This window comes from Triturus cristatus, chromosome 11 (assembly GCF_964204655.1).
Source record: "Triturus cristatus chromosome 11, aTriCri1.1, whole genome shotgun sequence".
Lineage (NCBI taxonomy): Eukaryota > Metazoa > Chordata > Amphibia > Caudata > Salamandridae > Triturus > Triturus cristatus.
This window is the reverse complement of record NC_140594.1, coordinates 504,937,042-506,090,474: the sequence shown is the minus strand read 5'-3', so window position 1 is coordinate 506,090,474 and position 1,153,433 is coordinate 504,937,042. Positions and strand designations below refer to the sequence as shown.

Genomic DNA, 1,153,433 nt, shown 5'->3' with positions numbered 1-1,153,433 from the left:
TCTGTACATTTACAGTGTGTTTAGATGAAGCCTGGGAGAGTGGTGCTCGGGAAGCCAAACCCCAACATATTCATAGCTGGGACTCTTTTCTATCTTTTTTGAATCATGCGCTTTGAAAAATCAATTAAGGATGAAACAGACGTGTTACCATTGAAGAAATTGTCCTATTGCAGCATTGGTTTTTTGAACATCTAAAGGGTGGGCGGGGTATACATAGCTTATTGCTTGGCGAAAGTTTTGATTGAGGTTTGTGGGCTACAATCAATTGCATGTAAACGCAGTGGGTCAATATCACGTTTACAATGTTGTATTGTTTTTAGCAATGCATGATGGATATAGTAGTTTTTCAAGTTGCCATTCGTAAACATGCGTGGTGAAGCGCTATTGGCTGAAAGTAAGGGGTGGAGTTACGATCATTCAATTCAAAGAGGGGGCAGTCAGCATCACATTTTGGTGGGCTGTTTCTTTCCGAGAAGAATACGAGTGAAATAAACTTGATTGTTATCAGCTATTCAGGTATGCGGGAGAACAGGGTTGTTTCACGCTCATATTGCGTTTTTGAGAGGGAGATGTTAATGGAAAGATGAGGATGTTTACATCTGGGTGGTTACTCGTCATCGGTAGAAGTTGAAAAATGTTGCGCAGGGAAGTAGTGCAGAGAGAGACTGGGTCAGGCAATTTTGCTGTTGGAATGCAATTATGTTAGAGGGATAAATGCTGAATTGGGTTGGTATTTAAGATCACGTTGTATATGTGTAAACAGTGTAAAACAGTATTCATATAATAATCACGATTTTAACACTTATGTTCTTTCACTCGCAGTTAACCCCTGAGGAAGGGCCGATTACGGCCCGCAATGCATTGGGTAATAGAAGCTTTGAGATTGGGATGTACGTTGCATTTTCCGCGTGCTCAGAAAAAGGCCCGGATAGGCATATCTGAAGCATGAGAAGCTTTTTAAATGTCACTGCATCTTACGTGTGATTATAAATGGAGAATAAATTTGCATACAAAATTTATTTGAAGCATTTGGAATTTTTTCTTTAATATTGGATTATCAATTAAGTTACAGCATATGGTCAAGCAGGCTGTGCACCGGACTGGAGTGTCAAACTCGCTCCTTCTCCTCATGTTGTTAATTTAATGCGGGGTACCAGGGTGAATCTCGCCGTCCAGGTTGCACGCCAAATCAATGGATAAAGAATATGAACATCGAAATAATGGAATGAAATTAACTAAAACAAAGGTGTGCACTGTAAACTTTTTCTTCGTACTCTTTTCTATCAGACAGCCTCCCGGTACCAACTGCCCTTCTTCTTTTCGGGACCATTTCCGAGGAGGACTATTTTAGATTTGTCTAAATCAACTGTCATCCGGTTTGTTGCACAGAAAAGAGCCAGTGTGTTAAGCACGTTTTGCAGGCCAGTAGCGGTGAAATTCATGAGGACTATATCGTCTGTATATTGTAGTGACGTCCGCTCTTGTCGTCCCAATTTTGGGAGGTGTGAGTGCACCTCATCCAAAACTTTGCTCAGATCTGAAATAAAAGATTGAGCAATGCTGGGGCAAGAACACAACCTTGTTTTAGGCCTTGTGCTGTTGGTATTGTTGGAGTTAGGCCCTTCTTTGTGCCCAGGCTAATCTTTGCCCAAGTTTTAGAGTATAGTAGTTGTTATGCTCACAGGAAATTAGCTGGGATGTTCCATGATACCAATTTATACCACAGCAAGTTCCAGTCGACATGGTGAAAAGCTTTTGAGAAATCAATAAAGCAGTTGTTTTTTTCTGAGTAAGTTTCTCTATTAGCATACAAAGCACAATAAGATTTTCTGTTGTGCTCAATTTAGGGTGAAAACCTGTTCGGTTGCGTGACAGCCAGCCTGTGTCCACCCAATTTTCAAGTTCCTGCAGTAAGATGCCAACAAAGATCTTAATGCATCAGTGTCTACTAATGCAATCATACAATAGCTGTCCGGGACCGAGAAAGGTTCTGTAGATTGAGTGAAGGATTGAAACTCACCAAGACTCTGGTATGGAATTTTCATGGAGGCAGTAATGAAATAGTTGGCACAGTAAGTCTTGGTCATGCTTATAGATTGAAGCTGGCACCCCGTTTGGGCCCGGTGCCCCGTTTCCCCCTATTTTCTTTATTTGCGCTGCAATGGGGGACGCAAGAGTTGGAATGTCAATTTTGTTATTCATGCGCAGTGGAGCGGGTTCGTTGCTGCGATATAATGATCCAATATCAGCAAGCCAGATTTGTTGCAGGACATTACTGCCAGCGGCACAGGTGGGGCCGTGCTCTAACTAGTTAATCAGGGCCCACAGGTATTTGCTGTTTTTTGATTTGTAGGCTTGTACAATTTCAGACCAGTCTTGTTCATTCCTTGCACACTTTGCTTCTTAAATTGCTTTCTTATACACCTTCCTGATCCTTATGAATGTAGGAAAAAGAGATCCGGGAGCTTGTAAATGTTACCTTGCCTTCACTGCTTTTTGATTGCTCGCCTATGTTGTTTGAGAGTGTTATTGTACCGCCTGTTGTTGGCCGGACGTTGGTGGAGCAGACTTTGCGAATTGTGTGATCCAAGGAAGTTTTTAAAGTCTTCGTCCATGTTTTCCTGAGCAACCAGTGGATTCAGGCAGTTCCCACATGCTTAGCAGGTTGGAAATTCTCCACCGCTCATATTTTCCTTGGCTGACAATCGTCCATCTTATCCGATGCCATGTTGTTCCTGGGTCTTAGAAGCTTATGTTGCTCCTGTGGGCCTCACGTCCATTGGTGTTTTTGATCTCTATCTTTAAAGGATGGTGGTCAGTCTCTGCGGCGTCACTAGGGTTTGTGTCACCCAGTGCGGTAACTCATGGTGTCACCCCCTCATGACTTACCCCATGATGGACCTCCTCCGAGTCCGCCAGTGCCAAATAACGGGACTATACACGGGTCCGGGAGCCACGTGAGTGACATTTCGAACGTCGTCGACGTCCGGACGCCGATGTCGTATAGCTAATTGGTAATTGGACAATAATCTTGGCCGGCGGCCGGGTAACGGGTTCCTCCTGATTTATGTAGCGATTTAAAGCAGAGGCTCAGAAGCGGCGTCACTAGGGTTGACGCAAAACAAAACTATAACACGTTTTTGTTTATAACAAACAGAACAGAGATATTTTTATAATTTTATGTTGCTGGGCTGAAACAATGCATAAGAATAATTTCATAGAGTGACATAGACTCATAGACAGACACAGTAATATTTAGCATTTTGGTGTCACGGTGTCACCCCATGTGCTGGTGTCACCTGGTATGGTCCGCACCCCCCGCATCCCCCTAGTGACGCCACTGAGTCTCTCAACGGCCTTCTGCTGGGAACACTGTGACCCTGTGGAATAGGTGAAAGGAGACAAATATGTAGTCTAGCACTGACTCTGCTGACTTGGATTTAAAAGTCACCGTTATTGGGCAGTCTGTGACAAACCTTTCTTTTACAGCTCTAAGACCCATTGCTTCGAGTGTTGACAGCATTTGGTGATCAGCTCTGTCAAGATTTGCGTATTTTGAGGCATGTGCAGGTATTTCAAGCCACGTCCAAGGTGCCTGTTTCCGTGCTGCTCCTATGGTGGTTAGCCAGAATTGGTTTGAAGTTGCCCGTCACTATCCATTCTACACACGAATGATGGCTGCTAAATTCGAACAGTGCATGTTCCAAGGCTGCAATTGCCTTCTGGCTGTGGGCGCCCTTAGGGTTCAGGTAAATGTTCACCACCATGGCCATAATTTCCAGGGTAGCAGATTTCCAGTTAGTAGCTCTTGCATGTAGGGAGAGTTGTTTCCAGTTCAGTTACATTTATAGTTTTGTTAAGAGTCACATAAATGCTCAACCCACCTTTGGGCCTGCCTTTGCCTCTGGTTTTTAACTGCAGATTTATAGAGTTGTGCATATCCTCTGAGAGGTGTTTCTCTAAGGCTCCAAGTCTCCTGGAGACATAGTATATCGAATGCACATAAATAGGTTTCTAGCTCGGGATCTAGTGCAATTCTCATTGCCTCTTTGATGTTTAGTGAAGTTAAAGCGATCTTGCTCTTAGGGGGATTATCCAGGTTTTTTATTGGAGCCTAAGTGCTAGGAACATTCGTGTAGGGCAAGTGTGAGCCAGTCAAGACTTGTGTTACCTAACAATGTTAAACCAGTGCACCTGGTTCCATGTATTGTTGATAAAGTGATTTTGAGATCTTGATTTGATTGTGGCAAGTCACCGGATGAACCTTTTGCACTTATGAGCACTGATTGGCTGGTTCTCATGCGAGTGTGGGCATCCACGGTACATGTATGTGCTCCTAGGCTCTTTGTGTGGGACCTTGGCAAGAATGAAAATGAAAGCATCTCACCTCTTGCTTCCCAGATAAAATCAAGCATTGTAAATGCCAATAGGTCTGGCTTATGAATGTATGTCAAGCCAGACCTAAAAAAACATGCAACTTAATGACTACACTCTCCCCATCTGTACTACTGCCATAGAAAATGGCATAAATTATCTAGTCATTTAAGACACTTTAATAGAATTACTATGGCATATATGCACTCTTGAAGGTTTATGCTCGGGCAGCAGGATGAATGAACAAAATTATCACAGCTGTGTGAAGGGTGAGCAGTTATTTGTGAAAGCATATAAGTTCTACCCAATCAAACTACTCTTGGCTCCCAACATGTCGGCAGAGCCAAAGCTCGTCTCCTGGTGCTTCTCACATATTTCTCTGGTGACAGCTGTGCTCTTAAACCAGAACATAAACAGTGGAATATCACCTACACTCTCCCCAGCCACCCGGTATCTCACTGTGGTACACATGGGTTGAGCTGACACTCTAACCAAATGACAAGTACGCCACATTGAGAGACCTGAGGCTTCTCTGAGGCCAGATGATCTTGGATGACTTAAGCTCAAGAATTTTAACGGGGTGACAAAGGCAGAAGTCCGACATAAAAAGGATAAAACATAGGTATAATTATGAAATATGCCACAAAAATCAGTTTATTTTGGATATAATGAATTGATGAAAAATAAATCGGTAACTCATGCATAAATTTAAAGAATACTGTGAAAGGCCACTGACACATTGTCAGTTAAATTGCTCCCCCACCCTCACAGATCCACCATTAATTGAGGCCTGCCCCTGCACTCTCGAGTGTTGGTGATTGATGCCCTCCTCCACCCGCAGGATTCCCTCCACCTCATCCCTGGTGGTCCAGTGGACCTCTGTCTCCTTTCTCTCGCTCTGCTTTTTCACTCCTTTTTCTACCCTCTTTTATTTTTCACCTTTCTGCACTTTTCTGCATCTCTGCTCTTTTCTGCTTTATTTCTGCTTATTTTCCCTTTTCCTTTATTCCTTATTTCCTCCCGTTACCTTTCCCCGCTGCTGCTGCCCCCGTGGCCCCTCCCCCAAGCACGACCAGCACAACTGGCCCAATCCAGCTCCCCTCCCAGCTCCCGCCTCCCAGCTGTCCAGCCCTCCCCGACCCCTACATAATGGCGGCCGCTGCGGTGACAGGCGAGCAAGGCCACTGACTCATTGTCAGTGAAATTGCTCCCCCACCCTCGCAGCTCCAAAATTAAGTGAGGCCTACCCCTGCACGCTCGAGTGTTGATGATCAAGGCCCTCCTCCACCAACAGGTTTCCCTGCACCTTATCCCTGGTGGTCCAGTGGACCTCTGTCTCCTACCTCTCGCTCCGCTTTTTCACTCGTTTTAACTCGTTTTTCTACACTCTTTTATTTTTCACCTTTCTTCACTTTTCTGCATCTCTGCTCTTTTCTGCTTTATTTCTGTTTATTTTCCCTTTTCCTTTATTCCTTATTTCCTCCCTTTACCCACCGCTGCAGCCCCTGTGGCCCCTCCCCCCAGCACGACCGGCCCAATCCAGCTCCCCTCTCCGCTCCTGCCTCCCAGCTGTCCAGCCCACCCTGACCCCTATTTAATGGTGGCCGCTGTGCGGCCAAGCGGAGTACTCACGCAGCAGGCACGCCGCTGGCGCACCTAAGGCGCGCTAAACGTAAGCCTGTCTGCGCCCGTCGGCGACCTGACCACGACCAGCGCCAGGAACCCTGGGCCTCCGCACTGCCAACGCTGTGACTCAGCAGCACTCCACGCACTCAACCCAGGCCACAACAACAAGAACTGCAAGCTAGCGTCACCAGCTGACACCCACAGACCCTTCAGCTGTCACCACTGCCGGCACACCTACAGCACCACCAGGAACTCGGACCCAGCACAACCTAACCGCAAGAACACACCCGAACCGAAGATCCTGCAATGCATCCTCCTCAACTTCCGATTCCTCCACAAACACGCCACCGAAATCTGGGACCTCCTCAACAGCACCACCCCGGACGTAGTATTCCTCACCGAAACCTGTACCAACACCACCTCGGGATAGGACATCCCCATTGCCATTCCCCAAGGATACAAGATCTCCAGGAAGGACCGCCACAGTTGCCCAGGAGGAGGAATCGCCATCGTCCACAAATCCACCCTCTGCCTGAGCACACTCCCTGACAAGCCCAGAGACATGATGGAACACCTACACTTCAAGATACTGACCAGCCACCCTCCAAGGAACCCTCATCTACCGACCCCCTGGACCCCGGGGACCGTTCACCAACTCCATCACAGACATCATCTCCTCACATGCCATCGCATCCACCAACTACACCCTGCTGGGAGACCTCAACTTCCACCTCGACAACCAACTGGACCCCAGCACCACATTCCTCATATACAACCTCCACAACATTGGACTCTGCCAAATCATTCCCAAACCCACACACTCAGCAGGACACACCCTAGACCCCCTCTTCACAACAGGAAACTCCATCACCTTCAGCCACACCACCGAACTCCCATGGACTGACCACTGATGCGTCCACTTCACCTTCAGAACACCCACCATCCACAGACACCAGCCCCTGCTCCCACGAAGAAACTGGACCAGAATCACTGACAACCAGCTCACCTCCTCACTCAGCAACTCCACCCCAACCATCGCCGAAAACGACAATCACAACACCGCAGCCCAAACCCTGCACAGATGGAACTCCGACTGCGCCAACACCATAACCCCCTCAAGAAAAACAACAACACTCATGCCAAGAAAGCCAGCTGGTTTACCACTGAACTTCGAGAGCCCCGACACACCAACCACCGCATCGAAAAGGCCTGGAAAACACTAAATCCACAGAAGCACCCAACAACTTCAGACCCGCCACCAACGCCCACCACCAACTCATCAGAATAATGAGGAAAAAAGCTATTGAAGACAGAATCTCCACACACAACAGCAAAGAACTTTTCAACATCATCAAGGGGTTTACCCAACCCACCAGCGAGTCTACTAACATCCCTCCCTCACAAGACCTTTGCGACAAACTCAGCACCTTCTTTTACCACAAAATCGAGAGCATCTACGACAACTTCGATGAAGACTACCAACACAATGAACCCCCACCAACAACCCACGACACCCTGAAGACAGCGATTGACAACTGGACAGCCCTCACCACTGAAGACACACTGAAGATGATGAAGTCAATCCTCTCAGGGGCCCCCACCAACCCTGCCCCCACCACATCTTCAACAGAGCCGCTGACACCATCGCACCCTTGCTCTGCCACACCATCAACCGATCTCTGGCAACCGCCTCGTTCCCCGATGACTGGAAACACGCCGAGATCAACCCCCTCCTGAAGAAACCCTTGGTGGACCCCACTGACCTCAAAAACTACAGACCCATCTCCCTGCTCCCGTTCCCAGCGAAAGTCATTGAGAAAGCCATCAACAGCCAACTCGCCACATTAATCGAAGAGCACAACATCCTCGACTCATCCCAATCCGGCTTCAGAAAAAACCACAGTACGGAAACCGCCCTCCTCGTTGCAACAGATGACATCCGCACCCTACTGGACAAAGGAGAAACAGTAACCCTCATCCTCCTCAACCTCTCAGCGGCATTCGACACAGTCTCCCACCGCACCCTAATACACACACTCCACGACGCAGGGATCCAGGACAAGGCCCTTGACTGGATCCACTCCTTCCTCTCCGACAGAACACAGTGGGTCAGACTTCCCCCTTTCCTCTCGGACCCTACACCAACCACCTGTGGAGTCCCTCAGGGGTCCTCCCTCAGCCCCACACTCTTCAACGTCTACATGGCTCCGCTTGCCCCCATCGCCAGAACCTACGGACTCATCATTGTGTCATACGCAGACAACACCCAACTCATCCTCTCCCATATCCAATGAACCCAACACCGCCAGACACAACTTTCGAGAAGGCATGGAAGCCGTCGCCAAATGGATGAAAAACAGCTGCCTACAACTAAACACCAACAAGACAGAAGTATTCATCATGGGCCCAAAACCCGACGCCTGGAACAACACCTGGTGGGACCCCGCCCTCGAAAACCCACCCACCCCCATGGACCATGCACCCAACCTAGGAATCATCCTGGACTCTGAGTTCAAAATGGTCCGCCAGATCAACTCCGTCTCGTCCTCCTGTTTTCACACCCTCTACCTCCTACGCAAGACCTTCAAATGGATCCCCTCAAACACAGAAAGACCGTCACTCACACCCTGGTCACCAGCCGACTCGACTACGGCAACGAACTCTACACCGGAATAAACACCAACCTCACCAGCAAGCTACAGAACATCCAGAACACCACCACAAGACTGGTCCTCAACCTGCCAAGACACTGCCACATCTTCCAGCACCTGCACACACTCCACTGGCTCCCCATCGAGGCCAGAATCACCTTCAAGATACTCACCCACGCACACAAGGCCCTCCATAACACAGGACCAGCATACCTGAACAGCAGACTCAAGTTCCACGCACCCCAAAGGACCCTACGGTCAGCCCAGCTCTCCTACGCCGTGGTCCCCCCCACCAGAAAATCCAGATCAGGAGGCCTCTCCTTCTCCTTCCTCGCGGCCAAGGCCTGGAACGACCTTCCGCTCCTCCCCAGACAGACAACATTGCTTCCCATTTTCACAAGAAATCTCATAACCTGGCTCTTTCAACAGACCCCCTCCTTGATGGACTGGAACCTGCATCCTCCCCACCCCTAGCGCATTTAGACCCTCACGAGTGAGTAGTAGCGCTTAGCAAATGCCTGATTGATTGATTGACTGTGAAATCAAGTGGGAGGGGAGGACAAATGTTTGACGGCTCACTCAAGACAATGAGATCCACGGGTGTGAGAATCTTGAGCCTTACATTCAAATTGAATATTGATCATGCACCATGGTGCAAGGGTCCCTGTGTTGGTGCTATGCAGCAGTTTGTGCACCAGCACAGGTCGAGAGCAGGAATGTGCCTTATAAGGTTAAATAGGACGCATTCCTGACCTCTGCCTTTCATGCAGCACAGTGCAGTAAAGTGGCTTGCTGTGTTGCATGAATATTTGATATATTTTTCTCTGGATTCATTAGGCAAGTTCAAGGTCCTCTGTACCTCAATGAAAACAGTCTTCCTTTTAACATCAACCATACCAACAAACAAGTTACAGATTTCAAATAGGTTAATATAGACCTTTCATCTGAAATTTAGGAGTTCACAAAACATTTGTGCCTTGCCAAAAATTTAAGAATATCCTAAAAGCCTTATTTTTCATGCGCAATCAAAAACATGACATTGTACATTCTTCACAATGGCTCTGACACTTCTCTTTTGTCACAAATACATCCTTTGAATTGCCCACAACTTTAAAGACAGTCCCACGAAACACACTTATAAGTAACACGATTCTTGGCTAAATTATTCTTGTGACAGCAGGCTTTATGATTTTTAACAACAAGGTGATGGATGGAATGCTTAAATGAATCTCAGCTAGTGGCAATCACTCAGGTCGCAATCCAGTCCTCTGTCTTTTGCCTACCATGCCACTCAAGACAAAGGCCAGCCTTATGCAAATAAGTACTGACCATGCTCCTCATGGGAACAATCCATTCTACACTGTCAGACGAGCCTCCCTCCAATGCATGTCACTTTGTCAACATGGCAGGGGAAGCAAAAGTGACATCACATGCCCTTTGACACCCTGATGATATCACAGGAAGTGACCTCACAAGTACTTTGATCTGGTGACATCACGGAAAGTGATATCACCGGCCCTTGACCCACCCCAGATGATGTTTCAGGAAGTAATATTGCAAGGCATTTGGCCTGATGACAGCACAGGAAGTGACATCACATGAAGTTTGGACTCCATGTAATCAAAGTAAGCAACACTGTATGAACTTTGGCTTAGTGCTATCACAGGAAGTAATGCATCTGACATTTGGCTCCTATGTCACACAGAGAGGCAGGAAAATCTCTACAGATACAAAAAAATGTAATCCATAAACAAACACTTTAATCAAATCCCATAATAAATGCTGCCACATACATTGTTTTAGGTAGAATCTTTAAATACACGAATGCAGCATTGGTTAAGAACCTATCAAATAGTGTACAACAATGGAAAATACACTGGCCAAGTTGAAATTAGCCACTATTAATATCAAATATCATAAAATGGAAAGGTTGGTGGGCCTATGCTGTTTAAAAAAAGTTCACTTTGTCATTTGTTTTAGAAACTAAAGATACCAAGTAATTAATTCTCAGTCTTGAAAGGTAGATAACAGTACTATTTAATGCAGGTCAAGCTCTCCTAGCAACTTTTATTTCCATGACAATGTATATATACTTCCCCAGCTGGGAAGCCATTGAACCTATCCAGGTTTTCTATCATTAATTTCTTCTACAGCTAAAATGCTCATCACTGGTACAATACTTGTGTTGATCAATAATATGCTTGCATCGCATTAGCATTGTTAGAGTGTTAAGAAAATTTGGGCAGATGCTAATCACATGGATGAAGATACTGGCTGTCATACTGATACTGCATAACTGAAAAGAAGACACTAGTGGGTATCAAGTAGTACTGTGATGGATGAAAATCAAGAGGCTGACAGACATAGCATATATTATGATGCTGCAGCTCAGCCTCCTTGAAATGAACAAGGCACTGACTGGGTGGTAAACAGCTGCCTAACCGGCAGGATAAAGAGAGGCCAACAGTTCACAAGTCCCCACCTAGAATTCTATCTGCTGCTATGCATAGCGGCTGGTTCTGGTGATGATTGAGGCATCCTCTTGTGAAGAGACTGACTTAAGGGTAAGTTAGTGCTCAGCTAATATGAAATCACAAATAGGCTGACAGTGCCACAGATCTCTGAATAGAATGCTGGCAGGTACAAAGAATAGTTGCTGTACTGATGGTTGGCAGTCTTGACGAGAGAACAAATAGATGGACAACAAGGTGGCAAACAGTGCTTTGTATTATTGTTTTCATAACTCTACGCAGAATAAGCTGATGAGATGAATCTGTGTATCCACTGTGACAGAAAGAAACCAAATGGACAGCAAGTTGGTGCTTTACCAACAGTGCTTCACAGCATGGTAGCTGCTCTGTTCTTGCCCCAGCATAGGGTACAGGCTTTTAGGATCACTGGCAGATATCTGCACTGCATGCCATATATGTGCTAAGGTGAGAAGAACTGATTGGAGAGCAACTGTTCCTTGCCTGGCCATCAGAAGGAGGCAGCATATTAGCTGCTGTCTTCTTAACCCTACATAAGAGACAAGCTTCTGCAAAAACTAGAGGATGCCATCATAAACCATACACTTCATGGTGAGCAGAGACTGACTGGAGAACAATTGTTCCTTGCCTGGCCTTAAAGAGAAGTACTATACTGCTTAGCAGCATGGTAGATGCAGCTGTCTTGCTCCTGAGAGGATACTGGCCTCTGTGAATACTGGCTGCTGTCTTCAGACATCAAATGCTTGAAGATGAGAAAAGACTGATTATAGAGCAACTGTTGCTTGCCTTTCTATCAGCAGGAGGCCAGTACTACCTGGAAGGGGCAGTTATTGTCTTCTTGCCCCTGCAAGGGGTACGGGCTTCTGTGATCACTGGCAGATATCGTCAGGAGGCATATGCCTCAGAGGTGAGTAGAGTATGACTGAAGAGCAACTGTTTGCCTGACAATCAGGAGGAGGCTGATACAGCTTGGCAGCGTGGCAGCTGCTATTTCCCTGACTCTGCACAGTCTATTGGCTTCTGAGATCACTGGCAGAGGTCTTCAGACAGCTTCGAGGTGAAAACAGACTGACTGGATGGCAACAGCTGCTTCACTGGCCATAATGAGGAGGTGGATATTGCTTCACAGCATTTTAGCTGATGTGTTTGTCCCACTGCATAGGTTACTGAATTTTGCGAACACTGCCAGATATTTTCAGGAATCATATGCCTCAAGCTGAGAAGAGAATGACGAGCAAATAGTTGCTGCTTGTCTAGTTGTCAGGAGGAGGCCGACACTGCTTGGCAGCTTGGTAGCTGCTAACTTCATGAACCTGCATAGGGTCCTGGCTTCTGAGATCACTGGCAGATAGCTTCAGGAGGCTTAAGTCTCAAGATGATATGAGGCTGACTGGAACACTCTTGCTTGCCTGGACATCAAGACGGGGGCAAAACTCGTTGGCAGCATGGTATTTGCTGTCTTCATGCCCCTGCAGAGGCTCCCAGCTTCTGCATTCTTTAGAAGATAACTTCAGGTGGCATAAGCCTCAGGGGGAGTAGAAATTGCCTGAAGATAAACTGTTGTTTACCTGGTAATCAGGAGATGGCCGATATGGCTTGGCAGTGTGGTAGCTGCTGTTTTCTTGTTCCTGCATAGGGTACTGCAGTCTGCAATCACTGGTAGGTGTCTTCAGACAGCATTATGATGAGAAGACATAACTGTAGAGCAATAGTTGCTTGCCTGGCCATAAAGAGGAGGCCGATGCTGCCTGTTAGCATGGTAGATGCTGTCTGTGTGCTCCTGCATAAGGTAATGGCTTCTGCGAGCTCTGGCAGATGTCTTTAGCAGCATAGGCTTCATGGTGAGAAGACACTGACTAGAGAGCAACGATTATTTACCTGGCCATCAAGAGGCAGCCAATATTGCTTTGTGCCTCTGAGTACCATACTCATATATAGGCACACCAACTACGGCCTCTGCCAAGAGAATGTCATGATATTCCAATGTGATTTGTAATATATAAGTTTTGTCTCCTTTGGAGTACATTATTCCAGTCACATTGGAGTAGCAGCCTCTGATACTTATCAATCTTAGAATATGATAGGGGAACAGAAGGACAAACATGGCAACATTTGAGATTTCCAGCGGGCTGCAAGCAGCAGAGGAGGACCAAGTCAGATTGATCAGCTGCAGTCAACTTCAGGGGAAACATCCATTGCAACACAGTGATTACAGTGTACTGCTTTTACAACACAGCTGTTACAACGCAACTGCCTTTACATTGCATGCCATTACAGCACATGTCACAACAACGCATGCCATTACAATGCATACCATTACAACAAATGCCATTACAATGCATTATACGGTAAGTAATAGAGATTTTTTAGTTTTAGGGTGGGTATGGGTTTTGGGGTGGATGGGAATAGTAATTTTTACCCCTACACTATCCAACAATTTCCCAACTGTTGCACTCCCTGGAGTGGGAATAGTAATTTTTACCCCTACACTATCCAACACTTACCCTACTGTTGCATTCACTGGAATGGGAATAGTAATTTTTGCCCCTACACTATCCAACACTTACCCTACTGGTGCCCTAAAAGTAATATGCATTGTAATGGTATGTGTTGTAATGGAATGTGTTGTAATGGTAGTTCTTAAAAATGTGTTGTATTGGCATGCACTGTAAAATCATGCGATGTAATGGTAATTGCGATATAAAAACCGTGTTGTAAAAGGATGCGTTATAATTGTTTGCGTTGTAACGTCATATATTCAACTTCAGCCTATGAGCCTCTATCTTTTCCCTGCTCATGCAAGTCACTCCTTTGTAGCATGCACATATTGACTCATGATCTCAGTATATATGTACTGCCACTGACTTGTTTTAGGCAGTTTTCCCCTATTTATACATGTACAAATATCAGGGCATGCTGGAAAATGGCAGGGTTTTATTCATCTTATTGAACCATATTGGGGAAGGAGTATGCACTTCATGATGTTCACTTGTGTCCCTTGCCCTGCATACCCTGTGATCTTGTTTTGGAAATTCTTTTGGCCATACATTGACAAAGGACGAGGCTTTGATAATGATAAGTTCTGGACCTAGTCCTGAACTGGGAGGGGCATACCAAGTGAACCCTCATAATGACAGAGCACTACTGTCTTTGTTACGACTTTTGTGTGTGGAGCGCCGTAGTGTCACAGTACCATGGTCTGAGAATCAGTGACAGGCCTTTACCTGTGAGACATGAATATGGGCTTACAGTCCCATTCATTTAAAGTTCCACTGATCGCAATGAACCTAGAATCCTGAACCCAAACTCTAGTGCATCATACAAGTGAGCTAGATGTAATAGTGTGCAATGCACAAGTGAAACCAGCCCGCGGGTTCCATTTTGGAAGTCCACATGATAGACCAGAGTACAAGATGGAGGAGAGGATGCTTTCTCTAGACAGAATATGTGTATTGCTGGCATCTCCTTGATGGGAAGGGGGGCCACCAAATGCTATGGTGAGGAAAGAGGAGACAGGCCTTCATTATAAGTGTCCAAGCACTTCCTGATACATTGGTCTTTAAATGACTCTGGCTATCCCATCTGTCTTATTACAAGTGCCATAGGTTACAATGCACTGGTAATAAATCAGACAGGATATTTGTCATGTTTGTGACTGAAAAACATGTCAGCCACACAATAAATCAGGCCTTCTGACTGCAGTTGCCGTTAGGTAGATGCCATGGGGTACAGGGTGTAATCGTATGCTTTGTTAGGGAAAGGAGACCTTTGAAGGGACACAAGGATCATCTTGTATCTCTTCATGATCTCTATGAGGAGGGATCATAAAGATCTGGGTGCAGCCTGATCTCACCTCTTTGTATTTCGGTGTTGGGCACTGCACCTGGAGGCTGTCCTGCTCGGCAGAGAATCCTTGGAGACAGAGGCAGGGCTAGAGTGTGGTCTAGAAAGGACAATAGGAAAGAGGAACCTACCCAAACTGTTTCCAAGGAAGCAGTCCTGGAATACGCATCCTCTGTTTGTGAAATCAGCATAAAATTGGGAGCTCAAAACCCAGCGCTGTTTGTTGATGTGGGCTCTTCTACCGAAGAGGATGTACTCTGCAAAGTATGTAGGTAAGACTATGCAGCCAACTTTGGTGTTGCACTGACAGCCAACTCCCCAGAAACGAGGGAACGCCTCCTGGTGTCTGATCTGAAGAAGAAACCACCAGACTGTCCTTGGTACCAAAATATCCTGTCTGTGAGCGAGTGAAGGAAGCACCAATCCTGCAGGTGGAGAGGATCGTGGAAGGGACTGCTGTAATAGACCCTGGTGTAGAGTCCATCTGACAGAGACTCACTAAGTAAGCGCACTTAACGACTTGCGGTACTGTCGGATCAAGCAGTGTGATCTTCGTCAATTACCCGCGTCATAATTACCAGACACCTGGAGTTTGTAGGCCCATGCAAAAGGCTGAAATGAAGACAGGTAAGCACCTGATGGTGGTCTCTGTGCCCCACTAGTGGACCCTATGACTATGGCAAGTGTGTTATTGGGTCGGAACCAGTCCTAAAGATTATATTGCCTGAGAAGTGCCCTGTGGGAACCTTGTGAAGCATTGAGGTCATTACCTATAGCACTGTATGCTGAAGATAGCTCCCTTGCATTCGCTCAGCCAAAGAATCATCATCTGTGGGTGTGCTGTCTTCGACTTTATGAAGAAGCTGCAAGTACTCACCAGAGTGTTGGTGTTAGCCACACTGTGAATCAAGTAATCACCAGAGTGAAGGAGTGAGCCTCAATCCCAGCCCACTAACTGAAATAGGGCCCAAACGACACTTCTGCTATGACCCTCCGAGCAGTATGCTATGTGGCCGCTGAGAAGACTGATGTGTGCCATCTGGAGGTTCTCACTGCCAGTGAGAGCCCAACGGAGGGCTGAATGTCTCCAGGCACTGTTACTATGAACTTGGTGAGAGAATGAATAGGCCTAGACCTGAGCGATGCTGTGATAAGACTAGATCAAAGAATACAAGCTACATCCACCGATCTGCTCAGAACATTGAACCTGAGGGGGTAGAATAGAGATAGGGTGACCCATGAAGGGCACATGAAGGACTAGTTGGCAGAGGCCTTTAGATCACACACTCACATCTGTGAACTGGGTATTTGTGCATTATTAATGGTATCATTTAAATCTGTTTCCTGAGTCATAAATTACTTTGTCTTTTCAACATAGAGGAGTATTGGGCTGGACATTAATCTTATTACGCTGCTGAGGGAAAGTGTAGTGTTCATTCTTGAGCCTGAGCAACCCCTACACTTACCTCCCTGAGAAGCCTACAACTGCTCACACTCACTGCTACTGATTGTCAAGTTATTAAAAGGCCTCAACCCCAGTAAACATGGCCTGCCCCTTGGCCTCCTAAACAGTTTCTGCTAAACCATCATACCTGAAAAACAATGATGTGTAATTGTAAAGTCCACCATTATCATAGTTGTGTCCTCATGATGTACAGTAGTAAACCTGTTGGGGGTGAGAGCAGGTGAGTAAGGACAGGAAGTAGCACCCAAACTTTAAAGGGTAATTTACAGCTTATTATTTATGTTTGTGTGTAAGTTTCGGCAGCACAATAAAAGCTGGCTGGCTAGCAAATGAGCTCTACACACAACAAAGAGTGGTGTTTGACTGTAAAAATTTGAGGTAGGGAGTTGCACCCAAAGAGGGTCTCTAGAGGACCTACAGCATGTTGCTGCCATTTGGATATTTTTAACATTCTTTCAAAGTTCATACTACTAAAATGATATGAATCTAAATAAATGTGGGTGCCCCCCTTGAGAAAAAAAGTCCCAGACTCTGACATTGGATTGAAATGCCTGTTTAATATCATGATATCACAGTTGATTGTAGTACAATCAAGTAAGAGATGCTTAGTGCCTATCCATAACTACTTGAAAGACGTGTCAACTGTTTGAAGTACATTCCATTAGGGCTTTTCACTGGTCAAAAGTGGAGACTTTCTGATGTTATCCCTACATATGAATTTCACCACTTGATTTAATTGCTAATACATAATCATTCAAAGTGTCACAAATTAGGAACAAGAATGGCACACACAAGCAGAATAAAACACTTGAATAGTTACACACTAATTATATGAAAACTATGTGGCACTTATGCATTCTCTTATGCTTTTCATTAAAACAAATTGTATGTTACTAGAGCATGGAAAAATAAATTAGAAATCTTAATTGCAATCATTTTAATTCTTCAGGTACTAGATCATTTTTTGCCATTTGATAAAACTCAAATTAGGGGCTTCAAAAATGAAAATGACCTGAGCACCTTTGTATTTTAAGCTAGCCTGCATAATAGCTTTAAAAGTGTAATGTATTTAAGATGTACGTGTTTTATTTATTTATTAATAACATATTTGATGATAGTTGCGTCTCTTCAGACTTTGGGGCCCTCTCAAAGCACAGTCAGTGATAGTACTACTTAGGGGCATTCACAAGAACCTGTGATAACTACCGCAAGATTATCTTAACGCAACTCTCAACATCGCAGCCCATCGTGGGAAAATAACCCTGTGTCACCGTGGAATTCACAACAAGGTGGTACCATGCGATAGTCTGCTGAAACCACGGACAATGTCCGCGATACAACCACCTCGATGGAGATAAAAACACAAACCACAACACCCAAAAACCTGCGATGGACCAAAGCGCGATGAGGAAATCAGCGATAAGCAGCGCCATGCCTGTAACACACACCTGGCCGGCAGGAAAAATCACCATAAAAGTAGAAAAAAACACCCAAACACAAACTGACCAACACCCAAGCACCATGGATGCAGCAGTAGCAGGCGCAGAGGACGAGCGCAACCCCACAAGCACCCCGGACGACCAGTCCGGTCCCTCGGGGATAGGGAAGGGCAAGGACAAGAAGAAGAGGAAGACGAAGCTCAGTATGCAGGCGAACAGGTTCATAGTCACGGAGGCGATCGAACACCATCAACAACTGTTCTTCACCTCCAACGTGTCATTGGGCACCAAAACTGGAATATGGCGGGACATCGTGGACAAGGTGAATGCCATCGGAGAGCACAAGAAGACAATGGACGAGGTCAAAAGGCAATGGAATTACATCAAGCGGAAGACCAAGGAAAAACTCGTAGCCAACCAGAAGGCAGCAATGCAGACTGGAGGTGGGGGCTCCACGCCACAGCTCGAGCTGGATGACATGGAAGGGCTGGTTTCAACAGTCATCAGTGTGGATACTGTGGCCAAAGTCGGGGGACCGGAGACTGCTCGACAGGACACAACACAACCGCAACAGGGTGAGTGACCACCAGGTCCTGGGGGGACGGGTGGAGATGGCCACAATGGAACACATGCACAATCAAGCAGAGCACAGTGCACACCCTCAATGACTCTGGGTCATCTCCCAGATCCACAGACTGTCACAATGTACAATGCCATGCTGTCTGAATGTCAACATGTACCATGCAGCGGAATACATGTGGACACATTGCAATACACCATCTCCCCTTTACATTGCAGGGCTACCATCAACACCCCCTGCAGAGCAGTCCCAGCCACTCTTCACTGATGACGAGGAGGACAACCCCAGCATCGACACCCAAGCCCTTCTAGACATCATTGACATCATTCGCGACTCACCTCCAGGATCAGGGCTGACCAGCTGCATCGAGGAGACCCCACCCACCACCCAAACCACCCAGCAGGAGGCACCCAAGGCCACACCAGTCTCCCAAGACCCCCGGGAACAACACATGGCCTTCCAACACCATTTGCTGGAGGTCCAGAGGGAGATGGCTGATCAGGTGTGGGTGGGGTTCGACCTCATTGCCACCAAAATGGACTCCATCCATGGCTATCTAGGCCCTCTCCATGGGCTCCAACGAGCCCTGACTGACATTGCTGGAGTCCTGACATGGAGAACACCTGTCCGCTCAGAGGGGCTCCAGCGATAGCAGCCATGAGCTGGCAGACATGCGGAGGCTCATGGAGGACATGGTGCGGATGGAGGCGGAAGGGACATCAGCGAAATGTAGCTGGGATAAACCATGCCCTGCAGACCATCATCATAGCATTGCTGCCACAAGAAGTGGCGCTGATAAATGCTGCTGACCCCACACCATCCACATCTCCGCCCCCTGGTGTGTCAGTGCCCCACAGTGCGGCAGGCGTATCCACTCTAGCACCTGATGTGTCACTGCCACACAGTGCGTCTGACAACCCTCCTCCAGCCCCTGATATGTCAGTGGCACACAGTGACCCAGCCGGTACTGCAACACCCACAGGTGGGGCAGAGCACACATCCGGGGACGAGGACGTGGATGGGTGTGTGATCAGGAGGCACTAGCATTCATTTCCGCCACCTGGCCTGTTCCTGTTTGGTGCCGCATATGGCCCCATGACCTACCACTGACCCCTGATACACTCCGATGCACTCACCTTGGACAGCGACATGGACTGCCATATCCTATTTGAAGACCAATGACACAGCTACCAGACTGCGGACTGTACCCTACCTCTTCCGTAGTACTTGTCATCCCCGGATGGACTCTGGTTGGCCCTACACGGGCCCATATTTTGTAGTGTGCTCTGCATTGCCCTGTACCGCTCCAGCTGCAGGACTGCACTGGATGTGCAATAAACATCCAGTGACGCACTGCTGTGTTATGTCATTCATTATCCATGTATGAATATGTGGGTGAATTTAGAGACAGTGATGTCCCTTGCGTAAATGATGCTCATCCTGTGGGATGCCATTCAGAGGGTGCTACATAGCATATTGTGTACCAGGTCCCGTGAACACTACAACAGGGACATACGCATCAGTCACTTCCATGTCCGGACATGGACTGAACCACGCCCAGATCCCATGAGTCATTGTTGCAAGCCCTGCGCTGGTCCGGCATACGGCAGGCCAGACTACTCCTCTTACGCTCTGAGGGGGGCCCTCATTGCTACCCGTCACAGGCGTACTCACTGGTGGTGTGCAGGTCACTGGTCTAGTTGTCAGCATGTCGCAGCCACTCCCTGAGGGCAGGATTGCACGCACACCAAACCCATACGGCACAGGCGTCACAGGCCATGTGACTCCGCCAACATAAGGGGCCTACGACGTCACATTCCCCTCTGCCGGTGGTGACTGGATGACGGACGCTCCATGGTTATCAATCATAAAGGGCCCATGAGTTGTTGCGCACAGGGTTAGTAACACCAGAGGCCTTGCGTCCGTCACAGGCCTGCCGCCACGTGGCGCTGTCTGTGCTTGCACAGGGTTAGTGGCACCTGGAGCATTGCGGCCGGTACAGGCACCCAGCCACGGGACGGTGACTTTGGGTGCACTGAGTCAGTGGCACCTTAAGCTGCGATGATGCCCCGTCCCGGGGGTCCGGACAGCACAGGTTTTGTGTGCCCTGCTGGACCACAGTGTAGGCCAGAGCCAGCGGGCAGCACGGGCCTACTGCCACGTGGCATCACTTCCGGGATCACAGAGTAGGTGGCACCTATTGGGCTGAGCAGGTGTGCAGCCTGCAATGAGGCCGGGTGCCCTGGTATGTCCTCTGCCATGGAGTAATCAAGACCCAGCAACAAACGTGAGACCTGGTGACCTGCGGAGCGGGGCAGCATGGTGTGAAGTGTGCCATGTCCGCGGGCCCCGGGCTTGTGGTCTGCAGCGGCACGTGGTGGGACCTCTTGTCTGCACGCCGGTGGCGGAAGGTGAGCAGGGCAGCCTGGGTGTGCATGGGTGGGCATGCTCCAATGGGCGGCGGGAGGGGCTGGGGTGCCTCTGTCTGGGTGTGCATGGGCAGGCAGGCGATGTTGTCTTTTGCAATTGTGTGTACTGTGCCAAACATGTATCTGGACTCTGTTTCAGATGACGGGTCCGTCTCAGATGTGTGACCTAATGGACTGCACTACATGCCGGCAAGTGGTTGGAAACACACCGGTGGCAGCAGGAGAGCAGTGTGGCCTGGGTGCGCTGAGGCGGTACTATCTCTCTCTCTCTCACTCTCTTCTTCTTCTCTCTCTCTCACCCCCTCTTCCTCTCTCCCTCTCCCCCTCTCTTCTTCTCTCTCTCCCCCTCTCGTCTTCTCTCTCTCTCTCTCCCTCTCTTCCTCTCTCTCTCCTTCGCTCTCTCTGTCCTTTGATGTGCGCAGGACACACCTTCTCATCATGATTTTTGTCTTGCAGGCTGTGACCTACGGATTGGCCCGAGGGGAGCCGCAATGTGTCTTCATTTCATTTCTGTGTCATTTTAATAAAGTTTGATTTGTTGCTTCTGAAATGAATGTGTGATCCTCATTTCTGTGACGACACATGCATGTCACCAGTTATGATTCTGCGACATTATGCGGATAATTTTGTACGTGATTGGGTGTAGATGATGTAGCATGTCTTTTGTCCTGGGGGTTGCCTGGGTGGGGGGTCCAGGGGGTGGTTTTAGTGTGTGTTGTTTCCCTTTCGGCCCTCCGGGCTGCATGCTCAGTTGCCCGGGTGCATTTGTTGTTCTTCAGGTGTGGCTGTGGTCTGGTCTCCCTTTTGTGGTGCAGGCTGTGGTCGGACTTAGCACCAGGTCAGAACAGGTGTTTTTTTCCTGCAGCTAACGCACCTTATCGCCTGTTTTGTGTTCTTATCGCAGTTCTGTCTGGTCATGTTAAATGCTGTGGAGTGGTGTTGTCGCGGCTTTGGGCACGGGAACGCCTACTCTGCATCTCATTAGCGATAGTTGCGGGGGTCTTCTGTGGTGATGTTTTTTGCGGCTGCTATCGCTGGTAAACTGGTGCTGTGGGCTGTTAACACCAGCTTGTGAATGGGGCGATAGATTTATCGTAACTTTGGCTGCGATATGGTGCCGTTAACTCTGCGATAGTTATTTGTGAATATGCCCCTGAGTGTTCTTGGGAGATGCAACTGTTCCATCAAATTAGTTAAATTATAATCGCTTTGCATCTTTAAATTGGAAGTTCAAAACATTTCGACCTCAGTCATGTTGTTTTGAAAACAGAGACATTTCTGTATGGCATCCATGGTAAGGAGTTGGTATCTGGTTATGGCAGAGAATGAACAGCTTGTTTTGTCCCACAGTTTTAAAAGCAACCAATATTTTTCACAAAGTACAAAAATAAGAAAAAGATAAATTGTACAATGAGATGCATGCTTGAGGTAATAAAGTACCAGCTGGCTGGCACTGGCTAACCACTCTCCTACCCCTATGCAAACGACCTGCTTGTGTGCGCATTGTATTGTATTGCATTTCAATATTTATGTAGTGATTACTACACCGATGTGGGAACTCTTAAGCGCTTGCCTACATGGTTAGCAGACTACAACATTTCAGGTGTGAGGTTGGATGGCTGTTGCCTTTGTTTTGATCCTGTGTGAGAAATGTTTTTGTATCTTGCGCGAGGACCACTATTGTGTGGTTGTCGTGTTATGGGAATCAGTGCTTAGCATTGTGATGGATGGAGAAGTGTGAGAGAGAGGCGCACAGTTTACAGTTTTCCCTAAGCTGGCAGTAGTGAGCATCCCTGAGAGTCCCTTTGTGATATTTGTTATGGTTGTAGTTTATTTAACTGGTTACTCTACTAGGTGGTCCGTTTTGAGCTATTTTGTTTAAAGTTAATGGTCATGAGCAGGCACAGCTTAAAGAGAGAAATAATGGAGAGATCTGTCGGGATGGAGTTAGTTAATATCATCCCATATCTGATTGTCATTGTGTGAGGTAAAGAAGCAGTCATCGTGTGTGATAGTTCGATCTGCAGTGATGGACTAAAGTATAATCCCCTGTTGGCAAGCTTCAGATGTCAGATCTCTTCAGGTATCACATGCCTGTCAGATGGTGATAAGTGGCTTATTTGTTGTGGACTGGTACAGTACTTGGTGATGCACATGTCCTTAGCAGTTTTGTCTGCTGAGCATGTAAGAGTGTCAAGCAGGAAAAGGGAATTATTATGAAGCCAGAATGAAATACAATTGCCTGCCCAATCACTGAGTGTTATGATATTGGTATAAGTAATATATTGTATTTGTATTGCAGTTGCATTTACTAGGACTAGCACTTACTACCCCATAAGAGGTTTTGCAGTGCTTTACACCAAGCCACGGTTCTACAGCTTGTAGAGTATAGTAGGTTTTTGGTTATTTCTGGTTGTTGGGATTAGTCCTGCACTCTTAAGATAAGCATGTCAATCTTTTACTTCAGTTCCTATATGGTAGTTTAAGTTATTAGAAATTAGGTGTGATCGTAGTGAGGGGATGGGTTATGTGAATTCATGCATTGGTTGACAATTAAACCGGATAAGCTACAGATATTAGGCATTGTTAGAATGGAGGGGTATGACTTTTAAAGCAGAGGATGTGAGCTTAGAAATGAGGTGTGGGTAATCTGCACATATGCAATAATAGGGTTAAGACAAATCATAAATGTGACTTACGGTAGGATGTGCTCTGAGAAAGGATGCATACAGATAATGGAAGAAGGAGAGATTTGTTCGAAAGAGAGGTGCATTGACAATTAGAAGTCTTAAGTCAAGATCAGTTTTCAAGTAGGGTGTTTAGAAATATTGTGGAGGTTTTATGAGATAGCATGCAAAACTGTACAACGGAGCAATAATATTTGCATTTGTTACAGTACCACTGTTTGCCATTAGAACACAGATATGCCCACACGCCATCACCACCCACAGGTATTACAATTTAAATATGGTTTCATGTATCCATAAAATCTGACGGAGGACACCATCAAAACAGGAATGTTGTATTTTAAATTTTTGTGCTCATTATGTTCTTATTCTTTATTACCTCCAATAATCAGGGCTGGACGAAGGAGAACAGGGTCTGTTTTATTGACATTGTGTGAGCTGATGCTTTTCAGTGTTTGTAGCACTTGGCCCGCCTCCAACCTGCAGCACCCACAACAAAACCACAATGAAGAATAAGATGTTGCATCTGGCTGTCATGTAGCATTCCTGTAGCAGGAATCAGACAGACAAAGGAAAGTACCCGCCCAGAGGCTCTCGCACCTCAGCTACAGAAACTGCAGTTTCACCATGCACCACAACTGCAGTGCTCATGAAACATGAGTTTTCACCAGTACCTTACTAACATTTGGGCAGTCTAGCTTCATCTGTCTCACACCTCTCTAAAAACAATGACTTACAAAGTGACTCTCACATGCGATATAGGGATTGACCCCTCACTTATAGGCATAATGCACACTCTTCACTTCGACACCTCAGCCGTAGTTAGGTACTCGCCCGCGGGGCATCTAACCAAAAGTTTTGAATGCTCGAGTGGGGTGCGCCAGGGCTGCATTCTTGCACCTTTTTTATTTGTGTTATATATAAATGGGTTGGACTCCACTCTTAGCAGTATTGCGACAGATGTCCCTAGGATAGGCTTACGTAAAGTTCCAGTCCTATTATATGCAGATGATGCTGTTCTCCTGGCTCGTACTCCCTCTGCACTACAAATTTTAATAGATGGTTATACAACTTTTATGACAAATATGGACATGTCTACTATTCTCACTGAATCATATGTGATGACGGTAGGGGAGAAACCACGAAGACAACAGAACTTTACAATTGGCACACATGTACTAGGAAACGTACCCATGTTTACTTACTTAGGCATAACCTTTGATGTAAAGCTGAATTTTAAAAATTTAATAGACGAAAAATGTCTTAACATCTCCAGGGTTACAGGGTCCATCAAGGGATATGCCACACGGTTGGGGTACTGGACGCCCGTTCTTATTTTAAAATTGCATAATTCCATTTGCTGTTCAGCGGTTCTATATGGTAGCGAAGTTTGGGGTTTCACAGCAACTTCGAAACTTCAAACTGTGGAAAATAAATATCTGAAAAGCTTGCTGAGAGTTCCGCCTAGCTCACCTACTTTCAGCATTCACGAGGAATTGGGGGTCAGCTATATCTCTGACTTGGTGGCCGTCAGACCTCTCCTTTGCTGGCTTAAAATTTGGCTCAATGAAGACTCTGGACTAACAAAATCTGTTTTATTGGACTGCTTGAACTTGGATCATAGCAGCAGAATCCCGTGGCTGCGATACGTCAAAACCACCTTTATGAAGTTGGGACGTGAGGAACTGTACAGTGCACCCGAGACAATTAGGCCCAGCGACAAGGGGAGTGTAAAGATCTTGCATTCTAATTTTCTGGTTACCACTCGTGAAAAGGCGGAACTCTTAAAGCGGACTGTGAGAGAACATGCCTTGGTTAAAACAACCACTGGTATAGAACCCTATCTGTCTTTTGTACTTAAACCACATGAAAGATTTTTAATTACCTGTTTTAGATTTGGTCTTATCCACTTTTTATTAGCAGTGCCAGAGGGTTTTACTGATAAACAGTGATAAAGGGCCCTGTGGCTGCGATCATAGATCTCCACAGGATACCCTTCACTTTATATTTGGATGCTCTTTTTATGCTGGGCCAAGGACACAGTATCTGAAAGATCTGCTCAAGAAACTTAAGTTTAAACATGTAAGGGTGACATTACTGTTTTTAAAAATGTCTACTGATCACTTTACATTATTCTGTGTTCTAAACTTTTTGAAGGCAGCAATGAGATTACGAAAAACTAGAGGAGTTGTCTATTAATCCATTGTAATGAACTTGAAGATTGTGTATTGCATTGACTGGTTGGGAGGTTCTTCTTTTAAATGTAATGCTCTTATGATTTAATTTTACATCGAAATAAAGCTTATTGAACTGAACTGACTCTCACATGCTATACCAAAAGCCAAAAAATATCCCTTGTTATGCAGGTACAAACACTAGTATCACCATCCGTACCTCACACTGTAAAACCACAACATGCAAAGGAAACCAGTGATTCCACGAAATATTCAAATGGGTACTGTAATGAGCCAAACCTCTTTCACTGGTGGAAAAGCCAGATTAACACAGAAGTGCCCCATATTTGAGTGAACCCTGAGCTCCTTTTCATCTGTATTTTCAGCATTAAGCATTTGCTCAAGTTCTCTTGACTTGCCGTTACTTCTAAACAGGATTTGTGTTTTTAACCGAAGGGTTTTTTTCTATTGAATTATAAGACAGGGTATGAATACATATTGCAGTAGCATTTTGGCCATATCATGGTCTGAAAGTCTGGTCTCTGGCCATTCTGAGTTCATGGAATCTACAAGGGTGGGCATTGTTTGCATTTTTGAGGGGCATTGATGTGAGATTGGCACCTCATGCAGAGGAGAGACAGCTCCATTCACGCAGCCAAACTGAGTGGCCCTGCAATGGCACTTGTTTGAGAGAATTCCGCTGATGATGGCTGACCAAACCAAGCTGAACATCAACCCATGCACCAAGCAGAGGTGCTCCTAGAGGTGAGCACGACAACAAATTAACAAGGAGAGGCAAGCCAAAGCTGAGCCAAGGATCTGGCTCAGCTCTTAGAACTGTATTCACGAGCCGAGCCCTGAAAATATTTGCAATGTAAATCATACAACAAACATCATGTAAAATATTATAGTGTCTCTTCAAAATTCAAAAAGAAAATTCTTTAACGAGAAAGCTTTGACATTAATACATCACATCATAGCACTGCACTCAGAAGCACCTTTTCAGTGATAGTTTGTAAACTTCAACGATCAATGAATCAAGAGGCAAGACAGTTGTCAATTAAATCTTCATGTGTTGCAGATTATTATAGAGCAACATATTATTCTATTAAATCAAGCACAATAGGTTTTAGTTCAGCTGGTATACTGAGCTCACATATTTTAAAGTGATTTCATTCATGATAATAAAGAAAAAGAAGTTGTGTTGAAATAAATTGTGTTTTTGCCACAGAACACACAATTTAAGAGGGGAAACTTATTTATTCAGATTTTCTGTTTTCACTTTGTACAAAGCAGCTATTAAATGGATATCTATTTGCCTCTCCTTCTGTTAAGGCTTTCTTGTTACCTCTGTGCATTTTTCTGCGCTTCTTATATAGCACAAACTCGACCTGAAGGTATTGGAGCGCTTTGCATTAGCACCGGTACCTTTACACAAGGTCATATTAATTGTTTATTGGCACGGGTAGAAGTGGTTTCCCAGTCGGTGACTCAGGTCCTAATGCCACATCCTGAGTAGAGAGAGGGTGGCAAGCAAAAGTCACATGAAAGCTTGCCTCATTATGGGCTTACGGTTCCTACTGGACCTTGACCTGAATCAGAACCATGCGTCAGGCTCGAGCTTTCTTTGGATCGCCCACCTCTACCTGCTCCAAGGATAAACTGGTAACTACCCACCTGGATGACTCAGCTAGAAAGTGTTAAGGTTCCACAAGCCAACAAAAAACTGCACTCCATAAGGGCTTCCCACAACAGTTCTTTGGGTTATGGCAATTATTGCACAGCAAACTAACTGAAATATTCAATCAATAAAAAGACTTGAATCAAAGTGATAAAACTCCAATCAATGCAATTATGTTTTTTTAGGTCCCCTGTGGCCAAAACAAGTTTTTGAAAAAGAAACAACTAGCTTGCAACAAACCTAATGTAGAATTCAAGTCTCTCATCAACACGAAATGGCTTTACTTTTTACAGTTTGCATCACTTATCCCCTCCCAGATGGCCCTGTTTCCGACTCCAGCAAACAAAAATATCTCAGTGCTAGGTTTAGTTTTTTTCTTCTTTCAGCCTGAACACTCACTCTGGTGCCCGTAAAAACAACAGCATACGTTGCATAAAAACCTCCCTGCTACAGGCTGCCTTTAAAACAAGGCCAATTGCCGAATTAACATGGACACTGGACTCACCTACTGTGCAAGGGCTACGCTCACTGTTCCACTGCTCCAGCTGTGGGTTTGCCGGTCTAGGGCACTGGCCTAGGCGGGCTCCGTGCTCACTTCAAGGCACGGGCTGAAGATGCTCCTGATGCGGACCCACCCTGCCACGCCCGGACATGCACAGAATACAACTGCATGCCCTACCCTGCTATGATGCCGCCAGTACTGTGTACAAATAGAAGTTTGGAACAGTAAGCAGTCAATATTTTCATTTTTATGTACTGTGTAACATTAACAGAATATATTGGACAAAAGGGCCTAAAAATGTAACTGAATCCCGACAAATAGTGAGGGAAGTTAGGAGTTGCAAGCAAAGTGACAGGGGTCGTAAGGGTTGCAGTTGTGACCCTTGACTACCCCTAATTGACATCCATGCCCCCTCCAGGGATCATAAGCGACCCAAAACCGGTTTTGACCTTCTTTGGTCTCAACAGTAATGTATAGCTTGGAATCTGGATGCAATGGCACAGTGAGCATGGGATCCACGTCTGGGCATACATGTCAAAATTTGAGCGAATACTGCATCTACAAGATAATGGATGGAATGCTTGAATCAATCTAAGCCACTGGCAGTCACTTGGGGGTTTTCACCCACAGTGTCACACTAGAAAAAAGCCCACCGTATGCGAATCATGTTAACAGTCCATCTCAAAGAGTACTCAGTCGTGGAGTAACCAATCTTAGATTGCTTGTGTTCCGGTTCAGGACCTGGCCTGGCAGTTTGGGCCAGACTGTTCCTATTGGACCCTGGTCAAGACTGATTTGTATACTGCTGTGTCCGAACTGAGGTTGGATGGCCGGTAAAAGAACAATGGGTTGGAATGATGCCCCGAGCAATTGCCAGTGGTTAGACTTATTTGCAATCGTTCCTCCTGTCACGTTTTGTGCATTATGAATTTTGGCATGTGTGACTTAGGTGTTTCTAGCTTTTCAGAAGTTTCAAATGGGTAAAATATTACTTTTTTCAGGAGTTAGTCAGAGTGACTAAAAAGCTAAATATAGAAATTCACATGAAACAATTTTAGACATACTGCTTTGCAGCATGACAAGATATAGGGGTACTGAGGAACAGTTTCTGCTTTCACCCAACACTGAGTAATAATGGCAAGTCTCAATGTAAAAAGCAAATAGGGAAATATTTTATTTGGTGACTAGATGAGAAATGGAATTTTGAAATTTCTATAATTATGGGTGTATGCCCCTCCTAGCTTCAGGATTAGGCTGCCAAGCAACAACTGCTGTGTAATCATGTGATCTGTGCACAGACTGAAAGGGTGACCTGGTACTTACAAAAAAGAACCATGAGGGGCGAGCACCGCCTGGAAGAAAAAGTCTTGCATCTTTCTTTTACTTCTCAGGATTACTTGGACCTTTATTTTAAAGTTAAACTTCCATTGCCCCACAGTGTTCTCTGCTGTCAGTGCACTATGTGAGCCCTCATCCAAGGTTACCCCTAAAATAGGCTTTGTTTTTACCTTATGGCAGGCTTGCAGGCATACACACTATGTTGAGTATAAGCTAACTCTGCTCACATTGATGCTGTAAGAAAGCCTGCAATAGTAAGGAGTGGATTTGAACAGGGAGTCCACAAGCAACATGTTCGTGGTCTGCAAGCATCATGTTGCTCATGACTTAGATGTAGTGGAGGATTGCACTTGGTATTGTATTGTAGCTAATAGAGTGATAGCTTCATACCCTTATGTGGGGTGCCAAAGCACATTTTCTGATGGGTAGTATGTTACACCATGGAGCAGTGCGTGGTTGGAAGGTTGTTGTATTTGTTGTCACACCATGTGGAAAGCCTTTTTGTGTAGAGCATGGGTGGCCAGACGGATGCTATTGTCTTGTCTATGGGTGCAATGCCTAGCAATATGATGGGTGTGGCATACAGGCACAGAGATTATATTTATATTTTGGCTGAGATAGATATACAGCTATGCTGCACCATCCTTGCATATAGAAAGTGAGGTGCTAAGTATATGTACACCAAAAAATGAGGGCATTAAGTGATAGCCCATCAATCCATATGGCACATGATCCAGGCAGATAGGCTGTCAAATTAGTAAAACAGTGCCATATGGTTAATGATGGGAGATGGTGATTAGAGCAGTAGTTTTGTACCCTTTTTAAAGGCAGGGATACTGCTGTAAAAATACACGCCACATGTGAGGAAAGAAGTGAAAGAGCAATCAAAGCTGTCAACCTGAGCAGAAAGTACAAATCTATTAAAGGTGAAGAGCCTCATTTATGAGGTTTTGGTGTAGGGGAGCACTGCAATGAATCTTGCTGCGCTGCCTTATGTCAAGAAAAAAGGCAGGAATGTGCTGTATCTTTGTGATACGGTTCAATCATGTTCTTTTCCCCAGTGCAGGTGCACAATTGGCTGCCATGCACCAACGCAGACACCCTCGCACCATGGTGTAAGGCGCCTGCATTGCGGGGAAGATTTATTTTGCGCAGGAAGGCGCACCTTCCTGCACAAAATCAATCAATTCAAGAGATTTCCTCTTCCAATGTGTGCCGCAGAATGCAGCACACATAGAAAAAGGAATAAAAAGTGAGAAATGAAAAAATGTCTCCTCGTTGTGCCTCCCTAACACCACTCCCTGGGTGGCGTTGCTGGAGCAGAGTTTTCTGTTGAAAATTTATCGGGTTTTTAAGCTCCAGTTTTGTCTATAAGTCGTGATTAAAAAAATACTAATTCATAATTATTAATTATTTGTCTTGTGTGAAAATTCTAATTAACCAACCTGATTAACAAGAGAAATTACACGTGGGAAAGCATACATGTTGCCTAATAATAATGTGCAGGTTTTATTAAATGAATGTTGCTAAGTGTTGTTTGTTTTAAAGCACAAAACGCTTTTGAAATAACGTGTACTAATGCTTAAATATGTTGCAGATGGCTAGTTAAATACATACACATAAGGGTTTTAGTGGGAATTAACACTGTTTAATCATTGCGATGATGTAGTAACGTTATTTGTATTTCTTTCGATTAAAATGGTTCATTTTGGCCTAAAACAAGATGGCTACCGTTTACAGCCTGTATTCGAGTGATCGAATTTTGATGAGAGGGCCTTGCTGAACATGGTCGAGAGTCACCTGACCACAGTCTTCGCCTGGTTTAAAAGTTTTCCGTGAGGACAGCAGTTCTGGGCGTAAGTCCAAGTGCCTTGGACGAGGATAAGGTCACAATGAACAATGACAATGCTGCGGTGGCTCTGCTAGAGATATCAAGGAAGAGCGGCTTCGAAAGAAACATTTGTAAACTTGAGTTCCTTCTTCCGTCTTTTTATTTTTGTGATTTTTCTGAGCGGAGATTTTCCAAATGTAGCGATGCTACATCCTTTCCTGCTCGCTCTGCTCAGCGGCTCAACGGAAACTCAGAACATTTTATGTTGCTTTATTTTATAATTTTTATTATAAATATACTAGACTAGAGAGGGTCTGTGGTCATTGCATTCGGGATTTTTGAGGCCACTTCTTCCCAAACTTGTGTTGGTGAGGATCGATGCTGTGAGGACGGCGACTTGGGAGACTTCTACTAAAGAGACCTGTCCTGACCCATTTATGACATTTAGCTAGAATAGGTAACTATGAGAATAATGATTTTATTTTGATTGCCTTTCCATTTGAACTAATTTTAGATAAAGAATCATAATTTTAAATACAGTGTTGGTGATTATTTCTTGTCAATTATTGAGTACTCTAATGTGATTATTGTTGTTTAAATAATGACTCAGGACAGAATCAATTAGGTCTTATCGGCCTTGTTGTACATGCAGGGTGTTTAGAAGGTTTCCTCTCTCATGGTTGGTACTGATAGAGTAATATGAGTGTATGTCAGTGAAATGGGCCCAAGAGTATGGTGAGTGTATGTGCGTGTATCTGTGAAGTTACTGTATCCGTGGAAGTAGGGAGAATTTATATGCCCTGATCTGCACCAGCGTCAGGTATTCCCAGCTTTATGATGTTTCATAACTCTGCGAACGCTTCAGATACCATGGGAACACCCACAGCAACACCCATTGAATGCCCCTTTTACCCAGTTTTCTGCATGAAAGTGGCACATATTTACAAGGCCATGAAAAGCCACATAAAGTGGCTTTACGAGGACTTGGAAATGTGCCACTGGAACATAAACAAGCATTTGCAATGCAATAGGTCTCGCATTACTAAATGTTTGAGCTATTGGTGTTGCATTATTATTAGCAATGCTAATAGCTCAAACTTTAATAATGCGAGACATATTGCATTGCAAATGCTTGTTTCTCTTGTGGGGATTTATATGAAGAAAGATTGAGTCTCCAGGTAGGTTTTCTGGTTCGAGAAAGTCCCAAATCCACGCTGATATCAATAAGATCGTGACCGATATACTGCAAGGAATGATGTTTGCTTGAGTTACCAATTGCAGAACAGAAGTGGAAGTCAGAAAATAATAAATTCTTGTACATATAGAGTGGGGGCATGAGGTAAAAGTATAATCTCTCTCACTTGGGCGCATTCATCTACAGGGTTCCTGTAATGAGTAATCGTTAATGAAATCCGCTAGCATGTGCCTATCCGTATTGTGATGAGTTGCAGGTTTACCAGATCTATCAATAAATGTCTCTATAGTGACATTCCAGTCTCTCCCTGTTAACACACCTGTGGAGCAAACGCCGTTAATAATCTACTAAAATGAGAGATGAAGCTAAATTTAGAATCTGTAGGGGCATATACAGAACCCACTATTATAAAAGTGTTACGGATGAGAAGTTTGACAAAAATTTATCTACTTTCGATGACCTCCCTTGTTTGCAGTATCTTGTAGGGTAAATATTTATTGGAAAAAATGGCAACACCATATTTCCTTGATGGTGTGGAGTGATCGCCAGTTGTCTTGAGGGTGGTACTCGCATGTAGAACTTGGCCAACCTAGTCTCGCTTCAATTTTTCTCCTTGTATTGGAGTAAAATGGGTTTCTTGTAATAGTGCAATAAGGTCTTATTGTGACCAAGCCAAGTATTTTTTTCCTTTTAATAAAGTGAGTTAAACAATGCACATCTAAAGAAACAATTTTCAGTGGCTTCGAATAAGTAGACTGCACAGATTAGGAAGATTAAGTTTTTAAAAAGTTAAAAAATTGAACGACAACTTGAAGGAGCTGATGCATATACCCACTATGTTAAACTAATACAAAATATAAGAAAAATAAGAAACAACAAAACCTATTGTCCAAACAAAATACTGGGAAGTATGTTGTAAGGTTAATACAATGATAATATGAAACAAAAAGAAAAAAAAGAGAAGACAAAAAAGAAATCATATATACATATATTTATATATATATATATGATATCTGCATTGAGGTGACGCCGGGGGTACTCGCAAAACGGCCGGGTGTGTTAACCTGGCAATTCTTCCATCGTATACAGGAACGGAACAGTGCTCCTCGTAGTGTTTATTCAAATTTTATTGGCATGGCAGATCAGAAAAAGTGCAGCGTCAGACGCATTTCGGCTTACAATACCTTTACCAGGACCCCTGCGCACAGAATGCACTGACATTAAATTTACTACCATAGACACTGAAAAAAAACAATCTGCTTACTTTTACCATAGCGGTCATATTTGAATGTGCTAGTGCATGTATTTCACTCAAGAAAAAAGCGAAAGCGTTATAAAATACACAAATATGAATCATTTTGTGTTTTTTGGCAGCCGTCCTGATTAGAGGTTTTGCCGTGCAACGTAGTGAATATAAACCAAAGGCTTGATATGAGCATACCGCTATATCTCTTCAAGCAATGGCAGATGAGGAAATTGAGGTGAGGCTAAAAACCGCTAAAGGTTTATTTGGAGAGATATCTAAACACAAGGGTGGTATATCGACTACAGTGTCTACTACCGGTCCCAACCATGCGTCTTTTCAGTCGATCTGCAATAATCTTGAAAGACTCAACAAAACTGAAATTTCTAAGTGGTGTGAGGTGCAGACTCTGAAACTCTGTGTGGAAGTGGGGAGGGTCCACATTGGACTGAGGATAATGATCACTCCAATATACAAGCCGGAAGTCAGGCGCCCTTGCCCGGGACGTGGGCGGGGCCTGCTCCGGCAAAAACAGAAACCGGCGTGCCGTGCTAACGCGGGGCTCCCACGTTGAAGGGAGAGCCCCGCGGTGGCGGCCGGAGTGAAGAGAAGCCTCGGGTCCCAGGAGGGGGCCCGGGTGAAGAATGCGGCGTCCGAGGATGACCACAGCAGCGCGGGGCTCCCAGGAGTGCAGGGAAGCCCCGCAACAGAAGTGCTGCAGCAGCGAGGAGGAGCCCCCCCAGAAGAGCAGCCCGGTGAGTAAAGAAGGGCTGGGGGTCTCCGTGTGGGCTATTGTTGCTCAGAATTACACTTTATGCCAATAATAGCCCACACGGACCCTCCAACGGGGCTGGCATGTCATCGGAAGCGGGACACGAGATGTGCACATTGCGTGTGTGCACGTGCGTGTTCACGTGCACGTACACCGGCTCAAATCCGCCAAAAGCGTTGCGCGTGCCCATCTCCTGTCCCACTTCCGAGGCAAGTCAGCAACAATAGATCTCGCTGCGGACAGCAGCGCTTCGCGCTGCGTTCGCAGGCGAGAACTAAAAAAGTGACATTCTGGTGCCACAAGGTGCTACATAAATCAGGCCCCTAGTTTCCACCTCCTTCTGCTGCCATAAGAAGCCAAACATTTTAGCAGTGTTTCATTCCCCAAACTCCTTTTATGCTCCAAAGATTCCTAAATACAGGAGTGCACGTTTTGACTGAACCATAGATATATCATGGCTCAGACTCTAGCCGAACGGACTCCCTAAACATGCAAGGGTAAAAATAAAGTGTTTGGTAGTTTGCTGCTCTGATAGTGCAAGAGCAAAATGGCTTTATCCATGTTACGCTGCCGTCTTAACCCTTCATGCAAGCCCAAAATGTTTGTTAAATCCTATGACCACTGCTCTTTCTAGTTTACATTACATTTCAAGGTAAAAAGTGGCAGTGTGGTAAAAAGAGACTTATCTTTCTTCCATTGTTGTTGCTAGGATAGCATTAAGGCACAGATTCAGTAGTGGTCATTCTGTTTAAAATTGGGCCAGATCTCCTAGGACCTAATGGTCACAAGGCAGCGATTTATATGTCTCCACAAGTTAACTTTAATGTATTTTTTTCTGCATTGTCCCTTCCCATTCCCTGCCCACTCCTTACCTCTGTTCTCAAAAATAGCCAACAGATGTAATTGCCTGTTCTTGACAGCTCCAATTTCAATACACCTGAATGCTAGTTCCAGCCAGCAAAGTGGGTTTATTTCTGCAGGGCTGGACTCGTCCAGAAAATAGGCCTGGGCACCAAAAATAAAGGTGGCCCCACTGGATACCTAAATAAGTTGCCATTGTTTGTTAATTGGGGCTGTTTTGGGCTTAGGAATCTGTGCACTTTACCTCTCCTAGCCGGTACTACAGTGTATTTGTGTTTTCTCCCTTAAAACTGGTGAAATTGGCTAACACCCAAATTGCACATTACATTTATTTGTAAGTCTCTAGTAAAGTGGTACTGCATGCGTCCAGCCCTGATAATTAGATACTACTAGTGGGCCTGCATCACTTATTGTGCCGCCCACTTAAGTAGCCTTTAAACAGGTCTCAGTCCTGCTATTGCAGCCTGAACGTGCTGTTTGAAACAGCTAATTCTGCCTGGCAAAGTAAACCATTTGCCAGGCTTAAACTATCCCTTTTAATATAGATAAGTCACCCCTAGGGTAGGCCCTACTCAGCTCATAGGATAGAGTGCAGTGTATTTAAAAGTTAGACATATACTTTTAACTTTTTGATTTCCTGGTGGTGAACGACTCTTAAATTTATTTTTCACTGCTGCAAGGCCTTCCTCTTCATTAGGGTGACATTGAGTAACTTATTACATTTCATAAGTGATAACCTTTTATAGTAATGAAGATCCTTCACAAAGTTGAAGTTGATAAGCTTGGTTTATTGTAACTCAGATGCTGCGCAGCAGCCAGCTCCCTCGGCCCTTCAATCTCAAAATCCCAGTACAGTTTTGAAAGTCAACATTCCATTTAGAATTCTTGAGACCAGAACACCATGACTCAAGAATTCTAAAGCAAAGTAAAACACTACATTATCCTTTCCCTTAAATAAAAACAAATAAAGACAAACAAGAAGAAAGAAAACAAAGAGAAACGAAGAAGAGTAATGATGTAAGAGTAAGTAACAAACAAAAATAAATAAAAACACAGAAAGAAACATTAACGATACTTAGCAGGAACAAAACATTGTAGAGAACTCCTGCGCAAACCTCGCGTAACCAAAGAAGGAGGAGGAACAATATTTTTGTCACACAAAGAGTTTTGCTCGACACTTCTATTGATTTTCACCACTCTTGAAACATTCCACCAGTTTTTAGAATTCACTCTCACCGCATTTCTGAACACTTTATCAACAGTGAAAGGTTCAGAGAATTTAGAATTCCCTTTCTTGTTATGGATAGGGATTTTTATACGCACAGTATCACCAACAACAAATGGTTGAGATGAAGATCTTTTCCTTGAATCAAAATATGATTTCTGACGCAATTGAGCTTGGAAAACATTTTCTCTCACAAAATCATCCACATCACTCATAGAATCCATCTTAACCCACTTTGACATCCAACCAGGACAAACCTTAGAACAAGGTTTCCTACCCCTAAGAAGTTCATAGGGAGAAAGTCTTGTAGATGAATGTGGAGTCGTGCGATAAAACCATAACATTGATCTCACAGCATTCTGTACATTGCATCTCCCAGCCAATGCCCATTGAACACAATTATTGAGCATCCTATTCATGCGCTCAACCAAACCATTGGTCTGCGGATGATAAAGTGCACTCTTGGCATGCGTTATACCACCTTGATGTAAGAAAGATTCAAACTCGTGACTGGTGAATTGTACACCATTGTCACTAACAATAGTGGATGGAAAACCTTCACGGAGAAAAATGTCCTTTAAGAAATCAATGAAATTTTTCGAATTAGGTTCATCAATAAAACGTACTTCTGGCCATTTTGAGTAATAATCAATTGCCACAATGGCAAATCTAGAATTAGTAGGAAGCATATTAAAAGGTCCAACCAAATCTATTCCTATCTTCTCCCAAGGCTTGTTGGGTAGAAAAATTGGCTGTAGAGGGGGGAGTATGACCTTTTAGACTCTTATCTGAACCTGAACAAACCACACAATCCCCTACAAATAAATCTACATCTTTGTCCATCTGTGGCCACCAAAAATGTTCACGAAGTCTTCTCTTTGTGAGGGTCTTACCTAAATGACCTTCGTGCACTCCTAGCATCAGTCTCGCTCTCAACAAGTCAGGAGGAACTAACCTGTCACCGCGTACAAGTAAACCGTCCTCAACAGAAAGTTCAGGGGCAACTTTGAAAAACGTCTGAAGAGAAAAATGTAAATTTTTCTCTCTGGGCCACCCTTCTTTTACAAACTTGATGACATCACCCAATAAAATATCCTTTGAAAGAAACTCTCTCCATTCAACCTCACTCACAGCACATATCTCATCTAGCCCCACAGAGGCTACCAAACACTCTTCATCATCTTCCTCCACCATTTCATGCTCCGATTTAACAGGGTGTCTAGAAAAAGAATCTGCTTTAATATTTCTATTTCCAGGAATGTGGCTAACTTCAAAATCATATTGCAACAGTTTAGTTGACAAACGTGCTATCCTAGGTGTATGTTCTTTGATTTTGTCCCCAGAAAGGATTGAAACAAGAGGACTGTGATCAGTCCTCAGTTTGAAATGTCTACCCCAAATGTATGGATTACATTTTCTTATTGCCCACCAGCATGCTAGTAGCTCTCTCTCAATGACAAAAAAGTTGAGTTCAGACCCACGCAAAACTCTTGAAGCATAACCAATGGTATGCTCAAGTCCATTAACCATTTGCGTAAGAACAGCTCCCAACCCCAACCCGCTCGCATCTACAGTGACGATGCATGGAACATTGGGACTAAAAGGTTTGAGAATTTTTGGACTAATTAGCTCACCTTTGATCCATTCAAAAACTTGATCGCATTCGGTATCCCACTTAAAGGGAACACTTCTCTTGAGCATATTCGAAAGAGGTTGACATTTTGTAGCATAACCAGGCACAAATCGTGAGTAAAACTCACACAAACCAATAAATGACTTAAGCCCTACCTTGTCTCCAGGAGGAGGAGAATCCACTATTGCTTTAACAAGTCCTGGTCTGGGTTCAACTCCTTGCTCAGAAAGAACATGTCCCAGATATTCAATCTTTTTCACTCTGAAAACACATTTTTCTTTTTTTAACACAACACCACCTTCACGCAAAGCCTCCAAAACATAGCACATAGTCTCATAATGCGATTCACATGTTTCACCGTGTACCAGAACGTCGTCCTGAAAGACGACCTCCCCTTTGATGTCCTTAAGTAAATTCGACATAATCCTTTGAAAAACTGCCAAGGCAGAAGCCAAACCAAAGGGCATCCGGCAGTATTGGAAAGTTCCAATTGGAGAAACAAAAGCAGTCAAATGCCTGGAAGAGGGATCAAGAACAACTTGGTGATAAGCTGATGCTAAGTCTAGCTTACTGAACCATTTCGACCCATTGATCAAAGATAACATCTCCGGGATTTTTGGGAGAGGATGAGAATCTATCCAGATGTTTTTATTTAGACTGCCTAAGTCCATGCAAACGCGAATCTCACCATTTGTTTTCTTCGCTACGACTAAAGGAGAAAGCCAAAGGGAAGATTCTATTGGTTCTATAATCCCTTTCTTGCTAAGACCATAGAGCTCTTGTTCTAGCTGATTCCTAACACTAAATGGTACATTTCTGAGCCGATGTTTAACCGGAATAGCATCATCTCTCACCTTGATGGTATGAGTGAACCCTTTAACACACCCAAGTTCGTTACCAAAAACATCGGGAAAACGCTCAGATAAAGTATCAATGAAATTGTCAGAGCGAAGAATAGAGACTTGATCTTTGGTACCAGGTCTTAACACCATTTTCAACAAACCCTGATGAAACCATCCGAGAATGTTCAAACCTTTAATGGCTACATAAACTTTGCCCAAAAATTTTCTCCCCCTGAACACTAAAGAGTCTTCAAAATATCCCGATAAATTCAATGGTTCTGCCTTCATGAGAGACAGGAGATCTGTCTGGGGGAAATAGAGAACCAAAACCCCAAACTTCTTTAAACTTTTCCTGCGTTAACATGGTTATTCTCGCTCCAGAATCGACTAATAAACAAACATTCTTTCCATCAAAATCCACATCAACATAAGGATCCACACATTCAGAATGTATGTTAGAATCTTGAACCACATCCCCTACCACAACAACCATGTCTCTCAAATCTTCTTGAATTTTCTTTAAATCATCACACTTGGGCTCAATAAAAGAAACATTGGCAATAGAGGAATTAGAAGAGGAAGAAGAAAAACCACTGTTCATTTTTCCGTCTTGTGAGGACGAAAAACTCCTCTTAACATTTTGGCACACTTTAGCAAAATGACCCAATCTACCACAAGCCCTACATGTGACATTCCTTGCGGGACAAACACGTCCCGACTTAAAATGAGGAACATTTCCACATTTAAAACATATTTTCGTTTGTTTAAAGAACTTATTGTCATTTCGAGAAAAAGCATTGTTCTTATTTTCCTTTGGTCTTACAGCATTAATGCATTCTTTCTCTTTGTTGGTGGAAGATGAAGCTTTTTCATCAAGTTCCTTAACAGACAATTTGGAAAGTTCTATGCTTTTCGCAATACGAATAGTTTCCTCCAACGTGGGATTACCTAGGGAAAGTAATTTCTGTTGTATGCTTTTGTCATTACACTTGCAAATGTATTGGTCTCTTATCAATTGATCTCTGAATCCCTCAAACTGACATTCTGCACTGAGAACACGTAGAGCAGAGATAAAATCTTCTACCTTTTCACCAATTTTTTGTTCTCTTTTGAAAAATTTGTGTCTCTCAACAACAAGACTTGGTTGTACATCGAAACGTAATTCCAATTTTTTAACCATTTCTTGAAACTGGTCAATGTCTTCTTCACCAGCAACACATACTAAAGGAGGCAAATGTTTAAAAATGTCTCTCCCTTCAAATCCTAAAACATTTAATAAGAGACACTTCTTTCTTTCGGCCCTGTATCGTGAACCACCTATAGCACCAATGTAAGTTAAAAATGCGTCATACCATTTTTTCCAAGAAATAGATGGATCCCCAGGTGTTTCTAGAAAAGGTGGAGGAGGAGACACAGATTGCATCCTCAATTATAATTGTCACGTCCCCCAACTCCAAGTCAAAGAAACCAAATATGCTTATTATTGTATGTGACACTTGCATGCATGCTCATTAGAAAACTAAAACTTAAAAATGATTGTGACTTTTAAGCGCAGATTTTTTTTCTTTTTTTTTTTTTTAGGTTATTATTTACACTTAATTTTCTAAATTTTACACTGCAGAGTAATATGTTACCTGAATAAATGATCACAGATATTCAATGTGTGCACATCACCGTAATCCGTTGCAATATATTCAATGTGCGCACATCACCCTCATTTACTTCATATAATAATGAAAAGTACTTTGAAGGATAAGGTGTGCATGTCACCGTTAAACTACACGCTTGAAATCAACTCCAAACCAATAAAAAATAGTAGCTTTTTGTCGTTCCTATTACAGGTTTTTAAAGATAACGCACAATTTACGAGTCTTTAAATAACTGCTATGCCCAAATCAAAACAAAGGGTGTGCGCGTCACCGTTCCCTGATGCGCGAGTAATAACCTTGAATTTTCACTCGAATATACTTTGTACCCAAAAGCGCCACTGCAAATATGTGCTGAAGAACACTATAGCTTTGTTTTTACTTAAAATGTATGTAGAATGTAGAAAAGTCAATCCGCCAATCTTCAGTGGATGAACTACCAACCACAAGATGGTGTCAACATGAATTTTCTACGCGTTACCATGGCAATCACACTTCCCTATTCTCCTGCATGCTCTCCCAAGATTGCGTGCGACGCATGAAGACTGCTGGAAGGCCAACCCTCACTAACGTTGTGACGGGACTGCCACGGCGAAACAACTTCTTCGCTTGTTGAAGTATAATTTTTACAGACACACAGTACCTTAATAGCTTTGAGGTAAGCTTTCCTGCTGCCGTCAGTGAGAATTTTCTTCTTTACCTTCAAGATTCTCCGGTAGCTTTATCACGTGTAGCCGAGCATTATCAATATGCTTCCGTCCGCATGGGTTCTGCAGCACCTGAGTTTTAAATCGTCGCCAAATATTTCTGTAGTAATGAAGATCGTAGTAACACTATACACTTTTAATTGGGAGCAGGTAGGAACGTCCAGCGTTGGTGTCTAAAGAATTGTAATTTAAAATCCTCTTTAATGGTAAAGTCGGATTTAAAGTCACCATTCTAGAAATGCAACTTTTAGAAAGTTGATAATACAAATATAGCTCAAATGAACTCAATTAAACGCTATCAAACATGATCAACAAGTTATCCAAAGTTCATAGAATAAAGTGTGCACCTGGTGAGTGGCTCTGCCAGCCTCCAAATTGAAATTGAAAGCAAAAACCCCGGATGTGTATCCAAGACTCCTAAGTGCACTACTACACGTCACTAACTAGTGTACATACATTTGAAACAACAAGTATATTGATTATTAAATTTAACACAGTTCTTGATACAATGAATCCTCAATATCTCAATGTGTACTCTCTTCCAGACAAATAAACAAACTTGAAGAAGCATCCAATGACTTTTATTTCCAAATATCACTGGTGAAGTCATATATAATTAAAAAGAATTCCAGACACTTGATTCAAGCAAGAAGATCAAAATTATAGATGTTCCCAATGTATTTCGGGCTGTTCAGTAGCCCTTCGTCAGGGGTCCCTGAAACCTTCACATATTTACATAACTTCAATCATTTCTCTGATACTCAGTATGTGACACTGGCTTAATAGAGAGCAGATCAAATGTACATAGTCATTAACAAACATAATAGACAAAGCAATAACATTACATGAAAGTTGATAAATATCAATGGGAGAGAGAGGAAAGGTATTGGAGACAGTTCACTTCCCCTAATGTATGTTTAAATATCAAAAGGAACTAGCTCTGGAGTGGATGCTCCTAGCGTTTGTATGCGATGAGAGGAAAACACAATATGTTTTTTAAAAAGCCCTCACTCACCAACCTAGTTGGTGACATCCTTCATCATTGGGCCCCACCCAAGGCGCCGAGTGCACCTCGGGTGTGCTACGATGCCTGGATACAGCGGAGCGGGTATTGTGACGTGAGAGTGCAGTGACCGTGGGTGAATGTTAAAAGGACTGTCCTAAGGGTTCCATTTGACAAAAGAAATGACTATTTTAATATATGGGCCCTTGGCAGTAAGTAATAGGTGTTGGCAGGATAATCCATCTCTGCTGTGATGTGGGGGAGGAGCTTTCACCTACCAGAATTGCACATCGCAAAGGCTCTGCTTGACCACACTTGCAATGGTTTCGGCACTAGTTGTTTGTGACCACAGACAAGCTGGGGCCAGGGCGGAGAGGTAGGAAATTCCAAATATCTCTAGTGGTGGAAACCTCCAGAACCTTCTCCTACTTCAAAGTGGGCACCAGATATAAATATTGGACAATCGGACATGAGTCTTCAAAATAGCTCTAGATCTGTGAAGACTCAGAAGGACTGATGTACAGGGTTGCAAGAAGGGCTGCTACTCTGTTGCCCTGCTGCATGAGTGGAAAAGACTGGACTTGCATCTTGAACCAGAGTGACTCAAAGGATTAGTTGACTGGCCTCCAGATCAGAGTCTCAGGGAGAAAATGGGCTTTAACCACCTTGAACCCAGCGCCTGGACTATGCCTGCCATATATCTTTCCCCCAAAGTCGTGCCACCCTAGTCCTGGACCCTTGGAAGAGGGCCTAAATGTGCCAGCCCAGCCTTCAACTTGAGCAAAACTGGCGCAGCGAAACCCATCTCCTTACAGCTTTGTATCGGAGGTGCTCCTGCACAACGAATTCTCGATGCAGTACTTAGCATTGCAGCCTCGTAACTCCTTGGAACAGCCCCTGCATGATGCGTGATGCATCCTCAACACAGGACCTCACATTGTAGTCCCACAGTTCCCCAGAATCACCACTGTATGATGCATCACCGGCACATCCTCAATGCAGGGCCCTGCATCGCAGTGCACAGCTCGCTGCGCTACACATTCTCAATGTGGGATCTTGCAACACTCCACAACTAGAGTTTAAGGAACTTTGGGGCATATTATCAAGGACAGCATTAAAATTATGGTGTGAACATGGGCTTCTTTATCAAGACCATTATCGGCGCGTTAGCGGCAGTTTCCTGCCGCTAAAACGGCGATAATTTTAACGCCGTCCTTGATAATATGCCCCTTTGTTCAGTGGGCCTTACTTGGTCCCTTTATCTTTCCCAAGCTCTATCGTGTTTTGCCTGAACATGTAACTTTGTTACAGTACAGCATGACCAGATAACCAGAGTTGTCACTTTGTGCTTTTAAGCATTATTGTCACCTAAATCAATAAAATTGCATATCTCCGGATCAATAAATGTAATTTGTGCTGTTTTAGTGTCAAATAATTTATCACATTTTACTCTATTTTTCTAAGTACGATTTTTCTTGTGTTGTTTTTTCACTTAATTACTGTTTGTGTGCTGCATAAATACTTTACAGGTTGCATTTAGGTTAATCCTGACTGCTTTTGAGCCAAATTATCAGAGGGTTGACAACAGGTTAATGTGGGGTTGGCTTGTGTTTTGCCCTGACAAGAGTTGTGCTTGCTGCTGGAGTAGGGTTTCACCCCTCTGAACCATTAACCCAAATGCTTACAGCTACAATGTCTGATGGAGAAGCCCCAATCCTGTTGATTGCTATGAGTAAATTGTGATAGTTGGGATGAAACTCATTGGTGACAGGTATTCCTAAATGAGCTTGAAGTTCGAATATTATTTTCTTTGTTGATTATTTATTTCACCCTCAGAATAGATGTCAGGCTTAATAAAACCTTCAAGGATGTTGACAGGCTGTATTACCTTTAGGTCTGGCATTAGCCACACCTGTTGGTTTTAATAAAATTATGTAGGTAAATACTTATTTTGGGGCATATTTACAAGGGCCATATCTCCTTTTAAAGCCAAAAAAGCGGAGATATAAATATTGCCCTATTTACAAGAGGGTGATAACATGCATTAGCGCATGTTAGCACCCTTTTACCCGACGCCTCCCTTTGCATCTCTAATGAGATGCAAAGTGGGCGTCACTGTGCAGTACAACCTTGTAAATATCGCTGATGTACACATCGCGATATTTATAAGGCTGCCCACGCATTTTAGCAGACATTAGTTTTTGGAGAAAACAGCTGTTTTCACCGAAAACTAACGTCTGCTAAAATGCAGACTTAGCTATCGTTACCATTGGGGGTTGATTATGCTGATACGACCACAGGGTCGTAGCAGCAAGGTTATCGCTGTTTTCCATGGAACATCGCTGGAAAACCAGCGATGTTCCATGGAAACATCGCTATCGCTGGGAAATTATCACCATTGCGCTATGCGTTGTTAATACAATGATAGCATGGCGATAATTTCCTGCAATAGCCAACAATAACATTTTTCTCGCAAAGTCCGGCCAGCGATAATTATCGCTGCCGCTTGTTAATATGCTCCGTGATTAACTTTCAGACAGCCCTATTTATTAACAGGTTTGTTGTTGTGTCATTCACATTTTCTTCTCATTTACTGCTTGTAGGTGGGTCAGCCCACTACTGCCACTGGCTAACTGTGAACGACGGTATTGTGTCCTTGCACAAAGAGCACATTTACAAAGTAATTGTCTTAGGTGCCATGAATCACTAAGGCAATGTTGAGAACAACATTTTTTTTTGCATTTAGCTAATTTTATTTTTTAATAGGCGCACCCTGGGAGCTTCCCAAAACAATAAAGTGTTGCAAAAAGCTTGATAAAACAAAACAGGAAATGACAAAAACAAACAAGCAATGGCATAGCCAATAGGTCTCGCCTTTGGGACCTTATAAGTGTTTAGCCATTCAGCACATTATCACCCACCGGGGAGATTTCTGTAATGGATCTAGTACTTATGTAAAGTGCTTTGATACCTTCATTCGCGCTACATAATGCAAAAAATAAAAAGGAATTAAAGGAGAAGTGCTTGCAGATTTCTGAGGTGAGGGAGCGAAAAGATGCACTCTGAAGTGCCGTGCTGAGCACCGGAAACCACCGGCTCAAATTAAGCACATTGTGCCAGATGTCCTATTCCCTCTAAGGGGGGGATGTTGATTCATTTAGACCCATCTATACCCAGTAGCGTGGCCAGCGTGTCATGGGCCATAGTGCTAAGGAGCTAATAGGACTTCCTGGCTGCTGTTCGAATTAAAAAAACACAGCTATAATCAGTGCTAAGAGGACCCCTCGGGCTTCTCTGACCCGGTGCCACTGCACCTCTCCCACTAATTAAAGCCACGGCCCTGGCTAGTCCGTGTCTCAGTAAGAAACATTACTGGCACACTAATAGTGGGCTGCGAGGGAAGAATAATGCAAATTGGAAGTAGTCTTTAACGCACGCAGTAATTTTGCTTTTTTGTAAACTTGGAAACCAGTTGTACCTGAATCAGCAGTGACTGTTTCCTTGATAGCTTTAGTTTACAGAAAGTTATGCATTGGTGAACTTCCAAGTTCAGCCGTGCATGAGCATGACAGCGGGAATTAGGAGGTGGGGCGCTGGGGGCTGTGGGTGGGTGAATATGTCAGATATTTTCTCATAGCAGCAGCGGCAGAGTGGGGAAGTGGTCTTTTCAGGGTCCCTCGCTGCAGGCCTCTTTTTCAAAATGCTCGCTATTGATCTCGCACAATACAAAACCCGAGCTGGAACCGGTTCAGACCGGCAGTAGGAAAGGGGGAGGAAAGGGAAAAAAGCTTCCACTTTGACATGTGTCTAGTGAGCGAGCACCCAGTGCAGTGCAGCTGAGGGGTGCCATCCGCGGCGTACTGTGGCCCAGCAGCAGCGATTACTCAGTAACCACCGGCCATAAATGCGAGCCCCACCAGGGTGCCCGCACCGGGGAGTGGGCGCACAGGTAACACTGGTAGATGGGTGCACGGGTGGGCAGAGCAGTTCCTGTGCACTTGCACCGCGCTCCTGCTTGCAGTCAGTGCAGTGGACAGAAACATCGCAGCAAGCAGTTTATGTGCGGGCCTGTGGGTGGCACACTGACAGGACAGCTTTTCTTGTGAAGTTTAAAGGCAGCCAAGAGGGTGGCAGGCAAAGCCTTCTGATAAAAAAGCGCAGCCACAAAAGTGAAAGCATTTGTAACTCGACCCAAGACAGATGGCAGCCTGGGCGCCACTGCTGGCTCCTGAGAGCAAAACGCTCTGGGAGTAAACATTTCCAAAAAAGCAGGGACATCCACACGCCTTTGGCCAACTGGGTGCTTTCAATTTTGAAAGCCAGATGCAAAGGCCAATAGCATGTAAGTACCACACGCACGAGCTTTAGGAAAATCTGAAGTGATTCCAAGAGGCCGATTTCCTAGTGCAACACATGTACGCTGCGCTAGGCTCGACCTAAAAACGATTTGGCCTACTCCCAGGATCACACCACACAATGCCATAGCTGCGCACAACAAAAACAATGCCCTGACGATCATTCAAAAAAGAAGAAAACATCATCCATTTGTTTTGCATATGTCCAGACCTGATGAAAGAAAGAAGGGGGACACTTAATAGTCATTTTAACATTCACGGAATTCAATCCTGCAGACAAGCACTTGTAAGATGTCTTTAATCAACAGACATAGTTCTGAACTCTGCTTTTGTAAAATATATATCAATGGCAAAAAGGAAATTGGACTCCTGTGATTAGACGGCAGTTACCCTGAAGAGGAAGCCTGCAGAACTATCACCAAAGGGAAAACAAATCTGATATGCACAAAAGCGAAATTGCAGAACACGATTGAACTTTTTCAGTAACAGGTATCGGTAAAAGGGAAGTTAGAGTCTCATAATTAGTTTTTACCAGAGGCATATGGTGACGATTAGCTCAGTATTTTAAATTAGGAATCCCTCATCTGTAAAATGAATAACATGATTTTATACTTAAAGGTTCACTTTTTAATATAGATCTGTTGTATTATGTGTGTTTTTATAAGTATACATAGTATGAGTTTAAAAAAATCAAACAATAAACTTAATTGATTGATTGCTGTTTACTGCACAAAAATGTGCATCTCGCTGTAAATACCAGGCAATTCCCCCCTAGAAATATCGGCATGTTGGCCCTGCTAATGCTGATCCAAAAGGGATAATTGTGATATGTGCATTAACAGGAATTACCACACATATCACAACTAACCGGGCTCGCAATGAGGGCCTCCGTGTTTGATATCGACCTACTAAACCCATGCTTTGACACCAAAAAAAGAGATCTGAGCAGCTGGAACATAGAAGCTGTCATTGAGCTGCGGAATTGAATCTATACTTTTAATCGATAATTTCTGGGACTGAGGCAGTAAATGAAGTAAAAGCAAATTAACACTTCCAGTTAGCAAGTAGACTGCGACACAGAAAGGATTCAGCCTTGGGCCTCAGATGTTAGGGTTGACTTTAAGTTGCCAGAGAGGTAATGGTAAGTGCAGGTGTGAAAGTGAGTGGCATGGGTAGGCATGAAAGTGAGTGGCAGGGGTAGGCATGAAAGTGAGTGGTAGGAGTAGGCTTGAAAGTGAGTGGTAGTTGTGGGCGAAAGGGAGTAGCAATGGCAAGCATAACAAGCATTTGCAATGCAATAGGTCTCGCATTTGTGAGAGTTTAAGCGATTGGCATTGTAAATGACAATGCCTTTTATTTATGTTTTAAAATCCAAAACATAAATAAAAGGCATTGTCATTTACAATGCCAATAGCCCAAACTCGCGTAAATGCGAGACCTATTGCATTGCAAATGATAGAAGATCGCATTACTGAATGGGTAACATGTAATAAACGGAGGATTAGGCTGGTGGGCAAAGAGCAAGGAGTGAACAGGAAATTCTTTATTTGCGGCAGAAATTAAGTTATAAGGTAGCAAAAAGTGTTTTAGGGTGTGTGTAGTGCCTGTAGGTGTATAAAGAGGTAAAATAACTTTTAAGGGGTAAAATTAAATGTTTAGGAGCCTATTAGCATGTGGGTACCACTACTGTGCAGGGAAATAGCCCGTTTGGATCAGCAGGAATAAATTAGTATAGCGTGTGTGTATACCCATGCCGTGCTGTCACTAGTTTTTGTACTGAACTTAAAGCGCTGTATGCATATTACAAATGGGTAGTATCTACTGCGTGGGGTAATAGTTTACTATAGTGATATTGGTATAGCATTGCTGGCAGTTTTGAGATAGTTGCTTGTGTAGATGAGCAGCTACTTGTTATTGAGGGAGGAGGGGTACAACAGGGGAAGGCAAAAAGTGAAGGGCAAACTGTTATGTGTGTGCGAGCACGTAATTTTCCTGCGAGGCAGGGAAAAGTTCTGTAGTGCACATGTGTATGTTATTGTAAGTATGAAGGGGAAAAATAATTCCTGATGGTTTAATTAAATGTGTAGCAACCGATTAGCATGTGGTAGAAGCATCCTGCGGAATAATGCTAGTGTTGCATTAGCAGCTTAAAAACAGCACAGGCTTTGTGTATACATATGCCATGCTCTGCCTAGCACCAACATATACCTGAAGGCGCCCGCTCCGAGTGTTGTATGAAAACACGGATATGAATAATTTGGCTTAGCAGCGATTTGGAGCAGGGGGTGCTTTGCCCTTAATTGCCGAACGACCTGTTTGTAGTATACATTAAGGGCCATATGTAGGTAGCCTCACATTTACCGACTCATAAATACCGAATTTTACCGATTCGGTATTTATGAATCGGTAAATGTGATGTAGGTAATGATTCGGTAAAGTTTACCGAATCGGAAAAATTCGGTAATTATGAATCGGTATTTACCGATTCGGTAATGAGGCATACCTACCCATTGATTCCTATGGGCCTGGAGGCCCATAGGAATCAATGGGAAGGTATGCCTCATTACCGATTCGGTAAATACCGATTCGGTAATGGGGGGAGCATATTCAAGGGTGGCAGGGTGTCACATTGACACCCTGTTGCACCCCTGAATCTTGCATGTGTGCACATGTGGCGCACATACATGCCCTAAGGGCATGTATGTCTGCCACATGGCACTCTTAAATCTGCAAAATATTGCTTTTTGCAAGGTATTCGTTATTTATCACCAACCTGTATTTGGTGGTAAATAACGAATTTCTAATACTAATTTTCACTCTTTAGAGTGCTCCCTACATCTGATTTCTGGATTCGGTATTTACCGAATCGGTATTTTACCGATTTCTTAATTTCCGATTCGGTAAATACCGAATCCAGAAATCAGCCCCCTACATAGCAAATGCCTAAATACCGGTCGGTAACGGGAAATTTAGCGAATTTCGGCCGTTACCGACCGGTATTTGGCTTCCTACATGAGGCCCTAAATGTGTAGGTAGAGTAAGTTGTACTATGGGAAAAATGAGGTTATGGTGCAAGGGGCATTAATTTTAGCAGGTAAGGAAGAAGTAAGTATAGACTTACTCTTAGGAGAAATGGGAAGAGTGGGCGGGGAAGAAGGTTTTTAAAAGGTGTATTAATACAGGGCTGAGGGGGCAAAGCTTAATGAGGCAGAATACGGAGTCAGACCCAGAAATGTGTTGTTCATAGGGTCCCCGCTAGAGCGTAGCGTTGATAATGTGTAAGCATGTGGCAGGCCTTTTTTGGGGGCGGGGAGTTGTGCTAAATATGGGGCTCCGGCTTTGTAGTGTCCGCAGTTTATAAAACTGCACAAGATAGTGTCCGCAGTTTATAAAACTGCACAAGAGTACAATTGCCCTGTAAGTGTGGAATTCTATCAATGAGGGCAAAATGGAAGGTGCAGAAGCCAATTAAATGTGGGGAGTGATACTCTATGGGAGAATGCTTATTGTGTTTTAGTGGCTGAAAACTGCTAAAGCGTTTGTGGATACCTGTACGACCTTTTGATCAACAGTAGAAAATGTTCAAGGAGGGATAACATGGGGGGGGAGGTAAAAAGCAGGTGAAGGGTGAACAGATTCATGTGGCAAGGCGCCTAGATGGTGCCAAAGATAACATTTGGGAAACAGCGTTTGAAGCAGTCTAAAAGGGCTGGAGAGTATGTGTTTAAGGCGACAGTGTATAGTCGCAGGGGCGTGTGACTAGCAGCAATTGTGTGAAGGGAGGGGGGGGCTGGGCCAAGGAGAGTTAGTGTGTGCGCAAAGGGAAACAAAAAATGTGTCGGGGGTAAAACCCCCCAAATTATACAAAAATGTATGGAGAATAAGGGGACTGTAAGGCATGTGCAGTAAACAGTTTGCTTGAGAATTATAGGTAGTAAGGACTAATACACGGGGAAGAGCGCATTAGTAGATTGATAGTGTGGCGCTGTGGGCTAATGCTTTGGCGCACGATTATTGCAGTAGCAGAGTGCAGAGATGGTAAACTGTGTGCGTGCTGTATGTCTAATGCAGTGTTTGCGGGTTGCGGCTTGTGATCCTTACACTGTTTGGAATACAGACAGTGCAATGTAACCCACAGAGGCACAGAATGGAGTGAGGAAGGAGTGGGTGGGAAGGAAAGAGGGAACAGAGGTGGATTTAAAGTGTTTTGTGGGTTGCAGCTTGATATGTTAACACTGTAAAAGTCACATTCCAAGGTAACCAGCACGGTCGCAGAATGGAGGGAGGAATGAGTGGGTGGGAGGGAAAGAACGATCGGAGGTGGTAAGTCACAGCGTGAGATACATAACAATAGGTAGTAAGGGCAAATACACGGCACAAGAGCGCATTAGTAGATGGGCAGTGTGACGCTGCGGGCTAATGCTGTGCACAAGGTTATTGCAGTACCAGAGTGCGGAGATAAATAACTGTGCGCACCAGCAGCAACTTGTAATTGAGGGTTGGAGGGGTCCGACAGGGGCAGGGGAAAAAAAGCAAGGGTCAAACGGTTGTGTGGGTATAAGCCCTGCAAATTGTCATGGGAGGTAGTGAAAAGCTGTTTAGTGCATATGTGTGGGCTATGAATAGCATAAAAGGCTAAATTAATGCCTGATGGTTGAAGTAAATGTGGCGCAACCGATTTGCTGTGAGGAGGAGTACTCTGCGGAATAATGCTAGTGTTGTATTAGTAGCCTAAAAACAGCGCAGCGTCTGTGTTTACATATATCACGCTTTAACCAGCACTAACATAGACCTGAACGCGCCCTTTGCGTGTTTTCTAACAAAACAGTGCAAAGAATAATTTGGTGCAGCAGCGATTTGGAGCAGGCGGTGCTTTGGCGGTAGGATGACTTATTTGTAGTGTAAATTAAATCTGTAGGTACAGTAAGTTGCGCTACTGGGAGAAATTAGGTTAAGGTGCAACGGGCCTTAATTTTAGCAGGTAAGGGAGAAGCTGGGATAGACTTACATACAGGAGAAATGGGAAGAGTGGGCGGGGAAGAGGGGTTTGTAAAAGTAGTATTAATACAAGGCAGATCTAAGGGGCTTTTAATGAGGTAGAATAAAAAGTTAAGAGTCAGAAATGGGGTCTTGGTAGAATCCCTATTTGAAGTCAGTTTTGATAATAAGAAAGCATGCGTGTTGACGTTTTTTGGCGAAAGGGAGGCGAGGTGTGTGCTAAATAGGAGGCGTCGAGTTTGTATTGTGCATAGTTTCGAAAGCAGTTTATAAAGCTGTACTAGAGTACAATTGCCTTTAAGTGTGCAAATTAAGAGCAAAATGAAATGTGCAGAAGCCGATTAAATGCGGGTAGTGATACTGTGTGGAGGTATGTTTATCCTGGGATAGCGGCTTCAAACTACTACAGCGTTTGTTTATTCCTATACAACCCTTTGATCAGTAGCAGATAATGTCAAAGTAGGGCCAACACGGGGGGGGGGGTAGGTAAAAAGAAGTGAAGGACGAACCGATTCATTAGGCAAGGCGCTACCAGATGGTGCGAAAGATAAAATTTAGGAAAAAGTGTTTGAAGCAGCCAAACAGGGCTGTAGATCATGTGTTTCAAGCGACTGTTTATACTCGCGTTGGTGTGTGACTAGCAGCAATTGAGTGGAGGGAGGAGGGGCTGGGCCGAGGAGAGAAAGTGTGTGCGCAAAGGGATACAAAAATGTGTGGGGAGGGAAAAGCCCCCAAATTATACAGAGATGTAATTGAAAACAAGCGCGCACTGAAGCTGACGGAGTGGGAGGGGGAGTGGGGGCGGGCACGCAGGCTGCCAAATGGTGCGATGAATCACGGCTAAAGTGAAAGCAAACAAGTGGTTGCAGGACTCCAAATGGTGCGCGCGCCCGGACGGGTCACATGCACTGTAGTTGGAGGCCTGCAAAGCCACTGTTTGCACTTCCAAAACGCGCTTACTATAAGTCTCGCCAGAGCAGCGCTAAAGCGCTGGTCAGACGAGACCTAAAAATGAGAGAAAACAAGGAAGGGACTTAGAAGAGGGAGGGAAAGTCTAAGGGGCATATTATCAAGCCAGGCGATAAAATTATCGCCACTTTAGCGGCAGAAAACTGCCGCTAATTTTGCCGTGACGTCTTAGAAAGAGGCGTGTAGTCTATTTGAAGCGCTGGTGAGTCAGCATTACTTGTTGCGGACTCGTACACATACTGATGCCGCCTGGGATCCGTCACTCTGGATTTCGTCACTCAGGTAAGCGAGACCTCTGATTAATTGTTGCTCGCTGTTAATATTTTAAGATGGGATATTTCCATCATTTCCGAACGTTATTTCGGACCTTGGCACGTTTTTCAAAACTGTTAGCAAGTTCTTTGCTTGGTGTCGTAGTAGCTGAGAACAGTTTGGGCTGCACACATGATATGGACCGTTATTTTTACCCTTCCCTCGTTTCACATATCATGTTTATATTAGTCTCACCGGTAGGCGAATTATACACTTTGACGAGTTATTACCATCCAGGAAGCGGATTGTATTTTCGGTTTCTTCCCTAATTGATCAATACATGCTTTGCATATCTGATACTTTTTGGGGCTTTTTTATGTTCTGAACCTGCATAATTTGTGTAGAGGTTTTACGCACGGTATGACTGCCATTGTCAGTGATAAGTCTTTGTACAAGCACACCCGAGCAGGATTTTTATCGTTCTTTTCACTTCACTTTACACAAGGGGCTTATGTTTATTTGGCCCACTCTTAGGATTTAGGATGTGATTGTGACTTAGTTCGTGATCTTGAACCTGATATTCTTTGTCCTAGATTTTACTTGAATTACGACTGGCTAGTTAGGACCTGCTTACCATTACTCTTGGTTTTGAACATTTAGAATCCCTTGTGGGACGGAATTACAATCGCGAATTATGTAGGTATTTGAGCCTTATCTTGGTTGGGATCTTCTTAATTTGAATTTACTACTTCTCTCCTGCCATTACTTATTATTTTCTTGTCGGTTATATTGTTTGTTTCAGCTACCCTCAACACCTGTCTTTGACTCTTTGGGACATATTTGGTGCTCTCTCGTATTTAGATCACTTTGAATGTCCTATGAAGACACTTAGCATGTTTGAGTTTGTAGCTCTCACTGTTTGCTCTGCTCAGGGTTTGTTTGCAAACACCTGTTCCCCTCACGGGTGTCGTTTTTCCTCTTTACAACACCTGGACTGTTTTTCAAGTCAGGTTGCAAATTCACTCTCTTAATTCGTGATGTTCACACGCATTTTTTGCGGATCTCATTTTCACTGAGTCTCCTTCTCTACTCTTTGGTTTTTTACATTTGTGATACTCCTTTTATTATTTTGTGTCTCTCCGGGAATGGCATCTTGTGCATGCTGGCCTCTCTTTTGGAATTATTTGTTCAGCTTAACCAATTGTAAATCTACTCTCCTGTGTTTGTAAGGAGATACATTGTTTTGTTTTGTATGTCACAGCCTTGAAAAAGTCGCGGGTAATTGTCCCTAGGCGACGAAACACATGTCGGCTGTATCTGTCCGGAGAAGTCTTCCAGTCCGAAGACATACAAGAATAAATAACAAAAGAAAACCTACATATGTCTTGAAGATATTTGATGCTAAAAATTTACGTATATATGACTTTCTGTAAATTACTGTTGGACGTGTGCTGGGGATTTGTTTAATGTCTTGAATATATTTCGTGAATTCTGCTCACGAAGTTTCTTGAGGAGTTGGGTCGTTCTCCTCACCTTACAAGCACCGTCACCAAGATATAGCTGTAGCATGAAAACATATTAGTGTTATTCTCCTTACTGGTGCCGGAGTACCTACGATTCAAATACCACTACTGCTAGCATCATTTAATTTTATTTTTATGTGACCGGGCCGGTAGTAGTGCTGGGCACTTAGAAGTGCGCATGTAAGTCCGGCCAAACAGATGGGCGCATTTCTATTTCTCCAACCCGGCTGACACAGCCAGGTTGGAGAACAGCTGCAGGCTTCCATGGACTGTCTGGGCAGCAGACAAGGCTGCTCAGATCAACCCTGCATGAGAGCAGTGTCTGGATTGGGTAAGGAGCCTGCTTTCCCAGAGATTGCTGGGAGAGCCCCGAGGTGGGCGTCGGAGGCAGCGAAAGGAAAGGGTATGTTTTTTAAAAATTATTATTTTCCCTGTCCCGTCCACATCCCTCGCCCCCCTTATCCGGATGTCCCTCGCCCCCACACTTTCATTTTATGGCAGCAGCCACTGGTAGGCTCCGCTCACAGAACCACTTGAAGGGTGCCCCACACCCAAGGCCATCACTTTGAAGGCCCCAGATCACAGAGCCTCACCGTGGAGTTGCAGGACACTTCCTCCAGAAGCAAAATCTGCCTGCACTCTTTGTAACAGAGAAGGGCGCCACTGCACAGCAAAAATAAAACAAGCATATTAAAACTTTGTTGTTTTATGTTCAAGGATGGTTCCACAATACACATCATGCACACCTTGCTGTAGCCAGGCAGGAGCTGCCAGAGCTGTCGACTTTGGGGCTGGGGAACTAAGTTTGAGTCTTGGCGTCAACTCACCATCCAGTGATTCTGGGCAAATCACTTAATCTCCCAGTGCCTACAAAAAAATGAATATGTTCTTGTCTAATAACTGGTGCTCATGTAAAGTGCTCCAATGCCTGCAGGTCGAGTTCACACTATATAAAACTGTAAATAAATAATTAATTAAGGCAGATGGCTTGATCGCTATCAAAATTCAAAGTTGGAAAAGGGGGCCCTTCCAGGCTGGAGATTTCTGGAGGGCCCCCTGCACCCTGGGGCTGTGGGGGCTGGGCTAGCATTACGACTCTGGCTGACAGAGGACTACTGCCTCTGTCCTGGGTTAAGCACCTAAAGTTGTGGTGGCAGTACACTTGGCCATATTTACAATGAAAGTGACTCAGTGCGTGCTGCACGTTATTTGGCTGTGCTGCACTGAGTCACTTTCAAAGTGCAGGGGTGCAACATATTTACAACAATACGTCGCATCCCTGTGCTTTCCCCTACACTAGCGCACAATCGGCTGTCATGTGCCGGTGCATGCACCCTTGCACCATGGTGCAAGGATGTGTGCATCGTGAGGAGATTTCCTCTAGCCATCCGTACTGTAGAATGCAGCATGCATTTAAAGAGGAAAAAAACAAGGAGAATACATTTCTCCTCATTGCGCCTCGCTACGCCACCCCTGGGGTCGCGTAACATTCTGATTCATTTCCAGATATACAAATTCTCATAAATCAGGAAATGCATCAGAATATATGAGTGTTCCGTGGGAACAACCACAGCACCACCCATGTCACGCCCCTTACACAAAATTGTTGCAGGAGAAGGGACGATATTTACAAGCACACGTAAAGCCACACAGGGTATCTTTACGTGTTCTTGTAAATATTGGGCAGCAGGTTACGCAGGCGGTGTGTCACGCAACGTGACGTACTGGGGGCGCAAGTGGCTTGTAAATAAGCCCCTATGTTTTGTGATTCCTGAAAGTGACCAGAGCTTCTCACCTATGACAGTAAGAGTGTATCCTACTGACCTTTCTTTGGTAAACCACCTGCAGCCAGGTGAAGCCCAGAGCCTTGCATTGACATCCTGTGTGTATGGCGAGCACTTGTGGATGTATAGTGTGCATGTGAAATACGCGCTGTGGTAGCACTCTGTGTGGGTGTCAGCCTGAGCACTGAAGGCAGTGGCCACAATGCAGCTCAGTTGAAGCTGATCAGCCTGCCTGGAGCACACATTAACCCAGAAGAGGGTTCCAGCTAACTTGCCTGGGATTACCATCTGCATCGAAACCAAAGAGGCAGTGCTTAATATGGCCAGGTATTGCCGAGTCCCCCACCCCTAGAGATACCTTTTACCTGCTCACTTGTTGACCTTAGGCAACCACATACCCTCCACTTTCCATTCCATTCCATTTGTACAGCACACGGCTACCACCAACGGTGGGGTCCCGGCGCTACAAGCATCAGATCAACAGATAGGGAAGGGGGGGGATTGGGACAAGCTAAGGAAGATCGAACAGCCAAGTTTTCAGAGACTTCCTGAACTTAAGTTCAGACTCAGCCTTACGAAGATGGTCTGGCATGAAATTCCAGAGGGAAGACATTCTCACGGAGAAGGCTCGCCCACCAATCCTGGCTTTTGCAAAGCGAGGAATCCAGAGTAGTTCCTGGCAATATTTCTGGAGTCTCTGCTTTAGATATCCAGGGCCCTATATCTTGAAGCTCTGTAGGCCAAAGACAGTGCATTGAACTCTATTCTCGTTTTGACTGGAAGCCATTGGAGGCTACGCAGATGGGGTAGATATGATGGCAGAGAGGCACGTTTCTAATGAGCCTAGCAGTGGCGTTCTGGATAGTCTGCAATATCCTAATCAAGTAGGCTGGGAGACCCAGGTACAAGCTGTTGGCATAGTCCAGCTGAGACGTGATAAGAGCATGTACCACCGTTTCCTGACAGTCCATAGGCAGAAGATGAAGGAATATCCTTAAGGCTTTAATTTCCAAAAGCAGGATGCGGAAACTTGACCTATCTGGGCCTTGCCTGAGAGGTTAGAATCGAATTTGAAACCCAGATTTCTAACTGAGGTGACAGGAGTGGGTGGGAGGTTTAGCTCCGCGGCCACCAGAGATCGGACCGTGGAGGAGAAGGTTGATTAAAAAACAGTACCTCCGTTTTGTCAGTATTTAATTTCAAGAAACTGTCTATCATCCAGGAGGAAATATTGATTAAACAGCGCTTAAAACTATCAAGTGCGACCTCTGCGTGATCTTTAAAAGAAAACACCAGCTGAGTGTCGTCAGCGTATGAGACCACTCTCACCCCACATTGCTCAACTAATGATACGAGGAGGGTAAGATAAACATTAAACTGAGTAGGGCTCAAAGCCGATCCCTGGGGGACTACACACACAAGAGGACAGGAGGAGAAAACATGAGGGCGGAGAAAAACTTGCTGTGACCGGGCATTGAGAAAAGAGCGGAACCAGGCTAGAGTAGTTCCTGTAACTCCTAGCAATGCCAATCTCTCCAACAGAGTCTAGTGTGAAACCGTGCCAAAAGCTGCGGACAAGTCCAGCAACACAAGCATAGCACAGCTACCCTGGTCTAAAGATTCCAGAACAGTTTTCGCCACTTCCAGCATGGTAGTCTCTGTACTGTAGCCCGACCTAAACCCAGATTGGGAGTCATGGAGATGGTTATTAGCCTCCAGGAAGTCAGATAACTGCCTCTGAACTTCCTTTTCTAGGATTTTTGTGGGTGCTGGCAGGAGATAGATCGGCCTAAAGTTCTAAAGTACCACTGGGTCCGCGACCTCTTTCTTAAGAATCGGCAGGATGTAAACCTTTTTCCAAATGGAGGGGTAACCGCCTATTGTCAGAGAAGCCTTCCAGATGAAGTTTAAATGGGGGTTAAGCAGAGGAGCCAGCAACTTGAAAAATCTAGCTCGGCAGGGCTCAAGGGGTGAGCCAGACTTAACGCTGTTCAAATCTGAAATGGAAGATTCTAGGCAGAAATGGCAACATTCAGCCCAAACACTGGAGTGGGCAGGAGACTGCAGAGTCGTGGTATGAGATCCCATCACAGTGAAGGAGGAATAAATCGCCTGAACCTTCTACTGAAAGAAAGCTGATAAATTGTCACATAGAGTGGCCGAGGGATCCAAGGTGCTCTTCATGGCTTGTGGCTTCATAAAGCCTTGCACAATCTTAAAGACTTCCTTGGGGGAATTATTAGAAGCCTTGATTTGGTTGGAAACATAATTTCTAATGGTGAAGCATTTGAGGTTGTGGAATTTTTTAGTGCTACTTTGTAGATGAACTTAGCCTCTGAATTATAAGTTTTCCGCCAAGCACGCTCGAGCTTCTTACATGAGCTTTTCTCCAAACAGAGTTCTGTAGTGAACCAAGGAGCAGAAGGCTTATGCCTATCCAATTTCATAGTTTTCGTTGGAGCAATAGTATCAAGGGCAGAGGTGACCCAGAAATTAAAGGTAGATGCGTTGTTGCTGGGATCACCCGTCAGCCGAGGGGGGGGTATTATGAAGAGCAGGACCCATGGACTCAAGAGAAACCTTCCTCCAGTTTCTCCTCTTTTGATACAAAGGCCTGGAATTATTATTCCAGAGAATGCTGGACAAACTGAAAGGAACTAGCCGATGGTCAGACCAGATTAGTGGCACGGGTACTTCTACTTTCAGTGTTGGATCATTTAATAAAAAGAGATCCAACATATGGCCAGCCAAATGTGTGGGACCATATACCCTTTGAGTCAGATTTAACCCCCTGAGAGTGTCTGCCACCTTTAATGCCAAGGGACAGTTGTCAATGTCCATATGGACATTAAAGTCACCGAGGACCCCTGAGGTATCCGCAATGGAAAAGCAACAAACAATGGCTTGGGTTAGGGGTCGTAAAACCCTGGTCGTATTTTATTAATAAATATAACAAAGCATTAATTTTATATTTACATTATTTATAATAAGCAGAAAAGTCCAGTTCATTACATTGATATGTACAGTTTTACATTGATATGTACAGTATTCCAGTTGGCTATCCTTAACATGTTTCTAATACATAGCCATTCCTGTCTTAAGCTAAATGTTCAACAATCACTCCTTTTCTGTGTATCCCTGTTTGAGCCTACGGCAAAGTCAATGACGGGTCCAAGATCATGCTAGGGCCCACCCTCCTACCGGAGTGTCTTGCGCATGGGGCCCAGTTGCCAGAGGTTACCTCACCAGGCACCCCCTATGCCCTCAATATTATATTATATTATTATAGTTGCTTATACAGACCAAAAGCAGAGCATTACAGTAGTCTAATCTACCGAGAATGGTGCTTCGGACTATCAGTGTCCTTGCCTCTGATGAAAACATCGGGAAGATTTTCCAAAGGGCCCTTATCAGGCTGAAGCAGCTTCCAGCTGTCTTATTGACGTGTTTCTCTAGCGTCAGTTTATTATCGAACATAACACCCAGGTTACGCACAGCAGTACTGGGAGTCAATGGTGCGCCAGCCGTGGTTGGCCAGAAATTAGATGGAAGCAACAAGGGGATTCTTCCTGTTGCACAATATAAGATCTCAGTCTTTTCACAGTTAAATTGGAGGGAGTTCTCCCTAAGCCAAGTCGCTATATCCTGCAGGCAGGCGTGGAAATCCATTACAGGGACTGAATGCTTGCCTTCCAAAGACAGGATAAGCTGAGTATCATCAGCGTAGTTGACTACATTGACATTATGAGATCTTATAATTGTAGGTAGGGGGCTCATATATATATTAAAAAGGATGGGACTTATCGCCGATCCCTGTGGAACACCGTGCGGTATGTTAGAGAAGTTTGAGCGGAAGGGAGGAAGGGCAATTGCCTGTTGTCTGTTAGATAGATAAGAGTGAAATCACTTAAGGGCAGTGCCTTTTACTCCCACCTCTTCCAGTCTGGACAAAAGGATCCCATGGTTCACCGTATCGAATGCGGCAGACAGGTCGAGAAGGACCAGAACGGCCGACTGTCCCCTGTCTGCTCGCATTCGCAGGTCATCCATAACGGTCACCAGGGCCGACTCCGTACCATGGCCCGGACGGAATCCAAATTGTGCCCTGTCCAAAACGTTGTTGCTTTCTAAAAATTGGGAGAGTGTCTTACTAACCACTCGTTCCAAAATTTTTATTGGGAAGGGTAATAATGAGATTGGCCTATAATTCTTCATGCATGCTGGGCCTAGTGTCGCCTTCTTTAACAGCGGCGTCACTGATGCCTGCTTCCAGCATGCTGGCACTATGCCCTCCATCAGGGATTGATTGCAAATTTGCCATAATGCTGGAAATAGATCCGAAGACAATCCCTTCCAGATTTTTTGTGGTAATGGGTCCAGCGGTGATCCCGAGGAAATACCCATGGCCATTTTTTCAAAGTCCTCCAGGGAGAGTGGGTTAAAGTGATCCAGAGGGTATAATGTCCCCCTCTCAACTTGGTTCAATGGGAACGGTTTCTTGGGCATGTGTCGTGGAACAAGGTCATTGATAATATTACTTATTTTCTCCGCAAAGAAGGATGCCAGCCCATCGCACAATGTCTGACTAGGCACAATCTCACTCTTAACGCACTCAGGCTTGATCAGAGTGTCTACGATCCTGAAGACTTCCTTAGTGCTATGTTATGCCTTCAGGATACAGTTCGCAAAAAACTTTGTCTTTGCTAACACATTTTCTTTCCTGTATCCCACTAAGGCTAGCTTCCAGAGGGTCTTATCCCTCTCGGCATATGCTCTGCGCCATTTCCTTTCTGCTTGCTTACAGCCAAGTTTCAGAATTCTGATGTTGTCTGTAAACCAAGGAGCTGACGGTCTCCCAAGTTTTTTGTGATTCTTTAATGGGGCAACTCGATCTAGCTGGGTACTGACATTATTACAATAGTTTGGATAATTCTCCTCCACTGTCTTACCAGTATCATATATCTCAATGGGTGCAAAAACCGGGAGGGTCTTTGCTTTCTTTAGAAGGCCTTTCCAATCCCTACTTTGAAACGTTCGATCAGTCTTCTGATGTAATTTATTCAATCCCAGATTGTATAACTGGAAGATAATCAGATAGTGGTCTGACCAACATACTGGTAGGACCTCAATAGGTCCCATTATCTGTTCATTAATGAACACCAAGTCTAACATATGTCCCCCCCTGTGGGTGGGTCCCTTCACCCACTGTTGTAGGTTAATGAGTTCATAGGATTGAACAATCTTATAAAAGGATGGATCTAGTGTCCCATTTGGCCATAGGTTAAAATCCCCTACAACGAGCAGTCTCGAGTGACACAAGGCCAGATTATCCATGGGCTTCAATAAGTCCTCGTTGGCAAGACCAGCTGCTCCAGGTGGCCTATAGCCAACCAGGCCAGTCAGTAGCTGTCCCTTGGGTTCTTTAATTGAGAAGCCCAAGAGTTCTATCCCTTCCAGTTCCTCAATATCAAGAGGTAAAAGGTCCCAACTGTCCTTAAAAATGATTCCGACCCCCCCTCTCCGGCCACCCACGCGAGGTTTATGAAGGGCTTTATACCCAGATGGACAGGCCATGCCCAGCTCCACGTCATGAACAATACATCCAGATCATTCCATTCCACCAGTAGTTGGATCTCCAGATGGTGCCTAGGTAGCGACCTGACATTAAGCAGACCGCACCTCAAGCCATCTTCCCTTATAAAATCAGACTTCAGCCCTGCCGTCCCCTCTAGTTTAATGCTACCTCTCCTACCTCCATCTGCCCCCAGATCCATCAGCTGGTTTCTTGTATACATAAACCTCGCATTACCCCCCGCATTCATATCAATCGGGCAGCATGGCTGGCGCTGAGCATGGCCGGAGCGCGGACGGGCACAGACGGGCTTGCCTTGTGCGCGCCTTTGGCACACCCGCGACGCGCCCGCTGCACATGTCCGCTGCACGGCCACGCCATCGTGTCGTTTTTAAGAGTGTGGAGCCAAAACAACTAGACCGGTAACCTCCGCAGAGCGGGTCCGCTCTAGCATGCGGTCACCGCGAGGTAAAACCGGCGAGCACAGGGCAGATTTCTTACAATTTAAAATTTGTTCACCAATTTTAATAAAAGTTATCAGCAAAATACAGTTTTTTAAAAGACACGTAATTTAAGGTGCAAAGTGCAGTAGCAGCAACAACCACGTCTTAACGCTCTCGCTCTAGGCAGCATTTCACACGTCAGTTACCTCCTAACATACTGGGCGGCCACGCCATCGTGTCGTTTTTAAGAGTGTGGAGCCAAAACAACTAGACCGGTAACCTCCGCAGAGCGGGTCCGCTCTGGCATGCGGTCACCGCGAGGTAAAACCGGCGAGCACAGGGCAGATTTCTTACAATTTAAAATTTGTTCACCAATTTTAATAAAAGTTATCAGCAAAATACAGTTTTTTAAAAGACACATAATTTAAGGTGCAAAGTGCAGTAGCAGCAACAACCACGTCTTAACGCTCTCGCTCTAGGCAGCTTTTCACACGTCAGTTACCTCCTAACATACTGCGCGGCCACGCCATCGTGCCGTTTTTAAGAGTGTGGAGCCAAAACAACTAGACCGGTAACCTCCGCAGAGCGGGTCCGCTCTAGCATACGGTCACCGCGAGGTAAAACCGGCGAGCACAGGGCAGATTTCTTACAATTTAAAATTTGTTCACCAATTTTAATAACAGTTATCAGCAAAATACAGTTTTTTAAAAGACACGTAATTTAAGGTGCAAAGTGCAGTAGCAGCAACAACCACGTCTTAACGCTCTCGCTCTAGGCAGCGTTTCACACGTCAGTTACCTCCTAACATACTGCGAGGCCACGCCATCGTGTCGTTTTTAAGAGTGTGGAGCCAAAACAACTAGACCGGTAACCTCCGCAGAGCGGGTCCGCTCTAGCATGCGGTCACCGCGAGGTAAAACCAGCGAGCACAGGGCAGATATCTTACAATTTAAAATTTGTTCACCAATTTTAATAAAAGTTATCAGCAAAATACAGTTTTTTAAAAGACACGTAATTTAAGGTGCAAAGTGCAGTATAGGGGTTTTGCTCGCATACCAAGTTTTCTGCGCCACTGCGCCTGTGCGGAGGTTGGGCCAAAATGCCTACCGGAAGCGAAACTCCCCACCCCCTCGCACCCTTCCAGCCTACCGGTCTCCGTCCTGGAGACTGTTTCCTGTGTGTGCTTGTTTTGGAGAAGCGACGCGAAAAGGACGATTGCCACTCCCCAGCCCCTTTTATCCTATTCTGCGGGAAACCAGCTAAATCCAGCTTCCCGTCTGTGTTTTCGATGGGCGACCCGGAAGAGCTTAAGCGCCTCCGGGTCACCCCCTGCGTGCACCCAATCAGGGGAGAGGCGAGGCCGGGTGCCGACCACATCTCACGTGCACGACGCCGGCCCCCAACCTGGGGACTGGCACAACCACCATACTCAGCGGCATGCCTGAGTCTGGTTGGCGTCTCCATATTTGAGTTGGTGGTTTCCAGTGCTCGGCACAGGCACTTAATTGTCAACTCCGGCACTTAGTATGGTCTGCCATATGGTGGCACTGTTTACATAATTCAGAGATGAGCAGAACAATATGTGTTTATTAATTCAATATACATTAAAACCACTGAAACCTGCCGCCCAAACCCTTTCTTATAGTATTGGGGGCCTGAAATAGTGTGAAATGTCACACTTGTAGGAGCGTGATGAGTAGTGTTTACGTAGGGTCTGTCGTTGGCAGCACTTGCAGGGGCAATGGGTGGTTCATGCTGCAGTGGGCTCCTGATGAGGTCCCTGGCACTTCATATTTTACAAATTAAGCACTGCGAAGGGGGTTATAATTACCTCAGCTTATAATTCCTCTGAACAAACCCAGGCTCACAATTGCCTTGACATAAGACCTGCCTGCATTGGCCCAGACGAGGGTCGCACCTGCCCCTACACCAGCTGCACTTCACCTGTGTCATGAGGAGGATGCATACGCTGAAGATACAGGAGACCTCCCTCCTCCACCGTAAAGAAGACAACACCCCAGTATTGTAGGACGCTGCCTGCAGCCAGGACAGAGAACTGCAACAACCTGACACTGATTCTGCCCAGAACCACAACGAGGGAGTCAAAGTGACTGATTGAGCCTTTAACAGTTATTTGCTGAGCCTACTTCATGCTTGTACTTGAGACGAGCTATGATGCATAGGGTCACCTGGGCGGAAACAGAGCTTTGGGTAAAGGAAGGGGGTAGCACCCAACGTGGGGATAATTGTGTTTCTGGAGGAACACCCTGTATCCATAAATTGAAAAATGTATTTTACCAAAAAGACAAGCCCGGGGCAGGACCTTTGGTCGTTGTGTCTGTTGACTGACTGTTGAGGTCTGAGTTCTTGCCCCCACACTACCTCCCTGAGGCACCTGTGACTGCTCACCTCCGCGACCCTGAGAGTCACGTGTGAAAAGGGCTCTACTTGGCCCAGTTTGCAGAGTGAGAGGAGGACAGACCCCAGGAAACTAGGCAAATGGGCCAAACTCTCAATGTTGGGCTGTGGCCCCGGCCTGCCCTGTGCCCCCTCGAATGTGGTCTGACAGGTATCCATCGCACTAGGATACCCACGCATGTCACGTCTGGCCATTTGATGGCACTTTGCAGCATATTATGGCTCATCAGATGGTGCCAACCTCTGGCACCCAGACCTGGGGTGATAATTCTTGGCATATTGTAGGCACTTATGAACAATGATGCTCGCACCTGTTATAACGTTAGACTCAGCTCTATTGTGGCAATCCTAGGTATACTGTGGGCATGCATGGCATGATGGTGCCCCCATGGCATAACCTGGCCATGTCATAATTGCGGTAGTTTTTGCCATATTGAGAGCAGCCATAATATGATGGAGTGTTGGCATAAAAGTCAATCATTTTAAATGTGTTAATGTCAGGGTAGTGGAAATTACATCACACACCATTTGACCTTTCCTTTCACTCACACACAAACATGCTTATACATACACACATTCACACCTACACACACTCTCTTTTATGTAATTTCACACTCACCAGCAGGCATTCATACAAAATACATTCAAAAGCATTTTTGGCTCACCTCTGCTGCCAGGAAGGATCATATTCTAACTAATTTTACTCCATTTTTATTACACTAATAGTGAAGAATGCATCAGTATTCATTATTAGTGTAATATAAAATTGAGAGACAACAAGGAAAGTGAAGGCCCGACCAGCGCCCATAAGGGTGAGCTGCCCCTGTGTTCCTGTCACTGGCTTTACAACCTCTGAGGCCAGAGGTCACAAAGGCAGTGACAGGGGTCACAAGCGGTAAGCCAGGGGTCGCTACTGCGACCCCTGGCGACCCGTAAATGACATCCATGCATCGGGAACAGTTTTTTTAACTGAAAGCCCTACTACTTGACAGACATTTCATAAGCTGCTTTACTCCCCAAGCCCCTCTCTTCCTTGGCCCCCAGTTGAGCTCTGCCCTGTAGCTCACTCCTCCACCTTGATACTAACTTTGCTTATGACAGGTGAAACCTTTGCTGCGTCATTGTATACATGTCTAGGCAATGTTTGCGCTATAGAAAACTGCATAAATAAATAAATAAAATATATACAGAATGCTGGTGAGGCCCAGAGCTCTAGAGTATTTGAGGCCATTGAGTAAGCAAATCGCCAATGCCAGGATTTTGCTTGGCATTCCGGAACTTGTAGACCTGTTCATCGAGTTGTGAAATCAGGACTACTATTCCCAAAATGCAAAGCAAAAACCTGAACTGGATGCGCTACCCATGCATGGACCTTGGGAACTTGTGAACTCTGTCCACCGGCCCCCACACACCCTCTGCTCACATGTGCATCCTCACACAACCTACACACCCTCTGCTCACATGTGCATCCTCGCGCAATCCCAGCTTTTAAGTGATCAGCACTTTGCATGAAGGGGCAGTTGAGCCCACAACATGAACAAGCAATAAAAATGCAATAGGTCTCTCCTTTCATTAAGTTAAAGCCATTTGCTTTGCTATACAATACCATTAGCAAAGTAAATGGTTTTAACTTAATCAAAGGCGAGACCTATTGCATTTTCAATGCTTGTTCTATTCCTGTAACTCTCCCATGTCCTCTCACCTACAATCATTGTCAAACATCCCTTCTACCTGCACCTGCGACTATCTTTAGTGAGGGCCGAGCAGCCTTAATCTGCTCTGTAAAGCCTCGTTCACCCGGTAGCAACCCTTGTCGTCCATCTGCTCTATGGAGCTAGTTGTTAATTTACATCAGAGCTCTTGCCTCCTCCTACTCCACTTCTTTTAGTTGCACCCACCTTCTTATCCCCCACCCACGTGACTCCGCTTTAGGATCAAATGGATTTCGTCCTTGTCTTTCATGCACCTGTCTAATGTTCCTCCTATTGTAGCTGTGCTGGCAGCTTCCTGCACCCTCCTCCTTGCCCTGACTCCTTCAGATGACGTGGGTCTGTGATGTGAATGCCCACCGCTTCCAAATTTGGCTGCATTCAATTCTGCCTTCATCACTGGGGCACACAGCTTTGGTGTGTGTCTGCAGTGGTGTGTCAGCAGTGAAGAGCACTGCAGTGGTGTGTCAGCAGTGGCATGTCAGCAGAGGTGTGTCAAAAGTGAAGTGCACAGCAGTGGTGTGTCAGCAGTGAGGCACACAGCAGTGGTGTGTCAGCAGTGGCATGTCAGCAGTGGTGTAGCAGCAGTGGTGTGTCAGCAGTGGTGTGTCAGAAGTGATGTGTCAGCAGTGTTTTTTTTTTTTTGCATATTTATATAGCGCGAACTCGACCCGAAGGTATTGGAGCGCTTTACATAGCACCGTATTTACATTACACATTCAGGCACGGGGAGATTAAGTGATTTGCCCAGAATCACAGGATGTGGACGCGACCTCGAGGCTCGAACCCTGGTTTCCTGCACCTGAGGCGGCAGCAGAGCCGACGGGCCACATCCTCTGTCAGCAGTGGTGTGTCAGCACAGATGTGTCAGCAGTGATGTGTCAGCAGTGGTGTGTTAGCAGCAGCGTGTCAGCAGTAGTGTGTCAGCAGTGGTGTGTCAGCAGCGGCGTGTCAAAAGTGGTGTGTCAGCAACGGTGTCAGCAGCGGCGTGTCAGCAGCGATGTGTCAGCCGCGGTGTGTCAGCAGTGGTGTCAGCAGCGGCGTGTCAGCAGTGGCGTGTCAGCAGCGGCGTGTCAGCAGTGGTGTGTCAGCAGTGGTGTGTCAGCAGTGGTGTCAACAGCAGCGTGTCAGCAGCGGCATGTCAACAGTGGTGTGTCAGCAGCGGCGTGTCAGCAGTGGTGTGTCAGCAGTGGTGTGTCAGCAGTGGTGTGTCACCAGTGGTGTGTCAGCAGTGGTGTGTCACCAGTGGTGTGTCAGTAGTGACGTGTCAGCAGTGGCATGTCAGCAGCCGCATGTCGGCAGTAGCGTGTCAGCAGCAGCGTGTCAGCAGCGGCGTGTCAGCAGCGGCATGTCAGCTGCGGCGTCAGCAGTGATGTATCAGCAGTGGTGTGTCAGTAGCAGTGTCAGCAGCGATATGTCAGCAGCGATGTGTCACTAGTGGTGTGTCAGCAGCGATGTGTCAGCAGCAGGGTGTCAGCAGTGGCGTGTCAGCAGTGGTGTGTCAGCAGTGGTGTGTCAGCAGTGGTGTCAGCAGCGGTGTGTCTGCAGCGATGTGTCAGCATTGGTGTGTCAGCAGCGGTGTGTCAGCAGTGGTGTCAGCAGCGGCGTGTCAGCAGTGGCATGTCAGCAGCTGTGTGTAAGCAGTGGTGTGTCAGCAGTGATGTTTCAACAGCATCGTGTCAGCAGTGGTGTGTCAGCAGTGATGTGTCAACAGTGGTGTAGCAGCAGTGGTGTGTAGGCAGTGGTGTGTAGGCAGTGGTGTGTCAGCAGCAGTGTCAGCAGTGATGTGACAGCAGTGGTGTGTCAGCAGCAGCATCAGCAGTGATGTGTCAGCAGCGTGTGTCAGCAGTGGTGTGTCAGCAGCGATGTGTCAGCAATGGGTTGTCAGCAGTGGTGTGTCAGCAGTGGTGTGTCAGCAGCGGTGCGTCAGCAGCTGTGTGTCAGCAGCGATGTGTCAACAGCGTGTCAGCAGTGGTGTGTCAGCAGTGGTGTGTCAGCAGCGATGTGTCAGCAGTGGTGTGTCAGCAGTGGTGTGTCACCAGTGGTTTGTCAGGAGTGGTGTCTGCAGTGGTGTGTCAATAGTGGCGTGTCAGCAGCGGCATGTCAGCAGCCGCATGTCAGCAGTAGCGTGTCAGCAGCAGCGTGTCAGCAGCGGTGTGTCAGCAGCGGCATGCCAGCTGCGGCGTCAGCAGTGATGTATCAGCAGTGGTGTGTCAGCAGCAGTGTCAGCAGCGATGTGTCAGCAGCGATGTGTCATTAGTGGTGTGTCAGCAGCGATGTGTCAGCAGCGGTGTGTCAGCAGTGGCGTGTCAGCAGTGGTGTGTCAGGAGTGGTGTGTCAGGAGTGGCGTGTCAGCAGCGGCGTGTCAGCAGCGGTGTATCAGCAGCGGTGTGTCAGCAGTGGTGTCAGCTGCAGCATGTCAGTAGCAATGTGTAGGCAGTGGCGTGTCAGCAGTGGTGTGTCATCAGTGGTGTCTGTAGCGGCATGTCAGCAGCAGCATGTCACCAGTAGTGTGACAGCAGTGGTTTGTCAGCAGTGGTGTCAGCAGCAGTGGTGTCAGCAGCGATGTGTCAGCAGTGGCGCATCAGCACTGGTTTGTCAGCAGTGGTGTCAGCAGCAGCATGTCAGCAGCAGCGTGTGAGCAGTGGTGTGTCAGCAGCGGTTTGTCAGCAGTGGTGTCAGCAGCGGCGTGTCAGCAGCTATGTGTCAGCAGTGGTGTGTCAGCAGTGGTGTGTCAGCAGTGGGGTCTGCAGCAGCGTGTTAGCAGCGGCGTGTCAGCAGTGGCGTGTCAGCAGCGGTGTGTCAGCAGTGGTATGTCAGCAGCGGCATGTCAGCAGTGGTGTGTCAGCAGTGCTGTGTGAGCAGTGGTGTCTGCAGTGGGCTGTCAGCAGTGGGGTGTCAGCAGCGGTGTGTCAGCAGTGGTGTGTCAGCAGTGGTGTCAGTACCGGCATGTCAGCAGTGGCGTGTCAGCAGCGGTGAGTCAGCAGCGGTGTGTCAGCAGTAGTGTCAGCAGCGGTGTGTCAGCAGTGGCATGTCAATAATGGTGTGTCAGCAGTGATGTGTCAGCAGCGTTGTGTCAGCAGTGATGTGTTAGCAGCGTTGTGTCAGCAGTGGTGTGTCAGCAGTGGAGTGTCAGCAATGGTGTGTCAGCAGTGGTGTGTCAGCAGTGGTGTAGCAGTAGTGGTGTGTCTGCAGTGGTGTGTCAGCAGCGGCGTGTCAGGAGTGGTGTGTCAGCAGTGGTGTCAGCAGCGGCGGGTCTGCAGCGGCATGTCAGCAGCGGCGTGTAAGCAGTGGTGTGTCTGCAGTGGTGTGTCAGCAGTGGTGTGTCAGCAGGTGCATGTCAGCAGTGGCTTGTCAGCAGTGGTGTGTCAGCAGTGGCGTATCAGCAGTGGTTTGTCTTCAGTGGTGTGTCAGCAGCGATGTGTCAACAGTGGTGTCAACAGCTGCGTGTCAGCAGCGGTGTGTCAGCAGCGGCATGCCAGCTGCGGCGTCAGCAGTGATGTATCAGCAGTGGTGTGTCAGCAGCAGTGTCAGCAGCGATGTGTCAGCAGCGATGTGTCATTAGTGGTGTGTCAGCAGCGATGTGTCAGCAGCGGTGTGTCAGCAGTGGCGTGTCAGCAGTGGTGTGTCAGGAGTGGTGTGTCAGGAGTGGCGTGTCAGCAGCGGCGTGTCAGCAGCGGTGTATCAGCAGCGGTGTGTCAGCAGTGGTGTCAGCTGCAGCATGTCAGTAGCAATGTGTAGGCAGTGGCGTGTCAGCAGTGGTGTGTCATCAGTGGTGTCTGTAGCGGCATGTCAGCAGCAGCATGTCACCAGTAGTGTGACAGCAGTGGTTTGTCAGCAGTGGTGTCAGCAGCAGTGGTGTCAGCAGCGATGTGTCAGCAGTGGCGCATCAGCACTGGTTTGTCAGCAGTGGTGTCAGCAGCAGCATGTCAGCAGCAGCGTGTGAGCAGTGGTGTGTCAGCAGTGGTTTGTCAGCAGTGGTGTCAGCAGCGGCGTGTCAGCAGCTATGTGTCAGCAGTGGTGTGTCAGCAGTGGTGTGTCAGCAGTGGGGTCTGCAGCAGCGTGTTAGCAGCGGCGTGTCAGCAGTGGCGTGTCAGCAGCGGTGTGTCAGCAGTGGTATGTCAGCAGCGGCATGTCAGCAGTGGTGTGTCAGCAGTGGTGTGTGAGCAGTGGTGTCTGCAGTGGGCTGTCAGCAGTGGGGTGTCAGCAGCGGTGTGTCAGCAGTGGTGTGTCAGCAGTGGTGTCAGTACCGGCATGTCAGCAGTGGCGTGTCAGCAGCGGTGAGTCAGCAGCGGTGTGTCAGCAGTAGTGTCAGCAGCGGTGTGTCAGCAGTGGCATGTCAATAATGGTGTGTCAGCAGTGATGTGTCAGCAGCGTTGTGTCAGCAGTGATGTGTTAGCAGCGTTGTGTCAGCAGTGGTGTGTCAGCAGTGGAGTGTCAGCAATGGTGTGTCAGCAGTGGTGTGTCAGCAGTGGTGTAGCAGTAGTGGTGTGTCTGCAGTGGTGTGTCAGCAGCGGCGTGTCAGGAGTGGTGTGTCAGCAGTGGTGTCAGCAGCGGCGGGTCTGCAGCGGCATGTCAGCAGCGGCGTGTAAGCAGTGGTGTGTCTGCAGTGGTGTGTCAGCAGTGGTGTGTCAGCAGGTGCATGTCAGCAGTGGCTTGTCAGCAGTGGTGTGTCAGCAGTGGCGTATCAGCAGTGGTTTGTCTTCAGTGGTGTGTCAGCAGCGATGTGTCAACAGTGGTGTCAACAGCTGCGTGTCAGCAGCGGTGTGTCAGCAGTGGTGTGTCAGCAGCAGTGTGTCAGCAGTGGTGTCAGCAGCAGCGTGTCAGCAGCGGCATGTCAGCAGCGGCATGTCAGCATTGGTTTGTCAGCAGTGATGTGTCAGCAGCGTCGTGTCAGCAGTGGTGTGTCAACAGTGGTGTGTCAGCAGTGGTGTAGCAGCAGAGGTGTGCCAGCAGGGTGTGCCAGCAGTGGCATGTCAGCAGCAGCATGTCAGCAGCGGCGTGTCAGCGGCGGTGTGTCAGCAGTGGTATGTCAGCAGCGGCATGTCAGCAATGGTGTGTCAGCAGTGGTTTGTCTGCAGCGGGGTGTCAGCAGTGGTGTGCCGGCAGTGGTGTGTCAGCAGTGGTGTCAACAGCGGCATGTCAGCAGAGGTGTGTCAGCAGTGGTGAGTCAGCAGCAGTGTGTCAACAGTAGTGTCAGCAGCGGCATGTCAGCAGCGGCGTGTCAAAAGTGTTGTGTCAACAGTGTTGTGTCAGCAGCATTGTGTCAGCAGTGATGTGTCAGCAGCGTCGTGTCAGCAGTGGTGTGTCAGCAGTGGTGTGTCAGCAGTGGAGTGTCAGCAATGGTGTGTCAGCAGTGGTGTGTCAGCAGTGGTGTAGCAGGGGTGGTGTGTCAGCAGTGGTGTGTCAGCAGCGGCATGTCAACAGTGGTGTGTCAGCAGCGGTGTCAGCAGCGGTGTGTCAGCAGTGGTGTCAGCAGCGGCGTGTCTGCTGCGGCGGGTCAGCAGTTGCGTGTAAGTAGTGGTGTGTCAGCAGTGGTGTGTCAGCAGGTGTGTGTCAGCAGTGGCGTGTCAGCAGTGGCGTGTCAGCAGCGGCGTGTCAGCAGCGGCGTGTCAGCAGCAGTATGTCAGCAGTGGTGTCTGCAGTGGCGTCTCAGCAGCAGGGTGTCAGCATTGGCGTGTCAGCAGTGGTGTGTCAGCAGTGGTGTGTCAGCAGTGGTGCCAGCAGCGGCGTGTCAGCAGCGATGTGTCAGCAGTGGTGTGTCAGCAGCGGCGTGTCAGCAGTGGTGTTTCAGCAGTGATGTGTCAGCAGCGTCGTGTCAGCAGTGGTGTGTCAGCAGTGCTGTGTCAGCAGTGGTGTGTCAGCACCGGTGTGTCATCAGTGGTGTAGCAGCAGTGGTGTGTCAGCAGTGGTATGTCAGCAGCAGCGTGTCAGCAGCGGCATGTGCACATTCATGCATTCTTTAGATAAAGAAAACATCAACCGCACCTCAAGCGTATAGTAACAAAGTAGCATAAAATGAAGAATCCCACAGGCAAGATATAGCAACAAGTAGTGTAGAATAAACAAAATGCATCCCACACTCAAGAGACCGCACCTCAATAGCATAAACGTGTCATCAAAAAAGCCATGAATAAACCAATCAGAAACGCATAATCCACTAAAGCTTACCTTTTATTCCGAACCCTCATCCACAAAATCTTAACTTTTATACCAAGTCTGGATGCTAATGTTACGGACATCTCCTCAAAACGCATCCAACGGAATGTGCACATTCAAGCATTGTTCAGATTTAAAAAAAAATGTATAGTAACAAAGTAGGGTAACAAAATAGTGTAGAATGCATTCCACACGCAAACGCATGCAATAGTTAAAAAAAAAAGTGCAGCAAGTCAATATTAAACCCACCATTTAATGCCACCAGTAAAAGATCCAATCCCGCTGGGCGTGGCCCAAAAAGGACAGGGTGGCAACCAGGAGGGACTAAAAACCCTCCGGCACAATCAACAAAGTCTGTTCTGAATAATATCTGATGACAAACGACACATACCAATCAAATTTGCAGGAGGAATTGAGACAAGACTTCTGGAACCGTATTGATTCCAAGAAGCCCTCGCATGGCGAGGGCAGCACATGTGCTGCTAACGCCAGGCAAGACCTAAAAATCTGGTGGCCGTCATAAGACGTATTGACTATACCAATTCGTATTTGATTCAGTTAAATTCAATCTTTTGCCAGTTTCTGTCTTTATTTTCTTTCTACGATTGAAACATTTCATTTGAGTGAAATTTAATTAATTGGTACATTTAAAATGTCTGCGGCCAAAAAGTGAACAGCACTCATTTCGAGAGAGGGCGGTTGTGCCATTTATCTGAAAGAGAAGTGAATTGAATAATTCACACACATTTCTGTGTTCTCTTTCTTAGGTGCACTCTTAGTTGTACTCCAGTGGAGTGACATCTCTCCATCTAAATCCCCCTGGTGGACGTTGCCATAGTTATTAAAGTATGAAATGTTAGAAGTCTCTATCCTTAAAGAGCTTTTCGATGTTCTTACTGTACAGTGTTTTTTAAATGGTGTGCGGACGTATGCACATTATGTAAATTCTGCATTTCTTTAGAATGATGGCAAAGGTGTGGTGATAGGTATGCATTTTCAGAAGGTTTAAATGGGATACTCTTCTTTGTTGTCAGTAGATTCAGTTGTATTAGTTTTAGTTATATCTTCAGCCTCTTATATTGACGTCTTATTTTGGAATGGGGCTTCCCAATCCCTCAAAGATTAATGCGACTTTAAGCCGCTTTCAGTTATACCTCCTGTGCTATACCACGGCCTCTACCTAGAAACTGCTGTTTCTGTTCCCAATCTTGTTTTTATCATTTCCAGTAACCCACAGATGATTTCTCAAACATTTCTTGGTTGGCAGCACAGAGATGGAGGGCAAAACTCATCAATTTCATCTAGTGCAGATACAGCAGCTGTAGGTTCCTATGTGTCTGCAATATCACTTTCTGGGTACATTATTGCTGCTTTCATTAATGGGACTATGCACCTACCCCTTTCTGCTTTCGCAGGCGTCACTACACCTATTCTTCATTTGTACATCCTACAAGAGATTCAAACACATGCTTAAAGCTGTTAGAAAATCGTAAACCGCACTTCTATTAAACTCAAGCAAATGAAGCAATGCAGATAAGGATCACATACACAAGATGTAACAGACGGTGCAAGTTAATGCAGTTCTTCAGAGCATATCAAAACATGATGAAGTCATCAGACACTGTGTCATAGTATCGGATATGACCAGAAGTCCAACAATCCTTTGTTTTCAGTTTAGAACAGGGTGTCATCCAGACCTATTTGAGAGGACGCACGATCTTTATCCAAAGCTAGTACCGGAATGCTGCTGTGTCATCTTGAGGAACAGTGCAAACAAAAAAGTAAATCGAGAGCAAGTAATTGGGAAATTCCCATGAGAGATCAAAGAGTTTTTTTAATGAAAGTAGGAGTGTAATACATGACATACATTGGGTAGTGACACATTGAAATGTTTCTGAGAAATGCAAATGAGTGTCCTATGAACTGCATAAAGCCAGAATTGTTCCCAACCCAGACACTGTGAGACTAGAAGAGAATGTTTCTGCCTCTATGAAAGCATCGCCAACAGTGCAAAGGAAATCTTTGACATAGCTAAAGACTTCAGTTCTCAAGCAACAAGCTCAACCAGCGAAACCCCCTCTCAGGACCTCAGCACCTAGCTGTCCCTATTCTTCTACAACAAGATCACCAGCCTCTATGTAAGCTTTGAGCCCTAGCCAGTCTCTTCCAACAGCACAGCCCTCCTACCTAACCGTACCAACACCGGAGGACCACCCTAACCATCTAGCTCACCATCACCTCTGAAGAAACTACAGAGACGATGCAGTCCATACTCTCCAAGCACACTTGGACCCCTGCCCTCACCACATCCTAATTAAAGGACTGGACCCCATCAGTGCAGCACTTAACCCTAACCTGAATGACTCTATCATCACAGTTACCTACCCAGACTCCTGGAAACACATCACAATATTCCCTCCTCCTAAAGAAACCCTCAGCAGATCTGAAGATGCTAGCCAACTACCAACCTTTCCACCTCGTATACTACCCGGCAAAAGTCATGGAAAAGATGATAAACTAACACCTAACCCTCCACCGTACTGATAACTTCCTCCTCGGCACCACTGAATCCAGAGTCAGACCCAACCACAGTACAGAAGCCACTCTCATCTTCACCACAGAAGACATCCAGATGACCATAGACATAGGTGTCACCATGGCCCTCATCCGACTGGATTTTTCTACAGCCTTCAACAACAACTGCAAAAAGCCTTCATACAAGGTCCTGCACTTCACCGGATTTGCTCCTTCATGACAAGGCACACCCAGTTGACCCCCTTCACCCGGGACACCATTAACCTCATCTGCGGAGTTCCAGAAGGATCCTCACTCAGTGCCATTCTATTTAAGACCTGCATGACCCCACTTACGAGAATCATCTGTGCCCACGAAATCAATATCATATTCTCTGCTGATGACACCAACTCATACTCTTGCTCTCCAACAAACTGCCAAACACCCGGACCAATTTCTACGCTTGCATGACCGAAGTTGCCAGATGGATGAAAACCAATGGCCTTGATCTCAACACAGTTAAGATGGAAATAGTAACCTTCAGCAAAGATGCCTTTCTCCGGGACTCCACTTGGTAGACTGTCAAACTGGGACACACAACCCTCCTGTCAAAGCATGCAAACAATCTTGGAATAGTAATCACAATGACTGGTGAAGTGAGTTGGTGTATACGTGTCTGGGTGGAGGATTTAATAGATGTGTGACTGACTGTATAAGTCCGTGATTAAATGTCTCTTACTGAATGCATGGTTAGTGACTAAAGTGTGTGAATGTCTGTATCAGTCTCTTAGTTGTTGTATAAGCTCCTGCATGGGTTGATGATTAGGTACATGATTGCCTATATGGGTTACTTATTGGTAGCATAAGTATTTGTATGGGTGGCTCAGTGTTTGTGTGTGTAGGTAAGTGGGAGGTTGGTGACTTTCTGCCAGCATGTGTGAGTAGCTAATTTACTGGGTGTATGGGTTCAATAGTGCATGTGGTAATAGCTGTTTTGGGGAGTGAGTGTGTGTATCAGTGTGTTGGTGAGTGAATGTATATCTCACTGGTATATGTGTAAGTAACTACATATGTGAAAGGCAGTATATGTGAGTGTTGGAGTATATAAATTACTCTATGTGATAGTGAATGATTATGAGAGTGGCTGTATAAATGAGTGTGTGCTTGTGTCAGTGATTATATAAGAGAGGAAGTTTATGTTAGTATCTGTATGAATAGGTTAGATAGTGAATGTATAACTGTATAGGTGAGTAAACAGCAGTGTTTTAGATTCTTTACATGACTAGCTAGGTGTGTCAATAACTCTATGGATGAGTGACGGTATATGAGTGTTTGTATAGGTGTATGAGTACATAAAATAGTGCTGTATTGATGAATAACTGCATGTCTGAGTTACTGTATGGGTGAATGAATGAATGAATGAATGAATGAATGTGTATATAACTAGGAAGTAGGCAGTGGGTATATAGAAACTGCTATTGATTTGTCTATGATTTAGAAAATGGTAGTCAGTATTTTAGAGTGCGTGTATCAAAGGTTACATTAGGGTGTGAAGAGGTGCATCAGATTATCACGTGGATGATATCATCAGTGATGTCATCAGTGATGTCATTTGAGATGTCATCAGTGATGTCACTGACCATGCCATGAGTGATGTAATAAGTGACGTCCTCAGCAGTGCATTGCGGGGGCGCGAGTTATAGTTAGCTCTACTAACTATAACGTTCAAATTTATCTGTTTTTGTATGAGTGAAATGACCAACTAACTATAACGTCCCTGAAACCTATGGTTTTTTCAGTGCATATATGTATATATATGGATGGATAGATAGATAGAGATATAGGCATAGATATAGATATAGATACAGATATAGAAATATATATCAGTCCAAGGCAGTGCAATGTATAACCTGTTTCTGACCTTATGTCGTTTCTCAAAGGCAGAACGTGCAGTCAAGCAGTATTACTGCGAGGTTGTTCCCAATTCAAATGTATTGCCCTTACGTGGGCCTCACAGTGAGCTGCATCCTGGGATTATAAGTCCAAATATCATGGGCTGCCAGAAATGTAAATGCACAGTATTTATCCTGTCAATGTTATCTTCTGAAAGATTATTGTTCAAAAGAAATGCCAGACCTGTTGTTCTATCTGTGGCTGCCCTCTGTCTGAACATCACGGACTCGCTGTCTCCTTTGCGATGGTGCACTTCACAACTAGGCGGGCCATATTAATCAATCCAAAGAGCTGCCCACAAGTGAAGTGCACTCTCAAAAAGTTAAAATTTTATTAGGCAGACGTCTGGCATTACTTTTGAATAATAATCTTTGGGCTGATAACATAGATGCAACTTACTGTAAGGCCCATTTGAGGGCAATATATTTAAATTGGGAACAATTTGGAAGTACTGCTGCTTTACTGCACATGCTGCCTTTGAGAAAGACTTACGGTCAGAAACGCGTTAGGCATTGCACTGCCTTCAAGTCTTATTTACCGGAATGTATATATATGTATGTATTCCCTGAAAAAAACATAGGTTTCAGGGGTGTTATAGTTAGTTGGACATTTTACTTGTACAAAACCATAGAAATTCCCCCGTTATAGTTAGTTCAGCTAACTATAACTCGCTCCCCCGCAATGCATTGCTGATGACGTCACATTTTACATCACTCATGACATGGTCAGTTACATCACTCATGACATCATTGATGACATCTCAAATGACATCACTGATGACATCATCCAGTGAATGTGCGTTTTTGTGAAATTCAAATATGTTTCATATATGTATATGTCGGGGTCGATGGAAAAATAAGTGAGTATATAAGTGTCTAAATGGATGATTTTGTTTGTGTGAAACTGATTGTATAACTGACTGATTAAGTGTATCTTAATGAATAAATTGGTTTGTGAGTAATCTTTAATTGTGTAAATATCTGTATCAGTCTCTCACTTTGTGTATAAGTGACAGCATGGGTTGGTGAGTAATTACATGAGTGTCTATATGGGTTATTAGTTGGTTTTTTGAGTATCAGTATGAGTGTCTGAGTGTCTGTGTGGTTCGTTAGGGGTATTACTTTGTGCATAGATGCATGAATGAGTGAGTCACTGTTTGTATGTGTTGCAGACAGCATGTGTGCAGGACTGTATGGGTGGATGAGTGTGTGTATGGGTGTGTTGGTGAGTGAATGACTGTCTCAGTAGTGTCTTTATGAGTAACTATATATGTTATAAACTAGTATATGTGAGTATTGGTGGATGTAAGTGAGTATATGTGAGAGTTTGGAAGAGTACCTGTATAAATGAGTATGTGTTTCTATAAGTGATTGTTTAAGAGAGTACGTATGTGGTAGTTTCTGTAGAAGTAAGTGTGGTGGTGTGTGTATAACTGTATATGCAAGTAAATGGATGTTTGATACTTTCTTTGCATGTGTGACTATGTTTGTGAGTATCTCTATGGATGAGTGGCGGTGTGTAAGTGTATGTATAGGTGTATGAGTACATATGATGAGTGAGTGCATGTATGAGTGACTGTATAGGACTTTTGGTGAATGAGTGGATGTGTGTGTAGATCTTGGAATTAGTTAATGGGTATGTTGTAACTGGTATTGGTGCGTCCATTGTTTTGAAAATGGAATTTTGTATTTTATACTGTGTGTATCAAAGGTTATGTTAGGGTGAGAGGAGGTCTGCCACTCTATCACAAGGATGATGTCATCAGTGATGTCATTTGAGATGTCATCAGTGATGTCATGAGTGATGTTACTGATCATGTCGTGAGTGATGTAATATGTGATGTCATCAGCAGTGCATTGCGGGGGCGCGAGTTATAATTAGCTGAACTAACTATAATGGGGGAATTTCTAGGGTTTTGTAAGAGTGAAATGTCCAACTAACTATAACGCCCCTGAAACCTATGGTTTTTTCAATAAATTTCTAAGGTTTTTTAAATGCTAATTTCTAATTATAAAGTGCCTGAAACCTATGGTTTTTTCAGTGAATTTCAAAGGTTTTTTAAATGCTAATTTCTAACTATAACGTGCCTGAAGCCTATGGTTTTTTAAGTGAATTTCAAAGGTTTTTTAAATGCTAGTTTCTAACTATGCCTACAGAGGTAGGACATGTGAAGAAAGAAGAAAAAACACACAGAAAGAAGCAAAAGAAATGCAGAAAGAAGCAACAGAAGTCCACAAAGATGAAGAAAAGTGCAGGAAGAAGCAAGACATTTGCAGAAAGAACCAACAGAGGAGCAGCCTTGTTGCAAAATCATCCTGAGCCCACAACTTTTTCTGACGAGTACTGGTGGTAATTGACTGACTAACCAGGCCTAGAGCCAGTGCTATGCTAAAAGACACTTAGAATACAGTGAAATCACCTACATTCACTAGGGAATACTATGCGTTGGGGTATCCCTGTGATTAGCATGACCTCCTCTGTAAGCCCCTAGTACATAATAGGGCAGGGGGATTAAAAGAACCTCTAAATCAGAGGAGCAGACAAATGTTACTTTAACTAGTAGCCGCGTTCGGAGAGTGGTGGAGAAAGGGTGCCGGGCGTCCGACCAATGCTCAGGAATTCCACTGCGTAGGGCTTACAGGAGGTACCAGAAGGGATTCTTGGCCCCCAAACTCCCTCAGGACTAAATTGGACTTCATCCCCCATCCTGTAGTCTGCCACGAGGCACGTTTGCAGAGTGGTAGAGAAAGGGGGCCATGGCCTCCGAAGACGTCTTAGCAAACCCACTGTGTGGGACTTACTGTAGGTAACAAGAGGGGTAGTTGGCCCCCAAGGACATCCTTGGGGGCCAACTTCCCAAACTATTACCTCCAGTCTGTCCCACACAGCAGCATTGTTAAGTACTCATACCAGGCCATGCCCACTTTGCACACCACTCTACAAACTCACTCCCTGGCATGCTCTTGGATGGGGATTGAAGTCCCCTGCACTGCTGGGGTCCTTTAGGGGCCAACTAGCCTACCTTTTACCTCCAGTAAGCCCCACGCAGTGGGATTGGTGAGAGGTAGACAAAGGCCATGCCCCCTTACTCCACCACTCTGCAAACACGCCCCCTGGTGCATTGTAAGTTGGCAGATTAAGTCCACTAGAATCCTGTGGGTCCCTGGGGTTCAAATAGCCCTCCAGGTACCTCCAGTAAGCGCCACAGAACTGCATTGCAGAGAGGTGTAAAAAGGGGCGTGGCCTGGGCCACCTCTCTGCAAAGCAGACCTGTGGCACTTACTGGAGGTACCTGGTGGGCTAGTTGGCACCCAGGGCCCCTCAGGATTGATGGGGAATTAATTCCCCAACTTAAAATGAGCCACAGGGCGTGTTTGCACACGTCACCCCAGGCCCCACCCTCTCCCCTCACCACTGTGTAAACACGCCCCGTGGCAAGTTTTCAGTTGGGGGATTAAGTCCCCTTGAATCCTGAGGGTCCCTGAGGTCCAACTAGCCCACCAAGTACATCCAGTAAGTGCCACAGAGCTGCGTCGCAGAGAGGTGTAAAAAGGGGCTTTGCCTGGACCACCTCTCTGCAACGCAGGTCTGTAGCACTTACTGGAGGTACCTGGTGGGCTAGTTGGCCTCCATGGTCCCTCAGGATTGAAGGGGAAGTAATTCCCCAACTTAAAATGAGCCACAGGGCGTGAATGCACACGTCACCTCAGGCCCCACCCCCTCCCTTTACCACTGTGTAAATACGCCCCGTGGCACGTTTTTAGTTGGGGGATTATGTCCCCTTGAATCCTGAGGGTCCCTGGGGTCCAACTAGCCCACCAGGTACCTCCAGTATGCGCCAGGGAGCTGCATTGCAGAGAGGTGTACAGAGGCCACGCCCCTTTTTACACCTCTCTGCAACGCAGCTCTGTGGCGCTTTTCTGTCGAGCCCCCCACACAGGGGTATGTTTTTTTTTTTAAAGCCCCCGGGGGGTGGTGGTCCCCGGGGCAGCGGGGGGTCCGTGTACCCCCCGCAAAATAATTAATTTAAGCCCCGGGGGTGGCAGTCCCCAGGACTTGGGGGGCCTTGGAGGCCCCCACACACAAAAAAAACAAAGCCCAGGAGTGGCGGTCCCTGGGGCTGCGGGGGGGCCATGAGCCCCCCGCAAATATTTAATGGAAGCCCCGGAGGTGGCAGTCCCCAGCGCTGTGGGGGCCAACCTGGGCCCCCACAATTTCAGTTATGCATGCACCGGGACTTGGCCCACTCTGGGGCTAAATAATAACAAAACGCGTTTTTGGTTTTTTTCGGCCAAAATTCGCACTGGGTGCGCGAATCTCGCCGATTTAATTTTTTTAAAAAAATGCTTTTTTTGGCCTCGGGGGTCCTTGTGGGACCCCCTGAGCAGGCCTAGGGGGTCAGGGTGTTTCTAACCTGCCCACTTTTCTTGTTTGTTGCGTTTCTTTTTCTCTTTTCTTGTCACTCGGTTCTACCTAGTCACAAGATGGCTGCCATCACTTCCTGGTTTGGAGTGTTGACAGCCAATTAGAATAAAGCTTGTGATCGGGAGGGTGTGTGGATCCACCGTGCCTCTAAATACCGAAACTTTTATTTTTTGATTTTCTCAGCAACTACTGAACGGATTTACACCATTTAAAAAAAAAGGTCTCTTTCTGAACCAAGGGCTACCTTTTTTGCCAAATTTGGTGTAATTCCGTTCAGCAGTTCGGGCTGTAGTCGTGTCTAAAGTTTCCTATGAGAATTAACATAGAGAAAACGTTTTGGGACCCCCCTTTTTCCTTGTCCCCTGCTTGCTGAATCACCCCGAAACTTTCAAGATTGAAGCTACCCGGAGCACCCCACTAGTTTTAAAAATGTTGCGAACATTCAACCGGCACCATAGTTATTGGGAAAAGAAAAAATGCTTTTTGAATAGAATTAAGGTCCTAACTATAATTACCTACTGGCGACCGCCAGTAGGTAAAATATTATATATATATATATATAACCTACTGGCGGTAGCCAGTAGGTTGTTATAGTTAGGACCATGTTTCTATTCAAAAAGCATTTTTTCTTTGCCAATGTCTTTGACGCTGTTTGACGAATCTTCATAAAATGTTCAAAACTAATGGGGCGCTCAGGTCAGCTCCTGTCTTGAAAGTTTCAGCATGATTCATCAAGCTGGAGCTGATAAAAAGGGGGTGCCAAAACACATTTTCTCCATGTAAATTTCCATAGGAAACTGTTGATGCAGCTAAAGCCCAAACTGCTGAACGGAATTACACTAAATATCACAGAAAGGTAACTCTTGGTCCAGAGTGCACTCTTTTTGTTAAATAGTGTAAATCCGTTCAGTAGTTTTTGAGAAAATTAAATATTTTCAGATATACAACTGTGGACATGGAGGATACGCAAACCCTCCTGATCTCCAGCCTTGCAATATGATTGGCTGCCAACACTTCAAACCAGGAAGTGTTGGCAGCCATCTTGTGACTCGGTTGAACCGAGTCACAACAAAAATGGTAAAGATAAGGATTAAAAACAAGAAAAGGGGGCAGGGTAGAAAAACCCTGACCCCCTAGGCCTGCTCAATGGATCCCACGGGGACCACCAGGGCCAAAAAAAACATTTTTTTTCAAATTTTGGCAGAATAAAAAAAAAGAGAAACTAGGAGCTGTCTCCCACGCTTCGTTTCTTTAAGTGCTCGTGTGGGCCAGGTGCCAGGGGCAATAATGTAAAAAGATGAGGGGCCCGATCGGGCCTTCGAAAGCCCAGGAGATGCCAAATCCCCAGGGCATTAATAGTTAATTGCTGGGGCCATGCGGCCCCCCACAGTACTGGGGACCACAACCTCCCCAGGGCTTTTTTAAAATAAAGTAGCATGGGGGCTCTTGCCCCCCATGCAGACCCGGAGACCACCACCTCCCAGGAGCTATGTTTTTTATGTCTGGGGGCTACGCGGCTGCAAGCAGCCCCGGGTACCACCACCTCCCTGGGGCTGTCTGTAAAAAAAGTGTGGGGGAACTCGAGCGCCACCACATTGCTCTGGGGACCACCACCTCCCTGGGGCACTAATTAATTAAATGTGGGGATCCATTGCGGACCCCTGGGGACCACCACCTTCCCGGGGCTACAGTAAAGATGGGAGTGGGGCCGCACAGCCCCCCTCCTGGAGCCATCCATGGCCCTGGGAACCGCCACCCCCAGGGCCGGCTCCAGCAATGTCCCGGGGTGCTCATGGTATAGCAAATACTGCTTCGCTTCATGGAAGAAAGAGCAAGAAAATGTATTTCGCTTCCACGAAGCAGAATTGCTTTTGGCCAAAGGGAGCCAGCAGGGACAATGGGGGCCTCGGGGCTCCCCCTGCGATCCCCAACATTGTGGCCATGCCCCGGGGATGGGGCACATGGGCGGAAAATGGCCCGGTAGCCATTTAAAAAAAAATAAAGGATTGGCCATGCCCCGGGGGATTGGGTCCCCAGGGCTAAATCATCATCAGAAGGGGGGCCATGCGGCCCCCTTCCAAAAGGTTTTTTTTTTTTGCAGGACAGGCTCCTGAGGATGGGCTCCCCGGGGCCAAAACTGGCCCCGGGAAAGGGGGACACACAGTTCCCTTCCTTTTAAAAATGTTTTTTCCAATGACCTGGGGAGGGGGCCACGCAGGCTCCCCTACCTACTTTAAAAAAAATAAAGGATTTCATCACCCGGAGGATAGAATACCTGGGGCTATATTGGCCTCAGGAGGGGGTCCGTGCGGCCCACTTCCAAAATGTTTTTTTAAAACAGAGGGTAAGCCCCAGGGGATGGGGTCCCTGGGGCCAAAACTGGCCCGAGGAAGGGGGGCCACGTGGCCCCCTTCCTTAACCTTCTTTTTTAAATGCCAGGCCCCCAGGGGATGGAGTTTCCAGGGCCTAAATTGGCCTGGGGAGGGGGGCCAGCTGAGTGGGGCTTCCTTAAGGTAACCAGAGGGCTAATAAGCCCCCAGGGACCCTTAAGAGTGATGGAGAAAGCGGTCATGACCTGCATCCACATCTCAGCAATCCCACTGTGTGGGGCTTGCTGGAGGTAACAGGTAGGGTAGTTGTCCCCTAAGGACCCCCAGCAGCGAAGGGGCTTCAATTCCCATCCGAGAGCACACCAGGGAGTGTGTTTGCAGAGTGGTGGGCAAAGAGGGCATGGCGTGCTATCAGAACTTAGCAATCCTGCTGTGTGGGACTTTCTGGAGGTAATAGGAGGGGTAGTCAGAACCAAGGATGTCTTTGGGGGCCAACAACCCCTCCTGCTACCTCCAGTAAGTCCCACAGAGTGGGATTACTACGAGGTCTTCAGAGGCCACACCCCCTTTCTCCTCCACTCAGCAAATGGGTCTCCTAACACATTACTGGTTGGGGGATAAAGTCCACTTTACTCTTGAGAGACTTTGAGGGCCAAGAAGCCCTCCTGCTACCTCCTGTAAGTCCTACACAGCAGAATTCCTGAGCGCTGGTTAGAGGCCCAGCCCCCTTTCTCCACCATTCTGAAAACGTGACTGGCAGTTAAACAAGTGTTAGAGTCGGGGATCTCTGGTTGGCGCAAGGTTGCCCTTGTGTCAAGCAGGAACCCTCTCCTCCACGTCAGGGCGCAGGATAACCCCTCGCGAATGACCCTTGCTCACCCTCTAGGTGCGTGGCGTGAGCAGCCAAGGCGATTCCTCAGGCGTTGTTGGTTAAGCACTTACAATCATACACACAGTAAATACATCAATCCCCCCAGAAACGGACACCAGACTTGGATATATATAAAAATACGCTGCTTTATGTAAAAATAGGTATATATATCTCAGCAGACTTATCACAAGACCAATAACGTTTTCGCTAGGCCACCAGGTTCTAAAGCAGGCCAATGTTCTTTGTTCGTAGCTTCAAATGGATACTTTGTAGTCTCTTGCAAATGTTACTTGTGGTTCCAGTACTCACAGAGATCGGCTCCCGCGAACGGGGAAATAAGGCGTTGCGGGCCCCGAGCCCGATACTGGAACTTCTTTCGTGATGTGGAGAGTCGGCACAGGTCGGTGCGACTCTCAGCTTGGGAAGTGTTCTTGGGTCCTCAATCAGCAGGTGTGGGCAAGTAGGCAGGCGCGGCCAGCGACCCTTTAGCACGGCGGTGCAGGAGGGTCTCCACAGCGGGGGCGGCGCGGCCTGAGATGTCCGGGGATAGCGAAGCGGGGTCGCAGGGCACGGTCAGTGCAGCTGGATGACCCGGCGTAGATCACAGTCGTCGGACGGCTTCCGGCGGGAGGGGTGATAGCGCGGTCAGCGCGCTCCAGTAGCAGGCGGTGACAGGGATGCAGGCGGCCTGGCCCGGGGACAGAGAGCGGCTCTGGACGGAGCGGGGCTCTCACGGGTTTGAGGCAGGCAAGCTTCTGAGTGTCACGGCCCTAGGAGGGGCGATGAGGGGCGCAGTCTCTTTCCAGCGGGATGCACACACGGCTCGAATTGGAGGACGAGCAAAAGCACAGAGAACCCACTGGTCCTGGGGTTCAGTTCAGGGGGCAAGCTCAGATCAAGCCCTTGGAGAATGTTTCAAGCACAAAGTAGCAAAGTCTTTTCAGTAAGTCTCTTCCTCTCCTTTCTCAGCAAGGCAAGCAGCAGGCCAGCTCCTCCAGCGTCTTCTTCTCCTTCTAGTCGGGCAGAGGTTCTTTGTGGTAAACCGGATTCTGATTTCTTAGGAGCCAGGCTCCTACTTTTATACCATGATTCTTTTGTTCTTTAGCGCCAGGGGGCCTGGGCCTGGCTCAGTCCAGTTCTGGAGCACTTTGTTATGGTGACTCTGCTCTTTCCTTTCAGCAGCAGGGCAGAGACATCAGCCGCTCCACAGGGGGCGGCGCCGGCTTTGTGGTGGCAGAGCACAGGTCTATTCAAGAGTCAAGGTGTTACCTCTCTACCCACCACCTGGCAGCCAACCTGTCTCTGGGGATTCCCCAACCCTGCTCCTTACTGATGCTAGGCAGAACACACACACACAGCAGAGGCGGACTGAGATGGTCAGGTCAGTAAATACTAACTTTCTAAAAGTAGTGTTTACAAACCCAGGATATTAAAATAAACTTGACTACAAGAAGTATTTTATTATTCTGAGCTCAGGCATACTAAACTTGACACTCTACCATGCTCTCTGAGTCCACTGGGGTCACAGCGTTGGCGTGATCCCAGCAGCCCATTCTGGCCTATGGAGAGCAGGTAGCCTTCAATAGTGAAAAACGACAAGGGCTGTAATTCACTACTAAGACATGCCACACACATCAGGGCATGTCCTACCTTATGCCTACAATGCACCCTGCCCGTGGGCCTACCAGAGGGGTGGCTAATATGTAGGTAAGGGAAGGTTTAGGGACTGGCCAGTGGGGGCACTTGCGCAGTCAGCGCGACAGTCCCAGACTGCACGCAGGGTCTGCGGTGGCAGACCCTAGACACATTTTACAAAGCCGCTTTCTGTGGGTGGCGCAACCAGCGCTGCAAGCCCACCAGCAGCATTGGTATTCACAAGCCCTGGCACCCCTGGTGCACTTTACTGGGGACTGACAGTGAATCCAATAAACCAATCAGGGACATCAATTACAGGTACACTTTACTTAGGGAGCACTTGCACTGCGGCACGGATTAGCCGTGACGCAGTGCCCTGAGCGGACAACACCAGCAAAACAATCGAGGCACACCATCAAAAAGTGGAAGGGAAACTCACGCCAAGGTGCCAGGTCTAACACGTGTCCCCTCCAGCTGAAATGTGGGGAGAACTACCCTTGCCCAGGGGGTTCCTCGTCACTAAGGCGGAAATACCTGGACAGACCGTCAGCGTTGGCGTGATCTGTACCAGGACGGTGTTCCACCGTAAAGTCCATACCCTGTAGGGAGATGGACCACCTCAACAGCTTCGGGTTCTCACCCCTCATTTGCATCAACCATCTGAGGGGCCTGTGGTCCGTCTGAACCCGGAAGTGAGACCCAAACAAGTAGGGTCTTAGCTTCTTCAGCGCCCAGACCACAGCAAATGCTTCTCGCTCAATTGCACTCCACCTACTTTCCCGTGGAAGTAACCTCCTACTGATGAAGGCTACGGGTTGGTCCCAGCCCTCCTCAGTCATCTGTGAGAGAACAGCCCCTACACCATGCTCTGAAGCGTCTGTCTGCACTAGGAATTCTTTGGAGAAGTCAGGGGCCAAGAGCACGGGCGCCGTGCACATGGCAGTCTTCAGGGTGTCGAAAGCTTTCTGACAGGTGTCAGTCCAAATCACGTTCCTGGGCTGCTTCTTGGAAGTCAGCTCTGTCAAGGGGGCAACAATCGTTCCATAGCCCTTGACAAACCTCCTGTAGTACCCAGTGAGCCCCAGGAAGGCCCTCACTGCGGTCTGCGTCTTGGGGGGTTCCCAAGCCAGGATGGTCTCAATTTTGGGTTGCAAGGGTGCCACCTTGCCACTCCCCACTTGGTGTCCCAAGTACACCACGGAACCCTGCCCGATCTGGCACTTGCTTGCCTTGATCGTGAGGCCTGCTCGGCGCAGAGCCATCAACACTTCCCAGAGGTGGCGCAGGTGTTCGGGCCAGGTGGCACTGAACACTGCGATGTCATCCAGGTAGGCGGCACTGAACGCATCCAGCCCAACCAGTACCTGGTTGACCAACCTCTGAAAGGTGGCAGGGGCATTCTTCATTCCAAATGGCATGACTCAGAACTGGAAGTGCCCATCTGGAGTAGAGAATGCTGACCTCTCTTTGGCCCCATCGGTCAAGGCGATCTGCCAGTACCCAGACGTTAAATCAAACGTGCTGAGGAACTGGGCAGCCCCCAGCCGATCAATGAGCTCATCAGCTCTGGGGATGGGGTGCGCGTCAGTCTTCGTTACTGAATTGAGTCCTCTGTAGTCCACACAGAACCGGAGTTCAGGTGTGGCTCCCGGCGCAGCAGCTTTGGGGACCAAGACCACGGGGCTGGACCAAGGACTGCTGGAGGACTCAACCACCCCTAGCGCAAGCATTTTGGAGACCTCCTCCTTAATGCAAGCTCTGACCCTGTCAGTTACCCTGTAAGCCTTGTGCTTCACAGGTAAGCTGTCTCCTGTGTCCACATCATGGACGCACCAATCTGTGACACCAGGAACCAGGGAGAATCTGTCGGAAAACTGCCCCAGCAAGTGGCGGCAATCTTCCTGTTGTTCGGGCGTCAGGGTGGGTGAGAGGTTAACTCCATCCACTGACCCATCTTTCTCAGAGGCCACTAAGAGGTCAGGAAGAGGCTCGGTCTCCTCTTCCATTCCATCATCAGTGGCCAGCAGCATGCCCACTTCGGTCCTCTCTAAGTGGGGCTTAAGGCGGTTAACATGTAGGACCCTCAAAGGGTTCCTGGGAGACCGCATGTCCACCAAGTAGGTGATAGGACTTTTGCGCTCCACAACCTCAAATGGACCTGTCCACTTATCCTGAAGTGCACAAGGCTCCACTGGGGCCAAGACCCACACCTTTTGTCCAGGTTGAAGCTCTACCAGAGTGGCATTCCGGTCGTACCACCGCTTCATCTCCTCCTGGCTGGCTTCCAGATTTGCCTCAGCAAGTTGCCTGAAACGCCTAGTCTGGTTTCGGAAGGCCAGCATGTAACTATATACATTCTGGGGAGGTTTCCTGGGAGATTGCTCCCAGCCTTCCTTTACCAAACTCAGAGGTCCTCTTACCGGGTGACCATACAGAAGCTCAAAGGGGCTGAACCCTAGAGACTTCTGTGGCACCTCTCGGTAAGCGAAGAGCAGGCATGGCAAGAGGACGTCCCACTTACGCCTCATTGGACCGTCCAGGCCCATGATCATGCCTTTGAGGGTTCGGTTGAATCTCTCAACCAACCCATTTCCTTGGGGGTGGTAAGGAGTGGTGAACTTGTAAGTTACCCCACACTCCTTCCACAGGGATTTCATATACGTGGATATGAAATTGGTCCCCCTGTCGCTCACCACCTCTAGAGGGAATCCCACTCGGGAGAAAATTCCCATCAGTGCCCGTCCCACCACGGGGGCCGTCACTGTCCTCAGTGGGATGGCTTCAGGGTACCGGGTGGCATGGTCCACCAAGACCAGGATGAACCTGTTTCCCAGGGCTGTCTTGGGGTCCAGAGGCCCCACAATATCAATACCCACTCGTTGGAATGGCGTACCAACCACAGGGAAAGGTTGCAGAGGAGCCTTATGCTTCCCTCCGCTGTTACCACTTGCCTGGCAAGTCTGACAGGTTCTGCAGTAGGAATCTGAATTCTTATGCATTTGGGGCCAGTAAAAGTGGGTGACAAGCCTGTCATAGGTCTTGTCCATCCCCAAATGTCCTGCTAACGGCACATCGTGAGCCAGCCCCAGTAGGAAGGTTCTGAACTTCTGGGGTACCACCAGCACACGGGCTGACCCAGGTTCAGCAGCCTTAGGCTCGGAATACAGGAGGTCACTCTCCCAGTACACGTAGTGTGTTTTGGCCTGAACACCATTGGCCTGGTCTGCAGCCTGCTGCCGCATACCCACGAGAGAAGGGCATTATTTCTGCTCCCTGCAGAATTCCTCCCTGGAGGGACCTCCTTCTTGCTGCCAATGGGTCAGCTCAGGCAGGTCTCCCAGTTCGGCAATCTGTTCCCCGGTAGGCTCCAGAGCATCCCCCTCAGGGTCTACTTCCTCCTGGGCCGTGGGAACTTCGGGGGCCGGTTTCCCGCGCCTCCTGCGCCTTCTCCCTAAGGCCGGCTCCTGGACCTCTCCCTCAGGCTCCAGGACCCTCTCAACACCCCTACTGGCTGCCATGGACCGGGTGGTCACGCACGCCCAGTCGGGCAGACCCACCATCCTCAGATGCGTGGTCTTCTCCACCTTTTCCCAAGGGGAGCTCTCAAGGTCGTTCCCTAGCAGACAGTCTACAGGCATGTCAGTTCTCACAGCGACTTGTAGAGTACCAGAGACCTCCCCCCACTCAAAGGGAACTTGAGCCATTGGACAACGACTCTCTACGTTGTCAGCATTGACAACCCTACAGTAGGCATTGGGTACAATCTGCTCTTGAGACACCAGGTGTTGCCTCACCGAGGTCACGCTGGCTCCTGTATCTCTGAGAGCCTCAACCTTCTTTCCATTGATGGTCAATACTTGCCCATATTTCTTAGTGTTAGAGGGTAAGTAGGTTTCAGGGACCATCTCACTGTCTCCTAGCGAGACTAGGGTCATCTGCCCGGGACCCCCACCCTCCTGGACTGCTACCTCCTCCCCAAAGTTAACACTAGCTACTTGCCGGGGTGGAGCACCAGTGGGTGCGGTCTTACCAAACAGGCGACACTTAGGATCAGAGGCAATGTGACCTGGGTCACCACACTTATAACAACTGAAGGGCCCCTTTGGAACAGGTCTACCTGTCGGGGCCCCGTTCTGCTGCGGGGGTGGGGGAGGCTGAGAACCCTTCTGCTGGTTCCCTTGGGAATTACTTTGGGGGCCTTTTTGGAACCCCTTCTGTTTACCCCTGTCCCCCCCACTCTTCTGCTGGGGACCCTGCCCACCTTTGGCGGAGTCTCCCACTTGACCCTTGTGGACCCTGGTGCTGAGCCAGCGGTCCGCCTCCTCAGCAAGCTTCCTCGGGTTGGACAGCTTGCTATCAATCAGGTGCTGGCGTAGCTCAGGAAAACATTGACTGGACAAGTGCTCCCATGCAATTAAATCAAGCAGCCCTTGATAATCATTCACTTTGCTACCCTTCACCCAACCATCCAGCGCTCTGCAGAAAAAGGTCACATACTCCACATACGTACTCTCAGGGATCTTCTTCGTCTCCCTGAACCGCTGTCTATATAGCTCCGGAGTTAACCCATACCTGTTCATTAAAGCTTCCTTCATATGGGGGTATGAGGCTTGGAGATCTAAGGGTAAATCTAACAGTGTGTCACGCCCTTCAGCAAGGAACCTTCCCCACAACCCCGCTCCCCAGTCTTTCTCAGGGACCCGGTGTGAAGACATGGCCACCTCGTAGGCTCTAAACCACTGCCCTATGTCATCCTTTCTAAAATACTCCTTTACTACATCTTTGGGGATGTACACCTTGGACTCTACCTGCACTGGTGGAGTGCTGCCACCAGAAGGAGCGGTGTCCAAACTTTTCGCCTTCAGCTCCAACTCCTTCAATCTGATATCATGATCCATTTGGCGTTGTTGTGCCTCCAGGGCCAACTTCTGCTTTTCCATTTCCATTTGTCCTGCCAACTTTGCCATCTCCATTGCATGTGCCCTGTCTGCTGCCCTGTCTGCCAGCTCCTCTAGCGACCGGACTCTGCTGGGCTCCTCAAGGTTGTCGGGTGGAACGATGTCCCCCGCATTCCGTGGGTCTCTTGACTCCTTCCAGGCTCTCAGCGCCTTGGCGTACTGGGTCCTCCTCTTGAATCCAGCATGGGGGACTCGGAATTTTACACTGTAGCCTTTCAATTGCTCCATCGAGTAGCCTTCCAGTCTCTCCCAATCCACATCATCTATTCCAGAAATCACAGAGAGCGCTCTTCCAGCAGAGAGTGAGCCAGGCATGGTTGCAGTAATGGCAGATGTCTCAACAAAGTTCCAAAAATGAAAACCTGTGGCTGCGTTATTTGGTCTGCTCTCACTATCTGGTGATTAATAATTCACTGTATGCAAATTACAAGTGCAAATCCGAAATCCCACCCGCTGCCAACAATGTTAGAGTCGGGGATCTCTGGTTGGCGCAAGGTTGCCCTTGTGTCAAGCAGGAACCCTCTCCTCCACGTCAGGGCGCAGGATAACCCCTCGCGAATGACCCTTGCTCACCCTCTAGGTGCGTGGCGTGAGCAGCCAAGGCGATTCCTCAGGCGTTGTTGGTTAAGCACTTACAATCATACACACAGTAAATACATCAATCCCCCCAGAAACGGACACCAGACTTGGATATATATAAAAATACGCTTCTTTATGTAAAAATAGGTATATATATCTCAGCAGACTTATCACAAGACCAATAACGTTTTCGCTAGGCCACCAGGTTCTAAAGCAGGCCAATGTTCTTTGTTCGTAGCTTCAAATGGATACTTTGTAGTCTCTTGCAAATGTTACTTGTGGTTCCAGTACTCACAGAGATCGGCTCCCGCGAACGGGGAAATAAGGCGTTGCGGGCCCCGAGCCCGATACTGGAACTTCTTTCGTGATGTGGAGAGTCGGCACAGGTCGGTGCGACTCTCAGCTTGGGAAGTGTTCTTGGGTCCTCAATCAGCAGGTGTGGGCAAGTAGGCAGGCGCGGCCAGCGACCCTTTAGCACGGCGGTGCAGGAGGGTCTCCACAGCGGGGGCGGCGTGGCCTGAGATGTCCGGGGATAGCGAAGCGGGGTCGCAGGGCACGGTCAGTGCAGCTGGATGACCCGGCGTAGATCACAGTCGTCGGACGGCTTCCGGCGGGAGGGGTGATAGCGCGGTCAGCGCGCTCCAGTAGCAGGCGGTGACAGGGATGCAGGCGGCCTGGCCCGGGGACAGAGAGCGGCTCTGGACGGAGCGGGGCTCTCACGGGTTTGAGGCAGGCAAGCTTCTGAGTGTCACGGCCCTAGGAGGGGCGATGAGGGGCGCAGTCTCTTTCCAGCGGGATGCACACACGGCTCGAATTGGAGGACGAGCAAAAGCACAGAGAACCCACTGGTCCTGGGGTTCAGTTCAGGGGGCAAGCTCAGATCAAGCCCTTGGAGAATGTTTCAAGCACAAAGTAGCAAAGTCTTTTCAGTAAGTCTCTTCCTCTCCTTTCTCAGCAAGGCAAGCAGCAGGCCAGCTCCTCCAGCGTCTTCTTCTCCTTCTAGTCGGGCAGAGGTTCTTTGTGGTAAACCGGATTCTAATTTCTTAGGAGCCAGGCTCCTACTTTTATACCATGATTCTATTGTTCTTTAGCGCCAGGGGGCCTGGGCCTGGCTCAGTCCAGTTCTGGAGCACTTTGTTATGGTGACTCTGCTCTTTCCTTTCAGCAGCAGGGCAGAGACATCAGCCGCTCCACAGGGGGCGGCGCCGGCTTTGTGGTGGCAGAGCACAGGTCTATTCAAGAGTCAAGGTGTACTCCTCCCACCCATCCAGGTGTCACCTCTCTACCCACCACCTGGCAGCCAACCTGTCTCTGGGGATTCCCCAACCCTGCTCCTTACTGTTGCTAGGCAGAACACACACACACAGCAGAGGCGGACTGAGATGGTCAGGTCAGTAAATACTAACTTTCTAAAAGTAGTGTTTACAAACCCAGGATATTAAAATAAACTTGACTACAAGAAGTATTTTATTATTCTGAGCTCAGGCATACTAAACTTGACACTCTACCATGCTCTCTGAGTCCACTGGGGTCACAGCGTTGGCGTGATCCCAGCAGCCCATTCTGGCCTATGGAGAGCAGGTAGCCTTCAATAGTGAAAAACGACAAGGGCTGTAATTTACTACTAAGACATGCCACACACATCAGGGCATGTCCTACCTTATGCCTACAATGCACCCTGCCCGTGGGCCTACCAGAGGGGTGGCTAATATGTAGGTAAGGGAAGGTTTAGGGACTGGCCAGTGGGGGCACTTGCGCAGTCAGCGCGACAGTCCCAGACTGCACGCAGGGTCTGCGGTGGCAGACCCTAGACACATTTTACAAAGCCGCTTTATGTGGGTGGCGCAACCAGCGCTGCAAGCCCACCAGCAGCATTGGTATTCACAAGCCCTGGCACCCCTGGTGCACTTTACTGGGGACTGACAGTGAATCCAATAAACCAATCAGGGACATCAATTACAGGTACACTTTACTTAGGGAGCACTTGCACTGCGGCACGGATTAGCCGTGGCGCAGTGCCCTGAGCAGACAACACCAGCAAAACAATCGAGGCACACCATCAAAAAGTGGAAGGGAAACTCACGCCAAGGTGCCAGGTCTAACAACAAGCATTTGCGATGGAATAGGTGTCGCATTTGCAAGTGTTAGAGCTATTGGCATTGTAAATGTAAAAGTTTTTTACTAATGTTTTTTGGAGTGGAGTTGATGTACATTTTGCGTAGTGGAACTATGTGGTATGTTGTGCAGTGAAATTATGTGGATAGAAAGTATGTAGTATTTAGTGTATAGCAATTATGTAGAACGGTATTGTGTGTTGTGTAGAGTAATTATGTGGTATGGTAGTCTGTGTTGTGGAGTGTTAACCAAAGGTTTAGTTCTCCTCGTTTCCATAGAAGCTAAACTATAAACTCAATGAGAAACAAAAAAAGATGGAACCACTGAGGTGCACGTCTGGCTCTAGTCAGAGGTATGAGCAGGGCCAATGGAAATATGCGACTGTTAATTCCTATCTATAACATCCCTGAAACCTCTGTTTTTTTCATCGAATATATATATATATATATACATATTACCTATAGTTAGGACCTATTTTCCATAGGAAATCCTCAACATTCCATTTGGAAGATGAATCTTCGCGAAAGTTTCCAACCTTTTGGCCAGCTCCGGTCCGCTCCTATCCTCAAAATTTCACGGTGATTCGTCAAGCGGGGGCCGAGAAAAAAGGGGGGTCCCAAAACGCGTTTTCCCCATGCATTTTCCCATAGGACCTGTTGACGCAGCTACAGCCCGAAGTGCTGAACGGAATTACACCAAATTTGGCAAAGAGGTAGTCCTCAGTTCAGACTCGTGCCTTTTGCTTAAATGTTGTAAATCCGTTCAGTAGTTCCTGAGAAAATCAAAAGTGAAATCACATATATATGTGGGCGGAGCCTAACCACACTTCTCATCGTGAGATCTGATTGGCTGTCAGCACTTCATCCAAGAAGTGATGTTTGCCGGAACAGCAATTCTTGCGAAATAGGACCGGCTGGGAACCTTCCTGTTAGACCTGGCACCATTGGCGTGGGTCACCCTCCCATTTTTGTTTGTGCCTCAATGTATTTTTGTGCTGGTGTTAGCTGTTCAGGGCCCTGTGCCACTGCCATCCAATGCCACAGGGCCAGTGCTCCCCATGGGAAAATGTATTATGTGAATTGACTTTCATGTTTGGCTTATTTGGTTTACTATCAGTCCCTAGTAGAGTGTACCAGGGGTGCCAAGGGCTTGTATCTCCAAATGCTGCTAGGGGGCTTGCAGCACTGGTTGTGCCACCCACAGAAGCAGCCTGGTAAAATGTGTCTAAGGTCTGCCATTGCAGAACCTGCATGCAGTCTGGTACTGTCATGCTGACTGGGCAAGTGTCCCCACTTGCCAGTCCCTAAACCTTCCCTTACCTTCATGTTAGTCACCCCTAAGGTAGGTCCTAGGGCAGGGTGCATTGTAAGGATAAGGTAGGACATGCCCTGAAGTGTGTGGCATGTCCTAATAGTGAATTACAGCCATTTTCATTTTTCACTATTGTAAGGCTACCTGCTCTCCATAGGCCAGAATGGGCTGCTAGATTATAACACTCTATAATCCTAGCAGGCTCAGGAAGCATAGTAGAAATTCATGTTTAGTATGCCTGAACTCAGAATAATAAAATACATCTTTTAGCATAGGTTATTTTGATATCCTGGGTTTGCAAATGCTACTTTTAGAAAGTTAGCCTTTGCGTGCCTAACCATTTCAGTCCGCCTCTGCTGGGAGGGGCTGTCTTCTTTGTGTGTAGCTTGAGTGACAGGGCTGGGAAGTTCCAGGAGACAGGCTAGGGCTGCCAGGTGGTGAATATAGAGATTACATCAGGATGGGTGGGAGGAGTGCACCTTGACTCTGAATAGGGCTGTGCTCGGCCACCACAATGCTGGCTCCACCCCCGGGGGAGCGTCTGATGTCTCTGCCCTGCCTGCTGAAAGAAGAAGCCAGAGTCCCAACAACAAAGTGCTCCTCACTGAAAAGAACTGGACTGGGATTAGGCAAAGGCCCCCCTGGCCTGTAAAGACAAAAGAAACTTGGTATAAATATAGCAGCCCTGCTCCTAAGAAATCAGATCCTGATTGAACCACGAAGAAACTCTGCCTGACTAGAAGGACCTGGAAGAAGCTGAAGGAGGAGTAACTTTCCCTAACCTGGGGGATTGGCCTGCAGTTGGTACCTTGCTGAGAAAGGAGAGGAAAGGACTAAAAGAGACATTGCAACTTTGTTTTCAACAATCTCCAAGGGCTTGGAAGAGAGCTTGCCCACTGAACTAAGTCCCAGGACCATTGGACTCATCTGCCTTCCAAAATTGAGTTGCCTGGACAATTCTTGCTTGTTTTCCACTGGATTTGGCCCCCGGTACGACCCGTACCCCATCCACCGCGAAGCCCTGTCTTTGCCGCCCGGCACCGTGTGTCTACGCTGATTTAAAAGCGTTAGTACGCACTGTATCCCTCCCGGCCGCATCGCACCTAACCTTCCCCGCCGATGTGAGTCGTACAGCCCTGGCTGCCTAATTCTGTACACCTCTGACACAAGCTTCGTTGTCCCGCAGGTACGGTCCGTACGCTGCTAAAACGTACTGCATCGTGCCGTGCTCAGAGCCGAGAAGCCGCATCACACAGATCCTCCCCGTACGCTGTACGGCTCGCGGAGAAGTGTCGCCGCCTATTCGCACCGAAGGTACAGCGCGAACGCCGAACGCCACGGATTCTGCAAGCCGATCCGGGCCATCCGCACGTATCCCTGAAGGTCCCGTACCAACACCGCGTATCGACGCCGCGACCCGACCAGCATCCGAATACGCTGCTGAGCCACGACCCAGACCCATCGACTTGTCCCGCACTGTTCATCGCGGACCCTACAAAACCAAGGTACTTTGTTCTGTTCGCACCGTAGCGTGCATGCCACGGACCCCGGAGTCTGCAACGTTTGTTAGACTCGTACTTCCCTTGTTTTGAATGCCAACGAGTCGCACATCCAGGTACGAACCGTACAGAGCCTTGAAAGAAGCGTAATTAACTAAAAGAAGCACATTTTTGTATTTTAAGCCTTTCTAAAAGAACATTGAACTTTAAAATAATACTGTGGTCATTTTTATTCGTTATTCTGGTCTTGTGCTAAGCCTTATATAAAGAAAACTATTTTTATACAACCTTGACTGGTGTCCATTTGTGGTGTGTCATTGTATTACTGTATGCGTTCATAAATGCTTAACCTATGACGCCCTGAGAATAGTCTTGACTGCTTGCGCCACACTACCTAAAGGGTGAGCAGGGGTTATTTGAAAGGGTGATCCCCTTACTCTGACTTAGAAGTAAGAGTCCCTGCTTGTCACAAGTGCATACCTCTGCCAACCAGAGATTCCCAATTCTAACATTGGTGGTCAGCGGTGAGGATTTGAATTTGCATTTGTGATTCATGTACAGTAATTGAGTCAACACCACGTAGTGAGTTCAGACCGATAACGCAGCCACACAGTATTGATTTTTGTTTTTGCTGAAGAATCTCCACTTTAAGAAACCATGCCTAGCTCAGTCAATGGAGGCAGGGCGGCCTCTGTATTCTCTGGGGTTGATGACATAGATTGGGAGGAGAAGGCACTGATGAGGTGCACAAGTGAAGTCTTGAAAGGATACCTCTCCAAGTACAGAATTAACAAAACTGGATTGAAAAACAAGGAGCAGTATACAAAGGCGCTGAGGGCCTGGTACGAATCCAAGTTCCCAGAGAATGTACTGGAGGTGATACCCCCAGAAGGTGCTTCTGAGCCTGGCAGAGGCCTGTCGCCAGAGGAAATGGCCGACAGGATTGCGGCAAGAGCACATGAAGTGGAGATGGCAAAGCTTCAAATGGAAATGGAAAGACAAAGGCTGGCCATGGAGCATGAAGTAAAAATGAGGGAGTTGGATCTCAAGGCCAGGAGTTTAGACCACTCTCCCTCTGGTGGCAGCAATTTAACAGAGTCAAGGGTGCACATTCCTAAAGATGTGGTAAAAGAATATTACAAGCAGGATGATATTGGGCAGTGGTTCAGGGCCTATGAAATAGCCATGTCCTCCCACCGGGTCCCTGAGAGAGATTGGGGAGCGGGGTTGTGGGGAAGGTTCCTGAGTGAGGGGTGGGACACACTGCTAGATCTCCCCTCTGATGTCACCACATCCTATCCACACATGAAGGAAGCTCTGATGACAAGGTATGGGTTAACTCCTGAATTGTACAGGCAGAGATTTAGGGAATGCACCAAGAAGCCTGGTACCACTTATGTAGAATATGTGACTTTTTTTTCCAGAGCGCTAGATGGTTGGGTGAAGGGTAGCAAAGTAAATGATTACCAAGGGCTGTTTGATCTAATTGCATGGGAGCACTTGTCTGATAATTGTTTTCCTGAGCTACGCCAGCACCTGATCGATAGCAAGCTAACTAACCCTAGGAAGCTTGCTGAGGAGGCGGACCGCTGGATCAGCACCAGGGTCCACAAGGGTCACGTGGGAGGCCCCGCCAAAGGTGGTCAGGGTCCCCAGCAGGAGAGTGAGGGGAACCATGGGAAAGGTTCTCAGCCACCCCCATCCCCGAAGCAGACCGGGGCCCGACAGGTAACCCTGTTCAAAGAGGGCCCCCCAGATGTTACAAGTGTAACAACCTGGGGCACTATTCCATGGATCCCAAGTGCCCCATGTTTGGTAAACCAGCACCCCCTGGTGCTCCACCCCCAAGCAGGTGGCTAGTGTAGCCTTTGGGAGGGAGGTAGATGTCCAAGGGGAGGGGGATCCCGTACAGATGACCCTAGTCCCATTAGGAGACGGTGAGATGGTCGTCGAGGCCCAACTGCCCCCCAATACTCAAAAGTATGGGCAGTGGGTGACCATAAATGGCAAAAGGGTGGGGGCTCTTAGAGATACAGGAGCCGGTGTGATTGCTGTCAAGCAACACCTGGTGTCTCAAGAGCAGGTGTTCCCACACGCATTCTGCCTTGTTGTCAACGCTGACAACACAGAGAGTCATTGTCCAATGGCTCAAGTTCCCTTTGAGTGGGGGGGGGTCTCTGGTACTCTGCAAGTCACTGTGAGAACTGCCATGCCTGTAGACTGTCTCCTAGGGAATGATTTGGAGAGCTCCCCTTTGGAAAAGGTGGAGAAGACAACTCACCTGCAGATGGTGGGTTTACCTGATTGGGCGTGCGTGACCACCCGGTCGATGGCAGCCAGTAGGGGTGTTGAAGGGACCCTGGAGCCTGAGGGAGAGGCCCAGGAACCGGCCTTAGGGAGAGGGCGCAGGAGGCACGGGAAACCGGCTCCTAACGTTCCCACGGCCCAGGAGGAAGCAGACCTTGAGGGGGATGCCCTGGAGCCTACCGGGGAACAGACAGCCAAACTGGGGGACCTGCCTGAGCTGACCCATTGGCAGCAAGAAGGAGGCCCCACCAGGGAGGAATTCTGCAGGGAGCAGAAAGAGTGCCCCTCTGTAGTGGGTATGCGGCAGCGGGCTGCAGCCCAGGCCAATGGTGATCAGTCCGGTACTCAGTTAATCTACTGGGAGAACGACCTCCTGTACTCAGAGCCTAAGGTTGCTGAACCTGGGTCAGCCTGTGCGCTGGTGGTACCCCAGAAGTTCAGAGCCTTCCTACTGGGGCTGGCTCACGATGTTCCGTTAGCAGGGCCTTTGGGGCAGGACAAGACCTTCGAAAGGCTTGTCACCCACTTTTATTGGCCTCAAATGCGCAGGAGTTCTGACACTCACTGCAGGACATGCCAGACTTGCCAGGCAAGTGGTAAGAGTGGAAGGAAGCTGAGGGCTCCACTCCAACCTTTCCCTGTGGTCAGTACCCCATTCCAGCGAGTGGGGATTGACATTGTGGGGCCACTGGACCCCAAGACAGCCATGGGCAACAGGTTTATCCTGGTCTTGGTGGACTATGCCACCCGGTACCCTGAAGCCATCCCTCTAAGGACAGTGACGGCCCCCGTGGTGGGACGGGCACTGATGGGAATTTTCTCACGAGTAGGTTTCCCTCTAGAGGTGGTGTCTGACAGGGGAACCAATTTCATATCGAAATATATGAAATCCCTTTGGCAAGAGTGTGGTGTGACATACAAGTTCACCACCCCTTACCACCCCCAAGGAAACGGGTTGGTTGAGAGATTCAACTGAACCCTAAAGGGCATGATTATGGGCCTTGAGGAGCCCATGAGGCGTAAGTGGGACGTCCTCTTACCATGCCTTCTCTTCGCGTACCGTGAGGTGCCACAGAAGTCTCTGGGGTTCAGTCCCTTTGAGCTTCTGTATGGCCACCCAGTACGAGGACCTCTTAGTCTGGTCAAGGAAGGCTGGGAGCAATCTCCCAGGAAACCTCCCCAGAATGTATATAGTTACATGCTGGCCTTTCGGAACCAGACTAGGCGTTTCAGGCAACTTTCTGAGGCAAATCTGGAAGCCAGCCAGGAGGAAATGAAGCGGTGGTACGACCAGAATGCCACTCTGGTTGAGCTTCAACCTGGTCAAAAGGTATGGTTCCTGGCCCCTGTGGAGCCCTGTGCACTCCAGGACAAGTGGACAGGACCCTTTGAGATTGCGGAGCGCAAGAGTTCTGTCACCTACTTGGTGAACTTGCAGTCTCCTAGGAACCCCTTAAGGGTCCTACATGTCAATCGACTAAAGCCCCACTTGGAGAGGTCCGAAGTAGGCATGTTCTTGGCCACAGATGATGGGATGGAGGAGGAGTCTGAGCCTCTTCCTGACCTCCTGGTAGCCTCAGAGCGAGACGGGTCAGTGGATGGAGTTAACCTCTCACCCACCCTGACCCCTGAGCAACAGGATGACTGCCGCCAGCTGCTGGTACAGTTTCCTGACCTGTTCTCCCTGGTTCCTGGTATCACAGATTGGTGCGTCCATGATGTGGATACAGGAGACAGCTTACCTCTGAAGCACAAAGCTTACAGGGTAACTGACAGGGTCAGAGCCTGCATCAAAGAGGAGGTCTCAAAGATGCTTGCTCTAGGGGTGGTTGAGTCCTCCAGCAGTCCTTGGGCCAGCCCAGTGGTCTTGGTCCCAAAGGCTGCCGCGCCGGGTGCCACACCCGAACTCCGGTTCTGTGTGGACTACAGAGGACTCAACTCAGTCACGAAGACTGACGCGCACCCCATCCCCAGAGCTGACGAGCTCATCGATGGGTTCGGGGCTGCACGGTACCTCAGCACGTTTGATTTAACGTCTGGGTACTGGCAGATCGCGTTGACTGATGGGGCCAAAGAGAGGTCCGCATTCTGCACACCAGATGGGCATTTCCAGTTCCGGGTTATGCCATTTGGGAAGAAGAATGCCCCTGCCACCTTCCAGAGGCTGGTCAACCAGGTGTTGGCTGGGCTGACCGAGTTCAGCGCCGCATGCCTGGATGACATCGCAGTGTTCAGTGGCACATGGAAGGAACACCTGCAACATCTCTGGGAAGTGTTAATGGCACTGCGCAAGGCAGGCCTCACGATCAAGGCAAGCAAGTGTCAGATCGGGCAGGGATCAGTGGTGTACTTGGGACACCAAGTGGGGAGCGGCCAGATGGCGCCCCTCCAACCCAAGATTGAAACCATCCTGGCTTGGGAGCCCCCAAAGACCCAGACAGAGGTGAGGGCCTTTTTAGGACTCACAGGGTACTACAGGAGGTTTGTCAAGGGGTATGGCAGCATTGTTGCCCCCTTGACAGAGCTGATTTCGAAGAAGCAGCCCAGAAAAGTGATATGGACTGACACCTGTCAGAAGGCTTTTGACACCCTGAAGGCTGCCATGTGCACGGCGCCCGTGCTCTTGGCTCCTGACTTCTCCAAAGAATTCCTTGTGCAGACAGACGCATCAGAGCATGGTGTAGGGGCTGTTCTCTCACAGATGACTGAGGAGGGCTGGGACCAACCCGTAGCCTTCATCAGTAGGAGGTTACTTCCCCGGGAACAAAAGTGGAGTGCGACTGAGCGAGAAGCATTTGCTGTGGTCTGGGCATTGAAGAAGCTAAGACCCTACTTGTTTGGGTCTCACTTCCGGGTTCAAACAGACCACAGGCCCCTCAGGTGGTTGATGCAGATGAGGGGTGAGAATGCTAAGTTGTTGAGGTGGTCCATTTCCCTACAGGGGATGGATTTCACGGTGGAACATCGCCCCGGTATAGACCACGCCAACGCTGATGGTCTTTAGAGATTTTTCCGCCTTAGTGATGAGAACTCCCTGGGGTAGGGTAGTACTCCCCACATTTCAGCTGGAGGGGACACGTGTTAGACCTGGCACCATTGGCGTGGGTCACCCTCCCATTTTTGTCTGTGCCTCAATGTATTTTTGTGCTGGTGTTAGCTGCTCAGGGCCCTGTGCCACTGCCATCCAGTGCCACAGGGCCAGTGCGCCCTATGGGAAAATGTATTATGTGAATTGACTTCCATGTTTGGCTTATTTGGTTTACTATCAGTCCCTAGTAGAGTGCACCAGGGGTGCCAAGGGCTTGTATATCCAAATGCTGCTAGTGGGCTTGCAGCACTGGTTGTGCCACCCACAGAAGCAGCCTGGTAAAATGTGTCTAAGGTCTGCCATTGAAGAACCTGCATGCAGTCTGGTACTGTCATGCTGACTGGGCAAGTGTCCCCACTTGCCAGTCCCTAAACCTTCCCTTACCTTCATGTTAGTCACCCCTAAGGTAGGCCCTAGGGCAGAATGCATTGTAAGGATAAGGTAGGACATGCCCTGAAGTGTGTGGCATGTCCTAATAGTGAATTACATCCATTTTCATTTTTCACTATTGTAAGGCTACCTGCTCTCCATAGGCCAGAATGGGCTGCTAGATTATAACACTCTATAATCCTAGCAGGCTCAGGAAGCATGGTAGAAATTCATGTTTAGTATGCCTGAACTCAGAATAATAAAATACATCTTTTAGCAAAGGTTATTTTAATATCCTGGGTTTGCAAATGCTACTTTTAGAAAGTTAGCCTTTGCGTGCCTAACCATTTCGGTCTGCCTCTGCTGGGAGGGGCTGTCTTCTTTGTGTGTAGTGACAGGGCTGGGAAGTTCCAGGAGACAGGCTGGGGCTGCCAGGTGGTGAATAGAGAGATTACATCAGGATGGGTGGGAGAAGTGCACCTTGACTCTGAATAGGGCTGTGCTCGGCCACCACAATGCTGGCTCCACCCCCTGGGGAGCGTCTGATGTCTCTGCCCTGCCTGCTGAAAGAAGAAGCCAGAGTCCCAACAACAAAGTGCTCCTCACTGAAAAGAACTGGACTGGGATTAGGCAAAGGCCCCCCTGGCCTGTAAAGACAAAAGAAACTTGGTATAAACATAGGAGCCCTGCTCCTAAGAAATCAAATCCTGATTGAACCACGAAGAAACTCTGCCTGACTAGAAGGACCTGGAAGAAGCTGAAGGAGGAGTAACTTTCCCTAACCTGGGGGATTGGCCTGCAGTTGGTACCTTGCTGAGAAAGGAGAGGAAAGGACTAAAAGAGACTTTGCAACTTTGTTTTCAACAATCTCCAAGGGCTTGGAAGAGAGCTTGCCCCCTGAACTGAGTCCCAGGACCATTGGACTCATCTGCCTTCCAAAATTGAGTTGCCTTGACAATTCTTGCTTGTTTTCAGCTGGATTTGCCCCCCGGTACGACCCGTACCCCATCCGCCGCGAAGCCGTGTCTTTGCCGCCCGGCACCGTGTGTCTACGCTGATTTAAAAGTGTTAGTACGCACTGTATCCCTCCCGGCCGCATCGCACCTAACCTTCCCCGCCGATGTGAGTAGTACAGCCCTGGCTGCCTAATTCTGTACACCTCAGACACAAGCTTCGTTGTCCCGCAGGTACGGTCCGTACGCTACTAAAACGTACTGCACCGTGCCGTGCTCAGAGCCGAGAAGCCGCATCACACAGATCCTCCCCTTATGCTGTACAGCTCACCGAGAAGTGTCGCTGCCTATCCGCACCGAAGGTACGGCTCGAACGCCGAACGCCACGGACTCTGCAAGCCGATCTGGGCCATCCGCACGTATCCCTGAAGGTCCCGTACCAACGCCGCTTACCGACGCCGCGACCCGACCAGCATCCGAATACGCTGCCGAGCCACGACCCGGACCCATCGACTTGTCCCGCACTGTCCGTCGCGGACCCTACAAAACCAAGGTACTTTGTTCTGTTCGCACCACAGCGTGCATGCCACGGACCCCGTAGTCCGCAACGATTGTTAGACTCGTACTTCCCTTGTTTTGAATGCCAACGAGTCGCACATCCAGGTACGAACCGCACAGAGCCTTGAAAGAAGCGTAATTAACTAAAAGAAGCCTATTTTTGTATTTTAAGCCTTTCTACAAGAACATTGAACTTTAAAATAATACTGTGGCCATTTTTATTTGTTATTCTGGTCTTGTGCTAAGCCTTATATAAAGAAAACTATTTTTATACAACCTTGACTGGTGTCCATTTGTGGTGTGTCATTGTATTACTGTATGCGTTCACAAATGCTTAACCTATGACGCCCTGAGAATAGTCTTGACTGCTTGCGCCACACTACCTAAAGGGTGAGCAGGGGTTATTTAAAAGGGTGATCCCCTTACTCTGACTTAGAAGTAAGAGTCCCTGCTTGTCACAAGTGCATACCTGTGCCAACCAGAGATTCCCAATTCTAACACTTCCATTTAGGGCAGATGGCAGACACAAGTTCAAGGAAACCCACCCCTTCCACAAATGAATAAGGAAGAAGGTCCAGCGCTAACATTTTAGCCAGCTTCGCATTGTACAACCGTGCCATTGGGTGGTTGCGTTGGAACTGCCCCTCCAACCTAAACATGCTCTCAATGCTAGGCTGGATTACTTTCCTTTGTGGTGCTGTTTTCATTAACCCACTAAGGCTCAACGACACAGATTGTCTCATTGCGGTACTCGGTTGCCTTGGTGTCTCAGCCTGACTCAGAGTATGGCTCTTACTGCGGTGCCACTCTGATGTTACTGAGGAGGATGTGGGCATTACCACTGCACTACTGGGGACAGGGCTAGAAATGCCTCCCTCTTCTTCACCTTCCACCGCAATAATATCGCTCCCTGATTCTTCCCGACCAACCTCAATGGGTTGAGTTTTTCTACTTTCTTTTAACTGAAGTAGGTGATCCTCCCACACGATAGTGTGGTGTATTCTGAGATGACTTGCTTGTCCTCCGGTACCATAGTTTGTACCAAGCTTACCACGCCGAACACCTTGCCGACAAATTGAGCATATAGCAACGTTCTCCTCCTTGGCGCTAACAGAAAAGAAGTCCCAAACTGGGGAGGAGAACTTTCTGGCACTGCTGGATGTGCCACTTTCAATACCAGATGAACTGGAGAGTGTGCTTGAAATGTGACCCTGTGCACCTAGACTGTGACTTTTACTACCACTACCTACTGAGATGGTTGAGCTGGATGTAGGTCCCTGCCGGGCCTTGGAAAATATGGCAGCTGGAGGTAGTGGTGGTGTAACCTGTGTTGGTGATATCCGTGCTACATCCCGCTCAGTAGCAGCCTTTCTGGATAGGGTGAGAATGTTGGTCTCCAATCCCTTTGGGGCGGGAGTAATGTGCGTGATGACTGGCTCGTCTTCATCAACATCATCACCCCCCTCTTTTACATCTATCTCCATAACTCTAAGTTTTTCTGGGACCTTCCTTTTCAGAAGCATTGTCTTGTGGCGTATATCACTCTCAGACTGAGCTGGTGGGAGCCAAGTGGCATCACGATCATCAGAAGCGGGGCTTGAAGAAGAAGATGATGGACTAAGCCTCCTTTTTCTTGCTGGTGGTCTGGAAGACAATAGATCTTCTGAAACAGTGGTTTGACTTTGCTCCACTTTGTCTGCAGGAATATCGATTTCCTGAAATTCCCCTACGTCAGGAGCAACAACTACTATGGTGGGCTGTTGCGGCCGCTGGTGTTATTGTTGCGGCCGCTGGTGTTCTTGTTGCGGCCGCTGCTGTTCTTGTTGCGGCCGCTGCTGTTCTTGTTGCGGCTGCTGCTGTTCTTGTTGCGGCTGCTGCTGTTCTTGTTGCGGCTGCACACTTATCTGCTGAGTTTGCGCCTGCATTGAACTTAATTGTGTACTACTTTGCGGTAATGACATTTCTTCAACATCGCTGCTCATTAGTAGACTGGCTACCTCTGCAACACTAAAGCCCTTGGACCTAGGTTGGTGGGGTTGGACCGCTGTGCTGCTCCCAGCTTGGTTCCTGGACAACACTGCTGCAGGCGTAACGTTTTTGGTGCCAAAAAATACATTGGCCGGCACACCACCAGTCGTGGTTAATGGCACTTCCTTTTTCTGTTCCTTCTTCTCACCGGCAACTTTCTTGGTACTGGACCTGGTACCTTTCTTTGGGGCCATCTTCTTCAGATTTCAGGCAGGATGCAGATGCACAACAAGTTCTGGTCACACGTGGACATGATGCGCAGCAGGACATCTGTCTGGCTGGCAGTACAACAGGTAACCGGGTGATGCTGATGGCACCTCCTCCTCTGTCTTTTGTGCACCTAAAAGCAAATAAGCCAGGAGAAGAACATCAGTGAAATGTTGCATTTGTTGTTGTGGTTCAGTTAATTAGTACTGTACTAGTGCAAACAAAAGATATAGTCTAGCCATTTATGACTGTTTAATTAAAATGGGCTATGTTATACTACTGTGTACAGTCACACACTACACTCTCAGGAAGGATAGGAAAGTTAATAATAACCACCAAAATAAAAATGTAATGGAAGCGGGGTGGACCCTATTTGCCATTAAATTATTTGAGCATCTCAGCATCCATGGAGCTGCTGCTGGCAAAGGGGGTGGGTGGATGGAAGCAGTAAGCCAAATAGCCAATAGGAAAACCATGCAGGCCTATGGCAAAAGCAGGACACTAATAACTCCCAGCCCAAACACAAAAAAAGACCTCCAGCCACATGAACACTCACAAATCACAAACAAGAAGGGGGCCTGGGAAACACCAGGAGCTGACAAAAGGCCTATAAAAGCCAGGTAAAGGATGCATGCTAAAGCACACTGCTCTGCCTTTTTAATGCAACAAAATGGAAATACGAACATTCAAAGGCCCCAAAAAGGTCTGCAGGGTGCATGCATTGTACACCAACACACCAGACACATACAACAAAAGCATGTCTTTAAGACAACCAACATCAGAAAGGCCACCCCAAAAAAACACACTTCCCCAACTCAATCCAATGTCATCCATGCCCTAAATGATGTCTAAATTCAACAGACCACACAGAAAACACTTGATTAATAAAGCTGTGGCTACCTGCTCTGATCCTAGTGGATGAAAGCAGGCCTGTTGGAAGACAAGGCCAGGCAAGCTTGCAAGCCTAGTCTTCAAAATGGCCACCAGCCACATGGCCAGGCCCAACATCAGAAAGCCCACCCCAAAAAAACACTTCCGCAACTCAATCCAATGCCATCCATGCCCTAAATGATGTCTAAATTAATCAGACCACACAGAAAACACTTGATTAATAAAGCTGTGGCTACCTGCTCTGATCCTAGTGGATTAAAAAGCAGGCCTGTTGGCAGACAAGGCCAGGCAAGCTTGCAGGCCTAGGCTTCAAAATGGCCACCAGCCACATGGCCAGGCCCAACAACATCAGAAAGCCCACCCCAAAAAAAACACACTTCCCCAACTCAATCTAATGCCATCCATACCATAAATGATGTCTAAATTCAAAAGACCACACAGAAAACACTTGATTAATAAAGCTGTGGCTACCTGCTCTGATCCTAGTGGATGAAAGCAGGCCCGTTGGCAGACAAGGGCAGGCAAGCTTGCAGGCCTAGGCTTCAAAATGGCCACCAGCCACATGGCCAGGCCCAACAATATCAGAAAGCCCACCCCAAAAAAACACACTTCCCCAACTCAATCTAATGCCATCCATGCCCTAAATGATGTCTAAATTCAACAGACCACACAGAAAACACTTGATTAATAAAGCTGTGGCTACCTGCTCTGATCCTAGTGGATTCAAAAGCAGGCCTGTTCGCAGACAGGACCAGGCAAGCTTGCAGGCCCAGGCTTCAACATGGCCACCAGTCACATGGCCAGGCCCAACAACATCAGAAAGCCCACCCCAAAAAAATACACTTCCCCAACTCAATCCAATGCCATCCATGCCCTAAATGATGTCTAAATTCAACAGACCACACAGAAAACACGTGATTAATAAAGCTGTGGCTACCTGCTCTGGTCCTAGTGGATGAAAGCAGGCCTGTTGGCAGACAAGGCCAGGCAAGCTTGCAGGCCTAGGCTTCAAAATGGCCACCAGCCACATGGCCAGGCCCAACAATAGCAGAAAGCCCACCCCAAAAAAACACACTTCCCCAACTCAATCCAATGCCATCCATGCCATAAATGATGTCTAAATTCAACAGACAACACAGAAAAAACTTGATTAATAAAGCTGTGGCTACCTGCTCTGATCCTAGTGGATGAAAGCAGGGCTGTTGGCAGACAAGGCCAGGCAAGCTTGCAGGCCTAGGCTTCAAAATGGCCACCAGCCACATGGCCAGGCCCAACAACATCAGAAGGCCCACCCCAAAAAAACACACTTCCCCAACTCAATCCAATGCCATCCATGCCCTAAATGATGCTTGAAAATGAAATACATTCACTAAGCACCAAAGGAACAGTTGCTTCATCATGCACACACCCATGAGGCCATGCCCATGACTAGCTCGGGCCTGCTACTGACTACTACTACCCACAACATTTAAAAAAAAAGGAATGATGATAGTTACCAAAAATACATTTTAGTTACAACAACTGCAATGCCCACAATCAAACAGACACAACAACCACTTACTTGTAAAATATCCAAATCAAAAAATCCTCAAATCCAATTGCAATGATGCAGCAGACAAAAAGAGTGATCTTTCCAGCTTTAAATCCAAAGGCAGAATGAGCAGGAGATGGACAAAGCACTGGGAGGAGCCTGCTGGACAGGAACAGGAAGTTGGAGATTCTGTGTCACTTCCTCCCTCTCCCCACCTTTTTAAAAAGGACTCCTTGCACAAAAAAGGACAGCCAAATGTCAATCTGAGGAGTTGTTTTCATCCAAAATCATCATTTGCAGAAGGTTTCATGCTGCTAGAGCTGATATTCTTCTCCAAATTGAAAATTTTACATGTTCGAGTTCTCGAGCTTCACATTACTTCTGCCGGATGTCGGTGGCGTGTCGAAAATGACTTGATCGCGTTCTCTCGCTCCCTGTCACGTTGGATATGACGTGTTCGGGGTCTCTTCCTCCTTTTCGCGTTCGATTAGACGTGCCCGCGTCCTCACTCTCTCGCTCGCGGTGGAGAATGAGGTGTTCGAGATCTCAATCTTCTCATACTCGCGCGGTGCATGATCGCGAGAAGAATGACGTGGTCGCGCGACAAATGACGTGATCACGCGACAAGTGACAATAATGCGAGCGCGAATTGTTGCGAGACAGCGCAAAATGGCTACCAACAATCCAATACTCGTGGAGAACGCGACCGGGTCGGAAAAACTTGTCAGCGAATGCGGGGATTCAGGTAAGGCAATCGCGCGCACGCGAGAATGTATTTTTTTACAGCGCGAGCAAGAAACAAATTATAGCTAAGCTGCGGATTGCGGAAATGCTGACATTTTCACGCTTTCCACGGAACGCGAAAATGCCAAATTATCGCAATTTCCACGAACGGAACGGAATTTTGGCCCAGGTTTACTCGTAACCAAAAGAGGGAAGGTCAATGCCTGCAAGAGTCATTTTAAATTTGGGGATAATAAATCTACTCAAGAAAGTCTAGACACACAAAACAAAGACCATTGACATAAATCTACTCTCGTCACTCTGATGGGCGTGGCCACCACTGTGGCCTGCTGGATCCTGTAGTACCAAATATTATTCCTCAAGTGAGATGCTGTGACCAGGCTCGAAGTATCATCATAATGAATTCCCAAGTGGGTGGCGATGACTCTCTTATGCCGCTTCTCGTGCTCAAAGTGTTAATCCATTGGGGCACACCTGCCCTTAAGTTGCAGCGTAGGTTAACGTCGCAACAGGACTGTAACACAGCGGGGCTCCCTCGCGGCTCAGGCTGCGCCGCAACAAATCCACAAACACACTTTGCCTGGAGTGAGGAAGCCCAACACAGGTGAGTGAAAAGTAACCACTTCTTTAATGGAAAAACGGCTCGGGAACACAGCAGAAGTGCCTCGCAGATAGTAAGTCCTGTGGTCTTGCCCGACGCGTTTCATGCTGTTGAAGCATTTCCTCAGGGGCTCGCAGGTGAACAGGAGTCTCTGGTCACAGCGGTTAAATAGGCTCCATAACATAACTCAGTCCCTGCCCTGATGGGCGTGGCCACCACTGTGGCCTGCTGGATCCTGTAGTACCAAATATTATTCCTCAAGTGAGATGCTGTGACCAGGCTCGAAGTATCATCATAATGAATTCCCAAGTGGGTGGCGATGACTCTCTTATGCCGCTTCTCGTGCTCAAAGTGTTAATCCATTGGGGCACACCTGCCCTTAAGTTGCAGCGTAGGTTGACGTCGCAACAGGACTGTAACACAGCGGGGCTCCCTCGCGGCTCAGGCTGCGCCGCAACAAATCCACAAACACAGTTTGCCTGGAGTGAGGAAGCCCAACACAGGTGAGTGAAAAGTAACCACTTCTTTAATGGAAAAACGGCTCGGGAACACAGCAGAAGTGCCTCGCAGAAAGTAAGTCCTGTGGTCTTGCCCGACGCGTTTCATGCTGTTGAAGCATTTCCTCAGGGGCTCGCAGGTGAACAGGAGTCTCTGGTCACAGTGGTTAAATAGGCTCCATAATGTAACTCAGTCCCTGCCCTGATGGGCGTGGCCACCACTGTGGCCTGCTGGATCCTGTAGTACCAAATATTATTCCTCAAGTGAGATGCTGTGACCAGGCTCGAAGTATCATCATAATGAATTCCCAAGTGGGTGGCGATGACTCTCTTATGCCGCTTCTCGTGCTCAAAGTGTTAATCCATTGGGGCACACCTGCCCTTAAGTTGCAGCGTAGGTTGACGTCGCAACAGGACTGTAACACAGCGGGGCTCCCTCGCGGCTCAGGCTGCGCCGCAACAAATCCACAAACACAGTTTGCCTGGAGTGAGGAAGCCCAACACAGGTGAGTGAAAAGTAACCACTTCTTTAATGGAAAAACGGCTCGGGAACACAGCAGAAGTGCCTTGCAGAAAGTAAGTCCTGTGGTCTTGCCCGACGCGTTTCATGCTGTTGAAGCATTTCCTCAGGGGCTCGCAGGTGAACAGGAGTCTCTGGTCACAGCGATTAAATAGGCTCCATAACGTAACTCAGTCCCTGCCCTGATGGGCGTGGCCACCACTGTGGCCTGCTGGATCCTGTAGTACCAAATATTATTCCTCAAGTGAGATGCTGTGACCAGGCTCTGCGAGGCACTTCTGCTGTGTTCCCGAGCCGTTTTTCCATTAAAGAAGTGGTTACTTTTCACTCACCTGTGTTGGGCTTCCTCACTCCAGGCAAACTGTGTTTGTGGATTTGTTGCGGCGCAGCCTGAGCCGCGAGGGAGCCCCGCTGTGTTACAGTCCTGTTGCGACATCAACCTACGCTGCAACTTAAGGGCAGGTGTGCCCCAATGGATTAACACTTTGAGCACGAGAAGCGGCATAAGAGAGTCATCGCCACCCACTTGGGAATTCATTATGATGATACTTCGAGCCTGGTCACAGCATCTCACTTGAGGAATAATATTTGGTACTACAGGATCCAGCAGGCCACAGTGGTGGCCACGCCCATCAGGGCAGGGACTGAGTTACGTTATGGAGCCTATTTAACCGCTGTGACCAGAGACGCCTGTTCACCTGCGAGCCCCTGAGGAAATGCTTCAACAGCATGAAACGCGTCGGGCAAGACGACAGGACTTACTTTCTGCGAGGCACTTCTGCTGTGTTCCCGAGCCGTTTTTCCATTAAAGAAGTGGTTACTTTTCACTCACCTGTGTTGGGCTTCCTCACTCCAGGCAAACTGTGTTTGTGGATTTGTTGCGGCGCAGCCTGAGCCGCGAGGGAGCCCCGCTGTGTTACAGTCCTGTTGCGACGTCAACCTACGCTGCAACTTAAGGGCAGGTGTGCCCCAATGGATTAACACTTTGAGCACGAGAAGCGGCATAAGAGAGTCATCGCCACCCACTTGGGAATTCATTATGATGATACTTCGAGCCTGGTCACAGCATCTCACTTGAGGAATAATATTTGGTACTACAGGATCCAGCAGGCCACAGTGGTGGCCACGCCCATCAGGGCAGGGACTGAGTTACGTTATGGAGCCTATTTAACCGCTGTGACCAGAGACGCCTGTTCACCTGCGAGCCCCTGAGGAAATGCTTCAACAGCATGAAACGTGTCGGGCAAGACCACAGGACTTACTTTCTGCGAGGCACTTCTGCTGTGTTACCGAGCCGTTTTTCCATTAAAGAAGTGGTTACTTTTCACTCACCTGTGTTGGGCTTCCTCACTCCAGGCAAACTGTGTTTGTGGATTTGTTGCGGCGCAGCCTGATCCGCGAGGGAGCCCCGCTGTGTTACAGTCCTGTTGCGACGTCAACCTACGCTGCAACTTAAGGGCAGGTGTGCCCCAATGGATTAACACTTTGAGCACGAGAAGCGGCATAAGAGAGTTATCGCCACCCACTTGGGAATTCATTATGATGATACTTCGAGCCTGGTCACAGCATCTCACTTGAGGAATAATATTTGGTACTACAGGATCCAGCAGGCCACAGTGGTGGCCACGCCCATCAGGGCAGGGACTGAGTTACGTTATGGAGCCTATTTAACCGCTGTGACCAGAGACGCCTGTTCACCTGCGAGCCCCTGAGGAAATGCTTCAACAGCATGAAACGCGTCGGGCAAGACCACAGGACTTACTTTCTGCGAGGCACTTCTGCTGTGTTCCCGAGCCGTTTTTCCATTAAAGAAGTGGTTACTTTTCACTCACCTGTGTTGGGCTTCCTCACTCCAGGCAAACTGTGTTTGTGGATTTGTTGCGGCGCAGCCTGAGCCGCGAGGGAGCCCCGCTGTGTTACAGTCCTGTTGCGACGTCAACCTACGCTGCAACTTAAGGGCAGGTATGCCCCAATGGATTAACACTTTGAGCACGAGAAGCGGCATAAGAGAGTCATTGCCACCCACTTGGGAATTCATTATGATGATACTTCGAGCCTGGTCACAGCATCTCACTTGAGGAATAATATTTGGTACTACAGGATCCAGCAGGCCACAGTGGTGGCCACACCCATCAGTGCAGGGACTGAGTTACGTTATGGAGCCTATTTAACCGCTGTGACCAGAGACGCCTGTTCACCTGCGAGCCCCTGAGGAAATGCTTCAACAGCATGAAACGCGTCGGGCAAGACCACAGGACTTACTTTCTGCGAGGCACTTCTGCTGTGTTCCCGAGCCGTTTTTCCATTAAAGAAGTGGTTACTTTTCACTCACCTGTGTTGGGCTTCCTCACTCCAGGCAAACTGTGTTTGTGGATTTGTTGCAGCGCAGCCTGAGCCGCGAGGGAGCCCCGCTGTGTTACAGTCCTGTTGCGACGTCAACCTACGCTGCAACTTAAGGGCAGGTGTGCCCCAATGGATTAACACTTTGAGCACGAGAAGCGGCATAAGAGAGTTATCGCCACCCACTTGGGAATTCATTATGATGATACTTCGAGCCTGGTCACAGCATCTCACTTGAGGAATAATATTTGGTACTACAGGATCCAGCAGGCCACAGTGGTGGCCACGCCCATCAGGGCAGGGACTGAGTTACGTTATGGAGCCTATTTAACCGCTGTGACCAGAGACGCCTGTTCACCTGCGAGCCCCTGAGGAAATGCTTCAACAGCATGAAACGCGTCGGGCAAGACCACAGGACTTACTTTCTGCGAGGCACTTCTGCTGTGTTCCCGAGCCGTTTTTCCATTAAAGAAGTGGTTACTTTTCACTCACCTGTGTTGGGCTTCCTCACTCCAGGCAAACTGTGTTTGTGGATTTGTTGCGGCGCAGCCTGAGCCGCGAGGGAGCCCCGCTGTGTTACAGTCCTGTTGCGACGTCAACCTACGCTGCAACTTAAGGGCAGGTATGCCCCAATGGATTAACACTTTGAGCACGAGAAGCGGCATAAGAGAGTCATTGCCACCCACTTGGGAATTCATTATGATGATACTTCGAGCCTGGTCACAGCATCTCACTTGAGGAATAATATTTGGTACTACAGGATCCAGCAGGCCACAGTGGTGGCCACACCCATCAGTGCAGGGACTGAGTTACGTTATGGAGCCTATTTAACCGCTGTGACCAGAGACGCCTGTTCACCTGCGAGCCCCTGAGGAAATGCTTCAACAGCATGAAACGCGTCGGGCAAGACCACAGGACTTACTTTCTGCGAGGCACTTCTGCTGTGTTCCCGAGCCGTTTTTCCATTAAAGAAGTGGTTACTTTTCACTCACCTGTGTTGGGCTTCCTCACTCCAGGCAAACTGTGTTTGTGGATTTGTTGCGGCGCAGCCTGAGCCGCGAGGGAGCCCCGCTGTGTTACAGTCCTGTTGCGATGTCAACCTACGCTGCAACTTAAGGGCAGGTGTGCCCCAATGGATTAACACTTTGAGCACGAGAAGCGGCATAAGAGAGTCACCGCCACCCACTTGGGAATTCATTATGATGATACTTCGAGCCTGGTCACAGCATCTCACTTGAGGAATAATATTTGGTACTACAGGATCCAGCAGGCCACAGTGGTGGCCACGCCCATCAGGGCAGGGACTGAGTTACGTTATGGAGCCTATTTAACCGCTGTGACCAGAGACGCCTGTTCACCTGCGAGCCCCTGAGGAAATGCTTCAACAGCATGAAACGCGTCGGGCAAGACCACAGGACTTACTTTCTGCGAGGCACTTCTGCTGTGTTCCCGAGCCGTTTTTCCATTAAAGAAGTGGTTACTTTTCACTCACCTGTGTTGGGCTTCCTCACTCCAGGCAAACTGTGTTTGTGGATTTGTTGCAGCGCAGCCTGAGCCGCGAGGGAGCCCCGCTGTGTTACAGTCCTGTTGCGACGTCAACCTACGCTGCAACTTAAGGGCAGGTGTGCCCCAATGGATTAACACTTTGAGCACGAGAAGCGGCATAAGAGAGTCATCGCCACCCACTTGGGAATTCATTATGATGATACTTCGAGCCTGGTCACAGCATCTCACTTGAGGAATAATATTTGGTACTACAGGATCCAGCAGGCCACAGTGGTGGCCACGCCCATCAGGGCAGGGACTGAGTTACGTTATGGAGCCTATTTAACCGCTGTGACCAGAGACGCCTGTTCACCTGCGAGCCCCTGAGGAAATGCTTCAACAGCATGAAACGCGTCGGGCAAGACCACTGGACTTACTTTCTGCGAGGCACTTCTGCTGTGTTCCCGAGCCGTTTTTCCATTAAAGAAGTGGTTACTTTTCACTCACCTGTGTTGGGCTTCCTCACTCCAGGCAAACTGTGTTTGTGGATATATATATATATATATATATATATATATATATATATATATATATATATATATATATATTTTCCTGCGAACATTTTGGTATTTTGCTGGACACAGCACTCGCGTCGCCCCCCCTGGTGCTATCTCAGCGCATGGGGAGAGAGGAGGCAGTATTTATCTGCCTGATAAGGGGGACCTAAGAGGACTTTGTTACCTGCCTTCCTCACTGCAGCGGCTGTGGAACGCCGACCAACCGGAGTTGGAAGCATCACTTGGTGTTCAGTGGGTCCCTTCACTGCATGGGTCCCTGCGGCGAACTACGATGACCAGCATGCAGTGGGGGAGCAGGCACAGCACAAGGAGCTTCGCACCTGTGAGGCAGAGGAGGGCCGTGATCACATGACTGGGAGTGGTCACAGCAGATAAAACACCACAGTAATGGACCCCTGACAAGGATACAACTGAAACAGGCACTGAGGAATCCATTTGAAGGAAGAAACGCGTCTGCCAAGTGTTTCAGGGACCCTTTTTATGCTTGTGCATTGACAACAAATAAAGCCGCTTTTAAGTCCCCCGGAGCATGGTCACACTTTTTTCCTGTTGGAGGGAGAAAGACTGGTAACTATATATATATATATATATATATATATATATATATATATATATATATATATATCCTGCTCCAAAGACCCTCTCTCCCATCCAGAAAGAATGTAGCAGCACTCGCGAGTTTCTTTTGCTGGCCAGTTTATTACGTAGCGCTTCACAGACGCGTTTCGGGTTCTCCCTTCGTCAGTGTGTTTACTGATGAAGTAAAGGGTGCAGTGGAGCGACTATATATATATATATATATATATATATATATATATATTATCTACTGGCGGTCGCCAGTAGATAGTTATAGTTAGGACCGTGTTTCCATAAGAAATCTGAAAATTCTATTTTGAATAACTTTGGCGCCAGTTGACGAATCCTCGCAAATTTTTCAAAATAGGTGGGGCGCTCCGCTCCGCTCCTACCCTGAAAGTCTCGGGGTGATTAGTCAAGGGGGGGCCGAGAAAAAAGGGGGGTCCCAAAACACATTTTCCCCATGCATTTTTCCATAGGACCTTTAGTCGAAGGTACAGCCCGAACGGCTGAACAGAATTACGTGAAAGAGGTAGCCATAAGGTCAAGGAAGTGCCTTTTGAAGGTCTTGTGTAAATCTGTTCAGTATTTCCTGAGAAAATAGCAATTAAAACCATGTCAATATCTATACGCGTGCACCGTGCGCGCACTGTGCGCGCACCCTGCCGTGTGCGAGCGCAATTCTGATTGGTTGTTAGATGTCAGTAAACATTCGAATCGGTCGAAATCAGGAAGTGGCGGCCACCATTTTGTCTCTCGCAGTCTGGGGCAGTGAAAAACAAAGGTGGAGAACGTGAAAAGGGGGCAGGGTGGACAGTTCCTGACCCCCTAGCCTTTGTCAGGGGGTCACTGAAGGACCCCCAAGGGTGAAAAAAATATTTAATTTTTTTGTCGAGAATGCGCGGGGTGCGCGCAGGGAGCGTGCACGGTGCGCGCACGGCACGCACAACGCTTCGTGGGCGCTCGGTTCGCGAACGGTGAAAAACCTGAAAAAAAAAATATTAATAAATACATAACTTAGCATTTAAAAAACCATACAAATTCACTTAAAAACCATAGGTTTCACACACGTTATAGTTAGGAATTAGCATTTAAAAAACCTTGCAAATTCACTTATGAAAACCATAGGTTTCACACATGTTATAGTTAGCTGGACATTTCCCTCGTAAAAAACCAATGAAATTCCCCCGTTATAGTTAGTGCAGGCAACTATAACTCACGCGACCGCAATCCTCTGCTGATGACGTCAGATATTACATCACTGATTACATATGTGTCTTTCTGAAAAATAAATATTTGTAATATATGTATAGCTAAAGATTAATGGAAGAAGACATGGGTAAATAGGTGTCTAAATACAGTGATGTAATATCTGACGTCATCAGCAGAGGATTGCGGTCGCGTGAGTTATAGTTGCCTGCACTAACTATAACGGGGGAATTTCATTGGTTTTTTACGAGGGAAATGTCCAGCTAACTAGAAAATGTGTGAAACCCATGGTTTTTTAAGTGAATTTGCAAGGTTTTTTCAATGCTAATTCCTAACTATAACGTGTGTGAAACCTATGGTTTTTTAAGTGAATATATATATATATATATATATATATATATATATATTCACTGAAAAAACCATAGGTTTCACACATGTTATAGTTAGCGGAAATTTTACTGATAAAAAACCAATGAAATTCCCCCGTTATAGTTAGTGCAGGCAACTATAACTCACGCGACCGCAATCCTCTGCTGATGCTAATACTGTATTTAGACACTTATTTGCCCATGTCTTCTTCCATACATTTTTAGCTATACATATATTACAAATATTTTTTTTTCATAAAGACACATATGTCATCAGCAGAAGATTGCGGTCGCGTGAGTTATAGTTGCCTGCACTAACTATAACGGGGGAATTTCATTGGTTTTTTATCAGTAAAATTTCCGCTAACTATAACATGTGTGAAACCTATGGTTTTTTCAGTGAATTTGCAAGGTTTTTTAAATGCTAATTCCTAACTATAACGTGTGTGAAACCTATGGTTTTTTCAGTGAATTTGTACGGTTTTTTAAATGCTAAGTTACTTTACGCCATTCGTGGCGTGCGCGCCCACTTAACGCAGTTCGTTCCGTGCGCGCACGGTGCGCTTCGCGCACCGCGCGCCCACTTTACGCAGTTAGTGCCGTGCACGCACGGTGGGCACGCGGTGCGCTATGCGCACCGCGTGCCCACGTTACGCTAGATGGGCCATGTACGCACGATGCGCTTCGCGCACCGTGCGCACATGGAGGACATATGATGCACTTCGTTTTGAAAGGTAATATTTTAATTTTTCGTATATGTTATAAGCCATGCACAAATGGTGCCCTTCGGGCACCATTTGCACACGGGGTGGAGAGAGTGTGAATAATTTTTTTTTTCATTATTTTTTTTTTTTATATTTTAGTTTAACTCATCTTTGATAAGCCATGCACAATTGGTGCCCTTCGGGCACCAATTGCACACGGGGTGGGGAGAGTGTGGATAATTTTTTTTTTTTTATAATTTTTTACCGTACGCGTACGGTAAGCGTAATCGGCGAAATTAGCGAAAAAATAAAAATTCCGTTTTTGGCCTTGGGGGATCTTTGGGGACTCCCTCAACATTGCTATGTGTGTGGGAGCTGTCTAAACAGCCCCTTTACATGTTTTTGTGCTTTATATTTTAAACATCACTCTCAGTGCGAGAGAGAAAATGGCGGCCGCCGCTTCCTGGTTTTGGCCGATTCGAATGTTTACTAAGATCTAAGAGCCAATCAGAATCGCGCTCGCGCACGCCACCGTACGCGTACGGTAAGCGTACCGTAAGCGCACCGTAAGCTGGCTCAGATATATATATTGATTTAAAGGCTATTTTCTCAGAATCTACTGAACAGATTTACACCAAACCTACAAAAGGCACTTCCTTGACCTGAGGACTACCTCTCTGCCAAATTTCTAGTAATTCTGTTCAGCCGTTCGGGCTGTAGCCCTGTCTAAAGGTCCTATGGAAAAATGCATCGGAAAAACGCGTTTTGGGACCCCCGCTTTTATCTCAGCCCCCGCTTGACGAATCCCCCCGAGACTTTCAGGGTAGGAGCGGAGCGTAGCGCCCCACCTATTTTGAAAAATTTGCAAGGATTCGTCGACCGGCGCCAAAGTTATTCAAAATAGAATGTTGCGGATTTCCTATGGAAACGTGGTCCTAACTATAACTACCTACTGGCGACCGCCAGTAGGTAATATTACCTACTGGCGGTCGCCAGTAGGTAGTTATAGTTAGGACCCTGTTTCCATAGGAAATCCGCAACATTCTATTTTGAATAACTTTGGCGCCGGTCGACGAATCCTCGCGAATTTTTCACCGCGCGCCCACTTTACGCAGTTAGTGCCGTGCACGCACGGTGGTCACGCGGTGCGCTGCGCGCACCGCGTGCCCACGTTAAGCGGGATGGGCCATGTACGCACGATGCGCTTCGCGCACCGTGCGCACATGGGGGACATATTATGCGCATCTTTGCGAAATGTATTCTTTGTTAAATTCATAATAGTAATATGCCATGCACAAATGGTGCCCTTCGGGCACCATTTGCACACGGGGTGGGGAGAATGTGGATAATTTTTTTTTTTATAAATTTTTACCGTACGCGCACGGTAAGCGTAATCGGCGATTTTCCGAAAAAAAATAAAAAAAATTTTTGGGGCTTGGGAGTGGTTTGGGGACCCCTGTATCAATGCTGGGTGGTTAGGATCTCATGAAACTGCCTCTTTACACATTTTTGTGGTTCGTTTTTGCTGCCCAACTCAGGGAGCGAGAGAGAAAATGGCGGCCGCCGCTTCCGGGTTTAGACCGATTCGAATGTTTACTAAGAGCTAAGAGCCAATCAAAATCGCGCTCGCGCACGCCACCCTACGCGTACGGTAAGCGCACCGTAAGCGCACCGTACGCTGGCACAGATATATATATTGATTTAAAGGCTATTTTCTCAGAATCTACTGAACAGATTTACACCAAACCTACAAAAGGCCCTTACTTGACCTGAGGACTACCTCTCTGCCAAATTTCAAGTAATTCTGTTCAGCCGTTCGGGCTGTAGCTGTGTCTAAAGGTCCTATGGAAAAATGCATGGGAAAAACGCGTTTTGGGACCCCCCTTTTATCTCAGCCCCCACTTCACGAATCCCCCCGAGACTTTCAGGGTAGGAGCGGAGCGTAGCGCCCCACCTATTTTGAAAAATTCGCGAGGATTCGTCGACCGGCGCCAAAGTTATTCAAAATAGAATGTTGCGGATTTCCTATGGAAACGTGGTCCTAACTATAACTACCTACTGGCGACCGCCAGTAGGTAATATATATATATATATCTCCTACTGGTGGTCTCCAGTAGGAAGTTATAGATAGGACCCATTAAAAAAACTTTTTTCATTTGCCAATATCTTTGGCGCCGTTTGACAAATCTTCGCGAAATTTTTAAAACTAGTGGTTCACTCAGGTCAGCTCCTGTCTTAAAAGTATTGGGGTGATTCGTCGATCAGGGGCTAAGAAAAAAGGGGGTCCCACAACTCGTTTTCTCTATGTCAATTTCCATAGGAAACTTTAGACAAAGCTTTAGTCCGGACTGCTGAACGGAGTAAACACCAAATTTTGCAAAAAGGTAGGTCTTGGTTCAGAAAGTGTTCTTTTCTTTTAAATGGTGTAAATTAGTTCTGTAGTTCCTGAGAAATTCAAAAATAAAAAAAAATATCGTTATCTAGTGAAGGGAGAGGATTCGCAAATCCTCCAGACCACGAGCTTCATTCTGATCGGCTGCCAACACTCCAAACCAAGAAGTGTTGACAGCCATCTTGTGACTGATTCGCATAATAAATTATGGATTATTTTGAAAGAGATGGGAGTGGATGAAAACGTTATACTTTTCATCAGACAATTATACTCCCAGTCTACTGCATGTGTTCGATGCGGAGGTCAGGGCGAATGTATAAGAACTTTCCCAATCCTCCGGGGGTTAGGCAAGGTTGTGTCTTACCCCCTCATTTATTCTCAATGTATACCAATGGTGTGGAATCAGCAGTGAGTCCTGAGGTGTCTGAAGTACCCATGGTAAACAAGAAACAGCTACCTATACTGCTCTAAGCTGACAACGCCGTATCGGTTGCTAGGACAGGTGTAGCTCTCCAAAAATTAATAAATAAATATGTCTCATATATAGCAGAACTAGATCTACAAGTCAATGATTAAAACACATTTGTCCTTATAGCAGGGAAGCAGCCCAAAGAAATGACCATAAATGTTTATTGCTACACGAAAAATTGAAATGACTAAGTCTTTTCCATATTTGGGGGTACTCTTTAATAGTGAAGGGACTTGGACAAATATGGTTGAAAACAGATGTAACACTAGAAAAGAACACCATGGCCATTCGCTCTTTTGAAAAAAAAACTAGGCTCAAAGCCACTGGAACCAATCAAAAAAATTGATGGCGCCAAAGCTATTGCTTCAGCCACATATGGAGCAGGGATTTGGGACATATCCAAAACTGGGCTACTGCAAAAGAAAGAAGATAGGTTTTTTAAAAAGCTATTCTCTCTCCTGAAAGGTTGCTCAAATTATATTATGCAACAAGAGCTGAAAGTCCAATTTATATCTGATTTGATTTTTATAGCTCCGGGCCTACTTTGGCACTTAATCTGAACCAGAGAAACAGTGGGACTTACTCAAAATATTATCACAGATTGCTTATCCCTTGATAAGGCGCTTCATGTTCCCCGGTTGTGTTATGTAAAGGCCACATTGTCAAAGCTGGGCTTAGAGACCCTATGTACAGATTCCTTTACCTACACGGGTATCTCAAAAGTGGAAATTAAATCATGTGCTAAAGAGCATAGGGTGAAAGAAAGATATGCTTCTAACTGCAACAAAAACATGGTGGCATTATATTTGGGCCTTCTGTCTGTCCCTGGGGAAGCACATTCATATCTGATATCCGTGACAAATGCTCGACATAGATTTGTACTTCTGAGATTTATATTAAATCTTATTCTGTGCATGCTGGCCTTCCCATCAGGGAAATACTCAATTAATGAACTCTCAGTTTGACCCTGTGATGGCATATCTAATCAATCTAATCTTCATTTTATATTTTTCTGTAAATTTTATTCTTGTGCACGGAAAATGTATTTTCGCCCACTGTTTTTAAAATATAAATTTGCACAATGTCGCCCAGCCTTATTTTTCCTCCGATTGCTCCCAAAACCATATGTAAACTCCTGTGCTGCATAATATCTATGTATGGTTTTATCAAAAAGAAGACTAATGAGCTGATAGATTATATTTTAATAGTACGTGGCACTGTTTAGCACTTCATATGGCACGCTCTTTGCTGTCCGCAAACGAGTTTTTCCCGGTATTGCACTAAGCACTCTTTGAGCTACTGAAAGAATTCTTCACGTTTTAACTAATGTTCTGGATAATGTTTTAACACGGTTTTCCATTTTGTGTTTTTATTGAAATTTGATGGTGATGTATTATAATTTTAACATGTGAATTATTAAGATCGAATAAAGTCAAATTGATTGATTGATTGACTTGGTACTGAGTTAGTAGAAAAAAGGATAACAAAACAAGAAAAGGGAGCAGGGTAGAAACACCCTGATCCCCTAGGCCTGCTCAGGGGGTCCCACAAGGACCCCCAGGGCCCAAAAAATCATTTTGTAAAACATTTTCGCCCGAATACGGCTGATATATATATTTTTTTTAAATGAAGTGTGGGCTCCGGCGCTTTGTTTCTTTGAGCCCCCAGGTGGGCCAGGTCCCAGGAGCAATGTGCCATATATATGGGGGGCCGCATGGGCCCCCACAGCCTATGTGCTTAATTTACTATGTGCGGGGGCACGTGGCCTCCCTGCAGACCTGGGGACCACCACCTCCCCGGGGCTTTATTAATTAATGGGCGGGGGCCTCTAGGGCGCCCCCAAGTCCTGGGGACCGCTATCTCCCCATGGCTTCCTTCATTAATGAACATCAAATTTGTACGGGTTGCACACCTTTCTATTTATTTATAATGAATTTATCCCAAACATTTTTTAACTTCAAGTTTTTACATTGCGTGCTCAATGGCGTCGTGCCTAGCCCAAACAGCACGTATTAAACTAATATTGCAGGTCCCCCCAAGCACAGGGAACTACCACCTCCCTGGGGCTTTCATTAATTAAGTGCAGGGGCCTCGCGGGCGACCCAAGTCCCGGGAACCGCCACCTCCCAGGGGCTTTCTACATGAATGGGCAGGGGGCCTTGAGGGCCCCATCAAGCCCCAGGGACCACCACCTCCCCGGGGCACTAATTATTATTGTATGGGGGTCTGTTGGGTACCCCCGGCCCCTGTGACTACCACATCCCCGGGGCTTTAAACTTGTTGGAGGGGGGCTGCGTGGCCCCCCTTGTGGAGGCCTAGATGGCCCTGGGGACCGCCACCTCACAGGGCCAGCTCCTGCAATGTCCCAATGTGCCCACCACCAGGACATTGCAGTTTGCAATGACAGGGCGGGAGCCATTCAAACTCTGCCTCACGAAGCAAAGCAGTATTGCTTTTTGACAAGGGGAGCTGCATGTCAGCAGCTCCCTTTGTCCAAAAGCAATGCCGGCTCCTGCAGGAGGTGGTGAGCTGGCTGGGACCGCAGGGGCATTGGGGCTCCCCTCGCGGTCCCCAACGTAAGGCCAGTCCCCAGAGCTATAATTGGCCTCAGAAGGGGGTCAGCGCGGCCCCCCTCCAAAATAGGAAAAAATAAAAATCAAAGCTGGCCAGGCCACAGAGGATAGGGTCCCCGGGGCCAATAGTGGCCCAGGGAAGGATCGCCACATGGCCCCCCTCGCGGGATTTGGTAAAAATTATTTTTTTTAAACGAGGCAATGCCCTGGGGGATGGGGTCCCTGGGGCCAATAATGGCATCCTTGGAAATATTTTTTGGGTTTGAAAATAAAAACTGTTGCCATGCCCCAGTGGATGGGGTCCCGGGGCCGAAATTAGCCTCGGAAAGGGGGCTACTCAGCCCCCTTCCCATTTTTTTTTTAAAGAAATGTCAAAGTCCCTGAAAGATGGGGTCCCCAGGGCCCATAAATTATCGAGAGCAGGGGGGCCACACAGCTCCCATTCTAACTATGAAAAAAAAGGAGAGAAAAAAGCCGGGATCTCGCCAGAGGCTCCGCCTCCTTCCTGCACCACCCTGCAAATGCGCCTCCTGGTGCGTTCTGGGATGGGGGATTAAGTCCTCTAGATTTCTAAGGGTCTTTAGGGGCCAACTAACCCACCAGGTACCTCCAGTAATCCCCACACAGTGGGATTGCTGAGAGGTGGTCTGAGGCCACGCCCCTTTTTACACCACTCTGCAAATGCTCCTCTTGGCACACTGCTGGTGGGGCGATGAGGTCCTCTTGTGTCCTCAGGACCTCAAGACTAAAGTGGACTTCATCCCCCAAGCAGCAGTGTACCAGGAGACAGGGAGTGGTGTAAAAAGGGGGCATGCTAGGACCACTCTCAGAAATCCAGCTGTTTGTGGCTTACTAGAGATAGCAGGAGGGCTAGTTGGTCCCCATAGACCCTCAGGCCCCCAAGGCCAACTACCCTTCCTGTTACCTCTGGTAGATTCCACACAGTGGTATTGCTAGGAAGTCTTCAGAGGCCATGCCCCCTTTCTCCACCATTCTGCAAACATGCCTCCTGGCACACTATGGGTTGGGGGATGAAGTCTACTTTACTTTTGAGGGACTTTGAGGGCCAAGAAGCCCTCCTGGTACCTCCTGTAAGTCCTACGCAGCAGAATTCCTGAGCGCTGTGCGGAGGGCCAGTCCCCTTTCTGCACCACTCTGCAAACCCAACTACTACGTTATAGTTATAAAGTAGCATTTAAAAAGTCTTAGAAATTCACTGAAAAAACCATAGGTTTCAGGGACGTTTTGGTTAGTAATAAGCATTTAAAAAACTTTCAAAATTCACTGAAAAAAACACAGGATTCAGGGACCTTATAGTTAGTCTGACATTTCACTTGTCACAACCAGAGAAATTCAGCCGTTATAGTTAGTTAGTTGAACTAGCTATAACTTGCGCTCCCGCAATGCACTGCTGATGACGTCACATATTACATCACTCATGACATGGTCAGTGACATCACTGATGACATCACTGAATGTCTCTTGTTTTGTGAGAGTGAAATGTCAGACTAACTATAACGACCCTGAAACCTGTGTTTTTTTCAGTTAATATGTATATATATATATATCCATGTTAGAAATGGGATTTCTGGTTGGCTCGGACTTGCGCCAAAGCCAGGCAGAAACCACCACTCTAGTCAGGGCTGGGGAGTTACACGCCAAAGATAACCCCTGCTCACCCCCTTGGTAGCTTGGCACGAGCAGTCAGGCTTATCCCGGAGGCAATGTGTAAAGCGTTTGCGCGCGCACCCAGCAACAACACCCAAGGCCCACCATAAAAGAAACTCCACACAAGGTATTATATAAAAATAGCCTTTGTATTATACCAAACACATTAGATAAAAACACACACTTTACAAGGTGCCAACAGGCACGGGCAGAATTGACAGGGGACTATTTACATGGGACAGGGCCTCATGGACCACTGTCAGGAATAAGCACTTTGTAGAAATATCACTTTAGAACATAGCACATATAATCACTGTAGCACCAATTAGAAAATTTAGCGCACAACCAGTAACCACTGGTAAATGTTAAGTACCACCTACGCAACCCTAACCACCTTAGGAGAATATTGCACAGGGAACCAGGACCTCACTAGTACCACCTGTACTAGGAGAAAAACAACCACCTAAATATCACAATACCTGTAGGGGTATAATCACATTACACATGATGCATCACAACACATTCAGAGGTGTAGGGAAGGAAAACACATGATGCATAACTTACATTCAGCGGTGTAAGAACAAGGCACATGACGCATAAAAACACATTCAGAGCTGCAGGAAGACACAATTGCGCCAAACTTACATAAGTCACCACCTGTGACTGTCCCTAGGCCAACTGGCCTTGTTGGGGCTAGGACGCCCTGTGTCCCAGTGTCAGGGGCCTAAACAGAGCAGCTGCCCACGAAGTGCTGGGCAGCTGTAGAACAATGATGGGGCCAACGCTGGAACCTTGCAGGCTCTGGCCAACTGACTTTTGAGCCCCTCTGGGCTATAAACAAAGGACTGGCCCCTTGGAGCCTCGCTGGGCTCAAACACCCAGAAATGCCCCCTAGAGCCTCCGTGGCTCTGAACAACACTGGGGGCAAGGTGGGAGTGGCCCGCTGCCTTCTGGGGCCGCTCTAACACTGAACAACTGGTGCCCGCCTGAGCCTCGTGGGCTCACAGACAAACAATGTCCCGGTCACGTGGGAGCGCACTAGCGCTCTGAAATGAACAATGTGGGGCGTGTTGGAGCCCTCTCTAGGCTCTTAGACAATGAAGATTGCCCCCGTAACGTTGGAGCCTTCTCGGGGCTCTTTAAACAAATACGTGGCCCCCAACGTTGGAGCGCCGCTCAAGGAGTAAGCCGGTCTGGGACTGGCACCCACAGCACACGCACGGAGTCCCCCAGCCCTCCACACTTACCGGGCTGCTCTCTGGGGACTCCCGCGTTGTTACCGCTCTTCGCTGGCTGCTCTCCGCTGTGGGTGGTAGCACTCCGGCAGGGCGCCAGTGTTTTGCGGCCTTGCTTCACCCGGTCCCCGTCTTCGGGACCGGGACTTCGCTCTGGTCTTTCCTTCAGTCGCCTTCTTCGTCACCGGAGCGCGGGGTAGGCTCCCGTTTGCTTCCGGGTGGAGGCCCCGCCCACGTCCCAGTGAGAGCTGCCTGACTTCCTGAGAGCCCGGCCGCGGAAGTGATTCTAGATTACGGCATTAAGAGGGGTAGGCTCCCTTGTTATGAGAAATATACGGCGGGGTGGGCACCCGCCGTGAGAGGCAAACCAGTAAGCGGGGTGGGCACCCGCCAACGAGCACAACAATGCGGGGTGGGCACCTGCTATGAATCCAGGGCAAAGCGGGGGAATCCCTACGTCGGGGTTCCCTCCTAGGTTATCCTAGCACCGCGCTGCTGGCCACAGATGCAGGCGCTTCTCAGCAAATTAGTATAGCGCTCCCCAGGCGCTTTGAGCAAGGTCCAGTAACAGAGTCCTGGCAAAGTTCAGGAAGGTAGGCAGGGGGGCAAGGCTGGGCCAGGGGCCAGCTCACTGGGCCCTCCAGGCAGGAAGGCAGTCCCAAGTGGCGGTTCCTCCTGGCCTCCAGCAGCAGAAGCAGCCCCCCTCAGATAGGATCCTGGAAGAGAACATTTTACATGGGGTCACAGCCCCTTCTTATCCACAGGTTTACCTTTGTTTCAAGGTGCAGGGGAGGGGCGAACCAGTTACAACTGGTTCCTGAGCACTTTGTTTTGCTCAGCCCCTCTCCCTATTCAGAGGACAGGCCAGGATCATCAGTCGCACCACAGGGGGTGGAGCCAGCATTGTGTGGGGAAAGCCCAGCCCTATTCAGGTCCTAGGTGTACTCCTCCCCCCCATCTGGCTACTGATCTCCCCATTCCCCACTGGGTGACTCATCCTGACTCTGGGGATTCCCTAGCCCATCACATGACCTCGGCCAGCCAATCACGCGCCAGGCAGTCACTGCACATTTATGCCAGCGTCTAGAAGTGGCACTTCCACACTAGGTACATGGACACCGCACACATCATCGCACAGCATTTAATCACACGAGTCCGTACATACCAAACTCGCACCTGCACTCCCCACGCATCAGGAACTACCAGGGACACATACATTCCCCCATGCATTCCTATGGGAGGGCTGGCCAACCTCACTACACGCATGCACTTTACCCTGGGACACAGCGGTAAAGTGCGCAGAAGCCAAAAATTACTAACACTAGGTCACAATTAAAGCAAAAATTTTCAGGTGTGAACTGGCCAGAAGGGCCAAGTCCAACCATCCAACATCCAGGAAGCACCCAAGAGAGAGACCACAGGAAGAAAATAAAGTAATTCTTTAATGATCGTCAACTTGCCAGCTGTTCCAGCACCAAGATAAGGCATCACATTTCTAGCCAGACGCGTTTCAGGATTATTTCCTTTCTTCGGTGGCTTGTCAGAAGAAGTGAAAAGTCGCACTGCTCACGCTTGAGTTAAAGTTCAAATCACCCGCCCCCGTGGGCGTGGCTGTCACCACATCCTTCTGGTAATTGTAGTCCGTTTACCCCAGTGGGTGTTTCTCTCGCGCTGCCAATGTTACCCCAGTGGGTGCGCTTTAACTTCTCCATCTTTACAGCAAATATTGAATCCCATGTGGGTTGGTGCCTATCAAAGCGCTGTGTCTGCCATGCTTTGTAGTCGTCGATTGAAACTTCATGCAGGCTGCAGCCCTGAAATGCAGCTACACACACCTTCCTTCCGATACGTCTAGCTCTCAGTTGGAGCCAAACCGGACCCGCGAAAACCAGCAGTGGGTCTCTCTCAGCGGCTGTGCAAAGCCGTATATATCCAACATCCAGGAAGCACCCAAGAGAGAGACCACAGGAAGAAAATAAAGTAATACTTTAATGATCGTCAACTTGCCAGCTGTTACAGCACCAAGATAAGGCATCAAAGTTCTAGCCAGACACGTTTCAGGATTATTTCCTTTCTTCAGTGGCTTGTCAGAAGAAGTGAAAAGTCGCGCTGTTCACGCTCGAGTTAAAGTTCAAATCACCCGCCCCCGTGGGCGTGGCTGTCACCACATCCTTCTGGTAATTGTAGTCCGTTTACCCCAGTGGGTGTTTCTCTCGCGCTGCCAATGTTACCCCAGTGGGTGCGCTTGGACTTCTCCATCTTTACAGCAAATATTGAATCCCATGTGGGTTGGTGCCTATCAAAGCGCTGTGTCTGCCATGCTTTGTAGTCGTCGATTGAAACTTCATGCAGGCTGCAGCCCTGAAATGCAGCTACACACACCTTCCTTCTGATACGTCTAGCTCTCAGTTGGAGCCAAACCGGACCCGCGAAAACCAGCAGTGGGTCTCTCTCAGCGGCTGTGCAAAGCCGTATATATCCAACATCCAGGAAGCACCTAAGAGAGAGACCACAGGAAGAAAATAAACTAATTCTTTACATATATATATATATCTCCAAAATGCGATGCGCTCCTCACAAGACAGTGCAGCTGGCTACTAAATCTTGTGGCGCTCGATAACGGATGGGAATCTCGTCGATCACAGGCATCCTGGTAAGTCGCTCCCATATGCGCGAAAACGCATTTTGAGAGCGCAAACACAAAAAACCCTCCCTCCGGTGCAGAGCGCAGAGTTTTCAGTAACTCTGCATTCTACGCGGAACGCAGAGTTGCCAAAAATCTGCAATCTCCACGAGCAGAGCAGAGTTTTACACCCAGGGTTAGTGCAAATCCTATCCTTTGATTAGCACTTGTATTTGAGTGGATGTCAATATTTTATCAGATAAGTTTGTGACTAGGTTGTAGACATACTCACTCCCTGTCGTGCTGACATGCTCCTTGTGTTGACTTGGGTGTCTTCCTCCTCACAGTGCACCTTGCTGTTCTTCCTTATTCCACCTCTTCTGTTTTTTGCCTCTCCCTAAAAAAGGGGGGCGATGGGTAGTTTGGAAATTTGGGGGGAGTGTTGTGTTGAATGGTGGGCCCACTACTGCATATGTGCGCTTTGTGGGTAAAAGGTGGTTGGTAGAAAGGTGGGGGGGATACATGGGTTGTGTAGGATAAACGTATCCTTTCCAAGCCCGTGCCCATGGTCTTCTTATATTTCTATTCTTGCTGCACCATTTCTGGTTGTAATTGTTTCCACTTGTGTCTGAATCGGTTGAACTCTGATCTGATGAATCATTATCGAAGGTATCAGAGTTGTACCCTGCTGGGACTTTGTAGTCAGCAGTTGAGTTGGATAAATCTTGATAAATGCAAAACGAGTCACATCTTTCTGAAGCTTTTTTATTTTGGACTGTGTTAAATTGTCCTTATATTCATTGGTCTCTTTATTTATTTCATCTAATCTCCTTTTAAAGGATGTGACTGTTGTCCTCATTTCTCCTTCACTGGTTTGGATCTCGACTAGTACCTTCTCTGATAATCTTTGTGCTGTTTTGATCATCAGTATTAGCCAGTCTCTGGTACAGTACCAGGCTATCTGAGCCCATTCTTTTCAAAATATGGCATCTTCTAGGAAAATTCTCAGACCATTGTTAACTATTAGGCCTCCATGGGCTGCGTTAACTCTCAGATATTCTGTCATTATCACCCCATGTAGATTCACACGTATTGTTTCTTTTTTCATTTCCATAGGTGCCTCCCAGTCATATTACTGGGCTATTGTCTGTGCTACATTAATGTCTGTCAGTAGTGATGATCCCGCCAGAGGGGCTTATTTACAAGGCCCTTGCGCCAATTTTGCGTCATTTTTAACATGGGAAAAGTGAAGCAAAAGTGGCGCAAGGGGCTTGTAAATATGCCCCAGAATTTGGTTTACATCCTCGTCTGAAAATATTTACCTAAGATTTTCTGCCATTCTTGAGCCTGTGCTTTCTATGTCGCTAGTTTGTTTAGTGTATTCTCCTCTCTATAACATCTCTATAACAAATTGGAAATTGAGAAGACGAGGATATGCCCTTTTTAAATACTTCTCACTACTTTCAGGTGTATAATGACCAAAAGTGAATGATACATTAGAGAAGAGGATGGAACTAGAAGGAAGAAAAAGGAAGAGAAAGGTGTGGGGCAAATGTGAAACCTCATAGTGCAGTGAAAAAAGAGGAAACGTTACTCATGAGGGATGAAGGTGCACAGTAGACTAAAGCTCTGAATGAGACAAAAGCAGATTGCAGCTGGGCACCCTGAGATTATAAAATCTGGAATATTACTATATATTGTGAAATTAGTAAGGTCCTGTACATACATGGTATGCTCTGGAAAATAATTTTGGGCAAAAAAATTGAATTGCAGACAAAAACATTGGAAGTATTTCAACGAAGAGTTGGTAGTAAATTAAAAGTGAAAAGATAAGTAAAAGGTAATGGAGAGGATACTGTGAGGGTCGACACGAGAAAAAATAAACTGTTCTCAAGGAGGTAGTGTTAGGTTTTGGGTTAGAGAAAGTATAATCTAAAAGAAAAAAGATGGTTTAGGATTAGAGATAGAATTGAGAAGGAGTCTCCAGCATTTTAGAAACTTAAGGGTCTATTTACCAAGATTTAATGCTGTGTTTGCATCACAAAAGTGACACAAAATATTTTTTTAATAATTTACTTTCCAGCGCTAAACTTGTTTAGGACTGGAAAATACTTAAAAGGAGCGCAAAGCAGAGCATAGCACTGCTTTACATTACTTAACAGCAAAGGGTCATACCTTGGGTGGTGCATGGACTTCCCAAGCAACCACCCAAGGTCTCTGATGTTAAACCCGGTTTACTTTAAAAAAGAAGACAGAGTTTAGCATGAGAAAATCACACCCATTTCAAATAGGCATTGTGAAGGAGAAATGCTTTAATTTTTCTATTCTTTCCAACTTTGTATATGTGCTGCACTGTACAGCACACATACAAAGTGGTAAAAGGTTTCAATTTAGTCTAAGCATGCTATTTTGTACTGGAAGGTTTCCCATCCAGTACAAAACCTATCCTAGACTCACAGAGACACCCTTGCACTATAGTTCAAACATGTGTCCGTGGCGCACGACAGCATATTTCTGCACTGGCGCTAGAGAGAGGGGAGGAAATTGCCATCAGCACCGGCCATTAGCATGGGTGAGCAGGTCCCAGGCCCAGATCACCAATTTTTGAGGGGTTCATGGAGCTGTGTGCATTAAGGTTATGCCAACAGCAGCACCCTCTCATCTTGCTCCAACCTTGTCCTTGCCTATTCGTTCATGTCTCATTTGCTAGTTTAAAGTGGTTTGAGATGCTTGTTTCATACAGCAGCAACGTTTTTAACACCCCTTTATGCCCCTTCCTTTGCCCCCCTTCATCCTATGACCCCTGATGGCACACATCAACAAAACCATCATCTGCGGGAGACAGCTAAGCAATGGGTGATTTTGGTGAGCTGGGGGAGGTCCATGGATGTTTGTGTGCAAGGGCCAGTCCCTGTTCACACAGGTACTGACCAGTGAACACAAAAGGGACCCTCTGCTGCGTCATTTAATTCACTACCATCAGCAAGTATGCCAAACTTCTCACCGCCCACGCCATCTTATGAAAGGCTGGCTCTGAGTGCCATATTTGTGTAAATATGGCACACTTTTGCTCTCTCCTCCTCACACAGCGAAGCACACTATTTGCGGCTGCTACACTGCGCTGCGTGAGAAACTAGTCAATCTGCCCCTTAGAATCCAAGATGAACATCGAATTTTCCACAATTAACTATTGGAAATTATGGAAAAAAGGCCAGGAATGGGATTTATGAATCTCCCGAGGTTAATTATGAAGTAACTAGTACCTACAGCAACAAATCATACAAGGTGCTCAAAAAACAAAGGGTCACCAAGTAAACACTGGTGGTGAGCTCAGCTTGCCTTGGTCGCTATGGCAACACACTAGATACACAATCTTCCACGTGATGTCGCCCGTTCACCAACACTCAAAGATTTCGTTTCAGCTGAACCTGTGTCTCCTTCAACATCTATTTTTAATTCAGAATGCCCGACAACACTCGGAAACAGACAATCATTTCTCACCACTCAAATGGCACCTGACCGCAGTATAATGCTCCTGGGACATTTTATATTGACTTTGAGCTTACTCAGAGAAATCTGGCATGGGCTGTAAACAAAAACAGATATTAATGCACGTGCTTGATACAGACAAGTCGCCTTCTTTAAGAACAAAATACACTAGTGCGTTTTGTGAGCTCTGTTAATTAATCTTCTATATTTGCTTGAGGTTTCATGCTCATGTTTGTTTTAATATATCACCGAGGCTATTAACAAACAGCTACTGGCATCACCAGAACATAAAGTAATCTTATGGAAGACGTCCGGGGTGTCCTGCACAGAAGCTGACAAATGCCTCGCTCTTGCTTTGTTCCTCGTTGCTATGGAAACATGGCCAGGGTACCACGTTGCTCCTTTCATGTGGCAAGTTGCAAAAGAACAAAAAATAAGATAGCAACTTTCAAAGAGATTCTTGATAAAGGGCATCTGTGCAGTTGGAAGTTAGAGAGGAAAACACGTGCAAGTCTGCCAGTTACACTAGATCCGATCCCTTGTTTATGAGTGGCTCTGTAATTAAAAGTTGTTTGCTCACGTGTTCCAAATACAAGTTTGTCGGAGTTTAAACAAACACCCCGTCCAGTAAATACTGGGTGAGATGAAGCTCACACCCCCTGATTCATTCCTGTGTGAGGCTCTAATCTGATTTGATTTACTATGGGACACTGGTGGAAAAAAACTAAATTAACAGTATCACTCATTGTTAGGGTTAAAGTAGTGATAGGAACTATTCTATCTCGCACATTAAATTCCAAACCGCGAGTACTGTTTTTAATGGGTGTAATAAAAAAGGCGTAATACACCTCGCCTGCACCTTCGGGGCACTCCTAAAGGAGGACATGGGGGTTATTTAGAGTTATGCTGGGTGGCCTGCCATCTGCAGAGGGGTGCAGGTTAATAACCATGGGGCATATTATCAAGAAACGGTGATAAAATGTAGTAATCAGGTCCAGGCAGATTGAGATGTTTCAAGAGGATTTATTCAGGTTGGTTACAAGATGAGTAGTACTGTAGTATTCAGCAGAGGATCAGCAGTATTCAGCCCCACCAGGAGCAGCCAGCAAGGCGCTCAGCCCTTCTCCAACTGTGTACTTCATACCTAAACATTCTATGTTACATCATCACAAGAGTGTTACACTGGTGGAGCAGTGGATGACATGTAAACATAATAACCAAGATACTACATAACCTCCTTTATTCCAGAAAGAGAACAGAAAAGAGAAATATGGAATCAGATGTACAAGCTAGAGGAACAAAATAAAGAGGAGAGGACTAGAGAGAAACAAAGCAAAAGTAGAGAAAAAGAAAGCAACCAAACATCTTAAAGAAACAGGTAAACATAACCTGTTTCCCATCCTCCAAGAATTGGAAACCCAATTCTTGTTCCTGGTTTAAAATTAGGCCTTCGCTAAAATTCCGTTCCGCTCGCGGAAATTGCGATCATTTGACATTTTCGCGTTCCGCGGAGAGCGTGAAAATGTCAAATTTTCCGCAATCCGCATTTTACCAGAAATTTTTTGCTTTCTCGAGCTGTAAAATAATACATTCTCGCGTGCGTGCGATCACCTTACCTAAATCCCCGCGTTCGGCGACAAGTTTTCCCGATCCGGTCGCGTTCTCCACGAGATGTTGGATTGTTGGTAGCCATTTGCGCTGTCTCGTGCAGTAACGTCATTCGTCGCGCGATCACGTCTTTCTTCTCGCGATCATGCACCGCGAGACAAGTGAAAACAAGATGGCCGCGCACGCGAGCAACCGCATGGGTAAGTTGGCGAGCCGCGACCAGTCAAAAACTACCGCAAACGGGCGGCAAAAAAACTTCTGCATCTTCGCGATATTTCCGCGTGTTTGCAGAGATTTTTAACATTTTCGCAATAATTTGCAAAAGGGAATTTCGCAAATACCGCCCACCCCTATTTAAAATGTCTCTCGTTATCATCCCTTCTATTTAGATGAAGAACACCAAACATGTACCATCCCCTTCATACCTGCTCGAATCTCAACGGCTGTCTTTCGAAAGATGCTCCGACCTGCCACAAACCAGTGCGATAAATCCAGAATGCCACCTTTAGCCGCCAGGCTCCCTCTTTAAAACGAGGAATGTCCAATCAAAAGTCCGTGTTTCAAGCCTTTAATTATGCAAATCGAATGTGTTTACCAGACAGCCTATCAAACCATCGGCAAACCAAAAGAGCCAATCAGGTGCACCCTAGCTAAGAAAGATTCCCACTTCCTCTTAACGTGAATTTGTGAACCGACCAATCCAAATTTCCTAATTTAAATCCCAACTTCGTTGTTCCCTATCAGGTCCGCCGCCATGTGCTTGAGCGTATTCGTGACTGCCTGCTATCTCTTTATTGCGTATGAATCTTCCGGTCCATAGTTGTTCTGATCATGTGTACGGTGTAAAGACCCTTGTTCCCATGTGATTATGGTGGCCAAACAAACTGCCTCATATTAATTATTGGAATAAATAATTATTTCTTGCATTATCATTAAAAATAATTTCTTTTAACCACCAAGCAACACGCAATTCAAATCGACAATACATTATATTATTTGCAGTTCGAAAACCAACATTATAACCCTGTTTTTGCGATAATTTCGATCTTAAATACCTAATATCAGTCTAATTATTTTTTACTTTTAACGTACACCAACATTATAGCCCTGTTTTTGCGATAATTTCGATCTTGAATACCTAATATCAGTCTAATTATTTTTATAATTTTAACAAATATTCCTCTTGCAACAATTTTCGTCATAAACTTATTATTGTTATATAAAATCATTTAAATCTTACAATTGTCATTCTAAATCAATAACCTCTTGAAATGGTCTGTTCATTTAGCTATTCTACCCAATATGTAAATAATATACAAATTTTAACCCTAATACGAAGTTAAACAATCCAAGGATTATGACTATTACAGCTATACCATTAATGGCATCCCCTTGATTCTGCTGTTTCCTCAACCGTTTTGAGACTCTCAAATTTCTATAAAATACAAAAAGTATCCCATATTTACTAAATGCCCTTTTTCTCCTATAAAAATGGTGTGTAACTCTAATAGTTAACCGTATGTATAAAAGATCTGTAGGCCCGTCCTAAAGTAATTAAAGTCCAGCGGCTCATATCTAAGGAAACTCCAATGAATTGACCTCCTCATCAACCTACATTCAACTGCAGTTACGGATTCCATATTGTTCCATCATGATAATAAATATTGAAATTACAAGTAGTTCTCACTACTTGTGTTCAACTAATGCTAACTTGTTATACTAAAAAGTAATAAAGTTCAGTATCAGAATTCAGACCCAGGGTAGCCGATCTACATTTGCTGATCCACCTAGCCTCTTCCTGCCTAATCCTTAATTCCCAGTCGCCACCTCTCATACTAGGAATTATCCTCTGAATACCATGGAACCTGAAATTGGTCATTGAGGAATGGTGTTCCTTCATGTGTTGATATAATGGAGATTTAATATCTTTGTTGATAATGGAGCGTCTGTGCTCCTGTATCCTCAACTTCAAATTCCTTTTAGTGCTCCCTATGTAAATTTTTTTGCAATCACAAATTATTACATAAATTACACCAATGCTGTTACAATTGATGAACTCTTTGATATGACAATGTTTCCGAGTATTGTAACTAAATTCTCTTATTTTATTCACTCCCAATCCACATACATTACATGATCCACAGACAAAAAAGTTCTTAGGTGGTTGGGGTAACCAATTTGATTCCATGGGCTTCAGGGGTTGAATATAATTTCTCGTAACCAAATCTTTGACAGTGCTGTTCCGCCTGTAAATCAATTTTGGTTGATCCCCCAAATGATCTAACGAACCCGGAACCCCTTCCAGTAGGTTCCAGTTCTTCTTTAGAGCTTTCACTATCTGATCTTTTTGAGAACAATAAGTAGTCACAAACGCTAGATGGTCTTTATGTTGTTTTCATTCTCTCTGAACCAGGGTAGATTCCCTCCTATTCTTCATAACTCTGTCTCTAGCTTTGTCCAAGTCCCTCTTCCTGTATCCCCTCTCTAGTGATCTATTTTGAAGATTATCTAGATCCATTCTAAAGCCTCTATCGGAACTGCAATTTCTTCATAATCTAATCATCTCCCCATAGGGAATTCCTCTCATGACTGTCAAAGGATGAGCACTGTCTGCACGTAATATGGAGTTAGTAGCTGTACTTTTTCTGAAAATGTACTCTTAATAGTGTCACCATCTACATATAACTCAACATCTAGAAATTCTATGCTTTTATTGTTCTGATTCATAGTGAATCTCACATTAAAATCATTGTCATTTAAATACTCAAGATAGTTCCGTAATTCATCTTGACTGCCCCTTCATTAGAATATTGTCAATGAACCGGGCTCAAAACAGGATGGAATCAATCCATCCTGCTGCTCCCCGGCTCCAGGCGTGCTCCCTCTCAAACCAACCCATAAATAGGTTGGCGTAGGAGGGAGCAAACCTGGAACCCATTGAAGTCCCTCTCACCTGATGGTACCACTCATCTTCAAAAAGAAAGTAATTATTGTTCAAAATCAGCATACTCATTTCCACCAACATTTTTGAGTGGTCCCGTAAGCTAGCACTCCGACTATCCAAGAAATGAATCAAAGCCTGTTCTCCCTTATCCTTATTGATACACGTATATAGTCCAACCACATCCAATGTCACTAATAACATACTTTGTTCCCATTTAAAGTCTAGCAGTTTGTTTAAAACATCCATCGTGTCCCGTATATATGATGGCAAGTTTGACATGAAAGGTTTAAAAAAGCTGTCAACAAATTCTGATAAATGTTCCGTAACACTACCCATACTTGATGCAATGGGTCTGCCCGGAGGGTCTATTTTGGATTTATGGTCTTTAGGCAACGTATAAATAAAAGGAAACGTTGGATGAGTGACATTCAGGTATTTAAATTCAGCCTCATCAATTAGCCCTTCCTCCTATATGTGTACCAACTCTCAGTAATATGTCTAATTACCTCCTTCATAGGGTTACCAGACATCTTAACATAACAATTTGAATCCCCAAGCTGTCTCTTAATTTCTTGGATATAATTAGATCGATTCATAATTACAATATTTCCACCTTTATCAGCTTCCCGGATTACTATATTGTTATCATAACTCAACTGTTTAAGTGCCAGTCTCTCATCCTTTGATAAATTATCCTGATTTTTAGGACTAACTCTTCCTTTCCTCCCTGAGTCTTCTATCCGATGAAACTCTTGCATAGTTTTCCTTACAAATATATCAATAGCTGCAAACTGCAAACCTTGAGGTGTAAATTTGGATTTGGTTCTTAAACCACTAGTACAACTGTAGTCTGTAATGACATTCAACATCGCAGCTGTTTCATCAATTCCAAAACTCTCCCCTTCAGTTAAGGACATAAGTAAGTGAACATTCTTCAGAATAGTAATTGACATAACTGAATTTTCAATGATTTCTTTAACGTTAGTACATTTGTCAATAGTTGCAAAAAAACTCTTCAGCTTTACTTCATGAGCATTCAACATCCTGTTAGATAAATTCATTATTTCCAATTCTCCTTCACATTCAGGGTCCTGAAGCCTAGTGCTATCTATATTAACTAGGGGTGGGGGGAATTTGCGAAATCCACTTTCGCAAATTATCGCGAAAATGTTAAAAATTATCGCAAACACGCGGAAATATCGCGAAGATGCGGAAGTTTTTTTCCCGCATGTTCGCGAGATTTTCTGCATGGTTGCGGCTCGCCAACTTACCCATGTGGTTGCTCGCGGGCGCGGCCATCTTGTTTTCAGTTGTCTCGCGGTGCATGATCGCGAGAAGAAAGACGTGATCAAGCGACGCATGACGTCACTGCGGGCGCGAACTGTCACGAGACAGCGCAAATGGCTAAAAACAATACAACATCTCATGGAGAACGCAACCGGATCAAGAAAACTTGTCGGCGAACGCAGGGATTCAGGTAAGGCGATCGCGCGCGCGAGAATGTATTATTTTACAGCGCGAGCAAGAAACAAATTATCGCCAAGCTGCGGAATGCGGAAATTTTGACATTTTCGCGCTTTCCGCGGAACGCGAAAATGTCAAGTTATCGCAATTTCCGCGAACGGAACGAAATTTTAGCCCAGGGCCTAATATTAACACCTAATTCTTGATTTTGTTCTGACTTCGTGTCCCTATTCCCTATGTTTCCGCCCCCTTCTCGTTCTGTGGAAACCTTTTTTCGCCCTCTTTTTATCCTCAATATTTCTTTGGAAAAAGATTAACTCTTAGCCGGTATCCCTCCCACTGCTCCCAGTGTTGGAGGTTCAGCAACAGATGAAATACTAGAACTACTGCAGGTCACTGAACTTAAATCCCCCTGAATTGTTGGACCTACTGTTGGTTTAAGTTTGGGGACATCATCAAAACCTTTGGCAAAGGTGAATACCCTTCCCTGATTATAGTCTCTCTCATCCCTTCTGATCTTCCCCAATTTTTTATCCTTAATCTGCAGCTGGTGTCTGTTGATAACGTCTTTTAAAATTGCAAAAAAAAATCAGTCAAATCTATTAAATCCATATCTTTAATTTCCTTTTCAAGATCTGCTATCTGACTCCGAAGTTTTTCAACCTTTCTATCTACATTTTTAATCAATATGTTCATCATTGTAAAAGATGAAGAGTACAAGTTTTCCTCTCATTCCTTAAGATGATCTTCTTCCAAATCATCGAAAGTGGGAAAAATCTGTATTCTTAAACCAGTAGGAATTCGTTTTTGATCTAAATAGTTTTTAATGTCATTCCATCCCACCATTTGCTTAGTTCCAACTTTTTCAATTTTTCTAATTTAAGAAATTTCTCCCTCAAACTATTATTCGGTGCATCTTTCCTATCAGTAATTTTAGATAATTTATTCTGTTGAAACACCTCTGCTGCTAATTTTTCTCTATCATCATCCATTTCTAAGAGACCCCTGTGCTTCAGACCCATAATCTAATCAAAATACCAAAGAACAACTGTGAAGGTCAAACCCTGTGAGCACAAGTGAGCCTAATTAGTAATTATTATAAGTTACGTACGCTCAACTCCTTGTGGCTCACCGTTAAGCCACAAACCACATATTTACAATGTTCAAGAAGTAGAGTTCCATATAAATTCAAAATTTAACAGTCCAATACTGTAGTCCAGAGAAGTAGAAAAAGATCGTAGAAATGTTCACTTCAAGTTCAGGTCTTTTATTCTTAGATGGAATTTACATCATCAAACATCATCCAACTCCAAAGAAAATAATGTAGTTACAGCCAAATAGTGTAGTTACAGCCAACGCGTTTCGTCCTTCTTTTGGACATCATCAGGGCTGCAAGGTAGAAATACACAAGATCACAATTTTATCCATAATGTCATATATCAAATCTCAAAATAACCAATATTAGGGTACCTGCCTGTTTAACAATCTACACATAATTCAAGGGAGAAACTTTTACAAAAACAAATAACAAAATGACTGTGTACATTTACAATATAATCCCATATTTATTCAAGAGATAATGATTAATAAAACGATAGCAGATTTGAACCCTCATATTGACAAGTTGCTCATGGCCATTGGTGAATCTATAATTGATATATCCACTGTATTGTGAGTACCCACTAAGTCCTGTACCCATCATAATTCTGACGCTAGTCACCACACACTAAAGACACACTTGTTACGTGGTTCCAATAAAATTCAATCTTTCTCACCTCCTATTAATTCAAATTCTCCTATCCTCTTAATTCTGATTAGATGTGACAGCCGAAACCCAAAAGTTTTTTATTGTTGGATATAAGTATCAACTCCCTGCAATGGTAAACGGAAAAAGGGGTTCAGAAAAAATGATAAAATCGTTGGTTATCTCCCCTCTTGATAGTCTCATCAACTGTTTCGCAATTACCTCACCTGTAAGCTTATTTAAATAAACTCGTTCTCTACTCCAATCAATTCAATACTGAGTAGCCCGATTTTCCTATCAAAGTGTTCGGTTCTGTGCCATTCCAATTCTGCATGAAAAAATAAAACATTGTTCTATTGAGTTCTGTATGTATATTGCCTGTCCCGCTAAATGTCCCTTCAAAGCGTCGTTCTTCAAAGAAAAGAAAATCAACGTGTCTCACCTTTAAGCTTATTTGAATAAACTTGTTCTCTACTCCAATCAATTCAATACTACGTAGCCCGATTTTCCTATCGACGTGTTTGCTTCTGTGCTATTCCAATTCTGCACAAAAAATAAAGCAATATGAAGCGAAACGAAAAAAAAAAATTTGAAACCCAATTCTTGTTCCTAGTTTAAAATGTCTCTCATTATCATCCCTTCTATTTAGATGAAGAACACCAAACATGTACCATCCCCTTCATACCTGCTCGAATCTCAATGGCTGTCTTTCGAAAGATGCTCCGACCTGCCACAAACCGGTGCGATAAATCCGGAATGCCACCTTTAGCCGCCAGGCTCCCTATTTAAAACGAGGAATGTCCAATCAAAAGTCTGTGTTTCAAGCCTTTAATTATGCAAATCGAATGTGTTTACCAGACAGCTTATCAAACCATCGGCAAACCAAAAGAGCCAATCAGTTGCACCCTAGCTAAGAAAGATTCCCACTTCCTCTTAACGTGAATTTGTGAACCGACTAATTGGCGCCAAGAAGATAGAAATTCTTCATTTCTTGTCGGTGCGTTAGCTGTCTTTCCACTCTCCACCCCATTAGTTCTGTAATGCTTCAGTAAGTGTTCCAAAGAAGTGACCTTGATAATTGTAATGTCTTAGATAACAGTGTGATTTCAGGTGCTAGGGTGAGCTGAAACCATTCATGCAATATCAAAGCCATCAGCTTTCACTCTCGGTGAAGCTTCCCTCCCTATCCCAATGAAAGAATGTATATGCAGCATCAGGATCATAGATAATCATTGCAAACACAAGGAGTGCTGAAACCTTTCAGACACTCAGCCCCAGTCACAGATCTGGGTTGAATACACCATCATTCCTTATCTCACTTTGCCACCCCAGTTCAGACACAGCTATATGCAAATCAGTCTTGACCCTGTGCCTCATGGGAACAGTCTAGCCCGAACTGCCAAGCCATGTCTTCCCTGGACCGGAAACAAGCATCCTGGGACCGCTTTCGGGCTAACAACACCCATAAGCCAGGCTATCTTGATTCCAGTGGCAAAGTGAGCAAGGAACCCACGTCTGGGCATTCCCTCCCAACTTAGGGTGAACAAAGGAAACACAGGGAGGTGATGGATGGAGCGCTGAAACTTTTCAGACACTCAGCCCCAGTCACCGATCTGGGTTGAATCCATCATCGTTCTTTAGCTCACTTTGCCACCCCAGTTCAGACACAGCTATATGCAAAATTCAAGCTAGCCTGGCTGATGAAGGGTGTTACCAAGGAACCGGTACAGGATGATTAGGGATGACTTACATTGTAGAAAAGTGAAGATTAGGGCCTGGAAAGTGGGTTCACTTGCCAGGTCGACATGGCAGTTACAAACCACGCAGACACTGCAGTGGCAGGCCTGATAACCCTTTTCAGGGCTGCATGGGTGAGTGACACAATCAGTACTGCAGGCCCACCAGCAGCATTTGATTTACAGGCCCTGGCACCCTCAGTGCACTTTACTAGGGACTTACTAGTAAGTCAAACATACCACTCATGGAAACACAAATCCATAATACAATTTACAATAGAAGCACTTGCACTTTAACACTGAAAAGCAGTGAGAAAGTGCGCAGAGACACTGAACCGGCAAAAACAGAGTCAGAACTAGGAGATCAGAAAGGAAAAAAACAGGGGTAACATGCCAAAATATGCTAGGTTTAACAGGGGCATTTATGGTTGTCGATAGATGTTGATGATGAGGAGAACCAGTTTCTAGAAAATTGTGCCAGAAGGGGTCCACACGCCTAAAAAGGTTTGACAAGGGGGTCTCAACATCAACAAGTTTGAAGACCACTGCATTAGGCACAGGGTCAAGACTGATTTACATATAGCTGGGTCTGAATTGAGGTGCTGAAGTGAGCTAAAAAATGATGATGGATTCAACCCAGATCTGTGACTGGGGGTGAGTGTCTGAAAAGTTTCAGTGCTCCAATCCATCATCTCCTTGTGTTTGCATTGCTATTCATTGACATTTCTGGCTCTGTCTCATTTATGTCACTGTAATGTCCACATTTTAGTTTTAGTTTAATTTACAAACATGTTCACCCCTATTATTTCACTAAGCAAACTGCAAGATAGTTGCATTTATTGGGATTAAATATTATTACTATCCACCATTGTGCAGCTTGGATGCTATTTTAAAGGTATAAGTGGCAGAAAGGCATGCTTCTGAGATTTCATAGGAGTCAACTCTATGACATCACTTCGCTACCCCTTGCATTTTTGATGAATCAATGCCAATGACTAAAAAAAAACACTACATAGCTGGCTGATTTCATCGATGTGAGCTCAAGCATTTGAAAATATACTGCATATGGAAAATTGGTTGCATCAGAATTGCAAAAAGGTTTAAAAAGAAATGATGATGGTTACTTCATTCACCACTTAAACAATGTGAAAGAATCATAGTTTGCTTTCCTTAGCGTGTTACCTTGGACAATAGCTCAAATTACTTGGTACAATATGAACAGCGACAACCAGTGACCATTTTAATTGCTATCACCAGGATGAACCCAGAGGTCCTGCTCTGCAGTACACTCCGCCCACTGTCATGATTAGTGACATTGCAGTCAAAGCAGGGCTGATGACAGTGATTGCAGTGTGCACTACAAAGAGATCTGATAACTCAATGCTGCACTTCAGTGCTTAAATCAATATGGATGGTACCACCTAGGCCCCTCCCATAAAAGCGGATGATCCCAACAGCTGGTGGGGCTCCTCCCCCACCTCCTTCCCCTCGCTGCAGATAAAGCAAACCACTTCACTATTTGTTTTGGGTTAGGGGTCGTAGACCCCCGGCCGTATTTTATTACACAATTAAAACAATTAGAAGATGATATTTACAATATATACAATGTGCAGAAAGCCCGAACACAGATAGGTACAAGATGTTCATTGGATAACCTTAACATATCTCTAGTACATATCACTCCTATCGTATTCTAATTGAAAATATGATTTCCTTTCTGCGAAACCCGTTAGAGCCAACGGTAAGGTCAATGACTGGCAGCCCTGCAGATCACACAAACAAATTCCCCAGAGACTGCTGCCTAACAAGTGCAATGTTGCGAAGGGAGTCCATCTTACCGGAAGGTACTTCCCTCCGGGTCTCCCCTTCGTCCAGCCTCTTGACTCAATAAAAACAGGGTCCGGCAATTCGGCGCCCTTGCTCCCATGAGCGCATGCGCGTGCAGGAGGTGGCCCATGGCCTACTGGAAGCGTGGCTCCCAGAGCTCCCCGCACCCCTTCAACCTACGGGCTGTAACTGCCCCTTGGAGTTTTATGAGAGACCCTCTGTCTCCCCCTCGGGCATCCCCTTTCATAAAGGTGATGCTCCTTTCAGGGACCACAAACCATGCTCCCCAATCATGACCTTACAGCAGACCTGGGAAACACTCTAAAATATGACAAAATTATTACAACAAATTCTAAAAAAGGCATCAGTAACGCTTTTAATCAATCAGCAACCACAACGAAAGTATTCAAGAAATTATACTTGACCCTGCAAAACAAAGAGAGAACATACATAACACCACACATTTACTTGCAATACGTAGCATTTACTTGCCCCTGTGGAAGAAAGGTAGAGCATATTCAACACAACATATGTTCACCTGACATTATCTGCTTTAGGGGATGGAGGGTAGGCAAAATAAAATTGAGGTTAACGAGCATCACCACGGCCTGACCCGGACAGCCACTTCCGGGAGCAGCGGGACAAAGAGAAAGCCTCTTTGCCCGCTCCTGTCTTTTAAAGGGGGCTTGGTAATTGCATGGGGGGGCAATAACCAGTTTGAGCTGGCTTGCCCTCCTGCAAGATGGCCACGCCGCAGAGACCGGAAGCTCAAATAACCGCTTCCGGTTCAAGTGATGCACCACCTTATTGGCGAACCGACCCCCATGGAGGTGGTGGTGCCATGTCACCCTTGTGCGTGGCTACCCCTCTTTCTCCCTGCCCGGGGCCGGCGTGACCGCTATAATGGTGGCCGGCTCTAGTCAGAGCCTGCCTCGTCAATATGGACTGGTACCGCCTAGGCCCCTCCCGTAAAAGCGGATGATCCCAACAGCTGGTGGGGCCCCTTCCCCACCTCCTTCACCTCGCTGCAGATAAAGCAAACCACTTCACTATTTGTTTTGGGTTAGGGGCCGTAGACCCCCGGCCATATTTTATTACACAATTAAAACAATTAGATGACGATATCTACAATATATACAATGCGCAGAAAGCCCGAATACAAATAGGTACAAGATGTTCATTGGATAACCTTAACATATCTCTAGTACATATCACTCCTATCGTATTCTAATTGAAAATATGATTTCCTTTTGGCGCAACCCTTTAGAGCCTACGGCAAGGTCAATGAATGGCAGCCCCGAAGATCCCACAAACGAATTCCCCAGAGACTCCTGACTGCTTCAGTGGCGGCACCAATTCTGAAGTAGTGAGTACCAAAATTAGCTGGGTCAAAATTGGCTGGGTCTATATTGGCTTTTTCCATCGCTAGCCCCAGAACCCTCCTGAATTGGAAGATGGTAAGGGGAATCCCATTTGTATGAATCAAGAGCGGGCCCCCTGCTGACTTAGGTCGCTGCGCTGTAAATGTCTCTAGCCGCGCAACTGGGCAGCAAAAACTCCCCCTAGCTCTGTGTAGCACTATACCCTCTCACCTACCGTCCTGATCCGTTTTTGACCTAGGGAGTGATATCATAACTGACTCCTCCCTCACCCTGACCTGATTCACCTGGAGGCCCCCTTACCAGTCATTTTTATTCTTTGCCACCAGCTCTCCAACCCTGAAAGCCCCATAGAACGCTAAGCAAAATGCGGCTTGGAACAAAATCACTTCCCGGGGGAAGTACAGGCCTGCTGCAGTGTCTTCATTAAGGTGGCCAAAATGTGTAACCCTATTGGCCTCCTCTCGTCGGGCTGGCCACCTTGTAACCGTTGCCACCCCTTGAGAGCTTTCCGCACCATGAAGGTACCTGTGGGATCCCCCCTTTTAGTTTTGCAAAGAAGGAGATAGCTGTGACTTTATGCCTGGCTTTTGCTATAGACCGCCCCTCTTCCTGCATGACCCCCAAGTATGTGACTAAGGATACATTCTCCTGCCACTTTTGTTCCCATTGGTCCCCCAGGTAATGGAAATATGCCCAAAATGCCCCTTCATATGCCTTTCTGGTCCTGGGGGCTATGCTAGCTGCCACGAGGTCAGATAATTGGGGGCACCAAGCTGCCAAAGTTGTTCTGGGAAAGGCTTTGGCCGTGCTCCTGCCTCCAGGTGGGAGCCCTGAACACCGAAGTTTAAAACGAGACAAGGCATCAGCGGCATTGTTGCGTACCCCCGGCACATGTTTAGCCCTAAACAACATATTCAGCTTCATGCATCTCAGTATTATTTCCTTAAGTAGCCGCAATATCATGCAACAGTTCGCCGTCTGGGAGTTAATGCACTGTATCACAGCCATGTTATCAAACCAAAATACAACACTTTGATTTCTCAATTGCTCGGGCCAAACTGACAATGCCACCAGGATGGGGAATAGTTCCAGAAAACGTGTGTTACTCGTGAGCCCAGATGCCTCCCACCAACCTGGCCAATGTTTCGCCACCCACTCTGGGCCAAGGATAGCACCAAAACCCTCGCTTTCCGCTGTGTCGGTCATTAATTCGATCTCTTGGCTAGACCTGGGGGGGCCAGGCCACATCACCCTACCATTGAAATAGCGCAGGAATGCTTGCCATATCTGCATGTCCTGCTTGACCTCGCTGGATAGCCTGGTGTGATGATGCTTCTCCTTAAGTCCTGACATAGCCTGTGCGATTGTGAGTGAGAAAGGGCGTGCCATGGGGATTATACTGAGAGCAAAATTCAGCTGGCCCACCACTTGCTGCAACTTGTGCACAGTAACCTTCTCCTTGTCCAAGCAAACCTGCAGCGCCCTTACAAATGCCTCTAACTTTCCAGCTGGCAAGCGCAACACTCCTTCCAGTGAGTCCAGCTCAATTCCCAGTAATTCGATCGTTGTGGCTGGTCCCACCGTTTTGTTCCTTGCTAGTGGTACGCCTAGTTACTGCATAATCGCACAGAACTTCAGCAGTGACAGCCTGCATTCATCCGAATCAAGTGAGCCCAGAAACAGGAAGTCATCTGGGTAATGCAGCACCCAACTGTGCCCCGTTATCTGCGTGAACACCCATTCCAGAAAGGTACTACATTTCTCAAAGTCCACGCATGACACCGAGCAACCCGTGGGCATGCATTTGTCCACATAGTACATCCCTCTGAATTGGAAACCCAGCAAATGGAAGTCCTGTAGGTGGACCGGCAACAAACGGAAGGTGGATTCAATGTCGGATTTCGCCATGTGAGCGCCCCGTCCCAAATTCCTCAGCATGCCCACCACCTGGTCAAAAAAAGGAGTACTTGATGCTGCCTAAAGCACCATCAATGGTGTCATTCAGGGACTGTCCCCTGGGTGCCGAAAGAATGTGAATCAATCGGTATTCCCCCTGCTCCTTCTTAGGAACCACCCCCAGTGGCGAGCAAACAGAATTTGGCATTGGAGGGGCCAGAAATGGACCCACCCCTCTCCCCAGATGAACCTCTTTGTGACGCTGCCACATATTTGTCCTTGGCATTATTATATTTCAGACTTACCAGTCAAGCTAGTAAGGTAGAGCATCCTCTCTGTGAAGTTTTGGAAAACATCTTATCCTCAAGGAAGAACTGTATACAATTTTTGGTAGTGGCAGTTCTCAAGCTAAGGCACCCTTAACATTCTTTAACTGCTTGGACACTATTGACGTGACCACCCCATCAAGAGCACTCCCACAAGACACTATTGAGCAGTGGTCACATCGAGTTGTCGGGCACCGATAACCCCTGTGTCACCCCCCATAAATCAAAGCCGGAATCTCTCCAGCTCTGGACTAGGTGGGTGTGATGGTACTGTAACTGATACCATCGCTTCACTGATACAATGACTTCAATTGCAGGACTTGCAGCCAGGAAATGGCTTCCTGATTTCCCTGAGAATGCAGAGTGGTATGAAAATACCCCTTCTCTCTGCGCTCACAGGGAACTGTGTCAAAAGGGAGGTATCATGGTAAAGCTGAGAAACTAAGGTTTCCAGCAATACCTTTCATAACCTGCAGATGCGGAATGTGAATACCCGGCACTTCCACTATACTTCGGGGTTTTCACAATGATCAAGTGGTAAGGCTGGTCAAAGAAGGCATGACTTTACCTCCACCACTCAAAATTAGTAAATAGACGAAGACACACCTTTCTTCTAGAAATTTTAAGAATGCATCACATTCTTTGAATTTCTGGAAGAGAGGTGGGTGTCTTTTATTATCTTCTCCCAGTAAAACATTTTAGACAGTCAAGTTATAGTTCTGAATGTGTTTGTATTTTAGAAATGGTGTGCTGCAGTACTGTTTCATGCAACATAAGGCTACCTACATAGTGGAAACTGTGAACTGTGAGAAATGGTCAGGTTCTTGTTAGGTTTGAATAATGGGTGTAGGAATTCTGCCTTTTCTTCATTGTCATCCCAGATTTACTTTTTTTCTAGATACTCTTTTTGCTGGCTTTAGAAATCTGTGCACTTTTTCCCTGCTAACCAGAAGTAAATTTTGTGCACTTTCCCCTTCACTTACCGTTTAATTGCTGTATTCCTGATTGACACCATTAACTTGCTTTTACAACCCTATCCTGTGCAACCTGTCTTCAGCAGTGTAAAACCTGCACTGCGACCTCTCAAAATGCCCCTTTTTGACAGGTAAAGACCTCCTTTTCAAATAGTAGTAAGTCACTATTTGTAGGCCTTGTATCCTGCAAGGCAGGTTGCCTGGAAATTAAAAGAGAGAACGTTATAAAATTAATATTACCATGTTTGTACAGAGACAAGGCCCAAAAAGCTATTTTTCACTCGGACTCCAGCTAAGCTATGTAGAAAAAGTGCGAATTAAAATATTTACAGTGCTAACTCTGGAAAGTGATCAGCTAGAAAAATAATTAAACCACCTTTTTTAATGCGTAATAAAAATCCAACTCAATGGAGAAGTCGGACATTTATAAATGTAAAGGAAAAGTAACTTTTAGAAAGCTACCAATTATCTGTGTACCTCACACAAATGGCTTATTGTTTTCATCCAGATAAGTGTGGGAACACTGGACATTAAGAACTGTGTGGATCCTCACAACTTACAAAACATTCCTTTACAGAAATGTGAGAAATATGTGGTTTTCATCAAAGACTAAGGTTTGGAATGCGTTTTAGGAAGGAATGTATCATGGGATGCACATTGGATGCACACAAGCCACAACACCCTGACCTCCCCTTTGTGTCTAGTTTTCAGAAATATATACATTTGGTAGGTTTCCCTGGGTGTGGATAAACAAAGTCCCAAATTCGGTATATACCCACAGCTCAAAAAAAGGTTGCATTTGACTAGAATTCTAACAAGAACACACTGTTGTAATGATTGTAGACAAAAAAATGAATCAAATTATTTAAAAGATGATGAAAGTTGATACTGTTACTGTGTTATCCTGGTCAAATGGGGAGTTGAATCTCGGCATTCCTCTTGGTCCTCCCTTCCATGGATGCTCCGTCCATCGATCTTGGGTGATCACACTGCCTGCCTGGCAGATGTAGATTCATTGGTAAGGGAAGTGTGCATTGATTTCCCAAGTATAGCACAGGGTAAGGCCCGGCCTGTAATCGTAGATGGAAAAATAAAAGGGATATTGAGAAACCAAGTTGAAATAATGGACAGGTTTTGGTGTAGTGCAACAAGAACACTTTCTGAGGCGGCATGGATCTCTACTCTAGTCTGTTTCTGTTTCCAGCATTAACCTACAACACCAACAGGACAGATTGTCCAAAGAAAAGAGAAAACCCAACGCCCGATTCCCACCCACCAAACGAATAAATAAAAAAGGGGCAATGAACAGGGTCTTGTGTTCGGCGGGCTCGACTCTGCAGGACACGTACTTGCTCCTCTAGGCGGGCAACACAGCGCTTCAATGCACAGCAGTTGCATCCACAGGGGGGGGCAGCAGTGATGTTAAAGGAGGGGCGGCAGCGGGCTGCTGCCAGACGGTGGCGCCGTACCACTGAAAGGTGGTGGTTGGGGCCCGGGGCATTGGAGGGGGCTGCAGCTGCTGCCGCCTCCTCCTCCTCCTCTTCCCGAACCACCAGCCGACGGTATTCACGCTGTATGGCCTCCAGCTTCTGGCGCCGGGCCTTGGCTGCCAACTCCTTCCCATCAGGTTTCCCCTTGGAAGGAGTAGCTATATATCAAGAAGAGAAAACAAGACTATTGTAAAATATACTCTTAGCAAAGCAGTAAGACAAATTAATTCTACACATAGTGGCACGGTAGCACTAGCAAGCACAGTACATAACATTTGTGGTATGTATCTATCCTCCCACTTTCTTGGACTTTAACATTTGTGGGAGTTTCAGGCATTCAACCAACCATGCATCTGATTCCTATCAGCCACCTATGCATGCATGCATCCCGTGTATCCTTCTCTGCCAGTCATAAATATTCTTCTTCCTTCCACTCTTCTTTCCCTTTTCGTTCAGCCCATCCATCAAGGTCATCTCATCTGACTTTTAGTCTTCTCCATAAAACTTTCACAGCTGAGTTGAAATCAGATAGAAGAGGCCATTGGTTACTCAACACTCCCGCTGCTAATGCTTTTACAAATGCTAAGTAAAGGGTGTCTTCAACCGTTCACAACAACTTCTTACTTAGTAAGTCTCAACTGTACAGTATACAGTACACCCTTGCAGTGAGTTTAATGTCAATAAATAAGGATTAGGAATCTAACTTATCACCGCCCGCCACTGCTGCTGGCTCACCCCCTGCAGCTCCTCCTGCAACTGCCGCATCCTCTCCTCCGTCAGAAGCCGCGTTGCCTTCGCTGCTGGCCCCGGCACTGGTGGTTGGTAGTGCGCCTTGAAAAAACATTACACATTTTTAGGTGTCATATACACCTCCCCCTATTTTTCACTAGCAAGATTGAAAAATGATTTAATAGCAATACAGACATATACAACATACATTACTAGTACAAATCAGGTGGTAGTAGAGTAGACACTAGTAGTTATATGGTCCCTAGGGTCATTCTAGTCTTTGCTTAGTTAGCCCGAGCCATGCAACCATTTTACCTTTGTGTCTTTTATTTTTGCACACGCGTCTTTACCTCGCAGCTTGTTGTATAAAGACGCCTTTGAGCCCACATGAGCTCATACTGCTACTGTCTAAGCGCTGCATAAAAGGTCAAACAAAACAAGCCACTTTGTTATGGAGTTCTGGTATTAGTCCATATTGCTTATCTATAAAAAGGCTACACTTTTTGTCACGACTGAGAAATGCTTGCAATATACTAACGCGCACAGTTTTTCTCATAACAGACGGAAGATACCCTTTTACGAACCAGAGCTTTGCAGAGCTTATGATGTAACCAGTACTAGGTTCTTCTAAGGTGAGGGGTCCACAGAATTCGCTCAGAGATCTTCATTTATAATTTTATTATAACTATACGCCTACCAAAGGGGATGGTGGTGCTTCCACCACTGTTCAGTTATCATGATTTCGCATTTTATTTTCTTCGTTCTATGGACTTCTAGTTGTTGTAAGTGTAACTAAGTGTAACAATGTTTATAGTTTTAATCTTATGCATTTTGCTGTTGGTGCTGCATTATAGAACAACGTACAGAGCTTGTCAGTTGCAAATAAAACTTTTGAACTTCAATAGACTCGGTGATATTTGGTGTGGATGGACTTACACGAGTGAGCGAGCGAAAGGAAGGGTGTGCATGTGCATTGCTTCCACGACTGAGAGGTCAGGAGTGTTATGTTCTGGGTTGTCTACTCATTGGGTATCTTGTGGGGGTTTGGAGAGCTAATAGTAATGAAAAACTACTATAACTAGTCGGGCAGGGGATTGTGGTGGGTTCTGTTCTGATTGAGGTGTGAGGAAGGTCCGACCTCCCATCACCAACATGCTATTTTCTTGTGCACAGTTCTGTATGTGCAATATCCCTACAACAGTAGTAGTATGTCCTATCCTTTCAAAATAGTAAAATCTGGTTGGGCATTTTGTTGGTGGGAATTGTTAAAAAACATCAAGATTAATAAAGCCTCAAGATTAAGAAGACTGGAAGGAGTACAAGAGGACAACCCAAAGGACTGGACTCAATGGCTAGAGCTACTGGTGAATCTGAGTTTTATTTAAAACCTTTTAAATAAAGAGTGGCCAACTGGGCAAGCTTAGCTACAGACAGACTAATAGTAGTAGTACAGAGAGTCATGGCAGAGGCAGTTAGAGGCAGGGATAACAAGAATTTAGAAATAGATAGTCTAGATCGAAGGATAATTGTTGGTAAAAAATAGCATTAGGAAACGTAAACAATAGTTCGGAAAAAATACGGTGCAGTAAAAGTTAGTGAATAAGTATTATTAATATTAAAACAGGAAGACTTACTGGGGCCAGCAGAAGAGCCCTCGTTCTGGTCCTCCTGTCCTTGGTGTTGAACTGCTCCCGCCGACTCTGACCCCGTCTTCTTGCCCCTGGGTGCTGATCATGTAAGATATAAGAAAGAAAGAGACAAACATTGATGATTGGAGTGAAACAAATAAAATATTTTTAAAAGACTGTCAAAAAAACATTTATGTAAACAACAATTGCAATAAAATTGACCTTCCTCGTCTTCGCGATATTTCCGTGTGTTTGCGGAGATTTTTGACGTTTTCGCGAAGATTTGCTTAACGCGATTGCACAAATTCCGCCCACCCCTACCCATCAGACTGCTGGAGCCAAAACCCTCTCCAGCCCCCTGTCACTCACAAACCAGACATGGACTACACAAACCTAGCAGAGGCATGCTGGATGGTTAGGCAAGAAAATGCCTACTTTCTAAAAGTGGTATTTTTAAACACAAAACGTAAAAATTACCCTCACTATAAGATGTATTTTAACATTCTGAGTTCAGGCATACTAAACTCGAATTTCTACCTTGTTCCCTGGGTCAGTTAGGATTATAAAATGTTATAATCAAACTGCCCATTCTGGCCTATGGGAGCAGGTAGCCTTGCAATAGTGAAAAACGAAATTGGCTGTAATTCACTATCAGGACATGCCACACACATCAGGGCATGTCCTACCTTTTACATATAATGAACCCTGCCCTTGGGTCTACCTTAGGGGTGACTAATATGTAGAAAAGGGAAGGTTTAGGGGCTGGCAAGTGAGTGCTCTTGCCAAGTAGGCATTGCAGTCCCACACTGCACACAGACTCTGCAATGGCAGGCCTGAGCCATATTTTACATACTGCTTCTAAGGGTGGCACAACCAGTGACGAAAGCCCACCAGCAGCATTTGATTTACAGGCCCTGGGCACACATGGTGCACTGTACTGTACTAGGGTCTGAGAAGTAAATCAAATAAGCCAATCATGGAGTCACTAATCCATTACAACCATTTACAATAGGGAGCACTTGCACTTTGGCACTGAACAGCAGTGGCAAAGTGCCCAAAGCATCTAGACCAGCAAAAACATAGCAGAACATAGGAGACAACAGTGAAAAAATGGAAGGGAGACCCACACCAATGCTGCCAGGTCTAACACTAGTGAACAACAATACTAATAAAATAGTGCAAAATATATCTACTACATGCAACTAAAAAAATACATGATTAATGTATATATATTTTCACCGCTAATATTTTGTGGTCTACGCTCCATCTGTCTAAGGATTTGACAAACGAAAGAGGAGTTTGAATCATATATATATATATATATATATATTCACTGAAAAAACCATAGGTTTCACACATGTTATAGTTAGCGGAAATTTTACTGATAAAAAACCAATGAAATTCCCCCGTTATAGTTAGTGCAGGCAACTATAACTCACGCGACCGCAATCCTCTGCTGATGCTAATACTGTATTTAGACACTTATTTGCCCATGTCTTCTTCCATACATTTTTAGCTATACATATATTACAAATATTTTTTTTTCATAAAGACACATATGTCATCAGCAGAGGATTGCGGTCGCGTGAGTTATAGTTGCCTGCACTAACTATAACGGGGGAATTTCATTGGTTTTTTATCAGTAAAATTTCCGCTAACTATATCATGTGTGAAACCTATGGTTTTTTCAGTGAATTTGCAAGGTTTTTTAAATGCTAATTCCTAACTATAACGTGTGTGAAACCTATGGTTTTTTCAGTGAATTTGTACGGTTTTTTAAATGCTAAGTTACTTTACGCCATTCGTGGCGTGCGCGCCCACTTAACGCAGTTCGTTCCGTGCGCGCACGGTGCGCTTCGCGCACCGTGCGCGCACAGTGAGCACGCGGTGCGCTTCGCGCACCGCGCGCCCACTTTACGCAGTTAGTGCCGTGCACGCACGGTGGGCACGCGGTGCGATGACAAAGCAAGAAAGCACGTCAACAAATCTGTTTCTGCTTTCCTCCGTGACTATGGTATGGGTGCCATTTACCACAACAACTTGCGTTATGACATGCAAGACATTTATAGAGGAGATGGTGTGCACTTCAATGATGAAGGGAACAGAGTCTTCCTCTTGAACCTTAGACTCTGCATCGGTACTTACTTGTAGGTACCAGTAAAAAATCATTTCATAAACACAACGGCTCTTTTTAGAGCCCCCTAATATCTAAACACTTAAATCTGGTTTTCATTTTTTTTTTTTTTTTTTTTCTACCGTACGCTTACCGTAAGCTTACCGTACGCGTACCCCGTGATTTTTTTTAAAATCAATAAATGTTTTCTTTGTACTTTACAGTCCTTCTTTGACCCCCTCACAAATGTAAGGGGGTCTGTAACTCTCCTCATTGCCCCCTTTTCTTGTTTTCACTCTTTTTTTTCTGAGTGAAATACACAAAATGGCGGCCGCCGCTTCCTGGTTTCGGCCGATTCGAATGTTTACTAAGATCTAAGAGCCAATCAGAATCGCGCTCGCGCACGCCACCGTACGCTTACGGTAAGCGTACGGTAAGCGTACCGTAAGCGGGCTCAGATATATATATTGATTTAAAGGCTATTTTCTCAGAATCTACTGAACAGATTTACACCAAACCTACAAAAGGCACTTCCTTGACCTAGGGACTACCTCTCTGCCAAATTTTGAGTAATTCTGTTCAGCCGTTCGGGCTGTAGCTCGTTCTAAAGGTCCTAAGGAAAAATGCATGGGGAAAACGCGTTTTGGGACCCCCCTTTTATCTCAGCCCCCGCTTGACGGATCCCCCCGAGACTTTCAGGGTAGGAGCGGAGCGTAGCGCCCCACCTATTTTGAGAAATTCGCGAGGATTCATCGACAGGCGCCAAAGTTATTCAAAATAGAATGTTGAGGTTTTCCTATGGAAAAGGGGTCCTAACTATAACTACCTACTGGCGACCGCCAGTAGGTAATATATATATATATATATATATATATATATATATATATATATATATATATATATATATATATATATATATATATATATATATATATATATATATATATATATATATATATATATATATATATATAAAGTTGAATAATCACTCTCCAACGTAAATTTGTTAAAAATCATTAAACACAAAAAGTGTGACATTTACTTTCCCCCCTCCAATCTATACCAATTTAATGAAGATGTTGGACATTAAAGGGGTGATGTTTATAATTCCCATCCCATTCTAAACAAATTTTGGGAAGATGTCAGTCATTAAATGAGTGGCATGCACTATTCCCACTCCATTCTAAACCGATTTAGGGAAGGTTTTTGGCACTAAGGGGGTGATATTTACTACCATCACTCCAATTTAAACCAATTCAAGGAAGGCATTGGACACTAAGGGGGTGGCATTTACTATTCCCACTCCAATCTAAACTAAATTGAGGAAGGAGCTAGACACTAGTCCCACTCCAGTCTAAACCAATTTGAGGAAGACATTGGGCAATAAAGGGGTGACAATAGTCCTATTCCAATCTAACGCAATTTGGGCAATATGTTGTACACTAAAGGGGTGACATTTACTATTCCCAATCCAATCTAAACCAAAGTGAAGAAGGTGTTGAAAACTAAAGGGGTGAACTTTACTATTTTCACTCCAATCCAACCATATTGGATGAAGGTGTTGGACACTAAAATGATATAATTTCATAACAATCCCAATCCAATCTAAGGATAATTGAAAAAGGTGTTGGATGCAAAAAATTTGAAATTTACAATTCCCATTTCAAGATAAAAATATTTATGTAAAATAATACAAATTAAACCATTTTACAAAACAATCAATATTCACATTTTTGTTTACATTTGAATAAATAGCATGTTATCAACAAACAAGCTAACAAACTGCAAACCATATGTGTGTGTATATATACCAGTAGGTAGTTATAGTTAGGACCAAGTTTCCATAGGAAGAGCATTCTTTGTTTTGCTTATAACTTTGGCGCTGTTAGATGAATCTTCATGAAATCTTCCATACTAATTGTTTCTTAATATCAGCTTCTATGTTGAAAGTTTGGGGGCGATTCATCAAGGGGGGGCTGATAAAAAAGGGAGGTCCCAAAACGTGTTTTCTCCATGCAATTTCCATAGGAAACTTTAGACAACGCTACAGGTTGAACGGGTGAACGGAATTACCCCAAATTTGGTAGGGAGAAGGGTCTTGGTCTAGAAAGCACGCTTTTATTTATTGGGTGTGAATCCGTTCAGTAGTTTTGGAGAAATATCGAAATTTACAGATATCGATATTTGGGAATTCTGCCATCTGATTGGCTGAGGCGTTACGAGCACGAGCTTGCTGGTTATTGGCTGCAAATGGTTGGCAGCCATTTTGTGATTCAGTTGAAGTGAGTAAGGGGAAAAAATGGTGAAAAAGTAGGAAAGAGGAGGGTAGGAGCGCTGTGAGCTCTGTGGGGTGGTTAGGGTGTGCTATACAGGGAATGTGAAGCGAAGTATTCACCCTTGCCGGTGTGAAAGTGCTGTTTTGCTCAGAGTGAGATGGTGCTGAGGTGAGGTGCCGGTTCACTCGGGGATGAAACCGTGAGCTGATTGCTGTAAACTGATGTGCTCTGAGCGCTGTAGCATACTGACCGCTGTAGCATAGCTGTGCAAGTGGTGTTAGCATGCATTTAGACTATAGCGGGAGTGGGAAGCAAACTACTCACCCCTACCCGTCTGAAGACTCGAATGGAGTGTTTTAACAAGCAGGAGATCTTTTGCGGCTGCGCAGAAATCCCATTCTGCCAGGATACCTTTTTGCGTTGCATCCGCCATTGCTCCACTGCCCGAACAATCAAGTACATGGTTTTCAAGATACTCCTTTACCTGCTGGATAGCGGGAGCGATTGTTGGGATGTTGGCAAGGCATAGATCCAATCGCCAGTCGAATGGTCAAGTTTTGCAATAAAAAGATGGTTGCACGCAGATTGCATATGTTTAAATAAATGTCAAGTTGTAGCTGCCTCCAATAATAGATAGAGGCAGGCAGCCGAAAAGTTGTTCCATTTTTTCACGGTATTGATGTAGCTTCACGTAGAGGCATATTCTGTCGGACATACTTGTTACCACAGGGAGCGCAGCCATTTTTTACAAGCAAAAATAGTAGTAGGATGGCCGCAAACAGAGCGAGAATTATAGGCACTGTTCCTGTGATTCCAGAGATGATCAAATGAATGAAGTTTGGTATTATACCAAAACCAGTTTGAAAACCTGTGACAAGGCCGGAGGAGACCGTGTTAAAAAAGTGTGCCAGAGCTTAAATGTCAGATGTGTTGAAAATTGTGTAACAATTCACAAAGTGTAATGGAGGTTTGTATTTAAAAGGGACTGTATTTTACTTGAAGTTCGTGCTATCTGCAGTCGATAAATTACTTTTGCAGAAGTGAGGGACACTTCTGTTTGAAACAAAAGCACTTTAAGTTTGCTCAGTTTAATAAAATCTGTTTTCAAAGTAGGTATTGAAGGCCAAGTTGAACTGTGGAAGTTACTTTGTGTGGGTGGGAATAGACATTGCCACAGGAATTTACTCGGTTGGAAACAGTAAGGACATACGGTATGCCAGCTCACATTCCGCAGCAGTCCATGTTATTAAGAACCAGATAACTGCTGTAGAAAGCTGTGTGAATGTTGGTCTGATTGTGGGAGTTGGCGTGCTTTTAAGAAAGCACGCAAGATTGGGGGCTGTAAGCTTAGAAGCATTGTGCAGTTGGACATTCTTGCATAGTAATGAATGACTGCCATTGTGGTCGCACTTTTCACCTGTGAGAAAAACTTCTGTATCCTCTTTAAGACAGCGATATGTAAATGGGAGAAACCACTGCTCATAAATAAATGCGCTACCTTATATAATCACACACAACATGACAACCAACATGTACACCTAGCAGACACAACAACACTATGTACTGTGGGAACCGTGGCTAGCCATGTACACAAACCAAACATGGCATAGCACCTCTGCCACACAATGCAGAATGTGGGGAGAGATGGGAGCAAAGTATGTGCGAAGTTGGCAAGTGATTCTCGATTATAAAAGTATACAATACAAAGTGTTGAGGGGATGTGCCGGAGAGACTTGAGTATGCAGAGCACAGACATGTACATGTCAACACACACTGATGGTCTATTGAGTGAAGTGGACAGTGGACGCAACCATGATAGTACAGTCATTAGGGAAGATTACGAAAACATAGCGCGTACGTCCCCCCCCAAAAATCTTTAGCGTAGTGGGCTGGCTCGGCATATGCAAGGCTAGCTTACGGGTATGAACAAAAGGCACGTTTCTCTGGGTGTTGCTCTCTTGCAGAATGGCGAACATGTCTGCCAGGTCTGCGCAACTTACACCGCCACGAGGCTGATGCCGTGAGCGAAGGTGGTTGTGTGAATAATGCTCTCAGCCCGCTGGTACCCAGAAACCGTCATGGCCGCTGCAATGCACATATGCCCCACAGTTCACCTTTCGACACCGCCGTATGTGAAAGAGGGCCTGCCACATGCCGGTGGAAGCTTTTGGGCCAAGGTCTGTGAGGTCGGAAGGCTCCTGAGATCAACACATTGGCTACCGCGACACTGGCACACAGCGCCCAGCCTGAGGCCACAGTGGAACGGTGTCTTGATCCCACAATGGACGATGTTAGAACTGCATCTGAGAGTGGAGATGAAGGCACTGCCTTCGACCAGGTGCAACCAACTCTAGGTCCCAACAGTGGAACGGTGTCTTGATCCCACAATGGACGATGTTAGAACTGGATCTGAGAGTGGAGATGAAGGTATTCCCTCCGACTAGGTGCAAACAACTCTAGGTCCCAACAGTGGAACGGTGTCTTGATCCCAGAATGGACGATGTCCGATATTACTTGCTGCTTGGTTTTCACAGAACTCCCTACTTTGAGGTGCATCAGACTCTGTGCTTCCGTAGGTAATTGCTGCACATGATCATTGGGCTTGGCTGACTGCAGTCTCTGGAGTACACCGCGGTACAGCAGGTCCAAACAGTGAAATAGTTCCAAAACATTACAACAAAAATAGAAAAAATATAGGTTTTATAAATATTAAGATATGAATTAACATTTAAAAAACCTTCGAAATTCACTGAAAAAAACATAGGTTTTACAGAGTTATAGTTAAGAATTAGCATTTAAAAACCTTTGAAATTCACAAAAAAACCATAGGTTTCAGGGACGTTATAGTTAGTTGGACATTTGACTTATATAAAACCAGAGAAATTCGCCCATTACAGTTAGTTGAGCTAACTATAACTCGCGCGCCCGCAATGCACTGATGATGACGTCACATATTACATCACTCATGACATGGTCATTGACATCACTGATGACATCACTGATGACATCTTAAATGACATCACTGATGACATCATCCACATGATAATCTGATGCACATACTGATGCCCTAATATAAACTTTGATACACGCACTCTAAAATACAGACTACTATTTTTGAAACCATACACACAACAATGCCAGATGCTACATACCACCCACTATTTCCTAGGTCTACATTCACATCCAGTCACTTATACATGCAGTTACTCATCAATACAGTACTATATTATGCACTCATACACCTATACATACAGTCACATTCCACCACGCCACTCCATAGAGTTACACACACACCTAGTCAGTCATGCAAAGAATCAATCACATATCCATTTACTCATGTATACAGTTATACACACCGACTCCTTTATTTATACACATACCACATCACTTATTTATGCAGAGAATAACACATACTTACTGTCTTATACACTCACTGATACAAGCAGACACTCATTTATACACCCACTCTTCAAATAACTTACTCTCATGTATAGTCATTTATATACTCCAACACTCACATATACTGCCTTAAAACATATGTAGTTACTCACACATACCACTGAGACATCCATTCACTAATCAACACACCCATACACACAATGACTCACCCATACAGCCCTTCCCAGATGCACTTTTGAATCCACACAATCAGTGAATCACCAACTCAGACATCTATGCACAGAGTCACACAGATACTCAGGCACTCATACAGATAGTCAGACAACAAATCAATAACTCATATAGACACTCATGTAGCTACTCACCAACCCATGCAGCCGCTTATACACCAACTGAGAGACTAATACAGACTTTCACACAGTTTAGTCACTAACCCATGCAATCAGTAAGACACGTTCAATCACTCACTTATACAGTCAGTTCCGCACCTACTAAGTAATCCATTCAGACACTTGTAAATCCATGCATTCTTCAATACACCTTGGCATAGATATATATGAAAAATATTTCAACTTTACAGAAACACACATACACTGGATGATGTCATCAGTGATGTCATCAGGGATGTCATTTGAGATGTCATCAGTGATGTCATTAGTGATGTCACTGACCATGTCATGAGTGATGTAATATGTGATGTCATCACCAGTGCATTGAGGGCGCCAGAGTAATAGTTAGCTCAACTATCTATAACGGGTGAATTTCTCTGGTTTTATATGTGTCAAATGTCCAACTAACTTTAGCGTCCATGAAACCTATGGTTTTTTTAGTGAATTTCAAAGGTTTTTTCAATGCTAATTTCTAACTATAACGTCTGTAAAACCTATGTTTTTTTCAGTGAATATATATATATATACATATATAACGGCTCACCGCACAGCAAAAACACTGCACAATGTGCACACTCCTTCCGCAGTAATACGCCAGTCCAATAGGTGCTCGGGGTGATTTATTGCATATCAAGGTTCCAAGCCGACAAAAACTCTACGCATTTCGGTGTCTCCCACGCCTTGATCACGGGTGGAAGACACCGAAACGCATAGGGTTTTTGTCTGCTTGGAACCTTGATATGCAATAAATCACCTCAAGCACCTATTGGACAGACGTATTATTGCGGAAGGAGTGTGCGCATTGTGCAGCGTTTTTGCTGTGTGGTGAGCCGTCGTAATTAAGGTATCCTTGCACCTTAGCGTGCACCCTGGCTATTTGAGTCCCGGCTACTACGAGGTTCGTGGATCGGATATATATACCAAATCCTTGCCTTGAAAATCCTTTGCCAGGAAAAGAATGAGCGCAGACCCAGGTTCATATATATCACACTGAATTTGCCCTCGAGGAAGACACACTCTCAAAGCAGATAAACTCTCCTAAGTTATTTATTTGTAGGCAAAACCAGCAAGTACAGTTTACCTGCTTTGAGAATGTGTCTTCCTAAGAGGACACATCTTTTTGTTTGTTCTTATTTGTATTTTAAAATATACATATTTTGAATATCTCCCCATCCTTATCCACTAGAGACACCCAGTATCTTGCTGCTAAAAAAAATAATAAACAAGTCAAGAATTACTTAATTTGGTCTACACAAGACCATAAAAGTGCATAAAAAAAGAAGTTATCTTGACAATATACAGGTTACAGGTAAGATAATACCAAAAATTAAACACATAAACACGGATTTTCCCAACCTCAATGATGAGGTGAGAAAACGAGCAACAGTGTAAATTGAATAAACATTTCAAAAGTTGTTGTAAAAACATGATGGTGGGCCTAAATTGTACAAAATGCAGAGATTTCAATAGAGGTACTAAAACATTCTGAGAGAGGCCACTTAAAAACTGCAAAAAAAGGAAAAGTGTAAAAGATTCTGTGGGTAAAAATGATCACAGGTACACAGACATAACCTTTCACAACACGAAACAGGTTTTGGTTAATCCAACATCATATGAGACTGATTAAACCTGTTTCTGGTTAGGAGGAAATGATAATGGACATTGAGAGTAGTGAGTAGTTAACGTTCAATGGCAGGACCAGTTACAATCAAAGCATGGCCACAAAGCAGAGGTTTCTCAAGCTCATGTACCTCCCTCTCAATTTTCCTCCACAAAAGAAAGTTGTCCTGGGACCATACAATATCTGCCTTTGTTATGGAATTGGGTGAATCAAACAGAGCTGGCCTGCCTAATAAAACAAAAGAGCTAACTGATCTCCATCTATCAAGCTCTAAACATTACCTAATTATCTCTCTATCAATGTGGTTTTCTAATCAGAGGATGAAGGGCAATAAGGTCTGACAAAAACCGATAATCCTAACTCTTCATGAACCATGTGGGCCGGGGTAGAGGTGGGAACCGCTAGTAAACACCTACAAAATCCATTTTCACCACTTGGAGTTCCTTAGAATCAACATAGCCCAATACGTTGCTACCATAGGTAGCTACTGAAGCAGATTTAGTCTGATAGATTTTCATAAGTGCCCCAAGTATCTTGCTTTCTATTCTGTCATAAATGGAAAACAGAGCATCAATAGTTTTGGACAATTCTAATTTCTTCAATTTAATCAAAGGACCCCATGTGGTTCAATCGTCAAAAACAACACCCAAATAATTAGTGTATGTCTGGACCCTGGACAACCTGTTGCCCTCTACATTAAAAGATCTCAACCTCCTGCCTAATTTCAGGTTTGGGGGTGTTGCAGCAGGCCGCCATGCCAGCACCTTCCAGCAACAGTGCTAAACACGTGGTCAGCCCTCCCTCCATGCTGCGACTGGAATAGGGGTCAGGCAGTCCTGCAGCAGCGGTCCCTTTCCAAGGCTCATAGGAGAGCCTTAGAAAGGCCCTGCTGTGGGAGCGCCTCTGCTCCTTCCTGCAAGGAGCAAAATGCACAATGTTGTGCATTTTGTTCTCTGCAGAAACAGGTGTTCATACAGACAGGGGGGCACACTATGTGCCCTCCTGCATGCATCCCCAAGCCCAGAGGTAACAGGGGGCCCCCTCAGTTTAATCACCGCCACCCTTTTCATGGCAGGCTCACTGCCATGAAAATGGTTGCAGTGAGGAAACTCGTAATATGATTGGCAGTTCCAACGAGGCACCGCAAGCATATTTCAGTCTCACACTGCTGGGCCACCGCCGCAGGACCATGAGTACCCAACGGTTGCAGTGATCCTGTGATGGTCCCATTGCCATAGTTGTAGTACAGTGGGTGGACCGCCACCACAGGTTCAGTGGTCCCATGTAAAGAGAGAGATATTCCCTTGTTACTACTTTTAGAGAAGCATACAATGTTATGTCAAACAGAGGGTATTTTATATCAAATATTTATTATTCTTTTTTTTAAAAAAAAGATTCTTTAAAAAAACATGTTTATCTTTACAAACATACACAATTATAAAACATTTCATGTTAAGTCAAATCACATTGCATAATGCTCCGATCCAGGGATAAACACGACGGACAGAATACAGCGCAATTGAGACACGCTGTAAAAAGAAGAGGACTTAAATGCAATCCCTTACGGTGTGATTATCGGGTCCCTCTAACTGAAGGAAGAAGAAGGCCAAAAGTATATACCTCTAATTTCGACGAAAAGACAAAAGGCAATTCGCCATTGAACAAATCAGGAGAAAAATAGATGGAGAGTTGGTGTTTGCTCAAAACCTACAGAACTGGGAGCACAAAGTAAAGTCTTGTGGAATCGAGGAATTACTCGTATTTTGGAGGGAGACAGTATTAATTTGTCTTGATAAAGATGGTCAGATCCCCATAAAACCATCGAAACGCGTCGACGCAGTGGATTTGCATAATCAAAGTCCCAATACAGATTCAATGACGCACAGATTTATCAACGTGTGACAAGCTGTATTTCAGGGTTTTTATTGATGTGTACTGAAAAAGAGTAATTGGATCTTATTGTTTGTCTGTCTCCGTGTTATGCTGGTCATAATTGGGCCAGAATTCTATATTTGTTAGAGATGAAAATGACATGTACTGTATGATGTTTTTAATCAATGTGATTTGACTTAACATGAAATGTTTTATAATTGTGTATGTTTGTAAAGATAAACATGTTTTTTTAAAGAATCTTTTTTTTTTTTAAAAAGAATAATAAATATTTGATATAAAATACCCTCTGTTTGACATAACATTGTATGCTTCTCTAAAAGTAGTAACAAGGGAATATCTCTCTCTGTACTGGTTTAAAGTACCCCATTTCCCTTGAGTTTCAAGGGGTCCCTCTCAAGTTCCTTCTTTTACATCAGTGGTCCCATGAACAGCCAAACTCAAAATAAGGCCTTTAGTCTTTTTGTGGCTGAATACCATCACCTGTGATTTAGTGTAGTTAGTGGAGAGATCGAAATTGTTCACCCATTGTACCAAACCATCAAGTAATGTCTGGAGCCCCATAAAGATATACTAAACAGTGATTTATGTATATTAATATAACTTAGTATACACATTTGAAAAAATTAATAATGAACAAATTAGCTTAATAAAAACATGAATAAAATACATTTAAAAAAATGCAAAAAACACAGTAAAATAAATTAAATACTAACTGACACAAACAATATTACATACAACAATATGTTCTACATCAATATTTTTTACAGCAATATTAACAACACTTAAAACAATATTTTTACCTCTGATATTCCTGTAGACCATATCTTTTATGTCTCAATATTCTTGACAGAATATTTTTGTATCACAATATTTTTTTCCGATGTTCTGTTCAAACACCTTTGAAATGCTTGAATTACATAAACTAAATTAGGGGATGAGTGGTAATAATCCATGAAGACAATTTACAATTTCTAATCTAGATAACCGGATTGTGAAGGGGTTATTTTTCCTTTAAAATTGTTGCAAGCATATGTTTTTCAGGTGCCCTCATCTACAGAACCCACCCCCAAAAGTTCAAAGCCTAACTTTATTGATAACATATGCTCCTTCAAACCCCCACTAATGTCAGTAAATTTGATCATACAATTTTGGGAGATATGAACTTCAGGCACTTGTCACCAATTTGGATGATTGCAATGCTCTGTAGCATGACCTATCTCAAAATCTCATTAAGAGATTCCAAATAGTACATAATACAGCAGATCTTTTACTACTTAAGACCACCAAAACTCATTCTGTAAGCAGTAACTGGAAAGCCTTTTGATAGGGGATTCTGTTTAAAGCCCTCTATCATACTTTTAAGATGTAGAAGCATGGAAGCCCATGCTAAATTAGGTAGAAAATGAAGTGGCACCGTCCCAGTCGAGTGTTATGATAATCCTCCCAGCTACTTCTGCCTGTCCCCAGAATCAGCCTTTCTAGACAAGGAAATACATTGTTTTCTTATTTGGTATCTAAATTATGGAACTCTCATCCTTTTCAATTGCAATCAACTCATATTCATACTCTCTTCAGAAAAACACTGAACATGGCTTTTCCAGGGATGATTGCGTCCCATGCAGTCTTCGGGGCGATTCTACTTTCTCTAGTGCTATGATGCTCTTTACCTAACTGTTCAACCTTTATCAATATATTTTAATTCATGTATTAATCCACTTTGCCACTGCCTACAGTGGGATAGCCACAAAGTCCTAGATCCAGCAAAACAAGACAGAAAAACTTGGATGGACCACAGCATAAAATTATGCCCTTTCTCACAATGACTTCAAATTGATCCTAACTCATTATGTAGCTTAAGAGAAATATGTCAGAATCAGATTTATTTGGCTTAAAAACAAACTATAAAAGCACACAGATGAAATATCAACATGCAATAAATAACACTTTCTCAATATGATAAAGAGTACAATACATCTAGTGCACACGTAGACTGAATTTAAAACAATTTAAATAATTTCCAAAACTCTTTCTAGAAAAGCATTTCTTAAAACGTAATTGTCACCACATACATCCTGGGGGAGCTCAGTTTCTGTAAAACGCTAATGCTAATTTCTGCTGTCTAATATTAGCTTCCTGTAAAACAGGCACAAAAAAGCATTCTGAAAAAAAGACCCATAAAAGGCACACAAGAATAAAAAAGGAATTGTGCTTTGTTCTGAAGCATTGTCACAAAGGTGTTTGGGTAGGTCTGAAAACCAAGTGCCTTGTGTAGGAAATGCCAGGAAAAGTGAGTCATGTTAAAACAGAGCCAGGTTGAAAGGAATCTGTGCTGAGGGTTAGTGATAAAAGTGACATACAATTGTAATCCCAGTGTTAAATTGATCAACTTCCACTCTTTTTTTTTTACCAAAGTTTCTGAAGCAAGTCACTTGTTGGCGATTAGTAAACTCTTCCTTAACCAGAGCCTTGAATTGTTTTCCTATGATTTCAGGGGTAGAAAAGAAGTCTGGAAACCCCAAACTAATGAGAGCTGTCTTAATATACACAAGCCACGGTATGGCAGCCGCATTGTCTTACAATTATATTTAGTAATAATCACCCTCAAAAGCCTTGCTTCTGGGGTTCCTCAGGTCTTCAGCCAAAGCAGCAAAGAGCTAAGTTTGATTTTGTTCTCCAAACACTCCGTTGATTGATACACTGGGGTAGAGAAAGGCAGAGGGACATGGCATTAAAAGTTAAATGTCACCTGTCAACTGCAGCACCTATCATGCCTTCCACTAGTGTGACAAAAGAAAAGATGACTTCAGTAATAGTATTGTAGTCAGACATCTGCTGTGTAAAAGCTGCAGGGCAACCTGATAAAATAACCTTGTTTGGCAGGTAAAAATCTTCCTTTGAAATATTAGTAAGTAGCCCACAATTGAAGGTGAGTGGTATTTAAAGGGACATGTAGAAAATTAATGTTTCCATGTCCCTACGGTAATATAGCCCAAAAGCTCATTTCACTGTGGCAGGCCTAGCCTAGTACAGATTAAAATACTAAAACTGTATCTCAAGGGTTTGTCACCAGCCAGAAAAGTAATTAAAGCACTATTTTTATTCGTTATTAAAAACCAGTTCAATTGTGAAGTTGTATTTTTATTTAATATTAAAGAAAAATACCTTTTTTAGAAAGCTACCTTTTCCATGCTTGAAGTTCTTGGAGGCAAATTTGCATTAGGGGCCTTATTATGACTTTGGCGGTCCTATAGTAGATGGTGCAATGTGCTGTCCGCTGTAGGACTGGCAAAGCCGTGATTGCGACCGCAGGTAAGAGTAGGAGTTAACTCCTGCTCTGGTGGGCGGTCCTGCAGCGGCGGTCTGTTAGGCTCATTGAAGAGCCAAATGCACAGACCGCTGTTCTCAGGGCACCAACTGCACCTTCCTGTATGGTGAAGCATAAATGCAACTCCATGCAGGAACTGGGGATGCAAATCCATAACGGCACTACTTGTGCTCCCTTTGCATGAACCCCCAGGACCAGGAGCAGCAGGGGGCCCTTACCTCTCCACCACCCTTTTCATGACAGGCCCACCGCTTCGAAATTGGCAGTGGGTGGTCAACTATGCTTTGCGGTGCGGCAGCAGCACTGTCAGCATATTAGTTGTTATGTGCCAAACCTCGCCCGCTGCAAACCCAGCAAGGCGAACGGAAAGAGAAGCCTTCTGGGGGAGGACCATTGTCCGTCTCTGCGAGATGCAGGAGTTCTGGATGGCAGGAGCACCCAAACTACCCTTCCCGGCCTCCCCAGCTAACGCGACGCGCGCGCACAGGAAGTGACGCGGTGCGGGTCTGGCCGGCTACGTAAACCGGATTCAGTGGAGGCAACAGTGCAGATTATTCCGGCTTCGCAGGAGGACGCCGCAGAAAAAAGGGAAAACGGGTTCCAGATCTCCCGGGTGGGGGTAAGGGTGTCGGTGACACCGCCTAGAGTCATTTTCTGTTAAAACGCGCTCCAGCAATAGCGGCGGCTATCGCTGTTCAGATACAGTCACATACGGGCGTCGATGACACTACCTAGAGTCTTCTTTTCCTGTCACAAAACGCTCCAGCGCTAGCGGATGCTATCGCTGTTCAGAAACCACAGATACATTTGCATAAGGGTGTTGATGACACCGCCTTGAGCCTTTTCTCTGTCACAAAGCGCTCCATCGCTAGCTGCTGCTATCGCTGCTTAGAGACCACAGATACCTTTGCATATCATTACCATGAAAGCGAGTGGACACTGGTGCTCTCTCGTTTTGGGACCTTGGATGCTGTGACTGGTATTCTCTTACCAGGTGGTATATCAAACCTAGACACCAAGGGCACCTAGGATGGGTATTGGTGATCATGATGGTTATTGATGCATTACAGTTGAACTAAGCAATCAAAAAGCATTACAAGTGTTTTACGTGTGTGTTGTTTCGTCTTATCAGGGGATATATGAGAGGTCGCTGATGCAAAGCATAATCCCTTCTTCCCTTGTGAGGCCCACAGTCACACTCTTTATGGTGGGTAAGGTATGCCTAGTAGAGCAGTGTTCTGATACAGGACTATTGAGGTGCGTTGCTTATGTTTCTATGTTCGTTTGTCCACAGTTCATCCTCTGAGTATTACCTGTATGTGATACTATTGACAGACAAAACCAGGTAGCCCATAGAAGGCCTGATGACTACACAATCGTCCTTCTTGTTATAGCTGCCACAAAAGTGTTCTTTTTCTTTACAGGTAGACACACATATGTTTTAACAAGGAAAGTGTACGATGAGCTGTATTGGTGCCACGCTCAGTGTATCTTAACTATTGTTTCTTTCCACAGGTCTCCCTCCCCGCTGTTCCCTTCCTTTCCTTCCCCCGATTGACCCCCTTTAATGTCCGTGCTTTTATAGCAATTCGGAGATTGAGGTTGTCAATAGGTGGACCCCCGTTGAGCAACAAACCGATTCTGAGAGGCCTCCGAGGGACCACGACATTAGTGCTCCTGCGCAACTGCTGTGGGATCCCTGATCCCTGGTGGTTGCAGCATTTCTGTGGTGGTCCGACTGCCGCACAAATAATACTGTTGGAAGAACCCCAGTGTGGCGGTGCTCGGACCACCACCATGGATTTGGCAGACCTATAGACCACCAAACTCATAATAAAGCCCTATCTATCCAGCTTCTCCCAGTCTGTGCTAGGTCAGTGAAGAGGTGTGAAATTAGTGTGAAATTCCTCCCAGGTGTAGAGCATAGGCTGGCCTGAATGGGCAGAGATGAGTCCTCTGAACCCCACAGAATATGCTAGTAAGTTTAGAACTTGTGAAGGACACTAATGCACCACAACTAATAATTCAATTTGTCATAGTTAGGAAAAAGCAGTTGCACTTAATATGATGAACCATGCTTCGGTCAGAAAAAAAATATATTCAACAGTTTCACCTGAAAGACCAACTTCTTCAATCGCAATAGGTGTGTGACTGTGGACCATACATTAGCACTAAACAAGAAAAACAACTTGATGACAGGCTGGGTGGGCTAAAATCAGAGTTGGAGAGGTGGTAAAGTAGAAGTTGCCACCTTCTTTAGGAGTTGTTTAGTTGTTTTTAACTAAAGAGTTGATAATTAACCATGGGCAGAGCTCGCGGGTTTTCAGAATTACGCAGAGTTACTGAAAAACTCCACAAAATTCTACGGTGTTCAGTGAACACGAAGTGACCACCCTAATGGAGATATAGGCTGTTCTGTGTGCCTCTCAGGTCCTGATTAATAATGTGGCAAAGCTGCTTGCTCTTGAAAGAACTGTATATTATTATTGATGACACGACGAGTCAAGCTGTTGCTGAAGTGGATGAGAGCAGGAAACGTTAAATGCGAGCTCATGGGGAATGCACAGTACATTGAAGCATTAGGCATTTGGTTCATGTTTATTCTCGAGATGAGGGGCAGAGCCGTTGCACCAGCTTATTCAAACCGGTCACTGGAGTGGGCAGAGGTGGGAGGAACCAGGGGACCAGCTGGCATCTGGTGGAAAAAGGTTAAGCTGTCTGCTGTACCTCATGTCTGTGTATGCCAGAAAGTCATTTTTGGCTTTTAAAATCTGAGTTTCTCCTCTGAATTAGGTGCATTCTTGTGCTTTGGTACAGTGTGGAGTCTCCTTGTTTTTATTTACATAAACCCTGCTCCTTACTAAAAAAAAAAAATTATTTGCCTACACCACCCTAAAGGAGAAATCTGCAGTCTGTAATATCTACCTGTTGTGTTGCTGGGGGTAGTGCTAGGGACCCCCGCAGTGTAGGCCTAACACACGTGGTGTAATAAATACACGAGACAATGGCGTAGGTGTGCTCTTCGTCTCCGCTGCCGTGGCGCTTCTGCCAACGTGCATGCGTGACGTAGTATTTATTGGCAGTTACAACTACGTGCCCTGACGTGCACGCCATCGCGTGTCACGTCAGGGATGATATCGCGACACTACATTCCTCCCCAACACACAAAACAAAACATAACCCAATATGTGTGACTGCACTCTAATGTATGGACGACAGGTCTCTTAGTGTCCCGCACCTCTACACTCAACATGTGCAGTCTAAAACTCTCACAAGGAAAACACTTAAACAGTCTTACTTGACGTAGTCACGTAACCGACAGGAGGGCGCGGGGTGCGGCCTCAGGTCATATCTCACTCCGCCACGGTCCACCGCAACACCCTGACCTCCACTCCCGGAGTCACCATCTGCGCCGCTCTCTCCAGTCTCGGGCAAGCCAGCTGCTTCGGGTGGCAGGTTCTCTGGCTGATGCTGCGTTGTGTCAAAACCATGACCTGTGGACTCCGCTCCTCCACTCGCCTGGCCCTCTAGTTCTGATCTCTCCTCTTGCGGCGTGTCCCTCATGGCCCTGTCCTGGCGTCGTTCATCCAGTCCAGAGGGCACGGGAATCTTCTTGAAATATGACACATTCCTCGTTATCTTTTCGGTGCCTTTCCGGGCTGTCACACACGTGCCTCTGACTTTCTCCACGGTCCAAGGCTGTGGTTCAAAGTTCAAACGAAACTTGCCCCCTGGCATCCGATTGCGGATCAGTACATTGTCACCTGGGACTAGGGGTGAGGACACAGCCCGCCGGCGGGCGTCAGCTTGAGCAAAGGCTCCACGTCGATGCTCATCAATGGCACTGTCATTGGGAGTTTCAGGCTTCCATTCTGGGTGGTGCGGTATTGAGTCGGTGACAACCCGCCCCATCAGCAGGTGCGCCGGTGCTACTCCCGTAATTGAGTGGGGCGTTTGACGATAGCTGCGGAGAAATGTGAAAATTGCAAGTTCCACAGATTGGTTCTTTTCGTGGGCAATCCTTATCACTTTGTTGAGGGTCCTCATGAAGCGTTCAGCTTCTCCATTCGCTTGAGGCCATCGGGGGGTGATTCGCCGGTGATGAACCCCAAGGGTCTGTAGGTAGGCCGCGAAGTCCTGGCTCTGAAAAGGTGACCCATTATCAGTTCTGATCTCTTAGACGATGCCGTGTGTTGCCATGATTTTCTCGAGCTTCGGGATCACTTCCTGAGCACTCAGAACAGTCAGTATTTCCACTTCCGGATACTTGGAGTGATCATCTATGGCCACCAAGGTGTGCCGTCCGTCTGGCAAGCTGCCAAAATCGACGCTGATCTTCGACCAGGGCCTCCGAGGGCGAAGCTCCATCACCACAGGGGCTGGCCGGGGCACTTCTCCAGTTAACTGACACGCCTGGCATTCTCGAACGGTGGCCTCCACGATTTCGTCCATGAGAGGGAACCACACTTTGGTTCGGAGCCTTGACTTAGTCTTGACCATGCCTTGGTGACCAATGTGGGCCAGATCCACCACTCTCTGGGTGAGGGACGTCGGTATGACCAGCCGGTGGCCTCTCAACAAACATCCTGTATCGTCTTCCGTCAGTTCTGTTCTTACATGGTACAAGCTCTCCATTATTTGCTTCGCCCGAGGCGTCAGGCTTTTCCACTCCTCTCTGGTGCGGGTCCAGCTGTTGTCTCGGACCGCCACTCTTGCTCTTTGTAGGCACTCATCTTCACTGGTGGCCTGAGACAGGCTGGCCATGGATACAGGCCAGGGACATGACCGCGCCGTGATGCACTGGACATATTCTTCTGTTTCGGCCGCTTCCTTCATTTCTTTTGGAGTTGCTGTGCGAGGGTGGCGAGATAGGTAGTCTGCCGGGTTCCGCGCACCCGGCTGGTACTCAATCTTGCAGTTATAGTCCTGCAGTTGCAAAATCCACTTCTCGATTCTTGGCGGCGGCTTGGTGGATGTGCCAGCAAACAGGGATACCAGTGGCTTGTGATCTGTGGTCACAACAAAGGGTTTGCCGTAGACATACAGGTGGAAGTGACGACACCCCCAATGAACGGCGATCGCCTCTTTTTCTATTTGGGAGTATCTCTTCTCCGTCTCAGTGAGTGACCGGCTGGCGAAGGCCACCGGGGCCCATTCCTCGGCACTTGTCTTCCGTTGCAGCAGGACCACGCCCAGCCCGACTGGACCGGCATCGACGGCGATCTGCGTCAGCTTGGCCGGGTCGAAGAAGGCCAGCGTTGTGGCTTCTGAGAGTGCCTGTTTGATTTCCTCGAACGCTCGATTCTGGTCACTGTTCCATGTCCAGGGGGTGGACTCTTTTGTGAGCTCTCTCAGTGGCGCCGTGAGGTTCGCCAGGTCCTTGATGAACCTGCCACAGTAGTTCACCATTCCTAGAAAGCTCCTCACCTCCGTGACGTTGGCAGGAGCGGCTGCCTCCTTGATATCCTTGACCTTGTCCGGATCCGGGTTGACACCATCGGCTGAGAAAGTGTAACCGAAGAACTGGATCTTCCGGCACAGGAACTCGCACTTCTCCCGATGTAGTGTAAGACCTGCGTCTCGTATGCGTCGTAGCACCTGCACCAGTCTCTCGTTGTGTTCCGCCACGGTCGTGGCATGTACCATGATGTCATCGCTGACGTTGATCGCTCCGGGGATTCCTGCGATCAGTTCTTGTATGACGTTCTGGAATACTTCCGCAGCGCTCGACACCCCGAAGCTCAGCCTCGTGTACCGCCTCAGACCTACATGGGTGGAGAACGTGGTTATGTTCCGGGACGCTTCATCCAGAACTAACTGGTGGTACCCAGAACGTAAGTCCAGTTTTGAGAACCACCTGGCACCGGCCATCTCCCCGACGATGTCATCGATGGTCGGGGTGATGTGTCGCTCCCTTTTGATGGCAGCATTGGGGAGCCTCATGTCCACGCATATTCTGACAGCACCTGGCTGCTTGGGTTTCTTCGCCACGACAATTGGCGACACCCACGGGGTCGGTCCGGATACTTTCTCAATGATCCCCGCCGCCTCTAGTTTCTTCAATTCCGCTTCCACCAGTGGCCTGAGGTGGAACGCTATGCGGCGATGCCGGAGGGCTATCGGCTGGACCGTGGGATCGATATGTAGGTGAACCTCTTTGCCCCGGAACTTGCCTATCCCTTGAAAGATTTCCTCGAACTCCTCCAAGGTGTGGTGTACTGATTCTTGATGTACCCCAAACGCGAACGTCACCACTCCCAGATCTTCTGCCGCCCGACAGCCCAGGAGCATGCCTTGCCCGTCTTCGGTGACATAGACATTCGACGTGATTGACCTCGTCCCATGGGATATCACCGTCCTGAACTTTCCTCGTACCTTTAACGGTTCCTCCTGTCCATAGGCGAACACCGTGATCGTCGAGGGCTGGAGCGCGGGCTGTGGGCGCATGGATCTGTGCATCGCGGCGGCCATGATGTTGATGCTGGCTCCTGTGTCTACCACCGTCGTGACTTCCTGTGACCCTACTCGGATGCTGCATTGCGGCAGTCTCCTCGTCCGGCGGGGCGCCGTGCCTATCATGTGTACCCGGTGTATGACCTTTTCCTCCTCTTCATCGTCGTCCATGTCACTGGCCCCCGGGCCTCCTTCCTCAACTGTGTTGACGGCTTGGTGGGGCTTTCGGAATCTCTTCGATCGGCACACTTTCTCAAAGTGGTTGAAGCGTCCACACCCCCTGCACTTAGTCCCTCGCGCTGGACACTCAGACGGGGTGTGGGGCGAGCCACCGCAGTACCCACAGGACTTTGGTTGTTCTTGAGCAGCCGGGCCTGGCCCTCGGCGGGGCCACCTCTGTTTGGGCTTGACTGCCACTGCGTTGACCGGCTCGGTCTTTACTGGCACCTGCAGGGCCGCTTCCATGTGCGCAGCGCGCGCTTTGGACAGTTCCTTCGTTCGGCCCATCGTCAGGATATCAGCGAGGGGCTTACCGGATTCCTCCAAGATCCTCTCCCTCAGCTTGACGGACGCACATCCTTGTATTATCTGGCCTCTTATCTCCTCCGTCTCATCCCGAAACCCGCAGGTGGCCGCTAGGTTCTTTAGACGAGCGTAGAATTTGTCGAGCGACTCCTCCGGCAATTGGCGCGCTTGGCGAAATATGAAGCGTTCATAGTCGCGGTTTGCCATTGGCTCAAAATATTCGTTGAGCGCTGCTATCAGCGTCGTGTGCGTCTTGGGGGTGGCTTCCGCAAGCGTCTTCACTATGTTCTGAATCTCCTTCCCACCTAGGTGAATTATCATTGCGCGCTTTTGATCTCTGTGGACCTTCGTGGCCTCGAAGAAGATGCGCACTCTGTCCTCCCAGTCTCTCCATCGGGCCGCTACCGTCGATGGGGACCCCTCGACAGAGAATGGTTCTATTGGCGGGATGGTCGCCATGTCGCACGTGCGCGGCTTGCGCTGGACGGGACCTCCTGCTCACGTGTGCTCTAGCGCTGGGCGAGACCTTCTCCTCCCCTGGACAATGAGGGCTCCCTGAAGTGGCCTCCACGTGGGCGGCAGGACCTTCACCCTTGGGCAGTGTCAGATTCCCCAGGGGGCCTCCAGGACAGCAGGGACCAAACAGCTCCGTGCCCCACGTGACAGAGGGCTTATGCAGGCGTAGGGCACTTGATCCTACCTCCCCAGCAGCAGGTGAGCCAGGTGGCGCTATTCCCCACAGCTGCAGGCAGGATGCTGGGTGCGATGGGCGCTCCGCGCTCCACAGGCCAGGGGGGGCGGGTCACGCGAGGTCACTGTAGCGCGCTGGGGCACCGATGCAAGAGACGGCCCCAGCGCGAACATCCAGCTGAGAAGGAGCGCTCCGGCGCTTCCGCGCACGTCCTCGGCAGACTTGGAACGCGGGGACAGCAGCGCGCTCCGGCGGGGCACGAGCAGCGCTAACGGCCGCCACACCAACCGGACGCGCGGAGCGGGAGCGAGGGCACGCCCACCCTCGTCGCCACTTTGTTGTGTTGCTGGGGGTAGTGCTAGGGACCCCCGCAGTGTAGGCCTAACACACGTGGTGTAATAAATACACGAGACAATGGCGTAGGTGTGCTCTTCGTCTCCGCTGCCGTGGCGCTTCTGCCAACGTGCATGCGTGACGTAGTATTTATTGGCAGTTACAACTACGTGCCCTGACGTGCACGCCATCGCGTGTCACGTCAGGGATGATATCGCGACACTACATCTACCCAATAAAGCAGACATGGTGCACTCTTGCAAGTCATTTGCCACTTAGTTCTTACAGCTGCTTACCGGTAACCTAGTGGGCGAGGGTCTTTCTTACATAATCCCATTCGTCAAACCAGCCACCAATTTCATTTCAAAATCACATCCCTTTCGTGTTTCGTCACTAACATCCACTGGAAGTGCATAGATATCTCACAAAATTTACCGCGGAAACAGATGTTGTCCTACACAATTTGCATCTTATGATCAGGCATGTGTCAGACTCATTTTGCTGCATTATTTCATCGTTTGCCTCCAGCTATGATGTCGCCGCTCAGGAGAGCGGACACCATGTGAGGGAAATACACTTCATTATAAGTGTCTAGTGGCTAGGAGTAAATTAGGGATCTCTGGCATGCACCTCACGTACAGCTCTAATTAGGGGTACGGGCTCCGGTAAACAACGCTACACCATACTTGGCAGAGTTTTGCCAAGCTTCGCCCGTCCAAGCGAAGTGCGGAGTGGAACAACTCCACAAACCCCACCTACGGATTGGAGTTTACTGCACAGCCTTAGTGACCATAAAGTGTCACAACATGCTGTGTCTGGACAATGTAGTCAAGCTTGCAGCGAATGAGGAGAGCAGCTAACAAGGAGGGCTGCAAGTGCAAGCAACAGCTTGCAACATATGGCATTTAAAGGCACTTCATCCTTAGCTTCTGTTCTTTGCTGTGTGGTTGGTGCTCTCTGCAAAATTGCCTTCAGAGTTTAAGAGAGGGTAAGGAGGGACCCTCTGACCTCAAATGCAGTAGAGTGTGCACCCTAGGGAGTATTGTGAACTGTAGCTCTTGCATCTTTGATGCAGGCCTCTTGTTTTGCTGATAGACGCTTGAGTCAATGGTAGTCTGAGAGCTTTTATTTGTTAGGCATCACACTCCACAGTAGCCAGGAAGAGCTTAATTTGTGCTGCTGTTTGAAGGTGCTTCAAGGTCCTCGGCCCTGGCACCTAATTCATAATATTAGCACTTATTTATGTCACTCTACCACGTGACGGCACTGTCTGTCTATTTGTGAGCAGAGCATATTAATTTTACAATTAAATTAATATTTTAAGAAGTATTCAAGGTACTCAGGGTGTTATTATATCTTTGGGTGGTATGGAATTGTCCTATCTGACACATTTGTAGTAGAGTGCTGCTTAGTAGGCGTCATTTAAACTGGCATTTAGCAGCGCAGACAGGTCCACTTGGTCGTGCAAGCAGCAGAGGTCTGCTGATGAATTCGCCAGTAGGTAGTTATAGTTAGGACCACGTTTCCATAGGAAATCCGCAACATTCTATTTTGAATAACTTTTGCGCCGGTTGACGAATCCTCGCGAATTTTTCAAAATAGGTGGGGCGCTACGCTCCGCTCCTACCCTGAAAGTCTCGGGGGGATTCGTCAAGCGGGGGCTGAGATAAAAGGGGGGTCCCAAAACGCGTTTTTCCCATGCATTTTTCCATAGGACCTTTAGACAGGGCTACAGCCCGAACGGCTGAACAGAATTACTAGAAATTTGGCAGAGAGGTAGTCCTCAGGTCAAGGAAGTGCCTTTTGTAGGTTTGGTGTAAATCTGTTCAGTAGATTCTGAGAAAATAGCCTTTAAATCAATATATATATCTGAGCCAGCTTACGGTGCGCTTACGGTACGCTTACCGTACGAGTACGGTGGCGTGCGCGAGCGCGATTCTGATTGGCTCTTAGATCTTAGTAAACATTCGAATCGGCCGAAACCAGGAAGCTGCGGCCGCCATTTTCTCTCTCGCACTGAGAGCGATTTTTAAAATTTAAAGCCCAAAAACATGTAAAGGGGCTGTTTAGACAGCTCCCACACACATAGGCATGTTGAGGGAGTCCCCAAAGATCCTCCAAGGCCAAAAACGGAATTTTTATTTTTTCGGTAATTTTGCCGATTACGCTTACCGTACACGTACGGTAAAAAATAATTTAAAAAAAAATCATCATCCATACTCTCTGCACCCCGTGTGTAATTGGTGGCCGAAGGCCACCAATTGTGCATGGCTTATCACAGCTGAAAAAAACTAAAATTTTTAAAAAAAAAAAACAATTATCCACACTCTCTCCACTCCGTGTGCAAATGGGCAGCATTTGTGCATGGCTTATAAAATATACGAAAAATTAAAATATTACCTTTCAAAACGAAGTGCATCATATGTCCTCCATGTGCGCACGGTGCGCGAAGCGCATCGTGCGTACATGGCCCATCTAGCGTAACGTGGGCACGCGGTGCGCGTAGCGCACCGCGTGCCCACCGTGCGTGCATGGCACTAACTGCGTAAAGTGGGCGCGCGGTGCGCGAAGCGCACCGCGTGCTCACTGTGCGCGCACGGTGCGCGAATTCACTGAAAAAACCATAGGTTTCACACACGTTATAGTTAGGAATTAGCATTTAAAAAACCTTGCAAATTCACTGAAAAAACCATAGGTTTCACACATGTTATAGTTAGCGGAAATTTTACTGATAAAAAACCAATGAAATTCCCCCGTTATAGTTACTGCAGGCAACTATAACTCACGCGACCGCAATCTTCTGCTGATGACATATGTGTCTTTATGAAAAAAAAAATATTTGTAAAATAAGTATAGCTAAAAATGTATGGAAGAAGACATGGGCAAATAAGTGTCTAAATACAGTATTAGCATCAGCAGAGGATTGCGGTCGCGTGAGTTATAGTTGCCTGCAGTAACTATAACGGGGGAATTTCATTGGTTTTTTATCAGTAAAATTTCTGCTAACTATAACATGTGTGAAACCTATGGTTTTTTCAGTGATATATATATAGGTAGTTATAGTTAGGACCTAGTTTCCATAGAAAAAACATTTTTAGATTTGCCAATAACTTTGGCGCCGTTTGACAAATCTTCACGAAATTTTCTAAACTAGTGGGGCGCTCCGGTCAGCTCCTGTTGTGAAAGTTTCAGGGTGAATCGTCAAGCGGGGACAGAGAAAAAAGGGGAGTCCCAAAACACGTTTCCACCATGTTATTTTCCTTAGGAAACCTTAGACAAAGCTACAGCCCGAACTGCTGAACGGATTTACACCAAATTTGGCAAAAAGGTAGCCCTTGGTTCAGAAAGAGCCCTTTTTGTTAAATGGTGTAAATCCGTTCAGTAGTTCCTGATAAATTAGAAAAAGAAAAAGTTTTGATATCTATGGCCGCGGTGGGTTGGTGAACCCTCCCAAGCACAAGCTTCATTCTCATTGGCTGCCAGCACTCCAAACCAGTAAAATAAAGGTTGAAAAACAAGAAAAGGGGGCAGGGTAGAAACATCCTGACCCCCTAGGCCTGCTCAGGGGGTCCCACAAGGACCCCCAGGCCAAAAAAAGCATATATATTTTTTTAAATGGCAGCATTCACGCTAAGTGCGCGAATCCTGACGATAAAATTAAACAAAAATGAAGTGCGGGCGCCCGCGCTTCGTTATTATTGAGCCCCCGGGTGGGCCAGGTCCTGGGGGCATGCACAACTTAAAATGTGCCACGGGGCGGGTTTACACAGTGGTGAATAGAGGGGGTGGTGAATGATATGACATGTGTGTAACCCTGCCCTGTGCCGTGTTTTAAGTTAGGGGATTAAGTCCCCTTGATTCCTGAGGCTCCCTAGGGGCCAACTAGCCCACCAGGTACCTACAGTAAGCGCCACAGAGTTGCGTTGCAGAGAGGTGAAAAAGGGCATGGCCTCGGACCATCACATTATTGATGACATGGTCAGTAACATCACTGATGACATCACTGATGACATCGCAAATTACATCACTGATGACATCACTGATGACATCATCCACATGAAAATCTGATGCACCTCTTCACACCCTAATAGAACCTTTGATACACCCACTCTAAAATACGGACTACCATTTTCGAAACCATAGACACACCAATACCAGTTACTACATACGCACTCACTGATTCCTAGGTCTACACACACATCCACTCATTCACCCATACAGTCACTCATACATGCATTCACTCATCAATACAACACTATCATATGCACTCGTACACCTATACAGACACTCACACACCACCACTCATCCAGTTACTCACACACCTAGTCAGTCATGTAAAGAATCAATCACACTTCCATTTACTCCCCTATACAGTTATACACACACCTGCTCACTTATTCATACAGATACTAACGCATACTTACTCTCTTATAAAATCACTGATACAAGTACACACTCATCCATACAGCCACTCTCACAATCACTCACTCTCACATATAGTTATTTATATTCACCATCACTCACATATACTGCCTTTTACATATGTAGTTACTCACACATGTACCACTGAGACATCCATTCACTCACAAACACACCCATACACACACTCACCCACCCATACAGCTGTTTCAACATGCACTCTTGAACCCATACACCCAGTGAATCAACCACTCACATATTTATGCAAAGAGCCACACACCTCCCACACACCCACACACACACTCAGGCACCCATACAAATACCCAGGCAACCAATCAATAACCCGTATAGACACTCATGTAGCTACTCACCAGCCCATGCAGCAGCTTACACAACAACAGACAGACTGATACAGACATTCACACATTTTAGTCATTAACCCATGCATTCAGTAAGACACATTTATTCACTAACTTATACAGTCAGTCATGCACCTACTAAATCCTCCATCCAGATACTTATACACCCACTCATTCTTCAATACACCTTGGCATATATTTTTAAAACATATTTAAACTTTATAGAAACACACAGTCACTGGATGATGTCATCAGTGATGTCATTTGAGATGTCATCAGTGATGTCATCGGTGATGTCACTGACCATGTCATGAATGATGTAATATGTGACGTCATCAGCAGTGCATTATTTGTACTAAAGCTAGCAAAAATTAAACAATGCATATAAGTTTACATGTTAAGTATTTCCTCACTTTCCATGTAGATGAGGATTTTGTTGCTATCTATTCCGTTTTGCACTAAGCACTAGCACTTTAAATACTATAAAATGGTGGCTGAAGCCAAGAAGCGTTGTCATGTGATCAAGGTCCAGGAGGGATCGAAACGCGTCATGGCCGACTAGCAAAATAAGCGACTTTGCACAGAAACGTGGTCCGTGCCTGCTTTATGTCTCAGAGATTGGGGATTGAAGAAAGCAGCTAAACAGGATATTAAGGCGGCAGCAGCTTCAGGCAGCCTTGCACGGACCCCCACTCATCAAGAGGCGACGGGACATTGGAAGCTTTTTACCTCCGTGCCTTCAGCCGGAAGTAATTGGATTGATTTTCCCCGTAAGGATCTATACCGTCGGCCCTCCCGCAGCCAGAAGAGAATAACCAACCTGAAGTGGGCTCCTCTGTAAGCAGTGTCGGAGGACGCGCCAGCCGAGGATTGTACATTGAAGGTAGGGAAATCTACGGAAGTGCGGGGGGAGTGGTGGTGCGAGCAACGACGTCAGCGGGAGGCACTAGCAAGGAAGCCCGTGACGATCGGTTGTCTCCTATATTTAAATATATTGCAATATGTCGGCGGACACGCTTAGGGACCGGGAGGCGGCGGCCTCTGAAGTTTTTAGCAATATACCACAAAGCAGCGTGGGTTCTTATCAAGCGGCGGACACTCCACTAAATGTCCATATTAAAGATAAATTTAGGCTGTTGGAAAAGCTGTCTAAATCTGAACAAGGCAAATGGTGGGAAAACAAATCTTTGCAGCGCTATTTGGATGTCAACAGAATCCCGAGGGGTTTAAGAATTCTGATAGCCCCCAGTTACGACCAACCTAATCCCAACATGATGAGAGATTGGGCTCAAAGCAACTTGGACTCTTCCAGAAAGTTAGTGGAAATTTTGGTTAAATACGCGGAAATTGACAGAATAGCACTGCAGGAGAAGATTGAAGCATTAAATGAGGAGATCAAACAAATGAATAAAGGCAATGAAGAAAAAAAGCTAAGAGAAGAAATGAGCATACGCTTAAAAAGAGAATAAGACAAAATCAAAAAGCGAAAGGCTTTTAAGTTCCACCGCGACAGAGTGGATTATGAAACAGGCCGTATTTTTACATTTTCCAAAAAATATGACTTAATGAGAACCAAGAAAATGACAAAACAAAATGAAACGTGCATTGAGGCATCTATGCGTAAAACCACCTATGAATCAATATCCAATTCGGATTTAAGTTCAAACTTGGAAAGCGAGGCAGAACCGGAGGGCCAACCCTCAGCTCCGAGAACAACAGTACCCATCTTATCTCCAGGGGAAGAAATGAATTTTTTAGTGGAGGAACGAAGGGCTACGTTACGCCCAAGGACTCAACAGAATGCCAGAGGAAGAGGCGGAATCACAAGCGGAGACAGAGGAGAAAAGCAAATAGAACGGCCAAAAAACAAAAAGTCGAAAGGGAGAGGGAGAGGGAGAGGCTGGTGGAACCACAACTAGACAATAATGCAGTTAAAACAATCATCAACCTCACCGACACTACCCTATCAAAAGCTGAAGAACAAATTTTATCATTAGGACTCTCATTCTGCCCGGAATCCAATTTCAATTATGCCAACACTAGAATGGACATATATAGATTCATAAGAAAATTAAAATTAAAAAAACATCACAAATTAAATACCAAGTCATTAAAGGACAAGGAGGAAAAAGAAAGAGAAAAAACAAAAATACAAACCAATACGGCGGAGTACAATCCAATAGAGTCATCGCAAGTGACAGAGGATCCACTACTTGAAACCCTCATGGAATTACATAATGCCAACTATACCACTGACGTGGCAACAACTAACACTCAAGGCTCAGATTCAAGTGAAGCAAGCCAAATTCCTATTTCTCCTATGCTTGTTGCATTACCCGAAAGAAGAAATACATCTTTCAAACGCAAATCAACATTCAATCCCATAATGCCAAGAGACAGCATTGACATTTTCAACGATCAAATAACCAATGAAATCAAAAAACTAAACTACAAAATCATGCAAAGCAAATCGAAATGGCATCCCAAAGACAGGCAGCTTAAGCAATTAATGGCAAAATTACAAAGCAACAAAAATGTGATTGTCAGAAGTGCAGACAAAGGAGGTAATTTCGTATTATGGGACAGGACACAATATATGAAGGAGGCACTATCCCATTTGAATGATAGAACCTGCTATAAAATCAGTAATTGGGGTGCTCTGAAAACCATACAGAATGACTTTTATGGAAAATTATTAGCTTGGAAATGTGCAGGAGTACTAACAATGGATGAATATAAATGTATTCACAAGGACAATCCTACCATACCTAACATCTATTTTATTCCAAAAATCCATAAAGATGCCAAGAATCCACCAGGCCGACCCATCATCTCGGCCCAAAATAGCTTATTGGAGAATACCAGCCAATATATCGATTTTTTTTCTTCAGGAACTGGTACAGGCATTGCCAACATACATAAGAGATACTAGTAACTTCCTAGAAAAAATCTATAACTTTGAATGGCAAGAAGGATATCAATTAATGACTTTGGACGTAGTGTCTTTATATACTAGCATAAGACACAGGGATGGCATAAGAGCATTGGAACATTTCCTAAGCAAAGGAAAACCAAGACTTTCTGCGCATAGCATGATGCTAAGTAATCTGACACAATTCTGCCTACATAACAATGTCTTTTTGTTTGGTAAGACTGTCTACCAGAAGACGTGTGGGGTTGCGATGGGGGCCAGCTTCTATCCCAGCTATGCTTATTTACACATGGGCTGGTGGGACGAGCTGGTCCTCAACGTGACACATAGGAATGTGGTGGACAAAAATTTCAAACTTTTTCTCAGATACATAGATGATATCTTTGTGGTTTGGGATGGTTCTTTCCAGGATGCAAATGATTTTGTTAAAAGCCTTAACACCAATGAGATCAATTTAAGCTTCACTGCAACAATTGACTTGCATAATATTAATTTCTTAGATGTGGAAGTTTATGTAAAGAATGGTAAACTGGAGACAAAACTTTTCAGAAAAAAAACAGCAGGAAACTCATTATTACACTCTATGAGCTTCCACCCACGACATCTGATCAATAGTATCCCTTATGGGGAAATGTTAAGAGTCAAACGTATCTGCAGCAGCCCAATTGACCTACAAAAAGAGCAGGCAGATAGCAAGAAAAGATTCCTAGCAAGAGGATATAATGCCAAAATCATAGATACAGCTATAGCCAAAACCAGGAAATTGGAGAGAGAACTACTTTTAGTCACCAAACCTAAAACCGATTCAGCCCATGAATTGCGGTTGATCACTACTTACAACCTGCAACACAAAACTATTAGAAATATAATACAACGCAATTGGCCGATAGTGTTAGACGACCCGGTAATAGGAACATTGCTTCCCCAAAAATTAGGTCTGACCTTTAGAAGGGCCCCATCTGTGAGCAGCAGGTTAGTGACAAGTAGTCCTGAGGTAGTGGAATCTCTTAATTGGCTTACACAAAGGAAAGGGTTTGTGGCCTGTAAGAATTGCAAAGCATGCATTCATGGCACAAGCAGGAAATCGTTCAAAACACCCTTTAGTGAAAAGGAAGTGGAAATAAATCAAGCCCTACACTGCAAAACTCATTACGCGGTGTACATCCTTGAATGTACATGCAACCTCAAATACGTGGGCTGTACAAAACTTCCTGCCAATAAAAGAATCCTGCAACATCGTAGAGCCATTATCAATAGAGACCCTTCCTATCCAGTCGCTAGACATTTCCAAGAAACTCACAACAGCGACCCCAAATATTTGTCCTATTACCTCTCAGATGCAGTACCAAAAAACAGAAGAGGAGGTGACAGAGAAGGTGCATTACGGAAACTAGAAACCCGGTATATCTTAAATCTCGATTGTAAAATACCGGGTGGTCTCAATGCCACAGAGGATCTTTATACCTGCATTTAATTTGCTGATACCTTTTTATGTGTCAGATATACAGGTACGTTTGGCGTATACAGTTTCCATGTTTCTAGCTACAAGCAACCCAGAGATTTGACTACTATTTTAGTATTCGGTAGGCACATTAGTTGATTATCTCTTTTAAAATTTTACTCCCCATCAGGTTCAAGTCACCAGCTTACATGGAGAATCGACTATTACATGTCGATGCTGCCACAAGAATCAAAACATTATCAACTTAGATTCTTAGCCTATGCCCCGCAAACAAGATAAATAAAGTCAAATAGGTTGTACATACAATATGCATATCATTTAAATCACCAAATAGGTCCACATCTTAATTTTCAGTTCATCTATTCAGCACGGTTTTTTGCACTGCACAATTTGTAATTGTATTAATGGAAAGCTAAGCAACATTTTCGGCTAACGCTCATATCATTCCATAAGTTACTTGAACTAGGACAACGGTGACACGCATTTACGCTATTATGTTTAACTATGACGTCGTAAGATTTGAAACGTTAGCACTTTATCTGTATACTTATACAACATTTTACCAGGCCTTTTTAGGCAAATTGAGCATATTTGAATTTTATGTACCTATGTACAACTATTTATTAATGTGTCTTAAGTGCTTTTAAATTGATTGAAATCATGCATTCATGTTTTTACGAATATCTAAAACTGGTATTAGATCATTTGCACTAAAGTTAGCAAAAATTAAACAATGCATATAAGTTTACATGTTAAGTATTTCCTCACTTTCCATGTAGATGAGGATGTTGTTGCTATCTATTCCGTTTTGCACTAAGCACTAGCACTTTAAATACTATAAAATGGTGGCTGAAGCCAAGAAGCGTTGTCATGTGATCAAGGTCCAGGAGGGACCGAAACGCGTCATGGCCGACTAGCAAAATAAACGACTTTGCACAGAAACGTGGTCCGTGCCTGCTTTATGTCTCGGAGATTGGTGATTGAAGAAAGCAGCTAAACAGGATATATATATATATATATATGGGCCACTTTTTTACCAACCTAATTCCCTAATGGAGAGCACTTTTATTTTGGTGCCCTGGACGATTTTCTTTCCTGAATGTAAGCATCAGAACAGAAACAAACATGAAGCAGTGTAAAAATATACTGCACTTAAAACCTTGGCAAATACTGAACACTAGATGGCTGGAGGAGAGCTCTCAGAACATGTTCTTTTTTGACCAGTTATAGCACATAGATGCCTCAATTTGACTTTCTTGAGCACCTCTCCCATCCAGTGGACATCTGAGTGTGTTTCTTTACTTGTCCTTCTTTTCATTAAAAAACAATATCCTCTTTAACAGAAACACAAAACATCAAGGATGAATTCAAATAAGACTTTATGTACATCAGAAACGTGAAAAAGCATGCCTGACTAGAAAACCGCAACACAAATTAGAATATATGTAACTACACATAGCAGATAGAAAAAAGTTTTTTTGCAGAAAGTTTATTATATACTCATTAATTGTAAAATTTACTGAGTGCTCGAGCAGAGTGGGCTAAAGAACGGTGATGGATCAAATCTAGATCTGTTCACTGGGTGTGAGTGTTTGATTGGTTCTGATGCTCCGTCCATCACCACCCCCTTTTGTACCGCTTTCTTCACCATAAGTTGGCAGGGTATGCTCAGACGTGAGTCCCTTGCTCACTGTGCCACTGGATTCAAGCAAGCCTGGCTGAAGACGGCTGAAATGCCAGAAACCGGTCCTAGGAAGCTTGTTTCCGGTCCAGGGAAGGCATGGCTTGGCAGTTCGGGCTGGACTGTTCCCATGAGGCACAGGGTCAGACTGATTTGCATATGGCCATGACTGAACTGGGGTGGCAGGGTGGGCTAAAGAACAGTGATGGATCAAATCCAGATCTGTTGACTGGGTGTGAGTGTTTGATTGGTTCTGATGCTCCGTCCATCACCACCCCCTTTTGTACCGCTTTGTTCGCCGTAAGTTGGCAGGGTATGCTCAGACGTGAGTCCCTTGCTCACTTTGCCACTGGATTCAAGCAAGCCTGGCTGAAGACGGCTGAAATGCCAGAAACCGGTCCTAGGAAGCTTGTTTCCGGTCCAGGGAAGGCATGGCTTGGCAGTTCGGGCTGGACTGTTTTCATGAGGCACAGGGTCAGACTGATTTGCATATGGCCATGTCTGAACTGGGGTGGCAGAGTGGGCTAAAGAACGGTGATGGATAAATCCAGATCTGTTGACTGGGTGTGAGTGTTTGATTGGTTCTGATGCTCCGTCCATCACCACCCCCTTTTGTACCGCTTTGTTCGCCATAAGTTGGCAGGGTATGCTCAGACGTGAGTCCCTTGCTCACTTTGCCACTGGATTCAAGCAAGCCTGGCTGAAGACGGCTGAAATGCCAGAAACCGGTCCTAGGAAGCTTGTTTCCGGTCCAGGGAAGGCATGGCTTGGCAGTTCGGGCTGGACTGTTCCCATGAGGCACAGGGTCAGACTGATTTGCATATGGCCATGTCTGAAATGGGGTGGCAGAGTGGGCTAAAGAACGGTGATGGATCAAATCCAGATCTGTTCACTGGGTGTGAGTGTTTGATTGGTTCTGATGCTCCGTCCATCACCACCCCCTTTTGTACCGCTTTGTTCACCATAAGTTGGCAGAGTATGCTCAGACGTGAGTCCCTTGCTCACTTTGCCACTGGATTCAAGCAAGCCTGGCTGAAGATGGCTGAAATGCCAGAAACCGGTCCTAGGAAGCTTGTTTCCGGTCCAGGGAAGGCATGGCTTGGCAGTTCGGGCTGGACTGTTCCCATGAGGCACAGGGTCAGACTGATTTGCATATGGCCATGTCTGAACTGGGGTGGCAGGGTGGGCTAAAGAACAGTGATGGATCAAATCCAGATCTGTTGACTGGGTGTGAGTGTTTGATTGGTTCTGATGCTCCGTCCATCACCACCCCCTTTTGTACCGCTTTGTTCGCCATAAGTTGGCAGGGTATGCTCAGACGTGAGTCCCTTGCTCACTTTGCCACTGGATTTAAGCAAGCCTGGCTGAAGACGGCTGAAATGCCAGAAACCGGTCCTAGGAAGCTTGTTTCCGGTCCAGGGAAGGCATGGCTTGGCAGTTCGGGCTGGACTGTTCCCATGAGGCACAGGGTCAGACTGATTTGCATATGGCCATGTCTGAACTGGGGTGGCAGGGTGGGCTAAAGAACAGTGATGGATCAAATCCAGATCTGTTGACTGGGTGTGAGTGTTTGATTGGTTCTGATGCTCCGTCCATCACCACCCCCTTTTGTACCGCTTTGTTCGCCATAAGTTGGCAGGGTATGCTCAGACGTGAGTCCCTTGCTCACTTTGCCACTGGATTCAAGCAAGCCTGGCTGAAGACGGCTGAAATGCCAGAAACCGGTCCTAGGAAGCTTGTTTCCGGTCCAGGGAAGGCATGGCTTGGCAGTTCGGGCTGGACTGTATTCATGAGGCACAGGGTCAGACTGATTTGCATATGGCCATGTCTGAACTGGGGTGGCAGAGTGGGCTAAAGAACGGTGATGGATCAAATCCAGATCTGTTGACTGGGTGTGAGTGTTTGATTGGTTCTGATGCTCCGTCCATCACCACCCCCTTTTGTACCGCTGTGTTCGCCATAAGTTGGCAGGGTAGGCTCAGACGTGAGTCCCTTGCTCACTTTGCCACTGGATTCAAGCAAGCCTGGCTGAAGACGGCTGAAATGCCAGAAACCGGTCCTAGGAAGCTTGTTTCCGGTCCAGGGAAGGCATGGCTTGGCAGTTCGGGCTGGACTGTTCCCATGAGGCACAAGGTCAGACTGATTTGCATATGGCCATGTCTGAACTGGGGTGGCAGAGTGGGCTAAAGAACGGTGATGGATCAAATCCAGATCTGTTGACTGGGTGTGAGTGTTTGATTGGTTCTGATGCTCCGTCCATCACCACCCCCTTTTGTACCGCTTTGTTCGCCATAAGTTGGCAGGGTATGCTCAGACGTGAGTCCCTTGCTCACTTTGCCACTGGATTCAAGCAAGCCTGGCTGAAGACGGCTGAAATGCCAGAAACCGGTCCTAGGAAGCTTGTTTCCGGTCCAGGGAAGGCATGGCTTGGCAGTTCGGGCTGGACTGTTCCCATGAGGCACAGGGTCAGACTGATTTGCATATGGCCATGTTTGGACTGGGGTGGCAGAGTGGGCTAAAGAACGGTGATGGATCAAATCCAGATCTGTTGACTGGGTGTGAGTGTTTGATTGGTTCTGATGCTCCGTCCATCACCACCCCCTTTTGTGGAGCTTCACAGAGGCTTTAAAACCTGGGTAAGGTAGGGTACAAAGAAGAATCAGAAATCAGCTTTCTAAATGTATTTGGACATAAGGACGTAAGGAGGAGCAAGATTTACTTAGTAAAAGGCATGTATGTTGGATTTTAATACAGATATCATGTCAAGAAATTGAGTATTGAGATTATCAAATAATAGTTTTGGACAAGGGCCATTAAGGACAGTAAGACAGAGAGGTGGTCACTTATTTGTAAGCTTTGAAAAAAATCGTCTATGTCATCAATACAGGTTTGGAAAATAGTTTTTATGTCCAAAACGTTTGCACTTATGACACCCTTGAAGGGCAATTCTATTAATGGATTTGATGTAACATTGGATTGATGTATTTATTCTTTCGTTTGGGGTAAGAGGTGACTTTTTAAAGGATGACTGTCATGCAATGTTTTAGCAATGGTAGTGTATTGTCTGAGATTAAATGCTGTCTGAAATCAGCATGAAGTCATGGTTTGATATGGGAGTAATAATCAATATTTTTGAGTTTTCTGGAATTTTTGAAGGGAGGCATTCTGTTACTTTAAACAGTAGTCTAACTGAGCTCACCAGGGCTGGAGGATTTGATGGGAAAGAAATCAGAGATTATGGAGTAAACCTGGGCAGAAAGTTGATAAGGCTAAGGTAATTTTGGTAATTTCACTTTAATCTTTTATGTGTAATTGCCAATAATGAATAATCTATTTTACTAAAGTAATAAGGAGTAATTTGGGGCAGAAATCCTACAGCAAGAGCACATGTGAGTGTAAGTGGCCCCTCATGCTTGCTATTCTTGTTCTGCTGCATTTCGCACTGTTTCTTAGCTCAAAATACAAGTAGTACATTGGGTAAGAATCCTTCCCCAAGAGGACCATTTGCGAGCGCAAGCGGCTACTCATGTTTGCACACGTCTGCTGCTCCATTTAGCACTATTTCTTATAGAAAAATGCATTCTTACGGCCATTTTGGACATGAGGGTGCATTTTTCCCCTACGAAATAGGGCTATACACAGAATTTCCCTTCTTGCATAATTGAAGAGTAATCTTGCAGAATTCTTAGGCAATTTCACATGATTACACTACATGGAATTACACGGGTTACACCCACCCCAAAATATGAAGTTCAGCACTTGGTAGATGATGAGTACAAAATGCTCACCAGCAGAGTGCAAAGGTGAGGAGATCATTTGCTTAGCTACTCCACATTCAGGAGTGATTTGTTCAATCTGTTTTGTTATTTTCAAACTCCTTGGACACATACATATTTCACAGTCTCTTTGCAATCTTAGGTCAGTTGTGCTACCTCACTCTCTATTTTAGTGGACCTCTTTACCCATAACTTGAATGTCCCTTTTGTGCTGAATACTTCTATAATATGTCACCATGATGATTATGCCCTGAAGACCTCTGTGTTTAGTACATTGATGGGTCAAACATCAAAAATATCTTTTATCTGGACTGACTTCCAATCACTTTCTGGAACCTGGACCAGGCTATCTAATTCTGACTGCTGTGACAACAAGTTTAGGGCCCAATTACAAGTTTGGCAGTCTTACTGCCAGACAGCCGCAGCGGTGGTCCCGAGAAGACCGCCGGGTTGGCAGTCTTCTTTCCATTGTATTACGATGTTCCAAATCGGATGCCAGTCTTTTGGCAGCAGTGTCCTGGCGGAGTGGCATTTTGCTGCTGGAAAGGTAGGTAAGTACAATGTGTGTATATATGAAACATATATGTGGCGTATCTGTAAAAATGTATATGTAGGTCAAGTGTACTGAATGCATTCCATTTTAAATATAACAAACTGTTACCATGCACTAAAAAAATATGACAAACTGTTACCATGCACTATATAGGAGAAGAGACGGTGAAGCCTACCTTGGAATCTGGTGACTATGGGGTTATAGAGCGTAGTGATCTTGTGGCAGCAGCACAGAACGGACCTGGGCAATGGCATGTGACACAGATTTGATAGCTGGGCCCCCCTAAAAAGTGAGTTTTCACCTCTTTTTCAACCTTTCCGCTTGCTTTCACATGGCATTGTCCATGCCAAGTAAAGCACGGCGTAAAGCTAGTCATAATCTGGACGGCAGGAATCTTGTTCAGACTGCCTTAAAAAAAAAAAACTCTGACTTTCACACCATTGATGAGGTAGCAGGAGTCACTGCGGTGGCAAAAGTCCAGTGGCAGTCTTGTATCAGAGTCCCCGCCAGAATCATAATCGGGCTGTTCTACCGCCAAGGCAGCGGGCGGGAAGTGATTTTTCAGTCATTTTGATCAGTAACATAAACAAATAGATAACTTTGTATATATAATGGACCCCTTATCAGCTTAAAAGATTATCAACTAACGAACACAAGGCTGTGGATCACAAAACATGTTTGACTGGTGCTAATTCATGTCCTATTTAGTAAGTTAAGGCAGTATTTGTTGCAAAAGTCTTTTATTACAGTTAAAAAAAAACAGGTTTCAGGGGTGGTAATGTGTGAAGAATATACATATTTGTTGCGTGCCATTTTGTTATGATATTGATGTGTTGTGTATTTTTGTGCTGCTGTGTTTTTTTGTGCTCCATTATTGCAATGTGAAGTTTTGTCATTCTGTGGTTGTTGTGTTACATTTTAATTTTGTATGTTCTGCTATATTTTAATTATAACCTAGGAAGTAATAAAACTCCTAGTGTCTTTACTATATTATTATGCTCTGGTGTTTCCTTTAAATGCATCAATAAATACTGCTTCACTTGCAGCCAAAAGCTCTAAGTGGCTTTAAGGCTCCTGTAACAATCATTCATTTATCATTGTCTAAGGTGGTAAAATAGTGCTGCCTAGGCCATCAACCAGTTAGGAAATTAGTCATCCCAAAATACGCTATACTAGTTCTTCAACTATTTATGACATTAATAAGCGCTAAACTGTGGGAGGGCCGGTTCCAAAAATTAGCACTTGCACTGTTAAATATGTGTGAGGGCCATCTTGGTCACTGGCACCATCCAGCGGACAACACAGTGGAGTGCAAAAAGAATCATGTCTGTTTTAAGCAACAATATTCTCAGTAACAGAAATAGCTATAAAATATCAAGAAGGATTTACATAGATCTTCGTCAAATACAACAAAAATGTAATCGGCACATGTTTCTAGAAAGTTTAAATTCAGAATTATAGATTGCTTAAAAGTGAATTACAGGGATGTTTTTCACTAAGGGCTCTGGGTGGCATCAAGTAGACAACAAAAGCGAAGCTTGATTTGTCTATGATGTCACTCAGAACCCTGGGATGAAAACCCTTTCCATAATTCACTTTTTTCCCATCTATACTTTTATGTTATGTATAGCCCCAAAATCATTTGCCCTAGCTTTCAACTGCTGTGCAGAAACAGACGAGTAATGAGGAAGCAATACATAACTTGGCCTTTCCTCGCTGACCCATATTTGTAAAATAAATACCTTACCTGCCATCCTTAACTTATACCCACCACCTTCCCTGCTTTTCTTCCCCCTCCTGCAGCTGTGCTTTCTGTTTTTAGTCAAAGCAGACAGGCAGCACTGTGCTCACAGGCTCTCAGAGAGCTCTGTCAGCCTGGCCTGGCTTGAAAGTTCTTTTTGAAGTAGCAACAGAGGATCACGAGTTTTGTTATCAACTGTTCCAGTGCAAAAGTAGTGAGTTATGAGCTTTAGATACCAAAATATCGAACCTTGACTGCATGCTGATTTCAGAGAGCATTTAATATCTGTCAATACCCTACCACTTACCCCAAAAAGAACGACTAAGGGCCTGATTGACTTTCGACCGCTGAACCCGTGGTCTGACCACTGCCGCACTGTGGGACCACCCGCAGTATTACTACTGTGACGGTTGGACAACCACAGGACCAGTGCGACTGCCAGGGGACCAGGATCCGGTGGCATTCAAGCAGAAATATGCAGCTGAGCATATTTCTAGTTGCCTCACCATCACCCTTTTCATGGCGGTGAGCCCACCATGAAAAGGGTGGTGGTGATGCATCTAAGCGGGCCCTAATAGGGCTCCCTGCCACATCTGTGTCCAGGGTGTGCATGTGCGGAAGGCACATGTAGTGCCCTCCTGTATTTGCACCCCTACTTGCAGCACAGTGTGGCATGTATGCCACACAGTGTGGCATGTATGCCACACCGTGCTGGAAGGTGCACTTTGCGGTCTGACTGCGGCGGTCTGCATTTTATGCCCTTCTATGAAACTTGGAGACCACATCAGTCAGACCACTGCAAAACTGCCCACCAGACAAGGATTTAACTCCTGATCTGGTAAGAGGTTTTGCAGTCCAACAGTGGACGCTGGAAGACCACCGTAGCTGTAGAACCACCATCAGTCAATCCCAAATTACATCAAATCCACTAATACAATTGCCCTTCAATTCTGTATTGATAACACGAACAACTCCACCAAAGATCATTTTAATGCTTACAAATAACTGATTTCCTAACTCTCTTGCTCTCCTTAGTTGCCCCCGTCCAACTATTATTTGATCATTTCGGTGCTCATTTTCTTGACATGATATGCTTATTAAATTCCAACATACAAGCATTGTACCCAATAAACCTTGCTCCACCTTACATAGCAACCTCATGGCCAAATACATTTAAGAGGCTTGTTTCCTGTCCTGCTTATTACCCTTCTTACCCAGGCTGTTAAAGCCTCTGTGAAGCTCCAGAGCTTTGTAAAGTTGACAATTAATGAGTATAAAATAAACTTTATGGAGAATTGTTTTTCTTCTTGCTCTCTGCCTATGTGTAGTTACAAATATTCTAATTAGTGTTCCAGCTTTCGTGTCAACATTCTTATTCACGTTTATGATGTACAAAAAGTCCTATTTGAATTCATCTTCGATGTTCGTGTTTCTGTTAAGGAGGATATTATTTTTTAATAAAAAGAAGGACATGTCGAGCTTTCTGCAGCACACTCAGATGTCCACTGTATGGGAGCAGTTCTCAAGAAAGTCTAAATGAGACAACTGTGTGCTGTAACTGGTCACAAGAGAACATGTTCTGAGAGATCTCCTTCTGCCATCTAGTGTTCATTATTTGCTATGGTTTATAGTGCAGTATATTTTTACCTCGCTTCATGTTAGTTTCTGTTACTTTTTTCTGATGCACACATTTATGTTTGTACTGGGACAGAATATAGGCGCGGGCACCAAAATAAAAGTTCCCTCCATTAGTGAATTAGATTACTAAAAATGTGGCCCACTTATATAAATTTGGGCAGTTTCGAACTTGTAAAGAAACACACTGCTAAAGTGTTTTGCAAGAAATAGAAGACTGCATGGATTTGAACTTGCTGCAGGCAATGCTTTTTTTTCTCAGGGAAACCAACTGTAAAAACCGGTCCAGGAGACCCTAAAATAGGCCCACAAGCAGCCCAAAACTGCCAATACACTGTCCTGCCAGGCCAGACGATCAGACACTACCTGATTGCCCTATAGGCTGGCCAGTCCGACATGGCCCCCATATACCACCTTCAAACTGTTTAACAGATTAGTTTATTGGTTAGAGAAAAAATATGAGACAAATAGTATGGAAGTTTTTGTAAATACCTTTCCCAACAAGAACTAAAGATCAACTGCTGTGTATGTAAGCAAGTTGAGTTGTTGCGCTGCTCTGCACCACTAATGTCATAAATATGCCCTCTCTGAGCATAAGTTAATACTAAAAAAACAGTGGTAATCCCAGCACTACACAAGGTGGAGGTCATTTTTGGCATTGAACAACTTGAATTGTTCCATGTTTGGAAAATTGCTTGGAAGTCTCGCTGGTGCATATGTTTGGGGTTTGTTAATGCACAGGCATTTATAAGTAGGTAGTAAATATTCATTATATTTCAGGCCAGCATTTCCAAAACTGTGAGTTGGGATCCACTGGTAGCTTGGGATCCAACTTTTGGTGGGTTGCGAAGGTCCTGGTCTATATGTAATTAACTTGTAAAATGATTATCCCTTATTGTACACAAGTGAAAGGTGCTGAACTATGCCCTTAAGTCCAGTTTCAAAACAAGCCCTTGTAAGCCTTCCAAAGCAAGACTCTGGGTGAGCTTTCCAGTATTTGCTGTTGGTGTTTTTTTACTTCACTAAGCAATTTCAACATAAAATGTGCTCATTATACATAATCATACACAACCCACATCATTTGTGTATGACATTCACGCATACATTGAGAAATATCGATGTGGCCCAGCGGCCAAAGCTGCCGACTTTGGATCTGGATAATCAGGCTTGAGTGAGTCCCGGTGTTGTATCAAAATCCTTTGATTCTAAGCAAGTCACTTAATCTTCTGTTCTTAAAATTAAAAATAATCTGACCTTGTATAATATTAACTTGAACACATTTTATCACAAAAATGTATATGAGGCCTTGTAGGAGAGTAGGATCTGCTTCACATGTTTACCCCCACTTTTTGATGGTGTTTCACTGTTTTTCTTTAGTCTGGCTGGGACCATGCCAATCAGGGCCGCAGCCTAGCTGCGTCTTCTCTAAAATGATTCCATGTACTTTAGGTACAGTTCAGATTGGATCTGAGGTGCCCTTATAAGTCCTTAGTATATGGTATACTATGTACCCAGGGCATAGCTACCCCAGAGGCCTACCAGGGGCTGAAGCATGTATTATGCCACCCCTGGAAAGCCACCCAAAATGACACCACAGTTCTGCTACTGCAGCCTGGGTAAGGTGGTGCTTGCACACCTTACTGTGATATAGGTTACCTATATCACTATATATATATATACACACATATAATCCTATAAGTCACTCCTATGGCAGGCCTTATCAATCCTGAAGGCAGAGTGCATGTTTCTTATGTGAGAGGGTGCCCCTGCATGAGCAGAGCCCCTCTGCAGCGTTCAGAGACCCTTCTCTAATGCTGTTTGTAGTGCAGCCTAACCATATACTCTTAAGTGCATTATAACCAAACAGTAAATGCTAACTTTGGACTGGCTGCACGGAAACATGTTGTGTGTGGTGTCAAACACCTTGAAATCATACCTCCACACCAGTAACTGGTGTGGGTGGGAGTATGATCCCACCCTTCTAGAGGGAGAGACATGACAGCACTGGTATTCCCGGTAGAAACTTATTAGAGCCCTGGCATCACAAAATGGATGCTGCAGCCACAGACACAGGTCTGGCCTCCTGCTGCTGACCGAAACTCCAGCAGGAGAGGCCTGGACAATAGGTTTCCTGTCACAGGGAGGTGTATACACCTCCCAGATAGGCTTATGTGTATTGGGGCTGGGTGGGAGCACTCTCTGAAACTGGACAAAGGAAATGGGTGTAGCCACCCCTCTTTTCAAACCCTCCCATAGGTGGGTCCCCAGAGTATGTCCAACCCCCTCCCTTAGTATAAGTATGGGATCCCTGTCCTTAGGACTTTAGATTACCCTGGACGAAACACTGAAGCTGAATCCTGGACCTTCAACGCTCTGCTCAAGATCAGAGGACTGAAGAAATCTCCCTTGGGGTCAAAGTGTGACTCCCCTGCTTGGCAGGCACCAACAAAGCAATTTGCCAGTCTGCATTATCGAAGCTCCTGACGGACTCCAAAGTATTTGCAGCCCAGGAAGAGGATTTCCAGACATCTTAGAGGCCGACCCAAGTCCCCAGCAAGGCTGAAACCCGCAGCCCTCGTGAGTAGCGTGGAACCGGAACTCCTTGTCAAAATGCGCTTTTGCAAGTGAATTGACTTCTCGACATCCCTTGAAGTCGTGCTTGGGCTATTTTGTAGCCCCTACCTCCAGCACTAAATCCACCAAAGATTGTTGACCTGGTCATTCCGAGTGACCCGTGGGCCACCATTTTGTGTTTCATCTCGAGGTCCCTTTGCGATCCCTGGTCTGTTAGCTGGTGGGTCCCTGAGGGGGTAACTTTGCATTTCCTTGGGCTTTCCTGGTTGCTCCAGATGTGTCCCAACTCCCAACCAAGTGGTGAGTCATACAGACCTTGCTGGTCTGCACCAAAGCATCTTTCTTGTTTCCGCGTTGGTTGCTGTTGCCAAGGCTTGTTGTGTCCAATCCGGGCACCGACACTGCAGCACTCAAAATCCTTTGTGAGAAAGATGAAATCCAGCTCCTGGTTGTCCTCCATGCCTCCTGGTCCTCGTGGCTTCACCTCTTTCACCTGATATCACCCGACATCGGTGGGCATCTGCTCACCGCCTTCCTGGTCACTGGCAAGTGACCCAGACTCTGTCCCCTCTGCTTTCAGGTTCTTCTCATCTTCGATCCAGGCTTAGATCTCTTTGGACACTTCGCATCTTCACGGCAGCAGCACTTCTTCGCCAGCTCCCATTGAAAGCGGCGACGCGACCCGACACCAAAAGGCACCTATGCACCCGGCTTCTCTGGGTGAGGTAACACGAGTACTCTGGTGCTCCCGTGGGTGCTAGCCCTAGAACTTCCTAAGTCCAAAAGGGTTTGGTCCTGACTCATTTCTAAGTGTCCCTAATCTTTAAAAATCTAACCGCGACTTTCCCCGTAGAAGCTAATGGGAGCTCGCGGCTGTGTTCACACACTGCACACGACCCCCCTGGGTCCCCTGTGTCACTACCTTGGGTGGTTCCTTGGGGTTCCAGCAATTCTACAGGCTCTAGGCCTTGTGTCCAGTTAAGTCGTGGTTCTTATACCACTATTTTAGTATATGGTTTGGCTCGCCCCTAGGGCCTTACGTGTATTTGTGCTATTTTACTGTGATTATTGAAGTGTAACTTATGTGTTTTGACCTCTAGTCTCATAAAGAGACTAGGAGGGTGTGTTTAGTAATAAATACATATATTGTATATATATACCTTTTGTGGATATCTTTAATTTAGTGATTCAGGAGATTATAGACTGGTAAAACAAGCTGCTTTACATTCCTTCCAGACTTAGCCTTAAGGCTGCTCTCCATAGCTGCCACTAGGCTAGCTTTCAATAAATGTTGTCTTTAACCTATAACCAATAAGGGGTTGTTTGGACTGATCCAGGGTGCCCACTAGAACTAGTGAACAGCAAATATCAGGCCAACTTCTCTCAGGCCTTACTCAATACTCTGCTGCAAAAGCTTTTTTCCAAATTTGCTAAAACCAGTTGCATTAACACTGAGAGCCTAATTTACTATATTTCGATGCATGGCAGTGCAGCAAACCTTACTGCTGCGTTGCCGTGCATCAAAATAAAAGAGCAGGGAAGCAGCTTATCTACAAGATACAGAACATTCTTGTCCTCCCCTGTGCCGATACACAAACAGCAGCCAATCACCAATGCAGACACCATTGCCCCATGGTGCAAGGGTGCCTGCGTTGCAGGGACGATTGTTATTGTGCAGCAAGAGACACCTTCCTACACAAAAACAATCATCAATGGTGTTTTGCTGCACACTTAGAAAGAGCAAAACATGAAGAGAAATAAAAGTATTTCACCTCATTATGCCACTCATAGACCTCCCCTGGGGATGCATAGGATTCTGACGATTTACCAGGTTTACAATACTTTGAAAATCTGGGAATTTGTCCGGCTCCATGGATGTTGCGTTGAAAAAACCATAGCAACACCCATGGTATGCCCCTTTCATGCAAAGTAATGCATAAAAGGGGCCCATATTTACAACGACATGAAAAGTCACCCAGTGTGACTTTATGTGGCCTTGTAAATATGGGCAGGCACACTGCGCTTCTGGTGAGTCTAAAAAAATGATTGGCATATTGGGCTTGTAAATGAGGCCCCAAGGTTTTTTAGAAGTCTTGTGATTTTTGTGAATGGATGGTACAGGCCATCACCCCAATCTGCACATTATTCTAGCTCCAGACTCCAGTACAGTTCAACATCTGCAAGTTTCATGGGCAAAGCAATATCTTGTCCACAGTCCAATATCAAAGGGACTGATCAAGATCATGAGGTTTACAAACAATTGGTGTTACTACGTTAAAAAATCACTCATTATGTACATTAAAGTTAGGTGGGTAGTAAAGTGTGTCAGGGAAAGGGATTTTCGGGCACTTTATTATTCTGAAGTACTGACGCTTTCTTATGTCTACTTTCTGAAAATACACTTGAATTAGTTCTAAATCTGTATTTTGAGAAGGTTCTTAAAAGCAGCATGACTTCCAGGCAATGCAAGAATCATCCAACTGAATGGCTGAAGAGACCGGCCTTTGACATCTCTAGCCAAGACCTGAAACTGAAAATGAACAAGCAACATTCCAAATCCATACCTTCCTTCAGATTATTTCACTGCAAATGGAATAGATCACTTGTTTCCCCCTTACAATGCACTCTGCAGTGTAATTAAATATTGTACTTATCGTTTCATTGTTTACAGTCTATCGAGTGGCGGATCTAATTCGCGACTACATCATCATCTAATCAATAGTACTCATTGTTATGTTATATTAGCAGAACTTCTATAGCGCACGACTCAGCCGGGGGCATCTCGGCGCTTGCTAAAGTTATCCCAAAAAGACTGGAAGGGAACAGGTGTTGTTTGTTTAAAAAAGGAAGGCTTTCAATTGTTTCCTAAAGTTGGTATACACTGTAATTCTACGAAGAAAGTCTGGAAGCTCATTCCAGTATCTAGGCACCAAGTATGAAAAGGACTTTCCTCCAGAGTGGCATAGCCTGATGCGTGGCACTTGTAAAAGAGCACGCGTACCAGACCGCAGATTTCTAATAGGAGCATGCTTAACAAGTCTCTTTTGAAGATATCTAGGGCCTCTACCATTGAGTGATGAATACGTAGGGCAGCAGATCTTAAAAAACGATCTTTTCCTCACTGATAGCCAGTGGAGTTCTGGAAGCAAAGGGTCCGATGCGGAACCTGCTGGACGGTTCATAACCATCCTAGCTGCCGTATTTTGAATGACCTGGAGTTTACTCAACAAGGTCTCTCCTGCCCCGGCCAGTAGGGCATTGCCATAGTCCAGGCGACTGATGACCATTGCCTGGCACAAGGTTTTATGATGGATAGTGGGCAGAAAGGGAAGAATTTTACGCAACAAATGCAGGCTATAATAGCAAGAGCTCATAGTCGCAGCTATGTGGCCCCTCATAGATAGAGCCTGATCTAATTTTAGACCCAGGTTTTTTACACATAGAGTCGGAATAGGGACAACTCCCAATTCGGCCGGCCACCAGTCATCTGACCAGCTGACAGTTGCTATACCGATCAGCATTAGCTCGGTCTTGCCAGGGTTCAGCTGGAGACAGTTCCGAGACATCCAGTTTGAAATTTCGATCATTCCTCTGGCAAATCGAGCTTTCTCTGCAACTAAGTCCAAACCAATCGGGAAAATGAGCTGAGTATCATCAGCATAATAGATGATTTCAAAGTACAATTTTTCCATTATCCCAGCTAACGGAGACATATAGATATTAAATAGGGTCGGACTTAGGCACAATCCCTGGGGTACACCTTTGTCTAAAGAGATTGAATCTGACAAGTGTGGCCCAAGCATGATGATTTGAGATCTACCGGTCCTAAAGTTACGTAGCCAGTTTAAGGCTCTACCCTGAATACCACAGGATTCCAGTCTCTCCGCTAGCACTTCGTGGGAGATGGTATCGAAGGCTGCAGAGAGATCCAGCAGAATCAGTATTGCCGAGCCCCCTACATCCATTTGTAACCTAAGCGAATCTGTAACTGCCACAATTGCAGTCTCGGTGCTGTAGCCCAGTCGAAAACCTGATTGTGAAGGGTCCAATATTTCGTTTGATTCTAGATATTGGCTTAGTTGTTTATTTACCATATCTTCCAGTACTTTCCCCAATAAAGGCAAAAGAGAGATCGGACGATAATTGCCAAGTTCCTGCTGATCAGCCGTAGGTTTCTTCAAGATGGGACGCACAAAAGCCTCCTTCCATATTTTTGGAATATTCCCCGATTGAATGGATAGGTTATATAGTTGGAGAATAACAGGCGCACAACTGGCTGCTAACAGAGCCATTGTTTTGGGAGGGCAAAGATCAGTTGGTGAGCCAGATTTGGCTGAAGCGAGTGCATTGGAGACTTCCTCGAGAGTAATTGGGGCAAAACACTCCAAAGTGCAGCCTGTCCTTCTTTCCAGCTCCCTACAACCAAAAGCACCATGGAGTGGCACATTTTGAGATGGAAAGTTTGCATAGATTCTAGCAATCTTGTCTTGAAAGTAACTACCTAACTGGTTACAGAAGTCCTGTGTTTCCACAGGGGATTGACTGCTGGCTCGAGGAGATACAAATTCTTTAACTATACCAAAGAGCGCCTTAGAAGTATTTGCCGCACCTTCAATTTGATTGAGAATAAATTGGTGTCTTGCCCGTTTTAAGTTAAGATGATAGGAGGTCAAAGAAAGTTTATATAGCCTTCTATCTTGGATTTCTTTGCTGGCATGCCAGACTCTTTCTAATCTTTTACATTTAGATTTTTCAGACCTAAGCTCAGTGGTGTACCAGGGGGCAGACGGGCGATTTGACCTCAAAGTCATGTTCTTTTTAGGAATGACTGCATCCAAGGCAGTAGAGAACGCCCTATTAAAGTCCTCTAACTTTAGCACAATACCCATCTCTATTTTTCCTTTCTCTAGGTGAAAGACCTACTCAAAGCCTTCGACTGTGAGATTACGCCAAGATCTGAGCTTTAACTGTTTCTTTGCCAGACTAGGGGCGGTAGACTTAGGGCAGCCCCACTCGACCGCAGAGTTAACCATCGCGTGGTCTGACCATATAAGGGGCTCTGGAGGGCAACAAACTAAGTTGTTTATGTTGGCAAAAATGAGATCTAGCGTGTGACCAGCATTATAAGTCGGCCCAATCATTCTTTGGGACAGGCCAAGCAACTCAAGGGCAGACATGAGGTGGTTCACCTCTGGACTCGTAAGGTCTTCCCCATAGAAGTTAAAATCTCCCAATAGGAGGAACTTAATTGCGGCAAGCACGTGCATAGCAATTAGTTCAATCAGTTTGTCTGTAAACCCAGACTTCGAGCCCGGTGGACGATATAGTAGGGCTCCATTCCAACTATCAGTGGGGAAAGTAACAATTTTAAAAATACCTATTTCTATGTTGTCGTTTCTAAATGTAGATATCCAATTTATTTTGAGGTGCTTTTTATGAGCTATAGCAATCCCCCCGCCCATCTTACCCTCTCTGTCCAGATGCAAAAGAGAATATTTCTCTGGAATGGCCATTAATATTAATGGATAGTTAGTGGAATTTAGCCATGTTTCCGTGAGAAAACATATATCTGGGGAGTGCGATGCAATCATATCCCAGATTTCGAAGGGGTGCTTCGCGAGAGATCTCACGTTGCATAGTATACACTTTAGCCCACTCGTTTTTTGCTCCGTAAAATTATTTCTAATCCCAGGTCCCTTATTAACTGGGCTCCCTTAAATTGGCAGTGCCTACAGGGCCTTCTAAGCAGCCTGAGAATTTCTGTTGGCAACATTGATTTTATTTATTCCACTCAAAATAGACGCATGCCTCTCAATCAGCCAAGCACCCCTCATAGCCACTGTTACAGACATGGGTGATGTTGTCAAAGTGCCCTTCACTTCAGCAATATTCTGAATTAGCAAAGAAACTATGTAAAACTTGAATGTTCTTGCTTTCTACCCTAGATAACATAATTTGTGGTTCAAAATATCTAAATGAACTTGAAAGTGCCAGTGCCTGCTTTTCAGTTTTCAGCACCAAATCAGTAATGTTATAGACATGCTTCATTTGTACCTCCTGACAATACTTTCTAAACTTCTACCCAAGTGACTCAGCACTGGGACTGACAATGAATTATTTTTTAACCAACCCCACATGTGCACCTCTCAGTAATTAAGTGTGCGAGTTTAATGCATTTGCTTGATCATTGTTTGAAGAAAATAGCATCATGTATATACACATCTCCATCTTACACACCTTCCTCACTGCATAGACGTCCAGTGCAGAAAGGCAATAGTAATCAAACTACTATGCACTCTCATTCAGTCATTCTGAGTGATGTCAATTTCACACAATCATCAGAAAACAGCAGTGCATAACCGACAAATATGTGTAGCACTAAGCAGGCTACAGGCTAAGAGCTAGATTTACTAAAACCGACCCAATTAAATATATTAAGATAACCTGCAGTGCTGTGCTGTGTCAAGTGTCATTTTTAAGGGGAGAGGATGTGGTCCATCGGCTAGACTGCCGACTTTGGTGCTGAAACCAGGGTTCGAGCCTCGGTGTTACGTCCACATCCTGTGATTCTGGGCAAATTACTTTTATCTCCCCGTGCCTGAATGTGTAATGTAAATACGGTGCTCATGTAAAGCGCTCCAATACCTTTGGGTCGAGTTCGCGCTATATAAATATGCAAAAAAAAAAGTGGAGAGGGAGAAGGAATGCACCATATTTAATAAGAGAGAGCACATTCCTGCCTTCTCACTGCCTAGCGCCGAAGCAGGCAGCCTTGTGCCACGGTGCAAGGGTGCCTGCATTACAGGCAGGATTGTTTTGTCCAGGAAGGGACACATGTATGTGTTTAGTACAGTTGGAGATACCATCAGTGATAGTAGTGATGTAAGAATAGGTATTTGCAGTTCTAGGAACACATTGATTTAAAAGGAATTTTCACCTGAAAAGAGGAGTTCAAATACACTATATATTTCTCAGTCTCCGACTGCTTAAACAACAATGAAATGGGAAGTAATATCATATGTTATAGGGTTAGCTCCACCTTACTATACGGACATTTCCACATTATGGAACTATTTGTATAGGAATATTAACTATTCAGTCACTTTGCATATCATTTTCAGCACATGTTTTGTGTGCTGCTTACTAAAGTTTCATTTAGTGGAGGTTAAAGTGAAATGAGAAACTGTATGTAGGAAATTGGGTTATTCATTGCGAAGTCTGTAAGGCCTGTGCAAGTAATAGGCCCACAATTTCCCCTCACTGGGAACCAAGCATCCCATTGTAGTACCTGATTCTCTCAGGGTAGTGAGGCAGAGTAGTCCAAAGTCTACTCAGGGGACGTCGTATGGGCTAGTATCAGTGCTTAATTTGTAAAGAAATAAATGCCAGGGCTCTCGTCAGGAGGCAACTGAGACTTGCATCACCAGTTGCCTCTGCCAGCATTGCCAATAACAGCACCAACACACTACTAATCATCACACTCGTAAAAGTGTGACAATTCCAGCCCCCAACCCTATAAAAACGTCCTGGGTGTTAGGTATTAGTAATTTTTTATTGCGTGTTAAATTAATAAACAGCTGTTGTCCTAACCTCTAAATTCAACTGATAGTCCCACCAAGTGCAGACTGTCATAAGTGCCGGTGCTGACCAGTAGGGGGCTGCTCCGGCGTGGGGTTGGTGGGGCGTGGGCGAGGGGGAATGAAATAAACAGAAAAAAAGGACTTACCTGAAATGGCCAGCCGCTGCCTCTCCTCCGTCCTCTTCCTTCTTCCTGTCTGGGCCAGCAGCAGGAAGCACCCGGACACACAGGCTCCCCTGAGCCAATCACAAGGCTGAAATACAGCGTTGTGATTGGTCTGAGCACCGTGGTTCAGTGCTCAGACAGGGATAGGGAGCTTGGACATTTTTCTCACCAGGTTGTGTAATGCAGCCTAATGGGGTACGTGTAAAGTGCAAATGAACTGTTTGGTCGGCCAAACAGTTCATGCGCACCAAGGGAGTGCACACCACTTCTCCCTCTGCTCTGGCCAGCCCTGCCCTGCCACTGAGATAGGAAAAATAAAAGGATATTAACATTATGGTATTATCCTTTTATTTTTACTTTTAAGCAGGAGGGCCTTTGCCTAGGAGCCACCACTGGTGCTGACAATTACGTTCTGATGCTGAGCAGCGGAAACCACCTGCTTAAATCAAGCATTGCTGGTAATCACAATTTACCATATTAAGAATCAATAAATGATTGCCCAGTTAGTGGTTTTTCTTTTGAATAAGGAAAAGTAATTTTTCGCACACTCACACTACTAAATACTATGCATTAATTTACACATATATACATTAGTTAGATTGAAAATATCATGGAACATGGCTTAATAACATTTGACTCTTAAAGGTCATGCCCCCAAAAAATCACTGTACGCCCCCCACATATACCAGATAACACATCACAATATAGGTGTATCACTTAAGCTAAAATAGACATATTGGCTTTATCAAGGGCTTAAGAAAACCAACCACATGTTTAAAACACCATTATTTTGTGGTAAATGTACTTATTAATGTTATTAAAGCATAAACTTCTTGAAAAAACCAAACCACAATGCTAGCGGTAGCCCTCTAGAGCAGCACCAGATTTAAGATAACTCAGTGTAATCATTGGTGATACAGTCTATTCACCCTAAGTGTGCAATTTTGGTTGACACCCGCCAGCACAATGCCGTTCCAGTAACTGGAAAATACATGTACAAAAACAACACCAAATGCACCACTTAAACAATGTAATTCAAATAAGTCCAAGTTCTTAAGGTATTTTTCGTTTTTCAAAAAAGCTCTTCTTTATTATGCAGTGAATATTGCAATTAGAAAACAAATTTTCCAACACAGCCAAAGCAGCCGACGCGTTTCGTCCACCTCTGGACTTCTTCAGGGCAAGAAAACTTGTGAGGGATTAACACCGTCTTCGGGTTCTAAATTTCTTGTTTCAGCTCCCTCATAAATTCAGTTATCAGAATTGTTGGAGATAGAAGTCAATATTTTTATTGTCAAAAATAAAAAACTGAATGATCGGAGTAACGAAGTTGTCTGTTGATTGGCCCAGATGCGGCTAAACAACGATAGTAGAGGTCAGTATCAATATTCATCCAAATTGTGAAGGCAGCTATAACATGGTCGGAGATACCCGAGTCCGTATCTCGGAGGTGAGGTCAAAATACACCCGTCCTGTCGAGCGGCAACAGAATTTGTTTTCTAATTGCAATATTCACTGCATAATAAAGAAAAGCTTTTTTGAAAAACGAAAAATACCTTAAGAACTTGGACTTATTTGAATTACATTGTTTAAGTGGTGCATTTGGTGTTGTTTTTGTGCATAAACTTCTTGACTAATTATCACTGTCAACATTATTCTGTCAATAAACTATTTTAAATTGAACAAACCATATGTCAGTGTGTTTTTATATACTTTCCAGGTACATAAAATGCAATCATAAAAACAACCCCCAGAGAACACAATTTTCTGATTACATAAAATCACACCATAAATTCAGAGCGCTATACAATAGGTACCTTCTTTCAACACTTTCAGGCTACAGAAAGTGCAACCATACAATTAGTTCCTACAGGGGGCTGCACTCCCATCAGTAGAATAAAAGCTCCAGCCTTAGGAATACATTGAAAAAATATGTGAGAATCGCAGAGGATCATGGATTTCTTGACCCCGCAAACGTGGGTTCAGTTTATAAACATCACTACTGGGGGGCTGCTGTAACTCCCAATTGCGCCCGTAAAACCTTCCTAGTTTGTTGGTGGTCCCCCCGTTGTGCTACAGCCACCAAAATGCAAAACAACAAAATTAGCAAGGCTGGCAGGGCATTATGGGGTGCTCCAGCTACAGGCATTGAATATTTTATTAGCAACTCTCGCACTGTGCCTAGAAGAGCCGTGTAGCTATTTCTTTTGTTGTTTTGTTTAACAAAGATGCCTGGTCTCACCCAGGACACCGCAGGCATGCCTCCATTGGTTGGGAGCAGCACATGAAGGCCAGCCCTGGCTGTCCCTGCTGAATCCCATGTGGGCAACATCTGCTCTGCTGCCTGCAGGAGCCAGCAGCTCTTCTCCTTTGCCCACTCGAGCCGGCAGCTCTTCTCTCGTGTCCACTCCTGCAGGCAGAACATTTTCATCTGTGGTGAAAGCCCTGCTCTCCCAAATTCAGGCATGCAGAGTGGAAGTCGGGCACACCACTGTTGGTGCTGGGCTTGGAGTTGGGATCTCGGGCAACTAAAACTCCTTTGTCACACTCTCCCGCTCTCTGCCTCGCACCTCGGGGAGATTGGGGCCACCAGGTGCCCAGGTGCAGGAGTTAAAATGAGAGGGGTCCTGTATACATGCCCCCCCCCGGGCACTGGCCGGCCCGGGGGTAAATCATGGATGATGCCAGTGCTCTCCAAAGCTGGGGAAAGGTTGCTAATCTTTGAAAGGCAATAACTCGGGCCCCGCTGGGCCGATTTGAATGATCTTGGACTCATTTAACTCCTGTTGGCGAGCTCTAGCCACCGGAAACAGTTGTAGCAGACCTCCTCACAACCAAAGGGGTGTGATCTACAGGCAGCTGGTTCCACTGGCCCCCTGGGCCAGTTTTCCTCTTAGTCTTTGTCTCTGGGCACACAAGCCCTGATTTTCCCCCAACTGTTCTTCAGGGGCTCTAATGGGGCTATGTCTCACTGGCCCTTGGGGAGACCTACTGGTTCTGGGGTAAACTGGGGCAGAGTCCTAAGCCCTTTTTGGCATCAAGGGATTTCTCCTTCCACTTTTCTAGGTAAAAGCACAACAGCACCAACAATCCTCTCTCCATTGTGAAAGAGAATTTAAAGGTGTGGAAATTTCTAGAAGCAAGGCAACCCTGGCCAATACTGGAGTGCCATATCACCTCACCGCCCCGCCCCAAACCTCCTGCACAGCATGCTGGGACATTTCAAGATGGCGTCATCCAGGAGTCTCTGATCACATCTGCTCCTGAGGTCTCAGCTCTACCAGTCACTAACATCACTGCCAGGGCCTTTCCCATCAAAAGTTCAAAGAGGAGCCCCTCCTATGTTGGATCCAATTGTCTTGGTTTCCTCCTTTGTTCAGTGGGCCTGGGCTGTCCTCAGCCCTGGTGCAGTGTGGCAAGTAATTAACGTATGCAGATTTTTATCCCCACCCTTTCCTGATCAGAAGCTAAGGGTAGCACTGTTAAGTACTCCTTTAGTGTGCAGTGGCCTTTGTTTCTACTGCTGGAGGGATATGTAATTAACTAAGCCCTAGGCCCTGCAGGTTAACAAAAGGCCTTGGTTTTGATCTTGATCTAAGCCAGAGAAATATGACAATTCTGAATGACCCACAAAAATGTATAGATACTTTCTGAGAACTCCCAGATTTTGATTTGGCATACATGTTGCACCCCATTTTGATATGTCATTGGACTTTGTAGACCAAAGGGATGTGAAACTGCACTGTACGTTTTTCTTCTACATGTATAATAAAGTGTTACTACAGACAAAACAGTAAATCCCACTGACTTTCTCAAGGAGTGTACTCTAACATTATAAGACCTAGCCCAGGTCAACATCTAATCCTGCAGAATCCCCCCTGCCCCAGGCTACCTGTGAGCAGAGACCAGGCTGCATACAACAGTGGTCTCATACATGCAGCTCTCACAAAAGAGCACAGGTATTCATGTGTAACCAGCCAAGTGCCCCTTATCCTTGCTTTGTCGCTGCATCCTTATCATAAAAGGCAGGCACTGCAGGTATACACATGCAGTTCATTTGTCATGTGATTACTGTGGGTGAGACATGTGTAGTGATAGCCACAGTAAGTAAAAAGTCTAAAACTTGGTGATTCAAAAAGCAAACAATCTGGGCTTACTGAATGGGTGAAACCCAATTGCAACACTGCACTATTATTGTTTTAATCATCATGATGATGCTGCTGTGAGCTTTGAGAAAAGTGACTGCAATCTAATTCACTGCCTTATTCCTTCTTGAAGACAAAGGGTGTGGTGTATATTATTTAATTAAAGGAGGAATTAATTGCTATTATTTTGACAAAGAAGTGTGGCAGAATCTGCCCTTTTCAAAAGCTGAACAATTTTTGGCCAGTATAAGAAAACATTTGTTTGGTTTGCTTAAACAGAATAAATTGTGAGTGAGGGTATATATGAACATTAGCTAAGAAGAGGCAGATATATTGAAGGAAAACAGGTGGTTTAACATTATTTTGAACTGCCCACTTACAACCCAAATCAACACTCAGTTACTTTGCTAAAAATCATATGTAAATTCACATACAGGTGCAGTACATTGCCATACACCACTGGTGCTTGTCAGAAACAGCAACTCTGTATAAACTGATTATATGTCATTTAAAAAAAATGTAAGCAAAGGGTAATGTATTTTCCAGAATGTGATGTAAGCTAAACGGATCATGATCTGAGAGCACGGGCTTTGTGTTAAATGATAGAAACAAAAAAGAAATGGGTGGAAAGATGGAATTAACTGTTGTGACTGGTATTTTTTTCTGGGCTCCATTCTAGTCCAACATTTATTTCATGATTTTGATCAAAAAATGGAGCAAACATCTGCAAATCAGCCTTTGTCTGGTCCCAATAGGAATAGCCTGTCCTGCAGGGATAACCCTCCTCATCTCTAAAAGGAACACAAAGAATCCCAAACCAACCTGACAGTTGGGGTTTGACTGTTCATATTGGAGCAGGGCTAAGGCTGATTTTCTCATGATCGCTGTTTGTCTGGACAGTGGGCAATAACATTATGGACTGGAATGCATGCCAGAGAAACTGTCAGCGTATGACACTAATTAAAGCATTTCGCCCATCATTTGTTTGGTTTTTCCATTGTGTCAAGTGTAGGTGCAGAGAGAGGACAGAACATAGAGATATTAGACTGTGGAAAATGCTAGTTGATAGGATTTGGATATTGGGAGCAGAGGGACGGATGGTAAGCAGTTCTGGCCAGATTTTAAGAGTATTTAAGATAGAAAAATTCCCTAAACATTAGATTCTCAATACGCGTGTTGCAAAAAGGTATGCTGAAACACTTTTATTAATAACATTCACAAACTTTCATTTGGATAAAACATATGCTAAATGCAAAAGTTGCAGTAGGTAATCATACTTAAATGTTGTAGGCCTAACCATGAATAAGGTGCTGAATTAATTTAGCCTAACTTTTGATGTCATGTTAAGTGAATAATAATGCATTAATGCTGAAAGGCCAGTTTTTTACACATCGAATAGTATGTGCAAGAGGCTTTTCTTCTCTTTGCTTCAGATGTTACAACTTCAGATGACTACTGTTAGCTAGTGAATAGACACTTGTTTTGTATTAGACTACTGATAGTAGGGGGTCTCACCGGGAAGAGACGAAAACGACAGGAAGGATGATTCATGGGAATAGGTTTTTGGATGGCAGGAAAACTCTCCAAAGACAAATGTTTGAAAGACTATTATGTACTGAGGAGAAAATAGGGAGTTTGCTTATTGCTAGGAGGTGCTGAAATTCTATTGGTGGATGAAGAAGATGGGAGAAAATAATGTTGCACATCGAATTTGTGTGTTTATATTAGTGTGTGTTTCTAGAGTAGGGCGGATTTTCTTCCCTGACATTCTGGTTGGATATTCCTCTGAACTTCTAGACTTCTCTACATGAGAGGTCATTTATCTCAATTCAATATGTCTGCTGATTTATGGCTGTGAATAATTTCCAGTATGATTTGTAAAGGCTTTATGCGTGTGCCTTAATCTCTCTTATAAGAACGCTTTAGTGGGATTCTGAACTGACACCTTTTTTCTCTCTTAATACCAATCTTATTCAAAATAGGGAGCTTTCTTTATGGAACACGCTTACTTGTATTATTACTATTTTGACTGTGATCTTAATGAGTATTTTGTTTAAAAGCTGAAATCTAAAGATTAATGCCTAATGAATAAATACATGAAAGACGAAGAGATCTCAAAATAAAAACCTTTAACTCACAATAACTCTCCTTAGTGAATGAATTTAAAGTCTTTAATGATTTATTGAATATGTAGACTATTGCTTCTCATTTCTCTACCTCAATAAAAAAAAGCGCTATACAACCAGTGGAGGGGGTTATTCAATCGCTATACCCAAAGACTGACATATAGAAAATCCCACTCCCTCAAGACCTTCAAGACCATGCTATAAACCTTTTTCGAGCAGGCTCAGCATAGGTCATAAAATCTATGCTATGATGACAGTTTCTCACAAATACCATAGGTGCTCCAGGATTCCAATGCATTTGCAGCAGGATGAAGAAAAATAAGGGTGTTATTTTGAAATGTAGATACAGGATACCTGCCCAAAAAAGGCAGATGTCCCATCCCCCCTGTTTAAAGTGCTTAGAGGCCCCATACACTCTAAATAGGATTGACAAGGTGTTGTGGCTGATGTTCTGCATCTGCCAAATTCTAAATAAGGTCCATAATCCTTACTGGACTGTGTACATGAAGAGAAGGACCAATGGAGACTTACAAGTGAGTCTGAGAATGTGAACAATTGCCTTAAGCACCCATTAATCACCAATGCGTGTACAATTGAAGAGAACTATTACATAATAGGGTTACCTATTATTGTGGAATGTCCCTACATCTATCAGTTCTCATGTTGAAATCAAACCTGAATGAGGGGGCTAGACTTGAATGCATTTGTGGCTCTAAAAAGTAGATTTCTAGTAGCACTGCTTTATGCACTCACAAACGCAATTGGGGAGCCACAATACTAAACCACTCACAAAAGAGTAAAATATTTGCTATTCATAAAAGTTACATCTACATCTACTACAGTAGTACCACTGACAAAAAAGTCTCAAATCAACTAAATCCAAGCCTTAGAAAAGTCACACCGCACATGGTCAGTCAATGATATTGCACTTTCACAGAAATCAAAGGAAGCAAAGAATAACACTAACATTGAATGGGAAAAAGTAGGAAATGAGAAAGAAAACAACAGACAGATTTACAAAACTTCAACCTTCGCCGAGCCAAAGTGCACAGGACCCATCAGAATTGAAAGTAACCCCCAAATAGGGACATTTTTGTGTTTGCGTTCTTGCAACTCGGGTAACATGTAACGCAATAAACCGAAGATTCGTAGGTCTGCAGGACACTACAAAGGTTTAGTTAAGTTTGTGGCCAAACCCAAATCGTCCATAAAACAAAGGCATCTATAAATGTTTGACTCCTGTTGGACATTTTATATATTATCATGGCATCGTTCACATCTAAAAGGACAGGGACAGGGCAGTCCATCATAGCTTGCATGTTCCTGTCCTTGCTGACGAGGCCGAGTCTAGCCCATTAAACTATAACAAAAATAAAATGGCTTCTAAGACACAGCCTGCCAAACTTTTCATCCCAGACTCGAGCACTCCGAGCATTTGCCATTTAACCAATATCAGACACATGCTTTAAAATGAGAATGAAGAACTCGGAAGAAAGCAACCAAACCCTTCTGAACCTCCATAAACTCTAATTTGGATCTAACTACACTGTCAAATGCACAAGAGACGTCCATAAGGGCTGTGTTCGGCAATTGAATGCCTCCTTATTCGGAGGTGCAGGCCAAGACACTGGTCCAAGGTGCCCAATCGAGGCCTAAATCCACACAGCAAACAGGAATGTATATGGTTGTCATTCACCAAAGATAATATCTGTTAAGGATAAACCTACCTATGACTTTCATAGTGGAATCTAACAGGGAAATCAGCCTGTAGAAACTGGGAGTCACACGTTTTTTCTTCTGAAAACAGCAATTATGATAGCTGGATGCTTTATTTACAAGCTAGATAACCACAGTTGGTGCTTATAGGCGCCCACAGATCCACCTCTAGTTTATAGGGGTACATGGGCACCTCATCCGGTCTTGCGGCTTTCTTTGGAGGGCTGGAACGAATAATCTCATCCACCTGTTCCAAAGAAAATTTTACGTCACAGGGGAACGTTAGCACTGGCAACTCTATAGCATTATTGTCTGAGGCAAGTGAAAAATAAATGTTGGTAAAAAAGTTCACCCAAACATCTGGGCTAATGTTTGCACACACACACACACACACACACACACACACAGTTATTATGGATTTATAAGTAACTTATTATGATTTACAGTCTGCCAAAGCAGGCCAGTGTGTCTTGGCCTGTAGGAGGTGACCAATTTGTTCCAGGCCTTATCTCTCAATTGCAATTTTCTTTTACTTAAATACCATTTATATTCCATTATACATGTTAATAATGTCTCCTTGTCCCTAGGTTTAACAAACAGTGTACTAAGTAAGCACACTACGTAAGCCTATATTGGCTGGTTTCCTTGCCTTGTCAAATCTGGATTGGTGAGGGACATTAGTGTGTTCTGAGGCTTCAATAGGAGGGCTCTGATGGTGCACCTAAACTCAACTAAGGTCTCAAGATTACTAATTAGGCCTGGCTCCAAAATGAGACAGTTGGTTACCAGATCCAACTGTTGGACTCAAAGCTTACATTGAATGTGTCTCAAATTAGGAGTTCTCCAAACTAGCCTTCGACCATTGTCTCCTGTACTAGCATTTGTTCCCACAACAGCAATTTCCTGGGGTTTATCCTCAGGGCACTTGAAGGTAATGATAAGTGGACAATGATCGCTATAAATAATTGGGCAAACAGTCCCATTCACAGTTTGGCTTAAGAGGTTCCTAGAGCCAAATACATAATCAATTATTGTTGTATGAACTCCCCCGGTATAAGAAGCCAATGAAAGCCAGGTAGGAACAACCTGCTCAAATCATTACAAAGATCAAACATGAGCAAGTAATGATGGAACCAGGGGTGTAGCTTCAGAGGGGTGTTTAGGGTGTTACACCCCCCTAATAAATGAATTCTTTAGTAAATAGTTGGGTTCTGGTCGTCTCAATCAGGTATGGTGAAGTGGATTTCGGATTTCACTTAGGATTTTCTCATGCACACTCAGACAAAAACATGCACACACACTCTCGCACTGTTTTGAAGTTCTTAAAACTGTTGGGTATTTTACAACTTATCAGGGCAGGTTGACCAACATTTTGCGCTGTGCTTCTGCCACAAAACTGACTTAAATCAGCACAATTTAATAATTTTTCACTTTACAGTACAACATTTGTTTTGCGCTGGAAATTGCCTAAAAGTGACGCATAAATTGCGCAAAGCACTGATTTGAGTTACTTAGCATCAACAGAGCGTTACCTTGGCATTCCCATGCCACACCCTATCTACAAAAAAACAGAGACAGGGTTTTGCATAAAATAATACCCCATTTTGAAAGCGTGCTTTAAAGGAGGAATGTTTTCATTTCGCCTTTCTTTTCGAACTTCGCTTGTGCCCTGCACTGTACAGCACACATTTAAAGTAGGAACATTTCACATTTTGTCTAGGTCTAGTATTTTGTACCGGAAGGGAAACCGTCCAGTATAAAACCTATGCTAGACTCAAACACACATGCAATATAAAGCAAAGGTGTTTGCATGGCACAGGGAAGCAAAATTCTGCACCAGTACTAGGGAGAGGGGAGGAGAGTGCCATATCTCTATTGATATGGCGCTCTCCTGCTCCCTCCATGTTACGCAATTCAGCACAGCATGTTTGGCTGCTTCACTGCGTTCCATGACATGTTGGATTGTCTTTTAAGTAACCATAACAATCTGCATTTCTCTACTTCCCACTGCCCCTAACCACCTCATTCCCTGCTTCTCATATAATATATTTTAGCAAGATATACCAGTGTGATTGTTGGGAAATTTGAAGTCCTCCCCAATTATACTCACTAAGCTATGTCCCTGGACATAGTATCCTGAGCAGCAGGAGAAGTGCCTGTGCTTAATATTGCTAGACATAGGTGTACTGGCGTCCTCTCGTTGCACGGCAGCCTGGAACTTGCAGGCCCTCCTGTGGCCCCCCTCAAAGGAACAAACAACAGAGTATCCTTCCAATATATTTACGACATTTAATTTAATGAACTGTTCATCAAATAATAGTGTTACTTTTAACTGTACACATTTGCCTTTCCCTTTTCATTTCGTATTAGAACAATGTTTTCCGCCTATGCACTGGATTTTTCCACCTCCACAATGGAAGCATAGAACTCCATAGCCGAGTTAGAGAACTTTGCAGTCAGGGAGGAGGCTTTTGGCAATCATCACACATAGCAAATGAGATAGAGGAACTGGAAGTAGACTTTTCAAAAGCAGCATAATCCTCCTCCATCTTGCTGCTGCTTTAACATTTAGAACACCAAATGGCTGAGGATCAGGAAGAGTGGGTCCTCAGTTTTTCCCCAACACATACTGGACATTGTTAGGGATGGGGGAGTCCACCAAAAATATTCTCTATGGGACAGGGGCCAACCAGAGGTACAATCAGCTGCGTAATGCAGTGAGAGGCCACTTAGGGCAGGGGATAGCGATGCACTGCATTGCAGCGGGTGCTCACACATATAGGTGCCAGGGTGCGGTGAAAATAAGCTTTCTTCTGTCGGTGCAAGTAGCAATCTGTCCACATCTAAGCAACAACACCCATTGTTTTTCTAAAAAACATATAATGCCAAGATAGAAACAGAACAAGCAGACAGATTTAAAAAGGTTTATAGAACTTAATTAGACGGTCTTCCATAGAAAAGTCGTATCTATTGAGAAGCATGAAGACAGTGAAAAGCAGCGAAGCATTACAAAAGCAGAAATAGTTTGTTAAGTATCTTGTAGACAAGGCCTTTGATTTAAAGAGAAAGCTATTTATTGTTATTTTGAAGCGAATTAGATGTTTAGATAAACTTGTTAATGTACTTAAATAAATGTTGCAAAACGTTTCAAGTTATTAAAACACACCTTTGCACTATTTTCCAGGGAGAGTGGAAACACAATTCCAGTAGTGAGTTATTTTTTAATGAGGAAAGCCATTTACAGGTAAATGAGTTAGAATTTGCAACTAAGAGAGATTCTAATGCATGTGAAATGAATGATGGTACACCAAATGAGAAAGAAAAAACAGTGCCGAGAAATGTAGAAGAAGAAATATCAAATAAAGTTTTAGTTCAACTTCCTCAACAACGTGTTTTTGAATGAAACTGTAGAAAATATGCAACATAAGACAACAGTCTATTGACAAACTTAGACTCTTCTTAAACAAGTTCAACAGAGGAACTGTGAAACCTACAATGAAACTACTGCAATAACTTGATCCTTGTCGAGTTAGGGCACTGACAAATCTTCAAGGAAATTCATTACCTTGTTTATCAGAACAGATTTGTGATAGTACTTTTCATCATATACAGATGGTGTTTGTGCACCATACTAAAATGCATAACTTAGTAAGACAATTGCATTTTGTGAAAAGTCCAGCTCTCCATCTTCAGAAACTAAATGGAGTGTTATTAAGAGGTATTCTTTCTGAAGTCAGTTCTGTTTTAGATGATATTCAGATGACATACTTTGGGTGTGAAAGGCCAACTGAAGAGAATGAGATGGTTGTGGAGAGTGACTATGAAATTTGTAATACAAGCGCAGTTTTGGAAATTTTAAAAAAGGAAATTGATGCATTTTCAACAACAACTGCAGAAATTCCTGACAAACTCTGTATTTGTTGTAGGCAAACTGTTAGACCTGGCACCATTGGTGTGGGTCTCCCTTCCGTTTTTGCTGTTGCCTCTGCTCTTTTTGCTGGTTTTAGATGCTTTGGGCACTGTGCCACTGCTATTCTGTGCCACAGTGCAAGTGCTCCCTATGATAAATTGATGTATGGATTAGTGGCTCCATGATTGGGTTATTTGATTTACTTGTCAGACCCTCGTACAGTGCACCATGGGTGCCCAGGGCTTGTAAATAAAATGCTGTTGGTGTGCTTGCAGCACTGGTTGTGCAACCCACGGAAGCAGCCTGTAAAGTATGTCTCAGGCCTGCCATTGCAGAGCCTATGTGCAGTCTGGTACTGCTATGTTGACTGGCCACGTGCACCCACTTGCCAGTCCCTAAACCTTCCCTTTTCTTCATATTAGACACCCATAAGGTAGGCCCAAGGGCAGGGTGCATTGTAAGTATAAGGTAGGACAAACCCTGGTGTGTGTGGCATGTCCTGATAGTGAATTACAGCCATTTTCATTTTTCACTATTGCAAGGCTACCTGTTCCCCATAGGCAAGAATAGGCAGTTTGATTATAACATCTTATAATCCTAACTGACTCAGGGAACTCAGTAGAAATTCAAGTTTAGTATGCCTGAACTCAGAATGAAAAAATACATCTTTTAGTGAAGTTGGTTTTAACATTCTGTGTTTGAAAATACCACTTTTAGACAGTAGGTATTTTCTTGCCTAACTATCCAAGCCTGCCTCTGCTAGGTTGTGTATTCCTTGTCTGGAGTTTGAGTGACAGGGGCTGGGGGATAACAGGGTGAGTTAGCATAAGGCTGAATAGAGAGATCTGCATGTAGAGTGGTGGGAAGAGTTGCACCTGGGACCTGAATAGGGCTGTGCCTGCCTTCCAAAATGCTGGCTCCACTTCCAGTGGTGCGTCTGAAGTCCCTGGCCCACACTGTCAAAGGAAAGAAGGAGTCATGTAAACAAAGTGCTCCAGGACTGACCAGAACTAGTTTGGACCAGGCAAAGGCCTCTCTGCCTTCTGAGAACAAAGAGAATATGAGTATAAAAGAGGGGACCCTGACCCCAGAACTTTAGATCACTTTTGGGAAACAAGAAGAACCTTTGCTGAGGAGAGGAACCAGACAGTGAGAATGCAGGAGGAGACTATCGCTGTGCTGTGTGCTGTTTGGGAGATTGACCTGCAGTGGTTGCCTGACTGCCAAAGAAAGGAGAAAGGAACTTTGTACCACTTTCATCAACTTGTAAAGGATCTCCAAGGGCTTGAAGATTGAGCTTGCCTCTTGCTGAAGTCTCAGGGACAACAGACTTCACCAACCAGCTCCCCTGAATTCCCTTGCTGGGAATTGAAGTGCCTGCTGTTGAGCTGGGCCTTCTGAGAGACTGCGTGTCACAGGGAGCTGCAAGCGCGACTCAAGACAAAGAAGCGTGTCGCTGCCGCAGCAGTTGTCGTCGCATCGCCGAGAAAGCGTGCCGCCGCTGTGGTCATCGCATCGCCGAAGCACCTCGCATCACCGGAGAAGACTGGCGCCGTCACAGCAGATTCCATCGCATCACCGGAGAAGCGTTTCGCTGCCGCAGCAGCTGTCGTCTCATCGCTGAGGAAGCGTGCCGCCGCTGTCGCATCGCATCACTGAGGTGACCTGCATCATTGGAGGAGAGTGTCGCTGTTGCAGCAGACGCCATCGCATCACCAGAGAAGCATGTCACAGGGCCTGTCTGGGCTCAAGAAGATTCACCGAGTCGCTGCACGGCCGTCGGGCGTGCACGCATCACCCCTTCGTTGTCGACAACATCAAGAAGACACCATTTTGTTTCATTGCACCGGATCTTCATCACATCACAGCGTTGCTAGTCCCATCGCCACAGAAGCGCAGTAAGAAACCGACGCATCACCTCCCCACGTGGAGAGGAAGCGACGCATCACCTCTCCTCTGGTAAGGAACTGATGCATCACCATCTCCTACGCAGCAGCAGGCAACCGACGCATCACCTGGTCCGGAGTAAGGAACCGACGCATCACCTTCCCTGCAACTCTTTTATTTGTATAGCGTTACGCATCCAAAGGTACATTGAACATAAGTGTTGCATTTACCATCTATAGAGAACTAAGCTATTTCTACCATTTTTTGAGTACAGTATTGTTGATTTTTGTCGTTTGTGGTCTTGTGATAAGTCTATATAAATAATGCTTATTTTTATACTACAACCTGTGTGGTGTCCCTTTGTAGTGTTGTCACTCCATTACTGTATGTGTGCACAAATGCTTTACACACTGCCTCTGAGATAAGCCTGCCTGCTCGTGCCAAGCTACCAAGGGGGTGAGCAGGGGTTATTTTAGAAGTGTACCCCCTTACCCTGACTAGATGCAAGGGTCCCTATTTGGTCAAAGGTACCTACCTCTGCCAACTAGAGACCCCCAAATCTAACACAAACTCACTAAAGATCATCAACCCCAAAAAGAGAGCAATCTAGTACAGTTGTTCAAACTGGCTCTTTACATGATAGCTGTAGATCGGTTTGACTTGTGCATAAGGCAGATTGTCTGTAAATATTGTACTAATAAGCTGGATGATAATAAAATTCCTTCTAGAAGTATCAATAATAAATTGGAAGTTTTTCCAATTCCTACTGAGCTCCAAAACCTCAACTTCCATGAGAGTATTCTCATACAGACAGTGCATCCCTTCCAAGCATTTTTAGACTGGAGACTAGAAATAAGAAACTATCACTTAATGAATTAATAAAATGTCTAAAAGGTTAGGTTGGTTTGCTTTGAATATGAAGGAGATCATTGAAGTTATAAGTATAGATCAAGAAGAAGATGAAGCACATGTGGTTCCAGTTAATGGAGTGCCTAATAAAGATGAACAAAATTGTCAGGAACTCATAAGCATTGAGAGTGTTAAGAAAGCTTTGCAATATCTTAAACTAGAAAATGTGGTTTACAAAGATGTGGATGTTGAGGAACATGTTACCTGGGTAAGAACAGGAAGTTCCACCTTAGCTGCTTCTGCTCAGTTTGAAAGAGTTGACTTAGGTAAAGCAGAATCCATATTTGAACATTACAGCATTAATCCTCTACATTCAAGAGACACACTGAGTGATGCTGTAGACCTCTGTAGATGCTGTTGGGCTTTCACTACCTCTGCTCTTTCCACTACTGTTTATTAAGCACTTAGCCACTTTTACTGTTTTTAAAGGGTTTAATTCCTCTTTTTTCTGCTCTACTGCATGTTGCAGGGAGCAATAGGTTTTAAATATAGGTCCTGCAGTTGTAACTATTTTATTGATTGTTGCGTTGCTGCTGCTGGACTTCACAGTCAGACCCTTTCTTACTCAGCCTGGTGTGCACTTCTGCGTGTTGCAGAGTGCTGGAGCCATACTCTGCTTCTCCCCTCCTACCTTGGACATCACTGGGCGGAGGGTCCTGTTTTGCCCCTGCTCCGCGTTTGCCAGCAAAGTTGCGGTCTTCACATTATATTGCAGCCATTTTTCCGTTCCCCTGATTAGACACTTACAAGTGCCATCATGGGTCGGCAGTCTAGTTGTTTCCGCATGACCTCAAGATCTTCTACTTAATGGCACCCGCGGCCAGCACCAGCCGTGCTGCACCTTTCGTCCCTGCAGCCAGATTAGCCTGGACTACGTAGCAGCTCTTAAGCATGTATATGACAAGGTGTCTTGGGCCTCCCTGCATCGACCTAGATATGAATGCGGACTGCCAGGATAAGCTAGGTCAAAAGCTTCACTGTTACCGCTGTACTTTTTCTTTGAGGAATAAAGAGGGGTGGAAAAACAGGTCTACCCATCCATAAAGACACCCACTGTACATCATATGGCCACAAACCATGAACTTAAGGCCTGCCTGATAAATTGTAGATCTCTATTAAAACACGCTGATGAGGTCTGGCTTGCGTTGAAGTCCAATACGTGGGACCTTATGTTTTAACTGAAACGTGGTTAAAGATAGTTCCAATCCTGATATTTTCCTGGCGATACCAGGGGGTGTTCGGGCTGTCACTTCCAATCGAGTTGGCAACTAAGTCAGGGGCGGGCTCGCTGTAATTTTGAGAGATGACGGGGAAATCTTGAGCAAGAGAATAGACAGCTCTGGGATGATTGAGGCTCTGTCTTTTTGCATTGAAACTTCCCCTGCACCATCCATAGCAGATCTGCTGTTCTTTAGACCCCCGGATACTCCCACCAGCCACCTGCTTGAGCTGTGTTGTACTATTGCAGACCTGTCTCTGAGACGTCCCAATTTTATTGTCCTCGGAGACTTCAATGTCCATATGGACAATATAAATGTCCCCTGGCCTCTCAGTTGGCAGACACTCTTGAGGGCATGAATTTAGCTCAGAAGGTGTGCGCCCCACCCATAAAGCCGGACACATGCTGGATCTTATTTTCACAAATGATCCCCCTTTGAAAGTGGAGGCTCCGCTTCCTCTTACTTGGTCAGACTATTCGTTAACTCCTTTCAGCTGGACTAGCAATACATGGCTAAATAAAGCTAGATCCATGTACGAAGAAAGGAGAGATTGGAGAGAGATATCCCCTGGGACTTTGGGTCCCGGCTACAGTCAGACCCACCTGAGCTGTCGGGTGAACCTTGCAGGGATGCATCTTCCTTCAATTCCTGGGTCACATCAGCCTTGGACAGAGTAGCCCCGATTAAGACTTCAAAATTAGCCAGGAGGAAACCTTCTACCCCCTGGTTTTCTCATGATCTCCGGGTAGAGAAAAGCTTAAGAAAGAAGCTGGAGCGTGCATGGTGCAAAGCCTACGATTCTAAAGCAAAGTGTGCCTACAGAACAGCTTTAAAAATAAATCCACAACCTGAAACATAACGCCTCAGAGACTTTATTGCCAGCCAAATTAAGTCCTCTGACAATTCACTCAAAGAAGTCTTTAAGATTGTCCAAGACTTTATTACACCTACGGCTTTGGATAGCACTATCGTTCCCTCAGCTTCCCTTTGTGAGTACCTATCTCTTTTTTTTCAGGAAAAAATACAATTCATCTACTCCTCTTTATCCCCAGCTGGGTCTCCTATCATGGCAAAACCTACTCTTGACGTACCTAGGATGTGGTCTGAGTTCAGCCCGTTTAGCCCTGTTTCATCTCTGCTAGAACTGAGCAAATGCAAATCAGGTTCACCCGGCGATCTTTGCCCAGCTAAGTTCTTTAAACTGCTGGCTGATGGGTTTACTCGGCAACTGAACCCTATTTGGAACTGTTTCCTTATGACAAGCATTTACCCTTCCACCTGGAAAGCGGCCTATGTTTTGCCGATCCTGAAAAAAGCGGACGCCCATCCAATGGAGCTCAAGAATTTTAGGCCTATCTCCCTCCTGCCGAACCCGGCCAAAATCTTTGAGAAGGAAGTACAGAATCAATTATCTAACTTTCTTGAGTCTAACAACTGTTTGCATGACTCCCAATCAGGATTGGAATATAGTACAGTGACTGCCATCCTGGAAGTGACAGAAACTGTACGTGACGCCTTAGACCAGGGTAGCTCAGCCGTGCTTGTGCTGTTCGATCTCTCTGCGGCATTTGACACCATGTCTCCCCAAATCTTACTGGAGAGACTTGAGCTCCTGGGAGGGACATGTACTGTGCTGGCCTTGTTTCGCTGATTTTTAGAGGGCCGGTCGCAGCAAGTATTTCTCCGCCCCCATGTTTTCGCACCTAAATTCCTCGAGTGAGCGGTGCCCCAGGGCTGTGCCCTGAGCCCCACCTTGTTCAATGTTTATTTGGCCCCGCTGGCTTCTCTCGTTGCACAATGGGGAGTGAAAGCTGTCTCCTATGGTGATGACACTCAGCTGGTGTTCACTTTCAAAGAGCATTTAGAGGCAGCTTTCAACAACTTCAAGAACTGTCTGGTCAATATCTCGACCTGGATGACTGATTGTTGCCTCAAATTAAGTACTGATAAAACAGAGGTGTTGTTTTTTAATCAACGTTCTCCTCCGACTCCCGATTTCTGGTGGTCTTCGGAGCTGAACCCTCCACCCACTCCAGTCAATGCGGCTGGGAATCTTGGTTTCAAATTTGATACACACCTCTCTTGTAAATCTCAGATCTGCCAAGTCTCTTCGGCTTGTTTCTGGAAATTAAAAGCCTTGCGGAGATTTTTGCATTTTCTTCCAATGGACTGTCGGAAGACTGTAGTCCATGCTCTGGTAACATTGAGGTTGGACTATGCTAATAGCCTGTACCTGGTTCTTCCTGCCTATCTGACTTAAAGACTGCAGGTTATTCAGAATTTGGTGGCCAGACTCATTAGAAATGTGCCATTTCATCATCGCATCTTCCCCCACCTGCAGAGCCTTCATTGGCTGCCTGTCCACAGGAGGATAGAGTTCAAGGCGCTCACCATCGCCTATAGAGCTTCCAGGGATAGGGGCCTGGTGTACCTGAGACAGAGACTCCGGAAATACCACCAGGTGAGGACCCTGAGATACAATCTTCAGCAACTTCTCAAGATCCCCTACTTTTATAAAGCTAGGATTGGTGATAGATCTTTCTCAGTGAGAACTGCATCCTTGTGGAACTCCATGCCTGACCACCTTCGTAAGGCAGAGACTGAACAAGCATTTCGGAAAGTGGAGGTATCCATGCGCTCTACAAATGTCTTTGAATTGAATTGATGCTTGAGAATTGTACCAAATGAAGCTGGCAAAAGGAAAACCCCTAAGTGTGTGAGAGAAGAGCTTAGGGGCACAGTGTTTTCCAATTTTGCTCCTTACAGGAGAAAATGGTTTCTATGATGAACGTCCAGTAAAGATTCCTGCATCAGAATATTGATCAGGCAGATTATATTCTAAAGATCCATGCTCTCAGCAAAACATTCCAAACATTTTACACCTTTTATTTGAGAGTGAACTGTCAGTGCTATCTTATGCTGTGAGCCATGTTATGAAAAAAGGGCAACAGTTTAATGACATCACTGCAAGAGAGTTTGAGGAATATTTACATGGTAAGGATGAGGTACTAGAGAGTAATTCGATAAATATCATGGTTTACCAACATGTTATGAATAAATATTAGTTCCGTCGCCACAGTGACCTAAAGTTTATGTTACGCAATCTAGGTGCACCTACCTGGTTTGTGAGCTTGAGGTGTGCAGAGTATTCCTGGAATGATCTTCATGACGTTCTCAGGCAAACTAAAATAAGCATTGCAGGGATTAATTTCAAGACTTCTGATTAATTGTGTTCCATTCATCCAGCAAATGTTTGCAGACACTCTAAGCACCGATTTGAAGCCATGCTCCATTTCATCTGTAACAAAAAGAACCTACCACTGAGAGTGAGTTTGTGGACTTTTGCCGGATAAAAGAATGCCAAGCTAGAGGGGTTATTGTGGGTGAAATGTGCACCAAAGGTAGGTCAAGACACTGATGAATCAGTGTTGTCATTTATTGAGCAATTTATAACTTGTGCCATTCCAGATGAGTCTCAGAACAGAACTCTTAGGTAACAAGTCTTGCGATTTCAGTACCATAAATGTGGCAAATATTGATGATGTAGATACAGAGCAAAAGGAAAATACCACACTGAGGGCCATATGTAGGTAACATAGCATTTACCGATTCATAAATACCGAATTTTACCGATTCGGTATTTAGGAATCGGTAAATAGTATGTAGGTAAATAATCGGTAATTATTACCGATTCGGTAAATATCGGTATTTATGAATCGGTATTTACCGAATCGGTAATAATGCATCCCTTCCTATTCATTCCTATGGGCCTGGAGGCCCATAGGAATGAATGGGAAGCCAGTTACTATTACCGATTCGGTAAATGCCGAATCGGTAATAGGGGAGGCATTATCATGGGTGGCAGGGTGTCACATTGACACCCTGTTGCACCCCTGATTCGTGCATGTGTGCACATGTGGCGCATGTGCACACATGTCTGCCACATGGCACTTTACAAATAGCACAAAAATGCTTTTTGTAAGGTATTCGTCATTTACCATCAACTTGTAGTTGGTGGTAAATAACGAATCCAGACAACAATAATGCACTCACTTGAGTGCCCCCTACATTGCATTTCTTGATTCGGTATTTACCGAATCAGTATTTTACCGATTTCTTAAAATTCCGATTCGGTAAATACCAAATCCAGAAATCAGCCACCTACATCTCAAGTGCCTCAATACCGGTCGGTAACGGGATATTTACCGATTTTCGGCCGTTACGACCGGTATTGAGGTACCTACATGAGGCCCTGAGTGTTGTTTTGGATTCCAAAGGCCTGGAATCTCAATAGGAAAAGAAAACAGTTTTATATCTGCAGTCAGACAGAGTCTTACTGGGAAATCACCTGAAAATACACATAACCTGAAAAGAAGTGAGAATTTAAAACAGGTCAATGATTACAATCCAGTAATCCTGTCCATGTGGAATGCTAACATGTATGTTCAGCTTACAGCAGGCAAATGTATTTCTGTAGCTTGATATGTTACTTGATATATAGCAAAGTCAGAAAAGAAATTAAAGATGTATGGAAAGAGAGGCCTTTAAGTAAAAAGATTTACAGATTCAGTTTAGAGATGCTCTCACAGTGAGAAATTGGATCGTATAAAAATTCTGACAAGCGCAGTTCTTCTAGCTTATACGGGAAGTGAAAATCAATCATTTTGGCTAGTGCATATCTGGCACCAACATTTACAAACCCTTTGTTTATATGAAGTACTGCAGTACTATACATACAGAAATAACATAGATGAAAATATTGAAGAAGGAAAGTTTGGGAGGAGTGGCTGTAACAGATGTTAAGTAATACATTCATAACCAAGTCTCATTAACCATTGTAAACTGAGCTGTCAAACAGGTGAGAAAAGAGAATTCATTTACTTGGGTCTCTTGAACCGTTTTAAACCTTGACATTCAGAGACTGAACTGCTAGGTGACTATGGCTGTTATAAAGATGCTTTCAAGGAAGTGAATGATACTATTCAATGGTAATTGTGTTCCACAAATCGAGAATGTTAAATGATGGGAGCGGGCGCGCTGCGGCTTCCAAGTTGGTCGCTTGACCTTGGAGCTCCGTGCTACGTCGGGAGAGGCAGCTTTGTTTTCTGCGGTTTTTTAGCTGCTCAAATGGTTTAATGAGAGGATTTCGAAGCAGAACCTCTACTGAGCATGAGGATATCCTTCAATGCTTCCTTCTTGCTTCTGGTCTGTTGAAACGTTGAGGGACACGGTTTATTATCTTTAGGCTGCCATTTTTTTTTCTCTGACTGGAGAAATCTTCATCAGCTTTGGCATTTTCCTAAAGTACTGTCTTTCTCTTTTATTCCTTTTGGGCTTTTGAATTTTCTTTTAGTCCATTTTGGATTCCTAAAGCTATACTTTAGTCCTGTGCCACTGGGCTTCTTCCTTTTCATGTTTTCATTTTTTATTAAAAAGTGATTTTATTGAATTCCTGTGCCCACGTTGGGTGTAAGTATTGCTTTCAATACATGGACAGAACCCTAAACTGACTATATTCAAATGAAAGGCTTACTGTTATTTTGCCTGTGTCGGGATCTCCCTCTGCACTGCCCCCTCTGGATGAATTACATAACTCTGTCAGTATGGTTCAATCTAATTCTTCAAGGTCAGCGTCTGTGTCCATTGTGCCATCAAAGATTAATTTGTCCTCCTCTACCAACAAAAGTCTCAAATAAGTTCCTCCTTCTCCACCGAAGCCTGTTCGCCTCTATCTTTTAACATTGTCTTTGAGGAAATACGTGCTCTCAGACCATTTTTTGAGGAAAAAGGATGTCTCTGCAAGAGTTTTATCTTTGGAGAAGGCTGTTGTATTCTTGAGGAAATGTGCTGAGGACCTTGAGAACAGGAACAGGCACAGCAACCTTTGTTTATATGGCCTTCAGGAGGGCATTGAGTGAGATGATTTTGTGACCGTCTAAGTCTCTTTTCTGAATCTTCTGGACCATTCTCTGCAGGTATCTCTGAATATCCAGCATGCCCACAAATTGGGTCCTCGCCTATCTTCTTCATCCGCTCCTTCAAAGTCCTGTGACGTAATTCTCCTGTTTTTAAAATTTGCAGATCTCCTGCAAGTTTTAACTGCGGCCAAGCTTAAAAAACAACTAATCTGGTCTGGAGCTAAACTGTTCCTATCCCAAGCTGTTTCGACAGTACTGCCAAGCGGCGGAAGGAGTTCCATAATCACAGACCAGCTTTACGTACTTTGGGTACACACTATGGTTTATTTCATCCATGCTTGATTAAAGTGACTTTTCAAAATCACAACTCTACCTTTGAAGACTCTGCAGATCTTCGAAAATTTCTTCATTCACACTCTACAGCCTCCATCGATACAGCTGGTCCTTCCTCTATAACTTGACCCTTATAAGTTAGTCTCTGAAGGGAGATCTACAAGGAAATGTCCAAGCGCGGCAACGCACGCCCTTTGGCTGCGCCACGCTGCAGCACTTCTGAAGCATAGGAATATTTACAACAATATGTTGCATTCCTGTGCTCTCCCCTGCGCTGGCGCACCATCTGCAGCCAAGCGCTGGTGCAGGCAGGCTTGCACTTGCGTCATTGGGAGATGTTTTTTGCAGGAAGGGGCACCTTCAGACATTTTCCTCTCTCAATGCGCTTTGAAAGAGGAAGAAACGAGGAGAAATAAAAACATTCTCCTCATTGCGCCTCGCTACGCGTCCCCTGGGGAGGCGTAGCATTGACACGGATTTCCAGATTTACGATTGCTCGTAAATCTGGAAATGTGTCTCGTTCCATGGGTGTTGCTTGGGAACACCCACAGCAACACCCATGGAACGCCCCCTTCCACGCAAAGTGTTGCTTGTGAAGGGGCCATATTTACAAGGAGAGGAAAAGTCACGCAGGGTTGCTTTTCCACTCCTTGTAATTATGGAAAAGTGAAATGCACCTTCAGTATGTCACAAAAAGTGACGTACTGGTGGCACAGGGGGGTTGTATATCTGCCCCTGAGTCTTTGAGAGTTTATGATAATCTTACCATAATCTTCTTTTTTTTTGCTTCCTCTATAGGTTATAATGTGTTGGTTATATCTGTATTAAATCATCTTTGATTTTTTTCTTCTTCTTTGTTCTTATCTTTATTACAGATCATCCAGTATCCCTGGATAGCCGCCCCTTGTTCTTCTCTGATCTCCTGATGTGGTTTGTCTCCCTCTGTTGGATATGCCATCCTTATTGTCTATCACCAGCTATTGTTGTTTGCTTCTTTCCCTTTGTAGGTATGTATTACAGTCATCATTCTTTGCTTGACATGCAATCTCCTCACATTTTCTTATTCATTCCCCTTCTTTCTTTCCTATTTTCTCTCTCTAAGTTCTTTCTTACCTATCTTACTGTTTTCTTCACCCTATATATTTTGCTTTCTTCACTAATCTATTCATCTCCTTTTATAGCTGAGGATCCTGTTGTTTTACATCTAATTCAATCTCTCTACATTCAGAGTTATATCTTGGAATGTGACAGGTTTTTAAATAATCCTATAAAAAGGTAGAGATTCTATCTCATTTGGCTTCATACAATCCTGACTTTAGGGCTGATCACGAAGTCTGTCCGCCATTGTTTCATATTTGGGACCGCCCGCCTACAAGACAGCAGTCCCACAGTACGAACAACGATGCGACCACCACCTAAGTGGTCGCAGTGCCTATGTTTTGCATTGTGGTGGTTGCTGCTTGCTGCAGCACCCACCTCAATGCAAAAAGGAGACAATTTACATATCCCTGCACTATGTGGCAGGCACCATACGATGCCTGCCACATGGTGCAGGGATAGGTCCCGTGTCTGGGGGCCAGGGAGTAAGGTGGGCCTGCTACGGGCCCCCAAAGTCCCTTTCCACCTGCCTGTTTATGGTAGGTTAACGGCCATAAACAGGCTGGCAGAAAGGGACATTGTAATCACTATGGCAGAGCCTGTTAGGCACCACCACCATTGTAGGGACTATGAGCCCCTCCGCCATACTGGCAGGCTCAAGGTGCCCGTCGGTTGCGTGGCAGATGGACTTGATGACCGCCACACATCTGCGCACCATCATAATATGGCGGCCGGTAAAGTTGGTTACGATGGCGGGGAGACTACCACTGTGAGAAGTTGGCCTGGTATATGCTGTCCACTAAATAAAGTGGGCACTTTGTGCCAGTCCAAACAACCCTTATGGTGATTACGTAAAAGATAACATTTATTGAAAGCTATCCTAGTGGTAGCTATGGAGAGCAGCCTTCAGGGTAAGTCTTGAAGGAATGTTAAGCACCTTGTTTTACCGGAATGTAACCTTATAGTATTGGTTAAATGAAAGTGAAACCACACAGTAGTTATAAACATATGTATTTATTATATATAACACTCTCGAGTATCCTCTACACAAGGATAGAACACAAATAAAATGATACAGTTGCAAAGAATCAATCGAAAGTAGCACAATACACAGTGGGCTCCAGGGGGAGACCAATCCATATACTAAATAAGTGGTATAAAAACCACGACTTGGGACTATACCTAGCCTAGGAGGTGTAGAATCATTGGAACCCCAAGAAATCACCCAAGGTGAGTGAATAGGGACCCCACGGAGGACGGGTGCAGAGTGAGAACACGACCGTGTGTTCCATACAATTCAATGGGAAAGTCACGGTTGGAAAATTAGAGATTAAGGACCCTTCCCAGCAGATTACGAAGACAACCCTTGGATACCTTTGTACCAGAGTTACCTATCCAAGAGGAACAGGGTGCATAGGCACGAAGTGGCGTCGGAAACCCTTGTCGTTCTCTATGGATGTCGACAAAGAAATGCTGCTGCTGGAAGTAAGGTAAGTGTCTGGTGGAATCCAAACGTAGTTTCTAGATGAGATTAACCTGTCCGAGTCACTTTGGATTGACCAGGGCCTCGGTCGACAAATGTCCACCGATGTCGAGTGCTTCAGGTGTGATGATGGTGATCTTGACTCTTCAGCTGCGAGGACCCGGAGATGTCTAGGACAACTAGGAGCAGAAGGCAAGCTGTCCCACAAAGGATGTCGAGTGCTGAGGGGTCGGTGTCCGGTGGGAGCACCAACAAGCCTTGGCAGCGGCAAACAATGTAGATGGTCAAATTCGGTGTCAATCTGGCCCTGCAAGGACCAAGAGACTCACCACAGCAAGGGGAATCAAGGAAGGCCTGGATTAACCAGGGGAGCCCAAATAAAGCAAAGTTAACCCTCAAGTGACACCACAGGCCGAAGGCACAGGAGTCGCAAGTGGACCTCAGTCAGTTTAACAGGATGCCAACTAGTAGGGCACAGAGTGCAAGTATGCCAGATTCCTTCTCAGGAAAGATGTGCTGGTGTCAGGGCTACAATTGGCCTAATGCACAGAATTGTTGCACAACAACAAGCATGTGCATCTGCAAATAAACGCGGTGCACAGGGGTACAGGTTATACGGTCCCCACAAAGGATATCAGCCTCAAACTTGTTAAGAGGGCAGCTCAACCTCAGAAACTCACCTCCTGTGTTGCTGGAGCCTTCGGAGTCCACAGGAGCTCAGGATCAGCAAACTGGTCAGATGCGTTACGGTACCTGCATTTGCAGGGGAGTGACTCCTTCACTCCAAGGGAGATTCTTCTGTTGTCTTGGAGGTCCACAGGGTCCTGCATGGAGCCTGTATGGATCACGGACAGTGGCGAGACTGGGGACGAAAAGGGAAGACAAAGTTGAGCCCAAGGGAAGTCCAGCAAAGTCCAGCATGTCCAGACGGTCAAAGTGTAGTGGTATCTTCTAGCAGAATCTTGTCCATGTAAAATCTAATGTCGTGTAGCAAGGTAACCCATTTTATACCCACAGGAAAGGGTTTGACAGGTTCTAGGGACCCTCCTAGGGGAGGGACAGGACAGTGGGGTGGCTACATCCATATCCTATGTCCTGTTTTGCACCAGAGCAGCAGCAAATGGCTCCCAGAACTGGTTTGAGCTGGACCATGCACAGGGACACCAAATGTTCCCCTTGTGCAGAGTTTCTGGCACTGAGACAGTGCACCCGCCCAGCCCCAATACACTAAATCCCGTCTGGGATGTGGTCACACCTCCCTGTGACAGGATATCTATTGTCTGACCTTCCTCTGCTCGAGCTTGGCTCAGCAGCAGGAGGGCAGACTCGCATCTGTGGCTGGCAGCATCCATTTAGTGCTGTAAGGCTCGTGAAAGTTGGTATTGGTAGACTTAGGTAACCCCAGAACCTCGATTCTAAAGGGAGGAATCATACCTCCCGCACGAGTTACTGGTGTTGGAGGTATGATTCCAAGGTGTTTGACACCAAACATGACATACTTCGCTACAGTAGTTTTCGAGATAGCATTTCCCACGAGGTTATAATGCACCTCTACCTATATGTCTGGGAGTAACACGTACAGCCCGGGAGAATGATCTCTGAAGACTGCAGAGGGGCCCTGCTTGTGCAGGAGCACCCTCTCACATAAAACCCAGCACCCTGCCTTCAGGATTGTTAAGGCCTGCTATAGGGGTGACTTATAAAGTTTTAAGTGTAGTGATATATATAGATATAGTGAACCTATATCTTTCATAGGTGGTGCAAGCACCAGCTTACACAGGCTGCAGTAGCAGACCTGAGGTTCCATTTTGCATGGCCTCTCATGGGTTGCATAATACATGCTTCAGCCCATGGGAGGCCTCTGGGGTACCTATGCCCTGGGTACATGTGTACCATTTATTAGGGACTGATAAGGGTACCCAGTATCCAATCTGGAGTTGTACCCAAGTACATACATATCAATTTAAGGGAGAAACCAGATAGGCTGGGGACCTGAATAGCAGGATCCCAGCCAGACTAGTCAAAACAGTGGGTGCAAAATGCAAAAAGTGGGGGTAACCATAAGATGCAGATGCTACTTTCCTACAGCTACCAACAGTTTGTCGGTGGTGGTCTCCAGGCCATCGTAATCGGGCCCTTAGTCTTGTTGCAAGAAACCTACTTGATGGAGTCAGAAGCTTGGAAACTCAAATGGAACTGGGTGGGTTTAGTCTTTGTGTCTCCTATGATCACTAAGAAAAATTGGATCATTATTTTGAGTCATAAAAAGTTGAAATGTTCTTTTATTTCTCTGGAAACTGATTTGGAGGGTAGATGGTTATTAGTTAAATTACTTATTAGAAATAAATCTTTAACAGTTTTCAATGTTTATGGCCTGTCTCAACCGGATTAATATTTCAAGCCTAATATTCCAACAAATGTATTCACCATAATGATGAATTATTTATCCTAGGAGGAGAATGTAATCAGGTTATCTACCCTTTTATTGACCTCCAATCCCAGGTCCGCTTATTCCTCACAAGTCCCACAAACAATTCCAAACTACAATCTCTCAAACTAACCTTGCAGGTGCCTGGAGACTCTGTAACAATTTTCTCTCCTCTCTGCTCCACATGGATCCCTGACCCAATTAGATTACATTTTTCTTTCTAAATCATTGACTTAGAATATTATTTCCTCTTCAATTAGACCAATTGTTATCTCTAATCACTCCCCTGTGGTCGCTGATTTCGACTTGCTCCATTCACATCCGAGGTATTCGAGATGAAAGTTTAACAATTTCCTTTCACATGATCCATTTTTTTCTTCCTCTTTTATCCCCTTTGCCGAGGAATTCTTCTCCTTAAATGCAGATCCAGATGTTTCCCCTTCTGTGCTATGGGATGCATTCAAGGCTACTGCCCACAGCTTTATAATTGACTTGTCCAGGAAAAAGAAGCATTCACTTGCTCAATACAAAAGTCTACTAACTAATAATAAGGGCCTTGAACATAAATTTTACACGTCCTCATCCAATTCTGCTCTACAGGAGCTTGTCTGTGTGAAACTCGACTTTGATAAAATAACTACAGATGAAGCCTCATCTATTCTTCTTCTTCGCACTAGTGCTGGCTACCATGGTGGATGTAATAATGTTGGTAAACTATTAGCTAACTACCTCAAATCTCGGAAGGAACTCATGTTGATAGAATCCATTCACACACCGGATGGAATTCTTCTTTTCAAAGATCAGGATATTTTAGAGGAATTTATGAAATGTTATAAAACTACTTATACTCCGGAGTCTTCCCATCCTGCTTCTATTATTGATGCCTATTGTAGCCGAGTTCCATCCCCTCTCTTGAGGATCATGACTTCACCTCTCTAGAATCTGATCTGTCAATTTTGGAATTGTCTCAATCTTTATGTCTTCTCAAAAAGATAAAACTCCGGGCCCTGATGGCTTTACGGCTCAATTTTACTTAGACTTCTCCTATAGTTTTTCAATACTTTTATACTAAGCAGAAGGTACCTTTTAAAAAGCTACAATCTGTCTAATTCCATACATTTTAAGAACTATCGTCCTATTTCCTTGGTGAATGTCGACTATAAAATCTTTGCCAAACTGCTTGCTTGACCCTCTTTTACTGAAGCTAATTGCCCTAGAACAGCTCAGTTTATTTAAGGGTAGACTAACTTCTGATAATTCAAGGCTATTTTTTAATGTTTTGAATAAGGTTCCAACTCTCTCCTATCATTAGCTGCTGTTGCTATCGACGTGGAGAAAGCGTTCGATAGGGTAGATTGGTCTTTCCTATTTGAAGATCTCCATTGGCAAGCGTTTGGTCCAAAATTTGTTTCTCTCATTTCTTTGCTTTATTCGATCCCTAGAGCTTCTGTCGTAGTTAATGGTCTCACCTCTCCATTCTTTCCTCTACAACGCCGTGTACGCCAAGGTTGCCCCCTATCTCCTCTTCTAGTTATTTTATCACTTGAACCCTTTTTATCCCATATTCGCCAAAATACTTCTATTTCTGCATTTATATACGAAGATCAACATTTGAAGTTGTCTGCATATGCAGATGATACTTTACTTTTTATATCTCATCCTGAAACCTCTATTCCTCCTCTATTGCAAGAGATCACAGATTTTTCCTCAGTTTCAGGTTATAAGATTAATTCTAATAAGGCATAAATGCTTCCCATTATAAAATTCTGTCTCAAACAACATTTTGATTCTACCGGGTTCTGTTGGAATAGTTCTCAATTCAAATATTTATGCATCTGGTTCTATAACCCCATATTGGATTCAGTTCAAATAAACATGTCGGAAGGCTTAGATCGTATTTCTAAACTCAACTCTTCCTGGAATCTTCTCTTTCTCTCTTGGTGGGGTCATCTCAACTCTATTAAAATGATGATTACTCCTGTTTTATTTTATATTCTCTCCATGATTCCTATCTATATTCCATCTATTTACTTTAAAAAAAATCAACTATCTCCTCTCTAAATTCTTATGGAATAAAATGAAATCCAGAATTTCCTTGTCACATCTTCGGAACCCCAAATCCAATGGTGGAGTGAATCTTTCCGACTTTCAGCTTCATCACAAGGCTTTTTGTCTTAGACTAGCTTCTAAATAGCTTCTCACTGGCTACTCCCCTTTTACTCCTTTATGGGTTGATGTTGAATGATCCTTACTTGTGCCTTTTCTGTAAAGGAAATCCTGGCCTTTAATACAAAAGTTAAAGTCACTCCTCTTCCGCTTTTTAAACCGACATGCTCATTATTAAGGCCTCATTGCCAGTTAAAAATCGATTCTAGAGATTCCTTCCTGCTTTCTCCTCTTTGGCAGAATCGTCTCATTACCATCTATATTAGACCTCTATATTGGATGACCTGGAGACTTAGGGAATTGTTTGAGTCCAAGATATGTTTGATGGCTTGTTTCCTTGCTCCTTTCCTCAATTTCAGGATACTTTTAACTGTCCTCATTCATTTTGGCATAATTTCTCAACTCTTATGGGAATAATTCTGTATGTTTTTTATTCTCTTCCTTCAATTGAATCAACATCCACAGAGGATCCACTTCTCAGAATATTAGCAATACTTCCCAAAACATCCCTAATTTATAAATACCTCCATACCCCAAATTCTGACCGTCCTAAATCTAAAGTGGAACTTGCCTGGGAGATGGATTTGTGTTGTGTTTGGAGCATCAAGTCTAGGACAAGATCTGGGCTATATCTTTGAAAAATTCTAGATCTGCCTCCACTACTCAATCCATGTTCTTTCTCTATCATAGATTATACTTGACTCCGTTGTCCATAGCTAGCTTTACACACACTGATAACAACGTTTACAGATTTGATGCACCTTTTGTTCTCCTGCCCTGCTGTAGCCTCCTTTTGGAGGAATATTTGGTCCCGTATTTCCATAATTTTTAATTTGCATGCTCCCATATCAAATATTATTCTTTTTACAGGTAGTCTATTAGGTTGTGTTGGGATTGCCCTTTCATGGAAAAGGTTTATTTGACTTGATGTTGTCGTTAGCCTTCCAGCTAAACTGGAAATGTTCAAATGTACAACTAAACTGTCTGTTACCTCCTGGTGGAACAGTGTTTGTCACTATCACAGATTGGAGATTGTTTATGCCACTTCTTTCAAACCATTTGTAAATAGGGATTTATTTTGGTCACCACTAACCAATTATTTGAAGAAGGTTACAACATTTTGTGTATTACGTTTTACATGAATAGCTCTCTCATGTGGGATCGGAGCTGCGTGACCTGTTCTTTTAAGCAGTGTATATAACCCTCAACTGTAGACAAGTGGGATTTTAATTCCGTTATGCGGGTTGTGGCATTGCAAAGGTCTTGTCTTATGAGGGCCAAGTCGAATTTGCACCTCTCCTAATTTGCTCTCCACGGTGTCCTGTGAGGACTGTATGGCTTGCAGGATCGTGGTGAGATCTCCTTTGGGGAGAGCGGCCTTGCCATGGATGGCCTTGCCAGGACCAGTCCAGCTCGTGGTGTACTGCTCCATTTGGGTTTGCGTTGAGGGAGATTTTGCTTCTTTCTCTCTCCCCATAGCAGATGGGGCTAGCAGGTGTGGAGCCGGCACAATCCTTTCTGTAGCTCACTAGATGGCTGGTGAGTGGTCCGCTTCCACCTGGACAGTGGATTGGTGGGGCGGGTTTCGTCAGTTTAGATGATAACTGCTCCCAGCTGGTCCTTCTCTATTCATGCTGGTAGCATCACTAATTTCCCAGGGCAACCAAATCTTTCCTCCACGTCAGCCCCAAGCCTTCAGTAGGGAGATCGTGAGTGCCTGTGTCCTGCGCCTATGTCAATTTTTGCCGCAGGGGCTCAACTTCAGGGCACAGGTCTCCGAGGACCAATGCTGCAATGGCTGGTCAAGGGAACTTGTTATCTGCAGTCTCAGATCTGTACACGTCGAGTGGTGCACCGCCTTTTAACTCCCCCACATGCCCTCGTCTCCCCAACCAAGGGAGGTGCATGAGTGTTCCCATGCAACCACCCAAGGTTTCTCATGCTAATACCCAGTTTACTAAAAACAGAGGATTGGGTTTAGCGTGAGAAAACTGCGCCCTTTTCAACTAGGCGCAAGGAAGGAGAAATGCTTTCATTTCTCCTTCCTTTTCTGACTTTGCATGCTTGCTGCACTGTGCAGCATGCATACAAAGTGGGAAAAGCTTTCCCTTGTGTCAAGCATAGTATTTTGTACAGGAAGGGTACCCTTCCTGTACAAAACCTATGCTGGACTCATGCACACACCTTAGCGCTGCGGCGCTAAGGTGTGTGCATGGCGCATGGCAGCTGTAATTAGCACCGGTGCAAGGGAAAGGGGAGGCGAGAGCCATGTCTTTGGAGATATGGCGCTCCCCTGCTCCCTCCCTCTTGCGCAACGCAGCATAGCCTCGTGGGGGGCTGCGTTGCATTGCACTACTTTTTTGTAAATCTCCCCGTAAAGTCTTCATTGCAATTTTGGCTCATCCATAAGGCGCAGTAAGGCCTAAGGGTGCTACCTAACAGTGGCAACAAACTACTACAAAAGGTGTGGAACCAGGCCTTTATTTAGTATGATACAGGCAAAAGGTTATGTTCTCTGGACATGTGAAAATCCCCGCATCATTCTTGCATCTTCTGCAGTTATATCAATCTCATATACCACTGACAAGGCAGAATTCCAATTAATTCTGCAGTATTGAAACAACAAACATACATTTTTGCAAATGTCAATTTTTTCAGCTTGAATTGAACACTCACTAAAGGGGATCTTGTTCTAACTTTTGAGTCATCCCTCACCCTGAACCTTCAGACTGTCCACGCTATACAGATCAAATGCACACTGCAGGAAACTACATGGCGCTGGAGTCTGCATGTCAAGCTTCTGAAACATTTGGAAGACTAACTAAGAAACTGCAGTAACAAACTAAATACACAGATGAGATGGTTTTCACATACCTTTAATTCAACAAGAATACTGAGCTGCCTCAACAGTACAAGCATGTACTCTTTGCTCCCATATTGTCCCCAACTCCAACTGTCACATTTCAAACCCCAAAACACTTTTATCTATTCTGGGTAGTGGCTAAAATAAATGTTGTACACTGAAAACTTTGAGGCTGTTTTCTAAACTCTTACATTTCCAGTTTGATCTTGTACACATTTCTGGTGGTAAGAATATCAAAGGCGATTGTTTTTCCAGGTTTCATTGCAAAAACAATGATTGTAAGGATGAACTAGTTCTGGCCGAACTCATGGATGAAAATTTTAAAGATCGTTTGGTTGCATCCATTGAAGTACCCAAGCTGGGTGTATGTTCAGAAGGTGAATGGAGAATTGCTTTGATCGAAGACCAGGTGTTGCAACAAGTACTTGAGCTAGTCAAAAATGGCTGCCCGAGGTAAAAAGTACTACCTTCGATGCTTCAGACTTTTTTTTAAGGTCAGTGAAGAACTCTCCACAGAAGATGGGATGTTATTTAGGGCTGACAAATAAGTTCCTCCACACAAGCTAAGATGCAGTATAATCAACAACGCCCATTAGTGTCATTTAGGCTTGACTCTCACCAAATGGCGCATACGTGATTCTTTTTGGTGGCCCAAAATGTATATGAACATTAAAGAGGTGATAGAAGGTTGTGGTGTATATTCTTCTGCAGATAAGAGTTGATAGTTGCCATGCTTCCTCTGGCACCAGTTGAAGTTGGATAAAGCTAGGGATTGATATCATGGGGCCTTGTGACTCTCTTCCTAGATGTACAAATGTTATTCTATTCTGATAGACTTTTGTTCCAAGTGCCAGAGTTTACATTTGTCAGAGAGCCTGGTGCACATTTTGTAATAGAGCTTCTTGGAGAGGTTGTTTTAAGTAAAGGGTTTCTGGATACTCATATTTCAGAAAATGGTATGCAATTCATTAGCAAAACATTTCAGAGATTCTTCGAATCATATGGAGTTAAACATCTCAGAATTCCCCTCTATCATCCCCTAACCAACCGCCTTGTTGAGCGAATTAACTCTGTTGTTGGAGAATGTATCAAATGGGCAAAAAGTGGTAACCATGACATTGTTAAATTGGTGAGGAGTATATTGTTGTGCTACAAAATTACACCCCACTCAACTACCAAAGTTTCACCATTTAAATTTTTGTGGGGCAGAAAAGCAAATACCATTTTTTATCCAGCCTTGATGTCTAAATGGATGAAGTGTTATTCCAATGTTGAAAAGCTAATGTTGTTGGTCAAGAAGAATGTCCATCACAATAAATCTGGCAAAAATCTTAGCATGATCAGAAAGAAAGACTGAAAACAGTGTCAGTACAAGTGGGAGATGTGGTATGAATTAAATCTGGAGTGCATGTACATAAAGGGAAATACAGGTTTGGGGATCCAGTAAAAATTGAGAACATTTGTGGGAATGCTGTCAGAGTTGTATGACACACTTCACTTCAGCAATCCAGAAAGTGCTTTCATCACAAAATTTGCTCTGTAAACACATCACTGTGATCCAGCACTCCACATAGTCATTTCAGATTATGATCATAAAATATGTCTGTCCATTCAGCAGGTGTTGTTTCAAAAGAAAATTCTTTATTGAGTTCTTCTCTTTTTTTATATATAAAAGGACACATACAGCGTAGCCGACGCGTTTCGTCCCGGAGGACTTCTTCAGGGCTACAAACAAATGGAAACAAGATATTTACAAACATATTCACAAAATATCTACATTTATATACAATTAAAAAGTTAACCCTATTGACATATATGTACATTTTTTCTATACAACAAAAAGCTAAACAAAATTAATATTCTACAGCTTTTTGTACACACATTTTTTTAAATAGCTGCAAAGATCAGTGGTTATCCTTGAATTCCACACCTGCTGAGTCAAAAATCATTTTTTTTTTAAAACATAGTTTATTGGTTTTTTGTAGAACCACATATAGATCCATACAAACTGTTTTTGCCTTGTTTTCCACATGCTCCCCGAGGATTAATCACAAACCCCCGGTAGTCATACAGTGCATAATACAAGGCCATGTAAATCTCTCCAGAGCTTATGCGTCAAACAAACAAAAAACCCCTCCATACCAAATACCATACCCCTAAACACTATGAAAATTATAAATTCCCTCTCCCTCCCTCCTGAGTCAAAAATCATCATGCTTTTATATGGTATTGTCTTATCCTAACAATCACTTTCTAAAAGTATATCCATTCAATTCATTTTCGCAAGTTCATTTCTCTACAGATCGAATAAAGGCATATAAACAAAATCTTTATTATCTTATTATTTTAATAATGGGGCAAAGGTTTTCTATTAATAACAACAAATAATTGCTATTTTCAAACCTCACAAAATTGATATTAATATACCTTATTGTCTTTTTATCAGACATTAAATGCCTGATTTACATTTTATCAGACACCTGAATACCTCATTTACTCCTTTTTAGTACTGTATTTTTTATCAGCCATTGATATAATATATGGTCTTACCAAAAATTGAAATACAAGGGGGCTTCGTCTTGTTCCCCTCCAACACTATGAATTGTAGCTAAGCCTTCCTTTAATCGGCCAGACTAGATAAATTGCCTTAATATAGAGGAAAAAAGAAAGAGAAAGAAAAACATATGTATGTAAGGTGTACCGAGTACTAAGTTGTATTGTGTTGTATCAATCCATTGTCCAAAAAAGTGAAGAGCAATGCATACCTTTTTATTTTTGCTTGATCAGTCTCAATTTATCAGTGTGGTTTCACCCTATGTAGATTTTTAATAATATCTGCAATTTAGAAAAAGAGGGGGAAACAAGAAATAATATTGCAACGTTCAATTCTATATTCTTATTTCATATTAACTAAGCTGTTATAATTTTTAGAAACAAACACTTTAATTTTTACTGTTATAATGAATACCTTAATTATAAACAATTATTTCTTGTCTAGTTTATCAAAAGAACGCAATTTTTGTGAGAATAATAATTTTCACGCTAGAGCATTATAATCGCGACAGTATCAACACAGAGTCCTTCTAAAGGGACCCACTCGAGAGAAGAGAGCAACAGTAGGGTACACAGCACGTATCTGGACAACTACATTTTTCTCCACAAACTGCATTAGTTGCTGATTGACAAATTTCTCTGCAGTTTTTTCAAAGTAGGTTAGTAATGAGATGGGTCTTAGATTTTGAGGGGCAATAGTGGGTCTAGGTTAGGCTTTATGAGTAGAGGGATAACCATGGCATATTTCCACTCTGTCAGGACTAGGCCTGACCGAAACGACAATATGAGAAACTCTGTTAGCACTGGTGCAATGGTAGCTCTGCCCTGTTCCAGAATTGATGGGGATGCAGGGTCTAAAGGAGATCCGAGTTTAACTTTGAGCATTAGGCTGCAAGTATCAGTCTCTGAGATAGGTTCCAGATTAAGAAGCTTTCCTGGGGAATCTGGTAGCGTGCAGGTAGAAAATGACGTTTTGAAGGACCTAGCACTCTTAGGAAAGGGAATATAGATGTTATTGACCTTGTCCAGAAAGGATTGGGCAATCTGGTCACAACAGTCAGTTGAATGAGGAATTGCAGCTGACGTATGTTCCAATGAGGTTAGAGATTAGGGCCCGATTCACAAAAGTAATCTGAGACAAAATTCTAACTTTACGACTTTTGATATTCACAAAAGGCATTTAAGTAATAGTAAAGTTAGGATTCCTAACTCTACTACTACTAAACTGAGACAAAATTCTAACTTTTCAACTTTCGGTATTCACAAAAGGCATTTAGTAGTAGTAAAGTTAGGATTCCAGTTAGGTGCTCACAACCACTATACAAAGTCTGGATTGAACTTTGAAGGTCAAAGAGGGTTACAGGAAGAGGGGGGGGGGAAGACAGAGAACATTTTCTCATCGCCTATCCACTCTAGAAACACAGTAACCACTGCTAATAGGACTCTTGTTTTCAAAGGTTGGCATACCTCTGGAAGAGTAGTACTATCTATTGCTTTAAAAAAAAAAAAAGACAAAGATGTAGCTCTGAAATTGGTAAGCTTAACTGGTGTGACTGGCTCAGGCCAAGGGACGTGGCGCAAATCAGGTTGGTGGAAAATGGTACTATTTCCCTTCACACAAAGCAGCTTCCTTATATCTTCTGAAGATGTGAGGGAAAATGTGAGTACAATTAGGAGATCTCAAGATTAGACATTTATTTCCTCTTCTTCCTTCAGAGAGGAGTTGGCAGAGAGAGAGAGATGGAGGGGGACACAAATGATGAGAGAGGGAGTGAGATGTAAGAGAGGCAGAGAGGTAAATATGTAACAGAGGGAGATAGGGTAGAGAAAAAAAGATGGGGAGTGAAAGCTAAAATGAGAGGAAGCAATCACTCATCTTCAGTCAATGACTCACCTAAGAGAGAGGGAGAAAAATTGATAGAAATGGGAAGATAGATGTAGAAATATGAAGGGAGAATGAGAGATAGGGAGAGAAAAAGAGAGATAGGGGAAAGAGAAGTAGAGCAAAGTAGAGAGATGGGGAGAGATAAAAGGAGAGAGAAAGATGAAGAGAGATACGAAACAGAAAAAAAGAAATGTCGAGAGAGAGAGATAAAGAGAAAGAAAGAGGTTGATATGGGATGTAATCACCAATCATCTATGAGAGCTCTGAAGACCCAACTAATGGAGTGAGAGCAATAGAGGGCTTGAAAAAGAGGGACAGAGAGACGCACCAGAGGAAGATAGAGGGGAAGTGGAAGTGATAGTGGAAGATGCAATGAGAATAAGTTAGAAATAGAGACAGGGTAGGATAGGGAAGAGAAAGAGAGGCTCAATGCAAAAGATAGATAGAGTGTATGAGACATAGCCTATGCTCATCCCTGCCTTTTCACTTCCAAGCCCTTCCCTTTCTGTCTCAGGATCTAACTATCCGCATAATCTCTGTGTCTTGTTTTGGTTTTCCCCATCTCATCTCCAAAGCGCACAGCACTCTATTTGATATTTATTCATTTATATAGCACCCGAATCACCCCGTCAGGGGTATCTCCGAGCTTGGGCAGTGAGCTTCAGCCAGAGGAGCACACCTCAGAAAAGATAGGTCTTTAGCAGCTTCCTGAAATGCAGGAGGTCCTGGAATTCGGGTAAGTGGAGGGGAAGTTCATTCCAAAGAGTAGGGGCAAGGTAAGTAAATGTCCTGCCGCCCATACATGCCTGTATCTTAGATTATTTGCCCAAATCCTACCTTTGTAGTGATATCATCCTATTCACTCTTTGGGTCCTCCATTCAATCCTCAACCACTTGACTTGATAACTCACCATCTGCTCTTTACCCGTACTCTGCCCAGTCTACCCAGCTTCACTCAGGCCCAGCATCCATTTCTGCATACTCCCTGCCCTTAGCCTTGCTTTCATTTTTCTCAACCATCCAGCCTCTTTCCTTTTTCCAGACTTTCATCTACAGCTTCTTTTGCTTTCACCTGACCCCTGCTGTAGCCCCACTTTTTCCATTCCATAAACTCCAAAACCACTAAACATTTTCCTGGCTCTCCCCACACCACAGCAGTTTTTCTGACAACCCAGTTTTGGAATTTCCTTCGCCTGAAATCCAGACACCTCCTCTTCAAATACTTTTGGTCTCTCTCTCTCTCGCCACTTACTTCCCAAATATTTAACATTTGCCTGGCTCTCCAGCCCAAACCTTTTTTTCCACAAATATCTCTGTCTCTGTTTGAATCTCTTCTTCCATCCAGACTTTGTACAGTGGTTGTGAGCACCCAACAGAATTCAAACCAGGCAACAGGGCAAGAGTCTGGACCAAGAGGAAAGACAGGTGTTTAAAGGTACCCAATCAGTCCTGCGCTGTCAAAGCTTATCAACTTTGCCACCTTGCAATACTGCCTTAGGACAGTTAAGAAGAGGCAGACTGGTTTCCATGAACTCTAGAAAATTTGATTCAGGGACATTTCACCAAAAGGCCAATATGACAGTGACAATGTTAGACACAATCAAAGCCAGCTCATAAAAGGCAGGTTGAGTCAGGGGAGGCTGGCATGTGTCAGGCAGAAACTGACATTTCACTGGGTCTGTGTAGCGATGGTGTATCGCTTTAAGCAGGCTCGTGAGTAGGATAGAATGTACATCTGTAATAGATCTGCATCCGCATCATCACGCGGTACTGGCAAAGCGCACATCACCACGTTACGTGGTCAAATACTCACAGGACACCGTCGGAAAGCGAATCTGTTGCCATGACGACGCCTCGCGAACGGAGCGAGACAACGCAGTGAAGCGTACAGATGAAGGATTGGTCGTAACCAGGAGTTTGTCTCGCAAGCAGTTTGAGGTGAGCAAGAGGGGACAAAATTTTATTTAAAACGAAGGCAAACAGTAAAGAGTGATCCTCACGAACACAGGGGATGTGAATCTAGTTGTGTGAGTTTGAAGCAGCTCATTTTTCGTTGTGTTCTTTTCGCTGAGTACACCAGGGAGTTTTCTTGAAGTGGTAATTTACTGAATTACAGCAGTGACAACTTGATGTGGTGTTTTTTTTCGTCTGGAAATACCAGAGGAACATTCTGGAAGTTGTGTACAGTCACAAGCTTACGGGATTTGGAACTTCATTAATTTACAGTTTGTGATTTCTCATTGCCTTACCTTTCAACAAAAATGCCGACCGACACATCATCTTCGGACACAAGGAATGCCGCTTCTGGCGATGGAATGTTCGCAAAACCACACATTAATTCGCCAAAAGAATTCTTACCGACTCCAGGCGAACCAGTAGTAACATGGTTAGTTTGGAAGGAGTACTTCATCAACTATATTGCGAATTTAGAGGACATTAGCGGAACATTCTCTCCAGAAAGGAAGAAAAGGATGTTGATGTATTCATTAGGCCCCGAAGGTTTACGGATTTTTAATGAAATGGTTAAGGTTGAAAGATCAGAGGGGGATGTAGATGTGTTTAAATCTGCCATATTAGATCTGGACGATTACCTTTCTCCGTCTGTATGCATTGCTGTAACTAGACATGCTTTCTTCCACAGGAAACAAGACAAACTGGAAACCGTAGAGGAATATGTTTCCGCGCTAAGGAAATTAGCGAGTAAGTGCAGGTTTGCGCAACTGCAGGACGAGCTTATTTGTGACCAGGTTGTAATGTACACTAAGAATAAGTCATTACAAGATAAATTGTGGATAGAAGGAGAGAGTTGTCTTAAAGACATAATTGCTATTGTTAAGAAAGGTTAACTTTCAGAGAGGTGTGCGAAAGCCACGCTCTCGAATGATAAAGCTGCCACTAGTGAGGTGGTGGGTAAAGTGAGTGAAAAGAAAAATGTGTACAGAAATAACAGTAACTCACGATTCGATAAGGGCAAATCAGACTTAACTACAAAAAAATAAATGGATAATGTTGATAACAGAAGGTCGGGAAGTCTGATCTGTTATAGATGTGGAAGTTATTCACACTCTGCAGGCTATGAGAAGTGTCCGGTAAAGTTGGCTAAGTGTTTAGAGTGCGGGCTAGTGGGTCATTTCTCTAGAGTGTGCAGACGCAAAAAAAAATGAACGCTAAGAATAAGGTGAAATGTGTTCAAGAAGAGGATGATGATAGTTCATCAACTGCTAGTGATGCAGATGTTCAAGTGAATTGCATCCAAAGAAAGAAGGTGGTACTGAATATAACGGGTAGTTCATCTTCTAAACCGCATTGTAGTACAACTTGCTGCCGATTCGGGATCTCCATTCACCATAATTTCACAAGAAATATGGAGCAACATGTTTATTGGTAAAATTGGGGAGTGGTTGGAACCCAATGATGTCTCTGCTGAGAGCTTTACAGGGGACAAAATAGACATGTTAGGCTTTAGAACGTTAGTATTCAGGTTCAAAGAAAGAGAAGCAGTGGGTAAACTATATGTAGCTAAAGAAGGCCCACCAGTGTTGGGATGGAAAGATCAGAAGTCGTTACATATCATCCTGAATCCGAATAGCAAGGAACAAGTTTTAGTCTCGTGTGATGGGGAGGACACTAAGAAGTGGGTTTTACAGGAGTTTCCAGAAGTATTCACAAATACCATGGGCAAGTTAAAAGGATTTACACATCGTATTCATTTAAAAGAAGGAGCTATTCCCAAAATTCACAAGGCTAGGAACATTCCTTTCATTGTAAGAGATGAGGTGAAAGGAGAGTTACAGAAAATGTTAGAAAACAATGTCATCGAAACGGTAGAAGCTGCAGAGTGGGTTTCTCCATTAGTCGTAGCACGCAAATCGAACGGTAAAACCCGTCTATGCGTGGATTTGAGATACCTCAACGATAACATACTAGTGGACCAGTTTCCTCTCCCAAGGATTGATGAAATGCTGTCTGTAACTAGGTTCTCCACTTTGGACCTGTCAGCAGCTTATCATCAAGTTGTCTTGGAGAAGAGCAGCAGGCACCTTACCACTTTCTGCACCCCTTTTGGGTGTTACAGATTTAAACGCATGCCGTTTGGACTGGCATCAGCCGCTGCAGTATTTCAGAGGCTCATGACCAACCTTTTTAACCACATACAAGAAGTGGCAGTCTTCCAGGATGACATCTTAATCATGGGGAAGGATAGAGCACACCACAACATGATTTTAAGGGAGGTATTGTCCATTCTCCGTGAAAATGGCTTGGTGGCTGAAGGCAGCAAGTGTAAGTTCACTGAGAAGTCAGTTACATATTTAGGCCATGAGATTAGTTGTTCAGGTATAAAGCCCAAATGCAGTTTGGTGGAAGCCATTCTTAATGCACCGCCACCCAAATCAAAGGACGAACTTCGTTCTTTTCTTGGTTTGGCGGAATTTTATTCCAAATTTGTTTACAATTTTGCTAAAAAAACGTATGAGATGCGAAATTTGTTAAAGAATAAGGTTATGTTTAATTGGACGCCGGCTTGTCAGAGCGCATTCGTCACCATCAGAGAAGCAATTGCTCATGCTCCCACATTACAGGGCTTTGATCCACAGGCGTTCTCCGTGGTTACGACTGATGCTAGCGGTACTGGTCTTGGAGGAGTATTATCTCAGGTATCGGATGATGGTAAAGAAGTGATTATAGCATTTGCGTCTCGTTCGCTTTCTCCTACAGAGGAGAAGTATTCTGTAATAGAACGCGAAGCTTTAGCCTGTGTTTGGGCAATGGAGCACTTTAGGAAGTTCATATGGGGTAAGAAATTTTTGTTGCGCTCCGACCATAAACCGTTGATGAAGCTATTGACGACAGAGGGTTTGTCTAGAGCCTCAGCGAGAATCGCAAGGATGTCCATGCGACTCCAAGATTTCGTATACGAGGTGAAGTATGTACCGGGCGCTAAGAATATTATAGCGGATTTCTTGAGTAGACTCCCGTTACCTATGAAAGAGATTGATCTAGATCCCTGGTGTGAATTCTCGGTGGCTGGGGTATTTGATGACACAACAGGGTTGCGTAAAGATGATTGGCACTTGGAGTGTAACAAGGACAAAACGTTGGAAACGGTTAGAAATAGAGTCATCCAAGGGTGGTCGAATGAGTGCAAACAGGATTTGGCATTGAGAGCTTTTTGGGAGGTGCGCGATGAATTAAGCCTTGATGGGGAATTTGTATGTAGAGGAGGAAAAGTTATACCTCCGCATGGTATGAGAAGTAAAATTATTGTGATTGGGAACGAAGGACACCCAGGTGTTTCTCGCACTAAGAGGAACATTAAAGCATTATATTGGTGGCCTAGAATTGACTTGGAAATTGAACGGTTTGTAAGGGAGTGCATCAATTGTGAGTCTTCGGACAAAGCACAGAGAACACTCAATCCCCTGATGTCTTCATTGTCTTGTCCAGAGTTGCCTTGGGAAGAAGTCGCATTAGACATTATGGGTCCCGTGGAATGGCAAGATGGTGTTACCAAGTACCTGGTGGTGCTGGTGGACATGTTTTCGAGGTGGATTGAGGTGGAAGTGGTGACGAAGGTGAACACAGAGACAGTCATTGGTTTTTTACAAAAGTGCTTTCTTAGAGAAGGTCTTCCTGCACGTATTCTTACAGACAATGGCGTTCAATTCAAGTCTGACTTAATGAGAAAATTCATGGAGAACACTGGTATTCAGCAAAAGTTTACAGAATTATATCACCCTAGAGGTAATTCAGTGGTAGAAAGGGTTAACAGGGTTTTGAAAGGCGTTTTGCAACTGGCGAAGAAAGGTAATACGAATTGGGATGATGAATTAGACAAGTTGATTTGGTCATATAGAATCACAACACATGACACAATTGGGGAGAGTCCGTTTGGGATAATGCGGGGAAGATTCCCACATTGTAAAATTAACCCTGGGTGGATTGGCAGAAGTAGAAAGTATGACTGGGATGCTGAACGTGTAAAAGAAGCTATGAAGGCTTCACAAGTGAAGAATAAAATGTATTTTGACAAAAAACATGGTAGAAAAGAACCATGTGTCCAGGTTGGACAATGGGTAAGGGTTAAATTTGCAAAGAAATCTAGCAAATTACAACCCAGATTTTCGGAACCTAAAACCGTTATAAAGGTCATGAGGAACACAGTGCAGCTTGATGATGGCAGTGTCCATCACATGAGCCGCATTGCTTTGTCAAATGATCAAGGTGTTGCAAAAAATTGTGTTTCAGAGGGGAGAAGAGACTATTGGTGGATGGATGTCTTTCCGTCGGGGGGAGAATGTAATGAAAGACGGGGGGATATAGATCTTGGTGTGAGTGCACAGTCCACAGAATCTTTGGGTTTTCAGACAGAGCAAAGTGGAGCTGCTGAAGTTGTCTCTGATGAGGGTGTTGACATTGGTGGGAAAACCCTTGAAGGTAGTGTGTTAAATGATGGTCAAGTTCTGGGTAAAAGTGGTGAAGTGGTCACACAGAGTAAAGAGCCTATCAATGAATGTACTACTGGGGGCAGGGTAAGCAGGTTTGGTAGGTGTATTACAGCTCCCCGGAAACTTGATAGTTTTGTTGTTTTCAAGTAAGGTATTATGCAAATTATGTGTTCTTTTATTTGTAACAATGTTGTGTGGGAGTTTCTGTGAAAGTATATTTGTGAACAAAGTATAATTAAGAAGGGAGATGTGTAGCGATGGTGTATCGCTTTAAGCAGGCTCGTGAGTAGGATAGAATGTACATCTGTAATAGGAATGTAATGGTATGAGTGTGTATTCTAACTGTGTGTCAGTTATACTGGGTGAGCTGCTGATCTCTGGATGTACTCAGTAACTTGGAATAAACGTTGAAGCTATAACTATACCTCTGCATTATTCCTCTTTGCCTGGATGAAGTGTGGTACGACACTACAGTCTGCCAAAGGTCTGTTGGACAATTTTAGAAAGATTATTCTGGCATAGTAACCCAATCTGTCTCAGCTTCTCTCACAGCCTGTGCAACGAAATAACCTTTCTCAATATTTTATTATCCAGTATGTCTCCTTGTTGATCCTCTCTTATGCTTTGCCTCTTACCCGTGCCTTTTACTTTTGGGTCTTCATTTGCCATTCCCATCTTGCTCTTTAGCCTCCCTTCATATTTGTCCACACCCCTTGCATCCCTTTTCTTCTCCCTCTGTACAGTACTTCCCTGAACAGCTTGTGGCTTTGTCTCTTCTAGCAGATTCTGTCCACGAGTTCAGGCACACTCTTGCTTCCTTGGACTATGGGTCAACTCCCCAACAACAGCAACCATGAAGGGAGTAGGTAATGATACCTTTCAGCTTTTAATTCAGCACAGGTACTCAGGGGTGTAGCTCCTATTATCGGAGTCCTGGGTGTGTGAGGAGCTGACAACACCACAATTATTGCTGTCTTGTACTTCCAATACAGGACATATAATGCTTAGGTTCCTCACTTGCATGATGGCATTTAATTATGTTACCCTAAAACAATTGTGTTTCACAACATTTCTAAAACACAGGGAAAGCATACCATTTGCTTTCCCTGTGAAGAAAAGTTGAGGTGCTGACTTAGGAGCCGGTCCTGTACAAATACTGTTCCTGCCAGTGACTTGACTACCAGTCGAGAGATTTAAATTCCAGAAGGGTCTTTCTGACTCTGACAAAATATTTGCATGAATGGAAATATTATCTCTTCACGTTGTTATTTCCAGTTTTTAAGAGCTGCAGACTACTTGAGTATGGTCAGCTTTCCTCCTGATTTTATTTGCAATGCTATGCACACTGTCTAGTTTCAATCACCCAAGGCACATATGACCTAGTTGTTGCCGCATCTACCTCGTCTCTAAGGGTTACAGAGAACGTTACATGTGGCATAATCCTTAAGGCCCTTATCTTTGAATCTGGAGGTCAATGGTTTAAGTCTTTCAGACAACAGGAGCTTACGTATGCCTAAAGGCCTGCTGAATCACCATGAATTTCGAAGATCTATGACAATTGGAATTGCAGGAGTTTTTTAATTTCAGTTTTTTCCATGTTCCAACCACAGGGAATGAAGAGGTTGTTGGAGGCAACTTACATGGGAGTAAGACAGGTTCCTGCAGCCCTTGAGGTGCAGGGAACACTATTCAGGGGACCCTGTTACAACATGAGGTAAAGTTGTAACATAAAGGCTTATATTCAAATATTTCTGAGTGAGCACATTCTAACATATGAAATGTGGTGAGTCCCAACCATCATAAAACTCCCCATCTCAACGTTCTATAGAATGCACCATTTACAAAGACAGAGAGGGTGGAGGAGGAAAGGGAAATATAATGAAACAACATGTGATAAAATATACATAATAAAAATGAATAAGTATACAATGGTTATTCAGCATTTACTTTACTAGATGTAGCACATCCTTCCCCTTACAGAAGGATTATTCTTGAAGAATTTTCCCCAAGGGAATTCTTGACCTTATAGACATTTTAACTCTGTCTGTTATGAAGCCTTCTTCAATGTTGGAATGTGCATGGTCAAACTCTAGTTCAATCATATCTTCACAAGTTGGTTAAGCTAGAGAACTTATGTTGCTGCCAACATCAGATACATTGTCCTTGGTAGAATAGGTACCAACTTGGTATCATGCAAAGCGTATCTAACATTGTCCATCTTTCTTCTTTGGGACACTTAGCAACTCTCCTTATAGTCCAGCATCTGCCATCCTCTGTGATGACACTCCCTTTATTCCTTTTTACAATTTTCAAAAATTTGGAAACCTTAGACATGTCCCCGGAAGTTCACCGTTACATTGGCCTTGTCGTTATCTCGCATAAATACTATGGATACTCATCTGAAGAAAGAGTTCTTCCCCTTAACAACTTGAAAGGACTGACTTCCGTGCCAGAATGAGGACTTATACAGTATTCCCACGCACTTTCTTTGATTATATTTGAAGCAGACATTCAATTTTGCAAGCCATTGTGGATGCTTTCCTTGAGGTAATGATTAAACCGTTCCACTTTTAAGTTATGCTTTATTTAATGTGAGTTCAGAAATTCTATCATGTGGTTGGATGTAAATTTAATACCATTGTGCATGACAATACTTTCAGGGAACCCTTCTCTGCTAAAAATCTCCCTAATGAAATTCAAATCTTCCTCGGTGGACACTATTTCAACAAATGTTACTTCAGACTTTAGGAGAAATAATCATCCATCACTATAGCATACTGCATATGGGCAGGTAAACCTTTAAACGGGTCCAACAAATCAAAAGCTAACTTCTGCCATGGAGCATGGGGCCATTCGACCAGATGCATTGGGGGTGTAATACATTTATGGGTGGTATCACACTTTACACACTCTTCACAGTTTCTCACATTATGACACGCCTCATGATCCATATCTAACTATACACAGACAGTGATGTGGAGGATTCAACATAGTGCAACAATCAATAGAACACGTACAAACTTAATCCTATTCTGTTGTACACAGTCCCTTTCTATTTACACTTACTAACATTAAAGCACATACCACCTCTGATTCCAATGGGAACAACTAGTAAATTCTTTTAATTTTGCTCCTATTTTGTATCAACACATGAAATACATAAAACAACAGCTCACAACAATAAACATAAACAAAGGGCAATTACATACATTTCAATTGTACATGATAATACACATAATCATGTATTTCTTCCTACCCCAAACTTAGAGTTTAGTGTTTACTACAGAACTATGAGCAATCCAACTACGATATAGTCTTATACACACAAGAGGTAAACACTTCAACCTCTAAATCAATCCAAAAGGTGTGTATCAAATTTCATAACAGGAACTTAGTAATCCATTGGACTCCTCTTATTTGTGCAGTCAATCGACGCATTTCGGCCCTTTAGTCTGGGCCTCATCAGGACAAGGATACAAGGAAAATACCTATGAAAAATTGGCCATACTAATCATCAGTTGCCTTCACCTGAATGTCATCAATGTGCTGGTGGACTTAAAAGCATGCGAGGAAAAGAGGAAATTCTACATGTGTGTGTGAACCATGCTCCCAAGGTGACTACACCCAAATATCACACGCAAAAACCAAGAAATACACTTAAAATACATATATATACACCGCATGCCTCCCAAGTGCAAAGATCACAAACTTTAATCTTAGCGCATGATGGCAAGTAAATCAATATGAACAAAAACAAAGTAATATGAAAATAAGGATGCACAAAGTCAAAATGTTGAGATGGAATAAAAGCAAGTCCACCACAATGTGTCTATTAGAGCTATTCTACAGTTTCTACTGCTTCAATCAGACAGACAGAAAAATAATTGACATCGCCCGGCCGGGGAAGCACTGGACATCAAAGTCCAATCAACACTAATGGGGCGCTCTCGGGGCAATGCGAAGAATACAAAGTCAAAGGGGGGGAGAACTCTGGAAGGTATAACCAAATTTCATCACCCTTCTAGCAATATCCAGATTCATTAAATTGAGCTGGCTATCGAAAAGCGGAGAAAACTGCCCACTGTGTACCTGTCTCCTTAGCTCATTCAATAATCGCCAGCCTGCTCTGCGATATAAGCATGAACTAATGCGGGCCCCGGGGGAGAGTCACTGCATGACCCCATGGTGTGCAACAACCAAAACAAAGGACATCCACCGGTTACTAAACCGCGAGGTCCTTTAACAGCCACCTCTATGGATCATAAAGAATCTATCTCTTACCTTCAAGCTTATGACGAGTATTGGCGAAGCTGGCAATGCTCCAAGCTGTAACAAACGGCCATGTCAGCTGCGCAGTTGAGAGGTACTTGTATCTACGTGCTGATTGACTGATGGTCACGTGCTGCTAAATGTCATAAAGATGGAAGGAGAACTGCTTCTGAAAGATAACATACGATGAGGCGTTACGCTACGGCTGTAGCGAGAGCAATGCTCCACAGTCAAACTTACTATGGAAAGAGTAAAAGCAAATAAAAAAAATTTAAACCAAATTTCTTTTTAAATAAAATTCAAAAACGAACGCAACGAGATACAAAGTAATAATATGCACCAAATGTGACACGAAAAAACAAATCTGGGTATCAAAATTATACCCTTAAGCTGATATGCTCATGTGCGCTTGGTGACAAGCTTTCAAAATGACCCCCATGGCAGCTTCAGGTGGCACACATTTGTAATTCCTGAATACAATGGCATTATATATACTCAATTCTTCTGCTACTTGACCAAAAGAGTGCAACTCACCACATAACTGTATGATCGGTGGCAGGGCTACTTGTATGTATCCTTTCACTTTACTCAATATCTAATCACTAGCATCCTCCCAGAACCATGCTTCTTTTGTCAAGGCGCAGTTTGCAATCCACATTTCTCACACACATTTACTGCTCCATCCAGATCACCTTTGTTTTCCTAATCCTCAATTGAATCAGAATAAGGAGACATGGATCGAACATCTGCAATTTTTTTTTATTTTCCTTGGAACATGCAAAACAGCAATGCAATATTTCTGCAATTTTTAGCACAACCTGGCAATGTCAGCCATAGAATTTCATCACCCCAGGTGACAAAATAGAAACCAGAAGTTTATGGTCAGTTTGCAAATTGAGTTTGGTACCCAATATAAAATGACAGACGTGGTTCCCCGCCCAGGCACAGGCTAACAGTTATTTCTCAATTACAGCATATTGTCTTTCAGTAGGATTGAGAGTTCTGGAGGTTTAACCTACAACCCACTCTTCAGGACCATGCTGTTGTGACACCACAGCCCCAAACTATATGCACTGGCATCAACTGTGATGGTGCACTTCTTTCAATTCCTTGATGGTCTCAATGTGGGAGCACTTATTAATTGCATTTATCAGAGACTCTTTAGGACCCACATCATATGCTGGTAACCTGTGAACAAGATACTACATTTGTTCCTGGAATAGTATACACTTATTTGGAGAAAGAGCTAAACCCTTGGCTTCCATCCTGAAGCATACTTGGGCAATACCTTATAATGTTGTTGAGTATCTTTGGAAAGGACAAGTATTTCATCCTAAACATTTTAGATGGTCCCCCATGTCTTTAAAAATGTAATACATGGTCTCTCTAGAAGACACAGATGTCAACCCAAATGGCATTCCTTTATATTGAAAAAGACCAAATGAAATAATGAAAGCAGTTAATGGTCTCAAGTTTGCCATCAATTCAACCTGGTGGTATGCCTGTCATAAATCCAATGTTGAAAACACTGCAGCTCCATTTTGGTAGAGGATGTCCATTAATAACGATGTTCTCATTGAGTGCTCTGAGGTCGACACACAAGTAAATGTCGTTATTGTTTGTCAAACAATTTCCTGTGAAAGGAGCTCCTGTAACAGTTTTTGTAAATCTTTTCTTACACTTAAGGGTACACCCCTTACCTACTGCTTGAAGGGGAAATATTCGTCTTTTAAATGTCTATGATGTGTAGATTCCCTAAGCCTTCCCTGAAGGTCTTGGGAAAGTCTTGTATCAACTTGTTACTCAATGCATCTTTCTGTATCACAAAAACTGTATCCAGAGCATTAGGTTTCAGTACAATTTGTTAATGTCTTTCTTCTTTTTACCCCATAACGCAAACCCTCCTCATGGTCAGAAACATTCAATTGCTACAGCCTTACAACGACGGTATATCAGCAAGCCAACCAATGGAGTGAATTCTTGGAATACATATTTTTAGTAATTATGGTATATGGTTATCCAAAATCACACCGGCACACAGTAAACCTTGTTTTTACCTACTTCCGAGAACAAATGGACATCTCTGACCATGAGAATCATTCATTGACTAGCTTTTAAGTCACATTTTGTTGACTCCTGACCACTATAATGCGCTTCATTGGAAATCTGTGCAATTCTCAGGGTCAGTGAACATTTACTTTCTTAACAGACCATGCAAAAAAGGCCTATATGCACACAAACATTTCACTCTTTGCCCTGAGCAGGAAAATGTCTGAAGGAAGCTCGATGCTTGGAGCTACTGCTTCCCTTTCCCTTTTTCTAGGTTTGCTCATCTTTCTACATGCGTCATTGCTCTTGTTCCAAGAACTGTTATCATAGACATCTCACACCAATAAAATTGATTTTATAGTGTCCTTGGCTGATTTGACCACATCCTCCAGTGTTAGCTTGCCAATGACCCACAATTTCTCCTGAAATCGTTTACTGTTAGTATTGACCATTAGGTGATCATAAATCATTTCATCAGTTCCCTCCCCAAAGTAATTTGCCGTAGATAATCCTCTCAGCGCTGTGAGAAACTCATCAAAAGACTCCCCCTATGTTTGCTACCTGGTACAGAAATGATAAGGCTCCAGAGTAATACTTATGGTGGGCTTGAACCTTCATTCCAGCATCAATAATGCATAGTCAAAATCATCATATTCGTCTTCATTGGGTATCCCAATTTTCGGTAATGTGTGGAAAATATCCTGATCTTCGTATCACAGGCAATGTAACAGAATCCCTTTATTCTGCTCAACAGTCATTTTGTGGGCATCTATTTCCACTAAATATGTTTGGAGCTCCTCCACCCATCTCTTCCAAGGTTTGGGGGATCCCCTTTATTTTGCAAGAGCTTCTGTGTCTGTCTGAGTGCTGACTAACTGTTGGAGACAGGTAAGTATTCAAAAACTATAGATTCACAACAGATGTCCTTATACAAGCTGGACGTTTGACCCACAGGATGACTGCATAGAATGGCACAACTGGAAGAACAATGTAGAGTTCTTGAGTGGAAGCAAAAGACATTTAATCCCTGTTGAGTGAAAATGTTGGAAGACATGGACGTCATTATAGACAGAACAATCCAATCAAACGATAAGCGAGTGCCACCCAGGGAATGCAAGCAGAAGGCAAGCCTACCGAGTTAGAATATTTAAAGGGAACCTGAGAGGTGGAATTTTCGTCTTATTAGAGTTGGTCTTTTCTTCTTCCTCGAAGGAGTATATTAGCTTAGTAATATTTTAGCTTACTGCTTGTCAATGCCAGCATTCAAATGAATCTCTTTCACACTTGTGGCATAATGTAAAATGATGGAGCCCCCTGCAGAATGTGATGAGTGGTCCCTGATTCTCCTGCATCTCAAATTTCATTGGCTTTAGACTGAATCGGTCCCCTCCCTGTTGGGTTAGGGAACCTCTGATAATCCCCCAGGCTCTTCATTAGGTGCTGGAACCTGATTCTTTGAAACAAGCTTTTCTCGGCATCGTACATAAGAAACAATGAGTGTTTAAGTTCAACAGGCTGGAGGACAAAGGATGATTTTGGTAAGTTACAAGGCCAAAACCCTTGAGTCAGAAATATAAGTTCACTTTATTTATAAACTAAAGGATAGGAATATTTCAACAAAATTCTTCATTCTGTGTAACAGTGAAGAAAATATCAATTTGCATTACGTCTTAGATACACACACATTAGCAGAGTTATTATACTATTTTCATCAAATTATTGCTACTCCCGCTATAATTTGATGGCACAATTAAGCTTTTAATACTAAAAAACAGGAGGCAGTAGCTGTCCCTTTTACACAGTCAGCAGCATTTTTTAATTTTGTACTATCAGTAATATATTGGTCGGGACATCTCTACACATACACACACATGCAGAAGTTGAATAAATCATTAGCTTATTTTCTTTTATACCAAAAACATGATCTTGGCAAAGGTAGGTGAAGAAACGGTGGGTCATTTAAAAGTCAAGTCTAGAAGAGGATTTTCTAGATTCTTTTTAATGTACTTTATAGAGCTACTATCAGATTGAGGTACAAATAACCAGTGGAGCTTGAACAATTTTCAGAGTGTGGGTGCTACCATCAATGTAACATCACTGAAGTCATATGGATTGTGAAAAATACAAGACTCAAACATAGAACAATTGTAGCAAATGAGCCACTTATATTCAGAATGAGAATGAGAGGTGTATGGTATGTGGTCTGTGATACATTTTGGAGTGCACTGTCCCAAATATGTTACTAAAGAATGGTGTGCCAGTTTGCTGTCATTTATAGACTGCCCATTTTCTATTGAAATGTTAACCAAACATGCACAGACATGCAGTTGTAGTGATAAACCTATATTAGGCACAAATGATAATGGGCAGAAATATTTTTGCACAAAAAAGTATAATTTCTGCATCACCAAGTAAAGTGCCTTGATTTGTTTTGCTCCTTTTAAAATCGTTATTATCACCGTACCTAAATGTTTTTGTGTATTAATATCTTATAGCTTTTCCTTTCACACTCCCTGTACTTCCAGTAAGATTGACACATAGTGCACTTTACCAAATTCCCTCAATTTTCAGTCAAAGAAAGAAAACTAAACAACAATCTTCATGGTAAAGGAATGATCAGCAATTTGTCCAAAGACATGCGCTGACATTTGACCTCTATCATTGAATGTACAGCAATTGTGACAAGATAAAAACAAATTTAAAGGCATTTTTATTGCTCATTCTCCTTCTGAACACCAGCATAGTTGTTGTATTATATCAAATAACCCCCACAGCCCTACTTACAGCACCTATGAAACAGTCACACATAGATCTGAAATAAAATTCATAATTTTGAATACTGTGCTACAGCAGCACAAATTATCAAGTTATGCTATGACTGGTGGCAAATTTTTACATTAGATGTTTTACATTCCCTGACATTAGCGCATAGACATGCTAATGCTAGTTTAGAGAGAAATTATGTTTATTCATGTTCAGTTTTATTATAGCTTAGGTAGGCCTGAATTACAAAATGAGTTAACGTTGGTTGCCATTTTGTTGTGTAACATATGAACATTTTAATTCTAGGAAAGCTTCATTTCTAATTGGGGTACTCAATGTTCCCTTTTCCTTCTTTCCCTTGTGAAGAAATGTATTCTTTTCTTTCTGAGTATTGTGTAATGTTTTAATAAATAGGGTATTCAAGAGACATGTGCAGTGTCAGATGCCCATGTATCTTATCTAGTTACAGATAGTGTAAGTTTGAGGGTAAAAGAGAGAAGCTTGTATTCTGAGCAACCTTGAGAACCTATTATGTAATTGTATCATTTCACTTTAACCTGATTGGAGACAGTCCTCTTAAGAACTGCGTATAGGTTTGTAAAACGTTAACGTTTTTGTGACTTTAGAACAGATGACAGGAGAGCAGAGTAGGAGATTTTAGAGTACACTCTCATAGAGAAGACTGACTTTTCCTTTGATGTTTCCTTTGAGATGACCCTGTGCTGGTTTTTCCTCTGTGCCTTAAGATTGATCCAATCTAATTGCTTTTAATTAAAGCATCTGTATTCTGATTATGAATTGCTTATTAAATGAGTGTTGCCTTCTGTACAATTAACATATAATAAACCTTCGTTTTTATACTAATATGTACTCTGACCATTTTGTGGAAAGTACCATGCTTCACAGAATAATGAAAAAAGGATTGATTTGTGGGCAAGACTTAGGTGTGGAACACCCACATTCTTAAGGGATTAACACCACTCCCCCCAGTCCATCAAGAGAAATGCTTTATAGTCTCAGAATTTGACACCAAGAAAAGCACTAACACTGGTAAACAAATCCACTGAAGATGCCATATTGAGGTAAACATTTCAAAGTTGGGAATATTTTAACAGGAATGGAACAACCATGTCGTTTGTAAATCCTGTGATAAAGTTCTGCATTGTTATCAACAGAGCATTGATTCCTTTAATCTTTCCATTTTCAACTCACATATTCAACTCTTTTGGATAATGGCCTTTTTGAACTTTCTTTATTCTCTTTCTGACTTGAGGCATCTGGCTCAGTTTGTAAAGGCTGAGGGAATTTCTATTCAGAGTTTTCAGAAACACTTCAACAAATCTATTTTGACACCAGGGCAATGTTTGCTAGTAGACATCTTTTATAATGGATGCAGTGTTATGGTGGCTTTCCCTTCTGAGACCTCTACCAGGGATGGAGTTATGCTCTCTGGTTAGCAGGAAGTCAGTGTTGTTTTGCCTTTCATCTACACCATACTTGCATTTTTTTTTACACTACCTTCTCCAATCCCGTTTTCAGAAAGGAATAATTTTCTATCTTTTGCATCCAGTCAAGCAGGTCATTGTAAGGCCTGGGAAAAATGTAAGTTATGCAGCGTGATTCCTAAAATTGTGGGAATTTTGTGTTACACGTGTTACACAAAATTCCCCAAGGTATGGCATTATGCAATGTCAAGTAATTACATGCCATGTGCGGCAAAATCATATCATGAGAACTTAGGGATAATGAGAATTGCTACACATGAGCAGCTGTTGGTCATGCCACTTGTGTTTATCGTGCTACATTTTTCACCGCAAAAAGCGTTCTCATGTGAAAAACTGGTATAAGCACACATTTTGCACTAAAATACGGAGTTAAATAGCAGAGTTTCATTTTGTGTAATTGTTCAGAATTTCTCACACATTTCCTAAAATGTAGTATATTTACAAAATTCAAATGTTGGGTATTCGATACACCCCATTAAAAACACTTTAACATGTCAAAGAAATGTTAATTCAATCTAGTAAAAGTTTTGTACCATCACATAGAAATAGCATTTTCTTAAAAAAACATATTTTACAGCACATTTAATTTCATCTAATTCTAGTTTGTTTTTCAGAAAAACAGGTGGAGAAAGCTAGAAGGGCAGTGGCCAATTGATGTTCAGTGTTTGCTGATACATTTGCCCTGCAGGTTTCAACTTTAGCAATCAAAAATTCATTCATTAGTTTTAATCAACATTTACTCTAGTCACTATTAAGCAAACTGAAAAGATCCCTGTGTCCCCATAACTAGGAATGTCCTAGTGAAAAGATAGAATCCCTGTGAAAATGGAGGTAACAGTTTAACCAATAATAAAGCAATTGTTGAAGAATCTAGTCAGATTTGATCAAATCGACCCTGGGGAATAAGAAAAACAATTGTATCAATGGGGCAAATAAGACTATTCATTGTACACCCGTATGAATTTGTCACCTTCTAAAGTCTACCACCGAAAAGAATAATTTCTCCATTCTTAGCCATTGATAACTGGAAACTTTTTTGGCTTAGCTAGGGTTTGATATGTAGTACAAGGTCTTTATCTCCCTCAGTTCTCAAATATTCAAAGCATTTGGAGCTTTAAAATAAAACTGAACATCCTCCAAATTTTCATTTCCAATTACTGATCCTGTTTTTCAATAGGTTTGCTTGTAATAAGTTCTTCCTCCTCTGGAAGGGTGGCTGCAGGTACATGAACAATGACTGGCCGGGACAAAATCCTTAATGCCTCCAGGTAGCTGGGTGGAGGAGTCTGGCTGGTTTCCAAAGGTTTCGACAGCACCTTCAGTGCCTTCATGTAACTTGGAGGAGGAGTGATGGTATTGTTCAGGCAGAATCCGTGAGGGGCAAGGAGAGCATTGACTTCTGAAACAAAGGTAAATCAAACATGATCACTGTGTGATTACATGAACAGGTGAATGTTGGTGAGAAACACAGACATATTTAATACAATTAAATAGCCTAAGACAATTAAACAGCTTTAATACAAACATGCTCATAAAGGCAGGCTTTGAAAGGAAAAGGGTGGCTCCAAGCAGTATCCCACAGGATGATATAAGTAATGCAAACGCATACATTTACAAAATCATAAATCCGTATATGCAAATAAATGTTTTCCTTCTGTTATGAATGTGTTACATTCTAAATGATAATTCTATTCCAGAGAAAAATAGGGGGAGCAAATATCCATTTAAGGAATCTTTAAGGCAATACTCAATACTGCTTCCGAATTCCTGCAAATCTGTTCAAATTCTTTTGATGAGCAATTTTAAATGATGAATATCATATTGGCCACATGTTGTTGTTGTTATTATTACGTTTGTTTATTATTCATATTAATATTATTAGTAGTAGCATTATCATTATTATTATACCCAATATTAATATTAGTACTAGTACTACTATTACTACATTTAACAGTTGATAAGCAATTGTCCAATTTAATGGTTCTCATTTTAACATCCTCGTAAGGATGGAAGGATAAATGGCTAAGTTGCCCTTAATGGGTTTTCAACTTGTGACACGGCAATCATGCCATACGTCATCAGCAGAAGTTGGCATAACTGAGACACCTTGCTAGTGCAACATGGGCTATACAGCTCTCAATCACAGGGCCTGCATGTATCTAAGTCACAAGTTTATTTTTATTTTTAATTTCTGTATTCTGCTACAAATTCTACAATTGCTTTCATTGTCTGCAAATTGTACAGTCCCAGAAATTTGCTTTTGTCAAATGAAAGTCCACAACTGGAATCATGGCGCTCCTGTTAAATGAGTAATTATTGTAGAAAGAGTTATTGTATAAAGGCCTCAGCTCTACACAACTACTTGTGAGCATTTCAAGGGAAGAAGTGAGGGAAGAGTAGGTTTAGATACAGGGTACCAGACATTTCTTGGTCCTGGGATTCAGATTTGCTCATTTAGATGTGAGATCATAGGCTGGCGTGAGAAGTCATATGAGCATCATAACGAGGACCATTCTTGTCTACCGACCTACATGTACCAGGTGCATGTGGATACGGTACCATCCATCTAGTACATAATGTATGCCTTATAAAATATTTTGATTGCATTTTCCAAAAATTAAAGAAAGAACCAAAGTTTTGTTCATGATTCATAATACACAATAAGAATTTACCCTGATCTTTGACATTTTGGTTTCAAAAGTCTGGGTAGCACACGAGCAGGTCTTAGTTTGGTTCAGTTGTTGTGAGCCTGTAGACTTTTGGCTTATAAGTGAGAAATGACTAACAGACTGGCTCAGCTTTAGATCAAGGCATGGTTGGTAAGCCGCATTGCCAAGGAGTATGTACCTATATTAATATTGGTGTGGATAGTTACCTTTTCGCACTTCAGATTCTATGGGAGTCATTTAGACCCTGGTGGATAGGCGGAGGCCTTGGTATCTTCTCTTTTGGTGGAGGACTGCTGACCATATCTAGAGTTCTCTGCCCACATGCCAGGGGATCTCTTTGTCTTTAATGTACCTACTGGTGCAGCAGGTGTAGTGAAGGCACGGGCGCCTTGTTTATTGGCCTGCTCTGTGTGTATTTTCAGTTTTTTTCTGAATAGAATTCCCAACTCCAACTGAGGAATAGGAATAATGAGTTTGACAGGTAGAGAGAGGCACCAATTTAGGTCAAATTCTGTCTGCTTTATTACAAGGGCCAAAATATTTAATTCACATGTTGTGTTGTGGACATAACGTTTGTATCAGAGTCATCCATCTCGCAAACTCTAAATCAGGACCTATATCTTTGAAATATATTAGCCCTATTCTGAGCCATAAACAGCATGTCACACTGGCATCAGCTGGACATAAGAACAGCCCTGGCCATAACTTGTGTCTTGCCCATGCTCCTCAGTTTCCATAAATCTAGTCTCTCAGATGAACGGGAACATTGAGCGGCATGGATAGGAAAATAACTATGCTGAGTTAACATATTTTCCATCACTATCTATGTCAACAAAGATACGTAACATTTTCTTCCAGTGGAATTGATTGCCTCTGCATACTATCTCTTAAGGCTTTTTCACGCATAATCTAACATGTTTGATATCAGGGACCATAGACAGTACTCATAAGCCCATTGTCTAAAAATGTGTTTGAACAAGAGTAATCAAACTATGTCTCTGCCCCCCTATCATGTCAGGAAATTATGTTTTATAAAAGTGTGTAAAGACCAAGTGGCAGTCTTCCACAGTTCAAGCTAAAGAAATCTCTTCATTAGCAAGATGCTTCTGTGGGGGTTGCATTACTGCCTCATTACATTCATCAATACAAGTAACAATTCAGAATATCACAGTCATAACACAACAATAACGTATTTGAAAAATGTCCCTAGCCGGAAAAAATTGTCCTTTTATGAAGTAAGGTATAGTGTGCACAGAGTCCAGTGGAACTCCAAAGGTAGGCAGAGGTAAAAGTAGGTAACACCTTACTCTCTGTTTGTGGTAGTGGGGGCGAGCAGTCAGGCTTCATCAGAGGGTAGTGCTAAGGATTTATTGTACACACTTAGGCAAGAAATGGTGTCACACACTCAAAGACTGAACTCAGACCAATTGATTAGTATAAAAATATTATTTAGGGTTATTTTATTACTAGAACCAGATCAAACACAAAATTGTACTCTCAAAGACACAGTATTATGATAATGCTTTTAACATTGACTTAGCTTTTGTTACAGGTATGTATATTTTGGCAATAGGCAGTCAAAATTACTTTATAATTACTTGTCTTACTCAGAGAGTTAGCTCAAGATACTACCCTGGTACATTTCCTAAGGGAAGGAAAAGAAGCTAATGCGTTTTGTTATACAGTGTACAGTTTTGCCAGGTTACTCACGAGACCTTCATAGTCCTGCAAGAACAAAAGTGAGTGTATGGTCAGTGAGTTGGATTCAGTCAAGTGGGTACTCGGTTTGCACTGCCAGCGGCTCAGATGTGGATGGGTGCAGAGTGCAGGGACCACACGTTAGCCAAGGGGCCAAGCACAGTCATTGGTTTGGGGACTGCTGAAGGGCAGGCCACCTGGTTGATAGAACAAAAAGCTTCTGATGTTGAGGTTAGCACTGAAGAGCCCAATGGCCAGCACAAGCACTACACTGCCAGCGGCGCTGGAGAGGTCGAGTGTAGGATACGGTCGTTGGGAGTCTCAGGGTTTCTCAGTGCAGACCGTTAGTCTTAGTCCAAGCAGCCAGAGTTGGTCAGAGATTTCTGAGAGGCGGTCAGCGACGGGGCGGCTAATAAGGTATTGCCAACCTTGTGACTGCAAGGGCTCACAGACGGAGTCGGTTGGGTGGTCAATGGTTGGACTCTTTGGACTGCTTCAGGCAGAGTTGGTCAGGTGTTGCCTTCAGTTCCGGATGAAGAGGCCTCCCGAGTAAGGGCTGCAGGCTCAGGTTAGAAGCTTGGGGGGGTTTAGGGGTCACCACAACCCAGGCTAGGCCAGGGGGACCTCCTTAGGGTGTTGGGCCTCTCAGATATGGGCTCAAGGCACCGGGTGCAGAGTGGTGGGGGACTCATGGAGTCGCCAGGAATTAGAGTTGGTTGGTCGTGAGCAAGTCTGATGCTCACGGGAGACAAAGTCTTTGGTTTGAGAAAGGCAAGGCAGGTCCTCCAGGATCTTGGGAGATGCTGGCTTCAGGACACACTGGGATTTCGCTGTAGTTGGTCGAGGTCGGGATAGGCTGTTAGGACTGGAGCCAAGTCGGTTAGTGTCTTCCTCTTCTTCCTCAGCACGGCTCTTTGGTCTCCTTCTTTCTTCTTGTCTGAGGAGGCAAGCGTCAGGTTGGCCCCCAAAAACTTACTTTACGGGGTGTTTAAGGTAGGTACTGGTCTGGACCAATAGGTCCCTTCCTGGGGGTGGGTACACCCCCTATTAGACCACCTTCCTGTGGGAGGGGCGGCATAAGCCTCACTCGGGTTGGCAGAGTTCCCCCCATCTTCAAGATGGCGGGGACTGAGAGTTGTGCTTTACCTCGAATCTCCCACCTGAGGGATGGGGGTTGGCAAAGGTGGGCACACCTCTCCTCTTGTCTTGGTTTTACAGCCGATTCTCCCACCCAAAGTGGGGGTCAGAACCAGTGGGGGCCAGTTGATGGGAGCAGCAAATGGCTGGGGTAGCTCACAAAGGCGGCAAGCCTTTGAGTTTCCTCTTCGTGGACCCTGCCCATCCTGAGGGATGATGCTTGGCACCTCATCCCAGGATGTGCTTTGTTTCAGGACACACAAGGAGTGGCAGGAGTCCAGAAACATGTCTGGTGGTGGAAGCTGGCAAGCAGCAACTCAGTCAGGACACTAGAGTTAGGTCGTTTTTCAAGGGGCATCTCTAAGATGTCCTCGGAGTGCATTTTTCATTAGATCCAGCACTGGCGTCAGTGTACGTTATTGTGCTAAGAAGTTTGATAATAAAATTCCCAGTTTTCAGTAAAGCCACCATGGTACTGTCCTTTACAAGGACAGGAAGGCTTTTCCTGTCCTTGTAAATAAGGCCCCTTTACACACAGCACTTTGCGTGAATGGGGGGTTCCATGGGTGTTGCTGTGGGTGCTCTCATGCAACACCCATGAAACCTGACACATTTTCAGAATTGCAAGAAATCGTAAACCTGGAAAGGCGTCTGAATGCTATGCCTCCCCAGGGGAGAAGTAGAGAGGCGCAACAAGGAGAAATGTATTAATTTCTCCTTTTTTTGTTCCTCTTTATATGCGTGCTGCATTCTGCAGCACACATAGAACGAAGAAATCACCTCTGGTGATTGTTTATGTGCAGGAAGGGACCCATTCCTGCACATAAACAATCATTTAAATAATTAAGTTTTGCAAGTTCTATGTGTGCTAATGCAGCACACAGAAGTTGAAAAACGCCATTTCAGATTGTTTATGTGCAGAAAGGGACACCTTCCTACAAATAAACAATCATCCCTGTGACGCAGCGCATCCTTGCACCATGGTGCAAGGGTGCCTGTGTTGGCACATTGCAGCAAATTGTGCGCCAGTGCAGGGGTGAGAAAAGGGATCCTCATATCGTGGTCAATGTGCTGCATCCCTTTGCTTCGGAATTAATGCAGTGCCAGCCAAATTGCTTGCGACACCACCTGTGTTAATTCTGTGTAATGAGGCTCTCGGTGTCTATTGAAAACAATGAGTCTTGCTAATAGACAGCTTCAAAACATAATCAAGAAAACTAAAGAGTATGCCAAAAACTGGAGCTGCCGAGCGCATAGCGAATGTTGTGAAACGACAAGAACCGAAATATCACAGTCATTGAAGACAGCACACTGCAAAATAAGGGACGCAGTGGTAATTAAATTGGGATAGCAGACAAAAACGTGTCAGGGGACACATAGCCCCTCAATACAAAGAGCTACTATATCCCATTTCAATCAGAGAAACAAACAGGAAGTAGTACAACGATATAAATATAAATAAACTGAGCCTACAATACGTTTAATTACAGTTAAAATTCGATTGACTTTTATGGCTGGTACAAGATAAGCGATAGCACCAGAATATTCTTCTTAAGTAGTCTTTTACTGCCATCAAGCGGCTCTTTTAGAGAATGCATCAAACTATTTCAAAATTTAGAGTTCGAAAATACCTGTTCCATTCAGCATTTAACACATTTTGCAATTCTGTCAATATGCGCCTACTTCATTGAAGAATTAGTTTTATAATTGCTGCACCATGGATTAATCTGCTGTACCCCAATGTCACCTAAAAGTATTTGGTATCTTAGAAATATGTCAAGTGCACCAGTGAATATGAGAAAACAAAAGTTCATCAGTACAAACATTTAATATGATTTATTCAGTAATGTCTTTACTCCTATTGTGCATATGTGAATTAAGACCTCTATAAATTATTCTGCATCAGCAATACAAAATTTCATTTCCAATTTTCACCACATGGTGTAAAACGATTTTGTAGACTCAATGCTTCTCAATTCTCATATGATATACTCTTGTTCAAGAAATTTTACACCAGCGTCCAAATGTAAAAAAAAAAAAACAACCAAAAAAACAATCTGGTAAAGAAAACAATTACACTTTTTCAAATTAATCAAATGTTACACAAACTATGCCAAAGTATAACGCAAGTATTTGATATTACAAAACTCAACATTTTAACGGTTTGTCTCTGTACAGTACTGAGTTTTCATAGACAACACCCATTGTTTGACACTTTCTCACTAACCTTTGCAAGATGATACTTCACATGTGGATGATCACTCTTACTACTTCCTCACAATTCTCTTTTTCATTCTATTAATAATTCTTTATCTAACTCCTCATTCAGCTTTTTGAAACAGCGTTTTTGGAGAAGCTTTGGCGCAAGCAGTGGCAAGAACGATAATCACATGATCTCAGCTTAATCATTCAACTCTGGCGACCTTCAGATAGGAAGGATTAGAACCCCGCTGTTGATCATGAAGAAATCCCACTCTAGCATCGTAAAAACTTTCTTGGCATTTTTAGGTTTCGGCTGCACAGCGCAATGCTTGTGAAATCTATCGTATTTAATGTATCTTAAAAGGGGGCTCTCATCAGTTCCCATTGCCAAATTACTGTGTTAATTTGCTTTTTTTGTGAGCTTCCCTTGGCTGCAGGCATTTACAATACTTTTGCTACAGCCGTTCACACTGTTTAAGCCCCATTCACTGTCAAGATTAGATCTCATCCCACAGAAAAGGAAGACAGCTTCTAAAAGTATGCTGGAATGCTTGCTTTTTATCACTACGTTGTGTAAAGCAGATGCTTTAGCCTTAGAACGTTTGTGGTATTTCCTATTCATGCCTCAGTACCCTTCTTTGCACTTTGTAGGCATCATCTGATTGATTTTTTTCAACTTAATCTATTTGGTCAACTTGATCAAATTCTAAATGTTGTAATAAACATTGCACATTAAAAATGTGAGTGGGATTTGAGTGGTGCGGCAGGTGCAGTGGACCCAGAACTCCTCTAGACACCTAATATTGCAATTTATTACAACTAAACAGGCAGTCACACATGCAGTTATCTAGCAAGTGCTAGGGTTATGATGATCTCAATAGTGCAACAGGTGCAGTGGCACCGGGACCAAAAGCTCCAGCCAGCCCACTAAATACCGATTATTGCTATGTTTTACAACTAAACAGGCAGTCACAAGTGCAGTTATCTTTCAGGTACTAGGGTCATGATTTGAATGGTGCAGCAGGTGCAGTGGCACCAGGCCAAAACGTTTTTCAGAACTCCTCTAAGTAGCTAATGTTGCTATATTTTAACACTAGACAGGTAGTCACAATTGCAGTTACATTGCAACTGAAAGGGGCTTGATTAAATGATGCAGTAGCATCAGGGCTAAAAGATGTCATACCTCCACTAAACACTAAATAGTGCTATATTTTTACTACTAAACAGGCAGTCATAAGTGTAATTATCTAGCAAGCACTGGGATCATGATTTCAATAGTGCAGCTGGTGCAGAGGCAAAGGGATCAAAAGCTCCATGCACCCCACCAAACACCTAATATTGCTGTATTTTATTCCTGAACAGGCGACCACAAGTGCAATTACCTTGCAGACAACAGGGTCATGATTTGAATGGTGCAGAAAGTGAAGTGGCACTGGGCCCATAATTTGTCATAGCCTCCTTCAAACACCTAATATTGCTATATTTTACTACTAAACAGGCAGACGCAATTAAAGTTATCTCGCGGTTAAAAAGGGGCTTGATTTTAATGGTGCAGCAGGTGCAGCAGGTGCAGCGGCACCGGGATCAAGAGCTCTAGGGACCCCACTAAAAACAGAATATTGCTAACCTCTACTATTAAACAGGCAGTCACAAATGCAGTTTACTTACAGGCAATAGTGTCATGATTTGAATCGTGCAGAAGGAGCAGTGGCACCGAGGTCAAAACGGTCCATAACTCCACTAAACACCAAATATTGCTATATTTAACTACTAAATAAGCAGTCACAAGTGTAGTTACCTTGCAGGCACTAGGGTCATCATTTCAATGGTACAGCATGTGCAGTGACACTGGTCCCCCAAGATCTAGGAACCCCTCTCAAACACCAAATATTGCAATATTTTACTACTAAACTAGCAGTCACAAGTGCAGTTAACTTACAGGCAAAAGGGTCATTGTTTGAATGGTGCAGCAGAGGCAGTGGCACCGGGCCAAAGTTGTCAAAACTGCTCTAAACACCAGATTACTATATTTTACTATGAAACAGGGAGTCACAAATGACTTACAAGCAAGAGGGTCCTGTTTGAATGGTGCAGCAGGTACAGTGGCACAGAGGACGGAAGTTGTAATAACGCCTCTAAATACCAAATATTGCTATATTTAACTACTAAGTAAGCAGTCACAAGTGCAGTCACCTTGCAGGCACTTGGGTCATGATTTCAATAGTACAGCATATGCAGTGACGCCGGGGTCCAAAGATCTAGGAACCCCTCTAAACACCAAAGATTGCAATCTTTAACTACTAAACAAGCAGTCACAAGTGCAGTTAACTTACAGGCAATAGGGTCATGGTTTGAATGGTGCACCAGCTGCAGTGGCACCAAGGCCAAAAGTTGTCATAACTCCTCTAAACACCAAATATTGCTATATTTAACTACTAAATAAGCAGTCACAAGTTTAGTTACCTTGCAGGCGCTAGGATTATGATTTCAATGGTGCAGCATGTACAGTGATTGGGACTGTTATTGGGCTTTTTCTGTGGGATGTTTTATAAGTCGGACCGAGTGCTAACAGTATTCATATGAGGGTAATGCTGGTATCAGTTGTGATGCAGGCTGCAGTAGTCTGCTGCTCTATGGGCATTTATGTCAAATTAGTGAAGACTCAGTTCAGTGATGTCTTAAATGATAAAAGAAAAGGGTAAACAATGAGCTACCTCAGCCATTGGCTCAGTTCTGAATGACCCGTAAGTAAACAGCCAGATGAGTTTCAGTAGATGCCAGGTTGAAGCAATATTTAGGAGGGCAGTTCAGTGTTGACCTACATTACTTTTCCAGAGCTGGATAGGGCAGCAAAATCTTCAATGGAAAAAATAGCTTGCCAAAATTTCTAAATTGGTGTTCGTATAATAAGGTGTGTTGTCTTGTAGGATGACATCTCTCACTCCTGCTTGTCAGAATCTGGCAGAAAAATGTATTGCAATGAAATCAAGCCAGGGGCTGTAGATTAGATTGTGTGGGAATATTTCAGACTTTTTATACATGGCGGTTTGATCGAGAAGGTTGGAAGGTATGAAATAGCAGCCGATGTAGGCTGGTGCGGAGAAGTGGGAGGAGGGCTTTCTGGTGCAGACTTGTAGCAAGTCCAATCGGAATGCTAAAATCCAGAACTTGGTACTTCCAGGGCAGCATAAGAAGCATCAGTAACAGACCATGTTGCCTCACAATGTTCTTGGTTGTATGTCTTCTACTGAGGTTTAGTTCCTTCCCAGCCCTGGTCAATTCTTGCTTTCCCCTCCCACTCCATTTAATCCTGCTAGGATTCAGTGAAGAGCTCCACATGTGTGCAGTTTCTGATTATCCTTCTACTGTAGGCTTCCTTGCTGTTCCCAATGTATTATTCTGGTACTCCTGAGCTGTTTGTGGTCTGTGAGTAAACCCTATGGCTACTACCTAAACAAACACACCTGCTGGAAGGGTTTCTGACAGTAGTACAGAGAGACTATATTATAACTGCTTACCGTATACCTGTTTCCTATGTATCTGCTCTCAGATTACCCACTTACTAAAGATTGATAGTGAGTGAATTCTACCCGATCCTCACACAAAATCTGTGGCTTCGGAGAGAAGAGAAGTATCCAGTGCCTTTCTCTCCTTTCCTTCCCCAAATCTACATTTTCCTGTGGATATTGTGTTGGATACTGCTAGAAATTCCCAAAAGCTAATCTCATTTGTTTTTTTAGAGTGGAACATTTGAAGATTATCATTGGAGATCCAGTCACCATGTTCATCTCACTGGTTAAGGATCGGGGCACTGCTATTGTGTCACAAACAGAATTTCAGAAACTATATTTTTTTAGTACTTAAGAAAAAATGACTATCAGAGTGCCTACTTCTAGCCAGTTCATCTAACCTCGATCTGAATGTATTGAAAAATTCATATGCAGTTTTCCAGCCTTAGGTAGCACATATTTACAATTCTTAATGTCTCTCCCTTGTTTTAAATACGCTTTAAGACCAAGTATGTCATTTTCCATATGCCTTCTCAGGTACCCCCTGCCAATACCTCAATCTAGTTTGAAAATTCTAATGCAATATACAAGTCTATATATTTAGGAGCTTCGCCTTCACTGTAGTTAATAGATGATCCATACTACATTGTGCACCATACCCAAGCATAACCTTAGAGATTCAAGGTTAGGAACATTTCCAGAGACATTGGACCTCAGAGTTTTCCTCCACTGCCACATTTACAAGTAATACATTTTTTGTCTTAATCTTGACCAACATAGTACTAGTCATTAATAAATGGTTTCATTTCAATGTCATTCACTGACGTTCCCAACGTCAAACATACCCCATCTTAGAGAATCCCAAAATAGGAGTTTGGAGCTCCAAGGAATGCATCCTGTCATTTTAAGGATTTTAATGGCAGTAGATACAGAACTTCTACTGTTGTGGTTTGCTGCCTCTCTTAAAAGGCAAAAATGTTTTCCTCTGAGTCCCATTTCTAGTCAGCTTCCATAGACAAACACAAAAGTAAAGAGGAGAGTTGGCCTTTGGACAACCACACTGGTTCTGGTTCTGATTCAAATAATTTCCAACAATAGTGCTCCACCTCCTGCAGTTCCACTGCTCGGAACTGCCAAATATGTACAAACTCTTATTGAAGACGGTTCTCAGTGATCATCTTTCCGTAAATATTCAGAACAGTTCAAAATATAGTTTTCTTCTTCTGATCTATATGTGAAGATGTATGAAGAGGGAGCCATATCTCCTTCAGTTTGTTACAACCATGTTGCCACATATGACATCCCCCACATGTATAAAAGCCATTTGGAGTATTGGCCAACCAATTCCTCGTGGTGTCCTTAGATCAGTGGTCTTCAAACTTTTTGAGGCCGAGACCCACCCAACAACATTTTTTAGGCATAAGGACCCAACAAAAATTTCTAAAACCTGGTCAGTCAATCTGTGGTTGCACCTCCTTAGTACCAGTTTAACACCCAAATATAGCAATAAGCAACAAAAAGGTGACCAGCACAGCTCTACAAATGGCCTTCTACTAAGCGTCAACACCTGTTGCTGCTTTTTATTAACTTTTGAACCTTTTGAATAAATATGTTTTTTTTTGTTAAAATCAGCAGATTATGTGGCAAATGCGACAAATCAATAATCATGCTAAAATCTCTGCGGCCTCACAATCACATATTTCCAGTGGCCCTTGGTATAATAGCTGTAATGCATGGGCTGCAACTTTATTGCACGGCATTAGAGGAAAAGCATATTATATTTCATGGGATGCTGGCAGCTTGGCATTTACAGCTGCATGTAACTGGAGGCGGCTGAACATCATTCATCATATTTCAAACATACATATATTTTTTAGGTCTTTCACCATCCGGTAGCTACATATAATATAACAGGCAGCTTCAATGAATAACAGATACATTTAAAAAAAATGTTACTCAGTGGGAAATGCCTTTATTTTATACTTGCATTGCACACAGTATAAGATAGACTGCTACAAATTGCGCAAAATGTTTTACGATAAAATGGTGCTTCCAAAATATATGGGCTGCTTTCAAAATATAGGGGCTTATTTATAAGCCCCTTGCGCTGAATAATGTTTTATGACGCTCTGGTTGCGCAGACCCATATCTATGAGGCCACGCAAAGTCATTTTGTGTGGCATTTCATGGACTCCTACATATGGTGTAAGGCAATTCTGCGCAAGTTGATGGGTTGCCTTACACTGCGTCAGGGGGGTGGGGGCGTTCCATGGGCGTTGCGGCGGATTTTCCCATGGGTTTTGACACATTCCCAGATTTACAAGCATCTGTAAACCTGAGGATGCGTCAAAACTGTACGCTGCCCCCGGAGATGCGTAATGAGGAGAAATATCTATTTCTCCTCAATTGTTTCCTCTTTCTTCGTGTGACACACATAGAAAGAGGAAAAAGCCTCCATGAGGTTTTTTTCGCGCAGAAAGGCGTACCTTCTTGCACAAAAACAATCCTGCAAACAATGCAGACACCCTTGCACCATGGTGCAAGGCTGCCTGCGTTGGCGCTAGGCACCAAATTGTGTGCAGCCAGAAAGGAAAGGAATGCACTGTATTTTATAAATACAGTCCAATCCTGCCTTTTTGAATTGGCATAGGGCAGCGCAGCAAAAATACTTGTGGAGCTGCCCTACACCATTTCATTGTAAATGAGGCCCATAGATTTTAGTAATATCTAGACCCTAAGTAATGCATTTTGTTTTTTAACATAACTGTCCCTTCAACACATTCTCAGGGATAGTAAAAGCTATCTAAATACTATGACAATTAAAAGCAAGCACTTCAAAGCTCAGTTAACTCTGTGCACAACCACTCCAAAAGTTTCAAGTGATTCAATAAATGAACTTCAACAGCACTCTCCTTTCCTGAGAAATCAAAGCCAGGCAGACAGTTAAACACACCTTTCTGCCAGTGTACTGCTGGCCTGAAAGAAATGCAAATGTGCACAACGAGTTAATCAGCAAATGTAAAGGATTTGCAGATTAACTCGTTGTGCACATTTGCATTTCTTTCAGGCCAGCAGTACACTGGCAGAAAGGTGAGTTTAACTGTCTGCCTGGTTTCTGTTTCCCAGCATGGCAGAGTCCCTGAATACTGCTCCAGGGAAGGCATTTTAACGACCATGTCTGGAACGTTTTCTTTTAGCAAAGAAAGAGTGCGACCCCCTTCCCATGACTCCACGGCCCCCCCTGGGGGTCGAGCCCCACAGATTGAATACCTCTGACTTAGATGGTTCAATGTAATTCCTCATAACTTTGGCTTTTCTAGAAAAACTTCTGTTAAACCCGGCACATCCATTAGGAGTGACCAGTTGTTTTGCAAAGCCTTATACACCTTTTTGTGATCCTGATTCTAGGTGGTAATAAAAGCAAAACTTTTGTCACATTTTTTCCCTTTTGGTGAAAAATGCTGAGAGAAAGGTAGAGAAGTTAAAAGCTAAAATTCTAGAATTAGAAACAGAGATTAGAGATATGAACTTGAAAGATCTCACCAAAAACAACTATGAGATCCTAAAAGGTGTAATAATTAACCAAAAATTACAGATTAAAGAGAAAAAGTTAGGAAAGATACAGATGGATGAAAGGGATTACAACAGTTGCAGAATTTTTACTTTTATGAACATTGTGATGAAGTACTAAGAACTTAGAATATGCAGGATAATCAGCAAATTGTGGAGTTGAGCTCAGTAACTTAAAGTAGCCCAGAGTTGTTCTTTGATGATGAACCTGGATTCAGCAACAGGCAAGCTCCTTCAGAGCTCTTCTGTTTTTTTGAGGAAGTGCAGCGAATACAGATGAGCACAAGAAGAACTACAGGAAAACAAGGAGTGGGAGGAAGAAGCATCAGAAGTACAGGGAAGGTGACTCGCAATCAAACCAGAAACAGGAATTGAAAGTCATCACTAGCACTGCTATGAATATTGAGAGAGCTGTAGATGCCAATAGGTTACGGGTTCTTAATTTGCTTGACAGAGAACTTAATGATATAGAGTTGAATGTTTTACAGCAAGGTTTGACTTTTTGTCCCAATAATCATTGTGATTATACTACCATACAAATTTATTTATATACGTTGGCAAGATGTCTCAAAATGAAAGGTTTATTTGCCACCTTGGATTAACATAATCATAAAAAGATGAGAAAAATAAAAAAGATCTGACCTTAGCATCTCTGATGTTTGAGATTTACAGGTGTTACTTTCTCTAAATGATGATAATGAGTTCAATTTGGAAGATATTAATACAAAGTTGGATGTGTAAGTGAATTATGACTGTTATAGTGGCCTTACACTGCCATCAAAAGTTACACTGCAAGCCAGCCAATTTTCGGCTATAGACCTGTTTGTGAAGTGAACAATAGAAGAACTATAAAAAAAAGAGCATAACTCTATGAATAAAGATGGATACCATAGTAAGGGGGACAATTTACCCTATAATGAAAGAAAGAACTTAAAGAGTCTGGGTACTGACGACTTGATAGTCCTACGGGAAGCAGACAAGGGAGGGAACATCGTGGTTATGAGTAAAAGTGATTACAACAAAGATCAAGAGCCGATCGAGAGATGTTAAGTGTTATATGAAATTAAATGTCAACCCCTTGACTAATGTCTAATGTATTTCAGAGCAGTTGCATTCTTAGAACTAAATTGGGCTTTTAGATTAAAGTGAATTTAGATATCTTAGGGTTGCTAACCCCAGATATCCCTTTACCTATATTCTACTTAAGATCCATAAGTCCAGACCTCCCCCACCAAGGAGGCCCATTACCTCTGGCATAGGGAGTCCCACTGAGCACCTTTCAGAGTACGTAGATTTATTCCTGAAACCTCTGGTGCTCAAACTACCCTCTTACATAAGGGATACCATCAATCTGTTGAATAAATTGAGTGATGTCACATGGGGCTCTGTTAGACTTGGCATCTTTTGGTGTGTTTCCCCTGACTTTTTGCTTTCTGGCCTCCCGGTTTTGACTCTGTTTTTGCTGGCTTAGTGTCTCTGCGCACTTTCTCACTGCTGATCAGTGTTAAAGTGCAAGTGCTCCTGTTGTAAAATGTTATTATGGATTGCTATTTCTATAATTGGCATGTTTTATTTACTTGTCAGTCCCTAGTAAAGTGCACTGAGTGTGCCAGGGCCTGTAAATCAAATGCTGCTAGTGGGCTGCAGCACTAGATTGTCCCACCCACACAAGCAGCCTGTAAATATAACTCTGGCCTGCCATTGCGGAGCCTGTGTGCAGTCTGGGACTGCTATGTCGACCTGGCAATTGTATCCACTTGCCAAGCCCTCACCCCTAAGGTAGGCCCAATGTACCCCTGTGGGCAGGGTGCAGTGTATGTAAAAGGTAGGACATGCCCTGGTGTGTGTGGCATGTCCTGATAGTGAATTTTTGCCAATTTAGTTTTTCATTATTGCAAGGCTACCTGCTCCCATAGGACAGAATGGGGAGTTTGTTAATAACATCTTATAAACATAACTGGCACTGGGAACAAGGTAGGAAAATAAAGTTTAGTATGTCTGAACTCAGAATCTAAAGATGCATCTTTTAGTGAAGGTGATTTTTACATTCTGTGTTTGAAAATAGCACTTTTAGAAAGTAGATATTTTCTTGCTCAAATATCCAGTAGGCCTCTGCTGGGTTTATGGATTGATGGTCTGGGTTTTGGATGACAGGGACTGGGAAGGATCAGTGGCTCCAGAGAGTCTAGATGGGTTAGGGAAGGGCTGAATAGACCTGGGCTGCATTTAGAGTAGGGGGAGGAGATTTCCTTTCACCTGTATTGGCCTAGTGTGCCTCTGACAATGGCAGGAAGCTGCAACAGAGAGGGCAGAACTGGTTTTGGCTGTGCACAGACACTCTCTGCCTAAGAGGACAAAGGATTTTGAGCTATAAAAAGTGGGGCCCAAACCCCTAAACTTTAGAACTCTTTTGGATCAAGAAGACTGCCATGAAGAAGAGCTGGAGAAGCTTTGAGGAGGAACTACCACTTTGCTATGTGCTTTGCTGTGTTGGCCGGCAGTGGCTGCTTCTGTCTTAGGCAGTGAAAGGACTGGACTGAACTTTTTGCAATCACTTTTTGTGAGTTTCTCCAAGGGCTTGAGGTAGAGCTGGCCCCCTGTCCAAGAAGTCTCAGGAACAGCAAAGACTTCTGCCCTCAGCACTGGGGACTGTGTGTTTTGTGCTGCAACAGAAGAAAAAGCAACCCGACACTGTCTACGATGCTTCTGCTGACTCCGTGTCCTGAAGGCAACGAAGAGGGCACCGCCGCAAAGCCACACTGCGACCCTGGTGTCACCGACGATGACACCTGATGCCGTTCCCAAGCTGCTGCTCGCACCGCTACATGTTGGCACCGCACTCCTCGCCGCCTTGCTTCACAACGCCGCCTTGGTATCCCCACAATGCCGCTTCACGCCAAAATCAATGCCACTAATTGCACTGTGGTTCGGGGGCACCGCTCGTAAAGTTAAACGATGCACTGCCCTCATCCCGCACCGCAGCCTTTCCCAACTGACTCCGACGCCATAGACTCCAGTTCGTCAGCCGAAGACAGCACTTTAGCAATGGCGACGACACTGCTTGCACCGTGACCTGCCAACACCGCGACAAGCACTGCATCTCTATGCACCACAACTCTGGTTTCACCGATATTGCCATCTGATGGCACCACTGAGCAGCTGCTCGCATCATGACCTGAGGTTATCGCACGCCACACCGCTGCAGTTCGCACTGCAGCACCCAACGCCAGCGCTCCAGACTTCAACCGCGAGGAGTTCGATCTGCAACACGTGTGACTTTGAGGGACCAACGACTCCTGCACCGATCTCCAGAACCGACGCCTGCGGACGCTGTGCTTTTGGACACTCCACGAGAAGTCGCCGAAGCCCTGCATTTCTAAATGTACTGTTTTGTGGGTCTTCCCGGCACCGTAGCTGGTCCGCGATGCTGTGGTCAGCCAGAACTGTTTGGATTTGTTTGTTCATGATGCCGTGATAGCCCCAGACGGAGCTATCAACTTCAAGGAACTGTAGTTTAAGGTTATGTTGATAACTGAAGATTTCTATGTACTGTATTATGGATTTTTATCGTTTTCAGTCTTGTCTTAAGTATATAAAAATATTGGATATTTTTATAAACTGGTGTGGTGTCCTTTTGTAGGGCTTACACTGTATTACTGTTGGTTATGTGCAAATGCTTTACACATTGCCTCTAAGATAAGTCTGACTACTCATGTCAAGCTAACCAGGGGGTGAGCAGAGGTTATTTTAGGAGTGTAATTCCCTTATCCTGTCTAGAAGGAAGGGTCCCTAATTGGACAAGGTTCCAACCCTTGCCAACTAGAGAACCCCAAATCTACCAGGCTATAGAATGATTTGTGTGCCTTTGTACGTAGTGGGACTCTATACATGCATATGGAATAGGTTTGGACTTACGACACTGGAGTATTTTTTAGCAAGCAGAAGTGCAAGTCTGTTGAGCATTCAAAAATGCTGACAGAAAATGTCAGAATTGATTCTAAATAACAATTTGCTCTTTTTTGATGGTGACTGGTACCAACAGATCCAGCGCTCTGTGATGGTGTCCAGGTCTGTGCCCTCCTATGCTATCCACTTTATGAGTTGGTTTGTGAGGGTGCATGCCTGTGCGCCATCAGCTGGCGTCTTGATGGATTGCATTTATTTTTGGGTGCGCTTCACTGATGATGCTCTAATGATTTGGACTGGAACCAGTGATAGTTTGAATGATTATGAGGAATATCCGAATACCAATGAGTATAATGTACGATTTATGGTGAGTTACAGTCCTGACAGGAACGATTGCTTGGATGTACAGTTATTTGTCAAGGAAGGCACTAGCCAAAGAAAATTATATTGTAAGGCGACTGCTACCAATAATATTTTAAGAGCAGATAGTGCAAATCCCTTTTCAGTAATTGGCAGCAACCATTATGGTAAGATGATTAGATTATATAGAAATTGTCGTCAGGAAAGTGACTTTGATGAATGTTTGAAAGATGTGAAGGATAGACTGCTTGCACAAGGATATTGCAACATATTACATAGAAGAGAGCAGGATCCTTGTAGTAGATAGAAGATTAACGCTTGTCCAGAAACCAAAAGTAAAAAAATGTGACAAGAGAGCTGCTTTCATAACTACCTATAAACAGGATCACAAAAAGGTGTACAAGGCTATACAAAAAAATTGGTTTCTCCTAATGGGTGTGCCGGGTTTAACAGAAGTTATTCAAGCAAAACCTATGATCACTTACAGGCGAGGCCCAACAGTGGGGAAATTGGATGCCCAATCCTACAAATGGGTTTTTTACATTCTTCCCTCCTGCTGCTGAGCGAGGTCAAACAGGGGAACGTAAAACATCACATTTCCTGTTACAGGGAGGTGTGACCACCTCCCAGACAGGACTTAGTGTACTTGGCTGGGGTGGGGGCACTTTTCAGCACCACCAGACTGCTTTGAATGGCACATTTGGTGCCCTTCTTGCATACTCCAGTTTGAACCAGTTTCGGGATCCCTTGGCTCCCACTCTGGTGTGAAACTGGACAAAGGACATGGGAGTATCCACCCTGACATCCCACGGACTGAGAAAGGCTCAGCAATACAGGTGGTGGTTCAGCAACTCCCTCGAATTCTGACCTGTCCTCTCTGCAATTTTGAGGCCAGTATCCCTCATCGGAACCGCTGGGATCGAACCTCTGTGCACCGGGTCGACTTGCTGTTGCCGAAGGGTTATTGGCTCTGCACCCCAGAGATCTTCGGGTTATAAGAATCTCCAGCATCTTTTTCTGCCAGGTAAAGCATCCTCATTGCATCCTCGGCACCGTGGGCCTTCCTTCTCCTTATTGTTTGATATATATATACATATTTTGCAAACAATGGTCTCCTGTTTGGAAGTGCACACAACAGCAGCACATTAAAAGCTCGCCAGCTTGTTGTTTCCTCAAGTTCCTTTTCTTCGCCTAACGCGTTTCAGTGCTCTCGCACCTTGGTCACAGGCAGTTGAATTTCAGCGCGGTGTTAACGAAGAGACTGCACAATTTGGCATGCACTTGTATAGTACTGTCCTCTAGTGGGCATCAATACTTGTTCACTCTTGTGTTGCATGCTGTACTTAGTAGTGTCTATTCATGTTTTAGATACCTTAGTAGGTCCCGCATCTGAAACAATTGTTCAAAATTATCACAGCCCTTCAGTGGGCCCTCAAATCACAATCCGCTGGCCATTACCAGCTTTTACTGTTCCTTTTACAGCACTCGGGCAATTCCAGGCTGAGGCTCCCTTTTCTTCCAGGGATGGTGCAACTCCCACGGCTCGACACCCGTTAAATCATTTTGCAAACAATGGTCTCTTGTTTGGAAGCGCACACAACAGCAGCACATTAAAAGCTCGGCAGCTTGCTGTTTCCTCGAGTTTCTTTACTTCGCCTAACGCGTTTCATTGCTCTCGCACCTTGGTCACAGGCAGTTGAATTTCAGCGTGGTGTTAACGAAGAGACTGCACAATTCGGCATGCACTTGTATAGTACTGCCCTCTAGTGGGCGTCAAAACTTGTACACTCTTGTGTTGCATGCTGGACTTAGTAGTGTCTATTCATGTTTTAAATACCTTAGTAGGTCCCTCAAATGAAACAATTGCTCAAAATTATCACAGCCCTTCAGTGGGCCCTCAAATCACAATCCGATAGCCATTACCGGTTTCTACTGTTCCTTTTACCGCACTAGGTCAATTCCAGGCTGATGCTCCCTTCTCTTCCAGGGATGGTGCAGCTCCCAGGGCTCGACAGCCGTTAAATCATTTTGCAAACAACGTTCTCCTGTTTGGAAGCACACACAACAGCAGCACATTAAAAACTCACCAGCTTGCTGTTTCCTTGACCTAACCATGTCTCCATAGAAACTGGGCAAACTGCTCAATATTTATATATATATATATATATATATATATATATATATATATATATATATATATATATATATATATATATATATATGTATATATATATATATATATCTATATATATATTCACTGAAAAAACCATAGGTTTCACACATGTTATAGTTAGCGGAAATTTTACTGATAAAAAACCAATGAAATTCCCCCGTTATAGTTAGTGCAGGCAACTATAACTCACGCGACCGCAATCCTCTGCTGATGCTAATACTGTATTTAGACACTTATTTGCCCATGTCTTCTTCCATACATTTTTAGCTATACATATATTACAAATATTTTTTTTTCATAAAGACACATATGTCATCAGCAGAAGATTGCGGTCGCGTGAGTTATAGTTGCCTGCACTAACTATAACGGGGGAATTTCATTGGTTTTTTATCAGTAAAATTTCCGCTAACTATAACATGTGTGAAACCTATGGTTTTTTCAGTGAATTTGCAAGGTTTTTTAAATGCTAATTCCTAACTATAACGTGTGTGAAACCTATGGTTTTTTCAGTGAATTTGTACGGTTTTTTAAATGCTAAGTTACTTTACGCCATTCGTGGCGTGCGCGCCCACTTAACGCAGTTCGTTCCGTGCGCGCACGGTGCGCTTCGCGCACCGTACGCGCACAGTGAGCACGCGGTGCGCTTCGCGCACCGCGCACCCACTTTACGCAGTTAGTGCCGTGCACGCACGGTGGGCACGCGGTGCGATGACAAAGCAAGAAAGCACGTCAACAAATCTGTTTCTGCTTTCCTCCGTGACTATGGTATGGGTGCCATTTACCACAACAACTTGCGTTATGACATGCAAGACATTTATAGAGGAGATGGTGTGCACTTCAATGATGAAGGGAACAGAGTCTTCCTCTTGAACCTTAGACTCTGCATCGGTACTTACTTGTAGGTACCACTAAAAAATAATTTCATAAACACAACGGCTCTTTTTAGAGCCCCCTAATATCTAAACACTTAAATCTGATTTTCATTTTTTTTTTTTTTTTTTTTCTACCGTACGCTTACCGTAAGCTTACCGTACGCGTACCCCGTGATTTTTTTTTAAATCAATAAATGTTTTCTTTGTACTTTACAGTCCTTCTTTGACCCCCTCACAAATGTAAGGGGGTCTGTAACTCTCCTCATTGCCCCCTTTTCTTGTTTTCACTCTTTTTTTTCTGAGTGAAATACACAAAATGGCGGCCGCCACTTCCTGGTTTTGGCCGATTCGAATGTTTACTAAGATCTAAGAGCCAATCAGAATCGCGCTCGCGCACGCCACCGTACGCTTACGGTAAGCGTACGGTAAGCGTACCGTAAGCGGGCTCAGATATATATATTGATTTAAAGGCTATTTTCTCAGAATCTACTGAACAGATTTACACCAAACCTACAAAAGGCACTTCCTTGACCTAGGGACTACCTCTCTGCCAAATTTCGAGTAATTCTGTTCAGCCGTTCGGGCTGTAGCTCGTTCTAAAGGTCCTATGGAAAAATGCATGGGGAAAACGCGTTTTGGGACCCCCCTTTTATCTCAGCCCCCGCTTGACGGATCCCCCCGAGACTTTCAGGGTAGGAGCGGAGCGTAGCGCCCCACCTATTTTGAGAAATTCGCGAGGATTCATCGACCGGCGCCAAAGTTATTCAAAATAGAATGTTGAGGTTTTCCTATGGAAAAGGGGTCCTAACTATAACTACCTACTGGCGACCGCCAGTAGGTATATATATATATATATATATATATATATATATATATATATATATATATATATATATATATATATCTGGAGCCGTTTGCCCAGTTTTGATGATTACCTCATTCCTTTCAACTTGACCCATTTTAGTAATAAAGTTGCGCTGTACGCAGATGATCTAATAATTTATACCTCGAATCCTGCTCAGACAATCCACAGGGTGGAAAGTTTGGTGAAGGAATTTGGGGCCCTATCGGGATACCTAGTAAATAACTTGGAGTCGGAGGTGATGTGTTGGAACGTAACAGATTAGAAGAGGGGAGGGGGAAGTAGAAGCAGAGATTAAGTATCTCAGTATTACTATTGTAAATTCACAGGAGGCAATACTGCAGTATAACCTGGGAAGAGTGGCAAAGGAGGTAGATGCTTTGCCTGACAGATGTAGGAACCTCCCCCAGACCATACATGGGTGACTAAATCTAATTAGGATGACGACACTTCCAAAACTGACGTATCTTTTCAATTGCATACCTCTGACATTCCCAAGGTCTGCCATAGATAAGATTCAGGGGAAAATAGTAAGTTTTATATGGGCATCTAGGGGAGCTAGGCTTGCATGCAAAAAACTGAGGTGTAGGCTTGAAAACGGTGGCTTAGGTCTCCCAGAGTTGAATTTGTATTGCACAGCCTTTCAGTTTAAAAATTGCCGGATGCTCCTGGGAAGGCCGGATGCCTCAACCTGGGGAGATGTGTTGGAAGAGATTATAAGGGAATGGGGATCTGAAGAATTCTTGTATAAGTTTGGGGCCAAGCAATTTTTTAAAAGGTCCTAATTGCTGCATTGACTTAATGGCTTGGAGTCAGGAGGATTTTGGGCATGGGTTATTATTCAGACTTCACACCGATTTGTGATTCATTAGGTACCCCAGAGTGTCTGAGAGATGAGCTGAGCATTCCACCATGCAGGGCCGGGATAGAAACCTGGGGGGAATTGCTAACAGTGCAGGGCATATTACCCTGGGAAGTTTCAAGGGCTAAGACTGGTAGCTTCCACTCTAGATTTAAATATCTTCAGTTGTCTTCTTGGTTTGCAAATAACTCGCAGGACATCGGGGGTTCATGGGAATTTGAGCCTGATTTGCAAGATGGGTCTCCTAAGATTTGGGACTATGCTTTGTATAGGATAGGAAATTGAAGGCGCCATACTCTGTATGGGAAGGAGCTATCCAAGAGACTGAACTTCATACAGTATGGCAAACCTCCCTAAAACTATTATACTCAAGGTAAAGCCAGCTAATCTTATGGAAAATCACTTCTTTACCATAAACAGATTATACTGGAGCCCTCAAAATTTTGCGAAGTTTGTACAGGAGCTGACTCCTAGATGCCGTAGGTGTGGTCTTTTAAGAGCTGATGGCCACCATTTCTTTTTTGCCTGTTCATAGATAAAGGCTTACTGGCAGGTTGTGGAGAACATGGTCAATGACATCCTTGGAGTAAATATAACGTTAAGCCTAACTCTGGTTTTAATGGGAGTGGAAATCTGGTCTAGTCAACCTTTAAGTAGAACACAGAGGGCTCTTCTGTTTTATATGATGCTTTTAGCCAAGAAGGAGATTTGTAAGCATTGGACGGAGTCATTACCTCCTAGTGCGGTGGACTGGCTCAAAGCTGTAAGACGATATTGCCGCATGGATAATGAGAGTAAACCCGGTGGGGCCAATGGATGCAAGATATGGGCCGGCTTCCAAAGATGGAGTGGTATGAGGGTTACAACATCAACCCAATGAGGGGTCCTATGATTATACCTCGGAGCAGCCAGAAATTGGGTAACTGGTTTGACTGGCATGGCGAGGGCCAGCGAAGAATGCAGCAGCCCAAGGGCTGGAAAGTAATTGTATTAATGGCATGACATCGGTGGGCATTGCTCTTCTGTGCCTCCTGGTCACCTCTGAGTGGCATAGACTCTGTCCCCTCTGCTTACAGGCTCTCTTTTACAAGAATCCACCCTTGGATTCTACTGAACTCTTGCATAGTCTTCTCCAGCGGCATCTTTGCTGAAGTCCTCTATTGTGGTCTATGGTGGTTTCCGACATCACTTTGCATCTATGCACCCGGCTTCCATGGGGTAGGTATCATGGTTCCTGGACTGACTCTTCAACCTTCCATCTTCTACCAGGTTTGTTCAGGGTCCACTGGGAAAGGTCCTTCATAAAAACTGTAACCGCGACTTTCACAGTGACTTCTATAGGACATGCAGCTGTGCTTCTACTCTGGACACAGCCTCTGTAAGGTTCCTGGGTACCTGCCTAGGGTGGTTCCTTGAGTCCTGAGCTCCGCAGAGCCCCCTGGTCCAAGTCCCAGTTTCGATTGCAGTTCACATTCCACTGTGTTAGTGAGTGTTGTGTAATAAATAGACATATTTTGATATATACACTGTGTGGTTCTTTTTTTCGTTTAACTTACACTACATGATTAACCTGGTATACCAAGCTGCTTAACACTCCTTCAAGACAAGCTTGAAGGCTTCTCTCCACAGCTACCACTTTGAGAGCTTTCAACGGTTATCAAAGACCACTAAAATCACCATAAGGGTTGCCTGGATTAGCGCAAGATGCAAAACTTAAATAAGTGTGAACCATATACTAAGCCAGCCTCCTACAGGAGATATGAAATTAGTTTGAGCAGTGGACATGTGAGTTTATTGCTACCCCTGATGAGGTGTCAAAGTGCCTTTTGGCGGATAGCGTGCAACTCCGGAACCCAAACAGGATTACTAGGTAATTAGTATATAGAAATATGAAATTATTTGAGTGGTGGACATGTTAGTCTGTTAGTAGGATTGAAAAGGATAGTGGTGGGATGGAAGAGATTAGGGTCTAGAAACAGTTTTTAGGTCAAGCCTTGCAGTGCGCATGTGCTGATTGCAAGACCTGCTGTAATCACTATACAGCAATGTAATCCCCCCTGCTGCTTAACATTTATTCGCTCCTCTGTCGGTCTTCTTTGGTGGCTCCTCTTTAGTTGGCATTCCTGATACATCATTTCTGTTTTCACTGGGGAGCACCGGCCAACTACAGTTTCCTTATGCTGTAGCTGCTTATTTGTTCCTTTGGAGACTATTTCAATAAAGCAAAAGTGTTAAAACTTGAAACATGAGGCTGCCGTAATGTGTGCTTTTTTGCTCCCTGCTGCCTGAGAGCAGCTTTGCTGGGACGCTGCCCTATCCAACCCCTACCTTTTCTAAAATGTTATCACTGTGCCATTGCACGCTTTCAGTTTGATAATGGCAGCAAGCACCTTATTTAAACTCCTCAGCCGACACGGTAAACACTTTTCTGAAATGCCGCGCTGTTAGTTTCACAAAGTCAGCAGACACCTCACTTAAACTCTACAGCTGGCACCGTAAACACTTTGTTGCCACAACGCCATATCACGCTTTCAGTTTTATAAAGGCGGCAGGCTCCTTACTTAGACTCCGCTGCTGGCACCTTAAAAATGCTTAAAGACAGCAGGCACCTTACTTAAACTCTGTATCCTGCACCATCAAAAGGCTGATTGCACTTCATTGCTCTCTGCTGCCGGCACCATTTCCCCCTGTCAGATTTTTATTAAATTGTTACTTAACGACTGTCGCTTTTTCCTGTGTTTATTTGTTTTTTGCAGTTTTTTTTAATGGAAATTTAACTCGAAGATATTGGAGAGCTTTACACCAGCACCAGTTACATTACCCACCCCCTCACCACAGCTGCTCTGTCATCAATATTCTCACGAGCACCAATTACATAACCTACCCCCTTGCCAGAGCTGCTCTGTTTGACCAGCCTTAAACTCCCAGCAGAGATGCTGTAAATGTCAGGTTTGGCGTGTTGTTGTAGCCTTTACTCACATTTCTGGTTCTTCATGGCATTGCACCATGAACACACAGTGTGGGCCACAGGTCCTGGGTGTACACATGCGCCATTGTGCCACTCTCAGAGCTGCACTCCCACGGCAGACCAGACAGCTTCCTTTGCATGTCTATGGGACCGCCTATTTTAGCATTTCGAAAATATAGAACTGTTAACAAGTTTATAGCATGTAATATGTGAAGCTGAGTTTACTAAACACTGTCATTTTTGAGAATGTGGGGGCATGTTTCAATATCATATTTACAAGAAGCCATCAGCACAGTAGATACCTGAGGAATGCCCTCATTACAGGCCTTCAGTTAAAATTTTGAATGTGGGAAAGAATGGGATGTTACAAGATTTTAGATAATAACATACTGCAGGAGCTTTTTTCATGCTGATTCCAACATGCTTTCCCCTAGACTTTCACCTCGAGATTTTGGCTGCTTTTAAGGGCCTAAATCTCTGTGTGACAAGCCAAAATGGATAATTCTGATAGGAGGTTACCACAGCAATAGGAATTATACACTTTGGGTAGTCACACAGATTATATATTTTTACAGGATTTACCATGCTCATTGGAATTTACAGGTCATTCATAATCAATGACTAAGGGCCAGAGTATGATGTCAGTCGGAGTTGCCCCCGACTGACTTCATCTCGGAATCAGGACTGAGCGACTTCTGGTCGGGGTCCTGACCACCTAATTACAATGCGACCACACATGTTGCAGTCACATACTCACATTTCCCTATGGGAGCTTGTACTACAGCCGTAAACCGGCCTTAGTACAAGCTCTCATAGGGAAATGCGAGGTTGTGTTCATCCCTGCACCGCGTGGCAGGCACCTCAGGATGCCTGCCACACGGTGCAGGGATCAACAGGGGGCACCATAGGCCCTTCTAGGAGCACCCAACCTCACTTTCTAATGGGCTTTCCATGTCGGTAAGCCTTGCATGGAAAACCTCTCAGAAACCAAGCATCATAATCCCAACGGCAGAAACGCTGTGTATTGGGATTATGGGCTATCGGAATCCAGCTGGAATGACCGGCCGGTTTCAATTCCGACCACCTATATTGTTAGTAGGCAGTCGGAATTGAAACCGACGATCTCAGTCGGAAAGCCTCCTACCTTAGGTCATAGGCTTTCTGACCGAGATCATAGTACGCCCCAAGTGTTTAAAATCTGGATGCATGAAAGCACTCTTTGTCATGGACGTGGTGGCACTTATATTTACTGTAGGTATTGACTGTATGAACATGCTGTATTCTTTTCAGCGAACAAAGATGTTTAATGTGCAAGTATGAAAGAGTTGTTTCATCTTTCCTTTTACATAAAAGCAAGTAATTGGGTCTTATAAAATAATAAGTCCCTCTACTTAGAAGGCTCGTCACTTCCAGCGGAGGACTGCCGGTGCTAACCCTTTTTAACAAGGTACGACCTGTGTTGGAATTGTTTTTGAAGCTTGTGAAGTTCTCTTTATGTCACTGAACATTAAGGTATCTGTTACACAGTGAAGACTATAGTTGTCTTTGGTCACCTCACTCTGGAGTTTATGTTGTAGTGTAACACCCACTCATTGATCCACAGTACACTATGAATTGTGCAATGAGGTCATTCGTATGACAAAACCGTACCAATGTGTCATGTGATATTACCACCATAATATTTACAAAAGAGGCATGTCTTAAAGTAAATGTTCTTCACAATACAGGATGCTGGTAGGCTAGCGGTGGAAATAGTGGGATATATAGTGTATTATCCATCAATAGCCCAGATTTCATTTGATAGAACTGAGTCTTTCCTCCCAGGACGGCTAGCAGTTTTACCTACCCACTCAGAGGTTGCCAAAGTACTGAATTTCATTCACTCCTGCACACTTATTCTCTTACCCTCAAATGTATCATTATAAATAAGATATATGGCAAGCCCTTGAACAAACAGTTTTTTACCATTAAAAACAATCTGCACAATTTCACTCAGTTCACGCAGTTCTATACCACACCAATCTCCCTAGCACCTTACCATTACACACCACATAATTCAACCAGAAACCACATAATACAAATCATCAACACAAATACATATCACACCACACACACACAATCCACAACAATAAATTCCTGCATTACACCAAATAATTAAGCAGCACACCACATATTTAAACTCCACTACGTAACACTCCACCATATTATAACTCTCCGTACCACACAATCCCACTCCCCATAATTCATATACACTAAATACCACATAATTTCTAATCACATATTTCCACTGCAGAACATACCACATAAATCCACTACAAACCACATACATCCACTCCAAAACACATACGTAAAAAGCATTCACATTTATTATGCCAATATCTCTAACTCTTGCAAAGGCGAGACCTTTAAATTGCAAATGCTTGTTCTTTTTGGAGCTCACAGCAGTAGGAGGAGATTTGGGAAAAGTAAAGGAGAGGTGAAGGGTGGAAAGTCAGAGGGGAGGGTTTAGAAAGGCTTGTTTGGGAGTTCTGAATAGTAAAAGAGGTATGAGATAATGCAAGGAGGGGTAGAGGAGGGAAGAGTATAGAAAGGGATATTTTGGGGATAATAATAGTGGAATGGGGATTCAGATGAGTCAGAGAGTGGAGGAAGAGGTTATATTGAAAGAAGTATAAAGTGAGATTTAGGGTAGTGCATTGGATATGCTGAATTAGAAGTAAAGTAATAAATATAAAGATACATAAGTATATGGAAGGTATATCTGTATAAGGAAGGTAATATGTGTAGATTTAAATTGTATTTAATAAACTCAGACTTCCACGTGTAGCTGTACTTTAAGGTAATTTATTTGTTTTTATATATTTATTTTTTGCAATTCAATAGTGAAGCAATTGTAGATAAATAGTCATGATAAAGATTTACTTATTTATGCAGTGACCTATATACATGTTAACCATAAAACAATATAACGATAAGTAATATTTACATTTGGTAAGCAGAACTAACAAATGTCTATATGTTTATAAACATATTATTATTATCAGAGTTGGAAGTACAAAATTAGATGGCAAATCCTTGCACTAACGTTACCAGGGCACCCGTCCAAGTGACCAAATAAACAGGCATAATGGCCCAATACATTCTTTATACAGAAGAAATAAAGTATTTCTAATACTTTGGCTCAAGGGGTGAATGAGTTGCTACATCTCTAAGGACTGGCTTGTAAACTGTTTTATTTAGTAGAATAAATGAGTGATAGAACATATCCTTCACTCATTCCTACAAACACTAATTGAAGGAACCTAGGCTATGAATCAATGATACAATCAACATTTTTTGTTATATATAGGGTATAACATGGGAAGGCAGGGCCCTTCAGCATTGGTTTCCAAATGGAATACAATTTAAGCTTTCATCTCTAAATTGTATTTCCTGCAGGGGACCCTCCTTCATGAAGCTGAAAATGACACTCTCTCGGAATCAAAGGATCTCAGTAACTTTCTTAGGAATGGGTGCAAAGTTATGAACAGAATGATTGTCACCTGTACTACCCCACACACTTTCTGCCTGGGCACATGTTCCTTTGAAGATGTGAATTTGTTTTTTAGACAAGCTGGCAAAATGTTCTCCAGATTTGCATTAGTCATCGCTGTTGCCATTTCCTCTTTTTTGTCACAGCTTTATAATCTCACAAAAGCTAAGAGGGAATCGGAACATCTATGCTCTGTCAAAAAAACCTTTCCACAATCAAATTTACATATTGGCAGAAATTGATTTTGCCCTAGTACTAGTATGTGAAGGAATGGATTGAAGGATGAAAGCGGAAAGACAAGAAACAATGAATAGGGATTAGGGTGTAGGGGATGACAGAGCATTGACCTTGAGCTCACTATATTTTTACTATTCAATTGTTTTCATCACTGTGTAGTAGGCGATTTTTATTCCTATGCATGTTCTGAAGAAAAAGATTGGAACTAACATTAGCAACAATATCACAATGATTTTGGGGTTATTATGATCTCTAAGAGCACTCTTAGGTGCAAACTAAGTCTAACACCTTAAAAACTGTACCTTTTAATGCATTATGTTCAATTTTCACTATCCTAAACAAAGAAATGTAAAATCTGTCAACCCATATGAGAGACTGTTCTCATTAACTATGCTGACTATATATTGCACGGTGACATCATCATGACACCCACCTTGCAAATAGCGATTAGGCCATTAGTTCTGCTACAGCTAAGTAAAAGCATGGTCCTTGGCAAAATACATTTTAACCAACATACTGAGAATAAGATAATGCATTATTGCTATCCCAAACAATATCCGTATTAGAACAGGGACAAGGGACTTTGTCTATTATGGCACTAAAATGTACTTGAATTCCAAGGTGCTCTTGTTATGGGCACCACTGTGAAGTAGATTTAAATGTGTATTTGTAAAGCACGAACTACTCACCCTTATGGGTCTCAAGGTGCTGGGGGCTGTCGTGGAAATTAAGTGAGCTATTGCCCAGAGTCACATGGTGCTGAGCTGAGCTGCCGTCGGAGCCGGGGATCAAACCGTGAACCCTGTGCTCCGAAGTCAGCTGCCCTGGCCGCTGCATCACACCTCTCCACTATGTATGATGTATCAATGCGGTGGAGTAATGGCGTATCATTTACTCAGCTTTTAGACTCTCCTATTTCTGTATGAAAATGTTATTTTATTTATCACAATGGGAAAAATTATGAGTATGATTATGTTTATGATTATTACTATAATTGTTATTATTATTATTAGTAGTAGTAGTAGTAGTAGTAGTAGTAGTAGGAGTAGTATTAGTATTAATATTATTATTATTTATTATTATTATTGATATTATTATTATCAACATTATAAATAAGCCTAGGATAATGGCAAGGTTGTATGTGGTGATAAGCCTATACCAGGAAAGTCATTCTCAAATCTGATGTTTCTCAGTTATAGTGCTACATGTAAATAAGTTTTAGTCCAGTGTCTAGACTAAGACAGTTTACTTGTGCAATTATTAACTGGACTGAGTAGGAAATATTAAAATGATAGTTTGAGGCCAATGCAGACGTAATAAGGTCTTTCTAAGTATGCTACATGTCTAGCGAGCTGTCAGGTAAAGATACTATTCTCTTGCAGATACAGGAAGATTTGATTTGGTTCTCATGAAGTGAAGTTATTTGTAGGCATGAGTGATCAGTCATCTTATAAAGAGGAGACATTTGGTTGTTTTTTGAATTGTGATGAAATTTTCCTACAGGCATAATTGAAATAGATGCCTTTCCATATCACTATAAAAAAACTGGGCTTGCCTTATATTCGTTTTCTGATATTTCGAAATTGGCGTGCTTTGCCTTGGTTACGCTAACAAGAAACTGTGTATGACAATACAATATATGTAATGTAAGAACACAACGTTTATTTTTTGAATATTCAGGTAATGGAGTGATAGATACTTCTGAGGGAGATGTGGCGGGGTGGCAGAATGTCAGGTACATTTTCTACAATTTGGATGGTGTAAGGGAGGTATGGTGAAAGTAATGAGAGTTGTGCAGCAGGATATCAGGTCTGACAGGGAAGGGGTCTAAAGCAGGTGAGGATTTTTGTATTGCTCCCCTATGACTCTTCACAAGTTGCACAGCGGATGAGAGGAGGGGAAGATAAAAAAGGAAATGGGTTATATAAAATTGTAGCTGGGTAACTGTGAATAAAGGGGATGCTGCCACCTCATGGTTATGAGCAACATCATAGACAATTTGAACTTTGCTCACTTTTCCTATTTGATGTCATTAAGAACCTCTCTGTGAAAATCATCACACTTATTTGTGGTTGTCCATCTATAATTGTGCATACTCACTAATTAACATGGGTATTGTTCTGGAATGCATATCATATCTGTCATCCCTACATTATCAATATTGTGATTTTTATGGAAAAATAGTCGTTTGCAGATTCTGCGAGTGTGTGTGTGTGTGTGAATGTCTCAGAATAGAAAAGGGATATTGTAGTATGTGAAGTAATTACAGAAGATAAGATGAAAGACAAGGAATAGAATGTAATCAGAGATCTGTCTTACAGGTTTAAAGTACTGTGATTGGTGCTAGACATTACAGAGTGGCTAAAGAATGTGGAGAAGCAAGAAACGACTATGGAAGAGAGGACTGTGAATTTCTGGTTTGGGAGGCTGAAACCTCTGGAGATTGCAGGACTTACTATTTGGATAAGCTAAATCAAATAGATGAGTAAAGGAGGTAGATGAGCAAAATGGTGTGATGGGGGACTATGTATGATGTGTGCTAGGTAGATGTGTAGAGAGAAATATTGATTGGGATGGCTTTACAAAGAAGATGCAGATGCTGACACTGGGCAGTGTGATGCAAGGAGCAGAGGAGAATTATTTGAGTGAGACAGCCCTTGAGGGTGAGGTTAAAAAGAGACAAAGACGTAAAGACAGCAGTTTGATTTCAGAGAGTCGAGATTTGTGAGGGCATCTTTGCAGGCTGTTATATGCTCCTGTGTATGGGATTTCAGACACCAGACAAGGTTGATACTCATCTGCATAATTAGGCAACAAAAATATGTTGATGCTTTATCTTCAACCACTTCTACATTTTTTAATTATCCATTCTGATGATGATAGAAATATATTTACTACTTCCACCAAAGCATGATAGTATACTTTTGGGCACTGCAGGCCAAAGGACCTAATTTCCATTTAAAAATGTAATGTATTTTCCTCCAGAATCAATTTTGTGTTCTTACTGTTACCTCTTTCTAATGTATTACCAAAAGAACGTTGTTTAGAGGGTTATTTTTATGGTGTTGGTCATGCATATGACATTATCTATATATCTGCTTGTCACACTGTCTTAAATGAAATTTCAGGGTTAATGATGCATCTGTGGCTGCTATGAGTTTGCTATAGTTGTAGATTTTGTGTGCACTCACTTCTTGGTTATTTTCAGCTATATTATTGTTTGTCCAAGTTTAAGGTACTCTTTCCTCAGTTTTTGTTTTTGCTTCAGCATGATACTAACAGCTCAGAACTGTGTCCATTACACCGATTCTTTCACTCCAAACCTCCCAGTGATTAAAATTGCTTGTTGATTTAATGTGACATTTCTTTAGCACAGTGACAGATAGACCTTTCAGATACCAAACCAGCCATCCAAAGAAGGTCCAAAAAGACGCTCACCCTCAGTGCAGGACTCTGATTCTAGATCCTATACCCCATGTACAGAGGCCTCATCAACATTGTCGCACCCACTTCAATAGACTATTGTTCCTGTTTTCCACAACACTAATCTCAATCAGACCACTGCAACTCAATGAAACATCTTACATCAGTCAAAAAAGGCATGCTGTTCTTTCTCAAAACTGTTGTGTTCTAGCCTTTCCTCACACATCAGGGCACAACATACTCTTGTTACCTCAAGCAAATCTGTTCAGATCCTTTCCCCCTACACTTGTTAATTCAGATAATTAGAGTAGACCCACATCACAATGACATATGAAATCATGTAAAATAAAGAAGTAAATCAAATCACTTTCATTCACTTCAAGTGGCTTCCTATTATGCTACTGCTTAAAATCAGTCCGCTCCCATATAATATACTTATTGAGTCTTATCTCTTCTCACATTCGTTGTAATGTAAGAACACAACGTTTATTTTTTGAATATTCAGGTAATGGAGTGATAGATACTTCTGAGGGAGATGTGGCGGGGTGGCAGAATGTCAGGTACATTTTCTACAATTTGGATGGTGTAAGGGAGGTATGGTGAAAGTAATGAGAGTTGTGCAGCAGGATATCAGGTCTGACAGGGAAGGGGTCTAAAGCAGGTGAGGATTTTTGTATTGCTCCCCTATGACTCTTCACAAGTTGCACAGCGGATGAGAGGAGGGGAAGATAAAAAAGGAAATGGGTTATATAAAATTGTAGCTGGGTAACTGTGAATAAAGGGGATGCTGCCACCTCATGGTTATGAGCAACATCATAGACAATTTGAACTTTGCTCACTTTTCCTATTTGATGTCATTAAGAACCTCTCTGTGAAAATCATCACACTTATTTGTGGTTGTCCATCTATAATTGTGCATACTCACTAATTAACATGGGTATTGTTCTGGAATGCATATCATATCTGTCATCCCTACATTATCAATATTGTGATTTTTATGGAAAAATAGTCGTTTGCAGATTCTGCGAGTGTGTGTGTGTGTGTGAATGTCTCAGAATGCAAACATAGAAGAGTATAAAATGCTATGTAGCCACACTTCAAAAGCAGTTTTTCCAATTGCAAGACAGCCCCTCTCTACCTCTCTCTTTGGTTTCCACTGCAAATCCTGCACACGAATTAATCAGCACACGAGATGCACTGAGTCAAGTTCTCTGCATAATTTCTTTCTCCTTCTGCATATTTTCTATCCTTTTTTGCACTACATACTTTATACTACTGTAATACAATGAGTAAGATGGTGACCATTCACTCCATTTTGAATACACAATTCCACTTTTGTGCTCTCATGCAGTTACAGAGTCGGGAGAGGTTGTTTTTGCTCTTCACCTCTGTTTGTTCTTCACTGTGCAGAGTAAGCTGGAACATATTGTGTGGGATGCACACATGGCAAGGTGCACAGGGTTGTGATTGTTTTTGCCAGAGAAATCTTCAGAATGTACAGCTCTGCCTCGGAGCAAACACGGGGGCCTGGCTAGCTCCAGTGAGTGACCGCGATGCAGGCCAGGATGGCCAGCCTTGTTTTCGCAACAGAAGGAATGGGGAAGAGGTTTCTTGAAATCTCTCCTTGGGTTAAATAAAGGAATTATAGATGGAGAATATTGGCTCTCAGACAAGATCTCTCTGTGGAGCGGACACAATGACACAGGGACCTTTTGCGATCCCGTTTAAGACTTCTGCCTGAATCTGAGGGCTCCCCAAAATGTCAAAAACACTCTATCGGTGATGTATTTCTATTAATTACTATGAGCATATAGGGGAGGATTCACCGAACTAATCTGAGACTAAATCCTAAACTTACTACTTCTGGTATTCAAAGAAGGCACTTATGATTTTTGGTATTCACAGAAATCACTTCCAACTCCTAACTTTACGTCCGCAGTTGGGCAGGAATCTCTGCATCGGGACCGTACTCTCCACACCCATACCGTACTCTCTAACTCGAGCCAAAATCTATGGCTCGGCCGGATAAAGTGTAAACAATGGGCTGAAATGCAATTTTTTTAAAAAGGAACATTAGGAATGTGTGATAAATGGTAGAGAAGGTCATGAAAAATAGTTTGGGAAGGGAAAAGGGTATGGCCAGACACTACATCATAAACCAGAAAAGTTTGCTCCTTAGCATCATGGTACATGCAGTGTACAATTTGCGCTCCTCTCAGTGTTGACTGTGGTGTCAACACTACAGTCAACACTAAGGGGAGCAACCTTAGTGTTGACTGGTGTTGACACTACCTTAAACACTGAGAGGAGAGCAAATTGTACCATGATACAAAGGAGCAAACTTTTCTGCGTTATGATGTAGTGTCTGGCCATATCTTTTTCCCTTCCCAGACTATTCTTCATGACCTCCTCTACCATTTATCACACATTCCTAATGTTCCTTTTTGCAAAAATTGCATTCCAGCCCATTGATTACACTTTATATGGCCCGAGCCGGAGATTACGGCTCTAGCCGGAGAGTAAGGCTCTAGCTGGAGAGTACGGTCCAGGTGCGGAGATTAGAGATTCCGGCCCGACTGCGGATGTAAAGTTGGGTGTTGTAAGTGATTTCTGTGAGTATTAAACATCGTAAGTGCCTTCTGTGAATACCAGAAGTAGTAAGTTTAGGATTTTGTCACAGATTAGTTCTGTGAATCGGCCCCATATTCTGTACGTTTCTTGGCTACATGTACATATTTCATATGTTTTCCTGCTTTGTATGCATGTTCTCTATATTTGACTTATTTATTTTGACATCTGGGAAAGGGCATCAATAAGCATATTTGGTCTTCTTTTAAAAAATGTCTGTATTAATAAATATATTTATTCAATTTGAAAGCGCCTTGATAAGTTTATTTGCCTCATTTTGGGAGAGTGCCGAGTTCCTTTTTACGTCTGTCCTAGTGTGTCAAGTCTGAAGCAATGCAACTAATATACAAGCTTTGATGAACTGCCTAAGTTCAAATGTTAGTGACATGATATTTAAAAAAAATCTGTGAATAGAAAAGATAATAATCTGAAAAACTACTAATTTTTTCTCATTTAATGCTGGAGAAATTGTTAATGAAATTGAGGTCTGATAAAGTGGAAGAAAGTAACTTTTAGCTAAAATGAAATTGTGCAGTATTAGTGCTGATGTATCAAAAGGTTTCTCTATAGTTTATCCACAGCAATAAAACATAATGTATGCCACAATGAATTATCCACAGGATTAAAACGTAATATATCCCTGAGTGGTTACATTAAATAAATAAAAAGAACAAGCAAACAAACTTTTTGCTAGTGTTAAAAAAATGTGCTGATACTATTACCTTCCACATTCGGTGATATTAATGGGGTGCTGGGGGGACTCTGTGACTCTTGCACCCGAACCTCTGGAGGCTCCCTGTGGAATGTCCTCCTCCTCCTGTTGGGTGACCCATGGCAGGTTTTCCATGCTTTTATTATAAAGTTATGACATCGCTGCCCCTGCTTCTTCACAATATGCTTGCAGCCTTTCCATGATTTGATAACTCGTACCCAACAAAACACCACAATCATCAACGCTGCAAATATTATGGTCATCCAAACTATCCAACTTTCTTCCAGTCTGAAACACAGAAAGATAATTTTACATAATTAGTATTGTTGCAACTTCTTATTTGAAGGTTTCTGAGGCCGGTGAAGCCACCAATTTTTCTACATACTCCGGATCTTCGGTGACGTCCAAGATAAACTTATGTTGGGCATTGTGTCTTCAGAGAAATATATATATATATATTTCTTTACAACAAAAATATGCTGCACTCAGTAATCTTTGCTGACTACTTTATTTAGTCAGAGCTGATCTGCTTCATTTACGTGTTTTGGCCTCACAGGGCCTTGCTCACGGCCCTGTGAGGCTGAAACACGGAGGTGAAGTAGATCAGCTCTGACTAAATAAACTAGTCAGCAAAGGATTACTGGGTGGGGCGTATGTTTGTTGCAAAGAAATTCAATCCAGGCCACTGGTTGGGCCTCACGTCGGCACCCGCTGCAGTGCGAGCCGGTTAGAAACTCATTGTGGTCCAAACATATATATGTACACTGGGAATGGCTAGTTCGACCAAGGATTTGTAGTCAGGAATTGAGGCTATCCCTCTGTTGTTCTACTAAAGGCTAGATAAAGTAAGACTGGCTACAGATAAATATGTGCATGACTATAATAAACTGTACCATCACACTTCCTGACCGACTAAAACATTGTCTGAATCATACACATTATTCTAACATAACTTCCAATTACTGCTTGCTGGACTGAAGATTCTCACCAGTTACAGCTTATCTAAAGCACCAGTTGAGACAAAGCCTACACTTAACTATCCATTAACCACTCACAAATGACAATGCCTAATCCATTGTTCCTATCAATATATTTTATTATTTAGTTTGTGCCAGTTAAAAATCAACCTTAAAAATTGTAAAAATACATTTAGAATATATGAAATAAATGAATAGAAGTCAACAAAATTAATTTCATAACATTAATTTCCATAAATTTCATTAAAAAAACAATTTCATTACAGCAAGCTGTATATATTCAGTCACCTTCAATCGATGCTACAATGAAGATCAACTAATCCTTTTTTCTCCTTCATTCAAATTACTGTGAGTTCTAAAAATCAAAGCACCTAGGATTTCAAGCCCTTTTTCTAAAACTTTACCACATACAAACACTATATGACAAAAGCTTTCAGAATGAATATTACATAGCTCACCACACATCTTGTTGTTAAGGCATCCTTTCATCACTAAGTCAAATCCCTAATGTATACCTGGCTAATTCATAGTAAATGTTCAACATTGAATTCTTCAATACTTTATCTGCCTTCCATAAAGTAATTTTGAATCCTTTCATATAATAGTGAAAATACATTGTATGGCTTGATAATTAGTGCGAATGAACCATATAATGATCCTTAGATATTTCTATTAGAACACTTTAAAAAACAAGGTTATACTAAGTTCCAGGGATTTTAAACAAATATTAATCAGTATGATATATCATGAACAGCATGCTACCACATCTCTTTAACCATTTATTTAACATAGCACATCATGATTTTGGTAGATAATTGAGGAAAACATCCTTCAGGGTAGATTTGTCCTGTACCAGTTTAGAATTATTAATTGTATCACTTTGACTTTAGAAGATCTTAGTCCACTCTCAATTTCAATTGTCTGAATTGGAATTGATTGCTGAAGTCCAAAGGCCTCATACAAATTTTCCCTTCAATCTGATCAAATTTAAATTCTTATACAACCAAAAGACTAGGGAATCATGAGGGTAATCAAATTAGAAAAGTAATTTAATTTTAAAGACCAACTCAATAGTAAAAGCCCCAAGGTAAGCTCTTGACACTGATTTATGGTAATTAGGGCGCTATTTCCAACTCAATCACAAAGTTCCAAATATTTGTAACTCAATTTTATTTACAATTAAACAGGCATGCCTATAATTCTTATCACCATCAAACACCATACTTATTTGATCCAATTAATTATTAAACATATAATGCTGAGACAGGCAAACGTTCTGATCACAGTGTGGGTTAGAACCACTAGATTATCAGGCTGACATCCAGATTTACTAAATACAAATTAAAAAACAGAGGGCCTCATTTACAATATTTTGACAGACGGCAGCGCAGCAAGCCTTCCTGCTGCACTGCTGTGTGTCAAAATAAATGGGCAGGAATGCACAGTATCTACAAGATACAGTGTATTCCTTTCCTTCTCCCCTCGCGTCATTTTGCAAGGGTGCCTGCACTGACGGGATGATTGTTTTTGTGCAGGAAGGGGCACCTTCATGCACAAAAACAATCATTAAAGGCATTTTCTCTTTCTATGCATGCTGCATTCTGTAGCACACATAGAAAGAGGAATAAATAAGGAAAAACAAAAGTATTTATCCTTATTGCACCTCCTTATGCCTCCCCTGGGGAGGCATGGATTCTGACACATTCCAAGGTTTACAAAATGTTGTAATCTGAGAAACCATCAAGTTCCATGGATGTTGTGTGGGAACACCTACAGCTACACCCATGGAATGCCATTTTCACACAAAGGTATGCGTGGAAGGGAAACATAGTTACACCTTGTCCACCACTTCTCCATCCATTCCGGGCCACCAGAAAACCTGTTTCGTCCTCCTTTTAGTTAAGCTTCTTCCTAGATGCCCTTTACTCCCCATATTGATCAACCTTGTCCTCAATCTACATGTCAGACCAATGCAACCTTGTCTTAAAACCTTAAATCCAAAACATTGAGCTCATCCTTAACCATACTATTTGTATCCAAAAAGTTCCAGAGTCCCAAGTTCTCATGATGTTAGAGTCCACTTTTTAGTCCTGTGTATAAGTGGCGGCAAGTCCAGCCTTTCAAGTCTCCTCATAGGTTTCAACAGCAGGTGCAATCCTTCTTCTGTCATTCATAGGTCTAGTAGTGCTCTAAAGAAGGTACCCAGTGGTGCCACATTTTTGTCTGGCACTGGCTTGTGGGTGGTGGAGACTCCTAGCCTCACCCTGATCAACAGGCACGAGTAATCAGAGGTAACCCTACCCACTTTTGTAACAGCTCCTGTTTGACTTAGAGTAAATAATCCCACAGGGCACATCACTAATCAAATCCAAAATGGCAGAATCCTTCCCCCCTCTGTGCAGGCCTGTGTGCCCACCCTGCCGGTGTAGCCAGGGATATGAGCAACACCTCCACCATGGTAACTTCAAACCAGTTCTGAAGGTAGCTCCTCTCCCACTGGGAATGTTGCTGCCTGAATGGGGGAACAAAGAAGGGCACTGGCTTGCTGTGTCAGACTGAGTACTTAAAGAAACCTGCACTCTTTAACATCTTAGAATGATTCTTGTCAAAAGAATAATTGTAAAATATATAGCAAGTATCTTTTTGTCTCACTAGATGATATTGTTAATCCTGGTACAATTAAAGGAAGTGTTTGTTTACTTTGCATAGGGCATTTTGGACACCATACAAGCTATGTAAAATCATAACAACATGGGAGAGCCTGTGTAGCAAATGCATCAATATTAGAGAAGATGACCTTCATATGTTCATGTAATGCCCTGCGTTGTTTACATGCTGAAAGGATGTAGGTACAGCAATAATAGAGGTAATAAAACAGGACTTCAAGGTAAGCCATACTCAGTGATTTTTGGGATACTGCACATCGAGCCAGGAACGAGATCTACAAATAGTAAGAAATCTAATCTTTTATCTGATGCTGAAAGCGAGGCACTAAATATGAAAAAAATGGATTGACTCAAACCCCAGTTTATGCAATGATTGGATTGTCAAGATATATTTTTCTTGAAAGCAAGATAAGCAAAGCTCAAACAAAAAAAAGCATGGCATCTGGGCAACAATGGTTAATTTGCTTCAACTCAACCATATATGGATTAAACGATTATAGCAATGTTAAGTCTAACCGATATAGGATGTTGGTGTTCGTGGCATCCCCAAGTAGATAGAAGCATTGCCTAATGAAGCTCTAATGCATAAACAATGTGCTTGAATGAAATATCCATCAAAGAAAATTACGGTCAATTAAACAGACAATGACTTCAAGGTGATAAGGACCAAAAAAAGAAGGCCCATGCCCAGGTGTCAGCTAGCATTTGCCTGTGCCCGGCTAGGCTTCTTTGAAGTTAATCAAGTTCTGGCCCCATCCCAGATGGTCTTCCTGCCAGAGGAACAGAAACACCTGCCCGCACCCAAGGCCTTTGTCCTGCTTTACATGCAGTTTTCACATCTCATGTAGGGGGCTATTCAGCTGCCAGGTGCCATTTGGAGCTCATACACATGGGCCTCCAGAGACTTTGGAAAGGGAAAAGGTAACTTTCTAAAAGTACCTTTTCCAAAATATTTATTTCAAATGTGATTTCACCAGTGAATTGGACTTGTAATAAATAGTTCAAGAAGTCCAATAATGAAATCTGAAAATGTTTTCTAGCCAGTAATACCATTTTTAAATTCAATATTCCAATACTTTTCTGTGAAACAGCCAGCCTTGCTATAGTGAAACTAGCTTTTGGGTCTTTTCACTGTAAGGACATGTTTAACAATAAACATTTTTCATGCCTTACTTTTAAATACCATGCACAGTGCCTTCTGGGCAGTAAGGCCTACATATGGGTACCTTATTCATGTTTAAAAGGAAGAGTTAGGCATGTCAAAAGGGGTATTTTTGACAGGTTGTTTTTAAGGTTTTTAAACTGCACAGGCAAGCTACAATTGTATGTCTGCAATAATGTTTGCACTGTTGCTGTATTGAGTGGTGCAATGAATGGGTGCTGCAGTCCACTTCAGAGATTTACCTTACAGGCCCTAGGAAACTTTGTAACATATACTCAGGACTAAGGGTGGGCGTAGTTCGCGAAGTAGCACTTTGCGAAGCTACGCAAAGTGAAGTTCGCACTACGCGAGCTACGCGTAGCACTTCGCGAACTGCGTAGTAACATGTTCGCACTGTGCAAGATGTTGTTTTCAATGATTGCACAGTGCAGACAAGCAACCGGCACTGTGCAATCATTGAAAATGGAATCTTGCACAGTGCGAGCTGTAGTTTTCTGCTGCTCGAGTAGATTTTTACTCGAGCATCAGCTTTCTCAACGCGAACTGGTAGTTTCTCATCGCGAGCGGTCGCGAGCGTACGCGACCCCTCGCAATGAGAAACCTGACCTCCTCGCATTGGGAATCTCGCCGGGAGGTTTATTTTCCATGCTCGCGATCGCCAACTTGATGTTGCTGATCGCGAACAAGGAAAAAGTCTCGCCGGGATGTCATTTTGCTTGCTCGCGGTCGCCAACTTGACGTTGAGGACCGCGAGCAAGCAAAAAATGACCGCAGCACTACGCAACACTACGCTACGCGTGTTCGCACTGTGCTACGTGCAGTTCGCGTAGTGCGAAGTTGCGCGAACTTCGCAAACTACGCGAGCGTAGCGTAGTGCTTTGCCCAGGCTTACTCAGGACATATAGCTAAGTTAAGTATGTCAATTAAGTACATACTAATTCAACAAGTTTTTAGCTGCCAAAGAACATACACTGGGCACTGGACAGCAGTGTTTCAGTGTGCAGAGCCCAAAAAAACAGTATTAAAATTATCAAAAAGTGGGAGTAATCATCAAGGAAGAGGGCGGGCTATGGCGTTTCCCGCTAATGCTTAGCCACAGGTGATGCCCCTCCCTGCCGTGATGGAGTCTGGGCTGGCGTGGTGAGAGTGGTGCAGAGCGGAGCAGCGGCTGCAACTTCTCGATTGCTCTTGACAACAATAGTGGAGTGGAGTGGCTTCTGTTAAATCAGCGCTCGAGACATGTGGTAATTGCCGGTGGAAATTCACCCAGCATTGGTATTTGTGGCATCTGCAGCATGGATGCTGGACGTGGCGGTAATTACTTACCGTCGATGTATTGAGAGCTCACCCCTGCTGCTTTATCGAGGCTCTGGATTGCCACCTTATCATTGATGCTCACGGCCATGAGATCCCGAGATGTACGGGCAGGCAGCTCTCTCTAAATCCGACCATTGCCCATCATTTACTCAGCAGAGTGCATTTTCCTGCGGACGATTCTTAACTGACTTTTGTTATTTTAAGCGGCTTTCTTTGAATGTGGATTAGTGTTAGCTGAGCAGATCATGTACGTCATTGCTTGGACATTGGAAACAAGGGCAAAACACTCATAGCAAATGCTGTGAGACAGCCGACAAAGCGCATCAGGGTGAGAGGTGAGAGGTAGGGAGGTGGCGCCAACTGGTGAGTGCTGACTTAGTCTTGTGGCGAGAGACTTGGGTTTGTTTGCGTTTTATCAATTAAAGCTGGTTTTGGATAGTAGAATTATATCAAATGAGGAAACAGATGAAGCTTGCTGCAGCGGCTGCTAAAGCGGACGCCGCAATCTCTGCCAAAAGCAAAACACGTTTAGCTAAAGCCAAATTGAATCAGACTCTAACTAAAGCAGGCAGTAAAACGCATCATGGTGAGTCCTCTTTTAGCTCTCAAAGTTCGGAAATCGATGATCCATTATTTAATGAAATGAACTTGATGGAGGCTCCAAAACTTATTGTGAGGGATAAAAATGTTGCCACTTCACCAGGAGCTCTTGCAGCTCGAAAAAATCAAGAGCTGAAGAGCTCAAGAGATGTTTCTCTTTTTTTAAAAAAAATGCTACTTCCTATCAACACGCCAGTGTTTGACAAGCCCAGTCAAGACTCTTCAGAGCGTTCTACTTCTGCATTAATAGGAGATATGACAGCGCAATCTGCGTTGTCTGAGCCAGTTTAGCCTCCTGTGCACATATCCCCTTCTTTCCCAGAGATATCAGTTCCTGCTGCACACATAGAAGAGCTGTTGGTGGAACAGCCTGATTCTGACCTTTTTCAACCAATTGCTCTGGCCATGGCTGTTTCAACTCCGCTACCTCTTTCTCCACCTTCTCTCTCATCTGCTAGCGAAAAGGATCCACAACTTCAGCCGGATGGTAGTGTGCAAGTTCAGCAAGTTCAGCACAAAGCAGCAGCCTCGTTGAGGGCTAATTCTCAAGCGGAGATCCGTTCTAATATATTAAAGTCCCCAGTGTTAAAAGATATCTACGAGTTGCAGCCAAGGTCTGAAGAATTTGAGTACACACTTCAAAATGAGAAGGCTACTTCATATCAGATTGATATTAAAACGATGCTCAACATGATACTTGAAGAAATTCGGGACATGAAGAAATCCCAAAAAATGGAAACAGCAGTATTACATCAGCAATTGGGGAAGATAGAGGAAGCAGTTGCAAGGCTCCCAATTCGGATTCAAGAGGCCAAAACAAGGATTTCTGCAGTTGAGGATCAAATGAATGGTATTCTTCAGCAAGTAGACTCAGTATCTCGGGACAAAATAATTATGGAAAACAAGATTGAAGAACTTGAAAATTTCTCACGTCGATCAAATTTGCGGATAGTTGGCGTCCTGGAGAGGCTTGAAGGAGCAGACACACTTCATTGGGTCGAGTCTCTTATTAAGAAGGTTGTGATTCCTGAGTTTTCTGGCGATTTAACAATAACCGGGGCTCATCGCGTTCCAGCGCATCTTACGCCAACCATGAAGTTCCCCCGCACTATACTAGTCAACTTTGCAGACTATCGTATTAAGGAAAAAATCTTGTCAAAGGCTATTCAGATGAGACAATTTGAAATTGAAAATGCAGTTAAAAGTAGAATTTTTTCTGATATGTCTGTAGTGGCTGCAAGAAGGCGCAAAGAGTTTGTGAAGCTTTTGTATCTTTTTAAAGCTCAAGGGCCACAAGCCTCTATTGTGCAACAATCGAAACTTAAAGTTCTTGTGCAGTGTTAGTTTCACTTGTTTACACGCATCGAATAGGCTCAAGAGCTGCTTAAGAAAATTTCAGTTGGAAAATAACTTGATTTAGCAACCTTTTTGAACTATGTGTAATATTTCATTAGACTTTGCTGTCTTCTCTTTTTTTTTTTGGTCCTAGGACGATTTGGATTTTTGATTGGATATGAGTTTTGATCGGGGAGGGGGGTGGATCACCATTGGTGCAGCACCAGGGCACCAGTAGATAGTAAGAGGGGGGTAATGTGGATGGCGGGAAAGACCGCATTTCCGGAGGGTGGGGCAGGTTTTGGGGAGGGTTTGGGTGGGGGGTTGCTGGGTTTAGTTGCAAATAAGAGCAGTTGCTATCAGGAAACTGTAGAAGTGTGTAGGAAAATAGTGAGTAGGAATTTTAAGTTAAAAATGTTTTTTTCTACAGAAGAATGAGTATATCTAGCAAATGTCTGATCCTTTCTGTAAATGTTAATGGTATATTGAATAGACACAAATATGGTGGACTAATTAGGTGGCTTGCTACTCTAAAACCTCTTTTATTCTTTTTATTCAAGAAACTCATCTGAAAACAAATGCCCCTAAATGCTAAAAACCAGTTATATTTTCTAGAGTTTTTTTTTGCTTCAGCAGGGCTGGCGATGAGGGGGGTTGCAATCTATTTCTCACGTGATATAGACTGGGAATTTCTTCAAGTACAACGGGACCCCCAGGGGAGGTGGATCTGGGTGCAGGTTAAAATAAATAAACAGGTATTGAATCTTATTAATTACTATGGACCTATAACCGATGATACTTCTGTACTGCTTACAATCCATAAACTATTGATTGGGGTTCCTTCCTGGTCAAATTGTGTTTGGGGGGGATTTTAATTATATTCGGGATCTGAAAATAAACACCTCAAATAGGAGTAAGAAAAAACTAAAACCTAAGACAAAAAAAGTTTTTGATGTATTCATGGACGATCTCCAGTTAACTGATGCATGGCATCTGATCAATCAGACTGCTCGGGAATAAACTTGCTCTTCTCGTCAATACCTGTCTGCATCTCGAATCGATTATTTACTGATTTCACGTTTGTCCGTCCTTAGGGCAGCAGGGATCGGTGCTAATGCTTTTTATGATCATTCATTAGTTTATGTTGACATAGAAATTGATGTTTTGAAAAAGAGTAGGTCTAAATGGCAGAAGGTCCGCCTCCTTCTTCATTATCCATTATGGCATTAAGGCATTGGATATTGGAGTATTTTAAAACTAATCAAGGCTTCGGCCCGAGGACGGATGATAGCAGCATCAGTGGGAAAAGCTAGGGAACGGATAGGAAAAATTGCACAGCTTCAGCAAGACATGGATAACACTTTTAAACCTTTGGGTTCCTTATCACGGGCCAGTGGGAACAGGCTAAGAAGGCATTCAGAGACTTTTTTGTTTCGGAAGAAATAAATAGCTCTCAGACTTATATGCAGAAAGTGTATGAAGAAAGTCAAATGGTCAGGAAAATGCTCGCCTGGTCAAATAGGATTCGACAAGAAACAGCCTGTATTTTAGAAATAATATGATCCAAAAATCAATACAATAGTAACTGACAAAGCTGATATCGCTCGAATTTTTGTTCAACATTTTCAACAATTATATACTACTAAATATTCAACTGATTTTGACAGGATCCATGAGTATTTTACTTCTCTGCAAGTACCAACAATATCACAGAGTAGAGTCACTCAGCTCCAAAATGAGAAAACAGAACTAGAAATATCAGTGGTTATTAAATACTTGGCAGGGGCAAAAGCCTCTGAGGAAGATGGAATTCCCATCAAACTTTATAAAACCTTTGCTAAGGAGCTGACCCCATTTTTGAAGAAATTATTCGATCATATTAAAGGTGGTGGTATGGTATCTTCCGAGTTTAAAAGGGCAACAGTAATCAGTTTTGTAAAAAAGGGTAAACCACCAAATAATGTTAATTCATTTAGACCAATCAGTCTTTTAAACGCAGATTATAAAATTCTTATGAAGATCTGGGCACAGCCTTTTGCTCCTGCAGATAAGGAATTGATTCATAATGATCAAACGGGGTTTGTAGCCGGCCGTTCTATGTCATCTAATACTTGTTACTTGATACTGGCTCTTGATTATTTTAATGTTAATAAGACACCAGCCTGCAAAATGATGGTTGACGTGGAATTTTTTTTTGATTTAGTTAATTGGGATACTTTATTTTATGAACTTCTTAGGTTTGGGATTCCGCTTCAAGTAATTACGATGCTTCAAAATATTTATCAATGGGCGCAGGCTCAGTTTATAGTTAATGGGGCTCAAACAGGGTTAAGTGATATAAATCGGGGGACCAGGCAAGGCTGCCCCTTATCACCCCTACCATTCACCTTTTTTATTGAGCCTTTGGCAATTAGACTACGAGCAAATATGAGTATTAAAGCTCTGATCGATGGCATGGCAAAATTAAAACTTTTTGCTGATGATGGAATTTTGTACTTGTCTCCTGATAAATAAAATTTGGAGCAAACAATGGCAGAATTTAGGAAATTCGAATTATTAGGGGGATATAAACTTAATCCAAGTAAAACCGAAATTATAATCTTGAACACCGGCCCAAAAAATTTGAAACAACAGGCGTTAAAGACTGATCCTATACGGTATTTAGGGATTTTTGTTACAGGACAATATGCGCAGTTACGTAAATTGAATTACGAGGCCATCAGCATGAAGATTCAGAATCTACTTGAAAAATGGGCCAGTCTTCCATTGACTTTAACAGGTTGTGTGGCACTTATCAAGATGTCTATTTTACCTCTATTGATATTTCTTTTTTCCAACATTCCAATCAAGATAAATGTTAGTTTTTTTAAAGGGATTATCTCAATGATCAGATCATTTATTTGGAATAAAAAGGCCGCTAGAGTTAAATTTTCGATTTTGCAACTAGATACTCAGTTGGGGGGTCTAGCACTTCCAAATATGCGTTTATATTATGAAGTATCATTCCTTCATTATATAGCATGCTTATTATTTAAACCGAAACAAGTCGACAATTTTTTTATTAATAAAATGGTTCAAGAAGCTGGAACTCAAGTTCCCATATTTCTAATAACCTCAAACTCCCCAAAAAAACAAGATACAAAACATTATTGGATTTCAGAAGCAGACTTCGTACTGTTTTTAAACAGAATGGATTTTCTGGTTTCTTTTCCTTAAAGTTAACTGAGTGTAGAGATTTGGGTTTATATATTAATTCCACTCAGCTGAAAATTTGGAACGATTCCGGTTTGGGGGCAGTTAACCAGTTTTTTATTCAGAGGAGGATGATTACCTGGGAAGAAGTTCAGGCCAGATGTCATGGCCGTAACAAACCTTCTTTTTTTGAATTTATTCAAATTGTTTATTTTTTAAAGAAATATAATTTTATATTCAATAGCTCCCCTGCAAAAGCAGCTATTGCCCTGTATACCTCTAAGTTGAATGGGGTTGGTAACTGGTATCGGTTAATGCGTGCTCAAGACAAATCTCCTCTGGTGTTAAAATTTTTGGAGAAAGTTTCTGTTGAAACTCAATGTGTTTTTGCCTATCAAGAATGGCAAAAAATATCAACTACAGAATACAAGATATTGAGAGCTGCAAACTATAAAAGAATGGCATTTCTTGCTCACTGGATGGCATACTATACCCCGAAGGCACTAAATAAAATCTATCCAGAGGTGGCAAATAGTTGCTTTCTCTGTGGCACCCTTTTGGAAGGGGGATGGAGGCACATTTTTTTTTCTTGCCCTAAGTTGATAGTTTTTTGGGAAAAAATATTTGCATATTTTAGTAGGGCGATTAAAAAAACGTATAAGCCTATAGAAGAAGCTGTTTTGTTTGGTATAACTAGAAGGGAGATTACACTATCGAAAGCCGAGGGGTATTTTCTTGCCATTTCAATGCTGGTTGCCCGCTCTCTAATTTAACAAAACTGGAGTCCATTGGAAATACCTTTGTTCGAGAAATGGGTAATTAAAATGAAACGTACAAACCAATTGGAAGAAGCTTATGCTAATCGGGTGGGGCCAGTTAAAAAATATTCTCGGATATGGGAATATTTTATCGATTGCTAAACTGACGATGTTTAAAGGCAATGTTGCTTAGTATGTGGCTTTCTATTGAGGGTTTTTTTAGTGATTATTTCTTTTTTAGATTTTGCTTTACAAGTTGTGTTAATTGATGAATATTACCTGTTGGTTTATATTTTCGAACTGTTTTCTACCATAGATGTATTGTGTAAATACTGCATGATTCTTGTAGCTCTGCTCAAAATAAAAGTAAAAAAAAGTGGGAGTGATCACACAAATAGGGCCCTTTTCCTAAGCAAGTTTTTGTTTTACAATTGTGCCCCATCCAAATGTATCATCTTCAAAATATTGCCAATTATTTCCCTTAAGTTCAATTGATAACATGTAACACACATATTTAATTTCTCACAAGCGGCTCGCAACCCTCTCGTTTCACATATTATGTTTAGCCTTTTTATTTTCCTTAGCATATCATCAACTACAAGAAAGTAAATGAATGGAGGGTGGTACTGGGGATACGTCATCAAAGCCCTAATATTCAAAAGTTCTCAAAATAACTCTAAGTAGGTTTGCAACTCCCAATACATGCAAAACCAGTGTTAGTAAATTGGTAGGATGTTTTCTGCATTATATATTTGTATTCATGCTATACTTACTATCATTAATTATTTTTTCAGATTCATGTATGGAATATATAGGATACAACAAAGACAACACTTTGTAATAAAGGTGCAAGCCATTATTATTTTGTTAATTCTGGGACCTTCCTAAAATGATTAGGTGGTATCAGTCCGCCAATTAGATATCAAATGATGCACCTTCTTTGAATAAGATTATACTTGTTTGCATTTAAAAGGACACAACCCCTCTCCTTTTACCACAATTAGTGAACATTTTCCCTTAGAAGGCGTGGATAGTTGGAAATCGGAAATTACATTTTTATATAATGAGTGTGGGGCATGGTCAAGGTGCCTGACAGGCAAAACCTTGATGTGGATATGGTGCTTCTCCTTTCTCCAACAACTCTGTATTGTAGAATTAAGTAAACCTGTGGCATTAGAAGGTTTCCTTTTTAGGCTATATATAGAGGTGTTGATTTCCTTCCTAAAAATATAGAACTTGCTGTTAAGATGAAACATTTCTGATATTTAACTTCATAAGAAGGTTTGGGAGCAAAGGTATTTCAACTTTGCTATCCCTTTACCTCCTTTTTTTGTAATAATATACTTTGTTTGCTCAATTTGTTTCAAATATATGCCCTGATTACCAATGGGCCTGATTATTTTGTGATGAGACCATGTAGCCGCAAATAACATTTGTGACCGGAAACCCTACATCTAAATCTGGCCATTCTGAGTTTGTATTTTTGAGGACTCAGACTTAGCAGATCCAAACTTGCCTGCGGAGTCCATTCTCTGGGTACAGATATCCTCCCTTTTACCAATAGTTCTGAGCTGGTGGTAAGTGGGAGCGAAGGTGTGGCAGTGCAGTAAAAGGAGCGTGGTGGCAGAAGTGGACAGCTTGTGAACTGAAAGGGGGAACTTCCTATGCTCCCTTGTGCAGAAGGATGGGATCAGAAATTACCTGAGACCTGAAGCAGAGCTGCGTTGCAATCCAATCCTCATATGAATTTAGCAACAGAATTCCAGCAGGTAAATACGGCCAGGTGTTGCTGCATCCGGGAAATCCATGTGCAGGAACACACAGCCATTTGTAATCGGGCCCATAGGGTTATTTGGATACTTATATACACAAAAGTTTAGGATTATTCGAGTATATTATAAGCATTTACTAATTAATAAAGCAAGAGGATATCTTTTTAGATGCATCATTTGTTTCCACACTTAAAGCCTCATATTTTCCGAATTGCACTACTTTGCGCATTCACAAGGTTTCATTCTAGTGGTTAGTGTCTGCAAATTGGGTTAACCTTTTTCATGTATTTAATGCAAGAAGACGCCTGGTGGTTATGTCATAAGAAAAACAACCAACTTGTCTCTGCACTGGAAAACCCCACTTTCTAAAAGTTCCCTTTGATATAACATGGCTTAATATGGTGACATCCATTTTGATCACGTGACAGGCAGGCGTCTTACCTCCCTTGCAAACAGTGCAGATAAACATGCTGGCCAGACGTGCATGAGTTGCTTGCTTTCCACTGACATTCCATGAGAGATGATTCATTCCCTTGACAAAGGATGTCATCCGGCCAGACTGGTACTGCTCGCTCAAAGTATGGGCTCTGTCTTGTTGACGTGAAAGAGACCTGCTGGGCACTGCACCCAATCTAAAAAACAGACCATATATTGATGACACATTTTCAGTTTTTATCAAATACAGCACAATTTAATTTCTCTAGGCACATGTCCATAATCCTGTCTGCTCGAACTATCACAGCAGCTTTCTTTATAACTGATCTACATTTGTAAACAAAGACACTATGACACACATCTTTTCTTCCATCCTCTTCCAAATGGTTTCAGTTCCCAGAAAGTGCTCTTAGAAGGAAACCAATGACTGTGTTTAGGTTTTGCTCTAACACCAAAGCGTTATTGAAGAGAACCTCAAAGTGGAATGTGGAGCACCAACTGGATATGCTGCGTATAAGACTAGTTGACGCTCAGATCCTTCTCTCATTACAGATCTCTATTGCATGTGTCTCACTGTTGGTAAGGAAAAGTAAACTTAGGCAAATGAAGAAGATACCCTATGAGACCAAAAGATTCCTAAATGATAAGTGCAGTTTCATTTTCTACTTCATCATCTAATTTGTGGCACCAAGGCAAAAAGTAATTAGGTTGAAATCAAAAACTGAAAAGAAGAAAAACATGTCATCATAAAGAGGATATTTATGCTACTTCGTTTGCATCCATACGGCTTTCTTCAAAGCTGACAAGTAGCCCAGGACAGGCCCAGGTGTGTGTCCCAGCGCCCATACATCTCTACCCACTGCTCATATAAGCCACCCATCAATTACTAATCATGAGGGCAAACTACAAGTTGCCACCCATTCCTTAGTCAATTTCAGGACATTATAAAATGTGCCACGAATTACTTAACATTTCTCAGAACATGGGAATATTTGCCTCCTATTGCCTATGATCCCTCTGGGTGGTTGTGAGAGTCTGCAGTGAGTAGGTATAGTGAATGTGGTGCAGTGACTGTAAGGCACACTCACCCCATCCCGATCTTGTGATTGATTTTGTTCACAGTTATTATATAGATTGTTTTTTCTTTTACACCTAGACCATTGGATGGTCGTGGGAAATATGTATTTTATCATTAAACACAAGTAAGTTCTCTAAGAAGAAAACAAGAACTGAATGGTCTTTGACACGTTCCTCCTTTCACAAGCTCAAATGTTTTACCTACATGGAGGTGCTTAGAATTAAGAAGCCTTGAAGCCTGCATCCATCCTTTCCTCCGTTTGTCTAGTTGTCCTTTCGTCAATCATGAAATGCCCGGTTGTATGCAGTCTGAGAGAGAGAGTATGTAGATGTGTGTGTGTGCATGTTTGTTTGTGTCTTTGCCAGCTTTACTATTAGTCTCTGTGCTCTAATGAGTGAATGTCTGCGCTGTTCTTTGTATTTAAGTGATGGTGGTGTGGTGGTAGGCGTAGGCATATACGTGTTTCTCTTTTTGCACTGGATGCTCTGGTATGTCTTGCAGTCTATGTGCCTGGTGGGTTTTAAGTGTACTGGTGTGTATGTGAATGATACCGGAAGGTGTTCTGCGATAATCTGCATGTGTGGATGTATATTTCACCCACATCCATTTTTCAATAGAGTTTGTGTATCTCTATGTACACAAGTCAAACCTGTTATATTTGTCAGTTCTTGTATTTTGTCTAATTGGAAGCGTCTGCACTATTTTAATTTTCATACCACACTCTTTTTCTTGGGTTTTGTTCTCTCTTCAGAGATTCGATACAAACCAATGTGGGCCTTATTCACAAAGGTAAATTTACACTTCTGGTGTAAGTTTTCTATGTTTTGCACTTCACGAACTACGACTGTAGTTTTACTAGTAGTATCTGCAAAACTGTGGAGAACTCCGCACATAAAAAGATAGGACAGCCTCTGCAGTTGTAAAAAAAACTTGACTTGAAACTACACTCGTAGTTTGTGAACAGCAACAAAATAGTAAACTTACTCCAGAAGTGTACACTTTCCTTTGAGAATATGGCCCTCTCACTTTATAACGACAGGTCCAATGAATTCCAACTTATCGAAGAGCCTGGAATATTGGGTGTATTAACCTGCACTGTTTTAGCATCCTGATGTTAGTTGAGGATGACAGAAAAGTCGAAATTAGAAGGGCACTGGTATATGATGTACATATAAAAAATGGCATACTTTTTTCTTTCTTTGCGGTGTATCTCAGCAACTAATCATTAATTGTTATCAATTCATTTTTTACTAATACCACGAGAAATAATCAAATAGAACATTTGATTGGGAGTATTGCTTACTTAAATGTGCATTTTATGTGGATGTGTTAGTAATAAACGGTTTAGGAAGAACATGGCAGCAGATTACAGAATAATCGATCATATGCCAAAGTGTGTGGAGGATTCAGGAAAGTGCAAGCTGGATCCGTGACATCACGACTTAAATCCGGATTATCACAGAAGCCAATACAGATGGCATATGCTCTAAAAAGTTAGCCTCTGAAAAAGTTTCATTAAGGGATGCTCAGAAAGTGGCCTATTCCTTTCCCAACAAAAAAGAAAACTTGAAACTGATGTGGAACAGATGAGCTTGAATCCAACGTGAACCTCCAGCTTTAAATGTCAAGATAAACAGTGAAACACTCCTGAAGGTTACAAAGAAAATAGGGAGGACCACAGCTTCAGTGATGTCTCTTCAAAGGATGACATAAAGAGACCTCTCTTTGCAGACTGCTTGCAGGTAGGTAGTCATGAGAGTACTCAGCTGCATACTGGTACAACCACACCTTAAATCCAGAGAAATAGTGCATCAATAGGAACTCATATACCAGGAAAACCCACAATAATCCAGATAGTATCCCTCTTATCAGTGGCGGCCGGCACAGGTAAACGAGGTGAGCGGGGGTCAAGCCCACAGAGGACAGAATAGGTATGATTAATCAGATAAATAATACCTATTTTGTTACCTGTGGGCCTCCTACCCGTCGTACCCGGCCCCGCCCCACCACCCCACCATGTTTACCTGTGCCTGCCGCTGCTGCCTCTTACCTCGAGTTCTTTCACCAGTGCTGTGTTAATCCTTAAGGAAGACATTCTCAACAACCAGGTGAAGGCCTAGTTGTGGAAGCTAACAACTCCAGATGGAGGAAATAAATGGAACAGCAACAAACTGCCTAACTGAGCAACTACAAGCAGAACTAAAGGGAAGGCAATGAGAGAACAAAACTGACGCAAAGGAAGGCAAAGACATGAGACAAACTGGAGCAATAGCAAAATACCTTAGCAAAGCACATAATAGCCAGTCAAGGTATCGCTTCTCTATACATCTTCTTATGCAGGTGTGCTCGTGATGACCATGAAGTAAAGATTGAGCTTCCAGAACCACCTGCTGCCACAAAAGGTTAGACTGCTAACCTATGTCTCTGGTGCAAACTGCCAATTTTTCACTAATTCCAGGTTCTGCTGCTGCCTACTAGAGCTTGACCCTTCTTAATCATAACACAAACTTCACAAACTTGAAGGAACATGGATATTAGCTGTCGTAAAAAACGTTGGTAAAGGTGTAGGAGTTAAAATTGAGCACAATTCATGCTAAAGTATTTTAACATATTCATCGTAAAACCCAGTTATAAGGATTATCTCAAGACCCGACAGCAAAACTGCTGAACATTAATCGAGATATAGTGATCAAAGCATGTGATAATAGAGAAGAAAACAAATACCCCAAATCTTGCTGATTGACAAAGCTTCAAAACTCCAAGTTGTACACTGTTTGCCAGAAATTCACAAAGATCCGATATATCCGCCATTATGAGCAATAGTCTTTAGTTATGGACCAAACAAACAGGTACACAATGAAATGATGAAGAAATGCTGATTACCCTTGATTATGCAAAGTTAAATGGATCAATCATTCACACAAGGTTCACACTCTTGAACATATGCTTTAAGAACATCCAGAAATTGCTAACTAATACTATCAGTATTTAAAACAGCTATTTTAATTTTGATGATAAGAGATACTTTCCAATTGGAGCTGCAAAAGGAAGTAATACTGCCAGTGAATATGCTAATATCTATATGCATTTTGTGTTAAAATGAGTCCAGCATAGAAACTCGAGATAAAACGAAGGTGGAATTACATAGGGGTGTATAAGCAATAGGACAAGTACAAAAGATTAACTGATAGTATTTTATGCTTATTTTAAAAGAAACCCACCATGTAATAAAAGCACATTTCACTTAGAACACCTGAGAACACTTTTTAGATAGCATAGTTTGCCGAAAATGCTCACATTCATACAGATCGAAACACCCTGCTATCAGCTAAACATTGTCTTCCACATGCATTATTGTGGCACTATACTTCTGAGACAGGTTTTACGAATTCGACTAATTGTTTTAGAAGAACACCGGTTTTCAAAACATGAAAATGGAATGCTACAGAAATTCAAACAAAGTGGATGCATAACATGAATTCTACAACAAATCCATGAAAGAATAGCCAATGGAATTCGCGAAGAAGTAAATCAAACTAAATAAAAAAAATTAAAAAAACTAAATCAAATATATTCCTCAGTACACAGCGCAAATAAGGGAGATCAGAAGAATTATGGGGAAGGAAACTTGATATGCCATGATTTATTGCCCAAGATAAGGGTCTTATTGTTAAGTTACAAGTAACAAATTAATAATGTTTTGAACCCTGTCCATTTGGCAAAAGAGAGAGACACTGAAGAAGTTTAAGATGCTTGGAGATGGAGATCTAGCTGGATGCCCTAAAATGGGGTATGCCAGTAAGTTTTAAAAGAGATGGAAAAGCTGAAAGAGAGAACATGTAGTCCAAGAGAAATGCAGTAATCTAAACAAGATGGAATACTAGTTGGATACTGGCTGTAAGGGTCTACCTTTTAGGGAATCCGAAGCAGAATGAAGCAAAGAGGTGATATTTTATTAGCCTATGTGCCGAATGAGAGAGTGTCATCAAAGCAAACGGCAAGATTGCAATCAGATGAAGTATGAGCGAGGAGATCGCCTCATTCGGAGGGTAACAAGGTAAAAGTCCAAATGAATGGAAAAGCACCAAAACAAATATCCTCTGTCTTCTCTCCATCCAACATCAGTGAGTTGGAGCTCATTCAGGAAGCCACGCCAGACAAACAAGACCGAAACTTGTTTTGAACTACCTCAGCATTTTCTTGATAGATGCAATGATGTGTCTATTGTTGGCATAACATATGAGTGCAATGCCATGGGTTCTTATGCTGATGGTGAATACAAGCACTGAAAAGGATCAGGCTCATCAGAGAACCTCGAGGAACCCCATGGTTGAGAGACTTAAAGAAGACTGAAACGAGATAAGGAACATAGAAAAAAATGACTCAAGTCAATTTAGTAAAGATTCTTATATGCTAAATTGAAACAAGTAAGAGAAAATAGGTTTGTGCTAAATGGTGTGAAATGCTGTGCTGCGATTGTGCAGCACAAACGTGGCCTTCCTGATCCAAAATGTACTTGCAAGAAGAGCAGTGCCTGCTCTTTAAATTGAATAAACAACACCCTGATTGAACAGGATCAAGAAGAGTGTTGGTCTCGATGAAGGCAGAGAGCTGACTTTGTATCTCCCTGTCCATGGCATTGGCTCGAAAAGGATGTTGAAATGCTCATAAGCACTGGTCTGACGAATGGTGGCCACCACCGTTGGGTGCCTGTCCTCCTACCAAGACAGCAGTCCGCAATTTAGGGATAATGCTTGACAATAAACTTACCTTGGCAGACCATATTAATAATATCTCTCACACCAGCTTTGGACTCATGCGCAACCTAAAGAAAATTTTCACGTGGATCCCTCTTTCCTCTCGTTTGCCTTTAATCCAGGGACTCATTATTAGTCGCCTGGACTACGGCAATGCTCTTTTTGCCTCTATAAACGAGAACCTCCTGAACAAACTCCAGGTCCTTCAAAATACTGTAGCCAGAATGGCTCTAGATTTACCCGCTCGCACCTCTTCTGCCCCCTGTCTGAAGGCGCTTCACTGGCTTCCCATTAAAAAACGCATTAAGTTTAAAATGTGCTGTCTAGTCCATAAATCTCTGAACGGCAATGGCCCAGTCTGCCTAGCTAACAAACTGACAGAATACCGCCCGGCTAGAACACTCAGATCCTCCAGCTTGCATCTTTTAGCGGTTCCTAAAGTGCGAACTGTCAGAAACGGAGACAGATCCTTCTCCGAAATCGCCCCCGAAAGCTGGAATGCTCTTCCACTACACATTAGACTGGAACCCAGCCATCAGAAATTCCGCAAACTCCTGAAAACATGGCTATTCTAATTCTGCGTGACTCATCCTTAACATCTGAGTATCTGCTGGCGCTATGAGACCTTCAGGTGATATACGCGCCTTACAAATACCAATACATAGACATAGACATAGGACAGTAGTTGCTAAACCTGGTGGGATAGGCAGGCATTTTTTCCCAAAGTTAGATACTCATGGTTGTTTTTCCTTAAGGAGGAACAGTGACAGTGATCATAGTGCTATTGAAAGATTAGTAATATTAGGGCTAATGATCTGGGGTTTGATTGAAGACATGAGCTGGGAAAGGGTCAAACGAGTGCCTCATTTGAATGTAGTCTTGAGAAAACTGACTGTTTAGAGTGAGTGGTGTCAACATCAAAAGAAGGGCTTGAAGGGCAGCAGCATTAAAATCTGCATTAGCATCGTCATCTCATTTGAGGAAATGAGCACAGATGGTATCAATTTTGTCATTTCAAAAGGTGGATAGGGATATGCAGACATGGAATGAAGAGGAAGCAATTGAAGGCTCTTAGACCTCTTCTACAATTTGATAGATGTTGCAAGTGAAATGATTGGCATTTTAATTTGTTTAGACTTTGTTTTCTGTAAGAACTTTGAAGGCTCTCAGAGAGGATGTACATCTGTCACAATCATGCCCTATAAATATCTATGTATAGAAATGTAGCACTACTTTCAATCTTTAAGGCAGGAAAAAGCGAGTGGAAATATCCCAAAACCCATACTGACACTGACGGACCTGTCATAAAATGGCAACAGGTATCTGCATACTATGAAGCCTCACCAAGTAGGCATGTCAGGTGTCATTATAACATGACATAATTAATAAAGCCACTTATGACTTGCAATGGGTTCATCAATACATGACACCACTAGCAAAAGTTCCACTGGAAAGCAGCATTGAGGTCCTTCAAATTAATAGCTTAAATCAGTCAAGTCAAAGAAACTGATAAAGCAGTTAAACTCTTGGATACGCAGGCAACTGGGTGAATCTGTGGGTTCAACATGGCAGGAATAGGAAGGTTTTTATCTTTGTCCTGAAATTCTATAAACATGTATCCTTTCTAGGTGACAGTGAAAGCTTCCACCATCCCAATCCATCTGCCTTTATCTGTCTACCATCTAATGTTGTCCACTTGAACTTTGAATGGACCTGATTAGAAGAACTCAAAAACCTAGTTATGATGTAACATTTCAGGCCTAAGACAAATTGCCTAAACCATTTTTATAGATAGCTTCATCAATTTTAACCAAAGCACAGTATTTCACAGAATCAGCTATCAGGAACCAATGTAATCTTTGAACGGTGCTCCAAACACTTAGCCCCAGAAACTTCCCTAGCAGCTGCATTTTGGATTTTCTGAAGTCTGCACAAGACTGTCTGTGTGGCATCCATACATAGGGGCAGAAATAATCCAATGTGGCCCCGATAATAACATTGGTCAAAGCAGAATTTTTCTTTTCAAAGAGGTTAGTTTGCAGCCTATGAAGTATATGTATATGATCTGCAAAAATTCTAACAAGGGAATTGGACTGTTTTTCCATAGCTATTTTATCGACAAACACCACTCCTAGAGACTGGACCTTTTTCACAAGTTGAAATGATGTATTGGGAATGGGTGAGCAAGTGAAGATGCTGCAGGTGACAAGAGTTTAAATGGGATATACTGGCATATATATATTGTGTATGTCCAGGGTGTAAAGATTTGTTAAAAAAATCTACAAACAGGATCCAAAAAAGATCAAGGGACAAGCCCATCAAAATCAACCTTTAATCACCTTCTTCAACTCAAAAGCTGTCATTGAACTGATTAACGGTGGCGCATACGTACTGTGAACAATAGCCAGGAAACATAGAATGATAATGTGAATGCTGACAAAGATCACAGAGAAAATGGAAATGGAAAGAAACAGACATGCAATATTAATGAATACACCTTTGTTCAAAGGCAGGCTTCACAAGGATATTTTCACACAACCTTGTTTTATAGGGTTATCCACAACCAATCTCGATCAGAAAGAATAGGACTCTCTGATGCATGGCAATGTCATTTACAATTATTACCTAGGTTGTCAAGTGATCTGTAGTAAGATATTCTTCTTGACATAAGTTTGGCAGATAACATATGCTAATATTTAATTATAAGCTAATTCTATAAAACCAACTCTCTTTGGATTGGTTTTTTTTTAAAAACACAATAAAATATTTGTTTCTTCTGAAATGAATTCTGCCATTGTGCTAGACATATTCAAAATCTTAAACCAAAATATAGCTGAAATTATTCTGGAAAGGTTTTTTTTTTAATTGCACAGAAGGCCATATGGGCATACTGTTTTGGTAAAACTCAGTAAAAGTATTGTGTTACCTTTTTTGCGTTGCGACAGTGCCTAGTAAATAAGCCTTTTCCTAAGAAGAATTTTCGATCAAGTTAGCTGTCTGAATTTACATCACAATATGCTCTTGGTTCCCAATCTTAATTCATTGCTAACATGTCCACAGATCATGTATTTTTCTGCCTGCTGTTTCAGAATAATGTGAAACCCGACTTTAACCCTTAGTGCACATTATGTACAATAATTTATAATTTAGTGAATTTAAATAATATGTCAGCATCTTGACTGACAAACCAATGTTGTGTTTGGCCCATTGTTCTAAAATCCCATACTAACAAAATGTTTCACGCTGAACTATTCTCTGATATCCTAAGTAGGAAGAGTTCAAACTCACATTTATGTTTTATTATTTTCATATCTAATCCTCGAATTCCCATATCTATTCCTTTTTACGTAATGAAACAATAATATGTAAGCTTGAGCTTGTGCAATTAGACTAAAATATTTGCAGAATTATCATTGGTCTCAAGATAGAGATCAAGGAGTTCCTTCAAAGAATCCCCGAAAAACATTGATAGAAGGGAAAATCCATCATTCAACGAGTAGGCAATGTAGTCTGATAGTTATTGTAACATCTACTAGCTTGTGATCAGGTGCAGGAAGCTCAATCAATACAGAACAACTTCTTTTGAATGCTGTTGACAAACAGACAACGTGCCTCGTGCATTGCTTTCCCTAACATTTCCTAATCATATCTGAAAATACAATTCTGGCTTAAATTTTATAAAGAGGCTATTTGTTGCCATTATAAAGGTCATACAATAGAATAAATACATATTTTATACCATAACATTTTAAATACCACTACTTATGAGTCTGCACTAGGCACACAAAGAAATGTCTTGGCATAAAATGGGCGTTCCCAAGCCTAGGATGGTTGCACCTGGCCATATTATGAATGTATTGGTGTATTTAAAACTTTACTTGTCTTAGTATGGGGGTACCTGGCCAATGTTGGCTTTGCTTCAGAGATATCTTAGCTGCTTCTTTCATACATCATTACTGACGTGCAAAAATATATGTATCACATTACTTCTGTGCTGAAAGGCCAAATAAGTTGCACATTGGCCAACATCATCGTAAAGGCACTCAGGGCCTGATTTAGAGTTTGCGTTTCGGTTACTCCATCTGCTGCATTACAAGTGCATTATATCCAATAACACTTGTAATGCAGAGGATGGGAAATCGGTCATGTTAGTGATGGAGCAACCCATCCAATGAACTCTTAATCCGGCTTTAATCTTCAATTTCCACCATAGAGTGCCTCGGATCTGGAGGAAACAAAAAATAAAGAACAATAAAAATGAAGAGTAAGGACAACCTAGTAATTGAAACAGAAGAAAGTCAATTTTCAACAGGCTACATCACAATCCTTTTCAAATTCAGCTTCCTTGCTAAGAAACTGTCTTTCAAAAACCTTCAGTGCCAAGAAGATCTTTATCAGCTTCAGAATAAAACTGAAAACAGACCGGTTGAACCTGCATCTATGTAAGATTTTCAAATTCTGCTCTTGTCTTCCTCATTCTTCTCCCTCTCTATTCCCCACACAATATTGGATTTCATTGACCATTACAAACAACAGTTTCTTCCATATTTCCCCCTGAAATTGCTTCATTTTGCTACTTCCTTTGACAAAATTCAGTTGAATAGAGCTTTTGGCATTTTCTCTGTAAAAAAGGTGTTTCTATTTGGTTGTTATGGTTTTGTAAGCTCACTAGCACCCATCATATGAAAACATCAACTGATATAAAATAGTAAAGCAGCTCATTAGAATAATATGATAGTTCCATGGTGGAACTCTAGTTTGTGACTAAAATAGCTTTATAGCTCCCTAAACATGTTTAATTACTTTGTGAAACTTCAACTTTATTTCAGTGATTTCACTTCCTGTGAATCACTGGATGACAGAACATGTATTCTGTTGATGGTAGTTAACACAAAGTTGACTACCATCTCTCTGTACTAACACAGACGTCTTAAATCGAGCAGGATGGCGGCCGTACGGCCGTGTGAGTGAGCAGCTCCGTGCCTCAGCAGAAGAGAGACGCCGGGACTACAGTGTCTGAAGGGTGTGTTGTCTGTTGTCTGGCGGGGGATGGTGCTACTTGCTTTTCTGGCGTATACTGGAGAGTTTTTATCGATCATACCGGATGCACCCCCACAATTGCTGAGAGATTGGTGAAATTCGGGAGAAGGTAGCAGTCGAAGCGGCAGACGGAGGTGGTGGACTCGGCCCCGAGACGGAGGTGGCGGTGGAGGCGGAGGCGCACGCGGGAAAAGACTCAATCTACCACTGGATCACAGACACCTGGCGGGATGAACTGGAGTAGCGGCGAGAGCTAAAGCGGCGAGAGCTAAAGCAGAGGAGTCATTCATCTTGGAGACGGGGGAACGATCGTCGATCAAGGAAAGTTGTAACTGTTGCAACAGCGGCCCTATCCCGCCAGACTGTGGAAGCTCTTTCTGAGTTACAGTGCTACAAGCTCGCGGCGAGACTCCTGACGGCAAGTTGTAAGCCGGGTCGAAGAGGCTGTGAGGACGTGAGGACGAGAGTGTGGGAAAAAAAAAGAAAAACGCCCGGAGCCCCAGAACAAATCTCAAAACAACAAAATAACAAGTAAGCAGGCATGGCGCCGAAAGGCAGAGGCGCACGGAAAAATGTTGCTAATAATGTGAATAGTACTAGTGCTACTACAAATAATGCAGGCAGTGTTAACATAAATAATGCAACTATCGCTAGCGCCACGGCTACTACTAAGATCAGTACTAGCAGTAGTAATGTAAATTCATCTGGGGGCGCGTCTCTCTCCTCTAAGTTAACTGATACAGCACTTACAGTACTGAGCAGCGTTGAGACCGGCCTGGTCAGAGGTAATAGCGATATTGGTGTACAGTCTGCTGGCAACAACACTCAAATTACTTCTATAACGCCTGGCAATTTGGATGCCGCCAAAACACCGGTGCTACACGCGATCTTTATGAAAAAAAAAAGTGCTGCTATTAGTACAAGATCCACTCCAGGAGCGACAAGCGATGGCAGGGCTGATGTCAATGGCTTGGCCCCCTCTGAGCGCAGTATCCGGAAAGGAGAAGGGGGCACAAATGGGCAATGTACAACCACAGTGGACCTGGGAGACAAAGATTCTGCATTGTCTGAAGGCAAGTTTTATTCAATGCCAGATCTATCCGTTGTATCGGAGGACGACGGTAGCAGTCTGCAAGGTGAGTGGGGTGATGATGAAGTGGCACTCACAGATGAGGACGATCTGATAGAGGAATATGGAGACACGACACATCTACCCACACAGATTAGGGGATTGGCGGATCATCAGGACACGGCCCGGCGAAATCCTGAAACCGAAGGGGCCTCACAGGATAAGACTCCTCTTTTACAACCTCTCTGGGAGTAAGGAGAAAAGGAGTCTCTGCCGCAGGAGCATGAGCAGGACCAAGATCAAGGTGTTAATGGAGTAACTTTGGATCTAAAATATAAGAGCATTATGGCTCATCGAGCTGAAACTAAGGCTGAAAGTAACCGTACTCAGGGCGCAGTTCGGAAATTACAGAACACCATGCGGCGGATGGTTAAGTCTGTTAACGAACTTACCAAGCTGGTGACAGACACAGAGGAACGTATATCGAGTACTGAAGATGTACTTACTAAACATCAAACTGAGATAGAGACTCTACAGGCCACTAGAGAGGACATGGAGTGAAAAATGACGGATTTGGAAAACCGCGCACGGCATAATAATCTGCGTGTTCTTGGAATTCCAGAGCTGAAAGAAGGGAAAGACGCTCGAAAGTTTATAATCGAGACTTTTGCAGAAGCATTCCCAGAGCTAGCTGAATGGCAATGGGAGAAAGAGATCATCAGAGCGCATAGATATCCATTTGCACTGCGCAAGACTTATGGAGAGTCAAATGCCCTGGCAGGCTCTAAAGCTTTTCCACGAGCGATATTAATCTGTGTAAATAATTTTGTTCTGAGGAAAGCACTATATGATCTCGCTCGCCCTGATAAGCGACGTAAGGGCTCTGGGTGTGATTTTTTTGTTAGGCCGGATTATTGCTCAGCAACTGTGTCCTTAAGATGACAATTTCGATAACTATTTCAGCCATTTCAAGCCAAGGGTGCGCAGGTATTCCTTCTGAATCCTGCTAAACTTAAGGTGATCTATAAGAACCAATCTAAATATTTCACCACAGAATCTCAGGCGCAAGCATATCTGAAGTCTATTGACACTAAAGGTGGATCACCCTGAAAGTGGAAAAAGGGGGAAATAGGGGGAAAAAAGGGGGAAAAGGGAAAGGAGAAAGGTGTGTAGAAGGGAAAGGGAGAGGGAAGGGAGAGGAGGAGAGGAGAAGAAAAGGGGGAGAGGGAAAGGTAAAGAAAAAAAGAAAAAAAAGAATCCATAGTTAGTTATATATTATACCACTTTTACTGCATACTAGAGGTGAATTTGATAATAGAGGGAGGAGTGGCAGCATCAGCCTGCACCAATTCCATATTTATGGTTTTGCAATGATGTTGGAGTATTTGTGATCTGCTTCTTTTTTTTTTTTTCTCCTTTTGGAGGTTTTTTTTTTTTCCTCCTTTTTTTTTTTTTATTGAATGCAGAAAAGCTTGATTGTTTAAAAAGCAATATTCGAGTTTGATTAAGTATGGGATGTTGATGTAGAAGGTCAGATAATATGATCAGAAATATGTCGCTTGGGTAAAAACAGACCACAGATAAATATATGATAGGGCAACTGTCCTGGTAGATCCTCTGCTGAGGTGGATCTCGCACACTCGCATCATTAAGGACTATGTCCTTTTGCTCACAAGGGGTGGCTGGAGAGGGGAGGGGGAGGGGGAGGGTGAAAGGGAGGGTGGCCTCGATGTGGGGTCAGAGGGGTCGGGAGGGCCAGGGGGGGTCGGTTACGGTTAAAAAGGGAAAAACAGAGATCATGGGTATAATTTTTGCTGATTATATGGCAGTAATGCAGGACAGGGGGCAGAGTGTTTCTACTTCTTTTAGAGCTAAAGTAGATGTCAGCTAGAATGTTAAGAATAGGTACGCTAAATGTGAGAGGATTGAATGCTTTAAATAAAAGGCAACGAGTTGCACGGGAATTGCAGTGGCTTAACTGTAATATTATTGCTCTTCAAGAGACACATTTAGCATGGTCTAAACAAAAGTATTTAAGTGATCTAGGGTATAACATGTTGGTGTGCACCAAACAGTCTAGTACAACCCGTGGAGTGGCTATACTAGCAAGGAGAAATCTGGTTGACTGTGGACGAGTTTTAGAGGATAGTGCTGGTAGGTGGGCTATCACGGAATGTAATGTAGGAACTTCAAAATACACGGTCTGCTCCATCTATGGATCTAATTTTGACGAGGCAGAAGTCCTGGAATACCTGAATGTTGAGTTAGCAACTTGGACCGCTCCCGTAATTCTTTGTGGGGACTTGAACATTAATCTTTATTCTGGAGCATTAGGCAGTGAGCAATACAGATATGTAGGTAGGAAACCAAAGGTATTCAGGGCGTTAAGATCCTTGGTGAAAGCACATGGGTTAACAGATGCTTGGCCCTATCTTAGGAAGACTGATCCCGGATATACATTTTTTTCAGCTCCGCACCAAAAACTATATCGCTTAGATTACTTTCTAGTTACACATAAACTGCTCTGTGAAGCACAAATACAGGTTTATCCCCGAGTGACGTCTGATCACGGGCCAGTAGTGCTGTCAATTCGGATCGCATACCCACCCTGCAAACCCCGTGAATTCTCTTTTGATCGTAAGTTACTGCTGGATGTTAAATTCCAAGAATATATGAGTGAGTGGACTCGAGAGTTCTTTAATTCAAATAGGGGAAGCGCAAGGGATGGGATAGTATGGGATACGTTTAAAGCCGCTTTTAGGGGTGAGGTGCTTAGCTATGGACTGTATGCTCAAAAACAGATGCGAAAAAAGCTACAGGAGCTGTACCAGGATCTAGGCAAGGCCGAGGAGCTGTTGATTCAAGATATTGCTCATAACAGGGATACTTATGACACTTCAATCGTGGTGACGCGATTAAAGGCCAGGGTTAATAACCATTTGAGTAAGGAAGCAGCTAAGACCTATGAAATTAAGAGACAGATGCTATACGAGTATGGGGAGGCAAGTGGGAGGTGTTTAGCTCAAAGAGTGAGGACTAGGGAAGCTGCTCAGCGAATTAAAAGTATGAAAAATGAAGCTGGGCAATATGAAGAAACTGAGAGTGGAATGTTAGAAGTCTTTAGAAGTTTTTATTCCCGTTTATATACAGCAGAAGAATACGACAGTAATAGTGCTCTATCCTTTCTTGGGCAAAATGTCGGGCAAAAATTAGCTCATGGACTGGCAGATATATTGGAGGCCCCTATAGAGATGTTTGAATTAGAAGCGGCTATTAAAGCTTTACCAGCAGGAAAGGCTTCGGGTCCTGATAAGCTTCCGCTTGAAATATATAAATTCTTTTTTCAAGTCTTAAAACAGGACATGTTAGCTACATTTCGAACAGCCCAGAAAGGGGAGTATCCTATAACATGGGGTGAAGCGAGTATAGCAGTGTTTAGAAAAAAGGGAAAACCGCCGGATCTACCAGGCTCATATCGGCCTATATCATTATTAAACACAGATGGGAAAGTATACTCTAAGATCCTAGCTAGCAGATTATCAGAAGTGATAACCCCTCTGGTTTCTATCTTTCAGCATGGGTTCATCCCAAAGCGTGGCACAACCGATCATGTTAATCGGGTGATCACTCTAATTGACCATGCAAATGCGTCGGGGAGTCCACGGAGTCTCATATTATTAGACGCAGAGAAGGCCTTCGACCAAGTATCGTGGGCCTTCCTATGGGATCTGTTGAAATTTCAGGGATTTGGGCCAAATTTTATCAAATCGATACAGGTGCTTTATCAACAACCTAGTGCACGGATTAACGTAATGGGGCTTCAATCTGCAGCGGTACCAATACAACGCGGGACCAGGCAGGGATGCCCATGCTCTCCATTGCTGTTCGATTTGTATATAGACCCCTTTTTAAAAACGATTGAGCGAAGTAGCAGGGTACCTCCAGCCAGGATACAATCACAGCAGTACCGTGTATTGGCGTACGCTGACGATGTAGCCATGCTTTCACCAAGAACATCTATGGCTATGCCCGAAATTGAAAATCTGGCAAGGACATATGGAGCGGTATCGGGATATAAATTAAACACCGCTAAGACTCAAATATTGTGTATTAATATTAAGTCTTATGATGATCCACGAGTCTTAGACGAGGTTACTTATTTGGGAGTGCAGATTTGTGCTGGAGCCTCCACTACGGTAGAGGTCAACTGGCAGAAGCTGATGCATGGGGTCCGTAAACAATTGGATCAACTAGAATGTTTACATTTGACATTGGTTGGTAGATGCAACAGCTTGAAAATGATGGTACTACCTAAGGTGCTGTATCTTTACCGATGTCTACCATTAGAGATTACCTCCACACTTATTTCACAATTGCAAGCAATATGTATGAGGTTCATGTGGTCCCAGGGGAAGGAGCGCCGGGCCAAGAAGTATATGATGCTGCCTAGGGCAGTGGGTGGCTGGGCAGTCCCTGATTTCCTTTTGTACTATTATGTATGTATGCTGCAGCGAATTAATATTTTATTAACCGGTCAGGGACCTACGGAGCCAGCACTGCAACCTTCCATATATTCTCTGCTATTGGGGACCGAAGCTAGGAACCGTCTTTTCATTGACATAGATTGGAACTATTACAAACGCACTAGGTTTAAGGTGATTGCTGCTGCGTATAAGGTCTGGAAGGCAATAAGGAAACAATATAATATTCGAAATGTGTCTATTTATACCCCTTTAACTGCACCGTTACTGCATCCCAGTATATGCTGGGATCATATAGTGGTTAATTGGCGTTTAAGAGGTCTAATAACAGTGGGCGATGTATATACATCAGATGGCCTAAATTCTTTCTCCCAATTGAAGAAACAATATCAGCTAACTAACTCGCATTTCTTTAAGTATTTGCAGATACGTGAGCAGTTTCTTAAATTGAACATTATGAATGTGTCTAATCCCCTTATTGAGGCACATAAACAGCGCGCTCGTATAGGGGTATTATATAATATAATTATTGAGACAATGTCTAATGACTTGGAAGTTCATTGCACGAGATGGGGAGAAAGATTGGGGTCCCCGGAAGTACCGTTGGAACTCTCGATTGAATTGGCTAGCCGTTTATTTATGTCTGCCAATCTCAAGGCACAACATTATAAGACTTTGTTCTATCTTTATCGCACGCCTGATAAAATTGCAAAGTGGGGAGGAGATCTAGATGGAAAGTGTTTCAGATGTAATACTCTACATGCTGATGTAGCACATATTTTTGGTTTTTGCGTTAAATTATCAGAATTGCTTAGACATATAAACAGGTTTTTATCTGAGATTCTTGGTGCTCCTATACAATTGTCAGTCAGTGAGATTTTGCTGGGCATAGACGCTGGAGGTGGGCGCACAGACCTTAGTAATGAAGTTAGGTATCTGATATTCATGGCAGCAGCAGTGCTCAGGATGTGCATTACATCAGCGTGGCTACAAACTGAGGCTCCCACATTTGAGACGTGGAGAACTCGTTTTTTGTTCACGTATAATATGGAACACAATCTGTATATCCTCAAGGGGAGGCGGAAAAAGGCATTGGGGCAGCTAATATGGGGCGCCGTGAGTGTATTTATGGATATGTAGGATCCAGGTCTTAAGCGGATTAGCGTACCTATTACCCATCTTATATTATATAGGATATAATCGAGGTGGTTTTTTTGCTTTCTTTGACATTGTTTGTAACGAACGACATAAAGAATTATTCTATGTGTTAATAGTGTAAGGTCTCTTTTAGTTTGAAATCTACCTTATATTATTGTAAGTCAAACTCTGTGAATTGTTCTCGTACTGCATAATTAACTGAATGTTGGGTTATGTCTCTTTTTTGTTTGTACCCATGATCTCCACTCAATAAAGAAATTAATAAAAAAAAAAAATGAGGACAGCCAGTTACTCTTTGCATTTTGGTTTGGCAGCCGTGGTTTGTCATGGTGCCGCTTCCCACAAGGGTATACGGAGAGTCCATCAATTTTCAACCAGATCCTTAGAAAGAATACGGAATCTCTGATCATGCCTTATAACGCAGGTCTGGTCCAATATATTGACAATCTGTTGATTGTGTCAAATTTACAGGAAGATTGTAAGACAAATACCATTGTCCAATTGAACCAATTAGCTGAGAATGGACATAAAGTGTCCCCAGATAAGTTGCAGAACTGCAATAAAGAAGTTTATTATCTTGGACATCACATTGAGAAGGGAGCAAGGAAGGTGTCTCAAGGAAGATTATCAGCTCTTATGAGAATAAATCCGCCAACCACGCATAGAAAAATCAGGATGTTCTTGGGAATGGTGGGCTATTGTCTTCAAAGTATTCCCAACTTTTCCTTAGAGGTCAAGCCTTCACAGAGGCTGACACACAAGGATGTGGCTGAACAGGTCCCTGGGATGTCGTCTGCGTGAAAGCTTTCCTAGAGTTGAGAGAAAGTCTCTGACATGCCCCGGCACAAGGAAAGCTTAATGACAACAAAGTGTTTCCCTCTTCCTCATCTGCAGTGGGAGGGACGGCTGTGCTCTCTGTGCTTACAGAGTTACATGGTAACAGTCAAAGGCCAGTAGCTAACTTTTCTGCTACACTTGACTCAGTAGCTGCAGCACTGCAAGGTTGTCTCAAAGTTGTAGCTGCCGTGGGTGTCAGCATTGTGAAAGTATTGTCATGGGTCATCCACTAATATTTCATGTGCCCCATTCTGTGGTAATATTGCTAACCCATGCCTGTACCTCACCAACAGTTATCTGACCCAGTATGAACAAGTCCTACTGTCAGCAGACAATGTCACCCTTAAGAGATGTATCACTCTAAATACTGCTGATTTGTTGCCCTTTGTTGGAAATGATGTTGATGAAAATGAAGTTGAACATGACTGTCTTAGTGTTACTGAACTGTGCACTAAGCCATGGCCAGATATATTGGATAAGCCCCTACTTGAATCTGATCATATGCTGTTTGTTGATGACTCCTGTTTGCAAGGCCACAGAGGAAGTCTGAGAGCTGCTTATGCTATGTGTACAGTCATGGGTGTGGTTGAAGCCTCCTGTCTTCAAGGAATGTTTTCAGCACAAGTGGCCGAGCTGTTTGCTCTTACAAGAGCATGCTGTGTTTCAGACCAGCAGAAAGTGACTATTATCACTGATAGTAAGTATGGCCTCAGAGTCGTGCATGACTTCATGCAGCTCTCTTCACAATGAGGTGTCATGAGCTCTTCAGGTTCTCCCATTTGTAATGGGGAACATGTAAAGAACCTGCTTGAGGCATTGCAAAAGCCGGTCCAGACTGTGCTTGTGAAATGCTCTGCACGCCACACTAAAAATGACTATGTGACAGTGGGCGATAGGTACATTGGTGAGATCATCAGTTATTGTGCCGGCAATGTTTGCACTTTCAATGGTGAATTTGTAAATGAGGATGCCGATCAGACCAATTACAATTTCTTATCAACAGTAGCCGATACATGGTATGAGGTTATTAGGTTGCAGGAAGAAGTGTCAGAAGCAGACCAGCAAGGATGGGCCAAATCAGGTTGTGCATAAGAGGAAATGACATTTGGGTTTCAGCAGATGGAAGGCCTGTGTTTGAAGGTATTAACATGGAGCAGCACAGGTAGGAAGGGATGCCATGGTCAGATTGTTAGGCAGACTTGGCTTAACAGATTAATGTAGGGAGAAGAACTGCATCAACACTAGGTAGATCAGGTGTTCCATTCAACAGGATACAACTGGTCTTTATCGAAATGCCTGTGTGAAATGGACAGAGATATGTCCTGGAGATTGTGTGCATCTTGTCAAGTTGGGTTGATGCTTACCCAACTAGAAGATATGACAGTTTCTCAGTAGCTACGTTAATGTTGAGGAAGCTGATAATGTTTTGGATTCCTGACTTCTATGGAATCAGATAGGGGAACACATTTCAATAATGAGATCCTGAAGATGCCATGCGGAGCATTAAAAGTGGAGCAATAACTACATTGCAGTTACCAACCTAAGGCTTCAGGTATCATGGAACAGGTGAATGGAACTCTGAAGTCCAGACTGGCTAAAGTGTGTGCTTTCACATCTCTGAAATGGCCTGATGCATTGCCCCTTGTATTGATGAGTTTACGCAGGATTTCTGACAGGAGGACAAGATTGTCCCCCATGAGATAATCATGGGCAGAACAATGAGACTGCCAACTGTGCCTGAAAATCCTCTTGTTAACATTACAGATGACAAGATTCTTGATCACTGCAAAGGACTGCATTCTGTGTCTCATCGGGTTGGAGAAGCTCATCAGGAGCAGTGTCATTACCTCAGTCCCGGTGACTGGGTGGTTGTTAAAAAAAGACATGAGAAAGAACTGATTGGAACCTCATTGGTGTGGGCCTTGCCACGTTCTCCTAGTCGCCACAACAGCTGTCAAGTTGGGTTTCTAGCCCAACTGGATGCATGCAGCCCATACTAGCAGAGTTCAGTGACCCCTTAATAATAGAACAGCACCTCTCCATGAAGGGCCGGTAGGACCAGAGCAACAGAGGGAGCAGGTCAGTCAAGCTGTTGGGGATCAGCGAGAAAGTGGAACAGCACATGCTCAGGCTGAGGTAGGTCTTGATGAGTCAACAGTTGAAGTTGAAACAAGGGAGTCTCGTCACGTGGTGTTGACAGTGCCAGATTCCGACCCTGGTGAAGGGCCTAGTGCAGTGTAATCTCGAGTGGTGACTGAAGACCGGTGGCCAAGAAGGCAAGAGAGAAGGAAACAGAGTTTGACTGCAGAACGCATGCCTCCAGCCATTTCAGAAGAAACAGAAGAATCAGGCAAAAGTGACTGTGAAGAAGTAGAAGGGAATGCATTAAGGAGATCAAGGAGAGCTACAGTACCCTGTCTAAAGTACACCTCACCTGAATGGGCATGTTTTATTGCCAATGACTGGAAAGGAAGGAGAATTCTGGAACTTTTGCTATAACAGTCCAGATTCATGTAAGCCTCCTTGAACAGAATGTTGTGACTGAATTACATTTCAGATTTACTTTGCCATAAAATCAGCTAACACAGCTTTTGATTGACTAACTATTACCTGAACATTGAACTGCGAACTATTAGAAACATTGAAACAGAATTTTGTAGGAGATAAAAATACCTAGGCAACAGTTTGCTGAAGAAGCGCAAGGTTGTCATTTAAAGGAACATGGAGTAGGGGTAAAGAAGGCTTACAAAATAATAATAAATAATAATCTATATTAATACAAAATAATAATTAATAATGTAACTAAAGAAGGAGATAGCATTTCATTGCACAAACTTTATTTTACCAAGTTTGCATAGGTGGAACTTGACAGAGAAGATTCTGCAGCTGCTACGTTCCACCCAACTGTCTCATTTTTGAGAAGTCATGGAGCCTAAAAATAGTAGTAGACATAGATGCATTCTAACAGGAGTGTTAGTTGTTGTCACTATAATATTAATTACTTTGCTTCTAGGATTGATCCTACCTACACCTTCTAGTCAGGAGAGGTTAGATCCACAATTGTTCCTAAAGCACCATTTCCTACTGACAATAGTTTGCCTCTATTTGATTAGAAAGACTTATATGTAGATACATCTAAATGAGATAAATTCACTGAATGCTTACTCCAAGTTGCTTCATGAGTATGTTGACATTATGGATGCTAGGGAATGTCATGTATGTAAAAAATTGCCTGCTTCTACTACAGAGGGTATTACATATCATCCTCTTACTCTAACTTATGATATGTCCTGTACTTTGTTGATGAGTATTGTCTATGGCATGAGTCATTTCCAATATTATTTTATGAATTATGATTTAGCTTTTTCAGAAGCATTTGAATTATCAACTTGATACTAAACACTGGAGACTATTGGATATTTCTTTAAACCTACCATGACATTAGACACTGCTGATTCTCATAGACACAAGTTAACTTGTACAGATGCTGAGAAGCAATTTGTGGATTCAGTGGAGGACAGGAGGAGAAGTATAATGGATAGATCAGCAAATCATACAAATGCACCTAATTGGGGGAAAGAAGAGATTGAGCATAAAGTAGCAGGAAATACAGCAGCACTAACATTAGACTGGCAACACTAAGGGAAAGTGTGAGTATATTCTTGAGATACAGGTTAGACACACATTTTGGGGAAGGGGGTAAATTCAATCACATTTTTGAAACCCGTGAAAATTGTATTTAGAGGGAGAGGATCTAATTATTTCTGGAGTTTTCTACATCTATGGGAAAAAGGCCTGTTATAGGTCTCTCAGGAGATAGTATGGTACATGTTATATGGGGATAGTTTTAAAAAAAAATCTATCATGTGGGACATCTTGATGATTCAGCAGGAGGAGAACATACCAGATTCAAATAAAGAGCCAGTGCTAGTGAACATGCTGGAGACATCTTTGGTGCATCTGTAGGAGTAATACTGAATTTTCATAAGATTAGAAAGTTGTTTACTGTGGTTGACAAGCTGTCTACTAATACACCTGAAACAGTTTTTGTAATAGATATTAAAATGGTAGCAAAAAGGTCCGTGGTTTTGCAGAACAGGCTTGCATTAGATGTTCTTCTTCCAAAGGAGTGTGGCGTCTGCAGGATTTTAAAGTTCAGCAGTGCTGCACCTACATCCCTAACAATATTAAACATTTGAATTAGTATAGGTTATGTAATGTTATATAAAATTTGTAAAGCACAGTTACACTCCGAGGAACATCATGGTGCTATGCGAGGCCCTACATAAACAAACATACCATAACTCAAAACTCAGACGATTGAGAGGAATAGAGCATGAGGAGCATTAAAAATCATGTTTTTCAGGGCTTTCCTGAAGTAAGTCTCTGTTAGAATGAAACGAAGATGACCAGGAAGAAGGTTCCAGGCTTTGGTCCCTAGGACCATCACTGATTTTCCATGCTTAGTTATACACCTAAAGTTAGGGGGCTTAAGGAGGTTCGCGAACGAAGACCTGAGAAGGAGTTGCGTCACATAGGGAGTGAACCTGGAACTAAGGTATTTTGGTCCTGAAGAACGGAAAGCTCTGTAGGCAATTACCAGGCTCTTGAAAAGGACTCTTTTGTGGATGGGAAGCCAGTGTAATGAACTTAAAGCATCTGAGGCGCTTCGTGGCCATTTTAAGACTAGCCGTATGGCTGCATGTTGGACCAACTGTAGTTTGTTTAGGACAGACATGTTGGTCCGTGTCTGTAAGCTGTTGCATTAATCTAATCTTGATTCAATTAGGGCTACTGCCACTGCCTTTCTGGCTGTGCAGGGGAGTATATCAAGGAACTTTTTAAAAGACATTATCAGGAGAAAGCAGGTACCTGCCAACACTAAAGATTGCTGAAGAAAAGATAGTAATAAATCAAATTTACTCGCAAATTCTTTACCACATTCACTCTGTTGGGAGTAAGTTGGATATATTTGGGCCACCATAAGCTGAGAGAGAAAGTATTGACTATTCCTAATGGCATAATCTGAATTTTTTGCATGTTACACTTCAGATGATTCACTTCCATCCAGTGGAATACTGATGTGAGACACCGAAGTGTTTGTCTAACACCAAAATTAGATGTGTGTCATCAGCATTCGAGATAGTCTCAATGGGGAAAGATGATATCAGGCTAATGAGAGGAGCCATATAAACATTAAATAGCACTGGACTTAGAGAAGATCCTTGTGGAACCCTGGTAAACATGGGTGGTTCTGCTGGCTAGCAGTGGCCAAGAGTGACAACTTGTCTGCAGTTAAACAAAAAAGATTTTAGTAAGGCCAAGGCCAGATGAGAGATGCCAAATGTTTTGAGACGGTCCAGCAGAATGTCATATAATCAGCACAGCATTTGTTCCCTGATCTAAGGCGAACATGTAGGTTTACGCAGTGTAGAGTAATGCCGATTCTGTTGAATGCTTGGGTCAGAAGCCTGATTGTCTAGGATGTAGAAGATAAGCCTCTTCTACATAAGAGATCAGTTGAATATTGACTAATTTCTCAGGGAAATCTTTGCAGGGAAATTAGAGAGAGTGGTAGGATCGGCTAGTTGTTTTTTCTGAAGAGGTTTAACTGCCGTCATTTTCCATTCCATGGGTACTTCCACTCGTGAGAGAGAGGAATTTATTATCTTATTTATAACTGGATTAGTGATGTCAATAATAGCATGCAATACCTCTGGGGGGCAGGGGTCAAATGGAGACCCTGATTTACAGGAGGGAATGGCGAGGCGTGACTTTTCTAAGCTAATAGTTTGAAAAGATTGGAGGGTCAGACTATCACCACCATAGTTAGAAGATACCTCTGTGGGCAATGAAAGGGTTTTTTTAAAATCTTTTTGTAAGATTTGAACTTTCTTTTAAAAAAAAATCAGCAATTCGATCACAGAGTATCTGTGAAGGTGGTATCTCTAGTTCGAATAATTTAGGGTGGGTGATATAATTCACTATTTTAAAAAAGGTTTTTGATCTGATTCGGCAAGCCTGAGTAAATTAGTAAAGTAGGATTTCTTTTCAACTTTAATCTGTTGGTGATCATTTTTAGGAGCCATTTTGAACAGAGTTAGTTCTTCTTGTGTGTAGCTTCTGCACCATCTGCGTACTAATTATTTACAATGTGTGTGTGGTTCTCTCAGCTTTTGGATATACCAGGGGACAGAAGGTTTCTTGAAGGAATTCTTATTCAGAGGAACTGGCGAGGCCAAGCTATTGCTGAGATAAGACATCCATAAATTAAAATGCTGGGTGTCTAATGATAGATCCCCTGTCAGAGTGGGCCTACAGGCAGAAGCTTCTACACTGAGATCTGGGGAAGCTAAAATGTTATGCTATTTGCGCGTAGATTTGTGAATGTCCAAGGTAGAACCATGAGAATATTAGTGCAGTGGCACTGAATTTCAAAAGGGTATGTACATGTGACCAGACCAAGTTAAAATAATGGTGAAGTTGACTTTTAAGGTTGTAAGATTAGAGCAAATACCATCAAGCGTATGTCCCGCACTGTACGTGAAAGGCCTGCAATGACTATTAGTACTAAGAACATGACTGATCTGAACAAAGATTTGAGGGGGTTAGAAGCAACAAGTACATGGGAAGCAATAAGGAATCGATTTACTGCTGTAGGCAGATGTTTTGGAAACTTATAGAGTGGAATTGTAGGTAGCCTCTTGAAACCCCAGGGGATAATTGCTCTTTGTGCAATACTCCTGTTTGTGATCTATAAGGGATACCAAAGATCAAAGGTGAAGAGGAGGGTGAAAAAAAGAGAACAGACATAGAATTATGAGGCAAACAGTGCAGATATTATGATGATATCAAATGTCAGGAGGAGTCCAGAGTAAAGTTTCTGAAGCCCAGGAAATTGTGACTGGTCTATCTGATATAGAGGTATTGATGTAATGGCTAGATTTGCCATCTGAGGGGAAATTGGAGCAGTTTAATTTTAGCTCCTCTTTATTTACATATACTCGACAATATATACACTGTGTGCTCTAACATTGTTAAAATGAACTGCAACAAGTACTACCTGTTGGAAACCAAGTGAACATTAGAAACGTATTACTTCAAGAAACTAGAGCTCTATTATATACGTGTCCGCCAATGTTTTCATAAATAATATGTAACATGTAGTTCTCATTCATTTTTACATCTCCATATTCTAAATTTAATCACATCTACTGAAAATATAACAAGTAGGATACTGAATTGTTAATAACAGTTCCATTTATTTGTAGCTGTATGTGCACTTATAGTCACATTTTAAATTGTGCACATTTAATTTGAAGGGTAACGTTATCTTGACAAGGCCTGCATCTATTTTAACTTGAAGCTGTCTTTTCCCATTCTGCTTACTATTACCCTTCTTTTCCAGGTGTCGTCTTGTAACTTCATTAGTAAGCGTTAGGAAGAAAATGTATTAGTGATAGTATGGCTGGGAAATAAATCTTGGCAAGAACATGACGGTCTAACATATTACAACAAAGCCTTCTACACAGCCTCTAGTAGGAGTGGCGAGTTGTCCAGGTTTGAGGAACGGCTGCCCAGGTGAAACACCGAGAATTGGAAGCCATGTTGCAAAGCAACTGAACACTGTTTATTCATTGGATGTTGGTGATATGATCAAGAAAAAAACATCTGAATCTCACGTTTTTCCAGTGTTCAAATAGTACATGGTAGTGCAGATTCCCTTTGTACTTTGAGAGGTACAGACTTCTCTGCTTTCCTGATTCTTTCCTGAGTTTGGCTTTATGCTAACACGTATTTCCTTTTAGAAAACCTTTACAGAAGTTTCTGCAATGCTGACAACTTCCTAACCTTCCAAATCGTGCTACATTTTCCAGATTCCCTAGAGACCCAGATGATTTCAACTGCTTAAAACTCTATTTGGACTTTAAAGCTTATTCATGCTTCATGAGGAGATTCGGAGTTTCCTTAAGGAACACCAAATTTTATTTTTAACCATCTGTGTCTTTGGGATAGCGTCTGTTTCATGCCCTCTACTACAAAGGCTAAACTTATTTCAAAATCAGAACTTGTCTATTGTAATTCTGTATCTCATTGATATTATCATGACTTGCATAAATTCTGGACTATTTACAAATTGGAAATAAATCTACTAAGCTTTATCCTTCGATTCTTAGCCTTCTTTGGGTAGCCAAATTGGTTGCACAGATGTTAATTTGTTTGATTACATGTTTATTCCCTTTTTGCCTCAATCACCCCAATATGGTCTAAGGTAGAAAAAAAAGTGGGAGCAGTCGAAATTCACTCCAGAAGTGCTGGTCTCATTGAAGATCTTTACTAAAGAAAACACAACATGAAAAATGGAGAAGCAAAGAAATAAAAGGAAACCAATAAAAGTAGAAATGGGTAAACTAAGTGATTGTCCCACCAGCCCTGGCAGTGAAATTAATTTTTTTTGAGGCAGATGTGATCAGGCAGTTAGCCACCTTTCAGAGAACAATAGAGGCACTGGCTGAAATCGCTAGACCCATTAAGTAATACCTGTCATAAGCAAAATGTAAATGATACTCGAACAGACCAATGGAGGAAGAGAGCTGACCTAAAACTTCTCTTACTATGTATCTCTAGGTGTAGGTATATTTGTATTTTATCAAGAGTAGGTTTGCACAGATTATCACTGAGTAAAACATCTACCACCCGGGGTTGTCAGCAGGAATAAACTAATTTCAAAACCTAAAATAATCTGTGAGATTTGATGCAACATAATACCTGTCTGCATGCTTCAACATGATGTGTAACAATCCAATGTCAAAAGCCAATTGGCTTTAGCATATGCTTTAAATGATAAATGAGCTAGGCCACTGCCTTTCTTGTCATTTTTTATAAAAAACAGATCAGGCCTATGATAACTGTTTTTGTCCCAGTTGTTAATTATCACATTTTTCTAAAAAATGTTTTTTTGGGTAGAAATAAATTCTCAATAGTTAAGTCAACCCTAACCACTGTGTTACGTTCTGAATCCCAAGTTTGTGCTTCCCAAGACCAAGCACTCTTACAAAATGCCTACCGGAATGGATGACATGTGAATCCTACAACTTGTAGTCCCCTTTTACTTATCTAACAATTTGTATACACTAATTTACACATGTATGATTCATTGTCTCTGTATGTTTGTGATTTGAAATGCTTCAACACCCTACACTTGTATGAGAGGTGCTGTAAAACAAATGAAATAGATGTGAGTTAGGGGCTATGGAGAGATTAGAGGCAATGTTGGAGGGTGATAGTGAGGGAATCACTGAAAACCCCTAATTAAGATAACCATTTCCTGGTGTACTGTAAGGTCATCATTTACTATGCTTTAAAAACAAATACAATTGAATAGAAAATGAAAACCATTGTAGAATGGACAATTTATGTAATTTGTGCACACATTTTCTTGGGTAGAGAACCCCCCCAAGCTCCTTTGTAGTGGCCAGGCTCGCTTGTTGGGCTCAATCACTATGCACTATATGGGGGCTGTTGTGAAACATTTTGCCAGGGCTGCTTTAATTTCCCAGTCCTGCCCTGAGGGAGGCGTGTTGGGAGGGGTAAAAAAGATGCTGCAAATATTTTAACTACATGGGTTTGCAGAGGAGGCAGGAGACTCCAAAACCTTTGCCTAGTGTTGTAATCACCGATATTCCAATCAACAAAATACCTGTCTATACAATTTAACACAGTGTATTAACAATCTACACTCAAAAGTCTGTTGGCGTTAACATCTGGTTTTCGCAATAAATAAGACAGAAAAACAGCATTTGTCATAACTTTTATGATAAACACAGCAGACCTATCATCTCTGGCATAACAATTGCCAGTGAACCAATAGGCCCTACATGTCATATCCTACATATCAAGAATACAGTATTAAGCATAAGCTTTTCCAGAAACCAATCATCATTTATACAGTATAATATTTGAAAATATGACCCAATTACAGTTGGCAAAAGAATATATAATCCCTCCTAAGAGGGCCTAAAAAGATTATCACAGCACAAATCTTTTAGCCCCGGAGTTGTCAGACGGATGACAAACATTACATTCAACCATAATCAGTGAGCATTTTCAATTTATTGTGATTTGAGATATTCATGGTTTTGTGAACTAATACAAACCACCAAGTTGGCCTAAAAATGCTCAGAGATTGCAGGAAAACAAATACTTGTTTACAGGATTTGACACAGTGTAATACTTCATAATAAACAGGCCAGATCTATAATGTCTGAAATTACTTTGCCCATTGAACCAATTGCACTATTACCTTTATCGTTGGCTTGTCACCATAATCACTAAAACCTAATGTAATGCCCATAAAGTTTCCTATAACGCAACAATAAAGCATAAAGTCATACAATTACAAATATATACAAAATTACAGTTGGTGAAAAAGCCACCTTACAGGTGAGGGAACATGGTGGCTTGCTAATGGGCCAGCCGCGAGCCTTCGTACCTCCGTCACGTTGAGTCTTACTCTGCCTATGGCGTCCTGTGGTTTCTTCCTGTGCAGCCTCCGCCGGCTTTCCTGAGCCCCCTTCCATGTCTTCTTTTGCTGCTATAGAAGCCACAGTTGGTGCCTCTCCCGGCAGTTCGAAGGGGGGTTCCCAGTGCCTTCACGCTGCCTCAGAGCTCCGACAGGACCGTCGAGTGGCAGCTCGGATCTGTTTCCAGGGCACCGGGGGAAGAGTCAGCATTTTCCTCCCAGCGCCTAATGCTTTTCCATACAGCACGAAGATAGAGGTGGTGAAAAGGGGACAGTTTTTTACATCTATGACCCCCAAAAAAGGATCAAAACCTCACTTTTCCAGGAAGATGGAAATATCCTCCAAAAAGATATTTGACCTGGCAGCTCGTACTTTTAGTAAGGAGGAGACAACAACTGCTGTAGAAGGGCACCCAGCCGACTCCTGTACTGTTTCCTCCACCCAAAAAACAGGTAAAAACAGATATACCCTAAGGAATGCAAAGTTTGGGGGGCCAGCTACAGTACAGCAGGGTTGATCAGAAACCCCTCAGCACAACTATTTCTCTGGGGGTAAGTCTGGAAGGTGCCCAGAACCAAAACCGTTCGCAAGGAGTTACCCATAAGACTTCTAAAAGAGGCACAAAACCCGTGGTATCCTCTACCAGCGTTTCGGGAGACAAAGTAAAAATCACCACTTCACTGAGGTCATACTTTAAGATTAGCAGCATAGAAGGGCCACAGTCTAATCGTATCAGTACCAAGACAATTGAGCCCCCCACATTTCCCACCGAGATGGAGCCATTAATGCCCTCACAGAACACATCTCAGGTCCTACATTTTAATAACCACTTCTCTCCCATTGCGAATGACAAGCGTATTAATAACCCCCGTGGACAGCCCTATAGTTACCAACCGAGGTAGGAGAAGGAGGCACTTCTAATAACATTGAAATCATAGGGGAAAAGACAGGGAGAGACCAGAGCTTAGAGGGAGCAAGTTCGCCAGGAAAAGAAAACAAAACTTTAAATATGGACATCACTCAGATTCTCCTCTCTCTATTAAATGACATCAAAGAGAAATTCGCTATTTCAGAGCAGAATCAAGCCAAAATTCAAGAAGCATGTGAGGGTTTAGAGGAAAAGTTGGTCATCATCATGGAGAGACTTCATATTGTGGAAGCCTCCCTGGGGACCTTGCAAAAGGAAGTAAAGAGTAACCAGAGGAGATATTAGCAATAAAAGCAGGAGAAAAGGAGCTGAGAGACAAACTTAAAGCGTTGAAAATAACTCTAGGAGAAATAATTTAAAGATCCTGAGTATTCCTGAAGGCACCGAGGGCGGAAATCTAAAGGACTTTGTAGTAGATTTACTCAAAGAATACTTTCCAGAAGTGGCAAAATTAGACTTAGAAAATGATAACCTAGAGGGCTCATTGTGATTCTTTTAGAAGAATTCCGGAAAAAGGTAAGCCTGGGAAAATTCTGATAGTTTTTCATACTCACACAATCAAACAACTAATCCACACAGCCGCACTCAGGGGTAAATATTTTAAAAAACAGGATTGGTCCTTTACGATAAAATCAGATATTTTCAAAGCAACTCAAACTCGCCAATGGGAATGGGGAAGGCACATTCAGGATTTGAAGACTCTAGGGGCAACAGCAAGAGAGGTACCTGAGGTTGAAAATCTTATTGCTCTGATTAAGTCTCACAAAAACTCATAAAAATGTTTAGCTTACTATACAGGTTGGAGGTACGAAGCTCTGATAGGGTGTGTTGGAATACCCAGTTTGGATAAAGGAAGGGTTCCCTAGGGTGGGAGGGAAGGATGGGACTCAGGCAATTTCACACATTCTAGTCTATTTGAGCACAGGGTAGGAAGCATTTAGGGGAAAAAACAAAGAAATATGGTCCTCATTGGTGCAAAGGAAAAGAATACTAGCATGGAGAGGGTGGTCTGAAGACTATCACAGAGAGAGAAAATGGGAAAGATTGGTCTGTAGCGTTAAAACACTCTCTTGGAATGTCAACGGCATAAGGGTATATTCTAGACGAAGGAAGATTTTGGAATTTCTCAGACTCTCTCATAATGATGTCATATTACTACAGGAGACACAGTTATGACAGGAAGAGTGGCAGGGAGAGCTAGAGAGGAATAGATGGATGACCCAACTTGTATGGAAAAATCAGTCCTGTAATGTGAAGGGGGTGGCAGTGCTATACAAGAAATCTGCTCAAACCAGGGTGGAGGGCTTTGTGGCCGATTCAAGGAGTAGATGGCTAATAAGCTATGCTAAAATTCATAATAAAGGTTATGCATTTGTGGCTTATTATGGCCCAAATACGGATGACCCCTCACCACTTAGGGAATTATACCAACAGCTTCTTGAAACAAAATATCACATAATTATGGGAGGAGATTTCAATACATTGCTTGATCCAATGCTGGATAAATCTACAGCCAGACTAGCAGTGCATTCTCCTAAAAGGAGGGATTACATTCACTACTTGATAAGAAATTTAGCTTTGGTAGATATCCGGAGATTGAAAGCAGCAGGACAGGTGAGAGGGTATACCTTTCAGAATAAAAGGTTGTCTCTCTCTTGTAGAATTGGTTTCTTCCTTACTGATCGGAAACGTAATAACAACATTATTAGTGTAGCATACCAACCGTCATATTTATCTGATCATACAGTGGTTAAGTTAGAGATGTCAGTTGAGGCTCCTCTAGTACAGACAAGGTGGACTCTGCACAGAACCCTGTTAGGGGACCCAGAAATAATAAAAACTCTGAAAAACAATACAGTTTTCTTCTCTATACAAAATGAACATTACGCCCTACCACAAATTGTTTGAGGTGCTTAGAAAGCGTATCTCCGTGGGAAATTAGTTAGTATGGCAGCGTATAAGAGAAAGGCTGGGAAGAACAAAGTAAGGGAATACGAACGGTCCATTGAAGAAATACTGGGAGAATTAGTAGATAGTGAGTCTATGTAGGATTCCATAAACATGGCGCTACAAAATAAACTGAGAGAAGCAAAGGAGATCTTATCAGATTATTTGAAAGGGTTAGTGAAACAGAGATGGGAGGTTAGCAGGTTGGCGAACCATGAATATGGGGAAGGCTGTAGAAAGATGCCAGCATGGAAGGCGGGACAAGACTTTGTTAGAAATTAGATAAAGGAAGTAATAAACAATAAAACAAAAAGAAAATGCACGGAAGACAGATCAATTGGGGAAGCTTTTTTGGGGTTCTTCCAAGATTTATATACCGATGATGTTGAAGTGACACAATCAGAAATAAGAGAATGGTTAAATCAGGACAAACTCCCCTTCCTAGATATTACACAGCAGACAGCTTTCAATTAGGAGATCACCACGTTAGAAATAGATAGCATCATTATTAACTTAAAAAATGGGAAAGCACCAGGCCCTGACAGCCTACCCAATGAAGTATACAAAGTTTTGAAAGAGGAAATCACCACCTTCCTCGCTGGCTTACTCAATAATATATACACACAGCAAGCTCCCCTTCCGCCTACATGGAATGACGTAGTGATCACCTTAATGCTCAAACCTGATAAAGATCCTAAAAAATGTGAATACTACAGGCCAATCTCTCTGCTTAATACAGACTATAAAATCTATTCACAGACTCTGGCCAAAAGGTTGTACATGTGCTGGGAGAGATTATAGATATAAACCAGAATGGCTTCATGAAGGGAAGGCAGCTTTCTGATTTAAGTCAGGACCTGGTGTGTGCAATTGATGTAGCCGCTTTTGTGGGTTCCCCGTTATCTGTCATAATGGTAGACGCCATCAAGGCCTTTAATAGAGTTAGTCGGCCCTATTTTTAAGAAGTAATGGAACAAAATGGTCTGGGTGATAATTTATAAATTATATATTATGTTCCTACAGCAAAGATACTGGTTAACGGCTCTGTAACTCCTTGCTTCCGGATAAACAGGGGAACCCATCAAGGCTGTCCCCTCTCGCCGCTATTGTTTGATCTATATATAGAGCCTCCTGCAAGGAAAATAAGAGCAGACAAAGAATCCCTCTATGTTTATACTGGGATTGGTATAAAAAGGAGGCTCTAAATGCAGATGACTTATTAGTCTACACAAGTAATCTGGAAACATCATTGCCAGTAATTATGGAACTAGCGGACAATTTTGGGAGAATATCGGGATATCTAGTCAATGAAGATAAGACTGAGACTATGACATGGAATAAATCCATCTCAAGTCACCTCAAGTATTTAGATAAGAGTGATTAGATATCTACGAATACAAGTGATGAAGGCTCTGGATAAAATAGCACATATCAACTTTAGTAGACTTATGCGGGAGACTTTAATAACATTTGCAAAGCTGGGATTACCTCTCGATTTCCATTTTAGGAAGGGGCATCTTAGTCAAAATGACGGTTCTCCCTAAATTCACTTTTATCTTCAATGCTCTTCCCATATTCTATAGACAAGCCTGGTTTAAAAAACTACATGGCCAACTCAGCTGTTTTATATGGAGGAGCAGGATTGTGAGAATCTCCTGGAAAAAACTTAGGAAGAAAAAGGTGGAGGGTGGAAAAGCGCTCCCTGATTTTCAATTGTACTATTGGGCCTTCTTTTTTAAAAATGCCAGACATCTATTGATGGATACTCAGGACATGCCAATGAGATATAGAGCCCTAATAAGCAACTTGGGAGAAGAAGGCAAAGATTTTTGATTTATATTTGGCCACTCAAAATGTTTCAAAAAAGTACATTTAAGACTCTAATTGCAGCATGCAAAGTCCGGATTCAGGTCAGAAGAATTTTACAGATCCTAAACTATAGCAGCATAGCACCAATTTGGAGATCCCCATGAACCCCTCTTTGCCTGAAGGCTAGCTTGGCGTCCCCATTGTTAACGGGTTTACTAAGATAGGGCCAACTTGCTAAGCAAGGTGCCCTAGTACCATGGCCTGCTCTATGCCAAAGCACTAATCATAATCTATCCAGATTTAAATACTATCAGTTGGTTAGCTGGTGGTAAACCCATTCAAATCTCGGGAGGGAGACGGAAATCGAGAAGCAATTTTTCAATACTCAAACCTACAGAAAGAAAGTCTTGAAGTGGTACTGGGCACTGTCACAAGGAGACAAAGGCCTTTCGACTCTACCAGAAGAGTTTTGGAAGCTGGACATGCGAGGCTTCGATGTTCACCACCTATGTCAAGAATCTGTTCATACACTATGGTCATCAGTGATATCTGGACCACTCAGGAGGAACCATTTGTTCACTATATACAGGGCTTACTGGTCCCCCAAGAAACTGGCTAAGATGGGAGGAAGCAAAAGAAAATGCTGACTGAAATGCTAACTGGAGAATGCAGATGATATACACCTATTTTGGCAGTGTTCGGCTATTCAATCCTTCTGGCGAGATTTGGTTGAAGTATTGAAAAGAATTCTGGGGTTCTACCTAAAGATAAGTCTACCATTGATCTTATTTGGAGTGTTGAAGGTAGATAAGATATCTCTATGTAAAGATATGACATCTCTACTCTTTATATTATTAACTATTCCATGTAGGGAAATCTGTTTAAAATGGGTCTCTGAGCTCCCTCCTACTTGTGCGGGCTGGTTAAGTTTCTAAAGGCATATAGCTAGATTGGATTGTCAGTCGGGCTCACCGAAGAAAGAAAAAATGTGGACCCTCTTTTTTACGTGGTTCCCGATAGTTGGACTGCTGGCACCACCTTGAGAAGCTCTGGTACTCCACAGCTTCTGGGTTATAGATCATCCAAGTCCAAGGATTAAGACAAATCTCAACGAGTTGGCGAGGCTAGTGGTGGCTACCATTAGATTTCTCCTCAACTGCTAGTTGAAGAAGGCTGATCTTTAATGCCAAGATCATCGAAGGTGTTTGGCGCCCAGATCCCTTAGACCTCCAGATAGATCTTGGCCTCTGCCTTTATCATATATAAGATATGAGGACTAAAAAAAGAAAAGCAAAATATTTACCGTTGGCAAAAAAAATGCTATCCCTCCTGCAAGAGCCTAACAAATATTATTACAGTGAAAATCGTCTACCCCCAGGGTTTGTCTGCAAGAGTAACAAACACCAAAAACCTTGCCACCTCAAATAGTCTGTGAGAATGCATGTAGCAAATTAACTGTTTATGTGCTTCAATGCAGTCTAATAACAATCCATGCTTAAATCTTAACCTAGGCTTTTCACAAATAATAAATGAGATCAACTAGCTTTATCATAATGTTTCATAATAAACAGATTATTCATATAGCTTTGCTGTTTGGCTTCTGCTAAACAAGCACAACCCTGCTGCATTGAGAATTAGGTTTCAAACATGGAAAAATGACCTATACAAACACTCTTTGCTGTGAAAGCACAAAATGTCTCCTCACTCAAATGCTGTACTCAAAAGAACAGCATGTGGGCAGAGCCTAAGTCCCTCTCTCGTCAGTGCTTTGGAAAGATGTTTCTCGGTTGGTTACATGAGGTTTGGCAGCAGCTGCTCTATCAAGCCAGATTTAAAAATGGCTCAAATGTGAGGCAGTAAGACATCTGAGCTGATTAATCTCACTTCTGACATCTGTAATGCTACTAAGATCACAAGCTGGTATTCCAGCAAGGCAGACTAAGCTTTCTATTCTTTATAGGTAGGGGATTTGAGCATCACCTGAAATTTACAGCGCTCAAAAAGAGTATTGGGTGCTATATGTAAGTGTTATATTTAATGGTGCTTCGCTTAAAACATGTTAATTGCTGTACTATTTAAGACACAGTTAATATTCCTAACTTTGCCACCTGCAGGAATCTGTCCTCAAAAGTGGGACACATTTTGACTTGACTGTTATTTGGTGATTAGGGATGTATGATGGAACCACACATGCCATTACCACGCAGTCATTACCACACACTGCCTTTACCATGCATACCTTTACAACAAAAATGTAGGTATATGGCAGGTAAGGTAAAACATACATACATACAAACATTACCTACAGTTGGTCACCAGTAGGTAGTTAAAGTTAGGAACTAGTTTCTGTAGGAAAAGCATAACTTTGGTGCAGTTTGATTAATCTTCACCACATTTTCAAACCTAGCGTGCCTGTGTGTGACTGGAAGGTTTTGGAGTGGGGTGGTGCTAGAGTGCCAGCTGCAAGATGGCCGCCACTTAGTGAGACTCTGCCGGCTGGACTGCACATCCATTACTCCTCCCGCAGTCCGGGCAACCATTAAAGCCCGAAAACATGAGATGGTGCCTATGAGTGGTTGCTGCGACCGCTGTTTGTAAGCTGATTGATTGGGAGGGGGCCAGCTGCAGTGACGGAGCAGATGCAGGTGCCGTCTGCAAAGACAAGATGGCGGCCTGTGTGTGAGCTGAGTGGGAGCTGCGGTGTTGGACCCAGTGCGGACGCCTGGGGACACACAACAGGCTGATCGGTGTGTGGAGGGGCAGCTGAGAAGAGCGGGACTGCGGACAGCGTGGCTTGAGGTCCGCAGCCACTGCTGGTCTGCGGGAGGCTATCCATTAGCGGGCCCTGACCCAGGCCCTAGTGATCCAGGAGTGAGGAGGATCCTGGCAAGGCCCCGATTGCCAAGAACCAAGGTGACCCAGGGCAGCTGCAATGAGCAGGGCCGCAGATGGCGCAGCTTGAGGTTCACTGCCGGTCCACGTGAGGCCATCCATCGGTGGGCCCTGCTGTGGGCCCTAGTGATCCAGTAGTGTGGAGGATCCTTTTGAGTCCCGAGTGCCCAGAACCAAGGTGAGCCTTGGTGTGCCTGAGTGAGGGAAAATCGGCAAGAGGACCGCCTGGCGGAGCGTTTTGGCTGCACTGGAGAGGCCTGAGGTGACTCAACCGTGGGAATAAGTTGCTTAGTGGCCAGGCCTGTGCGGACATTCCCCCGACTGGGCCCTCCTGATCTCCACTGTGTGAGGATCTCTGGCTCTCCTAAAAAAACAGGCGCACATGGATGCGGAGCCACACAGTCAACATTAAGAGCAAACTCGTGAGTTGGCAGTGGCAGCAGCGGGGAGCGGGACTGCGGCTGTGAGGATGATCCCCACAAATACCAGCCTTTTCAGACATATGGCCTGGAGGAGCGGAATTTAACAGGCCAAACCGTGGCCCACACTGCGTAGCACAAGCATAGCTGGTGAGGTGTATTGAAGGCAAAACTGGGAGCTGGGGTGCCCTAGTAGGACATATCCAACCCATGGGGGGCTCAAACCACTGCAACAGTGGCGACGTCTGGGTGCAGCAGCTTGACTTGGTAGTGAGGAGGCAGGTTAGAGGCTGTTTGTCACCCCCTCTCCCCCGTCCTCTGCAGTGGGCCCACTCTAGCTGTGAATCCGGGGAAGTGGAGGTGATCTGGAGTGAAGAGCAACTGCGATTGCGGGTAGCTGGAAGAGTGGAACCCCCTGTCATTGTGCCCTGGTGGGGAGCCTTGAGGCCAACACCCTGCTGGATCCTGTTGTTGCGAGGAAGAAGGGGTTGTTCCCTTGGTGGGAAGGCCCTGTATTCACTCATCCCACTGCAAGACAGATTCAGAATCTGACACGAATGCCCTGGTTGGAGGCCCTCCCCCACCCCGCAGCCATACAGCGAGCCATGGGCAAAGCAGACGCGAGGCAACGGAAGATCTCCTTCGAGAAGCGTAAAGCCTCAAGGGCAGTACTCCCCCAGTGGAGGAGCTGGCAGAAACAAATATGAACCCCTCATCAACCCCCAAGCCAAACATCTGTGACATGTTCACAGACCTAAAACAGTCCTTGTCGGTGATTGATCAAAAAATTGGCTCACGGTCAGACCTCCTGGACCGGCTCAGGGAAAAAGTAATGAACCATGGTAAGCGCATCGCAGAGGTGGAACAACAGACCTCTATGCTAGAATATGAGGGAACGGCAACCCATGAGAAATTGCTTCGGATGGAGAAGGTGCTGGAGGTCATAAGAATTAAAAATGAAGATCTCGAAGCCAGGCCACCGCGCAATAGTTTGCGCATTCTCGGAATCCCGGAAACCACAGTAATGACTCGAGTAGAGGACTATGCTGAAGAAATGCTCTGCTCTCTCTTCGGTGAGGGCCTGTCAGCAATATGCATTGTCGAGAGTGCTCACAGATCCCCCCCCACCGGGAGCCCCGGCCAGACTGATCATAGCAAGACTCCTAAATTATAGGGATAGCGACGTGTTGCTGCGCAAGGCCCGTGACCTACAGGAAATCAGATATCAGGGCAAAGTGGTATCTTTTTTCCCTGATTTCACTCTGTTTGTACAGGCTGTACGACGAGAATTTGTGCCGGTTAAAAGACTGCTGCAGCAACAGACATTAAGTACTCTTTGCATCTTTCACTCTGGCTAGACCTCGTTTTTCACTGACCACAAACTTGCCGCCAAGTTCGCACGCAGTCTTAAGCGCCCCAAACCGGCAGTCTCCATAGAGATGGAACCGGTGGCTAAGGACCCTCTCAGCAAAAATGACTAAGACTCTAATCGAGCCCCACAAGGCATGCTGGACTGGAGGGCTTCTATCGCCCGGAAGGGACTGATATCTTTTTGCACCACTCCACAGATGACACATACCCCAATCTTGAGGCACGCAGGAACCGACCATGGTTGTCCGACTAGATAGGTGACTACCCTCCATGGGTGTCTTTTGTCCAGCCATCCAGCATCCAATCGCTTGAAAATGCCTTGCCCCCTGGTGCCACCCCCTCGGATGAGTTCCATGTTGTATTTTGTTGTTGGCTCATTTGGTGTAGGGGGATGCTCTTCATCCAATTTGGGTGGCTGGAGAGGGTGGGGGTGGGCTGTTTGGGTAATGGGTCAGTTAAATTGGTTACATTGTCTTTTCTTTTCTCCTTTTGCTCTTCCTGCTGCCTGATGCACCGGGCAGTGCCTTTAGCTGGAGGCTTCTGGCTGGGGCCCTCCAGGACCAGGTATTCCGGGAGGAGATTGGGTCTGCCATATCGGAATATTTTGAGATTAATGCCAGCTCGGAGGACTCCCCGGCCACATTATGGGAGGCATTTAAACTGTTATTAGGGGCAAGTTTATTACCAAGCAGGCAGGTGTCCTGCACTCGCTTAGAGGAGAACTCGGTGCCTTAAGAGGGCGATACGAGCGCTTGAAGCAAAATATTTTGTGACTGGCCAGTTGGCGATTCTTGGGCAGATTAAGGTAAAGATAGCAGAATTTGAGGAGGCGGCGTATAGAGAGACACACTTCCTGGGGAGGGAGGCGTGGGCCCCTCAATACGGTGAGGGGGACAGAGCAGGGAAAACTCTTTCAGGCCTTCTAAAAAAGCCATGGGCAAATGAATACATCAGTGAGCTGCGCGTTGGTGATGATGAAATTGCTGTTGGTCAAGGAAGTTGTACAGGCAGAAATGTTTTCATATTACTCTTCCCTATATGCTGCACGCCATTCGGAGATGCTTCCCGATTTGCTCCCCTTCTTTGACTCGATAGAACTGGTATGGTTGAGTGACGCACATAGTAAATACTTAGACGAGCCGTTTTGGGAGGTAGAGGTGGTTGGGGTGAATCAGGCCATGCCTGGAGAAAAAGCACCGGAACTGGATGGACTCACGTTGGGCATCACAATAAATTGGGGGAAGTCCACGATTTTCCTGCTCACAGCTGCCACAGATGTGTTCCAGTTAGAATTTCCACTCAAGTGGGTAGAATCCCCAGCGAATCTCTAATGAAATACATGGCAATCTGGCTCAGGTGGGATCATGAAGTGTTGTGGCCTTACAATTATGGTAGGCTCATGGAGTGGCTGGAAAGTCATCTGGTCTATTGCAAGTCGCTCCCTTTATCTCTAGCTGGCCGGATCGTCATTGCCAAAATGGTGATACTACCCAAGTTTCTCTACGTCTTTCTAAATCTCCCGCTCCCTCTTACTTCGGAATTCAAGAGGAGGCTTTGCTCAAATTTAATATCACTTACCTGGGTTGGGCTGGTGGGCAGCCTCGAGTGGCATGGGAGACTCTCACACTGCCGTTTGAGAAGGGGGGTCTGGGTGCTCTGGACATGGAGCTGTACCATAGCTGTGCACAATCTCAGTTTGGATTCCATTGGATATATCCGACTCCATTCATGGCGCACACTGCCACTGAAAATGACCAGGCGGACCCGATCCCGCTGCAGATAGTGCTATTCCGGTCTGAAAGCAACCCACGAGCGGAGATCAATACGGTAGGCTGCACGGTATGGGAGTGGCAGCAACTCTGGCATAGGACATGCTTGGACACACTCTTTGCATCATCAGTGCCGCTCACTAGACACCCAGCATTACCCTTCACTGCTGAGATGGGGTTATGCCACCGATTGCGAAGGCTGTAGTTACACAAGCTGGGACGGGCGTTCCCGGACAGCACCTTCATTAGTATGGAGGCAGTGCTCGGGGACAAGCACATGGGGCTTCTTGATAGGATGTCGTACTTCCAACTGATAACAGCACTGGCCGCATAATATAAATCATTCCCGATTGCGCCACCAACTTTCCATGTTCTGGTGGCATTCTTGACTAACCCCTCACCCCGTAAATTCATAACCCGCTTATATTCTGGTATGCAGCGCGAATCTCCAGTTTGCATCCCCCCTGCGCAGCGCGAGTGGGAAGAAAGCTTGGGAGCTCTGTTCGAGGAGGGTGTGTGGTCCAATGCTGCGGACAGGCCAGGGACCTATCACCCAAATATAGGCTGCCACTAATACATTTTAAGTTTCACCATAGGCTGTACAGGACCCCTGTGTGGCTGTGCAGAGCGGGGCTAAGTGTGGATGCAAGGTGTGCGCCTTGGGGATTGCCGGAGGCCTCCTTCCTGCACCTAGCTTGGGAGTGCCCGGATGTGGCGGGGTAGAGGGGCTGCATTTTTGATGTGCTGGACGAAATCCTAAGCTGCAGGTTAGAGCGATCCCCGCAGGTTGCTCTACTTGGATATGTGAGAAACGTACCAGCAGATAACAGGAAGCTGGCAGCTATGATGCTGCTATTAGCAAAGAGGCGGGTAGCGATCTGCTGGGGCCTTAAACGCAAACCGCGCAGGGGTGACTGGCTTAGGGACACAGCATTCTGCTACAACCAACTATCTGAATTGTGTGAGTTAATGCCTGCACAGGCATGCCCTCAGAATGTATGGGATCCACTGCAGAGTTTTTTCTTGGAGCTCATTCCCATGACCAAGTGCTGGACACTGCTACAGATGCATAGATGGAACGATGGAAGTGTAAGAAAGATGTGTGGGGACACCTTCTGCACCAACATGCTACTTCATTGGTGACGGCCAGGAAGACCCACTCCCCCTTCCCCTTCCTCCCTTTCTGTTTTCAATTTCTCATAGGGTTTTTAGACACAATCTCAGCCCAAACCACCAAACGCAATTACACAAATTTGACAGAAAGCTAGATGTTGGTCCAGAAAGAGTGCTTTTTGTAATTTGCGCAAATCTCTTCAGTAGTTTTGGAGTTGTTAAAGATTTTTTTTTTATGTATTGCCTCTGTGGATTTAACAGATGTTGAAATGAGATCTGATTGGCTGCCACCATCTCAACCAGGAAGTGGTGGGAGCCATCTTAGGACTCAGGACACAGCCCTGAGTCCTAAAAAAAAGCAAAAATAATACATGAGGTTAGGGTAAGCATACCCTGACCTTCCAGGCCTGGTGGTGTGGTCTCCTGTGCTTGTTTTGACTAGTCCTAAGGAGGAAAACATGATATATTTGGTGGAAGGGGGAGCACATTGCCCCTTCCTCAGGCTGATTTTGCTCTGGGGATCCCATCCCCTGGGGCACGGCCTATTGTAAGAAGGCGGCTCCCCTCCCTGGGCCAATTTCAGCCCAGGGTACTAGCTTTTTAAGAATAAGCAGAAGGGGGGCATGCGGCCCCCCTCCCAGGCCTATTTCAGCCACAGGGTCCCCATACCCCAGGGCCCGGCTGTAATCAACAAGGGAGAGGGTGCACGTAAACCCCCACCATGGGCCGCTTTCGGCCCCGGGGACCCATCTTTCGAGGCCTGGCCACTACTACAAGGGGGAGGAGGAATGCAGAGGCCCCCTCCCTGAGCTACTAATGGACCTGGGGACCCCATTCCCAGGGCCAGCTCATATGCTATGCCCAAGGGTGCCAATTCCGAGACATAGCAGTTTCCCTGCCTACACTGGTATGGGCAGGGAAACCTGCACTTGCTCTCACCTGGCGGGAGCAATTTCAAAACTCCTGTAAAGCGGAAGCAAACTTCAAGTCTGCTCCCAGTGGGTGGGAGCATGAAAAATGCTCCTGCCCGCTGGGAGCCGACTTTTCATCAGTTTCCCTGCCCGCACTGAACAAGGCAGGTAAACAGATGAAAAGATTGCCCCATCCGCGGGGAGCAGCATTTTTTAAGTGTGACCCCTCCCCCTTAAATGTGACTGGCCCCTGGGGTGCCTGCGGATGAAATCAGCCCATGGAGGGGAGCTGCATGCCTATAAACCATTAAATAGGGTGCCAGGACCCGGGAATGGGGTTCCCGGTACCGATATCAGCGCAGGGATGGGTAATGTGTGCCCCCTTCCCCTTTTGGCAGTATGGCCAGGTCTTGGGTATGGAGCCCGTGGGGCTGAAATTAGCCCAAGGAGGGAGAGGAGTTGTGTGCCCCATTCCCCGTAAATTTAGTGGTGGGCCACACAGGATGGTGTCCCAGTGCCAAAATTGGCCCAGTGGGGGGCATGTGCCTCCCTCCCCACAAAATGTGCCAGGCCATGGGACATAGGCACCCTAGGGTAAAGCATTCCATGACCCGCTCCCCCTAAATATGCACTGGGCCCCAAGGAATGGGGTCATTGAGGCCAAAAGCAGCCCAGGAAGTGGACCTGTGGGTTGTCTGCCTGTGGGGAGTTGGCCACAGGGCCTGGCCTGCATGGACAACCCCCTCTGCGCATGGCCATAGGCTGTGCACAGTGTTGGGTTGGGATTGGTTGGCCATAGGCCAGGACTTTTAGCCACCTCCCCACTCCACATGGCCAAAGGTTGTGGGTGGTGTGGGGTTGGCTGCATGTGGGAAGTAGGACACAGGGCCTGGCTGCAGGCCAGACTCTGCAGCCAACTTCTCACTGCTGTGCATGGCCTTGCTCAGCAGCTGCATTAATGTTGGGTAATTGAATAGTACTTTACGCTAAATAATCTCTATAAATTCACTGATAAAAAACAAAGGTAACAAGGAAGCTATAGTTAGGAAATAGCATTAAAAAATCAAAGAAATCATAGAATTTCACTGAAAAAAATAAGGTTTCAGGGAGGTTCTAGTTCAGAAATCCCATAAAAAAATCGCAGAAATTCAATGAAAAAAAAAAGGTTACAGGGATGTTCTAGTCATGAAATAGACTTAAATAAACCTTAGAAATTCACTAAAATACAAAGGTTACAGGGACATTATAGTTCAGTTTCGATCTTACATTCATAAGACCATAGAAATTGAGCAGTAATAGGCATATATATCTCAAGACACTATATCTCATGCCCTAAGGTAACTATAATTTGCGTCCTCGCCATGCACTGCTAGTTCTTCCTTATATTACATCAGTCCTGACATCTTATTGTGACATGATTGATAATGTCACTGCAGCATTTACAATAAAATTATTGATGAGAAAACTGTGCATAGTGGGGGTGCAAGGTATAGTTACCTTATTGAAAGAGTTATAGTTTCTTGAGAAAACTATAACTGCAGAATTTCTATGGTGTCATGTGTGCAAACTTTGAACCAAAATATAATGTCCCTGTAATCATAGGTTTTTTATTGACTATACATTTGTATGAATGTATATAAGGTTGGTATCCTTATCAACCCCAGCCCCCAAACTCAACTATGCCAAACCCTAAATATACTTACCACCCAATGCCCTTATCCATCTCAAACCCTGAAAACGCCCTTACCATCTATACCCCTACCCACCCTAAACACTAAAAATACCCCTGCCACCAACTACCCTTACCTTCCCTAAACCCTTACAGCACCCTTACCACCCAATACCCCACCCACTCTAAACCCTAAAAGTGCTGTTACCATACAATACTCATGCCCATCCGTAAACTCCAAAAACACCCTTACACTCAATACTCTTATCCAACTCAAACCACAAAATACCTTTATCACCCATATTCTTACCCACCCGTAAACCCTAAAAATACCCTCGCATCTGCCTACCCTAAAGGCTAAAAATATCCTTATCACCCTAGACCATTAACCTTACCTAAACCCTAAAAATACCTTCACCATGAATATCCTTACCCACCCCTAAACCCTAAAAACACCCTCACCACCCAATACTCCTACCGACCATAAACCCTAATAATACCATTACCACCTAATACACCTACCCACCCAAACCCTAAAAATAGCCTTACCACCCAATACCCCTACTCACCCCTAAATTCTAAAACACCCTTACCACCCAATACCGAACTCACCTAAAAATACCCTTATCAACCAATACTTTACCCTCCATAAACCCTAAAAACAACCTTGCCACCCAATACTCCACCAACCCTAAAAGTACCCTTACCACCCAATACCGTTACCAACTCTAAGACCTAAAAACAACTTTACCACCCAATATCCCACCCTCCCAAAACCCTAAAAATACCCTTACCACCTAATACCCTTACTCACCCTAAACCCTAAAAGACCCTTACCAACCAATAGCCCATCCACCCTAAACCCTAATAGTATCCTTACCACCCACTACCCTTTCCCATCCCTAAACCCTAATAACACCTTTACCCACCACTAAACCAGAAAAGATCCTTACAACCCATATTCTTACACACCCTACACCCTAAAAACACACTCAGCACCCAATACCCCTCCTCACCCTCAGCCCTAAAAAATACCCTTACCACCCTATACCCTTATCCATCCTTAAACCCTAAAAATACCCTCACCATGAATATCCTTACCCACTCCTAAACCCTAAAACCCGTACCATTACCACTCAATACACCTACACACCCTAAACATAGCCTTACTACCCAATAACTGCACCCACCCCAAACCCCCTTACCACCCAATACCCCTACCCACCCTACACCCTAAAAATTCCCTTACCAACCAGTACCCTAGCCCACCTCTAAACCCTAAAAACACCCTTACCACCCAATACCCTTACCCATCCCTAAACTCTAAAAATACTCTTACAGACCAATATCCTTATCAACCCCTACACCCTAAAAATACCCTCAACCTGAATACCCTTAGCCACCCCTAAACCCTAAAAACATCCTTACCACCTAATACCGCTACCCACCCAAAACCCTAAAAATACCGATATCACTCAATACTCCTACCCATTCTAAAAATAACCTTGCCACACAATACCTCCTACCCACCCCAAACCCCTTACCACCCAATATCCCGACACACCCCTACATACTTTAATACACCCTTACCACTCAATACCACTACCACCAACACCCTAAAATTACCCTTGTCACTCAATACACCTACCCAACCTAAGCCCTAAAAACACCCTTACCACCTCTTACCCACAACTAAACCCTAAAAATACCCTTACTGTCCAATACCCTTAACCACCCTAAACCGTAAATTCATCCTTACCTCTAAATACGCAATACCCTTCCCCAACCCTAAACCAAAAACTACGCTTACTGCCCATATTATTACCCACTCAGAAACCCTAAAAACACACTTACCACCCAATACCTCCTACACACCCCAAACCTCCTGACCACCCAAAACCCTTACCCACCCTATAATCCTAAAAACACCCTTACCACCCAATACCCATACACCTACACTGTAAAAGTACCCTTACCACCCAAATCCCCTACCCACCTTAAAAACATCCACACCACCCAAATCCCTTACCCACCACTAAACCCTAAAAATGACTTACCACCCAATACCCTCTGACTACACAATATCCTTACCCACCCCTAAATCGTAAAAACACCCTTACCACCCAATACCCTTACCCACCACTAAACCCTAAAAATACACTTACCCCCTCATCACCCTTATCCACATCTAAAACCTAAATAAATCCTCTCCATCCTATACCCTTACCCAACCCAAAACCCTTAAAACACCCTTACCATATGTTTGTATGTATGTATATATGTATTCACTTAAAAAACCATAGGTTTCACACATGTTATAGTTAGCTGGACATTTCACTCATAAAAAAACAATGAAATTCCCCCGTTATAGTTAGTTCAGATAACTATAACTCGCACGCCCGCAATCCACTGCGCATGATGTCACATATTACATCACTCATGACATGGTCAGTGGCATCACTGATGACATCACTGATGACATCATCCTTTTGATAGAGTGGCGGTCGCGCGAGTTATAGTTACCTGAACTAACTATAACGGGGGAATTTCATTGGTTTTTTACGATTGAAATGTCCACCTAACTATAACATGTGTGAAACCTATGGTTTTTTAAGTGAATTTGCAAGGTTTTTTAAATGCTAATTCCTAACTATAACGTATAATCATGGTATGACCACAATCTTCTAGATTGGGATGGATATCAATACTTATGGGGTTAACATGCTAGGATTGCTACAATCTACTTTCTCCACAAGGTACATAAAAACATAAAAACACCACCAGGGAGACCTATTTCGAGCTCCATTGATTCCTTGCCGGAGAACAGCTCATGATATTTGGACCTATTCCTACAGAAGCATGTAATTAATCTGTCCTCATATCTGCATGACTCAGCAAATTTCTTAAATAAATTGGATGATATCCCATGGAAGCAGAAATATATAATGGTCACTATTGATGTAACATTGCTATACACATTTATTGAGCATGACAAAGAAATTAAGTCATGTAAATAATTCTCGAGTGATATGCCAATAGAATTACTAGAACACACTCAAATGCTGTTGGAGATGTTAAAATACGGCCTCACCCACAACGTCTTTATTTTCAACAATTGATATTATCGACAGCAACAAGGAATGGCTATAGGCATGTCCTTCGCCCCTACCTATGCAAACTTGCTCATCGGGTGGTGCGAGAAGGAGGTGGCCTTGGTTGATTAAAATGAATAATTTGTCCAGATAGTTGCACAATGGATATGATTTATAGGTGATTTATTCATTCTGTGAGAATGGGATGAGATTGAGCTGTGTTACTTCATAGAAAAGCTTAACTCAAATGATCTTAATTTACAATTCACCAGCACATATAGCAGGTCCCATTGTGACTTCCTGGAGATATGATTTGATGTAATTGATAATCAATTAATGAGAAAGATACACAGGAAGTCAACCTACACTATCTTATTGTTACAAGTCAGCAGTGGCCATTCAGGGGCACTTAAATGGAGTATCCCTTATAGCCAGATGCTAAGGGCCAGAAGGATATGCTCGACAGATGAACAATTTGGCAAAGAAGTGTGCAATATGTAGAGCAAATTCACTAAGATGGATTACCCCAAGAACATACTAAAGGATGCGAAAAAGAGAGCTAGTGAGAAATCCAGAGAATAATTACTATACTCACAAGGCAATAACTTAAATAAAAAGGACAGTAAGGTGAAAAGGTTGTTTCTGGAGTAAAACATGGCCCAATCCAGTTTTAAAAAGATACAACAAAAAACGCCAAGTATTGAATAAATATAAGCATTTGAGAGACATTGTGTGTATGAGCCATTGGATAACCTCCACAAAAACTAAATTGCTTGGAGACATGCTAACATCTAGCTATTTTGACCCTGAAAAGAGAGAAAAAAGAGTGAAGGATTGGCTGAATTGGCTGTTGAACAACACACAGTTTTCCATCAAATAAACCTCCTGTAAGGCATGTTGATATCGTATAAATTGCAAGAGTTACCAGAATCACAATCAATGACAGAAATACCTGCAACACAGATCATGTGGTAAATGTACTGTGGGTGTGACAAACAATATGTGGGGAGCACTCTTAATAAGTACAAATTAGGATCCTCCAACATATGAGGGTGATCACGAATTGAGATTAGAGCTGCTGCATGACTTGTCACTTTGAGCAATACTACGAATGATCTCTTGCAACAATCAGATACTATGGACTCAAGCACTCAAGGCCCCACCCGAGAGGGAGAGATAGGGAAAAGGAACTGTGGAGAGAAGAATTGCGATTAATTGTCACTAGGCACAGAGATTCCTTGGGCCCATAACACAGATGCCGAGTTATATGTCCATCTGTAATGGAACATTGGACTGTGTTTTGCCTTGTCTGAACTTCTTAGAAATGTTGACTGTAATTGTATTTTATTGAAGATGTATATTGATATTGTATCCTCTTTGTAGATGAGATATTTACACATAGAACTTTTTCCCTTAGTACGTCTAACCTTCATATCCATCATTATTACAATACATCTATGCATTTGCACTTTCGAAGTCTGTTAACACATAGGCATTATGCACCTCAGATGTGAGGAACTATCTATCGGTACCGGGATGGGATTATTGAACTTATGCATTATGAACTTTAAATCAGAAAACATTTATGAAGTTACACTTTATTATCCTTGGATGATGATTCTCAAATGGTTAGTACGCCTGTTTGCAAATTTGCATTATGCATTTTAAATGTGAGGAATTGCTTATGGACAATTAAATGAAGTTGTCATATGAATGCATTATTCACTATAAATCTGAAGCACTGGAAATAAGAATATGCACTTCTATATATGCATTATGTACTTTAAACCTGAAGCACTGACGATTTGCACATATAGTGCATCCATGCACTTTCACTCTTGCACCTTAGAATGATGACCCTTAAATGGTTAATGTGTCTGTTATTGTGTAGACACTATGCACCTGAGGTGTGAGCAGTTATCTATGGATACTAGATGAGGATATCATGCATATGTGCTATGCACCGCAAGAAGAAACACTGTAAATGGAAATATGCATTTGCTCGTATGCGCTATGCATTTTAAATTTGAAATATTGTAAATGGAAATATGCATTTTTTGGTTTATATTTTGCACTTTAAATCTGTAGCACTTTAGATGAAAATATGCAGTTGCACTTTAGAAGAGGCAATCCCAATATTATTCTTGATATATGTCTATTTGCACATACGTGCTATGCATTTGGGCATGTCAAGCACTTTATACCAACATATTGTAAAGGACATACAACTGCCACATGAAAAATTACTTTTAGATAGTCTTTAGTATATATTTGTTATAGGTACTATGCACTTTGGGTTGGAGGAACCGTGTATGAACATTGGGACAGGACTGTTCTGTACACAAATCACGTTCTTTAAATCTCAATATACATATGTGTATCATACACTATACATTCTGGACATTATCAATGCTTCCAGACGGGACTATTCTGATGAATAAGAATGCGTGAAATTTTGCCAACATTGCTGAAAAGACGATCAGTGATTAAGAAACGGTTCCAAAAGTGATATGGACGAATTGATAAGAAATAGTTATACATATTTGAGAAATATGTGAGTAAAATTATATGGGAAGCCATCTACATACATATGGAGAGATGTATAGTCTTCAAAGTTCATTCTTATGAAATATGTACCGTGCTCAGGAAATGCAATAATTAGATTGAGAAAATGAATAATGAACTGAGCCACTGTGACATAAGGTTGTAGGTCTAGTGCACAAGGGCCAATGATATTGAGAAAGGACTAATTGATAAAACGATGTCCATTGTAACTATGTGCGATGCCGAGTTAAAGTCGTGTAGCCAAAATACATCAGTCATACTATTTTTTAATTGCTGTTTGCACTTTGGTGAATACTGGTGTTCACTCAATAAACTATAATCACTTGGCACTATCAACCTGGTTGCAGATAATTCTATACTCTGCTGCGGTGTCGATAGTCTAAAAGGAGAACTCTGTCTGGAGACATATTTTATATTTAAAAATAAAAAAAAATGAAAAAATATATATATACTCATACACATATATGTGTGTGTACATATATGTTTCATTTTTTTTTTTACTAAAGGCGTGCGTGGCAAAGGCATATGCATGGTAAAGACTTCTCTGGTAAAGGCAATGTGTGGCAAAGGCATTGGATTGTAACGACTGGTGGCAATGGCAATGTGTGGTAATGACCAAGTGGTAAACGTTTCCTGGTGATTAGATATCAGGGTGACTGATTTTTTTTGCAGGGGGTAGGGGCTGAAGTCGAACGATTTCAGCTGGTATCCTTATACCAACTAACGAGCATTACAAGTTATTGACACCAGAATGAGAAAAGACATACAGCCTGAGTACTAAAGTGTCCTTTATACCATTTGAAACCTGATTACTGGCCCTATAGTAGGTCTCCATTCCATTCCATTAACTAACTATTCAGAGAAGGTGGTAAATGGGATTGTAGGGATTGCTGTGGGTCAGGAGGCAAAAGGCTGGTGTTGAGTAGGAACACAAGGCAAAGTGATCCTTTGCACTTTCTGTGTAGATCATTGTCTACGCCTCCTACGATGCTGGAGGCGCAGGTGAGGGTTGGCATTGTCTCTACCCACAACCCATGCCACGGTGCAGATTCACACCTGGTAAAGGGTTCAGAGTTTCTGGGTCCAGACATTTTGGGTTGAAAACAATTGACACCCCTAATATGGTAGATTGTATTTGCCCCAAAAATGACTCTTCACGGTGAGGGCCCGTGTGCTTGTCATTTTCAGAATTCGTAAACTGTGTCCCGCTTCAATCGTGTTTGCCAGTCAAGGCATTCCCCAATATTAAGCCGAGCTGATAAAAACACAGAGATGCGAACCTCTGGAAAAAAGTGTACAAGCTCAAATCATCAAAAGAATATTTAGTCTATGGAAATGTAAGAGAATAAAAGAGCCGAGAAATTGGCAACACAATCAGGGTAAAGAAATTGATGCAGGGAGGGAGCATAAAGGCACAAAAACATTGAAGGAAAAACACAGGAGGAACCTGTCAGACAATTTAAGAAAACCTTAAATGAGAAACCAAAAACGTAGTAAGCAAAATTAGCACCAGATGGGAGAGTAATAAGTCGGTAATATATCAAATGCACTGGACTGCAGCTGGATCGAGATGACCAATTCTACTTGGATGACATTAAACATCTGTTCATTCTTCACGAGCACAAATCAGGGTTTTCTAAAGAACATGACAAACAATATGGACTACACCAAAGGAAATTAGTTTAACATGGGGGATAACAGGAATTGTAGAGTGATGAAGTACAAGTGTGCTAGCCAGGATTGCTTGTCATTTTGAACCCTGCCCTTACAAAGTCGTGCGGTTCGATTGCAGGCTAATGATGCCAAAATCAGTGGTAAACAACATATTCACGCGTGTAATCCACATGAAAGCAGAAGAAATTCATTGGCCACAGTATTTAAATAATTACTCACCGTGTAGTTTCTTCTACCTCTCTACCTCACTGACCATGCTATTCCTGCTGTTCCTTCCTGGTTTTACCCTGCCACCGACAGCAGCCACAGGTGTCCGACTTTGTTGAGTTAGGAAGGGGTTAAAAAAGATAACACACAAGTCAAGCCACTCAGTTCAGTCCATGGCCTTTTTGCTCCTAGGCGATGGGATGCCATGGCACCGGGTAAGTCGTTATAAAGCAACTGTTCAATGATTCCAAGTGACGCACAACTGGTTTGCTACCCTTCATCAGCTACCAACAACAGAAGCTAACATTGGAGGGCGAAGGTACAGCAGACCATGGAGGTCTCTTTGATTGATAACAGGTAACATTTATCAGACAAGGCTGAGACTGCGGGTTCTGCATCCTCTTACCTTCATTATACAAATTAGTTCAATCTAGCCAATGAAACCTGTACATAAAAAGTGCAAGCAGCCAGCGCCTTGATACCCTCACGGTTGATTAGCCACATGAACACCCACATTTTTCACCCAGACTCCCCAACCCCTACCAGTTTTCATGGTACTCAAATAACGTATTGGGATGTTTTGAGTCTAAGCCATTCTCTCCAGCCAATCGTTCCCTCCTGAGTCCAGGTTTTACTCTGAGCAGCCAATATAATTAGCCAGTATTAACCAAAATGTTGCTTGCTCAAAACTGAAATGTCTAGAGAGCTTCCTGGCCTCTCATGGGACACATGCATGACGTTGCTTTCAGATATGCTTATAGAACAGCATACTTAGCTTAAACAAATGAAAATCCTCTCCAATGCAAGATTTTCTCTTGTTGGGCATTCCAGGATGGCAAGCAACTGCTGAATGGGAATCCTAAGTGTGCTGGTATCAAATGAAACCTGGCTTACTATAAAGGTTTGCCAATCCTTCTCACGGCATACCTCTACACACATTTCAGTCTCCAAGAGAAGTTATGTGTATTGCACAGCTCCCAGTGATATATGTAATCACACACTTACAAATCACTGAACATGACAACAACAAAATCTACCAGTCACTTTCTCACCTTGTTTAGTACTAGATGCAGAAATCTAGAGGTCTCAATTGGTAGGACTTGAAATGGCCCAGCAAGTCTACTGTTCAGTAGCCCTTTCACAAACTTTTTTCATCTAGCTCTCCAACTTATGGCTTGTACTGAGTGCATCTTCCAGATCTCAGTGGGACATAAAAGGTGAATTTTTACACACTACCCTATTGCACATTTGTTTGCATTGCAAACAATCGACTCTCTTCTGTTCCTTTACTTTCCCACCTGGATTTAGTAGTATTACCTTTCCAGAATAGGAAGCTTACAAAATGGGTACACCACTAGAAAGCCACTAGCTATACATACTGCTGCAGGAACCCATGTGGATACCACATCTAAAGCCAAAGATCCCTCTTAATCTAACCAAACGCATGGACTCGCCTTCTGTAATCCCGGACCTACAATTATCCTCAATCCTCAACCAGGCCGGAATAACAACATGTAGTTGTGCCTATACTGTAATGACAACAATATGGCTCTACTCATGTACAATGTTATTAGCAGACTAGTTGAGGAGCAAGTCACGTAATCACAAATGAATTGGCCTCATTTAATTTACCATTCGAAACTGTTTTTTTGTGTTAAAAGGTAGTTAAGTTAAATCTTCACCCAGTGGAAGACAGGGAATAAAGATTCATCATGACTGCTGGAATGGGGAAGGCCTGTAATTGGGAAAAAAGAAATCTTTGGTAGTGGTCTGCAGATCCACAGAAGCGGGTGCTTATCCAAATGGCAGTGAATCTAGGGACGGGGGTGTAGGCAGATAAAATGTATGAGGGTTCAGGAAGGAACCAGCTATTAAGTAGAGTGGTCCATCCCAGAAACAAAAATCAAAAGTGGGGATGTGCATCACCACCCTTGGACCAAAGCGAGAAGTGCAAGGACAGAGCGGGGTATGTCTGGGGATGGGGGTCCAGCCCTTATATATCTTTAGAGCTTAGTAGGCCTGAACCAATTGTGGCAGTGCATACTGGTGCCAGATGTAATTGCTCTGCATGCTTTTATGTGAGTAAGCAGTTGTGCATGCACATTCCTCGGGGCCTGATGAGGAGGTGATCAATGTATGGGAAGCGAAGAAGAGTGGCATAGAGCGGGGGTGGCAGAAATCAAATGTATCTTACATAAGTGAATGTAATTCCACAATTTGCAATTAATGATATTTCTAAATGATTATTTCCCCTCGAACTCGCACCAAAAAACAGTTTGCATGCCTTTCTCAGAAAAATCTGCAAAAGTCAACTTGACAGCTTTTTTCTCGCTGTTGTATAAACTAGGGCTCTGGCCTAGGTCTACAAGGTTTGGCTTTCCCATCGACGGATGCCTGGCCTGAGTTCAGGGCACAATCGCTTGAGCCCTGAAGTCCACATTATTGTAGCACCATACAGCCTCACTTGGCATACCTGTCTGTGTTTTCTAAGCTTTCTGGGGTTCTATCAGTCCCGTTCTGTGATCAGTGGCGTAACAAAACTTGAGGGGGGCACCCTGCAAAGCACATGGAGCCCCCCCCCTCCCCCAGCGGCGCGGCCCACCATCTACCACTTTGCCCTACCACCCAGAAAATGATGCGGTGGTAATTCAAACACAATTGTTTTCTTTTGAATACCACACACAAATACTGTACTACGAAAAGATACATACGTTTAAAAAAATGCATTTCAAGTATTATCCTGTTGCTTAGTATATGAGTAATAGCCACAGAGAATAAAATTAAAACAGCACTAATGCATGGTACTTGCAGCAAGCATATTATGAAAATGTATAACATGATTGGAATGTTCCCAACAGCCTAACACCCTAAAGACGTCCACATCTATAAGCCTGGAGTATCTAACTTTCCTCTATAGTTTCTAGGGACTCCGTGCACTGTATACATGTTCACAGCAGATCAGCTGGGGTTATTAGACTTCAGCTGGGAGAGAGTGTTCCCTCAGGAGGAAAACACACATCAAGCTGGGCTTCGCATCTTTCCGCTCTGTAGTGGCTCTCCGCACAGGAATAGATGCTGTGACAGTCTGGCAGGACTATTTGCAATAAACTAGGGTGAACACCTATCTGATTAAGTGGTCAATTCATTCGGCTTATATAGGGTTGACCACTGTCTTTTACCCTACAGAGATTTTCCATTATTCAGAGACATAACCCAAATGAACCAGCACTTTCACTGCCTCAATTATGGAAGGACCTCAAGACCTGGCTCTTCGACTAAAATGCAGAACCCCAAATCTCCATTCCCCCTATCCCCAGTGCCTTGAGACCCTAACGGGTGATTAACAGTGTTCTATAGGAACCCTGAGTGATTGATTGATTGAACTTGAAATACATGTTAATTTTACACATTCATTGTCAAACCTTGAAATGTATATACCATGGAGATTATAGCTGACTTGTGTCTCCTTATGTGTTAACTAAGCCATTGTTTGGATGAATTGCCAATTTCATGAGTTCTGCAAAAGATAACGATGTGCTGTATTTGGGCCAAAGACAGAGATGCTAACTTACCATGCTCAAAATGAAGTCTGGCTTTGGAAGTTTACAATACACCACAATATTTTGCATACTTTTTCTCTTACTATAAAAATGCCTAAACATGTTATAAAAGGTTATGTTTTTGAAACAATTCTGTGAAACCCTAGTATAGTGAGCTCTCACCATTGACAAGACTTCAGACAAGAGAATAAAATCTACCCTCTCAGTTCTATTCTATAGTCCACGGGTACTCATAGTACGGCCCGCGGGCCGTCAGCGGCCCGGCAAGCCTTCCTTGGCGGCCCGCGGACCTTGCAGACATAGTGCCTGTGTCCCTGTGCTTGTCAGTGAACACCGCCGGTTGCAGCAGCGCGGAGCTGTGGGGCCGGGCGATTCTTTTAAAGGCCATTTACTTGTTAATGAGGCTTTGTTGTATTTCACCTCTTCTTAGCGCCCCTGCGTCTCCCCTCTGATTGAGTGGAGATGCAGGGGCGCTGAGAAGAGATGAAATACAACAAAGCCTCATTAACAAGTGAATGGTCTTTAAAAGACCTGTGAAGTACTTGGGTGCGGCCGTGTGCGTTCCCTGGAAGCCGTCTCAGCGCGGGGTGAGGTGACAGAGGACAGCAGGGTGAGGTGATGGAGGGCAGCAGGGAGTGAGAGCAGGGGGTGAGGTGACAGCGGGAGGAAGACAGTGCGACAGAGGGAGGAAGAGGGAGGGAGAGAGAGGGAGAGGAGGAAGACAGGGAGAGGAGGAAGACAGGGAGAGGAGGAAGACAGGGAGAGGGGGGAAGACAGGGAGAGAGAGAGGGAGACAGAGGGAGGGGGAGGGAGACGGAGGGAGAACGGAGGAGGGAGGGAGGGAGACAGAGTGAGAGATAGATAGATAGGGCGGGAGACAGAGAGATAGATAGATAGATAGATAGATAGATAGATAGATAGATAGATAGATAGATAGATAGAGCGAGAGACAGAGCGAGAGACAGAGCGAGAGACAGAGCGAGAGATAGATAGATAGATAGAGAGGGCGATAGATAGATAGATAGATAGATAGATAGATAGATAGATAGATAGATAGATAGATAGATAGATAGATGGATAGAGAGGGCGGGAGACAGAGTGAGAGATAGATAGATAGATAGATAGATAGATAGATAGATAGATAGATAGATAGATAGATAGATAGATAGATAGATAGATAGATAGATAGATAGATAGATAGATAGATAGATAGATAGATAGATAGATAGATAGATAGATAGGGCGGGAGACAGAGTGAGAGATAGATAGATAGATAGAGAGGGCGGGAGACAGAGTGAGAGATAGATAGATAGATAGATAGAGAGGGCGGGAGACAGAGTGAGAGATAGATAGATAGATAGATAGATAGATAGATAGATAGATAGATAGATAGATAGATAGATAGATAGATAGATAGATAGATAGATAGATAGATAGATAGATAGGGCGGGAGACAGAGTGAGAGACAGAGCGAGAGACAGAGCGAGAGACAGAGCGAGAGACAGAGTGAGAGACAGAGTGAGAGACAGAGTGAGAGACAGAGTGAGAGACAGAGTGATAGATAGATAGAGAGGGCGGGAGACAGAGTGAGAGACAGATAGATAGATAGATAGATAGATAGATAGATAGATAGAGAGGGCGGGAGACAGAGTGAGAGACAGATAGATAGATAGATAGATAGATAGATAGATAGATAGATAGAGAGGGCGGGAGACAGAGTGAGAGACAGATAGATAGATAGATAGATAGATAGATAGAGAGGGCGGGAGACAGAGTGAGAGACAGATAGATAGATAGATAGATAGAGAGGGCGGGAGACAGAGTGAGAGACAGATAGATAGATAGATAGAGAGGGCGGGAGACAGAGTGAGAGACAGATAGATAGATAGATAGAGAGGGCGGGAGACAGAGTGAGAGACAGATAGATAGATAGATAGAGAGGGCGGGAGACAGAGTGAGAGACAGATAGATAGATAGATAGATAGAGAGGGCGGGAGACAGAGTGAGAGACAGATAGATAGATAGATAGATAGATAGAGAGGGCGGGAGACAGAGTGAGAGACAGATAGATAGATAGATAGATAGAGAGGGCGGGAGACAGAGTGAGAGACAGATAGATAGATAGATAGATAGATAGAGAGGGCGGGAGACAGAGTGAGAGACAGATAGATAGATAGATAGATAGATAGAGAGGGCGGGAGACAGAGTGAGAGATAGATAGATAGATAGATAGATAGATAGATAGATAGATAGATAGATAGATAGATAGATAGATAGATAGATAGATAGATAGATAGATAGAGCGGGAGACAGAGTGAGAGACAGAGTGAGAGACAGAGTGAGAGACAGAGTGAGAGACAGAGTGAGAGACAGAGTGAGAGACAGATAGATAGATAGATAGATAGACAGATAGAGAGGGCGGGAGACAGAGTGAGAGACAGATAGATAGATAGATAGATAGATAGAGAGGGCGGGAGACAGAGTGAGAGACAGATAGATAGATAGATAGATAGATAAAGAGGGCGGTAGACAGAGTGAGAGACAGATAGATAGATAGATAGATAGATAGATATTCATTCAATAGGCTCTGCAAAAATCTAGATAGATAGATAGATAGATAGATAGATATTCATTCAATAGGCTCTGCAAAAATCTAGATAGATAGATAGATAGATAGATAGATATTCATTCAATAGGCTCTGCAAAAATCTAGATAGATAGATAGATAGATAGATAGATAGATGTGTGCATACCGGGTCTGGTGGCTCAGTGGATGAAGGCGTCCGCTGCAGTGGCCTGTGTTCAACCTCATGGTCATAGTTTTTTTGCTCTAGCCCCGCCCCCTCCCCCACTGGCCCCGCCCCCACCGGTGCGGCCCTCAGCCAGAAACCACACTGTAAATTTGGCCCCCGAGAGAAAGTTTGTGAGTACCCATGCTATAGTCCTATCAAACACTTATTGTCTGAAAAATTGAGGACCTTAATTTTTAAAACCAGTTGTTTACTTATCATTTCAAATCAGGTATTTATGTATCTTCCCCTCACAGTTGGACTTTAACTGGTTCAGATTTTATATGGCATATACTCACCTATGTCACATGACTGAGCTCTCTTGGTTTTTATGTCCTGCCTCACTCCTCTAAAACACAACATTTTGTCAAAACTTAGACAGAACTGTCAGAGTAACAAAATAGTCCACATTTTGCTAAGTACAGCTAGGTCAGAACAATATCAATATTGGTGGAATGTATGACGCTACAACACATACATTTACAACGCATGCCTTTACAACGCAGTTTTTATAACACATACATTTACATTGCTTGCCACTACAACAAATTTTTTAAAACTACATTTACAACGCATTCCATTACATCGCATTATACCTTTACAACACATACCATTACAACTCATACCATTACATCGCATTTAAGGTAAGTGTTGGATAGTGTAGGGGTAAACATTACTATTCTAACTCCAGGGGGTGCAACAGTAGGGTAAGTGTTGGTTAGTGTAGTGGTAAAAATTACTATTCTAACTCCAGAGGGTGCCTTAGTAGGGTAAGTGTTGGATAGTGTAGAGGTAAAAATGACTATTCTAACTCCAGGGGTTGCAACAGTAGGGTAGATGTTGGATAGTGTAGGTGTACTATGCGTTGTAATGACATGCGATGTAATGCCTGCGCTGTACTGACATGCATTGTAGTGTCATGTGTTGTAGTGACATACAATGTAATGGCTGAGCTGTAGTGACATGCGTTGTAAAGGATGTTGCGATGTAATGACTGTGTTTTAAATGTAGTTCGATGTAATGACTGCGTTGTAAAGGTTGTTTCCCATATTGGTGTTATGCATTACATACACCTCGTTCTATACGCTAATGGCCTCATTAAAAGTGTAGGTGTTATTTATTGCACATGATAAAAAACAAATCCACAGGGTATGTTATTCATCCTGTGCAATAAAGAACACCTATTATGAGTTTGTTGGGAATAATATGCAGATTTTGGTGTTTTACGGACCAAAGTATGCATGTAGTGGTAATTACCGTATAGGTTTCCCAATTTAATTAATAGCATTCAACTCGTAAGTGGAGCTTTAAGCATGGGTTCGAAATTATTGACCCACTCGTAATCAGTTATTTAAACATTTATAGAAATAATCAAACAGGTTTAGGATAATTTATGCAACGTGTAGGCTTTTCCATAGATATTAAGATCCAGAGATCCCACTGGGGTGTGGGAGGGGGTCACCTTATTTCTACTGAGCTTCCACTTTAATCTTTGCTGCTACCAAACAAAGTAAAATTAAAATTCTATCAGATTTTGTGTGATGTTTTAGCATGCTGGCACAAGACCCAGCAAAATATGAGACATGTCTGATGATGATGGATAACTCAGTAATTGCTACATTGGCGCAAGAAACTCTGTCCTGGTTTTTGCAATTTTCAGATAGCTCCATCAGAAGTGTTTGAAATTCCCTTCAACACCACACCCCCTTTGCTCCTCAGATATGGTAACATCCAATTGGACCTCCCACACTTGTGGTGCAGTAGGGACGCGCACCGAAGCTGAATGCTGCATTTCCAAATGCAAAGGTATTATTTATCTGTGTGGGGAGGGGTTTCCAAGGGAGCCCTCCAGCACCTGCAAGGTAGGTTGTGCAGTAGGGAACGATGCAAAGTTAGCCCACAGTCTGTAATTGGTAATATGTAAACCTTTCCAAGGCAGGGGTTTAGACATTCCCCAAGGCCTGCTGCAGTGGAATAAACTAGCCTTCCGGGAATGCGTTCCCCATGGTATTGAGCCAAAGCCTCTTCACCCTATCGCAAGCACCTGCATCCTGGGAGAAGGGTAGGGCAGGGTGCCTAGCTGCTGTCGCGGCTCATGCCATGCTCAAGCAGTACAGCTGATTGCATCTAATGCAACTCGCAGCCTGGTTTGAGCAAAATAAAGTCATATGTAAAGGGGTATGTGCTGCATGGTTGTGCTCTGACGTAATATGAGTCCTAAACTGTATAGGGTATAGCCAGAAACAAACAAGTTGTGCCTGCGTGCAGCTAAAATACAGATCCATGTCTGGAGAGCCTTGTCCCCTTGTTGGAAGGGAAGAGTAAGGACTTCCCAAGAAATTATGGGCTGTGTCCCTGCACATACCAATGACACAAAGCATAAACGCAGGCTTCGCTGGAATTCCCTAGTAAGGGGAGGGGGAGATTAATGAATAGATAAAGGAATTTGGGCAACATAACCATTTTAGCAATGGCCAACCATCCCATCGGAGAGAGTAGGAGTAGCGACTGTTGAGCCAGACGGCTCTCCAAGCATTAGCCTGCCATTGTTCGCCATCCAGAAAACATCGGTCTCCCAGCTCAAACATATGCCCAAAATACTTATTCGGTTTGGTCGCCCACCTGAGTGGAAACTCAGAGCGAAACTGCACAGTGACCTCCGTGAGCGGAAAAATCACCAACTTGGCCCAATTGATGGATATGCTGCACAATTCCTCAAACCTAGTGATTTCTCTAATCAAGGGATGGGGATCTAAGTTTGCGCAGGATGTTTGATGTATAAAATGGCATAATCTGCATACATATTGTTGGAAATGGCCCTTTTTGCAGGGTTATCCCCAAACATTTTGTTTCTTCCTCCTATTTCTTCCTGACCTGTGGTTGTTGGCTTTAGGACTCTGGGCACTTTACCGCTGCTGATCAATGCTAAAGAACATATGCTCTCTGTGTAAATTGTTAACGTGATTGGTTATCCACAATTGTTATATTTGATTTATTGGTAGGACCCTAGTAAAGTGCACAAAGTGTGCCAGGGCTAGTAAATCAAATGATACTAGTGGGCCTGTAGCACTGATAGTGCCACCCACATGAGTAGCCCAGAAAAGATGTCTCAGGCCTGCCACCGCCATGCCTGCACGCAGTTGGTTAGCTGCTATTTTGACCTGGCCAGTGTACCCACTTGCCAGGCCTTGCCCTTCCCTTTTCTTACACATAGGACACCCCTATGGTAGGACCAAGGTACCCCCCTGGGCAGGGTGCAGTGTAAGGGAAAGGTAGGACATTTACGGGTGTGTGTAACATGTCCTGATAGTGAAATACTGCCAATTTCGTTTTTCACTATTGAAAGGCTATCTTGCCCATAGGACCGAATGGGGAATGCTCTGAGACATTTTTACAAGCGTATCTTCCCATAGGAGTAAGATGGAAAATTGGAGTCTGGTATCCCTGAACTTTTAGAAAGTGGCTGTTTTTTGTCCAATCTTCCTGTGTGCCTCTGCCTGTTTGTGGATTGACTGTCTGGCTTTGGAGTGACAGGGGCTGGGGTGGCTCCAGGAGTCTGGGTGAGTCAGCCCTAGGCTGAACAGGCCGATCTGCATTTGGAGTGGTGGGAGGACTAGTACCTGTACCTGACTAGGGCTGTGCCTGCCTACCACAAATGACTGGCTCCACCTCCTGCAGTGTGTCTGAATGCCCTGGCCCACACTGACAAAGGAAGAAGTTGTGCACTGGCAGAATGCACCCATAACTGGTCTGGACTGGGTTCAGGACCCCTTATACAAAGAGAACAAAGACATTTTGGGGTATACATATTAGAGCTGAAACTCCTGAACTTTAAGACTACTTCGTGATCAAGAGAAACCTTTGCCAAAGAGGACAGCTGAACAGACTGAGGAAAAGTAATGTCCTTGCTGTGTGTCTGGGGTTGGCCTGTAGTTTGCTGTTTCTGCTGAGGGGAAGATAAAGGTACTTTGCTGTGTGCTGTGCCCTCCCTGCTTGAAGAAGGACTTTGCTGGGTGCTGTGTCCATCTGTGACTGAAGAGAAAAGTCTCCAAGGGCCTGAGCGAGCTGGCCTCCTATTGTGGAAACTCAGGGACACCAAAGTTTCCCCCATCGTCTCAGCAACACTGTCTGTCTGTGCTTGTTCTCCAACTGAGACTGTTGTAAGGTCTGCTGTGCCCGTGTGTCGAGCATAGCTGTGACTGCATGGAAGCCTGCAGTGTACTCATCGTAACGATGCGACACTGATCACTGCCCCAGCCCGAGCCATCAACTTAGAGGAGCTGCGAGTGTCTGTCACCGCTGCCGACCCGAGCCGTGAAGTGCAAAAGGATCACTGCGAGCCGTCCACTGAGAGGAGTTGCGAAGGCGTGTTACCGCCGCCGGCCCGAGTCATCTGAGAAGAGGTGCCGTGACCCGATCATCTGTGAGGGCGTCTCCTAGCAACCAGGATTCCCCCAGCGAGGAACAGCTGTTGCCACCGGAGCTGTCAGCTGGACGTTGGGCCGCGAGGAAGAGAGCGAGGAAGCAAGCCCCCGGTAATGCTCACACTCAAGTCCTGAGCCAGTGCGCGTGTCACTGCCTGGGGTGGCTTGTGTGTGTCTGAAGAGACAACTACGAACTTCATTTCGTAACAAAATCTCTGTACTGGATAACTCTGTTGGCCTGTACCTGCCCTAAGTAGCATGGCAGTACTGGGGCCCGTGCTTGTGCATTACCTCTTCATCTTCAAAGTCTCTGGGGGCATATCCTTGCACGCGCTGACTGCGGAGTCAGCAAGTCCCGTGGTGGGAAGTCCATAATCACGAGGGCACCGTTTGCCGGTGCCGAAGAGAACTGTGCTGGTGACATTTTTATTCAACCATACAAAGGAATATAAACCTGCAAGGTATTTTTGATAACATCTTGAAAAATCAATTACACTGATTACGCATATGTTGGATTTTTGGCGCTTTGGTCTTGTCACAGTTTAGATAAAGATACTTTTATTTTTCTAAACTGGTGTGGTGTCCCTTTGTGGTGTTATCACTGTGTTACTGTGAGTGCTAGTACAAATACTTTACACATTGCCTTGGGGATAAGCCTGTCTGCTCATGCCAAGCTACCAAGGGGGTGAGCAGGGGTTATCTAGAGTATGTTTCCCCCTTACCCTGACTAGAAGCAAGGGTCCCTATTTGGTCACAGGTTCCTACCTTTGCCAACTAGAGACCCCCAGTTCTAACACATAGATACTAGCACAACTCGGGGAGTGAAAGCTACGCCTCAATGTGCATGGTGCTGCCTAAGGCGTGCCACCAGAGGTTCCATAGCTATGGCAAAAAGTATGGGGGAGAGCTGTCAACCCTGCCTCATCCTCTGGGAGACTGGAAATAGAGGAGAGATCAGCCCATTGATTGGGAGGCATGCTGTGGGTCTAGTACAGAGTAGGCAGATTAATTGAATATACTTGGGACTAATACCCAGGCGAGCCAGTAATGCAAAAAGATATGACCATTCAAGTGAATCAAATGCCTTGGTGGCATCAAGAAAAATTGCAGCTGCCTCAAGTGAAGGGCCCACCTCCTGAAGGATAGCAAACAAAGTACGCAGATTATGCGTGGTGGCTCTGCCCAGTAAAAATCTAGATTGACATGGCCGCACCATGAGGGGCAGAAAGGGGATAAGGCGCAAAGTAATTAATTTGGCCAAGATTTTAATATGCACGTTGATCATGGACAGCAACCTATACTATTCACAGTGCTGCAGATTTTTGTCGGATTTCAGGATAATAATAATAAGTGCCTCCCGAACTGACTGTGGCACTTCCCCTTTCTCCAGGGAATCGCTATACATATTAATAAGATTGGGGGCTAAAATATCCACAAACCCCTTATAAAACACGGATTACACACTATCCAAGCTCAGAACCTTATCACCTGGGAGAGCCCTGATAACCTGTTTGGTCTCTTCCTCCGAGAATGGCTCATCCAAAAACAAAGATGGCCGTCTTCCAGCCAGAGTAGCAAAATCAATCCAAAAAAGATATCAAGATCCCGGGGAATGTGAACTTGTGACATTTCATAAAGAAATTATTAAAAAGAGAGCATTGTCTCCTGCACTTCCACCTGGCAAATCGCTAGATCCCCCTCATCAGTATGGAGTTCAATAATATAATCTATATCTCCGGGTTTTTTAAGCAAGCCCTCCAGGGTCTTACCTGCCCGCTCACCCTCCCCATAGCGGTTAGCACAGGCCTCTTTGCTGAGATAGTGTGTCTCTCACACAACAGCCTCCTCAAAATCGCCAATCTTATCACTTATGCGGCTCAACACCTCTGGGTTACAAGTAACAAAATACTCACGCTATGCTCAAAGTATTCCATTATTGCTACACTAATGACCTCACCGAACATCTGGTCCCGTAGGGCTCCAAGCAGCAATAGCCATGCAAATGCCTGGCCTGGGCACTCTGGCATGGAGGGCTCTAGTGCCTGGTCCAAAAGGATTCTCGACAGGTGGTTTGCAGTATTTACCCAAGCCTCTGCATCTGGGGAGGCTTGTCATTAATCTATCAGCGACCAGGAGGAGCCTGCAGAAGACATGCAAGTGCCCTCCTGACTATCCTAATATATGCTTCTCCATATATCTATCAGATCATTATATGCAATAATGGAATGGAGTTGCACCACTGCCTTATGGTGAAAACGTTGGGATTCTCCTTTTCTATCTTGCTGGGGAGCTAGAATCACATTGAAGTCACCCCCCCACAAAATCATGCCGGGCCCTAAGGAATCCACCAGCCTCCAAATTTCAACAAAAAAAGCTGGGCACAAGCCTGATCAGGTACCCTCCCAGTGTGCCGGCCAGCATCACTTATCTGCCTTGCTGGTCGCACAAGGCTGTGGGCATGTGCCAGGGCACTCCCTTCCTGATAATAACGACAACCTTTCAGGCAGAGTTCAAGTAACATGCTATGTACTTTTCCCCTATCTATTCCACCCACAGGCACACACTAGTTTGTATAATCAAATGCAGCTCTTGCAAGAAACAAATATCGGCACCAATTGCACAGGTAAGCCAACACCGTTCCCGCTTTGCGTCTGTCATTCATGCCACAAATAATCCAGGTTACTACATTCAGTGGCATTAAAGTGGAATGTCAGACTCCAAATAAAAGCGCTTACAATGCAATACTGGCCAACCACAGTTTGGTTAAAGAATAGCACAGCAAACATCCACATCAAAACCCACCCTGCACCCACTCCTGCCCCAATCAGGTAGTATGGAAACTACCCATCTCAAACACAACCCCATAGGGCTAATTAAAGGAGATATTGAGGGAGTCATCACATAGGGGGAACCACTAGTCACCTGGCACATCCCAGCACCAGAAGGGCTGGGTGGCCGGATCAAAAAAGCAGCCGGCAGATACCAACCAGCAACAGAAGGGGAGCACCACATCTACTCAAGCAATTTTTTTTTTTCAAAGTGAGTTCCAAGTTTCTCGTCTCCTCTGCACCCCTATATGGCTAGGTTAAGTGTTAAGCCGTGGTATGCTCAACAAGCTTAACCATTTATTCAGTCATTGTCACTAATGCAGCTGGTTTCCTCATGATCACAAGCCACTCATGAATCAGATGCAGTCGGCCGAAGGTTCTTAACAAATTTGGTGGCTGCCTTTTGGTCGGTGAAATAACAGTTCTTGCCACCATTAAAGATACGTAGCTTTGCAGGGTAAAGCAGTGAGTATTTAGTGTCCGTTTTTTGGAGGGATCTTTTTATCGTCAAGAAGTCACGCCTCGCCGCTTGCACCACCATTGTGAAATCAGGATAAAATAACACTGTATATCCATGGTATGACAGCGTTTGTTCCAGCCTTAGCACAGTGTCTCTGTCCCTGTAATTTAGAAGGCATGCAATAATAGGGTGAGCGGGGCGCCCAGTGGTGGCCCCGGGCCCAGCGACCTGTGTGCCCACTTCACTATGCAGATATTCCAGAGCGACTCTCCAAACAGAACTTTTAGCATTTCTTCAACGCGATTCATTGTTGTAAACTCCGGAATTCCAATAACTCTGATGTTGTTCCTACGGGGTTCCTCTTCAAAGACCTCATTCTTATTGTGGACAAGTTCAAGCACTTTTTCAATTTAGAGTAGTTTTTCCCTGGCTGCGTTCCCCTCATCTTCCATAGTCGATGTGCGTTTTTCTATCTGAGCCAGTCTTTCATTATGACTAGAGACCTTTTCTCTCAAGACTGTCAGCCAGGGAGTCAATTTTACTGTCAATCACTGTCAGGCAGGGCCAGACTGGGAACTGAAAGCAGCCCTGGCAAATTTTGGCAGACCAGCCCCCGTCCGGCGCATAGCAAACGAGCGAGCCCAACGGCTACTAGGGGGGGTTTGGAAAACGACAGACCAAAATGGTGAATTTTTAAGCACATTTTTCATTACATATTCAATTGTATCAACTTTCAAAGCACAGTAAATAGTAGATGATGACCTTAAAGAGCACCAGGTTACCCACCCGGTCATATGTACCCATAGACATTCTTTCAGAGAGCACCAAAAATAGACACAAGTAGTGAATCAGAGAGAACAAAGTAAAAGTGAGGCCAGCCCCCCACATGGTGTGTAGCGATCAACTGTAAATCAACTCTGTGATGTCATCAGAGGATTGGTGTTGTAATTTGCCTAACACTGCGCCTTCTGTAGAGCACTCTGTGCAGCTAATTTGTTACAGATTAGAATCGATGCAAGGCAGACCCAGCCTTTTCAGCTTTCTGAGGCCAAAAAACATGAATACTATTCAGCTGGATAATCTGTTCCTTAGACATTGAAATGGAAACATCATAGAACACACAAGAATTGGGTATTATGAAACAGCAAGTCTCTTTCGAAAACTTCTGTCAGATTGCACACTGGGAACTGCAGCTACCGTCACTGTGGCCCGATTGCATCTTTTAGAAGTTAATCATCTGCTGAACAGTGAACACACAAGTGCGCATTTTAACAGTGCAAACTCCTTTCTTGTGAAATCCGGATTGAAATCCAGACAATTAAAAAAAATATAGGTCACAAACCAACTGAGCCAGCGTCAAGGGAACGCACCGAGGGCTCCTAGAAATGTACACGTTAGCCTAACTGGCAAGTGCCAGTGGCAACACCAGTGGCCAGTGGAAAACAAAACACTCGTGTAAAAAAAGAAACTAAAACACACTAGAAAGCCCTGTTGTCTGCTTAAAATATGTTTTTCAGCACAAGCTCCAAGTTGGGGCTTGTGCTGAAAAATATATTTTAAGCAGACTTGCTGACCACAACCTTTGCCCCAGTTTACAGCCCCCAAGAGTCAAACAGCACTTCGCCACCAAAGGGAGCACACAACATGTATCCTGCCTGCTGGCTTGGAACATTTCAGCTGGCATGGCCCTGCTCGGAGTCAACACACACATGAACTATACCTGACCCTAACGAAAAGACAACCCATTTTTACAGAATCTGATCTGAGCTCATCAGGGTTTGAGGTCAGTGCTGCACTGCTGGAGGCGGCTTGCGGCTCGTGGGCCGTGGCAGGAGGAACCAAAGCAGGCAGGCCTGCTCACAAATAAATCCACACTCAGGGCCCAGGGCGCTAGTGCGCTGTGCTGCCTGCGCAGAACCGGGCCGGGGATTAAACAAAAAGGTATAGGCCCAGGCTGGGCCTGTGCATTTGGGGGTGGGGCGGCCTTTACCTTTTGTTTAATCCCAGCCCGGCCCACAGTGCCATGATGAATCTATCTACCCCCCCTTCTCTACACACCCTCCAGATGCCGTACGTTGCCGACCCCTGATGTCAAGCACAGACAGAAAGAGGGCCAGAGCTAAGAGTCCCGCGGCGGAGAAACAGGAGGCAAACTTCCAATGATTCTGTGGCCCCTCTTAATTGAGCTGAGGGAAGGGAAGCAGAGTTAGAGTTCGGAATTACAGACCAAGGCATGCGCACAGGTTCCACTTTCACACTGTGCCAAATATACAGTGCACATAGAACTTTCAAACATATGGGCGCAAAAGACCCCAGAGATGAGAGACTGGAAACACTTTTTAAATAGGGGAGGCCGGTGCGCTTATCCTCCTTAATGCACAGGTACAAACACCTATACATGCGCTGGAATAAATGCTGCCACCACGGCCACGCCCACAAACCCCGGCAGAGAGCACAGTATCCACTGTCTAGAAGACGGATTCACGTTGGGTGTCAGGTTCTCTGTGTACTAGTTAATATGCGAGTCACTACAGCTAGACGAAGCAGCGGATAAGATGATGGTATGTGTTGGAAGGCGGGCCTCGGGGGGTCGGAGAGACCACCCAGAGGAGCCCCCACACTGCACGAAGTAGCCGAGCGCTGCTGAGAAGCCTCCGGGGAGAGGTCCTTCTCCTATAACGTACTAGCACAGTAACACCACCACACAGGACTCAAGGGGATTCAGCAAGACGAGCAGTTCTTCATCAGTACTTATGAAGTTACGATTATCAATATTTACAAGGGGGGAATCGAGGGATCCACAAGAGTCTCAAAGTCTTTGGTAGGGACGGGGTAGCGGGACAGTCTTTAGCAGCAGCTGGGTACGAGGGTACCTGGGGCCCAGTTCTTATCCCCACGCTGGAGGGCCTCTGGATCTCGGAGGGGTCGAGCCGCGATGGCGTCAGCAGGGCTCTGGTGTTCAGTCCGTGGAGGTCGAGCCGCGACCAGGTCATCAGGGCTCTTACGGTGTCTTGGTTCAGCTCGAGCCGCGACGACGTCAGCAGGGCTCCGAGGGAGGGTTCAGCGAGGTTGGGCCGCGACAGCGTCAGCAGGGCTCCGATGTTCCGTGAGGCTTCGTGACCTCAATAAGGTGGAGCCGCGACGCAGTCAGCAGGGCTCGTGGTAGAGTTTCAAGCAAGAGTTCTTCTCCGTGGGTCGGCCGCGATTCAATCAGCAGGGCTCTCGACTCTGGGATACAACTGCTGTCCTGTTGCAGGGTCGCTCCAGATATAGGTCTGGAGCCCTTTGATGTCCGGACCCTTGCGCCCGGGGGGGCGGAGAGGCCGGGCTGGGAGAGACCAGACGCCCAGCGGGAGAGGCGCCAGGCCCAGGAGAGCTGTGGGGCGATCGCACCTAGGTGTGGGAGGATGGTTGGGGTCCCATCGATACTGCCCTCCGCCGGGAGTGGGGAAGTGTTCACGTGGTACCCCCTGGCCAGTTAGTGGTGCCTGGATGTCGGGGCTTGCTGGGGCCGAGGCCGGGTTGAGCGGGGTCACGTAGGCTGGCGCGCAGAGTCACGTACAATACAAAATGGAGGAGCCCCGAGGTGCAGGGGACCTCGTGCGGCTTGGCAACGGGGAACAGGACCACGCCACGAGGCCGGCTCCAACAAGCGTCCCCCCCAGCTGAAGGCAGGGAGAGTCACCCATCTCCTTGGGGATTCTCCTCGTCGAGGCGGAAGAAGCGGGATAGGCCGTCGGCGTTGGCGTGGTCATTGGCGGGCCGGTGTTCGACGGAAAAGTCCATCCCTTGCAGCGAGATGGACCACCGCAGCAGCTTGGGGTTCTCGCCTCTCATCTGCATTAACCACCGCAAGGGCCGGTGGTCGGTTTGAACCCGGAAGTGGGTGCCGAAGAGATAGGGCCGGAGCTTCTTGAGGGCCCACACGACAGCGAAGGCCTCTCGCTCGATGGTGCTCCACCGCTGTTCCCGGGGCAATAGCCGTCGGCTGATGAAGGCCACGGGTCTGTCGAGTCCCTCCGCGTCTGCCTGGGACAGGACGGCCCCAATTCCATATTCGGAGGCGTCCGTCTGCACAACGAACTCCTTGCTGTAGTTAGGGGCCTGTAGCACGGGGGCAGTGCACATCGCCGTCTTGAGAGTCTCGAAGGCCGACTGGCAGCGGGGTTTCCAGTGCACCTTCTTGGGCTGCTTTTTGGACGTGAGCTCTGTGAGGGGGCCAACAATGCTCCCATAGTCTTTGATGAATCGCCGGTAGTACCCGGTGAGGCCCAGGAAGGCCCGGACAGCTGTCTGGGTGGCGGGGGGTTCCCAGGCCTGGATGGCATCAACTTTTGGTTGGAGGGGAGCTACCTGACCGCTCCCCACCTGATGGCCCAGATAGGTCACCGATCCTTGACCTATCTGGCACTTGCTGGCCTTGATCGTGAGCCCGGCCCTTTGGAGGGCGGCCAGGACTGCCTTGAGGTGCCCCAGGTGCTCAGCCCAGTGGTTGCTGTACACGGCAATGTCATCCAATTAAGCCGCGCTGAAGGTCTCTAGCCCGGCCAGAACCTTGTTCACCAGTCTCTGGAAGGTGGCCGGGGCGTTCTTCATGCCGAAGGGCATCACCCGAAAGTGGTAGTGCCCATCAGGGGTGGAGAAAGCGGATCTCTCTCGGGCGCCGGGGGTGAGCTGGATCTGCCAGTACCCGGCGGTGAGGTCAAAAGTACTGAGGTAGCAGGCTGCTCCTAAACGGTCGATGAGCTCGTCGGCCCGGGGAAGGGGATGGGCATCGGTCTTGGTAACAGCATTCAGACCCCGGTAGTCCACACAAAATTGTAGCTCCGGGGGAGTGCCTGGGGCGGCGGCCTTCGGCACCAGGACAACGGGACTGGCCCACGGGCTGTCGGAGGGCTCGATGACCCCGGGGGCCAGCATCTTTGCCACCTCGCCCTGGATGCAGGCCCGCACCCGGTCGGGTACTCTGTAGGCTCGGTGTCGCACGGGGGGACTGTCCCCAGTGTCGACGTCGTGGAGGCACCATGGGGTCACCCCCGGAGTGAGGGAGAAGAGGGCTGCAAAGGGCTGCAACAGCTGCTGACAGTCGTGGCGCTGTTCCGGGGTCAGGGAGGAGGCGAGTTGGACGCCTTCGATGGACCCATCGCGGTCGCTGATCCGCAGGAGGTCGGGTAGGGGCTCGGAGTCGTCTTCGCCCCCATCGTCGGTTGCCAGTAGCAGGCTCAGTTCGGTCCGGGCAAAGTGGGGTTTGAGCCGGTTAGCATGTAGGACCCGGAGGGGGTTCCGGGGGGACTCTAGGTCGATTAGGTAGGTGACGGGGCTCTTCTTCTCCACCACTTTGAAGGGCCCAGTCCATTTGTCCTGGAGGGCGCAGGGGTCAACCGGGGCCATGACCCAGACTTGCTGGCCTGGCTCAAACTCAATGGTAGAGGCGTTCCGATCATACCATCGCTTCATGCCCACCTGGCTGGCCTCGAGGTTGGCTTCGGCCAGGGCTCGGAACCTGCGGGTCTGGTTTCGTAGGGTCAGGAGGTATCGGTAGACGTCGGGAGGGGCATCTTGGGGCTTCGTCTCCCAGCCCTCCTTGACCAGGCTGAGGGGTCCGCGGACCGGATGCCCATACAACAGTTCGAAAGGGCTGAAACCCAGGGACTTCTGTGGGACCTCCCGATAGGCAAACAGGAGGCACGGCAGCAGGACATCCCATCTCCGCCTTAGGAGCTCTTCCAGGCCCTGGATCATTCCCTTTAAGGTCCTGTTGAACTGCTCGACCAGTCCGTTCCCCTGAGGGTGGTATGGGGTGGTGAATTTGTATGTGACCCCGCACTGCTGCCACAGGGACCGCATGTATTTAGAGATGAAGTTTGTACCCCGGTCGCTCACCACTTCTCGGGGGAATCCCACTCTCGAGAAGATCCCCATTAGGGCCCGGCCCACCACGGGGGCCGTCACAGTCCGAAGCGGGATCGCCTCAGGGTACCTGGTTGTGTTGTCCACGAGGACCAGGATGAAGCGATGACCCAGGGCGGTCCAGGGGTCCAGGGGCCCTAAAATGTCTATCCCGACCCGTTCGAATGGGGTGTTGACCGTTGGAAAGGGCTGGAGGGGTGCTTTGACCCACCCCCCGCCTTTCCGCTGGCTTGGCAGGTCGGGCAGGACCGGCAGTGGTTGTCCACGTCTCTCTGCATCCGGGGCCAGTAGAAGTGGGTCACCAGGCGGCTGTAGGTTTTGTCCTGCCCCAGGTGCCCGGCGAGGGGCACATCATGCGCTAGGTTAAGGAGGAACTCCCGGAATCGGAGTGGGACCACCAGCACCGGACCGGGTAGTGGCGCAGGCCCATTCGGGTAGCCCCATCATTCGGAGGTGCTCTCGCCGCTCCACCTGAGCCCAGGGAGAACTCTCTAGGTCGTTCCCCAGGAGGCAGTCCACCGGGGCGTCGTCACGGACAGTCACCCTTAGTAGGCCCGTCACCCCTCCCCATTCGAAGGGGACCTGGGCCATCTGGCACATGCTTTCGCTGTTGTCGGCCGTCCGGACGGGGCATAGTACATTGGGCAGGATCTGTTCGGGGGTCACCAGGTGGCAGCGGACAGCGGTGACACTGGCTCCGGTGTCACGGAGGGCCTCGGCCCGTTGTCCATTGATAGTGACCCACTGCTGGTACTTCTGGGTGTTGCTCGGGATGGGTGCTCGGGGCACCATTTCTCGGCTGCCCAGGCAGACCAGGGACAAGGCCGCCGGTTCCCACTGAGTGGTTCCTCTGTCGAGGGGTTCTTCCTCTTCCTCCCCTTCCCCCAGGGCGGCAGCCGCCAGCTCTCGGGGCGGGGGCCCGCCGGCCCCGCTTCTTCGGTTCATGGGGCAGGCCGGGTCGCTGGCATAGTGTCCGGTTTGTTGGCAGCCGTAGCAGGTTATCGAGGGCCGGGGTCCGGTCCGGGCTGGAGCCGTCCCTCTTCGGGCCAGGCTCGGGGAGAGGTGTTGCTGAGGTGGCCCTCGAGGCGGACTTCGGGGTGGCCCGGCGGGGATGTCCCGATTCCGGTTCGACCCTCCTCCTCCGCCGCGCTGGCGGGGAGGTCCGGTGGTGTTTCTCTGGTACTCCCCCATCGAGTTCCGGGGGACTCGGGTGTTGACCCATCGATCGGCCTCGGCGGCGAGCTTCCGCGGTTCGGTCAGTTTGCTGTCGAGGAGGTGTTGTCTTAGCTCCACGAAGCAGTTGTTGGAGAGGTGTTCCCAAATAATGAGGTCGACCAGCTACCCGTAGGTGGTGACCTTGCTACCCTTGATCCATCCTTCTAGGGCCCTGCTGAAGAAGTCCACATATTCTACCCACGTGGTACCGGGGATTTTTTTGCAGTCTCTAAAACGCTGGCGGTACATTTCCGCGGTTAGTCCGTAGCGGGTGAGCAGGGCCTCCTTCATATGGTCGTAGGAGGTCACCACCTCTTCTGGTAGCTAGAGCAGGGTGTCTCGGCCCTCGCTAAGGAACCGCCCCCACAGGCCAGCACCCCAATCCTTCCGGGGCACCCGATGGGAGGTCATGGCCACCTCGTACGCCTTGAACCACTGCTGGATGTCGTCGTTTTTATAGTATTCTTTGACGACATCTTTGGGGATATGCACCTTGGCTTCGGTGGGGGGTGGAGCGTCTCTATTACTGGGGGTGCCGGTCTCCCCCTTCTGGGCCTTGAGTTCGAGTTCTTTGAGGCCCCGCTCGTGTTCAAGGGTCAACCTTTTTTCTTCCAATTCCCGATGCCGCTTTTTCTCCTCTATCTCTTCCTGCAGCCGTAGCTGTTCTAGGGCCATTTTCTTTTCGGCCAGCCGGAGTTCGCCATCCAGCCGGAGTCGTGCAAGCTCTAGTTCGTGGGTCCGGACCTTCTCCCGCTCTTGTATTTCCTCCACGGAGAGGCCGGTTCCCAGGCTGTCTCTCCCTCCGTTTGCCGGGGTCGGTGCGGGTGATGTGGCTGCATTTAGGGGCAGGGGCCCTTCATTCTGGGAGGGGTCCGCCTCGGACTCTATCCAGGTTCTCAGGGCTTTCGGCATCTCTTCCTTGGTACCTAGGCCGGTGGTTGCAATGCCCTTGTCTTTGCAGAACTGTTTTAACTCTTTGTGAGTATACTCTTCCAACCGTTCTGGTTGGAACTCCATGGTCGCGGTGGTTTCCTGGTTGCTCATGGTCTCTGTTCGTCTGGATGGATAGCGAGTGGGTTACTTGCTTGTACGAACTGCGTTCGGCTCGGATCCCGTCGCTGGCCACCAAATGTTGGAAGGCGGGCCTCGGGGGGTCGAAGAGACCACCCAGAGGAGCCCCCACACTGCACGAAGTAGCCGAGCGCTGCTGAGAAGCCTCCGGGGAGAGGTCCTTCTCCTATAACGTACTAGCACAGTAACACCACCACACAGGACTCAAGGGGATTCAGCAAGACGAGCAGTTCTTTATCAGTACTTATGAAGTTACGATTATCAATATTTACAAGGGGGGAATCGAGGGATCCACAAGAGTCTCAAAGTCTTTGGTAGGGACGGGGTAGCGGGACAGTCTTTAGCAGCAGCTGGGTACGAGGGTACCTGGGGCCCAGTTCTTATCCCCACGCTGGAGGGCCTCCGGATCTCGGAGGGGTCGAGCCGCGACGGCGTCAGCAGGGCTCTGGTGTTCAGTCCATGGAGGTCGAGCCGCGACCAGGTCAGCAGGGCTCTGACGGTGTCTTGGTTCAGCTCGAGCCGCGACGACGTCAGCAGGGCTCCGAGGGATTGTTCAGCGAGGTTGGGCCGCGACAGCGTCAGCAGGGCTCCAATGTTCCGTGAGGCTTCGTGACCTCAATAAGGTGGAGCCGCGACGCAGTCAGCAGGGCTCGTGGTAGAGTTTCAAGCAAGAGTTCTTCTCCGCGGGTCGGCCGCGATTCAATCAGCAGGGCTCTCGACTCCGGGATACAACTGCTGTCCTCTTGCAGGGTCGCTCCAGATATAGGTCTGGAGCCCTTTGATGTCCGGACCCTTGCGCCCGGGGGGGCGGAGAGGCCGGGCTGGGAGAGGCCAGACGCCCAGCGGACGAGGCGCCAGGCCCAGGAGAGCTGTGGGGCGATCGCACCTAGGTGTGGGAGGATGGTTGGGTGTCCCATCGATACTGCCGGGAGTGGGGAAGTGTTCACGTGGTACCCCCTGGCCAGTTGGTGGTGCCTGGATGTCGGGGCTTGCTGGGGCCGAGGCCGGGTTGAGCGGGGTCACGTAGGCTGGCGCGCAGAGTCACGTACAATCCAAAATGGAGGAGCCCCGAGGTGCAGGGGACCTCGTGCGGCTTGGCGAGGGGGAACAGGACCACGCCACGACGCCGGCTCCAACAGTATGCAATAGTGGCTTGAAAGAAAACTTAACACAAGATTGTGAATAATTCCATTGTAGAGCATGCAATATGACTTAAATTCCAAGAAACTCTTACTAGAACAAGATTCACCCTAATAGTAAGAGGTGTTAATTTACTAAGCAGTGCAATCACTTCTTATTTTAACTACTCATTTCTTCTACTAGTGCTGCTGTTCAGCAAAGGAGCAGAGGGAAAAGGAGCTGTTACTGACATTTAAATAACACTTATATGTCACAATGGCAGTAGCGTTGTAAACCACGAGTGAATCTTCATGAGGCCTCACCGGCTGAATCCCCTCATCTAAGAGGGCCACTGCATCAGCACATTCAAGCTGCAGCCAGGAAGAGTCACATGAGAGTCACTCCTTTTCACTGATCACCATTGCAAAATGCACAACTGTACAATGTTCCTGTGGGCCGATAATATGGCCCATGTGTTGTCATCTGCCTGCTGGAGACAGGCAATGCTCATGTGATGCGAGCTGGTTACCTCCTGCCAGCGGCAGCCCCAGAGACCGGGCCGCAGGAGCAGGCATTGAGCAAAGTGCATAGAAAACAGAAATGGGGCGATGCCGCCACGTTTTAGCGCTATGTTCACTCCGCACATAAATGCACGCTTCCTGTCCCACAATGGTGGCCCTCTGGCCTCTGGTCTTCAGCTCTGCCCCTTCCGCGGTTGCCTACATGTACTAACTTTGGTCCTACCTACCTACTCGTTGATCCCATGCTCCTACTGCACCCAGCACCTTCTGCTGTGCATTATCTGATTGCAAATGCAATTTGCAAAAATGCAAACAACACTCACCTGGTGGCAGACAGTCGACAGCAGGGAGTGGGACACTGGGACAGGCAGGGACCGGGCCAGGCCAGGGCTAGAAATAATTAAATTATGGGGTGCCGGGAGAGGGCCTCTCATCATCTCAGTCTCTGGGTTCTGGAATGCGGGTCACGCGCACTTTTTATTGCGCGAGGCGCAATGCGCATGTGTCACCACCAACAGCCGCGCCCGCCCCACCCCCCTAAGGTGGGTGAACTAAAGACTAAGAGCAGGCCGCGCGGCGGCGGAGATATCTGCGCGCCGTGTGCGCGACTCACCCACCCCCTAAAAGGGCACTGCTGCGCCTGCTCCAATGCATTATTTATCCTGAACAGAACGCAGTCACAGATGATTGAAATTAAGAGAATCCTATCCATTCAAGCAGAGATTGATTAAATTGTGCTTTTTCCTGCACGGAGGCTCCGGAGCGAGTGAGACGCACACAGACGCAGCAGAGTACAGTATTGAGTCAGTGACTGACTACTGAGTGTACAAAAATATCGGCCCCAGACCCACCCAGCAACAAAACCGGCCCCCTGGCCAAAAAAACGGCCCCCGACCCTGGCCCAGCATTGCCAGTCCGGCGATCCCTAAACATCTTTTGTATATCAGGTTCCTGGCAGGTGCCCTACTTGCCTCGAATTCTGGCAGTCCCTCTTCTAGGGGAGTCCCCGAGCCCTGGAGCTGTTTATGCGATTCAAGCAACCTGAACTGTCTAGTGTCTGTTTTCCCCATCTTAGCTTGAGCAAAGGGGTGTCCTCAAACAGCAGATTCGATCTTCTCAGCCTAAAGCCAAGCTGGAGACAACATGCCACCCTTACTCTTGAGTAGAGCTTGCCTCCGGTTCTGAAGTCTCAGGGACACAAAGACTCCACCCCCAGCTCCCCTGATCTTCCTTGTTGGGAGTTCTGACCTGCCAAGATGTGCCTGGGAATGTGTTGGGCCTCTGGAGGTTGTTCCTGCTGTTGGGAGCTAAAAAAGCAATGCAACTACATGAAAATTAATGCATAGCTCTTGCAGCAGTTTTTCCCAACGCAGCACTGCGGTGCGAAAAGTATCTCCATGCTTCGTCGCATCGCTGCAGAAACCAACACAGTGCCTGACACCGCTGCAAGAACCGACGCATTGAGGGATCGGGGCTGAAGAAACCGACGCAGCGCCGCTCGACACTGGCTCATTGGTCACCGATGCATCCTGGATTTCTAGGCATTGTACCTGTGCAGCAAGTTTTCCCGACACATCACCCACAGACCAGAACCGTCTTGGAATCGACGCATCACTTCCCCCTACAGACTGGATTTGACGCATCACTTCTCCTGTGAGCAGCAGAACTGTTGCATTGCCTCCCCAGGGGTAAACACCCAAAATATCGATTCCAAAATATCTACTGCCCAGAATATCGAAGTTAAAATATAGAGTGGACAGAATATCGACTCTACAAAATATAGATAGGTCAGAATATCGAAATTGGGTTACAAAATATTGATTACCAAAATATAGACCTTAAAAATATAGATTACCAAAATATAGACCTTAAAAATATCGAATACCATAATATCGAATTTTAAAATATAGATTACCATAATATCGAAAAAAAAATTGTGTTATGTATAGTAGTATATGTGTTAAAATGATGTATTATTGTTGTAATGTATGTTTAATTTATTTAAACAAATGAATGTTATGTAATGTAATTATTGCGTAATTTAATTCCGTAGCGGGTTGTGGGTTTATAGGGGAATAGGGTGGGAAGTAATTTAATTATGGTTAATTAAATGTTAATTATATTTATATGTTTTGATAATTAATTAATTGATAATTAATTATTAATTGGCAATTTATTTTTATTAATTGGTAATTCATTTATATTAATTGATTAATTGATAATTATGTTAATTGTATTTGTTATTAATAGGAGCGGGTTGTGGGTTTGTAGGGGAATAGGGTGGGAAGTAATTTAATTATGGTTAATTAAATGTTAATTATATTTATATGTTTTGATAATTAAATAATTGATAATTAATTATTAATTGGTAATTTATTTTTATTAATTGGTAATTAATTTATATTAATTGATTAATTGATAATTATGTTAATTGTATTTGTTATTAATAGGAGCGGGTTGTGGGTTTGTAGGGGAATTGGGTGGGAAGTAAATTAATTGTAATAAAGTAAATAATTAATTTTTTATTTATGTGTATTGATAATTGATAATTAATTTGTAATTGGTAATTAATTATTATTAATTGGTATTACATTTTTATCAATTGATAATTAATATTTTTAAATGGTAATTAATTGTTATTAATTGGTAATTATTTTTAATTAACTTTTTATCAGTATTGATAATTAATGTCATTTTATATTTAATTTAAATCATTACTTTCCCTACTTTTGCACTCTCTGGAGTGGGAATAGTAATTTTTACCTCTACGCTATCCAACACTTTCCCTACTGTTGCACCATTTGGAGTTGGAATAGTAATTTTTACCCCTACGCTATCCAACGTTTTCCCTACTGTTCCACTCACTGGAGTGGGAATAGTAATTTTTACCTGTACGCTACCCAACGCTTTCCCTACTGTTGCACTCTCTGGAGTGGGAATAGTAATTTTTACCCCTACGCTATCCAACGTTTTCCCTACTGTTGCACTCACTGGAGTGGGAATAGTATTTTTTACCTCTACGCTATCCAACGCTTTCCCTACTGTTGCACTCTCTGGAGTGGGAATAGTAATTTTTACCCCTACGCTATCCAACGTTTTCCCTACTGTTGAACTCACTGGAGTGGGAATAGTAATTTTTACCCCTACGCTATCCAACGCTTTACCTACTGTTGCACTCTCTGGAGTGGGAATAGTAATTTTTACCCCTACGCTATCCAACGTTTTCCCTACTGTTGCACTCACTGGAGTGGGAATAGTAATTTTTACCCCTACGCTATCCAACGCTTTCCCTACTGTTGCACTCTCTGGAGTGGGAATAGTAATTTTTACCCCTACGCTATCCAACGTTTTCCCTACTGTTGCACTCACTGGAGTGGGAATAGTAATTTTTACCTCTACGCTATCCAGCGCTTTCCCTACTGTTGCACTCTCTGGAGTGGGAATAGTATTTTTTACCCCTACGCTATCCAACGTTTTCCCTACTGTTGCACTCACTGGAGTGGGAATAGTAATTTTTACCCCTACGCTATCCAACGCTTTCCCTACTGTTGCACTCACTGGAGTGGGAATAGTAATTTTTACGCTCTCAGTATCCAACAAAATCTCGACTTTTTTTAAATTACTTATATTATGTTTACATTTTAAGCTCTTTTATATTATATTATATATGTTTTATTTAATTGTTTTTAATATTTAATTAATTTTATATTATTTTTAATACATTTAAAAAATTCGATATTTTGGCTAACTATATTTTGACAGTCTATATTTTGGAATCGATATTTTAGTACTTACCTGTTTGTAGATAGGGAGTCGATATTCTGTCCCTCGATATTTTAGTGTCGATTTTTTGTATAGTCTATATTTTGTCCCTCGATATTTAGTCACTGAACCCTCCCCAGGGCCTCAGGAACAGACGCATCTCTTTGTTTTTCGACGCTTCCCATCTCTGCAGCTGTTTGGCCTTGTGAATGTTGTCATAACTACAGGTACCTTGAGAGAAATCATGCATCCATAGTTTTCTATGGATTAAGTTGTTTAAAACCTTTAAAAGTCATATTCTTATAACTTGTGTGTTGGATTATTGCCATTTCGGTCTTGTTGAGTTTAGATAAAGATACTATATTTTTCTAAACTGGTGTGGTGTCCATTTGTGGTGTTATCACTATATTACTGTGTGTTTTGAGTACAAATACTTTACCCCTTGCCTTTGGGATGTCTGTCTGCTCGTGCCAAGCTACCCAGGGGGTCAGCAGGGGTTATGTCAGCAGGGGTTATCTAAAGTGTGTATCCCCCCTTACTATGACTAGAAGCAAGGGTCCCAATTTGGACAAAGGTACCTACCTCTGCCAACAACAGACCCCTATTTTTAACACTAGACATTTGTTTGTGTTATGCCTTTATGCTAATCATGAAGTTATTATGGAACTTGTTGTGATGTTAGGGTAATGTGACATGACTTTGTGGAAAAAATTAGGGTCAAGGGTCATATGATGTCATTTCCCGAGATGTCATTAAGGTCAAAGAGTATGTGATGTCATTTCTGCAACCCCTGGCATTTTGATGAATCAATGCCCAAGGACAATAGAGGACATTTTTGGTTTCATCATCTGCAGATTTTTCATTCTCTATACACAGCGCAGTTACAGATTTCTATGATGAGGCCAAAACAGCTACTCTCAACATGTTATGTAATCATGGGGCCATGAGCACGGCAAGTTTTATTTAAATAGGCGTCCATAAATGCAGTTTATAAAATATTCAAATGACAGCTAAGTCAGAGCTACATGCTGTCTTGCAATCGGAGTCCACATCAGTCTAATGTCGCTGTAATTAATGCACACAGCAGGATCAGCTGCGATTCAAACTGCACCGCTGGCTGCCCCGCTGCAACTCTCTTTGGCCCTGACACGAGCTAGGCGCTATATATCGCACTTGGGGCCTCATGTAGGTAGCGAAATACCGGTCGGTAACGGCCGATTTTCTGTAAATATGCCGTTACCGACCGGTATACAGACAAGTGAGATGTAGGAGTCCAAAAACCACTTTTCGGTAAATATGAGGCGGTAAATACCGATTCATAGTTACCGAATACATAATCAACGAATCGGTAAACATGAAGTGGTAAATATGAAGTGCAAATAATTAAAATGACATGTAGGAGCACTCGGTAAATAAGAAATCCAGGAAAATCGGTAAATAAGAGTCGGTAATTAACACGGATTGAAAGCAGGTGGTAACCAACAGCAGTGCAGCTCAGCAATCCCAAAATGCAACAGCGTGGACAGCCTGGCAGCCATGCACGTCATTGCAATGCGCCTACGTCTACAGGCAGCAGGACTGAGGGTTTGGCGACGGAAGGAACGCATCCACAGACAGCGCATCACACTATTCCAGCTGACTGATGCAGAGATACATGAGAGGTACAGGCTACACCCCGAAACCATCATGGACTTAAGCAGGGACCTACACCCACTCCTGGACCAGCCAATAAGAAGGGCGCACGCCATACCCCCACATGTGCAGGTGCTCTGCAGCCCACATCTGCTGGCATCCGGCATTTCGCAGGTGGTGACAGCTGCGGTGGGTGGTGTATCCCAGAGTTGCCTGTCCCGTTCCTTCAGGAATTCAGACCCCCATTACATTGGCTGCATTGATGGGACACACATCCCACTCTGTCCACCAGCTGACACAGAGCACATCTACAGGATCAGGAAGTCCACCCACTCCATCAATGTGCATACCGAATGGAATGTTATTGTGAAAGGTCCCGTGGGTGGCAGAACCAAAAGGTGCGCGTATGCTATTTACAACGAGGTCTGCAAGTTGTCGCACAGTGAGGCGGCCTCCAGACTGAGAGCCATTGACCAAGCGAACATGGAGAAGGCCTAAGCCGTTATAGATATTAGCACTAGCACTCTCACTCCTAGGATTCATGCATGAGACAATGGGCACAAGCAAGTACACGGCGCATGCAATGTACAAGCCCCGATTTCGGCGTGCGTCCTACGAGGTATCCCAGTGCCTGTGATTACACCCTCTTTCACTGTGCTTGCAAACGGTATTCATTTAAATATGATAAATGATGTTTGCTGCGGGATGTGAGTGGTAATCCCGTACATAACTGTCTCGCATGAAGTTGTCTGCTGCAATACTGTTCTTATTCCACCCCCGCATGGGCGGCGGGATGTTTCCATCTGACCTTCGATTCCAACCTTGAAAGCAGAGTCCAACTAGTTGAGCAGAATAGAGCGCCATTGTCCCACAAACAGGTGCCTTTGACTTCCCTCGTGAAATATTTGTCCTTCACGTTGCTGCTACGCGCACTGAGGAACAGGCGCTTCTGAATACTGACCTCCCCCTGCATTTCGGCTCTTTGATCCAATGTATTATCAATGCCTCGTCCACGACCGGCCTGGCTCAATTTGTGTGAACATGTGGGGCTCGGGTCTCGTGACCTCCTTCCACACTATTATTTGTGTAATTTCGGCTTTTTACATTCACTGTTCCCGAGCATCTTTGGAGGTGTTCCGCTGCATCTGGCGCTGGTGGAAGGTGTGCTGCTTTTACTTTTCATACTACGGAATGGCTGCTCCTTCTGTGCCACACGAGCGCCTGTCCCGTCTGCATCTTCTTCGTGATAGGATGCTTGACTTCTATGGTACTTTGCCATTGGCGACTTTGAGCCTGGCTTATGGATTATCCTTCAGGTATTCCTACTTCACCTGCGTACAACCTGTATTGCACTGCCTGGATTGTCCCTTTGAATGGCCTCTGGATTTGTGCTTGACCAACATGCTGTCTCCGGTGCCGGATTTCGATCGACTGATGCGGCCCTTAGTGTCTCACGAGTTGTCCTGTTATGGTGTCCGGATCATGGAGTGTGGAGCGGCGCTTGGTATCCTGGGTAATTGGGACATCTCAGCGGCAGCCTACGACTTCTTGTCCATGAGCTATTTGGAGGAACATTCCGGGTGCCCTCAGATTGTGCTAGAGGCTCCGTTGGTTGGAGCACACGTATGTTCCTTTTCTTTACTCAATTGGATGGCTGAGACTTTTAGTGGCCCTGAAAACGATTGGCTGTTGGAAGCCGTGGCCACATATGCTGCCTATACATTCATGGATTGACTGGATAGTCGTCCATTGCGCCTGTGCTACTGGACAGCACCCTGGCGCGACATTCATTTCTTTTATTTCTCGTTTTTCTCTTCCTGATGGTCTGCTTGAGTTGTTTACTATATATGCATTGTGTTTTTTACAATTGTATGCTGCAATTAATTGGACTGTAGGACTTTGGCGCTGCATTGGTTATGCCCTGTCCTGCTCTGACCAAACTGAACTCTGCTTTCTCTCTTTTCTTGCCTATTACATATTGCTTCGCTCAAGGGGGCGTGTAGTGAGTTCTCCCTGCATACGAACATGCATTGTTCAGTTGGCATGACCGCGTTGAATGTTATGTAGCCATATTTGTGTCTTTGCACACGACACTGCGTTTACATGTTCTTTCTTGAATAAACTGATGACTCGAAAATTCCTTCAGACGAGTGCATTATGTTGTTCCCATCCCAAGCACTGCGCAGCGACCTTGGTCTGTACATGCTGTGACACACAGTCTGGAATTTTACACAATGCATGTTTTCCACTCTGGGTTGTTCGACCCACGATTTAGCCATGGCACACGCGCAGCTGCACATACCTGAAAGTTGGTGCTTTTAATATCACAGACATCATGTTTATTATTCAGACCGAAGGCGAGCCTTCCTGCGAGGAGACTCCTGATGCTCCTGTGATGTGATTTCACTGAGCTGATCTTTGAGGTATGGGGTCCCCTATTCAAGCCTGAGAGACCTTCTATGATGGCATGATTGTGATATTGGCTACTTGGTTAAGGGTAGGTGGTAGTATCCTCGGTATTTTCCGAATCGCTAAATACCATCTCGGTATTTACCGAATCGGTGGATTCCACCTCGGTATTTACCGATTCGGTGTATTCCGATTCGTAATTACCGAATGTTACCGAATCGGTAACTGTTACCGAATTTTTACCTACATATAACTTACCGATTCTAATTTACCGATTCGGTACGGCTGGGTATTTACGAACCGGTAAAATTTATTTACCTACATGAGGCCCCTGATAAGTACTGATACCACTGGGTAGATTATTTATCAGGTATGATGAGAAAAACTATTAAATGTTGGTGTGGAATAACATGCGTATTTTGGTATTTAATGGATCAAAATCCGCATGAAACGGTAAATACCGTCAGCTTTTCCCTCGTTAACTTTCAGCAGTCTTGACCTACCGAAATTTAACTAAAGTTGAGGTATTTACCACGTTTGATCATTATCGGATGCCTTACATTCCTACCAGCTCGTAATTCTGACCTGTGCATAAACATGCATGTATGTGCGGGTGGGACTATAACTCGCAATCAAGGCATCTGACTGGATCACCTCTGAGTCACACTACATGGCCAGATGTAATGCCAGATCTCCAGAGCTCGGCTTACAAGAGCTGAGCTTAACTGCGCTGTCCATGCCGTCCAACGCTAATGTGATTAACAGATTAACCTATGCAACATGCTGTCGACTCATGTCATGATTGGAGGAGACAGCTCCTTATATTAACTAAGGGCAACATTCTGAAGATGTGCACATAACATAAAGAATGAATGAATGGCAGGACGAGACTCGTTTGCGTGGATAGTTTACTGTACAGTTTTGCTTGTTGTTAGGTAGGTTAATGTAAAGTCCTCATTTATAAGACTACATAGATAGTTTAGGGTGTTATTACAGTCACTAACCTTGCCGCTTCTCTGGATAGTAAAGGTTAACTAGATGTAGCTTGCGAGAGTGGCACATAGCCAAAATATACACGTTTTCAACAAACAAGTGTGTAAAGGTACGGAGTAGTTTGGTAACATAGTAGTGACAAATGCCACAGGTCATTCCATGGCTACATTTCCAAAAATCGATGCATGTGGGGTTAATAGTCACCTGTCGCTTCACCCATGGCTTTTCTCGCTACTATATCACTAAATCATTCCTTACCTTTATATACAAGGGAGACTCGTCTGCATTGTCCATGCTTGTTAGTTCAGCTGTGCCAGCCACTGCATAACATTTATCTCTCCTAACTCGGGCTTTATGTGTCCTCGTTTTGTTTGTCATTCAGTGTTTAGAGGTGGGTGAAGGAGGCCACAATATCCCATAGGATAAACAGCATATACATTTATCATTGATTTAATTACTCTTGCATGTGGAAGGTGGCAATACCACGCTTCGTGGCATTGGAGAATCGACATAGGCATTGTCTTAAAAGCATCCTCCATGCTACACCACATCACATCCAGAGCATAAAGAAATATGACCACATCCCTCCACCCCGATGGAACTGCCTTGGCGCTCTTAGAAGAGCCAACCCATTTCCAAAACTAGCTGCATTGTATATACAGTTCTTATGATTGACACCCATCTCTCTGACTGACAAATTCACTATTTCCAGTGGCTTTAGGCACATCCACAGCCAGGACATCCTTAGACCGGAGACAAAATAGAGCAAAAAAGAAAAAAACAAGGCAAGAGACGTTCTCCAACTATGCACACAAGATCTGGATTGACATCTCTGTTTCCATTAGGATTCCCCCAAATCTGCTCCAATTAAAAGCCAAAGACAGTGCATCCCAGCAAAGTAACAGCCTACTTCTCTCTCGAAACCCTGCTCCCCTTGCACCTCATTGAGCTGCTCTTGACCCTGTACAATGCTTTGCTTCCTTTCAGTTAGTTTCATACTTTAGAAATAGTGCATACATACATACTGCCCCAGGAGGTCATCTTTACTTTGCTTCAGCTCGGTGATATATCCACCGCTAATTTAACTAGATACCTCCCCAATGACACAGCCAGGCAGGAATCCCACTTCTTTCTGATACTGCACTGTTTCTTATACCTCCGACCCAGTGAAGAAGGGGTAGCCTTACTCTCATACATATCTTTTCTCCATTTAGTTTTTCACCTGTTTTTACCTGAAGTTAAGCTGAATCTATACCTCCCTAATGACACAGCCAGGCAGGAATCCCACTTCTTTCTGATACTGCACTGTTTCTTATACCTCCGACCCAGTGAAGAAGGGGTAGCCTTACTCTCATACATGTCTTTTCTCCATTTAGTTTTTTCACCTGTTTTTACCTGAAGTTAAGCTGAATCTCGCATCGGCATTCTCTAAGCCAGGAGAGAGGTAGCTGGTCATTTGATGTTGCTGATACTGACCGCAAATGCAAGAGACCACTAGCCTCACTGGATGGTCATCTGATGCCAATATCCACCAGCAGATTACCCCTTCATGGGTCCCTAATCACTTGCAAGGTTATTTTTCAGTGGTATCAACCATAATCCTGCTACACCCGAGCATGTGAGATGCACCCAAGTGGTGTGATCTTCGACCCTTCCAAGGCATGTCTTCTGAATGTTCTCTGACTACTCAGCAGCAGGATCGGAATTGATACAAGCCTGTCTCCACCGAGCTGACCTTGAGGAGAAAACTAGGCCTCCCCTCATTCTGGGTACCTCCTGTAGATTATTTCCCTTAATCCATTCACAGGAACGTTTGAGAGGAATCAACCACAGTGGCACAAGGAATATGCAGCTCTTCTTTCTACTTTTAGTACTAAGGATCTCATGGTTATATTGCATTAAGAAGGTAGTGGCAAAGCTGCAAAACCTGGTTTGCATATTAATAAAAATATCACCCAGTAAAAGACCAGAGGTTGTAAGCTGCAAATATCTGATTGGGATCTGCACGAGTCAATTTGTGAAAAACAGAAAGAGAGGAAGGAACTGGACAAGGTAAAACAAACAGAGTGGATTAGAGTGCACAGAGAGTACAGATTGGGTGAGGGACACATGCAGCGGGTGACGAGGAGCACAGGTACCTGTAGGGAAGCAGATTGAGGGTTAGGAGATCACAAAATGGATGAAGGGCACCGTGTGAGTGAGGGGTTACAGAAGGAGTGAGGGGCACACATAGTGTGAGGATGCACAGAGTGAGTGAGATAGAGGCAAAGCAGATGAGAGGGTCATAGAACAGATGAGGGCTAAGAGTGGGTTAGGTGGGCTTAGAGATGATGAGCAGTAAAAACAGGTGAGGGTGAAAAGTCTGAGAGGGGTGAGGGAGGCATATAATGAGATAGTTTGTGAGGCTAGTTGACTCTGTGTAGCTACAATGTGACTGATGTATTATTGGCATGGAATCCAGGGCACATGAGGAGGAAATAGGAGGTTTCTGTATGGTGGCAAGTGCACTGTGTTGGAGGACATTTGGAAGCTCGGCCACAAAGTGCTGGACACCAGAGGGTGCTGGAGCAGAGTTTTCTTTTAGAAAATTATGGGGCTTTTGAAGCTCTGGCATGTCTATGCGTTTTATTAATTTTATTAATAATTAACAATTAATTATTTGTCTTGTGCAAGTATGTTTCACTAATCAACCCGTTTGTCCTAACACAAGAGAAAGTTACATGAGGGTTAGCTTATTTGTGCTGTTCATGTATTTACAATAACGTGCAAGTTTTCATGTTTAAACGTTGCTGTGTGCTATTTATTTTGAGCACAAAACGCTGTCAGGATTAATGCTTTTTATGTCGCAAAGCTAGATAAATGCATACACATAAGGGTATTAGTGGGGTTAACACTGTTTAATCATTATGTTGTATTAACGTTGTTTTATTTCTTTTAAATTGAGATGGTCTATTGTGGCCTATGGAGGCCTAATCCATGATGGCTGATTTGAGAGCCTGGCCTCGAGTGAATATTTCTGTGATGTGGCAAGAGGGACCCCTGCTGGAAAAAGGTCGAAGACAACTGACCATAGTCCTTCTATGAAATTTTCCATGAGGACGGCAGCAGCTTTGGGTGTACTCCAAGAAAAGTGAAAGTGTCCTTGGCTTTCTCAAAGGACAAAGGAGCCTTAGAGGGAAACTCTGAACTGTGGCTCGATGGCCGAGGAGGAATCGGATTAAAAGTGTTACATGTTTTATTTCCGTGGTTCCTGTTCCGTAGTTTATGCCTTGTGACTTTTCCTGAGCGGAGATTTCCAGATGTAGCAAAGCTACATTTCTTCCTTCTCGTTCTGCTCGGTGATACAGTTTATTCAGCCAACTTTATGTGTGTTTCTATTGTATTATTCACTATAAAAACTGTTAGTTTAGGGAGGGCTCTCCCCACTCTTTTGGCCACCTTCACGCGTTGCTGAGGTTCGATGCTGAGGACTCTGTCCTGAGAGACTTTACCGAGAGACTGGTCCTGTCCCGTTCTGACACTTAGTTAGAATAGGTAACTATGAGAAATGATTTATTCTGATTGATTTTACTTTGACTAATTTAGATAAAGCAATATAACTTTTAAACATGGTGTTGAATATTCTTTCTTGTCAATTATTGTGTACATTTTTGATTATTGTTGTATAGATTATAAAGTATGTTTAGGGACAACCACTATAATCAGGTCCTATCGCTTAGATATAGATGCAGGGTGGTTTAGGAGTTTTCTTCCCACAGGTTCATTGCTGGTAGAGTATTTGAGTGTATGTTAGAGAAATGGGCCCTAGCGTATGATGAATGTATGTGCGTGTAACTGTGAGATTACTCTATCTGTGGTAGTGGGCATATTTTTGATACCCTGATCTCTATCAATTTCTCTGGTAGCAGAGGATGGTTGTAGATGGTTGTCTTGATCTGATAAGATAAGATTGCTTGTATATTGGCTTATTGATTATTGATTTATTTTGATGTTGTTGGTATATGTACTAATACTATATGTTGGAGTTGTAATGTTGAGTTATATGTAGTGCTTCTGGAATTTGGAAGCTGTGGAAGCAGTTCCGTAGTAGGGCAGAGAAGGTGTATATGCTGCTCTCGGGAAAGACGGGATTGTAAGGAATTACGTGTGACAATTGAAGTTGCGCGTTCACATTGTCTGGGTTCGGAATCAGTGACATCGTCGTATGTTACTATTAGATATTTCTGGTATATAAGGAGTGTGTATCGTAGTGAAGGTTATCTGTGAAACTCTGGTCTTAAGTCCCAGGGATCCGTAAGGATTGCCGTTAAAGCTTATCGCGGGAGGAGTAATAGGTATTCTCTGAGCTTGTTTGAGGAACTGGGCAGAGGTAAGCTGCTTAGTTGTTGAGTTATAATTCTGTACAGAGACAGGTTGTGCTGTTCTCGAGAAGCAGGATTCTGTGTGTATGTACTATATTTTTCTCGTGTGAATGTGAGTGAATGCATATACATTTATTGACTGTAAGACTCTTTGGATAAGTCCTAGAGGAAACAGTTATGCGATGTATGAAAGTTGCTGATTCTTGAAAAATAGACTCTCTTTACTATTCTGTGGTTAGCGAAGCAGACAATGGAGATGTTTTTATGTTGTAACTAATAGATTTTGTAGAAATTTTGACACACGAAGTCTACTGAGAGTTTTTGTAAAGGAGGGGTAGACGAGTGACAGAGACAGGAGACAGAGACTGCAGCGGCTGTTGACGTCAGAAGGTCCGCGCACTGATTGGATAGTGGATCAGAATAGGGTTCGCGCTGGGATTGGTGCGTTAGTGTGAGTCGCGCAGGGATTGGAAGAGCTGTTTAGTGACGTAGACGCTCCAGGATTGGTGCGTTAGTGTGAGTCGCGCTGCTATTGGTTGAGAAACTCGTATTGTATATTTATAATACGGAGAGAGTAGAGAGTTTGATAAGCGCTTGCTAAAATGTATTACCAAGAAGAGAAGAAGAAAAAGACCTTTTTTGGAAAAGTTAAAAAGTGGTTTAGCAAGGATAAAGAGGTTAAAACGAGAGAGGGTGAGTTGTTACCTCCAGCGAATACACCTGCATCATTCATGGCTGTGAAATATGGATTGCATACCTGTATATGGTTGCAGAATTGGGTTAAGTATACTAAAGAAGATGGTGTTCTAGCATTTCCAGAACATGGTTCATTTAATTTGGCCGTGTTGAGAAACTTACGGGAAAAGATGTTATGCTTAGACCCGAAGCCGAGACCTACACAGTTCGAGGCTTTAGTGGAATGGGAAGAGGAAGTTCATGACCGAGAAAAGCAAAGGTCTGGAGGATATTATAGGTACATGTTTGGGAGGAGACATGATCGTGAAACACATCATGATCGAATGAAAAGATGGCGAGATGCTAGTATGTCAGAGGGATTATATCCAATGAGAACAGTTGAAGCTTCTGCTCCTTCGATAGAAAGAGCTTCTGAGACAGATATGAGAAGATATGGAGAATATGAGGATGAGGTCTTAAATGACATGATTTACAAGAGACCACCTCCATATAGAACAGAACCAGATGAGAGTACACCAGTTGTTTCTCCGATAAGAGATACAGTTGAGAAAGAAAAAATGACACCTGAATCAAGAGGTAGTAGTTCTTTCAGGGAGAGAGAGAATCGAGGTAGTGAGGAAAATGCTAGAAAATTAGCAAAGACGACAACAGAACTGGCTGAGAAAATTAGGGAGTTAACGAAGAATCTGGAAGCTGTTACGGTGCCTGTTACAATAGGTCCAGTTATGCCTGTGTTTGACAAACAGAGAGCAGGTGAGAATGGACTGGTAATTTTATATATTGCAAATGAATCGACCAATTCAGTTGGTCCTTCAGGAGATTCAGAAAAAAGGACAGGGAGAAGTGACCTGAGACAAACCAGACATGAAACATGTAGTGAACTATTGGATGTCAGTGAACCTAGTTGTTCAGGGATGCCGATTTTAGAACCGCAGAAAAAAGTGGTTCCAGTAAGAAAAACTGCTGAAATAACAGTTGACGATTTAAATGATTGGATGAAGGTTCTACAGAAAAAGGACAAGGATTCACAAGTTATTGATGTGGATACGTTACGTATAGAATTAGAAGAGCTTGTGACAGGAACAGTTCCAACAGAAATCTTGAAGAGTCATCATGATGGTGAATTAATGTTTATGTGTAAGAGCATAACATGGAGAGCAAGAAATACTCATGATAGACTAAGAGCAATAGCAAATGAGCAAGGAGTTGACATTGATAGAGTAAAGGCTTTACAGAAAACATACAGGATGGATTTCACTGAGAAAGACATTGAAAATTTGAATACTACTGGTAGAACAGGACAGATTAAAGAAATGGTGGCATTACTGCGTAGATGGGGTGATGTTGAAAAGTGGAAGGATAGGTGGTATAAGAAAAGAGAGGAATCTGAGGATAGAACAACTTATTCAGCATTTCCATTGAGAGAAAAGGAGAAACCAGTGGAGAATTATCATATGAGAGAAATACCTGGAGGAGGATATGTACATGTTCCATGGACCAGACAGGATATTTTATCATTTACGAATGATTTCCCTCGATTGAGAGAAAAGCCCGTTGAGTGGTATAGGCAGGTAGATAGGTTTGTGAAATTGTCAAAAGTGCTGTGGGTTGACCTGAATAGTCTGTTTGATATAATTGTTCCAGCAGATTTGTGGACTGAGTGTAAAATAGTTGTGAGTTGGCCTACTGAGGAATATCCAAGAGATTCAAGAACAGGGGCACCAGATCCAGAAGTGATGAGGAAGTATGATCAGGTGATGGTATACCTGAAGAGTAAAGTTCCTCCAAAAGAGACAGACTGGGTTAAGATAGATCGAACACAACAGGAGGCAAAAGAATCAGTTCATGCTTTTTACGAAAGGCTGATACTGGCATTTAAACAATTCAGTGGAGATGAACACCTGGGTGACAAGGATTTGAGTCATTTTGTATACAGATTTGTATATGGTCTTAGACCTGAAATTGGTGAGAGAATTCGTGAACACACAGTGGATTGGCAGAGTAAAAAAGTAGATGAGATTCTGAGACATGCAAAATATTTCAGTGATGAAATTGAAGCAAAACAAAGAAAGCTGAAAGAAAAAGCAATGTGGGCACAAGTGAAAGTTGCAGAAAGACAGGAAGCACAGTTGGTGGAACAGGCAAATAATCCAGGAAATAATGGAGGAAATAGACCGAGATTTGCAGGAAAAGGAAGGGGAAGTCTTGAGGAAGCCAAAAAGAAGTTCCCGTGTCACAACTGTGGCCAACTGGGACATTGGAGATCTGAATGTCCTAATCCACCATTAGTGAATAATGAGGGTAAATCCTTAAATCAACAGGTGCATAATTATGGGAATAACCAGCAGCAACAACAGCAGAAAGTTGTGAGACAGCAGCAGAGTCAAGAGCCAAAACCGCCCTTACCGCAGAATAGAGGGGTACAAAAGTACAATCAGGACTCAGGATTCTTCAATGATGAGCAGGTAAACAAACCGAGACGTACTAACAAAGTACAGCAGTACTTGTTAAAGAGTGAAGGGAGTGAGTCTGAGGGTGATTATTGACGGTGCCGAGGAGAGGAAGAAGAGTGCATACTTGGTGCAACTCTCGAAATAGACCAGGCAGGACCATTTGTGGATGGGAAAATAAATGAAGAGGGTGTTACTTTTTTGGTAGACACAGGTGCGACAAGATCAACTGTCAGGTCAACAGATGTTAAAAATCTTCCTCTCTCGGATGAAGCAATCCAAGTAGTTGGTGTAGCCAATACACAGATCAGAACACGTCTTACTGAACCAGTAAGAGTACAGATAGGGAAATTTTCAGACATGCACAGATTTATTGTCTGTGACACGAGTCCAGTGAACCTGTTAGGTAGGGACTTATTGTGTAAAATGAATTGCACAATTTTTTGTACACCAGATGGAATAGCTTTTGAAACACCAGATGATGATGTTTTCTACCGAATGACTCTAGAGAATAGAGAAAATGAGTTAATTGGTGCATTTCCAGTGTTCAATCCGGAAGATTTGCCTCAAGTGCTGAGAGACACAGTGAAAAGAGCAGTTTGGGATTTTACAGGAGAGGATGTGGGATTGATGAATAATGTAGATCCAGTGAAAATTGCAGTGAAAGAGGGAATTACATATCCTAACATTCCTCAGTATAAAATGACACCAGAAATAATTGAAGGGATAACTCCTATAATTGAGAAAATGATTCAGCAGGGAGTTCTGAGAGAACTACTGAGTAGTCCGTGTAATTCACCGATAATGGGACTGAAAAAGCCCAATGGCAAGTTCAGGATCGTGCAAGATCTGAGAAAAGTTAATCAAATTGTGGTGGCATGTTGTCCCATTGTGCCAAATCCATCAGTGATTCTGTATCAAATTCCACATGATGCTGAGTGGTATACAGTGATTGATTTGTGTCATGCGTTCTTTTCAATTCCATTGCATCATGACAGCCAGCCAATTTTTGCATTTAGGTTTGGCCAGCGTATTTTAGCATGGTGTCGTATCCCACAGGGGTATACGGAAAGTCCTTCGATATTCAATCAGTTATTGAAGAAATCGTTGGAAAGTCTGATCATGCCTGAGAGCTCAGTGCTAGTACAATATATTGATGACCTACTTGTGGCATCAAAGACACGTGAAGCTTGTGAAGTGGATACCATAGCTTTACTGAATCATCTGGCAGATGGAGGGTTAAAGGTATCTCCAGCCAAATTGCAATTTTGCAAGAAAGAGGTGCATTATCTTGGACATAATATTGAAAAAGGTCTGAGAAAAGTGACTACTGACAGGATCAGAATAATCAAAGAAATGAAAGCTCCGAAAACCCAGAGAGAAGTGAGGATGTTCCTGGGTATGGTGGGATATTGTCGTCAGTGGATAATTAATTTTTCCTTGATAGCAAAGCCATTGATTAAATTGACAAAAAGTGAAATGACAGATCCGTTAGATCTGGATGCAGAACAACTGGCAGCATTTGAAGAGCTCAAAACTAAAATGTGTGAGGCTCCAGCTTTGGGTATGCCAGACTATGAAAAAGAATTCGAACTGTACTGCAGTGAGAGAAATGGATGTGCACTTTCGGTGTTAATCCAGAAACATGGGCAATTGAGAAGGCCTATTGCATACTTCTCATCGACACTTGACACTGTAGCCGTGGGGTTACCAGGTTGTCTGAAGGCTGTAGCTGCGACATGCAGAAGCCTGGAACAGAGTGAGGGGATCATAATGGGGTATCCTGTAAGGGTATTCGTACCTCACAATGTGGCAATTCTTTTGACAAGAAGCAGAACTCAGCATATGTCACATAGCCGGCTGACTAAATATGAAAAAGTGATTCTGGGAGCATCAAATGTGACTCTTGAGAGATGTGTGAATGTAAATCCAGCGACACTCTTGCCGGATATTGAAAATGTGGGTATAAAGATGGAAGATGATCATGATTGTTTGGATGTGCTTGAGTACTGTACAAAACCGAGACCAGACATAAGGGATATTCCCTTACCTGAGAATGACCATGTGTTGTTTGTGGATGGTTCATGCCTGAGAAATGATAATGGTGTGCTATGTGCAGCATATGCAGTGTGCAAAGTTTCGGAGGTCATGGAAGCATCACCATTGAAAGGAGTGAAATCTGCGCAAGTTGCTGAATTAGTGGCATTGACAAAAGCTTGTGAGATTGGGAAAGACATGAGAACAACCGTGTTGACTGATAGTCAATATGGATTTGGAGTGGTGCATGACTTTGGCCAACTGTGGCTACAAAGAGGTTTCTTGACATCGGGTGGAACTCCGATAAAGAATGCTGAGTTGATTGGAAAATTGCTTGAGGCGATACAGCTGCCTAAGGAGTTAGCGGTTGTAAAATGTGCCGCACATGGTTCAGGGGACGATTTTATCACTGTTGGTAACAGGTTTGCCAACGATGTGGCGCAATATTGCGCTAAAACAACCCAATCTATTAACAGGAGTAGGATGGAAGAAATGTCTCTCCTTTCTGTGATGTTTACTAATGTCCTAGAAATGTGGGATGAAGTAAAGCAGTTACAAGATGAGGCAGGAGAGGAAGAGAAACAAGATTGGGTTAAAGCAGGATGTGCTCCAAGAGAAACAGACCATGTTTGGGTCTACAGAGATGGCAGACCAGTAATGCCAAACTCAATTTTGTCATCAATGGCAAGGATGTATCATGGCCAGGGACATCTGGGGAGGGACGCGATGGTAAGGTCCTTTAAGCAAACCTGGTACAATGCAAAGTTTAGGACAATTGCGGAGAGCATCTGTCAAAGATGTTTGATTTGTCAGCAATTCAACGCAGGGAAAAAGACAGTGGTGAGTCTAGGGACAATTGGCAGAGAAGGAGGTCCTTTTACAAGAATGCAGATTGATTTCATTGAAATGCCCCAAGTGAACAGACTGAGGTATGTTCTAGTGGTAGTCTGTTTGTTTTCAAGGTGGGTGGAAGCTTACCCGACTAGAAGAAATGATGGATTAACAGTGGCAAAGTTACTGTTAAGGGAGTTGATTCCTAGATACGGATTTCCAGTTACAGTTGAGTCTGACAGAGGTGGACACTTTCAAAATGAACTCATTGGTTTGATTTGTGAAGCATTAAAAATACAGCAGAAGTTACATTGTGCATACCGACCAGAGGCTTCTGGTGTGGTTGAGCAGATCAATGGCACAATCAAGAATAGAATTGGAAAGATGTGTTTAGCTACTGGCATGAAATGGCCAGATGTGTTACCTCTTGTCCTGATGACAATGAGATCTACTCCAGATAGAACTACTGGTTTGAGCCCGCATGAAATAATCATGGGATGTGCTATGCGCCATGCATTCGTGCCTGTGAATAAATTGGTGTCAATAACTGATGACATGATTTTGGATTACTGTAAAGGCCTGGCTGACGCAGTTCATTCTGTGTTTCACCAGATTGGAGAAGAAGCTACCACACTTGAGAAGAAGCAAGCCCATGATCTAAGTCCAGGTGACTGGGTAAGGATTAAGGTGCACAGAAGAAGAAATTGCTTGATTCCAAGGTGGGGAAGGCCGAGACAAGTCATTCTGACTACAACGACTGCAGTAAAGTGTGCTGGAGTGAAGCACTGGGTACATGCAAGTCATACTCTGAGAGTTCCAAGCCCGAGAGAGGGAACTGGTAAAGAGTATTATGAAGAGTCAGATTCCAGTGACGGTGAAGATCCTGAAGATACGGAATCAGTGAGAAAAGAAGCAGAGAGAGCTTCAAGAGATTCACTGCGAGTATCAGAGGGAGAATCGAATTCTGTTACAGAGCCTGAAGTTTCAAGTAGCAGTGGGAGTAAAAGAAAAGAAAAGAGAAAACACATTGAGCCCACTCCTGAATCAGAAGAGGAGGAGATTGAAGAACCACTTGAGATTATTCTTGAAGAAACAGGGTCAGAAGAAGATAGAGAGGGACAGATTGCGGAAGACCCCCGAGGAGGTGTAGGGAACATTGATGAGGAGCTAGGGAAGGGACAAGTAGACAGCAAGAAGACTGCGTGTCGGAGACCCGAGGAGGGACAGAAATAGGGAAGTCTCAAACAGTGGTGAAAAAATCTGTGAAGAAAAGAAAAGCTACTGGGAAACGGAAACAAGAGGCACTTGAAACAGATGATGAAGATGAACAAACAGAAGGTCGAGTTCTGAGAAAGAGAACTTCGATTGGAGGGAAGAGTGTTAAAGAATTGAGGCCGAAAAAGGTTGTGAAAGGAGATCGTTGGCCTAACAACCGAGTGAAAAGGGTGAGATACAGAGTAATAAGAGCAAATTCATCAAAAGCTGAACAAGTGAATGAAGTATCAAGCCAAACTTCGAGAGCTGAAAAAGGAGAATCAAAGAAATCAAAAGAACCAGTAGAAATAAGGAGAGTTAAAAGACCCAACCAAAAGTACAGATCACCGGAATGGTCTTATGTGACACTGTCTGAAGAAGGAAAAGAAGAAACAGTGACTCGAGATAATCCGGAAGTGGTCTTGAGAAAAGTGGTTGAGCAAGATACTGGTGAAATTCTGAAAGTACTCTTGACTGACATTGGAGAAGAGTCGAGTACTGAGGATTCCGAGGTTGGAGATCTGATACAGTTTGATGTTGAAGAAATTGAAGTGAAGAATGACAAGTATCCGAACTGAGTGAAAGAAGGATTCACTTGGATTAAGTGAATAAGGAAATCATTTGAATAAACTGAAGAGTTGCTGAAGAATTGAAGAAGTTCAAACAGTAGTGGAGTAGTTGAAGCTAAACTAAAATGGCTAACATAGAGGAGAATAGAAATAGATGTGCCTTTTTAAAGAGGTGGTGCAAAATGTGCTGCTGTTGTACTGGATTATTAATGCTTCTATGGGGTGTTTTAATTTTATTAGTTACTTTTAGAGTAGAATTTGGAATGGACACAGAAAACATGACTAATATAGAGAAGAATTCACAAAAAGTAGTTCCAATTAGAAGTAGTAGTTACATACACAAAGATAGGTCAATTAATAATTTTTCTAGTAATGTTTTTTCTAAACTGTTATATGAATATGTGAAGACGATGGAAGTGAGGGATTGCTATGTCTGCATGCAATTACCTGCATCCGTTTCAGAGGGTGTTACTTATCACCATTTGCCAGCTACATATGGTATTTCTTGTAGTATTTTAAGTAGTGTTTTTTATTTGTTAGGGAAAATAGATTATAAGATGTCTAACAGAGATAGTATTTTTGGGCACTTGCCAATGAACAAAGAGCTGAATCCAGCTAAAGAAGCTAACACTTTTGGTGAAATTTTTATTGAAGAAAAAGGACTAACATTAGATTACATTTTTAAGAATAATTTAACTTGCAATTTGAAAGGAGAGGAGAAAGCTTTCCTGGATATGGTTGAGGAAAGGAGAGTGAACATGCATGAGAAAGGGGGAAAATATGAAGTGAGTGAGACAATTTGGGACATTGAGATGGGAAAAGAGTTGAGGAATGGGGCTATTCCAACTTTGGCTCTAGATGCACCGCAGAAGGGTAAACTATGCATTACCAGAAGGAAATCCCAATATGATACATATTTTGTGGGAACTAGTGAGTGCCATGATACATACTTCATTGCGACAGGTTGGGGTTTCAGAGGTGGAGAAGATACGATTTTTCCAGGAGTGTACTATGTGTGTGGGAACAAGGCTTATTACAAGTTGCCTGACCATTGGTATGGCACATGTTATGTGGGCCTGGTTTTTCCTAAGATTTTTCACACGGATAAAGTAAAAGATGTAGAAGACATTAACCTATTAACACGTTTTAAGAGAGAAACTTGGTCTGAAATTGTGGGTGACATTTTTGGGGTTTTGATTCCAGCAGTGGGAATTTCTTTAAATGCTTATGGAATTCGGAAACTGTCCACAGTGGTTGATCGCTTATCGACAAATACCGCAGGAGGGTTTCTTTTGGTGAATACGGAATTAAGTGCCGTACGTGCCATGTCTATGCAAAATCGACTCGCCCTTGATATTCTTTTGGCTAAGGAGGGTGGAGTTTGTGGAATTTTGAAAGTTCAACATTGTTGTACTTACATTCCTGATGAAAGTAAAGACCTGAAGGTCTATATCAGAAATATTACTGATTTGCATGAAGAATTAGTACCACTTGAAACTGGGAGTTTATGGACTAAACTAGCTAATAAAATGATAGCTGTTAAGGATTTTATTGCAAAAATAGGTAGTACTATTATAGGTAGAATATTGTTTCCTTTGTCTTGTATAATTGTTGCTTTACTGATACTAAGATTGGTGTGTGTGTGTTGTAAAAACAGGAGAGGGAAAGAGAAATTGAAAAATGAAAAGAAAAACAAGAATTCGAAAATTTCAAAAAGAGAACCAGAAGAGATTGAATTAGAAGAATTGAGGGAGAGTGTTTATTTAGAGACAAAGAGAGATGATGAAAGAGTGACTGGTGTTTAATGTTGTCTAAAGGGAAGAGACATTTCTGATTTCCTAAAATGGGACTACATTTTCACTAATTTTTTTGGGGGGTTTATTTGGTGATAAAATCACCAAAGGGGGGATTGCTGGAGCAGAGTTTTCTTTTAGAAAATTCTGGGGCTTTTGAAGCTCTGGCATGTCTATGCGTTTTATTAATTTTATTAATAATTAACAATTAATTATTTGTCTTGTGCAAGTATGTTTCACTAATCAACCCGTTTGTCCTAACACAAGAGAAAGTTACATGAGGGTTAGCTTATTTGTGCTGTTCATGTATTTACAATAACGTGCAAGTTTTCATGTTTAAACGTTGCTGTGTGCTATTTATTTTGAGCACAAAACGCTGTCAGGATTAATGCTTTTTATGTCGCAAAGCTAGATAAATGCATACACATAAGGGTATTAGTGGGGTTAACACTGTTTAATCATTATGTTGTATTAACGTTGTTTTATTTCTTTTAAATTGAGATGGTCTATTGTGGCCTATGGAGGCCTAATCCATGATGGCTGATTTGAGAGCCTGGCCTCGAGTGAATATTTCTGTGATGTGGCAAGAGGGACCCCTGCTGGAAAAAGGTCGAAGACAACTGACCATAGTCCTTCTATGAAATTTTCCATGAGGACGGCAGCAGCTTTGGGTGTACTCCAAGAAAAGTGAAAGTGTCCTTGGCTTTCTCAAAGGACAAAGGAGCCTTAGAGGGAAACTCTGAACTGTGGCTCGATGGCCGAGGAGGAATCGGATTAAAAGTGTTACATGTTTTATTTCCGTGGTTCCTGTTCCGTAGTTTATGCCTTGTGACTTTTCCTGAGCGGAGATTTCCAGATGTAGCAAAGCTACATTTCTTCCTTCTCGTTCTGCTCGGTGATACAGTTTATTCAGCCAACTTTATGTGTGTTTCTATTGTATTATTCGCTATAAAAACTGTTAGTTTAGGGAGGGCTCTCCCCACTCTTTTGGCCACCTTCACGCGTTGCTGAGGTTCGATGCTGAGGACTCTGTCCTGAGAGACTTTACCGAGAGACTGGTCCTGACCCGTTCTGACACTTAGTTAGAATAGGTAACTATGAGAAATGATTTATTCTGATTGATTTTACTTTGACTAATTTAGATAAAGCAATATAACTTTTAAACATGGTGTTGAATATTCTTTCTTGTCAATTATTGTGTACATTTTTGATTATTGTTGTATAGATTATAAAGTATGTTTAGGGACAACCAATATAATCAGGTCCTATCGCTTAGATATAGATGCAGGGTGGTTTAGGAGTTTTCTTCCCACAGGTTCATTGCTGGTAGAGTATTTGAGTGTATGTTAGAGAAATGGGCCCTAGCGTATGATGAATGTATGTGCGTGTAACTGTGAGATTACTCTATCTGTGGTAGTGGGCATATTTTTGATACCCTGATCTCTATCAAGGGAACTCTCAGTTGGACTTGAAAAGCAAGTGGTGTGAGGTCTAGGACAATGCTGTCTCGCCTTGGCAAACATTATTGAGCGGGAATCCTACCTCCTTTTATAATGTCATGTTGGAGCGTATGCCAAGCTGTTATCCACATCACCTGGTGCCAGATGACAAGTATAGTGCTCACATTTACTTTCAATTATTGTTTTAAGTTTCTTTAGGTAGTACAGAATGCTAACATGTAAGGCTGCTTCACTAAAAACGGTGAAACGTATAGGTAGAGAAACATGGGGGCAAATATAGGAGCTTCAATAATTTCCCACTTATAAATGAAAATGACAGGTACGCTTTGGAGAACAAAGAAACGTGTTTGGGGAGAGAAGATACACTTTTGATGAACATTATAAACCTATTTGGGAGTATAAATGGGAATCAGGAGAAACACTGGAGGAAATTGATAAACGTAATTGAGTAAGATAAAGAGTTGCATTGCCAGAAATTGAAGATTTTTTTTATAAAAACAAGACATTGGGGAATAAGACAGACAGAGGTGATGAGAAATTCAAGGGAAACAAAGACACAGTGAGGGAATATGTTACCTTAAGAGGGAAACATTTGGAGGAAACGTAGAAACACAATGAGGTAAATATGAAAGATTAAATGTAGGGGAAGATCAGGGAACATTGGTCTTTGAGAGACAAGCACAATGTGGGAGAAAATAATTCATGGTATTCAAAGAAGAGAGACACTGGAATAAGAGTTGACACATTGGTGAAAGAGGAATGACAGATTAATAGAAAATGCAACAATAAAGGCTGATAAGGGGCAAGATATTAGACACATTTAGGCGAGCAGAGGCACATTGAAGAAAGTGGAAAGGCACACGGCGGTATAGATAACAGGGATATAGCACGAGACGAGTCAAACTGAAGCAGATGGACAGCCCATACTAGGGGAAAAGAAGAGGACAGTAACTGCTATTGAGATACACACTGAGGGAATGCAAAACATCTGTCAAGTCTTATCAGACGTTATAGGATTTGCACAGAAGGAAATGTATTGTTTCAGTGCTGGCTGGCATCAAAGTGTTTAGAGCTGGAAATGTGAGAAGAGTTTGGCGTCTGATTTCCCTAAATTATCGCACTCTACAGGATTCATTATATGTCCTCCATATATGCACAGACATCAGCTATTATTTCACATGATTTCGAAATCAAGGGCTCGTAAGCATTCATCCATGAGTGGTGTTTAGATGGGTTTGCCCAGATTACGTTTAAAAAATGAATATTTGATTCTATATGGCATTACGGGCATCTCTATCTCAGAAAATAAGATAAAGTCACATGGTGTGTGTGTGAACAACTCCAACATGTGGCTACTAAGGTGTACTGACCTTTGCCATTTTAGTAACTGACCAACTTATTAAAAGATTCTGAATTGTAGAAACGTTAACCAGGAATATCGGAAGGATGGAGCTTTGGGAACATTATTCTGCAGGGCGAGAACTTTTCCCGAGTCCTGAGCCTCTACAGCAACATTTAATAATAAACTCGACACAAGCTTGTTTTTTAAATTTTTAATAAGAAAAGATATTTGTCCTAAGAAGGGTCACTCCCTCCCGAGCTGGTGGCCCAGGCCCCAATAAAACACTGTTGACATGCTTGACTTGTACTTAGTTTCTCCTATTCCCTGATGCGGGGTGCTAATTTCCAACATTCTGTCCATTGAATGTCTGAGTATGAATATAGCAACTATTTTCCGATGGACTCATCTTAGATGTTCTTGGAGAATACATACTCTAATGATTATTGAAGGGAAATTAAAGCCCTTACGTTACCCCGCCCAGTCAACTTTAACAGTACTGTAAAATCTTTAAAGAAATCTTAGCACTGTCTTATATTTCTAATGATCGAAGCACTGCAGTTAATTCATTCATTCTTTCAGCTCATTAAAGTTGATGGTATTGTCCCTCCCTAAGAGCTCTAAAAACATCAAATAAGAGGTGAATCACTTTATCCATCTAATTCTTTCATTTTCAGTCTTTTCTCAAGAAAAGGTTGCAGTTGTGACAGACTCGTGGAAAAATAGGTCTACGGGCAGCAAGAAGTGCAAACTAGACCAACATGCATAATATTATTAAGCATTGGTTCTGGAAGGCAAGGGTAATTATCTCCCTACGTTTTTTTCTAGCCAAAAACAGATCCTGTCAAAGGACATGTCGACACTAGCACTATCAATTTGTTTACACTGATGTGAGGGCGGGAACTGTCAGCTCTGACCCTAGAATCCCAGTTGATATATTAATGATATTAGTTGATTGTTCTCCTCCAGTTGGAAATATTGAAAGCTTTAGAAATGTCAAGTCTTGCAGTTGAGGTTTTCCAGATAAAATCCTTGTGGCCTCTCCTCTTCAATTGCATTGCATTGTGTCCAGGACTGGCAATCAGCGCTAAAAAAAGGTTTATGTGTAGGGGTGAATTTCTGTTATTGTAGACTGTTCCAAGTGCAATGTGCAAACATCTCTTTCCTCTTAAAGATTGCAGATTGTAATGTTTCATAATTTCGTGTAATCTTCTCAACCACTAGTCGCGGTTTTTCAGACCTCTTGGTCATCCACATGAAGGGATGAATCCCTATATCTGAGCAGAATAAGGATTTGGAAGGGAAACGTCCCTTGGGACGAAGCCGTAATCATGTTCTGCCTTCACAGCTCTGGCAACAGAACGAATGCTTCTTTAGCACTCAATCGCTCTGCATGCAAGTCGTTACATCGTCTTGCTTTAGCGGTCGCAAAGGTGGAGTGTTGTTTGAATTTAGGTCCAACACCTTCTCTTCTGTTGCGCAGACTGGAGTTGGAATAGTAAATTAAACTGTTCCAAAATCCAGAGACCCCCTAAGGCAAGTTGTTAAAACGACTTGCATGCAGGACAAATGCATGCTAAAGATGCATTTGTTCGAATGACGCAGTTCCTAAGGCATGCGTGAAAAACGCATGCACAATTCTGACATAAATAAATTATAGCTACTCGGAGTACAGCAGAGCACTTACACTACCTTAGTAAATGATTGTACAGTGAGTACTTTACTTTTTAAAGACAATTAAATTCAAATCATATGTCTCTAGTGCCTGACCAGGCATATGATCCAAACATAATCATAAAAACAATGATACCGCTCAGAATTATGAAAAAGCTTTATTGTGTAGGCCTCTGTCCAATCGTATACAATGGAAGGAGTTTGTGAAACCCAAGCTTGCCCAAGCTTGAGACTTCAGAACCTCAAGCCTTGAGAAGAGATCAAGAGAAATCACATATCCCAGTCTTATAAAATGCTATCAACCAATGTAAGAATCAATATTAACACATTTCAAATGAGAAATGAATCTTCTCTGTTGTTTTAGTTTCAGATAGTGATGTTAATATATGCCTCTGTCACAAAACTCATACAGAACTTCTAGAATGCCAGTGGACAGTGATCCCACCAAGAGAATGAAGTGCCCACCCTCTCCTTTTTACACCCAAACAGCTCTCTCAAAGGAAACTACAAATGACTGCCCAAAGCTCATCTAAATTTGTAATGGTTAACTAGGGATCTACCAGCAGTGAGGCTAGATCATTGGGAGCAAGTGCGCCTACAATTCTGAGGACATCAGCTACAGCCAATGCACTACCAAGAACAAGGCTGAAGACAATGTGCCTTAAGGGTAGGGACTCGGGGTTCAAATACAAATCTTTCTGGGACAGGCATCACATAACTAATGATGCAGTCAGCAGTTCTGGACTCAGAGCAATAGCTCTCTGAATCCCAAGATGGGGGGAGGGGTTGATGTAAACCACAAGACCTCTGGATGCATTTTGTGTGCCCAAAATGGCTTCCTAGTGGATGAGGCGAGGGATTCAGGGCCAAATTAGAGTGTTCTATCACAATACTGAGTTGAAACTATCAAAAATATCAAGTGCAAGATATCAACTACCATTATATTGTCTAAATGTACCTTGATAATATACATATATTTTCAAATTATGTACAAATTGAGTTAAGAATAGTGTTTTTTAATCACAATGCCCATAAAGTGATGTTTCACATAATTTACCTGTAATTTTGCTGAATTTCCCTGATATTTTTCAGACTAAAAATATCCAAAGTAGGTTCATCTTTCTGGATGTTATAGCTGCTGATGGTGAAGATGACAATGTTAGATGTCATATTAAACGGAATGAGTAGGGTGCCTCCTTGTCCGGAAGCAGGATGAGTCCGTTGATAGCTTCACAAAGACCCTGAGGTGTTAGTTCTTGGTATCCAATACCACCTACAAACAGGATTGTGATGGCCAAGTAATGTTTACATCGAATGTGTCTCTTGCAAGATTAGTTGCCACTGTTTTTGAATGTTCCACAGTCAGGGACTGCAACTAGCATTAGAAGGCAGAGGGTCCTGAATGAGGGTATGGCGGTCTGAACATCCAGCTTGCTTCACTCCAAGATTCCTTCTTTGCCACTGGCAAGCTTATTCCTCGTCTTTTCATACATCTGCTCACAGCACAAGCTCCCATTGAGAAATGGGTGTTTGTATAAATCCTTTACGGTCCCTGCCACATGGGGCAGGGTGCAGCATAGGTGCCCCCACTGCCACAACCGTAGGCCACGGAGGCTGCTAGGGCCCCCCAAAGTCGCTTTCCGACAGCTTTTCCATGTCGGAAAGGCCAACATGGAAAAGCTGTCGGAAACAGATATTATAATCCTGATGGTGGATACGCTACCCTGAAGGGAATTTGGACAGTTGGGAAACAGCCATAACATCGCATGCCTTACATCGCGTGCCTTTACAACACTATCGTTACAACGACCGCGCTGTTACAAGGCAAAGCATTACATCACAAGTCGTTTCAACAACTTGCTGTAGGGGTGCCCTGGTGCTTTTGCACAAACGGGAGAAGGAATAGTAAATTATACTATTCCCAAATCCAGTGCGCCCCCTACAGCAAGTCGTTGAAGCGACTTGCGATGTAATAGTTTGCGTTGTAACAACGCGGTCCTTGTAACAACCACATTGTAAAGACATGCGATGTAAGGCATGTGATGTAAAGGTATGTATTCTGTCAGTTTCTGACTGGCAGATAGGCTTCTTGAGCCCGTAGGAGTCGGATTGACTGGCTGGTTTACACTCCAACCACCGACATTGAAATTCGGCAATCGGACTGTAAACCTAGCATGTCAGTCGGTAAGCCTCGGTCAGTTGGTTGGAGGCTTACCGACCGACATCGTAATGAGGCCCTTAGTGTGTTAATCCAAGGGAACAGTGACTAAGTTCAGCTGTGACTATCTTACCGCATACATCTGTGTACTGAATAAGTGTAAGTGCCTAACCACTTGTCACGTTTTCAATCAAGGAAAAGAAAAAAAAAAGTTCAACAAAGTATGACAAACAGGGATAGTTAATTTCTCAAGAGAGGTTGTAGAATATTCAAGAGCAGGTTTGTGGTTCGAAGCACACATGCAAAAAAATACAGAGACTCAACTTCTGGTTCAGGGCCATCGGAGTTATTAGAGCACTTACACTTTTTCCTGGCCCCTAAATAGAATGGCAACCTTTTGTTCGTTGTAGGGCTTTAGTTCTCGCTCACTTCATCAATGGTTTTGTGTTCTCACAACTTTGAAATTTTTCCCTTCCACGGTTAGTATTTTTTCCTGTTCCTTTCCCGCAGAGACGGCTAGAGGACTTTGTGGCCAGTTGTTCCGCTCAAGGAGACTCTGAACGTCTGGACCATGTGGTGGTAGTCTGAAGGTGTCTACCGTGCAGGGTCTTTTGAAAGAAATGACACACCCATGACCCAGAGATTAACAAGTAACACAACCTTCTACCAGTGACGGTCAGAAGCATCTGTGAGGGAAGAATGCAGACTGCGCCTTCTCTACCTTCACTGAACCCATACCGGTCTACACAACGCAGGGCTCTGCCTTGGAGTTTTAGATCATATTTCGAACTCTGGGGACGTCTGTTCCGGAAGGTCAAGGGTTGTACCTTCAAGCACATTCTGCCTAACTCCTTAACAGGATGCCGGCGTTCCCACACCACCATGTTAACAGCGTTTTTCTTAAGAACAAAAGAGATTATCATTGTAAGCAGTGGCAATTCAGCTGAGAGGGCGACATTTTGGAAGCTGCATTCCTGAAACAAGTGAATGGCCGATACACAGTGGAGCAGATAAGACATCTGGGGATAAACATTTTTTTCTTTACAAATGGAATTGCCTTAGAATTGGGTGTACGAAGTACATTGAAAAGATGAAATTAAAATATATATATAAATATCCTCTATTCACGTTACTTATTTCATCTGAATTAAAGAATAATAAACTCGAAATAGTAGGGAATTCAGCCAGCTTTTGACGTACGGACTAAAGAAATCTGGCCAGTTCTTCGAGGCATGCCATAGGCTACAATGGCTGGCAATCAACGGGTTCCCTTTAGTAGCCTCCCTACTGTCTGGCAAACTGCTATTATGCAGCCTCTCTCTCCAGGCAAGGGTCAGGCCCAACCATTCATGGTCCTCTACTTCCAAACTCAGCCGCATGGTTTAAAGAACAGGTCTTAGAAGGCCGGACCAGGGCCGGCTTTAGCACTGGTGGCGCCTAGAGCGACAATCACTTTTGGCACCCCACATCCCTTGACCGCCACCTCGATTTTCTCACTACCATCTGTAAAAGTGCCCCTCGTCTCTCGTATCATAAGATATTGCTAAGCACAGCGCCCCCCTGAGGTAACAGCGCCCTCTCCACAGGTCAGCGCCCAGTGCGACCGCACCAGTCGCACTGCCCTACAGCCGGCCCTGGGCCGGACGTTGTTTTGGGAGCTTTTCTCTGTCGAATGCTGAACCTGTCAGTAATCAGTCATTGTGCAATGACAAATAAGGCCTCTCTATCTCTCTCTCTCTCTCTCTCTCTCTCTCACTCTCTCCCTCTCTCTCTCTGTTGATTTTTTCTTGGTTTTAGGCTTCCGTCTCCATCTAGGAGGTTCCTTAGGCCATGTCATGATGTCAAGAAGCTTATCAGTGCAGGAGCGCTTTACATATTTAAATAGTCAGACCCATGCAACCAAAATCAGACATCAATGCTTGACAGCCCACCCACCATTCAATGGTACTGCATCAGTATCCCTAAAACTCCCATTCCTGAACAGAGGATGCAGAGTTTTTCCTTGAAAGAAAGTTTCTGCAGGGAAGGTAAAATCAGCAAGAAAGCATGACTGAATAAAGGTGGCAATGCTGGGGCAGACTTAAATAAGGGATCAAGGATCAAAATAAAACGTTTCAGGATGTCACCTGCCTGTTTGCACATCACGTGGGCTTTCCTCGGAGGCAGAGCGTTAGAGCACAGGAATCCCCATCTGTCTTCTTTAAGGACCTCCACGTGCCCTTCACACTTCGAACGCCCTCCCACGAGGCGAACCGTCGCGTTCCAGTCATCGTCTAGACGAGAGAAACATGAAAGCTTCTTAGATAGCACTGACCCACGCACATTCTGGTTCTCATCAATCATGAACACCATGACAAAATCCCTCACAACACTAAAGTCATTACAACATTAAATGAAGAACAATGTAAGGTGCACAGTGTTTGGGTGCCACATAAATGACTGGCTCATCTTTTTAGGTAAATGTCAAATCACATTCGAGGACTAGGCGCCATTTATAACCTGCAATCCATCAAATCAACATAATTGATGTCATTTTTTGCTAAGATAATGCACCGGGCAGGGCCGGCTTTAGGGCGCTGTAACCAGTGCCACCATATGGGGCACGTGCGAGCTAGGGGGGCACTGTGTTTTGAAACATTTTTTGGGATTAAAAAACACCTAGCATAGAATTGGTTGTGTGTCCAGCAATTTTCAGGCAACAATAAAAATGTTCACTCTGGTGATTAATGACCTTACTGGAGAAAGACTGAAGCGTTGTCTACAGTTCTGACCTGTATCATGCAGATCACATTATTGTTTTATGCAGCTAGCTTAGTGGGTTACTGCTTTTGTCATAGATATTCTTTGTTACTTGCAGCTCATACATTTCAATCCCAATATAACACAGAGATCTATGAACTTTCATCAAAGAGCTGCATGCAAACTTCGTAGACTAGGTTAGAACGATATTTTCCCCCCAGTCTTTCATTATCCTAATGTTGCTGAAAGGGATCGTTTAGGTTGAAATACATTTTAATTAGTAAAAGGAGCCCAATTCCCTGTATTTCATTTAAAATATTGAATGCATGCTTCTCCAGACTACTCGTAAAATATACTGCCTACTAGTATGGGTGACATGTGACTGCTTCACCTGGTAGTCCTCTCTGTCTTATGTAACATTTCCTATACATTGATTTAAAAACATTGTCTCAGTATAATGTGTGTGATGTGTAGTGCTCTGACACCCCACACTGGTAGGAGTAGCATTATTGTAATCGCCGGGGCAAGCAGGCAAGCAAAGCCTCACAGGGACCCCATCCCCTATCGTGGCAGGAGCCGGCAATGCCTGTGCACACGCCAGGATGCACTTATTAACCGCTCAGGGCTCCAGTGCCGCGGGAGCCCAGTATTGTAATCACCGTGGCCTAGGCAAGTAAACAAAGCCTCATGGGAAGTCCATCCCCCATCGCACATCGCGGCAGGAGCCGCTAACGCCTATCCACGTGCCAGGAAGCGCTCTTTAACCGCTAAGGGCTCCCGCAGCGCCGGCCACGCGCAGGCATGCCCGGGCCACGCACAGGTGAAGCCAAGGCCAAGGGCAGGCCCATGTGCGCCCGTCAGCGGCCGAAAGAGGCTGGGCTTGGCCAATTCTCTTGGTTTGAAATCCCGCCGATTAAAGTGGACTATCATTGCCAGTAAAAGGACGCCAGTTTGTAGATCTGAGGATTGGATTGGAGTAAGTCCATTTTCCCCTTTTCTTCTCTCCCCTTATTTGCTGAAAAATACAACTGGCAATATGGGCAAACAAAAGTTGAGGGGTATGAAGCTATCAACCGAGCAGCCCAGCACCTCTAAGCGTACCACCATTGACACCTTCCTGGCCCGTGCTGTTGGAGCTCTAGCTAAAGAAATTGATCTAGCAGAGCAGTGCATGTCCCTCACCACGACTGGCCAAATTGAGGGGACTGGGGTGACTAAGGATACTCAATGTGGAACATCCGCTAAAGAGAAATCGGGCAAAGGCAATGAACAAGAGGACCAGAGTGCAGGAGGCCCAAGTGGATCTATTTGTCAAACCCAACTCCCCGGATCCAGCAATCTTTTACAGCCGGTCATAGCCCCGAACGTCGTACGCCAACCAGCAGCTAAACGGAAAAGAAAGACACCTGTTGATTTAAGATTCCCGGATGGACTCCCTTTAATGGGAGGGGGACATGGAACAACCAAATATGGGGATAATTTTGGGATAAATTAACATCCGTCATCAGTGACTTGTTAAAACCACTCAAAGAAAGACTGGGTAGGGTGGAGGAGGAATTGAAAAAGGCTATGAGTAAAACGCAATTGGTTGAGAAGCTCTCACTAATAGACACTGGTCTGAATAATGCTATAGGTGGCAAGTCCCCACATATCGAGGGTTTATCCCGTCACAGACAAGGTGTGATGTTGAGTAAAAATGTACAAGAGCCTAATAGTAAATCTACTAGGATAGATATTATGGCACAACACCAAGGAGGCTCTAATATACACCCCCAATACCGATATTGATGTGCCCTTACGAGGTTTAGTTACCATCAATTTGCCACCCGCTAGCTTTCCATATGTGGCAGTATTAGTCAATGTACCCCCGCTAATACCAGGGGCTAGGGAAACTATAGAATGTCTGAAGAATAAGGTGGTCCACTGGCTTAGCTCTAGACATCTATTTTTCCCTAGCAGAACACATGAGATCCTGCTCACAAGGAGTGTTCAAGATATCAGTACGATTGGATGTTTAAAAAATATTGTCACACACAAAGAAAGAGATTAGATATTCTTTTTTACAGTATAGGCTGGACCTTAGATCAAAGGCCGAGCGGAATAAACCGACTGTCGCCTTGTACAAATCTTTTAACCTAGAGGACATAGCTAATAATTATCTGTCATATGTGACTTATGTACCACACTGTTTTGTACTACTGAGATTGAGATGTGACATTGCTCACTGTCTTGTTGCATTCCCAAAAATGAGGTCTCGCCCATCTGATATGGAACCATGTCCTTGCGATAACAAAAGTAAACAAAGCACATTGCACTTTATATTGTCTTTTAATTTTTAGTGTAATTTTAGGTGCTTTTATCTTAAACCACAGTTGTTGCTCATAATATTAGGTCACAAAGTAGCAATGACATTTTTGGTGATATTAGGTGATCCTCTAATATGTTATAATGTTGCCCTTTTTATCCTGAAATCGATTAATGCAAGGAAAAGGTTTTTGTTATAGTATAAGAAATGAATTGATCTTAAAAATTGTGACTGTAACCATATTTTTTAAATACTTTTTAATGTATTAATATCTGTACTTTTATGGCTATTTCTCTTTGATAGCTGAAAAAGACCTAAACGAATGAATTATTAGAACTATAAAACAAATTTGATGCGAGAAGGGGGTCATGGAGAGTTGAGGGACACTGTTGAGGGTGGTAGTGAGGGAATCTGTGGAGAATGAAGTCACTGGGTAGCACCAACAAAGACTGACGCACAGGGCACCACCAGCGCTAAAGCAGGCCCTGGATCAAGACATTATTTTTCTCCAGTCTCAATTGTGAAACTTGGACAACATAAATGGTTGCTGGGTCTTCTGTTCCACTCACATTTACGGAGAAGTAAAGATTTGATAGGTTGGAGTGCATTTTCCAATCAGAAGTTACTGAGGAATATTCGTACAATCTCACACCATCTAAAGGTAGATCCTTTTCATTTAATGTTTAGTTCAAAAACAAGCTTACTACCTCAATACAAAAGATACCATTAGGATAATTACACAATAGTATGTGAAAACTATATGAAGTACAGTTCAGAGTATTTTGGGTGAACATTGAATGTCAGGCCATACCTCATGTACCAAAGTCACGGGAGATACCAGCATGGTGATTGGTTCACAGAGAAAAGGTCTCCCCCAACACATTTTCTGTTTGAACCAATGTATATTTTTGCTAAAACTAGTTCCTGGAGCGATAGAGGGTGTGAAAATATGAGGGCTGTGCCTGCATTTAATTACTCTGCACCACCTTTACAAAATTATTCGCCACTATTTTTGAACAAGTGTTGGCACAGCCAATAGGTCTGGCCTTGGTAAACATTTAGGGCCGCATTACGATGTTGGGGGGACTCACATCTGCCCAACCCAGTTGCAGTCTAAGGACCAACTGACCTCTGGCCCCTGCACTGCTATTACAATACGACCGCACATGGTGTGGTCGCATTCTCCCATTTCTTTATGGACGCTTGTGCAACGGCCATAAAACAGCAGCAGCACAAGCTCCCATTTACTTTCACCTGCCTGGGCCAGGTCTGCGTTCAACAATGCTGTCTCCACCTCCTGCCAGGAAGCTGCACCATTGAGGAAAGAACTGTTTTTGGCTGGGTACAGACACTCTCTGCCTTCAGAGAACAAAGGATTTGTGCGAATAAAAAGGGGGGCCCAGACCCAGGCTTTTGGGTCACTTCTGGCAAATCAAGAGGAACCTTTGCCAAGGAGAAGAGCCGGATAAGCTGAGGAGGAATACTGCCCCTGTGCTGTTTGCTGTCTGGGGTTGGCTGCAGTGGCTGCTTGCTGCAAAGGAAAGGAGAAGAGGGATGTTGCTGTTTGCTTTGTCACCTGCTTGAAGAAAAGATCTCCAAGGGCTTGAAACTGAGCTTGCCTCCTGTTCTGAAGTCTCAGGGACACACAGAATTCACCACAAGCTCCCCTGAATTTCCTTGCTGGGAAGTCTAACCTGCAAAGAGGTGTCTGCTGCTGTTTAGAACCTCTAGAGACTGTTTGTAGCTGGGAGCTGGAAGATCGACGCAAAGAGGAAGAAGCATGTCGCATCTGCACCAATTACCGATGCATCGCCGAGCCACGGGGAAAAGGCGTGCCGCATCCGCACTAGGTTGCGATGCCTCGCTGAGCAACCAGGAAGAAGCGCGCTGCATCCACACCGGGTCCCGACGCATCGCCAGTGCGGCTGCAAAAGATCATGCATCATACCGGACCGTCGTATCGCATCGAGCCGCCATTTTGTCGCATCACACCGCATTGTCGTCACACATCGAGGCGCCATCTTGTCACATCGTAACCGGAACGCAGTAAGAAACAGATGCATCCCCTCTTCTCCGGTAAGAAACAGACACATCGCCGCACCCTGTGCTGCAGTAAGGAACAGACACATCGCCTCCCCTGAAGCAAGGAACTGATGCATCACCTTCCCTACGACCCTTTTGTTTGTTTTGCGTGATGCATCTAAGGTACTTTGTGAGAAAAGTGTCGCATTTACAACTTGCATTGAACTGAAATATTTCTAACATTTGAAAGTCTTATTTTTAATACTGTATAGTGGATTTTTGTCATTTGGTCTTGCTTTGGTTTTGCTAAAGATTACTTATTTTTCTCAACTGGTGTGGTGTCAGTTGTAGTGTTTTCACTGAGACACTGTATGTGTTCACAAATGCTTTACACACTGCATCTGAGATAAGCCTGTCTGCTTGTGCCAAGCTACCAAGGGGGTGAGCAGAGGTTATTTTAGGAGTGTATCCCCCTTACCCTGACTAGAAGCAAGGGTCCGTTTTTAGACAAAGGTGCAAACAATTGCCAACAAGAGACCCCCATTTCTAACAGGCAGTATGCATATGTTTGTCAAAACCAAAATATGAAAAAAATGGCCAATCACAAAAATAATTTAAAAGAAACCCACATGAAAAGAAAGTAGGAATTAAAGAATATATTGAACCACCAGCCCTTTCAGAGACACAGACTACATTTTAGGTGGATGCACAGATGTGCACAGGCAGAATGATGTCATTGACAGGGAAGAGTGCCAATGGCTAAGTGGGCTAACACACTGTTTTATGCTGTGGTGAGTGGAAGCAAAATGAAAATGGATCTTGAAAGGACCAATGGGTGAAAAGGGCTGACCTCTGTAGTTATAGTTAAGGTGACAGGCGATAAGGAATTTTGTAATTTTTGTCCCTAAATAACTTTGCACCCATTTGATAAATGTTCGTGAAACTTTGCAGGCAGGCTGCCCTTATTTAATTGTCAGAGTCCTGAAAGCATCGCAACCCTTCATGAAGGGGGTGCAAAGAAAAAAGGGGCTCCCAAAATGGGATTTTAAATGCATTTTCCATAGCCTTGTACTTTAGGTAGTGCGTAGACAGTCAACTGGATTTTTCAGAAATGTATAATCAATCAATCAATCAAGGCATTTGTATAGCGCGCTACTCACCCGCAGGGTCTCAAGGCGCTTGGGGTGGGGGGGTCCGCTACTGCTCGAACAGCCAGGTCTTGAGTTGCCTCCTGAAGGCGAGGTGGTCTTGGGTCAGGCGGAGGTGGGTGGGGAGGGAGTTCCACGTCTTGGCGGCCAGGTAGGAGAAGGATCTTCCTCCCGTTGTGGCTCTTCGGATGCGGGGGACGGCGGCGAGGGCGTGGCTGGTCGATCGGAGCTGGCGTGTGGGAGTGTAGAAGTTGAGGCGGTTGTTGAGGTATCTTGGGCCTTGGTTGTGGAGAGCTTTGTGTGCGTGGGTGAGGAGTCGGAACGTGATTCTCTTGTTGACGGAGAGCCAGTGCAGGTTTCTTAGGTGTGCGGAGATGTGGCTGTGTCGGGGGATATCCAGGATGAGTTGTGCTGAGGCGTTCTGAATCCGCTGGAGTCTTTTCTGGAGTTTTGCAGTGGTTCCGGCGTAGAGGGAGTTGCCGTAGTCCAGTCGGCTGGTGACGAGGGCCTGGGTGACCGTCTTCCTGGTTTCGGTGGGGATCCACCGGAAGATCTTCCGTAGCATGCGTAGGATGTTGAAGCATGACGAGGAGACGGCGTTGACTTGTCTGGTCATGGAGAGGGAGGAGTCCAGGATGAAGCCCAGGTTACGTGCGTGGTCCGTTTGTTTGGGTGCACTGCCCAGGGCCGGGGGCCACCAGGAGTCGTCCCAGGCGGAGGGCGACCATCCCAGGATGTGGACTTCTGTCTTATCTGAGTTCAGTTTCAGGCGGCTGTTCCTCATCCACTCGGCTACGTCTTTCATCCCTTCGTGTAGGTTGGCTCTGGCGGTGGCGGGGTCGTTGGTGAGGGAGAGGATCAGCTGGGTGTCGTCAGCGTAGGAGATGATGTTGAGGTTGTGTTGGCGTGCGATGGCCGCAAGGGGGCTCATGTAGACTTTGAAGAGGGTGGGGTTGAGCGTGGAGCCTTGAGGGACGCCGCAGATGACTTCGGTGGCTTCTGATCTGAATGGGGGGATGCGGACTCTCTGTGTCCTTCCGGCGAGGAAGGAGATGATCCACTCCAGTGCCTTCTCTTGGATTCCGACGTTGCTGAGGCGCTGCACTAGGGTGCGGTGGCAGACAGTGTTGAACGCCGCGGAGAGGTCCAGGAAGATGAGGGCCGCTGTTTCCCCGTTGTCGAGCAGGGCTCGGATGTCGTCAGTGGCTGCGAGGAGGGCGGTCTCGGTGCTGTGATTGGCTCAGAAACCGGACTGCGAGAGGTCGAGGGATCCATTAGTCTCGAGGAAGGCAGCCAGCTGTCTGTTGACGGTCTTCTCGATGACTTTAACAGGAAACGGGAGGAGCGAGATGGGGCGGTAGTTTTTGAGGTCAGTGGGGTCGGCTGATGGTTTCTTCAGGAGGGCGCTGAGTTCGGCGTGCTTCCAGCTCTCCGGGAAGGTTGCGGTGTCGAAGGAGGCGTTGATGATGTCCCGTAGATGGGGAGCGATGACGGAGTCGGCCTTGTCGAAGACGTGGTGGGGGTAGGGGTCGGTTGGAGATCCGGAGTGGATGGAGTTCATCGTGCGTATGGTCTCTTCGGTGTTGATCGGGGTCCAGGCGTGGAGGGTGGTGGTGGGGGGCGCTGGTGCGATCGTCGGGTGTGTCGGCTGTGTGCTGAAGCTGTTGTGTATGTCTGCGATCTTGTTGTGGAAGTACGAGGCGAGGGAGTTGCAGAGGTCTTGCGATGGGGTGATGTCGTTGTTTCCGGCGCTGGGGTTGGAGAGCTCTTTGACGATGTTGAAAAGTTCCTTGCTGTTGTGGGCGTTGTTGTCCAGTCGTTCCTTGAATGCTGTTTTCTTGGTGGTGTGGATCAGTTGGTGGTGTTTACGAGTGGCGAGCTTGAGGATGGTCATGTTGTCTGGTGTCGGGTCTCTACGCCAGGCACTCTCGAGGGCTCGGCAGTTCTTCTTGGAGCTCTTGAGTTCGTCGGTAAACCAGGGTGCTTTCTTACAGCCGGGTCTGCTGGGCGGGGTCCTAAGTGGGGCGAGGTCGTCTGCGCAGTTGCTGATCCACGTCGTGAGGTTGTTGGCGGCATGGCTGGGGTTCGCTGAGCTGGTGGGAGGGTCCTGGCTCAGGGCTGCAGCGAGCTGGTCGGCTGTGATCTTGTTCCAGCTTCTGCGTGCAGCCTGTTGCTGGTGGTGGTGGATTGTGTTCTTTCTGAAGCTGAAGTGGATGCAGCTGTGGTCCGTCCAGTGGAGTCCGGTGGCGTGGCTGAAGGAGATGTCCTTGCTGGAGGAGAAGACGGGGTCAAGCGTGTGGCCGGCGTAGTGGGTGGGGGTGGTCACCAGCTGCTTGAGTCCGAGGTGTGCGAGGTTGTCCAGCAGGGTGGTGGTGTTGCGGTCGTTGTTGTTCTCCAGGTGGAAGTTGAGGTCCCCGAGGAGGATGTAGTCAGCGGAGGGGAGGGCGTGTGGGCTGATGAAGTCGGCGATGTCTTTGCTGAATTGTGTGCGTGGTCCCGGGGGTCTGTAGATGAGGGTGCCTCTGAGGGTGGTCTTGGGGTCGGTGTGGATCTGGAAGTGCAGGTGTTCGGCGGTTGTGAGGATGTCGTCGGTGTTGGTCGTGATGCGGATGGTGTTCTTGTGGGCGATGGCGATGCCTCCTCCAGTCTGGTTGACGCGGTCCCTCCGGGGGATCTTGTATCCGTCCGGAATAGCGATGGCGATGTCGGGTGCTGAGGAGGCATTCATCCAGGTTTCCATGAGGAAGGCGACGTCTGGAGATGTTGTGTCGAGCAGGTTCCAGAGTTCCACGGCGTGTCTGTGGATGGAGCGAGTGTTGAGTAGGATGCACTTCAGGTGGTTGCTGCTGGTGCTCGGCTTGGCGGGTGCGGTGCAGGTCCGGATGCAGGAGAAGTTGCAGGAATGGCAGCTGAAGGGTCTGTGGGTGCGTCTCGGGGTGGCTCGGTAGCAACCGGGGATCCGACCGGTGTTGAGTGCGTTGAGTTCGGTTGCTGCGTAAGTCCGGCGGGTGGGTTGGCATCTGCAGGGGCCAGGGGTCCGGGCGCTGGGTGCGGGCCAGGTGCGGACGGGCGCAGACGAGCTTGCCTTTGGGACGCCTTCGGCGCGCTTAGGGCGCTCCCGCTGCGCGTCAACGCTGCGCATTAGCCACTCTGCCATATGTGGAGAGTAGGGGGGCGGAGCGAGGGAGGAGCAGCTGGGAGGCGGGAGCGGGGCGGCGAATGGGAAGGGAGTCAGAGGGAAGGGGGCGGGGCCGCAGGGGGGCAGCGGCGGGGAGGTGGCGGGAAACGCGACCGGGGCTGGGCACAAACAGAGGAAGAACAAAAACGAAATAAACAGAGGGCAGGGGCTGGGCACAACAGGAGGAAGAACAAAAAACGAAATAAACAGAGGGCAGGGGCTGGGCACAACAAGAGGACAGCAGAGGGAATAAAATAAAAATTAATACAGGGAAAACAACGCAGCGCAGCAGAGGAACTACCACAACAGCGGACCAGGAGCACAGCTGCGGGATCGGGGGCAGCCTGGGCTCACTCACGGAGAGTGTGCGCGGTGCGTGGGGTGACCGGCCCAGAGGGTTCGAGGTCACTGCTCACCACCGCGTGCACTCCGCAATATATAAGTATTGCATAGTAGGGGGTATAGATGATTTTTTGGGGTAGTGCAGGCAAGTCCAGTTAGTAAATGATAAGTTAAAAAGTATTTTTTTTTTAGCTACGTGTCTGGGCCTGATAGTACTGGGGTATATCCCCAGTTCATAGCAATGACTAGGGATTAGCTGATTGGCTAATCTGTACTTTTCTAAAACCTCATGGCAGCCATATTGTTTACACACCAATTTCAGTGTAATAGAGCATTAACATGACAAAAAGAAATTTAGCCTTATAATTCTAATTACACTAAGGTTAGTATAGGTGTGATATGTAGGGAATAAAGATTTGAAAAGTTTCAGTGTGTTTTACAAAATTTACGGAGTACCACAGTACGGCCGTGTGGGATGCTGGAGAGCACCAAAGTACCATCATAGTATTTTTAAACAACCACATATATTGCTATTTATTGAGTCTCCTGTAAGGTCTTCTCTTAAACAAGCCTTTTTTTCAAAGTTTGCTTTTTCAATTTAGATATTCTGCAGTAGGAGGTGGCGGATGTTAGAAATGAAGATGTTATTGCCACCTACAGTGAAATGAACACCATCTGCATGATAAAGGTAAACATTTTAAAACATTAATGTTTAGGTGATATATCAAGGACATATTGTGATCTCATAGGAATGCAGATACAGTTTTGTTGATATGGCTGCCTTTTTTCTCATACTTTGCTGCATATTCAATTAAGTACTTCCATGTTATCCTTAGACAAATATTGGAATAGATAAAATGGGTGTCAGGAAATAAACTCATTAAAGATGTGAAATTTGCTTTCATCATAATTTCAAGTTTTACAACAGTTAGGTGACCAATATCATTGACTCCAAAATGAATAAATATAACATGGGGATGATCACAATTATTGAGGGATGGCATGAGAAGGAGGATGTTATTCCACCTTAAACCTCTTTTACCCACCCACATGAAGTCAACATTTCTCATACCTACATTATGCTCTAATCTTCTTTTTTTTGCATACTCTCTGGCCCAAAATACATAACTGTGTCCAATTATCCACACACAAATCATCGTATTTTAAAATAATCAAATACCTTCAGTAAGCAGTGAGTGAATGCAGTAAAGAGGAAGTTCTAACAAGCTCCCGGTTAATGTTTAAGTCACTCTCCCCTGCTACAATAACTGTTTGACAGTACAGACTGTATGCAGCATATGGCGCCACAATGTTGTGCTCCTGCCGATTCACATCAACTTTGAAGCCATCTGCTTAAATGGTGGGTGGACCAGACATTGAATGTTGTCGTCAGGCTTGACTGTTAATGCCATAAGCGGACAATACAGCAGCAGGTGTAATGTTCCCCGATGCACCCAGTGTTTCCTCAGAAATTTCGGTCAACTCGGACTCCCGCCTTCTCTCAGTCTTGGCCAAACGGGTCCCATGAATGGTGAGCAGGTGTTTTTACATCCCCACTGTTCCAAGGGAGTACTGCTGCCATGCATAAACTTTCTTCTCAAGAGTTGGAATCGAGAAGAACTGCCAGACGACCAACTCTTTAAATTTTTTCCTGCCGCTCAAACTCTCGCTCCTCCATTGCAATATCATTCTCCTCCTCCTGCAATAGTTGTAGAGCAGCTGCAGCAGATTGACCCCCTTACGCAATGTCACATAAAAACAAAATAATACACCAGCATTACAAGCAGCAGCAGGTCTGGTACACTTGTGATCAACTCCAAACTAGAAGCCAAACATTTCAAATAAAAAAAACCTTCCTATTGGCAGGAAGAAACATCTTTCGGCCTATCAGATTCTGTTTTATACTCACAGAGTACCGCTGTACTCTCAAGACAGTACCACCGTACCAGTGAAACTAAAACAAAAATTAAAACACTGCCTATTTTCTCAAGACAATCTATTCCCCGCTCAATAGTAGCACTTTTACACTACAACTTTAAAATTTTACTTTTATTTGGGCTACAAAATATAGCCTAGTAGCACAAAACATTCCTAACAAATTGTAAGTTTTCACATTACTATCAAAACAATTTATTATATATGGACGGAAACATATAAACTGTTGTTGTTTAAAAACCAGAAATTACAACAACAAAAAACAATGGTTACAGTTTAGTTATAGATAGGGGTTATTACATTGGGACACCAATACATATAAACTTTCTAAACATTAGAAATACCATTGTTATAGTTTTTTGTTTTACTCTTGCGTGTAACATTTTGTTATAGACATTATAGTGCTCTCCATTTTTAATGTCCAGGCCCAGATTTACACATAGTAGTAAAACATAATAACTGTTTTTAAAAAGACTTTCCTCCAAACTTAGGCAGTTTTCGAGCCCTGTAACTTATGGGTGTTAATATAACTCCACAGTACCTATTTTTTCATATTCAGACTATTGAGAAGCTGAGTTTGAAGCTGTGCAAGTATGAACCTGCCACATGCAAAGAGGTTTGACTGACAGATCTGAAGCAGGTGCATTAACCTACACCATTAACACAATGGAAAACTAAATGAAAACAATATATTTGTAAACACATGCATATAATGGGACACACATGAAATTGTTGCTTTTCATCTCTACCAGTCAGCCATCGTAGTTTATAAATGAACTAAACTTCCAACAAGCAGTTAACACACTTTCAAATTATAATATTTCAAAATCAAAGAAGACAATGGCTTACACAGTAAACACGTTTTGAACAAGCATTCGCAAAGCCAAGAGGTCTTGCCTAGGTGAGGATTTGTTTTGTCAATGTTTTAGCCATGTTATGCAGCAGTGCGGCTGCAGCATAGTTAAATTAAAGCACTGTAAGGCAACCCGTGGTGGCTGGATGCCAGTGCTCTTTTTTAGGTCTCGCCTAGCGTTGCAGCGCGAATGAGCTGCCATCGCTTTGCGAGGCATGCAGTATATACTGTAGTGTGGAAGCTTTGTGGGAGCTCCACCCACTCTCTGGCCATTGGCTTTTGTCTTAACTGCTGCCTTCCGGATTGGTTTGAGGCTTGTTAGTCCCTCCTCATTCATCATTTGTATCATTCCGCGGCTATTGGCCCCTTTACTCCTGACACTATTTTCTTTTAGGTCTCGCATAGCGTTGCAGCGCTAATGTGGTGCCATCGCTTTACGAGACATGCAGTATATACTGTAGTGTGGAAGCTTCATGGAAGCTTCGCCCACTCTATGCCCATTGGCTTTTGTCTTAAATGCTGCCTTCCGATTGGTTTGAGGCTTTTAGGTCCCTCCTCATTCATCATGTGTATCCTTCTACATCTATTGGCCCCTTTACTCCTAACACTATTTTCTTCCCTGTCTCCCCACCCCACCGCCCCCTCCTTCGGTCTGTGACTTCTCACCCTCCCCTGCCCCCTTCTCCCGTTCGTGTTTTCTTCCGTTTTCATCTTTATTATTGCCACCTTGAAATATGCGAGTTCAAGATGCGTGCTGTACAAAAACCTCGTGTTTAATGAACTGGATTTTAAAATTACAATAAATATAATAAGACTCTAGGCAACATTCGGGGTATGCATGGCAACTGACGCCTCTTAGTTCACAAATGCCATTGTTGTCGGCAGGAGGAGCAGCATTATTTTAATTCATGCTTAAAACGAGCACTTTTAATAACTTCCTCTCAATTCAGTGCTATAATCTTGTGTACTGAGGTGACGCGCTAAAGAAATGCATATTTTGAATTCTGAAGAGACATTATCGCACATTTACATCATGTTTACTGTATGATTAACATGCCGATCATTTTCAGGGCTCACCCACTTGCTCGTACACAATTGGCTCGTCTCCAGCTGGCTCTACCTGTTAATTAATATATTGGCTCGCCACCTCTAACAAAGAAAGATGAATGGATACATGACAGTGAGCCCGGTAGATGGTAGAGAAATAGACTGGTGCAGACCAACAGACAAAGTCAGTCTCCATTGCCTCACGTCAGAATCATCACTTTCAATAACCTGGAAATCTGCCGGCAACTCCCGCATGCCCCAACCTCATCCCCCTCACCTATTCTTAGCAGAAGCGGCAGATTCTGAGCGGTGTCCTGCTGGTGCAGAGGAGCACGGCAGAGTCTGTAGAAGCACTGGGATCCCTAGCCTCTCCGGGCGGGCACCTAAGCCTTCCGGCTGCCTTCACACTCAGGATAAATGAATACATTTTGTTCTGTGCTTTAGTCACCCCTCTGTGAGCACTGTCTGGTAGATGAAGCTCTGTGTTAATAAACACATTCAGAGAGGTGGTTGTGTACAAACAAACAACAGCCACAATACCGTAAGTTTTGAACGTGTAGTTAAATACCTGCTCATCGAGTACCTCATTGGCTGATCAGTCCATGGCTCTACCAAAATTACATTTGAACACATTTGCTCAACTGTAAAACACTCCCTTCTAGGGGTCATTTAACAACTTGGGGCTTTGGGGTTAGGTAACCTTCTCTGGATGCTGTGTAAAAGAGTAATTACAAAAATGAATGCAATGAAACTAAGCAACCAGTACTGTCTAAAACACTGTGAAAACTGACACGCATTCTGGCATTTTGTTTAGTTAATGTCGATTTTCTCATAGATGCCAGTGAAGTACTCTTAATATCTTAATGAAATCTGCACACTTTTAACTAATAGCACAGGGCGACCTTGGACAACTAGGCAATGAATACATTTTCATGTACCCTCGAAGCCCCCCTGCCCCCTGCCCCCTTGGCAAACTTCATTGCCTCCCAGTGTTTGGAGGATAACCAAGACGCAGGAGAGCGAGTCAAATAGTCTTGAAAATGAAAGCGAAGCCGGGATTCGGATTCACATGCTCCTATCCCGATCACGTTGGTTAGTCTGTAAGCACTACTTTTATTAATGAGTTTCGCATTAGTAAAGCACCACGGTGTGCATATGTGGCGACATATCACCCATGAGGTACGTGCCAAGCAATTGTTGACACAATCCACACTTTGCGTCTTTTTCAATATATTGATTACGAAGTGCAGGACCTTTCCAACGGATTTTGCACACTACATACATTCACTCCAAAAAGAAAACGTGTAGGTAAAAAACATTGCCATTTACAATGTCAATAGCTCTAACTCACAAATGCGAGACCTATTTGCATTGCAAATGCTTGTTTGTTAAGGTGGCTGGGGAACAACTCGGACAACAGAGGGAGGGCAGCTGGATGAAAGAGGCAAACAACACAGGTAAAAACAGGAGGGTGGGTGGGCGGGTGGAGACAAGCAACACTGGCAACAACGGAAGGAGGGAGGGTGCTTAAGCTACACTGGCAACAAAGGAAGGATGGGGTTTGCAGGAGGGGGAGTAACACAGGCAACAATGAAAGCAGGGCTGGTAGTTGGCAGGCAACAGAGGCTACAATGGAAGGAGGGGGGAGACAGATGGGGCAAACAACATGGAAAACAACGGAAGAAGTGGGGGCGGATATGGACAAGCAACATGGGCAGCAACATGGAGGGCGGGCAGGTGGGGCAAGCAACACAGACATCAAGGGGGAAAACAACACAGACAATGGAAGGATCAAGCAAAAAGGGCAACAATGGACTGGGACAAGATACATGGAGAACAACGGAGGGAGAGAGGAAGGCTGGGTAAAGCAACAAGCAGCTTGGGAAACAACAGAGGGCAGTTGGGGGCAAGCAACATGGATAACAAAGGAAAGTGTGTGGTTTGGGGCAAGCAATGTGGAAAACAGCATCGTGAGGGAGTGCTGCAAGCGACACAGGCAACATCAGCGTGAGGGAGAGCGGGTTTGGACAAGAAGAAAATAGACAAAGAAAGAAGAAGTACACTAAGGATCTAGCTGAAAAAGACACACTGTTATGTGATTAAGCACAAAGAAAAGCATAGCGCTTACAAAAATGATCAGTGGAAGGACACAAGCAATGTGTCCATCCTCTGATATGGGAATGGACAAACACATGGAGAGTAAGCTGCTGACCAATATGAAGCAAGCAAATAAGAGTGAAAATGAAGTCAACCAATATTAAGCAATGAGTGGTCTCTAAGCTCACTTACAGAAAACAAATGGTCGCGAAGTGACAGTGCATGAGTTTTCTGTCAAGACCTAAAATCGTTCATACCTAATTGGGTAACGGTGTTTCCAGTGCACGTCAAAGTAGCTATATGTTCCTTGTTGCAATCCCCTACAGAGTTTCTCAGTTGCTGGCATTCACTTATGTTTGATTCTCCTCCTAGAGAGTGAGAGGAAACAAAATTACTTATTGTAATAGAAAAGTTTTTTTTTAAAACAACACAAGGGTTACCTTGACAACAGCTTCGAACAATGTAATTGTACATATTATTGTTTAAAAGTCTTTTCTTTTGAACTTTTTTCCTCTTTAAAATTATTTTTCTGGAACTTAGGTAGCTTACCTTGAGCAATAACCTACTAGTAGAACCATGTCCAAAAAAGCTCAATGATGACAACTGATGCAGAGTCTTACTATAAGCGTTCCCTTCTGTTCCACCCAAATAATAAACAATTCTGAGTGTTTTACATCGGCTGACCACATGGCTGGATGCAATTAGGATGCAAATGCTGTAGGATATATTAGGGTGAAAGTCAAAATGGCTGCCTTTCAGAGTGATGGAGTTTGTGTTGTATTAGAACACATAGTGGTAGTGGTTTGAACTTCCGTCCTTGTGAAAGAGCTAGCCTTCGAGGACACAGTGATCTGTGGTTCCCTATACTCTGTCATCCCCTCACCCACAAGGACCAGAATAACAAGAACAGGACACACACTTCACTCAAAGATACAAATTTGGTTCATTTAGAAGAGTTGATTTCTCAAAAAAGTCTATCCTTGTGATACATGAGGAATGCATGTACTGTAAGTTGTTTAGTGAAGACATGTAATACATTGCCATTCTCGGCATAAAAGATTAAAAAACAATATTGATGGTCGCTAGTTTAAGTACATTCCCAGGGAGCTTGTCCAAAATCACTTCTGCAGCTCAAATTAAATGAGGCTGCACAGTCTTGTACCTCACAGCTCAGACAAGAACAATCTAGAGCCTGAATTAGAGTTTGGCAGATGCGGGCCATCCACCAATAAACAACACATGTCCCTTCCTTCCAATTTAAAGCATAGAGAATGTCCACTCTAAACAGGGCAGATGGGACATGTGCCGCTTTTTGGAAGCTGTCAAGCAATATATTTGTAACCTTGTAATTTTTTGATCAGAGACAATGCCAACAAATTTGCACTGGCCTCTAATATTTCCATCTCTGTCAATGTCAGTGGGCCAAGTTGATGACAGGAAGATGGTACATTAGGTTTTTGCTCAAGATGAAGAAGGCCATTTTGTAACAGAATGTATAGGGCAGTATTTTAGAGTGTAAACAAAAGATTAGGAAAAAACACAGTTGAAATGTATGTATGTATGTATATATGTATGTATGTGGGTGTATAACTAGGATTATTTAATGCAAGCCTATCAGGAAAACAAGAATGTGATGTACAGAGTTGAAGGTGCATACAAAGAGAGGAGGGTTAGAATCACTCAGTGAATCATTAGGTTGTGGAATTCAGATAGGGCACAGAAAGAGAAATAACTCATGAGAAATGGAGATTTCTTCATTTGTGCTCTGCAACCCCTGTATAAACGCCGGTCTCTAATTTCTTTATAATCTGTGATTTGTGATGTACCCATTTACTGATTATAAAGAAATGATGTCAGAAATAAATGGAACGTTGCATTTCTTTCTTCTACTCTATTTTTCAGTTTACAATGACAAACAGAGAGAACATGTTTATTTTTTGCCCTCCATAGATAGTTCGAGAAAAGTTAGAATCTTTCTGTTACTCCACATTCTGAGGTAGTGCAGCCTATTTTTCCAAAGAACTGACTTGTATTGATCTGTTTACAACACATGACTAAAGAGCTAGACACCAAGGCTTTAAGTGGTTTGTGGGAAAGTGATAGTGTGACCATGTATTATGTGGGGTAATGTACCACCTGGCATACATGATGAGGATATTGCAAGTCATTAGGAGTTCCACTACCTTATACAGGAACTCGGCCTTCAGCCTCATTCCTCTATAAGGATATGGAGCTCCTTGGTGACTTAGAATATCCTTATAATGTACAGCAGGAAGTACTGTATCTCTTACATGATTCAGTCTTGCGCCTCCTCATAGACCAGAACTCCTTGGTGACTTGATATATCGTTCTAATGTGGAACTTTGGGTAATTAATCACATACATTTTGCAATGGCTTCTTATTGCATTAATTTTATAATCAGTTTTGAAGTGTTTTATTTTTACGTAAGGGACAGGTTAATTTGCTGAAGGCTGGTACTCTCTGTCATTACCCCCTCATATGTCTTCCTCATCCCAGTCCTTACAGAGGTGAGGCAATCCTGCCTCCCGAGAGGCTAGTCTTAATGCTAGAATTTCTTTTATGTCTACTATAAAAACCGCTCCCACCCATCGCCATGCCTGTTTCTTTTTCTGTCCGACGGACATGCTTTCAGAGTGCTAGGTTTTCTTCCTCCGTGTCGGAGCTTTGACGTGGTGAGTGTTTGGTGCTTTCTTTTGCTTTTTCATGTTTGTTTTGTGTACCATGTAACGCAGACCTTACCGGTGTTTGGGTCAGTCATGTCCATGCGCTGTTCCCGACGTGCTCCCTCCACATGTGCTTGGCTGGGGTGGGGAGCTTTCCCTGCAGTCAGTGGGCAGGCAGTTATGGTGCTAAGGGCTTCCAGCAGAGCCCAGCTCCTGTGGCCATGTCTTGTGTGTATGTGGCTGTGGAGGAGGTGGCAGGGCTTTCTTTTTGGAAATTCAAGTCTCCTGGGTTTTGAGACTTGGTTGCTGGGTACGGTATTTATTGGGAGTTGCTGGGCACTTCCTCTTTGTCTGTTGGTTTCTGTTTGGTGCTTGTTCCTTCTACCTTGGCCATGGGGGATGAGGAGTTGGTCCTGGTGCCTGCCAAATATATTTCCAAATGGAAAAAAGTGCAGGACCTGTAGGAGGATGACCTGTTGCAGATTTCCAGGTTGGATTTGCAGGATTTGATTAATTCTGCTATTCAGGCTGCGCAAATTGATCCTTCTGCCAAGAAATTCAAAGGGGAGGAGGAGGAGGGCTTGGAAAATTCCCCTAAAGAGAAACATATCCAGGATAAGGTACTTTCGGATATATTGGCCCATATTTGTGAGGTCCTGGAATTTGATCCTAAATCTTTGGTGGATGATGGTTTTTATTCTCAGTATAGTACCTCGGTGGTTCTGTTATGTTATTGTTATTTCTAGAGCGAGCTGTTACCCAAGGGTGTCCTGGCGCTATGTGAAGTCATGAGGAGGCTATGAGAAAGTAAATGAAAATAAAGATCACGCAGAGAAAAGCCAGGTTTTTAAGGCCTTCCTAAAGGAGAGTAGATTTGTTGTGGATCTAAGGTGCAGCGGCATACCATTCCAGGTCTTAGCTGCGCATTCAACAAAACTTTTTCCTCACCAGCTAGCTTTGTGGACTCTGGGAACCAAAATCAGCTTTGGCTCTGACGAGCGCAGTGCTCTTTTTGGCAGGTACCAGGAGAATTGTTGCTAAAGAAACTCGGGCCTTCTCCATGTAATGCCTTGTGGACCAGGCATAGAGCTTTAAATTGAGTCCTTTTCCTAATGGGCAGCCAATGAAGCTTTATCAACTCAGCTGAGATAGATGCATGTTTTGGTATATTATTAATCAACCGAGCTGCTGAATTCTGGAGGATCTGCAGTTTATGCATGAGTCTTCTTGCAGCGTGAGGTAAAGCCCGTTACAGTAGTCCAATTTGGACAGGGATAAGGTGGTGATGACTGTTTGAATACTATCTTTAGGGAGGTAAGGCATTATTTTTCTGCACGCTCTGAGCGTAAAAGAGGTGGAGGAGACAACCGCATTAATCTGGTCTTTAAAGCTGCATTTGCAGTCCACCCAAACACCCAGATTTTTAGCTTTTTTCTTGGGAGTGGGCAGGAGGCCTAAAGAGTCCGGCCACCATGCCGGGGTCCAGAAGCTGGGGTTGTTGCCGAACAGCACCACCTCCGTTTTGCCTGAGTTTAGTCTGAGGCAGTTCTGGTCCATTCAACTTCCCACTGCTGACATACACTCTTGGAGACGTGAAGCTGTTCGCCCCAAGGAACCTGGCACTAATGACACCACGATTTGGGTGTCATCCGCGTAGGAGGTAAGCGGAAAGCCGTATGATTCAATAAGTGGAGCCAGAGATGATACATAAGCCCTGAGGGACTCCACAAGCAGGGAGAACGGTTTAGAGGAGAAATCCCCTAAGGCAACTGTTTGAAGCCTATTGGAGAGAAATGATTCAAGGAGGTCTCAGGCGGTACCATGAATTCCAATCTCCTGCAGACGGTCCATCAACAGGACATGATGGACCGTGTCGAAGGCCGCGGAAAGATCCAACATGATCATCACAGCTTTACCTCCTCGGTCTAATGAAGACATGATCTCTTCCGTTGACTTGATAAGGGCTGACTCGGTGCTATGCCCGGCTCTGAAACCGAATTGAGAGGGATCCAGTGCCTGTGCATCTAGCAGGAACCTACTGAGTTGTGAGTTCATAAGTTTTTCTGCTATTTTTGCCGGGTGAGGGAGTCTAGAGTTTGGCCTAAAATTATTTGGGTCTTTAGGGTCTAGAATGGGTTTTTTCAACAGAGGCAGGATAGATGCACTTTTCCAGATTTTGGGAAAGTGGCCTACTGAGAACATCGAGTTTACGAGAGAAGAAAGGACCTGAGCTACTGGTTCCAAAGCTAGTTTAATAATGGAGTGGGACAGGGGTCATAGGGAGAGTCAGATTTCATTACCATTATAAGCTTTGATATTTCTGTAGGCGTAGTGGAGGCAAGCATGTCAAGGTGTATATTTAGGCTCTGTCCATCGGAGTGAAGGATGGTAGATTTAGCTGTTGCATTGTTGAAATTTGAGAAAATTGATTCCACTTTAAGCTGGAAGAATTGAGCAATATTGTCACATAGCTCCTGATTTGCCAGAACAGCGGGGGTAGATAGATAGGCTAATGAAGTGACTGTTCTGAATAGTTCTTTGCTTGAGTTTTTTGAGAGGTTAACTTGATTCGTAAAAAACTCTCGTTTGGCTTTAAGAAGAAGCTGTTTATAGTGTGTTAAGCTGAGTTTATATTCGTTCTTATCGCTGTCTGTATAATTCTTTCTCCAATTTCTCTCAAGATGTTTACAGACCAATTTTTGGTCCCTAAGTTCCTGAGAATACCAGGGGCAAGATGGACGGACCCTATTAGGGTGGAAGCGTTTTTTTGGAGCAAGTTTATTGCCGGCCGCCTCAAGCCATGAAGTGTATGACTGGGCAGCATCTTCCAAATCTGTGGAGAGAGAGGGTGAAGTTGCTGTTAACAGCTCCTGTAACTCTTCATCCTTAATCTTATTCCAGGCTCTGTTGGTAATGAGCATTTTTTCTCCTTGAATAGGAGAGCGATGGTTAGGAGTGGATGACTTGCCTTTGCATGATGTCATTAAGGATATTCTGGAAAACAAATGGCTTGAGGTCGACAAGCAGGGAATTCCTCGCATTCTGGGCAAGAGATATCGCTTGGCAGGGTTTGATGCTCGATTTCCTCAGGTGCCTAATGTCAATTCTATTTTGTCCTCAATGGCTTTTTCCTCGTCTTTGTTCTGAGGAGGCTTCCCTTACTGATCTGGTTGAACGGAAGGTGGAGACGGGTTTGGGGCTAGCACTTACTCCGCCCATGCCTCCCAGGTCCTTATCAATGATTTTGAGAAGTTGTTTGACTGTCTTCAGGATCAGGGGGATCCCACTCTTTGGCACAGATGAAGATCTTGGCGCTGTTTCTGTCCGATGTCACCTTTGATATGCTGTGTGTCTTCTCCTTGGCTGGCGGGGCAGCGGTAGTTGGTAGGCATTCCCTGTGGACAAAGCCTTGGCATTTTGAGGCTGCTCAGAAGGCCTTAATGTTTTTGAGGGTCCCTGGCTTTTTGAGGATTAATTGAACATGATGGTGCAGCATTCTGCGGAAGGGAAGAAGTTGTTGATGTCTTTTCAGTTTGTCCAGAAGAAGAAGTCCTTTTTCCATTAGCAGAGCTTTCAGGGTGTTCTCTCCTCTTCTCAGCCCTTTCATGGATGGCTGAGAGTTGGTGGGGGGCTGCGTTTCGTAACAAGTCCCGGCCTCAGCAGCAGGCACAGGGTGCTGGGCAGAAGTGACTATGCCAAGGTGGGGGCCTGGCTCAGTTTATTTCTGGATCAATGGTCAAATTTCCGACCAATGAGTCCTGTCAATCATCAGTCAGGGGTACCAGATTCCATTCCAGGGCCTCCCCCTCAGGCCTGTTATTGGGTTACCCCATTGTCAGGAGACCCCTTGAAGAGAACTGGTATGTTGTCTGGAGTGGGAATGTTGCTGGCGAAGGGTGCTGTTATCCTGATTCTGGAGGCTGAACGGGCCTGGGTTTCTATTCCACACTCTTCTCGATACCACAGCCAGATGGTTCGTACCACTTGATTCTGAATCTCAAGGCTTTGAACAAGTTGGTGCAGCTAGATCACTTTTGAATGACCACCTTGCAGTCCATCATTCCCCGCATACGAGAGAGCGATTTTCTGTTTTCCCTGGACTTGGAAGATGCCTATTTTCACATCCCTGTCCATCCTGGAAGCCTGTACTTCCTGAGGATTGTGGTGGTCAGGGTCCATTTCCAGTTTCAGGTGTTGCCTTTCTGGCACTCTACCGCTCCACAGACTTTTACCAAGGTATTGGCTCCCACTTTGGGGGTTTTGCAGCATCAGGGTTTCTCTGTGTTACCCTATAATAATGATTGTTTAATCTCTGCTTCCTCCCTTCAGAAGGCTCTTCTGGCAGTGGAGGTGACCATGGACATGGTACGGGGTCTGGGGTTCAAGTTGGGGGTCTGGCGGAGTCTCATTTGGTCCCTGTCCAGAGAATGCAGTTTATCAGGGGACTCTTCAACACCTTGTTAGGGGCAGTGTTTCTCCCTCGTGCTCGCATCTCTTCCCTGCAGCTTTTTCTGCAGGATCTGCTGAGTCAGCAGTCTGCTCCGGCTCAGACTTGGTTATGGGTCCAGGGGTTGATGGCTGTGACCACGGCTGTGGTTCCCTGGGCTCCCATGCACCTCAAGGCATTGGTGAATCATCTGTTGTCTCTGTGGGAACACTCCCATGCAGGTTACGACTCTCTGGTTCCTCGCTCCCCTGTTCTGTTTCAGGTGTGGGCTGGTAGCTTTGCACTCCCAATATGGAAAGGGAGGTCTGTTTTCAGCTTCCTCCTCCCCTGTTGCTGATGAACGACGCCAGTCTTTGGGGTTTGAATGCCAAGGGGCTGTGGTCTCCGGCAGACAGCGCCCGTTCCATGAATTGGCAGGAGTTGGCAGCTGTATTGCTCTTTCAGATTCCCCTCCAGGGGGCGAATCTGTTGATTTGTACCAACAATCAGGTGGCTTGATGTCACTTGAACCGCCAAGGCGGGACCCAGTGCAAGTATCTGAATCTGCTGGTTTCCGTGATTTGTGACTGGGCAATCTCACCTATCGGCCTTGAGGGCTGTTTACATTCAGGGTCACTTGAACTTTCATGCGGATAGCTTAAACCACAACCTTCCTACCTCCGTTCTGTTCCATTTGTCTGTTACCCAATTCAGGGGCCTTTGTCTTCAGTACAGTACACCCTGAATCAAACCTTTTTGCTTCCCCGCACAATGCCCTCCTCCCTAGGATCTGTTCCGAGATGGTTTTTCCTCAGGCGTAGGCGGTGGATGCCTTCTTTATTCCTTCTCCCCCGGGCCTTCTGTATGCCTCCCCCCCCAATTCCCCTCTTCCTGAGGGTGCTGCAGAAGATTTTGGTGGAGAAGGTGTCTGTTCTTCTGATTGCTCCATTTTGGCCTTGCTGCCTTTGGTTTCCGCTGTTGATGCGGCTGTTCGGGGGCATGATTGTCCAGCTTCCCATGATCCCGTCTCCACTCCAGTTTCCACTTCTCTCCTTGCATCATCTCCGTCAATTAAAACTGACAGCCTGGCACTTGAACATTTGACGTTGCAGTCTGTGGAATATTCTTCCTTGGTGGGCAGTGATATGCGGCATTCCCGTAGGCCTTCTTCCTTTAAGACTTACAGTATATACTGGGGTTCTTTTGTCACTTGGCATGCCTCTAATGGCACGGATCCTGGGGTTTGTGATCCAGCCTCTATTCTTCAGTTTCTCATGGATGGTTTTTCTTAAAGATCTTTCCCCTTCTACATTGTCTGCTCAGTGGGCTGCTGTCCGGGCATGTAAGGGTTTGGGCGCCTCCTTGGAGGGTATTGCTCCTTTGATGGGTCGGCTCCTGCGGAGTTGTCGGCTTTGTAATCCGGTCACTCCTGTGATTGTGCCCTTTTAGGATTTGCTGACTGTTCTGTGGGGTCTCCAGTTGTCCCCTTTTCATTCTTTGTTGGAGGCTGATTTGCAGTGGTTGTCTGGCAAATTGGCCTTCCTGTTGGCCATCACCTCTGCTCGACAGTTGGGTGAATTGAGAGTCTTGCTTGTTTCCTTTCCTTCTTTGCAGTTCTTGTCGTACAGGGTGGAGCAGCAAATTGACCCAGCTTTTCTCCCTAAAGTCTCCTTAAAATTCCATTTACAGCAGGAAGTTGCTCCTCCTGGTTTTCCTGGGGATGGGGATGCTCTTGTTCCTTCTTCCTTGGTTGTTCACCGGGCCCTTCAGGTTTACCTCCAGAGTACCCAGGGTTTTCGTCTTTCTCCTGCCCTGTTTGGATCATGTGGTGGTGTGGCTCAGGAGAAGAAGGTGTCTGCTTTCACCATCATTACCCCAATTAAGGTCCTCCTCGTCTCAGTCCGGTTCTCTCCTTCCCACTGTGGTTGAGTCTGGTCTTGTTAATAACAGACATGGTGTTGAGTAGAAGGGGTTTGTATAGTAGACATAAAAGAAATTCTAGCGTTAAGACTAGCCTGTCAAGAGGGAGGATTGCCTCACTTCTGTAAGGACTAGGACGAGGAAGACCTTAATCGGGGTAATGACGATTACCGGTAAGTAACAAAACAATATTGAAAATGCACTATATTTAACAGTTTGTGCTCATTTCCTTTTGTCTGCATACATTGCTTGTACACACCTTTGCAGTGAATCCGCACTGTAGGTAAGGATGGAGGCTCAAAGGAAGCCCCTATCCATTTGCTAGAAGGGACTCCGCAGCCAGTTTCATGACAGACCAGGTAAGCAAGAGGTGAATGTGGACTCCATAGTTCATCACAGACCTACAGAAATAAAAAAAGAGAATATTAAACAAATTATTTTTAGAGACTGTTCATATTTACCAAACATTATCAAATTAAATCTCAAATAAAAGTTGGCTTTTAAATATGATTATAATTTTCTCTCTCTTATGGAAAATATTATATTGGAATAATATTATTTACTGACTGTATCTCTGAATGTTATGTCCTAAATAGTGTATATGTATATTAACTACTGTATTATTTTACAAATTGTGAAACAAGCTAAGTCCAACTCTTTTTTTATTCACCTGCAAAGTGAAATTGAATTACAAATAATGCCCTTGTCATGTCCTGCATGTGGTTCTTCCTTTGCTAAGCGAGGTCCAGAGACAACCAATTGACTAGGCTTCCCACAAAATGGAAGGTTGATAATAACCTTCTTTGGCCTCGTTTGGCCCTGGAGAATCACAGGAAATGAGGAAAGCAGACAGTTTGTGGTTCATCAGAAGGAGGTTACGTGGCTGTTTTGTGTTCCATAATAGGTGTAAACAGTGCATAATTTGTGCCCATGGTTACCAGTTCTCACCACGGCACTTATTTTACAGGTAGTTTAGCCGGCTGGTCTACATGATGTTTCTCCTCTGGGCAGTAGGTCCAGTAATTATTAAAAATAAATGTACCTGCCCTCCCTCGGTGTCTGCCTGGAATGTATTCACAGGCTGACCGGCCCACCCTGGTCCAGGCATGACGAATGTGCATCATCATCATGTTAGTGATGTCAGCAGGGCATGCCTGCCGTTCAGGAAGGGTCATTGTTATCTCCTTTAGATAATCATAGCTGAAGGTGGGCTCATGGCTGAGCTGGGGGAAAGGCAGGTTTGGAAAGCACAGGACAAACATTTCAAGACACAATAGAGGAAAGTAAGAATTTAGCATCATATTTTTTATCAGCTCGCACTGAACTGAAATCAACTGGAGCTGTCTATATTTGACCAGGTAAAAATGAAAAAAATAAAGTGCGGTTTCTGCCAATCACTCACTCTCTAATGTCATCGGATATGAACTAAGGGAAAAGCATCAAGATTTGATGTAGAAAGAGATACCCATAGAATAATTTTTACCAAATTGCAGTGTGAAACTGGAGAACCTGGAGTCAAATCCAGCTTTCCTGCTTGACCAAATAATATGATCATAGACAAATACTTCATTTTATCGAGTTACCTTTTTGCTAAAATTGTACTTAAATGCACTATTTGCTTTATTTTTTTCCCAAAAAATTTCTCAGGGTGAGAACCTATCATCAAAACCTTACTTTAGGAAGGCTTGCTTGCTGAAATTATGATCAGGTATTGCACCCTGCCTTTTAGCCACGCCATCTGTGGATGTGGGTGAAGCCACTGGAGGAAGTGGGTGGGGCCGGGGGAAATGGGTGTGGCTTCCTATGAAATATCTTGGGCACCTGCACTTATTATTTTACAAATTAGGCACTGGCCGTAAAATAATTTTATGGAGTAGCAACACAAATCACTCCCTCATACCGTGGAATGAAAAAACACAGCCTAGCCATATCTACGACGTCTTGGCTCAGCAAGATATGAGACATAACTGAATAACTGTACAGTGCACTTCAATTGACATTACTGAGAAAAGAAACATGGATTTAATGAATATCATATCTCCATGAACTTTGCAGATAGAAGCTAGTATTTAAGTTTGGTCATTACTATTATAAAAGGATGTAGGAATTATGTTAAAAAGATTAGCTGAACAAAGAGTCCTTGTCACACGTTAGTGATGAAAATGTAGGATCCATAGGTGACAATTGGAGCAGTGTGATTTTGGCTCCACCCTTTCATGTTTATTTAGGCCACATATATGTGCATGTATGTCCTCATGTACTCGTCTGGTGTAACATTATTGATGTAATGTACTGCACTTAAACAGTTATAGAAAGTGCATCTACTGTGTAATCTTGACATTCATATGACTGTGTATATTAACATTTTCTTTATAGTAACAACGAGTTGCGGTTCTCACATACTTCTACATTTGTGCAGCTTGAGTAACATTGTATTCCTTATATGTTCACGTATTTCTTTAAATAATGCTTCTCATTTATTTTACAATGGAAATGTATCCATTTGAATAGTGTTCTACATCTATATTTTAAATGTATATGTAACGGTAAGCATGCATGTAAAACGTGTTTCGGAATACTTGCTGAACTAAGTTGACCAAAGTCCTTAAGCTTTTGGATTTTGCAGAGTTCAACTTTTAACATGAATGCTTGCTTTGGATGCAATGTTTTTCTCTCCTCTGCAGGTGCAATTGCATTAGCTAATGGTTAAAGAAAGGCACATTGTGTGAAAGAAATTGTGAGACTCAAAAGGAATATCTCTTGGCAAGTATAAGAATATTTAGAGAAGGATGGGAGGACTACTGTTCATGCAGAATAGGGAAATGGGAGGAATCCAAGGCCATGTTTAATGTGTTGACCAAAGGCAAGACATGTCGATGGTAGTTGACAAGTTTTATTGTTTGAAGATTGCAAAATATTTTGACATGTGGCATAGGATTCTCTTTGGTGGGTAGTATTGGGCATCACACTTTAGGTTAGTCAGTTTTTTCTTTAAACTCTTAGAGGTACAGACCTCTTTGCAACATCTCTGGTGTAAAAATGTAAAAATGTAAATTGATACTTGTATAGCGCACTACTCACCCGCAAGGGTCTCAAGGCGCTTGTACGAATACCGCTGTGGAACCCATCCTGGCTTTCCCTGTGAGGCGTCAACTCCTGGGCACCCCCAAGGTGGAGGCCAGGCATCCTTAGTGTTGTGGGGGCCGTTGTGGAGATTAAGCAAGCTATTGCCCAGAGTTGCAGAGTGGGACTCTATGATTGGAATGGCACCGAGGCGAGAATTATCAGGTCGGTGGAATTTTTCAGCCCAAGACCCACCGAGGCGGGGAATTGAACCCTGGTCACAGGCTAGACCTCTGCATCAGGGTCTGCCGCTCTAATCATTGAGCCACACTTCTCTGGTGTGTGGCTTATGAGGAGCACGTAGGTTCTCTTAGGAGAGATCAACAATAAGAAACATTTCTAAAAACTCAGTCTTCAAATGCAGTGTACATAAGGTGGTTAAGAAAGATCAGCAAACACAAAACATTTATAAGAACTGGGCATTTAAAATAAAGTATACATAAGGTGGTTATGAGAAGAAGATTGGCAAATAACACAATAGGAAGGGACATACAAAAAAATAAAAATAATGGCAAATCAAGGGAAGCAATAAAGATAAATGTTGCCAGTACCACCTAGATTCACGTTGGTAAGGTTAAGAGAGGTATCTCCGCAGCGAATAAGTAACCTGTTCAAAAATAACAGTTTTACTTCTTTTTTTTAAGATGGTTCTTGAAGGGATTATCCTGGTCTCCGGAGGAAGAGCGTTCCAACTTTTTGGGGCAATTCCAGAGAAGGCTCGCTTGTGGGAATTCCTTTTGTTAAACCTTTGGGACTTCAACAGTAAGGAGCTTGTGCTACGAGAAGGTCTATTCCCACCAGACAGAGCCAGTTTCTGGGCCAGGTATCCTGGAGTGTTAAGGTGAACACCTTTATATATCATAACAGCAATTATGTGAAGAAATCCTTGCATTGTAGAGTAGCCAGTTGAATGAATGGGGAACAGGGGTGATATGATATTTTTTATCGCGACTGTGATGAGTCAATCAGCCGCATTGAAGGTAGCCTTAAGAGGTTTTTTGAATGCTGTGTTAAGGGATGTTTTATTTGAAGAAGTAGAAGTTGTTAACGGATTCAATGTGGCCTAAGATCCTGGGATGATATTAAAAGTGTAGAAGACACTCTATTATATTTATCTGCTATGGTTTGGTGGGGTCTGTTGTGAGACGTCGTCGACAGCCCAATTGAGATAGAGGCATTATCTCCATGTGTGAGAGTGAGGTATGAATTGTGTGGTGAACCTTTGTGGGGAAGGAAAGTGTACTGATCAGGGTGATGCACTGCAGGTCGCGGTTTCATTAGAATGTGTCCCAGAGTAGATTGGAAAGTGTTGTTCTGAATTATTTCTTGTGTGATTGAATTATGTCGATTTCTTTAGAGAATCAGACAATTGTCATTTATTGGCATTGTAAAGTATTTGTTTCTATGCATATTGCTGAAGAGTTTGTGTTCGTGAAAATTATAAAGGAGAGTGAACCGCTGTAAGGACTAAGACTGACGTCACAGTGGGACTAGTCGGTTGGTGTAAAGCTGCATTGCTATTGGTTGCCCATGTCTCGGAGTGCTGTGCTGTTATTGGTTATTGTTCAGGAGTGATAGTTGTGAGTTCAATATTGGGTCCTGTTTTGAAATAAACAATTTTAATTGTGATTATTGACATTTTACGTGAAACATTGAATGATTTAAGTTCATACATGATTTGATATGGGGAGATTTGACAATTACTGTTAGCGAGGGGGAAGAAGCGCTACCTGAGGATACGGCAGGCCATTAAATGGTGATAAATGTAGGGCTACACACTTGTATTTGGCTTAAACATTGGCATAAGATTACTGAGAAAGAAGGTGCAATGACGTTTCCAAGTTATGGTATATTTAATGCGAGAATTTTCGAAAAACTTGAGGAGAATTAAATATGAGATGAAACCACAGCCTAGAACTAAACAGTTTGTAGCACTCAATGCTTGGGAGCATGCAGTTCATGCTAGAGAGAAGGAAATATATCAAGGGAGAGCTAGATAGGTAGTGCATACTTATCCAGTTGCAAAGTGGGAAGCAGAAAAGAAGAATTGGAGAACGGACAAGATAGATGGAGCTAAGTTGTATGTGGCAATGACAGGTGAGGAGTTTAAGAAGGGTACACAAGAGAGAGGACATGAGGCATGGGAATTAGTTAAGGGAAGTAACAACTGGGATAGTGACAGTAGTGATAATCTTTTTTATGTGTTGTTGTAGTAGCATCTGCCTAGATACAATGAGACTCAAATAAGGGGAGGTTGAAGTGTTAATACTTGTGGTCATTCTGGAATTGCTACTGCACCAGTAAGGTTGAGTCCTAATATAATGGTGACCACCCCTGTGAATATAGATCAAACCTTAGTGGGAAGTAGTTTGGGGATTTTTTTATGCCCCAGTCCCTCTAGAGTTCCGAATGTTACCACAGCTTCAAATGTTCCAGATGCTCTCACTGTTCTGGTCACCATTGACCCTATATATAATTCCAGTTCCACAGAGAGTGCTGCACCTAATTTGGGTGTTCCACCTGAGTTGAGAACCCCAGAGAAGACTCCTACATTTTACAAAGTGTATTCCCTTGGCCCTAATGAATGTGAGTTCCTCTTGTAGTGCAAGTACAGACCCATCAGCCAAGGAGACTGGATTTGGACTTTAGAGATCATTCCGGGGGTTGCCAGATTTGGGTTTGCTCAATTGGGAGCCACCTCTGAACGTGAATAGAAGGACCAGAACCAAAAACGTCTGAGGGACCATTCAGACTTGATACGCAGGAGCTAGACAACTGGATGAAAGTTATTAATGCCACCTTGAATGAAAGTGGAAGAACAGAAATAAGTCGAGGAATGATTAAGTCATCATTGAAAGTGGATTTGGTTGATGTAGCAAAATTAAAACTTGAATTAGATGAGATGATATGTTAAAGTTTTGAATCGGCTCGAACAAACAGTTATCACAAATAACTTTATTAGGACACAGTTAGCCATCCATAAAAGCAGTATATCAAAAGCATTAAAAGAAAATTCATAGCAGCAGATCTAGAAATGTGCATGGGTATGAAATAGGGCTTAGATTAAAAAGATATAAAATCAGAGGACAGTTCCACAGTATGTATATAAAAGAACAGATGTGCAAAGATTCTGAATTAAGAATTAAGACTAAATAGAGAAAAGGACCACATTCAATAAATTATTTCACCAAGTTCATAATATATCCAATTAGAGAAAGCATTAGCACAGAATCCCTGTGACATAATTAACTAAGATTTGATGAAGTCAGGGTGAAAAAGGAGGACAGAAGCCTTGTATTGGGTCCGCCATGTACTCCCCACCAACCCTAACAGACGTGCATAAGTCTTATTCAATTGTAGGGGCTTAGAGATACCAAAAGTAGCACATGCATTTGGTGCTTATCCTAAGACCATAATACATTTGACCCCTATGTCCCTTAATATTAGAAAGATAAGGGGATATTTTTTCTGACATTAAAAAATAGCCCATAAAAAGGATGCCACACTACCACACACTACAACAAACCTCCCAAGAAGGCAGAGATTGTAGTTATTGACATGCGGGTCGACACTGCATAAAATGTAAGGGTCTTATGATTGGTGTAATGTATTGCTTCATCTGATGGTTATAAAACTTACAAAAAAACAACACATGCATAGTATTCTGTGCATCGTATCATTACAGCGATAGTTGGTTAAAGTTGGAGACATTCATGTTCTGAAAGCTAACCAATCGGTGAAAGGTGTCCAGTCTTAAACGCATCAGAACAAACCTGTGTCTTGCATTGAATACTGCTTTAAGATAGGCTTGCATATCAAAAGTAGTTAAAATCATTAGATTTTTCAGAACACTGGGTTTAGAGAGTTTGGTTGTTAGTTTAATATTTTCCAGATGTGTCATTACTTCATTTTTTAAAGATTTTCTACTAATACGGTCGTGTTGCAGGCTTATTGAAATACTCAGGCGACCTAGGTTGTTGCATAGACGTTTTATATAAACAAGCCACGAGATACGCTGCTATAAACTTGAGTTGACACAATCCCTAATTATAGTATGATTTAATTTGGTGTGTTCAGACGTCCATACTTTGTGCCAGAGTAGAATGGGTTGTAGCATATTTAGGTCAGTAAGGAATGTTGCTCCAAGTTTGGCATGGCATACATAAACTGCGGCACTTTTAGGGGTGGCAAGCAGGTACATAAGGAACTCATTCTCTATCAGTTGTATGTCACTACATTTCTTGTATCCTCACACGCCCACTCCATAAAGTGCAACACTAAGACGTTTGACTTTATAAATTGGCATCATCAACTCTGGTGGATTAGAACCCAATCATCTGGCAAACCCTCTGAGGGCCATGCAGGCTTTACTTAATTGTAATTTCCTATTAGAGATAGCCTTATTCCATAAGCCCTCTTTGTCACATAAAATACCCAAATAAGAGAAAGTATTAGTAAAACCAATCGTTGCTCCGTGTATTTTCATGGGTCAACAGTAGGCCGTGCCCCTCCCGCATTTCATAACAAAGGTTTTAGATTGAGTCACTAAGAGTCCAAGATCCTGCATATATTCAACAAAGTTTGTCAGCACGGTCTCTAGGGCTAATCGAGTATGTGCCATGAGAACAGCATCATCAGCGTAGAGGAGGGTAGGTACAGGGTGAGTTCCTACTTGGAGAAGGTCTTTAAATGATACAGCAAGTACGTCACCCACACTATATATAGGGAGAACAGGAAACGTGCCAGGACGCAGTCCTGTAACTCCCCCTTCTCCACTCTAAAGGCTTCCATACATTCGCCACTAGTACCGTATCTGACCCTAGCTTTGCATCCAGAGTATAATTCCCTCAGGAAACTAATAATCGATGTCTCTACCCCCAGATCTTTTATGCTTGACCACAGTTTGGTGTGCATGACGCAGTTGAACGCTGAGGAGAGATCGACAATAGCTAGGTACATATTCCCTTATTTGATTTTGACATACTTCCCGACTAACATACTTAGGTTGAGACTCTGCTCTATTGTCCCAACCCCAGGACGGAAACCATATTGTAGATCTCAGAGGATGTTTCGTGTGTCTGCCCAATCTTGAAGTCTGTTCAGAATAATATAACCTGCAATTTTTGCCAGGGAATCGAGGAGACAAATCGGCCTATAACAGGCTGGGTTGGAACAATCTCACTTTTTAGGTCGAGCCTATAGCCACAGTGCACATGCGCTGCCCGCTTTGCGAGGCATACTGTATTCAGTACGGATGTGAAGCTTCGCGGAAGCTCAGTCCACTCTCCGCCCATTGGCTTGTGTCTTTGTCCTCCGTAAATGCTGTCTTCTGATTTATTTTGAGGCTTGTTAGTCTATCCTTATGACGGCTATATAGTCATTTGTCACCTATGATGGCTACTGGCCCCTTTACTTCGAGTGCTACACCCTACGTGGACTGTGAGCACTCCTTTGTGCCCCCTTCTCCCCCCTGTCAGCACTCCCATTGTCCGTGCCCATGCCCTCTCCCTCCCTCCCATTGTCCATGGTGCAATATACAATAGGTCTCACGTAATTCGAGTCCTATTGCATTGCAAAACTTGTTATTTTTAAATGCTGTGATGTATAAAACGCGCATATTGTAATAAAATGCCTTGGAAACATTTTCTGTAAGTGCGCTCTCTTAAGACTTTTTGTACGCAGTTTTGACGATTGCTCAAAGCATTCGGCTCAGCGGTACCTGTTCTCGCTTCTCTGGATGAAAGATGTGATCATCATGGACCCCCACCCCCCACTTCCAGCTTTGCAAGGGAATGCTCTGAGAGGGGTGGACACAGGCCCACCAGGGCCCCACTCCTTTGATTATTTACTTCCTGACCCTGTTGCAGGGATTCTGCTTATACACAGAACTATGCTTAGAACCCCAGGACCTCAGTGAATTGTGGTGTACCAGAAACTCACCTCAGAACCCAGAACTCAGTATCCGGCTAGCATAAGTGTCCCATTCGTTATCCAAGATTTAGCTCAGAGATCCCAATGAATAGACAACCCAGAACAAGCTACTTAGTGTACTCTCAGGAATGGTGGGAATCGGAAATACCTGTTCGTATATTATTCTCACATCAGTCCACAACAATAATCAACAGAGACACGGTGTAAATAAAAAGAGTTTATTTTTATAGACCACGTGTCCTAAGATGCAGTACTTTGGCTAATACAAGCAGACAAATGATTAATATCAAAACCAGCAACATAGTTACAATACCATAGAATATAAACGGGGTAATCATATTATAATGACAGTGGATACTACCACCTTCCCTTTACTAAGATGCTAATATTATTATTATACTAATAGAAGGTCTCTTAGGCTTGAATAGGGGACCCCATACCTCAAAGATCAGCTTAGTGAAATCACATCACAGGAGCATCAGGAGACTTCTCGCAGGAAGGCTCGTCTTCGGTCTGAATAATAAACATGATGTCTGTGATATTAAAAGCACCAACTTTCAGGTATGTGCAGCTGCGCGTGTGTTATGGCTAAATAGTGGGTCGATCAACCTAGAGTGGAAAACATGCATTGTGTAATAATCCAGACTGTTTGTCACACCATGTACAGACCAAGGTCGCTGCGCAGAGCTTGGGATGGTAACAACAGAGTGCTCTCGTGTGAAGCAAGTCTCGAGTCAGCAGTTTATTTAAGAAATACCATGTAAACGCAGTGTCGTGTGCAAAAGCAGAAAGATGGCATTCTAACATCTAACGTGGTTATGCTAACTTAACAATGTATGTACGTATTCAGGGAGAACTCACTACACGCCCCCTTGATCGAAGCACTATTTAATAGGCAAGAAAAGAGAGAACGCAGAGTTCAGTGTCGTCAGAGCAGAACAAGGCGTAACCAATGCAGAGTTTCAGCATGCGCCAAAGTCCGAAACTACAAAAAATATAAGCCAGGGTTTTTTTTTTTGAACGAAAAAACGGAAGTAAAAAAAAAACTGAAAACGACCATCAGGAAAAAAAAGAGAAAGAAAAGAAGAAATGGTGCGCTAGAGTGCTGTCCAATAGCACAGGCGCAAAGGACGACTGTCCAATTAATCCATGAATGTATAGGCAGCATATGTGGCCACTGCTTCCAACAAAAAATCGTTTGCAGGTCCACTGAAAGTCTCAGCCATCCAATCCATCAACGAAAAGGAACATACGTGTTCATCAACCATCGGAGCCTCTAGCACGATCAGAGGGCACCCGGAATGTTCCTCCAAATAGCTCATAGCCAAGAAGTTGTAGGCAGCTGTTGAGATGTCCCAATTACCCAGGATACCATGCGCCGCACCACAGGCCATAATCCGGACACCAGAACAGGCCAACTCGTGAGACACTAAGGGCCTCATCAGTCGATCGAAATCCGGCACCGGAGACACCAGGTTGGTCAAGCACAAATCCAAAGGCCATTCAAAGGGACAATCCAGGCAGTGAAACACAGGCTGCACGCAGGTGAAGTAGGAATACCTGAAGGATAATCCATATGCCAGGCTTAAGGTCGCCAACGGCAGAGTTCCATAAAAGTCAAGCATCCTATCACGAAGAAGATGCAGGCGGGACAGGCGCTCGTGTGGCACAGAAGGAGCAGCCATTCCGTAGTATGAAAAGTAAAAGCAGCACACCTACCACCAGCGCCAGAAGCAGCGGAACACCTCCAAAGATGCTCGAGAAAAGTGAATGAAAAAATGCCGGAATCACACCAAAAATAGTTTTGAAAGAGGTCACGAGACCCGAGCCCACAAGTTTAAAAAAATGAGCCAGGCCGGTCGTGGACGAGGCATTAAAAATAGTTTGGATCAAAGTGCCGAAATGTAGGGGGAGGTCAGTATTCAGAAGCGCCTGTACCTCAGTGCGCGTATTAGCAACGTGAAGGACAAATGTTTCACGAGAGGAAGTCAATGGCACCTCTTTTTGGGACAATAGAGCTCTTATTCTGCTCAACTTGTTGAACTCTGCTTTCAAGGTTGGAATCGAAGGCCAGATAGAAACATCCAGCCGCCCATGCGGGGGTGGAAAGAGAACATTATTGCAGCAGACAACTTTCTGCGAGACAGTTACTATGTACGGGATTCCCACTAACATCCCGCAGCAAGCTTCATTATTCAAAATTAAATAACTACCGTTTGCAAGCAGCGTGAAAGAAGGCGTAATCACAGGCACCGGGATACCTCGTAGGACGCAGGCTAAGTTCGGGGCTTGTACATTGCATGCGCCGTGTAATTGAATGTGCCTACATACCAAGGAATGGTCTGGTGTCGTGGTACATTCCTCGCCTTTCAAATAAACCTCAGTGCCGTCCCTAGTACATCTATACGTAAAGGGGAGGGACCAAACCTCATGTATGAAAGCGGTGCCCAGCTGTTCATATCTACCCAAAGCATAATGTTTCATACAAGAAGTGAACTTAAAAAGCGCGAAAGGGAGAGTTATCAATCCGTGGACTAACCACGTAGCTGAATTGATCTCCGCTACAGAAAAAGGCAATGGTTCTAATTTTTCAATATGTAACAACGAATATGTAGCATCCTTCATGGACATAAATCGCTGCCTGTCAGTAAGGTTAAAGGGAAGAAATAACGATGTAGTGTTAAGATAGTCCCAAGGGACTCTCCCCGCCTTTAACGTCTGCAATGTCCATGCAAACTGCATAACAGAACGCAACTGGTTTTGACCATGATATAACACAGACATATCATCATGCACAATATCAACAACAGAAGAAACAATATTATCTAATGTATAAATCCTAGAAGAGAGAGTGCTAATGCTATTATCTATAACGGCTAAAACCTTCTCCATGTTTGCTTGGTCAATAGCTCTCAACCTGGATGCTGCCTCAATCTGCGACAACTTCCAGACTTCGTTGTAAATAGCATACGCCCACCTTTTTGTTCTGCCACCCACAGGACCCTTAACAAAATCATTCAAATCTATTTTGTCATGTAATTGTGATAAATGAACTTTGACAGACGCCAAGGTGGAATGTCGCAGCCAAGATTGGCATAACTTGCCCACAGAGTATGTAGTTACAGTATGTGACGACTCAAACCGAGGATCTACGCGTTCCTGAGTATACCCCGGTTTCAGTCCCAAAAAGCGACGTTGACAGGCGTCTGAACTGCTTTGCCAAACTAACCAACCCTCACTATGAAATTTCGAAATGTTGAAAGATGTATTTGAAACTAAGGATTGCAAAGCAGTAAGGGATAGATCTGTGTGGTTATCCCAATTGGGATAAGCGCCCAGATCCGGCACAGAAGGTGACTTTAATTGTTTAGAAGTAGCCAATCCAAAACAGGTGGTTTGGAAGATGGATGAATTTAAAAATAAAATATGATTTGGTATAAGACAAGCACGATGCAAAGCCTCTGTACCCTGTACCTGCCACGGCTTGGAACCCCAAACCGACTTTAGATCAATAGTAGCCTTCCATACATCATAACCTTTGATTGACAACTCGTCCATAAAGGACTTAGAATAAAGTAGCTTTGTGTGTGTCAGTCTAACCTTTGCGGCAGACTCAGGCAGCACCTTAAAATAAAACGCTGCCGGGTCGGAAACACTGAAATCAGTAAAATAAGAATACTTGTTAACTAGTGTTTGTGAACTTCCGAACTCGGGAGTAGGACAGTGTTCCCATTGGGTAAAATTTACAAAATTTCTAAATGTATTTGCTTTATGCAGGAAATGATTGCCATAATGTTGAAAACAATACTGTTCCGCATAATTAGCCGCATTTTCATATAAATCTTCAGCATCAAAAGCGGCATAATATTTCAAATTAGAAAACAGTAATTCAATGGCGTGTACATCCCAATCATCAGAACGTATGTTCTGCCTAACCACATCACCCATAGAAACACGAAATACATTAGGTACATTAATGACCTCTGTAGGGCCATGAATTTGGAATTTAACAGCATCCCATGCGATTCCATCCAAGACGGGCCAGGCAGTAATATTCACAAAAGTCTGGTCCCTTTTCATGATGTGGGACGAGGAGTGGGGGGCCAAAGTTCCATTGATAAGTCTAATTGTCGATCTCTCACTCAGATAGTGGCCATCCACAAGACGGAAAAAAACTATTACAAATCCAATTGACATAAACAAAAAAATAGTAAAAAGCATCAACCAGATGTATGTCCAAGGGGCAATCAAAAAATGTCTCTTAAACCAGCTGAAAAAAACAGCAACGTTTGATGGGGGGCTTGACGGTAACGAGTTAGTGTCAAAGGAGAAACGGGACTGGCCAAGTGCTGTAGATTGTAAAACAGGCGAGGGACCACGTGTAGGATAAGCATACTCAGTCTCTTCGGGCAAACCACCAGCCGATGGTATCAACAAGGGATCAGTAACAGATAGCATCTCGATGGCAACCTCAGGCACGGTGTTAGAAGCAAGAGCCAACATTGAATTTCTTTGCATCGTCTGGCAGGAAACTGCTGGAGTCATACTAAGAAGTATCGGCCACTCGCTGAAGTTTGACATTGTCAATAGAGATGTACCTGTTTTCTTTGCGACCAGGAAGTGGAGGTAAAACGACTGTTCTTGTACCCTGCACTCCAAACACTGGAACTGGTGCACGATAAGAGGGGCCAAACTCCTTCTTGTTCTCCACCTTCTCACGGACCAGGTCTCCAACTCGGGGTAGCCAGCCGACTACCGGAACCTGAACTTCAGCTTCAGATGTGGAGGGCAAATGTTCCTTCGAAAGAGTGTCTCTGGCTTCTTGTAGAGTCTGTAAAACAGCACAGTGATCATCTACGTCAAAGGGTGCGGTCGACGCCGCCATGTCTAGACCATCAAGGTCTGGGACCAACATTCTTATTCCGAAGAGCATCATGTACGGGGTCCGCCCACCCAGAGACCTTCTAGGGAGATTATTAAGTGCACGTTGGACGTTATACAAATGGGCTAGCCAGTTCCGGCCTGTGCCTAAAACACGTGCTGTCAATGATTGCTTTAAGTCACTGTTCATTCGCTCCACCACACTATTACCCTCAGGTCGGTAGGGGGACGAAAATTTGACTAGGACCCCCAAATTTCTCATAGCCTCCTTGTAAGCCTTAGAGGCGAACGCAGGGCCCTGATCAGAATGGAAGGTACCACACGCAAAAGTTCCCACAAAGACACGCAAATCCCTGATGACAGTCCGCGAGTCAGCACTCCTTTGTGGCCATACCCATAGAAAACGTGTGCACGAATCCACTGCAACCAAGATGTACTTGTACGCAGTATCAGAGGAAAAAGGACCGCAGTGATCTAAATAAACACAACCAAATGGCTTATTAGAGATGTACAGCTGTGTCTGTGGAGGCCGCGCAACAGTAGAATGTTTAATCTGTTGGCAAATGTCACAATCAAGAACATAAGCACGCGCTTGTTTATATAAACCAAACCACCAGTAACGTTGTTGTAGCAGAGATATTGTAGCTGACACACCGGCGTGGGCAGACGCCAACCCCTCATGTGCAGCCAAGATCAGTGCTGGCCTGCAGTCCGCGTTGGGAATAATTCTGTCACCAACGTCGTTAATCCTCACTAATGGGACATTATCAGGACTTAAATGGTAAATGTAACGAGAAGGAAAACCCTTCGGGTAATCGCCTCCCTTTTCTGTAGCAGCAATAGCTGCCAAGATGTCATCATCAATCTTACTTTTTGATCTGGTAACTGCTGCCACTAAGTATGTAGCCACTGCTGTTTTTGCTGCCTCGTCAGCCAAGCTGTTGCCGACAGCATGGACACCAAGTCGTTGGTGACCAAGAGTGTGAATAACATTCACGAGAGGGAGACGGTCTTTAAAGTCTGCCACTCGAACCCAAAGCGTTTTATGCTTAATTGTGCTACCTTTTGTGTCTCGATAATCATTCTGAGACCAGAAATGTAAATTGTCATTATAGGACTGGACACAGTAGAAGGAATCACTCACTATAAGAGTAGTGACTCGGGGATCAGCAAACTCCAGTGCAAGCACTAGAGCCCGGAGCTCCGCCAATTGCGCGGTACAATCACCCAATGACTGCGTATGCACTGCATCAGATTGGAATTCACCATTTACGAATGTACCTACGACAATTGCGCAAGCCGCTGAATAAGCGTGCTTTGATCCAATCGCGGGCTGCGCAGACCCGTCAGTGTATATGACACAATGGTATTCTTCGAGCGGGCGCAAAGACAGAGGTGCCGGATGAACGAATTCATACTGCAAGAACTCTTGAGTCTGTAATGAGGCATCAAAGATGTAAGTGACGTCTGGCGACGTCAGTGTTGTGGCCCATTGTATCCACCGAGGATGTAAAGCTTTAGAATTTGGTACACTTGCCTTTGTCACAGCTTCTAAGGCAGGATAGGGTGTTACAACCAGAATCTGTTTCCCATGTGACAGTGCGCGTTCTTTAAGGATCGCCATCTGTACAGCAGTCAGAACTTTTTCGACTGCGGAAAAACGTAATTCAGCAGAGGTGTACAAGTGGGATTTGTACGCAATGGGGACGGTATCGCCCTCATTAAACGTCAAATACGTGAAACCCACGGCGCCTGGCACTATTCGTATTACCAGGTTAGTGCGGTTATCACGTGTCAGCAAATATTGTGAAGCAAGAAGGTCAGCCTGTAAAGACTGTAAAATTTTGGAATGTTCCAGCTGCCAGCTAGACTTCGAAAATGTAGGTTGTACCAAGGCGTAAAGCGGCTTGATACGCTGGGCATAATCAGGAATGTACGTACGGCCGAAATTCAGAAAGCCCAGCAAAGATTGTAATTTCTTTAGTGTCGTAGGCGCACTCAAGCATGCGCATTTTTCCAGAAAGTGGGGAGCTAACCCCTTTCCTTCATTATTGAGCTCGTAGCCCAAAAACAACACCGTATATTCCGCGATGTGAGACTTCGCAAAATTGAATTTGTAGCCATAGTCAGCAAAACTCACTATAATATTGTCGACTCGAGACAGATGTGGCAACAGCTCATCATCCGTGAGGTAGATATCGTCAACATAGGAGTATGCCTCGGGGTCTATTCTTTCTAAGAGAGAAACCACGCGAGCGGAAAAGACGCCAGGGCTATTTTTATACCCCATGGCTAATCTGGTAAACTGTTTTTGTTTTCCGCCCGAAGTAAACGCTGTCCACTGGCTACTCAGTGTGGACAGGTTATGGCTAAAAAAGCCATTGGAAATGTCAAGTGTCGTCTTAAATCTTTTACGCACGAGACTGTCGACTAGAGCCGAGCTATGTGTATTTTGTACCGCGCAGGTCCGGCAATGGGAGTTTAGGTGCCGGTAATCCAAAACTAAACGGTACGAGCCGTCAGGCTTCGCTACAGTGAATAAAGGGTTATTCATAGGGGACACACAAGTTTCAATCACGCCCTGATATTCCAATTGTTCAAGGATCGCCGCGACGTGGGGTCTAGCCTCACGACGCATGGGATATTGGGGCTGAGGCTGGGGCATAGACCGTAATGGAATCTCATGACAGGGGGACAACCGGTCCCAACCCACCTGAGTACGATACACCGCTGGCGCAAGCGCCAGCGCCCACTCCCCAGCGTACATCTCAGCCTGGTCCTTAGGCACTGTGTGCGCAAAGGACGGGAGGATTTTCTCCTCCCCTTTAGGAGCTTCCAAAATGAAGGCTGGGGGCCAATCTGCCTCCGCTAGGAGGATATCATAGGTGGTGGTCAGATTATCCCAAAAAATCCCTTTTATAGTACGTTGTATGTCACCCTCTATTAATAAGACTATTTCATAAAGTCTGTCAGGGAGAGCCACTCTGGTGTCAGCTGTTTCAACAGTAACCAATACATCAGTTGCTGTCGCCGCCAGAAATGGACGCAGAGCTTGACGGACTATGGTAATTTCCGCCGCGCTGTCCAGTAGCGTCAGCGCCCATGTCCTGTTCCGAAGCTGTGTCCGCACTATCTGAGGCATATTTTGCCGTCAGAGCCGCCACTTTCTTCTTCTGAAACGGGGGTCTTTGTCGAGCAAATTCGTCCTGCTTGCCTTTTCCCTCAGTCTGTCGAGGTTGGTCACGCTGTTGTGGAGCACCCCGACCTTTGCCACCGCCTCCGCCACCGGACTGTGTAGCCGATGTTTCCTGTGAAGAACGAGGAGAACGCGGTTCAGAAACCTGAAATCTATCAGGAGACTTAATAGTAGCACGATCGCGAAGATCATAAGTGCGTTCACTACTTGACTGTACGGGAGAGGCAGGCCGAGAGCCCTGTTTCTGCTGCTGCTTTCCCTGTTGTTTTGACCGCCAATTTTGTTTTTGAAAAGCTGGCCGGCCATCCTTACCAGGAGTTTCTGCCTTACCCTGCTGCTTAGAATCGGGATTTTTGATCACGGGCTTAACTCCTAAAGAGCTACGACCCAAATCTCGATATGCCTCAGAGATTATTTTTGCAAATTCCTGCGGTTTGTCCTCTTCAGCAACTTTCTTCAGTTCATTACGAACCTGAAAGTGCAACGCATCACCCTTAAGGTTTCCCATTATCATGGTAGCCACCAGGCCAAAATCTCCGAGGAGCCGCATCCCCAATTCTATCGCAGACTCCGCTCCATGGTCCTCTTGAACCTGTTTAATAATGGAGGGCAGCTGTAACATAGACGGAGTGCCAAAGCACTGCGCGTACGTTGCAGCAAAAATCTTACCCCAGGACACACAATCATCCATATGGGGAACTAAATCTTTAGGCAAACTAATGGTGAGGATCCTGTGTTTCTCCACAGGAGTTGTATGCGGATAAACCGCCTCTATTTGGTCAAATTTTTCAGCAAGCCAAAAGGGATAATCATCCCTTGTGGGGGGACGCTTGCCCATAACAGAATTAACCATAACAGGACTAATGACCACCGCGTGACGATCACTAGGTTGTCCCGCACTAACAGGCGCCCCCGCCTGTACAGTGCGTGACACATACTGCACTAACGCCCTATATACTGTTATAAGGGCAGTGTGTAGTACACGCAATTCATCCACCGTCACCGTGAGGTAACGGGGATGAGGCGTAAATCCGGCTAGTACCGGCCAAGTGGCCCCCGCAATTGATAAAGGGCCCATTCTCGGCGGTATAACCACATGGGGGAGGGCGCCATTAAACCAAATCTGATGTTGCCAAGCAGATATTGGTATCTCCTGTGTCCTATACGGCGCATAGGCGGCAGGCACGGCAGTGGCCGTGTAAGAATGAAATGTGTTATCATTACCACTGACTGCCGGAATCGTCACCCAAGAGTAGAATAACTCAAAGGGATGAGCCGCATCGGCTCCCACCACAAAGATGACGTCCATGCCCGCGTCCGGCACTCCATATTGCGTCAAGTGACGTTTCAGTGCCGCACGGCTATGCGCCGCAATATTTATCGCCATAAGGACAAGCTACACTTCAAGTATCCAGTAGCACAAGGGCTCAATAACCTTTTTAATAATCAAGCTTGAAGGAACCTATATCAATAGAACTAGGTAGGTTTAAAATCCGTCAGACTTGTTATCCGGAAACAAGAATGAGGGTGTTGTGGACTAAATGTAAGCACTACTAAGGCGTTTCAACTCATAGACCAAACGTTAGGTGCGCCATGTTGCAGGGATTCTGCTTATACACAGAACTATGCTTAGAACCCCAGGACCTCAGTGAATTGTGGTGTACCAGAAACTCACCTCAGAACCCAGAACTCAGTATCCGGCTAGCATAAGTGTCCCATTCGTTATCCAAGATTTAGCTCAGAGATCCCAATGAATAGACAACCCAGAACAAGCTACTTAGTGTACTCTCAGGAATGGTGGGAATCGGAAATACCTGTTCGTATATTATTCTCACATCAGTCCACAACAATAATCAACAGAGACACGGTGTAAATAAAAAGAGTTTATTTTTATAGACCACGTGTCCTAAGATGCAGTACTTTGGCTAATACAAGCAGACAAATGATTAATATCAAAACCAGCAACATAGTTACAATACCATAGAATATAAACGGGGTAATCATATTATAATGACAGTGGATACTACCACCTTCCCTTTACTAAGATGCTAATATTATTATTATACTAATAGAAGGTCTCTTAGGCTTGAATAGGGGACCCCATACCTCAAAGATCAGCTTAGTGAAATCACATCACAGGAGCATCAGGAGACTTCTCGCAGGAAGGCTCGTCTTCGGTCTGAATAATAAACATGATGTCTGTGATATTAAAAGCACCAACTTTCAGGTATGTGCAGCTGCGCGTGTGTTATGGCTAAATAGTGGGTCGATCAACCTAGAGTGGAAAACATGCATTGTGTAATAATCCAGACTGTTTGTCACACCATGTACAGACCAAGGTCGCTGCGCAGAGCTTGGGATGGTAACAACAGAGTGCTCTCGTGTGAAGCAAGTCTCGAGTCAGCAGTTTATTTAAGAAATACCATGTAAACGCAGTGTCGTGTGCAAAAGCAGAAAGATGGCATTCTAACATCTAACGTGGTTATGCTAACTTAACAATGTATGTACGTATTCAGGGAGAACTCACTACAACCCTTCATGGTCGCCTGCCTCTGTGCCGTGTATCTAGAGATGTATCCAGGAGGTAGGAGGCTGGCCTACTGACCTGGGAGATCGGGAGAAAGAGGCTGCCAGAGGGGAGATTGCTGGGAAGAGACTGAGAGACACCAAGAACAGGCGAGACTGCTATGGAGAGATAGGGAGAGGCAGAGGTGCCAACTAAAAGGAAGGAGGAGTTACAGGGCAACTGGAGAGAGGGCTACAGACTCAGTGGGGAAAGGCTGCCAAGTGGGGTTGGAGAAATGAAACAGGGGAAGGAATCCGCAAGGCGCTGAACGGAGAACAGTAAACATACGAGACCGGAAGGGGTTCATACGTGATACAGGAGGAGGACTAGCAGTCAAGATGTGAAGTGCAGGACTGAACAGTGAGGAGCGCAGGGGTCAAGAACAAAGGCCAGAGGTGAAAGGACCACAGCACAGGGCGAGGAGGCCTGAGTTCCAGGGTGAACTCTGGAGCGGAAGGTCAGAGGGGTGAAAGAAAGGACTGAGAGACAGGGCACCGAGATCAAGGGAGTAAAATCAGCAGTGGAAGTGTAGCGGAAACTCAGCACAGGGATTCAGGTGCCTGAATTACTATGCAGGGTTAGAGGTCAGAGCGTAGAGTGTGAGAGTATCGGGTCAGATTAAGGGGGTTAGGGTGCAGGTGTGAAGTCAAGGCGGAGATGTAATGGTGTTGGAGTGCAAGGGGGTGTGGTAAATTTGGTTGTGAAAGTGACAGATGGGCTAAGAGGTCAATAAAGTTTATTGTCAATGGTACCGTGGTGACGCCTTGGTCCAATTGGTTAGTGGTCCCGCCTGCATCTTCCCTTGTTCTCGCTGTTCATCCCTGTTGGGCTCACTGCATACATGATGATGTCCAATCTGCAGTCCCTGTGCTCCGAGCCCTACATGTATGTGATATGCTAATTAAACACCAGTACACACTGTTAACAAAACATGCAGTTATTTGTATTGGTCCGGGAGTATTTTAGTAGGGACGAGTTTATGATGGGTTTACATTGACTGGGGCTCAGCTTACATTTCCTGCTCCTTGGCCACTTTGGTCGCCAGTTCCTCCAAAGGTATGTTGTGCACCGTAATAAAACAGTAAACACAAATGCTGCGTGTAAATGCCTATCACTAGCATCAAAGTGCCCAGAAGCATATGAGGTGCTAAAAAGAACAAATTAAGTGATAAACATCCATATTTTCAAGAGTTTGAACTATTAGCATTGTAAATGACAATGCCTTTTATGTGTGTGTGTTAATTATCAAAATGGATAAATAAAAGGCATTGTCATTTGCAATGTCAATAGCTTAAACTCTTGGAAATGTGAGACCTATTGCATTGCAAACGCTTGTTATAGATAGGGACGATGATTGATTCAGCCCATGTTGATAAAAAAACCAGCTGCACAGCATGCCCCAAGTACTAGAATCAGCAGGGGCCCTCATAGCGCGATGTTAGCCTTGTATAAATCTACGGGGATAACGCCTGTGCCTGAGGCTTTACCACCTTTACTAGCCAATATTGCATCATTGACTTCCTCCAATCTAAAGGGGGCCATGGATGAAGTCTGAATAGAATCTCCGGTTATATAGTGGGTGTATCCCTGCTCTGCTACGAGAGTCTCAGTAGGTAGGGAGTAAATGCTATTAAATTGTTTTATCCAGTCTTCCTCAATTATGGCCATCTCAATTTTAGGGACCTCATCTGCTCTCAGTGGTGCAGAGTTAATTACTCTTCAAAATGCTCTGTTATCATTGCTAGCACACGTTTTGCATAAAGATTCCCAAACCCTCTACCTTAGCTGTGTATTCCTTAGCTTCACCACATTCTTTTATTAATTTCTGCAGGTCTGCACCTCTATGTTATATTTGGGGGATTTATGTAGAGCCTTCTTTAGCTGTTTATGTACCCTGGTACATGTTGTATCATATTGAACCACCCCTTTCTCTCCTGTCTTGCTTTTTATTGACAACAGAAAGGCTCTCCTTCACCTCCTGTGAATTAACAGAAAAGCCTTGATGATATCATTAGGAACGGCTGAATTATCTTGAGATTATATTGAGAGAGATCTCAAAAGCCTCTTGTTTATTAACAATCAATTGCTTAAGGAACCCCTCCGGAACAATCTACGTCCAACGTAGGGTATACCCATATTATGCTTGCTAGCTTCATTCTCTCTGCTTGTTAGATAGTTTTGTGATGACGCAGCTTAAAAAATACATTGGGCAAACAAGGAGAGGTGGAAGTGTTAATACTAGTTGCCAGATTCAGGTTCTCTCACTTTGGAGACACCTCTGAATGTGCATAAGTGCACCCCCAAAGAAGGATCAGTACCACCTACAGATGTCTGAGGGGCCATATAGACTTGATGCTCAGGAGCTAGACAACTGGATGAACGTCCTTAATGCCACCTTGACTGAAAGTGGAAGCACTTAAATAAGTTAAGGATTTATTAAGTCATCATTGAAAGTGAATTTGGTGGATGTAGCTAAATTAAAACTTGAATAAGATGAGATAATCATTTGAAGTCTCGAATTGGCTTGAATAGACACTTATCAACACAATGAGTTTCTGCTTATGAGCAATGATGTTACTAGGAGAGCAAGATGAGATCATGTTAAATTATCTGAAATAGCTCAGAAATATGAAGTAGATTTGGAGCACACAAAGGCTTAACAAAAGAGCAACCAGCTATGCTTTTATGATCGAGACCTAGAGAATACTAGCACTGAAAATTCTAAATCTGGAATTAATTTAAAGCATCCAGATTTGGAATGCACTGGATGAGTGGGAAGTTAGATGGTCAAAAAGGAAAACTCAATGTGGGGAAACCGCCTAATTACGGAGTTTGGGGAGAAAAAACTAAAATTGTACCTTCACGAGAGGTACCTATTGCAGGTTATGTTCATGTGCCTTGGAGTTGGAGTGATCTTCCATCATTCACTAATTATTTCCCTACGTTAAGAGAGAAACAAGTGGAAAGGTATAAACAAGCTGACCAGTTTGTGAAAATTTTGAAGTTTTTGTGGGCTTATTTGAATACTTTGTTTGATTTTGTGTTTCCGAGTGATTTGTGGACATCATATAAGATAGCTACAGAATGGCCCAAGAGAGAACCAGCGAAGGATTCTTCGACTAATAGTCCGTCACCCATAGTAATGAGGATGTACAACCTGGTGATGACGTCGTTGAAGTCTATATTGTCACCCCAAATATGATCATGCAACCCAGGAAACTAAAGAGACGATTCATGCATATTATGAGAGACTGTTGCAGACGTTCAAACAGTATAGTGGTGTGGAAACATTGGAGCCTAAGGACGTAGGACATTTTGTGTCTAGATTTGTGCCAGGATTGAGACCAGAGATTAGCATGAAGATTCTGCAGCACGTGATTTGCTGGCAGAATAAACTGATTAATGAGATCTTACAATACACTAAGTATTGCAATGAAGTGATTTAGATGAGGCAGAAGAAATTGAAGGAGAAGCTCTAGGTAGCACAGATAAAAGCAGTTCAGAGGGAAATTCAAGTTCAGAGGGAATCTTTGTTGGGAATGCACCCCCATGCAGGGAGTGTATCTGCAGGAGCTCCTTCTATGCAAATTGGAGGTGGTTTTGAGTCCCAAGGTAGCGGTTGGGGTATCCCTATTTATCCAATTACTGGAATTTGATTTAGCCACATTAAAAACATCTAACCTATGCCACTATTGTAATAGGTTGGGGCACTGGAAGTAGGAATGCTATCTTAATCCTTCAAATGAAGGTCAGATTCCAGGGTTCACACAGTTGCAAAACAATAACCCTATGTTGCCGCAGAATGTGCCTAGACCAAAGTCTCAAAGTTCCATAACCCCTGATGCCACAGCAAGCTGCCACTGGTCCCAGATGTATTTTGAATCAAGTTACAAATGTAAAACAGAATTATTTCCATGGTAACAATCCTTACCAGCAATATCTCATGTTTGAGCCCATTGAAAATGTTGGTTCCGATCAGTCCTCCTGATGGTGTCTGAAGGGAGAGAAAGATTGCATGCTTGCCACAGTCTTGGAGGGAGACCAGAGTGGCCCATATGTAGATGGTGAAGTATATGGCCATACTGTACATCCTTGGTTGATATTGGTGCTACCCATTTTACTGTGCGAACAGCGTACGTTCCAGACCTACCCCTCCCGAGAAGAAATATCCAAGTTGTTGGAGTTACTAATCAACAAATGAGGAACCCCATCACTGTAGTTTTACCTGTAAAAATAGGATATTTTAAGGATAATCACCAATTTGTGGTCTGTGACTCAAGTCCCATGAGTTTGCTAGGACGTGTTTTTCTTTGCAAGCTGACTTGCACCATTTATTGCACACAGAAAGGCATCACGCTTCAGACCCACAACGAGGATGTTGCCTTTAAAATGGTTAATCAAAAACCCGGTTGTTGCACTGTACCCCATGATTACAAGTGAAGAATAACCCCTGGAAATACTATAAGGTTTGGGATTTTTCAGGAAAGGACATTGGACTCACTAAAGGAGTTGGGCTAGTCCATATTCAGATATGTTCAAATGTAGAATATCGTGAAAACAAAAAGATGTATAATAGGGTCTAAGGGAAAGTTTAATGACCTGCCTCAGTTCTAATCCCCTAATCCTATAGTTGCAAAAAAAACAAAAGGAACTGGGGGTCTAACAAAATCCTGCAGTGTGAGCAGAAGTATAGGTAAAAGGATAATTAATCCTGATTTGCAAAACAGGGAGTGGAGAGAGAAGAAAGAGACATCCAAGGGCAATCGAAAAAGGACCTTAGAGCGAAGCTTGGATACCCATCAATTGTCTGTGTGATCAATCCTATCATCTGGTCATCCAATCCAGAATAAGATGTATCTCTTGATCATAGAGAACATCTAGTTTGGAGTGATTTCACTCAAAAAGGCCCAAGATCGTCAAAGGATTGGAGCGAGGAGACCAACAATTGCAAAGTGATAGAACAATTGAAAGGAGTGCAGTGCTTAAAAAAGAAGAAGAATGTGGTGTATTAAAATAGAATTGTGAGAAAACACTACTTATTTAATATGTGAATCTCACACTCTAAATAAAACAACAGTGCAAAAGCAGTGTTCAACACATAACTGCTATCTAAAAAGGTCGACATGTTTCAGCCCAATGGGAACCATTTTTCCCTGCGGCTTTCTTCAGGACCCTTGTTGTCAAATTTTCGCTACTGCATTAGTGTATCAAGACAAAATATAGTGAAAAAGAAAAAGAGCTTATCTCACTATCATCTGACGGTAGGACTCAATACAACCTTCAGTAGGTCCTCCGCTTCAAAAGGATGCAGTGAGCATCTGTCAAAAAAGCATATAGACATAGTCTCAATCTTCAAAGACCAAAATAGTATTACTCCCAAACGTGCATATAAACCAAACCTCATATCAAAGAGTGCTTACCCATAATGATCGAGGAACGGACCTCACCTCGCCTGGAACCTGGCTCAGGACTAGGAGGCCCGCTCTGTATTAGAGAGACAAAATAAACTTCCAGAAAACAGATACTTACAGTGATCTGAAAAGACTATGCATCTTTGAGGAGGTGCTAGTGAGGGCTACTACTAGCATCTATATACCTAATGTGTATATACGCAATGTTCACACCTAAGTAAGCCAAAGTGAGAGATCCCTAGTCCTAGAGCTGTGATCAATGCCTGTAAAAAGTGAAATAGCCACTGGTAGGAAAATAAAAATGGCCGTTTCTTGCTACTAAAAAATTTTTTTTGCAATTGGAGTAATATAGTCAAAGCCATGTTTAGAGAGGCAATGTGAAAGCACCTAAGAGATATTGCAGATAGCAAAGTTATCCTAGGTCTGTAAGCTACGATTAATAGAGAATAGAACATTCTGTATGGTCGATAATTTGTATAGTTTCAGATCCACACTGAAAAGATGATAGGGCACAGTAAACCAAAAGACCTTTAACCCATTGGTGATAATTTCCCCCGCAATTTGAATCACTGCGGGTAGGGAAGAGTTCTATAAGGTACGAAAGACACAATGATGGTGTCAAATCATGTCACTAGGAGACGCTGCAAAGTAAGCTACCTCAAAAGTAACCAGTGTTACTGGGAAAGAGTCCTCACCTATCCGTCGTTGCCCCGTTGTGGCTTCCGAGTCAGGATAATGCTGAAAATGAGGTGGAGCAAGACTGTCTGAACCATGCACAAAGCCAAGACCAGGTATTCAAGTTGAGGTACTGCCTGAATCTGATTTTGGGTGGTTTGTGTTTGCAAGACCATGATTTACAAGACAAATTTATAAGCTGCTTATCTAGTCTGTACAATTTCAGGAGCAGTAGAAGCTTTGTGGCTCCAGGGAGTGTTCTCGGCACAAATGGCTGAGTTGACTGCTCTTACTAGAGCATACTGTGTGCCTGACCAGCAGAGTGACCATTTTCACTGATATTCAGTACAGATTTGATGTTGTTCATGATTTCAGACAGTTATGGTCCAGAGGGGGTTCATGACCTCTTGTGGCTGGCCATTCAGAATGGGGAGCAAGTCTGAAAACGTCTTGAAGCATTGCAGATGCCTGCTCAAATTGACACTGTTAAGTGTGTGACACATTGTAGAGGGATGATTATGTGACTGTTGGCAAAAGATATGCCGACAAAGCTGCCAGATACTGTGCTTACAATGCTTACAATGCTTGCATTTTTTATGGTGAGTATACAAAGGAGGGACCAGACAAGACCAACTACAACCTTTTGTTAACTGCAGCTGATACTTTGGAGGAAGTCAAAAGGATTCAAGAAGAAGTGTTAGAAGCAGAGCAGCAGATTTGGGTCAAAGCAGGTTGTGTCAAGAGATATGAGGACAAGATTTTGTTTTCAGCAGATGGGATCCCAGTGTTGCCTAACAGTCTTTGTAGGACTTGGCCTTCTTGGCTAAAGTTCCCAAAACCTTTCGCTTTCCCCTAGACCGTTTTCCTTACATAGAGTTGCCAATTTAGATGCTTGGGTACTTTGCCACTGCTGATCAGTGTCAAAGTACATGGGTTCCCTATGTAAAGTGTAATGGTAATTGGTTGGCCATGATTAGTATGTTTGCCTTACTTGTAAACGTCCCTAGTGAGGTGCACTGTGTGTGCAAGGGCTAGTAATGTAAAGGCGCGCAGAGAAGGGAACTCAGGCCTTCAGTGTAGTGCCTGCACCCAGAGTGCTAAGTTGTCTGACCTTAGTTTCCCTTCTTATACGCATTGGGCACCCCTGTGGTAGGTCCCGTGTAACCCCTGGGCAGGGTGCAGTGTAAGTAAAAGGCAGGACCTATACTAAGGTGTGTGTTATGTCCTGTCAGTGAAAAACACTCCATTTCATTTTTCACTGCTGAAAGGCCATTCTGCCCATAGGACAGAATGGGGGAGGCTGGGTGTTGGTGTTTGTTAGCCTAGTGTCCTGTAAGTCTATAATGGAGAGGTGAAGTTTAGTATATATGAACTCACAGTGTCATAACACATCTTTCTGTGAAAGTGGTTTTATCACTGTGTTTTCAGAAACCACTCTTTTAGAAAGTGGCTGAGTTTTGTGCTTTAAGCATTTCTGTGTGTCTCTGCTGAATGTGGATTGACTGTCTGGATCTGAGAGGAGCTGGGAGAGGTCTTGACCCAGTGATAGGTTGAGATGGCACCAGACTGCTCTGCATATGGAGAGTAGGGGGAGGAGAAGCCCGGGAGGTGAAAAGGCCTGGGCTGGTGCTATAAACCAATTGACCCATCTCCTGCTGAGTGATTAAGGATCCAGACCCCCAGTATCAAAGGGAGAAAGGTGACACTGGGAGGGAGACACCCAGAACTGATTTAGGGAGGCATCAGGGACTCCTGAGCACAACGAACTTCAAAGACATGAAGGGGTATAACTAAGAACTCAAACCCCTAGAATTTGGTGTAGTTTTGAATGGCGAAATGGACAGGTCAAGTCTGCAAATGCTTTGACCTTTTTCGTGGTCAAGAAGAACCTCTGCCAAGGAAAAAGTTGCTGAAGAGACTGCTGGATAGGACTGACCCTTGCTTCATGATCTGGAGCTGACCTACAGTTTGTAGCTTTTACTAAGGAAGAGACTGAAGGGACATAGCAGAGGGTGGTATGTCCCCCTTCTTGAACAGGACTGTGCTTTATGCTGTGTCCTGAATCCCAAGGGCCTGAAGTGAGCCGGGTCCCTGTTTGGAAACACAGGAACATAAAAGTTTCCGGAGAAGTCCCAAGCAAAGCGGTGTGTGTGTGTGCTTTTGCAGCTTGAGACCCTCAGAAGTCGTGCCTTGTGATCGTGGGCACACAGGAGTAAACTGAGCATGTCGTGGTGCAAACCCGGGCGTTGGTGAAGAACGCCTGGTCATTGTGTGCAGCGAGTGAGGAAGTGAGACTCAGACGCGCAGGGAGCGTGTCGTGGTGCAGCCGAGGCGTTGGTAAAGAGCGCCTGGTCGTTGTGTGCACCGGGAGATGAAGTGAGTCTCAGACGCGCAGGGTGCAAGTCGTGGTGCAGACGAAGCGTTGGTGAAGAGCGCCTGGTCATCATGTGCACCAGAGAAGAGGCGAGTCTTGGTTGCGCAGAGTGGCCCTAAATGTAGTAGAGTAAAACAGTAGGAGTAGAAGTATATAGCAACTGTGCTCGTACATAGCTGGCTTTTCTACAACTGTCTTGGATGAACTGATTCCATTTCAAACAATAGTGCAGCTGAATGTTGTGAATGCTCCAAATGAACAGCGAACAACGCACAGTTTAAATGTGTTCACCACTCACCACTAAACCAAGATTTCATGATATATGATACAAGTATAAATATCTGTAATAAATCAGCACTGATGATCTTCTTCAGCAAAGTTAGGATGAGGAGTTAATGCTACTTTTAGCTGTTCTAGCAGTGTCTGTGAAATACATTCCAGAATACCAACAACTATTTACTGCTTTGCAAAAACCAACATAAAATTTGTTGGAATTTGCCAGATATCTTAGACAAATCAACAGTCTATCTTTGCAAATAAATTAGTATAGAATGTAATTTCTTAACTCCTTTGGTTTACTTCAATTATTCTTTGGGTATATAGGAGCTGATTTGGAGTTTCGAGTGTGGAGAAAGTTTGTCGGTATGGTGGAGTACTTTACTCACACCATGCCGAGGGTCCTCTGTCTGCCAAATTTAGAGTTGTCCACCAGCCATGCAGAGAACTGTAGAAATTGGTAAGAACTGCTGTCATAGTAGTTCCTGTCAATGTAATAAAGGTTTGATGGATGATACTGTCAAAATGATGGTACCTTCTGACAAACTTTGAACTCGTTTTTGTTTTTTCAAAAATAAAATCTCAAATCTAGTTTTTGTTTTCGAAAATACAAAAACAAATGGCACCCACACCATTGAAGTTTTCTCTCATGGTACTGGGGTCATGTAAACATTTTTAATGTCCATTCCGTTTTTCATGACAATAAGGAAGAGCAAAAACTGGCCATTCAACTGCCCACTCTAAATCAGGCAGTCGGTGTACTCTGCATGGCTGACGTTCTTTAGATGTGTCGATCTGTAAATCAGGTGGACACATTTTGAGTTTGGAAAAGAGGGTACTCCGTCACCCTTCTGATGGAGTATCCTCTCCACCGAAACTCTAAATCAGCCCGTGGTTGCATATCAATGTGGCGTTCCCAGTTCATTTAGTTTTTAGCTTCTTAATGTATCTGGAGAAACGTGGGGTTACTTCCTTCCCATCATCACTTCCTTCAAACTTACTCTTTGTTAATGTGGTGCAAAATATGTCATCAACTTAGCTGAGCATATATTGATCATCAAAGTATTTCAACAACTCATTAATGAAATAAAGAATACTCAACAACCAATATTTCTCACACATTTTCTTTGCAGTCATCCCCTTTCCTGCCAACAATTGTGTTCATTAGCTATTGAAGTTTTCCAGGTGGATTTTAAACTAATCCATATTCCATGAGGTTGATCCGAGTTATAGCCATAGATTAATTTGTAAAAAAAGAAAATAAATGTAATGTGCAGGTGCCAAAAGTCTTTAATCACTTTCATCCATTGGAAGGGAAGGCCTAGATGTATTTGCCATTTGGTGATCCTTTCATTAATCGTTTAATCTTCTGTGGCTCTATGATGGAATTACAGATAGGAGTCCTACACACAGGTGGCCTAGAGCAGTAGTCTGAAATTGAGAGTAACAGTGCGCAGAGCGTGATGAATGAATGCAAACACCGCATTCACCATTTAGTGTGTCTGCTCTGCTTACAAAAAAGTCTCGGTCTTATTTATGAGAGGCTTGCGCTGCTGGGCCCTCTCTTTTTCTGACGGTCTGGCCGCAGAAACCTCTCAACCACATCTATGAGGCCACTCAAAGCCGCTTTGCGTGGATTTGCATGGCCTCACAGATATGGAGTAAATGAAAGGTAGTGCAAATCGCTGCATTGCCTTACTCTGTGCCAGGGAGTCGTTCCATGGGTGTGGTGGTGGGTTTTTCAACGCAACACTCATGGGTTCTAACCCTGCCCCAGATTTACTTACATAAACCTGGAGCAGCGCCAAAACCCTACACCTCTCCAGAACAGGCGTAATGATTAGAAATATTTTTATTTCTCCTCGTTTTTTCCTCTTTCCATGTGTGCTGCAAAACTTTCCATGTGTGTTGCGCAGCACACATGGAAAGAGGAAATGCCTCTCTGGATTGATTTTGTGCAGGAAGGTAACATTTCTGGCACAAAAACAATTCTGCATTCAATGCTGACAGCAAGTATGCTTACATTAGTGCTAGGCAGCAAATTGTGCGCCAGGGCAGCGGATGGGACAAGTATGCATGGTATTTTTTAACTACGGTGCATTCCTGCCCATTCACATTGGCGTAGCGCAGCAAGAAGACTTGTGGCGCTGCCCTATTCCAATTTCCCATAAATGAGTCCCTCTGTTTATAAAAACAGTGTAGGACACTGTCTGAGCAGAAATGACTCACTAGAGAGTGAAGCTGGTGAAAGCGATTATTCATTCTTCCCACTGTGTTCACTGTCTGATAGAAATCAATGAGTCCTGGTCCTCCAAATAAGTCAGTGATGCCCAAGGACATACACTGGCATAAACACTGGTAATAGCCTATCATTACACGACGATGTACGTTGCACCAGTTCAGGCATTTTTCACCGGTGCAGAGGAAGTTTGCTCTATAGTTATATACACTGATCGACTGGCACAAGAGGACTTTATGCTCTGATCACTCAGCACAAAAGTAGTTTTGCACTTGCAAATGTGGCTGAAAAGTGTCCAGCACTAGCGCCAAAATTGCGATTAAGTACATTAAAATTGTCCATCACTGGTGCGATGTACGGGATCAGGCTCTTGTTACTGACTGAACAAAAATTTCTGAGGTAAAAGGCAGAAGAATGGAAATGCTAGCTGGCCCCGGAACCACTATGGCAAACAGGTTGGCAGGCTTTAAGTCACGACCGGGGGAAGGGAGGGCGATGATTTGAGGGGTAGGGCGCTACTATACTCTTTGAATGTTCAAGACAGCAGCCAGCATTAAATATACAATATGACTTTTAAAATATTCTTGCAACTCACACAAACACAGCATTCTGCGAAATGGTTCAATAAAAACCCCCATGTCAAAAAAGAGGAACCTTAACCATAGTTGTGAAATAAATTAGGAACAAAATTCAGATTATGCACAGTAAAAATCACCAAGCAACTGCAGAACTCTGGAAGGCAGAGTGGCTGGGAATATTAGCAATTGTTTACATTCTGTGACCACAAGGGGCCACATTTGTTGGAGCCATACAGGTATAAATTGTTTCCGTGCGTGAGCGTGAGAGGGCGTCTAATTGGTCCGTTATGCTGTGACATTTCCAGTCAAAGGCTCGCATAATTTTCCACTAAGCTGTTTTTGCTTGTTGTAATAGCATTTGCATTCTAAATAACAGAACTTGGCTAAAAATAGCCATACCATCGGTTTTACATTAAGGCGAATCCAAGAAACACTCATAATAAAGGTCTCCTGCAAAAACGCATGCAATGTCTGCAGCAAGAGTGGTAGACACACACTGGAGATGATTAAAAACAATATGTTTACTTGGAGACTCAAATCAAGTGGCACTGGCGGCTCTTGAAGTGGACTGGTGGGGACGGTGCCCCAATCCTATTTGTCCCCTTCCTCTTGTGCCCCCCCACCACTGAAGAATGTGCCAGGAGACAAATCCGAAAAACAAGCTGACAACGCACCTTGCCAATCCCTTTACTTTGTCCAACTAACTCTCTTTGCAAGACAGTGTTGTTTGTTTAAAATGTTTAACTAAGACTTTGTATCTATCTGAATAAATATCTAAATGTACATATATATATTGCTATAAACGTACAAAGTCAGATCTAAGCATTTTCAACAAACGTACTTATCTTTGTGCATGTGCGTATGTGTGTGTGTATAGATATATATATATATATATATATTTTCACTGAAAAAACCATAGATTTCAGGGGCGTTATAGTTAGCTGGACTTTTCACTCGTACAAAACCAATGAAATTGCCTCGTTATAGTTAGTTCAGCTAACTATAACTCGCGCGCCCGCAATGCACTGCTGATGACGTCACATATTACATCACTCATGACATGGTCAGTGACATCACTCATGACATCACTCATGACATCTCAAATGACATCACTGATGACATCACTGATGACATCATCCAGTGAATGTGTGTTTTTCTGAAAATTACATATGTTTTATATATGTATATCTCAAGGTCAATGGAAGAATAAATGGGTATATAAGTGTCTAAATGGATGATTTATTTTTGAAAAATTGATTGTATAACTGACTGATTAAGTGTATCTTAGTGAATACATGGCTTAGTGAGTAATGTTTAAATATGTAAATATCTGTATCAGTCTCTCACTTTGTGTATAAGTGGCTGCATGGGTTGGTGAGTAGCTACATGAGTGTCTACATAGGTTATTAGTTGTTTTTTTGAGTATCAGTATAAGTGTCTGATGTCTGTATGGTTTGGTGGGGGGTATTACGTAGTGCATAGGTGCATGAATGAGTGACTCACTGTTTGTATGTGTTGAAGACAACATGCGTGCAGGACTGTATGGGTGGATGAGTGTGTGCATGGGTGTGTTAGTGAGTGAATGACTGTCTCAATAGTGTCTCTATGAGTAACTACATATGTTTTAAACTAGTATATGTGACTATTGGTGTATATAAGTGAGTATATGTGAGAGTGAGCGATTGAAAGAGTTCCTGTATGAATAAGTATGTGTTTCTATAAGTGATTGTTAAAAAGACTAAGTATGTGTAAGTTTCTGTAGAAGTAAGTGTGGTGGTGTGTGTATAACTGTATATGCAGGTAAACGGATGTTTGATTCTTTATTAGCATGAGTGGCTATGTGTGTGAGTAACTTTATGGATGAGTGGCGTTGTGTAACAGGATGTATAGGTGTATGAGTACATATGATGAGTGAGTACATGTATGAGTGACTGTATAGGACTGTTGGTGAATGAGTGGATGTGGATGTGGATCTTACAATTACTGAATAGGTTGTTGTAACTGGTATTGGTATGTCCATTGTTTTGAAAATTTTAATTTCTATTTTTGAATGTGTGTATCAAAGGTTATATTAGGGGAAGAGGAGGTCTGCCACTCTATCACAATGATGATGTCATCAGTGATGTCATGAGTGATGTCACTGACCATGTCATGAGTGATGTAATATGTGACGTCATCAGCAGTGCATTGCGGGCGCGCGAGTTATAGTTAGCTGAACTAACTATAACGGGGGAATTTCTATGGTTTTGTACGAGTGAAAAGTCCAGCTAACTATAACGCCCCTGAAACCTATGGTTTTTTCAGTGAATTTCTAAGGTTTTTTAAATGCTAATTCCTAGCTATAACGTGCCTGAAACCTATGTTTTTTTCAGTGAATTTCAAAGGTTTTTTAAATGCTAATTTCTAGCTATGCCTACAGAGATAGGACATGTGAAGAAAGTAGGAAAAACGCACAGAAAGAAAAAAAAAATGCAGAAAGAAGCAACAGAAGTCCTCAAAGACGAAGAAAAGTGCAGGAAGAAGTATAAAGTGCAGAAAGAACAAACAGAAGAGCAGAAACAAGCCTTGTTGCAAAATCATCCTGTACCCTCAACTTTTTCAGACGGATACTGGTGGTAACTGAGTCTGACTAACCAGTCCTAGAGCCAGTGCCATGTTAAAAGACACTCAGAATACAGTGAAAACACCTACATACACTAGGGCACACTATGTGTTGGGGTCCCCCTGTGATTAGCATGACCTCCTCTGTAAGCCACTAGTATATAATAGGGCAGGGGATTAAAACTACCTCTTAAAACGCACCACAGGGCTTGTTTGAACACGTCACCTCATGGCCCCGTCCCCTCCCTTCCCCACTGTGTAAACACGCCCTGTAGCCGTTTTAAGTTGGGAGATTAAGTCCCCTTGAATCCTGAGGGTCCCTAGGGTCCAACTAGACCACCAGGTACCTCCAGTAAGCGCCACAGAGCTGCGTTGCAGAGAGGTGTAAAAAGTGGCACGGCCTGCACCACCTCTCTGCAACGCAGAGCAGAGGTGCTTACTGGAAGCACCTGGTGGGCTAGTTGGACCCCAGGGTCCCTCAGGATTGAAAGGGAATTATTTCCCCAACTTAAAAATGCGCCACAGGGCCTGCGGGCGTTCTGAGTCGAGAGATTAAGTCCCCTTGAATCCTAAGGGTCCCTAGGGTCAAACTAGCCCACTAGGTACCTCCAGTAAGCGCCACAGAGCTGCGTTGCATGGAGGTGTAAAAAGGGGCGTGGCCTCAGAACACCTGTCTGCAACGCAGCTCCCTGGCGCATACTGGAGATACCTGTTGGGCTAGTTGGCCCTCAGGGACCCTCAGTATTGAAGGGGAATTAATTCCTCAACTTACAACTGGCCAGGGGGCACGTTTGCAGAGTGCTGCAAGGAGGGGGCGTGGCCTCCGGCACGATGCCGGTCTTTTATTTATTTATTTTTAAGAAGGAGGGCTGTGTGGCCCCCTTTCTTTTTCTAATTTATTAGCCCTGGGGACCCCATCCCCCAGGGCCTGCACCCTAATTTTTTTTGTTTAAAAAAATTAATTTGGCCCTCCCAAGGCCTTAATCGGCCCCGGGGACCCCAACCCCCAGGTCATGGCCTTTTATTTATTTTTTTATTCTTTAGGAGGGGGGCTGTGTTGCCCCCCTCCTCAGGCCACTTATGGCCCCGGGGACCCCATCCCCCGGGGCCGGCCTTTGTTTTTTATTTAAAAAAATATATATATATTTATAGAAACACCTAGGACATGCTGGACAAACCGTATGTACCTATCACCATGACGATTTGCGTGATATTCATTAAAAGGAGACTATGCATACAATGAATCCACGTAGAATGTATTCACATCGCTAGTGAAGCTCTGACATGTCTGACACCCTACCGTGCCTAATCCCGGCGCCCCCGCTGGTGGGACTCTCCAAGTAGACACCCTTGACGTTTATTTATACAAACATGGGTAGCTATTGACGGGCACATTTAATACACATGCACACCAAGCCATTCAAAGCGGATTCGACAAAAATTCGACTAAACTATGCAAGAAACCCCCTTACGGTTAATAAAACACACATCCACCGCCGGATGTGTAATACTTTTTATTTTACTCTCTGGAGAGGAGACAAATCTCACTTGAGAGTCACAGCGTGCTCCTGGCTGAGCCCAATGCTGTGTTACACCCACCAGTGCCCGCCGAGTGCCACACACCTCTGTGTTGTATTCCACCAGCTAGTGCGTATGCTATGACACTCTCTAGCCCATGTGCACTGTAACACCACCCCGTGAATATGTCATGCCACACTTGCCTTCGCACGGGTTATATTGCCCCATCTAACGTGCCTTCCTCGATGACTATGTTATAAAACACAGCGCTTTGCCATACATATTACAATCTGGGATCCATATCTTTGTCACAGTGCATATGCAATGTTACACTACCCAGCACATATTTTATATTACAACTTTAGAGACTACTTAGGTTACACAACACTGCCCTGTGCATATTACACTCCAAGGCGCATATCACATAGCAAGCGCTAGTGCCTGTGCTATCTCGCACTCTCCAATGAATCTGTCATTGCGCACAATGTATTGCATATTATATTTCACGCCCGGTTCATCTTATATCACACTTTTTGGTGCATAGTTTATACCATATACTATATCTAGATTTCATTTTCAATCGTGCTCTCAGGACTATGTTCTATATAACACTGCGTCCACCTACCCTTTTCACGGGCATTACATTTTGCGATGGGGGGTGGAGGGTCAGGGGATGTTTCTGCCAAGTGAGCCCGGAGTCACAATCCCAAACGTCCACTTCTTCCTGAATAAAAGTGAGATTATGCTGCATACTTGTTCATATTTTAAGTAGTTCGCACAGACACACATTTTAAAAACAATAAAGTTCCTAATACCCACCTTCTATGAACAGTTAGCTTGCTACCACATCCACCTCCTCCCTATCCTCTGTTGTCTGAATCCATGGACTAGCCTCCTCCCTCCTGCCATGCATGGTCTGATGTGCTGCCACTGCCCTGCATTTAGCATGATGTACCAGTCCACTCATCCTGCCCTCCATTGCCCAATTCTATGGCCCATCATTGACCTCCTGCTTAGCCTCTGTGCTTTGCTTGCGGCCCCTATTCTCCTTCCTCCTGCCCTCCGATGTCTTTGTGCATGCCCCTGCTCCATCCTTTTTGACCACCATGTTCCATGGACCTGCCACTACTATCTACTCTGAGGGTTCTGTTGAGCTGTCACTCCCCTACCACCTGCCTAGCATTGTCAGATGACTGTAACCTGTCCCTGCCACCTCCACCCTGCCTGTCCACATGCCATGCCCCTATCCCCTTCCTCCTGTCCTCCATGGTCCATTTTACTGCCACACCCTTCTGCCCTCCCTGGTCTGTTGTGCTGCAACTGCTCCTCCTGCCTGCCACACGCGGTCTGTTGTGAGGCCCCTTCCCCTGAACTGTCTTGTCTGTGCCCAGGTCCTGACCCTCCCTTCTATCCTCCATGGTCCTTTGTGCATGCCCCTGCACCCTCCTTCTTGCCCATCATAGCCATTGTGCTGCCACTAACCCTCCCGCTTGCCATGCATGGTCTTCTGTGCTGCCATGGCCCCTCCCACCTTCCCTGTGTGGTCTGTGTGTATGCCATCATAGTCTCACTGTTGCTCTCCATGGTGTGTTTTGTTTCTAGTGCCCATCCTGCCTGACCTCCATGGTCATCTTGCTGCTCCTGCCCTGCCCCCTTGCCCCCAGCCCTCTGTTTCCATGTGCAGACCCCTATTACCTCCCTCCTGGCTTGTCGGTTCCATTGTAATGCCCCTGATCTGTCCCTCCTGCCCTTTATGGTCTGTTATGCTGCAGCTTTCTCTCCTGTCTGTCCATTATGGTCAGCTAGCTACCATTGCCTCTTTCCCCTCTGTTGTCTGTTGTCCATCTGCATGGTCCTGTCGTCCCCTCCCTAGTGCTTTCTATGGATTGTTGTGCTGCACTCCCGTCCCGCATGCCCTGTGTGGTGTATTGTGCTGCTGCAAACCCTGATGCCTGCCCTGTAGGGTCAGTTTGGTGCACCTCTCAATGTCCCTCCTGTCCTCTGTTATCCGAGTCCATGGCCCTACCTCAATTCCTCCTGCCTACCATGATCAAATGTACCATACTTACGAACATTTTGAACTTGGTAAGAGGGAGATTTTGAAATAAAACTGGGGTATTGATTTTCCTCTTTGAGTTATATTGAAAAAGAGAAGATTGTAGACAGGAAACAGATCAAGTAAAGCCCATTTGAGCTTAAAAACATTGGACGTTTCCTGGCTGAAACGGGTCTGTTGGCATGTATGGTTGTATGACCACTGCCTCTTCCTTCTGCCCACAATGGTCTATTATATTGCCACAGCCTCTCTTGCCAGTCCTGTATTGTTGGATTGTTGCCCCTGCCCCCCTTTCCACTGCCCTCCATAGTCTGTTGTGCTGCCACTGCCCTTCCTGCCTGCCTAGTGTGGTCAAATTGTTGCCTCTGCACTCTCCTACCTGCCTTCAATTTTCAGAGTCCGTGCCCCTGGCCTCTGCCTCTCAACAGTATCCCAATGAACAACTAGATTGCTAACATTCTATATTTATTACAAAAGTGTGGAATGCCTGACGTCATCTTGATGTAATCAAAACTGTAATGCCTAGAGCATTTCCTTTAGAAATTACATATATGAGAGGGTCTTATTTTCATCAAAATTATGGTTAGTGCTCTAAAAAACTAAAATGAGGACATATTTTCTGAGTTTTCAAATAGCGACAAAGAACTTTTAAATTATTTGTAATCTTAGTTTTTTTATCCAGTTGACCACTTGATTAAATGTTGCATCCAAGGGGAGAGGGTGTGGTGTTACTTCCAGAGCTGCAGACTTTGCAACTGGGGAACCAGGTTGGAGTTTCTGCTTCAGCTCAACATTCTGTGATTCTGGTCAAATCACTTAATCTCCCCATGTCTACAACCAAAATGAATTTGATCTTGTGTCATGTAACCAATGTTCATGTAAAGCACTCCAATACCTGACAAGTCTGCACTATATAAAACTGCAAATAAACCAAAAATAAGTGTTTTGCACACTTCTGTCATTGGGCTACATTTGGGCTACATCTGGGTGATATTTGGGCTACATTTGGGCTCTTTTGTCTCTGGTGGCCATTTTAGGAGATTTATTTGTTATGAAGTTTCCTAATTTCCTCATTTACTGCAGTCTCCTCAGTAGGAAATGCTTTCAGTTTTTTACTTTGATTCCATCAAGAAGGTATTCAGATATGTCACACATTTGCCATAAATTCTGAATGTTAGCACTCTAGTTGCTCATTAGATCACTGTAGTAAAGCTACTGCTCACCACGGAAGTCTGCTGCTAGTATTAGAAGTGCATGTTTCAGTCTGCATATCAGAATTTTTTAATGAAATAGAAGAGGATTTGAGAAGTCACTCAAAATGTGCCCTAATTTTTCTTTCTTCAGCACTAATCATAATTTCTATGGCAAAATGAACCCCCTCATTGTGTTCCTTTTTAAAATTAAATGTTTTAAGTGTTACCAGTTTATTCCAATCAAGATGGCTTCAGGTGTGCCATACTTTGTCATAAGTAAGACAGTAAGCGCTCTAGTTGTTCTTTAGAGCACTCTGGGAAGCTGCAGTAGAACACAAAGGAATCAACTGACAGTCTCTGCCCTTGTTGGATTTACATGTTTTACAGAGAATGTCAGACTTCATTCTTACATGACTGAGAAAGATAATGTGAATTTACAGAAAATATGCTCTCAGTTTAGCTTATAGATCACCTTCCAAACCTCTGTGAGAAAAGTATGAGAAAATAGTTTTCTCTCAAACATGGTTTGTGATATCACAGCAGAAGGCTTTTTCACATGGTAAAATCACCTTAGAACACACCACAAGTCCTAAAATGAGTATGGTACCATCAACAAATGATTTATAATGTAACTAAAGTCTTAAAACCTTCTATTAACTGCAATGCTTTTTAATGAGTTGCTATCATGTATATTGGTCCCAAGGTGGCTGCCAACACTTCTTGGATGAAGTACTGACAGCCAATCAGATCTCACGATGAGATGTGTGGTTAGGCTCCGCCCAGATATGTATGTGACTTTACTTTTGATTTTCTCAGGAACTACTGAACAGATTGACACCATATATGCAAAAGGCACATGCCTGACCTGAGGACTACCTCTTTGCCAAATTTCAAGTAATTTTGTTCAGCCGTTCGGGCTGTACCTTGGACTAAAGGTCCCTATAGAAAATTGCATGGGGAAAACGCGTTTGGGACCCCCCTTTTTTCTCAGCCCCGCTTGACAAATCCCCCCGAGACTTTCAGGGTAGGAGCGGAGCGGAGCGCCCCACCTATTTTGAAAATTTTGTGAGGATTCGTCAACCGGCGCCAAAGTTATTCCAAATAGAATGTTGCGGATTTCCTATGGAAACACGGTCCTAACTATAACTATCTACTGGCGACCGCCAGTAGATAATATATATATATACGCACACACAGCAGTAGATAGTTATACTTAAGATGTAGTTTCCATAAGAAGAGTTTTTTTTCTTTTGCCAATAACTTTTGGCGTCGCTTGACGAACCCTCGCAAAATTTTCAAAACGAGTATGATGCTCACTCCAGTTGCTGTCTTGAAAGTTTCATGGTGATCCGTAAAGCGGGAGCCAAAAAAAAGGGGAGGGTCCCAAAACACCTTTTTCCAATGTTAAATCCCATAGAGATTTTAGACATGACTACAGCCTGAAGTGCTAAACAGAATTACACCAAATTTGTCAGAAAGGTAGCTGTTGGTCCAGAAATTGACCTTTTTGTAAAGTAGTGTAAATCTGATCAGTACTTTTAGTGATATTAAAGAAAATCCAATTTGTATATATAGGAATTCAGAGGATCCGTGACCCCTCCCAATCTCGTTTTGAGATCTGATTTGCTGCCAACACTTCTAACCAGGAAGTGTTGGCAGGCATCTTGGGGGTCAGCTTGAGCCGAGTCCCAGAAAAGAGGTTAAAAAAAAGAAAAGGGGGCAGGGTAGATATACCCTGACCCTAGGCCTCTTGTGGGGGTCCCACAGGGACCGCGCAGGGCCAAGTAAGCATTAAAAAATATATATATTGCGGGGAGTGGCGCTAGATCCACGGTTGACACTGACATTTTAAAAAAGAAGATAATCGCCCCCCGGGTGAGCAAGGTCCTGGGGGCATTTTTTAAATAATTGAGGGGGCGCACAGGTCCTCACTCTTGGGACTTATTAATGCCCCAGGGACCGCCACCTCCCAAGGGATTTTGTACAAATGAATGCGGGGGAGGCCTGTACGGTCCCACCGCTGCCCAGCAGACCACCACTTCCCTGGGGCTTATTTAATTTTAAATGGGGGGGGGCCTCTCGGACTCCCCTGGGGACCACCACCTCGCCAGGACTTCCATAAACAAATCAGGGCACCTCCTGGACCCCCCGTGTCCCTGGGACCACCAACTCCCTGGAACTAATTCATTGTTATGGGGGCACCTCTTGCACTCCCTGGCACTGGGGCCCACCACCTCCTCATGGCCATGGTCAATTTGTAGTGGGGGGACCTTAGGGGTCCCCCATCAGGCACATGGGAACACCACCTCCTATAATAAACATCAAAGAAGGGGGTCTGCCCGGGGCTTTTTTTTTTTAGAAGTAGGGGTCCACACAGCCACCCTCCTGGACCTATATTGGCCCTGGGGACCACCACTTTCCTGGGGCAGGCTCTTGAAAATTAAAGGAGTGGGCATTGCGGCCCCCCTACTGGAGTCATATTTGGCCCTTGGGACTGCCACCCCACCCCACCCTACAGCGCTAGCTCCTGTTAAGTCATGGGGTGCCCACCCCCAGGACATAGCTGTTTTCTTTTGATTGGCAGGAGATTTAAAAGCTCCCAAAAAGCAAAAGCAAACACTAAACTTCCATCTGGCGGGAGATATCAAACTGTAACCTCTTGCTGGAAATTGAGTTTCCATCGCTTTTCCTGAGCACAGACAAAGGGGCAGGGAATGAGATGAAATGATTGATCTCGAATGCAGGGAGCTGCACTTGCAACAGCTCCCTGCATGCAAGAGCAATGCTGGCTCTTACCAGAGGCAGGCAGCCGTCTGGAACCGCGGGGCCTTGACGTTCCCCGAGGTCCCCAGCATGCAGACTGGGTGCCTTGGGTTGGACCAGGGCACCTAATGAGATGAGGCTCGGCCTGGGGGGATGGGTTTCCCAGGGCTGAAATTGGCCCAGGAAGGGGTGCTGCATGGCCCAGCTCCCCCACTGATTTGTGGCCGGGGGATGGGGTCTCCATGACTAAAATTGGCCATGGAGGGTGGCCCTCCCCTACTAAGTCATAGTAAGGCCCCAGGGGAGGGTGTCCCTGGGGCTGTTCTGGGACTGATGCTCATTTCACAGAACTTAAATCTCAACGGGAGGATCAACAAATATAAACATAGTAGGTGGTGCCCCCGTTGAAGCTCCACTTCTGTAAAGGACAAATGATCCTAACTTATGAAGGCAAAGCAAGTGTGTTTTCTCAGCAATTCCATATTGAAAAATGATCGGAAATCCTTTGTGGAGGTGAATGCATTGATCTATTGGAGCAAAATCTGTAGTGACGGTGACAAGTGATTTCTTTGTTGTCCTGTCCTGGTGAGAGTTGAATCCATGGTTAGCCCTTTCAATAGCTGGGAATATGCAAATGTGTAAATCACTTGGAAGCTTCCCCATTTGACCCTGCCCACCTTGGCAGTATCCAAAGGTCTTCCTGCCTTTTGCCAGGATGATGGGCAGCTTAACTAACAGCACCCCCAGCGTGTTTCCCACCGATTTTGGTGAGGAGTTCTTGATGCTGAGGAATCTGAGGGCATCTCTACCAAACAAAGAAGCACTTATGTCATATAGTTAAGAGGATGGACCCTTGTTTGGTGTATATTTACCTCTTTATAGTCTTGCCATCTTCTCTATAGGAGGATTCAGGTTATCACATATTTCTGGATGAAGACACATCAAGAGCAATCCCATTGCCAAAATGCACACAAGGTCACGGGTGACATTTCCTCATGCTCCATGACACAGCTGTAGTGTAGAATATGTACTGGACATTTACACAAGGAGGTAGGACTTAGACATTAACCAGTAGAAATAACTCCAATTGAGTAGATATTTTGTGGAAACTGTGGACACTTGTTGGATAAAAATAGCAGGTGCAGTTCCATTGTGGCACAGTCACTGACACAGCTACTGACACACCCACAAAGACACTTAGACACTAACTCACACAACCACTGACAGACCCACCCAGACACTGATATACCCATTCACAGGCCCACTCAGACACTCATACACCCACTCACAGTCCCACTCACAGACCTAATTAGACACTCTCGCATGCATTCATACCCACTCAGACACTCATGCACCCACCAACAGATGCATTCAGGCACTTATGCACCCACTCATAGACCCACTCTGACACCCATATACTCACTCACAGAACCACTCATACTCTCTCACATCCACTCACAGACCTACACAGAGATATATGCACCAACTCACAGACCTATTCAGAGACTCACCCACCCACTCAGAAACTCTCCCACCCACTCACAGACCCACTCAAACATTTACACAGACACTCATGCACCCCCTCAGAGGATCTCACACACCCACTCAGGACCCACTCAAGGACCCACTCAGGTACTCACGCACTCACTCACTCACCCACCCAGTGAGACACTTATGCAGCCACTTCCAGACCCACTCACACACCCACTGAGACGCTCATGCACTCACACACTCACTCTCAAATCTTGCAGGTCTGTGCAGCCCCATCAATTTTTTTATTTACAGGCCGGGGACGGTGGTGGTTTCCAGGGGCCAGGGAGGTCCATGCGCCCCACTTAATATTAACATGAGCCCTGTGAAGGTGGTGGTCTCCTGGGCATAAATGAATCTCTTTTATAAGGGGGCCCCATGTGCCTCCTCCTGTTTTTTATAAGCTGTATATGCCCCCGGCACATGGCCCACCTAGGGGCAACTTTAAAAACAAGCACAGGAGACCACACTTAATTATTTAATTCACAGCGATATTCACAAATTTCACTGTAAATTTTAAAACAATGTTGCTTTATTTGCCCTGCCGGGGTCTCTTTGGTACTCCAGGACCAAGGTAACTGGGTTAGGGTATTTGTACCCTGCCCCCTTTGCTTTTTTTGCCTTTTTTTCCGAGATGGCTGCCAATACTTACAGGCTGAAATGTTAGTAGCCAAGCAGTGCTCTGCATATCTTTGCACAAGCTCTTCATTATTCATGAACACCTTGCGGTCATTGATATACAAATTTGGATTACCCTTAAGTTCTCGAAAACTACTGAACGGATTTACACCAAATAACTGAAAGCATGATCTGTGAACCAAAAGCTACCTCTCAGCTAAATTTGGGGTAATTCCGCCCAGGTGTTGCACTGTAGTTATCTTCAAAGCCCCTTTGGGTATTACCATGGGAAACACACTGGAACCGATTCACAAAGGTAATCTGAGACAAAAGTCTAACTTTATGGCTTTTAGTATTCACCGAAGCCACTTACGGCATTTAGTATTCACAAAAGTCATTTACAATACGTATCTTTACGTCCATCCTCGGGCCAGAATTTCCACACCCATGGCTGAAATCTCCGCACCCGGGCCAGAATCTCTGAAATCTAACCGTAGTTTCAGCAATCAGGCTGCAATCTCCGCATTTAGGCTGGATGGTGATTGACTTCAATGCTAAACACCTGTGTACCTGCTTACCATCCCCCACCATGCTACAACTGAAACACTGCAGCTCAACATTCAATCCCAACTATGCATCAAATATAAATTCAGAACTAACACATACAAACCTTCCAACATGTCGCTGAATGTGTTTGTTGCTCTGCCCCTTGCCATGCAGCAAAAAGAGTGGAGGAGGATGAGGAGGAGGAGAAGGAGAGTAGAGAGGATATTAAGACAAACGATTAATCTATTTGGAATATCCAGGCATGATGTCAGGGCTAGATAACGTTTCCCCCCAGATGTCATCTTGGAGATGGTTTGTGAGTGGGAGGAGGAACTTGACTCTGTGACCTGTCACTCTCATGCCATCCAAGCCTATCTCAAGATCCTTGCTGCTCTCCATTTTTTCCCTGCAGGGTCACTACAAAGGGTGGCCAGTGACCTTGTGGGTATATCTCAGGCTAGCCAATCGCGGAGCTTGCATCAGGTACTGAGCTGCATCAATACGAGAGCCCACCTCCACATATGGATGCCCATATACTGGACAGAAGACAAAGGGCAGCTAGGGATTTCTATCACATTTCCTGCTTTAGATGTGTGCTGGGTGCAATTGATTGTACCCATGTGGCTCTTACACCACCCCACCACATTGCACAAATCTTCTGCAACAGACACTGATGGCATTCCATCAATTTGCAGGGTGTCTGTGATGCCAGTGGTAGATTAATTGATGTGCATGCAGTGTTTCCAGGCAGCACCTAGGACAGCTTTGTATTCTGCATGTCACCTCTTGCCCGGTGGATGGCTGCAGGAGAATTGAAAAACATTTGGCTACTGGGTAAGTACCAAACACCAAACATGTGGGAAATGTATAAATGTAATATATGAATGCCATCTCACATAAACAACCATTTTACAATAAGATTCATCATGCCACATACATGGCCTCCACAGACAATGCATGTACCAATTTATTGATGTTAATGTTAATGACATTTATAGAGCGCAACTGCTACCCAAATGTGTCCTGGCGCTGTGTAAAAGTCCTACGGAAACCTAAAGACAAAGGGATAGGCCGGAGTTATACAGTGAAAAGCCAAGTTTTCAAGGCCTTCCTGCAGGCCAGTAGGGTTTTCATACATCTTAAGTGGTAAGGCAGACTGTTCCATGCCTTGGCCGCACAGATCACAAAGCGTCTGCCACCCCAACTGGCTTTTTAACAGAGGGCGCTGTCACCAATTTTGCTTCTGAAGAGCAAAGTGATCTTTTTGGTACATACAACTGAAATTGCTGTTTTAGGTGCTCGGGACCAGTGCCTTGAAGGGCTTTGTAAACAATGCACAGAGATTTAAACTGTAAACGCTTCCTAACAGGTAGCAAGTGAATTAGTGGAGCCTTCTGATCTCTGCAGAGACTGAGGCATACTTTGGTATGCAGGTGACCAATCTGGCAGCTGCATTCTGCAGAAGTTGAAGTCTGTACATAAACCTTTTCTGGATATTAATGTAAATGCTATTACAGTAGTCTAGCCTGGACATGGTGAAAGTAGTAATAACTGTTTGCTGACTGTCTTTTGGCAAGAACTGCATAATTTTCTTGCAAGATCTAAGAATGAATGATGTGGTTGAGCCACCGCATTTACTTGATCCCCAAAATTGAGTTTGTTATCTATCCAGACTCCCACATTTTTCACCTTCCTGATGGGAGTAGGCAGAGGACCCAGCGTATCCAGCCACCAAGCGGAGGTCCAGAAGTTGGGATCATTCCCAAACAACACTACCTCCATCTTACCGGAGTTGAGTTTGAGACAATTTTGGGCCATCCAGTTTCCCACCACTGTCATCCAGTAATGGAGTCGAGTAGCTGTTCCCAGCTCCCTCTTCAGCAGTAACGACACCACAATTTGTGTGTTGTCTGCATATGATGAGCAGGGGTAATATAGATGCACTCTTCCAGGCTTTGGGAAAATGGCCTTGGGCAAACATAGCATTCATGATATAAGTCAGTGCTAGTGTGACAGGCTCAGGTGCTAATTTTAGTATTGACACTGGGCACGGATCGTAGGGGGAGCCAGATTTAGCCGTCAGAAGGAGATTGAGTGTATCAGTGGCAGTCACTGGGGCAAATTTGTCAAAAGTCAAAAGTGCTGCCGATCATGTTCTGTACAGATGTGAGAGGGAAATGTAATCAATTTCCCTATTTTCCCTCCTCAGGTGATGCTGGGTATGCATTCTCCCCTCAACTCCTCACACCATACAGACGTGCATCCACTGTACCTCAGCGTAGGTACAATGGGGCACACAGACGAACTCGAGCCATCATCAAGCTCACTATTGGTCTCCTCAAGTCATGATTCAGATGTCTTGATCGTACAGGAGGGTGCTGATGTATTCCCCTGAAGCTGTGTGCAATATCATATTAGCCTGTTGTGTATTGCACAACATAGCTTTGAGTCATCGCTAACACATACCTCTTGTACCTCAGCTAGGTCTCTGAATCCAAGCAACTGGGCCATTGCATCGAACAGAGGGCAGGGTATGCAAGTCTGTGATCAGCTGGTTGGCACTTTTTTCACCTGAGCAACCTGTTGTGTTACGGACAAAATGTGGTTTGCTGTCTGTTGTCAATGATAAAAGCTGAATATGTACGACTCAGTCCAAAAATTCCTTCTTGAGACTACTTTGCAAGCCACACTAAATGTATGTAAGCACAGCTGTTGATAGGAGTCAAAAGATTGCCCATGCATTAGGTCAGGTACAGATGTCAGCAATCAGTGTTGTCAACGTCCCTAAGGAATCCATTGCCTCAGAGGATTAAATATATGTGCAAGTGTGAGACCTCCAAAGACCTTTTGACAATGGGTGCCTGATTCATAAAGGAGCCTAACTATTGCATTCTGGAGTATTTGCCCCCAACTGAATCGACTTCCCCACAACTGTGGTGCCCCCACTGTGAGTGATGATTAGCTTGGTAAATCAGACCCTATGTGTCTGGGATACACAGCACTTCTTCCCCTGAATTTACTATAACACTATAGTCAACTCTTGAGTTGAAAGCAAAATATGGACTACATGTACCATAATGCACAGGAACAAACTCTTCTCAGATGTGTGCTGGCCACACCCTTTTCCCAGGCCAAACATAACTAAATCTTCTGTCTAGTTTTCCTTTCACGTCTGTAATGTTCCTTTATGTGTATACTTGGGATCTCTTGACTGATCTAATGTTCAGATCCTGTTGAACATATGCATTATACTTGGTCATGGAGACTCTGCTCCCTGTAGTCTCCCCTTTCCTCAGATGTGTTCTGTGTGAATGTGGTATGAGTTTGTATGTGTTTGGATGAGTTTTGTCTATTGGTTTGGTATTTAATGTATGTTTTTTCTTCCAGGGGTTTCTGTACTCGACAATACTTTGTATGCATTGTAAAATTCTTTGTTGAAACATTTTTGACTTTTATTGTCATATATATCCCAAAAAATGTTTTTAAGTCAAAATAAGAAAGAAAATGAACAGCAATGAAATATATAAAGAAATTAAATAAACAATTATGAAAAATCAATTATGTTAGTTTACTGAAATTATTTAACTGGTTGTTGAACCCAAGTTGAACTTAGACTCATAATAAAAGAAATATAGGCCCTGAAGGAGCATTTTCATTGATTGTTTGCTTTCTCCCCTCTTCTCTCTGGCCTCAATTAATCTTTCCCTAGAGAGGGGATCCCCACTTCTGCAGTATCATTCTTGGGATCTATGCTACAGAGCAGCAGGATGGCAGAGGATCTGATCTGTGACAAAGGAAGGATCAGAATGAACAGAAAATGGCTGCCAGCAACTTCTTGCAATGTATTTCCTGCCCAAAACTTCCTGTATGTCATTTCCTGTATAAAAGAATGAATTCCAGTCCAATTCCTGTAATTCCGGCCCGAGTGCGTACTCTCCGTATGCGGAGCATAGGCACCATGAGAGATGCCTCGGCTCCGCATACGACGCTTACGCTCCACAATCGGAGAGTACGTATTTGTGCCGGAATTTCTGGAAATGGACCGGAACTCATTCTTTCATACAGGAAATAACATACAGGAAGTTGTTGGCAGCCATTTTCTGTTCATTCTGAGTCATCCTCTGTCACAGATCAGATCCTCTGCCATCCTGCTGATCAGTACAACCTATGTACCTCCAACATGGCTGAGGGATATGAGGAGAAAGAACACCCTTTCTCTGAAAGGGAATTGGATATCCTATAGGAGGGGGTGTTTGGAAAATTCCCTCAGCTGTTTTTAGGGCCTGAGGACCAGTTGAGCAATACAGCATGTGCCAGACTCTGGTCTACCAATGGGAGCAATGTAGTGCAGTGGGCATCAATACCCGGCAGGTTAGAGCATGCTGTAAGTGCTAGGAGGACCTGAAATGCTGGGAACAGGATCAAGGCCCAGGAAATCTTGAGCCTGTCCTCCCAGCACCATGTGCACTGACCCCACTTATCGCCAGTGTACAGGAGGGTCCTGAGGGCAGCCTGGCCTACACTCCATGCTCAGCTGGAAGAGTATGAGCAGCAGAGAGCTGGTAAGCACATTAACTGAAATATGTGTCTGAAAGTATGATATGAGGGATGACAGAGCTGTACCTTCATGTGTCCCATGCTTCAATGTATCTATTCTGTGCAAATGCAGCAGTCATTATTAGATCAAAAGGTCACTGTAGCACATGGAATGCACTGAGCAGAGTGCACTCTGGGAGTGGTAGTTATTGTATGCCACCGGGGGAATAGAGCCACACACGTGCATTTAGATATAAAATTGCACTGCCAGCACCATTAGCAGTGAACCAAGGGCATTATAATTGATGTGTGCATGCCTCTTAGCGCACTGCTGGTGGGGCGATGAGGTCCTCTTGTGTCCTGAGGACCTCAGGACTAAAGTGTACTTCATCCCCCGAATAGCAGTGCGCCAGGAGGCATGTTTGCAAAATGGTGTAAAAATGGGGCAAGGCCTCGGACCACTCTCAGCAATCCAATAGCGTAGGACTTACTGGAGGTACCTGGTGGGCTAGTTGGCCCCAGTGGACCCTCAGTATTCAAGGGGACTTAATCCCCAACTTAGAACGCACCAGGAGGGGTGTTTGCAGAGTGGCGGAGAAAGGGGGCGTGGCCTGTGTACAGCTTTCAGCAATCCCACTATCTGGGACATACTGCAGGTATCAGGTAGGCTAGTTGGCCCCTAAGAACCCCCAGCAGCGAAGGGGACTTTAATCCACAATCATGGGCACGCCAAGAAGTGTGTTTGTACAGTGGTGGGGAAAGGGGGCGTGGCCTGCTATGACAATTTAGCAATCCTGCTGTGTGGGACTTACTGGAGGTAATGGGAGAAGTAGTTGGCCCCCAAGGATGTCCTTGGGGGCCAACTACCCCTTGTGTTACCTCCAATAAGTCCCACACAGTGGGATTGCTAAAACCACTCTGAAAACATGCCTCTTGGCAGAGTACAGGATAGGGAAGAAGTCCAATTTACACCTGATGGACTTTGGGGGCCCCGAAGCCCTCCTGGTACCTACTGTAAGTCCTACGCAGCGGAATTCCTGAGCGCTGGTCGGAGGTCCAGCACCCTTTCTTCACCAATCTGCAAATGCGACTACTAGCTAAATTAGTGTTTACAATATTACAGGTTTTGCATTTGCGAGAGTTAGAGCTATCGGCGATGTAAATGTAAACATTTTTTAATGCTTTTTCGGAGTGGAGTGGATGTAAGTTGTGTGTAGTGGAATTATGTGGTAAGCTGTGCAGTGAAATTATGTGGATAGAAAGTATGTGGTATTTACTTTATAGGAATTCTGTAGAGTGGGATTATGTGTTATGGAGAGTAATTATGTGGCAGGGTAATCTGTGTTGTGGAGTGGTAACCTTAGGTTTAGTCTTCCTCGTTTCTATAGAAGCTCAACTATGAACTCAATGAGACTAAAAAAAGAAGGAATCACTGAGGAGCACTTCTGGACCTTGTCAGAGGTATGAGCAGGGCCACTGGAATTATGCGACTATTTGGCTGCACCAACTTTTGCACAATTATACATTTGCTGCATTAGCCACATAATTCATCATCTGCTGCCTAATCTGCAGATTTGAACAAAAAAAACCTTGTTTCTAGCTCAAACAGATCAAACGTTACCAAAAATGCAGTGACAAGTGTTACAGCTTGGTGGAAGGTACTTTTTTAAACCTAGAATGGTCACCTGTTACTTATTGCTAAATGTGGGTGTTACATTGGTACTAATGGTTTGCAAGCCACTATTGCTTCTTTCTGTGTCTCTCTTGCCTCTTTCTACATTTCTGTTGCTTCTTTCTGCACCTTTTTTCTTTTTCTGCACTTCTCTTGCCTCTTTCCACACGTCTTCTACTTTCTGCACCCCTCTTGCTTCTTTCTCCACCCCTCTTCCCCCTTTCTGCATGTTTGTTGCTTCTTTCTGCACTTCTCTTGCCTCTTTCTCCACCCCTCTTTTCTATTTCTGCTTCTCTGTTGCTTTTTTCTGCACTTATCTTGAGTCTTTCTGTACCTCTCTTGCTTCTTTCTGCACACCTTGTGCCTCTTTCTGCACCCCTCTTCTCTTTCTCCACCCCTGTTCCCTCATTCTACCCCTCTGTTGCTTCTTTCTACACCTCTCTTGCTTCTTTCTGCCCCCCTTTTGCCTCTTTCTCCATCTCCCTTCCCTCTTTCTGCACATCTGTTGCTCTTTCTCACCTGTCTTGTTTCTTTCTCCACCCCTCTTCCCTCATTCTGCACCTCTCTTGCTTCTTTCTGCACCTCTCTTGCTTCTTTTCGTATCCCTCGTACCTCTTTCTGTACCCCTCTTCCCTCTTTTTGCACCCCTTCTGCCTCTTTCTGCACCCCTGCTGCCTCTTTCTGCACCTCTGTTCCATCTTTCTGCACCTCTCTTGTTTCTTTATGTATTCCTCTTGCCTCTTTCTCCACCCTACTTTCCCCTTTCTGCACCTCTGTTGCTTCTTTATGCACTTCTCTTGCTTCTTTCTGCACCGTGCTTGTTTCTTTTTGCACCCCATATGCCTCTTTCTGCCCCCTCTTGCCTCTTTCTGCACCCATCTTTTCTCTTTCTGTACCTCTCTTGCCTCTTTCTCTACTCCTGTTCCCTCTTTTTGTACCTTCCCTGCCTATTTCTGTACCTCTCTTGCCTCTTCCTGTACCTCTGTTGCTTCTTTCTGCACTTCTCTTCCTTCTTTCTGCACCCCTCCTGCCTCTTTCTGTACCTCTCTTGCCTCTGTGCACCTCTACTACCTTTTTCTGCACCCCTTACCTCTTTTTGCAGCTCTGTTGGTTCTTTCTGTACTGCTCTTGCTTCTTTCTGCACCTCACTTGCCTCTTTCTACACTTGTTTTGCTTCTTTCTATACCTCTGTTGCTTCTTTCAGCAATTCTCTTGCCTCTTTCTGCACCTCTCTTGCTTGTTTCTGCACCGCTTTTGTGTCTTTCTGTACCTCCGTTGCTTCTTTCTGCACCTCACTTGCTTCTTTCTGCACCTCACTTGCCTCTTTCTGCACCTCTCTTGCTTCTGTTTGCGCCCTGTTCCCTCTTTCTGCACCTTTCCTGTCTGTTTCTGCATCTAGCTTACCTCTTTCTGTACCTCTGTTGCTTCTTTCTGTACTTTTCTTGCTTTGTGTGCATCCCTCCTGCCTCTTGCTGTACCACTCTTGCCTCTGTGTGCACCTCTCCTACCTCTTTCCGCACCCCCATTGCCTCTTTCTGCACTGCTCTTGCTTCTTTCTGCACCTCTGTTGCTGCTCTCTGTACTTTTCTTCCCTCTTTCTGCACCCTTTGAGCATCTTTCAGCACCTCTCTTGCCTCTTTGTACACCTCTCCTACCTCTTTGTGCACTTCTCTTGCTTCTTTCTGCACAGTTTGTGCATCTTTCAGCACCTCTGTTGGTTCTTTCTGCACTACTCTTGCTTCTATCTGCTACTCTCTTGCACATTTCTGCACCTATTGTGCTTCTTTCTGCACCTCTCTTGCCTCTTTCTATACTTCTCTTGCATGTTTCTGCACCTCTCTTGCACCTTTCTGCACCTCTGTTGCCTCTTTCTGTACCTCACTTGCTTATATCTGTACCCCTCTTGCCTCTTTCTGCACCTCTGTTGCTTCTTTCTGCACTTCTCTTCCTTTTTTCTGCAGCCCTCCTGCCTCTTTCTGTACATCTCTTGCCTCTTTGTTCACCCCTCCTACCTTTTTCTGTACCCCTCTTGCCTCTTTTTGCACCTGTTGGTTCTTTCTGAGCTGCTCTAGCTTCTTTCTGCACCTCACTTGCCTCCTTCTGCCCTTCTCTTGCTTCTTTCTACAGCTCTGTTGCTTCTTTCAGCAATTCTCTTGCCTCTTTCTGCACTTCTTTCTACTTTCTGAAACCGTCCTGCCTCTTTCTGTACCTCTCTTGCCTCTTGCTGCACCTCTCTTGCCTCTTTCTGCACTTCATTGCGTCTTCCTGTACCTCTCTTTCCACTTTTGGCAACTCTGATGCTTCTTTCTGCCCTTATCTTGCCTCTTTCTGCACCTCTGAGTTAGAGGTAGTTTTAATCCCCTTGCCCTATTATGTACTAGGGCCTTACAGGGGAGGGCATGCAAATCACAGGGGTACCCCCAACCTATAGTGTACCCTAGTGTATATAGGTGTTTTCACTGTATTCTAAGTGTCTTTCAGCATAGCACTGGCTCTGGGCCTGGTTAGTCAGAGTCAGTTTCCAAAGTACCAGTCAGCAAAAAGTTGGGGCACAGGATGACTTTGCAACAAGGCCTGTTTCTGCACCTCTGTTGGTTCTTTCTGAATATCTCTTGCTTCTTTCTGCACTTTTCTTCATCTTTCTGGACTTCTGTTGCTTCTTTCTGCATTTCTCTTGCTTCTTTCTGTGTCTTTCTCTCTCTTTCTGCACATGTCCTACCTCTGTAGGCATAGTTAGAAATTAGCATTTAGACCTTTGAAATTCACTGAAAAAACCACAGGTTTCAGGAACTTTATAGTTAGAAATTAGCATTTAAAAAACCTTAGAAATTCACTGAAAAAATGACAGCTTTCAAGGATGTTATAGTTGGTTGGACATTTCACTCGTACAAAACCAGAGAAATTCGGCCGTTATAGTTAGTTGAGCTAACTATAACTTGCGCCCCCGCAAAGCACTGCTAATGACGTCACATATTACATAATTCATGAGATGGTCAGTGACATCATTGATGACATCACTCATGACATCTCAAATGACATCACTGATGACACCATCCACATGATAATCTGATGCACCTCCTCATACCCTAATAAAACCTTTGATACACCCACTTTAAAATACAGACTACCATTTTTGAAACCATAGACACACCAATACCAGTTACTACATACCAACTCACTGATTCCTAGGTCTACACACACATCCACTCATTCACCCATACAGTCACTCATACATGCAGTCACTCATCAATACAGAACTATCATATGCACCCATACACCTATACAGACAAACACACTGTTACTCACACACCTAGTCAGTCATGCAAAGAATCAATCACACTCCCATTTACTAACCTATATAGTTATACACACACCACCTCACGTATTCATACAAACACTGACACATACTTAATCTCTTAAACAATTACTGATACAAGCATACACTCATCCATACAGTCACTCTCACAATCACTCATTCTCAAATATGGTCATTAATATAGTGCAACACTCACATATACTGCCTTTCACATATTACTCACACATGTACCACTGAGACATCTATTCACTCACCAACACACCCTTACACACACTCACCCACCCACATGCAGTCTTGAACCCATACACCCAGTGAATCACCCACTCACACATCTATGCACACACTCCCCACCCACCCACACAGACAATCAGGCACCCATACAGATACTCAGACAACCAATCAATAACCCATTTAGACACTCATGTAGCTACTCACCAATCCATGCAGGCGCTTACATACCAACTAACAGACTGATACAGTCATTCACACAGTTTAGTCACTAACCCATGCATTCAGTAAGACACGTTTAATCACTTACTTATACATTCAGTCACACACCTACTAAATCATCCATTCAGACACTCATACACTCTGATTCTGATTCACTCATACACCCACTCATTCTTCAATAAACCTTGGCATTTATATATATAAACATATTTAAACTTTACAGAAACACACAGTCACTGAATGATGTCATCAGTGATATCATCAGTGATGTCACTGACTATGTCATGAATTATGTAGTATGTGACGTCATCAGCAGTGCATTGTGGGGGCGCGAGTTATAGTTAGCTGAACTAACGGCCGAATTTCTCTATTGCCATAAATATCCCCTTTATCCTTATCACTGTGCAGCTAGGAAAACAGAGCAAAAGAAAGAAAAGCAATGCTTTGTTTTCATTCTATAAACAGCTGTTTCCTTATGCTTCGTAACGTGACCTGGCTTTTCCATCAGCTGCTGTCTGTGGTAGCATAGATTGGGATGTCAGAACCCAACTGTAGCAAGTTATTACAGGTGTGTATCTATGCAATTTATTTATAATAGGCGACTGGGTTAATGCAGGGTCGCAGAACCTTTCTCTCTCTCTCTCTATATATATATATATATATATATATATATATATATATATATATATTATCTACTGGCGGTCGCCAGTAGATAGTTATAGTTAGGACCGTGTTTCCATAGGAAATCCGCAACATTCTATTTGGAATAACTTTGGCGCCGGTCGACGAATCCTCGCGAAATTTTCAAAACTAATGGGGCACTACGCTCCGCTCCTACCCTGAAAGTCTCGGGGGGATTCGTCAAGCGGGGGCTGAGAAAAAAGGGGGGTCCCAAAACGCGTTTTCCCCATGCATTTTTCCATAGGACCTTTAGACACAGCTACAGCCCGAACGGCTGAACAGAATTACTTGAAATTTGGCAGAGAGGTAGTCCTCAGGTCAAGGATGTGCCTTTTGTAGGTCTGGTGTAAATCTGTTCAGTAGGTCCTGAGAAAATAGCATTTAAATCAATATATATATCTGTAAGCGCGCTCCGTGCGCTTACCGTAAGCTTACCGTACGCGTACGGTGCCGTGCGCGAGCTCAATTCTGATTGGTGGTTACATGACTGTAAACATTCGAATCGGTCGAAATCAGGAAGTGTCGGCCGCCATTTTCTGTCACTCGCACTGAGAAACAAAGGTGGGGAACGTGAAATGGGGGCAACGAAGAGAGTTGCAGACCCCCTAGTGTTTGTCAGGGGGTCCAAGAAGGACCCAAAAGTACGAAAAATAAATTTAATAATTTTAAAAAAAAATCGCGGGGTACGCGTACGGTAAGCTTACCGTACGCGCACGGCAAAAAAAATAAAAAAATAAAAATAAAGAAGTAACAATCACATTTATTAAATAAATGAAAGGACCCACAAGGGAGAAAAAACCAAATGTTACTGCGTAAAAAAAGGCGAGGCGCGCACGGCATGGACTGCGCAACGTGTGCGCATAGTGAAAAACCAGAAAATAAATAAATAAATAAATACATAACTTAGCATTTAAAAAACCGTACAAATTCACTGAAAAAACCATAGGTTTCACACACGTTATAGTTAGGAATTATCATTTACAAAACCTTGCAAATTCACTTAAAAAACCATAGGTTTCACACATGTTATAGTTAGCTGTACATTTCACTCGTAAAAAACCAATGAAATTCCACGTTATAGTTAGATCAGGTAACTATAACTTGCGCGACCGCAATCCACAATGTGTAATTTCAGATGTCATCATTGATGTCATGAGTGATGTCACTGACCATGTCATGAGTGATGTACTATGTGACGTCATCAGTAGTTTATTGCGGGCGCGCAAGTTATAGTTACCTGATCTAACTATAATGTGGAATATACATACACATACATATATATAGATAGATATATATATATATACATACACATACATATATATAGATAGATATATTATAAAAGTGCAAAAAAGAAATTGATTATAAAAATAATTATGACCAGGCTTATTGTTCTGATTTTTATTGGGTGGTGGTGGTAAAAGGAGGGAAGTTTCCCTTTAAATAGACAGTCTTTACCCTGTAACTCGATGGGCCAGTAGAAGGCTTTTGCCAAATCGGCTTGGCCTGTTATACTCAGCACTGAGCACTTTGGATTGAAATGAAAGGATAAAAAATATGTGAAACCAGACCGAATGTGTGCCTGCTCCTATTTTTTAAGCTAAGAAGTAAGACGGATCAAATTTAAATGAAGGAGGCTTGGGATTTGATCACACACACGCATGCACACACACACAAACACGCGCGCGCATACACACGCACACACATACTTGAAAAAAAGCTTAAAGAGACATTATAGTTAGGTGGAAATGTCAGTTAAACATACCATTTTAAACTAAAAAAACACTGACATTCACCAGTTATAATTATCCCATTTAACTATAAATCATGCTCTAAAGTAACTAGTGCCCCCGCCATGCACAGTTTTGTCATTAATAATTTCATTTAAAAAGTTGCAGTGATATTTTCAATGATGTAATAGAACATGACACAAGTGATGTAAAGTGTCGTAATTAGCAGTGCATTGCAAGGGTGTTATAGTTACGTTAGGGCACGAGTTACAGTTACTTGAGATAACTTTAACTAGTGAGTATCTTGGGATTTCTTCAATCCTTGCTTTCTCCATGTGTCATTGTTTTCTTAGCTTTCTCTTCCTCTCACTTTTCTCTCTTATTCTGGTTTAAGATCTAATGATGAAAACCAAGTTTCTAGCCCTGATGGATTAAATTAAGCACTAGGTCATGCACATTTTTGACCCCAGATGGGAAAAATCCCTGCCAAGGAAAAGTCAATATTGTGGTGGGATTTTCTCAGTAGTAAGTGTGGCATGCTCCCATGGGAGGGGCAAGGGCTTGTTATTGACAAAATAGTAAGTGTGCACGCAGTGGTAGATTTATAGTCCCACACCACCGCAAGGCATGTTTCCAGCCAATTTGCAAACATTAACACACACTCTAAAATGTTGGAAGAAGAGTGCTATTGGATGAGTTTCGCAGTACCCTCACATTTCATGAGTAAGTGTGAAAAAGCTTTTCTCTGCCAGAACAAATAGATTCCTGGTGCAGAACAAAGAAAATTAATAAAGTTTTATTTGGTAATACAGCAATGCCTGTTTGTGCAATTCCTTTTGTTCATACAGTTAAAGTGAACCATTCTGTGCTATGTGTGGCCTTTTTCTGCCCTCTGTTTTGCCTTTTCTGCTAGTTTTTGGCCCTTTGGCTTTTTCCTGCTCTGTTTTCTACTCTATGTTTTGCTTTTCTGCTTGTTTTTCTATTCTCCATTTTGCCTTTTCTGCTTGTTTTTCTGCCCTCTGTTTTGACTTTCTGCTCGCTCGTTTTCCCACACTCTGTTTTGCTTGTTTCTTCCCTCTTTTCCCTATTTCTTCAAGACCTGGCTTTGCCGGATTTCAAACATCATCACTGGTGATTTTTGAGATTTCCCCCAAAATAAAAAATGTACTCAAATTGTGGGTGGAAAACTAAAATGAGCAGATTTCCAACTTTTCAAAAAGTCTTTTTTGAAATGTCCTACACATCAGTAGTTTGACCCAGAGGTAGGGGCTTTTACAAAGCTCGTAGCTCCGGGTCTTTCTTGGCTCACGTTTTTATACGTGTTTTCATTTCAGTGAAGGTTTTAAGGGGCATATTTACAACGAGGCGATAAAAAATTATCGCCGCTTTAGCGGCCGTTTTCAGCCGAAAAGCGACGATAATTTTATCGCTATATTAGCAAGGTCACGTTAGCCAGTTAGCGCTCGGATTTTTATCGCCGATGAGATTAGCGTTGCTAATAGCACGCTATCTCAGCGATAAAAATCGGCGCTAGCCGGCGATAATTATCTGAGCGCTAAGTGCGCTCAGCGATAATTATCGCCGGTTGTTGTTGATATGCCCCTATATTACTTGAGTTCACATTTGTGTGTTGACTTTTGCTTGTCAGCAAGCCAGTGGTTTCTCATTTTTGTGCGTCGTTCAACAAGTCAGTGTTACGCGTACTTTTTTTTTTAAACTTCTCTTTTTATTATTTTACAGTTAGGTCCATAACATTACAACCGTCATTATGAGCATAGTACATCATGACATGAGCTTGACTGTCTCCTTCATCAAATGATTCCCCATTACATACTTGTGACGATGTACAGTGGGACCACGGACTAAACACTAGTCGGTCACCACTTTCTTCTCTCTCCCCACAGCCTCACGGGGACCAGACAACCAGCCGGTATTGGAAAGACGAGGCAGAGACAGGCAAAGGGGACTGTTTCTTTAATTGGGCGGAGTTCAACCATCCAGGACCCGGCCCCTTTGGTGACGTCGGCTGTCCGAAACCAGTAACATCCCGGAAGGAGCGTAAGGAGGGGTGTTCGACACCCGGAGGCGAGGAGACTGGAGAGAAGCGAGACGAGAAGGAGAAGACTGAGAGAGAGCGAGCGAGTCGAGGAAGCGGAGGAGGAGACGAGGACGTCGTGGACGCCCCGACGGCAGAGCCAGGAGGCCAACGTACCGGCGAATCCCCGTGCCACACTTCAAGGGAAGTGTGGCTTCAACAGGTACGGGGCCGAGTCAGAGCGTGGGTGGGAGGAAAGGGTTTCAAACCACCGTGAAACACACAATCGACCTCCCCTATATATCGACACCAGAAGCTTGTTCTTTCCCCCTCCCTTGAGCACTTTCGATCACTGTCTGGGTCGCATAAGGAGAGCACCGTGTGATTCCTCACTCCCTTTTCCTGTATCATAAGTCCATCGTCCCTGAACCTGATTCCGCCATATCTTCTCTTTTTCCCTGGGCCCCACCTGCACCGGAGACGCCCTCGGAGACTGGACAACCTGGAGAAGACTCGGACTGCCAGGGAGAGACAAAGCCGCTCCAGCCCGGACCCACGCCTTCCCAAGCCTCCCCTACCATACTACAGGAGTACCCGGACACCCAAACACTCTGTAAAAACAATAAAGACCTTCGTGAACACCAACTGTGTCCCCGTGCATCACTTCGACCCGCTACAAGTGGTGGAGAATGCGGGCACTGAGATAACCATCTGTACTCCGAAGATGGAAGAGATCCTACACCATTTAGTGAAAGGACAAGAACAGCTAGGCTGGATGGTTGAACAGCAACTCAGCTCCGCCAAGGCTGACCGCGAAACCTTCACCCATACAGTGTCGGCACAGCTGGAAGGTCTACAGAAGCTCGTGACCGACTCCACCGGGACCCCTGTGCCCCGTGAGCCATGCCCGTCCCCCACTCCTTCAGGGTTGTCCCTACAGAAGTATGCGCCGGGAGAAGACCCTGATGCATTCTTATTAAACTTTGAGAGAGCCGCCCTGGCCTGTGGATGGCCCAGGGACAAATGGCCCTTCTTTCTGGCCCCCCTCTTGACCGGCGAGGCCCAGTCTGCTTATCAAATCGCTAATGCCTCTAGCGACACCCCATACGCCACGATTAAAACGATTATTTTAGACCATTTGGGGTTGGACTCGGAAGCCAATAGAGTAAGGTTTCGCAAAGAAAGAGGGACTATCGGCGAAAATCCTAAAACCCTTTTCTTTCGGTTAAAAGCGGCTGCGGACAAATGGCTCACCCCTACAAGTAGTTCCAAAGAGGAAATCATGGACAAAATATACTTGGAGCAGTATTTGGACGCTCTCCCCTATGGGACGCAACGCTGGTGGCGACAACATTCTAATCTGACGACCGCCCAAGCTGTCGATATGGCGGTAACCTTCTCCCGGGCTCAGCCAAGACTTTACGCCGGGGAATCAGATAAAGTAACGAAGCCCGTCAGTAGATCAGAGCGGAAACCCCAAACCCCAACGGACATGATAGTGCCTCGACCTCCCCCCAAAATGGACGTTCCTTCCTTTAGGGGCCCGCAATGTTTCGAATGTGGGACCTGGGGGCATATTGCTCGATTATGCCCCCAGAAAAAGGGATCCGAAGAGCCCATGGAAGTGGGTTACCTGCCGAAGACAGTCCTCTACTCCACCGAACTAGGCGGAGCATATCATGTAAGGGTTACAGTGAATGGGAGACCCGCCAAAGCCTTGTTAGACTCCGGGTGTAAACAATCTGTTATCCGGGGGGTTTTTGTGCGTTCTACTCAGGTGTTTCCCAACAGGTGGGTGTATATTAAATGCGTCCATGGGGACGTGAAAGCATATCCGCTAGCACAAGTACCCCTAGAAATAGAGGAGGGAAAGATCCAGGAGGTCCGGGTGGGGGTACTCGAAACTTTGCCAGAGGAGATTATCATAGGCACAGATAATCCCCATTTCCATAGCCTCTTTTCGGCGTCCATTGAGGGGTCCCCTTCCCCCCTACAAAAAGCAGTTCCAACCCTACTCTCCCCTGATCCATGGGTTACAGACAGGAGCTTTAGTTTCGCACAAACTAGCGATCCCTCGTTGTTCAATGCATGGGAACGAGCACATGCGGAGCAAGATAGACCGTCCCTGAGTTACCCCCGGTTCTTGATACAAGAGGAACTCCTTTACATACAGGGAAAAGCGGATGACCCCTTACAGCTACTGGTCCCCACCTCCTTCAGGGAACAGATTATGTTTTATGCCCACACACACTTATTAGCAGGCCACATGGGGAGCGACAAAACCACCCACAATATCCTGAGGTATTTTTACTGGCCAGGGGTATACCAAGAGATAAAAAAACACTGCCTCTCCTGTGAGGTGTGCCAAAGGAAGAACACCCATCGCCCTCCTGCGGTTCCACTGCAACCACTGCCCATCATTGGTACCCCGTTTGAGCGAGTAGGGATGGATCTCATCGGTCCCCTCCCAAAAAGTCGGAAAGGCAACCTATATGCCCTGGTGGTAATGGATTATGCCACACGATTCCCCGAAGCCTTTCCCCTCAAAACCCCGACCTCTAGGGCCATAGCTGAAAAAGTCATCGAACTGTTTTCAAGAGTGGGTTTCCCGAAAGAGGTCTTAACTGACCAAGGAACTCCGTTTATGTCCCGATTAATGCATGAAGTATGCAAGATTCTGAACGTGCAACAAATAAAAACATCGGTGTATCACCCACAAACCGATGGGCTCGTGGAGCGCTATAATGGGACCCTTAAAACCTCCCTTAAAAAAATGCTGTCAGTAAGCGGACAGGATTGGGATCGCCTGCTACCGCTGGCCTTGTACGTGATAAGGGGACAGAAGCAAAGCAGTCTCGGCTGTTCTGCGTTCGAGATGCTCTATGGACGCCAGCCCCGGTCCCTCTTAGAGATGACAAAGGAAGCATGGGAGGGAGAAAAAAATGAGGAGAGAAGTGTATTGGATTACAGCCTATATCTCAAAAACACCATCGGAATGTTGAGAGACCTCGCCCACACCAATCTCGAGAAAAGCCAAGTCAAACAAAAATCATACTACGACAAAGGAAAAAAATGGAGGAGACTGGAGGTTGGCGATTGGGCTCTAGTAATGCTACCCTCCCCCACTAAACGATTTCAGTCTGAATGGATGGGGCCCTATAAAGTTCTCGAACCCATTGGGAAAACCAGCTACCTACTGCAGATGTCCTCCAGAAAAAAAAAAACGTATCACATCAACCTTCTAAAAAAATGGCTTGGGCCCCCACTGAAGGAAGTGTGTTTGACCTTACCGAGCGGGTCCTCCACGGCCTCTACCCTGGACCAACTGGTCATCAACGGCGACCTAAAAAAACAAGAACACGAGACGTTACTGCACGTGTTGAAACCCTTCGCCCCTATCTTTTCCGACGTACCCGGACTGACCTCTCTTGCCGAACACCGAATAGAGACACGGCCTGGAACCACAGTGAAAGTACGCCCCTATAGAATACCCACAGCCAAGAGACCCGTCGTGCAGAAAGAAGTGGACGAAATGCTGTGGTTGGGTGTCATCCGACCATCTCGAAGTGACTGGTGTTCCCCAATAGTCATGGTGCCCAAACCTGACGGTAGCACCCGTTTTTGTATGGACTTTCGCTCCCTTAATTCGGTATCCAACTTTGATGCGTATCCCATACCCAGAGTGGATGAACTAATTGAAAAACTAGGGGAGGCTAAATACATTAGTATGCTGGACCTGACCAAGGGGTATTGGCAGGTCCCGCTAAGAGAGGAAGACAAAAAAAAGACAGCCTTTGCCACCCCGGACGGGCTCTATGAATTCAACGTATTACCATTCGGATTGCATGGAGCCTCCGCGACATTCCAACGCCTCATGAACGAGGTCCTGAAACATCATCAGAACTACAGTTCCGCCTACTTGGACGACATCATTATATTCAGCCCCTCTTGGGAGACACATCTACAACACCTAGAAATCATCTGTGGAACCCTCCAGGCGGCCGGATTACATGTTAATTCAAAGAAATCCCGCATCGGATTCCACAAAGTGAAGTACCTAGGATATGTCCTGGGACATGGGTTCATAGAGCCCCAAATCGAAAAAATCCGAGCTATCTCGGACACGCCATTCCCAACCTCCAAGAAAGAGATGAGAGCCTTCCTGGGGCTCATCGGTTATTACAGCCGGTTTATCCCTTCCTTTTCGGCCCTCGCAACTCCCCTCACCAACACTTTGAAACAGGACTTTCGCTCTCACCTTCTCCATACCCCTACTGCAGACATGTGGGAAGCCTTCACCGCCTTAAAACGGGTCATTACCACCGCCCCAGTATTGTCATCCCCTGACTTCACTAAGCCATTCACTGTACACACAGATGCCTCCGATTATGGGGTGGGAGCGGTGCTCTCGCAGGTAGGGTCTGATGGGATGGAACACCCCATCCTATACATCAGCCGCAAGTTGTTTCCCAGGGAGGTGCGGTACCCAACCATAGAGAAAGAATGTCTCGCCGTGAAATGGGCGATCGACAAGCTCAGATATTATCTGGAGGGTCACCCTTTCACGTTATACGCCGATCACGCTCCGCTGCAGTGGATGAGCAGGAACGCTTCCTTGAATCCAAGGGTAATGAGATGGTTCCTGTCACTGCAACCCTTCTCATTCACGGTCCGCCACCGAAAGGGGTCCGAAAACGGGAGTGCAGACTTCCTCTCCCACTTTCCTCTCCCCGATCGGGAGATTTCTGGGGAGGACATGTGTGACGATGTACAGTGGGACCACGGACTAAACACTAGTCGGTCACCACTTTCTTCTCTCTCCCCACAGCCTCACGGGGACCAGACAACCAGCCGGTATTGGAAAGACGAGGCAGAGACAGGCAAAGGGGACTGTTTCTTTAATTGGGCGGAGTTCAACCATCCAGGACCCGGCCCCTTTGGTGACGTCGGCTGTCCGAAACCAGAAACATCCCGGAAGGAGCATAAGGAGGGGTGTTCGACACCCGGAGGTGAGGAGACTGGAGAGAAGCGAGACGAGAAGGAGAAGACTGAGAGAGAGCGAGCGAGTCGAGGAAGCGGAGGAGGAGACGAGGACGTTGTGGACGCCCCGACGGCAGAGCCAGGAGGCCAACGTACCGGCGAATCCCCGTGCCACACTTCAAGAGAAGTGTGGCTTCAACAGGTACGGGGCCGAGTCAGAGCGTGGGTGGGAGGAAAGGGTTTCAAACCACCGTGAAACACACAATCGACCTCCCCTATATATCGACACCAGAAGCTTGTTCTTTCCCCCTCCCGTGAGCACTTTCGATCACTGTCTGGGTCGCATAAGGAGAGCACCGTGTGATTCCTCACTCCCTTTCCCTGTATCATAAGTCCATCGTCCCTGAACCTGATTCCGCCATATATTCTCTTTTTCCCTGGGCCCCACCTGCACCGGAGACGCCCTCGGAGACTGGACAACCTGGAGAAGACTCGGACTGCCAGGGAGAGACGAAGCCGCTCCAGCCTGGACCCACGCCTTCCCGAGCCTCCCCTACCATACTACAGGAGTACCCGGACACCCAAACACTCTGTAAAAACAATAAAGACCTTCGTGAACACCAACTCTGTCCCCGTGCATCACTTCGACCCACTACAAGTGGTGGAGAATGCGGGCACTGAGATAACCATCTGTACTCTGAAGATGGAAGAGATCCTACACCATTTAGTGAAAGGACAAGAACAGCTAGGCTGGATGGTTGAACAGCAACTCAGCTCCGCCAAGGCTGACCGCGAAACCTTCACCCATACAGTGTCGGCACAGCTGGAAGGTCTACAGAAGCTCGTGACCGACTCCACCGAGACCCCTGTGCCCCGTGAGCCACGCCCGTCCCCCACTCCTTCAGGGTTGTCCCTACAGAAGTATGCGCCGGGAGAAGACCCTGATGCATTCTTATTAAACTTTGAGAGAGCCGCCCTGGCCTGTGGATGGCCCAGGGACAAATGGCCCTTCTTTCTGGCCCCCCTCTTGACCAGCGAGGCCCAGTCTGCTTATTAAGTCGCTAATGCCTCTAGCGACACCCCATACGCCACGATTAAAACGATTATTTTAGACCATTTGGGGTTGGACTCGGAAGCCAATAGAGTAAGGTTTCGCAAAGAAAGAGGGACTATCGGCGAAAATCCTAAAACCCTTTTCTTTCGGTTAAAAGCGGCTGCGGACAAATGGCTCACCCCTACAAGTAGTTCCAAAGAGGAAATCATGGACAAAATATACTTGGAGCAGTATTTGGACGCTCTCCCGTATGGGACGCAACGCTGGTTGCGACAACATTCTAATCTGACGACCGCCCAAGCTGTCGATATGGCGGTAACCTTCTCCCGGGCTCAGCCAAGACTTTACGCCGGGGAATCAGATAAAGTAACGAAGCCCGTCAGTAGATCAGAGCGGAAACCCCGAACCCCAACGGACATGATAGTGCCTCGACCTCCCCCCAAAATGGACGTTCCTTCCTTTAGGGGCCCGCAATGTTTCGAATGTGGGACCTGGGGGCATATTGCTCGATTATGCCCCCAGAAAAAGGGATCCGAAGAGCCCATGGAAGTGGGTTACCTGCCGAAGACAGTCCTCTACTCCACCGAACTAGGCGGAGCATATCATGTAAGGGTTACAGTGAATGGGAGACCCGCCAAAGCCTTGTTAGACTCCGGGTGTAAATAATCTGTTATCCGGGGGCTTTTGTGCGTTCTACTCAGGTGTTTCCCAACAGGTGGGTGTATATTAAATGCGTCCATGGGGACGTGAAAGCATATCTGCTAGCACAAGTACCCCTAGAAATAGAGGAGGGAAAGATCCAGGAGGTCCGGGTGGGGGTACTCAAAACTTTGCCAGAGGAGATTATCATAGGCAAGGATAATCCCAATTTCCATAGCCTCTTTTCGGCGTCCATTGAGGGGTCCCCTTCCCCCTTACAAAAAGCAGTTCCAACCCTACTCCCCCCTGATCCATGGGTTACAGACAGGAGCTTTAGGTTCGCACAAACTAGCGATCCCTCGTTGTTCAATGCATGGGAACGAGCACATGTGGAGCAAGATAGACCGTCCCTGAGTTACCCCCGGTTCTTGATACAAGAGGGACTCCTTTACAGACAGGGAAAAGCGGACGACCCCTTACAGCTACTGGTCCCCACCTCCTTCAGGGAACAGATTATGTTTTATGCCCACACACACTTATTAGCAGGCCACATGGGGAGCGACAAAACCACCCACAATATCCTGAGGTATTTTTACTGGCCATGGGTATACCAAGAAATAAAATAACACTGCCTCTCCTGTGAGGTGTGCCAAAGGAAGAACACCCATCGCCCTCCTGCGGTTCCACTGCAACCACTGCCCATCATTGGTACCCCATTTGAGCGAGTAGGGATGGATCTCATCAGTCCCCTCCCAAAAAGTCGGAAAGGCAACCTATATCCCCTGGTGGTAGTGGATTATGCAACACGATTCCCCGAAGCCTTTCCCCTCAAAACCCCGACCTCTAGGGCCATAGCTGAAAAAGTCATCGAACTGTTTTCAAGAGTGGGTTTCCCGAAAGAGGTCTTAACTGACCAAGGAACTCCGTTTATGTCCCGATTAATGCATGAAGTATGCAAGATTCTGAACGTGCAACAAATAAAAACATCGATGTATCACCCACAAACCGATGGGCTCGTGGAGCGCTATAATGGGACCCTTAAAACCTCCCTTAAAAAAATGCTGTCAGTAAGCGGACAGGATTGGGATCTCCTGCTACCGCTGGCCTTGTACGTGATAAGGGGACAGAAGCAAAGCAGTCTCGGCTGTTCTGCGTTCGAGATGCTCTATGGACGCCAGCCCCGGTCCCTCTTAGAGATGACAAAGGAAGCATGGGAGGGAGAAAAAAATGAGGAGAGAAGTGTATTGGATTACAGCCTATCTCTCAAAAACACCCTCGGAAAGTTGAGAGACCTCGCCCACACCAATCTCGTGAAAAGCCAAGTCAAACAAAAATCATACTACGACAAAGGAAAAAAATGGAGGAGACTGGAGGTTGGCGATTGGGCTCTAGTAATGCTACCCTCCCCCACTAAATGATTTCAGTCTGAATGGATGGGGCCCTATAAAGTTCTCGAACCCATTGGGAAAACCAGCTACCTACTGCAGATGTCCTCCAGAAAAAAACAAACGTATCACATCAACCTTCTAAAAAAATGGCTTGGGCCCCCACCGAAGGAAGTGTGTTTGACCTTACCGAGCGGGTCCTCCACGGCCTCTACCCTGGACCAACTGGTCATCAACGGCGACCTAAAAAAACAAGAACACGAGACGTTACTGCATGTGTTGAAACCCTTCGCCCCTATCTTTTCCGACGTACCCGGACTGACCTCTCTTGCCGAACACCGAATAGAGACACGGCCTGGAACCACAGTGAAAGTACGCCCCTACAGAATACCCGCAGCCAAGAGACCCGTCGTGCAGAAAGAAGTGGACGAAATGCTGCGGTTGGGTGTCATCCGACCATCTCGAAGTGACTGGTCTTCCCCAATAGTCATGGTGCCCAAACCTGACGGTAGCACCCGTTTTTGTATGGACTTTCGCTCCCTTAATTCGTATCCAACTTTGATGCGTATCCCATACCCAGAGTGGATGAACTAATTGAAAAACTAGGGGAGGCTAAATACATTAGTACGCTGGACCTGACCAAGGGGTATTGGCAGGTCCCGCTAAGAGAGGAAGACAAAAAAAAGACAGCCTTTGCCACCCCGGACGGGCTCTATGAATTCAACGTATTACCATTCGGATTGCATGGAGCCTCCGCGACATTCCAACGCCTCATGAACGAGGTCCTGAAACATCATCAGAACTACAGTTCCGCCTACTTGGACGACATCATTATATTCAGCCCCTCTTGGGAGACACATCTACAACACCTAGAAATCCTCTGTGGAACCCTCCAGGCGGCCGGATTACATGTTAATTCAAAGAAATCCCGCATCGGATTCCACAAAGTGAAGTACCTAGGATATGTCCTGGGACATGGGTTCATAGAGCCCCAAATCGAAAAAATCCGAGCCATCTCGGACACGCCATTCCCAACCTCCAAGAAAGAGATGAGAGCCTTCCTGGGACTCATCGGTTATTACCGCCGGTTTATCCCTTCCTTTTCGGCCCTCGCAGCTCCCCTCACCAACACTTTGAAACAGGACTTTCGCTCTCACCTTCTCCATACCCCTACTGCAGACATGTGGGAAGCCTTCACCGCCTTAAAACGGGTCATTACCACCGCCCCAGTATTGTCATCCCCTGACTTCACTAAGCCATTCACTGTACACACAGATGCCTCCGATTATGGGGTGGGAGCGGTGCTCTCGCAGGTAGGGTCTGATGGGATGGAACACCCCATCCTATACATCAGCCGCAAGTTGTTTCCCAGGGAGGTGCGGTACCCAACCATAGAGAAAGAATGTCTCGCCGTGAAATGGGCGATCGACAAGCTCAGATATTATCTGGAGGGTCACCCTTTCACGTTATACACCGATCACGCTCCGCTGCAGTGGATGAGCAGGAATGCTTCCTTGAATCCAAGGGTAATGAGATGGTTCCTGTCACTGCAACCCTTCTCATTCACGGTCCGCCACCGAAAGGGGTCCGAAAACGGGAGTGCGGACTTCCTCTCCCACTTTCCTCTCCCCGATCAGGAGATTCCTCGGGAGGACATGTGTGACGATGTACAGTGGGACCACGGACTAAACACTAGTCGGTCACCACTTTCTTCTCTCTCCCCACAGCCTCACGGGGACCAGACAACCAGCCGGTATTGGAAAGACGAGGCAGAGACAGGCAAAGGGGACTGTTTCTTTAATTGGGTGGAGTTCAACCATCCAGGACCCGGCCCCTTTGGTGACGTCGGCTGTCCGAAACCAGAAACATCCCGGAAGGAGCATAAGGAGGGGTGTTCGACACCCGGAGGCGAGGAGACTGGAGATTAGCGAGACGAGAAGGAGAAGACTGAGAGAGAGAGAGCGAGTCGAGGAAGCGGAGGAGGAGACGAGGACGTCGTGGACGCCCCGACGGCAGAGCCAGGAGGCCAACGTACCGGCGAATCCCCGTGCCACACTTCAAGGGAAGTGTGGCTTCAACAGGTACGGGGCCGAGTCAGAGCGTGGGTGGGAGGAAAGGGTTTCAAACCACCGTGAAACACACAATCGACCTCCCCTATATATCGACACCAGAAGCTTGTTCTTTCCCCCTCCCTTGAGCACTTTCGATCACTGTCTGGGTCGCATAAGGAGAGCACCGTGTGATTCCTCACTCCCTTTCCCTGTATCATAAGTCCATCGTCCCTGAACCTGATTCCCCCATATCTTCTCTTTTTCCCTGGGCCCCACCTGACACCGGAGACGCCCTCGGAGACTGGACAACCTGGAGAAGACTCGGACCGCCAGGGAGAGATGAAGCCGCTCCAGCCCGGACCCACGCCTTCCCGAGCCTCCCCTATCGTACTACAGGAGTACCTGGACACCCAAACGCTCTGTAAAAACAATAAAGACCTTCGTGAACACCAACCGTGTCCCCGTGCATCACTTCGACCCGCTACAATACTCTAGGCACATTTGATCATCACATAACATAAATGACTTTAAATGCAGCACATTTTTCTCACATAATGCTATTACCCCATGCATATCCCCGAGTTCCATACACCATGGCAAACAATAATTTTTAAGATGAGGCCTCTGCGTCCGAAGATATGCTCCCTCGTCTTTCTGCTAATAAATAGCATGTCAATGGGGCCCATATATCTTTAGGCCTAGAGGCCATTGGCAGCTGTTCAGCATACGTGGTTAATCGTTCCTGACAGAGCACTAAGTCCTCTAGCCACACCTTAAACTTTGGTGCCCGCCCCCTGCCCCAGCGACAAGCCACCCGCCATTTGGCCATAAGCAGTGCAAGAGCAACGTATTTACGGTGCACCGCGGGCACCGTTTTGACATAGCCAAGTAGTGCCATCAGCGGCGTGGGTTCATATCTTGTGTGTGTCATTTGCGCCAGCGCAGCGAATACCTGCTCCCAATTGTGATGTACCACAGAACAGTCCCACGCCCGATGCAAAAAATCTGCCCCTGGAGCATGACACCTGTCGCATCTGTCCGTGTCCCTCAACTTAAATCTAAACATCTTGACTGGGGTGTAATATAACCTGTGGAGAAACTTATAATGGAGTATACGGAGCCTGCTACTGGCCGACACCCGCTCTGTTTGTAGACAGCAATATTCCCATTGTTCGTCTGTTAGATCGAGTCTCAGATCCTCGCTCCAACGCCCTCGCGACGGCGTACTAGGCCGCGCACTTTGCTCATGCACCGATCTGTATATCTGGGAAACCAGCCGCTTATTTGTAATGTTTTTCAGCATTGTATGAAGTGGGGCAGTAACCTGCGGCTCCGTCGGAAATTCCGGTACCAACTTCCGAATCCCCTGTCGCAAGCGTATATATAAAAATACATCCAACGGCGTCTGTGGCAAATCACGGAAAATATGTGCTAGAGAACGGAAGCATAACCCATGAAAGAGGTCCCCCCAGTTGGCCACCTTAGTACGTTGCTGGAAGTGTCGAAAGCCAGTCTCCTGAAGCAGGGGCATACCTGGGTAATAACAGAGAGGCAATAAGGGAGAGTAAAGCAGCCCCACGTCCAGCGAGCGCCCTATTCGCTGCCAAGCCCTGGCTCTGCAAGTGATCGTGGTCGGATCCCTGTGCCTAGGAGCAATCGGATCATGTATTACCCCCTCCAACGGTGTAGGGTGTGCAAGCCAATGTTCAGCCATCACTTGAGGCATGTACCGCGGCTGTTTCACCCAGAACCATGCATAGTGGGCCTGCGCACTAAGGCAATAAAGTTCGAAGTGTGGTATACCAAATCCACCCTGCGCATATGGTCTCGTAAGTACTTCCCATTTCAGTCTGGGTTGCTTCCCTCCCCATACCAGGCGTGACATTTCCGATCTCAATGTTTTGAAGAAAAAGAGCCCCGGATAATACGGGATATTGAGGAACAAATATAGTAGTTGCGGGAGTATAATCATTTTAACAAGGGAGGCTCGGCCTGCCATGGAGAGAGGAAGTGCTATCCAGCGAGTGATATTCTCCGATATGCGGTCCATCGCAGTGCCATAATTGAAGCGCATCAGTTCCTCCCTATTTCTAGTGATTTGAATCCCCAGATACCGCATGTCGTCCTCGCACCACTTCAAAGGGAAATCCAGCGGGAAACGTGTTGTCGCCTCTGTCAGCGGGAAGAAGCAGGACTTTCCCCAGTTAATATGGACTCCCGATAGTCCCCCGAATGCTATAAATTCTCTCAGCACTGGATTTAAATTCTGTTGTGGGTCCCGTATATATAATGTGATGTCGTCTGCGTACAACGATACGAGGATCTGCCGCAGATTGCATCTCAGGGCCCTGTCATTGTGGTGCTGTCTCAGCCGTGCCGCCAGGGGCTCTACCGCCAGAGCAAATAATAGAGGGGATAGAGGGCATCCCTGTCGTGTGCCCCTGGTGACCGGGAAGGCCGGTGAGACATAACCATTAATAAGCACCCTGGCCACCGGTTTGTGGTATAGCAATTTAATCCAAGATAAGAAAAGGGGCGGAAAGCCCATCCGCGACAACACTCCAAAAAGGTAATCCCATTCAAGGGAATCGAATGCCTTAGTGGCATCTAAGAAAATCGCAGCTAACGGCAAGTCAGGTGATACATTGTTCAGGACGGCAAAGAGTGTTCTCAGGTTGTGCGAGGTGGCTCTGCCCGGTATAAAGCCCGACTGATCCGGGAGAACCAGATTCCCCATTAATAGACTTAGCCGTGTGGCTATAAGTTTAGCCAGGATTTTGGCATCACAATTAAGGAGAGAGAGCGGTCTGTAGGAGTCACACTGCCGGGAGGACTTCCCAGGCTTCAGAAGAGAGACAATAATAGCCTCCCTCATTGAAGAAGGCAATCCGCCCTCTTCAAAGGATTCCACATAGACCTCACGTAAAATAGGAGCCATCAAGTCTATGTATGTTTTATAGAATTCTATTGGGAATCCATCTGATCCCGCGGCCTTCCCAGATTGCATACCCATGATCGCTTCCCGAACCTCGTCCAGCTCGAATGGAGCGCATACGAATTCCCGTTGTCGGTCGCTCAACCAGCCGAGCGCCACATCCCCCAGGAAAGGTTCCAAGTCCAGATCATCCCTCCCTCTGGTAGTATATAATTGCTGATAATGTTGCGTGAAGGTCTCCCTAATGCAATCGCTATCCCAGAAAACCGCCCATCCTCATCTTCTAGTTCCATAACATAACCAGAGTGTCGAGTCCTGCTGACCATCTGTGCTAAAGCCCTACCGGGTCTGTCCCCCTCCCCGTAGCATCTCGCTACCCAATGTTTGCCCCTGAACCGGGCCTCCCTCTGTGCCGTGTCCATGTATTCTGTGAGTGTCTCCCTAAACTGAAGCAGGTTGTCGGCCTGTGGGTCGCGGCCAAGCTGCAATTCCAGGGACCTGAGTTTACTCTCCAGTGTGCACAAGGTGCGAAGTATGTCCTTTAAGACTCCAGCCCCTTTGGCAATGCAGAAACCCCTGATTGTGGCCTTAAATGCCTCCCATATAGTGTCCACACTCTTCACTGACCCTTTGTTGCGAGCAAAGAACTCCTCTATTTCATCGCGCAGCTCAGCTTGAAAGACGGCGTCCAGTAGTACTGTCGCTTGTATGCGCCACGCCCCACGAGGCACACAGAATGCGGCAGAAGCCAATGTGAGCATGACGGGGGCATGATCTGAGTATGTGCGGGCCAAATGTTGCACCCGATTTATCGTGGGCGCCACCCCCCTGGAAACCAACCAGTAGTCCAGACGTGCCCAGGACGCAGCCTGTGTCGTGAAGTGCGTCCCTTCTCTATCGTGTGGATGGGTGTGGCGCCAGGCATCTACCAGCTGATACGCTTCTATGGTGTCCTGGAGAACAGCTTGCGACTTGGTGTAGTGGTGTGGCGCTGAGTGCGATCTATCCATCGCGGGGTCGTATACTGCATTAAAGTCCCCTGCCCAAATGACATGACTAGAGCCTATATCAAATATCCGTGCCCAAAGTGAAGTGAAGAAGTCAGGTGCGTCTACATTGGGGCCATAGCAGGAAGCAAGTGTGACTGAGGCCGACCCCAATCTACCCCATGCCAGGCAATAACGCCCCTGCGAGTCGCTGAAGGTTCCAGCCAAGTGAAACGGTACCTGTTTTTTAATAAGGATGGCCACCCCCCACGCATATGTGGAGTAAGAAGAAAATAGTCTATATTCCGCCCATCTGCGTGCAAACTGGCTCGGGCGCTGAGGTGCCATATGTGTTTCCTGTAGCATGGCAATGTGCACTTTATGTCTATCCAGATATGCTAAAATTTGTCGTTTCTTCCGAGGGTCACCCATGCCTCTGACATTCCATGTGATGATATTTAAGTTCCCGGGATTAGCCTCTATCATAGTACTGGCCAGTCCGTCCTATCCAGGACAGCACTTACTGAGTGGACAGCCATGCCCCACACCCCTTCTCTCTGCATTTTCTGAGAGCGCAGACCCTGCTCATATTCCAACATGCATGAAGACCACTGCAATTCCTCCAACGGGAGGTTCACCGTAGAACAACTCTGGAAAAAAACCCCACCGATCCCGCTCCTACCCTCCCCCTCCCACTGAAGCAACCCCAATCTGCCAGCATTTATCACCCACCCGGCCTACCCCATCCCCCCAACAGTCAAACAAAAACAAAGCAACCCCGCATACAACCAACAATGGCCCATCCCCGGGGTTCGCCTGCAGGGTGGATGCTGCTAAAGGGCAGCGCCGGTCCCTCCCTCCTGCAGAGCCTATCGCAAACGGCTAGTCCCGGCTCATGCAGGTGGAAGGTGTCTGGTGCAACGTAGAGATTGCTTCAGTAGTATTCACCCTGCCCTATGAGTGGGCAGGGGAGAGGCACATGAGGCATCCCAATGTCAGGGCGCGGCTGGAGTCGTCCCTTTCTCATATAGTATGCTTGTCATTCTCCTCACAGGGCATCAATGTGAATTTTGGAATTACTGTACTCCTTAGGCCTCCCCTGCCCCACTCTGCGAGGGACAGTGCAGAGCATCGTCTTTGCCCTCCGTGCGGTTTCCACGTTTCAGCCGCTTTAGAAAGTCCTCCACTTGCTGCGGCTTAGTAAAGAATTGCTGGGTCCCCTGATGTGTCACCCTCAATCGTGCCGGATAAAGTGGCGCGTAGTCAATTTGTGTGTTTCGTAGCTTAACCTTTAACGTCATAAACTTGCGACGCTCCTCCTGGACCAGCGGAGTGAAATCCGGGAAGATAGTAAACGTGTTCCCCTCAAAAGACAAGGATTGCTTGTTTCTCGCCGCCCTGAGAGCAACGTCTCTGTCTCTGTAGTTCAGCAGGCACGCTATAATAGGCTTCGGTGTGCAGCCAGGAGGAGGGCGAGGCCCCAAGGCCCGATTGGCACACTCCACTATGAACTGCGAAGAAAAAGATCCAGCGCCAATCGCGGATACCAACATCCTCTCCACATATTCTTCCATTTTTCCGATGTTTGTGGACTCTGAAATACCAAGTACGCGAATGTTATTGCGCCGACTGCGCGCTTCCAAGTCCTCATTCTTTGCTGCGATTATTTTGAGGAGTTTATCCATGGTGGCTAGTTGTTTTGCATGGCTGGACGTCGAGTCCTCCACTTCAGAGACCCGCCTTTCCGCCTCCTTCAATCGGTCATCATGGCCCTCTAATTTGGCATCCATATGGGTGGACATTTGTCAACAATGGTGGCAAACCCCTGTCGCACCTCCTGTAGTATGCTCAGAACGTCCGGGTGTAGGGGTGCAGCGACTCCCTGGGCTCCTTCTCCCCCATCAGCGTCGCGATCACTCGGCATTGCTTGTGGGGTCTTTTTCGTCGCCTCAAAGTTCAGCTTGGGCTGCTTGGCATCCGATTTTCCCATCTTTGCCCGGGCCGCCAGCATCCACAATATATCCGCTTCTGGCCTCTCAAGCCGATCTCGCACCACGTAGGACCCCAACAAACCGATCGTCCCTCTGATCCTCAGGAGGGAGGTCCACACCCCCGCAACAGCACTCACCCAGTGCGCGCGGCTACACCTCCGAGGCCTGTGCGCCGCGACGAGGCCGGTCGCCAGTTCCTGGGCTTGCCGCTCTCTCTCAGGCCCCCTCGACATGCCTCCCAGCTCCTGGGCTCGTCTAAGCAGTCAAGCGGTCAGCGCGGTAGCGGTGGATCCCTCTGCGGCATAGCGACCCGCGACCCGCCTAGCGTACAGCACCAGAGCGCACACCATCAGGTGCGAGGCCCTGGGTTCGGGCCCTCCAGAGGGTCTCGCTCCGCCGTCCCAGATCTAAGTGCCTCTCCGACGCACTGTAGTAGGCTCCTGAGTGAGCCTCTGCTCCCTCGCACGGATCACCAGGCAAAGCGCTGCGTATGGTAAGTGCCAGGATGGACACCCAGCCACCGCCTTGGCTCCGCGAGGATTTCACTCATAGGCCTCGTCGTCACCAGCCTCCCAGCCAGAGGGCTCCGCCACTTCCCCCCCAGTCCACAGCCACCGACGCCGGTCTCCTCTACACCCCTGTATCCCCTGGGGGGGAAAGGGGAGGGGAAGGGCCCCCACACAGGCCTCGCACTCGCTCCCACTCTGTCCTCACCTCCGCTGTTCGCCTGCATCGCAGGGGTCCGCGGCCGCCTCTCAGGTGCTTCTCTGGAAGCCTTCACCCCGTCCCGGGCAGCTCCTCAATGATCTTCCCCTCTCCGGGGCGCAGCGCGGGCTGACCCCTGTCCCGCCGAAGCCGCAGCCGTCCGGGGCAACTCACCGCAAGCAGGCCTACTCTCGTATTCAGCAGCTCCGCCGGCCCTATCGCCTCGCGGGGAACCGCGGCCTCGCGTGGATGTTGAGGCCGCCTCAGGCACCGCCCCGCGTCGATCTTCCACCCGGTGAGATGTTCTCGCGGTCCGTACAGGGGAAGGGTCCGTCCCCCGATCTCGGCGTTTTTACCAAAGCTGCTACCGCCCCCTCTCCAACAGTTCCTTAGGTTTTCGGGCAGGTTATTCACCCCTCAAGCAGGATAACGGTAGGATTAGGGCACCAGACCGCAGGAGCCTCACGTTAGTGCGGCCATTTTGCGTGCGCGCCCTCTAGCGCCCCCCAGTGTTACGCTTACTTGCATATGCTTTTTCATCCCTTTCCTTCCTTTTGACCAAACTATGGGGCATATTAACAAGCCAGGTGATAAAATTATCGCACTTTAGCGGCAGAAAACTGCCGCTAAAGCCGCGATAATGGGCTTGATAATATGCTCTATGGAATTCCAATTGAAGCCCATGTTAGACGTCCTTCATATTTAACATGGGTTTCAATTGGAATTCCATTGGGCATATTATCAAGCCCATTATCGCCGTTTTAGCGGCAGTTTTCTGCCGCTAAAGCGGCGATAATTGTATCGCCTGGCTTTGTTAATATGCCCCTATGGGCGGTGGTATTTAGTAAACGTTTTTAAGTGGTGAGATGTAATACCATATCGAAAGTCAGCGAGTACGCAAGACTGATCTATCCATTTAAGCAGATACATAGCGCAGTTTGTGGGAAGTTTTTCGAAGAACTTGACTACAAAAGTTAGATTATACATGCAGCTCTAAAGCGGTGCTAATAAAAAAATAATTTTCATTCATACCATGCAAATAAGTACAATCCCCAAGGGTGTACGGGGGGAGGGGGGGGGGGGGAGTGTGTTAACAAGAGATAAATCCTGGTAAAAATTAGAGCAATACAGGGCACTTTTGAGTGCAGTGTTACCGAAAGATAGGATAAAATTGCATTAATTTCACAGGAAGTTCCAATATTCTGAGAATACACTTAGAAATTGGCTGTATCCTTTATGAGGAGAGTGAGTTTCTTTCCCCATTTCTATCTTCGACCTTCTTTACTTTTCTTCCCAGAAGTGTTCTAGCCATATAGAGGAGAACTGGTCAGAAAATGGAAAGTTACACAGGTTGGTAATCTCAGTCAGTAGCCTCAGTGGAGGTGTCGTGCAGGTTTGCAGTTTACAGGTTCACACAACAGACATATTAATACAATAAACAGAGCACGATAAAATAACTCAACATGAGCTATGATAATTAATTTATGGCAGCATAAACCCTCTGGCACTACGGAACTCAAATAAGCATTTTATTGATAACTTAACATGAATTATCACTCAGTTACCAGAATGAAAAATATTATGGAAAGAACATTTTGCCCCAAACATTATCTTAACATTATCTGAAACTTCAGACATTCATTCACAAACATCAGCTGTTCATTTGGGCAATCAGATTCAGTGCCTAAAAACACTTGAAATTCTTTGAAAATATTTCCCCCAAAATACTACCTTTTCAAATAGTAGAACAGATTGGACCCCAAATACAGGCTTGCTTTCATTAAGTAAGCACATGCACTACAGAACTACTTGGACAGAATCTTTACAGGGTGTTTCTTTCTAAAGAGACCTGCATGATATTCAAGTCCCGAGACTGCTGTGCAGTGCAAGCCTCTACCAGTGAGCAGCGTCTGTATTGTGATCTCTTCATTGACAGGCTCACATTTCAGCACACCCTTGTGTGGTGTCTGCTTCCAGCTTGCTGCTCAGCCAGTGGATGTGTGTAGAATGTTAGTATGAGTGGATGATGTCATAGAGTGTTGTATGCGTGGGTGAATGTCAGTTGAGTGTAGGGCTGAGCAGCAAGGAGGCTGCTCCTGTTGGGGTTCGTTCATTGTACCTTACTTCTTAGTTAATCACTTCATTACTTCATTACCTCGTTTCTTCCTGTACCTTGCCTAATAAACTACTTGAAGATACCACCTGGATTCGGACTATTCTTCCGTTACAACACTGGCAACGATCTGAAGAACCTACATGTGTTCCTAGAGGACTACTGAAGTTTAAAGAAATCTAAGGTACGAGCATCTTGTAACTACTTATGAACTTTAAGGCATTCTGGCAACCTACATACTTTAAAGCTTTCTGGCACCCTACGAACCCCAACAGTGACCTCCCACCGGTCGCCCTCAACACCTACGTGCCAGTCCCTGTTGAGTTTGCCTACTACTCTACTGTTCTAGTCCCTGCTGAGTTTACCTACAACTTTACTGTTTCAGTCCCTGCGCCATTTGCCTATAATTCTAACGTGCCAGTACCTGCTGTATTTACCCACAACTCCAGTGTATCCACTTTACTGTCTATTTACCTTGCTGCCTCCCAATCTCTGCTTCAATACTTGGTATCTGCTTACTGTAACCTGCCTGGGAGTCCGCCTGTTTGCGTACATGAAACCTGTCACCACTGCCATCTAATTCAAAGTACTGCAACTCTATTTGGCACTGTGCAAAAATGGACTGCCCCTGTGGACTGCTTGAATTGTGGTACTCGTTTGTTGTCCCTTTTATGCACCACTGCATGAGGCAAACTCAAGTGAGACATTTTTATGTTGATTTTTTGTCTACTCTGAGACTTGATTCACGCACCTGTTACCAACCGTCATTTTCAAATTCAAAACTAGACATGGCACGAGCTTTCTTGCACGCACTTACCTGTATCCTCATGACGTGCTGTTGGCTTGTGAATTCGTCAGTGACGTTGCAGAGAGATAGGGAACTGTTGAATTGACGTTTTGCTGCACTGGCCTGCAGTGAACCACCCGGCGCAACGTCTAATTGCGTGCCGCCATTTTGTGTTGGTCTTTTTCTTCATTATGTGGTTTACTGTATTCATCTTGCCAACCACGTATTAATAAGGACAACGTTCGCAGCATTCCTCACTCTTGCATTCCCCAATACTTCATTGTTGACGCGCTGCATTTCTGCTATCCCAGCAACGCCACGATCTTCTCATCTACTTTGCATCGTAACTTGTAATCTTCTGCAGTGGCGGGCATTCCTTTCCTGGATCATATTCCTGAGTGAGTGGAGTCATCCTGTAAGTACCTTCAGCACAGTGACGCGCACACCTTCTTCAAAATGTGACGATTCTCCTCAGTGTCACTGTAGTGTCACTGCAGCTGCTCGGCAATCCTTGGCCTTTAAGCACTCTTCTGCCAACCATGCCAACCACTTTTGCCATCACCACTTTAATGTATTCTTCAATCGGTTGGTGTTTTACAATTATTTGTTTTTCGTCAAGGTTTGAAGACCGTGAGTATAACTTGTGCAGTTTTATTGATTACTGAATAGTGCCTCCTAGCGGTAATTCGCCACCTCTGCACCTCTTCAAGGAAGATAAGTCCACTTTTTTAGACATGTAAAATACAATTCCTCCAGTGTTTTTCTTGCATCAACAGCTGTGCAAAGGTCACCTGTTACTTCACAAGGTACTGCTCCATTTCCCTTTAATTTGTCAGCTGCATTCTACCATGACAACGGTGACCACTTTATTTGTTTTATCTTATTTTTTTTTTTGGAACCTTACTTAAAGTTTTAAATGTTATCATTTCTCATATGAACCACTTTGCCATCTTGCACTTCTTTGTGTTCCAGAATTTTACGCTGACATTTATTTGGCACTTATTGTTAGTGCTTCCTTCTCAATTCTTGTAGGAGAATCTTCATTGTTCCTATTCTAGTAATTATTGCAACGTTACTTGATTTAAAAATTCCATATGAATTCCGTATTGAGATCTACGAGCGATTTTTGCTCCTATGTTACGTGACTTGTCACTGTTATGCATTACGGTACGTTACTTCTCCATGTTTCGTGACTTGTCAGGTCACCTACACTGTTATGCATTATGATATGTTACCTTGCCATGTTTCGTGACTTGTCAGGTCACTTACACTGCTATCCATTATGTTACCTTACTTTACATGTGCCCTATCCTCCTGTCTGTGATTCGTCACTCACAATGGTTCTTACATACATTAGAGGTTTACATTACTTTATGTTACATTACCTTACAGTGCCTTCCTTTAGGGCATATGTTATGTATGTAACTGTGTTGTAATAGCCTATGTTTCTTAATTTGTGTATCTTATCTACATATTCTTCTTGGGATCTATGACACTCTGTATTTTCATCTTACATGGTAGCTGTAGGTTGATTTTACATTGTATCACTTTACTATTTTACTATTCTCATGTGTATTTTCTAATTCGAAATGAGTTTTTATTACACATCTCATACATTTTCTTGTCTTTAATCTGCACTATCTGTTTTTCTATTGCTGTTTCTTCTTGCCATCTCCATACTGGCCTGGCACACTGGTGTGTTTTGTTGGTGAATTGGAGCGTCAATTCGCTTTTTTTTGTGTGTTCGTCATTATTGTTGCGCTATTGTTGAATTCCTTACTTTGTTAGTATCTCTTAACTTTGTTAGTATCTCCTTATCTTGTTAGTAATTCCTGGTTTTCTTCTTCCTCTGCCCTTACATACATAATTTACAGTTTAATTGTAATCTGTGTTTTCTCCATTAAAGGGGGAAGATGGGTGTGGGTTACTATTTGTCAATTTATGCATGGTTTATGTTCTCATTGTTAGTCTGCCTATGAATTGCATTGTTTTACTGCACAATTCTCCATCACAATATTGCAGTATGTTCTAATTTAGTTACTTAAGTTTATTGACATTCTGACTTCTTGCTTCTTTCTTGTAGTGTTGTTATTATGCTCATGTCTTGCTTCTTCTTTCTGTTGTTATTAAAGGGGGAAGAAGTGTGGTGCCTGCTTCTAGCTTGCTGCTCAGCCAGTGGATGTGTGTAGAATGTTAGTATGATTGGATGATGTCATAGAGTGTTGTATGCGTGGGTGAATGTCAGTTGAGTGTAGGGCTGAGCAGCAAGGAGGCTGCTCCTGTTGGGGTTCGTTCATTGTACCTTGCTTCTTAGTTAATTACTTCATTACCTCGTTTCTTCCTGTACCTTGCCTAATAAACTACTTGAAGATATCACCTGGATTCGGACTATTCTTCCATTACAACACCTTGACTTTTCTCCTCACATTAGCTTTCTCAGTTGACCCACTAAGAGTTGTTTTGTAGCCTTCATGTTACTTTCATTTCTTCACTCTTCAGCAGGCTTGTTAAAATACATAGATGTCTGACACCCAGTTTGTCTTAAGTCTTTCAGTGCAGGCTTGATGTTTCTATGCCTTATTTATTTGTTATGTTTCAAAATATCTTCACCACATTGTCTTCAAAACTAGCTGCATCATTTACAAAGCCATCATGAACAGCATGGCCTCCTTATCTTTATGTCAAGCTCATCATCTCTGGCGGCTATCGGCATACCAATTTCCAGGCCACAATCACACTGCAAACTAAGAACTTTTTTATCTATGCACCCAGGAGTGATAACTACTTCCCCCTGTATCTGTAAGGACTGCCCCAACAGTGCTCCACTTAAGGATGGCGTTGATGACACACCTCTTTAAAGAACACCACATCACAATGCAGTCAGCCACGTTACTATCACTCTTTGACTGCATGCTTACCTTTGACCTGACACAGCACTCTGCTCCAATGTAGGCTATTTTTGCCCAATACACATATCACATACTTACGTACATACTTTTCTTAATTAAAATAAGGACTGTAATTTATGCTTTTAAGGGTAAATATGCTTACTAATGTAGGGATATATCATTTTGATTTATTAGGATAGAATGTGCATGCTCATCCTTTGGAGTATTGTATTCTTTCTTTCTGCTTAAAGAAGTCATGGAAGACAGATAAGAGTGTGCCTACAGATACTGACCTTGACGGCCCCAAGGTGGGATGATGTAATGCAGTATCAGAATGCCCCGACCATTGATATTCCGGCTACAGTGCAATCTGTAGTACACTGAGGCATTGTTAGAAATGGGGGTCTCTGAACATGGTGTACACCTTTGTCTAAGGAGGGACTCTTGCTTCTAGTTAGGGTAAGGGGATTACACACTTTAGATAACCCCTACTTGCTCCCTTGGTAGCTTGGCACAAGCAGACAGGCTTATCCCAAAGGCAATGTGCAAAGTATCTGTACTCAAACAAACAGTAACAGTGAAAACACCACAAATGTACACCACACCAGTTTAGTATCTTTATCTAAACCAAACAAGACCAAAACTACAAAAGTCCAGCATACATGTATCAAGATATGACTTTTAAAACAGATACTTCAAAAATCGCACTTGTAGATTCAAAGTAGCTCCACTAGGGGCTATTACGACATCGTGACAGGCACAAACCCAAAGTACAGCGCCGTCCGCAAGCTGAACGGGATGGACACAGAGTCACACAGATCCCCAAACAACAGTACCTTGGATAAAAAGTCAACAGCCGCTGCACAGCATCATGGAGGTGAGACGTCGGTGCTGGAATGAAGCTGGTTCCCTTTCAGATGACATTGGCGGAGGCGTAATTTCCTGTAAGGCGATGTGACGTCAAAAAGTTTTTGAAGTCACCCTCGTCAGTTATCGGCCCCATGATAAGGTGATGCTAGAACTGGAGGTATAGGTGTTGGTGCAAGTGCTTGCGTCAGGAAGGCCGATAACTGCAGGTGTAAGAGGGCATAGGAGCTGTGGTGCAGGTGGGGAGGTGTATCGAGCACTTCACGTGTGGTGCCCCCAGCCTTGGTGTAGGTCACAGCATTTCTAGCAATATCGCTGAAGGCATCAGAGTTGTTCTTCTTGCTTTGCAGCATTGACCACACAATTCCCAGCACCCAGGAACTAGAATTGGCACCCTTTTGAATACAGGAGTCCACAGAGGAGTCCAGATGCTGATCATTGATTTGCAGGTAAAGTCTGTATGGCCCTAAGACTTCAGAACAGGAGACAAGCACACACAAGCCCTTGCAGATTCTTCTTCAAACAGATTCAAAGCAAAATTCCAGTTTTTGTACTCTCCTTGGCAAAAGCAGCAACTGCAGCAAAGCATGGACATCAAAGGGGCAGTACTCCCACTTACAGCTCTCAATTTCTTCTCCTTGGCATAGGTTCCTCTTGAGCCCTGAAGTGATCTAATCCTTTGGGGTTTAAGGTCCAAGACATACCCATTTTTTCCTTTGTTCTCTTTGTGTCAATTGTCTCTGAGCCCAGTCCAAACCAGTTCTGTCCTCACTGGTGCAGCGTTACCACAGGTGGAGACAGCATTGTGCAAGGGAGACACAGCCTATTCAAGTGCAAGTGAAAATCCTACCACCACTCTAAATGCAGCCAAGGTCTTTTAGGCCCAGCTATGAGTCACCCAGGAAAGGCAGGACACACCTCAACCCACCTTGTGACTGCCTACTGTAAATGCGCATCCCCAGATTCTGTCATCCCAAAACCGGACAGTCAATACACAAACAGGAGAGGCACTCAGAATGGTTAAACAAGAAAATGCTTACTTTCTAAAAGTGTAAAAGGAACAATTGATGGACAGAATGTTGAGCAATATTAAACATTCATAAACCAAAACTCTGACAGTGGAAACCTCCAACATTACAGCACCTGAGCTGCTATCCCTCTAATATTCTCACCCCTCTATTCTTCTTGGGGTTTGTGAGCACACTGAAAAGCACCCACCGTCACAATGCAAATCCTCATGGGATCATAATAATGAAAACAAAAGCACAGGTGCACCACACATTAATTGCAAGGTGTGAAAGTACAGAAGTATAATCTGTATACAATACAAATTTGTGGGGATTGATCTCCTTAAAGTAATCAGCGCCCTGAAGAAGTCCTCTAGTAGGACGAAATGTATCGGCTGTGGCTGCATCACTGTGAAAATGCAATGCATATGACTACGTTTTAAAAAGAAAATTGGAATAAAAAGAAATGTTGAATAAGATTTGTAATGTATACAGATTATACTTCTGTACTTTCACACCTTGCAATTAATGTGTGGTTCACCTGTGCTTTTGTTTTACAATATTAAACATTCACACCAGTTGAGAGATTGGGGCCTATATCCAATTTTATTTTGCTCCCCATGCTAATCCAGTTTAAACCCAGGCATATGCAAATCAGTCTTGACCCTGCTCCCTAGCCCGAACCTCCAGGCCAAGTCCTACCTGGACCGAAAATAAGCATCCTGGGACCGGTTTAGGGTTTCACCCCTCATCAGCCAGGCTATCTTGATTCCAGTGACATGGAGAGCACAGGACTCATGTCTGGGCATACCCATCCTACTCGAGATGACAAATGCAAAAATAACAATTAATGGACAGAATGTGGAACAATGTAAAACATTCAGCCCAGTACAAATATTTGGGCCTAAACCCATTGGGCCCGATTCACAGAACTAACTTAAGACAAAATCCTAAACTTACTACCATTTTGGTATTCACAGAAGGCACTTACTCATTTCGGTATTCACAGAAGTTAGGACTCCTAACTTTAGGACTCCTAAATGCCTTCTGTGAGTACCGAAAGTCTTAAAATTAGGATTTTTCTCAATTTAGTAGTAGTAAAGTTAGGACTCCTAACTTTAGGACGCCTAAATCCCTTCTGTGAATATCGAAAGCCTTAAAATTAGGATTTTTCTCAGTTTATTAGTAGTATAGTTAGGATTCCTAACTTTAGGACTCCTAAATGCCTTCTGTGAATACCGAAAGTCTATAAATTAGGATTTTTCTCAATTTAGTAGTAGTACTCCTAACTTTAAGACTCCTAAATGCCTTTCTGTGACTACTGAAAGCCTTAAAATTAGGATTTTCCTCAGTTTAGTAGTAGTAAAGTTAGGACTCCTAACTTCTGTGAATACCAAAGTGAATAAGTGTCTTCTGTGAATACCAAAATGAGTAAGTGCCTTCTGTGAATACGAAAATGGTAGCGTGTTCTGGATGGTTTTGGGGACTTCTGTAGAGAGCACGGATTGGAAATTAACACCACAAAGACCAAATTTATGGCCTTCAATCCGCCACCCAGGTTTCACCGTATCCCTCGCATTGGGGAAAATGTATTAGACCGAGTGAGCACGTTTGAATATCTTGGCGTCACACTCAATGAGGAATTGGAGTGGGGCGAACATCAGGAGAAAATAAGGGTGAGGCTGGCGCAACATATTGGCGGAATATTAACAATGGTGGGGAAGAATAGGTCAACCCTTAAACCCATAGGCCCTCCTCTTCACATTTATAGGGTCCAAGCAAGAGGGGCAGTTACCTATGGGAGTGAGCTATGGGGTCATAAAATCCTGGACAGCCTGACAAAGGAGGAGAACAGATTCCTTAGGTGTCTAGTAGCTCTTCCCCCGAGTACACCGCTAGTGCCTTTAAGACTTGATCTAGGCATTAGACCACTGGAGGAAGAGCTGGCACTTCGTCCTGTGATCTACTGGCGCAGATTATGGACGGTGCCTGAATTGATTCACTACAGACAGGGTCTCCAGGAAGTTCTCAGCTTCTCAAATTCGGGAAACATTCCTTGGCTTAAATTCATTAGGAACAGTTTGATGAGCCTAGGACTAGATGCACTCTGGAATGATCCTGGCAATGCCTGCCCCAAACTTTCTAAAAAGGCTCTAACCAAGGTGTATCATGATTCTAAGGCTCCTATACTCCGACCCTCTAAATTTCTAGGGTCCCTAACAAATCAATTCCTTCTTATGAAGAGTACGTATACTTTCGAATCGGCCTTGGACAATGTTTACCCCGTAATGATTAGGAAGCTCTACCTGCAATGGAGGCACGGGTCCTTGCCAATTCGTGCCTTTACTAGCTCCTGGTCCACGCCAACATCCAGTATTTGCCCGGCATGCAGCGCAAGTGAGGAAACTGAGCTGCATTTTATATTCTTTTGCACGGGCTATACTGAGTTTCGTAGAAAGTGGATCATTCCCATCTGTAGGAACCTGGGTTTCGTAAGGTGCCATCAAGCCTTTAGAATTCTTAAGAGCGAAACGGCCGCGCACATTGTGTTTGCAGTGGCTAAATTTTTGGGGGCTTTCTGGCAAAAACGGAAAAAATACCTAAAAATGTCGATTTGATCTAGGAATGTAAATATTATGTATTAGCTGTCTGGATGCATTATTTTAAAGATTTTACCCATTATTCTTAAATGTTTTACACTGATTTTATGTGCTTTTATGGATTTATTCCGAAATAAAGTTTCTTTTGACTTTGACTTTGGTAGTAAGTTTAGGATTTTGTCTTAAGTTAGTTCTGTGACTCGGGCCCATTGTTATTTTGATCCCCATGCCAGTCCAGTTTAAACCCAGCGATATGCAAATCAGTCCTGACCCTGCTCCCATGGGAACAGTCCAGCCCGACCTGCCAGGCCAGGTCCGCCCTGGACCAGAAACAAGCATCTTGGGACCGATTTCGGGGTTTCACCCCTCATCAGCCAGGCTAGCTTGACTCCGGTGGAATATAACTAATTTTCACGCATTATTTTTCCCTGCAGGGAATTACAACGACCTCGTTTTAACCATGCATACCATTACCCCACAAGACATAACAACGCCTTGATGAGGGGGGCACTGGCTGTTGGAATAGTATAATTTACTATTCCAACTCCAGTCCATGCGGACAGTATGGAAGGTGTTGGATTTTAAATCTAACAACTTCTACCCCCTCCGCAATTCGTTGTTCCGACTTGTGGAGTAATGGTATGCTTGGTTACAACGCTGTCATTGTATCGACCACGTTATCATTCCCTGCAGGGACAACGTTTGCTGGTAAGCGTTGTTTACCCTCCAGTGGCATGGAAAGCATGGGACCCACGTCTGGGCATACTTGTCCCATTCGGGGTGACAAATGCAAAAAGAACAATTGATGGCCAGAATGTTGAACAATGTCAAATATTCACCCATAACAGAGATCTGAGCCTAAACCCATCTTTTTTTTGCTCTCCATGCCATTCCAGTTTATACCCAGCCATATGCAAATCAGTTTTGAACCAGCACGGGAACAGTCTAGCCCAAACTGCCAGGCCAGGTTCTCTCAGGACCAGAAACAAGCAACCTGGGACGGGTTTCAGGTTCACCCCTTCGTTTCTAAAAGAGCCATTTCCAAACACACAATTTAAAGCCATCTCCCTAAAAAGATGTATTATTAGATTCTGAGTTCAGAGAGCCTAGACTCAATTTTTTTTATCTTGTACCAATAGAAAATTATACTTGTAAGAGGTTACAAAGTAATTCCAATGTTAGCCTATGGGAGAGATATGTGATACACAGCAGTACATGTTCTACCTTTCTGATACACTGCACCCTGCCCATGGGGGTACCTTGGACATCCCTGAGGGGTGCCTTACATGTAAAGAAAGGGAATCCCTCTCCTTCAGGATCCCTCACAAAAGCTTCTTCAGATTCTCTGGAATCTCCCAAAAGGTCTGCTTCCAGTGCAAGCTCCCTGGGGTCAAAGAACTCAGGCTCCACAGATTGTTGGCATAGCTCTGGAAAACAGGGACTGAACATATGCTCTTCAACAATTGAGTGACACAGCCCCTCACATGTGTTCACCAAACAACCCTTCACCTAACCATGCAGTACCCTGCACAAGTACCTCCCATCATCCCCCTGAGACTGGCAAGGCAGTGTCTGACACTCAACCTACACTCTTCTGGGCAGTCTCCTCACACACGTACCAGGGCTTCTACCATGAGGGAAACGCTCTACCTGCACCTCTCATCTAGAGTCAGAAAAGTGTTCCTCCCACCACTAGGAATATAATCCCCTGTGCCAGTTCCCAAATCGACCTCAGGGACACTGCGTACCACTGGAACTACCTCATAAATCTGAACCCCCTGGTGTATGTCAACCACCTCCTTCAAGTCAAGCGCCACATCTCCGGGTGTGTGTACTTCTCCCTCAGCACTCGATATCACATTTTTGTTGCCACCATCTGAGCTGGACTCTGCCCTCATGGCTTCCACCTCCAACCCAGCCAAGCTCACTTCTTGAGCTACACAAATTTATTTTTCAGATAAGGTTCGCTCTAACTCCCCGCACTCCTGGTCCAGCTATCTCAGCCTCCCGTCACGAGCATGAATCCAGTTCCTTTTCTCACGAGCCAATCTTTCCGACAATGTTCCCTTCTCAGGGCCACTTCCCTCTTAGTATTCTGGCTGTAGATTCTCCCCCTCAGATTCTTCCTCAGAATCATCTGATAGCTTTGCTTCCCAGTGTGGTACCTCATAGCTATACAGGGCCGCCTCAAGATCCTGCCTTGTGGATCTCCTCTTTACAGGTAGCCCCTCTCCTTGCAGAATATTTGTAGTTCTCTCACTGTGTAGATTTACAGATGCCAATAGTTCATTTCCATATTAACAAGGCCTCACAGGTGCAACAACTAACTAGAATTCCAGGTATCAACAACAAAATTGAGAAGGGAAACAGGGAAAAACAGTTTGTGGTTGTGTAATGGTCTTTGCTAGATTAGTGAGGCACACCAATAACTGTGGGTCAAGTACAAATACTAGTTCAGTCCTCACCGCTGACCACCAATGTTAGAAATGTGGGTCTCTAGCTGGCAAAGGTATGCACCTTTGTCCAAGTAGAGAACCTTGCTTCTAGTCAGGGTAAGGGGATTACACACTTTAGATAACCCCTGCTAACCCCCTTGGTAGCTTGGCATGAGCAGACATTACCCAGAAACACAGTGAAAACACCACAAATGGACACCACCCCAGTTTAGAAAAATAAAGTATCTTTATCTAAACCAATCAAGACTAAAACGACAAATGTCCAACATACATGTATCAAGATATGACTTTCAAATCAGTTACTTCAAAAATAGCACATGTAAAAACAAAATAGCTCCACCTGGGGCTATTACAATGTCGTGACAGGTACAAATCCAAAATTTGGTGCTGACAGCAAGGTGTGTGGGCCGGCAAGGAATCAAACAGACCCTGAAACAACAGTACCTTGGAAAATAAAGTCAACATGCAATGCACAGCATCGTGGAAGTGAGGTGCTTGTGCTGAGGCAAAGCCAGTTCCAGTCTGCCACGGAGGAGGCGAGGCGTTGAGTCTGTGAGGAGGTGAAGCATTGAGCCCAGGACAGGGAATTTAGGCGGCATCGGTGGTGAGTCGTAAGTTCCGGCGAGGCGATGTAATATCAAGCAGTTCATGAAGTCATTCTTGTCGGTTATCGGCTCTGTGATACTGTGATGCTGGAGCTGGCGGTGATGGCATCAGTAAGAGTACTGGTGTCGGGAAGGCGGATATCTGCAGGCATCGAAGGTTGTCTGAGCTGTAATGCAGGCAGGGCAGTATGTTGTGCGCTTCATGAGCAGTGCCCCCGACCTTGGTGCAGGTCGCGGCGTCTCTGGCAACATCGCTGACGGCATCATAGTTATTCTTCTTGCTTTGCAGCACCAACCACACAATTCTCAGGGCCCAGGAACTGGAATTGGTGACTCTTTGAATGCAGGAGTCCACAGAGGAGTCCAGGTGTTGGTCAGTGGGTTGCAGGTGACGTCTTTGTGGCCTTGAGACTTCAGAACAGGAGGCAAGCACACAAAACCCCTTGGAGATTCTTCTTCAAGGAGGTTCACAACAAAGTTCCAGTCTTTGCCTCTCCTTGGCAGAAGCAGCAACTGCAGGCCAACCCAGCAAAGCACGCACAGTTAAGGGGCAGTACTCCTCTTTTCCGCTCTCCAGCTCTTCTCCTTGGCAAAGGTTCTTCTTGAGTCCAGAAGTGATCTAATCCTCTGGGGTTTAAGGTCCAATACTTATACCCCATTTTCTCGTAGATCTCTTTGTGGCAGCATGACCGCAGGAGGCGGAGACAGAATTGTGCAAGGGAGACATAGCCTATTTAGGTGCAAGTGAAATGCCTCCCACCACTCTAAATGCAGCTAAGCACTATTGAACCCAGCTATGAGTCACCCAGGAAAGGTAGGACACACCTCAACCCCCCCTTGTGACTGTCTACAGTGAATGTACATCCCCAGCTCCGGTTGCCCCGACATTCAATACACTTATAGCGGAGGGACAAAGAATGGTTTTAGAAGAAAATGCCTACTTTCTAAAAGTGGCATTTTCAAACACAATTTAAAAACCATCTCCTTAAAAATGTGTTATTAAATTCTCAGAGAGCCGAGACTCAATTTTTCATCTTGTCCCAATGGAAAGTTATACTTGTAAGAGGATACAAAGTAACTGCCATGTTAGCCTCTGGAACAGATAGACTTTTATTAGTGAAAACAAAATTGCCAGTATTTCACTATCAGGACATGTGACACACACCAGTACATGTTCTACCTTTCACATACACTGCACCCTGCCCATGGGAGTACCTTGGTCCGAGCTGAAGGGTGACTTACCTGTAAGAAAAGGGAAGGTTAGGGCCTGGCAAGTGGGTACACTTGCCAGGTCTACATGGCAGTTTAAAACTGTGTGCGCAAACACTGCAGTAGCAGGTTTGAGATATATTAAAGGGCTTCTCATGTGGGTAGCTCAATCAGTTCTGCAAGCCCACTAGTAGCATTTGATTTACAGGCCCTGGGCACACTCAGTGCACTTTACTAGGGATTTACCAGTAAATCAGATATGGCAATCATAATTACAATTTACACAGAGAGCATATGCAATTTAGCACTGATTAGCAGTGGTAAAGTACCCACAGTCCTAAAGCCAACAAAAACAGGTCAAGAAAAATAGAAGGAAGAAGCAAAATGTTTGGGAATAACCCTGCAAAAAAGGGCCATTTCCAACAGGCATCCTTTGATATGATGATTGTTCATTTGCCTTCTTTTCCTCAAGATGGGGGCTTAAGTTTCAGGAGGTGGAAAATTCTGAGCCATGTGTTGCTGGGGTCTCTGTAAATAGTCTGCATAAAAAGAGGCATGTGTCTGAAATAGCTGAGTTTTGTAATGCAGACCTTTTTCACTAGTCAAAGATAGCAGTGATGAAAACAAACTATGCTACGGCATAAATGGATTCAGTTGGGGCATAACCATCCGTTTCTCCTAAATGGCATAGGGATTCCACCTTAAAGGTTTCTCTTAACGTTATTGTAGATGACAAATCTCCATGGAGAGGATGGAGGTTTTGATCGGGGGGCATTGTTCAGAGGTCAAACAATAAGCCATGGATCATAAAAATAATAAAGGAACTTGTCACAATCCGAACAAACTGTGTAAACACATCAAAAGTATATGTCAATGATTTTATTATAGAATATTACCCGTTCCTTTCCTCACGAAAGAATACAACCTTACCACAGAATAATTGGAGATTATTGATACATGCACATCATATCATGTCTGAAAAGTGCGCATATGTTATACTATGCCAGATTACGGATATAAATGTTGAAGAGAATGTGTCTAATTTCCACACTCTTGTCCCTAGGTTAATTTGTGCTAGGGTCTACTTTATTTCTTAGGAGGCAACAGGGGCTCACACCATCCACTGCCCCTCCAACATCTGCAAAATGCTAGTTCCAGTGCTACATAGTAACCATCACACCAGTACAAGTGTAATATGTTTGACTATTCCAGGCCACCTCAAGCTGTGAGGATGGACTAAACACACGAGTTCATTATGTTTTTTTAAGCATATCGAACGGTGAAATACTTTTTTTTTAAAGCCAGACTGCATGTCATGAGGCGGACCGTCATAATTTAGTGCTGGTGTTTATAAATAAGTGTTGCAGATGCAGAGCACTGGCAACACGAGCACAAATTGAGCACTGCTTGTCTCTCATCTTTGCCACTGCCTGTAACGTATCTCTGCTTTCCCATCTCTTTCCTCTCCCGTACTCTGTCCCACATACCTCTCCTGACTTGCCGGACTTTGCCTTGTTCTGGCTGCTCTTATCTTACATCTCTTCTCTTTCCATTGTTTTTCTATTCTGCCATTCTTATCTTACACCTCTTCTCTTTCCATTGTTTTTCTCTTCCGCCATCTTTTCACTCCTTCCCAATCCATCATCTTCACCTCTGCTTCTTTCTTCTATCTCTTTTATATAATCACTTGTCTCTCTGTCAACTCTCTTATTTTTTTCTTGGTTGTCTCTTACTCAAGTGTAACTCTCTCCTTATCCCGTGTATCTCTTATGTATCTCCTGCTTTCTCAGTTGCCTCTCTGACAGCTTATTCTGTCTCTTTGTCACACGTCTGTCACAAGCCTTCCTTCCTCAAAAAGCTGTCACTCACCCTTTCCAGTCTCTTTTTCACCTCTCTCACCTGTCTTCATCTTATTGTCATCTGTTGTCCCTTTTCTCTTTGCTCTCGTTCGCAAATGTCTTTTACCAGGACTCTTACCTTTCTCTATCTAAACTTTCTGAACTGTCTTTTCTAACCGATCTCGGTCTTTATACTATCGCCTCGCTCTGCATTCCAGACTATCTCTCTATCTCCCTCTGTCTTTCATCTTGTTCACCTGCTTCTGTCTCTTTATCAGATCTCTTTCTTGAACTCTGAACAGTCTTCCACCTATATTGTTATCTCTTTCACAAGCCTGTCCCTCTCACTCTTCACTAACACACCTGTCTCCTGTCTCTGTCAGCTCTTTACCACATCTCTCTCACCTATCCCTGATGTGCACACGTCCTCTCCTCTGTACCTTCTCCTCCCCCTCTTCTGACTCTGCTGTTCTGCTCTCTTTTCTGCCTTCGTTCACATACTCATTGATAGGCCCTTCCCACTGGCAACAATAAATAACTGTTTTAAACATGTGTTACTTTCTGTTTGTACTTGAAAAACAGAGCAGTAGTGCACCTCTTGTAGCAGGTGAACCCAGCATAATTGCTGATTATTGTTTTCACTACCATCAAACAACAATTTGCAGGAGCGGCTGAGTGTCCCCTACAGGATGTGGAATCATGAGAGGCCCCACCCTGGGGACTGCGAGGTTGGTGTTATGACTCTGTTGCCAGGTTTCTTTGTTTGGGTCCAGATTCGCAATGGGGAGCTATGAATGGTTTTCCTCAACTTCAGGTAGATTCACAGGCAAATATGTTTGAAATTGCTCCAAGAATATGAGGTTTCAGGGCAGAAGTGGTGCTTGGCTCCATTTTTACCCTGCTGAAGTGTGGTAAACCCAATTTATGTAACTATCAATAGACTTTCCCAGATGTCTTTGAACATTTCCTCGTCCAATACTGGAATTGATGTGCTCTCCACACAGAGTTGTATTTCACTTGATGGTTTGGAAGATTTCTGGAGTTCCTGAAATGTCCTTGGCATTTCATTCATCAGAGATTCATGGGCTCCAGTCTGTACTTCTCCAGCAGAGGTGGTTAACATTTTAATTTAGTTTTTTTTCTGATGGTAAGGTTGTATGAAAGTTGGTTCTTAGTTGACAGTGTTGGAAGTCCCACTCAAAGAATAAACACAATCTTTGTTAGGGTGAACCACAAAAGTAACTAAATAAATTTGTGCTTAACCCCCGGTAGCTTGGCACAAAAGCTGTGAGGCTTAACTTAAAGGCAATGTGTAAAGTATTTATGAAGATCTCAAACACTAATAAAGTGAAAACACAACAGAAGAAAAATTCCAAACCAGTTTGGAAAATGAGAGGAACATTTCATAAATGAAATGACATCAAATGACAAGAACTGCATAAGTATCATCGTAGCTAGCAATTTTTTACCTTTTAGGTGAAAATAGTGACAAAATGCGCAAAACATCACTTGAAGGATTCTAGTCATGCTGAACTGAGTTAAAGTCACAAGTGCAGGCTGACCACTGTGAAGCATGGGTTACACAATGGGAACAGGTTCGTCCCGGTAAAGAGTTTACCTTCTCATTGTCAAGTCCACACGAGGAGCCTCAGCTGGGGTTTTGCGCTGGCACGGGCAGAGAGCAGATCATTGTCAGAGCAAGGAGCCGTCTTCGCTGGAGCTTCATGTTGGTTGGAAATGTGGTTGGTCGCTGTTTGGTATGACGAGCAGGTCACCATCAGAACTTCGCATTGGCAGAAGTCGCAGTGATCATTACTGATGCGAGGCGCCCACTCAAGGTCACAAAGAGCCTCAAAACCTCTGGATTATTACAAGGAGTGCAAGTTTTTTAGATTTGAAGCAGGAAGAGTATGATCTGATGCCAGCCAAGGGTCCACAACCTGGGGTCCCTACTTGGGGATCAGGGCTCACTCCAGAAGAGGCCAGCAGCAGGGCTCAGCAGGTCCAGGTGATGCTGGTTAGCTGGGCAGTTGCAGGGTAGGCCTCTGGAAGCCTGTTGTGTCTTTGTAGTTCAAACCAAAGGTCAGCACACTAAGTTTTGGATTACCTTCTGGGGAATATGGGTTCAAGGCAAGAAAACCCACTCTTCCCTCTTCAGACAGCAGGGGAGTATTTCTTCTGATTCTTCCACAGGTGGAGCAGTGTTCTGATGAGAGAGTCTGAATCTGCCACATTCAAAAGTACCAGTCTTTGTGTGAGTGCAATCTCTTGCTGTTAGACATGGTGTTTCTGGTTGGCTAGGGTATGCACCTAATCCAGGCAGAACCCACCACTCCAGTCAGGGCAAGGTACACACCATAACCCATGCTCACCCCCTCGGTAGCTTGGCACAGAGCATTCAGGGTTATCCCAGACCCAATGTGTAAAGCGTTTGTACAACACACTTACAAGCGTTTGCACAACACACTCACACCAGTAACACAATGAATGCACCACATAGGAGATTCCACACAAGAGTATATTCAAATATATGGTATATTATGCATAACACATAGACCAAACCACATGAATTACAATTACTGTGCATATAATGCCAATCCTGAGTCAGTACACAATATCCTGGTAATGTAAGAATCATAAATTGCTCCAATGGGGAATGAAATGCAACAAACTGTAAGATAAAGACATATGCATCATCAATACTATGCTACTGACCTGGACGTCGACCAGAAAAGGGAACTACTCTGTGGCCGCATGGTCCCTAGGAATCCCCGTGCCCTCCTTCCTCGCAATACCTTCTGTAGGGGTGGGGGACCACACATGCCCAAGGAATGCTCAGGAGCCCGCTTCGTTAAAGTCCAGAATTCCCGGGTGAGCCACTACACAGAGTTGGCTTAGGGGTGTACCGAGTTGATGAGCCTCACATTCCTGACCCGCGCTTGGCTGCTAAAGATCATGCTGGCCGAGAGCCTCGAGGGAGATGCTGCAATGGTTCCCCTCTCCAGGTGGGGTCAATTACACCACACACTGGAGCCAGGCAGTTTCACCCAACACGGTCGCCCATCGGCTCAAAGTGAGTTGGGGGAAGCACTCACTGTAGCCTCAGGGTGCAAATGCATGATTGGGAAGCAACATGACAGAGCCTACCACACAAGGGGAAAGACTGCGGTGCTCTCTACTCTCCCAACACAAAAGTGGAAATATAAAGTTCTCACTATGCGCTATGGCTGTCGGGCAGTATTATTAGCCTCAGAATCCCCTGATAACTACCCAGGCCCAGAGACTCTGAGGGGGATAGCCAACAATCCCTTGGAGAACACTAGGTGTAAGACACGAAACAGGCAGGCAGAACTGCACATATGAGCCTGTGATTCAAATGGCAGGTTGCTAGGCCACGCCCACCTCCGTAGCCACGCCCCCTCGGACATAACCCGCGCTGATCACGAGCGCCGCGTCTGATTGCACTATGCACAGCTCTTGAGGCACAGCCGGGAGCAGGGCACTGAGAGCTCATTTTTTAAAGCTTCTTGAGTTAATAACTGTACTGCATTGTTTTAATTTGCGCCGTATTGAATCCCCTCCTACTCAGCAGAGTGTTTGCTGACGTAGGTTCAACTTCCCTGCAGAAGCGGCGGGATTGGCCGGTTGCTAGGCCACGCCCACCTCCGTAGCCACGCCCCCTAATGCCCCCCCTGGACCCTCCTCTCTGCCATAAAGCATGTGTCCCCACCGGAAGCGCAGCGGACGAGCGCAGCGGGCGCGACGATTGCGCGCCGAAGGCGCGCATAAGGCAAGCTCGTCTGCGCTCGTCCGCGCCGAGGACGGGCCAAGGGCTACCCCCCCTGCTGCTCCAGTCCCACGATCAGCTACCAATTCGGTGAGACTCATTTACACCTCTGCCGAACTACTTGACCTCAGGCACGCAGCCAATTTTCCTCATGCTCTACCACATCTATGGTATACCAATCCCATCCTAGGCCCATACCAATGTCCTATTTGCAGAAAGGAAACCCCTAAACCCGCAACAACTGTTCCACTACTGGTTCAAGCAGCGCTAATAAATGCCAGATCCCTCCCCAAGCACAAGCTAGAAATTGCCGACTTGATTGACACGCATAAACTGGATCTCTTATTCATTACAGAGACATGGGGGGATGAAGCCTCCGGCCCAGACTTCAGAGCTGCCACCCCTATCAACTACAATGTATGCACACTAGACAGGCCTAAAAATAAAAAAGGTGGAGGCATAGCAATAATCTATAAAAACGAGTTTAAGCTCACAACGACGCAATCTAATTGTCCTGAATACGAGGCTTTCTTTTTCACACTAGGCCTCTCGGCCAAGTCATCGTCTAAGGGCATGCTAATCTATCGCCCTCCTGGGTCAAGATCCAAGTTTCTAGCCAACATAGGCAATATGATTGAAGCAGCTGCAGGCTCCCCTCACTTCACCATACTAGGTGACTTTAACTTTCACTTAGAAGCCTTCAACGACCACGATACCACGCAGCTAACTACAGACTTAGCAGCTGCCGGCCTGCTGCAATTGATAAAATCTCCCACGCACCAAGCAGGCCACACACTAGATGGTCTATTCACCAACAGTCCCTTTATAACCGTTACCCAAGTAATCCCCCTGATCTGGACAGACCATGCAGCGATCTGTTTCTCTGTTGAAATTAATCCTACCAAACCTCCTACTACAACCTCCTCTCAATTTTCTTACAGAGATTGGAAAAACATCAATCTAGCTCATTTAACAGAGATGATGCAGGAAGGTCATATCCCCAACGAACAGGATCCCACTATAGCGTCTTCGAATTACTTGACAAACCTAAACACGGCCTGTAACAAACTAGCCCCGATCAAAATTTCCCACCGCAACAGGAAAATACCATCAGCTCAGTGGTTTACAGAGCCCCTTCGGATTCAGAGACAGTATTGCAGGAACCTTGAAAGGCAGTGGCGCCGCCACTATAGCCCTGCAGACAAAATGACCTATAAAAACGCCCTTTCCATCTACAAAAGACTTATAGTTTCTGAAAAAAGCCGCTACTATACGTCACAAATCAACCAGGCGAAAAACTCGGTAGGAGAACTATTTCAGGTGGTTACAACTTTGTCCAATCCCCCCGCCGCGCGCCTAGAAGGCTCTCAGTCTCTATCGGACGCTCTGGCCAGCTACTTTGAGGAGAAGGTTAGTTCCATTTTCCTCACCTTCTCTCATTCCTCCCCTTCCCCTTCCCCTGTGGCACTTCCCATCAATACTCCTCCCATCTTTTCATCTTTCGACACGATCAATCAGGAACACATTCAACATCTGGTAGCCAGCACCAAATCTGGATCCCCCCTCGACCCATATCCCCCTGCTATCCTGAATCTCATCCCAGAAGCGATTTCTCCCGTGTTGTCTACTATCTGCAATGCCATGTTTTCAACAGGCATCTATCCATCGGTTTGGAAGGAGGCTATTATTAAGCCTCTTCTAAAAAAGCCAACTCTGGACCCTCTTCTCCCCGCCAGTTATAGACCTATCGCCTGTCTCCCCTTTCCAGCCAAGATTTTCGAAAAAACAATGAACATCCAGCTTTCGAAATTCATTAATGACAACGATCTACTTGATGACACCCAGTTTGGCTTCAGACAGGGACACGGAACGGAGACAGCACTGCTTAAAGCTGCAGACGAAATCAGAGCAACGATGGACAAGGGTGGAGCGGCGGTCCTAATACTTCTGGACCTTTCCGCTGCATTTGACACGGTCGATCATGTCACTCTGATCGACCGTGTCTCGGCGTTAGGAATAAGAGGCAAGGCCAAAGATCTTATTGCTTCATTCTTGGCCAATCGCCCTCAGACAGTCAAGATGGGTAATTTCACCTCCCAGACCTTCCCCCTCCCATGCGGAGTCCCACAAGGCTCCTCGCTAAGTCCGACGCTTTTTAATATCTATGTATCGGACTTGGCGAGGGTGATAAAATCGCATGGAATTGCCCTTACAACGTACGCCGACGATACTCAATTAGTATTATCGGTGCACAATAATGGAACATCTGTCGCAGCCAATTTCCAAGAGGGAATGAAGGCGATAAGCTCCTGGATGTCATCAAATTGCCTCAAACTAAACTCTGACAAAACGGAGGTGATGACATTCGGGAACTTGCAGCCGGCATGGTCCCCACAGTGGTGGCCATCTCAGTTGGGTCCCCCCCCCCAACCGGTAGTCAAGGTCCGCAATTTGGGAGTCACTTTTGACAATAAGTTGACTTTCCTCCATCACGCTAACGCTGTGGTATCATCTGCCTTCTACACCCTAAAAAAAATAAAAAAACTACTTCCTTACTTACCTCAGTCCGCGGGCAAAACACTTATCAGCACCTTAGTGTTCTCAAGAACCGATTATTGTAACTCCCTTCTTCTGAACGCTCAGGAAAGGGTACTCAATAAACTCCAGACGGTGCAAAACGCCGCGGCCAGAACCCTACTACACATCCCCAAATTCACCTCCACGTCTCCTTACATCAAAGAGCTACATTGGCTCCCTATTAGGAGCCGAATCAAATTTAAGGCTCTGTGTATAGCCTACAAAACTCTGAACGCCTCCGGACCACAGTTCCTAAAAAAAGCCCTCTGCCCAGTGGAACAACCTAGGACCTTACGATCGTCCTCAGCCTACTTGTTGAAAGTCCCACGGACAAGAAAGGCCAGCTGGGGAGATAAATGTTTTACTATCGCTACTACCAAGCTGTGGAATACACTACCATTCCACATTAAAACGGCCCCTACGCTGCTCAAGTTCAGAAAGAGCCTTAAAACATGGCTGTTCTCTGCCTAATTCCCCCTCATCGCAAGAAGTGTGTTCTGTAACGATAGCGCCGAGACACCCGTACGGGTATTTGCGCGCTTTAAAAATTGCATAAAATAAATAAAATAAATAAATCCTGGCAACACAGCAGTCAGGGAGCAGCTGGCATAGGGCAACAAACAGAGAGCAACCCAGTGAGTCATATAGGTCACCCAACATGTAGCAGGTAGCAAAGCATCAACAGAAGAGCAGTTCAGATGAGTCCTTTGTTCAGCGCAGCAGTCGTTCAGTGCCAGCTACAAAAGTACTCTGAAAACATGGGGTCTGAGCCCTTGTACGTTGTTCAAGATTGTCTTTGTTTAAGGGGTCACTTTAAAAGAAATCTTAGAAGTGCACAATACTCCCTTTCAGCCCAGCACTGGCTTCAGATATCAGTAGGGGGTAAGTCAGCCCTTTGTGTGAGGGCAAGACACAGCCTATTAAAATGTAAGTATGCCCTGCCTCCCTCTCTCTCAGCCAAGGAGGACTATCAGTATGCAGATGCACCCTGCCCCTCCTCTGTGATGGCTGTCTGGAAAGTATGCACAAAGTCTAACTGTCACCCTGCCCAAGACGTGTATTGGAGTCAGGCTGCAAAACACTAGAGTTATAGGCACAGAGAGATGTCCACTTTCTAAAAGTGGCATTTCTAAAATAGTAATATAAATTATAACCACACCAGTAAGCAGGATTTATCACCACTATTCCAAATATACCAAACAGGCTACTCCTTTTAGATCAGGATTTACCACTTGAACACATATAAGGTAATTCCCAATGCTAGCCTATCAGAGGAGTAGGACTCACAGTAGTGGAAACATTATAGGCTGTTTGCCTCTACCAGGACGTGCCACACAATAAAGGTACGTGTCCTACCTTTTACTTACACAGCACCCAGCCAATAGGGCTACCTAGGTCCTAACTAAGTGGTGACCTATATGTCGTTAAAATGGCAAGTTTAAGGCCTGGCAAGTAGTTTTAAATTCCAAATCCAACTCGCAGTAGGCTGCGCACATAGGCCCTGAAGTGGCCATGTTTGAAAGGCTACGGCAATGGGTGGCAAAAGCAGTGCTGCAGGTCCACTAGTAGAATTTTATTTACAGGCCTTGGGTATATGGGATACCACTTTATAAAGGACTTACATGTAAATGAAATATGCCAAACGGGTGTTAATCAATCATACCATGTTTTAGAGGACAGAGCACATGCACTTTAGCACTGATAAGCAGTGGTAAAGTGTCCAGAGTCCTAAAGCCAACACAAAAAGGGTCAGAAAAGTAGGGAGAAGGCAAAAAATGCGGGGACAAACCTTCAAATAGGGCCAGGTCCAACACAGCCCCCTCCCAGCTTAAATCCAGGTAGACTAATCAGTACCTTGATGGACTTCCCTGCTTAGGGCAAAATAATTTTGTCCCTGGCCCACTACTGCAGGGGCCCGTTTCAGTTATACGCCTCTCTGAACCCAGGTGGATCCCTCTGTCTATAATCGCAGGCCCCTCTAATTGAACCCATGTGGATTCCTTCTCTGTGGGCCTCAACCAGAGCCAGGCCCAAGGCCATCCAGGGTCTCTGTGGTTTCTCAGAGTGGGGGCAGTAGCCCCAGGTGCATTGCATCCTCTCTCTACTCCACTTCCCACCAGTCCAGGGATTCTACCCCGCAACTGGTTATCCAACCTAGCGTCTGTACCCTTCAGTTGAACCAGGGTCTGGGGTGAGTCCTTCCTCCTCCACCTGCCCCTTCTTCCATAGTTTCGCATCCTCCATCTGGGAATGGTACCCCGAGAAGACAAAACTGTGGGGACACTGGTATTAGTTGCCCCTTTTCCCAGGTCAGGGGTCATGCACTGAACCTGGTTCTGCAACCCAATATCTGTATCCTTAGGCTGAACAAGATTTAGGGGAGGGTCCTCCCTCTCACTCCCTCAAATTCCTCAATCTGAGTTTCTGCCTTCTCCTCTGCAGAGTGTGTAGACAGAATATCGAGTTTGAAATATCAAATTGCACAAAAATTGAGTCAGAAATATCTTGGTTAGGAAATATCGACAGCAAGAATATCGTGGTCAAGAATATCGACTTAAGGTAAGTAATATCGATTTTAATAATATCGTTTGCAAACATATCAATTTTTTAATAAAATGTATGTATTTTAGTATATGTTTTAAATGTATGTTTTTTTTGTTTAAAAATTGTATTTTTAATATATGTGTTACATTTTTAGTAGTTATTATTTTTATTATTTGAATTTTGCGTTTTTAGTTCCGTAGCTGGCTGTAGGTTTAAAGGAGAATAGGGTGGGAAATAATTTAAATATTTTAAATTAATTGATTATGTTTTATGTATTAATATTTTTGTAATTCAGATGTTATAGTGTTAAATGTAAAGTAATTTATTACTAATTAATTCATAATTTGTTGTCAATTAATAATAAATATTTAATTTGTAATTAATTATGTTAATTATGTAATGAATTTTAGGTGTGTGATTTGGTTTTTATATGTGTAAAGGGTGGGAAGTTATGTATTTTTAATTGATTAATTAATTATTGGCTGTTAACTAAATTTTAATAATTAATTTGTAATTAATTATGTTAATTGTGTAATTAATTTTAGGTGTGTGTTTTGGTGTTTATAGGTGTAAAGGGTAGGAAGTAATTTATTTTTAATTGATGAATTAATAGTTGGTTGTTAATTATAATTAAATAATTGGTAAATAATTATGGCAATTGTGTAATTAATTTTAGGTCTGTGTTTTGGGGTTTATAGGGGTAAAGGGCGTTAAGTAGTTTATTTTCTATTATTAATTATTTGTTAATTGATATTAATTACATTAAAACAATATTTGACAATTGTGTAATTTATTAATATATAGCTATTATTTAATGTTAACTATTTGATTTATTTTTTTTGAGGTAGTTGTTTATTATTGTGTGTGTTGTTTTTAATTTTAAAGAGGTAGAGGGAGGGTATTAAATACATTTTAATTACTTTACAATTAGTTGTTAATAGTAATAGTTTTTAATTTAAAAATACGTTTTAATTGTATTTTATTATTTTACAGTTTAAGTTAGGTGCATGGTGTGGGCATTATAGTGTTAAAGTGTGTGTAGTTAATTAATGTTTATTAGGTTTTTTAATTAATAATATTTTTAATTGATAATTAATTATGTTAATTATGGAAGTGAATTTAATTTCAAATGTTGAAGTGTGTTGGTATTGGTGTAGTGTAATAGGGTAGGAAATAAAATTAACACATTTATGTGTTAATAATGTTTTTGATTGTAACTATTTTTTAGTTTAAAATAAAAAATGTGTAATTTATTTATTTATTATTTTATTTTATATAATATTTGTAGGTATTTGTTATGTGTAATTAATATTATAATATGTTTTCTTTTTATTTATATTTGATTTTTACTTTTTTCAATATTATTAGTTTATTTTTATAATTGTGTAAAATTGTATATATATATATATTCAATGAAAAAACCATAGGTTTCACACATGTTATAGTTAGATGGACATTTCACTCGTAAAAAACCAATGAAATTCCCCCGTTATAGTTAGTTCAGCTAACTCGTGCGCCTGCAATGCACTGCTGATGATGTCATCCAGTGAATGTGTGTTTTTCTGAAAATTAAATATGTTTAATATATGTATATCTCAAGGTCGATGGAAGAATAAATGAGTATATAAGTGTCTAAATTGATTGTATTACTGACTGATTAAGTGTATCTTTTTGAATACATGGCTAAGTGAGTAATGTTTAAATGTGTAAATACCTGTATCAGTCTCTCACTTTGTGTATAAGTGTCTGCATGGGTTGGTGAGTAGCTACATGGGTGTTTATATAGGTTATTATTTGGTTTTTTGAGTCTCAGTATGAGTGTCTGAGTGTCTTCATGGTGCGGTGGGGGGTATTACGTAGTGCATAGATGCATGAATGAGTGACTCACTGTTTGTATGTGTTGAAGACAGCATGTGTGCAGGACTGTATGGGTAGATGAGTGTGTGCATGGGTGTGTTAGTGAGTGAATGACTGTCTCAATAGTGTCTTCATAAGTAACTACATATGTTTTTAACTAGTATATGTGACTATTGGTGTTTATAAGTGAGTATATGTGAGAGTGAGAGATTGGAAGAGTTCCTGTATGAATAAGTATGTGTTTCTATAAGTGATTGTTTAAAAGACTAAGTATGTGTAAGTTTCTGTAAAAGTAAGTGTGGTGGTGTGTGTATAACTGTATATGCAAGTAAATGGATGTGTGATTCTTTATTAGCATGAGTGACTATGTGTGAGTAACTCTATGGATGAGTGGCATTGTGTTACAGGTTGTTTAGTTGTATGAGTACATATGATGTGTGAGTACATGTATGAGTGACTGTATAGGACTGTTGGTGGATGAGTGGATGTGTATGTGGATCTTAGAATTACTGAATAGGTTGTTGTAACTGGTATTGGTATGTCCATTTTTTTGAAAATTTCAGTCTCTTTTTTTGAATGTTTGTATCAAAGGTTATATTAGGGTGAGAGGAGGTCTACCACTCTGTCACAAGGATGATGTCATCAGTGATGTCATTTGAGATGTCATCAGTGATGTCATGAGTGATGTCACTGACCATGTCATGAGTGATGTAATATGTGACGTCATCAGTAGTGCATTGCGGGCGCGCGAGTTATAGTTAGCTGAACTAACTATAACGGGGGAATTTCATTGTTTTTTTACGAGTGAAATGTCCAGCTAACTATAACATGTGTGAAACCTATGGTTTTTTCATTGAATTTCAAAGGTTTTTTAAATGCTAATTCCTAACTATAACGTGTGTGAAACCCATGGTTTTTTCAGTGAATTTGCAAGGTTTTTTAAATGCTAATTCCTAACTATAACGTGAGTGAAACCCATGGTTTTTTCAGTGAATTTCAAGGTTTTTTAAATGCTAATTTTTTTTTTTCTTCTTTTTTTTTTTACATATTTTTATTTTAATTGTCTATCCTTTTTTAAAGACTATGGTTAAATTTTAAAAATTCTACAATATGTTTTTATTTTACAATTTTTATAAAAATAAACAGGTAAAATTTATTATCAATACATTTTTTTTTTTTTTTTTTTTACCGTGCGCGTACGGTAAGCGCACGTCTTGCTGTAATTACGTTAGATTTCTACGCTGTTTGCGTTCATTTACGCAATTTGCGTAGACGCACGTCACGCGCGCATAGCGCGTAACGCGTACGCTGCACGCGCACGTTACGCGGAAGTGAAGGGGCGTGCCTGTTTTGCGCATGCGCGCGTGCGCGTGTCTTTTTTACGCGCATGCGTACTTTTGCCGTAAGCGCACCGTAAGCGTACCGTAAGCGTACGGTAGGTCATGTGATCATGAAACACAACTTTTGATTGGTTGAAACTACTTTCAGTTCTAGAACTCTCCTACACCACACCCATTCCCCTCATTTCTGCTTGTGATCCCTTAGGAGAAGGAGCTGGGTTGTCTTTGTGATACGATGGCAGAACAGCAGAGCCCTTCTGAGAGTGAGGCTAGCAGCACTACCTTGAGGCAGAGAGCGAGGAAACAAAAGACCTCTTACATATGGGAGTATTTTTCTTTTCCAGAAGGCCAGCAAAAGGTAAATGCACCCTTAGTGACTTGTAAGCTGTGTGGCCATGTACTTTCAAGAGGGAATCCCGACAGGAAGTATTCCTTTGGGAATCACACCATGATGAGACACCTTAAGGATGTACACAGAAGGACACATGCTCGACTTACTGAAGGTAACCCTTCAGTAAATCAACCAAGCACATCCACAGCAGCTCAGCCTGGACCATCATCTGCAGTGCCGAGTCCTTCTTCTGCAGGTCAGGTGAGCCCTTCATCTGTGGGGGGAGCATCTCCTTTTTCTGGTCCTCTGGAAACTAACCCTCGGTTTCTGAGGGTTGATATACGGTGCGCCACTTGTCATGATCTAATTTGTCATAGGGAGACCAGTATTTCCCTAGTGAACAATAAAATAGATCAGCACACTTGTCGTAGAGACTAATATTCCCACTCTTTCTTTCCTCTGTCCCTGCATGAACACAACGGCTCTTTTAAGAGCCAACCTTACCTTTCATCTATTTTTTATATATGTTTTTAAAAACGTTTTAAAAATTTTTTTTTACCGTACGCGTACGGTACGCGTAATTTTTTTTTTTTTTTTTAAAAACACTAAAAATCAATTATCACATTACAAGGTCCTTGAGAGACTACAATGAAAAACTGAAAATGTGATGGTAGAGAAGTGGAAAAAAGGGACCATGATATTATTGACTTACCATACCCACTCAAAAAAATATTTATTCATTTACATTTTTTTTAAATTGCTTTAAAAATGGTTCTAGTTTTCAAAAAATTTCTATCTCAATCTGAAAAAAAAGAAAAAAGTATTAATATTTAATAAAACATTTTATAATACAGTACACATATTTACCTATTTTTCAAAAAATATTTTTGCCTTTTTTTTGCTGTTTTCAGAATATATTGCATTTCACTATAAATTGTGAAAGCAATTGCATTCATCATTTAACAGCGGGCAAAAAAAAAATTAACAATCTCAAAGATTGTTTTAAAAAAGCCCACAATCTCTTTTTGCATGAACATAACTTTATAGAAATGCATAATATTCTTAAAAAATATCATCTAATATCAATACTTATTTCTTTAAAATACCGTCTGATATTTTTGTTTCAGAAGTATAATCACAATAATATATCTCAAATAACTCCACAATACATCTGGTTCCATTTCCTTTAGGCCAAATAGTAATTTTAAAATTCTATTTTGATTAAATTTTCAATGGTAATCCAATAAAAAACTAAAGTTTAAACTGTACAGATCTCACCGATTCTCTGTAACATTTTGGTTTCCGAAAGATTTATTAATAATTAAATAAGTCCACAATAGAATTGTTTACCTTTCCGCATGGCCAAATAGTAATTTTAAAAATCTTTTTTGAAAAAATTTCCAATGGCAATCCAATAACATTCCAAAATTTAAATTGTGCAGATGTTACCGATTTTTTCTAAATTTTTGGTTTTCCAAAGTTTCATTAAAAAATGGAAAAATTCCACATTACAATTGGTTACCTTTCCATTAGGCCAAATGATAATTTGTTAAATCTTTTTATTTGTAAATTCAAATGGTAATCCAATAAAATGGTAAAATTGTTTTGTCCAGATGTTGCCAAATCTCTCTAAAAATTAGGTTTCAGGAAGATTAGATAGGAATTTGCTAAATCAAAAGGCAAACGTTGCTTAAAAATCAATTGGGAATCATTACACAGTGTCCAGCCTTTTTCACATTTAAGATAAACTGTGTAATGACCAGAAGTTACAGTAGGTCCATCATGGAAAATTATTGCAACTGTTACAAAAGTTTTTCCTGAAATTGATAATTGCTGTCCTGTAAACTTCTTTATTAAAGTATCCAATTTTGAACCATCAGCTCTACATCGTTGCATCATTAAAATTACATACTGTCCGTATTCCTTTAAAATTAACGTTGAAAACATGTCAGATTTACACTCACCGCATTGCATGCTATGATTAGCATCTTTAACTAATTTAGCAAAAGTGACTGTTTTACTCTCTGGCAATGTTAAATAAATAAACCTTTCATTATCAACATTAGAGCCACATATATTATAACAGTTTTCACAACTATGTTCCCATTTATAAGAGAGACCAAATAAATTTTCAATGGGAACCCCTTCTTCTTCCAGTACCTGAAGAAAATACATCAAGAATTCCTGTGCGTCTTGCTGTACATTTTGAGAAAACTGTGTTCGTCCTGAACATACATCTAAAAGTTTTCTAATTTCAGTAGCACTTTCTATTTGAGTTTTATCATTACTCAGCTTTTCAAAAAGGAGACTCAGCACAGAACAGAATCTTTTTCCCTGATTTACTATTATCTGCTCTTGCAAACTTTCCAGATAAAATGCAACATTTAGCACTACATTTGCGTAGCAGTTGACACCAGAACTATTTTCAAAATGACATCCTACAACCTGTTCTTCATTTTCCTTATTCTTTTTGCTTGCAATTACATCACTCCTCTTTTTTTTCCTCCTCTCTACATCTTCATTACAGATATTCTCATTTCTCCTTTTACGAGAAACTACACGTTTCTCCAACACAGGATACTGACCTAAATGAGGAGCATAGCTTCTTCTTAATCTATTATACTCCTTTACACAATTTGTATCAGCACTAACTTTTGAATCATCAAAGTCTATCATGAATAAACCTGATAATGTTTTCACTCGTGACAAAGCAACATATGTCATACCTTCTTTGAACACAGTTGAACCAATGTTCACAAATGCACAATCTACAGTCAATCCTTGAGACTTGTGAATAGTTACAGCATATGCTAGAGAAAACGGAAACTGCTTCCTACGTACATATAAATCTTTCACAAGCATGAAACGAACTGAACAACGACAAATGTCTTTAACTTCTTCTATCTGATCAAATTTTATTTTTAAACATTCAATTCCATCTTTTTTCTGATAATTAATAAAACCCACAACTCTTCCCATAGCTCCATTAACTAAACCTTTTTCAACATCCAAATTTCTCCTTAAAAATACTCTACAGTTCATGCAAACATATAGATTTTTTTCTAATCCAGCTGTTTTGGAAATGTTCTTCTCTAGTGAATCCAATTTATTTTTCAGTGTGCCTGTTAATGTGACAGTAATTCTTCCATCCTCAATTTTGTCCACTGCTTCCAATTTCCTGATATCTTCCTTTTCCAATTTCAAAAGCTCCTCATTGAATATTGAGCATTCACGTAGAGTTGGCATTAAGCAGATGACACTTTTGTTTTCTGCAATGTTCTTGTAAATCTTCTCTGCAACTATTTCTTCCTTTGGAAATAAATTATGTAGCAGCCGACTCTGTAATGCTTTTTTGCCAGCTTCAGTGAGTAGTCCAATTCTGATATCTTTCAGAATACTTCCATATTCTTCATCGTTTGCTTGCCTCATATTAGTAGTAAGTTCCTTGTACTCAAAGAAGGACCAAATATTTGCATTACCGATGCTTCCCAATGACTTCTTTGTGTCTTTATGTGTCACAGTATTAAACACTGGTTGTCCTTTAACTGGAGTAAGTTGCAAAAGATCTCCAAAAACTATGACGTGTTTTCCTCCAAATAACACGTCATAGTCTGTCTTCAGAATTTGCTGCATTCTTAAATGCACAAAGGCAAGCATTAAGTTTGATACCATGCTCACCTCATCAATAATGAGAACTTGCATCTTCTTCAATACTCTTGAAACTTCCAAGCATGCTTCTCCAGTTAGCTTGTTGTATTGTATTTTGTTCTCATGCTCCACTGGTAACATTAGCAAACGATGTAAAGTGATTCCTTTTATGTTATATGCTGCTAACCCAGTTGGAGCAGTAACCACACAAGACAAAGTAGAATCCGTTTTTTGCTGTAGGTAGCTTCTGATGACTTTTATAAGGAAACTTTTTCCAGTTCCAGCTTGTCCGCTTACATACATCCTGATTGGATGAAATGATGTGCATGAGCACTCTTTTTTTTCATGTAGAAATCCGTGATCAATTTTGTTTCTGATCTCTTCATAAATTTGTTGCTGCTCTTCGTTCAGTTGTCTTTCCAAATTTTGTAAGTCTATAAATTCTTCTTGAGCTTGATTCATAGCCGTTTTCACTTCATTCATGGCTATTGATGCTTCATTTTCAACGATTGGTTGTCCTAGGGGATCTTGACTGAGTGTTCCTGAACTTTGGCTGTCCTGAGAACTGTCTCTAGCTATTTCTGCTGCAATTGTAGTTTCCTGTTCAATTTCTTCATTTAACATTTGCAGATAAGTTGAGAATGTACTGCATTGTATGCTGTCTTTGCAAGCATTAAAAGAATCTTCATAGCTTTGAAATTCTCCCAGTAGTTCATCCTCTGTACGCCATGGTTTAAACAGCTGTAAAAGAGCCAAGTGGTAAAATTCCTTTTTGTCAGTAGTGTCGCAACTCAGCTTCCTGTGATTTATCAAACTTCCTTTTGTTTGCTTCACCAAACATCCTTCCTCACCAATGACTTTATATTTTCCATTGTTGATGTCTTCTGTGGCTTTCCGTGAATAAATGTAGTTCTGCAGCACTTCATAGAGACACATGTTCTCCAGATGATGACTTCTCTTGGGATAATATGTGTCCAACATGTTTGATTTCAAAATATCTGTACTTTCTGGGTCATTTTCGGCCAAATATTCAATTTCTCCAACAGATTTCAGTACCCGATTTCTCATTGCTGCAAGGCCTAAACTTGCCCAAATTATTCTTCTTGATTTCGAGTAGAGACTTGCAGAAGATAACCTATCTGAACATTCGTAGGATCCAATTTCTCGATGTGATAACATCTTCAAACTGAAACTGTACAGCTTCTTACTGACAGTTTTCTCGTGAGAAATCTCTTCCCACATTTCCTTCAATTCTGTTTTTTCTGATTTCGTAATGTAAGACGTTACATATCGAGCAACAGCAATGGAATTGTCAGCTACATACTGTATATCCATGTTAGCGTTCCACATGGATAAAATGACTGGGTTGTAGTCATTTATATTTTTTGATTTTTCTTTTCTTTTAAGGTTGTAGGTATTCTTAGGTGATTTTCTTGTGATAGTATGTCTCACAGATGACATAAAACTGTTTACTCTTCCATTTGAAAGAACAGGTCTAGGAAATCCAAATCGACATTTAGTGTAGTATTTATATTTGCTCTTGTATTTCCGTCGACAGTATTTTCCACACCGATGACTTTGGAAACGTAAAACTTGCTCCTTTAACTTTTTCTCTTCTGTGCTTTTTGGTATAGCACATGTTGCATATTCTTCAATGTAAGATAACACTGCTTCATCAGCATCTGTTCCAAACTTTGGGGCATCCTTGATCCACAACAGCATATGAATATGAGGAGCACCTCTTGCCTGGTACTCTTTTCTCCAAAAGAAATCCACTACTTCTCCTAGAGGTGGATTTTTTTTATTGCAGATGAACGACATCATAGCCTCAAATCTATGATTGAAATATCTGCAAGCATTAACCGGATCCAATGAGCACAGTTCTCCTGCTGTCTTGTATTCGATGTTTTTAATGTTTGAATTTGCCTCTCGTAGAAAATCCAGTAAATCATCCCAAGCGTACTCCGCACAGCTTAGGATAACGAACCATGTTGGTGTTCCTAAATTCCGTAGCATGCATTTTAATTCACCATGGCGTTGGTACCAATATTCATTTGTCCCACGCTGACAAGCCATCAGATTGATCAGTTGTGTTTCAAATGATCATCTCGGTGCTGCACTTTCTCCATAAAATCCTTAGCAGACACATTTTGTAAATGTACTCCACTTTTTAAAATGTGATTTACTGCATAAGACAATGCAGACAAATCGCTTTCAAATAAAAGATGGAACAAATAAGGAATACTTTGTCGAAATCTGGGATCTTCAGCATATAGTCTTGTAGTCCGATACTCAGAAGCTGGAATCTGTTCCGGACGTTCATCGTATCGTCCTCCTTTTCCTTTAGGAAACAGCTGGGGAAAACATCGAGCTTCCAAGCTCTCCTCCCATACACTCACGGGAGTTCCTTTTGCTTTCTTCATCTGAAATAGATCAATATTGTCTCCCATAACTTCTTTTGAATGAAGAGGATGTATGCTAAAATGTTCATAAATTTCTTCTTCCTTTGACTTGTCCACTTTTTCAATTTGTCCAGTTGGTGTTTCTGTGTCTTCTTGTAAATCTTCTTCTTCTTCTTCTTCTTCTATATAAATTGATTCATACCATTTGTTATTCCTTTTCAAATACAAATTTGCTCTTTGTACTTTCCGTACATCTACCAGCTCCTGCCAAATCTTCTTATTCTTTGTAGGTACACCATTAACCAGAATAATTAATGGTTCAGTTTCCAAAGTATCCGCATCAATAGTTTCCATATTTTTTTTCAAATCCAAGGGCAAATACACCACTCTACCTTTTAAACCTCTCAGTAAATCTGAAGGAGGTAATTTACCAGTTTTGGGCTCCATACGTACTATGGTCTGGAACGAATGAACACATTGAATGAGTATAGACTCATATGTATTTAATTCAAAAAGTTCAGCAGGAATAGCATCCAATTCTAAATTATTATGTACAGCTCTGGTCGGCATTCTATTTTCCTCTAACTTGTTGTAACAGTATTTACAAATACGCTGAACTTCACCCAATTCAAAACATTTTTCAAGAAATATATATGTGGCAAAATCCTTCCACTTATAATTATCTTCATTTTCACTTTTTCTGTAGAGATCAACATACCTGGTTTGTTTTCTATAATGAGTTCTGCGGCAACAAATACAAGTAATATTTGGTCTTTCATTAGAGATTATTGCAAATTTTGTTATGTGATCATTAAATGTCTTACTTACAGAGGGTTCTACATTCTCTTCCACTTCTTCCTCATTTACTGTGTCCTTTTCTGCACTGTTTTGTTCAGGACCAAAGTAACAAAACTGAATTTCATCAACAACCTTCTCTACATCTGATACCGATCCACGGAACAGAGCCCTATTCAATTCATCTAACTTTATTGCTGGACTTTTAGCAAAATACAACCGTCTCACAAACTTTCTCATTTCAGTATGATGAACAGCCAGCATCCTAAAATGATGGAAAACACTATTACACACTTTTCTAGATAGACAAGCCAGAGAATGACCCTGCAAACCAGTATTCTCTCTCACTCTGCATGGATCCAGACTTTGAAGCACCTTAATCTTCTGTTTTACACTTTTTTTTACTATATTCTCTTAGAAACTCACGAAATTTATCAATAGATTCCTGACGCACAGTGCAAATACTACTACAATTCCAAGTGTACACTGGGGCTTTAGGACGTCTCCCCATAGCCTCATCCGCCATCACTTGTACCTCATCTCTTGGAACCATTATCTCCTTCTCCATTATGCAACCATTTTTCACTTCGTAAGCACGACCTCTGGTGTCAACTGCATGCAGCAAACTATTACTTTGAAAATAGCTCTCTTCATTAAAAAAAGGTTCACTACTTGAACTATGCATCCATTTTCCTAAAAACACTTTACAAAAGTTTGTTCTGTTCACTACTCTTTTCCTTTTGCTTTGTGATTTCAGTACATTAACCATTTTATCTAATGTACGCATCCTATTCAAAATTAAAATGAATAGTTTCCTTTTTAATTCTAATGTCTTTGCTGCAATGGCTTCAATTTCTTTTTTTCTCTTATAAAACTTAGCCTTTTGCTTATATTTCTTCACATCCTTTATCAAATTGGACATAACTCTTCTCTGAAACATTTTTCTACGTATCTCTTTAAACGCTGTTTTTCTGTTTAAGTTTATCTTTTTAGTTGCAGAAAGTATATTTGCATTAACTAAATGCTCAATTTTTTCCTCTCCTTTTCTATTGAAAACATTTTTTCCAGTACAGACATTTTGTACATTTTTCCTTTTTTTGAATATGTTCTTTAAAAAATCTTTTGTTTGCTTACCAGAAGATTTTTTCTTTTTCCCAACATGAGCATCTCCAACTAACTTAGGTCCTCCAGTTGTCTTCAATTATAGGTTTTTTTGTGGTCTTTCTTTACTCTGGATTTTGTAGGCATCTTAAATTTTGTTCACTGCTCTTCAGCAATACCTGAAAAAAACTAAAAAAAAATTCCTTTATTTTATTTAAATATATTACTACATTTTTTATGTTCTTTAGAAATCTTAAAATACTATAAACCCCTTTCCTATAAATGAAAATCACAATAACACCTTCACAAATTAAATTTCTAAAAATAATTCCTGTGTGCACACAAAGTCATGCTTTGAAATTAGGCAGAAAACTGCTTTTTCAGACCAGCACCATGTGTAACCTGGGTGACTGCCTACACTCCAGCAAGGGCAACCAGCCTTAGTGATGCTGTATGTATTTGCATTACTGACTGAAACCTCAAACCCCACTCGCTTGTGAATACTGTGCATGATTCCACAGGGTAAGCAGCTGGGTGTGTGCTAAGAGTCTGCTTCTGCACCAAAAAATGGCTCCCCCTTTCCATCTAATGCAACTGTGAAATCACCAGAGCAATACGCAATAAATCTCTGCCTGTAATTCCTATATGTACACAGAGTCATGTTTTCACATTAGTCACAAAACGAAATTTCTTTGCCATTTTGAAAGCACACTTACTACTCTTTTTTTTGGCAAGTGATAAACACTTTTACAGACTGACACATTATGAATCCACTTTTCAGATTCTTAAAAAAGCACATGTCCAAACTGCTTTTTCAGACCAGCACCATTTGTAACCTGGGTGACTGCCTACACTCCAGCAAGGGCAACCAGCCTTAGTGATGCTGAATGTATTTGCATTACTGACTGAAACCTCAAACCCCACTCGCTTCTGAATACTGTGCATGATTCCACATGGTAAGCAGCTGGGTGTGTGCTAAGAGTCTGCTTCTGCACCAAAAAATGGCTCCCCCTTTCCATCTAATGCAACTGTGAAAACACCAGAGCAATACGCAATAAATCTCTGCCTGTAATTCCTATTTGCACACAGAGTCATGTTTTCACATTAGTCACAAAACGAAATTTCTTTGCCAAGTTGAAAGCACACTTACTACTCTTTTTTTTGGCAAGTGATAATCACTTTTACAGACTGACACATTATGAATCCACTTTTCAGATTCTTAAAAAAGCATATGTCCAAACTGCTTTTTCAGACCAGCACCATTTGTAACCTGGGTGACTGCCTACACTCCAGCAAGGGCAACCAGCCTTAGTGATGCTGAATGTATTTGCATTACTGACTGAAACCTCAAACCCCACTCGCTTGTGAATACTGTACATGATTCCACATGGTAAGCAGCTGGGTGTGTGCTAAGAGTCTGTTTCTGCACCAAAAAATGGCTCCCCCTTTCCATCTAATGCAACTGTGAAATCACCAGAGCAATACGCAATAAATCTCTGCCTGTAATTCCTATTTGCACACAGAGTCATGTTTTCACATTAGTCACAAAACGAAATTTCTTTGCCAATTTGAAAGCACACTTACTACTCTTTTTTTTGGCAAGTGATAATCACTTTTACAGACTGACACATTATGAATCCACTTTTCAGATTCTTAAAAAAGCACATGTCCAAAGTGTTTTTTCAGACCAGCACCATTTGTAACCTGGGTGACTGCCTACACTCCAGCAAGGGCAACCAGCCTTAGTGATGCTGAATGTATTTGCATTACTGACTGAAACCTCAAACCCCACTCGCTTGTGAATACTGTGCATGATTCCACATGGTAAGCAGCTGGGTGTGTGCTAAGAGTCTGCTTCTGCACCCAAAAATGGCTCCCCCTTTCCATCTAATGCAACTGTGAAATCACCAGAGCAATACGCAATAAATCTCTGCCTGTAATTCCTATTTGCACACAGAGTCATGTTTTCACATTAGTCACAAAACGAAATTTCTTTGCCAATTTGAAAGCACACTTACTACTCTTTTTTTTGGCAAGTGATAAACACTTTTACAGACTGACACATTATGAATCCACTTTTCAGATTCTTAAAAAAGCACATGTCCAAACTGCTTTTTCAGACCAGCACCATTTGTAACCTGGGTGACTGCCTACACTCCAGCAAGGGCAACCAGCCTTAGTGATGCTGAATGTATTTGCATTACTGACTGAAACCTCAAACCCCACTCGCTTGTGAATACTGTACATGATTCCACATGGTAAGCAGCTGGGTGTGTGCTAAGAGTCTGCTTCTGCACCAAAAAATGGCTCCCCCTTTCCATCTAATGCAACTGTGAAATCACCAGAGCAATACGCAATAAATCTCTGCCTGTAATTCCTATTTGCACACAGAGTCATGTTTTCACATTAGTCACAAAACGAAATTTCTTTGCCAATTTGAAAGCACACTTACTACTCTTTTTTTTGGCATGTGATAATCACTTTTACAGACTGACACATTATGAATCCACTTTTCAGATTTTTTAAAAAGCACATGTCCAAACTGCTTTTTCAGACCAGCACCATTTGTAACCTGGGTGACTGCCTACACTCCAGCAAGGGCAACCAACCTTAGTGATGCTGAATGTATTTGCATTACTGACTGAAACCTCAAACCCCACTTGCTTCTGAATACTGTGCATGATTCCACATGGTAAGCAGCTGGGTGTGTGCTAAGAGTCTGCTTCTGCACCAAAAAATGGCTCCCCCTTTCCATCTAATGCAACTGTGAAATCACCAGAGCAATACGCAATAAATCTCTGCCTGTAATTCCTATTTGCACACAGAGTCATGTTTTCACATTAGTCACAAAACGAAATTTCTTTGCCAATTTGAAAGCACACTTACTACTCTTTTTTTTGGCAAGTGATAATCACTTTTACAGACTGACACATTATGAATCCACTTTTCAGATTCTTAAAAAAGCACATGTCCAAACTGCTTTTTCAGACCAGCACCATTTGTAACCTGGGTGACTGCCTACACTCCAGCAAGGGCAACCAGCCTTAGTGATGCTGAATGTATTTGCATTACTGACTGAAACCTCAAACCCCACTCGCTTGTGAATACTGTACATGATTCCACATGGTAAGCAGCTGGGTGTGTGCTAAGAGTCTGCTTCTGCACCAAAAAATGGCTCCCCCTTTCCATCTAATGCAACTGTGAAATCACCAGAGCAATACGCAATAAATCTCTGCCTGTAATTCCTATTTGCACACAGAGTCATGTTTTCACATTAGTCACAAAACGAAATTTCTTTGCCAATTTGAAAGCACACTTACTACTCTTTTTTTTGGCAAGTGATAATCACTTTTACAGACTGACACATTATGAATCCACTTTTCAGATTTTTTAAAAAGCACATGTCCAAACTGCTTTTTCAGACCAGCACCATTTGTAACATGGGTGACTGCCTACACTCCAGCAAGGGCAACCAGCCTTAGTGATGCTGAATGTATTTGCATTACTGACTGAAACCTCAAACCCCACTCGCTTGTGAATACTGTACATGATTCCACATGGTAAGCAGCTGGGTGTGTGCTAAGAGTCTGCTTCTGCACCAAAAAATGGCTCCCCCTTTCCATCTAATGCAACTGTGAAATCACCAGAGCAATTCGCAATAAATCTCTGCCTGTAATTCCTATTTGCACACAGAGTCATGTTTTCACATTAGTCACAAAACGAAATTTCTTTGCCAATTTGAAAGCACACTTACTACTCTTTTTTTTGGCAAGTGATAATCACTTTTACAGACTGACACATTATGAATCCACTTTTCAGATTCTTAAAAAAGCACATGTCCAAAGTGGTTTTTCAGACCAGCACCATTTGTAACCTGGGTGACTGCCTACACTCCAGCAAGGGCAACCAGCCTTAGTGATGCTGTATGTATTTGCATTACTGAGTCCAACCTCAAACCCTTAAACTATTCTTTTTTTATACCAGTACACCTTAATTTATCGTGAAAACATAGTCCATATTATTTTACATGTTCCTCACATTTAAATTTCTCCCAAAACAGAAAATAATAAACACAACTTCAACAAAAGGAATCCCATTTCTATTATTCATTTCTTAATTTACCATATACATCCCCTCTCAAACTCTAAACTCACCTTTAAAATTAGTTAGTTGTGAAAGAAATGTGGCACTCAAACAGCAGATTATCAGAGCCAGGATCTCTGTTCTTTACACCTCTCTCCTCTCAGCAGAACCAGATAATGGCAAACTTTCCCTCTCTTTTTCCACACATATACATGTTAGTTTCAAATCTCAGTGCTTCCCCCTTTTTTTTCAAATGTAATCACACATTTCTATAGGTTGAAAACCAACCCTTTTCCAAAAGTACCCTTCCCCCAACTTGACTTCTGCCTAGTACCCTTCCCCCAACTTGACTTCTGCCTGCTACCATAGCAACAGCTCATGGAACACTGCTGTGTGGAGTTAGGTCAGAATTTCACCAAACAATGTTTCAATTCCACAGAGCAAGAGTGCTTGACTTTTCAAACCTAACAGCAAATCCATAGTACTGTTCTTTGGTAACACATTTTTCTGTACCAATACAAAACATGCTTCTATTAATTTACACATACAGCCTAGTTTTTATTCTAGAATGGTATGAAACAGCCAATCAGTTCTTTTTTTTATGAAAAAAATATGTATGCCTCCATTTCCAAACTGTCTTTCTTTTCATATTGCCATTCTACTGAAAGACACTTCCTGAGTGCATCCAGTTCTCCTTTGAAGATGTTCACAGTGTGGATTGTAGGGCACAGCTATGTCTTCTGGAGTGAAAAGTATGCAGAGAAAACAGATATGGTGAGAGACCTTGCTTTGCCAAATGTAGACATTAAATGGATTGGTCAGAGAGGGTTAAAGTGGCACCAATTGATGCCATTGGTGAAATCCTTCATGCACATCCAACACCCTGACCTCATAATAGTGCACTGTGGTGGCAATGACCTAGGCACTTTGACTGGGGTAGGTCTGGAAATGCTTATGAAGGACACCTTTGCACAACTGTTTTCACTTTTCCCTAAAACTGCCTTTGTGTTTTCTAACATATGCCAAAGGCAAAAATGGAACTGGTCCAATCATTTCTGTCCGCAGATTGACAAAGCAAGAAAGCACGTCAACAAATCTGTTTCTGCTTTCCTCCGTGACTATGGTATGGGTTCCATTTACCACAACAACTTGCGTTACGACATGCAAGACATTTATAGAGGAGATGGTGTGCACTTCAATGATGAAGGGAACAGAGTCTTCCTCTTGAACCTTAGACTCTGCATCGGTACTTACTTGTAGGTACCACAAAAAAATCACTTCATAAACACAATGGCTCTTTTTAGAGCCCCCTAATATCTAAACACTTAAATCTGCATTTCATTTCTTTTTTTTTTTTTTTACCGTACGCTTACCGTACGCGTACCCCGCGATTTTTTTTAAAATCAATAAATGTTTTCTTTGTACTTTTCTGTCCTTCTTTGACCCCCTTACAAATGTTAGGGGGTCTGTAACTCTCCTCCTTGCACCCTTTTCTTGTTATCACTCTTTTTTTTCTGAGTGAAACACACGAAATGGCGGCCGCCGCTTCCTGGTTTCGACCGATTCGAATGTTTACTAAGATCTAAGAGCCAATCAGAATCGCGCTCGTGCACGCCACCGTACGCGTACGGTAAGCGTACCGTAAGCGCACCGTAAGCTGGCTCAGATATATATATTGATTAAAAGGCTATTTTCTCAGAATCTACTGAACAGATTTACACCAAACCTACAAAAGGCACTTCCTTGACCTGAGGACTACCTCTCTGCCAAATTTCTAGTAATTCTGTTCAGCCGTTCGGGCTGTAGCCCTGTCTAAAGGTCCTATGGAAAAATGCATGGGAAAAACGCGTTTTGGGACCCCCCTTTTATCTCAGCCCCGCTTGACGAATCCCCCCGAGACTTTCAGGGAAGGAGCGGAGCGCAGCGCCCCACCTATTTTGAAAAATTCGCGAGGATTCGTCGACCGGCGCCAAAGTTATTCAAAATAGAATGTTGCGGATTTCCTATGGAAACGTGGTCCTAACTATAACTACCTACTGGCGACCGCCAGTAGGTAATATATATATATATATATATATATATATAGATAGATATATAGATAGATATAGATATATATATATTCACTGAAAAAACCATAGGTTTCAGGGGCGTTATAGTTAGCTGGACTTTTCACTCGTACAAAACCATTGAAATTCCCCCGTTATAGTTAGTTCAGCTAACTATAACTCGCGCGCCCGCAATGCACTGCTGATGACATCACATATTACATCACTCATGACATGGTCAGTGACATCACTCATGACATCACTGATGACATCTCAAATGACATCACTGATGACATCATCCAGTGAATGTGTGTTTTTCTGAAAAATACATATGTTTTATATATGTATATCTCAAGGTCGATGGAAGAATAAATGTGTATATAAGTGTCTAAATGGATGATTTGTTTTTGAAAAATTGATTGTATAACTGACTGATTAAGTGTATTTTAGTGAATACATGGCTTAGTGAGTAATGTTTAAATATGTAGATACCTGTATCAGTCTCTCACTGTAGCTACATGAGTGTCTATATAGGTTATTAGTTGGTTTTTTGAGTATCAGTATGAGTGTCTGAGTGTCTGTATGGTTCGGTGGGGGGTATTACATAGTGCATAAGTGCATGAATGAGTGACTCACTGTTTGTATGTGTTGAAGACAGCATGTGTGCAGGACTATATGGGTGGATGAGTGTGTGCATGGGTGTGTTAGTGAGTGAATGACTGTCTCAATAGTGTCTTTATGAGTAAGTACATATGTTTTAAACTAGTATATGTGACTATTGGTGTATATAAGTGAGTATATATGAGAGTGAGAGATTGAAAGAGTTCCTGTGTGAATAAGTATGTGTTTCTATAAGTAATTGTTTAAAAGACTAAGTATGTGTAAGTTTCTGTAGAAGTAAGTGTGGTGGTATGTGTATAACTGTATATGCAAGTAAATGGATGTTTGAGTCTGTATTAGCATGAGTGACTATATGTGTGAGTAACTCAATGGATGAGTGGTGTTGTGTAACAGGATGTATAGGTGTATGAGTACATATGATGAGTGAGTACATGTATGAGTGACTGTATAGGACTGTTGGTGAATGAGTGGATGTATATGTGGATCTTAAAATTACTGAATAGGTTTTTGTAACTGGTATTGGTATGTCCATTGTTTTGAAAATTTTAGTTTCTATTTTTGAATGTGTGTATCAGTTGTTATATTAGGGTGAGAGGAGGTCTGCCACTGTATCACAAGGATGATGTCATCAGTGATGTAATTTGAGATGTCATCAGTGATGTCATGAGTGATGTCACTGACCATGTCATGAGTGATGTAATATGTGATGTCATCAGCAGTGCATTGCGGGTGCGAGAGTTATAGTTAGCGGTTTTGTACGAGTGAAAAGTCCAGCTAACTATAACGCCCCTGAAACCTATGGTTTTTTCAGTGAATTTCTAAGGTTTTTTAAATGCTAATTCCTAACTCTAACGTGCCTGAAACCTATGGTTGTTTCAGTGAATTTCAAAGGTTTTTTAAATGCTAATTCCTAACTATGCCTACAGAGATAGGACATGTGAAGAAAGAAGAAAAAACACACAGAAAGAACAAACAGAAGAGCAGAAAGAAGCCTTGTTGCAAAATCATCCTGTACCCTCAACTTTTTCAGACGGATACTGGTGGTAACTGAGTCTGACTAACCAGTCCTAGAGCCAGTGCTATGTTAAAAGACACTCAGAATACAGTGAAAACACCTACATACACTAGGGAACACTATGCGTTGGGGTCCCCCTGTGATTAGCATGACCTCCTCTGTAAGCCCCTAGTATATAAAAGGGCAGGGGATTAAAACTACCTCTTAAAACGCGCCACAGGGCGTGTTTGCACACGTCACCTCAGGCCCCGTCTCCTCCCTTCCCCACTGTGTAAACACGTCCTGAGGATCCCTAGGCTCCAACTAGCCCATTAGGTACCTCCAGTAAGCGCCACAGAGCTGCGTTGCAGAGAGGTGTAAAAAGTGGCACGGCCTGGACCACCTCTCTGCAACGCAGCTCAGTGGCACTTACTGGAAGCACCTGGTGGGCTAGTTAGCCCCCAGGGGCCCTCAGGATTGAAAAGAAATTATTTCCCCAACTTAAAACTCGCCACAGGGCGTGTTTGCACACGTCACCTCAGGCCCTGTCCCCTCCCTTCCCCACTGTGTAAACGCGCCCTGTGGCCGTTCTAAGTTTAGAGATTAAGTCCCCTTGAATCCTAAGGGTCCCCAGGGTCAAACTAGCCTACTAGGCACCTCCAGTAAGTGCCACAGAGCTGCGTTGCAGAGAGATGTAAAAAGGGACACGACCTAGACCACCTCTCTGCAATCCAGCGCAGTGGCGCTTACTGGAAGCACCTGGTGGGCTAGTTGGCCCCCAGGGTCCCTCATGATTGAAGGTAAATTATTTCCCCAAATTAAAATGTGCCACAGGGCGTGTTTGCACACGACACCTCAGGCCCTGTCCCCTCCCTTCACCACTGTGTAAACACGCCCAGTGGCCGTTTTTAGTTGGGAGATTAAGTTCATTTAAATCCTGAGGGTCCCTAGGATCCAACTAGCCCACTAGGTTCCTCCAGTAAGCGCCACAGTGCTGCTTTGCAGAGAGGTGTAAAAAGTGGCACGGCTTGGACCATCTCTCTGCAATGCAGCGCAGTGGCACTTACTGGAAGCACCTGGTGGGCTAGTTAGCCCCCAGGGGCCCTCAGGATTGAAGGGGAATTATTTCCCCAACTTAAAATGCGCCATAGGGCGTGTTTGCACACGTCACCTCAGGCCCCGTCCCCTCCCTTCCCCACTGTGTAAACACGCCCTGTGGCCGTTTTTAGTTGGGAGATTAGGTCCCCTTGAATCCTAAGGGTCCCTAGGGTCAAACTTGCCCACTAGGTACCTCCAGTAAGTGCCACAGAGCTGTGTTGCAGAGAGGTGTAAAAAGGGGCGTGGCCTCAGAACACCTGTCTGCAACGCAGCTCCCTGGCGCATGCTGGAGATACCTGTTGGGCTAGTTGGCCCTCAGGGATCATCAGTATTGAAGGGGAATTAATTCCCCAACTTACAACTCGCCAGGGGGCGCATTTGCAGAGTGCTGCAAGGAGGGCGCGTGGCCTCCAGCGCAATGTCGGTCTTTTATTTATTTTTATTTTTTAAGAAGGGGTGCTGTGTGGCCCCCCTTCTTTTTCCAATTTATTGGCCCTGGTGACCCTATCCGACAGGGCTTGCCCCCTATTTTATTTTTTTTTTTAAACATTTGGAAGGGGGCCCCCTCTCCCAAGGCCTTGATCGGCCCCGGGGACCCCAACCCCCGGTGCATGGCCTTTTTTTTTTTTTTTTAATTCTTTAGGAGGGGACTGTGTTGCTCCCCTCCTGAGGCCACTTATGGCCCCGGGGACCCCATCCCCCGGGGCCGGCCTTTGTTGTTTTGTTTCTTTTATATATATATTTATAGAAACACCTAGGACATGGTGGACAAACCATACGTACCTATCACCATGACGATTTGTGTGATATTCATTAAAAGGCAACAATGCATACAATTAATCCACGTGGAATGTATTTACACCGCTAGTGAAGCTCTGACGTGTCTGACGCCCTAGCGTGCCTAATCCGGGCACCCCCACTGGTGGGTACTCTCCAAGTAGACATCCTTGTTGTTTATTTATACAAAAATGGGTAGCTATTGACGGGCACATTTAATACACACGCACACCAAGCCATTCAAAGGGGATCAGACAAAAATTCGACCAAAACTATACAATAAACACCCCTCATGGTTAATAAAACACACATCCACCGCCGGATGTGTAATACTTTTTATTTTACTCTCTGGAAAGGAGACGAACCTCACTTGAGAGTCACAGCACGCTCCTGGCTGAGCCCAATGCTGTGTTACACCCACCAGTGCCCGCCGACTGCCACACACCTCTGTGGTGTATTCCACCAGCTAGTGCGTATGCTATGACACCCATGTGCACTGTAACACCACCCTGTAAATATGTCATGCAACACCTGCCTTCGCACGGGTTATATTGCCCCATCTAACGTGCCTTCCTCGATGCCTATGTTATAACGCACAGCGCTATACCATACATATTACAATCTGGGATCCATATCTTTGTCACAGTGCATATGCAACGTTACACTCCCAAGCACATATTTTATATTACAACTTTAGAGACTAGTTAGGTTACACAACACTGCCCTGTGCATATTATACTCCAAGGTGCACATTGCATAGCACGCGCCAGTGCCTGTGCTATCTCGCGCTCTCCAATGAATCTGTCATTGCGCCCAATGTATTGCATATTATATTTCACGCCCCGGTTCATATTATATCACACTTTTTGGTGCATAGTTTATACCATACACTATAACTAGTTTTCATTGTCAATCGTGCTCTCAGGACTATATTCTATATAACACTGCGTTCACCTACCCTTTTCACGGGCATTACATTTTGCGATGGGGGGTGGAGAGTCAGTGGGTGTTTCTGCCAAGTGAGCCCGGAGTCGCAGTCACAAATGTCCTCTTCCTCCTGAATAAAAGTGAGATTATGCTGCATACTTGTTCATATTTTAAGTAGTTCGCACAGACACACATTTTAAAAACAATAAAGTTCCTAATACCTGCCTTCTCTGAACAGTTAGCTTGCTGCCCCATCCACCTCCTCCCTATCCTCTGTTGTCTGAATCCATGGACTAGCCTCCTCCCTCCTGCCACACATGGTCTGATGTGCTGCCACTGCCCTCCATTTAGCATGATGTGCCAGTACACTCCTCCTGCCCTCCATTGCCCAATGCTATGCCCCATCATTGACTTCCTGCTTAGCCTCTGTGCTTAGCTTACTGCCCCTATTCTCCTTCCCCCTGCCCTCCGATGTCTTTGTGCATGTCCCTGCTCCATCCTTTTTGCCCACCATGTTCCATGGACCTGCCACTCCTATCTCCTCTGAGTGTTCTGTTGAGCTGCCACTCCCCTCCCACCTGCATAGCACTGTCAGATGACTGTAACCTGTCCCTGTCACCTCCACCCTGCATGGCCACATTCCATGCCCCTATCCCCTTCCTCATGTCCTCCATGGTCCATTTTACTGCCACACCCTTCTGCCCTTCCTGGTCTGTTGTTCTGCAACTGCTCCTCCTGCCTGCCCCGCGTGGTCTGTTGTGAGGACCCTTCCCCTGAACTCTCTTGTCTGTGCCCAGGTCCTGGCCCTCCCTTCTATCCTCCATGGTACTTTGTGTATGCCCGTTCCCCTTCCTTCTTGCCCATCCTAGCCATTGGGCTGCCACTAACCCTCCCGCTTGCCATGCATGGTCTTCTGTGCTGCCACGGCCCCTCCCACCTTCCCTGTGTGGTCAGCTAGCTGCCCCTGACCCCCTCCCACCTTCCCTCCATGGTCTGTGTGTATGCCATCATAGTCTCACTGTTGCTCTCCATGGTGTCTTGCTTCTAGTGCCCATCCTGCCTGACCTCCATGGTCATCTTGCTGCTCCTGCCCTGCCCCCTTGCCCCCAGCCCTCTGTTTACATATGCAGATCCCTATTCCCTCCCTCCTGGCTTGTCTGTTCCATTGTAATGCCCCTGATCCATCCCTCCTGTCCTTTATGGTCTGTTATGCTGCAGCTTTCTCTCCTGTCTGTCCATTATGGTCAGCTAGCTACCATTGCCTCTTTCCCCTCTGTTCTCTGTTGTCCATGTGCATGGTCCTGTCCCCTCCCTATTGCTTTCTATGGATTGTTGTGCTGCACTCCCGTCCTGCATGCCCTGTGTGGTGTATTGTGCTGCTGCAAACCCTGATGTCTGCCCTGTAGGGTCAGTTTGTTGCTCCACTCCATGTCCCTCCTGTCCTCTGTTATCCGAGTCCATATCCCTACCCCAATCAATTCCTCCTGCCTTCCATGATCCAATGTACCATACTTGCGAACATTTTGAACTTGGTATGGGGGAGATTTTGAAAAAAAACTGGGGTATTGATTTTCCCCTTTGAGTTACATTGAAAAAGAGGAGATTGTAGACAGGCGACAGATCAAATAAAGCCCATTTGAGCTTAAAAACATTCGACGTTTCCTGGCTGAATCGGGTCTGTTGGCATGTATGGTTGTACTACCACTGCCTCTTCCTTCTGCCCACAATGGTCTATTATATTGCCACAGCCTCTCTTGCCAGTCCTGTATTGTTGGTTTGTTGCCCCTGCCCCCCTTTCCACTGCCCTCCATAGTCTGTTGTGCTGCCACTGCCCTTCCTGCCTGCCCAGTGTGGTCAAATTGCTGCCTCTGCACCATCCTACCTGCCTTCAATTTTCAGAGTCCGTGCCCCTGGCCTCTGCCTCTCAACAGTATCCTAATGAACAACTAGATTGCTAACATTCTATATTTATTACAAAAGTGTGGAACAACTGACGTCATCTTGATGTAATCAAAACTGTATTACCTAGAGCATTTCCTTTAGAAATTACATATATGAGAGGGTCTTGTTTGCATCAAAATTATGGTTAGTGCTCTAAAAAACTTAAATGAGGACATATTTTCTGAGTTTTCAAATAGCGACAAAGCACTTTTAAATTATTTGTTATCTTTATTTTTTTTATCCAGGTGACCACTTGATTAAATGTTGCACTTAGGGGAGAGGATGTGGTGTTACTTCCAGAGCTGCAGACTTTGCAACTGGGGAACCAGGTTGGAGTTTCTGCTTCAGTTTACAATTGTAGAGAAAAGCAGCTAGGTTATACGAGAATGCACAGTCTGGGCCTGTCACCATACAGTAGTGAGAGTATTGCCCACCTCAAATGGCCAGCTGCTTGAATGACCACAGATAAAACATTAATTTCAAAGAGATATGAGAGGCAACACAAAACTGAGTATACTGTATTAATACAGTTGAGAACTGATTGTTGAGTCCACACGAAAATTGAAGGATTCAAATGTTCTTTATTCCAAGATGTGGTACAGCCAAATTCGCAGCCAATGCGTTTCGCCCAAACAAGGGCTTTTTCAAGGCATGAATTGTGGAACGTTGATGCACAAAAATATTTTCAAAAGTGTTGACAAGATAATGAAATGTAGCTAGAGTCTTGCTAGAAGTTAGCATGTGAGCAATAGGAAAGTGTCAGGCGAAGTGCATCAACGATAAAGTTCCCAAGAAATCTTGGTTATTCTAGTTTCAAGTATTCGGTTCAAAAAGTGTCCAAAGGATGCCTGAAGCACCGTAGTTGCCGTCGTTTCTGCTTCAGCTCGACATTCTGTAATTCTGGTCAAATCACTTAATCTACCCATGTCAACAAACAAAATGATGTTCTTGTGTGATGTAACCAATGCTCATGTAAAGCACTCCAATACCTGACAAGTCTGCACTATATAAAACTGCAAAAACACAAAATATAAAAAGTGTTTTGCACACTTCAGTCATTGGGCTACATGTGGGCTACATCTGGGTGATATTTGTACTGCATTTGGGCTCTTTTGTCTCTGGTGGCCATCTTGGGAGATTTATTTGTTATGAAGTTTCCTAATTTCCTCATTTACTGCAGTCTCCTCACTAGGAAATGCTTTCAGTTTTTTACTTAGATTCCATCAAAAAGGCATTCAGATGTGTCACACTTTTGCCATAAATTCAGAATGTTAGCACTCTAGTTGCTCATTAGATCACTGTAGTAAAGCTACTGCTCACCACGGAAGTCTGCTGCCGGTATTAAAAGTGCATGTTTCAGTCTGCATGTCAGAATTTTTTTATGAAATAGAAGAGGATTTGAGAAGTGACTCAAAATGTGCCCTAAATTTTCTTTCTTCAGCACTAATCATAATTTCTATGGCAAAATGAACCCCATCATTTTGTTCCTTTGCAAATTAAATGTTTTAAGTGTTACCACTTTATTCCAATCAAGATGGCTTCAGGTGTGCCATACTTTTGTCATAAGTAAGACTGTTAGCGCTCTAGTTGTTTTTAGAACACTCTGGGACATTCTGTCATTGGGCTATACTTGGGCTACATCTGGGTGATATTTGTGCTACATTTGGGCTCTTTTGTCTCTGGTGGCCATCTTAGGAGACTTATTTGTTATGAAGTTTCCTAATTTCCTCATTTACTATAGTCTCCTCAGTAGGAAATACTTTCAGCTTTTTTCTTTGATTCCATCAAGAAGGCATTCAGATGTGTCACACATTTGCCATAAATTAAAAATTTTAGCACTCTAGTTGCACATTAGATCACTGTAGTAAAGCTACTGCTCACCAGGGAAGTCTGCTGCTAGTATTCAAAGTACATGTTTCAGTCTGCATGTCAGAATTTTTTAATGAAATAGAAGAGGATTTGAGAAGTCAAAATGTGCCCTAATTTTTCTTTCTGCAGCACTAATCATAATTTCTATGGCAAAATGAACCCCCTCATTGTGTTCCTTTGCAAATTAAATGTTTTAAGTGTTACCACTTTATTCCAATCAAGATGGCTTCAGGTGTGCCATACGTTTGTCATAAGTAGGACTGTTAGCGCTCTAGTTTTTCTTTAGAACACTCTGGGAAGCTGCAGTAGAATCAACTGACAGTCTCTGCCCTTGTTGGATGTACATGTTTAACTGAGAATGTCAGACTTCATTCTCAACAACAAAACGTGCTCTCTGAAGCAAATCAGATTGTACAGCCCTTTAAAAGTGTGTACTGTGCTACCCTTCACTCATCCATCAAGTGTTCTGCAAAAATCCTCCACATATTCCTCCCAAGACTAGAGGGACAGGTTCCTGCTGCCCCTGATCTTCATCCTATACTCTTCAGGTATAAAGCCACACCTTCTTATCAGGGTCTCCTTCATGTTGGTGCTTCTATGCCTGTCACTCCCTTCTAGGACCAGTAGGGCATCCCTCCCATCATCAGGAATAAAACTCCCAAAGCCAGTCCTCATCAGGGATCCTGTGCACTACCAGAGCTCTCTTGTGCTCCTGCAACCTCTGACGCATGTCTTCTCCGTTCTTGAAGCTAGACACCATGTCTGAGGATATGTGAGTGGGGATTTCTACACTGGAATCAATATTGCTGTCACCACTGGACTATATGTGCAGTGTTGGTAAGTCCAGAACTCTCAAACTATGCTCATGGGCTTTGATTTCCAGCTCCTTGAGCTCAAGCTCATGACCCCATAAGTCCTTTTTCTCCTCCAAGGCTCTCTCACGCTCTGCCTTTCTCTCCTCTGCAGCCAACTGGACAAGCTGCAGCTTCAGATCCATCTCAGCCTGTCTGTCCTCGAGCTCCTCAAGGGACAAAGTGTGGGAGGTGACACCGCTCCTGGCACTAGACCCAACAAGGGTCTCCCTATCTATGGAATCCTCCACCTTTACTGGAGTCCCTGCTTAGTCATTTTCTCCTTCCTCCTCAAACTCCTCAGGGCTACAGCCCTCTAGGGGTTGTGGACTGGGAACCCTCCCAGTCAGAGTCCACCCTAATCTCAAGGTCCTCTTCAGGGTCTTCCCTAAAACCTTTTTTCTTGCTTTAAGATCCTGAAGATCCTTTTCCATGCTGAGTGTCAATTCACCCCTGGGTTCTATACCAAGCAGTTATCTGATCAAACTTAAACTTGGAAAGTTTCCCATTAGTCAACTCCTTCCAAGCATCCCAGGAGGGGCCCTTTCCCCCTTCCACCATCTGCCCCAATACAAGATTCTGGATTTCCTCAGGGATCTTGCCAAGCTGTCCAGCAGGCACCCAGGGGTCCCTGGTGAGTCCCAAACTGGTGACAGCTTACTGTAGTATGGAATCACCAGGACTGATGTAACCCCATACCACTTTTTAGCCGCAGCCTTTAAGCACTTCAGATGCACTTTAGAAAGAATTAGGTGCCCTGAACTTATACAAGAAGCCATCCTCGGGTAGATCATTTAACATGGCACTACACATAAGGCCCACTGATTATCTGTCAAGACGAAGAAGGAGCATCCTATTATTCTCTAGTTGATATGCCCAACAGTACAATTGAAAGTCCAGAAGCCCTAATCCGCCATTCCCTACCCTCCTTCTCAACTTCTTCCAAGAAAGCCTGACCCCCTTAGTGGCTGAAAATAAAAGAATCTGACTCCCCTGTCTTCATGAGATATTTTATATCATAATCTAACAGGATAATATCCAACAGATATGATAACTTGGGTAAGATAGACATTTGAACCAGATTTACAAGACGGTGAAGGGTGAGGGAGAGATACTGCCATCTTTTTAGGATCTCAGCTACCTTATTATAAAGTTTCTCTTTGTTCACAGATGGAACCTTCTCCAAATTATGCAATAATATTAACCCCAGATATATAAACTCTCGAGATTTGTCTATCCCAAAGACCCTGGTTCCATACCATGATCTCAGTTTTAGTTTCATTTATTTCAAAGTGAGACAGTTTACCAAAACACTTCACCTCTGCCATTAAGAGCTGTATACCAGCTTCAACATTTGAAGTATACAATATCAAATTGTCGGCCTATAAAGCTATCCTTTTGGAGAATGTACCTATCACAAACAGCCATATGTCCAGATTTAGCCTCAAGCTTTGCAATAGGGGTTCAATATACAAATCAAAGAGAATAGGAGACAGGGGACAGTCCTGTCTAGTCCTCCTACTTATCTTAACTGGGGAAGTGGGACTACCATTAACTAACACCTGGGCATGTGGCGCATTGTAAATCTTAATCAGCACATTCTGAAGTCACACACCAAAGGTAACCAATGCTCTGCCCCTTGGTAGATTGGCACAGAACAGTCAGGCTTAACCCCAGAGACAATGTGACATAGACCAAAACAACATGAATTATAATTACTGTGCATATTTTGCCAGTCATGAGTCAGTACACAATATCCTGGCAATGCCCTGGGTGTTCAAAAACAAACTGGCTGAGAGCTGCATGGCGAGACTCTGCGGTGGTTCCCCTCTTCAGGTGGGGTCAGTTTTGCCACATGCTGGAGCAAGGCAGTTTCTCCCACAGTGACCGCCCTTCAGCTGAAGGCAGGATAATGGGCTTGGCACGCGCTGGGGGGAGCACTCACTGTAGCCTCAGGGTAGAAACAAATGTCGAAGGGGCAACACAACAGCACCTTCAATGCCAGGGGAGAGATTCCGGCACTTTCTACTCTCCCGTCCCAAAAGTGGAAATAGAAATCGCTCATAATTCATTATGACTTCAGGTCAGTATTTTCAGTCTCAGGATCCCCCGATAACCCCTCGGCTCAGATACTCTAAGGGAGCAGGGGCCAGCCAATAATCCCCTGGAGAGCACTAGGTGTAGGACATGAAACAAGCAGGCAGGGCAGGACATAAGAGCCAGTGATTCAAATGGTGGTTCCTCCTGGCAACACAACAAAGTCAGGGAGCAGCTGGCAGTAGGGAAATAAATAGAAGAGTAATCCAGTGGGTCCTTTAGGCCACCTGGCAGATAGCAGGCAGCAGGGCAGCAGCATTAGAGCAGTCTAGATGAGTCCTTTGTGCAGCACAGCAGTCCTTCTGACAGAGGTTCAGTGCCAGTTACGAAAGTGCTCTGAAAACATGGGGTCAGAGCCCCTATACTCATACTCAATATTGTCTTTAAGGGGCACTTCAAAAGAAACCTTAGAAGTGCACAACACTCCCTTTCAATCCCAGCCCTGGCTCCAGACATCAGTAGGGGGTAAAGCAACCCTTTGATGAAGATGATGAAAAAGACTTAGCACAGCAACTCTGCAGAGTGTCCAGGTGCATTTGCACAGGACAGAAAAAAGAAAAGAAACACCAGTTCTGTTGTTTAATCTTGATTAAAATGCCAGGTTTCCATCCATTTTTTAAAATGCTGCTGGGTGACTAATTGCGTGAAGCTTCAGAGGGAGCTTGTGCCAAGCTGTGGAACCTAGATAAGCAAGAGGTCTGCCTACGGATTGGACCTTTCGAATTCTGGGTGTCACTGCAAGTAGTTTGTTGGCAGACCTCAGGTTTCTAGCTGGAACATGAAAACTAAACCTTACTTTAAAGACATTTTGTGCCTGATAAGTACAATGCTCCATGCACTAACAGTAGAACCTTGAACCGAATTCTCTTCCCAATTGGAAGCCAGTGTAGAGCACGCAGATGAGGCGATATAAGCACTCTTATAGGCAATTTCAGGAGGAGACAAGCTGCAGCATTTTGGACCACTTTTAGTTTCTCAAGCAGGTACTCTGGCAAACCCAGATAAAGAGCATTGCCATATTCCAACATTGACGTGGCCAGACCCTGATTGTAGAAACGTTTTCAATGAGCGCATTACACCGAAACAGGTGGCAACAATTTTTTTTATTTGGGGCATAAATGACAGTCAATCATCGCATTTAACTCCTAAGTTCTTAACAATGCCATCCTGAAGACCCGAAGGTGGGGCACTATCGGGCCAGAAAGCCATCCTTTTCTGTGAGGGCAGGACACAGCCTGTACAAATGTAAGTGCACCACGCCTCCCTCTCTCTCAGCCCAGGAAGACTATCATTTTGCAGATGCACCTAGCCTGTCATGTGTGATGGCTGTCTTGAAAATATGCACAAAGTGTAACTGTCACTCTGCCCTAGATATGGATTGAAGTCAGGCAGAAAACACCAGAGTTATAGGCACAAAGAAATGCTCACCTTCTAAAAGTAAAAGGAACTCATGGTTGAGGTTAAATGTTTGCACAATTCAGCATTTCGTCCATCATTTGTTCCTCTGACTTGTGTCGCCCTCAGTGGGAAGGGTATGTCCAGACAGGGGTCCCGTGTTCACTGTGCCACTTGATTCAATCTATCCTGGCAGATGAGGGTGATGCTCCAAAACCAGTCCCAGGATGCTTGATTTCGGTCCAGGGAGGACCTGGCTTAGCAGTTCGGGCTGGACTGTTCCCACGAGGAACAGGGTCAAGACTTATTTGCATATGGCTGTGTCCAAACTAGGGTGGCGTGCTGAGCAAAATAATGATGGATTAAACACAGATCTTTATGACTGTGGGTGAATATTTGCTTTGTTTAGCATTCCGTCTATCATTTGTTTCTTTTGCTTTTGTCACCCTTAGTGGGAATGCTCAGAGTTGGCTCCCGTGCTCACTACACCCTTGGATTCAATCTAGCCCAGCTGATGAATGGTGATGCCATGAAACCAGTCCCAGGATGGTTGTTTCCAGTGCAGGGAGGCCTGGACTTGGCAGTTCAGGCTGGACTGTTACCATGACAAACAGGGTCAAGACTGATTTGCATATGGATGGGTCCAAACTGGGGTGGCATGGTGAGCAAAAGACAGATGGACTAAAGCCTGCTCTTTAAGACTGGGAGTGAATCTTTGCATTGTTAAGCATTCCACCCATCATTTGTTCCTTTCACTTTCTAAGAGTGTCATTTCGACAATAGTAATGTAAAAACCAACTACAACAGTAAGCAGGATTTATCACTTCTATTCCAAACATACCAAACATGGCAATGCTACTCCATTCAGATCAGGAATTATCACTTGAACACAGATAAGGACATTTCCAATGCAAGCCTATGGGATGAGTAGGTCTCACCGCAGTGAGAAACAAAATTGGCTGCTTGTTACTACCAGGACATTCCACATAATAAAGGCACATGTCCTACCTTTACCTTACACAGCACCCAGCCCATAGGTCTTATTAGGGTCTATCTTACGGGTGACTTATATGTAGTAAAAGGGGAGTTTAAGGCTTGGCAAGTAGTTTTAATTGCCATGTCAAAGTTGCAGTAAACTGCACATGCAGCACCTGCAGTGGCAAGCCTGAGACAGGTTTGAAAGGCTACGTCAGTGGGTGACATAAGCAGTGCTGCAGGCCCACTAGTAGCATTTAATGTACATGCCCTGGGTTAATGGGATACCACTTAAAAAAGGACTTTCATGTAAATGAAATATGCCAAATGGGTGTAAACCAATATTATCATGTTTTAAAGGAGAGAGCACAAGCATGTTAGCACTGTTTAGCAGTGGTAAAGTGCCCAGAGTCCTAAAGCCAACAAAAAGAGGTTCAGAAAAATGAGAGGAAGAAGACAAAAGGTTTGGAGATAAACCTGCAAAAGGTCCAACACTGGCCTACTCCTAAACTAGTTCTGGTAGGTTATTTACCTTCCACTGGGTTGAAGTCAAACTGACTAGGAGGACAAATGGGAAGGCCTGGTGTCATGTTCCTTTGAGTGTTCTGCACACAGTGTCCTTTAAAGGGTAATAAGGGCAGGGCAGGACACAGCTCCTTCCCAGCCAGCCATCCTGTCAGGAAGACCAACTCCCTCTATACCCAAGACCCATGTCTAGATGAATACACACCACATGACAGGAGAGTCATTCACTGTCACATGTCCTTGGAAACTGGCAGAAAGGCACACTTTTGTTAGGCAGGAAAATGTCAACTTTCTTAAAGTTGCATTTTTAGAAACGTTACTCAAAATCCAACTTTACCATTAAAGTAGGTTTGCGAATTACAATTCAAATGAGTGGAAGAAGCATTTCTCTATCTGTTGCCAAATTGAAGTTTTTACTTATTAATTGATTTAAGGTAATACAGTGTTAGTCTATGGGAGAGATAGCCCTACTACAGTGAAATATTACTTTAGAAGTTTTTTTACTGCCAAGGTATCCAAAGCTTAATTCAATAGGTCCTACTTTTTAAATATCATGCACCCTGCCCTAGAAGCTTTTATTCCTTTCATAGGGATAACTTATAGGTATTAACAAGCATTGGCAATGCCAATAGGTCTGGCTTATGGAATAATGTGCCTTTTTTGTCACTGATGGGTGGAGGCACTCAAGTCTTTATACACACACTAGGTCACTCATCTTTGTGCTCATGCATTGATTCATCAATTGCCTGACTCCTTCTTCAGTTCACCCTCTGACACAACTGAAATGAAACACACAAAAACTCAACCACATATGCAAGATAAATTAAAAGAATACAAGTCAAAAAAGGAAACATGCTGACTTCTAAACATTGTACACACTGTGCCATTGGAACCAAGCTATACATGAATGATGAGCCCTAATACGGGTGAAACCGGGCTTGGATTGCTTGTGTTCCGGTTCAGGGAGGCCCTGGCCTAGCAGTCTAGGCTTGACTGTTCCTATTGTGGGAGTGGCAAGACTGATTTCCATATGGGTGTGTCCAAACTGAGGTGGCATGGTGTGCAAAATTAAGATGAACTGGAATGTATCCAGAGAAATTATCAATGGCTGTGATTAATTCAAGCATTTCATTCATAATTGTTTTTTGGGATACTTCAGTGCAGCGTCATAAGTGGTACGGGTATGCCCAGATGTGGTTCCCATGCACACTGTTCCACTAGATCCAAGCTACAAGCTATACCTAATGATGAGCCCTAATAAGGGTAAAACCAGTCTTGGGCTGCTTGTGTTCTGGTTCAAGGAGGGCTGGGCCGGGCAGTGGAGAGTGAACTATTGCAGCAGGGACAAGACTGATTTGCATATAGCTGGGTCCAAACTGAGGTGGCGCTATATGTAAAGTAACAATGGACTGGGATGAGGCCCAAAGTAATTACCGGTGGCTGAGACTAATTCAAGCAATTCATCCAGCACTTTTTTGTACACTTCAGTTTTAATCACTGAAGGTATATGTCTGCAAAAACAAAAACAAAAATAGCATAGATGTCCATCTTGCAAAGGAATGTTAGAGAGTTTATCATTGTTATAAAGATCAAGCATTCCTGCCAAACTTAGAGACATTTTGGCCATCTAGGAATGGTAAAACAGTGGTAACCGATAGACAACATCCTTTCATAATGACCTCCTGGTTAAGAGGAAATGTTCACAAGCGATGCAGCACACTGCAAATGAAATGAGTGAAGAGCAATCAAACTGTTAGTATTGCCTGAAAAGCTGTAGTGTTTTAAAAAAAATATATATATAAATAGGAGTAGAAAAGAAATGAAGAGAGAACTATAAAAGGAGAAAAGTCTAAATTAAAGGAGTGACAAGTTAGTCCTATGCTGAAGCGCACTCATTTTCAGGTGCCGATCAAAAAAAGCCATCATTGACAGAGCAAAAGTGCTGATGACTGATGCAAACTGAGCCCTTACATCATGCAGTTCGCTGTCATTGATTGAACCAGAGTGCAAATGATGAGTGGACTCAAAGGCCAGAAGCTGTTATCAGTGGCTTATTACCATAACCAACTGAAGCCTCCTCTACTGGACATAAGTTTTCCCACAAGGCAACCATCAAGTATGCAGTCATACAATTCCATAGTATACAAAATTACAGTTGGCAAAGCAAAATACTATCTCTCCTAGCAGGGCCTAACAAGTATTCTATACTCATGCTTTGTCAGAGGGGGGTAACCAGCACCAAAATGCTTACCTACTATGGTAATCTGTGTGAATCCATGTAACAAAACACCTATCTGCAGGCTTTAATACAGAGTAATAACAATTTACACTTGAATGTCTATCGACTTTAACATATGCTTTTCACAATCAATATGTCAAGTCTACTGACTTTATCTTAATGTTTCATAATAAACTATCAAGCATAGAACTTTATCATTGGCTTGTCACAAGGAGCAAATCATACCTACAATGTTGTTTCATAAGCTTTCCCACAAGGTAACCATCAGGCATATCATAATAACATAAAAAATATGTACACATTACAGGTGTAATACCAATGCAAAATCCCTACTAATACATCCTAATAAGGATTACTATAGTGCAAATGTTCCATTCCCATGGTTTGTTCAGGTGGGCCACCATCACCAAAACCATTGCCAACTACAGTAATCTGGCATAAATTAAACGTTGACCAGTTCCAAGCCCTCCTCTCTATGAACACACCCAGCCTGCCGGATGATCTGGATGCTGCCGACAAAGTGCTATCGGACTGTATCCTCCACCCTCTGGACACATTTATTCCTGTTAAACGGTCCATCTGTCGTAACACTAAATCTAGTCCTTGGTATAATGACAGGCTCTCCACCAGGCGTAAAGCTGGTAAGAAGTTGGAGCGGGCATGGAGACGAGACTATGATCCTATCCTGAAAGGGTGCTATCAGGAGGCCACTAAGAAATATCACAGGGCTATCCAAAAGGAGCGGGCAGCCTACTATGCAGAAGAGATAAGGAGCTGCAGTAACCCCACCAAGAGTATTTTCTCCATACTCAAAGATCTTAAATCAGGTGGGGCATCTGCAGCACCCTCTATCACATCGAACGAGCAGTGTGAGGCTCTCGCCGCCTTCTTTGTCAGCAAGGTGGAAGACATCAATAAAACCTTTCCTCAAGGGGATAAGTGCCCCGACACCGCCCGGGAAACTCCATCTCACTCACACGCTTGCCACCTTCCCTCCGATCTCCCAGGATGTGCTGCACTCACTATGCAGCAAGGTCAAAACCAGCTCTCCTGCTGATCCTATGAAGCCCGATCAATTTTTAAAACTGCTACCTGTGCTTATCACACCCCTGGGCCAGGTGATCAACATGTCCCTGTCTATGGCAGTTGTTCCCAGGACTTGTAAGCAGGCGAGAGTTGTCCCATTGCTAATAAAAACATTCCCTTGATTCAGCCAAACCAGAGAACTTTCGTCCTATCTCTATCCTGCCATGGGCATCTAAGATCTCTGAGGCCTACATAAACGCCATCCTGATAGGCTTTTTGGAAGAGAATGACACATTTGATGCCTCGCAGAATGGCTTTCACCCGGGCCATAGCACGGAATCAGCTCTCCTAGCAGTGACGGAACATCTGAGGGCTACACCGTATGAGGGACGTACTATAGCACTGATTTTACTTGATCTCAGTGCCGCGTTCGACACGGTCTCACACCAGATCTTACTGCAAAGGCTGGAGGAGTCAAGTATTGTGGGCCCTTCACTGGACTGGTTCGCCTCTTTTCTTTCTGAGAGGACTTACCAGGTACTGCCCCCCCCGTGTCACCTCCACGGTTCATACCATCAAACAGGGCGTGCCACAGGGCTCTGTTCTGAGCCCAATGCTTTTCAACCGATATGTCCAAGCATTAGCAGCGGTGGCCAGGAGTAGAGGGCTCACAGTATTATCATATGCAGATGATATGCAGTTGGTAGTTGCACTCTCTGATGACTGTGAGCGGAATGCTCATAAGTTTCGGAGCGATCTTGTTGCTGTGGATGACTGCCAACTGCCTCCAGCTCAATCCCAGCAAGTCTGAGGTCTTCCTGGTAGGGAAAGATCCCGAGCTGTGGAGTGAACACTGGTGGCCTGCTACCCTGGGTTCTGCACCCACACCCAAACAGGTGGTGAAAAATCTAGGTGTTAGGGTCGACTCGGCTCACAGCTTTCAGGCCAAAACTAAGAAGGTGACAGGGACGTGTTTCGGTATACTACGGGGGCTCAAACCGCTATTGGGTTTTTTCGACCCATTCATCAGGCAGGTTATTATCCAGGCCTCCGTCCTGTCAAGACTGGATTGCGCCAGCTCGCTCTACCTGGGGGCAAACAAGTCTGAGATTGTGAGACTGCAGAGGGTACAAAACGCAGCTGCCACAACTCTCCTTGGTGTGCCAGGAACCTGCCCCACCTCTGGCACTATCCGTCGGCTTCACTGGCTGCCGGTGGCCAGACGAGTGGAGTGTAAGTCTCTCTGCATTGCTTTTGAGATCTTTAATTTTTCCCCTCCAGGCATCTTGGCCAATCTTCTCTCATCATACACACCCACTCGCCAACTCCACTCGATAGGTCATCACCTGGTGGTTGTTCCCCGGGTAAGGAGGGTACGAGCTGGTGGGCGATCTTTCTGCATACTGGCGGCTAAACTCTGGAACTCACTTCCTATTCACATTCGCAGCATCGATAACTACTTAGCTTTCCGCAAGGCTATAAAGACCCTCCTTTTTCCTTCAATTTAGCCATCCTTCTGTCTCCTGCCTCCCTTTCAGTTTGCTATCAGCACTGGGACGCCCCTTTGCCGGGGCAGCTGTGCGCTCTATAAAACCTCATAACATAACATAACATAACATTCCATGTAACACAATGCCTGCCTACAGGCTTTAGCACAGTGTTATAACAATCCACCCTTAAAAGCTGCTTGCCCTTAAACACATACTTTTCACAAAAAAAGGCCTACTACTTTGTCACAACTTTTCACTATAAACAGATTTCCCCTAAGGAATCTGACATAACTTTCCCCAGTGAATTGGTAAGGAGTTGCCCCTAAACAAATGGTTTAATGCTATTTACAACCTAGGCCTATAGAAGTGGGCAGAAACTGGCAAAGAGTTATGCAGAAGCTAGCAACTATCAGGCATACATTTAAAAAAAAAATGCAAATATGTTTAAAATGACAGTAGGCAAAATATTATATAGCTCCTCTCAATAGGGCTTATCAAGAACCATCACAGTGAAATTCTACTCCCATGGTTTGTCAGAGTGGGTGACCAACAACATACCTCTTGCTTACAACGGCGATTTGTGACATTAAATTTAACCAAACATCTTTCTAAGGCATGTAACATAATGTGCAAACACTCCACTGTTAGAGGCCTGTGGGCTTTCCCATGTGCTTTTCACAATGAAAAAAAAACAGGCCTACATAATAAATGGCAGCAAGCATAACATTTCCCTGTGCACTAATCAATACAATAGCTGTTATCCATAAAGGCAAATGACTGCCCTTTCCCATCTGTGCTGTGGTCAGAGAAAATCACAATAAATAATCCAGTGATCTAAGACACTTTAATAGAATTACATTGCCATGTGTGTGCCCCTGAAAGTTCAAGCTTGATTGCAAGCACTTTTTTGTGGAAGCACAGACCTTCTGCCCAATCAAATTATGTACTCCTGGCTTTCAGCAATGGGGGCGGAACCAAAGCCCCATACCTGGTAGTTCCCTCATAATTTTAAAGTCACTTGCGCCGCTTTTAATTTGCCCACATACTTTAAACATCTTCACGCTGTGTTGTATTGGAATTGATTGCTAATTTTAATATAATCACTGATAGTGCACTTACGATCTCCCCCAAACTGTAAGGGGCTTTAGGGGCCCAGTCTTTGCTTGGTGTTCCAGCCTACCCGCCCTGGTCTGACTCGGTAGCCAATACCGTTGAGCGGAGGGCGGGGTAGACAAGAGCAAGACACGCCCAGCAACCCCGAGACAGTCGAGCGGTTAGCGCTCTAGCAGCACTCCTCACAGGGCTATTTAGGCGGCGAGGAGGCTTGGCCATTTGAGGTAAGGGGAGGACAGTGGCAGTGTCTCCCGACCCCGCTTGGTGCCAGGTAATGATTTTCAGAGCGGAGCACTCTGAACAGCTAGCGGACGAATTTGTGTCACTGCAAAATTGATCTAATAATTTTAAAGTCACTTGCGCCGCTTTTAATTTGCCCACATACTTTAAACATCTTCACGCTGTGTTGTATTGGAATTGATTGCTAATTTTAATATAAGCACTGATAGTGCACTTACGATCTCCCCCGAACTGTAAGGGGCTTTAGGGGCCCAGTCCTTGTCTTTGCTTGGTGTTCCAGCCTACCCGCCCTGGTCCGACTCGGTATCCAATACCGTTGAGCGGAGGGCGGGGTAGACAAGAGCAAGACACGCCCAGCAACTCCGAGACAGTCGAGCGGTTAGCACTCTAGCAGCACTCCTCACAGGGCTATTTAGCCATTCGTCGGCCAAAGCGCGCAGCGGTTGCGCGCAGAGGGGCGCCATTGACGGCGCCGAAGACAAGCCAAAGACCTGCCCGTCTGCGCCCGTCTGCGACTAGACGGGGCCAAGGGCCATGGGGACTGTTACACCCGATTCACAAAGACTCCCTCCTAGGTGGATTTCCTATACTCCTCAGGTACTGCGAGGACTTAACTCAGAACCATTAAAGGGCTGCAGGTGTGGGGAATACCCTGAGGTAGAAGGGCCATTTTCTTGCCTTCATTGCCACACTCAGTGTACCATACATACGCGGGACACTAACAGCACTGAATGTCCCAAACCAATCAATCTTGACATCAATATTGTTGCTGAAAGCAATCATACTCCCTTGGGGAGGAAAAACATCCTTTGTAATATTAGGTCACTCTCCAAACACACTGCGGAGGTTTGGGACCTAATCTCTTCTAAGCAACCCGATTTGTGTTACCTTACGGAAACGTGGCTAAAACCACACTCTACCCCTGCCATAACCCTGGGAGTCCCAAATAACTATAAAATAGTCAGATTGGACTCCTCACTCCAAGCCCACCTCCTCACGCCCGATCTTACTATCGAGTGTACGTAGAGAGTGGCACAAAGTTACCGATACCACCTTCAAGAAAAAGTTTAACTCCCCCTTCTTTTCCCCCCAAGAAAATATTGGAACCGCTATTAAAAAATTTGAAAGAGCTACTAAGGAAGCTATAGATAAGATTGCCCCTTTGAAACAGTTCAAACCCAGACCGGCTAATAAACAAGAAATCTGGTTTTCTGACCACTTAAGGACACTAAAATTAACTGCTAGGAAACTAGAAAAGAGGTGGAGAACCTCCCACCTGGTAGAGGATAAGAATAAATATTGGGATTCATTATCTATTTACCATAAAGCTATTCGCATTGCTCGCAAAACTTATATTGCATCACAAATCACAGCTGCAGGGAACTCTCCAAGGGTCCTGTACCAAATTTTACAAACCTTTGTCAAGCCAGTAGCATGTGAATCCTCTGAGTTAGCTTCTCAACAGCTATGTGATGAAATCTCCTGCTTCTTCACCAATAAAATAGATATAATTTATGATAAAATAGTTTGCGCCAATAGAGCAACTACTATAGATACGGCGCCCCTCGAGATGGATACCGAACTGAAGCAGGACAAATATACGTTAGATACCTTCCCTCTCATCTCTTTACAAGAAACTTCCTCATTAGTATCACAGATCAAAAGTGGTAGTCCAGATGATACTATCCCAGCTAGGATAATGCCTGCCCTGACTGAACAGTTCTGCCCCGTGATTGAAAGACTGGTGAATCTTTCACTTAGCTCAGGCAATGTCCCCAGAGAATGGAAACGAGCCCTAGTGTGTGTATGTGTCAGAACGGTCCTGAGGCGGAAGCCGGGACTTGAAGCTCCGTCACTTTGTTGTTTGGTACGTGGTTTTTATGCCCTACATAACCTGCTGCTTGTTTTTAAAAGTACTCGTTTTTATTCTACTGCCTGTATTTTGGAAACTTGCACACTTTGTAAATTTGCACATTTTGCACACTCGGGGATCGAACCCGTGATTAGTGGCCCGCTGTCCCGCCCTCTTCTTAGAGGAGCTGGGCGAGCAGACTAGTGCTCCGCCCCTCACTCCCCGATCTGTATAAACTTCCCGCCCCAACACATCACCGCTGATTGCTAGTGTGTGTATGTGTCAGAACGGTCCTGAAGCGGAAGCCGGGACTTGAAGCTCCGTCACTTTGTTGTTTGGTACGTGGTTTTTATGCCCTACATAACCTGCTGCTTGTTTTTAAAAGTACTCGTTTTTATTCTACTGCCTGTATTTTGGAAACTTGCACACTTTGTAAATTTGCACATTTTGCACACTCGGGGATCGAACCTGTGATTAGTGGCCCGCTGTCCCGCCCTCTTCTTAGAGGAGCTGGGCGAGCAGACTAGTGCTCCACCCCTCACTCCCCGATCTGTATAAAATGGCTACCTTCCTCAGGAAGCGCAGCGGACGAGCGCAGCGGGCGCGCCGGTGGCGCGCCGAAGGCGAGCCCGTCTGCGCCCATCCGTGCCGGTTCCGCGCCTAGTGCCAGAACCCCTGGTCCGGGGTTAAGAAAAAACTCGAGTCGTTACTTCTACAGCCGTGACACTCTTCTGGCCCTTCGGTGCAAAGGCGGGAGCACTGGATGCGCTATCCTAGAAATGCGGGAGGATTTGCTGTCCCCCCCACAGCTCTGCACTAATTGCAAGCAGACTCTCCCCAAGGTATGTTGGCAAACCAGTAACTGTTTCTCGGCCCCATCCATGCCGTGGAAGAGGAAAGATCACACTGTAGTCAAATGCCTGCTACTGAACTCCAGATCTCTGGTGAAACACAGTATAGAGCTAGCGGATCTTATAGTCAAAACCAAATCCCTGATAGCATTCGTAACGGAATCCTGGACAGATGCAGCCTCAGGTCCAGATATTGTCTAAGCCACCCCCCCTGAGTACGAGTGCTTTTTCCAGAACAGAGAAAAGAAAAGGGGAGGAGGTCTTGCCATTATCTACCACAACTCAATTAGAGGATCCTTCCAGCCGGGTACCACAGACCTATTTGAAGCACTTATCTATAACTTTACCCTTTCCAACCATCAAACTCTCAAGGGTGGCCTAATTTACAGGCCCCCCGGACCCAAAGCCCCGTTTCTCCCAGCACTCAGTTGCCTGCTAGAAGAAGCGCTTTGCGTTAAGACATTTACAGTGCTGGGAGATTTTAACTTTCATCTGGAATGTGATTCAGACCCTGATACGCGGGATTTCATAGAACTGATGCATGGGGTTGAGCTAAACCAAAGGGTCATTGGCCCAACCCACAGGGCAGGACATACTCTAGACGTGATTTTTTCAAATCTTCCCAACCTAGATATTACTGCAGTTCGACCGGTCCCCTGGTCTGACCACGCGGTAGTGCAATTTGAAATTAGCCTGGTCCCGCCTCCTAGACCTAGCAAGGTCATGAACCCGCCTAGAACGATCAGGAGGTGGAAAAATATAGATGGAGAGGCTCTAGAGAGCTTGCTTAAAACCTCCATGGGGCCCCTCATAGTTAATGTGGAAGATGCAGCCACTTCATATACGAACTGGCTGGAGGCAGCCTGCCTCAACCTTGCCCCTCCTAAAACGTATCACTCTACACGATCTAGCCCCTCTGCGCCCTGGTTCTCTGAACATATCAGGGACCATAAAATGCTCTGCAAAAAGCAGGAAAGAATCTGGCGGAAAAACTACGAAGAGGAGGACAGAAAGCTTCTCAACGCAGAGTTGAAAAGGTATAAACACGCGATCCAAGAGGCCAAATATGAGTTTTACACTAAACGCATTAAGGAGGCTAGTAATTCCGTTAAGGAACTATTTTGCACAGTATCGTCCCTGGCTACCCCCAAACCAGCTGAGATACCTCCTAGTCGCAAATTATGCGAAGATTTGGCGAAATTCTTCCAGGAAAAGGTAGAAAACATCTTCCTTCCACTAGACACTCACGCCAAGACCGCCGCTCCAGAAACTCACCCAGAGGCAGACAGTAACCTACCGAGGCTACTCAACTTCTCCCCCATTAGCGAGGAGGAGGTGGAGAACCGAATTCAGCGGATAAAATCAGGTTCCCCTAATGACCCCTGTCCAGCCAGCGTGGCCAAACTTGCCTCCTCGGCCTTGGCCGCAGGACTCACCCCATTGTTCAATGCTATGTTGGACAGTGGGGAGTTTCCTTCACGCTGGAAACAAGCTTCCATTTGACCCCTGTTGAAGAAACCGAATTTAGAGGTGACCGACCTGAACAAATATCGGCCAATAGCCAGGCTGCCCCTTCCGGCTAAAGTCCTCGAGGGTATTTTAAACACACAGCTAAGCGCCTTCCTGGGGGCAGGCTAGAGCCTGGACCCTTCTCAACATGGATTTCGGATGGGGCACCGTACCGAATCTGCACTGAATAAATCAGCAGAAGACGTGAGAACAGTGGTGGATGCAGGAGGCAGAGCCGCCCTGATCCTGTTGGACTTGTCCGCGGCCTTTGACACGGTCCACCATAAGATACTAGGGGATCGGCTCAGGGCCACCGGGATTCAGGGAAATGCGCTTAAAATCCTGCTCGCCTTCCTGTCCGGCAGGACTCAGAAGGTGTCACTAGGGGACTATGAATCAGACCCTTTCGTGCTTCCCTGCAGAGTCCCTCAGGGGTCCTCCCTGAGTCCCACTCTTTTTAATGTATATGTCTCCACCCTGGCACCAATTATTAGATCCTTTGGCTTCAAGTTAACATCATACGCAGATGATACTCAGATAGTGGTCTCTCTGCTACCAGGGGAAACAGACAGCACAGCTGATAGATTCAGAGGCTGCATGCGGGAAGTCAGTACCTGGATGGCTGATAACTGTCTCAAGTTAAACTCAGCTAAAACCGAAGTGTTGCTGTTCGGGTCCAGAGACAACTTCTGGTCCCCACGCTGGTGGCCGGAGGAAATGGGCACCCCCCCAGTTCCTGTCTCGAAGGTCAAAAACTTGGGTGTATTGATGGACGACTCGCTGTCCTTCAGGCCTCAAATCAATGCGCTCTCCTCAGCAACTCACTTCGTCCTAAAAACCATTCGGAAAGTCTTGCCGTTTCTTGCGGACGAGCACAAGAAGACCGTGGTAACAGGATTGGTGATGTCCCGACTGGACTATTGTAACAGCTTATTGTTGAATGCCCAACAGGGGCTCCTCAACAAACTCCAAATTTTGCAGAATGCTGCAGCCCGACTGATTACAGGTACACCTAAATTTGCCTCTGTATCGCGGGACTTGGTGAAGCTACACTGGCTGCCAGTTCGCAAAAGAATTATTTTCAAATCACTTTGCGTAACTTTTAAGGCCCTGCATGGCCCAGGGCCCCACTGCATCTCCCAACTTTTCCAATGGCACAGACAGATAAGACTACTGAGGTCAGCTGAGCAGGGTCTGGCAGTCATCCCCAGAGTCAGGAAAGCTCGTTGGGGAGGCAGGAGCTTCTCCCTAGGTGCATCAAAGGCATGGAATGCTCTGCCGCTGAACCTCAGACAACTGCCGGACCTCCTGTCCTTTAGGAGAGCTTTAAAGACGTGGCTCTTCACACATTAATCCCCTGCCCATACACTCTCTGTCAATTAGCGCCAGGACACCTCTGGGTATCAGTGCGCTTTATAAATATGAAATAAATAAATAAAATAAATAAATAAATAAAATTGTTAGACCTATCAGGAAAAATACTACCATCCCATGGACCGAACTAGCTAATCTCAGGCCCTTATCCTTATTACCATTTCTAGGGAAACTGATTGAAAAGCATGTAAACCACCATCTGTCCAGCTACATCGAACTTGCTGGCGGCCTGGACTACTCTCAGTCAGGGTTCAGGCCGAAACACAGCACGGAGTCCACCCTTCTGTCTGTCACTGATGATCTACATATGTACCAGGACAAGGGGTTCTGAGTGATCCTGGTTCTTTTAGATCTGTCGGCAGCGTTCAACACCATGTCACACACCATCCTGACCGATCGGTTGTCGAACGCTGGCATCAAGGATAAAGCCCTTGACTGGTTAAAGAGCTTCCTATCCGATCGCTCCCAGAGAGTCACCATGGATATGTATCGTTCAGCGGAGGTAGATATTTCAAAAGGGGTGCCACATGGCTCCTGTTTAAGCCCAACCCTTTTTAACATCTATGTGGCACCCCTGGCAAGAGTGATGCACATGTATGGTTTCATCCCAGTATCATATGCTGATGATACACAACTCCTCTTCCCCTTTAAGACTCTCTCCGCTGATGTAAGAAGCTCTTTCTCTTCAGGCAAGAAGGCAGTGGAACATTGGATGTCCTCCAATTATCTTCAGTGCAACGTCAGCAAAACTGAGGTAATGCTGTTTGGAGAAGCTAAAATACTATGGACCCCTGATTGGTGGCCACACGACCTGGGAACAGTTCCCAAACCCAAACAGGTTGTGAAGAATTTAGGGATCCGATTGGATCAAGATTTGTCACTCAAACAGCATGTTAACTATATTTCAGGAATATGCTTCCATACCATTAGCCTGTTACGTAAAGTTTTCCCTCTACTACCTGACTCCTTTAGGAGAACTCTTGTTCAGGCTTTGGTTTTAAGTCGGATTGACTATTGTAATGGCCTGTTGCTTTTTGCCAACGAAGGCGTATTGGCCAAGCTTCAGGTCATTCAGAACACTGCAGCTCGCCTTGTCCTCAACGTCCCCCCGAGAACTGCTTCTAAGCCCCTCCTTGAGCAACTGCACTGGCTCTCAATCCGGCAGAGAACTAAATTTAAAATATGTTGTCTGATTCATAAATGTCTAAATGGACAAGGGCCCGCCTACCTTCTAAACAAATTTGTTCCCTATATTCCAACTCGATCGCTCAGGTCCAGCAACAATCCTCTCTTAGTGATCCCCCGTGCAAAAAAAGCCAGACATGGGAGCAAAGCACTATCAATTACAGGACCCACATTATGGAACAAACTCCCTCTGTCTTTGAGACAGTGTAAAGAACACCTCACTTTCAGGAGACACCTGAAAACTGTACTGTTCAGAAATGAGATCTAGCCCCATTCTTTCACACCTCTGTTTCGACCGGCTCCAAAAGTGCAGAGATACTCCACCAGGAGTCGATTCCAGCGCTATACAAACCAGCAAATAAATAGGTGAAGGCATGCCAAAATATTTATTTTGCCATATCAAAATTCAGTTTAAATCTGCACTACATACTGCAGCAGCAGGCCTGAAAAATGTTTGACAGTGCTACTTTTGAGGGTGACACAATCAGACTGCAAACCACCAGTAGCATTTAATTTACAGGCCCTGGGTACACGTAGTACCAATTAATACAAATTTATAAATAAATTCAGTGCACCATTTAGGTGGAGACCAATTTTACCATGTTTTCAAGGGAGAGCACTTTACCACTGATTAGCAGAAGTAAAGTGCCCAGATTGATAAATGCCAACACAAATGGGTTCTGCAAGGGAGGGCAAAAATCTGTGGTTACCCTGCAGAAAGGCTATTGTTGGTAATATTCCTGGTGTATCTGCAGGTCGTATTTTAATAAAACGTGAGTCTGTGAGTAAGTGGGATATTTTCGAGTAAGAAGAGCTTTACATTCCTATTATATTAAGGTTCTATGGATGTTTACTTACTCTAGTTTGTGGGATGTTGCAATACTTCTTTATTTCATTTTGCAATGGCCTGATAATGAACATTTATCCTTAAAACAACTGTCTATTATGTTGACAAAGTATTTACGTGTACTCTTCATTAGGAGGGTATCTCTCGAAAGGGCACTTTAATCTCTGTAAGTAAACTAAATCTTTCTCTATCACAATATTGTATCCGAGTTTTCCTTATAATACTTTCTACTGCAAGCCATTAGCTCATGTATCACAGGATATGACTGACAGAATATGCCATATTTGAGCCTCCTGTATTGCTTAGATTTAAAATTCTCCCTCACAGAGGTGCCAGGAGGGTTAGACTCTACTAAAGATACAGAGGTGTAGATTATCTCTACCAGCATTGACCTTAATGATTTCGTTTTCTCTTTTAATTTGATATCAAGTAAAGGAGATTGAAGCATCACATTTTAGGAGACATTATGGTTTCTTGGTGTTGGAAAACGCGGCAGCATCTGTGAGGCCTGCACACATAACATGACTACATTTGTCCTTCACTGGGAACCAAACACCCAATTGCAGCGCCTAAATCTCAGAGGGTAGCGTTGCAGAGCAGTCTGAGTCTTACTCAAGGGAGGTGGTGTGGGCTAGTAATCGCCATTTGCAGGTGCGCAAAAATAACACTCAATAATTGATTGTCCAGTCTGTACTTTGCTTTATAAAAGTAAGAGTACATTTATTAAACACACACACCACTCAATACTATGCACCAATTTACAAATATACATAAGCTGTTGGAATTACTTTGTGACATTGCATAACATCTCCACCCCTCCCGCAAGGGGGGGGGGGGTCTAGTACCACCACTCCCAAGTATGCACATCATCTTGCCACCAATGCAGTTGGTTGAACATAGCCTGGGGCGAGGGCCCGGCGCACGAGCTCCATCTCAGTGGCGACCCCCCCCCCCCATTATCTCCACAAGCATTTAAAATAGGTAACCCTGCCTTGGTGACATATAACCCTGACTGAGCATGCCCTACTGACCATATCACCTCTATATCTTAAGGGTAGCAGTCTGGGTTCTTCACCTAAGCGCAGCAGCAAGAATACATGTTTAAGCAACACTTTAGAATGACAGTACTCATCACATTTGTGGATCACTAGAATGCATTGCAATTGCAGCCCCTAAAGGCATCACAGATACAATCATAGGATTACGCATATACAGCCTGACATCCTAGGAGGAATGTCTGGCAACATAACCCCACTTTGCTTATGACATCACCTCACACAAGTACTTCACATTACATATGTGACCTTCAGTTCCTCTAAAAGAAATAACATTAGTAAAAGCATTTCTGGTGCAATTACATCTCTTCACCTCCAGGGGATGCCCTTCTCTAGACATCCCCTACCCAGTCCTGTACTCCATTATGCACTTCTCAACCCTTCTCCAGCTGTAGAACGAAAGTTCCAGCCCAAGAGGAGTTAAAATGCTGGCTGATCACTTGAGGGGTTATTCCTTACAAATCCCCAGGAAACTTAGGGTGACTTTTCTGTTTGTGCTGGGGGAAGAGTGTGTGTTTCCAGCAGCTCCCCCCAGCACCTTTTCACAAGGTGACCCCCTCCTCTGGGGGACCACCAGGCACCAAAAACGATAACTTCCCCATGCCTTTCAAGGCATTATGGGGCGCTTCAGGCTCCTTCTTATGAATATGAATATTTTATTAGCGGCTCTCCCGCTGTGCCGGGGAGAGCCGCAATGTGGGCCTCCGGCTGCTTCTTGGGCCTCAGAGGGGGGCCCGGTCCCACCCGGACCCCCAGGTGAGCGTAGGTGGCTCGGGGGTCCCACCCCTGGCCACGCCTCATCTTTTCCGGAGCCCGGTCCCACCCGGGCCCCTCGCACCGCTGGTGGTCTCCCTCGGGGGCCCCGGTCCCACCCGGGACCCCCGCATGGCCATTTGTTGGAGGACAGCCCGGGGAGCCAACCCCCGGCTGCCCACGCCGGCTCCCCGCCCGGTCAGCACCCATGCATGCTGCCGCGGGAGCTGGCACTCCGTTCTGGTCTGCCCGCTCCGGGCAGACAGACGGGCCAGTCTTCACCAGCTTCACTTCCCCCCCACACGCCAGCCATCACCGTGGGGCCCGGAGATGGGGTCCCGGGCCCCGGAGTCGCTGCTGGTTCTCCGCACGGGGTCCAGAGATGGGTTCCTGGGCCCCTCACCCTGCTTCACGGGGAGCGCGCCGGCGCTCCCCGGCTTGCGCTTCTTTGCTGGGGGCCAGGGTGGGCTCCTGGCACCCCGTAGGTGTGAATCTTCAGGGGGAGCGCAACGGCGCTCCCTGGCCTTGCTTCAGGGCCCTGGTCACCTTCACGGGGGGAGCGCGGCGGCACCCCCCCGGCTTGACTTCTCTTTGGGGGGCAGCCCACGGGACCTGACCCACCCCGGGGGCATCTCTGAGACCGGCGACGGAGCCCCACGTGCTTCGTCGTCGGTCTTCTTAGGGGTCAATGGTCGCCTACCTTCCGAGGGCCATATCTCAGCCCCTGGGGGTCTGATCTGCCCCATTTTCATGCCTTCTTGCTCCTGGTGGTGCCCCTCAGCCACTGGGAGCACTCTCCTTCACCCTCCAGGTCTCCAAGAGGGTGGATTCAGAAGGGAGCTGTCTTCACTGGCTCCCTGCGCCGGCCATTCACCTGGCTCTCCTCCTTGGCCTCTCTTCTCCCTGCGCAGAGGCCACTGCTTCTGTGCACCGGTCCTGGGCTCTTCTTCTGGTGCTGATAGTGTCCTGGGGCAGTCAGGGGGTCTCTCCTTCCAACTGCCCATTGCACCAGGCTCCAGCACCTTCAGCCTCAGCAGACCACACCCCAGAGGGAGCTGTCAGGAAGTTCTTGGATGTGAACCAAGACAACAGAATTTCCACAGGAGCGAAGACCTGATCCCCACACCTTCAGAAACAACTCCCGGAGAAGGACAGAAAAACCTCCTGCCAAGATGTTGTCCGCAAAAAGTGAGGGGAATAACCAATGAGTGACCGCCACTCTTCCCCTGAGGTTGTATCAGGTAGCGTTGGTTGTGGAGCAGTAGATTGCTAGAAAAAAGTACAGACTAAATTTACAACTTTGTTCAATAGGTTTGCACTCAGAGCCTATAACATTAATGCATATCCACCTTTCACATGCAGTTCCCTTACCGATAAAGAGTCTCGGTGTGGTTCAAATGTTTCTCCTCGAGAGAAAGTTGCACAGACCATAAAAGTTTCTCTAGAGGTCTGGTATGTAGGAGTTGACGGGCACCTACTGAGAGGTCTACTAGGAGAGGGGCGAGGAAAAAACTCACTCACTATCACAATCAAGCATGGTCACAAAATGAAATCAAGGGAGAATACTAATGCGCATGACAAAGAAGAGGGTATGACGCGGGGGACAAGGGAAGATAAAAAGGTGTTGAGTTGTCCGGCTCTGGGGGTTGATGAGAGGAGCAACAGCGAACACTTGGTTTTACAGAGAGGTATATGAGGTATGTCATGCTAGCCGGCTCTTAGAGCAATGTGAGGAGTGGAGCAGCCACGATCATACCCTGGGAGAAAGGCGTGCTGTGCTAGCCGGCACCTAGGGAATCGAGAGGAGCGGAACAGCCACAGACACACACCAAACACACTCCGGGTAATAACAAGAAAGGTTTTTTGGCATTGGCCGGCTATGAGACAGAGCAGGGAGCAGAGCAGCAACGACGCTCACTCTAAAAGATGACCGCCGAGCTGGCCGGTTCCAGATTAGCTCTGAGAGCGGAGCAACAACGAACGCTCACCTTAAAAGAGGACGCGCCGCACTGGCCGGCTCGTAGAGTAATGACAGGAGGCAGTGGAGCAAGCGTACTGAGTTGGCTGTCTCCAGGGTAAGGGAGGAGAGTGTAGCCGCCATGAACGCTCGCTCGGAGAGGGAGACGCGCAGCGGTGACTGGCTCCGGGAAGAGAAGGAGCGGAGCAGCGCCACCACGTAATCAGGGAGTTTAGATGGTAAAGGATCCCAAGTATGAGAGGTATGAGGCGGGAGAGATCCGTCGGTCTTGGATGCAAAGTTTGTCTTCTAGGAATGGGGGGGCGTGGTCACCAGTCAAAACAGGATCAGTTAGCCAAGCACTGATTCGTGGATGAGAAGCAGGGGACGTCTCTAAAGTACCTCGTTCTAATACTACTTAGGGATCCTCTCAAATATATGTACTTCCTGAACAAGCATGGAGGTGGATCATGCATTAAGGTTTCTGCTATCGTACATGTTATGCTTTGTTACAAAGGGAACCCTAACAAGAGCTTCTCTTCCTGTGCAAGCACTTTTTAAAAGTTGAGTAGGGGGCTGGCAGGAAGTCTCTGTTGGTCCTATCAAACAGCGACACATCACTTCCCTGCCCCTGCTCCCTCCTTCTTGTCCAGCCTCTGGGTTTGTGCAAAATGGCGTTGTCCAGTGTGTCTGGCCACATGGCCTCTGAAACCCAACTCCTTCCCTCCTTGGTACAGTCTAGTGCCTGGCACCTAGTGATGGATGAGCCTGTAGCCCCACCCATCATCTCCTCATGGAGAGGATGCCCTCGTTTGTGGAAGAAAGGTTATCAATCCATCCAGCTGAGGTCAGCCCTCAGCCCTCAGCCTGGGTCTGGTCATGGCTGGCTCAGAGAAATTTGACAGTTCTGGATGACCCAAAAGCAGTACAAATATGACTTTGGACTCTGCAGAATACTTATTTTCACATCTGCTACAGTGGACTTAAGCGCGTGTCTGGAATCTGTAGGCCTAATGGAAGTTAATTTAGCCCATGGGCTCCACATTCCCATAGGGGAATAATGAAGTAAAAAAAACTGTAAGACACACTGACTTTCCCTGGCATGTTTCTTTCCAGTGTATAAAGCCTATTCCATGTCACCACCCAATACTGCATAAGTCCTGCCACACAATTCACTTTGTAGCTGCTCCTGGACTGCGCACGCTAGGAATCTCCCCTGCGCAGCCCGTACACGTGTGCACATGCATGTACACATGTGTCTGCATGTAACCAGCCCGGTGTCCATTACTCCAGCTGCTGCGCAGTGGCCTGGTCAAGCCAGGGGAACACCAGTAACATCCCCATGCAGTCTCTTACATCCTGAGTTCACTGTGGGTGAGTCCCACCTTATGAGGCTCTCCCACAGTAAAAGCTCAACAATTAGGTGCTCAAAAAGCGAAAAATCCGGGCAGCCCATAGTGTCAGAACCACTTTCTAACACACGCCGCGCCCAGCTGATTCCTACAGGGAAGAAGTAGCCACTCTACATGGGTACACTTCCCGTTCTCAGCAATAACTAGTTATAAGGGGTTCTGACCAAACCCCCCTTACTGACCAGTTATCCGCTCAGACCACCTACTCCTCCCAACCATGAAAACTCCACCCATGACAGGGATCCCAGACTACCCTAAGAACCCTTCGGGCTCTAGGTTAGATACCTCTAGGTCACTCATGGTCTACATGGACTCATGCTAAGTAGGCCCACCTTTGCCTTTGGGCATGCAACACTATGCCTACCACTTCTCTGGACAAAGGTACAGTGCCTCAGCACCGATGCGGTCTTCTGGGATAGGTCTACATCCCACCCCTTGGGTCACTAGCTGGTCTCCCTTCCAGAGTTTGTTCCAACCAGTACCCTCTCTCCGTTTGGTCCTTGCACCCCAAAGATGCAACCTCTGTGGACCCTCCCCCTCAGCCTGCCGCTGAGGTCATTCTGCTGCCACCACCCTTTCGGGATGACTGGCTTCCCTAAAGAAAGCACAGCCACTTGTGCTTCCCCACACAGAAAAGCACCCTTTGGCCACTGACCTGGCTCCCTGATAGGAGCTCAGACCGGCTCACCACCACACTGGCAGTGCCAGGAAGGAACACTGAGGGTGCCTCATTAGACATCCTACAGCTCATTCCCCCCGTCAGTAGCTCCACACGGAAACTACCCCGGGAACCTAGACCTCTTCCTTGTTCTCCGCTGCGAGAACAGGGCCTATGCACCCTTCCTTCCGAGAGGCACGCTCTCCTCCCGGAGTACCCTTAGAGAGCCTGTGGGCCTCGAGTTAACTAGACCCAGGCCCACCTCTCATGGCTCTACCCGGTCTCCCTGCAGCGCCTTGGGAGACCGCCCAGGGACCTACATGGTCCCTGGATGGCCTGCACCACCCCCTCTGAAGAGCAGGGTCGCTTCACTTAAGATAGGCCACACCTGCCTTCAGGGTAGTACTACCACTCTCAGCCCGGGACCCTAAAGATCCCGGCTAGGCCTCCACCACCCCTTCGCGAAACACAGGGTCCCTTCACTTAAGATAGGCCCCACCTGTGTTCAGGGTGGTACTACCTGGCAGAAGTCCCCTTCCTGCCTAGAGCTAGGGGATCACCCCCATGCTCCTTGTCCTGGGGTTGAAGTCCCAGAGGGCCTACCTGACTGGTCACCAGCCACCCGACCCTGACACCTCAGGGTCCACCACTAACCCTTCACGTGGAACTAGGGAGCACATCGCTCCCACTCAGATCTTCACTGGGTCAGTTACCTAGCCCACCTAGGGTACCTAGGGGCTACCACTACACACCATCACTCAAGAACTACCCTCATTGGGGGTCAGCCACTACCAGGGGCCACCCCAGGGTTGCTCACCTCCCCACAGGTTAACCTGGGGGACCTGCCGGACACCCAACTCTACCACACCCTCTTCCCACCGTGATGTAGGTATCAGTTGCTGTCCCTATCTCTTGAGGAGAGACCCTCCTCATGCAGGTGTAGTGTATGTAGTGTTAGGGTTCAAAGGTGTACAATATGGCTTAGAACATTTGTATGCAATCATTTCCTGGAAAGCACCATCCCGCTAGCACATGATAATCAACATAGCGCGGTCATATCAATACAGTTTACATTTAAACCATAATAACTTCACATGACACATATGGGCACGGGGCTTTCCTTTCCCATACCTTTAGTTCACATAACCAAAACTTTGAACCCTTTTCAGAGCCTTGCGTTCTTCCATTTGCTAATTGCTGCCGTAATGTGTGGCAAAACTGGACTTATCAAATGCTATAAATGCGCAGCAGAATGGGATACTATGTTTCCCGCCGCTAGACACCAATGTTGGAAAACGAGGCCTGCACAAATAACATGACTACATTTGTCCTTCACTGGGAACCAGACACCCCAATTGCAGCGCCTGACTCTCAGAGGGTAGCATTGCAGAACAGTCTGAGGCTTACTCAAAGGAGGTGGTGTGGGCTAGTAATCGCCATTTGCAGGTGCGCAAAAATAACACTCAATAATTGACTGTCCAGTCTGTACTTTGCTTTATAAAAGTAAGAGTACATTTATTAAACACACACACCACTCAATACTATGCACCAATTTACAAATATACATAAGCTGTTGGAATTACATTGTGACATTGCATAACATCTCCACCTCTCCTGCAGTGGGGGTGGGGTCTAGTACCACCACTCCCAAGTATGCACATCATCTTGCCCCCAATGCAGTTGGTTGAACATTGCCCGGGGGGAGGGCCCGACGCACTAGCACCATCCCAGTGGCAATCCCCCCCCCCCACCACCATTATCTCCACAAGCATTTAAAATAGGTAACCCTGCCTTGGTGACATATAACCCTGACTGAGCATGTCCTACTGACCATAATGTATGCACCTCTATATCTTAAGGGTAGCAGTCTGGGTTCTTCACCTAAGCGCAGCAGCAAGAATACATGTTTAAGCAACACTTTAGAATGACAGTACTCATAACATTTGTGGATCACTAGAATGCATTGCAATTGCAGCCCCTAAAGGAATCACAGATTAAAATCCTAGGATTATGCATATACAGCCAGAGACCCTAGGAGGAATGTCTGTCAACATAACCCCACTTTGCTTATGACATCACCTCACACAAGTACTTCACATTACACATGTGACCTTCAGTTCCTCAAAAAGATATAACACTAGTAAAAGCATTTCTGGTGCAATTACATCTCTTGACCTCCAGGGGATGCTCTTCTGTAGACATCCCCTACTCAGTCCTGTACTTCATTATGCACTTCTCAACCCTCCTCAAGCTGTAGAACGAAAGTTCCAGCCCAACAGAAGTTAAAATACTGGCTGATCCCTTGAGGGATTATTCCTTTCAAATCCCCAGGAAACTTAGGGTGACTTTTCTCTTTGTGCTGGGGGGGAAGATTGCGAGTTTCCATCAGCTCCCCCATTACCTTTTCACAAGTGAGGGTGACCCCCCTCCTCTGGGGGACCACCAGGCACCAAAAACGATAACTTCCCCATGTCTTGCAAGGCATTATGGGGCGCTTCAGGCTCCTTCTTATGAATATTTTATTAGCGGTGCTCCCGCTGTGCCGGGGAGAGCCGCGATGTGGGCCTCCGGCCGCTTCTTGGGCCTCGGTGGGGGGCCTGGTCCCACCCGGACCCCCAGGTGAGCATAGGCGGCTCGGGGTGCCCACACCCGGCCGCACTTTTTTTCCGGGGCCCGGTCCCACCTGGGCCCCTCGCACCGCTGGTGGTCTTCCTTGGGGGCCCTGGTCCCACCCGGGACCCCTGCATGGCCATCTGTTGGAGAGCAGCCCGGGGAGCCAACCCCCGGCTGCCCCCGCCAGCTCCCTGCCCGGCCAGCACACATGCGTGCTGCCGCGGGAGCCAGCACTCCGTTCTTGTCTGCCCACTCCGGTGGACAGACGGGCCAGTCTTCACCGGCTTTGCCGGGCTTTGGGGGAGTGCAATGTCACTCCCCCCCACACGCCAGCCATCAGGTGCTCAAATAGCGAAAATTCTGGGCGGCCCATAGTGTCAGAACCACCTTCTAACACTTGGACATTGTTCTTGTTGTCCTTCCGTTAAGTTGGACTGTGAGCCGTTGTTTGTCACCACAAAGAAGAAAAATGATGTTGTCAAGATCTAGCCTCCGCACATGTTCTTATGGAACATGTTGTGCATAACTCCTGAGTGCATGGAACAAATAATAAAAGAATTTCAGAATGTGGACATTGGTTTAACTTGGATAGTTTACATGTGTCTGCATATATACAAAACTTTCCCATTTGAATATCATTAAAGTAAAATATGTTTTTCCACCTCAGTCCCTGCACTTTCGGATCGAGAGTGATACACATTTTGCACATGCACCAAATTTCAAAACAAGGTACCACTCTTCCATACTGTAGCACAGATGTGCACATTGTAAAAACACCTGGATTCACCCATGACACAAATTGTGGGCTCAAATACAGACATGGAGGAGTGGTAGGTACAAATATCTGTGCATCATTTCACAGTGGTGGCTGCCACATTACTAAAGTGGTGGATGGGGGACCGGAGATTAGGGGGAATAATACATTTTAAAAACATACCTGATGATGCGGCCACCTCGGTCCTCTTCTCTGGTGTTCTTCCCAGCATGCACCTGGGCACAGGCTTCCCACCGCTGGTCTTAAGCTACACGTAGCATGAGAACAGCATCAGGATTGGTCTGAGTTGCGTGGTATGCTGCTCAAACAGTGCCTAAGAGCCTGTGACGTTTTTCCAACCTGTCTGTACAACACAGCAAGGTTGGAGAAACCTAATTGCACCTGTCTATTTGGCAGGCCTAAGACGGCTGGCCAAACAGACATGCGCACTTACAGTGCACCTACCACTCCTCCATGCAATGCCCAGCCCGCCACACCCCTCCCTACACTGCTGGCATTGGCCCAGTCAGTCAGGGGTCATTTTATTTTTTGCTTGACCCTTGACAGACTGACCAGTGGGGCGACACTCCTCCGCCATTATGGAGGACACGCCCCTGTCATTTCATCAGAGTCAAGATCCCATTCTCTTCTCTACAAAAATCTATTCTGGCACAGGACTGCATCGGGAGAATGCACAATGATGACGGAAAATAAATGACACATTGCAGCACTGTAGACACCTATACCAACCTCTCCCGCAACCATCCCTAAAGTATAACGTTTCTGCAACTTAATTAGTGGAAGAAATATATATTAAGGCATTGCCTCTAACACTTTCTTTATGACGTGTATACGTCAATGCTGTTTTCATGGGTGATCTGACTTAAGGGGAGTGAGGGCCAACGTTGGCTGGCACCAGTACAACCCATCAACCTTACCAGCGTGATTTATTTGAGCCTGTGCATATGAGAAAATCGGGTGCATGCCAGCTGCTTTCATATGTGCAGCGGGCAAACAGAATTTACTGCCCGAACTGATAAACTGAAATACAATGCAAAATCACGCTTCACATATTTTAAAATTATTTTTACCACATCGATATTGATTATAGAAAAATATCTGCAACCAGGTGCGGCCGACACAATGAAGAGTTGGTGAGATGGGTGGAGGGGGTGCGGAAGAGCGAGGGAGGGGAAGCGGGTGGGGAGGTTATTAATTAAAATTAAAAAAAACACTTACCTGGAGCTGCAGCCACCTCACGCGTTGGACTGACTCCATGTACAATGCCCACGCTGCTTTCATTTGAGAGCAGCGCGGGGATTGGTCTGAGTGGGCTGGAAAGACACTTCGCTCAGACCAGGAGGTCTGTGGGGTTTCTCCACCACAGCTGTTCAATGCAGCCGAGCTGGAGAAACCTAAGTGCACATGTGTATTTTGCTCAGCTTGAGGCAGCCAGCCAAAGCACATATACACACTTAAGGGAGTTCAGATAGCACTCCTCTCCCCCTCTCATGCCTCGGCCCACCCCTCCCTGGACGTGCTGGCTCAGAGCTGGCAAGTGAAAAAGTAAATGATTTAGGTAACTGTTTTATTTTTCACCTGCTAGCTAGGAACCAGTGTGGCGATGCTCCTCTGCCATTGCGGAGGAGCTGCCCACAGTCTCCAAATGGATGGGAACTCAATAGATGTGAGTGGTGCAGAAACAAGCAACGCATATTAAATGCTAAAATGGCATTAATGTCTACAAACACAGAGATGCAATTAAAACCTGAGTGCCGGTGTTCTAAGCATACAAGAAACAGCCCAGGAAACATCTAGGTACTCAAGTATGAAATCCCATCTTCTTGAGTAAGCCATTACAGAAAGATCACTTTGAAATTCAGAAAAATAACTATGGTGTGTTATAGTCATTTACACAGCACTAGTCACCATTGATCCGATGTTAAAACGTTCTCTATCTAGATACCCTTTTGTGTGCATGTGGGAAGGCTATGAATTGAACTGGGGGAACTATTGTTCAATAGTTTCAGTTACTTTCTGTGGGCATGTTTGTATGTGGTTGTAGGTTTTGGAATGGGGTGTGAGAGTCAGTGTGAGAGTGATATAAACAGAAAGAGGCCTAGCATGGCGCTGGAAAGTGACTTTTTATGCATACGAAGATATATGAAGCGAAGGTAAAGAAGTAGATGCAATTGCATATGAAGTACAAGAAAGCAAGTACAAAGAGAGGAATGAGGAACACAGAGGAGAAAATAAGGTGACATAAATATGAATGTATAAATGTGTAAAAAACTGGCAAGCTAAAACATTCACTAGAAAATAAGAATTTGAGGCCACAGATCCAGTACATTTGACTGCTGGGCCACACTGTAAGACCCAGTCGTTTTCTTTCCACATTGCTAACTATACCAATGTCCATCAACGAGCAAAGGTCCAACTGCCAAAAAACAACCAGGCAATCCGATAAAACATACAAATTACAGTTTTAGTAAAGCAAAATCAAGAACTATTGGTATACCCACCCACTGTGGTTCACTAAGTCCCAAATATACTGCTTTCTTATCTTCAACATTTCATGTTCAGTGAGCAAATCTTCAGAATGAAACCAGATCAAAACCTCTTTCATCACAACTTTGCAAGGCATTCACAACTGAACTGAAGACAATGAGATGGAGTCAGGTTCTACCACAGTAGCAACTTGCCTGCCTCTGAATAGTCTCTGGGACAACTTCCTTTATTTGCCCTCTGGGTCTGTTTATGCTCTTCATCTATGATGTCTTACTGGAAAGAAGGCATAAAGTGAATAATGTGGGCATTCCCGCCAATCTCTTTGGTCTACATCATTTAGCCTTGGGCATTTGTGTTTGGGGATCTTCTCGTCCCATTCCTCTGTTTCCAAGACAGCGTGGGCTGTGGGTATGTTGAGATATGACAAATCTTGAAGGATTGGATATTCCAAGATCTCACCAGACTTCCAAATTTCAGAGCCCTCTTTGGGCGCAGTTCTGTATAATTGACCATACCCAATTGGCTGTGCCAATTTGCCTCAAGGTCTTTCTTTAGGAAGAATGGCGGGCATCTCGAAGGGACCAGATGCAATCAGCGTCTGTCCCATTAGAATCTGAAAAACAACGGAATACTGAGAGACCTTTCTTAAATGAACACTATCCCAGATATGAAAGTGTTATCAAACATTTGAGACCCAAATTGCATATCACCTTCCCAACTGACCTTCCAAATGCATGGTACCCTTAGGTGGAAGGCAGCAGAATACCATGAACGTTTAATAGGTTAAAACATATAAGGAAATGCTGATTGGTAGATTTCATGCCTGCTCCTTTAAAGTAATTTAAGGATGTATTTGGCAGCCCTAGAAAAAAGGCTGCATTACCTGTCTGCCTGCTATTTCTAAAACATAATAAAAAGAATACATAAATATAATACATATAGAGAGGCTTAACACTAGTCCCTTTCTAGCCATTGCTCTGTAAGAGTGTCATTAACATTCTGGATTAACGCACACAAACACAAAGCTGGCTGAATGTAGCGAACACTCCAAACACCTAATAAATGTGCTGTGGTTGGGCCAAAATGTGACTAGAACTCGTGTCAAACCTTTAGCTTAAAAGGACTGGCCACTGGCCAACACTGGGTGCTGGGAATGTATTTTTTTAAAGTGAATATGCTTCTTCTTTGATTGGCCTTTGTGCAGAAATCCCACCTAGTGGCATTGCCAATGCTTGTTTTATTAGTTTTCCATACTTCGCATGCCCCTTTCCACTCTTCATACCAAATGAGCTTGGTTTTCGCACCCAATATAACACATATGAAAATGTAGTTATTGTGTTATTTTAATTTTGAGTCTTTATCAGGTTCCACCGGAATGGACCTAAGACTACAATCAGCAGCTTACAATAGCTGAAGGATGATGTGTGTATTTTTCGTTGAATAAACACAATAAGACACCTTGTTTGCATCAGTCACATGGCACATAACCCCTCACTCTCTCTTGGTGACCTTCAATGACTGTCAGGCATTGGGGGAGGACAGCAAGTTACTGACGGTGCTTAATTTGTGCCGCGAGCTTTAGGTGGTGGGCACCGGCCCTCATTTTGAGGATCAGGACTTCATTTTAAATCATCAGGCTTTACCATGAGCAAGAGAGAAAAAAGAGAGAAGATAGGGAGATGGAGGGAGGAAGAGAAATATGCAAAAACAGTGACAAATGGAGAATGCGGGGATGAAAAAGAACCTGCAGGTGTGAGATAAAGAGGCAAGGTCTAGGGTGGTCAAAGAAACCTCCATGAGGTGTAATCAAGACTAGACCCCCTCAGTACCCGAAAGCAGAATCCTAAGAAAATCTTTATACCTCCCCCCCTCCCCCCCCCCGCACAATTTTTTTTGTTTACCAAAATAAGGGCTTTGAAATCTACTTAGCAGCCATTCTCAGGGGCAAACGCAAGTTGCATTAGAGCATCTTATCAGTCCTAGTGGTCCTATAACGGTCGCAGAACCCTGCCCCCGGGACCCCTCAGCGCTAAGACGGTGAACGCTGCAGTGGCGTCACTAGGGGGTGCGGTGGGTGCGGACCACACCGGGTGACACCCTCACGGGGGATGACACCAAAGGGCCGGTCCGGTCGGTGTGGTGTGGTACAATCGTGCAAAATTGAAACCAGTCCAGAAACGCAACGACGCGTCGCAACCTAACCTTCTATTCAGCAGGAGGTGCCTGTGCGCAGTGCGCACTGTCTCCTCCTCCGCCGCGTCTGCGCGCCTCGGCAGTGACGTCACGTCGTCACTAGAGGGGTGCAGTCGGCGATGTTGTTTAATACGGGAATACGAATCCCGCATGCGCATTGGGCCCCAAGTGCGCGTGACTTGGCATCACGAGGGACGAGGAGGTGAGGAGGTCTCAGGTCGCCACAGCGCACAGCGCACTATAATTTAATTTTATTCCAAGCAAGGAGGAGCGGAGTCTGGTTTAAGGCTAACGGCCGCGGGCCGCCGACCGAGGTAGTCCCCCCCTGTCTGCCACCAACTCAGCAGGTGAGTGGCCTATTGCGTATATTGCCTATTCAGTGCCGGCTTTAGGGCGGTGCGACCGGTGCCGCCGCACCGGATGCCAAGTTAGGGCGCCATTTGTAGACTAATCTAGAGGGTGGTCCGGGTGGGTGGGCCAATATATTATTGGAGTACGTCCTACTTTATTAGTGCACATAGAACCAAGTTCATAGTGAATTTCAACACTGAATCTTTGCTGGAATGTTTCGCGCCCCCTAGTACGACAGTAAAACTCTATAGGCCCCACAGACAGAGTTAACATACTGTCAGTATGTGAATATTATGTCCTCCTGAGGAGGACAGTATGTGACTGTATATCCTCAGAGGATGGGCAAAATGAGTGAACATGTATCCCCATAGAAGGGACAGTGTGAATATTACATCCTCATAGGATAGACAGTCTGTATATTATACCCTTGCAGGAGGGACAATAGCGATTTAGAAGCAATGCTCTTTTCTTCCGCACAACCGGTTCCCCCCCTTTCACGATTCCAGAACTGCCGTGGCCTTGTGGGTAAAAAAGCCTGGACTTTAGAATCTCTGATAAAAACAGAATAAGCTTGCTCGCCACGTGATACAGAGAGAGCTGAGCTGATCGAAAAGCTCACGCCACAATCCAATAAAAACCGCGGATCGATACCACCGCGGCCCAGTTATGTGCTGACTGCACGGCAGCGTCCCCTCAGGATCACCCCAGTGTAAAACCGCTGTCCCAAACATCAATACTCGGAGGCCGGGAAAATTGTACCGCAGTAGGTGCAGGGAAAAAAAGTTAATGCATCAACATCAACAACACAGAGATTGGTAAAACAGCCAAAATAGATTGGCAAATAATGAAGAGGTCCCAACCATCCCTCCCAACGTGTCCTAAGATGGTCCAGTGCGCCTGGGGCATTGATGATTAGGGTACAGAAAATCTGAGAAATGCCTGCCCTGCCCAGCGTGCCCATGAGAAACTTAGCCTCGAGAGGGAGGGAGGCGTCACATGGTATGTGGGTGTGAAGTGCGTGCTGTTGTTGCAGCTCTTTGTAAAATTGCTAAAAGGTGAGTGCGTTGGGTCTTGGAGCTCCTGAAAGGAGCGCATATGTTCTTCGGACCACACGTCGCCTAGTTGCGCTATTCCGGTGAGGTCCAATCTCCCAAACTCCTCCTGCGCCGCCTCCTCCTGAAGCCATGTGCCGTGCCATAAGGGGGTTTGGAGTGTTGGTTTGGTGTCCCATTTAGTATATCGGAGCGCAGCCCTCCAGGCGAGGAAAACCACCCGGGTCACTACAGGGATAGTCGCAGGGACTAAGTTGGGATCCATATATCATGCTCATAATGCAAGGGAGCCCCAGGGATGCCAGCTCCAACTGGTAGGCAGGATCGGACCAATCTCTGCTTTTTCATGTTCAGTATTATGATTTTATCTTTTATGGTTTTATGCTATAAAAAAACGCATAAAGATTCAATTAATGACTATTCATCCTACTCCGCTCTGATCCCTGGGTTATCATGTGGTCATTAAAGGTTTTTGAAATGTAGGATCTGGGTGACTAGCACATCTGGCCCTTCTTTTCCAAAATTATGGGCAAGGTTAACCAGATATAAGGGGTGCTCTTGTGATACCATATTTCATGTCATAGTTACATGTATTTACAGGAAGAAATTATGACACGTGACTTTTCTCAGTATTTTAGCAGGGCGATATTGAAACCATAATGTTGTGGTATAACACTACGAGCAGTTCAGTGGTATGATGGATGGAATCAGTGTGGATCTGTTTAGATCCTACTTGGCTTTCGGCTTCACAAAGTCCTCAATTAAGCGATCTGTTTTCCATCAATCTACACTAATATTCACAAATTATTCTGAGTGATTATTGCCTGATGCGCGTATTGGGTATTTCCTTCACCCTCATCTTCTGCTCTCCGGAGTATCCAGAGGGAGCATAGACTCAGAAACCTAGGCTGTGATGGACTACAAAAGTGTAAGCAAGACGTGGCTGCCTGAAGTTGTATTGCCTGTGTTTGATGAATTTAGGTTCCTATTTACTATTGTACCAAGGTTATAAATGAGTACATCTAATGTTGCAATTTTTTGTTGTTGTACTGCCTTTTTATTTTTATTTAAATAAATGGAGGAAAGGGCTTGCTGAAGGAAGCCATTATGATAATTGCCTGCCAAACACAACTTTACATTCCTCGCTCCCTCTCTTCTTTCACTTTCTACTCCTTTGATTTTTGTTCACTTCATAGTCTCCTATTGCTTCGCATCAACGTCCATTAATGCTCTTGAAGCCGTGGGAAAAATGGATTGTGACACAATACAGTACACTGTAAAAGAATAAAATATGCATTTTTACTTCTGATCTTCAATCCTTGCTGTTTTTTCTAACGCCTTTTATTTCATCCCTACCCCAGTTGGCCCCTCTTAATCTTCGTATCTTTAATGTCCTTTCTCCTTCATCCTGCTATTCCAGCCTTTGTGTTTATTCTTGTACCAGTGCTCTGCTCTACTTCATTCCCATTCTTTCTGTACTTTCTCTATATCTCCCTCTCCCAGCTCTCCTGTTCTTTACTTACATTTCTCTCCTTTGCCCACACACCACCTCTTCCCCACCTTTACTTCCATTCTTGCCTGTGCCTTTGTTGACACTTTCTTCATTTTTACCGCCATTCCTGCCTCCCGGGTCCCCTTCTGTTCTCTTCATTTTTACTTCTGTTCAAACCCTGCCGCCAGTCTCCAAGTCTCTCTAGGTTTGCATTGCATGCATTCTTTTCCTCCCGTTCCTTATTTCTTCATCGTTTCTCTGTCTTCTTTCCCTCTCGGTCACTCCATCTTAGCTTTCACTCGACTTTCTGTGCTTCCAGACAACTTCCTATTTTTCCTTCGATTCTTCCTCCTCTATTCCCTGTCCAGCTCTCGCCATCTTTACATCTATTCTTTTCCTTTCAACTCTCTGATGTCCTGTTCCCCAAGCTTTACGATGGTTCCTGCTTTTTAGATCTTCTGCCACTCTCCTGACTTCTACTTCCCTTACTCAAGCGCTCCATCTTTAGCTCTTCCCTTCTTTACTTTCATTTCTTTAGTATCCCCCATTTGTCTTATGTCTTAAGTTCTTTTTCATTCCTGCGTTCTCCATTTGTTACCCTTTCTCGTCCTTCTTCTTCCTCCCTTTCCTCTCTTGCTTCCTAAAATAAGACCTTGTCCCTAGAAATGAGTGTTGTTGCCCACAAATTAAGTACTGGGCCGTAGTCCAATTTTCCTACAGCCCCTCCTAGCTGCCAGTCTTTTCTTTCTTTTCTTCCCTCTTCTGTTCCACTCTTGGCTGCCATCTGTAATTCACTTCTGCTCTCTCCAGGTCTAAAAGCACTCTGCACACCAGAAATAGATCAGTATAACCGTAGTGTAATATGAATTCAGGGTCGAGGTAGATACCAGTATAAGAAGGAAACCATATGGAGCAAAAAGACGAGTTTGGCTATGATTAACGCGGAGACATCTGTTAACATCAACAGATCTGTGGGAGCATCTTATAATTTATTTTTTATTTTTATGACTCAGTGGTATGTTTTGATTTGCCAAAAATGTTTAGTTTTTTTGGGGGGATAAATTACTCATTGGTTTCCGTTAATGTTCATTGTTTTCCTCATTAGTAGGATGTATTTATGAGGCCGCAGCAATTTAATCATATTTCATCAGTAAATATTGCTATACTGTCATAATAGTAATTGGAGAATGCATAGTTATTGACTTACCGCCAATTCCAAGTATTTAATCTGTGTGTGCAGTTTAGTGCGGACCAGAGCCATGAAGAAAGAACAGTAAAAGGAACAACAGAAAGTTACGCCTGCAAAGTTCTGGTGGTTTTTTACACCTACACAAACTATATCGTTCTAAATTTAAACTTTTTTCGGTCAAAGTTTACAAGTTTGGAAAAGGAGAAATAAGCAGGGGACATACATTATTTTTTAAATCAGTCAGTTATTTGGGTAAGAACATTTAAGGCAATACGGCCCGAAAACCACTGACCACTTAATGTAAAGAAAGGTGTATACCCAACTGTTCCGTGGCTTAAGTCTTGTACAGGCTATTAGAACATTGGAATGGCAAGCGCTCTATTGAAGACAATGGAGTGCTCTGAGCATCAATATTCCAATGTTTGTTCACAGCTGTTGCTGTGAACAAAGGCCTTACAGAGCCCGGCAAGGCACATCATTATCATGGCCATGGATGCAAGGCAACAATAAAACATGTCCCGAGAACTGGTGATTAATGATCCTGCTGGAGAGCAGTCCTTTGCCTGTTGGTAGTTTTGAAATGCAGATAAACTGTATTTTATTTGGATAGCTCAGTGGGTTGCTGCCTTTGTCACAGAGATTCTTGTGTTACTTGCAGTTCAAAAGTTACAATCCTAACATAGGACAGTGGCTATGAACTGTCATCAAAGACCTGCAGACAAACATGAATGGTATAGTTAGAACTTCACTTTTTTTGTGTTACTATAAAGTTAGAAATTCCCCAGTCTTTCATTATTTTAATGTTGCTAAAAAGAGTTTGGGCCGATATACATTTTTTTATTAGTAAAGCCAAGCCCCAACCACTACGGTATGCTTTAAATCCTGAGTTTGTGCTTCCCCAGCCCAAACCCTCTTTAAATTTACTGCCCACCAGTATGGATGCCATGTGATTCCTACATCTTGTAATCCTCACTGGCTCATGTGACATTCCCTGTAGACGGAATTACATACTAGCGATAAAACCGGCCCTGTCATTGCCTTTCTGTTTTTATTTAATTAGCAATCAGGTCATTAGGGCAACTGTGGAACATATTTTAAAGTGCGTGCTAATTATATTTACTGCTATATTTAATGTTTTAAGTTTGAAGGTGATTTTGCTAATGTTTTTTACGGGAATAATGAAAGTAGAGCTGGATGGGGCTGATATGGGGCTGGGGCCCGAAGGTCAGCTGTGAGATAAGGTACACAGGAGCGGGATGGTCGAAAAGTGGATAATCGGGCCTGGAAGTACTTGTGTTAAAACCTGGCCTGTTGGAATTTGAGGGTTTGCACTTACATCCAGACATCGCTCTTACTTTCAAATAACTCTCCACATGCTCTGTATACACACAGAATTGATCCGTTGTATACTGGTGACTGTTTGCAAGTAGATATAATCTAATCTAGGGCTTGTAGGCTAGCGGACTCGGAGTGGAGGAGGTCCATGCGGTAAGTCGTGAGGGGGTGACACCATGAGTTACCCGCACCGGGTGACACCAACCCTAGTGACGCCACTGGAACGCTGTACACAAATCACATTCTCGAGGTGGTTGATATGTGTCAAACCTGCTATATACTGTAGTGCACAATCCCTCTTCACACTGCTGCCCCCTACAGGCACACCTGTGCATATCTTCCCTTGGTATTGGAAAGCAGGCCACTCTTCGCCCAGGCCCGCCTGCATATCGGCCCCTTCAGTCTGGTTCCTGTTTGTTTCCCACAAAACAATGTATAAATACCACACTGGTTTACTAAAAACTGCGTCGAAAATGTTCCTTGTGAAGTCAAGGCCACCAATGTCAGTATGGTGAATTTTGAAAAGGCTTTTACAGCTGCTCTGGGGTTACAAAATGTACCACTGAAGTTTGCTTTAGCTTTAATAAACTGAAAATAAATAGTAAATCTGTCAATAATCTTAATTATAACGTGCGTCATCCCTTGAAAGACGTTTCCTCCGAGGCCCTCTCTGTAAATGATCTCTTGACACATGCTGTGCTTAGAAAGGGCATCTTCCTGGCACGTTTCTTTAAAAAATAAAATGCCACTGGCTGGGTCTAATTTTAAACCTGTAGCATTGTTACTGTTCAACCAATTACGCGGCTATTTAGTTTTCCGATGCTCACAGGGACGTTCTGTCACGTACGGTATAGCTGGGGTCCTGGATCTAAATGGAATCTGGCGCTTTAATATGGAACAATGACCTGGGAAAAGAGCAAGCGCTGCCCTTTCCACTGCCTGCACTCCTGCACACACGGGCCGGCAAGGCAAACATCTCCGGATGGAAAGGTAACCCACCCTTACGGCAGGGTTTATAGCTTCAAACTAAAAGGACGTTCAACATTTTGGTTGAAATTCCATATTGGAAATTAAATAACAAAGGACATTTCGTAAAATGCAAAGTGGTTCAAAACAGCTGTTGAGCCGGAAGTTACTGAACTCATGACATTCTCAGTTACTTTATGTTATATACATTTACTATTATTATCAATATTAATGATAATAATAATACTAGTAGTAGTAGTATCAGCAGTTTTAGAAATATTAGTAGAATATAATTATAATAAAAGTAATAATGTATTGTGCTGTTGATTTTATTATTAATATGATGAAATTATTAGTACTTCATATGGTAATTGTATTTTACATTTTTTCGCGCTAATGACCTCTATCGTTTATTACCAAGCTGAATGGAGCTCATTCCAAAATCCTTAAAAAGATGAAAGGCTGAGCTTAGACAGATTGCCTTCCTGGTTACCACAGCCCTCTAGAGTGAATGCCTTTCCATTGAGCTATCTTACTGACTTTATCACGCAGGTGATGGGTTAGTGCTGTAGGATGCCCGAGACAAGCATCTGTGCATGGGTTTGAGCTATCTGGTTTGCCTAACACTACATTCTTATGTAGGTAGAATATTCCCCATAATAATTCTTTAGATATATTATTTTTTTTTAATTAAATACATATATCTAGAAATATTTGTGACACATTCTACATTTTAAATAGATATATAACATTTTACAAAAAAACAGTTTTAGTTTAATAAACATGAAGGATTTTCCTGAACTTTATCATAAGTGGTGGACCCCAACCCCCCGCCCCCCCACCCCCCCTCCCGGTGGTGGAGAGCGCCACTTACGAAATGTTATGACTAGTAACTTCATACTAATAAATCATGTTCTAGGAGGCTCCAGAAGTGGGTGAAGTCTTGTAAGTTTGCCCCTAGGAATCACTTTACACGCGAAATGGTGAATAGAAAAAAGGTGCAAAGATATTCCTAGCTGGAGTAGATTTATACATAAATTAATCTATACCTTTGTGCATAAAGCCTTGTGTGGTTTTTCGCGTGCCACAGACCACATCTTCTTTCCTCTCCTGTTTGTTTACTCTCGGTTGTGAACAGGAAGCCAATTGTATTTCCAAAGAAACGTGTACAGCCATATACGACATACTGAAAGGAGAACTGCTTGATTATTTTTCCATTCATCTGAAAGATAGTGTCGCTTTAATCTACAAGAGTGAATAATGGTGGCCAAAAGATTGTTACACTGAATGCTAGCCGCTTCTCAGGGTTCAATTATAGGTAACACAATACATATTTCAAGTGATTAGCAAACAGCCTGGCTTGTCCTTAGACATGAACAACGAACAGATGCTGAAACCTGCAGGGTGGGCCATAGGGAGGCAGAAGAGCAGAATTGCGACTGTAAAGAAATATACCGGTTTCATTAGGCACAGTGCTGCAAAAAGCTCAGCCAAAGACTCTTGGCACCGTGGTGTCTGCATGACTTGCAACTCTTCAAAATGTTATTTTTTTCGGGAGGAGTTATGGGATGATTATGAAAGTCTAAGAGTTGAACATTATGGTTGTATTTGCTTTTAAAAGATTTTTTTCCAACAAAATGTATGGAGTGATGCGGAAATGACATCAAAAGCTGTGGGTTCGATTCCTTTGAATATGTTTATTTATTTATTTTATTTATTTATCTATAAAGTTTTATATAGTGCGAACGTGACCCACTAGGGTATCAGAGCGCTTTACAGTATAAGAACAAAAATGGTTGATGTAGTATACATACATTCAAAAGTGTCAATTCGTACAAAAGGAATAGAAGATATATGATTAACAAACATAGAGGACCATGATACTGTAGGACATAGTACACTATACAGTTAAAGAACATTAGATGAGTGTGCTTGCAAACATACATGTTATAACCATGATCGGATTCCAATGGATAAGAAGTGCATAGATAAAACCAAGTGAGACCCACCACTATCTAAGCTTTCCAATGGATGCAGCTTCATGCATGATTCTGCGATTCATTACATATGTAATTTTAAAAAAAGCATCAGCAAAGCCAATGAGTCATACCTTTCTGACCTGTCGGCTTTGCCATCGCTTTTTGCTGAAGCTGTGCAGTATCGTCAAAAACCAAAACTGCTGATGCTGCGCAGCATCAGAACACGATCACGTGGCTGCAACTGACAGCTGCTTCATTCCTTAGGCGCACACATGTGAAATATTGCAGGTGCAACTTTCTTTTTAATGTATTGATCCGGCATCACGGACACACTTTGGAAACTTTTTTAAAGAAAAGTTGTGTAAAAGTGCATTGTGACAGATGGAACGAGCTGCTGAAACCTGCTGAAATCTTTAAAGTATATTTTAAAGGAACTTGAGGGCTACGGGAGCAATGCAGGTAGGGAAAGCAAATGGGGAGTGTGCAGGGTGAGGAATAAATGAATAACAAAAAATGCCAGAAAGGCGTTTGGAAAGCAATGGATGTGCTTGATGGAGGTGGGATGAGGGAGCAACACAGAGTATGAATGAGGGCTGGTAGTGCTTAATTTGAGCCAGGGCTTTCCAGTGCTAAGTACTGGCACCTAATTGTCAACACCATACATACAGAACAACAGTTGTTTAGGAATAAAATATACATTAAAATTGCTAATAACTGCCTCCCCAGCCATTCCATTAGCTTTGGGGACCTTGAATAATCTGAACTGTCACATTTACATGTGAGAGAGATGGTTAGTAGTTGTTTTGGCAGCGATGACAGGGGCGATGGGTGGTGCAAGCTGCAGTGGCCTCCTGGTCAGAGCCCTGGTAATTAATATGTTACAAACTAAGCATTGGTAGAGGAGAAGCAGCACAAGGTAGAATGCTAGAAAACACATGCACTCCCATTGAGTGCTAAAAGGAAGAGTATAGTTGCATAATGAATTCCGCCACCACTTGCCAGAGTGGTATACCCAGTGGCAAGGGTAACACAGGACCCAAACCTAAACCTACAACTGCCCTGAATCATCTGGCTCCATCAATGGAGACTCCACATTTGCCCATAAATTCTGCTGCTATTATTAAAGAACCAAAATTGGCAGGTTATTATTAATATGGCAAACCCAGAATGGCTGTACTTTATTAAAAAGAAAGTATGATATCATTAGCTGCCAAAAGACATGGGTCAGAGAGGACTTCTACGTCGACTGTTATCACACCTATTGCCACTCTGCCACTCCATCTGTAGTGGGCAAGCGCTAAGAGGTCCTGGTGAATCTTTTCTCCACCAAAAGTGTATGCTCTAGTGTTGTTACAATGCATAGCTCTGCCTGGTTTAAAGTTTTGCCTTTCGCTTTCTAAAGAACGTGATTTGTTACTTAATAATTTCTGTAATAATACTTTTAATAACCTGTCTATCAAGGTAACAGATAAGATGGGAAACACTCTGTCCAAGGGCCTGATTTAGATCTTTGTGGATGGGTTACTCCCTCACAGCGGTGACAGATATGCTGTCCACCAAAATATAAATCACATAGGTTATAATTTGATTTTTATTTCGATGGACTGGATTTCCTTCACCACTGTGACAGAGAAACCCATCCTCCGAGATCTAAATCAGGCCCTAAGTTTGTCAACCAGTGTCTACAGCTTTATAGATGTATATGGGGAGGAGACATCAGATTTCATATATACCACATATGGGGAGGCCCTTAATGATCTGATCTTGAAGTATAACTTAGTTTTAGCAAGTGATTTAGGCACACAAGATGTCACGAATATCACTTCTTTTACAGGCTCCCATAAGGGAAGCACTATAGATTTTTTCTTGATTAGCATGAACGTTAGTACTTTATTTACAAAATTGAGGGTCATTACAAAATGCATCAGCGACCATAACCTTTTACATTTGAACTTTGATTTAGTATTTAGGCCAGACCTTGAATGGTTTCAAAAAGGATAGTTAGACTATAATAAAAATAAGGGGGCAAGAATCAAGTGGGATAAAATTGAAGCCTCTCGGACAAGTACGTTTAATTTATAAAAAAGGCACAGAGACCCGTAAAGAGATTAGAAAGGCAGCATGGGAGGATCTTGAAGCACCATCATTAAATAGAGATACCAAGAGATTCTGAAGCATAAATTGCCCCTACCTGTCTGATAACAGCACCTCTAGAATTGAGAATTACATCCCAGCTGAAAGATGGTTGTCCCACTTTGCTCAGGTTTGTAACTTAGGCAATACTGAGGGTAATGTAGCTTAAAAGATTGAAACCCTAATTATAATTTCAGCGCTCCTTCATTTTAGCAGTTCTATTAAAGTTAATGAAGTAGTCCATGCAATTAAGACAGCTCCTTCAGTGAAAGTGCCAGGCCCAGATGGTGTGCGACTGAATATTATTAAAACTAACATGACCGTTTGGGTTAGAATTATCACAAATGTCCTACATGCAGTAATTCAATGGCATCATAGAGAGAAGCAGTCATAGCCCCCATTTTTCAAAAAGGGGATATAAAAAGCCTCTAATGTTACCAACTGATCTTCCACCTGTATTTAAAACTCTAAGATCTTGGGACAGGTTCCATTTACAAGGCTGAAGGATGGGACATCTGAAACTCCGTTTCATTAGAGGTTCAATATAGCTTTAGGCCATATATTGGTACAGTCAAACAGTCCCTGAATCTCTCGTTCAAAATTGGAAAGTATGTCAAGTCCAGGAGAGATTCACTACATATGGCCTTTTTGGACCTCTCCTGTCTCTTTGACGTTGTAAACCAATGTAAATTATGGATGATGGTAGAAAACATGAGAGTGGAAGAGGCCCTCATTATTCTATTTAGACCTGGGCGTAGTTTTTTCCCCGCTCGCGATCAGTAAGTTCGCGATCGCGAACGGTAGGTTTGCGTGAGCAAACTGCCGCTCGGGTAGAATTTCTACCCGAGCGGCAGGAATACCAGCACAAACTTCAGTTCGCACTGCAGTCCACTACTCGCGGAACTTCGCAGAGTTTTTTTGTAACTTTGCAGAGTTCTGCGTAGCAAAACTCCACGAACTATGCCCAGGAAGAAATTACACAGGGTTACTGTAATGAGAATTAGATACGGCCCAAACAGAGAATGTACACACCGATGGAGCACAGAATGTGGGGTACAACATGGCTATATCCTAGCCCCTTTTTTGTTTTGACTTTATACTAAAGGTCTGAAAACCTTTCTTGTTCAACTTGGTGCCACAGTGCCCCAGGTTGGGAAATATAAACTTTTCTATATGCTGATGATGCAGTACTTTTAGCCAGAACTGCAAATGCCCCTCAGATTTTATAAGATACATCCGTCACTTTTATGAGCAATCTTTATTTAAAGCAACATTTTAGTAAATCTTTTATTATATCAGACCGAGAAATTTAAAATCTAAGTCACATTTTATCGTGGGGACAGGGGTTAGTAAGGTAAGGTCACTACATTTAGTTATTTGGAAATTATGTTTGCTTCTTCATTGCAATAGGGCTGTTTGATAAATGCAAGATTACAGCAATTTGCAAAGAAGACCAAGGCGATTTTTTATTTTGCCATTAGCTCAGTTCCAGACCCCTGAAGATGATGTTACAGTTGTATAGTAGTACATTTTTTTTACAAAGCCTCCTTTCAGTACCCACAAGCACTGCCACCCACATCTGTCACACTGGATCATAGGTAAACTAAATATCAGACAATATACAATTAGCCCATATATTGCGATCGATTAAAATTTGGCTCTCACCAGAGGCAGTATTTTCAAGACCAGTATTAAAAGACTTCTTAGGGGTGAATAATTCAATAAAAAAATTCTTGGCTCACGTATAATAAACATTATATGTAAGAGCTTGGTGTTCCAGAATATTCCTCTAATCCTGGGATGATTGATAAGAATAGCAAACAAAGGATAAAAAGCTTGTTTTTAAATCAGTGTATAAAGGAGAGGTCAGAACAATCACAAGATATGTTGACTGTAGCCATGTATAGTCCCCTTATAACTTTCCTTAGTATAGAACCCTACTTGGTTACCTTAAGTAATTCATAACACAACTTTTATTTGAATCACTTTCGCCAGTACAGTTCTTGGTAACATTCCCTTATCAAGAAGTCTGGTCTGTAAGCCTGTGACAACACGTCTCAACAAAGTTCTGCTCATTTTACATTATTTTGCACTTTATACAGCACTTTATGAAAACGATTCTTAGTGCCAATCCTGCAGGCATCTGATATTGAATTTATGTCATAAGAAAGGTGTGATATACTTACAATGACTTGAGACTCAAGAAATAAGATGTGCAGTATTACTTTTTATATGTGCAGATTTAGTAGTGAGGAAAAGGTATGAATTCGTGCCATGACTAATGTTTGCATGATTTATTTATGTATTTATTTAGTTATCACTGGACTTGAATGTGAAATTGGTTGATTTTAAATATTTTGTCTGTGCTATTACAATTTGATGAACTGATTTTGTATTGATAAGCTGTTTGTGTTCTGATTTTGAAAGGGGATGCTAATAAAGTACCTTTTCAAATAAAGTTGATTGACTGACTGACCGGCAGGTTTTCTGGGGAGATGCCAGGTTATACCGATCCTCTTCTATTAGAGTCCATTAATCTACACTGCTTTCAGAAGATATCAATAAGACAGTTACTAACATTTTTGGAAGACACAAGTAACGCCAAGTCTAGGCAACATCATACGTTTATTGACAGGGGAGCAAAAACTGCCATTGATCATCTTATGCTATCAACAAACAGCATTTCTAATCTGATTAATCGTGTTATGAAACCTAACTCTGTTACTTATCATAATCTGCTGGTTCTCACCCTATGGTTCCAAACTAGTGAGCACATTGATCATAACATCATAAATAATGTTGGAGTAACAAGATCAAATGGACCATGCCTTAAAATGACTGGCATAAAACTTAGTCAGTTCACCCAAAAAATAATTGATACTAATAAGCAGGTTCTTGAATCTTGTTTATCTGAGACAGCAATTTATAGGGACATTCTAATAGCTTTTGGGAACCTTGCGAACTCCATTAATACCCTACTTTCACGGAGTGCCAGGTATAATAAGATGGCCAGTTGGGCCCTTAATGCATCCCCAAGAGACCTAACCTTGGTCACAATCCTTAGAAAACAGTACAAGTAGGTACTGTGCTACAAAAGGAAGCCTGGTCTAAGCTAGAAGCAACTGCAGCCACAAATAACTGTGCTTTATACTGGCAGATGATTAAATCCCCTTTTTTAAAATATAATACAACTCCCGATTTCGACTTGCATGCACTGACATAAGTGTGGGTTGACCATTTTTCCAGCATTTTAATATTCCATCACATCATTTAAACCATTCAGATAAAAACTCAATCCAAATATGTCCAATTATTAGAGTGAGTCAGTCACTAACGATCACTCTAGAGTAAGTTGTAAAGGCTATTGAGTAAAGTGCCAATGGGAAAGCAGTAGGACCAGATGGAGTCCCGGGTGATGTGTGTAAACCTCTTCTGGATATATGGGCTCCTTTTCTGACTCAAGTACTGAATGCGGCTATAAAACGATATATGCCAATAACCTGGGCAAAGTGACTGGTAATTCCGATTTTAAAAGTGTCTCTAACAGTGATCCTAAATGCAACTGCCCTATTTCCCTCTTGGACCTTTCCTCCAAGATCCTGTTTAGAGTGATCTTGGAAAGAATAGAACTATGGGCTGAGGTTAATATGGTCCTCACAGAGTCACAGTACAGGTTCAGGAGGGGTCTGGGGACAGTAGAACAGTATGTTAATTTGAATCTTCTTTTAGGGAAATATACGAGGGCTAAGACCGGCCGTATATATTTATGTTTTGTTGACATGTAAAGCGCTTTTGATTTGATAAATCATTAACTTGTGTGAAAAACTAGTCCTCCATGGGTGCACCATTAGAAATAGTGTCATTTGTATGGCAGTTATATATGTATTTATCAGCTATATTGCACAGTGGGACAACAGGGAAGTGCTCTCCATAATTCAAAATCTGGAGAGGAGTTTGAAAGGGGTGTGTGTTGACGCCCTTTTTGCTTTCTTTATTTATGAATTATGTGAATATTGCTCCAGGATGATGCAGCGACTCTCAATGAGAGGAATGAAGGGCAGTCCCTGTCGTCCTCTAGGCTGATGATGCTGTCATTTGAATAATGGATTCTTTCCTGCATTTAAGGAGTACAGGGAACTCAAAATAAATCTAAATAAAACCTACACAATGATCTGTGGAAAGGGAGCCTGTAAATCATGTGTTCATTACATAAATGATACACTTAATTTTCCTATCTGGGTATTCTTTTTACTTCTAGCAGTTTCTGGACCAAGCACATTGAAAATAACAGGTTAAAGATGATATGTGCCTGTGAGGGTATTTGTAGGTTTGCCACTTAGTTGGGCTGTAAACTAATTCGGAAGAAGGTCCCTGTATATAGAGCCATGTCTATCTGCATCCTCTAATGACAGTGGTTTATGGGTGTTTTCAGAATCCATTATTTTACAAATCCAAGAAAATATCTATATTCAGGGATTACTTGCCACACCACAATCTAAATCAGTCTATCTAGCATACAGGGAATTGGTATGCAAAATTTGTGAGACCTTTTTGCAGTGGAACCCATTCCGTTGTGGCACTCTAATTGAAGTAAAGAGGAGACCAATTTCACAAAAGCAATTATATGGGATTGTTTAAGATTATACAATGCACAGAGAATCCCGTGGCTCCTGTATATCTCCAGAGAGGTGGCCCAATGTAATGATGATCTGTCATTAGATGAACCAGATAGCAAAATGCACTTTAGCAAGCAGGAACAAAATCTTTTACTTCACAAGAATAAGGTTGATGCTAGATGTGCCAAAGATAGTGTTATATCTTCAGTAGTAAGATACCTTTCTGTGGCACAAAATGGAGCTTATAGAGGTTCTTATAATTACATCTAACACCCAGCATCGTTTTGACCTCACACATTTATGACTGGACACATCTCATGTATTGGTAGCCATTTCCTAAAATGAAAGATCTGCCAGAGGCAGCTATAATATGTCCATGTGATGGAAGATTGACTCAAGGCACAATTCACTTAATTTTATTTTGTAGTTTATGCACTGAAATTAGAAAATGTATATAAAACCATTGTTTTTAACCAATAATATTAGCAACTACAGTGTAGTTTATTTATATTCATGTTCCCTGGAGGATCAAAACATTTCTTTCAGAGTTGCTTCCTTTATATGGAAAGCTGTTCATATTAGGAAATATCTTCATTATACGTGTCAAACTTCTTCCTAGGCATCATATGTGATTCCCGACGGCCTTAATATATATTTTTTACACCTTGAAATTAGCACCCCATTGTGAGGCAGTGCCTGGCAGTCTAGCCATATTGTTCCATTTACATTAAGGTGCTAGTATGATGGTGATGGACTTGGGGATTTTAAGGCCATAGTGATTATCTCTGAAAGGTATGCATTAGTAGGTTTACCACTTTATTTTATATTAACATAGTGGACCCTAGTTAGAGGTCTGTGTTTTATAGAGTTTAGTGGCTAAGCTGCCTAGTTTTCAACTCCAAGTCTATATTGCAGCTATGGGGTCAATTTAGTATGGCAATCACATCTGTTGATGCTAAGTCCCAATAGGACCCATTTAAGCAAATAAAATCAGGAAACAGCCTTTATAACGTGGCCTGGGCCACATGTACCATTTCCCCTCAAGTGGAACCCCGCTTGCCTTAACCATGCATATGACTTAACCATGCGTATGTGTGGTTAAAGCAATGCAGGGTCTAGATGTGGGATGGGCAGGGGGATGAATAGGAAGGATCGGGAGAGAACGTGGTCTGGTAACTGGGGCTTGGTTTTGGAGAGATGGGGCTAGTTTTTAAGTGTATGTGTCGTTTTTAGGGTTCAGGGGATTGGGCAGTGTTTAGGTCTCAGGGTGGGGTCAGGTTAGTGTTTAGGGCTCGGAGGGTCGGACAGTGTTTAGGGCTTGGAAGGTGGGGTAGTTTGGGAGGCTCAGGGGGTTAGGGCAGTTTTTAGGGCTAAGGGGGGGTCGGGTAGTGTTTAGGGCTAAGGGGGTCGGGTAGTGTTCAGGGCCCAGGAGGGTCGGGGTAGTGTTCAGGGCTCAGGGGGTTGTGAACTTTACCCACATCCATTTACTAGTCATGCCTTTACCATGAAGTTGCATGGTAAAGGCATTCGTGGTAAAGAAATGCGTTGTTCAGACGCATTCGTTGTTGGGGCGGCATTGTAGAGGCACGCAGGGTGTACCCATGCGTGCCTCTGTCATAACAACCACATAAATCTGTATTAGCTCTTTATGACCCTATGGGACTGGTTTAAATATACTAAATTGCATTAGTGCTTTACAATGTATTGTCTGGTCTTTCATACTGCTACTGTAGTTTTTATATTGCAATTTTTCTGCACTTTATTGATGATGAATTTGAAACGTCTTATGAATTGTGTGATATTCTACATGTATTGCAAGTGATTTTGTTATTTTAGGGTTTATATTTTTAAATGATGCCATCTTTCTACTCCTTATTCATGATGCGCCTAGAAATGTCTTAATGAATCATGCAATATTAAGCAATTATAGTTAATATTTTACAGCAGACGTAATGTTGTTATTTTTATACAGTACCGATTTGTTATATGTACTTTTATCATGGTTTTACCTTAAAGCAAATAACGATTTTTAATCAAATTAAGGGTTTAAAGTAAAACGTAGTTTCCTAAATGTGAGCAGCATTAGGGTATATGTCAGACAATGAAAAGGGAGGTAAAGAGGCGATGCTCCAGGGGAGGGTAAGCACAACAAGAGGAAAACAAGCCATCTACTAAAAAGCAAGCAAATGAGACTGACAACAAAGCCAACCAATGGAAAGCAATGGGCAGTCAGTAAGCCCACTGTAGGTTTTTGGTATGGTCTCCAAGAGGTCTTTTACAATTATATAGCTAAAAGCTGTCTCGTACGTTAGACCAAAATAATACAAACATGGGCGTTCCTTAGGGAAAATGTACATGCCCATTTCGCAGCAGCGGCCCGTGCAGGTAAGAGCGGTGGGCCAGGTGGAGGGATTTCAACAGACAACAAGGGAAAACATAAATAATATTTAATTTTCCATCGTTATCGCCTGTTAAAACCCCCCCACACACACCTGTCGTCACGCTCTTACCTGCACAGGCCGAGGCTGCCATATTGCCAACATGTGCTAGATTCTCGTAAGTTGTGAGCTATGTGAATAATTGAGATATAGATTGTTTTATTGTGCACCACACTTGATTTTATTCACCATAGCAGTAAAATTGTCAATGAGTATGTGAAAAAGAGAAAGTCACAACACTTAGCTCCCAAAATAAATCGCCATAAAACATTTACTTTGCAACACTCAGATATGTTAGATATCCTGCCTTTCAATCCAGAGGCGGTAGCTGGTGTGGTGGAGATTTGTATGATGTTGAAACTGTGTGCAGGATGTCATTGGATCACAACCATTGAAGGTCATGAAAACACAATTAATCAATTTCTTTGCTTGGAGTGTCTGGTACTTGGGCGGGTCTTTGCATAGCCATCCAGGCTCAGCTACATGTGAACTGGTTAAGGATATGATTTTTAATTATAAATGGCCTTCATTGTCATTATGGTAAGATATAATGTGTCTGTCGAGATGCCACACAATACAGATGTAAAGGATGTTTTTTACTTTTTGTTACTTTTACAACATAGCAGGTTATTCTAGAATACATGTTGTGCAGCCAGACACTCCTACATACAACTTAATGTGGTATATAAATTCAACCTTAACTAATATTAATAATCAGATGTTTTTATGACACGACATTTCTCGGCACTGTGATGAACAGATTTAAGCACTGCCCAACTTAATGTTACTCAATTTTAGGCCTTGGGAAGATGGAAGCCTCAGTTTGGCCTTGTCATGATTCAACTCATGACCTACACATGTAATCAGTAAGCGTTAATCCAGTGATCGATCGTCATGGCTTTGTAATGGAAAATTAGGTTTTTTTAAATGTAAATTTAACCTGGACTGCAATGGCCAAAGGTGAATTTAGATTCAAGTTACCAAATACCATTACACTAGCTGTGAAATATATAGGCCTGGGCGAAGCACTACGCTACGCTCGCGTAGTTTGCGAAGTTCGCGCTACTTCGCACTACGCGAACTGCACGTAGCACAGTGCGAACACGCGTAGCGTAGTGTTGCGTAGTGCTGCGGTCATTTTTTGCTTGCTCGCGGTCCTCAACGTCAAGTTGGCGACCGCGAGCAAGCAAAATGACATCCTGGCGAGACTTTTTCCTTGTTCGCGATCGCGAGCATGGAAAATAAACCTCCCGGCGAGATTCACAACGCGAGAAGGTCAGGTTTCTCATTGCGAGGGGTCGCGTATGCTCGCGACCGCTCGCGATGAGAAACTACCAGTTCGCGTTGAGAAAGCTGCAGCTCGAGGAAAAATCTACTCGAGCAGCAGAAAACTACAGCTCGCACTGTGCAAGATGCCATTTTCAATGATTGCACAGTGCCGGTTGCTTGTCCGCACTGTGCAATCATTGAAAACAACATCTTGCACAGTGCGAACATGTTACTTAGCAGTTCGCGAAGTGCTACGCGTAGCTCGCGTAGTGCGAACTTCACTTTGCGTAGCTTCGCGAAGTGCTACTTCGCGAACTACGCCCACCCTTAGAAATATATTGTCTTAATGAGCTTAGCTGCAGTGCATTCAAATAAACCATACTTTTATGTTCTGAATAACCCCACTTCACTTTGTGTGTTGACCATGCTCTAATCTAACTGGAGCTCAAGAGAAAAGAAGATTGGCCTGCCTCAGCACAGGATGATTCCTGCCAGCTTGAAGAAAACACAGAGGGAGAATGCAGCCCAGCTCTGCCTGAACTTCTATGTTATGTCCAGCATTTTGTCTAGGCCTAGGGTAGGTGGTACTGGGTTTATAAAAATGTTGGCAGTGAAATCTGTTGTTCCTATGAAACCTTCTGCCTGAAATTGAAGTGTAAAGATTACCTTTAAACAGGCCTGTCTGAAAGAATTCCAGCAAACAGCTAGAATGGAACTATGCTTGTGGGTCTGGAAGTGGAGTTATAGGGACCCCTCTATGACCAAAAGAGGTAGACTGGAGTCTGTGTGAACAGTCATCAATATCTGAGAACTTGCATTTAAGTTTGCAGAACTATTGCAAAACTAATCCTGGAAAAGATGCCTCTTCAATGGGCTTAGGTTTGCAGCTGTTGCTGCTAGGATACACGTGGTGCATAGTTTAAGGCTATAGAAGGGACTCTGTGTCATTGTATGCAACCTTAGGAGCCTATTCGTATGAAGGGTCAACCTTGCCCTGTAGAAAAGTTGCAAGACAGAAACTATCAATGGGACAATCCATCAACTTGTATATGCGTGCGTCTAGTCATGGTTCAACCACTTGCGGTACTCAAGGCCAGGTTGGTCGCATGGAGGAAATTGTGGCTATTTGTATTTTTCTCAGTTCCCATATGAGAACATCCAATTCCCTTTTCGCAATGGTTTGCTAAGGCTGGTGTTTTTATTTTTTTGTAATGTAACTTTTGTGCCAAATTATGCTTTTTTTCATTTATTTGACAGTTTTCCTATATGTTATTATCTTTTAAATTACCTGAGTTTGGATAGTTTTATTTTTTAATTGTATTGTTGTTTGGTGAGGTTTGCATCCGCATTACCTGTTAGTGTCACATATAAAGCATAATTATCTCCTCCATGTCTGAAGCAAATACTTTGTTTTACTTCCTATGAAATTCGTTGTGAGAAATAGGAAGTTGTTTTGCAATTTATGGCAGTTCTAGTCCTCGTGATATTTAAATCCTGTCATTTTTTCCATGAGTATGAATACTTTTTGTTTTCTTCAGGATATTGTCTCCTGCTAGCTTTTTTATGCATTACATTTCTTAGACTGAAATCTATTACTCTGCAGACATTTCTTTCAATGTGAATAAGCACTTCTGTGCATATGGATGTGCAATGGGCGGGGGTAGCTTATAAAACATGCCTCTCGAACTCTGATACATACATTTCACCATATTTACCTGCTAAGTGAACTCCCTCACTGTGCTGCTGAAGCTGTTGCCTTTAGTATTCTCCAGTTTTCGTGAGCGATCCTACCTATTTAATCTTGTTCCTCCCAGGTCATCCTCTTTTTGTATGGCTTACGGAGCAGGGAGTGGTCTGGGAGGCCCTGTATTGTGGTGCTACTCCTGAGCTTTTCGTCGCATCCTAACCAGCTACTTGCCCTAAAACCATTACCAAAGATGAACCAGGCATTCTTCCAGGAAAGTGTTACTTTTGTGGGTCAGATAGTTTAGGTCTTGTGGGAACTTTGTGACATTTTACATAAAGAATGTGGTCTCACTGGCTCTTCAATAGCACTCTGAGTCCTTCTAAGTGGGCCTGGAGCCAGATGAGGAAAACAAAACTAAAACAGGAAAAAATAGAGAAACATATTCAAGTATAGCTATGCAACCAACCCCCAATCCAAACATCCAACAAAAATTGAAAAAACTGAGAACACTTTGCATGCAAAATGTATTTGCATATACGTACAGGAAGTAATGAGAGGCCCGCAAAGACTACAATTCAAATAATCGAAGACAGAGCGTGCCAACCAATTAACAAACGTGAATCCCAAGTTTGATCTTGCATTGGAAATACTTTGGATACATTTTAGGACACTGAAGGGCCTGGGCAACAATTTCGATGAAGAGTGTCCCATTAAATAAGCATTGGCAAAGCCAATAGGTTCGCCTACCCGAGACCTATTGGCGCTGTCAATGTTTTTCTAGACCTGTTGCATAGCAGTGCATTATGGATTAAAGTAAATAAAAAACAAAGCACTATGGTGTGTCCAGCGTTGACTGCGTCAGAGTGATTTTTGGGTTTACTTCAAGCTATGCTGCTGTGCAATATCTTTAAAAAAAACATTAACAAAGGCAAATAGCTCTGCAAGTGCTAATTGTCTTTGTTAATGTTTTATTTTGTGTGGTTGTCAGGGGGCTAGAGGGGGAATTAATAAAAAACAACATATTGAACAAGTCACACGAGGAAGATGCGCGGGAGGAGCAGCAAAAACAGACAGCGGGAGGCGGTGGGAAACATACATGCCCACGGTGGGGGGACGGGCAGCGAGGGAGTACCAAGAATTGTCAGTGGGAAGATGGCAGGGTGGGTTGGGGAAAGCAGTGCGAGGGAGCCAGAGAAGGGCAGCCGATGGACTATAGAGACATGCACTCTTCGAGAATGCACGTCCAAAAGTTTTTTAAAAAAGGGGGTGGGGTCATCAGGAGCCTGCAAACTGGGAAAGGACATGGGCAGCAGACTAGGTGCATTCTCCATAGCAAACATAACGTTAAAGACACAGGAGGAAGCAGGAAGGAGCAGGGGGGTACTGGCTAATCAAAAGCAAGGAAACAAGAGTGACTTGGAAGGCAGCCAGTGCTAACTAATGGTAAGTATTGGACGGCTCCTTGCCCTTTTTAAGATTGTATTTTTGTTTACAAAAGATTTCGTAAATGCTGTGCAGAAGAAACCTAAAAAAGGGGTAGAAGTGATAAGGTTTGTCAACTACTAGTGATAATCTTACTTGGTTTCAGGGGCAATGACCCTCAAGAGCCCTTTCTACTCCATCCTACAAAGTGCTCAAGTTGTCAGTGGTGCCAGGCGTGCTGGCAATATCAGTATCGCTATCCACTGGAAGGACACTAGTGATGTCCCAACTTGATTAATTTTATTGCTACCTTGGTGCTAGGTTAAGATGGAAGACCCATACATGAACAGGCAGGAAAAGCACACTAAAAACAAACTAAAAGGCTGAGACTCAGCCAGATGACTCCACCCCACCCCTCCGAGCACCACTCAGCCACAGCACAGTGACCAACCCGCATGGCAGCTGGGCAAAGGGGTAGCAGCTCCTCCAGTGTCACACCGTGGCTTGGATCGCAGAGAGCCAGTGATACCAGGTATACAGTTCCTAGATCCCCTGGCCCAGGCATTGGTTGCAGGCATGCTGAGCGTCGGGCAGGACAAGAACCCTGTGCGGGTGGCTCTGAGGCTGAAGTAAGCAAGGGCTGTGTGAGGTGTGCGTCATGTAGACTGGCAAAGAGAGCAGATGAGGCTACGGTACAGACTCACCAAGGGAGCTTGGAAGGGGGTTTGGGGCAGTGAATTGTTAAGAGTTCAATGCTGTCAAGGAAATTGAGACAGGTCAGGTGTTTAAATTCGCCATAATTATGGAAAAAGCAAGAACACCAACTGAGTATTAAGCACCGAGATGTGCTGCCCGAGTATGCTCTTGCTCTGCTGCTGGGCAGCGGAGGCTAGGGTCCTTGATAGAGTCGGACGGTCGACTCTTGTTTGCGCTTGGGCACTGCTTCTGGAACTGGGTCAGCAAGGTTCAGAATCCTGGCATTACGGACAGCTCGGGTGAGTGGTGCTTCTTTCTTTCGAGAGGCTTCTAAGGTCTGGTTTGGGACTTTTTAAAAAGTATTTTGAAGCAGGGGTGGGCGAGTGGAGCAACTCCGCCAGCTCACGGAACTCTGCGGAATCCCACAGAGTTTTTTTGCAACTCTGCGGAATTCCATGTAGTGCAACTCCACAAGATCCGCCACCCCTAGTTGAGAGTCTTCTTTGACATCCGGGGTGCTTTCCGGTATCCGATGGTGGATGAGATTCAGACTTCCCTCTAATGTCAGAACTTCTCTCTCACAGGACTTTCCTTGAGGCCATTTCTTCCGGGCTTCCACGGGACTGTCTGGATTATGTGATAAGTCTCCCAGGCCATGAAAAGTGGGCAATGGGGAACTGCCTACAGGACCACATACCAGTCACTCGTTCCGCTGCACCAGTGGTTGTCTCAGGGTCTGTGTGTGCTTGCCATCCAGAACCCGGTGCATGTGCCTCCTTCTTTAGATAGCCGTTGTGCGACCAGTCTCCGTCCACCACCTCAGTGATTTCTGGTGTCTGTCGAGGAGCCGCTGCAGATGCATCTCTCGTGACAGGATTCCACTCTCAATGAAATTCTAAGTGGTCCTTGCCCCTGAAATGCCACAGGCCTGTGTGGATTGCTCTGAGCCTCCTATCGACCCCCCGGCCGAGGTCAGTTGTCGAAGTCTGAACAAGACAACTGACAAGTCTCTCGTGCAACCCCAAAGATGGATGATACCAATGCACGAGTATGCTCTCTTCAACAGGCTTCAGGTTCCGTTGGTCTAATAGAAGGCTTTTGGGTGGCCAGCCTCCCATGGCGCCAAAGATACCTTGTTGACCTCTGGGTGTTTCACAGGCAAGGGCTCCACTCTAAATGTCTGGTGCTTCCTAGATGGTCTTAGTGATGCACTTGACAATGATGACACTCAGTGAGGACGGTCAATGATTTGCGGTGTGAGACACCTTTCTCTTCTTCCTTCAACTTCTTCGTAATCTAGTGCTGTGGCCTCGTGCCACACTCTTCTCCATTCCCATCTTCTCTCTCTTCTTTTCTCTTCCCCTTCAGAACATGGCCTCATGCTATCTTGTCACACTCTTCTTCTTTTAACCAGGACTCTCCAGGTGACATGACCTTCACTTGGACCTCCCTGGTCACATCCTACCCCTAGGACTAACTCTCTCTTCTCCTTGGTCTCTCACTCAGGGCTCTCGCTGTGATCTTCTTTTCACAGGTACCTCCCTGGTCCCATCCTGTCCTCTCTGTAGGACTCAACTCTTCTTCTCGTGGTGGACGTCTCATAGGTCCTGTCCCTGAGGGATCTTTTTGGTGCTCCACTCCAGGACTGGAGGGACACCTTTCTCTTTCGCCTCTTCGTCTTCATTTGAAGACACGTTCCTTCTGCCTCAAGGCTATGCCGTGGCTGCACTTGGTCCTGCCCAAGTGTGGTCATTCTTCTCAATCTGTCACTCCGTGTGACACGTTCAGAGGGCAAAGAGTGGCCATATGCTACTGGGGAGGCTGACTAGTGTGGCCTCTGCTTTTCCCTGTCTTTTTTCCGTTCTCAGGGTGTCTCTCTCCTCCAGGTCTGGCACAGTCTCTGTCAACGAGGGGCTTTTTCTCTCCGGCCAATGCACCTCGGGAATTCTTTCTCTCTACCTGTGGCTTGGCTGTTCTTGCCTACTTGCGTTGTCACAGCCTTGGCTTTCACTGAACTCTTCCCTTGAGCACTGCATGTACTTGGCTAGGGCAGCTCTAAGCTCCTTGGAGTCCTCTGATGTGGGGGTACACAGTCTCTCTCCCCTCCACAGTTTATGCTCTTTGGTGCTGCCACCACTACAGCCATGGGCCACAGACACTTTGTCAGCCAGCACTGCGGGCTGGGCCTCCATAAAATACACAGTTTGATTAGTTGTAATAACCATCTATGGCCACTAGGTGCCACTGCAACAAGAATTTCTAGGCCCCAGCAGCTTTTCTCCTCAAAGTTAATTCAACAGCCCACTCATGGAAAGGGGAGGCTGACCTCCAGAACAAAAGAGCAAGATAAGGAGGTAGCTTTCCGGGGCGATCCCTCCATCTGGGCAGTTTTGCCATTTGCCTCCATGTTGTGCCCTTTGCCATTTCAAATCCCAGGTTGCAATTCCAATTGCTACCACTCGGTGGTGCTGCAAAACACTGTAGGCCTTATGTTGCACTGGTATTGCAGTTTCCCTGGCAGCAGTGCTTACACACCACATTTCCCTCTTCTGATCTGGGGTCTGCACTCTGGGCCTCGCGCACCTCTCCAGAAACTTCACCGACTTGGCCTCCCTCACTGCGATGACAGTGAGTCCATGCATAAGCCTTTCTGCAGCCTTCCCTCTTACTTGGGGGCAGACATCCCGCTGGGCTTCTTCAGAGACAGGCTTGAGGTACTCACAAAGGTGCAGCACAAGGGTCAGGCAGTGAGATGCCTCACGCCGGCCAGAGGACCTCCTCCAGCGCTCTGCCAGCAAGCACGGCAGGCACTGCTCTCATCATCCGCAGGGACAGAAGGCGGTAGACTGGGGCAGCTTACAGACACCTGAGCAGGTATGGGGGCACAGACACGCTCACAGCGCTGCTTTGCATTCACTTCACCCTCAGCCTTTTCATATGGGTGGTACTGTTCCGGGCCTCCTGCTCAGACCTTCCCTTACCGCTTGGCTGTTCGGGCGCCGCAGGGCATGCGGTGGGATGCCACTCACTGGACGGCAGCACCCCATTAGGTACACTGTTTGATGAACTCAGCAGGCAGTCGGCAGGGGCAATTCCGCTTGCCATTCTGGTCCCTCCACTGTCACTGGCCAGCAGCCAATCTTATGGCATCAGCTTATCTCTCCCCTGGGCTGCTCGTCAAGGAAGGGGCTGCATGGCTTTGCCAGTTGGCGCTGGCTTACTCACTCAGTGGCTTACTCTTGCCCTGTGTTGGTCGCAGTCGACCTGGCTGCATGTGTGGGGGGTGAGGCTTCACATCCCCCCACCGGGAATTGCGAGGATGCAGCCAGCTTAGACGCAGAGCAGAACGGCTCGTCGCCAATGTAATAAGTAGGGCCCTAGGCCCTCATGAAGAGGTAATAATGATGCAGGCACATAGTGGTATACTCTGGAACTGACCCAGGGCACGTGCACCCGGGCCCTTTTATTTGCAGGGTCAACTGACAAGTGACATGTGGCGGATGGGTGTGGGGTGAGTGTGGAAGCCAGCCCTCGAGAACTTGCTGGTGGAAACACATTATTTTATAATCACTGGACCGTGACCAGCTGGCCACTATAGGCCAGTCATACTGCAGGTCAGGGCCGCATAGATGAATATATGCACTCAGAGAGGCCCTGTCGAACATGAGAAGCGGAGCTATTGATGGGTTACAAAGTGGTAAGAAGAGCTGTAAAAAAGTGAGTTCTGTGTTTCTCAACCCCAGAAGAACTTCTAGCCCACATCTAAAACAATTCACATCTGTACTTAGTTATATCACTAAATACATTTGCAAGACACGAGTTCAAACGTTTAGGGATGCTAAGTTGTGTTTGCTCAGATCCACCACTTCCTTTGGCCTAAGGCGCCAACGCTGCTAAGACGAATTTCCACTAGTCTATGTTCAGACAAGCAGTCGAACATTTATTCGAGGTGAAGGGTTGAGAGACACAGTCTTTCCAACCCGTGCACCTCGTCTGATTATGTTCCTGTGTGAACGCAGAGCAACACTCGCAGTAAGTTAAAGAGAATGCGCTTCGGTGCTTTTGTTTTTAACAAACCCAGCAACCCATGCAGCTGCGGCATAAACAAAATAGGCTTGAGAAATACATTAGGTGGGAAACGTTTGTTAAGTCACAAGCAAGTGGAAACAATTAAAAACATAACTGTCTGCAAGGTTACTTTTCCCTGTCCCTAACACGCAACAACGGAGGAAGTGACTAAAAATAGACCTGTTAATCGACAATGTACATTTTTATGTCTGCACTGATTCGTTAGAATGTGAGGAAGTGCTATTGCTAATGTGAGAACACTAACCCTGTACAAACGGCTGCTACACACTGTGCCACTCGCACAAAAAACTGTGAACTGCACATTGGCATTACCGCCCTACCAGAGAATGCCAAAGGGAAGCTTTCTTGTGGGGAAACAGGGAGATATTACAATGGACTGCCTGTTCAGAAAGGCCGAAAGGGAGAGGCCAAAGACACGCACCGTCCATCCGATTGGCGACTGACTCTGGTTGCTCAAAACCCGTTGACGCGTTTTCACGTAGGCCTGTTTACCTCAGAGGTGTCATCTTTTTAGAGTACCTGCAGTACACAGCTCAAGTGTTTCAGCTCAAGATAACCGACTTGCTCGATCTTTTTTTAGCTTTGACTCACCCTCAGCTTGTAAAAATCTACAGCAGCTGGTGTCACTATTATTAGTGATAACTGTGAATAATTAAACCATTTGAAGCTGGAACAGACACAGCAGGGGCAGCGGTGCTCACTAATCTCGTTAAACAAGCATTTGCAATACAATAGGTCTTGCATTTATGAGACTTTGAGCTATTGGCGTTGGAAATGACAATGCCTTTTATTTATGTGTTGTTTCTAAAAACAGATTAGGACAACACCATATAATACACCACAATTCCTCACACATTAGCTCTAAAAGACTCCGGAGTATTCTTTCCTACAGAGACTTCCTATCTACCACTGGTTTCCATCTACACATATCATCGTTTTGGTTGTCTAAACCTCTTCTCTGGTTTACCTTCAAGTATGTAAATCTGTATTCTACCCCCCTCCCCCCTTTTCTATCTCCACCTCTTTCCTTCTGGCTTTACCCATGCCACTTTTCACGCAGGAAATTGTTCTGTTAGATGAAATCTTTCCCTCTTGTTTACTGACTTTATCTTGCATCCCTTATTTGCCTATTCATTGCCTCCAGTGGCTTAAGGAAACCTTAGGAGGCCACCCAGCAAGAAATGGTGAGGCGGGCCGTTCACACTACCCATACCCTTGAGCTGACAAGCTGAAGAGGTCCCCCTTTATATATCGAACCCTGGGGGCCTCCTGCTCCATGGGGTCTCCAGGAGTGTCTGCTTCACCCTTGATTTCCGCTGGTAAGTTATGGTCCACTATGCTCAGTAAATTAATATTTTGGTTTCGCTCTTTTGCTAACGGTTGCCCATTTTGAATATGTTCCTTCTTGTCTTGTCAGTTTTGTTTTATACACAAAGTCATTCTTTGTCTTGTACTTCCTTTATCTGAGTCAATGGCTTTGACAGTATTGAATGCTCTGCGTATATTAACTGTTCTATTTGTTTTTCTCACTGTTTTGTCTGAAGTGTGTTTTGATCTGACAGTCTTCTCAAGATCGAAGCCTGATTATTTACCCTTAGGGTTAAATAGTTGATTCAAGGCTTTTCTTTAATGGTAGGTGCGGCTTACATCAAGAAGATTACTTAATGTCAGGCATCCGCACTGAATGATAAGACACAAGTTTTGGGGGTAAACATTTGAAGCCCGATTATGCATTCGGACCAAATCCCGACTGCATGATCTTATTGGATATACCCTGCGCAGGCGTGGCTGTGTGCCAGGTTACATCAAAACTGTACTGCTTCGAATATCTACACTAATTCTTGGAATGAGTGCATGCAATTTAGAGAGAAAAATGTGTGGCTCATCCACTGATCTATTTCTCTGAAACTGGCCCTCTACACTTGAGAAGCCCCACAGGCTGCAGGAGGGTGGGTGCAGCCACATACCACACCAACCCTCTTACTGGCATTCTGTGACTTCTCCAGAGGCTGGTTTGTATTGTGAGACTACTGTACCTACAGATACACCAACATGAGGACCTGGTGCAGTATGCATTGCATCTGGAGGATTCAATGATGTCTTAATTTGTAAGAGGACCAGGGAGTCTGTGAATTTCCATGGGGCACTATGCCTCCTAGCAAAGAGTGCCTGAGGAAGGGCACACATATTGTGGTTTATTTGTGTTCCAGTATTTGTTAAGCATGAACATACACCACGTGGTATTGTAGGCCCGGCAAAGAAACAAGACAAGGGTGACCAGTCTGAGCCTCACTACCAACCAAAAATACCCAAGTTTCCAGGGCCTTTCTGAACATAGAGAGATGGTGCTCCTTGAAGAAGGTGGAAGTTCATTCCAGTGCTTCACAGCTGCTACTGAGAATGCTTTTCTGCAAATAGTGAGCCAACTAGGGACTCTCTTTAGCCAGCACTTGCACCTGTATTATGGCATAGACAGTTGAACACCACACACCATGCTAATAAGTGTTTGCTATTGTTGGCTCGACAGAAAATTTGCACATATACAGAGAGTATTAGAAAATGGACTATACAGGCATTTGTAGCACCATCTGTAAAATAAATGTGCCCAGGAGTATATAAAATAAGCAATAATTCTGGCTGCACCCTTGGGCACTTTGTAATATAGCCACATTTGTCTAGTTAGAATGATGATCCCCTTACCTCCCCATCTTACGTTCCGTAATTGAAACCATAACAGGATAAACCCTTCCTACGCCAAGTCCATAATGGTCAAGCTGGGAGACTGGATGAGTGACTCGTTATTTCCAGATAATTAGAAGATGCAAAGCTAGGAGTGGCACTCAGCGGGAGAGGAAAGCCAAACCCTCGCCATGCAAAGTATGGGGGGCGGTCACCCGGAGCAATGCTACCACAGGGCCTGGCTGGAGCCCAGGCCCTGCAGGCTATTTTCTGTAGCACACGGCCAAAGGGGGAGGGGACCTTTCTGCTGAGCTCCACAAAATGACATTTTTACTAATGCCAGTACACACAAATTTATGCAATCCATCTCAATTTCCAATTGCATACTTTTTTATGTTGCTTACTTTTTATGGAACCAATTGATACCAGACATCCAACTCCGGAGCTACTAAAGACCGCCCTTGAACTTAATTAGAAGTTCAAAATGTTTATTTTCACTTTTAATGTTTGTTAAGTGCTTGTGAAGTGTTTTGCGCCTTGTCTCTGGATGTCTGCTAATAATCAAAAAGCCATTGAAATAGGATATTAATACATCAATCGTCTGGGCTTCATTAGAAAAATTTAATTTGTACTTAACTGATCACAATGCATTATCTTAATTTCTGTATGGGTATATAGATTGATACCTAGGAAAGCTGAATTATCTAGCTGACAAACATTAGATTCCTGGGGCAAGGGAGGGTAACATTGCTTTCAGTCTATGACTTATTTGAGGGTACATGTATAGGCTCCTTTTTTTATAACTCCATAAACTTGATTTATAAGTTGGCAGGAAGGTAAGTCAGGCACATCAGGCACAGAGTTCCCTTCCACCAGCATAGTGGCTCGCCCGCCCAATCTATATGTGGGTGGACCATAAGTTTGGCCAAGGTGGAGACCAACTCCATCATCCCTCAGTTTCGAGCAGCGGACCGCAAAAGACCTTTGAATCCAGATTGAAGTCCTTTATTTCTAGAAAGCTCTCAGTGTGTTCAAATTACTACCGAGGTATCTTCTGGATTTGAATACAATGAGAGCCTCTTTCATGACTTACCTTCATTCAAGATGAAAGGCTGCGGAATCTGCATAATGCAGCGCTTGTTTCTTTGTGTGCATAGGCTCACATGAGCACTTCACTAGCAAGGACACACTTTAGCAGTGGTATTGTGAGGGCCTGCTCCACCAGATTAAGCGGGGGGCTGGAAAGCTCCTACTGAGATCTCTAGGCTTGTGACATGCACAGTGGACTGGGCGGAGAACCAGCCCATTTCTAGGAACTGACAAGGGGAACAAGAACCTTCAGAGGGCCTTTTACTGATTCTTTATGAGTGGAGAGTGCAGCCAGATCACACTCTGGCTGGCTGGCTGCAACATTACAGGCCACTCGACATTACAATTGACCACCACACATTTGCCCAATGTTTTCTCTCTGGTGTATATTTAAGTTAAAACGTAATTATTGGAAATAAATAAATATGTTAAACAGTTTGAATTACACGGAAATCTAAAGAATATTTCAGGTGAAGATGAATTCAGGACAGCATTAAAATATGCCCAGCAGAGGGTTGGACTTTGCTGTGCAGCCTGTTACTGGAAAGCAAGATAGTTTGTGAATGCTCAAGTTCCCCGAAACGATGCTTCATTGAATGATGGAAGGTATGGGCATTCAGAGATCAATATTACCCACAGTAATTAGTTACAGATATTTAATGACTAAAATCATTGCATACGCACTGCCTGCTGCAATTGAAACTTGGAACATGCATTGCCAATACCAATAGGTTTGGCTAATGAATGCACTATCAAGGCAGTCCTAAAACTAAAAATCAGCATTCGTTAATGACTGCCCTCCTCCCATCTATATCGCTGCCACAGAAAAACATCATACATTATCTAGTGCACTTTAATAGCATAACAATGGCATGTGTTTGCCCCTGAGCTTTTAAACTCAGGTAGCTTGTGGAGGGCAATTTTTGTGGAAGCACACAACTTCTGCCCAACCAAAACATGTACTCCTGCTTGCCAGCATGTGGGCACAGCCAACACCCCTCTGCTGGTAACTCTCACATGTCTGGTGACTGGCGCTGTCAGGCCAGGTCATAAAAACAGGAAAACGACCTCAGTGGTTGATGATGGCCTATTAGATAAATACTCAGTGTGATCTGAGTAAATTACCGTCTGAGAAGGATCCCACAAAGTGCTCTCTGGAGGTTCAGCCTTAGAAAGCAGCCAGAGGTCTTCCTACCACTCCTCGAGTAATGTCCGGAGAAGGAAGGAGAAACATTTTTCCTAAACTCTTCAATAGTCTTACTGTACAAAACTCACCCCGTGGAACTCCCCTAGTGACATTTGGGCGGGCCCACATTTCATGTTCACTCCCAGTCACTTAATCGTGGTTCAAAGAGGGGGGTATATTTTTTTCCTGGCTACTCCCTTGCACTTTAGTGCTCCACCAAAGGACATTTAATGCATTCCAGTGCCTGAGATATCCGTTGCAAATGCTTCGATCCACTGTTTTTCTTCCATAAATGTGTCTACCACATACTTGTCTGTCAAATATACCCTTTCTATGCAACATAATAATTGCTCTTCATTTTTCAGAAGAGTTGATCTATTATTTTCTTTAAAGGCTAACACTCAGGGGTAAATACAATTTCTCCCTGACTAACAAACATTATTCTGTGGGTCATATTCTACTAGAGCTTATAGAGATGAATTCTACCCCCCCAGTGTTGTATTTTCATACTACAAGTTTAGGCGCTAATATCCACTAGAGCCACAATATATATATATAAACATATTAATCTTGATGCTCTTTTCCATACTCTGACATTTGCCTACACCTTACCACCCACTACTAAGCTTTTCACACAATTAGCCAGCAATAGCTTACATCCCAGCATGTAAGTCCTACATATTCTAAGTTCAATGGTTAACGGTCTAAAGTTTATGGATAGGTATTGCTGGAGTTAGCATTTGCCGAGGCAAGACAGTACTATATAACCAACTAAGAACTACATCAAGACATGACCATAAAAGAAGTGAGTCAGAATTGAGAATTTTTCAAAAGTTTCTTAAATTGTAGAAGGTTTAATTTAGATTGGAATTTTAAGGGTTGGGAATTCCAAGTCTTCTCAGCTGCAATTATCTATCTTTATAAGTGCATGTTTTAGAGACACTAAGCAAAGAATAATGGGGTGAATGCAAAAGAAGTTGGTGCACACAAAAAAATATTATTAGCTAGAAACTCCGGTGAACCTTGGTGCAGTCTATATCTGAAGAATTACCAAGGACCTCAATATGTTTCAAAGGCGCAGAAGCATTCACAAATCAAAACATATTGGGCCTTATTACAATGGCAGTGGTACGAGCGTCTAACCGCCATTGCCGTGGGCAAGAACAGTCCGGCATTGAATCAGCAGTCCTGCCCACCCTATTAGGATACATAAATCGTGTAGGCAGTCGTAAAATGTTTTTTTCCAGCGTGGTTTGTGCTACAGACCAGAAAAAGGGCTGTATCACAAGCATTTTCTGCACATCCATGCACCGTGTGCCAGGCACCATCTGGTGCCTGGCACACGGTGCATGGATGTGTAGTAGGGAACTACATGTGCCCCCAGGACACTAAGCAGTGGCCCCCTGGGGGAGGGGGACCATGCTTGGGGCCCCCAAAGGCCCAACCGTCTGCCTATCCATGGAGGTGGGACCGCCATGAACAGGCAGTCATAAAGGGATAGCCTAATCCCTATGACAGTGTCTGTGCAAGCAACACACCCATTGTAGGGATTAGAGTCCAACTGCCGCCACGACGGGCTACTTGAGCCTTTCGGAGGTGGAGGTCTCCCCCCCCCCACAACATTATCGCTCCGACTGCTGGTATTGTGATCCGGCAGTCGGACCGATGGCCTGGATGTTGGGTAGACTGCCACCGACGGCCTGTCAGTGGCTGTCCACCCGACATCATAATGAGGACCTTTGTCCTGATACAAGGTGAAGGACCATAGTCTTAAAAGTTATCAATAGCTTCTTTGTCAAAGATGGAATGTGCAAATCACTGCCTCTTTAACTGAATATTTGCTTCTCCTTGTCAAGAGTGTAGCAACCTGAGATAAAGAAGAAATAGTAGAAACATGCTACGTATCATGCTAGTGTGTAGGTATTGGATACTTAGAGAGACAATTGTAGTGTGCCAATTTATTCAGTCAGAAAATATTTGTTGAGGTCTGCTTATATGAACAGCACATGCATTTTCCACCATAGCTTGCTATCCAGAGCTGTATACTTGCTCAAAGATTGTTGTAAAAGTGTGCTGATTCTTGCAAGCAAACTGTGTTTATTACTGAGCTTAGCATGCACAAATTTGCTGGGATTCTGCTTTGACAAAATCAAACATTGGCATTACAAGATTTGGTCATGCCATGTGAATGAACCACTGGTCAGTAGTGAAGAACTTCCAAACCATGGACTGCAAAATAGGAGAGTTTGGCGTTGGACCTTTGGATTGATTTGTAGATTTGCCTTATTTTGAACTGTTCCCTGTGCCTCTTGGTGCTGCCCTAGAGTGTTGCGCTGCTGTTTTGAATGCTATGGAGTTTCTGTAGAATGCAAAGTTATCTTTGGAACTGATTGCTTTTCATGGTATTTTTAAATAGTTCATGGTCTTATTTTACTCCACAACTCAAAAGATAGATGACAGTCTGCCCGTCCCATATAACATTATCGTTATGTGTGCACACCTCTCTGGGGAGCATGGAAACATCATACAAGGCCACCTCCATTTCATTCAGCATTGTTTTTTGAGCCATAGCAACAAGAACTAAATCTCACAGATACTGTCTGCCTTTTTCATGCTGGTGGAGTCCTGCTGGATAGTCCTCTTCTCTGTATGTGCATTATGCCTCCATTCTAATGACACAACAGTACATCCATAACGTTACACTTTGCAAAGGAAACTGACAAAGTCATCAAATTAGTGTGAATGAAGACTCATACGTCTAAACATGTCACACTGCAATGTCAGTCCGCCCAACATCTGAAGCACCAGTCTGACTGTCGTATTAGGTTACAGGCGGTCCGACCGATGCCTGCCAGGGTAATTCGCTCTGCCTCCAACAGGCTCAAGGAGTCCATCGGGGTGGAGAGCGGATCGTAATGCCCAATATAGAGGCGGTGTCTGCTCGGGCACTGCTGTGGAGATTACGATGAACGTTTCCGACAGCCTTTTTATGGCGGTCTGACCACCATAGAAAGGCTGTGGGAAATGGACTTTGAGGGCCCCCTTTCCCCGCATCCTTCACTTTTTGGCCTGGGTGGCACTTGAGGTGCACCCCCAAACATCCATGTATTATTTGGTAGGCACCGCATGGTGCCTGCCCCACTGTGCATGGATGTTTAAAAAGTGCAATTTTCCAATTACACTTGTGATGCAGCCCGCAGCACAAGCCACAATAGGAAATATGCATTTTCTGACCGCCGTGAAGGCGGCCACATCCTGGTTAGGGAAGAGGGACTGCGAACTCCTTGTCAGGCTGTCCTGTTTCCAACACAATGCTGGTCAGATGCTCACCCGACTGGCATCGTAATGAGGCCCTTAGTGTAAAGCACATAATAGCACCAAACAATGAAATAAGAAAGTCACACTACAAGAAAGAAATTGGACACCAATTTATAAATATAGAGAAGATTTTTATGAATTTTTAGAGACCTTGATGATTAAAATCCACCAGAGGGTAACGGAGATACTCATTTTTGCAGATATAAATACCTTTAAATGCAACCACAAACAAGCATTGATCAACAAAAAGTTTTAAACGTTTTAAAAGTTTGAATGAGTTATTTTGGGCAACTCTGACCCAGCTTGGGCTTGCGCAATCCACTCACCAGACTCCTACGATCTGCAAAAGTAAAGAAAGTCTGCCCAATTGCCTGTTGACCAACCCCTAACACTCCTGAATAAATCTGCAAGCACCAATGGTTAATCCCAGAGGAAAGCGGATATGGAATGGGAGAGGAAAGGCCCAAAGCTTTGGATGATTTGGGTCCTAGGGTTGGTTCGGGGATGCCCGGTCTTGACAGGGTACAGTTCACGTAGGGCAGTCAATCTCTAATCTGGGGAACCAGGTTCAAGTTTCAGTAATGACTATCACTCTGGGCAAATCACTTCATCTTCCCGTGCCTAACAAAAATGAATGTGTCCTTGTGGAATGCAACTGGTGCTCATGTAAAGCGCTCTGATACCTTCGGGTCAAGTTTGCGCTATAAAAAACTCTGGAAAAAAAAAAAAGAATATAGACCTATGCACAGAAAGACAGAGAGGACACGGTTATAACCATGGGAAAACCAAAACCACACCCAGCAAGTGTTTAGCAAATGGAGGCAATATGTATATTAAACATGAAGAATTAATTATCTCAGTGAAAAGTCAGCATACACTACAATTGAGCGTCAGTTCAGAGACTGCTGCTTTAAGAATGTTCATTGTAGGAAGGTGGAATCTGACTAATGGTTGCCCCCAACGTTTTCCCTGGTATTTGAATGGTTTTTGACTAGTCTGGCTGGGATCCTGCTATCCAGGACCCCAGCCTATCTGCTTTCTCCCTAAAACTACTGTAAGTACCCTAGGTAAAAATCAATTGGATGCTGAGGATGCCCTGACAGTCCCTTGTAGATGGTACCCTAGGTACCCAGGGCATGGATCCCTCAGTAGGCCTACCAGGGCTGCAGAACTTATTGTGCCACCCTGGGACAGCCATACAAACTGACACCACCAGACCACTACTGTAGTCTGGGCAAGGTAGTGCTAGCACCCCTTACAGGGATATAGGTACCCTATATCCCACCCCATTACAACACATGTACTCTCATGGGTCACCCCTATGGCAGGCCTTGCTAATCCTACAAGGCAGGGTGCTGAGGTATGTGTGAGGGGGGACCCCTACATGAGTAGGACCTCCAGCAACCTTCATAAAATCATTGCTGGGTTGTTTGTAGTGTAGCCATCCCATATACTCTTAACCGCATTATAAGTCTATCACGATAACGCGATAACTTGAGAATGGCTACTCAGAACCATATTGTGTTTGTTGTCAAACATGTAGGAATCATACCCCCAGTCCAGCCATGGGCATGAGGGTACGATTCCCCCCTGCTAGAGGGGCGATATGGGAAAAGCGGCAGAATTTAGACACCAATTTAAAAGTGCACAAGTAACACAAAATGGCTACTACCCGCCACCTACACGACCCTGGCTGGCTGTTGCTGGGGAAAATCCCAGCCTCGCCAGCTGGACAATAGGGCTCCTGTGGCAGGGAGGTGCTAGCATCTCCCCAGACAGGATAATGTGGGTTGGAGCAGGGTGGGTGCACCAAATGTCCTTTCAGAGTTGCACGTAGGCAGCTGCAGAGTCCTCATTCTGCATACACCGCTTGGAACCGGTTCAGGGGCATCCTGCCCCTTGCCCAGGCAGGAAACACACAAAGGGGAGAGGGTGTAGCCACCCTTTCCCGCATCACCAGCCATTGGTGGACACTACTCTGGACACTCCCCTAATCTTGGGAATAAAGGTGAATAACGTGGCCCCAGAGCCTCAGATTAATCTTGGACTTCACAAACTTGACCTTCGACGAGCGGCTGCCCAGCTGACTGAAGAAATCTCCCTTGGGATAAAGGAGTTATCCCCCTGCTTGGCAGGCACCTAAAACACTGCAAGTGACCCGGTTGGAACTTCGCTGCTCCTGCAGACTTTGACGACTTCCAGCACCCTTGAGGTGGGTTTCCAGCACATCCCAGAGGCCAGTGAGTGTGCTCAACGAATTTGGGCACCGTGGACCACGTGGGTGCCGAGATCCCCAATACCCCAGGACACCGGCCACCTCTTGCATAGCACATGACCCTGACAAGTGGGGAAGTTGTGCTTTGGCCCGTTTATGAGCCAACCACTCTACAGCAATTGTGCTAAAGACCAGCACCCTAGCCCCCTCCGGTGGCCCGTGGTTGCCCTTTTACGCACTCTAATTTGCTGCCTCCCGCGGTCCCTTGTCTCTGGACTTGTGGGCCCTAGCGGAAGTCAATCTCAACAATCAAGAGTTCCCCTGGTTGCTCCAGGCCTGCTCTACAGTCTCCCCAAAGGAGACCTCTCTCAGATTTCGTGGGTCTGCATCGTAGCAGATTTGTTCATCTTGCGTGGTTTGCGGTTGCCAAGGCTTAGTGGATCCAATCCGGACACTAACACCGCAGCGACCCTCATCCCACTTGGGACAGTTGCCCTCCAGAAGCTGGCCTTCCTTGAAGCCTTCTGGAGCCCGTGGCTGCAGATCCAAGCTACACCACTTTCCACCTGAAGCACCCGACATCGAAGGGCTCTTTGCTTTAAGCCTCCTGGTCACTTTGCCGTGACCCAGACTCTGTCCCCTCTGCTTTCAGGTTCTTCTCTACAGTCTTCACATCTTTGATCTTCACGGAATCATCGACGCTTTTGCCTAGCAGAACTTTTGACTATTTTCCTATTGAAAATCAGCCCGCGACCCGACAGCAGAAGCGACCTATGCACCCGGCTTCCCTGGGGCAGGTAATAGTGGTACCTCGGTACTCTCGTGGTAGTGGGCTCCTCAAAAGCTTAAGTCTAAAGTTTTAACTTTGTACTCCTGCTAGAAGTATTTTTAAACTATTTATTTCCAACCGCGACATTCTCCATAGGCTTTAATAGAGATCCCGATAGCAGCTACTTCCACTGCACGTGCCTCCCGTGGGTCCCCTTCCTAATAACCTGGGGTGGATTCTTAAGGGGCCACCGATCCTAAATGCCCTAGGCATTGTCTGTAGAATTGTTGTGGTTCTTATACCACTATTTTAGTATATGGTTTGGTCCCCCCCTGGGACCCATGTTAACAGTGCTATTTATTTGTATCTATCAATGCTTGTTTGATGTGTAACTTTGCCTCAACCTCATAATGAGACTGTGGGATTCTGTTTAGAATAAATACATATATTTTATATATATACCTGTGTGGACTACTCTTTCATTTGGTTATTCAGGAGGTTATCTATGGTAAAACAATAAGCTTAACACTCCTTCAAGACTTAGCCTGAAGGCTGCTCTCCACAGCTACCACTAGGATAGCTTTCTTTAAAGGTTGTCTTAAACCTATCATCAATAAGAGTCGAATTGGACTGGTGCAAGGTGTCCCTATAACTAGGAGACAGCATATGCCAGGCCAACTTCTCACATTCATGCAAAAAGAAAATGAAGAACCCAGGATCCAAACTATATGATTTGTGATTGGGAGCAACTCAGAAAACAAGTGAAAGCCACGTACAGGACAGTCTGTTAAGGCAGGATACTCAGTTGAATTCACAGAGTAGAGGCTCCATACATTGACCTAAAATGATGCAATTATAGTTCCATGATAGTTGCTGAAAAGTCTTTAGCAGTTTCCGTAATCTCGGTATTGCAGTATAATGGTAGAAACTGCTAGCTACGGTGTAGCCAGGTTTGGATAATCAGGAGGGCAGATGACGCCACTGAAGTCAGATGTGCAGGAGTATGGGAAGTCTAAGCGTCGGACCGCTGATTGTGGCTAGTTCTGGGTGTAAAACTTCGCTCCACTCATTGAGTTTGTGGAATTCGGCAACTCCGCGGAGAACATGGAGTAACTGATAAACTACGCACTCCACAACGAAGCAGAGCATTTTTATGTTTGTACGCTTGTAACGTTGTTTTGTGCGTGGCTTTAGCCCACACCAGCGACTAGTGGTGCATTTTTTATGTCATACATGAGCGTGAGTGAGAGTGAACGGCCGCAGCTGCAAACTGGAAAAGATTCTCTCCTTGAAAAAAAGATACATTTCCTCAAAAAGACAATTTGGAAACTTCTCAAATGGACCATTCCTGTTGGTTTTCTGTGTGAGGACCTTTTTATTTGTTTTACTTTGTTTTCAACAAGAAGGAAGTGTCCCAGAAACTCCAACTTCCTGTTCCTGCCCAGCAGGTTCCTCCCAGTGCTTTGTCCACCTCCTGGTCATTTCTCATTTGGATTTGGAACTGGAAGAATCACTCTGTTTGTCTTCTAAATATATGCCATTGGATTTGAGGACTTTGTTTTTTAGATATCCCAAGTAAGTTCAAAAACTGTTGTAGAAGGGTGTTGTTTGTTTGATAGAGGGCATGCACTAGGATGTATTTGTACTTTTATTCAATTTGTAACATTTATTGTGGTGGGTTGGCTGCACTTTCAGTAGATGCCAATTTATTATTTGGCATGTAACCTTTCTTCTTTTATCATGGAAAACTGTTGCAGAGTTCCGTACATTTTCTCCATGTTTTTTAAAATAAATTTGCAATATTCATTTAATTCACTATGTGGCCTAGTCTGTCAATGGGCCTTCTAACCAGTAGACCCAGTACTAGTCAAGGGTGCGTGAAACAACAGTTTCTTTGATGCCTGTTGAATTGAAACATCATTTAGGCCATGGATGGCATTGGATTAAATTACAAAATGTGTTTTTTAGGGTATTTCAATTTTTTTCTGTAAACAGTGTATTACTGGGGTAATATAGTTGATGCCTTTGGAGGATGTGTGCTGTTGTAAAAACATTTAGCACAGTTTATTGTTTTGTTTTTGCCATTGCTGAATTAATGCTGTGTTCTCCTGTGTTACCATGCTTCCTTTCTCTGGCCAGTGTGTGAGTGTGTTTGTCATAGGCCACCATGTGTTTTTGTTCCCTAAGCCATGTGGCCAGGGCATTTTATATAGCCAGTGACCAAAGGCCTGAATGTGTTTTTCTTTTCTATGCCTCCTACTGGTTGTTTGACCATGTGGCTGGTGTCCATTTTGTGTATGCAGCCAGTGTGCTTTTGCAATGGGCCTGCATGTGTTCTTTGTTTTCCCTGCCTCCTGTTTGTTGTTTGACCATGTGGCTGACAGCTATTTTGTGTAACCAGCCAGTGTGCCTTTGCTGCAGGCCTGCATGTCTTCTGTGTTGGGGCCATGTCTCCTTGCTGCTTGTTATTTGACCATGTGGCTGGCGGTCATCTTGTGTAGCCAGCCAGTGTGCTTTTGCCATTGGCCCACCTGTGTTCCTTGTTGCGGCCACGCCTCCTGCTTGTTGTTGTTTAACCATGTGGCTGGCAGCCATTTTGTCTCAGCAGCTAATGTGCTTTTGTTATTTGTTTCCATACCTCCTGCTTGCTGTTTGACCTTTTGGCTGGCGGTCATTTAGGGCAGTCATCAGTTTTAAACGCCATTTTGAACGTACAGGCTTTAGCCTTTTTGTTTGTGCAATTGTTTTTTTTTAACTTTTCCCTGATATCATTTTAGTAAAATAATATGTTACAGGCCTAGTAGCTCAATGCTCATACTAAATGTACTGTATGATTAGTGTTTTATTATATTTTTTTTGATGCATTTCTCACCTGCACCACTCCTTCCCTCTCAAATCCCAATGGGTTTTTCATGGTAGCCCCGAGTCCATCAGCAATTATAAATTTTTAATTTTTATTTTTTGATAATTTTGTCACAAACATTTTTTGTATTTTGTAATTTTTTTTGTTAATTTAAAAAAAAATTCAATGTAATTTTTTTACTTTTTCAAAAAAATATTTACTTTTTTAGAAAAAAGTTAATAATTTTTTATTTTTTATTTTGTAATTTTAAAAAAATTATTTTCTTTTTTACATTTCCCTAACAAAATTATTTTCTTTTTTACATTTTCCTAACATCTATGAACCCCATGTCTGCCATAGGTGCATAACTGCACAAAAGCATTAATTTTACAAGGATTTTTCTATTGTCACCTGCACCTCCCTGAGTGCCACATCCCAACTTGATGCACATAAAGCAAACCGTTACATCTGCATGTTGTTGCTCTTTCTTATCCTTCCTGAGTGTACATGAAAGTTTGTGTTGGTGTGGTTTTACGAATGGATACACTGTATCATTGTTAATTACTTATAACAAAAGTAACCACAAAAAACGATATTGTTTGTACTACTAATTCAGCTTCAACAAGGCCATGTTTCACTGATGTTCTTCTTGCTTGTTTACATTTAGGTGCACAAGAGAAGGGACATGACCATCAGTACTGCCAGACAAAAGGCCTGTGCATGACGTGACATGTGACTACACAGCATAGACATCTCTTCAGCTTGTGAAGCTAAGTGCTACTGCCAATTGACAGCTTCAAGATAGCCCCAAAAAAATGTGCTACCAAGAAAGTGGCCAGTGATAAGAAGGAGTTTACCACCACTGGTATGTCGCCACAGGCCTTTTTCGGGCAAAAACTTGTTTGTGCCCCACTAGCTTCTAGGTAGCAAGCTGGGAGCAGTACTCCAGTATCACCAATCCTACCCTAACCTAGGCCCAAGCCCATGTCTGGCACACAGAGACAGCCACTCTAATCACGGCAACTCCGGCAAGCAGTGACGTTGAGTTGATGGTATCTCTTTTGCAAAGTAGTACCCAATAGTTTCCAGAAACTCAGCTAAGTGGACAACAATACAGGCAGCCAGTATTAGTAGTTCCTCCTGATGTAGGAGCACTTCAGGATATTGAACATCAAGTTGCGGAAGTAGAACAAGCACTCTTTCAGAAGATCCATTGTCTTCCAGATCTTCAGCAAGAAGAAGGAAGGGTACTTCACCGTCTTCTTCTCCAAGAAAGTCTGTATCTGATGATAAAGACTCCAATTGGATGGAACCTCAGTCTGATACATACCAGGAGAGGCTAGTTAAAAGGAAGGTTACTGAAAGCCTTGCAGTTATGGATGAAGAGGAGGTTGACGACGACACAGTCATCATAGATGTTAGCCTAGCCCCAGTGGAGACTGACGTTACCCGTCACAACCTACTCTGAGGGATGTGGCACAGATTCCATCACCACTGCATGCCTCCATATTTTCAATGCCCCAACTGTGACCTTCATCCACAACCTTAGTAGAAGTCGGTACAGCAGAGAGGCAAACATCAAAACGCCCACCTACTGCCACTTCTTCCGACAATGGCAGTGCAAGTGTTAGTTGGTGTAAGCTTGGGACAAATTATGGTACTGGAGGCCGAACAACCCATTTGTGAAAACACCACGCATTCCACTGGGAGGTGCACCTTAGCCCAAAAACTGCCAGTGGTGTTGGTGAAGGCAGTGAGAGCAGGGTATCTGATCCCATCATGGTGAAAGGTGAAGGTAATGAAGAGGATGCCATTTTTGTTTTGCAAATCAGCCGTGTCCCCAGCATTGCAGTAGTATCGCCCACATCAACAACATTACGATGGCACAAGTTTCAGAGTTAGGCCGAGACACCAAGGTAAGAGCATACAGTCACTGCCTCGCTGAGACGTACATTGAGCCAACCACCTCCTGCTCTCAAGAAGTCGCCTGCATCGGTGGCACCAGAAAAGCAAAAAATATAGGCTACTATTTCTGGCATGTTTAGGCAGGAAGGGCAGTAGGAATGTAACCACCCAATGGCGCGTTTGCACAATGGAAAGCTGGTTAAAATGTTAGTGTTGGACCTCCTCCCTTTTTCTTTTGAGGAAGGAATGGGTTTTTTAGAATTTGTGGTGGTCGTCTGCCTGAAATGGAAGGTTCTGACCTGGACCTATTTTGCCAGAGTTGCTGTTCCAGCGCTACATCACAAAATGCTGGAATTGGTTGGACAAGCTGTGCAGCAGAATGCTGTACACACTATCTACCTGAGGACAGACATATGGACCAGTTGCTAAACCACTGATAACATGTGCATAAATGCGCACTGGATCTTTTTTGTGAGGGTTAGAAAAATGATATCTGCAGGTGGAGAAATCCTATGGAGCTGCAAACATGACTTCAACAAAAAGGTATTTGAATGGCTGCGACCAAGAGGGCTCAACATTGGATTTGATGCCACGGACAATAGCAGTCACATGTCAGATGGTGGCTATTTCAGGGTCCTGTGTTTGGCACACTGCATCAACATCATGGTACAGGCCTTTCTCAAAAAAGTAGAATGAGTTAGCAACTTACTGGCCACCTGCATAAGAATCTGCACTGATTACAGCCATTCGTTTAAAGCCCGGAAGCATTTGAGGATCATTGAGCGTAATAATAGAAACCACTCATACAGGAGGTGCCAACACGTGGGAACTTGTGGTTTTTACAAGGGAAGTTAGCTAGGAAGGCAGTACCATGGGCCAAGCTATTCCGCTGTTGCGTGTGCTACAGGAACAGCTAAAGGAGGTGTCTGAAATGTATGCAAGTGTGGATGAAAAAACAGATGCGCATGGGTTGGCAGAGAGCTTAATCCTTCATTTATCTGTTAATACAAGGCTGCAAAGAGATATTGTGTCATCTAAACAATACATCTGTGCCACAATACTTGATCCATGGTACAAAGAATTACTGGCCACTTTAATTCCTTTTTCAGATGGGGATTTTTCAAACTACAAGATGTAGATTGCTGAGCAAGCCACTCCCGGGCATAAGTTCTCGGGTGCAGCTTTCAACTTCCATAGAGCCTGAGGGCAGTGCTGTTGACTCACAGCAGCCAAACCCAACAAACAGAACACCAGCAACAACAACAGGAGCATCAGCCTTAAAATCTGCTTTTGATTTGTTTCTAAAGGCAGGGCTTAACTCCAGTGCACAGGAGAAGGCAAAAGAGGTCGAGCAAGGTGGCGCATCACTGACTATTGAGTGGATGGTCCAGGCCTAGCTGGATGATCCAACAGAGGTCTAGCTGGATCACAACCCACTGGAATATTGGTATAGGAAGAGGTGCCAATAGCCAGTGCTAAGCAGGCTGGCAATAAAGTATCTGGCTTGCCTGGTAATCAGTGTGTCTCCTGAGCATGTGTTCAGTGCAACTGGTGCAGTTGTCACAGTGAGAAGGAACAGTCTCTTGCTCCAAAACGTGGAGAGAATAACCATGATCAAAATGAATCAGCACTTTATACCACCAAATGACACCATACCTGAAGTACAACAGGAGGAGGATGAGGGTGGTTGGTCAGACTCAGGTCATGGTAGTGTGTTAGTTGACCAACTTCTGGGTGAACCACCTGAGTTTGAGGACAAACTCTACCTCACTGAATACTGAGTAGGCCTGGGCCACCACAGAACTTTCTATCGCCTAAGTGCTTTGACAAAAAACAAGGATAAAGATCAGGGAACATTATACTATTTTGTTTGTTTTTATCTGACTGACTAATGCAGACCCACCATTTTAACTATATGTATGGCAGTAATTGAGTTGGACCAGTGTGAATTGAAGAAGCCTCCCCCAAGCAAGTGAAGTAGGTGAGCATGCCCCTATCCAGAAGATCTCTTGTTTCTTCATCCGAGCAATTATCCATTCATCATTGCATTGTTCTTCTAGAAGTCTTAATCTTCACCTTTGGCTTTCATACACACCATTTAAGCTTTATATTCTCTCATCCAGTCTTTCACCATTGAAAACCATCCATCAATATAAATCCATCTATCCAGACATGGCTATCAACAAACCTTTCACCAACATCCATTTACCCACCCATGCATTTTTTCACCCATTCACCCAACCTGCTTTTACCCACTCAAGCCTTCCTTTCACCCACCCAAGCTGGCATCCTTACCCTTTCACACACCCAGGCAGGCATCCTTTCACCTGCATACCCTTTCATCCATCCTTCACCTGCCTATGCATCCTATCATCCACCTATATGCATCCTTGCACCCATGCATCCTTTCTCTCATATTACATTAGACCAATCCTTTCTCCTTCCATCCTTTTTCCCCATTTTCTACCAACCCATCGTTGTTTTAAGTTCATTATGGACCTTTGTCTACTGACTTGCAGATAGAGGAGACCATTAACTACTCACTCCAAAAGTATCTGCAAAAGTGGGGTATTCATGAGTTAACATCCTTGCAGTGAGTATATTACTAATTGTCAATAAGCAAGCTAAGTAACTTACCACCGCCTGGCCCTGCCGCTGATGAAACCCCCACTTCAACTGCTGCTGCAACTGCCGCTCTCGCTGTTGGCCCTGACACTCACGGTCTGTGCGACTAGATAAAACATTACACATTTTAGATGCCAGATATGTATCTTCATATTATTTTTTTAGCAAAATGCAACCACAGTACATCACCACAGTTCGGTGACAGTAACTTCTATCAAAAGGTCACATTGGGCAATTTGTTGGTTGGCAATGTTTGAAAAGACAGGTAGTGAAGCCAAACAAAAACAAAAACATTTTTGTAATGGAGAGGCAGAACTATGATGAATCCGAGTTATTGAAGTGCAATGAAGGGGTGCAATAATTATTCAATGAAGGACATCTGTTCTTGTTTGGCAGTCCTTCTCATACTTTAAGCCATTCTGTACTGTCCTCAACTGCTGGTATACTATGATAATAACATACACAACATTGGAGTGTCCACCACAACCATAGCCACTCATTTTACTGTTTGAGCGTGAGCAAGAACCAGAAAGTATTCTCAACAAACCTGCGAAGAATACCTTACTTGGGCATGCATCTTCAGGGTAGAGTACCTGACCTAAAATGGATTCTCTGAGTCTTACAGTACCAAAAGTCCACAAGATATATAAAGGGAAAGGGAAAGCTTACTGACAAAGTAGAAGGAAGGAAGCTACAGACAGACTAGTACAGACAATTTGAAGTCAAGTACAGTAACTTGAAATATAGAAAATAACTAAATAGGATAATGCAGGGATAGGAAGGATTTAGGAAGCAGATAGAACAAAGAGGAGTTGCAAAAAAGGGGACAGGCACAGTGAAAAGGAAAAATAATTCTAAATGTGGAGCTGTAAAAGTTATTTAAATAATAAAAATATTAACAACAGGGGGACTTACTGGGGCTGGCAGAGGCACTTGCCACGGCACATGTAGAGGCACCTCTGACTCCCTCACCCGCCATGGTGGTTCCAGGTCCAGTCCTCTTCTTGCCCCTGGATGCTGATATAAGAAATAAGGAAAATAAAATAAGAATGAGATTAGTGGTACAGTTAATAATCTTCCCAAAAATATTTTGACAGGGAAAGGCAAATGCGGTAACATTGAACTTTTGGAAATCAGATCACCTATAGTACTAGTATCGTGGACCTATTCCTCATTATCTAAACCTAACCCTATTCCATATTTCCTAAACTTCATTTTGGAACTACTAATAAATTGCAACAAATGATCTTTGCCTCTCATCTCATTCTCAATCTCTCAAACCCATTTGATGAGCCAACCAAATCTGCATTTTTTTAGTGCCTAGATGCATGCATGCTACACATCACTGGGAATTTCCTTGGGGTTGGGACTGTACAAGCTACAAAGAAGAAAGGCAGTGAGGCACGAAGAAGTGATAGAATGCTAACTCGCTAATGCTAATAACTGCCGCTATCTTACCAGAAGGACAGAGGAGCCTCTGCATGACTTCTTAAATAATCAGCCCAAGTGAGTGCTTACGATTAGGATTAGGTAGCGCTGAGCACCTGGCTAGATGATGATCACATAATATTTGTAGGATAAACTTAACTTACCTCCAAGTATGGGCAGCATGCTTGCTATTTGGGAAAAATATTAGCATACAACAAATAAATAATTATCACTCACCGAGCCCAGCAACCCCAATGGCCAGCAGGTCGAGCAAGTTTTGTCCCTGTCCAGGATGCCAGTCCACCAGTGCTTCAGCTGTTGTAGACTGCACCAGACCCCAGAGCTGTGGCGCACAGCCCGACACATGCTTTCCCTGCTCTGCTGGCACTCCCGGAGACTGTACACACTGCCAGGCCTGCCCCCTCCTGCCAAGGTGGAGGGGAGGAGGTGCTGCACATAAAAACTAGGGCATGCACCCCTTTGCAGCACAGCAGACCGCAAGGTAGGAGGCTGGTGCTATGGGTGATTTGGTGGCGCCTGTCGCTGCCTCTCCACTGCTCTGCCATGGCGCTGGGTGGGGGAAGAGAAGATAAGAATAGAAACAGGAAATGGAAAGAAGGAAGGAAAGAAATTGAGAAAATAAAGTGAAAAATGAAAACAGTGCAAAAGTTACGAAAAAACACAAACAAATACAAAAAATGTAAAATATACAAACCCAAAAATACTCAATAAAATAATAAATAAGAATGAGGGTTAGCTAAGTTTGATAGGGTGAGTATTAAAGAGATTAAGGAAGAGTTGAAAAGTAGGCCTCACACCATATACAGAGCAAAAACAAGATGGCCACGCCCATACGAACACCATGGTTCCAGCACAGGAAGGCATGTTGCATTGTATATGACATAAAACATCACACGAACGGGCACGCTGAGAAGCTCCACCCACTTGCTGAACTCTGTGTAGCGAAGCAGAGTTTTTTTGTCACTTCGTGGAGTTCACCGTAGAGCGACCATGTGAACTATGCCCAGGCCCAGCAGCGACCTGAGCGGCAAACACAGCCACCAATAAAAGGGGCCAAAAGGAACTAAGGAAAAGGGGAACAGATGCGAAGGGCTCAGGGAGCTAAGCATGGGGACCTCTCTCTCCTAGGAGAAAAAGTGAAAGCCAAGCAGGCCCTTATGGGATGGGAGTCATATTCATCGACTGCCGACGGCAGCCAAAGTCATAAAGCCATCAAAATCTCACGTCCTCTAACGAGATCTCACATGATACCAGCAAGAGAGGACAAGAAGGTAGCCACCATCAAGGATAAAAAAAAGAGAGGTATGAGTCTTAGGAAACAACCTTTACAACGCAGTCATTACATCGCACTACCTTTACATCGCATGTCATTACAATGCAGCCATTACATTGCATGTCACTACAACGCATGTCATTACAACGCATGTCACTACAACGCAGGCATTACATCACAAGTCATTACAATGCATACCATTACAACACATAATACTCTTACACTATCCAACACGTACCCTACTGTTGCACTCACTGGAGTTAGAATAGTAATTGTTACCCCTACAATATCCAACACTTACCCTACTGTTGCACCCACTGGAGTTAGAATAGTAATTATTACCCCTATACTATTCAACACTTACCTTAAATGCGATGTAATGGTATGCATTGTAATGGTATGCGTTGTAAAGGTATAATGCGATGTAATGGAATGCGTTGTAAAGGTAGTTTCTGAACATGCGATGTAATGGCATGCGATGTAAAAGTATGTGTTGTAAAGGATGTTGCGATGTAAAATCTGGGTTGTAAAGGCATGCGTTGTAGATGTATGCGTTGTAACGTCATACATTCATGAGTCTTATTGCCCCAGGGAGCATAAGCGCGGTACGGAGACAAAAGGGATTTTGTGCTGTGCTGAAGGGTATGGCACTTACTCAAGGGGTCTAAACCATGTTCTGGCAAATGGCGCAGGAGGTGCGTGACATGGGTACCAAATCCGACAAGATGGAGGTCTAGGGGGGCAGAGAAAATACTGTGGACAGTTACCGGGCCACCAGAGTGTTTTTAAGATGAGTTCCAAACTTTACAGGACAACAGCCATAGACTATAATTGAGTGGACCTGATGCTAAGGATACAGGAGAAAAGATACTCAAGGATGCGCACGTTAAGATGCAGTTGATGGGGGTTACCTATGTGAGTCCTCGTCCATGAGGGCTGTGGAGTGACCTTGGCCACAGAGGCCAGGGTCCCATGAAGTCCTTTTGGTTGTAGTAGCTGGCCAGCCAATGCTGAGCTACTGGCTTCCTTGCACTGCGATTGGGGTGAAATCTTTTGGTTGGAGCTAGTGTCCTACTTGGGAGACAAATCTGGACTCTGATGGCGCTCCTGTGTCCAGTAGACTCGGGTGCAACTTTTGGCCATCGAAGATTGGTCATTTTGTGCACCCGATTGCGGATAGGAGCATAACGTCTGCGGTGGTTAACAACTTGCCAGTTCAGGATTCTTCATCTCATGTGTCCCAGGAGTTGGTTCCAGGGGATCAGCCAACTGATCCTTAGAGTCACTGTTTTGATTTGGAGCCTGGAATAAACTTTTCCAGGAGTCAGGAGTCGCAGGCCAGTTCAAACTTTACTAGACAAAGTGCAGCAGGTGCAGCCCTTCTGACAAGGCAGTCTCTCTTCCTGCAGTTTCAAGGGCAACAGGGTAGTCCTTCTTTATTCCTTTTTGCAAATGCAACGTGATCTGAAGGGCAGGGTGCCATATTTATCCCATGAAGTTGCCATGTGGGTACCACATGGTCAGTAATCAATGAGCTACTGGTCCCCTTCCTTCTGGAGACGTGTTTCCTGCAATGTGTGGCATCTGCCTATCCCAGGGTGCACTATTCAAGCCACACTCAACATTTCTGGACCCTTCCTCAGTCGTCAGGAGTTTCGTAGCCCTTCTTAGAGGTGTGGCTGCCTGAGGGCTACACACCAACAGGAAAACTGGTTTGGAGACGGGTTTTCCCTCTCTCTCCATCTCCAACTTGACTGCATGAACAAAAGGCAACCTGCTCAGTAGTGTAATCACTAGCGGCCCTTCAAAGGCGACATCCCCTTTGTAGCCTGAGTTGCCTTCCTCGGAGAAGAGGTCACACCTCACTTTGGGACAAATGTCTTTGCTCCTTAGCCTGGGAGTCGTTCACACATCTCCCTAGGTGGGCAGAAAGCTGTCTATGTGCTAGGGCCTTTGTGAGGCCACTGGACTAGGTGGGCCCGAGTGGCAAATTTCAAAACTTTGCAGAACTTTAATTATGACAGTAAATTCAATCTGGGCATCAGATCGGGTTCACTGCCACAATTAATTTGATACTTTACAGTACCCAGTTAGGTAGCCCCATTCAGAAGGCTGGGATGCCAGCCGGTAGCCCTGTCTTAGCCAATTGGGCTACTAATTTTTCCCCAGCAAAACAACAATTTTGAAGTGTTGCTGTTAAGGCATATGCAAAATATGTCTTAAAAATAGATAGCTCCCTGCCATGTGCCCCATAGGCCTTCTTGAGGGGAGACTTAATATTGGGGTTAAGCTTTTGCTATTGCCTTTAAATGGCAAAGTCAAACTAGCAGTGTAAACACTGCTCTTCCAGTCTGCAGTGGCAGGCTGGGAGCCGTTTTGTCCTTTGCCACACTCAGGGTAAGACAAACAGTGCTGCAGCTCAGGGGGGGGACACTGTGTCTTACAAGTATAAGTAAGTCAGCACTTGCCAATTGGGTTATGACAATTCAACATCTACTTGGTAAAGGGTTAGAACACTGGCACTGAAGTCTGGTGAGCAGGGCTCAGTGCACTCTCAGTGTAAAAAAACAGCAGCATCAGCCCAAAAATGTGGGGGTGAACATGCAAAAAGAGGCATTTCCTTTGATGACCTGCCTCCAGACAAAAAGGGAAGAGCAACAAACATTTATTCAGGTAGGTATCACTCTCAAAGTGGAAGAACCTGGAAAGGCCATCTGCATTGGCAAGGTTAGCCCTTGGTCTGTGTTCCACTGTGCAGTCCATGCCCTGTAAGTAAATGGGTCACATCACTTCTTACCAGAGCCTGTCGCAGTCGGGGGAGCCTCTGGATTCACACTGCAGGCACCGTTGCGAAGGGCAGGAATGGTCAGCCAACTCTGGACATGAGATTAAGATCACCAAGGAGACTTCACGGCACAGGTGAGTCACTCAGCCTCGGGCTGTGGGTGTCGGGTGCAGAGTGGGCAGGAGATGCAGAGGCACCTGGATTTGGAGTCCTTGGAGTAGCTTTCTTCTGGGCAGGTCCACTGTCTATGGGAGATTGGAGTCTTTTTCAAAGGCAGCAGTCCTCCCATGGTTTCAGAGGTCGCTGGCTTCAAGACAGGTCGCAAGTTGGCAGAAGCTGTAGACAGGCCAGTAGGGCTGGGGCCATCTTCAGTCTTCTCTGCAGGGTCATTTTCTTTCTTCTTTCTTCTTAGGTCAGCGCAGATCTAGATTCTAGGTCTGGGGAGCCAGCTCAATACTAAATTTAGGAGGCATTTTAGGGGATTATTTGGTAGGGGCAATGGTCACCTTATCTGGGGTGACTACACCCACTATTGTGCCACCCTCCTGTTGGAGGGGGACCAGACCTAGCCCTGATTGGAGGGTTCTCCCCATCTTTAATATTGCAGGGACGGAAAGTTGTGCTTCAGTTCGCCTCCCCCAGCTTAGTGGTAGGGTTGGCATTGGTGGGCACAACTCCTATTCATTTGAGTTTTTCCCACCGGTTTTCCATGCCCAAAGTGGGGTTGGAAACTATGGGCTGCCATCTGCTTCTAGCAGCAGTGGCTGGAGTCACATTACAAGGGCAAGGGCCTTTGAAGCTTCCCTCTTTCATAACGGGCCCATTCTGGGGGAGAAGGTATGACCCCTCTGCCCAGGATATACCTTGTTTCTGGACCCAGAGAGCAGGAGCGCTCTCTACCAGGAGACTATTGTATGCGCACACTTTTGGCGCATACAATACATCATGGCGTAGCCACAGTAGTAAAGACGATAAAGATTGATTCTTTATGTTTAACAATAGGAAGTAAGCATGAGAAGTTTGCTTTGTTTATTGTATATTTACTTTATTTAGTTTTCTTTTGTTACGAGTGTAGCTGCTACAATATGAACCAAGTGGATCTAACCTCTGGCCTTATGGTATCCTTTTATGCCATGCGGTTTTGATTTCCTGATGACACGTGGTTTGGATGCTGACACTCTATATATCTGGATAAATAAGAGAGAATTAGAATGCCATTTGTCTCATAACCATCCGTTATTCGCTGTTCTGTCATATTGTTTCTGTAAAACATGATATTTTAAGGTTTGCCATGCGATACTCCAAGGAGTTTTATTTCAGCTTCTATCACCTTGATTCTGCTGCTCAGGAAGCTTCACCCACTAGTTTGAAATTTTGGGCCTGGGTAGGATGTCGGGCGGACTGACACCGAAAGGCCGTCGGTGGCAGTTCGTCCGACAGCCAGGATAGCAGTCCAACTGTCGCATTACAATGAAGTCGATCGGACCGCAGCGGTCAAAAGAACAGACCAATGCCTCCGACAGGCTCAAGGAGCTCATCGGGACATTGGTTGGACCATAATCCCTACAATAGGGGTGGTGCCTGCGCAGGCACCACTGTAGGGATTACGATGTCCCTTAAGGCCCCCACAGGCCTCCACTATGGTCACACGGTGCACGGTTGTTCAAAAACATAAATTTTTCTATTGTGGCTTGAGGCACGGCCCTTTTCCGCGCTGCGGCACAGACCTCAACTGAAAAAGGGATGTTTATGGCCGCCTGTGCGGCAGTCATGTCCTAATTGGGCTGTCTGGACTGCCGACTCCTTGTTGGACATTCCTGAGCCCGAAACAATGGCGGTCGGATGCTCGTCTGACCGCCATCCTAATGAGGCCTTTGTCACTCACATCTTGGGGGTAGCCACAGAAATATTTTAGTGTCACCTTTTTTTGGATGTTTGGGAATATTCTTTCTCCTCCGCTGAAATGCATGAGGGACTATTTTACATCTGAAAAGCAGACTCTGTCATCACACCTTTAGTTCTTTATCAAACACAGAAACCTTTTTTTTTATTGTTTGTTCGCAGAAGGCATTAAATTAGCTTTTTTCAGCAATCTAGTGTGCTCCTCACACCTAATGACTTTCCCAATACTTGTTAACTTTGACTCCAGACTTCTTGTCTCGAAGGATCTCTAGAAAGCAAGAATTTCCAAAGCTGTTTTGAATAGTTCAAATTGCATGCTTAAGTTATTGAGTCCACAGGTGTCTTTATTGATCACTGCCCAAACTGGCAGGCACATGCTGAAAATACCAAACATTTTTCAATGAAAAGACTGAAGTAAACGCTTCTTAGCAATGACGAGAAAATGTTCCTGTTGCAGCTGGAAACTATGAGAGACAAATTACTTTCAGTAATAGGCTTGCTTTCATAAAAGAGTAAAGTAAAATTGCCTTTTAAGTGGTTCTCTCAAAAGAGTTTTACTGGCCAATACATGCCTATAAAAACAAGTATTTTCCCCCTTTTGATACTCTTACCATTAAAACAACTGCTTTTATGTAATGAAAGCTTCTGTCGTTATGTTCAATCCAATAAATGTGTTCATTTAAAATAGTGTTGCGAAAAGGTGCAGTCAATAGTTCAGTATTTATAGGAAACGCCTTGCTATAAATCCCCTATCACCAAAAGAAAACGCTTGGAAGTCTGTTCCCCATCTACAACTCAGCACGAAATATGTTTTTACACGTGACAATAATTTGGTAGAAAAGCTTCTCCGATCCCTAACCTATGAAACAAAATCAATATTCTTGTGAACACGCTATCCCAGAGAAACTTTGGAAAAAGCCAAGCTGGTTGGTGTCTTAGAAACGGTGTTTGTGTGTGAGACAGTTGGTAAACTGGCGAATAGATAAATGGATGAATAATTAAATGGATGACCAGATGGATGGTTGTGTAAGTGAATGGATGGATGGATGATGGAAGAACGGACGGATGTAATACTGGATAGATGAGTGATTCAGTGTGCGAATGGGTGAAAGGGTGGGTGGATAATGGGTGAAAGGGTGGGTGGATAATTAGAGACACAAAACGCCCTGCCTTTTAACATACAAAACGCCGATTACATTTGGTAACTAAAAAGATATGGGAAATGGCAAAATTTGAAGTGTGTAGGTTGGGTAAATAGAATTGGGCAACTTGTACTATTTGATAGTCTATCCATTCTTGTATAAAGGATGAGTGAGTAGATCAGTGCTTAATTTGAGTCAGTGCTTTCAGGTTCTCAGCATCAACCCCGTCGATGTCATGAGCACCTGTTAAGGAAACATTCATTTATGGGGAGATTAATTTATTTGCCCAGAATCACAAGATGTTGAGTCAAGGCTGAGATTCGAACCTGGTTCCCCAGCTCCAAAGTCTGCAGCTGTGGCCATTCTATCACATCTTCTCTCAACTTCCATGGTTAGTAGTTGTTTCTGTTTTAGGCAGTGCTAACAGGAGAAATGGGCTGGTGCAAGCTGCCTCCTGACGAGACACCCAGCACTTTTTTGTTTTACAAATTCACCACTGGAGTAAATGAATGGAAGAAAGATTGGGTGGACAAATAGATGGATTAAATAATGGGAAGGTGTGTGATCATATTTGTAGATAAAAATGCATGGATATGTGGATAGAAGTGTGTGAAAGATTATAGGGTAGATATAGTGGCAATAGGATGGATGGGTTAATTTTTAAGTAGGTGAATGTCTGACTGGGTTAGAGAGTGCAGAATGGATGTATGAGTGAACAGCTGGGTGGGTAGATGGACAGATGGATAGATTGATGTGTGGGTGGATGGGTGGATGTGTGTAAAGATGGATTGATGGATGGATGAATGGATAGAAAAACAGATTAATTTATGGGTAAATGGAATACGTGGTTAGATGTCGTGAGTCAGTGGATTGATGGGTGGCAAGTGAGTGATTGGATAGCTTTGGCTTGGAAGAGGAGAGGGGCTCTATTAATTCCTTATACAAAGAACATTGGATAGTGCTCATCTATGATTGTGCATATTGTACAAGAGTAGCATTTAGAGTTGGGAGAAGTGGTGTCCTGTTTTAAACAGCTGCTCTAACACACAAATGTGACTATCAGATTAACGTTCCTAGGTGTACAGGAAAGATCCCTTATCTATGAGCATGCTTGGTATTGCCGGCATGGATATTGATTCACCAAAACGCCAGCAGGAAGTGACATCATAGGATCAGATGTCTTCCTAGGAAGTGATAGCATATGCCATTCAACCCTGATGACATATCATGAATTGCATCACTAAAGTTAAGAGCCTTGAAACAATTGCAAAATTAATTAAATACCCAAGGATACATGAAGCAGATATGTCTTTACTTACCAATAATAATTTCAGTAGTGCACTAGCATGAAGTGTTATGGGAGGAAAACTAGTTTCTGTCTCAGGAAATATTCAAATACAATTAACTTGAAGCCTGTTTCTTAATTTGCAGTACCTTTGCTTAGACTTCAAAGTATTTTGCACAATTTGAGCAAATATATTGATGTGTAATTAATAACAGGTGATATAGGAGTAATAATCTATTCACATGTTAAGCTCTGTACAATAATCTGCTCACAGTTTGTGGTTGTTAAATCTACTTTACAAAAAGAAACTCTCTCACAAAAAGTCCTTGAGTCTATACATAGGCCCAGATTCTGATGCGGTTTGGAAAGCTTCCCAACCGAATGGGTTTGGGAAGCTTTCCGACCGAATCGGATCAGGTGAAGGCCAACCGACCAAGTACGATGCATCTAGATGCATCCAGATACTATTTGGTTGGACTCCCATTGACTTCAATTGGAGCATTTGTTCTGACCGAATGCATAGGCTCCCATTGAAGAAAGGGGGGCAGAGGAAAATTGGGCACCCTGTGGCGGGCACGCCCTGGTGCCGCCACACTGTGTATGGCTGGTAAGGGAAGACCCATGGGTACCCCCACGAGCCCGATTGGGAAGGCACCGGGTGCAGGGGGACCCACTACGAGCACCCAAATTCTGATTCTGACTGCCGATTCGAGTCAGACGGCATGGTTTGGAAAGGCTGTCCATATCCAGCATTGTACTCGGACATTTGTTTCAAAATCTTTTTATTGAGTTTTTATAGCAGTTCAAGCATAGGGAAACAACATGACAGATACATCCAATTTTCCATACAGGTCAAGTGTTACAGATCCCGTCATAGTAAACAGAGCTTGTTAACGAGGACTCGACCCCATAAGTAACTGTTCATGGACGTCCCAACTTAACCTTTCCACTTTCTCAATGTATTCCCGCGGTATCATTACCCTGTTGTAGGGACTCAATGCTAATAGACGGATGTGTTCTGTACAAACTGTGTGCCGCAAATAAGGCCTCGTGTGAAACACTAGGCGAATGAACAACTAACAAAAAATAATAAGGTATGACAAAAATCGAAAACAGTAAAAACCAAAATCATAAAAAGAGATTAACCTCTGTATCATGGTGGGTTGGTGTCAGAGTGATGCTCTAGGAAAGGTGAATGTGTGGTTGGGGTTGGAAAGTCCCCACGCCAGAAAATCCTTTGGGGGATTCTCTACTTGGTTAGACGTGGAAGAGGTGGAGGGCTCTGAGTCTGGGGCTGCGTGCAAATAAGGGAAGACCCTCTGACAGATATTTCACCAGCGGAGCCCAGATATAGTCAAAACCCTTCCTATTTTCCTCTGTGATGTCTGATAGGCGCTCCAGCGATAAATCTCGCCAGAGTCTCGCGTGCCACTGCGGCTGGTGCTTTTGTTAGTGGACCACCTTCAAATCAAAGTGGGGGCTGCAGAATTGAGTTTGCCCCAACCCTCGTAAATGAAAGCAAAGTTAGTTATAGGTATCAAGAGTGGTGCAGCTAGCAGCACTGCAAGCTTCACTCACATGTGCAAACAGGGACATCTTAAAGATTTTAGGGGCCCTGAGCCAAATGTATTTTAGGAGCCTCGCTTCAGAACAGCTTTGAATTTTTGATCTAAACTCAGCTCTATTATGCCCTCTTTGGCCAGGTCACTGACAGTGCACAGGAAAACACGTCCAAATTCCAAATGTGTTTACATCTCATATTCAGGGATAGTGACGTGTGTTTTCAATATTGTAACACAGAAGTAGCTCACTAATGTTACTTCAAATAATCTTTGTGATACCCTCCCATTTCATTATGTGATGTCTTGTTTTGATCTAAAAGAAACCTTTTTAGGTCTCGCCTGGCGTTGGAGCGAGCATGCGCTCCTCGCCTGCGGGAGCTCTAGTCAACAAGTCAGTTTCGAGAAGGGGACTCTAGCCCCGCCCCTCATTTCTGCTTGTTTATTTAACAAGCAGATAAGAAAAGTCTTAACAACAGCCATGAAGCGGGTATGCTACAAGCTGGCTCCTCATTGGCAATTGTACTCACTCCTCCCTTCCCTTCCCCCCACCAAAAAGCAAATTTCCCAGAGTTGCGCTCATCAGTGCGTGGGTGTCCGGAAGCTCAAGGCGCTGGCGCGGCGCCATATTTTTTCATCCCACTTAAAGTCCTGCTTCGCATCTATCCTGAAATGACACAAAAGTGTCCTTTACTGTCTAACTTCCCCTTTGTGCCTATTGTAGAAGTGATCTTTACTGTGTGCGACACCCTCACGTGCACACTTCCCTCGGATCATCTATATGGCGACTAGTTGCGTCTAAGCTTCCAGTAATGGGTTTCATTTAATCAGTGAGGCACTCTGGGAGTTGTAGTTTTGGTTCCACTCCCACTGCTGTGACTCACCTGCTCACGCTTAGCTCGCTCTAATTGGTCGAGGATGTAGCTTGAAAAGTGTGACTGGGCCGGATCAGCGCGGACACAGAAGTGGTTGGTATGTGACCTGTTCGCCCTGTGACCCTCCCCTAACCTGCCCCCACGGCACACCTCCGGTGCAGTGACCTTTCATGTACGGCCTCTCCTGCAACCCTCTTTAGTGTGTGACATGCAGCAGGGTCAGATCATGTCACGGTTGTGGTGAGGGGGTGCTTGAAGCGCCTAGCTGCCAGGACACCTCGGTGCACTGAACTCCATAAGAGGAGTAATGCGGTGATATAAAGTCAAGAGTTATCAATTGGTGCACTGAATAACATTGTTTTTGTTAATGCAGACCACCAAAGAGCAATGGCCAAGCCAGAAGGCTGGGCAACATAATTGAAAGAAGCGACCTATTGGATCTGTGGCTCTCTTGTTATCCTCCAGAGTTTCTGTTTATGATGAGACGTGCGCCCCCCCCCACCCTTTTGAAGCCACCAGACTGCTTTTTTCACTTCACTTTTGTTCCGTTTGCTGGACAAGACAGCAAAGCGCCCCCTATAACTTTCCCACATCCAGGAAGATACTAGATTTCTTGTTTTCCCAACGGGTAGCAGTGAAAATTCATTATTTGCTGCTGACTTAACACTAATCAACAAGCATTGACAATGCAATAGGTCTCGCCTTTTATTAAGTTAAAGCCATTTGCTTTGCTAATAGTATTGTATAGCAAAGCAAATGGCTTAACTTAATTAAAGGCGAGACTGATTGCCTTTTTAATGCTTGTTTTATGGATGCTGCATAAAACAAACACAACATTTCTCTGCAAAAAGTCATTAATAGACTCTCACACATCACCTAAATTAAAAATAAAGGAAAATGGTATTTAAAATAATCTGTATAAGAAATGTTCAAGGTCATTAGGGCAAAGCTCTGCAGAACAAAGTGGTTTCTAAGAGGGAGCCACCTGCAAGGCTGGGGCCCTGGGCCAGGGCCCACTTTGCCCATGCCTTAAAACGTCTCAGTGTGCAAGAAGTAATGCACACAAAGCAGCAAACTTCACACCTACACAAAATTGAAATTGGTACAGCAGAGCAGGGCGTATGTCTTCCTCACATAAAGACCGAGTCACCGCAGGTAGTGCAGTGCATTCTTGCCTCAAAAACAGTGTACTGGTGAATCACCAGCACACAACAATAACAAAAGAAGAGTCTGTGCTGGAGAATCTTCTTTTATTGAGTCCTTTGCACACACAATAGGGATAGCAGAAGCACAATATTTCCTCACAAATGTAAGGAACAGGAGAGGCAGTACCTGTAAAAAAGAAAACTAACCTTAAAATGGTACTTCACAGGTTACAGCAGAGCAAACTTCCTATGCAAAAGGCACAGAACAGCAACTATTAACTTGAGTACTGTTCACTAAATAGCTGAGCATGTGCAACAGTTGTGTATGCATCCTTCACAAAGTAGGTTTTATATGAGAAAGATATTTGCAAAACCTGCTTCACAGACAACATAAAACGCATGGGCAGGAGCTGTGTAGGACTCCCTCACAAAACAGCTCCAGCATAAGAGCAAGCAGCAGTGCAAGCCTGCGACTGAACAGATACTACATGGGCAGCAGAAGGTCAAGTCTCCCTTACACAAAAATTAGTGTGGGCAGTCTAAGACTGTGCATAGTCTGCCAAACAGGGGCAATTCAGGAACCAAGCAAGCATGCAATTTTCTCTCACAACTGTGGAAGCCTTACCACACACAACAGTAAAGGCTGCATTATAACTGGCCCACAAATCCCAAGTCAGAGTAATTTGCAGGCCAGTTATAATGAGGCCCTTACTGCAGGTGTACAGATTGCTCTCCCTAGGAGTGCACCCTGAATATCAAACCCACAGTATCGGTGGGACAGAATGTCGAGGCCAAAAAATCGAAAAACAATATTGACTGGAAAGTCAGACAAGATTTTCTATACCTAACCTCACATATATGTGCCTATGCTGCAAATATATATATGTTCAAGGTATGTAGATGTTGAGCTTGGAATAGTAAATCTACGCTTTCCTATATGAACTTACCTTTCAGTATTTTATCCCTCAATATTCTGTCCTCGATATTCTTGTATCTCGATATTCTTGGTGTCGATATTCAGAAGTACAACCGTCTTCACAGAAGGGACTGGCCGTGCACTGCACATGCACATTAAAACAGCAGAGAAAGTGAAAAGTGAAACAAGCTCTTCTGCTGGAGTAGCGCCCTTAAATTAATGTTTTTTTTTTGTTCCCCGGTTTGCAGTATAACATTTTAATTAGTCAAGGAGTGAATCACAGGCACTCCAGAATGTATGCATTTTGGCATAGAAAACATTTGAAGTGTGGTGTACACATATATGAATATTTCATTGTTCTTGTGCAGTAACCGGGATACATAAACTCCCCGTTTTTCGACTGTTCTTGGCACTGCCTTTCTGATGTCGGGGGACAGGGGATGCAAAGACAGTGTCATGGGTAATAAGGAACCCCTCAGTGGCTGCAACTGTGAACCCTACAGGACATCGATGATGTCTTGCTGTGGTATGAATGGCTATTAGCGTCTCAATGCATTGTGTGTTCTTGTATCACTAAAAGTGACATTAGCTAACATTAGCTCGTATGTGTCACTCAATATATCATTAGCTGTTTTGTGAGTTCCTGTACACAGCATTAGCTAATTTGTATGTCACATAATGGGATCTTTACCAAGTAAAACATTTTATTAAATTTTCTCCATAGTCAAGGGTGTGTCTAAACAATATTCTCAGAATCAGCAATCTACAGTACATGGTATTTGTATTGCGTGCAAGCCCGGGGGAATAGTACCGAATAGGTGTAGGAGCGGGGCAGGACCCTTGAAGACTGTTTGACTACAGGGCTACCCCTCTGACTATATCCCCGTGAAGTGTTACCTCTCCCATATTGGGATGGAGAAGAAGGAACAAGATCCTTAACAATAAAGATAAGTGTATCTTTATGAAAAAGGAGCAACTACCTGCCCTTTCTTTGTCACTGGAGTAGTGTGATAATTAATTTTCTTCTGCACATACCAAGGAGGAAACATCTACACTCATATAGCCCTGAAGAAATCCTAGGACCTCTGATAGGCCAGTAGAGAGGCTGAAACATGTTGGCACTAGGGTCATAGGACCAATAATACATCCAACTGACCCTTGTATATGCTTGATTATTTTAATATCCCATGCTGTTCCAAGAATAAAGGGATACCGGAACAGCCTGAGGATTTTTACTCTATAAGACCCCCTGGCCAGATCTTACAAGCGCTCCCTGAGATAAGGTTGAGCCCACCCTGACTTTTAGGGGACAGGGTGACCTGATTATGAAGCATGACACAACTAGGGTGTGTGAGGGTAATTAAAACAAAAAGGAATTTTTTCCCGTCCCACCACCCAGTGGGTAAAATCTAGGTCGCTTCATCAAACATGCCTCCAGGGTTTTCTAATGTTATCTTGATATATAGTGGGGTACCTTATGTGATTACAAGTTTACTTAGGGAGGACCTACTCCCACTTGAGAGTTTCTCTCTGCCCTTTGGACACAGGAGGAGCGTCCCTCCTCTAAGTGTGTTAAGGTTACCGCGATTTGTATTACATACCGTTGCCCATCTTCCTTACCATATTGCCCGAGCCCATCCCCTGCATTGGCAGAGAATGAGGTTCTAATTTTGTCAACTACAGACCTCTGTTGATTCCTTTTGGTATCCCGGAGGATCCCTCTATACCGGGCCCAGTCCCATCTAAATCTTCCAGTGTTTATGCAGGCAACCAATGGCAGCCTATACCGGGCCCTCTAAGCTTATATAGTTGTCAAAACATTTTTTGCAGCCCTCTAAGGTGTGGGTGCTACATCCTTCCAGTAGCTCACTATGTCTGTTTTTTACCATCATTAGGGCGTGCCAGAGCAAGGCCATCTTATATCTATTACTATCCAGATTTATTTGTATGAGCGGGTGCAAGGCATTTCTTGGGTTGGAGGTGCACGGGTTAAGAAGCATGTCTGACATCATGGGTTACTGGATCCTGCACATTGGGGAAGGCCCTGTCCTCCAAGCTCAGGGATGCTCTTATCTCAGCAGCCCTAGGTGGAGAAAGACAGATGGAACCAGGAGTGCAGGATTTGTCTTCATATCTGACGTCTGGTGTGGCTGTGAACTGCAGCATATCACTGGAGGCACACATCTATCTTTAAATGGCAATTTTGCAAGGTCTAAAAGACACAACAAAGGAGATGCCACTTCCAATGTAAACTGACTCCTGCGCCAACAGAGAGGTTGTATGAACGTGAAATTGTGAAACTCTATGCATCACGAATGACAGTTACAATCAATCAATGGCTGATGAATGTGAGCTGATCCATGTCTGAATAACAAAACAATAAATGATTTGTGGATCCAAGTTTTTGCCCCTCTCTCAATGGATTACTTTACCTCGATATATAGATTCCATTATCTTGGGAAGATTATTAAATTTTGCAGTAGTTGGACCTGTGCACAGGGACTGTCTCAATGGATACATCTACAAATGTAGAAAAACGATTACAAAAGGCTCAGAAATGTAGTTTACCGCTTGGATATTCTCCCTTCTTTGAATCCACTTCGTGTATGGGTTTAGACAGTCAACAAGAACAGCCGAAATTGGTGATGAATCTTATTCATGTTTGGTGATTTGTAGGGCACCACATGCTACTAGGAGGCTGCTTCGGGCAGTTGCAGCAGACCTGAGCTAAGTCCATCTTGAGTGCGTCATTATTAGGCAACAGATCTGAGGGCTAATATAGAAATATTGCCTAGCTAAGGAAAACTTAGAAATAGACTTACTCGCAGAGAACCTCTATAAGCAAAACCGCACATATAGTTAGATAAGAAGGAACATAAAGATGAAAAAAAGCAAAGGTACACATAGAAGGTGGAGGAGCATCGCTCCACTGCTTTTAAGCAGTGTCACTAAAGGAAAAATAAAATGATAATAACTAAGTTAGTATCATATTCTTTTTTCCTTGCTGCGGCAGCTTCACAGGCAGGACGGAGTGGTGCTGCTCTGCTGACAGAGCAGGGGAGGACAGAAGTGGTTTACACTCCCTAAAGTGCGCATGAATGTTTGGCCAGCCCTCTGGGGCCGGCCAAACATGAATTCACACTTTGCATGTTCTCCATGCAGGCTGAATTACAGCCTGCATGGAGAACCTGCCCAGCCTTGCATTCTCTGGCTCAGCGCAGATCCACAGCACTCAGACCAATCACAACGCTGCATTGCAGAGTTGTGTTTGGCTATCGGGAGACTGGGAGCTGCGTTCATCCTGCTTACTGCCCTAGAAGCGGGGAAGAGGACCGAGAGGAGGCATCGGAGGGCAGCAGTGGCAGACAGGTGAGTTTGTGTTTTACATTTTTTATTTCATTACCTCCCAACCACCCCGTGATCTGCCCCCACCACCTTCAAAAACAGCCGCCACTGACACATAGACCTGATTTTCAGGTCTCACACACCTATAGCCTTTAGCTGTCTGTTTTTTAAGACCTATTGTGTACACTGGACTCATTCACTGCTGCATCAATGAAATGGCCAAATGTCTGTATAATGTTGGTGTTCCATACATCATGAATGACAATTGCAATCAACCAATCTCTAATGAAACCACCTCATCCTATGTGAACAATTGTATAGGGGTCTAACATTCTGCAGCTCTCATTCCTAGTTGCATTAGCCTGAAAGAACGCAAACTACCTAGAGAAACTACCATTCATTCATTCTGGGTTACACTTATCTATTCTCTACTTTTTCCATTTCTGGGACCACTAAGTAATGGAACAGTAAATTCACAGTTTTCCAGAGTTACATAGGACAGCACAGGAGCAGACTAATGGTACAATGCCCAGCTGCCGTAACCTTCCATTACCTTGAATGGCAGGCCAATGAGATGAAGGGCATCATGTGGTGAGGAAACCAGATAAGCATACCATAGTTGTTGTATGAACCCATGAAGCTTTATGGTCAATATGATATCAGATTAGATGGATCCACAGCTAAGTGGTGATCTTTCATAGGCAAAGGCTGCAGGCTCCATTCTGCAAATAGAAAGATGCTGGCAAGGAACCTACCCTCATTTATGTGGTAACTGACATGAGAATTAGATAAATAATTTGTAATATTTCAAAACTACAAGTTTGGGTCCATGAGCAAGACAGCAAACGTTTGAAATTTAACTCATTTCCTCACACAGAATCAGTAGAAGATTCTGTGGATCTGTGAAGTTCGACCCTTAAAAGGTTACGTTTGGTGGACTCTGATGCTAATGCTAAGACACCATCCATAGAGAGTGATGCGGTTATCAGTGACTGGAAGTCAAAGCATACCCTTTTGATTGGGGGAGGATGGGGTAAGGGTTAGAGAAACATTAGAGGTATCTTTGCTAATTTGATAGCAGCTTGCAGGTATTGATAGTTCTACAGACACACATCCAATTGCACACGTCCTCCAAGCACTGTCTAGATAACAGGACATAGGAGATAGTTAATGCAAGGCTGAACCACTTCCAGCCGCAAACCCCACTCCAGCCCCAGACTTACCAGGTTCTTTCCAGGTAACAGGCCAAGAGTACTGGTAAACCAGCTAGAGAAATATTGAGGAAGGAATCACTGGAGGAACACAGTCAGGTAGGCTCAGGGCATAACAGGCCTGATTGGAGCAGCAAGCCAGGCAAGGTAGACATTCCCAAGGGAAGGAAAATAGAAAGGAATGGGGGAGGCAAAAAAGGTGCAGACAAGGAGCAACAATGGGCAATCCAGAAGTATAATGCATAATAATAATCCATATTTGTAAAGCGCACACATATCACCCCTGAAGTGTTTCAAGATGCTGGGGGCCATTGGGGAGATTAAGTGAGATATGGCTCAGAGTCACATGATGCTGTGCTGAGCTGAGCTGCCACTGGCGCCAGGAATGAAACAATGAGCCCCACTCTCTGGAGTCAGCCTCTCTGGCTGCTGACCCACACCTCTCTTCTGTCATAATGCCATATAAATAAGCTGGTATGAGGCAACTGATCATTGTTTTTGGTAGTTCCTAAATTCCCCTGGAAGCTCCTGCCTTCCCTCAAGTCTTTCTCTGATTTTTCTCTTAGTGGCCTTGACCTGGAAGGTTCGCTACTTCCTTTGGACGCTGCTAGCACCAAATTAGCTGTAGGAAACCATATGGAATCTCATATCTTTCACAAAGGAGTAGGAAGTCTGTGTATGTCAGCAAATGTCATACATGTGGCTTTGGCTCTTTAAAGGGGTTTTACTGCTGTTTTGTGGGCCTTAATTAAACCTTGTGACTTTCTGTACAGAAGTTATATTTACAGAACCAAACCAGCTAGACCAGACTAATCGATTGAATCCAAATGTGCAAAAAAAGTGATAATCTCAGGCAACCATGAAGTGGGCTGTCATAAGCAAATTCAGTTAGCAAGTCAGCAAATTCAGTTAGTAGAATCACTCTACGCAGTATTCCTGATGGCAAAGTTAAACACAACGCAAATTGTGTTCTATTGTTTCATTTAGTCTTTTGTTCTGACTGTTTATGAACTGTAGCTCATAGACTTCAAATTAACAGTGCCCATCTACTGTAATGCTCCACTGTCTTTGTTGATTATATTATCAAGCCATCCAGGAAGTACAACAGTTTCTCTTACAAAATGCCCAGCAAGTTCAGTAGGTGTGGGCAATCCCTTGATTGGAAGCAAATGGGCCTGTTTAGAAAAATAATCAACCACCAAAAATAATACCCGTCACATTCGGATATATACAAAAAAGCAAATGAGATTTTGGATGATTTATGGTTGTTTCAGAGGTGGTAGGGATTGAAGCAATCCTGTTTTCTTTTGGCGGGATAGTTTAATCTGGGCATGAGTGACACACTTACCAAAACAAATCTGTACAGTCTTTTTCATATGCGGCCACCAAAATAATCTGTTAACTACTTCAGTAGTGTTCTTGACTCTTAGATGATCAGAACAGGGATTATCATGACAGAAAGAAATGCGTCTTTCTTGCAATAATGTTTCAGGAATCTTCTTATCCTGGCATTAATACCATTGTATTTACTCCTCCTAGAGGGATCTTTTTGTGCCCAGGTGTCTTGTTCAATTTTACTTTGATCTTACAGGATCTTGCAGGATTTGGTGGAGTAAATCTTGATCTGAAATTCTCTTCTCTCTACAGGAAAGAAAGTGGTTCTGGGCTCATGATTGATATCTTCTTCTATGTCTTGCTGAGATAAAGAATTGCTTTGCCTTATTTCCTGAATGGTAAGTGATGATACTGTGAAATCATGAGAAGAAAAAGGACTAACATTAACTTGAGGATACAAGATTCTTATGGTCAGTTGAAACTTTTACAGGGAACTCCAAAGCCTCCAGACGATTCGATCATTGAGAAAAGGCTTATTTTATAGTAAATAATCCATTATGATATATCATAAACTTCTTTTTAGCTGCTGAATGACTGGGAATACTAGGTCACTGGATACATGTCCCCAGGCTCTAGAGCTTCTTGCAAGAGAATGGCTAAAATTGAAACATATAAAAAGGTCTTAAAATGTCCATATGAGATAGAATTGGCGCTGATATGACCTTGAAGACTCGCCTGATACCTTGTTACCCCAGCCCTCACTGCACAACATTCTAAAGGCTCCAATTTCACTTCTCCCTATTTTTTCCCTGCCATCCCTATGTCCTGCTCTTGTTTGTCTTGTTCCTTATCATACCCCTGATCCTGACAAGAAGTAGCTGGTATATGTGCCAATCAGTTGCTGAAAAAAGTTTCCAAAGCACAATTATACAGAATGTGATGTTCGTTTTGGGGGATAAAGAGTGAGCTACTGACAACATTTGGTGTCACTAGTACTTACCTGGCCAGTTCTACCCAGGGTTTTACAGTAATTTATTAAAAGCAGAGCACTCTTGTCATGGATTTAGGAGTTAAATGCTTCTAAATGCAATAGATATTTGAGGGTAACACACCCAATGGCACTTTTATAACCACAGTTAGAGGCAGGGTCAGATCCCACTCTTGTCCTGCCAATTTCTACAATATGAATCTCTTCAGCTGTTGCCATCAATACTACCAAATAGTCACAGCAGAAGTGTTACACTGGTGTGAAAACTGTGTGGTGAGCGGTAATTTGTGAGGGAATGGGTGCATGTGTCGTCCTTCCTTATAAGTAGCACAGAGACAATAGTGCTCTACAGGAAGTTAGGTCCTCAAAAGATCCATATCACTGAACAAGTAAGACTACACAGTTTCACTGCTGAAATCTTGCTCACATTCGGACCACATATTTAATCATTCTTCACCTCTGCAACATACAGTGTCAGATTCTATTTCTTTAATTTCGTCTTGTCTGCCTCTTACATTTTATTATCATTAAGCATACAATCAGGTGTCTAGTTCTCGTGTTAGGTTTTTGATATATGTAATGCTGTCACCCTTTTCTCTTGGGTTTTTAAAAGTAAAGACCACTGATATGCCTTCAGTAACACTTAGGGCCATATGTAGGTAGCCTAATACCGGTCGGTAACGGCCGATTTTCGGTAAATATACCGTTACCGACCGGTATTTAGGCTTTTGCTATGTAGGGGGAACATTTCAGGATTCGGTAATTTACCGAATCGGTAAAATTACCGAATTCCGTAATTTTACCGATTCGGTAAATACCGAATCCTGAAATGAGATGTAGGTGACACTCAAATGAGTGATGTGTAGGGAAAATAATTCGGTATTTAGCACCAAATGTATGTTGGTGCTAAATACCGAATTCATTGCAAAAAGCAATATTTTGCTGGACTAACAGTGCCATGTGGCAGACATACATGCCCTTAGGGCATGTATGTGCGCCACATGTGCACACATGCAGGAATCAGGGGTGCAACAGGGTGTCAATGTGACACCCTGCCACCCTTGAATGTGCTCCCCCCATTACCGAATTCAATCAATGGGAAGGTATGCCTCATTACCGAATCGGTAAATACCGATTCGGTAATTACCGGATTTCTCCGATTCGGTAATATTTACCGAATGATTACCTACATACGAGTTACCACTTCTTAAATACCGATTCGGTAAAGTTCGGTATTTAAGAAGTGTTAACTTGTATGCTACCTACATATGGCCCCTGGTGTTATAAAAAAAATAGCAATAGAATAAGAAATACATTCTGCAGAGTGCTTGTGTAGGGGGAACAAGGTGTGAGTTTCCTATGTATGTTAACTGGAGTCATAAACTCACCAAATACCACTGCATTGCACTCATTACTCTGTATTTTTGCTCAGTGCCCCATGACCATTTTTTTAAATCAGTGGACCCCACTATAATTCAATCAATGGGAAGGTATGCCTCATTACCGAATCGGTAAATACCGATTCGGTAATTACCGAATTTCTCCGATTCGGTAATATTTACCGAATGATTACCTACATACGAGTTACCACTTCTTAAATACCGATTCGGTAAAGTTCGGTATTTAAGAAGTGTTAACTTGTATGCTACCTACATATGGCCCCTGGTGTTATAAAAAAAATAGCAATAGAATAAGAAATACATTCTGCAGAGTGCTTGTGTAGGGGGAACAAGGTGTGAGTTTCCTATGTATGTTAACTGGAGTCATAAACTCACCAAATACCACTGCATTGCACTCATTACTCTGTATTTTTGCTCAGTGCCCCATGACCATTTTTTTAAATCAGTGGACCCCACTATAGTCATTGTTTGGGAACAGCAGCATAGCATGTAACAAGATGAACACATCCAGTACCCTACTTCTGATACTATGTTCCACTCTCCAACTTCAATAAAGAAAAATACAGTGGAATGACTATAAAGCAGGCTTCTTCACAGAGTGACTCATGAGCTACTGGTAGCTCCCCAGTTACCTGTAACTAACTCTCCTGCGTGCAGTCCAGCCTACTAAATAAGAAGCACTAGCTTAGTTGAATTACTATAAGGGTACCAAATTGAAAGAATGAATTTGATATGAAATGTATGTATTGCCAGAAATCATAAATTGATTTTAGGAGAAATGTGGTTGAAATTCCAAATATATTTAAAGCTAATTCATGCAGAGACGGGGAGGCTTATTACTAATAATATTTCCTGGAAGCCTGGGCATTGCATCTATGGCTGTTATGTATTACCGGCATAGAGGCATTGTACATTGACAAGCCTGTTTTTATTTAACGGTTCACGACCGTGCCTGATGCGCTGAGGTAATCACTGCTGGGAATCTTGCATATAGTAGCCACTAATGTAATCTCATATGATGTGGCCACTCTTATAACAAAAATATTAGTAGCTCAAGTTGATATTCATTGAGCATAAGTTCATGTCATTGATGGTAAGGGAGCAAATGCCTGATGATAGGTGATTTATGTCAGATTCCACAGGCTCATGTTCTCTGTGCTACGCTCAGGGTCTTACTGCCAGTTTATTCCTTTAAAAAAAAAATATATATAGATATTTTTTGAGGGGGAATAAGCGGATAAATAACATAGTTATACAGGATAGAATATTTTAGGATTAGAGCAAATCAGTAATACAGAAAAAATACATCAGGATTGTGTACAATCACTATTGCCTAAAAATCAGGCATCAAATAATTCATGAGAGTGAGCTAAATAAAACATAGATATCTACACATTCGATAATAACAAAGGAGAGTTTCATACCGCGGTATGTGCCAGATGAATTACCATGGCTCCCCAGATCTTTATGCCAAGTCTACCTTTTTGAAGCCCTTAGAGGGCATACAGACTGTGCTCTAAATTACATATGGCATACAGCCTTCTGCTCCACATTTCAAATGACGGAGGTTCTTTCTGCCGCCACAGTGAGGTTATGCATAGCCGGGTCACTGCTACTGCTATAACAATCGAATACCTAGATTGATATGTCTCGCGGCTAGTCGTGGACTCATCCAGAACTATTAAGAGCATAACCATTGTTGTAATAGAGGTCTATGCCCTGATTATTCCCATCAAGAAGGCCTCCATCCCCCAATCTACTGTTTCAGCTTTGGGCATGCATGGAACATGTGGAGACAGTCTGCCTGATCAGTCCCATAACATGTGCATTTACCATCATTTGACCCACATCATTGAGAGATTTTAGCAGGGGTATAATATAAATTGAAGATGGTCTTATAATGCTGTGCTTTGAGATTGGAGGATATCAAAATCTTCTCGCCTAAAGCAATGGAGTCCTGTAGGATGTCACCTCCATGAGAGAATCTAATGTTCCATTTATGATTTTGTACCTCCAGATCATCCGGCTGTGTTTCAATAACGGCTGGATACAAAATTCCAATCCTCCCGTGCCCCTAACTGCCTCTATAATATAATTTTTTAGGGCTAACAATCCTTGATTTGATTTCCTCGGCAGATAGTCTTGAATCTGCAAGTAGTTAAAAAAATCTGTTTTAGGCAAAGCATATTTCGCAGCCAGGCGCGAGTAAGGCAGGACAGACACCACTGCCATCAAAAAGGTCCCACAGAGTAATTATACCTGTTGTCTCCATCTGGCCATAGTGGCATCCCAGAAGATAGATGGTAATAATAGTGATGCTGCTGTAGGCATATAGTGCCAGATTCTACTGATGTGCAAGTGTCTCCGAACTTGCTGCCATACCTTACAAGCAGCTTGCACGACCTTGAATTGAGTTTTCTTATAGTAGCTAGATTCTAGACGTTAGAAAAGGCCCCTCTCAGCCTCCAGACCCAGCAACATTTGGAAAATAGGCAGAGCCTCAGCTACCTCAGTTTTCCCTTCACCTACGAGTAGAATGCGCCTATGTTGGAGAAGACAGGCCCAGTAGTAAAACATAACATTGGGTACCGCCCAGCCTCCACGACATGAGGGTAGATTCATGTACCTAATTGCCCGGCGTGGTTTACCCTGTGCCCAAATAACACGCTACAGATGGACTGTAGTTTCTGGAGTTGACTTCTGCTGAGCTCCAAGGGTGCAGATCTAAAATAATAAAATACTTTTGGCAATATATTCATTTTTAAGACATTACATCTTCCAACTATTGAAAGATGCAAACATTAACTTCTATCTGACTCACTTTTAATTTTTCGCAGCATAGGATCCCAGTTAGCCAACACCATTTTATCCAAACATGTATTAATCCAAACAACAAGACACACTGCCTCCTCTGTAACCCTAGGATCATTAAAAGAAGCTTGTTTAGTGCATATAATTTGAGTTTTAGCTATATTTAATTTGTAGCCGGTATCTTGCCCAAATTGCATTGCTAGCCGTTCAATCTCCAATAATGCTGAGGCTGGTTCAGGGGACACAACGGCTATGTCGTCGATGTAAGCTAGGACTTTGAACTGCTCCTGTCTGTGTTGCACCAGTTTAATATTTGGGCTGTTTTCCAACAGGTTCAAAAATGGATTAATATAAAGGGAAAACAGTAAAGGGGAACATGGACAGCCTTGTCTGGTCCCTCTAGATATCGACGTGGGATCAGATTCTGGCCCAAGTGGACATCCTCGAGCCCCAGCTGATCGCACTAACAAAACCTGGTCCTGAGTCTTGCCAGCGCATGATTGCCCATAGAAATTCCCAGGAGACACAGTCAAACACCTTTTCGGCATCGAGTAGCACCATTCCAAATGGAGCTTGACAGACATTAGCCAAATCCAGCAGCAGGGTGACCACCCTGCTGATGTGATTGACCGTGTCTCTTCCAGGGATAAAACCATGCCGGCGGACAGACACTAAAAGGGAAATAACTCTCGCTAATCACATGGCCAAGATCTTTGCATACATTTTTCAGTCGCAGTTTAATAGCGAGATCGGTCTATACAACCCGGGTAGTATGGGAGACTTGTCCTTCTTTTTAAAAATGATTATATTAGCAGAATCCCAGCATGCTGGAGCTTGCCTTTTTTGTGCCTCCAGAAAAATGATCAACATATCTAATTTTAGCTCTGGTAGAAATGTTTTGTAAAAGTCTAGAGGCAACTTGTCGCGACCAGCAGCTTTGCCTGCTGTTAAAGAGCTAACAGCCTCAACAAGCTCCTCTAATCTAATGGGCTCCTTCAGATACTCCCGGACTTCTGGGCTAAGAGTCCTTCTATGTGGGTCCTTAAAATAAGACCTCTCTCATTACCATTCTGGTCCTCAGTAGATAGATCTTCATAAAATTCCCTGAATACTTTAAGAATCTCAGCTGGTGTTTCAACCAGCTGCCCAGGTAAGTCTTAAATAGTGGCAATTGCACACTTGGCCTTCTTACACCTAATCTTTTTTGCCAAACATTTGCCAGTTGCCTTCCCAAATTCATAGTATTCCCTTTTAAAAAGATAATATTTATTAGCATTAACCTTAGACCAGTGCACATTTATCCTGGCCTTGCAGCAGACAACATCAGTTTGTGCCTGAGTAATGTCTAGATTCCCTTAAAGAGATTGTATGAGATTCTCCCCTGCCTTCCGGAGATCCTTGTGTAGGCCCTGAATTAACTGCCTTTGTGGTCTCCGAATATATTAAAAAAAATGGAGGATTTCCCCCCGGAGCCCTGCTTTCAAGGCTTCCTAGACTACGATATGAGTGGCATAGCTCTGATTAATAGCAAAAAATTGATTCAATCACTGACGAATGTGGCTGACAAAAGACTCATTGAGCAATAGCTTCCTGTCGAATGAAAAAGACTCACAGGGTCATACCAGGCCTTGTATTGTAAGATTCAGCAGCAGAGGATTATGATCCAATGTAACTCTGGTTAAGAACTGTATAGGTGCATGTGCTACATGTGTTTTACTTACAAAAATATAATCAAGTCTAGCAAGCTTTCGGTGTGGACATGAATAGTGTGTGAAGCTGGGATCTGGGTGCTTTAGTTTGGCCCAAACATCAACTAAGCAATGATCATGCAGGAGCTGCTGCAGGGTCCTGAAAACTTAGGGTTTACAACCAACATATATATCCCTGCCTGCTCGCACTGTAATATCTTCCAACTGGATGTTGAAATCCCCACACAATAGCAGCGGCATGGGCCAGGATGCCAGCTCTAATTTGAGAAAGTCTAATATCTGTGCTTTGTCAATATTAGATCCATAAACGGAACATATGACAAATTTGCTTTTACCAGCCACACATTCCACTATCGCCCACCGGCCATATTTATCAGCAAGCGCTCTGTCAGTGGACTGTATATTTGGTTTTGCAAAAATGCCCACACCTCTAATAGTAGAACCTTGCTTTGTACAGGCTAGCAATGTGTACCCTAACTCAGATATAACCCTATGTTTCCCCCAGGGTATGTGCGTCTCTTGAAGGCACACTACATCCGGTTGCATTCCTCTTATTTCCTGAGCAACTCTTTGCCGTTTAGCCCTATTATTAAGACCACATATATTAAACGAACAAATACACAAGCTGTCCGACATCAACCATTGACAAATATCTCAAACTGTGAACCCTCCCAAACCAAATTCAACACAACAATTATATGAACACAATCCATAATTTTTACTGGAGCTTCTTCATCCATTGGCATATTTTTATTTTTTCCACACACCGCTCTACAGCCGCACCCCCCCCCCCTCCCCCGAAGGCCCTCCCAAACTCACCCCGGAGCTTCCCCCACAAATGGGAGCACCCCCTACCACCCCAATCATGGAGGCAAACAGACCCTTAGGTCTAATATGATGGAGAGCCTCACAACACCATCCAATCGACCACCCCCGCTCACCTGATTTATCCAGCCCTATTGTGTACTAAAGAAAAGAGAAAACAGAGGGAGAAAAAATAAACACCACCACCTTGCATCACCTATGCACCCCCAATCTACCTGACATTGATCATATTTCTTTAGACTTTGATTGCCTGTAAGAATTCTTGGGCCTTTACCTCAGAAGTAAAGAACTGAGTTTGATCTTTATGTATAACTTTAAGTTTGGAAGGATTAAGAAGGAAGGCTTGAGCTCCCTTAGTCTGAAATGGAGTCATCAACTGTGGTAACTGCCACCGTTTTTCAACAGTCGTATGACAGTAATCAGGCCAAACAAAGAACTCAATCCCTTTCCCCCTTCTCTTCCTGTCTGGACATGCCAGATCATACAAAGCCTGTGGAGACAAAAAATTATTTAGACAGATCAAGATTGCTCTGGGTCTGGGGGCTGAGTGACTAGGGCCTGAACGAGTGTTTTGCCTGAAAGGGATCCGGTGGGCTCGCTGAACCTCCATGTCCCAGGCCCCTTGAGTAAGTTTGGGGAAGGCTTCTGAAAAAAGTTCCACAATGAACTTCCGGAGATCAGACCCTTCCACACTCTCCAGTAAACCAAGGACTTTAAGGTTATTGTGGCGAAGACGATTCTCCATGTCCTCAAGCTTCCATGTCATTCTTCTGATGCACCAGAGTATCAGTGGTAGCTTTCTGCATTATGATCTCATCCTCAAGTGTAGAAATTCTGTTCTCAGCTTCAGTAATCCTTTCCACAATTTCCAAGCATGATTTAGCTACTCGACGGATCGAATTTTACAACTTGCGGCATGCACTTTGCATTTTTTGGTTTCTACACGAGTTTCATCTCTATGTGTCATTATGGTTTGATATATGACAGAGAGAGAGATATCATCCAGGTTCTCCAATGTCTTGAGAGCAGCCTGTCTCGTTGTATCCCCTGGGTCTGCTCCAAATTGGAGGAAAAAGAATAGTCTCATGAGAGCACCGCAGCTGATTCCTTTTGATCCCCGGGTCAGATATCAGTTTCTTCCTGCGTACTGTACCAGTACCGGATGCAGCAATTGAGTTGTCCAGCTCCTCTTCCTCTAGTTGTGTGCTGCTAGTCCCACTCCATGGATAGTTTGGTGACTCCGCCCTAGGCACAGTTCTGGCAACTGAAATGACTCGTCTCCCGATGAATTAGAAGGGTCTGATAAAGAAAAGAAATTTTAACATCTGACCCACCATCTGATGTTTACATACGCCCGTCTTGGTCATTTCCGATATATTTATGGCAGCTAATGATTCAGGGAAATTGTTCCCAGGTGATATCTGAGCCTGTTGCCCCAGCATTTTCTCCCCAGGCAGACATGTCTTCCCTAGAGCCAAAGCAGATGAGGGTATTACAGCGTCCAGATCAGACCTCCCCTGTGACCCCTCCTGGCCAACAACAAAGCCAAAACAATATTTGTGTCAGAGCCACGTGATTTATCTGAGCTCGCCTCTTTGTTTAGATCACCTGGGGCAGCCTCTCCCTGCAACTGCTCCTCATGCTTGGTGGGAGCAATCTTTCCTTTTCTAGTGGGGAGGAAGATCGCGGAGGTAGTTTTCTTAGGCAATGCAGCAGCCCACGTCTTTTTGGAAGCCAGAGCACCTTACCCAGCAGTTGTTGTTCTGGTTTGTTGCTTTTCTTCTGGGGCTCTCCCTGATACGAAAGGATCTCTTGTAGAGTGCGTCTTGGCCTCTCAGGAGTTTTTCGGTGGCATGACATCCAAGCGAGAAGCTGGGATGCGTCCAGCTCCGGCAGGAAGCAAGTAGAAGCCGTGAGGGAGACACAGGGCCAGTCGGGTAAGCAGGATCACACACCACTGGAAAAGGTGGATATCCCACAGCATGTCTCTCTAGTGCGGGAAGGGGGGTCTTATCTTCTCTTTACCGAAGTAGTCTAAATCGAAAACATTATACTGAAGAATAGTGCCTCATAGCCCTCCATGGGAATCATAGGAGGGGTGGTCAATGAGACAGAGCGGCTGCCATCTTGCCTCCTGGTGCTTGCCTGTTTATTCCATTGTTCATTTCATTGTGGGCTGAGCCTTTGGAGACAGGCTTTGAAGACAGGAGCTCGCTGTTGGCACTGTTTCACTTTCTTCAGCTTATTCATTGAATTCAGCATGTACAACAGGTGCTCTGCGATAGAGGGAGGAAAGAAAGCAAGTAAAGTGAGTGGAAAGAGAGAAGAGGAAAGAGAAAAGAGAAAGGTGAGAGAAGAGGACAGGAACATTGCTGGTCTTGTAAGTTCTGTCAGTTCGGCCCTGACTACACTGTTTAGAGTTTGCAGCCTGTAGTAACTCCACCAAATACACTGCATGTACTGTGGTGTACCAAAACTTGAGGGAGCCAACCAGCAAAGTACATGGAGGGGACCCCCATGGTCCGGACCCAGTCAGGAGCTCTCAGGCCAGGGGCCCACCACCCATGCAAAGGGCCGGAGGGGGCCCCCTTGGAGATTGCCCCCCCTACATTGCAGGGGCTATTGTAACACCATGGTGCACGTAACATCGGATTCGTCACCCTAAGGATCATAGGATAATGTGGTAGCTTCCCATGTCCTTAAAGAACTGGAGGGGGAAAGCGGAAGTGAAACCGGTTTCACATATTGCAAGTCACCAAATGCAGAACCAACCAAACATAAAATGAGAGCATGCCGACTTCCAGGGGCATACCTTCAGGGATGTATGGGGTGGGACACCTACCTCCCCAATAATTTTTTTTTAGAGTCGAGGGCAGGTCCTCTCCCCAATCATCAGTAGTGTTCTTTTTCCAAATCAAACCTGTACACCTGTGGGCTTTTGTGGTACCTCAGCTCAGAACATAATCAGTAAGTGCCAGAGCATTGCATCACCTGGCTTTCAGGCCCTCTGGCAGCATGTCCTCTCCCATCCATACCCATGACTCTGTAGTAATGCAAGGGGGGGATCAGCGCAGTATAATCTATTGATGACCCTGATCTCGCTGAGGGGAAGTATGCTTTCAGTAAAAGAAAGTCTCTACACTATCAATAGTCAATTGTTCTGGTAGCGATTCGAGCAGCAAACTTAACTTGAAACGCTGTAAATAATGGGTATTACTGCTGCTCATCATGACTCAAATCATTACTACTAGAAGTGTATTGAGTTGACAAGCAGATATATATATATTTTAAAATGCAGCCTTTTTGTGACCAATTAAATACGCTAGAATAGATTTGATGTCACGTTTGTCTTTGTTGCCAATTTCATTGCATGATATTTATTTAAAAAAAAAATATATATATATATATATATATATATATATATTTTTTTAAAATAAATATCATGCAATGAAATTGGCAACAATGACAAACGTGACATCAAATCTATTCTAGCGTATTTAATTGGTCACAAAAAGGCTGCATTTTAAAATGTCTTACAGGGTTAAGACACCTCCTGCAGAGATCACTGTGTACCCAGCAATGTTGAGGAGACGGTGGCAGAGGTGCAATAACTGTCGTGGTTAAGGCAGTTCTGGAAGATTTCTGTGTTTTGTCCAATCACAGTTTTGATTCATAAAGTAGCATAGAGTGTTAACGTGCCTGCTGCAAAGCACTTTATGTACCATGCAGAGCACAGATTTGTATTTTATGCAAAAGGTAAGGGAGCTACTACTTGTTTTGTTATTAAGCATTTTGCTTCTATTTCATAAGTTGCAATCCTTCTAATATAGCACAGTGATCTATTTGCTGGCACCAAGGAGCTGCGTGCAAACTGTACGCCATGGGTTTAGATTCTTCCTGATTTTTTTTTCTCAATGTGTTGTTAGCCTAAGATTGCAAAGAAGGGCTGCTCTGGGAATTAATAAAGTTTTGTTAGTACAGACAACCCCAATCACAGCGTTACATTTTAAATCCTGACTTTGTGTTTTTCCTGAACGTTCACTCTTAACATATCATGTCTACAAGTATGGATTATATGTGATTAGAACACCCTATAATCCTCATTTTCTTAAGTAACATTTCCTGTAAATTGATTTACACACTTGCATCATTTACTATACGTCTGTGGTGTTAAGCACTCTGACGCCCTACACTGGATGAGTAGCACTATAAAACAATTAAATACAAAATAACTTAGTAGGTGTTATTTAAATCATTATTTGTGTAATTGCTCATGCACACAGATAAATCTTGCATTCTTCCAGCGCATGCACAACCCTTACATACTGGGGGTGAACAAAGGCAACCTGCCCCCAAGTCATATTTTCTCTAAAAAACTTGTGAAGTGGTAAGCTGTGTGCTTTTGTTTGATTGCATTGGCAACAAGGTGTTAGTTACTAGATAGCTCACAGTATCGGTAATACTTGACCAAAAGAAGGACTGATGGCCCTTTAAATCAGGCCTTTGTGCCCAGCTGACTGTTAAATAAGAAAACCTCTCATTGCCTGCAGGTTGCTGAACCAAAAGGAATGCATACAACATGCAGAGGCTTCTGAATTGTGTCCTAGTGTTGGAAAATGACACCAGGACAAGGAGAAATTCTGCATAGCTCCCTGGATCAGTTCAGTCCCAAATCCAGCTAAGAAATAGCTCTCTGTAGAGTATCCGGTGCATCCACCTACATTACAGAACTGTTGCTAGCTGAATGGTTATTATTGCAGCATAAACACATAAACATGTTTCTATTGGTGCCATCGTGCCAGGTTCCTTGCCTTGCTTGCCTATTCTTTTTTCATTGTGTTCCTCATGTATTTATATATGTGTGTTCTTATATGTATGTGTGTTCTTATATAGCGCTCGACTTACCCTTGGGCATCTCGGCGCTTGCATTGGGAACCCGTCCTGGTTTTTCCCTGTGAGATAACCCGTACTGGGCATCCCCAAGGTGAAAGCCAGGCATCCCGCCGCAGGGGGGGCCATAGTGGAGATTAAGCAAGCTATTGCCCAGAGTTGCAGAGTGTGAACCCATGATTCGAGTAGGCACCGAAGTGAGAATTATCAAGTCTGTGGACACTTGGGCTCAGACCCTGCCGCATCAGGAATTGAACCCTGGTCCCGGGTCTGACCTCTACTTCAGGGTATGCCTGCTCTAACCAGTGAGCCACACTTCTCCACTTATGTCCACCATATCTACACAAGGACGAGGAAGGTGAGTCTGATCATGATGCAAGGAGTTGGGGACAGGCCTGAACCTTGTGTAGCTGCTGTTTGCATACAGGTTTGAGTAGACAGGGTGGGTTCGGTGTTCGGGGACTTATCTGACATCCTGTTGAAGAGGATGTGAAGGTGTATTTATACCACCATGTGCTGCCAATTGAATTGAAGCCCTTGCCCTAAGTTCTACTTAAGAGCCCTTTATTTGTTCAGCAGGGGGCTTTTAGGTTTCCGTGAGACTCTTGGCTTGTACTCAAAATGTCCAATATCCTTGCCTCACTCCTGTCTCATCCCCCTTCAAATAATGCTCTTATCATTACAGAATCAAGGCTTCAACTTAGTGCTGAAGTGGGGAAAATGAGCACCAGGCACACAAGCATTGGGCTAGGGAAGGGTGGGGGTAGAAAGGGGGGCACTGTAAGGAGCAGAATCAATGACAGTCAGCCTAATTATAAAAAGTCTGCCCTTAAGTAAACAGACTAGGAAAATCTGATAAAATCGTTTTGCCTTACTTATTTTCAAACAAACACTATTTTAGCAGAAACGAATGAGTATCCAGCAAGTATCAGTTTATAATACTGGTAAGTTATCTAAGGGCCTTAATGTACACCGGGGAGAGATCTGGCCACAGCTGGCTATCTCAAAATAGCTTAGATGATTAATGTACCTACTGTAAAGCAATATATGCACCAGAGATTTACACAAAGTAAGATAGCAGAGTGTATTAATTCAGTTGCAAAGATCTTGTGTAATTTGAAGTTAACAAGTTACAAAGTGGTAAGGTAGCTCAGGAAGTTATTGCACCCTCTGCAAAAAGCTGAATACAACTGCATATGACCCGAAAGGTAACTAAAGTTTTCATAACTCTAAGGTTGCTAAAGTGTGGTCTCTTGGGTGGAATTAATACTTTCCATTAAGGACCACAAAACCGTCTGTTTGCAAAGTGATGCCATGGTTCAGCCAGTTGAAAACATAGTGTAGAATCATTCAGAAATCTTCAGGCTTCCAAACGGTTTGTATTCTGGTAATGTATGACGTTGGCACAGCTTGTCTTAGCTCCCCTGATGGGCTGCTCAGCATGGAGGAGGTGTGAGATTCCAGGGATGCTCTCACTCTGATCTCTTACACCTGCTGCCTGCCCAGGAATACATTGCGCAAAGGGATTGTGTTTGTCCATAATGTTGGGACATTGTGGCCAGGCCATGCCTAAGAGGAAAACAATGGCACCATCTACCCTCTGCAAGCTGCCCCTCCACACAACACCCACAGTATTCATGGGCACTGCTGCATGTGTTCTTGTGCTGGGACATAGGTGGGAGGGATTGATGGAGCTTGTCTGGATCCAGGATAAGAATATCTGCATAGCCAGAATAAACAATGTGATGGAAGGAATGGCAGTCACTCAGGCCCGCTAATAGTCCATAGTTTCTTACCCATTATGCTGCTCTAAACAAAAACTAGCCATATACAAATCACTCTTGGTTATGCAAATAAATCTTGATCCCGCACCAATCCGAGCAGTCTAGCCTGAACTGCTATGCCTGTTGCCTTCAGACAGCTAAAACGAAAGACTGGAATGCAGCCTGAGTGATTGCCTGTGACTGAAATGTATTCAAGAATTCCTTCCATCACCTTGTTGTTTGTTGCTGTAGACTCAGTCAGTGCAACACGTATGTTTAGCTATGGGTCCCATGCTTACTGTGCCTCAGGACTGAAGATATACCTCATTGACGAGGCCTAAATAGGGTGGAACCAGTCTGAGTTTGCTTGGGTTTCCATTAGAAGAGAGTCCTGGCCTGGCGGTTCAGCTGGACTGCTATTTGAGCAGGACCAAGACTGATTTACATATCACAGGTCTCTGTTTAGAGGACATAATGGGTGAAAATGAAAGAGCTAAAATGTGCCCCGAACAAATTTCAGTGGCTGAGATTAATTCAAACATTCCTTCCATCACCTTGGTGCCTGTACAATAATAATAAGGACACCTACGCTTTTCCACCATTGGTTCCTGTTGCACGCCCGCTCCTGCCCTTGAGCTGGTACCTTCAATGCCTGCTGGGAAATCTTAGACTCACGCTCCCCCAGCCAGTGCTTAATTTGAGCAGGTGCTTTCCGGTGCTAGGCACCTTAATTCTCAGCACCGGTGCTTATAGCACCAAATAAGGACACACTCATTTGGAAGGCATGTGATTTTCCACAGAATCAGAGGATGTTGAGCCACGCAGAGACTCGAACCCTGTTCCCCAGCTCCGAAATCGGCAGCTCTAGCAATTAGGCCAAGTCCTCTCCTGAATAATAAGTGCCGGGGCTCTAGTCAGGAGGCAGTTTGCCCCAGCACATTTCTCCTGTTAGCGCTGCCTCCTGAAGAGAGCCCAGGCACTTCTTATTTTACAAATTAACCACTGCCCCCAGCAGTATTGACTAAGATACACCCTTGCCCACTGTGGCAATCCGACGGCCATGGAGAAAAACATTTCTAACTAAACTGCGAAAATCTTGTGATGGCTCTACGGTCAGAATTGCCATCACAAGAAATTAGCAATTTTAGGCGAATGCTTTTCAGTTTAAAATCCGCATCCAAGAACGGTGACTTCTTCAAAAAAATATGCAATCATTCTTTCACGTAATAAAATTTACAATACTGGCAAAAGAAGTCTATTAAAATCATTTCGATATTGATTTTCCTAGGATTATCAGAAAGAGCACCTGTTGTTCAGTCTGGAGACAGAAACACAGTACCAACTTCTAGATGGAACTGCAAAATGTGTATTTTGTACATCCACTGAAATGGCACAGACTGGTATTTCATTACAATATGACATTATTTATGGATGGCAATATCCCATTGGAAGTCGCTCCACATCTGATAAATCTAATAATTTTAATTTGCAGCACAGGTTGGAATTCTACTCCGTCTATGCAAATAAAATAATATGTAAGGGCATCTGTTTTTTATTTAAGAAGTCGTATTTTACTTCTAAATGTCAGTTCAATAACATTGCTTTTAACATAAATATGTGGTTTAACACATAAATTCTGCAGATAAATTTTTTCCACCACATTTAAGGAGCATCACAGCCTCCTGTCTTCCAACATGCATACACGCAACGTGATTAAATTCATAACTGTGGAATCTTCGTTATCTCTTAAAAATGGTATGTTTCCACTTATCATCCACTTGTTTGCACAGTATGGCTCACTACTTTATTGTTTAGATATCTTATATGTGATGGTAATTTGAGTAAAACTATCAGTCACATGAAAGTGACCTAGGTAATCTGTTTTTACTCCAACAAGGACAGCTCAAGCTTCGTGATTTAAACATAATTGTGAATAAAATGGGAATACTGGAAGGATGGGAGCTTCACTGAATATAATGGAGTGGCAGAAGGACAACAGTGTGTCGTATAGCTTGGTTTTTCAGAGTTTTAATTAGGGTGGGCGGAATTTGCGAAAGTGACTTTCGCAAATTATCGCAAAAATGTTAAAAATCTCCGCAAACACGTGGAAATAACGCGAAGATGCGGAAGTTTTTTTCCCGCCCGTTCGTGGTATTTTCTGCGTGGTCGCGGCTCGCCAACTTACCCATGCGGTTGCTCGCGGGCGCGGCCATCTTGTTTTCACTCTTCTCGCGGTGCATGATCGCGAGAAGAAAGACGTGATCGCGCGACCAATGACATTACTGCGGGCGCGAACTGTCACGAGACAGCGCAAAGGGCTACCAACAATCCAACATCTCATGGAGAACGCGACCGGATCGGGAAAACTTGTCGGCGAACGCGGAGATTCAGGTAAGGCGATTGCGCACGCGCGAGAATGTATTATTTTACAGTGCGAGCAAGAAATAAATTATCGCTAAGCTGCGGAATGTGAAATTTTGACATTTTCGCGCTCTACGCGGAACGCGAAAATGTCAAATTATCGCAATTTCCGCGAGCGGAACGGAAATTTAGCCCAGGCCTAGTTTTTTTTTTTTTTAATTTTTTTTTTTTATTGAGCAGAGCAAGAGGTAGATAAAAGAAGACATTACAGAGTACAATTAGCGTCCATTACATAAATAGTATGGCGAAAAGATGAAAAAAGGTACAATGAAGAAAACACTAATAGGAAATTCAATATGCTTAATGTGTAGCAGCAGTCAGAATTTTGATAGCTAAAGATCAATGTAATTGTTAATCACTTCAGGATAAACGTGCAATATACCAAGTGCAAATAGCAGAAATACAGTACTTTGAATCATTTAAGGTGCAAATGCGAAACAAGGCAATATACAAAAGTGCAATACACCAAGTGCAAATAGCAAAAATACAGTACTTTAAGCCATTTAAAGTGCAAGTGCAAGACAAGGCAGACTACAAAAGATTGTAGTCAAAGAAGGATTCCACATCATGATAATCATAATAATCAAAAAAAAAATAAAAAAAAAAAAAAGCTGATTTTAAGCGATTCACCACTTCCAGTGTTATAAAACAGTTGCCAAACAAAGTGCAAATGCATTCTTGAGGGGGATTGAAATTAAGTCGTCTCCAATTTTTCAAAAAACTTCCAATTTTGCTTAAATTTTCTTACAGCTCCAACCCTCCTAGCGTAAGCCTCCTCAAATTTTTTAACCCTTTTCATTTTATTTATCCATTTCAAATGGGAGGGGGCTGCATTTGATCTCCAATTTTGTAGTATTAGAGAGCGAGCTACCGCACAGGCAATGAAAATAAAAATTCTTTCAGGATTAGACAATTGTAGGTCTCCCTTGCAACTGCCGAATAAGACAGTCTCAGCTGCAATAGGAATGGGATTCCCAATTGCACGCTCGATGTCCGAAAAAATTGCTTCCCAGAAAGACCTCAGCCTGGGACATACGAAGAAGGTATGGTGCCATCCGCCTTCCCCAGGTTTGGCGCAACGAAAACACCTGTCTTCTACATCGGGAAACCTTTTACTCAAAATGGAGGGTGTCAAATAGGCCAGCCACCTAGAAAGAAAAGCCATCCTCTTGTAATTTGCAGCACGAAGTGCACGGCCCCCAGATAGGCTGATCCATTCCCACTCCTTTTCGGATAGACTGCAATCAGTCTCCCGAAGTATTTTTTCCCGATGTTTCTGAATTATAGGGGGATGCAATTGTTTATGGATCAGCTTATACCAATTACCAATCCCTCGAAGTTTAGCTCCATAAAGTGCAGTTGACAGCTGGTTGGGAGATTCATTTAAGCCTCCGTAGCTTCTCAACCAGGAGATTAAGCGCAGATATTCAAAATAGACCGGTTTCCGACGAGCCCCCACCCTGGCCAATATTTCCTGCCAAGAGATTGGTCTATTCTGTATTAAAAAGTGTCTCAATTGGATTAAGCCGGAGTTTTCCCATATGATATTATGACCGGCTTGTAGCTGGAGACCAAGGCCGGCACATTCTTTTAGTTTAAGATATAGAAAGCCCGTCAAATTCATGTCCCTAAAAATTGCCTGTAGTCGACATAGGAAGTCCTTTAAAATTTTATATCTGCTTTTCTTTGGAAGTTTAGCAGTCTTTAAAAACACTGGAATGGATGAACCGATCTCTGTCAGCATTTTATCCAAAAAAAAAGTATCTCTACAAGAGCTGGATCCTAACAGTCTTGATACAAGGTCAAGGAGGGCGGCTTCATAATAGGATTTAATATGTGGGAGTGCGAGTCCCCCCTGATCTACGGGTAGTTGAAGGATATTCAATTTAACTCGGGGGGCTTTCTTCTCCCATATAAATTGCCTAAAAAGCGTATCTATTTCCCTAAAAAATACCTGATTGATTTTAATAGGGACATTAGAGAATAAAAAAATCAAAAGGGGAAGTATTGACATTTTAATCAAAGATACACGCCCAACTATCGATAATGGAAGAAGTGACCATTGATCCAATAATTTCGTTATTTTTTTCTTTATTCTTAAATAATTTAAATCATAAAGTTGGGAAGACTGTGAGGAGACATAGATCCCAAATATCTTATAGGGTTAGTCCTGGCTGCCTGTAATTTTAAAGAGTCGGGGAAAGGATCAATATCCGTATTCAATGCAAGAACTTCAGTTTTATTTGCATTGATTTTATAGCCCCCTATCTTTTCAAATTGAGAGAATTCACCCAAGACCTCCTCAAAATTAGACCTATTGGGGGCCAAATATAAAATAATATCATCAGCAAACAACTTAAGTTTAGACATATCTGAAATTGGGGGATAAATAGCAGCATTATTACGAATATTTAATACAAGGGGTTCTATAAAAAAAGTAAAAAGTAGAGGGGAAAGTGGGCAGCCTTGTCTTGTTCCCCGCTTAATTCGTATCATTCCTGCACAGGTAGCATTTATTACGAGTTTGGTTGTAGCATCCTGATAAATATTGTTTAGCATTCCTACCACCTTAGAGGGGAACCCAAATTGGCCTAGAGTAAAAAATAAAGTCTTCCAATTTACAAGGTCGAAAGCCTTTTCCGCATCAACCATTATGATACTTGCGGGGATATGGTTTGTGTTGATATACTCTAATGCCTGTATCAAAAATTGGGTGTTGGAAGCCATCGATCTACCCGCAATAAAGCCCGTTTGATCTCTATGAATGACCTCCTGAGCGGCTGGTAATAAACGAACCGCCCAAACCTTCATAAAAAGTTTATAATCGGAATTTAAAAGACTTATAGGCCGGTATGAATTCATGTCATTGGGGTTTTTATCTTTTTTAACAAATGAAATTATAGTCGCTTCTTTGAATTCACACGGAACCTGGCCTCCTTCTTTTATAAAATTAAACAAGTTTTTCAGGGGAAGAAGTAATTCTTCTGCAAACACTTTGAAGAACTCGATTGGAAAGCCATCTTGGCCACAAGCTTTTGATCCTGGGGTTGATTTGATGGCTGCCAAAATTTCGACTCCCTCCACTTGACTTTCTAACTCGAGAGCCCGCTCCGAGGATATCTGGGGGAGAGCCAGAGTTGAGAAATACTCTTCGATTGAATTGTTCCGTATTTTATATTCAGTGGAATAAAGTCGGGTATAATGATCCTGGAAAAGTTGGGCAATTCTAGAACTATCGACTATTTCCAGACCAGTAGAGGGATCTAATATTTTTGTTATTAAGGCTGATTCCTGTATTTTTCTTGTAGAATTTGCCAGGAGTCTGCCGATCAACTGGCTCTCCTCATAGACCCTCTGTTGGAAAAGTTGGGAGTTACAAACCTCTTCGACAACAAAAAATCTTTTAATGCTGTTTTGGCTTGGAGATATTCGTTGGGAAGAGACTGTAGTTGAAGGGCATATTCCCGCTCGAGATCTAACTGTAATTGAGTTATCTTGTGCCTTCGGTCTTTAGATTGGGCAGTTGTATATGCAATTATCATTCCCCGGGCTGTCGATTTAAATCCGCCCCAGACAGAAAAAGGAGAAGCGGTGTTCTCATTTATCCGAAAGTATTCTTTTATCCAAATCCTAAAGCCTCTTACCCATTCCTCATTCTGCAGAAGAAGGCGATCCAGTTGCCACCTGGGTCTCTCCCTATTTGCTTCATAGATCTTAATTTCCAAATTGATATAGGCATGGTCAGAGAAGGGGTTGCATCCAATGCCTGTTTCCAGGATCTGAAGAGATCTGGAATTAAGGAAAAAGTCAATTCTAGATGCCGTATGGAAGCGATGAGAATAGAAAGTAAAATATTCTTTCTCTGAGTTCCTATCCCTCCAGCTATCCATCAATTGGAAGCTCTCAATAATAGTCTCCAAAGCTTTTTTAGTGTTCGGTTTCAATTGACCCCTCTGTTTATTTGTCGTGTCTTTACTTGGATCTAATATAAAATTAAAATCTCCTCCGAGTATTATCTGTCCCGGAGCACCAGATAATAGATTATAGACCTGAATCAGTGGTCCCTCATCATCAACTATAGGGCCATAGTAGTTGACCAGATTGAGTCTCTTCCCAAACAATTTTACTGCGACCCAAATCCATCTCCCCATTGGATCTCTTTGGACTTCTATGACCTCCCAAGGAAGTTTATTAGAAAGATAAATTGCTACACCCCTCGCAGCAAAACCTGAGGACGCAAAGAAAACGTCTGAAAAGGTTCTAGGTATAAAAAGTTTGGGGGAGTTGGATTTTAAATGGGTTTCTTGAAGAAAGAGGATTTGGGGTCGCAGTGAAGCTAGCCATCTGATTAAGGCGCCATATTGTTTTTTATTCAATATGCCATTAACATTGGCCGAGAGAATCTTACATTGATTGGACTCCCTAACCATCTATGCGACTGCTTAAGACCAAATCGCTACCTTGTCTTGCTATTAAAACCCTAATTGTGACCTTACTCAAAAAAACCTCTTGCTCTGTTTTTTCCCTCTTTGCAAAAAATAAATATGAAACGCCCACTATCCCACCCACCCCGAAGAAAAGAAAAACCCCCCACCCTGCAATGTGGATAATCCCTACGGACCCGGCTAGCCACATTTCTCCCACCCTACAAAAACCCTGGGGTATCTTCACCTTACACCCTTAGTGTCCTACGTCCCCATGCCCATCCCAACCCTGCCAGTAGATCATAAATAATAACAGGTTTTACAATAGCTTTAAACTCCCTTTGAAAGCTCTTTTAGTAATGCCTGGGCCTCGTCCAAATCTGAGAACAAAAAGAACTTGCCCTTGACAAGGACTTTAAGTTTGGACTGTTGTGCGATAGAGGCTTGGGCACCATATGTTTTGAAGAGTTGTAATAGCTTAACAAATTCTTTTCTTTTACGAGCAGCAGAGGCGCTCATATCAGAAAAGATTCGACACTTGGTTGTAGCATTTAGGGAGAACTGCCTCTGCTGAATTGCTCTTGTTAAGATTCTCTCTTTTATTCGGAAGTCCATAAAGTTCACCAGAATTGTTCGTGGAATTGGAGAGTTCGGAAAAGGTTGTGCCGGAACTCGGTGGGCCCTTGCGATAGTGAGGTCTCCTTCAAATTCTGGGAGAACAGTTTGTTTGATAAAAGATTCCACCCATTGCATTGGCTGCGACTGTTCAATTCCCTCTGGAACTCCAACTATCCGCAAATTTGACCTCCGTGAGTGGTTTTCGAGCTCCTAAAGCTTGTTTTCGAGACGTCTCTCGTTGATCATGGCTGCTTTCATCTCTTTGGACACCGAGGAGATCTGATCCTCGAGAAGAGAAACTCTGGTTTCTGCTTCCTGAAGTCTAATGGGGAAGCCCTGCATCGCCTCTTCGATTTTCCCCAAGCGTTGGTGCAGCGAGGCAGTTTCAATTTTCTGGGCCCTCTTCATTTCGCGAATTTCGTCAAGAATCAGATTAAGAAGGTCTTTGATGTCTAGTTGTCTTGCCTGGCTGTTCTCAGAATTCTCAAAGCTTAAGATGGAACTTAGCTGAGCAGTTGTGGACTCGGTAGCTTTGGGAGGTGTATTCGGAGGTGAGGTCTCCGCTTGGGCAGAGACTGGTGCCAAAACTGATACTTGGGCGGAGACAGGAGCCACGAAAGGATTTTCTGGCCCAGGAGAGTCATGATGTGGGGCAATTGCTGTTTGTAGGCCTCCGATTGATTTTTCAACCGCTGTTAGAATCGACGTCCTGCGGCCCAGATGCATGTTAATGCCCTGATTTAGTTCATGTTTTTCTTGTAGAAAATGCAGCTTTTGTTCTCTACCTTGCGCTTGAGCAGGAGCCAAGTCACCCCTCGCTATTAAATGGAGCTCTGGAGATAGACCCTGTCTTGCGGGTAGAATAGCAGGGGGTTCTGTTGTCTGGCCCCAGTCCGTTGAATCACCTTTGGTTGTGGTTTTTCTAGGTGGACTGGGGTTAGAGACTGGCGGTGGCAGGGTTGCTTTTTTGAAGAATAGCGGAAATTGCTTAGAAGAGCTGTTTTTATCATTGGGGACATCCACGACTGTATCTGCACTACTAGACTCACAGGACTGCAGAGATTCGTCTACCCTATGAAGCTCCTGAGGTTCCTTATTTTTTAGCAATGACTCCGGAGTGGGCTCCTCTTCAGAGCTCTCAAAAGTGCTGTCCTGGGATGGACTATGTGCAAGCTCGTCGCCCTTTTGGGACAGGCTGGAAGTTTGCTTTGCTTCCTTAACTTGAGCTAAGCGAGTTTTAATTTTTTTTAAACGGGCTGTGTTCTCGTTTTTGACTGCCCCACTGTTTTTATGAGGTTTGCCCATATTTTTGCCAAGCGTTTTAAGGCGTTTTAAACGCGTTCTGATAGTGAAATAGGGCAGCTATTGGCAAAAGATGAGAAAAAAGAAAAAAACGGGCAAAGGCTAAATCATATAATTGCAGTAGGACGCCGAAGCCATTGCAATCCAAGTGAGGGGCTCCAGAACACACTTAGCAAAGACAAGTCATTACTCACTCAGGCAGTCCTTCCGTCGTGATAACCGAGCTAGTATAGCTCAGAAGCGATACAGATATCTCCTGGCTCGTGGCTCCTGATTCAAACGCCAGCCTCACTTCCGTCAATTATAGCGTTTTGGTTTTCCCCTGCTTCATCAACTTGCCAGCTCAGGGCTCATGTCTCCGGGCTCCAGATCGCCTGAATCAGCCTCGCGCACCTGGTTCCTGCAGCAACACTCCAGCAACACTCCAGAGGCTCCCCCGGGAGATGACAGCACCCTTGAATCAGAAAAAAAGCGAGGAGAGATAGAGAGGAGAAACGCCGCTAACGCTGGTTACGAATCGCCATTACGGGGATGGGACGTGGAGACTTCGGACACCTGACTAGCCGGAGGCGGGGCTCTCCGCTGTCAGCATCGCCGAGAACTGTTGAACCTCGTCGGGGCAGCGCCTGGAATCTAATAATTTTAATTGCAGCACAGGTTGGAATTCTACTCCGTCTATGCAAATAAAATAATATGTAAGGGCATCTGTTTTTTATTTAAGAAGTCGTATTTTACTTCTAAATGTCAGTTCAATAACATTGCTTTTAACATAAATATGTGGTTTAACACATAAATTCTGCAGACAAATTTTTTCCACCACATTTAAGGAGCATCACAGCCTCCTGTCTTCCAACATGCATACACGCAACGTGATTAAATTCATAACTGTGGAATCTTCGTTATCTCTTAAAAATGGTATGTTTCCACTTATCATCCACTTGTTTGCACAGTATGGCTCACTACTTTATTGTTTAGATATCTTATATGTGATGGTAATTTGAGTAAAACTATCAGTCACATGAAAGTGACCTAGGTAATCTGTTTTTACTCCAACAAGGACAGCTCAAGCTTCGTGATTTAAACATAATTGTGAATAAAATGGGAATACTGGAAGGATGGGAGCTTCACTGAATATAATGGAGTGGCAGAAGGACAACAGTGTGTCGTATAGCTTGGTTTTTCAGAGTTTTAATTAGGGTGGGCGGAATTTGCGAAAGTGACTTTCGCAAATTATCGCAAAAATGTTAAAAATCTCCGCAAACACGTGGAAATAACGCGAAGATGCGGAAGTTTTTTTCCCGCCCGTTCGTGGTATTTTCTGCGTGGTCGCGGCTCGCCAACTTACCCATGCGGTTGCTCGCGGGCGCGGCCATCTTGTTTTCACTCTTCTCGCGGTGCATGATCGCGAGAAGAAAGACGTGATCGCGCGACCAATGACATTACTGCGGGCGCGAACTGTCACGAGACAGCGCAAAGGGCTACCAACAATCCAACATCTCATGGAGAACGCGACCGGATCGGGAAAACTTGTCGGCGAACGCGGAGATTCAGGTAAGGCGATTGCGCACGCGCGAGAATGTATTATTTTACAGTGCGAGCAAGAAACAAATTATCGCTAAGCTGCGGAATGTGGAACTTTTGACATTTTCGCGCTCTACGCGGAACGCGAAAATGTCAAATTATCGCAATTTCCGCGAGCGGAACGGAAATTTAGCCCAGGCCTAGTTTTAATGACAGTCTGTAGATTTCTCTCGTTCTAAGAACATTCTGCCCTGTGCGGGTGGGATGTTCTAATTAATATTTTTTTCTGCCCGTATCCCTCCCAAGACCATCATTAAATATGCAGTGGAATATAATGCAACAGTTTGAACAGTCAGTAGTTTCATATCGAGTTTTGTTTTCAGTGCAGGCCATGGGGAGATCTAAAGCTCACGAGAGGCGTTTCACTTCCCTCCCTTATCATGGTGAGTTGACACACGTTTAGTTAATATCACTAAGTTAATGGGCCATAGTGAATCGCAAAGTCGTTTCAATGTGAAACACAAGTTACCAATATGCAGCGACGATAACGATAAAAAACAATCCTTGTCTTATGATTTCTTTAAATTCTAATTCTAAATAGCGGGCAGTCTTAGGGGTGGGGGTTAAAAAACCTTCCTCAGCACATTTCACGAAGTTTAAAGTGTGAGATGAAAAATACATCTGAAAAAGAAGGTTTTGTGGAAAAACGGTCAGGGAAGGTCCCCTGTGGTAGGAGACTTCTGTTGTATAAACATTTTGTACACAAGAGCTCTTATGCAAAATCCTCTTTAGTAATAATTTTCGCACACAAATAAATCACATTCAAGTTTAGAAAACTTGCCATCTTACTGAAGTGCACAGTCTGTAAACTTCGTAAAATGTGCCGGTTAAATTCAATCTCACCCACTCATTTTCATTACTAGTTTGCAATACTAACCGGAATTAGCACTCGATAAACATTACATTAAATAAATGTGCAATAAACTTCATACTCCTACTGAAGTCGATGTAGCAACCAGAAACAATGGTTCAATAGCTGGTTGAATGAATCGATGGGTCAGTACGCGGATGAGCAAGTTCCTGACTGCGTGTAGAAATGAATGGGATGTGTGTGTTCATATAGGAATCAGCAGCTGTGTGAATGGATGAGTGAGTGAATGGTTAGACAGATGAATAGAGAAATGCGTGGCTCTATGACAGGAGGAATGGTTGAGTCTCTGGGATGGTGCATGGATCCATGACTGACTGTTGAATGAGAGTACATGCATGGATGAACGGGTGCCCAACTTAGGGTTGAGGATAAGTGTATGAGTGAGTGGATGGATGAGTGGGAAAATGAATGAGTAAATGCATGTCTACAAAAGCGAGAATAAAGTTGAATTAATATGTTGATTGTTGAGTTTCTCGGTGTTGTCTTCTCCTGCTGGAGCCCAGAATATGCTTACCACAGGAGGCCCTGCACTCAGTCCACACTTGGGTTTACTCAATAGAAATAAAGTTTAGAGATAAAATATGAGGGAATTTGTGAAGAGCTCCATCCCTGGGAAGGATTCTCTGAAGGCGGCAACTGTTATATTGCTGTCCTTATGGTGATGTTCACCCTAGGAGAATATTTCAAATTGCCTTGTAGTTTTCCGAGGGGAATTAAAATGAAATGGGCAGAAATAGTTTTCCTTGTGTGCACTTAACATGCTTCTTTGGAGGGATATCCTGAAGGGGGTCATGTATAACCTTCAGGGATCTTCCAGTCGCTCAGTGCCTTCAATGGGATGAAATAGGTGGAGAGTCTGTAAAAGAGCGCAGCCAAAGATGCATAACTAGGTACCTTTTCCCAGAGGTGTGACCAATGTAATAAGGGTGTGGCTTCAAATATCCAAAAACATCCTGTGCTTCACGCATTGAGCCACCTGAGCAGCATTTGGTTGCCTTTCTGTGAGTAGTCCCTTCCTACTCTGTCAGGCATCGGTTGTGCTGCCCCTGTACTGCTACTGCCACTGCCCTCCATTAGTGCCCCTGCCTAACTACCTTGAGTCAGTTATGTTTGGTGTACTTTGATGTCTGTTGAGAACTGTCTTGTTTGTTGTTTTTATATATATATATATTCACTGAAAAAACCATGGGTTTCACACACGTTATAGTTAGGAATTAGCATTTAAAAAACCTTAGAAATTCACTGAAAAAACCATAGGTTTCACACACGTTATAGTTAGGAATTAGCATTTAAAAAACCTTAGAAATTCAGTGAAAAAACCATAGGTTTCACACATGTTATAGTTAGCTGGACATTTTACTCATAAAAAACCAATGAAATTGCCCCGTTATAGTTAGTTCAGCTAACTATAACTCACGCGCCCGCAATGCACTGCTGATGACGTCACATATTACATCACTCATGACATGGTCAGTGACATCACTCATGACATCACTGATGACATCTCAAATGACATCACTGATGACATCACTGATGACATCATCCAGTGAATGTGTGTTTTTCTGAAAATTAAATTTGTTTTATATATGTATATCTCAAGGTCGATGGAAGAATAAATGGGTATATAAGTGTCTAAATGGATGATTTGTTTTTAAAAAATTGATTGTGTAACTGACTGATTAAGTGTATCTCTCACTTTGTGTATAAGTGGCTGCATGGGTTGGTGAGTAGCTACATGGGTGTCTATATAGGTTAGTAGTTGTTTTTTTGAGTATCAGTCTGAGTGTCTGTATGGTTCGGTGGGGGGTATTACGTAGTGCATAGGTGCATGAATGAGTGACTCACTGTTTGTATGTGTTGAAGACAGCATGTGTGCAGGACTGTATGGGTGGATGAGTGTGTGTATGGGTGTGTTAGTGAGTGAATGACTGTCCCAATAGTGTCTTCAGGAGTAACTACATATGTTTTAAACTAGTATATGTGACTATTGGTGTATATATGTGAGTATATGTGAGAGGGAGAGATTGAAAGAGTTCCTGTATGAATAAGTATGTGTTTCTATAAGTGATTGTTTAAAAGACTAAGTATGTGTAAGTTTCCGTAGAAGTAAGTGTGGTGGTGTGTGTATAACTGTATATGCAGGTGAATGGATGTTTGATTCTTTATTAGCATGAGTGACTATGTGTGTGAGTAACTCTATGGATGAGTGGCATTATGTAACAGGATGTATAGGTGTATGAGTACATATGATGAGTGAGTACATGTATGAGTGACTGTATAGGACTGTTGGTGAATGAGTGGATGTGTATGTGGATCTTAGAATTACTGAAGAGGTTGTTGTAACTGGTATTGGTATGTCCATTGTTTTGAAAATTTTAGTCTCTATTTTTGAATGTGTGTATCAAAGCTTATATTAAGGTGAGAGGAGGTCTGCCACTCTATCACAAGGATGATGTCATCAGTGATGTCATCAGTGATGTCATTTGAGATGTCATCAGTGATGTCATGAGTGATGTCACTGACCATGTCATGAGTGATGTAATATGTGACGTCATCAGCAGTGCATTGCGGGCGCGTGAGTTATAGCTAGCTGAACTAACTATAACGGGGCAATTTCATTGGTTTTTTACGAGTAAAATGTCCAGCTAACTATAACATGTGTGAAACCTATGGTTTTTTCACTGAATTTCTAAGGTTTTTTAAATGCTAATTCCTAACTATAACATGTGTGAAACCTATGGTTTTTTCAGTGAATTTCTAAGGTTTTTTAAATGCTAATTCCTAACTATAACGTGTGTGAAACCCATGGTTTTTTCAGTGAATTTGCAAGGTTTTTTAAATGCTAATTTTTTTTTTTATTCTTCATTTTTTTCAAACATATTTTTAATTTAATTTTCTTTCATTTTATAAAGACTATGCTTAAATTTTTAAAATCCTTAAATATTTTTTTTTAATATATTTTTTAAAATAAACATGTAAAATTTATTACCAGATTTTTTTTTTTTTTTTTATAGTACGCGTACCGTAAGCTCACGGTAAGCGTACGGTTTACGCAACGTCCGCAATCTATCTACGCTGCTTGCGTATAGTTACGCACTTCGCGTAGCCGCGCGTACTGCGCGTGGGACGCGTGCGCGCTTACGCCACACGCGCACGTTACGCGGAAGTGCCTGGGAGTGACTGTTATGCGCATGCGCGCAAGCGCGTGTCTTTTTTACGCGCACGCGTACTTTTTGCCGTAAGCGTACCGTAAGCGTACCGTAAGCGTACGGTAGGTCATGTGATCTTGAAACACAACTTTTGATTGGTTGAAACTACTTTCAGTTCTAGAACTCTCCTACACCACACCCATTCCCCTCATTTCTGCTTGTGATCCCTTGGGAGAAGGAGCTGGTTTGTCTTTGGGATACGATGGCAGAACAGCAGAGCTCTTCTGAGAGTGAGGCTAGCACCAGCAGCACTGTCTTGAGGCAGAGATCGAGGAAACAAAAGCCTTCTTATGTTTGGGATTATATTACTTTTCCAGAAGGCCAGCAAAAGGTGAATGCACCCTTAGTTACTTGCAGGCTGTGTCAGCGTGTACTTTCTAGAGGTAATCCTGACAGGAAGTATTCCTTTGGGAATCACACCATGAAGAGACACCTCCAGGATGTACACAGAAGGACACATGGTCATCTTTTTGGAGGTAACTCTTCAGAAAGACGAGCCAGTACATCCACAGCAGCTCAGCCTGGACCATCATCTGCAGGGCTGACTCCTTCTTCTGCAGGTCAGGTGAGCCCTTCATCTGTGGGGGGAGAATCTCCTTTTGCTGGCCCTCTGGAAATTAACCCTCGGTTTGCGAGGGTTGAAGTACGGTGCGCCACTTGTCACGATCTAATTACTTATAGGGAGACCAGTGTTTCCCTGGTGAACAGTAAAATAGATCAGCACACTTGTCGTACCGTCTAATATTCCCATGCTTCCTTTCCTCTGTCCCTGCATGAACACAACGGTTCTTTTAAGAGCCAACCTTATCTTTCATCTTTTTTTTACATATGTTTTTTAAAACCTTTTTTTTTTTTTTTTTACCGTACGCGTACGGTGCGCGTACCTTTTTTTTATTTTTTAAAAAAAACACTAAAAATCAATTATCAAATTACAAGGTCCTTGAGAGACTACAATTATTATTATTGACTTACCATACTCACTCAAAAAAATATTTATTCATTTGTTTTTTTTAAAAATAGTTTTAAAAATGGTTGTAGTTTTCGAAAATTTTCTATATCGATCTGAAAAAAAAGAAAAAAGTATTAATATTTTTTTAACAATTTATAATACAGTATACATATTTACATTTTTTTCAAAAAAATATTTTTGCCTTATTTTTGCTGTTTTCAGAATATATTGCATTTCACTATAAATTGTGAAAGCAATTGCATTCATCATTTTACAGCGGGCAAAAAAAAATAACAATCTCAAAGATTGTATTAAAAAAGCCCAGAATCTCTTCTCACTTAAACTTATCATTACAGAAATGCATATTATTCTAAAAAAATATCATCTAAAAACAATACTTATTTCTTTAAAATACCGTCTGATATGTTTGTTTCAGAAGTATAATCACAATATTATATCTCAAATAACTCCAAAATACATCTGATTTCATTTCCTTTAGGCCAAATAGTATTTTTTTTTTTTTTTTTGGAATAAATTTCCAAGGGAAATCCATTAAAATTCTAAAGTTTAATCTGTCCAGATCTCACCGATTCTCTGTAACATTTTGGTTCACGAAAATTTTTTGAATAATTTATTTAGTCCACAATAGAATTGCTTACTTTTCCACATGGCCAAATAGTAATTTTTTAAATCATTTTTGAAAAAATTTCCAATGGCAGTCCAATAGCATTCCAAAATTTAAAATATGCAGAAGTTACCGATTATCTAAAAATTATTGGTTTTTCTAAATTGCATTAAAAATTTAAAAAGTCCACATTACAATTGGTTATCTTTCCTTTAGGCCAAATGATAATTTTAAAAATATTTTTTCTACAAAATTGCAATGGTAATCCAGTAAAATGGTAAAATTATTTTGTCCAGATCTTGCCAAGTCTCTCTAAAATTTAGGTTTCAGGAAGATTAGATAGGAATTTGCTAAATCAAAAGGCAAACGTTGTTTGAAAATCAATTGGGAATCATTACACAGTGTCCAGCCTTTTTCACATTTTAGATAAACTGTGTAATGTCCAGAAGTAACAGTAGGTCCATCATGGAAAATTATTGCAACAGTTACAAAAGTTTTTCCTGAAATTGATAATTGCTGTCCTGTAAACTTCTTTATTAAAGTATCCAATTTTGAACCATCAGCTCTACATCGTTGCATCATTAAAATTACATACTGTCCGTATTCCCTTAAAATTAATGTTGAAAACATGTCAGAATTACACTCACCACATTTCATGCTATGATTAGCATCTTTAACTAATTTTGCAAAAGTGACTGTTTTACTCTCTGGCAATGTCAAATAAATAAACCTTTCATTATCAACAATAGAGCCACATATATTATAACAATTATCACAACTATGTTCCCATTTATAAGAGAGACCAAAAAAAATGTCAATGGGAACTCCTTCTTCTTCCACTACCTGAAGAAAATACGTCAAAAATTCGTGTGCATCTTGCTGTTCATTTTGAGAAAACTGTGTTCGTCCTGAACATACATCTAAAAGTTGTCTAATATCAGTAGCACTTTCTATTTGAGTTTTATCTTTACTCAGCTTTTGAAAAAGGAGACTCAGCTCTGAACAGAATCTTTTTCCCTGATTTACTATTATCTGCTCTTGCAAACTTTCCAGATAAAATGCAACATTCAGCACTACATTAGCGTAGCAGTTGACACCAGAGCTATTTTCAAAATGACATCCTACAACCTGTTCTTCATTGTCCTTTTTCTTTTTGCTTGCAATTACATCACTCCTCTTTTTTTTCCTCTTCTCTATATCTTCATTACAGATATTCTCATTTCTCCTTTTACGAGAAACTACACGTTTCTCCAACACAGGATACTGACCTAAATGAGGAGCATAGCTTCTTCTTAATCTATTATACTCCTTTACACAGTTTGTATCAGCACTAACTTTTGAGTCATCAAAGTCTATCATGAATAAACCTGATAATGTTTTGACTCGTGACAAAGCTACATATGCCATACCTTCTTTGAACACAGTTGAACCAATGTTCACAAATGCACAATCTACAGTCAATCCTTGAGACTTGTGGATAGTTACAGCATATGCTAGAGAAAACGGAAACTGCTTCCTACGTACATATAAGTCTTTCACAAGCATAAAACGAACTGTACAACGACAAATATCTTTAACTTCATCTATCTGATCAAATTTTATCTGTAAACATTCAATTCCTTCTTTTTTCTGATAATTAATAAAACCCACAACTCTTCCCATCGCTCCATTCACTAAGCCTTTCTCAACATCCAAATTTCTCCTTAAAAATACTCTACAGTTCATGCAAACATATAGATTTTTTTCTAATCCTGCTGTTTTGGAGATGTTCTTCTCTAGTGAGTCCAATTTATTTTTCAGTTTGCCTGTTACTGTGACAGTAATTCTTCCATCCTCAATTTTGTCCACTGCTTCCAATTTCCTGATCTCTTCCTTTTCCAATTTCAAAAGCTCCTCATTAAATATTGAGCATTCACGTAGAGTTGGCATTAAGCAGATGACACTTTTGTTTTCTGCAATATTCTTGTATATTTTCTCTGCAACTATTTCTTCCTTTGGAAATAAATTATGTAGCAGCCGACTCTGTAATGCTTTTTTCCCAACTTCTGTGAGTAGTCCAATTCTGATATCTTTCAGAATACTTCCATATTCTTCATCGTTTGCTTGCCTCATATTAGTTGTAAGTTCCTTGTACTCAAAGAAGGACCAAATATTTGTATTTCCAATGCTTCCCAATGACTTCTTCGTGTCTTCATGTGTCACAGTATTAAACACTGGTTGTCCTTTAACTGGAGTAAGTTGCAAAAGATCCCCAAAAACTATGACGTGTTTTCCACCAAATAACACGTCATAGTCTGTCTTCAAAATTTGCTGCATTCTTAAATGCACAAAGGCAAGCATTAAGTTTGATACCATGCTCACCTCATCAATAATGAGAACTTGCATCTTCTTCAATACTCTTGAAACTTCCAAGGATGCTTCTCCAGTTAGCTTGTTGAATTGTATTTTGTTCTCATGCTCCACTGGTAACATTAGCAAACGATGTAAGGTGATTCCTTTTATGTTATATGCTGCTAACCCAGTTGGAGCAGTAACCACACAAGACAAAGTAGAATCCGTTTTTTGCTTTAGGTAGCTTCTGATGACTTTAATTAGGAAACTTTTTCCAGTGCCAGCTTGTCCGCTTACATACATCCTGATTGGATGAAATGATGTGCATGAGCACTCTTTTTTTATATGTAGAAATCCGTGATCAATTTTGTTTTTGATCTCTTCATAAATGTGTTGCTGCTCTTGATTCAGTTGTCTTTCCAAATTTTGTAAGTCTATAAATTCTTCTTGAGCTTGATTCATAGCCGTTTCCACTTCATTCATGGCTATTGATGCTTCATTTTCAACGATTGGTTGTCCTAGGGGATCTTGACTGTATGTTCCTGAACTTTGGCTGTCCTGAGAACTGTCTCTAGCTATTTCTGCTGCAATTGTAGTTTCCTGTTCTATTTCTTCATTTAACATTTGCAGATAAGTTGAGAATGTACTGCATTGTATGCTGTCTTTGCAAGCATTAAAAGAATCTTCATAGCTCTGGAATTCTCCCAGTAGTTCATCCTCTGTACGCCATGGTTTAAACAACTGTAAAAGAGCCAAGTAGTAAAATTCTTTCTTGTCGGTTGTGTCGCAACTCAGCTTCCTGTGATTAATCAAACTTCCTTTGGTTTGCTTCACCAAACATCCTTCTTCACCAACAACTTTATATTTTCCACTGTTGATGTCTTCTGCAGCTTTCCGTGAATAAATGTAGTTCTGCAGCACTTCATAGAGACACATGTTCTCCAGATGATGACTTCTCTTGGGATAATATGTGTCCAACATGTTTGTTTTCAATATATCTGTACTTTCTGGGTCATTCTCGGCCAAATATTCAATTTCTCCAACAGATTTCAGTACCCGATTTCTCATTGCTGCAAGGCCTAAACTTGCCCAAATTATTCTTCTTGACTTCGAGTAGAGACTTGCAGAAGATAACCTATCTGAACATTCGTAGGATCCAATTTCTCGATGCGATAACATCTTCAAACTGAAACTGTACAGCTTCTTACTGACAGTCTTCTCGTGAGAAATCTCTTCCCACATTTCCTTCAATTCTGTTTTTTCTGATTTCGTAATGTAAGACGTTACATATCGTGCAACAGCAATGGAATTGTCAGCTACATACTGTATATCCATGTTAGCGTTCCACATGGATAAAATGACTGGGTTGTAGTCATTTATATTTTTTGATTCTTCTTTTCTTTTAAGGTTGTAGGTATTCTTAGGTGATTTTCTTGTGATAGTATGTCTCACAGCTGACATAAAACTGTTGACTCTTCCATTTGAAAGAACAGGTCTAGGAAATCCAAATCGACATTTAGTGTAGTATTTTTCTTTGCTCTTGTATTTCCGTCGACAGTATTTTCCACACCGATGACTTTGGAAACGTAGAACTTGCTCCTTTAACTTGTTCTCTTCTTTGCTTTTTGGTATACCACATGTTGCATATTCTTCAATGTAAGATAACACTGCTTCATCAGTATCTGTTCCAAACTTTGGGGCATCCTTGATCCACAGCAGCATATGAATATGAGGAGCACCTCTTGCCTGGTACTCTTTTCTCCAAAAGAAATCCACTACTTCTCCAAGGGGTGGATTTTTTTTATTGCAGATGAAGGACATCATAGCCTCAAATCTATGATTGAAATATCTGCAAACATTAACCGGATCCAATGAGCACAGTTCTCCTGCTGTCTTGTATTCGATGTTTTTAATGTTTGAATTGGCCTCTCGTAGAAAATCCAGTAAATCATCCCAAGCGTACTCGGCACAGCTTAGGGTAAGGAACCATGTTGGTGTTCCTAAATTGCGTAACATGCATTTTAGTTCACCATGGCGTCGGTACCAATATTCATTTGTCCCACTCTGACAAGCCATCAGATTGATCAGTTGTGTTTCCAAATGATCATCTCGGTGCTGCACTTTCTCCATAAAATCCTTAGCAGACACATTTTGTAAATGTACTCCACTTTTTAAAATGTGATTTACTGCATAAGACAGTGCAGACAAGTCGCTTTAAAATAAAAGATGGAACAAATAAGGAATACTTTGTCGAAATCTGGGATCTTCAGCATATAGTCTTGTAGTCCGATACTCTGAAGCTGGAATCTGTTCTGGACGTTCATCGTATCGTCCTCCTTTTCCTTTAGGAAACAGCTGGGGAAAACATCGAGCTTCCAAGCTCTCCTCCCATACACTCACGGGATTTCCTTTTGCTTTCTTCATCTGAAAGAGATCAATATTGTCTCCCATAACTTCTTTCGAATGGAGAGGATGTATGCTAAAATGTTCATAAATTTCTTCTTCCTTTGACTTGTCCACTTTTTCAATTTGTCCAGTTGGTGTTTCTGTGTGTTCTTGAAAATCTTCTTCTTCTTCTTCTTCTTCTATATAAATTGATTCATACCATTTGTTATTTTTTTTCAAATACAAATTTGCTCTTTGTACTTTCCGCACATCTACCAGCTCCTGCCAAATCTTCTTATTCTTTGTAGGTACACCATTAACCAGAATAATTAATGGTTCAGTTTCCAAAGTATCCGCATCAATAGTTTCCATATTTTTTTTCAAATCCAAGGGCAAATACACCACTCTACCTTTTAAACCTCTCAGTAAATCTGAAGGAGGTAATTTACCAGTTTTGGGCTCCATACGTACTATGGTCTGGAACGGATGAACACATTGAATGAGTATAGACTCATATGTATTTAATTCAGAAAGTTCAGCAGGAATAGCATCCAATTCTAAATTATTATGTACAGCTCTGGTCGGCATTCTATTTTCCTCTAACTTGTTGTAACAGTATTTACAAATACGCTGATCTTCACCCAATTCAAAACAATTTTCAAGAAATATATATGTGGCAAAATCCATCCACTTATAATTATCTTCATTTTCACTCTTTCTGTAGAGATCAACATTCCTAGTTTGTTTTCTATAATGAGTTCTGCGGCAACAAATACAAGTAACATTTGGTCTTTCATTAGAGACTATTGCAAATTTTGTTATGTGATCATTAAATGTGTTACTTACAGAGGGTTCTACATTCTCTTCCACTTCTGCCTCATTTACTGTGTCCTTCTCTGCACTGTTTTGTTCAGGACCAAAGTAACAAAACTGAATTTCATCAACAACCTTCTCTACATCTGATACCGTTCCTCGGAACAGAGCCCTATTCAATTCATTTAACTTTATTGCTGGACTTTTGGCAAAATACAACCGTCTCACAAACTTTCTCATTTCAGTATGATGAACAGCCAGCATCCTAAAATGATGGAAAACACTATTGCACACTTTTCTAGATAGACAAGCAAGAGAATGACCCTGCAAACCAGTATTCTCTCTCACTCTGCATGGATCCAGACTTTGAAGCACCTTAATCTTTTGTTTTACACTTTTTTTACTATATTCTCTTAGAAACTCTCGAAATCTGTCAATAGATTCCTGACGCACAGTGCAAATACTACTACAATTCCAAGTGTACACTGGGGCTTTAGGACGTCTCCCCATTGCCTCATCTGCCATCACTTGTACCTCATCTCTTGGAACCATTATCTCCTTCTCCATTATGCAACCATTTTTTACTTCGTATGAACGACCTCTGGTGTCAACTGCATGCAGCAAACTATTACTTTGAAAATAGCTCTCTTCATTAAAAAAAGGTTCACTACTTGAACTATGCATCCACTTTCCTAAAAACACTTTACAAAAGTTTGTTCTGTTCACTACTCTTTTGCTTTTGCTTTGTGATTTCAGTACATTAACCATTTTATCTAATGTACGCATCCTATTCAAAATTAATATGAATAGTTTCCTTTTTAATTCTAATGCTTTTGCTGCAATGGCTTCAATTTCTTTTTTTCTCTTGTAATATTTTGCCTTTTGCTTATATTTCTTCACATCCTTTATCAAATTGGACATAACTCTTCTCTGAAACATTTTTCTACGTATCTCTTTAAACGCTGTTTTTCTGTTTATGTTAAACTTTTCAATTGCAGAAGGTATATTTGCATTAACTAAATTCTCAATTTTTTGCTGTTCTCTATGTTTTGTTACATTTTTCCGAGGACAGACATTTTGTACATTTTTCTTTGTTTTGAATATTTTGTTAAGAAATTCTTTTTTCTGCTTACCAGAAGATTTTTTCTTTTTCCCAACATGAGCATCTTCTACTAACTTTGGTCCTCCAGTTGTCTTCAAATATAGTTTTTTTTTAGCGTTTTTTGAGCTCGAGATTTTGTAGGCATCTTAAATTTTGTTCACTGTTCTTCAGCAATACCTGAAAAAAACTAAAAAAAAAATCCTTTATTGTATTTAAATATATTACTACATTTGTTTTCACAATAGTCATAAAACAAAATTTCTTTGCCAATTTGAATGCACACAAACTGCTCTTTTTTTTGGGCAAGTGAAAATCTCTTTTACAAACTGTCACATTATGAAACCACTTTTCAGATTTTTTAAAAAGCCCATGTCCACAGTGCTACACTCCAGCAAGGGCAACCAGCCTTAGTGAAGCTCAATGTATTTGCATTACAGACTGAAACCTGAAAACCCCACTCGCTTGTAAATACTTTGCATGACTATACACGGCAAGCACATGGGTGTGTGCTAAGACTCTGCTTCTTCCCCCAAAAATTCGCTCCCCCTTTCCATCTAATGCAACTGTGAAATCACCAGAGCAAGACGCAATAAATCTCTGCCTATAATTCCTCTATGCACACAGAGTCATGTTTTCACATTAGTCCCAAAACGAAATTTCTTTGCCATTTTGAAAGCACACTTACTGCTCTTTTTTTTTCGGGCCGAGTGAAAATCACTTTTACAGACTGACACATTATGAAACCTTTTTTAAAAATTTATTTAATTGCACATGTCCAAGCTGTTTTTTTTTCAGACCACCACCATGTGTATTCTCTGTGTCTGCCTACACTCCAGCAAGGGCAACCAGCCTTAGTGATGCTGAATGTATTTGCATTACAGACTTAAACCTGAAAACCTCACTGGCTTCTAAATACTGTGCATGACTATACATAGCAAGCACATGGGTGTGTGCTAAGCCTCTGCTTCTTCCCCCAAAAATTCGCTCCCCCTTTCCATCTAATGCAACTGTGAAATCACCAGAGCAAGACGCAATAAATCTCTGCCTATAATTCCTCTATGCACACAGAGTCATGTTTTCACATTAGTCCCAAAACGAAATTTCTTTGCCATTTTGAAAGCACACTTACTGCTCTTTTTTTTTCGGGCCGAGTGAAAATCACTTTTACAGACTGACACATTATGAAACCTTTTTTAAAAATTTATTTAATTGCACATGTCCTAGCTGTTTTTTTTTCAGACCACCACCATGTGTATTCTCTGTGTCTGCCTACACTCCAGCAAGGGCAACCAGCCTTAGTGATGCTGAATGTATTTGCATTACAGACTTAAACCTGAAAACCTCACTGGCTTCTAAATACTGTGCATGACTATACATGGCAAGCACATGGGTGTGTGCTAAGCCTCTGCTTCTTCCCCCAAAAATTCGCTCCCCCTTTCCATCTAATGCAACTGTGAAATCACCAGAGCAAGACGCAATAAATCTCTGCCTATAATTCCTCTATGCACACAGAGTCATGTTTTCACATTAGTCCCAAAACGAAATTTCTTTGCCATTTTGAAAGCACACTTACTGCTCTTTTTTTTTCGGGCCGAGTGAAAATCACTTTTACAGACTGACACATTATGAAACCTTTTTTAAAAATTTATTTAATTGCACATGTCCAAGCTGTTTTTTTTTCAGACCAACACCATGTGTATTCTCTGTGTCTGCCTACACTCCAGCAAGGGCAACCAGCCTTAGTGATGCTGAATGTATTTGCATTACAGACTGAAACCTGAAAACCCCACTCGCTTGTAAATACTTTGCATGACTATACACGGCAAGCACATGGGTGTGTGCTAAGACTCTGCTTCTTCCCCCAAAAATTCGCTCCCCCTTTCCATCTAATGCAACTGTGAGATCACCAGAGCAAGACGCAATAAATCTCTGCCTATAATTCCTCTATGCACACAGACTCATGTTTTCACATTAGTCCTAAAACGAAATTTCTTTGCCAATTTGAAAGCACACTTACTGCTCTTTTTTTTTTCGGGCCAAGTGAAAATCTCTTTTTACAATTTGAAATCACTTTTACAGACTGACACATTATGAAACCACTTTTTTTTCTTTTATTTAAATGCACATGTCCAAGCTGTTTTTTCAGACCACCACCATGTGCATTCTCTGTGACTGCCTACACTCCACCAAGGGCAACCAGCCTTAGTGATGCTGAATGTATTTGCATTACAGACTTAAACCTGAAAACCCCACTGGCTTCTAAATACTGTGCATGACTATACATGGCAAGCACATGGGTGTGTGCTAAGCCTCTGCTTCTTCCCCCAAAAATTCGCTCCCCCTTTCCATCTAATGCAACTGTGAAATCACCAGAGCAAGACGCAATAAATCTCTGCCTATAATTCCTCTATGCACACAGAGTCATGTTTTCACATTAGTCCTAAAACGAAATTTCTTTGCCAATTTGAAAGCACACTTACTGCTCTTTTTTTTTAGGGCCAAGTGAAAATCTCTTTTTACAATTTGAAAACACTTTTACAGACTGACACATTATGAAACCACTATTTTTGATTTATTTAATTGCACCTGTACAAACTGTTTTTTTTTCAGACCACCACCATGTGTATTCTCTGTGTCTGCCTACACTCCAGCAAGGGCAACCAGCCTTAGTGATGCTGAATGTATTTGCATTACAGACTTAAACCTGAAAACCCCACTGGCTTCTAAATACTGTGCATGACTATACATGGCAAGCACATGGGTGTGTGCTAAGCCTCTGCTTCTTCCCCAAAAAATTCGCTCCCCCTTTCCATCTAATGCAACTGTGAAATCACCAGAGCAAGACGCAATAAATCTCTGCCTATAATTCCTCTATGCACACAGAGTCATGTTTTCACATTAGTCCCAAAACGAAATTTCTTTGCCATTTTGAAAGCACACTTACTGCTCTTTTTTTTTCGGGCCGAGTGAAAATCACTTTTACAGACTGACACATTATGAAACCTTTTTTAAAAATGTATTTAATTGCACATGTCCAAGCTTTTTTTTTTCAGACCACCACCATGTGTATTCTCTGTGTCTGCCTACACTCCAGCAAGGGCAACCAGCCTTAGTGATGCTGAATGTATTTGCATTACAGACTGAAACCTGAAAACCCCACTCGCTTGTAAATACTTTGCATGACTATACACGGCAAGCACATGGGTGTGTGCTAAGACTCTGCTTCTTCCCCCAAAAATTCGCTCCCCCTTTCCATCTAATGCAACTGTGAAATCACCAGAGCAAGACGCAATAAATCTCTGCCTATAATTCCTCTATGCACACAGAGTCATGTTTTCACATTAGTCCCAAAACGAAATTTCTTTGCCATTTTGAAAGCACACTTACTGCTCTTTTTTTTTCGGGCCGAGTGAAAATCACTTTTACAGACTGACACATTATGAAACCTTTTTTAAAAATTTATTTAATTGCACATGTCCAAGCTGTTTTTTTTTCAGACCAACACCATGTGTATTCTCTGTGTCTGCCTACACTCCAGCAAGGGCAACCAGCCTTAGTGATGCTGAATGTATTTGCATTACAGACTGAAACCTGAAAACCCCACTCGCTTGTAAATACTTTGCATGACTATACACGGCAAGCACATGGGTGTGTGCTAAGACTCTGCTTCTTCCCCCAAAAATTCGCTCCCCCTTTCCATCTAATGCAACTGTGAGATCACCAGAGCAAGACGCAATAAATCTCTGCCTATAATTCCTCTATGCACACAGACTCATGTTTTCACATTAGTCCTAAAACGAAATTTCTTTGCCAATTTGAAAGCACACTTACTGCTCTTTTTTTTTTCGGGCCAAGTGAAAATCTCTTTTTTACAATTTGAAATCACTTTTACAGACTGACACATTATGAAACCACTTTTTTTTCTTTTATTTAAATGCACATGTCCAAGCTGTTTTTTCAGACCACCACCATGTGCATTCTCTGTGACTGCCTACACTCCACCAAGGGCAACCAGCCTTAGTGATGCTGAATGTATTTGCATTACAGACTTAAACCTGAAAACCCCACTGGCTTCTAAATACTGTGCATGACTATACATGGCAAGCACATGGGTGTGTGCTAAGCCTCTGCTTCTTCCCCCAAAAATTCGCTCCCCCTTTCCATCTAATGCAACTGTGAAATCACCAGAGCAAGACGCAATAAATCTCTGCCTATAATTCCTCTAGGCACACAGAGTCATGTTTTCACATTAGTCCTAAAACGAAATTTCTTTGCCAATTTGAAAGCACACTTACTGCTCTTTTTTTTTAGGGCCAAGTGAAAATCTCTTTTTACAATTTGAAATCACTTTTACAGACTGACACATTATGAAACCACTATTTTTGATTTATTTAATTGCACGTGTCCAAGCTGTTTTTTTTTCAGACCAACACCATGTGCATTCTCTGTGTCTGCCTACACTCCAGCAAGGGCAACCAGCCTTAGTGATGCTGAATGTATTTGCATTACAGACTTAAACCTGAAAACCCCAGTGGCTTCTAAATACTGTGCATGACTATACATGGCAAGCACATGGGTGTGTGCTAAGCCTCTGCTTCTTCCCCAAAAAATTTGCTCCCCCTTTCCATCTAATGCAACTGTGAAATCACCAGAGCAAGACGCAATAAATCTCTGCCTATAATTCTTCTATGCACACAGAGTCATGTTTTCACATTAGTCCCAAAACGAAATTTCTTTGCCAATTTGAAAGCACATTTTCTGCTCTTTTTTTTTCGGGCCGAGTGAAAATCACTTTTACAGACTGACACATTATGAAACCACCATGTGTAACTACAACAAAAACAATTCCCATTTCTATTATTCATTTCTTAAGTTACCACATACATCCCCTCTCAAACTGTAAACTCACCTTTAAAATTAGTTAGTTGTGAAAGAAATGTGACACTCAAACAGCAGATTATCAGAGCCAGGATCTCTGTTGTGTTCACCTCTCTCCTCTCAGCAGAACCAGATAATGGCAAACTTTCCCTCTATTTTTCCACACATATACATGTAAGTTTCAAATCTCAGTGCTTCCCCCTTTTTTTCAAATGTAATCACACATTTCTATTGGTTGAAAACCAACCCTTTTCCAAAAGTACCCTGCCCCCAACTTGACTTCTGCCTAGTACCCTTCCCCCAACTTGACTTCTGCCTGCTACCATAGCAACAGCTCATGGAACACTGCTGTGTGCAGTTAGGTCAGAAGTTCGACACACAATGTTTCAATTCCACAGAGCAAGAGTGCTTGACTTTTCAAACCTTACAGCAAATCCATAGTACTGTTCTTTGGTTACACATTTTTTTGTACCAATACAAAACATGCTTCTATTAATTTTCACATACAGCCTAGTTTTTATTCTAGAATGGTATGAAACAGCCAATCAGTTCTTTTTGTTTTAAAAAAATATGTATGCCTCCATTTCCAAACTGTCTTTCTTTTCATATTGCCATTCTACTGAAAGACACCTCCTGAGTGCATCCAGTTCTCCTTTGAAGATGTTCACAGTGTGGATTGTAGGGCACAGCTATGTCTTCTGGAGTGAAAAGTTTGCAGAGAAAACAGATATGGTGAGAGACCTTGCTTTGCCAAATGTAGACATTAAATGGATTGGTCAGAGAGGGTTAAAGTGGCACCAATTGATGCCATTGGTGAAATCCTTCATTCAAATCCAACACCCTGACCTCATAATAGTGCACTGTGGTGGCAATGACCTAGGCACTTTGACTGGGGTAGGTCTGGAAATGCTTATGAAGGACACCTTTGCACAACTGTTTACACTTTTCCCTAAAACTGCCTTTGTGTTTTCCAACATATGCCAAAGGCAAAAATGGAACTGGTCCAATCATTTCTGTCCACAGATTGACAAAGCAAGAAAGCACGTCAACAAATCTGTTTCTGCTTTCCTCCGTGACTATGGTATGGGTGCCATTTACCACAACAACTTGCGTTATGACATGCAAGACATTTATAGAGGAGATGGTGTGCACTTCAATGATGAAGGGAACAGAGTCTTCCTCTTGAACCTTAGACTCTGCATCGGTACTTACTTGTAGGTACCACTAAAAAAATGACTTCATAAACACAACAGCTCTTTTTAGAGCTCCCTAATTTCTAAACTCTTAAATCTGCTTTTCATTTATCTATTTTTTTTTTTTTTACCGTACGCTTACCGTAAGCTTACCGTACGCGTACCCCGTGATTTTTAAAAAAATCAATAAATGTTTTTTTTGTACTTTTCTGTCCTTCTTTGACCCCCTTACAAATGTTAGGGGGTCTGTAACTCTCCTCATTGCCCCCTTTCCTTGTTTTCACTCTTTTTTTTCAGAGTGAAATACACAAAATGGCGGCCGCCGCTTCCTGGTTTCGACCGATTCGAATGTTTACTAAGATCTAACAGCCAATCAGAATCGCGCTCGCGCACGCCACCGTACGCTTACCGTAAGCGTACGGTAAGCGTACCGTAAGCGGGCTCAGATATATATATTGATTTAAAGGCTATTTTCTCAGAATCTACTGAACAGATTTACACCAAACCTACAAAAGGCACTTCCTTGACCTAGGGACTACCTCTCTGCCAAATTTTGAGTAATTCTGTTCAGCCGTTCGGGCTGTAGCTCGTTCTAAAGGTCCTATGGAAAAATGCATGGGAAAAACGCGTTTTGGGACCCCCCTTTTATCTCAGCCCCCGCTTGACGGATCCCCCCGAGACTTTCAGGGTAGGAGCGGAGCGTAGCGCCTCACCTATTTTGAGAAATTCGCGAGGATTCGTCGACCGGCGCCAAAGTTATTCAAAATAGAATGTTGAGGTTTTCCTATGGAAACGTGGTCCTAACTATAACTACCTACTGGCGACCGCCAGTAGGTAATATATATATATATATATATATATATATTCACTGAAAAAACCATGGGTTTCACACACGTTATAGTTAGGAATTAGCATTTAAAAAACCTTAGAAATTCAGTGAAAAAACCATAGGTTTCACACACGTTATAGTTAGGAATTAGCATTTAAAAAACCTTAGAAATTCAGTGAAAAAACCATAGGTTTCACACATGTTATAGTTAGCTGGACATTTTACTCGTAAAAAACCAATGAAATTCCCCCGTTATAGTTAGTTCAGCTAACTATAACTCGCGCGCCCGCAATGCACTGCTGATGACGTCACATATTACATCACTCATGACATGGTCAGTGACATCACTCATGACATCACTGATGACATCTCAAATGACATCACTGATGACCTCACTGATGACATCATCCAGTGAATGTGTGTTTTTCTGAAAATTAAATATGTTTTATATATGTATATCTCAAGGTCGATGGAAGAATAAATGGGTATATTACTGTCTAAATGGATGATTTCTTTTTGAAAAATTGATTGTGTAACTGACTGATTAAGTGTATCATAGTGAATACATGGCTTAGTGAGTAATGTTTAAATATATAAATATCTGTATCAGTCTCTCACTTTGTGTATAAGTGGCTGCATGGGTTGGAGAGTAGCTACATGGGTGTCTATATAGGTTATTAGTTGGTTTTTTGAGTATCAGTATGAGTGTCTGCATGGTTCGGTGGGGGGTATGACGTAGTGCATAGGTGCATGAATGAGTGACTCACTGTTTGTATGTGTTGAACAGAGCATGTGTGCAGGACTGCATGGGTGGATGAGTGTGTGTATGGGTGTGTTAGTGAGTGAATGACTGTCTCAATAGTGTCTTTATGAGTAACTACATATGTTTAAAACTAGTATATGTGACTATTGGTTTATATATGTGAGTATATGTGAGAGTGAGAGATTGAAAGAGTTCCTGTATGAATAAGTATGTATTTCTATAAGTAATTGTTTAAAAGACTAAGTATGTGTAAGTTTCCGTAGAAGTAAGTGTGGTGGTGTGTGTATAACTGTATATGCAAGTAAATGTATGTTTGATTCTTTATTAGCATGAGTGACTATGTGTGTGAGTAGCTCTATGGATGAGTGGCATTGTGTAACAGGATGTATAGGTGTATGAGTACATATGATAAGTGAGTACATGTATGAGTGACTGTATTGGACTGTTGGTGAATGAGTGGATGTGTATGTGGATCTTAGAATTACTGAAGAGATAGTTGTAACTGTTATTGGTATGTCCATTGTTTTGTAAATTTTAGTCTCTATTTTTGAATGTGTGTATCAAAGGTTTTATTAGGGGAAGAGGAGGTCTGCCACTCTATCACAAGGATGATGTCATCAGTGAGGTCATCAGTGATGTCATTTGAGATGTCATCAGTGATGTCATGAGTGATGTCACTGACCATGTCATGAGTGATGTAATATGTGACGTCATCAGCAGTGCATTGCGGGCGCGCGAGTTATAGTTAGCTGAACTAACTATAATGGGGGAATTTCATTGGTTTTTTACGAGTAAAATGTCCAGCTAACTATAACATGTGTGAAACCTATGGTTTTTTCACTGAATTTCTAAGGTTTTTTAAATGCTAATTCCTAACTATAACGTGTGTGAAACCTATGGTTTTTTAACTGAATTTCTAAGGTTTTTTAAATGCTAATTCCTAACTATAACGTGTGTGAAACCCATGGTTTTTTCAGTGAATTTGCAAGGTTTTTTAAATGCTAATTCCTAACTATAACGTGTGTGAAACCCATGGTTTTTTCAGTGAATTTGCAAGGTTTTTTAAATGCTAATTTTTTTTTTTTCTTCTATTTTTTCTAACATATTTTTATTTTAATTTTCTTACCTTTTATAAAGACTATGATTAAATTTTTAAAATTCTTTAATATGTTTTTTTTTATATATTTTTTAAAATAAACATGTAAAATTTATTTGCAGTACTTTTTTTCTATTTTTTTTTTTATTTTTTTAGTACGCGTACCGTAAGCTCACGGTAAGCGTACGGTTTACGCAACGTCCGTAATTTTCCTACGCTGCTTGCGTATAGTTACGCAATTTGCGTAGCCGCGCGTACTCCGCGTGGGACGCGTACGCGTGTACGCTACACGCGCACGTTACGCGGAAGTGCCGGGAGTGACTGTTATGCGCATGCGCGCAAGCGCGTGTCTTTTTTACGCGCATGCGCACTTTTGCCGTAAGCGTACCGTAAGCGTACCGTAAGCGTACGGTAGGTCATGTGATCATGAAACACAACTTTTGATTGGTTGAAACTACTTTCAGTTCTAGAACTCTCCTACACCACACCCATTCCCCTCATTTCTGCTTGTGATCCCTTGGGAGAAGGAGCTGGTTTGTCTTTGGGATACGATGGCAGAACAGCAGAGCTCTTCTGAGAGTGAGGCTAGCACTAGCAGCACTGTCTTGAGGCAGAGATCGAGGAAACAAAAGCCCTCTTATGTATGGGATTATTTTACTTTTCCTGAAGGCCAGCAAAAGGTAAATGCACCCTTAGTGACTTGTAAGCTGTGTAAGCGTGTACTTTCTAGAGGTAATCCTAACAGGAAGTATTCCTTTGGGAATCACACCATGAAGAGACACCTCCAGGATGTACACAGAAGGACACATGGTCATCTTTTTGGAGGTAACTCTTCAGAAAGACAAGCCAGTACATCCACAGCAGCTCAGCCTGGACCATCATCTGCAGGGCTGACTCCTTCTTCTGCAGGTCAGGTGAGCCCTTCATCTGTGGGGGGAGAATCTCCTTTTGCTGGCCCTCTGGAAATCAACCCTCGATTTCGGAAGGTTGATATTCGATGCACATTTTGTCAAGATCTAATTTGCTATAGGGAGACCAGTGTTTCCCTAGTGAACAACAAAATAGATCAGCACATTTGTCGCTTTGAATAATTTTCCCATGCTTCCTTTCCTCTGTCCCTGCATGAACACAACGGTTCTTTTAAGAGCCAACCTTATCTTTCATCTTTTTTTTACATATGTTTTTAAAAACTTTTTTTTATTTTTTTTACCGTACGCGTACGGTGCGCGTACTTTTTTTTTTTTTTTTTTTAAAAACACTAAAAATCAATAAACACATTACAAGGTCCTTGAGAGACTACAATTATTATTATTGACTTACCATACTCACTGAAAAAATATTTATTCATTTGTTTTTTTTAAAAATAGTTTTAAAAATGTTTGTAGTTTTCGAAAATTTTCTATATCTATCTGGAAAAAAAGAAAAAAGTATTAATATTTTTAAAACATTTTATAATACAGTACACATATTTACATTTTTTTCCAAAAAATATTTTTGCCTTATTTTTGCTGTTTTCAGAATATATTGCATTTCACTATAAATTGTGAAAGCAATTGCATTCAACATTTTACAGCGGGCAAAAAAAAATAACAATCACAAAGATTGTATTAAAAAAGCCCTGATTCTTTTTTTACTTAAACTTAACATTATAGAAATGCATAATATTCTAAAAAAATATCATCTAATACCAATACTTATTTCTTTAAAATACCGTCTGATATGTTTGTTTCAGAAGTATAATCACAATATTATATCTCAAATAACTCCAAAATACATCTGATTTCATTTCCTTTAGACCAAATAGTAATTTTAAATTTTTTTTGGGAATAAATTTCCAACGGTAATCCAATAAAATTCTAAAGTTTAATTTGTCCAGATCTCACCGATTCTCTGTAACATTTTGGTTCACGAAAATTTTTTGAATAATTTATTAAGTCCACAATAGAATTGGTTACTTTTCCGCATGGCCAAATAGTAATTTTTTAAATCATTTTTGAAAAAATTTCCAATGGCAGTCCAATAACATTCCAAAATTTAAAATGTGCAGAAGTTACCGATAATCTCTAAATTATTGGTTTTTCAAAGTTTCATTAAAAATTTAAAAAGTCCACATTACAATTGGTTATCTTTCCATTAGGCCAAATGATAATTTAAAAAATCTTTTTTCTACAAAATTGCAATGGTAATCCAGTAAAATGGTAAAATTATTTTGTCGAGATCTTGCCAAATCTGTCTAAAATTTAGGTTTCAGGAAGATTAGATAGGAATTTGCTAAATCAAAAGGCAAACGTTGTTTGAAAATCAATTGGGAATCATTACACAGTGTCCAGACTTTTTCACATTTAAGATAAACTGTGTAATGTCCAGAAGTAACAGTAGGTCCATCATGAAAAATTATTGCAACAGTTACAAAAGTTTTTCCAGAAATTGATAATTGCTGTCCTGTAAACTTCTTTATTAAAGTATCCAATTTTGAACCATCAGCTCTACATCGTTGCATCATTAAAATTACATACTGTCCGTATTCCTTTAAAATTAATGTTGAAAACATGTCAGAATTACACTCACTACATTTCATGCTATGATTAGCATCTTTAACTAATTTTGCAAAAGTGACTGTTTTACTCTCTGGCAATGTCAAATAAATAAATCTTTCATTATCAACAATAGAGCCACATATATTATAACAATTATCACAACTATGTTCCCATTTATAAGAGAGACCAAAAAAAATGTCAATGGGAACTCCTTCTTCTTCCACTACCTGAAGAAAATACATCAAAAATTCATGTGCATCTTGCTGTTCATTTTGAGAAAACTGTGTTCGTCCTGAACATACATCTAAAAGTTTTCTAATTTCAGTAGCACTTTCTATTTGAGTTTTATCTTTACTCAGCTTTTGAAAAAGGAGACTCAGCTCTGAACAGAATCTTTTTCCCTGATTTACTATTATCTGCTCTTGCAAACTTTTCAGATAAAATGCAACATTCAGCACTACATTTGCGTAGCAGTTGACACCAGAGCTATTTTCAAAATGACATCCTACAACCTGTTCTTCATTTTCCTTTTTCTTTTTGCTTGCAATTACATCACTCCTCTTTTTTTTCCTCTTCTCTACATCTTCATTACAGATATTCTCATTTTTTCTTTTACGAGAAACTACACGTTTCTCCAACACAGGATACTGACCTAAATGAGGAGCATAGCTTCTTCTTAATCTATTATACTCCTTTACAAAGTTTGTATCAGCACTAACTTTTGAGTCATCAAAGTCTATCATGAATAAACCTGATAATGTTTTCACTCGTGACAAAGCTACATATGCCATACCTTCTTTGAACACAGTTGAACCAATGTTCACAAATGCACAATCTACAGTCAATCCTTGAGACTTGTGAATAGTTACAGCATATGCTAGAGAAAACGGAAACTGCTTCCTACGTACATATAAGTCTTTCACAAGCATAAAACGTACTGTACAACGACAAATATCTTTAACTTCTTCTATCTGATCAAATTTTATTTTTAAACATTCAACTCCTTCTTTTTTCTGGTAATTAATAAAACCCACAACTCTTCCCATCGCTCCATTAACTAAACCTTTTTCAACATCCAAATTTCTCCTTAAAAATACTCTACAGTTCATGCAAACATATAGATTTTTTTCTAATCCAGCTGTTTTGGAGATGTTCTTCTCTAGTGAGTCCAATTTATTTTTCAGTTTGCCTGTTACTGTGACACTAATTCTTCCATCCTCAATTTTGTCCACTGCTTCCAATTTCCTGATCTCTTCCTTTTCCAATTTCAAAAGCTCCTCATTGAATATTGAGCATTCACGTAGAGTTGGCATTAAGCAGATGACACTTTTGTTTTCTGCAATGTTCTTGTATATCTTCTCTGCAACTATTTCTTCCTTTGGAAATAAATTATGTAGCAGCCGACTCTGTAATGTTTTTTTGCCAACTTCTGTGAGTAGTCCAATCCTGATATCTTTCAGAATACTTCCATATTCTTCATCGCTTGCTTGCCTCATATTAGTAGTAAGTTCCTTGTACTCAAAGAAGGACCAAATATTTGTATTTCCGATGCTTCCCAATGACTTCTTCGTGTCTTCATGTGTGACAGTATTAAACACTGGTTGTCCTTTAACTGGAGTAAGCTGCAGAAGATCTCCAAAAACTATGACGTGTTTTCCACCAAATAACATGTCATAGTCTGTCTTCAAAATTTGCTGCATTCTTAAATGCACAAAGGCAAGCATTAAGTTTGATACCATGCTCACCTCATCAATAATGAGAACTTGCATCTTCTTCAATACTCTTGAAACTTCCAAGCATGCTTCTCCAGTTAGCTTGTTGAATTGTATTTTGTTCTCATGCTCCACTGGTAACATTAGCAAACGATGTAAAGTGATTCCTTTTATGTTATATGCTGCTAACCCAGTTGGAGCAGTAACCACACAAGACAAAGTAGAATCCGTTTTTTGCTTTAGGTAGCTTCTGATGACTTTTATTAGGAAACTTTTTCCAGTTCCAGCTTGTCCGCTTACATACATCCTGATTGGATGAAATGATGTGCATGAGCACTCTTTTTTTTCATGTAGAACTCCGTGATCAATTTTGTTTTTGATCTCTTCATAAATTTGTTGCTGCTCTTGATTCAGTTGTCTTTCCAAATTTTCTAAGTCTATAAATTCTTCTTGAGCTTGATTCATAGCCGTTTCCACTTCATTCATGGCTATTGATGCTTCATTTTCAATGATTGGTTGTCCTAGGGGATCTTGACTGAGTGTTCCTGAACTTTGGCTGTCCTGAGAACTATCTCTAGCGATTTCTGCTGCAATTGTAGTTTCCTGATCAATTTCTTCATTTAACATTTGCAGATAAGTTGAAAATGTACTGCATTGTATGCTGTCTTTGCAAGCATTAAAAGAATCTTCATAGCTCTGGAATTCTCCCAGTAGTTCATCCTCTGTACGCCATGGTTTAAACAACTGTAAAAGAGCCAAGTAGTAAAATTCCTTCTTGTCAGTAGTGTCGCAACTCAGCTTCCGGTGATTTATCAAACTTCCTTTTGTTTGCTTCACCAAACATCCTTCTTCACCAACGACTTTATATTTTCCATTATTGATGTCTTCTGTGGCTTTCCGTGAATAAATGTAGTTCTGCAGCACTTCATAGAGACACATGTTCTCCAGATGTTGACTTCTCTTGGGATAATATGTGTCCAACATGTTTGTTTTCAAAATATCTGTACTTTCTGGGTCATTCTCGGCCAAATATTCAATTTCTCCTACAGATTTCAGTACCCGATTTCTCATTGCTGCAAGGCCTAAACTTGCCCAAATTATTCTTCTTGACTTCGAGTAGAGACTTGCAGAAGATAACCTATCTGAACATTCGTAGGATCCAATTTCTCGATGCGATAACATCTTCAAACTGAAACTGTACAGCTTCTTACTGACAGTCTTCTCGTGAGAAATCTCTTCCCACATTTCCTTCAATTCTGTTTTTTCTGATTTCGTAATGTAAGACGTTACATATCGAGCAACAGCAATGGAATTGTCAGCTACATACTGTATATCCATGTTAGCGTTCCACATGGATAAAATGACTGGGTTGTAGTCATTTATATTTTTTGATTCTTCTTTTCTTTTTAGGTTGTAGGTATTCTTAGGTGATTTTCTTGTGATAGTATGTCTCACAGCTGACATAAAACTGTTGACTCTTCCATTTGAAAGAACAGGTCTAGGAAATCCAAATCGACATTTAGTGTAGTATTTTTCTTTGCTCTTGTATTTCCGTCGACAGTATTTTCCACACTGATGACTTTGGAAACGTAAAACTTGCTCCTTTAACTTGTTCTCTTCTGTGCTTTTTGGTATAGCACATGTTGCATATTCTTCAATGTAAGATAACACTGCTTCATCAGCATCTGTTCCAAACTTTGGGGCATCCTTGATCCACAACAGCATATGAATATGAGGAGCACCTCTTGCCTGGTACTCTTTTCTCCAAAAGAAATCCACTACTTCTCCAAGGGGTGGATTTTTTTTATTGCAGATGAAGGACATCATAGCCTCAAATCTATGATTGAAATATCTGCAAACATTAACCGGATCCAATGAGCACAGTTCTCCTGCTGTCTTGTATTCGATGTTTTTAATGTTTGAATTGGCCTCTCGTAGAAAATCCAGTAAATCATCCCAAGCGTACTCGGCACAGCTTAGGGTAAGGAACCATGTTGGTGTTCCTAAATTCCGTAACATGCATTTTAGTTCACCATGGCGTCGGTACCAATATTCATTTGTCCCACGCTGACAAGCCATCAGATTGATCAGTTGTGTTTCCAAATGATCATCTCGGTGCTGCACTTTCTCCATAAAATCCTTAGCAGACACATTTTGTAAATGTACTCCACTTTTTAAAATGTGATTTACTGCATAAGACAGTGCAGACAAGTCGCTTTCAAATAAAAGATGGAACAAATAAGGAATACTTTGTCGAAATCTGGGATCTTCAGCATATAGTCTTGTAGTCCGATACTCAGAAGCTGGAATCTGTTCTGGACGTTCATCGTATCGTCCTCCTTTTCCTTTAGGAAACAGCTGGGGAAAACATCGAGCTTCCAAGCTCTCCTCCCATACACTCACGGGACTTCCTTTTGCTTTCTTCATCTGAAAGAGATCAATATTGTCTCCCATAACTTCTTTCGAATGAAGAGGATGTATGCTAAAATGTTCATAAATTTCTTCTTCCTTTGACTTGTCCACTTTTTCAATTTGTCCAGTTGGTATTTCTGTGTCTTCTTGTAAATCTTCTTCTTCTTCTTCTTCTTCTATATAAATTGATTCATACCATTTGTTATTTTTTTTCAAATACAAATTTGCTCTTTGTACTTTCCGCACATCTACCAGCTCCTGCCAAATCTTCTTATTCTTTGTAGGTACACCATTAACCAGAATAATTAATGGTTCAGTTTCCAAAGTATCCGCATCAATAGTTTCCATATTTTTTTTCAAATCCAAGGGCAAATACACCACTCTACCTTTTAAACCTCTCAGTAAATCTGAAGGAGGTAATTTACCAGTTTTGGGCTCCATACGTACTATGGTCTGGAACGGATGAACACATTGAATGAGTATAGACTCATATGTATTTAATTCAGAAAGTTCAGCAGGAATAGCATCCAATTCTAAATTATTATGTACAGCTCTGGTCGGCATTCTATTTTCCTCTAACTTGTTGTAACAGTATTTACAAATACGCTGATCTTCACCCAATTCAAAACAATTTTCTAGAAATATATATGTGGCAAAATCCTTCCACTTATAATTATCTTCATTTTCACTCTTTCTGTAGAGATCAACATTCCTAGTTTGTTTTCTATAATGAGTTCTGCGGCAACAAATACAAGTAAAATTTGGTCTTTCATTAGAGACTATTGCAAATTTTGTTATGTGATCATTAAATGTGTTACTTACAGAGGGTTCTACATTCTCTTCCACTTCTTCCTCATTTACTGTGTCCTTCTCTGCACTGTTTTGTTCAGGACCAAAGTAACAAAACTGAATTTCATCAACAACCTTCTCTACATCTGATACTGTTCCTCGGAACAGAGCCCTATTCAATTCATTTAACTTTATTGCTGGACTTTTGGCAAAATACAACCGTCTCACAAACTTTCTCATTTCAGTATGATGAACAGCCAGCATCCTAAAATGATGGAAAACACTATTGCACACTTTTCTAGATAGACAAGCCAGAGAATGACCCTGCAAACCAGTATTCTCTCTCTCACTCTGCATGGATCCAGACTTTGAAGCACCTTAATCTTCTGTTTTACACTTTTTTTACTATATTCTCTTAGAAACTCACGAAATTTGTCAATAGATTCCTGACGCACAGTGCAAATACTACTACAATTCCAAGTGTACACTGGGGCTTTAGGACGTCTCCCCATTGCCTCATCTGCCATCACTTGTACCTCATCTCTTGGAACCATTATCTCCTTCTCCATTATGCAACCATTTGTTACTTCGTATGAACGACCTCTGGTGTCAACTGCATGCAGCAAACTATTACTTTGAAAATAGCTCTCTTCATTAAAAAAAGGTTCACTACTTGAACTATGCATCCACTTTCCTAAAAACACTTTACAAAAGTTTGTTCTGTTCACTACTCTTTTCCTTTTGCTATGTGATTTCAGTACATTAACCATTTTGTCTAATGTACGCATCCTATTCAAAATTAATATGAATAGTTTCCTTTTTAATTCTAATGCCTTTGCTGCAATGGCTTCAATTTCTTTTTTTCTCTTGTAATATTTTGCCTTTTGCTTATATTTCTTCACATCCTTTATCAAATTGGACATAACTCTTCTCTGAAACATTTTTCTACGTATCTCTTTAAACGCTGTTTTTCTGTTTATGTAAATCTTTTCAGTTGCAGAAGGTATATTTGCATTAACTAAATTCTCAATTTTTTCCTGTTCTGTTCGTTTCGTAACATTCTTTCCAGTACAGACATTTTGTACATTTTTCCTTGTTTTGAATATATTTTTAAGAAATTGTTTTTTCTGCTTACCAGAAGATTTTTTCTTTTTCCCAACATGAGCATCTTCTACTAACTTTGGTCCTCCTGTTGTCTTCAAATATAGTTTTTTTTTTAGCGTTTTTTGAACTCTGGATTTTGTAGGCATCTTAAATTTTGTTCACTGCTCTTCAGCAATACCTGAAAAAAACTAAAAAAAAATTCCTTTATTGTATTTAAATATATTACTACATTTCTTTTCACAATAGTCACAAAACGAAATTTCTATGCCAATTTGAATGCACACTAACTGCTCTTTTTTTTGGGCAAGTGAAAATCACTTTTACAAACTGTCACATTATGAAACCACTTTTCAGATTTTTTAAAAAGCCCATGTCCAGACTGCTACACTACAGCAAGGGCAACCAGCCTTAGTGATGCTGAATGTATTTGCATTACAGACTGAAACCTGAAAACCCCACTCGCTTGTAAATACTGTGCATGATTATACATGGCAAGCACATGGGTGTGTGCTAAGAGTCTGCTTCTTCCCCAAAAATTCGCTCCCCCTTTCCATCTAATGCAACTGTGAAATCACCAGAGCAATACGCAATAAATCTCTGCCTATAATTCCTCTCTGCACACAGAGTCATGTTTTCACATTAGTCCCAAAACGAAATTTCTTTGCCAATTTGAAAGCACACTTACTGCTCTTTTTTTTTTCGGGGCAAGTGAAAATCACTTTTACAGACTGACACATTATGAAACCACTTTTTTTGATTTATTTAAATGCACATGTCCAAACTGTTTTTTCAGACCACCACCATGTGTATTCTCGGTGACTGCCTACACTCCAGCAAGGGCAACCAGCCTTAGTGATGCTGAATGTATTTGCATTACAGACTGAAACCTGAAAACCCCACTCGCTTGTAAATACTGTGCATGATTATACATGGGAAGCACATGGGTGTGTGCTAAGAGTCTGCCTCTTCCCCCAAAAATTCGCTCCCCCTTTCCATCTAATGCAACTGTGAAATCACCAGAGCAATACGCAATAAATCTCTGCGCACATGGGTGTGTGCTAAGAGTCTGCTTCTTCCCCCAAAAATTCGCTCCCCCTTTCCATCTAATGCAACTGTGAAATCACCAGAGCAATACGCAATAAATCTCTGTTTTTTCAGACCACCACCATGTGTATTCTCGGTGACTGCCTACACTCCAGCAAGGGCAACCAGCCTTAGTGATGCTGAATGTATTTGCATTACAGACTGAAACCTGAAAACCCCACTCGCTTGTAAATACTGTGCATGATTATACATGGCAAGCACATGGGTGTGTGCTAAGAGTCTGCTTCTTCCCCCAAAAATTCGCTCCCCCTTTCCATCTAATGCAACTGTGAAATCACCAGAGCAATACGCAATAAATCTCTGCCTATAATTCCTCTCTGCACACAGAGTCATGTTTTCACATTAGTCCCAAAACGAAATTTCTTTGCCAATTTGAAAGCACACTTACTGCTCTTTTTTTTTTCGGGGCAAGTGAAAATCACTTTTACAGACTGACACATTATGAAACCACTTTTTTTGATTTATTTAAATGCACATGTCCAAACTGTTTTTTCAGACCACCACCATGTGTATTCTCGGTGACTGCCTACACTCCAGCAAGGGCAACCAGCCTTAGTGATGCTGAATGTATTTGCATTACAGACTGAAACCTGAAAACCCCACTCGCTTGTAAATACTGTGCATGATTATACATGGCAAGCACATGGGTGTGTGCTAAGAGTCTGCTTCTTCCCCCAAAAATTCGCTCCCCCTTTCCATCTAATGCAACTGTGAAATCACCAGAGCAATACGCAATAAATCTCTGCCTATAAATCCTCTCTGCACACAGTCATGTTTTCACATTAGTCCCAAAACGAAATTTCTTTGCCAATTTGAAAGCACACTTACTGCTCTTTTTTTTTCGGGGCAAGTGAAAATCACTTTTACAGACTGACACATTATGAAACCACTTTTTTTGATTTATTTAAATGCACATGTCCAAACTGTTTTTTCAGACCACCACCATGTGTATTCTCGGTGACTGCCTACACTCCAGCAAGGGCAACCAGCCTTAGTGATGCTGAATGTATTTGCATTACAGACTGAAACCTGAAAACCCCACTCGCTTGTAAATACTGTGCATGATTATACATGGCAAGCACATGGGTGTGTGCTAAGAGTCTGCTTCTTCCCCCAAAAATTCGCTCCCCCTTTCCATCTAATGCAACTGTGAAATCACCAGAGCAATACGCAATAAATCTCTGCCTATAATTCCTCTCTGCACACAGAGTCATGTTTTCACATTAGTCCCAAAACGAAATTTCTTTGCCAATTTGAAAGCACACTTACTGCTCTTTTTTTTTCGGGGCAAGTGAAAATCACTTTTACAGACTGACACATTATGAAACCACTTTTTTTGATTTATTTAAATGCACATGTCCAAACTGTTTTTTCAGACCACCACCATGTGTATTCTCGGTGACTGCCTACACTCCAGCAAGGGCAACCAGCCTTAGTGATGCTGAATGTATTTGCATTACTGAGTCCAACCTCAAACCCTTAAACTATTCTTTTTTTTTCCAGTACACCTTAATTTATTGTGAAAACATACTCCATATTATTTTACATGTTCCTCACATTTAAATTTCTCCCAAAACAGAAAATGATAAACGCAACTACAACAAAAACAATTTCCATTTCTATTATTCATTTCTTAAGTTACCACATACATCCCCTCTCAAACTGTAAACTCACCTTTAAAATTAGTTAGTTGTGAAAGAAATGTGACACTCAAACAGCAGATTATCAGAGCCAGGATCTCTGTTGTGTTCACCTCTCTCCTCTCAGCAGAACCAGATAATGGCAAACTTTCCCTCTATTTTTCCACACATATACATGTAAGTTTCAAATCTCAGTGCTTCCCCCTTTTTTTCAAATGTAATCACACATTTCTATTGGTTGAAAACCAACCCTTTTCCAAAAGTACCCTTCCCCCAACTTGACTTCTGCCTAGTACCCTTCCCCCAACTTGACTTCTGCCTGCTACCATAGCAACAGCTCATGGAACACTGCTGTGTTGAGTTAGGTCAGAAGTTCGCCAAACAATGTTTCAATTCCACAGAGCAAGAGTGCTTGACTTTTCAAACCTAACAGCAAATCCATAGTACTGTTCTTTGGTTACACATTTTTTTGTACCAATACAAAACATGCTTCTATTAATTTACACATACAGCCTAGTTTTTATTCTAGAATGGTATGAAACAGCCAATCAGTTCTTTTTGTTTTGAAAAAAATATGTATGCCTCCATTTCCAAACTGTCTTTCTTTTCATATTGCCATTCTACTGAAAGACACCTCCTGAGTGCATCCAGATCTCCTTTGAAGATGTTCACAGTGTGGATTGTAGGGCACAGCTATGTCTTCTGGAGTGAAAAGTTTGCAGAGAAAACAGATATGGTGAGAGACCTTGCTTTGCCAAATGTAGACATTAAATGGATTGGTCAGAGAGGGTTAAAGTGGCACCAATTGATGCCATTGGTGAAATCCTTCATGCAAATCCAACACCCTGACCTCATAATAGTGCACTGTGGTGGCAATGACCTAGGCACTTTGACTGGGGTAGGTCTGGAAATGCTTATGAAGGACACCTTTGCACAACTGTTTTCACTTTTCCCTAAAACTGCCTTTGTGTTTTCCAACATATGCCAAAGGCAAAAATGGAACTGGTCCAATCATTTCTGTCCACAGATTGACAAAGCAAGAAAGCACGTCAACAAATCTGTTTCTGCTTTCCTCCGTGACTATGGTATGGGTGCCATTTACCACAACAACTTGCGTTATGACATGCAAGACATTTATAGAGGAGATGGTGTGCACTTCAATGATGAAGGGAACAGAGTCTTCCTCTTGAACCTTAGACTCTGCATCGGTACTTACTTGTAGGTACCACTAAAAAAATGACTTCATAAACACAACAGCTCTTTTTAGAGCTCCCTAATATCTAAACTCTTAAATCTGCTTTTCATTTATTTATTTTTATTTTTTTTACCGTACGCTTACCGTACGCGTACCCCGTGATTTTTTTAAAAATCAATAAATGTTTTTTTTGTACTTTTCTGTCCTTCTTTGACCCCCTTACAAATGTTAGGGGGTCTGTAACTCTCCTCATTGCCCCCTTTTCTTGTTTTCACTCTTTTTTTTCAGAGTGAAATACACAAAATGGCGGCCGCCGCTTCCTGGTTTCGGCCGATTCGAATGTTTACTAAGATCTAAGAGCCAATCAGAATCGCGCTCGCGCACGCCACCGTACGCTTACGGTAAGCGTACGGTAAGCGTACCGTAAGCTGGCTCAGATATATATATTGATTTAAAGGCTATTTTCTCAGAATCTACTGAACAGATTTACACCAAACCTACAAAAGGCACTTCCTTGACCTAGGGACTACCTCTCTGCCAAATTTCGAGTAATTCTGTTCAGCCGTTCGGGCTGTAGCTCGTTCTAAAGGTCCTATGGAAAAATGCATGGGAAAAACGCGTTTTGGGACCCCCCTTTTATCTCAGCCCCCGCTTAACGGATCCCCCCGAGACTTTCAGGGTAGGAGCGGAGCGTAGCGCCCCACCTATTTTGAGAAATTCGCGAGGATTCATCGACCGGCGCCAAAGTTATTCAAAATAGAATGTTGAGGTTTTCCTATGGAAAAGGGGTCCTAACTATAACTACCTACTGGCGACCGCCAGTAGGTAATATATATATATATATATATATATATATATATATATATATATATATATATATATATATTTTTTTTTTTTTAATGTTGTTCACAGCCTTGATTAAGTTCAAGTTGGATACTTTGAACGAAACGCATTGTCTGGATGATTTATGTATACGCATGGATTTCATATGAAGAATTATATATAAATAAGAAGGAAGAGAAAATGAAATAGAAAGGAATATTTCTAAAGACTGCCTTATTGGTTATTTGGAGCAGAACACTTTCCCAGTTAACCATTCCAATTTGAATATTATTACCCCTGTCTAACTACCCTATGTCCTCCATTCTCATGTTCATGCCCCTGCCCACTTCCTTGCTGTTCAGTTGCACTGCCATTGGCCGTGTGCAGCCACTGGTCTTTGTTGCAGTCTCTGCCCTCTTCTTTCTCCAGTGCGGTCTCCTGCTGTTCTCACCCTGGTCTGTTGTGCTGCCACTGCCCTTCACTGCTGCTCCTTCCACTGCACTCCTTTCCCTGGTCGCTGTTCTTGGGGTGTGCTAGATCTGGCATTTCCAGCAGGGTTATCTCCAGACTTTTTGGGCATCTTTATTGACCCCTGTTTTTGTTGGTTTTATGACACTCAGCACTTTACCACTGCTAATCAATGCTAAAGTGCTTATGGTCTCCCTGTAAATTGTGTTGACGTATTGGCGTTTCCATGATTGGCATATTTGACTTACTACTAAGTCCCCAGTACAGTGCACTGTATGTGCCCAGGGCCTGTAAGTCAAATGCTGCTAGTGGTCCTGCAGCACTGATTGTGCCACCCACACAAACAGCTCTTCAAAGGGGTCTCAGACCTGCCACTGCAGTGTATGCTCGCAGTCTCTACTGCCATGTTGACCTGGCAAGTGCACCCACTTGCCAGGCCCTACATTTACCTTTTATTACATGTGAGTCACCTCTAAGGTTGGCCCAAGCTACCCCTGTGGGCAGGGAGCAGTGTATGTGAAAGGTAGGACATGTACTGATGTGTGCGACATGTTCTGATAGTGAACTAAAGTGTATTTCGTTTTTCTCTATTGAAGGGCTATCTGTCCTATAGGTTAGAATGGGAGTTTACTTAAAACATCTTATATGTAGAACTTCCAATTGGGACAAGATAGAAAGATCCAGTTTAGTATGCCTGAACTCAGAAAGTAAAGATGATTTTTATATTGTGTGTTTGAAAATAATACTTTTAGAAAGTGGGTATGTTCTTGCTTAGCCATCCTGTGTACCTCTGCTGGTTGTGAATTGACTGTTTGGCTTTGGAGTGACAGGAGCTGGGGATGTGCATTCACTGTAGACCGCCACTTGGGGGGTTGAGGTATGTCCTGCCATTCCTGGATGCGTCAGGATTGGGATAAATAGACATGGGCTGCATTTAGAGTAGGGAAGGACATTTCCTGGCACCTGAATGGGCCGGGTCTGCCTAACACAATGCTGTCTCCACCTCCTGCTGTGACGCTGGACCAGAGAGGACAGAACTGATGTTGACTGAGCACAGAGCCTCTCTGCCACAAGAGAACAAAGGAAAATGATGTATAAGTATTGGGGTCCAGATCCCAGAACTTTAGACTACTTCTGGACACAAGAGGAAGCTCTGCAAGGAAAAGAGCCAGGAAAGCTGAAAGAGAAGTACTGCCCCTTTGCTGTTTACTGTCCGGCGTTTGCCTGCAGTAGCAGTTTCTGCCAAGAAGAGGATAAAGACTTTGCTGTGTGTTGTGTCTCCTGCTTGAAGAAGATCTCCAAGGGCTTGAAGTAGAGCTTGCCTCCTGTTCTGAAGTCTCAGGGACACAAAGACTTCACCACCAGCTCCCCTGAACTTCCTTGCTGGGAGTTCTGACCTGCCAAGAGGTGTCTGTCACTGTGTTAGACGTCTGGAGGTTGTTCCTGCTGCTGGGGGCTGGAAAAGAGAAGCAATTTATGAAGCGTGATGCATCCGCACCCGTTTCCGATGCATCACTGCTGTGCGGGAAGAATTGCAATGCATCGCCATTGTGCCACTGAAGAAACCGACGCAGCGCCTGCCCGCTGCTGGAGGAATCATAGCACATCAAATCTTGTGCATCGATCTCCGAATTCCGAAATCACCACACCTATTCCGACACATGCCCTGCTGTGTGGCTGCAAGAACCAATGCATCTTGGGACGTGGCTGGAGAGACCAACGCAGTGCTGTTGCAGCCGCCACCGCATCGAGAACCAACGCACCCCCGATCCCCACGGATCTCACCGGGGCACTAAGTCCACAAGAACACCGGGCGGCAGTAAGAAAGTGACACATCACCTCCCCTTCAGTAAGGAACTGAGGCATCACCATCCCTGCAGCTGTTTTTGTTTAAGATTGTGATGCATCCAAGGTACTTTGTGTTGAAAGTGTTACATCTATAGTTCGCTATGGACAGAACAGTTTTTACCTTCTAAACATCATATTTGGATTATTGTATGTTGGATTTTTTTTTGCTTTGGTCTTGTTTGGTCTCGATAAAGTGTACTTATTTTTCTAAACTGGTGTGGTGTCCATTTGTAGTGTTTTCACTGTACTACTGTACGTGTGCACACATGCTTTACACTACACTGCCTTTGAGATAAGCCTGTCTGCTCATGCCAAGCTACCAAGGGGTGAGCAGGGTTCATTTTAGAAGTGTATCCCCCTTATCCTGGCTAGGAAGAAGGGTCCCTACTTGGACAAAGGTGCAAACCATTGTCAACAAGAGACCCCCATCCTAACAGGGTGCAAGCCTACTGACTCCTCCGTAACAGGCCTGTTGTGCTGTTCCAGTGTTGTTTCTGGCCCACATTGCTCCCATTTCCTTTTCTCCATCATCCTCCATTTGCTGTCACTGCCCTCTGTTGCTCCCTCTCCCCCTGCCACTCCTAGTCCAAGTGCACATTCCTATTGTGCTCCCACTGCCCTTTGCTGCTGGCCCTGTGCCACCCTCCTGCTGCTCGTGCCCAACCCCGTCAGATCATTTATCCATGTAAAATTGTAGAGAGAACACACTTGCCTTTGCCTTGGTCAAGCACAAGGAGTTAAGATCAACATTTACAGACATGGGCCTACTACTGTGGCACTTGCTTTATTCACAGTGGCGGATGGAATGGCTCATGGGTGGTGGGGTGGGCATGGGGGTGAGGGGATGGCAGGCGGGGGGATTGTGTGCAGTTTTTAAAAAAAACTCTTACCTTGCTGCCAGGTCCAGCATCTCTGCTCCTGCTCTCCTCGTCTTGACTCGAGGAACAGGAAGCACAGCTAGGCTTCCCTGACGAATCACAATGCTGCAATGTTGCATTGTGATTGGTAAGCACCCAGGCTTCCCTGACCAATGGTCTGAGCCTCCTGGTTCAACGCTCACCCAGGGAATGGGGGCCTCGGCATGTTCTCAATACATAGGCGGCCCAAGAGGGTCAGCCAAACAGTCCAGTGCACTTAGGAGTGGGCAAACCACTCCTCCTCTGCCCTGCGCCAAGAGCAGCCCGTCCGACTGCAAAGCAGCACAAAAAAACGTAAAATAATAATAACTCAAAAGTATTATCATTTTATGTTTCCTTTATGTTGCACTGCTTAAAAGCAGCGGGGCAACGGAGGAGCTGCCACTGTTTATTTGTATTTTTAAGTGATCTTTCTACTTAAAAAAAAAGTATTTGTAGTTCCGGGTTTGGTACTGCAGCACCATAGGGTCCACGCTGGGTATCAAGGTACCTGCCACCAGATGTATATATATATATTTTTTGCTTTTTTAATCCACTGGGGGGGGGGTCGCCCTGTGACCCTCTTTCACCCCCACACATACGGCCTTTGGGAGGGTCACCCTGCCTCCCTATGAGCTTTTTACAAAGAAAATTCAGGACTTGGGGAATGTGACATATAATGGCTGTGACAGAATTCTGTGAAAGGCTTTGACCCACCAATCAAATCTTTTGGTACCACGGTACCAGCCCAAGTACCTCAATCCCAAAATATTGAAAGGGAAAAAAATGCTCCCTGGACCAAACAGATGGCCTAATTTTTTTAAATTGCAGGCCTGTGACATTTCCACTGGACCAATAACATAGATATCACTGTCTTTTAATCCCATCCATGACCACCCAAGTAACTTTTAAAAGCGACTATCTTGAAAAAGGCTGGACATATTTATACTAAATAATAGAAAGCACGCTTTCCTCAGGTTTTTGTAAAGTTCTGACTATTTCGTGTAATTTTATTCTGCTGGATTTTTTGTATTGCTTTTCAAAACATCCCATGGGAATTAAAATGGGAAATCAACATTCTGGGGTACCCCCCTCCCCCCTTTCCTTGTCCACCGCGAGATCGGCATGAAACTTTCCAGGATGGTTGATGAAAATGTTTTCCCCCAAAAGTTTCATAAAGATTTGTCTAATGACACTTTTGGGAGGAGCATGAGGAACAGGACTCAGAGTCCCTTATTAACGCAGATATCCTGATGACACAGGTATGGGACGAGGCTGGTCCCTTTAAACATCAGTGAAGCCGGCAGGAAGAGGCATCCAGAAGCGTGACGTCAGCAGTCTGGGCCCTATCAGCTGGCCCCGCCGAATTGAAGGAGGAGGACCTCGATACAGCCAGGGATACCGCAGAAGAGCAGCGAGACGTAGCGGGAAGGGAGAAGCTGCTGTTCCAGCACCTTACTGGAGACCGCCTGCCTGGCCAGCCGTCGGAAGTCACCGGAACCTTCCCCGAGCCAGAAAAAAACATCTGCAGGGTCCGACATAGCGCTGCAGCCCACCACTCTCCTGGAGGAGGGTGGCTGCAACAGGTACGTCAGCGCATCCTGAATCTCGTGAAAACACTGGGAGGGAACGGGTATTAGAGCGGGAGGACTCCGCTTCTCTTTTCACTTTCTTGGTTTCCACCCCTGCAGTAGAAACGGTGATCCCCTCACTCTCTCTCTCTCCCCCCCCTTGTAGTGTGGATTCTACCTGCCGTCCACTGACCCTTGGTTTCTTTTTTGTTTTGGAGTTTGCCTACACTCCAGGGCCCACGTGGATCTCCAACCGGTGCGACGAATGCGAACCCTGCAACCCCCCTCGAGTCTTGGAACCGGTGAAGATGAGAAGGACCTTCTTAAACCAGACTGACTGATTTATTTATTTATTTTCCATCTGGCGGACAGACTGTTTGGCAATTAAAGCCCCTTTCCCTCCTCTTGAAATCACCACGTGTGAGTGTTTCCTTACAGGATAGACCCCTCTCCCCCTTCCAGGGTAGGACAGACACCAAAGTTATTAGTGAAAAAAAAAATTGCTCTTCCAACAGAAACTCTGTCTTAAATATATAGTAGCATCCAATATATAAGTATTGGATGTGGCGAGATCGCTTTTTTTGGAAGCCGACGATGCAAATCAAGACAATGCCGCGAGGCAAATCGCGGGAGACACCGGGGTGAACCGGTCTTTGAAACAGGACCTGACGAAACTAGAAAAACTGTGTAAAAAGGAGATTAATCATAGTTGGGAAGTGATTTCCCTAGATAACTACATTGAAGTGGGACGTGTCCCGAGGGGATTGAGAATCCTGGTAACACCGACCTACCAAAATCCCAACCCTGAACTATTAGAGGAATGGTCTGACTTGATGGCAGGCACTTGTAAACAGATGCTTGGTCTCCTTTCCAAATATGTGGCAATCGAATTACAACTAATCGGAGAAGAACTAAAAGAGCTTCGTGAAGCACTTAGCAAAATGCCCAACCAAGAAGAGATAACAAAGTTTATTAAAGAAATGGAGACAAGACTCACTAAATACGAAGATGGGATAAAGGCAAGAAAACGTTGGAAATTCATCAGGGACAGAAATGATTATGCACAAGGACGCATCCTCACTTTCAGCAAAAAATATGACGCAATAAGGAAGAATTATAAGAAAATGGAAACATTTCGAGCACAAAAATCCGAGACCTCGGGCTCAAGTATCGCTGCGCCTTCTGACGATGAGGACAGGAACACAACCCTGGCATTACAAAGAGGACCATTCACATCATTGGAGGAGTACCGTTTTATGCAACTGAGCCTCAGCGCCTCCAAAAAACCTACCAGGGGAAGAGGAAAAGGAGGAGGCAGAGGACAAGACAAGGGGAACGAACAAAGAGAGGGGGCGAAGGCCAGCGACGATTCAACGCCACATGGGAGAGGCATCAGGCGATCCAAGAGGAAAAAATGATGGGTGAGCAAACTAACTCCAATTTTACTATCATTAATCTTTCCTCCCATGTCCTTACCTCTCAGGCGAGATCGGTCTTGAAGCTAGGCCTATCTTTCTGCCCCACCGCTAATCTTGACTTTGCCAAAACACGCATTGATCTTTTTCTGTTTCTACGCAAATTTCACACTTTGAAACAGAATACAGTTGCCCCTAAGACCATACCAATGATTACCTCTCGGGTACCGATGGATGCAACCCTTTCATTAAGGGATATTGACACTATGGCAGACATGAGGAAAATACAACTTGGTACTAGAGATTGGGAGACAGACCGGGACCTCCTTATCAGCATGGGTATGGAGATGAGCAAAAGATCTAGAAATGATTTTAAACCCATTTCTAAATTCAACCCTGTAACATTTCATGATGGACTAGATACTTTTCATGAGGCTGTCTTACTTGACTTGCTGTCCTTATGGAAAAATGAGGGAAACCACTTTGCCAGAAACCTCACTGCTGCTCAAAGGGCTGGTTTTGTAGCGATCACCCGAGGGGCCACCGCGAGGAAGGCACTAGGTAGACACCAACAAAACCCTCATCCAGGAAGCCGGTGGAAGAAAGGCCCGGGATACTACATGTCCCAGCATGCCATGGGCCGCCTCCAAAGGAAGTTGGGAACACCCTGTATATAAGCACCTCCTCCTCCAGAGGAAGGTGCTTGACAATCCATGACCGAGAGGATATGGCGGATGGTGCTCCCCACCGGATTCCAGCGAGAAGCATTTACAGCGTCTTTCCAGTCGTCGAAGCCCAGCCGAGTCGGAGGAACAGCGGAGCAGCCCTAGCGGAGCGGAAGACTTAGGTATTCGTGGGAAGGGCTGAAAGCGCGCTGCTTTTCTCTGTCTCCCTTCACCTTCATCTCAAAGGGAATTCCACGATAGCCATGCCTGCTGTCTCAAGCCTCCCTGGGGGTTCGGTAGAAACCGTGAATCGGAACGCAACGAACAGCGTTCTCACGCCGTGTCCAGTTCTCGGCAGCGAGTCCCTGTACTTTTGACCCGCTTTATGCCGACATAAGCCTTCCTGTACCCTTGCGGTAACGGGGCCAATTCTAAGGAAAAGAAGAAGCGGTGACAGTAACCACTTCATGGATCCCCGTAGCGTGGTTCCTTCCTATGCGCTGCAATACTTAAAGGGACCATTACCCGTTTATTAGGAAGCCTTCTTTTTGTTGATTAACTAGACTTTCTGCAGGCGACTACAGACCCTTGGTTCTTTCTCGACCAGGGTTACTGCAGACATCATTATTTTGTTTACGTGACACTTGCAGGTGAAATCAGACCCTCTGCCTCCTAGGCACTTGACACGAGAAGCGAGGACTAGTGTCCTGGTTGCAGGGGAACCCTGGTGAGTGGGACGGGCAATCTAGGTAAAGAAGCACAGGGGCCATTAGCGAGCGAACAGTTAGGAGAACTATTAATCCTTGTTGTTTTGTTCCCACTCCAGAGCGACCCACTCACGGGAAGTCCGGTCCTCACGAACAGCCCAGGGGAACACCTCACCTGCCACAACTACCCTTGTTGTTTTTTCCCCTTTTTCCCTGGGGGCCTCCTCACGCAGTAGAGTGTTTTCTCACTGTGAGGGGGGGCGCTTTTGGGAGGTGGGGATCACACAACTACCATCGTTCCTGCTGAGTCCCGCGACGAAGGTTAGTGACTGTGATATCATTCAGGTGACTGACCCAGTACCTGACAGATTGTCAAGCCCAAGTTGGTCACTCAGCCCGGACGATGGACACTAATGTGGTGTTGACCTCGCTGTTGGAGAGCATTACCGCTCTGCAGCAGGAGGTTCAAACATCTCGCTTAGAGAACCAGAATCTGCAAAAGGAAATGGGCACACTGCGCAGAGAGGTTGCAGCAGGCCTCACCCGTAGGGGACCGGGGGAGTATATCAGAGAAGCGACCCTGCTGCCTCCGGTTCGTACCATTACTTCCCCGTCTCTTGGCACTCAAGGGGGAGGGTTCTTTGCCACTACCACACCCCCTTCACAACCAACGGACGCCATCCCTACAGTCCATGTAATACAGAACAGCGGCATTCCCCTGGCACCCCCAGAACGATTTTATGGGGAACCAAAGAAATTCGAAACCTTCCTGAACCAGGTGGCAACGCAGCCAGCTGGACCATCCCACTCATGGAACGAAATGATCCCGTTTTACATCGGTTCGTGGACTTCTGCACGGAGATGAGGAAGCTCTTCTACCGAAAGTCACACATGATGTCCTTAGACCGGGAGCTGCTCACGCTGCGACAAGGATCCCTTGATTTGTTGTCCTACATCACGGCTTTCAACCGACTGGTAGTAGAGACGGAGTGGCCACCAGAGAAGAGGACTACGTTATTCTACCAAGGACTTCGTGGGGAGTTAAAAGATGTCCTAGCCCAAGTAGTTCAGCTTCCCAAAACCTGTGAGGAACTGATCGATTTAACGGTCCAGCTTGACCATCGCCTCCAGGAACGTGAAGGGGATAGGAGCAAAGGGGACTCCCGGTTCGTCACCACTCGTCCACGGAACACGCCCGAGGAGCGGCCCAAGACTACCAACGAACCTGAACCTATGCAGATAGGGGGACCTCCCGGTTCGTCACCACTCGTCCACGGAACACGCCCGAGGAGCGACCCAAGACTACCAACGAACCTGAACCTATGCAGATAGGGGGACTACGGGGGCCCCTTACCGTGGAAGAAAAGGAGAAAAGAAGGAGAATGAAGCTCTGCTTATACTGTGGCAAGGGAGGGCATTTCATTCGGGAATGCAGAGCCCGGACGCCGCTCGCAGGACGAACCCCCGTCCCGCAGGTACATACCCTCCTGCAGCAGGAAGAAGCGACGGAAAAATAACTTGCCCGAATCAGAAAGAGGTCCGTGGTTTGGGCAAACAGAAACTAGCGATCTCACCAGTACTGGCTGACACCCTACAAACTGCTGTGGCTCACATGAATGTAAGGGTGTCCCTCATGGTTTCCACCAGAGACGCAGTGGAAGTAGACGCTTTACTAGACTCCGGGGCGACCGGCAACTACATCGACCAGAAATTTGCTTTCCAGATAGGAGTGGACAGGGAAAAGAAAGCTGTACCCGAACACGTGATGGCTGTTGATGGCACTGACCTGTCTTCAGGCCCTGTGCAGTACCGCACCATACCTCTCTTGATGACGTGCGGTCAGGATCACCATGAGTATATTCAATTCGATATCATCGACGCACCCCAACTCCGGCTCATTTTAGGCATGCCGTGGCTGACACTACACGATCCGGTGGTTTGTTGGGCAGCACGCACAGTCGCCTTGAGTTCACCTTATTGCAGGTCGTATTGTACTCAGAAGGAGAGTCCGCGGAAGAACAAAGAACAAACGGCTGCTGTACACCTGGCGTCAGCTTGCATCCAACCTCTGCAAGGCGTGGCCACCGCCTTACCGGAGCTTTATCATGAATATCGCGCTTTGTTTAATAAGCAGAAAGCAACCCAGTTACCACCCCATCGGGTGTATGATTGGTGCATTGAACTAGTACCAGGAGCCAACGTACCCTGTAGTAGGGTATATGCATTGACGGAGCCAGAAACACGTTATCTAAAGAACTACCTTGAGGAGAACCTTGCTTCAGGGTTAATTACACACTCATCGTCCCCTGCCTCGTCTCCTCTTTTCTTCATTCCGAAGAAAGACTGTGACGATTTACGTACATGCATCGACTACCGTGCTCTGAACAGAATCACCGTGAAAAATCGATATCCATTGCCACTCATTCCGGTGCTCCTGGACCAGTTGAAAGGGGCTCGGTACTTCACCAAACTCGATCTCAGAGGAGCTTACCACCTGGTGCGAGTAAAAAAGGGAGACGAGTGGAAGACCGCGTTCCGGACAAAGTTCGGTCTTTTTGAGTACAGGGTGATGCCCTTTGAACTATGCAACGCCCCTGCTGCCTTCCAATATTTTATGGATGAGGTGTTGCGGGGCTACCTGGACCGCTTTGTATTGTCTACATTGACGATATTTTAATTTATTCACCAACGTTCCAGGAACATGTGGATCATGTGAAGGCAGTCTTAGACCGACTGAAACATCATTCGTTGTACGCCAAGCTGGAGAAATGTCTCTTTCATGCTCAAAAAGTGACCTTTCTGGGATATGTCATCAACGCCCAGGGGTTTCAAATGGACGCCAGTAAAGTCGAAGCGATTACCAATTGGGAAACCCCGCAAAATGTGAAATCAGTACAGAGCTTTCTTGGCTTCGCCAATTACTACCGGCGGTTCATTCCCTCCTTCTCGAAGATCATTCATCCCATTTCCAGCCTACTCCGAAAAAATACCCCTTTTTTATGGGGTCCAGAGGCATCCCAAGCCTTCCAGCTTTTGAAGAACAAATTCACTCAGGCTCCGATACTGCGTCATCCAGACCCACAGCTCCCTTATATCTTGGAAGCAGACGCGTCATCTTATGCAGTGGGAGGAGTGTTGTCTCAACGACACCCAGAGACAGGACAAGTACACCCGATCGCCTACTGCTCAAAGAAACTCACTCCCTGTGAAGTTAACTACACAATAACCGACAAGGAATTGTTAGCCATAAAGAGAGCATGCGAAGAGTGGCGACATTACCTATTGGGTGCGCTTCGTACAGTGGAAATTTACACCGACCATCGGAATTTGTTGTTTCTAAAGACGGCCAAGGCCCTGACACCCCGGCAACTACGTTGGACATTGTTCTTCTCAGATTATGATTTCGTTATAAAATACAGACCAGGACCACAAAACGGAAAGGCCGATGCCTTGTCCCGCAGAGAAGAACCAGAGAACCAACAAACAGAAGAAGAGGCTGAGCCGCCCTTCATCTTGTCGGAAGCAGTATTCCTGGAACAAACCATCGCACTCATAACCTCTCAGGATTTTCTTGAAGATTTGCGCGTGTCAGTAGCCGAGGATGACGTCCAGGCCTGGGTGAATGAGGAACCTGAACACCGATCGCTCGTCGGAGATTTGGCGTACCATTACCATGCCTTGTACATCCCGGACACGCAGCTACAACAACGAGTACTAGCCTGGGGGCATTACTCCACACTGGGTGGACATGCAGGAATCTATAAGACCATAGCCTGTGTGGAACGATCCTTTTGGTGGCCTTCACTGAGAAAAGACGTTAAAACCTATGTAGGTACATGTGCAACGTGTGCACAGGGAAAGGCAAGTCACACCAAACCTCCAGGTCTGCTACAAAATCTCCCAATCCCTCCACGACCCTGGCATACCATCTCAATGGATTTCATTGTGGACATGCCCCCTTGTGATGGGAACACCGTAGTGCTAGTCATCGTAGATCACCTGACGAAGATGGGGCATTTTATAGCACTGGCTCATCTACCTACATCAGCCGAATTAGCCAGAGTATTCCTCCAACATGTAGTGAGGGCTCACGGAATTCCCAACGCATTAATCACAGACAGAGGAACGCAATTCACGTCCCGTTTTTGGAAGGCCCTATGCAAAACGTTGACCGCCGAGGCCCGGCTTTCCTCCAGTTACCACCCTCAGACGGATGGGAAAACGGAGCGCCTAAATCAGACCCTGGAGCAGTATCTGCACTGTTTTACCTTACAGAACACCCTGAACTGGTCCACCTTGTTATGGATGGCCGAATTTGCCTACAACAACGCTACGCATACAACACTGGGGTGTTCTCCTTTCTTCTGTAGTTATGGCTACCATCCTAACATGCTCCCTTTTGAATGGCCACCACCTCGAGACTGCCCAGTATTCAAGAACATCATGCCCATCTGCGGGCGGTGTTGATTTAGGCCAAAGTACAACTTAAGGTGGCTCAAGACGCTCAAAAACGTAACGCAGACAAAAGACGAACGCCTGAACCCAAGTATCAAGTGGGGGATAAAGTGTGGTTATCCACAAAAAACTTGCATCTGAAAGGAATAACCAGGTTGAAACCCAAGTACGTGGGGCCGTATTCCATTGAAGAAATCATCAATCCTGTTGCAATGAGACTGTCTTTACCTACTTCATGGCACATTCACCCTGTATTTCATGTGTCCCTGCTTCGACCATGCCCTCTAACAATGAGACTCCCCGATAAGCCACTCCCTGTAGAGATAGATGGGCAGGATGAATACGAAGTGAGAGAGCTCCTGGACTCCAGATTGGTCAGAGGGCGGGTGCAATAGTTGGTAGATTGGAAGGGGTTCGGGGTGGAGGACAGAACATGGGAACCCGTAAACAACCTCCATTGTCCCGAATTGATGGAACAGTTTCATGCTGCTCATCCTGGTAAACCAGGACGCCCGCCGAGTCGGCGGTCCTTGAGAGGGGGTACTGTAGCGATCACCCGAGGGGCCACCGCGAGGAAGGCACTAGGTAGACACCAACAAAACCCTCATCCAGGAAGCCGGTGGAAGAAAGGCCCGGGATACTACATGTCCCAGCATGCCATGGGCCGCCTCCAAAGGAAGTTGGGAACACCCTGTATATAAGCACCTCCTCCTCCAGAGGAAGGTGCTTGACAATCCATGACCGAGAGGATATGGCGGATGGTGCTCCCCGCCGGATTCCAGCGAGAAGCATTACAGCGTCTTTCCAGTCGTCGAAGCCCAGCCGAGTCGGAGGAACAGCGGAGCAGCCCTAGCGGAGTGGAAGACTTAGGTATTCGTGGGAAGGGCTGAAAGCGCGCTGCTTTTCTCTGTCTCCCTTCACCTTTATCTCGAAGGGAATTCCACGATAGCCGTGCCTGCCGTCTCAAGCATCCCTGGGGGTTTGGTAGAAACCGTGAATCGGAACGCAACGAGCAGCGTTCTCACGCTGTGTCCAGTTCTCGGCAGTGAGTCCCTGTACTTTTGACCCACTTTATGCCGACATAAGCCTTCATGTACCCTTGCGGTAACGGGGCCAATTCTAAGGAAAAGAAGAAGCGGTGACAGTAACCACTTCATAGATCCCCGGAGCGTGGTCCCTTCCTATGCGCTGCAATACTTAAAGGGACCATTACCCGTTTATTAGGAAGCCTTCTTTTTGTTCATTAACGAGACTTTCTGCAGGCGACTACAGACCCTTGGTTCTTTCTCGACCAGGGTTACTGCAGACATCATTATTTTGTTTACGTGACACTTGCAGGTGAAATCAGACCCTCTACCTCCTAGGCACTTGACACGAGAAGCGAGGACTAGTGTCCTTGTTGCAGGGGAACCCTGGTGAGTGGGACGGGCAATCTAGGTAAAGAAGCACAGGGGCCATTAGCGAGCGAACAGTTAGGAGAACTATTAATCCTTGTTGTTTTGTTCCCACTCCAGAGCAACCCACTCACGGGAAGTCCGGTCCTCACGAACAGCCCAGGGGAACACCTCACCTGCCACAACTACCCTTGTTGTTTTTTCCCCTTTTTCACCTTTTCCCCTGGGGGCCTCCTCACACAGTAGAGTGTTTTCTCACTGTGAGGGGGGGCGCTTTTGGGAGGTGGGGATCACACAACTACCATCGTTCCTGCTGAGTCCCGCGACGAAGGTTAGTGACTGTGATATCATTCAGGTCACTGACCCAGTACCTGACAGGTTTGCAGTCATTAAAGGCAACAACAGACTTTGTTATCAAACCCTCTGATAAAGGGGGTAATGTGGTCCTCTGGGATATTAATAAATACCGAACAGAGGCCAAGAGACAACTTGAATTCTCAGGCTGGTATCTGAGATCCAGCCTGGCAATATATAACAAGACTATTCTAGAATACCATAAAATACTGAACGGTTGGCGTGAGGACGAAATGCTGAGCCAGAATGAATTCCTATTTTTACTGGTCAATAAACCCATCACCCCGGTATTTTATATGCTGCCAAAGGTACACAAACATTCAACTGACCCTCCCGGTAGACCCATCATATCGGCCAAGCAGAGTCTCCTTGAAAATACATCTATTTACCTTGACTATTTTCTCTGCCCTTATGTCCTGAACCTACCCTCGTACTGCAGGGACACCATGGACTTCCTATCAAAAGTACAGGAAATTCCATGGAAAGACACTTACATCCTAGCAACAATTGATGTGGTTGCACTGTATACATGTATTGAACATGACCTAGGCCTACAAGCTTGTAAATACTATTTCAGTGATAGGCCGACCACTATGTATGATCATACTGAAATATTGTTGTGCATGTTACAATTTTGCTTGTATAACAATTGCTTCCTATTTGAGGATGACTGGTATGAACAATACACTGGTACTCTGATGGGGAGTTGCTTCGCTCCATCGTACGCTTGTCTTTTCATGGGGTGGTGGGAGGCGGAGCACCTGTGGCACGACAATAACATACAGTACATGCATAACGTCATGATGTGGACCCGTATATAGATGACATTTTTCTAATATGAGATGGTCCACAAAGTGCTCTGAATACTTTCATCCAAGGTCTCTCGGTGAACAAATCAAATCTAAAATTCACCAGCAAAACCAATCGGACCAGCATTGAGTTCCTAGACATTTTAGTGGAGGTAGAACATGGTACACTGAACACCAGTCTTTTTAGAAAGCCAACATCTAGCAATAGCATTTTACATGCACATAGCCATCACCCAACAGGACTCAAGAATAGTATCCCCTACGGGGAACTTTTAAGAGCGAAGCGTAACTGCAGCACCACAGACTCTTTCGAATAAGAGGCGAAACATATGGGGGGCCGCTTCAAGAATATGGGTTACTCAGGCAAAACCATCAGAATAGCAACAGAGAAAGCAGAGAAAAGAAGCAGGAACAGTCTCTTGATTTCCAAAGAAAAGGACAGTGGTAAACATGAGGTAAGACTCATTACCACTTTCAATCATGCTTCACAGGAAATCCACCAGATAGTAAGGAAGCATTAGCACATAGTCAGAAATGATGTTATAATAGAGAACATGGTTAGTGCAACCCCACACATAACATACAAAAAGTGCCAGTCCTTACAGGACATTCTAGTGCATAGCCACCTTACTATCAAATCGAGGCCACGTGGAACCTGGTTGAGAGAACTCACAGGATTTAACAAAAATTTGGTAGGTGTAAAGCATGCAACAGCAGTACAAATGTCAAAACGTTCACTCTAGCTAATGGGAAAACAGGGAAAATCAACTGCTTCATTAACTGCAACACAGAGTATGTTGTCTATGTTTTGAATTGCATCTGTGGCCTACGCTATATGGGAAGCACAATCTTCCCGGTGAAGAAGCGTGTTCTGGAACACCTGCGTGCAATCAAAAATGGCGATATGTCATATGCCATATCCAAACATTGACATTTGACAGTCTGTCTTCTAACATGAAGTGCACAGGATCTGTTGACATGAGTATGAAATGTTTTCTATGTCCATTGATCGTAAACAGGAAATGCTTCTTTAAAAGACATGGCCGCCCATATTCAAGTGTATGACTATTTGACAAAGACTGTGTGTCGAAACGCGTCAAGTCAATAAATAGTTTTCCCTGTATATTATAAGATCCTGAGTGCGACCCTTTCCTGCGTTGCCTGCAGCGCGAGATATTTACATATTACCAAAGAGGAAAACAAACAGGGAATCATAGAATCAGCATTCCCTTTGAATACTGAGGGAAAAAAAGGCTATTACAATAATGATATATATGCTGCGTTAAGTTGTCAGTATTTTAGATCAAGAAGAAACATGAGAGGCGGGAAACTATATGCAGGAAACAGACATACACACGGTCTGCACAAAAGAGAGACAAAGTGTGAAAGCCAGTTTCAGTTTTACTGCATGATACTTTGAGAAACATTAATGACTGACTCACAATTCTTTAACTAGTTTGAACTAGAGGTCGATTGGGTCTAAGTCAAAGGAATGGAGATTTTCTATCAATGCCAGTTCACCAACACTCGATGCAGAGGCACTGCATCAGTTCTACTCACGCACAACCAATAAATATTGTTCCCAATATTTTATTGCAAAGAAATCATCAACTGACAAATTAACCTCATGTTTTTCTACCTATTGCCTTATAACAATTTAAAAGTATAAAACATGCGCTGTGGCTCTATGGCGGTTACCAGAATATTATTACCATGATGCATAGGGCCACTGAAGGTGGCACCTGTGTTTCACTGCACCTGTGCCTGCTGTCGCATTATATAGCGTTACTCATTCCCTCCATGCGCAAAACTCGCAGGGACCAATGGCGGGCCCGTCCTGCGTCCATAAGTGTCTGGAGGAGGCCTGGCTCCTTGTGGTTGTTTGACCGCAGAGGCTGAGAAGAAGTGGGTAAGCGGAATCTTAGTCAGGATAAAAGCAAGGATATGGGCAGTTCTAATAACCCACTCCCAGTGAGAATACTTTGGACTCATATCTGGCCCGAGTAATGGGTGTAATTACAAATGAAATTGATTTAGTTGAGCATAGTCTAAGTTTAGATGAGGAGGATGGTCCCCAACCTGTGGAGATTACGCAGTCAGGCGTCACTCAAAATAAAAACTGCTTGTCCATTGCTACCATATCCAGTCCGCAACCTTCACCCAAGAGGGTTTAATGGAGCAGAACAGGATGGTTGCCCTCAATGGTAGTGACTATGTACCCGCAGCTAAAGAGAAGTTCCTAAGCAAACTGCCAGCTGAGGGGAGGCTTGGTACACAAACCGAAAGAAAGAAGGAACAAACCAAGGCCACTGATGTTGATACTACACAGTGCATGACCCCAACAAATTGGGATGTTATAGTGGATAAATGTAAACTAATAATGTTGAAAATCTGCACAGCTTGGAATCAACTGTTACTGTTTTATTGATAAAAATAGACTGTTCAACTGGCTCTTCCACTGCCAGTGATTCTTGGGGTGGAGGGGGGGGGGGCTTGGAGGTAGCTCCTAGTTGTACCACCAGGACTGAGGGGTATAATCCCCCTTTTGATATTTTACGTCCACAACCCCGTAGAATAGGGACTGGAAAAAATGGGTGATGAGACCTATAGTGCCCCCATTGGGAAGGAGTGAGGAGCAAAGAGGTCTAAGGCGGGAAATCAGTGAGCAAAAATGGGGCCACGGGAGGATCATATAGCCATGGCCAGGAGAACAATAACCTGCCCATTTTGAATTTACAACCAGAATACTGCCCTTATGTAGTTACAATAACTGGGGATATCCACTACAACTGAGGAGGCTACCTGTTTGCAACTGGTTGGGTAAAAACACTAACAGCCTCATGCATCAACCCAAAATCCAGTCGGTAAAATACCGATTCGGTAATAGCTCCCGGTATTAAGTAAAAAATACCCAATCCCAATGCATCAACCCAAAAGCAGAAATCGCTATTTAAGGAATCCTTAAATAGCGATTCTTTAAATAGGGATTCCTTAAATACCGATTCCTTAAATAGCGATTGCATTTAAGGAATCCCAAAGTGAGATTCCTTAAATGCAATGCATAAAAGTTAAAAAATTAGCGATTTCGCTAATAGGGGGAGCAAATTACCATGAAGATGAACTGCATGGTAATTTGCAAAAACTTTGAAAAAAGCACTTTTGTGCATTTTTCAAAGTTTCATGTTGCGCACACACATGCCCTTAGAGCATGTGTGTGTGCAACATATGTGCACATATCATTTTCAGGGGTGCAACAGGGTGTCCATTTGACACCCTGGCACCCTTGAAAGTGCTCCCGCTATTAGGGATTCGGTAATACAGAATCGCTAATACAGACTGGCTTTACATTCATTCCTATGGGCCTCCAAGCCCATAGGAATGAATGGGTAGGTATTCCTTATTACCGATTCGGTATTACCGATTCGGTAATAAGGAATATTACGGAATCGCTATTTGAATAGCGATTCCTACATGCATAGCTTTTTGCTATTCCTTATTAGCGATTCCTTATTTTTCGCTAATAAGGAATCGCAAATGGCATTGTTGATGCATAGGCCCCTAAATTTAGTGTGAGGGGGTATAACGATATTCTTTTTGTCTGTAGGATGGGATGGGTGGGACCTGCCAGGAAACACCTGAGGGGAGACTGTATAGTGATAAATTGCAGATGTCCTGCACTGCCATGGTGATAGCTTCAAAGTTTCAAAATCTAACGCCCATTGGAAGAGGGTATTGGCATTGTGCCATTTGGGTTCTTTTATAGGCACATACAACCTACTCGTAGGGAAAAACCAATTCTACATCTAAGAACCCTAGAAAACCTTTCCATTTCCACTTCTAATAGGTTCCTTCCATTGGCAGATTGTCAGGCATGGATTACAATGATTGAGTCTCTGCCACACCTGTCTCTTCTGCTAACTGTGACAATGTAGTGAAGCTTTTGCCACCCAACCCCAGTGTAACTACGGAAAAATCAAAACATAGCCCTACTTTGAGAATCGTTAGTTGGAATGTTGCTGGAACTAGATTTAAAGTGTTGGACCCAGAGTAGCTTGAGCTAATCACACAGTATGATGTGATAATGCTGCAGGAAACCTGGGCACAGGAATTGTATTTTTTAGACGGGTATGAGCGTTTTCTGCATTCCCGCTAAAGCTATTGCAGGGCAGAGAACTCAGGAGGAGGGGGGGGTTAGCCAACCAGTCTCATGTTTCAAAATGGTTTAAAGCTGTTGTAATTCCTGTGAGGCATGGGGGGATCCAGGTCCTGTGGGTTGTCGTGTCTTGAAATTGTTGCTTTTTTCTAGTTAACTTCTACAACTCTGTGTATAATCTTGGTTGTCAAATCATGTCAATGTTTAGGTATTGTCTATTCTAGAGGCCAGGACCCTCTCCAAATTGAAATATTTAAATGTGGTGCTCAGTGGGGATTTTAATGCTCAGAAAAGTCAGATCCTCATTGATACTGATCATTTTGAGAGGGAGGGTTCTCCCCCTTACCCCTCAGAGGTTGATGAAAGGAGTCAGAGGATGACGAGTTCTAGGGCAGTCTGATCTACTCAATTTGGGATCTATACTAGGGAAACATCTTACTGTAAAAACAACTTTTGTGGGATGGGCCAAGGGGTCAGTGATTGACTACGTATTTCTTTTGAGGCCCCTGGATGCACTCAATCTATCAATTAGGTTTCTTATAAAGCCCGACTACTCACCTGTTAGGGTCTCAAGGCACTGGGGGTGGGAGGTGGATCTGCGGTTCAGTCTCAGAGACAGGTCTTGAGGTAGCAACGGTGATTGCCTGAGGTGTAGAGGCAGGGAGTTCCAGGTCTTCGCAGTGAGGTAGGAGAAAGATCTCTCACCAGCCGTGGTTTTGTGGAACTGTGGGATGGTGGCCAAGGCCAGTTGGGGCGAGCGGAGATGTCAGGTAGGTATGTAGAAGGAGGGGTGGTGGTTGAGGTATGCAGGTGTGGCATTGTGGAGGACTTTGAAGACATGCGTGAGATGCTTCAAGGTGATTCTCCCATTGATCCGGAGCCAGTGAAGGTTTCTCTGGTGACTTCTGATGTGGCAGCGGCGGGGGGTGTTCAGGATGAGTCTGGTGGAGGCATTATGGAAGTTCTGCAGTTTCTTTAGGTGTTTGTGGCTTGCGCCAGTGTAGAGTGTGTTGCCGTAGTCGAGTCTGCTGCTGATGAGCGCATGGGTGGCCGTTTCCCTGGACTAGGTTGGGATCCACAGGAGGACAATACAGTGTTGATTTGGCAGTTCAATGAGAGGGAGGAGTCCAGGAGGATGATGAGGTTTCATGCGTGGTCCATGAGTGTGGGGGCGGTTCTGAGTGCTGCAGGCAGCCAGGATTCGTCCCAAGGAGAGGGGGTGGAGCCCAGAATGAGGACCTAAGTCTGGTCTGAGCTGAGCTTTAGGTAGCTCTCTTTCACGCAGGTGGCGACTGCCTTCATCCCATTGTGGACATTGATCTTGATGGCCGTGGATTTGTGTGTGTGAGAGAGAATCAGTTGGGTGTCGTCTGCATAGGAAACTATGTTGAGTCAGTGACTTCTGATGATGGCTGGAACCGAGCCATGTAGATGTTGAAGAGTGTGGGGCTCAGGGAGGAACTCTGAGGCAATCTGCAGCTTATCTCTGTGGGTTCTGAGTAGAACGGAGGAAGTCTGACTCTGTGTGTTCTGAAGGGTGAGGAAAGAGCAGATCAATTCTAGGGCTTTGTCGCAGATACCGGCATTGTGGAGTCTTGCGCAGAGGGTGAAGTGGTAGATGGTGTTGAAGGAGGCCTAGAGGTCCAGGAGGATGAGTGCTGCCGTTTCGTCTCGGTGGAGGAGGGTGCAGGTGTCAATCCGTAGCAATGAGGCGAGCGATCTCGGTACTGTGGTTGCTTCAGAAGCCAGAATGGGAGAGGTACAGGTTGTGGTTTGTTTTTATTAATGAGAAGAGATGGGCGTTGATGGACTTCAATTACTTTGGCTGGGAAGGGGAGCAGAGAGATGGGTCTGTAGTTCTTGAGATCCGTTGGGTCGGCAGATGGTTTCTTCAGTAGGGGGTTGATCTCTGCATGTTTCCAGCAATGGTACAAGCAGGGAATGTTTTGAACATTTTCTTTAGTGATCATAACCCCATCATCTTTGATATGCTAATATCTACAGGCGATACTACCATAAGTAAATCAGGTTTTGCTGGGCTAAGCTCCATGGATAAAAGGCTTAGAATTAGGTGGCACAGTATTCCAATTCTTGCACTATTTAATTCTCTTCTAGGGAGAAATTTGAATAAGCGTATAGACCCACTGTTCTTAGTTGATCCCCCTCAGGGGCTGTTTTGGAGGCATTCAAATTTCTCCACTATTCAACTAAACTGATAATGCAAGGCCTCTCTCATTCTATAAGAGCAGTTAAAAGTGGTTGGTTTGACAATAATGTAGGGCTGCAAACCAGTGGCTAAGTGAGGCCCTCAATGCCTGGCCAAGGATCCAAGATGACATTTTCCTTGATAGATCTAACTATAGGTTAGCCATTAGGGTAAGGAAACAAACCCTGAAGGATGAAGCATGGGATCGACTAATGTATACCTGCAACACAGGAGATTCTAAGGGATTCTGGGAGATAGTTAAGGGTATACATCTGCCCCTAGATATCCCTGAGGATATAGGTACACAATTACCCCCATAGAAGTGGATGACCCTTTTTGCTGCAATCTATTCAATGGGCCTAAGAAAGCCACTAGATAGTGTTGAGGAAACACCTACATTACCCATGGATGTTAGATTCTAGATGGAGGAGGTTAGTGAAGCTATTCAGATCAGTTCACGTCATAAAGTTCCTGGCCCTGACGGGGTCCCTATGGATTTATAAAGGAGGAATATTTCTTTTTTGGGCCTCTAATTATGAAAGCTCTAAATGCAGCTGTTGTAGAAGGCATCCCTAAGGAATAGAACGTCACCACAATAGTGCCAGTATTTAAAAAAACTGAGCAGACACGACGCTAGGTGTTATAGGCCTATCTCCTTGTTAAACTTGAATAGAAGAGTGGGTCCAGCTCAAAAACATCATTAGTCCTGTTCAGTTCAGAGTCAGGGATGGCAAGGGCACAATAGAGCAATGCTTAAACCTCCACCTATTGATTAGGCCTGGGCAGAGTTCGGGGAGTTCTGCGAGCAGTGGAGTGTGGCAAGTCGTGGTGATCGAACTTATTTTTAGTGCCAGGAGTTTGACCTGTGCTGTAAAATCACTGCATACAGCAGAACTGCTTCTTTCTGCCGCTTGAGTAGATATTCTACTTGAGCGACAGCTTCTTAAAAGTGAGCCCATGATTTCTCAGTGCTAGCAGTCTCGATCTGCCTCGACGGCCCCCATTGAGAAATCTCCCCGGGAGGTCTAGTCTGCAATATTTTTTGCTCGCTTTCACCAATGTTAATGCGTGAGAGAAAAAAACTGTTTTGCAGATCTCAACGAAGAGCACGGAGTGGGCAAAACTCCCCAATCTCTACTGGCAGAGCAGAATTCTTCGCCAACCACTACTGTTGATAAGAAAATATGTAGGGGCGAAGCAAAGCACTATCTACTTAGCACTTATTGACCTAAGTAGTGCTTTCATCCAAGTTAATCGATCTAAAATGTGGATTATATTGGCTGATTTAGGAATGCCTGAAACCATGCTGGATTTTTACGTGCTGTGCATACTGATATAGCTGTTGCTGTCGGGTCGGACAAGATGGGGAGTGCACAGAATGTTTAAATCTCCCCTGCGGGTCAGGCAGGGGTGTGCACTAGTGCCTATTCTATTTTTGTTGTATATCAATGGGTTGAACACATTTTTGACATGAAAAGGGAAAGACTAGCCTATGGTTAATACCGTCTTTGTCCCATCTCTGCTATATGCCGATGACGCAGTCTTGTTATCTCACATCCCAAATGGTCTTAGGGGTTTGGTGGCCTTGTTAGTCAAATTTATGGATGAGACCAATCTAGACACCAATATTGCTAAAACCCATATAATGGTGTGTGGAAGGAGGCCTTCTAAAATGAGGCCCTTAACCATCAAAGTGAAAGTTATTTCAAGAGTTAGTTCCTTTCCATATTCGTATGTGTCACCTTTGATCATCATAACATCTGGACACCTTGTTTGGCTACTAAATGCCAGCACTTTAGCCAAGTGTGTGGTGCCCTTCTCAGCATCAATTAGTAGAAAGCCCATAGCTCATTTGCTCCAAATTTATAGGATGAAATGTTTGCCGGTATTTACCTGTGGGTTTTGCTATAGGGCATTTTCAGAACTGCAAGAAAGTGCAGCAGGAGGAAAATCGGCTCAATAGAAAATTGCTTGGAGTGGGTCCAGCTAGTCCAGGTCCCTTTGTTCATGATGAGCCGGGATTGGGGTATGTAGAGGACTATGTAAAACTACCCCCTCTGTTCCCATTGGCATCAGTTTTGAGCAGGACAATACATCTTTTATTAGGGAAGAGATCCATGATTGTTTAAGTTGCGACCATGGCACAAAATCCTGTGGCTATTCTACATTAAAAATTTGGCTATTACTTTGGGACACCTGGAATTGTTTTATGCTTCCCCAGCATATTGTTAAAAGTGATGGGAGGAACATCAAAGATCTGTTTTGAAATCAGGCTGCAGAGAGAAGTGAAACTGTGTCCGTGAATGAATTGATTATGAGAGCCAGTAAGATCATTACTTGAGCCCTATCTCTCTCAGGGTAGAAATCCCTCGGAGAGATCCCTGCTCACTAAATTCCGGTTGGGTTCAATGCGATATAGGCTTTATTACCCTACTGGCCAATATGATCCCAAATCTATACTAAATTGTCCCTGTGATGACAGCTCACTACAGACTCTAGAACATCTAATCTTATTCTGTAAAATGTATGACTTTCCTCAAAAGAGATACTTGCTGCCGATCACGAGGCTTTTACCAATATGAGCCTGCATTTCTCCATCTTCAGATGCTGGCTGACCAAGCCGTTATCGCTGTGGCTGTGTGCATTTTGAAAAGTGCTTTGTATTTGAATGCTGTACTAAACAGATAAATATATAACTATGTGAATCAGGCAGTGTGTTTTACAGTTTATGAATTGAGTTTACAGTGTATTTTTAACTAATTTATTCTGATCATTTAGCTTTAATGGTCCAAGCAACAATTCTTTTATTTTATACGTATGGGATTATTTGTGTTCTTATACTTGTGTTTTTATCTGTACTTTTATGATTTTTAACTAATAATCAAATAAAGATATCTCAATCAGTATGATGGATGGACAGTGTCAATTCGGAAATGTACTGGACTGAAAAACTAATTGTGTAAATAAGACTAGAAAAAATGCAAAAATAGAAATTATTTCGATTATATTTGACAAACACGCATTTTTAATATGAAGTAAGAGTAATTGGACCACTTTGGGAGCATTCAAGTGCAACTGTGGCTGTATGAGGTCGATTTGGAAAATGTAAGTATATTACATAAAAAAAAGACAAATGAACCGGAATTTAGTTCATAAAGGAATTTTTTTAAGGTTGCATTTATAACAAACAGACTGGAACTATTATGGCAGAGTTCCTTAGTTTGTGGCCTTTAAGGTCACCAAATGCTGCACTCTGAGCTTAACTATTGTTATATGTACTGAACATTTCGTTATCTTTCCGTAAATGAGACCCAAAATTAGAAGACTAGATAGAGGGTGAGACTCAAACCATCTCAGGCTTAGGAACAAAATGAAAAACTCAGTTTTCGATAATTAAATTTGCAGAGCACCTTGTCCTCCTGCTTTCTGCCATGACGCCTTCTTTGAGGGTGACATGTGGACTGCATACATAGCCTTCTAGAGAAATGGACAGAAAACCTTCAGTAACGCAGCTTGTGCGTCTCACCTCCCCCCATTAAGTATGAACCCCCAGAACCACCAAGCACAAAATATTTTGGGGGGAAAATAGAAAGATATAAACTTTGGACTGATGGACTGATTCATAATTACAGAGTGACTGTTACCAATAGTATAATATTAATTTCTTTTTTGCTAAAAGGATTTGGTTGAAAGGACGTGTACTGATTGAATTAACTAAATCCAATAAATGTATTATTCTATAAAATACTGTTATTGCAGTTATATATGCCTATACTGTGAAGGATCAGGTTTCTATGTACCTCTTTTATGACGCACATAGCAAATTAATAAACAGAGAAAAATATTTGTTTGAAAAGAAGAGTTTGAGATTAGGTTAGAAATGTAAAAATCTGGGTCGCGGCTTGGCGCTAATTGAAAATGGCTGCTTAGTAAGAGAGCTCTGTGGGGCCAAAATCCATAGCCCTATCTGACCCCCATAAATCCATAAATGTAAATTCTGATCACCGTACCTAAGGGATCGATCGGAGCTGGTTTCCGCGTCCTGCTGAGGCCGGGCTGATCCGGGATCCAACAAGATCAGAGGCAGGGGGCAAAGTGCCGCAGCTGGAATGGACGAGAGTGGTGAGGCCTGACCGGCAGTAAGGACAAAGCAGTGCCTGGTACGCCGGCTACAGGTCTGGAGGTGGCTGACGAAATTGGGACCAGGTTGCAGGGCGAAACTCCACCGAGTTGCTTACGGGACAGCTGAGCCGCTTCGGGACATCCAAGATGGCGGCGATGCCAGGCTAAACATAATAAATAGGCCTGAGGAGAAATAGCGGATGTGGCTAGGATCGTCGCCTACAATGACAACAAAGGACTGGTGAGTGGTGCAAGACACTACAAAGAGAGACGGGGGTCTGGTGTCCCTGGTCTCCCCCTAGAGACTTGCACTGACAGTCCCAGGTGCTGGTGGAAGAGAGCCTGGGCGGGGCCTGGCATTGGGGAACAAACCTGTTGAAAATAAAGGGTCTGTCGTTGTATGGGACTTCGGGAATGCCACTACATAGGTTTGGGGGCCCTGGGGACTGACAGCTTGCTGAGCGAAGCTGGAATCGCTGGGTATAGAGGGGAGGGGACCACTCTTCCGGCAGGCCCGGGGACCAATCAGAAACCTGGAGATGGCACAAGAGGGGGGAGACTGCTTAAAAGAGAGCTCCACGGGTGAGAGAAAGTGATTACTTTCAAACAGGCGGACCCTTGGTGTTGAGTTGGAAGTCTCTGGGGGCCAGTGGGGGTGAGCCTTGAGAGACTGGGGCCTACTGGCATTTGCCTGAGAATGAAGCAGCAGAAGATAAATCCCCCCATAACATTGCAGAGGTCCTGGGCGAAGACGGGAGATCGACCTGGGGGTGCCGACAAAGGTCTGCTTCACAAAAGGGAGCGGAGCCTCGAGGGCATTGGGGTGTTGAGCGAGGTTGGAGATACCGCCCCCATTCCCTTCCCTTCTGTATCCGTGAGGGATTGTTAGTGAGGGAAAAAAGATTACAACTTGCAAAGAAGATGAAGCCTAAAGGGAACCTACCTCCGCAGGCTAATAAGATGGACAAACATGCGGTTCCAAGGTCACACCTAGAAGAGAGCGCTGGGGCTGCTGAACAGGCGCTTATAGTGGAGCCCTCCCTGAAAGCAATAATGGTGGCAATTCAAAACCTCCAGTACTCCTTAGAGCCAAAAATAGACTCAGTGACAAAGGAGGCGAGCCTCCTCTGCGCATATTTTCAAAGGATGTCTGGAAACGTGCGTATGGCGGAGGCAGATGTCCGTGAACTCCAGTCCTCATCGAAATCACTGAAAGAACAGGTGCGTAAATTAACTGGGCGACAGGGAACACTAGAAGCAAGAATTGAGGATCACAAAGGGAGAGCCAGCCAAAACAACCTACGTATAGTGGGAGTCCCTGAGGGAGCAGAAGCCCAGAGTGTAGACCTCTTTGTGGAGGACTTGATTGTTAACCACCTGAAGCCCAGGTGCCTTTTGAAATTCTACTTGGTTGAGCAGGCCCACAGGGCTCCAGTCCCATGCCCAAGACCCAGGGACCCTCCATGCACCATCATAGCCTGGATGCTGAACTTCAGAGATCGAGAAGTCATACTCCAAGCAGCCAGGACGCAGGGAGATCTTAAATACGAGAACGCTACAATCAGCTTCTTTCTCAATTTTACCTATCAGGTCAAGAAACAAAGGAGGAGCTTTGAGGAAGTAAAAAAGATCTTAAAGAAGAGAGACATAAAATACATGATGATGTTTTCAGCCAAGCTCAAAGTCATAGCAGATGGGAAATCCTAGTTTTTCACCACACCGGAAGAAGCAAGGGATTGGCTCGTGGGGTGGCGTGTAAAGGGACCTAAGCAGCAAAGAGACCCAGAACGACCTAATCAACCGTTTCAAATGGCAGAGGCTCCCAGACGAGCGAGAACGATAGTCGGAATAAGGAGAGGTCTTCGTCTGGGACCTAGAACGGGAGTACTGTAAAGGAGTGTGGACTAATGTTTGAAATCCCGCATCCCAACACAGAAAAATCTACCAAAGGAATACAGAACTTAGGTTGAGACAGTCACAAGAGGGAGTAATCTTGCAGAAAGTAAAATGGGTCAGCTGCGTCAGTTTGAAACACAGAGACACTTGAAGGAGGTACAGGTCTCAGACTAAATGTCAAAGAGGATGTTAAATGTTGGTTTGTGGGGGCGAAACGTGAGATGCAGTGATGCCCTCAATAACAGACAGGATGTATTTGTGGGTTGGGCGAGCACACAGGGCAACTAACGGGAAAACCAGCCCCTCCTTAGATGGTTGATTTGCAGTTTTGGGCGACAGGCACTCTGCAAATGGGGTTGTTGGAAGTTTAAGTCCCGCAATGCAGGTTGGCAGGGAGGGAGAAGTTAGGGGTGTTAAAGTTTTATTGGTAAATGCGATAATAGTTTAACATGATCCAAAGCCTCAGGAAGTGACACACTATGAGCAAAAAGGAGTTAGATGTCCGTTGGAACCCCTAAAAACACTAAAAGAGCATGCACGGAGGGAAACACACATCAAAGTAAAAGTTGCAGGATCAGCGCAAGCTTAAAATTATGTACTGGAACGTAAACGGTCTAGGATCCAAAATAAAACGAACACTAGTACTCCAGTTCCTCAAGCAACATAAACCGGATGTGGTCCTATTGCAGGAAACGCATCTGCAAGGATTAGCTACAAAGCACTGAACAGATGTGGCTAGAAATTAATAGTGCTTGCGGGGTACACGTCAGGATCATGGGGAGTGGGGATCCTCCTCAAAGCTACGGTAACATATGTCCCAGAGAGGACATGGCGGGACCCATTAGGTAGAATGGTTCTCCAGTCAGGGAAATGGGACGGAAAAACCTTTAACCTGGGCTGAGTGTACATCCCACCAACGTTACAGAATGAAACTTGGACTGTTCTAGGGGCGCGACTACGGGAGCTGCCGATGGGCACACTAATTATTGGAGGTGATGTGAACAATGTTATTTACCTGTCGGAGGACAGATGGCTGGGGTGGGCAAACACAAACGCCTGAACTCCCTTTGGATGCTTTGTGGCAGCAATGGGATGGGTGGACCTTTGGAGTGTCTATAATGAAAGGAAGCGCCAGTACACACACCAGTCGGCAAGACATGGAAGTCTATCACCGATTGACTACCTGTTCACTCTAGGGCAGCAGGAGGAGGCCAACTTTAAAGATACGCAGCTTTTAGCAGGAGGCATCTCAGATCACTCACCAGTGATCACCTGGCTAAAAGGGCGGTCAGCAAGGTGTGCCCTCCAGGCCAGGTTAGAAACCTGTCCCTTGATAGACAAGGAATTTGTAGAGCAGACACGGTACGGCACTGACAGGTATTTTCAACAAAACAAGGGAACAGTGGACTCAAGCTGTGTCCTCTGAGAAGCATACAAGGCAGTTATAAGAGGGTAATATCAGGCCTCGACAGGCATCAAAAACAAAAATGAGAGGCAAAACTACCAGGAGTTGGAACAAAGAATAGTAAACATGGAATCAGAGTTGGTGGGAAGGGAAGATCGGGAGGGGACCTAAACACACAAACTAAGACTAGCACAACGGGAACTATGGGAGGTAGCAGAGGGAGCAGCAAGGGCTTATGCATTGTCGATACAATGGAAGATCTATGAAGTGGGGGATAAGGCTACGAAACTTATCGCCTGGCTTGAGAAAAGAGATAGTGATAAAACCGGGTGACAGAAATTTTAGATCATGAAGGGTGGGACACACGAATGACGAGGCAGTGGCCGCAGTATTCGCAGACTTCTATGAAGAGGTATACACCTCCAAGACCAGTAGAACTAGTGTAGAGTGTGCAGAGGTACTAGCAACAATGAAACTAAATACCTTAACTAAAGAAGACTTGGAGATGCTGGAGAGCAATATAACGGCAGAGGAAATAGCCGGGGCACTAGGGGATCTCCAATCTGGTAAAGCCACCAGCCTAAATGGGCTGCCCCTGGAGCGATTTAAGAAAACTGCACAGATACTGGCACCCCAACTCCTAAACATTGTTTTAGAGGCTAGGGATGGGGGACAGTTACCGGAAACCTAAAGAACCGCCACCATAGTGGTGATACCAAAAAAAGGAAAACCGAAAGAAAAGTGTACATCGTACCGGCTCATTTCCTTTCTCAATGCAAAACACAAAATATTAGCCAAGATCCTGACAAATAGGTCAGCAGGAGTGCTATCATCACTGATTCACCCTGAACAATCAGGCTTTATGCCAAAATACAGTGCATGTCTAAACCTGAGAAGATTATATGGGGTACTGTACCTGACGAAGGCATACGGGGCAGAGGATGTAGCGGTCCTGTCCCTTAACGTCCAAACGGCTTTTGATAGTATGGAATGGAATTATTTATTGGTCTTGCTGCCTCGATTTGGCTTCGGCCCTTATTCCTGCGCCTGGGTCCGTTTGCTGTATGAGGGACGGAGGGCCTGGGTGACAGTGAATAGCCATGTCACCCGGTCAATAGAGTTGCGAAGGATGCCCTTTGTTCCCCATGATCCCTGCTTTGTCTCTGGAGCCGTTGGCAACCTGGGTTTGTGGTGATCCGCTTATTTGAGAAATAGCAGTAGACGACACCTTGGAGGAAAAAATATCAGTATATGCAGATGATATCCTGCTTTACGTAAGCAAGCCCCGTACCACTATTCCAAGAATTCTACATATTTTCAATTTATTTGGGAGCTATGCCGGATATCAAAACAATTGGGATAAGTCCTTTATATTCCTGCTGGCCCAGGCCCCCTGTCCCTACCAAATAGATGTCCGGCCTCAGTGGTCACAGACGGGTTTAAATACCTGGGAATTGAAATAAAAAGAGATAAAAATCTATTCCTGGCACTCAATATTGTCCTCCAGATTGATTGCTTCCAGACGGATGCCAGTCATTGGCGCAAACTTCCCCTTTTGCTGATGGGAAGAGCAGTCCTATTCAAAATGATGACCCTCCCACGAATGCTATATATTTTTCAAAATAAGCCATTCAAACTTCCAGAATCCTGTATGCGGAGAATTAATGAAATCTTGAGGTCCCTACTATGGGAGGGCGGGGCGGCCCGAATCTCGTGGGTAAAATTACAGCGAGGAGTCTGTGATGAGGGCCTGGCTGTCCCTGACCTCAAAGCCTATTACTGGGCCCCCCAGCTAGCGGTGGTGAATGAGTGGGTCTTTGGGGATCGACAGGAACCTGCCGATAGGGTGGATCACCTGGCCATTGAAAACAGAGATTACCTGGCACTCCTCTATGGCAGGAAAGGTTAGAACCGGCTTCCATCACACACGTTGGAGGTACTTTGGGCCTGGAAAGCAGCTATTGGATTTCTGGGATGGGAAGGGAAACTCACAGTGGAAACTTCACTATGGGACAGTGACGAATGAGGCAAGGTTAAGAAGCTGAGCGCATACACTACGTGGCACATGATAGGGATTGAGAAGTTGAGGGATGTTTGGAGGAAAGGCACCTTAGTCACTTTTGAGAAGCTAAAGATTAAATTCGACCTGGCACAAACAGAAATGTTCCAGTATTGACAATTGCAGCACGCCCTGAAAAAGTATCTGACAGAGGAGGAAACAATTCCAGAGTACTCTCCTTTAGAAGATAGGCTGCTACTGGATCTAATGCCCTTTAAGACAGTATCTCCGATATATAAGAAGATCATAAACAATATGCAGACAGTCTTGTCTCGCTTCAAGAGGCATGGTCGGCTGACCTGGGGGCAGTGGATGATGAAGAGTGGAGCGAAGCGCTTCAAAGTCCAAGATAGATAGCGATTAGAGCTAGATTCCGATTAGTGTAGCCAAGAATATTACACAGATCATACCTGTCCAGGACAAGACTGTTTAAGATGGGCCGGATAGACTCTGCCAATTGCCCCAGGGGATGCGGTGGGCTGGGCACATTTTATCACACACTTTGGTCCTGCCCTGTCGTACAAGATTACTGGTCCAAAATAACTGCGATAATGAAAGAGGTAACAAAAGAGCAAGTGCCATTAGAAGCTAAGTGGCTACTGCTGGGAATGTCAGTAGAAGTGAAGTGGCCCAAACATGTTAACACCTGGCTGGGAGTGGCGGCAGCAGTGGCAAAGCTCAATCCAGCTAGACCATGGGGAGCAAGCAGGCCTCCAGTGATAAAAGACTGGAAGGAGGACCTGGACTGGGAACAGACAACATATAGCTCCAGGGGTTGCCTACTCAAATAAAAAAAAATATGCGGTCAATGGATGCAATATAGGGCGATGATCAACCATACTGGGGAGGTGGAGGGAAATGTAATTGATGCCCTCCCTGCGGGGGAGGAGGGGGACACGGGAATAGTTAAGCAACTACGAGATTTCCGAAATGGTTTAAAATAGCAAGAACCAATACTGTAAAAGAGACCTAGACTCCTGCGAGGGTCCTGCTCGTGGAAATGTGACTTGCTGTAATTGTTATGTGTCATGAATCCACTACTAAATAAAAAGAAGTTTAAAAACAATGTCTAAATCTAAAGTGCATGCTGGATATTAGGATGCAGAAGGTCCTCACTCAATCCAAAAACCCTCATTACCAGAGTTGCCACCGCTTAAAACAGTGTCAGGAAACTCAAAAGTGGACTTGGGCACATTTTATTTTGCGCAGACAAAGTATGAAACTCTCACAGTTTTCACTCCGTAACCAGAAAGCAAAACTTTGGTACATAGATAAAATACTTAGGAACATTTCCACTCTTTCAGTGAGCTGAAATGTTACCTAATCTCAAGTACTCTCACTGATGTATTACCTTTCCTTAAACTTTCACTGAATCTCATGCAAAGTTTTTATGCCATATGAGTCAAGTTGAAAATATTAATAGGTGGGAACCCACGTTATTCCTAGTAGAGCCAGCATCCATTTGTTAAACAAACTCACCCTTAGATCCTTGAAATTAATTTGTGTATTAAGGTGATGGACAAGCACAGTTTCTGCATGGTTCTTCACTACACACCTCCTGCTATAAAAGTAGATCAAACACTTTCCATTAATACGCCTTACCTTATCCCGACCCTTTAGAAAAAACACAGATGGGCAAAAAAACAACACATTTTTGGACACCATCTTTATAGACGAGTACCTGCCAAAAGGGAAAGTTTCTCCAAGTTTCAATATTGTTTTTTTTTTTACATTATACTTACTATAATATGCATTTAGTTGTTTCCTCCTATTTTTTCACGTTTAAATACTCAGAAGCTGAAATATCTAAAACAGATCTTTAGTACAAAACAACCATAAAATGTAATTACAGGGAAATTATGCCTCAGAAGGAGCATTTTCAAAGAAAAGTTTGATCTCATGTATTCCAGTGTTTTTAAAACTCCAGAAGAACTCACTTAACATTTAAACATGAAATCCTAATAGGTTTACTAGTTACCTATAATTATTCTTTTGATTCTTCAGGAATTTGAATTCTTAAATACAAACTTATAATATAAGAAAGATTTAACGTTACTTCCTAGCGAAAGAAATTCTCATCTTTCATTTCGAAATTAATAATTAAGAGGAAAAGAAGTACTGAACGAAATTCTTGTTCAGAAGTATTAAACGTTTCTTTGTAAGTAGAGCCCACAACAGGAAGTTGAACCACTGCGCCCAGGAGACTACTCAACTGCAAAGAAAAGCTAAGGTGACTAGGCACAACAGATGCTCGCGCCACAGATTTGAGAGGAATCTGCCATAAATAAATATAAAAGATGCACTGGGGCATTTTACATTAACACGCACCAACGAAGATGATCTAATGCTCTAGCACTATAAAATACAATAAATGAAAGTTGTATGCCAATTAAATCAGAAATATGAATGCAAAGGAGGTGTACAGAACATTGACAGAAATGATTCGTGGAGCGTTATTAATCCTTTGATAAATTCCCCTTTAGGCCATTAATGGACTTTTTACACTTTGTGACACAGAAGAAGAAATATAGTAGTTATAAGTAGCTATAATAACAACAATTTTGCCCTGCTGTTAGTAGAGGGTTCGGGTCCTTTCCCTAGTGTATCTCTGGTCTGTAACAGTGACCTCAAACACATCAGCCTTTTTAGGTCTCGGCTAGCAGCGCGTATGCGCTGCGTGGATAAAGACCTTTAGCCATCGATGCGGCTTTTGCCCTAAAAACGTGCACACATTGTCTGGCGATTGACTTGCGGGAGCGAGCTTGACACCATATGTTTGTAATTAACTTACAAACACATGGTGCCCCTGGCTCACTCCCGCAAGGGAAACGCTGTGTGTGCTCTGGCACTCCCCCCACCCCTCCCACTTGTAGCGCGCGCTTGTTTTTCCAAGCATTGGCCGCGCAAGCACACAACTCCCGCTTCTCACCCTCCCCCATCACTTATCGCGGCCAATGCTTGTTTTAAGTGGCTTCGTGCTGTTCTCTTCCGAGATTTGCATGTGGCTCAGAAAGTGTCAATTCTTCGGTTGCGCATCACTTGCTGATTTAAAACGGCACAGAAAACTTCAGCCGCCTGCTCGGATCCCCTCCAGAAATGTTGCCGGGGCTATAATTACATCACAGCCAATTTCTCCCCTCTCAGCAGTCACCGGGGAGAAGGCAGTGGTGCCCTGTCTCCGGGAGTGGTACTGTGAGGTTCCTGAGGCGGTTACACTACGGACTTTCGACGCCTCCTTCGGTTGTAGCTGCAGCTTACCCCAGTGCTCCCTCACCAGGGGATTGAGGGGCTCTTGACTGGAAGGTTGAAGCTTTCGCTCCCCGACCCCCAACTTTTGCCATCTGTTTCCAGGGTAGCAGATTGGTTGAGGGGGTGGGGGGGTGTTGCACCCGTTTTCGCTCTATTGGATGTTTCGTTGTGTAGCATGACGGGCTATAGCGCCCGCATCACCCCTAGGTTATCTTGTCGCTTTCGGCAGAAACCTGAACTGTGCTGTTTGTCAACTCCTAGACACTCTTTGCATCGACTGAATACGATTGGCGGAGTGGGCCACCCGGATCCCCGCAGCCGGTTACATTACCTCGCTGAGCCGTCAGGGCTGAGTTTTGAAAATTTGTATTTTGCTTCTTTACTTTTATACTTTATTATTTTCATTTTTTATTTTGTAATATTTAAATTTGTAAAACAGTCGCTGCCACCTTAGTAGGCTTCCCGGACCAATATGTTAAGTACCACTGTTCTAGATGAGGCATCAAACGCCTATTCTATACAGCTGTACTGCTTTGCTATGATATGGAGGGCAGAGCATAAGGGAATATGAGTATTGTAGGTTGAGCTGTACCCTGGGATTAACACTGGAGTCTGCTTGTTATACAGATGTCTTACCAGAAAGATGCACACTGAAACACGGTGAGCCAAATGGAAGTGTTACTAGTGCTACAAGAACCTGCTTTTGGAGATACAGGTGGGCACAGCGAGCCAAGACAGAGGTGAGTTGCGAGAGCTCAGAGGACACGCAGCACTAGAATGTCTCTGCATGCTGCATATCGTGACAGAAAAGAATTGAGGGCTTCATGCATGTCTCAGTGCAGGGATGGTGGTGCGGATCAGAGTGGAGGCACATTGTGAGAGCTCTCTGGGTATCTCCGTAGCAGTGGAGCAGTGCACGGTACAAGTCCGGATAGAGGTCTATTTGGAGAGCCTTGTGGACTACTCGCTGCTGATGTGCTACGGCAGAGTTGCAGTAGGAGCAGTGCTTAATTTGAGCCGGTGGTTTCCGGTGCTCTGCACCTAATTGTCAACACTGCACTTATGACAGTCTGCCACCTGGTGGCGGTGCTCTTCTAATTTAGAGATGAGCAGAATGACGTTTATTTATGAATACAATATACATTAAAAATTACTAATACCTGCCTCCACAGCCATTCCTTTAACATAACATAACACGTGTATTTGTAAAGCGCACGTTCACCACTACGGGTATCTTGGCGCTGAATAACAGATGTTTAGCTTTGGGGACCTGGAATAATCTGAACTATCTCACGTGTAGGTGATAGGTCTGGTTAGTAATTGTTTTGGTACTGTCTGGCACCAATGACGGTGCAATGGGTGGTGCAAGCTGCAGTGGCCTCCTGGTCAGGACCCTGGAACTTATTATTTTACAAATTAGGCACCGAGTGGGAGTCTTGCAGATTTCTCCGATATGGGAAACGCGAATGCTGCAGGTCCTGATAGAGCTTCTTTGAAGCATTTGTACAGATATTTTGACACTGGGTTAAGAGTAAATGATGAAAATCAAAACGGAGGCGCTGTGAGGACGGTAGTAGATTATTCTGCACTTTTATAAAGGTCATGTTAGAGGTGCCTACTGAGAGTGCTATGGCTGTCCCGGGAGTAGACCATGCAGATGGTCAGTGCAGATATGCACTGTGGGTGATTGGCCGATGTTTATTGGTAGTTGGTGACCAGTTAGTGACCAAGGCCATGAATAATGTGCTTGCCGAAGCATCTTTGGCGGTCTCATTTCTGACAAAGTTGTGCATGGCTGGATAGAATTGCACTGACCAAGCTCTTGTCTAACTACTTGGATAGAAGTGTATAACAGGATAGAGAGGCGCTTTGAGATCTCCAGTAGCAAAACCAGCATTGGCAAAGCCAGTAGGTCTCACCTATGCTAGAGCTATTGGCTTTGCCAATATGTTTGGCCATGTTGGACAACAGAGTGGCTGCTGTTGAGGAGGGCTTAAAGCTAGTGGGATAAAGGAGAGTCCCTGATTGACGAGGTGCTGACGCAGTTTTTCTGGCAAGTGGCGCTCTACTTCGAGGAACCCCAGCATTAGTATTGAGTCAATTTATTTTTAAAGCGCTTGCTTGCATGTGCTTGATGTTGGCGTTTACTGTTGTATTCCCAGATGACCCACCACATGCATTAGTCTGCATTCTTGAAAACTAATTTCAAAGTAGACATGACCGGTGAACCAGACAAACAATCATTGGCATAGCCAATAGGTCTCGCTTTTGGGACCTTATAACTATTTAGTTATGCAGCAAAACATCCTTGGTGCAATAACATCAACTGTTGCATGGCTAAAAACGTGCAAGGTCCCAAAGGCGAGACCTATTGGCTATGCCAATGGTTGTTAGTCATGTACCCAGTAACACCAACCTCTCTACCCAAGAACAAAAAAGATTTCATAGACATTTCATGTCACATCATACACGCGGTAACACTTGCTCTATTGTCTCTGCCACCACCGAACGTGATGAAGATGGTAGAAAGCCTCAAACACAGCTTGCTTATTGTTAATTGTGAATGTGTGATGCCCCCTGGAGCCTCTGTTAAGTAGAAGCCACTGATAAAAGTATTTCTATGAAATAAAAACAACAGTCGAAGTAGCCTTTGTGACGCTTACAGCCTGCGGATTTGAATTCGGACATGCCGACGTACCTGGCAGTGATCCTGGCCTTCCTACCACTTCTCCCTTCGAGGCACTATAGTTGCACTACATTTGTAATACCAGCTAGTATTCAGAGCATCCTCGCCTCATTTTATTTATTGGTGGTAATGGTGCAATCATGAGACAAGGTCTGTCTCAGAAACACGCCCGCGGCTAAGTTGACCTGAATACTTATCTTCCAAACTCGTCATGTGTATCCATTAAATTAACTTTTGCATAAGGTGAGCATGTATTTCCCATAGAAGTTGCCTCTACCTTATCTGTTAAATAATCACTTTGGGATTTATAATCATATTCTCGCCAAAATGGACAAAGAAACCATTGGAATCTATAACATACAGTGCGTTGTTCTTCAAATAATAACAAAAAGAAGTCCACAGAGTTAGATGTTTTGGGTGGGAAACATTTAAACTTTAGACAAGGAACTGAAATTCACAGGTTGAAGACCCTGCTCGACCCAACTTATATGTATTTCTTCTTTCTACATGTTAAAGACATCACCTTGCCAGCCTGTTTAGGCTTATGATGTGAAGTGATCAGCTAACCATACCCAGCTATAGCTATATCAGGTGTGGCACTCCCCTCACCCTTTCCCTGATCAACTCTCTGCATCTAATTTCCCATGGACTCCAACTGTCTTCTTCATCTCAGAGTCAGCTCTAACATTCCAAGTGACGACTTCCCAGGAGGCGGGCTCTGCAACATTCTGAACAAGAGCACAATCTGTCAATCAGATCAATGTACAGTGAAAACCCCGGGTACACGTGACTCCTAATAGGAATAAAAAATATACCTTGCTTTGACCAACAAGTTTTACCTTGCTCTTGAGCAACAAGAATGTCACAAACAAGCACATCATTTTTTATATTTAACACTGCAATGGTTGTTGAGTTTTTGTTATACCATTTACACTTTTTCCTTCACTCCACGACCACTTCTGGCCGCAACACTACTAAATGATGCAATTGGTGCTTTGGTATTTTTTAGGACTGGCCTTTTGCAAAATCATAAATCACCGATATCGATCATGGTCCGCTTTTTTTGGTGAGAGATGAATACACTTGTTGATCCATCTTCTTGTGCATTGAAGTCACCCACCAACCCCCTACCAACCTGGGACGTTGACATATTAAAGGTTGGACTATCGCAGGACTTGAACTGCTAAACTGAATACTATTTTTATTTTATATTATTTCGTGTTAACGTTAACTTTCATTTGATCCTTTATTGTTTACCTAAAACCTCATTGCAGTATGTTTTATGAATGTACATTTTTATTTGAGTATAAATCATAAACACTTCTTAGTTCTTCTGCTGTACACTTTCTTCAGTTGCAAAAGGTTTTGTTTCATTAGGGTCCTGTTGGCGTCATGAAGTAATAGTAAATAAAATATGGCCAAGAACAGTGAGCGCGAAGTAAGAACTGCTAGTTCGGCACACACCGATAGACTGCCAGAGTTCAGCCACTGCACAGTGTCTCCCCAGCACACATTCTTTGAATAAGAAATCTCTGGCTCAGGACCAAAACTCAGTGGCATTTGCTACTAATGTGCCCTAGTTGGTTAGACATTTTGTCTTAACAGTGGATGAATCCAATAATTTAATATAAGGCACTTGATATAACAGAAGCAATGTCTATATTATAACATGTGTAGTCATTTAGTGTTTCAAGTTGCACCCCCTAACCATATGATATCAGTGAACTTTACAGTAAACCTGGAGAAGCCTAAACACCACTATAAACAGCAATAGCGTTAATAATACGTAAAATCAGTAACTTAAGAAGAATACTCTGGATTGAACTTTAAGCAACTTCATTCCAAGTAGATACAAGAGAGGTCGTTTAAAGTTGTTTTGTGAACAATGGGAAAATTGGTTTAATGGTAAGGTTGCTAAAAAGGAATTTCAAAAGATTGCTGCTGCATATGAGCAATTTTGGTTGAGTGCTTTGGCGTTTTTGGAGTTAAAATCAGACACACTGGAGTACTGGAGAAGCATTTTATCATGACTCTTCACCACTACAGGTTCCAGTCAGCTAAAGTCAGCTGTGGAACTTTCTGTTACAGTAAAGAGGAACATTCCAACTGGGAGATGCGGGGGAAACGGATATACCAAGGAGAAACTATAACACACCTCCCCCACAAGGGAGAGAAGGAAAAATAAAACATTAACCAAGAGAAAACCAGGAGCAAGAAGAAAAAGGACAAGAGAGAAAGAAAGAGGAAAAGGAAAGGTAAAGATGGAGACTGAAGAGGAAGGGAAAAGGCAAAGATCACAGAGAGTTTACCAAGAGATAGAGGAGACCAAAGTTAAGTAACAATTACATGCAAGAATAGAATTCACTGGGATCTCCTTGGAACATCAGAAACAGTATCAAAACACAAGTTACTATGAACCAGAAGTTCCTTAGGTACATTAGAAGTCTTGTGAAAACAACCCTGACCATACTCCAAGTTTGACCATTCCCAAGATGAACCACCCTATTACCCACCCTGGTTACAAAAAGAGGTTTAGAAAACCAAGAACAATTATTCCTCTGTGGTTTAGGGAAATCTATATGACCCAATCACCCACTTGAACATTTGAACGCTTCACAGACTTGATCCGGTCGGATCTGGTCTTGTACTTCTCTTGGTGTATGGCAACTGTTCTAGAGATATCTGTCCTGTCAACATCACACACACCCTTTTTTCTTAACCAGGTAGCCAATACCATAGTCTTTTTAGAGAAGTGAAGGGGGCGATGCCCGTGACACAATTAGGTGTGGTGTGATATGCCCAAAAAGTGTCATGCAAAGCAGCTATAGTGGGGGTACACGTAGATTACGCCCTCTGTGAACAATCTTTAAAAATACGATTCATCCTCTCTACCAACCCATTTGCACTGGAGCAATACAGAACAGTTTTGTGATGTGTAATTAAGATTAGATAGGAATTCTTTCATGGAGTTAGACATGAACTGCACGCTGTTTTCTGTCACAAGAATGTCCAGTATACCCTTCTCAAAGAACACTTCCTCAAGGAACTTGATAAGACAGTTACTATTGATTTGATGAACACATTTAAACACCACCCATCGAGTGTGAGAATCCACCGACACCAGGATGTACCATTCATTCAACATCTTGAAGTTTAGGGGGCCAATCATGTTGAGTGTTAATTTGGACCAAGGAGTATCCGGGACCTCCACGGGAGAGAGTGGGGGCTTTCTGGCTAGGTGTGTTTTATCACTCATTCTGCATACATTCTCCCACTTGAGTCTCAACCATGGAATCCATGCCTGGCCACCAGAAATCTAGACAAACCTTGTTTTTTGTGAGGCTGAGTCCTAAATAGCCCATGTGAGCTAGTTCCACAATTTATTCTCTCGGTCTTACTGGAGAAACAAATTTGTCACCCCTACAGACTGTATCACCCAGTGTGTTGAGTCCCAACCTCACACCCCAGTAATTGGACCCTGGTGCTGGGACTTCATTCCTTCTGTGTTCTCTCAGTGAGGCCATTTCAATGTCTGAACAAACACACTCCTTCGTCGAAACTCATACTTGTCAATGTTAGAATAACATCCCATGTCCAAAACTTCGGCTGACACAGTAGGAGAACGGGACAAAAAGTAAGCAACTACATTTTGTGCCCTAGGCAAATACTTCCCCTTAAAGTTGTACCACTCCAGTCCTAAAATCCACCTGGCTATTCTAGGTGTTGTCCTGACAGACCCTCTTGGTGGTGAATGCATACATCAATTGCGTGTCGTCAGTTTTGAGGGTAAAAGGTGTGCCCCATAAAAAACCTGAAATGCTTCACAGCCCAAAAACGTGCTAGTGCCTCTTTCTCAGTGACAGAGTAGTTCTTCTCAGCCCCCTTAAGAGCGCTAGAAGCGAAAGCGACCCCCTGTTCCTTGCCATCCACCCACTGTGTCAAACTGACACCCAAACCCTTGTTGCTAGCATCTGTGCTCAGAACCATAGGTTTGGTGGGATCAAATCTGCCACAGAATCAAAAACATCTTGACAATCCTTGCTCAAAATGAATGGAACCTTTGTTTTTAAAAGACGAAACAAAAGGTTATACTATGATAGCATAGTTCAGTACAAACTTAGAATAGTACTCAGACAATCCTAAAAAGCATGTAAGATCATCTACAGTGGTTGGGGCTGTCGTATCCTGAATAGTTTTAACTAAATCCAACTTAGGTTTAATGCCATCTAGGAAAATGGGTATTAATGGACACTAATTCCACAGAACCAACACCAATGTGACATTTGTCCTTCTTCAAGTTGAGGCCAGCATCTTGTAGGCTAGTTAAAACCTGAGTGAAAACTACATTGTCTCCCTCTACATTCTTGCCATAGATAAGGATATCATCATGGAATCGTAACGTTCCTGGGATGTCTCTCAGAACATGTTGCATAGTCCTCTGGAAAGCAGCCGCTGTGGACGGCAAACCAAATGGCATGCATAAGTACTGGAAAGCACCTAGGGGAGTGACAAATGAGGTGAGGTGGTGTGAATCAGGTTGGAGCTCTACCTGGTGGTAGGCTGAGGAGAGGTCCAGAACAGTGAAACAACTAGCACCATTAATAAGGGTAAGCATCTCATGAATACGCAGCAGGGGATGCCTGTTCACCCGAATGTTGTCATTGAGATCTCTAAGATCAATGCAAAGCTGTATGTCCTTGTTGAATGACTTAGCAGCAAGAACTATGGGGGCCAACCACTGTGAACTTTCTATGGGATCAATGACCCCCAAAGCCAATACATCAAACACAAAAGAAGTAGGTTGCCTATGAGAATGTGATTAGGAAACCATGGTAGGGTATAGAAACCTTAATGTTGTAAGTCATGTGTAACCAATGGGTGGTCTCTAAAAGGCCATCCGTAATGGAAGAGGATGCCTCATACACAATATGGTGTCATGCTTCATCATAGGCTTTCTCTCCTCACCCTGGTAAGATGGTACTAGCAGGGAGGACTTGACCTCCACAAAGACTTGGCGAAAGGAGGGAGTTGTTACATAAAACTTTACAGGACAAAGACGGGATCCAGTTGAATTAAAAATACCTCCAGGTTATCACCTTTATTAGTGTGAGCCTGAGGTATGTTAAAAACAAATCCATATTGTGGTAAATCAACATGTTTCTGCCCTCACAAAGAGCCAAAACGGTCTGGGGCATTCATCCCCAAAGCCAATAACCTGTCCAATTCAGCTCTCAAAGGAAAATGCAACATATGAGAAATAGGCCAAACTCTGTGTGCAATGGGCTTTGCTTTGGATTTGAGTTTAATGTGGTGCTGATAGCTCTTTAACAAACCCAGGCTGTCAGCAAAGACATCAGGAAAATCAGCAACAACATTGTTACCCCCAACTGACGGATCCACCAAAATAACTTGATCAGGACTGTTAGGATCCAACTACCAAGCTCCTTTTGATGCCTCCAGCCAAGCAAGTCTGAACCTTTTTCTGTGACGCAAATTTTGCCCACTGTAGTTCTACCTTTGAAACCAATTTCCATGGCAGTCATGCCCAAAAGAGGTATAGGGTCACCATTGTAACCACCCAGTTTGATGTCAGGAGATTGTAAATACTTCTGCAGATCAGGCAACAATTCTGAGAAAAGATTTGCATCTACTAAAGTATAGGGAGAACAAGACTCAACTAACATCCTAACTACTTTATGGTTTAAGTTGATATCGCAGGACAGGAAACCTGTTGCCTCACACTCATTAAGTAACTGGAAAACAAGTTTAGTTTCAGGAGGGATTCCTTGTTCAATGGCCAACACAGGTTTGGAACACTACTTATTACATACTCTTGCCAAATGACCTCTTTTATCACACTTGTGACACTTGTGACATGCTATATAACGGAGACAACAGTTCTTGAATTTAATGCTTGTTTCGATGGAAAACCAATACATTTCCTTCAGAATCGGTCAAAAAATGATTGACTTTTCTAGTGGAAAGCAGGAGTCTGGCTGTTGATTGCAAGGCTAACTTGAGAGATGCACAGGAGATATAAGGAACCCTAGCAAATGTTGCATTGCCAAAACATAGGCAGTGGCTGATTAGTGGGTGAGCAGGTGTTTTCAGTTGTGCAGGAGGGAGGGGGAATTTAATTCTTTTTGAGGGAGTGTAGGTGTAAATTAGCTGATCTGAGAGTCTACTGATGTGAGAGTAAGTCAGGGTTCTCTAAAGTCGGTCCTGGAGGACCGGATCCATGCCAGATCTTTAAGATAACTACAGTTATCTAAATGGGGATACACTAAAAATCTGTCATGGATCCGGCCCTCCAGGACCAACTTTGGAGAACCCTGGGGTAAGTGATAAAGAGGTGTTGAGTTTAAATCCCAACAATATTACCCATCTTTCCAATCATGGAGAAAATCTGTTCACTTTGAGCTGTTGCAGGGATTCTGCACATACACAGAACTATGCGCAGGAAACCAGGACCTCGGTGTGTAGTAGTGTACCAAAAAACCCACCTCAGTGCCCAGAACCCCAATACGACTAGCTATAGTGTCTCATTCGTTCTCCGTACTACAGCGAAGCTACCAATGATTAGGCATCCTAGAACATGTTAATTCGACCCTCTCAGGAATCGTGGGAACAAGAACACTCTTTCGTTCAAACACTCATTCTTGTCCACAATGTGAGTAAACAGAGACACTATATAGTTTAAAATGTTTATTTTAACTAACGCGCTCTATAATGCAGTACACGAGCCAATACTAGCAGCAAAATGCATAAGAACAGTATAATCAGCATTGTTACAATTCCATATAGCACAAACGGGGAACCCATGTTATAATGACAGTGGAAACAGGACTACAGCACCTTACCACCCTCCACGTGCTAAGAGCTAGTTTATTATAATTATAGAAGACCTCTGGGCTTTGTCAGGGGGACCCCGTACCTCCGAGTTTAGATGCAAGGATTTACATCTCCAGACAAACACAGCTCTTCTTCGTTGAAATGATTTTCTCCAAGTGCCTCTAAAATGCATGCCATGCCATATTAAAAGCAGTAGATTTTCAGTAGTGCAGCTGTGTTCTCTGTTGTGTCTATGGGTGTGGGACTGACCAAAGTGAATCAACGGTATACATTGTTTTTCGACCTTGAACATGCTGTGTAGACGAGGAGCACAGTGTACAGCTAGATGTGTGAAAGGCAGACAGTTCTCATGTGAAAATGCACAAGCAGAGTATTTACGAGAATAGAGCCATGAAGTAACGCGTGCAAAAGTGGCAAAATGGAGGTCCAGCATATACTAACTTATGCTAATTTAGCAATGTCCGCAATTAATCCCATGTCCTCACTACAGAGCATATCAGTCACTGCAGGATCAGATTGGTTTCTGTGTTTGGGCACAATAAGCAGGAGTTCTGTATTCAAGGAATTATACAGCAAAAAATTGTCTGACATGTGGGACTGAAGTTTAGCAGGGCTACAGCAAAGGGTGCGGAAGTAAATGAAGCATGAAGATTTGATGCAGAGATGGGTGCTGTCGACATACTGGTGAAGTGCATTCTGTCTGCTATAACACTGAGACTCAGAATACTAATAGAAAAGAGTGGGAGCCAATAGAATACCATGGAGCACGCCACAAAACGTCGCCAACTTGCAAGAGATGAGCTCATCAATCTTCAACAAATCTTTACCCATCTGTAACGAACCAAAAGCCTCATTTGTATTGTGGGCAACCTGCTGTATCAGCACGTGTTATGGGTTCTTCTCCTGTGGCAGAGGACCACATGCTTAAATTATAGATCTACACCAGAGGGGCAGGGATCTCTTTGCCTATGATACAGCAGCTCTATTGAAGGCAGTGAAGATTTGCAGAGTGGGCACCATGTTTGATGTGCAAAGTGGTTCATTTCTCAAGAATAAACTCAAAAGTGGGATTTTATTCTTGCAAAACAAAAGCTTGATTACCTTAATTTACAGAGAGTTTTCTCCTTGTGCATGGACCATTGAGCAATTTCTGTGCACAAGACCACCATGCCTCAAATAGCAAGCAAGTGATCAGGTGAGAGACTTCCAGCAACAAGCGCCACCAATGCAACTCAAAGCTTCCGCTACCTCTAAGCAGAGCAAAGGACCTACAAGTTTGGCGAGGTGGGAGATTAACAAATATACAGTGGTGCTCCCAATATTACAAACTTCAAATAAGCACCAAAGTCTTTAGCAAGTTTGTTTCAAGTCTAACAAATCTTTACCTACCTTGAACAAATATAATCCACAGCCATGCAATTAGCATTTGCGAACATTAATTCGGAGTCAGAGGTAAAGCATTCTGAATTAATTGAGTACTTTGGATTTTTACAATGTATTAACTGTTGAAAACGGTACATAACTTTTAAACAATGCATATTGTATGAAATCTACACAAGTGCAATTTTAGATGCATTTACACGTTTGTTGTTAGATACAACGTATATTTATGATGTTATGGGGGGCAGTCAATAAACATTGTTATCAGTATTAACAAATTACCAAAACAAAACTACATACCACAAATAATAATTACAATGCAAATGTCTACCTTTACCAACTGGTATTTATAGGATGTATATGGTGCGAAGTTCACTTTTTCAGCATACACCAATGTAGTGCAACGAAGAGTAATTAGTAACTCAATGCTAGTTTATTAGGTAAAGACCTGAATGTTTTCCTTGTGTGTGAGCACATTAACGTATAAGGTACATGTTATAGACTCTCAACAAACTCACATAGTGTTGCATGCTTTATAAGTGTTACCCTTATATAGAACAACAAATACAAGATATTTTTAAAAACATGGACATTAAAGTTTCCTTTTTACCTTTCAAATGATTTACCTTTGTACTCATAAACTCATAAACAACACCCAAATAAAATATGAGACTTAGTTGCCTTTTTTAAATCCACCCTTTTCATATTTCTCTCAGCATCATTCAAGATTGTTCTTTAATCTTTTTTGCTCACTTTTTCTCTCTTCCTTTATCTGCAGGCAGCCAATTTCTGTATCAAATCATTGTATTAAGTTAAGTAATCAAATATTAATAGATTCTACAGTCTTCTTTTGTGACTACCTTTCTATCCTCATTTTTCAATAGGGGATGCATGTCTCACATAAATGCATCTTCATAAAAATGACATTTGCATAAACAATTGAATAATTAGCAATTATATGTTACCCCTAATTCTCACATAAAGAATTGCTTATTCGTTGCTTCATCGGTGTTGAAGTAAAGAATAAGTAAATACTTTATTTGAAATACCATATTTAACACTGTGTAAATCTATTTGTTAATCCATTGTTTACACATGTACTGCTCCCTTGTGTTTTCTTACACAGATTACAATAATAAAAAAATAAATAGTGGAATTGACATTACCAGACTCTGTGTCCCGTTGTAATAAAGAAGAACCAGTCCTTCACATTCACTATGGTTTGCTTTTATTGTTTGGTTGTCCGGAAGAATGAAGGAGCTTCCAAAAAAAGATCCACTAACAAGATTCACCACACCTACAGGGGTATACAAAAATAAAGATTATTGCTTTTTACATGCCTGAAACCCATGCACGTTAATTAGACAAAATGTCATGAGTAATGGAAGTGATCTCATACACAGTTTGACCCCAAAAAACGTCATAGGGCTCTTTCACCTTTTCTCCCTCAGGAACCTCCTTTTTGAGATAAAGGCTGACAATGTAAACTACAAAACCCAATTCGGGTTCCCAGAGCCATCTTTATGCTTTTGTTTGTATTGGTATCTTTAGGACCCCCAAGACCAATGGTATCAAGGGAGGTGATAGGAGTATGAAACTCGAGAAGTGGACAGTCGACCGTAAGAAACATGTGCAGCATCCGTACCGTAAATAACCAATACACTTTGGATGCAAGGCAAATTTGTGTGCAGGTAACCAAATGTGCTCCAAAAGTCCATAGAAATTGAGGACTCCCAATTCAATGAAGTGGATCGCTGCTATTGCAGGAAATACAATGTTTCTCTTCTTTATTATTCAATTCGTACAAAACCATCAGCCAACGCGTTTTGTCCTTTTTATATAGGACTTCTTTAGGGCTGGAAGTTAAAAAGATATATACAGAACATTTACAAAAAACACACTGTACAAAACCAACAACATTTATAAACACACAACATATATATTACATAAACAAGGCGTACATGTAATGGAGAAATCAATAGCAAACCATACCCCAGTTGGCTCATACCAACCACGACGTGAACAATTTATTAAAATCACAAATAAGGTTGACATGCATGTGTCAACTAACAAAAGAAAGAGAACGAGAAGGAAAATGGGAAATGAAAAATAGAGTGAAATAAGAGTCTGAGATTAAGAGACCATTATAATCTTGACATAAAAGATAAGAAAACAGAAATAAGCGCCTCACCTGATCGTGAAAATCCCACTGAAAAGACATGCAGGAAAAGTCAATCCACAAATGCAACGGTGGTTTCAAAACCAAACGCACCCCATTCTGTGTACAACCGTGAACCATCAACCTCAATAAAAATGCACCATGTATACGCACAAGTAGAGACCTACCAATATCTATTTGGGGCAACTAATCATCCAGTATGTTGTAACCCGGTTACAAGAATTATCTTGAGCGGAAATAATAATTGGTATCTGAAAAACAAGCCACAAAAAACATATCTTATGCAATACGTTGAGCATCCACTATAGTATATAGATGGATAATTGCGTGCGCCATGTCATGGTGCTGCCTACCTGTTCAAAATATCAAACAAGTGCTCCAATTGGAACTGGTACAATTTTGTGACGCAATCCAATGTCCAAATGTATAAGGTTTAGAGTAGCTCGTGGTATAATAGCCATACAACAATATTGGGCGTGCAAGTTCAATTAAGGACTAACACATAGCGATGGAGAATATCCACCCTGGCCTGTAGACAAAGGGATATAATATATGGTTTTATTGCATTGTATATATGGATCACTGAAAGTGACAAGCAATATTAAATTCCAAAAGCATTGAAGACAATTTAACACAGTATTTTGCAATGAACGAACCCAGTCAAAAGATACGCACCGAAGTTGTATCCTGCACAGATAATGCACCGGTAGCAAAACAAAAGCTTGTAGTGTGTGCACTATCGGTAATGGAAACCATCAAGAAATGTATTAAAAAAAATAAAAACTAATATTTAAAAAGGGTAAGAGACAGGTAGTGAATCGAACCCCATATGGCCCAATGATTATAATTGCCACTACACGGATCTTACATAAATTGGGCAGAGAATCGATGGAGTCATGTATCACCAAAAATGCGGACGTGTACCCACTATGCAAGACACACCGCATTCACTAAAGGACTTATGCGATATATAGAGCAAGCGGCCTGCTAATTAAATATAGATACACAGATTCACCCAACTGAAGGAGTTGATAAAACCCCCATCCCAAAGCATGGCAGTGTGTTTCAAATATGAGACATATCGATTACCATAGTGCTCCCTTTTACTCGGACCCACCCATAACAGATCAAAGCTACTGCAGCCATGCGGTAGTCAAATACCCTAAGATAGGGACTAGAAGAATTTGTAATTGGGACATGCGTGCCCCGACTGAAAACTTGTAAGCAACGTGCCTTGGGGCATTTATGGTAGCTAATCCGACCCACATAATCCAGCAGTGACTGAAATTTACTACAATTGAAGTGCAGCCTGACGTACTTCTGCCTTCGGAGCAACCGCAAAAAAGTTGGCCCGTGTTGTAGTCCTTCTTTAATAACGTTGGACAAAGTGACATAATCACGTGGTACACTCACCACCATAAAGAAACCAAGTGCCTGCCTCCAAAGAAAAGGGTCCTCCATATTGAACTTCCATGAATGGTGGGATGCATGATGTCAATGCCACGGAAACCTACTCAATGAATACCAAAATTCAAATAACCAAAACCCCTGGTTAGTGTAAACCTAAAGTGGATCAAATTTAGTTCCATTATAAATGAAGAAATTGCCAAATTGTATGCGGATTCCAAACATGGTGAATTGTCACTAGGTGGACAGATTATATAATCAAAAAGGCACACAAGCAGAAACGTAAAAAATAAATATTTATGAATATTAAGAAAAAGCATTGCTGCCAATCGCCTAATATTTTCTCTCCAATATACAGGATCATGTTAGTTTTGGAGCCGGAAGCTTAATACAAAGTATAGTAACGCGGTTGATGAGGCTGACATATATTGCCATCGTCCTTCATTTGGTAATTAAGTATCTTCCAAAGCGGGCCATGAATGGACACCGCAAAGTAGCTGGAATGCAAGATATAGGTAACGAGCAAAGCGAATTACCGGAACAAAGCAGCATGACAAGTGGCCAAAAACAGACAATGAGAATAGAGATAATATGAAATAGTCCATATGCACATTGTATCCTATAGCTATGTTACCATTAAAATTAAGAACCTTTGGTAATAGCCATGAAAGAAAGAAATTCAACCTCCGCACACACCAGAATTTATACAATCTTATCTGTGTTGAAAGACACCCATCTAACAATGGAAAAGGACGAAAGGGAAAAGAGTAGAGTGAGCAGTGTGAATGACACCCAGAGAGGGGGATCAAGCAAAAAATTCATAATTTGATTAAACAGTGATCACATCAATACAGTATGTTGAAATGCTCTAAACAGAACAAGCCCCTTAACACTTGGACTCCAAGAAAGAGGTTACAGATATACATTGGCACAACATTAGTGCAGGACAGAAGTAAGGACAGACAGAGATAAAAACTCGATTTGGTCTGCCGCGTTCATAGGTGACAGTGCATGTCGAACTGAATAATAAAGAAGAGAAACATCATATTTCTTGCATTAGCAGTGATTCGCTTCCTTGAATTGGGAGTCCTCAATTTCTATGGGTTTTTATTTATGGACTTTTTTGACAAGTTGTGGTTCAGTTCCATTCTAGCTTGTTTGTAGGTGATAGGAGTACCAAAGTACAGGTCAAGGGTGGTAGCTGTTAACACTGGCTACCCTAAATTGACTTTCATGTTGAAAACTAGTAACCAGGCACATTTCCCTTGAAACCCTTCTTGTGGACGGATTGTTTTTGTTCTTTTTGTTGGTAAACACATTTTACACTGAATAGCTGTGAATCTAATATCACAGTCACTCTTTGTACTGAGTGGCACATAACAGAAATTCATGTGGTAGCATGCATTTGCACTTCTTTGTGTGATTTTGTGCCTGCCTTTGTATTGAAGTTGTGTTTACATTGGCATGTCCTATGATTGAAAGTTGTGCAGGTTTCCATTCCTGCTGAAGAACCCACTCTATTTACATTGTACAGTTTTTATTTTTATTTAATCCACCAGATGCGAGAGCATCCCACGGGCCCTCCTGGCGTTCAACTCTCCCATTAATTATGGACACCAAGGCCTTTGTGGTGTTAAAATGTCCACAGTTTATTCACATCGTAAGCTGGTACATGAGTTATCACGATTGCATCAGTCATTAATATGTTCAGCTCTGTACAGCATATAGTTTGCAATTGATACACAGGATAATCTTATCCCTATTGCATATAAAACACAACATGCATAATTTGTCTCTGCCCAGAGATGTCCATTTCTTAACAATTTTGTGTGCCTTCAAGTATCCCCTGCCATGAGGCATCCCAAGGACCTCATTCAGGCAATTGTCCTTTTACGTCCTTGTGTGAACATATGTTTTGGTTGAACCTTGTAGCTACCCGCCCTTGCATTCCTTGCGGCTGTGACACCCACATTATCTGGTGTGGGTGGGTAGGATCAGCCTACCAAGGGGGCACAAACAATTTGCTGGAATTCTCCCCGATTGGCGTTTTAAATGTAAACTTATTTGGGCCATTTTACTTCCCCTTGTTTTGGTGCACTAATTTTCGCACCATCCGCTGCTGTGCCCTTTGGGAGCTGCCCACGGGATGGGGAGGTAGCCACCGTCCCGCTATGGTCGTTGAGCCTCCTGATCCGGCAAAACAAATGGTCAAATTCCCTGTATTCATGATGTGTCCACTTTCAGTGGAGACGTATCTGCTTTGCTTTCACTTAATTCAATATGTTCTGTAGTCCGCAAAAGAAATTCCTCCGAGCAGAGCTGGCCATCAAAGGAGACCAGTTTCACACTAACATGTCAGATAAAAAAAAACAAGAGAAAACAGAAAATGAAGTGGAGATTTCTTGCCTTTGGATTTGTTTCGTGTTTGTGGCAAATTTCCGATATCTCATAGGCTGACAAAGAATCCCAGTAGCATTCCTGGAAATCGACGTATGCCTTAGTCACAGACAGAATTTGTAAAAGATCAGAATTTCAACATGTTGCTCAAATATATGTTTGCAGATTTTTCTTTATTGTTTTGTTCCACACAGTGAACATGTGTTCTCTACCAGTGCATGCCTTCCCCAGGGCCTGACCAAATATGATAGTGTTCCCTCCCAGCAGTAAAGTTGGTACCTTTTTCACTGCTTGGAATTATTTGCAAATGGTATGTGAACGAATACCCACAAATATAAAAGTTTATGGGAACTCACCTGCTTTGTAGGCAATACCGCTAAAGAAAGCCCACAGACACCTAACTCTAAATTTGTGAGTGAAGAAATTGCACCATACTGTCAGAATTTCTGCATCGTGCATTTCCTATATGAGAATAACATTTCACCAGTCACAATTTTCTGGATCAGGACTAAAATGTCCCTCAGAAAACGTATATTTTTGATAAATTAAGATGATTTAGGGGCCTATTAACCTTTGTGAATTGGGCCCTAGATTGGAAGTTAATGACAGATAAATGCCAGCGTCTATCAATGCCTTTTATGCAGAACATCGGTTTAACCTTTGTTGACATTTCTGCTAAGCAATGATGGTGGCTGGATGCCCACTTTGTATCCTGCCAGAGACAAACATCATAAACCAAATACAACAAGAGCAACCATTTTACTCATTAAACACACAGTAATTCAAAACAGCCAGAGAGGGAAGGAAAGGAGGGAAGGAAAGGAGGGAAGGGAGGGAGGGAGGGGAGGGAGGAAGGGAGGGAGGGAGGACCTTCGATTCCACACCAACCTGGTTCTTGGGCATGTAGCAGCACATACTGAAGGGAGCAAAAACATCAGCTCGATTTCTCCTTATTTTGTCCCTTCAACTGAAACTACAGAAGCTACTAACACAACACTTCTGCTACAATACTACAATCTCCTTTCATTACCACTTCTAGCATTTTTCAAGTCCCCCTCCCCTCAATAAACTCAGCTGATCTTTCCCCGCTGCCCTGTAAACCATAACTGATCATATTATTTGCCTTTGGTGATGTACAGCGCTCTTTTGTCCCTGGCTACATTTGTGCAACAAATATGTAGGTACCTACATTTCTAAGCTAAACTAGCTTTTTAGGAGTGGTTGCAGTATAGGTTACGGCACTCCAGGTCATTCCGAAATACTGGTGCTACACTCTGTGGTTCAACCGTTCCAACAAAATCCCAAATCGCAGCTAAACAAAAGAAAGTAGGAGAAGCACTCAGTGAGTGATATCACAAAATTTGAAATTATCCAAGTAAAAAACACAATATCTGTCATCAATCGATTGAATCTCTGAACTAGACAACTCCTCTTGTCTGATTAAACTTGTATCCTTTATTTTCATCTTGACAAGCTCAAGTAGGACGTAGACACAGCCAATACGTTTAATCCCAAAGTAATGTCAATTTACAAGGGCATCTGGGTTAGTAAACTTTTTGGGATCCATCTAAAACACACCAGATATTACTCTCTTAGTGACCAGTTTCCAAAAAGATGTGTGAGGGCCAAAGAAGTTCACTACAGAGAGAGTATGCATTGACGGTAAAAAGCACACAAAAAAAACATTATTGCACACCTATCTACTAGTCAATCAGAGGCAGACTGGTTTAATTTGGCACGAGGGTAACTAAATGGTTCATTAAAAAAAACTTTATTCACCAATGACTTTACCAAATAAAATCCACAACAATATTTATTAATAATTTCAACATCCAAGAACCTCTGACTTACATCTTGTGAGCTGGAAAGCCACATCAAGGCACCAACCACTTTGCAGTCCATTTACATGCCTTTCATGCATCAGACACAGAAAACCAGTCACACTGGCAGCTGCAGGCCCTACGCAATACAACACTTACATTTACAAACAGCACCATTCAATGACCCATCACTGTCGTACATCAAACACACCAGTCCCACCACCAAGCACCAAATATAAGACAACAGACAAACACACTTCAAACAAGTCAATATACCTACTGGCTACCAGCCACCAACACATCACCAGTCCACACACACAGCCAGCAAAAGTGCAAGTCTACATGCACCACTAGCCAAGCGCCAGTCCACACACACTCCCAGCCAAATGCCAGTCTACACACACCACCAGCGAAAGCGCTAGTCCACATGCACCACCAGCCAAGTGTCAGTCTACATGCACCACTAGCCAAACACCAATACACGCAGACCATCAGCCAAATGCCAGTTCACACACACATAGAAACTTTCCCTGTTGTCTAGTAGTTTTTGGTACCCCTTGGCAGCAGATGAGTGTACAAATATGGCCAATCTGCCCATGATGGGGGCAGAAACAGACAAAATAATGCCCCAATAAAAAGGATTTATCATAGAAGAATACCTCCAAGACCATCAATCTAATGTCTTCTTAATTATTATTTAGCGCCAAGTAGTTCTGTTTTGGACTACTAATAAGAGGGTTAAATTGATAAGTGGCCCATCAATCTTACAGTGTAGGATAGTAGAGATGCAACTCTGTATGTTTTTTCCCTGCATGTTCTTTGATCAATGCTTTTCATATGTTTAACAATTCATGTCAGGTAATGATTTTGGTCCGTATACGTTTTGTCCCTAATTAATGAGTACACAAATATACTTTTCTCTAGATGGGTGTAAATCGCTACATGTAGAATTTTTGTTTTTGTTTAAGAATACAATGAGTTAAGAAAGAGGACTCCTAGCTCATTACCTTTAATCATTAGATTAATCTATTTTGGCCTCATATACCTTAGTGTACACCATTATAAAACATTTGAAGTAACAACAGGCCAAGTCATTGATGCTTGAAGAAACAACAGTCCGTTTTTTTCAATTAAGAAATGATTAGATTGATGGTCTTGGAGGTATTCCTCTATGATAAATTATGTATTGATCCCAGCCTCCAAAGTCCTCAACTGGATCACTCCCCTTTAAGATTTACCCAATAAAAAGAGTGGCACCCTTTCCTAAGCATCCACTCCCCCACATGCCAAATTACAATATCCCTAATGTGTCTAGTGGGTTTCTGCCTCCCTTGGAGGCAGATCGTTCTAAAAATATGGCTGATGTGCCCACAAGGGGGGCAGAAACATCCAAAATAATGCCCCAAAAAAGGGGGAGCGCCCTTGCCTTAGGGACAGCTCCCCACATGCCAAATAGAAATATCCCTGGTGTCTAGTGGGTTTCTACCCCCTTGGTCGATCTGCCACCAAGGGGGGCAGAAATAGCCAAACTTTGCCAATATATAAAAGGAGTGGCCCTTGCCCAATGGGCTGCTCCCTCCGAATGCTCCAAAAAAACCCTGGTGGACTAGTCGGTGCATTCCTGCTGCGCTTTCGCGGCCCGACCGCAATTGTGCAGCAGAGATGTAATGCAAAGAGACACCATGGAAAATCAAAAGCTCCTTCCTTCTTCCTGGTGCCTCAGAGCACATCCTTTACCCTTCCCCAGAGAAGAAACTCACTTCTTCTCTAGACTCGTTGGAAGTAAACAGCTTCCGGAGTGTCTCTGCATATTTCAATTACGTCAGCACATGCTGTGCGCACTGATGTCATCAGATCGCTGAGGGGGTGGCAGCGGAAGCACTTCTGCTGCTACCCCCAGTGGGGGCTTGTAGATGGTGTGAGAAGTTGGCCTGGTATATGCTGTCCACTAGTTATAATGGGCATCTCGCACCAGTCCAAACAACCCCTTATTGATGATAGGTTAAAGACAACCTTTCTTGAAAGCTATCCTAATGGTAGCTATGGAGAGCAGAATCCAGGCTAAGTCTTGAAGGAATGTAAAGCAGTTTTACCAGTCTATAATCTCTTGAATGGCTAAACGAAACACAACCACACCAGGTATATATATATAAAATGTATGTATTTATTTCTAAACACACCCTCCTAGCCTCTTTATGGGGCTAGAGGTCAAAACACATAAGTTACACTTCAAATATAACAGTAAAATAGCACAAATACACGTCAGGCCCTAGGGGCGAGCCCAACCATATACTAAAATAGTGGAATAAGAACCACGACTTAACTAGACACAAGGCCTAGAGCCTGTAGAATCACTGGGGCCCCAAGGAACCACCCAAGGTAGTGACACAGGGGACCCAAGGGAGCCGTGTGCAGTGTGAGAACACAGCAGTGAGCTCCCATTAGCTTCTATGGGGAAAGTCACGGTTAGATTTTTAAAGATTAGGGACACTTAGAAATGAGTCAGGACAAACCCTTTGGGACTTAGGAAGCTCTAGGGTCAACACCCACGGAAGCACCGGAGTACTTGTGTTACCTCACTCAGGGAAGCCGGGTGCATAGGTGTCAAATGGTGTTGGGTCGCGTTGTCGATTTCAATGGGAGCTGGCAAAGAAGTGCTGCTGCCGGGAAGATGCGAAGTGTCCGAAGAGATCCAAGACTGAATCAAAGTCGAGAAGAACCTGAATGCAGAGGGAAAAGAGTCTGGGTCACTTGCCAGTGACCAGGAGGACGATAGGCGGATGTCCACCGATGTCACGTGATTTCAGGTGAAGGAGATGAAGCTTGACTCTTCAGCCACAAGGACCAGGAGGTGTTGACGATGACCAGGAGCTGGATTCAAGCTGTCCTATGAAAGATGTCAAGTGCTGCAGCATCGGTGCCCGGATTGGACACAACAAGCCTTGGCAACAGCAACCCATGCAGAAAAGAGAAAGATGCTTCGGTGCAGACCAGCAAGGTCTGAGGGACTCACCACTTAGTAGGGAGTCAGGGCACATCTGGAGCAACCAGGGAAGCCCAAGGAAAATCAAAGTTGCCTTCACAGGGACCCACCAGTCGATGGACCAGAGATCGTGAAGGAGCCTTGAGAGGAAACACAAAATGGTGGCCCACGGGTCACTCGGGGTGACTAGGCTGACAATCTTCGGTTGATTCTCAGCTCGTGGTAGGGGCTACAAGTAACCCCAAGCACGACTTCAAGAAACGTCGAGAAGTCAATGCACTTACAAAAGTGCACGGTCACCAGGAGTTCCGGTTCCACGCTACTCACGAGGGCTGTGGGTCTCAGTTTTGCTCTGAGATGTCTGGAAATCCTCTTCCTGGGCTGCAAACACTTCGGAGTCCGGCAGGAGCTTCGGAGATGCAGACCGGCAAAATGCTTTGTTGGTGCCTGCCAAGCAGGGGAGTCACTCCTTGACCCCAAGGGAGATTTCTTCAGTCCTCTAGTTTTAAGTAGAGCATTGAAGTTCCAGGATTCAGCTTCAGAGTTTCGTCCAGGGATATCTTAAATTCTGGTTACAGAGATTCCTTACTTATACCTAAGGAAGGGGTTGGACTAGCTCTAGGGACCCACCTATGGGTGGGTTTGGAAAGAGGGGTGGCTACACCCATTTCCTTTGTCCAGTTTCGTGCCAGAGCAGGGGCTGGAAGCCCCTGAACCGGTTTGATCTGGACTATGCACAGGGACACCAAATGTGCCCCCAGTGCAGGACTTCAAAGCACTCAGAGAGTGCTCCCACCCAGCCCCAATACACGTTAGCCTGTCTGGGAGGTGGTTACACCTCCCTGTGACAGGAAACCTATTGTCCAGCCCTCCCCTGCCAGAGTTTCGGTCAGCAGCAGGAGGCCAGACCCGTGTCTGTGGCTGCAGCATCCATTTGGTGATGCCAGGGCTCTGTTACGTTTCTACCGGGTATACCAGTACTGCCATGTCTCTCCCTCTAGAAGGGTGGGATCATATCCTCACATCAAGAACTGATGTGGGGGTATAATTCCAAGGTGTTTGACACCAAACACGACATGTTTCCGTGCAGCCAGTCCAAAGTTAGCATTAACCGTTTAAGATATAATGCACTTAAGAGTATATGGTCAGGCTGCCCCACTGACAACCCCGGAGAAGAGATTCCGAAGGCTGCAGAGGGGCTCAGCTCATGCCTGGGCACCCTCTCACATATAACCAAGCACCCTGCCTTAAGGATTGACAAGGCCTGCCATAGGGGTGACTGATAGGTTACTATGTGCAGTGATAGGTGAGGTATAGTGAACCTATACCTCTGTAAGGGTTGCATGCACCACCTTACCCAGGCTGCAGTAGCAGACCTGGGGTGTCCTTTTGAAGGGCTTTCCAGGGGTGGCACAACACATGCTTCAGCCCCTGGTAGGCCTCTTGGGAACCCATGCCCTGAGTACATAGTATACCACATACTAGGGACTCATAAGGGTACCCCAGAATACAATCTGGAGTGTACCTAAAGTACATGCAATCAATTTAGAGAGGAAGCAGCTAGGCTGGGGCCCTGAATAGCAGGGTCCCAGCCAGATTAAAGTCGAAAAACAGTGAAACACCAGCAAAAAGTGGGGGTAAACATGTGACGCAGATCCTACTCTCCTACAGATGGGAGACCCACAGGGGAGCACCAGTGCTTCCCCCATGGGTGGATGCCAGGATGTAACGTTTACATCCTCAGCGCGCAAGCACCATGGCTGAGTACGTAACCGTTATGCTCTTAGCATCTAAGAGTTTAAAAGGAAAATGTGACCCAGTGCTTATTTAAAAATGTAGTGAAGGCTGTGACCTTCTCTGAAGGTGTTTGTGAGCTACTGTTAGCTTGCGTTCCACTGGTTTGGAGACGCCTGCATTAGATCGAAAATGCATGACTTACATGACTGCTGACATTCCACAAGTGAAAGGGGAGCGTCTTTGAGGCTGAGCACTTTGCACGCTTGCATTATCTTCAGCTGAGACATGGGGAGAGGGCCATGGGCTACAGCAGCAGGTGGCAGTATCATCTTGTGTTCCACCTCATGAGAGTCACAGGCTTCAGCTCTCCTCAGTCTCCTCAGTCAGGTGAGTTTCACTAGTATGAGTGTAATGAAATAATAAATTATGCAACCGATAAAATCTGGGTGCAATGCGGGCAAGCAGGGACTGTAGGGAGAAATCACATCTTTCCTTGGTGCTGGTAAATAGCATCCTGCACCCTCCTGAACTGCTTGATCTGACCACCCCCCATCACTAGCAAGTGGTGTACTCACTTGTCACATGATGACCGACAGTGCCAGTCAGTGAGTGCAACCTCCTCCTGGTCATGCACAGGCAAAACGGCACCACTCTGCTGACATGGAGCATGGGCAAGAAAAAGCAAAGCTTCGGTCGCCTTAGTGTCTACCTCCGTGGTCAATCACACTGCATGGTCAGTAGTGTGGCAGACTCATTGTCAAAAATAACAGGCAAGGTGGCATTCCAGGATCCATGTGGGGCAGTGTCAACTGCTGGTGGAAACTGGTTTGTCTGTACAGTGCCAGAGTTTACTGGGTCAATAAGCACGGCGGCAACTCCACACATAGCCAGCCATATGTGGCATTGGACAGTCTGTCTTTTATTGTTTATGACCACCACAAGCACCCAACTGACAGCATGTAGTTTGGCTTGCCTGATGTGGGTGATTTAATGATTTCCCCAAATAGCCCAGGGTAAGTTTATTGTGTATTTTTGTTAGCTTGGGCACACACACGCTGTTTCTGTAGCCACTCGGCCAGCAGCGTACTTGCAGCAGCTCCTGCTAGCACACCTCTGGGTAGTCAGGCGGGCGCTATACTGCATGACTAATCCATTTGGTGCGCTGATGAGGACATACTTTCTAACATTCTTTAGTCTAATCCCTGATGTGTGGTACTTGGCAGTGCTGAAATTAGCAATGATGAAACAGGGAATGTTATTACGTTCTGGCACATCACAGGGCAGTTGTGGGAGATTTTGCACTGGAATGTGAACACTAATACCCGGAAACAGTGGAATGACCCAGACAGAGAGCCCCATTTTCTCAGGTCAGTTGATGAGCATATGCATAACTGAGAGACAACACCTTCAACCAAGGCAAGGCAGAGACAGCGCAGATAAGTTTCAGCATAAGAAGATGGATATCAAAGTAGTTAGGGCCAAGAAAATAAAGTGACACATGGCAGAATTGTATTTTGTTACACTAACTCACAAAGCTGCGGCGTCCACATTTTTTATGTCTATCACCCCCAAGGCAGAGGCTGTTAACGAGTTTATTTGAATTCCAAGTCTGGAGTCCGAAGTAATGTCTTAAATGAGTTGATGTAGTGTTGCAATAGTCCAGAAACAAACCCTCCCCTTAACCACAGCCCTTTTCAGACACATTATGCTTAAGATAAGTATGCAAAGAGGCAACGACATACAATTCCCAAAAGCCTGTCTTCTTAAAGATGACCCTAAAAAGTGCTAACCAATATTAAAAAAAAAAAAAAAAAATGTTGAACAGGAAAATGTTCTATGTCTGTCACTACCTTGAGGCCATTCCCTCAGTTTCATGGTTACCCTCTCAAAATGTCATTATAGAAATGATTTACGTTTCTATGAGTAGTATGTTGCTTTAGAATTTATTAGCAAACTATATGTACCTCCTGACCATTATACACAGGCTTACAGTGCTTGAGCAAAAAGAAAAAGGGAAAACAAAACATGTTTTTTCTTCTTCCTATTTCATCTTCTTTCAATTAACGGGAATTCCATTTTGAGAGGATGCTTTTAACAATTATTCTACAACTTTAATTGGTTTTCCAAAAAATGCTGTGATTCCACATCAGGGAGATATACAAACTGGTGGTGAGGAAATAGCTAGACGTGCTTAATTCGGCAACAACTGTACACAGAGAAAATACACAAATAATTTCCAATGAATTGCAGTCTCGTCTGGTTGAATTAATTGTATAAAATTAGCCGAGCCAGGGAAAAACAGTTATCAGTAGTTGTTTCATCACAGTGTCAATGAGCTTGAAAATTGATTATTTTTTTACTACTGAAATTCCAATTTACTAAATTGCTCCTCTACTGAACATGTCTCGAAGTGAGACTTTTGATATTCTTCCATAAGTATTCTGCGAAGAGGCACAAACTCAGAGCACCTGGTGGTAATGCGTAACATTCATTCCGCTGCATATCCAATCAGCAAATCAGAAGGATACTGCTATTTTTATCATGTACATTTTTGATGAAGTTCTTGAAACTTCCACCACCTGCATTCTCCCAAGTCTCCCAATAAAAATGTTACCTCTTTGTGTGGGTAGGCCTAAAGCCTGCAAAAGGAGATTGCCCAAAACGCAACATGGGCACAACACATGTTTCCACTGAAAACTGAACTTCTATTGCAATGTGCCTACTTGTGGATTTTGGACTCTAGCACAGCCAGCACCTAGGGAAGCCAAGCAAGCCTGTACGTTTTTGAAAATTAGACACCCAGGAGAATCCAAGATGTGGTGCCTTGTGTGGCTCTCACCATAGTCAGTTACCTAAAATCCCTTGCAAACCTCATAATTTGTCTAGAAAAACACATTTTCTCACATTTCTGTGATGGAAAGTTCTGGATTCTGCAGGGATTCACCAACTTCTATCCATCAGGCATTCCCTCAAGTCTCCCGATATAAAAAGAACCTCACTTGTATGGGTAGGCCCAGTGCCTGCGAAGCTGCATAAATCACAATGTGTGCACATCATAATTTTTCACTGAAAACAAACCCAATTTTTCGCAGGGTGCCTAGCTGTGGATTTGTAGGGCCTAGCTCAGCCAGCAACTGGGGAAACCTAGCAAACCTATACATTTAATTTGTGAAAACTATACACCCAGGGGACTTGTGTATCTCTCTACAGGTTCTGTTTCCCAGAAACACATCTTCCTCACATTTCTGTAATGGAAAGTTCTGAATTCTTAGGAGAGCCACAAACTTCCTTCTACCCAGCATTCTCCCAAGTCTCCTAATAAAAATGGTACCTCACTTATGTGGGTAGGCCTAGTGGCCGTGACAGTAAATGGCCGAAAATGCAAATGTGGGCACATCACATTTTTCCATGGAAAAACGACCCTTTTTTGCAAAGTGCCTAGCTGTGGATTTTGGGCCCTAGCTTAGCCGGCATCTAGGGAAACCTAGCAAACCTGTACATTTTTGAAAACTAGACATTTTGGGTTATGCAGGGTGGGCTAACTTGCATGGCTCTCACCCTGTTTTTTACCCAGCAACCCTTGAGATTCTCAAACTTTGACAAAGAAATATAATTTTACTCAAATGTATGTGATGGAAGGATCTGGTATCTATAAGGAGCATCAAACTTCCATCCACCCGGCATTCCCCTAAGCCCTCTCATAAAAATGATACCTCATGTATGTCATGTATGCTTAAGATTTTGGTCCCAGGCTTGGCAGCCATCAAGGGAAAATACTACTAAACACAGACATTTCTGAAAATTAGACACCAGGGGAAGTCCACGGAGATGTGACCTGCATGGATCCTCCAATAAATCCCCTGCAAAGCTGAAATTTAGCTAAAAAGTTAAATTTTCCTCACATTTCTGTGTGGGAAAGTTGTGGGATCACTGGGACAGCACAAATTTCCTGCCACCCAGCGTTCCCCATGGCTGCGCGGTAGGATATTTGTGCCAGCATGGTGATCCTACAACTTCCTCACACAGAAATATGAGGAAAATTAGGCTGTTTAACTAAAGTTGAGGTTTTAAGGGATTCTGGGCAAGAAAATGCTGGGGATCAATGTAAGCCACACTACCAACCAATCAATGGAACACGCACAATGCCAACCAAGTGGCAGTCCACACACACTGCCAGCTAAGCGCCATCCATGCAAACATCCAGCCAAGCACCCTTTATGCACATTGCCTGCCAAGCACCACCCACACACACCACCAGGTAAGTGCCAGTTCACGCACACCATGAGCAAAGCACCACCCACACACACCACCAGGTAAGCGCCAGTTCACGCACACCACGAGCCAAGCACCAGTCCACAAACACCAACAGCCAAGCACAAGTCCATACACACCACCAGCTAAACGGCATTATATACACAGCCAGCCAAATGCCAGTACAGGCAGATCGTCAGCCGAACTCCAGTTTACACACACAGAGAAACGTTCCCTGATATCTCGTGGTTTTCTGCCCCCTTGGAGGTCAGATGAGCCTAATAATATTACTGATCTTCCCCCAATGAGAGTATAAATGGCCAAAATGTGTTCTCAAGACAAGGGAGAGCGGCCCTGGCCTATGGGCCCGTTCCCTGACATGCCCATGAACATATATCTGGTGTCTAGTGGGTTTTCTGTCACCCGCAGGGGGGCAGATTAGGTGTAATGACCCGGGGGAAATGGGCAGAAAGAGTGTGCCCATTTTATTTTGTGGGTCATTCTGGGCAGTCCCCACCCTGCACAAAGAAAAAACAGTCCCTGTGCCTAGTTTGCTTTCTGCCTCCCCCCCCCCCAGGCAGGCAGATCAGGGGCTGTTGCCCATATCCCCCCCCCCCCCGAGACCAGAAAGACAGTGCCCCATTTTTATGGGGGTGGAGGCATTGGCATGCCCATTCTGGCCAGCCCCACCTCCTAAAATAAGAAAAATATAGACCACGGTGCCTACTGGGCTTTTTGACCGCTCGGTGGGGCAGATCAGGGGCTGTTACTCATATCTGCACCCCCTGGGGGCAGAAAGACTGCACCTATTTTGGTGGAGGCATTGGCATGCTTGTTATGGGCAACCCCCACCTCTAAACTACAAACAAAATAGTCACTGGTCCTAGTGAGATTTCTGATCCCCCAGGGGGGCATGTTGGGAGCTATTGCCCAAATACCCCAGGGGGAAGAAAGACTGTACTAATTTATTTTGGCGAGGCATTGGCATGCCTATTCAGGGCAGCCCCATCTCCTACACTTAGAAGAAGACTAGCCCCTGGTGCCTAGTGGGTTTCTGCCCATGCTGAGGGGGCAGATTGGGGGCTGTTGCCCATATCTGCCTCCAGGAGGAGTAGAAAGACTGTGCATATTTTTTTGGGCAGGGGTAGGGGCACTGGCATGTCCTTTCCGGGCAGCCCCGTCCTAAACTACAAAAAAATATAGTCCCTGGTGTCTAATGGGCTTTCGCTGCCCCTTGGGGGCAGAAAGACTGAATTAGCCTAAAAACACTGTGGGGTGGAGCAAAAGCCCTTGCCTAAGGGGCTGCTTCCCCCTCCCTGATGTCTAGTGGTGGATTTTTGCTTGTGGATCACCCTCCTGCGGTGATCCCCAAGCAGGGATCCACTAGGGAAAGGTACCATTGGAAACTAGAGAGTCTCTCCTTTTTAATGATACCTCTACCATGTGCTTCTGTGCTGTGGGGTCTGATATAGCTACGCAAGTGCGGAAGCAGTGAAATTGAAATGAGTCAATTGGCTCACTTCACTGCCACTCTCAATGTAATGATGTCAGATGGCCCACTGCCATTACAGTGGAAAAAATGCTTCAGCGGCTAGAGAAGCTTGTCCCCGGCTCCAGAGGCAGAAAACAAAAAAGGAAATCTCTCTGCTGGTTACTGGTCATGTGTAGAGGACGGAACAGTTCTGTCTTCAGCACATGAGCAAAGTCGCTGAGGATGGAACCATTCCGTTTTCAGCAACCCAGGGGTTAAAGAAAATAGCCATATGACCACCCCTTCTAAATAGGGGGGACAGTGGGATGGCTTACCTCTAACGGCCTGTACTTCCTCGGGCTGTTGGAGAAAGGTTTATGCCAACAGAGTAAATTTTACTCCACTGGCATAAATCTGGCGGTGTGCCGACTCTAACCTGGGTGGACAGACTAAGAGTTTTGGAAGGCAGGATACTCCATTGCCTTTGCGACAGAGTTGCCTGTATGCCAAACCTAATATTGGCCCCTAATTCTAACTGTTTGAATCTCTCAAATCTTTCCAGAGGGTAGCTATCATGTTTTGCTTACAATTGATAGTAAACATTAAGATGTAGTTAGACCACAGGATAGAAAGCAAAGGAAATGGGCTGTTCAACCCTAAAAAAAAAACATGCTACATCAATAATAAGCATTTGCAATCGAATCGGTCTCATATTTGTGAAAGCTAGAGCTATGGGCATTATAAATGATAATGTTTTTTACTTATGTTTTTTTGTTTGTGTAACAGGAAAGGCAGCTGACTTTAGTATTGGTGAACTAAGTTTCAGTCTTAAGATTGATTAACCGTCTTGTGCTTTATGTAAATCTTTTTTTTGTTCTTATTAACAGGTACTGCGCAGCAGTAAATAAAAAAATAAAAATAAAAATAAAAATAAAGAAATAAAAAAGCAAAACAGCGATAGTGAAGTCACCCACTCACTAGTTAGGAAGAACGAGGACTGCAGAGGGCCATTTATTATAGGGGGTAATGTGCATTGTAACCAGTGGCGATGTGTGCACTTTAGGACAGGACACTCACAATACGAGGGCCACGTGCACTATAAGTGTGTTGGATACGAGGGACGCTATTGTTGTCGGGATGAAAGTGTTTCTTCACAGGAGAAGTTAGAAGGAGACAATGCATGAATTTCACATTTCAGGAGGAAGCGTAAACATCCTTTACAATGATTACGTTACAATGCAGTCCATTACCCCACAATTTTTACTCTGCAACATCTTTTACAACGCAGGGCTTTACTCCGCAAACCATTATAACGCGTTCCCCATTACAACGCTCCGGTGGAGTTAGAATAGTAAGTAGCGTTGTAATAGATAATGCCTTGTAATGGAATGCGCGGTAAAGCCCTGCGTGGTAAAAGATTTTGTGGAGTAAAAAATGCGGGGTAATGGCCCGCTTTGTAAACGCAAGCGGACTAAAGTGACATATTTGCATGAAGGGCACAAACCTGCCAGACGTCATTGTCATCATAGTTGCAACTCTCATTTGCACCACATTTTACAACTTGAAGGTATTTCCTCCAATCTAAACATTCTGCCAGCCCCCACTTGTTCAAACTGAGATGCCTGGCTCTGAACTGCATATGTGTGTGTGTGTGTGTGTGTGTGTGTGTGTGTGTGTGGGGGTGTGTGTGGGTATGTGTGTGTGTGTGAGAGAGAGAGAGAGAGAGAGAGAGAGAGAGAGAGAGAGAGAGAGAGAATCAGCGACACGTGTTTTAGCACAGGAGCTGAAGAGTGTGTGTATATATAGCAGAGAGTATGACAATGTGGGTTAATGTGAAAGAGAAAATGAGAGAGAGTGAAAGCAAGTGTGTGTGGTTGAGAGAGAGAGAGAGACAGTGTGAGAGAGGGGGTAACTGTGTAAATGTTTGACAGTGTGTGACAGTGTGTGAGTCTTTGCGTCCAGGTTGATATCCCCATGAAAGGGGGAGGTGTAGTCAAAAACAAAGGGCAGCTTGAAGCCTGAGTCATAATCCCTTTCCTTCACCGTGTGACATGGTTCTTGACAGCTTGTGCAAGAGAGGGTAGCATATGACAAGAGAGGGTAGCATCAGACAAAAGAGGGTAGCATCAGACAAAAGAGGGTAGCATCGAACAAGAGAAGTGAGCATCAGACAAGAGAGGGTAGCATCGAACAAGAGAAGTGAGCATCAGACAAGAGAGGGGAGCATCGTACAAGAGAAGTCAGCATTGGACTACTAATGCCATGAGTCATGGGGGGTTTCCCAGGAGGAGCAGGGTTAGGGGTAGAAGGCTGTAGGAGTAAACATTGTTGAAATCATGAACATCCAGTAGCAGTTATTGGTAGGAGGGAGGACCGGCAGCATTTAGTGGAAGAAGGAGGGAGGAGTGCACATTGGTGAATGCTGGAGACCAGGCAGCACTTAGCACCAGAAGGAGGGAGGAGTGCACATTGGTGAAAGCTGGAGACCAGTCAGCAGTTAGTGGCAGAAGGAGGGAGGAGTGCACATTGGTGAAAGCTGGAGACCAGTCAGCAGTTAGTGGCAGAAGGAGGGAGGAGTGCACATTGGTGAAAGCTGGAGACCAGGCAGCACTTAGCACCAGAAGGAGGGAGGAGTGCACATTGGTGAAAGCTGGAGACCAGTCAGCAGTTAGTGGCAGAAGGAGGGAGGAGTGCACATTGGTGAAAGCTGGAGACCAGTCAGCAGTTAGTGGCAGAAGGAGGGAGGAGTGCACATTGGTAACAGCGGTAGACCCAGCAGAAGTTAGTGGTAGGAGGGAGCCCCGGCAGCAGTTAGTAGTGGAAGAAGGGAGGAGAATACATTGATGCAGTGAAGATTACAAAACACACTAACCTCTTGCAGAGGCAAACATGACCAACCCCATGATGAAGAGTGTGAAATGCAAGTCCATGTTCCAAATGTGAACTTCCCATGGGATCAAGAACCCACTCCTCCTTACCAGCAGACTTTTTGCAGGGCACCAGGCACAGACTACAGGGGCCCCTTGGTAGGTTGTAACTGTCCTGTAAAATACTGTACTGCTAGCAGCCCTCAACACCGTGACTTACCTTAACTCTCCTTGTGCATCCAGTGTGCGAGAGGCAGATGGTGATGGCAAACAGCTGGTGGATAGTGGGGGATGGCCTGGCGCAGAGGGTAGATGGGAGGCAGGCAAGGGCTGGCAGAGAGAGAGAACACAGCCTGTAAGGAAAGAGGGGCACAGAGTGTTGACTGCCTGGAACCAGTTGTTTGAGTCTGGCTCAGAGGGCAAAGCCAGGACCGCAAACACTGTTATTCCACCAGACGTGCATGCATTGTCCATAGATGCAGCGTGTGTTCTCTGCAGCCATCTTCCTGATCACAACTGTAATAACTAGTCAGGTGACATGCTGCATGAAGCACAGAATTATAGTGCACTCGTTTTGAGCCACACTATTAATTACATTAGCAACGACTCTAGAGCAGGATTTATGTTCCTTTTTTGGCCACACCACCTTTTGTTTATCCTAACTTAAAGCCCTGTATAGTAGAAACCACTGTTAACCGAATAAATGTTTTTCAGTACAGCAAGGTAATTGTCGCTTCATGTCATATGTAATAAACGCCACAGGGTGGCTCTTGGAGATGACATTTCAAACTATCAACTAAAGAGTTCCACTGATATACCAAAGGGCAGCATATTCTATGGGAAAGAAAAGCCAATACATTTTCTGCTGTGAACGGATCAACGTGCTTCTGAAAATGTGTTTTTTTCGGTCTTGCAAGAAATAGGATATCGATTGATACATGCTCACATACAAGACAAGGTGCTCATTTCTTTTTACACATTTACTCTCACACAGCGACAAGTCCCACTTCTGAGCAACTACTACCTGGGAGCCCGTGGATTATGAATAGAGCATGTTTCCTTATTAACCATACCAGAACAACGGCCAGAAAATCACATGCACGGGAAGAGCACCTAGACAGGGGCCAGAAGCACTAGAGTTTAGATTGCAATAGGAAGATAAGCTGCAGGAGATGTTGTGCCAGTACTCACTGAAAGGTGCTGGAGGCAGACAGACCCCGCTGGGTCTACCAAGGCTTAGGCAGGGACTGCGAGGCCATAGCTCCAGCTACTGTTCCCAGCATGACTGCTCTGGGAGGACTGTAGCTAGGCAAAGTCTAGACAAAGAAGACAGACTACCCATCGCTCCTTGCTAGCTGTTTCTGCAAATGGTGTAGGCCTGGAGTGCCGCGCCCCTCCTAGAGTGAAACTCAGCAACTACAACATAAAATATGTGATTGGCTGCAAGGCCGAGTTCCGTTAACTATGAATAAAGTTAAAAAGAAAGTAAAAAGAAAATACGAGATTGGCTGCGAGGCCCAGCCCGCTGACTGTGAATAAAGCAAAAAATAAAGTTAAAAACAAGACAGGAACATCTCTGTTAGCATTAATGGTATGGATGAGTGGGAGGGATGGGGACAGTGGTGAATGGGAGAAAATAAAATCCAGGTGATATTTGTCAGCTGGAGTTCTCCTTGTTGTGGATGTTGCAGGTAGCCCTTCCAGCACTTTTCTACCTGTTGTTGATCAGGGAGTCCACTCATTATCTTTTAAGTCAAGCAAAGTCCTTTTGTTCTGAAGCTTTGTGAGTGCAGCAGGTGCAGTCCTTATGAGTGCAGTTCTCTGTTGTGTAGTCCAAGGGTCTAGAGGGCATTCCTTCTCCAGATGCTTCTTTTGGGTCCTTGAGGGTCCACAATACCAGCCAAGGGTCCAGAAGCTCTTATTTGTGTCTTGGAGGTTTGGGACTACAATTCCCACAATGCACCTGGTCAAATCCTTTAAAATCAATGTGAAGCTGGTCAGATGGGCTTGTCTTGATGGAATTGATGCAGGTGACTATTTGAAGCTCTGTTGTAGCTGTTGCTTTCAGAGAGTACACTCCTTAATCCTTTTAAAGACAGGCAAATACCTCTTTTGTGAAGCTCAAAGTGAGCAGCAGGTGCAGTCATTATGAGTGCAATCCTCTTGTGATGCAGACCAGGGGTTCAGCAGGGCAGTTCTTTTCTTAACATTTCCAGGAAGGGATCTGATTTTCTGGGCAACTCTCCCACATTTATCCAGGTTTCTGGGCAAGCAAGAAGGTGGGTACACTTGACCAATGGGGTGCTGGGTGCCACCCTCTGTGATGACCACTTCACCTGAAGGGTGGCATATTTTTTGTCCCAGAAAGCATTGTTCAACAAAAATCAAAATGAAGAAAATCTCTTCTGGGAGCTTCAGGCCTGGCTAAGCTCATCCACAGGTGTAGCTAACTTTCCCCTACACTCCACTTCCCACCCCTCTTCTTATTCAATTACAGGTGCTGCCACCTAGTTGGGGGTGCAGAAAGTGGGGGGGGGGCTGGTTTATATCTCACTGTCTTTCTCCCTATAAAGACCAGTTTGGTTACCCAGCCCCCTTCCTGTCCTGGCATCTGCTGCTGCATATCTCCTCCCATCAGATGTTTTCTTTGTCTCAGCCCAGGCCACTTGACACCTCATTAACGCAGCTTGGCTCAGCCTGTCAAAGGCTGGCCAATCAGAAGAGGCTTCTTACAGAGCTGAATTAGGTAACTTTAGGAAAGTAGTTCCATAACTTCTTTCCTACAATAGTTATAATAAATCTAACCTTGGCAAGGTGTTGGATTCATTGTAACTATTATTTTGGCACTTTAAATTATTATTTCAACTCACTCCTGTAGAAAGATTGACTGCATTAATGTGAAATAAAGACTTTCTATGTTAGTCTATGGAGCTAATGTACTGCAATGGGGAAAAACGAAATTGGCAGTTTTGCCCTCACCAGGACATATAAAACATCTTTTATAATGTCCCTGCTTATTTTAACATTACACCCTACCCTGGGGGTACCTAGGGAAGTCCTTGGTGGGTGACATATGTAAAATAAGGTAGTTTAAGACTTGGGATGTACCTTTAATTCCAAAGTTGAACTTGGACATCGTTTTATTTTAAAAGCAGCCTGCAAGAGCTGGCTTTCAGAATGACAGCAGGCAACACAACAGTGCATTAAATCTACTGGGCCTCTAAACCTGCATCCCTACCATATATATATATATACTTACAGGTAGGTTGTTAGAACCAATGATAATTATACCTAATTACCATATACCTTTTAACAGAGCACTGGCTCTGGGCCTGGGTAGCAGGGCTAAGGGCACATTCTGAATCAGTAACTCCCCAGTATCAGTCGAAAATGGAAGTAGAAAGAGGGGTGGCACTGCCAAAAGATCTGTGTTCTCACACTGTGGCTATCCTGCCACACTATGGCAAGTGCTTTGAGAACAGGAAAAAAGTGTAAAATACATTCCTTAAGAGTATAAGAACTCCACCAGGACTTCCACACTTTTGTTTGTGTACCAACCCCCAATGAACTAGGCGCAAACTTTTCAAATTAGTATTCAATCCAGAAAATATTTCAACATAGTGTTACTCATCTCTTCTACGAATTATAAAGCTCAGTTTCTGCTGTTAACTGGGCAAGTGCGTGCAATTAAAATGATTCTTTCCAAGGGGATTTGACATTCAGAAACATCCCAAGGCCATCACATGTATTTCATTGAAAGGCAGATGGAGGCCGGAATCCCTGTCGAAAAACATGACTTGATGACATGTTCCTAGACATTAACAGGACAAAACTGCTTAATCTGATTTGCACAGAAGAAAACATATGCAATGGGTGGTACTTTGTGGAATAGACTGAAGACAGAAGTTCTAGTAGAAATTCTCTGTCGAGGCAGGAGATACAGGAGTATCCTCATAGATGCTCCTTTCTATTACACTGCAAGAATAATTTATGAAGCTTAAACCATGGGTTTAATGGGCATGACCGCTTACTTTAATTGGACGAATGATCCTTAAATGAGATGTTGAACTTCATTCTTGGACTCAATAAAATGAATAAAAATACCTATTTCAACTCAAGACTTCTTCCTTATGCAATACAAAACATATTGGTTGCGTATTGCATATTAATCTATTCAAATCCTTCTGGGTATTGGTTTTGCATAGCTAATTTGGACAGGAATCTAAAAGTATTAATGCTGTAGGAAGCATGCTTGTAATATTTGCAAGGAGTATAGAGAAAGGCTTTCCTCTACATGGAAAAATGATTTACAGCGGAAGCAAAAAACTAAAACATGGAAATGAGCTTATCCCTGCAGATTGTCAGAGTAAAAGTTGAGAAGTAGGCGTGCTCCTCAAAATCTACAATCTTTGAGGATTTTAAGGGTGAAGCTTTTGGTGATTTGTTGATCATGAAAACACGGTAATCGGTACAAATGGTTGTTGCAAATATGTGGGGTATAGTTTCTGGCCATTTTTGTGCATCGACTACTCAGAACATTTAAGTTACAAATGAGAACAAAAACCCTGCAAAAAACATATGCATTTCGCGGGTAGTTTTCACAGTAAGAACAATTTCTCAATCATTTGAAGTAAGTTGGAAAAGGCAACTGCTTGATGAAGAACGTTTTAGAATTAGGTATTCAGTAAGAAACGACCCCTTAAATAGATTTGGGAAGAACATAAAGAACTCAAATGAGCACAGGGGGATTTTCAAATTCTGTAGTGCCTCCAAAATACCAGTATAGCGAATACTTAATCAATCAGTTCTAAAGCTGCCTTTCAAACAGCCTTACATCTGCAACCTTAAGGACTGGGGTATCCATTGGTCCAGGATTGAAAGAATAATGTTTTAACCTAAGGGCTACTGCCACATAAATGCTTGTTCATTTACATCAGCTGTGTGCAACTTTATCTCAAGTGACTCTCAAGAAAATCTGGCATGGACCCAGATACTGCCCCTGCCTAAATTGGTCAATCAACTTTTATGGAGCATAGAATCAATAGTAAAATTATATCGAACATGTCATATTTGACTGGTAACTGCTACCTGTTGCATTGAAAGTCTTTCATTTGTGCTGAAACTTTCTGCATTTGTTCTCCGTCTCCCTACTAAACCTTCCCAGACCTCAATGGGAAATAATGGAGATCGAGTAATACCCCTATTGTTAACATAAAAATCTCCCACTTTGAAGATTATCATTGTTAGCCGATATGCAATATTATGGGGTTATTAAAATATAATGAATCAAAACAAAATCTCTTGCACCAAATTAAAAGATTATATTCTTCACTCTCACTCAGAGCTGTTTAAACTCTCACCATAAAATCATACTAGTACCACACATGAATCATAAACTTCAACCCAGAAAACAATTGCATAGACACATATATCTATAACCAGAATTACAAGAACATTAATTAAAAAATATATTTTTATTGGCAGTCCATCATGGTATGAAGTTCTCCTTGATCAAAATCAAATCCCATATATAAAAATTTTACACAACAAATAAATACACAAGATTATCATATATGTGAGACAACCAACATGTGAAATATTAAAAACATCATCAAATGGTTATTCCATCCGGAATCATTCAGATTTCTAAAGGTCCACTATTCAAAAGTTAGGTAGGACCATCAAATTTCCTTGGATATAACCTCAATAGATAAGGCGTTGATGCGTTTCGGTGGAGATAAACTGATTATACAACCACCTTCATCAGGACACGATTAATAAGTAGTCTCTCTTAGCACGTGGGGTGACTCTAACCGCTATGTTATAGTAGTACAGCGGAATAAAAACTGGGAATTCATCGTCCCATCATAGTATTGATCAATTCTAAGACTGCATGTTCCTCTTAATCACTCTTGGGTATACTTATGGAGCATTAGTGGTAGAATAGCCTTATTCCCCGAAACGATCAGCGAAATCTTTAGATAGGACCTTTAAGTCAGTTTTTGGGACCTGCCACCGATACAATCTTATTGGTAATCTTCGGTAGTATAATGGTGTGCCGAGAAGCTTTATTTCTTTTATGCGGTCACCCTTTAGGTTTGCCTTTTCTTTCAATTTGTAAAAGGATGCTCGGTCGTCAAGTGATCCGCCTTGTCGTGCTTCCGGAGTGCTGCTGAGAGTTTAAACAGCTTTGAGTGAGAGTGAAGAATATAATCTTTTAATTTGGTCCAAGAGAGTTTGTTTTGATCATTACTTGAGGAACCCTGTCTCTTGGCTAGTGGGGTCGCTCCCTTTTCTTCTATATAGTTATTAAAATATAAAACAGGATTGTGATCTAGGTGTTTGGGGAAAGTAATACAGGTTTTGTAACACAATGACAATCTGAAATGTGCTCAAACCTATGTTAGATTTTTAGGGAGCATCTTGGGTATTAAAAATGTTGACATGGTCTTCAGGGTGACTTATGTCTTACAAAAAATACTCAAATAGCTAAAAGTGTTTAATAAACGTGTCACTCACTGATATTAAGATAGAATACAATAAAGAGAAGGCTTGTGTAGAAAAAATAAGGTTACATCTTTCTTTGCTCACCAAAAATGTCTCAAATTGTTCACTTATATAACTGCCCTGTGCTCCATTATCCTTTACCAAAGACCGACCCCCTTAACCCCTTCGCCGCGGCAGGAATTCCGCCACGGCGCTGGGGGGGGGGTTTGGGGGCAGCGCGGTGGCACGGTGCTCGTGACGGAACCGTTCCGTCACGAGCCACGGTTGAGCTGTGCTCATGACGGAGTGGTTCCGTCACGTCTCCGCCCACTGCGCTAATCGCCCGCACAGGCGGGGAATTAGCGCCGCGTGTGCGGAGCGGCCGCCAACGGCCGTAGCATGACAGAACCACTCCGTCATGAGCACAGCGCAACCGTGGCTCATGACGGAGTGGTTCCATCATGAGCGGGGAAGGGGTTAATGGAGACACACTTTATTATGATAACCAATCACACATGCATGTCCATTCTAAAGGAAGAATAGGCGGCCATTGCTCAATACAAACAAAAAGGAACATTGATTTTAAAGTGAGATGATCTTCGTCAGTATTGATGCACTGTTAGACTGCAAATAACTGACGTCCATATTTTTGGACAACACACCGTTAAAAACAGAGTGATGCCTTTTTAACTACACTGTGGTTTGTCCATGAGTATATGAACCGTGTTGACCGAGGTCCATGGTACTCGTTTTATTGACTTTATGAGGGAGAAAAGATAAGATGACCCCCACAAGCATTGAAACATGGTATCTATCTGCAGGGGGTATGGAGTTTTCTGAAGTTAATGTATAAACCCATTCAGCAACCATATTAGCTTTGTGTGACGAGCAACGCAAAAGGAATGGGATGAAAACACATTGTCTGTCTCATATCTAACAATATTGTTTTAATGGTTTGGTGTACTCAGTTGCATCTAGGCCCATGGAGACAGAGGATTCCCAGAGTGAGGATGTGGACTCTATTTGCAGCAGCATAGGGCATATTCTTTAATTGGTGCAAGGATGGCACAATTGAAATTTCCAGTTAAGAATCAAAATGGCATTTCTGTGGAGCACTACATCTTCATGGGTAAGAGTGCGTCAATGCCAGTAATTACATGGCATCTCAAAGGACCAATCAGCCAACTGTAGTGGGAAATGAGAGAAGTCATTCTCCAAGTCCAATCAATCCTGAGCCTTTATAGAATATACACTGGTTGGCTACTCCACTGGCCAGTCCACATGCCGGTTCATTCTGTGGCCATTCTGAATGGTCACTTGTGGGTTAACCTAGAGGTCAGGCTCAACAAGTCACATTTTGTCTACTGCGCTTTGCAGAGAATTGCACACTGCCATTATTACCTTTTTCGCTGGACAGTGGTATCTGCTTTTCATTCAGGTAGACAAAAGTTATTCAAGTGTGTTTTCCCCTGAATTTATTCACAATTTCCAGACGAAAAATGCACATATGCACTGATGGTAAACACAATATACATATAGAATGGGTACACAGTGGCAGCAACCTCGATAGCATCTAGTCGAATACAAAATGCCCAAAAATAATTAATATATCTGTTTTGCAAATGTATCCAAATACTGATGTATAGTATCATATTTGAAGATTTCATTTTTCTTCAATGCTTCTCTTTCGAAAAGTGGCAAACTGATAGTGGCAATTATTCGGTAACTTGTTTGATAAAAATCCGCATTCTGAAAACCTCTAAATCCCAAATCCAATAATTTGCAGTGTGGTTGATTCTGCCTCTGGTATCTGTGACCACTTTTAATCGTAAACAGACTAAGGTTCAACGGTCACATATGGTGCATATTCGCTGCCCTATTCTGAGAGATCATCAGCTTTGTTAGAACAGGAACTCCTTACCGACCGCAGACATGACTTTTCCCTTAGTAATTAATACTTAAGTTTAAAAACGAAAGCGACATTAAATACTATTGTGAAATGGATTTAAACTATTAATGAAAACAGATCTCCGCAGTCTTTAAGGTGATTATCAAAACATATGTTGGTTACAAAATATGTCAGTGGAAATGCAGCTTTATTAAAACATTACTAAAAATGCATAAGTAAAAGCAAGAGGCTGACAACCAGCGTCAGAGAGTTTGCCTTTTTTATATGTATAACATAGAAGTTACATATGTTTTCAGCCAGACTTTATCCATTAGTCTGTTGCTGTGTCATTCACAATTTTATTCCACCCACTCCAGCATACATATTGGGGCAAGGTCAATCTCCTTCAGCCAATCACTGTGAGTTACACATGTTGTCCTGTCAAAAGGAGCAAATCCGCATGCAAAGTAGTTGCCTTTGGCGCCAGGGGCCTCTATGGTAGTGTGCACTTTCCAGAGAGCAAAGAATATTTTTGCCCTGAGACATTTTTGGGGAGAGTGAGGGATACCTAGCTGCTTTTCCAACAATATTGTTTTAAAAAAACCATGACAAAACAAAACAGGAATTGCAAAAGCCAAAAGGCTGGCAGCCAACAACAGACCTATCGGCTTGAGGATGCAGTTGTTTCCACCTAGCCACGCCACATGTTCAGCATCTTCCCACTGGTCTGCTTGTGAGAGGCATTTTCAATTGTTGATACACTTCATGCCATCTTTGTGAGGTTGAGCAACTGGTTTGCAGAACAATTTCTCTTGGCTGACATTGTCGACAAGAGTCATTTATTTGCTGATAAAGATTTATGATGTGGACTCTTTTAAAGCCAATAACAACTTCTGTATTCTCTTGCACCTCCACTCGGTCATTAAACATCTCTCTAGATGGTACACCTGCATTAAGATATTGGTTTTCTTTTTTCATCGACCACTTTTTCATCTGCTAATTAATCTTTTCTGTTCTCGGGTAATCGATTTCTGTTGATGATCGAAGGAATTAGGTGCTTCTGTTGGCAATGGCACTCGCCAAAGTTGTAATTGATTCATTGATTGTATGTATGGATGTATTTGCTTCTGGAAGTTTTGGTTTACAGTGGCAAGTTTTGATTAAATTGCAGCATTGTTTGCCCAAAGTGAAAGGATTATCATAGGTTTGGAGGGGGTAAATAAAGCTGGCAGCATCTTCCATCTTAAAATGAGTAAAGGTATCATGAATTAAATGCCCTCCAGAAAAAGTGCCTTCAATCAACATAGCAACATATGAATGGAGGACCATCGTATTTAGTACTTCAAAGCACTCTACCCGGTATGCTTGCAAAATGGGAGTCAGAGACTTTTGGAACCCCTTCTATGTGTACAATTACTTGCGGCCCCAGTTAAAAGACCTGAAAGCCCCAATGAGGACATTCTAGGGTCCAGTGGAAGACAGCTTTCTAATTTATAAAGCTAGAAAAGTATCGCCAGATTTGTGCTAGGCTAGACTATGCCACATGGGGTCAATCATCAACATCCTCCTTTAAAAACCTATAACAAGGCAGGTAAATATTAAATGCTATCTTATGTAGAAAGGTAGGAGTGCGATTTTGCTGTCACTTGTAGAAAAAAGCGCATCCGTGTAAAGTTTATGCTTTTGATTATTGAAAAGTTATTGGGAAATATTTTGCCAATTTGGATGAAAGTTGTTGGTTGCTCAGATCCAACTTAGCAAGTTTCCATTGTGAGCCCACTACGAAATTCCTCACACATATTTATATTCTATACTACATTTTTTTTTGTTTTCAAAAACCTTTAATGACAAAATTGCATATAAAAATAACATTTTTGCTGTCGAAACAGAGCACCGTATACATCATTACATTTGCGGAGTAAGAAGAAGGTCAATAAAACAGATCAGCAATGAACAGCTGCATGCACAGCAACTACATAGGCACCAGTGAGCAATAAACAATTGTGGAAGTGAATCATGCCACTACAGGAGAGAAGCAGGACCGACTGGAGAGGATTAAGAACAGGGAAGGGAGCAGCTACTGACCTACACCGGCGGCCACCGCGGGCAGAATGTTGGCGGGGAGCACGGGAGAGGTAGTCTGGTTCAGGTGTGAACGAGCATGAAGGTATGTAACTAAGGGGCCCCATATGTCGAGTGGGCGAGATCTCGAAGGCATAAGGTCCCAGAATTCAGATAATAGGGTCTGGCATCAAGATGCATCCTCGAGCCATTGGGTGAACTTAGGCACAGGTTTACGACCCCAACACATGGACACCCTACGACGCGCAAGGACAAGCAGCATAGCAATCAAGCGACGGGAGACATCTGGGCAAAACTTAAAGCCTAGGAGGCAGAGCGGGGGGTCCGGCTGAACCGGAGAGGAGGTGATCTCGGATATTGCAGAACAGACCTTCTGCCAGTAGTCGGAGACCTTTGGGCAAAACCAAGCAAGATGAGAGAAGTCCGCAGCAGGGGCAGAACAGCGCAGGCACCTGTCACTGGGAATGAGTACAAATTTGTGTAGCTGAACGGGGGTGCGATAAAGCCTGTGGAGATATTTAAAGTGTATAAGACACAGGCGATAATTTGGAGATAATCGCTTCGTTTGGTTGCAACAGTAAAGCCAATCGGCCTGGGAAATATCCACACCGAGGTCCTCGCCCCACGCCACATGAGCGCGGTCGGTGGAAATGGGGGTGGCCACCAGCTTGAGGGCGTAGAGTGTGGTAACCAGCTTCCGAGAAGTGGGAGATGAATATAGAAAGTCAAGAGTGGTCATCGAAGGAGGGGGCAGGGGGAACGCAGGATGCAACTCCCTACAGATGGCCCGTAACTGATAGAAAAGTAAAGTATCCATGGGACCAGAGGTGGCAGGGGGAGAATAGAATGTGTTCCCAGGGTAGAGGTCTGCCAATGTTGCCAGCCCCAGGCGGGTGACGTGTTTAGCCATACCGGAGGGCTGGAGAGGAGGGAAGGCAGGATGACGAACGATCGGCATCGTGTTAGCCGATAGCATCGGAGCATCGGACATACGGCGTAGTCCATCCCAGGCCCAGCGCATGGTCTCAACCGTGTCTATTTCAGTGCGTGGGAGTTTGGCTGGAGCAAACAGAGCTGTGTCTAGCGGCCAAGGGGCTGCGAGATCAGCTTCAACCGCAAGATGGGGCTGGAAAGGAGTGGGGTGAATCCAAAAGTGCAAGAAACTGGCCTGAGCACATAAGGCATAAAGCTTAGAGTTGGGAGCGCCATGCCACCACATGACATAGGGAGGGTGAGAGTGTCAAATGCGATCCTGGGTTCTCTACCAGCCCAGATGAGAGAGATGATAATCGAGCAGATCCTACGAAAAAAGTTTGCAGTCTTGGCAATGGCTATGCGACCAGCCAGCGAAAGAGGAAGCCGGTTCCATTGGGGTATTTTGGACTCGAGCCAGTCCACAGCACGACCAAAGTTAGCCCTCCAAACGTCATCAACGTCCCTGCTAAGCCAGATACCTAGATAGCGAGTGGGACCAGATGCCCAAACAAAAGGGTAGTCTGGGGCAAAGGGCGTAGTTGCATCGGTGAGTGGAAATAGGATTGACTTACTCCAGTTCATCTGGATACCGGAGTATCCACCAAACCGTATGATCTCGCGTACCAGGGGGCTGAGATTTTCTTGGGGGTGGCAGACATACAGCGTAATATCATCCGCGTACATGGAGACCAAGAGGACGCGGACCGCAAAGCCAATGCCCCTCTGAGTATGATGTTGCCGAAGTCTAGCCGCTAAGGGCTCCATTGCGATGGCATAGAGGAGAGCGGGCACCCCTGGCGGGTGCCTCACCCAGTAGGAATGGGATCAGAAACTTGTCCATTGATTCGAAGGCGGGAAGTGGGGAGAGTGTAAAGGAGTAATATTTTGCTAATGAAGGCATTGCTGAAGCCAAGACGTGGGAGGAGAGAGAATAAAAAGGGCCATTCCTGGGTGTCGAAGGCCTTGGTGGCGTCAAGAAGAACAGCCAATGCGGGGAGAGCTGGGCTGATCTAAATGGAGGACGGCGAAAATGGTCCGAAGATTGTGTGAAGTAGCGGGACCGGGAATAAAGCCAGGCTGATCGGGGCGAGCAATGAGTGGCATGAGAAGGAGAAGGAGCTAGGCGAGTAGCTTTGCAAAGATTTTGTTGTCCATATTGATAGGGGACAGGGGGTGGTAGGAGTCACGGTATTCAGGGGTTTTGTCCGGCTTGAGGAGAAGCGTTAACATGGCCTCACGGAGCGAAGGTGGGAAGAGACCACTATCGAAAGAATCGTTAGACATAGCGGCCAGGTGCAGTACCAAAAGTGAAGCGAAGGTCTTATGAAACGAAACGGGGAGACCCTCTAAACCAGGGGTGTTATCGCTAGGCATACTATTGATGGCTGCAAGTATTTCTGCTTTAGAGAAGGGCTCGTCGAGGAATTCACGATGATAATTTTCGAGCCATAAGAGCTCGAGGGTGTCAAAATATTGGTTAAGGACCTCGAGCGAGGGGGTGGAGCCCGCAGTGTAGAGTTGCGTGTAGTACGTGCCTTTATTTCCTCAGGGGAGGTAGTTCGAGTGGGGCTGCCATCCTGGAGCGCCGTGATGTATGAAGCAGCTCGAGGGGGGTGGAGGAGGTTAGCCAGGGTTTTACCGGGCCGGTCGCCCTCGCTAAAACGGCACGCACGGGCCTCTCTGCCAAGGAAAGAGAGCTCTCTGTTGGCCTCCTCAGTGAATTCCGAGTGTTTTTCTCGAATACGAGCAAGAGTATCAGAGCTGGGGTGGACAGCGTGGGCAGAGTTCAAGGATTGGATTTCCAATTCTAATTTATCAAGCGTATTGCAAATGGAGCGCAAGACCCCAGACTGTTTAGAAATGCATTTGCCGCGGATCACAGCCTTAAACCCTTCCCAAAGTAAGGAGGGAGAATCCACAGAACCTTCATTTAGCTCAAAATACTTAGTGATCACTGTCTGGATTTCGTCACAGAAGACAGAGTCCCGGAGCGCGTTCGGGGGGAGCCACCAAGTAAAGGCCCGCCATGCGGAATGAGGGAGCTGAAGATTGAGCTGCACCGGCGCGTGATCTGAGAGAGTGCCACATTAAAGTCCCCCCCCAAAGGAGTGTGGCGGGGCCTAGGGTCGAGATGAGGTGCCAGATGTGCGCCAAAAATTCAGGGTCATCCGTGTTAGGGCCATACACTGCAGCAATCGTTAAGGGTTGGGTCTGCAGGGAGCCATGTACGATAACGTAGCGCCTTTCAGGGTCAGTGAGTACCTGGGACGTTTGCCAAGGGAGGCCCTTACGTATCAAAATGGAGACCCCCGATAATTATTGGAGTGGAAAGAGGAGTGTGTTTCTCCCCAGTGTCGGGGGTTAAGTCTAGCGGCAGTCGCAGGCAGCAGGTGGGTTTCTTGCCACAGACAAATGTCCACATTGTGCCGCAGTAGGGGAGCGTGAATAAGTCAGGCTTTGCAGTGGTCATTTAGACAGCGAATATTCCAAGTCCAAAATACAGTGTCAGTCATGCCTTGGAGGTGTAGGGAAGAGCGGAGCGCGGTGCGGTGAATTCAGTCAGGGGCTGGGGGTGCATGGTGGTGAAATCCAGCCGAGAAAAGGATAAGCAATGTAGCAATGTAGGGTATGCAATGTGGCCAACCAGCACCAGCCGGCGTGACTAGCTGAGCAAAGGGGGTGAAGAAAATGAGTTTTCACTAGGTTCTATTAATTTCCTTACATTCCTCCATTCCTTGCCATCTCGTGACAAAACCCTGCCTACAGCCTCCATTTCTGCTGACGCTCAAAACTATCGCATACCCAAGTCCCCCTGTTCTTTGCAGTTAGCCAATTCATCAACAGAAAGCCATGAGACACCTACGCCCTGTGTAAACAAGCTTGTTTTTCATCTTCTGCTTCCTGCTTGGTAAATATCCTTGACACCTTGATCAGGTTATCTGGACAATGGTCTGAATGCCGAGCCTTGATCAAACTGATTGAACAATGGTCTGAATGCCGAGCCTTGATCAGGTCATCAACTACAAACACCGCCTTGATCAGGTCATCAACTACAAACACCGCCTTGATCAGGTTATCAACTGCAAACACCACCCTTATTGAACAATGGACTGAATGCCAAAAGAGTGGAGTAAAAATGAATATAAGGCTAGTTCGCTGTGGAGTAAAGCAGCTGCCTCTTGGGTTTTGTCTCTGACTAGCTTGGGACGAGCTTTAGACAATGGACGGCCATACAACAAACAGACATGGCCGAGTATATGTGCGCACTTATAATGAAAAGATATGAAGCATTGTTCATAGATACTCCCCGGGGATTGATTGATTTAAAACTAACTATTGCCAAGGGTCATGTTCAGGGAGATGATATGCATGAAGACCTTGTTACCATGATTGCGTTCAGAGACACAACGGCTTTTCCGCCACCTCCGAATGACAAAAGCCATGCCTATGAGAGAGACAGCTCCCGTCTTTATCCCTGCATTGCTCGCCGATTACCAGGGTGTTGGAGCAGCCCCAGCCCACTGGCGTAGGATGTGGGTGCATGTCCCATGGAAAAGAGTGGATGTTCTTCAATTGAAATCCCAATTACCAGACCCCCGTAAGAATCCGGCTCTTTACTATCAGGAATTAGGTCAGATTGTTTCCTCTGGTGTCCTTACCTTAGAGGATATTGACTTATTGTTCGGGTCAGTAGTACCACCCGACATATGGGACAAAATAAGCCATGCCAACCATAATGCCGCTTTGCATGGTGACTGGACCGACTTTGAGAGGATGGAGAATGACAGAGAGGGAGGGACTAAGCCTGATCCGGCTATTCTGCCTCTCCCAGGCCATCTGTTGCAACTCATGAAGACCCTTTTGCCCGAAATAGCTGTTAATTGGGATAAGATAAATGCATGTAAACAACGTAAGGATGAGTCTGTTGCTGATTTTTTCACCCGCTTCGAAACTGAGTACAAAAGTCACAGTGATTGGACCCTTGAGCCCCTGGCTTGGGTTCAGTGTTTATTGATAAATTTGTATCTAATTTATTACCGGGTCTCTCGGCCCGCCTTAAGAAGGTTGAGAGTACGTGGTCAGCTCAGACTATGGCAGGCATCCTTGCCATGGCCCAATATCATGAGAATAGAGAGAATGAAGATAAAGACAAAGAGGTTAGGAAAAACAAGGACCTTAAAATGAAAGTTTTGTTACAACAAGCTTATCCACACCGGGGACAAAATGCTATAGGCCAAGGTCCTCCTTCGCACCAGTTCCAGAGGCTGCCCCAGCGCCCCCTTCAGTCTCCTTTACAGAAGTCCATCAGTTCGGCAGGTCCCGTTGATAAAGACCAGTGTGCCTACTGTAAGGCTTATGGCCACTGGGTTAGTGAATGCCCAGTATTAGCCCAAAATATTTAGTCAGGAAAAACTAGGCAGTGAACCCAAAGGGAAGGCAATATGGGACCTCCTAGGCAGAGGCGTGCATGAGATCCTAATGTTCGACCCCGTATGGGCCTGCCCCAGGGTACAGTTAAAAGATTTGACAACGGGTATGAGGCCACTAGGACCTACTTTAACGATGATTATGATGAGACCATTGAGACAGGTTTTTACCAGCGATAGGAAAGCCAGGAAAGGGGTAATGTAAGCATGCCGATTCCTGTGGATCAGCGAGGTCCTTATGTCCGGATGTCAGTTGCAGGGGATAAAAAGAAGTTTCTCCTAGACACCGTGGCTACTAGATCCTCTGTTGCGCACACCTTGATACCGGAGGCACCCCTTTCTGGCTCTCACAATGTCTCCGTGGGTTTTTCTGGGGTCCATGTCACCAACCCCGTCTCTAAGCCTCTCCCGCTGGATCTCGGTCCAGCTCATATGGATGCTCCTTTGATTCTCACGACTGGATGTAGTGAAAATTTGCTGGGTATGGATTTGATAAAGGTTTTACATGCTTCCATTTCTTGTAGTCCTGATGGCGTGTCCCTTACCATATCACCAGAATCCTCCGCCACTATGTTCCTCTCTGGACCCCTCCCTCCCGTTCTACAGGCCTTACCCTCATCACTTTGGGACACTTCTGACACTGATGTAGGACTTCTCGATATTTCTCTGCATACTGTCTGTATCCAGCAAGGTGCCCAACTGCCCGGCTTCGCCAGTATCGCCTTCCCCAGGAAGGTAAGGCTGCCCTTTTATCTATAATATCAGATCTCGTGAAGACGGGTGTAGTTGAGGAGACACGGAGTAATGAGTGTAACTACCCATTTATTCCAGTTCTTAAAAAATGTATTGATCCCTCTCCCGCGGCCCCCAAAATCTATCGGTTTGTCATCGATCTGCGGGCTCTCAACAAAATTACGGTCTCACAGTATCCTGTTGTCCCTGATATCACAGCCCTCTTGACCATGGTCCCAGCGACCGCCACTCATTTTTCAGTTATTGACCTAAAGAATGCGTTTTTCAGCATTCCCATCCATCCGGACAGTAGACATCTTTTTGGTTTCTCCCTTGGAGGGCGGAGTTTCCGGTTCTGCCGCGCCCTCCAAGGTTTTACTGAAAGCCCCAGCATCTATAGTCATGCTCTCAAGAATCAGTTGGACTCCCTGATGCACCCAGCAGGAGCCACTCTCTTGCAATATGTAGATGACCTCTTAATTGCAGCCACTTCTGCTCCAGTTTGTGAACAAGCAACAGTACGTCTGCTTCACCACCTTCATAAGGTTTCCTTGAACAATTTGCAATTTTGTCGAGAGAAAGTGACCTACCTCAGCCACCTCCTCTCGAAGGGGGAAGACAACTTACCGATGACCGAGTGACCCTTATTACCTCCATGCCTCCCCCTTTGACACAGAAACAAGTACGTGCCTTTATAGGCCTCACTTCCTATTGCAGACAATGGATCCCTAACTTCTCAGCCATTGTCAAACCTCTTTTAGCTCTCACTACTAAACATATGCCAGAAAGAAGTTTTCCATGGACAACTGAGCATGTGGCTGCCTTTCAGACACTCAAAGATGCCTTATGTACAGCTCCAGTGTTAGGCACCCCAGACTATGGCAAACAATTTTTTCTTTTTGTCCATGAGACACATGGCTGCGCTTGCGCGGTCTTAACTCAGATTTTTGGAGACAAACATCGCCCTTGTGCTTATTTCTCGGCTACACTAGCCCGAACCCTCCCTGGATGTTTACGCGCAACTGCTGCTGCTGCACTTATGGTCCGCCAGAGCGCAGGTATTGTTATGTCTTCACCCTTGACCTTAATGGTCTCACATGCAGTAGATACCTTGCTCAACAACACCAAGACACAACACCTTACCAGTGCACGACTTACAGGTTATGAGCTCACTCTTTTTACCAGTCACATTGACATTAGGAGATGTAATATTCTAAACCCAGCTACACTACTCCCTACTGAGACACAAGGAAATAATTCTGACCCTCATGACTGCATATTACGGACTGAAGAAGAGACAAAGGGTCGTGTGGACCTACAAGACACCCCCCTAACAGACACTGAGGGAACACTATACATCATGTCTTAAAAGATCGGATGGAACTACATCTGCTGCATATGCCCTCACCACTCTTGTTACAGTAGTTGAGACAGCACAAATTCCACAGGCATCAGCCCAAGCGGCTGAATTAATGGCCTTGACACGACCTTGTGAAATCAGTAAAAACATGACTGTTAATATCTACACGGACAGTCAATACGCCTTTGGGGTGGCTCACAATTTTGGCAGACTCTGGAAAGAAAGAAATTTTCTCACCTCACATGGGACTAGAATACAACATGGTCCCCTGATACACAGACTTCTAGACGCCTTGACATTACTTAGAAAAGTTGCAGTGATTAAATGTAAAGCCCACCAGAAAGTGACTGATGATGTAGGGGAAGGCAATGCCCTTGCAGACCAAACAGCAAGACAGACTGCTCTAAGTAAATCAGATGGAATGTTTGTGACACGACCAGCCAGATGGGTGGTGGAAGGAGGAATGTTGGAAAATACTAGTCCGAGTGTGGTCGAGATTCAATCTCATGCCACTGCAAAAGAACTGCACACATGGGAGGAACATCTGGCAGAGAAAGAGATAGAGGGATGTTGGGTGCGTATATGCGAAAGGAGGCAATTGGTGTTACCAGACAGTCATGTCCCCCCGGTTGTCACTATGGCCCATGGCCCTGCCCATATCAGTGCGAAAGGAATATGCAAGTTACTAGAGCCAACATGGTATAATGAAAAAATACCCCTATATGCTGAGCGAGTGGTTAAGACATGTATGATCTGCCTTATGCACAATCCAGGAAAAGGTACAGTGACCCCCGCTGGTGGCTTCTCCCCTCCTACGTTTCCTTTTGAGGCCATCCAGATGAATTATATCCACATGGACAGGTGTGCGAATTTTAAATATGTCCTTGTAGTGGTCTGTGCCTTCAGCAGATGGGTGGAGGCCTACCCCACCAAGGATTGCACAGCTATTACAACAGCTAAGGTTTTGTTGAAGGAATACTTTCACCGATTTGGGTTGCCCCGTTTGATTTGGAGTGACAATGGCCAACATTTTACAGCTAATGTGGTCCAGTTTGTGTGTTCCGGGCTTGGTGTCAGGCAAAAGTTTCATGCTGCTAATCACCCGTCAGCCGGGTTGGTGGAGAAATACAATGGGGTACTTAAATTAAAATTGGCCAAAATAGTGGTGAAAACAGGTGTTACCAGGGTAGATGCCCTACCCCTTGCTCTCTTGTCAGTAAGGACGACTGCCCACTCAAGGATAGGATTATCTCCCTACGAATTGGTACTCGGTAGACCAGCTAATGTATGGGGCGTACCAAGGCCAAAGAAATTGTCTGATGTTGAGTTCCCAGTATTGACTGATTACCTATACCAGTTAACTGATTCCTTTCGTACTCTTTATCATCAGGTACACGCTGCTATCCCCGACAAGCGCGAAGGCCCGGGTCACACCATCCAGCCAGGTGACTGGGTGGTAATCCGAAATTTCCAGCGTACCAAGTGTCTGGAGCCCCGTTGGTCGCACCCCAACAGGTTCTTCTGGCCACCCGCACTGCTGTAAAAGTCGAAGGAAGAAAGAACTGGATTCAAGCTACCCACTGCAAGAGGGTGCCTCTCCCCCTTCCGTATGACCAATGGGTGAAAGAAGGACTGCCGGATTGTGACACAGAAGTAGTACCGACCTTTGACCCTTCATTACACCACTACGGAAGCCGAAACTGATCGACTCTTGGGGCGTCCAGTCGTCCCTCCTCTGCAGGATCAGGGGAAGGAACAAAAAGCTCTCTTTCCAGACCACTCCATACCTTCTTCCACTCGCTACAACTTTGGACCAAGAAAAGGGGCTGGCCCTTGACTCTGTTTGGTGTCTATAGGCTGTAGGGCTGTGATATCCTGGCTGGTATGCTGGACCAAAGGGGATGTCCATAGGCCTCTTGGTATCCACATCCAGTGAAGCAACCACCAATCACAGACAGCCGCTAGTGACAACAGGCGGAGCACAATGGCAGCAGTCCGAGGATCTGAAGCGCACAAGAAATATGTCAAACTTCTGAACAATAAATGTTTCCTTTCCACAATAGTTATACTTTTTGCTCTCCTCATCCAGCTAGTTGTGGGATGGCTTTTGTTACTGACCTCTCCCCCAGCTCCTCTGGTTACGACACCGACACCTGCGGAACATCTCCACTCCACCTTGTCACCCCATGAACTACCACGACTCCTGGAATTCATGAACAATACTTTTGTACAATTATTGCACTAGCATCAGCTTGTGATTAATACTTCGAACTGTTGGGTATATGGGCTCATGCCACACTCTATGAAACACACTGTCCCCTATCTCGTCTATCCATTTTCTGTTTTTGGGTCCTGTCTGGCTTGGAGGATGCTCGTCACTGATGCATATACGATCAATGGAACAACGAGCTCCATCATTGGCGATTTTTATGACACTTTCACCCGAAACAGAACAGGCAATGCCCTACTACGACATCTGACATCTTTAACATTTCTCATGCTGAACTCAATGAGATGGTTGTGTTGAACACCTTGAGTAGAATCATCTTTTCTCGCTTCCGGTCCAGACGCAAAGTTCCCACCAAATTGCAGGCTTTCAATGTGATCAGCACGCATGGCCAGGTGTGCCTGAAGGGATTGGGGACCCGGGAGGTAGGAGTCAGTGACTGCGCAATAGTCAGTACACTGAATATTACCTCACCACCACTCCTAATCGCCTCTCCAAATACATATTTTGTTTGTGGACAGTCGGCTTATACCTGGATTCCTGGAAATAGGTCAGGGGAGTGTTATTTGGCCTTTCTACTCCCCCCTACCTTTACTACTGTTGGGACGCATCACTTGACCAATCCCCACCTCCACCATCGTATGCCTAGGGGAGTAATTGAAGCCGATGACACTGCAGGACGGGAGGAGGGGGACTTCTTCAAAGGTTTCCTGCAGTTCTTGGGTCCTATGGTCAACAGCCGCAACATACGACACCTTACCCGAGTGGTGGAGGCAACCATTAATGAAACAGCAGGGGCATTGGGCAACATCACCGCGGAGCTTCAGGCGGACCGCCTGATGACACTACAACATCGAATGGTACTTGACATCATCCTTGCTGACCGTGGTGGTGTATGTAAACTGATCGGCTCCAGCTGCTGCATTTACATACCTGATAACGCTCCATCAGTCTATCTAGCTATCCAACGTCTGCATAAACTTTCCTCTGAGATTCATCAACAAGACGGTCCCTCATGGGCTGGATTTGGGGCCTCCTTTCCAGGTGGGGATGAGGGTTCCTCATTTTTCTTGCCTTGGGAATAGAAGTCATCATCTCATGCTGCCTGTGTATCCAGTGCTTGCCTATGCTTTGTGCTATGTGTACACAGGCCCTTAAAATTTCCCCAGTCAGTACACGTGACACCAACGTAAGGATAATGCTTCAACAAGAGATTGGCGACCTAATGCAGATAGACATTTCCTAAGAAACATGTTTTGCCACTCAATGGCAAAAGGAGGGTCTGAAGAAAATTAGTTTTCACTAGGTTCTATTAATTTCCTTACATTCCTCCATTCCTTGCCATCTCGTGACAAAACCCTGCCTACAGCCTCCATTTCTGTTGACGCTCAAAACTATCACATACCCAAGTCCCCCTGTTCTTTGCAGTTAGCCAATTCATCAACAGAAAGCCATGAGACACCTACACCCTGTGTAAACAAGCTTGTTTTTCATCTTCTGCTTCCTGCTTGGTAAACATACTTGACACCTTGAGCAGGTTATCTGGATAATGGTCTGACTGACCGAGCCTTGATCAAGCTGATTGAACAATGACCTGAATGCCGAGCCTTGATCAAGCTGATTGAACAATGGTCTGAATGCCGAGCCTTGATCAAGCTGATTGAACAATGGTCTGAATGCTGAGCCATGATCAAGCTGATTGAACAATGGTCTGAATGCCGAGCCTTGATCAGGTCATCAACTACAAACACCGTCTTGATCAGGTCATCAACTACAAACACCGCCTTGATCAGGTCATCAACTACAAACACCGCCTTGATCAGGTTATCAACTGCAAACACCGCCCTGATTGAACAATGGACTGAATGCCAAAAGAGTGGAGTAAAAATGTATATAAGGCTTGTTCGCTGTGGAGTAAAGCAGCAGCCTCCAGGGTTTTGTCTCTGACTAGCTTGGGACTCTGTTCCATAGCCCAGGCTATTGTAAGAAAGGTGGTTCTCTCTGCAGACAAAGGTTTCCGGGTCCACTTTATTATATAAGGAGAGTAAGAGTAGACTCGGGTGATTCCTGCACCGCCAAGCCCCCACTCCTCCTTAAGGTGGGCTTTTCTTGGTTCTACAGGGGAGAAGCATGTACAGCCGGGTGGAAAAAGGCAAGTGGTGTCGGACCCAAGAGCACGACCCTAGGAATGAGTTCCATACGGCGCACCAGGGCGGTGCAATAAGCATGTGTATCGGTGGTGTGATGCAAGCAAGATATGAACAAGGTGTCCAATTATGTAAACAACGTTGCCTTGGAAGGAGGCAGAACATCCCAAAGAACCCCCCACCCAAACAAACCCCCCACACACAATAAAATGATGCAACAGCAGGCGTGCAAAAGAACAGAAGAAATACAGTCAAACTCAAAGCACCTCAAAAGGAGGACACGAAAACCCATTTCCCTCCCTCCAACCGCCCACACCAACCCCCCAAACAAGTTGAGCAACCACCCACATCCACCCCGGGGAACTCCAACTTGTGGAGGGGGAATCAATAGCAAAAGTGGGAATCATCCCATGGAGGCATGGCGTCACTCAGCGTACACCCCTGCCCGAGATGGCAGGGTGGCCAAGCCAGACATAGAGGCAGACTACAGAATGCATCATAACCTAAAAAGGAAATTATGTGTGCCCGGCCCTCAGGCAAAGCAGCAGGAGGCATACAGTCAAGGAGCCAAGGAGGCACAATACGGACATGTCAAAAAGATAAACATACAGTCATGAAGGGAGGGATAGATAGCCATGAGCAAATGAGCTCGAGTCAGTCATTATCGCTGAGGTTGGCTGCGTCTGGATCCTGAGAATTAGCAGGTGTGGAGCGATGGGTGCAATCCAATTTCTTAGCGAAGGCGACGGCACCCTGAGGATCTGGGAAGACCAGAGTCTTGGAGCGCTGCCAGACCCGCAGCTTGGCCGGATAAGCAAGAGAATAGGAGATCTCATGTTTTTGTAAAATGTGCTTTGCGGGCAGGAACTCGCGGCAGTCAGCCTGTACCACCTTAGTGTAGTCGGGGTAGAATGACAGTGAGTTACCCTGGTGCCGGAAGTCACCCCTTTCCTTGGCCGTCCGGGGAATTGCATCGCGGTCCCTGAAATTTAGTATTTTTGTGATGATGGGACAAGCTGGCAGTCCGGGGGCAGGACGAGGGCCAAGGGAACGGTGCGCTCTTTCCACAATGAAAACCGGGGAGAGCACGTCGCCAAACAGTTCACGCACCAGTTTCTCCATGGAGTCTTCCATCCGCAAAATGTTGGTGGACTCTGGCACCCCTGTGAAGCGGAGGTTACTCCTGCGGGAGAGCGCCTCCAAATCTTTGTTCTTGGAGCAGATGAGTTCAAGGATTTTGTCCATTTGGAGGAGTTTTTGGCGGTCTTGAGTGGCAGCATCCTCACCGTCGGAGACTCTTGACTCGACGTGTAGCAGGCGATTGTCGTGGCAATCCACACGGGATTTGAACACGTCCAGGCAGGAGGATAGCTGTTCCAGCTGGGTGGCGATACCAGATACCACGGACTTGACCTCCAACATGATGGCTTTGAGGTCGTCTTCACGTGAAGCGTCCATCTCTGTGGGGGCAGCCTGGTCACCCCCGTCGATGATAGCGCCCTCCTGGCACGTCTGTCTGTGCTGATCGAATGTGAGCCTGGGTTGTTTGGGGTCAGTCTTTCCCATGACGGCCACCAGATAGGAGGAGCGCACAGGGGAGCACAACAGGGGGAGAGGGGACATTGTCCAATCCTGTAGCGGCCTAAGTGTAGGATCTGTGGTGACGGTAGGTAAAGTAGAGGAGGAATCCACAAACCGACTGCCTGAAGGGGTCTTGAGCCAGACCTCCGACCAGAGTGGCAGGTGAGCAGGGGGGTGTGCCACCACGTTGGCAGAACGAGACCAAGGAGTAGGTCAGTAGCAGAGTCCCTCACCCTCACCCGGGTTATCTAGGCGGGGAGTGCAACCGGGGGGGACAGCGGGGATGCAAGGAGGACATACGGCTTATCCCCACGTGGCCAGTTCCATCAGGCACAGGGCCTGGGCTAAGTGAGCATTGCGAATAGTGGGGAGCGAGGTCTCGTGGTTAGCGCGCGCGCCCCCAGCCTCACCGCGGTAGCCCCCGTGGTCAGAGCACTCATCCCCAGTGATGGTTGTTGGCCTCTGCGGATAGAAGGAGGCAGGTGGAGGCCAGGCAGAAGGAGCAGGCAAACACAGGTGGAGCCAGCGAAGCTCGCGGGCCACTAGCAGTGATAGCCAGCAGAAGCATCCAGATCAGGACGGCCGTCGGTCGCGGGCCCCACCCAATGCCAGCAGTCCACAACAGGTGTACACCACGGCAGGCAGGGCGGAGGTGAGCTACTGGTTGACACGGGGCCACAGGATGACCACGCCAAGAGCCAGGTGGACACAGCAGGAAGGGTGGCAACCCGCAGCAGGGGGTTGCGAGATGCCTCAGCAGATGTGGGAGAGCCAGCGGGGCTCAGCAGGAGGAGCAGGCTGGTACAGTCTGAGCAGGCGAAGTGTGTATACAGATGAAGGGAGGGCATGCAGAAGAGCCCAGAGCAATACGGCCTCCGATCGTTGGGCCCACCAGTAGGCCGCGGTCCGCAGCAGGCAGACGCTTAGGCGGGTATGGCGGAAGTAGGCAAGCCGCCAGAGCGGCAGCCGCAGGAAGACTCAGCCGGGAGCCAGGCAGCCGCACAAGGAGAGGGAGCCGCCCGCAGCGGGGAATCGCGGGGAGCACACCACCCGCTTTACCCAGCCCGATGGTGGACGACCTCCACAGCGGGCGCCAGAGGACTGTGCGAGGTGCCCGCCCTTGAGAATGGGCCGGGTGGTGTGACACGCGTGCTCCCGATCCCACCGCAGCGCCCCCCACTGCAGCGAGACTCACTGGCACAGAGGTTGGAGGCGGAGGTGCGGCATACAGGATAGGATGACAGCTTCAGTTGGATTGCAGGCAAGCAGCACAGGCCGAATTCGGCCAGGCGTTCGTAATGCAGGGCCCAGGCCTAGGACCCCCGTAGCGCCGGATCAGAGCACCACAGGGTCGCAGGGCCTTGGGAGGTGGATCAAACTGTGCCCCAGAAGGAGGTAAGCAGCAATGACTGGTGTTAGAAATTGGATTTCTGGTTGGCTAGGGCTTGCGCCAAAGCCAGGCAGAAACCACCACTCTAGTCAGGGCTGGGGAGTTACACGCCAAAGATAACCCCTGCTCACCCCCTTGGTAGCTTGGCACGAGCAGTCAGGCTTATCCCGGAGGCAATGTGTAAAGCGTTTGCGCGCGCACCCAGCAACAACACCCAAGGCCCACCGCAAAAGAAACTCCACACAAGGTATTATATAAAAATAGCCTTTGTATTATACCAAAACACATTAGATAATATTCACACAATTTACACTGTGCCAACTGGCACTGGGCAGAATTTTACAAGGGACTATTTACACGGGACAGGGACACATGGACCACTGTCAGAATCAGCACAAATCACCAATTGTACATATAGAACATATACTCACTGTGGCACAAATTATCACTGTAGAGCACAACCAGTAACTACTGGCGCAATAATGACCTCAGCGTCATCACACTAGCATCAGGTATAAAACCTATCCTGCATCCATCACAGGGGCATAAACACATTATGCAATTTCTCAGTAGTCTAACGCATTAGACTTAACTACCTAAGTATAACTACTCTAGGGGCGTACATCACACAGGGAAGTATTATCTCCCTAACATCAACCTAAACAGGTGAAACAACCTCTAATCATAGAAGATCACATTTAGAGGAATAACACAGTGTGCGTAAAACATACTACATGAATTACATTTCCTAGCACCACATCACATTAGCACAGGGTCTCCTACAAAGACCATAGTAGAGGCATACATTACATTAGGGCCTGGCCCCCCACAAACCTTCCAGTCCCCCTTGGCCAACTGGCCTTCTCACTAGGGCCCAAGATGCCCTGTGTCCAGAATGTCAGGGCTGCTGCACCTGCAGCAGAACAAAACGCGTACCATTGCGCTAGGGCAAAAGGAGTGAACCTCACTCCTGTCTCACACAACATGCCCCTCAAGGGAACCTTGCCTAAACGTTGCAGCAGGCACAAAGTGCTGCGCAGCTGTGAGGACCACATGTGGGCCCTGGGCACTCACTGGCCCTCTAAACAACTGGAGCCAACCGTTGCAGCTGCCCTCTGTCAAGCGAAGCAGCTGGCGCAGGAGCACGAGCACCGACAATGTGCTCCGATCTCTGAGGCCCCACTGGGCTCCCTGGGATGAAACTACCCCATAGACGTTGCAGCTGCCCTCTAGCAAAACGGGGCAGCTGTGGAAAGGAATATGGCCACGGGGGGCGGACATCGCCAATATGCCCCGACGGGCCCCTCTTATCAGGGACTCTCAGGAGAAAGAAATGGCCCCCAAAGTGAGGCAGTGGCCCGCTACGGCGGCGCCACTGGAGAACTGGCCCCCTCGTTGGAGCCCCCACTTACCGGGCTCACTGGGACTCCTCTGCTCCCGGGTGCTCTGCTCCTTTTCACCCGGGCCCCCTCCTGGGATCCGGGACTCCAGAGTGGTTGGCGCAGGGCATCCGCGGGGCTCTCTCTCTCCACTAGGAGAGCCCCGCACACCGGCAGAATCCTTTGCGGCGCGGGGCTTCCCTTCGTTGGCGGCCTCATCGCCTTCCCTCTTCACCCGGGCCCCCTCCTGGGACCCGGGACTTCTCGATGGAGCCTGCGAGGCTCTGGGACCTCGGTTTGCCGGGAAATGGCCGCACTTCCACTTCCGCTTCCGTCCAGCGGCCCCGCCCACAACCAGGCGGGCCGCAGACTCGAGGCGATTTTCAAATGTGGCTCGGGCCGTGGCGGTGATTTTGTTTCCCAGCAATATAACGCGGGGTGGGCACCCGCAAATTAAAGTAACAGAAGCGGGGTGGCACCCGCAAAGTAAAATAACGGAGGCGGGGTGGCACCCGTAAATTAAAATAAAGATGAAGCGGGGTGGGCACCCGCTCCGGCAGCATTTCGGGGGAATCCTTACGATGGGGATTCCCTCCCCACAGATGGCAGCACATCGCTGCGGAGCTCCAGCGCTCCTACGGGGCAAAATAAAGCGATATAGCGCTCCCCAGGCGCTAGAAGCAAGGGAAAAGAGATAAAGCGCCCCCCAGGCGCTTGGACAGCAACCAAAAGGTCCTGGAGACCTCAGGGGGGCAATGTAGGGCCCAGGGGCCAGCACACAGGGCCCTCCAGCAAGGAGGCAGCCCCCATGGCGGTCCCTCCTGGGCCCCACCAGCAGCAAGCCCCCTCCTGTTAGGATCCAAAGCAGAACATTTTGTAAGGGGACACAGCCCCTTTTTATACACAGATCACCTTTGTTTCAAGGTGCAGGGAAGGGGCGAACCAGATGCAACTGGTTCTTGAGCACTTTGTTTTACTCAGCCCCTCTCCCTATTCACAGAACAGGCCAGGGTCATCAGTCGCACCACAGGGGGCGGAGCCAGCATTGTGTGGGGAAAGCCCAGCCCTATTCAGGTCCCAGGTGTACTCCTCCCACCCTTCTGGCTGCTGATCTCCCCATTCACCACTGGATGACTCCTCCTGACTCTGGGGATTCCCTAGCCCGTCACATGACCTCAGGCAGCCAATCGCCAGACAAGGCACTCATCTCACACTGCACACAGAAATGCCCACTTCTAGAAGTGGCACTTCCACACTAGGTACATTGACGCCGCACACATCATCGCGCAGCATTTCATCACACGAGCCGGCACATACCAAACTCGGCCCTGCACTCCCCACGCATCAGGAACTAACATGGTCACTCAGATCCCCCATGCATTCCTATGGGAGGGCAGGTCAGTCTCACTCAATGTAGCCCAGAGCGCACGCACTTTCCACTGGGACACAGTGTGAAAGCGCCTAGAGGCCTAAAACCACTAGTACAACACAGGAAAAAGGCTAGGATAATGCAAAAAGTTCTAGGGGTGAACTTGCCAGAAGGGCCAAGTCCAACAGCAGGGCACCAGTTGACGATGGGCAATAAATCTGCAGGATTTTTTGCGGATTTCAGGCTTTGCCTGCAGAGCCCACTCAAGGTGCGGCCATCTTGCAGCCGGCTAAGCCACGCCCCCTTCTATACTACATAATCTTGCTCATTTAGAAGTGGCAGATCTAACTTTCAGTCTTCCAATTTGGTTTATCCATTGATTACTGGTATAGATTGTTTTTTTGTTAAACAACCCTTCCTTTTAAAACAGGCTTGAATTTCAGCGTATCTCCTATTATCCAAGTGTGCCACTGGGCGGGTTTCATCTGCAAGCATCTGGAACTCGAGGCAATACAATATGATGATTAAAGTCTGGCTGTTATTTACCCTATGGGAAGGTAGATGCCAGAGCACTTAGTAACTACACGGTGGATGGAGACTTTCCTAGAACAAGCATTGGCATAGCCAATAGGTCTCGCCTTTGGGACCTTATAAGTGTTTAGACATGCAACAGTTGATGTTGTTGCACCAAGGATATTGTACTGCATAACTAAATACTTAAAAGGTTCCAAAGGCGAGACCTATTGGCTATGCCAATGCTTGTTTTGTTTTAGCAGAAGGTTGAGTGTGTCTGAATGATGCAGATATGCCCAACTACAGTGCTTCAGCTTGTTGTAGTTTCTACTGTGCATCAGGACATGATCATATTTGCTTTTTCTGCACAAGAATGAGATGGCTCATCAGAGATGGTAACTCTCTTCTTTGGAAGTTGGGAGACAGTATCTTTTTAGGCAGTAAAAAATATACTTTCTCTTGTCCTTTTTGGATCGGGCAGATAATACAGCTGCCCTGTGGCTAAGTCCTCCTGGTGGTTTGAAGATCTCGACAGAGCAGTAGTGGTGGAAGCAGGAGCAGACGCCTTTGGTTCTTGTTTTGTGTTGGTAGTATTGGCTTGACTTTAGGAAGTAATATGGGCTAATACTCTCCCTATCCAAAGCCGATTTCCTTTATGCGTTTGAGTTTACATTTTGCACTCGTTGGGAAAGGCCCCAGTTAGGGGTTGCTCCCTTATACCCCGCAGAACCAGCATCAGTTATACCCTGAGAGTACCAGGTGGACTGAGAGTACCGGGTGGTTGTTGAAAAGGTAAGACCATGAAAGGTACAACCAAGGACAAACTCCTCTCGGCCGCATCTCTAAACCACATGAATGCAATTACAGAATGTATAGATCGGCTAAAGATTTTCACTGTAACTGGGAGCCAGTGAGTCAGTGTTGCACAGTCACTGGGAACTCACTCCTCCAAGGCATCTCCTTCCCGACCTCATTCTATGGCCCGTCTGATCTGGACTGGCGACTCATGATGTTTTCAGCCCCACTTAGTGCATGCACTGAAGCTTGAATTCCCATTAGAGGTCAGAGTTAGAGGTGAATGTGAAAGGTCTAATTTAAAGCACCGAATTCGGAAACTTGTGGTCTTGATCCCTATTAATATATTTATTTTTTGTTAGCAAGCATGGGCTTCCCGTCTGGTGTAGAACCTCTGAATCTCTTTTTCCATTGAAAGTATGGGTAGCAAATGAGTGGGTATTTCCTTTTGACTTGTTATTATTTTAGTTAAGGTTTGGCCAATGCATTGTAAATGTGCAGGGCTGAATCAGTTGGGCAGCTGAGCGCCATCCATGAACATCTGTGCGAGGCCGGGATTATGCAGTTTTAAGTGCGAAAGCCGGTTAGTGGTAGATTATATAGTGTATTAATCGCAGCTGGGTGGAAGCAATATGGGGAATATATTCATGTTTCGGACCATAGTCTTTCGAAGCCTCACATAGGCGTCTGATGTTGTGCACACACACCAGAGGTATGAAAGGTGATCAATGATATGGATTACTTTTAGCCACACACAGTTTGCAACCCATGAATTTTCAGAAGTCTCAGAAGCAAATTGAGGAATCATTTTAGTATGGTGCACTCTTTTATTCAGGCAGATGTACTCTTCACCTATTGGATTTAGTTGGAATTCAAATTGGTGGGCACTTTCCATGTTGATCAAATCACCAGATTGCTGTCTCCACTTCACCTATTTTGGAAACAGTTGTCACAATCAACTAATTAAGCTGAAAAGCAAATCGTGGAAAGCACAGAACTTCAGAAAAAAATCAAAGCAGAAAGCTGGGAATCAATCAAATGAATGCAAAGCAATAAAAAAGCAGCAAGCAACTAATGGCCTATAAATGACTCGCTGTTCTTTTAACAACTATAAACTAAAAACAAGTAAAGTATCCTGTATGTTTAATACAGTTTATTTGAAAGTGTAAGGTTGATTAGTAATAATATTAGAGTGAAAATGTAAGCGCTTTGAACACTACATTATTGTGAAACATATCCGCTAAAATATCTAAACCTCCCGAAAAGCAAACAAAAATGTAGCCTCTAATTGAAAAGGTGCGTGCATGTATTGGGGCATATTTAACAAAGTCGAGATGGACAGCGCTATCTGTGTGTATGTGCAAAACTTAATAGCAGGGGGAGGGGAGAGAGGAGAGGGCCTGCGCCAGTTTCCCTTGTGGGAGCGAGCATCATCTGTCTGAAAGTTAATTACAAACAGATGGTTTCAAAGCTCGCTCCCACAAGGCTATCACCAAACGTGCTCGCGTTGCCATTGAAAGCAATGCAATACGTGCACGTTTTTGGCAGAAAAAGCAAATCGATTTCAAGAGGTCTCCTCCTAATCAGCCCATGTGCGCTGCTTAGGCGAGACCTAAAAAGGAATATACACCTTAAGCTTCTACCAAGTAAACAGGTCCCAGATATTTGTACAATATGTCTACCCATTTATGTGCTAATAAATTGCCCCACCAATTCACAGGAACTTACGTGTGCAAGGTGTCCCCAGAGCATGTGTTAAAAATCCTCTCCTTCAACCGTAAAGTGTGGGCATGCGGCATGTATGTGTGGAAAAATAACACGGTTACATACACTCTATGTAAATAATATTATTGAGTGGGTGTAAATCTAGCATTACTATAGGTGTGAGGGGTAGCTCTAAGCATGGGAGTCCAGTCCCAGTCTGTGACTAGTGCCACTATATCCCTTGACCCTTTACCCCGCAACCTTGACAGTTCACATTTGGGGTGTGTGACTATTGCTTTGTATACAAGAGTAATCTCTTTATGTTTCACATCAATCATACAAATTCTCTTTAAACAGCCATGTGATGAGGCTGTTATGCACCGCACTTCTACCAGTTACATATTGCAGCCACCACCGCCCCATACTAGAGGAAGTATCTCACGGGAACCCAATGCTCATGAAATACGCTCTGACAAACAAACTGTTCATCCACAGGCAGATCCCACAGAGACCAGCCCCTTCTCTTCCCCAACACACAAGCCACTACAATTATCCACATGTGACTGCTGCAGCAACCCTTGTGTTTGTTTCGCTTGCCCTAAGTTGGCAGGGTATGCCCAGACGTGGGTTCCGTGCTCACTTAGCCGCTAGATTCAAGCCAGCCTGGCAGGTGAGGGATGTTACCCCGAAACCAGTCTCAGGATGCTTGTTTACAGTCCATGGAAGACCTGACTTGGCACTTCAGGCTGGACTGTTCCCATGAGGAACACGGTCAAGACTCATTTGCATATAGCTGGGTCTGAACTAGGGTGGCGAAGTGAGCTAAAGAACGATAATGGATTCAACCCAGATCTGTGACTTGAGGGAGTGTCTGAGAAGTTTCAGCACTCTGTCCATCATCTCCTTGGGTTTGCCCAACTGCAGCAACCCTCCAATTGGTAATTCACAGGTATACAGGAGCTTTACGTGTGTTCTCTGTAGTGCTGTAGACCACACATTCCGTAATATTTGAACCAACATCTCCTCATTTTAAAGAGTGTGCTTTCCTAAATAGACTAAGTTATAGCTCCAGTATAGCAGAACTAGAGGTTCCAGTGGTTTCAAGCCCCCATAATGGATATCCCTCCATCTCACTGCCAAGTGCTGTTGTGTCATGATGCGCAATAGCTACATATCAGGAGCAGAGCCACCAGTCCCACTTCATCCACTGGAAGTCTAAGTTTAATCAGTACAATCCTGTGCCTCTGTAATCCCAAGGTGAGGGTCGAAAGAATGCTATCCACCTCCTTGAAAGTAGCACTGGGTATTTGTATTGGAAGACCAGCAAAAATATAACAACATTGGCTAAAATACCATCTTTGAGATTGTAATTATTCCAGTAACAGACAAGGGAATTGTAAGCCAAAAATGCATTGATTGTCATAAAGAAGTCACAGCTGTTTTAATGTTCTCATCAAGGAACTTGTCCTGTGCTTGAAAATCTCACACCCCAGGTATCTACAAGTATTTGCCTCCCAGCAGATGTTATCCATAATCTAGGGAAGTATAGGCCCAATCTTGGCAGAATGCAATAGAAAAGTGTCAGCTTGCCCCAGTTCACCCTCAGGCTCAACAACCTTACAAATTGCTCCAGTGCCTCAAATGCACCCTTCATATCTGCATGCTCACCCTGCACATGGAGCAGCATATCATCCGCATACAGAGAGACATACAAGGGCAATCCATTTAACATGAGACCTTAATGACAGATCTCCTGCCTTGGCAATAAAGCCAGTAACTCAACAGTGATGGTGAACAATGCAGGTGAGAGTAGACAGCCCTGCCTCAAGCCCCACACACCAGGCATTTCTCTGAAATAACCCTTTCCATTTTATTACGAGCTGTTGGATAGGCATATGGCAAGTGTGGCCATTAAAAAAAGTAACTGCCTATCCTCAAACTGGCCATAACTTTTTACAGAAAGTCACACTGCAGGGAACTGAATGCCTTTTCAATCTCTATTGCAAGTGCAAATGCCTTGTGGTAATCCCATAATGAGGAGTGTAAAGCCTATATGAGCCTTTTTGTATTAGAGACTGAACTAAGGGAGGGAATTAAGCCTGTCTGATCAGGTTCAATCAGTCTGATTAGACTATGGAAAATGCGGTTTGCTAGGGTTTTACTAAGAATCTTACAGTCCACATTTAGGATAGATAACGCTCTGTATGATGTCATTAATCTCTATCTTTTTTTCAATAAGGTGACAATCATCGCCTTGGCCATCACAGTTGGGATTCGCCCAGGAACTCTGGCCTCATTATGTTCTGCAGGCAATGCCAGGGCAAGATCATCAGCATAGGTGGTGTAGCATTTGATAGGTAAACTGTCCGACCCAGGCACCTTTCCCTTAGCTAATGGCTTTATAGCACCTCGTATTTCTTGGCGTGTTATGTCCCCTTCCTGGCTGATCGTTTTTTCACCAGACATGCGTATCTGAATGGCCATCACACACTCATGCATGAATTGAAAATTTGGGGTGTCCCTAGTAGTGTATAGCTGTGTATGAGAAGTTCTAAATGCCTCTTTTATTCCGCCTGCGTAAATACCAGGTTCCCGCCAGCATTGCGAATTTTGAGGATCGTGGAGCCTTTACTGTCTGGATTAGCTAGCTAAACCAGCAATCTCACCCTGTTATCATATATGAATGGTAGTGATACTTCTTCAAGGGATCTATCAACTCGAACAGCTTTTTCCCTTCCACAGACAGAAGGCGACTAGCATCTGGGTTCATTACCACCTTAACCTCCAAAGCATCTAAAAGATTGTCTTGCTGAACAACCTCCCTGTTAATCTGTGCCCAGACCCCCACTAGTGTAGAAATGCAATTACTCAAAATAACTTTCTTAAACACTTCCCAGTCAATCAGCGGTGAAGAAGCTATGTCCTTGTTTTTACTAGAGTAAGAATGAATGGCATCTCCCAGCTCAGCATTGAAGGCCTGATACTCAAGAGCCTCCATGTTTAATTTTCAGGTCAGTATGTCCGCCCTAGCAATATCAATGTCCCAGCTAATCATTAATAACAGAGGACTGTGGTCTGAATGGGATGCTAAATACTCGGCCGGAATCACTCTTCCATGCATAACGTTATTATACGGAAACGTATCAAGCAGTATGTGCAAATCATGCATACCAGAGTAAAACAAGTACTCCCTGCTTAGTAGATTGTGTGTTCTCCACGAGTCCAAGAGGCCCCCTGCCAGTTCCATCCAGAGAAAAGCCCAGCCAATCTGTCAATCAGCAAGGAGGGCAGGCATGTGATCTGTCGAGCATAACATCCTCTAAACAATTGAAATTTCTCCCAAAACAACCCAGTGAAGAATGGTGGAGGAAAGTGCCTCTTTTTGCATGGTCACCCCCTAATTTTTTGCCTGATATCTGATGCCTTTCGAATGTGCCCTGGGTCCCTACCAATCAGGTTCTTTCCTGAAACTGTACCATTACTCCCACAATTGGTGCACCTCTGGCCCACTTATAAATCCCTTGTAATAGGAACCAGTGGTACCAAGGGTCTTGTGACCAGAGAGGGTCCCTTAGGGCTGCAGCATGTATTGTGCCACCCTAGCGGACCCCACACCTAGCACATACACACTGCCATTGCAGGCTATGTGTTGTGGTGCCATGCCTACTCTCACTATCTGTGGCATAGGTAAGTCCCCCTTTTGGCAGGCCTTCCAGCTCTAAGGCAGGGTGCACCATACCACAGGTGAGGGCATAGCTGCATAAGCAATTTTGCCCTCAAACATCTGCGTCCATTCTTGGACACTGTAAGTGCAGTGAAACCATTTTGAGTAAATGGGCTGGGAGTTCGAACTGCACAGCTCCATGGTGGCTTTAGTAATGTCTATCAAACTTCTCAGCATAATAAACCCACACTGATGCCAGTGAGGGATTTATTATAAAATGGAATCACCCCTCAAAAACGACCAACTTTTAGTGTATTGGCTGACCAGTCCCTGCCAGCTAGCCACCAACAGACAGGTTTCCCACTTCATGGGGTGAGAGCCTTTGTGCTCTCGGAGGTCAGAAACAAATCCTACTCTGGGTGGAGGTGCTTCACACCTCCCCCTTGTGGGAACAGCAGCACTTGGCGGTGAGACTCAAAGGCTCCCACCATGTTTATGCTAATTTGGGCCGCTCCAACCAGTCCTCAGCCCTCTTTTTGGCTGCAGGACAGGTGGGAAAATTAGCCAGCAGAGACAAGGTGTCTACCTGGCCTTGCCACACCCCTAGGGTGGCCAGGAACTGAGGTGAACCCCTCTCTTTAAAATTCTCCATCTTGGTTGGGAGAATTAGGACCAATAGGGATAAGGATTTGCCCCTCTCCCCAAATGAAGGGGACACCTGAAGGGTGTAGTCATCCTAGGGGACAGCAACCATTGGCTACTGCCCCTGACCTCAGTAGCATCCTTAAATTTAATATTTAAGGGCTCCCCGAACCTTGTTCCTGAGAATCAATGATCTAAGAAGAAAGACAGAAGAGCAGTTCCGCAGCGAAGAAAGAAGACAACTGACTTGGCCCCAACTCTACCAGCCTGTCTCCCGCTTGAAGGACCCTGCTCACAGAAACCAGGTTGTCCTGCACCCAGCAACCTCCGAGAACCCCAGAGACTTGAGCTGCTTTAGACAAAGACTCTTTTCTCTCATGAACACTAGATTTGTCCAGAAAGAAACAAACCCAAGTACACTGGATCCAGTGGGATCCACAACACTTGCACCACTCTGCAACCAACACCCACAGCCCGAGTCCAGGTGGCCCAACAATCCAGTGACTTCTTCCTGGTGATCCTGACCTAAGATCTAGCATTGGACGACCTCTCCCACGACGCCTGCAGCTCATCCTGAAGGGTCCTACCAACTGTGACTGGATCCGGTGAGAGAAACCTGATGCCTCAAGACATCCCTTCACCCGCAGCCCCCAGGCTTTGGAGTGCTCAACCTACTGTGCCCTGGCATCCCCCCACTATCCAACTCACCTCTGCAGTTGTTGGATTTCTTCAGCCAGTCTTCTGGACCAAGCCTGCAGCCTTTGTCTCCGAGCGGCGATCTCCATTGATTCCTAACGGGCACCTGATGCCCCATTTTCACCCTGCCGCCCCTGTGCTGCTGGTGGTGCAGTCTTGGTGCTACTTGGTTGTCCCTACAGTGCTGACCTCAACCCCCGAGGCCTGTGTCCCTGAACTGAGGGTACTTACCTGCAACCGGTGCCTCCTCGGGGTATCCCTAGCTCTCTTGGCTAACATTGAACCCAGTATCCTGTGCACCCGGCCACCCCAGTGCCGCTGGAGTTGCAGTACATACCTTGGTCCGACCCTTGCCCAGTGTTGGTTAAACCCTCTGAAGACCAAACTTGTAAGTCGAGTGCTTACCTGAAAATTACTTAGCGGTCTTTCCTACCCTGGGATTGCATTGGTTTTTCTCTGTATTGCACTAAGTGTTGGTTCCGAGAAGAATACAAAGTATATCTTTGACATTGATAAGTGTTATAGGCAACTGGCAAGTCTTTTGAATGCTTATACAAACATTTGCCAACTGTACATTGAAAGTATTACAATTCTGAAAAGTCTACTTACCTGTAACTGAGATCCACTGGACTCCTAAAAAAAAAGTAACCGAAGTAATATTTTTGCAAACATTGGCCTGGATTTAGTGATCGAGTGTGTGTTCCTGCCTTGCATGAGTGCGTACAACACATCCATTCACACTACCCTACGATAAGCCTAAATGCTCAGCCCAGCTTCCACTAAATTGAGAGTAAGGTAGTATCTACTTTATCCACTGCTACACCTTTGGGGATTTACTGGACTTTGTGCACCCTATATCTCTTTTTGATATAATATATACAGAGCCAGCTTCCTACAAATGATTTATAGTCGCAAGAAGGGGAGTCATATTCTCCAGGAAAGCCATCTTTTTGTTCAAAGTTTGGGGCATAAATATTGACGATTTGTATATCCTTAATCTCAAATCCGCCTCCCAATATTATGTATCCGCCTTCAGTGTCAATAATCGCAAGGTGTGGCTGGAATGGAGTACCAGGCAGAATCCAAACTAAACACTCCATGGGCGAACACAGAGTAGATGTTGCAATTCACCTTTTCCCACCAAAAGCTTTTGTGAAGTGTGCACCCCTGTCAATGTGAGCAGTCTTATAGAGTCATCCTTGCCGGAATTCAAACCTTCAGATGTCTGCACAGGTCGACAGTGAACCTTCAACCGGATGAGCGATCTACTCATATGGTCCCTTGTCTTTGTCTTGCTCCTCAATAGCTATTTCTGTTCTGCAGTGAAAAGGAATGGATATAAGACACAAATTACAGAAAATAAACCAACCTTTTCCAGCGAAAGGGGTAACAAAAAAGCAAGCCAGGATTATCTGCTCTGCATGTCCTTGGTTTAGATCCATTAACATGACATCTAAAAAGTGACTTCTACATTTTATAGCAGTCTCTCGGAGTGATGGACGCCCTAATCCTGCAGGACAAAAGGCGCCTGCCGAAAGTTTTTTTTTAAAATCCCTATCTCGCCGATCAATAAAATACTAGCTTGTTGCTTATCTGTGTTGCTGCTTGCCCTTCCCAACCAGTCCCCCTGCCACACTTCTGCTTGTTAGTAGCAAACGTCCCCATAGCACAGGTGTGTCTAGGCCTGCAGTGATGAACACTTTATCAGAAGCTTCAAAAAGTCGAAGTTTATATTTCCTGTAAAGGATATATAAGATGCCTGGCCGTGGTGGGAGGCAAAAAATCAGAGTGGACAGTCGTTTGTTTTCCTGGGCTTCTAATATACAGTCATGCCAGTGGGTCTCTCTCAAGAAACAAGCAGAACAGGTTGGCAGGCACAGCATGAGCATCAAGAAATACCCCTGGCACTACTGTTATTCGTGCCATTTAACAGCGCTCCAGGTTGCTTCACAACTAGAATAACGAAAATCCAGGTACATATGCACACTAGGCTTATTTTTTAGATTTTCTGTGTACGCATTTGATGGGAATTTAAATCCCACTCATTCCATGCGTGGCACTTGAAAAAATAAATGTATTGTGTGCGTGGGCGTGCCTGTGTCTGCATTTAAATAAAGAGAGATTCTAATTGGTGCCTAATAAGCATTTGACTATATCCAATTCCACAAGTCCATACTTACTGCGAGAAACATTGCAAAAAATGAAGCTTGCCAATCTACAAGGCTTGTCATTAACCTCACACCACTAACCAACTAGTCTGCACTCTAATGACCTTGTTTACATTTGTGTCATATTCACTATGTCCTCTGATAAAAAGGTAGGAGCACTATGTCCTGATACAATTTTCTTGCACAACAGTAATTAAGGTAGTAGTAAAAATCAATTAACCAATCAACAAAATATGGTGCTAAATATTGAAATACTTACAAAAAAAAGTACAGTGCTATTCTATTTTTGAATACCTTTTTGTGGAAAATAAAATCAAGTTTAGAAACTGATGCAGTTTTGCATTCTGAGGTGAAAATAGATAACCTGCAACCAGGAAGACATAGTAAACTGCATGTTTAAACTTATTCTTTTACATTATCTTTCCGGGGTTTTAAAGCCAGCCTAATATTATGCTGTGGTCGATTTTTGTGCTCTGTTTTAAACTGATTTGTCTTTTATGACTTTATTTTTAAAATCGAATAAAGAATATCTTGATTGATTGGGTGTAAAACTTAAAAACAAGATGGAAGTTTTGGGATTCAGATTGGACTGCTAAAGGAGAGAGATCCTTGAACATGAACCGCATAATCCACATGCAAATAATTACGACAGCAAGAGCTCTAATGTGTTTCTTTTTTTAATAGCCAGTTTACACTGTTACTTTGGCTTTCCCAGAGAAGATCTCCTTTTAGTTCCAAACTTCTAATGTACCTCTTGTGATGATCCAAGTCCCACACTATGGTGTTGTGTGCGCTAACGTGTGCATACTATAACATAAATGTCAAATTCTCATTAACTCAAAGGAAAGTTATGTACCCAGTTCAGTTGGACATCTGGGAGGAACACGGTCAGAATTAAGGATGTTTTCAACAAGTAGATTCAACAATGGCGAGGATATTCAAATTATAACTTTGTTTTTGGAAAGAAATAATACTGTTGCTACTTGTTGCCATAACTTGGATGTGGTAGAGTGCTCTTTTCGCTGTTCAGTCCTAGTTTCTAAAACGTATTAAATGCAAGTCACATGTTGTATTGGATGGGAAACATGCTCTTGAAACCTGATCAAAGAGATTTCCATCAATCATAATGTACAAGAAGATTTAACAATGAGATCGGTTCACGCAGTTTCCATGTGAGCCCAGACATTTTTCCGTTTGCTCCGAACTATTTTCCAGCACCCCTCTAAACTATCAAGAAATCAAACCACTGTTTTCTTAATATTGGCTAGAGAGGATGTGGTGAAATGGCAAGGTTTTTTTCCAAATGTAGTGGTCTTGCCCTGTGATTCAGAGTTTCTGGGCACAGCATATGAACAAGCTTTGACGATTACCAGGATCAAAGTGACTATTGGTCCTGCTGTAATGCTGCTGGGGGTGGCCCCGCATGACCAGCATGTGTTCCCTGGTCAACAAGGGTTGGTCATGCATTATAAGGGCGTGAAATCTTCTTTTATGTTTAAACCTTGGGGCGTGCCGAGGTAACTCATTTTTGTAGGCTCCAATGCAGATTTCTGTTCTGTAATTAAAACAGCCCAATGTCTATTAAAAACATTTGTGTTTTTCCCTCAAGAATAAATTTGTGTATTAGAAGAGCTGTCTAAGAGTACAGTAGTATATGCACCGATAAATCGTTTACAGATCCAGGCGGTATTTTGCTAGCCTTTCATAAGGTGTGTATGACCATAGCAGTGTTACTTTATGTTTTACGCAACCTTCTTCGGGGGGCACATAAGGAAAGAGGTTTGGTGGTGTTAGTCCCATTACATTACTGATTTCAACACCATTGGTCATATCTATATATGATGGTTTATTTTATTGTTATTGTAAAACATCACCTCGCCCAACCGCCGAATGGGCAAAAATAGAATCTTTCACAAAACATTGAAAAATTAAAATTATTGGATATGATCACTGAAATGATAATAAAGTTCAAGTTAAAGGTGAATTGTTCATGCTAGGTCATGAAAATGGGCCAGAATAGTGCAAGCCTTGGAGTGCATCCAGTGAAAGGCATGAATAGAATCCAGTACTCCATACCCACACACAAGAAAGTACTACCATCTAATGATATCCCTGGTCCAGATGATGGTAGCAAGATCTGAGCATGCCATTACCAGTGCCCCAAAACAGCAATTGAAAGTGCCAGGATAGAGCGCAGGCTCTCGCCATGCATTTCTAATTACCCCACATATAGTCATGAAATCTTCTATAACACCTTAGATACTATCACTGTAACATTTTCAATTAAATTATTGATGAGAACGCTGTGCATGCCATTGGAGCAAGTTAAAGTTAGCTAAGGGTACGAATTATAGTTACTTTAGATAATTATAACTGGTGAATTTCAGTGGTTTTCAACATTTAAAACCTTATGTTGCCACTGAAATTCCCACCTAACTATAACATTACTTTTACATTTATTTTTTTCACTGACTATATATATTTTCACATATACCTGAGTGTGTGCTCTCATAAACCATTTCTTACTCACAGAATAAGATGCTCCACTTTCAAAACATGATTTGTCACGCAGGGCATTCCCATAGTAAAAATCAAAAGCTGATCATGAAATAATGGCTATTCACTCTCTTCCATGACCCAAAACCAGACAGCTCTCAGAGCACACAATCATAAGTCTTTCGTAAATTAAGCTTCTGGCCTTTCTTTCCCATTAGATGGACTCTTTTGCCAAACAATTTGTTGCCGACTCAAAGGACTGCCATGCAGACAGAAAAGTATGTATGATGGGTAAATTGACAGACTGTGCCTCCCGATTGTTGAAGGAGCATTGGTATTTGCCATTATGCAAAGGGGCCTATGTTGAATATTGGAGCTGGTTAAGAAGAGGAAGGAGGTCTATTGCACAAGGTGCCCCGCATACCAACAAGGTTATAGAGGCTTGAAGCAGCACCCCATCGTGTGTGGCATTAAAGATGGCCAACATATTTAGCTTGGCAGGGCCTACAAAATAACGCTGACTTAAAGCCACAAGCAGGCCATCCACATAGACTGAGGGCATGCATGGCTTGTTGAATGTCAAAGTGCTTGGCGTCACAGAGGCAACACCTGATGCCATCTCTCAAGTTATATTAAAAGCACCTGCAACAATAAAGGGATGGCTAAACATGAAAAGATTGGTGGCTGTTTTAATCAACAATTCTCTTTTTCAAAGGGATCCCGCATACAATTAACCTATAAATGACATGAATCTTACAGGCAATGTCATCTGTTGATGATCTCAGACAACAAAGGTGTTAGATCTCTTTAAGTGGCCATGACAAGGAAGGATTGAGGCAAGTGAAATATAAATCTTACTAGCAGTAAGTAAAAGACGGGCTCAGGTGGAGATTCCTCTAGCACAAGATGGGGCTTGTGTTTGTCTTCAGTATGTGGTTTGAAGTGGTTATCAACACTGATTTGATTGAAAATGAAGCCATGAAAACTGCCTCAGTGTCAATTTAATAGACATAAAATGCCCAAACAATGAATTCTGCTAGAAGGACTGGTCCTCTAACAAACAGGTTCAAGGGTAAAGGACTAAAAGCAGAATGAGAAAAGACCTGAATAATTTCAATGCGATGGCATTGAGTTACTGCAGATCTGCTTCAAACAGAGTCTCTATCCGGTGGTGTCAAATCCACATTTTCCTTTATTCTCCTCTCCTTTCCACACTTGGTACCCAATTATTCAGCGTAATTGGCTTCCGGTATCAAAGTGACTAAGATTTTACTGTTCTTACTTTTTAAAGGAAAGACTTCAGGTGGCTCTCCATGTAGGAAAACAAAGGTTTTTCTTGTGGGTCACGTACATCCTTCTTAGGTTACTGATGAAATCTGCAGTTTGTATAGATTCATTTGTTGTTAATAAGTAAAAAGACTTCTCCCTTAGCAGTGTCTTTGGCTTATTTTCATGTTTTCCGAGTTAAGTCCAAATACCATTTGTGAGCTCATTCCTATTCACTACTATTTAAAAATTGTCCATATTTTAAGGAAACATCCCATCAATATCATAGTGCCTCGAAGCGTATCCACATCTTTTAGCCATTTGCTAAGTATGTGAAGGCCCTGCTAACCATCCTATCATTGGGACCGTCTTCCACTCCCAATAGTTCAGCAGTCAATTTTGTTTTTGTTTCAGTAAACTCTTCATTTTTGGGCGTTGTCAAGGACAGGTCTTCTTGGAGAAGGTTTGTTTTAGTCAGCAGAAAAGGCCTTTCGCTGCAGGAGATAACCTCTGGATCAGTGGCGTAGCTAGAGCTTTTGCCACTTGGGGAGATCCCAGAGTTTGGCACCCAGTTACAGCCGGTCCAGATGACGATGAGCGAGAAAACAATTACACACAAAAAAAACTTGCACTCGCAGCCGCCCCCAAAAAGTGGCGCCAGGGCGGACCGCCCCCTTCTAGCTACGCCACTGCTCTGGCTCCCGATTGAACTTTGCGCCGTGGACTATCCACAAATGTAAAAGTCATTGGAATGGGAAAATAGATGGAGAAAAATGTAAGGTATGTGGCCGAAGAGACAACTCAGGAACCTTTGATATGTCTCTAAGTGACACTTTATTTCAGACAGCTGTACGACATGCTGTCACACTGCTACTTCCTGCAAACGGTTTGTTCTGCTCCCTTATCCTTTGTTGTTTGTATTTTTCATCAACTGCTATGGTCATACAGTTAGATTCCAAAATCAACTCTGTGTTTCGTCCCGGTACACCTACACATAGCATGGTTACCCTTCCTGGCGAGACCACCGCAGATGTTTCCATTGTATGCGTGACCATAGTAGGGCTCTCACTAACGGCAGGGTGGAATCACACCCTTGGTGTTTATCATGATGTGGGTAAGCCCAACTTCAGTTATAAAGAGATTACTGTGACCCATCTGTTATCATGTGGATCAGTTCCTCAGCCTCTTGGATTTTCAAGGCCATCAAGCCAAATTATGCATAGCAGCCACTGCTCTCAGCACACAAGATAAGGGCCGTGGTTGCTGTGGTTTGCACTGACCACACAATTTAGCATTATTTAATATGACAATGGAATCCCAGCACGGTCTATACATAAAAAAAATGTTATTCAACTTTCAGAAGAAATTAGCTCAGAAAATCCAAAGCAGTAAGCCACACATCATATCTCAAAACAATACCCCTAGGAGCATCACATGAGGAATGTACTGTGCGACACAGTATGAAAGAAAAACGATCTGCTTGTTATAGCTAATGCTGTAGTGTCAATAAACCTCGCATGGAAGAAGTCATGAAAAGCTTGAACATGTAAGAAATGTGAAAATGTTTTTGTTTTTTTTAAATACACGATATCACTTTATTTCCCATGTCATCTAAAGTACACAGTGGATAAAGCGCGTATAGGGCTGCATTATAGGTTAAAAATATTGGACCACCCCACACATTCTGGCAGTGACCGACGGTGCATTGTTCCTCCCTCAACTTCTCTGTACTTGTTTTTTTTTAAATTCTTTCTTCTTTCCCCTGGTTCTCTCTCTTGGATGTTGAGAGTGTAGTGCGGAGATGTTTGTGCATTTATATGTTTGTCCATCATTAGCAACGTGCAGAATGTAGTTTCACACTTGATTACACATATACACATTGATATGGTACTGTTTCTTTTGAAACGATTTTCATATGTTGAATAGAAGTGTGTTTTCTTGACCTTCGTCACGTAGGCCTCAATTTTAGCCTACCAGCCATATTGTTCAAGATGAATGTCACTTTTGTCCTCCCCCATCTTTTCCTTAGCTGCTAGGGATGCTGTCAGTTTCTCTCCTGATTTTGCTGCCCACGTGGGAATTCTGATTCTGCACTTCTCAAATGCTCTATTTGCTGAAGAGCCTTCCTGGCATTAAGTATTAATTACATTTTCTTTTACTCTTTTAAACAATTCTACTAATCTAGAACTCAGTTATTAAGTGGTCCCTACTAAACTGACTGTATATCTGATATTTTGATGTGCCTACCTCTGGGACATATTGCCTTATGAAACTGAGGTTTAACACGGTCTCCGACTCATCAAATTGTGGGTATTTTGTCAAGGTAAACGTTTGTGGTGTCAAAACTGTGGGGTCGCAAGCCCAGATTAGCAACAGATTCTGAGGGTTGGGAGAATGTGGGGCAAGTGAATGTAGCCAGTCAACATGTCAATAGAGATTCGTCGTGACCTTTATATGAGTTCAATATTGACCCACTTGCACGTCGCCGTGGTACAGCCTGCATATTTTGCTGGTGTATTTGCCAGTTTTTTTCCCAGATAGTAATATGCCCTGTATCACAATTTAGCTTTTTTTTTATTTTTTATATGCGGTGTTGCCCTCCATCCTCAGTTAAGAAGTGCAGTAGGTGGATTGTTATGGTAGGGACAGCATTGATGTAGGGTGCTACCATTTTGGAGATCCGACAAGAAAGTGCCCATGTGCAATGGGATTACAGTTCATGCAGTTGAAGCTCATCAGAACAAATGCTATAGCACACACGTAGAGTTCTTTGTAGCAAACCCATTCTTCTAAATGTTGAGATAGGCCAAGACAACAGGTTCATTTTTCTCATAGAGAACCTCGGATAACACAGTCAGAGTGATAAACGCCTTGCAGCCATAGGTAAAACCATTTTCTGCTGCAACCTGGAAGGCATGCACATTTAATCATCTGGCTACAACTTTAATCTTGACGATCATTTTCCTGAATCACATTTCCTATTTCATTTTCTTGTTTTGCTTTAATCCAACCTCCCTCTATCTCAACATGGCAAAATGCCTGGTCGGGCCAGCTGCTTCGCTTCACAGCCTGGACACCACGTTTTTCAATAGCCTACGGGAAAATTGGTCTCAATTAACCACAAATCTCTCTTTGCTTTCAGGAGGACATGCGTTGTTTGACCATGTTTACCACAACTGGCAGGGCTAACTGCACGAATTACAAATATATCATTCAAGAGGACAGAAAATGGTTTTAAATCCTGAACTGATAAAACCTTCTAAATATAATTATTTCCTTCAAGGCCTTACTCTTGTCCAAAATGTATTTCTGAATATCAAATATTAAGATAAAGCATATGTACTGATAGCGAATTGCAGGTAAACTCTTAGACTTTTACAGTGAGAGACATTTTTCTTTACACCAACTATGCTTCTTACAATAATGCTTCAGAATAGCTTTTTATTTCAATAATGCAAAAAAAATCAGGGATTTGTGTGAGTGTTACATATTTTAATAATTGAGGAAATGTTTTTAAGTATTAGGCATGTGTAGTTTTGATTACACTCTGTTGGGATGGAAAAGTCCCAGGGGCGCCTCCTCCGCTCCGGCGTAGGAGCGTCCCCCTACTTCCCACAGAGGCAAACGAAAAATAAAATGATCTTAATGCAGATCATTTTATTTTTCCTTCCATGGCTGAGTCTTGTTGGGGCGGCCACAGACTGCAGCGGGGGGGGGGGGGGAATGATGGGCCCTGCTGTTGGTGCGCATAACGGGTTGGCTGGCCAAACTGTCATGTGCACTGACATCTCTCCAACTCAGATGTGTTGATGAGTGGAGAGATCAGCAGGCACAGGCTCCCAGCTTCCGATTGAGTGCAAAACAAGCCTGCTCCGCTCAATCCGGACACTGCTCTCATGGTGAGAGAAGCTTTGGGATTGGCTCCAGGGAAAAATGGGAGCTTCAGCCTGTGTCTAGAGGAGAAGTCCGGTGAGCAGAGCGGCTAGGAGAAGACCGGCAGGAACATTTTTTTAAAATTGTTTCACCCCCCTCATGCTGCCCCCAGTGCTGCCTCACCACATTTCCCTTACACTAGCCGCTACTGTCCTCTGCTTGGGAAGGACATTTACCCCTGTCATGGGTGCCCAACTGTTTTGTTTTCTGGATCCTTAATGCTAATATTTCTGTCAAAGGTGAACACAGATCATGCATGTGTGCTATGACATGGCCCTGTGTCTCGGATTTTGATCTTGTTGGACTGGGAGCAGTGCCAAAAGTATTACCCTCATAGTGGTGGAAGGCTACTCCTTCACCAGGAGTTAAGCAGCACAAGTGCAGTGGTGGCAGTATACCATGTGATCCTTAGTAGTAGTGATCAGGTCCTTTTGACTCTGTATCTGTTACACGCTCCTCCACTTGCGCAGTATTCACACTTCCCTCCTTCCCACTACAACTCCCATAATGCACCATTCTGGCTCTAGGTTGTGTACCGTCCCACTTCCTCAGCGAACGAGCTCATTGGTTGAGGAGGTGTTTAAATCCAAGCTCCTCCTTGTGTTCGGTGCTTGGCTTTCGAAGCTCTTGGGAACCTCGATGAAAACCTTGCCTCACCTGTATTTGGATTCCTTGGATTCCACGGACATCGGAACTCAGCCGCACTGAAGTAACCTCCTGCATCCCCTTGAGGTTGATCTTCCCTGCACTTCTCGTTGCCCTTGGAGTCAATCCTTTAACTTTGTCTCAAGGATCGCGCCCGCAACTTTGTGTCCTCTTTCTTTGTCACGGACTCCTGGAACTATGTTGTGACGCCTGCTGGGACATTGTCAGTTTCATTTCCTCTTCCACGCCAGCTGGGAACATTGCCAGTTTCTTTCCTCTTCCCCGTTCGACCAAGGGGTTGTGAGGATCTCTATCACTCGTCGCGGATGTCCAACAGATTGAGAAGTCAGCGCCAGCCTCAGGAAGACATCCGCCGCTTCTGTAAGCTGGCGTTTCTGGTACGTTACACGCGCGGCGCGCGTGCAGTTGTAATGAGTTACTCGTTGCCCTGACTCTGTTCACGACCTTTTCAAAACGGTCAAGGTTGATTCATTAGTAGCTGGCACAAGTTAAAAACCTTATCACAAGTATCTGCGGGCATTTGGTATAGAGACTGTCACAGACTGCAGAGGAAATTGTGGAGTTTACGTTTCTGTTTATTTCATGTTCTCAACAAAACTTTATTGACACTTCCAAACCTGCCAGTATACACTGCCCTGCAATTGTTTCCTCTTGGAAGTAAACAGCTCTGGATTTATCTACTCCTCTTATTGTTTCAACCATACGGAATATGAAGGTACACAACCACTCTTGCACACCCCAATCACAATACCTATAGGGGGTAGACGAGTGCTTCTGATTAGTACCTTCCCTGCATTAATTCCTCCCTTCTCTCTTTCTTTGTTTCCCTGTTTATTGTTTTGATCTGCTGCAGTTCTTCTGAATCATTATCTGGCATCTACCCACCGAGAGCTATCAACCTCCCTGTTGATCTACCCTGCGATCCTTTTATGTTCCCAGCTCTTCCCTGAGGTGTCACTTATTTCTCAGTTTATGTGATATTACTGAGGGTTGTGATACCTTAAGGTAGAGTGGTAATTCTATTCTTCGCTCCCGTGGATGCTGGCTATCACCCTAGACTTCTCCAAGTAAGTCAAGTAGCAAGAGTGACAGAAAGCCAAGCCCACGATATATACATCCCCCGAGTGAAGATGGATCGTGTCCTTCTGGACGCTACCCAGTCCAGTGCGAATCCTGAAATCACCATGCAAGAATTAGCCTCAGCGGTAGTTAATCTCCAGACCGAACTAAGTCTATTACGTTCGGAGAATCACAGACTAGTTGCAGAATTAGATCTTTGTAAAACCCAAGGTAGGGGGGGGAGAGTGTAGAAGAAGTAGTTACCAGACCCAAGAAGACTTATATCTAGCCTGCTACCTTCCCTGGTCCTTCGCATACCCCTGCGTTTTCTGAGTCAACTCGTAGGGACAGAGAGAATGCACCTGTTAATGTTACCGTCCTAACTCCGTCACCTACCCCCTTAGCTATGCCTGAAAGATTTAATGGAGACAGTAGCAAGTATGGGGTATTCATAAATCAATGCCATCTCCAGTTTCTCTGTCGAGCCTCCTCCTTCCCTAATGATGCCGCCAAAGTGGCATTTATTATCTCGTATTTATCAGGTAATGCAGCGTTATGGGCTGTGCCTCTAGTTGAAAATAACGACCCCATCTTATACAATTTAAACCTCTTCAAAGACAAAATGAAAAACCTTTTCGCTCGGCATTCATACATGCAAGCCAGCGATAATGAATTACTAGGATTGAAACAGGGTTCTAAAGATCTCTTAACCTACATCACTACTTTCAATAGATTGGTCACTGAAACGCATTGGCCTGAGGAAAAGAGGACTTCCTTGTTTTATAGAGGTCTTAAGGATGAATTGAAAGACATCCTCTCCCAGATTGTAGATCCCCCTGAGGACTGTTCCTCTTTCATTGACCTAGTAGTGAAATTGGATCACCGACTAAGCGAAAGAAGAGGTGAAAAGATCAAACCCGAGGGTCCACGTCTTTTCTTAGGGAAAATCGAGAAGAAAGATCTCGGTGAGCCAATGCAAATAGGAGGTATCAGATGCCCGCTATCTAGTGCTGAGCGTGAAAAAAGAAGAAAGCTCAATTTATGTTTATATTGCGGAAAAGAAGGTCACTATGCGAGAGAATGTCCTATAAAACCGAAGAACCCTGTGAAACCTCCTCCTGTTCTGAGCGGTATTGCTAATACCTCGGAAAACTGATGGACTTGGGGGATTCAGGGGTCGACCCTTCAAGTCTTTCGGTAATGCAGACCTCTCATGTATTGGCAAATTCAGTTCCCCTGGTACCCAAGCATTTCAACTTAATGGTGGTGTTAATCTTACCTTCTCGATATAAACAAAACATGCCTATACTTCTTGACTGTGGAGCTACAGGGAATTTTTTTGATATCACATTGGCCAAGTCTTTAGGGATAGAATTTGTGCCCAAAACACACCCTGAGAAAATTAGCGCAGTGGATGGGACTGCCTTGTCTTCTGGGCTGCTTGCCTTTCAAACACCTAAAATGACTATGGTATGTGATAATGGTCACTCAGAAACAATCCAGTTCGATTTAATTGATACGCCCAACTTTGGTGCAATCTTAGGGGTGCCCTGGTTACAGGTCCATAAACCTCATATATATTGGGTAGCCCGCACGGTCACACTAAGGTCTCATTATTGTCTAATGCATTGTTATCAAGAGTCACCCACTTGGCACACATCTTTATGTTGTGCTATGGAATCTTCTGTTACCACTGAATTACCCTCTGAATATACGTCATATAAAGATGACTTTGATGATGTTAAAGCTGTCGCGTTGCCCCCACATAGGGCTTATGATTGCCGTATTGATTTGATCCCGGGGGCTATCTTGCCAGTAAGCAGAATATACGCTCTCACAGAGCCAGAAAACAAGTATCTGTATGAATATTTACAGGACATGCTAAAAAAAGGGCTTTATCCGGCATTCTACCTCACCGGTCTCTTCTCCCATTTTTTTTATTCCCAAGCGGGAAGGTGGATTAAGAGCATGTCTGGATTATAGAGCTCTCAATAAAGTCACAGTCAAAAACAAATACCCTCTTCCTCTCATCTCCACTCTTCTTGATCAGGTTCGGAACGCTAAGATATTCACCAAGCTAGACCTACGGGGTGCCTATCATTTAATTCGTGTAAGGCAAGGAGATGAGTGGAAGACGGCTTTTCGCACAAAATTTGGACTTTTTGAATATTGTGTAATGCCGTTTGGCTTATGCAATGCCCCTGCTGCATTTCAGTTTTTTATTAATGAAATATTACGAGAGTACTTAGACGTCTTTGTGATCGTCTATATTGATGACATCCTGGTGTTCTCACAAACCAAAGAAGACCATGTACAACATGTACGCTTGATCCTGCAAAAGCTACAAGAGAACCATCTCTTTGCCAAACTCGACAAATGCCTGTTTCATACCACCAAGGTGGATTTTCTGGGATTCGTTATCTCTCCTGAAGGCATCCACATGGATTCCTCAAAGGTGGAAGCCATAATCAACTGGTCCAGTCCTAGTTCAGTAAAAGAGATACAGTCGTTTTTAGGATTCGCCAATTTTTACAGGCGATTTATCGAACATTTCTCAGACCTCATTGCTCCCATCACCAGACTTCTTAAGAAAGGAGTAGTATTTCAATGGGATGACAAGGCTGAACAAGCCTTTCAAGCACTCAAGCAAAGGTTCATAACAGCCCCTGTTATCAGACATCCTGACACTTCACAACCTTTCTATTTGGAAGCGGACGCTTCCCAATATGCGGTGGGTGGAGTTCTCTCACAGAGACACCCTCAACATGGAACATTGCATCCAGTGGCCTATTTCTCCAAAACTCTCTCTAATGCCGAACAAAATTACACCATAGATGAGAGAGAGTTATTGGCCATTAAATTGGCATTTCAAGAATGGAGACATTATCTTTTAGGATCACCACATGTTATTACCATATACTCAGACCATCATAACTTACAGTTTTTTAAATCAGCCAAAGCCCTAACTCCAAAGCAGATGAGGTGGGTGTCCTTTTTTAGTGAATACGACTTTGTAATACATTTCCAACCTGGGTCAAAACACGGTAAAGCCGATGCTCTATCAAGAATTGGGAAAGAAAACAAACACACTGAAGACAGTCCCCCACTAATCATATCAGAACATAAGATTGTGGCGCTAGGAGAAACAGAAGTGGAATGCCCCTTTATGACTCGACTCGCCTCTGAGTATTCCACATTGACACCAGAAGACTGGTTAAGTAATCCCATGAATTCTATCAACAATGGCTTATTTTATCACAAGGGACGTTTATTCGTTCCCTCTCACAAACTAAAAAGGTTAATTATGGACTGGTGTCATTCGTCCCCTTTGGCAGGTCATCCTGGGGGGGATAAGACAATACACGCCTGCCAACGTTGGTTTTGGTGGAAGGGAATGACACAGGACATACAAGATTATGTAAAGGCTTGTCCCACGTTTGCGAGACAAAAAGCCCTTCATTGTGCTCCAGCTGGGTTGTTACAACCCTTGCCTATCCCACACACTCCCTGGTCATCCATTAGTATGGATTTCATTACTGATTTACCTGTTAGTAAAGGCTATCATACCATCCTCGTTGTAGTGGATATGTTATCCAAGATGGCTCATTTCATACCTCTTAAGAAAATACCATCGTCTAAAGAGCTTATTCACATATTCATACAACATATTGTGCGATTACATGGATTGCCTTCTATCATAGTCTCAGACAGAGGCCCCCAGTTCATTTCCAAGTTTTGGCAAGGACTGTGTGAAGCTCTCCATATCGATCACCGGCTGTCCTCAGCCTATCATCCTCAAACAGATGGACAGACAGAAAGGACAAATCAAACCTTAGAACAGTATTTACGATGTTAGTTAGGGACAGTCACCAGTGATTGGGTACAAGCTCTACCACTAGCAGAGTTTGCATACAACAACACTTGTCATGCAGCCACTCAGTTTTCCCCATTTTATTTTGTAGCTGGTCATCATCCACTTTGTTTACCTGTAGACCTCCCGTCCTCCTTGACAGACATCCCTGCGGTAGATGAACATCATGCACATTTGTCTGCCATCTGGGACACAGCTAAACAAAGACTACAAGAAGCCAAAAACCATATGAAAGAACAAGCAGACAAACATAGACGCCCTGCTCCCAGTTATCTAGTGGGGGATCAAGTATGGTTGGCTACAAAAAATCTTAGATTAGCTGGTCCAAGGAAACTCCAACCTCGATATGTAGGACCTTTCACTGTCTCCCGTATCATCAACCCTGTAGCCCTCAAACTTGACTTGCCCCCTGAGTATCAAATACATCCTGTTTTTCATGTTTCTTTACTAAAGAAATATGAACCCCCTTCTTGCCCGGATCCCCCTCCTCCTCCCATTTCTGTTGAAGGACAACTGGAGTACGAAGTAAAACGAATACTCGATTCCAGAAGGGAACGAGGTCGACTCCAGTACTTGGTGGATTGGGTGGGATACGCGCCAGAAGATAGGTCATGGGAACCTGCTGAACATGTTCATGCCCCCCGTCTCGGAAGACGATTTCATGCTTTATTTCCGGACAAACCTCAACCTATAAATAGGCCTTTGGGGGGGAGAACTGTTACACGCTCCTCCACTTGCGCAGTATTCACACTTCCCTCCTTCCCACTACAACTCCCATAATGCACCATTCTGGCTCTAGGTTGTGTACCGTCCCACTTCCTCAGCGAATGAGCTCATTGGTTGAGGAGGTGTTTAAATCCAAGCTCCTCCTTGTGTTCGGTGCTTGGCTTTCGAAGCTCTTGGGAACCTCGATGAAAACCTTGCCTCACCTGTATTTGGATTCCTTGGATTCCACGGACATCGGAACTCAGCCGCACTGAAGTAACCTCCTGCATCCCCTTGAGGTTGATCTTCCCTGCACTTCTCGTTGCCCTTGGAGTCAATCCTTTAACCTTGTCTCAAGGATCGCGCCCGCAACTTTGTGTCCTCTTTCTTCGTCACGGACTCCTGGAACTATGCCGTGACGCCTGCTGGGACATTGTCAGTTTCATTTCCTCTTCCACGCCAGCTGGGAACATTGCCAGTTTCTTTCCTCTTCCCCGTTCGACCAAGGGGTTGTGAGGATCTCTATCACTCGTCGCGGATGTCCAGCAGATTGAGAAGTCAGCGCCAGCCTCAGGAAGACATCCGCCGCTTCTGTAAGCTGGCGTTTCTAGTACGTTACACTCGCGCGTGCAGTTGTAATGAGTTACTCGTTGCCCTGACTCTGTTCACGACCTTTTCAAAATGGTCAAGGTTGATTCATTAGTAGCTGGCACAAGTTAAAAACCTCATCACAAGTATCTGCGGGCATTTGGTATAGAGACTTGACCGCTGTCACAGACTGCAGAGAAAATTGTGGAGTTTACGTTTTTTGTTTATTTCATGTTCTCAACAAAACTTTATTGACACTTCCAAACCTGCCAGTATACACTGCCCTGCAATTGTTTCCTCTTGGAAGTAAACAGCTCTGGATTTATCTACTCCTCTTATTGTTTCAACCATACGGAATATGAAGGTACACAACCACTCTTGCACACCCCAATCACAATACCTATAGGGTGTAGACGAGTGCTTCTGATTAGTACCTTCCCTGCATTAATTCCTCCCTTCTCTCTTTCTTTGTTTCCCTGTTTATTGTTTTGATCTGCTGCAGTTCTTCTGAATCATTATCTGGCATCTACCCACCAAGAGCTATCAACCTCCCTGTTGATCTACCCTGCGATCCTTTTATGTTCCCAGCTCTTCCCTGAGGTGTCACTTATTTCTCAGTTTATGTGATATTACTGAGGGTAGTGATACCTTAAGGTAGAGTGGTAATTCTATTCTTCGCTCCCGTGGATGCTGGCTATCACCCTAGGCTTCTCCAAGTAAGTCAAGTAGCAAGAGTGACAGTATCATTGTAGAGAGGCCTACAGACTCACTCACTTTTTTAAAAGTTCCACTTCTGTGTGTTTAACTCACCCTTGGCCTACATCAGGTTGATGTAGAAGTGCATGTGTAGTGCTGAGTGCATGTGAGTACGGAATAAGTAAACCACACAGAGCGTTCAATGTGAAAAAGTATGCACATGGTAAATGTGTGAGCGCTGACAGCCAGTGTTTAAGGTGAAACGCTCTGGTGCAGTACAGAGAGACTTCAGTATTGAACAGTGTGCACTACTGAGTTTGTGTGCTGCAATGGGAAATACTGATGGTAACATGGTACATGGGCACAACAATACTGGACCGTGAAGTGTGCTGTGAATGTATGCCAAGTACAGAAATGCCTGCTCTGGTACATTACAAGGAGGACCATAGGTTCCATTTGGAAATTACCCGTCCTGCCTGGTGGAAACATGAGGAGTAGAGGAATCTCCCCCAAGATAGAATGGTGTACTGCTGCATTCCTGCAAGTTGGTTGGGACAAGTACCGAGGAAGTTGGAGCCAGGCTCTCCCTGTGAATTTAAAATGACTCCTTGATTCAGCCACAGATCACAAGGAAAGTGTGTGGTGTAGGTGAAGTCTACAGAATCAAGTGAAACACAAGCAATAAGAGCGACACTCAGGAGTGATGATAAAGAATTGAAGGTAGTAATAGTAAACGTCTACTTGCACCCCAGGTAAATGGCGAAGGGTTCTAAACAACTGATGAGCGAAGTGTTAAGGTTCCTTAAGGAAGAACAAATATCCAACTTTATATTTTAACTGGGGACCTTAATCTTAACCTTCTGGGAACAACTGCAGATGAGGATCTATTACGTGCCAAATCATCACAATGGAACATCCCCGAACAGGGGCTCAGCAAATCAGGCAAACAATCTAGGAATCGGCACTCAATTTCTGAGGGAGCTGGAGTACCTCCGCTTCGAGGCTCTGAACTGACGTTTTCAGGATGACAATCCACCTGAATCAATGTTTCACTCGACAACGAGTTCAAAACTTGACTACACGTTTGTCACCACATGATCCACAAAACTTCCTCTTTCCATCTGGGTGTAACAGACATGAGTGATCATCTTCCACAAGAAATCACCTTTAAAGGTTCAGTCACTTCTCTCTGCCTTCCAACTGAAATAGTTCATTCAGTATTCACCACTAACAACAGGCAGGTAACTGCACCCCTCTCTTCAGTGGATAAATTCCTGGAATGTGCCAAGAGATTACTGCATCAGAAGCAAATTATACATGGGAACCCCTAAGCTTCATGGGAAATATTCACCAAGGAATTCAGTGATACATTTGCCACTGATACAACAATTAGAAGTGCGCCCCAGGCTCGGAGGTGCCCCCCCCCCCCCCCGACTCCACAGCTCTGCAATCTGCCCAAACTAAGAGACTCAAGCAATCTATAAATATAACTGTAAGAAAACTATGCAGGAGTCTGCAAGATTTCACTCTGAAGTGTGAATCGAGACATCAGAGAGGAGTTGGCCTAACCGCTAGGCCTAATGGCTAGGGCGGTCGACTTCGAATCTGTGGAACTGGGTTCGAGTCTTGGCAATGACGCTGAACATCCTGTGATTCTGGGCAAATCACTTAATCTCCCCGTGCCTAACAAAAAACAATGAATGTGTCCTCATGTAATGCAACTGATGCTATGTAAAGCGCTCTGATACCCGATTCGGGTCAAGTTCGCGCTAGATAAATCTCTGTTAAAAAAAAATCATAAAGACACTTTAAAAAAGCTAATTTGGACAATAAAAAGACAGGAAAATGAGGCACTGTGGGCAAAGCTGCTTCATGTCATCAAGAGCAATGACAGTGAGAAGTTCTGGTGAACAATTAACTCTCTTCAATACCCGACTCACTAAGGAATAAACTCTCATCTGCCTGAGGAATCCTGGGCCAAGTTTTTGTTCGGGCATTTCAACTGCCCTGAGCAGTGGGAAATGTTTGCAGCAAACTGCCCAAACCCAGCAGAAGAAACACTCCCAGAGCCCACAAATGACACTGCCACCGACAACGCTGGCATGACATCCCAAGGCCACCAGTCTGTGCAAATCACTCAGGCAAACACCCTCAGCAAAACAGCACTGCGAATCAAGAGACAGTTAGCCAACGGGGGGCGGGAAGGTACACCACGCCCCAAAGGAATACCACCTGTATTGTTCAAGCAAGACTATTCATAGTGGTTTGAAAATATTAAACCAGTGTTTCGGCAGATTCTGGTGAAAGAGTCGATCCCGGCCTCCTAAAAAGGATCCATAATATCTTCTATTTACTTGATGGGCGAATAGAGCAATGTAAAAATTAACACCTGGTGGCCCTGATCGATAATGATGCTATATATTCTGTAGGATCAATCTTGGAGGAGCTAACAATCAGGGAAGCAAGCAAATCCATCATACCTCCAAACCAGATTGGTTTTTGCAAGCACATGGGAACTACCACCAACATCATGGCCTTAGCCTTGCTGATTTATGGCGATAAGGAGGACAAGCTATCACAGTACTTATGCCTTATCGAATATCGCTCTCCCTTTGACCATGCTCGCAGAGCACAGTTATGGCAGGAGTTAGCCAACTGGAATATCTCACCAGCCCTTCAAAGGCAGCTAGTCCTGCTGCACACAGAGCCCTGGGTAAAGGTCAAACTGGGGGCTGGGACACACCTCTCTAGGCAAATTCCAACCACCAAAGGATAAAAACAGGGGTGTATCCTTGCCCCTACTCTGTTTAACCTCTTCATGGCTGGACCTGACCATGAGACTGGACAAGTCAGGGCATGCAAGTCACATGCCCTGAAATTGGGAAACATGGCCATTTCAAGCCTTCTTTATGCGGAGGGTCTAGTAGTAATAAGCAACAAAAACCATGACAATTAGCTACACATAAGGGAGTAAACTAAACTGGACGTTGGGCAAACATCGTTTGGAACCTGTGACAGAACATACATACTTAGGAGTCTTCATAGACAATAAGGGACCCTTCAAGCCATAGAAAGAAGCCTTGAGATGAAAAGATATCACCGTAGTATTAGCGCTGAGGTCCTTGGAGAAGAAAGTGGCTGGCCCCACCTTAACCCCTCTACTCCAGGAAGTTCAAGTGAAACTCCTACCAACAATATCATATGTCTGTGAGACACTGCGAGGGAGAGTTGCAACTACCTTGGACAGCATTGTTATCGGGGTATATAGAAGGATCTTTTGTCTCCCAAAATACACCTCCTCTGCAAAAAATAAGATTACAATTTGGCCTACAGAGACAAACCATGGCCAGAAGGGAGGCGTATATTAAATGCTGGCCAAGATCAAGAGCGCTAAACGGAACACACCAAACTTGCATCTCTGGGTGAAGTTGACTTCTCAAGATATTTCTCCAGTCAGAGTTTATCTTCATGACTCCTTAACACAGCTAGGCTTACTGTACCCTCTGAGAAACCTCAGCAAGCCACACCAGCTTCGAAAAACTAGTTATCGAAACCATCAAAATGACTTTGCCAATAGAGGACAAGTTATTGCTGGTGGACAGGGCACAGAGCTGGTTTGTACTGAATACCTATGTCACTGCAAAGCTGCAATCATACCTTTGCATGGGATTCAACTTAGCAGTGAATGAAAAATTCTTGAGATACCACTTAGGCATTTTACCCTTGCTCCTACATCTAACACCCTAGAAGCGGAATCCAACAATGACCTCCTTCCACCTGTGTGCAATCGGGCATGAAGACCATCTGCACTTAATATGCGTCTGCACACAGCTATTGGAGGAACAACGAATAATGCTTTGTCCTCTCTTTAATCAAAGATGCACTTGAACCTGCAGACAGGTGGTATTGGGGTATTTAAATCTGTCCGCTCTGCAACTAAACTGCGGCTTCATGACATTCCTCATCATAGTAGAAAAGAGACTGGCGGCATTGCCAATTTGTGAGAGAAAATCAGGCGAATAAAAGATGTCTCAAAGAAACAACTGAGAAAACTAAGTACAATACTGCAGTATTAGAATACAAAACCTATGGCACTTTGATGGGAACGTTGTAAGCCGATTTGCCTTCCCCCGAGTTTATAACTGAAGAGGTCGTATAGTTCTCCAGTACCATGCAATGAATCAGGCACTTTTAAACTGAGCAAGTCTTAAAGTGTATATTAATTTAGCTAATTTGCACCGGCCATGTTTACGCACTAAGCACTTTAATTAAGCAAGTTTTAAAGGGTATATTTATATGGATAATTTGAACTGGTCACATTTACATATTGACTCACCAGCACTTAAACTTACCATATTTGCTTGTTTCTAATAATGCCAAGTTAGGATCATGACCTGGGCACTGTCTCCTGTGTACGCTACAACTGGTTAACACAGTAAGCTCTAATTATTAGTGAGCTCCTTCTTTACAAATTGTATATTTTGGTGATTCTGGACATGGCGCAAAAATCATAAAGATGAATGGAGATTATGTGATTTTAATTCAATTTATGTTATTTTTTTAATTATAAGTTTTAATTAATTAGTTCATTAATAATGGACAATACACTTTACTTACTCACTGCCAGGGTTCATACTGCTGGAGTGGGTAAGCTGAGAACTGGGCCTACCAGGCCCCGGTAGATATACCACCTTTGGATGTTTGCACCCTTACTTAACTAAGTGACTACATATTGCTGACTGAGTTCAAGAAGGCAAAACCCAATGAACAGGGCCTAGTAGTTTACACTCCCTGGATGTTGCCCCATGTGAATGGAGAATAATAGCACACCTGTGACATGGGGAATGGGTATCCAGGAGGATGGCCTGACAGCTACCAGGGTGCCTACCTCAGGGGTGGACTGTGCTATTGCATATTGACTGTTGTTAATTTTTGCATTTGTAGAATTATAAGTAAAATACTTCTTGTATACAAAATAAGTATTTTATTGGACATTATTTTATTGTGTGTACTGCTTGCATGTTAAGTCATGAGTTGTGTTCACTGATCTGTATCTACACTTCCCTCCGATGGAACCTTAACTGCATGCGCTACATTACTAACTGAGAGTCAGGTGCAGAAGGAGGTGCTTGACCCAGTAGAGTGGGATCCATAGTAGTGTGGACCCCGGAACATCAGGAGTAAATGACCGCAACCACCTCAGTGGGGCCCAGCAACCCCTGCATGTCCCGTGGCCCCTGAATGGGGCTCTGACACTTGTGACTAGCGGTCGGATGCCTAACATTTTAGGGGTCAAAAGATACAGAGGTGGAATTGGCCATTTCCAATTCACAGCAGAGTTGCAATAAGTCCAGTTTTTTCTTCTGTCCATGTGCAAAAGTGACACGCTTTGGCAATGGAGAATACATGGCTGGGAACTGTCCTCTGCACCATACACATAGATCAGATGAAGGAGACTGTCAAGAAAAAGGACTTGACATAGCCATGCCCAGGATCGCAAGCATGTTACACATGGGTGAAGGTACCCATGAAGGACCGGCTGCACTCAACCTAGTAGCTATGGACATTTGGGAGAGGAGCCCAGGTGCTCTGAAGCATATCCATCCTAACACACTGAAGTTTGTGAAGGATGTTAGTATTAATGGGAACAAAGTGCCTGCCCTGAGGGATACTAGAGCCTTCCACTCTATGGTTAAGAAGAAGTACCTTAAGCCTGAGGAGATACTCCCTAGAACCAAGGATACAGGATTGGTTGTCAGTGGAGTGGGCATGGAGTACCCACTTGCCAGGGTTGAAATTGAGCTCAACAGCAAGGTGGCCATAATTAATGTTGCAGTAAGGGAAAAGGAAGGAGCTGGATGTCTCTTGAGCAATGATTTGATTGTCCCTGGCTTTATGCCAGGACCAGAAGCCTTTCTGGCATGGGCAACACAGCTGGGTTGACCAGAGCACATGCTGTATCAAAGCCTCAGAGTGAGGCTCAGTTCATCTCTAATTTTCAAGGACGAGGACAAGATAGTTTGCAGGAAAGGGCAGACTCTGGGAAGGCAACAGCCGTGGAGACAATCACTTCTGCTTAACAGGGAGTGGAGGATTTGGCTCCCAAAGCGGACCATCTGCTGGAGTCTGAGTCGCTTCCAGCGTTGCAAGGGATGTTAGCTGCTGGAGGGTCTACCTGGGATGATTTCCACAAGGCACAAATGGAGTGCCCTACACTTGAGGGACTTCAGAAGTAATCCCAAGAATAGGTCAGCAAAGGGGTGGTTGGGAAACATTTTGTTGGCTGGGAGGAAGGTCTACTTTATAGTGAACCGGTAAATCCTGAGCCAGGTAATAACAGGAGGCTAGGGGTTCCATTAGTGCACAGGAATATCCTGTTGTCACTGGCCCATGAAGTGCCCTTGGCAGGACACTTGGGGATTTGAATAACCCAGGATAGGTTAGACCTGACCAGGGATGCACAGGGATACAGAGCGATTCTGCAGAAACTTTCTAGTTTGCCAACTGAGTGGTAAGACAGGTTGGAAGACAAAGGCACTGTTAGTGCCTCTACAAATTGTAGGTATTCGATTTGAGAGGGTGGGAACAGACGTCGTTGGTCCATTTGGCGCCCCCTTCCCTCACAGTCAGGCAACAAGTATATCTTGGATGTAGTGGATCAAGCCACCCAGTATCCTGAAGCAGTACCTGTGAGGAGCATGACTGCAAACGTGGTAGTAGGAACTCTCCTAAGGATTTTTTCTAGTGTAGGCTTTCCAAAGATGGTAATTTCAGACCGGGGAACCAACAGCGTCTGTTCTTACATGAGAGTGATGTGGGAGCAAGCTAGTGTGACATACCACTTCTCCATGGCATACCACCCAAAACCGAATGGTTTGGGCAAGCTGTTTAACAAAACACTAAAGAGCAGAGAACCTCAGGAGGAAGAGGGATCTACTCCTGCCATACCTCTTATTTGCCTACCGAGAGATTCCTTAGAAGGTGTAGGGTTCAGTCCCTTTAAGCTTCAGTATGCATACCCGGTGAGGAATCCACTTGCTTTTGAGACGGTTGGGAAGAAACATCGGAAACTCCATAGAAAAATTTGGCAGATTATGAGACTGGCCTCAGGAAGCTGATGGCGCAGTACATGAGTCAGGCAAAAGCAAGCCAAGCGCTGATGAAGGAATGGTACGACCAGAAAGCTACACTGACTGCGCAGCATAAAGGACAGGAGGTGTTGATGCTAAAGCTTATTTGCCCCCGGGCTTCGGAGGACCAATGGTGTGGCCATAGAAGGTAGTTCACAAAGTGTCTGAGGTAAATGACTTGGTGGACACATATGCCACATGGGAACCCAAGTGGGTGTTCAATGTTAACAGGCTGAAGCCTTACCTCCACAGGGACTGCACAGTGAATGTCATGGCTATGGCACAGGAAGTGGAGGAAGACAGTGAGCCTCTTCCTGACTTGCTGCATAATGACATAAACGATGTTACCGTGGAAGGAGTGCAGTTAGGACCTGAGTTAACGCCTGAGCAGCAGAGAAAGTGTAGAGAGGTGTTGGAAAGGTTTGCCAACCTCTTCTCGCTGGTTCCAGGGTTGACACCTGTTTGTGTGCATGACATGACATAGACACAGGTGACAATCTACCAGTGAGGAGCAGAATGTACCAAATGTCTGACTGGGTTCAGGGATGCATTGAGCCAGAAGTTGCCAAAATGTTGAACCTGGGGGCGATTGAGAGATCTCGTAGTCCTTGGTCCATTCCTGTGGTTCTTGTACCAAAGGAAGGGTCTACTGACTTGCAGTTCTGAGTGGACTACTGGGCCCTCAATGAGGTAACCAAAACCAATGTCCATCCAATCCCCAAAACGGATGAGCTTGTGGGTCGGATAGGAGCTATAAAACACTTGCACACTTTTGAACTGCACAGGGGTTATTCGCAAATCATATTAGCGCCAAGTGCAAAGGAGAAGACCTCATTTTCAATGCCAGAGGGGCTCAGTTCAAGGTGATTGATGCCCATTGGGTAGAAGTATACTTCTGACACTTTTCAGCACCTGGTGAACTATGTTCTGTGTGGCCTATTTAGATGACATTGTGGAGTTCAGCAATTCATGGGGAGACCACTTGAGACACCTGGAAGAGGTATTGGCTAGGATACAGGAGGCAAAACTGACCATCAAGATAACCAAGTGTCAGTTGGGGCAGTCCTCTATAGTCTACTTGGGTATGAGTGGGGGAATTGAAAGATTCGCCCTATGAATGCCAAAAATGTAGTCAGCAATGAAGTGCTACGTAACTACTACCAAGACTGAAGTGAGGACTTTTTTAGGACTCACTGTGTATTACAGGAACTTTGTGGCAAACTATGGAAGTAGAGTTGCCCCATTGACTGTTATGACCTTTAGGAAGCAGCCCAGGAAGGTAATATGGACTGCAGATTGTGAAAAGGCATTTGAGGAACTAAAGAAGTCTCTATGCACTGCACTAGGTATTGAAAGCACCCGACTACTGTCATCCTTTCATTGGCAATGTAGTTGGAGTGGTGTTAGCTCAACTGGATGATAAGGATAGAGAGCGTCTGGTAGCCTTTATTAGTAGCAGATTACTAGCCAGAGAGCAGAACTCAGCGGTCTATTGAGAAGTAGTGCTTTGCCATATTGTGAAACTTGCGTAAGTTCTGTCTCTCTCTGTTTTCTACTAGGTTTGTGGTGCAGATAGATCATAAGCCACTAGATTGGTTGATAGCTTTGAAGGTAGAGAAATCCCAAGTTGTTGAGATGGTCTATTTTATTGCCAGGGTTAGACCTTGTGTGGGGCACAAGCCAGGTTGAGTCATGGGAATGCTGATGGGTTTTCATATCCGATTTTACCAATCTGACCACCCAACCTGATCAGGTTAGGATTTAGGTCCATTCAAAAACGTATTTTGTAGAAAAACGTTTTTTCATTATAATTCTACATATGCAAAAGTAACGAAACTCAATAACATATCCCCCCCCCCCGAGGTAGGAACCCTAGTAGTTGTCAGGCAACTCTCCGGACTACCCAGCCCCCATGCTGTTCACTGGGTTTCCTCTTCTTGGACTCAGTCAATAAGATGTAGTCACTTAGAGTGAAGGAGGGTTGCAAAAATCCAAAGGCTGTATATTCCCTGGGACCTTGTTGGCCCAGTTCTGAAGTACTGGGAATTTTAAGCCCAGCGGTGCAGGGGAACACACCCTATGACTTCGGGTTCTTCCTGTTTCAGACCTACAGAAACACAGAGTCTTCTGGGTGAAGTCAAAGATCAGTTTATTGGCTGCAGACCAATTACAGGTATCCTAGAAGTACAACAGCGTGTATGTTCTCAGGAGACTGCTAAAAATTACAGAAACGGGCTTCTCCTTAAATACAAAATAACCTGCTTCAGGCACACATTCCTTGGTTTACGATATGGCCATATAAAGGTATACATTACAAACGAAAAGGCAGAGTCATGATGACCATCCCACATTCCAGTTAAGCCAGCCCACAATTATTTACCCAGCAAGGCTCAGATCCCACATCAGATATCAACAGGCCCCAATAAACACGAGCATCTCCTGTTTGGAAAACAAGCCATAAAGCAGGAACAGTCAGGTGTGAAAGAGATTAGCTGGAGGCTCGTGTGGGATGAAAAGGCTTTATGGTGTGTCAAACCCTGATGCTAATCACAGGTGGCCAAAGGACGGGGAGCTCGTGGGACCGGACTGACCTGGGGCAGAGGAGCCAAGCTGCCCAGGTCACAGAGAAGTCAAAGGAAGGCACATGTGCTCTAAAAGGCCCGTATTTGCTTCATGATATGTAGCCTATGTGAGGGCAACCATAAGATGGCCACCGCTCTAAGATGGAACCCACGGAGTCAATGTATAATAACGTATACATAGTGCATTCATAGCTAAAACGTTACACAAAGCACTTGTACATACCGCATTGACCATTCGCGGTTCGCTAATACCGGAATAGACAGGGGTAGGGCCCTGCCTCCTACGCGGTCCCAAATTGTAAAGTGCGACAGTTCTCAGCTACCTGCTCTGGCAGTACGAACCCTGGCAGTGTAACAACGCGGGCTTGGCCAGGATCATAAAAGTCGGGCTGGACTCACTCACATGCGCAGATCCTGGAAGGTGCTGGCTCTTTCTCCTGAGCCATGCTTACCAGTGCCCTGACGATCAGAGTTGCTCCGGGTCCAGTCACACGCACTAAGAATTGCTCAACCTTACAAATTACATTAATGATATCACTCCTTATATCACATATCAATGACAGACATTACTGAAGCCCCTAACTATTGGTTTTTTTCACATTTGTTTGCTAACCGTACAAGTACCAACACTTGTATATGTATAAAATGAAAGGAAATCAGTATGTTGAAAAGGGTGCTGCATTTCTCCATGATAACCGTTCATTTCATATATGGTTTGTTTTGGTATCATGACAATCGAGTCTGAAAGCACTGCGATCCGAGTGATCTAAAAAAAAGAGAAGACTTCTTTCTCTCTTTTCTCTCTAAGGTTGACACAACACCTCATAGAAAACGCCATTGTTTCATCGAAAATAACATTGCCGCCCCAATGTATTTGTAAAAAACTTTTCAGAATTGATGCTTTGATCCTGCTAATTTTTCTAAAAAGAAATGGTCAAAGAAAGAGAAAGTTAAAAAGGGGGTCAAAAGCAAGTTGTTTTTCAATTTATCACAGAACTCTGTATACCAACACAACACCATTTTGAGTGGGCACAAAAGCCCATCATTTTTCAAGGTTGGCCAAACGTACACCTTCACCCTGAGGGTTTGTGATGGAATTGTTTAAGCATTTGAAAGCTCATAACAAGCTTAGTAGATAAACAGGCTTTTCTTTCACACATGTTTCTTAGCATATTTCTTAAATTTATAATGATATACTTTAATATGAACCTTCGACGATTTGTCAGTACCCCTGACCTCAGAGCCCACTGGGCACAGGCTTCAGTCATCTATGAAAGAGCTTTTCCTCTATATAACCTATCAATAACTCCTCTGGAGCTTTAGTTCTACAAAATGAAAATTTGCATTTATGTATATAAATTATGAAATCTTCCACAATTATTTACCTATTAACACATATCAAGATTTGTGATTTGGAGTAAATTCGTTCAGTAATTCTTGAGACATGAGATTTAAAATGTATGTATCTGTCACACCAAGGGGTAACAGCGGATCCAACAGATCCAATGATGTCAGCAACCATTTTAGGACTCAGGGACAGAGTCCCCTGTCTGAAGAAAGATTAATAAAGCAAACATGGGGCAGAGTAGGGATACTATGCCCCTCCTAGGCTTGGTTGCGGGATCCCTCACTGGTGTCCTCCCTGGGGCCCAAATCAGTCTTTTTTTTAGCGGTACAACAGATCCATGGAGGATCTACAGATTCTGTGATAAAGGCTCCCACAATTTTCATTAACAAAAACATGGGGTGGGTCAGCTCCCGGGTGGTGGGGTCAGTGTGATACAATTTTACAAGGAAAGGGTTGTGAAGCACCCATCCCCGAGACTTTTCCATGTCCCTGGGACCCCATCCCTCCGGACCAATATACTTTTAATGGCAGGGGGCACACAGACCCCATTCCCCAGGCCAAAGTATTCTTTTAAATGAGATAGGGGTTTTGTGGTTCCTACCTAGGCCTTTGGAAGGCCCTGGGTACCTCATACCCGAGGGCCAAAGGCTTTTTTAATTGGGGAGAGAGACGTTGGGTCTCCCTCCCTGAGCAGTGCTATGGCACCGGGGATCCCATCCACAGGGCTTGTGCCAGCAGTGGCCTGCGGACCGCGTTCCCTGAGATAATGTTTTTCCCTCCTCAGAAAGGTACGGGCAGGGAATGTAAACTTTATTACCTGCCTGCACACAACTGTGCTCCTGCCTGGGGTGAGTAGAGAAGTCACATTTCTTGACCTACTATGTAGACTTCTTGAAATTGTTTTACACTTAGGATTTCACAAAGCACACACACTGAACTCTTGGAAAACGTGGAATAAAGTTATTAACGACAGAGCAAGGAATGTTCGATACAGCACACCGAAAGGTGGCACTGGCATGCATGTGAAGTAGACAAAGTCCAAACCAGTAGAAGTGTGCATCAGTTTCCTATCTTCAGACATTAATTATAGTTGGAACAGCAAGAAAAGAAAATTAATTGCAGTATTCATGTTTACAGACAGTGGACAAAAGCTTTATTCCAGTATGTATTAATTAAAAGGTCATTTAGCAGCATGAAGTTCAGCAACCACCAACTGCTTTTAGAGCCTTTGTAATGTTGGTGCGTTTGCTTACATTACATTTATCATCTATTTACATAGATCTTAAGTGTCAACATCAATGACATTTGTGTATGTTGAAAATAATGGCTGCTGCGATTAGGGGCATTGCCAACTCATATTATGTTTTGAAGAGGGTATTACCACTTCTGTCAATTCAATGTCCCTCTTTTAGGTACATGGAACTTGGCTGTATTTCTACAGCCTGTTAAGAGAATCAGATATCTTTCTAAATGTTTATTATCTGAGGGTGATGGCACAGTCCAAAATAGAGAGACAGCAGGCCTTTGTGGGCAATATATTTCTTTTCCTTGTTTTCTCCATACAAAGGATGATAGAGCTCCCATGGAGCACTTTAAACCACCTACTTTAGTGGAAGGTTAACAGCCTTCAGCTGTGCTATCCCATGCCATTCATCTACAGCAGAAAAAGAGCTGGTCATCTCTCCCAGCTGCTGTAGAGATGGAATGGGGAGGCTTAAACACCCCAGCTCCTGGGTAGATAAGGGCAGGTAGACACGGGTCCATACGACCATTGAGAGAACACATCATGGTAACTGTTAGACCTGGCTTTTTCAGCGGGTTTATCCCCAGACTTTTTGCTTTTTGGCCTCCTGTTTTTGTTGGTTTTATGACTCTAGGTGCTTTACCACTGCTGATAAGTGCTAACGTGCATATGCTCTCCCTGTAAATTGTTGTTATGGATTGGTGTATCCATGATTGGCTGATTTGATTTACTAGTCAGTCCCTAATCCAGTGCACTGTGTGTGCCTAGTGCCTGTAAATCAAATGCTGCTAGTGGGCTGCAGCACTGTTTGTGCCACCCACATAAGCAGCCTGTAAATGTAACTCTGCCCTGCCATTGCAGAGCCTGTGTGCAGTCTATAACTGCCATGTTGATTTGGCAAGTGTACCCACTTGCTAGTCCCTAACCATCCCTTTTCTTATATGTTAGTCACCCCTAAGGTAGGCCCAAGGTACCCCAGTGGGCAGGGTACAGTGTATGTGAAAGGTAGGACATGTCCCGATATGTGTGGCATGTCCTGATAGTGAATTACTTCCAAATTTGTTTTTCACTATTGCAAGCCTACCTGCTCCCATAGGACATACTGGGGAGTTTTCTTATAACATCTTATAAACATAACTACCCCTGGGAACAAAGTAGGAAAATAAAGTTTAGGATGCTTGAACTCAGAATGTTAAAAATACATCTTTTATTATTGAAGGTGATTTTTACGTTCAGTGTTTGAAAATACCACTTTTAGAAAGTATGGCTTAGCCATCCAGTATGCCTCTGGTATGTTTGTGTATTGCATGTCTGTCTTTTGGATGATAGGGGCTGGGATGGAGAAGTGGCTCCAGAGAGCTTGACGAGTCAGGGCTGGTGGGCTGAATAGACCTAGACTGCATTTAGAGTAGGGGGGAGGAGATTTCCTTTCACCTGAATGGGCCTGGTCTGCCTTCCACAATGCTGTATCCACCTCCAGCCAGGAAGCTGCACCAGACAGGACAGAACTGGTTTTGACTGAGCACAGGGCCTCTCTGCCACGAGGGAACAAAGGATTTTGTGATATAAATATTGAGGCCCAGACCCCGGAACTTTAGATCACTTCTGGGAAATCAATAGGAACCTTTGCCAAGGAGAAGAGCCAGAGAAGCTGAGGAGGAATACTACCCCTGTGCTGCTTGCTGTCTAGGGTTGGGCTGCAGTGGCTACTTGCTGCCAAGGAAAGGAGAAAGCACTTTGCTGTTTGCTGTGTCCCCTGCTTGAGGAAGATCTCCAAGGGCTTGAAACTGAGCTTGCCTCCTGTTCTGAAGTCTCAGGGACACAAAGACTTCACCACCAGCTCCCCTGAACAGCCTTGCTGGGAGATCTGACCTGCAAAGAGGTGCGTGCTATTGTTTTGGACCTCTAGAGACAGTTTTCCACTGGCAGATGGAATAATCAATGCAACACCGAGAAGCGTGACGCATCCGTACCTATTTCCGATGCATCACCGGAGAAACCGTCGCACCGCCTTCCCGGCTCGAGAAATCGCTGCAGGCCACAGAGGGCATCGATCTCCTAAGTCCAAGATCACCACATCAATTTCGACGCAAGGCCTGCTGTGTCGCTGCAAGAATCCACACATTGTTCCGGATCGGGCCGGATCCCCACACAGTAAGAAACCGACGCATCACCGCCTGTCCGGTAAGGAACCGACGCATCACCTCCCCTGCGCAGCGGTAAGAACTGACACATCACCTCCCCCGGAGCAAGGAACCGATGCATCACCTTCCCTGAGTGTAAGGAACCGACACATCACCTTCCCTGCGGCTCGTTTTGTTTGCTTGCATGACGCATCCAAGGTACTTTGTGAGAAAAGTGTTGCTTCAGTAATTTGCTTTGAACTGAACTCTTGCTACCATCTGAAAGTCATATTTGTATTACTGTATTGTGGAATTTTGTTGTTTTGGGTCGTTTGGTTTAGATAAAGATTACTTATTTTTCTAAACTGGTGTGGTGTCCATTTGCAGTGTTTTCACTCTATTACTGTATGTGTGCACAAATGCTTTACACGCTGCCTCTGAGATAAGCCTGTCTGCTCATGCCAAGCTACCAAGGGGGTGAGCAGGGGTTATTTTAGAAGTGTATCCCCATTACCCCGACTAGAAGCAAGGGTCCCTATTTTGACAAACAACAAGGGGCAATTATTTATTTATTTCATTTTCCCTCGTGGTCTTCACTCAAATTCCTCCCCCAACCCAGCCCCACCGCCCCCCTGCTCTTACCTGCACAGGCTGCACCTAGTATTTGTTATTCTTCTGGGGTGTACCCCAGTGTTCCTTGTACATGTGTGGGCTAACCCAGCACCCATATGGCTGCAAGCTATCAGAGCAAGATTTCAGAACCACCACACCAGGTTATCTAGATAAAAAACATCAGAAAGGAAAAAAACATTCTGCTCTACTTGATGAAAAAGAATGAAGCTCCTTTTGGATTGCTGGAGCCGCGTGGAGGCAATATAAGCACCCACAGTTCCTTGGGAACCCGCACACTCTCATACTGGTTCAAAATGATTTTTTTTCTGACACAAGAATCTTGATCTATTAGGTACGTTTTTGAAAATGCTTTTACACATATGATTTTACAAAATACACTTATTAAACTCTTGAAAATGTTGAAATAATGTTATAAAGATAGGGCAAATGATGTTCGGAACAGCATAACTAAAGGTGACTCTAGAGTGCATGTGAAGGGGACACAGCCTGGCCAAAGGCCGTGCTAGTAGGAGTAGGTGCCATTTGGAGTTGTGGAGCATTTACAGTGCCCAGAGCTTTCAGAGTGCAGAGAGAAGTGGGCACACTATGCGCTCAGAGTCTGTTGTGCATGACTGAATGTCATGCCTTGTGCACTCTGTGGCATGAAGCATGGGAACAGTGTGTGGCTTATGATATTGCCCTACTCACAGAGGCGACAGGGCATGGCTCTTTATGTAGGGGTTGACGTCTGGGTGTGACCGAGTACAAAGGCCAAAATCCACAAGCGGTGTTCATATTCCAACGAACACAGACTAAAGCCATTACCAGAGGGCTCTTAGCACAGGTAAGGTGCTTAGTGACATTGGCCCATAGCCTCACCTGGTGCACTATGCCTGCTGGGTATGGCTCAGCTCAAGAAACAGCAAGAACTAGAGTTTGAAGTGCAGCCACATTTGATATCATCTGATTGACACCCCCCGCCCCCAACACACACCAAATAACTGGAAATGTATCCTCGAGTATAGCTATGGTTGTGTATCATAAACATTACCTATTGAAATACTGAAAACTTAAATTCTCTGAACTTCAATCAGTTGAAGGGGTGTGGAAATTAGGATCCGAAGCAAAATAGCTACTTATCTTTCCTTATTATGTTTAGTAATGCAACACTGACGCTTTTCCAGTGCATGGTCTAAGTTCATCTTTTCTTTTAACACACACAGAAATATATCACTTAATCTGGAGTGTTCTCATCTACCATTTTACTTATATGTTGTGTATGTTTTATATAGCGCACACTGCATGACAATTGCTTCGAGGCTCTGCAAAGAGTCTACTTTGGTAGAGAGCAGGGTAATTTCGATTTAGCATAAGTAGGTTCTCAGTGATGCTCTGAAGATAAGGAGGTTGTGGGAATTATAAACATATGGGGAGTTTATTCCATAGGTAAATTTGAACTTTCTCTTCAACTCTTGAAGTTTCTTTTGTAGACAACTGAGAAGCTTGGGCTGCTTTTATGTTTCCAGAAGATATGTAGCTCGACACTGTTATGCAAATAAGTTGAAGCAGAGACTTTTAGGCATACAAACGTGAGACAAAGAAATATACAAGTGATTTTAAATTCCTGGGATAATAAATGATGCTTGTTGTTCTATCTGAAGTCTGTTGATTGGGTAAAACTGCACACCATTGGAAGCAGGGTTTACCGAGCGCTGCGGTTCAGAATGAGTGAATGGTATTTTTTTTTTTTTAGCAATTTCAAATGGTAGAATGAGGATTTAACCACTGTCCCCAGGTAGACAGACCGTGCAGTGGGCCATAACATCTACCCAATGTTGCTTACTCTAGGATTGTAGTTGCAGTGGCATTCCTCTGACATACCGCTCTCTTACTGGTTTTCACGGTGCATATTGTGGCCCAGGGTGTAGGTGTAGTTTCTGTCATGGGCAATGTTTGGCCCCTGTAGTGGTAGCAGTGTTAGATGTTGAGATGCCATCACATTCAAATATAGTCACGAGATCTGAGCATTGCAGAGCTCCAGGTTTCTTCACTTTGGCTGGTGGGTTCATCGCTCGCTCCTCATCGTCTTTCTATGTTCTTGCTGACCAGTAGTCTGGCGGTCACAACTGATCAGGTCTTCAAACTCCATTATCCAGCATCCATCTGTAATTGCAAAGCCTCCAAAACCTCCAAATTTCAACTGCGATACCATACGGTGTGGTTTCTATGTATTCTGCTGCCTTGAACTCCCGGAATCTAGTTTCTGTGAGATCCCTTCTTCATGCAGTTAGAGCACCCATCGCCTTCAGTGCGGCCTTTGCACTACATCAGTCTTACCTTACAACTACCAAGAGATATGAGAGAGCCAGGCACTGGGGTCTATGCTTTGAGCTACAAAGGATGGCATCAATGTTTTTTCTATCTCAAACTCCATAAATGTCAAATGATCATCTCCCTAATTTTTTCAAACAACTTTCCAGCCACATTGAAACACAAAAGTCCTCAAGCGCACGACCCCCCCTATCATTAACAATGCTTCTGAGAATTATTTTTGTATTTATCTCTGTACTCTGCATTCTCAGAGACCTGACTATGAAACTGGTCTCAGCCCTGACATTAATATTAATGAGTTCATATAATGTGAACGCCACAAACTGAATTGACGCATGATGATAAAATAACAAGCTCGTTTATTATCCAACTCATTAGCGCTCTCTGGTAGGATAATTGGCCTATTTGTCATTTTGAAACACAAAGTTCAGCACGAGAGCATGAATGCCACCCCAGAAAGAGCACTGCAGGGAGAGCTTCACAGAGGCAAGCATCCCTTGGCTTAATATACATAGGTTTCTTTTCACTGATGTCATCGCCCAGTGCTGTAGTCATGGAAGCCTTGCTGTTTATGCCTTGGGGGGTAATGCCAGGAGTCATGCCAAGGCTCGTTTTGCCTTGTGGGTGCTCCTGCAGAATCTCCACAGTAACTGAATATCTAGGACTCATGGAGGGTAAGGGTCGGGCTGCCATAATCAACACACGTGTCCTACATGCGAGCATGGGTATAGACTAGAAGCATTGAGATTTACCATAATCCGTTTTGCATGTGGTACACACTTTCTAGGTTTGGCCTCGGGAGTGCGTCATGCATTCCTGTCAGATCTAAAGATGTGGAAAGGGGTCAGCTAGGGGAATATCCTGCCGTGCAACCGGTGAAGGGAGAGAGACGTGCAGACGTCCTGCTTCAGGAATCGGGTTTTGCCTGTGCACCATCCTGATGTTGTATCTGCTATTTTTATTGGTCTGCTCGGAGACAAAAATGTATACAAAACAAAGGTCAGAAGGCTGTAAAATTGCCGATGGGTGTGTTAATTTCAGTACGAGTTCACCCGCTGACTAAGCAAATACGAATGCTTAAAAATACCAGGCCAATAGAAAACACATTTTTTTAAAAAGTCAACATTGTTAACATTTTTTTTGTATAAATGTAAGGTTAGAGAATAAAATGAAACTTGATACTGTATTGCAGTGTACGACCAAAGTTGTAAAATCTCCCCATGCACCATAGAAATCTTGTTTCTATTGACAGGTATTTTTGTATAACGCACGATGGGACTGTAGTGTTGGCTTGGGTCATTTTAACCCAGCTGGGCCAGCACACTACAACCCAGGCACTTGCTGCACCCTTTCCAAATCTTATGCTTAAACCTGGTTTTTTATGAATTTTAAAAATACAGCCTATGGCTGGGTTCGTATCATTCAGTGCATTTGCAATGAACTGGCAGTCCGAACCCGAGATATGTTAGTCGCAGACGAATTCAGGTAATGAAGAGTAGCGGTTCATACGTTTGATTGTATTCACAAAGCCACGGATAGGAAGGCCAAGGGAAACGTTCAGAATTATCACCTACGGGTAAATTCGAAAGAGGGAAAAGATTGGCTAGGCATGGAAAATGAAATCTTCCATCACCAGCAGAAGCGATTTATTCAAGGAGAGGCCCATGACTGAATGGGTGTTGACGCTCATTACTTTCTCTCACTGTATTGTGCTTGCCTCTGAAGTGAAAAAAGGGAACCTGTATCTCCCCAACATTAATTAAGTCCATCCGGTTGTATTTTACCTGCTTGTCTGAATCTGTCCCCCGCACATGTGAGATTCTGTACCAGCAAATTCAGGGTCCAGTACCCAGAGCCTAGCTATGCTTTGGGGGTAGTAATGTACTCTGGGAAATCTTAACCCTCTTCGGTGAGAGGAAATACCTGACTATGCCTGAACCGGGCATAATAAAAAAAAATCACCAACCCTTATGCATGTATGGATTTCGTGTAAAGCAATATATACAGACAAACAAAACTATTGACTTTTTCAGCGCAGATTAGAACTGTATGAAGAAAAATAGTACAGATGCAGTCTAAATTATGTGTTTATAGAGCTCCAGAACCAGCTGAAATGTACATTCATATAGGATAAGAAAGTATCTGTATCCTAGAAAACCCCTGTAGTGCAATACACAGTAGAAACAATGCTCTCTGTTGGTAAACACATGATGGTTAATTATTGCCCAGTGCTAATTGTTTCCATTATTTGGCAAATATTCTTATACAAACATATAAAACAAGACACTACATACTTTACTAGAACAAAATTGTAATAAACAAAATTCTAGTTAACTGTGATTTCACAACTTTGACACTGATGGAGGAAGTGCAAAATGCAGATGTTTGAATTCCTGGAATTGTGAAAAGGGGTCATACATTATGTATTGTTTTTGCTATAGAAGTCATTTTCAATGTTACCCTTGTAAAGCTCAAACACATGGGGTGGCTGGGGTTGGCAGCGGAAGGGGCTTCTTTGCGACCATCAATTTGCAATGGAATGAATGAATGCCAAGTCAGTGAACGACTGGATCATTTGTAAAGCGCAAACTGAGGTCCAAACCTCTTTTAGTCTCCACGTATCTAGACACTGGAGTATAATATGAATACATTGCTTAATAGGCTGCTCTTTATTAGTTAATTTTAGACCTGAAGGAAGTCAAAAAGGAGTTCTACAAGATGGCTGCCAGAGAAAGCAAAGTCATCCTCTATGGTCTGCTGGGGCCACGGAGCAACACTGGCACATAAGGATTTAAGGTTTGACTCTTTCTGTGGCGTTTAGGGGTAGAAGGCTATCTGTGGGAGGTACAAATCCGGTGAAGATATTAGGGGAGGTAGCCAATGAAGAAATAGTCGGGAAGTGGAGACTTCTTAAATTGCAGATCAAGCATAAAGTCGCCTTCCATGTTTGATCCCTGATTTCAGTACATTGACTATAGTTCTAAAAAGACTGATGAATGAAACACAGGATTGGTAACAAACCAGAGCGTAGCAAAGTCCCCCGCAGCGCTGGGGAGGGGATGAGCTCCAGGGGGCCCCCTCAGTACAGTTTCCTGGCATGAGAGCTCCTGAGTGAGTCCGGAGGGGTGGCCCCTTCATGTACTTTACAGGGGGGGGGAGGGCTCAAGTTTAGTTATGCTACTGTACCAAACGTTTTAGTTAGAAGTAGATGGTTAAAGTAACAACTTTGACAAGGGGAAGGATTCGGAGATGTGAGTGAAATAAGAACTTCAAATTGTGCATGTGGCAAAATAGCTTTAGAAAGAAAGCTGATAGGCGGATGATAGGAAGTAGAGAAGGCATTTATGTGATAAGAGACCAAATAGAACATCGATGATCTGCACAAAACAAGAAACGCATTTGACTATACATGCTTTATAGTTTGCACTGACCAGCAATCTATAAACAAAGATGAATCTATGAATACAAACCAGAAAAAGCTTTCTCTAATTTCTTAGCAATTTTATCTGTGAAGTTGTGTAGATGGGCGAATGAGGAAATGCAAGAATGAGTCAACGAGCGGGTGGATGAATGAGTTGATGGATGGATGAATTGGTGATTGAGTGGATGACTGGGTCAGAGGTGGTATGGATGGAGGCTAGACAGGTTACAACAGTCTTTCAGGCTGAGAATTCATATAGTGATAGATGTCATTTTAAGCATTACTACAGGAGAAGCATTACACCAGGAGTGAGAGCCATTGTGCCTATAAGGCCAAAAATAGCAATAATTGAGAGAGAAGGACAGGCAAAGATGGGAGGGAACAAAGTGAAAATTAGCTGTATAGATAAGGAGGAAACAGCAAAGGCGAGTCAGTGGTGACCTGCTGTGCTTGGAAAGAAGGAGTGTTACACAAGACCCAAGTTTTGCATGCCTTATGGATGAAAGCAGGTGAGATTCGGAAGGAGGCCGGCCTGATGCGAGTGGTAGAAGATGTGAGGAATGAAAGTCAATGCATAGGAAGAAAGGGTTTCCTAGATCATTTAATGCTCAGGATGAAAGAAGGGGAGAACAAAGTAGTCAAGGGACGATGATACAAGTTGAACAGGCTCATACCACATTGCTACTTCTGGTTCTACCTCTGCTAGCAGCACACCTGCAGACTCCATTTAAAGACAGTGGCGGCTCCTGGAGGGAGTGCTGCGGGGTGGTGGGGCAGGGTGGGGGAGGGGCAGGGTGGGGGGGTAGTAAACTCCAGCATACGGCCGACCGGAGTTAAGTACATAAATAAATAAAACAAATTACATTACGCGCACTGCAACCAGGGCCGGACTGAAAACCATAACTGGCCCTGGGCAAAGTGCTCGGCTGGCCCCCTGAGAGGTTGGGGGTGCGGCCAAGCTGTTTGCCACGGCCGGTTTCGGCAAATTTAGTTACAGCGGTCGATATTGCAGCTATGTTGTAAAAACGGCACTGTAACAAAATTGGCCTCCAGGGGCCCAAAACCGACCCCTAACCCTGACGGCCTACCGGGGGAATGCCTGGTGCCCGCCACGGCCAGTCCGGCCCTGGCAGCAACGACATTTGCGTTGCAGCACGTGCAATGTAATTCATTTTATTTATTTATTTATGTACTTAATTCCGGTCGGCTGTATGCCGGAGTTTACTACCCCCGCCCTCCCCTCCCCCCGCCCCGACCCACTGCCCCGCAGCACTCCCTCCAGGAGCCGCGACTGTTGAAAGATGGACAAAGAGAAGCACATAGGATGCCAGCTCCTATGCAGACTCATAAAACCAATTTTCAACAAAATGGCCCTACAAAAAATTCCATATGTCATGACTGACACAGCAACCAATGGTTGTAATGTGGACTTACATACTCAAGAATGATGCTCACACAAAACAAGGCCTAATGGCGGAAGGCATATTGACCTTCACAACAAACAATGGCTTATGGAAACAGACCCATTAAACCTTTTTCTGTGCAATGTGAATTGATGGTACGGATTTAGAAAAAACACTTCTGAAATTGTCAGACATAAAGAAACCACACACACACACACAGCACAATCATCTTAGAGCACCTCACTAGCCACACACTCACCACACCCTCCACATCTCACACTCATTTATATAGTAAATAAATGTAAATTATTTTAAAATCCACCCGTATAAGACTTTCCCAGTTGTTCCTCAATTCATCTTCTTAAATCCTTACTCTCATTACAATAGCATTTACATTACCTTTGGTGCCAAGTAAAACCTACCTACCAATAAACAACACACATCAGGGCGCTATCCCACCCTACCTTAACACAGTACACAGCACCCTCTCTAATCCACCCAATGCGTACTTAGATCATCTTAACGAAATGTTGCATTCTGTCATTGAGGAACATTTTCCACTCAAATTGCCAAACGCCCCTAGACTCGACATTCACCCATGGATATACCTTTATATCAATGCTTTGAATTTGGAAATGATATTATTCTCACGTTGCACCCTATTTCCGGGGTGCAATGATCAGATGCTGCTTTTGATAATACTAAAAAGCAAGGGCTACCCACATCTATTTTCTTTTGTCTTTTCATCCTTTGCTATAAATTAAACTTCCGTAAGGTCATCTACCTCTGCAGAAGCAACCCTTCCTCTTATGATCATCTCATCTAAGACAGAAATACTCTTTTTCCCTGCACCTTTGCTGTTGAGCTCATCAATAGCCACCCTCCACTACAGTGAGATACCTTGGGATGTTTTTTGACTCACAGATGAAACTAAACTATGTTTGTATGCAACAACCTCTGCGCCTGGAGCTGGATAACTACTGACTAACATTAAAAATAATCAGTTTCCCTGGATGATTTAACACCGCAAAAAATCCTTTAACACACTCATAAATTGACAAGCAAGATGGATTACTTTAGCAATGTGCAATTTGATCTCCCTAACCCTGCACTCTCCCTGGCAACAACGCAACATGCTTGGAAATCAAGTGTTAGGCAACCTTCTACAGCACAAGTCCACCTCCATGTACGCTCTCAAAGCTCAATGGCTCTCTGCCAGTGCTGGTCCAATCTAAACTCCAAACTCTAGTTATCAAGGCAGTGAAATAGCATAGCCCCCATACCTTGACAATACCCTCATCCAGCATTCTCCCAAAAAATCTCTGACAACTTATCTACTCAAAGACCCTTACACCCTTCCCCTCACTACCAATCCAACTTTTGCTAATTGCACCTTCATCCCACTTTTGCTCATTCTGTGTCCTTGGATCGCTCCAGTAGAACACCCAGACCTTGAACTGAGGGCTATTCACTCCTTAGCCATCGTACAACCTACCTTTAAACGCCACCTAGATCAAGGATCCTACTAACACAACTTTATTGGCATGCATGCCCGACTTCATTGCTCCAATAACTCTTGAATAATACAATTCATACCCATGCATTTATGTTTTATGTTCAACTAAGAAATGTATGGAACTTTTGCATTAGTTTGCCAGTTTACTATGTAATAAATTCTTCTCTTGTACAGCTTTTCTGTTCAAAATACTGCAAAGCAAAGTTGAAATGCAAAATACAACTTTTGGGATCTATCATGTACATTTGCCAATCTTGACCAATTTTAAAATGTATATTTTTGCAAAGTTTAGCTAAGGTACGTCAAACGGTGCCAAAGTCATTTGCGACAGAAACATGTTTTTCCTAAGGATTAACAGATTTACAACTTCACAACTTTCATTACATTCCAAAGGAAACACATATGCCTAGGGAATTTTGTAGGATGCGTTGCGCCCCTTCACATGCACAGTCAATACGCTATTATGGCCAGGTAAAGCCATTTATACAGAAGTACACCAAGGCATGCCACGCAGACACTATTGCCATGCTGTCATCATTTACTAGGTGCTGTTGTCATTTGTCCAGGTACAGTCTTCGCCGTCCCAGGAACAACAACCACTACAGGGCTAGGCATGACAGATAGTGCACAGACAAGACCAGCAGATATGACACAAACAGAACTTCAGATAGTCAGATGCATCAGCCATATGACTATCAACTGTGAACAACAGCCACACAACCAGACACAAAAGCAATCATGCCTTCAAGAACAAGAGACACCAGGCAGCTGGGAGCAATAACTATATCATAACCAGCTAAAGCCATAATGAGATGTACAGGATTCTATATTCAAATACATCTCGAATCCAGTATGAACACTGGCTCTCTTTCTAATCTTTTCTGGCGTCCTGTGTGACAGATGTGCAGGGTTTCATGTTCCTAAGTGGAAACCAAGAGTCAGGGTCAGACTGAGACAGAAAATAGGCCCGGGCACCAGAATAAAAGTGGCCCCCATTAGGTAATTAGACAGCTAAAATATCTGTCCCTTGGTTGCAAATAGGGGCAGTTTTGAACTTGTAAAGACAAGATGTGTAAGTGTTCAACAAGGTTTGGAAAGCGGTATGGATTTGAGCTCGTTGAAGGCAATGTTTACTTTAGTATCAAGGAAATCAACGGATAAAACAGACCAACAAACAGGAAAAAAAACAGCCCACAAACTGAGCTTTTAGGCCAGCCCTTTGGGCACTGCCTGATTGCCCTGTAGGCCAGTCCGACCCTGCCAAGAGTAGGGAGTTGTCTCTAACATCAAGTTGGCCTTTCCTTCCTGGTGCATCTCACTAGTCTTAGAGAGGGTACACAACATTTCCACCCTTTCAAAGAAGGAGGGTTCATAAACCATGAATAAATGCTTCAGTAGTCTATGCTTGTACACCGCAAATTGATCTATTTGTTGTTGCTTGATATCTCTGCGTCCCTGATGCCAGCAGAGCTTGGCCATAGGGAAAACAATAAGTCCCCGGTTTGGTCGGGTATGCGGCACTGATTTGGAAGCTAGAAAATGTGAGGATTCTATGCACATCCAAGCATGAAAGAAGACCTAAGTCATTGGGGTATAATTTTGTTAGTGATAAATGTGGGCTGTGATGCTGCTGACAAAAAAATCATCACATTATTTTGTCAAACTCTGAAGTGTTGGAATATGTATTAGTTAAGTATTAGGTTTCTCTGCAAATCTACCTGTAAAACCAATGGCTTCTAAGCTTGAATATTTGTAACACTGCCAAGTAAAAAATTCCCTTTTTATGTCAAAGATCCACCATGGCTGGTTTACAGCATTTTAGACTACCCTGTGTTTTTCTGCCTACTGCTTTAAACCTCGGGAAATGCATGTGTTGTTGCCCCCTGCCAACAACTAAATGGCACATTCTGCTGGACTATGCACACATCTGCTAGAGCATAGCTGTTATCTTCCATCTATGTCTACAATTTTAGCCTGAAAATGATTTGCGACATTATTATGCAATAATGACAAATGTGGGTCGGTTATCAAAATTAAGAAAACACAAATAAAACCAGATTTGAATACTGAATTGTAAAAGCATTCAGTAAGTTAGTAGGTTTCTGGTAATACTTAACAGGCAGTAAGCTAAGGTGAAGTTTAACAATTATATTAACATGTTTTCATGCATGTATGAATATATTCAATAAATGATAACACAGAACATTTCTCATAAGTTAGAATAATGGTTAATAACACTAGAATGTGTAATGTGAACACGGACATTGACGAGAAAAATAGATGTTACACAAAGTAATGTTATAATTTGTGCTTTGTGAAAGTTTCTTTCAGATGTGCTTAAAATCATGAATGATGTATTAACCAATAATGTGTTAAGAGACTTACAAAATTATATACAAAATAATAATTAAATGTTATTTAAAAAAATGAAAAAAATTGGGGGTACCTTATACTTATATGACGTAATTAGAATTCACTAATCTGCATAATTGAAGAACTAATGCACTGTTTTGAATAATGTAAGATTAATATTTTAGCACAATCGTGCACAAGCTGTGTTTCATGAAGGCGTCAAAACTTGCTTTCTATCCTAGTATGAACTTATGAACTGAATAGTCTGACGTCTATGGGAACCTTTCCTAACGTTTCTACTTGTATTCTAACACTCAAATGATTCCATTCACGTTTGTAGCTTACTTGACTAGACTTGCAACAAAATTGTTATTTCCTAGAGCACATTGCTTGAGAATGGACTGACAAGGGAGGAAAATATTGACTTGCCTACTTCCTAAGTGTCAGAGACAGTCATATGACTAAAGAACATTGGTACTAAGAAAAATGCAAAGTAATGGATTACTTATTTCTTCCAGATTTGCATACTTCTCATCTCATCCTAATGAAAACTGACCAATGGGACAGAGTAGTCCCAAACATTTGGCGATGTGAAGGTGTGTAACCTAGAATTAATGGAGTAGAATTGTCTAAACTGTGAACATGGGAGGTTCCTATCTTGTCCATCTCCACCCCACACACCTTGTGGTACAGAGACTGAAAATTTGGACTTCCAAAAACAACACGAACTGTGACAAAATACTGCTCTTGCTACCAGATGGTACGCTTGCGTAGCGGAACCTCTCTGGCGGAAAGGGTTCAACAAGCAGCTGTGGCATTGACGCTGCAGTGCGAACAGGGGCAGACAACTCTGTCCATGATCTGGAACTGGTTATTCGGAAATAACTGAACTTTCAATAATTGGGTTGGTATGGGAAAAAACTGATTTTCCTATATCTATTTACTTTCTTAGGATAAACTCTCCCTTGGCTGAGGAAGATAGGTCACTTCATGTCTGGATTTCATAAAGTTGTTAATGTTTATTAAATATGATCAAATTTATTATTAGATTGTATGCTAATTTTTTTAAGCTAGATGAAAATACAATTCAATAATGAATATTCTGCTGATTCTTTTTCATTATTTGTTGTGGCTAAATTAATACGATCTATGATTAACTAATCAAGTGGTAGAAATTACCTGGGAGGTTACCTTAACTTATTGAATACTAACAAGTATCTAATTCCAGGTCCTCATATGCTAATTGTTCATCCCTCAAGTATTTTGGCCCAGTAGCAGCTGCTCCCCAAAAGGGGTGGTGGGGCGGGGGGGTGGAGGGGGAAATAAATTAAATTGAAAAAACACTTACCTTCATACCGTTGAGCGCTGCCTCTCCTCCGTTCTCTCTGGAGCAGCCTGGAAGCAGGAAGTGAACCACACTGCCCCCCAGAATCCCCTGGCCAAACACAATGCTGTCTTAGCAGCATTGTGATTGGTCTGCACGCTGTGGTTCTGCTCTCAGACAGGGTCTGGCAGGCTGGGCAGGTTCTCCACCCAGGCTGTAGTGCGGCCTGGGTGGAGAACATGCACAGTACGCATGACGGTTTGGCCAGCCCAGGACGGTCAGCCAAAGCGTCTTACACACTTTTGGTGCTGCCCCCTGTCCTCCTTCCTGTGAGGCGTAAGGAGCCCAGTTCCACCCCTTCAACTGCAAGCTGAATACAAAAAGTAAAATGATAATAACGTAACGTTATTATCATTTTGTTTTTTGTGTTCAGCTTGCAGCTGAAGCAGTGGGATGACACTCCTCCATCTTAGCGGAGGAGCTGTCACTGTTCTGGTCCCTTCCAGCACAGAACAAGATCCATCAGAGGACCTACGAGATTTGGTATGGTAGCTGAGATTATTATGAGATAAGAGAAACTAGATCAATTAAAATAATTTATGAGGCCCAACACGTTTAGGCTACATCACATCCAATCTGAACCCTGCTCATAGTAGAGCGGGACAACCGCCACTTCACCAGCCATTATGGAAACCAACAGTGGGTGGCAGCTGATTCGTAGAGAAGGAGGCATATGTTTCATCATCTGTATTTTTGGCAGACGTGTCTTCATTCCCTCTTGGTAAGACTCATGGGGCCTCCCTTTAATCAGGATTGCTCACTTCACCCACAGTGTGGTTTGTGTGTTTGTGTTTACAATGGTGTTCATGAGGGCCAGTGTGTGGTATAAATGGTGTGTTCTGCAAGGGCATATCACTTGGCACACAGGCTGATAGCCCTTTACAATAGGGTTAGGACAATTCCAGCTTTACTTTACTTGGAGCAGCTTTAGGGACCCATAGTAGATTCACTTTTCTTTGGTTTGTGGTCTCATTCAATTCACATTCGGCCTGAAGATAAGCCAAGGAATAAAAGCATTGGTCAAAACCAGTATGGATAACTAAGTAGATATCTCCTCACTTATCTGTGCAGCAAGAGCTCAAACTAACTTTGGGTGTCTGGCCCGTGATTTCCAAATCCCCACTCATTCTGCATCTTTTTTGTTCCCCAATTCCATCACTAGAGGAAGCAAAAATATGCTGATCCTCAGGAGCCAGTTCTTATCCTTGTCTTTGCTTTGAAAGCAGTTCTATCGCAGCAGCAAATCATATGACATGCCACATCACGGCACATCCTTGCTGCTTTCCTCCAGATTGGAATAAAGCCAAGAAACAAAGAAAAGGTTTAAGCTGCTGCCCTACTTAGTAGAATAGGAGCATGCTGCCTAGTGGAGAGGAAATGCTACTGGCCAAGAGGATGAAAGAATGAATGCCTTTCTGGCTGACAACCAAGGGAAAGACTGAATCATCTTTACACTGAAGGACTGTACCTGATGGTTACTTCTGAATGGGGAACAACCTTTACAACGCAACTTTTACAACGCACTACCATTACAACGCATTTTTTACAACGCATAATCCATTACAACGCATGACATTACAACGCATGACACTACAACGCATTTTTAAAAACTACCTTTACAACGCATTCCATTACAACGCATACTACCATTACAACGCATACCATTACAACGCATAATATTACACTATACTATCCAACACTTACCCTACTGATGCACCCCCTGGAGTTAGAATAGTAATTTTTACCCCTATACTATCCAACACTTACCCTACTGATGCACCCCCTGGAGTTAGAATAGTAATTTTTACCCCTATACTATCCAACACTTACCCTACTGATGCACCCCCTGGAGTTAGAATAGTAATTTTTACCCCTACACTATCCAACACTTACCCTACAGATGCACCCCCTGGAGTTAGAATAGTAATTTTTACCCCTATACTATCCAACACTTACCCTACTGATGCACCCCCTGGAGTTAGAATAGTAATTTTTACCCCTATACTATCCAACACTTACCCTACTGATGCACCCCCTGGAGTTAGAATAGTAATTTTTACCCCTATACTATCCAACACTTACCCTACTGATGCACCCCCTGGAGTTAGAATAGTAATTTTTACCCCTATACTATCCAACACTTACCCTACTGTTGCACCCCCTGGAGTTAGATTAGTAATTTTTACCCCTACACTATCCAACACTTACCCTACTGTTGCACCCCCTGGAGTTAGATTAGTAATTTTTACCCCTATACTATCCAACACTTACCCTACTGTTGCACCCCCTGGAGTTAGAATAGTAATTTTTACCCCTATACTATCCAACACTTACCCTACTGTTGCACCCCCTGGAGTTAGATTAGTAATTTTTACCCCTACACTATCCAACACTTACCCTACTGTTGCACCCCCTGGAGTTAGAATAGTAATTTTTACCCCTATACTATCTAATACTTACCTTAAATGTAATTTAATATTATGCGTTGTAATGGTATGCGTTGTAAAGGTAGTATGCGTTGTAATGGTAATGCGTTGTAAAGGTATTTTTTAAAAATGCGTTGTAGTGTCATGCGTTGTAATGTCATGCGTTGTAATGGATTATGCGTTGTAAAAAATGCGTTGTAAGTGCATGCGTTGTAAAAGTGTGCGTTGTAACGTCATACATCCCTTCTGAATCTGTACCCACAAGCATCAATATAGCTTGTACTGCCCCCAGACATCTGCCCTGGCACTCTGTAGGGTGCACTTGGCCACTGACCTAGTGGTACTTAGGAAGAGTGAACTAAAGATAGTAATAGCATCTCTCGCTCCTTGATTTAGTGAGAACAAATGCTGCCAAGCCTTCAACCTAAGAGGAAGGCTACGATTCCCATTATATCATGTCCCTGGCCCCATTCTGCTTGCTAGGGTTGTTTGTGCTGAGCGTGGACTTGTAAGAGTGCTATTTCTTTAACATTCAGTCCTGAGTTGTCGCAGTTCAAGTGTCTAGCAGGTGCCTAAACTAAAGTGCCCCTCCATGCTCCATGTTTGCCAACTAATGCATTTAGTGTCCTCTGACTCGTGGACACTTTTACCAAAAAGTGAACCTGGCCATTTGTTTATAAGATGCTAATCTCTGAAGTTTGGGACATCCTTCGGTACTAGACATAACAACTCACCACCCCCTTTGCAGGGTCCTCCTTCCGAATGTGTTGGAAAATGGTAGGAGCCTTGACTAGTCTTATGAATAGTGCCTTGTAACCTCCGTTACAGCACTAGAGCCATCAATCGTTTGTACACTGGACACCCCAGTGACTATAAATGTTGTTTAGTTTCCCATGACCAAATCAGCTATAAATCTGAACTCTGGGTTAGGAATCCCTGGTCACTGTTTGGGTGTAGGGAGGGAGGGTGAAGGGGGATGGGTGTTGTTAGAAATGGGGGTCTCTAGTTGACAATGGCTGGCCACTGTCCAAGTAGGGACCCTTCTTCCTAAGTCAGAGTAAGAGGGCTACACCCTTTGATAACCCCTGCTCAATCCTGTGGTAACGTAGCACGAGCAGCTAGGCTTATCTCAGAGGCAGTGTGTGAAGCATTTATGACCATACACAGTAACACAGTGAAGAACACTACAAAGGGACACCACACAAGGAGTTATAAAAATAAGTATCTTTATATATAGACTTAACACAAGACCAATAACAGTAAAAATCCACAATACTAGGAAAATAGGGTTACTCTAAAAATGCTGCAAAAATAGTTCAAAGTGTGCAAAGAGGAGTTCAGTTCAAGGCAGTGGTCTCTGCGACCCTTTTACTCACAAAATACCTGTATTCTGTAGCAAAGCAACCAAAATGTCGCTAAGGAGCTGTAGCGATGATTTTCATCACGCGTGACCAGCGATGCGTTGAATCCTTGCCGCAAGGGAGGATGATGCGCTGATCTGTGTGCAGGACAAAGCGACAAACTTCTCCACGCTAAGCCGGCGATGAGCTGAAATCCTTGCCGCAAGGAAGGATGATGCGCCGAGCCTGTTGTGTGTGCGATCTTGTTGCGATGAAAAGAAATGGCGCTCTGCGAGGGAGCGACGATCCTGATGCGATAAAAATGGCGGACGCTCGGCGCTACGCTGCGATGTCGTGAAGCGATGAACTCGATGCGATGATCTCTGGTTAGCGAGCCTTTGGCAGCCCGCAAACAGGTGATGCAATAATCTTGAGGTCAGCGTGCATTTGGCAGCCCGCAAACATGTGATGCGATGATCTCTTGTTAGCGAGCCTTTGGCAGCCCGCAAACAGGTGATGATATAATCTTGAGGTCAGCGAGCATTTGGCAGCCCGCAGACATGTGATGCGATGATCTCCGGTAGCGAGCACTCAGTGGCAGCGCTTCAGCTGCAGCGGCTCGCAAACGGGCGTTAGCGACGATTTTCAGCACTCTTCTCCACAGTAGAACTAGTGGCCCTGGAACGCACAGGCGCCTCACCTGCAGATAGAAATCCTCGCTGGGAGGAAACAGGAGGCTGATGGTGGAGTCTGATGTGCCTGAGACTCCAACAGGAGGCTAGCTCTCTTCTAGCCCATGGGCGATTGCTGTAGCAAGATAAAATAAAAGTTCCTTCAAAGTCCTTTTCCTCTTCTTCCGAGTCCAGTAGTAACCACTCCAGGCCAGTCCAAGAAACAGCACAAGAACAGGGAAAATCACCTCCTGCAGATTCCTTCAGTTACACGGACAGAGGTTCTTCTTGTTGTCCAGGAGCAATACAAATTGTACGGGTTTCAGCACAGATATTTATACCCCAAAGTCTATCTTCTCAGAAGCTACAAGTCACTGAACCCCGCCAGAACCAGTTCTGCCCAGCCCTGGAGTACTTTGTTTACCAGGCTGCATCCTTCTTTTCAGAAAGAGGGGGTCTGCCATCAGACGCACAGTGGGAGGTCAAGCCAGCATTCACCTTGCCAGGCACAGCCCTATTCAGGTCAAGGAACTACCCCTCCCCATACTCCAATGCAGATCTCTCTATTCAACCCAGGTCTGACTCAGCCTGCCCTGTCCCTCCAAAACCAGACGGCCAATACACATAACAGCAGGGCACACTGGAAGGCTTAGGCAAGAAAATACCTACTTTCCAAAAGTGGAATTTTAAAACACAGAATATAAAAATAAACTTCTCTAAAAGATGTATTTTAATATTCTGACTCCAGGCATACTAAATTCGTTTTTCTACCATGTTCTTTGGGTTAGTTAGGACTATAGGATGTAATAGCCAAACCTCCCATTCTGGCCTATGGAGAACAGGTAGCCTTACAGTAGTGAAAAACGAAATTGGGTGTAATTCACTACCAGGACATGCTACACACACCAGGGCATGTCCTACCTTACACATACAATGCACCCTACCAGGGGGGTGGCTTACATGATCCCAAGGGAAGGTTCAGGGGCTGGGATGTGGGTGCACTTCACACCAAGATGGCAGTTCTGGACTGCACACAGACTCTGCAGTGGCATGTCTGAGACACACTTTACAAGCTGCTTCTGTGGGTGGCGCAAACCAGCGCTGCAGGCTCACAAGCAGCATTTGGTTTACCAGCCCTGGGCACACACAGGCCACACTACTAAGGACTAACAGGTAAACCAAATAAGCCAATCATGGATAGACCAATTCACATGTCATATTTACACAGGGAGCATTCGTGCTGTGGCACTGAATGGCAGTGGCACAGCGCCCAGAGCATCAATTTTCCAGCAAAAACAGAGGAGACAACAGCGAAAAATGGAAGGGAGACCCACGCCAATGGTGCCAGGTATAACAGGTGTTATGACAATCGGTGCAGTACTGGCTTCAGTCCAGTGAACACTATTTATTTGACCCAAGGCAACCTAGAAACTAAACTAAAATTTAGAAGAATTATAGTCCTGAAAGATACTTTTTTTTCATTCGTTCTGGTACCTATAACTTGTTGCTTAAGTCAGTGAACGCCATCATAGAATCAATGATTACAGATAGTTTACAATTCATTTCCATAGATAAGTATCAACCATGAACTATCCTTTTGAAACCCTATTGTGCTTAGACAAGTAAATGCTAGAATAACAGCTGGGATTAAATCTTGGCTCCAAAAGGAATTTGGACTTTAGGATCTTTTGACCATATTAAATTTTAACCAATGTAATAACTGATGTTTTAAACAAAACACAATAGCTTTAATATAGCGTATGAAAGAGAACCCTAAGGTAAGTTGTTCCTACATCATATATTGCTACAAATCCTCATCACCTTCCAAGTAATATTTGATTTATTTTTTTTAATAACTTTAATGGCATTTGAGAGTCATAAACAGGCAATTACAGTACAGGAAATCCTCAAGGAGAGTTATAACCTCTCTCCCGGTTCTCCTTCTCCAATTTACCACATATCAAGGAACTATCATTTTCGCTTTCTTACTCTGTTACATGCCAACATTAAACTTTTTAAATCAACCTCTAGTTACTTTTCGGGGCTGTGTTCCCCCTGCCCCCCACCCCCTAGGCAGTCCTCCCAGCTTATCCCCCTCCGGGACATTTCGGAGATCAGCTAGCATAGATTCCCATGCATGTATATCCCCTTCAAGTTTTTCATCTCTTCTGACGTGTTTTATTCTCACCACCTAAGCGGTCGCCCATTCACACAAGTCTTTAAACCAGGCATTAGGTAACGGGGGATTAGGGGCCAACCATGCTATCACTAGACGCCTCTTGACTAGAACTAACCCCAGACAAATGAACCTTTTGCTTATTTTCTTGTTTTTGGGAGCGAAAGGAAGGCCCAGGACCACCAACCTAATCTCTCTGGGTTGGGTATCTCCCATCCTGTAGCTCTCTTCAAATGGGCTACGAATGGACTCACGCGGTTTCTTTCTTCGTTTGGTTTGCTTTTCCATGTCTAATATTTTCAGTTTGCTGTTTAGAGAGTCACTCATTTCAGATTGGTTGCACCTGTTAAGTTCACCATGGGTTAAATAGGAATGGTTTCGTTGATACATGATTTCGCTGGTTTTATGCATGGCAACGGGGCAAAGCACAGCGTTGGGTTACCATGAAGAGAGATTTTACATCGGGGACCGCATGAGTGCACTGTTAAGTTTTCACAGTAAGTTCAGTCTAGCACGTATGCACAGACATTTCACTTTACTCACTTGAAGGATGTTTTACATACATTTTTCAAAAACATTGATTTCTTTCATAGAGCACGTTGGCGTGGTTAGATATATGTTGTTGGGAGTTTAAGGTTGCACATATGGTTTACTTCAGCATTTGACATACAACCTTTTGGTTTCTTTGGTATCTTATTTTATTCACACACGGGGCACAGCGTTTTTCTACCAGCATGGTTTTTCACTTATCAAGCACATTCCGTATTGGTGTTATCTGGCATAGTGCATGATGGATGTTGTAGGCTTGTTCATTTATGATGCACCAGATTCTCTAAGACTCTTACTTTTTTTTATGTTACAGTAACCCCTGAGGAGGGGCCACCGTCCCGAAATGCATTGGGTTTTATGACAGCATGGTCACCCAGAATGTTAAGTGAATTCTGTTGTGCTTTGAAATAAAGGCCTGGATGAGCATTTCTCTGGTATTTGAAGCTCAGAATTCTGTTGCCTCTGTTTGAAACGGATTGAAAAACTCTGAATAAATATGGATTACTTAGATGAACACTGGATTTAAGTTTCTTGTCCTTTTTGAGACTGGAATGGAAAGCAGTGCAACATGAAACTGGTGCGTGATGGCGCACCAGATAGTTGTGACATATTTTTGTGCAATTGGGACATGGCGCACTTCTAGATTGCACGCAAAAATGGATCATTGAAGATTGTAAACTGTTCCCGCTGGGTTAAATTTGGAGTGCATTCCATCACTTCCTTTTCTTCTACTTTTTTAAAAGTTGCATTTTCAGAAATGTGACATAAAATCTGTTTTACCATTAAGAGAATTTTTAAATTACAATTCCTTAGACACCAAACATGTAAGTTCTATATACTCCCACACAAAAGGTATCACTTATTAAATGTAATAAGGTAAGCCAATGTTATCTTTTGGGAAAGGCAGGCCTCACGGTAGTGAAAAACAAGTTTGGCAGTTTTCACTATCAGGACATGTAAAACTTAAAAGTACATGGCCCACTTTTTAAATATACTGCACCCTGCCTTGTGGGATGTTTAGTGCCTACCATAGGAGAGTTTTAGGCTGGGTAGGAAGTTAATTTTGCTAGGGGGAATTGGCAGTTTAAAGCTAGACACAGGCTTGCAATCGCAGGCCTGAGACATGTTTTAAGGAGCTACTTAATTGGATTCATCAGTCTTGGTTATATGGTATACCATTATACTAGGGACTCAGAATTAAATTAAATATGCCAATTAGGTGTAACACAATACTAACAAATTTAAGGGAGTGAGCACAAGCACTTTAGCACAGGTTAGCAGAGGTAAAGTGCACCGAGTCCTACAGCCAACAAAAACAAATTCCGTAAAACAGAAGGGGAGGAGGCAAAATGTTTGGGGGAAGACCATACAAAGGTGTTGGTAGTATTGCTGGTATTTGTGTAAGTGGAAATGGTGATGATGATATTATTGTAGTGGTATTGGTGGTGGTCGACATTGGAATAGATAGTATTGTAGGAGGTGGTTGTATCGGTGGTCATGCTGGAGTAGTATTTTTGGTTATGGGGTATTGGTGTTGATGGTAGTATTGGTGGTAGTGGTACTGGTATCTGTGGTATTGGTATGCAAAGTGGTAGTATTGGTGGTGGTATGGGATTGTTGGTAGTATTGGTATTGTGGTGATAAGTTTGGTATTGGTTTTATTACTGGTGTGGGGTACTTGATGGTCTGGTTAGGGTCAGACTTGCATTCAAGTCATTACAAAGGCATTCAATGAAGAATGTTTTCAGTGTGTACTTTTCAGACATAAAATTGTCCCATGCAAGCATTCCAATGAAGGCAGAATGAATCACGAAACAGCATGCAAGTGAAAAAGAAATACTCCTCTTACCTGCTCTAACATGTGAGTTGCAATGCCTCAAACCAATGTCTAAAAGAGTCTGATCCAAATATGCCACTGTTTGAATTGACTGTCCCAGAGTCCACTTTATTATACACAGTAGGCCATGCACACAACTGTGCTGTCAACTCAGACCGAAAAGTTGTTCCTATTGTGGAGACTGCAGTAAACACACACCCTTCCTGCAGATGGCCAGCCTCAATTGTTGTGCGTTCGCAACAAGGGACTGGTTTAAAAATATCTTCCTTGAGTACATGACGATGCCATTCTATGTACCAGAGGCGTAGCTATTGAGAGTAAACCAGGTTTAGTTGCACTGAGGGTTAAGGTGCCCTCTCGCAACCAATTTATAACTGTATAATGGAAGGTAACAGGTGTTACAGGGGACATATTCGCTCCTTGCATTAGCCCTAAAAAAAATTGTTATGCCCCTTGTTAGACGGTGGTTCTGATCATCTGAGCTGCCCAGATTTTTCAGTTTTTGAACACCTAATTTTTGAGATTTTACTGTGGGAGAGCCTCATAAGCTGGGGCACACCCACAGTGAACTCATGATGAAACAGACTGCATGTGGATTTCACCAGTGTCCGCCTTGTGAAAGAAGGCCGCTGCGGTGCAGCCAGGGTAAGGGGCACCAGACTGGTTACATGTAGACATGTGTGTACACCTGTGTAAAGGCTTTTCGGGGGAGATTCTTGTAGTGTGTAGCCCAGGAGCAGGTACAGATAGAATGGTGTAGCAGGATTTTTTTTTTTACGGAGTTTTATATAGCGCGAACTTGACCCGAATCAGGTATCAGAGCACTTCACATAGCACCAGTTGAGTTACATGCGGACACATTAATTTTTTTCTTTTTGTTAGGCATTGGGAGATTAAGTGATTTGCCCAGAATCACAGGAAGTTCAGTGTCATTGCCGAGACTGGAACCCAGTTCCCCAGATTTGAGGACGACCGCTCTAGCCTTCAGAGTTGGGTGGTGACATGGAATAGGCTTTATAATGTGGGGAGACACATGTAAGGGAAAGTCAGTGTGCTTTACTGTTTTCACTGTGGGAACACTCCTATGAAGAAGAGAACCATATGGGGTAGTTTCACTTCCCTAGGGCCTACAAATTTCAGACACGCACCAAAGTACACCGTAAGTTGTGTACAAAGTAGTATTCTGCTGAGTCCAAAGCCATATCTGTACTGCTTATGGGTCATCCAGAAATGTCATATTCGTCTGACTCAGCTCATACCCAGAGCCTGGCTGGGTGTGACCCTGCCAGGCTGGATTAACTACCTTCCTCCCCAAGCTGTAGCATCAGAAGCCTAGCCCTTCACTACAAGCATTCCAAGGGTGAAGGTCTTCTCTCCAGGAGGGAGAGATGGGGGTGAATCTGCAGTTTATCTATCAGCAGCTGTCACACAGTGCCAGGCACTTGACCTGCGCCGGACCCGGGCCATGAAGTCAGTAAGGGGGGATGGGGGCTTTTCAGAGACCATGTGGCATGAGAACCCTGGATGATGCCATTTTGAAGTATCCCAGAGGCCTGTGCAGGAAGGAAGGAGCAGGGGCAGAGAGGTGATGTGGTGCAGCAGGATAGGGCAGAAGAGCCTTCCTGCCTGCCCCCTCCAAATTGTTTTAAAAGGTCTTGCACAAGAAGAGGAGCTCTCTCTGGGGTGTGGTCTTGCTGAGGAAGACTGGTGCTGGAGCCTGGCTCCATGAGCAGTTGGAAGGAGAAACTCTGATGGTCCCAGGACTCTGGACTGCACCTTTGAGGGAGTTCAGGGCCAGGGAGGAGAAGTCTGGGCCTCTGAGCGAGGAGAAGAGAAGCCCAGAAGGAGAGACAGGTGAAAGGCTGGAGCAGTGAGCCAGTGAAGACAGCTCCTTGCAGAGTCACCCTCATGGAGGCAAGGAGGGTGGTGAAAAGTCCTCTAGGTGGCTAGGGCTGGCCACCAGGAACAGGAAAAGGCCAAGATTGAAAAATTTGGTCCCCTGGGGTTGAGATATGCCCCCCCAGAAGGTAGGTGACCTTTGACCTCTAATGAGACTGACGACGAAGCGCGTGGGGCTCCGCCACTGGTCTTGGATGTGCCTGCAAGGTGGGTCTGATACCGGGGGCTGCCCCCAGAAGAAAGGGAAGCTGGGGAGCGCCGTTGCGCCCCCCATGAAGGTGCTATGGGGCCCAGGCTCCCCACCCTGGCCCCCCCTCGAAATCAAGTCAGGGATCACTGTTGCGTTCCCCATGAAGTGGCCTGCAGAGGTGCCAGGAGCCCACCCTTGCCCCCGACAAAAACACAGGCAGGGGAGCGTCATGCTGCCCCCCCTGGAAATGGTGAGAGGGGCCCTGGACCCCCAACTCGTGGCCCCAAAGAAAAGGCAGAAGTCGGGAAGTGCCGTTGAGCTCCCTGTGAAAATTTCCCTGGGGGGGCGGGGATCCCCAACTCCGGGACCAGTGTGAGGGGAGGAGAGAGGGGAGTGCCAACGCACTCCCCCGCAGCTGGAGAAAGGATGGGGGAGTGCCACCACACTCTCCCGAGGCCCCGCCCGACCAGTGATATCATCTGTATCTGCCTGCAGACCAGAACGAAGAGCCGGCACGCGCAGCCACATGCGAGTGAGATGGCCTGTCGGGGAGCCGACAAGAGCAGGCAGGGTGGGCTCCCCGAGCTGCTCCCCAAAATACCTGCACGCGAGGGGCCCGGGTTGGACCGGGCCCCCAACGAAGTGAAGTCAAGGTATAGGGCCACCAACCAAAGCAGCACTGCTCTACCCGGAGCAGCAGGAGAGCTGTTGCGGAGCTGTTGCTCTAATATGCACGTTCTAAGAGAAAAACGCCCCATAATGCCTGGCAGGGCAGGTGCAAATCTGCAGGAAAACCCGTGTTTTCGGCATGTGGTGACCCCAGGAAGATGGGGCCACTGCCATTGGTGTGACAAGGTGCAGAGGGATCTGCAGAAGCAACGCAGACTCCCCCAGCACAAGAGAGGAAAGTCCCCCCTAAGTCTCTGGGGACTTAAAGGGAAACACCCCTCAAGGGCTCAAACAGGCTGCAACACCAACGTTTGGCTGGAACTTTGGTTCTGCAGTTGGGTGTGGGTGTTTAGTACTGCACCAAGGTGTGAAGGGTTGAACTGGGGATGCCTTGGAGAGACATCCCCTAGCGGTGAAGAGGTACAATTGCAGAAGTGGTGCATTTACATGATGTTGTTTTTTTAGGCGACTGGAATTCACATGTGATATGATAAATGCTAAGTGAATTTGGGTTATATTGCAAGGCATTCCTCCATGGTGGCTTGTTGTAAACGCTTAATCCTGTGATTATAACTGTTATGCCTTTTAGGGGCTTTCATTGCATTGTATTATAACTGTTACCAGATATGATAAGTACCTGTCATTCTAAGGGATGCTCAGACATGTATCCTTGCTACTGCATTAGTTGAAGAACAACTTAGACTGTCAGCCACTGTGAGTCAAGGATGTATACTGTATGGTCAGTATGAGATGCTCAGTAAGGGGTTATGTGTCACTATGGCAGGTGTTCCCATTATAAATGTTTGGTGAGATAATGGGGGGGGTCACCACTGGGATGATGCCAGTGGGAAGGGCCCTCACTCCAAGTTATGGTCAACCCACTGAATTTGGGGGCAATATGATGTGCATACATGGGAGTGGTGGTACTAGGACTCCCCCCCACCCCCATAAATTGAAGCATAGTAGTCAGTAGTGTGTGTAATAAATATACTCTTCCTTTTTATAAAGAAAAGTATTGAATGGACAATCAATTATTGAGTGTTATTTCTGGGTACCTGTAAATGGCGATTACTAGCCCACACCACCTCCCTTGAGTAATCCTTAGACTGCTCTGCAACGCTACCCTCTGAGAGTCAAGTGCTACAATGGGGTGTTTGGTTCCTAGTGAAGGACAAATGTAGACATATTGTTTGTGCAGGCCTCACAAATAATGCTTCATTTTCCAACACCTCTGCTATGCATGTTTCTGAGCTCTGACCCAGACCTTAAGCAGTGGCATAACGCAAAAAGCTGGGCCCCTTGCAGAACAGGAAGATGGGCCCAAGTCTCCCATATCTCACATATGCTCAGACCTTTAAGTGGGCTAGGTCCCTCTGGGGCTCTGATCTGGTAGTAATTAAAAGCAGATATTGAAATGGGTCCCTATAGGAACATATATTCATTTTCTTAAACGTATCAATAATTGGTTTCTGAACAATTAATGTATAAAATATTAAGGTAATCCAGGTCAGCAACGTAGTTTCTGTTTATATTTTTACTTAATCTTCCATTCCCTTAGAGTGTTTGCTCTTTGCTGCCTGTAATTTATTTACTTGTGGCATTTTACTCTTGTATAGTGTATGCATTGAACTAAGTCGCCTCCAGTTGTTTATAATGGGCCACAATTGAGAGGTCTGGAGTTGAGGGTGAAAGCAGTGCTAGTTTCTCACAGAGCCTGTCCGCGGGTCAAAAAGGTGTTCAGAATACATGGTCATCCAATCCTTGGCCACTCTGCGGAGCGCCCAGAGCACTGGCCACCCATTCCAGTTGCAATTGTGATTCTGTGCTAATGTGAATGAAGGCAGTACACAGTTGTCATAACATTGACAAGTCTAAAGTAAAATACAATGCAGTGCTTACAGGTGAGTGGGTGCATTGGTTGTTTGGGGATGGTAAAAGAGATGAGAGGAAACATCCAGGAGAGAGTGAAAGGAGTGCGCTAAAGAGGAAAATGATGAGGTGTAAGATATGGAAATGAACGAAATGTGAAAAGGAAACGGACATACATGTCTAACAGAGGAAACATAACAGGAATGTTTGAGGCACTCTGAAGACCACTCCCATAGGCCTCAGTGATGTTTAATTCACAGTTTCATGATTTCAGAAATTAAACATCTTCAAAATTCAATATTTACAACAAACTCATTGTTGTTGCTCATGTATTTTAAATATATAATAACCACTGACCAATAGTCCTGGCTAGTTTTAGATGTATGCCAGCTGTTGGTTATGTAGCTGGAAGCAATAAGTGAAAACTCAGAGAGGCAAGAACAGAATTGTCACAGAAATTACTTTTAACCATGCCTTTAATTACAAAGGTCACGACTGCTCTAGAGACACCCCCCACCCCTTTTTTTTATCCCACTTAAAGCCCTGCATATATTCATTGGTCTTGGGCCGAATATCGCCCTCATTCATGTTTTCTGGTTGGAGGCTGAAACATTGGTTCCCTCCGGCGCCGCACGATCCTTCGTTATGGCCCCGACCTTAATGTGCAAGGCGTTTGATTGTAAAGTAAACAGATACAATCTGTCCCTCATCATCAATACAGATTAAAAGTTGCCATGTTCTCATATGTATCAGTCCGAAGCTAGGTTTGTACATAACTGTGAGAACTTATTTTGAATCCATAAGGCTAATTTAAGAGGAGCGATCTGGAGACATGCATTGACAGGTTTACAGAGTTGGGTCGTTCGCTTGTCGGGATTATTAATTGTACCGCGCTAAAGGCTGTTCCGGATAACCAAGCACTACACGTGCTACCACGAGATGAACTGGGTTAGAATCAAGGCGACCCATTGGTTTCTTATTGGCACCGCCCTATCGGCCACTCTCAAGGTCACTTCCGGTCACGAGGACCAAGAATGTCTTCCGTGTTATGTCAGATGAGGTCTATACGCAAGAGCCATTCTACTACGTGCTTTCCACGTCCACCTCCCATCCCCACTCCACGCCTCCCATAAAAATAAAATAGGCTGGCTCCCTTTCATTTACTGACGTCCAACCACCGCTTATAAGGCAAATATTACAACGTCCTCACTCAGCACACACCGTACCGTTGCAAACAACGAAGGCTGGCAGCAAACTGAGTTTATCAGAAAATCACGCCACGCAGGCTCGCGGATCACCGCCTTCGCTCTCGGTTTACCGCTTGCTGTGAGCTTCTATTACAAACAAATGATAGAAATGCAACTTCTGAAGTGCATCGGTTTGGTACCGCGCGTGAGAGTCCAGAACTGGAACATGATACGCCTGGGAACCGCTCTACAGTTCTGCGCACGATGAATAAAAACATTTTAAAAGAAGGGTTACTGTATCACAGTGGGCTCTGACTCCAAACGGCAACAGTATATCTGAATGGGTTCTTACCGGAAGCAGCGAACATTAGTGACAGCAACACCTGGGAGGCTCCAAAACAGTCCATGACTACTTCCTGCTCACGCACAGTTCGAGAGCCCCTTCATTCAGCTCGTGCCCTCTTTGTGATTCGAAAACATGCCCCTTCCTCCGCACCTTAGGTTGCGTTTGCTGCTGAAAACCTGAATAAGGTCACTTGTCAGTGCCTCGAAGCTGGGTGGGGCTGGTTAAGGAGCCGCCAGGCCAGGGCTGGTGCACCTGAGGCATTTCCCTTGAGCTCTCTTTTCTGTTTACAAACTCCGCCCAGGAGAATTTCAGACAGACACTTGCAAAGAACCGGCCAAGTCGGTTGGCAGAGAGGCAAATACAAACACTGTCAAAGTCAATAGCTCTAGCTTTAGTATGCTAACGTTGGCATGCGCAAACACTGTTTTCGTGTTATTAAAGTGTAACAGAGTAATAGGAGAGAACAGCACGAAACCAACCGTTCAGCTGCGGAGGAACTATGCTCTGTCTGTGGTAATAAAAACAAGTTATAGATGTGTCTGGTGGATATCCCATTTATTAATGAAACATTGCATTTGTCAATAATACTCTAAATCAGAACGATGTACTAATGCATCACCAGCTAGGATTTTGTACACTTATGGGTGCATAAAGATTGGCCGTCGTAATGCAGGTATGCAACAACGGTAGGAGTCTGTCAGGGGCGTAACACAGGCCCCTGCGGTCCGGGGGGTTGGGGGGCGAGCTGCAGGGGGCCCCCTCAGCACAATACTCGGGCCCAAGAACTCCCGATTAAATCCGGAGTGGGGGCCCCTCCGTGTACATGGCAGGGGGGCCCCCTCAACTTTCGTTACGCCACTGGAGTCTGTGTGGCGAAAATCGCACAGGCAACGCAGAAGCGCAGGTGCAAAATACAGAAAAATGAGCAAGTGAAAAGGAGTCCTGTACAGACTTTTGAAATGAGCTTGTATATAGTCAAAAATATGCGCATCACCACCTTATCACCCTCCTGGGAATGCTGCAGCTGCTAGTGCAAGCACCAATAAAGGCCAAAGATTTGACTGTAGGATTCGTTATTCAAATATACTAAGCATTAAGAGTAATTACCAATTGCTGAGTTTAGTTTAAGCAATCCACCTACGCTTTTTATTTTACTCGATGTGACACCCTCAGTGTGATGGGTGTACTCAGATGTCACCGAAGATGACATCTCAAACATCATTGATGACATCATCCATGATACTGCTGTTCACATTCACCCCTGAACCCTAACAGGAATGAGGCCTGCTGAAACAAAGAAGCATGAGCGGTGTTGTTTCCAGTCATGGCTGCTGCCTGGAAGCAGCAGTGCGAAGGGTCAGAAGGGATATCACTTACCTCCCGGCCAGCCAGCCGGCTGGCTGCTGCCTCCTCTCCTGTATCTTCCTCCTGGCTTCTTGTGAGAAACAATTTGTGATTGGTCTGAGCACAGTGACACGGCACTCAACCAGAAGCTGTAGGGATGGGCATGTTTTCCATGCACGCTGTAATGCAGCCTGCATGGAGAACAGGGAAAGTGCGCATGACTGTTTTGGGCAGTCAGAAAGGGCCGACCAAACAGTCATTGCGCTCTTAGGAGGGTTGTACCACTGCTCCCCTGCTCTTCAGCCCCGCTCCGCCCCCTCACACAAGCTGACGCAGCAGGAGGACACAATAACATGATAATAACATTAGTTATTATTATTTTATTTTTTCCTTTCTTTTGCTGCTTCAAGGCATTGGGGGGACACTCCTCCGCCTTAGCGGAGGAGCCACCACTGCTTGTTTTGGTTCACAACAGTAGTGTGAGCAGGCAGGTGGTCCCTTCCTATTCCTGGTGTTGCTCAAATAATTCAGCAGCTCCAGCAATGAGGCAGGACAGTCTGTGGTAGTCCCACTGCCCAAAAACAAATACATCCCTCCCCCCCTCAATTGCAGTCACAGATCCTCAGACAACAGTATTAGCTCCTTGCAGAATCGGCAAGGTTAGTTTGCTCGTTCCAGTGGCTTGCAACATCATGGTCATATTGATAGCCATGCTCTCATGTTGTTGGCTGAGCAAGAATACACATCTTGATCAGGAAGCAGGATGAGAGACCCTGAGGCACACTCCTAGCCTAAGGTTGTTGCTGCTTACACTCCCTTGATTCAGTCCCCTCCTTTGAGCTGACCAATGCTCCAAGCACAGTGGCTGAGATTCTCTTCTTTGCACAATAATCCACCTGCAAGGTCAGTCACGCCTACCTCTGTTTTGGTGAGCTAGGCAGGCTGACATCTACCAGAAAGACACACTTTTCTTCTAACAAGATGGCACAGACTATAGGTGATATGGTCTCCCCTCTGGGAGACGGGCCATCATGGAAAGGAGTCCTTGATCTCTATAGTTCTTAGCATGCTCCCTCCCTTCGTCCGCTCTTATAAACCATATAGAGAACACAGACTGGGGATGGTGATCCCACAGTCTGTGTTCTAAAGACTGTTTGAAGTGGTTCCCTGTCAAAGGTACTGTGTGAAGCTGGCCTGGTATATGATTTCCATTTATGTAAGTGGGCACCCTCCACCTGTCCAGACAACCCTTATGGTGATTTAAGAGGTGTTAGACAACCTTAGAAAGCTCTCTACATGGTAGCTGTGAAGAGCAGCCTTCAGGCTTAGTCCAGAAGGAGTGTAAAGCAGCTTGTTTTATCAGAAAGCAAAATTATACTTATAGATTACGTGAAAAAGAACCACAAAAGATATTTATACAAATATGTATTTATTTTGTAATGCCCTCTAACACATACAAATATCTCCTACCCAGAGATATGCACAATGCACACAATACTGTGCCAAAGAAATCAAGTAAATAGCACGAAATACACAGTGGCTTCTAGGGGGGACCAAACCATATACTAAGAAAGTGGTATAAGAACCACAACTCGGGTCAAGACAATGTCGAGAGGACGTAGAAGTGTAGGGGACCCAAGTAACCACCCAAGGTGAGTAAGTAGGAACCCCATGGAGAGCATGTGCAGTGTGGGAACATGACCGCGTGCTCAGTACAAATCGACGTATACGTCGTGGTTGTAATTTTAAAGATTAAGGACCCTTCCCAGTGGACCCTACAGACACCCCGTGGAAGATAGATGGTTGAAGAGCCGCCCCACCCATGGATACCCTAGTAACCATGTTACCTACACCAGGGATGCCGGGTGCATAGGAGTGAATTGGTGCTGGAAACCGCCGTCGAACCCAATAGAGGACTTCAGGAAAGTGCCGCTGCTGAAGAAGGAGAAAGTGTCAGGTGGAATCCGAAGGTAGATTCTAGTTGAGAGGTACCTGCAAGCAGAGGGGACAGAGTCTATTTCACTCAGGATTGACCAGGAGATCTGAAAGACGAATGCCCACCAATGTCTGGAGTTGAAGGAGAGTTGATGTGACCTTGAATTTGCAGCTGTGAGGACCAGGCGAGGCTGAGGAAGACCAGGAGCCATTTACGAGCTGTCCCACGCAGGATATCGAGTGCTGACGGGTCGGGGTCCTGCGGGAGCACCAACAAGCCTTGGCAAATGCACCCAACGCAGAAGTCAAAGAAGGCACAATGTCGAGACCAGCAAGGTCCAGGGGACTCACCACAAGCAGTGGAGTCAGGGCAGGCCCGGGCAATCAGGGGAGCCCAAAAGAAGCAAATATGACCCTCAACAGGACCCACAGGTGGGAGGCACTGGAGCCGTAAGAGGACCTCGAGCAGCTCACCAAAAGCTGCAGGCCACAGTGCAGATGATGTGATGTGGATAAAGACTTTGGTCACTGGAGGTGCTTGAGGTTGGGGCTACTAGGAGCCCAAAGATCTTGGTAGAAGGAATACAACAAGCCTTTGCACCTGCAAATCAACAAGATGCACAGGGGTTTGGTTCCTGTGGCTCCTACAAGAGATACTGGCCTCAAACTTGGTGAGAGGGCAGGGCAGGCCTCATGTGATGTGGAGAACTACCACCTGTGTTGCAGCACCTTTCAGAGTCTGCAGGAGTTCCAGATCAATAATAATAATAATAATACAGAAATTTATTGAGCGCGAACAGCTACCTCTGGGGAGGTGTCCCGGCGCTAGCGAGTCCCACAACAAGAGTAAGTAGTCAGGAAGGGGGGCAGGATTATTGCGTAAAAAGCCAGGTTTTTAGGAGTTTCCTAAAACTTGCTTCTGACGTAGCGGATTGGATGGCAGGAGGCAGGGTATTCCAAAGTTTCGCCGTGCCGGCCGAGAAGGATCTGCCTCCAAGTCTCGCTTTCCTTACGTGCGGTACAGTTAGCTTGAGTAGGGAGTTTGAGCGTAGCTCACGTTTTTGGTGGTAGCGAGGAAGTCGGAGTTTCAGATAATTTGGACATGTGCCTTTTAGCGCTCTAAAAGCCAGGGTTAGCACTTTGAACTTAATTCTGCTTGCCACTGGTAGCCAGTGCAGCTCGTGCAGATGCGGAGAGATATGCTGTCTAAAAGGGACCCGTTTTATTAATCTCGCAGCCGCATTCTGCACGATTTGTAAGCGTTGCACCGCATATTTAGGTAGACCAAGATAGAGGCCATTAGAGTAATCGAGTCGAGAGGTGATTGTAGCGTGAACAACCGTTTTCCGGCACTCGAGTGGTAGCAAAGGCAGAAATTTCCGCAAATTTTTGAGTTTATGCAGGCAGCCCGTGGTGAGCTGTTGTATATGCGGCAAGAAAGACAACTTCTCATCCCATTTTACTCCTAGATTTTTTGCATGGGGGCTGGGAGATGGGGCAGGGCCCATTTCCGTTGGCCACCACAGATCCGGAGGGGGATGTTTGGGGTTACCAAAGAATAGCACCTCCGTTTTGCTCGCGTTCATTTTAAGTTTGTTTGTGTTCATCCACTTGGCCACGTCTTGCAGACAGCCCCTGATTTTGCTAAATGCTGCCTCGGACGTGTCTGTGTATGGGAAGACTAATTGCGTGTCGTCCGCGTAGGATATTGCCTTGACCCCCCATTTGGCAATCAAGGTAAAGAGTGGGGCCAAGTATACATTAAACAGCAGGGGGCTGAGTGCCGACCCTTGTGGGACGCCACACCAGAGATTTTTTGGTCCAGAAGAGAAGGGGCCCAAGGCCCCTTTCTGGGAGCGATTAGTGAGGTAGGAGAGTAGCCAATTGAGAGCTTTGTCTCCAATACCTATGTCCTTAAGTCGGGTCAGCAATCTGCTGTGATCTACAGTATCAAAAGCAGCTGATAGATCCAGGAGCACCAGCATAGCTGATGCCCCTGAATCTAAGGACCACCTGATAGACTCGGCAACCTCAATGAGGGCCGTCTCGGTGCTGAAGCCGGCCCTAAAGCCCGACTGAGTTTCATGTAGGGCGCCGCTGTCTTCAATAAATTTGTTAAGCTGCCGCTGGATTATTTTTTCAAGCATTTTGCCGGGGGCTGCAAGGAGAGAGATGGGTCGGAGATTGTTCAGATCATCCGGTGCGCCTTGGGGTTTTTTTTTCAGCGGGAGAAGTGTGGCCTGTTTCCAACTGTCCGGAAACGTGCCCGTAGCAATGGACGTGTTCCATATGTGTAGGAGGGGAACTGCAATTGCTTCCGACATTAGTTTCCACAGTTTAGGTGGGCAGGGATCGTCCGGGCCTCCCGATTTACATTTTTGTAATTCTTTTACTGCTTCAGAGAGGGTAATAGGCTGAAATTGATTTAAAGGGGTAATAAGGCACTCAGAGACTCTTAGCTCATCCATTAATGTCGGCTCAGGGTCCGTAAAAGTGTCATAGACTTTTAAAATTTTGGTATCAAAGAAGTCTGAAATGGATTCGCAGAGATTTACTGAAGGGATGATGTCCGTCTCGATAGCTCTGGGCTTGAAAAAGGATTGAACAATCTTGAATACTTCTTTGCTTGATTGTTCCGCCTGTAGGATGGAGGCCTCAAAGAAGTTTTTCTTGGCTTTTTTAATAGATAAATGTAGAGCATGAAGGGCTTTTTTTCATAGCTAGATTTGGCAGCGTCGCAGTAGTTGTCTCGCCAAAGGCGTTCCAGTCTTTTACATTTACTTTTTTCGGCCTTGAGTTCAGGGGTGAACCACGGTGCAGAGGGAGATTCTCTTCGTGATGTGGCAATACTGGCCGGCGCTATAGAATCCACTGTTTTGCTTATCCACAAGTTCAGAGAAGCCGCATCGGAATTAGCATCTGAGGTAAGGGGTATGGGGGTCGCGCGAAGTGCTGGGCATAATTTGTCCGCTGTTAGATTGTCCCATTTTCTCCGCACATAGGATGGCTTTCCAGTGCTCTGAGATTGGGTGGGGATTGAGATGGTCATGGTAGTTAGGTAGTGGTCCGTCCAGAGCAGCGGTAGCGGAGAGGAGGCTGTTGCGTTTGGTATGTTGGAAAAGAAAAGATCGAGCATATGCCCTGCCCGATGCGTGGTGCCTGTAATAGCTTGAGTCAGATTGGCCGATTGCAGGGTAGAGATAAGATGGGAAGCCTGTGGACAGTCAGGAATGTCGGCGTGGAGATTGAAATCGCCGGCTATGAAAAAGTAAGAGTGGTTTAGAGAGTTTAGGATTATAAAGTCCGTAAGCTCACACAGGGCTGATGTCGGACAGTCAGGGGGTCTATAAATAACTAGGCCTGTAAGAGATAGTTGGGGGGTAATTTGGAGGCAAAAGCGTAGCCCCTCAATGCTTGGGAGTGTGGTAGGAGTGGAGGACAACAGAGTGTAATTCTCGTTGTAAATGAAAGCCACTCCACCTCCTCTTCGGCCCTCCTTTCTATTGGAGAAGCTCATTTTAAAGCCTGGCGGGATTGCTAACGAAATGGATGCCATGTTGTCTTCATTGAGCCATGTCTCTGTGAGGCATAGAGCGTCCCAATGTGAGTCCGTTATGAGCAAGCATAGGTCATTAGCATGCTTGGGAAGAGATCTGCAGTTAAGTAATCCGATTCTAAGTTGGATGGAAGGGGTGTTACGAGAAGGTTTGCAAGCTTTTTTGGGAAGTGAGGTTGTTAGAGAGGAGACTGTGCCTAAAGACAAATGGCAGCGTGGGCAATGGGGAGGGAGAGCCTGAGTCGCCAGATTAAGTTCAGGCGTCTGACAGATAGTAGCAGCATTCAGAGCCCGGAGCTCCTCACTGGACCAGACTATCCTTTGTTTGTGGGCGCGGGCAGCATGGCTGGCGCTGATCGCAGGCCGGTCGCGGACGGGCGCAGACGGGCTTGCCTTAGGCGCGCCTTCGGCGCGCAAACGGCGCTCCCGCTGCGCTCGTCCGCTGCGCTTCCGTCCAAGGTACATTATGTAGGTAATTGCCAAGGGGGAGGTCTGGGGGCGTGTCCTAAAAGGGGCGTGGCCTAAGTCCTCGCGCTGGGAGCGTCCGAGGAAATGTTTCAATGCTCGACCAGCCGGCAGCGTTAGGATCTGCTGCTAGTGCTGGTGAGTGGCAGAGAAGTCAACAAGGTGCTTTTAAAAGCTAGCACACATAAACAAAGTGATAATTTTCAGTTTTTAAAAACGAGCAAATTCGAACCTCTCCCGGCTTCCGCCTCAGGAGTGTGGACTGCTGGCCTGTCAGGCGCTTGTTTTCAGCGCTTTGTAGTTGACGCGGGGGGCGTGTCCTAAAAGGGGCGTGGCCTAAGTCCTCGCGCTGGGAGCGTCCGAGGAAATGTTTCAATGCTCGACCAGCCGGCAGCGTTAGGATCTGCTGCTAGTGCTGGTGAGTGGCAGAGAAGTCAACAAGGTGCTTTTAAAAGCTAGCACACATAAACAAAGTGATAATTTTCAGTTTTTAAAAACGAGCAAATTCGAACCTCTCCCGGCTTCCGCCTCAGGAGTGTGGACTGCTGGCCAGTCAGGCGCTTGTTTTCAGCGCTTTGTAGTTGACGCGGGGGGCGTGTCCTAAAAGGGGCGTGGCCTAAGTCCTCGCGCTGGGAGCGTCCGAGGAAATGTTTCAATGCTCGACCAGCCGGCAGCGTTAGGATCTGCTGCTAGTGCTGGTGAGTGGCAGAGAAGTCAACAAGGTGCTTTTAAAAGCTAGCACACATAAACAAAGTGATAATTTTCAGTTTTTAAAAACGAGCAAATTCGAACCTCTCCCGGCTTCCGCCTCAGGAGTGTGGACTGCTGGTCAATAGACCGGTGCCTGCAAATGAAGGGAAGTGGCTTCTTCAATTCAAAGGAGATTCCTTCTAGTGTCTTTGATGCCCACAGGCCTTGGAAGGTTTCTGTATGGTGCACAGGTACAGATGATGCAGCAGACTTGAAGGGAGACGAAGTTGAGCCCAAACAAAGTCCACCATAGTCCAGAGTGCACAGACAGTAGAAGAAGAAGTGGTGTCTGAATTGAATCTTGTCCCACGATGAATCTATGTACTGACACCCAGATAAGCCCTTAATTACCCTAAGGAAAGGGTTGGGACGATTCAGGGGACCCTCCCAGGGGAGGGCCTATACAGCTGGGAGGTTACTCCCAAGTCCTTTGTCCAGTTGCATGCCAGAGCGGGAGCCAATGGGTCCCAGAGCTGGTTTGAACTGGACTTTGCACGGAGGCACCAAATGTGCCCCTCATGCAGATTTAGTGGTACTGGCAAACGCACCCACCCGGTCCCAATATGCTAAATCCTGTTCAGAAAGTGGTCACACCTTCCTGTGCCAGGATGCCTATTAATCTGCCTTTCCCAGCTCAAGCTTGGCTCACCAGCAGGAGGGCAGAATTGTGTCTCTGGTCGGCAGCAACCATTTTGTGCTGTCCGGGTCTAGAGGCTAGCAGCAGGAACACTGAGAGCCTAATAGAGGGCTCTTCCAGTGCTTGGAATCATACCTCCCACACCATTCATGGTGTGGGAGGTATGATTCCAACATGTTTGAAACCAACATGATTGGATTTGTTGCAGCTAATTACTAGATGATCATCGCGTAATTATGTGGTGCCCCTCTATATGATATATGGCTGCTTCACTTATTACCACGGAGAATGGACTCCGTAGGCTGTAGGCATGTCCTGCTCATGCAGGGGGCACCCTCACACTTAAAACCAAGAACCTTGCCTTCAGGATTGCAAAGGCCTGCCATAGGGGTGACTTATAGGTTTTAAGTGCTGTGACCCTAGATATAACCTATGTCTTTAGTAAGTGATGCTATCATCAGCTTACACAGGTGTGAGAAAGTGCCATCTTTCTTGCATGGTATACCCCCACTTTTTGCTGAATTGCTGAATGTACTTTGACTGAAAGTGCCCTGGACTCCTGCCAATCAGGTGCCCAGGGCCTATGTTCCTTCTCTAAAACAAACCAAACCCAAATTGGCAATCCCTGGCCACATGTCAGCCCCTGGTAAATGGTACCCTAGGTACCCAGGGCCTTGTGACCAGGGAAGGCCTCTAAGGGCTGCAGCACTCCTTGTGCCACCCTTAGAGGCCCTGTACCCTTACACACACACACTGCCTTTGCAGGCTGAGTGTTTGGGTGCAGGACAACAACAACGTCGGCATGACACACATCCCTGTGTGCCATGCCCATCACCTACACTGCCATGGCATACATCAGCCACCCCTCTAGCTGGGTGTCTTATGCCAATGGTGTGGGCACAGGAGCAGGAGCCCTGTGCCCCTACAGTGTCCAGGTCCATTCCTGAGCACTGTAAGTGCAGTGCTGCCATTTAAGAGTACATGGTGCTGAGAGCTCGTCAAACACGAGCTCCACAGCACCATAATGGCAACACTAAAGACTGAGAAGTTTGGTATCAAACTTCTCAGCACATTAAACCCACACTGATGCCAGTGTGGGATTTAATGTACCAAGCACCCCAGAGGGCATCTTAGACCTAACCTACAATCCCCGTCTGCTTTGAGGCTGCCTAGGCTGCCACCCAGCAGACATGTTGCTGGACCCCTGGGTAGGAGAGCCCCTGCTCTCCTGGGCCTGCAACAATGCACATCCTGGGCGAGGTGCTAAACCTCCTCCCCCAGGATGGGCAGGGGGAAGCTTCAAAGGCATGCTGCCTCTATGAGCTTCCCCAGGCCCCTGCAACCCCCCACTCTGGCGGGAAGCTTTGGCCGGAAACCCCAAATAAGAACAGGGGATGTGCCAACCCCACCCCTCAGATGGGGGAGGCGAGGTGAAGCACATCTCCGGGCTCCCGCCATCTTGAAGATGGGGAGCCCTACCCTATCAGGACTAGGCTACTGCCCCCCTCCCACAGGAGAGAGGCAGGATAGGGGGTGTACCCACCCCAGGACAGGGACCCATTGGCCCCTGCCCTCCACCTACCTGTAACGCCCCTAAATCTAGTATTTAGGGGCACCCTGAACCTTCCTTCCCCAGATTCCAGATTCAAAACTACAAAGAAGAGCAAGAAGAAAGAAGACCTGCCCTGCAGCTGCTAAAAAGAGGAAGACACCAACTGCTTTGGCCCCAGCCCTACCGGCCTGTCGACCCTCGAACCTGCTCCTGCTCCAACCCGGCATCTCTTGTGGCCAGCAACCTCACAAACCCTGGAGGACCTGGCTACCTTTTGGCTCTAAGCCCCTGGGACTCCCATGAGTAGAGGCTCTACTCAAAACCTACCTCTAATCCCTGGCAGCAGCCCGGAACCGCGAACCCAGCACACTCTGCACCAGCCAAGCCTGGCCAGTGCCGGAGTGAACAAAGACCACGCGGACGATCCCACAGCGACTGTGACCCCGAGTCCGGCACCCAAGGACCTCCCTCGACACTCCTGAAGAAGCCTTCAGCCTCAGAACAAGGTGCCCCCCCTACCGGGATCAACAGAGGGTAAGATTTCCCGACACCAAAAGGCACCCCTGCACGCGGCGCTCCGCAGCCCCCTGTGCTCAATCCCGGGGTACCTACCTATCCTCCAACTACCCAACTTACCTCTCGAAGTGGTGGTGGCACCTGAAGAGTCCTCGTCCCCGAGCTTGCAGTCTTTTTCTAAACCGGAGATTTCCCATTGAAATCAATTGAGCGCCCGAAGGCTTAAAAGCACCCTGCACCCAGCCGCCCGAGTGGCCCTTGCAGTGAAAACTCTACACCTACCTACTTCCCCACTTGCCCTGAGTAAGTGACCAGGAGCCCAGCTCCCACAGCCGCGTGGCTAGCCAGTCAGCAGCCACCAACCAAGGCCCCCCTTTCCCTCATAGGATAACATTGGGCCTAACTCTCTCTGCACCCGGCCGACCTAGAGTCGCTGAGGGTGAACCAACTGTACCTACCTGACCCTGGGGGACCCCTGAGTCTATGCCCAGAACCTCAACTCTGCCAGTCGAGTACTTACCCTTAAACCGATAACTCTATTTTCCTCGTAGGGTAACATTGACTGGCTTTTTCCTGAAATTTCTTTTAAGTGTGGACTTTTCAAATCTTAAAATATTCACTAAAAATCAGCCGAGTAACGAAAACGAAATTACTCACCTGCTCTTAGGTGAGCTCCCAGTGCTGGATCTTGGTGCCCAGCACTGACTCTGAAAAATACTTACAACTGTACTTACCCGTAACCCAATTTTCTTCCGTAGGAAATCATTGACTGTTTTTCTGTGAAATTTCTTTTAAGTGTCAATTTCTGCAATCTTTAAATATTCTTCAAAAATCGTATAATATCTGAAAACGTAATTACTTACTTGTTTTGGATAAAGGTTCCAGTACTGAGTCTAGCCACCCAGTACTGGATTAAAAAAGTCATGAGATCATACTGTACCTGCAACTTGAATTTTCTTCCATAGGGAATCATTGACTGTTTTCTTTGAAATATTTTCTGTCAACTTTTAAAATAGCTAAATATTGTTTTAAAATCATTACAGTAATTAAGTTGACTTTCATCACTTGATTCTGAATACTGACCCAGGACTGAATCTAGGATCCAGTCCTGGAATTCCAAAAGTAATCTAAAAAGTAATCTGTTGCAAATCACTTGAATTTTCCATTGAGCTCAATGCATTGTTGTGCTTAAAATAGAGTTGCCTATTGCAACCACTTGTAACTGTTTACAAAAGTCAATTGCATATTGCAAAAATATTTATATGAAACATCTCATTCTGAGAAAGTATATTTTAAATCCAAGTGTTGGTTCTAAAATAAAACAAGCATATATTTTTTATATATAAACCATTGGCCTAGAGTTCATGTTATTGAGTGTGTGAGACCATTTGCTGACTGAGTGTGTACAACAAATGCTTTACACTGTCCTCTGATACTGCCTTACTGCTCAACCAAGCTACCACTTTAGAGAGTAAGGTTATATCTAACTTTAGCCTCTGTCAAACCCTGGGGGACTGTGGACTCTGTACACCCTGTACCTATTAGGGAACAGTATATACAGAGCCACTTTCTCACAACAGGCTGCAATGGCAGGCCGTAGTTGCATTTTGAATGGTCTCCCATGGGTGGCATAATGCATGCTTCAGTCCATGGGGGACCTCGGCAGTACCTATGCCCTGGGTACCTTAGTACAATAAATTAGGAGTCAGAGATCACAAAAAGCAGCAATCCTTTTAATCCTTTTAGTTAGGAAACTTTCGTGTTTTAATGGGGTTTAACTTGTTTTAGAATAGTTTTTAATACTGCCCATTTTGTTATTGTGTTTATCTTGCCTCACTGTATTTCCATTTTAACCTGTGATCCCGAGCTCCATCTCACTTGCCCAAGCTCCTGCGGGCCATCTCTCACACGCTGAGAATCCTCCCTGGTCCACCACAGCTGTTGCTGATTGAGTGGAGGGTGGATTACCAAACCGGACCACTCAGTTCCAGTTTGTGCCACACTGCGGCCGCCATCTTGGGAGGGAGATGGTCTAGTCTCCTCCTTGGCCTCTAGCAATTGGGTACTTAATCCCGGCCATGCCGCAGACGACCGCAGTGGGTGTGCCTAAGGCAAGCCCATCTGCACCCGTCTGCGTCCCGGAGGCGTCAGGCACAGGACATGCTGCCCGGTGTCCTGGTGAGTTAAGTCATTTCCCAGTTAACACTCGTGATACACTACTGGACCTAGGCAGCCACTACAAATGCAGGAATAGGGTGGCGAGCATGAACACCATTAACTCGTTTGTCTGCCCCTGTTGTAACTGGTTCTCGGGCATCGGCGAGGGGGAGGAGAAATTGGCACCAGTTCAAAGGGACACATGTAGTAGCACATGCAGTCAGGGTAAGCAAGTCAAAGCAGCACTTCTCAATACTCGCTCTCTCCAAAAACTTGAAGCACAAGCCAATGTTTTTTTATCGGATGAGCTTCCTGACCTCATGTTTCTCAACGAAACATGGCTTTCAGACTCATCCAAGCCAACAATTGCGTCTGCAGTTCCAGAGGGCTTTAAAATCTTGAGAATGGATAGGCACGTGGAAATGGGAGGGGGGTCCCCATGGTTTACAAGCAGGAACTAGCATGCTCCCATATTCTACTTGATCCGGTAGAGGGCATGGAGTGTTTGGGTTTTCGATGCATGGTCTCACCACACCAGTGCATCATGGGAATGCTTATCTACAGACCTCCGGGGGCACTTAGCAATTTTATCAATTCACTACACGAATGCATCACCTCACTTGTCCTGAGGTATAAGCACCTACTCATTCTAGGGGACCTGAACTTGCATTTTGATAAGCCTACTGAACCTCAGATGAGGGCCTTGTTAGAAATAACGGCAGCCTGCAATCTCATACCTTTTGTGTCTGGTCCCACCCACAAATTTGGACACACGTTAGGCCACATTTTTTGTGACTTACAAGTGGTGGTAGATCCTTCAACACAGTTAATTTGGTCAGACCACTTCCTAATTAACTTTCGGATTCCAGTCACATGGAAGCCAAACCCTGCAGGGGAATCTAAGGTCGAGCTCACTTATAAAGCTTTCCATAAAAGAGATATCCCGTCCCTTAAGTGTACACTCGACCCCTCCTCCCTTCTCTGATGGGCAACCCTGAATCTGACGCTTGCATGGTAGAATAGTGGCTGAGGGCCAATTTTGAGGCAGCTGCCCCTTGGGCCAAACGCACCTCAAAACGAACTGACCGTTGGGCACAGTGGTTCAACGAAGTGCTGAGAACTAGCAAAAGTAACTGCAAAAAATAGAGAGGAAATGGCACAGGCAGTATCTTGTAGAGGACAGAAATACCTACAAGGCAGCACTCAAAGTACACTACAAAATAGTATGGAGTGCCAAAAAGAGTTATTTTGAAGATAGAATTACTAATATTAATTACAGTGGCAAGGAAATCTTTAAAATTGTTCACAAACTCTAAAGCAGAGATCAAAGTAGCAGCACCGTCAGCCAATTGAGCTAGGCAGGTGGCCTGCTCCCTTCATGATAAAATTAAGGTGATCCAGCAGTCATTCTCCTTGGAGACGTAAGAAACCACACTCTCCCACTACTCACATGGGGATGATGTCTTTTCGCCCTCCCCTTCAAAGGTATTGTTACAAAGGCTGTCTCTGTCACAATTCCCCACCCTCAAACTTGAAGACTCTCTCACCTATCTCTCGGGGCTTAAGTCAGGATCACCTACTGATGCCTGTCCTGCTAAAATGTTACCAGCACTAGCAGCCACCTTAAACGTGCCACTCAATAAGATAATCAACTCCTCCCTGGTTACGGATGTCATGCCATCTGCCTGGAAGCAGGCAAAGATCTTGCCTCTCCTGAAGAAACCGAACGCAGACCCCAACAACCAAACTAACTATAGACCAATCTCCCTTCTTCCTGCTTTCGCTAAGGTAGTAGAAAAACATGATAACACCATAATGACAGAATACATAGAGGAATATGATCTCCTCCACTCCACGCAATCTGGGTTTAGGGCTAACTACAGCACAGAGTCTGCCCTGCTGGAAGTGACTGAAAACCTTAAAGTTCAGCTTGATGATGGGGGAAGAGCAATTCTGATCTTGTTAGATCTGTCGGCAGCATTCAAGATGGTGCCCCATGGGGTGCTCTTAAACAGATTAAATAACATGGGCATAGAAGGAAATGGACTGGCATGGATTACATCTTTTCTGGAACACAGGGAACAGATTATTTGGACTCCTCCCATCTCTGCTGCAATGTCAAACATAAAGATGAGAGTCCCGCTGGGATCTGCCTTGAGTCTCACCTTATTCAATCTGTACATGTCACCACTTGCATCATTAGCAGAGGCACATGGTGCAAAAAGTGTCTCTTATGCGGATGATACGCAGCTGCTTTTTTCATGCAAGAAACGGGATGACTTTAATGGGGAAATAATTAGATCCTGACTGACCAATGTTTTTAAATGGTTGAAGCATAATCAGTTTAAGTGTAACCCCGATAAAACCGACATTATATTCTTCGGCCAATCTGTGGAGAACAATTGGGCTCAGTGGTGGCCTTCAGACCTCTCTTTTCCCAGCACTGCCAAATTAGTAGTGAAAAACCTAGGTATCCATATTGACAACAAGCTATCGATGCGGACCCAAGTTCAAGCCCTAGTAAGAACCTGTTCTGGAGTAATACGGATGCTCAAGAAATTTCTACTGCTTCTCCCCTAGATTCCAGGAATACAGTGGTTCAGGCTCTGATCACGTCCAGACTGGACTATGCTAATGCCCTTTATCTGGGTTTGCCAGACTACCTGTTACAGCGTCTTCAGGTACTGCAGAATTCAGCAGCAAGATCAATTCTCAAACTGAAACCAAGATCACATATGACCCCCCATCTGAGGTCCTTACATTGGCTCCCAGTTAGGGAGAGAATAAAATTTAAGTCCCTAGTTATTTTTTTTAAAGCCTTCCATGGAACAGGTGCTGCCTACCTTAGAAAACGAGTCAACCGTTATTTGCCCACCAGAACACTCAGATCGTCCAACGCCGACCTGGCTTGCATCCCCAAAGATCACCTGGCATGCAGAGGAGGCAGGTCCTTTGGCTTTTTGGGAGCCCACATTTGTAATAAACTACCAGCGGCTCTGAGATCTCTGACAGTGCTCTCCCACTTTAAAAAAACAGCTGGAAACTTGGCTTTAAAAAAAATCTAAGCCTTGTAGGATGTGCACGTGTTAATTGTCTGCACTGGGACACTCTCGAAAGAGTAGCTGTGCAGTATACATATTCGGGTCATTAATTCATTCATTCATATACTATGGACTGATAAGGGTACCCCAGTATCCACTCTAGGATGTACCTAAGTACTAACCACAACAATTTAAGGGATTAAGCAGAGAGACTAGGGTCCTGGTTAGCAGGAACCTAGTCAGACTAGTCAATAACAGCTTAGCACCTGGCAAAATGTGGGGTTCACCATAAAAGAAGATCTCACTTTCCTACAGGTACCTACTCCTTCTGCAAGGCAATTGCTCTCACAGCAGATAGTAACACTGCTGTCTTCAAACAGGAGGACCCAGACCAAAAGCCCAATGAAGTGTGAAGACTCCACACTTAGATGTCATCAGTCTTCTGGAGTAGGACTTTGGGAACACACAAACAGAGGGGCATTCCTGCCTTGAAAAATTCCATCAAGAGAGATCCCCCTTCTTAAATTACTCCCACCACCCATCAGCCAATTATCTGTGCTTAAGATTATCAGTAGGTCCTTGCTAACAAATGTCACTGCTGCAATTCTGATGGAGCCCTATCTCCAGAATCCCGCACTACAGTGTCTAAGGCTATACCCTTCTGCTCTGTAATGCAATCAATGCACTGTCACTGTTTGGCAATGATGCTGTACCATAACCACCATTCTGTGCTATGTTATACCAGGGGCATCCAAAATGGACCTCACTGGCCTCAGTAACCATACACTCATTCACCATGGAGTCCTGCTAACAGTCACCATATTTATAACTAGCACACACACACACACCCTGTAACATTCTAGCAGAACTTTACTCAGGTGGGGCATGTAAGCCCCCACTCCCCACAGCATGGTACTGAAACATGATTAAAGAAAGAGGATCCACTATTAAATTAAAATAGTCTTTCTTTATCGCTTTACTGGGTGACTAATAACTTCAAGAATTTAAACAATGACAAAACTGCTATGTCAAAGACATGGTTTGAGCAGACCACTTGAAATGCAGATTATTTGTTTTTTTCAAAGAAATCTCCAAAATTGGAGGACAGTTAGTAGAGACAATAGTATCAAACTGTAATACTTCTGTTTGGTGTTTAACTGTCTGAGGAGTGTGCTGTTTTCTCCGGAACACTTTCAATCTCTGGTAAGCTCTTAGCACAGACGTAACACCACTTCTCACTCTTCAGCTCCCTCCATTTGTCTGGGGTCTCCAGTCCTCTTTATCTCCAGAGAAGCAGAACTATTGGTCTTTAATCATCTCACACAATTCATCATCTAATGGTACTCCAATGAGGTTTCCATGCACTCAACTCAAGGAAAACTGCAGGTTTTGTGTGTATTCAACTTCATCACCTATGCCCATCACTATAATCTCTATTATGGAACTCCTAGGCCAACTCACCATCTTGAACAGTGTTATCATCGTAAACAACTATCACTGCTTAACATACTGGGTATCACAGGCCTATGGTCATGGATAGGTGTGTTCATGCCTTTCAGCCTCACTTGGAGCTTAAAGACATTCACTCTCACCCATTTCCAATGAGCATGACACAAGTCTCTGTCCACTCTCCCATTATTTCTCAATATGCACCACTTTCCTCCTTAATAGTATAAACTAATGTGTGTACTTGTATCACCTTTTTACTGACAACAGCCAAATAATTTTCTCCTTCACTGTATTTATATCCTTCTTCACTCACGTATCTTATGTTGCCTCACCACCATATGACACTGGATGGCTCCAAGGTTATTGATATTAAACTGCTCCTAAGCAATTTGAACTGTCTAGCATGGGTAGTGAGTAATGCGGACTAATTCGATAAATTCAGATTTGTTTTACAAGTCAATATGGAGCCTAGGATGTAGATGCAGATTTATGATGCACGTAAGAAATCCTGAATGGATTAAGATACCATGTAAGCATTTACTTCACAAATTTAAGTTAGTCGGACATTGAAAACAAAATTGAAGAACAATATTTTTGATTTATGAATATGCTATGATGGTGTCAAGATAGACTCTAACGGGCACTGGTTGATGTTATAAGATTGCGTCTGGGATGTAGGTAGGAGTTACAAATATCTGCTAACGCTGTGATGTCTGTAATTCGGAACACGATGCTCATTACTGCACTGAGCTATGTGATAAGGAAATCAGGAAATTATTATTATGTCATCACATTAGATTTAAATAGGCACCAGTTGATATTATAAGATGGCACTCGGTGCAGACATACAAGTTACATATAAAATGGTGCAAATGTGTGAATGAAGAAATTATGAATTGTAAACACAGTATCTTTTTTATATTACCCGGAATAAGACTCTCATTATCTTCTTTGAGCTAATTGGAGGTGTTTGTTAATGGTATGACTTTTAGATGAAAGATAAATTATTGACATAGGAATACTAGAAACCAGATTACAACTTGAACCATTATAAGATGGCACTATATTGTTAGTTTAACGTGTTAGCTTGAAATTAAATTGTTTTTGATTTGTTGATGGACGTTTAGAATTAAACCCATCTGAGATGGTGCTATTTTGTTAGTATTAATGTGCTTAAAATTGGAACTGTCTTTTACTGGTTCAGAGACTTACAAAAGAGGCAATGAACAACAATGTACCTTTTTGGCAGTTCAAAATGAGAACTCATGGGCCAGACGCCGTACACAAGTATGTGAATTTCACCTTGTTCCAATAGTGATTTTGTTTTTTCGTGTGATTAATAAAAACTATACTTATGAGTAAGGTTTGTACATCCGTATGTAAAGACCAAGATCCTAGGATTGTTCAATGTGAACTTTATGGTATATAAAATGAAGGTGTGTATATCTCGACAGCACAATGGATGTCGATTTGGGTACATTCATGTTGTACGCTTAAAAATTTGCATTTTGTTTGTTACAGTTTTTTACACACACTTGTATTTACAGTGCTGCGACATACTGAGGACACTCCTTTGTGAGAATATACTCTTTGGCTCATTTTGGAATCAAATGCATAGATGACTCCAAATTGATGTTATTTTAATATATGTGAATAAAAAGTTAAACACTGAACCAATTGTGTTTAAAAAAAAAAAAGAAAATACTTTGTATGGACACTATAATGTAATATAATGTGTGTTTTTTTCATTTTGTTGCAGTAAGGAAACAGACAATGTTAAACCAAATTATTTTAGGTTTTAAGAAATTCTTTTTCAATTTATTTACAACTTGTTGGTTGAATTAGTCAAGCCCAAATGCACCTAATTCCACTTGGAAAAATAACTATAACTGCATGAAATAATCTTTCTAACAAGTTTGGCATCGGGTTGATTAACATTACATGTATATAATGGTGTGAAATTGTGTATAAGTTGAAGAAAAGTTGGTGATGAAATCTCACTTATGCGTACTCAGTTTGATTTTATATTGGTTTTTCCTGCCAATCTGTTTATTAGACCATTCTTATATGGTTCTGTAGAAGTCACATCTGCAGTATATGTTGTGATATTAATATGCAAGTATTGTTTTTTAAATATTTTGTATTTCTGTACATTATAGCCCTGATGAAGCTCCTGTATGAGCAAAACGCATTGGCGGTCTTGACTGTTTTATCATGAAGCGATAACTAATACGGAATTGCTTTTAACAACACCAGAAAAAAAACTTCTGAAGCTTTGCTATCTGGACTTTAAACACACTTTTCTTTATATCTGATTGGAAAAAAAAGTTTCCTCTCTTTTTTTACTGTATAATCACAAATTTAAATATCTGTGATATTTCCTGAATATGGGTGCCAAGGGCCTCCATGCCAAAATACCTCATGGTAGTAGGTCAATTATAAACATACTGATTCATTCATTCCTTTATAAAAAAAGGTGGTAATGTGGCATTTGCTAAAAATTGATAGGCATCTAACTGAGGTTCTCTCGGTTCCACAGCCTCATTTTGATGCTGGGAGAATGCAGAGTTACTGCCATCAAAACTGCCACCATTAGAAATCTGTGGCAACGATTGCATGCCGACAGAAAGGATATTGGAGGGGCCGCTGTATCTAGGTAGCCCATATATGCTATTCCCATCAGAGACTTTTTAAGACATGGGCAAAGTGGGCTCTGGCCCAGGCCCCCAGTCTTTTATGGGGCCCCCTGATGGAGTCAGATCTGTTCTGCAGAATCTTGCTGTGATGACCTTGAATAATTCTTAAACAAATTGTTTTAAATACTGTTTTCTTTTAATTTATTTTTAATGTGGTTGATGTTTGAAAGCCTATTACAGACATTTTGCAGAGAAATCTGTTTGTTTCATGCAACTTTCTTTTAGATTATGAGCTCACATATGATAACTGGGAGGGTGTCAGAGATTATTTGCTGTAACATTAGTGAGCTGCTGCCATGTTACAGTATTACAAACAGACATCATTATCCCTGAATATTAGATGTAAACACATTTAGAATGTGAAAGAGTGTGCCTATGCACTGTCAGTGACCTGACCCAAGAGGGCATGATAGAGTTGAAACGGAATCATAAATTCAAAGCTGTTACGAACAGGGGCCCCCAAAATAGGTTTGGCCTAGGGCCCCCAAAATCCTTAAAATGTCAGTTTCCCATCAGCATCATTTCCCTTCCGGACCAACAAGTATGGTCCCAGTGGAAAGGCTAAGTTTGTAGCTGACATTAGTTATGCAATTTTTCCAGAAAGACCTCCATTTTAGGCAGCCTGTTCTCAGAAATAACAGTGATGTAGACACAATAGGACGTCATGGCATGGCAAACCTGTTCTCCCTCCCAAAATGGCTTCCACCTTACTGGGGGAAAATACCTTTACAAAGACAACTTTACCATTTGGCGACTGCCTGTTTTATAATGATGCTTCAAATATATAAGCATTAACCACACAAGTTTTTGTTACCCAAACTTCAATACTCTCACTCGGAAAACATATTTTTGTTCATGGTTCTTTCTTTTTACAGTGTCCTGAATCATGTGATGTTTAGACTTGTTATCTGCAATTCATTCTAATGCTTCTCCCTCTGCTATCACGTTGTTTATTGTTATCTGTTTGCTGTTAATTGTACAGCCATTTTTGGTAAGTCTGCAGTCAACAAAAACTTTCATAACAGTATTAAGAAGATCTTATTTTTGCTAAGGAAGTAGCGTTCCATAGTATAAACATTACTCTGGTCTGGTCTGGTCTGGTCTGGTCAAGAAATTACTCTGGTCTGTATTTTTCAAAAACCTTAAAAAAATGCACTAAAGTGCATTTTTCAATGTTTCTGTTTACACACACACATGCCCTTGGGGCATGTGCGTGCGCAACATGGGTGCACATCACAATTTCAGGGGTGCAACAGGGTGTCATTTTGACACCTTTGCACCCTTGAAATTGCATACTCAATTTGCGAGTACCTATTGATTCTAGCAAATTGTGCATGCAATTTCCTTTTCATTCCTATGGGCCTGTAGGCCCATAGGAATGAATGGGAAGCCATTCCTTAATTGCGACTCGCAATCGGCGAGTCGCAATTAAGGAATATTTAGGAATTGCTATTTTAATAGCGATTCCTACATGCATAGGCTCTTGAGAGTCCTTAATTGCGATTCCTTACTAGTCGCAATTAAGGACTCACAAAAGCTTTTCTTGATGCATGTGCCTGTACATCCTTTATTGCCCAACAGTCTGAATAGGGGTTCGATTTATGGAAAGACACTGTAGACATAAAATCTGTCTGGGGCACTAAGGAATGGCAGGTTCAGGGAACTGAGGCACCATCTAGAGCATGCCTCATACCACAACAAATTATCTTCCTGAACAACACTGTGCAACAGACTTCCTGTCTTGGGGTAGCCAAGATTAAGGACTTGAACATACCTTGTATTCCCTCGCTTTCACACTTTAAAGGATGTCACAACTATACAGAACATGCTGAGTGTACACTAGATGACATCATGCATGACGTTTCACACAATTAATCAGACCCCAATTTAAAGGGATGGTTAGTTTGGTTTATCGACACAAATAGGTGTCAGTCAAAATTCAAGGGTACCACCGAAGGGTTTAGTATCCATAGGCTTGACTTACGCTATGTACAACGACAACATCCAGGGGTGGTGACATTGTACAGTGTTGGGACGTTATTCCTAGATTGGATAAGACCCTCGACACTTTCACAGGTAAAACAAAACTTGTCCTTACTCTCAGAAGACATGGATTTAAGGAATATTTCGGTAGGTCCCCGGAAGCCACGTCGTAAACGCTTATTTTATGCTACCTATAATGAAATTTGGAAAATCTCTAAACAGGAAGCTGCAGAGAGATTGTGTGAAATTGACAGAGTTAACATAGAAAAGGCTTTGGCAGTGGTTAACAATGGTATGACCACACTGACATCCAGGATTTATTCACTGGGCAACATTGTGTCTTCTGCAGTAGATATAATGGAACAGGGTCTGTCCATTTTACCACATGGACAATCACAATTACAATCCATTGTATTGTTAAGTTGGATGCTACAATCATTGCGCTTTGGTCATGTGACCTTGGGATATATTAACAGTACTTCTCTATTCTCAGAATATAATCTATCAGAGAGAAAGACGAGAATGGCAAAAAGAGATGCAAAATATAAAGTGCTGCACATTGAAAAATTAGACCAATTACCTTTCACTGTGGCAGAGTCACCGTCCACAGAATGGTTAATTCATGGCCATATAACATTGCCAATAACAATTTCCAGTTTCACTATTGCCTAGAACACCACCAGGTAGGCAGATAGGAAGCAATGGGTCAGGACTTCGTCTATGAATCTTGGAAGTTGCTGTATAGATTTAGATGCAGGAATGGGGACACTGCAGTGTTTCTCAGCGGTACAGACTGCGAGACTTCATTAAGTGGGTCTCTACTTTGCCAGGATATTATTCTTCACGGGGCCAGTAACGGTTCAGTTGCAAACTTATCCTGTCATTTAAAGGGTTCTCCAGAGGCCGTGATTAATCCAGTATTCAGGCTGCTCTCAAATGGGATTTACTTAATGCTGAATGATCAAGGTTGTTGTAGGATGCTTCCAGGCCTCGCATATCTAGTCACAGTAAGTTCCAGGGTTACTTGTTGTACGCAAGTATTGTTTCCACCGAACCACACTGTCAGGGAGGCGCCGTTATGGCCTTTGGCTGAGATACAGACACAGGTACGAACTAACGGCCCTTTCTATTTTGGAAAAATGGTACAATGTATGTTTGACATGTCTGATACGAAGGGTATAGAAAATCTATTTAAGACGATAGTTCTGGACAGTTAAGCACCTTTCAGACAGTCTTCGGAGTGATTCCAGCTTTTATACACTCTGTATTTGGAAGCATTTTTGAAGGGCTTCTGCTAATCCTGCCACTGGAAGTGGGAATCCTGATTTAAATTTTTCTGCTACGCAATGGACGTCCCAGTCAACAAGGAGATGGAAAAAACGCTCTTGGAGCAACATTACCGTGACCGCATAGTACTCTATCTGTGCCCACCTCGACTACGGGAGCTAAGCGAGTCTTGGTTCCTATCATTCCACCCAGTCTGGATCGACTGTGTTTTGCCTGTTCTCTGCTGCTTTTTCTGGAGACAAGAATGAGTGTTGGGATCTCTGTCTAAGACTTCCATCGGTTGCGCCACCAGACGTGGATGTATTGATGGACACGCTAATGGCCCACGTAGTGTAATGTCCTTAGCGTATTCCCATGTTCATGTTGGCATTCTTAGAGCCACCATGGTGCTTCAGCTCCTGTTGGATTGGATACCGGCTCTACTACAGGCACACAGGCTTTGGATGTTTCAAATGCTTCCCCAGCATAGGCTGTGAGGAATGAAGAAGATCACCTTTGCCCGATTGACCAGATCTGTGAGGTGTTACAGGGAGCATCATCTGCGAGGGCAAGTAGCAGGGATGTTGTGTCTCCCACACATAAACATTTGGCTCTCTGTGTGCTGGGAAGAATTCAGCTTCTTCCAAAACAACCGAAATTGGAATTTTAGACACGTTTTTCTTTTAACTCTTACTGAGCACCATGGTTTTCAGACGTACTCAGTTGCTCAAACCATATATAAACATATTTTGAAGTACCTATTACGTTTTTAGGCATTTTAGTGTGATTTTTAGAAATACACTTTTGAAATGTATTAGCAATGTTATGAATAAAATGAAGGGCATTCCCTTTTTAGTATATCGTCCGGTCAGATGAGGAGTGGGTGTTATGTTTTGTAATGTACCTCAATATTGGTCTGGTTACTCACCTAACCTTTCACCTACATTTACCGTGCATTTGTACTACATAATGGATTTGTGCTAACCTTTTACCTAGTTAGGTGCTGCATAAATGTTGTGTGGGTTTTCTCTGAAAACTAGCCTTATTTATTATGCATGAGGATTCTAAGAATCACAGTGGGACTACCATCTTCTGCATAATAACTATGTTAAAGGGTCCTCCCTTTCGTCATCCCCGGCCAACATGACACAGCAAGGTAGAACCCCTGACGGTACCTTTTGGGTATATAAGCACCATAACTTTGCTGGGGCAGACACAGGAGGAAGACTTCCATGCTGACACGCAAGACACTGATGTTTCTTCATGCAGACACTGCAGCATGCAGTGATCTGACATCCCCTGCGGGGTGTCCATTTGAGAGCAAGACGGGGTCCTTTATTCTCTCACTCCAGGTAATGGGGTTGGTTCTTTCCTAGGGGGATTCTTGGTTATACACCTACATACATGCTAGGTACATTTAGGTACACCTAGTTAGGATTAGCATCGTAGGAGTGCGTATTTTTACTGTTATGTATCTATATACCTGAGTATATGTATTATTTTAGCACTATGGTAGAAATCTACCATCCATTTACCCTGTTGCTGCTTATCACTGTTTATATCTGTTTCTGTCTTATGGTTGTTACAGCACACATATTTTACACTAGAATGACGCTGGCTCAATAAATGCCTATTAAAAACATCCCCATTGTTTAGTCTATGTTTTTCTCTGAGACAAAGTGAGCACGAGTGACTGAGCGAAAAGTACTGTACTGTTTCCATGATCCCTGAGGGGTCAGGGTTGTCATGTTCAATAGTTGCCCGAAACTATTTTCTCCTTGGTGGGGGAGTTCATGGTGGCACTGTGAGCTAGCTGGTATACAGGTGAACATATCCAGTGGGAGTGTCGGAACACCTATCCCACAGTTTATGTTGTCTAAATGCGCAGATCCTATATAGATTTATAGGAACTACACAGCAAAAGAAAACATGAACTGTCTAGTCATGCCAGTCATACTAACAGAAACATAATATAAAAGAGTTAGTATGCCCACCGTAGGTACATAGTCAACAGTCTCATATCCCACCCTGAAATTTCTACCAGCTCCCCTACACCATCTCATGTTTCCTTAGACAGCTCAGTGCTATATACAGACTTTTTCCTGACACTACAGAGGCCATCTCCACTTGCTATATCCCCACAATTGGAGCCTCAACCTGCCTTCCTAATTACCAGGCCCAATCGCATAAACGTTCTTTCAGCATTTGTGAACCCTTCATCCTCAACCCCATTAAGAAGGGCCTCTTTGGGAGTAAAACAGACCAACCGGCCAAGCATCACACTGAATGTGGATTCAATACCCTCCTAATATGAGGTCTGTACTATTCCACCCAGTGTGTAAGAATTCACCACCACCAAAGTGCATTGGAGGCAAGTAGGCTCTGCCGTCCTGCCCATTTGCCAGAGTTGCTGTAGAGTTGGATAGATGTGGTGAAGGTACAACATTGAATCAAGCAAAACTTTGCGGTGATCACAGCCTCCCGGGACCTCATCTAAGCCATTAGCAATTATGCATCATCGAGATGCTCAATATCATTCTCCCGTTTCTCCATTAAGACTGGGAAAGAACCCAGAGGATGAAGTGCCAGGGCCTTGCATACATATCTGGCCGCAATCAAGGCGAAGGTCGGCAGTCAACTTACTTTCAAGGGAATTCTATACGGGCATTTCTGGTTAAGCAGTTATGAATGGCTGGAGGGTGTGTCGCACCTGCAAATATCTAAAGAAGCAGGAGTGTTCTAACCCAATACCATCCTTAGTTTTTCATATGTCTTGACCCCTGCGCCCCTTACAACATTTCTCAAGGAGGAAATGCACAGTCAGTTTCAACCCCAAAAGCCCTCGAGTACTGCTACCACCGACAGTAAGATGCCACACCATAGAATAATTTTGTCCATTAACCTACCCTCCCACTGAGTGTCTTTAATGGTTGGCTTCCACATTTTCAATACAGACAAAGTACAGGGTAGGTTTATGAGACAGCAATTTGCCTGCATAGACATAGTGGAGAGGAGAATTGTTACTCATGAGCCAGCGTTCAAGTTTGTTTTCTGAGTCATCCTCCAAGCCATGAATCCGGTTATTGATAACTATTAGATGGGAGGCCCTGTAGTACCTAGTCAGGCTAAACATTGCCAGTTCTCATTCAAAGGCTGAGATACAGGATTTGGGGAACGCAACCCGCTGGGATCCACCCCGAGTTTGAGTGAAATTAAAACTGAGATAAACGATGGGAGCCATGGCAGAGTTATCCTTTTCGGGAGAGCAATGTACGCCATCAAGGACAGCTGCAATGAAGGTCGGCAATGCACATCATTCCCCATCTTGTCCTGCAAAGGGATCAGGTTATCAGCTCTACTCGTGACTGCAGCAGCTCAGATATTAACTCCTCGTTGGTGGAAACCAGGTTCTGCCACTAACCTCAATGGGGAATAATCTCATCTGTGACCAAACAACCTGGAGTCCCGAATAGGTTCCAAAGGTGTCATGGACTTCCATAACAACTGTCCAGGAGATATAGAGGTTATCAAGATATACTAAAGAGAATATCAGCGTAGAGTAATACCCACTCATGTGTGTTGAACCACTGAAATCACCAACATGAGGGTCAATTTGGAGTATTTGGGCTCAATCACAAGTTTAAAGAATAGGGGTGACAAAAGGCGTACTTGCCTTGTCCCTTTTCAAGAGGGAATGAAGCAGATATGGTTCCCCCTACACTCACAGGAGGACACAGTCTGCCATATAGCAATTGTACATATGCCAAAAATTGTGGTCCGAAGCCCTCGTGTTCCAACAAGTTGAACATGTAAGTTCTCGAAGTCTATGAGCAGAACAGCTAAGGGTCCCCGAAGCTGGGCAACAACTGCAAGTGCATTGCGCAAACTGCATATATCATGGTTTCTTGATATACAGAGATACGCGGGGCAGACCCCTTTTGGGATAATGACTATATGTGCCTCCTCTAGGAGCTCCGGAAGCAGCCAGTACCTCGAGCCTCATTATAAATATCCAACTGTGGTGGCCGTAGTAGTTTATTAGATTGGCAGCATCAGAAGAACTTCATGGGGAGTCCGTTAGGCCTGGGCTTTTCCCTCTGGAAAGCTGAAATATGACCTCCACAATCTCATCTAAAAGTGATAAACCCATCAAGAGTATGTCGTTGAGTAGCGGTCAGTTGCAGTATCTGAATGGATGAAATATAGGAGTGGAGTCCCTCGGCGAAACAGTTCTGAGCATTTTGTGCCATAATAGGCAGCGAACACATTCACTTTCCCATCAGGGGACGCATTAGTGAGACTTGATTCAACCTCAATACATATCTTGTGGCTAAGAGTAGCAGTCTGTTTGCCAAGACAATATAGTAGCTCGGCTGTTTTGTTGCCCTGCTCCTAGAGCCAGCTTTTAGGTGTCTGCCAGATCTTCCAAGCCTTATTGATTTGTGTTTGTTTCAGTGCCGAGGAGGCCAGTGTGAGCATGAGACACGTGTCTCAAGTGGCCACTGTCTGATATTTACTCTGTGCATTCAATACAGACTGCTTAAGAGTATCAATCGGTCACAAGACTTCCTCTTTCTTGTGAGATAGTTTCAAGATCACGGTACCTAGCGTTATTGCTCCAAACACTCCCCACAGCCTTGTCACGGATGATACAAAGCCCTAATTCAGCTAAAAGAATTATGTCAATCCCTCTCAAAGGGCCCTCCTGAAGACCCGTTGAGTCAGTCACCAGGCCTGGAGACGCCAAGGAGTCGATCCATGCAGATGGCCACAGCAAACATTCAATTCCAATCGGGTGTGATCCAATGAGCCCCTGGCATGGAGAAACATCCCAGTAATTGAAGACGAGTTGCCCGCTGAAACCAGATAATTATCAAGTCAAGAGAGAACTCCATGTCCCCCAAAAAATAGGTATAGCAGCCTTCCTCTTGGTGATAGATGCACCAGATGTTTGTAAGACCCAACACCTCAACAAATGAGTCACAGAGTGGCAAATGTCCTTAGAAGAGGTGTTCACAAGGTTGGTGACAGGATCATGTGGAGGTAATATCAAGTTCAAGTCCTGATTGGGATTATAGTGGAATACTCACATTAGAGTGGGTAAGCAATCGTTCAGGGGAGTCAGTTTAATTCACCTGATTTCCATCTTTCATGGCCATCCGACCTGTGGTTGCCATAGGGCTAAAACCCTGTCCAGTAATTCTCCCACAGACATGGGATAGTCTGCTCATTGAACATTGGCGCCATGGGTTGCTATGGAGAAGGTATTATCCGAAACGGCAATCCACTTTCCCAGTGCAAGCCTCTACTCAACCCACTTCCAGTCAAACTCCTGGGTATCACAGAAATGGGATTGAGATTGAAAGATGACCTTCAGCTTTGTTGTAAACAGTAGCATATATTACAGTCCCATGCTTCTCAGTTTTTATTTGACAGAGTTTAAGGTTTTCCTTTTCTTCTGGACATCCCTCAGAAAGACTATGATGGTAGAGGAATCATATTATATTGTACCCTTTGTCCATACCATGCAAAGCGCCAGGTCTTTGTCTCAATAGTGGAAGCACCTGGTAATCAATAGTTTTGTGTGGGACCCCCGGGCGGCCTTGGCTCTAGGGATTGGTGGGCATGTTCCAAGAGAACATAGTGGGATAGCTCCTGTGAGGAAACCAAGGACTCAAGCCAAGTCGTTTGAAAGGGTGCTTAGGATCGGACCCTTAACCCCCCTCCAAGAATCCCAAGATCCTAAAGTTGTTCTGGTGGGAGCTTCCCTCTGTTTCCTCTGCTCATAGATAGAGGTCTTTGGATTCCGCTGACAAATATGTAATGCATTTCTGAGCTCCCCAACCACGTCATCAAGCTCCTACATCTTATACTACATTTTGTTGACCCTCTCAATGGCATTGCATAGGTCCTGCTGAAGTAAAAACACATCTTACAGGACCTCAGCAATCTTGGTTTCCAGGGATGTCTTTGTGTGAATTATGGCTTGTAGTCTAATAGCAATAGAGTGGTGGTCCTGCAAGGGATTGGTTAATGGACCCCACCAGTGTCTCACTGTGAGATATTTGTGGTTGGACGTGTCATGTATTTGTTCATTTTAAGCTGTGTGGAGGGAACAGCAGGCTTATCTCTACTTCCTGTCATGTTAACCACCCTTCAAAACCTCCACGAGGGTCGGGGGAGGGAATCAGCTCATATGGAGAGGGAGGGAGATCCAGACTTTAGAGTATAATGTCCCCCACCACATTGCTCCACAGAATAACAGAAGAACTATAAGCATCTCCTTGTCCTAATGTAACAAAGGTACAAATGGCACCCACTAGGTTGGATCAATAAGGGTTTCCTCCTGATGTCAGACAGGCCACCAATGAGCCCCTCTCACAGTTGGAATATAAGGACAGCCATGTGGGCCACAGCACAAGGGCCAGAGCAAGTCACCTGGGAGCTGCGCTCACTTTAGCTCCTGGGGCCGAAAAGGAGAGAGAAAGCAAAGAGTGTAGCTAGAACATCAGTTGTCCAAGGGGGGCTACTAGAACCATTTGGTCGTCTCTCCCGCATCACGTCTCACCAGTTCAGCATTCACTGGTGTGTTGAAAGCCATGTGTCTGATGGACCGGCTGGTGAACTTTGCACCATATTTCGAGATCCTCTTGAGGTCAATAGGGAATTTGCTTGGTGAAAATGCTTCTGCAGAAAAAGCAGGAGCACCATTGGTGAAATTGCATTGCCAGCAAGCTGGCAGGTCATGGAGGTCGGTGGGTGCTTCATTTGTATTTCACAACTCTTTTTCTGTTCTACTGGTAACCAATATATTCCTGTTGTGCATGGTTGGCTTTGGACACAAACAAATGCGGAAAGATTTATCACTCCTGTTGGTTTTGGAATTCAGGTTAGATGCATTATGGCACACATCAGAATGTATTAACTTCTCTAAAAACCTAAACAATAGATCTAAAGGAACGACCTCACTGTGTAAAATGAGCAAATATGGCTTTATCAAGACAAGTTCAGGAACCAGTGGTGAACCCTAAAAGTCCAAAACGTAATCAATTAAAAGCATTTGAACACATTGAAAAATAACTTTTTTGTGGAATCTTCCACAGGATATTTTCCAGTGACATGTATTAGCTGCTCTCCTGAAAAACAGACTGAGGCAAACATTTAAGCATCAGTAAAGCTTATAACACAATTACATTACTGATCAGTAGTGTTGTCCAACCTACATGAAGCAAAGATGGGACCCTCCATTACTTCTTCATTGTATAGGTGTGGCGCAATTGCACCGCACAACCTATATCAGAGAACTGATTCAAGGATGACCTCATCTTGTTAGAGACTTTATGATTGAAAATATGTTACTGAGTTTCAAAGGCATAAACAATATTTACTAGTAATTCTTAAATACATGAATAGACCATGTCCTCATCTTGCACAGCAAGTGATGTTAACCGATCTCAATATAAATCCAAATTACTTAATATAATCATTAAAAAAGAACACCGAGGGTGCATCCAGTATGTGTGTTCACTATCAAGCCTGGTAGTCAAAATGCTTAGATTACATTGACGCTTAGCGCACAACAATTACATTATTCACTTTTCTCAAGTAAATCTCTTTTGGTGAATGATCAGCTTGTTTTAGGGTGGATGACCCATGAAGGAGTGCAGATTAATTTTACTGTGCTTGGCAAACCTCATGCTGGCTTTGGCCCTCACTGCAGGGTAACTCCCAAATATTTCGCTTTCAGTCTCCTTGTCTTCTGAACTTTGTTTTTGTTGGCATTAGGACTCTGCTAACCAGTGCTAAAGTGCTTGTGCTCTCTCAATGAAACATGGTACAGTTGGATTACACTTGATTGTCATATTTAATTTACGTATACATCCCTTATATATGGTAGTACTTGTACCCAGGGCCAGGGCCACCCACTTTTGTAGCATTTTAAATCATGCCTCAGGCATGCCACTGCAGCCTGTAGTGTAGTTTAAAGGTGCCATTCCGACCTGGCAAAGTCAACAGTTTGCAAGGTCTCTCCTTCACTTCAGAAAACTGCTTAAAACCTTCCTCTTCCCCTTACCCTGCTAATCCCTACCGCCTCTGACCCCCTGACTCCCCTCTGTCTTTTAGCGCCAGGAAACCATTGGTGTCAGTGCGCTCTATAAATTTCACTTAACATAACATAACAGAACAAGGTCTAAAATGTATTTTTCAATGCTTATAAGCCATCCCTAAGATAGGTTCTAAAAAGCCAATAGCCATGAATTTTTAAGTTTGACATGTCCTGGTAGTGACAAACTAATAAATTTGTTTTACACTACTGTAAGGCATATCTTATTGGATAACATTGAGTTACCTTATTCCATTTAGTAAGTGCTAGCTTTTGTTTGGACTCATGCGAATAGTAATTTAAAATTCTCTTTAATGATAAAGTCAGATTTTAAGTCACAATTCTGGAAACGCCACATTTAGAAAGTTGGAATTTTTTTTGTCCTAGCCATTTGGCGCTTGCTGCCAGTGTCCTGGGCAACATGACTGTGAATAGCTTTGCTGTTGGCCGTTGTGTATTCCTCCTAGACAGTGAGACAAATGAGGACTAGATGTTGGCAGGATGGGCCATCATGACAGAATGGTTGGGGGCAGACTTGTTCCCTGCCCCACTTACATTTTGAAGGGCTTGCCTCCAGCACACACAGAGGAACCTAACACTAGACGTTTTTCACCCTAGACTTCAGGGAGACTTGGCAGGGGAAAGGCAAACTTTCCAGATCCAAATGTGGGGGTAGACAGGATGTCCCCCACTTCAAAGGCAGGCACCAGGTAAAAATACTGGACTCTCACAGCAACTGTTCAGTACACTCCTGGACCTGTGGAAGACTTCAGAAGAACTGCCTTGCATCCCCAGAAACCTGCCTTACTGCTTGAGGCCTGCCTTGTATGTCAGGATAATGCCCAGCCACTACCAGAGGACTGCCCTGCTGCTTGAGTCATGTCTTGCTGCTTGAACCTAGGAATACCAGAGTGACACCAAGTGCTAGCTGACTTGCCTCCTGTCTCAGCAGGGACACAAAAAGCTCCAGAGGCCTCCCTGTAGCTGCCCTGCTGACCTGCTGCCACTGGAACTGTCTGGACCTGCAACTGGACCTGCCTGATTCCTTCTGGCCTCAGCTAGAGTGAGCCCCATATCCTCAAGCGATACCTCTGCAGGTCCTGGACACTTGGCCAGCATCAGAATTCACTCATCTCTAAGAAAAGAAGAAATCCTGCATTTTTGGCTCATTGTGACTGCAAATGGGCTGGATCATGCCGCAACATTGCCACCAATGACGGCCAGCAATAAGAAACTCCGGTGAACTTGATTCTTCGCACTCCAACGACATAAGTGACGACTGGCAATGTGAGATCTGCACTTCGCACTACAGCAAAAATAGCCCGTGGTGACCGTTAACGCAAATGTCCTGCAACGACCATCCACAATGCCTGACCAGATTTTTCATGCTACAGGAATATCCGTCCACAACATCAGACCTGCTCTACACGCTGTAATAATGACCATTCATGATGCTTTCCCTGCTCTTCACGACCTCCTTCACTGTGAACTTGACTCTTCGCACCAGATTTTGAGAAGGTAACTTTTTCAGCAGGGCTAACCTGGTTCCTCTATCCGGCCTGGGCTTTATTGCAGTTGACTTAAACTTCTGACCTTCCCTGGGTCTAGCACGACCAGTTGACCGCCAGCGGCGCCTTGTGCTTTTAGTCACTATATCAACCTAAAGCTTTAAATTTTGATATCCCTGGTTCTACTCATTGGATTTTTGGCATTCTGGTATAAATTTATTTATTAAACCGTACGCTATGTTTATAAGTTTGTTTGGGATTTCTATTGTGCTGCGTTTTCTCTTTATTACTGTTTGTGTGCTGCATAAACACTGTACACAGTGCTCTGCGTTAGGCATGACTGCTTTGTGTCAAGCTACTAAAGGGTTAAGCAAAGGTAATTTAGTGGCTTTTTTGTTTTAGTGGCAAGGATTTTGGTTGATGCTTGAGTAGGGATTCCACCCCATCAACCAATAGCTCACTTTCTTACACCACACTACCCAGTTTCAAGAAGAGAGGAAGTGGACCAGTTAGATCTACTATTTCATATTATTGCATTCTCCCAATATTGCCATATGGCCACTGGATGCACAATATTTAACATCAGATCACTCATATAATGGGAAGATATACCCTATTTTAATGAGATCTCTGCCAAGACTTCCCCTTTGCAGTGGGTGGCCATCTGGATAGTTTACACCCACCTACTGAACTTAGCCTCTTCTCCACAATTTCCAATGGCTTTAAGTCTTGCCAATATTGTCCTTGATATCCGTTCGTAAGTAGCTGTCCTGTGGTAATTTCAGTACTTGAAGTAACTTCAGAAAGGGCCCAGGCCAGAGGAAACCTGGCCATGGATGGACATCATGAACATTACTGGTGATAATTGATATTTATTATTACACACTATTACTTGTGTGACAGCATGCCTCCACACACATCACATTTTGAGAAGGTACCGGGCTTTCCTTGAGCCAAGTGGCTGATTATTACTAAAAAATGAATGGATACAACCAACAGCTATCTCCACAGCCAATGCCTTTACTTGAATATAGCATAGCTATTATATCTACAGATGAGCTCTTTATATTCAAAACACAAGGACATTTTACTAAATTAATGTGTGAAGAGGCTAATCCCAGTTGAGACTTTAGTACCAGAGAATCCCATCAGCAGATCAGTTCAGGAAGTTTTTGGCTAAAGGGCTCGTCTATTCCACAATATATAACAGCGGATGGAAAAAAGAAAACGACATAATTGTGCTTTGACTGCAAATTAATAGGAATGCTTTAGATAAGACAAAGGATGTATCACTGGCTGTAATGTTGAAAATTATATCACCAAATGGCTCACGTGGTTTTGTACATATTCAACGTGATGGAATTACAGTTAATTAATAAATGTACATATTAAAAACAAAACCTTTTTGAATACATAGTCCCTTGTTTTTTCATGGATATTTTATGCAATGTGTCTTCCATTGATAACTTAAGCATCTGACTATGTTGCCCTGTTGATGTAACAAAAATGTTTCTAAGAGATCCTGTATTGCATGTATGAGTGATAAACCTTGACCTTGATGCCTGGATCTGATGTGAGAAAACAACAGCAGTCTATAGAATCTATAACTAAGGATGGGGTACATATAGCATGAGACAATTTAACCTAAGCCACACTGTTGTATGCTTGTTAAGACTGTGATACCTGTTAGAATAGAGATTTTGTGTGCTTTGATTTCAGGTTGTGTAGTTCATTGAGGTAGAAGCCTGACATACAATTTCACCTAAGAAAACAGACACTTACTGTAAACAGAGAGCATCCTATATCAAAGATGCAAAATAATTGGATAGTTAGTGAACATGCATTGTAGGGTAAGAACCTCAATTTTATAATATCCACACAGACCATAAGGCTCAGAGTCGTTCTTGTTGTAAGTTAGAGGTCAGTTCAAAACAAATAGAAGTTCACATTCTCTAACTGTTCCCAGATGTAGCCAAGCATTGGCTAGGTCCTGCCCAATGGCTAAGCCCGGAATGTGTTCTCTAAGTGCGATGGCGATACACGCGTCAAATAGGTTCCTTCTTCATGTCTTTGGAATGTTGTTGACTAGACCCACCCTTTTTCAGTATATTTTATTTCTCCTACGATGTGCCCCAGTCTTCAAATTATTCAGGTCTATAACATGCACACATCTAAAAAACATGGCTTCTTTAGTCCAGAAATAAGATACAATCAATATCCACGGGACCTATACCTCCATTCTCCTCCCTTCCTTTCTGAAGGGGTGTAATTTAAATATCACTTGGTATCGCAATTGGAAGCCCATGATCTTCATGGTGACTCAAATATGTTATGTTATATAATTTACTTGTTAAGCGCTCATAAGCAGATACTTCTTATGACTTTAAGAAGACACAACCTTGAAACCTGAAAGTGACTGGGAAAAACGCATAAAGATACATATTTGATAAAAGACATGTTTTCAGTTGATGTCTCAACAGAGTTTATTTGTTTCTGACCACAACTCCAGGGGAGAGAGTTCCAGAGTTTGGTTGCGGCTGTAGAAAAAGCACAGTATCCATAAATGACCATTCTGGTACTAGTGGCGGCAAGCAAGAATTGGTTTGCCGATCTCAGGGAGCATTGCGGTTGATAGAAGGAACATTTACTGTCAATAAAGGCTTTATGGACAATTGTTAGCACCTTAAATTCTACCCCAATACAAACAGGAAGTCAGTGTAGATATCACTGTCCTGAAGACATATGTGATTTTCTGTCAGATTTTGTAAACACTTTCCCTGCAACATTCTGAGCAACTTACAGTTGTTGCCTGGTTCAAGCACAGTCAAGACGAGATTGAATATGAGTCTTTGCCACCCCTAAATTTGTCGATGTTCAGATGGCTGAACCAAGATACAGCAACATCTTGTCACCACTCTGTTTTCAGCTGTAGCAAGTGGTGAACTGATGGGGAGGCATTTCAACTGAACGTCTGTAGGTTCATAATGTATGCATTACACCATTCAGGAACTCCAAGCCATATACCTTTCTTTGTGATCCCTTTGTCTGCCCAGGTTATCCCTTGAAAGAGATTGACCGGCTCATGGTTGCAGTGAAAGGACACAAGTGAGTGCTATTGCCTCAAGATACTTTCAGAGAGTAGTATTTTAAGCAATGGGTTTATCAATCGTTTACCTGATGGAAAGGGGTGGTGGTGAATTCTTACCACCTTCCAGTTAGTTGCAGGTAGTGGAGATGTCAACAAAAGTTTGAAACATTTTCCCATTCCATTCCTAGCTACAGTTAATTCGATGCATAGTGATACCTTTAACGTGGGAAACAGCCTTTACCACAAAGGCTTTTCTACGCGTTACGTTTACAACGGTACACTTACCTTGTAAACGTCTTCACAACGCGTATTGCTTCCACGACCGTCTTTACCACGCAAGCAACGTCATCACGGAACGTCTTCTTCCTCATCCGAAAAAATGCGTCAGTCCTTTTTTAGTGTCGGCGAAGATGTGAGAAAAAGGCAAAAAAAAGAAGAAAGAGGGCTTGGGGGGGGGGGTCTCCCCCCCAAAAAAGAAAAAGCGGGGTAAAGGAAAAATCGAGGTAAAGGCAATGCGTAGAAAAAACATTCCGTTGTAACGCATGCGTGGTAAAGGCATGCGTTGCAACGGAATGCGTAGTAACTACATATATTCCTTTAACGTATGTGATATCAGCATCAACCTTCCCACTTAGCATTAGACCATAGGAGTAACTGCTCACTTAGACGGAACATGAAGCAAAAGTCACCCCATACCACCTATTGTTCTGTATTTATTGGCAGCTGTGCAGTAGCAATGTCCTTAAATGACAAGTGCATCCTTGTGTTGCCTGAAAGATTACGGTTAGATCTGACTAGTCCAAGTATTGCTTTGGAAAAGCCCCGTAAACGCACAAATAATGGACTTGGAATCCTGACAATTTTCATTTCGTTTTAAAACCCTGATACACCAGAAATGTAACTTCCACACAAACTCTAACCAAGGACAAGCACTCAACACACACAGTTGTTCCAAGCTTCTTCTTCATTGGCAGTTATTGCTTAGATCTCAGTTTCATGGCTATTCAGTTTCCCCTAATATCATCTTTATTACAATAACAAAATAGTTTACTAATAGCCTTTTTATACATCTTTTAAAATGTCCTCTGAAATAATCAAAGGGAAGCGCTCCATAAAGATGCCCTGTAATGGAAGGGAGATGCAGTATGAAGATTAGCGGGATGGATCCCAGCACTTGAAGTTTTACGAGTTTCATTTAAATGCATCCGCTAATGCTTTTATTCTAGATAGACGTGCAAAACTACTTTGCACGCTTTCTCGAAGTCCACTCAGGAATTCTTGCACAGACTGGACTAGCATCATCCTTGATTGCCCGTCTGTTTTGAGTGATATTTCATGAGGTTAATAGATATGGTGCTGATGCTGAGGAAATGTAAAACAAAGGCATGAATTCATGCCATAGCGATTTAACTTTAGAGTGATGAGCATCCACTAGAGAATCCTTAAACGACACATCGAAGATCCGTCTAGCTTCCTTAGTGCATGGAATTTGGAATATGAGAACTTTATTAAAAGTCATGCTTTGCAGTAGTTATATAAACGTACAACTTTCTTAGAATTGCTATTATTTTGCATACCCTTGTTGATCCTTTCTGAATCCATTATAAAAGTACTATTACCTCTTCGTTACCTTCCTGGTTCATTTTCACAACATATAAGGCATCATAACTCCACAGAAAAGTATAAAAAGCCCAACTTCCTTGCAAAATAAAATGAATAACTAACTCCTCCCACCGTCAGTAGCAAATCGGATTCCTGTTTGTTATTGTCCCCAGAAACAAGTCAGCTGGGTGGGGGAAACAGGCTTCAACATTCCTTCGTGTGGATTCTAGTCCAGCAACCTCTGTGGGTTTTTTTTTTTGTGTGGAAATCTTTTTATTAGCATCGCTCAAGGTCTCATACAGTGTAGAGCAGTGTTCCAATGCCTCGCAAACCATCAACATGACATTGCACAGATGTGGACTACATCTGCCCCCTCCCCCCCTCCCCCCCACCCCTCATAGCTCGATACCTGCGCCATGGACCCCACACCCTCTTCCATTTCTTAACACACCCTCTAGACTTATAGATCGTTTCCTCCGCCCTCTGACACCAATCCAGGTCCCTGAGCCATTGGTCCCATTGTGGGGCTATCTGCGCCCCCCAACTGCTCGCGATATTCCTTTTTGCCACCCCGGCCGCTGTTGCCAACCAGATCTCATTGTACCTGGACCAGTCCGTGGCTCCCTTGGTCAGAAGAAGTAGCCACCTGGGTTCCACCGGGACCGGCGAACCCACCACCGTCGCCATCGTGTGGGCTACTTTGGTCCAAAATGGCACTATGATTGGGCATTCCCACAGGATATGGAAGAATGTGCCCTCCCCCTGACACCCCCTCACACACAGCGGGGACAGGCTCCTACCACATGAGAATAAGTGGGTACGCAGGTAATACACCTGGTGCAAAATGTTTAATTGCACGAGGCGGAACCGCATCCGTATGGCAATTTCACGGGGGCCCTGCAGGGCGTCCTGCCAGTCCTCATCTTCCAGGTGTCCAACATCCCCCTCCCATTGTCCGCCTCTGTGGGGTTTGAGTAACGATGGACAGTACCCGCACACAACGTCAGGTATTTATCTTATTTATGTCCTTTTTTGTTAAATTTCTAAATGCACACTTCTTAATTTGGGAAGAGAAGTCACTCTGTGGTGGTGTCTGCGTTAATCTGTCTATTGGCCGGTGAGGCTGCTCGGCCTAGCAGGAGGGCAAGGGAGCAGAGCTAGAGAAGGACTTCGCACCTGTTACTACAATGGTAATAGAGGGCATCTACAAGTGACGCACGGGGGCTCTTTCATTTGTTCCGCAGCGGGTGTCAGAAACAATGTTGCCCTTGTTGGATGAATCTCAGTCAGTTGTGGAGAATCGCAGGGCAACGCAATAAAGTGTACAAAAGTGATGGATGGAGTGCTTGAATTAATCTCAGCCACTGGTAAATACTCGGGATGCACCGCAGTTCGTCGTTATTTTGAACACCATGCGACCTCAGTTTGGACCCAGCCACATCCAAAATCAATCCTGTCCCTGCTACAATAGGAACAATCCAGTCTGAACTGCCAGCCCAGTACCTTTGAGAACCCTAACACAAGCAACCAAAGACCGGGTTTTCTCTCGTTATGGCTCATTAGGCCAGGTATAGCTTGGTTCCAGTGACACAGTATGCATGGGACCCCACTTCTGGGCTTACCAGTCCCACTTAGGGCAACACACTAAATTATACAAAAAATGATGGATGGAAGGCTTGAATTAAACTGGTAATTACTCAGGTGTGCATCCCAATTCATCATTATGTGGATGCAATCGTCCTGTCTCAAACTTAACGGGGAGAAGACAGAGATTATGCTATTGGGTAACCCTTCTCCGACCATTTTGACATCAATTTGGCCCACCTGCCTTGGTGCTCCCCCCCCTCCCAAACCGCAGATAAAGAGTCTGGGAATCTGGCTCGATAAAGCGCTGGACTTCTCGGTCCAGGCTACCAAAACTGCCTCCACGTGTGTCGGCCTAATGAAAATGCTCCGCAAAGTACTCCCTCTGCTTCCTTTCCAGGCGAGGAGAATCATGGTTCAGGCCCTGATACTCTCCCGCCTGGACTATGGAAACGCGCTATATCTGGGTGCCCCGGCTTCAGTGACCAACAGGCTCCAAGTCACGCAAAACTGCGCCGCCCGATTATTATTCAACATCCCCCGCTGGCAGTCAGCCAAGAAAGCTCTAAAAGAATTGCACTGGCTCCCGAAGGCTGCTAGAGCACAGTTTAAGGCTATGTGCATTGTGCACAAATCTTTCCATCGAACAGGCCCTGCCATCCTGTCCCCCTTAGTTGTGCCCTACGCTCCATCCAGAGCCCTTCGCTCGGGATCATTGCACCTAGTTACCACTTCTAAAATCAATAAAGCACGTTGGGGCGGCCGTTCCTTCTCCCATACTGCTGCGAGACTTTGGAACTCCCTCCCCTTAGCCCTCAGAGAAAATAATAACCGGCTGGCTTTTAGGAAAGCTTTGAAAACCCACCTGTTTGCAAAAACGTGCTAGTCTCACCCTGCGGCCCGCCACAGTGATCAATTAAAGCGCTGCGAGGCCTCCGGGTAGTCTATGCGCTATATAAATATAATTTTTCATTTCATTTCATTTCATTATTGTGCAAACCACGCAGCCTCTGTTTGGGGAAAGTTATATGGAAATCAGCCTTCACCCTGCTCAAATAGGAACATTCCAGCCCGAACTGCCAGGCCAGATCCTCCCTGACCTTGAACCCAAGCAACCAGGATTGGTTTTGCGTTGATTTCCAGTCTACAGCTTACTCTTCAGTAGAGTCACAAAGCTTGCAAACAATTTGACTTCTAAACCTATTTTGCAGCCGTGGTCGGTAGTAGGAGTAACTGCAGGGCGGTGACGTGGGGAGGGGGAGGGGCAGGGTGGGGGGTAGTTAACTATGGATTACGGAGGTTTACAGGTAAGTTAACATATAAATTAATAAAAACAAATTTCGTTGCGTGCACTGCATTGCATTTGGGGAGGAGGGGGTTTCTCGACTTGTAAGAAAGGACATTTGGCCTAGCATAAACTAGGCTTTTATAGACTCATCCCACATACATTCAAGGTAGTTCGGTCCTCTCCCTCCATCAGTTGATGGCGATCCTCAAATATTTTCTCTGATGTCAACGTACAACCCTTGTTCTCTGGATAGGTAAACTTACAGATTTTTCCCTTTCACTCATGCATAGGCCTAATAGTAGTACAAAGGAAAATGGTAGAGGTAAACACAAAGGACAGATGTACTTCCCCATCACCACAGTCTGTACAGAACCTCCTCACTAAAACCTCAACAGTCTATTGTGGCTGTGAACAATTAGTACAGGCAGACAGAATATCAGACTTTAGAAATGAGAGGCAGAAGAGACAGTTTTTTTTTTTTTTAAAAGGTTTTATATAGCGCTGGCTAGACCCGGAGGTATCAGAGCGCTTTACATGAGTATAAGATCATAGTTGCAGGTTACATCATTACAAAGGTTACACAGTTATTAGAGCATGGCAACATAGTTACTTGTAAGGTCGAGATAAACAATAAGCACATATACGTAAGGGAAAAAGCAGGCAAGGGGAGAGATTCAGGGGAGGGGGTTAGGAGCAGGGGAAGTAGACAGAGAATGAAGGAGGGAAAGAGGAGGGGAGGGGGGAGAGACACAGCGTGGAAAGAGGGGGGGGCCATGGGGACACAAACCGGTAGACGAGTCAAAGCTGCGTCCAACGTCCAGTAAGCTGTGATCCCAGGGGAAGTGGTATAGTTTCCCCATCTCTGTTGCGAGAGGCTTCCTTTACGCAGTGGACTCTCTCAGAGGGGTCTCTGAGACTCCAAGGCCTACATACTGGATCCTTCCCCAAAAAGGGGAGAGAGAGTGCTTTGGCAAGGGGGGCCATACCATACCTCAGTTGTGAGTGGCTCACTTGGCGCTGTGGACTCTCTCAGCGGGTTTGCTGAGACTCCAGAGTATAAATATTGGATCTTTCCCCAACAAGGGGAGAAGGAGTGCTTAGTCAAAGGGCACAAAGGACAGGGGGCTAGGCGGTGTAGCAGGTAAGGGGAGAGATTCGGGGGAGAGGGGATAGGAGCGAGCGTTTTACATGAGGAACAGTAATGTTACATCAGTGACATGTTACATAAGTATTAAGAAAAGCATTTAAAGAACATAGGGGACAAGGTTAATGGAGCAAGGAAGGGTAAGGGGATAGGGTAAAGGGGTAGGAGGAAGAAAGGACGTAGAGACGAGATGAGCAGCGCAGGGCAGGACAGGCACCGCAGGCAGTATTAATTTACTTGTTAGACCCTGTGAAGTGATTCGAGAAATAGTTGCAATTTGTCAAATCTCTGGCAATATTTTGGGGTAGAATTCCAATCCACTATTAATTTGCCCACCGTGCCACCTCAGATTAGACCCAAATCAAGCCTTGGTGCGGCTCCAATTGAAACAGACCAGGTCAAACTGCCTAGCTAGGTCCTCTTTGAACCGGAACACAAGCAATCTAAGACCAGTTTTGGCCTGATTGGTTCTCTTCATTCAGGAGCAGCTCTGTTCCAGTGGCAGAATGAACAAGGGGCCAACATCTGGACATACTCTTAAACACTTAGAGCGTTATAGCTAATACACAAAAAGTGATGGGAGAAAAGCTAGCAATTTTTCGAACCACTGGCAATTGCTTGGGTTTGCATTCCAACCCATTCTTCTTTTGCCCCCCTGCCATCTTAGATTAGAAACAGCCACATGTAAATCAGTCTTGGTCCTGTTCCAATAGGAAGAGTCCAGCCCAGAGTGCCAAACCAGATCCACTCAGAACCGGGATACAAGTGACTGAAAACCAGATTCAGCCTGATTGTCCTATTCAGTCGGTTGCAACTTGGTTCTAGTGGCACTGAGCAAGAGACTCATGTCTGGATATACCCTTGACCACGTAGCACGTTACATCAAACACACAAATGCCGATGAGAGAAATGCTTTCAATTTTGAGTGACCACTGGCAATCACTCAGGGTAGCATTCCAACCTATCATTCTTTTGCCTACCATGCCATCTCCTATTAGACTTAGCCATATTCAAATAAGCCTTGGTCCTGCTACAATAGAAGAGCTCAAACCAAGCTGCCAAGCCAAGTCCTCTCTGAGTGGAACACAAGCAACCAAGGACCGTTTTAAACCTGTTGGGCCTCTTCAGTCAGCAGCAGCTTGATTTCAGTGGCAAAATGAGGAAGGGACCAATGTCAGGGCATACCCTTGGCCACTTTTGCATTACATCAGACACACAAAAGGTTATCGGAGGAATACTTCCATTTTATCTTACAGCAGACAATCACTCAGGGTAGCATTCCGAGACATAATTGTTTTTCCAACCATGCCACCTCATATTTTATTCCCCAGAGTTTTGTATAGCGCAAACTTGACCCAAAGGTATCAGAGCGCTTTACATGAGCACCAGCTGCTTACAGACGGACACATACATTTTTTTATGCACGGGGGGGTGTTTAAGTGATTTCCCAGAATCACAGGTTGCTGAGAGTCCCTGCTGAGACTCAAACCCGGTTCCCCAGCGTTGAGGTCGACCGCTCTAACTGTATATCAAATCAGTCTTGGCCCTGGTCAAAAAGGGACAGTCCAGCCCAAACTGTCTTGCTTCATCCTCTCTGAACCAGGACAAAAGCAGCATAAGACCAGTTTCAGCCTGATTGGGTCTTCAGTCAGGAGCAGCTTTGTTCCAGTGGCACAATGATCAAGGGAACCACATCAGGGCATGCCCTGGGCCACATAGCATGTTACATCAGACACACAAATATTGCTAAAAAAATGCTTGCAATTTGTGTGACCACTGGCTCAGGGTAACATTCCAACTTATCGCTCTTTTGCTCACCATGCTATCTCAGATAAGACATAACCATATGCATATCAGGCTTGATCCTGCTCCAATAGAAAGAGTTAAACCTGAACTGCCAAGTCAGGTCCACCAAAATCTGAACACAAGCATCCCAAGACTGGTTTGGGCCTGATTGAGCTGAAGGGGGCCACGTCTAGCAATTCAAGATGGACTGTGCCCTTGAGGACCAGGGTCTGTACTGATTTGCATAAAGCAGACCTTTGTCTAGAGCGACACAGAGGGTGAAAAAGGATGGGTTGGAATGCTACCCTGAGAGATTAACAGTGGTTGCACTTTATGCAAACATTCTTTCCATCACCTTTCTATGTGATTCATGATGCTTTCTAAGTGGCCATGGGTATGCCCAGTTGTGAGTCCCTTACTTACTCTGCCTTAGGGTGCAATATAGACCTCATAGATGAGGCCTAATAAGCCAGAAATTGGAGTGAGGGTGCTTGTATCCCCTTCTGGAGGGAACCTGATCTGCAGCCCCAAGAAATGACCATTGGTTAGAGTTTTTGCAAGCATACCTCACATCACATTTTGTGTGATTCAAGTCCCAAGGTAAATGTGCTTTGGACTGTTGCACCATACCCAACATAAAGTATACTGACAATGACATACTTATTGTGTGCAGAGACCAGCATATCTTCTAAATGTGTTTTCTGTGATACTGGAGCTATCATGGCAAACAGAAGAACGAACCTGTTGACTGAAGATGTTAAAATGCTGAATTTATAAACCATGATTAAGCATCTGTTACTGATGTACATATGCTTACATATGTAGTCCTAAGACTTAGAGGTTCTCTGGAAATCATCACTCGAGGTCTTGCCGCTTCTTAGAAGATAAAGCGCGGGCAAAAAAAAGCCCTAAACTTGGAATCAATTGTTTTACAATTTGTCAGCCATGAAGTTACTACAGACCAACAATTAAAAGACTTTGAGGAATACATTTGACACTCATTACCATTCACTATTACCCTGAGAGACACTCAAATCCTTTGGAAGCTGATTGCACATATCTAAAATGGTGATGCTAATGCCATTGACTCTTATAACCCAGGCAAAATTTAGTATGATCATTTTAGTGATCCTTATTCTACATAAGAGCAGAGCCCCAAGGTGTATGTACATACCCCAGCGAACGACTCTATGAGTTCCATTTACCCATTCACCGGCACAAATGCAGATCAGGCTATTCAGTTGCAATGTTTGAGTAAGGCTGCAGTGTTAAATATAGCTCTTGCTGAATAAAAACAGTTGGGTCCAGTCTGTATCCCATAGTTTATGGTTTGTCTGATGCAATAGTAAATGGTGAGCCAATCCAGGAGCAATGAAAAAAGCCTTATTTATTTATTTCAATCGACAAGAAAGATTGACTGAAATTTTAAGTATTGATCAACCCATCTCATTAAGTGACTACAATGTAAAGTCTTGGAACAGAGCCATGTCACAAGAGGAATGGTGACTCCCTAGAGAGGCTCTGAGATATTCCACCCTATACAGCCTCAATGTCAGTGAGCAAAACTGACAAGTAGCATGACAAGCTCACGAAGTAATGGAACGCATTGTTAGGGAGTCAAGTTGAAGCTGTGCCAAGGAGAAAATGAATCTTTTTGGTACTGACTGCGGGCCATGGTGGCCTACGCAAACAGTTCCACAGAGCCACCCAGATAGCCCTGTCATCCTCTACCACACCTGTCCTGTGGGTGCCATCTACACCGGCAGAGATCTACCACTTCTATTTGCTGCTGTGATTTTCCATTCTGGTAAGCTGCCTCCCATGCCCCTTTGCATAGACCGCAGTGCAAGCCGCAGAAATCCCACGCACCACAGCTACTCACTTTGGAGAACTCCTCGGATTGATGGCTCATAGCAGAGGGACCTGTTGACAAAGTTCCCAGCAATGTGTGGGGCAGAGCTACATTTTACAGGAGCAGCCTCAGCACACTCACAAAGCCTATTGTCACCCCTGACACCTTGAAACCTGGACAGAGAGGAAGGAAACTCCAAACCATATTCTGGGTGGGCGAGGGGGGTCTCTACTTAATCCCACTTCAAAGCTATCACTAGGTATAAAAATAGGGCTCCTAGACCTACTGTTCTATACACTTCTGGAACTGTGGATACTACAGAAGAAGGACTGATTTGCTGCCAGAGGACTGCCACACTCTCTGAGAAGGAAGACTGAACCTGCTCTCTTCATTCCAGGGAGAGTGGAGGTCCTACTGTTATGAGCTATAGGGACACCACAGCGCCCAGAAGCCCCCTTTCAATTGTCTAGCTGACCTTTTGCACTTGATCTGCCTAGACTTGTAATTAGACTTGCATGAACACTGCTGGCCTCTGCTGTAATTGGGTTCTTGTAGAAAGTAGGATCTGCGTTTATGGTTACCCACTTTTTGCCAGGTGCTATGCTGTTCTAACTAGTCTGACTAGGATCCTGCTAATCAGGACCCCAGTCTCTCTGCTTTCTCCTGTAAATAGTTATGGTAAGTACTTAGGCACATCACAGATTGGACACTGGTGGACACTTATCAGTCCCTAGTACATGGTACTAAGGTACCCAGGGCATAGGTACACCAGGGGTCCTCCATGGGCTGAAGCATGTATTATGCCACCCATGGGAGACCACTCAATGTGTAACTACAGGCCTGCCATTGCTGCCTGTGTAAGCTGGTGCTAGCACCATTTACAAAATATATAGTTCTCTATATCTAGAGTCACTGCACTTAAAACATATGTCACCCCTACAGCAGGCCTTTCCAATCCTGAAGGCAGGGTTCTCGGTTCTTAGCATGAGCAGGACAACCCTACATCCTTTGGAGTCCATTCTCCCGGATTGTAAGTGAGACAGCCATATAACATATAGAGGGGCACCGCATCATTACGCGATGACCATCTCCAAACTGGCTGCAACGAATCCTATTGTGTTTGGTATCAAAGATGTTGGAATCATACCTCCACACAGTAAACAGTGTGGGAGGTATGATTCCAAGCACTGTAAAGGCCCTCCGTTAGGTCCTCAGTGCTACCGGTACCACTTTTCTAGACCCAGACAGCACAACATGGCTGCTGCCTACCATAGACATGATTCTGCCCTCCTGCTGTTGAGCCAAGCTTGAGTAGGGGAAGGCAGAACAATAGGTATCTGTCACAGGGAGGTGTGACCACCTCCCAGACAGGGCAATAGATAAATGCCTCTTGGACCATGAATTAGCTTGTCTTATTAACTGCGTAGGTCTAACCCTCCCAGACAGGGCATAATGTATTGGGGCCGGGTGGGAGCGCTTGCCAGCACCACTCAGTCGGCTTGAGGGGCACATTTGGTGCCCTCCTTACGTAGTCCAGTTGGCTCCCTCTCTGGTGTGAAACTGGACAAAAGACATGGAAGTATCCTCCCCACTGTTCAATCCGTCCCCTGGGAGGGAACAATGAACTGTCCCAAATCTTCCTTAGGGTACTTAAGGGCTTACCTGAGGGTGGGTCCCTAGATTCATCACGGGATAATGATTCAATTCAGCCAACACTTCAAATTAGACTGTCTGGGCACGCTGGCCTTCGCTGGACTTCGCTCTGGGCATAAAGGCTGCAACTGGGAAGTTTCCTGCAGATCCTGATCTCTTCACTCAGCTTTTCTGCTGCAATGTCTGTGACTGTGCTCCATACAGGAAACCTTTCCGGGCCTTTGGGCATCCAAGACACCTGAAGGAATCTCCCTTGAAGTGAAGCAGTGATTTCCCTGCATCTGCAAGCACTGCAACAAAGCTGACCGGTCTGCTGATCCTGGGCTCCCACTGCCTCCAAAAGGTTCAGCAACACAGGTGGTGGCTCTTCACATCCCTCATGGCCTGCCCTGTACTCTCACCAAGATTGAGTCCAGTATCCCTTGTCGGAGCCACAGGAACTGAACCCCAGTGCAACATATTGACTTGCCGTTGCAAAGGCTTGTTGGCTTCCTTCCATCAAGATCTTCGGGTTCCAAGTATCCCCAATTTCAAGCATCTCCAGTGACCAGAATCTTCAACCACATCGCGTTGCTTGCACCGTGAGCCTGCTTCTTTGGTAAGCTGCTCGAGGTTCTCTTGCAACTCCAGTGCCTACGGCCTGTGGGTCCTGTCGAGGGTCACATTTGAATTTTTTGGGCTCCTTTGATTGCTTGGGGCCTGCCCTGACTCCCCTGCATGTGGTGAGTCTCCTGGACCTTGCTGGTCCCAACATTGCACCCTCTTCAACATCCATGTTGGTTGCAGTTGCCAAGCTTTGTTGGTGCTCCTGCCAGACACTGCCCCCCTCAACTCTCAACATCCAACGTGGGACAACTCGTGCTATGCTCCTGGTCTTCCACTGTGTCACCTGCTCCACACAGCTGCAGTTCCAAGGTCACCGTCAGCTCTCCTGCAACACCTGACATCGGTGGGCATTCGTCGTCCATGCCTTCTGGTCACTCCTCAGTGGCATAGACTCTGTCCTCTCTGCTTGCATGTTCTTCACATTTTGAATCTACCTTTGGTTTCCACTGGACACTTTCACCTTCTCCAGCAGCAGCATCTTTCTGAAGTCCTCCATTGGGTTTGACTGTGGTTTCCGATGCAAATTCACGCCTATGCACCCAGCTTCCCTGGTTCAGGTATCCTGTTTGCTAAGGTATCCATGGGTGGGGTGACTCTCCAACCTCCTGTCTTCCACTGGGTTTCTTCAGGGTCCACTGGGAAGGGTCCTCTCTCTTTAAAATTGCAAACGTGACTTACACATTCATTTGTACAGAGAACTCAGTCGTGTTCCTACATTGCACATGACCTCAGTGGGGCTCCTAGATACTCACCTTGAGTGGTTCCTTGGGTCCCTGGCACTTATACATCCTCTGAGTATTGTCTTGACTCGAGTCGTGGTCAGCATACCACTATTTTAGTATATGGTTTGGTCTCCCCCTGGGGACCACTGTGTATTCTGTGCTACTTACCTCTTTCTATTGCATAGTATTGTCTGCATTGTGTATATTTCCGGCTAGGAGATATATGTATGTGTTAGTGAAGTGTTTTATAATAAATACATATTTTTATAAATAGACTGTGTGGTTCTTTTTCACTTAATCTATACCTAGAAGATTATGTTCTGGTAACACAAGCTGCTTTACACTCTTCTGGACTAAGCCTGAAGGCTGCCCTCCACAGCTACCACTTAGAGAGCTTTATAAGGTTGCCTAAGACCACTAAAATCACCAAAAGGGTTGCATGGATCAGTGCAAGGTGTCCACTTACATAATTGTACCTCATATACTGAGCCATCCTCTCACATTGGTGTGCAGCGGTTGGGAGTCAAGCCAGGATTGTTTTACCAGATAATCTTGGCGTGGATTAATTGAAAAACCATCAATAATATTAGGCACATATAATACAAGCTTAGAATAAGTAAGTTCTACTGAATGTAGGGTTGGGTAGTTAAGGGTCTAGAACAACTCTTTCTCCAACCTCAGAGAGTTTAGTTCCCACTAGGTTCGGTAGATGCAACACCTCACTACACCTAGTATGTCTTTTAAAGAAAAAGCCAGTGGCTCTCTGCCTTCTAGAGACAGTGACCTAACGTTCCAGGAACTGAGGGACCTGTGTTCCTCTAGGAAGCTTCAGACAGGGAAAGGCCCTAATACTCAATGCCTCCTAGAGGTGTTACTGTTGGATGGCCTACAAAAAGCTAGTGGGTGAGATGAAGAGGAGAGTGGGTCGTCAGGGGACAGAAGATGGGTCAGGAGGGAGCCCTCTTGTTGACCTTAATTCTGACCAGGAGGAGTCTCATGAGTCCCACCTGGAGAACTCAGATCCCCCAGAGGATAGTGCAGATGGCACAGAGGGTGCCCCCAGAAGTGCGTCTCCCTTTGCTCCTCCTGGGAGGGTTCACAGTAGACCAAGGAGGTCTCGATCCTCCTCTAGAGAATCCAATGCTTCAGGACATTCTATAGGGACCTTCATATCTAGTAAGAGGGGCAATTCTTTTGACAGGGAGTGCCAACTGCTTGAACTTGAGAAAGCTAGGCTTAGGCAAGATCAGTTGGCCCTTGACCAAGAGTCCCTAGAAATCCAGAAAGCTAGGAAGAAATTGGGACCAGAGTCCCAAGGTGGCAGCAACAGTATCCCTAGAATTAAAGAGACTTATTTTGATCATAGGAACCTGAACAAAATAGTTCCTCCTTACCAGGAGGGGGATAACATCCATAAATGGATCACTGCTTTGGGGAGGGCTTGTAAAGTTCAGAGGGTCCGTCAAGAGCAGTGGGAAGCTATCTTGTGGCTCTCCTTTGCTAACAAAACAAAGGTAGAGATAAGCTCCTCACAGAGAAGAGGATGCTGACAATTACTCAGTACTAAGGAGTGCTCTCATAGATGGGTTTGGATTACCCACTGAACAGTATAGGATTAAGTTCAGAGACACCCAGAAGGCACACACCCATGACTGGGTACATTTTGTGGACAGTGCTATTAAAGCTCTGGAAGGCTGGCTTCATGGAAGAAAGGTACTGGACTACCAAGGACTGTACAGTTTGATTATGAGGGAGCAGATCCTTAATATTTGTCAGAACCAACTTTTGCACCAGTGCCTGGTGGACTCTGATCTGACCACTCCCCAAGAATTGGGAAAGATAAGAAAGTCTTCTGAAGCACCCCAAAAACCTGCATCTGGGGATGAGTCCCAACATTCCAAGATGCAGGGTTAACCATGGGTACTGAGATGGATTCTGACTTAGGTACAACTCCAGCTGAGGCTGTTTTAGTCTGTGATGGTGGCATGGATCGTGCTACCTTACTAATAAGTCCCACTAACTTGTGCAAGTACAGGGATTATCCTTCAATCAATGGAAAGGAAGCAATGGCTTTTAGGGACACTGGAGCTTGTGTCTCCTGAGCAGATCATACTTGGACAAATGTACCAAGTGAACAATGCTAACAGTGTCAGGACTGATCATTTCTTGGCAGTTGTGAATATCAGCTGGGGAGGGGTAACTGGACCTAAGAGGGTTGGGGTATCTCCAAGCCTACCTGTAGATTGTTTGTAGGGCAATGATCTAGAAACTCCAGCCAAGTCTGAAGTGGAGTTCAGGACTCGTGCAGAGATGATGGGCATCTCTGCCAGTGCCAGTGTGTTTGCTGTCACCAGGGCTCAGGCCAAACAGCTCACCATTGAAACAGCACTGGATCCTGGAAAAATGGACTAGGTGTTCCCAAGAGAAAGAGCAGGAAGGATAAGGGATTGCCCTCCTCACCGGCTCTCAGTGAAGATCAGCCTCCTGAGGGAGATGATCTTAGCCCTGTGAAGGAAATGTCTCACAGGAGCTTGGGCCTGACGAGGCAGAGTTCTTGGGGGCAGGAGGCCCTTCCAGGGCAGATTTGAGTTTGGAGCAGCAGTCTTGCCCTTCTCTTAAACCTCTCAGACAGCAAGCTGCTGCTGAGGAAGCGGGGAATATCAGTGGGTCCCATAGGAACTATTGGGAGGATGGAAGTGGAACCCAAGCCTGGTGCCACCAGGAGGTTGATAATTCCCAGAAAGTCAGAGGTTTCCTATTCTCCCTAGCACATGATATTCCTCTTGCAGGACACTTAGGGCAAAGCAAGACTTGGGACTGCCTTGTCACTCACTTTCACTGGCCCCATATGTCTGAAGACACAAAGGAGTTTTGTCGCTCCTGTGCCACTTGCCAAGCCAGTGGTAAGTCAGGTGGCACCACAAAGGCCCCCTTAATTCCACTTCCTGTGGTTGGGGTCCTTTTAGGGAGGGTAGGGATTACATTGATGGTCTTATGAACCCTTCAACTGTATCTGGGCACACTTACATACTAGTGCTGATGGACCATGCCACGAGGTACACAGAAGCTATTCCCCTAAGGACCCCCACAGCTTCTGTGGTGGCTAGGGCCCTCATGGGAATAATTTCCTGGAGTGGGCTTCCCTAAGGAGGTCTTAACTGACAGAGGTGCCAACTTCATGTCAAGTTACATCACTGCAATGTGGAAAGAGTGTGGAGTAAACTATGTTTACCACACCCTACCATCCACAATGGCATGGGCTTGTTGAAAGGATCAACAAGACCCTCAAGGGTGTGATCATGGGCCTCCCAGACAAGCTTAGGCGAAAATGGGATGTCTTACTACCCTGCCTTCTCTTTGCCTACAGAGAGATTCCTCAGAAAGGGGTTCGGCTACAGCCCATTTGAGCTTCTGTTTGAACCTTCAGTTTGGGGTCCCTTGTTATGTTATATTATAAAGTTTTTGTATAGCGCCTATCACCGCTGGTCTCTAAGCGCTTAAACAGAAAGAACATAACATACTGTTACCCCGAAAACCCTCTGCCATCTCTGATTAGGCCGGAAGTATTGCCTTTTTGAATAGATACGTCTTCAGTTTCTTGCTGAAGGAAAGTAGCTGTGGATCTTCCTTCAGACTGGCCGGTAGCTCATTCCAAAGTTGCGGAAGAATCACCGAAAAGGCTCTGCCTCCTTTAGTTTTTCATTTAAATCTGGGTTGAATCAGATTGGAGGCCTGACCTGAGCGCAAAGTTCTGCCGGGAACATACCTCCTCAGGCGCTGCTTAATGTACTCTGGGGCTTTACCAAAGAGTGCCTTACGGGCCACACAGAGACATTTGAACTGAACCCTGAGCTTCACAGGCAGCCAGTGCAGCTTCCAAAGGAGTGGGGCTGCATGTGAGTTTCTCGGTAGAGAAAAAATCAGTCTAGCTGCGTCGTTCTGCACGACCTGCAGCTTCCTCAGCAACTTCTGTGGCAAACCAAGATACAGCGCGTTGCCATAATCTAGCCTCGAGATGACTGTGGCAGAGACGATGGTATGTAGGGTGGAGGCTGAGAGAATAGGAGTCAACTTGCGTAATTGCCTCAACACACCCGTGCAAGAGCCTACCACAGCCGAAACTTGAGGGGCCATGGTAAGATCTGCATCGATCTTTAGACCTAGACTTTTTACCACCGTACCGGGAGTAGGAGTTTTTCCTAATTCTGGGGGCCAGTAGAGATCACCCCAAGGATTAGCCTGGTTGGGGAGTACCAGTACCTCCGTTTTCTCAGCATTCACCTTCAAGAGGTTGTTGGTCATCCAATTGACCGTGAATCTGAGCAGGTTCCTCACTGATTCCTGAGCCTCCCTTGTTTCTTCCAGCTGCACCAGCAGCTGAGTGTCATCAGCGTAATTAAAGATTTCACAATTCCTACGCATGAGCTCCTCCATCAGTGGTTGCAGGTAGATGTTAAAAAGTAAGGGGGAAAGTGCGGACCCCTGGGGCACACCCCATGTCACCTCACTAATCCCTGACAGCTGGTCCCCCATCTGAACCCTCTGAGTGCATCCTGACAGGAAGGATTCTAGCCACTTGAGCGCCTGTCCTGTTATCCCCAGCTTAGCGATACGGTCCAGCAAGATGGTATGGCTGACCGTATCAAATGCCGCCGACAGGTCTAATAGAATCAGGGCGCATGGCTGTTTCTTGTCTGCTCTGACTCTCAGCTCATCGGTGTCTAGTGAAGGAAGGTTGGGAGCAGCCTCTCAAACCTCCTAAACAGGACATTATGGACTATGTCCTTGGCCTGCGTTCATGCATGACTGAGTACATTAAGAAGGCCAGCAAAAACGTGGAGGCCAGCCAAGAACTTCAAAAAGCTTGGCATGACCAAAAGGCTGTATTGACTGTTTACCAGCCAGGCCAGAAAGTGTGGGTGTTGAAGCCTGTGGCCCCTGCAGCTCTCCAAGACAAATGGAGTGGCCCCCATACCACCCTTGAACAAAAAGGTGAGGTTACCTACTTGGTGGACCTAGGTACTCCAAGACGTCCCCATAGAATACTTCATGTGAACCGCCTGAAAACTTTTGTTGACGGGCTGACATGGGCTTGCTCACGGCAACCGATGAGGGACATGAGGAAGAGAATGACCCTCTCCCTGATCTCCTCTCTCAGAACCATAATGATGGATCAGTAAATGGAGTAGCCTTTGCAGGCAGCCTCACTCATCAACAGCAGACTGATTGCAGGCAAGTCCTCAATCAGCATAGACACATTTTCTCCCTGACACCAAGTCAAACCACCTGGTGTACCCAGGAAGTGGACACAGGTGACAGTCTGCCTGTGAAGAATAAAATCTACAGACAGCCTGATCATATCAGGGACTGCATCAGGAGAGATGTCCTAAATATGCTGAAATTGGCGTTTGAGCCTTCTGATAGCCCCTGGGCTAGTCCAGTAGTCCTTGTGCCAAAACCTCACACCAAGGGAGGAAAAAGAGGGATGAGTTTTTGTGTGGACTACAGAGGCCTCAATGTAGTCACTAGGACTGATGCACATCGTATTCCAATGGCAGATGAACTCATAGATACTTTGGCCTCAGCCAAGTTTTTTAGCACATCTGACCTGGCAGCTAGCTACTGGCAAATCAGACTAGCTGAGCCAAACCAAAAACAGCATTCTCAACCCCTAGTGGGCATTATCAATTTACTGTGATGCCCTTTGGTCAGAAGAATGCACCTGCCACATTTCAGGGGCTTGTGAATAAAGTCTTAACAGGTCTGGAAGCCTATAGTGCAGCATATCTAGGTGATATAGCTGTCTTTAGCTCCACCTGGGAGTATCACCTGGTCCACCTCAGAAATGGTCTGGCGGCCCTCAAAAAGGCAGGCCTCACTATCAATGCCACTAAGTGCAGATAGGGCAGAGCAAGGTTGTGTACTTGGGCACATAGTAGGTGGAGGCTTTAGTTCAACCATTGGAGAGCAAAATCCATTCCATTGTGGCCTGGTTTGCTCCCACTACACAGACTCATGTCAGAACTTTCTTTGGCCTGATTGGGTACTATAGAAGATTTATGAAGGGATATGGGTCCATTGTGAATCCCCTGAATGATCTGACATCAAAACGAATGCCCAAGAAAGTCCAGTGGTCAGTAAGCTGTCAAAAGGCATTTGATGACCTAAAGCTGACCATGCACACTGCTCCTATTCTGCAAAGTCCTGACTACTCCAAAACTTTCCTTGTCCAGACAGATGCATCTGAGATATGGGTAGGGGCTGTGTTATCACAACTTAATGCAGAGGGCCAGGATCAACCACTAGCTTTTATCAGCAGAGGTTTGACCCCCAGAGAGATATGTTGGTCAGCCATTGAGAGGGAGGCATTTGCTGTGGTCTGGGCCTTGAAGAAACTGAGGCCATACTTGTTTGGCACTCACTTCAACGTTCAGACAGACCACAACCCCTCTTATGGCTTAAACAGATGAAGGGTGAAAACCCCAATCTTTTGAGGTGGTCTATTTCCCTACAACGGATGGACTATACAGTGGAACATAGTCCTGGGAGTAACCATGCCAATACAGATGGACTCTCCAGATATATCCACTTAGTAAATGAAGACTCAACCGAGCAAGGTTAGTCTCAGTTCCTTACGTTTGGGGGGGGAGGGGGGTTGTGTAGGAAAGTAGGACCCCCACTTTTTGCCTGGTGCCATGCTGTTTCTGTCTAGTCTGACTGGGATCCTGCTAATCAGGACCCCAGTCTCTCTGCTTTCTCCCCTAAATTGTTATGGTAAGTACTTAGGTAAATCACAGATTGGACACTGGTGTACACATATCAGTCCCTAGTATATGGTACTTAGGTATCCAGGGCATAAGTACACCAGGGGGTCCCCCATGGGCGGAAGCATGTATTATGCCAAGACCACTCAATTTGCTAGCACCACTTACAAAAGATATAGGGAAAAATAGGTTTCCCTATATCTAGGGTCAATGCACTTAAAACCTATAAGTAACCCCTACAGGCCTTTCCAATCCTAAAGGCAGGGTGCTTGGTTCTATGTGTGATGTTTCCCCTCCATGAGCAGGACACCCCTACAGCCTTGGAATCCATTCTCCCGGGTTGTAAGTGAGACAGCCATATAACATATAGAGGGGCACCACATCATTAAGCGATGACCATCTCGAAACTGGCTGTAACAAGCCCTATTGTGTTTGAATCATACCCCACACTATAAATGGTGTGGGAGGTATGATTCCAAGCACTGTATAGGCCCTCCGTTAGGTCATCAGTGCTCCTGATACCAGTCTTCTAGAACCAGAGAGCAGAACATGGCTGCTACCGACCAGAGACACGATTCTACCCTCCTGCTGCTGAGCCAACCTCGATTAGGGGAAGGCACAACAATGGGTATCTGTCACAGGGAGGTGTGACCACCTCCCAGACAGGGTTTAGTGCATTGGGGCCAGGTGGGAGTGCTTGCCAGCGCCACTCAGTCTACTTGAGGAGCACATTTGGTGCCCTCCTTGCATAGCCCAGTTTAAACCAGCTCAGGGAGCCGTTGGCAATTCAGACACTACTTCAACTTTGACTGTCTGGGCACTCTGGACTTAGCTGGACTTCACTCTGGACAGCAAGGCTGCAACCGGTAATACTCCTGCTGCTCCTGATCTCTTTGTCCTGCTCGTCTGCTGCAACATCCATGCCTGTGCTCCATGCAGGAATCCTTCCTAGGCCTGTGGGTATCCAAGACACCTGAAGGAATCTCCCTTGAAGTGAAGGAGTCACTTCCCTGTATTTGCAGGCACCTCAACCAAGCTGACTGGTCTGCTGATCCTAGACTCCCACAGACTCCAAAAGGCTCAGCAACATAGGTATGGGTCCTCCACATCCCTTAAGGCCTGCCCTGTCCTCTCACCAAGTTTGAGGCCAGAATCCCTTGTCAGAGCCGCAGGAACCGAACCCTTTGTGCACCGTGTTGACTTGCTATTGCAAAGGCTATTTGGCTTACTTCCATCAAGATTTTCAGGTTCCAAGTATCCCCAACCTCAAGCAACTCCAGTGACCAGAATCTTCGACCACACTGCGTTGCTTGCACCGTGGGCCTGCTGCCTTGGTAAGCTGCTCGAGGTTTTCTTGTGACTCCAGTGCCTCCGGCCTGTGGGTCCTGTTGAGGGTCACATTTGAATTCTTTGGCCTCCTCTGATTGCTCAGGGCCTGCCCTGACTACCCTGCTTTTAGTGAATCTCCTGGACCATGCTGGTCCTGACATTGCACCTTCTTCAACTTCCACGTTGGTTGCAGTTGCCAAGGCTTGTTGGTGGTTCCGCCAGACACCGGCCCCTCAACTCTTGCCATCTGATGCGGGACAGCTTGTGTTTGGCCCCTGGTCTTCCAGAGCATCACCTGGTCCACACAGCTGCAGTTCCAAGGTCACGTGAGCTCTCCTGCAACACCCAACATCAGTGAGCATTTATCTTCCGTGCCTCCGGGTCACTACTGAGTGGCATAGACTCTGTGTCCTCTGCTTGCATGTTCTTCACATCTTGAATCCACATTTGGGTTCCACCGGATACTTTCACCTTCTCCAGCAGCTGTATCTTTCTGAAGTCCTCCATTGTGTTCAACGGCTTCCATAGTGCAGGTATCCTGGTTCCTAAGGTATACACAGGTAGGGTGGCTCTCCAACCTCCTGTCTTCCACGGGGATTCTACAGGGTCCACTGGGAAGGTTCTTCTTTCTTTAAAATTGCAACCACAACTTACACATTCATTTGTACAGAGAACGCGGTCATGTTCCTACACTGCACATGACCTCAGTGGTGCTCCCAGATACTCACATTTAGTGGTTTCATGGGACTACGTCCTCTGAGTATTGTCTTGACTCGAGTTGCGGTTCGCATACCACTATTTTAGTATATGGTTTGGTCTCCACCTTGGGACCACTGTGTTTTCTGTGCTACTTACCTTTGCCTATTGTAAAGTATTGTGTGCATTGTGTATATCTCCGGCTAGGCGATATCTGTATGTGTTAGTGAAGTGTCTTATAATAAATACATATTTTTATAAATACACTGTGTGGTTCTTTTTCACTTAATCTATACCTATAAGATTATATTCTGATAAAACAAGCTGCTTTACACTCCTTCTGGACTAAGCCTGAAGGCTTCCCTGCACAGCTACCACTTAGAGGGCTTTCTAAGGTTGTCTAAGACCACTAAAATCACCATAAGGGTTGCCTGGATCAGTGCAAGATGTACACTTATGTAGGTTTACATCATATACTGAGCCAGCCTCTCACAGTCCTGATCCCACAGAGATGCTTCTACATGTTCTACACCCTTGGCTGGCATCAGTTAAGCTTCTCCTGTGATATTTGAGGCTCTTTGTGACCACAAATGGGTCAGTTGCCCAGATCTTGCTGCCTGCAATGACCACCACCGCAATGCTCTGATGGGCTCAACTCCTCGTTCTACAGCAACCACCATCAATGACCGGCAACGTGAACTCTGCTCTTCGCATTACAACATTGACAGCCCGAGGTGACCCCCAATGCGAACGACAAGCAACGATTCTCCAAGGCACTCAACAGGATCTTTGTTCTACATCAATTAAAGTCTGTGACAACCAGCCTGCCTTTCGCACTAAAGTGGGAGCCATCGATGACGCTCTCCATGCTCCTCGTGTGCTCCTCCACCGCAAACTAGACTTTTCACTCTGGACTTTGAGAAGGTAACACTGTCAACTTGGTCTCAGTATCTGACCTGTGCTCCACTGCTATTGACTTAAACTTGTGACTTTCACCCTTTGTGACTTTGTTCTTTTAGGCACTATACTTACCTAAATATTTGAAATTGCATATCTCCAGGTCTACTGATTGAATTTTTGTTGCTTTTGTCTCATACAATTTCATATATTTTACTATATTTTTCAAACCTGTAGGACTTTTCTTGTGTTGTGTTTTCACTCTATTAATGTTTAAGTGCTGCATAAATAATGTACACATTGCCTCTAAGTTAAGCCTGTCTGCTTTCATGTCAAGTTACTAGATTGTTGAGCCCAGGTTAATTTAGTGACTTTTTGTGGTTCACCGTGACAGGGTTTGTGGCTGTTGCTTGAGAAGGGTTCTCACCCCCTCAACAAAACATAACTTCCTATAAATATTCAGAAGTCACCACTAAGGCAGGCCTACTGATTCCTAAAGTCAGGGTGTATTATATTAAAAGTTGGACAGGTCGTTTTTAACACGTACAGACAGTAAAAATCCCACAGTGGTGTTTTTACTGTGAAAAAGCTAGTAGCCCCATTGGCAAGTGCAGAGTCACATGCTGACAACTCAGTAGTGTTAACTTCAGAATGGAGCTAAATATGACACTTTAAGGCATCAAAAAATCATTGCATTAAACCTAACTTGATGCTCAAGCAGTATTAATGTTACTTTCACCAATTGGCAACTTTAGGAAGCAGTCAATTTATTGCCCAAAGTTTTCCAGTGTCTGTTTATGGTTGGTGGACAAGACACAGCCTTCTGCCCTCCTGGGGGGGGGGGGGGGTCTGAAAGACTCTCAGGAAGGAACACAAAGGGCCTGCCTTTGAGAGAAGTGTCACGTCTCCCTGGCAGGAAGGCCAAACAGAGTGAAGGCCAAAAAGGCAAGCTTCAAAGGGGAAGCCACCTTTTGAGGACAAAGGGGCAACACACACAAGAAGGACTGCTCTTCTGGTCTTGAGAACAGTTTGGCAACAGGAACAGAGTGGGAAGCTGATGTCAGACCAGATTTTCCATGGGCGTGTAGGCCTCAGGTAGCCACACCTCTGTGGTAGAGTTGGGAGCTCCAATCACCAAGAGAAGGGTATTGCCATCTTGTGAGTGGGCAGAATAGTGCATTCTTGGATAGCTCATTAACACTTTTCAACAGGAAGTTGTCACTAGGCGGAGAGGACCTGGTAGCCCTTTGGCTAGTAGTCACCACAGCTCAGAGAGCACTAACTGGACATTTAAGTGGCACCCAGGCCTCAGGTTACGTTGATACTGAAGAGTTGACTGAAAAAGTACTGCCCTGCTGTTCCCTGGAACGGGCAATGAGACGCTCCACCAAGACTGGACTGCGGCTGCTGCTCTTTGCTGTAGCAAAGAGAGGCCTGTGTCTGTGACACCCTGCCCAAGGAAATATTGTCCCTGAGCCTCAGACAGAAGAGGTGGCTCCAAGAGTCAGTTGGCTGAAGCCTAGTTTAGCAAGTTGGTAACCAAGAATGCCTAACCGCACTGATCACCAACTTGCACCCTGAGAGACCGATTCTTCTGGAGTCACTAAAGAGAGAAGTTATCACCAATTAAAGAGAACAACTGTTTCGCTGTGACCGTAGTCCAGTACACCACTGCTGTTTTATTTGGCTGGACTTCCACCTGACTTTGAAGGAAATTGACCCCTTTGGCCAAAGTCGCTCCATTGTAACCGAGGAGTAGCCCCAGGAAGACCTTCATCACCATATCAGCATCATTAGAATTTTTTAGCATCCTGTATCCCTTGCATCAGGAGCACTCCATCAAAGTCTATGAGGGTTCGCCCATAGAAGCTGGAACTAGACTGGGTACTGCTTTGAATGTGAGGTAACTGTCCATACAAGGCTCATTGGCCCCTGGAACCTGCTCCCTGCCAGAGTTGGTTGCTCACAGTAGGCCAGAGTAGTAGTTTACAACTTTATATATATTTTCAAAGTTTGCAAAGTTTGACCACAAGCGCAGTCCATTACAATGATTTATTTCATTGGATGAAAAACAGTGATTTATTGTTATTTTAAAAATTAATATCTTCAGAAACTTCCTATGGATCTTTGCCATTAAGGTGTCATTTTAAAGATGAAGCTATATCCTATTTTTATAAATTGGTTTTGGATTTTTATTGTGTCTCGCTTCTTTCTTATTGTGCTGTTCTGGCACTTCTTAATGCTTAACTCTTGTTCCTGTTATAAAGCCAGACTACTGAAAGCCACAGATACCCAATGTTGAGATAAGGTTTTTCAAATGATTTGATTAGATTTTGAATTTGTAGAGCACAACGACTGTGAGTGACCAGGATCAGGCAACCAATCACAACTTCTAATATCTGAATAACCACGTTTTTAAAGATTTCCTAAATCTGATAGAGAGGTGGCAGCTTTGGGATCCTGAGGCTGAAGGATCCAATTGTGGGTGGTACAAAAAGCAAATCTTCTGCCTCCCCAAGGAGAATGTTTGCAGGTAGGAACTAAGAGATTACTGAGAGAGCTGGGACAGAGCTGGGACAAAGAGTCCTGCATGACATATACCATCTAAACCCTTCCTTCAGAGAGGCTGGACTTAGTAAATGAAGTGCCTTAAATGGAATGTATAAAGCCTTAAAGACTATACCCTGCTTCACAGGAAGTGAATGAAGCCTCCTGATAGCTTGTGAGGCTGAATGGAATCTAGGTACCTTCAGGAGCATCAGATCTGCAGAATTTTGAAGAATTTCAAGTTTGTTCAAAGACCTTTTCAGTAAGTTTTGGTAAGGACTGTTGGAATAGACTAAGGCAATAACAATGGACTTTAATAGGCCAAATAGCAGAAATTGAGCAATTTTCTTTATTTTCAAGGTGTAGAAAGATGTGGAGATAGTCTTTTTTACTTGCTCTTTGAAGGTTAGTTTATCATCCACCAGGACACCAAGGCTTTTAACCTTCTTGATGGGTGTGGGAAGAGAGCCCAACTCATATGGCCATCATAAAGGGACCAGATGGAGGTGTTATTACCAAACGGATGACTTGTGTCTTAGAAAATGTCAGTTTAAGACAGTTGCTGTGCATCCATTGACTGACGTTGCTCATGCAGTTCTAAAAGTTATCTTTCATTTCGGGACCCCTGTTAGAGAGCGAGAACACAATCTGTGTGTCATCAGCATATGATACTAGTGACACTCCAAAGGACTAGATCAAGGTTGCCAGAGGTGCAATGTAGAGATTGAACAATGTCAGGCACAATGATGAGACATGTGGGACCTCGGACAGCAATGAACTGGGCTCAGATCTGACAATTGAAGGAGACAGATTGAACTCGATCCCCAAGAAAGGAACGCAGAAAGGCTAAAGCTCCACTTTCAATCCCTAAGCTCTGTTAGGAGACAGACTGTGGCAAAAGCAGACAAATCAAGTGAGATAAGGGCTGCATTGCCACCATTATCTTTTTTTTTTTTTTTTGAAACCGTTTATTGCAATCTCAAATATATACAAGTATGGGCCTACAACCTTCCGGCCGGCCGCTAAAGTGACAGAAGCAGATGACATACATACAATAAGGCACCTGACTTTGCAGAGACGATAAAGCAGGAGGTATCAACAACGTGGGCCACATGACTCTGAGCCCACAATACGGTTTCGTTTTATACAACACAACAACATAAAACCACACCCGCAAGGCAACCCGCGATCGAAAATGACGACACGTGCTCCTCCAGTGGGGGACCCCAACCATCCAAAGAAATCCAGAGAGGGGAAGGGAAACCGATCCGGGACTGGGAGAACAATGTGCCCGGGGCTGAGGGAGGGGGTCAACTAGGGGGATGGAGCTGGTGAAGTGGGAGGCAACAACGGCGGCTCGCAAATACCCCCGCGGTAGGCGTTCCAGGGGCCCCATATCTTCACCCATGCCCCAGGCTTACCCCGCGCCACATACACCACCTTTTCTCGGAACATGCACCAATCCATGTGTTCTTTCCAGGCTGACACCGCCGGGGGCCTCTGGGATCCCCACAGTTGAGCAATGTCACGTTTAGCTATCATATATCCCAGAGTCACCCATCGCGTCTGCGGAACCGAGTAATCGGTCGGTTCCCACACATTCAGCAAGCATCTCCTCGCTTCAGGCAACAACGCGACATGCGTAACCGCTCGCAGGACCTCATGCACACCACGCCAGAATCGCTCCACCCTCGGACATTCCCACAGAATGTGCAAAAAAGTCGCCAAAGCACCACACCCACGCTTACACAATCCATCCTCGGCATAGCCCATACGCAAAAGCCTTGGCCCCGTCATATACACCCGGTGGAGTATCTTAAGCTGGACGAAGCGAAGGCGAGCCGGGATGGCCACCTCCTTCGGAGAGGCCACCGCGGAAATCCAGTCCTCGTCGTCCAGCTCCAGCCCATCGGCAACCCAAGCCTCGCGGAGGCCAGTCAGTAAGCCCGAGCGGTCATTTATCAATTTCTTGTAAATGAGGGAGATCGTGCTGTCCGGAACGTGGCCATCTAGCACTCTATCCTCCAGGGGGGAGGACTCCGGGATGGAGGCCACGTCTGGGAAGACGGAACCCAGTGCGTGACGGATCTGCAGGTAGCGAAAGTATTCACTGCCCTGCAGCTGAAACTCCGCCTGCAGCATCTCGAATGTTTTGAATCCTCCCCTCGTCCAGAGATCTCCCACTGTACTGATGCCTATCATGTCCCACCTCTCGAAGCCCTTCGAGGTCCACAAAGAGCCCAGCCTCTCCGACGCATACAACGGTGACGCTCGGGTTAAACGGTCCTTCCATCCCATAGCTGCATTAGCCGCGTGCCATACTCGCACCATGACACGCGTGGGTCCCGTCAAGCGGGAATCGGGCACGCTAGTGTAGAGCGCTCGATTGTAGTCGCCACCGGGCAGGAGCATTTTGTCCATTTCAAATGCCGGGTTTAGGGCGGGCCCATAGAAACCGTGATTAATTGCAGCTAGCTGGGAGGCCCAGTAATACCGCTTAATATCCGGGAGTGCAATCCCTCCGTCGTACCACGGGAGCGTCAATTTTGCCAGAGCTATACGCGGCCTCCCGTCCCAAAACAGACGGCGCTGCAAGCTTTCCACCTCACGGAAGTAGCGCGCCGGGACCAAGTCCATAGTGTTCTGGAGAGCGTACAGAAAGCGCGGCAATGACATCATCTTGAACAATGCCGCCCGGCCGAGCGGCGAGAGCGGCAAGCGCCGCCAGCGCGCGACATCCTCCTTCAAGCGCTGGAGGGGGGGAAGCAGATTTCGCTCCTAGCGGGCCACCGGGTCCAGCGTAATATAGACCCCCAGGTATCGAAATCCCTACGAGGCAATCTGGATCGGACAACCCCGGGGGAGGACAGGAGCCTCCCCGGAAAGCACATAGACACAGGATTTAGCCCAGTTGATGACAAGGCCTGAATTACGGCCAAAGGGGCGCAAAACATCGACCAGGACAATCAGTGACTTGCGCGGGGAGGCTAAGTACAAAAGGATATCGTCAGCGTAGAGGGACACGCGGTCCTCATACTCGGGGGTCCAACGGAGACCACGGATAGAAGGGTGCCACCGCAGCCACTCCGCCAGGGGTTCCAAGGCCAGTGCAAAAAGGAGTGGCGACAGGGGACAACCCTGTCGCGTGCCCCGTCCCAGCACGAATGGGGCCGAGACTCGACCATTCACCACCACCTGTGCCAATGGGTCCGAGTACAACAATTTGACCCAACTGATGAATCCCGGGCCAAATCCAAATTTCGCCAACATCGCCCAGATGTAGGGCCATTCGAGCGTGTCGAACGCCATGGTGGCGTCTAAGGACGCCAAGATGGCCGGCTCCCGCACGAACGGAACACGCGCGAGCGCCCCGTGCAAGCGCCGCAGATTAAGGGCCGTATTGCGATGGGGAATAAAGCCGGACTGGTCTTGGTGGACCAAATCGCCCACCACGCCGACCAGCCAGTTGGCGAGCACCTTGGCGAGGATTTTAGGTTCCGCGTTCAAGAGCGAGATAGGCCGGTAGGATGTGACCCGGTCTCGCGGTCTCCCCTCCTTGTGGATAACCACGATGGTAGCCAGACGCTGGTCCGGCGGGAGGGAGCCCCGCGAGTGGGCCGCAAGGAACATTGCGTGGAGATGGGGTGCCAGTACATCCGGTCGCAGTTTATACAACTCGATAGGAATGCCGTTCGGGCCCATGGCCTTGCCAGAAGCGACTGAACGGATAGCGAGGGCAATTTCGTCCGAGGTGGGGGCGGCCTCCATCAACTCCCTGTCCTCCATTGAGAGGGAGGGCAGCGCGATGTCACGCAGCAGGGCATGGGAATCCTCCTCCGGGCAGGGAGAAACCAGGGAATATACCTCGCGGAAATAATCTGCGAAGCAAGAGACAATGCCTTCCGGCTCAGTAACACGTACACCATCCATTCTCTCAATCAGCGGGACCACACGACTAGCTCTCTCCTTCTTATCCAACCACGCAATCAACTTGCCAGCCTTATCACCCACATCATACAATCGCCCCTGTTGCTCTCTGCTGAGGCCCCTAGCCGCCTCCTCGACGAGGGACCTATAGGCCGCCTGCTTAAGGTGTAGAACGTGCAGCGCAGCGTCAGTCACCCCACTCCCCAGCTCCCCCTCCAGTTCAGTAATTTCGGCCTCCACCCGGGTCACCTCCTCCTGTGCGCGCCTCCGGGCATGGGAAATAAAGGAGAGGGCCTCCCCTCTAAGCACTGTCTTGAAAGCCTCCCACAGGGAGATGGCCGACGAGACAGACCCCACATTCTCCTCAAAATACCGTTGCAAGGATTTAATCAAGTCCGCACGAATAGTGGGGTCGCGCAGGTACCAGGCATTGATTGGAGCTACCCTGCCCTCCCCCCTCGGGAAGACATCAAAGTGCAACAGGAGTGGGGAATGATCTGAAATACCCCGCGCCAAATGGCGCACCTCCCCCACTCTCCCGGCATAGGCCGCAGGAACAAGGACATAATCAAGCCGCGAAAGGCTACCATGGGCCCCCGAATGGAAGGTGTATTGCAGCTGAGCGGGATGCTTTAGACGCCAACAGTCCACCAATCCCAGTGTGTCCAAAAGGCCAGACAGCCACGCTTGTGCCCGGGGGAGGTCCCTAGGGGGATAGCGATCCATAGTCCCAGAGGCCACCGCATTGAAGTCCCCCCCAACCACCAGAAGCCCCCCCGGAAGGTCAAGCAGGAGGCGTCCCAGGTCCGCAAAGGTGGTGGACTGTAACCCCGGTGGGACGTACACTGAGACAAAGACGACTACTTTGCCCTCCATTCTCCCCACCAAGACAGTGTAGCGTCCCCTCTCATCATGGCGCACCTCGTCTATTTCTAGCGGGAGCGAGGTCTTGACCATAATGCCCACCCCTCGTGAGCCTGATGTGAAGCCCGAGTGGGCCACCAAACGATAGCCACGCCGATTCATGGCACAAAAGGTGTTACCAATGAGGTGCGTCTCCTGCAAAAAGACCACATCAGGCGAAATCCGTTTCAGATATTGCAGGACCACACCCCGCTTAATCCTATCACCCAGTCCGTTAACGTTCCAGGACAACAAAGTCAGGTCCCTACCCCCATCACATACAGAAGCAATCAGTTGTCCCCCGGCGAGCATCTCAAAAACACCAATACAATGAAGGGTTTGCCTTGCGGTAGAAACGAACCACACCCCACCCCAACCCACCCATCCCAACAGAACTCCCCCCACCCTGCTCCCCTGCATGAGCCCAAACAGCCCCCCCAAAGTGCAGTGTGCCTGTCGCCCCATAGAAGAAAACTAACTAGTCCCCCAGAGGAGGAGGGAGATCCCCCAAGAGACCCCACACGACCTCCACAGGAGGGGAACTTACCCTAACAGTCAATGGTGACAATAACACAGTCCCGAGCAAGGCCTACCATTAGTCCCTCAGTCCTGATCCGGCGGGCCCTCCCCACCAACCGTTCCCCCCCACCCCCCCGGCCCCGATCTCCGGGCAAAGTGTCCAGCCAGTCCCCGGCCGCTTCTGGACGATCAAAAAAGTGCGTGCGGCCATCCACCTCCACCCTCAGCTTAGCCGGAAAAAGCATCGCATATTTGAGATTCAGGTCCCGTAGGCGACGTTTGACACCGAGAAAGCTCTGTCTCTGCTTTTGGACCGCCGGAGTAAAGTCAGGATAGAAATTTATATCCATGTTATCAAGTCTGACCGGCCCTTGTAGCCTGGAAGTCTGCAGGATAGCGTCCCTGTCCCGAAAATTGAAAATCCGGGCGATGAGAGGCCTCGGAGGGGCTCCGGCCTTAGGCCTACCCCCGGGGACCCTGTGGGCACGTTCCACTGCAAAGAATTTACTCAGCCCCCGAGGCTGGAGATGGGTGAGGACCAAGTCCTCCACAAACAGATCCGCTGCCTCTGCCTCGCGTCCTTCCGGCACCCCGATAATGCGGACGTTGTTTCTCCGGGCCCGACCCTCGGAATCCTCCAGTCGACGATGCATCAGGGCGCTCGCCTGGCCAAGCCTGCGCACCTCCTGTTGGAGGGCCGCCACGTCAGATGTGAGGCCCGAGGTAGAGTGGGCCAAAGAATCGACCCGGTCATTTGTTTTTGACAGATCGGCTCTCACGAGGCCCACGTCCACGAGGACCGAGTCGATCTTCTGCGCCAGAGTGTCAAAGCGCTGGTCCACCGAGGCCTTCATCTCGGCGATAGCGCCCATGACGTCTCGGAGGGTCAGGTCCGTGGGCAGAGCAGGAGCATCAGTCGGGCCCGTAGGGGACCTACGCAGCGCCTCTGGAGACCCCTTCTGGAGGGTGTAGCGATCCATGTTGTTGGATTGATGGGCCGCGCCACGACGGGTCGACTTCACCTTAGCCCGGTCGCCATCTTGTTTTGTGGCCATGGTCGCGGTCCCCAAATCGAGCCAATCTCCTCAAAAAGGGGGGTAGACAATCCCGTTCAAGGGCTCTGGGGGGGGGCGACCACCGCTCCGCAGGACGGACCGCCGCCGGCGGGCCGGCAGGGCACCCCAACGAGGCCACACCACCGCACACCGCTTTGCGACCCTACCTCGCCTGGCAGCAAGGAGGGCGCAAAAGCGAAAGTGAAAGTGCGGGGTGCGCGAGTCGCCCGGCCTTGCCCGCCGCTGTTATTCACTTTGTCGCCGGATCGCCCCACAACTCCAGTACGGGGGGCCGGTGTGGAGAAGGCCGCCAACCTTAATCGGTGCTCCCGCCGGTGTCCGAAGTCCGAATTGAAAACGGAAAACGGGCGTCACCTCAGTTCGGGTTCACAAACACAGTCCCCTCATCTAGGACAGGATTCGGTCAGGATTTATGCAGGAGGTCGCGGAGGTCCTCGGGAGCCTCGCACCTACGCGGCCATCTTGGGTGCGCGCTAGGCTCCTCCTCCGCCACCATTATCTAACATGATCCTAATGTCCTCAGTGACCACAATTAATGCCGATTCGGTGCTGTGACCATTTCGGAAGCCAAACTGTGTGTCATCAAGAAGGTAGTTGTTGTCTAGAAACGCAGCTCATTGCCTATTGATGGCCTTCTCTACCAGCTTGGCAGGTAAAGGAAGGCTAAGTATGGGTCGATAACTATTGGGATCCAAAACATTTAGGTTGGGTTTCATTAACAGTGGGAGGACAGAGCTGATTTCCACTGTCTGGGAAAATGTCCTGAATTGAACATGGCATTAAAGATCATGGACAGATGAAAGGCCACTGAATCGGGCACTAGATGGTCAATCGTAGGTGGACATGGGTCCAGTGGATATCCTGACTTGGTGTTCAGGATGGCCAATTGGACTTGTTCCTCAGTGAGATGATCAAATTCACTAAAAGCGCTCTTTCCAGAATTCAGCAGTGGCATATCATTACTTTTCTGGCTTGTGGAAATGTTATCTGAAAATCTGTTAGGGATTACCTGAAGTTTCCCTTGTAAGAAATTTACTAAGGAATTTCAGAAAGACTGATTGCTATCTGCTGAATTCTTCGTTGATGGCATGATGAGAATGACGAAAGTTTGAAACAGTACTTTCTAGCAGTTACTAGCTGCTTTTATCTGACTCGATCCAGTACAGGTAATGAGTTTATTAAACATGAGGTCTCACAACCCCACTATATAATAAACTGCATTCCTCACCCTATCTCAGAGGTATGTGTATGGGAGGCACTAGTAGAGTTCGGAGTGGAAAAACAACAACGAGAACTGGAACTAGAGATCCATGGCCTACAAATCAGACAACATTCGCACCTTGCTGTGGATTTACTCCATACACTAAATAAGAAAAAAGTTAAACTAAACTATGTTTTCTCCTTAAATTGAAAAAACCCTTACAGCATATAAAATGGATAATGAATGAGTAATGTGAAAAGGAAGGTTAACAGCCTTATAACTATGATATAATGTGAGATCATTTTATAAAGTGTGCAATTACATGAGGGTGTCTCAGCGCTGAGATTGGACGACAGAACCTCCCGCCAAACTGAAAAGGCAACCAAAACAAAGAGAGGCCAAATTAGCCATATCTGCCATAAGAGACTTGAATGGCGCAGTCCTGACACACCCACTGGCTATTGTGAATGAATTTCCATCATTAATTGCCACCTTGCACACATATGAATCTCCACTAGACATGGTGCAAAAATATCTTTTTCTTTTTAAGGCATACATCAAGACTCTAACCTTCCCCCACAATACCGTTTTGACTTTAACCAAGATATTTCAGAAGAAAAAGTTGAAGAAGCCATAAAGTTAATGTCAAAGGCAAAACACTGGGGGAAGATGGAGTCCTGCTTGAATTTAATAAAATCACACAGGCACTCACAATACAATTCCTTACAGGAAAGTACTGCAAAGCAGTGAAAACAGGTCTCTGAGTCCTGAGTTCAATACAGCCTACTTAAACGTATCTCTAAACCAGGATTGAATGTGCTTTCCTGTACCAGCCAAAGACTGAGCTCCCTTATCAACTGTAACATATTATTTTGAGACATAATTCTAGCAATGAGACTGGGCAAGCGGATACATTTGATGGTAAAGGAGAACAAGGTTTGTTTCATACCTCACTGTACTTCCTAAAACCATATGCAAATTCTCACCCATCTACTCTCCCAAACAAAGCATGACCTAGTTGAAAAGGTACCATTATCTTTTGATGCTAAAAGTGTTTCACTGGGTAGAATGGTTATATGTCTTTAGAACAATTTAACACTTTGGTATAGTCCATGTGTATGACATCTTTAATGACCAAATAAGTTAGAACCCTGCTAGCAAAGTGGTTACCCTGTAGGTTAAATACCTAGTAATCTTAGTCATTAGAGACTTTGCTAAAGTAATAAAGCTAACAGAAAAAATGAAAACAGATTTTGACAAATTGGAAAGACTACAACTATCTAGGTGGGATAGATTGCACATTTTAGTAATCACGTCATTTAGAATCAAGAAGAGTTTTATACTGGCTGCTTCAGCATGACTTCCCAATGCCAGCCACTACTCGTAACTGCCAAAGAAAGAACCCCACACATCATACGCTCCTAAGAGAGCAATTCAATTGCGCTTTCTAAAACATATGATCCCCCATTCACATTAAAACAAAACACATAATAAGTAAACAAAACACTAATGAGAATCCAAGAACAAATTTTGAAATGTATTCTTCTACATAACCTTACAGATATGTGGTTGTTTTCTGTTCTGCTCTCATTTCTCCCATGTCTACTTCTACCTCTACTCTACAATCACAAGCTACCGATATCCAAAACCTGTCTACTTCCCTTTCATTCCAGGAACCACATCTGGAACCCCTACTCAGCTCCTCATCTCCCATTAACATAAACCTGCTGCAACCACTTTCTTCTCCGGTAGGAGTTTCACACTCACTTTCTTTTTAATACAAAGCTACTCTACATTTGTTCCATTTTTTCCCATTCTCCAACACCACAAGCCATTCATGCACTTCCTTGACCATAAAAGGACAGCGGAACTTCGAAAGACCTTACCTTACATGCCAATCCATACCTTTTAGCAATCTCCTCCTTCAGTAGTACGTGGTGCAGGACTCTGCTGATTGAGACACTCCAGTGGTCCTAGGTTTCGGACCACTCATAATCTCAAAAGGCGAAAGTAGCAACACCCTATTTAGTGTAATGCGATGTGCCCATATTAACTCATTAACAGCACTGAGCAAACTAGAACCATTCTGCACTTACATTTGAATTGAACTTTTACCATACAGTTTGTCCTTTCAGCAATGCCATTGGCTTGAGGGTTATATAAGGCTGTACTATGATGGGTAATAGCACTGCGTTTGAATAATTTATTAATCTTCACTGGCATTAGTTGGGTACCATTACAGGTGATTAGTGTATTGGGAAAACCTTCTGTCCTGAAAATCTCTTCCATAACAGAAATAGTTGGTGGAGATTTCACATATAAATTTGACCTCCACCCACTTTGAAAAACCATCCACCAACACCTTGCAAATCTTAGGTCCCTGCCCACTCCTGCTAATGGACCGATAAAATCCTTACATACACTATGCCATGCTTCTCTTGGATGCTGAATATGACTCATTCCAGACTGTAAGACAACTTTGAGCCTCTTCTCACTCTCCTTGCACACCAAGCACCTCTCTATTCATTGAGTTGATTTAATATCAATACCCAGCCACCCAAAACACTTCTTTAACCCTCCTCTTTGTCACAATGTTTGGCACAATAAACTAGCTCTATTTCCAAAAAGGGGGAAACCTAGGGCCTTTTGTTCTAGGTCCAGCATACAGGCCAGTGGCTAAAGTATACAACAAGGTGGTATGCAGTTCCTATTGTGAGTCGCAGGCTCTAAGGTTGCGGGATTATACGCATGTGATTGGGGTCAACATGTTTCTTGCCTTTTATCAATTTGATGGCAATTCCTCAGGACCAAGGTGAGATCTACCTACACTCTTTGGTGGTGGTCCGAACTACATGAAGAGAAGTCGTGACCACCCATACAGCACCCTAAAAAGTGGTACCTGTAGATCTACAACATAGCCTGCAACAAGAGAGATTCATACAAGTTAGTTCATCATAAAACATCTGTAATTACATACAATGATATTTGTGCACCATTTATATCCAGGGTGTTGACCGCAATCATATGCGTATAATTCCGCAACCTTAGAGCGGGCGTACGTGCCTCTTCATTTTTAATCAGGGTAGTGGCCACATTTCATTAAAATAGTTTTGAGTGGACCACTTTCTCCTGTTTTAATCCTGTTTCAATCTCACACCCCTTCACACCACCACACCTACACTAACGAAGGGCCCTCACATGCACTACACCCCACAGCAAAAAGGAATAAAGATCTCAGCCAAGAAGGCCCCATCACGGATGCCGATCGGGTATTGCAGCGCCGACCCGATAAGGAGCAGACCCGATGATGAAGCAAGACACCTAGCTGGCTGGGTTTGTGAGGGTCTTTTTCCAAAAGGAGGAAATCTTTCTACTGCACTCTGATTGTACACAAACAGGTGTGCTTTCAAGACATATATAACTACCTGTGAATCGGAATAGGAACTGCATACCACCTTGTTGTATACAATACACTAGCTGCCAAGGATAATCCAAACTGCATTCTAGTAAAATGAAATGTACTCTCCATGTTAATGAATGCCATAAGGTTCTTGGAATTCTTGTGTAACAGACTCTGATGGTAAGCATTCTTTAGATCTAACTTCGAGAATAACTCCCCAAAATTCAACAGCAATAGCAACTCTTTGATGTTGGGTACGGGAAAATTGTCAGTGACAACATTCTGATTCCTAATACGAAAGTCAACAAAGAACCTCAATCAACCATCTGCCTTTTGTGTTATGACTACAGGTAAAATTAAATTCAAAACCTTCACTGGTTCTATAACTCCCTACTTCATAATTTCATTTAACTTTCATTTAACTTCATCACTGACTACCAAATGGACCTTTCTCACTTTGTGTTTCTCTGGCACCGCTCCAGGTTTGACTCTGATCTCATGTACATTGCCCTTCAATTCTCCCAATTCCTCCTGAAACATTCCCTCCGCACTCTCTAAGATTTCATCAATAATAATCTCTTCCACAATCATCAACTGTTCAGTGGACCTGGGGTTTACATCAATATTGAAATCGTACTGATTCATCCATCCAAGAATAGGTGGTTCCCTCTCAGCAACTTACACCTTTCCTTCAGTATCTCTAGTTAAGAACTTAATAGTGGCATTAAAATATCCCTCAATATCAATTTTGTCCCCTTGGTAGCCTCCTGAAAAAATGTCCTTCAGAAGGACCTGAACATTAGTCCATTCTCTCCAAAACATATCCTCAGGAACAATGGTATACCTAGATCCTGAATCCACCATCAGCTCAATATCTGTTCCCAGCAGTGAACAAAGCTTTGGGCCTGTTTTTTTTTCCACTCACACCCTGTAGTGGAGGCAGCGTTTTAGATACATACATTGCTATGTTAGCATAAGCGTCTTAGATGTTAGAAACGCCATCTTGCCACTTTTGCTGCTTTTGCACACGACACTGCAGATACATGTTATTATTTGAAAACTGATTGCTTGCCTTTTCTTCACATGGGAACTGTCTGTTGTTCGCATCCCTAGACATGCACTGCGACCTTGGTCTGAACATTGTGTGCAGCAACAGTCTGAGCCACCAAACAATGTATGTTTTTGAGTTCAGGTTGATCGGCCCACGCTCTAGCCATAACACGCACACAGCTGCAAATATCTGAAAGTCGAGAGCATTTAATATTGCAGTTTGCATGCATTAGACACACATTCTGGAGAAGAACTTTTCCAGGCGCGGAGCAACGCTGATCCTGTGATGCGATTCACTTAAGCTGATCCTTACGGTATGGGGTTCCCCATTCAAACCTAGAGACCTTCTATTAGTATAATAATACTAGTTCACTAGCGAAGGGAGGGTGGTTGTATTCCACTATCATTTGTAATAGGATTTCTCCCTTCATTTTCTGCTTATGTTAGCCAAAGTACTGCATCTTAGGACACGTAATTTAGAAAATAAACCTTTTAAACTTTACCGTGTCACTGATTACTCTTGCTGTGGACTGATATGAGAATAATAAGGAACAGGTATTTCTGATTCCAACCATTCCTGAGAGTACTCTAAAGTCGCATGTTCTGGGTTGTCTAATCATTGGTAGCTTCTATATGGTATGAAGAGCGAATGAGACACTGATGCTGGTCGGATAGGGGTTCTGGGAACTGAGGTGAGTTTTTGGTACACCGCAATTCAATGAGGTCCTGGTTGCCATGGTTCTGTGCATGAGCAGAATCCCTGCAACATGGTGCACCTAACGTTTGGTCTTCTGATTTGAAACGCCTTAGTAGTGCTTATATTAGTCCACAACACCCTCACTCTTGTTTCCGGATAGCGGAGTGACGGTTTTAACCTACCTATTAGTACGATAAGTTCCCTCAAGCTTGTTAATTAAAAAGGTTTTTATATTTCTGAACCCTTGTGCTACTCTAATATACATTGTTGTTCTTCTCTGTGTCAGTATGGCGGTCGATATTGCTGCGCATATCCGGACACCACTGCGACGTCATTTGACGCAGTTTGGGGTGCCGGACAATGGGATGGCTGTTATTTTTTAGGTGAGTGCCGATGCATCATACCCCTATGAGTTGTTTTACTCTTGGGTGATTATGCCGGCAGTGAATGCGGATGATGATACGTTTCACTCCTGTACTCCCACGCGGATCCCAGCAAATTATACGCCATATAGGACGCAGGAGATTCCTATTTCAGCCTGGCAGCATCGCATTTGGTTTAATGGAGCCCTTCCCCATACGGTTACACCGGTTTGAATGGGCCCTTTGTCAATTCCAGGGGACACTTGGCCGGATTTACACCTCATCCTCGTTATTTGTTGCGGTGGATGAGTTGCGTGTCCTCCATACAGCCCTGATTACTGTGTATCGGGCTTTAGTGCAATACGTTTAACGCAACGTGCAGGTGGGGGCACCTGCTGTTGCGGGACAGCCAGCTGGCCTGGCCGGGGTTGTTATTAGTCCTGTCATGGTTAATTCGGTAATGGGCAAGCGCCCCCAGAATAAGGACGATTTGCCTTATTGGCTTGCTGAGAAATTTGACCAGCTGGAAGCAGTATTTCCGCACTCTACTCCTGTGGAGAAACACAGGATCCTCACCATTAGTTTGCAGAAAGACTTAGTCCCAGAGGTGTCCGATTGTGACAACTGGGGTAAAGTTTTTGCAACGATCTACTCGAAGTGCTTCGGCACCCCATCTATGGCCGTGCTTCCCTCCGTCATCAAGCGTGTTCAAGATCAACACGATCTGGAGGCGGCGGTCGAGTTGGCAATGCGGCTTGTCGGTGTGTTCGATGTAGTTGCCACTCTCGTCCTTGGTAACCTCAAGGGAGATGCGGTGCACTTTCAAGTGGCTAATGGTTTAGCTCATGTCGACGAACTCGATAAGCCCCGAGAGTTGCCTAAAATTATTGCGGAGGCTTATAGAACTATTGGCCGCAGTAGTTTAGGGATTAGGCCTACTATTGTCATTCCTGACATACAACAGCAAACTAAGGTGAGTTCGTCTGTAAAAGACGAATGTCCAACTTTTCCTAAACAAAATTGGAGAACAAAGAAACAGGGAAAGCAACAACAGAAACAGGGATCTCGTCCTGCGTCTCCAGTACAGGCGACTGGTGAACGCACATACGATTTGCGCGATCGCACTAGTATTAGGTCACCTAATAGATTTCAGGTTACTGAACAACGTTCTCCTCATTCTTCACAGTCCGGTGGCGGAGAACGTGGCAAAGGTCGGGGTGCCCAACAAGGTTGTGAGCAACCCCGTCAGCCTGACGGTAAAGGCAAGCAGGATGACTTTGCACGTCAACGTCCCCCGTTTCAGAAGAAGAAAGTTGCTGCACTAACAGCGAGGTATGCCACAGATAGTGAGAATGCAGCTTCGGAATCTGACTTGGGCACTAACGCTGCTCGAAGGCGCAGCGGAGGTTACAGTAGTGCGGCAAGCACTGCGTCCATATCTGGAGGCGACAGCAACGGATACGTTCATAACAGTAGAAACTGCTGATACTAGAGTGGCTCCCCCTGACAGACTATATGACATAGTCCTCTTAATTGAAGGTGACATACAACGTACAATACAAGGGATGTTTTGGGATAATCTGACCTCTTCCTATGACATTCTCTTGGCAGAGGCGGACTGGCCCCCGGCTTTCATTTTGGATGCTCCTAGAGGGGAGGAGGTGATCCTCCTGTCCTTTGCGCTCACAGTGCCAAAGGAGCACGCTGACAGGTTTGCCGAAGAGTGGGCCCAGGTGCTTGCTCCGGCTCTGTACCGTACTCAGGTTGGGTGGGATAAATTGTTGCCAAGCCATGAGATTCCTTTACGGTCTATGCCCCAGCCACAGCACCAATATCCCATGCGCCGCAAAGCTAGATCTCACGTTGCGGAAATCCTTGAGCAATTGGAATATCAGGGTGTTATTGAAACATGTGTGTCACCTATGAATAATCCTTTATTCACTGTAACGAAGCCTGATGGGTCGTACCGCCTAGTTTTGGATTACCGGCATTTGAACTCTCATTGTCGGACGTGTGCTGTACAGAATACCCACAGTTCTTCCCTCGTTGATAGTCTCATGAGAAAAAGGTTTAAAACCACACTTGACATATCCAATGGCTTTTACAGCCATAACCTGTCCTCTATTAGTAGTCAGTGGACAGCGTTTACTTCTGGCGGCAAACAAAAACAGTTTAAGAGATTAGCCATGGGCTATAAAAACAGCCCTGGCGTCTTTGCCGCACGTGTTGTCTCTCTGTTAGAGAGTATTGACCCTGATGCGTACTTGTATGTTGATGATATCTATCTCACAGATGACGAATTGTGGCCGCATCTGTGTCGCGTTGATCCCATCATTGTTATGTTTGCAGATTTCGGTTACAAATTCAACTTTGCGAGGTCTCCCATTGCAGAGTATACAGTGTTGTTTTTGGGCTACGAGCTCAACAATGAAGGAAGAGGGCTAGCCCCTCACTTCTTGGAGAAGTGCGCGTTTTTGCGTGCTCCAACAACGCTGAAGAAATTACAATCTTTGCTGGGTTTTCTGAATTTCGGGCGTACGTACATTCCCGATTAGGCCCAGCGTATAGAGCCGCTATATGCCTTGGTACAACCTACTTTTTCCAAATCGAGCTGGCTGCCAGAGCATTCAGCGATTTTGCAATCATTGCAGGCTGATCTTCTTGCTTCGAAATACTTACTGACACGTGATAACCACACTAACCCTGTAATAAGAATTGTGCCGGGCGCGGTGGGTTTCACATACTTAACGTTCAATGAGTGCGATACCGTCCCCATTGCCTACAAATCACACTTGTACACATCGGCTGAACTGCGCTTTTCCACATTTGAAAAAGTTTTGACTGCGGTGTAGATGGCGATTCTTAAAGAACGAGCGCTGTCGCAGAGAAAACGCATGTTGGTGGTTACACCATATCCTGCTCTAGAGGCAGTGACGAAAGCCAGTGTACCTAATTCTAAAGCTTTGCATCCATGTTGGATACAATGGGCCACTTCTTTGACATCGCCAGATGTCACCCATTTCTGTGATGCCTCATTGCAGACTCAGGAGTACTTGCAGTATGAATTCGTTCATCCAGCTCCTCTATCTTTGCGCCCGCTTGAAGATTACCATTGTGTCATTTACACTGACGGTTCGGCGCAACCAGCGACAGGATCGAAGCATGCCTATTCAGCTGCCTGCGCAATTGTAGCGGGTACTTTCGTGAATGGAGAATTCAAGTCTGATGTTGTGCATACACAGTCATTGGGTGATTGTACCGCACAGTTGGCAGAGCTCGGTGCTCTGGTGCTTGCACTGGAGTTTGCTGATCCTCGGGTTACTACTCTTATAGTGAGTGACTCGTTTTACTGTGTTCAGTCTTTTAACGACAATCTATTCTCTTGGTCTCAGAATGAATATCGCGACTCCAAAGGTAGCACAATCAAGCATAAAATGCTTTGGGTTCGGGTGGCAGAACTTAAACAGCATCTGCCACTCGTGAATGTAATTCACACTCTTGGGCATCAGCGAGTTGGTGTCCATGCTGTCGGCAACAGCTTAGCTGACGAAGCAGCGAAAACAGCAATGGCAACATATCTAGTGGCAGCAGTTACAAGATCCAAAATTAAGATCGATGATGACATCTTGGCAGCTATTGCTGCAACTGAGAAGGGAAGTAATTACCCGAGAGGTTTCCCCTCTCGGTACTCTTATCATTTAAGTCCTGATAAAGTGCCCTATGTGAGAATTAACAACGTTGGTGACAGATTAATTCCCAACGCGGACTGCAGACCTTCCTTGATAACAGCGGCTCACGAGGGTATGGCCTCTGCCCATGCTGGCGTTTCAACTACTGTTACTCCCTTACAACAGCTTTACTGGTGGCGCGGGTTGTATAAACAGACTCGCACTTATGTTCTTGATTGTGACATTTGCCAGCAGATTAAACCTTCGAATGCTGCGCGCCCACCACAAACTCAGTTGTACATATCTAATAAACCACTTGGGTGTGTTTATCTGGATCACTGCGGTCCTTTCTCCTCTGATACTGCGTACAAGTATATCTTAGTTGCAGTGGATTCGTGCACACGTTTTCTTTGGGTATGGCCACAAAGGAGTGCTGATGCTCGTACTGGCATCAGGGATTTGTGGGAATTTTTGCATGTGGTACCTTTCATTCCGACCAGGGCCCTGCGTTCGCCTCTAAGGCGTACAAAGAAGCCATGAGATCTTTGGGGGTCCAAGTCAAATTTTCGTCTCCATACCGGCCAGAGGGTAATAGTGTAGTGGAGCGAATGAACAGTGACTTAAAGCAATCCCTGGCAGCTAGGGTTTTAGGCACTGGCCAGAACTGGTTAGCCCATCTGTATAACGTTCAACGTGCACTTAATATTCTCCCTAGAAGGTCTCTGGGTGGGCAGACCCCATACATAATGCTCTTTGGCATAAAAATGTTTGTCCTGGACCTTGATGGTCTAGACATGGCAGCGTCAGCCGCACTCTTTGACGTAGATGATCACTGTGCTGTATTACAGAATCTACAAGAGACCAGAGACAGTCTCGCAAAAGAACACTTGCCCTCCACATCTGATGCTGCGCTTCAGATTCTGGTACTCGGCTGGCTAACTCGAGTTGGAGACTTGGTCCGTGAGAAGGTGGAGAACAAGGAGTTCGGCCCCTCTTATCGTGCACCGGTTCCAGTGCTTGGCGTCCAGGGTACAAGAAAAGTCATTTTACCTCCACTTCCTGGTCGCACGGATAACAGGTACATCTCCATTGACAATGTCAAACTACAGCGAGTGGCCGATTCTTCTTAGTATGACTCCGGCGGTTTCTTGCCCTGCGATGCTGAGAAATTCTGTTTTATCTCGGCTTCTATCACCATGCCTGATATTGCCATCGAGATGCATACAGTTACTAATCCTTTATTGATGCCACCGGCTGGTGGTCCCCCTGAAGATACTGAGTATGCTTATCCCACAGATGTTTCATTGCCTGTTTTACAATCAGCTGCAGTTAACCAGTCACGTTTCTCAGTTGACACTAACTCTGACTTCCAGTGCTCCATCGAAAATTTCTAATTTTGCTGTTTGTTTAAAAGACATTTTTTAATTCCCCCTTGGACTTACATTTGGCAGGTGCTAATATGTATTTTTTTGTTTATGTCCATTGGCTTTGTGGTGGTATTTTTTCGTCTTGTAAATGGACACTACCTGAAGGAAAGATCTACAATTAGACTCATTGATGGAACTATGGCCCCCTACTCCTCATCACACATCATGAAGAGGGACCGGACTTTTGTGAATATTACTGCCTGGGCTGTGTTAGATGGGATTGTGTGGGATGCTGTTAAATTTCAAATTCATGGACCCACTGAGGTTATTAATGTTCCAAATGTTCTTCGCGTTTCTATGGGTGGTGTAGTGAAACAAAACATCCGCTCTGATGATTGGGACGTTCAGGCGATAGAGGCTCTATTTTCTGATTTGAAATATTATGCCGCCTTTGATGCTGAAGATTTGTATTTAGACACTGCTAATTATGGGGAACTGTTTTGCTATCAACATTATGGCAATCATTTCCTACATAAAGCCAAAATGTTGTCAATTATACGCAATGGGAACATTGTGCGATGCCAATGCAAGGCAGCTCCAACACAATGGTGAACAAATTTGCATATTTTACTGATTTCAGTGTTTCAAAACCTGCCGCCTTCTATTTTAAAGTGGCAGCAGAATCTTCCTCGAAGGTTAGACTGACACATACTAAATTGTTGTATTCCAAATCCTTTATGGATGAATTGGCTATCGAAGGGTATGACCTATGGAAAGCTACTATTGATCTTAAATCTGTTTGGGGTTCCTAGAAATGGCAGGTGCAAGGGACTGAAGCTCCGCATCGTGCTTGCCTTATCCCAAACCACTTGTTATTTTTGAATTCTACTATTTTTCAAACCACCTGCTTTGGATTGGCTACTTCTAAAAAGCTGAATTCCCCCTCTATTCCTGATCTGGGTGCTTATCCAAATTGGGATAATCATACCGATCTGTCCCTTGATGCGTTGCAGTCATACATTACTAATGCCTCCTTCAATATTTCCAAATTAAATCCAGAAGGATGGTTAATGTGGCAGACGAGCTCTGATTCCAGTCAACATCGTTGTTTGGGCCTGCAACCTGGGTATACGGAGGTTCACGTAGACCCCCGCTTTGAATCTTCTCATTCTGTTACTACCTACTCTGTGGGGAAGTTATGCCAATCTTGGCTACAACATTCCACCTTGGCATCTGTTAAACTTCATTTATCTAAATTACATGACAAAACAGATTTGAATGATTTTGTTAAGGGTCCTGTAGGGGGCAGGTCCAAAAGATGGGTGTATGCTGTTTATAACGAAGTTTGGAAATTATCGCAAATTGAAGCAGCTTCCAGATTGAGAGCCATTCATCAAGCCAATTTGGAAAAAGTACTAGCTGTTATCGATAATAGCATTAACACCCTTTCTTCCAGAATTTACACATTAGATTATATTGTTTCATCTGTTGTTGATATTGTGCAGGATGATATGTCTGTTTTGTATCATGGTCAATATCAATTATGTGCTATAATGCAGTTTGCATGGACTTTGCAAATGTTAAAGGCTGGGAAAGTCCCCTGGGACTACATGAATACTTCGTCTTTATTCCTTCCCTTTAATCTGACTGTGAAACAACAATTCATGTCCATGAAAGATGCAACATTCTCATTACTGCATATTGAAAAGTTAGAACCTTTGCCTTTCTCTGTGGCCGAATTGAACTCTGATGTGTGGCTTATCCACGGGTTAATCACATTACCATTTCCTTTGTTTAAGTTCAGTTTGTGCATGAAACATTATGCCCTAGGCAGATATGAACCGTTGGGTACTGCTTTCCTGCATGAAGTTTGGTCACTCCCATTTACATACAGGTGCATGAGAGAAGGTAAAGAAGTTTATTTGAAAGGTGAGGAATGCACTTCCACACCTGATCACTCAGTAGTCTGTAGGCATATCCAATTGCATGGTGCGTGCAATGTGCAAGCACCAAATTTAGCATGAGTCTGAAAGGGATTTAGCTAATGGTAGTTATTTGCTTTTAAATAACGAAGCATGCTGCGGGATGCTAGTGGGGATTCCCTACATTGTGACTGTATCACAGAGGGTAGTCTGCTGTGAAAATGTCCTTTTACCACCCCCGCATGGGCGGCTGGATGTATCCATCTGGCCTTCCATTCCAACCTTGAAAGCAGACTTCAACAAGATTAGCAGAATAAGGGCTCTATTGTCTCAAAAAGAAGTCGCTCTGACTTCATCCCTTGAAACATTTGTCCTTCACATAGCAAACACCCGCACAGAGGTGCATGCGCTTTTAAATACTGATCTCCCACTTCATTTTGGTGCCCTAATTCAGACTATATTTAATGCCTCGTCAACAACTGGCTTGGCGCATTTTTCAAAATTGTGGGCTCCGGCCTCGTGACCTCCTTCCAAACTATTTTTGGTGTCATACCGGCATTTTTTCATTCTATTTTTTCCAGCGTCTTTGGCGGGCTCCCGTTGATTCTCGCCCTCGCGGCTGGTGAGCTGTTGTTGGTCTGCTTACTGCGCAATGGCTGCACAATTTGTGTCACACGACAGACTGTCCTGGCGGCTATTATGGAACATTACCACTGGCCACATTAAGCATAGCCTATGGATTGTCCTTCCGGTTTTCCTACTTTACTTGCGTGCAACCTGTTTTTCATTGCCTAGATTGTCCTTTCGAATGGGCTCTGGATTTGTGATTGTCAAACTCGGTGTCTCCTGCCCTGGATTATGATCGACTGATGAGTCCCTTAGTGGCTCATGAGTTGGACTGTTCTGGTGTCAGGATTATGGCCTGTGGAGCGGCACATGGAGTCCTAGGGAATTGGGACATCTGTACAGCAGCGTATGACTTCTTGGCAAGAAGTTATCTTGAAGAACACGCCAGTTGTCCTCTGATTGTGCTAGAGGGCCCAGTTGTCGAGGAACATGTATGTTCGTTTACCTTGTTAGACTGGATGGCGGAAACCTTTACAGAACATTCTAATGACTTCCTCTTGGAGGCTGTCGCTACTTACTGTGCTTATACGTTGATGGATTAACTTGGATGTCGTCCAACTTTCCTTGCATGACACACACATTTTTTTTGATTTGACATTTGGGCTCTCTGAGCCTTTGCACGATGTTACATGGTTTTCCATTTCCTTTTTTTTCCTCTTCAATTTTTTGCTTTTTGCAGGTTTTTTTTTTCTTTTCGAACTTTTACTCCCCTGTATTTGACTTTCCAATACATGCACTTGATTCCGCTCTGTCGAACTTGGACTCTGCGTTCCTTTAATTGTATCCCCAATAGTTCGTGGTCCGATCAAGGGAGGGTGTAGTGGAGGCAGCGTTTTAGATACATACATTGCTATGTTAGCATAAGCGTCTTAGATGTTAGAAACGCCATCTTGCCACTTTTGCTGCTTTTGCACACAACACTGCAGATACATGTTATTATTTGAAAACTGCTTGCTTGCCTTTTCTTCACATGGGAACTGTCAGTTGTTCGCATCCCTAGATGTGCACTGCGACCTTGGTCTGAACATTGTGTGCAGAAACAGTCTGAGCCTTTGAGTTCAGGTTGATCGGCCCACGCTCTAGCCATAACACACACACAGCTGCAAATATCTGAAAGTCGAGAGCCTTTAATATTGCAGTTTGCAAGCATTAGACACACATTCTGGAGAAGAACTTTTCCAGGCGCAGAGCAAAGCTGATCCTGTGATGTGATTCATCTAAGCTGATCTTTGCGGTATGGGGTTCCCCATTCAAACCTAGAGACCTTCTATTAGTATAATAATACTAGCTCACTAGCGAAGGGAGGGCGGTTGTATTCCACTATTATTGGTAATATGATTTCTCCCTTCATTTTCTATGGTATTGTAACAATGCTGATGGTTTTATTTGTTATCATTTGTCTGCCTATGTTAGCCAAAGTACTGCATCTTAGGACACGTAGTCTATAAAATAAACCTTTTAAACTTTACTGTGTCACTGATTACTCTTGTTGTGGACTGATATGAGAATAATAACAAACAGGTATTTCTGATTCCCACCATTCCTGAGAGTACTCTAAAGTCGCATGTTCTGGGTTGTCTAATCATTGGTAGCTTCTATATGGTATGAAGAGCGAATGAGACACTGATGCTGGTCGGATAGGGGTTCTGGGTACTGAGGTGCGTTTTTGGTACACCTCAATTCACTGAGGTCCTGGTTTCCTGCGCATAGTTCTGTGCATGAGCAGAATCCCTGCAACAACCCTTCATCCTTGCCTAGACTCAACACTCAATCACTCATTGTTTCCCCAGAAATCTCCTCCATGACAACCACACTAGATTTGGGGAAACCTTAATACATGCGTTCAAAATGACCTTTGCATCGGCACTTCCTATAATCTTTACTAATGGCGTAACAAGCTTTTAAATCAATCCAATGAAAATTGCTTCCACACTTAAGGCAGATTTTGTAGCAATGTTTATTACCCATAGATTTTTGCAACTTAACATAAACTTTGGACACTGCAACCACACTATTGCTTGTCTTCTCTACATCCCCCACAGCCACAATTTTTTCCTTGTCTCCCAATACAGAATCACCTCTCTTAGAGGCCCAGTAGATTTCTTGCACTAAAGTGTGTATTGCTGTGTTGCCTGCTGTCATTTTTAAATGCAGTCCTGCTTTGCAGACTGTCTTTAATAATAAATGATATGCAAATTCAACATTTAAATTAAAGGTACTTCCAAAGTGGTAATGTACCTTACTTTGACATATACGTCAACCCTAAGGTCTCCCCTAGGTTCCCTAGGGGTGGATGCCATTTAACGATGAGCTGGGACATTATAAAATATGTGTCTATGCCCTTGTGAGAGAAAACTGCCTATTTATTTTTTTCTCATTGTAGATACTTAGCTCCATATGCTAACATTGGAATATTTCATTTAAGTATAAATATTGTTGGGAAGGAGCTAAAAATAACATTCAAGATCTTAAAAGATTGGTAACGATAAATCCACTGTTTAATTTATCATAACTAATACAGAAGACAAGTTATAGTACTTTCTTTTCTGTGAGACAAGATCCATCCTTCTAGCAGCGTCTCCTGATTGGTGAGCCCAAACAGGCTTAGCCAAACTGGGCTTCAATGAGATCAGGACTGTAAGGAATGTAGCCAGGCCTCCCCCATTTTCCTTTCACCCCCAGCCAGATGGCAGACCAAGAAATGGAATTTGCAGGAGGTGTGGCGGGGAAGTGTCAATGGAAATGAGATACAACACTAGGTTGGTTAGCCAGGTCTTACTCTCACGAGAGGAATTCTCCATCTTAAATTTTAAAGTGTAGTGCTTTGTGGGACAAGAATATGCCACACTTTGGAGAAAGTTGTTATGCATTTGAGTGGGGACCTGCATCTCATTGGACTGGGTTGTCCCCGTGCTTATCGCCCCAGATCATTGAATAAATATGTGAGAGCTGCAGAGAAACTTCAATCTGCTGCGTAAAACTACAAGGAAAAGAAGAACTGCCCTGCTGGAACCCTGGTGTGTACCCCAAAGGATTGCAATCTGAAGGACTTCTCCTGCTGCACACTTGGAACTACAGCCCTGGGGACCTGCCTTGCTTCAAAACAGATTGCGGAGTGGACTCCCTGGAAGCAACAGGTTAACAGAGCTTTCGTGCACCATCTCCCTCAAGGAGTCCCCAGCCTGGAGTGCATGTAGTGGACTTTTAAGGATTTGGCCAGGTGCATTGTGGGAATTGTAGTTACAAATTTACAAGGACAATCTCAGATCTTCTAGACCCTTGGATTTGCGTTTTGGACACTATGTACCCTCAAGAGGAACTTCAGAAAGAGGTTCGGAAAAGTTTGGAGCAACTTTTGGAAAAACCTCCTTAAGTGGACCGACTCGACGTCAAGAGTCAAGCCATCTACGTCCAACTGCAACCTGGTCTGGTTTTCAGGGTTGTCCCGCTCAAACCTCCAGAACTCAAGATTTCCAGGAGATGACCAGGGGCTCCCACAGAACCAAGCCGGTGACCCAGCTGCAAATCCGGATTGACAAAGTGCTGTGCTTGCCGTAGAGAGAAAATCCTCGAGAAAAGTTTCTAAGTGTGAAGTAAAATTTTGACCGGGGCCTTCCAAGCAGGTTATTTGACCAGGGCTCCATCGTGGTCAGCCTCAAACTTTGACTTTGTCCCAGTCAAGTGTGACCAGATTTCCCAAAGTGGCACTGTATTTTATAAGCACTAGAAAGTGTTTTATCTTTAAAAATCCATATCTCGGGTTCCTTATTTTGGATTTTTGTTGTTCTTGGTTTTATTTTAAAGATAAACATAGTTCCTATTTTTATAAATTTGTGTGGAATTTTTAGTGTGTGTTGTCTTACTTATTTAATGTATTGGTGTTTTTAAGTGCTTTACATACCTGGCTCCTGAGTTAAGCCTGCCTCTTCGAAGCCAGCAACCAAGGGTTGAGACAGGGGCTAATGTCTTGAGAGCTTGACTGAACCTTATATTGCATTGGTGGCCTTATTGCTAGTGGTAGGTCCCTACCTACACTTACTAATAAACCACCTTCCAACATACATCAGTAAGAAACATAAATACATGTTGCCCCTCACATACTGAAGAACTCCAGAAGGTGGCTTTGGTTCTGCTAAGGACTAAAGTTATGACCTTCCAGAGCCAACAATTTTTCATCAAATATATCAATCCAGTCTTCCCACTGAATGCTTGGGGGTCTTTAATTAGATAGAAGAGTTGGTGGGTGTAATAGTTGCAACTTACTCCATAGTAATATTAAAGATGGTTTTCCATAAGTCAGACAAAAGCTTGAATAAATCACCTCTGCAATTCCAATAACTAATACCTTATTAGTCGAAATGTAATGGAATTTCCTTCAAGGTGTGCGTGTCACTGCACTTCAATTCAGCCTTCACAGAACAGATTTGCACTTCCGGGTACTTGCAGGCAGTGTGGTTGGTGAAGTGAAACTCGTCGACCCATTTAAGGTGTGTGAGTCATCACGCTTCTGCTGACGACTCCTCAAAACCAACCTTAACTGCAGCCAGTATCACAGGTGGCTGCACATAAAGCATTGAAGCGAAACAGCACTCTCTGACACCTCAAGCCAAGATCAGTGCTGCTTTACCAGAAACTTCCTCAGCGCTTGTGTGGCAGGGGTATGCTGGTCGGGGCCTCCTGCGCTTATCTTATGGTACAAATAAGAATGTCGATGAAAACCTCGTGTACACAGCTCATGGAGCAGCACAGGCCTTCGATCCAGGGTCTGTTCAAATCTGCAGCGGACAGCACAATGTTACAGTAGCTTGCTCATGGTTGATAGGGTCCCAGCAGTTCAGCAGTCCTTAAAACCTTTAGGTTACCTCTGCCACTCAGTTTCAAAACTGTATGAGGGAAATAAACAGATGGATGGGAAACCCTTGTCTCAAATTAAACTCTGAAAAAAACGAAGTGGTGATCTTTGGGAATATGCAACGCAGCTGGGACCACCTCTGGTGGTCGGCAGAAACGGGGGAACCACCAAAACTGGTTCCTAAAGTGAAACATTTGGGTGTGTTAATTGATAACATGCTTACCCTATCTCAGCAAATCAACACTATTGTGTCCACCTTCCATTTCCTGATAAAGAAACTGAAGAAGATCTTACCGTATATTCCCGTCGACTCCCAAAGAACAGTAGTGACCGCTCTTGTGCAGTCTAAGGAAGACTACTGCAACAGTTTTCATTTGAATATGCAGAAACAGTGCCTTAAAAAGCTACAGATGGTAGAAAAAGCTGCCGCAAGACTAATACTGAATGTCCCCAAATATGAGTCAGTTGCTAAGGGAATTCGTAGACTCCACTGGCTTCCGGTAGTGCACTATATTAAGTCAAGACACAATGCTTAGCTTACAAGGCCTTCAACAGCACCAGAGCAATGTTTCTCAGAAATCTTTTTTCTTGGTACCAGCCGCTCTTCTGACGCTAAACTGATGCGGGTTCCAAGGATTCAAACGACAAACTGGGGAGGCCGAAGGATATCCTATGGTGCAGCAAGGCTATGGAACACGCTTCCAATTGATATTAGAAATGCCAGCTCACTGACCTCTTTTAGAAAGGGTCTTAAAACCTGTCTATTTCAGGATTAGATCCCTGCTGGGTTTACCACTGTCCTAGCGCCAAGACAGCTCCGGGTATTTGTGCGCTCAATAAATTTTATTAATATAACATAACAAAGAAGTAAGCTGCCCAGGTTTGCGGCACTCACGCTCCGTCCTTGATCGCTTTTGATCCACACAGCAGCCACTTAGGCTCGATGCGTGCAATGTCAAGCACCAAGCTGCATAGGCTGACAACTGGTCGCAAAATAATGTAGTAATAACGTTGTCTAGACCAACTCCAGTTAGAATCAAAAAAAGTTTTAGTAAGCCTGCCTCAGCATGACTTCCCAGTGCCAGCCACCACTCGTAACTGACAACTAAAGATTCCCAGCACTCATACATTCCTAACAGTACCATCCAATTGAACATTCGAAAACATGTCATAAATACAGCACAAGCCATACAAATGTATGGTTTAATTACTTGTTGGCACATTACCCTTCCAACTACTGATGACATACCTACAAAAAATCTACACCAGGATACAGAAATTTGTCTGGGATCAGATGCCCCCGAAAACCTATATACCGCCACAACCTTTGGTCGTCTCTGCCTGCCTCATTTGTGTATTTACTAAAGGGCACATCAGATTTCTCTATTGGAATACCATCTTAACCCTCACAAAGAGACGCCTATGTGGGCTCAAATTGAACAGCAATTACAAAGAGGTAGGACAGGATTCTACTCATGAATGTAAATTCACCAAAATGTCAGGGATAGCGGAGGTGACATCACACGCCATTAACCTTTATTTTCACTCATACATGCATGCTTTCACATTCACATACATACTTGTTCTCACATAAACACCCTCTCACCTGCAAGCACGCACACAACATACATTTAAAATAATTTTTTACTTACCTCATCTGCCAGGGAGGGTCACATTCCAGCTAATTGTAATTTGTTCTCTATTACACTAATTGTCAATAATGCCATATTATTCACTATTAGTGTAATGAAGAATTGACAAACAAACACAAGGAAAGTGGAGCTACTTTTGTGTGCCTGGCACTGATTTTGCCACCTCTGAGACCAGGGGTCATAAAGGCAGGGCCAGGGGTGGCAAGGGGCAGACCAGGGGTCACACCTGTGACACATTGCGACCCCTAAATGACATCCACGATCCTACTCTTTTACACTGTTCCCTGTAAGGTGCGCGTGCACACCTCTTGCCCACTCGAACGCACAGTGCCGTGTGTGAAGCGCGCACACACAGCAAGGCTGCGGGGTGATTGTGTGCCTTTGTCAAAGTTTTCATGTCAATTGCAGCTCATGACGGGCACTGCGATTAACGTGAAAACTTTAAAAAATGCACACAATCACCCCGCAGCCCATCTCTATTAAGAAAAGAAATGCAGCAAGTCTACAAACAGGGCATTTGGTTTCAGAATCACCTAAACGCATTTGCCGTGCTTGTAGACTTGCTGTGTTTTCTTTCTTAATAGAGCTGGGCTGCGGGGTGACTGTGTGACTTTGTTAAAGTTTTCATGTTAATTGCAGCTCATGACGGACGCTGTGATTAACGTGAAAAGTTTAACAAATGCACACAATCACCCGGCAGTCCATCTCCGTTAAGAAAATGAATGCAGCAACATAGTTGCCAAGATTTCAAATTGCTATGTAGGACGTTTTCATAATTCCGTGTAATTATGAGCAGGGCTTTAAGTGGGATGACAAAACGGGGTGGGGGTCTCCAAAAGGGGTGTGGCCATTAAACTTAAGGGCGTGGCCTACACTCTGCTATCAAGGCATTTTGTATAGACTGGAAAAATGTCTGCTTAACATTTTAGAGCTCCCCTGCTTTACACCACTGAGTAAATGATAACATTAGAGAGTCCTATGGGTGGGTACTCTTGGGGGCTCAGGGAGAAGGGACAGTGGTCGATCTGATTTTGCAATGAATTCCTACAGGGCAGTATAACAACAGTTGGCACCAGCAGCTTCCACGTGGTGCTATTAGCACCCTTTCAAAAGTAGGCCTGAGGTTTCTCTGCATGGACGGTATATGTTCCTGTGCACCTGCACCCTAGCCTTATAGGCGACATAAAAATGAAAACAGATAATTTTGCTAAAAGTGATAATTCAGTATCATGTCTGACCTTTGCACCAAATTAAAATGTTAAGAAGGGGCCCAGTATTTGGCTCTCCTAAAGATGTGATAATTTTGGGATAATGAACGGGTTTGTTGCAATCTGTGTAAGGCGCTTTAAGACTAAGGAGAGAATTGTGTGTTGTGTCATTGCAGCAATGGATACAAATGACGGTTAGGTATTATGCACAGAAATATTCTATCAGTGACTGAATATATATTAATTAGGAATCCTTTCTTGGGGAGTATTGTGTTACCACTTTATACCACTCATACCACAAGCCAGGCCCACGGACAGGTTGTGAAGTGTGAAGTAAACAGAACTAACAGATCAGGAGTTTTACAAACCAGCTGCAGGCTTCAAGCATTTGAATGTGTGTCTTTACTGAACCACAGCGCCACAAAGGCACTGGCAATTCATGTCATAACGTGTGTACCTAAATTGCAAACCTGCCTTAAGACCCTTCATGTAGCGCTGAATGTGGGGAATTGCACCGTCTTTTCACTTTTTTAGGCAAAAGTTTGGTGTGATATTTGGCGCAGCACCCACACGCGCGGTCTGGATGCTGGCGCACATAGCCTTGGCTGCAGCGCACATAGACCTTACACTGCTGCAAAGAGAGGAAAAAATTTGAGGGAAAATTGCTCCTTTATAGAGGATCTAAAGGGTCATCAGACCTACAAAGTTTGATTTTGTCTAAAATGGAAAGGGTTTGGATCTCTACATATAAAATTATCAGACAGCATGACCTACTCCATGCAATGCAACTATTTGGCAAAATGCTGCCTTCACAACTGATCACATGCCTTTCATTTGGCAAGACTCGAGTAAAGCCATAAAACTGACGCATGGGCACGTGATTAGGGGTGGCTCTCCTAAGTCTTTTACGAGCCTATCGCGAAAGTTCAGTCTATTAAAAAAACTGTTCTGGCAATACCTAAAATTGTAACATTGTCTACAAGTCTGATTAGAACTGCAACCCTGGATATACACTTCCTCCCGTCTTCCTTTCATGCTTACTTAGTGAAGTAGTGACACTATAAACAAGCATTCGTAATGCAATAGGTCTCACATTTACGCGAGTTTGAGCTATTGGCATTGTAAATGACAATGCCTTTCATTTCATGTTTTGGTTTTTAAAATTGCATTGCAAATGCTTGTTTTGTTTGATAGATTTTAGATTAACGCACCTGAAATCACTAATTTGTTGGTGAATATTTCAGGACTGGAGACAGTGGTCGGAGGGGGTCACCCTACACATTAGACTCTAGATAGAACCCTACAGCCACCCATCTTGTAGCTGATTCATCAACAAACATCCGGTCAGCAGAAACTTGAAGGTAGATTATTGGGCATTAAGAGCCCCAGACTCTAGATCTCTTTAACCCCACCTTGCCAACAGAATTCAACCATAGTCTTGACGAATCGCTGGCAAAAACATAACTATTTGGGCTGGCCTTTTTTGAGACGGTGATTCTTCCAAGGTAGCACACAGTGTATACAGCATAGGTGTGTATGCTTCGAATTCCGTTGGATCCTTAACACAAATATCCTCAGCTGATAGTTCTCAGACTCTCTGGCACTCTCGAGCGGTCAAAAGGAAGCGTGAGGCTATTTATAAAAACTGCAAATAAATAAATAGTGCTTCGAGGCGTGGGCCCTGCTTGAAATGGGTGCCCCACAAATAACACTATGGTGTCTCCAGATGTAAAAAAATAAACTTGACTTTAATGCTTCTGCTACTGTGTAATGAATTTGTAAACCAATTTGAGCTTAAAATAAGAGCATACACTTTGGGCAGGCGTCTCATTGGGCATTAATCACACGAAGCAGAAACAAGTGGTAGCGTTTGGTTGCATTTAGTGTGCGAATGTAATAAACACTTGTGACGTGCGTAAATGGGGCTGCGTGCACGTAACCGACAGCCCCACTTTGTCGGCGATTAATTTACGAGCACAAATGCCATTTTACGGGTGGGTGCTGTTTTTGATACTTTAGCATCTAATTGGAACTCAGGGACACGTGCTGCTTGCTGTTCGGAAATATACTGGGACGTTTCACAACTATCCACACGATGCGCGGTCACTTCTGAACAGGCACGTTCACGCGCGACCTCCACCTGTTCCCGTGCTTGTACTGACATAGAAACGCTGCCCTCTTCCGGGACTTGTATCGTCTCGCGCCGGAAATAGCTGACCATTCTGAGGCCTCCATTCACAGGCCAAGGTGCGTGTGATGTCACAATTAACTTCCTCAGCTGTAGACATTATGGCAGAACAAAAACATACAAACATAGCACAGACACTGTGTGATGTTGGACAAAAACAGTTTCCATTGCACTATCTAAGATGACTGAAAAGAAATACTGCAGCTCTGTATTATTGAAGTGAAATACCAAGCCGGCCAACCGATGTTTTCAAATGAAGCACCTTCAAATAAATGTAACAGATAGTGGGAATGAAAACTCACGGGTATGTGTACACTCACACCACTTAATACACATTCTTGCAACCCGCACACCACATGTACTTCGCACATCAATCACATACAGTGCAACTATCGGCAATATATGAAACACACCAATTACACGTTAATAGCACACTCAGTAGACATACCAGACAATTAGACATGTAATGTACATATAACAAACTTGACGAATACACACTACACCCGCTAGGCATGTACCCAGCAAACGCACACCAACCACCACACAAACAGCACAGATCACGCAAACACATAAACAACTCACACACAACACCCACCACGCATACCCATCAGTCACACAACACGAAAACACATCATGAACATATAACAGGCTCGGCGCACACACCCTACACCCCCCAGGCATGTATTGCACACACATCAACCGCACACTTCACGCACGCACATAAACTATGCCACACATACACATCAATCACACAGCAAACACACCATTGTCATTAAGATGCGTGTCTACGACCTGGTGACGTATACTTTTCTGCATTTATCTTTGAATGATGATGACGCTCAGGCATGGATTGAGCTGGTGAGAGAGTGGAGGGAGCGGCTTGTGCACCATGTACTCTGCACTGCAGCAGTGGTGCTGGCAGCCCATACAGGGACTGCTCGAACTCTCCATCTGCAAACTACTGGAGGTCCGTAGCCGGTGGTCTGCCTCAAACAAACAGCCTGGCCTACTGGGGAAGTACGCTGTACAGCTAAAAGGACAGGCAACATTACAGGGACCTTCATGCAGGCTGCATCACTTCTGGCTGCACACTACAAACAGCGCTCAAAATAGAAGAAGGACTACAATGGAGATAACTGCTCATCTCTTATGGCTAAGAACCCACTGCTTAAAGGGGATCGGTGGGCCGCCGTTATGCTGAATGAAGGCTTTACTGCAGGCCTTTCCAATGAGTAGCTCATCAGTTACCTGCAAGTAGCTGTTCTGTGTGCAGCCCAACAGTCTAACTTAAAAGCGCGTGCTTGCTTGAATTAATAAGGGTATCCCAAAAGTAACAAGTGCGTGCGCGCCTCGTGCAAGTAGGGGATGGGGGGAGTGTGGCCGAGAGCAGGCAGCATTTCCCTTGTGGGAGCGAGCGCGATAATTGCTACCAGATGGCGCTGCTCGCTCCCGCAAGGGAATCGCCAAACGTGCAAGCGTTGCCATTCAAAGCAATGCAACGCGGGCACGTTTCGCGCTGCATAGGCGAGACCTAAAAACAGATCTCAGGAATAAGAGATCTCTTGATCTCAAGACTTCTCCAAACTGACAGAGTGAGCTCTGCATTGTATATGACCACAGAGACTGCAAACAACATATACACTGAAGAACATGGGCCAATCTCAAATGAACACATGCTAGAAGCCTCATCAAAGATGGACGTCTTAAATTCAGCCTCTTTGGAATCCTGCATGACTGGCACTGTACACCTTATCTTCTTCATAAAATGAAATTACCCAATAATACAGCATGCTGGAGATGTGTACTTCCAGCAGAAGACATTTAACACATCCTCTGGTCCTGCCCCAGCATTCAATACTACTGGAATCAAATTCAGCACACTATTGTGGAAAAAGTGATATATAATTTACTCTTTGAATGTCATTATCACTATTAAATGACACCAAGACTTTGCAGGCATAACTCATCACCAAAGGAGATAGAAGGATTCTGCTTTTGCAGTGACCAAACTTTGCCTGCTAAAACACTGTAAGACACCCATAATGCCCAACCATGGTGTGGATGGATGCTAGGGCCACGATGGCAGCACATGAACAACTATTCTACTGATTCAATTATCGGGCCTCCGTTTGTGGACACCATTGGGCTGTTTGCTTTCCCTTAAATCATGGCTCACCGCGATCTCCTCCCTTATATGTGTAGGGTGTCCGTACCCCCGCCCCCAAGTCTGATGACTAATGAGACTTCATATGTTTGTATTTCCCTGAACAATTTGGTGAAAATGTATTAGGATATATGCTGCTGTATAGGGCACTGCTGTTTTCTAAAACGCTGGCACTGAGAAGGTCTATTTGTGTTATTGACCTTACCATAACTGATATCTACCTGCGATGTCAATGAACATCGAATATACACTCCATCTTTCCCTATGTGTGAGCCTATGTTTGGCAAATAGAAATCCTTATACCTTTCTATCCCTACCTTTTCTATGGCTTTATTACTGAACTGCTGATATGTTCTTATATGTATAATTCGATAAAAATATACAAACAGCAAAGTAAAATCTTTAGAAGATGGTTCTTGAACACCTTCATCGTTGACTGGACAAGAAGAATGTTGGTACTGATGCAGAGGCGGGTTACACACTGAAATAAATAAACAGGTAGTCAAGCCATGGATTTCTATTTGATTTTGCAAAGTGCTGAAAGTAATTTCAGGGAAAGATCTTGCTATTTGGTAGGTGGCAGGTCTAACTTGCTCAATTCTGCTGTAATCTAATTACACACAATTACAGCAAAAGTTTACAAGTTTACGAGGAATTACTTGAGGATCATACCCATATATTTAGCACTATTTCTTAGAGCAAAATGCACCCTGGTGTCTAAACTGGGCCTGAGGATGAAATAGTGCTAAATACAACAGTACACAAACAGCAGCAGCCAGCAGCTGCCTGTGCACTGTTCCTGTCGTAGCCATTTCCCCCAAAATTACTCTAAATTACACAAGCATGCGTAATTGCATTATTTCAAGTAATTTTGCATCACAATTTCACTCAAACATACTATTTAATCATCTTAAGTTTGCCTTTGATAAGTTAAACACAATTTACTAAAAGCAAACCTTAAGGTGCCGGGCATGGATTCTTACTGGCTTGAGATTTTATGCCCTAATTTGAGTTTATAAACAACAAGAGACCTCAACAGGTCTCATTCAAAGGCAATTATCTATGCATGTCTAAAACATTGCAAGCAAAGAAGGGAGACTCTCAAAACGAAAACGTTTTTTAGCAAAAAGCAATCATGTATTAAATACGATTTATTACAAAGGGAAAGGGAATGAGGGTTTGAACCAATATTCAAAGGAAGAAAGTTACAGTTATATCAGTACTGCAAGCAGGATCAATTAGCGTAAAACAATCCGAAAGTTGTACTCGGTGCTGGAAAGTGTACGTGACACATAAAGACAGCGACACAAGTGAAAAAGTGAAGTCAGCAAGGGGACGGCGCAAAGTGAGGTGAAGGTGAGTATTTACAATATAATAAAGTCGGCGGTTCTAAACTCAATTATAACAATAAAATTGAATTATATCCATTTTTCATAGAACCAATATAACAAGGTAGTGCCATCAATTAAGCTGACAAGTCGACGACGTTTCGATCCCCTGGATTTGGGATCATCATCAGGACCGGATTGTCAATTTCAGACAGTGCTGTATATGTAGGGAAGAAACGGGAGGGGGGAAATTAAGAGCCAGAAAACAAAATATATTTTGACAGAAGTAGCCCGAAGTAATTGAGCCAAGGCGAGTGAAGACAGGAGAAAGGAGAAGGTAATTAGTAAACAAGTGGAGGCTAGTTGTAAACGAGTGAAAAGAAGATTGGAAACAGACCAGAGGAGCATCAAAACCCGAGGTTAAAAGAACCATTAAATGGTGGCAAAACATAAACCGGAAATGTACAAGGAAGATAATTACCTACGGGATTTAAACAGTATGAATCAACGTGTGGAGGTGTACATCCAGGAATACCCCCCCTCTTTTTTTTCTAATTAGAAGTCCTGAAGCCCTGCGCTTTACTTGCAACCTGAATACGCCTCCACTCAGGTATATTTTAGTGTTGACTTCTTTCCTTTCCTGCACATTTTGTACCTCCTGGCTTACCACCCCCTTAATTCTTGCAGAAGTCCATCTCGCTTGGAGTTATTCCTGGATGTAGACCTCCACACGTTGATTCATACTGTTTAAATCCCGTAGGTAATTATCTTCCTTGTACATTTCCGGTTTATGTTTTGCCACCATTTAATGGTTCTTTTAACCTCGGGTTTTGCTGCTCCTCTGGTCTGTTTCAAATCTTCTTTTCACTTGTTTACAACTTTCGGATTGTTTTACGCTAATTGATCCTGCTTGCAGTGCTGATATAACTGTAACTTTCTTCCTTTGAATATTGGTTCAAACCCTCATTCCCTTTCCCTTTGTAATAAATCATATTTAATACATGATTGCTTTTTGCTTAAAAACTTTTTCGTTTTGAGAGTCTCCCTTCTTTGCTTGCAATGTTTTAGACATGCATAGATAATTGCCTTTGAATGAGACCTGTTGTGATCTCTTGTTGTTTATTTACTCACTCACCCTAATCTCAACTAGGTTTATGGGTTTATGCTCCGGTAGTTTTTTACCTAATTTTGAGTTTGGCAGACAGATTCACTGTCACAAACACGGTAGATAACTCTTCCACTTTACCAAGTGCCATAGGATATGTTGCACTTGTGATATATCCTGTGGCACTTGCGTATAATATCTATCACATTTGTGATGGAGGAAACCATCCACCAAGTTCTAAATCAGGCACTAATCTTGTTGCCTACAGTGATAGACTTGAGCTTTCTAAAGAATAGGGAGCAGACTCAAACACTTTTACATAAATCAGGGAGTTAAGTAACACTGGGTCCTGCTTCATCTCTGTTTGGTCTGTTTATTACAAATGGGGAAGCATACCAACAGGATAATCTTGATTTGATTACTATGGAGAGTCTGTTCCTAAAAACACTGCTTGCCTTGCCTGGAGGAATCCAAGCCCTCCTTATCCTCCCAGAGCATGTATTACAAGATATTCAGTGCTTTGCTAAATGAAAGGAGCTTCCTGATTGGCTCCTGTTGTGAAGGTCGCATGAATGGCGATTTTAGCAATACTATGAGATGTGTTCTTGGGACCGCAATTGGGGGATATATACCTTGATTTATTAAAGTTCATTGCTATTTAAAATAGGCATGCCAAAACTATGAATCGAGTGAGAAGCTAGACCAGCTTATTGGGATTCATTGGAAAAGCAAGAGGCTGAGATGTGTGCTTCAATCCCTATAGCGTCTACCTACTTGCAGCTTACGGATGCACTGAGTAATGAATCATATTTTGGCTACTTTTGAGCCATCTGCACTAAGGTTAGGAGTCCTTTTGTGCTTGTTTCGGGTTACTGCGCATTGTGTACCGCCATGGATGAAATGTTGACTATTTTCTAATATTTAGACTTGCTTAGGATGATATGATCGGGGAACAACCTTTACAACGCAACTTTTACAACGCACTACCTTTACAACGCATTTTTTACAACGCATAATCCATTACAACGCATGACATTACAACGCATGACACTACAACGCATTTTTAAAAACTACCTTTACAACGCATTCCATTACAACGCATACTACCATTACAACGCATACCATTACAACGCATAATATTACACTACACTATCCAACACTTACCCTACTGTTGCACCCCCTGGAGTTAGAATAGTAATTTTTACCCCTATACTATCCAACACTTACCCTACTGATGCACCCCCTGGAGTTAGAATAGTAATTTTTACCCCTATACTATCCAACACTTACCCTACTGATGCACCCCCTGGAGTTAGAATAGTAATTTTTACCCCTATACTATCCAACACTTACCCTACTGTTGCACCCCCTGGAGTTAGAATAGTAATTTTTACCCCTATACTATCCAACACTTACCCTACTGTTGCACCCCCTGGAGTTAGAATAGTAATTTTTACCCCTACACTGTCCAACACTTACCCTACTGTTGCACCCCCTGGAGTTAGAATAGTAATTTTTACCCCTATACTATCCAACACTTACCCTACTGTTGCACCCCCTGGAGTTAGAATAGTAATTTTTACCCCTATACTATCCAACACTTACCCTACTGTTGCACCCCCTGGAGTTAGAATAGTAATTTTTACCCCTATACCATCCAACACTTACCCTACTGATGCACCCCCTGGAGTTAGAATAGTAATTTTTACCCCTATACTATCCAACACTTACCCTACTGTTGCACCCCCTGGAGTTAGAATAGTAATTTTTACCCCTATACTATCCAACACTTACCCTACTGTTGCACCCCCTGGAGTTAGAATAGTAATTTTTACCCCTATACTATCCAACACTTACCCTACTGTTGCACCCCCTGGAGTTAGAATAGTAATTTTTACCCCTATACTATCCAACACTTACCCTACTGTTGCACCCCCTGGAGTTAGAATAGTAATTTTTACCCCTATACTATCTAATACTTACCTTAAATGTAATTTAATATAATGCGTTGTAATGGTATGCGTTGTAAAGGTAGTATGCGTTGTAATGGCAATGCGTTGTAAAGGTATTTTTTAAAAATGCGTTGTAGTGTCATGCGTTGTAATGTCATGCGTTGTAATGGATTATGCGTTGTAAAAAATGCGTTGTAAGTGCATGCGTTGTAAAAGTGTGCGTTGTAACGTCATACATCCGATATGATCGAGGCAACTTTTGATCAATTCTCAGAACTACAGCCTAACAGAGACTTTGTTATTGTGTGAATTGACAGCTCATCCCTGTTGTTCTTTTCCACTCATTGAAGGTACTGAGGCACCCCAAGGAGCAACACTTTTTATTCTGTTTTTTGTTCGAAACGCTAGACACCATTCTTATGCTGTATTTCTGTTTAAATTGCTCACAATAGAATTCAAACAGCTATTTTTAATTCCTCTTATTGATGGTTAGTTGATGGTTCTTTTTCTTTTCTTTTATTGGGAGTGTTTTAACTACTATGTATAACTCGTTTAATAGTTGATAAACTTTATATTTACTTGCATGATTTTTTAGTGATTTTTTTGGGGTTCTTTTGTTTGTATTTTGTCAAGGATTTTCACATGTGAAATTAAAACGATTGAATGAATGATCTAGCTACAGTATAGGGTGTGGCCTGGGCGTGGAGCCAACGTGCAGCTCTGCAAAGTACCTCGCATCAGGCATGAGACTAAGGTATTTTAATGCTGGTCTACACATCACCGCACTAAAATGCATTAGTCACACATTATAGTGCACCTCTGACAATATGACAATACTGTAATTGAAGCTTGCCGCCATCAAGGCAGCACCAGCCAGCACAATAAAACTGGCTAACAGATATGAGGGTGCAACTGCACCTTCAAATTTACCACTATGTCAAAGTAGAATAATCATTAACAGAGCTGAGCAGGCAGGCCAGATCTTAACAGAGCAATCAGCCTTTCCCTTTCCAGCCTTCTACTATGCACGCACCAGCCATCACCTGGGTGATCCCTAGGGAGGGTCTTGCCTATAGTTTACCCACAATTGCACCACCCAATTGGTGACCAGCAGCACACACGTGCTTCATAGATTGGAGACACCGGTGGGTTTAAAGCAATGATTCTCTACACACTTCAAAACACTTTGTTTTGGAAATACTCTGGTTTGCCACACTTTTGAAATCATCGTCGTTTAACTACTGTCACCTTCAATGAACCTTGCTCTACCTCCCAAAAAGCAAAATCTTTTTTATGGAAAGGCTTACCTCTCAAATCGCTCTCATTAGAAAGGTGTCCCTATAAAAGCTACAAAGTTCTCCCCAAATATGGGGAGCCGCAGTCTTACTGCCTTGTCACACGGTAGCTGCTGCTGAGGGCACTTCGTTTCAGGGCTCAAGAATTAGATTTTCAGGGAAAGGGAATTGTAATTCCAAGTGCAAGTGATTCTGGAACCCACAAGTAAAATACAGCTTGAATTTAAATACTCTCAATGCTGCACAGAGAAGGGAAGTAAACATCTTTAAGCAATAACATGAAAATGCAGCTCTACGGGGGTTTCCCCCCTCATTGGTAACCAAACTATTTCCATCTGATTCACTTTCTTTTAAGCCTCATAACGAAAGTACTAGAAACAATATTTTCCTCCCACTCCAAGCACATAAATATTTTATTTTGTAGGGATTCTGTCCAATCATATTCATTCACTTCATGCACTCTAGCTCAGTCAGTCTAGAAGCAGAGAAGATCATTAACCCTTCGAAGTAGTCTGCTTGCTTCCTAAAAGCACCACACAGATGACATCAGTCTGCATTATCATTACACACCGTGCCCTCCATCCAGTGCATGAAGTAACAGCCAGGCAGTATGTTCTGCTCAGTTTTCATCTGCCTCCCATTGGCACACTTTAGTTCAGTGACTTCTTCGAATTTCTCTTTGCTCAATGGGATGTAATTTCTAATATTAATATGCTTCCCTCTACTTTCTTGCTTGAATTTGCTGGCAAGAAAGTGTCACTCATAGTAGTTGAAATGTCACTGATAAACTGAAATTATGAAAATGTCACACAAAGCAATCTGAAACCATGGCAGCTATGAACATGGCGTTCCTCTGCTGGGATTCGGGGGCCTAGCTCCCGTTTTCTCCCTCTCCTGTCATCATAATGCGACATTATTTTAAAAAAGCGGCCCCAAAACCAAAAACTATGACACCCCAGCATCTTGCCTAAAATTCTGAAGAAAAGCCACAACAATAACAAGCAACATTCTGTCCAGGAGTGGGATCTCAGCTAAGATGGCTGCCCCCATAGGTGTGCAGGCAAACAGGATCCAAGTGACTACTCACAGAGGGTGTCCATCTGTGAGAAAAAAATGGTGTTCCCTGCTGTTTTGCCATCTTCTAGAAGAAGGGATAAATCAAGGGCCCACAGCCATACAAACCTGGGACCCCGCCTATCATGCGAGGGCTCTGCCCTTGAAAACATTTAAAGAGATAATCGCAGTGTAGGGTGCAGATGTGGGTTGGGTTTTCCGTGGAAGGAGTGGCCCACACCAATCCCATTTTACATCGGAGAGTCCATTCAAAATTATCCTCCGAGTAAATTAAATGTGGAGGACATAGAAATTATGCATGAATAAAGTAAAGGAAGGTGTATGGCGAAAAAATTAAAAGAAGTGGTGCATTAAGATTAGCGGGCAATATGATGGCAGGGGTTGGGGGGTAAATGTGCACAGCCCTTGTGCAGAATTGAAAAGTTCCCCCCTCAAGTAACTACCACATGACGGGGCAGGCTGTGCGAACAAAGAAAAACAGCTAGTGATCTGCTTTCGTGTGTTTCAGGCCATCTTCCGCACTATGGTACATTCTCTCGGACATTCAATTACGAGCACAGAAGATGGTCTCCATACCAGGTAAAATACGGAAATACAACTAAATAAAGGATTAGCTAGTGGCCAGCCGAGCTAAAAAAAAAAAGACCACTTTTTCAGGATGCAAAAGAATGCACAAATAAAAATATAGATAAATCAGCTGATATGCAGTTACCTTCTTCAAATAAAAATATAACGCTGCTGTTGCAAGAATATTTAAACAAGCATTGGTAAATGCATTAGGTTTAGCCTATGTGATTAATAATAAGCTGTTTTTTGTTGTAAGTTGTAGTTTGCTGAGTAGTTGTACAGTATAAGTAACACAAATTCTGCTGAAGTGTTGTGACTTGTTTATGTACAAAAAGGCAATATATTGTGCTATTACTAGTGGTATAGAGCGGGTAAGTAATAGCAAAATTATGAAAATAAATGAAAGAGGGATTTTCTAGAATTAATTGATGTAATAACAATATGTGTTTAGAGGAGTTCTGACAACTTTAGGACCCAGTCTAACTGCACCTGCTGCACCATTCTAATCATGCCCTTACTGCCTGCAAGATAACTGCATTTGTGACTGCCTGTTTAGTAGAAAAATATAGCAGTATTCAGTGTTTAGAGAAGTTATGAAAACTTTTTGCCCCGGTTCCATTGCACCTGCTGCACCATTCAAATCATGCCCCTATTGCCTGCAAGGCAATGTCACTTGTGACTGCCTGTTTAGTATTCAAATATTTCAATATTTGGTGTTTAGAGGGGGCCCTAGTTCTTTGGGCCCCAATGTCACTGCACCTGCTGCATCATTGAAATCATGACCCTAGTGCCTGCAAGTAACTGCACTTGTGACTGCTTACTTAGTAGGTAAAATAGCAATATTTGGTGGTTACAGGAGTTCTGACAACTTTTGGCCCGGTGCCACTGCACCTGTAGCACCATTGAAATCATGGCTCAGTGCCTGCAAGCTAATTGCATTTGTGACTGCCTGTTTAGTAGTAAAATATATCAATATTAGGTGTTTAGTGGGGTGCCTAAAGCTTTTGGTCCTGGTGCTACTGCACCTGTTCCACCATTTAAATCATGACCCTATTGTCTGCTAGTTAAATGCACTTCTGACTGTCTTATTTAGTAGCAACATTTAGCAATAATCTTGGTCTATTGGGGTCCCTGGATCTTTTGGTCCCAGAGCCACTTCCCCTGCTGCACTATTCAAATCAAGTCACTTTTAACCGCAAGGTAACTGTAATTGTGACTGCCTGTTTAGTAGTCAAATCAAATCAAATCAAATAAACTTTAATCGGTTTCACGTACAGAAAACCATGAAAGTTCCAACACATCCAAATTTCATTAAAAACATGATACAATAAAATTACATATAAAAACAATCATAGCACATGAAGACAAGGAGGAACACAATAAATTACCCCACCTAAAAAAGATAGCAGTGAAGTAAGCCGTCTAAAAAGAATGTGAAACATACAATAGATACATTTACACTGAGCTGACACTAGTGACCTGAACATCATGAGCCTCTTCACCACATGTACTCCACAGATGGGTCACGAAATGTCTAGACAGGCCCTGGTTCTCACCGTGGATTTCAAATAACGCACGATAAAAAAAACAGACAGTCAGCCTTCAAAAGTTGAAGGAACAAAAGTGCAGGGCGAGCCAGGTTAAAATTCAGCTTCTTTAATAAAGGAACTAGAAAATATCTCCGGGGTACCTCATAAAAATTACAAAAAAACATAAAGTGAAGCAAATCCTGAGAAGACTCTCTGTCGCAGCCACAGGGAGCTAACACATGACCTCTACTGCACCCTTTAGGAACAGCAAGCAGGAGGTGAAAAAGATCCAGGCAAAATCTGGACAATAAAAACCACTCATGTATAGACGGAGACCTCAGTAGATGGATTTGTTTTTAATATCAAAGATTTCTGGACACTAGGTTTCCTCACTTCTCTCTCGTCTCTTCCTAGTTTCCTTAAGCTACTGAAGGCTTTCTTGACTAACTCCACATCCTTTTTTACGATAGATTCAGGCTTCAGAAATAAATCAGGGCGCGCCAACTTGTCAAAGCTACGTTTATATGCGAGACACATGATCAAGGCTCATACATTCATTAAGGATCTTGTGACTGAGTGCTAGGTCTTTATTCAGCCAGCACTTGAGCAGGAACACCAGGGGGCGCAAAGTCAAGATATCACTAAGGTAGGGCTCCCCCAAATCCTCATGAGGCACCAGGTTCGACAAACCACTTGGCACTCCCAGTAATCGATTCAAGAAATTATTCTCGACTACCTGCAAAGCGTCAGTGGCAATGTGCCCCCAAATTTCACTACCATAGCAGGCTGTAGTTACGCTTTTTGCCTGATAGACTTTCAGCATAGCTGTAGTTGGACGCTTGCCTATCTTAGCAGCAAAATTGAAAATAGCAGCATTTACCCTCGCCAGGTCACCCTTTTTCTTCTGAATAAGTGGCCCCCAGTTCAAACGATCATCCAGTAGCACCCCAGATACAAAAAAACAGTCGTCAGAGGAACTTTCTCAGAGCCAACTGTGAATAAAAAGCTTTTCTTAGGCTTCAGCCCTACCTGCAATATGTATGATTTTGAATTATTAATTGCTAGATCTCGCTCCGTCATGAAATTTAAAAAGGCGTCTAACAGGGATTGAAGACCCCTGGCAGTTATGGCTATAAGAACAGCGTTGTCCGCATATAGTATATACGGAGAATCTGCCCCGGCCTCTATCAAAGCCCCATCCAGATCATTTATATAGAGATTAAACAAAAACGGGGCCAGAATACAGCCCTGCCATACACCCCTCCTATTGTCAAAATCCTTAGAAACACGAAGATCCTCAGAAAATCTGCCATTGGCCTTCGTGCCCCTGTGCAGATCCTCAAGGAAATTAACAATATTGCTCTCAACCCCTATAGCCCTCATGGACTGCGCCAATTTGGCCCGGTTTACACAATCAAACGCGGATGCTAAGCCCATGAAGGCCAGGTAGATAGTTTCAGGGCGGGCAATCGTGTACTTACTAAGTATCATGTATAGATTAAGACATTGGGCCACTGTTGACAGCCCCGGGCGGAATCCAAATTGGATATCAGAAATTATTTTAGGCTCCTCTGCCCAGGTAGATAATCTGTCTAGTAACACCCTGCCCACAACCTTTACCACTGAGTCAAGAAGGGAGATCGGTCTATAGCAAAAAGTGCTATTGCTCTCCCCCTTCTTGAACACAGGCTCAATAGTTGAGGTGGTGCAGGATTCAGGACAACCGTCCCTGGCAGCTGCATTAAACACAACCAAAAGGACCGGCGTCCAGAAGCTTGGATCCGATTTAAAAAAGGTCCGGTGGAATACCATCCGGGCCTGGAGCTTTATTGCTGGATAATCCAGCAATTCCTGCCTCCACCTCGTTCTGCTCGAAAACCACAGCTGGGGCATCAGTAACTGACCCAATTTGTTGAGTTTGCCCCGTGAGACTTTGAAACATGGTTTTAAAATGGGTCACCCATTCCTCCTCAGTGAAATGGGAACTCAAATCACCCCCTGCTTCTTGTTCAAAAAGCGGTCTGTTGACAATATTACCGAACCTTGCACTATCCCTCAAAGTGCTTGGCTCTAGCAGCTCCCTCCATGCCTCCTCCTTCAGGGTGCCCTTGTGTTTAGACAGAGACTGTTTGTACTCATAACAATGAGCACATATCAGTGATTGGTTTCTCGGGATAATTTTTAAGACCTCCCTCAGCTTCCTTGCTGCCTGGGAACAGGATGATTCAAACCATCTGGGAGTTGGACTAACTACTTTACGTGTCGGAGCACTTAGGAGTTTACCCACTTTGATGGAAATAGAATAAAAGCGCTAAGGACGTCCCCCGCGGAAGAACCCGGCGAGGTACAAAGCGCTATTTCTACAGCACAAAAATCTCTTACTTTACAGTGAAGAACATCAGGGGAAACCTGACACCACTTGAGCCATCGCCTACCATCCATTGGTCTCAGCGTACCCGTTATCGCCACCCTTAGATTTCTAGATAATAAAGGGCTATTGAGTTGCACACAGAGTGGGTTGTGATCGCTATAAGCACTTTCCAGGATGGTAAACCCACAAAATAAAGACTGTAATATGGATGAAACTAAAATATAGTCTATAAAGGAGCCACTACCTCTCCCTTTAAAGGAGGGGATAGGGGCTTTGCTATGCAGTTCAAAGAGAGACATAAGTGGCATCAAATCATATTCATTGTTCAGTAGTTCCCCCTGGGTTAGGCGCTCAAAGTGGAACCCCTTCATCCGTGGGCAGCCCATGGACCATGGATGGATGTTGAAATCACCCAACACCATCAGGTTGTGTGATATAGGTTTACAGGACTGCCATATAAATGAACCCAGCAGGGTGATGTTACACACTCCCTGCGTGCAAATCGCCGCGTTATAAAAGTTTATCAGGCCCAAGCTAGTTTCCCCCCGTTTTTAAAATTAAAGCCTGGAACCCTGAGCTATTTGTCGGGAGAATATGAATCCGACAATCCACCACCAAAGATATGTAAATAACCAGACCACCCTTAGCTCTACCACATACCGACGGGGAAGCTGGAACAAAGAAAGCCTTGAAACCCTCCAGGAAAAGGCTGCAGTCCACCAACCACATCTCTTGGAAACAAATCACAGAGAATTGTTTCACAAACTGCACCCAAACAGGATCCTGAAGCTTATCGGCGAAACCTGCAAATTTCCACGAAAGAACATTTTTGTTATCTATGCAAGGAACCCCCTCACTTTGCACCATAGAAACATTCTGCTGGACCTTTGGCTCCAATCTGTATAATGTAGAATATCTGTTAGATAGCTCCAGGGGCGGGGCGATGTACTGGCAAGCTGCATGATTTAAACTATATGCAGCTGGAGGGGGCCGTTGTGCCTTTACTAAAGGAAATCTATGTTTCCACCCAACCTGGGGGGTGTCCCTGTTACCATTCCCGAGTCTACTTTATAAAAAAAAGCCTAGCGGTAAAACCTTTACCGAGGACCCAACACTGGGGGGGACAGAGTTTAAATCTCTAAACAAAATTCTCTCGGCGAGATGCAAGCTGTTAAAATTCACAATAATACAGTCACTCCCACCAGGTTTCTGAGAGACACCTATCCAATTCACTCGACGCACCATGATGATATTTTGTGCCACCCTCGCACCCACTGAGCTGTTGTTAGTTAACCAATGAAGTACTTTGTTTTTTAGTTGGCAGAAATCTTCTTTGGTACCTAGCGGGAGAGGCGGAACATTCCCCAAGATCACTACATAGGGAGTAGATTTGGGTGGAAGATGAATAACTGCTAGGCTCTGTAACTCACCCTCTGAGCTCCCATGCCACCCCTGCTGGTGACCCTCAGGAATTTGAGGATCTTCCAGTGCCTGTGCCTGTGCAAGCGTATCTCTGCTAGCTACTTGACCTGCGCACATTATTTCTGTCCCCCCCATACTGGAGATCGCGTCTGGGGCTGGGAGCATAGCTGGTTCCGAGTGCTATTGGGTGGATGTGTCAATGAGGCTAGGTCCTTGGCCGTACTGAGACTCGAGTTATATCTAGGTCCACCTAGTATCGCCGGTTGTTCCATCCAATTTCCTGCTCCTAGATTTTTCTCAATCAGGGTCAGCCTCTCATAAATAGGGCCCAGTTTTGTTTCCAATAGACTAGCCATCATTGCCTGCAGTACGTCTTATGTCACCACAGGATTCATGATCGGGGGGGGGGGGCAGCACAGTTGTCATAGGCTTTGTAACCATATTAGATTTAGGTTTCTTAGCTTTGCCTCCAATAGCCTGGAGTTTCCTTTTTGTCCCCACACCAGGCCTTAAGTTTGCCTCGATGGATGATTGAGTGCTGTCGCCACTGGGGTCTGGATGTACAACCACTGGGTTATTTAATAGGTTTCCAGTATTCTATGTAGATAACTAAGTTCACTGCCCGCCTTGTGTCCTATTATAATAACCGGGGAAAGGGGCCGTAGCATGGGCTTAGATGGTGCCACTGGCAAACTGGAAAACTCAACATCAGCCTGTGAACCATCAGGAGACCCAAGGCATATGGATAAACTCCCTGGTTCAATATCGACCTCTGACAGGGGCGCGATGGTTCCAGCAACTGGTGGATACAGGCTACTAGTTGGAGACCTTGAGAGCCGCCTGTTGACAAGCTCAATCTCATTATTGATAACAGCTGCTGCCTATTGCACAAAAGAATCCATGGTAATAACTTTGGCATTGGTAGCAACCTTAGCCCTTACAGAGGCTAGTGGCAGCTTTCACCTCCCCATGACTTAATGGCCTTTTAAAAACCAGTACAGCTATGATACGATGTCAAAGGTAGAAATAGAGCAATGACAAGTATATAACCCTAGGTATTGAAGCTGCTCCCGAAAGTAATCAGACACTCCCGCCACCATCCCAGCAATTATTACTTAAGATGATCAATATGTCCCAAGTAGGAAGTCAAGTGGCACAAAAGGAAGTCGATCCTACCTCCCCTGGTGATGCAGAACGTGCTTGTAAAGCCACCTGCCAACGATTGTTCCGTTTGATTTGCTGTGAAACGAGCCAAAGTTGTAGGCCCAGCCTCTTCCAGACGCTGAAGGGCACAGACGGGCCTGCCCTTGGCCAGGGCTTTGCCCGGGTGCGGCCCGGGCCCACCCGCGTGCGTTCTGCACTGCGGGAGCCCGCAGCCACTTTTATGCGCCACCTGGCGCTGACTACTTGCGTTGGCGCTCTGTCGGCACAAGGGTTGATGGAGTCTGTAGTGTCTGGTCAGGGCCGCCGGTACAATGACGGCGTGCTGCAAAGTGCTGGTGCCTCCTCCAAAGTGCCGATGTGCTTCTACCAAGGGTTAGAACGGGCTCACCAGTCAAATATAGCAATATTATGTGTTTAGAGGAGTTCTTTCTACTTTTGGGCCCGGGCTGCAGCACCGGCTGCACCATTCAAGTCATGACCCTGTTGTCTGCAAGTAGCTTCACTTGTGGTTGCCAGTTTAGGAATAAAATATAGCAATATTAGATGTTTGAAGGGGTGCCTGAAGTTTTTGTACCCGGTGCCACTACACCTGCTGCACTATTAAAATCATGACCCTAGTGCTTGCTTGATAACTGCACTCATGGCTGCCTGTTTAGTTGTAAAATATAGCAATATTAGGTGTTTAGAGGACAGCTTTTCTACTGGGTGCCACTGCACCTGCTGCACCATTCAAATAATGACCCTGTTGCCTGAAAGATAACTGCACCTATGATTGCCTGGATAGTAGTAAAATATTACAACATTTGGTGTTTAGTGAAGTTATGACACCTGTAGACACTGGTGCCACTGGACCTGCTGCACCATTCAAATCAAGCCCATTTCAACTGCAAGGTAACTGCAATTGTGACTGCCTGTTTATAGTAAAATATAGCACTTTTAGGTGTTTAGAGGGGTCTTGACAACTTTTGGGCCCAATGAACCTGTTATCTGCAAGGTAACTGCACTTGTGACTGCCTCTTTAGTAGTAAAATATAGCAATTTTAGGTGTTTAGTGGGGTGCTTAGAACTTTTGGTCCTGGTGTCACTGCACCTGCTGCACCATTGAAATCATGACCCTGTTGTCTGCAAGGTAACTGCACATGTAACTGCCGACTTAGTAGTCAAATATAGCAATATTATGTGTTTAGAGGAGTTCTGACAACTTTTGGACCTGGTGCTACTGCATCTCCTGCTCCATTTAAATCATAATCCTGTTGTCTGCAAGGTAACTGCCTGTGTGGCTGCCTATTTAGTAGTAAAATATAGCATAGCTCTTGTATATTAACTTTATTTTTAACACGCAATGTTTATTACAACATTTGGAATTTGATCATAATAACCAAATAGATGAAGTTGAAAAAATCAATTCCGATAATGCCTACAAAGTGCAAAGAAAGGTAATGAGGCATTATTAGGAAATGCCACAAATGTTCTAAGGCTAAAGCAACTTCTGTACACAACTAAGTAAGAAAAGCAAGCATTCCAGCATACTGTTAGAAGCTGTCTGCCTTTTCCATGGGAAGAGATCTTATCTTGACAATGAATGGGGCTTAATCATTGTGAACAGCTTTAGTAGAAGTATCGTAAATGAGTGAAGCCAGGGGAAGTTAACAAAAAAAGAAAAAAAAGTTCTGTGCAGGTGAAACCTAAAAATAACATTTCTGCACTACAATCAGATTTTGCCAAAGTGTTGTCAGACCTGGAGCTCTCACTGCAGAAAACAGGAACTGAAAGAGATCACATGTATAAACTCCAGACACAACATGCCCAAGAAACTAATAAGCTGAAGTGCAGGGTTTACTTTCTACAATCTCGATAATAAGAGCACTTTAAAAAATTGGAGGATATTGAGAATCCTCTCATGGGAGCAATGTTCAAATTAGGGGAATCACAAATGAAAAAAGTAACTCATAGTTGGAAAACCATGTTCAAGATCTTCTATTCCATATCCTGAATGCCCCAGACATCAACGAGCTGATACTGGACCAAACTCAGCAAGTTTTACTGTTCATTCCAACAACTCAACAAACTTTCCCCGGATGACCGAACAATTTTTCCTTTCTTCAAAAAAAGGAAGAAATGCTTGTAGTTGCTAGCAGAAAATAAAATAATAAAATTCAAAGGCGGTATTATATTTTGTTTCAAGATGTCTCACCTCTCACGCTGGAAGGACGTAGCCAGTTCAAAGGCATAACAGCACGTCTGCATCAAGAGAAAACCCATACAGAAGGGGCTTCTCAGTATGTTTAATATCCTCAGTTGTTAACAAGCAAATCATTACCAGAACTCTAGAGGAAGCAAGAGAGTTCTAAATCTAAAGAGTAAGGACCAAGACAACATGTCAACCACGGCACGGGCCAAGACTCAAGACGGGGATAGACACAACAACTATCAAGAAAAGCTGGTGAAGCAGCCAAAAGACTAAGGAAGCAACGTTAACATGATGACAGTAAAGCAACATCAGGAAGAGACTGATGCCAAAGGTGTGGACTTCATTTGTCCTTTCAAGATACCCAGCCATTACTAATGTGTGTAACTCTATTATGAAACAGTTCCTGGAAGAGTAGAACTGTACCATTGGAAATTAAAGATTCTGATCTATAACAATGCGGAGGAGGAATCGGGCAAGGGCCTTACATGGTAGATGCCCTACAGGTGCATCTTGAGGGTGGCCGGTTGCCCTCCATAAGTACTGTTTGTTGTTTTTTTGTTTTTTGTCATTACTTATTGGTTCCTGTTGATGAGTACTTGTAGGAAATCCATTTTGAAATGCTGCAATCCAGACATTACAGTTGAATTTATTAGAACCACCCAACCGAAGCCGCAAGCAAAAAAAATCGATGCAGGTAGAAAGGGTCTCAGTTGATCAAGGACAATGGGCAGATTACTAATACATTTGAGAAGGATTGGAGAAAAGTCATCACAACGAATGACACACTTTAACAAAGTGCCCCTTAATATTCAGGACTCAAATGTCCTATGAAGAGGAAGCACTGTTTTAATGGCTAAGGCGTAAACAAGTTGACATAGCCATGATTCAGAAAAACCAACCACCTGGGTAGTGGCTAGTCTGCTGAACTGATGGTCTATGGACATTCCATGCTGCATGCCAGAGAAAAAAAGGGGGTGGCAATGTTAATAAGAAGACATACCTTTTACATTTCTGGATAAATATATAGACAAAGATGCAAAGATTGTGGGTGCTGTAGGTAATCTAGCACCCCGTTCCCGTACACTATTCTTGGCATGTGAGTTTTACTCCAAACTCTTTCCTATTTTAACTACATTCACGAAAAGTAAGGTAGTAACAGAGTGAGATTTTAATGCTCTATTACACCTGGAACATGATAGGTTACTCAGCCAATACCTCAAGCATTGGAGCAAGGAATAAAAGTTCTATACCTGACAGATATTCAGAGGTAGCAAAATATATATTGTTAGAATCCGGGTTCTCTGATTGGCACCGGTAGGTACCTGTGACAAGCAGGGAACCTTTCCTCTAGTCAGGATAAGGGGGTACACTCCTAAAATAACCCCTGCTCACCCTCTAGGTAGCTTGGCGCGAGCAGACAAGGCTTATCTCAGAGCGTTATAGGTTAAGCATTTGTGAACACATACAGTAACCCCGTGACAACACTACAAATGGACACCACACAGGTTTTATATTAAAAATAAGGATTCTTTATATAGAGTTACCACAAGACCATTAAACGACAAAAATACACAATACTGTAACTTTAATTGGTAGAATTTTGCTTAGTTCTCTTAAGTTCTTAAATGCGACACTTTAAGTCAATGTACCTTTTAGATGCGGCACGCAGGGCAACGAAAGTGTTGCAACGATCTTGATGCGATGAAGTTTTTGGTGCAAAGAAATAAAGACGTGAAGATCTTCCAGATGCGTTACGCTTCTCTGATGTTGCGAGAAGACTCGGCTCGATGCGTCAGCTACAGCGGCGTCAACTTTTACGCGATGCGACGACAGCGGCCTTGGCAGCGGCACTCTTCTCTGATGTTTGCGAGACACTTCCGCTCGATGCGATGTTGCAGCGGCGACTCCCCCTTACGCAATGCGACAACAGCAGCTCCGACGGCGGCACGCTTCTCCGTGGATGCGAGGCGCTTTTCTTGATGCGGTGCAATGCGACAGCTATGATGGCTGCGATGGCGACACGCTTCTTCCACGATGCGAGACTCTTCTCTTGATGCGGTGCGATGCATCAGCTACGATGGCTGTGATGGCGACATGCTTCTTCGGCGTTGCGAGACACTTCCTGGATGATGCGATGCTGCAGCGGCGACACACTTTACGAGATGCGACGACAACAGCTCCGACGGAGGCACGCTTCTCCTCCTTGAGTCGCGCCTTCAGCTCCTTGCGACACGCAGTCCCTCAGAAGACACAACAGCAGCAGCAGGCACTTCCAAAGAACTCTGGGGAGCTGGGGGGTGAAGTCTGTTGTTCCTGAGACTTCAGCAGGAGGCAACCTCTATTCCAAGCCCTTGGAGACAAAAAGTGGAAGGGAGACTCACGCCAAGGTGCCAGGTCTAACACGTGTCCCCTCCAGCTGAAAAGTGGGGAGAACTACCCTACCCCAGGGAGTTCCTCATCACTAAGGTGGAAAAATCTGGACAGACCGCCAGCATTGGCGTGATCTGTACCAGGGCGATGTTCCACCGTGAAATCCATACCCTGTAGGGAAATGGACCACCTCAGCAGCTTCGGGTTCTCACCCCTCATATGCATCAACCATCTGAGGGGCCTGTGGTCCGTCTGAACCCGGAAGTGAGACCCAAACAGGTACGGTCTTGGCTTCTTAAGCGCCCAGACCACAGCAAATGCCTCATGCTCAATAGCACGCCATCTCTGTTCCCGTGGAAGTAACCTCCTGCTAAGGAAGGCTACAGGTTGATCTAGGCCCTCCTCATTAATCTGTGAAAGAACAGCCCCCACACCATGCTCTGAAGCATCTGTCTGAACGATAAACTCTTTGGAGAAGTTGGGAGCCAAGAGCACGGGTGCCGTGCACATAGCAGCTTTCAGGGCCTCAAAAGCTTTCCGACAGGTGTCAGTCCAAATCACTTTCCTGGGCTGCTTCCTAGAAGTCAGCGCTGTCAAGGGGGCAACAATGTTGCCATACCCCTTGAAAAACTTCCTGTAGTACCCGGTGAGACCTAGGAAGGCTCTCACCTCTGTCTGGGTTTTGGGCGACTCCCAATTCAGGATGGTTTCTATCTTGGGTTGAAGGGGCGCCACCTGGCCGCTCCCAAACTGGTGCCCCAAGTACACAACAGAACCCTGCCCAATCTGGCACTTACTAGCCTTGAGTATGAGGCCTGCCCTCCGCAGCGCCTTCAACACTTCCCAGAGGTGGCGCAGGTGTTCTTCCCAAGTGGAGCTGAACACTGCGATGTCATCCAGGTAGGCTGCACTGAACGAGTCCAGTCCAACCAACACCTGGTTGACCAACCTCTGGAAGGTGGCAGGGTCATTCTTCATCCCAAAGGGCAAAACCCGGAACTGGTAGCGCCCATCTGGGGTGGAAAATGCTGACCTCTCTTTGGCCCCTTCGGTCAAGGCGATCTGCCAGTACCCAGACGTTAAATCAAACATGCTGAGGTAGTTTGCAGCCCATAGCCGATCTATGAGCTCATCAGCTCTGGAGATGGGGTGTGCGTCAGTCCTGGTGACTGAATTGAGTCCTCTGTAGTCCACACAGAACCGGAGTTCAGGTGTGGCTCCGGGCGCTGCAGCCTTTGGGACCAAGACCACTGGGCTGGCCAAAGGACTGCTGGAGGACTCAATTACCCTGAGTGCAAACATCTTGGAGACCTCCTCCTTGATGCAGGCCCTCACCCTGTCAGTCACCCTGTAGGCCTTGTGCCTCACAGGTGTACTATCCCCAGTGTCCACATCATGGACGCACCAATCAGTGACACCGGGAACCAGGGAAAACAGATCAGAAAATTGTCCCAGCAGCTGGCGACAATCATTCTGTTGCTCAGGGGTCAGGGCGGAAGAGAGGATGACACCATCCACTGACCCATCTTGCTCCTGGGCTGACAGGAGGTCAGGAAGAGGCTCGGTCTCCTCTTCCATCCCAGCATCTGTTGCCAAGAGCATGCCCACTTGGGACCTCTCCAAGTGGGGCTTGAGGGGGTTGACATGAAGGACCCTTAAGGGTTTCCTTGGAGACCGCAAGTCCACCAAATAGGTAACTGGACTCTTGCGCTGCACAACCTCAAAGGGACAGGTCCACTTATCCTGGAGCGCACAAGGCTCCACGGGGGCCAAGACCCATACCTTTTGTCCAGGCTGAAGCTCTACCAGAGTGGCATTCTGGTCGTACCACCGCTTCATCTCCTCCTGGCTGGCTTCCAGATTTGCCTCATCAAGTTGCCTGAATCGCCTAGTCTGATTCCTGAAGGCCAGCATGTAGCTATATACATTCTGGGGTGGTTTCCTGGGAGATTGCTCCCAGCCTTCCTTGACCAGACTTAGAGGTCCTCTCACTGGGTGGCCATACAGGAGCTCAAAGGAGCTGAACCCCAGAGACTTCTGTGGTACCTCACGGTACGCAAAGAGAAGGCATGGCAAGAGGACGTCCCACTTACGCCTCATGGGTTCTTCCAGACCCATTATCATGCCCTTGAGGGTACGGTTGAATCTCTCAACCAACCCGTTTCCTTGGGGGTGGTAAGGTGTGGTGAACTTGTAGGTTACACCACACTCTTGCCAAAGGGAATTCATATACTTGGATATGAAATTGGTACCCCGGTCAGACACCACCTCTAGAGGGAATCCCACTCTGGAGAAAATTCCCATCAGTGCACGTCCCACCACGGGGGCCGTCACTGTCCTCAGAGGGATGGCTTCCGGGTACCGGGTGGCATGGTCCACCAGGACTAGGATAAACCTGTTGCCCATGGCTGTCCTGGGGTCCAGTGGCCCCACAATGTCAATCCCCACTCACTGGAATGGGGTACCGACCACAGGGAATGGCTGGAGAGGAGCCTTCTGCTTCCTCCCACTCTTTCCACTTGCCTGGCAAGTCTGACAGGTCCTGCAGTGAGTATCTGAACTCCTGCGCATTTGAGGCCAATAAAAGTGGGTGACAAGCCTTTCAAAGGTCTTATCCTGCCCCAAATGTCCTGCCAATGGCACATCGTGAGCCAGCCCCAGTAGGAAGGCTCTGAGGTCCTGGGGTACCACCAGCGCACGGGCTGACCCAGGGTCAGCAACCTTAGGCTCTGTATATAGGAGGTCTTTCTCCCAGTAAATGAAATGTGACCCAGACTGACCACCTGTGGCCTGGTCTGCAGCCTGCTGCCGCACACCCACGAGAGAAGTGCATTCTTTCTGTGCCTTACAAAAGTCCTCCCTGGAGGGGCCTCCTTCCTGCTGCCAATGGCTCAGCTCAGGCAGGTCTCCCAGTTCAGCTATCTGTTCCCCGGTAGGCTCCAGGGCATCCCCCTCAAGGTCTGCTTCCTCCTGGGCTGTGGTAACTTCAGGGGCCGGTTTCCCGCGCCCCCTGCCTCTTCTCTCTAAGGCCGGTCCCTGGACCTCCCTCTCAGGCTCGAGGACCTCTTGAGCACCTCTACTTGCTGCCATGGACCGTGTGGTGACACACGCCCAATCCGGCATACCCAACATCTCCAGGTGAGCACTCCCCTCCACCTTCGCCTAAGGTGAGTTCTCCAAGTCGTTCCCTAACAGACAGTATACAGGCATGGTGGGCCTCACAGCTACCTGAAGAGTACCAGAGACCCCCCCCCCCACTCAAAGGGAACCTGAGCCACCTTGCAGTGACTCTCTGTGTTGTCAGCGGCAACAACTGGATAGAATGCTCCTGGGACAACCTGCTCTTGAGACACCAGGTGACACTTGACAGCTGTCACACTGGCTCCTGTATCTCTGAGAGCTTCCACCCTACGGCCATTGATGGTCACCCACTGCCTGTATTTCTTAGTGTTATCAGGCAGCTGGGTTTGGGGAACCATCTCACAGTCTCCTAATGAGACAAGGGACATCTCTGCGGGACCCCACCCACCTTGGACTGCCATCTCATCCCCCAAGGCTACACTAGCCATCTGCCGGGGCGGAGCACCAGTGGGTGCTGGTTTACCATACAAAGGACACTTTAAATCAGAGGCAAAATGCCCCATGTTACCACACTTGTAACATTTTATGGGCCCCTTTTGAACAGGTGGACCTGTCAGGGCCCCGGTCGGTGTCTGTGGTGGGGGAGGCTGAGAACCTTTCCCTTGGTTCCCTTGGGGATTACTTTGGGGCCTTCTCTGGAACTCCCTCTGTTTACCCTTGTCCCCCCACTCTTCTGCTGGGGACCCTGCCCACCTTTAGCGGAGTCTCCCACTGGACCCTTGTGGACCCTGGTACTGACCCAGCGGTCCGCCTCCTCAGCAAGCTTCCTAGGATTAGTCAATCTACTATCAATCAGTTGCTGGCGTAGCTCAGGAAAACAATTACTGGACAAGTGCTCCCATGCCATTAAATCAAGAAGCCCTTGAAATCATTAACCTTGCTACCCTTCACTCAACCATCCAGTGCTCTGCAAAAAAAAGTCACATACTCAACATACGTACTGTTTGGAATCTTGGTGCAACCCCTGAACCTTTGCCTATACAACTCAGGGGTCAACCCATACCTAGTCATCAAAGCTGCCTTCCTATGGGGATAAGAATTATAATCATCTGAAGGCAAGTCTAGCAGTGTGTCCCGCCCCTCACTAAGGAACCGTCCCCACAACCCCGCTCCCCAATCCTTCTCAGGGTCCCGATGGGAAGACATGGCTACTTCATAGGCTTTGAACCACTGCCCTATGTCATCATTTAAAAAAAAATCTTTTACCACATCTTTGGGTATGTACACCCTTGATTCTGCCTGCACTGACGGTGTACTGCCACCAGAGGGAGCAATTTCTAAACTCTGGACCTTCAGCTCCAACTCCCTCAAAACCTTTTCATGTTCATACTGTAGCTTTTTTTCTTCTAGGGCTAACTTTCTACTTTGCATTTCAAATTCTAGCTGCCCACTTAACTTGAGCTTGGTCAGCTCCAATTCATGCATCCTACACTCTTTTCTATCTGCCAGCTCCTCTGGAGATAGACTTTTACTAGAAACACTGCTACCGGCAGGGGAAGGGGTTCTCCTTCCTCTTGGACCCACTGGCCCTTCCAGCTGCTCCTCTGCATTATGATTAGGCTGTCCGGAATTCGGTTTAAACCGAATCTAACCGACACTACCCTACCGAATGAAAATCAGCGCGCTCGGTTTAAACCGAGTGTCACTGATTTTCATAGCTGGCGGGGGAGAGGAGCTGTTGTGGTCTGCCGTCTGTCTGACTGCGGCCGCACCGATTTCATATTTGCGAACTTGTGCCATCTGCTGGAATACAGCGTAAGTACACCTGCCTGCCGTCCTGGCTTTGAAGTGCGAGCCAGGAATGGATATGGGGAGGGGCGCGGCTAATAATGCACTCGTTATCTGTCCTCTTCACGTGGTTGCTCTGCCGCATGACATTGGCCTTGGGAGAGGGGCATGGGGTGTACCCGCCAGGTGAGCAGCTGCTTTATTTGGCCCGGCATAAGTTCCCACCGCACCACACCATACTGTCCCCTCCTAGGCTGAATTGGGACTGCTGGAGGCTGATCTCTGTCTCCCGCAGGCTGAGCATCGGTGTGCATGCGCAGAGACAGGACTCGAACCCCAGAGACAAACCGAGTCAAGGTGAGAGCTGGCAGACGGGAAATGAGATTTGCAGTGCGGAGCACATACTACTGGAGAGGCGGGGAAACCGGCAGGCCCAGACAAGGTGGACTCGTCTGCATTTCGCGGATGGTATGTGGCATAGGCATCGTGCATTTGCACAGTGATCCTAATAAGACCAGTCCTGATGCGCGACACTACCAACTTGGGATTAGCACCCCCACTCGCGCCCACGATTTTCAAATTGGACTCAAAGGGCTTCAGCCCCCCCCCCCTCCCCCCGTCGTGTGTGGCAGCCCGGGCTGAGACAGCTTCAGGGCACGAACACAGCCGCACCCGAGCACTTCACCGGTCTTTAAAAGACCATTTGCATGTTAATGAGGTCTCGCTGTTGTTTCACCCCTTCTAAGAGCCCCTGCAGTTCCACTCTGTCTATGGCTTAGAAGATTCAGCCCCCCCCCGAAATTTTTTCTTAGCCCCCCCCCCCCAAATTTGGCTCTAGTGGCGCCTCTGTTCCGACATAGTTCTGTCTTGCTTTTTTGAGTGCTTACATTGGCTCCTTGTTTCTTCTGTTTCCGTTCTTGTGTATAGGATTTAAACTTCAAATGGAACTAGAGGCATTCAAATAATACTGGGGTGAATTGTTGTTCACTGATGCCGGTGAGATTTGGATGGAAGGGGTGAAAGGCAGCTCGGGGAGGCCGCACAGAAGGACCACAGGTTTCCTGAGGTCAGCGTCAGCATCGCCACAACAAGATGTCTTTCAGAGTCCAACTCAAGAGTGGTACTGAGGGTCGAGTGGCTTTCGTCAGTTCCAGTCTACGAACATTAACATCATTTCTGAAGCTCTTTAGTTCGGAATTACCTGCAAAGTAGACCTATGTTAATATATGCTTGGCTGACGTGTCAGACCTATGTTAATATATGCTTGGCTCCTCACATTGGGACACTGCGCAGTATTTTTCTCTGTTTGTCCATATTCATGTATGTATACGTCGTGGGTTGTATATCCTGTTGTCAATACTGTATTTTGATTCTAAATTGTGGTCCATATTAAATCCTGTTGAGGCTGTTGTGTGTTTTCTGTGCTTGAATTAGTTGATTGCCAAAAATCGTGTTGCCTACTGAGATACCTAGATACATGAAATCCAGCTGAGCCGGCGTTTTAATTGTCTGTTATAAGCCCATGTTTAAGGGCAGCTCTTGTTACATGTACTGCCACAGATACATCACATCACTACATCATCTCCTTACACACAGGACACACCAGATGCATACACAGACACACCACAGTTTTGACTATTCCTAAAAATTGTTGTTTGACCATTCACAAAAGAGAAGCCATTGGCAAATGGATTAGCAATACCTTTTAATAGTCTGTAAAATATAAATGTTTTAAGACCAGATTTTGGTTGCAAAACATGAACACATACCAGGAATCGTTATTTGAAAGGGCTGCCCTAAACCCGCACCTGCCAAATACCGATTCGGTATGGTTTCTATGGTGTACAAAAGCACAAACTCAGAATTTAACAAGCATTTGCAATGCAATAGGTCTCGCATTTACACGAGTTTGAGCTATTGACATTGCAAATAAAAATGCCTTTTTTAAATTTTTGTTTTAAAAACATAAATAAAAGGCATTGTTATTTACAATGCCAATAGCTGAAACTCTCGCAACTGCGAGACCCAATATTGCACCCATGAGCCAATGCACACATCCTTGCGTCATAGTGCAAGGGTGCGTCTATTCCCTGAGGAGGAGTGCCCAAAACCATGAACATGTCACCAAGCTCTCACTTTCTGCAAATGACAACACATTGCTTCTAAATGAACTATGAGAACTGCCTGCCTTGCCTACAACGCCCAACACCCCCAGAAATCTCTCATTTCCAAAAAGTTCTCTCTGTACCCCGTAGTTCAAGAGGTGTGCCTTGCACAGAGCCACCCTTTTCAGGCACATTTCAGAAAGTGCTGACTTAACCTTCGAGTTGTAAAAATGTATTTGGACCTCATCTACACTGTACGTACACTGTCTATATACCATGCATCAATGAAGAAAGCAAGAAATAATAAACGCAAAGCGTTCCATAAACACCGGTAAAACACCGTTTCAGTTGTTTTTTATGGCGCGAAAATGAGTAACCACTGAAAAGCACTGTTTTTTTGAGGTTTTGAAATCACTGGAAAACACTGAAAAAACACCACCAGAATTCACCAAAAATAGAAACTGAAAACAGGAAAGCCTAATTATGATTATCAGTGGCATTCCTTGCTTCTACCCAGGCCCTCAGCGCCTTGTAGAACTCTGCCTTGTTTTTACATCCAGTAGTAGAAACCTTGAATTTCCTGCAGAAGAACTTTAGCCATTTTACTGGGTAGCTGTCCAGTTTCTCTTCTTCTCATTCAAATTCAGTATTAACAGAGACTATGGATGCTGCTTTCTCCACCATGGTTAAGCTTGGCAGTACTCAAAAATAGACAGACCCAAAAAGAAATCTACCAACAAGTATTGGTTGCGTTAAGGACTGCACTCACTAAGTAGTGTTCACCAATCACTGTACATGAGTCACAAATGCAAGTCCAGAATCCTCACCGCTGATCACCAATGTTAGAATCCAGGTTCTCTGGTTGGTACAGGTAGGTACCTGTGACAAGCAGGGAACCTTTCCTCTAGTCAGGATAAGGGGGTACACTCCTAAAATAACCCCTGCTCACCCTCTAGGTAGCTTGGCGCGAGCAGACAAGGCTTATCTCAGAGCGTTATAGGTTAAGCATTTGTGAACACATACAGTAACCCCGTGACAACACTACAAATGGACACCACACAGGTTTTATATTAAAAATAAGGATTCTTTATATAGAGTTACCACAAGACCATTAAATGACAAAAATACACAATACTGTAACTTTAGATGGTAGAATTTTGCTTAGTTCTCTTAAGTTCTTAAATGCGACACTTTAAGTCAATGTACCTTTTAGATGCGACACGCAGGGCAACAAAAGTGTTGCAACGATGTTGATGCGATGACGTTTTTGGTGCAAAGAAATAAAGACGTGAAGATCTTCCAGATGCATTACGCTTCTCCGATGTTGCGAGAAGACTCGACTCGATGCGTCAGCTACAGCGGTGTCACCCTTTACGTGATGCGACGACAGCGGCCTTCGCAGCGGCACTCTACTCCGACATTTGCGAGACGCTTCCGCTCGATGCGATGTTGCAGCGGCGACACCCCTTTATGCGATGCGACGACAGCAGCTCCGACGGCGGCACGCTTCTCCATGGATGTGAGGCGCTTTTCTTAATGCGGTGCAATGTGACAGCTACGATGGCTGCGATGGCGACACGCTTCTTCCTTGATGCAAGACTCTTCTCTTGATGCGGTGCGATGCGTCAGCTACAATGGCTGCGATGGCGACACGCTTCTTCGGCGTTGCGAGACACTACCTGGATGATGCGATATGCTTCCGCTCGATGCGATGCTGCAGCGGCGACACACTTTACGAGATGCGACGACAACAGCTCCGACGGCGGCACGCTTCTCCTCCTTGAGTTGCGCTTCCAGCTCCTTGCGATGCGCAGTCCCTCAGAAGGCCCAACAACAGCAGCAGGAACTTCCAAGAACTCTGGGGAGCTGGGGGGTGAAGTCTGTTGTTCCTGAGATTTCTGCAGGAGGCAAGCTCTATTCCAAGCCCTTGGAGATCTTTTGAAGCACAAGTTGAAATAAAGTCTTTGTAGTCTTTCTCCTCTCATTCAGCAGCAAGGCAACCACTGCAGGCCAATCCCCCAGGTCAGGGACAGTACTCCTCCTTACAGCTTTCCCAGTTCCTTCTCCTCAGGCAGAGGTTCTTCTTGTCAAGCAGGATCTAATTTCTTGGGAGAAGGGTCCCAATACTTATACCCCTAATTCCTTTGTTCCTCTGGGGTAGAGGGGCCTTTGCCCAGTCCAAACCAGTTCCTGAGCACTTTGTTGACATGACTCTGACTTTCTATTCAGGGTGCAGGGCAGAGACATCAGCCGCTCCACAGGACGTGGAGCCAGCATTGTGGTGGCAGAGCACAGCCCTATTCAGAGTCCAAGTGCACTCCTCCCACCCATCTGGATGTCAATCTCTCTATTCACCATCAGGCTACCTAGCCCTGCCCCTCTGGGTTTCCCCAGCCCTGTCACTCACACAAACCAGACAGGCAGATACACATCATAGCAGAGGCGGGCTGAAATGGTTAGGCAAGCAAATACCAACTTTCTAAAAGTGGTATTTGCAAACACAGAATATTAAAATAAACTTTACTAAAAGATGTATTTTATTATTCTGAGTTTAGGCATACTATACTCGAATTTCTACCATGTTTCCTGGATCTGTTAGGATCATAGGATGTAACAATTCTGATAGCCCATTCTGGCCTATGGGAACAGGTAACCTTGCAATATTGAAAAACGAAAATGGCTGTACTTCACTATTTGGACATGCCACACACATCAGGGCTTGTCCTACCTTATGCTTACAATGCACCCTGCCCTTGGGCCTACCATAGGGGTGACTAATATGAAGTTAAGGGAAGGTTTAGGGACTGGAATGTGGGTGCCCTTGCCCAGTCAGCATGACAGTACCAGACTGCACGCAGGTTCTGCAATGGCAGACCTTAGACACATTTTACTAGGCCGCTTCTGTGGGTGGCACAACCAGTGCTGCAAGCCCACCAGCAGCATTTGTATTTACAAGCCCTGAGCACTTTACTGGGCTCTGACAGTAAACCAAATAAGCCAATCATGGAATCCAACCAACATATACAATTTAAATAGGGAGCACTTGCACTGTGGCACTGGTTGGCAGTGGCACAGTGCTCTGAGCAGCTAACACCAGCAAAACACATGAGGCACAGCGACAAAAAGTGGAAGGGAGACTCACGCCAATGTGCCAGGACTAACATATATGAGTTAAGGACTAGACATACTATCCGAACATTCCTTACATGCACACGATTGGATTGCTTCCTAATCACGAGTTCTACGAGGGCTGCAAAGATACATTCCGACACAGGTCTTGTCATATCATGTTCCCTTTGTACTTATCCTGGACCTCACTATATTCAGAAGACCCCAATTTGCTAAGTGGTACATTAACATGATTGCTTTACATGGCTCCTCATTACAAGATTCTATAATGTCATCCCTGGAACACGACCTTGGAAAAATTATGTGAGACATAATATGGGATGCAGCAAAAATCATAATGAGGTGTGAATTAATTTCTCAGACATCTACTTTCACAAGACTGGCTAGCAAACGGAAAGCTGATCTCTAGTCGGAGTTACAACACATTGAATCTCAACAAAAGTTACAGGGTCCAGGAAAATCTATAAAAATTGGGAACGATTAGGAGGAATCTGGAACAACTATACACAAGATTTTGCCAAGAAAATGCTGTACACTAATCGAGAATATTATGAGAATGGAGACAAATAAGGTGGGATATTGGCTATAAAAATAGACACAAACAAAACTGAAACAATATAACAGAAATAAAAGAACATCACAGTAACATGAACACAGAAATATTGAAATGTTATACATCTTCCATAGATTTAAACCATACAATGATTATCTCAGCGATTGTTCATCCCCACATCTTGATGGCATTAGAATTAGAAACCCATATTACACCACAAAAATGTCTGAATAGCACTTAACTGCCCCTTAAATAACAATCATGTTGCCCACACAGCTTTTTGGTATCTTTTTATAAAGAGTATTTTAACTTATTGATTGGACCCATACTAAAATTGTTTACTGCATTCCCTACCTCACCATCCATCACAAATTCAATACTAAAAATCATTGTAAGGGCTGTTGATCTTATTGACTAATAGAACTCTTCAATCTTGGTCTTAAATGGTTTTCATTCATCTTGGTAGCCCGGCTAAATAAAACATGGCCCTTGTTAATATCATATGTCAAACAAGGAACCATATTATTTAACACTTAATTGACACAGCAGAAGGGCAGAATATCAACATGGCCCTTATCTCGCTCGTTGCTGAAATTTCAGTTAGAGAAATTTGTGTCCAGATATTTGACTTGCCACATCGGGATGAGTTTTGATAGCACTAGCTTGAGCATTGGGAAAATATAGCTATTCCAAAAGCGGGAAGATGCTGGAGCAAAAAAGCATCAGAACAGATGTTTGTACACTGTAGCCAAAGACAAGCAATTTCAGGGATATAAACGCATGTGCAATATACCACCAATCACTAAACTGACGCAACATCCTGAAATGGAAAGAGGAAATACCATAAGAAAACACAATTTAAATATGGGACTGGGCAAGGACTGCTAAGTAATCCATATCCTCTGAGTTTCAAGAGAATTTATATAAAGTGCTTATGAGATGTGTTAGAAATTGGGTTTCTGGTTGGCAGAGATAGGCACCCTGTCCAAGCAGGAACCACAGTCGTAGTCAGGGTAAGTCAGATACACACCATAAATGAACCTTTGCTCACCCTCTAGTACTTGACACACAGCATAAAGACTTATCTTAAGAGGCAACGTTTAAAGTATTTGTGCAACTTTTCAAACAGTAACACAGTTAAAACACCACAGCAAGACTCCACACCAGTTTAGAAAACTAGCTTATTTTTCAATGAACAAATCAAGATGAAACTGACAAAAATTCAATGAGTATAACCAAAGTTATTTTTAAGGAAAAAATGAAAATATAGTGCTTAAAAACTTAAAGCCCCAACAGAGGACATCCAAAAGTTCATGTCAAAAGATGATGAAGTGCAGGTCGGATACAAGGACCAGCCTTGGCCTGCTGAAAAGTACCTGGGATATGCTATGGACGGGGTCTTGATGCGAGAAGCAAAGAGGTGAGGCGTCGGCATTGAACTTCTGGATCGAAGGCAATGCTTTGTCACTGAGCTGCACATATCGGAGATGCAAAGTTATTGAGCAGCAGGATGTAGGCAGTGCATCAGGAACTGAAGGAGTCACGCTGAGCAGTCGGTGATGTGAGATCAGTGGTCCATGCAGAAGTGGTGATGCATTGGCAACAAGGGAGATGTGCCTGTTATAATTGGCGCAGTGTCATCAATGCGTGGATTTTGAACAGTTTCAGGATTTTATAACCACTTCCAAGGGCCAAGCACTGAATTGGTACCACTTGGCAGCAAACAAAGTCCAGGTGCTGTTTCAGGTGGATGAGAAGCCTTCGACATCCATAAGACTTAGTAGAGGAGGCAAGAGAGCATGCCCTCGGATTCACTCTGGATTCAAGTGAGATGGGTCCAGTCCTTACTCAGCAGGGCAGATAGTAGAAGGGAGCATGGAAGCACAGCAGATAAGCAGTTCTTCCAGAGCAGCAGACCAGCAGTTTGGCAATCCTTGTAGCAGCACTACAGTCCTGCTGTCAGAGTTCTTCACAGGTACAGTAGTGTCTGATTTGGTGGGGTCATGGACCCAGTACTTATAACAAGTTGTACCTTTGAAGTGGCGGTAACTTCATAGAGGGGCTTTCAAGTGCACAGAGTTCCTCCTTCCCTGCTCTGGCTCCAGACTCCCTACAAAGGGGTGTGCAGCCATGTCTGTGGGGACAGGACACAGACTATTTAGGTGTGCGTGTTAGCTCCTATCTCCTATTCTGCCCAGGACGGACCTTCAGGATGTAGATGGCCACTCAGACCACCTAGACAACAATGCACACAACAGCAAAGAGCTCTTCAACATCGTGAAGGAACTGTCCAATCCCAGCTCCAACACTAACGACATCCCACCTTCGCAAGACCTGTGTGACTCGCTTACCACCTTATTTCATCGCAAGATCACATACATCCATGACAGCTTCAACGCCACAACCGCCCCGACAACCACCGAGACACCCGCCCCCACGACCACCATCCCCACCAACCGCCTGCTCTCCTGGACCAACATCAACAACGACAACACCGTCAAGATCATGAACACCATCCCCTCTGGATCCCCGTCAGACCCCTGCCCACACCACATCTTCAACAAAGCCAGCACCACCATCGCACCCCATCTCCGGAAAGCCACGACCACCATCCGCACCAACCGCCTGCTCTCCTGGACCAACATCAACGATGACGACACCGTCAAAATCATGAACACCATCCACTCCGGATCCCCGTCAGACCCCTGCCCACACCACATCTTCAACAAAGCAAGCACCGCCATCGCACCCCATCTACGGGAAGCCATCAACATCTCCTTCGAGACAGCAACCTTCCCGGAGAGCTGGAAGCACGCCGAGATCAACACCCTACTCAAGAAACCCAAGGCGGACCCCAAGGACCTCAAGAACTTACGCCCCATGTCCCTGCACTTGTTCCCGGCGAAGGTCATCGAGAAGACCGTCAGCAAACAACTGACCCGCTACCTCGAGGAGAACAACATCCTGGACCCGTCACAGTCCGGGTTCCGCAGCAACCACAGCACCGAAACTGCCCTCATTGCCGCCACCAATGACATCAGAACCCTGCTAGACTACAGAGAAACAGTGGCCCTCCTGGACCTGTCAGCCGCCTTCGACACGGTCTGCTACCGCACACTACGAACTTGCCTCCACGACGCCGGTATCCAAGAGAAGGCCCTGGACTGGACCACCTCTTTCCTCTCCGGCAGAACACAGAGCACCCGCCTCCCCCCTTCCACTCCGAAGCCACCGAGATCATCTGTGGCGTACCCCAGGGCTCATCCCTCAGCCCAACGCTGTTCAACATCTACATGGCATCGCTCACCCAGGTCGCCCGTCTGCATGACCTCAACATCATCTCCTACGCCGATGACACCCAACTGATCCTCTCCCTCCCCAAGGACCCCCACACCGCCAAAACCAACCTCCACGAAGGAATGAAGGCAGTCGCTGAATGGATGAGGAACAGCCGACTGAAGCTGAACTCGGACAAGACGGAGGTCCTCATCCTCGGATCCACCCCTTCGGCCTGGGACGATTCGTGGTGGCCGACCGCACTGGGAACGCTCCAACACCTACCGACCACGCACGCAACCTAGGGATCATCCTCGACTCCACCCTCTCCATGACTAAGCAGGTCAACGCCGTCTCTTCCTTCTGCTTCAACACCCTCCGCATGCACCGCAAGATCTACAAGTGGGTCCCCACCGAAGCGAGAAGAACGGTCACTCAGGCCCTCATCAGCAGCAGGTTGGACTATGGAAATGCCCTCTACGCAGGAGCCTCGGCCAAACTCCTGAAAAGGCTTCAACGAATCCAGAACGCCTCTGCACGCCTGATCCTCGACATCCCTCGCCCCAGCCACATCACTCCCCACCTGAGAGACCTGCACTGGCTCCCCGTCAACAAGAGGATAACCTTCAAGCTCCTCACCCACGCACACAAGGCACTCCACAACACCAGACCAGCATACCCCAATGGATGACTCAGCTTCTACACCCCCACCCCCCAGCTACGCTCCACCAATCTCGCCCTCGCCACAATCCCTCGCATCTGAAGAGCAACCTCCGGTGGCAGATCGTCGTCCTACCTTGCTGCAAACACCTGGAACACCCCCCATCCACCTACGGCAGACCCAAGACCTGCTGACCTTCAGAAGACTCTTCAAGACCTGGCTTTTTGAGCAGTAGCAGCATTCCCCTCCCCCCAGCACCTTGAGACCCTCATGGGTGAGTAGTGCGCTTTACAAATGCAATGATAGATTCACACACCAAAGCTCACTTTGTGTGTGTCTGTCTAGAGGGAATGCACACAGTTCAGCTGTCACCCACCCCAGACGTGTTATGGAGACAGGCTGCAGGCGCTCAGGGCTACGAGCAAAAAAAAATACCATCTTTCTAAAAGTGGCATCTTTTAAAAGAGTAGTAAAAAATCAGCTTTACCACTAAAAATGATTCATGATTCCCTTTCCAGTGATATGAAATATGACTAGTCAACTCCTTCTCAATCAGGAATTATAGCTTATAAGTGAAACAAGGAATTCCCAATGGAAACTTATGAGAGGGGTAGGCCTCACTGTAGTGAAAGATGAACTTGGGTGTTTTTCACTAGCAGGACATGAAAAACATAAAAGTTTTGATTACATAGCACCTGCCCTATGGGCTACCTAAGGGGAGTTTAAAGCTTGGCAAGGAGTTTTAAATGTCAAGTCGACATGGCTGTGTGAACTTCACACCCAGGCTCTGCAGTGGCAGGCCTGAGACATGTTTAAAGTGCTACTTGTGTGAGTGGCTCAATTAGTGCTGCAGGCCGTATTGCTACATTAATTATGACAATTGTGAATAGGTCAATCAAACCATGTTTTAGGGGAAATGCACATGCACTTTAGCACTGTTTGGCAGTGATAAAGTGCTCAGACTCCTCAGAGTCCTAAGGCCAACAAAAATAATTCAGCAAAGTTGGAGCCAAGCAGCGCAAAATGTTTGGGAGAAGAACACCCTAAGGCTGTCAGGTCTAACAAGGTGGTACCTTACACCAGTCAGATTGAAAGCAATGTTGAATGGTACAGCTATATGCTGGAGAGTATGTGGAAAAAGAGGGTTGTTTACACCTTCGTGGTGACCATGTATCTGTGTAAAATCTTTTTAGAAAGAGGATGCTGGCATGGATAATACTGAATTACCACTCCATATCACTATATTACTGCTTGAAGACTCTGGAGCAAACAGTGTATACCCATGCATGACGCTAACAGCAAAACTAATGAAGCACCTCCTCCCCCCAGCAAGAATTACCATTGCTCATATTTGCAAAAAGTCCAACCCTCCTCCGATAAAGCTATGGTGGACAAAGGTCTTACAAAACTATGCAAGGGAGGGACTTACCGCATTGTTTATTGACAAAATAAACACATTTAAAAAATAGGGATAGCATTCCAAACATTTGTTAAAAGCAACTGAGCAGAGGGCCTTTCCATTAATATCTACAGCCTTGGGAACATCGCTTTTACGTGGACTCTTATTTATGTCAAACAGTGATGAAGGAGGGGTGGGTTCTAATGACTAAAGAGGAGGGGCACAATCCAAAATAAATATTCACCAAAAACAAAAGCCAAATTATGTTTGCCTTGAATGCAAAATTCTTTGGACTTTAAAATTTAAGACATGTACATGTATAATGTGATGGTACAACTATCAAAGACATTAATGGTGGAAGGTGGTTTATTGATAGCTGCAGGTAAGTACCTACAGCTAGTAATAACACCACAATCACAAAAAAGGTCCAGGCAAGTCTCAATAAATGAATCCTTGCTCAACCCTTGGTAGCTTGGCTGATGAGCAGTCAGGCTCAACTCAGTAGTCAGGTGTGTAAACCATTTAACATCAACAAAACAGTATATAAGTAAGACACAAACCACAATAAAATCTGACACTAATTTATAAAAATAGAGAATACTTCTACCTTTAAGATTACAACAAAAGAACCAAAATGTAATGTAGGAGATATGAATTTGTAAAGATTAAAAGTAAAAATGTGCTTTCTAGCACCAAAATGTGAAAAGTGCCAACCATGGCTATCTGTTCATACTGGGCCCGGACCAGGTCAAAGTTCCAGGCCAACCGCAATGGAGCGCAGGTCTAATGCGTCAAGTGGTTGGGGCCGGTAAAGTTTTTACCTTCGCACTTAGTCACTTTTTTTGGAGCTTTTTCTCTCGACGTTGAGCAATCAGCTTTGCCAATCCGGTTTTCAGTTCGATGATAGTGGCATGCTGCAGCACGAGTTCGATGATAGTGGCCTGCTGCAGCACAATGCCTCAGTGAGTCCTGGAGGTCTTTGTCTTCAACATAGACGTCGAAGAGCAACAGAGCTTTTAGTGTGGCAATCCTGCAAGTCAGGTTGGGTCGCCATTCGACGTCACAAACTTGACTATCGTCGTTGATGTCGGTGGACTTATAGAGCTTTTTCCCAAAAGGTGTCAACAAGTTCCCATACTTCCTGAGCTTTTTCTGGAAAGTCTCTTGAGGGTCTTTGATGGTCCACAACACCAGCCAAGCATCCAGAAGCTCTGATTTGCCTCTTTAGGTGTTGGGACTACAATTCCCACAATACATCCAGTCGAATCCAGGTGAAGTTGGTCAGCTGAAGTTGTCTTTGTTGGAGATGATGTTGGTGATTTTTTCCAGCACTTTTCCTCCTGTTGCTGATCAGGATGCCTTGAGTGTGCAGCAGGTGCAGTCCTCGTTGTGCAGACCAAGAATTCAGCAGGGCAGTCCTTCTACTTCTGATGTTTCCAAGCAGTGATCTTGATCTGATGTGCTGTTCAGCTCCCCTAGACTTGTTTCAGATTCTGGGCTGGCAAGCGGGGGACACCCTCAGCCAATAGGGTTGCCACCCTCTGCGATGACCACTCCCTTAGAAAATTGGCATATTTTTTGTACTAGAATGCACATCTCATTCCAAATCCAAAAGGAGAAAATCTCTCCTTGGAGTTCAGGTCTGTCTTACCAAACCTACAGTTGTGGCTAACGTTCCCCCACACTCCCTTTCCAGCCCCTTTCTTAATCTGATTAGAGGGGCTCCTACCTGGCTGGGGTTTCAGGAAGTAGGGATGGGCTTAATTTCTGTGCTATCTGTGCTTCTCCCTTTGAAGATCAGTTTGGCTAACCATCCCCCTTCCTGTCCTGTCATCTGCAGGCAGCAGATCTCCTCCCACCAAATGTCTATATTGTTTCAGTCCAAAGACTCTTCACACCTAATCAGGGAGGAGCGTGGAGCAGCTTGGCTCAGGGTATCAAAGGCTGGAAATCAGAAGAGGCTGCTACAAGGCTGCTCTACATAATGCCAGGACAGCAAGTTCTAAAACTACTTTCCTGCAATAGTTATAATAAATCAAAACTTGGCAAGTTGGATTCATTTTAACTATTATTTTGATACTTTGAATTATTGTTCTACATCACTCCTGTTAGATTTTTGTTAAACTTTAATGAAGCCTTTCCATGTTAGCCAATGAAGCTGACAGCACTAGAATGTCCCTGCTTTGTATGACAAGGCACTCCATCCTACGGGCACCCATGACAGCCCGTAAGGGTGACATATATAATAAAAAGGTTGTTTTAGACTTTAGAAGTGCTTTTAATTCCAAAGTTGAATTTGGAAATAGTTTTATTTTAAAACCAGCCTGCAAGGGAGGGCTGGCTTTAAAATGACAGTAGGCACCAGAGCAGTGCACAGTTAAGTGCATTACATCCACTGGGGTCTCTAAACCTACATGCCCTACCATGTACTAGGGACAGGTAGGTTGTCTGAACCAATTGTAATTACATCAATTACCATATACATTTTAAACAGAGACCTGACCCGGTTGTGGCCCTGGTACGGTTAGTAGGGCCCGGGGCACATTCACAGTCAGTAACCACCAATATCAGTCAAAAATAGGGGTGATAAGGGCAAAAAAGATGACTTTCTCACAATTAACTTCAAAATGCTCTGTGCTCTGTAACCCACATTAAAACAAAAATAAAGTTCTTAAGAAAACATAACCACCATAAGTATGAAGAGATATTCCTCAGAAAGGCACCTAGGTAATTTGAAAATGTTATGTTGGTTTATTTATTGAATTTGTAATCACCTACAATTTTAATTTTTTAGTGAAATAGTTTCCAGAGGTGTATGTTTTACAGTTCAATACAGAAGGAAAGATATGCATATACATATTTTCATGGTACATGTGGAGAGAAAATATATAAATGAAATTACATATGAGTAGAATAACTATAGTGGATCACAAGTGAGGGGAGAGAATGCCCGTTGTCATTGTCACTCTGCATGTGGGAGAGGTCTTCGGAGGAGACAGATTAGACCTGTATTGCAAACAGAAAGCTATCACATCTTACACAGGAACACAAGACACCTGATCAATGATATTGATGTGCTCTGTGTTTCTCACCCATCTATGTGATGTTCCTGGTCTGGCTAGTAATCTAAGTGCTGATTAAGTGAAAGTAGATGTATGTTTGGTAAAGACTGGTCCCATCCACCATCAAAGGATTTACAATGGCATTCTGCCCTTGAGTTCAAGTATCAAGCCCTGAATTTATGCAAGTTCATACATGTGGTAATTAAGGTTTTAATCCCATTTTGAAATTCCATCACCATTTTCCATCTACGTTTATATGTACCAACGGCCATTAAACATTTTTAGATAAATAAATTGAACTTTCTGGGTTTCACTCTAATGATGTCTTGGGAACCAAGCCTCCCATACTCTAAATTACTTGTGGTCACTGGTTGAGTTATGTCTTTTAAATGCTGAAGAAACTGAGTTTACCTGATATGTTTAAGGTACCCACCAACCTCATCAAAAGTGAGAACTCAAAGTTAAGGCTAGTTTCCATGAGCCCTGTCATTCCCAATGGCTGGGTCTTGAACTTACTAAAAGTTCTGGAAAAATATTATTATATTAATCTCGGGCTGTATTACAAATGTACCACGGGGGCACAACGCGTGCTTGCGCCCACTTTGCTTTCCCTCGATGTACAGAAGTACCCGCAGACGCTTGTGCATCCCCTTCTGTAATACCGATAGCGTTGGTGCACATAATGTGCTAGTGCTATAATCAGAGGGCCTTCCTTTATTTGCATGGGGCATGGCCCCACGCAAATGAGGGAATCTCTTTACCTCTGCACCCGCGCCGTACTATAGACACGGACGTAGAGGCAAAGAAGCTGTCAGGAGATGCACTGAGAGTGCACCACTGTTGAAAACTAAAACAGCAATCTGATTAAGCATTCACTAAAGACATGAATTCCCCTTCCTTAGAACAAGTTTCTCTTCTTATGTTGACTAATGTCTGGACTCCATTTTGTATTGTCGTGTCTCCACGTGCTCTGCACGAGAAGAGTCCTATCTTCGTGTTAGTTGCTCTTGTAATCTGCCTAGTAACAGTCTATAAATAGCTCCTTTGTCCGTCTGGCGCATGCCCAGACTTGACCACATCTGTTATCAGTTAGTCCTTGCTTGACCATGTTTTCGCGGGCTCAGGAAATTGCTTACTCCGCCCACATATTGATTCTGTATCGGAAATGTACATAAAAGGTAATGCATTTTGCCTCATGTTGTATCCACCCACTTATGAGCCCCTCTGTTGTGTATAAAAGGGGACTGTGTACGCAAGTTCTTTGTGCTACTCTATGCAATACTGAAGAGTGTTGTATAGGTTGTAGGACCACCCTTCAGGGTTAATAAACTTTGTCTTTGTATTTGCAGTTTCTGTGCCAACTTCCTTCCAGTTTTCGTTACAGGAGAGCGAACCCTTGTATTCTGCGGGCCTAGCTGGGGCCTGTACTCATCAATTGGCGCCTGTCACGTGGGGCTCGTCATCGGCGACTCGGATGCTCGAAGGATTGGTCGTGACGAAGGTGAGGAATTTGGCCGGGGATGTAATCACTGCCAGTGGCGGTTTTAGCCCTGGCATCCCGAGGTTTTCTTCCTTCCCTTCCGAACTGACCTTCTGGGTGGCGCCGGTCCTCGACTGAGACCTCTTCTGTCGGTTTGCCGCGACAGCCGTTTGGGCGAATTTTGGAACTTGGCAGTTGGAATCTGGACACTCTTGATTGGTAAGAACCGTTGTACGGTACTTGCTCCGTGTTTTGAAGCCTGGGTTGGCTATTTGAGTTTGATTTGTGATGACCGGTCATATTTTGTATTGATTACTGTGAGAATATATGCGTTGCAACACATATAGGCAGGTAATGTGGAGATATTTCTCCGGAGTTGTGTAAATTTGAACGGCGCAAAGTTTAAGTGCCATTTTTGATAATACTGCATATTTTGCATTATTTTTGAGCATGCCTGCTTTTAGCGCACTCCGTAAGTGGTGCTGCTGCTTTGGAAACCGGTTAAATCTCGAGGAATCTGCACCAGCCCCCCAGAGGGGACTCCTAATAGGGATATGTATGTGAAGCATGGTCTTTCCTCTATAATGTGCAGCACAGTGTGGAGGAAATACACCAAAAAGGATCCTGAGTTACGATGGCCTTTGTATGGATCGTTTGATATGCGAAAGATTGAGTATGTGGAACAGTGTATGTGTAAACGGCGTGCTCGGCAAGACATGTTTGAATGTGTACGGTTATGGGTGAAGGAAGTGCGTGAGCGAGAGAAACGTGAGAAAGCGCTGTTTGATAAAGAGCAACGGAAAAATGATCATGTGAGAGCGCAGGAAGCGAAGCGTCGGGAAGAAAGAGAACTGGCGGAGAAACAAGAGAAAGAGCGTAGGTTGCAAGTCTCGGGTCAATATGCTGTCCGCCAGCCACTTTATCCTGTCCTTACTAATCTTGAAGATGATTTTTATTTATTAGATCGTTCTCCGCCCCCTTATGTTGGTGCGTCTGCTCCGAGGTCACAGGATTCTGGATCGGTTTCGGATAAGGTAGACACGCGGTCGATGTTATCAGTTGAGCCTATGGGTGAGCTTCGGAAAATTTCTCTTCGTGTGCTTAAGGGCAAGCTATCTCTTTCTGAATTATTGGAATCTTTGGAAAGCTGGCGGGATAGAGAGAAGCTGTATTTTGTTGAAACTTTTTCTGATGAAGTGATTACTGCCTTTCGGAAATATTCAGATGTTTTCGAGCCTGAAGCTGTAGTATTGGATGCTAAAGCATTACGTAACGGTGTTTTTTCTCCCTCTAAGGCACCTGATGCAGTCCGACGGCTGTTTGCATTGCGGGACGCGGCGTTTGAACTTAAAGAGAGAGCGCGCCTAAATGCAGGGGAGGAGGAGCAATCGGATCCATATACCGGCGGCGACCAATCATCTACCTCTCACTCAGATAAGAGCGAACTAGTGCATGCTAAACCGATGCGAGAGGCGGCACCTTTGTAAGTTCCTCCTAAAGGAGCAGGAAATAGTTCAGATATATCTTCCCCCGATGCTAGGGGATATTTTGTGTATAATTGGGTTTATACTCCCTGGCATAGGGCTGATGTTATGGCATTAAAGAATGCACTGCCTGACCCCCGCAAGAATCCGGCGGCCTTTTACGAAGAGGTCGAAGGGGCCTTGAATTCTTGTACTATGACTCTAGCAGATATAGATTTGTTCTTTGGGCTTATTTTACCACCGGATATGTGGCGATCTGTGCGGAAGGTGGATGATCAAGCCGCTTTTAAGGCCAAATGTTCTGAGATTGAGGATGTGGATAGGGAGAGAAAACCCGCGCAAAAACCACCCCAGCTTATTTTAGATCTTCCTGCTGCTATCTTGACTAAATTGAAAACAATCATTCCCCCTAAAAACATTGACTGGAACATGTTAGCCTCATGTAAACAGAAGGTTGATGAATCAGTTTCAGACTTTTTTACACGCTTTGAGGAGACATTTCATGATTTCAGTGGTCAGTCACTTACGGATGATACGGGTCGACATCTTTTTGTTGATAAATATGTGGCGAATTTATTACCGGGAATAGCAGCTCGTTTAAAAGCGAGTGAAAGTTCTTGGTCCACTTCGTCTCCGGCATCCCTCCTGACTATGGCTCAGTATTATGAGCGTCAGGAACAAGAAGCGAAGGGGCATGAGGAGAAGAAATCGAAAGATTTGAAAACTAAGGTGATGTTAGCACAAGTGTATGGTCCGCCTCGTCGGGGTGTCGAAAGAGGTAGAGGAGGATTCTATGGTCCCCCTTCGGGTCGGTCAGATGTTAATAGGAATCAATGTGCGTATTGTAAACAGTCGGGTCATTGGGCTAGAGATTGTCCGGTATTATATGCATCTCGTCAGGGACGTGGTCAGGGACCACCGAGAGGTAGAGGGGGCTTTTCGAATTTCAGGGGGAATTCTAATGATCGTGCTCGCTTTGAGCCTAACGTGCAGCAACGAGATAGACCTAATGTATTTGATCGGCAAAATCAGTATCAGATGTCTGGGAATGACCGTTCTGGGTACCATGACTCACAGCATGCGTAGGATTGCGTTGGATGGGGGTTAGAATCAGTTGAAGTGCCGGTTGATCAGAAGGGTCCTTATGTTTCAGCAAATGTTTTGGGTTTTACTGATCGGTTCCTAGTTGATACAGGAGCTACTCGCAGTGCACTGTCCAAACAATTGGTTCCGAGGGCTCCCCCATCTGGCTTAATGGTTACATCTGTAGGGTTTGATGGTACACTCTCTCGAAGCCCTCTTTCCCGACCCCTTGCATTCCATGTTGACCACTTTTCTGCACCCTGTCCGTTTTTGCTTGCTCCGAACACGCCCGACAACATTATGGGTCTTGATATGCTTAAGCACTTCAGAGCTACGATCCGCTGCTCCCCTACTGGAATACGTGTGATATTAAACGATAATCACCCCATGACAGAACGGATGTGTGTGGTTGCGGAGGATACTGTATTGGCTTCCCTCCCTCATTCTTTGTGGGCCACTTCGGATACTGATGTGGGACAGATGGTGATTCCGCCTGTCCACATTAGTGTCCAGGAGGGTGCGGTGTTGCCACGCCTCCCTCAGTATCGCATTTCACAGGAGGGGGAGGAGGCACTCATACAGATTGTGCAGGATTTGATTAAAGTGGGAGTAGTGGAGGAAGTTCCCTATAATGTCTGCAACAGTCCTATTTTACCCATTTTGAAGAAAGATACCGATACTAGGGTTTATCGTTTTATCATTGACTTACGGGAAGTGAATAAGATAGTGATACCTCAGTATCCAGTGGTTTCTGATATCACGACGTTACTTACTCTGGTCCCGCCAACGGCGACCACGTTTTCAGTTATTGATTTGAAAAATGCTTTCTTTTCGATTCCTATTCACCCTGATAGCCGATACCTTTTCGGCTTCACTTTGAAAAATAGGTCTTATAGATTTTGTAGAGTCCCTCAGGGTTATACAGAGAGCCCTAGTATTTACAGTCAAGCGTTGAAAAGACAATTGGATTCCTTTGCTCTGCCTGATGGTGTCGCCCTTATACAATATGTCGATGACATCTTGTTGGCGGCCGACACTCCTGAGCTGTGTGAGGAGTGTACGTTATCTTTGCTTTCCTTTTTGGCATCGCACAATCACAAAGTGTCGAGGAAGAAATTGCAATTCTGTAGACCAAAGGTGACTTATTTGGGTCACCTTTTGTCTAAGGAGGGGCGTGCACTCACACCAGATCGTATTCAAGCAATTTTGGACACGCCAGTGCCTTCCACACAGAAGGATGTGCGTGCATTTTTGGGTCTTGCTTCTTTCTGTAGGCAATGGATATTGGGGTTTTCACACATAGCTAAACCATTGTTAGCGCTTTTGACAAAAGACACACCGATTCCTCTTCCCTGGTCAAATGAGTGTGAAATTGCTTTCCAGCAATTACGACAAGCCCTTTGTTCAGCACCAGTGTTAGGTACCCCTGATTATACAAAGCCCTTTTCACTGTATGTGCATGAGAAAGATGGATGTGCATTATCAGTTTTAGTGCAGATGCACGGCGACAAGCAGCGCCCTTGTGCATATTTTTCGGCTGTACTTGATCCTGTTGCCCGAGCATTACCTGGTTGTTTTCGCTCGGTTGCGGCGACAGCTGTGTCAATACGCCAAAGCGAGGGAATTGTGTTATCTCACAAACTGTTGGTATTAGTCCCCCATGCTGTTGATGCCCTGCTTAATCAGACAAAGACGCAGCATTTGACCAGTGCTCAATTAACGGGATATGAGTTGACGCTTTTGGCTCCTCATATTACGTTAAAGAGGTGTGCAACGTTAAATCCAGCCACATTGTTGCCGTTCCCGGAAAATCAGTCTGAAGCACGGAAAGCACATGATTGTATTCTTGTGACTGAGGAACAGACAAAGGGTCGTATTGATCTCCAGGATACGCCCTTTACAGATGTAGATGGAGAACTGTGGGTGGACGGATCATGCCTGAAGCTACCAGATGGTACGACTTCGGCAGCGTATGCAATTACCACATTACAAACAATAGTGGAAACTGCACGCATACGGCAGAAATCAGCTCAAGCAGCGGAACTGATAGCATTAACGCGAGCATGTGAGCTCAGTACAGGATTGTGTGTGAATGTTTATACAGATAGCCGCTATGCCTTCGGAGTAGCGCACGACTTCGGCCTACTCTGGAAGGAGAGAGGGTTTCTAACGTCACATGGAGCACAGATAATGTACGGGGAGTTAGTTCACAATCTTTTGACTGCATTAACATATCCAAAGAAGATTGCTATAGTTAAATGTAGTGCCCATAAAAAGGTGGTTGATAAAGTTGGAGAAGGGAATGCTTTAGCAGACCGGGTGGCACGAGAGACTGCGATGCAGCCTGGTGCTACTGCAATGTATGTTGTGAAATCACAGACAGAAAGATGGCACAATGCTAGGAGAGAAGTGCTGGAGATACAGAGGACCGCTTCCGATAAGGAACGGGAGCAATGGTCCAATGATGGATAATTAGATGATGAAGGGTGTTGGAGAAGTAAGCAGATGGATAAATGGAAGTTACCCACAGCCTTCGTACAACCTATGGTTCAGATGGCACATGGACTAGCGCATGTCGGAGCTTCCGCAATTGTTAAATTACTCACACGAGTTTGGGAGCATCCGGAGATCGCTAGTACGGCAAAGAGGGTAGTGCAGACTTGCATGATTTGCCTGAGGTATAACCCGGGAAAGGGTACACGAACTCCAGCAGGAGGATTTGCGACACCTACTGCACCCTTTGAGGTTTTGCAAATGGATTACATTCAGCTTGAGCGCTGTAACAATCTGAAGTATGTTCTAGTAGTGGTTTGTGCCTTCAGTAAATGGGTTGAGGCATACCCTACGAAAGACAATACTGCAATGACTACAGCCAAGATGCTATTGAAGGAGTTCTTCCCTCGATATGGTGTTTGCAGATTGTTGTGGAGTGATAACGGACCTCATTTTATAGCAGACGTTATCAAGTATGTCCTGAAAGGCCTAGGCATTACTCAGAAGTTCCATGCAGTATTTCACCCCCAGTCTGTGGGATTGGTTGAGAAATATAACGGTACTTTGAAGCTTAAGATCGCTAAGATCCAAGCTTCGACTTCTTTGACTTGGCCAGACGCTTTACCGCTGGCATTATTGTCAATTAGATCGATACCGCATTCTCGGACCGGTCTCACACCCTACGAGATCGTGTTCGGACGCCCAATGAATATTTGGGGTCCACCAAAACCGAAGTCAGTGTATGATGTACCTTGTGTAATGATGAATGATTATCTGGCACAGTTAACGGATAATTTGGTTTCTATTCATCAACAGGTTCGAGAAGCGCTCCCTGATCGGTCCACGGGTGAAGGTCATAATCTCCGACCTGGGGATCCCGTTATGATAAAGGTATTCGAAAGGACGAACAGTCTGGAGCCGAGATGGGTTGGTCCTGAGCAAGTCCTGCTCGCAACGAGGACAGCTGTGCGAGTTTCCAATCGGAAGAACTGGATCCACTCTTTGCACTGTCGTAAAGTGCCGCCTGGATTGGTGGAGCCTGCTGTGTTGACCGACCATCGAGAGATCCTGACTGCGGAGAAAGGCCGTACTGTGGAACCGAACGACACTGAGGAGCTCTTCCCGGACCAAGCGATTCCTGGAGGAGGAAGATATCATCTTCGACCGAGGAAGTGATTTTTTTCTGTATCCTGATATGTTGTCAGAACGGCCCTTAGGTTAGTGAAACGGAGAGCCAATGAGGCAAGGGGGGGGGGGATCAGCCCTGCATTAGTGTAGTGACACCCGTCTTGGCCCGCTGGTGAAGAAATCAACGGCTGCCTAAGGGGAAGAGTTCTGACAACCTTTTAGTTTCAGGAAGATATTGACTTCTTATTACAGGATGGAGAAGAAGAAGATTCTCTGTGCGACAAGCTTTATTATCATTGTGGCTATTGTGGGTATAACCACATGGTTTGTTGTGGACGTGACTCCTGCCCGTGAGTTGCTTGTTTTGACCACTCCAGTGCCTGAGGAGCACTACTTTTATACCCTTCCGTATCAAGAATTGAAGCATCGTCAGTCTTATTTGAATAACACTTTCATCCAGATGTTGCATCATACCCATGTTGCCACAAATGCTACGAACTGTTGGATATGTGGTATGATGCCAGCTCATCAGAAGAAAGGAGGAACGCCATTTATACCTCTTCCTTTCTCTCATAATGGCTCTTGTAGAGCATGGTACACTTTGCTTTTTGCCACACGGAAACCTACAGTGGGACGATTACTTTTCAGACTTAATAGGGAATGTCATCAAGATAAAGATGGCTATCCACAAGCGAATGGGACAATATGGGAATGGGAAGAATATCGACCGGACAATGAATCGATCCCCTACATTTTCACGAATACCAGAGACACTGCAGGGAAGGAACAATTCGTGATTCAAGTGGCACAAGCTCAAGCGGATCTGTGTTTTCAGAGTGTGGGTTATATTCCTGTTGGTGTTAGTGATTGTATTATTGTGTTAAATATCGATGGATTAAATAATAGTACTTTCTTAGCCTCCCATAATACATACTTTGTATGTGGGAATAAGGGCTACTATCGTTTGCCAGCTGGCTGGTCCGGAGTATGTTATGTAGCGTTCTTATTACCCCCTGTATTTTTAGCACCTGCATCTTATCATAAAGATTTGAAGTTGTTGAATAATGTGACTGTGAATAGGTATAAACGTACTCTATCCATTGATGATGTTGATCAAACCGATACTAGCTTACAGCAGTATGTTGATTTTAATCTAGGATTGTTTTTCTTTGTTGGAGCTGCCCTAAATAGTAGGAAGGTTCGAAGATTAACGAGAGTTGTAGAGGCTGTGACGAATCAAACCGCTGCTGCTCTTGGGAATCTTACGGAAGAATTACAAATTACTAGAATTGTTGCATTGCAGAATCGTATGGTATTAGATGTTATGTTAGCTGATAGAGGTGGAGCATGTAAAATTATCGGAAGTAGTTGTTGTGTGTTTATTCCTGACCATACGCCATCAGTTTATAACGCTATTAATAAATTGCATAAAATCGCGGCTGAGATTCATACAGAAAATGGCACTTGGACCTTTTCTGAATGGTTTTGGGCATTGATCACTGCATGGGGATGGAAGGTTTTAACTGGTCTCTGCATTATTGTGGCAATTCTGTTTTCCTGCTGCATCTGTGTCCAGTGTGGTCCTTTACTCTGTTCTCTATGTGTGTCATTCTGTATTCCTGATAAGAAAACTATTGCCAGTGTCACCTATCAGAAACATTTAACCAAAGAGGTGGAAGAGATGATGAAAATTGATATATATGATGATTATCCTAATAAGCCGAATGTCTTCAGTAAATGCTGAAAGGGTCGTCTGTTGAAAACTAAAACAGCGATCTGATTAAGCATTCACTAAAGACATGAATTCCCCTTCCTTAGAACAAGTTTCTCTTCTTATGTTGACTAATGTCTGGACTCCATTTTGTATTGTCGTGTCTCCACGTGCTCTGCACGAGAAGAGTCCTATCTTCGTGTTAGTTGCTCTTGTAATCTGCCTAGTAACAGTCTATAAATAGCTCCTTTGTCCGTCTGGCGCATGCCCAGACTTGACCACATCTGTTATCAGTTAGTCCTTGCTTGACCATGTTTTCGCGGGCTCAGGAAATTGCTTACTCCGCCCACATATTGATTCTGTATCGAAAATGTCCATAAAAGGTAATGCATTTTGCCTCATGTTGTATCCACCCACTTATGAGCCCCTCTGTTGTGTATAAAAGGGGACTGTGTACGCAAGTTCTTTGTGCTACTCTATGCAATACTGAAGAGTGTTGTATTGGTTGTAGGACCACCCTTAAGGGTTAATAAACTTTGTCTTTGTATTTGCAGTTTCCGTGCCAACTTCCTTCTAGTTTTGTTACAGGAGAGCGAACCCTTGTATTCTGCGGGCCTAGCTGGGGCCTGTACTCATCACCACCTACAAGGTGGCGCACTCTCAGTGCGCCCCCCTGATGGCAGCCCTCCAGAGGGTGAAAAGGGGGTCCCATGTATCCCCCAGACATTCACTTGCAGGCCGGTGCAGTCACTCACTGCACCCGCCCGCAAGGGGATCCCTAATTTCCCCATCAAAGTGCAGGTGGGTTCCTAGAGGTAAACAGCCGCAGAGGGGGGAAGCATAAGAATACATATGCAATGCGCCGATTCTTGAGTCCCAGCGGAATGCACGCAGGAGAATTGTTGCATTGGTTTCTTACTATGAGGAGAAGCGATGCATCAAATTCCAAACATTGGTGGAAAATCCAAGCATGCTGGGTTGTTGCGGCGGTGAAACAGGCTCTGTGTCAATTTTCACAGCCACCAACTGGTGATGCATTTATTCCTTCAGCCGCACAGCAGGACCTATGTCGTAGTCGGGTGGGGGTCTCGGACGTCGGAGACACGGTGCTCAGGACTCGGGCTGCGGTGATCTTGGAGCCACGCAAACAGGCCCTGCATTGATTCTTCTGTAGCCGGGCGAAATGCGTTGTGTTTTCACCCGCACAGCAAGCTTGTGGTGGGAAAAACAGGCCCTGAATAGGGATGCATGGATTTTCAGCCCCTGAACAAGCAAAACCATCTCCAAGGGCCCAGAATTGGCACTACTTGGGAGGTCAGACCTCCCAGCAGAGGAATTCAGGAGAGCTGTAGATGAAGTCTCTGATGGTCCAGAGTCTTCCAACAGGAGACAAGCACACAGAAGCCCTTGGAGAACCTTGGTAAGCAGGATAAGAAAGTCCAGTCCAGTCATTCCTCTGCCCAAGAGAGACGCAGCAAGCACCAGGCAGGCCAGCACAACAGAGCAACAAGCAGAGTGGCAGTTCTCCTCCTACAGCTTTTCCAGCTCTTCTTAGCAAAATCTCCTCTTGATCCAGAAATGTTCTAAAAATGTGGGGTCACAGGTCCACTACTTATACCCCTTTTCTTCTTTGAAGTAGGCATACTTCAAAGGATAGTCTTTGTAGTGCACGATCCTGCCTTGCACTGACTTGGCTCCAGACACACTACAGGGAGGTGGAGACAGCATTGTGAGAGGACAGACACAGCCCTATTCAGGTGTCAGTTAAACACCTCCCACCACTCTATCTCAGGAAGGTCAATACGCCTGGTGATGGCCAATCAGGATATGCAGGGCACACCTCAGCTCCCTTTGTGTGACTGTCTGGAGTGAATGCACAAACAGCCTAACTGTCAGTCTGAACCAGATGCGGATTCCACGGCCAGGCAGAGTCACAGGATGGTAAAGCAAGAAAATGCACACTTTCTAAAAGTGGCATTTTCAAACACACAAGTTAAAACCCACCCTCACAGAAGGATGTGTTTTTAATTCCTGAGTTCAGAGAACCAAAACTCCCAATCTCCATCTCTTCTCAATTGAAAGTTACTCTTTAAGGGATTGCAAGGCAGCTCCAATGCTAACCTATGATAGGGATGGCCCTTGCAATAGTGAAAAATGAAAGTAGCAGTATTTCATTATCAGGACATGTGCAACATACCAGTACATGTCCTACCTTTCCCATACACTGCACCCTGCCCAGGGGACTACCTTGTGCCTACCTCAGGGGTGTCTTACATGTGATAAAAGGGAGGTTTTGAGCCTGGCAAGCGGGTGCACTTTCCAGGTCGACATGTCAGTTAAAAGTGCACTTGTAGACACTGAAGTGGCAGGCCTGCAACATGTTTACAGGGCTTCTCATGTTGGTTGCACAATCATTATTGCAAGCCCACTAATAGCATTTGATTTCCAGGCCCTGGGCACACACAGTGCACTTTATTAGGGACTTACCAGTAAATCAAAAATGCCAATTATGGATAATCAATCATAATAACAATTTACACAGGGAGCACTTGCACTTTAGCACTGATCTGCAGTCCTAAAGCACCCAGAGTTCAAACACCAGCAAAAAAGAAGTCCAGCATACAGTGAAAAATAAAGGAGGCAGAAGCAAAAAAGACAGGGGAAACAACACCAAGGATGCCATGTATAACAGCCTCCTTTTATGCAGGTCTGTGTGAAAGGGGAGTGCATTGGGTGTTGCTGTGGGCATTCCACCACAACATCCATTGCTTTTTGATGCCGCCCCAGATATAAACGGATCTGTAAATCAGAGGCAGTGCCAAAAACTAATGCCACTGAATAGCAGATGTTCTATTGGCACAACAAGGAGAAATACTTTTATTTCTCTACGTGTTTGTTCTTTCTATGTGTGCTGCACTCTGCAGCACACATAGAAAGAACAAATCACCTTTGAAGATTGTTTATGTGCAGAAAGGTGCCTATTCCTGCACATAAACCATCTTTCCCCGCAATACAAATACCCTTGCACCATGGTGCATTCCATAATACTCCAAAATAGGAGATAGGGGCCTAGTTTGCTTGCTTGAATTAGGGCCCCTACAAACACTGTTAAGTGGTCAATGGTTGCTAGCTAGCCGTGGAGGGCTCAAATACACTCTGAAAAAGTGAAGATGTTGTTTTGTCATATACCAATATATGGGTGCAGAGAATTCAAATTTATATTTAACCATGTGCTTTCTTATGCAACTGTCCACTCCCAGGGCAGATTGGCCACCTCAGAGTAGATCGTGAGACATTTGTGCTCATGTTGGTGGACTTTAAGTTAGTCTTAACTTGTAAGCGCTCCTGTTTTCAGTGTTAGTTTAACTGCTGATTACTATATACTTTTTTAAGATTTAAAGGCCTTGGATAGAAGGGGTTTTGACCAAATACAAAACACACAAGTTGGAATTGTTTCTCTGAGAAATCTAGTTTGTAAAATATATCTAAAAAATGAGGTAAGAAGGCATCCTGGTTGGCTTAAGAGAGAATTTTAGACATTATGCTGAGGTCATCTGGGATGACGCTGTGATATTGAAGTAAAGATAGTATAAAGTCTAAAGACAATATAAATTTAAATGTCTAATGAACATGTTGCAATTAACAAACACTTAATAACATTTTCTTAAAAGAACGTTATTCTTCGAAATCCATCCCCTTTCCAAAATGAACTCTGCTCTTTTCCAGTCACACTATATCATACCTAGGTTAATATACATTTCTCTGTTGGCTGAGAAATGTTTCACAAGTAAAGAAGCAATTTCGTGCCAGAATTTGCACTAACCTACAGTGGAAAATACAATATCGGGTTAGAGCAAATGTAATTCATAAAATAGTTGATGAATGCAAATGTTGTTTTCCACTTCTCACTCAATCCAAATCCTGATGTAAAATTGCTGTCACACCTGTACACATTATCTCCTTTTTCACTCCAGACTTTCTCATCCTTCTCATCGCAGTATCGCAAAAGACAGCACTGCATTGTATAATTTTGCATTTGCTTGAAGTGGGCATTGTGTCACACCCTTGCTCATGAAAACTCCGATGTATGCCCACCTCAATTCCCTGCTCCTTATTCTATCACTTCCTTGCCTGTTCCTGTATTTGTCTCATCCCTGTATTCATTCTGCTTTATAATTATTTCTAATTAAATGAGTTCCATTTTCCCACCGTTAATGTGAGCGGAATGTTTTCTTTTATTTCTCAGATCCCCTTTTTATTTCACCTGTAGCACTCCATTGGAGTACTTAGTTTTCGGCTTTCAGTTCCTCCACCTTCAGTTACATGCACCCAGCGTCTGGTTCCCAGCCCGAATCATCCCATGCTCTCCCTTATACCCCATTCCCCATTTTCTTGTGTTTAACAATATAAGTGGTGCAGAAACATTACGTCGGAATCTAACATGTGCAATTTTATGTCCTGGTGCTGTCCCCATTAATCAGATTCCACTGGACATCTCTGCCTAATGTGCGTGACCTAGGTACCTAGTCCAGCTTGTTTGGTGGCCTGACTCCGAGTCAATACACCAGCCCCAACTGGACGTACTGCTCCTGGCTGAGTCTAATTCTACGTGCTGCATTGCCCCTACTGCGCGTGCCCGCCTTGATAAGACCTTCACCTCATGTAGGTTAATAGGGGACCGTTTACATGACAGGTCAATACATTTGCTCCCGTATGAATGTGCAGACTACTTTGGAGCCCCCTGTGGTCTTTCCTTTTACTGGTTGGTACCAAATATTGCCTGACACATACCACACTCTACTGAAGATCTATCAGGTACTTCTGACATACCTCCTGGCCTGCACCATGCATAAACCAATTAGAAGTAGAAGCATACCCTGGATGGGGCGATATCCTCTTACACAGCATCCAAACACTTTCCACAGTCAGATGGTAGTCTTGTAAAGCGCTGTTCCTGGAACTTGTTAATCGTACCACTAACAATTAGTAGTTACAAGCGTACTGCAAGCATTTGACGGGGCACGGCTGGCCAGCTCCCCCACGGGAATCACGTATCAACTTGTGCACTCCCTTCGTCTAGCCTGGGGTGAATAATCAGGAGATCTACAGTCTACCAGGAGTCAATAAATGGCTTTGGTTGATGGAGTCAAATTGCACCTGCCCGGAAGCTCAGTGCGCTGTAGCTGCACCAAACTAATGGATTTAGATGACATAACGTAGTTGATGGCCCACCATGCATAATTGCAAATCATGAGCCTCAAAAGGGTGTCCTATAAGATCTTTCATAGGCATAGCCAACAAATGGGTAACTGTACGCCCCTCCACTATTTGGAGGGGGAGGGGAGGCTAGCCAAGTTAAATGCAGGTAGGTTCTGTGTCACCCTATGGGCTGTGTCTCCCCGCATTGCTTCTGGATCTTGACTGGGGGAAAACCCATTCCCCTGAGCAACCCCATGTCTCTGCAGCCTCCTCAAGATGCAACTGTGTGTACTAAGCTGCCAGATACAGCTTCCGGCTAACCTAAAATTCTGGTTGCCTTACCAAGACCAACCGCAAGAATGCGTGTCCCGGTAGCCTTTCATCCCTGTATGCTGGCACCTCCGTCATCCTTCTAGCGCTCTCCCCATACATGGCACCGCTGCCGCCCCTACTTCATCTGGAATGTCTGGTACATCTTCCTGTGACCAAGTTGCCACATCGCCGCACGGTTCAACTCCCAGCTATCGCAGACAGATACCATGAAAGTTAAATAAAGACACATATGATCCGTGCATTCTCCAATTGCCATAAAGAACGAACTCACATGCCAGCTTAATTGTTTGCTTCATGGAAAAAACTGTTTTCCCCCTTATATCCCGCACCAAAACCAGCCCCATCTTACAAAGAGGACCCGAACCCTAGGGAAGGGAAGCACTCATCTTGTGGTGCAGCATCTGGGGGGGAGGCGGAAGTATGCGAAATGGGCGTGCAGGTATATTGAAGGCTGAATGTAATTTTGCAGGTCTTGTGCTATGCCGTGCCTTCATAAAACATGCACTAGATTCCCTCACCGATTATAGCAGGGAGCTCTGCCCAGTTACTGCCCACCCATTTTGAGATCCGGGCAGGAAAGGACACGCAACACCCCAAATATCATTGACCAAAGAGAGGCTCAGCTGTGCCTAAAGACGTCACAGATAGCAAATGATAAGTGCTAAAGTTGTAGAGAACTAGATGCCAGGATGGCGTCAGGCGGCCACTCAAGCATGCGCCACACGTTACTCCAGCCGTGCTGCCAATCATATTTACATCCCAACTACTAACCCTGACACTTGAGCAACTAGATGCCAGGGCTCACGACAGGAGGTCACTTCAGGATGCACTGCACAATGCTCCTGCCGTGCAGCCAAACTTAGTAACATCACAACTACTAACCCTGACACTTGTGCAAGTGTGACGATTCATTCTAATACAGGCCCCCAAGGCTACAGGAATGGCTTGAGCAGCAGGCAACAGTAATTTTAATGTATATTGAATTAATCAATGCCTGCTGTTGTGGTCATCTCTAAAATAGACAGACAGTGCTGACTTGTGGTAGGCTGTCACAAGCGCCGGTGTTGACAATTAAGTGACAGTGCTGAGCACCAGAAACCACCCGGTCCAATATAGCACAGGTAAACTAGATGCTGTAATATAGCACTAGTAGGCCATTGCAGCACTTTATTAAAGTCCATGGGTAACTTTCTCACAGTATGGTATAGAACAAAAGAGGCTGTAAATTTAAAGCCTGGGTCAAATACGTAAAGTGTGTCTCACGGTGACTTTTTGTGGCAGGGTGAAACATGTTTGTGTCCCTCCCTCTGCAGTATTCAATTTCCAATTGTATATCAACTAAATGATCTGTAGATGAATGAATGTAATAGTCATCCTTGTACATAACAATGTAATCCAATTACGGGACAGGCGACCGAGGGTGTATTTTATACCTTTATAATCCTATGATTTTTTAATCCATCCTTAGTGTTAATTTTCACTACACACATTTGTACCGACATTAACGTGATTGCGGAGCTCTGGTGTTTGACAACCCCTTAACTTAAACAACAGTCGAATATCTGTTCAAGCATTCTTGAAATCTACCCTCTTGCTTTCCCCTGGTCATCTCGTTTCTCTGGAGCGGATAGTATTTATTGTAATAGGCGCTGACTAAACTATGCACAAGAAAGCACATTGATATGGATAATGTTGCACAATTTGGGATACTATTTCTTCGTCATTTCGCACTTTCACACATGGAAATACTGCCAGAGATTTCCCCATCTTAGTACCTGTTTAACATCTAAATAAATAAATACTGGGTAAGGGCACAAAAGAATGACCAGTAAACCTTTGCAAAGGGCCTTCCACTGAGTATGGACTCATGTCATTGCATTTTAGTAACTGTTGATCCGTTTGAGCTATAAACATCCATGAGTTTATTTGCTTTCAATTTGCAATTCATGCTGGAGATTAAGGATTCTGCGGCAAGTCCATGGTTATACAAAAATTGATCAGTTGGCACTGAGGGAGAGCTTGGGGGCTACTGAACACTCATCTTTAACCGCTGTGTAATTCTCACTTACCATAGACCCAATCTCCAGCGCCCCTGACCGCCCCCAGAAGTGCAGGGTTCTACGCACAAGAGACGGCCTCTCCCCATAAGTACCACAGAAGGACACGCGGGAAACCAGCGGACAGGCATTCTGATACACGCCTTTTCCTGTGACCAGGGCCCTCTTCTCTAGCAGATGCTCACCCAGGACGCAGAGCCCAGAAACGGTCTGAGCCACTGAAAATGGGTGCGCTGCCTCCTGGCAGCGAGATAAGGCAGACTGGGCGGAGGCAGGGTGCCCAGCTAGCGGCATCCACACTACGAGTTGCCAATCCTCCGTGCCCTACCCCAATGTCACCTGCACCCAGCCTTGTGCACGGACTGACTTCCAGAGGTTTCTGGCCAAGTGGTATTCCGTGCAAGGCTTTCCGGAGGAATTCCCATCATCAGTAAAGGTTGATTTCCTCATAGCTTGGCTGGCATATAGCAGAACTCTGCTTATAGAGCACCCATCTCCCTCTGGACAGATAGACGAGCATGTAGAATTTCTGTGGATATATCCTATTCTGCTTACAAATTTGCCATTTAGAGCCGGGGGCATGTGCAACCTACACAATCCAATAGTTTTTTCCGGTTCTTCAAGCCATGGAGGAAGAGCATCAAGAAAGAGAGGACACTAATACAAGATTGTCCTGGATGGAACAAGTCAGAATTGTTTCTGACCTTCATTTTGGCCTTCTTTTGGACACAGCAGTAGCTGTAGGAGACATAACGGGCTGCATGTCTGGAAGGCTGACGAAGCTTAAAAGGGTCTTTTTTTATTGTATCCAGCTATATAATTAACTTTGTGGTGAGAAAATATTTCTGGTCGTTTAAAAGTAAACTGACACGTGTACAATGTTGTCCAAAATCAAAGTGGACCACCTGCTTAAGTTTTACCCATGATCCTCCACCGGAAAGCACTGTTTGAAACCAATATGGCATCGGTCTATTCTGTTCACCTCTAACTGATGGGGGAGGGGCGTGGTCGGTGTAATTATGGCGTGGCTTAAAAAACGTAAGCTGGAAAGATGACTGGCAGTTGAGGGGAATTGAACAGGTTTACTCCCAGCAGGGTGACCCATGAGTACATGTGAGGCCATATTCAAACCACATCAATCCAAAGCCAAGAAGAACCTGATAGACGGGACACCCCAAGCAAACATGTGTAGGAACCTGTCGCACCCTCCGATTGTGCCGGCCTGCACAAGCACCCGCCCCCTCTCTCAAAAGCACTCCAGGCACTTCCAGTTGCCCGGCTAACAACCAGCTGCAAGGGACGCTGTCCTGCCTGGAGGACCCGTCAGCCTGACCCCAAAATGGAGCCCAGGAAATGCAATATATACAGCGTGATCGAGCCGGGAGAAGCCCCGGGTGCATGGATGAGCCTCACCGCCACCCGCACAGGTCTGTGCCCAGGGGTCTGACACCGCAGGCTGATCTTGCCTGGGTAGTATTACCCCGAAAACACTGTCAGTTATTCATCATTTGTGGGCTGGCAATACTGCTTGTGACAGCAGGGCCCCCAGTGTGAAGTTTTGTTCCCCAGATTGCCAAGGGTGGTGAAAACAAGTTGTGTACTTTTGACCCCTCCCTCGGCAAGGCCACTCTGGGCCCCCCAGCGTCCTCCGACTGCTACTGTGAGGTCAAGTAGGACTCTGCAGAGAATAGCCACGTCGGTTACAGCTTGGATCCCATGACCCCCCACCCGCCACTGTACAAGAGTGCCGTGATCGTTGCCGCACTTGGCCGCGCAGTCCTTCAGGGCACACTGCCCGGCCTGAGGCCCAGGCAGACATAACAACCCCAGGCCCAGGGGAGACATGCACTCACCCACTGCAAACACCCGATGCCCACAGAGCCTCACACCGGCGAATAGACCCACGACCACGGTGACTCCGAACCGGTGACTGGCCAGCGTGTCCAGCAGGAGACGGTCATGGGGTGATGCCCGGCACAATAGAACGGCGTGAAGGGTAGTGGCCAAAAGAGGACGCCAAGTGGGTGGGAGAGGTACTTATACCGATCTCGCCACTCGGCCGTGCCCAGAAACGGCACAAGCTTGCGGACCCAGAGGGGGTCTCTCAGCACTAGGTTGTATTGTGTGCCCTCATGTGGCACTAAGGCGGCCGCCCTCTTATGAGGGTCACCTGCATGGACCTCGGGCAGACACATAGTGCCAATATCAGCAGCACACTCCCAATCACACATGCAGCAATCTCCTGATGAAATAAACAGACAATGCATCTTTTTTCGTGGAGAAAATTGCTGCAGGTTTATTTGCATACCAAAATATGCCAACATGGTGGGTTAGCTTACGGGTGATCCAAGGGCAGGCAGCCCCTCTGCCGCCTGCCCACCTGATGAGCCAAATTATACGGTGGCCCTAACCAATCGGTGCTTACCAATTTAGGGGGAGGGGTTACCCCCTCCCACCGGTGTACCGCTAGGCTGTATCGTGTGCCCTCATGTGGCACTAAGGCGGCTGCCCTCTTATGAGGGTCTCTTGCGTGGACCCCGGGCAGCTGCATTTCAAAAACTATTATCAGACAGCTCGCTTCTATACATTTGCAGAGCATCCCGGGCACACTTTATTTCTTTATTCACCGTTTGAAAATGGTAATTGACCATCTTAGAATGGTAAAACAAAACATAAGATTGGGGGAGAGGAGTTGGCTGAACGGCTAAGGCGGTCGACCTCGAATTTGGGAATCCGGGTTTGAGTCTCGGCAAGGACATGCAACATCCTGTGATTCTGGGCAAATCACTCAATCTCCTTGTGCCTGTCAAAATATAAATTTTGTGTCGTCATGTAATCTAACTGGTGCTTGTGTAAAGCGCTCTGATACCCAATACCTTCGGGTCACGTTCACACCATGTAAAAGTCCGTAAAAAAAAAAAACAATTGCAAGATGGCTGTTGGCATGTTAACATGCATGCACCTGTTGCCACCTTGGAATGCTTTTTGTTTCTCTTATTCCAAGCTGGCTGTGCATGCATGCACATCAGCAGCCATCTGGAATTGCTTTTTGTCAAAATGAAAAAGCATTCAATGGTAGCTGCCCATGTGTGCTTATGTGTTTGCTTTCATGCTGGCACACCAGTGGTCATCTGGCCCTTTTTTTTATTATAGTTTATTATTAATTTACCATTCTAAGATGGTCATTGGTCCTTTTTCAAAATGGTAAATTATATTAGTATATAAGCTATGCCAAAGAAAACAAGCATTGGCAAAACCTACTGTGCTGCTGAGCATTACAGGCTATATAAACTGTTTTTTCTGTCTTGGCCAATTTGACAGTCTACCCCAGTTGCATAGTACTTCTAGCAGCAAATACCCCTGAGTACAGTTTCAGAATATGATTTACACCAATATATCAACTTTGCTCTTTTGTGGCATTGTGGTTCAAAATGGCTGTAAATAGAGGAAGTGCTTATTTTTTATTGGGGTCAAAGATAGGACAGCCAAGAAAAGGCAACCATATGGGGCCACGGTAAGCAGTGGCTAAAAACAAATAGAAAGATGACACAACAGCACTCTCCCAATCTTCTAATCGCTGGATTTTAAAATGTAGCACCCGCTAGCAACTGCTAGATGTCGATTTTGTTCTTTAAGGCAGATAGGATACCTCTAAGCAAGCTGTGCACATTGAAATACATAATTTCTTTGGCCAGTATCCTTGCAACTGAATCTGAAATAGCCACAACTTTCTGCTCTGAAAGTAGCTAGTGCAGAGCCCGTGCTTGGGAAATTAATCCCTTGGAGACAATAGGTTAAGGGAGGAATTCAACGAAACATGGGTTATTTGCCTATTGGTGAACATCCTTAGGATTTTCTCACAGAGATCTCTAGGGCAGTGCGTCACTCCTCCTGTACAGTGGACAATAGACTTGTTCTCTATCAGATGTCCAGTTCTGCAGAAGAGGTCCTAAGGGACCTTCCCTTTCACTGTAAATTAAAGATGCGTGAGATGAAATCCATCTGTTGAAAGCAAAATCTATTTACAGATGAGGAAAAAGAGAACGTGCCTTAGGAAGAGAGGGAAAGAAAATAAAGTATGTAAACAAACAACTATTCAATACAATTAGAATGTATGACAAACATAAGCAAGCATTGGCAAAGTTAATAGGTCTGGCATTGACCGCCACTCTTTTGGCAATTCTTTTGTCATGGTTTTTGCAAAACTTCATAGTTCTGGAAGCTGCCAAGCCCTCATTAAATCTACAAAAGAAAACACTGGCTAAAGGGAAAAGTGTTTTTCTGTTCTCAAAAAAGTACACATGACCATGGTACACCCGGCACTGAAAGGAATTACTGTGTTTGTAGGTGTGCTCCTAGCGAAAGGGCAGCATTTTGTAACTCATAGGGAAGTCAGTGAATGGCTGAAGTTGGCTAACATTACCTCTTGAAGCATGCTGGAGTAAGTATAAGAAAGATGAGAATTACACAGTCACACACTAACGGGTGAAGTACAGCTAAAGAACCCTATAAATAACAATGTTATACAAGCTATTTGTAAAATTAAGAGGTCTAGGCTAACACAGACCTAAAAAAAGATTAAAAATTGGTCTTGCTTCTAACTTTGCTTTTGAGAAAGATGAGAAGAAAGGAAAGGAGGGCAGACAAAAAGGAAGGAAGACAGATATAAAAGAAAGGAAGAAGGGCAAAAAGGAAAGGATGGAAGGGAGGGAGGCAAAAAGGGAAGGACGAAAGGCAAAAAGGAAGAAAGGAGGGACAAATGAAAGAAGGCAAAGAGAAAGGACGGTAGAAAGAAGCAAAGGAAGAAATAAAGAAAGAAGGCAAAAAAGAAAAAAGGAAAGGATACAAACAAGAAAGAAAGGAAAGAATGAAAGAAAGAAGGCAGAACAGAATGAAAGAAGGCAACATTGCAAGAACAAAGGAAAGAGTGTAAGAAAAAAAGAAGAAACTGAAGAAGGAATGTTGTAGTGATTACATTTAGTCTTCATTTTAGCTTACCTTTTTAACTTAACATCTTTTTCTGATGATAGTTTGCACATGTTTTACCCTAATACAAGGAAGTACCATGCACACATTTATTGCTGCTAGAAGTTGTTGCCCTGTAGTCTACACAATCAGTTCCAAGGTCACATATATTAAAATACAATGCTCTTGTTTTATTTTTGTGCTTGTAGAGCACAACTCTTTCTCTCAAGACTAACTAAAGACATTGTACTGCGCCTCTGGCACAGTATAATAAGACAGGTGTTTTATTATTTCAACGGTGTTCATGCTTAATTCAGTTTGAGGCACTTCACGCCATAATTATTTGGAAGATGCTGTGAGCTATGGCTGAGATGCAGCTCTGCAGGCCCGACCTTCATGCAGAGAAGGAAGATAGCCGTGCAAGAGACGTGTGCAGGCCTGCACACTCAGACGGGATACATTTGTTAATGCACTGGGGCCAGCTTCATCACACATTATACCAAGGTATTGGGTTAGATCATTCCAACAGGTCTGGCAGATGGGTACTCCTGATATGCTCTTGCTAGTTTAGAGGTATTAGTGAGAGATAGGTGTAACATTAGGAACAATTAACATGGTTGAATGGTTTATGTTTTTCACCATTCTAATAATGCTTATAACAATGATGTGTTTCATCTGATTAATAATCGCAGCTCATGTTTTATTTGGAGGAATTAGATCTTTTCAATAAATGATTGAAAATGTATTCTCATATCTTTTCTTTGTGACACCGTGGGCATGCAAAAGTGACAAAAAAAAGATTAGATCTGTTTCCACTTATTCCTTGGGAATCAGAGTGGTCATGTTTGAAGTTTCTGATCCACATCTGTAACTCTGGAAGTTTAGGGGTTTAGATGTGGTACTGTGAGCTAGCCAAGCCAACATTTACTGATGATATGAGTAGACTCTGTCTCTATATTGTGAGGTTTAGTTTACCTAATACACAGTCCTACTAAATTCGTAGGAACAGTACAACATGGCACCACCAGTGTTCTAGGTTTTAGACCTATTTAATAGGTCTCCCGAGTAGTTTTTTGCCTGTGCCCAACTCCCCTTTAACACCTTTATATGGAGATGTCCGTGGTGATAAGAATTTATCTTCAGCTTTCATAGGAAGGGCCAATTTATTACTGTAGATTGATCAAACATGATGTTTTAAACAAATTTCCCCATTGTCAAATCATGCAGCATATACTCTATCAGTATTACACCAATTTGAGATAGAAACAGCAAAATAAGTCAAAATGGCAAATAACGCAAATTATGTAGAAAATGTAGTAAATCAACAATTATATGGTAAGTGCCTCTGCCACAGAACTGCATACTTCCACAGGCCCTCATTGTCATTGTTTTAACAACAATGAATTAATGAAAGGTAAACTGATTCATTAAAATTCCAGTGAGTATTTTTAGTTATAATTGAAAAAAACATCAATTTCGAGCTAATTACCCCAACATTAATTTGCTATATAAAAAATACATAATGAATGATGTGCAACATTGCCCTATATTGCCATCTATGTGTTCTGTTGACTTTTACAAGTCTCTTTGCCCTCAGCCTCCTAATTTACTCTATAACCTGAAGACTTTGCCAAACTTTGGAAGCGAAAATATAGAATCCTGACCTTTGAAAGTGACCAGTTCAAAACCCCAAACAAACCACAAATTAATTAGCATAAAGCAGAAAAACTGAAAGCATCTAAATACAGAACACTCCATCACAGACTAAGATAACTGATGTAGATTACACTAAAAGGAAATTTCCAATAAACAATTTCCATACAACTTGATAGTGAGAACACAATGAAACTTTATTGCAAAGGACCTGGTCACAAGTGAGGCAAATGGGCATAATGCATTTACCACACACAGTAAATACTGACACTTCGGTTTGAGAAATTTATTGGGTGCAGGAAAAAAACTCTTTCTGCGAGTTTTTTCCAAGGAAAATGGGTATCACCATGGCAATTGGGTACTTATTTCCCTGAATTTTGCATGCATCTGCATTTTCCAGGGATTTTCGCCAAAGCATTTCAGCAAATTTGACCTGATAATATTTATCTGGGGATACTTGTGGGAGTATGATAATGATCACACATCTCAGAACTTTGATATGTGCAGCAGCAGAGGTTAGTGCATGTATCTGACTTTAACAGCCAGTTCAAGATCAGGGAAAAGTCAGCCATGTTGTCTCCAGGAGGATTTGTTGGGATAAATTACACCCATGGGTACATAGAAATTGTGTGCATTTTATTAGGAATGCGTGCCAGGCTGACTGACTGGTGATTACTCTGTCCATTCACCAATTAAAGTAATCTTTGGTTCTCAATCTACAGGAAATTTTCCATTTGTTAACCTTGTGTCCTCTATAGCCAACCCAGCCCTTCTTGTGGGACTTTTTATGTTTATCACACACATGCTGACTGACACCTGTATTCTGAAATCCCCCTCTTTAATGATACCCCTCACTGCTCCATCATGTGGACTTCTCCGCCATGCCAGACCCTACCTGCTGGCCTGAAGAGGAGTAAGCTAGAACCACAAAACCAATACCAAACCCAACACTGCTAAAAGCGGTAACAGGTTCCCTGGGTAGGGGACTTCCTGCAGTTGATAAGAAGAACTTTTCAGCGCCACGTCAAATGACCATTTTCTTTGCAAAGGGCCCTCTCTGCCAAAAGCTGACCTAACATTACACACGTTATGTTCCAGCAGCAATCATTCGGTAGGACATGCCAGGATGTGAGCAATAAAAACGAATATATCCGTTCTGAGAGTTTCCAATTAGCTGTAGGGTAATGTTGCCCTGCAATCTGTGCGGTGAGATCCATTTCGCCCGGAGATGTGAACGGGAAACAGAAACAAATTGGCTTGTTAATTTTCAATTAATCTGCAGTCAATTTACAGAAGCTTTTAAAGATTAACCACCTTCAGCCCGGAAACACCGTGCTAACACATCGTGTTTAGAGAGCCATTGAGACCAGCACCTTTTCAGACACAAATGAAATATTCAGCGTACTGTGTACAGTAGGACTGTGCTTTTTGAGAGTACTACATCTACAAACATCCATGTTCAGTATAGAAGAGTTCAAACTCCGGTTTTGTGTTTACATTTTATCTTTCACAAAACCACCTTTAACCTGCCATCCCAGAATAGGCCCCAAATTTAGAAAAAAACATCTTTTTGTACCATTACTTAATCATATATAGGCCTCCCGGTTTTATGATATTATTTTTTTTAGCATTTCCGCCTGTATTTATCCATATTTATTTTGTGGCCATCTTATTGGAATGAATGGAGTCATACAATAGTAATTTTTCACATTTATTAAACTTTTAGATGTGCAGTCATGAATAGATGCCTGTCATGTTTTAGCAAATTAAGCAGCAACAGATATTAAAACACTGCACTCTCAGGTGCATATTAGTGTTATACCATAAATATATGTTAACATATGCCTGTAAGTACCAAAATCTGATCTTGTTTTGTAACTCCACAGTCTGTCTATCTGTTGAACTTTTCGCTGGAATTAATGAAAGATAGCATACACACATATATATATATATATATACATATATATATATGTATATTATCTATTGGCGGTCACCAGTAGATAGTTATAGTTAGGACCTATTTTCCATAGGAAATCCGCAACATTCTATTGGGAATAACTTTGGCGCCGGTTGACGAATCTTCGCGAAATTTTCCAAACTTTTGGCCAGCTCTGCTCCGCTCCTACCCTGAAAGTTTAGTGGTGATTCGTCAAGCGGGGGCCAAGAAAAAAGGGGGGTCCCAAAACGCGTTTTCCCCATGCAATTTCCCGTAGGATCTGTTGTCGCAGCTACAGCCCGAACTGCTGAACGGAATTACACCAAATTTGGCAAAGAGGTAGTCCTCAATTCAGACTCGTGCCTTTTGCTTAAATGGTGTAAATCCGTTCAGTAGTTCCTGAGAAAATTAGAGTTAAAAGTACATAAATATCTATGGCCGGGGAGGATCCGCGGACCCTCCCCGCACCCTCCCTGAACCCTCCCGAGCACGAGCTGAATGCTAATTGGCTGCCAACACTCTGAATCAGGAAGTGTTGGCAGCCATCTTGTGCCTCGGTAGAACCGAGGCACAAGAAAGCACAAAAAAAAGGCGCAAAACGCGACAAGGGGGCAGGGTAGAAACACCCTGACCCCCTAGGCCTGCTCAGGGGGTCCCACAAGGACCCCCAAGGCCCCAATTTTTTATGTTTTTTTAAATCCCGCTAATGAAAAAAAAAACGAAGCGCTTCCGCGCTTCGTCCCGGGGGAAATGTCTTTATTATAATGGGGGGCCCAGAGGGGCCCCCCAGCCCCGGGGACTGCCCCCCCGCGGCTTTAATTTAATGTATGTGGGGAGCTCATGGGCCCCCCGCAGCCCTGGGGACCGCCACCCCCCGGGGCTTAATAAATAAATAAAATACCTGTGTGGGGGGAATCGAGCCCCCCACACGCCCCGGGGACCGCCACCTTCCCGGGGCACTAATTATTTAAAGTAGGGGGTCCGTTACGGACCCCCAAGCCCCGGGGACCACCATCCTCCGGGGCTTTAACTTAATGGGAGGGGGGCCGCGCGCCCCCCCTGGAGCCAATGATGGCCCTGGGGGCCGCCACCCCCCAGGGCCAGCTCCTGCAGTGTCCCGGGGTGACACTGCTGTTTGCTATGGCATGATGGGAGCCTCGTGGCTCCCATCCTGCCATAGCAAACTGCTTTGGTATATGGAAGAGAGAGCAGGAAACCTGCTCTCTCTTCCAAATACTAAAGACAATTGCTTTTCCACACGGGGGCAGCATGTTAGCTTCTCCCCATGTGGAAAAGCAATGCCGGCTCCCGCAGGACGCGGGGAGCCGGCGGGCCCGGGGGATGGGGTCCCCGGGGCCATAAGTGGCCCGGGCGGGGGCCATGTGGCCCCCCTCCTAAAAAAAAATAATAATCACATTTTTAAAAAACGGCCCTGGGGGATGGGGTCCCCGGGGCCACAGGTGGCCACAGGAGGAGGGCTACGCAGCCCCCTCCATAAAAAAAGATATTTTTTTTAAAAGGGCCATGCCCCGGGGGATGGAGTCCCCGGGGCAAATTATGGCCTGGGGTGGGGGGCCACGCGGCCCCCTCCCCGTTTTTTTTTTTTTTGATCAAAATTGGGGGCAGGCCTTGGGGATGGGGTCCCCAGGGCCAAAAAAAAAAGAAAAAGAAGGGGGGCTACACAGCCCCCCTTCTAAAAAACAGATGGGAAAAAAAGAAAGGATCGGGCCGGAGGCCACGCCCCCTCCTTACACCACTCTGCAATGCAGCTCCTTGGCGCTTACTGGAGGTACCTGTTGGGCTAGTTGGCCGCCAGGGGACCTCAGGATTCAAGGGGACTTAATCTCCCAACTTAAAACGCGCCACGGGCGTGTTTGCACAGTGGTGAAGGTAGGGGGTGGGGCCTGAGGGGATACTGTGCAAACACGCTTTGTGGCGCATTTTAAGTTGGGCAATTCATTCCTCTTCAATCCAGAGGTCCCCTAGGGGACAACTAGCCCATCAGGTACCTCCACTAAGTGCCACAGAGCTGCGTTGCAGAGTGTTGTAAAAAGGTGTGTGGCCTCTGAACACCTCTTTGCAACGCAGCTCCCTGGCGCATACTGGAGGTACCTGTGGGCTAGTTGGCCGCCATTGGACCTCAGGATTCAAGGGGACTTAATCCCCCAACTTAAAACACCCCACGGGGCGCGTTTGCACAGTGGTGAAAGTAGGGGGCGGGGCCTGAGGTGAGATCTGTGCAAACAGCACTGTGGCACGTTTTAAGTTGGGGAATTAATTCCTCTTCAATCCTGAGGGTCCCTGGGGACCAACTAGCCCACCAGGTACCTCCAGTAAGCGCCACGGAGCTGTGTTGCAGAGTGTTGTAAAAAGGGGCCTAGCCTCTGAATACCTCTCTGCAATGCAGCTCCCTGGGCTGGCCTGTGGAGGGAGGCCACGCGGCCCCCTTCCCATTTTTTTGTTCTTTTTTTAAATCAAAATTGGGGGCAGGCCCTGGGGGATGGGGTACCCAGGGCCAAAAAAAAAAAGAAAAAGAAGGGGGGCTACACAGCCCCCCTTCTAAAAAACAGACGGAAAAAAAGAAAGGATCGGGCCGGAGGCCACGCCCCCTCCTTACACCACTCGGCAAACGCGCCCCCTGGCGTGTTTGCAGAGGGGGATCAAATTCCCCTTCAATACTGGGGGTCCCTGGGGCCAACTAGCCCACTAGGAACCTCCAGTATGCGCCAGGGGGCTGCGTTGCAGAGAGGTGTAATGAGGCCACGCCCCTTTTTACACCTCTCTGCAATGCAGCTCCTTGGCGCTTACTGGAAGTATCTGTTGGGCTAGTTGGCCGCCAGGGGACCTCAGGATTCAAGGGGAATTAATCTCCCAACTTAAAACGCGCCACGGGGCATGTTTGCACAGTGGTGAAGGTAGGGGGTGGGGCCTGAGGGGATACTGCGCAAACACGCCTTGTGGCGCTTTTTAAGTTGAGCAATTCATTCCTCTTCAATCTAGAGGTCCCCTAGGGGACAACTAGCCCATCAGGTACCTCCACTAAGCAACACAGAGCTGCGTTGCAGAGTGTTGTAAAAAGGGGTGTGGCCTCTGAACACCTCTCTGCAACGCAGCTCCCTGGCGCATACTGGAGGTACCTGGTGGGCTAGTTGGCCCCCAGGGGACCACAGTATTGAAGAGGAATTAATTCCCCGACTTAAAACGCGCCACAGGGCGTGTTTGCACAGGTCACCTCAGGCCCCTCCCCCTTCCTTCACCATTGTACAAATATTCCTCTAAAATCATCCGAACTACGAATTCCGAATTACTCACCTGTTATCAGGAGAGAACCCAGGGCTGCATCTTTTAAACCAGAACTGACCCTGAAAAGTAATTCTAAGCGTACTTACCAGTAACTTGTATTTCCTTCCATAGGAATCCATTGTGTGGTTTTCACCAGAAAATTTTGTGTCCATTTTTGAAACGTACAAATATTCCTTTAAAATCAGCCGAACTACGAATTCCGATTTACTCATCTGTTATCAGGAGAGAACCCAGGGCTGCATCTTTTAGCCCAGCACTGACCCTGAAAAGTATTTCTAAACGTACTTACCAGTAACTTGTATTTCCTTCCATAGCAAACCATTGTGTGGTTTTCACCAGAAAATTTTGTGTCCATTTTTGAAACGTACAAATATTCCTCTAAAATCAGCCGGATTACGAATTCCGATTTACTCACCTGTTATCAGGAGAGAACCCAGGGCTGCATCTTTTAGCTCAGCACTGACCCTGAAAAGTAATTCTAAGCGTACTTACCAGTAACTTGTATTTCCTTCCATAGGAATCCATTGTGTGGTTCTCACCAGAAAATTTTCAAAGTGTCCATTTTTGAAACGTACAAATATTCCTCTAAAATCAGCCGAACTACGAATTCCGATTTACTCACTTGTTATCAGGAGAGAACCCAGGGCTGCATCTTTTAGCCCAGCACTGACCCTAAAAAGTAATTCTAAGCGTACTTACCAGTAACTTGTATTTCCTTCCATAGGAATCCATTGTGTGGTTTTCACCAGAAAAGTTTCTAAGTGTCTATTTTCACAAACTAAAAATATTCTTAAAAAGTCGTCTGTATGACTTAAACACATTCTTTTAACTGTTTACAGGAGGTTGGCCAGTGCTGGGTCCAGGATCCACCACTGAGTAAGAAAAAGTAACGATAACACTACTTACCTGCTAAGTGAATTTTCTGCCATAGGATTACATTGGTGATTCTATGGGAAAAAGTTTCCAAGTGTCAACTTTTAAAATACAATAATATTCCTTAAAAATCACTACTGTAACCAAACCGCTTTTTCTCAACTGTTTACAGGAGATGTCCAAGGACTGACTCTAGGATCCAGTCCTGTGGTTAGAAAAGTAATCCATAAAGTAACTAATTGCATTTAACTAGAAATTCACATTGAGCTCAATGTTGCTTTGTGTTTGAAATTGTGTTGCCCATTGCAACAACTGTAACTACTGTACTTAAAAGTCTGTTGCCCATTTGCCAAGTATTTAAACTAAAGTAATTCATTCTGAGAAAGTTTATTTTATATTGTAATGTATAATGTAATAAAAAAAATATAAAAAGAAATAGTTTAAAAAATGTAGTAAATCAGTATCAAAAAAATCAGTATAACAATTAATACATTCAAAATTGTCATTTACAAAACCTTTGTAATTCACTGAAAAAACCATAGGTTTCAGGCCTGATATAGTTAGGAATTAGCATTTAAAAAACCTTTAAAATTCACTGAAAAAACCATAGGTTTCAGGGGCGTTATAGTTAGGAATTGGCATTTAAAAAACCCTAGAAATTCACTGAAAAAACCATAGGTTTCATGGGCGTTATAGTTAGGAATTGGCATTTAAAAAACCTTAGAAATTCACTGAAAAAACCATAGGTTTCAGGGGTGTTATAGTTAGCTGGACATTTCCTTCGTACAAAACCCTAGAAATTCCCCTGTTATAGTTAGTTCAGCTAACTATAACTCGCGCCCCCGCAATGCACTGCTGATGACGTCACATATTACATCACTCATAACATGGTCAGTGACATCACTGATGACATCACTGATGACATCACTGATGACATCTCAAATGACATCACTGATGACATCATCCATGTGATAAATTGCTGCATCTTCTCACACCCTAATTTAACCGTTGATACACCAACTCAAAATTTCAGACGTCCATTCTGAAAACCATAGATACTCCAATACCAATAACTACATACCCACTCATTAACACTTAGGTCGACATACACCTCCACTCACTCACCTGTACAGTCACTCATACTTACAGTCACTCCGTACAAGACTATCATATGCATTTATACACCTACATAGACACTCACACACCACCAATCATCCATAGAGGTACTCTCACACCTAGTCAGTCATGCAAATAATTAACTCCCATTTTCTCACCTATGCAGTTATACACACTCAAGTTTACTTACTCATACAAATAGTACCACATTCTTACGCTCTTATACAATCATTGATACAAGCACACACTCATCCATACAGCCACTCTCACAATCACACACTCTCACATATACCCACTTATATACTCTTACACGTATATATACTGCCTTTCACATATGTAGTTACTGACACATGTACAACTGAGATATACATTCAATCCCTAACACCCATACATACACTCACTCAACCATACAGTTCATCACAGATGTACTCTTAAAACCATGCATCCATAGAATCACCAAGTCACACATCTATGCACAGAGTCACACACACCCTACCCACACAAACACTCAGGCACCCATACAGATACTCAGACAACCAATCAATAACCCATATAGACACTCATATAGCTATTCACAAAACCATGCAGCCACTTATACACCAACAGACAGACACATACAGACTTTCACACAGTTTAGTCACTAGTCTGCAGTAAGATACATTTAATGACTCACTTATAGAATCAGTTACGCACCTAGAAAATCATCCATTCACACACTTGTACACCCACTCATTCTTCCACAGGCCTTTCACTATAAATATATAAAACATAATTAAACTTTTCAGAAAAACACACAGTCACTGGATGACGTCATCAGGGATGTCATCAGTGATGTCATTTGAGATGTCATCAGTGATGTCATTAGTGATGCCACTGACCATGTCATGAGTTATGTAATATGTGACGTCATCAGCAGTGCATTGCGGGGGCGTGAGTTATAGTTAGCTGAACTAACTATAACAGGGGAATTTCTAGGGTTTTGTACGAGGGAAATGTCCAGCTAACTATAACACCCCAGAAACCTATGTTTTTTTCAGTGAATTTCTAAGGATTTTTAAATGCCAATTCCTAACTATAACGCCCCTGAAACCTATGGTTTTTTCAGTGAATAAATATATAAATATATATATATATATATATATCAAATTCTTATTACTTGTGTTCTCCCGCCGCTGCTCCAGATCAGAGGGTGCTTCGCCTTTGCGGACCACTCAAGCAAGGTCCGATATAAATCAACACGGGTTCCCTTTCACAAAGCACGACGAAGCCTTGTCTTGACAAAATCTGAGATTTCAGTCGTCAGCTGTTGGACGCTTATCGCCTGACCTGCAGGCTTGTTCACAAATAATGTTTGATAAAGTTTTCAGCCATTTTAAATGTGCTCTGCATTTCGAGTCACATGTGAAACTACCCAAAGAATTCATCTGAAGACAGACTCGTATTTTTTCAATTAAAACCTAATGTTGTCATATAAACTTTGCCTTACAAGATTCAAACATAAAAATGAATCATTGTATTCACATAATAAATCTGTTTAGCAATCCTATTCTGTTCAAGTTCTGATAATTACAGATCTTTACTGCCAAATATTTGTCAAACATCTGACCACGCAACATTTTGTCTAAGTAGGTCATGTCACCTCTGTATGGCACATTTACAAAATAGCATAACATCATATTGCACTTATTGCAATTCCGCCCTAGTGGGCAATTGTAGATGTTAAAAACAGAATATTCAAAAATCTTCATTCCATACAGCCCAAGTGGGCAATTCTAAATACCACAGGCAGCTTGTTCATAAAAACATCCCTATCTTCAAAAATGCAGGTGATCGCACAAAATAGTGTTGTGATAAAGTGAAAAAGTTAATTAATTAAAGAAAACAGTTAAACCCATAGGGAAATGGGAAGAGAGCTGATATTTTACTGTAATTAATCTCAGGTGTGTGTGGAGCTCTTCCTCCATATTCAAACCTTCCAGGGTCTTGGTATTTAGTTCAATTATATAGGAAGATTCTAGCCTTCTTAATCGTTTTTCCCGATCCCCGCCCCTTACATTAGGTTTGACCGCGTCAATCACAAAATAGGATAAGCCTTGTACATTTTTGCCATGGTAATGCTCGAAATGACGTGCCACTAGGTACGTTCTGTCCCCATTCTTTATGGCTGTGTGGTGTTGTAGCACTCGTTTATGTACAGGTAGGATTGTGCTGCCCACATACCTCAGGGCACAAGGGCATTGAAGTATGTAGACAGCAAAATCAGTCTTGCATGGATGTTGACCCTTAATTTTTTTCTCTCTCTTTGAGAGAGCTGATTTTGTACATGGTGATATTTCTCCCATGGAGACAGGCTTTGCAATTTAAGCATCTGACAACCCCTTCTTTTCTACCCAACCACATAGTGGTTGCCCGTTTTGGCTTGGATGCTGGTACCATGTTACTGACTATCATTTGCTTGAGTGATCTCGCTCGTCTGAAAGTTATTTGAGGTCTCGTCTGTACTAGTTTGCCTAGAATTGGATCGTTCTTTATCAAGTGCCAGTGTTTATACATGATATCTCTCACGTTTTTACTGATTATTGTATGATGTGACCATTCTGCACTGATTTTTATTTGTATTCTCCAACTTCTTTTGTACATTGCTTTTATTGAAAAGAATCTCTTCCCTTGACTTTTTCTTGGCTTTATAGATGGCAGTTTTTATGCAATTTTCAGAATAACCTCTTTGTTTAAAGCGTGATTTTAAAACCATAATTTCCTTTTTGCAGTCTTCTTGATCACTGCAGTTGCGTATGGTATGCAAACACTTCCCATAGGGGATGCTTTTAATCAAATTCTAGGGGTAGAAACTGGTCGCATGTAGCACTCAACACAGGGAAGTCTCCAACCTCCAATTCTTTACAAAAACTGTCAAGTCAAGAAAGTTCACACACGTTGCACTAATAGTGCTTGTAAACTTTAGATTTAAGTTATTAATCTGAACTTTCCTTATAAAGACATTTAGAGACTTTTCTGAGCCCTTCCAAATGATAAATTAGTCGTCTATGAAGCGATTCCAGTGCATGATGTTATACTGCCATTCTTTTTGGTACAGCATCTGGACCACCTGCTCCTCCACCAGCCCATATGCAGATTCGCATAGCTGGGGGTAAAGCAGGTGCCCATAGCTGTACCGCAAGTTTGATGGAACAATTAACCATTAAAGAGAAAATAATTATTTTTCAAACAGATGGATGTCATTTCAATCAGCATTTGTGTATGTGACCAGAATTTTACAGGTCTATGACCCAGAGATAATGTTTACAGTAGGACTGTGCTTTTTGAGAGTACTACATGTGCAACACACACACATATATATATATATATATATATATATATATATATATATATATATATATATATATATATATATATATACACACAAACACAGAAGGTAACCCCCGCTTGTACAAGCAGGAATAAACAAGCCACTCCGGTGTGAGGGTGAAAATCTGTGGTTTTATTTGGCAATCAGATGTGTTTCGACCTCTCTCATGTCTTGGTCACATGACCATGTAAAAGTTCCAAATGCATTTAACGAGATAGTGACGCGCACAACTCAGCATGCTGCAAAGACATAAACAAAAGACTTCAATAGTATTGTTAGAGTTTAAAATCATAAAAGTGACATTTTCATTTGCTGACCTGTACGCCTCATAATAGATTGTTTGATTATTATTAATCCATTTTCCTCATTTATAGGTAGATTGTAGCCCAACCATTGCATTAAAGTGTACTGTGGTGATCTACTCACCTCTGGTGTTGATCACTTTAGGGGTTATCAGTGAATTTAGGTCTAGTACCCGTGTACTCACACCAGTACATATGTTAACTTGATAACTGTATATTGAGTTATCATTTACTACTGATACCATATATGGTTTGACATTAATGCTTGTATAAGTAGGGAGGGAATCAGATGGAACGGATCCACTGCTTGAGTATCCCTATATAGTCCTTTTGGTGCGTCTCTTGATCAATTCATTGTGTATATTATTCATGCGTGACTAGCTCCTGATGTTATATTGGTGCAAACTTTATTCAGTGCCATATTCCAGTGATCCTGTCAAACTGGTAATTATAGTGGTCGTGAGTCCAACCTACTTCTACCCATTATTGGTTCAAATGGAGAGATGACAGTTCGGGAGAACGTCCTACAATCTCCGGTGCTCTTAACAGTTTCACGGTGGCTACTCTCCTTCTGTTATGCCTGAGTGCTCTGTTAAGAAAACAAAATCAACAGACAGTAAATGTTACAGGTTCCCTAGAACTCTATACATCCGCTCATATTTAAAGGACTAGTATAATACAACATGTATGCATGGTGTCAAAGAATACTTATCATACTTTGAGATATACTTGTGGCTCAAACTGGGGTAAATGATTTTGATTATAGATCGGGCGGGGTACAGCGTGAACCGATAAAAAAAAACAATAAACTTAAAAGCTTTCAATTTCCCACTTGGTGGAACTAATGGAGTCGGGTACGGGAATATATATATATAATATATCTTTTCTTTCTAAGTCATCCATCAACTCTGTGAGGGGTTGATGAGGATATTCAAGTTGAATGACCTGATGGAACTCTCATTTTGGTGAAAGGATCATTATTTGGACAGATTTAACCACATTTTTAGGTTGCGCTTACCAGACAGTACACCCTGTCTTGGTGCAAAAGACCTAATGTGGGCTTACCAAAAAGTTACAGTGATATACAAGCCGACCGTTGATTACCATTAATTGACTTAATTGTCACTCTCATTTGCTTGCTTGTTTTTCGATCGCTTTACTTGTCCAGCTTGTCTGTCTCTCTCCAGCCTCTTTACCATTTGTCTGACTGGCTGGCTTCCATCCTTCTACTGCTCACTTTTAGGGAAAACTATTTCTCTTTGGTTATGCACTCCATAAGAGTGCCTGTGTTTTCCAGATATCTCGCTCAATTGGTTATCTTAGCGAGCGAGAACCATGGTAATCTTGGGCCACTAGCGATCTCTGCAAGACTTTGTGCTCGGGAGCACAGCTTTTTCCTGCAACGGAGCCAATGTAATGCCGAACATGATTGAGAAAGCACAGCTCGAGCAGCTTTTGTGCTTGAGAAGCAGCTGAGAGGCTTTTTGAGTGGATTTTATTCTCCAACGGGCTGTTGGAATTGTTTTTTGTGTGCGAGAAGCCTTTAAAAAATACAACTGGAAGGAAGTGACCCAGAGACTCCAACTTCCTGTTATTGTCCAGCAGGTTTCTCCCAGTGCTTTGTCCTTCACCTGGTCACTTTTGTTCCCCCAGAGTTTTGTATAGCACAAACTTCACCCGAAGGTACCAGAGCGCTTCACGTGAGCACCAGTTGTTTTACACAAGGATACATTCTTTTTGGTTTGGCACTTTTAATTTGGATTTGGAGCTGGAAGGATCACTCTCCTTGTCTGCTGCATATATACCATTGGATTTATGGACTTTGTATTTGAAATTCACAAGTAAGTTAAAAAAACTCTTGTATAAGGATGTTGTCTGTTCGATAGAGGGCATGCACCATTATTTATTTGTACTTTTGTTCGATTTTCCAAAGTTATTGTGCTGGGTGGCTTACATTCTTTTTGTAGGGGCCTAGTTATATTTTTGCATTTATTTTTTCTTCTCTTGTAAAGGTACAATGTTGCACACTTCAGTACATTTTCTCCATGTTTGTTAAATTTGCAATATTCATTTCTTTTACTATGTGGCCTAACCTGCTAAGAGGCTATCCAGTAGAACCTGGCCAGTGCTAGTCCAGGTTGCAAGAAAAGACTGTTTCTGTGTTATATGTTGTTTTAAAACCTCATTTAGGGCTGGGATACTGTTGAATTAAAGAAAAAATAGATTTATTTTGCTACTCCAAGTGTTTTGTGTACAAACAGTCATTATGTGGGGTAATATTTGATGACTTAGGAGGATGTGTGTTGTTGTCAAAGTTTAATAGCTCATTTTGTTTTGTTTTTGGCGTTACTGAACTAAAGTTAGTTTTTTAGGTCTTGCTGAGCCCAGCGCATGCGCTGGCTCGGAGAGACATTTTGTATGTGAGTTTTCAAAGTGCTGCCAGCTGGCCTAGCGCTTGCGTTCACGTGACCGTGCATGCGCGATCCGCTAGCCTTCAGCAGCACTTTGAAAACTCGTGCGTCACTTTCACTTTCAGAGCGATCGCAATAACGCACACTTTCAATGGTTGTTTTCCTTGCGATCCCGGAAGCTGGCGCCAACCTTTTTAAAAAAAATGTATTTACTTTTCTTTTATAATGACGGCACCCGCGCTTAGACTTTAAACATCTTGAGCTAAAGTGCGGGTGTCGTAATAGCTTTAAAAGTAAAGAAATTGAAAAAATCTTTACTTTTACTGCAATCGCGGCATCCGCACTTTAGCTTAAGATGTTCAAAGCCTAAGCGCTGGTGCCGTCATTGTAATAGAAAAGTAAACAAAAAAGCATGTGGCTGCCATTTTTTTCTATTTGCTTCATTTAGCTACAATCGCGGCACCAGCGGAGGTGCCGAGATTGCATCAAAAGAAATAGAAAAAAAAAATCTATTTCTGTACTTTTTAAGTAACTCGTAGTACTAGGGTGGTGACCCAACTGAAAGTCCCACTCAATCACGCAGAAAAAATAGCATTCAACTACCGATCACAAATATGCGCAAACCTATGGTATTCCGTGTGTGGAGGGAGGGAACACCTCTCATACAATTGGCCGGACAAACTTATCAGCCGTTCACTAGCTAAAGGAAGCTCGCCATGTTGAGGATTGGCTCGGAAGCATGGTCAACTTTTTATTGGCTGTCGGGTCAGGACCGAGACTTGGGATCATGTCAGCTCCTTAGCTTCTGTGCCAGAGCACATGTTAAACTGTGTTTAGTTGCTAAACATGCCTGCCTTCTGTAGGTGGGCGTGCTCCACCGGTACGAGTCCAGAGATGTTGGCTCATTACTCAGTGGCTGACTGTTCTGATATGCGGCCTGAGATTCAGACAGCTTCTCCGTCTGACCGAGCCAGTGACTAGGTCTGAGGCCACACTTGAAACGCCAGTGACTTTATGAACGAGGTGTCAGGTAATGGCCTCCTGTTAGAAATGGGATTTCTGGTTGGCTAGGGCTTGCGCCAAAGCCAGGCAGAAACCACCACTCTAGTCAGGGCTGGGGAGTTACACGCCAAAGATAACCCCTGCTCACCCCCTTGGTAGCTTGGCACGAGCAGTCAGGCTTATCCCGGAGGCTATGTGTAAAGCATTTGCGCGCGCACCCTGCAACAACACCCAAGGCCCACCACAAAAGAAACTCCACACAAGGTTATATATAAAAATAGCCTTTGTATTATACCAAAACACATTAGATAATATTCACACAATTTTCACTGTGCCAACTGGCACTGGGCAGAATTTTACAAGGGACTATTTACACGGGACAGGGCCACATGGACCACTGTCAGGAATCAGCACTTTTAGAACTGCACTTAGAATATCACTTAGAACATAGAATGTAAATCACTGTAGCACACAACCAGTAACTACTGGTAAATGTTAAGTACCACCTACGCAACCCTAACCACCTTAGGAGAATATTGCGCAGGGAACCAGGACCTCACTAGCACCACCTGTACTCGGAGAAAAACAACCACCTAAGTATTACAATACCTGTAGGGGTATAAGCACAATACACATGATGCATCACAACACATTCAGAGGTGTAGGGAAGGAAAGCACCGGATGCATAACAAACATTCAGCGATGTAAACACAAGGCACATGACGCATAAAAACACATTCAGAGGTGCAGGAAAACACAATTGCGCCAAACTCACATAAGTCACCACCTGTGACTGTCCATAGGCCAACTGGCCTTGTTGGGGCTAGGACGCCCTGTGTCCCAGTGTCAGGGGCCTAAACGGAGCAGCTGCCCATGAAGTGCTGGGCAGCTGTAGAACAATGAGGGGGCCAACGCTGGAGCCTTGCAGGCTCTGGCCAACTGACTGTCCCCTGAGCCCCTCTGGGCTCTAAACAAAGGACTTGCCCCTTGGAGCCTCGCTGGGCTCAAACAACAAGAAATGCCCCCTAGAGCCTCCGTGGCTCTGAACAACACTGTGGCGCAAGGTGGGAGTGGCCCGCTGCCTTCTGGGGCCGCTCTACCACTGAGCAACTGGTGCCCCCTGAGCCTCGCAGAAACGGAGGTGGCACTCCAGAGCCTCTCTGGGCTCTAAACGAGCAAATTGCCCCCTGGTAGGTGGAGCCTCGGGCAGTACACAAAATGCCACTACTTCCGTGGGAGTCCCACTCGAGGGACTCAGACTCGGGTGAGGCCCCACAGGCCTCCCAACACTGCAGACCTCGCACTGGAGGGGAGGAGCGGGCACCGGCAATGTGCCCCGACGCCCCCCCCTCTCCTTCAAGGCACTCACCGGGTCGTGGGACGGGGGCGGCTCCTCCTCCGGTGCTGTTTCCTGCGACGGCTCTTGCTTCGCCCGGTCCTTCCTTCCGAGGTCCGGGGCTCCGGGGGCGGCCTCAGCCTCCGGTGATGCCGCGGTAATTCTAGCGCGAAATGAGGGGTGGGCACCCTCGATACACAGCGCTCCTTGCGCTCAATGAAATTTAAAGCGCTCCCGCCGCTAAATACAGATAAAGCACTCCCAGCGCTAGAGCTACGTAAAGCATTATGGGGACAAAATAAAGCGCTCCCCGGCGCTTTAGAAGGTCAAACAAGGGTCTTGGTGCTCCCAGCGCTATAAGCAAGGTCCAGCAACAAGGTCCTGGCAAAGTTCAGGAAGGTAGGCAGGGGGGGCAAGGCTGGGCCAGGGGCCAGCTCACTGGGCCCTCCAGGCAGGAAGGCAGTCCCAAGTGGCGGTTCCTCCTGGCCTCCAGCAGCAGCAGACCCCCTCAGATAGGATCCTGGAAGAGAACAGCGAATGGTCCCAAAAGTCCACCAGGCATCCAGGGGCTGGGCAGGGCCCAGGGAGGCAAGCCTTCCCCTGGGCCCCAGCAGCAGCACGCCCCTGGTAGATTCGAGTCAGAGCAAGAACATTTTACATGGGGTCACAGCCCCTTTTTATACACAGGTTCCTTTGTCTCCAAAGGTGCAGGGAAGGGGCGAACCAGATACAACTGGTTCATGAGCACTTTGTTTTGTTCAGCCCCTCTCCCTATTCACAGAACAGGCCAGGGTCATCAGTCGCACCACAGGGGGCGGAGCCAGCATTGTGTGGGGAAAGCCCATCCCTATTCAGGTCCCAGGTGTACTCCTCCCACTCATCAACCTGCAGAGATCTCCACCCACCACTGGGGCAGACCCACCCTGACTCCTGGAGCCAGGCTCACCAGCCAATCGCATGCCAGGCAGTCACTGCACATTTATGCCAGCGTCTAGAAGTGGCACTTCTACACTAGCTACATTGATGCCGCACACATCATCGCGCAGCATTTCATCACACGAGTCCGCACATACCAAACTCGCACCTGCACTCCCCACGCATCAGGAATTACCAGGGACACATACATTCCCCCATGCATTCCTACGGGAGGGCAGGTCAGTCTCACTCAACCATACCCAGAGCGCACGCGCTTTCCACTGGGACACAGTGTGAAAGCGCCTAGAGGCCTAAAACCACTAGTACAACACAGGAAAAAGGCTAGGATAATGCAAAAAGTTCTAGGGGTGAACTTGCCAGAAGGGCCAAGTCCAACAGCTCCTAACCAAGTCAAGCTTGAACTTACTGAAGCCAAACTCAGCTTTCGCTATGACCTGTCGCCAGAGAGCAACACGGCCCGTGCTTTCCTCACATAGGTGTCATTCTCAGCTGCGCCTCTTATTCCGCCTTGTTGTGGGTAGGGCTCCTTGACTGCACATCCTGTCATATCCAGTCCCGCTACTTCTCAGAGTGCTGTTATTCTTGTAAGCAGACCGCTATTGCTTCTTGTGTTTTTACTAAAAATGTTACGCTTCAGATGTGAGCGCGTGCATCCTTGTCATTTATTGTGATTGGGTTCATCTTTTTACATCCACAATTGCCTGTCCACGTCTCCACAACACTTTGTCAAAAGGGTATAACTTTAACCTGCAAGATGCGCAAGGCCTGCAAGGTATTCCGTTTCTCACCTCCAGTCTCTGATTATTTCCCTGGGCATCCTCTCCTACAGCACACGCACACACAGGCTAGCCATCCAGCTCTCTGGAGCGCGGAAGTAACAGGAGAAATGTCGATAATTAAAGGAGACTACTGCCAAAAGCCCAGTACAACTGATGTCAGGTTTTACCATCGTAGTTTTCTTGCAGACACAAATGGAGCATAAAAAGAAAACAAAAAACTTTTAAAAAGCCACGTTCCACAATACTTGCACCTGACAATCGTGGCATTTGCACTTTAGTTTACAATATGTACAGCTAAAGCGTGAGTGCCACATACGTCTCGCATTTGCAAGAGTTTAAGGTATTGGAATTGTAAATGATAGTGCCTTTTATGTATGTGTTGAAAAAACCTGCAAGCAGTGCTCCGCTTGCAGGTTTTCTAAACACAAATAAAAAACATTGTCATTTACTATGCCAATAGCTGAAACGTGCACAAGTGTGAGACCTATTGCATTGCAAATGCTTGTAAAAACTAGTATCCTATCTAAATTGAATGTGTTGGTATCCTCGGGACTATACAATTATTTTTCCCCTCTAAGCCGCTGCAAACGGTTCAGGGGTACGCACCTAAAAATGACCAAAACAGGATTTCTTCTTCAAGATTTTCAGCGCTTTGAAGTAACCGAAAGAGAACACACGGCGCTGTACAAAAAGCCCAGATAAATAAGATTTAGTAGAACCCCATGCCAGGTAAGTAAGGGATTGGAGGAGCCAAAAGGTCTTTAATTCCTTCAAAAGGATTAAAGTGATGAAGACCGATTTCCCTCCGGGAGGGAGTTGAACTTCGGTCGTGAGGCGGCCGGCTTGTCTCAAAATGGCACTTGCTCAGGGTGGGCTGATAACCTCAATCCTATGAAGGAGACTCGCACCCCTGGACCCCCGCGGATCCTCGTATCTCAGTCCTCCCCCCGCCCCCTCGCAGTTTTTGGCTGCTGCACTTTCACAGAAATAGTCAGTTGAGATGTCATAGCGTCTCCTGGCACGCATGCGCTGTGGCTGATTCCTGCCCATACGGTTTGGAGACCCCTCACTTGAGCAGGAAGGTGCACGCACCAGCCGTTTCAGTTATTAATTAACACTGTCCCCCCACCACTCCCCCCTCCGTAATCCTCAAAAGTCTCCTAGCTTAGATAAAGTATTCACTTATTTCTCAAAACCCTTTATGGTTGTGTGCGAGGGAAAGGGGCACTGAAGACAATAGTGTTTGTTGAGCAAGGGCAACGCTGGAGACCAGGACGCCCATTTCCCTTATTGTATTGAATGAAAACTCGGGAACGATCAGGTCTTGTCCTTTTTGCCGCCCAACAATTTTTAATTCTGTTATAGCATTTTGTACTTTTAGCTACAGCTTCCATGTCACTTCCAGCCTATACACAAGCATTGGCATAGCCAATAGGTCTCGCCTTTGGGACCTTATAAGTGTTAACCATGCAACAGTTAATGTTGTTGCACCAAGGATATTGTGCTGCATATCTAAATACTTATAAGGTCCCAAAAGCGAGACCTATTGGCTATGCCAATGCTTGTTCTTAAGTGTTACCATTCCTCCTTTGTCTGCCCAGTGTATGTATGTGTTTGACATATGCCACCATTGATTTGTCTTTGTTTTCGATGCCATGTGGCTGGGAGCCATTTTGTGGAGTCTGTGTCTACAGGCTTGAATGTGTTCTCTTTGTTCCCCATGCCTCCGTGCTTGCTTTTGTTGTTTGACCATGTGGCTGGCAGCCATTTTGTGTATCCAGCGAGAGTGCTTTTGCCATAGGCTTACATGTGTTCTTTGTTCCCCATGCCTCTTGCTCAATGTTGTTGGTTGACCATGTGGCACTGGCTGGCAGACATTTTGTGCATCCAGCAAGTGTGCTTTTGCCACAGGCTTGCATGCGTTCTTTGTTCTCCATGCCTCCCTGTTCAGTGTTGTTGTTTGACCACGTGGCACTGGCTGGCAGCCCTTTTTTGCATCCGGCCAGTGTGCTTTTGCCATAGCCTTACATGGATGGATGTGATATCAGTTTAATAATATGCTTGAGGATACCTTTATTATGTATATTAAGAATATAATTTTGATGAACAGAGCTCCTATATCACATGTATTTTTTGCATTTTTTAAAATTCTGCACCTTTTTGCTTCATAATGGGTTTCTTCTCAACCCCCATACAAACATTAACAATTATAGATAGTTTTTCAATTAACATTTTATGATCTTTCTAATTTGTTGTATTTTAATTGTGTAAGTTATTTTTTTTTTAAAATAAAAACATTTTTACTTTTTTTTAAAAGTACAATTGATTTTACATTTTTTTAAAATCATTTTTTATACATTTTTAAAAAATCATTATTTTGTACATTTTGCCTCGGTTGGACCATTCATTCATCCATCAATACATCCACCATAGGTGCACAGACACGCAACAGCATTCAGGTTCTTTTTAGTTATAACTCCTTTTCCTCCTGGGCACCCTGGCAGCGGTGCACTGCAGACACGTCAGCATCATCCATTTTTTTAATGATTATTTTCATTTTCCCCAGACCACATTGCCTGCCATACATGCGCAAACGTACCTGTATTTTTTATTATTCCGTTTACCCATGCAGTTCCCTGAATGCCACAGGTGTCTCCTTTATAGACATAAAGGAAATAGCTCTCTCTGTCTAGTGTGTGTGTTTTCCTGATGGGGAATTATATGGTATGGCATGGTGTTTTGATTTGACTTTAAAGTGGTTATTATTTATTACTTAAGTAATCAACCACACTAATATTGCCTTTGTCTGTACTAATTCAAACAGCAGCAATGTCACATTTCACTAAATGTTTTTCTTTATTGTTTGCTTTTAAGTGCACAAGAGAAGAGACATCACCTGATGTACTGCCAAACAGAAGAACTATACAATGTCACACATCAGCCCTCCAATCTCTTCCGCTTGGACCACTTAGTGCCGCTACCAACTGGGAGCTTCAAGAAGGCCCCAAAGAAACTTAGTCAAAAGAACGTTGTCAATGAGAAGATGCAGCTTTCTACCAGTGGCATGTTGCCTGAAACCTTCGTCGGACAAGGTCAAGTGCCTGCCGAAACATCCTCTGAGGAGCAAGCTGGGATGGGGTGGTGCATCAACAGCACCACCCCAACCTGAGCCTAGGACCATGTCTGTCAGCGAGGCAGCCACAGAAATCATGGCGACATTGAATTTGATTTGTCCCTTTTGCTAAGCAGTACCCAATTGTTTCAGGAAACAAAGCAAAGTGGACGACAGCCGCAGCCACCAACAGTAGATCTTCCTGATGATGACAAGTAGAGGAGGTCGAGCTTCCTGCCGACCAAGAACCTCCGCTTGTAGAACCATTGGCTCCCTAGATCTCCAACAAAGAAAAGAAAGGCCACTACTCCACCATCTTCTCCAAGCACTACTGCTACTGATGATGGTGAAATGTAGTTGGAGTAGACCTCGGCAGAGACACCAGCAGAACCAAAGGTAAAGATATTTTCTTGAAAGCCGTAGAATTATGAAAGGGGACGATGAGAGGATGACAACAATGAGCTAGTCATGGTGGAATGTGACACAGAGGAGTCTGACATTGCTGTTCAACCTGCTCTAAGGGAAGTGGCACAGGTAGCACCACCAGCTCCCATATTTGAAAAGCCCCAGCTGAGTCCTGTATCAACTCCTACCTCGGTAGAAGTATTAACTGCATTGAGGCAATCAACGACACACCCACCTACCTCCAGTTCAGCTTCTGGCATTGACAGTGGCACAGTAAAAATGTACTTCTCCCTAGTTTGGGACTTTTTGACGGTTAGCAAAGAGGGGTAGCACATTGCAGTATGCACCATTTTCCACACAAATTCTCATTGAGGTAAGCCTGGTTCACATTAAGTCACAGGGGCCGATTACGATGCCGTCCGGAAAGGCTCCGAACGGGATTCGGATTCTGTGAATCCGATTCGGAACCTATGTTTCTGACGGAATCGGACACCTTTCCAGATGACCGATTGCGATGCAAGGAAACTATTCAGGCTGTCCGAATCGGTTCTGAAATGCATTCTGACAGCCCGAGTCATTCGGAGCCAATTCATACAGCTCTAGGGACACGGCTTCCAAATGAGTGATTATGATGACCAATTCAGACAGCCGTTCCGATTTGGTCTGCCCGACACAAAACAGCTGTTGGAATCTGACTTCAGGGTCCCATAACAGGCCCCCCTTCACTCGTAGGCATCCGGTTTGGGATCGTGGCGGCACCCATGTGACCCCACATACCGACCATGCACCGTGTGACAGGCACCATGGGGTGCCCGCCACAGGGTGCATGGTTTTCCCAACCACCCCTGTTTTCAATGGGAGCCTGTGTTCTTGTTCGGAACACAGGCTTCCATTGAAGTTAATGTGAGTCCGTCCGAATGATGTACGGAAACATCGTAATTGGCCACACATTATGGTACGAGAGGCAAAAAAAACATATGGAAAAACACCACGCAATCAAGTACGAGGAGCACCTTAAAAAATATTGCGGAATGTGGTCATGTAGGTGAGGAGTGTCAGGAATCAGCTACACATCCAATCACGGTGGGAAGTGGTGATGAGAAAGAAGAAGGTGACACCCTCACATATAGCAGCCCTGTCCCCAGCAGTATCACCCACCTCAGCGACTTCACAATGGCGCAAGAAGACTCAAAGTCAGATGGAGACACCAGAGCATACAGTGACTGCCCCACCACAACACACATTGAGTCCACCACACCAACTTCTTGAAAGTCGCCTGTGTCAGTGGCCCCAGAAAAGAAGAAAGTCCCTTTTGAGTTTTTCACACAGGACGTTAGCAAGGAGGACAGTACAATGGGACAAGCTATTCCATTGTTGCATATGCTACAGGATTAGCCAAAGAAGGTGTCTGAAATGTTCGCCCCCGCAGGTTTGAACGAAAACACAGAAGTACATGCCTTGGTTGAGAGGTTAATCCTTCACTTGGCTTGTCATACATGGCTGCAACATGAAATTATCTTGTCCAAACAGTACATATGTGCCACACTACTTTATCCACAGTACAAAAAATTCTGCCCTTTTTCATTCCTTCTTCTGAAGAGGATGTTACAAAATATAAGAGGTAAATTGTTTAGCAAGCCGGAGACCTGGAAGAATTATGGCTGGAACTTAGAGTCCCACCTCGCAGTTCTGGTGTGTCGCCTTCAACTTCCAGAGAGGGCAGCCTTGTCTCACAGCAGCCAACAAAACCATCACCCAGAACATCGGCAACAACAGCAACAGACCAGGCCCAACCTCTGCATTGTATTGGTTTCAATCCACAGGGCTTATGTCCAGTGCAGAGGCAATGGCAAAAAAGGTTGAGCAAGTGGCAGCATCAATGACCATCCAGAGGATGTTCCAGGAGTATCTGGATTATCCTAAAGTGGTCTATGTGGATCAAAACCCATTGATGTATTGGTATGGGAAGATACACCAATAGCCAGAGATCAGCAGGCTGGCAATAAGTATCTGGCTTGTCCTGGAGACATTGTTTCTGCTGAGCCTGTGTTCAATGAGTGAGAAGGACCAGTCTCTCGCCTCTAAACGTGAAGAGATTGACTATGATCAAAATGAACCAACATTTCATATCTCACAATTACACCATTCCTAAAACAGCAGAGGAGGAGGAGGATTGGTCAGATTCAATTGAGTTAGCTGACCAACTTCTAGGTAAACCACTTGAGTCTGAGGATGAACTCTACTTACTGGACTGAGTGTGCCAGTGCCCCCATAGAACTTTTTAATTATTTCTCGTGTCAGATATGCTGCCCCATCATTTTTTACTAACATATATTGCTGCATTTACTCCTGAGGCACAGCCGGGAGCAGGGCGGGTGTTTCCCAAGGACCGCATGTCATTGGCCGGATTGATAGGCACGCCCATTGCCAGCAGCCGCGCCCCTTTCTTGTATAAATGCGCATTTGGATCAGAGCGCAGCGTCTCTAGCCATTTACTCCTGAGGCACAGCCGGGAGCAGGGACTCTGTGAGTTTGAACGATTGGTTTTAATGTTGCAATTATCAGCGCCTGCTGTATTTTAAAAGGAGATAGACACCATCCCCTCGCCCAGCGAGTAGAACGCTGACGCGGGCGGGTGTTTCCCAAGGACCGCACGTCATTGGCCGGATTGATAGGCACGCCCATTGCCAGCAGCCGCGCCCCTTTCTTGTATAAATGCGCGTTTGGATCAGAGCGCAGCGTCTCTAGCCATTTACTCCTGAGGCACAGCCGGGAGCAGGGACTCTGTGAGTTTGAATGATTGGTTTTAATATTGCAATTATCAGCGCCTGCTGTATTTTAAAAGGAGATAGACACCATCCCCTCGCCCAGCGAGTAGAACGCTGACGCGGGCGGGTGTTTCCCAAGGACCGCACGTCATTGGCCGGATTGATAGGCACGCCCACTGCCAGCAGCCACACCCCCTTGCCCTTCCTCTCCACTTCCTTAAGGATGTGTTTCTGCCGGAAGTGCAGCGGACGAGCGCAGCGGGCGTGCCGCCTGCGCGCCGAAGGCGCGCTTAAGGCAAGCTCGTCTGCGCTCGTCCGCGCCGAGACCGGGCTCAGGGCTACTCCCCCTGCCCGATCGACCCTCAACCCCGGAGCTCTCAGATATAGTGGGGAAGCACTGATGCTGCTGGACCCACTGTCTGGCAGAGCCCACTGCCCACGCCTAGCCCCTAACCTGGAGTCTGAAGACAAGAAACCCTGTCCCAACTGCTCAGGGCTTCTGCCACATATTAAGCCCCTCCCACTGAAATCATTATCAAATCAAGATCAGACTCCAGGCGTCAGACTTTCTCCCTTGAAGCATATGGAAAATAAGCACTCCACCAAGGGAAAACTTAGCAGTGGACTATTAAATGTTAGATCCCTTCCGAAACATGCCACGGAAATCCAACTGCTAATCGAGTCCAACAATTTGGACATTCTATTTTTAACCGAGACATGGACTACGATGGGAGCCGATTCAGAATTAGGGCCGGCATGTCCGGTAGGCTATAAGGTCGATCATAAACCTAGGGCCACGGGGCGAGGGGGAGGAATAGGAATCATCTTCAGGGAAGAACTAAATATTGTAACTCTGTGTATTGATACCGTCTCATGTGTTGAAATCCTCGGGATATCGATCAGATATGACTCTGGCCACTGCATCACAGGCCTAATCTGCTATAGGACGCGGGCCATTTTAATGCAGTGCAACAACAGGAACTGATCGCTGTTATCAATAACATGGCAATATCACACAGCAGGTTATTGGTATTGGGAGATTTCAATTTGGGGGATAACGACCTATCACACACGGCCTTACATAGTATTACACAATCCTGTAATAACCTGGGCCTGAAACAATGGATTACCACTCCCACACACAGGCAAGGGAACGTACTGGACCTAATATTCGCTGTGTGGGACCAACTCTACCAGTAGACTGGTCTGATCACCATCTTATAATGTTTAACATCCACACTCTGATTAACACAGAGTCAACAAACACACAGACTAGGACCTTCATCAGCCGTGACTGGAAGGGTCTGCTAAAAGGGAAAGAGGAAGGGAAGTCCGATTTCCGTCTAGTTGGGAATTCGTTTGATGTTGTGAACGATATTACCACCAACTACCATCTATTATGTAAAGAGGTAATCAGGCAACTTAACGATATTGCACCAATGAAAGTTATTAGAAAAAGAGGGAAACCCTCCGCGCCCTGGTATACTGACAACCTGAAAGAACTGAAAATTATCTGTAAAAAGGCGGAGAGGTGCTGGAGAATAAACTATTCAGAACAGGAGAGGCTGACCTGGAGGCAGACAATTGGGCTGTATAAGAAGGAGATCAATATCGCCAAAGCTAACTATTTTGCAGATTTAATACTTAATAGCTCCAATAAATCCCGTGACACTTTCAGGTTAGTCAAAGAGCTGTCTCATCCTGAATGTGCCAACAGTCAAATTAGACCTTCTCAAGAGCTATGCGATGGTTTAGCTTCCTTCTTTCAGGAAAAAGTCGCAAAAATAATCGAGGATATGAAGGATGCCTCCCCCCCCAGTGCAGGGCATCAGAGTGAAGTGCGTAGGAAATACAAGACCCTTCACGCCAAGGGCCACCTTGGAAAACTTCGAAACCCCGACAGAATTTGAATTTGCGAAGACAGCCCTCAATATAACTTCAGGATCCCCGCTGGACCCCCTCCCGCACAAAATTATAAAGGAATTTGGGAACGAGTTTTTCCCAGTACTTAGACAGCTGTGCATGCAGTCTTTCAACACTGGCATTGTACCAAAGGACTGGAAATTAGCAGTCGTCACTCCCCTGCTGAAAAAATCCAATCTTGACCCAAGCTGCCATAAAAACTACCAACCCATATCACTCTTGCCTTACCCAATTAAGATCTTGGAACGGCTGGTCAGCAGAAGCCTGGCCCTCTTCCTGGAAACTAACAGCATCCTGGAGGAGGAGCAATTCGGCTTTAGACCTGCTCATGGGACCGAGTCAGCCTTGCTGACGGTATTGGATGACCTACGAATGCGGGCGGACAGGGGAGAATCAGCAATTTTAATCCTGCTTGACCTGTCCGCCGCTTTCGATACAGTGAACCATGACATTCTGCTGACCAGACTACAGAACATCGGAGTCGGGGGAGCTGCGCTTGACTGGTTTCACTCCTATCTAACAGACAGATGGCAGGCAGTAGCAATTCCTCCGTACCAGTCAGAGTTTGTTCCAGTTCCCTTCGGGGTCCCACAGGGGTCCGCAATTAGTCCAATACTTTTTAATATTTACATGCAACCTCTGATGGGCATCATCAAGACTCACGGCATCAGCGTGGTCAACTATGCGGATGACACGCAACTGATGATCTCCCTTGATGGTGCCCAGGCAGACTCACTCGAAACTTTTCATACCTGTATGCGGGAAATGGCATCATGGCTCAAACAGAACTCTTTGCAATTCAACAGTGATAAAACTGAAATAATGCATTGCAAAGCAGGCAGAATCACCAGAAGTCCACCTTTGGACCTCTGGCCTCTGGAGCCTAGGGAATCGTTAACCCCAGTAAAGTCAGTAAGGAACCTCGGAGTCAGTTTTAATGAAAATCTGAGTCTTGAGACTAACGTCAACAAGCAGGTAGGTAGCTGCTTTGCTCTAATAAGAGGACTGCGTAAGCTGCTGCCTCTTCTACCAACACAGGTTAGAGCCACTATAGTAAGAAGCACCATCCTCAGCCGCCTAGATTACTGTAACTCTCTGTTACTGGAGTCCCCTGCCTACTTGATCTCTAGACTTCAGACTATTCAGGCAGTTGCGGCCAAACTGACTCACTCTCGAGGGCGAAGAGCCTCCACTACCCTTGCCTTGGCAGATCTTCACTGGCTACCCATACACCAGAGGATCCTTTTTAAATCCCTATGTACTGTCTTCAAAGCAGTACATGGGATGGGCCCCCGTCCACTTCAAAATAAATTTAAGTGGTACGAACCCGCTCGGTCCCTTCGATCCTCCTTTTCCAACCTCATCGATATCCCAAGGATCAGGAAAGCCACCTGTGGTGGGAGAGCCTTTAGTATAGCGGCGGCACATCTGTGGAACAGACTACCTATTGATATCAGGAAAACAGATGAATTGATGGCCTTCCGAAAAAAGGTGAACACCTGGCTTTTTCCTAAAACTTAACCATCTAAACACATAAGCTGCCCCCCCCCTGTTTGCCCCCTGATGCGCAGAGTTCTCAGCTATGTACACAGCGCCAGGATGCCCGTAGGGTTACAGAGCGCTTTATAAATGCCATAAATAAATAAATAAAAATAAATGGCAGTTGTACTAGTGTTCATTGAAGAAGCCTCCACATTCCTTCATGACTTTGGAGACAATGTCTGCCTCCCTCGCATGCCTATCCTTTTTTGCATCACCTAGCAGGTCTGCCGCAGAAGATTGTTGATTTACAAGAGTGCCAATACCAAATTCCAATGTGTTGCCTGCATCAAAAAATTGTGTATCTACTACCAAACCTACCCATGCTTGTAATGGAAGAGGTAACTACAACTATTGCAATGGTGAGAGACTGATTGTGAGTAATGATTGATGATGATCCATGTGGTGGCAGACAGTCAGGGAGGGTGTTGAACTGTAATTTGGGAGCTTGCTTGAGATGATTTGCAATGTTTGGGGCCTGAATGATGGGTGATATTTCTTCCTGTAGGTGATTGACCTTTACGAACGTATTTAGAAAAAATTAACCTGTACAGTCCATTCCTATGATCCTTCTGATTTTTTATCACCTAGGAGGTCTGCCCAAGATGATCATTTGATTTACAAGACTGCCAAATTCCAATCTGTTGGGTGCATCAAAGAGTGTACCTACCACCGTGCTTGGATGATAACAGGTAACCATTGCATCAACAAGTGATAATTGAACTATTGTGAGTGATGATGATTCACATGGTGGCAGGCAGTGAGGGAGGGTGTTGAACTAAAAATGTGGAACTTGCATGAGATATTTACAATGTTTGAGGCCTGAATGATGGGCAATCATTTTGTCCTGTGGGTGACTGGCCCTTTCACACTTAGATTTTCTTGCAGGGTCCTCTCCTTTTTTTGGTTCTTCGGAGACCAGAAAAGCCACTGTAGTTAACAGACAAAAACCTATACAAAATACTGCAATTCTGTTTTTCTACTTGTTCTTCAACAGCAGTGCACTACACGTCTATCTTGCTCGGGTCATGACTGGAACAGAGTTACTCAGAATTAGGAGAAAGATGGAAGAACTCAGGGTGCAACTATCTCATCAACAGCTAGAAGCAAGTTATCGACTTCAAAGGGAAACCATGGCTCTGATGCCTATTACCTAGCTATGTGGAATGGAGAGATGTGCTTTGATTTATGAAATGCTGGTCTTTGTATGTTTGTGTCTATGTTTGTGTGTTGCTTTGGTGGCAGAAGTGAAACTCTGAGTCCCCTTCTTGTTTTTTGTGCTCTGGCTCTGAGTCTTCTTGGTACACTCCTCATGAAGCTTACCTTAGTTCTGGCCTTCTCCTTGACTCTAAAATACAGTTCCTGGTTCACAATATGCAGGCTTTTTAGTCTCCTGCACCAACAAAAGGCAAAAGCTGAGCACATCACTCCTGCTCACCTACCGGACCAGTCCAGACAGGCACCCAAGAGTTATGGACCTTCTTGAGGAAAATGCAGATGCACCACCTATTTTTGCAATACAGTATCATTTTTCTTTTAACACTCATATTTGGAGAGCTGGGTGGGTGAATTCACTTCTCCATAATTTTATTTTTTTCAACGTAGAAGACAGAACATTTAGTTATTTGCTAACTTGGGTCTTGGGTACAGAAGGACTGTTTGCAATGCCTTTAACAGTACTGTGTCATACTCATTCCTTTGTTCCCTTCTACAACAGACTGATGACGATAATGTGCTGCTCATTTCCCAGATGAATGTGTCCTTGTCTATTGTTTGTCTTTGTCAAACCTTTCCCCAAATCCCCTTTCTCATCCATTCTTCAACTCCCCAACCCTCTTTCCCCAGGCTATGTGATTTATTGAGGTGTTGCTTAATTTACACCATCAATTGATCACACACTTGGGGGGGCAGATGTGGTGAAAGCAATATCAACTCACTGCAGGATCTTCTATTACCTAAGCAATAGCCCACAGTGGCCCCATTTACCCACCTGTGCATAAAAGTGATCCATTTTTTAGATATGGAAGGAAGAACATCAGTCGTCAGCATCATCATTTAGGCCTTATGTTTCGTAAGCATAAAAGCCTAACCTAAGCTTGTCCACTCCGGGCTTCGAGTCGAATTTTTATGCCTCAAGGATTTTGTAACTTTAGTTTTAATTAAATAGTAGCTCTCCATTCCTCAAGTTACTACTATTGGTTTCTTTTTTATCACTATCAGGAATTCTTTGTTGTGCCATCATGTAGCAGTCTGGTATCAATTCTTTGCAAAGCTTTGATGTAATTTATGACCCACTAACTGAGTGGGCCTGATTTAACAAAGATAAACTGAGATGAAAATCTAACTTTACGACTTTTGGTATTCACAAAGGGCATTTACTACTCATAAATGCCCTTTGCGAATACTGAAAGCCATGAAGTTTGTATTTCGGTATTCACAAAGGGTATTTACAAGTAGTAAATTCCCTTTGAGAATACCGAAAGTCGTAAAGTTAGATTTTTGTGAATCGGGCCCATTGTTTTTATTTCCATTTTGTTGCCTGCAGTGGATCCGATTAATCCTTATGATGGAGCTCACTTGAGTGGGAGAGGGACCTCAGTCTAGAAGTTGTGATGCCTTTCCTGTTATTGTTTAATCTACATTCTGGTGCAACAACTGTGGAGTGAAGTAAACCAGTTACGTTAGTAAGTAAGTAACTAAATGCTACTGCAAGTAATTCTTTATCTAGATTGCTGTAGACAAATTAGGTCATTGAGCAACCCCCCAATGGTCAAGAAAGTTCGAGAAACATAACTACTGAGAACTATGTGTTTTTTACCTCCTACAAGCAGATAAACAGGCTGCGTAAAAACTAAAGGCAGTAGTGTAAAGTAAAAGTAAAACACAAAAAACTACTTCAGGCATACATTTCAGTTAAATAAATTAATTTTCCCCTTTATTTTCTTTACAAACAAACTCACCCTCTCCATCCACAACAGGCCCACCCCTCTCCCCAAGCAAACTGACCCAAACACCAATGTCGAAATTGTCCAATGCATAATAAAAACCCGATCGCAACTCTCTTCCCACCTTCTCTACCTACAAGTCCCTCCCACCAAAATAAAAAATTAGAAAAAGGACTAGAAGAGGGCATTGTCCATTTGGGTCTGGAGCTTGTCTAGGCTGTGCTCCATCCTGAAAAGCCAGCACTCCATACTGTCCAGCTGCTGTAGGGTGTGCCGCAGCAAAGGCCTGCTATCAGTGTGGGTGGGGCGGCAGTAGTTGCTGTCAGATGGCGGCTGCGCTGGCGAATGAATGGCCAGGATGCTATAGGCTGAGGGGGACAGGCTGCACTGGGGCCTGTCTGAGAGGCAGCTATTTCCACCTCTTGACCGTCCAGGACTACCAGCTGCTGATATTTCTGCTGGATACAGTCCAGTCTCTGCTGCTGCAGATGGTCCGCTATCTCCTACATGGTGGGTGGTACGGGTGGACCAGCAGGCATAGCTAAATGGAGATAAACAAAAAAGACTAATTGTAAATGAAGATCTGTGAAAACAATTGTTTTAAATTTAGTGGGTAGCACAGTAGCAGTATATTGCTGGTCCTTTGGGGCCATTTGAATTTGATGTGATTATGATTAGGAGAGTCACAAGGACAATTTTATGTTTTACCCTCACATGCCTCACATAAAAAGCACTGACTGTGTGGCAGAAACATATTAAGTCATAATAACTCTTGATTTAAAAAAGCCATTTGATTTCTTGTTCTCTCTAAAGGCTTTTCAAGTAACTAAACAGAAACTTTGAGTGGAAAAATAAATTACTTCTCATTAATGAGTAAGGCATTATGCACTATGGAGTACAAGTTGTGTGTTGTGCTAATTCAATGAAGGCATGCTCATTGCTAGCCAGTGCATCTAGTATTTTGCTACTGTCTGCAGCTGGGGCAGCTGTAGTGGACGATTATCTATTTTTAATTACAATGGCCCTGCTCTTCTCCAATAGCCTTTCTCTTTCTACTTGTACTTAAATAGGTGAATTAATAATAAATAAGATGCTACATCACACACCTCCTGAACAAAATGCGGATATTATCCTGTCGGCCGTAAGTAAACATTGGGGAAAACGATGCAAAGGAATGGGCTATATAGATTGTATTTAGCATGTTCATCACAGTGTATCCCATACAGTAAACTTGACATCAAATCATACATTTTCTTCCACTTTACTCACTGGCCTCGCCCACAACCACATACTATTTCTAACAAATTATTTCACTGGGCAGTAAGGAAAGGAAACTTGACTTACTCTACTGCAGGGCAGGGGAGAGGGATTAGGCAGGTAGGGTAATGTTTTTGATATAGAATAGAGGAGTCACTGTCACTACACTGATAAGCAATTCATCCTCTTTGGCTTATTCATTCACTCTACTAGCCGATGGAAGTCGAAAGGGAAATATCTGAACAGGCATGAAATTAATCTGTTATAGGAAGCCATGAAATATATTTTAGAATCACTTCACATAGCTATAAAATCAAATTTGGCACATGCCAAGAATACATTTTTCATTTTTTTCATTGGCTGGGATTGATGAGTGTAGGAAAATATAAAGGAGTGAAGTACTGAGAGCTGACTGGGTGGGCGAAGAGAAACACACCTTATGTGTTCGGGTTGCAAAGCATAAGATACTTTGTAAATGCTACATTGACTGAATCCATTATCAATCCATTCAATATACATACTTTCTTTCAACCATCCTTTCACCCATCTATCCCTTTACCCACCCACGCACCCTTTCACCCACCCACCCTTTCACTCATATACCATTCTCAACCATCTTTTCTTTTAACCTTCCATTCTTTCACGTTTCCCTCAAGCCACCAACGCTCATTATGTGAGCTTTTGCTGAGTTGCAGATAGAAAAGGCCATAATACCTGAACCTCCCATGCAGCTGGTGAAGTGGAGGGGTTCACACCCTGGTACTAGCTAGTGAGTATAGTAGCAATTGTCAATAAGCAAGCAATTATATGCCTTACCAGTGCCGGTCCCAGCCACAGCTTCTCCCCCTCCAACTGACTGTCCTCTTGCAGCAGCACTTGAGGCGGAATCACTGGTGGTCTGTGTGGCAAGAATAAAAACAATTTACAGAATTTAGATGCCAGATACACCTCCTTTTAATTTTTTCAATGAAAAAATACAACTGCAGTAGATCAGTACAGTTTAGTTAGCACTGCAGTGTCATCTAAATATCACTCTGGGAATTTTGTTGGTTGACGATGTTAGACAATCCAGGTAATGAAACCAACCAAAACATTTGGTAAATTTGGGGAAGAGATATAACCTACGATGATCATGATGACTCAGAGTCATTGAAGCACAATAAGGGGTGGAGTAATGGTCAATGAAAGATATGTGGTGTTTGTTGGCAAATGCAATGGGACCTCATGCTTTCCAGCCATTCTGCATTGTCATGGAAACTGCTGGTATACTGTAAAAATTAACTACACAGCACACAACAGTGGGGGGGAGGGGTCCATGACCATGGCCAGTCTCTCATTAACTGTTAAAGCATTAGAAGGAAAAACAAAAGCCTTCTTAACAAACATACATGGTGAAAATTATTTATAATACTAGCTTCCTTAGCCCGCAATCTTCACGGTAGACAGTAGAGTACCAAATATTTGTTCTTAGACTTACAGTACTACATATATGTGGGAGAGAGGGAATGATTACCAACAAAGCAGAACATAACTGAACAAGAGACTAGTAGAGACCGGCAAATGAATAATAAATAAGGTGCTACGTCACACACCTCATGTATGAAGTGCATATATTATCCTGTCGGCCATATGTAGATGTTGGGGAAAACAATGCACTGCGCTACAGGGAATGGAATGGGCTATATAGATTGTATTTGGCATGTACATCACAGCGTATCCCACACACTAAACATGACATCAAATCATACACTTTCTCTCACTTTACTCACTGGCCTTGCTACCCAAAAAAAATGTAATAAGAAAAAAATAGATAATGCAGGGGTAACAGAAATGAGTATAAAAAGATAAACAAGGCAACATTTTAAAAAGAAGCATAATGGGCAGGGGAAAAAGAGAAAATCAATTATGCTTTGCACAAGTAGGTTCGTATCCCATCCTTGTTTCCATGTGGAAGGAAGAAGGTAGGCAAGGGTGTCAGAGCAACTTAATTTCCCACCAGCAACACCAGGCTCAAGGCAGCAACTTCTGTCCTGAAACCCAGCACCAACATTCCAATACCCCAAGATCCTAAGCCCACAAGAATCATAAAACTCAACATTAGGGAAAAGATAATAATAAATAATAGTAATGAATGGGGTTAGCAGATCCCTCAACAGCGGCGCTGGTGGTTGGTGCCTCCTGCTGACCAGCTACTCCCGAACCCCTCTCCCCAACATCTATCTTCTTGCTCTTAGGTGCTGATGTGGGGAAAAAAAAGAAAAAGAAATTGTGATTCTATTAATTTCCACAAAAGTATTATGACAGGCAAGTGATTCAGGTCATTTCCACAAAATTATTATGACAGACAAATGCAGTCACATTGCACTTATCTTTAGATAATTCTTTATTCGATGAAATTTCATCATAAAAGAGCAAAATAACTGCACAATACAATATATAAATTACCAAACGTAAAAATAAAAGCGACATTTTACCAATACCCTACTAAGGATAAACACAAGTCACATATCAGACATGATAGAAATCCTAACCAAGGACGTTTAACTAATAGGTGGACAAGGGTAGGTTTTACAACACCTCATACGGGATCGCCAAGCACTGCCCAGAAATTTTGCAACTCCACAGACCATAGCAATAGAGGAAGTATCAGTGCTGAGTATCCGCAGGGCCGTTTTATGACATCTAAGGCCCAAACCCCTGCATAGCGGCTTTAACCAAATGCTCCTGGCAACCCTATAGGCTGGGCAAGCAAAAAAAAGATGTGCCACGGACTCTGTAGGGGCTGCACAGCCTGGACATGAATTCACTTGGCCATCATGCTTTTTCCACCCCGAAGTGAAATCGTTTACTGGGAGGATCCCGAACCTAACCTTCAAGTAAAGTGCTCTATCCAAGGGCAACTCGATATAGTCCAAGAGTGGTTCGAAACTCCTAATCCATTTGAAGGACAAGAATCACTCAGTAAGGGGACCCCCAAAACTACTGGAGAGGGTCTCTTGCTGGACTAGATCCCAATATAGCTGTTTAATCACCAGCTTGGGTGGAGGCGATTGGCTTTCCCAGGAGTCGCTCAAACCCAAGAGAACTACCAACCGCTTCAGGTTGCTCAGCCATTTAATCCTATTGTTGGAATTAAGCTGGATTAATTCGTCTAGGGCGGCGGCATAATCCTGAAGCTCCCTTGTCCTTCGCAAGCGAACCCAAAAAAGTAACGGGCGCAAGCGCACTAAATCCTTGAGAGGGCGCCTGCCCATATCTGCCCGGAGAGGAATTAACGGGGTAGAGACTGGGAGGGCTACCGCGTCTCTCAAAAACTTATTTTCAGCTCTGTCCAGCTCTATAGTATTTTCAAACCCCCATCGTTCTGAGCCATATAGGGCGGATGGGAGAACTTGGCCCTCATAAATAGTTAGGAGCGGTGATAAGGGCTTGCTCTTAGAATTCCGGTGTTCTCTCATAACCGCCCCAGAAGCTCTTTTATAATTTAACATCATTTTAGCCAAGTGGTCCTTCCAGCTCATGCGATTATTAACCCTAATACCCAGATAGTCATAGGAGTCTACCAGCTCCAAGGGCTCCCCATTAAGTAAAAAATTATTTCTAAATCTGGGTGATGGAGCTAAGGCCATAAGCTTAGTTTTTAGAGTGTTGATGGTGAGACCTCTAACAGTGCAAAATGTGCTAAAACGATTCAACAGCTTTTGTAGGCCAGACGGGGACTTAGAGATCAAGATGGTGTCATCCGCGAAGAGGAGTGTGGGGATTTTTTCACCTGCCAGGGATGGAGCATCAGCTGGTTCTCCTCTCAGATAATCCACCACTCCGTTCACAAAGAGAGAGAACAGCGTTGGAGCCATAACACATCCCTGGCGTACACCCCTCTTCACGGGTATCTTCTCAGTTAATTGACCTTGAGTACCCCACCTGATTCTGGCATAGTTCCCCTCATGGAGAAGCACAATTAAACTCAAAAGGGGTCCAGGGAACCCCATGTTCTCCAAAACTTCCCACAGCCTCTCACGAGGGACCAGGTCGAAGGCCATCCTGAGATCTATGAAAGCCAGGTATAAGCTACCTTTGTTAATGGTAACCGACTTCCAATAGATCGCAAAGAAGCGAAAGACCTGGTCCATCGTACCCACCTTTTGGCGGAACCCCGCTTGCAAATGGGACAAAACATGCATCTCTTCCATCCAGGTGCCAACCCTCGATATAATTACCCTGCCAACCACCTTCTGTAACACATCAATCAAACTGATTGGTCTATAGTTGGCAGGGTCGTCTCTGGCACCTTTTTTAAAGACGTGATTACCTCCGCTCCCTTCCACGAGTCTGGAACGGTGTATCCGTGAGAAATGAGGTTCATTATTTTTGCAATGAGTTTGGCCCATAGCTCTGGGTCCTCCATAAGGAGGTCTCCAGGGATCCCATCTGAGCCAGCTGCTTTCTTTGGGGTGAGATGTCTGATGGCTAGCACCACCTCAGAGGGAAAAAAGGGTTCCCTAACCGGGAGCATTGGAGGGACACTAAGGACATGATCAGAAGGAGAGAGGGACATTTCTGGCCCTCCATACAGGGTGGAAAAATGGGATTGCCATTGCTGGCCTGTTATATGACTATCAACTAGCTTTGTTAATCAGATCCCAAAACAGCGATGAATTCTTTCTTTTAGAAGCTGTCTTGAGGTCTTGCCAGCGTTGTTCTTCCCACTCTCGTTTTGCTTGCTCCAAAGCCCTTGCATATTCTTTCCTGGCTACACCAACCAGGGATTGATTCTTTTTATGCAGGGCGATTCTGATCTCATTTCTTTTATCCTTACAATGGGCCAAGTACCAAGGGTTACTTGTTATAGCTGTGTTGTTTTCCCTACCACCTCTCTTGCCCTTATTATTTCCAATTAAGAAAAATTCCCCTACTTTCACTGTTAAGTTATTGTACGCATGAACGAAAAGCGTGCCCTGAACGGACGCTAGATCCTGATCAAGCACCACCAATTCTGTACTCAGGTCTTCAACATGCGCCCTAATCTTTACCAAGTTGTGAACCTGTGATTTAACCTTCTCCCATTTCAGTCTTCGGTTTCCCTGGAATGGTGTCACCTCCTTAGTGGACCTCAGGTGTGATAACCTCCGGATGTTATTCCGCTGCCCCCATCTTATCGTCATGCATAAAGGATTGTGATCACTGTCCTGTGAAGGAGTCACCACCATATCTACTAAATCACTCCACAGTGTCACATCTAATAAGATGTAATCAATTCTTGACGGGCTACTTAACCTATTAAAGGTCATTGCACCGTCAGAGTCAGAGAGAGTCCTACCATTGAGAGCTCTAAGGTTATATTCCACAGTTAGGGAATTAATCTGTATAACCTTTGATGACCATTTTTTGATTGGGGCCAAGGACAAGGTCGGAATTGACCATCTAGAGTCCACCTCCTCAATACCCAGGGGATCATCACCTTCCAGTGGTTCAAAAGTACAATTAAGATCCCCTCCCACTATAATTTTAGAGGAGGGGGGGCAGATAGCTAATGCCTGATCTAAGATAGATATGGTACTTGAATTTGAATCCACTGTGTTCCATCTTGCGTAAACATTAAATAGATCTATCCTGCTGTTTACCCCCTCAAATGAAATATGTTGGATGTCGCAACACACGGAGTCATAAGTAGTTACTTTCCAATTCAGGGCATTCTTGATCCATACATGTAGACCCCCCGCTGGTCTACCCCTTCCGCTACTCTGAGCTGGTATGAAAAAAGTGGAGTATCCTGATTTATGTAGTGGGGATATACTCCATGTTTCTTGGAATAAACATACATCGAATTGATCGATGAAGAGATTCCATTCAGGTAGGTCCAACTTTCTTTGCAGACCCGCCACATTCCATGAAACTAGATTTAAGATTTTGTTATCTATTAAATGCAATTCGGAGGGGGCCCCCGCGTGCATATCCGAATCTGGCATGATTTGAGCACCTATGGGATCTAATTGGACTGGGGGATCTGTCAACCTGAGGTCTACAGCGCTTGGTCCAGAGGTACGGAAAGGTAGGGGGATACAATCCCGCCAATAGCAGATCCGATTATAGTGGGTTGTCCTGTGATTACAGGAACAGCTCCGGGAACTTCCAAACACATCTCACGAGTATCATCCTTGGGACTAAATGAACCTATTCGCCCCCCTCGATCCTGGGGAGACTTTAGCCATCAATCACAGTCTGCCAGGCTAGAGAAGGCCTCGAACCGATTCATTGTCTCTAAAGGAGTGGAAGGCTTCACATTGCCACATCCTCTGTTATAATTCCTAATGGACCTAGGAGAAATAAAGTTCCAACTTAAAGGGTCAGCAACATAGGTGGTGTGTGAGGTGCGTGACAAGTGGCTGGGTATAAATGTACCTGGTAGAATGGGAAACCGTGAGGCTTGCTTAGTTATACGGGAGGGGGGGAACACCATTGATCTGGGGTAAAAGTAGGTTAGCGCACGTGGAATAATGCCATTGTTACCTATTTCAGGGGCCCAGTCCAGAATGTGCTTAACTACACGTGGGTCTCTAAAATTTACTACCACAATGTCTCCCTCGATGTTTTTGCTTTTACCACCCAGCCATGGGAGACGTCTGACGTGTAAAATCTCACTGTTAATGTTCTCCTCAATAGGTCTATAGCTACTAAGCCAAAACATGATTTTGTTTTTTAGCTCGGTATACCCTTCTCTTTTGTTATCCATTAAAGGTGGGACCCCCGTCAAAACAACCACCAAGGGCACAGCTTCGGGGGGCAGGTCAACTTGTGGCATGTGGTATGTTACAGGCTTATCAGTACTGGAATTTTCCCTATTGTCCAGCAAAGTGGTTGTGTGAAGGTTTATTCCCCCCCCCTCTATATCATCCTGAATGGGCGCTCTCTGGGTGCCCCCAGTCGTAGGTGGCAGGGACACATACTGAGACGCAGCTAGCTGATTAGACGGCTCAACTATAGCCTGGGAAACGTGGGGATGGCAGTTAGGTACCACAGCTGTGAGATCTATGCCACTAGCAACAACCGCCTTCCCCTGTCCTATTGCCAGATCGATTTTCTTACTTATTGCGACTTCTAAGTCCGCAAGCCTTTTCTCGACTCTTAGTAAGCCTTCAATAAGCGGTGAAATGAGGGACTTAATCACCTGGCCCCAAACATCCTGGCAGGCAACCGAAGGGGAAGGTGATAACGATGGGTCAACAGAGAAAGAACCCGACGTTATAGGGGGCACTTCGGGTTCATGAGTGACTGGTGACGCTGGAAGAGGTAATTTAGGTGTAATAGTTGCTTCAACTGCTATCCCTTTAGTTAGATTTAAGGCCTTCAATGCATGTTTCCCGAATTCAGAATGGTTATACTTAGATTTAACTAGGACTCCCCCTTTCTTGCATCTTCTCTTGGTCGGGGGAGGCCCATGGATCTTAGCTGCTTTAGACGGCTTGGTAAACTTCTTATCCTGTTTACCAAGTACTGGCGTAAATTTATTTATGACTAAGGGAAGACCAGAAAGTCCAGTAGCATGGTTCTCTTGAATAATCTGCTCTTTAGAGTCAGATAGGGTAGGAGCATGGTCCTTTAACAGGCAAAAATCACTCGGCAATACAAGAGGGTCTACTATGGCACCACTGCTATCGTCTACCCGGAAGGGGACCTGCAAGTTAGAGTTATCAGGAGTCCTAAGCTTTAGGCTTTCTATTGAGCGGCGACGCTCAGTCCTACGTTTGGCCAAGTTATTGTCCTTTTCCTCCTCATGTAGCACCTTTTTAAAATATGTGTCCAATGGGCCAGCTGCCGTGGCTCCCGTCAGCTCCACTACGGCGTTAATAGAGGTGTTAGACATAATAGATATTAAGCGTTAGGTGCACTCGTATGCAGGCGCTACAGGTACTAATAGGTCAATAACCGAGCCCAGCCCGGCCTCGCTCGGCCTCTGAGGGCCTAAGAGGGCCCACCCTTTGCCCAGGCTTAGCCCCAGGCTACGACCCGCGTGCGTCCCGCTTGCGCGTGGATAGGAAATTCGCACTTATCTAAAACAGATCACCTATGGTACTAGCTTCGAGTCTGCCAACTATCGTTGAGTTGGCCATACTTACTAATAGTAAAATCCATATTACAAATTTCCTTAACAAAACCTACATTTGGAACTAATGCAATGCAGTGAATGATCTTTGATTACATTCTCATTTCTCAACTCCCTTAATTTGATGGACCAACTCAGTCTCCCTTTTTTGCAGTGCATAAATGCATACTACACATCATTTGGAAGTGTGTGAGCTACATAAAGTCACAGACAAAGCTAACTCACTGATATCACTGATTCACTGTGGTGACAGGAGAACAGAAGAGTCTGCAATGGCTTTTTAATTAATCAGCCAAAGTGAGTGCCAATGATAACCACAATTAGGTAGCTCTCAGCACCTGCCTAGCAGATACTGGATCACATAATAAAAATATTCTTAACGTAATCTAAATGTAACTTACCTCTGAGTGTGAGCAGCTTGCTATTCAGAAAACGAATGTTAGAATTGTAGAACATAAACACAACAAATAATGAATATACACTGAGCCCCAGAATCTCGATACTGAACAGGTCAAGTAGGTGCTGCTCTGGTCAAGAATACCCACCCAGCAGTGTCAGCTGTGGACAGTGCGCCTAACTTAGCTGGAGCATCGCACGCACTGGTGCACCCTCCACCAGTGCAGCCAACACCCCTGCAGGGGCAGCAGCAGCCCGTACAGGTAAAATCGCTGGTGCCGGGTGGGTGGTGCTTAGCAGTGTGCATGCGCTGCTCTGTGAGGCATCATTTATATCGTATGTGGCCATTAATTACGCCCTTGGTCCCCATTAGTTCTTTTGTTTGTTTGTCAAAAATCCCTTTCTTTCAATGGCTCTTTTTCACATTTTTCCTTCCTTTCGGTGGGTGGTTCTGGTCCTTTGCGACTGGCCCTGCCACATGTATTATTGATCCTCTTGTCTACTTTATTTAGTTTTAGCACTTCTTTTTCTGTTTCTGTCTTCCTTTGGTGCATCCTGGGCACTTATTGGAATGTTTTGCTTTGAGATTTTCGTTTTTCTTTATTTATACTTAGCTGCTATATTGGTGCACCGAAGCTAAACACGCACGCTGAAGGCATATACACTATATTCAAAATTTGTATTTTTAGTTTTTCTTAACCCTTTGTTGCTGCATTGGTGCACTGAAACTAAACGCGCAAGCTGAAAGGCATTTACACTTTATTTGAAACCATGCTTACGTCACAAGATTAGTTACTGCTTGTTTTCTATTTTTTGGTTGGTAATGTGGGTTATATGTGTCTTACAGGTAGCGTGTGTTTTCATTTCAATTGATGCTTCGAAATTGAAAAACTTGTGTATGAAGGCATATTATTTAAACAATGTGCTTGCCTACCTAAGTTACGCATACAAATTACAAATATAGATAACAAAGAAAAGACATGCTGCCCTTCACATGCCCCTAATGGACATTACCTATATGTAGGTATCACTTATTTTATTTCATCCAGGGTTGTATCACGGTGGGAAGCTTCCTATCCTGTGTTTACAACCACTTCAGTAAATATTTACATTGCCGAACAAGGCCCATATGTTGTGTAGAAGAAGGATAGCAATCTTTATAGCTATGCGTTTGCTTTCAGTTCTTAACTAGAGCCTGTTCATCTCTCCTCCGTTACCCCTCCCTCCTTGTCACACCATTTTCACTGCCAAGACAATAAGATGCCAGCGCTTACCAAACTGCTTGTTGCATTGCAGACTGTCTCTTTTCGCCAAATGCGGCAATTGCAATATAAATACATAGCAACAAAGTCACAAGCATGCTGCACAAGCATGTTACTAAAAAGCATAACAAAAAATACACGCAGTGTTTCAATCCCACAAAACCATATACAAACTCAAAGTTACAATAAAATTATACAGATACTGTCTTGTTAACAGCACTTCACACAAATGTGGCATCCGGGATACTCTTTTTTTATCAGGTGCATACTTTAAGGACTACTTCTCTGTTTAAAAGTGGGGGATGTTCCTAGAGCAAGGCAGGAATTTAATAAAGTAACCACATGCAACCTCTATACCATACAAATGCACAAATAATCAGTGGGCTATCTTATTTTTAGTGCATGAAAGGGGACCCCCTCTAAAAATTATACTTTCAGGCCAGGGAGAAGAGGGGAAAGGAAACCAAGAAACACTGAGAATACTCCCTCGTGGCCTATCCATTCATTATATTAAGAGAATTAATCTCTCCTGGGCCACATAATACAATGAATCACAACAGTGACACTCATCAATATAATTCTCATTTCTTTTTTATTATTTCATTTCTTCATATATTTTATAAAATTTCATGTTGTTACTTCTTTTTTCATTTCATGTTTTTTTTACACAAAAAATACTTTGTTGTCCATCTCAGGAGACAAAATCAATTCTGCAATTACAACAGATGCATATAATACACATTCACATACATAAATTCACCTAAAGAAGAAAACAACCCCTGGACACACTCACATAAATACTTCCATATCACCAAACCATTCAAACACATCCACACTCACACAATCTTCATACAACTGCATCTGAACAAGGGGAAGGTTATAAATGACAGGGAACCTCCACAACCAGATTGAATTCTATGCTCAAAGCACAGGGCTGAACACAGGGACAACGCGCGTTTCGGTGGTATATGTAGAGTAGTTGGACAACCTTCATCAGGACCGTTATAGTAAATTCAATCTTCCTTCACGGGACGCCCCACGTTTCACAATCCATCTTATTTTTAGGAATTAGCACCCAATTAAGGTGCATTAAAACAGACTGCCCTTACCCGCACTAATAGCACACAAACTGCACGCACACCATTTCGTCTCCCTAACCTGCTGCATGTTTTTTTTAACAATTCAGACAATGTGCGCATATAGGGTACTCACGTTTTTTAAAACCATTGAATTATAACTTCATTAGCATTTCACATGTTACAAAGCGTTACATATTTTAAGGCTATTGCTTTGCTAGGGGAGGGAGGTGAACTTATGTGCCTGAAAATATTTTTTAACCTCATTACCCATAGCTTCCATTCATTCCAAATAACTACTGTATCATACTTCCGTGCATGCCATGTACCTTCAGCGGCCTACACACTGCCCAAGGCTTTTCAAACATGTGAAGCAGATGTGAGCAGAGAGTGTTTAATCAGTCAGCCATCTTGTAATGTCTCCTTATGGCATTTGCGATAGCAGGGCATTTTTTTAGGGTTTGTAATTTTTCACAACATTGCAGGTTGTCGGTGCTTGTGACATATCTGAAAGCAGGACATCTCTAAGTACAGTGCATGCCTGTGACATGTCTGACTGCAGTGCACTGATTGTAAATGTGAGATTTCAGAGTGCAGTGCGTTAGTGTTGAGTATGGAGAATGTTCCAATAAATGTTTCTTGAGGCAAGCATGTTTTCCTGACTGCATAATCCAGTGGGTAGTAATTGTATAACTGTTCTGTACGTGTTAGCACAGCACCCAGGATTATGTGCTACATGGCTAAACACTTATAAAGTTCATAACGCGCGATCTATTTGCTATGCCAATGCTTGTTTTTTTTAGTCATGCAGCACAGCATCGAAAAAACTTGTTATATACCTATGTTATACAGCATCATCCTAAAACATTGTCAAGGCGAATGGTTCCCAAAGGCGAGACTTATTGGCTTTCCAAATGCTTTTTCTTTATGCTCACTTCACCAGCAAACTTCTACAGATTTCTAGCTAAACACCTCTGTCTCTGTGCTATATGCAAGCCAATGGTGTCTGATTCATTGATAGCATTATGCAAAAAGATATAGTCTGACATTTCCCTGATCTTCAAAACATTCACACTTTTTCCCCACAAGCTCAACCATTAACTCAAGGATCCCTCATAGTGTACTGATCAGCACTATGGTAATGTTGCAACAGGTCTCTTAAAAGAGAAAACGATAGTCTCACATTCCTAACCAAAGAATTAGGTCTATATGAAGATGGTGAATACCATAATGGTGACAGCACTGCCCAATTATAAGCATATTTAATTTTGGTCTTAATTCTACAGGAGCAGACCCTATGCATATGCTCCATTATCTGGCCTAGTTGTTACCCATCAGTTGTACATGTTACACATCTGTGATCCCCTTGTACTACAGCTTGCACCACTATTTTTTGCATCTTTCACCCAACGACCTGGGCAAAACTCTGGTACAGCTAAATTATACATAATTCATGCATTTTTTTATGGGATTAATGAATCAACTCATTGTAGGCACACCATGAAAGCACAGGTGGGATCATAGTAAACAGGCCCTATGCATGAACTGCCTCCTCTGGAACTATGAACCATAGTGCAGGGAAGCATTTGTGTTAGTTACAGATGAATTTCATTCGTCATATTTATATTTTGTCATTCATTTTAATTTTAGTGTGTTCTTTACGATTTCTTGTTTATAGAGACAACAAGTGCAACCCTCAAACTGCACCCAAACCCCAATGAAAATAATTGGTAAATGTAATCTCTTCGGTAATGGAGTGTTGACAATTGTAGTTCCCCACACAGTAATATCAGTGCATGACAGACATATAGTTTTCCTTCTGGTGGATTCAGGTTTGCAGGGTTTTTCTTTGGACTAGTTGCAGATTGGCAGTGGAAAATTAGGAAGATTACTCGAGAGAAATACCTAGGAGTCATGTGTCTCAAAGCAAGCAGTACTAAGCTTTGAAGTATGGTCTCTCTTTGATAAGCTGAACTGAGTATTTCCAATTCCACATGGAATTTTATAGAAAATTACAATTCTGTGGTGCTTGATACTGCATGAAGCCTAAATTTTGCAAATTTGACATTAACTGTTCTGATGCAATAGTGGTCAGAATGGCTTAGGCAGGAATTAGGAAGCATCACATGGACCCTTATGACTCTATCAACATGGGACAGAAGCAGTACAAGTGTGAGTGAATGGGAACAACATAATGAAGTAAAACGTAGATTCTTCAAAGAGATGATTTTACTTTCAGGTAAATGAGAATGATTAGTCTAAAGGTAGCCATGCTGATGTACCCATGGAGAGGCGGTGATTTTAGTGTGGGTAAAAGGTGGTCTAGCAGCACTTTCAGCCATGTCCAAAAGTACCAGAATTTCACCAATGAGCATGGTTCACCAAGCATAGATAACATTTAAGTTTAAGTTAGGAAGACAGAGCCAAAAGGCAACTGGATCGATTTGCTTAGTTACATCAAAGTGCTAAAGAATCAAGGAAGAAACTGTTCAGTCATCTGCACCTTCTCTCCTTCCTTGAAGTTCAACCAATCTTCTAAACTTTTCATTCCTAGCCTTCATATCTGCCATTGAATCCTGGAGAGTCTGAGCAATTACTCTCATTTCAGAGTCACATTTCTCTCGAAAATAAGCAGCAGCAGTCACAAGATGAGTAGACAGTGGAGTAGAGGGAAAGGAAAGATGATAGAAGCCATGGATGCAATAGAATAGCAACACAATAGTGGTGGAGTGAATAGAGTTGTTATAGGATAACTTTGCTGTTTTTAGTGGCATTACAGAAACACTTTGGATATTGCTCTAGATCTGATTGACCCTTTCCATCTGACCATTGCTATTGGATGGGAACATGCTGACAGAGCTTGATGGATACCCAGGTAGAGTAGATTGAGCACCACATCCTAAAAAATATATTATGAGTCCCTGTCAAAGATTATGGTGTCAGGGAGCTCATTCAGTAGAAAGAGATACGTCAGGATTTTCCCAGCCATCATACTGGCAGTCAGAAGCCTCCAAATTAAAGATAAGTGAGCCATCATGGGAAAAATGGTATACAGTGGCTAGTACCTGATGGGACTATGTCCATAATAAAGTAAGTGGAAATGATGTGTCAAATATGAGGAGGAATGGGCAAAGGTTGAAGAAAACCAAAGGCTTACCATAGACTACCTTGGACTGTGCAAAGACAGCATAGAACTTTGCATTAATTTTAACATCCTGGAGAGAGCAGGCCACCATAACGAATACAGCAGAAGTTTCTAATTTCCAAATAACTCCTCGATGGCCTGCTACTGCCGAGTTATAACACATTTAAAGAAACTCATATTGTTTCTATAAGAATTTTTCAAGGCCTGTTAAAAAAAATATACATTCTGGTGGTAGTCCAAGGACACTTGGCTCTGCAGGGAACCAAAATCTTCCACAGAGATCTCTCTATGAGCGTTCCTCACATGCTGTTAGAAGGACCTTGCCAGACAGATAACTTAGACAGGGAGAAAAAGGAAAGGTGTCTGAGAGTCCTCAACAACAATGTCCGGTCTAGACAAGGCATCAGCAAGAACATTCTGAGTGCCTATGAAGTGAGTTACAAAAAAGTCATACTCTAAAAAGAAATAGGCTAAGTAAGATTGTCAGATATTTCTACACTGCATGCTCTGCAGAAATTGGATGTTTCAATGGTCTGTCCAAATCTCAGAAGGTTGAATGTTCCCATTAAAAGATGCCATCACCCCATAAATGCATGTGTAAGGGAAAGAGCTTGTATTAACCCCTTCAGTGCCCATGACGAGCTGGACTCGTCATGGGCTGCGGTAGCGCTGTGCCCATGACGAGTCCAGCTCGTCATGAACTCCGCCCGCTAATACAAAGCGCGGCACTGGGCGGGGAAAGGGGCGGGCATGCAAGGGGTTAAAGCATGGAATACCTATGTTTACAAGGGTTCAAGAAATGGGAGAGATAAAAGATGGGATGCTCCAGATTGTCCTTCCCCTGGAGTTGAGGGCGAAACTCTCCCATAGCAAAATAAGAGACATTGTTTACCACAATGCATTTCTTGAATAGTTCTAGGTACCTCAGTAGCCAAGAAAAACCTTCAGTTCTCCTTCACAGTGGCAGACAAGCGACTGGTTATTTCAGCAAAGGTTTTAACAAACTGTAAAGGTTAGCCAGTTCCAAAAAACTCTCTATGATAGACTTGGGCGTTGGCCAGACCAAAATGGCAGAGATCTTGCTAGGTTCAATAGATAATCCACCCTCCGCGATACCACAGAAAATGTATTTCAGTTCTTTCAAAATTAAAGTACCACGCCAGGCAGGATAGATTTGTTTTCCTGAGATGAAAAAGGACTTAACAAACATGGACTTGAATTTCCTTAAGTAAAGCAGAGAAGATCAGAGTAACACCCAGGTATACCACAAGAAACTGGTTCTGGATATCAGAGAATATACTATTGATGAACCTCTGAAAAACTGCTGGAGCACTTGTACGGCCAAAGGGATGACCCAATACTTGTACTGTCCGAAGGGTGTCTTAAAGGCTGTGCTCCACTCATCACCTTCCTTAATCTGAGCAGATGGTAAGCTCCACTGAAGTCTAACTTTGTGAGATATTTTGCACCACAAATGGACTCAAGTATGTCTTGGTTTGGAAGAGGGTAACGGTCCTTAATGCTGATCTTACTTCACCCACGATAATTGATGCAAGATCTCAGCTCTTTCTATTTCTCAAGAGATGAAGAAAAGTTGAGTTCCAGCAGGTCAAGTAGATCGGACAATCAAGGTATTCAGAAGATTCTCATTCATGTATTCCGTCAGAACCTGTTTCTCATGCTGGGACAGAAAGCGCAATCTACCATAGGAAATTATGGCTCCTGGTACAGTTGGGAAGGCACAGGCACAATCAAAATCTCTACGAAGAGGGAGAGACACAAAGCCAGGTTTCTAAAAGACATCAGAAAAGTATAGCAGGGTATAACAATAGAAAAAGACTGACCAATAGTAGCTAGAGACAGGTCTTTGCAAAGTTAGTCTACGATGAGCGGCAATAACTCCTATCCGAGTGACAGTTATCTCTGAAGAACTGTGATGATATACATTGTGTTGCTCCAGCCAGAGTATCTAAAAAATGATGAAATAGTTAGGAGATGTGATTAGATCAAAAGTAACCATCTTCTTATGATTGCCTAAGAACATACTAAGAGTGGAACTGTGATGGAGGTTTCAATGCCACAAGTTAAAGAAGAACTGTTGATTGTTTACACGCTATCAGAAGATGACTTCTGACTATTAAGAATTTGGTGTCGCTGGACACAACTCAAATCCATAAACATGCCAGAGGTACCACTATCTAACAAGGCAGGAACAGAGACAGACGGTCCAGGGTGGACTTGAAGGATCAACTCTAACCCAAACAACTGTGAATTGGATCCACAGAAGAAACTAAAACCATTATGTAAATTTAGAATCTCCCCCCCCCCACCTTTCTCCTTTACAAATGATGGGACCTGGCATTTGCCTTTGCCCTGCAGATTTGAATAAAACAATTCTAGAGCAGCTGGTTAGGACTCGCACAAAAGAGACATACAACTCCCATACATCTTTGTTCTCTCTGGGTGTTTGACAAAGGACCTCTAGAAGATACATGCTTTATTGGTTCATCAGGTGCCTCAAAAAGAGGAAAAACTGGCTTAGTAATACCTCAGGAAGCAGGAGTTGAAGCAAACCTTTGGTTTTTCCATTTTTTCAATCTCACTTCCTTAAGTTGGTGTTCACTCAGTAGAACTGCGTCTATGAGTTCACTAAACGAAAATGCTCAGAGAACTCTTTCCAACTCATACTTTCACTCCTCCTTCAGGCGAGGAAGTCTCAATAGCGCAGAGCCAGCATCAGCAAGTTGAGTAAGTGAGGAAACAAGTGAAACAACCCAGCATTGTTGTGATGAGTCCTTCAACCGGACTGAGGCATTTAAATAGTAAAAGAACAGGAAGAGGAAATGACATCAAACACAACATGGCAAAAAACATGATGGGTTGGGAAAGTACGTAGAAAACAAAGGGAGGAACAGTCATGCTGGAAAGGAAAACCAGAAGTGGACTAGCTGAAAAGTTGCCTTAATAGGCAGCTGCAAATCATCAGGCAGATGTTTGCTATTTTGGAGTTGAAGAGAAAAGGAGCAGTAGCTAGGAAACCTAGAGCACAAGAGGGGTCAGGCCCAGGTGAGAGACTCTCCCAACTCACAGCTTTGGCCTTTGTCTGGTGTCTTCAGTCACCCTGGAGCCACAGGACCTTGCAAAGTATTGCAGTTCTCAGGCACCCACGGGGTCAATAAACTGCAGATGCATCAAAGCTGCAGAATGGTTTTCTTTCCTGCTGAAGCAGATTTACTGGGTTGTTTTGACGTGGGTCCAGTATCTTTATGAGAACATTGTCAGCTTATGCATCTCAGTGAGTGTTCCACAATTTTATTTTACACCTGTTATGATGCATGTGGTATCTGGTGGCAGTAGCTACAGGGTGATGATGGAATTATTGTTGCTTCTGACCATCTGTGGTTCATTTCTGTTGATGAAACAGTGATGGTTATGTGGTTCATGACTTGGTGCTGTTGAAGGTTTTCTGGTTGAGGGTTGCTCATGGCATTATAGAGGCTAAATAGGATTTTCACCGCTAGTTGCCTGTATTTCTATAGCCACTTTCCTTCCCCAAAACATGCTGTTTACCCATGCCGATTTGTGTATGTGCTGTATCTTTCACTTTTTTGTTATTCTTCTGCCATGTTGCTTTTGAGTTCTGCTTTCTTTACAGGTTTGAAGTAAGAGTAGATGTGCCTTGGCTTCTGTCTTTCTGTGTGCCTGTATTTGGTATGTACCTGACTTCTTCTAACATGGATGCATCTTTGGCTGCTAAACTCACACCTGTTTCAAGTTGAGTACTCCTCTTTGACTGTGGTTGGATTGATGACCTAAAGCTGATGTTTGTGTGATAGATTGTTAGTTGCGGTCTAGTTATGAAGCTCTCAGGCTCTCAACCTTAAGGGTAACTGTTCAAGTCATGTGCCTGTGCAAGCGATCACAAGAAGGCTCACCGGGCTATTAATTAAGTGTAAATTAACAGTTTCCTGCATAGCATGGAGTTTTCTCTCTTGGTTGATTGTTCCTGGGTCTGTGGGAAGTAGACCTCTATTTGTAAGTTTCACAACTCATTGCTTCCTATTTATTCTTACTCAATGATCTCTCCTTTCTTGCTGGGGCTGTGGTACACACATAGTTTGTATGCTGGTTGAATGCTGGTCCTATTTACCTTGAGAAGAACTCCAGCTTCTACGTTCTTCTCCTATAGAAGGTGATCCCTTCACAGTATGGATCTGTCAATTTTTTTTACAGTGGTCTGTGATCATTAATCCACTTTGCAGTTCAGTTCTGGAGATTGATATCAGTGCCTTAGCATCTCTCTCTTCGGCTGGTGTATGGTTTGGTTCAGAACTGTTTTATTCATGCTCTAGCCTTTCTCTGCAACCTTTTGGGATTGTGCTTGTTAGGTACAGGTGCTGGGACTTATCTGCATTGCTGTCCTTTTTGCCTACTGGAGAAAAACTCACTCCTACTTCCCCAGCCTATTGTTGGATGTTGAGTCTAAATATATGGTTTCTGGCAATTGGGTGCCCTAGTTATTCCTTTTAGGTATTTTGTATTGATAATTGTATACATCCACAGTGAAGAGTACCATAGAATGAAAGACTGGCAAGAGTCTTTTGATCAGTTTTTTCAAGAAATCCTACCAAAAATCTCAGAAGCAAATATAATAATGATTGGGGAATTTAATGTTCATCTGTATCCCGGCCAGGGGGACATTCAAATAGAGGACATACTGCTTTGTTATAATATTCCTCCAGCTTCGTTTCAGTCTGGCTCAATCAAGTGGGAGGCTAAGGGTTTGAGCCAATGTCAGGTATACCTAAATGATTGTTTTAAAAATGATATTCCAGCAGCTGTAATGTTTCGGCAGGGCCTCCTGGCGGGCATGATTGACTATATGTTCATCCCTGCCTGGCAGATCAGTCTCTTTTCAAACGTTAAATTGGCAAAATATGGGGAAGGTGACCATTGGGTCAGGACAGCTATTTTATATCTTCACGAGCCCTTGGTAGTGGAGAATGTACTGCCCTTATGGGATATCTTTCCATCGGAGGCTCCCAAATTGCCTCAAACCTACCCACCTTCAGCTTTTAGCACCATATCAACTTACCAAAAACACTGAGGTTTTTTTCTGTGGGCCAAGCGAACAGAATTTAGTGGTTTAATGAGATCTTTATTAATGTGTTGTACTGCATACGTGTAAACATAAAAAAATATGGGTCACTGGTAACTTGCCATGTTAAAGCATGTCAGCAAATGAAAAGCCTGGGGAGAAGGATAGCCAAGCAAGCCATGTTGTGCCCATGAAGATGACTCCAATCAGGAGCTGGCCAGGCTAAATTATCAATATGGCCAATTGATTAAAGAGAAAAAGGACACATTCTACCATAGCAAGTGGGATGAAATGCTTGAGATTATTCAATCAGGGGAACATCCAGAGTCCTGGATGAAGGTAAATGAATTCAGCGGCTCTCATGAGGGGTATGATTGCTGAGGATTCCTGAGTAGCATGCTTGGTTGACCAGAATGGTTGCCCTGCTAGCTCATCCAGTTTTGAATGTATTGTTGACAAGAATCTGCCACCACCTGGTTTTCAGTAAAAGAAGTAAGGGCAGTAATGATCGGCTTGAGCTATCAAGAGCTGTGGGCTCCGATAATATCCAGACAGTGCTAATTAAGTCCAATAGCGATTAGTGGACAATGTGTACTCCCTCCTGTTTTGCTATATAGCCTCAAAGGGACACTATCCCCCGAAATGGAAGGACTCAATAGTGAAACCCAAATTGAAAACGGGGGACAGTTCGGACCCCTCACACTAAAGACTTATCAGCCTTTTTATTCATCTTGGTAAAGGTGTTCTTAAAAATATTTTTGGACAGGTCGGATGGTTGGGCATTTGTGCATAAAATTGTGACAATTGAGAAAGAAGGATTTTGGGAGGGTCTCTCAGTCATAGACCATTGTTTTTCTCTCTGGGCCATCGTTTTGAAGGCCCTGGAAGTGAACCAAAGGCCATGTTGTTCTTTTATTGTTTTCCGTACAGCCTTTGACACAGCGGACAAGGAACTTATATGTGGGAAACTTGTCTCCCGGAAGCCACTGACGGACTGCTTTAGTGCATTACAAGCATTACAGACGAATAACAAGGCACAGTTTGCTAGATAAATCTAGTAGACCATCACAAAAAATTCCCATCATGAATGGTCTTTGACAAGGGTGTGTCACAGCCCCCTTACTTTTTAGTTGATTTCTAGTAGACCCTCCAGCAGCTATAGTTCTCATGAAGTGCTTTTCCTTCAAAATTGGGAAACAGCATAATTCTTGTCTGCTATATGCAGATGATTTGGTTCTGCTGGATTACACCCCTATTGGTGTGCATAGAAACCTGGACTCCCTTGAAGCATACAGTAAGCAGAATTTGATGATAATTAATCTGGAGAAAACCAAGGTGTTGTTGATCTTTGGGAAAATAACAAAAAACTTTAAATGGTACCTGTATGCATAATAGGTGGAAGTAGTGAATTCCTATAAATATCTATGGCTGTCCTTTAATAGGAATAAACAGGATGTGCATAGGGGATGCATTAAGCAGAGGTCCATGCTGCAAGCTGTTTGCCTGGTCAGATTTAATTGCAAATACAGAGACCTGGCCCTCACACCCCTAATGAAGGCTTGTGAAGTGAAAATACCCTCCCTGGGGCTGTATAGAATAGAGGGACATGCCCTTGACACCTTTTGTGACTGGGATTCATTGGAGGGGGCAGTGTTCAGGAGGTTCTTGTCACTGCCAACAGGAACCATGGCCCAGGGTATAAGGGGAGAATTGAATCTGGTTTCCTGGAACATGTTGGCAAACTCAAGCGTCTGGATATTTTTCAATAAGCTGTTGGTGGATAGCAAAGCCCCAAAGGTGTTTAAACTGTGTTGAGATGAAATCCGAGGGAGTGAAAGAAGATGGGCTAGGGAAGCAAGAAACAGGATAAGGGTTCTTGAAAATATTTATTCTCAGTGGGGTACAATTGTAACTTTCCCCCTTTTCCTAGTAAACTAGCTCTGAGAGAATCTGTGGGAAAGCTTGCCCATTCTCAGGTATTGGCCTATTTGAGGAAGAAGTGTTCCATCAACTTCTCACTAATTACCCTTAGATATGAAATGTCTTTTTCCGATCTGGCACGGATACCCTACCGTAGATTACGGAATGACATTTTAAAGGTGAGGGTGGGGTGCAATCCAATATTTTCATCCCATTAATGGTGTAATATGATTCAGGATGGTAATGGTTTTTGCATATTCGCTCTGAATGTAAAATGCTCCTTGTCTCATGAACTTATGGATTGTGTTTTTTATGTTCCTGCTCGTATTAACTTTTTAAGACCCTTGTTTTTGAAATACAGAACATTACAATGGTTGTAGGAATTGCATGTTTTATACTAATGGGCAAACAGGGTTTTAAGGAAGGGTTTAAATAGGGTGTGCTGTTATTGGGGGGACTAGTCGGTTTTAATGTTTTAGAATGTTTTTGAGATCATTGTCCAAGTTATTCCTTGAGACTTTTTTGTTGATCCACAAAAACACTTGTCTTTCATTGATTTCTTGTTGTCATGGGGACCTTTGCTCATTGCACCCGCTATCTTTGCATTTGGCTAGACATTGGCTGCAGTGGTCTGTGTTGACCCACTTGAGTATGGGCTTGATGCTTCCACCTTGAAGTCTGTACTGACCCTGGAATTGACTGGCCACCTGTGTATTCTCTGTTGTCATGAGGAATCTTCCCATTCACCCCTTACTGTTATTGGCTGGGCTGCCCTTCCTCATGATTGGTGGTTAGTCTCAAGCTGATTTTGGCCTACTCTTCTCCAGTGGTGAAATTTCTTCTGGTCCAGTGGTTCTCTTCCTCTTTCTGAAATTGCATTACTAGCTCTGGATCTCACATGATGGATTAGGCAGATATCCTACTGAGCTATGCTTCATCGACCTACTAGTTAAGTTGGCTTAGTAGTTCATGTTTGCCTTTGGCTGTTTTCATGTTGAAGCTCAGTGGGGGGTAGGGAGGGTTAACAAACATGCAATGTCTGAACAATTTGTGGAATGTTTATTGGTTTATTTGTCAGTGTATAATCAGCACTGTAGTTTGGTTGCAAACTGAAGGGGACAAGAAAGAAAATAAAGACCATTAAGCTGCTGCTACCTCCATCCAGGCGGAAAACGCAAATACGGTATCAGGGAAGTATGAGGAATAAAGGTGATGCTGGAAAATGAAGAAATCCCCCCTCATTAGTTCTCTGTGGATTGATCTCTTTTGCCCTTTTCTGTCTGTTTCTTTTGATTGTAAAAGGAAGGCCGAAGGGTTTCTTTTCTTCACCAATAAATGAAAACAAAAAACAGTGACCGTAATAACATAGGGTATTTGGTCTTTGGGTTAGAGCCCCATGTTGTTGGCATTATGGGAGCCTCCCCCTGATGGTGTGCATATATACATATGCAGGCAGATTCTTGTTCCTATGCCCAATATTCGAAGCACCAAGAGCAGCATAATTTTTGTACTCCATAATATTACTAATTATATGTTAGTCAATATGCTGATATATTAATCTGTGTGTCAATGAGTGGCAGTATCTATATATCTGAAGAGGCCACATTTACATATTCTTAGACTAATCGTTTTATGATATATTTGTATCAATCAAATTTACTTCAAACACTGGCTTTACTAGTAGGGATTAAGTTGAACAAAAGTCCTTTTAGAAGTCTTCCTCATATTCTAAATGTTGATCTTCTTCTCAGTTGGAGGAACCAAACTACTCAATAGCCCCAGAGACCACTTAACACCTAGCCCAGTAATAGACTGAGTGTCATGGGAGGAAGCAGAAAAACTAATTCTTAGTCCACATGTTGATCCAGAAGCGGTAATGAATACCCTCAATACCCTCCATAAAGTGCAAGGGGAAACTGAATTTAAAGTCACCTAACGGCTTTCCTGGTTGCTTAAGTATTTCTCATATATAGGACCTGGAATAAGGAAGAGGGTGCAAAGGTAATTTCCAAATCACTTATTTATAAACTTCATTTTTCTTAGTCCTAATTTCCCTTCTCACAGTGCTTATAGACCGCCTGTCTGCTCTTAGCTGTCCAGCCTTCTAAATTCACTTGGATAAATTCAGGAGCATGCAGATTTTAAATGACACTTTTAGGGCACCCATATAGTATGATCAGGCCATAGAGTCCTTGCTTTCAACTGTACTTTAACTCCCTTAGAAGTAGTACTCACCTCATGAGTAAGGACTGTGACAAAGAAGAGTTGGACTAAGATAAATTAAGAGTACTAATAAGTAATTGGCACAGTATGCTATAAGATGCCACATGAGTATGTAGCTTCACAGCAGTCCTGGAGAATCTTTCTGAAAGGAAGGAGGTATATGGCTGTTGAGAATCTCAAGCAAAGTGTCAGTAATTTTTTGACAGAATTGTTTAAAATTTCAATGAATCTGCCTCTAGATTTTGATTACATGTGCCATATTGGTTATATTTTATGAGCACTTGATCACATCGCCACTTAGTAAGAGTCCTAGAATTTTTATGGCACCTGAGAGAGTTTGAGATTTTTATTAAGAGTGTGTCATTATAGCATTGGATGCCTATGGATTTGTGCCTTATGCCTAGTTTTTCACATACTATAATATGCCACCACTTTGGGGGGCCTTAGGAGCTGCTGAAGAATGGTGACTAATGTCATGTTATTAGGCGTGTTAAGAGGGTCACTTTATAGCAGCTCCTGAAATTTTGTAAATTTGCAAAATTTTACACATATTCTGCATACACATTTTAACACCAACACTTCTGGCGACGTTTGAAATTTATGGTGGAGAGAGGGTGGAAGCTTGGATGTTATTAAGTGTTTAAGAGAACACAACTCACTGTGATTCTATGCTCCAAGCACTACATTGTTGAAATGTGCTTGTGCTACTTTTCACCACACTTTTTAAACGTCTTATAGTTGGTGTATAAGTGTAGGCATAACTTTGGTGATTACAGTACATGTGAAAGAACACCACCTGCTCCTGGATTTGTGTTTAGAGCACTGATGAGCTCACACCTTACAGAGAGCAGAATATTCTCCTGATCTGTGGTGTGTGAGGGAAAACACATTAGTCATCATATCTCCAGCACTGACACAAAATGCTACAGTTGTTGAGAAAAAATAGAAATGATGCTTTGCTTACTAAACAAACATCTGCAGCTGCATGTGTTGTGGCGGTACTCATTCTGCATGTTATTATAGCACGGCCAGCAAATACGACTGCTATATTCACCACCCAAACACTGCCAATGGCAGCCAGTAATGCTGGCACTTTGTTTTGAACAGCTGCAATACAACTAGCACCAGAATCCGTTCAAGTAAAATTATGCAGTATAATTTGGTGTTGCAATAGATAACAGTATCCATTGAAGGTATGTAATGGTCTGATGTCATTTCATGGTGAGTCCAGTCCACATTGTTTGTGGCAGCAGAGGATACGTATGCTATCCTTTTAGAAGCAGATGAGAGCTGAGAAGAAATGTTATGGATCCTACATTTTCATTAAACCTTGCACATTATTTTCATTTCACCCTTTCCAGCACTACTAAACAACTGGTCTTTGTGACGGACAGCATCATAATGCCAAAGAGTATGTTCTTCAAAAACATAGGAGAACACTCTGTCTGGGGAACATGGCGGCCATCTAGAACAACCGTCTGGGAGCTCACCATTGCATAGTCGAATATAATGCCTTCCTCTAACATCGCCAGAAGCAACACAAGTGGATGTCGCAAACCGATGAAGTAGGTCTGTAAAGCAGCTTCATTTTGGCTCCATTCTTACACGTCACAAATGCACAATATAATCGTGCACTTAGCACATCTTCTCTGTGTGCCCTAACACTATTAATGTAAAGTTTTGCACTTGAAATATTTATTGAAGTGCCTTCACTGTTGGATTAGAGACTCATATAAATATGGTGTGTCCTAACTTTATTAAATGGTGTACTCCGAAGAGATTGATGAAAACCATCCTCACACTATTAAGATGTATTCACTTTAGAAACAAACTTGATTTATGTAATGTGTTCACTAATGTTTCATATTTGCATTTCAATGTAGTTCTTAGTCATACTTATACATACGTATTCAAGATTTTACTATATTCCACATGTGATCTGACTCTAATATACTGACATTTTGTATTTGTTTTTTGTTTTTGAGAATGCAAACGCATATTAAATGTGCACAATCAATTTAATAGCTGAAGTTGTTCTGACTAGGCATAAAATGCTGTTCCATTTTCTGCTTGCATATTCTTCCCTTCCAGATACATACACATGGTTTGCTAGTATGAGAATAGATACAACACTGTACTAGTGATAGCGAGAGAGCCTGAGAAAAGTATTGTGGGGATGAGGGGTGCTGGGAGGGTAGAATGGATCACACGACGTTGTAATACGTGTCACGTATTTTTATTTAAGTGTTATCTTTTCTCTCCTTTATGGGTAGGGGGCCGGTAAATGTTCACAGTCCTGGGCGAGGGGCAACAAAAAGACAACAGAAATGGGGCAGGGGATAACTACTCCCCTTGGTAAGTGCTCCGGGTTGTCAGGGTTGGGTCCGGGTCTTCCGGTTTTCCTCTCTCTCGGTGGGCGGGAAGGAAACAAACATAAAAAACAGACCAGGGTCAATAGTGCTATGAGCTATGTCTTGTAAGTGCTACCGTCACCAGGGTTTCTGTAGTGGGGTAAAGGGGTGTTTGGGTTACTTTAGGCGGCTCACACCTGGGTGTTCAGCTCCCCGTACCTCCCCACAAACCCCACCAAAATGCTCCCTTAAGCAGTACTTGCCTTGAGTCATGGTCCGTCTCCTGGACCGTGGCGTAGAGACCCAGGGTGCCTCCTCCCTCCTGTAGCCCACCGGGTTTGGTCACTGTATAAATTGCACTCCGCTGGATGTATGATGTAACAACGCGTACAATTACAACGCGGTATGTTACATCGCGGTTTTAACAACGCAACTCGTTACATCGACTTGCGTTGGAGGGCGCTGGACATAGGAATAGTGTGAATTACTATTCAAACTCCAGTCTACGTACAGTAAGGAAGGTGTTGGAAAGTAATTCACACTATTCCTTATCCTACAGCGCCCTCCAGTGCAAGTCGGTGTAACGACTTGCGTTGTTAAAACCACGATGTAACCATACCGCGTTGTAATGGTTGCGCGGTAAAGGATGTTTCCCCACTCCACTGAGTCAGTCTCCTCCGCTCCTCTCCATCTCCGTCCTCCGCCTTCTCACTCTTGTCCTCGCGTCTCGCCGTCCGCCTCCTTCCGTTTTCGCTGTCCTGCTCCGGCTTCAGCATCTGTCTCCTTTCACAGTCGTCTTTATTCTTCTCCCCTTCCGCTGTTGTCAGATGCTCCTCCCCACACGCTCCATGAGACACTAGACCGCAGCTCGCTTCTGGTTGTGCGAGAGGGCCCGAGTCATTCCCTATCTCCTTCCGGTCCACCATGTTGCTGATGCTGTCCTCCTTACAAATACCTTGACAAGGAAATGGAGAACCAGAGTGTTAACTGAAAGTGTCCATTCAGCACTGTTGCAGGCAATCACAGGTGACAAAGAAGAGTGCCATTCCCATGTTCGGGCTGGGATATTTGGTGAATGTTGCGACTTACAATGTGAGATTGGAAACAATGAAGCCCTTGATGAGGTGATCCGGGGGTATTACGCTGGAGATTTTGGTGGAAATAACTAGTGTTTACACAGTCTAAGTTTACACCACTTTCCTTTGAACTTTGGGAGGTTTAGACCTCTAAGCGTATTCCATTTGATTTTCTGTTGATTATGACTAAGGCTACCACTTATTGCCCTGACCCAATTTTCCTATTTTTATGCACTTTCCTGATTTTTGGGAAACTGTTAGGTTTAGAAACCATCCTCCCTGGTTAGACTTAACTTCACTCATGTATAGAAGAGAGAACCAGAAACTCTTCTCTTAGCATCAAATCTTGCTATTGACCTTTTGCATTGCTGTGACTGAACTTCTTGTCTGTCTTCTATTGGTACGCCTAAACTTCTTCAGGAGGTTGGGTTTTTCAGATGTTATTCTGTGTCTTTACAGCAAGGAACGGAGATTTGCTTATCTTAACCTGACTTCTAATTTGTATAGACCTTCTTAACTATAAATACTGATTCCTGGTCCTTATTGTTTGGCCAAAATGGGTTGCACTGTTAATTGAAATTTGATTGATTAAATGCTAACTCCCTTTTCCTCTAAGTCAGCATAGGTTAGATTTAGATTTACTGGATCCCAGCTGAAAACCAACAATGGCCATGTGAAGGAAAACACTTTACACAGAGGTGAAGGAATCAGTAAGTGGTGAGGTGGGAGATCCTAAGAAAAAGATTTCAGCACTCGGTTTTGAAGGGGCTCAGAATAACTTGAAACTGATGGGGCAGATCAACTTTAAAATCTTCGTGGACAGCATTACACAAAGCCTTCCACTTATACCCAGTATTGACTATTTTAAGCTTTGAGTAAGAGCGGACAGTCGAGCCAGGGTAAACCTGTGAAGAGGTTTGATACTAAAATAGAAGTTACACCCTCATTGAGATCCTCTTTTAGTGTTTTGCTGGATAACAGTAATCAGAATTTTAAAATGGCTGCCGCAAAGAGGATTACAGAGGGAATTAGAAGTCCTCAAGACATATCAGTTGTGCAACGGAATGGTACATCTAGTGGGACACAATTGGGAAAGATGGGTCAGGAAACATTCATCCCTGAGGTGGAAACAGAAATTATAATTGAGGTTCTTGCAATGAAAAACCTGAATCATGGTATTGATACCAAATCGTAGGTTCAGAAAGAAATGGTTAGAAAGATGAGGTACTGATTCAGAAACCAATACAGCTGAAACGCCCCCCATGAGATAGTATACAGAAAATTCCATCAGATCTATCAGGTGAGAACAAAAACAGATGTGAAACCCCAGAAAGAAACCAGAAAGACATTTATGAAGCATGTGTAACGTCGGAACAAAAGATGGACAACTTGGTGCTACAAACTCAAGCACTGGACAGGGCAATTCAGTGGTTTAGTAATAGTGTAGATATTAATAGGGAGGAGATGCAATGATTAAAGCAAAGCAATAAGAGGATCCTGTATAAGATAAGAATGTTAGAGAACAACACAAAACACAATAACATAAGAATTCTAATCATGGCAAAATTAGTTAAAGGATGAGATTTGAAGCTCTTTGTGGTCAATTTATTGAATAAAGCCGTATCTATTGCTTGTACCTGAATAGATCTTAAATCAGAGTTTCAGAGAGCGCATCGAGATCCCTTTAAATTAAATCCCAACTGTAAGTTGGTAAGAACAATTCTAGTAAAACTTTTATCATACACAGTAAATAAACCAATATTAGTTTCATCCCTTAAATTGAAAATGTGCAGACCAGAATTTTTAGTATTAGGTCTGATATATCTTATCTCACACAGGATAGGCAATGAGCATCAGGGAAACATATGGAAGAACTCAAGAATTGCAGGACAAAGATGCAGTTAAGTTTCCCTGTAATACTCAGTTATGTGGAATAATAAAATGAATAAATTAAGTGAACCTGGAGAAGTGGATGATTTATTTAAAATGAATGCTTTACTTCGCCAGGTCGAATTGGCAGTTTAAATTTAAAACTGCACATTCAGGCTGCAATGGCAGGCGTGACGCATGTTTAAAGTGTTACTTAAGTGAGTGACACCATCAATGCTGCGCACCCACTAGTAGCATTTAATTTACAGGCCCTGGGCATAAGTAGTGCCACTTTACTTGGGACTTACAGGTAAATTAAACATGACAATTGGGTATAAGCCAATTTCACCATGTTTTAGGGAGAGAGCACAGGCAATTTTGCACCAGTTAGAAGTTGTAAAGTGTGCAGGGTCCTAATGTGGAAATATGGATTTTTCTGGTCAGTTATGTCCCCTATCTTGGACCCCAACGGTTCTATGTGCATGTTACAAGTACATGTATGTTCCCTCCAGTTCCAGTTATGAAGACGCAAATACATGTGCGTCCACCGTTAACATGTCCTCTGTTGATCCGCCATGAATGGGCCGGATATTCCATTCCTAAGTACGAAAGGCCACTGCCTTTATATGGTTCACTTATGCCATTTTACAGTCCAGGCAAGTAGGCCCTGATTCTGTCATCGAACTTTTCTTGCTTTCTGTCTCTGAAGCTCCAGTCCGAGCCTGCATCTGTGACCATGAACTTTGTCTCATTCTCTGCGCGGCTCACGAAGCCTGACATCAGCTTGCTGCCTGCCAAGAACTGTATTTCACCTTCGAAAATTATCTGCTCCGCTCCCTGCCCAATGCATTCCTGTCTAGTAGCTTAAGTAAACATTCTTCCAGCTAGCATTCATTCCAAGCAGCAGATAAATTACTCCGAGAACGAAGGGGTTATCATTTTCTCGATTCTATGGATGAACAAGAATTAGCCAGGTCAGCTGTCCATTGGGTTGACAGTCCCGGGAAGTATAGTGATGACACAGTAGCACACACATTTTTGAATCTCACCCCAGATGAACAGCGTTTAGCTGGGATTTATATGATTCAACAACTTCTTATACTATATAAAAGCCAACATTCAGATCCTGGTCCCTTACCTGATATATTGACCGAATTACTCACGAATAGATGGAGAGGTTCAGGTACTAAGCTAATTAAAGAAATACTAGAATCAAGAAAGCAGTACATTCTTTTTATATGCCCAGAACATGTCTCACTGCCCATCAAGGAAAGTACCATGTATTATATGGACAGACAGAATCCCTTACGAGAAGTGCACCCAATAAAGGGCGAGGACAATGAGTTTAAACGTGTATATGTATATACGCCCATATCGAACATAGAATTGTTGGAAATGAAGAAAGTGGTACCCAGTCATGACAAAGACCCAGCGGGTTTCCACCGAGAAATTAAAGACATGTTACTCATGGGAGAGTATACCTATCCCGACATTATGACAATATTAAAGGTATTGATGCCTGCTGGCATTTATGAAAAACTCAAGGAAAAGGAGTGGGAGGTAGGAGACCAAAAGATAGATTGGACAGCATTAGAAGCAGAAGAAAAGGCCCGAGGTCCAGGTTCGGGGCTTGGGGACAAAACTAAAGCACTACCAGGTCTACTAGTACAGGTACTGCCACGTTTATTAACCACGAAAAAGGAAGACTGGGGTGCAATTTCAGCCTGTAAACAAAAGCAAGATGAAGACACTAGTGATTTCTATGCACGATTTGAAAAATGTTTTGGTATAAATAGTGGTATAAAAGCAAGTAGCGAATCATACCCACATCTGTTTGTGACAAAATTAGTTGAAAATTCCTTGCCCCAAGTGAAGAATAGAGTATTAAAATTCGAGAGTACCTGGCAAGGTAACACTCCATCACAAATGTTACAAATGTTACAGTATCATCACAATAGAATTAGAGAGGAACAAGATCATGAACAAAGACGCATGAAAGACATGAAAATGAAAATGCTAGTCTCTCAGACAGTTCCAGTTGAAGGACATAAAAAGGGTACGACACATTCTGGCGATTTAGCGGGACCTGTAAAAGGGACATGCAACTATTGTAAACAACTAGGTCATCATGTACACGATTGTCCAGTCCTGAAGCGTAATATCGCCACGGGCATTACAAAAGAAAGACCACGGCCACTTAGACAGGATCAGAATGAACAAGGAGCCTTGCAGCATGCACAGTCCATGCCAGCTCCACAACAGACTATACAGTTTGTGCCAGCTGCACCAGCGCTGCCTGTTGCTGCCACGCAAACCACGACACGACAACTGTACCAGACCGCACAGTATGACTATCCTGATTATCAACGATATGCATGAACCAGCCTAGAGAGGGAAGTTGACTTACCCCTTATCGAGATCCCTGTAGATCAAGAAGGACCTTATGTACATAGTGAATTATTAGGCCAAGACAGGAAATTTTTACTCGATACAGGGGCAAGTCGAACAACCATAAAACGTAGTGAAGTTCCAGGGGCACCCCTCTCAGGCTCACAGAATATTTCCCTTGGTTTTTCAGGAAAACCTATTGTTAATGAAGTGTCACAACCTCTTCCACTTACGATAGGACCTTTGACCCGAACTACAGATTTATTGCTTACTAAATCATGTCCAGAAAACCTGTTAGGAATAAAAACACTGAAGGCTCTAGGAGCTATAATATGTTGTTCTCCGGAAGGAGTAAGATTGTTTTTACGTGATTTTAAAGGTCATTATGTGTCTAGAGACATGGATCCCCGATTGCAGACTTTACCTACACATTTATGGGCACAAGGCCCTACTGATGTTGGTTGTATGAATATTACACCATATCGAGTCACACTAAAGGCAGGAGTGGTACTACCACGAATGCGACAATACAAGTTACCACCAGATGCTGTAGTGGCTTTACTGCAAATCATTGACGAACTCATTGCCCAAGGAGTGGTTGTAGAAACCGACTCCAATATATGTAATTCACCGATAATTCCGATTCTCAAACGAACAGATCCGAAGGCCCCGCCAGTATATCGATTGGTTGTTGATCTGCGCGAATTAAATAAGTGTATTGTGCCACAATTCCCTGTGGTCCCCGATATCTCATCATTACTGACAGCTATTGATTCCGAAGCAACATTCTTTACTGTAATTGATCTCAAAAATGCCTTTTTCAGCGTCCCAATAGATCCGGAAAGCCAATATTTGTTCGGATTTAGTTTAAATGGACGTAGCTTCAAATTCTCACGCGCACCTCAAGGATTTACAGAAAGCCCCAGCATCTAAAGCCAAGCACTGAAACGAGAACTCGACAGCATCCACATGCCAGTTAACACTGCCTTGCTTCAATATGTCGATGATCTGCTGATCACCGCCCGAAGCGAACCTGAATGTGAAAAAGCATCACTGACAGTTTTACAATTTCTAGCCGAAAAGGGGCACAAGGTGTCCCCTTCTAAGCTGCAATTCTGTGTCCAGCGAGTTATTTACCTTGGTCACTCGCTGTCCAAGGAGGGAAGGCAGCTTACACCAGACCGCATTCAGTTAATAGCTAACATGCCAATACCCAAGACACAAAAGGAGGTGCGGGCTTTTATAGGCCTCACTTCATATTGTAGACAGTGGATCCCTCAGTATGCATTTCTAGCAAAACCACTCATTCAGTTGACAACACAGGAGGCAGCCACATCGACTGTTCTCCCTTGGACTCAGGAACATACACAAGTTTTTGAAAGCTTAAAGAAAGCTCTATGCCAAGCACCTGTTTTAGCAACACCATGTTACAGTAAACAGTTTACACTCTTTATTACAGAACGCGAAGGTACTGCTTTGTCAGTACTCACACAGGAACAAGCAGGATCACACAAACCATGTGCTTATTTTTCTAGTACATTAGATCCCGTAGCTCAGGCTCTGCCTGCGTGCCTAAAATCAGTGGCAGCGACAGCTTTAGCAATCAGACAAAGCGATGCCATAGTGTTAGGACATCCATTGACAGTACAAGTACCACATGCAGTGGAGGTTCTTGTGAATCGAATGCAAACACAACATTTGACTATAGCAAGACTTACAGGGTATGAACTAACACTGTTTCAGCCACATATAGAAATCAGACGTTGTAACACATTGAATCCTGCCACACTTTTACCTGTAAATGGAACAGACCCACTAGCCCATAACTGTATTGATGTTATTACAATCACAACGAAACCCAGACAAGACTTGACAGATGTCCTATTGTCAGACCCAGACCTGACGTTGTATGTAGATGGTTCATGTATGAGAACAAGTACAGGAGAGTTAGTGGCCGCTTACGCAGTCACAACAGATACTGAAATCATTGAAACAAATTGCATAAATACCTTGTCCGCTCAAGCAGCAGAGCTCGTCGCTCTGACACAAGCCTGTATTCGAGCCACAAATAAAAAAGTCAACATATACACTGATTCACGTTATGCATTCGGAGTCGTACATGACTTTGGCGTGCTGTGGCGAGAGAGAGGTTATTTAACTTCTCACGGTGCCCACATTCAGCACGGACCCCTCATTCATGCCTTATTAGATGCAATACATTTACCCATTGCAATATCGATTATGAAATGCAAAGCACATACGAAAGTTACTGATATCATTTCTCAAGGCAACGATCTAGCTGATAGAACAGCTAAACAGACTGCTCAAACTCAAACATCCGATATGACAAAGACAATAGTCCGGACGCCAACACATTGTATGACGGTTAAAGATCCTATTCTTGACGTAATTGATATACAGACACATGCTACACCAGAAGAAATAAAGAAATGGACGGAATTAGGAGGGATCCAAACGGATCAAGGATGGTTGATGAAGGAAAAGTCTGTGTGGTTCCTTCCTGATTCAATGGTCCAAGTCATTATTAACACTATCCATAGTCCAGCGCATCTAGGAGAGAAAGCTATGCTAGACAGCATTCAACATATTTGGTTCAACAAGCATTTACGAGCTGCAGCCAAACAAAAGGTTCGTACCTGTCTGATCTGTTGCCAGTTCAACCCAGGAAAAAGCGTTCCCGTAGAACAGGGTGGATTTCAGCCTCCTGATCACCCTTTTGAAGTCCTCCAGATGGATTATATCCAGATGGAACGATGCAGAGGATTCAAATATGTTCTCGTAGTTGTGTGTGCTCTTTCCCGTTGGACGGAGGCATACCCGGTTTCAGATTACACTGCCCCGACTACTGCCAAACAGTTGGTTCGAGAATTCTTCCCACGATACGGTTTACCACGTGTTGTTCACTCAGATAACGGCCAGCCGTTCTCATCCGAATTAATGAAACACGTTTCACTTTTGTTAGGCTATCAGTGGAAATTCCACTGTGTCCGACACCCCGAAGCAGCGGGTCTCGTAGAAAGACATAATCAGACTCTGAAAATAAGATTATCCAAAATATGCAGAGAAAAAGGTGTCGACTGGGTAGTAGCATTACCAGTTGCACTCTTTTACACAAGAATGGTAGCACACTCTCGAACAGGGCTATCCCCGTATGAAGTGATCTTCGGCAGACCACCAAATATGTGGGGGACGCCTATACCACGCAAAATAACTGATATTGACTGTAACATGCTGACAGATTACTTGGCTTCCTTGATGTCTGCACAACAATCTTGTCGTTCACAGGTAGCTGCAGCTTTTCCTGACAACACTGAGGTGAAACCCCATGACGTGGTTCCGGGAGACTTAGTCCTCGTGAGGAACTTTGATCGAAAGACGCAGCTGGAACCTAGGTGGAGGTCACCTCAGCTGGTGTTGCTCACAACAAGAACAGCCGTGAAGATCGAAGGCAGAAAAGGATGGATTCATTCAAGTCATATCAAGAAATTTCATGGACTGAAATCAGATGTGAATAGCACACCTTGTGTGTCTTCACCCATTGACTCAAAACTTCCTTTTGTGGAAAAAAAGTGACTCCGAACTTTATAAATTAAAGCTCAGGCCCAATCAGTCGAGCAATTTGATTGTTTAAGTCCTCTCCAAGGTGAAGCGGTTGAATTGTCTCTGACATGTATCCCTTGGACCTGAATAGAGAAAGCACCCGAAAAATGTTGAAACGACAGGCGTACTGTAAATTACTGCGTAGTCATTGCATAGTGACGTTATTAATTTTGTTTTTCTCAAGTCTTTTAATAATTACTGCAAGTATATTGTTGCACATATATTATCCTATTTCTAGACATGTTTACAATGTTACTGCTGAACATTCTTTTAGTGAATTACCTCCGCTTGAATTGTCATACAGATTTGCGCTGCGCAATAACACTTTTATTAGTATGTTACATCATTCCCATCAGGTTAGCAATGCTACAAATTGTTGGATATGTGGCCGACTCCCTCCCCATCAGAACTATAAAGGAATTCTACCTCTTTTTCCATACCCGTTCACACACAACGGCTCCTGTGGAGCATGGTTTAGCCTAATTAATTCTCTGGATTCGAATTCTGCAGTTTATCAAGATAACTGGGTATGGGGACATTTGAATTTAGTTTTACTTAAGGTCTGCTATCCTAACAAGGAGGGACTTCCCAAAAGAACAGGAACTGATCTAGAAAATGAAGTATATGGATTAGGTAATTTTACGCTTAATCTTATGATCCTAAATGTCGAATCCGAAGCTACTCCAATTTTGCCCGCTATGTCAATATTTCCAGTAAAAGGTGAATTATGTGTAAGAAAGAATGGTTCCATACATATGGGCCATAGTAGATGCACCACTGTAGTAGAATTTAGTGATCAAGGCAAGTCTACATTTAGAGCTTCCCGCCATTCCTATTTCATATGTGGTCAGACGGCATATGTACGTTTGCCTCTAGATTGGGATGGTACCTGCTACATTGGATTCCTTTTGCCACCTGTTTTCCTAGCTCCTCCTGATTATCACAGAAATACTCATTTAGTACACAATAGAGAAAGGAGAGATCTCCCAATAGTCGATTACACTGAAACGGCATGGGAAAAATACACAGATTTCAATAAAGGTCTCTTTCCCTATATAGGTACCGTTACTAATAGTAAGCTGATACGTAGATTGACTAGAACCCTTGAAGCAGTAGTGAACGAAACTATTTCCGCCTTAGGCAATTTAACAGAAGAGCAGTCTGCTATGCGGATTGTTGTGCTTCAAAATCGTCTTGTCCTTGACGTCATCCTGGCCGATAGGGGCGGAGCTTGTAGGGTCATCGGATCAAGCTGTTGCATATTCATACCAGAAAATTCGCCATCTGTATATAAGGCCATAACCCGCCTTCATAAGATTGTAAGCCAGATACACCAGAATCCAGGCACCTGGACTTGGTCCGGTTGGTTTTGGAGCGTGATATCAGCCTGGGGATGGAGAGTTCTATCCTTCCTAGGTATTGGCCTTCTCATATTATTCAGTTGCTGCTTATGCCTGCAATGTGGACCAGCGATTTGTGGTCTGTGTGCCACATCGTGCATTCCACATCAAGATTTTCATTCAAGATCCCGGAAGAAGAAAGAAGAACAAATGATGCTATATGAACAGATCAATGGATTAATGAAGATTGATATCTCTTGACGGGCAAGTAGGGGACAAGGAGGGAATGTGGAAATATGGATTTTTCTGGTCAGTTATGTCCCCTATCTTGGACCCCAACGGTTCTATGTGCATGTTACAAGTACATGTATGTTCCCTCCAGTTCCAGTTATGAAGACGCAAATACATGTGCGTCCACCGTTAACATGTCCTCTGTTGATCCGCCATGAATGGGCCGGATATTCCATTCCTAAGTACGAAAGGCCACTGCCTTTATATGGTTCACTTATGCCATTTTACAGTCCAGGCAAGTAGGCCCTGATTCTGTCATCGAACTTTTCTTGCTTTCTGTCTCTGAAGCTCCAGTCCGAGCCTGCATCTGTGACCATGAACTTTGTCTCATTCTCTGCGCGGCTCACGAAGCCTGACATCAGCTTGCTGCCTGCCAAGAACTGTATTTCACCTTCGAAAATTATCTGCTCCGCTCCCTGCCCAATGCATTCCTGTCTAGTAGCTTAAGTAAACATTCTTCCAGCTACCAAGCAAAGGCCCGACTTCTCTGTCTTCATACAAGTAATTCATAGCCCTGTTACTATGGAAGATTCCGCCCTCGCATCTAGTGTAGACACTTAGACGCTTGTACACGCACTAACCGTCAGTATAGTCAGTATAGAATAAGATTCTGCTCTAAGAGACCTCTCTTTTGGATAACATAGTTCTTTAAACATAGGATGTTAGATATGATTTGGGATTAGGTTGACTTGACCCTCCAGACTTCTGTCGCCACATGTAGAGCTAAATGTCAAGTCCCCTTCACCCCCTAGTTGCACGTCAATCACACGTCATACTGCTGCGCGCGCATATCTGCCAAATATTTCTGCTGACATTGCGAAATTCTTTCATGTAACCACCCTCTTATGACATCACATCTGATGACGTTCTTTCATCACTCCCAGTTACGCCTATTTTTGCTATGTATGAATATATTATCACCACTATCAATTGTTACGCCTCTTGTATTGGCCTCACTGTAATGCTTATTGTATAAAAGTAATTGATTGTCAATAACGTATGTACTTCACTTCCTGAACCTTCGTGGTGATGGAACCTGGAGCAACCGATTATAATCGACCATTGGAATAAAGCCCATTTACAACCTCTAATACCACGGATCCTGCCTCTTATTTACTGAGCTATTTTTATTATGATTCCGTATCAAATTAAGTCCCGGTAATTAAATTATTTACCACACTAAGGCCAGCAAAAAGAATGTCAGCAAAAACAGGAAGTTTGAAGGCAAAAAGTTAGGTGGGAAACACACTAGGATGCCGGATCTAACACAAAGTCATCCACTCCCTGTTCTTTGCAGAAATTAAACTAAATGGACCCAATTCATAAAGGTAAACTTAGAGCTGAATTCTAAGTTTTGACCTGATGTCTAAGTTGAGACCGAAAGTGTAGTTTAGACCTGAAGTCTAAGTTTAGGCCTGAAGTGTAGTTTAGACCTGAGTCTAACTTTAGACTGGAATTCTAAGTTCAGACCTAAAGTCTGAGTTCAGACCTGAAGTCTAAGTTTAGACCTGAAGTCTAAATTTTAACTTCTGGTCCAAACTTAGACTCCAGGTCCATACTTAGGGCCCAATTAAGAAAGGCAAACTTAGACTTCATGTCTAAGTTTTCCTTTGTGGATTAAGTCTTTAGACTTCAGGTCTAAGTTTACCTTTGTGAGTTGGGCCCTTAGTTCCGACCCGAAGACTTAGGGGATGACTTACAAAGGTAAACTTAAACTTGAAGTCTAAATTCAGACCTGAAGTCAAACTTTAGACCTGAAGTCTAAGTTTAGACTTCGAGTTCTCAGTTAGACTTCAGGTCTAAGTTTAGCTTTGAGAATCGGGACAAATATGAGGATCGTTGTAATCGATACAGACTGGCCTATAGCTGTCCTTGCCACCTTGTACCAAAAAGTAAAAATATGGTATAAAAGCACGATATGGACTTGGTCACAGTTGTCCTCACTCCATCTGGTGTCAATAGTTTATTCTTCCAAAGCCAAAATGACACACTATATATCCAGACATTCTGAGCACAATTTGAAACTACTATAACAACTAAACAAGAGGAATATGGAGGTCATGGCGGATCTTACACCGAAAAATGTCCTATTCCAAGACTACTTATGGTCCTCTTCCAACTCCTCATTAGAAACACTGACATTGTAACCTGAGGAAAATGTTGAAAGGTATGTTGCCGTTAAGCCAGCAAGGTAGACGCTGTTCAACATGTTACAGTCCAGGCACTACCATAAAAAAACTAATCAATAGCATGTACAATACTGCCTTGTCTGAGATGGGGGTTCTACAAGTAAATGCAAAGCTGCCATGTGCCCAAGACATAGGCATTGCAATATTAGATGAACAGTGGATATTCTGCCGTCAAAGAACAAAGAATATATCACCCAATGGTAAATTCATTATAAATATATGCATAGAGTGTAAAATATCCAAGTTGCTATGGGCAGATGCAGTGTTACAAAGAATTCCAATTGCATAAGGTGTTCAGGCCCACATGCCCATTTCCTACATCTGACCTGTGGCTGTCTGAGTGTACCTTGATTCTAGACAAAGGTCGGGAGGGTGGTTTAGATAATGGCTGAAGACTCCCTGAGTGTAAAGCCAATAGTGGCCATACTAGACTCTGTCAAAGATATGTAGAATAAATGTAGGAAGTTAATTGTAATAGCTGCATTATTGGGTGGACGGAGAGTGGCGATGACATAGGGAGGCAACCAATCACCGCTATTCAAGGCTAACTCAAGGACATGATGTTGTGTGGGAAATGGCTGAACTGTACACCTCCACACTGTCTGCTGCGTCTCACACAAAAGTCTTTTGAATACTAAAGAAAACACATATTAATAGCCTGGACGACTCAGTGGACTAATACATGCATATAGCCAGAGTGGTGTGAATCCCCCAACTGCTGATAGGACAGAATTATAATGGAAATTATGCCACTCCATGGGTGTGTAGCTATGTCATGTGGGGCAAAACTGTATATTTTTTCTGAGATCTAATGATTAATGAACTCTGTATCAAGTATACCTGTGAATTATCGTATTGTACTGCTGCTTATTGTTTCTGTAACATATGAGTTTGCTCTGACTTAGTTGTATTATATTATTAAAATGGATAAAATAAAAAAGAGAAACAGAATGAACCTATTTACAATCCCCCGGGCATTCCAAAGTGAAATCATTCTTTCAATGACCCTGAAATGTTTAACACATGAATCATATTCATAGTGTAGCATGTGGTTCCAGTTATTCTTTTGTTAACTTGGTGTGTTACGTCTTTTTAAGTTTTTGGGTCATTGAGAAAAAACATAATGAGTTGGTGAACTTCAGCATAAACAAAGCCTGTTAATATATCTTGTAACTAAAAAGAGAATAACATCTACTTATACCCCCTATTGCAGCATCTTTAGTATTTCATCAACGTTACGACCTGAGGAGCTGTTGCTCAATACAGGCCAACCTCACCATCTCGTACAAATCAACCTGATTGATGATGTGAACACATATCCTGTGAAATTTCCTAGATTTTTGGTAACATTGCTAGTGCCCATGCTCTCTGGAAACTTGACACTAGTACACACATAAACATCGGGTCTTTCAGCTTAACGATTAATGCATTGTAGTCAAAATGATGGATGGATAATGAGGTTTTTACTGTTAGTTCAAGAGTTTTTCATAGGCCAACACGTGTGTAACGACAACATGTCGCTTCATCAGGGCCAAAAGTTATATACTTCCCTATTGTAATACATCTATCTTTGACACTTTTCAGGGTAAGGAAATGAACAGCATTAGATCTGTATACCTCCCCCCCCCCCCGGTGAAATTAAGTAATCAGGCATTGTACCGAAAAAGTGGAGTTAATTATCATCAGACCTTCGCAATTCCTTGAATATGAGATGTATTTGCGTAAAATATTTAAAATTACGACCCAGACAACTTGGTGTACTTTTCCTTACCCTGAAAAGTGTTAAAGATCATTTAATTGCAATAATGACTTTTCTTTTGGCCCTGATGAAGGGACACATTGTTGTGAAACATGTGTTGGCCTATTAAAAACTCTTGAACTCATAATAATAAAAATCTCCTTATACATACATCATTTCGGCTACAGAGCATTAATGTTTACGTTTAAAGACCTCAAAATACATCCTTTGTTTATCAGGGATTTTGTGTTTATTGGTTGTGTCCTATGATACATCTGTACATGTATTGGAGGCTGTGCCCCAATACTAGGGTTTCAGTAGATTTAGAAGGGCTGTGGTATAATAGTCAATGATTGTCAGAACTTTAGTTGTTCTCTTCTGATCTTTATCATGCAGCAACACTTAGGGCCTGATTTAGACCTTGGCAGGCCTGTTACTCCGTCACAATGGTGATGGATATCCCGTCTGCTGAAATGTAAATCCTTTAGGATATATTTGGATATGTATTTTGGGGTAAACAATGTTTACCCTGAAACTTTTTCCCCGCTTGGAATCACATTGCGGTCGTTTCAACGACCGCGTTGTGATTCCACATACCATTACTCCGCAAGTCGGAAGAACGACTTGCGGAGGGGGGGAGGTTTTGGATTTTAAATCCAACACCTTCCCTAGTCCGCACAGGCTGGAGTTGGAATAGTAAATTATACTATTCCAACATCCAGCGCCCCCCCTCCGCAAGTCGTGGTTCCGACTTGCGGAGTAATGGTATGTGGAATCACAACGCAGTCGTTGTAACGACCGCGTTGTGATTCCAAGCAGGGAAAAAGGTGGTGGAATAACGTTGTAGATTCGTATTTTGGTGGATGGTATATCTGTCACTGTTGTGACGGAGTAACCCGTGAGCCAAGATCTAAATCAAGCCCTTAATCTTTTTACTTTTTTTCCTTCTTCATGCCCGATACCTTCTTTTTGTGAACGCGAATGCCCTTTAAATCCTGTCTCGAAACTTTAGTTCCCAATACCTGAGTCTCCACTGACATTTCACCCTCTTGCTCTTTCAATCATGCCTTCCTCAACGAAAGAATTAGAACCACCAGGCCTATGTGTGTTTACCTCTCTTTCCATAAGGATATCAATATTTGTTGTGATGATCACACTATCCTTTCTTCGCTCCCATAGTACAAGCCATGTCCCTCAATTCCCACTAAAAAAATAACACCCACTCAATAAATGTCAAAATAAATTGCAATAACCTGTGCCACCGAAAATGTAACATTAAAACTCCCAAAACCAAAAAGTAAGTGGAAAATATATTACACAATACAAAGAGTCCAAACAATTAAAAGAAAGAAAAATAACAAGCACTGGCAGCCTTTTGGCTTTGTCAATTCTTGTTTTTCACAGTATTTGTAAAACCCTTTTGGTAGTGGGTGCAGTGTGCAGCCAGGTCTTCAGTAATATAAATAAAAAGTCTAAAAGCAAAAGAAAAGATTTTGTGTGCAAAAGCCAGTGGTTGCTGGTGACATTTGAAAGGGGTGAGGCATAAAAGTTGGGTATGGCTTTTATGTTACGAGCAATGTGAGAAAGCTTAATGGACAAATGTCAATCAATCAATCAATCAGGATTTATATCGCATGGCAAATCACCTGTGAGGGTCTTAAGGCGCTGGTGTTATCTGCTTCATAGTGCTCTGTTCATTCGAAAGCAGGAGAAAGCAGTAAGAATGAGGCAAAAGCAGAAGAAAGCACTCAGAAAGACGGTGAAAAGGAGGAGAAAGCAGTAAACAATGAGGCGCAAGCAGGAGAAAGTACTCTGAAAAACGGGGTAAGGAAGGAGAAAGCAGTAAAAAAAAAGGCAAAAGCAGGAGAAAGCACTCAAAAAATACAAGAGGAAAGGAAGGAGAAAGCAGTAAAACAAGGCAAGTGCTGGGAAAAGCAATCCGAAAAACAGGGGAAAGGAAGGGTAAAGCAGTGAAAAATGAGGCAAAAGCAGGAGAAATCACTCAGAGAAACATGGAGGAAGCAGAGCAGTGCTTTCGCATGTGGAGAGGTGGGTCTGGGCTCCAGGTTGGGTTGTCCTTCTGAGAACAATTTGAAAAAAAGATTGGGAAATGGTAGATTTTAAAGCAAATTAGTGAAAAAGCACAGCTTATAAAGCAGTGGGAACGAATAATCTTGAAATTATAAACACATTAAAAACTGCCCTATGTCTTACAGTATTAATTTGTTCAACATTTACTGTAATGTGCAAACTGTAGAGCGCAACATCTTCAACCCTTTAAAGTTTGTTCTTGCTCAGTGTCTTGCACTGCATGTGGCATCAACTTTGTACAAAATGCTCTAATCAGGTTTCGGGAAGCACCCACAGTTGCTGGCTGCAATCAATCATATATAAATATGTGCAGACAGGTCTTTAAGTGGGATGCAAAAAGCGGGGACTCTCTGAAAGGGAACATGATAATTACATTTCTGTGATTCCCATAGAGTGGTTTAACTCTCAGATGTAATTGCATACAGATATATAACACAACAACTGACATGCATGTAAAATCTGTCAATAGGATTGGCTTTGTCAATGATTGTTCGCTGTTTGAGATAAATGAGTAACAAGGATTTGTTATACATAATTAACATTGGAAATGTTTCAATTCTGAAATTGTGAGTCTGAATTAAAAAAGCATTGAGGCCTTTGGAAAGAGTTTTGGCCTTCAGTTATGTGTGCTTTATGTTAGATATGCATGCCCTTTTTCTCTGCACATCTCGTCAATCTGGACCTCTTCACCCACCTCTCTTTCCTCTTCACTGCCCTCTATTCACTCTTCCCCCAATGCACTTCTTCACATCTCCCTCACTTCACCACTTCCAAGCATTCACTGAACTTACTCACATTTAGGCAATTAATTTCCGTTTGCTTTTGTCTTGTAAATATTTTAACACCTGTAGTTTCCCTTCACTCACATTTCCACAGAATTTCAATTGCAACTGGAATACATGGCCATTGTTCTGTGTGCTCTGCTGAGAGGCAAACCTACTGACAGGCACTTTACTTTGGTCTCAGCCAAGGCATCAGAGCTCTCAATCAAAGCCCCTCATAAACACCTGGGAACATATTTATGAGTTTTGATGAGCAGGGCAGTGCAGCAAGTCACCATGGTGCACTGCCCTGCATCACAGGGAAAGAGCTGCAATGTGCTGTATTTATCCAATACAGTGCATTCCTGTCTTTTACCCTTATGATGGCACCATTTTGTCAGCCTAGTGTCTATGTATGCATCCGTGCACCTTGGTGCAACGGTGCCTGTGTTGTAGGCAGGACTGTTTAAACAATTCTGAGGTTTTTTTTCCTCTTTCTATGTGTGGTGCAGGATGCAGCACACAAAGAAAGAGAAAGTAATGAGGAGAAATTGTTATTTCTCCTTGCTATGCCTCTCCTTGTGAGGTGTATCTTTTAGGTGCATTCACAGGTTTTCAAGGTCTTATAAATCTGGGAATATGTCAAAAAACATGGAAGTTGTGTGGGGAAACCCATGCAATGCCCATGAAATGCCTACCCAGTGCATGCCATGATTTGTGCTGCGTTGAGTTATTTTATATTTTTGGAGCCACGCAAATTGACTTTGCATAACTTCATAAATATGACTTAAGATTTGCCTCGCTCTTGCACCACATAGTGTGGTGGAAGAGCACAGCGAACCGAGTTATAAATATGGTCCTTGGCACCGCTCAAAGTATGCATTATGCAAGAGTAATAAGATGCATGAAAAGAATACAGAAACACAACATAATGAAATACCCAACACTCTTGGGGAATGCCAGATCATGTAAAACATGTGAAATAATAGAGGAACTAAATCACTGACATGCATTGCCTTAATATTTTTAACACTCATTGTTCATAAATGAATCCATGTTTTTGACATTAAAGTTAAGGGCAGTAATATCGGGTCAGTTTTAGCGCCATACAGCAGATAACTGTCTTTACTATAAGCCACATATTTCTCCCTTTGTGCTTGACTCAGATATTTGGATTCACTTTGCAAGGTAACAAAAACCCTGCTCGTCTTTTGGAATAATTTCTTAGGGGAACAAATAGAGCAGTTCTACTTTTCAATGAGCAAGCGACATGCTGCCAGGACCTGGGGTGTCACAGTAGGAGAGGTTAAGTTGACCAAGGGTCTCAGCATGATATAAATAATACAATATTAGCATTAAAACACTAACCATAACGGAGGATAAGGCACCAAATCACTCGTGCTCACATCCACTGTTAAGTGTGATGATAAGAAAAAGGTGGGATCTATGCCTGTGAATGGTGGGTGGCTGCCCTCATGCAGGGATGGAGACTCCAACTCCAAAATCTGTGATGCTGAAAGCGTCACTGGCATATAATGAATACTACCATTGACTACAATGGTAATAAAGGGATTTAGAATGGTTAGCCCTGTATCATGCATCATAGTTCATGAAGTCGTTTTAATGCCTAGCTTCCTAGTTATGGTTCAGAGAAAGGCAAGGCCTGCAGCCTGGGACAGACAGCCCAGACTTAGGGTCTGATTTAGATTGTATGGACAGGTTACTCCATCGCAATGGTGATGGATATCCCGTCCGCCAAAATATAAATCCCACTATATCCTATGGGATTTATATTTCGGCGGATGAGAGATCCACCACCGTTGTGATGGAGTAACCCATCCGCCAAGATCTTATCAGGCCCTTAAATACACCAATTTGTTTAGACATTCAATCACATCTCTAAATAATGCAATCTATTTAACATTTGTGCAGGAATGTGTAGGCGGTTTAGTGGGGTTCAGCCCAGAGCCCGAATGGGAAAACCACCCCTGGAAAAAGCATACATTACCATGGTACTCCCTGGCATTGAATGCGTCTACTTTGTGAGTAACTGTGCTCCTTACAAAAGAGCAGAATGCCATTACTAACTGTGATGTTAGTCAATGGCTGGTGTGGGTGGAAGTAAAATGTGAATGACACATCAACAGACCAATGGTTAAAAAAGGACTGGCTGAAAGCCCCTATAAGTATTATATAGATAATTATAATTTTAGTAAAATCAAAAGGCATTTGCTAACTCAGATCTAAAATGTCCAAGTAGTAAAAGGGCACAGAAGAGTTCCAGGGCTACTCAATCTGTAAGGGCAGGAAAGAACGGACAGAACTGGTTGTACAGTACACGATCAGGACAAAACTAAAGGTTTGAGTGACACATCTGGCTTAGGGCTTTCAAGCAGCCCTGTATGATAAATATTTCGATTGACATAGCATTTCCTTATAATAGGACCCCCAACTCGAGCTTAAAGAAATGTTGTTTCATGAATAAACAAGTAAAATTCACGATTGTCAATACATCAGCATTTTCAAAATTACAAATATAGGAACTCATTTAAAATGTGCAACACTCTATTTATTTATAAATACTCAGTTGACGTTCTATGAACTTAAGGTGCTAAACATTCAAAGTGGAGAATATTTACTGCAAACAAAGCATGCACAATCTATGAGGAACAGCGTTCACATTACAAAATGAGAAAAACTAAAATTCCGACCTGGAATGTCACAGAACAATAGACCGTGACACACTCACATTAAATTGTCAACATTAAAAAACAAAATGTAATCCAACTTATTTCTTTAATCAAAAACACATATAAAATAAGAAAAGAAGCCTACAAGCAGATGTAAGCGTGGTCAGGATGTGCCTTCACAGACCGTCCAGTTCATGTACAAACTGACCAATTTTAAGGTAAAAAAAATGTAACATTAAAATACAGGAATCCCTATCCCATCTCATCAAATCTTCAAGGATCATCTATCAGCGCCAGACTTCCCCACCATGAAACCAGGAGCACTCTAATCCATGGAAAAATAAAAAACAAGAGCACCATACCAACAGTAATTGAATTCAAATGGGAAAAACACATCTAAACAAAGCCACCCTCCAAATGAAAAAATGCTTTGACCATCCATAGAAAATGAAGAAAATGAAGACTGTTTAAACGCATAATCTCCTACGGGCCAAGAGAAAGAGCAAAAAGCATTGACGAAGCAGCAGGTCTAACGTTGGCCGCTGTCCTTTTGAATTTGCCACTGATTATTTTGTCGGTGAGATGTTTTTGTATGGAGGCAGGCTTTGTATGAAAACAAAGTAAAAATGCCCCATTTGCTGAATATTACACCCCCTCGAAAAACTCAATTATCTTTAATTTCTTGCAATTAAATAAATGTTCAGGAAGCATGGCATAATTGCACTTCATCAAATAGTAGAATAAACTAAAGGCCACACAATCTTAAGTAATTAATTTTTTAATCAAGCATTGTAGTGCACAGCCAGTGAAAACATATAACCCAGTACAAAAAGTAAAACGCAAGTTTGTTCTTATTTGCTGATTTGAAATTTTTTTATTTGCGGAAGGATTTGGACAAGTGTGCATGAATGGCGTAGGTAAAAGATGAAAGACAGCGGCATATACCATTGTCTCAGACAAAAATCCCAATTTTGAATTATGTCACTAGCACAAAGTGACTAAGTAACCCATAAAACCTTAAAGTCACATGACACGTAAGAAGTTGCTGCTGAAGGACTAAGAAGCCGCATCAGACTAAACAACATCAGGCGGACTGAGGAATAAAAACGACATTTCCCATAAGACCCAAGAATAACATGATCCACAATACTCTACTGCTGCAGGACACAAGGCGAGAAAATTAATAGTAAGCGGAATCCTTTAAACTATTGAGCAACAAAAACTACATACCCCAAAAAGCCCACGAATTGCGTGGTCCACTAGAGACCACTGGCACTGCCGCAGGATGAAAGGGGGCAAAACCAATAATGAGCGGAGTCTTTTACATTATTGAGCAACAAAAACCATCTCCCCAAAAGGCCATCCAATCACATGGTCCACAAGACACTACCATCTCAAAATGCAAGGGGTTTGAAAGCGCAGTCTTTCAAACAAGGGAAAGTAAATAACGACCAGCCAAACATGAGCAGAGCTGATCATCTCAATTAACAAGAAGAGAAGTGCCCTGGTGAAAAGCAGGACATTTTTAAAATGTCAATCCAGGGACAGGAGTTCTGATAGCAACATGCAGGCAAGTACCAACAATAGACTTTGGAGATAGAACTTTGACAGGCCTCCATTTTACAATAAATATTTGATGTGGCTGTTTCTTTCCTTTCTTTCTACAGTATAGGTGACATCACAATTCACAAATCCATTAGGTTAGAGTTTATTATAAAGATGTCACCAGTGGGTGTTAGGGGTAGGGATAATACATTTATTAATGTATTAAAATAAATAACATAAGCCTTCTTGTCTTCTGTTCACAAAACAGATTTCCAATCCCCAAATACTGAGGGAACTGGTAGGTGCACAAGGTTGAATATTGTATGAATCATTCTATGAGTCTGGACCTAAATACATTTTCACCTAATGAACCTCCCTAGGCATTCCTGACTTGCCTTGGAAACAAAAAGAACAGTCCCGATGACTATCTTGTAAAACATACGTCCCCACAGAGAGTGAAATGTGTTGAGTTTATCTAAGGAGTGCATAGGGTCTCACCATGAAGAGACTGAAACATTATGATGAACCTGAGAACACCATATAGCACCAAGGCAGGGGACCTACCCCCCCAAAGGAGATTGACTTTTCTTTCATGCCCAAGATAAAGACTGTGTTCAAACATCTTTGGCAAGCGGTCAGAGATTTAAAAGTGGATGATATGTCTTAAATGTTTGAAAAGGTAATCTACATGTTATGTGAGTCATTTAGACTGCATGCCCTGCTGCTTTGTGATTGTTTTAATGGCACAAATTAACTAAATGTGTTTAATACAATGAATTCATTACCTAAAATATTTTTTGTCAATCAATATTATTTTACTGTGGTTACCTCGATAGTTTATTGAAAATATCTAACTGAACCCAAAATCAATGATGCAGACATGTCAAAAAAGGTCTGCATGTTCTGCACACTAAAGAAAACACAATATTCTATAGTCAATGAGGGTCACTCTATTTTTTTGTAACTTTCTAAAATTGCATTTTCAGAATTGTGACCTAAAACCCAGAGTTACCATTAAAGAGGATTTTAAATTTCAACTTGTCTGAGTGTAAACAGCAAATTTCTATCTGCTCCCAATCTAAAGTATCACATTATTAACTGAAATAAGGTAACCCAGTGTTCGCCAGTGGGATAGATAGGCCTGTGAAAAACGACTTTGAGAGTTTTAGTTTTTCACTGTCAGCAAATGTAAAACCTAATTGTGCATGTCCTACTTTTTAACTAAAATGCACCCTTACCTGTGGACCTTTAGGGCCTACCTTAGGTGTGATTTATATATTATTAAAATGAAGGTTTGGTCCTGGCAAAGGTTTATTTTGCCAGGTCAAAATGGCATTTTAAAACTGCATTCAGGTTGCAATGGTAAGCCTGGGACATGTTTTAAGGGACTACTTAAATTGGTGGCACAATAAGTGGTGCAGGGTCACTAGTAGCATTTAATTCACATGCCCTGGGTTTATGGTTTACCACTCTACAAGCGATTTAGAATTAAATTATATATGCCAATCCGGTGTAAACCAATTTTACAGTGTTTAGGGGAATGAGTATAATTACTTTAGCACTGGTTCGCAGTGGTAAAGTGCACTGAGTCCTCAGGCCAGGAAAATCAAATTTCAGTAAAAAACAAAATGGATGGAAACACTCTAAATGTTTAGGGGAAGACCACCCTGAGACTAACAGGTCTAACAGAAACTAAATATATATTTTAATGTATTAGAGATTCAGGGTAACACCAACTTGAAAAAACACAATCGTCTGCATTACAACCATGAAATTAACGTCTTCATGTAAGCATTATTTTTTTTATATATTGTTCGCTATTCAGCATTGTATTAGTATGTGGAAGCTAGAAACTATATAAATGAAAACATGTAGCTTCGAAAGGAGAAATATATTTTATAAAGTTAACACATTACAGTTTACTTGGGTGCAGTGATAATTGTGCTTAGAGAAATAAATGTAATGTACTATTATTTTGAAAATATGTAAATGTTTAATATACATCATGGATTGTACCAATAAAAAATGCTGGATCAAACTTGGGAAGAAACCTGTTTCATTGGAGCACTTGCTTGGTGATACCACCATTCAAAATGGAAGGTGGCAGATGCATCCACAAAACACAGTTTAAGAGCAGGCTTTTCTCTGTGGAGACTTGAGAGAAGAAATGGTAAGTATGTCTTTAATCAGTGTGACCATGTGTTGGACTTGGCCCTTCTGGCAAGTTCACCCCTAGAACTTTGTGCAGTATCCTAGCCTTTTTCCTGTGTTGTACTAGTGGTTTTAGGCCTCTAGGCGCTTTCACACTGTGTCCCAGTGAAAAGCGCGTGCGCTCTGTGTGGTTGAATGAGACTGACCTGCCCTCCCATAGGAATGCATGGGGGATCTGAGTGACCGCGCTAGTTCCTGATGCATGGGGAGTGCAGGGTCGAGTTTGATATGTGCAAACTCGTGAGAGTGAATGCTGCGCAATGATGTGTGCGGCGTTACTGTAGCTAGTATAGAAGCGCCACTTCTAGACACTGGCATAAATGTGCAGTGACTGTCTGGCGTGTGATTGGCTGGTGTGCCTGGCTCCAGGAGTCAGGGTGGGTCTGCCCCAGTGGTGGGTGGAGAGCTCTGCAGGTTGATGAGTGGGAGGAGTACACCTAGGACCTGAATAGGGCTGGGCTTTCCCCCACACAATGCTGGCTCCGCCCCCTGTGGTGCGACTGATGACCCTGGCCTGTTCTGAGAATAGGGAGAGGGGCTGAGCAAAACAAAGTGCTCAAGTGCTCCTGAACCAGTTGTAACTGGTTCTGCCCTACACCCTGTGCTGTGTCACAAAAGGAACCTGTGTATAAAAAGGGGCTGTGACCCCATGAAAATGTTCTTGTGCTTAACTTGAAACAACCAGGGGCGTGCTGCTGCTGGGGCCCAGGGGAAGGCTTGCCTCCCTGGGCCCTGCCCAGCCCCTGGATGCCTGATGGACTTTGTGGGAACTTTTGTTTCTGTTTCTGGATCTATCAATGACTTTGTGCTGGTCCTCAACATAGCGCCTGGAGAGCGCTCTATTCTAATTTCCCCCAGAGAGAGGAGCTGGGGCTGGTCAGCGTCGCGCTGCTGAGAGCGAGAGAGAGGGAATCCACAGCGTAGGGATTCCCCCATGATGTGTGTCTTGCGGGTGCCCACCCCGCTTATTTGGTTGCTTTGGGTGCGCAGGTGCCCACCCTGCGTCTTCGTGTTTGTCTCATGATTCATGCGGGTGCCCACCCCGCTGTTGGTGTGCCAATACGGGTGCCTACCCTGCTTATTTAATTAGTTGTATGCGCGGGTGCCCACCCCGTGACTTTGCCGTATTTGTGGTGCACGGGAGCCCACCCCGCGACTTCAGCCTTGATGGCGTGTACTTTTGATTACGAGGGAGCCTACCCCTCATTTGCACCGAGAGACGCGATCTCTTCCGCTGTCCGTGGCCCGCCTGGTTGTGGGCGGGGCCTGACGGACGGAAGCGGAAGCCGGAGAGCAACGACCATGGCGGCGGTGGGTCGAGCAGGGCTCCCGTGTTCTGGTGGGAGCCCTGCCAGTGGGCCGTAAAGTCCCGGGTCCCAGGAGGGGGCCCGGGTGAAGAATGGGGCAGCCGAATCCTCAGCGAGGCTCTCGTGAGCAAGAGAGAGCCCCGCCTGCCGCCTCCGGAGAAGTCCCGGTCCCAGAAGAGGGACCGGGTGAAGAACAGTCCCGTGAGTGAGGGCTGAGCAGGGGACAGGGCTGAATCTCCCTCACGCTCCGCAGAGGGAGCAGGTTTGGTGTTCGGTGCGAGGCACCGAGTCAGAGCGGCCCCGTGTGTGCAGTGGGCCACTCCAACGTTGGGCATCAGTATTTTTAAGAGCGCGAGTGGCGCTCCAACGTACGGGGACATTGTTTAAAAGCCTGTGAGGCTCCAACGGGACCGCATTATTGTCTTAAGAGCCCCAGATGGCTCCAACGAGGGGGCCAGTTTTACCAGTGGCGCCGCCGTAGCGGTCCACTGTAGTTCTTGGGGGCATGTTTTGTTTCTAAGAGCCTACGTGGCTCCAACGTTCTGGGGGCATCTTTTCCTTCTTAAAAGAGCCAGTGCGCTCCACAGTACTGGGGGGACATGTTGTCTTAGAGCCTAGGTGGCTCCAACGTTGTGACATTGTCTCCAGGGCCATGGAGAGCCCATGCCTCCTATTTTGCCTCCCCCAGCTGCACAGCACTTAGTGCCAGCTGCAGCGTTTAGGCCCTGTTCTTGTCCCCAGCTGCCCAGCAAGTAGTGGGCAGCTGCTACGTTTAGGTTCTGGCGCGACCTGGACCCTAATTTGATTGAGGTGTTTTTGCGATTCATGCTAATGTGATTGGGTGTTAGGAAATGTACTGTGTATAGCATGTTTTGCGCACCCTGTGTTTTATACCTCTAGATAGGATTTCTGCCTAGGAGGTTGTTCTACCTGTTTAGGTGGATGTTAGGGAGATTGTACTTCCCTGTGCGATGTACGCCCCTAGTATAGTTATACTTAGGTGGTTAGGTCTAATGCGTTAGACTAATGAGAAATTGCATAATGTGTTTATGCCCCTGTGATGGATGCAGGATAGGTTTTATACCTGAAGCTAGTGTGATGACGCTGAGGTCATTATTGCGCCAGTAGTTACTGGTTGTGCTCTACAGTTACTTTGTGTTTCCATGGGTATATGTTCTACAGTTACTATTGGTGATTTGTGCTGATTCTGACAGTGGTCCATGTGGCCCTGTTCCGTGTAAATAGTCCCTTGTAGAATTCTGCCCAGTTCCAGGTGGCACAGTCTAAATTGTGTGAATATTATCTAATGTGTTTTGGTATAATACAAAGGCTATTTTTATATAATACCTTGTGTGGAGTTTCTTTTGTGGTGGGCCTTGGGTGTTGTTGCTGGGTGCGCGCGCAAACGCTTTACACATTGCCTCCGGGATAAGCCTGACTGCTCGTGCCATGCTACCAAGGGGGTGAGCAGGGGTTATCTTTGGCGTGTAACTCCCCAGCCCTGACTCGAGTGGAGGTTTCTGCCTGGCTTTGGCGCAAGCCCTAGCCAACCAGAAATCCCATTTCTAACACCATGTTTGAGGATAAACCACATTTTATAGCCACACTGGCTCAGTGGTATCACAATATCAGTATTGGCATTGAGGGTGCAGGTGGATAAACCAGTTTCACAGAAAGTGCTTTCAGTGTGCTACCACCATGTGAGAATAGGAGCACTGGATTCTTCCTCTTGGACCTGGATTAAGCTTGGGAATAGACTGCAATTTTAAAGAATTACTTCCTCTGCACTTCACCATATGAGCATTGGAACATTGAGCCTTCGCGAAGACCATTGTCAGGCTTGAGCTTCTTGTTGGAGAAGAGTGTGCTTCAACATCGAGCAAGGTCAACCTTTGCAGAACATTATGATTTCAGAAAAGCACCACTTGTGTGGTGCCACCATATGAGAACAGGAGTGGTGGCTTCCTCTAATTCAGCAGGGTAAACTGAGTGTGGGTCAATGCTGCAAATTATCAGCTGATTTGTGGCATCAACATGTAGAAATGAAACAGTGGGGTCCTCTGTACAAAGTAGGCTGAAGCTTGAGGGGAAATAAATTCATTTTAGTAGAAAACACCCAAAACATATCAACACCTGATTTAAAAGAGCTCTAACTGTTTCGAATTTTAATTTATTTGGTGTGTTTCTGTCTGTTGAATTCAATACAATTATATTTGTAATAAAGAAAAGGAATTTTTGAAAACAACGAAACTGAAAGAATCATTTAAAAAAAAGAAAAACAACATGAATTCCAAAGTCAAATCTTTCTTTCAATGGCCATCAACATGTAAAACATAACAACACATTGTGAGTGTCAAACAATTTATAAATCAGCAGGGCAAATAATGGTACATCACACCCAAATCTGTCCCTAAATTCATATATGTGCTGTCCTGCATGGTATCTGATGCTAATGATACTGCTGCCAAAGGAAAAGACACACATAGAAAAGAAATCAGGGAGCAGTCTGTTGGAAAGGTAAAGCTATTCAGTCTATGTGTTGAGGAACGAATGACAGAGATAAGGCATCACAGTGTTGTTGATCAATCCTTTTTATTCCCATGCAGCCAGCAAGTTATGTTTAAATGAACTTTTTCAGAGATGCAGATAATGATAACTGCATAAGGCTACGACTACATGATTCCAAACTATACAAAATCAGTAAAAAAGAAATTGAAATCCATCAAATCACAAGAAAACATTAAAAGATTGCTAGCACAGAAATCAAATTAATTAATTTAGAATGGTCATAAATCAAAAACATGATGAGAGTTTTGGATTTGGTCAAAACCCTTTATTTCTCTTTATGAGATTGGTAGATTGTTTCTCTCTAATTCATTCAATTAGGAAGTCAGATAAATATATTTAAATAAATATCAACAAAATCATGATTAACGTCAAAGATATTGCAATGAATGACAAGTTTGTTCCATAAATGAATTTTAGTCCCTTTTCTATATTTTGCAGTTTAGATTTTAGGCAGAACCTGTGAAGAGTTCTCGAAAAGAGTAAGATCAATAGGGCAAATAAAAAAAATCAAACACCCCGTAATGAGCAGTTCAGGAAGAGTCGGCCAAGCCTCTGTCTGCTAGCAACAGGTGCTGCTGTAGCTACACCCATAAAGGCATGATAAGGAAAATGGTAAATCAGAAAAAGTCAATGCCAAAGTGACAAATAACAAAGAGTCGTCAGCAGTGGCTTACAGCAAGTCTTGCGGTAGAAAATAAAGGAAACCCACTTCAACATTAAATACAAAAACACAAGTATCAATCCATTTCGGGTGCCAGATCATCTCGGGACAATGAAGAGAAATAGTTTGATTGTCTGCAGCATCTTCCTTCATTCCCATGGTAAACACACAATGTCAACTAAAAGCATCAATTAGTTGCTAGACATTCATATACTTGCAGCATTTGTCTTGGGTTCCCATGACAAATGTCAGCAATGTCTATTTGGTAGCTAGTCAGTGTTCCACTGCATAACAATGAACTAATCTAAAGACAGAAACATTGCATGTGCAATGTCCTGGTTAAATCATGAGAGTCACGTATTCCTGTAAGCATTATTGTTTTAATATGCTGGTCACTGTTCAGGATTGTATGAGTACGTGGACGTTAGAAACTATCTAAATACAGTGAGAACAAGTAGCTTGGAAAGGAGAAATATATTTGATAAAGTTAACACATATTCCAGCAATGACAAGTTTAAGGAGTGTCATATATCAAATACATTTTTGCATGGTTAAGCATTTCTTAAAGCCATTACTTTATTATAGAGCGAAGAATAAGAAAAGATAGAAATAGGAAATGGCCTAGCCTGGACCTAGCAATGGGAGTACGATAAAACATAAAAGCTTATTGCAAATTTTCACCAATTCTCCAAGTGCCATTTTTAAAAACAGGCTCTATAATAAAGGCACCTTTTCCTACATGTTACTCTAAGTGCACGTTCATCATCATTTGAATCTCATCTTTTGCTTTTCTGACCTCTAAGTTTTAGAGATTTCATGAAACCATCATCCATAATGCCATTCAGTCCCAGATCTTTTTCGTATAACTGTCTCCTCTCCCTTTCTCTTCTCCGACATAAAATAAATCTACAGCTCATGAACAAAACATAAATAAAAATTAGGCATAGCCCCAAGATTAATATTGGCATTAGAATAGTCTTCAATATACTCTTCCCTGACATTGAAAACATATTTCCAATTGTATGAACTCCCATTCTGAACTTTTTAAAAACACTAGATGTTACAATTCGTGTAATTCAGGTTCCAAGTCTGAAATGTTCTTTACAAATCCTTCTATCTCCTTACTTTCATCAGGTTTGCATGAGCAGCAGAGTTAATTTAAGCATTTTACAGACTCCACCTTGTTCTGTGAGTAAAATATTTAGTACAAGTCATTCCTGAAGATACATGGACCGTATAGAAACTAACTTAGTATTAACTTCAAGTAAAGCTCCATATGTGTTGGTTGCCATTTTGTCAACTACAGAAGCCAGCTTTATAATCTTTCCAGCATTTAATATATACGTGGGTGAAATGATTGCGCCAAATATGTCTCCCACTATTTCAGCCTCAGTTTCTGCATTTCATTAATTTCTGTGTGCTGGTGTCATCGTCGGTGCATCTAAGCTTTGTACATGATAAATGTTAGTAATTAGTACACTGAAATAACAAACACCATTCCAATTAACGGGTAACAAGAAATAGGCAATCTGTTCACAAATGTAGTAAGTACCAGGGATTGTATTTTCTTCTCCTTGCAAAATGTGTCATGTCCCTACTGTCAATTCAAATGTGTGTTCACAACACCTGATTGCTACATGTCTGTCTCGTTTTGGTGTTTTTCTTCGGTATATGTAAATTTTCCCTTTGTGTTGGCTGTTTAATCTTAATTTTGGGTAAACCATATTCTTTTTGAATTCATCTTGTTCCTTTTTCCAAACATTTTTAAAAACATCAGTATTTTCATTGTTAGTTAGTGTTATGTCTGTATATCTTTCTTCTTAAGTCATTATGTATAGTTTCTCCATCAGTCTCACTGAGCATATGACATTGTTTTTGTAAGCGTTAACACTGTCTATAGGTCCATGTGGGAAGAAGTAATACCAAGCTGTATACATTCCCTTTGCTTGAGGAGGTACATTCATATTTTCTAATAAAGGCACTCTAGAGCGTATTAGATTATAGTTAGAATTTAAATATTCAAAGTGACCTTGTCTGTAAACTAGTGAAAGTAAGATGCTGCATGAAATAGCATATGATAAAGGTATGTGGTAGTATTTTACTTCTTCTGAATAAGAAATGTGCACAGACATAGCACTCCTTTGAGGCCATCACATTAGTGTATTTTTGTTCTAAGCTATTGTAAACATTAGTAGAGAAATCATCTTTCATGTAACTTGCAAAAGAAAACCTTATTTATCTTCCTTCTTAATATATGTGTGGTTCAATAAAATTCTTTACTTTGGGCCCTGACTCCTTTGTTAAGTGAATTCCTATTGAAAGTATTGTAATCATTATTACTGTTATTACAATAATTGAACACATATTATAAATACACTTATTTTTGATGCAACACATTTCTCTTGAATCAGACCTGGTGTTTTGAATTCAGCAATTCTATTGCAGGCTATAGTTGTTGCTTTGTCAATGTTAATTTTCAGCAGTTCAATTACTAATTAGGAAATCCGTAACCCTAATCCATGTTCTTCTAAAAATGTTAAACCTACTCCTCTACAGCAGACTCAAACCTAGGTTAAACTTCTGTAAAATAAGAAATTTAAATAATAAAGGCCTAACAGCACAGCTCATTTTAGTCGTTCAGTTCATCAATGTTTCTTTTATTCTTTCTTTTGTCAAATTCTTTATCATCAAATCTTTCAAATTGTTCTTCAGGGAGGTTCAAACAGTTCAGGGTTCACATCACACAAATCATCCAAGGTGACATTCAGTGCTTTGTCCATGTAGTATGAACATTCAGGTGCTGAGTATCTTCGATAAGGTAATCCTGCTCTCTTTGATCTTCTCAGAGACAGCTGATTTTGTTCTATACCACTTTCATCACTGGACCCAGTTTCTTCAGGTAAAGTATCTCTTATGATGTGAGTTATTGAAAAGCTTTTTCTTGGCTTTCCTTGTTCATTGTTCGATAGAGACTTAGATACCACTTTGTTTAACTTAAGGCATTTGAATTTGTCTTACAGTTGGTTGGTCTTCACCCCTCTCTTTGTCTTGTTGTTGTACTGAAAATTGTGCTACTGGTCTTGGCGGTCTTTCAAGTCGTGGTCTAGTCACCAATGCTCTTTGTTCAGAATCACAGACCACAATTGCTTCTTTCGGATACCTTAGTGTCTTTGTGTAAAAGGCGTGAATCTAATTTGAAAATCCAGCACACTTTTTTTTTTAAACACAATTTTATTGATTTTGTTACAATTCTTATGCTATTTCCATTACTGTAGTTTGGTAGTGGACAAGTATATACTTTAAGTCTTCACTTGAACAATCCACTTCTGCATACATGGGCATCTATTTACACTATCATATATTTTGGCGGATGCATCTCAAGTACGACAAGTAATAGCCGTTACCACATATGATCAGACGTATCAGACGTATTTCTATTCTATACAAAAAACAAACCTACCCAACCATAATCTAACAATTGCTACTTTAAAGAATCCCTCTTCTGACACAGGGGGCAGCTGATGTGTGCAACCGGGTACATACAGTTGAGGTGTTGTGGCGTAAGATAAGCCAAATATAGGATCATATACTGTATATATTTAAATGTGGCGTTTCTGGACACCTTTTTGGGAATTCTAGTATAGATGCCCATTCCTTATCCGTAAAATCCCTGCCCAGGTCTCCTGTCCATTTTTCCCGTAGAGATGTGAGAAGTGTTCCTGAGTGTGTCCAGATGCCTCTATACAACCAGCGGGTAAGATGATGTCCTTCTCCCATTAAGTGTACTGCATGCCCAAATTAGAGGTAGAGGGTTCTTTCCCATCGGGGGACCAGTGTTGTTTAATATAATTGGGAAATGGTAGCGTTGAACATGAATAATGTCTGAGGGATGAAGCAAAACCAAAGGGGATGATGGCCGGAGTGTTGAACATAGCAAGCACTAAAACCCAGTCAACTGATCTGGGTTTAATCCATCATCATTCTTTAGCTCACTCCGCCACCCCAGATTATACATGGTCATATGCAAATCAGTCTGACCCTGTGCCTCATGGGAACAGTCCAGCCAGAACTGCTAAGCCTTGTCTTCCCCGGACCGGAAACAGGCATCCTGGGACCGGTTTCTGGCTAATCAGCCGTCATCAACCAGGCTAGCTTGAATCCAGTGGCAAAGTGAGCAAGGGACCCACGTCTGGGCACACCCTGCCAACTTAGGGCGAAGAAAGCAGAACCAAAGGGGATGATGGACGCAGTGTTGAACATTACAAGCACTCACCCCCAGTCAACTGATCTGAGTTTAATCCATCATCATTCTTTAGCTCACTCCGCCACCCCAGTTCAGACATGGCCATATGCAAATCAGTCTGACCCTGTGCCTCATGGGAACAGTCCAGCTCGAACTTCCAAGCCTTGTCTTCCCTGGACTGGAAACAAGCACTCTGGGACCGGTTTCTGGCTAATTAGCCGTCATCAGCCAGGCTAGCTTGAATCCAGTGGCAAAGTGAGCAAGGGACCCACGTCTGGGCATACCCTGCCAACTTAGGGAGAACAACGCAAAACCAAAGAGGATGATGGACGGAGTGTTGAAAATTGCAAGCACTCACCCCCAGTCAACTGATCTGGGTTTAATCCATCATCATTTTTTAGCTCACTCCGCCACCCCAGTTCAGACGTGGCCATATGCAAATCAGTCTGACCCTGTGCCTCATGGGAACAGTCCAGCCCGAACTACCAAGCCATGTCTTCCCTGGACCAGAAACAGGCATCCTGAGGGACACCTTGAGTGCGGGTGAAGTTTTTGTGATCTGCCAATGTACCGTCTATGAACAGTGAAACTATCGTCATCACTCCCTCTTGCACCCATTTGGAAACCTTGCGTCTATTAATCAGTCCAGTTGCAGTGGGGATGCCGAGTAAGGGAATATTAGAAGAATAAGAGGAATTTCGTTTAGTACATTGTAATGTTCGTCTCCAATACAATAGAGCTGTTATGAGCAAAGGAGGAGTAGTGGGCGGTAGTCTAAAATTTGGTAACAATAATGTATGTGGTGTCCCCTGATTAAGGATTTTTGGTGTATAGCCGATCTTGTGTGTGTTATGCCCTGCTAGTCAATATGACTGCCATTGTAGTTTACTAGCAGGTCTCAATTGTAATTTTGCTAGGCTCACCCTCTTACCCCCACTGCACCAGATAAGTTCCGATAGGAGAGTGTCTAGTGTTCAAAAGATTTTGCCTGGGATCAATATCGGCAAATTAGTGAAGAAATATAGAAGTCTTGGGATCATCACCATCTTAGAGAGGGCTGTTCTACCCATCACTGATAGGGGTAATGAGCCCCAAACCGAGAGCTGTGCTCGTAATGATCTGATGGTTTTCAACAGGTTTCCTTCTAACAGGTCTTGTGGAGATCGGTATATTTGTGTGCCTAAATATATAAAAGTTTGTGGGGCGATTATTAGGGTAAGATCTCCAAATTTGATAGGGTCTGGATTTTCTTTGCATCACATCAAAAAAGCTTGTCATTTGTTAGCATTGATTGCCAATCCGGAGACTCACTCAAACTGTTTAAATATGTGCGGGATAGGTTCTATGTCTTTGGTCAGGTCATTCATGTAGAGTATAAGGTCATCGGCATACGCCGACCCCACATGTGTTGATTGGCCCAATTGGATCCCTATATTTGCAGCCTCCCTGCGGAGCTTAATGAGTAGGTGTTCTAGTGTCAAAACAAAAAGCAATGGCGACAGCCCTGTCGTGTTCCTCTTACTACTGGATAAGGATGAGATATATGGGAGCCAGTAAGGACTCGAGCAGTAGGAGTAGTGTATAATATTTCAACCCAACTTAGGTATCCTCTCGGAACGCTAGATTTTGCCATGGTTGCTAGCATATATGACCAATTTTGCATATCAAATGATTGTTGAAGGTCGTGGGATATACGTCCAGCTTTACAGGAAATTTCGGATGTGGTCTCCATTATATAATGTAATCGTCTAATGTTTAGCGAGGTGTAACGGCCGGGGACAAATCCACTTTGGTCGATGTGTATTAGGTTTGGGAGATAGGGAAGAAGACGGCGGGCTAGTACCTTACTAAGTATTTTATACTCGGTGGGTAATAATGAAATCGGGCGGTATCCTGACATATTTTGTGTGTCTCTGTTTGGCTTAGGAAGGGAAGTGACCAGCGCTTGCATAGTAGACAATGGAAGGGTGCGTGCCTCATGTGCTGTTTTATATAAGTTTTCCAGGGGTGAGGTTAGTGCATCGGTAGAATAGAACTCAGACGGTAGACCATCCAGTCCCGGGGTCTTATTGTTTGGGAGTTCCTTAATGGCCTCCTTTATCTCAGCCAGCATTATAGGATTTTCCAATTCTTTTTGGGTGCCCTTTGTCAGTTTGAGATAGGTTAAAGTGCCCAAAAATGCCTCTATAAGTTCTGGTGAGTCAGCGACAGGGGCACTATACAATGTTGCGTAGTAAGCACTAAAATCAAGGTTGATCTCTGCCTGGGTGCGACAATAGTGCAGTCTTAAAGCGCTATCTCTGGTATTGGGATGGAAGGGGTGTCACGTATTAGGTTGCTAACAGAGTGCCTGATTTATCCGCCTCCACATGTCTATGCTGGGTGTATGCTCTGAGTCTGTCAGCGGAAGCTGCTCGAGGAGTTCAGCAGGTTTTATTCTTGCCTCTTGTAGATGCTCACGCTTAGTGGGGTCAATATTCGCATCCCGTTCTAGGTCATTAAGGAGATCTCGACTATGGTAAGATTTTTATGTATTTCCTGACGAACAGCCACTGTTGCACCTATTGCTGTACCTCAGATTACTGATTTAAAAGCGTCCCATTCTATTAAGCGAGAGGATGCAGAATTGTCATTTTCATTAAAATAATCGGTAATGGCTGTGCCTAATTTATCACTGACACCGAGTCTTCTAGCATCTGTGGCCACAGTCTCCAGGTTGGGACCGGGGTGTGTGCCCTTCCCCATTCCAGAACAAGTTCAAGTGGGTTGTGATCGGAAAGTGTTTTCCAAAGGTACATAGACTGGGAAATTTGGGATACAATAGGTAGGGAGCAGAATATTCTGTCCAATCTAGTGTGTAGTTGGGGCAGTGGGGAATAAAAGGAGTATTCACAGCTAGTAGGATTCTGTAGACGCCATATGTCCCTTAAAGCCCAACCCATAGCCCAAGACTGTAGAAATTCTATTTGTCTAATAGAGGCAGCAGCACAAACCAGGGGGTGTGAGCGATCTAATTGGATATTCAGAATGGAGTTGTAATCCCCACCAAGTACCCATGGAAAATTAGCCCAGTCTGCTAAGGCTGCATTTAGGTTAGTAAGATAAACATTTTTGTCATAATTTGGGGCATATATACTACCAATAACGATGGGGATGCTGTCTAGCATACCGTGCAGGAGCATCTATCGCCCTGCTGTATCTGCAAATAAGTGTCCCTCTTGAAATTGCGGAGTAGGATGTGGTGAATAGTTGGCCTCTCCACTTTTGACGCACTTTAATTGCTAAGGTGGGATTCTTGTATTAAGGCTATCTGTACTTTCCCCCTATTTTAATTGGGTGTGGATTCTATGACGCTTATGGTCCAACCCCATCCCCCTTACAGTCCATGTTATAACTTTGTAGTTACCCAATATAGCCATTCAGAATTTCGTGTAAATATGATGTCATAGCCCAAGGAAATACGAGAAATAGTACCTACAGTATAGGGTGGGGTGTGCCGGGAATTCATTAAAATTATCCGAACTACAGAACCCAATACTAAGACTAGCGGTTGAACTACGCTGGTCCAAACATTTTGTAAAACAAACTGAGATTTCAAATGGTTACACAATGCAGTAACTGCAGGGGGCATTGGTTCCTATACCATACTTAATGGTACATCATCAGACAGAACTATATTTGTGACGGGACCCCTTGTCATGTATAAAATAGTTGAAAACTGGGGAGGAAAAGACAAGATTTAAGCACGGTATCAATGTCTTACTTCCCTTCATTATACAGGGCCATTCTTCTATGGTCACATATCTCCCTAGTTCAATCTGACTATGTTTAGCCAAATAAGTCTTTTACAATTTGTGGAGTGATCAATGGGAGTAAGACATCATTGCTTTCAGAGTCTGATTGAATCAGATTATCATCCGAGTATTCCATGGACGATATTTGGTTAGTCTCCCGCATCAAAGCTGTGGTCGCCAATGCCGATTTTTGTTCTTACAGGACCTGTTCCGGCAGTAGTTTCTTCGCGTGAGGCCCACGCACAGATCTGTTTCGGCGTGGTCTCTGTTGAGGTATTTGTGTTGGGTCTAGCTGCAGCTTTTGGTCAATACCATCAAGTAGTGGAGAGGGAAGGGTGGATTCCAACGAGTCATAAGCCACCTCAGGACAGTCAAAAAAGTGAGACTTTTGATTGTATATAATTTTCAGTTGCGCCGGGAACAGCAGAGCATAGCTAAGATTCAATGCTTGAAGTTTTCGTTTCAGTGGTTGATAGGAGGCTCTTTGTCGTTGCACTTGAACAGCATAATCCGGATAGAGAGATATCCGGTGATTATCAAATTGTATTGGTGCATGCTCTCTGGCTTTTTGCAGCAGAAGCTCATGGTCCCTAGAGTTAAGATATGGGCAATCATTGGCCAAGGCGGTACACCAATCGCTGGCCTGCCTGTCGGGATCCGATGAGCTCTTTCCACGCAAAAGAAGGTGGACAGTCCCTCTGGGGCTATGTGCTCTCTTAGCCACTGCTCCACAAATTGGGTCACATTGGGGCCCTCCGTGTGATCCGGTAATCCTATGATACGGATGTGGTTACATCTAGCACGACCCTCTGCATTTTCCGCCCTATCGAGGAGAGTAGATAATAGGCTTTGCATTTGTGATATTTTTTTTTAGGGCTCTTTATGTTGTGGCAGTATTTCCATTAAGGTCTGTTTGTTTCTTGGGACCGTTTTGGAGAGTTTTGTTTTTATCTTCACTTAGGAGAGTGAATCCAGTGGTAAGAGTGCCAATCTGGTGTTCTATAGCTTGTTGAAAGTCCCTTATTTCTTGCAAGATTTGGTCCAACTTATCTGGAGCGGGCGTTATGTTTGTTGGAGGGACGCAGTTTATGGATGAGGTTTGAGAAGCTGAGTCAGGGTCCCCCTGGGCCATAAGTTCTGCTGATGGTATTTCGGACGGTTTCCCTTTCGTGCACCCAATTCTAGTACTTATAAATAATATTTGGTATTAGTATAGCTGGTTACGAGGCGTCAGCTACAGGGTGTACTTTCCACACTGATTCTTGTTTAGGCAACACAGCACACATCACATCAGTACCTGCAAGGAGTACGATACATGTAGTCCGTGTACTATGTAGTCCTTTTGCGCAATATCCTGGTGAAAGTGATACACCTACATGGAAAGAGCGTTCCTAACATTGGTTACAACCGCTATGTTATAATAGCGTTGTGTCATACAGCTCAGTTCACCCAGTGCTTGTGAAACATAAATTTCATATTAGCAGGTATCCCTTAATCTCAGCCTTTCCGTGGTTCATAAAGGTTGGCCAGTAGCAGGATAGTGTATCTTTAGCGGGGTTCCCATGATGGCCCAACTCAGTCCGCTATATATAGGGAAAAAAGGAACACCTCACCACATCGTTCAGTATAGGTTACGGGGTCTCTTTGATGTGATCTGGCCTGCTGTCGGAATCATAGCCTGGGGGAACCCTTGGCTCTGGTATTAGGAGCAACGAGCGTAATGGCATAAGTAAGGTCCTGCCTGCAGTTACGACATGCCCGACAGCTTAGAGAGAGTTAACTGAGTCAGCGTATGACATCCCTTGGACTTCCCCCCGAGTACTGCCACCTCACCTCTGTGCATATGCTCAGGCGCCCTCAAGAGAAAGGCACAGTATCATCCAGCATGGTCAATGCTGCGGGCCTGCCTGCAGCCGCAACACAGTACCCGTGACCAGCAGGGGGCCGCAACCAGCAGCCACAGTGCACGATAACCGTGTCAGGAAGTCCGCAGCACCTTGCAGTCCCCAACAGCAGCGCCTTCGTGAAGGGCGCAGGCCTGGCGCAGCAGTGAATGTAGTAATGCCGCAAGTGAATAACGGCAGGCAGCCGGAGCAGGGGCCAGCACTGACAGCAACCCGCAGGCCCGGGAGAGATCTCGTTGAGAAGAGCCTGATGAAGCGGTGAATGGCAGAGATATGATAAGCCAGTGGCAACACCAACCCGCAGGTCCGGAAGAAATATCCAGTATGTGGAGGCACCCTCAGGAGGATTCTGGATCGTCCTAGGGTCACCACCCGCAGGTCCCATGCCGGTCAGACCACACTATCAGTCTATCTCAGGTGCAGGTGTTGGGTCCAGGCGGGCCGCACCAACAGTCTCGACGGCCGCCGAGCCAGTCCACCTGTTGCAGCCGATGGATCGCCAATCCCGGGAAGGCTCTCACCAGTGCAGCATGAGCATTGGGCAATGCCCCAGGGCCAGTCAGCTCCGAGTATCCGCCAGGTTCGTCAGGAGAGGCAGCGACCCTCAGCCTCCTAGAATGCACACAGTGGGACGATGTTTTCTTTCGCCTCTCTCCTTCACAGTGTAGGAGGCATCGATGCTGTAACCGCATCTACACCTTGTCGCTGGTGTCTTACTTGGATAGGGATGTAGTTTTAAGGAAATTACCCCACATTTCCAAAGTAATTAAAGGGATTTGCGAGTCCTGCACGGGAGTTCTGTCACTGTGCGGTCGCCATACTCGGCTGTTAACCACGCCCGTGAAATTCCAGCACACTTAACAGCAGTGTTTGGCATCAAGATTATCTGGAAGGGGCCTTTCCATATGGGTTCTAGACAATTTGAGTGTGCTTCTTGATCACAACCCACTCACCAGGATTAAGGTCATGGCACTGTTCTTGATGTGGATCTTGTAATGCAGCTGAAACCTGATGAGAGATAGAAGGGACAACATCAGCCAATCCCTTGCAGTTATCCATTATAAATTCATACGTGATATTCAAAAGAACTTTTGAAGGTACAGCAGTTAATCTCACTGCCCTGCCCATCAGTATCTCATCTTCCTGTCAAGTTTGCTTCAAATGCTCATTAACTCCAAAGGCAGTGCATCTGCCCATTTCAAAGATGTTGAAGCACAAACTTTTGCCAATCAAGATTTGATAGTCCCATTAACTTGTTCTATGATTCCAGAAGCCTCGGATTTATAACTGCAATGTAATCTTTGCTCAATCTGAAGTGCTGTGCAGATCATTTGCAGAACCTCATTATTAAAATGAGTTCCTCTATTTGATTCAAGAGAAATTGGCATTCCGTACCATTGTATCAATTCTTGCTATGACAGTTTTACTACAGTAAGACTGTTATTTCTTCTGGTTGGGCAGGCTTCCACCCATCTTAGGAAGACACACACTATGACAAGGACATATCTCAGCCTGTTGTAAGCAGTCATCTTGATAAAGTCCATCTGCCTTCTGTTGAAAGGACCACCTGATCTCCCTATTTGTGTCAATGTAATGTCCTGCATTCATCTGTTGACATATTACACATCTGTGGCAAATCTCTTCTGCTAACATTAGAAATCCGGGGTTGTACCAGCCTTGTCTGAAAAGTCTTATATTGGCATCCCTACCTAAGTGTGTATATTCATGATAATACTGTGTCATTGGGAATAATAGACTATCGGGTAACATTGGTTTCAGATCAGCTGACATCCTCCTGAGCAGGACCTTGCCCGTACTTTTATTTCCTTGTAGGCTCTCTGCCATTCGGGGTGTGTCTGAATCCCTAAGCATTTGGTCACCATCTTGAAAGGGAGTAATCCTCCCAATTTTACAAATTTTCTGTTTTATCACCTTTGATTTGCCTTTTGCTTTTATTTAGCAGTATTCAGCTTCTGCAGGGGAGACTGCATATAGCTGTGGGGGTTGCTTGACCCCGGTTTCAAGCCTACATTGATTTGCCCACCTATTTTTCTGGTATCCGTCCCCTCTAAGGGCCACCTATATTATGCTCAACTCAGCGCGTCTGCGCAGCTCCTCCTGAGCAGGACCTCGCCCTTACTTTTATTTGCTTGTAGGCACTCTGCCATTCGGGATGTACCTGGATCCCTTAGCATTTGGACACAATCTTGAAAGGGAGTAATCCTTCAATTTTTACTTAGTTTAATATTTTCTGTTTTATCACCTTTGATTTGCCTTTTGCTTTAATATACCAGTATTCAGCTTCTGCAGAGGAGCCTGCATTTAGCTGTGGGGGTTGCTCAACCCCGGTTTCAAGCCCGCGTTGATCTGCCCACCTATTTTTCTGGTATCCTCCCCATCTAAGGGCCAACTATATTATGCTCAACTCAGCACATCTGCACAACTCCTCCTGAGCAGGACCTCGCCCTTACTTTTATTTCCTTGTAGGCACTCTGCCATTCGGAATGTGCCTCAATCCCCGAGCATTTGGGTACCATCTTGAATGGGAGTAATCCTCCTGTTTTTTCTTGCTTTCTGTTTTATCACCTTTAATTTGCCTTTCGCTTTCATTTACCAGTATTCAGCTTCTGCAGGGGAGCCTGCATTTAGCTGTGGGGGTTGCTGGACCCTGGTTTGAAGCCTGCATTAATTTGCCCACCTATTTTTCTAAGGGCTCAACACAGTGCGTCCGCGCGCAGCAGGTAAGCTGCTGGTTCAACGAAGGTGCGCCCAAGGCAAGGCCGTCTACGCCCTTCTGCCCCCTGATCGCACAGAGAGCCAGGGATGCTGCCCGATTGTCCATCCACACAGCGTCGTGCCAATCATTTTCTGGTAAGGAACTGCATGAAGTAAATACACCACCTGTTATTAACTCAAAGAGTGTGTATGGTTTGACCCTAGTAAACTACCATCTGAGAAATGGATTAGCTGTGCTAACTGCGGTTTCTCCATGTCACGGGATCTAACAGTCCAAATACCTTTCCTTTTTAATCTGGCATCTAGGAAATGCACCGTTAGAGCCCCTTGTATAGCACGCAGCGCCCTCATTATCTCCTGGTCCCTGCCTAAACACAAGCTAGATATTGCTGAGCTGATAGATGCTCAGACCTTAGACATGCTTTTCATCACAGAAACCTAGGTTGACCAGAAGGCAGGCCCAGATTTCTGCACTGCTGTCGCACAGGGGTTCACGGTATTCAGACTTCACAGAACCCACAAAAAAAGGAGGCGGACTTGCATTAATTTACTGCAACACTCTCAAAGCCTCTTTTGAGCCTATATCCACTCCTGACTGTGAAGCCTTTCTTTTTAACTTAGAGGTAGATAACCATCTTTTTTTTAAGGGGGCACTACTTTACCGCCTGTCAGGGATAAACAAGCATTGGCATAGCCAATAGATCTCACCTTTGGGACCTTATAAGTGTTTAGTTATCCAGCACAATATTCTTGGTGCAACAACATCAAGTGTTGCATGGCTAAACACTTCTAAGGTCCCAAAGGCGAGACCTATTGGCTATGCCAATGCTTGTTTTGAGTGAGTGGCTCATGCAGGTATGCCACTGTGAGGTAGAGATGCTGCGAGTGTTTTTACAGGAGCCCCTGTGACATTGTGCCTCTTCAAAATGTATCTTGCGTCTGGTGTAATACTTCTAGCCCCTACTCCAGTCTTCTCGCACCCAATGCATCCTTAAATGTCCCATGTACAGCCGGGGTTGACACTCCTATTACCCCTGCCCTCCAGTGACACTTTACCTGTCACAGGTGGTGGTGGTGGTGGACATGGTGGATGTGGTGGTGGACATGGTGGTGGTGGTGGATGTGGTGGTGGTGGACGTGGTGGTGGTGGTGAATGAGGTGGATGTGGATGTGGTGGTGGTGGATGTGGTGGTGGTGGATGTGGTGGTGGTGGTGGACATGGTGGTGGTGGAGGTGGTGGTGGTGGTGGTGGTGGACGTGGTGGCAGTGGTGGATATGGTGGCAGTGGTGGTGGTGGTGGACGTGGTGGATGTGGTGGTGGTGGCGGTGGTGGACGTTGTGTTGGTGGTGGATGTGGTGGCAGTGGTGGTGGTGGTGGACGTGCTGGATGTGGTGGTGGACATGTTGGTGCTGGACATGGTGGTGGACCTGGTGGTGGTGGACATGATGGTGGTGGTGGGTGTGGTCGTCGATGTGGTGGTGGACATAGTGGTGGTGGACATGGTGGTGGATGTAGTGGTGGACGTGGTGGTGGATGTAGTGGTGGATATGGTGGTGGTGGACGTGGTGTTGGTGGATGTGGTGGTGGTGGACCTGGTGGTGGTGGTGGACATGGTGGTGGACGTGGTGGTGGTGGACATGGTGGTGGTGGACGTGGTGGAGGATGTAGTGGTGGTGGAGGACGTAGTGGTGGTGGACGTGGTGATGGTGAATGTGGTGATGGTGGACGTGGTGGTGGTGGACGTGGTGGTGGTGGACGTGGTGGTGGTGGTGGACGTGGTGGTGGTGGATGTGGTGGTGGATGTGTTGGTAGACGTGGCTGTGATGGACATGGTGGTGGACATGGTGGTAGATGTGGTGGTGGATGTGGTGGTGGTGGACGTGGTGGTGTATGTTGTGGACAAGGTGGTGGTGGATGTGTTGTTCGCAGTGGTGGTGGACGTGATGGTGGTGGACATGGTGGTGGTGGATGTGGTGGTGGTGGTGGATGTGGTGGTGGATGTGGTGGTGGATGTGGTGGTGGACATGGTGGTGGACGTGTTGGTAGTGGTGGACATGATGGTGGTGGTAGACATGGTGTTGGTGGTGGACATGGTGGTGGTGGTGGAGGTGGACATGGTGGTGGTGGTGGTGTTGGACGTGGTGTGGTGGACATGGTGGTGGTGGTAGATGTGGTGGTGGACATGGTGGATGTGGTGGTGGTGGTAGACGGGTGGTGGATGTGGTGGTGGTGATGGATGTGGTGGTGGACATGGTGGTGGTGGCAGACGTGGTGGTGGAGGATGTGGTGGTGGATGTGGTGATGATAGACATGGTGGTGGTGGACGTGGTGGTGGACATGTTTGTGGTGGATGTGGTGGTGGCGGACATGATGGTGGCGGTAGACGTGGTGGTGGTGGTGGATGTGGTGGTGGTGGATGTGGTGGTGGACGTGGTGGTGGTGGTGGATGTGGTGGTGGTGGATGTGGTAGTGGTGGACCTGGTGGTGGACGTGGTGGTGGACATGGTGGTGGATGTGGTGGTGGTGGACATGGTGGAGGTGGACGTGGTGGTGGTGGATGTGGTGGTGGTGGAGGATATGTTGGTGGTGGATGTGGTGGTGGATGTGGTGGTGGATGTGGTGGTGGTGGACATGGTAGTGATGGACGTGGTGGTGGTGGAAATGGTGGTGGACATGGTGGTGAATGTGATGGTGGTGGATGTGATGGTGGACATGGTGGTGGTGGACGTGTGGTGGACATGGTGGTGGTGGACATGGTGGTGGACATGGTGGTGGATGTGGTGGTAGACGTGGTGGTGGCGGACATGGTGGTGGACGTGGTGGTAGACGTGGTGGTGGATGTGGTGGTGGATGTGGTGGTGGTGGACATAGTGGTGGTGGACGTGGTGGTGGTGGTGGTGGATGTTGTGGACAAGGTGGTGGTGAACATGGTGGTGGACATTGTGGTCACAGTGGTGATGGACGTGGTGGTGGTGGACATGGTGGTGGTGGAAGTGGTGGTGGTGGTGGACGTGGTGGATGTGGTGGTAGTGGTGGACATGGTGTTGGTGGTGGACATGGTGGTGGATGTGGTGGTAGTGGTGGACATGGTGGTTGTAGACATGGTGGTGGTGGTGGACATGGTGGTGGTGGCGGTGGTGGACGTGGTGGTGGTGGACGTGGTGTGGTGGACGTGGTGGTGGTGGTAGATGTGGTGGTGGGGGTGGACATGGTGAACATGGTAGTGGTGGTGGATGTGGTGGTGGTGATGGATGTGGTGGTCGATATGGTGGTGGACGTGGTGGTGGTGGCAGACGTGGTGGTGGTGGATGTGGTGGTGGACGTGGTGGTGGATGTGGTGGTGGTGGTGGACGTGGTGGTGGACGTGGTGGTGGATGTGTTGGTGGTGGATGTGGTGGTGGTGGACATGATGGTGGCGGTGGACGTGGTGGTGGATGTGGTGGTGGTGGATGTGGTGGAGGACATGGTGGTGGTGGACATGGTGGTGGTGGACGTGGTAGTGGTGGACCTGGTGATGGACGTGGTGGTGTATGTAATGGTGAATGTGGTGGTGGTGGATGTGGTGGTGGACATGGTGGTGGTGGACATGGTGGTGGATGTGGTGGTGGTGGATGGGGTGGTGGTGGTGGATGTGGTGATGGTGGACGTGGTAGTGGTGGACCTGGTGGTGGACGTGGTGGTGGTGGTGGATGTGGTTGTGGACGTGGTGGACATGGTGGTGGTGGTGGATGTGGTGGTGGTGGAGGACATGGTGGTGGCGGATGTGGTGGTGGTGGTGGATGTGGTGGTGGTGGACATGGTAGTGATGGATGTGGTGGTGGTGGAAGTGGTGGTGGTGGTGGTGGACGTGGTGGTAGTGGTGGATGTGGTGGTGGTGGATGTGGTGGTGGATGTGGTGGTGGTGGTGGATGTGGTGGTGGTGGATGTGGTAGTGGTGGACCTTGTGGTGGACATGGTGGTGGACATGGTGGTGGATGTGGTGGTGGTGGACGTGATGGAGGTTGACGTGGTGGTGGTGGATGTGGTGGTGGTGGAGGATGTATTGGTGGTGGACGTGGTGGTGGTGGACATGGTAGTGATGGACGTGGTGGTGGTGGAAATGGTGGTGGACATGGTGGTGTATGTGATGGTGGTGGATGTGATGGTGGACATGGTGGTGGTGGATGTGTGGTGGACATGGTGGTGGTGGACATGGTGGTGGACATGGTGGTGGATGTGGTGGTAGACATGGTGGTGGCAGACATGGTGGTGGGCGTGGTGGTGGATGTGGTGGTGGATGTGGTGGTGGTGGACGTAGTGGTGGTGGACGTGGTGGTGGTGGATGTTGTGGACAAGGTGGTGGTGAACATGGTTGTGGACGTTTTGGTCACAGTGGTGGTGGACGTGGTGGTGGTGGACATGGTGGTGGTGGAAGTGGTGGTGGTGGTGGACGTGGTGGTGGTGGATGTGGTGGTAGTGGTGGACATGGTGGTGGTGGTGGACATGGTGGTGGAAGTGGTGGTATTGGTGGACATGATGGTGGTGGTAGACATGGTGGTGGTGGTGGACATGGTGGTGGTGGCGGTGGTGGACGTAGTGGTGGTGGACATGGTGGTGGTGGTAGATGTGGTGGTGGTGGTGGACATGGTGGATGTTGGACTTGGCGCTTCTGGCAAGTTCAACCCTAGAACTTTTTGCAGTATCCTAGCCTTTTCCTGTGTTGTACTAGTGGTTTTAGGCCTCTAAGTGCTTTCACACTGTGTCCCAGTGGAAAGCACGTGCGCTCTGTGTGGTTGAATGAGACTGACCTGCCCTCCCATAGGAATGCATGGGGGATCTGAGTGACCGTGCTAGTTCCTGATGTGTGGGGAGTGCAGGGTCGAGTTTGATATGTGCATGGTTTGGTGAGACTGACCTGCCCTCCCATAGGAATGCATGGGGGAATGTATGTGTCCCTGGTAGTTCCTGATTCGTGGGGAGTGCAGGTGCGAGTTTGGTATGTGCGGACTCATGTGATGAAATGCTGCGCGATCATGTAGCTAGTGTAGAAGTGCCACTTCTAGACGCTGGCATAAATGTGCAGTGACTGTCTGATGTGTGATTGGCTGGTGTGCCTGGCTCCAGGAGTCAGGGTGGGTCTGCCCCAGTGGTGCGTGGAGAGCTCTGCAGGTCGATGGGTGGGAGGAGTACACCTGGGACCTGAATAGGGCTGGGCTTTCCCCACACAATGCTGGCTCTGCCCCATGTGGTGCGACTGATGACCCTGGCCTGTCCTGTGAATAGGGAGAGGGGCTGAGCAAAACAAAGTGCTCAGGAACCAGTTGCATCTGGTTCGCCCCTCCCCTGCACCTTTGGAGACAAAGGATTCTCTGTATAAAAGAGGGGCTGTGACCCCATGAAAATGTTCTTGTGCTTAACTTGAAACAACCAGGGGCGTGCTGCTGCTGGGGCCCTGGGGAAGGCTTGCCTCCCTGGGCCATGCCCAGCCCCTGGATACCTGATGGACTTTGTGGGACCTTTTGTTTCTGTTCCTGGATCTATCAATGACTTTGTGCTGGTCCTCCACATAGTGCCTGGAGAGCGCTTTATTCTAATTTCCCCCAGAGAGAGGAGATCCTGATTGAACCACGAATAAACTCTGCCCGACTAGAAGGACCTGGAAGAAGCTGAAGGAGGAGTAACTTTCCCTGACCTGGGGGATTGGCCTGCAGTGGGTGCCTTGCTGAGAAAGGAGAGAAAAAGACTGAAAGAGACTTTGCAACTTTGTTTCAACAACCTCCAAGGGCTTGGAAGAGAGCTTGCCCCCTGAACTGAGTCCCAGGACCATTGGACTCATCTGCCTTCCAAAATTGAGTTGCCTGGACAATGCTTGCTTGTTTCCCGCTGGATTTGGCCCCCAGCACGACTCGTACCCCATCCGCCGCGAAGCCGTGTCTTTGCCGCCCGGCACCGTGTGTCTACGCTGATTTAAAAGCGTTAGTACGCACCGTATCCCTCCCGGCCGCATCGCACCTAACCTTCCCCGCTGATTCGAGTCGTACAGCCCTGGCTGCCTAATCCTGAACGCCTTGGACTCAAGCTTCGTTGTCCCGCAGGTACGGTCCGTACGCTGCTAAAACGCACTGCACTGTGCCGTGCTCAGAGCCGAGAAGCCACATCGCACCGATCCTCCCCGTACGCTGTACGGTTCACCGAGAAGTGTCGCCGCCTATCCGCACCGAAGGTACGGCTCGAACGCCACGGACTCTGCAAGCCGATCCGGGCCATCCGCAACGTATCCCTGAAGGTCCCGTATCAACGCCGCGTACTGACGCCGCGACCCGACCAGCATCCGAATACGCTGCCGAGCTACGACCCGGACCCATCGACTTGTCCCGCACTGTCCGTCGCGGACCCCACGAACTTAGGGTAGTTTGTTCTGTTCGCACCGCAGCGTACACGCCACGGACCCCGGAGTCCGCAATGATTGATTGATTCGTACTTCCTTTGTTTTTTAACGCCAACGAGTCGCACATCCAGGTACGAACCGTACAGAGCCTTGAAAGAAGCGTATTTATGTGAAAGAAGCGTATTTAATTAAAAGAAGCCTATTTTTGTGTTTTAAGCCTTTCTACAAGAACATTGAACTTTAAAATAATACTGTGGTCATTTTTATTCGTTATACTGGTCTTGTGCTAAGTCTTATTGTTAGAATTGAGAATCTCTGGTTGGCACAGGTATGCACTTGTGACTAGGGGTGGGCGGAATTTGCGGAATTGCGTTACGCAAATCTCCGCGAAACGGTAAAAAATCTCCGCGAACACGCAGAAATTCCGCGAACACGCGGAATTGCTTGTTTGCGATGCTTTTTTCCTGTTCGCAATTGCTGTTTGCGTGCTCGAGGAGAAATATCTCGCGAACATGCATTTTGAGAACGCGAACAAGCAAAAATTTCGCGAAATCGCGGAAAGCAGACTTCTGAGCAATTTCGCGTTCTCCGCGGAACGCGAAATTACGCAAATTACGCAAATTCCGCGAGCGGAACGGAATTTGCCGCCCAGGCCTACTTGTGAAAAGCAGGGACTCTTACTTCTAAGTCAGGATAAGGGGATCACCCTTTCAAATAACCCCTGCTCACCCTTTAGGTAGTGTGGCCCAAGCAGTCAAGACTATTCTCAGGGCGTCATAGGTTAAGCATTTGTGAACACATACAGTAATACAATGACACACCACAAATGGACACCAGTCAAGGTTGTATCAAAAATAGTTTTCTTTATATAAGTCTTAGCACAAGACCAGAATAATGATTAGAAATGACCACAGTAATATTTCAAAGTTCAATGTTCTTGTAGAAAGGCTTAAAATACAAAAATAGGCTTCTTTTAGTCAATTACGCTTCTTTTCAGGCTCTGTAAGGTACATACCTGGATGTGCGACTCATTGGCATTAAAAACAAGGAAAGTACGAGTCAAACAATCGTTGCGGACTCCGGGGTCCGTAGCGTGCACGCTGCGGTGCGAACAGAACAAAGTACCTTAAGTTCGTGGGGTCCGCGACGGACAGTGCGGGACAAGTCAATGAGTCCGGGTCGTAGCTCGGCAGCGCATTCAGATGCTGGTCGGGTCGCGGTGTCAGTATGCGGCGTGGATACGGGACCTTCAGTGAAACGTTGCGGATGGGCTGGATCGGCTTGCAGAGTCCGTGGCGTTCGGCGTTCGAGCCGTACCTTCGGTGCGGATAGGCGGCGACACTTCTCGGTGCCGTACAGCGTACGGGGAGGATCGGTGCGATGCGGCGTCTCGGCTCTGAGCACGGCACAGTGCAGTATGTTAGCAGCGTACAGACCGTACCTGCGGGACAGCGAAGCTTGTGTTCAGCGTACAGGGTTCGGCAGCCAGGGCTGTACGACTCGAATCGGCGGGGAAGGTTAGGTGCGATGTGGCCGGGAGGGATACGGCGCGTACTACCGCTTTTGGATCAGCGTAGACGCACGGTGCCGGGCGGCAAAGACACGACTTCGCGGCGGATGGAGTACGAGTCGTACTGGGGCCAAATCCAGCAGGACACAAGCAAGAATTGTCCAGGCAACTCAGTTTTGGAAGGCAGATGAGTCCAATGGTCCTGGGACTCAGTACAAGGGGCAAGCTCTTCTTCCAAGCCCTTGGAGATTGTTGAAACAAAGTGCAAAGTCTCTCTTAGTCTTTTCCTCTCCTTTCTCAGCAAGGCACCAACTGCAGGTCAATCCCCCAGGTCAGGGAAAGTTACTCCTCCTTCAGCGTCTTCCAGGTCCTTCTAGTCAGGCAGAGTTTCTTCGTGGTTCAATCAGGATCTGATTTCTTAGGAGCAGGGCTCCTACATTTATACCAAGTTTCTTTTGTCTTTACAGGCCAGGGGGGCCTTTGCATAATCCCAGTCCAGTTCTTTTCAGTGAGGAGCACTTTGTTGTTGGGACTCTGGCTTCTTCTTTCAGCAGGCAGGGCAGAGACATCAGACGCTCCCCAGGGGGTGGAGCCAGTATTGTGGTGGCAGAGCACTGCCCTATTCAGAGTCAAGTTGCACTCCTCCCACCCATCCTGGTGTAATCTTTCTATTCACCACCTGGTAGCCCCAGCCTGTCCCCTGGAACTTCCCAGCTCTGTCACTCAAGCTACACACAAAGAAGATAGCCCCTCCCAGCAGAGGCGGACTGAAATGGTTAGGCACGCAAAGGCTAACTTTCTAAAAGTAGCATTTGCAAACCCAGGATATTAAAATAACATTTGCTAAAAGATGTATTTTATTATTCTGAGTTCAGGCATTCTAAACATGAATTTCTACCATGCTTCCTGAGCCTGCTAGGATTATAGAGTGTTATAATCTAGCAGCCCATTCTGGCCTATGGAGAGCAGGTAGCCTTACAATAGTGAAAAACGAAAATGGCTGTAATTCACTATTAGGACAGGCCACACACTTCAGGGCATGTCCTACCTTATCCTTACAATGCACCCTGCCCTTGGGCCTACCATAGGGGTGACTAACATGAAGGTAAGGGAAGGTTTAGCGACTGGCAAGTGGGGACACTTGCCCAGTCAGCATGACAGTACCAGACTGTATGCAGGTTCTGCAATGGGTGACCTTAGACACATTTTACCCGGCTGCTTCTGTGGGTGGCACAAGCAGTGCTGCAAGCCCACTAGCAGCATTTGGATATACAAGCCCTTGGCACCCCTGGTGCACTCTACTGGGACGATAGTAATCCAAATAAGTCAAACATGGAAGTCAATTCACATAATACATTTTCCCATAGGGAGCACTTGCACTGTGGCACTGGATGGCAGTGGCACAGTGCCCTGAGCAGCTAACACCAGCACAAAAATACATTGAGGCACAGACAAAAATGGAAGGGTGACCCACGCCAATGGTGCCAGGTCTAACACTTATATAAAGAAAACTATTTTTATACAACCTTGACTGGTGCCCATTTGTGGTGTGTCATTGTATTACTGTATGTGTTCACAAATGCTTAACCTATGACGCCCTGAGAATAGTCGTGACTGCTTGTGCCACACTACCTAAAGGGTGAGCAGGGGTATTTGAAAGGGTGATCCCCTTATCCTGACTTAGAAGTAAGAGTCCCTGCTTGTCACAAGTGCATACTTATGCCAACCAGAGATTCCCAATTCTAACATTGGTGGTCAGCGGTGAGGATTTGAATTTGCATTCGTGATTCATGTACAGTAATTGAGTGAACACCACGTAGTGAGTTCAGACAGATAACGCAGCCACACAGTATTGATTTTTGGTTTTGCTGAAGAATCTCCACTTTAAGAAACCATGCCTAGCTCAGTCAATGGAGGCAGGACGGCCTCTATATTCTCTGGGGTTGATGACATAGATTGGGAGGAGAAGGCACTGCTGAGGTGCACAAGTGAAGTCTTGAAAGGATACCTCTCCAAGTATAGAATTAACCAAACTGGATTGAAAAACAAGAAGCAGTATAAAAAAGGCGCTGAGGGCCTGGTATGAATCCAAGTTCCCAGAGAATGTGCTGGAGGTGATACCCCCAGAAGGTGCTTCTGAGCCTGGCAGAGGGCTGTCGCCAGAGGAGATGGCCGACAGGATTGCTGCAAGAGCTTATGAAGTGGAGATGGCAAAGCTTCAAATGGAAAGGGATTATTGTTCTAAATTTGTTTTTGAATGTCATTTCTGGGGAAATGTGTTTCTGGATTCACCAGTAAGGGTGGGATCCAGTGGTGGCAGCAGATGTGTGTCCAGTGCATGTATTCCCATTCCCAGTTCCCGGGGTAATGGTACCTGTGTCACGTGGTGGTCAGGTTGAGAAATCAGGGGCGGTAGAAACTGTCTTACCAGTCTTGGGAGGGGTGGGGATGAATGTGTAATGCGCTGGATGAATGTGAACGTCCCATTCCCAGTTCCCAGAGTAATAGTACCTGTGTCACGTGGTGGTCAGGTTGAGAAATCAGGGGCGGTAGAAACTGTCTTACTAGTCTGGGGGGTGTGTGTGTGTGGATGAATTGTGTGAGTTCTCTGAAATAAGGAGCTTGCTGAATACTTTGGTGTGAGTTCTCTGAAATAAGGAGCTTGCTGGTTGATTGGGTGTGAGTTCTCTGGGATAGGGAGCTTGCATTGGGGAGTGATTCCAAAAGGAGTGGCTGAGGTGTCTTCCAGCTCAGCGTGGTGGAAGAGGTTCAGAGTAGCCCAGCTAGGTCTCGGTGTAGGGGCTCACGTCATGTCTCTGCGGAGAAGGAGTGGGTGGGACTGCATGTCTCCAGGTGCCCGAAACCCAGTCTCAGGGCCTGGATGGTTTCTTTAGGGAACATCAGGTCGGGGGCCTAGGCTGTACCAATAGGTCATTTGAGGAGGATCTCCCAGTGTCTAGAGGATGTGGAGTGTCTGTAAGCAGAGTCCAGTAGTCCTGGTGTCTGGCGGTACCGCTCCAGTTGGGAGGGTGCAGAAGTCCAGAGGGAGGGGTGAGAGGGGGAGGGATTCCCCAGTGGGAACCAGCAGGTCAGGGACCAGCCGGGAGGGCTGAGTTGCCACTGAGTGACCGTGGTGTCGCCACTTCTGTCCTGGGGGTCTGCACGCCTTGTCAGATTGACAGGAGGTCGTGAGATCAGCGCCAGGCAGACTGTCACACGACCCATTAGTTATGTGTCACCCTCGTTAAGTCCTGGTTGGCCAGGCATCTGACCAAAGGGTAAGTCCCTCGGTTGGGGAGCCAGTAGTCGGTGTTTCCGGATCTGGACGTAAGGGCAGCTGTAGTCCTGAGGGCCGGGGAGGCTCATCTTGGGTGAAGAGACCCTGCTCTACAGTGGAAGGGGGTGCAGAGGGAGGGAGTCCTCGCCTCCGACCCCTTGGATCCCAGGTGGTAGACCAGTTGGTGGAGAGAGGTCCTGAACTGGTGGGAGAGTTGTGTTCTGGTGGGTGCTTCCCTGGGAGGGTGCGGAATCCCAGAAGTAGAGGTAGGGTGGGGCATTCTTGCCCGTGACCTCTGGTCAGCCTGAGGGTGCGGACCCTAGGTTGAAGGATCAGTGGTAATTGGGAACTACACTGGGAGGGAGAGTGGAGAATGGCTTGTATGCCAGGGGTTACTACCCCCCACTCTGGGTTTGGCAAGGACCAGTGGTATCTGGGTGGCCTAGGGCCTGGTCCTGGCTGTGGACAACTTGGTAGTACCAGTGGGGTAGCCTAGTTGGGCCTGAGTTTTTTTTCGGTTGTTTTTTTTTCAGATGGAACCACGTTGATTCAGAATGGCGTAGAACCGGAGAGTGTCCCTGCAGTGCGGGCCTGCGTCCGTGTTCTATCGCCCCAAGCAGGGAAGACCATCACGGTGGTGATTGGTCTGCCCTGCGTTTTGGCTGGAAGGGGGTCGTATTGGACTTGGCCCTTCTGGCAAGTTCACCCCTAGAACTTTTTGCAGTATCCTAGCCTTTTCCTGTGTTGTACTAGTGGTTTTAGGCCTCTAGGCGCTTTCACACTGATTCCCAGTGGAAAGCGCGTGCGCTCTGTGGGGTTGAATGAGACTGACCTGCCCTCCCATAGGAATGCATGGGGGAATGTATGTGTCCCTGGTAGTTCCTGATGCATGGGGAGTGCAGGTGCGAGTTTGGTATGTGCGGACTTGTGTGATGAAATACTGCGCGATGATGTGTGCAGCATCAATGTAGCTAGTGTAGAGGTGCCACTTCTAGACGCTGGCATAAATGTGCAGTGACTGTCTGACGTGTGATTGGCTGGTGTGCCTGGCATCAGGAGTCAGGGTGGGTCTGCCCCAGTTGTGGGTGGAGAGCTCTGCAGGTTGATGGGTGGGAGGAGTACACCTGAGACCTGAATAGGGCTGGGCTTTCCCCACACAATGCTGGCTCCGCCCCCTGTGGTGCGACTGATGACCCTGGCCTGTCCTGTGAATAGGGAGAGGGGCTGAGCAAAACAAAGTGCTCAGGAACCAGTTGCATCTGGTTCGTCCCTCCCCTGCACCTTTGGAGACAAAGGATTCTCTGGATAAAAGATGGGCTGTGACCCCATGAAAATGTTCTTGTGCTTAACTTGAAACAACCAGGGGCGTGCTGCTGCTGGGGCCCAGGGGATGGCTTGATTCCCTGGGCCCTGCCTAGCCCCTGGATGCCTGATGGACTTTTTGGGACCTTTTGTTTCTGTTCCTGGATCTATCAATGACTTTATGCTGGTCCTCCACATAGTGCCTGGAGAGCGCTTTATTCTAATTTCCCTCAGAGAGAGGAGATCCTGATTGAACCACGAAGAAACTCTGCCTGACTAGAAGGACCTGGAAGAAGCTGAAGGAGGAGTAACTTTCCCTGACCTGAGGGATTGGCCTGCAGTGGGTGCCTTGCTGAGAAAGGAGAGGAAAAGACTGAAAGAGACTTTGCAACTTTGTTTCAACAATCTCCAAGGGCTTGGAAGAGAGCTTGCCCCCTGAACTGAGTCCCAGGACCATTGGACTCATCTGCCTTCCAAAATTGAGTTGCCTGGACAATTCTTGCTTGTTTCCCGCTGGATTTGGCCCCCAGTACGACTCGTACCCCATCCGCCGCAAAGCCGTGTCTTTGCCGCCCGGCACCGTGTGTCTACGCTTATTTAAAAGCGTTAGTACGCACCTTATCCCTCCCGGCCACATCGCACCTAACCTTCCCCGCCGATTCGAGTCGTACAGCCCTGGCTGTCTAATCCTGTACGCCTTGGACTCAAGCTTCGTTGTCCCGCAGGTACGGTCCGTACGCTGCTAAAACGTACTTCACTGTGCCGTGCTCAGAGCCGAGAAGCCGCATCGCACCGATCCTCCCCGTACGCTGTACGGTTCACCGAGAAGTGTCGCCGCCTATCCGCACCGAAGGTGCAGCTCGAACGCTGAACGCCACGGACTCTGCAAGCCGATCTGGGCCATCCGCAATGTATCACTGAAGGTCCCGTATCAACGCCACGTACTGACGCCGCGACCCGACCAGCATCCGAATACGCTGCCGAGCTACGACCCGGACCCATCGACTTGTCCCGCACTGTCCGTCGTGGACCCCACGAACTTAAGGTACTTTGTTCTGTTCGCACCGCAGCGTGCACGCCACGGACCCCGGAGTCCGCAACGATTGTTAGACTTGTACTTCCTTTGTTTTTTAACGCCAACGAGTCGCACATCAAGGTACGAACCGTACAGAGCATTGAAAGAAGCGTATTTATGTGAAAGAAGCGTATTTAACTAAAAGAAGCCTATTTTTGTGTTTTAAGCCTTTCTACAAGAACATTGAACTTTAAAATAATACTGTGGTCATTTTTATTCGTTATACTGGTCTTGTGCTAAGCCTTATATAAAGAAAACTATTTTTATACAACCTTGACTGGTGTCCATTTGTGGTGTATCATTGTATTACTGTATGTGTTCACAAATGCTTAACCTATGACGCCCTGAGAATAGTCTTGACTGCTTGCGCCACACTACCTAAAGGGTGAGCAGGGGTTATTTGAAAGGGTGATCCCCTTATCCTGACTTAGAAGTAAGAGTCCCTGCTTGTCACAAGTGCATACTTGTGCCAACCAGAGATTCCCAATTCTAACATTGGTGGTCAGCGGTGAGGATTTGAATTTGCATTTGTGATTCATGTACAGTAATTGAGTGAACACCACGTAGTGAGTTCAGACAGATAACGCAGCCACACAGTATTGATTTTTGGTTTTGCTGAAGAATCTCCACTTTAAGAAACCAT

General features: G+C 44.3%; 1 protein-coding gene and 1 long non-coding RNA gene across 2 annotated transcripts; both read right to left on the bottom strand.

Annotated features, from left to right (window-relative positions):
• Positions 1 to 139,892: 139,892 nt before the first annotated feature.
• On the bottom strand, positions 139,893 to 140,679 carry LOC146784491 (uncharacterized). The gene is made up of 3 exons (XR_014970703.1): positions 140,599 to 140,679; positions 140,403 to 140,499; positions 139,893 to 140,016 (listed from the first exon to the last, which is right to left on the bottom strand). It is a non-coding gene; the product is annotated as an uncharacterized LOC146784491 (long non-coding RNA).
• Positions 140,680 to 256,351: 115,672 nt separating this feature from the next.
• On the bottom strand, positions 256,352 to 887,353 carry LOC146784490 (CD5 antigen-like). Its single transcript, XM_085633317.1, has 8 exons — positions 887,050 to 887,353; positions 770,989 to 771,119; positions 441,040 to 441,181; positions 432,007 to 432,117; positions 416,214 to 416,356; positions 309,466 to 309,656; positions 295,256 to 295,533; positions 256,352 to 259,324 (listed from the first exon to the last, which is right to left on the bottom strand). Exons 1-8 carry the CDS (start codon positions 887,102 to 887,104, stop codon positions 259,080 to 259,082), a joined length of 1,296 nt encoding a protein of 431 aa, XP_085489443.1. The 5' UTR covers positions 887,105 to 887,353; the 3' UTR covers positions 256,352 to 259,079.
• Positions 887,354 to 1,153,433: the final 266,080 nt, after the last annotated feature.

What these genes read in the sequence shown, in the direction of transcription:
- LOC146784490 (XM_085633317.1), bottom strand. Translation starts at nt 887,104, where the DNA reads ATGGACTGTTTTGGAGCCTCCCAGGTGTTGCTGTCACTAATGTTCGCT. An exon ending in AGTGCGGATTCACTGCAAAG is followed by an intron (nt 432,118 to 441,039) that starts GTGTGTACAAGC and finishes CTCACTCTCTAG; the next exon opens with GAGGAGAATCAAACATAAGT. An exon ending in AATATCACCGAATGTGGAAG is followed by an intron (nt 259,325 to 295,255) that starts GTAATAGTATCA and finishes CCTTTGTTTCAG; the next exon opens with AAGTCAATGCTCTCCTTGCC.